Source organism: Solenopsis invicta, chromosome 2 (assembly GCF_016802725.1).
Source record: "Solenopsis invicta isolate M01_SB chromosome 2, UNIL_Sinv_3.0, whole genome shotgun sequence".
NCBI classification, from domain to species: domain Eukaryota; kingdom Metazoa; phylum Arthropoda; class Insecta; order Hymenoptera; family Formicidae; genus Solenopsis; species Solenopsis invicta.
The window spans coordinates 4,534,433-5,607,123 of NC_052665.1; the positions used below are offsets into that span (position 1 = coordinate 4,534,433).

The 1,072,691-nt window shown below is 38.4% G+C and overlaps 102 protein-coding genes, 9 long non-coding RNA genes and 2 pseudogenes across 217 annotated transcripts; 62 read left to right on the forward strand and 51 right to left on the reverse strand.

Annotated features, from left to right (window-relative positions):
- Window positions 1–14,478: 14,478 nt before the first annotated feature.
- Window positions 14,479–20,652, reverse strand: LOC105199010 (N-acetylglucosamine-6-sulfatase). Of its 5 annotated transcripts, none has more exons than XM_026133039.2 (10): window positions 20,289–20,652; window positions 18,134–18,346; window positions 17,650–17,709; window positions 17,373–17,576; window positions 16,993–17,154; window positions 16,236–16,406; window positions 15,764–15,965; window positions 15,059–15,357; window positions 14,865–14,981; window positions 14,479–14,795 (listed from the first exon to the last, which is right to left on the reverse strand). In XM_026133039.2, the coding sequence occupies exons 2-10, from the start codon at window positions 18,242–18,244 to the stop codon at window positions 14,556–14,558; spliced, it is 1,566 nt and encodes a 521-aa protein (XP_025988824.1). In that variant the 5' UTR covers window positions 18,245–18,346; window positions 20,289–20,652; the 3' UTR covers window positions 14,479–14,555. The 5 variants fall into 5 exon arrangements, with proteins under 5 accessions (XP_025988824.1, XP_011164203.1, XP_011164202.1 ...); XM_011165901.3 differs by having other exon boundaries at window positions 20,449–20,616; XM_011165900.3 differs by having other exon boundaries at window positions 20,445–20,616.
- Window positions 20,653–21,162: 510 nt separating this feature from the next.
- LOC105199011 (zinc finger RNA-binding protein) lies at window positions 21,163–30,502 on the forward strand. 4 transcript variants are annotated; one of them, XM_011165903.3, is made up of 11 exons: window positions 21,163–21,324; window positions 21,681–21,844; window positions 23,354–23,695; window positions 24,095–24,661; window positions 24,753–25,466; window positions 25,575–25,863; window positions 25,942–26,129; window positions 27,163–27,311; window positions 28,629–28,724; window positions 28,818–28,938; window positions 29,227–30,502. In XM_011165903.3, the coding sequence occupies exons 1-11, from the start codon at window positions 21,275–21,277 to the stop codon at window positions 29,508–29,510; spliced, it is 2,964 nt and encodes a 987-aa protein (XP_011164205.1). In that variant the 5' UTR covers window positions 21,163–21,274; the 3' UTR covers window positions 29,511–30,502. The 4 variants fall into 4 exon arrangements, with proteins under 4 accessions (XP_011164205.1, XP_025988823.1, XP_011164206.1 ...); XM_026133038.2 differs by having other exon boundaries at window positions 24,131–24,661; XM_011165904.3 differs by having other exon boundaries at window positions 24,161–24,661.
- Window positions 30,503–30,658: 156 nt separating this feature from the next.
- On the forward strand, window positions 30,659–33,463 carry LOC120356901. The gene is made up of 3 exons (XM_039445768.1): window positions 30,659–31,223; window positions 32,888–33,092; window positions 33,358–33,463. Exons 1-3 carry the CDS (start codon window positions 31,172–31,174, stop codon window positions 33,461–33,463), a joined length of 363 nt encoding a protein of 120 aa, XP_039301702.1. The 5' UTR covers window positions 30,659–31,171.
- Window positions 32,945–37,541, forward strand: LOC105199012 (polyubiquitin-A). Its single transcript, XM_039446378.1, has 2 exons — window positions 32,945–33,092; window positions 34,855–37,541. The coding sequence occupies exon 2, from the start codon at window positions 34,861–34,863 to the stop codon at window positions 37,375–37,377; it is 2,517 nt and encodes an 838-aa protein (XP_039302312.1). The 5' UTR covers window positions 32,945–33,092; window positions 34,855–34,860; the 3' UTR covers window positions 37,378–37,541.
- A 3,001-nt stretch (window positions 37,542–40,542) lies between these two features.
- On the forward strand, window positions 40,543–90,979 carry LOC105199133 (fibrillin-2). Of its 3 annotated transcripts, XM_039446374.1 has the most exons (23): window positions 40,543–40,855; window positions 41,279–41,508; window positions 57,570–57,752; window positions 61,889–62,222; window positions 63,724–63,875; window positions 64,088–64,219; window positions 65,246–65,368; window positions 65,611–65,868; window positions 66,250–66,513; window positions 66,921–70,661; window positions 71,605–71,718; window positions 71,804–71,917; window positions 72,602–72,707; window positions 72,801–72,984; window positions 73,433–73,619; window positions 75,035–75,149; window positions 76,224–76,360; window positions 77,374–77,513; window positions 78,382–78,484; window positions 78,671–78,696; window positions 83,402–83,476; window positions 83,565–83,745; window positions 90,478–90,979. In XM_039446374.1, the coding sequence occupies exons 2-23, from the start codon at window positions 41,463–41,465 to the stop codon at window positions 90,657–90,659; spliced, it is 6,897 nt and encodes a 2,298-aa protein (XP_039302308.1). In that variant the 5' UTR covers window positions 40,543–40,855; window positions 41,279–41,462; the 3' UTR covers window positions 90,660–90,979. The 3 variants fall into 3 exon arrangements, with proteins under 3 accessions (XP_039302308.1, XP_039302309.1, XP_039302310.1); XM_039446375.1 differs by having other exon boundaries at window positions 40,543–41,508; XM_039446376.1 differs by lacking the exon at window positions 71,605–71,718.
- Window positions 90,980–95,107: 4,128 nt separating this feature from the next.
- On the reverse strand, window positions 95,108–122,628 carry LOC105199013. Of its 3 annotated transcripts, XR_003268513.2 has the most exons (13): window positions 122,363–122,624; window positions 115,126–115,225; window positions 114,233–114,432; window positions 111,659–112,862; window positions 110,815–111,074; window positions 110,133–110,399; window positions 109,629–109,805; window positions 104,447–104,572; window positions 101,865–102,092; window positions 101,104–101,355; window positions 97,596–97,726; window positions 95,679–95,953; window positions 95,108–95,590 (listed from the first exon to the last, which is right to left on the reverse strand). XR_003268513.2 is itself a non-coding variant. In XM_011165907.3 (12 exons), exons 1-12 carry the CDS (start codon window positions 122,439–122,441, stop codon window positions 95,843–95,845), a joined length of 3,135 nt encoding a protein of 1,044 aa, XP_011164209.2. In that variant the 5' UTR covers window positions 122,442–122,624; the 3' UTR covers window positions 95,108–95,842. The 3 variants fall into 3 exon arrangements, 2 of the variants coding, with proteins under 2 accessions (XP_011164209.2, XP_025988809.2); XM_011165907.3 differs by having other exon boundaries at window positions 95,108–95,953; XM_026133024.2 differs by lacking the exon at window positions 97,596–97,726 and having other exon boundaries at window positions 95,108–95,953; window positions 122,363–122,628.
- A 3,340-nt stretch (window positions 122,629–125,968) lies between these two features.
- On the forward strand, window positions 125,969–131,046 carry LOC105199016 (transmembrane protein 53). The gene is made up of 5 exons (XM_011165909.3): window positions 125,969–126,648; window positions 127,146–127,353; window positions 128,114–128,266; window positions 128,475–128,597; window positions 128,852–131,046. The coding sequence occupies exons 1-5, from the start codon at window positions 126,044–126,046 to the stop codon at window positions 129,128–129,130; spliced, it is 1,368 nt and encodes a 455-aa protein (XP_011164211.2). The 5' UTR covers window positions 125,969–126,043; the 3' UTR covers window positions 129,131–131,046.
- A 334-nt stretch (window positions 131,047–131,380) lies between these two features.
- Window positions 131,381–135,365, forward strand: LOC105199015. The gene has a single exon (XM_039457981.1). It carries the CDS (start codon window positions 134,080–134,082, stop codon window positions 135,076–135,078), a length of 999 nt encoding a protein of 332 aa, XP_039313915.1. The 5' UTR covers window positions 131,381–134,079; the 3' UTR covers window positions 135,079–135,365.
- A 190-nt stretch (window positions 135,366–135,555) lies between these two features.
- Window positions 135,556–138,629, reverse strand: LOC105199017 (sodium-dependent phosphate transport protein 1, chloroplastic). The gene is made up of 8 exons (XM_011165910.3): window positions 137,988–138,629; window positions 137,742–137,901; window positions 137,552–137,664; window positions 137,330–137,461; window positions 136,747–136,954; window positions 136,530–136,674; window positions 136,321–136,435; window positions 135,556–136,237 (listed from the first exon to the last, which is right to left on the reverse strand). Exons 1-8 carry the CDS (start codon window positions 138,177–138,179, stop codon window positions 136,082–136,084), a joined length of 1,221 nt encoding a protein of 406 aa, XP_011164212.1. The 5' UTR covers window positions 138,180–138,629; the 3' UTR covers window positions 135,556–136,081.
- A 110-nt stretch (window positions 138,630–138,739) lies between these two features.
- Window positions 138,740–139,282, forward strand: LOC113003485. The gene is made up of 3 exons (XR_003268514.2): window positions 138,740–138,868; window positions 138,945–139,023; window positions 139,124–139,282. It is a non-coding gene; the product is annotated as an uncharacterized LOC113003485 (long non-coding RNA).
- A 1,523-nt stretch (window positions 139,283–140,805) lies between these two features.
- LOC105199018 (flexible cuticle protein 12) lies at window positions 140,806–142,559 on the reverse strand. Its single transcript, XM_011165912.3, has 2 exons — window positions 142,438–142,559; window positions 140,806–141,710 (listed from the first exon to the last, which is right to left on the reverse strand). The coding sequence occupies exons 1-2, from the start codon at window positions 142,444–142,446 to the stop codon at window positions 141,396–141,398; spliced, it is 324 nt and encodes a 107-aa protein (XP_011164214.2). The 5' UTR covers window positions 142,447–142,559; the 3' UTR covers window positions 140,806–141,395.
- Window positions 142,560–144,420: 1,861 nt separating this feature from the next.
- Window positions 144,421–145,781, reverse strand: LOC105199019 (flexible cuticle protein 12). The gene is made up of 2 exons (XM_011165913.3): window positions 145,654–145,781; window positions 144,421–144,917 (listed from the first exon to the last, which is right to left on the reverse strand). The coding sequence occupies exons 1-2, from the start codon at window positions 145,660–145,662 to the stop codon at window positions 144,603–144,605; spliced, it is 324 nt and encodes a 107-aa protein (XP_011164215.1). The 5' UTR covers window positions 145,663–145,781; the 3' UTR covers window positions 144,421–144,602.
- Window positions 145,782–161,053: 15,272 nt separating this feature from the next.
- Window positions 161,054–164,356, forward strand: LOC105199134 (endocuticle structural glycoprotein SgAbd-5). The gene is made up of 3 exons (XM_011166091.3): window positions 161,054–161,198; window positions 162,655–162,902; window positions 163,528–164,356. The coding sequence occupies exons 1-3, from the start codon at window positions 161,190–161,192 to the stop codon at window positions 163,583–163,585; spliced, it is 315 nt and encodes a 104-aa protein (XP_011164393.2). The 5' UTR covers window positions 161,054–161,189; the 3' UTR covers window positions 163,586–164,356.
- Window positions 164,357–165,021: 665 nt separating this feature from the next.
- Window positions 165,022–172,234, reverse strand: LOC105199020 (anillin). Of its 4 annotated transcripts, XM_011165915.3 has the most exons (19): window positions 172,137–172,234; window positions 171,411–171,583; window positions 170,843–170,969; window positions 170,508–170,717; window positions 169,875–170,056; window positions 169,613–169,792; window positions 168,848–169,409; window positions 168,475–168,767; window positions 168,262–168,349; window positions 167,960–168,189; window positions 167,752–167,877; window positions 167,394–167,666; window positions 167,098–167,329; window positions 166,803–166,967; window positions 166,499–166,722; window positions 166,234–166,395; window positions 165,934–166,156; window positions 165,700–165,844; window positions 165,023–165,611 (listed from the first exon to the last, which is right to left on the reverse strand). In XM_011165915.3, the coding sequence occupies exons 2-19, from the start codon at window positions 171,438–171,440 to the stop codon at window positions 165,494–165,496; spliced, it is 3,570 nt and encodes a 1,189-aa protein (XP_011164217.2). In that variant the 5' UTR covers window positions 171,441–171,583; window positions 172,137–172,234; the 3' UTR covers window positions 165,023–165,493. The 4 variants fall into 4 exon arrangements, with proteins under 4 accessions (XP_025988888.2, XP_011164217.2, XP_011164216.2 ...); XM_026133103.2 differs by lacking the exon at window positions 172,137–172,234 and having other exon boundaries at window positions 165,022–165,611; window positions 170,508–170,714; window positions 171,411–171,737; XM_011165914.3 differs by lacking the exon at window positions 172,137–172,234 and having other exon boundaries at window positions 171,411–171,735.
- Window positions 172,235–173,727: 1,493 nt separating this feature from the next.
- On the forward strand, window positions 173,728–177,401 carry LOC105199021 (annotated as a pseudogene).
- Window positions 177,402–177,991: 590 nt separating this feature from the next.
- On the reverse strand, window positions 177,992–180,136 carry LOC105199022 (serine/threonine-protein phosphatase 2A regulatory subunit B'' subunit gamma). Of its 2 annotated transcripts, none has more exons than XM_011165921.3 (6): window positions 179,931–180,136; window positions 179,691–179,818; window positions 178,894–179,606; window positions 178,600–178,813; window positions 178,396–178,523; window positions 177,992–178,322 (listed from the first exon to the last, which is right to left on the reverse strand). In XM_011165921.3, exons 1-6 carry the CDS (start codon window positions 179,974–179,976, stop codon window positions 178,211–178,213), a joined length of 1,341 nt encoding a protein of 446 aa, XP_011164223.1. In that variant the 5' UTR covers window positions 179,977–180,136; the 3' UTR covers window positions 177,992–178,210. The 2 variants fall into 2 exon arrangements, with proteins under 2 accessions (XP_011164223.1, XP_025988892.1); XM_026133107.2 differs by having other exon boundaries at window positions 179,691–179,813; window positions 179,931–180,072.
- Window positions 180,137–180,588: 452 nt separating this feature from the next.
- LOC105199023 (ER degradation-enhancing alpha-mannosidase-like protein 2) lies at window positions 180,589–182,967 on the forward strand. Its single transcript, XM_011165922.3, has one exon. It carries the CDS (start codon window positions 180,642–180,644, stop codon window positions 182,745–182,747), a length of 2,106 nt encoding a protein of 701 aa, XP_011164224.2. The 5' UTR covers window positions 180,589–180,641; the 3' UTR covers window positions 182,748–182,967.
- A 597-nt stretch (window positions 182,968–183,564) lies between these two features.
- On the forward strand, window positions 183,565–188,245 carry LOC105199024 (CXXC-type zinc finger protein 1). Its single transcript, XM_011165923.3, has 6 exons — window positions 183,565–183,800; window positions 184,008–184,129; window positions 184,215–184,305; window positions 184,385–184,605; window positions 184,694–185,270; window positions 185,783–188,245. Exons 1-6 carry the CDS (start codon window positions 183,771–183,773, stop codon window positions 186,284–186,286), a joined length of 1,545 nt encoding a protein of 514 aa, XP_011164225.1. The 5' UTR covers window positions 183,565–183,770; the 3' UTR covers window positions 186,287–188,245.
- Window positions 187,727–216,589, reverse strand: LOC105199027 (probable serine/threonine-protein kinase DDB_G0282963). 6 transcript variants are annotated; one of them, XM_011165926.3, is made up of 10 exons: window positions 210,116–210,492; window positions 208,812–209,443; window positions 199,285–199,398; window positions 198,833–199,195; window positions 198,403–198,684; window positions 196,573–196,957; window positions 195,978–196,430; window positions 195,529–195,901; window positions 193,719–195,436; window positions 187,727–193,450 (listed from the first exon to the last, which is right to left on the reverse strand). In XM_011165926.3, the coding sequence occupies exons 2-10, from the start codon at window positions 209,244–209,246 to the stop codon at window positions 193,383–193,385; spliced, it is 4,191 nt and encodes a 1,396-aa protein (XP_011164228.2). In that variant the 5' UTR covers window positions 209,247–209,443; window positions 210,116–210,492; the 3' UTR covers window positions 187,727–193,382. The 6 variants fall into 6 exon arrangements, with proteins under 6 accessions (XP_011164228.2, XP_025988891.2, XP_039302025.1 ...); XM_026133106.2 differs by lacking the exons at window positions 208,812–209,443; window positions 210,116–210,492 and adding an exon at window positions 215,708–216,589; XM_039446091.1 differs by having other exon boundaries at window positions 198,403–198,681; window positions 208,812–210,492.
- On the forward strand, window positions 211,928–215,038 carry LOC105199026 (CDP-diacylglycerol--inositol 3-phosphatidyltransferase). The gene is made up of 4 exons (XM_011165925.3): window positions 211,928–212,234; window positions 212,717–213,005; window positions 213,769–213,932; window positions 214,004–215,038. Exons 1-4 carry the CDS (start codon window positions 212,189–212,191, stop codon window positions 214,156–214,158), a joined length of 654 nt encoding a protein of 217 aa, XP_011164227.1. The 5' UTR covers window positions 211,928–212,188; the 3' UTR covers window positions 214,159–215,038.
- LOC105199025 (leucine-rich repeat-containing protein 47) lies at window positions 215,034–219,343 on the reverse strand. The gene is made up of 4 exons (XM_011165924.3): window positions 218,628–219,343; window positions 218,036–218,503; window positions 217,106–217,433; window positions 215,034–217,000 (listed from the first exon to the last, which is right to left on the reverse strand). Exons 1-4 carry the CDS (start codon window positions 219,214–219,216, stop codon window positions 216,796–216,798), a joined length of 1,590 nt encoding a protein of 529 aa, XP_011164226.2. The 5' UTR covers window positions 219,217–219,343; the 3' UTR covers window positions 215,034–216,795.
- Window positions 219,344–225,748: 6,405 nt separating this feature from the next.
- Window positions 225,749–228,990, forward strand: LOC105199030 (zinc metalloproteinase nas-4). Its single transcript, XM_011165932.3, has 4 exons — window positions 225,749–226,515; window positions 227,402–227,707; window positions 228,186–228,322; window positions 228,531–228,990. Exons 1-4 carry the CDS (start codon window positions 226,149–226,151, stop codon window positions 228,675–228,677), a joined length of 957 nt encoding a protein of 318 aa, XP_011164234.2. The 5' UTR covers window positions 225,749–226,148; the 3' UTR covers window positions 228,678–228,990.
- A 1,324-nt stretch (window positions 228,991–230,314) lies between these two features.
- Window positions 230,315–231,963, forward strand: LOC105199135 (zinc metalloproteinase nas-14). The gene is made up of 4 exons (XM_026133109.2): window positions 230,315–230,693; window positions 230,977–231,279; window positions 231,383–231,519; window positions 231,736–231,963. The coding sequence occupies exons 1-4, from the start codon at window positions 230,408–230,410 to the stop codon at window positions 231,820–231,822; spliced, it is 813 nt and encodes a 270-aa protein (XP_025988894.1). The 5' UTR covers window positions 230,315–230,407; the 3' UTR covers window positions 231,823–231,963.
- Window positions 231,964–232,796: 833 nt separating this feature from the next.
- On the forward strand, window positions 232,797–235,354 carry LOC105199136 (zinc metalloproteinase nas-7). The gene is made up of 4 exons (XM_026133110.2): window positions 232,797–233,372; window positions 233,973–234,278; window positions 234,697–234,830; window positions 235,025–235,354. The coding sequence occupies exons 1-4, from the start codon at window positions 233,078–233,080 to the stop codon at window positions 235,112–235,114; spliced, it is 825 nt and encodes a 274-aa protein (XP_025988895.2). The 5' UTR covers window positions 232,797–233,077; the 3' UTR covers window positions 235,115–235,354.
- An 853-nt stretch (window positions 235,355–236,207) lies between these two features.
- On the reverse strand, window positions 236,208–253,832 carry LOC105199137 (glucose dehydrogenase [FAD, quinone]). Its single transcript, XM_011166097.3, has 9 exons — window positions 253,644–253,832; window positions 247,190–247,359; window positions 243,084–243,327; window positions 242,592–242,850; window positions 242,188–242,448; window positions 241,108–241,338; window positions 237,857–238,184; window positions 237,116–237,384; window positions 236,208–237,043 (listed from the first exon to the last, which is right to left on the reverse strand). The coding sequence occupies exons 2-9, from the start codon at window positions 247,357–247,359 to the stop codon at window positions 237,000–237,002; spliced, it is 1,806 nt and encodes a 601-aa protein (XP_011164399.1). The 5' UTR covers window positions 253,644–253,832; the 3' UTR covers window positions 236,208–236,999.
- Window positions 253,833–255,247: 1,415 nt separating this feature from the next.
- Window positions 255,248–258,243, reverse strand: LOC120360071. The gene is made up of 8 exons (XM_039459718.1): window positions 257,996–258,243; window positions 257,750–257,913; window positions 257,421–257,537; window positions 257,279–257,334; window positions 257,030–257,138; window positions 256,530–256,923; window positions 255,702–255,913; window positions 255,248–255,600 (listed from the first exon to the last, which is right to left on the reverse strand). Exons 1-8 carry the CDS (start codon window positions 258,147–258,149, stop codon window positions 255,436–255,438), a joined length of 1,371 nt encoding a protein of 456 aa, XP_039315652.1. The 5' UTR covers window positions 258,150–258,243; the 3' UTR covers window positions 255,248–255,435.
- A 652-nt stretch (window positions 258,244–258,895) lies between these two features.
- On the forward strand, window positions 258,896–262,579 carry LOC120360072. The gene is made up of 4 exons (XR_005576724.1): window positions 258,896–260,049; window positions 261,231–261,584; window positions 261,755–262,354; window positions 262,441–262,579. It is a non-coding gene; the product is annotated as an uncharacterized LOC120360072 (long non-coding RNA).
- On the reverse strand, window positions 260,055–268,385 carry LOC105199031 (endoglucanase E-4). 2 transcript variants are annotated; one of them, XM_011165933.3, is made up of 7 exons: window positions 268,073–268,385; window positions 267,113–267,338; window positions 263,923–264,157; window positions 263,133–263,411; window positions 262,413–262,753; window positions 261,777–262,026; window positions 260,055–261,493 (listed from the first exon to the last, which is right to left on the reverse strand). In XM_011165933.3, exons 2-7 carry the CDS (start codon window positions 267,143–267,145, stop codon window positions 261,189–261,191), a joined length of 1,443 nt encoding a protein of 480 aa, XP_011164235.1. In that variant the 5' UTR covers window positions 267,146–267,338; window positions 268,073–268,385; the 3' UTR covers window positions 260,055–261,188. The 2 variants fall into 2 exon arrangements, with proteins under 2 accessions (XP_011164235.1, XP_039315653.1); XM_039459719.1 differs by having other exon boundaries at window positions 267,113–267,341.
- Window positions 268,386–271,341: 2,956 nt separating this feature from the next.
- Window positions 271,342–316,702, reverse strand: LOC105199032 (alpha-tocopherol transfer protein-like). Of its 2 annotated transcripts, none has more exons than XM_011165934.3 (6): window positions 279,901–280,320; window positions 275,776–275,914; window positions 274,607–274,766; window positions 274,383–274,488; window positions 273,488–273,851; window positions 271,342–273,196 (listed from the first exon to the last, which is right to left on the reverse strand). In XM_011165934.3, exons 2-6 carry the CDS (start codon window positions 275,912–275,914, stop codon window positions 273,045–273,047), a joined length of 921 nt encoding a protein of 306 aa, XP_011164236.1. In that variant the 5' UTR covers window positions 279,901–280,320; the 3' UTR covers window positions 271,342–273,044. The 2 variants fall into 2 exon arrangements, with proteins under 2 accessions (XP_011164236.1, XP_025988816.1); XM_026133031.2 differs by lacking the exon at window positions 279,901–280,320 and adding an exon at window positions 316,569–316,702 and having other exon boundaries at window positions 273,045–273,196.
- On the reverse strand, window positions 282,705–288,303 carry LOC105199033. Its single transcript, XM_039446288.1, has 6 exons — window positions 285,680–288,303; window positions 285,160–285,313; window positions 284,826–285,011; window positions 284,185–284,459; window positions 283,655–283,951; window positions 282,705–283,131 (listed from the first exon to the last, which is right to left on the reverse strand). Exons 1-6 carry the CDS (start codon window positions 286,091–286,093, stop codon window positions 283,063–283,065), a joined length of 1,395 nt encoding a protein of 464 aa, XP_039302222.1. The 5' UTR covers window positions 286,094–288,303; the 3' UTR covers window positions 282,705–283,062.
- Window positions 289,178–299,566, forward strand: LOC105199036 (odorant receptor coreceptor). Its single transcript, XM_011165941.3, has 9 exons — window positions 289,178–289,379; window positions 289,858–289,998; window positions 290,466–290,849; window positions 291,185–291,439; window positions 291,726–291,979; window positions 294,775–294,874; window positions 295,045–295,149; window positions 295,347–295,502; window positions 295,658–299,566. Exons 2-9 carry the CDS (start codon window positions 289,858–289,860, stop codon window positions 295,706–295,708), a joined length of 1,446 nt encoding a protein of 481 aa, XP_011164243.1. The 5' UTR covers window positions 289,178–289,379; the 3' UTR covers window positions 295,709–299,566.
- Window positions 304,541–310,677, forward strand: LOC105199035 (ras-like protein family member 10B). Of its 2 annotated transcripts, XM_026133033.2 has the most exons (5): window positions 304,541–304,837; window positions 306,462–306,622; window positions 307,261–307,497; window positions 308,355–308,558; window positions 309,113–310,677. In XM_026133033.2, exons 1-5 carry the CDS (start codon window positions 304,771–304,773, stop codon window positions 309,236–309,238), a joined length of 795 nt encoding a protein of 264 aa, XP_025988818.1. In that variant the 5' UTR covers window positions 304,541–304,770; the 3' UTR covers window positions 309,239–310,677. The 2 variants fall into 2 exon arrangements, with proteins under 2 accessions (XP_025988818.1, XP_011164242.1); XM_011165940.3 differs by lacking the exon at window positions 304,541–304,837 and having other exon boundaries at window positions 304,909–306,622.
- On the forward strand, window positions 310,875–315,290 carry LOC105199139 (probable citrate synthase 2, mitochondrial). Its single transcript, XM_039445769.1, has 8 exons — window positions 310,875–310,899; window positions 312,085–312,362; window positions 312,832–313,170; window positions 313,578–313,777; window positions 314,049–314,181; window positions 314,338–314,532; window positions 314,606–314,707; window positions 314,997–315,290. The coding sequence occupies exons 1-8, from the start codon at window positions 310,875–310,877 to the stop codon at window positions 315,192–315,194; spliced, it is 1,470 nt and encodes a 489-aa protein (XP_039301703.1). The 3' UTR covers window positions 315,195–315,290.
- A 47-nt stretch (window positions 316,703–316,749) lies between the features above and the next one.
- LOC105199034 (RING finger and transmembrane domain-containing protein 2) lies at window positions 316,750–321,776 on the forward strand. Of its 4 annotated transcripts, none has more exons than XM_011165937.3 (5): window positions 316,750–316,965; window positions 319,644–319,893; window positions 319,970–320,683; window positions 320,777–320,992; window positions 321,078–321,776. In XM_011165937.3, the coding sequence occupies exons 2-5, from the start codon at window positions 319,651–319,653 to the stop codon at window positions 321,309–321,311; spliced, it is 1,407 nt and encodes a 468-aa protein (XP_011164239.2). In that variant the 5' UTR covers window positions 316,750–316,965; window positions 319,644–319,650; the 3' UTR covers window positions 321,312–321,776. The 4 variants fall into 4 exon arrangements, with proteins under 4 accessions (XP_011164239.2, XP_011164240.2, XP_011164241.2 ...); XM_011165938.3 differs by lacking the exon at window positions 316,750–316,965 and adding an exon at window positions 317,150–317,312 and having other exon boundaries at window positions 321,078–321,398; XM_011165939.3 differs by lacking the exon at window positions 316,750–316,965 and adding an exon at window positions 318,613–319,401 and having other exon boundaries at window positions 321,078–321,398.
- Window positions 321,777–322,157: 381 nt separating this feature from the next.
- On the reverse strand, window positions 322,158–325,941 carry LOC105199140. 3 transcript variants are annotated; one of them, XM_011166100.3, is made up of 8 exons: window positions 325,668–325,941; window positions 324,580–325,586; window positions 324,092–324,498; window positions 323,679–323,857; window positions 323,443–323,605; window positions 323,145–323,333; window positions 323,019–323,073; window positions 322,158–322,950 (listed from the first exon to the last, which is right to left on the reverse strand). In XM_011166100.3, the coding sequence occupies exons 2-8, from the start codon at window positions 325,373–325,375 to the stop codon at window positions 322,871–322,873; spliced, it is 1,869 nt and encodes a 622-aa protein (XP_011164402.3). In that variant the 5' UTR covers window positions 325,376–325,586; window positions 325,668–325,941; the 3' UTR covers window positions 322,158–322,870. The 3 variants fall into 3 exon arrangements, with proteins under 3 accessions (XP_011164402.3, XP_039302220.1, XP_039302221.1); XM_039446286.1 differs by having other exon boundaries at window positions 324,092–325,586; XM_039446287.1 differs by having other exon boundaries at window positions 322,158–322,921; window positions 324,092–325,586; window positions 325,668–325,939.
- A 719-nt stretch (window positions 325,942–326,660) lies between these two features.
- Window positions 326,661–331,769, reverse strand: LOC105199038 (mediator of RNA polymerase II transcription subunit 25). 2 transcript variants are annotated; one of them, XM_011165945.3, is made up of 15 exons: window positions 331,601–331,769; window positions 330,794–330,919; window positions 330,593–330,638; window positions 330,375–330,499; window positions 330,030–330,249; window positions 329,346–329,949; window positions 328,973–329,262; window positions 328,560–328,738; window positions 328,327–328,489; window positions 328,029–328,217; window positions 327,769–327,957; window positions 327,489–327,674; window positions 327,352–327,411; window positions 327,155–327,277; window positions 326,661–327,027 (listed from the first exon to the last, which is right to left on the reverse strand). In XM_011165945.3, the coding sequence occupies exons 2-15, from the start codon at window positions 330,913–330,915 to the stop codon at window positions 326,878–326,880; spliced, it is 2,646 nt and encodes an 881-aa protein (XP_011164247.1). In that variant the 5' UTR covers window positions 330,916–330,919; window positions 331,601–331,769; the 3' UTR covers window positions 326,661–326,877. The 2 variants fall into 2 exon arrangements, with proteins under 2 accessions (XP_011164247.1, XP_011164246.1); XM_011165944.3 differs by having other exon boundaries at window positions 328,973–329,265; window positions 331,601–331,766.
- A 418-nt stretch (window positions 331,770–332,187) lies between these two features.
- LOC105195510 (caltractin) lies at window positions 332,188–334,368 on the forward strand. 2 transcript variants are annotated; one of them, XM_026133037.2, is made up of 3 exons: window positions 332,188–332,260; window positions 332,607–332,738; window positions 333,572–334,368. In XM_026133037.2, the coding sequence occupies exons 2-3, from the start codon at window positions 332,736–332,738 to the stop codon at window positions 334,070–334,072; spliced, it is 504 nt and encodes a 167-aa protein (XP_025988822.1). In that variant the 5' UTR covers window positions 332,188–332,260; window positions 332,607–332,735; the 3' UTR covers window positions 334,073–334,368. The 2 variants fall into 2 exon arrangements, with proteins under 2 accessions (XP_025988822.1, XP_025988821.1); XM_026133036.2 differs by having other exon boundaries at window positions 332,248–332,473.
- Window positions 334,369–334,553: 185 nt separating this feature from the next.
- On the reverse strand, window positions 334,554–337,722 carry LOC105199141 (exosome complex component RRP43). 2 transcript variants are annotated; one of them, XM_039446289.1, is made up of 7 exons: window positions 337,589–337,722; window positions 335,880–335,916; window positions 335,672–335,809; window positions 335,230–335,524; window positions 335,021–335,141; window positions 334,844–334,950; window positions 334,554–334,726 (listed from the first exon to the last, which is right to left on the reverse strand). In XM_039446289.1, the coding sequence occupies exons 1-7, from the start codon at window positions 337,615–337,617 to the stop codon at window positions 334,590–334,592; spliced, it is 864 nt and encodes a 287-aa protein (XP_039302223.1). In that variant the 5' UTR covers window positions 337,618–337,722; the 3' UTR covers window positions 334,554–334,589. The 2 variants fall into 2 exon arrangements, with proteins under 2 accessions (XP_039302223.1, XP_025988819.1); XM_026133034.2 differs by lacking the exon at window positions 337,589–337,722 and adding an exon at window positions 336,130–336,420.
- LOC105199039 (serine/threonine-protein kinase PAK 1) lies at window positions 336,433–338,322 on the forward strand. The gene has a single exon (XM_011165946.3). The coding sequence runs from the start codon at window positions 336,659–336,661 to the stop codon at window positions 338,222–338,224; it is 1,566 nt and encodes a 521-aa protein (XP_011164248.2). The 5' UTR covers window positions 336,433–336,658; the 3' UTR covers window positions 338,225–338,322.
- A 1,893-nt stretch (window positions 338,323–340,215) lies between these two features.
- LOC105199040 (dihydrolipoyllysine-residue acetyltransferase component of pyruvate dehydrogenase complex) lies at window positions 340,216–344,109 on the reverse strand. Its single transcript, XM_011165947.3, has 11 exons — window positions 343,935–344,109; window positions 343,324–343,505; window positions 343,076–343,251; window positions 342,767–342,941; window positions 342,521–342,687; window positions 342,267–342,418; window positions 342,029–342,168; window positions 341,780–341,956; window positions 341,519–341,703; window positions 341,338–341,438; window positions 340,216–341,251 (listed from the first exon to the last, which is right to left on the reverse strand). Exons 1-11 carry the CDS (start codon window positions 344,059–344,061, stop codon window positions 341,076–341,078), a joined length of 1,758 nt encoding a protein of 585 aa, XP_011164249.2. The 5' UTR covers window positions 344,062–344,109; the 3' UTR covers window positions 340,216–341,075.
- A 1,560-nt stretch (window positions 344,110–345,669) lies between these two features.
- LOC105199142 lies at window positions 345,670–514,208 on the reverse strand. 20 transcript variants are annotated; one of them, XR_005574203.1, is made up of 31 exons: window positions 491,721–492,785; window positions 442,320–442,505; window positions 409,782–409,830; window positions 406,489–406,750; window positions 403,264–403,474; window positions 400,566–401,659; window positions 399,571–399,787; window positions 399,201–399,452; window positions 398,347–398,710; window positions 397,385–397,679; window positions 391,126–395,829; window positions 369,768–370,047; window positions 367,108–367,265; window positions 363,987–364,135; window positions 357,278–357,478; window positions 356,250–356,342; window positions 355,638–355,880; window positions 354,268–354,348; window positions 353,681–353,830; window positions 353,155–353,175; window positions 352,742–353,009; window positions 351,936–352,319; window positions 351,626–351,787; window positions 351,357–351,547; window positions 350,998–351,228; window positions 350,261–350,761; window positions 349,891–350,073; window positions 349,573–349,675; window positions 349,354–349,488; window positions 348,850–348,924; window positions 345,670–348,533 (listed from the first exon to the last, which is right to left on the reverse strand). XR_005574203.1 is itself a non-coding variant. In XM_039446226.1 (31 exons), exons 4-31 carry the CDS (start codon window positions 409,794–409,796, stop codon window positions 348,421–348,423), a joined length of 11,061 nt encoding a protein of 3,686 aa, XP_039302160.1. In that variant the 5' UTR covers window positions 409,797–409,830; window positions 442,320–442,505; window positions 512,357–512,404; window positions 512,950–514,208; the 3' UTR covers window positions 345,670–348,420. The 20 variants fall into 20 exon arrangements, 19 of the variants coding, with proteins under 19 accessions (XP_039302160.1, XP_039302163.1, XP_039302151.1 ...); XM_039446226.1 differs by lacking the exons at window positions 348,850–348,924; window positions 491,721–492,785 and adding exons at window positions 512,357–512,404; window positions 512,950–514,208; XM_039446229.1 differs by lacking the exons at window positions 348,850–348,924; window positions 491,721–492,785 and adding exons at window positions 487,350–487,570; window positions 489,112–489,393.
- On the reverse strand, window positions 464,436–468,022 carry LOC105199041 (juvenile hormone acid O-methyltransferase). Of its 2 annotated transcripts, none has more exons than XM_026133132.2 (6): window positions 467,391–468,022; window positions 465,926–466,109; window positions 465,678–465,849; window positions 465,009–465,141; window positions 464,789–464,930; window positions 464,436–464,619 (listed from the first exon to the last, which is right to left on the reverse strand). In XM_026133132.2, the coding sequence occupies exons 2-6, from the start codon at window positions 466,107–466,109 to the stop codon at window positions 464,438–464,440; spliced, it is 813 nt and encodes a 270-aa protein (XP_025988917.1). In that variant the 5' UTR covers window positions 467,391–468,022; the 3' UTR covers window positions 464,436–464,437. The 2 variants fall into 2 exon arrangements, with proteins under 2 accessions (XP_025988917.1, XP_011164250.1); XM_011165948.3 differs by having other exon boundaries at window positions 465,926–466,187; window positions 467,391–468,021.
- Window positions 514,209–515,290: 1,082 nt separating the features above from the next.
- Window positions 515,291–518,592, forward strand: LOC105199042 (nischarin). Its single transcript, XM_011165949.3, has 3 exons — window positions 515,291–515,712; window positions 515,960–516,272; window positions 516,354–518,592. The coding sequence occupies exons 1-3, from the start codon at window positions 515,585–515,587 to the stop codon at window positions 517,317–517,319; spliced, it is 1,407 nt and encodes a 468-aa protein (XP_011164251.2). The 5' UTR covers window positions 515,291–515,584; the 3' UTR covers window positions 517,320–518,592.
- LOC105199144 (alpha-crystallin A chain) lies at window positions 518,293–540,914 on the reverse strand. 3 transcript variants are annotated; one of them, XM_026133127.2, is made up of 4 exons: window positions 540,530–540,913; window positions 529,281–529,397; window positions 527,912–528,101; window positions 518,712–519,201 (listed from the first exon to the last, which is right to left on the reverse strand). In XM_026133127.2, the coding sequence occupies exons 1-4, from the start codon at window positions 540,715–540,717 to the stop codon at window positions 519,007–519,009; spliced, it is 690 nt and encodes a 229-aa protein (XP_025988912.1). In that variant the 5' UTR covers window positions 540,718–540,913; the 3' UTR covers window positions 518,712–519,006. The 3 variants fall into 3 exon arrangements, with proteins under 3 accessions (XP_025988913.1, XP_025988912.1, XP_025988914.1); XM_026133129.2 differs by lacking the exon at window positions 540,530–540,913 and adding an exon at window positions 535,018–535,177; XM_026133128.2 differs by lacking the exon at window positions 529,281–529,397 and having other exon boundaries at window positions 518,293–519,201; window positions 540,530–540,914.
- Window positions 540,915–542,605: 1,691 nt separating this feature from the next.
- LOC113003496 lies at window positions 542,606–549,371 on the reverse strand. Of its 2 annotated transcripts, XR_003268518.2 has the most exons (4): window positions 549,152–549,371; window positions 547,054–547,184; window positions 544,267–544,426; window positions 542,607–544,170 (listed from the first exon to the last, which is right to left on the reverse strand). It is a non-coding gene; the product is annotated as an uncharacterized LOC113003496 (long non-coding RNA). The 2 variants fall into 2 exon arrangements; XR_005574169.1 differs by having other exon boundaries at window positions 542,606–544,426.
- Window positions 546,095–548,836, forward strand: LOC105199043 (thyroid transcription factor 1-associated protein 26 homolog). 2 transcript variants are annotated; one of them, XM_026133130.2, is made up of 4 exons: window positions 546,095–546,246; window positions 547,714–547,950; window positions 548,028–548,151; window positions 548,237–548,836. In XM_026133130.2, exons 2-4 carry the CDS (start codon window positions 547,821–547,823, stop codon window positions 548,487–548,489), a joined length of 507 nt encoding a protein of 168 aa, XP_025988915.2. In that variant the 5' UTR covers window positions 546,095–546,246; window positions 547,714–547,820; the 3' UTR covers window positions 548,490–548,836. The 2 variants fall into 2 exon arrangements, with proteins under 2 accessions (XP_025988915.2, XP_011164253.2); XM_011165951.3 differs by having other exon boundaries at window positions 546,112–546,246; window positions 548,240–548,834.
- A 115-nt stretch (window positions 549,372–549,486) lies between the features above and the next one.
- LOC105199044 (AP-2 complex subunit alpha) lies at window positions 549,487–556,565 on the forward strand. Of its 4 annotated transcripts, none has more exons than XM_011165952.3 (14): window positions 549,487–549,635; window positions 550,483–550,571; window positions 551,338–551,549; window positions 551,626–551,819; window positions 551,898–552,129; window positions 552,209–552,317; window positions 552,407–553,050; window positions 553,118–553,249; window positions 553,316–553,513; window positions 553,578–553,912; window positions 553,983–554,251; window positions 554,337–554,481; window positions 554,558–554,765; window positions 554,853–556,565. In XM_011165952.3, the coding sequence occupies exons 2-14, from the start codon at window positions 550,508–550,510 to the stop codon at window positions 554,928–554,930; spliced, it is 2,820 nt and encodes a 939-aa protein (XP_011164254.1). In that variant the 5' UTR covers window positions 549,487–549,635; window positions 550,483–550,507; the 3' UTR covers window positions 554,931–556,565. The 4 variants fall into 4 exon arrangements, with proteins under 4 accessions (XP_011164254.1, XP_025988910.1, XP_039301989.1 ...); XM_026133125.2 differs by having other exon boundaries at window positions 549,492–549,546; window positions 554,853–554,930; XM_039446055.1 differs by lacking the exon at window positions 549,487–549,635 and adding an exon at window positions 549,683–549,805 and having other exon boundaries at window positions 554,853–554,930.
- Window positions 556,566–558,791: 2,226 nt separating this feature from the next.
- Window positions 558,792–573,337, reverse strand: LOC105199048 (tumor necrosis factor receptor superfamily member 3). The gene is made up of 2 exons (XM_011165960.3): window positions 572,647–573,337; window positions 558,792–563,818 (listed from the first exon to the last, which is right to left on the reverse strand). Exons 1-2 carry the CDS (start codon window positions 572,728–572,730, stop codon window positions 563,318–563,320), a joined length of 585 nt encoding a protein of 194 aa, XP_011164262.2. The 5' UTR covers window positions 572,731–573,337; the 3' UTR covers window positions 558,792–563,317.
- A 1,896-nt stretch (window positions 573,338–575,233) lies between these two features.
- Window positions 575,234–578,788, forward strand: LOC105199145 (annotated as a pseudogene).
- Window positions 578,767–582,726, forward strand: LOC105199047. 2 transcript variants are annotated; one of them, XR_005574168.1, is made up of 5 exons: window positions 578,767–579,856; window positions 580,634–581,080; window positions 581,193–581,459; window positions 581,546–581,724; window positions 582,565–582,726. It is a non-coding gene; the product is annotated as an uncharacterized LOC105199047 (long non-coding RNA). The 2 variants fall into 2 exon arrangements; XR_005574167.1 differs by having other exon boundaries at window positions 578,769–579,856; window positions 582,181–582,726.
- An 867-nt stretch (window positions 582,727–583,593) lies between these two features.
- LOC105199046 lies at window positions 583,594–586,565 on the forward strand. Its single transcript, XM_011165957.3, has 4 exons — window positions 583,594–584,401; window positions 585,358–585,804; window positions 585,912–586,178; window positions 586,266–586,565. The coding sequence occupies exons 1-4, from the start codon at window positions 583,926–583,928 to the stop codon at window positions 586,426–586,428; spliced, it is 1,353 nt and encodes a 450-aa protein (XP_011164259.2). The 5' UTR covers window positions 583,594–583,925; the 3' UTR covers window positions 586,429–586,565.
- Window positions 586,566–587,097: 532 nt separating this feature from the next.
- On the forward strand, window positions 587,098–591,907 carry LOC105199045 (protein ABHD18). Of its 3 annotated transcripts, XM_011165955.3 has the most exons (9): window positions 587,121–587,435; window positions 587,839–587,923; window positions 588,006–588,188; window positions 588,311–588,423; window positions 588,528–588,666; window positions 588,746–588,949; window positions 589,048–589,336; window positions 590,551–590,836; window positions 590,939–591,079. In XM_011165955.3, exons 1-9 carry the CDS (start codon window positions 587,344–587,346, stop codon window positions 590,997–590,999), a joined length of 1,452 nt encoding a protein of 483 aa, XP_011164257.1. In that variant the 5' UTR covers window positions 587,121–587,343; the 3' UTR covers window positions 591,000–591,079. The 3 variants fall into 3 exon arrangements, with proteins under 3 accessions (XP_011164258.1, XP_011164256.1, XP_011164257.1); XM_011165956.3 differs by lacking the exon at window positions 587,839–587,923 and having other exon boundaries at window positions 587,098–587,435; window positions 590,593–590,836; XM_011165954.3 differs by lacking the exon at window positions 587,839–587,923 and having other exon boundaries at window positions 587,105–587,435; window positions 590,939–591,907.
- Window positions 591,908–594,640: 2,733 nt separating this feature from the next.
- LOC105199049 (la-related protein 1B) lies at window positions 594,641–615,666 on the forward strand. The gene is made up of 17 exons (XM_039446054.1): window positions 594,641–595,679; window positions 604,918–604,991; window positions 605,572–605,625; window positions 606,049–606,217; window positions 606,385–606,486; window positions 606,602–606,774; window positions 606,974–607,089; window positions 607,169–607,370; window positions 607,698–608,240; window positions 608,324–608,481; window positions 609,218–609,428; window positions 609,507–609,677; window positions 610,046–610,296; window positions 610,914–611,065; window positions 611,268–611,522; window positions 611,833–611,966; window positions 612,074–615,666. Exons 1-17 carry the CDS (start codon window positions 594,641–594,643, stop codon window positions 612,461–612,463), a joined length of 4,194 nt encoding a protein of 1,397 aa, XP_039301988.1. The 3' UTR covers window positions 612,464–615,666.
- A 3,334-nt stretch (window positions 615,667–619,000) lies between these two features.
- Window positions 619,001–621,655, forward strand: LOC105199050 (cell cycle checkpoint protein RAD17). Its single transcript, XM_011165962.3, has 9 exons — window positions 619,001–619,150; window positions 619,351–619,741; window positions 620,061–620,217; window positions 620,308–620,430; window positions 620,564–620,742; window positions 620,803–620,892; window positions 620,971–621,152; window positions 621,229–621,347; window positions 621,440–621,655. Exons 1-9 carry the CDS (start codon window positions 619,136–619,138, stop codon window positions 621,558–621,560), a joined length of 1,377 nt encoding a protein of 458 aa, XP_011164264.2. The 5' UTR covers window positions 619,001–619,135; the 3' UTR covers window positions 621,561–621,655.
- A 387-nt stretch (window positions 621,656–622,042) lies between these two features.
- LOC105199051 (ribosomal RNA processing protein 1 homolog) lies at window positions 622,043–626,612 on the forward strand. Its single transcript, XM_011165964.3, has 7 exons — window positions 622,043–622,493; window positions 623,299–623,522; window positions 623,770–623,940; window positions 624,038–624,220; window positions 624,500–624,777; window positions 624,848–625,667; window positions 625,750–626,612. The coding sequence occupies exons 1-7, from the start codon at window positions 622,244–622,246 to the stop codon at window positions 625,972–625,974; spliced, it is 2,151 nt and encodes a 716-aa protein (XP_011164266.1). The 5' UTR covers window positions 622,043–622,243; the 3' UTR covers window positions 625,975–626,612.
- A 1,717-nt stretch (window positions 626,613–628,329) lies between these two features.
- Window positions 628,330–630,755, reverse strand: LOC105199052 (lysocardiolipin acyltransferase 1). 4 transcript variants are annotated; one of them, XM_011165966.3, is made up of 5 exons: window positions 630,562–630,755; window positions 630,144–630,332; window positions 629,534–629,741; window positions 628,858–629,427; window positions 628,330–628,786 (listed from the first exon to the last, which is right to left on the reverse strand). In XM_011165966.3, the coding sequence occupies exons 1-5, from the start codon at window positions 630,565–630,567 to the stop codon at window positions 628,725–628,727; spliced, it is 1,035 nt and encodes a 344-aa protein (XP_011164268.2). In that variant the 5' UTR covers window positions 630,568–630,755; the 3' UTR covers window positions 628,330–628,724. The 4 variants fall into 4 exon arrangements, with proteins under 4 accessions (XP_011164268.2, XP_039313772.1, XP_011164267.2 ...); XM_039457838.1 differs by having other exon boundaries at window positions 628,330–628,804; XM_011165965.3 differs by having other exon boundaries at window positions 630,576–630,751.
- A 492-nt stretch (window positions 630,756–631,247) lies between these two features.
- Window positions 631,248–634,637, reverse strand: LOC105199053 (regulator of microtubule dynamics protein 1). Its single transcript, XM_011165969.3, has 6 exons — window positions 634,034–634,637; window positions 633,692–633,910; window positions 632,907–633,077; window positions 632,415–632,629; window positions 632,097–632,335; window positions 631,248–631,935 (listed from the first exon to the last, which is right to left on the reverse strand). Exons 2-6 carry the CDS (start codon window positions 633,880–633,882, stop codon window positions 631,675–631,677), a joined length of 1,077 nt encoding a protein of 358 aa, XP_011164271.1. The 5' UTR covers window positions 633,883–633,910; window positions 634,034–634,637; the 3' UTR covers window positions 631,248–631,674.
- Window positions 634,638–635,430: 793 nt separating this feature from the next.
- LOC105199054 (charged multivesicular body protein 2a) lies at window positions 635,431–637,551 on the reverse strand. 2 transcript variants are annotated; one of them, XM_011165970.3, is made up of 6 exons: window positions 637,307–637,551; window positions 636,921–637,183; window positions 636,640–636,811; window positions 636,386–636,561; window positions 636,164–636,298; window positions 635,431–636,002 (listed from the first exon to the last, which is right to left on the reverse strand). In XM_011165970.3, the coding sequence occupies exons 3-6, from the start codon at window positions 636,805–636,807 to the stop codon at window positions 635,795–635,797; spliced, it is 687 nt and encodes a 228-aa protein (XP_011164272.1). In that variant the 5' UTR covers window positions 636,808–636,811; window positions 636,921–637,183; window positions 637,307–637,551; the 3' UTR covers window positions 635,431–635,794. The 2 variants fall into 2 exon arrangements, with proteins under 2 accessions (XP_011164272.1, XP_039313782.1); XM_039457848.1 differs by having other exon boundaries at window positions 636,921–637,539.
- A 283-nt stretch (window positions 637,552–637,834) lies between these two features.
- Window positions 637,835–641,017, reverse strand: LOC105199055 (tubulin-specific chaperone C). Its single transcript, XM_011165973.3, has 3 exons — window positions 640,760–641,017; window positions 640,104–640,345; window positions 637,835–639,515 (listed from the first exon to the last, which is right to left on the reverse strand). The coding sequence occupies exon 3, from the start codon at window positions 639,340–639,342 to the stop codon at window positions 638,314–638,316; it is 1,029 nt and encodes a 342-aa protein (XP_011164275.1). The 5' UTR covers window positions 639,343–639,515; window positions 640,104–640,345; window positions 640,760–641,017; the 3' UTR covers window positions 637,835–638,313.
- Window positions 641,018–643,325: 2,308 nt separating this feature from the next.
- LOC105199056 (maltase A2) lies at window positions 643,326–652,193 on the forward strand. 2 transcript variants are annotated; one of them, XM_011165974.3, is made up of 8 exons: window positions 643,326–643,561; window positions 645,476–645,579; window positions 645,933–646,140; window positions 646,772–646,908; window positions 648,425–648,618; window positions 648,847–649,837; window positions 650,405–650,673; window positions 650,945–652,193. In XM_011165974.3, the coding sequence occupies exons 2-8, from the start codon at window positions 645,478–645,480 to the stop codon at window positions 651,168–651,170; spliced, it is 2,127 nt and encodes a 708-aa protein (XP_011164276.1). In that variant the 5' UTR covers window positions 643,326–643,561; window positions 645,476–645,477; the 3' UTR covers window positions 651,171–652,193. The 2 variants fall into 2 exon arrangements, with proteins under 2 accessions (XP_011164276.1, XP_011164277.1); XM_011165975.3 differs by having other exon boundaries at window positions 648,437–648,618.
- A 1,591-nt stretch (window positions 652,194–653,784) lies between these two features.
- LOC105199146 (probable multidrug resistance-associated protein lethal(2)03659) lies at window positions 653,785–663,185 on the reverse strand. Of its 4 annotated transcripts, none has more exons than XM_026133112.2 (15): window positions 662,998–663,185; window positions 661,663–661,860; window positions 661,004–661,504; window positions 660,450–660,589; window positions 660,036–660,284; window positions 659,687–659,942; window positions 659,211–659,385; window positions 658,943–659,099; window positions 658,522–658,724; window positions 657,566–658,209; window positions 656,696–657,372; window positions 656,261–656,475; window positions 654,929–656,007; window positions 654,625–654,732; window positions 653,785–654,470 (listed from the first exon to the last, which is right to left on the reverse strand). In XM_026133112.2, exons 4-15 carry the CDS (start codon window positions 660,524–660,526, stop codon window positions 654,429–654,431), a joined length of 3,882 nt encoding a protein of 1,293 aa, XP_025988897.1. In that variant the 5' UTR covers window positions 660,527–660,589; window positions 661,004–661,504; window positions 661,663–661,860; window positions 662,998–663,185; the 3' UTR covers window positions 653,785–654,428. The 4 variants fall into 4 exon arrangements, with proteins under 4 accessions (XP_025988897.1, XP_011164408.2, XP_025988898.1 ...); XM_011166106.3 differs by having other exon boundaries at window positions 661,004–661,088; window positions 661,663–661,876; XM_026133113.2 differs by having other exon boundaries at window positions 661,004–661,099; window positions 661,663–661,876.
- A 723-nt stretch (window positions 663,186–663,908) lies between these two features.
- On the forward strand, window positions 663,909–667,287 carry LOC105199147 (odorant receptor 22c). Its single transcript, XM_039446334.1, has 7 exons — window positions 663,909–663,954; window positions 664,020–664,467; window positions 664,961–665,246; window positions 665,424–665,523; window positions 665,814–665,924; window positions 666,177–666,332; window positions 666,417–667,287. The coding sequence occupies exons 1-7, from the start codon at window positions 663,949–663,951 to the stop codon at window positions 666,465–666,467; spliced, it is 1,158 nt and encodes a 385-aa protein (XP_039302268.1). The 5' UTR covers window positions 663,909–663,948; the 3' UTR covers window positions 666,468–667,287.
- A 729-nt stretch (window positions 667,288–668,016) lies between these two features.
- LOC105199059 (probable multidrug resistance-associated protein lethal(2)03659) lies at window positions 668,017–690,107 on the reverse strand. 2 transcript variants are annotated; one of them, XM_011165979.3, is made up of 14 exons: window positions 689,658–690,107; window positions 674,828–674,872; window positions 674,321–674,460; window positions 673,938–674,189; window positions 673,295–673,547; window positions 672,767–672,941; window positions 672,500–672,656; window positions 672,050–672,252; window positions 671,345–671,988; window positions 670,469–671,154; window positions 670,058–670,272; window positions 668,725–669,803; window positions 668,443–668,550; window positions 668,017–668,253 (listed from the first exon to the last, which is right to left on the reverse strand). In XM_011165979.3, the coding sequence occupies exons 3-14, from the start codon at window positions 674,395–674,397 to the stop codon at window positions 668,233–668,235; spliced, it is 3,870 nt and encodes a 1,289-aa protein (XP_011164281.1). In that variant the 5' UTR covers window positions 674,398–674,460; window positions 674,828–674,872; window positions 689,658–690,107; the 3' UTR covers window positions 668,017–668,232. The 2 variants fall into 2 exon arrangements, with proteins under 2 accessions (XP_011164281.1, XP_025988901.1); XM_026133116.2 differs by lacking the exon at window positions 689,658–690,107 and adding an exon at window positions 683,405–684,801 and having other exon boundaries at window positions 668,233–668,253.
- LOC120357031 (odorant receptor 4-like) lies at window positions 675,366–679,163 on the forward strand. Its single transcript, XM_039446336.1, has 6 exons — window positions 675,366–676,596; window positions 677,431–677,713; window positions 677,893–677,992; window positions 678,288–678,398; window positions 678,586–678,741; window positions 678,820–679,163. Exons 1-6 carry the CDS (start codon window positions 676,092–676,094, stop codon window positions 678,868–678,870), a joined length of 1,206 nt encoding a protein of 401 aa, XP_039302270.1. The 5' UTR covers window positions 675,366–676,091; the 3' UTR covers window positions 678,871–679,163.
- Window positions 679,987–688,121, forward strand: LOC105199148. Its single transcript, XM_039445772.1, has 14 exons — window positions 679,987–680,069; window positions 680,398–680,848; window positions 681,048–681,363; window positions 681,622–681,721; window positions 682,179–682,289; window positions 682,438–682,593; window positions 682,720–682,766; window positions 684,061–684,079; window positions 684,796–685,240; window positions 685,633–685,921; window positions 686,271–686,370; window positions 686,511–686,621; window positions 686,872–687,027; window positions 687,356–688,121. Exons 1-14 carry the CDS (start codon window positions 680,064–680,066, stop codon window positions 687,404–687,406), a joined length of 2,358 nt encoding a protein of 785 aa, XP_039301706.1. The 5' UTR covers window positions 679,987–680,063; the 3' UTR covers window positions 687,407–688,121.
- A 285-nt stretch (window positions 690,108–690,392) lies between the features above and the next one.
- Window positions 690,393–726,342, reverse strand: LOC105199061 (protein expanded). 2 transcript variants are annotated; one of them, XM_011165982.3, is made up of 13 exons: window positions 725,657–726,342; window positions 713,399–713,447; window positions 703,551–703,706; window positions 703,327–703,426; window positions 699,196–699,275; window positions 698,382–698,461; window positions 697,097–697,337; window positions 696,492–696,767; window positions 696,086–696,251; window positions 695,447–695,755; window positions 694,771–695,037; window positions 692,756–694,515; window positions 690,393–692,627 (listed from the first exon to the last, which is right to left on the reverse strand). In XM_011165982.3, the coding sequence occupies exons 3-13, from the start codon at window positions 703,662–703,664 to the stop codon at window positions 692,127–692,129; spliced, it is 3,894 nt and encodes a 1,297-aa protein (XP_011164284.1). In that variant the 5' UTR covers window positions 703,665–703,706; window positions 713,399–713,447; window positions 725,657–726,342; the 3' UTR covers window positions 690,393–692,126. The 2 variants fall into 2 exon arrangements, with proteins under 2 accessions (XP_011164284.1, XP_011164283.1); XM_011165981.3 differs by having other exon boundaries at window positions 694,759–695,037; window positions 725,657–726,341.
- LOC120357034 lies at window positions 695,640–695,945 on the forward strand. The gene is made up of 2 exons (XR_005574221.1): window positions 695,640–695,768; window positions 695,831–695,945. It is a non-coding gene; the product is annotated as an uncharacterized LOC120357034 (long non-coding RNA).
- LOC120357032 lies at window positions 696,065–697,177 on the forward strand. Its single transcript, XR_005574219.1, has 3 exons — window positions 696,065–696,204; window positions 696,421–696,635; window positions 697,058–697,177. It is a non-coding gene; the product is annotated as an uncharacterized LOC120357032 (long non-coding RNA).
- On the forward strand, window positions 697,174–700,108 carry LOC120357033. The gene is made up of 2 exons (XR_005574220.1): window positions 697,174–697,309; window positions 698,590–700,108. It is a non-coding gene; the product is annotated as an uncharacterized LOC120357033 (long non-coding RNA).
- Window positions 703,702–709,597, forward strand: LOC105199060 (putative sodium-dependent multivitamin transporter). Of its 2 annotated transcripts, XM_011165980.3 has the most exons (10): window positions 703,702–704,567; window positions 704,779–704,824; window positions 705,008–705,134; window positions 705,335–705,556; window positions 705,889–706,229; window positions 706,729–706,848; window positions 707,247–707,561; window positions 708,330–708,447; window positions 708,710–708,981; window positions 709,173–709,597. In XM_011165980.3, exons 3-10 carry the CDS (start codon window positions 705,024–705,026, stop codon window positions 709,411–709,413), a joined length of 1,740 nt encoding a protein of 579 aa, XP_011164282.1. In that variant the 5' UTR covers window positions 703,702–704,567; window positions 704,779–704,824; window positions 705,008–705,023; the 3' UTR covers window positions 709,414–709,597. The 2 variants fall into 2 exon arrangements, with proteins under 2 accessions (XP_011164282.1, XP_039302269.1); XM_039446335.1 differs by having other exon boundaries at window positions 703,702–704,824.
- Window positions 726,343–727,890: 1,548 nt separating the features above from the next.
- LOC105199062 (ubiquitin carboxyl-terminal hydrolase 46) lies at window positions 727,891–730,913 on the forward strand. Its single transcript, XM_011165983.3, has 8 exons — window positions 727,891–728,353; window positions 728,866–728,946; window positions 729,025–729,241; window positions 729,316–729,396; window positions 729,468–729,763; window positions 729,859–729,996; window positions 730,108–730,251; window positions 730,348–730,913. The coding sequence occupies exons 1-8, from the start codon at window positions 728,351–728,353 to the stop codon at window positions 730,453–730,455; spliced, it is 1,068 nt and encodes a 355-aa protein (XP_011164285.1). The 5' UTR covers window positions 727,891–728,350; the 3' UTR covers window positions 730,456–730,913.
- A 282-nt stretch (window positions 730,914–731,195) lies between these two features.
- LOC105199063 (60S ribosomal protein L21) lies at window positions 731,196–732,463 on the reverse strand. 3 transcript variants are annotated; one of them, XM_011165984.3, is made up of 2 exons: window positions 732,310–732,463; window positions 731,196–731,722 (listed from the first exon to the last, which is right to left on the reverse strand). In XM_011165984.3, exon 2 carries the CDS (start codon window positions 731,703–731,705, stop codon window positions 731,226–731,228), a length of 480 nt encoding a protein of 159 aa, XP_011164286.1. In that variant the 5' UTR covers window positions 731,706–731,722; window positions 732,310–732,463; the 3' UTR covers window positions 731,196–731,225. The 3 variants fall into 3 exon arrangements, with proteins under 3 accessions (XP_011164286.1, XP_025988909.1, XP_011164288.1); XM_026133124.2 differs by having other exon boundaries at window positions 732,321–732,426; XM_011165986.3 differs by having other exon boundaries at window positions 732,242–732,354.
- Window positions 732,464–732,773: 310 nt separating this feature from the next.
- Window positions 732,774–734,459, forward strand: LOC105199064. Its single transcript, XM_011165987.3, has 2 exons — window positions 732,774–733,538; window positions 733,710–734,459. Exons 1-2 carry the CDS (start codon window positions 733,038–733,040, stop codon window positions 734,355–734,357), a joined length of 1,149 nt encoding a protein of 382 aa, XP_011164289.1. The 5' UTR covers window positions 732,774–733,037; the 3' UTR covers window positions 734,358–734,459.
- A 420-nt stretch (window positions 734,460–734,879) lies between these two features.
- LOC105199149 (sterol regulatory element-binding protein 2) lies at window positions 734,880–740,545 on the reverse strand. 3 transcript variants are annotated; one of them, XM_026133068.2, is made up of 8 exons: window positions 740,329–740,545; window positions 739,341–739,892; window positions 738,922–739,153; window positions 738,462–738,850; window positions 737,451–738,383; window positions 737,004–737,308; window positions 736,276–736,437; window positions 734,880–736,121 (listed from the first exon to the last, which is right to left on the reverse strand). In XM_026133068.2, exons 1-8 carry the CDS (start codon window positions 740,426–740,428, stop codon window positions 735,768–735,770), a joined length of 3,027 nt encoding a protein of 1,008 aa, XP_025988853.2. In that variant the 5' UTR covers window positions 740,429–740,545; the 3' UTR covers window positions 734,880–735,767. The 3 variants fall into 3 exon arrangements, with proteins under 3 accessions (XP_025988853.2, XP_025988854.2, XP_039314920.1); XM_026133069.2 differs by having other exon boundaries at window positions 736,282–736,437; window positions 740,329–740,544; XM_039458986.1 differs by lacking the exon at window positions 740,329–740,545 and adding an exon at window positions 739,990–740,259.
- Window positions 740,546–740,765: 220 nt separating this feature from the next.
- On the forward strand, window positions 740,766–745,101 carry LOC105199150 (lymphoid-specific helicase). The gene is made up of 7 exons (XM_026133071.2): window positions 740,766–741,049; window positions 741,997–742,373; window positions 742,453–743,054; window positions 743,275–743,903; window positions 743,981–744,375; window positions 744,464–744,713; window positions 744,805–745,101. Exons 1-7 carry the CDS (start codon window positions 740,962–740,964, stop codon window positions 744,882–744,884), a joined length of 2,421 nt encoding a protein of 806 aa, XP_025988856.2. The 5' UTR covers window positions 740,766–740,961; the 3' UTR covers window positions 744,885–745,101.
- Window positions 745,102–745,144: 43 nt separating this feature from the next.
- LOC105199066 (uncharacterized protein KIAA1841 homolog) lies at window positions 745,145–748,953 on the reverse strand. The gene is made up of 9 exons (XM_011165989.3): window positions 748,648–748,953; window positions 747,607–748,366; window positions 747,127–747,507; window positions 746,732–746,998; window positions 746,364–746,658; window positions 746,014–746,242; window positions 745,667–745,928; window positions 745,411–745,592; window positions 745,145–745,330 (listed from the first exon to the last, which is right to left on the reverse strand). The coding sequence occupies exons 1-9, from the start codon at window positions 748,724–748,726 to the stop codon at window positions 745,221–745,223; spliced, it is 2,565 nt and encodes an 854-aa protein (XP_011164291.2). The 5' UTR covers window positions 748,727–748,953; the 3' UTR covers window positions 745,145–745,220.
- An 82-nt stretch (window positions 748,954–749,035) lies between these two features.
- On the forward strand, window positions 749,036–750,942 carry LOC105199065 (deoxyhypusine hydroxylase). Its single transcript, XM_011165988.3, has 4 exons — window positions 749,036–749,188; window positions 749,407–749,732; window positions 749,823–750,143; window positions 750,319–750,942. Exons 2-4 carry the CDS (start codon window positions 749,453–749,455, stop codon window positions 750,630–750,632), a joined length of 915 nt encoding a protein of 304 aa, XP_011164290.2. The 5' UTR covers window positions 749,036–749,188; window positions 749,407–749,452; the 3' UTR covers window positions 750,633–750,942.
- A 1,434-nt stretch (window positions 750,943–752,376) lies between these two features.
- Window positions 752,377–781,796, forward strand: LOC105199069. Of its 3 annotated transcripts, XM_039458963.1 has the most exons (28): window positions 752,377–752,469; window positions 754,833–755,206; window positions 755,842–756,129; window positions 756,407–758,179; window positions 764,983–765,147; window positions 765,740–765,925; window positions 766,019–766,195; window positions 766,278–766,443; window positions 767,303–767,414; window positions 767,512–767,638; window positions 768,765–768,816; window positions 768,907–769,076; window positions 769,241–769,428; window positions 769,532–769,676; window positions 769,953–770,119; window positions 770,198–770,345; window positions 770,689–770,906; window positions 775,601–775,719; window positions 776,434–776,696; window positions 776,803–776,940; window positions 777,721–778,167; window positions 778,308–778,520; window positions 778,594–778,695; window positions 778,790–778,956; window positions 779,052–779,247; window positions 779,322–779,470; window positions 779,564–779,722; window positions 780,329–781,796. In XM_039458963.1, the coding sequence occupies exons 2-28, from the start codon at window positions 754,949–754,951 to the stop codon at window positions 780,447–780,449; spliced, it is 6,414 nt and encodes a 2,137-aa protein (XP_039314897.1). In that variant the 5' UTR covers window positions 752,377–752,469; window positions 754,833–754,948; the 3' UTR covers window positions 780,450–781,796. The 3 variants fall into 3 exon arrangements, with proteins under 3 accessions (XP_039314897.1, XP_011164293.1, XP_039314912.1); XM_011165991.3 differs by lacking the exon at window positions 776,803–776,940 and having other exon boundaries at window positions 780,329–780,466; XM_039458978.1 differs by lacking the exon at window positions 764,983–765,147 and having other exon boundaries at window positions 780,329–780,466.
- Window positions 755,704–756,500, reverse strand: LOC120359822. The gene is made up of 2 exons (XR_005576613.1): window positions 756,363–756,500; window positions 755,704–756,202 (listed from the first exon to the last, which is right to left on the reverse strand). It is a non-coding gene; the product is annotated as an uncharacterized LOC120359822 (long non-coding RNA).
- Window positions 758,336–764,000, reverse strand: LOC105199068 (carbohydrate sulfotransferase 11). 2 transcript variants are annotated; one of them, XM_011165990.3, is made up of 5 exons: window positions 760,687–763,996; window positions 760,460–760,608; window positions 760,018–760,349; window positions 759,648–759,847; window positions 758,336–759,504 (listed from the first exon to the last, which is right to left on the reverse strand). In XM_011165990.3, the coding sequence occupies exons 1-5, from the start codon at window positions 760,834–760,836 to the stop codon at window positions 759,274–759,276; spliced, it is 1,062 nt and encodes a 353-aa protein (XP_011164292.1). In that variant the 5' UTR covers window positions 760,837–763,996; the 3' UTR covers window positions 758,336–759,273. The 2 variants fall into 2 exon arrangements, with proteins under 2 accessions (XP_011164292.1, XP_039314954.1); XM_039459020.1 differs by having other exon boundaries at window positions 760,460–764,000.
- Window positions 781,384–789,662, forward strand: LOC105199151. The gene is made up of 21 exons (XM_039445777.1): window positions 781,384–781,387; window positions 782,102–782,389; window positions 782,467–782,616; window positions 782,689–782,945; window positions 783,739–783,915; window positions 783,990–784,090; window positions 784,159–784,298; window positions 784,394–784,542; window positions 784,909–785,036; window positions 785,149–785,272; window positions 785,536–785,679; window positions 786,272–786,454; window positions 786,525–786,658; window positions 786,776–786,924; window positions 787,011–787,174; window positions 787,253–787,399; window positions 787,797–787,927; window positions 788,013–788,133; window positions 788,234–788,614; window positions 788,738–788,837; window positions 789,015–789,662. Exons 1-19 carry the CDS (start codon window positions 781,384–781,386, stop codon window positions 788,459–788,461), a joined length of 2,919 nt encoding a protein of 972 aa, XP_039301711.1. The 3' UTR covers window positions 788,462–788,614; window positions 788,738–788,837; window positions 789,015–789,662.
- A 7,103-nt stretch (window positions 789,663–796,765) lies between these two features.
- LOC105199072 (protein inscuteable homolog) lies at window positions 796,766–802,846 on the forward strand. Its single transcript, XM_011165998.3, has 5 exons — window positions 796,766–797,200; window positions 797,733–798,065; window positions 800,572–800,994; window positions 801,230–801,437; window positions 801,513–802,846. Exons 1-5 carry the CDS (start codon window positions 796,905–796,907, stop codon window positions 802,497–802,499), a joined length of 2,247 nt encoding a protein of 748 aa, XP_011164300.1. The 5' UTR covers window positions 796,766–796,904; the 3' UTR covers window positions 802,500–802,846.
- LOC105199071 (MIT domain-containing protein 1) lies at window positions 802,369–806,144 on the reverse strand. 3 transcript variants are annotated; one of them, XM_039459059.1, is made up of 6 exons: window positions 805,814–806,144; window positions 803,983–804,168; window positions 803,605–803,843; window positions 803,126–803,322; window positions 802,854–803,044; window positions 802,369–802,506 (listed from the first exon to the last, which is right to left on the reverse strand). In XM_039459059.1, exons 2-5 carry the CDS (start codon window positions 804,113–804,115, stop codon window positions 802,882–802,884), a joined length of 732 nt encoding a protein of 243 aa, XP_039314993.1. In that variant the 5' UTR covers window positions 804,116–804,168; window positions 805,814–806,144; the 3' UTR covers window positions 802,369–802,506; window positions 802,854–802,881. The 3 variants fall into 3 exon arrangements, with proteins under 3 accessions (XP_039314993.1, XP_011164299.1, XP_039314997.1); XM_011165997.3 differs by lacking the exon at window positions 802,369–802,506 and having other exon boundaries at window positions 802,600–803,044; window positions 805,814–806,143; XM_039459063.1 differs by lacking the exons at window positions 802,369–802,506; window positions 805,814–806,144 and adding an exon at window positions 804,295–805,434 and having other exon boundaries at window positions 802,600–803,044.
- LOC105199070 (STAGA complex 65 subunit gamma) lies at window positions 805,581–807,913 on the forward strand. Of its 4 annotated transcripts, none has more exons than XM_011165994.3 (8): window positions 805,581–805,849; window positions 806,297–806,482; window positions 806,563–806,626; window positions 806,708–806,814; window positions 806,900–807,113; window positions 807,193–807,365; window positions 807,449–807,613; window positions 807,682–807,913. In XM_011165994.3, exons 2-8 carry the CDS (start codon window positions 806,304–806,306, stop codon window positions 807,713–807,715), a joined length of 936 nt encoding a protein of 311 aa, XP_011164296.1. In that variant the 5' UTR covers window positions 805,581–805,849; window positions 806,297–806,303; the 3' UTR covers window positions 807,716–807,913. The 4 variants fall into 4 exon arrangements, with proteins under 4 accessions (XP_011164296.1, XP_011164295.1, XP_011164297.1 ...); XM_011165993.3 differs by having other exon boundaries at window positions 805,583–805,849; window positions 806,897–807,113; XM_011165995.3 differs by having other exon boundaries at window positions 805,583–805,849; window positions 806,897–807,113; window positions 807,193–807,329.
- A 253-nt stretch (window positions 807,914–808,166) lies between these two features.
- On the forward strand, window positions 808,167–811,982 carry LOC105199073 (ADP-ribosylation factor GTPase-activating protein 2). 2 transcript variants are annotated; one of them, XM_011165999.3, is made up of 8 exons: window positions 808,167–808,504; window positions 809,263–809,454; window positions 809,556–809,687; window positions 809,773–809,805; window positions 810,440–810,736; window positions 810,804–811,075; window positions 811,169–811,508; window positions 811,628–811,982. In XM_011165999.3, the coding sequence occupies exons 1-8, from the start codon at window positions 808,430–808,432 to the stop codon at window positions 811,883–811,885; spliced, it is 1,599 nt and encodes a 532-aa protein (XP_011164301.1). In that variant the 5' UTR covers window positions 808,167–808,429; the 3' UTR covers window positions 811,886–811,982. The 2 variants fall into 2 exon arrangements, with proteins under 2 accessions (XP_011164301.1, XP_011164302.1); XM_011166000.3 differs by lacking the exon at window positions 809,773–809,805.
- A 128-nt stretch (window positions 811,983–812,110) lies between these two features.
- Window positions 812,111–814,188, reverse strand: LOC105199074 (probable protein phosphatase 2C T23F11.1). Of its 2 annotated transcripts, XM_011166003.3 has the most exons (5): window positions 813,939–814,188; window positions 813,580–813,792; window positions 813,151–813,356; window positions 812,863–813,088; window positions 812,111–812,664 (listed from the first exon to the last, which is right to left on the reverse strand). In XM_011166003.3, the coding sequence occupies exons 2-5, from the start codon at window positions 813,764–813,766 to the stop codon at window positions 812,318–812,320; spliced, it is 966 nt and encodes a 321-aa protein (XP_011164305.1). In that variant the 5' UTR covers window positions 813,767–813,792; window positions 813,939–814,188; the 3' UTR covers window positions 812,111–812,317. The 2 variants fall into 2 exon arrangements, with proteins under 2 accessions (XP_011164305.1, XP_011164304.1); XM_011166002.3 differs by having other exon boundaries at window positions 813,580–814,188.
- Window positions 814,189–814,556: 368 nt separating this feature from the next.
- LOC105199076 (succinate dehydrogenase assembly factor 4, mitochondrial) lies at window positions 814,557–817,334 on the forward strand. The gene is made up of 5 exons (XM_011166005.3): window positions 814,557–814,948; window positions 815,348–815,500; window positions 815,589–815,687; window positions 815,786–815,976; window positions 816,660–817,334. The coding sequence occupies exons 2-4, from the start codon at window positions 815,437–815,439 to the stop codon at window positions 815,953–815,955; spliced, it is 333 nt and encodes a 110-aa protein (XP_011164307.1). The 5' UTR covers window positions 814,557–814,948; window positions 815,348–815,436; the 3' UTR covers window positions 815,956–815,976; window positions 816,660–817,334.
- A 421-nt stretch (window positions 817,335–817,755) lies between these two features.
- On the reverse strand, window positions 817,756–830,630 carry LOC105199080 (protein polybromo-1). Its single transcript, XM_011166010.3, has 26 exons — window positions 830,374–830,630; window positions 830,002–830,247; window positions 829,617–829,745; window positions 829,361–829,540; window positions 828,851–829,295; window positions 828,657–828,769; window positions 828,474–828,572; window positions 828,206–828,268; window positions 827,955–828,107; window positions 827,717–827,884; window positions 827,482–827,645; window positions 827,103–827,397; window positions 825,486–825,691; window positions 825,052–825,391; window positions 824,358–824,942; window positions 824,110–824,267; window positions 822,379–822,551; window positions 822,114–822,286; window positions 821,905–821,976; window positions 820,898–821,080; window positions 820,497–820,619; window positions 819,620–819,860; window positions 819,384–819,534; window positions 819,250–819,299; window positions 819,061–819,178; window positions 817,756–818,982 (listed from the first exon to the last, which is right to left on the reverse strand). The coding sequence occupies exons 1-26, from the start codon at window positions 830,476–830,478 to the stop codon at window positions 818,766–818,768; spliced, it is 4,950 nt and encodes a 1,649-aa protein (XP_011164312.1). The 5' UTR covers window positions 830,479–830,630; the 3' UTR covers window positions 817,756–818,765.
- Window positions 830,631–831,014: 384 nt separating this feature from the next.
- On the forward strand, window positions 831,015–836,006 carry LOC105199078 (ATP-dependent Clp protease ATP-binding subunit clpX-like, mitochondrial). 2 transcript variants are annotated; one of them, XM_011166008.3, is made up of 4 exons: window positions 831,015–831,576; window positions 832,711–832,920; window positions 833,719–834,678; window positions 834,775–836,006. In XM_011166008.3, the coding sequence occupies exons 2-4, from the start codon at window positions 832,813–832,815 to the stop codon at window positions 834,979–834,981; spliced, it is 1,275 nt and encodes a 424-aa protein (XP_011164310.1). In that variant the 5' UTR covers window positions 831,015–831,576; window positions 832,711–832,812; the 3' UTR covers window positions 834,982–836,006. The 2 variants fall into 2 exon arrangements, with proteins under 2 accessions (XP_011164310.1, XP_011164311.1); XM_011166009.3 differs by lacking the exon at window positions 831,015–831,576 and adding an exon at window positions 831,732–832,108.
- On the reverse strand, window positions 835,646–841,706 carry LOC105199077 (huntingtin-interacting protein 1). Its single transcript, XM_011166006.3, has 18 exons — window positions 841,264–841,706; window positions 840,877–841,096; window positions 840,598–840,661; window positions 840,123–840,480; window positions 839,990–840,051; window positions 839,600–839,874; window positions 839,327–839,523; window positions 839,061–839,199; window positions 838,900–838,987; window positions 838,707–838,795; window positions 838,423–838,626; window positions 838,160–838,340; window positions 837,800–838,087; window positions 837,389–837,630; window positions 837,152–837,304; window positions 836,985–837,085; window positions 836,676–836,905; window positions 835,646–836,594 (listed from the first exon to the last, which is right to left on the reverse strand). Exons 2-18 carry the CDS (start codon window positions 840,916–840,918, stop codon window positions 836,431–836,433), a joined length of 2,877 nt encoding a protein of 958 aa, XP_011164308.1. The 5' UTR covers window positions 840,919–841,096; window positions 841,264–841,706; the 3' UTR covers window positions 835,646–836,430.
- Window positions 841,707–842,455: 749 nt separating this feature from the next.
- On the reverse strand, window positions 842,456–849,792 carry LOC105199081 (phosphoglucomutase-2). 10 transcript variants are annotated; one of them, XR_005576615.1, is made up of 12 exons: window positions 847,315–847,564; window positions 846,713–846,933; window positions 846,344–846,600; window positions 845,775–846,237; window positions 845,512–845,699; window positions 845,262–845,439; window positions 844,955–845,178; window positions 844,760–844,865; window positions 844,127–844,305; window positions 843,762–844,033; window positions 843,277–843,500; window positions 842,456–843,109 (listed from the first exon to the last, which is right to left on the reverse strand). XR_005576615.1 is itself a non-coding variant. In XM_011166019.3 (10 exons), the coding sequence occupies exons 2-10, from the start codon at window positions 846,785–846,787 to the stop codon at window positions 843,007–843,009; spliced, it is 1,818 nt and encodes a 605-aa protein (XP_011164321.1). In that variant the 5' UTR covers window positions 846,788–846,933; window positions 847,315–847,550; the 3' UTR covers window positions 842,456–843,006. The 10 variants fall into 10 exon arrangements, 3 of the variants coding, with proteins under 3 accessions (XP_011164321.1, XP_011164322.1, XP_011164323.1); XR_850910.3 differs by lacking the exon at window positions 844,127–844,305 and having other exon boundaries at window positions 843,762–843,795; XR_005576614.1 differs by having other exon boundaries at window positions 843,762–844,305.
- LOC105199083 (ATP-dependent Clp protease ATP-binding subunit clpX-like, mitochondrial) lies at window positions 849,680–853,691 on the forward strand. 2 transcript variants are annotated; one of them, XM_011166023.3, is made up of 6 exons: window positions 849,680–849,839; window positions 849,949–850,155; window positions 850,303–850,451; window positions 850,567–850,759; window positions 850,976–851,880; window positions 851,975–853,691. In XM_011166023.3, the coding sequence occupies exons 1-6, from the start codon at window positions 849,770–849,772 to the stop codon at window positions 852,227–852,229; spliced, it is 1,779 nt and encodes a 592-aa protein (XP_011164325.1). In that variant the 5' UTR covers window positions 849,680–849,769; the 3' UTR covers window positions 852,230–853,691. The 2 variants fall into 2 exon arrangements, with proteins under 2 accessions (XP_011164325.1, XP_011164327.1); XM_011166025.3 differs by having other exon boundaries at window positions 850,567–850,747.
- Window positions 853,685–856,002, reverse strand: LOC105199082 (solute carrier family 25 member 46). Its single transcript, XM_011166022.3, has 5 exons — window positions 855,546–856,002; window positions 855,137–855,419; window positions 855,001–855,057; window positions 854,654–854,930; window positions 853,685–854,581 (listed from the first exon to the last, which is right to left on the reverse strand). Exons 1-5 carry the CDS (start codon window positions 855,706–855,708, stop codon window positions 854,171–854,173), a joined length of 1,191 nt encoding a protein of 396 aa, XP_011164324.1. The 5' UTR covers window positions 855,709–856,002; the 3' UTR covers window positions 853,685–854,170.
- A 383-nt stretch (window positions 856,003–856,385) lies between these two features.
- Window positions 856,386–874,375, forward strand: LOC120359843. Its single transcript, XR_005576637.1, has 3 exons — window positions 856,386–857,379; window positions 857,473–857,523; window positions 874,260–874,375. It is a non-coding gene; the product is annotated as an uncharacterized LOC120359843 (long non-coding RNA).
- LOC105199087 (carboxypeptidase D) lies at window positions 858,916–869,550 on the reverse strand. The gene is made up of 15 exons (XM_011166030.3): window positions 868,898–869,550; window positions 868,590–868,834; window positions 867,711–867,866; window positions 866,833–867,008; window positions 866,590–866,737; window positions 866,390–866,484; window positions 863,953–864,452; window positions 862,796–863,269; window positions 862,420–862,697; window positions 862,008–862,182; window positions 861,558–861,937; window positions 861,334–861,475; window positions 859,756–861,238; window positions 859,490–859,675; window positions 858,916–859,390 (listed from the first exon to the last, which is right to left on the reverse strand). Exons 1-15 carry the CDS (start codon window positions 869,357–869,359, stop codon window positions 859,260–859,262), a joined length of 5,031 nt encoding a protein of 1,676 aa, XP_011164332.2. The 5' UTR covers window positions 869,360–869,550; the 3' UTR covers window positions 858,916–859,259.
- On the forward strand, window positions 869,585–871,318 carry LOC105199086 (nuclear speckle splicing regulatory protein 1). Its single transcript, XM_011166029.3, has 2 exons — window positions 869,585–869,891; window positions 869,975–871,318. The coding sequence occupies exons 1-2, from the start codon at window positions 869,878–869,880 to the stop codon at window positions 871,122–871,124; spliced, it is 1,164 nt and encodes a 387-aa protein (XP_011164331.1). The 5' UTR covers window positions 869,585–869,877; the 3' UTR covers window positions 871,125–871,318.
- Window positions 871,298–874,634, reverse strand: LOC105199085 (serine/threonine-protein phosphatase PGAM5, mitochondrial). Of its 3 annotated transcripts, XM_011166027.3 has the most exons (6): window positions 874,276–874,634; window positions 873,179–873,357; window positions 872,204–872,418; window positions 871,944–872,095; window positions 871,708–871,862; window positions 871,298–871,597 (listed from the first exon to the last, which is right to left on the reverse strand). In XM_011166027.3, the coding sequence occupies exons 1-5, from the start codon at window positions 874,446–874,448 to the stop codon at window positions 871,712–871,714; spliced, it is 870 nt and encodes a 289-aa protein (XP_011164329.1). In that variant the 5' UTR covers window positions 874,449–874,634; the 3' UTR covers window positions 871,298–871,597; window positions 871,708–871,711. The 3 variants fall into 3 exon arrangements, with proteins under 3 accessions (XP_011164329.1, XP_025988877.1, XP_025988876.1); XM_026133092.2 differs by having other exon boundaries at window positions 871,309–871,862; window positions 871,944–872,074; XM_026133091.2 differs by having other exon boundaries at window positions 871,309–871,862.
- Window positions 874,635–874,663: 29 nt separating this feature from the next.
- On the forward strand, window positions 874,664–878,136 carry LOC105199084 (protein SHQ1 homolog). 2 transcript variants are annotated; one of them, XM_011166026.3, is made up of 9 exons: window positions 874,664–875,110; window positions 875,171–875,361; window positions 875,431–875,600; window positions 875,746–876,150; window positions 876,236–876,359; window positions 876,440–876,603; window positions 876,860–877,014; window positions 877,093–877,137; window positions 877,627–878,136. In XM_011166026.3, exons 1-9 carry the CDS (start codon window positions 874,968–874,970, stop codon window positions 877,742–877,744), a joined length of 1,515 nt encoding a protein of 504 aa, XP_011164328.1. In that variant the 5' UTR covers window positions 874,664–874,967; the 3' UTR covers window positions 877,745–878,136. The 2 variants fall into 2 exon arrangements, with proteins under 2 accessions (XP_011164328.1, XP_025988872.1); XM_026133087.2 differs by lacking the exon at window positions 877,093–877,137.
- A 261-nt stretch (window positions 878,137–878,397) lies between these two features.
- Window positions 878,398–881,676, reverse strand: LOC105199088. Its single transcript, XM_011166031.3, has 7 exons — window positions 881,365–881,676; window positions 880,969–881,250; window positions 880,377–880,488; window positions 879,675–880,281; window positions 879,361–879,560; window positions 878,813–879,028; window positions 878,398–878,669 (listed from the first exon to the last, which is right to left on the reverse strand). The coding sequence occupies exons 1-7, from the start codon at window positions 881,634–881,636 to the stop codon at window positions 878,415–878,417; spliced, it is 1,944 nt and encodes a 647-aa protein (XP_011164333.1). The 5' UTR covers window positions 881,637–881,676; the 3' UTR covers window positions 878,398–878,414.
- A 1,467-nt stretch (window positions 881,677–883,143) lies between these two features.
- Window positions 883,144–894,243, forward strand: LOC105199152 (sushi, von Willebrand factor type A, EGF and pentraxin domain-containing protein 1). The gene is made up of 33 exons (XM_011166113.3): window positions 883,144–883,460; window positions 883,633–883,920; window positions 884,069–884,324; window positions 884,471–884,671; window positions 884,839–885,003; window positions 885,170–885,352; window positions 885,429–885,644; window positions 885,716–885,916; window positions 886,023–886,271; window positions 886,396–886,644; window positions 886,723–886,932; window positions 887,026–887,120; window positions 887,191–887,521; window positions 887,585–887,797; window positions 887,883–888,044; window positions 888,113–888,406; window positions 888,595–888,737; window positions 888,824–888,923; window positions 888,988–889,204; window positions 889,265–889,422; window positions 889,545–889,633; window positions 889,703–889,812; window positions 889,927–890,099; window positions 890,182–890,396; window positions 890,498–890,705; window positions 890,824–890,997; window positions 891,117–891,208; window positions 891,296–891,432; window positions 891,572–892,466; window positions 892,863–893,034; window positions 893,113–893,301; window positions 893,393–893,602; window positions 893,746–894,243. The coding sequence occupies exons 1-32, from the start codon at window positions 883,173–883,175 to the stop codon at window positions 893,569–893,571; spliced, it is 6,852 nt and encodes a 2,283-aa protein (XP_011164415.2). The 5' UTR covers window positions 883,144–883,172; the 3' UTR covers window positions 893,572–893,602; window positions 893,746–894,243.
- On the reverse strand, window positions 893,621–896,381 carry LOC105199090 (mesencephalic astrocyte-derived neurotrophic factor homolog). The gene is made up of 5 exons (XM_011166032.3): window positions 896,107–896,381; window positions 895,373–895,478; window positions 895,164–895,288; window positions 894,922–895,063; window positions 893,621–894,841 (listed from the first exon to the last, which is right to left on the reverse strand). The coding sequence occupies exons 2-5, from the start codon at window positions 895,455–895,457 to the stop codon at window positions 894,663–894,665; spliced, it is 531 nt and encodes a 176-aa protein (XP_011164334.1). The 5' UTR covers window positions 895,458–895,478; window positions 896,107–896,381; the 3' UTR covers window positions 893,621–894,662.
- A 59-nt stretch (window positions 896,382–896,440) lies between these two features.
- LOC105199092 (lethal(2)neighbour of Tid protein) lies at window positions 896,441–898,519 on the forward strand. Of its 2 annotated transcripts, none has more exons than XM_011166039.3 (2): window positions 896,441–896,834; window positions 896,920–898,519. In XM_011166039.3, the coding sequence occupies exon 2, from the start codon at window positions 896,943–896,945 to the stop codon at window positions 898,251–898,253; it is 1,311 nt and encodes a 436-aa protein (XP_011164341.1). In that variant the 5' UTR covers window positions 896,441–896,834; window positions 896,920–896,942; the 3' UTR covers window positions 898,254–898,519. The 2 variants fall into 2 exon arrangements, with proteins under 2 accessions (XP_011164341.1, XP_011164339.1); XM_011166037.3 differs by having other exon boundaries at window positions 896,449–896,834; window positions 896,938–898,519.
- Window positions 898,520–899,046: 527 nt separating this feature from the next.
- LOC105199091 (very-long-chain 3-oxoacyl-CoA reductase) lies at window positions 899,047–908,041 on the forward strand. Of its 4 annotated transcripts, XM_026133089.2 has the most exons (5): window positions 899,047–900,347; window positions 900,563–900,704; window positions 904,767–905,142; window positions 905,345–905,688; window positions 907,343–907,744. In XM_026133089.2, the coding sequence occupies exons 3-5, from the start codon at window positions 904,768–904,770 to the stop codon at window positions 907,605–907,607; spliced, it is 984 nt and encodes a 327-aa protein (XP_025988874.1). In that variant the 5' UTR covers window positions 899,047–900,347; window positions 900,563–900,704; window position 904,767; the 3' UTR covers window positions 907,608–907,744. The 4 variants fall into 4 exon arrangements, with proteins under 4 accessions (XP_025988874.1, XP_011164336.1, XP_011164335.1 ...); XM_011166034.3 differs by lacking the exon at window positions 899,047–900,347 and having other exon boundaries at window positions 900,438–900,704; XM_011166033.3 differs by lacking the exons at window positions 899,047–900,347; window positions 900,563–900,704 and adding an exon at window positions 900,739–900,812 and having other exon boundaries at window positions 907,343–908,041.
- Window positions 908,042–909,758: 1,717 nt separating this feature from the next.
- Window positions 909,759–945,227, forward strand: LOC105199095 (elongation factor-like GTPase 1). The gene is made up of 5 exons (XM_011166042.3): window positions 909,759–912,631; window positions 912,862–912,984; window positions 913,225–913,373; window positions 944,401–944,588; window positions 944,862–945,227. The coding sequence occupies exons 1-5, from the start codon at window positions 910,110–910,112 to the stop codon at window positions 945,048–945,050; spliced, it is 3,171 nt and encodes a 1,056-aa protein (XP_011164344.1). The 5' UTR covers window positions 909,759–910,109; the 3' UTR covers window positions 945,051–945,227.
- LOC105199094 (mucin-5AC) lies at window positions 913,587–932,793 on the reverse strand. Its single transcript, XM_011166041.3, is given in 7 exon segments — window positions 913,587–914,373; window positions 914,477–914,599; window positions 914,820–914,970; window positions 916,039–916,293; window positions 925,953–926,239; window positions 926,242–926,724; window positions 931,536–932,793. Coding segments are annotated over 6 exon segments (1,263 nt in total). The 5' UTR covers window positions 926,606–926,724; window positions 931,536–932,793; the 3' UTR covers window positions 913,587–914,290.
- Window positions 935,509–943,199, reverse strand: LOC105199093 (protein giant-lens). The gene is made up of 4 exons (XM_011166040.3): window positions 941,871–943,199; window positions 937,612–937,832; window positions 937,189–937,360; window positions 935,509–936,947 (listed from the first exon to the last, which is right to left on the reverse strand). Exons 1-4 carry the CDS (start codon window positions 942,129–942,131, stop codon window positions 936,702–936,704), a joined length of 900 nt encoding a protein of 299 aa, XP_011164342.1. The 5' UTR covers window positions 942,132–943,199; the 3' UTR covers window positions 935,509–936,701.
- A 386-nt stretch (window positions 945,228–945,613) lies between the features above and the next one.
- Window positions 945,614–947,377, reverse strand: LOC105199096 (serum response factor-binding protein 1). The gene is made up of 2 exons (XM_011166043.3): window positions 947,139–947,377; window positions 945,614–947,033 (listed from the first exon to the last, which is right to left on the reverse strand). The coding sequence occupies exons 1-2, from the start codon at window positions 947,163–947,165 to the stop codon at window positions 945,861–945,863; spliced, it is 1,200 nt and encodes a 399-aa protein (XP_011164345.1). The 5' UTR covers window positions 947,166–947,377; the 3' UTR covers window positions 945,614–945,860.
- Window positions 947,354–1,018,293, forward strand: LOC105199098 (A disintegrin and metalloproteinase with thrombospondin motifs 18). The gene is given in 19 exon segments (XM_011166045.3): window positions 947,354–948,161; window positions 948,408–948,457; window positions 995,685–995,785; window positions 1,002,828–1,002,888; window positions 1,004,575–1,004,786; window positions 1,004,938–1,005,027; window positions 1,007,966–1,008,094; window positions 1,008,097–1,008,175; window positions 1,008,316–1,008,445; window positions 1,008,591–1,008,720; window positions 1,009,240–1,009,382; window positions 1,011,869–1,011,924; window positions 1,014,139–1,014,265; window positions 1,014,423–1,014,587; window positions 1,014,745–1,014,871; window positions 1,015,114–1,015,218; window positions 1,015,553–1,015,704; window positions 1,016,191–1,016,609; window positions 1,017,595–1,018,293. Coding segments are annotated over 17 exon segments (2,325 nt in total). The 5' UTR covers window positions 947,354–948,161; window positions 948,408–948,457; window positions 995,685–995,722; the 3' UTR covers window positions 1,017,732–1,018,293.
- Window positions 1,018,294–1,019,486: 1,193 nt separating this feature from the next.
- LOC105199102 (venom metalloproteinase 3) lies at window positions 1,019,487–1,024,906 on the forward strand. Its single transcript, XM_011166059.3, has 15 exons — window positions 1,019,487–1,019,733; window positions 1,019,844–1,019,904; window positions 1,020,155–1,020,393; window positions 1,020,755–1,020,844; window positions 1,020,961–1,021,150; window positions 1,021,258–1,021,354; window positions 1,021,647–1,021,776; window positions 1,021,978–1,022,126; window positions 1,022,226–1,022,278; window positions 1,022,400–1,022,526; window positions 1,022,801–1,022,947; window positions 1,023,042–1,023,171; window positions 1,023,281–1,023,388; window positions 1,023,572–1,023,909; window positions 1,024,148–1,024,906. The coding sequence occupies exons 1-14, from the start codon at window positions 1,019,674–1,019,676 to the stop codon at window positions 1,023,884–1,023,886; spliced, it is 1,896 nt and encodes a 631-aa protein (XP_011164361.1). The 5' UTR covers window positions 1,019,487–1,019,673; the 3' UTR covers window positions 1,023,887–1,023,909; window positions 1,024,148–1,024,906.
- Window positions 1,023,800–1,026,433, reverse strand: LOC105199099 (homologous-pairing protein 2 homolog). 2 transcript variants are annotated; one of them, XM_011166055.3, is made up of 4 exons: window positions 1,026,160–1,026,272; window positions 1,025,703–1,025,872; window positions 1,025,154–1,025,633; window positions 1,023,800–1,023,923 (listed from the first exon to the last, which is right to left on the reverse strand). In XM_011166055.3, the coding sequence occupies exons 2-3, from the start codon at window positions 1,025,853–1,025,855 to the stop codon at window positions 1,025,184–1,025,186; spliced, it is 603 nt and encodes a 200-aa protein (XP_011164357.1). In that variant the 5' UTR covers window positions 1,025,856–1,025,872; window positions 1,026,160–1,026,272; the 3' UTR covers window positions 1,023,800–1,023,923; window positions 1,025,154–1,025,183. The 2 variants fall into 2 exon arrangements, with proteins under 2 accessions (XP_011164357.1, XP_011164356.1); XM_011166054.3 differs by lacking the exons at window positions 1,023,800–1,023,923; window positions 1,026,160–1,026,272 and adding an exon at window positions 1,026,281–1,026,433 and having other exon boundaries at window positions 1,024,091–1,025,633.
- Window positions 1,026,434–1,027,049: 616 nt separating this feature from the next.
- LOC105199103 (NADH dehydrogenase [ubiquinone] 1 alpha subcomplex subunit 9, mitochondrial) lies at window positions 1,027,050–1,029,127 on the forward strand. Its single transcript, XM_011166060.3, has 7 exons — window positions 1,027,050–1,027,153; window positions 1,027,338–1,027,546; window positions 1,027,684–1,027,977; window positions 1,028,060–1,028,226; window positions 1,028,306–1,028,437; window positions 1,028,512–1,028,701; window positions 1,028,820–1,029,127. Exons 1-7 carry the CDS (start codon window positions 1,027,114–1,027,116, stop codon window positions 1,029,000–1,029,002), a joined length of 1,215 nt encoding a protein of 404 aa, XP_011164362.1. The 5' UTR covers window positions 1,027,050–1,027,113; the 3' UTR covers window positions 1,029,003–1,029,127.
- Window positions 1,029,128–1,033,335: 4,208 nt separating this feature from the next.
- On the reverse strand, window positions 1,033,336–1,038,604 carry LOC105199104 (chondroadherin). Its single transcript, XM_011166062.3, is given in 4 exon segments — window positions 1,033,336–1,035,050; window positions 1,035,052–1,035,267; window positions 1,036,691–1,036,807; window positions 1,037,666–1,038,604. Coding segments are annotated over 4 exon segments (1,212 nt in total). The 5' UTR covers window positions 1,037,684–1,038,604; the 3' UTR covers window positions 1,033,336–1,034,189.
- A 2,064-nt stretch (window positions 1,038,605–1,040,668) lies between these two features.
- Window positions 1,040,669–1,052,529, reverse strand: LOC105199105 (longitudinals lacking protein, isoforms H/M/V). Of its 2 annotated transcripts, XM_026133111.2 has the most exons (3): window positions 1,051,530–1,052,529; window positions 1,047,061–1,048,109; window positions 1,040,669–1,045,723 (listed from the first exon to the last, which is right to left on the reverse strand). In XM_026133111.2, exons 2-3 carry the CDS (start codon window positions 1,048,082–1,048,084, stop codon window positions 1,045,071–1,045,073), a joined length of 1,677 nt encoding a protein of 558 aa, XP_025988896.1. In that variant the 5' UTR covers window positions 1,048,085–1,048,109; window positions 1,051,530–1,052,529; the 3' UTR covers window positions 1,040,669–1,045,070. The 2 variants fall into 2 exon arrangements, with proteins under 2 accessions (XP_025988896.1, XP_011164365.1); XM_011166063.3 differs by lacking the exon at window positions 1,051,530–1,052,529 and having other exon boundaries at window positions 1,047,061–1,050,207.
- Between the last annotated feature and the right edge of the window lie 20,162 nt (window positions 1,052,530–1,072,691).

Genomic DNA, 1,072,691 nt, shown 5'->3' on the forward strand with positions numbered 1-1,072,691 from the left:
GCGAATGTCGAATAATGTCGTGCGGCCGTCTTAAAAAAGACGTCTTGAAATTTTTATTTAACACATTTTCATCGCCATTTCGACATTAACGTCACTAAGTGGTCCCGCTCTCTAAATTTGATTCAATGAAATTTTTGTAGTACTAGGTTTAATCGAGATCATCAGTGAGTTTCAGTGATTCTGATTTGGAGAAGACATGACGGATATGAAATAAGCGGTCGTACGAACCGCGACACTTCGCCGACACGAGAGGGATGCCATATTCGCGATTAAAAACAAGAAGGGGTGCGGCGTCCAGCTGAGGCGAAATCTACCCCGGCGCGTTCTAATCCGTCTAAACTCGACGCAGGATTCGATAATGCGGCACGACGCGTGAAATCCCGAAGGATTTTGCCGGCAACGGATGGATCGGATCCAGATCGCGGGACGCGCTGAAAGGAGGCTCTTCACTCCGGCCAGGAAAGGATCGGCTCACTTTCTCCGAGTCCGCGACTTCAAACCCCTGGCAAACGCGTTGCGAGATGGCATTAACGAGATCGAGAGCGGTATCATTTCCACAAGATCTATTAATTGTCCTAGGGTTTCGCTGGAAGAATTATTCGCAGAAATAACTTCTAAGAGCTGGTTTTATAACCTCTTATTAACTTAATTGACCAGTTAGGTGTTAACTATGATTAGTTACTTCAATTCTATTTAATAATAAGTGCGATTGGTCAATTCCAATTAACCGGTTAAATTAATTGAAGGTTATGAAACTAGACTTGATTTTTCATTATCTGGTTAAACTTAACTTGATGTTTTATCCAATGACATTCCTCATCTATGACACATCATGGATGAACATCAAAGTTAATCTGCATTAGTAAAAATGAATAACCATAAAGGAAACAAACGGATCGACATTGTTGCTGATCTGACATTTCTGTCGCTCTATTTTTCTTTATCTCCGGTTTTCTTCGGGCTCATGGAAAAGGCGAAAGCGATCCCTTAGTCACACAGGTCTTTTGAATTATTTAGATTAAACCACGATACGCTAATCTAAATGCAAACATCGAGATAGCGTTTTCAGTGTCAAGCCTTGTTCCCTCAGGTGGAACCGGAAACAGGATTCTTTTCACTTCGAATCAGCGAGACATCAAAGTCTGAACCTTATCACAGAAACGGAAAATTGTAATCTAACACAGAAAAGAGATTTATCTGATCACCTATCAAATCAGTGTTCCTAAACACTTGAGAGAGGCTGCGTTTTATGAGGCCGTTCGTAGTTAAGTGAGAAATGATCTTCTCAATTGTGGTTGTCGTGAGGATTCTACAAAGCACGTTTTACGTTTTCAGAATAGTTGCTTTAACAAAAACAAGTAATATCTCTTATTCCCTCGCAAGCCGCAAGATGCTTCATGCAAGGACATTCAAGGAGATCGAGGATCGCTACGACTTTCCTGCGCTATCAAGAACAAATCCTACTTTGTTAGAATCTAAATGAAAAACTTATCTGGGAAGAGGAACATCGTTCGCTCTTGAAGATTCCGCGAATTCGAAACAGTTTTCCTTTCTATCAATTATGGGGCTTGAGCTACTTACGGATCTCCGCCCAGTTTCTCAGTATTACTCCTGTCATAGTGTTTCGCTTCACCCCCCCCCCTCCCCTTTCCTCCCGTCGCCGCCTTCCTCTCATAAAATCGGAGAGAAACGGCTTTGCTTCCGGCGAGACGGTCCTTCCGGAGCGTTTCGCACTCGGATGTATATACGAGTAACGTCGACCGATTATCCGTGTCCCTCGACAAGGATACTCCTCCCCGCGTCGCCCGCTTCCCACCCTCCTCTCTCTCACAGGGAGATTGAGAGAGATGCATCCTCGTGTCCTCCGTCCGTCCGTCTTCGCCTTCCCCTCCAAGGACGTCTTCGGAGTCTTCCCCCTCCGTGCAGCGCGCACGGGGGTCGGGAGAGGATTCGTTTAGCGGGTAAGCCGTACGTTTCGCCCGGGTGAGATGGGAAAGTAGAGGGGACTCACTCCGCGAAGTGTCGGCGACAAGAGGGATGATGGTTACCGGTCTGGCTGTGGGGGCCACACCCACCATCTCCGGAGACGGCCAATCGCATCCGCGACGACGCCGGGGGCTGCCGGCTATCCCGGAAGTTGTCACTGTGTGTCAGGCACGGCTTTCGCCAGCCGTCGCGAAGATATGAATCGAAAATTTAAGGTTTTAAAACGCGTCCGCGTATATATACGCGCTGTGCACACGTAGGTATATGCACCCCTCCGCGATGCGCCTCGCGCCACCCTTCCTCTGCACCTTCGCCCTCGACGCCCCGAAGCGGCCGCCTCTCGATTTTATTACGCCGTCGCTGCGAGAATCCGCCGATATTTTCAGGCGAAAAGCAGCTTGTCCTCCCAGTCGTGCCGACCATTTTAACGTGTTTTACATAATTAACAATCGTAAAACCTATTTTATCTATAATTCGCGCCAGATTTTAGGATAGAAATTCCGTTTATAATTTCACGTACTTTGACGTATGTATATTAATTTAATTATATTGGAGTGATATATAAATAAAGATAATTATCGCTAAAGATAATTACTGAATCACTCCTTCTGATAAACCAGTATTACCCGCGGTATCTAATTATTTTATACATATATTGCAAGTGGAGAATAATAATGGGAAATATGGTATACAGCAGATTAAAAAATGTTTTATCTGCATTTTGTGTTTTTTAAAATGTAAAAATTTTGTTTTATTAAGTAAAGCAAAACTTAATTATAAGTTGCATGTGTGTGTGTGTGTGTGTGTGTGTGTGTGTGTGTGTGTGTGTGTGTGTGTGTGTGTGTGTGTGTGTGTGTGTGTGTGTGTGTGTGTGTGTGTGTGAGTGAATTCTGATCACTCAAATGCATTTACACGGTACATAAAATTACTGATAGAATTCTGTTTTGAACTCTGACGCAAATTATGAATTGTTTAAAATGTGCTTTGCAAAACTGTCAACTTTCATCTTTGCGATGCAACACCAAAGAAATTATTGTTATTATTATTTTATATATCGCATAAAAAGTAAATCGCGCGCGAAGAGAATTCAATACTCGTGAGGATTGAGAACTGTTGAGAATTTCAATATTTAAAAGCGACACATTTTTACATCGTAACAGGATGTTTTCAGGATATTTTCTCGAAACCCACCTTGAATCGGAGAAAACTCTGAAATATAAATACGCTCCGCCCTTAATCTGGTTTCTTTCAGATTGACTTTGAACGAACTTGCGCTTCTTATTATCGACAAAAACCGCGAGTTCTTGTTTTTCTCATTTTATTTTGCGCAGAAATTCGCAGATGCTCATATTGTCCCTCGCTCCGTGAAACTCGCTGAAACCGTGTCGCGGTAAAGTGAAGCGGTAAAACGTTAAAGAACAATCCGAGAGTTAGTCAAACAGTCCTGTTTAAACAGTTTAAGAATATTTCAAAATGTCGAGTCAAACGCGCAAGGGAGAGACAGAAGGAGAAGCGTAGGTAGAAACGGAAATTATACGAAGCTCCCAGTGCCTGCCGCATCCGCATCACATCCGGTGTGTATACACATACGATACGGTATGCGCGGTATTATCCAGACCACTATTAATCGATTATCCGACGCGAGAGAGCTGATTCCTATTTGATACTCCAACAAGGATTCCCGTTTATTATTCCCGCCGACAAAGCACAAGAACGTACACGCTCTCTCCAGCGGTTCATTAATCAAAAGCACCGATCCCCAAAATGGCTTCCTGCCTAGTAACGCCCTCAAAATCTCTCTCTCTCTGTCTTTCTCTTTCTCTTTCTCCCATCCGCTTCGGCTCTCTCTCTTTGTTCCTCCCGCGTGCTGTCACTCGCTGCAAATATACACACATATGTTATCCGGCGTCGTTCCGCGCCGTCGGCCACGGTTTCTTTGATTTTCGCGATTACACTCTGATCTCTGGCAGGTGCGCGTCCGCGTAAGCGTGAGCGCCTAACACGCGCGCTTCTCACCCGCGCCCCGTGTTTTTTCGCCGTTTGATCTCTCCCGCGCTCTCCTCGCAATTCACCGCCCCTCGCCGAAGGCTGCCATTTAATTAGGACGATTAACTTAATGCGCGCGTCGCGTCGCGTCGGGAGGAAAAGGAGCCCCCGACGATCTCGTCGCCCGTCGGCGAGATTCATCGAGCGCGAAGCGATGTTCCATTTTATTTTTGGCGCGGCGCGAGGACCTTCGACAAGGGGAAAAGGCAACCCAAAGATTTGTAGAACGTCCTTTTTTTTTCTTCTCTTGAGCTTCTCTCTCTCTCTCTCTCTCTCTCTCTCTCTTCACACCGGTATTCGCGCGATAATTGAGGGTTTAACGATGGTGGATGAAGGTTGATCTCGCTGGATGATCTCGTAACGTCGTCGCCCGATGCGGAGCGTCGCTTCCGCCGACGTCGAGAACGACGTTGGAAAGAGACAGACAGAGAGAGAGAGAGAGAGAGAGAAAAGCGACGCGCCCGCGACGTGATAATTGCACTGTCAGCGACAGCGTTCCGACCGCGGAACGATATGCATAATATAGCGCGCGGCGCGGAACGCTTCTCGCCAGATTACCATCTGCGCTCGCAGGCTCATCGCCACGCCGCCGGCGCCCGGATCGATGCGCCGGAGATCGGCGCGATAATCAAATCACGGCGCACCGTACGTCAAATCCATATCTGAGACTTATGAACGGGAGAAGTCGAAGAGATAAACGAACGAGGTATAAGAAAGTTGATACCTAATACCTCGGAAAAAATCGGTCGGAGTTTATCGCGTGAAAATAAACGGTCTCGGGACGAAAGTAGGATAGTTACGTATTCCCTCGATTTCTCCCTTTAACCGCGATTCTACGCAAAAAGAAGTAACTTGGAAATATCAGCTAGATGTCAGTGGCTAGCTCGAATTGTTCTGTCATTGCCAAATAGATTCAAGACCGCGAATTTTGTACGACAAATTTAATATATAAGATAGGCCAAGTCGGTCATAGCATAATCTTCGTGCTAAAACAATATTTCATACGTTGCTAATTATTTCGAACTGTGCGCCGAAATTCGTTACTTTCGGTTTCAAGCATACAGCTCTTGAAAACAAAACATAATTAAATTGATAATCAATTTAATAATACTGATGCTAACTTGCATCTCTAATATCCCCCTATCCCGACGAAATTCTGTCATTTTTTTCTCACGTGAAATGCTGCAATCGTTGCCGACAACGGTAAGAGTCGATAGAAAATGTTATCAACGCGATGTGATCATATCCACGCGCGCACGGATGCGGCCTCAATCCCGAACTAATTTCCGCGCAAGCTCGTCCCACGGGAAAGACCAACTGAAAGTTTCAGGTGAATCAGCTCCGGCTAAAGCCGACGACGTAAAGGACAGTGCCGGATGCGCGAAATGAAATTTAAGCGTAGCTCCCGGACATCATTAAGCAAAGCTCCGGTCCGCGGCGGCCGGGAGACGACTCTCTCCTCTCTTCGCTTCGCGCGCCGCAGGACTCCCGAGGGCTGGAAGTTATACGCGGGGATACGATAGTGCTCTCGATAGATACTCGCGTCACTAGAGCACCATTAACTCTAGATTACAGCGCTGCGGTATTTACACAGGCCAGAGGCGTAACGTAATACGCGACGAGCCCCGTCTTACCACCATTCCCCGCACCACCCTTTGACCCCTCTCGGTCTCTTTCTCTCTTCCTCTCGGTGCTTCGAAAGAGAAAGAGAGAAAGAGAGAAAGAGAGAGAGAGAATCCTGGGTTTTCTCCCGGGCCATTCCCCGTCGCAACGCCTGTGCCCCGCGACGCCCGTGTGTCCCTATTTGCCCACTTCCCCCCATTCCCCTACGAAATGTATCACTTCGCTTCATTTAATATCGTGGGACGTCGACCGTGCCGGCGCCATTGTTCCGCGTTAACAGTGGATCACGGCTAAAATAATACCTGCTAATGGCTCCCGGTTTTAAGCTGACAAACAGCAGCACGAGTGTAATAATATAATGCGAGCGCCGCGCCGGTCGTGGAGCGACGACGGTGGGTTATACGTCGTCCGTGTCCGCATGATGTGTGCGCGCGCGTATGTGAGGGTGCACTGCGCATGTGAATACCGTGTGTGTTGAACTATCGATATAACGAGCAAATCTTTGACGGGATTCGGGAATTGTATCTTATCCATCGCACGATACTTTCGTCGTCGTCGAACGGAATTAAACGGCTATTCCTCGCGCTGGCTGACCGTGGCTACAGTTCATACCCACGCATACATACACATACAAAGTCGCGATTGTGTCGGGTCAGCACGTACGGACCACTTCCTTTTCAATTAACGAGTTCTCCGTCGAAACGCACCTTTTTTTGCGCTCCGGTTGCGTAGAGCTCGCGGTTCCCTCTCTTTTTCGGAGGGATTTTTTTCACCCGCCGTATTATCAGCCGCGAAACTCAGCCTTTCGGGAAATCGCGGCGGCGGCAACGGCGGCGGCGGCGGTTGCGACGGGCGGGCACAATCTTCAAAGTGCGCCCGCGATTTTATTATTCCCTATTCTCACCGTATTATACCCGCGCTGTATAATTTTCGCGGGAGCGAAAAAAAAGACCGAAAACGTACGCCGCGGCCTTCGCTCGCTACCGTGCAACCCGCGGTAGCAGTAATTTGTAGTTTTTATGAGAAATTCTATATTTGCCCGAGCTGTTCATTAACCCGCTCGCGTTAACCGAGCTGCGACACGGTAATAAGGGTCGCGCCGGGCAAAAGGGGTACGGGGCGGTGCAGCGAGAGGCGAGCGCAGTTATGAGTTAGTGGGGGAGGAAGAGAAGCGTGCGGAAAACGAGCGTGAGAGAAACGGACGGAAGGGTGAAGGAGAAGAGAAGATGGCGAGATGAAGGAGGGAGGAGGAGGGGGGTGTGAGCTTTCTACTCTTAATTAATTATTTCCGCGACAAACGCCGGCCGGCGGTGGAAAAAAGAGAGAACGCGGGAGAGGAGGACGCGTATCGAGGAGCGCAGGTATTTTCCCTGGCATTGACATTATCACGCGTGTTCCGCCCTCGCGAGACGCGCGTCACGGATAACTAATTTCTGATTGAAGTGACATACGTGCACGTGAAAAAAAAGGAAAAAAAAAGAGAAAGAACGCGACACTTTGCCGGACTTTAAAGGACACCGGCGTTCGCCGGGAAAAGGTGTTCTTCGCGAGCGAGCGAGCAGCATTACGCGTATTACCTTCGCGTGATTTTCTTTGAAAAAGCACTTTCCGCAAACAAAGTGGCACTTTTCGTGCCGAATGGGCGCCACGGAAGTAGCAGCTGCGAGCTACCAGAGGCGAAAAGAGAGGGCTTCTACGCGCGATGGAAACCAAGTAGGAACGTACGATTACAGTATATAAGATATATGTTGGGTTCTTTTATTTACAAATCTCTTGACCACTTCCGAGTAGATTTTTTCCTTGGATCTTAACATCTCGCCTCTCCAATAATTTTTCAACGTTCCACTTTAAACACCTTCGCGATCGATCTTTGATGTAGAACCAACAGATATTAAAAAGCACTGTTAGCCGTTTATCCAAATAAAATTTTCTAGATAATAATCTATATAAAGAAATAATTTTGTCTTATCTTTATCTACGTCATTATAATATAAATTAACTTCATTTTTATCTTAGATAAAAGAAGTATCATCTAGACGAGACCATCATGTATATTCTTACTTTTTATCTAGATAAATAAAAATTAAATCATCTTTTTTTTATCCAAGAAATATTTACATTTAATTAATTTTATCTTTAGCTAGATAATTTTTAACTATCTAAGTGCAACACTGTTAAAAATTAATTATACATACACACACACAATATTATATTTTGAATTACCTATATTTTAGCGAAACTATAAAATATAAATATTATTAATTGCAAGTATATGTTTGAAGCTGTAAATATTGAAATTAATATAAATAACTAAATATATTATAAAATTACTATAAATAGGTGTATTATTATTACAGCAATTACAGGAGAAGATTACGTTTTTCCCTATCTGTTATCGTTGAAGCTTATTTCGTGAAATGCAGCCGATTACACCCTCCAGCCATATTACAGGGACCCGATATTTTTCTTCCGGGCGAATTTATATGCTCGGGAAAGCGCTAGCGCCCGTCGTGCAGTAGCAGCATCCGCGGGCTTAAGTACTTGACGAGAGATCTTCGAACACCTAGCTATTTATGCCGGCTTCTCGCCGCTTCTGTGCACGCGAGTCGCGCTCGTTTCTCGAATTACAAAACTCGGCTTGCCGTACCCCACCGTGCCTAAAACAATATTGGCGAGGACCGGCCGTAGGGGGGTTTCATTCCCCGGGGTTGGGCACATTAGATATTTATTTAAGGCCGCCCGACACGGCCGCTCTCCGCTACTCGTTCGTCGTACTTGGTACTCGACGACGAGTACGCGCGCCTGTGTGCGTGGCTACGCGCGTATACGCGTGTGCGTGCGCGCGTCATTGACATAGGTGTACCGCGAAGTCTTTGGCACTAAGTACCCCAAACTCGAAATGTTGACCCGGTTAATAGCTCCGTGTTTGATTAGACTACTGTAGTTCGTATAAGCCGGCACCGGTAATGCGAGTTTCATCGTCGGGCGGTCGGAGCGGGCGCGAGCAGTCGGACGAGCTGCGTTCCTCGGCGCATTTATGCAGAAATGGATCGGTAATTAAGAGACGCGCCCTGACGGCCCCGCGCTCTCCGATATCGTGTGCGCGGAAAATTGGGTAAGGCTATAATTAGCCGATGGCGACACATTCAAATCGATGATGCGTAGATGATGCGTCGTTCAACGCGTCGCGCACGAATAAGCAAGTCATAGAGTGAATCCCATCGGCTCCCTTGAATTTCAGCACGTGCCTTTGAAAGAAGCGATTCACAAGTTTTTCAATTAGGAAAGGAATAATATAAATCCGCAAAGGTAAAAATAGAAAACAGATTATTAGAAATAAAACGTAATTATAATTAAAACAATACACACAAAAAATTGAATTCTTAATTCACGTTTATTTTTATTCTTGAATGCTATTTGTTTTCATTTAAGTATGAAATGCTTTCTTCAATTACAACTGTTCACTTGCATCAATAATAAATATATCTGTGCAAAGTATATTTTATTCTTAAGATCGTATTCTTGTTTCTAATATCATATTTTTCTCACGATAAATTCAATCACATTACTTGAAAGCTATTTATTCTTGAATTAAAAATTACATATTTTGAAAGCTCGAGACTTATACTTGAAACTCATTTGTTTCGTGTTCACGGGCAACAGAGTGCATGACAACCAGTGGATCTCAGTATCAAGCAAGATGATTCACCCTCTGTTTGAAAATAAGTTTGGTTATTACTAGTAAAAATAATGCAGTTGGCAGAATTAAAAATTATTGGCGTTGCGTTTCGTTTCTTCCACCGATAAAACCAGTAGACAATCTCGAATAGTCCGAAACGTTATAAAGATTTTCAAGTTTATAATTGCGGACATTTCAACGTTACCGCAACATTGCAGAAATCTTTTGTAACTTTCATGCAATATAATAGTGTTTCAATGCAAGATTTATGCAATGTATCTTTAAACAGTTAATGCTTTCCCACTCGGGTCGTTGACCGCACAAGGTCCCGTAAGCCACGTGCGCGCCGTCTGGGCCGGAGAGTGGGGAGGCGGAGAGTGGGGAGGCAGAGAGTGGGGAGGCGGCCCAGATGACGCGCACGTGGCTTACGGGACCGTGTGCGGTCAACGACCCGAGTGGAGCTTTAACAAAGACGGCATGCACGCGCACCTTGCATGCAAGTCTCTCACTGCGCGAGACTACTACCCCAACGACTTTTAGGGAAATCCTCTCGTATCACACCGCGCTACAAGTTCTCGTATCTCATTTACAGGATTAAGTAATTAAAAAATTAAAAATTAAATAAAAAAATAAAATAAAATAATGAAAAATGAAAGGAGAAGAAAGAAAGATCTGCCGTGACGGATCTGCCGCAGCGGATCTGCTACCCATAAACAACATGAGTGAAATGTGCAATAAATCCGTCGCAGCAGATCTGTTCGCATTGGAGAAAAAGTAATCCCAATATAAGCATATTTAATGTTAAACGAGCGCAATTCTATTCTTTAAATAAAGTAAAATTTGTTTTCAATTAAAAACATCTTTTCGCTTTATTTTAAGAATAATGTATTTTTAATTGAAGATTATTTATTCTTGGCTCTATTCTAAACATAAAATATTCTTAGATTAAAGCATTTACGCATTTCTTTAAGAATTCATTTTTTTGTGTGTAAAAATAATATATAATTATAAATAGAGTGAAGTATTGTATTTGACTCAGGAATCAAACACAAGACTTCATCCTTGATACTATTTATTTATGTGTAATTATATATTATGTGTAGCGTAAAGATGGATTTATTTTTATTGTATACATTATATATTTTTTAAAAATTACTATTATCCATTTTCTACATTTTCCGTTTTTAGTTAACTTTATATTATTATTGTAAATAAAAAATTTCAGAAAGGCTGTCTTTGAAAATTCTTGCTTATCGCTGGCTGTTTAAATAGCCAGCTCCAATTTTGCTTTTCTACCAATTATGATTTATGGTCGTGGATCTTGTTACGCGCGTATAACGTCGTGAGATCCGTCAGAAAAGAAGCGCTTCTACTCCGTTATTTTCCAATTCACTAATTTACAGTAAATTCGCATTTTCCGCGTTGCCGATCTCGAAGTGGAAGTGAGTAGGGGGAAGAAGGCGCGAGTCGGCCAAAGGAAAATCAGAAGATACGCTTCGCTTCGCGCCGGGTTACACCGAAAGAGGGAACAGCTAATTATCGAATAACAAGGGATACCGTTTGAAGACAGATCACCGGCAAGTTGGAGATTGTAAATTGCTTAGTTTTTAATGCGCCCGACAAACGCCTTGATTTTGGATCTTAAAAGAATGAGATTGGGATATTTTACAGCTGTTGTCATCGCGATAACGACGTAGTTCACCAAATCGTTTTAACATTGCATAATATTAATTACATTATATGATATTATTACGTAATAATCAACACTTATTATAAGTAAATGTATTTTAATATCATTTCCTATATTTAAATAAATATTAACAATATAAAATCATTTCTAAATAAAATATTTCTTTAAATCAAAGAAATGATACTAAAATAAATGTATTTACTTAATAATAAAAAATGTTTTTCTCAATGCAAATTGATTTTTGGTGATCAAATATAGAAGTAGTTGATTAATAATAGCAGAAAGATTGCAGTTGAAAAATATAGCGAAACGCTATTTTTTTTAATTAAAGCGTAAGTATATCTTTATACAGTAAACTAATATGCGGTATGTATTTAATATATGTAAATCTTTTTTTCAGAAGACCCATCATCCGGCAATCTTTTCAAGACAGATCGATCCCTTTTGTAATTCTCCCTGTAATATAAGTGCAACTTGGCATAAGTGTCTGTTGGAACCCCCCGGTTAGAGGGTGAAGGAAGGGAGGGGGACGAAAGTAAAGCCTGGATCTACGGCTAGAAAGGCAACGAAAGCCATTGATCCTAGCCAACAAGGAGGCGATCGTTCGCTCGAACGATCAATAAACACAGAATAAAAGGGCTCGTCCGCAAGCCGACTCTTACACGTTTCAGCAGCGATGTAACGAAGATCACTAAACACGCCCAATCGAGCGATCGATCGAGGATCGAATGATCCGCCAAAATCCTCGGACAATAGTATCGTTTCTCTCGTGTTGTGTCTCCCCCCCTCGGTCGGGAAAATACAGCTAAGTTACACGTGGATCGCAAACTGCATCGAATTGAACTGCTATGTAGTATCAATGAAATATCGATTCGCAGAAATCCGGGAAGGAATTGAAAAGACAGTTATTGTAAACTCGAAAAAAAGATTCGTTCTTCCTCTCAGGGTCTGTTTTTCGAACGATTAACATGTATAACTTTAAGAGACACGAACGACGTTCCCCCGAATAGATGCGATGGAAAAAAAAAGACACATCGCGAAAATACAAACTACAGATTTTTGCAAATCAGGATTTCGCAATCGCGCGTGTTCCCGTTTTCCAAATCCCCTCCGACCGTATTTATCTATTCGATTTCAGTTTCACAAAACGGTTTCGGTTTCACAACGGATTCCTCTCGCGATTCATTTTTGTTCATTTTCCGCAGGCGAATCCGCAAAATGGAAAATCTTGCGGAATAAGTCCCGGTATCCCTTTCGGGCTTTGTCGCTGAGAAACGCCCCGTAACTTCGCTAACGAATAATCTCAAAGACGATCTTCGCGCACGCGGCCGATAGATTCGTCGTAATGCCATCTGTGCAAACGATTAAACGGGCCCACGGGCCCGTGGCCGGCTACCACTGTAGTCTACAAACATTTTGACGTTCATTCACGTTACGTGAAAGAGCGTCTCTCACGCTCCTTGACACCGAAAGGGGCGAATCCAGGCCGACGCTTTGTGTCCTAGCACTCACCAGCCTCGTAGCACTTTGAAGAATATTCGTGCATGCGCCGGCATCCTATGCCAACCATTCCTCGGTCGCATGTGCATTGAGAGATACACAGTTCTACTTTTTTGTATACTCATCTACGTACAAGAAATAATGTATAATAAATATATGAGAAAAGTTAATTACAGTGAGGGAAAAATTACTAAATTTTAATAAATATTTATTCAAATAGTATTAATAAAATATTTACTAAATGTAAATATATATTTATTCACTACAAAAACCACTAAATTAATTTAAGTATCGTTCTTTTGTAGAGTAAACATTTATATACCGTAAGTAAATATTTCATTAGTAATATTCGAATAAATATTTGTTAAAATTTAGGTTTTCTTTTAGAATATATATATATATATATATATATATATATATATATATATATATATATATAATTTAGGGTTGCTCTATAAATTTCAAAATTACGTCTACATCGATTATTACTGTTTTCATCATATTTACACGAATCTTTATCATAGACAATGCAAGCAATGTAAAATATTGTAAATTGGATAGCTCAATGTAAAAAAAGTAATTAAGTTATAAAATTGTTAATATATCTGACTTTAGTATTGATAAAATAAAAATACATATTACAAATAAAACAAATAGAATACAATTTTCACTATTTGTGATGAAATCTGAGTTCTATTACCCATTGATTATTATTTATATAGATGACACGCGAAACATAGTTTACACAGTTTACATTGTGTACACGTAATGGAGATTATTTATATTTTACACGTAAACGCTCAAACCTGATATAATTTATAGTATGTATAACAAAAAACGAAATAACAAAAAAAAAACTGACGCGCACGTTTATATTTTACATTTAACATTCTGATTCTATACATGTTCTATACAGTTTCAATTATTCACCTGTTTTATTACAAATCACGTACATCCCCATATTATTTCTCTACGTTCACCTGCGCTGCGCGTGAATCAAAATGGCTTATATCGCTTACACGTGAAATAATAGCGCGAGCAAGCTAAAGTATATCGAGTAGCGTGGATCGTTGTTTCGCGCGCATCGCTGCAAATCCTCTGGAGGAACCAGAAACGTTTTAGCAATATAAATATGTACACGTCCGATATAGCCTCGCGTTCTGTCTTCGACGCTCGGCTTTTTTCCACCACCATCACCTTCTCCACCTTCTCCTCCCCTTTTCCTCCTCCGCGAATATCGCCATTGCTATTCAGATATTCGAGACTCTCTCCGCGGGGCTTTAATAAAAATATTTGCTTAGAAAACAGTTTCGTCGCGGGGGGTGCCGTCCCTCCCTCCCGAACGCAAGGCGAGTTATTCTTATATCCAGATTCGCGGCGTATTCTCCGGCGGCGATTTCCATAAATGCAATAATTCGAAATAAGACAACTTTCGGCGCTCTTACTTCCGATATAAAGAACGAACGATGTATATAGAGTGATTCTTAATTATATGTCAATACCTCAAGGGGTGAATTTAGAGTAAAAAACAAGCTTAAAAATTTGTGCAAACTATTTAAGACACATTTTCCGAGTTATAATCAATTAAATATTCATACATATAATATTATATATATATATATATATATATATATATATATATATATATAAAATTATACATATGTACACATATATTATTCTATTTTGAATAATATATATTTTAAAATATTTATATTTATGTATCTTTATTTTTTCCAAGATAATTAAATAAGAGGTTAGAAAAGAGTTGAAATTCAAAAAATTCAAAATATCTCGGAGTTATTTTCTATAAAAGATAAGATAAGGAATTAATTTTGCACTCTCTTCAAATTGAAGTAAGTTGTAAAATTAAAAATTTTAAAACCTAACTTCTTGACATAAAAAAAATGCAATGTATCAATGATAAAACAATTTAATTGAAACATGAAACTAAATGTACATAAAATATACATAAAAATGTATTAAAGCGTTATTCTTTTCAATAAGATACATAGTTTAATTCAAAATACTTTATTATACTTGAGACATGTACGACAATACGTATAAGAAATAATTAAGGGTGGGAAATAATAAATATTTACTATTCTCGGATCCATTGACCAATCCTGGTGGAAAGACGCATTGCTCATCCCGACACACTACCATTCTTTTGAGACGTTTCCTGAATTTATGCCGCAATCCTTTCTTCATAGTATACCCAATATTTTTCATTTGATACTTGTCGATATTCATATCGTAAGCTTCAATGAATTGCTAAGAAACATAATAAAAATCCGTAGTGCGCAAAAACCGTTTATAAATATTTAAAAGCACAGGTGCTACCTGATCGTCCTCGAAGATGCAAAATATGTTGTTAAAGTTCGGTGAGACTCGGCGAATGCAACTGAACGTGTTGTTCGCAGCGTCCTGACACTTGCACGCCATTTCTTTCGCGCACAACTGAAAAGGCATGCCAATGTGATTAACGTAGCAATTCAAAAGGAACAAGTTTTAAAGTGTCGCTATTTAAAACTTACCGTGACATTCCAATCGTTGTCGCTTGGACAACCGGACGACGGCCGCTTGTGTGACCTCTCTCCTCTGTACTCTATCAGAACAGTGCGATCTTGAGATAAATTACGATTTGTATTGAATAATGCCGTGCCGTCCGAGGTATATTTCACGCCGGCTATGCTCAAAAGCGTGGCAAAGATGTCTACGCTACTGACTGGCGCGGAAATCGTAGACGACTCAATTCCCGGACCGGATATCAATAATGGGACTCGTATATCTGTTTCATAAGGTTGACGCTTATCCATTGGCATGCTGAACTGTCCTATCGAAATAATTTACAAATATGTAATATGTAACGCTATTTATAATACCATTTATATAATTTTCAATACTATGTATTAGTACAAAATAAGAGTGTAATAAAGAAAAATATATATTGCATATTAAATCCTCAAAATTGACGATGAAAATTAAAAATGGCACTACTGAAAACACAATAAAAGTAAAAGCATCTTGTTATATAAACGATCGTTACGATGAAATGAACGGTTTATTTATCAAAATTCCTTAGCACTGTATTATTTTAATTTTCTAAAGAATTTTTCAATATCCGAGCGATTATAAAAATCAAAGTTCTTGGCAAATGCAACGATTTTCTTGCGCTTCCACGTTTGTGCTCCTGACGTTTAACGTTTTAATAATAGCAGGTGTGCCGTTAGATCACCTACCAATGTGATATCCATTATCGGAGGTGTAAATAAAGTAAGTGTCTTTCAAGAGATTCCGTTTCTCCAGTAAATCATGTACGTTCTTAACAAGTTCGTCTACCGCTAATAAAGCTTCCCATCTCCTTCTATATATTTCGTCTAATTTTGGTAATATATCATCTGGCAAAGGGGTTGGGCCTTTCCTAACTAGCCAATGTTTGTCCTATTTTTCATGAATAAAACCCACTTAAGAAGTTTTCAGAGCAGAATTGTATTTATAATTTCATGTGCCGCATATTTTGTGTCTTTTAGTATATACTTTATATATGTGTATGTTCTGATTCTTCAATTGTTTTCGCAATAACACGGCAGGCAAGATCATAAGTAGAATTCCGTCTTGACGCAACTTATATAAACTGCATGCTTAAAATAATCTTTGGGGATTCGGATATTATTTCGAGAAAAATTCAGTATTATTATAACTGGACGAAACCTGATGTATTGGCACATTAAAATTTGGCGTTCTCTTTGCTTTCGTGCCGTTGTATTTGCCGTCGTGTCTATCGGCGGGTGTAAATGGCGCGTGAGGGGCTGGAGGTGCCAGAACCAGGAGGAATGGTTGGTCACCGGAGTGTCCTTCGATAAAATCTACAGCCAAATTATTCTGGAATACACATGACATTTTCTTCTATTAATTCAGACACTTGAGATGACTTTACCCCAGCAAGAAAATAAAATTCATTTGTAATAATTTTTAACTGTTCGAAAATACATGCTATTTGTTATTTGTTATTTCTTAGAAAATATTGAGTAAATCTATATACATGATAATTACAAATACTAATAAATTATAGTATCAATATAATATCAATCAATAAACAATACGTAATATTAATAATGTTTACTTTAGAAAACATCAGGTGATTATTTATGCAACAAAATTAAGTGACTATTTCCGAGTTAACGAGCAAATCCTACATATCGTGACGACCTTAAATGATGACAGTAAAAAACGAAAGAATTTTAAACTCTCGAGCATGATAAAGAGCAAAAATGCTGTTTAATTCAGGTGTAATTTTTCTTTAATAGAAAAATAGTCTCGTTGAAATGAGCAATAGTCTATTATAATCAAAGAGATGAAAAAAATCGGTGCAAATGCAATTTTATTCGTTACACCTGAATTTGGATTTTCTTTCGAAGATATTTGCTCTCAGTTGCACGTCGAGCATTTCTGCATACTGCATACTCACGATCACATCGGTAAGATAATCGCTCGAACTGTTACCGTACTTTCTCTCGGTACCGTTTATAGACAACGAATAATCATAATACTTGGAGTTTCCTATAAGACCAGCCCACCAATCCCATCCCACTGGTACGTGAGCCGCACCGCCGACCTTCTCGTTTCCATACTATATTACATATGCATTTATTTTATTCGTTTTTATCGTCACAACTATGGAAAAGGTAAATTTCAAAATGCAAAATCTTTTACTTCAAACATTAGACTCATCAAATGTAGAAATAAATAACAAAAATTCTTTTACAAAATCATTTTTGCTTGGGATCGTAAGAAGAGAGAGTATAGAAATAAATTGTTTCTATCGAATTATCAAAGTCCCGGGTCTACCTGATTTAGATATTTCCCCGCGTAAAACGTCTTGTATCCGGCCAATCGCAAAAGGGTGGCGAACGTTGACGGTTCCCGTGATTGTTGCCATTCAACGCTACTACAACCACCAGAGATAGAATTGTTCACTGTTAGATGATTATGTTGATACCGTCCGGTGAGAATGGACGCTCGATTAGGACAACAAATCGGAGAGGCTACAAACTGAACGGCAACCGATCCTTTGAGCGTCGCATCAAAGAAATGACGAGATAATTTCCACATTTATGAGACTTACGCAATTTGTAAACGTGACACCCTGACGTCCTATGAGATTCAAAGTATTTGTCATTGGCGTCTAAAATTATAAATTAAATCAAAATGTAGGCACGTATAAATATTGACTTTCTTTTTTTAATTAAAATAATTATCTTCAATAAATTTATCAATATATTATCATTTGGAATGAGATTTCATTACATCATTTTTAAGAGGATATTCTCGCTTTTTTAGACTTCAAAAAATTGATTATTATTTTTTTGATATTTTTAATAATTCAAATCTTGAAAAAGAAAGAGATGATGGGGAGAGAAAGAGAGAAAGGATCAGATTAAAAGAGACTTGCAATGTTTTTATTAATATAAACTATTTGCAAAATTTTTAATTTGCTTTTAAAATAATATTTTTAATATTATTACTTTAAAAACAAAATATGATATAAAGATGGTCCTAAAAGCGAGAATACTCTCTTAATCAGTTTGAAACAGAATTAAAGACATTACCATGCCATCTAGAACGGAGTCTTGATCATCAGTAATGATTAGCACGATATTTCTAGATGCAACTGACAGTGATAAACAGATTAGCAATAAGAAGAGGGATGTTAAATGCATCTTGACTGGTGTCTTGATCTCCCGTTCCAACGGAAAACAGCAAGTAAAAAAATGGTTAATTAATTCCTCGGAATTAGTTGCGTCTAATTAGCGTTTTGCCATCTGCGAAAAGCATACACGGAAATAAATTCTCATTAGTCTCGCGCACTGTTGTACACTGATGAACACAACGTACGAGATCGAAGCTATGTGATTACTGAAGCTTCAGTCCATTTGATGTTACATGTGCTTTGAGAAAGCATTTTTTGATTGGTTAATTTATACATTTTTTTGTTCTGATTGGTCAATCCAAATGCTTCGAAGCATCTGTAGCGTCAAGTGGACTGCGGAGGCTACGATTACAACTTTATCTCAAACGCATCATCTAATGTTTCACGAGTAGAGATCAGAGTTGTGCCGTACATTTCAAAATTACGTCTCCCTGGTTTATTTACGTATTGTTTATGACGTTTATGTAATATTTACATAAATCTTTTTTATGTAAACAACATTGGTGAAAATTTTTTTTCAAAATTTTTCATATAATTTTTCAGAATTTTCAATTTTGTGTTTAATTTTATAATTTTCTCAGATTTTTTATAGAAAATAAAACACTTTTCAAAAATACTCAGAAAGTCTACATCTTTTCTCAGAATTTTTCAATGTCAATTAAGAAACATTAAAAAATTTTTAAGACTTTTTTGTTTATTTCATTTTTAATGAAATGCTATAAAATCTACAAAAAAGTTCAAGTACTATTTTTTTTAGAAATTATGGGATGAGAAATCTCGAAATATTTCTGATTTCACGTGTATAAAAAATTCTAAGAGAAGATATATTATAGACATTCTGAGTATTTCTGAAAAAATGTTTCAATGTTTATTTGTATAAAAATTGTAAAAAAATTGTCACCAGGGAATATAATATAAATGATTAAAAACTGGATATAATACAATACGAAAAAATTTGAATTATAAGCAAGGTTTGGCGTTTACACATAAAATATAAATAATCTACATTGCGCGTATAAAATGTGTTTATGTAAATAGTATTCTATGGATTATAGAACATTCATATTTCAAAAATAGTGAAAATTATATTCCATTTTTTAATGTGTATTTTTATTTTACAAGTACTAAAGTTAAATATATTAACAATATTAAAACTTAATTATTTTTTCCCAGAATTAGTAAAAATCACGTTTTAAACATAATTTTAAAATATATTAATTATGTATTTAAAATATATTTGAAACATGATTTTATCAACTCTGCTTTTTTTGTTTTGTGCTGTCCAATTTATAATCATTTACATTGCCAGTATTGTTGACATGAAGAAGAGATTCGTGTAAATATAACATAAACAATATGTGAAAATAATCTATATAAGTAATTTTGAAATGTACGGCACAACACTTTTTATTGTTAATATATCTGATTTTAGTATTTTGATAAAATAAAAAGTATATAAACATATATAAAGAATAAAATACAATTTTCATCGTTTTTAATGAAATTTGAATATTCTAAGATCCATTGATTATATTGTTTATATAATGAACATATAAAATACAGTTTACATAGCATTAGATATCAGGGTTGAGCAGTTAAAAATTAAATAATAAAGTTAACATTTTGAACTTAACTTTTAGTTAATTTTATTTTTAACTTCAGCAAGTTATTTTTGGAAATTTTGATTTATCAATTTTCCTAAGTTAAAAATTTATCTTCTTTGTAAAACACAAAACAATTACAAAAGAAAAAATATATTCCCACATATTAAAAAAAAATATTTCTTTGTTATTTCATGCAAACTTAACTTATAAAATATTAAATTTATTTGATGATCCATATTATTATTGTTTTGAGTAACCTAACTTAAAAAATTATAAATTTCTAATTTAATGCAATTAATGCTTTCTATAATTAATTTTTAACATAACTTATTCAATCTTAACGTAACTTTTAACTAGTTAGTTTTTGTTCATATAACTTTTAATGTAAATAAATTTTTTAAGCCATTGTAATTCTTCAATTTAATTTAATTAAAAAATATATTAACTTACCTAACCCTGCGCGCAATAGGTTATTTATATAATTGTTCTAGTAAACGCCCAATTATGGTAAAAACGCGACAATGATGCATCCCGAAGGAGTACTGGCGGACACCGGCAGGTAGCGTCAGATTCCGGACATTAGCGGAGGTCGCCGATGACAGAGACCTACAGAGGGCGTCGGGGGAGTAAAATCGGAGCCTCCTCGGCGCTCGGCGCTCGCTTTTACGCCTTCGGGCACCGGGCACGCAACGCAACTCGCACAGCTACGGCGAATAAACGAGCGTGGCCGTATCGTGCATACGACACGCACGCCGACGCACGCGGAGCACGAACGCACGCACGTTTCTCCCACCGGGCCGAGCTCGAGCAGAGAATCCTGCCTCGCGCGCACGCCGCGTACGTATGCTCAATGCGCCGCGTCGCGCGGCGTCGAAACGCGCGACCAACCGCAAAATTATTCACGGAGCAAGCCTCCTTCGCACTATCCACGCTCCACTACCCCCGAGGTTCCGGAGAGTAGCCGAGAGACAACGCAGTAAGTTTTATAGGAAGGATCAACTGAAAGAAGTCGCCGCATATCCCGGCCCGGTATCTCCTTGCGCGTGCGGGCACCTCGTGTTCTCGTTCTCTCTTTCTCTCTCTCTCTCTCTCTCTTTCTATCGCACACTCTCTTCCGTTCATCCATCTCTCACGAGACATCGCTCGCCGCCGCCCGACTGCATGGCGACGACGGCAGGTAGCGCGCGACATCAGGTGTAGAACGCGCGAGCGCGTCGTATATTCTAGCATATTCGCGCGGAAGTGCGGCTCGTGCCTCGTGTCGCGCGTCGCCGGCTCTCACGGAAGTCGGCCGCAAGGGCGCGCCACTCGCCGAACCCCTGGTCGACCAATCGCTTCGCGTCCCAGCGCCGCCGCCATTCTATCGAGTACGCTCGTGGCACGCCCTACAACTTCCTCCATTGTCCTTCTTTCCGAGAGTCTCTACGCGAGGAAGGATGGCTCAAAACAACTATTTCGGCTTTACCCACGGCGGGACGCAATATGGGTACGAAATCGCTTGAATTATCATTATCATTAAGTAGTTAGCGTTAAGCCGATCGAGGATTCGTGGCCGCGAGCGCGCGCTTCAGCGGTTAGACTGATAAGAACCGGTCGCGATCACGGCACGCCGCCTGCGAGGCCCAGCCGGCTCGGCGGCCATTACTCTCGTCGCGAGCGAGAGTGATTTAATAGCGTCTTTCGTCAAGCGTCTCCCTCCATCGAGAGCGCCCGATGCATTTTCCGTCCGGGACGGCGGCCGTCGCCGTTCGCGTCACCGTTCCGCGTTGCGACTCCTCGGCGCGGACGACCCGGCCACATGTCCGCTGTGACCATTTTATCTAACATTGCTTCAACGAATAGGGCGACCAGCGCCGCCGCGTACCAAACCGGCCAGGCAGGATACGCTGTGACTCCAGCGGCGACCGCTGCCACGTACACCCAGCGACCTGCGGCCGCCGCCGCCACCGGCTACGAGACCTACCAGGCAGCCGCCGCCGCAGCCGCGACCGGGACGACTTATGCAGGTGAGTTCTGCGCGAGAATCCCGCACGCGAGGCTCTCGCGTTCGGCGATCGATCGATTTTTCGCCGAGGGATTTGATGAATTAAGAAGTATATATACGTGTATATATCGATCGTGGGGATGCACTTTGCGTGATGAACGGGTTTTTCGTCGAGCGTGAACTTTCTTTTTTCAAGGAGCTAAATGGGCATCTATTAATAATATTCTAGGGAGCAGAAATGCCGATCGGTTTAGGTGCAGTAGGTGGAGGTGCACCTGCTCCGAGTTTTTTTCCTTCTAAAAATTTCCATGTGCTTCTTCCGCCGATTGGCTGAACGGCTGATTGGCTACTTACGAAGAGCAAGAAGCTTTCGTTGCATGTGTAATCAATAATCCTTTTTCGCTTGAATTTAACCGTTTTTTAGATTGTAATGGATACATTTTATATGGGAGCAACTTAAGGTGAGAAAGCACTATTGATGTATGTGCACTAGTTCATTAATTGTCCCTTTTAGAGTGTAGTTGATGAGTGTAGAAACAGCCAATTAGGTAACTCCCTAGGTCAATGGCAGCATCTGATTGGCCGAGGTTGTTGTAATTTCTACATCTGAGGGACTGATAACTGACAGCATTAGGCCCTATACACAATAGAAAAATATTAGATGTGAGGAATAAGTATTAAAATTTTAGATTCAGTTTTCTCAATGAATACTACAGATAAATAATAAGTTGGTTTGTATTTTGTGTAAGAAATGATCAAACTTTAAGTAATCATCATATTGTGGAGAATATTACATTATGGAGAAGAGATCCTTGTAAATCGAAACAAACACAGAAAAATATTATGATCTTTGTGACTTAATAAAATCATGGCAAAGTTAAGAACATTTGAATATCAAGTACGAGAGATCAGAGCAGTGTGTGGTTTTGAATATTGACAGTGGTGTTTGATTTGAACAGAGGAATCAATTGATCATGATGCGCTATTGAGCGTCCATATTGTTTTAATTGATTTATTAAAATAAATAATCCCATTCATGGTATAATTTTTAAACTTTTAATTTTAACTACACACACATAGCTATCATACTCATCCTTGTATACCATCCTTGGACAGAGGACATCAAACAAACGAGCTGATCTTTTAAAATTATACACTTGTACAACACATTTATGTCTTATGTTTTATTCATATACATTGCACGTTAATATTCATTAAGAAAACTGATTCTAAAATTTTAATTCCTATTCCCAATATCTAATATTCCTGTATTATGCGCAAAGTCTTAATGTGCAAAAATAATTTTATCTACTATACAAATTAAACAGAGTATGTACTTTTGGAAAAAATTGAAAAAAAAACTCAAATTTTCAGGGAATTTAGTTTTTATCTTTAAAAATCATGGAATTTTATGAGATTTTATTGGTACTCGGGATAATTTTTAGAATTTTACTTTTAAATTAAAATTTTTTTTACAAAATTATTTATTATTTTGATCAGTTTATATTTTTATATTTCTATATTTCTGCAGCTGCTAATCCCGGTACAGTAGCTCAGACTTACGATTACGGGTACGGACGAGCTGCACCAGCAGCTACGTACGACGCAACTAAAACATATTACCAGCAACCAGCAGCTGCTGCAGCAACTTACACCACTACTGAAACACATTACCAAGCGGCGAAGCCTGCTTATAGTACGACCAGTGCCTATACTGGCACTGCTAGACAAGCCACTACCACTGGACAAGCTAAGACCTATCAAGCGTCTAGCACGGCTTATCAGCAATCAAATCCTACGCAAAGCGCTACTTATTCATCAGGGTACACTGCACCAGCTACGCCCGCCGCTACTCCGTCAACCGCGACAAATAGTAAGTGTATTGATCTTTTTCTTATACATGTATTTTTAAATATTTTCGGTCCTATTTCGACCACTAACTGTGACGTAGAAACTAATAACATGAAATTGATCCTCTCACGATACGTAATGAGCAAAAAAACAAAAATTTGCAAAACTCTGCTAGCATTCTCGATCGCAATAACGAGTTCGAGGATTTAGCAGAAGTCAGAAGAAAATTTTCTTTACCTGCTCCCAAGTATGGAGCAAACTTTCGAGTACATCAGTTTCCCGTCGATTTCGTCGTGGAGTCTTCGTAGCTCGTCTTTCGAATGCATCTTGAAATGAGTAATAGTAAAAGTTTTGTGCCACGCGAAAATACGAATGATTTGGATCCCTCCAAAGTTTGAGGTTTCAATTTCATTTCCCTTAGAAACGGCGAGTACAACGTATTCCGGCTACGACGCAGCGCTATATAGCGCTGCGACTATGTTTGTAGCCCAACAGCAAAATGCAAACAGCAATTCCACTAACCAGAAGACTGGAGGTTGGCAGGGCTACGGACGGAAAGGATTCGGAGCTGGCGGCGGAGGGATGAAGGCAATGCGGCCCAAGCAGCCTCCTAAACCTCAGCAACTACACTATTGCGATGTTTGTAAGATCAGCTGCGCCGGACCACAGACCTATCGTGAGCATCTGGAGGGTCAGAAACACAAGAAGAAGGAGGCTTCCCTGAAGGTACCGCAACAGCCTCCGGCGCGTGGAGCAGGCAACAGTCTTCGCTGTGAACTTTGCGACGTAACTTGTACTGGAAACGATGCCTATGCCGCTCACATTAGAGGTGCTAAGCATCAAAAAGTAGTCAAGTTACACACTAAGCTTGGAAAACCTATACCAAGCGCGGATCCCACTGTTCTGAATCCGAAACCTGCGGCTGCTGCAAAAGCTGCAGCTACCAAGAAACCGGTGACAGCAACGCCTAAAATCAATTTTGTCGCCTGTAAGTAAATTCCTTCATTTTTATGAAGGCATTTTATGAATATGACTTGCAAAGCTATATGCACTCAATTGCATTTGTACAAATGTTTTAGCTGGAAACTTGGGTACCGTGAATCAAAATCAAACCGCGGAAGTTAAGCAGGAAGAACCAGCTGCCGAAGAAGCTGTGGAAGAGGCTGCGGTCGATGAGAAGGATATTCAGCCAGTTGGTCAAGAATATATCGAAGAAAATAAATCCGAGGATGGAAAGATCATAAGTTTCAATTGTAAACTGTGCGAGTGTCGGTTCAACGATCCCAATGCCAAAGACATGCATATGAAGGGTCGTCGTCACAGATTTGCCTATAAGAAGAAGGTCAATCCAGATTTGGTCGTTGACATGAAACCAAGCCTTAAGCAGCGCAAGATGCTGGAAGAGAAACTACGTAGACAACAAATGCGCGATGAATATATACGTCGCAGGGAGGAAATTAATCAATTGGGACCTATAGGACCGATGATGGACGAGGAGATAATGTATTGGGAAGAACGACGCCGCTACGAGGAGGAATGTGAATATTATGAATGGTATCGACGTTACGGACGTGGGCCAGGCGCCCCACCGATGCCACGTCCGTTCCAAGGTCCACCGCCCATGATGATGTTCCCAGGTCCCCAAAGACGACCAGATTCGTCAGATGACAAACATGTACTGGCACACCATACAACTATTTATCCTAAAGAACAAGAACTATTGGCAGTTCAGAAAATAGTTTCTCACACTGAGAAAGCATTGAAATTTGTATCGGATGCTTTAGCTGAAGCTGGTGAGTACTTTGAAATATTTTTCTTTTACAAACTTTAATTTTATGGATTATATATGAACTTCGACTTTATGAAATAGTATACGGATGCATATTAATTATTATTTGCAGGTAAAAAAAATGCTCCTGCTAATGCCAATGCTACTTCAGCAACGGCACCAGCTGGTATCCCGCAGGCGAACGCCGACGCAATTAAAAAAGATGAAGCTGACAAGAAGAAGGCAATCACACCACAGAAGGAAGACGGAAGTGATGGGAATCTATTTTCGTTTCAGAAGGAAAAAGAAGATTCTAGAATTCTTCGTGGCGTTATGCGTGTTGGAAACTTGGCCAAAGGGCTGTTGCTATCTGGAGATAATCACGTTTGTCTTGTTGTTTTGTGCGCAGAAAAACCTACCAGGTATTTCAAATAATTTTCTCTTGTGACAATAATCCCACATATTACAATCAAAACTTACAAGACTATTCATTTTTATAGGACGTTGCTCAATAAAGTTGCGGAGATTTTGCCCGGTGAATTAAAGAATGTAGCTCCTGAAGAAACATACAATGTAGGAAAACATCCGGAATCCGCAGCTTTGACAGTCTCAGGGGGTACGGTCACTGTCAGCGTGACGCTCACCAGTCCCCTGATGCGTGAAACACCCAAGTCAACAGCTGCAGCAGGTGATTTTACTGTTTCGTATTTTTACGGTGGCCAAGAAAAGGATAACTACGAAGGCGGGGTTTTTACGGAATTATGCACCTCTTTTTATTTTCATGCCGTTTTCTTAATCTACTCTGCGATTTGTACATTTAGTTTGTTCTTTTCATGGCCCGGAAGATTTTCTGTAAGTTTTTTTAAGCACCAGGACGATGCGGGGCAGCCAAGGACGATTCGACGGTTGCCAGTGTACATACGCTCTAACATAAAGTTAATTTCTTTTTCGATATAGCTGCGTGTCTCAGTGTGTCCACGACAGAGTCCTCTTTGTAGAATTCAATATTTCAATTATAAGAGTATATCGCAAAATGATACTCGAACAATATTGAGATAAATTTCACAGAAAAGAGCGTAAATTTAATACGGATTAGACACCCGTCTCCATTGTCGCGTGTTATTTAATTTACAGTAGCAATTTGTATATTTTTTCGTGAATGATTATTCGAGCTAGTCTTTATCGACGAACGATACTAACGAGAGATTTCATTGAACGTGGACACGCTTGCGATAGGAGGAAACAACGCTGAGGCAATCTTAAAACTATGGACTTTTTGATCATGCATAAAAAAAGAACAGAAAATCCCTCTGACTGTTATCGAATGGTGTACGCGCATTCTGCGATGTGCATTACATACCTCTGAACCTTAACCGACCGTTCTATTGGCATCGGTGCTACCTACCTTTTAAGCGGATAGAGGTGACACTACCGATGCTGATAGGAATCGTCGGACGTTCTTGAGCGGCAAGAGATACCGATCCGAGAAAGAACGTTTTAACGGGGGTGAATTCGGTGCATTGCAAACGTACTACATTCGATCAGGCTTATATTTCTTTTTTCACGTTGGCATTATATATCACGGTATGGCCCACAATTTAAAGGTGCTTAAGTTGAGAAACAAATATTAATAGAGAGAGGGAATACCTAAAATGTCTGGGCATGATCAAACACTCTAAGTGTTGTCTAAGCGTGTTGTGCTTTCTTTGTTGGAATCTCAGATAATGCTGGACAGCAGCAGCAGGAAGCTGCTCAACTGCAAACAGCGCCCGCGGCCCCCACCGTGACGAAACCAGACCCACCAGACGTCCTTCCCAAGGCTAAGTGTTTGGAGGCTTTAGCTGCACTCAGGCATGCCAAGTGGTTTCAGGTTTGAATCCATCAACTCTCACAGTTCAAGAACTCAAATTGTTTCGATGCCACGTTCTTGTTTGGCGCTATGTAACGAAGCATTTTCTTTTATTTTCTCCTGACAATACGCGAGACGCGTGCAACTTGTCCTTTCTCTCTCTCTCTTAAATCAATCTCAGTCAAAAACAAACATCAAAAAAGAAAGAAAGAAAAAGAGAAAAAGCAGTCTTAGAAACTTCCAGCCTTGTGACGGTTTTATTTTTTATCATTAACCGATCCGTCATTAATACGATTCTCTGTCTGAATTGCTTATTTGATCACGTTCGATGTTCGTCGGTTCCACATATCCGCTGAATTTTTGAACACACACCAGTCGGCCTTGCCCACTGTATTCTCCTCGGAGTTTTAGATTTTACGTTTACGTTTCGGACTACGTTTAATTACTATGATTTGGAATGGTCCGAAATATAGTTTCGAAATAATGGAAACAGTGGCATCGTCCGTACGTGGGAAAGTTAAAAATCGCACATCGAACATGCGATCAGATATATTATCAGGCAAGAAATCTCGCAAGTAAGCAACATGTAAATGTGTATCTCGACAGTACAAAGGCTGCTAGATGCATTTACATCTGCTTTGCTTTTAATCTTCAAATATCCAGAATAATAGGAACTTGTTCTGCAAGACGTTGCAATTCGAGTGTAATTGATTTGTATTATTAGAATGAATGTAATTTTCTTTATTTTCTTTACTAACGCAGAGACTGCTCGATTGCTTTACGATATCAAACATAATTCATTATTCTGGATCGTCCTTAATGCGTTGTAGCCTAGGCTGCGTCTGTTCTAGGTCTGTCTTAACTTGAAAGCAAAAATCGATCTAGTCTCAGTACAGCTTTTGTGAGATTATGTATTTCGTTCCATTTTTGTAACAATTTTTATGTGCGTTAATTGCACAGCTTTGGAGATTAAAGAGACAGACAAGCACAAACACACAGTAGCGTCATAAGTGTACCGGGTGTTTTTGTAGATTAGAGTCGAGTTTTAGAATTGCTCTGATATGTGCACAGTTTCCTTGAGATATATGAGCTCTGGCTTTTTTTTTAATTATTGCGATAGGTACTAACGTCTCCTAGGAAAAAATGATCGATAAACACCCGGTAATATTGATATGGGCTAATACTATTAGGGGCATTAGGCACGAGGCTGGGAGGATAGCTAAAGCCCACACAAAGCAATCGAAGGATAGTTTAGGCCGTCTTATCTTCAAAAATGCCAATGCATCTATTGCGTATATTAAATCGTAGTTTTTTAAAAATATTAATCCTGTTCAACAGGCTAGAGCTACGTCACTGCAGAGCTGCGTTATGGTTATCCGTATAATGCGTGACTTGTGCAATCGTGTGCCAACATGGGGTCCATTAAATGCTTGGGTTAGTATAATTGAGTTAAATAATTTTAACATTAATTAGCCGTATGTTCTCACATTTCTTGATTCGTGATTCGCTTTTTTTTGATGTACACAGGCATTGGAACTATTGACTGAGAAAGTTATTAGCACTGCAGGAGGTCCTCTTAGTCCCGGTGAAGCCTTGAGGAGACTTTTGGAATGCGTAGCTGGAGGAATATTACTACCGGGTAGTCCAGGTGATTTTCCAAGAATAGAATTCATAATGAAAATCTATTTTGTTGTACCATGTTTTGATATTTTAACTAATTTTCTACTTTCAAATGATGAAAAAGATGACGAGACTGAGTGTATTGCGGAAGTGTTTTTTAATCTCGAGTTCAAGTATTTTGTTCTCTTGTATTATAATCACATTTTGTGATACGCACGGATGATATGGCTATCTGATCCAAATTGTAATCGTGCTATTGACCGAAAGATAACAGTGTAAGAATCAATGTTAATTCATAAATATCTCTTTTGTTTAGGATTATCCGATCCATGCGAGAAAGAGGCAGTTGATGCTATAGGAAACATGACATCTCAACAAAGAGAAGATATTACCGCGTCCGCGCAGCACGCGCTACGATTAGTGGCGTTCCGCCAGATTCACAAGGTCCTAGGTATGGAGCAATTGCCGCCGCCAAAATTCAAGGGACGTTTCGCCCGAAAGCGAAGACGTGACAACAGCAACGGAGAGGGCACGGATAGCGAGGCTTCGAAGAAGGATAAAAAAGCGGAGGAGATCAAAATGGAAACAGATTCGAAGTAGAATATATACCACACACGAAAGATTCGTACTAATGACACGAATTATCTATTAACTTATCTAGCATAAGGAAGCAGTTTTTTTCCCCGCTGTGTCAGTTGCTTGTTTAGGAGAGACAGATTTTCGGATAAGGACAATTCGAGAATAGGCTGCTTGTCAATGATTTTTAGAATAACATAATATCGTCATGATCTTAGAAACAATAAAATTGAGAAGAGGTGCGTTTGTCGAGTTACAATAGCGGGCATTCTTTGTCCCTACGTCACTATTGTGGATTGTTTACTTCGTGGCAATGATGACCGTTTTTTTTTCTTAACGTATGATGTATCTCATCATGTAATAAGCGTGTCACAAAACGAAGATAGCGTTATATTTAGGTAAAACTTAGGTTGAGACTTGACTAATTTTCTCAAACAAATGTGATCCAATTAGTTTCTGATGTTAGATTTGTAACGACAAAACGCTTGAATCTGGATTACCACCCAGATTTTAATCTCGATTATGGCGATTACGAGCAGGAAGAATCTAAACGAACGTGTAGTAGAATACGACGACGAACATTTATAAGTTTGAAGTAAGGGTAGGCAATAGATTGTATTGAGATTTTGTGTGTATGTTGTGTGTGTAGACGTACGTGTAGAAAAATAACTATATCCTTTTTCTCTTTCACTTCTGCACAAAGTGACAACCATTTATGATGTATGCTATTGTCACGTACGTGACTCACGCAAGAAAATGGCGACAAGGTATTTATAACTCGACGATTTGGACGCTTGATTACCCGGCGGAGCAAGTGCACGTGTTAATGGTTCTTTTTTTTAACACAACACTAAATCAGTTTTATTTGCAGAAAATCTTGAGTGAACCAGTCTTGTTGAAACTTCAACTTTTCAACTTTCATTGTCTCCCAATTTAAATGCATTTCTCTGACTTGTGTAGAATTTTCAGTTCTATATTTTTGAATGATCATTGAATAAAACATGTGTACGACATAACTGTGAGTTTGATTATATTTCTAACCGAAACAGTTAACTGCCAGTTTCCTTGGTATTTGTTCCCTTTCCTGTCCAATGTTTTATTTCTGAAAAACTCAACAAATTTCAAACTAACACAACTATCTTCAAACTAAGTTTAAAGATAGTTTAAAAATAAAGATGCGATAACAGGAACATGCGGTTTATTAATTATTGTTTTCGGAAGCACGTTTAACACCAACAGATACCCTAGGGCATTTGTGTCCTGCACATTTCTTTGAAATATCTTGTCGACTATAATTAATTTTTTTTAATCAACATACAAATATTTATTAGAAATTGATTAGAAAAGTATATGTAACTTAATATAAATTTTATAAATTAAATTATAAAAGTGATAAAAAACTAACGATAAACACAAATGGCAGTATCCAGAAATGGAAAAAAAGGGTCTAAGAATACATTATATCTTGCACTGACGTACGTCAGTTTTATTACACTTTCGTGTCAAATCTTTTTTATATTTACAAGAGAAAAATTGTTTAACAACATATGATTTTTGCTTTTAAAACAAAGAAATAGTTTTCCGAAAGTAATGCATACAATAGATTAACGCATTATCTACCTTATTTCTGTGCGCGAGTACCTATATTGCATCAGTTTGCAAGTCATTGAAACTGCGACGTTGCTATGACTCGACTGTTTCTGCGAATTCAATTATGCGATATGTTTTTGCGACCTCGTAAGTAACACGCGTCCGATTTATAAAATAAAAGCCTAAAATACTCTCTCTTCAATAGAAAACCCAAGTAACAAGCTGACGTTATTTGCCCTCATTTTGACGTCAAAGTGACGTCTTCAAAAGGCTACGTTCCAAAATTCATTGCCAGTACTGAAAACTATAGTATACATAACGTGAACTGTAGATTTTTAATACTGGCAGTATCAGAACGTAGCCAAAATGACGTCCGTATGACGGTAAATAACGTCATCCGTTTGTTAGTTGGCAGTGAGCACACAGTATTTATTTATTTATTTATTTATTATTGTCAAAGGAATAATTTATCGTGCTTAATTGTAAAAAATAACTTAGTTTATATCAGGGTTGTGCCGTAAATTTCAAGATTAATTCTACATGGATTATTTATGTGTTACTTATACTGTGTTTGCACGAATCTTTATGTGGACAACGTAAGCAATGTAAATTATAAAATAATATAATACAGAAAAAAGTATTAAAGTTACGAAATGTTAATACATTTCGCTTCAGTATTATTACAATACAAATAAATTAAAAATAAAATACAATAAAATTTTCATAATTTTTGATTAAATTTCTGAATCTTCTATTGATTATTGCTTATATAGATGATATATACAATGTATAGTATATATACAATGTATAGACATAATATAGATTATTTATATTTTACGCGTAAACGGCCAACCTTGATTTATATTATATTTGGAAAATTACATCATCTTGCGTTATTAACGTCTTATTTACGGCATTTGACGCATTATTCAAGGAAGGGGAATCGATAGGGATGAAATGTGAGTTTCTGCGTACAATATCAAGAAATATTAAATAAGAAAAAGAATTAAAATTTTAGAATTAATTTCTTCAATAAATATTGAACGTAACGCATCTTAGGTATTAATAAAATATGTTATACGAAACACAACATTATTTATCTGTAGTATAGGAAACTAATTCTAAAATTTCAATTCCTGTTTATGATATCTAATATTCTTTCATTGTGTGTAGGGTCTAGGACTCGTTCGCGAAAGCTAAGAAGGAAATTTATAACGGTTTCGGTCTCTGATAAATGGGGACAGATGTACACGTATATAGGGTGTCCCAAAATAATCGCTTTGTTTTCTTTGTGAATTGACTTCGAAAATTGATTAGAATAAAAACGTGAACTGTAAACAACTACCAATTAGAACTCGATTTTTTAAAAATCATCACAAATGTATCATTTTCAACAGCTCGTAAACATGTGTTATTGATCTCTTGAAATTTTTTCCTACAAATTCAATATTCCTTCCTTCAAGACAATTTGCTTGTATTTTTCGTCATGTACCTTAGACGCAAGTTTTTTTTCGAATCTTTAAAACAACAAATTGATCTTCAAATCTTCAAACATTCTTAAATTTTCGGTGAAATTTATGTACTAATAATTGAATATGACTTATTAATAATTGAACTATTATCTCTGACGTACAATAGTGCAATTGCGATCTATCCTCGAATCGTATATCCATTCCAATTGATAAAAAAAATATATTTGATATGAGATAATTATTTCTTTGCGACACTCTGTATAAATACGCTACAAAACATGCGATGTAGAACGTTCTGGAGAGTTCTTTGTTTCGTCGAATTTACGTCACGCTATACAGCAGGCGAGCCAATCGGCGACGTCGTTGACGTGTCTTGGCCAATCAACGAGCATGCGCAACCCCTTCCACATGCGACTGGTATAAAAGCAGCTTCGATGGGAGCTCCGCTCAATACAGCTCAATACATCGAGAGTAAAGTTAGTGGTATCACGAGTATTCTCAGCGAATCGTCTTACGTGAACTACAGACAGCTATCGAACAAAAGGTACGTACATTTATATTTATCGATATAGATTCTTGGTTCTCGTTGAATCCTTGTTTTTGACCGATCTACTTATCTATTTGCGGAGCATAGGTATAATGATAATAAATAATAAATAATAATAATCGTGGAATTTGATACGCTACGTTTAATAAAAGATGTTTGCGTCATGAATTCGCGTGAGTCATTATCAGGCATGTGTCATGTATATAAGCTCATCGATCGTCGTTTCAAGTCTGTTGCATGATGCATCATGGTCTGTTGCTAGGCGGAATAAGATCGCGAAATTGCATCGATTGTTTTGGATTTCGTATTGGATTGATCCATTAAATATCTCGTCATCTAATCTAAATGGTCAGTTCGTCTTTTATTAACGCGAAAAGCATGTAGAAAAGTTAGGGAAAAACCGGATCAGTCCAATTTATTTTAATAAGAATGGCGTATTTTCTCCGACCATGACATGGCGGCTACGAACCACAAACGTTAAGCAACATGGCGGCCATTGATTTCACTGCGTCATGTAAGCAGCATTATTGAACTGCTAATTTTCTTCGTTTTCTAATTATAAATATGAGTTTTTATATGGTATCTTATTCATAAAGGTAACGATTTATCTTCTTTTAAACCTGTTTCAATACTTTAACTTATTAACCGTGTCCTCATTTCGTAAATAATTGAAATTAAAGTAATTTAAAAATTACAAAGAACTAATAAAAGGTTTGTTTGGTCATAGTTGAATACTGATATTTTTTGTGTAATCTTTACACATATTTTCAAGTTTGTCAAACTGCGCATAAAAAAAAAATTCCAGTCTTGAAATGTAGCTGTAAATTGAACAAGAGATATTAAATTGATAATTTAATTTAATTGATAATTAAATCATAATGCTAGCAAGCATCAAGGCTAAGGTGTTATTTTGTTGCAACAAAACTTCTTTATTCTTATAATTTTTATTACAAATTGAAATATTTTTCAGAAATACTTATCTCTTTGAATTTTTCATACATGTAAATTCTTAAATAATCTGAGATTTCTCATCTTATAATTTCTAAAAAATACTTTTAACTTTTTTAGATTTTATAACATTTCATCAGAAATTATAGAACAAAAATCTTTAAAATCTTAGGATTTCATAAATAACATTTATGAAAAATTCTAAAAAAAATGTAAATTTTCTGAGTATTTCTAAAGTGTTCCAATTTGTATAAAACATCTGAGAAAGTTATAAAATAATATAGAAATTCTGGAAAACTCTGAAAAATTATATTAAAAATTATAAGAAAAATTCTGAGAAGATATTTCACTAAGATAGTAAACAGTCTGTTTGTGTTGCATCAGTCAGTCTTGAAACGATGATTTTTTTCATATTTGTGTTCTACATTTCAAAATAAACAATATTACTAAGTTTACTAAAAGGTCAGGAAAAAAAGGTGAAACACTTGGTTTGTTGTTCTATCATAATAAATTGGTAGGTTAGACAACCATGCAAATGTACATATTTGCTCTAATCATTAATTTTTCATATAATATGAAATTTTTCTGTTAATGGGCAATTTTCTTCATTTAATGCCTATAAAGCATGATTTTTTTTATATGATTTCTTACCTGTAAAGATAAACACAGTTTACCTTCTTTTAGATCTGTCTGAACCTATGCTTCAACTCTGTGTCATCATTTTCTAAATAAAACCGAATTGATTTACTGATATATTTTTTTATATGATATTAAAAGACAATTTTGTATAATGTAAAACTTTGTATTACAGAGCACCATGCAGATTTTTGTAAAGACGTTGACCGGAAAGACCATAACCCTCGAGGTCGAGGCTTCCGACACTATTGAGAACGTAAAGGCAAAGATTCAGGACAAGGAAGGCATCCCACCTGACCAGCAACGTTTGATCTTCGCTGGAAAGCAGCTTGAAGACGGACGCACCTTGTCTGACTACAATATCCAGAAGGAATCAACCCTTCACTTGGTTCTCAGATTGCGCGGCGGAATGCAGATCTTCGTTAAAACCTTGACGGGAAAGACAATTACTTTGGAGGTAGAAGCTTCGGACACGATCGAGAACGTCAAAGCGAAAATTCAGGACAAAGAAGGCATCCCTCCGGATCAACAAAGATTGATCTTTGCTGGAAAGCAACTTGAAGACGGCCGTACTCTCTCAGATTATAATATTCAGAAGGAATCGACCTTGCACTTGGTTCTCCGTTTGCGAGGTGGTATGCAGATTTTTGTCAAAACTTTGACGGGAAAGACCATCACATTGGAAGTTGAGGCGTCAGACACGATCGAGAATGTCAAAGCCAAAATTCAGGATAAGGAAGGAATCCCTCCAGATCAGCAGAGGTTGATCTTCGCCGGAAAACAGCTCGAAGATGGCCGAACTCTATCTGATTACAACATTCAGAAAGAATCAACATTGCATTTGGTTCTCCGTTTACGTGGTGGTATGCAGATTTTCGTCAAAACTTTGACAGGAAAGACGATCACATTGGAAGTTGAGGCGTCAGACACGATCGAGAATGTCAAAGCCAAAATTCAGGACAAGGAAGGAATTCCTCCAGATCAGCAGAGATTGATCTTTGCTGGAAAACAACTCGAAGACGGTCGTACACTGTCTGATTATAACATTCAAAAAGAATCTACATTGCATTTGGTTTTGAGACTTCGCGGTGGTATGCAGATTTTCGTCAAAACTCTCACTGGCAAAACTATCACATTGGAAGTCGAGGCTTCAGACACAATCGAGAACGTGAAGGCGAAAATTCAAGACAAAGAGGGTATTCCTCCCGATCAGCAGAGATTGATCTTTGCCGGAAAACAACTTGAAGATGGTCGCACATTATCTGATTATAACATTCAGAAAGAATCCACATTGCATTTGGTTTTGAGACTTCGCGGTGGTATGCAAATTTTCGTCAAAACTTTAACAGGAAAGACCATCACATTGGAGGTCGAGGCTTCAGACACAATCGAGAACGTGAAGGCGAAAATTCAAGACAAAGAAGGTATTCCTCCCGATCAACAGAGATTGATCTTTGCCGGAAAACAACTTGAAGATGGTCGCACATTATCTGATTATAACATTCAGAAAGAATCCACATTGCATTTGGTTTTGAGACTTCGCGGTGGTATGCAGATTTTCGTCAAAACTCTCACTGGCAAAACTATCACATTGGAGGTCGAGGCTTCAGACACAATCGAGAACGTGAAGGCGAAAATTCAAGACAAAGAGGGTATTCCTCCCGATCAGCAGAGATTGATCTTTGCCGGAAAACAACTCGAAGACGGACGCACATTGTCTGATTACAATATTCAGAAGGAATCTACGTTACATTTAGTTTTGAGACTTCGCGGTGGTATGCAGATTTTCGTCAAAACTTTAACAGGAAAGACCATCACATTGGAGGTCGAGGCTTCAGACACAATCGAGAACGTGAAGGCGAAAATTCAAGACAAAGAAGGTATTCCTCCCGATCAACAGAGATTGATCTTTGCCGGAAAACAGCTCGAAGACGGACGCACATTGTCTGATTACAATATTCAAAAAGAATCCACATTGCATTTGGTTTTGAGACTTCGCGGTGGTATGCAGATTTTTGTCAAAACACTTACTGGTAAAACGATCACTCTGGAAGTCGAAGCATCAGACACGATCGAGAATGTTAAAGCTAAAATTCAGGACAAAGAAGGAATCCCTCCGGATCAGCAGAGGTTGATCTTTGCTGGAAAGCAACTTGAAGACGGCCGTACTCTCTCAGATTATAATATTCAGAAGGAATCGACCTTGCACTTGGTTCTCCGTTTGCGAGGTGGTATGCAGATTTTTGTCAAAACTTTGACGGGAAAGACCATCACATTGGAAGTTGAGGCGTCAGACACGATCGAGAATGTCAAAGCCAAAATTCAGGACAAGGAAGGAATTCCTCCAGATCAACAGAGATTGATCTTTGCTGGAAAACAACTCGAAGACGGTCGCACACTGTCTGATTATAACATTCAAAAGGAATCCACTCTGCATTTGGTTTTGAGGCTTCGTGGCGGTATGCAGATATTTGTCAAGACTCTCACTGGGAAAACTATCACACTGGAGGTCGAGGCTTCGGACACGATCGAGAATGTAAAAGCAAAAATTCAAGACAAAGAGGGCATTCCTCCCGATCAACAAAGACTGATTTTCGCTGGCAAGCAACTCGAGGACGGACGAACTTTGTCCGACTACAATATCCAGAAAGAATCTACACTTCACCTTGTACTTCGACTTAGAGGCGGAAATGTCTAAATTCCAAACCTTTTGTGATCACATCGCGTTGTATATTAAACTGTTTAATTTTATTGTAATTCTATTATGTGAGTTTTTAATTTTATTAACTTACACATTTGAGAATACAGAAAAATTTTGCGTAAAATATTTTGACGAATAAAAAAAATTGATTTTGCATATTATACTTGTGTCCCATGTTTCTTGCAACCATTATCATAGAACTTCCTCAAATAAAAAGATAAACTGATATTACAACTTTGATCTCCTTGAGTAAGAATGTAATTAGCTCTTATTAAACAAGTGTTTCAATAATTTCAATCTAAAATTTTTTTAATCTATTAATATTTGTAATGTGTGTTTTTAGTAGTGAGTTTTTCTATGTATAAACTGCATGTTTTTTAGTATTTTCAACGAAAGATCATATATTGTAAATGAATAAGTAAAAAAAAAAAAAAAGATTGAAAGATAACTAATTACATTCTTCTATCGCTAGCTGCTCAGTGAATAGTATTATATAGGATGTCTCATAATTATTTATACAACATTTGTGAGTAGATAGAGCGAACTAAATAGAAAAATCTTGTATTATTTTGCGATTTTTGCAATAATTAAGAGAGAAAATTTGTACAATACTATATATAGAACCAGAGAAGCCTGAGAACGTAATACGTGAAAAACAAAAAAAAATTATGTAGAAAATTTCGATCTTGAAATTTACAACACAACCTTTCTCCTGGTCATAACATGGAAGAGAATCACAAAATTGTGGCCATTATGGGTTTGATAGATATTAGCTATATAGTTTAATATTCACATTTTATGGACATTTTAGAGGCGGTCTATAATTCACAAAGTACAGAGTACTAAATTGCAGCTGTAATTACTCTTTCCTCTTTGATAGAGTACTAGACATACTCATTAGCTAGTTCATCTAAAATCTAACGTAAGATAATTTTAAATTGAATGTAAGATCAAACTGCATGAATACCACCCGAAGGATACATTATCCGCTAATGACAAACTTGTAGAGTGGAAACTTTTTCTTATTATTAACTGATGGCGCCACGAGTCCTTTTGCTGGTTGCTATCTTTTTTTAAAAATTAAAAAAATAATTTTTTGAAAAATATAGAATATAATCTTTTTAAATTTATTTGTGCCTGAAATTTTAAAACTGAGAGAAAAAGCGTTATTAACAAAAAGCGTTAATAACATTATAGAAAAGATTTATTATTCTTTTTAAATCTATTTTTTATAAAATGTATTGTAAAAATCAGATTGCAATATAATACAAATTTTTATTGCATTTATTTGAATTTTATTTTATAAATTTAAAAAATATAATTTTTTAATAGAATATATTGTTTGATGATTTTTTTTTTAGATAAAACTCGTTTAATAATTTTATGATATAAAAACAGATTCCAGAAGAAATTTAATTTTTATAAATATTCATAGTAAAAGAATTTTTATTCGTAAAAAATAGTTTTTGTTACACATAATAGTTCAATAATATTGTAATATAAATTATTAATTGTTAAAAAGAATTTTATTAATTTATCAATTTTTTATATTTTTATACATCGGTTTATGTTCTCTTATTGTTTATAAATTTATTGTTTATAAATACAATTTTAATTATGATAAAGAAATAATTTATCTTTACACACATAGACAGACGATAATTTCTTACATAAAACCATTCAGTAGTATCATAACAAAATCTTCATAGAAAAAACCAATTTAATTTTTATATACATATTTTTTCTTTATAATAAAAGATATTTTTTATAGATAAAAAGGCGACGATTTTAATTGCATAAAAATCACTCAATAATATCGTGACACAAAAAGCCGTTCCAATAGGAAATGAGAATAAATACTGCATTCGAAAGATCTGAAAGTCCATTGTTATCGCTATCGGATCTCATCTTATTTCCGCGGACGAAATAAAAGCGGTCGTCGAGTAATTGTTAGTGGTACCGTTGTTACACGTGCCACAATTATTTGCTGCGCGAGCGTTCGGGTGCAATGGGTAGTGAATTAAAATTTTCGCGCGTCAGCGAGACGCGAAAGTATTTTTTTTCATCGCGGAATTCAATAACCACCTACGGCGAAAACCATGTAATATTACCGATAACATTTTTTTTATCACTCCCAATCCTATTCAGTATTTCTTTTGAAAAAATTGTTATAACAACGATAACTATATCTTTCGCAAAAAATCATGCATTGGCAAACACAATTAAAAGATTAAAAAGTTATTTTTATATACCCATTTTGCACTATTAATTGTTATTAACTGTTATTGTTCAAATTATTTATGTACAATCATTGCTATATAAAAGAATGAGTGCAAAGTAATTTCTATTGTAATAGTGTAAAATAATTTAGATCAATGATTCCCGAAAAGTGAGTTGCGAGCCAATTTTTCGATTGTAACATTTTTTTTTTTTTTAGCTACGATAAAAACCGAAATCAAATTTTGGAACAAATTCCTAAACAATAATTTTTAAATTCTTTATACAGGAAAATAATTTGCTTTGACGCGACGTCAAAAATATTATCAATAAAAATAGAAAATAAGCGCATTATCCAAAGCTTCATGCTTTGAGAAATAGCTTTGTAAGATTCAACGGAAAATGAAAAAATAAGAGGATTAAAGTGATATACATAAATGATCAATTTATTTTCTCTCTCCTGTTTTTTTTTTTGTTTTGTAATAAAGTTAGAAGTTGCGGATGTTGGTTATTTAGAAAAATAGGTCGTTCCACACAAGTTTGGGAAATCCTGATTTAGACTATGACGCAAAATATAATACGTTAAAAATACTTTTAGATAACATAATAATTTTTAGAATAAGCTTTATTCCGAAAATAATAGGACCGTTAATGTTTTTCGAAAGTGTATCTTTTCTAAAAAGTAGGAATTTCGCCTAATTTCCTCTCCACGTTGGGCGACTCCATTTCAATTTTCCGGATTTACGAAGCTCCGAGGACGACGCTCTTTATGGAACATTACACTCCCCTATTTCCTCTCCTAATAAAACGTCAACGAATTCAGCCCTGACAGTCGTTCTACCGATGATTTTATTTTCGCTTTGACGATCATCTTGCTTTCGGGTGAATACACGCGACACACACCGATGAGTGTCCGTTTCACGCGAGAGCGTGTGCACGCGCGCGTGTATTTATGTGTACGGCTAATGATGGAAGAAAACGTTAGCCACAGGGAGGCGGGCGAGCCGCAACTCCGTGTACCATAGCCAGTATGCCTTGTACCTTAGGTAGGGCTGAGAGAACTCGAAGAGAGAAACCGCGGACTCTTGCGTTCAGTCTAACTCGGTCCTCGAACTGGTCCCGTGTGCGTGGCGTGTGGCGTGACCGGCGTGGCGCGGCGTCAGTCACAGCATCCTCCTCGTGGTTCTCTCTAACGCGTTGCCGCTTCCCTCGACGACGCGAGACAAGCTTCCCCCCGTCGCCGTTGGGCACAACAGTGGTACGAGATTGCATTCCGTGTCATTTTGTAAAAACGGCAGACAGATTGTCGAGCTCCAGTCTATCGTATCTCCCTTTGTCCATTTGCAATTTCTTGTCACGTGTTAAAGTATCTTTGTAGGAGAACGCAGACGTTCGTAAAAGAATTTACATACTTAATATAATTTTTGAAAATTTACATATAAATTGAAATTTTATACGTTAAATTTCTATCATTTCCTGTTTATTTCGAAGAATAGACTTTGGAGATACGCGTTAGCGGACATTCAACTCTGCTTCACCGTTACGATGCTATAAAAAGAAACATCCAAATTTATATCGTCAAAATGACGGCGGAGAAAAATCTGCGTACCACGCTTTATCGTTATCCAAACTTACTTTGGCTTACCGCTACATTATCTAATGGCTCGTACAAAATCAATAGGGAGACAAGGCAAATAGTAGTCTAAAAGAACAGGAAAAGGACTGAAGAAGGAATCCGGCCTCTTTTCCCTTCCTGGCGCCAACTTCGAGCTGATAAAGTATGAAACGGCGGGAAGGTTGATGGATCGTTGATACGAGATTGAAGCGAGCTGGTGTTGCGCGAGACAACAGATCCATCAGCGAAGATGAGCGGCTTGGCGGTTTGTTTGATACTCCTCTCGACGGTGCCGGGTAAGTTGCGAGATAGGTCAGAAATGCCTATTAACTGGAGATGGGAAAACCCTTAATACCCTGAGTTCCAATCGTGCGCGGTGCTCGTAGCATCGTGAAGGTTATTGCATGTCCGTAATATCCTGAGGAAGCGCGGCCGAGTCTAAAGGTTGTCGAGTAAACCTAGCGTCAATTACAACGCGTGTAATCGTACGAAGAAAAGTCAATGTTGAATTTTATGTCCGATAAAGATCGATTTCCTATTTTCGCTTCACATGCCCGAAGAAAGAAGACACGTGTACGCCGCCCGCGCGCGTTCGAAAGAGAAAATAAATCTTTTCGTCCAACAATGTCGAAGAAGTGGTGCGTTCTATGCTTTTAAGTGTATTAACAATAATGAAAAGCAACGTTTTTCTCGATGAACATTAATGGAAACTCAGGATATTGGAGATGACTTTATTTTCGGGCTCGCATAAAACTCAATTTTTGCGGCTGCTGCTCGTCGTTATTTGACTGTTATCAATTAACCGAAACGATAAAGCGGAGAAGCCAATTTCCGATTAAGCGCCACCAGTAGAACTATCAAAATAAATACTTGTACAAACAAATGTACAAGTACATGTATAAGCGGGCGTTTGATGTAGAACGATTTTGTCGACAGCCGGGAATGGAAGAAATTTAAAAGGGGAACAAATATCTATTTAGATAACTCTCGAATCCGCGATTAAAAAAGTAGCGAATTTGATAGACGGAATAAAATAACATTCGTACCTTTAGCACACCATTCCTCTCTCCCGCTCTCTTGGCTGCTCCGCTTGAAAACATTCGCGAAAATTATATATAAATTAAAAAATGCATGTACAAAGTGAGTTGGGCTTTGTCCGCAAATATATATAAAAGTTCCATATTGAAACCTTTTACCGGCGAAGGACCTGTGCAGAAATTAAACTCCAGAAATAGAAAAAAAAAAAAAAACGTTCCATGAATCGTTAAATGCGCTTCTGCGTCGTGTTCAACTCGCGTTCATAAATTTGCTCTCTCTGTTCTTTTTCTTGCCGCATATTGTCTGACTGTACAATATACAGCGTCGGCCTTACCACCGCCGCCACCGCCGCCGATTCACGTATGCGAAGCAAACGAATATAAACCACACGAGCCCGCGACGACGTCCTACAACGTCGGCCCTCGTCCATTAATTCCTCGGTCAGTTCGACGTCCGTTACAATAAAAGTATCGATATTTTTTCCTTAGTTTCATCATCTTCAATATTTTTCCAATGAGCTCGTTGAATTAGAATTTGTGCGGTCCAAGGCTGCGTTCGCGGAGCGTGCTGTCGCGCTATTGAACCATTTTATTCTTATTTTACGTTTAATGACCGATAAAGATAGAATGAGACGGAATATCGCTACCCTAACAGCACAAGATAACGTATGAATATTCTAGAATATTTTAAATATTATATGAACATTCGTACAATATCGTGATATCGTGCGTATATGTGTAAAATATCACAATATTCGTTCGATATCATTTGCTGTTAGGGTGCGATAGCGTGCTCTTCGAACGCAGCTTAAAAAGTCGACGCGAAAGTTTAAAATACAAAATTGTGTCATCTCGCGCACGATCGACGTTTCATTAGAACTGAGAAACGCCACGTAGCTGCAAAGTAGTTGCCATTGGGAGTCGATTCCGAAACTGATCGAGGAGTTTTTGTCACCGTATTATTGTTGAGCGTCGAGAGGAGAAAGCGCAGCGCCGCGCGCCGGACGATGCAGCAGCGGACCGGCTCTTTGAGTATGACGGCGTTTTTGCGATCATCGTCTCCGTGACGCAGCTGCAGGCCAGAAGTCGCGAGGTCCACGGAGGACATAATCCGATTTCTTTCTGACGCGGAGATATCGCCGTCGAGACGTCGTCGCTCGGACCCTTCCTCGTGTCGCGTCGCGTCGCGCTCTCGCGTCTCTCGTGCGCTTTCTTTTGTGTTTTCTCGCCGTTCTGGTGGTTCGAGACCCACCGTCTAAATATAGAGGCGTCGCAAGGGTCTCTCGCTGACGGGTCAGAAGTAACTTGTCGCTATTAGCGGACGAGGGTCGGGAGCGGACGCGCGAGAGAGTCGTGGAGGAGAGATCGCGGGAGAACGTAGAAACTTAACTTCTGAAACGCGAACCTCGGCACACCCCAGCTTGGATGGAAGACTCGGAGGATTTATTAAATTTTCCCGCTTTTCCGAGCGCGCGCACACGTATACACACACACACACACACACACACATACACGCACACAGAGTCGAATTAGATCCGTTATTTCGGAGGGCTATCGACGTAGGTCGCGAACTCTCGGGAAAGATAAAAGAACGCGAGCGGACCTTTAATTCCATCGTCATTTCGTCGAAGCGAGAACAATTGGTACCTCGGCGCTCGCAGTCGAAGAGAAAATTAGCTTTTAATTCGTCAAAGAACCCGCGGTTATTGCCGCGCGATACGCTATATACTATCGCTTTTCCGCGTTCTTCGTCATTACGGCACTGCCAATTATTCCGCCATTCCTCCGTCAATTACGACGCAACCCCTCCGTTTCCGAGCTTGGAGACCGGCACGTTACTTTTCCGCGCGAGTCTTTTCATCATTCTTTCATTAATTCGAAAACGCTAGCGCGGAGACTCTAATTGGGGTAAAAAAGGAAGAAAAGAAAAAAAAGAGAAAGAAAGTGCGTTCGTACGCTATAGATTCTCGTCGACCGTGCCGATCGGCGTTTTCCCGCACAGCCATCCCGCATCGCGTCCGTCGTCGTTTCGCACCGGAACCACCATCGGCATTTCTGTCGTTTCGACTGGGTTCGCTTTCTCACGGTACATTGGTTCCTACCACGGACCGGCTGCTTCGGGCGGACTCCATTCCCCAAATTCCGCTTCGCTGTTCCCTACTGTCATAGCAGTTTCTCTCCCGCCCGACATCGACCCGCGAGCGGCGGGCTTGCAAGCTCCAACTACCCGTTCGCCATCCTCACGTCAAAAGACTCATGTGCTTTTCCACCACCGTTCTCTTTAAGCGCCTCTTCACTCGCTTTATCGGCCCGAGAGGTACAGAGAGGCGGCGGAAGATCCTCCCGCGACACGCGACGAAAGAAATATAAGAGCGTCGAGTTTGTCGGATGTTCGCGAAACGAGCAACAACGGAGGTGCCATTTGAAAATTCAACGCTTTCTGCAACAGTTTCATTTTTGTAAGTGTCCCTTTTAGTAATCTTTTCTATAAAAAAAAAAAAAACGCAATAAAACTTTAAGATAAAAACGATGCTTTTCCCGTAATATATTAAACCCTCGGAGAGTAAACTTGGCTCGAGAGATACAGTTATATGATTTTATAAAATTACGAAAACAAGTTGAAAATTGTCCGACACGAATTTTAGTATTACTAAATTTAATTGTACTCGTTAAATTGTTAAAAAGACAAAATTATTTTTTGTTATACATTGAGAGAAAAAAAATATCTTAAAAAAATTTTATTTGATACAAAAAAAAATTATTTACTCGGTGAGTCCTAATAATAACTTATTTACTTATATAATTAAGTTAAAAATTTTTCAATTGAAATGTTCATATAAATAAATGAAGAAATAATTTTTAATTAATTTGAAAAACATTTATTCCTACATTACCTTTATATTCAAGATAATCAGATTTTTTAAATCTACATAAACAGTTTAATTAAGTTTGATAATATTAGCTTACTTGTATTTCGTATATTTCAATTTTATTTAAATATAAAAAAACTGTAAAAATATAAAATTATATATTTAAAGTAATATCTAATTAATTAAAAGTAAATATTTTTACTTAAAAAAAAATAAGCAAATATTTGCATCAAAAAATGGTTTTAAGAACACGTATTTTTTCGTATTTAAAAAATGTTTTCTGTCAGTGTATTAACCAAATGTGCAATTGGCATTCTTTCACTCAATATTTGGTAACTATTACTAAACTTTTTTCTCAATATGATCTAAAAATAAAGCTTAAATTTGTCGGACAGTGTAATTATCGTCAAAGTATTCCGCAGAAGCGCAGGAACGAACGTATCAATAATTTAAGATTCAATCGATTCCTAATATAGCCCGACGATTGCAGGGAAATCGGCAACGAGGTATCTACTTCGCGACGACTTTTCCCCCCGTTCCTCTCATCCGTTCCTTATCGACACGGTGGAAGTTGGCGTGATTACCAATGCTTATTTTCGATCGCGATCGCCTCGGCAGCGCGCGGCGTCGGTCGGCGTCGTCGCCCGTTAACCTGTTATTTTTCGTCAGAATCGGGTTACGAGTCACTGGAACACGCACACAATTCGGAATGGTTGTGGCGCGATCGAATGGAAATAAAAGGTGCGCTCCGACAGCCACGGAAGGGGTTGCGGGGCGGCGCGGGACGAGCAATTTGCGCATACCCGGATACCCGCAAATTGATCCAGCCAGGATTTTTATTCGAATTTTCCCCCGGATTCTGGTTCATTTTTGCGCACGATTCCGCGCCCATTACGTATGCTAATGAGTTTTGTAACTCGGGCGTGCACGCGCGCGCCCGCACTGTTTGCTCTAGCGAGAACGTACGGGCGATAAATCACGCTGGAACTGGCGGGTAATTGCACGCGTGTCCGCGGTACGTCGGTAAGTATCCCTCTCGAAATTCGATCTCCCGTTTTGTCTACGATTAGACCCGGCCGCCTCGCGGCGACGCGAAACGGTGAGCGATCACCGGCACGGTGCAACTGCATAAATTCTTGAGGAGGCCTCGTGCCATTTACATGCGGCAAAAAGAGTCGTATCTATCTACGTATAGTTAGAAATAAATATTAGATTTCTAACAATTTTTTTTAAATCTTTTATTAATCTCTTGTGTTCTCGCGGTAGATACGTGTGTATCTGTCCTAGAGGTTCGTAACTTTGTCCAGGAATAACGTATTGAGATGATACACGTCGCATTTTAATGTCAAATTTTTGACTTTATGAGAAAAAATGTTCCATCCTCTTGAAAACTCATCTTCATTTCTGTGGAAATTGTAAAAAACCGTGAAAAAGCAAAGATGAAAAATGTGGAGCATGCGCCGAAAATTAATGGAGAAATTCTTTCCCCTTGTACTAAATAAGTTTCTTTTATTCTAATTATGGTGAAATGTTTCGTGAGGTTTTTTTTAATCTGTATACAACATGAAAAAGAGATAATTTTAAAAAATTGTCCCTAAATATACGCAGACTCATATAAAAAAGTAAAATTAACAAAGATTGAACAGGCTTTTAGAAATTTATTATAATATTAAAATTATATATTATTTAATGTAATATTAAAACTATCAAAGTGAACAATAATAATTTAAACTTATAAAATTAAAATACGACATTAAAATTATAAAATTTAAAATTAGCAGATTCAATAGCGAATATCAAACAGATGTAAAAATAATTATCTTTTTTAGATTCGATATCTCCTTTAACGATATGCATAAAATTATTAATTTTAAATAACATATGATTCTTTTTTAATTCGAAATGACAAATCCTTTATGTTGGACTTTTATTTTATATATTTTAATATTATATCTATTTTTTATTTTTGATATGAAAAATTACTTGACAGGGACTGTAACCCTTACTTTATCAAAGAATTATTATTACTAAAATATTTTTATGTATTTTAAACAAATCGGGTAAATTTTATCTTTTTAATTGCTTTTAATTGATAAAATAACAGTCCTTGAATTAAGAAGATGGTAAGAGGTAGAAAAATTTTGATAACCATTTACATTATTTATTTAAACTCATTAAAACTAAAGGTTGTATAATTCTTCTCTTTCCAAACATTTTGAACAAGATAACAGTGGCACGCTAATAACTCTCGCTATCTTGACGCAGGGCGCCCAACTGCAAGCGATTTCGTTTCGTTTAAATTCTTGCTTGTACTTGCTAATTAAATCTACATTTCTGATCGGTGCGCAATTTTATGACTTTGCAATTGAACGTTTGTTCAATGCGGTAATGCATATATATGTGCAAGTACATACGCGAGTACGGCGAGATGCATTTCCATATGCATGCACCAACAACCCGGATGGATGCGTGCACTTTCGGTATTCCGACGTACACGCGTATTTCATTTTCACCGAAGCCCTTTTACATTGTTGCCCGAACACAAATACCGAACACGAAAATGCTTTAGGCCACACTATTGTTCGCAAGAGAGAGAGAGAGTCACCAATTTATATCAGAAATTCGAACCTACCCTCCGTGCGCCGCCAGTGGATGATAATAGCCTGAACGCCTTACGTTATTTATGGCTGTAACGGTGGCACACATGAAACGGTATTAATTAATTTCCGTGCCGACGCGACATTTGCTAAATTTATCGCATATAGTAAAATTCGGGTTTCATCTTTGTGTGTGTGCGCGTGCGCGCGCGCGCGCGTGTATGTGTGTGTGTGCGCGAGCACGCGCGCGTAGTTCCATATTTCGCAGGAAAGTTGTGCGATTTTCTGAGGATTCGCGCTTGTGATCCGTCGCGCGCAATAAAACGTTTTTAACAATACCGAGAGAGTATTTATTGCCGTCAACAATAGTTTGTTGTTCGATAAAGTTTTATGCGAATACGCGCATCCAGTGGCGATTTTATCCCAACAGTAATATTTCATTTGTTATTTATTTTTCGACATTTTCCATATTTACGTGAAATGCAATTCAATAATTAAATCATGGAAATGCGTTTTAATCTTCTCCCTCCCTTTCTCTCTCCTGAATTCTGAAGTCTCTTCATAAATTTAATATATATATAAAAGGCGTTGTTATTGTCATAAATGTGAAAAAAAAGGGATAATATTGTTGTAAATAACATCGATGACATTGATTACACTTCGCAGTCCGCGTGCATTTGTATAGCGTGTCGAAAATTGAAATTAGCCGTGGAGTTAAATCAATTCAAAGTCACAATCGCGCATGGATTTTTTTTAAATCGCCGACGATTCCGGGCGATTTTAATATTAATCACAACTCCGATTCAGATTCGATCCGTCTTTCGCGTCGCGGACTTGAGTAACGATTATTTTCATTTGCCGTCTCTCATTGTGGTGTTCCGCGAACACCGAGCGTAATGAGAGCCTTCCTCTTGCTGTAACCGACTTCGTCTCGCGCGTTTCACCAGAGCCCTAACTAAGAAGTGACTTAGTTTCTGATAGACAATTTATCAGGTGCGCAGATGTGAAATAAAATAGCGAATCTCTTTGAATATATGATAAAAATCTCAAACTAATATTAAGCGAAATCAGAAAACTCTTGAGTCTTTAAAATTTTGAAGATATATCACTGAAAAAATTGTATTCTTAATTTAAAAATGTATCGGACATACATGTACAGTCCCTGCAAAGTAAACAAAATATGGAGAAATTTGTTTAATATTAATACTTCAAATAAACTATATGCATATAAAAATTGTATGAACAACATTATACTTTTATTTAATAGCGTATTTTTATAGTTTATTTATTCTGCTTGTTAGTAAAAATTAAATTATTTTTTACAACATTAAGAAAAAACTCAATTTTTTGTGCTTTAAGTATTCCAAATGAATTATATAAAACTTTATAATGATTATCTGTTTAGTTATTTGGTAAACAAATAAATAAATAAATTTTACTTATATTACAGAATTGATTTCTGCATTACGACGAAACGTTATGTAAATCGTCTTGAATATTTTAAGTATCTAAATAAAAAAAATCAGATTTGTTCATTATTTTATTATTAATTAAAAAATCATTAGAGCTATCTACTTATTGAAATAATTTTTTATCCCGATAGAATTTGTATTTTTCTCATAATTTTCTTAATGTTTTGAGATATGCTCTATACATCTTTACGAATTTCCCTCTTTATAGCTCTCTATCCCAAACCTTAATCATCGTAATATATAAATAACGGAGGAGACGATAATAAAAAAAATGGCTGAAACATGTTCATCATGTATATTTGAAAATCAGCATTTATAATCTTTATTAATTAATTTTTAATCTTTACAATAATCCACATAAAAAACAGTGTCCCAATAATATTTTAAAATTACATTCTTTCATATTTGTGGAAAATCAGTTCTAGAGCAAATTCTATTTTAAACAAATCTCATCTTATATCTTTATCAAAATTAAGAATATCTGCTAGTACGTCTCAGAAAAGAATTCCCTCTAAAGTTAAGAAAATCCTCTTTGCGCTCACTTTATTTTCTTAGAAGAGGTTACTATAAAAATAAGACAGAAATTCACAAATTGAGGATGCAATTTTGTCGATGTATCTCTCCTTTTCTAAACACTCATCGTTTCAACGATGCAGGCACAAATAACAATTTTATTTTCAAGCATCTTGAACGTTTTAGATATGCGCAAACGCTCTTGGAAAGAAAGATTTTCCAAGCACTTGAAACTCTGTCAAGAATGTTGAAACTTCCGTTTTCCGATAATATTTGGAGCAATTCGAATCTTTATGTCGATGAAATTGTTTGAAAACTTTCAGGACAAGGATTCGAACGGCAACATATCGCTAAGCGCGCATCTCCACGATCGTCCGTAATCACTGCGTGGCGATGGATTTGCTTCTCTTATCCCTCGATCCCGGATGATCCCGGGGAATGTTGTTTATCGCTTTTCGCGGCGGCGGATAATTTCAGAAGCAATCGCGGTCTTCGCGCAGCGGCGCGTGTCGGAAGACGCTTATTATAATGCACCGTGATGTGCATAAGATATAAATCGATCGAAAGGCCGATCGAGGTGTCCAGATTGCAGGATCGCCGTGAACGATCTGTCGGACGTGTTTTAAACGCGTTCTCGCACGAAAACATGACGCGCCGCGCCGCGCCGAACGAGGCGTGCGAGACGTCGCTCCTGCGGTCGCTAATACCCGTTATAATAAGCGGCGAACGGTGAACGCGGCACGCGAATCCGATACGCGAGTATCAGTCCCCTAGCTACGTGCCGATCGTCGTACCGTGAGACGAACGGGGCGTGGGTCGGCGAGCAACCTTCTGCGGCTTCGATAAGTAATTCGATAGAACTGTGTCAGTGCCCGTCTCGCAGCGGGGAAAACTTCGTGCCGCCTTAAAAGCAGTTTCTGGCGCGGAAGAGTAGACGTCGTCGTCGTTTCAGGAAAAAGTCTCCTCTTCGTATGATATACGCGGAACTGTATCGTTCTCTCCACCCCCCTCGAGCGAGATCCATCTCGCGGCTGACGGGCGTCGCGAAGATCGGACGTACTGATGGGAACTTTTCCGTACGCCGGAGAAAAATTACACAATTTTCTTTTCCCTTCTTTTTTCTACTTCGAAAGTAAAATCGAAATCTGAATTTTAGCATGCCGAGGAAATTACTAATAGAAGGTATTTGTATTGGTAACAGAGCTGTATAACGAAGTTGGCGATGCGTTTATCGCGACATCGATTGCGCGAGCTCACTTTCAATGCAATCTATAATTCGCATCTGTGAATTATTATTATTATAGGAGAAAGAGATAATGCACACATTTTCATTTTATTGAATGACTTTGTTAATATTTTTTATTCAAACTGAACAATTGTATTCATCAAAGTGTTATTGAACAGATCAACATTCAAGTGAAACATTTATTACTTTGAATGTGATTTATAAAAATATGATACACTGCATAATCTGTGGAAGAAGATGGTGGAAAAGTGACGGTAATATGGCTAATTCAAATAATACATTTTAAAAATTGATATAGTTAAAAAAAAACACACGGTATTTTGAAGAATTTTTCTAATTTAGAATTATCTTGCGTTCAAAAACATTAAAGATATCATTTTATCCTTGTTTAATATTAAACTACAAGGATAAAATAATATGTCCAATGTTTTCAAACACAGCTCTCTAGAGTGGCACTCGATTTATCGAAGAACCATTTCAATATAAAAATTTCTCTTAAACAGCCGTATAACAAAATTTCAACAAAAGTAATTGTTCAATTTTGCATTACTCGAAATGGCTTCGAAATATGTCTACAGCCTATTAAAAAGTTAAATAACAAAAAACATTCGAATGTACATACATTTATTTGTAATAATAATACGCTCAAGTTTAAAAACAACGAGAATGTGCGATTAAGTGCTCAAATGTACCTTGAAAAAGTTTTGAAGCGCTCGAAAGTAAAAATACCATATTATAATTGTCAGCTATTATGTATTAGCATATTAACACCACTATAAAACGTCGGGCTATTAAACAAATAATTCCATAAACAATTGTTAGAATTCGTCACCTAATAACGGAGATAAATAGCCGTGACGTCCACAGTAGCCAATAAATCCCATTTTCCATTATTAATTAATTTGTCAAATTAATTAATCTTAATCTTTTAGTAGTTGATTTATTTGAATATTAATTGTTGCGCTGAAGAGGACTTTGTGAAGTTGAAACGCTTATTGTTTGGATTTCTGAATATCAATACTATTCAAATTATCACCCACGTTGCTCGTTATTATGGCTTTATTTTTGTATTTTCATTTTTATTATTTATATATAAACTAATCATTATTTTCGTTTTAATTAATTTTTCAACGAGATTCTTACAATTCTACGAATCGTGCGATATTGAGAAATGTTCGAAAATCGTAGAATATTATAGGCAATAAGATACGACGACATATGAAATTATGAATGGAATTCTCTGTTCTCCTGAAATCCGATGTGAATAATAGATCGTCTAAAGTAGGCTTCGGGTTTCTTCGCAAAGTTACTTTCGAAAGTAACGTCGCGTTAAATATGTGAATAAAGAAAAGAAGATGCGAAACTATTTATCGCGGTGTAGCGGACGGACGTTTCTTTATATAGGACCATCTCCTGCATAATTGCCGAAGTTTAAGAGATATTGAAGAGAGAAGAAGCGCTATAGAAAATCCATGGCATTAAAGGTGTGAAACTTAGGCTCGCAGCTATCCCGGCGTGTATATAAGCGCGACAAGTTGGGCGGGGACGGGAGCCGGGAGCGGAAGCAGACTCGCTCGCCGGCGACGACGGAGCTCCTCTCCTCTCGACGCGAACGTCATTACTTATTCTCGCGTAGCGCGGAACCTGGTGACGACAGATTTATCGGGTGAAAAATTCACGGGGAAAGGAGCGTGCGACGGCGTCGCGCGCTGTCTTCGGTTTCGGGCTGCCAAATGGGAAAACGTTGTTCCTGTTGCGGCGAGATTGCCCGACCGAGGACGTCAGTCCAGTCCAAGAGGCGCGAGAAAGTGCGCGCCGCAAATAAATCGACGTGACCGATATCTCCCTTCGTCGTCGGAAGCCCATCTCCCTTGAACGGGAGGGGGAAAGGGAGGAAGAGGAGGAAAAAAAAGGATCGCTGTTTACGGAAGCCGCATATAATTTAGAGACGGGAGAGATTCCTTTTTCTCCTTTTTTTCTTTTATTTATTTTTTTCTTTCTCCTTACTTTCGCGATATCTCTCGCGAACGACCGTGGAGGAGGGTCGCTGCGAAACAGACGGGGTCGATTTTTATGCGAGCGGGCTACTAAAATTAATTACTTCGCTTCTGTATGCCGCATCGTGCTTCTAAGCGGTACGGACCATGTTAATAAATACGTGGTAAATGCATTTTTGTTTTTATTTATCAAAGCAAGTGCTTCGATAAATATCAAAGATACGAGAGTACGTGCGCGCTCCCATTTGACGCTCGAGTACTTGTTTTCCAAGGGCAATTTTTACACGAAATATCGCAAAAAGATATAAACGGAACAAATTAATTATAATTGTATACACTCTCTCAGAAAGAATTTTTATTAACAAGACTAAAAATATTCTTGACGTACTTAATCTTGTTGCAACCTTATGCGGCATAAAAATAAAGCAGCATTAAAATGAAATCGATAATTTCTACACTGAAAAACATTTTAATTTGACTAAATTATTCAACTTGATTAAATTTATTTAATTCGAGCATTTATGTACTTAAATTAAATTTCTTTTATTCGAGAATTTATATACCTAATTGAAATACATAAATACTTGGATTGTAGAAATTTAATCAAGTTAAAAAATTTAGTCAGGTTAATTTTCTTTTTAATTAATTTTTTTCTCAGTGTATTCTCATCCGTCGAATCAAATAAGATTATTTTATTGCCTCGAGACAGGAGTACATTTCAACTTGTACACTGAGAAAAAAAGTTGTTAATTTGACTAAATTTTTTAACTTGATTAAATTTCTTCGGTTCAAGTATTTATTATACTTAACTCAAAAGCATAAAATATTGAACTTTAATTTTATAATCAATGCATTTTTTCGCGAGCAGTTCAGCAGCCTCTGTCTACGCGTAAAGCGAGTCATTATAGATTTGTGGAATGAGATATTTTCATGAAAACTTTCTTGAAAATCTTCGTGATATTTTATAGGAAAAAAATTTCTTCAGATTAATATGTTATTAAATTGAGAATATTATAAGAGTGCCACAAAATTCTATTGTTTAATCTAAATTTGTCTGAAAAAATTAATGAGATAGTAAAATCATTTTATTCTAGATTTAAGAATTTTTCTATTTAAGAATATAAAATATTCTTCTTGTAACAATTATAATTGTCCCTGTATAAATCTTATTTAACGACACGATAGCATCGCATTCAGAAATCTTTCCTGTGGGCGCAGATATGGTCGTCCAATCGTCGATATCTATTCCTAGCAGCGATAGCACGTACGAGAAAATTTCAGAAGCAACAAGGCAAACGCTTTGCGTTAAAAGGACAAAATCGCTGATGCGAGTTGTAGCATTTTTCACTTTTTACATTCAGAGACTTCCGTCCCTTCTTCCGGCGGACGTTTGTATCACTAACCGAATATCCGAATATGAAGTACCCAGGGAGCGGATTTGATATAGAATTTTTCCAGGGTACGCCGGGTGGCGTCAATTCTTTATTTAGGCGTATCCGGCGCGTTTCTATGCCGGAACGTCTCGATGGGCTTTCTTTTCTTCCCGACATCCGCAAGCAAGCGATTGTGTTCGGGGAGCATGACGAGCCGGACACACCGGGATGGGCTGGATCGCCCCACGTGGTGGTAGGACGTCGTTAAGGAGGTAGACACGTCGAATCTGCGATTTCGATCGCGACGTGGACACATCGTTACATACTTAATGGACGCGCGTGACTAACCGTCCGTCCTTTACCTCGCGCACAGCGCGCTGTCAAAGTCGTTGACACCGGAGGAGACCGAGATCATTGATCGCGCGTCGCGTCGCGTCGTTTGCACATACGCGTACCGAGAGCTACTCGAAGGAAGCCGCTCCAAGCTGAAGGATGTTTTGGTAGGAAGGATCAATACTTGGCAGACCAACGGGTATAGACGCGAATGAAAAAGGAAAGGAAGGAGAAAAGAAGAACGGGAAAAATGTACGGGATAAGCGAAGGGGAGAATCGAAAGGTAAATTGCGATACATAGCACGTGACCGTTCGAACCCGTGTTACGACTAACGATACGTCCGTGCCGAACGGGGCGCGTTAATTTGGGCACGAATAGGAACAATGAATCATTTTGCCACAACGGCTCTTATATCACGTTCGCTCGCGCTACTTTTATTCCTTCGGCCGTCCCGTCGTGTGTGCGTCAAAAAACGTACGTTCGAGAGATTATCAAGCGTGAAACCCCCATTGATCTTTGACCCGGTTCAAGGACTCGACGCACTCGCGCTGATCTAGCGCGCCGTCGGCTTTGTAGCCTTTGATTTACCGATCTATGCAAATCAGTGAGTAATCCAATAATCTCCCAGAATGACTAGAATTATTCGTCCGTTCCCATACGCGCGGCAGCGAGACTGACTCACAATTGTCGGCCAGCAATTACATGAATTGGGGCCCGCGAGTTACTTTAATTAAGCGTTTAATTTCTTCGTTTAATCCCGCGGAAAACCGCGTCACGTTTCGTAACCCTTGCAAAAGTCGGCGTTTCGACAGTGCAGCATCTCGCGCGCGATTTAGCGCGTTCGGGGGGGAAAAAGAGCGGCGTTAATGAGGAGGTGGGGCGGAGAATATTGCGCGCTGAATACTTCAACGTACCTCGGAAACGGAGAATTTGCGCTCTTTATTTAACGAAGTGTCCGATTTACTACAGTAGCATCTAAGCTTCTCGAGAAGAGATGAAAACGAACAATTTGGCTCAATTGATTTAAATTTAAAGCTCGAATTCGAGATTCAGGTCATCCGATTAAGAATTTGCTCGCCGTCGACGCGTTATCAAAAGCGGCCGCATCTTGCGGAAGCGAAATTAATAAGGGGACTTAAATATATATACGAGAGAAAATTAGAATTTTGACGCGCAGTACGTTGGCAGTATGTTTACGACAATTTACGATACACTTTGCAGTAGCGGGAGAGAAAAAGAGAGAAAGAGAGAGGGAGAGAGAGAGAGAGAGAGAGAGAGAGAGAGGGAGGGAGAAAGACAGGTAAACCGCAAGTTAACCCAGGTTTTACTACTGACCGTTTTACCACTGGTCGGTGGATTGTATAAAAGGATCGACAAACTGAAGATTCTAAGAGACATTTGAAAGAGATAGAGAAGAAAAGACTTAGTCTCTCGTGAAAATTAATTTTTTTTTTAACGAGCATTTTTAATTTTTATCAGAAAAATCTTGCCGAGAACAAACGTGAGAGATACTGATCCGCGATGAAACGGGATTCTTTTGCCATCCGTTTACACATCTGCAAAAAAATGGAACGTAAAACTCTTTGTGCGATCACCGTGAGATTTCTTCGTAAAATGTTTCCGTAATTAAAAACGCGAAAATTGGTAGCTTTTACGAGGAACGAGTCGAAATGGAATTCGTCGCAGGCATCAAGGTAATGGACTCGAGGCGGCATTCTCGCTCTCGCGTGTGCTTTCGCGATGACTCGAGCGCGATCCGCGAGACACTAGGACGATTTATTTTACACCGCAGCCACGTTCGTCTTCCGTTGACGGGCCATCGTGTCGCCGTGCGTCCGATTGTCCTACGGTAAAATTTTTGCGGCGGAAAGCGCATCGTGCACGCACACACACACACACACACACACACACACATACACACCGCTGGACGTCACGACGCGATCGTATATTATATCGCCGTGGAATTATTCAATTTTAATCCCGCGTCGCGCACTGCGCTCGCGCGACCGCGAGATCCCTCTCATTGTGCTTGACACACGTCTTTTCCTCCTACCCGCCGGCTGGACTTACCAAAGTATGTGCATTGTCAGGACGTACGGTACCTTATTGTGCGGTACGATCGTGCGATACCGATGGAATGCACGTGCACGCGAAAGAATAAATGGAAAATTTTTATTTTGCAATCGCAGATCGCGATATACAATATTTGACGTGTATACTCCTCTGCAGAGGAAAAAATAGTAATAATGAATACACCGGATGTTTCCCGTAACTCGGTCATTTAGTGCTCATTTTTTTTTAATGAAATGGTATATTTTTATTAATGTAGTAATATAGTTTATATAAAAAAAAAAAAACAGATTTAATCGTACAAAATGTAGATGATCTTAAATATAAAAAAATTACATTATATGTAATGTTCCTATTTAATTGTTACATTTTTTTAAAGGAACTACATACTATTTTAATGAAAACATGCTCCCATTTAAAAAAATGTTGATCTCATAAACAACTCATCAACATCTCATAAAATCTCGTAAAATAATAAACCTGAAAAAAGATGTCTGCCTTTTATAATAAAATATGATATTCTTTCGTATCATTGTAAACAACATATTCTAATTGATCGAGGTATAGGAAACACTCTGTATAAAAGCTTATATCCGTACATGTAATTATATGCAAATATATGCGTACGTATTTATCTGCTACATATTCAATGTGCGATAAACATAAAATTTGACATGCGTTTGATCCGATTAAATATTGTCTATTGAACTTTCGGAAACGCGGCGGGTTTAATGGCACGCCAAATTTCCGTCCAAGTGCCAATTCGGCGTGCCATCGCGGCTTATACACGTTTATAGCTTATGCATTTGCGATACGGTCGTAAAGCCTGTATTTTCCTGCGCTTTCAGGGATCCTAGGCGATTGTCCTGTGGTGCGGCCGCCACAGTGGGGAACCGTGAGGGAGAGAGTTCTTCAGGACGGTGCTCTGCAGATTGTCTACTCGTGCGAGCCCGGCCGTAAACTTAAGGGTCACAAGATAGCGACTTGCACCACCGACGGTTGGGATCATCCCGTCCCGAAATGCGTCCCACGTAAGATATCGCTTCTATTTTATAAATTGCGTCTCGTCGCGGGATTGTTGTCCGAGAAGGTGCGAACAGTCCCTCGTCAGTATTAATCGGGCGCGCATCGCAGAATTTACGTCAATCTCTAGTCTTAAAAAAAATAAAAAAAAATACATGCTACATTTAAAAGCAGTGCTAAATAAAAAGTTAACTGTTAAAAAATTTATCCGAAATAAATCTAATTAGCAAGTATTTTTCAGACAAATTTAAATCTTAAAAAACAACACTTTTGAAAGTACTAGTTTAAATTAATAGAATTTTTTTATTTTTTTACTTATTTTTCTGATTTGTGACTTACTATATATACTTCACTTATTTTTTAATTAAATATTTAAATTGTACAAAACAGACATAAAATCATTTAATCAAGTCACAAGATTATTGCATACATTATTTACTATAAATACATAAGAGAGAAATATTAATCATATTCTATTAGTGCTATGACAAAAAATCAAAATCTATATAATGTATTTAAATATTATCAAACATACTTTTGATGGGTAAAATATTTTATTGACATTATAGATAATATTTAAAATTAAAGATTGCAAATTATCACAGAATTTACGGTACATCAATCTCCATGATCGCATTTTATGTGTCGCCGTTGCTTTGACTCAATTGACGTTCATCCGTTCGCGGAACGTAGTGTTTATCGTCTTCTTCAGCGGCGACTAATCGTCGCCTCGACGATTAATTCATTCGTTGACCCGAATATTTGTACGTCCGCGTCGATAATTGTGATATTATTAGCAAATGGGTATTATTGAGGAATTGTATTTTATTTCAAATAATTTTGCAGGTTTCCATTTATATTGTTTAGAACAGTTAATCGTTTATGCTGATGCGAATGACTTAATTAACGCCATTCACCGATCGCGCGTCTATTCTGGACACGTTCCCGTCAAGGAAATTGTTTTGAATTATTCTCAAATTGGAATCCGAGTTGGATTAACGATTTGCGCGTATCACGTATTGCACGATGGTGTCCCCCCGTTATGTCCATAGCTATGCGGCATTATACTAATTTGATCGACGTAAGTCAATTATCCACATGAAAGGGAGCTTAACTCCTCGTGCCTGGCTTGGCTGAAGGCTCGACGCGCGCGTGTTCAATAGACTGACGGACAAATCCGTTTACTGCGAGACATCGCGCTGTCGAAATAAAGGGACCCACGTTGCGTCAAACTCGCTCTTAATACCGTAATACGTGAATCGCGGTTTTGCTTACTCAATCGGCCGCCGTGCTCACGCGATCGACAGGCGGATATTGCTTGATATGACGAGATTAAACTCGCTTCTTTTCATTGCTTTCGTTTCGTCTGCAACATACGATTCAGAGATAAATTCGATCTTAAAGTACCTACTACTGAAAAGCATTATTTGTGTTTTTCTTTTGATACAGTTTGACATATATAATTATTCAGAAGAGAAAATACAAAAAACGTCACACACGACGAAGTAAAAGCTATTTGTGTCGACCATATTCTGCCGCGTTCCCCGATAGGATAATACTTATTAATTTTCGTTAATTCGTAATGCCATTATTGTGCGATATCTGCTTATCGTAGGTAATATCTAAGCTATACAATTATATTTTAAGTCGCAGTTTTATAAAAGAGACGGGCGCGAAGGGAGAGGCGAAGAGATGTGTCGAAAAGAGTCCCGAAAGTTTCGAAGAACAATTTACCCAAGACGCCCATTCCTATGATTTGTGGAAACACGACTTTACCGTGGGATTCAATTTTCACCGATGCTCAAGTTATCGGCATATCTTAAACCGGGGAGGTTGGCATCGCTCCCGAGACTGTGAATATATAGGGTGTCTTCGCGCACCCTCACGGAATCGGCGGAGAACTTTTTTAATTAAAAAAAAAGGGGGAAGAGAGAAACGGAGAGAGAGGGACGAAGGCGGCGCGCGGGCCGGATTATTTATTTCAGCTTGTAACTATTCCACCGCGCCGTATTACTCGTATATTATCTGATAATTGATTTTATCTCCTTTCACATATATTTACGCGTATCATCTCTCTGTCGTTAAACCGCGCGACGAGAGATATCGGTGCGCGATATCAAAACTAATATTTAACGAACGCTTATAAATCACGTTACTTATAAATCGCGCTTTGCCGATCGCGAGCGTTTGTCCGGCCGCATCCCCCGCACGGATGCCCGCCACCCACCCCCTCGACGCCGCGCCGCACGTTGATCGGGATCAGAAACGGTCGGGACGGAATTCCCGGACGGGGAAAATTCGCGGAGTGGCGTTTCGGTGCTTCAGGAACGCGCACCTCGTTCCATCGGCGCGCGCTATCGGCGGCACGAGATTCGCCGACACGGCATAGCTCGCATTCGCTTCGACGGAGATAAGCCGCCAAGTCGTACAACCCGCCCCGTACGTTGCGGGCATATGTACACAGCCCCACCACCTGCTCGTACCTCCGGGAGCGAAGCTTTGGTCGGGATACGCCGAGCGGCGTGCTTGACGAGAGGAGCTTGCGCCGGCTCGCGCTTATTTAATTATTAGGCGCGCGTATGCCTGTAAATTACTCGGAAGTATTATTAAACGCCAAGATTTTTGTCCCGAGCAAAAAATCGACTTCTTATTTTCTGTGCTATTTGCGTATCGATTTAATTTTCCACTTATTTGGCGTACACGCGGTAAACGGCTAAAGCTGGGATATCTAAAAATTTAGCTAGATGCAGATTTTTAAATTCTTTGTGTCGGACCACACAAGAAATATTAAAATATTAGCAAAAAAATGTTAATTGTGACTTCTCCTAGATATTTATTAGTTGTAAAAAAAATTTGATAACAAAATACACATTTCTATAAAAAATATTTCATAAATAAAGATTTATTTCAGTGAAACAAATGTATATTCTACAAACAAATTTTTTTCTCAGTGCATCAAAATAATTTATGTAGAACATTCAAATATAATGAGCGCGACCGCAAAAACTTTTGATATTTTAGTAACCAATTTGATTGCCCTACAAAATTATTTTCAGATCTGTGTCTAATTAAATTTGCAGATATTTTAGCAAATCCCTTCCTTTCGTGTTGTCTGAAAAAGACGGTCTCCTAAACTATTGCTGAGATAAATATCACTACATGGCCGCAGTAGTCGAATTGAATGACCGTCACGGAATGAGGGAGTTTCAGGTTCGACTCTTGACTGGGGTAATATTTTTCACGGGTTTTTAAGGTGCTTGTATATATAGCAACGTTATTTTGACGGTCACAATTAATTTGAGACGTTATTTAGCTTCAATTTACCAGCGCGTTTTAAATTTGGCAACCAGATATGAGGCACGCAGTTTATAGTACTGAAAAATAAAAGTTATTATGGAGAGATATTATCATTTGCACCGCCTCAAAAAATAGCACATTTCTTTTATTTCTTTACTCGTGTTACTCGAAAAAATACAGCGCAACGCGACCGAGAAAGAACGAGACGATGAAATTACATAACTAAAAGATCGGACGAAGAATGTCATTAAAAGTTCTAATACACGAATAAGTTGAAAATCATTATTACGAATGTGTTTTCTCGTCTCTGGGTTAAACGAAAGTGTAAATTTTTACGGAAACTAATTTGGTGGCGGATTTACGCGAGCGCGTGTATTTTATGTGTTACTTAGGCGATACGGGAGGGACACATGTGAAAAATTCATTATTTGATGGCAATCTCGTACGTATGCGATAAAAAGTAGTACAAGATGTATCTGTCCCCGTGTTGGACCATCGTATATATTCAATGAGATTAATCCTCTGTGATGTAGCGCTAACGCCGGAATACCTCTAGAAACATTTTTGCACAGTAAAACGAATATTCTATTTAAAGTCCATTCGACGGTTGTGTATGAGTGACGAGAATTTAATTAAAATTCCTTTAATTATAATTGCAAAATGAATATTTTATTTGTGCTAGTACAGTAAACGTATAACGGGCGCTAATGATTTCGCGCTGATGAACGCGAATATTTACGTTTATTATTCATTAACAATTTGTGGAAATTACATTATTCTATTCCTATCTCGCGAAATAGGAGAGATTTTAGCTAGAATCTCGTTACATTCCGCGTCCAATGTTTAGATAATACATTACGACGTTTTCGTAACGACCTCTATCTTGGCGATCAACCAATCGCCCCGGACAACAAGTTACAAATCGCAAAGGATCGTCTTAAGGCGCTAGAGAGGATAGACGATTTAAAGAAGCGCAGAAAAACGAAAGAGGGTAAGAAGAGAAAAAAGAAAAGGAAGAGGCCAGCGCAAGCGAAATCCTCCTCGAGACTACCTACGGCAACAAGATTAAATGAAACCGTGGTGTCCCAACTGGATGTCAGCTGCTTCGCGAAGAAGAGTCTCGGAAAGGGACTCATCAAGGCCCCTTCGATCGAGCATGCTCGTCCCGCCAAATACGCCAGGTTTGTAGCAGCACTAAGCTGAAAAAAACTCCAAAATAATTTTCTTCAGCTGGATTCACAGAAAAGATAACAGAAAATACCAACTTTTCTCAATTATATATAAGTCTATTAATTTAGATATAATTTATATATTTATATAAATTATATTTTTGTTTTAGAAATTTTATTATGTATATTTATTTTTATATAAATAATATAAGTATATAGAACGTGTACTAAATTATTTTGAACAAATAATTAGTGCAATGATATAAGAATGTAATACAGGGTGTAATACAAGGTGTCCGCTCAAAATTAGTAAATGAAAATTCCAGGATTTTCCGAGAATTTTTATCAAAATTCCAAGTAAGATTAGAGAATTTTTGAATGCAGCTTTAAAATAAATTTATTTTATTCCACGCGCACTTTTTTACATTATAAATATGTAATCACAAAAAAGACACTTGAGATTTAATTATTAAATTAGAGAAAGTATTGAGGGGAAATAATAACAACTAATGCTATACAATAATCTGTCTGCGATATGTATGGTATATGGATCTAGCTATCAGAAGTACAGAATTCGAAAAATATACTACGCTAATTTGGCAATATTATATTAATTGAATAATATGTATTGAAGAATGAAGGAATTGATATTGAGTAATTAATTATACAAGTCTTTGGTAATAAAATAAAACTTAACAGTATATAAAACTTTTTCGCAAAAATTTAAACATTGAGATATAAAATTTATAAACTACAAAAAATATTTATCACAAAACTCTTTCAAGAAAAAATAGTTTAAAAATGATAAACATAACGTATTTAAAATTGTAATAACAAAAGTAATTTATGTATTCGAAGAAAAGTTAAATAATATTTATATATAATTTATATATAATTTCAGTAAGCTAGATTTAAAAAATATAAGAAATTATTTTGTCAGAAAGATATGAAATTTAAATTTAGAAGTAAAAATTCAAAAAATTCCAGAACTAATGATCAAATTTCCAAGAAAATCCAGAGGGCACAATCTGAAATCCATAACATTCCAGGATTTTCCAGGTTTTTCCAGGTAGTGGACAATGTAACAATTTAAAAAATACAGCAACTAAATTGATATTGATTTTTTGTTGCCTTTTCCGCAAGCTTTAACAAAATTGTTTTTCTACCATTCCAAAATCCACTTTTTTCGAATGTTTTCGACTGTTTTAATTCTTCGCAAACCAAACTCGCAAATAAGTGAGGCTTGAATATCTCGTCCTTAATTCCATTTTATCGGCTCTCCAATACGAATCAAAGAATTTTTATTACTTGGAAGAAATTTATGGCAATCTCAAAAATTCTCTAAATGTAGTTTTACCGATTATAATCGCGTACCGTTTCGAATGCATGAAGAATTATGTGAGAGGTTATTACAATGCATTATACCAAGTGCAACTCGATGTAGAATTACAAAGCAATATATACATGTACATACATCTAATTCTAGAATAATAGGATGTGTATTGTTCTATAGGAGGAGAAACGTACTGCCGCCGTACAATCGATACATCGTTGCAGTTTACGAATGCGCGGATAGTTACGTTTTCGTGGACTCAACGACGGACAGGCTTTTTTGCAGCAACGGCACTTGGCTCGGACGTCGTCCGAAATGCGTGCGGGACAATCGTAAGCACGAATAAAAGTATCGGTTTCACTCACAACAGTGCAATAACAAATATATAAAATGTAGCGAGCAATTTTGTGTCTGCGTATACGTCAATTATTTTTCAATCCAATATATAAGAATCTGTTTGCACGCGTGTGGATGTGTGTGTGTGTGTGTGTGTGTACGTGCGTATGATTTGTATGAAATGTGAAAAATGTGTTTGCTGTTCCAGAACTGCCGAGGGATAAGGTGAAACGTTGCGATCAGGGAGCAAGCGAATGCGAGCACGTGTGCGAGGATACGCCAAGCGGCATAAAGTGCTCCTGCTTCGACGGCTTTCGAGCTAAAGGACCGTCCTGTATCGGTAATCCATATGCCCACAGCCATACACAAATTCACCGCTGCATGCTCCACATTTTTATATCTTTTGAAGCGAAGTCAGACTCGCATCTCTCTTCCCCTCTCCTCCTATTTTTCTCTCTCTTTCTCTCTTACTCGACATACGATATTTCCGTCGACATTCTCCGCGAAATTCGCGTACCGTCTTTGTATTGACTACCTGCTCGATATCGATTCGTTGTACTCGCTGTTTTCGACATTTTCCTTCAACGTGCCAGTTTTTCATCCATCGCGCTTTACATTCGTAAAATTCATAGCATCCACAAGAACACACGCGGATAATGCACGTCGCGTCGCGAGAAGTTCGCGAGGTGAAAATAATTTTTGACCGGGGGATATAAGCATATATGCGAATGAATTTTTTATCGCTCTCGAAAACATATGCACAAACCATGTTTCACCGTCTTAAATAACGTGATTATCGGTTTTGGGGCATCAAATTATTTAAAAATCAGACTGTTCGTATTGTCGCGCGACATCGGCGCGACATCGAGTTTGAAATCTGTTATCGACATATCTCCGCGTTTACCGGTTTTCTATTCTCGATCCTCCACCCTGTAATACGCAGTGTGTTTGCAGATCGTATCGCGATGATTGCCCGATCAGCGTGTAACGTAGCCCCGGTACAACACGCGATATCCCAGCATGTCGATAATACGCGATTGTTGCTGTTGGATCTCTCGCACTGCGATAAACTACCAAATACCGACGTAGTGTGGTTACAGATAAGCACTCTAAAGAGAAATATTCACCTTCCTTCGGCAGAACACAAATTAATTATGCAATTTTAGTCGTGCAGCTCTGTTGTTTTAAACGACGCTAAAAATTTCATCAGTCTCCGCTTCTCCACCCAAAAAAAAAGAAAGAAATAAAAGTTACAAGACTGTTTGACAATTTAATTACGATGTTCGGTAGTACGTCATGTATATAAAATTGCGAAGTGCTTAAAATTTGATTATCGAATTCCCTTTTCTCTCTGATATTCTCTCAGACGTCGACGAGTGTGCGGAAGGCATTGCAAAATGCACCGATATTTGCCGCAACGAGCCCGGCTCGTACTCCTGCGAGTGTCATCGTGGTTTTCAGCTGGGAACCGACGGCCGCTCTTGCCAAGGTTAGTCATATAGGAAGAAAGACATCATTGACTAAATATTTACTAACTCGTCGGTCTCCCTTTGTGTCGGTACGCACAGTGTTTTTCCACTTACAGCTTACGCGTCTGTGTGACTTGAAATCTATCGTAACTTTAGAAGGCATAATCTATTTTATTTGTCTTTGATTTAATTTGTTTGATTTGATAAATGAATCTGTCGAGAGAAAACTCTCTGTACGGTACGCATTGTACTTGTTACTCAGATGTCAACGAATGCCTCTCGAACAACGGGCATGGACCCTGCCAAGGCACTTGTCGCAATCTCGAAGGTAGCTACGAGTGCAATTGTGCGGATATCCCTGGGTACAAATTAGCTGGCGACAATCATACTTGCGAGGACATCGACGAGTGCGCGCTAAATAACGCCAACTGTTCTCACCTGTGCTTAAATACGCCCGGGAGCGTCTTCTGTCTCTGCCCGGACGGTTTTTATCTGACGAACGATTGGAAGACTTGTCAGGGTAAATGCATATCTCATGTCCGCTTTCGATCGATCGTCCCGACTTCTATTTTTAATCTGGTCAATTATTAAATTTCATTACCCTGTCACGAGATTATTTCGTAAATTATTAAACTGTTTGTCTAAAGATTTAACCTGTATTGCTGCATTAGCTTTCTTATAATTGAACTGGTAATGTCCTTTTCACAATTTAAATTGTTCGATTTTATTTGCGTATTTAGAATCTCTCGTATCTAGAACCCCCTGTTATATTTCATTAAAATTTTATTTAAATTGCAAAGACGAGCATTACGGGAAATCTGATTTACCTTTTTCTTTCTGCAAAAGAAAATATAAAGTTTCAGGAAACAAATGTAAGAGCTCAGTTACCTCTTTCCTTCAGATGTTAATGAATGCGAGACGACACCAAAGATATGCGCGGAAAATACCGTGTGCGAGAACACAGTGGGATCATACAAGTGCATAAGCAGGATACATCCGCAAGTGGTAACAAAGATTCTTCGAGAGGAGGACTACGACGATGAAAATGAAGACGGGGATGACGAGGACAACGACGATGATGACTACGGAGAAGAAATTACCGAGGTTCCGCAGAGAACAAAGTGCGAGAGCGGCTTCAAGAAGAACGAAAATTTGGAGTGTATTGGTAAATACTCGTCAAGATATTTTTAAATTTGCTACCAATAATAATTATAATATGATAATGTTCCAATAATAACCAATTTAAATTCGATAATTAAATAACATATATGTTTTCAAGCAAGAATACTGAGATCGCTGTATTCTCGGTTAAAAATATAAATGTTAAGATAATTTCCTGCTTTATGATTTTCTTACTTTTTTAATATTTTTTTAAGTTTTATCTGCAAAAAGAAAAATAAAATATTTAAACGAGACTCAGCTGGTATTAATCGAGAAAGAGGACTCCATCATTAATATCAGAAAGTAAGATCGCGAAGTTTCATTCTCGACTTGAGATCGCTTCACTGATATATATATATATATATATATATATATATATATTTTTTTTTTTTCCTTTCTTTTTTTCCCCAGATATAAACGAGTGCGTCGAGAGTGAATCGCATGACTGCCAGCACGAATGCGTGAACGAGCCGGGCGGTTATCGTTGCGCCTGTCGACCTGGTTACGAGCTCGAGGAGGACGGTGCGACGTGCAAGGACGTGAACGAATGCAACGCGTCATCCCGCCCGTGTTCGCACATCTGCCGCAACATCGTCGGCGCGTACGAGTGCGAGTGTCCTTCGGGATTCACATTGATGGAAGACAACGCGACCTGCGTCGAGAAGCTCAAAAACTGCGCCAGCCTGACGAAATCCTGTTCTCATGCCTGCGAGGATACCGCGGACGGGCCACGATGCGTCTGCCCGACCGGATACGAATTGTTGGACGACCGTACGACTTGTACGGACGTCGACGAGTGCGCACGTGAGGCTCCGTGTTCGCACTCGTGTATCAATTTGGACGGCGGTTTTGTCTGCACGTGTCCGGAAGGTCTGGAGATCTTCGAGCACGCGAGTAAATTTAACTGCACCGATGTAGACGAGTGCGGCAGGGACGATCATGGCTGCCAGCACCGATGCGCAAATCTGCACGGCGGATACGAATGCGCCTGTCACCCAGGATTCGCCCTGGACATCGACGGCAAGTCCTGCGTCGATGTGGACGAATGTACGGAAAATCGACACGATTGCTCGCACGCGTGCAAAAATTATCCCGGAGGATACGGATGCATCTGCCCGGATGGATACCGACTCCAGCAGGACGCGCACACGTGCGTTGACGTAGACGAGTGCACGGAAGGTACGCACGGATGCTCACACGAGTGCGACAACGAGGAAGGCGCTTATAGATGCGGGTGTCCTGAGAACATGTCCTTGGACGATACCGGTAGAAACTGCGTTCTCTCTGACGTATGCAAAATCGCGAATTGTAGTCACGTCTGTGAGAAGATTCGGGACACCTATAGGTGCGTCTGCCGAGAAGGATATATCTTGCAAAAAGACGGGAGAACCTGCCTGGATATGGACGAGTGTCTCGAGGATGAGCACGATTGTTCGCACGAATGCGTCAATACCCTCGGAAGTTACAGATGCGCTTGTCCGCGGGGCATGAGACTTCTCGAAGACGGTCTCACGTGCGAAAATCCGATATGCCCCGAAGGACTTCGACAGGACGAGCACGGTCAGTGCCGAGACATCGATGAGTGTCTCGAAGATGAGCACGAATGCTCGCATTTATGCCACAATGTGTACGCGTCTTACCGTTGCTCTTGTCCGGCGGGATTGAAACTTGAAGAGGATAATCGTACGTGCGTAGTCATTCCAGACGAATGTGCAAAGTCCCAAGAAAATAATAACTGCACTTGTTCCGCGGGATATATTTATTCACAAGAAGAGCGTAATTGCGAGGACATTGACGAGTGCCAGGACGAAGGGAAAAACAATTGTAGTCACGACTGTGTTAACACTGACGGCTCTTACTACTGCCAGTGTCCGTTCGGTTGGCAACTGCGAGAGGACTCCAGGACCTGTCAAGAGCTACCGGATGATCCTTGCGCCAAGAATCACGATTGTTCACACATGTGCGAACAGAATGATGGCCGCGTTCGTTGCGGTTGTCCGGAAGGATACGATTTACAAGACGACGGAAAAACTTGCCAGGATGTGGATGAATGCTCTAAAGGCTCTCATGAGTGCAGTCACGTCTGCGTAAACGTCGAAGGAGCTTACCATTGCCAGTGTCCTTCGGGATATCAATTGAATGACGATCGCAAGACCTGTCAGGATATCGACGAGTGTTCGTCTGAGAAGACTAATTGTTCTCACGGGTGTCTTAACACAAATGGTACTTTTAACTGTACCTGTCCCGAGGGATACGAGCTGCAGGATGACGAGAAGACCTGCGAGGATGTAGACGAGTGCGCTTTGAATAATTCTTGCTCACACAGTTGCGTGAATTATAATGGCACTTACGAGTGCTCGTGTCCCGCGGGATATCAAATCGGCGAGGATAGTAAAACTTGCGAAGACATTAACGAGTGTATCCAGAACAACGGAGGGTGTTCGCATCTTTGCGCGAATACGGAAGGTGGTATCGAATGCGCGTGTCCAGAAAACTACGAACTGAAGGACGACGACAAGACGTGCGTAGAGATAAACGCGTGTTCTATCGATAATGGAGGATGCTCACATTTCTGTCATCAAGAAGACAGTCGAGTATCCTGCTCCTGTCCGCACGGAATGGTCCTGTCCGAGGACGAAACGGTGTGCACATACGAGAACGATTGTCTACAGGACAATGGCGGTTGTTCCCATTTGTGTTACCACGAAGACGGGAACGTAACCTGCGCTTGTCCACCAAGTATGATCTTGGCAGAGGATCAGAAGCTTTGCGTACAAGAAGACGGATGTGCGATAGAGAACGGAGGTTGTTCGCATTTTTGTCACGATCTTGATGGTAACGTGACGTGTTCGTGTCCCGTGGAAATGTTCTTGTCACAGGATGACGACACTCTTTGCGTTCATGAGAACAAGTGTCTTGTTCGCAACGGCGAATGCTCGCATACCTGCGTCTTTGTAAATAATTCAGTTATCTGCCAGTGTCCCGATGGTTATCGTCTGTCGTCACAAGACAACGCTACCTGCGTAGATATTGACGAATGTTTAGAACTGCGAGACAATTGCACCCACCAGTGCCTGAACACTCCCGGTGGCTTCAACTGTAATTGCAACGTCGGCTTCTCACAAAATCCTCAAGATTCAACCCTATGCGACGACATTGATGAATGCGAAATCGATAACGCTGGATGCTCACACACGTGTGTGAACCTGGTGGGCACCTTCAGATGTCAATGTCCAACGGGATTCGTCCTAGAACGGAACAACAGAACCTGCGTCTTAGCGAATGGTTGCAAGATCGACAACGGGAACTGTTCCCATCAGTGTCATCAAGTGAATAGTGATGGAATTCCGGGCACTCGTTGCTCTTGCCCATTTGGTTTCCGCCTGAAACGCGATCTTAGGACCTGCGAGGATATCAACGAGTGCGAAGAGTTCGAGAACGACGTGGACTCCGGCTGTTCTCATACCTGCGTGAACACTGAGGGCGGTTATCACTGCGAATGCCCGACCGGCTACATTCTGATGCCGGACAATCGAAAGAATTGCGTGGATGTGGACGAGTGCCTGACCAGCAACCACAATTGCTCTCACGACTGCGTGAACCTATTGGGCGACTACGTGTGCACCTGCTACGAAGGACATTACCTGCACCTCGACAACTCTACCTGCTTGGATATCAACGAATGTCTCGAGCGGAACGGCGAGTGCTCGCATAATTGCACTAACACCGTCGGTGGACACTTTTGCTCCTGCCCGACGGGCTACGAACTATCGCAGGACAAGAAGACTTGCACTGATATCGACGAGTGCGCGAATGATAACGGAGGCTGCAGCCACGAATGTGTCAACACCGTGGGAGCCTTCCGCTGCGAGTGTCCACCGAATCACGAATCATGGAATGGGTCTTGTCGACCATCCGATCCTTGCCAAGACCACAATGGCGGTTGCGAGCAAATCTGCAATACGGTGAACGGTACCGCAGAATGTTCGTGCGAGAAAGGCTTTCAGAAGGACGAGATCGATGGTTTCAGATGTCGCGATATTGACGAGTGCGAAGAACAGCACGGCTGCGATCACATTTGTGTCAACAGTCCCGGTTCGTATGAGTGCAGATGTAAGGAGGGATTTCGAATGGAGAATTCTACTTGCGTAGGTAAGTGGCCGTAACTGCTAGTAAATTTTTAATGCGGAATACATTTATCCTAACTTTCACATATTTTCGGCATCCTTAAATGCAAAGGTTGTTTATTCATGGATTATCTTTGACGACGTTAAAATGTTAAAAAAAATTCTGAAAAATTTATTTAAGACTTCTAATTATTTTAGTTTATCTTATAGTTTTTTTTTTGCCAGGATAAATATTTTATATTAACATACATGCGTATAAATATGTGTAAGAAACAAGGATTTAGCGAAAAAATATTTACTTGTTGGAAAGCTTCTAAGGACGGTTGCAACTTTGCTTCTTCACCGCTTGAAGGGTAACTTAAATTTCATGTTGCTCTTCCTCGCTTATATCTCCGTCATCTTCAAGCTTTTTTTACAGATGAGATCACGAGACCACTCGCATCGCTAAAAGGATCTTTTAGAGATGCAAAAGGTTTGAAGTAATGACATGTATAATACGAGAATAAATCGTGTGTGTCCTTTAAAGATTGATCGTCGTTACTATACAAATACTAAACCACGTACAAATAAATCTCTATCTCACTCGTTGATGAGATACATTTTCTTGTAAAAAGAAAATTACTCACGAAGAGAGTTTCGCATAAAGCAGTAATAAATGCAATAAAGGAAAGGAAACCATCACGATCCAGTTTTACAATTCGCTTTTTATAAATCGCTGTTTCAATTTATTTTATTATTATGACTAATTTTCTGAAGATGGTATCGTCACCTCTGCAAAAGCCGAGGGATAACGTTCCTGGTTACACAGTTTCGCCCTCTTCTCCCTCTCCCTTGTACTTGTGTTCCAGTTTCGAAGCTTGCTACAAAGTTAGACTCGCTTAGCTCGAGAGGAAGTTTCTCGCGGAGCGACCGTGTGTTTGAGCGTATGCGTTTTTTTCTTTTTGATTTTTTTTTTTTTTTTTTTTTAGACGTCGACGAATGCGCAGTCGGTATTTGCAAGGGCAACAAATGCACCAACGTACCGGGCAGCTATCGGTGCGAATGTGAGGCGGGATATCGATTCCACGGTGATATCTGTGTAGGTTCGTGTACTAAGCGGAAACCGTGTACTCTCGAGAAAAAACGATGTCGCTTAATCGTAACTGAACTGAGTTTGCTTTTGCCTAGACGTCGACGAATGCGCGGAAGAGGCGCCCTGCAACGAGAGATGCGTCAATACACCCGGCTCGTACTACTGCACGTGTCCCCCCGGATTTCGGTTGCAGGGACAGGAATGCGTAGGCAAGTTGAGTCACGCGATTGCGCGCCCTGCGCACAACAGAGAAATATATTAGAAATAGGAATTGAAATTTTAAAATCAGTTTTCTCAATAAACACTGTAAATAAACAATAAGTTATGCTGTATCTTGTACAACACATTTGTCTTACATCATATTCGTATTGTGCGTTATGTTTAATATTCATTAGAAAAACTGATTCTAAAATTGTAAATCCTATTTCTAATATTTAATATTCCTCTGTTGTGCACAGGGCACAAAGTGTAACAGTGTTGTATGATATACATTTTATATGTATATTACCGTTTTATTTATAGTATACATATAAAAATCAAATGAAATTAAAGCTGTGGGTTTTCATATACTTTCATCAGACGAGCTTATCACGATCCTGCATCAATAATTTCAAGCACTGAAAAAAATTGTTATTGGAGAAATATATTTTAGTGATTTCTCATATTTAAATAAATGTAAATATAAAATAAAATAGACATAAACGTAAAATATATAAATAAATAAATATAAAAATATCAGCCAGTATTAATTTTTTATAAACGATACGAGACATTTCTTTAAAAATCAAGGAAATAATATTAAAATAGAGATTTTTTTTTTAATGCTTCATCGTACATATACATTTTGCGTATACCGTTATAATATTAATTTTGAAAATGTAATCTACGATCAGATATCGATGAATGCGAATGGCGACGCGGCAGATGCGATCAGGAGTGCGTCAATACCGTAGGATCGTTCGTTTGCGCCTGTCGCCCTGGATACACGTTAATTTCGAGGTAAGATCTAAGCGTTATACGCGGCGGTAGAGTAGAAACAGGGAAGGGGGATCGCATAATTCCCGCTCTTTATGCATGGGACTGCATAAGCAGGAGTCAATGTCAAGACGTGAACGAGTGTCTAAACCGGAACGGCGGCTGCACCGGCGAGTGCATCAACACCGCGGGAAGTTACTATTGCGCCTGCAGCGAGGGCTCGGTGTTGGCGCCCGACCAGAGAACTTGCGTCTCGCCGACGTCGGGATGTCGTGCCATGGAGCCACCTTTACATGGAGAGGTATGAACCGTCGCGCGTCGGGCGAATATCGCAAGCCATATTAAATGGATCGAGGCGGGTCGATATAGTACTACCAAAAATGTGTTCTAAAACATTCTTCTAAAGAGATGATACATCGCGCACCACCGACGTTTCAAGCGTACCTAGTCCACTTTGCATTTTACATGTCGTGTTGAAACGTTCAGAAAAATTCTGCAAAATCCAGAGCCGCACAAAACGGGAAGAATTTAGAGATGTTCAGAACAACGGAAATTAAAATGGCAAATTAACTCAAAGTTACGGGGTTTTTAAAATGAGCTCAAGATGGGGCAAAAAGGACGGGCGGGCTGGCTGGAAATTAAAATGATGTTTATAAAACATCATTTTTAGTGGTGTATTATAAATACGTAAGCTTTGCTCTCCCGACTATGTTGACTCATTCCACGTTTTCGCGGGTTTAATTGAGCAGATTAGATGTCCGGGTCACCCTTCCGGCGCATCCGTCTACCCGCAGGGCGCCAAGTGTCATGTCCGATGTCGCAGAGGTTTCCGGCTGGAAGGAGCGCACACGAGACACTGCGTCAGCGACGGCCATTGGAACGGGGAAGGGCCTATCTGCTTGCGCGAAGTCGCGACAGACCCCCTTTACAATCCAGGTATAACTCGGTTTCACAGCGGTTCCTACCATCAAGTACCCGGCTATACCGAGAAAAACGCTGCAGGGCGTCCCGTCCTTCGCTTCCGTAACTTCGCCGAGGAATTAATCAAGATGTTTATCCGATAAAATTTTTAACGAGCTGACTGACTGTTGCAGTCGGGCGTCGTTTCGGTACGAACTGCTGTACTTTGTCGTTTCGTAATTATTTTTTAATTTTTTTTCCCCTCACGTCGTTATTTCCGAAAGTAAAATATGTTCTCGCTTTACCGTGTTTTTTGAGGCGCATTCGCGGCGTTTTTTTTTTTCGTAGGGGTCCTTTTGCGTGGCTCTTTTTTCGAAGGACGCTTAAGCTACGCCGCCGCCGCGTAGCTCGTCCAACTCTCATTGAATTTTCCTTCAATTTTCGAGACATTATTCTTTCCAGTGTACATGAACGGTGTACACGTTCGGTAGTGGCGCGCGCGATCGAACGTAAAAATATCGCTCCCGCGGACCGAGCAAATAACTTAACGACGAAAATTCTCGGACGCGCTAAATTAGTCATGCCGCTCGGAGCAGCTTTTAATAATACAAAGTTCCCGTGCGGAGGCTGCCTGCTAACGAGATCATACGTTAACGCCGCCCCTTAACGAGCTTACTCGGACCGGCGGGTTTTTACGTTCCTGCTCTACTCCTCGTCCCGTTCGTTTTACCCGCTTTTGCCGGCTTTTTCATTCCCGCGCGCATTTTCGCGGTTCTTTCCTCCGTGGCGCTAATTGTTTCGTTAAATGGAAAGGAGATTTTGATTCCGTGCCCGCATCCTCGTGCCGTTTCGGTTTTTGCTAGTTTACAGCTGCAGCTGCTATCGTTCTTGGGAATCCACTCTCTCGCGGCGTTCCAGGTATATTCAAATCGGTTTCCCATTTCGAAAGCGCCGCTTTTCGGAGCGACGCTGCGGGGCGGCGCGCTTTAAGTAGCTTCTATCTCGCGTCGAACGATATTACGCGCGTTTATGATTGCTTCATAAATAAGCGGCGGCCTCGCGTTCTATAGATGAGGGATGTATCAAGAAAATCCGAGAATCTTCGCGTTCAATTTAATGATAGATTAAATAAATTACCGATACGTCGATATTTCTTTAGTAAAAAGAGGATCGATCTATCATTGAAACTAATGTTTTTCGGGACGCTCTCTCTGTACACACATAACAGCATAGCTGTTGTTATTACATCCCGTGTGTAAAAGCGATGGGGGCGTGATAAAGCTTTCACGCGCGACGATGATACTTTCCGGAGTGAAATAACGTTTCTTGAACCCTGCCTGCCAACCGATGATACGGGAATTGCTCGCCATCGGAGTTTCTTATCGCGTTACGGTATGGGAAATTGGGCGATCAGTATCGCGAGAGTTTAACTATCGACTTTATCGCCGTAGACACGCCGCGACCGTTTGTGAGCTGCCCCCAGGACATGGACGTCGAACTACCGGCTAGGCAAAACACGATACGCGTAACTTTCCCGCAACCGAAGTCCAACATGGATTGGTGGAGGTAAGAAGCGTATAACGGGACAAAGGTCCACAAATTCGAGGTTACCAGAACCAATCCGATTCGCGGTTATGCCATCGAATGTGCGCGAAATCTCATACGTATAAATTTACCCCGCTCGAATATTGTTGCTCATCGTTTCGAAACTTACACTGAAAGAAAAAAATCGTTACAATTATCGTAATTTAACTTGATTATCGCGATTCGAAGTCGGTGCCAACTGTATATTTGTATAGTTGTTTTAATCTTGCAAATTATAGCTATTAGTTATTATTACTTCGTAAATAGTAAGCCAATGTCAAAAGAATAGTTATATTTACCATAATTGTGATTGCTATATGAAAACTTTTATCATCCATATTTTGATATTTTACTATGTTACTAATGAAAATTATTATAATATATAGTAAAATTTTTTCGCAGTTAATAAAACTAAACACAAGGTTATTATTATTAATATTGCAGCAGTATACCGAGGAAAAAATTACAAAATTGTGATAAATATTTATTCCAATAATACTAATAAAATATTTACTAAATGTAAATACATATTTATTTAGTACAAGAATCATCGATTTAATTTAAATATAATTTTTTCTTGTTATGCACCGTAAGTATTTTATTAGTACTATCTGAATAAATATTTATTAAAATTTAAGACATTTTTTCTGTCAGTGTAATAACCATAGAAACGATCCCCTTAATCATAGTTGTTTCACTGTGCAGTTATAATCACAAATACGAAAATACATTTTTCTTTCAATGTATCGAAAAGACACGAATTATCTCTTCAAATTCGAAATAGAAAACCGATGTCTGGCATTTTCCAATTGTGTCGCACGATATATTGATTTGGATTGAACTCGAACATTCTGAGAAGAGCTTTGAAGATAGAATACAATATATTCCAGATAGAATACAATAGAATCAAGAACATCCGAGGTTGCTGCCCATCCTATGAATGTAAACAAAATAATTTACAGTTACTTAAATATCATCGAGCGACACGATCGCGCGTCCGTCGCATCGCCGAGCCTTTGTTTCCTTCTTTTTGTCCTTTCCTTTTACGTTTTTCAGATACGTACACGCCTCACCGCCGTGGGCAAAGCAATTGCAAGCGGATCTGCCGGCGGGCACGACGGTCGTTACCTTCACGGCGTGGTCGCCGGTCTCTAATTACACCAGCACCTGTAGGATCGTGATAAGAGTTCGCGGTAAGTCCAGCGGTATAAGAGAAATCAGGAATAAAAAGAATCCGCTTGTGAAAAGGGGAAAAAGGGATCTCCCCTGCGAGCTCCTTTTTCTTTCGCTAAGTATCATCACGGGGTTGATAAGAACCGGCCATTATGAACGATACTATAAACGGCATAAATAAACGTATGAGCGTGGCAAATAGTAACAAACTGTATTATCCGCATCGAAGTTAATAACAAAAGAGCATACTAATGAACCGAACGCTAATGAAATCTGAAATCCCCGTCGGGATTGTGAGAAAATTCTATAAAGAGAGATATAACGAGATAAGATTTATCCTCGAGACATTTTAACGCGAGGAATGACACCTGTCTCCTTTTTAATTCCCAACCGCGCTCCCTTCCGAGAGTTAAATTGAGTATGAGAATAAAAGATGACTAGAGCGGAATCTCTAATTTCGTAGATTATCAATCTACGATCAATATTCCACGAAGTTTCCCATCGATATCCTCCCCCTTTTTCTCCTCCTTTCATTTTCGATTCGTCTACCCTTCGCCGTGCAAACTTTTCGCGCAGAGGACAATCGATCGGGACAGGGAATCGGCCCGGCCGGCACTCGAATCGGCCCGTTACGCGGGTAAACTTTAGTTTCCGCGGCAAAGTGCACTCCGTCCCGTCCCGCTTAATTACTCATTCGGAAAGTTCGTGAAACTCGCTTTAAGCAAGTTCCCTCCGCAACGCAGCGGCTGGAAGAAGGAGTGCCGGCGCATCGTCGTGGTCGATACGCGATTACGCAGAATGAGATCAGACGAGCTCGCGAGGGGACCGCGTCGGTGCTCGCTCCTTCCCGTAAATCTCGTCAGCTCCGAAAAAAAGCCACCTCGTCTACGCCAATTCACGCGTCAGTCTATTACATATCCGCCTTATCCCGATTAGGTTCTGCTCCGCATCCCTGCGCGAGACTGTGCGCGAAACGGTGAGATTCTTCGGGAGAAATCCGACAATCGAGATGCGCTACTTTGGATGTTTTCAGATGCCGAAAACCCCAAGGTCACGATGTGTCCCGTGTCCTTCGAGATCAGGCTGAGCCCGGGAGAACGAAATCGCTTGATATTCTGGCAGGAACCGACCTTCACCGACAACGTCGGCGTGGAGCACGTTTACAAAACGAGGGTATGTGCTCGGCGAGAGATGGTCTAGCTATCCCATTTGTTCGCATTTATTCTGTCGGATACAGCGTTACAATCTTCCGTTTATATCTGCAGAATCTCCTGAATTTTCCGTAATTTTGCAAATTCGAGTCCTTTGGTATCGAGCGGTCGAGGGAGAGAGAGACTGCCCACTTCCCACTCTCCCGCTGCTGTCGCATTTCTGAAGTTAATTAACTCCCCTTTTGCCGTTGACAATCGGGCATATTAATCGAGCGAGGATATCGTTCATTAATTATCCGTTCGTGTTTCGAGAAAATGAGACCCGGGCGAAGAAATTGCTGCAATGCGGCGGGAGGATGGTATCTACGATTTTCTCTCGCGAGAGAGCGGGGACCCGGGTAGGAAAAACCAGCTGGATGATTAATCATTGTCGGTCGACGCCTCCGTTCTGTTTTTATTGTATATCCTTCTGGCGTCTCGCCGTGGAAAGCGTACGTGTACTTTATTAACGTAATAACAGAGATTACCCTGTCCGCGCGATAACCGGCGCGCGGATAATTGGTGGCTTGCGCCCTCGATAGTGCGGCTTATAAATGGCCTTGGACATTATGCAACCTGACGGTTAATCTGATTAGGCAAATTGAAACGAGAATCGTGTGGCTGCGCGCTGATCTCTTTAATCTGGTCATTTGGACGTGGATGAAAAGAGAAAAGGAAAAAGGGGGATCAATCGTGTCGCAATTGTATCCAATTTCGGACGAGTGCTAAGCGCTCGTATACGGACAAGATTGGACGCGACCACACGTTTCTCGCACACGACGCGAATATTTTCCTCGGAGGAAATTTCCATGCAATCGTGCGAAAAGTTAATTATCGTATATCTCGCGCAGGGACCTGGACACGTGATGTATCCCGGCGTTCACAATGTGCGCTACGTCGCCTCGGATGCAGCCGGAAATCGAGCCGAATGCCATTTCTCGATACACGTGAGAGGTAAATTTATACCATTGTGTGCCCCGCGGGGCACTGACAAGGGCTTCGCGGCGAGGAGACGCGACACGACGCGAATTCCCTTCAACGTGGAATATTGTCAAGTCGCATTTTTCACTCGCGTAAATATATAATGTAATTATCGACGGGAAGCACAATTCATTCAACGTTTGTCTCATGTACTTGCAGAATCTGCGGACGTTCGCGACTCGGAGGTGAGTAAGCGCATAAATTATCTTCATTTTACAAACACTTCATACGTCGTCAGTCATTTCAGGATGATCAGTTTTCTTTTATCCAAGTCACCCGATCTATTCTTTTTCTATTGAGCTAAGATAAACGTCCCAGTGACAGAACGTCTGCCTACACCGGATCCTTACACGGAAACTAATTATTATTAATCTTAAATGTGATTTTTCATACCATATCCGATAAACTTTTACGAAAAGTTTAATTTTAAAATCGAAGAAGTTTTACAACTCACCGGACCGATGCGCAGCAGCGGAGTTGTAACACAGCTGCACTAATCTGTAAAGGGCACATCAATCCAAATTATAACATCGTGTAAAATAATTTTTTTTTTATTCACATTAACTTAAAAAAAGTCGTAACTTTTTAAAGATAAATTATTGAAAACAATTATAATGTGGATTATCAAATAGATTTAATATTTTATTTCTATGAAATTAAATCTATGAAATAACAAAAAAATATTTTTTATAGAAATGGTGGACTATGCAAACGACTCTAATTTACCGAAAATAAAATATAATTTAATGAGAATGAAATGGATCGCGCGCGTTTGTTCGTCGCTATTCCATCCACCAGAGAAGATTGGGAAACGCGGCGATTCTTACGTGAACAACAGATTTATTACGGCGGAATCGCTAGCCATCGGATGGAATCGCGATGATTTTTGCCGAGCTACTCTCTAAATTTTTTGGAGTGGAATTTCACCTAAAAGAGTGAAATTCCACTCTAAAAGTGTGAAAATCCTGCCACTCTTTATCAAGACTGGCAGGATTTTCACACTTTTAGAATGGGATTCCACTCCAAAGATTTTAGAGTACGAATAATTAACAATGTATAAATAATCACTCACCCATGGGGTTGTTCCGCCGTTGCCCGATGCTCGTCCCGAGCCTCCGCCTCCTCTCAGATCCCCTGCATAACAAAACACTCGCGAACTATCAATTTGATCGCGTGCTAATTACTAAAACAACGCGCAACACTTTGTTAATGACGTTGCTCCCGGCGCACGGCGATGCGACATCATCAAATAGCGAAAGAGATCCACGACCGAAGTAGCTGCGCGCACACGGCAAACCGTTCGGCATCGACGATAGCACGCGATACATTGGCCGGACGAAGGTCGCGATGATTCGCGCGGGGTGAATTCATCTTGTTGATTTTCACGCCGTCCCGCAAGAACAACAACACGCGCGTCTCAGAGCGATCTCGCGGTCTCGTCCGAATGTGTATTTCACTGGAGATTACTCACGAAAATTCGGACGTAAAAAGTACGTGCAAAAAGTACTCCGTTCGCCATATTGATGACGTCGTACGAACGAGTACGCGTATGTACGGCACGAAGCTCGCTGCGAGAGAAGCTCGTCGGCGCTACGTTCACGCTTTATGACGAGGAGAAACGGACGAGAAACGTTTGTTGTGGCGCGTACGTGACGGTCACCACCACTCGCGTTCGTCGCTCGGCGTTCGTCGCTCGACGCACGGCGCGGTGGCGAAAAGTCAACACACAGGTCTCGGGACGATCGTCACCGTACACACCACTCGTTTTATTCACATCACTTCACTCGAATTCGGTACGTACCGAGATACACGCGGTGAGATCGGAGTTCGCCGAAATGCGTTGTTACCACGCCATCAGTCCCGCCGTCTATTTTGTTCTACTGGCTCATCGTCTGTCACTCGTCGGCAGCCGACATACGCATATCGTGGTGGCTCCTCGTCGCACGATTATCACACGTGTGTGGGAATCGAGCTTCCTGCGGATCTACCGCGATGAAATGCGACACGAGATCGATCCGCGATCCACCGCACATCCACCCGCCGCCGCCGGCGATGCTTCACTCTAGCGCCGCGCCGCGCCACGGTCTAGTAGCGAAGCATCGCGGGTGGCGGGCGAACGCGTGCGGTCGATCGCGGATCGATTTCGTGTTTCGATTCTTCGTAGGTAAATCCGTAGGAAGATCGATTCTCGACTCCGATTAGTGCAACGAAGAGCCGTCGTGATACGCGTGGACGATGGACGATGGGCCAGTAGCGGGAGTAGCCGACGGGACAGCAGTCGATGAACTGGCGCACGGCGAGGTAGCAACGTCGAGTGTGTTTCACAACTACAATTCGCGAATGTAGAATGAGAGACGCGAGTAGAGGTGACCGTCGTGCTCGCACCGCAACGAACGTTTTCCGCCCGTTTCCCCTCTTGTCATAAAGCGTGAACGTAGCGACGACGAGCCTCTCTCGCCGCGAGCTTCGTGCCGTACGTACGCGTACCCGTTTGCATGACGTCATCAATATGGCGAGCGGAATTGTCTTTGCACGTACATACGTATGTACGTCCGAATTTTCGTGAGTAATCTGCAGTGAAATAAACGATTCGGACGAGACCGCGAGATCGCTCCGAGACGCGCGTGTTGTTGTTCTTGCGGGACGGCGTGAAAGTCAACAAGGTAAATTCATCCCGTGCGAATCACCGCAACCTTTGTCCGGCCAATGTATCGCGTGATATCATCGATGCCGAACAGTTCGCCGTGTGCTCGCAGCTACTTCGGTCGTGTGTCTCTTTTGTTACCCGATGATGTCGCACCGTTATCAACAAAGAGTCGCGCGTTGTTTTAGTAACTAGCATGCGATTGTAACTGATATCGTTCGCGAGTGTTTTGTTGTACCATCGCACGGGATCTGAGAGGAGGCGGAGGCTCGGGACGAGCATCCGGCAACGGCGGAACAACCCTGTGGGTAAGATTATTTGTACATTGTTAATTATTGGTAGCTCGGCAAAAATTATCGCGATTCCATCCGATGGATGGCTAGCGATTCCGCCGTAATAAATCTCCGGTCTGTGTTTTCCAATCTTCTCTAGTGGATGGAATAGCGACGAACAAGCGCGCGCGGTCCATTATCGGTTTTATTTTCATTAAATTATGTTTCATTTTCGGTAAATTAGAGTCGTTTGCATAGTCCACTTTAGACGAACTCTAAAAGTGGAGTTTTGCATCAGAGTTTCAGAAGCTTGAACAAAGTCTTGTTTGTAATTTCACGCGTAAGAAATATTTCGAAAATTAAAAAATACATGCGTGTACATAAAATATATATTAAAATATATTAGCACAGCCATTGTTTTTAGCAAAACGGCTGCCACAACAAATTCTAAATAGATAAAAAGAATAGCAAATAATTTCCTGTATAAGTCGCATTTGATTGTGCTAAAATGATTGTGCTAACTTAATAAATGTAGATATTTCAAATAATCAGAGTTGAGTTTTGGGATTGAGATAGTTTTAACTAGTTAAAAAATTAAAAATTATGTAAAGTTAAAAAGTTATTTATTTTTATCTTCAATTATTTTAATTATTGTTACATATTCAGTTATTTTTAAAACATCATAAACTTTAATTTATTAACTTTTTTCTTAAAGTAAAAAATTATCTGTGCAAAAAAAGAAAACAGTTAAAAGAAAAAATAAATTTCTATAAAAAATATTTTTTTGTTATTTTATAGATTTAATTTAGAAATAAAATATTAAATTTATTTGACAATCTACATTATAATTGTTTTGAATAATTTATCTTTAAAAAGTTACGACTTTTTTAAGTTAATGTAAATAAAAAAAAATTATTTTAGACGATGTTATAATTTGGATTTATATGCACTTTACAGATTAATTTAGCTGTATTACAACTCCGTTGCTGCGCATCGGTCCGGTGAGTTATAAAATTTCTTTGATTTTAGAATAATGCATTCGTAAAAGTTTATTTGATATGTATATGCATAAACTGATCATTTAAAAATATCAAATCATTGAATTAGGTGCTCGTTTTGTTTGATCGAAGTGTTCGATTTTAAAGATGACTTTTCTCTCGTCAGTCAACCGCGCGACTGATGTTCAAATTCGAATATTTGCTAAACGGAACGAGCACGTAATTCGCCGACTTGATATCTTTAAATGATATTAAAAAAGAAATTTTTTAGTACCAAATTTGCTCGACCATCTAATTATTTAAAATGACTTCTCCTGTGAACCAACTGCGCGACCGACTTCTAACTTCTGTAATAAATATTTTCGATTTATTTTCATGATTTTTTGAAGTACCTAATTAACACTTAATTGTACTTCATTTGTTTATTCGTTTATATGATAATTATTTATTTTTTTGTTGGGGCGGGAGCTAGCTTAATGTTAAGCCAGCTCTACCTAATTTTGTTTTAATTTTCTACCAAATGTTCCGAGCACCTAATTTCGGACTTTAGCACCAAATTAACATCTAATTAGCACTTTGTTTTAAAATATTTTAAAATTAATTTTGCGCTGATGATGAAACTAGCTTAATAGGGTTAAAATTTTGGTTAAAAATTTATTCAACAGTTTTAGCTCTCCATTGTTACATATTCTATACTGGGACATTTACCTTACATAAATTTATACGCGAAACGCGCATCTCATTGCGTGGATTTTCGTAAACGGTTCCATGATGGCTTCTCAATCTGACAAAAATATCGCGGTACTAGTATCCTTTGTAGCCATTTAAGGCGAAGCGGTTCCGCCACGCGCGAGAGAGTCTCGTAGAAAGGAGCCTTTTCCTTTCTGCGGAGGATATAGCCATAAGATTAAAGCGCGAGAGAGAAATTCATGCGGGAAAGTAGGGAGTTTCACGGTGCACTTATCTCCTCGTTTAGCCGAGATTCTACAGAAGAAGGATGCTGATGTGCCCCGGCAGACCACCGCAGCCCGTGCCGAGCACCTCGTACGAAGTGAGTAGACAAGAATACTCGCGATTATACGCGCGTGGTCGACGTGATCTTCCCTCCCTAGGAAGTATCCTAAACTCAATTCTTACAGTGGCAAATACCGAGCGGTTGTTACTTAAGATACACCAGAATCTTCTCGGGGGCTTATCAGCGACATCCGGAACATCGACAGAACGGTTACCAGGACACTGAAGTACCTTATCGCGAACTTCCGCCTACTCGGCAGACTACTAGCCTCCCGGACCTCGCCAGAACGTACAATACCGACAATTGTAAGTGTCTGCACGTACCACGACCCAGACAATACGTATTTCATCCGGGCGAATTCAGTTATTAATGCAATGAAATATACATCAACTTCTTGGAGTCTTAAATAATTTGAATTTAAATTCCAAAATGATACCTTGAAATCTAATTGAATCGATCGATAATTCTCATCTCACGATGTAATTCCGTTTATAACTTAAGCGCAAGGAATAAGCGAATGTACGTCAAAATGTATGACATACAAATCATAAATGTAATTTCAGCTCTTGTATGAAATCTGATATGAATTATAGATCGTCGAAAGGCTCTGTAATAATAGACAAGAAAGGGAGAGAAATTTTAGTTTAAATGCTACATCGTTTGTTTGCTACAACAATATAGCTCACAGAATAAAATATTTCAATTGGAATATTTTGAGCCATTAAAGCTTTTTTTAAATATTTTTAAATTAAACTTTGATCTGCTAAACAATTTGGTTTACTTATTGTAAAGGAAAAGTATCATAAAAGTATCATCAGCTCTTCATTCATTGTGTTCTCATCAGAATTCTCTTTTCTCCGCGAGCAATTAAAAAAAATTACAATTTCCAAATTATCGTTGTTGCAGCAACTGAGCGATGTATAAAAATAACGAGTGATAGATTTGAAATAAACATGATTATTCACATGTGCAAAACAACATGTGAGACAGTACGTAATAAACAACAACATACGGTGGTCAAAACTGAACGTAAACCTAAACCGCAACGCGCACCGCAATCGATAATTCGGCTAACGATCAGAATGGAACCGATCCGAATGGAGCGGAGAAAAAGGAAGTCAAGAGAGAGAGAGAGAGGGAGAGAGAAAGAGAGAGAGAGGAAGAAAAGAGGAAAAAAAGAAGAAGGAAGTGAAGCGAGACCGGAGGTATCGACTATCGACGATAGTGCTCCATTATGGAAGACACCGCTGACGGCGGCCAGCGTCTCGAAGGCGGCATCGACCGGTCGGGAATTCGCAGCCTCGCGACCGGCGTTTTAAAGTGAAACGTGCGAGGGACGACGTGGATGATTTGCAATTACAACCGTGGGAGACAAGCTGTTCGGCGATGTTCGACGTGCTGGCGCCGGGGAAGCTCGTCTTAACCTTGCGATCGACACCGCCCTTCGTGGCCGAGAGCGCCTTCGCTTTAACCCTGACGATCTTGTTAGCGGCGCCGCTGATCGTGCGCGTTTACCTCCTCCTCGTACGTGCCCTCGATAAATTGTCCCGACTCTCTCCCCTTCGGCGGGAGAGTCAGGCGTGAAAACGTTACGCGAGTACCCTCTTATCGGGGATTTGCGCGTGGTGGTTTGAAACAGCGACGAACGGTGCAACATTTTCATTCGTCCTCTATCTCTCTGTTTTTTTTTTTATTTTTTTTTTTTTATTTGCCCGGCGCGCGTTTCCTTCGATAAACAAGAGCCAAGGGACGATTTGGCGTTCCCGGCTTTTATTCATATGACGTAGCGGCGCTCGCCGTCGACGCACTATCTCGAAAACCGCGCGTTCGGGAACGTTTTAAAATCGCGGGTGTGCATCGATAACGCTTCCGCGGTGCTCGAGCGGAAGCACCGCGCTGGACTGTAAATTTTCCAATTTCTTTCGGCGTAACCGTGATATAACATTCGCGTTTATAACACAATGGCAGCGCACGCATACAGGCACACGCGCGCACACACATACACACACCTATAGACAGCGCGATACCGCAATACCGAATCCATTGAAAACGATAATGTACAGCCGCGCGTACCATATTATAAAGTCAAAGAATCGAAGGGAGAAAATTTTTCCTTGCCTGTCCACCCTTCTTTTCCCTCTCTCCGCTCTGCAGAGACGTCCATAATTGCGAGAAAGATTCGAAACGAGATTAAAGTAGTTTGTCGAAAAATTTTCTCGGTCTCTTTAAAGCGGGAGATCTTAAAGTCGCGTATAAACGCGGACTGCCAGAAGGCAGGCGCAATCTCTTGCGTTGCACTTTTCCGGGATGATCGAATTGAATATTACGTTACGTGTAGGACAAGCCGCTGAGAGCCCTCACGAAGACAGCTTCCTCGCGCCATTGTCGTCGATCGTTATTGATACATTATCCGGCTCGGGTTGAAGTGGCCGATTCCACGTCGAGCTCCAGTCTGCATTCGGAGTCCGCTGGCAGAATCAGCTCCACGTCGTTGTTTGCGCGAGGCGACGACGGCGGTAAAGTCACGAAAAACTCGTCGAGTCGACGCGGGATTCGGCGGGAAGCCGACGGGAAAGTCGGAGACCGCGAGTCGAGGATACGGAAATGTCCGCCGATACTGGATCCCCCGTTCCAACGCGTGGATTCACGCGGTCCGATGATCGACATATCGAGTCTCGATTACAAAGCCTATCGTCACAGGCTGATCGAGGCGACCCTGAGACGGCAGTACGACGATCTCCAGCCGCCGGGCGACGTCGTCCTGAATTCGCTGCATCTGAACTCGGCCGACTCCGTGATCGGCGTGCGACTGAACGATCGCTACAAGCACAGTCTTTTCGACTTTGTCGAGGAGTACTACGACGTTGCCGGGACGCGTGATCGAAAGAACGTTGAGCGTCCTCGTCCGCTGGACCATTTCTTGTCGAGAGGCGCGAGGAGACCGCGGACCAGCGAGAAGGAAACGGAAACGACGCCCGACAATGGCGTCGATTGCGAGAATAACGGAAATCATCTTTCAGAAAATTACGTCGACGGTAATCCTTCGAAATGGCCCGACGACATGGACGACAATGGGAATCCGTGCGTTCAAGTGCCCCTGGACGACGGCGTTTCCGCGCCGTCGCGCGATCGAAATCCAAAATCGAGAGTGCCAGTTTTGAGAAGGTCTACGGCGCGATCTTGTAGACGTGAGACCGATGAAACGATCTCCGAACACGACGCGGGGGATAACTGTCCGCGATCCGCTGACTCTACCGTAAGGATGGAACCTACGCGGACGAAAAACGATCGGCCGGGAATGCGGGAAGCGATCAGAATGGAATCGTCGAGACCGGGGACGGGCGAATCGAGGAAAAAATTGGAAGATCACCCACCCACCGTGCCTCCATTGTTGAGCAAACGCCGTGCGGAGAGGCAGGCGGGCGGGAGGTCGAATTTCGCCTTGAGCTCCGGCGAGATTGCCGGCATCCGCAGCGATTCTCGTTACAAGCGCCAGGACGACCAACTGTCGTGCCGTTCGCGCGAGTCATCGATCAGTCCTAGAAGCCGCGCGTGCTCGCGTCCCCCTTGGATGTCGGGAAACGGTGGTGTCTCCTTCAACAGGAAATACGGTGGAAATATTGCAGAGATTTCCAGCGGGAGGGTCTCGAGACCGTTGACGGCGCGCGGGACGAGTGGCCCGCCTTGGCAGAAATTGGCACTTTCGTCCCGGGGACGAAACTCGAAGGAATCCTCGACGAGCCGTAATCCGGCGCCGTTTGCCGGACGCAGAGCGGCGAGTTTCGTTGCGTCGCGAGAAAAGGAACTTACCGAGGCGACGACGATCGAACGACGGCAACGCGAAGAGAGTCTCGCGACGCAGCGGCGGCGGTGGAGAGAAAAGTCAAAGGAGGTCGAGGGTGCGAGGATGGAAGATGAAGAGAGACGAGCATCGAAGACAAAGACTGCCGCCGATTCATCTTCCGGGGAGAAAATGTCCGCGAGTGGAACGAAGCTAGTCGTCGTTCCGACGTCGTCCGACAATGTCGGTCTGTCGTTTTTGTCGTCTCCAGCACGGACGTCGCTTCGTCCGACGAGGAAGCGATCGCTTCGGGCCGCCTCCTTCTCCGTTGACGACGCACCTGTACCTGCGGGCGAGACTCGGGCAACAAAAGAGGCGGAATTAATAACGACCCGATCCGAGAGGGACGGTACGAGGGGGAGCCCGGTGGCCGGGGATAATACGTCGAGACCCGACTCCGCCGGCGTCGTCGAGTCGACGTCCGCGCGAGATCGACGGGAGAATTTCCCGTCGGCGAAATTAAATCGCGGTGGAAGGCGACGGTTAAGAAGCGCGGAGAATCCCTCGAAAGGCGTCGCGTCGCTAAACCCGCAGATTGAATTATCCGCCGAAGTGTTAAACCCGGCCGACGACGATACCGATAAATCCGCGATCCCCGACGGCGAGAGACTCGCGGAGCTTACGTCCCGGATCGATCGCGGTCCACGGTGGCAGAATGCGAATACGGGGGTGGCTGCTGTCGAGAGCGACGAGCGGATTCGACTTCGGGCGGGGAGCGACGTGAAATCTAACAGCGCCAACGACGACGCTCGATCAACAGTGCCGAAAATTATACGGAATCTGCGAGAGAGAACCGGCAGCGCGAACAATCTCCGCAAGAGCCGCGAATTCATCGCCGCCGCCGCCGTCGCCGCGACTACGCATCCGGCGCGGCGGGATGCAAATTCCGAGACGAAAAGCGGATTAAACGGCGCGAAATTGAATACTGGATCAAACGGCGCGGTCGACGAAATGAGATACGATGAATCTCCGGCCGCGAAAGCGTCGTCTCTCGACGACGATGCCGAGGGATTGCAACTTCCGCGACACGATTCGAAGATAGGACTCGCGATGAATTCCGCTCTGAGGAGATACGTCGAGATGCTGAAGCGGGGTCTGCGGGAACACGGCGACCAAGACGGCGTCGCCCTGGCGTCTCTGAGCCTCTCCGACGCCGTGGCCATCCTGTCGGAGCAGAGGACACCGCTGACACCCGAGGAGATTCAGGAGCTGCAGGCCGTGCTAGACAGAATCGAAAGAAATCCCGAGCTTTTGTGCAAACTGTCACGCCCCAGTATGGAAAACGTTGCGTGAAAATACATATCCCGTCAATACCACCGTTAATATTTACATTGTATTTTAATGTAATTAGTCTTTGTTGCAAAACGATTCGCAGGTACGGTTCGTTGCACGCTAAGCCAGGCGTAACGAACTTTCGAATGTAAACTCGTTTAAATCGAAACGGTGGGAGTTAAAACAAAACGCGAGCGTGAAATAATTGGCAAACAGATAAAATCGCGATCGATGTTTATATTTCTCCCGGCGTTATTATCACCAAATTGCATGTGTGCCGTAATAACAAACGTTAAATACGATTGGAAATAACATAGATTTGATTTCGCCCGCGCGATAAAAATTTCCGCTTAAAATTGAAAACGGACAAATAATAATTAACATATTCGCGAGCATATTCGTTGAATTCTTTCGATTTATAATTCCGCGATGATCGGCAATTGCAACATTTTCTCACTTTTTTTTTCTGCCCCGTTTAAAAAGAAATACACAGTGTAATAACACATTGTTACTTCACGCGTATAAATTACATTACGCCAACTGCAGCACTAATAAATATACATTCGGTGGTCATTCACTGGTGCAACTTACAACAAGGGCTAACATCTGCATCGTAACAATGGACCGACGACTAAGTGCTGTTGGCACACCACGAAGTAGTTAATGAACAGCTCGAACAGTTGTTGCTCCTCTCTCTCTCTCTCTCTCTCTCTCTCTCTCTCTGTCTCACACATACACATATACACAGTTTCCTTGGTGTTGCCAGCGTGATTTACATACGCCATGGTTTGCGGCACAATCTCTTAGACGTGTTAGCACCACCGCTCGTTAATAAGATATAAAGAGAAAAAGGGAGCGGCGACAATGCGCGGGCAGAAAATGGTTTTCAGGATAGACGACAACCACTTACCGAAGACGAAACCGGATTATCTTCGGCTTTTATACGTCTTCTGTCGCGCTGCAATAATAGCAATGCCAACAACAACGTTAATACGATCGGAAAACTAAAGTAGATCACGTCGCGTTTACGGAGGTCCAATTTTAAATCTGTTTATCGAATCTCTATTTTAAAGAGGATCGCGCGGTGCAGCTCAGAGCTCTCTACATATGTTTTATTCGTAGAATCTGATATTGGAAGCCACCGTTACATCGTTGTCAAAAGCGTCGAAGTAACGCGGAACATCGACGTAATATACTTTAATCCCCTTCCGTACCCTTTGATGCAGGCTTTCAGTGTACCTAATCAATCTTGGTAATCTGACGTAGATTGACTTCATATGATTAACGACAGTATACATCCCCTCCGGTACTTGCAAAGTTTTTGTCTGCCACTTTTACTCCTCCCTCTCCCTTCCCCGTTCTCCCGCACGCTTTTTCGCAACGACTCCGACGGCAGCAGCATCTGCATTCCGGCAGCTTGGCTTGCGACTATCTTGAAACCCATTTACTTAAAAGCCAACGTCAGTTAAGGCGATTCGGTAGCTGATTACAGCGGTAATCGAAGCTTTTGGTGCGTCTCGAAAACTCACGTCGCACGATTACGATGATCCTTAAAGGATCTCCATTGCGTGAAAATCCTTCTGGTTGCAAGCTAGCGGACGGAAGCGTCCAAGTCACACATAGCTCTGTTCAAATTTAAATTAGAAACCCCGAACGGTGAATTTACTTAGCGACTTTTACCCCGAAAGAAGAAACTTCAAAGTGTAAGTTTGATCTCGTACTTCTGTCGTGCATTGAAACAATATTTTTTATCAAACAATATTTTTGCTTTGTATATTGAAACAGTATTTAAGAAATATTGAAAAATGTTGATCGTAAAGATGAAAAAGCTCCAAAGTGTGATGATATTTCTGGCTAGAGAGATATTAGTTATCTCGCGTATTATCTCCGCGATATTCGATAATAGGGGAATGTGTGTTCCTAGATCGACACCCGGGCCGACAACAATACCACCCCCTCCGGCAGACGCGGGAGCAGCAGCTGCGGCAACGGCAATATCGGCAACGCGCCACGAGGACCGATCACGTAGTCTCACTGCCGACTCATTACGGCGCGGGCCGCGTCGAGACTAGAATATTGCCGTCGCGGCATGAATGTTGCACGTAAGGGCCCGTGAACGACGTGTAATAGGGCGAGCGTAAGTTAACTCCGCCACCCCCGAGTCCCCGAGGAAAGGCTGTCGCGTAAATCGACACCTGTGAGCACCTGCGCGTACCCGCAACTGTGAAGATCGATCGCCGTAATTAACTCCGGAAAGCGTGGCTTATAAAACGAAAATAGCGTAATACGCTGCCCCATACACAACTCTCTAATTCGTGTATCGGTATTTTTGTTTTGTAAGCGGTCGCATATGTAATTTTTTTTTTTTCGGAGTGATATGCATTTTCCAATATTTTTCTTGCAAATTTTTTCCCATGGTTTTTTTAAGGATGTATCGGACACTCGGTCCTTTCAAAATAAATCAAATTTGAAAATGTGTTTAATATTAACACTTCAAATAAACTACGTATGAAAGTTGTGTGAATAAGATTACATTTTTATTTAACAACATAGTTTTATAGTTTCGTTACTCTATTTGTTACTAAAAATTACTTTTTACAACGTTAAAAAAAATCTCTTGTTTTTTTGTGTACTTTCAGTATTCAAGTATGATTTGTACAAAGTTTTATTGCGATTGTTATTTTGTAAATAAATAAATTTTATTTATTTTACAGAATTGATCTCTGCATTGCAATGAAACTTTCATAAATCATTTTGAATATTTTAAGTACTAAAAATTTAAAAATTCAAAATTTTTTTGTTATTTCTTATATCATTATTTTATTAATTATATTTCCATTAGGGCACATTTTTATTGAAATAATTTTGAATAATTTATTTTTTTTTTAATTAATTTTTTTAATATTTTAAGAAATATCCTATGCATCCTTAAACAGAAGATATACGAGTCTATTAAAAAATAGTGTGATCAACATACGTTTGTCACGTTTCCGAAATTTCTCGAAACCCTCGAAGAGCCAGCAGCATCTCGACCGGTGACGTCGGTCGCAGCAGTAGATTACTTCCGCGTAGCCAAGTAGATCAGCAATAAAATAAGTCTGCCATCCTCAATAATGCCATTTAAGAGTAAATAGATATAAAACGAGAGAGAATCTCCGCGCGAATCGACGTGGCGCGCACGCGATCGTTTCGATGGGCGACGTCAGTGAAATTGCAAGATGCATTTATTACCGCGACAATGCGCTCGTGCCGCCACGCCGATTCGCGCGGATCATCTGGCGATTTTTTTTTTTGTAATATACATACGTACATGTGTATGTATACACGTATATTTAATACATAAATTTTATACAGCTATATTAATATGTCGTACGACGATGACAATCGTTCGTTATCGTAACAATGATATGCGAGTGACGGTAGAGGAATATTAATAAATATTAAACGCGCGAAATATATCTATCTGTCTTTACGCTACCGCAGACATGGGGTTGGATCGCACTGGATCGGGGATAATTCGAACCGAAGAGAATACGATAGAGAGTTATATAAAATTTTTCAAGTTTTATACGTGATTATTCAAAGTTTCAAGCTTTACATGTTACTCTACGCACACACGAAGAAACGGGATTATGTACATCGAATTTCGAAATCGCCCGTGAAATTCGAATACGCGGAGAAATCAAGATCTAAGAGGAAAAACGCAGAGAATTATCCTGTACGAACGCTACGTTTTCTTCTGTTAAATGCGACGCGATCTTGCTGTTCGGTGCGGCGCAAAGTTACTCTCGTACGTGCGATCTGAGCTCATTTTACGGTAGTCCGCTTCTACCTCGTCCCCTTTTACGTTCTACTGCAGCATACGATATTTCGCTGTTTAGCGGAACGCAAAACCGCATCAGCGCTACGATTATTAAACCGCGCCGGTCGCTACCAGCTCACATAACGAGCACTATTAATCGATCAATGACGCACACGCGGACGATTGTTGGTTTCGCGCGGTTGGGACGCGTATTAATGAGAACGTGCACAAACAAAGCATGTTTTCCGTGTCCCCTGTGTCGGTTACTAGAGTAAATAGTAACCGATAATCATTTACGGCGAAAGAGGGACGACGGCCCTCGTAATTGGAGCGCTTTAAGAAGGCGGGATTCCTGTTGCTTGCAAATACGCGTTTCGCTTGTGATAGAACGTCGTAATTAGACGGCAGTTAATTATTCGTCGCGCCAACTCTGTAAACAGACCTCCTCGCAATTCGTACTTCGGGGGATTACTTTTCATTTCCTGTACCTCGAGAATTTGTTATTCATCATTTAATATAAAGCCGAGTTGAAAAGAAGAGAAAGAGAGAGAAAGGGGAGGACGATGATGTTTCTTAATCGTCAGTAATTTCTGCGGGACATTCAATGAATTCGTGAGCGCTCTGGTAACAGTATAGTTAAAACGTTTCAACAAGTGTACGATCACTAATCGTACCTTAAGAAAGTTATTGTCAATTAAAAGTTGTAGCTAATTTCGTTCAGCCAACAAAACGCGTCGCGAAACGATAATAAACAATAAATAATAATAATGCTAATAATAATTTATTCTATAGTCAATATTGTATGAAATTTAAATAATGTCACAATGTTTTTTTATGTATTTAATTTAAAAATTGTTTTTGCATTTAATCTAAACAAAAAGTAAGCATTTTGTTATATTGCATAAATCGTTAAAAAATTGTCTAATTACGATCCAGCACGAACAGTTGCATTTATCTCTCTCTCTCTCTCTCTCTCTCTCTCTCTCTCTCTCTCTTTCTTTATCTATTTATCTTTCTCTTTATCAATACGACCGCTAAATATTAGAAGAACCGGAAAGTAGTAGTTGGTTTACGGATAAAGTATGTAGTTTTGTTAATAATTTATTATTTATTTTATAATAATAATTGCTATCATTTCCTGTAAAAGAGAGTCGACTAGTTATTTATTAATATTTCGATTTCTCTCTCGAAAGAGCTAATCGACTGTGATTCGAAAAATGTTAAGTGATTGAAACTTACTTTTACGAAGCTTTTTCCTCAGATAAAAATGATAATTCGATGGAGCGAATACGGTGTTTCGCTACGAGCGATCAAGCATGTTACAGAATCAAAAAGTCGGCTTAATAAAATGAATAATAAATTGTTGTGAAATAAATAATAAATGATATTACAAAACTGCGTGCATACTGTCTGCATTATAAAACGATATTAGTTTGCGATCTCCCTAATACCAATTCCAAACTGCGAAGCAGCAGGTATTCAACGGCATCACAGATTCCGCGTCAGTTCGCTCGAAATATCGGCGCCCGCGTGTGATTTTGATGACGACGCGACGCACGTTGCTCCTCCATTATGCGGCCTTGTCAGTAGAATGCACACACTCGGCGGGAATCTTGTTGCGGGCAAGAAATCGGGCGCGCCTCGCGCGCGAGGCAGCCGCGCGTTAATTACCACGGAATAGATGCGCGAGGAACGCTATGTCACACTGAATGTTCATCGAGTGAGCTCGCACGACGAAGTAATCGGCGCCCATTAATTTTAGTTCAACGTACAGCTGAAGTCGATAAAGCGAATTTTGTCCCGCGTAATACGCTTATTAACGCATTATGTGGCTGGTAGACACCGTCTGCTCGCGATTGCAATAAAAATTGCATCGACACGGTGGTGAACAGCGGGAGAAGGCAGAAACGCGCGCCGCACAGTGGTGCCATACATGCGAATCGTGGAAAAAATTACATAAGTTGCCAATTGTGCAACGTTTGTCCATAATTTCTTTTCAATGTATATATAATAATTCAAAAATTGAAGATTTACATATATAAAATGAATTTTAAAAAAGTATCGAATCGGAATTATAAAAAAATATCTCGAAAACGCGATATTTGAGAAAAAAACGTTTCATATAAATCGTATAGTCTGGAAGGGGACAAATAATGATAAAATTAATTTTTGCAAAAATCAATTTTTTAAAGTTTCTTTAACCAACCCAGTTATCGCGTTTCTACGTTATGCATCTGTCTTGTAATCGTAATCATATCAAATCGCAGTTGATCGAACATAATGCGTACTGGTGTTATCTTTAAATTCAAATCGAATTCCGATTGTAGGAAAAATGTACATAAATTTTCAGCTTTATACAAAGACAAAAATTTTCAATTCCACAGCGTTTTTACGCGCATAAAGTATGTGCTTTAAAAATAAAATAAGTGTAGTTAATATAAATAAGTACAGTTTTATAAAATTGTTATTTTATGAAACTGTATATAGTTTATTTTGTTACACTCCAATTCCCACATTTTTGATGATAAACTCTTTGAAAAGTTGTGAGAATAGATGATATCTGACATTTTCAATAATATTCAACATTCTATAATAAATATATATTTTTATTAAAACATACAGGAATTATAAATTACACTAAATAATAAGCATTTAAATTCCTTTTTGAATTTTTATATATGTATACATGTATAAAATCCTTTCTTTCATGAATTCTTTTATATACTTTTATGTATTTTTTAAATCTGGATTGTAAATCTGGATTTTTTTTCCACTTTGGTCCCACTGTGCGCCGCTACGCCAGCAGTTGTCGAGCAAAATCAAGAAGAGACTCAGTTTCGCGCGAATCACGGGGCAATTTTACATAGAAAGCGATATGTGCGAATTTTGTACAAGCCATATCGGAGGCTGCCGCATTTCTACCCGAACGAAATCCCACTTTCCCCCGTCTGCGTAAGACAATATAATCTTTCGTTGTAAGAATACAATGGAATGCTTCGTACAACGCTATACGAACTATCGTTATTCTATCAAAAGTGTAATAGCCGACGGGAGTTTTGATCTAGCGGCTAATCATTACGTTACTTCCATGCCTGTCCTAAAACTTCATTACGTCCGCGTGTCACGAGTGCACGCGAGAAGGAAGAAAGATCGGAGAAAGAGGTTCGAACACCGGTGTACGTGCGAAAGGGTATCCGTTCTTTTCTTTCTCTTTCTCACTTTTCCCGCGTGTAACCTGCCGGACAAAACGGAATCCATTACGTCCGGGGCCTAGGTAAGGAACGTCTGTGCCCGATTCTCCGTAGCATTTCCATTTATATTACCTTATCGTTATTCTTCCGCGCTGCTTCTTCCCTCCTCTCTCCCATTCGTTTTTTCTCTCTCTCTCTCTTTCTCTCTCTCGCTTCCTTTCTCTCGCTCTCGCGTCCTTGATCCTTCCCCGTCGCACCTCTCTCTCTCTCTCTCTCTCTCTCTCTTCATCGGCCGTTTATTCCTGACGAAGGACCACGGCGAAGACGCACTTGCTCGACCAACCGGCCTCGTCGCTCGCCTCGTACTCGATCCTGTGACCGCCGATGTCGAAGCGACGACCCGGGCTCTGCGACAAGGTAAGACGGGAAAATATCGTCGCCGACGACAAATCGCGGTGGCGCGCTGCGATAAGAGATGACGGGGTGAGGAGGAAGGGTGGAAGGGAGGGAGATTCTGCCGTGCGAAATTCGCCGCCGACTTCCGGAAAGCTCAAGTGAAAATCATCCTTCCGAGGGGCGAGCTTGCGCGAGAGATTTTTGGCACGAAGCGAACGTGGGAATCTCACTTCCTGGCGAATTTATTTCCAAAATCTCTTTCTCTCTTTCAACGGGAAATTACGCTTAACTAATTTTACGCTCGCGGCTTTCGTTATCCGGAATCGGGCTTTCGCTCGTCCGTATCACGACGCGCCAAAAATTTGCATTATTCATCAAAAGCGTGCCGTACTGGGACGAATGACTGGAGCTTTCCAGCTACGTACAATTCGGATAATAATTGATGCGCGTCGACAAACAAGTTAATTAAAGCCACGATACGGTACACATGCATTCCGACACGATATCGCGCGTTAATTTCGAATCAGCGTTAATTAATCAGCCATTTCGGCGTGCCGCGATTATCGCGAAGGAAATTGTTACGGCCGTAGATGCAACGCGACGCGACGCACGTTCTCACGTTACTAGAAAAGCATCCAGCGCGCGATCATTTGTCGAGAACTTAATTTATATAACGCGCCCGTATCACATCTCTCTCTCTCTCTCTCTCTCTCTCTTTGCCTGGGCTGTGAATTTTCGCTCGTTTGTAAAATGGCAATCTCGATATGTTACGCCGGATAATATCACATAATGGGCATTTTCACGCTCGCGAAATATTAACGAAAATCACGCGTCCCGCCCAATCTGCGCGATTATTAAGCCCGCCTGATACGTATCGCTGGTATGAGTATCGAATGCCACATGTACATGATACACGTCAGCTTTTTATGATGCATAAACATCGATTATCGAGATATCAACCAATTTTTGTTCGCAATGCCATGACGTCGAATATCCGAGATGAAAATCAAACACATCTGATAACGTTGATATTATTGGATAATTATATAGACATCAGTTTATAGAACATGCACACCGGAATGTCAATTATAATTATTCATGCGTAATCATGATACCGTTGGAATTCAGCCTCGCCCGAAAATAAATTCGGAAACGTGGTTCACGTTTTCGCGAGCCGCATTGACGATGTTTTGGCTGCGCGATACTAATTAACAGTTGGCGAACTTTTTAAAAACTGGCGGGTTTTTTGACCTAGTCTTTCTTCCTCGAATCAATGATAAAAAAATTTAATTATAATTACGCGAATTTTAGTTTTGAAGCCAGCTGCAGAGAACAAAATAACGAATAATTTGGTTCATGCAGTGCAAAACGGACCGTGTTAGTTTTAGGTGAATAACTTTTGAACGAGTAAGTGAATCCAAACGAACTTTCATATTAACGTTTATTAGACTCTTGTTAGTTTTATGTAAAAAATTTAATTTAATTCATCATGTTATGTCTTATTCATCAAATTTGCAAATGATCGCTGCAAACGCAAATTCTACTCAAGAATCAAGAGCAAAGGAAAAATGGAGGAAAATTTAATAGCTACTTTTGAAATACTACTGAAATGTGACGCATGCGTCCTTAATCCGACAGATGTTCAGCCCTTACCTCATTATTGCTGATCCGCGTCACTTTCACGTTGTCCGTGAAGGTTGGCTCCGTCCACGTGATAGCCGTTCCGTTCCTCCCGACGACTTCGATGTCCCTCGGACAGTTTTTAACTTTCGGCGCTTCGCCGCCTAAGAAGTTTCGGGATTAGCGAATTGAAGTAACGGCGCGGCTGATCCGCTCGCTTTCTCGCTTGTCGCGCCGCGTCGAGGAAATTGCGGGCCCTGAGAAAACTTCCCTTCGGCCCTCGACGACGAATCGAAATCGACAATGTCAGAAAGTTCGATTTCCGCATCGTCGTCGAATGATGAATCGGCGACTTGGCGCGCTCGCGGCAAAGTGGAAAGAAGTCCGAAGGGGTGGAGGGGGTTGAGCGAGGTTCATTTATCGCTCGTCGCACGTAACGTGACGTTAGAGTCATAAAACGAGGGGATGGGACGAGCTTAATTCAAGTTTTCCTGCCGCCGCCGCGCGTGTCCTCCTCCCGTAAATATATTTTTCATCCGGACCAGAGAGGGAACAAATGGACGCGAGGGTCGGGGGAGGAGAAGGAGGAGAAGGGGGGGCGGCAGGCGAATTATGCTTCCGTAAGAGAAAGGGAGTATAATTTGATATTTTCTCTTTTGCGTCGTGCGCTGGGAAAGCTTATTCACGCGCCAAGTCCTCCGCTCGTTACGTCCTCCGCGAGAAAGAAATATCACGAATTGTGTGTGCGCGCGCGGACTCCCGTCCGCGGAATCAGGCCAACGTCTCCCCGAGAAAACTCGTTGGCTCGAGTGTCAGTGATGGAGCTCCGGAGTTTGCATTAAATTAGTTAAGTTTTGTCAAGTTACTTTTAGGCACACCAATGAGAGCGTGGCGCTCTTACAAAGATTTGCGAAGCGCCGAATGCAACCTCCCGCGAATGAATACAGTCTCGGTTAAACGAAACGCGCAGCTTCCGCACCGAACGCGCACACGAAATTCTGCGCCGCGGTTTTAACCCTTTCCAGGGGTTTTTTTTGTGAATTTTTATTAAAAATGATAATTTTAGTTAATAAATAACAAGTACGCATTAAAAGTTTATTTTTGTGTGATAAACCTGAAAACAATTACTCACACAGAGTCCTCTACGTTACACTTTTTACATTCAAATTTAGATCTTTTGTTCGCAATTTTTTTTGCTCCTGTAGTACAAACAATACATGTTTTTGTCCCTCTGGATGATTTTTATCTTTTTCAATATAAGAAAGAAAATGTTTAACTGTCAGACGTAGCACGGAAAGAATAATTTTGCTGAAATACAATATCTCTGGAAATAATTATGTTGATTGTATTTTAAAAAATTGCATCGGATGTTTAACTTGGTTGCTGGAACATCAAAACTGTTTGCAGCAACATTAGCATGCTTGGGTGTCTTACATAATTATATTCCCAGTTCAACGTAAAATTGTTTTTCGATCTGTAGCTGGATAAATTTTTAGATTCTGCACTGAGAGAAAAAATTCCTAAAGTTTAATAAAAAATATTTATTCAAATAGTATTAATAAAATAAATATGTTCACTTATAATACTTGATAAAAATATTTACTTAATTGTGGTACATAAATATTTATGTTATAAGAAAAAATAGTACTTAAATTGATGTTTATTAAATGTACATATATTTAGTAAATATTTCATTAGTACGTTTGAATAAATATTTATTAAGATTTAATAATTTTTCCTTCAATGTGCAACAAAATTGTTCTTTCCGTGTAAAGGATTAGATCATTGAGGATTAGATCTACCAATTACAAATTTACGCTTTAAATGTTTTCCAATAATATTTTTAATTAATCAAAATTTGAAATCAGAAAACGGTGGATTTCCAAGAGATGGGCATTGGAAACGAAAAACTTTTTTCAATTCCATCGAATGACTATATAAACGAATGTGCGACCCTTAAAAGTTAAGAATTGCAAGTATGATGGAAATAGGTGACATGCATCAAAATGTAGAACCTAAAATCTTGATTAAAATGGTACTTTTCATATAAAAATATTAATCCGGATATTTGAATAGAATTACTATATATAATTCGCCGGTCCTGAACCGGTTAAATCATCCGAGGGGACTCTCTCGAAGAGAGATAAAATAACGAGAGGATCCCGGATTGTTTCCACCACACACACACACACGCACACACACATACTTTTACCACCGGATTTATATTCTCGAAATTCTAAGGATATTCCGAACGTGCGTCATATGAAAGCTGCATTTTGCGCGGCGGGTTTTAGCGCCGCGATACCCGAAATCGAATTGGAATAGCATCGCGACGGGACGAGGGAAGACAGGCAGGCAAAGTCTTTTTTTTTTACGATACGGTAATAATTCACCAGCTCCTGGTACGGGAAAAGTAAGTTTACTCGGAATCATATAAGGATTTAACTCGCGGTGCGCAACGAGCTGCCGCGCGCGTATTTCGCTCACGTCCTGGCGAGAGATGCGTCGGAGAAGGGTAGATAGGTCGCTCGGTGCAACACGGTCGACAACGCGGGAGGGGGGAATGTAATATTCTTAAGACGCATCTAAAGGATCTCCGACGCTCCGACGTTAACGGGCGAGACGGGCGGAGAGAACTTTTGATACGACGTTCGTTTATGAGGCGACGTTAACAATTTGCCAACTCGCGTGTTACTTGCTACCCTTTTCCGCGCTTGTTTCGCCGCGTTTGTTTACAACGATGGTGCGAGCGCCCCTCTCGTCGTCGTCCTCTTCGCGCGCGCGGAATCCCGCGAATTATCGTCGCGCGCCGAGAATATTTCCATCTCGAGCTGTTAATCATTGAGAAGCTGCACAAGTTTCACGACGGCTAAATGATGTACGGCGCCCCATTCTACGCTGCCGTAGTTTATTTAACATGTGTTCCTCCGATGGAATTAGTCCGACCTATACCCGTTACCTCCCATCTCCATCCGTTATTAATCAAGATTCGCCGGGGTTCAAGAGACGTTTATCCACTATCGTCTTCCAAAGTGCAATCTCTATAATCCGGATTAATTAATGCGGCGAGGTATCGCGGATTACCCGCGGAGTAACTGACCTTAAATGAACGATCACGTTTTCACGAGGAGAGCGAGTGTTTGGTGTATGATTTAAACCGAACTTTTAAACGGCGGGGAATCGACGGTGAAGCAAGAATTTTTGCAGCCGGTTTTCTCGCAAAAGAAAAAAAAAATCGAAAACTATTAGCGAACGTACGTTTGAAAAAAAAATCACAAAATTCATCGTACTCTGCCTCTCTCTCGTTCGAGAGAGAAAGAAAGAGAGAGAGAGAGAGAGAGAGCCGATGCGATAATTAACTTCGAAAAGGTATACACATCGTCGGAATAGGCGGGTATATAGTTGCAATTGGGCAATTACAAATTAATAATTGGTGTTTCTGTAGAGAGGACCGTGATTATCATCGAGCGCTCGAACGAGAATCATCGTTAGCGGGGCTTATAGGCGTAATACGTCGTTAACACGCACTCAAATTAATTACCTTTGACGATAATGCGTAATACACAGCTGGCCTGCTTCTTCGATACCGGGTGTCGCGTGAAAAATGTGACCTCGTGCACGCCGGGCACCAGATTCGCCTCGAGCCGCGTGCCCCAGGACGGCTTCGATCGCACGTATCGGAACCAATCGAGATCCGTCGCCGGTTGATCGAAGGTCACGAACGCCTCGTCCCTGCCCGGCGGCAATTCGGCCACTACGTCCTTCGGACACTCCAATCGGGGCTTGCTATATCCTGTCGCGAGAAAAAGAACATGCGATATTCTCCTGCCCTGATATATAATATATATGTATATATGTCGCACCAATTTTTCAGGCGACACGACGAGAACGCAAAAACTGTTTCGCTTTTTTTTCTTTTATTAATAAAACACACGACACATCTTTCGAAATTGAGTAATATAATTAAAACAATATTTGTTAAGTCGTCTAGTTGAACATTTTAAAGTTCCGACTGTCTTGCTTCGAGGAAAAATGGAGTTCCTCGCAATTTGAAAAACAACTTCAAAGCTGCTTTAGAGAAACTTGAAAAGTTTAATGAAACTTAAATATTTATAAAAGACTCGTCGCCTCATTGGAAATTTAATGTTAAAGTATCTTGGATCCAGATATCCAGATATCCAGATATGTTAAGTGAAATCGAGAGACGGAGAGAAAGAAATTAACGAAAACCGTTACCCCTGCAAATCGTGAAATACGGTTTTTTTTTATTTTTTTTTTAAATAGAAACTTCTATGTACTCACTGACGCATTTTCCGTGCTGCGGTCCGTCCCAGGTGCCGTCGGATCGACAGGTCATCTCGTACTCACCGTGAAGCTGATACCCACGGGGACACTTCAGAAAGCACCTCGTGCCGGGCCGATTGGGCACTTTTCGCCTGTCGCGCCACAACTTGGACGTGGCTGATCGGGAGCATATTAAATAGCCGCGATCGACCGGGTTTAACGGCAGGCACGCGATAGTATTTATGTCTAGAACAGACGAGGTGCACTTTTAAACTGCGTCGAGTTATATACGAGTAGTACGCTGAGAGAAATATTAACCAAACGTTTAGTTAAATACACGGAAAAAACAATTTTCTACTGCGACGTCTAAAAATTTAGCTACAGACGCAGATCAGAAAATAATTTTATATTGGGCCCTCAAAATAATTATGCAGAACGCTCAAGCACACGATAATGGTGCTGCTAAAAGTTTTGACATTCTAGCAACGAAATTAAACATCCGATATAATTTTTTTGAAACGGTTCAACATAATTACTTTCAGATCTGTATTTCAGCAAAATTGTTCTTTCCGTGTAGTGATCAAACGAATGTTGTAATTACTGGTAATAATTTGGTTACCTTTAACGAAACACTTGATTATAAGTTGTACGAAAACAATTGTTTGATTAAGACTACAGATTGTTTGTCCAAAACAACTACATATTTAGTAATTATAACTTTGGTCTATCTCATTAAATATTTCTCTCGGTACACTCGGAAAGAACAATTTTGCTGAAATACAGATCTGAAAATAATTATGTTGAATGTTGTTTGAAAAATATACAGGATGTTTGAGAACTTGAGAACGTCGAAACTGCTTGCAACAATATTATCGTGCTCGGACGTCCCACATAATTATTTTGATGGCCCAATATAAAACTATTTTTAGATGCTGTAGTAAAATTGTTCTTTCCGTGTACGCAATTAAGTTATTTTTGCTCCTACTTAATATGCCATTAATTTAACTATAATAATGGCGCTAAACAATTCGAAGAGTGTTAAGCTCGATTCCAATTTATTTTATTATTTACTAGGTGTCTACGTTCAATGGAACGCTGCTTACTCGGAAACTAAGCAATTCAATCACAGAAGTGTGTTGATTAGACGAAGTTTCTCTTTTAGTTACGTGCTTCGTACTAAAATAATAAATTTCGACGCCCATGCAAGTTAAAGATAACAAAATGTTATTCAGGGAATTAATTTCAGTTTTTTATATTTAACAGGATGAATAAGATCACTGTCCCGATTAAAAATCTAGGTATCGTGACGCGAAGGCTTTAATTATTTACGAGGAACCATCAATTCAGGAAAGAGACCAATGTCTGAAATTACTTTTTGAATTATAATTTAACGAATCCTTTTCGCTTACTTTAAGTTTTGATGAAGCTTTGAGAAACTTTTATCAAATCGATGATCCATACAGATATTATTTCAACTGATTACTTCAACTAAGTGTATTAAATTTCGATCGAGTTATTTATCGAATTTGCATTGATTTCTGATGCAATTTACAATTAATTTCCCATGTAACTCGATACGCAAACACTTCCTTTACCTTTAACGCAACATTATTACTTTAACCTTTGCAACCGTACGTGGGAATAAATGAACGATTTATGTTCATTTCCACCAATGCAGATTAACTTTCATTTAGATTTAACTAACTTATCTTTTTCTAATTCTAAGAGTACACGAATACTCGAACTGGAAAAATTTAATTGAGTTGAAAAATTTAGTTAAGTTAACAACCTTTTCCTCTCGGTAGGTATTTGCCTTTATTTTTCTTTTTAAATAAATAAAGAGAGAGAGCCATATTTAAGTCTCTGCTGAAAGGCAAAATAACGTTGATGCAATCGAGCCTAAGTGCACCTGCCTTGAACTAACAGCGGTGCGGCAACGCGAGCTCGGTATTCACGTACGGCTCATAAAGCTCGCGGGCTCCGAGCGTAATCTGTGTACGCGCGCTCAAAGCGGAACCCCCGGCACATCGGCGCGGTATTATGTCAACCACGTCAGCCGCGCGACGCTTCCGTGTATCAAATACGATATGTATGTACATAAGACAGGAATTACAGATGCCAATGGCGACGAGGGGTATAGGACCTATCGCGCGGCTGACGCGCGTTTCTGCTGGAAGTCGCTCCTGCGTGACGGTTTTGCATAATGCTACTACCTCCTGCGACTAACACGGGTGCCGGTTGTACGCGTTCCCCGTTAACGCGCGGCTTCGAATTTTACCAAGTTACGAGTAATTGGAAACGTTAAGAAGTTTGCGACAAAGGCGCGCGCGCGGACGGCGCGGCGTGTTGAGCGGAAACTTGTTTTTTTTTTCTGCCGGAGGTAGTTACGTTAAAATCGTTCGACGAAGGGAAGAAGCGGAAACGAGCGCCGGCGCATCGTGCACATCGCGTTCACTTATCGCATTCATCCGTCGCGCTCTCACTCATCGCTCGTTCGATCATCGTGCTCGGCGCGACAGCGGGGGTTGCGAGGGTGGCGGCACGTCTCGCGCGCGCGAAATGAACGAGGCGCGGAAAGTGATTTGTCAAGCAGCACGTACCTACGCAGGATTTCCCGTCGGATGACAAGGCCTTCTCGTCCCCGTCGCAGGCGCAGAAGAAGCTCCCGTCGGTGTTCTCGCACACTTCGCTGCACCCGCCATTATCAACCGCGCACTCGTTGATATCTAAACACAGAGGTCCAAATTATACGTCTCTTGTCTTCTCTGCAGTTCATTTCACGCCCCTAGGAGTACTAAAGGGTCGTTGGAAAATGAATATTTCACAAAGGCATAGGGAGACTAATAATTAACGAGATATCTTTTATGCATTTTTATTTTATTTTTTATAAACATTTTATATGATCATATATTCAGGATTGAGTGAGTTAATATTTTCTGAAAACTAAAATCAAGTTAATGGTTTATCAAATTAATTTAATTACGTTAAAAGTTACGCGAAATAAAAAATAACTCTGTTAAAAATTGCATCAAATTGACTTAAATTAAAAGTTAATTTTAAAAAAACTTTATTTATGTTAAATTAGAATGTCATAATTTTTTACAGTTGGATTACTTTAAACAACGAAATAATTACAATATTGATTATTAGATATAAAAATATTTTAATTAAGTTTATATGAAATAACGAAGAAATATTGTTTTTGTGTGGAAATGTACTTTCTTCTTTTACAATTTCTTTCCTTTACTCAAGTAAATTTTTAACTTATGAAAAAGTTAATAAGTTAAAGTTTATGCGTTTTAAAAATAATTAGCTCAAGTTAAAAATAAACGTACTTGATATTAACAAAGTTAAAAGTTATTAACCGTATTATTTAATTTTTAACTTTTTAATTAGTTATTACTCAACCTTGATTATATTAATTATATTTTAATGATGTATATAGGGAAAAATTGTCGGGACTTTTTAAGATATAAAAAAATGAAGCATTTATGAAATGTTTCAAATAACAAACAATTTACGGTTTTTGTAAAATATGCGTACAATGCATTCTTGCTTTTTTTATAAAATTTAAACATCACTGATTTTTTTTTAGAATAAAACCATATTTTTCTATATAATTGGATTTCCTTAATCATATTAAGATATTAAGATTGCGTATGAAGATGTTAGGATAATCATAAACAGATAGATATATAATCTAAAGTTTATAAAATATTGTTTCTTCCACGTCACTCGGAATATCACTGCAGAGTGAACACGAGGAAGAAGATTGAGAAGAGAAGCGTGACTTCTCCCGACGACGTGTTGTGATTGTTGTATGGACGGCTGTGAGGAGAGATTGACAGTTGTTTCTCTCTACATACAACCCGTATCAATAAAGCTAACGTTAAAAAGTTCATCTGTATTGAGGATGAGAGGTTTTATTTACCCGAGTTTGGGAGTGAATTAAGTTCGCACCGAATGTAATAACATTTTGTATTTTATTTCAACATTAAATGTAACGTATCTTTTTTTATGAAATATTTATTTTTTGTTAAGTGATTTAATTGAATATTTTTTATATATATAAAATGACGGTATGAATTGATTGATGTAAAAAAACATTTTAAAAAAGAGCTTTGCACCTACTGATTGCAAATTGCAAGCGTTAAAAAAGTGTGATTATAGTCTTCTTTCCGTCATTTTAATCATTTCCGTGCATGGCATTAAAATTACGGTATTTCATATAATCGCATTAAAATAAGATTATCCAAAAAAAAAAGAAAATGAAAAATGAACGAAAAATTTCGTATCAATCGTATTAATACTAGATTATACCCTCGAGCTATACACTACATACATTATATCCCTCGTTATCTCTCGCGTTTATTTCTCATTTCAAAAGTCATTCACACCACATGTCTGCAATGCACACATCCTGCAATTGATTAGCAGGCTATAAATGATCTCGTAGACGCGAGTTATCTTTAATCTAAGATTGGCACGGCGGTATAGTCGCGCCTGCGGGCGAACGCGTCACGACTGTCAAACGATCTCTCCCTCAGCCGGCCGGCGGCGATCGTTCGCCACGTCGCGTTGCGTCTCGTCGCGTCGCGTCGCATCGGAACGAACGTTAATAATACAAGGCCTCTTTCATTCGCGACGTAATGACTCCTTCACCGGCGATCCCGGCGGATTCTTTGGTCCCCGATCTGTCTTTCAATCGTCGGCGAGATTACGTTAAATTGACCGAAGTGGCCGAGTCGCTATTGCCCGGAGCACTCTCTCAATGATAGCCGAGAGCACTCGACTTTCGCTGGGCTGGGCTTTCACGGCTTATAAATCTGCGCGGCGGCGCATACAGGGTGTCTCTCGTAATCCCCGACTAATTTCAGCAACATCGAGGTCAGCCCGCCTTTCCGTTTATGATCAATTAAAGTCGAGATCGAGACTTTTAAATGAACGGCTCGCGACAAGAAAAAAGAAAAAAAATAAAACTAATCGTATTCGTTGCTAAATGAAGTTTTTGCGTCATCGTTTATCCAGCGTACCGTGACCAATTTTTACCCTCGCTCCCTCTGCTTTAATCCCATGTTTTGCGTCGCGGGTCTCTCTCTCTCTCTCTCTCTCTCTCTCTCTCTCTCTCTCTCTTTCTCTCTCTCCAGCGATAAATCTTCCAGCACGTATATTCCGTATGAAAACGCAAGAACGTGAAACGCGGTTCATTTATTTATTCGAGAAGTGTCGCTGCCTGCCGCAAGAACCTCTCGCCGAACGATGCGGTGCGAGAGGATCAGCCGCGCGCGCCGAGGACGGAACGCTGAGCAAGAATTTCTTTCGTCGGCGCGCTCCAGTTTCCCCAGAAATCCACCCTTGAGTTCTTTCAACCGACACCCCCGTCGTTCTTTTCAAGTCGCGCGCACGCCGGAGATTGTAAGATTATCGCGATAGTCCATTTTTCCGTCGTGCCCGCGCCCGCGCCCGCGCCGGCGCTTCGGTACAAAAACGGGACGCGTCTTTCGCCTTTGCGGGAGCGAAATTAGAATTCCGCCTTGATGCTGGCTAGAGGGGGAGGATTTCTCATAAACGTGACATTTCGCGCGGGATCGGCGTGTGTATTTACGGTTTCTTTTATCTTCCTCGTGGGAGAAGCGCGCTACGCGGTCTTCCGGTCTTAAAAGGAGGGAAGACCTCCCGCTTAATACCCTCGCCGATCGTTAGGACGACGAGACCCTCCTTACATACGATTAAGGGTCCGCGAATGTGCGTCGTGGATTCTCGTAGCCGCGCTCTCGCACATTTTCGCCTCGGGGGTGGACTCGTAATGTCAATCATTTATAAAATGCCGTTCACGTAAAACCTCGCGCTCCCTCCCCCGAGGCTATTTAACGACCGAGGTTGCCCTCGTGGAAGAAGAAGGCGGAAATGGATTGAATTTCCGTGGAATAAGATTCGCAAACCGCGAACGCCTGTTACGTTGTATCAAACGAGCTGTAATGCTCCTCTCGGTATTCACCACCGCATCAATTGTAATTGAAGGATTTACGCCCCGCGAAATTGGATTGCCAGATACGGGCGTCGTTGGTCGGCGTGTCTCTCTGTGTGTCGCGTGAGCCGTATCGGAAAATGGTGACTGTGGTGGAGTTGTGTCTCTCTCTCAAACGATTGTCGCGCGCTTCGTGAGACGAGGAAAATACTTTCGGACGACCTCCCCTGTAAGAGGTCTCGATGCAGATCTCGCTACATCTCCTCTCGTTTATAGACGTCAACCAATTCAAATATCAGCCAATTCGAACGTCTGCTACGAGAGTGTCTGTGATTATAAGTTTCGCATACGTACGTACAAGGGCTTTTGCGCTATCGCGACGAATGCGACGCGTATGTGTGAGTATAAGGGACCCACGGAAGCGTATTTCGTATAAAATGCCGATAAAAGCGCCGCGTTTTTCCGATCGCGCTTGTGCGCGTCGGCAAAACGGATTGCAGCAGGGACTGCATTTTGCGCGAGCCGCTCCGAGATATTCGAAGGTATTGGGGGAGAAACCCGCGGGACTCCTAAGAAGGTTACTCTCCCGAGGAATGCACGATTGGCGGAAAAGAAAAGGCTCTCCCTCTTTCTCTCTCTCTCTCTCTCTCTCTCTCTCTCTCTCTATCCGAAAGCAACCGATGGCGATATAGGTATCGTCCTTGCGGTGCCGTGGGGTTACGATTCGACGGTACTTCGTTCGCCGTCTCGCGAAAAAAGGAGAAAGAAAGAGAGAGAGAGCCAACTCGGATTTCCTCCAGGAAATACTCAAGCTGCCGTGCGCTTTTGTCGAAAGGATCGTACGGGAGAATTGTCCGAGATGTTTGCGATCGAGAGAACTTAATCGGCGCGTTTTGCTCTCCGCGAAACGAAATACTGCGGCCACGATAAAAAATATTACGGGGAATCGTGTCAATCTCCGAACGAGCGAACGAGCTCGAGAAAGATTCGCAGTTTTACGAGTGAAAAATGAGAGGAAAGAAGGATCCCATACAGCACAGCGTTGAAAAAGCATCGCAAACTATTGCTGCAATGTTGCTGCAACGTATATAATATTTTGTACTAACGTTACTGCAACGTTGCCGAAACATTGTAGCAATGTTTTGCAATGCTCTTGCTATTCCGTGCTGTACGGGATATGCAAAGGAGACACACGACGAAAGAATTAAAGAGATACGCAATTATTTAAAATTATTTTTGCGGAGGTGGCGCGCGTGGGGTGCTCACGCTTACGGAATAACGGCATTTCTGACAAAGTTTTCGCGTACACGTCGCGGAAGATCACATCTCCATTCCTAACGGTAACACGATGCTCCTGACTTATTAACGAGAACTTATTAGCTTAACTCCCGACTTAAGCAGCCGTCCTTACACGCGCAAATTTGCAAAGTGGATTCATCCGCGCGCTATAATTCGTGCCCGTAGCTGCATCGTCTAACAATAAACTCAGGGACGCAGTCGGAGACGTCGCGATGCGAGTCACGTTGAAATTTGCGTCGAAATCTCGTTTCGACGCTTCCACGTGGTGTTTTGACAAAAGACGAGCTCAGCCGCGAAATTATCGACAATTGATTGTCGCTATTAATCGCTTAAAAAAAAAAATTAATAATAAGAGTTATCTTTCCACACTCCCTCCCCTGACTATCGAACGCAATTCATTCGCGTTAGAACGGCAATTAATCTGGCGCGTGAATTAACCCGCCGCGCCGGCAAGATAAACGTCCGCCTCTATTCTTGAGGACGAAAATCGAAAATTTTCCATTATCCAGACTCACCGATGCACCCGTGAGGGGTCTGCTCGTAGCCCGGCAGGCAAGTGATGGACAGGCTGTCCAGGACCGGCTGATCCTTCAGCTCCATAGGTGCCGCGCATCGATAGGAGCCCGGGGTGTTAATGCATCCGTAGCTACACAGCTCCGTCTGAAGATCCGGCACCGAGCATTCGTCCACGTCTACGGGAAATGATCGCCATTTGTCAAACGTCTCCGATGCGTCGTCGTCTCCGCGCTGCGAAAGTGTCGAGCGCCGAGCGAGTTTCGCGCGTAAAATCCGCGACTAAGTGCGTTTTCAGAGATTCGTCGTGAAAAGAAATTGCGTCATGGGTCCCGTCCATAAAACGTCGCGTCACGGCGAGCGCGTCTCTCGCGGGGGTTTACGACGGTCTCGGGAGTTAATGTCCCGAAAAATTGAAGATGATTGAGAAAATGAAAGAAAGAGATGCAAAATCAAATTGCGTACACGCGAGCGATCCTTCGATCGATCGGATCGATCGTCGGTACCTTGGCACGTCTTCCAGTCGTCCTCGAGCATGAAGCCGTCGGGGCACAGGCAGAACACCCGGCCCATCGTGGACAGACACGTGTGGGAACACCCGGCGTTGTTGACGCTGCACGGACCCGTGTGCCGGTTGCGCTCGCACGTGTGATTGTCGGCGGCGAGCGACGCGTCTCGCAAGCCCTCGCACGAGCACTCGTATCCTCCCACGAAATTTCGACAGGTGTCCTGGCAGGGGCCGTGGCCGTTGTTCAGCAAACACTCGTTGATGTCTACACAACAGGAAACGTCGTCCGTTTAATCCGTCGCCGCTTAAACCACACAAATTGCTCCAAGACGCAACGAGACATAATTAATTAACTTAGTGAGATACTTTAATGATGTTTAAACAAGGCAATTACTTTAGGATCGCTTTAATTGCGACAAATAAGTGGCGTTTGCACGGAGAAAATAAATCGATAAGATAAAGATTCCAATTTAAAGCCAAACTCTGTGAGCAAAAATATGTAAGGTATAAAAATATATGTGTGTGTGCGTGCGTGTGTCTGAAGTCACATCGTTATTACGGATTGAGACGAAAGGCGATCTTTGACGCCAAGTTCGCATAGATAAAATTTGCGCGTATAAAAATCCACGAAAAATACGCGGCGTTGACGATAATTACGCGCATGGCGCGGTCGTGCTCACCGACGCATTTGTGGCCGTCCAATCTAAATCCCTCGTAGCAGGAGCAGACGGGACGCCCGTTAATTTCGTTGCAAACGTGCTCGCAGAACGCCTCGGCGCACACCCCGTCCTCCTCCGGGTTTTGCTTGATCTCACACTTCGGCACCTGTCCGACCCATTGACGATTCCTGCAGACTAATCGGCTCGCGGAGGATACCATATGGAAGCCCAGCACACACTCGTAATCGGCTTCCAAATACTCGTGGCCCGGGGTCGAGGACCTTCGCAATTTTGTCGCGTGAAAACGCGGCGAGGTTATTTTTACGATAAAATTCTATTTGCTCAGGAGGGGAGAACCCGCATTAGCGCTAAATGGGAATCGTGATATATATTTTGATTTTTATTTGAAAGAGAACGCCGTCGTTCGCGTTCTGCCGTCGCTTCCAGACTCAAAATGAATTTACCTACGTCCATAAATCCCTCTCCCTTTCTCTCTCTCTCTCTCTCTCTCTCTCGTTGATTATCAATATTAGATATCTATTAATCAGATAAGATGTAAATCTACTTTGGTTGATTAACATTTTAATCAAGCAGGAAACGACTTGAGAGAATAATTTCGAACAAGTTCATTATTATGACATTTCCACTACTATTATTATATCTATTTTCGATCTACAAAGATTTTAATCGAAGAAAGGTTGATTTGAAACGACGTTTGGGGAATCCAATTAAGATTAACGACGATGGTCTCTCCGGGGAACACTTGGTGCGTGGCTTATGTCATATAGCGTTCGCGTAAATCGTTGACACCGGGATTAATACCGAGCATTGAATTATGGATGATAGAAGGTAGGAGAGCACTTACTTTACATATTTGATCAGCGCATGGCGAGACAGAGGCGCCGGCAGGAACGTCCCATTTATGCAAGACAAGTCCCCCTTCGTGCCGCTGTCGTCCGTTCCCGTCACGCCTGCAGTGACTTCCGCGCTCCCATCGCCGGTCTCCTCGACGCTCTCCTCGGAATTAATTATCGGCTTCCTCGGCGGATGTGGGCCGGAAGCGCGACGGATCGGCAGCTCGTCGTAGCGTGGCAACGAGAACGGCTTCAACCGCGACGTCATGTATGCGTTGTAGTCCTTCATAGTCCTTTCTAGTACCTCGTTCTCCAGATCCAGAATCGGTAGGTCCTCCTCGGTCCTCGAGTAGCCGAGCATTCTCGCGACGTCGTAATGCGAGCCCCTGAAATCGATTTTGCCCTCCTTTGAAGGAGAGTCGGTCGGCTCTACGCCTTTCTCGTCGCGGTTGACCTCGCGTCCCGGCTCCTCCGCATTCCGTTCGCTCGATTTCCTCGGAGAGGTATCGAAGATACCTTCATCCAGAATCGAAGGGTCCTTGAAAGCGGACTTGGAGATCTCCATCTCGAGTTGCTTCGAGAATTCCCTCTCCACGGTGTCGGTCGCGTAAACGCCGATGCGCCGTGGCGTCGTTCTCGTCAGTCTTCTCGTCGTTCCGGACGATGGATGACGTTGAAGGAGATTCGACAACGACGATGACGACATCGTTGTCGTCGTCGTCGTCGTCGTCGTGTCGACAGCCTCCGTCAACGAGGCGCGATCAGGAGTCGCAAAGTACGACGAGCTTTCGATCGTTGGCTCGGACGTATTGCTCCCAGCAAGATCAAGTTTTTCATCGGGGATACGTCCGCCATCGTGCATCTTCCTCTTGCGCTTCGACGATCGTCGCGCGACGTCCTGCCGCCTCTCGTTCCACCGAGTAGGGTCCCTGCCGCTTCCTCTACTTCGCTCATTCCTGTCTTTCTTTTTCCGTCTTCGTCGTTCCGCGCGGGACTTTCGCGCCTCCCGACTCTTTGGCCGCGACCTCGAGAAAGGGTCGTTCCTCCTCCTCGACGATCGATCCCGCTTGCCCGTTATCTCATTCTCGCGACTGTCCTCGGTGATCCCGTGCACGCGATCCTTGACATCGGGACCTCCCGACCCCTCCTTGGCCCTGCGACGCTTTTTGCGCGTCCGACTGCCGAAGTTGCCCTCTTGTTGCTTGCTCAAAGTAGCTGTCGAAGAGCAAATAGCAAAGACGGATCTTCTTCAAAAAATGCGTCGAGAGAACCACGAGACACGTACGCGATAATCGGCGAAATTTGCTATTCGAGTTTGACACGAAGATTATGTGTTTACGTCGAAATAAAAAAAAGTTTTTCGGAATAACGTAGTTCACTTAGAAACGAATTTAGATCAAAGTTACTGAATGCGTACCAGTTCCTACTCAATATTTTATATTTTTATTTTATAAGCAACATTTAGTAACAAAAATAAAAAGTAAATAAAAAAAAAGTAATATAGACAGAAATTTAACAAGTTTTATTTTGTGCGTGCTATCAGCAATTTTGAAAATCAGGCACATTTAATGTCAATTTTTCAACTTATACAGCTGATAAAAACGTAATTATGCAATTTTATCTTGAGTCGTTATATTTTTATAAAAGGAGGCTTGTTGTAGAATATTTTACATTCATTGTATATACATGTTCACAATTATTATAAAAATTAAATTGATATTTTTATAAACTCTATCAAACTTTATTTTCTAATTTGTACCATCGCAAATTTGAATAATTTAATCAAATGATACTAGTAAGATTGATATGATAAAATTAGTAATTGCTATGAATAAGAATGTGTCAATTACAAAATTAAATTCTAATTTTATTTCGATGTTCTTACCTTTTCGTTATTTTTTGGTTATTGAATATTTGATCGCATTTTTAATAAATTACTTTCTAATTCGTATCGTCACAAATTTTACTGTTTTAATAAAATAATACTAATGTAGAATTGATATATGATAAAATTAACATAGTAAAATCGGTAACTGCTATGAATAAGGATGTGTCAGTTACAAAAATTCGAGTCAATTTTATTTCGGTATTCTTATCTTCTCGTTATTTTTTAGTTATAAGAATATTTGACCGCTTTTTCGATAAATCATTAATAGATATTATAAGTTAATGATTTTTTAATATCTTTAATTACTTTAATTAATAAATTCGATGGTTTCGAAAACAGTACGATTTAAAAGATCACATAAGTACGCATTTGGCAACTAGTTTTCTAAATTACACCTTTCGCAGTTTATAACAAATAAAGAAAAGTTTATGACAAATTAATTCGTTACTACTGGAAAGTTTAACAAGTTTAACAGTAATAGATGACTGAAACATCGAGCTGGAATAGCGAACTGGGATTTGTATCCAAAACAGCAGCGAATGCGAAATACAATAAAAAACAAATAGCTCGAGTGGTACGCATTTGGCAACTCTCCTCTGGAACATCCTCCTCGCTCCGCGAGCGAGCGTTTTCGTGGACCGATTTACCACGAAATATACGATTCCCGTTAACATTAGGGAAAGACGATTTTACTCACTGACATTTACGTCTCGCCGAGGCGGAATTTTCGCACCATTTTCTGACAAAAGGAGGTGTTTGTCCCCGCGTTCATCGCCGCGGGCCTCCGCTTTCGCTTCCGCTTCCGTCTCCACTGGCTCCTTGATAACACCCCGCGACGAGAGCGTCCTTCTGTTTTCCTCCTCGAGAGCCTCCATTCCCTCAAAAGATGCGTCTCGGCTGGCAGATAACAACAGCTCTAACCATTTTTGCTCTCGCAAAAAACAAGGGATCTAAGAGACGCTGCTCGGTCTACTAAATAAATTATCGAGAGAACAAAGGAGGGACCGTGTCGCGCAATTTCAGCGTTTCCAGACCTTAAAAGACCACTTAAATTTTGTTAGAATTTGTTCTAAGAGAAGGTATCCTTGCATTTATGTAGATTTGCACGGTTTGCTTGCTTAAAAGATAAAAGATGATAAGATGTATATGTAACAGGAACGCGCAGACTGAACGTAAATTAAAAAGCATATATAACTGAAGCACAGTTGGAACGAACGATACCATTAGCGATCGAATCTCCCTCTCATCCTTTAACATTACATAATTAATTGCCGAGCAGCGGGTGGTGTTTCGAAACGGCACTTCTTTGACGCTGTACCGTTTTGATTATAAACCTTTGTGATTCCGAGCTATATATAATTACAGCGTAACTATTAAAGATTTCCCTGTGATATTCGATCGGATACGTAGATATATACTACAAAGCATAGGTCGTGAATGGAGTGGGCCGCTCGTGGATCCTCGATCGTCTCGTTTCTCGCGCACCCCGCGTCGGGTTACGCCCGGAAGAAAAGTCAGGGGCTAGAGAAAGCGTAGGTTTTACAGCTCCGATGGGGGATCGTCGATATATATTTCGCGGCGATACTTCACCTGTACTGCCGGCGGGCTCCCAGGGTGTGCGACTCGAAACGATCCGATCCCATCCTGTCCCTGGACGAAGCCGGGCGTGCCCCGGCATTTTGGCAGAGCCCTGTAAGCATGAGCTCGATCTTAAGAGCGCGGCTCGATTGGCCATGGCAGAGGAAAGTAAGGGAGCAAAGCAAAAGGAGATGGGGAGGGCGAGACGTAGGGAAGGATCGGGGTGAAGGGCCGCGTCCCTCTCGCGACTGCATCTCCGCGGGCGATGCAGCCAGCGAGGCGAAAATGCGGAAGTTCTATTGTGAAGTTTGTCGGAGCCTCGCGCGCCTCGCACACTTGCGCCAGTCGAGTATACGGAGTAACGGCGGCAGCGGCGGCGGCGAAACTTCGACTGTTACCGCAATGAAACTACGCCACGCGGAACCCCGGAAGTCATCGGTTCTCCCCCGCTTTCCCTCCTCTCGCCCCCGTCATTTCGCTCCGTCGAGCGAACCGCCCGCCCGTCGATATGGAAATTCTTTAATGCGCGAAGATGGCGATAAAATCGAGTTGATGGGAACGAAGGAAGGAGGAAGCGGAAGAGGAAGGACGGGCGAGAGATCGTCTTTAAAGGGCGAACGAGAAATATCTTAATTTCACGGGGAATGTTCTTTAGACGCCTGCAAGACGTCTTTCAAATTTTTCTGACGTTCGTGAGAGCGCGGCGCGATACGGCCCGGCGGTGCCGCCTGAATGCAAAGGATCTTTTGCAAATCTCCTTCGGGAGGTAGCTCACGTCGGAAAGTAATTTTAAGTGATAACATTTCGCCTATTCATTTTTAGGAACGTGAATTTTTCTCTCAATGAACTCGCGATTTTTCCGCTCGCGGGGCCGTAATGTGGACTTGAGCGCGCTAACGAAGGGACGCCTACGAGGGGATGCCCCGGCAAAGTTTCACGGTAGATTATACTCGAAACTTTTACGAGGCACTCGATTCGCGAAGAGGCGGGCATCGGCCGCATTTTCTCTCGCCGTTGTCGAAGAAAGCTCGTCGAGAGAAGCGTCCTCGAGTCTAATCTAGGCGATATCAAGTGGCAATTGGTATAATCCAGCGATAATCGACTTTCTCCGTTGTTACTGAATGCTGTATCTGAAATCGTTAACGAATGCCCGACCAAGAGGGTACCTCGCTCTTAAGGAGAAATTATTCAGAGAGATTTCGATCGAGTACTTTGAATTTATATTTAATTATAATATATTAAATTTATATGTTATAGAACGGGAACAAAATTTCTTGACAAACTAAAATATTTAGTCCAATACGTTCAATTAATTATTTAGGTTAACTACTTTCAACAATTATTTAGTTTTATATCACAAAAAAGGTATAGTTTGCAATTAATATTTATATCATTTTTAAATCAAGAATTAACTAAAGCAATTCACTATTTAGTTGAATGTGTCGAACTAAATTCTTTGGTTTTTCAACAAACTTTTTTCTAAGCTAATATATTATATATTTTATATATTACATTTAAATATTTTATATATAAATATATATATATATATATAAAAGTGAATATGAATATACATCGGATTAAGTTTGTGTGCGTGTGTAGGTGATTTAGATTTACATTGTAATTAATAGATGATAGATATAATATAATTAGACGTATAATAATATAATGTATTAAATTAAAATTATAATATTACTTAACATATTTCTGATTTAAATATCTCTCGTATTGCAATCGATACATTTAAAATTATAACTTAAAACTTTAAAATTATAACTTAAAATTTAAAATTTTATCTTAAAACCTTATATGGATCATCAATCATTTAAATCTACGAGATATCCAGGACAATGTGATAAATTCAGTGGAATCGTAATAAATTTACGCACTCCCCGATATTCGCAATCGGGAGAGTGCTTTATTCATAAACGCCGATTATTTTTCGGCGCGTTATTCGGAAAAATATGAAAGAACGAAGTACGAACACGTACAAATGCAGGCGATAAAGGCGGAATGAAGAGAACTGTTCCAGAACTCGAGAGAAACAATTAAAGCGAGCAGCAACTAAGCTTCGCCTTAGGCAACGGAGCAGTAATTCGTTCGTTTCTCGTTCGTAATAAGCGACCGATCAGAGTGATTTCGTCGCGAAAGTTTAATTAAATTCAATCAGTGGTAAACGACATTCGATATATTTCACCGAAGGTATCCCGCGCGCCGTGTTCTGATTTTTTTCATCATTTCGACCGACCGGCGCGGCGGCGGTGGCGCGAGTACGTAAAGAACCGTAAAGCTAGCAATTTACGCTCACAATTTACACGTGTTTACGCTATTTACATCATTGACTGCGGTAACGCGCGTTTCCGGGTTTAAATGGCGAGCGTCGCCTAAAATCAGCAATCCAGGCGGCGCTTGAATGTTTCACGTTTATTTTCGCATTGCCTCGACAAGAATAACATAATGTATGACACATTATGCCGGTACGCGGGCATGAATAAATGAGTACATTTCGGTGAACGGGGAGCGCACCGTTACACGCGCACCGGCAATTTTTCATTTGCACACACACACACACACACACATACACGGGGGACTACGGTCGTTTCCCAGGGTGACATTCCGTGTCTGTAATATTCACGGGTCATCACCTTTAAAGTTACATTCGAGTTTTCGAGAGCCAACTCCGGCCCGGCAAGGCCGAAGACGGTTGTACATGTATGTACGACTGTAGGAACTAGACGCGATCCGACTACTCGACTCGGAAAAAGATTGCCACTCGAAAGCCGTCGCGTCGGCGGGCAGAGGAATCTGAATTTCGGATGTACGACGATCAATTTTTGAAGCGAACGCGGAGCCGGAATAATTTCGAATCGTGCGACGCGTATAATCGCGGCGCGCTTTGAATAACTCGTCTCGGTGTAACGCGAGACCTTGGGAAAAAGCCCGCCTGCAACCCCGGAATTTCCCGGCGACACCTGGCAAACCGCTTATCATTCACCTGCGATAAGCTCGACATCATGAGGGAATTTCTCCATCAAGCTCGTATCGCACTGATGCGCGCGGAGCGTGGCCTCGTCGTTGATCCCTTGTCAATTTTCGCTCACGACACACGACGCTGGGGACGACGAGATTACCTCCGGTAATGTTGCATCGCCAATCGAACGAAATGAATTTCCGGTGCACCGGAGCTCGGCCAATAGGGCCTCTCTCTCCCTCCTCTCCCTCTCCCCCCCCCCCACCTCCCTCTCTCTCCTTCTCTCTATCTCATCCGCTTTACCTATATATCGTAAAAGGATAAATAATCTCCTCTCTGAAGAATATTCTACGGACGATCGATGAAAAACGGTGCGGCGCGCTTCCTAATAATTATTCCACATTATGCACTAAGCTCGCCCCTTCGGCGGAATAATTCATTGAGCGTTTGAACGGCCGCGGAGACGAGTATGAGAAAAACCGATTACGGGGGAGATTATATTGCGTCACAATTCCGAACTATAGCTCTCGCACGAGAGTTGTTAATAAGAATGAATGCGCGAATGATTGTGCGAAAAAATTGTATTTTTGAAATAAGACAGTCATCTTGTGCACTTCGTGCAAGCCGTCTTCAACACATACATATATATTCTTAGAGGACGAGAATATATTTTTTTTTCTTTTTTAGAATGTATATCCTTGGACGGAATATATTCCTTCTTACGAACCGCTGGACAATGACGTTCTCTCCGGGCTGAGCGAAAAGTATTTCAAGTATAAAATATAAAATATTGGCAATCTTTAGTATTTGAATTATAAAATACAAAATACAACTTACATTTTATATTTTAAATCGAAATCGCCAGTATTTTAGATTTTGTACTTGAAGTACTTTGTACATTTTGTAATTTAAATGCTAAGCTTCCTAACATTTTGTATTTTGTATTTGAAATACCTTTTGCTCATCCCTGCTTTCAATGTTTTATTTGATGTTTGCAATAATTATATCGTTATAAACTAGCATAGTTAGTAGAGCAATCTTTAATGACCAAAGCTTCACACGTCGTGATATTTAAATAATGGATGAGACAGCAACAAAAAGTGACATAAGCATGTTCAACATACATGAGAGATTTTAGAGATTAGTATTTATAATTTTAAATTTATTAATCTAGTCTTGTTATGGACAAACGTAGATATTAATTGTTAAATATCTACGACCATTTCCACGTAATCACGCAAGTACACATGTACTTCTGCATCTAACTTATTTCCTTTACTGTTTATATATTCTGTAGTAATATGCTAATCTAAATGTTTTCATAATTTTGTTATCGCAATTTTTCTTTCAATGGCACATTTATTTTAAAATCATGACTATTTGAACTATTTAAATAGCTTGACTCTCATCGATCTCGACTTCAACTAAAAATCAAGCGCAATATGTAATTAAATGCGCTTTATATGTAATTGTACGAGGCGTAATTAAAGTAGATATTGTAAGAAATTTGAACGTCCACTGAAGAAGGTTTGATCTCAGAAACGAACACTATATAACTTGTATTTGTATCACGAATTTTAATATCAAATGTAAAACATTGTATTTGAAAGAAAAATTGCTTCATAAATTACTTGATAGCATAAAAAGCCAGCTAAGCTCTTCGTCCATTAACTTATTCTTTTCATTTTCATAAATTTATTTTTATGTTAAACTTTCACGATATTGACGGCGGAAAAACATTGCGTGTTCCAATAAGATTTACAGTATTTCAAAGTTTCATTTCCCTTCATATTTGTGCGAAAAATTAATCCTAGTGTAAAGCCTGTAATCTCACCTAACTTATGTATCTTTATAAGAATTAAAAATATCCGCCACTAATCCATCCTTTGGAAGAATTCTCTCTGAAGTTAAGAAAGTTCTTTTGATATCTATTTTAGAAGAGACTACTATAAAAATTAGAGAAAAATTTTAAAATCGAGAATGCAACTTTTTCGATGTGCGTTCTCTGTTTCTTCATACTTACGCGATTATTATGATTTATTAAAAAATAAAACGCCACATACATGCACATACATACACATACACTTTCGAACGACATGAAGTACGCTAAATATGTTTCAGACGAGCTGTAAATATTTAGAACTTTCGGAAATGCGTTTGGAAGTTTTATGCTACGTCCCGGCGATATTTATGAACAATATTACTCCATTTAAGCCGTAAGCACTAAAATGCGCATTAAAATGAGCAAAAAGTGCAGTGGAAACAGTATGCATGCGTTTCATCCCCCGTAAATCTTGCGCCATTTTGTTAATCCTGTTCTGCGCGGAGAATATGCAACGACGTAATTACGTGCGAATGTACCAACCGCGCGAACAACCGCATAAATCGTAAACGAGTTAAGTGGTGAAGTTAGATTGCCCAGCGCTCATTGTTTTTTCATTGTTTAAGTGGATCACATCCATAGAGAGACAGAGGAAGATGAAGAGAGAGAGAGAGAGAGAGAGAGACTCCACTTAATGTTAATTCGTAAATCCGCTAATACGTGTCCAGCGGCAAAACTAATTACATCACTCTATAGAAAGACGCTGAGACGGGAGAGAGAGAGAGAGAGAGAGAGAGAAGGGAAGCTGGCATTTCATTGTGATTGCACGGTCCACAATGCATCGTGAAAATTAACAGAGCTAGCGCGCGCTTCAAGTCGCTCGCGTTCGCTCGCGGAAAACGGGAAAGTCAAGGGTTTGGAACGGAGCTTCTCCCCGCGTCTCGCTGCGACGGCGACGAGGAAATTTCTCCGGGAGATGTAGCTGGCTATTTTTCACTTTTAAGATATGAGCCATCGGACGGGGAAGGTGCGGCATGAGGGGCATATTCTTGACGCTTTAAGGAATGAAAGTACGAAAGGATTTAATGCGAGATAGCCGCTCTCTATTACGCCGTTCTTCTCCATTTCCCCGTTACGTCGCGAGCGGCCGCAGGAGACGCCGCCGCGCCGTATGGAGAGGCGTATTCAGCGAGCTTTAAGGAATGAAAGTACAAGAGGAGATTTAATGTGAGATAGCCGCTCTATTACGTCGTTCTTCTCCATCCCGTCGCGCCGAGGAAGGCATCTCTGCGGAAGAAGAGATCCCGGGAGTCTCTTGCTTCACGCCAAAATAATTCGTCCTTCTTAGAATGTACGATTTATCACCGACTCGTATCACTATCCCGCCACGGCGCGACGGTGTTCGATCAGCAGAACCTAATTGGATGATAATTCTCGCGTGTTTTTCTGGACGAAGAGGACAAAATGTACAAGCGGCGAGGTAAGGCAATTAGAGGGCGGAATCACGACTAATTTTGGGGAAAAGTTCGTAAAGCGCGGTTTTAAAAATCATGAGACAAAAATTTGCATATTATTACGGTCTCTTAAGCTTTCTTTATTCATAGCCAGCCCCATCCCATCTTAAAATACGAGGCAAACGTCTCGCCTCAGTTTTTAAGCTTTATCTCGGACGCGCGCGCGAACGTGAACGTTTTTCTTCTCTTTCTATTCCCTATTCTTTTCAGGCGCGCCATATAAATTAAAACGCAGACACGGACTGACGTGCTCAAGATTGAATCATCTTGCGTGCTTCGAAGATTGATCACTGAATTGGTTACCATTCGTAAAGAAACTAGACAACGCAGTCGATCATTGTTTCATTAATTCTATATTATAGATGTATACATCTATGAGCGATCTTTGAAAGAAACTGTCCAATAACGCAATTGATGTGTTGTATAATATAAAACTGTAATTATATACTAATGCATAATTTGTTTTTAATTAACGTAATTTATATTAATTTAAGTAATTTATATGATAACAATTTGGCCAATTATTGAAAGGAACTGAATTAATAATTTAATTCAGACCATTATTGTATAACTAAAAGTATTTATTATTGCAAGTTATTTGTATACATATACGTGTATAATTGAAGCTATTCAATTTCGTAACTATTTATCACGCGCACTTTATTTAACAAATCAATAACGATATAAAATTTCAAACAAATGTTAATAAATATTAAATATTCATGACTATTATACATGCATTATATAAATGCGTTATTTTATACAATTTATATTAAATTATACGTGAAATTGGTTAAAATTCTGAAGTCCCGTCTACGGAAAATAATAAATGACATTCCAATGTTCAGGAAATATTTTTCAACAACACAAATCTCGAGATATCTTTTCATTGGTTCAGAATAATTAAAAAAAAAAAAGAAAGAAAAATAAGAGAATTACACTTACCGAGCGGCAAAGCAATCGCCACGAGAAACAAGACGGCACAGGCGAGCCTCGCGTGGCTCGCACGTTTCTCGATACACATAACGTAACGTCGTTCACACCGGCATCCGAATACTCGTACCGCGTCGCGCGGCCGCTCGCGTGGCTCTGAGTGTGCTCCTCGTTAGATTTCGAGTTTCGAAACGCGCTTCCTCCTTTCCTCCCTCCCGCTTACATATTTTCTCTCTCCCTCTCTCTCTTTCTCTCTCTCGCTCACTTCAATTTGATCCCGCGCGTTACCGGTCTCGCGCGCAGCCCCCGAATGCTGCGAGCGGTCCAGCGAGGCGCCTGCTCGATGGCAACCCGTTCTACAACCTCGCTCGACGTCCGCGGTTGGCGCCACTCGCTTGAGATCAGAAGCGGAGAGCAGCTTGGCCGCGATTTGAGGCTAATCAACAATGTGCTCCGCGCTTCCTGTTTCGGGCTTTTTGCCTATTGCTTTTTGCCTCTTTGCGCGCCGTCTTATCGAAATTGGCGGGATATAGAGGTAACGAACTCGGAAAGGGACAAGAAATTTGTGACGAGAAACACGATTGTTGATAAAATAGATCTTCTGCGCGAAGATGAAAAAGGGTAATGGACGAAAAGCAAAAAAACAGGAAACAAGGAGCACATTGTAGATTGGGTTGCGACTTTACTTTGAAGCGCATTTGTGTGTCTCTGAAATGTGGACATTGAATTACGTAGCCAATGTCTTATGAATCCCGCAGATATGTCCGCGATTTTACGGTTCTCTTCCGTGCTTCGGCCGGGAGCGAGGTGAGTTAGAGAGACAAAGACGGACACTCGATCCGTTAGACGTCTTTGTCGTCTTTATCTATCTAACCCATCGCACTCCTGGATTACCTATGGAAATTATCTACGAGATTTATAGATATTGCCTACGTAGTTCAATGTCCATATTTCATGGACACAGAAACGCTCCAAAATAAAGTCACAGCTATATCGCGGCGGGTAGAGGATCGAAAGAGGTCGGTTCTTATCATGAGAACGCTATTTTACCTTCGTTTTGATCGCTCCATCGAGAAGGAAAATTCCGGTCCATTCAAATTATTCGAAGAGGCTTAAATCAATTAAGAAGGCAATCGATTTAGTGAAGAACCAATTAATCTGGCAACCGTTGCCAAGGGCGTATAGCAAATTACAAGCGCAACTCGATTCTTGAAGTATAAAATATAAAATATCTTGGAAATCCATCTTTCCAGTTCATTATATATAATTTCATCTGTTTCTTCTTGCGTCAAGGTTTTTCAATTTATGTGTCGTGGCACACTAGTGTGCTGCAATGAGACTCCAAGTGTGCCTTATAAATTTTAGAAAAGATAAAAAGAAGCAAAAAAAATTTTGAAATAAATGGAGAAACGAGATAGACACGAAACAAAAACTACTTTTTAAATTGTAGAAAATTACTTATATTCTGTCTACTCTTATTTTAATCAAAACATAATGTCGTTATTGCTATAAAAATACTTAAAAAAATGATAAGATAAAGATTGAAACTTGTTCGCGATCGTGTTGAGATTTGCCGCGAACTGACATGAGAGGCAGGGTTCGCTCAGAGATAGGACGTGACGGGATTTTATGAAAAATGTGGCAGACAAAGTACGATGGCACGGAGCGATAGAGTGAGAGTGTAAGGAAGATCGAACGAGCGATCAGCTGTTTGGTGAGTCAACAAATGTCGGAAGTGAGGATTTAATATAATAATAATAGTATACATTTATTATTTACGGTTACAATGTATAGATAAATATTTTGACGATTTCAATTAACGACTTTCTCCAATACAGATTCCAAAAGAAATACAAATATTTGTGTAGACTTGACGGGATTTTTGTTTTAAACATGTATCGATCTCTCGTGATGAAACGTATAATTCGTGCCGTTTCGAACATTCTCGCAGACTTCAGAATATGAGAAATGTGAAACGCATTTAATTAACAGCGATTCACACATTTAATAAGATAGATTAATAGAATATTTGCATGTTTAATCATTTGAATTTAAAACATGTTTATATTTTATTATCGCGCCGGCACGATTCGAATAATTCTTACTAATTTTCATTTAATGAGTTAACACGTTAAAGACTTGGTTTAATATAAAATTTAAGAGACGATATTTGAATAATAATCGTATCACTCCTGAACAAAAATCTGACTTTTCATTTCTAAATGTATTATCTGAACGTATCTGATAAAAAACTTATATTGAGTGCATCGATGTTATTGTGTCAAGTTATCAGTATCAATTATTGATTAGCTATTAGTCAGGTCGGATGTTATTTTATGAGTTTATTCTTAAAAAGCTGTTGAAAGATAAATCCATAATCGCGATTTCCGCTTTCATAAATATAAAATCACAGTAGAGTGGACACATAAAAGAACTTTCAGTTAAAAAAAGGTTTTTTTTATAGATGACGCGGCCACAGAGCATACGTAACTATTAAATGTAACGGTAAAAACTAAAACCTTTGTGAACAACCTCATACAAAAATTTTTTAGAAAAATACAAAAATGTCTCAGAAAAATTTTAACTAAAAAAATGAAATATTTTTCAGAAAGGTTTCAAAATATATATGTTTCAGAGCTACATTTGAGATAGTAAAATGCCCGCAAATCTTGCAACCTTGCAAAAATATTGCTGAAGAAATCTGAAATTTTTTTGAAATATTGTTAATTGTAATTCTCTGAATATAAATTTTAACATGATTTCTGAAGTATTTTAAACTTAAAATACCTGAATAAAAATTATATATAAAATGCAATTAGTGTCTTTATTCAACGGTCGATGAAATAGAAAATAACAAAGCAAATTTTTTGCTCAGGTATGTTAACATATTTTAAAAAGCTCAATTTAAAAATTTACTTTATGTGATAGATCTCAGAAACATTTCTATTGCAACATTTCCCAAGACATTTTGTAGAATCCTTTCAGACATGTCGCTTTCAAATGAAATGTGAAAGATTGAAACTTTTCTCGCGTTTGTCGCATTTGTCGTCGATCGCCTTTGATTCGCTGAATGTGAGTCGATGACGAAAATTTCTATCAGTGAGAAATGGACAGGGAGAGGGATTGTTGGCAGATATAAGGCGAGCACGGGTGTAGAGGCAAGATAGTCTCGGGCAGAAAACGTGCAAGACGTGAGTCCAAAACGCTAGTAAAATAATGTGTGAATATACTTGACGAAAGTAAAAGCATAAATTTATCATATTACGCGTAATTACAATTTACATTGTCGATATTATAAGTGCCAGTGTATAAATACTTGTGTTAATAAATAAACTAAAACGAAGCAAAATCACAGTGTGATATTAATTTGTCACGCTGACCAAACACTAAAAACAGTGAAACAATTTCTTTTAAAGGAATTAAAATTCTGTTATTTTATTTGAGAAAATACGTATTTTACGTGTTCTTATATATTTTTTTAACTTTATATACATGCTCTCTGAATATAATAGAAAATTGTGTGTGTGAGAAAGAGAGAGAGAGAGGCAGATAAACAAACAAACAAATAGTGTGCCTCGATAAAATTGGCTCGTTAATTATTTAATGTGCCTTGAATTAAAAAAGGTTGAATTTTTTACGTTATTTCTTCGTACGATTCTTTCACGTTGTTTACGGTAGTTTTCCGAATATAGAATGCGTTATTTTCATCTCTCGAGACTAATGTGTTGGACAAGTAGGAACCGATTTTTCCTCGGGAATCCAGAGTGTGGTGGTAGCCCGGCGCTTTCGCACTTGTGCATGTGCATACGCGCGACTGAAGTCCACATGCGCCGTTATCATCGACCTAGCTCCTACAACCCTCTCGGATATCGATCCTATAGCGCGTTCGCGCGTTTCGAACGACGCAAGCTCGAGTTTAAGCCGAGTACAAGTCACCCTCCCGGCGAAGCTAGTTCATGCCCGGCGCACTGTCTCACCCCCGACCGCGTCCTCTCCCTCTGTCCTTTCTCTTCCTCTCGCCCTCACTCCGTCCCTCCTTTCCCCCTTCGTCCTCGTGAGCAGGAGGCACGGCAATCGGACAAGATGAGCGACCAGGAGGATCTGGATTATTACATCATGTACCCGTCGTTCCCGCCGTCCCCGAAGGATCCGACGTTGGCCGCGACAGGGCAGGATCAGCGGGAGGAGTTTGTGTTCGTGTATGAGGAGGACAAGCGGCCGGTCGTGATCCTGCTGGGATGGGCCGGCTGTCAAGACCGATACCTGGCCAAATACAGCTCGATCTACGAGGAGAAGAGGTATTTCCTCGATCGCTGATCTCGCGTGAAACTTGGTGCCGTCTACGATTGAATACTCGTTTAATTCCCGGCGGCGCGGAGGTCGGAAATCCTTGTGTTGGAAGTACCGTGCTTCTCCGAGTATACTCGCGTGCGCACCGGGTGCGTTACTTCATAAATGGCGTATAATCCGTGAGAACGATTTTGCGGAAGTAGATAATGACGTCGCGACTCGTAGCATTACGAATCCCATTTTAGACGATCTGTACCACCCGATAGAACTCTCGAGACAGAGGATTCTATTTTTAATTCTACGTGTTGTGTAAATTTAAAGTAAGATTGAAAGTGCACAGCATAGTGTCCTACATCTGCGAATGTATAGACAACGCCTGTCAAAGACTCGCGACAATTAAATTTGATCGTGAACGACGATTGAAGTTGTCCAATGCCGCGCTCGAAACGCAATAGACCCCCCGATGCGATAATTAATCCACTCGCGTTGCGTTCTCCTCCCGCAGTTGCATTACGCTACGTTACACGGCGCCGGTGGAGTGCCTGTTCTGGCGCCGGAACAAGATGCCTCACATAGGCAAGCGGCTGCTGAAGGTGATCACGGACAAGCGGCTGGACGAGCACCCGATATTCTTCCACGTCTTCAGCAACGGCGGCGCGTTGCTCTATCAGGGCGTCAGCCTCGCGATGCAGAAAGCTAATATACCGTTGAAGGTAAAACGTTAATAAACTGTATAATAATCTTGAGTCGAATTAAAATTTAGAATAGAATTCCATTAAAAAAAAAAATTTTTTTAATAATTAGAATACAGATATTTATTTAAAATTACACTGTATTTTAGAATTACAAATTTGATATTCTTTATTTCTGGAATCGAAAAAGATAAAGATACGAATTATAGACAAGGTAGTTACCAGTTAAAAAGTTAATAACTTTTAACCTAACTTGGTTATTTTAAATCATTCAATTTTTAATTATAATTAGTTATTTTTTTAAAACACAAAAACTCAATTTTTTCTCAAGTTAAAAATTTATTTATGTAAAAGGAAAAATTAAAAAAAGAATAAACAATAATTTTTTTTGTTATTTCATATAAACTTAATTTACAAGTAAAATATTAAAAATTTATGTGGTGATTCATATAATTGTTTCGAATAATTTGACTTTAAAAAACTATGAATTTCTAATTTAATATGAATGCTTTTCAAAATTAACTTTTAATTTAACTTGAGTTGACTTAATCTCAACATAACTTTTAATTGAGCTAGTTTTTTATTTACGTAGTTTTTAACGTAGCTAAATTAATTTTATAAGTTGTTAACTTTAACTTAGTTTGATTATAAAATATATATTAATTTACTATCGTAATTATAGAGGATTTAAAGTGGAGAATGTACAGATTGCACTCTGCAAAATTTTAGTTGCACATTTTTTTTATTTGCTGACATATGACGTTTCTGATTGAAATCACAGATCAAAGGAGTGATATTTGATAGTGCTCCCGGTGAAAGGAGATTAACGAGCCTTTTCAAAGCGATCAGCGCGATTATCGGCGGTCATCCCCTCACGAACCTGCCGATGTCGTTTGTCATGACGTTCTTCCTCTCCATATTCTGGTTCTTCGAGGTAAATGAACAGCGTGATCGGCACTCTGATTCTCATTAACTCACGAACATTAGCGAGCATGAAACGATCGTAATCTCCATTAATTTCCGAAATTCTCGATCTCATCGCAGCATATGTCAGGGCGGCGAACCATATCATGTCCATAGATCGGATCATTTCAGAGCTGTACCGACGCTGTACAGTTTATATGTCGATTTATGATCGTCAGGTAATTGGGCAGGCTTTCAGCAGAGCGCCCATTCCAACGACTCCAATCGCCCTCACCGAGGAAGCCTGTTCCTGGCCTCAGCTGTTCCTGTACTCTAACAGCGACACTCTAATCCCGGCGTCCGTGAGTTTCTATTCATTTTTTCCGTTAATTCCGCAGTAACGAGCTGCTCTCTCTCTCTCTCTCTCTTGAGAGACTCGTGAAACATAAATTTCTTGATTGAAAAGAAAAAAAGAGACACACACGCATATAGAAAAAGGTTCACTTAGAAAAAGATCAAGCGCGTATGATTATTAGTTACAACATATCCTAGATCCAATGAAAAGACTTGGTTTGTTACGAGGGAGATTCACGTGTCTCTCTGTCTCTCTCGTCAGGACATCGAAAAGTTCGCCAGCCGGCGAGCCGAGCGGGGTGTGCGGGTGCAGTTGGTCCTGTTCACCAATTCGCCGCACGTCAAGCACTACGCGACCTACCGCGACGTCTACGTGAACACCGTGTGCAGCTTCATTCACGAATGCCTGATCTCGCCGAGCCCGTCGAAGGGCCTGATGTCGTCCCTGGATCCCGACGACGATCACGTCTCCCAGATGTTCGACACGCCACCGGGTCTTACCAAGCGCGTCGTGCTGCCTCACGAAGCCAACAAGAACTAGATTACCCGGAAGACACACTAATAGGGTAGAATAGTCGCTCGCGCTAGAGGATCGCGCGTGGCCTCGGGAGGGCAGACGTAAAGGGAGAGAGGATCGATCATCAATTATTGTGTCTACATTTTGTAGACTGAATAAAAAAAAGTCTACGAGAAAAAGAGTGAATTTGAAGGAAACGCAGCATAAAGTTCGTTTTGCGCAATTACAATCTCCGTAATTGGAAATCGGTCTTCAAATTCTTTTCCTCCTCTCATATTTCTTTGTACTTCCGCCTATTCATCGCAATTCCAAGACGGAAGCAATCGCACAATTCGATCAATTTCTTTATTAGAGTTCAAGCGAGCGAGGAGGAATGCCTGCACGACGATAAAACCGAAAAAGAATTCGAAAATGTTGACAATTCCCAATTTCGAGATGAAAATTTCACAGAATGAATTTCTCTTCGCGATTCTTTCAATTCACTCGTTTCACGTCAAGAGGCGATGTCCAAGATGCTGGAAACGGTGCTACCTACGATTCGTTAATACGTGTGCAAAGCTGTTTTATATGAAGTTGACCATTTTCGTGTGAGAGTTATCTAAATAAAAATGTAAATTTTCTTACAAGCAGAGTGAGAGTGTGGACACACGGTGGCGAAAGAGCTTCCAAATTAAATGTCTTTCAACGATGTACTTGTATGATTATTCGTATATGCTTAAACGTACGAAAATTTGTATAATATCAAAATTTACTCTCAATTTTATTTCGAACATTTTCCCTTTTTTTAAAAATTGATATATTATAACTCGAATGTCAGCCAGCAAATGTGGATGAATTGAAATGGATATGAACAAATTCATTTCGACATTTTCGACTTTGCGCTTCAGATTTTTTGAATACATTTGAATACAAATATAATAAAAGAACAATAAGAATATGAATGCATCCGAATTCAAAATATGATGAATAGCTCATTTCGTATTTCAATTCGTTATAATGAGACACGAATCCATCCGTATTCAAAATGGTGAATAACGCGTTTCACATTTTAATCCTCTTGTGTCCATTTAAAACTAAAAATATTCCGGGACTCTAAAGCGCGAATAAATTAAAATAAATTACAAATTTTCAATTCATTTGAATTTGTAACCTTCATTCGTACCTGAAAAGACTCGCTGTATTGTTATTACGTCCGATGTTGATTCTCAACGGATCAGAAACGGGATTCCTGGACGAGTTATGTGCACTGTTTGCGGCATCGTGAGCCTTATCGAAATGTTCTAATCTTTGCCAGAACGGCGAAGGACAACCACGGATAGTAGCACATCCTCTCTCTCACCTGTGCCTCGGTCCTTTACGTTATCTCAGCTTGATTCTTCCTTTGTTGACTCTTTCGTTACATCTTCCACCACCGCGTGTCCGTGTGGCCGCAGTTTTAGAAAGCTCGCAAGCTCGTAGACGCGAATGCATCCCTCGTACATCAAGCTGCGAATGAAGCTTGTGTCGGTTCTATGAGTTCTCCTTCGACGCGGCGCGGCGTCGGGGAGACTGTGAGAGATTTTTATAGGACAAGGTAGATGCGTTTGATAGAAAATCGTAATGTAATATCGCGCAATGTGTTTACCGCTTTTACGCTCGCCCTCTTTTTCCTACGCGGCGGAATGAAGAAACTGCACAAAGGAATCAAGCTGGACTTGATTTAGCTTACGCAACTCACGATCCGATAAAGCATGGCATTCGATATCGATTCGAAAAAGAAAACGCCGGTTTCTTCTTGTGTCTCGAATTATATCAATGATAATCTTTCGAGAACGCTCGGCGCACGAGCGTATAGCTCTGTATCGTTAACATCTCTTTACATATATATATATTAAAAAATAATATAAATATATTTTGATCTGTCGATTAGTTATACGAATAAAGACTGATAAATAAAGCTATACAAAGATTTCTTTTTATCATATATGTAATACTCCAGTATTGCATATATGCTTTTTAAAACTAGAAAAAACAGGCGCGCGTCACGCGCGCCGAATGAACGTATATACGAATTAGCTTTATGGTATTTCAGTGTTTTTCTTTTATTAAATCGAATATCGATTCTAATATTTTTTATAGTCAAACATCAAGTTTGAAAGTAATTGTCAATGCACAACGCATAATCCATTCATCTTCATCCAAACATTGCTTGGCTTTTAATTTGCTAAAAATATACACACACGCAAATAGAAATAGTATAATATATATATTTTTTTTTACCTGTCTATAAAAAGCAGACCATATTTCGGAAAATATATAATTTGAGAAAGAAAATTCAACAAGCCCACACCGATTTTTCCGAGGATCATCCGGAATCGTTCCGTATTCTCATTATGTGCTATTCTCCTTCGCCGCGACGAATCTAAGCACCGTTCGTGTCAAGACACAAAATTGCGAGAAGTATAATAGAATAAATGCCTTGTCCGTTTTTGTGGAAAACGCAGAACGGGAAAAACAGGAGGAAGCATTGCCAGAACCCGTGGTCAAACCGAAAGACAAATTAGCCGCTCTCTCCAAAACGAAGTAGGCGAAAGAGATACGTATACGTTTAAGCATGTGCGTGATTACATCTGACATGAATTGATTTTCAGTCTCACTAAAAAATCGCGCGATCAAAGGAGGCTCAAAATAACGGTTTCTAGTGATCATCTGTTCAAGGACAAGGATGGAAATAGGAGATACGCGGAAGAATATACATGCATGGACGCTAATGCGAAGTAAAATTTTTACCTTCTTGTACCTTCGTAAACGATACAACGCACGTGTTGGTTTACATATATATCCAAAATTTTTTAAATCTATACAGAACACGTTTTACCAAGGTCGACGGCGAGAAACTGCCAGAATTTTCGCGGGATTTGAAAGCGCACGGCGATCAAAGAAGCAATCGTAAATTGAACGGCAATTGGAAGTCACAAGTTGAAGCTTCGAATAAAGATGAAACGAAATCCTGTACCCTGGGAACTAGAGTAAAGCGCGATATTGTACGTTTCTCTGTTACTTAAAAGTTCATTCGATTGAATCGAGATCCGAAATATATGACCGATACCTCGTAGCCAAAAAATATGATTTGCAATCTCAAAATATCAGACCCATACAGCACCGAAAGATTGCGGAAACATTGCATAAACCTTACAGCGAAACGTTGTAATATTGCATGAAAATGTTTCTGCAATGTGTTATTGCAAGCTTATGGCAACGTTGAAATATTTGCTCCTAGAAATATTACAACGTAAGATTACAGTAATGTTAGGGAGCAATATAAAACAATAATATTAATGTTATTAATATATGGGCTTTGTATTGAGATATACACATGAGAACACAAATATCTTTTTACACAAAGTTAACGCGTGTTTTTATGTATATCCTGAGATTTTTATAATATTTCTACAACATTACTGGAATATTTCAATGAATCATTGATACTGTATGTTTCTGAAACGTCTCTGCAATATTATATTATATTATTGCAACTTGCACGTTACTAAAAGCTTCAGTGCTATATGGGGAGTGACATTTGAAACTGACACAGTGACATCTAATAGACCAAAATAGATGTCAGCTGTTAACGTCACTTCGCTACTTGTAATTGCTATAAATGATTCTTTTCTGATTTATTTTGAGTGTGCTACTTACAAAATAGCTAATGCTGATTAAATAACAATATTTTCCAAGACAGATAGCGGAAAACATAACGAAACAGGGGAAAAAATTGAATGTAAATCCCGTAAAACGAATTCCAGCAACGAGCAATTTCGTCTATGAATTCAATCCGTTCGTTAATGCTAATGAACAATCACGTCAGTTAACATCGCAAACTCATTTGTGGCGTACGAATAATTCTGTGCAAACATTACCTCATTCTAAAACAAGTATGGAATTGATTAGAATCTATTTACGTCTATAAGTCTATTTACATTATATTAATTATTCCTCTCAAGTTTTCAGATTGTATTCTAGCGAAACAAATTCTTCACAAATTTAAGAAATGCTACAAAAATCTACAAAAAGTACTAAGTTTCAAACACTTTTATTAATTTTAGTAATTACATACTTCTAAGAAAAAAAAAATATTTTTACAAAAAAACTTATAATTTCTACTAATTTCTATTGCTAGTACAACTTTGTACTTGATCATAGAAATTTTTTTTCGTCAAAATAAGCTACTTAGAAATGTGTAGTTTATTGTAGTTTGATATAATATAACCAAGAATTTCATAGAAATTACAGATACGACGTATTACAAAAATACAAAAATTTAGAAAAAAATGTTTCAATTCAATAATGTTTCATGTAGATTTTTGTAGCATTTCTTAAATTTGTATAAAATTTTACAGGTTTTTTCCGCACGTTTAAGACCTGCATAATTGACAGAAATACAAGCGAAAACATTTTAACATTAATAACCAATAAAAAAGTATCTGTTTCAAAATCTCCTGTATTTTTCGTTCGTGCTAACATTCATTAATTATACATAGATACTACGTCACTTGCCAAATCTGCAGACTTTGTGAAACAGAAGACGTCCGCAGTCTTGCCGGAATTGAACTCGCGTGTTGATTTTGCGACAGTTGATCCAGATCCAGCGAATTCTTTTCCAACGAAAAATACTTGTCTACCGATACTTGGCAAAGAGGATCCGACGAGGACGCTGAACGAACAAATTGACAAAGAGTGTAAATTTATATGTCTTTACCGCGTAACTCTGTTATTTAAAAAACTTCAAAAATCTTTTTTTGAAATTTTTATTTATCATATTGAATTATAAGTTCGAAAATCGCATTTCAATCGTTTATGCTTCAGACGAGGGAAGCGATATAGATCGCGAGGTGCAGAGGGTCAAGTCTGCATGGCAAGCGTTACGAGGGGAAAAAGATTGGACGAAAGGTAAAGATCGCATCGACAATGCCCGAACGAAAAAATTGTACGAGATGTTAGAGAAGATGATGTACGAGATAGACAGAGTTCAGAAGAATTATATGAATTCCAAAGCGAATCATTACTTGCACAGAAGCGCGACTAATGTCCTGAGAAACAGCAGCAAGCCGACTTTACAAGAGAAAGCAGAAATTGTGAGAAGCGTCATCTTTCCCGACAGAAAGGCAAAAGCCAAGTCGGCCCCCCGTCTGAAAAACGTCGACAGCGAAGTAACTGGTAAAGATGCGGCGTGGATACGATTTGAAGCTGCGGAAAATATTCTGACGGACAAACGACCGCATAAGAATTTTCTCTCGTCGAAAAAGCGATCTGTACACACTGAAGCGCACCAACGCGATTTCGCCAATGATATTGGATCGGTCTACGCAACTGCGTCGAATATCAATGAAAAAAGGCCAGATACAGCTGTTACAGATATAATGAAGCCAAAATTTACAGACACTAGCAACAAGACAAAGGCGAGGATCAAATCTTCCATTGAGGAATATCTGCAACGTTACTGCGGTAATATTCACGAGTCACGTAACAGTATTCGGGAAAAAGAGGAAAAATATCCGTCAAGTCGCTTCCAAGATGTAAAAGCATCGGCAAGCGATATCGCGGATATCTTGGCGAGTCACAGTATCGAGCCGCATGTTTTGTACGAAAATTTCGGAAAGCACAGCGACGGCTACGATTCGGAAGATTACGATCAAGATCGTTCTTGCTCAAATATCGCGAATACTACTGTTACGCAAGTCATATCTGTTGATACTATTCGAGCAAACAAGATATATGATAATACGACTTTCGAGAATACGGCATTATGTAACGATGCACGACCGACGGAAGTGATTGATACGAGATCTTTTGATAATCTGAAACAGTCAAGCGTGACAAATTGCCAAGATAACACTTTTATTAAAATGGGATTGAACAAAAATTCGTTATCGAGAGACATGCTGTCGCAAATAATGCAGTCAGAATACTTGAGAAAAGACTTATCTTTATAATCCGTTGTGTAATATCCGCTGTAAGGCAGAAATATCATTAATATACTTTTTTATTAATATACTTTTTTATTCTTAATATACTTTTTTATTCTTAATATACTTTTTTATTCTTAAATAATTCTAAATCATATTATAATTATTTTGAAAGTCTTTCATGTTTTCTGATTCTTATAACACATAGGCGAATACATTGACAAGAGTTGGTAATAGCAACCAAATGTTGAGTTAAATAATGCCAATTAAATATTTAATTAATGTAACAAAAAACAAGTTTACTTTTCTGAATATTTAGCAAGTATTGTCAAATTTAATAATATTTACAAAATATTTAGAAAAGTAAAATTATTTTTGGTTATATTAATCAAATATTTAATTGGCATTATTTAACTCAACATGTAGTTGCTATTACCAAATTCTTTTCAGTGTAGATGGTCTCTCCCTCCTGTATGCTAAAACGCTTTAAAAAATATATAAATGTGAAAGTTAAAATTTCTTTTATGTACAGTCTTATGTTTTATAGAATATACATTTATGTCGTATAACCGTATGTAACCAAAATTTTTAAATTTTTATTCAAACATATCACAAATGTTTTTTCGCTAATTTGTGAGTGATACGATATATGTGTATATATATAAATTAAGGTGTACAATGAGTCTCATAAATACATGCCCTGCATTTATTCGATTGACTTTTTAAACCAGTTCTACTTCTGTCCATCAAATTATGGCACTATCTGTCAAAATCACACTTTGCTCTTCGTTGAAAAAGATAATAAAAGTTTATTTTAGATATAAATAAAGCATTATGATATGTCTTCGACTGGCCGATACGCGATGACCAAATGCACCAACATTCTTGTAAACAGTTAGAGCTACCTCATTCAGAAGATTGTTTAGAGTGATCTCAAAGTAAATGGACATCTTTGCATTATTTTCAACAAACACTTGACCATTTCTTTCTTCTCAACGACAAATAATCGCTGGATGAGAGATGGAGCATATCACAACACTGGAAGCGCCGAACTGTGGCTTTGGTATATTATAGCCCCGGTGAAATTAATCGCTGCCGCCAAAACGAAAACCGGCATCCACCAACCGTGCGAGGCAGTCACTAATTCGGCTGTTAATGGTCCACAGAGAATTCCAGGTACTGTTGCCTGAAAATCAAGACGTAACGACATAGATTACGAATTTCGCAGCGATCTGTTCGATATTTATTTCAACAGAAAAAAATACATACAATTGTATTCGAAACTGCAAATGTAATTCCTGCATGATTCGGAGCTATATCCGCGTGATTACTTAGATGTCCAGCGGAGTTGCATGCACAGAGGCCCATGGATATTGAGACAAAGCTGTAAGGTAATAATTTGTATATATATATATATATATATATCTAAAAAAATCCAACAATATAAAACGCAGGAGCGATATCGAAATTATACATACATGACTGCAGCAAGCAGATTATCTACAGCACAGAAAGCTAACAGAAAAGCACCTGGTCCAATTAGGCCTATATTTGTCATCAATCTTCTAACAGAGAGAACAGACCATCTTTTTTGTATCAAAGTGTCAGCACTGTGACCAGCGACTATGAAAGAAAAGATCTTTTTTAAAAACAAATATATTTAAGAAACATAAAATGTATAATTTATATACCTACCAATACCAATGAGAGAATTAACGATATAAGGGAGAGCTGTCAAACTAATGCTCTCCTTGTTCGCAGACAAGTTTCTTGCCAAATAAGTTGGCAGCCACTGCATTATTATGTAATTGCTCCAGTTCATTGCAAAGTGCGCTATGTACAAAGCCCACAGGGGCCAGTGAGCAATGAATTCGGTCCAACGCAAGCTTCTATTCTGAGCAACCTATCAATTATATTTTTTATAAAATTAGTAAAAAAGTATCCATTTAATAAATGTGTGAATTATTCGATTCAGATTTGAATCTCTGGTTCAAATTTATTCGAGCTATCTAAAAATTTTGAATCTAAGAGTTCCAAATATGAATCACATGTTAAATTGACAATCTTAAAAAAATCATATTTAAAGCGATTTTATGTCATAATTAATCAATATTGATTTTTTTATATAAAAATCTTTTGTTGCCTATATATTAAAATTCAACGTAACAATAATTATGTTAATTAAAAGTAACGTTTCAACAAATCGATTCGGCGTTAAAACCCTTCATTCGCACATTTCCAACAATTAAAATAAATTAAGTGTCAGAGAAAAGTTTACTTTAGGAACAAATAATGGTATCTCGTCTTGGGAGTTGGTTTCCTGATACAGCATCAGCCACAGTAGAGTCCATATGATACCTACTGTCCCAAACAAGTAAAATCCAGTTTGCCATGCCAAATGTGGGCATATCTAACGAAATCAGAGACATATAGTACATAAAATGTGATTTTTCCTTACAATTTAATATACATTGAGATTTTTAAGTACAATAAGACTTACAACAGACGCGACCACTTGGCCAACTGAACCAGCAGCCACTAGGTAACCAAAAGCTCGTGATCTTTCTTCCACAGGAACATTATGTGCGAATAAATGAAATATTACTGGTAGGCCTACAAACAATTAATTCATTAACTCAAGGTGCAATGTCACGCTGGCTCTGACTGTTCCATTTCCTCTTTGTCCTCACCTAATCCTTCTCCGAGTCCTAGAACCACTCTGCAGACTATAAGCAGTGGTACCGACTGCGCTAGCAAAGGCGTGATGACTGTGCTAATAGACCACAGCAAAACCGCTAGCATGAGCACCGTTTTACAGCCAAAACGACTCGCCGTACTCGCGCCGATGATCTTGAAAGAAAAAAATAAAACACATTATATATACATGCTACATTTCCATCAGCAGTGACGCGCAGAGTTACGGAATTATTGTCTACCTGACTAGTGAAATATCCGAAAGCAAAGGCGGACAGTATCCATCCCTGCCAGTACAGGTTCCATTTGAACTCGTCGGTCATCGGCACGATGGCGATAGGCATGATGACCCGGTCCGCGGCGTTAATGAAATTCGCGGCCGAGCAGAGGGCCACGATGCGCGAAGTACGCGGCAGCATCCTGAACTTCGCCATTGTCGATCTCTGGACTGCGGCGAGCCGAGCGACGGTTTAGCGTTCGCTAACAACGGTCATCGCGTCGCTCTAGGGTTCCTGGCGCGTTGTTTCTGGTTAGCTGCGCCTCCACGCTCGCTCGCGGACGTCCAGATGTTCGCGTCTTGCTGCACGACGAGAAAGCGGAGAAAGAGAGAGAGGAAGAGAAGGCCGACGAGCGCGGTGAAACGTGTCGTTGTTCGCGAAGTATGGGGATCCCTAACCTCCGTACTGTCATGGAACGAACGTTTTATGACGACGCGCCGCTCGTGCGCAGCGACGGAACGTCCGGGATCATGGGGAACGCATTCGCGCGCCCGTCTCGCACCGATAAACGAATCGCGCCAGTGTTAGAAATCGCAATTAAACGTCATTACTTGCGACGAGGCCGACGAGGCATACGGGCTGACGAGCACATCGCGGAACACACGGTTTTGACGTGTCAACACACGCGCTCGTGGCTGATTCTGACCGTAATTGAAGACCCACGGTGACCCACAGATGGCACTCGACGGCCTCTAATCTGCTTCTGATCCACGGCTGACGTGGGTTGGCGTTACCTCTTGCCGCCCCGTGATCCCCTAATATCGAGAATTCGCACACCTGAATTTAAATACTTGAATTCGCAGCTTACTTCAGCCCAATCTTTTCGCCTCTTGGTAATCTGTCTGGTAAGAACCTTTTTTTTTTTGTAAATGTTTATGTTCGATTTTCTGAATTTAAAATAAGATAATGTATAATTGTCAGATGGTGGAAAGAAAGAGAGGAAAGATGAGAAGCCCGAGAAATAATAAAACACTTGATTCTCAGACAGCACGTATTATATGTAAGGAATCTTAATTGAAAGATAATCGATTTTTTGTAACCTATATCGTTTTTCCAACCTGTCAAGAATGAAATACAGATTCTGTGTCTATTTATTACAGACGCATTCTTCAAAAGAAATGATTGATCGTCGAGTGTGATTATATTAATTCAATCGCCAAAGTACTTTCAATGATAGCAATTGAAGATAGGAAACGATAATTGCGGAGGATAAGTCAAGTGCATTAAACTGCTGGGATAAATCGAATTAACGACTTAAAAGTGGTAAGTTCTAAAAGTTGAATAATAACGGTGTATTTAGCACCAATCATTTAAAAATTTGTATATAAAAATACAAACGTTAATAATAATGATATAGTTAAAAAGTTAAAAGTTAAATAATAAAGTTAAAAAGTTATTAACTTTTAATTTGTATTAGTTAAATTTTTAATGGTTTAATTTTTAACTTTAACTTATTGTTATTTTTGAAATACACAAACATTAATTTATTAATTTTTTCTAAATTAAAAATGTATCTATATGAAAGAAGAAATATTCTCACATAAAAACAATATTTATAAACAACTCTTTTCGATAGCAAATATATTATTATTAGCTTAATCTGTTTTTTATCAGTGTATATCTTGCTTAATTCTTTAGCAAAAAATTGCATTCTTAATGTAAAAATTATACGTAGATTAAAGAATTCCATTGCGGTACATTCCAGCACGGTGTTTCCAAAGATAGCGATGAATGTTGATGCTGTGCAGTAATCCTTTAATTATTCAGAGATAGATTTAGCAAGACTAACTCAGGGCAGACACAAACTTTTGCATAACGCGTAACGTATAATGCAGAAGAGAAGCAAATCAATCAATCAGAGTCCTTTATTTCCCTCAGGATAGAAAGAACAGATTGATTGATTATCTTCTTTCACATTATGTAGAACTCTGTGCCAGAAGCCTTACTCTTTTATATATATAAATATATACACACACATTGAAAAAAATTTCATGTTCAATTAAAGGGAATAGACAAAATAATATGACATACACCTAGAAAATATACTACTTTTATTAATAAGAAACTATTTATCTTTAATACACATGTTATCTTTGTTGGAATAAGGTCATGCAATGCTTAACTAGTCACTAATGGAATGTTACACTTTTCTTTTCGCAGAACATCTTTTGATTATATGTATAAGAAATATTAGAGGAAGAAATTCGTTCATTATATACTATTTTGCTAAAATTGCACTCTGTTTATTAAAATTTCTACATTTCTTCCAGTCAACATAACTATCTGGCTTAAATATTATCGAGTCGTTGTGAATAGTTTTGGAAAGCATTGTGAAAAATGGATTTTCTCCTTCAATATTTCTTAAAGGGTATTCTACTAGAAGAATGGTAACATTGCGCACTGGTAAGCATTGCATAGTCTTATTCCAAACAAGGATAAAATTTGTATTAAAGACAAATAATGATCAAGCTCTTATTAATAAAATAAGTAATGCGTTTTCCAAGTGTTCACATTATTTTGTCTACCTCCCTGTATATTTATTTTAACATTATTTTCTTAATTTAAAGCAAGTAGAAAATAATTTATTTTTCAAACTTAAAGGAAATATTATTTTAAATCAAGGAAATGTTAAACTAAATATATTTACTTGAACATAAAAATTTTTTTTCAGTGTATATATATATATATGTGTATGTGTGTATGTATGCGCAAAGGCTTTTGAGAAAAAGGAAAAGGAAAGAAATCAAATGCAAAGGGTGCAAAAGAATTTCTTGAGCCGAAATTGTTAGGTAAAGAAATTTAATATTTACACGTGTCTTTAATAAAATTTGTATTAACTGAGATCGACAGAATGTGTTGCTGCGATGGAATCGGTGTTGCTAGAATTTAATTTTCCAAACGCGTAGCTGCACAGTCCAAATAAAGCCGATTAAACCTACAGTTTGTTAAACAAGAGCATGATTGGATTAATTTATAAAAAAATTTATTTAAACAAATTTTCCTTAAAAAAATAGTCATCCTCAAGTAGAATGTATATATGTGTTTGAAAACTTTTTAAATAAATTTTTTTTATAAATTAACTCGATCACGTTTTTACTTAACAAATTATATATTGTGAAGCGCTATTTGTGGATTTCATATTTATCAACAAAATATTATTAAAGATCGGCTAGAATTTCGACAATTAGCTTATAATACAATATTAATTTTACAATTTATAGCATTGTAAATAAGCATGCTTATCCACGAAGCATCTGTACAATAATAATAATCAATTTAATGCTGAATTATAAGCTGATTATGCAGGTAAAAATGTATTATCAGAGCTGGCCATTTTTCGTATCTAGCACCTCGTCGAGGTGGTTAATGAACTTAGACAGTTGGCAGATGCGCTCCCTCGGGACGGAAGCCGTTCTCGTCGGCAACGTAGTTGACGGTATACTTGACGTTGGTCTCCGGGTCGACGTAGGTGAAGCTACCGCGCACTTCGAGGCTCTGGTTCTCTTGGCCGGGGTTCACCACCTTGGCGGATTCCTGATGGGACTGGCCATCGGAGAGCTCGTAGCCGAACTGGTATCCATCGAGACCGATGTTGTCCGACGGTGTCTCCTTCACCACGACCGTCTGGCTATAATCGTAAGGAGGTGCCGCGAGGGCGACGGCCACGAGGGCGCAGAGAGCGATGATCTGCAAAAAGGGAAAGTCAATTGATCGATTAGTAACGATTAGTCAGTTTGTTGCGCAGTTTTCGCTATTCACGACACTTGATGAACGCGACCGAAATTATTGTTAAGATTCCATACAGCAACCCGACGTTATTTGACTTTTTAACATCAAAAGACACTTTTGTCGTCAAGGACGTTATCTTGATTACAAATAACGTTTGCTACTTGAGATATTGCAAGTGGCAATTACAGATATGTGACTCGGGGTTTTTTGACGCCGAATTGAATCGAATTTTTATCTCTTTGTACAAATTTGAAGCGAATCATATCATCAAAATTTTACACGAATCGAATCGTTGAAACATAATTTTTAATCAACAGAAAAATTATTCATGATTCAATATTAATATATAAAATAATAACAGATTTCTATATTGTAAAGAATAATATTGATTATATTGTATAAAATTGTATTAAATATGATTGGCAACAAAAATAGATTAGTACTTGATATTTTTAGGTCAGTGTTATATAATCTCTCCTGATTCGATTCGATTCGATTCGTGTTTGAATAATTCGCACATCTGTAGTGACATTAACAAATGTCCAGATTTCGATGTTGCAACTCACGATAACGATCTTTGAATTAATCCGCGATTAATTTTGCGCGCTCGTGCTCACAAGAAATAAGAGAATTGATTCGTTGTAAATTATAATTCCAATTCCGACGGAGTCTCGAATATACCCACTGTTTTCATGTTGAAGATGAAGGCGCGTACAGCTACACTCGTTCAAGGAAGAAGACTGATGTGAAGTCTAGTCGGAATCCGACGCGAATTTATAGTGTTCCTCCTACTGCCAAAATTTGACTGGGTCTATATTAATTCACCTCTCACCTTTCTTGCCCGTATTGCTAGTTAAGACATATGCCACGTATCGTTGTCTAGATTTTGACCTTCGTAAGAATTTTTCGTGACGATCACGCGATCATCCGAAATAATTTCATAATTTAAATTCCACTTAAATAAAAAATAATTGCATTCTTCTTCTCTCGTTTTTTACGACATTGTAATAACAGACAGATTTCGCAATTCTTAACACACTTTTTTATTCTGATGAAATAACTTTCATTATCGATAATACATACAATTATTAATTATTAAAATTTTGAATGTGGACAAATCTAACTAATAAGTCCATTTTAGAAAAATGTTTTAGAAAACATTCTCATTTGAAACTTGTGTAAATTTACATAAAATATTTAAAATACATAATATAATATTTTAAAAAAAGTATATATATATATATTTTTTTTTTGCAACTTAATATTACTTTATATTAATAATTGTTTAAATATAAATTTATTTAAATAAATTTATATAATAAATTATAATTGCATTTATGTAGTTTATATATAATAATATATGTACAGTTATGTATTTAGTAATGTTTTATTATATATACATATATATATATATATATATATATATATATATATATATATATATATAACATTTATGTAAAATAGTAGCATAACTATTATGTCAGAATTATTTGCTAAGTTTGATAAAAAATCCTCTTGCATTTTAAGTAAGAGGGAATTCCATTTTTCTGCAAGAATTTATTTAAGGAATTTCCAATCATTAATTATTGATGTAACCTTTGTCGAGACAATTTTGCCATCTTCACTTGCATAAATTATAGATCCTGGTGTGTGAAACAGCGGCTAAAGTTCTAATTAAAGAGACGGCACCCGGGGCACGTTGGGTCCCCGTGGCGAGATTTCCAGCCGCCCTCAAGGAACACTACTCGTCAGAGCCTTGAAAATAATAGTAACGTAAAAATAACATATAACCTTCGATACGATCAAGGGAAACTAGTTGCTTAATTTATTCGGATTCTTTCGTTGTACCTTTTGTTGCGAAACGTATCATCGTTAATGTGACAACACACGATGGGTTTTCAATGTTCCTTATTTTTTAACAATCTAATTGATTTATTGATGGTTTATTAAAGAGTGCTTTTTAAAAATATATTGGAAAAATTAAACTTGTTACGTGCTCTCACGGAAAATTATTGAAAATTACAGTATTTCTTTTAAAAAATATAATAAAAAAAATTTTTTAATATTAGTGGAAGTGAAAGAAATAGAATAACAAGATGTCTATTTTTATGCTTATTGACAAATTATAAAACAAGTTTGTCAGAGCAACTAAAAAAAATTATTATAAATCTTTGACAAAGTATTGTTCCATTTTACGTATTGTTCCATTTAAGTATTGTTCCATTTGTTTTTGAACGTATTTTCTAACGAGATATAATTGAAAGCAAAGCAAAAAAAAAATAATTAAAATACATTGCGTATTTCAAGCATATTTAAATTATTTTATTACCAGAATTTACTACTTTACGTAGCGCATTGTTTATTGCACTTATACTATATTATATATCGTGAACCAATTGACAAAATCTGAGCATTACAACATGTCTTTGCTGCTCCGTTTAAAAAATAAAGATTATTTATATAATACGTTAAGCGTATTACAGTAACTTTATTAAATGTCGATCATTCATGTGAATTGCGTTTTTTGAGATCCAAGGATTTCTTATAATCCTCAAAATTCTTTCAACATCTCATCTTATCCTAAGGCTGCTACTTATCGATCAATAAAATTTACAGGAGTAATGTGTCAAAGGGAGAAATTATGGAATAATTTATACACAGGAAGAAGTAAAGATCAAATAAAGATTGATTTATTTATAACTAGATTTGTCATGTGAGTGTCATGTATGATTGCTACAATTGAGAGATCGAAATGATTGAGCTTCTCCGAGCGTAACCTAAGCGCGAGACCAAACGGAAAATGCGAGAACACAGAGATATGATGTTTTCAGGTAGGACTCTCGTCAGGATTTAGACAGCCGGCAGATGCGCTCCCTCGGGATGGAATCCGTTCTCGTCGGCAACGTAGTTGACGGTGTACCTGACCAACGTCTCCGGGTCGACGTAGCTGAAGCTACCACGAACGACGAGAGCCTCGTTCTCGTGGCCGGCGTTCACCAGCTGAGCTGACTCCTGATGGGACTGGCCATCGGAGAGCTCGTAGCCGAACTGGTATCCATCGAGACCGATGTTGTCCAGCGGCGTCTCCTTCACGACCACGGTCTGTCTGTAGTCCTGCGGGGGTGCTGCAAAGACGACGGCGATGACGGCGGCGAAAGCAATGATCTGTGTGCAAAGTAACGAAATGATTTGAGGAACGGTTCATAATTATTTGTGATAAAAAAGAAATGTTTCTCTTGATATTTTACATTTTCGTGATAATATGTTTTGTATTCGTCTTTAGTCCGATTGTAAAGTCATAATAGGTTTCTTCTCTTTCGCGTAGAAATAGCATAAAAATAGTAAAATTTTAATATTATTCACTATACGTGAATTAATAAGATGGATACACTGAAAAAAAGTGATTAACTTGATTAAATTTTCCAACTCGACTAAATTGTTTTAGTTCAAGTATTTATGTGTTTGACTTAAATGCATAAATATTTGAACCGGAGAAGTTCAACCAAGTTGAAAAATTTAGACAAGTTAACAACCGTTTTCTCTCAATATACAAGACAAGTCACATTTCCCTCGCACGAGACCTAGATAATTTCCATGACGCTAACTGTATCATTCTAAATTCAAAACATTTTAGGCGTTTCCTTGAGGTAAACGATAGCCCTAATTGGTAGTTCTAATTGGTCTTAACAATGCGCCGTGTGATAACGCGACGGCGGTAATATTCCGCTTCGTAATCCTTGAGATCCCGAGAAAGAGCGAAAGTCACCACACCGCGAGATTCACCGAGAAATTATTTAAAAAAAAAAAAAAAAAAAAATTGCCGAGAGTTCGATCGCGCGGACACTTTTTTTTGTTTCTGTCAGAGGATGTCGTTACTGATTCTTTTGGAGAAACCACGCACCAGTTTCATGGCTGCAGGCAGGTTCTTCTTATTTCGCAGAATAAGAGGTGACGATCCAAGCTCTTGAGATGGCTCACTAAACTGATTCGCTTTACGGCGCCGATCGGCGATTATATATAGCCAGAATTGTGCGATGTGAATTACCTTCGCCCTACCATCGTTCACGGCGTTGCCAAAATTTTCATGTCCATGTGTCGAAATCCTGAAATGACCGGCCGACCGGGGGCCGGATGATGGCACAACAACCTGTGTTGCGCGCGGCCGAGAATGTCAGGCTGGAATGCGAGGGACGAACAGCGGGGCGGTTTCACCTGAACAGGTCGCGACAGATCGTAACTCTAATTTCGCCGCTCGACAATCTGGCGATACCCATCGCGACAAAATGATTTACGTTCCGCGTGAGGAAAGCGCCGCGAGATATTTAATTGTCAATTTTCTGCGGAATTTATCGTTTCTCGATACAGGCGACGCTGTTTAGCTCGTAATAAACGCGCTTACGAGACTCTTCGACGCTTGTCGAAACACGGCTTGTACCGAATGGACCAAGGTGCTGTCGCAATTCCAGCGCGTTAATAGTCACCGGATTAATCTGGGAGCAATTTCAAATGCACTTTGAGAGATAAGCTCCGCTAAAGGTTACGCGTAAATCCCTTTCCTCGTTAAATCTTAATCCATTGGGCTTCCATTATGTTTCTATACATTACGTAACACGCACATATTCATCTTACTAGGTATTAACACGCACGTGTGCATGCAGCTCTAATGTATTTGGTCAAACTAACTAAATTTTCTGCGGATCGCAGTGGATAATCCATCATGCATGACTCCTGTTGCGTCACGTTACGATTCATCGAAATCGGCTGACAGCGAAACATTTCATTTAGCGTTAATAAAATTAAGAGAAGATTACAGACGAACGGACTCGTGAGTTATTATTAGGTGGAATATTTTCTGAGTTGATAGATTGACGTTGCATCCTCCGATCCAGCAGAAACGAAAATAAACGCGTTCAGTATTTCAAATTTTATTACTGCTTCACGAAAAGATTTCTTTTAATAATAATTGAATAGGAAATATAATTTTTTTTATAAACAATACAAATACACGCGCGTAAATGTATTGTAGAATTTATTTTAATTGCTTTAAGAAAACGTGATCACACATTAGCAGCTCGTAAAATATTTACAAATACGCCTAAATATTACGCAATCCAATTAAAATAGCCCAATAATCCAGACGTGTCTCGACGTCCAAAAAATTTAAATGGGAAACAATTAATCTTTTTTTTTTTGTTTTCTGATTCAAGAAAACGGGTTTCTGCTGTAAAATGTAATCCCGGAACTAGCGAAGAGCGAGCGTCGTTTTCCAAGGAAGAGTCACGGTCTATTCTAAAAATGATTCTTTCCAGTCATCAGCGTCTCGAAATCCCAAAGAATTGCCGTCTGCATGGCAAACGTAAGTACAATTTATTACAGTAAGAAAAAGATAATTTGATCGTATTTCATGATTTTTAGTAGCAGAATTCTCTGGTTATTAATTCCTTGCTATATCTGAAATATCCTTTGGAATCGCAGTTGATATTCAAATGGCAATCAAACTGAAACGCCGTAATTATGTGATAGTCAGGATTTCTCCTGGTAAAAATTAAAAAAGAAATCCGAACGTCTACGGGTATTTATTTTTAGTCGATGGCACACGAACAGTTTCATTATTATCTGACACGAATTATATCATCGATGTAATGAAGGAGGATGATGCGCGCCGGCCGAGATTTGAAAAGAAAGTGTACTGTTACGTAAGCGAATGGCTTATGCTAATGATCGAGAAACGCAGAGAAACAGAGAAAGAAAGAGAGAGAGAGAGAGAGAGAGAAAGAGGGGAGAACACGTTATGGAGAGTAAGTAAGAATCTTCTTCGTGGGAGGATAGAAGTCAACGCCGCCACGCGCCTTTGATCATCTTCACAAGAACCTTCGATCTTCTCTATGAGAATCTTCGCTCTTCCACGTAATCCTCGCGACAAAGTAATCCACGGTGTTCGTTATTTCATTAAACAGCGGTGCTTGTCACGACAGGAAGAATTATATACACTTATTTTATGTATTGTTGAAAATCAAGTGTCTATTATCGTTGTTGCTGAACCTGTTGTTGCTGTTGTTGAACCTCTCTTCACTTTCTCTCTCCCTGCGCGACGCAACGCATCGTTTTTTTTTTTATCTTTGTAACTAACTTGTCTAAACATTGGACAATTATGCGCGCGCGTGCGTGTCATTACATATTATATAATATGACATTATATTGCCATTGCGCGCGCGGAGATCCTATCGTACTTTCTAACGCATCTACGATCGTTATATCATGTAAGCGCGGCCTCTCATATATGTAATCGGAGGCTGCACGTGGCTACCTTACATTGAGGTACACCCCGCCTCATATAATTGCATACGCTCGCAACTAATAATACACACCGCAAGCGCCGTGGGCTAGGTTGTCGATTAATACCCGGGAGTCGTAATCGTCAAATTAGCCAGTCGGCACGTTGGTCGCATCATTAATGAAGGGTAACGTTAATGCTGCTTCGCCCTTTCCGTCCCTTCCGTTTCTCACTAATTTTCGCACAAATTACCTCCTCAAGTTTAGAGATAAAGAGTTTAGTTTTCAATGAAAAACAGGTTTAAACGATCGAATCGATCCATCTACGCTATTAATGAAACAATAATAGAGAATTCAATTTAAGAGCTGTTTAAAATCGAAAGTAACGGTAGTCACAAGTCGAGAGAATTAGAAATTGTATATAAAATCACACGAGAAACGATTATTTCAACACTAATAAGATCTAACTACGACAATTTTTCACTTTCTCAATTTTACGGACAATTTTGCTGAAATACAAATCTGAAAAAATAATTATGTTGAACCATTTTAAAAATTATATCAGAAGTTCAATTTCGTTGCTAGAATATCAAAACTGTTTACAGCGATATCATCATGCTTGGGCGTTCTATGTAATTATTTTTATGGTCCAATTGAGAGTATTTAAAAATTTGTATCTAGCTAATTTTTTAGATGCTGCAGCAAAATTGTCTTTTCCGTGTGTGCGGCATAATACAAACACGTTTAAAAAGAATTAAAAACACAGATGTGCGTCGAAATATAAAAGGGTGCATAGAGTTAACTTTATAATTTTATTCTGAAATAGATGAGTAATTACAAAGGATAATTCTAACGACACGTTTAGCGATATTAAATAGAAAAAAATTTTAATACCTTTGATGTGTAAATTAATAAATTCTTTTTTATTAAATTAAATAACGTAGGACGTAACGCGGCGCCGAGATTAAAGCGGCGAAATTCGCGAAAGGTCGTTAGGCTGGAGAGGATTGAGGCTTCTGGGACAATATATATATATATATAGATAACTGGTCGAGTTAGTGCATCGGCCCGTGGTGGCGACGCGACGGCGGCGGGCCATGTCAGATCGTGACTTTTCCTTTCTGCGGCGGGAGCGTCTTCTTAAGGCGCGATATTATTGTATAATCGATTGTGCGCGCGAGGATGTTACAAACGGCGCAGCTGGATGCAAAAGGAGACGCGCGCGCGATCATTCCGGATAAACAGATGCGCGCGGGTCGTCCGTCATACGCGTCGACGTTACGCAAAGATCCTTAGCGCTGCGTGGTACGAAGACCTCGGGGTTGACACCTGATCCCTGTCATTCTGTTGCCAACAACCTGCCGGCAATTTCGCTGATGACGGTTTCGGCAGGACACGTTCTCACGGAACATCGAAAAACGCTTTCGTGACTGCAGAATTTAAAAAGTCACGATACAAAACGGAGAAACAGAAATGAAAACGAGACTGAGACGTCTCAAATGTCAAAATGCGTTCTTTCTTCTTCTTTTTCTTTAAAAAGCCAGACTGTGCCGTAAATTCAAGATTACGTGTACATGGATCGCACTGTTAAAAATATCATGAAATTCAATGTATTTTTAAGTTATACACTGAATTTAACGTACCTTAAATATTTTTAATTTGCCCGCTTGAAATTTGCCTCCGTTACGTTACATTAAATTCTGCTACCGATTTTTAACAGTGTGGACAGTACAAGCAATGTAAATTGTTATAAATCGGATAATACATTCCAAAAAAGTAATCAAGTTGTAAAATCGTTAATATACCTGACTTTAGTATTGGTAAAATAAAAATGTATAATATTAAGAATATAAAATATATAATTTGTAATATCTTTGATGATATCTGAATCTTCAGCGATCCATAAATTATTGTCAAGACACGTACAACACAGTTTACATTGCATAATGCAAATTATTTATATTTTACACACCCACAACTCTGGGAAGAACTGCAGGCTAAACGGAGGAATGTATAAGACATTCTCTCCTTTTTACGTGTTCGGAAAATTTATCTACTTCAAAATCGCGTCGCAATTTTAATACGGATTTCCCGGGGTAGCCGTCCCGGGTCCGCTGGGAGAAAGACAAAGGCGGAGGACGGCGACGGAGCCGCTTTTCAACGAGGAACTCGCACACGGGTCGGGAATTTCGCAAGAATCCTGCTGGACCGCGCGCGCGAGGTCGTCGTCGTTGCCGGTTAAAGGCGCACCTTGCGTAACACCACCGCCGCGAGCACGACGGCACGGATCCTAAATGCCACCACACTCTGTCGGCGGACGGACGGGTCTGTAGGTCTGTACACCGGCTGCGGCGCATGCATTAGACGACGAGGTGAAGTCGCATGGCACGGCGTACTTCTGATCTATCGCGTTCTACCTCGCTGAAGAGGAGAAGGAGGGATCTACTGATCTACAGCCGGCCTAGCCAGCTGTTGAATTTACGACGAGATGGTAAAACGAAAAGCTATAACGAAGCGCGAACCACCATCCTTAATTGGTATTATTCTTTACGATTTCTTCGAACGATCACTCGAAACGTCACGTAATTAGTAGGATGCGTAATGCTACCAGTTATCATGCTGGTTACGCATCCTAATTACGACGTGATGCTCCGAGCACCGGTGATCGTTTCAGAAACGCAGAGCGCAGCTTCGTCGATTAAAAAATTCCTTCATCCATCGCGCTCGGAAATTTATCTCGGAAAGCTATCTCAACCGGAGAAGAAGTCGATTTCAAGTTCGTCACGTGAATCGGGAAATCAAGATTCGGAATAGTCTGCATTTGTTAATTAATTAACGTCTCCGATCTGGCGTCCGCATCGCGACGACCGCGACCGCGTCACCACACTCGTCTGACCAGTTCTATCGGGAACTACTGAGCGAAGCTCGCAGTAATTCATGTATCCTTCGTGTATCCTGCGCGCGATCCTCCGACCGTGCAATCGATTGATTTACCTACCTCGTGATAAATAAGCCGCCGCATCGCCGAGGGCATCGCGAACCCACTGGCTCGGTATCACCCGCGTGCATTTGCCGCGCGATACGATTATTCATCGACGGTATCCACGGTATTTCACACGCGGGGTTCTCCTCGCGTCCCGAATGATGCAGCCAGATAAGATAATTACACCAGCAGGATGTGACCTCTATCTCTCTGTCTCTTTCTCTCTCTCTCTCTTGCTGGAGGTCCGTCGAGGGTGTTTAAAGGTGGCGATGAATGAGTAGCCTGGCATCGCGAAAGGTGAATCCCTCGATGAAAGAACGTCTCGCTTTAAATTATATCGCTACGAAACGGATACACTGTCGTATGTGCACACATGTTTTCGCTGGAGATTCTAGCTGTCACAATCGCGCTGCACTTGTATAACGAATCTTACAAAAGAATCGTTGCGAGATATGTATATTTTTACGATTTACATATATGCATCGAGAAATTCAATACAGTCCACTTTGAACGGTCTGTAAGTTGTGTAACGGAGTTTAGAGATGAAATCCTACACGTAGCAGAAAATATTTTGTATTTATGTTAAAACCAGTTCTTAAAAATTTTGTGTTAAACTTTTAACATATCCGAGTGTTAATTTAGCATAACGTGATTATGTTACATGAATATTTTATATTAAATTGACACTTGACATTTTTCAGTGTAAAGTGACAATTTATGAGCGAATAAACAAATAATAAAAGTAATGTATAGTTTTCACATGTAATAAAGTCCGAAAGATAAATTGATAAAGTATACTAGTCAACATATTACAAATGTTAATTTTATTGAAGAAATAAGTTTCCATATTTTATTTTCAAACTGTGTCGAAGTGTTACATTTTTTGTGTTAATTTTTTACATAAGATTTGTTACTTTCTGCCACATTCATCTCGTGCTAAATTTACATAAAAATTTGAATGGACCATTTGAGACATGCAACGTGTTAAATTTAACACAAATTTTTCCATTGTGTATTTTTTAGTATTTTTTAAGTGTGTTGTATCATACGAATAACAACTTTTGAAAGGAATTGGAAATACGCATATACATATCGAGAGGAAAAAAATAATACGTTACATATGAAGTGATGAACACAATTTTATTCTGACACGAGCTACTTATAGATCATGAGATTAACGAGACGTTGATGCACGAGAGAATAAAGTGACGTAAACAACGAAATCACAAGAGAAGATAATAATTGAATCGCGAGATAATTGCGCTCGCACGTAAGGCGATCCGGAAAACTCACGCTGCGCCACTTATCGCGAAGATTTACATGCCGAATGAAGCAAACAACGGCTTATCTTCGAGAGAAGATCGATGCTGGAACGTGATCAAAAGTACAGATTTCCTTCCCTTCTACTTCGCGTTTGAAATCAACGTAAATCCATCCACGTAATCGGCGGAAGGAAAAAAAAATGCGGATTCGCGACCCTCAGCTCTCTCGGATGCGCGAATTTATTTCCGTTAACAGCGGAAACGAACTATTAAGGTCAAGGATAAACCAAAATTACGAGGAACACTTTCTCGTCCCTGATTAACCGTGACTTATTAAATTCGTCGACGTTTTCGCCTGTGAAGCCATTCCAAGCCGGTTTGGTCAGAATGTACGAAAATTCATATATATTCCGTACAGGATCTGCAGACTCCCGATTGAAATTCATGTGTGGAAAAACTGTAAAATTAAAAAATATATAAAAATTAAATAAATATCATATCATCTCAAAACATTATCAAAAATATAAAAATTTCATTGAATATTCTAGTGTTACGTGCGAGTATCTGTGTAAATTTTGAACACAATTCATTTCATTGGTTTAAACGTTATTCAACTTTTTGTTTACTTTTATGTAAAATCGCGTGTTGCAATAATTATTTGCAAATTTGATGGGAAAGTAGCATTACCAATCAAATCAAAATGCTTGCATATATTAATAAAACTCTGATAAATGTGAAAAAATTCATTTAGAACCGTTTACTCTGAACTTTAAAAGTTATTTATTTAAAGCTGAGGCAAAATATAGTAATTTTCGCTGCAAAAATCATTATAAATCAAATTTTTCATTGTTTTCCTCTTTGCAATTAGTTTCAGGACGAAAATTCGCGTATTCGCGACCAAAATTTTTTGTTGTTGATTAAGAAAAGAAAAAAAGAATAAACCTAAAGAAGCCTTCAGTTTGTAAACTTTGATAAGTTTTAGCTCGTACAGCTGAAACATCCTTAAAACTGACGGTCGACATTTTCGCCAGTACTTATTGCTCGCAGTTTTTATTTTCGCGGTAACGCGTGGAGGAGAGACGACACGGCCAATAATTCACGCGTGATAGATCGATAGAATGCACGTACGTCGCTGCACGTGCAGAAGGTCGCGAGAAGCAGCGCTCGGCGAGAAGAGACGTCGGAAAATTATCAATTACTGCCTCCTCAATTTCTTGGAAGCGGCGGCGCTGTGCAGGCAGCTCGCATTCATTATTGCCGATAATCTGCCGGGACCCCCGTGATCTTTTCCTCAAAGAGACTGGCGGAGCGAATGAACCATCGCGCTCACGTGAAAATGCACCATGACACAAAGAGACGCGGATTTATCACATTGAGGCCAGCGCGATATGTATGATGTCACGCGTAATCTTCTTCGTTGATTTCGTACTGACGGAGGAGGATGCTCGCCTCTGCAGACACTTCGAGAGACATCCGCGACAATGCAATCGCGCCCCTCGGAAACGGGCAATCCCGTTCGACATTTGAGACTACGGGACGATATCGACCGGATAGAGCACGCGAGAGCACCTCTCGCAGTTTCTCACGTGGGTCGCAGATCGCGACGGCCGACCTTTGCAACCGATTGCGCGATCGAGAAGAGGAACGAGTGTCTCTGTCGCTCCTACAAAATTCGACGAAGAGCGAAATACCTTTACATTCAGTGTTGGTAAAAATTATATTTTTTCAAATAACAAAATACTGTATCTTTTTGTAAAACAATGATAAAGAGACACGATAAACACACGTTTTAAATGTGCAATTTAATGTAATTTGAATATATTACATCACACATTTATACATCACACATTTTATTTATCATATACTTTCTAATTTGATCCGAGTTAAACTTCATTTAACGAAAGAATATTTGAAACATTTAAAAGAAATATATTTAAGTTATAAGTAAGATAAATTTTATGAATTATAATTAGAATTAGTGTGTTTACGAAAATTGAATAGACTTTAAAACCGTAATCGCAGATTCGTTAGAATAATAAAAACGATAGAATAATAATACGAGTGATATCGTCGCGAGTGCGTAAGAAAAGATCACGTCGCGGCGTCGCATCTGCCGCGAGCATATTGCCAGCGTGCGATGCACGAGCGAGGCGAGTACGAAGCGGCGGGTTAAGAAGAGAAGGAGAGAAAGAGCTGGTCAACTCGTTGACATTTACTCGCTTTCGCGAGTCTTCTTTTTTTTTCTTGTCTCATCGCGAAACGCGGCTCGGCGCGAACGGACGCGCCGGACTGTGCATGTAGGTACTTGCCGCAACGTCCTTGGGAGTCGGGTGCATCATCGCAAGCTCACATCTCTCTTGTTCTTTCTCTCTTTCCCTCTTGGAATTGACCCGCTAAATCCTCCTGAATCCCTAGAACTTTGTTTGCAACGCATCTAAGATGCACGCAAATGGTACGTCGCCGATCCTTCGAGGAGTCATTATTAAATGTACACCAGCAGCGTTAAAAGTGGCTGGAAAAGAGAGAGAGAGAGAGAGAGAGAGAGAAAGGATGTCAATGGTTCATTAAAGGTAAACGGTTTCGCAGCTTCACGAATTTTATTGGAACGCTCCGAGCGATGGGCGTACAACCAGTGATCAGGCGGGAATCTCTCATTTGCGTTTCTGAAAATCGAGGCTGATGAGTTGTCCAGCGCCAAAATTCATTTCGTTAATCTCTACCGTTGCTTTATGAAAGATATATAATTTTTTTTTAATGGTAGAAATGTACAATAAGAAAAAGTTGTTAATTTGACTAAATTTTTCAACTTGATTAAATTTCTTCAGTTTAAGTATTTATGTATTTAAGTTAAATATATAAATGCTTAAACGGAAGAAATTTAATCACTCAAAAAAAAATGGTCTTGCATGTGCAGTCACAATTTTTTGGCTGAAAAAAAATTAACTAAGGTAGATAAATGCATTTAAGAAATAACCATTGTGATTGGTGTTTAACCAATTTAAATAATAGAGACAGAATTTATATCTGGTTTGTGAAATTTAGAAATGAAATTTTTCTGTAGCGTCTATTCATGTTAAACTCAATTATACTTGTTATAATTGGCAATGAGATTAAAATTTTTTTAAAAAATTGCTAAAAATGTTGCTACTGCAAATTCTATATATGACAAATAATATTTTAACAGATACAAATAAATGCAATAAATTTTTATTGTGACATCTAGAAATTTACCTACGTTAGTAAAACATTTTTTTGAATGGTCAAGTTGAAAAATTTGATCAAATTTTTTCTCAATGTATCACTTAAAAAAATATATAATTCTTTTGGAAATATAACATATAACAAGCTTTAATTATCAAAATTTTATAACCTTAAATGTAAAAGTTGATAGATAAAAACTGTTATGCATTCACAACTGCTAAGCAGTTACAAGGATTTTTGAGAAATCCTGTATAAGAACGTAAGGGGGAGGGGGGGACTGCAGGCATGCGTTTTCCTCGCCCTGACCGAAGAGCCTGCGCATCCATTGCATAATTTTGACGTTAATGCAATATTATAGGCATTTCGACAGATAGATTTGTCTAGAATTTAACATCGCGCGTCCTTACTTGGAATTTAAGGTTGTAACCCCGCACGTGATGCCTGGCTAAGGCAGAAAAGGTCTTCCATTCGCAATATATACTATTTGCGCGCCGCGCCCCCTCGTAAATCATTCATTACCGACCCCCCGCGGAGGAGGGTGAAATTCGTTCTCTATGGAAATCGTGACGTCTTCAAGTTGACATTTCAATATATATTGCTTGTACCTATTTCATTACGTTACGCGCTGTCTCATGACACATTATTATAAAGTTAACGAGACTTCGTTGTAACTTAATCGTTTGCGAACGCCGACGCGACGACGCGAAGTTCGCTTTTTGCTAGACACTGATTTATTCATCTTCGCTAGTGCGAATTCTATCTATGGCATACTTAGACACGATGCAAAACATTGTATCCGATTTGTATTCGACTTTCCCTCTAGACTTTTTAATTAAAAAATCATTTTTTAATGTGTTTTTCGGTTACTCGAACATCTGAAGATTAAAGTCTGCGCGTTGCTTGATTAATCATGAGCGTCTCATGACGACACTAATGAAGCAAAACCTTGACAGATGATTAATTAAATAGCGAAGTTTTCTAATAGATGTAACAGTTTTGTGGTGACGCAAGAAATCAAATAAGACTCCTTACTAAAGCAAAATAAAATGACTTGCGCTTACGCATGCAATTAGACAATCCGCGCACTTTAAAGATGTTGCTCATCGCATAGGCAATATCGATTACGATTGTAAGTTCGCTCGTTTCTATGAGAGTCATCTCTGGATGTGTACGAGCGTGTGTGTACATGCGCGAATATTTACTTGATGCATAGTGATGTACAGAGAAATCGTGGTTTTCAAAGAGCTTCGCGAAAGTTGTGCCGAAAATTGAAAGTGCCTGCCTGAAGGAGAATTAACCCTACGTAATCCAACGTTTTCTTTTTGCTATTTATTTCCTAGTCCGCAGTACATTCTCCCAACACTCCAGAATACGATTTCGTAATTATTTGTCACGAGATATTTTTCACTTTTTTTTTCGTAGAGGAAGGAATGCGGTCGTGGAATATTCGGGGTGATGGAATATCATCTCGTATAATTCGAGTTACATTCTAAGAGCAACCGTTAAAATTACTTCATTACAGTCTACGTAGATATTATAGGATGTTCACTGGTCATTAGTGTTCGCTGTATTTTTATAGAAGCTGAATATCAATTTTGCAGGTGGCAGAAATTTTTACAGGTGTACACCTTACGTAATTTTGAGAAGTTACACATTAATTTTTAACTTTAATTTAACTGAAGTGCCTTGAATATGAATTTCCAATAATATTATTGAATTTATTGCGTGTCGTAATGTGTGAATGAATCCGACAAATAAAGTCATGTTATATATGGGCTGTAATTGTGGAATATGGTTGTCTGCCATGTGCATCTCTCTTGCGACATTACAATCTTATCTTGTAGACGTCGTATAACGTTTATTAGAAGCAAAGAAATTACTTTGAAAAGTTTTAAGTGTCATTTAAAACACGTTTTAAACCAAAACATTGTTTAAAAGAAAATTTTTTTAATGACATATTTTATGAAACGTTCGTTACATCTTGTTTTGTCGCACTTTTTATGTATAATCTACGAAAGATCATTAATTTATGTTTTTTTTTTTATAAATAAAAATGCCATTCATGAGTTGTTAGTATTCCACGATCCTCCTATTATTTCACAAACGCATCCTTTTTTCCCTTTTCAATAAATCAATTGTAAATTACGTTCGTTCTACATGCTCGATGAACTTCTACCTATAAAATGATTGGTAGAACTTGATGGCTAATAAACTGGCGTTACTTAGAATTGTGTCGCGTTAATTTTTACTGAGTTATTGTAAAAAAACGAAATGATGTTCCACAAGCCTCTCTTTTCCTTGACGTGTCCGAATTCGAGGCAGAATAATTAAAAACTGAAAATTCGCCTGAGTCTTCAAATTGGAGCCCAGTTGAAGGGTAACAATACAATAACATTACAAAGTAATATGATGCCCGAAGAATTTCTTCTAAATTAATAATCACGAATTTCTCGTCATGATTGTCGTATGTAAATGGGTCGCGGAATTCAGCACAAACAAAGAGAGAGAGAGAGAGGGAGAGAAAGAATCTTCGTGATCTTTGCATAATCGATGTATAATCATCGCAGTCTGCGTTTACGGTCGCGAATCGTGACGAGCACTGACTTTCTCACGTACAAAAAGCGTAAAAACGAAAAGATGGGAGTCGTTTCGACATTAGAACGTCCTCTGTACGGCACAGACAGTTTTTGCATCGGAGCGACAGGTAAAATCACGTTATGTCGAAGCAACATTGTCCGTCTAAAGAAAAGGACTCAGGCGAGCGTGATGCATTCGATTGTTACGATATCGTCGTTATCTTCCAGAGATTCTCCCGCTGCAACGAGAAGCTGCATCAACGCTATCGAGAATTTAACTCACAATAACGTCGAAATGACGTAAAAGTGAATTGTAATTGATGAACAAATTTTTAATTTAATTTTAATAATTAATATAAATAATACACCTACATATAAGACCGTGAAACGTATTACATATTTAAATAAAGAAATAATTTTATATATTTTAATAATCATTTTGACGTCATGATGACATTCTGTTCTGCTTGGATATTTGTAGCAATGTAAATTTAAAAATAAGCCGAAGATTTTTCTGGTATCAAAGTCGACAATGTTAATTAATATCCAAAAATCCGGGGATGTCCAAGGATTAGGCGTATTCGTATAAAGAAACAGATGTCTCGCCCGAAAGAGAAAGAGTAGATGAAACGAGGGAGGGGGGAGGGGAGAGCTATGAGAGAGGGGGGGAGAGGAGCGAAAAAGAAAAAAAACATTATCAACGCGAGAGGAGGCGCCGCGGGGCCGGAGGCGTGTTCCTCAAGCGCTTCTCAAGCCGTCGCATCTTCTGAAATGGCAAGGTCACCGGTAGTTACGTCACCAACTTTCCTCCGGCGCGCGTACAACTTCGAGAAAACCAAATGTCACAATGACCAAGGACGTTTTGGTCGCGCGTAATGTAACGTCGCCTACGGCCAATACGCGCGATGAAACCGCCGCATCGCGTCGCAGCGCAGGAATCCGCGAGCCATCCGGAGAGTTTTTGGCTTTCACATTTTCGGGTCGAGATCGGGCGAAGAGGACGCGCTCCAGGTGCACGAAGCATCCCGTGCACGGTGCGTCCTGTGCACGACCATGGCCTTGTTCGAGTCGTATGCAAAGAAAAAAAAAAAAAAATGACTGAGGACTGAACAATTCCATGGTCCAGGACAAAAAGATGCTGAAGTCCGCATACTGAGAGGAAAAATTACTAAATTCTAATAAATATTCATTTAATATAAGAACCATTAATTTAATTCAACTATCTTTTTTCTTATATTCATCAAATGTTTAGGTAACGAAGTAAATATTTCATTGTAACTATTTAAACAAATATTTATTCAAATTTAGGAATTTTTTTCTCTCGGTGCAAGATTACTAAATTAGATTGAGATTAAGAATTAAAAATGACTATTAAATTTATATAAAATGTACATTCTCTCGCGTTGCACGTTCGCCGTCGCGTGGACAACGAAAGCAAATATTTATGTAACAAAGTAAATATTTCATTGCAACTATTCAAACAAACATTTATTCAAATTTAGGAATTTTTTCTCTCGGTGCAAGATTACCAAATTAGATTGAGATTAAGAGAGAACCTGTCACGACAATTAAAAATGACTATTAAATTTATATAAAACGTACATTCTCTCGCGTTGCACCTTCGCGGACGCGTGGGCAACGAAAGCTGGTTTACATCTGAAGTCAATGATAGATTTCAGACAGGGAGAGAACGGTGGAGGCGCGGTTAATTCATAAAATCAGCCTGAGCTTGTGGCACTGGCGCGAGACGGATGAAGATCATACGCGGCGAGCGAAGCCGTCGCATTGTAATATGAGAAACGGGAACAATCGCCTTTGTGCAGCCGAGTCGCCCTTGACAATGATTCGCGCGGATTCCTACGCGCGGAAAATGTTTCGAGGCGTCATTTCGCGATGCACCTGAATGAACAGCGGTACGTGCATAAATGCACACAAATAGGTACGCGAGCGCGTGTTCCCGGTCTTTCTCGGAATGAGAGGGACGCGTTGCGCAACGTGTACCAGCACGATATCGAAGGCATCTTCGTGTGGCGCGGCAGCGTATCGATGCCGTCTAATTCGACGTATAATTGTACACGGAGTTGTTGTAAATACGCGTAAGTACATGCACATATTAACAGCATGCACGTCGTAAACGCAAAACGCACAAGCGTCGCGTGATAACGTTGTTGCATTGGTAAATATCATTAATGCCGCGTAAGAACAAGGCAGATGAGGAGCGTCGTTAGGTTTCCGTCACGCCTTCATCGTCCTCGGTATAAGCACACTTATAGTAAATGGCATTTTTATTTGCGCGTGGAAAATTAATGGCTTATATAATAAGCTCATCATTTTAAATCGCGTTTGTTTGACTGATATTTATATCTTTACGATCGGCACGCTGGCTTATACCCGTATGTATCGGGATTCTCGGTATCGTAACGATTACGATTACGCGCGGACAATATTAACTGCGAGGCAGCTGCCGTTATTCCGTCGTTCGTTAGTGTCAACCGCACGTAAATTACAGCTGATTGCCGCCAATTATAATCAAATTTGCATTTCTGTGTTTACGCTTCGAAGCTCGATTAACATGAGACGCGATGGAGCGACGTGATGCAGTGAATTTGCAAAAAAGGCAGAAGCTGCTGTAAGCTATCCTAGTTTTTCACTCCAAATCTTGTAACTAAATACAATGAATTAACATCGACATATATATAATTCAAAGGAGAAATAATTATATTTTAAACTCCAAGATTCCCTTTTTTCGAAAACATGAAATTGTTTCCAATTTTAGTGCATTTTTACAGCAAGATCTGCGAAACAAAGTGATTCATGCAGCAAATGCAGCACAAATCACAATCAGCAAGACAGTCTGCAAACAGAGTCGCAGCGTCTAACAGCGTCTAACGGCGACTTGCATCGCGGATGCATCCCGCCGCGGGAGAAACTCATCCGCGAATCCGTCGGGGGCTGTTGCTGGCGCTACACCATGCAAGTGGGGGGATGTGCAATACGCGGCACCGCGATTTTCCGCCTATATAAAGGCAGATGCAACGAGAGATCCCCTGGTATCTACGTATCGGTCGTCGTTTAAGGACGAAGGGCCGTTTTCGGGATCGTTCGCAGATCGTTCGACCACGAGAGAGATCATCCTGGCGCGATGAAGACGGTGGGTGGCGGTCTCGCGAGGAACGTTTGGCAACCTGCATATTCGAAAAATTCTGATACTTTGTGTACAAATAGAGGAGTTTTTCCGAAACACAAAAATATCTTTTATTTGTGCCCGTTTTAGGGGGTGAAACACCTTTTTGAAAAAAACCGAATTTTTTCTAAACGGTGTTTCATCCCCTAAAACTGAAAACGGGCACGAACAAAAGATATTTTTGTGTTACGGAAAAATTTCTCTATTTGTGCACAAAGATTCAGAATTTTTTAAATATGCGGGTTGCCAAACGTTCCTTTGTCACAAGAGATACAGTCGAAATTTGATCGGCGCGACGTGATCGCTCTTCTTTGGATCTTTCGGGTAGGGTCGGGAAGGGTCGGGCAGAAGAAATCGAGGAATCCCGTAAGGGTTTCACCACCGATTTTCTTCGGGCCCGGTTCTCCTTCGAAACGGACGCATCAACCACCCAATTTTTGCGCAACAGTGAAAGTGAAGAGGATTTGTGACATTTGTGCGCGCGTGGGATTACGCACACTCGACGTTCGCGGCGTGATAGACACAGCGGGAGAGAATGTCTGCAGGATATATCGATTTCGATGATCAATTTGGAGTACATTCCTGTCTCTCTTGTCTCTTTTTGATTTCAGAGGCAAAATCGAACAGAGCGACCTTCCGATATTCGAAATGAAATATTAATTAAACAAACCTCGAATCGAGATCTTGCAAATGCGGGTCAAGTATTTTTAAGTGATTCGTAGGATTCGTGTTTACTTATTGCGTTCAGTTCGCGAGAAACTTTCATTTTATGATCTTATGTAATTCGAAAAAATTTCAGATGATTCGATAATTCCATTAACAGGCGATCATCTCTATGATCAAAATTATTGAGATTAGGATCTTCGATACTTCATGTAGATCCGAAGAAAGCAATCCGTTGTTCCGTTCGGGATATACCTCGGATTAATTTCGCAATACAATAATATAATACTCGCTGTCCAAAGGTCAGGTTCTGAGAAACAACCGAATTTTCGACACAGCTATCCAGGTAGCAAGTCGATATTAGTGGTCAGGCTTTGCTTCCTGGTTACCGCGCAGGTCGATTTTTGCAGTAACCCATCAACAACACATTCGGAGAAAAAGAAATCTTACGTTAAATAAATTTAAATGTTAAGCCATTTAACGAAATAAAGTAGGACTTTTTATTTCCGGCATTTCTGACATAACAAAAGATAATATGATACTTCAAAGTGTTATTCAGTAGCCTCCGGCTGTTGGTAGTTTTCACTAACATCATTAAGAGTTCCATTTTCATTCAAAGCTGTAAGATGCTCATACTACCTTATTTCGTAAATGATTTTATTAAAAAGTATATTTGATTAGTTTGATAGAACGCGACGGAGAAAGCTCGTTCTTACCTCTGGTCTCTTAGCAAAATAATTTTTTTGTCTTCGTCACGCAGGTGTTCGTTATTCTGGCGCTCATAGCTGGCGTTTTCGCGGCGCCGCAAGGCAATCCAAACGATATCACGATCGTGAAGCAGGAGGAGTCGAACAACATAGGGGTAGGTGGGTACCATTTCAGTTATGAGCAGAGTGACGGCCAGAAGAGAGAAGAGACGATGGAGCTGAAGAACGAGGGCTCCGAGAACGAAGCTATCAGCGTCGTCGGTAGCTTCAGTTACGTCTCGCCGGACGGACACACGTATAGGTGAGATCACTTTAGAAACCTGCAATTATCAATAAAATTCTATCATTAGAATATAAATTCTCTGTATTTTTATGCGCGCGTATTTTATATACATGTGTATTCTCTTAAAACTGAAGATTCTCTGAAGTTTCAAAGAAATTGTTCTTTAGATGAACATAAAACATTTACTTATTGTTAGCTCAATCTAGAATCCAGAAAAATTTAATTTAATCATTAAAAACTTGAGCAATCTATAATTCACGTAAAATTTATATCTTAAAATTCTATATTTCTAGATAACTTTTTAGAATTTTTTATGTTTATATATTTTGTGATATGTATAATATTATATATATATATATTTTTTTTTTAATTTATCTTAGATGATCCATCATGTGATAGAATTCAATTTATAATTTTATGTAACGTGCAATACAAAGCCATTTAAAAAATGAAAATATATATTCATACATTGCTTAAAATCACATCATTCTGTGAGACAAATAATGAATCATCTAATAATGATTTTTTTTTAAATCGCCAAAATAATCACAAATTCTAAAAATTTTGCGTCTACTGAATGTTCGCATTGTTCGGGAACGTCTAGTTTATTGAAACTAATTTTCGAATATCTTTGTAATTGCAGGGTCGATTACACCGCGGACGAGAACGGATTCCATCCGACTATCAATCTCGTCGCTTAGTAAGCGGGCTCAAGGACTCAAGTTCACATCATCTCTTAAGTCATCGATGTATACGCTCGTGTAATTACACACAAATTAGGATACTTTTAATTGTACGACACTGCGAGGCACGCGATTCACCGATGCGAACGGCTGGCCTGAGGTCGAGAACGATCGTTCCGTGCGATCGTTCCTCTCTGGCCGATTCGTTTTCGCGAGTTTTGCAATATTGATCACGGTATCTTGCAAAGAGAGAACACCGTGAGATCAGCGCGCATTCCTCAAAATCGCGATTACGATCGCGTAATTGAACTGAATTTGCTAATACGCTTCGCAACTTTGCTCTAAAACCAAGATATAGTCTTCGTACAGAGCAACGCGTCTGCGAATAGGCTATGTAAAACAAGTAGATATATATAAAATATAAAATTATTAATAAAATTATAAAAATCGTTCAATACTATTTTTTCTCTTCGATGCATTCGCGTAAACATCGCGTTAAACGAGCCACGCATTCGCATCTCCCGCAAGTGAAACGCGTGCTTACTCGCAACTGGAAATATGTATTATTCAGTTTCTCGAAACTGCCACTTTGAACAAACACTTTGAACGAGAGACGTCCTCCCAACTGTCTTCCCAGCAAGGCGACGATGCAGCACTCATTGAGGCACCGCGATATTTGTGTTTCTTATCGGCGCAACTCCCTTTCTTCTTTTTTTTACACACTTATCTATATCTATCTATCTATAACAGAAGACAATTCGTGCAAATAAACTTGTATACATACTGAAATCTCCCTATGATTGTTTACCATGTGTGGTGCTTTCTGTATCAATAAAGTCCACTTTGAACGATCTACAATTCGCGTTTCAACATAGAAATTTACATTTATACATTTCTTATATCTTAATTTTTAATTGTAATTTATATTGTACACAAAATTTTATGAATAGAATAATAATAGTAATCTTCTCACGCAAATTATAGACCATATAAAGTGGACGTAATATTGAATATGTTTGTCAAACCTGTTTTATCAGAATCATATGAATAGATATTACAAAATATTTTTATAAACTATACACTTACTCTAATGTAACGATTTATAATCCATGTTGAAATTCGGAGTAGATCTCTCTTTATAATTTTATGTATCATATATGTTTATATATACGTATATTTTATACAAAAAATATTTAAAAAATCAGACCATATATATTAAGACACACACTAAAAATATGCGGAATATCTTGATTAATAATTTTATATTACGATATGAAATCAATCAAAATTTTATCTGGAAATCTACCACGAACTATAGATCATTTACAGATTTTGGGATGAGGGCAAGAATCGTTTTTCTTTTTACGATACAAAAGATATAATTCATTATAAAAACGTGAAATATCAATTAATACATCAATTTTAATGCAATAGTAGTTTTGAATCAGAGTGTATATATTTAATTATTATTGTTAATAATATTATTGCTAATATTAATGTATAAACTCGTAATTTTACATATATAAATATCTCTTAAATAATATTAGTACATACATTAGTAAATACTAATTTCCTACGATTAGCCTATATACAAATTTCTTGTGATAGGAATCATACGTATGCACGAATACGCGATGTATCGTTCATCGGAATATATAAGATTAAATATATACGATTTAAATCATTAAATCATATATTTAATCTTATATATTCCGATGAGCGATGCATCACGTATTATGCATACGCATGATTCTTCCACAAATGATTTAAAAAGCTTTACCACAATAAAACAAAGAAAAATCTAATTTGCTTTACCACAATATATGTTACTTATATGGAGACTTAATTATAATACGTATGACTCCTATCACAAATCAACATGAACGTAAATAAATACGTTTCTTGTAAAACCGATTTATACTTATTTTAAGTCTTGTAAACTAAATTTCTATTTGGTCCCCATGCTCTGATTAGGTTTAAAGTTTTATTTAATTTCGCCATCCATTGTAATCCTTCTTCTTTCGTGTCAGCTAATAAAAAGTATCTGTGAACACAGAATTTAAAAAAATTGTATTCTAATACATTTTCCAAATACATTAATAATAATAGAACCGGAAAGCAAAGATACGTACTCAATTATAGTTTTAGTTCCATTTGTCTTCATAATCAGATTATTAGTGTCACCAGGTTGTGCAGGTCTCGATACTTCGAGTAAAAATGTGAACGGACGAGCATATTTTTCTCGATTTACAAATTGTACATACTTTGTAATTACACCTGTAGTTGTGATATCACAGAAATCAATAATAATCGTGTAAAAGTAATATATAGAAATTACAATAACAAAAAATGAAAAGTAAAGTTACCTTCCAAGTCAATCTGTCCTATTGGATCTCTCTTGTGTTCGTCTTCAGGGTGTACCCAATAGTAGAGTTTCGCATCTTTAAGCCAACACCATGTTCGACGCCAAGCACCCAAGTTCGTAATATCCTCAAAGATCGTCAAAAATCCGCGATGTTCCACTGATACTGAAAGTTTACGCAATATACGCATTCGCAGATGTCCTTCCAGAGGAGAATGTGACGACATCTAAACAAAAAATGCACATTATGTATGAGGAAAATATACACATGTTAGCATTTTAAGAATCTCAGTCATACACGTACCCCGCATAGTAGAGTAAATTGGTCGCGATTTATGTCATTTAGAGTAATAGTCGTAGTCCCAGATAATTCGAAAGCAGGTGACCTGATTGCGTTTGGACCTGCTGGACTCTGTATATTCGGCATTACAAACTGATTTTTTTTCTTTGGTGTCTTATTGACCGCCTGCAAATGGACTCAACATTAAATCTGACCCGCTATTACGTATTTATAGTGTATCTTACTTTAGATTTTAAAAAAGTAAGAAGGATCCTGCTTCTAAACTTACTTTTGCATTATAATTGATATGATATTTCTTTTCATGTGGCAAATACTTTGGCTGGGTTTGTAAGGTGTATACTTCGACTTGAAGTTTGAAATCGCTGTGCAAATCTTCAAGCTTCAGCATCGAAGTGAAGCAAATGCAGGCATCGCCTGGTTCGGCGGTCGCCGCTTGAGTAGCGACTACCTCTCCTAGGTAATATATAAGGCATGTGCAATGAAGATACGTATCTGTAACAATTTGTAAAATTATTTTAAATTTCGTGTTTTGCATGAAAAAGTAACGTAAAACTTCACTACATTATACTCACTCATGCCCATGTTTCGGAAATATTCCTGTCTGAGCGGTAATGTAATAGCCGAAATAGTCAACGAACCACTTCCTTGCACTTCGGCTGAGCCTGCCTTGGCAGGTCTCAGAGTACCTTCTCTTTTTAATCTTTGCACTTCATTGAGTGCAGCTTTGCGTTTATGCGCTAAATAGAAAAAGAAATATTTTCTATAACAGTTTCTATAACTAGTACAATATTTTACGTATTAACATTGATATTAAATTTTATTAATATCAAAATTATGCACAAAGCTTATATAAAAATAAAAATTTACTAGCAATGAGTAGAGCCCATTCCCCTCCGACGTGCTCACTGCTGCCGTTAAATTCCACCGTGGAGTGGCATAAATTTAAAGCCTTGCTGGCTTCCTCTATCTTTTTTTGTTGCGTTGATACTTCATCTAACAACTTCTTCACTTTGAGCTCAACTAATACGGTTTCGTTCTCATGTTTTTCTGCAGACGCTGAACTCGATTCGTGTCTCGTCGCTGAATTAAGCTTAGCCAACTGAAATTATAATAGTGTTATAGTTTTTCTTTTCCACATCAATTAAAGACATTGAACACCTTACTTGAGATTGTTGTCGTCTATACGCACTAACAGTGCGTACCAATGGTGTACGTTTGCTACCATCCTCTAGTTTATCTGAATCTTTTAAAGGCGAACGATATTTATTGTATGCAATCGACTGTTCGCCACCTCTATTTACTTTAGGTGGTGTTGGACCTTCTTCTCTTACATCATTATCTAATTCTTCATCGAGACATTCATCTAAATATTGATCCATTTCATCGAGTACTGAAATGTCTGTTGTTGTGCTGTCTGGATCCGGTTCTATACATCTCTGTAATTGTAACAAAGAAGCATAAAATATATCAAATGTATATTTAATAATCTGCAATAACTCAATTGACATTAATTCTATATACCTTTTTATTAAACATAGAACGCTCGTCGAGTTCATGTAAGATACTACGTCCAAAACTCGTACGCCCGACAGTTGAATTTTGTTCACTTTCACTTTCAGTTTCAGTTTCCTGATCAGTTTCATCATGCTGCAAAAAATTAAAGAATTGCATAAATTATTTCTTTACATATATGTGTGTGTGTATACATTTAGATTTTAAATTATTTTACTCGAACATAATAATCCGCTTCAGAGGCTGTCTCGGTTTCAGTATTCTCGTCGAGAGTAGCTGTTACAGGTTCACTACTATCAACAGTGAATTCTGTATCACTTTCGCTTTCAGTAACGTCAATATCAGACAGATTTGGATAAAGGGATCCTTGTTTCGGAGGACATACGCGGATACGTTTGATGTCAGATGTTGTATTGAAATGTTGAACTTTGGGTGGACTTCCGATACCTACAAAAAGATAAAAAATCATTAAATATTATAATAGAAGAAGCATAAAAGAAAAATGCTTTTTTTACATACCTTGTCTTTTCACAGAAGATTTACTGTGATATGATATGATTTCTGGATGTGGTAGTGGCGGTGGCGGCGGAGGCAGGGCAATATGATCCTACAATAAATAAAATATATAAATTTATTATATTACGCCAGGAACATTTATTACCATACCATATCTATAAGGAAAAGAAAAAAAAATCGCGCGACTCTCCTATATGTGAAGTAACTTAATCTTACAGGAGCAGGAGTTGGTTTCACTGGGCAAACAGGCGAATTCTTTGGCGAGGATGGTTTACCACCCCCTTCGCTGCTTTCGCTCGTTCGAACGCAAGATCTAGCGGCAGTACGAGCAATTTCCTTATTAGAATTAAACCGTGAGCGTAACATGTTCAATTCGCGCTGTCTCTCGGCGTGAGTAACTTGTAAAATGTGACTCTCCATTTCCTCTACTTTATTTTTATTGCCTTGCTCGAACAACGCACGTTGTTCATGAACTGTTCTGCTCGGAACGTCGTTTCTTGGAGATGACTCTAAAGGATGTAATATTATATTATATTTTATTGGATATTTCAATTGTATAAATATATTTAGAGTTAAAAGTTATATGCACCCGCATTAGATCCTAGTTGCTTGTCCTTTTCTTGTAATTTTTTAGGCGGTATCGACATTGTAAGTGGCGCTTTCGGGATTAACGCTTCTCCTTTATTTCGTTCGAAAAACGCCATTCTTTCGGCGAGAGACATTTGTGCTGGATCCTTCGCCTTTGTCTCCGTGTTTTTAGCTTCAAACATCGAAGCTTTACTTAATACGGAACCTGATGGTTGGACCAAAGTCTTTGGTGAGCCGTTAAACAGAGTTCTCGACGGTAATCGAGAACTGCTAGTAGTATTCGCGCTTTTAACATTTTCAGGAGTATTTGAAATTTTACTGTCGTTGCTTTTAGAGGAGTTAGGCGGACTTGCAATCACACCAGCATCACTTTCCATTTTCTTTCTTATCGGTGAAGCATCAGATTTAACAGGCGTAATTCCTTTCTTTTCCGCTTGCTGAGCAGTAGTGCTCGTAAACTTGTTAGGTGATAAACGTGTAACGGCGTTTGATTCCTGGGAACAATGCTTATAGTCATACACGAGACGAGAATTGCTTTTTGTACGACTAAAGCCTTGAGCCTCCTGTAAATATTTTTAGCTATCCAAATATAATCGTTCAATCTCTACTTTTTTTGTTCCAGTGACATAAAAGTGGGAGAGCAGGAGAACAAAAATATAACAGTATAAAGAAAATCTAATATACTTTTTATATGAAATGCAATATGAAAAATTTTACGAAGCTCTAGTCTTTCATATTTTAAAGATAAAATTAAAATATATCTTACCAAATTCTCCAATACGGTTTTATCCCATTTTAATTGTTTAACTGGACTTGAATCTTTGCTCTTCCTTCCATTATTGGCAGTTCCTTTGCCACTTGTACTCGGTTGTGATTCTAATCCACTTTTAACTTGTTCGTTAAATTTTGCCTGAATCTTTTCTGCTTTGCTACCTCCTGGCTTGGTCTATAAAATAGTAGTGTGTCATAATCGAATATGCAGATAATTTATTATTTTATTAAAACAAAAATTAAATATTTCAAAATACTTTAGAAGTAGTTAATGTCGGATGAGATAAATCATCCTCCCAATTATTGATTGTAGAAGCCAAAGCTGCTAATCTATCCAGTCTAGCGCCTCTTCTGACTGGTTTGTGTTCCACATTTTCTTCAGCGGTAAATTTCTCCTCTGTCCTGTGTATAGGTGAACTTAACCCAAGATTGCTATCATCTGTAGAAGAAATGACATATTAATTATTTCTGTTGTATATAAATATAAAATTCATTAAAGAATATTTTTTATTTTATATAAATTTAAACAAATTTTAAAAAAATTTCAATATATTTAAATTTGGAAAAAATTTGACTACAATAACAGAATTCTTTTACAAATTATGTAATGCAATTATTTAAGAAAAATTGTAAATATAAAATGAAAAAGTATAAGCATGTTATACATGCTGCATGTGTTAAGAATAAACACATTCATGTGTCAGTATTAGAAACAAGTTTTGAGGGAGTTTGTATGGATATGCCTTGTGTAAATCGTGTGGGAGTAACTTAATGGGGATTCAGAAATGATATCTAGAGAACTTAGTCTATTCATTCAAGAGAGACAGGACATTTCAATGTTTAACATAATATTCAATACATCTACTTCATTTTTTAAATATACTACTTACCAGAATACAATTTTCCAAGTCTATGCAACTTGGATCGAGCATTATACGTTTCAAATTGACCATTCTCCTTATTGTCTTGTGCATTCTCAGACATTGTATTCTTAGATAATGGAGATTTGCGAGGAGATTTGGTAGGGAGTGCACTAACTGCAGTCACTTTGATTGGTGATTTGGTTGGACTTTCATTTGCTGTTGCAGCAGCTGCTGCTGCTAATGAATAAAATATATTTCTTTTAAATCCTAAATTTTACCTTGTAATTTATTTTAAATACATTTTTAACTATCATTGAGATTTTATAAAAGAGTTTATAAAATAAACTTGTTGGAAAGATTACCTGTGGCCTGTTCTATCAAAGCATTTGTATTTTTTAAAGGACTTCGTCTTGTGTTAATGTTGTGTCCTGCATTGGACAACTGCTCATCCAATTTCTCCCTCCTTGCTTTGGCACGCTCCAACATACGCTGTTTAACAAAACCAATGTACTTTAGAGTGTAATACCACACACATAGTAATTTATATATATATATATATATATATATATATATATATCACACATAGTAATTTATATATATAACATAAAACTGTTTGCCATTTGACATTATTATAATATTCAATTCCGTCATAACGACGTTGTGCAAATATTAAAATGTTAAAAATCTAACAATAACAATTTAACAAAAGATTCGGTAATCTTACATCTCCAGATTAACATAACAAAAAAACATTTATCAGGAAAAAATAATGAGGAAATATAGAAGATTTAAATCATCGGCGTAAGCACAAACGTGTGTGTGTGTGTGTGTGTGTGAATACGATTCGTGAATTATAACTGCGTCACGATTCCAGCATGTACGCCGCAGAGCGTTCGTGGGAGGCAAAAGCAAAAAAACTTGGAATCTTACCTGGATGAAGGGCTCCATTGTTCCTGGCATGTTTGACGAACGGCTGTAACGTCTCCTTCAGAGGATCTTCCGAGGATTCTCTCACGAAATTGTCACCGCTGACCTGTACCAAAAAGATACGACCCTTGGGAAAGACACCGAACGAATGTACGGAACGATCACTCTGAAAAGCTCTGGAACACAACGGGAGTATCCTTATTTCTGACCGTTGAATTTAAACACGGGCGCCATACTGGCAGGGAGTGGGGAGGAAATGGGAAGGACGCACGGGTGGGGCAAAGGGAAGAGGAAACGTGCGGTTGTAGTGTGAGTGAGGGTGGCAAGGGGGGAATGACAGTTCACCGTCGATTCTCCCACCTCCCCGCGATCTATCGCGGCTGATATCACGCAAACGCGTAAATGCGCGTCGAAAAATGCGCGCCAAACTCCGGCCTTTCACTTCACGAGACCACACGAGACGTGAACATGCCCGCCTGTGGTTGCCTTTTTTTCCCCTTCCCTCTCACTTCCTGTGTCTTTTGAGACAATTTGCTAGGTCGATACACGCGCTTGTTTACACTTCTTGTAGCTGCGCTTTCGAACAAAGCGAGAAAGTACACGAGAGAATAACTTCACGGAGAGAGAAAAAGAAAGAGGGAGAATGGGAAACGTGTGGAGAGATATGAAAAATGAAATTGGATGTGATATCGCGAGGCGTTCTTCGAAGTCGGGTTAGTGATGACAAACCTTGTACGTTGTTCCGTGCGAGGCGGGATCAAATTACAAATGTCGAGCTCCGTGCCGTACACCACCGAGAATGATGCGAGAGATGCGAAAGACGCGAGATTACGCAGTGACGTAGCTACGAACTTTTCCTTGCTCGTTAAATATAAAATATTTAAAATTCATCTATTTTTTTTTATTTTCATTTTTCTATAAAAAGGAGACTTTACAAAAATCTGTACGTTTTAGCTTCCGTAACTGTCGAATTCTAGCATCTTTGTGTAGATTTTTGTAGCTTTTCTTAAATTTGTATAGAATTTTGTAGAATTTTTTTTAGTAGCGAAGGAAAGGAGCAAATTTAAAGATGTTGATTTTTTATATATCTGTTAAAATAATAAGTCATATTTCATGCCTTGAATTTTCTTCGGCAATTAAAATAGACAAAAAGGGAAACATATATGCTCTGCGAATTTTTAGAGATTAAAACTCCAAACTTTTTTGCAGAAAAAGAAAAATTAATTTCCTTTATTCTCCAACTCTTTTAAACTTGGGCCCTCCAAGAAACTTCAATTATATTTAATAGTACGTTCCTGACGTGTCTGTGTGATCCCGTTTGACCCCACGATTTGAAATCGCAGCGCGTGATTGGTCCATGGAATAACTTTTGTACATACAGTATAAATTACGAAAATTCAAATTTGATCTTATATATAATAAATTATTGTAAAGCGAAAGCATGTATTATATCAAATTAGGAATAAATTAAAAACATGTTATACAATTGCTAAATCAGTTTAAGTATTTATAATATATGTATATAGCAGTTTTTCTTAAATTTAGATGTTTCGTCGCAACAATCAATTTGCGGGACGTTCCTAATTATTGGCAAATTACAATTTTATGTGTACCACATCGTCTAGCACGCAATAATAGTATTACATAAAATTCTTCTCCCTGCGTAAAGTACGTACATATAAAAAATTGCATCAGTTGTCAATAAAAAAATTCTCTATAATCACACATACATCTTTACAAAGTAGCTATGTTATTATATTATTTCAAATATATACATTTTTATTTTATATTTAACATAATGAGTAATTATTATGTGTAACTAATTGATAAGTAAGTTTTAATTGTACTTTCTCGTATGTTGTTTCTTTTTAAGAAAATAATTTATATCATTGCGTTTGTATGTTATATAGTTTGTAATTATAGTACATAAGTTCTATAATGCAAAAACTGAAACCAAAATTTGTAGAAACAATTTATATACTTATATTTATCATTCTGTTAAATTATAATAATACTCATACCATATGTATAATGTAAAAAAATAATTAAATTTAAAAAATTAAGAAATAAAAAAAATATAAGTTAAGAACAATCAGCAGTATTACCAAAAGCCATTCAAGTCTTGTTGTTGGTCACACTGTTAATTCCGATTAAAATTAATCGAAGTTGGTCGACGTGGCGACGTGGCGGACGTGGCGGACGTGGCGGACGTGGCGGACGTGGCCCACACAGTGTATTAAAAAAATCAGATCCATGTGTTTTATTAATTGATATATATTTTTAGATTTTTGTATTATGGGATATCAAAAGTAATCTTTTAGAAGCAATAGCTTAGAATATTGGGGAGCAAAGGGCTAGTGAGCGTCTCAGAGGTTGTGCATCTTGCCGAGAGATGCATAACATAAAAACTCTGAAAGGCACGTGTGGCATGCACGACGCATTAAGCACTTTCCTAGCAAGTCCTACTTCTACCTCCTCGTGGTGCTCCCTGGGTAACGCAAACAGAAGAGGGCAAAGGGCGAGTTGCCAGCGCCCTAAAACTGGCACTCCTCGGCTAAGGTATGGAAACCCCTACAGAAGAGTCCCCGATCCTCCAAGTTGGGGGTTATGCGAGATGCTGACAACTTCTCCATGTAAAAAGATTACCATTACGAATACTCAACAAAGGAATGCCGGTTTGATACTACGGAGACGACTTGGACAACGAAAGATAAGTGTCGACTTACGTTTGGGAGTATAGAGAAAGATTTGAGGACAATGAGGGTTCGATTTATTTCTTAAATTTATTACAATTTTATCCATTTATCATAACTAATGTTTAAAAAAAAGACTCAATTTTTGCAAAATGATAGCTATCAGTCACTGATTGAGTGAGATATCAATCTCGACGTTTTATCTGAACTGCCTTGTAGCCCCCTATTAACTTAATTTAGATCTAACAAATATGTACAATTATTAACTATTTCTTAATGAATGGAAACCGTTTACTATGTTTAGTTCTATTGTAACTAATGGCCAGAGAGGTGAAGTAATTGGCACATATAAGTATACATCATAGACCCCCTGGTTTAGTCATGATGTATATTTGTATGTGAAGGATAACGGGAATCAATCAAAGATGGTGAAAGATCAGCATAGTAAACCAGCTTTCCTCAGTCTTTTTACTGACTATTTATATTGGCAGTGTTAGGTTTTTAGATGTTAGCTGGTTAGTGGATTGTCTCCCATGGAGCCACCAATCCACGAATAAAGCTTAATTAATTTTGAGATCAGTTTGTGGTTGCTGATTCCAATTGGCTTTATAGATAAATGGAGATGAATGGAGATGATGGATGGATATGTTTAGCCAATCCCTAAATAGGAATTTAGCTAATTGTTAGTTCTTAATTCGAAACGGTATATACAACACGGGATTAATTTCACAGTCAGTGTTTCTTAAGGAACTAAGGGAGCTTTATTAATGGCCAGATGGACAAGAGCTGCATTTTGGGAATATACATCGAAGTGCTTCAAAGAATCCCTGCCAAAGACCCCTCGACGTACTCTCGGTGTGTATCTCCAAACGCAGCAACGGCACACAAGGCGACCCAGATGAAAACGTCTTCCTCACCAGTATCGGCTATCCGGACCCCCAACCACAGTATATTACTATACTGTGATCCTACAGGGATCCGAAAGCCTAGTGCGTGATTTCGGCTTATATATGAACAACACAGAACACAAGTGCTTGCGAGAAATGAAGAGCACTAGTATCATCAATTTTATTTCTCCAAAATCAATAAAGTTAAATTTAATTATAAAATTAAAATGCAGATTATTAAATTTTTCACAAAAATATTACAATTTTAATGTAATATAATTTCTTTTAACTTAAATAAAGCTCTAAATTTTAAATAATCATTAAGGTAATAACCATCTCTTGGCCGATAACCGAACTAAAAGTGCGCGACACGTGCTGTGTGCATGTACGAACCTATCGTTTGTTTTCTGTTCCTGAACTCTTTGACTTAGCGTACACTTAAAATGAAATAGATATATGTTTGAAAGTTAGCGAAAGTAAGAAAGAACGTTCCAGTGCAGTCTAGTGTAGAAATGGAAAACAAGCCTCTAATCTCCGCTCGCAGTCTGTCCCAAGCGTTGACGACGCGTGTCCCAAGTGAGACACAAATTAAAAACAAAAAAATCTGTTCCGAGCATATATTTGAAATTCTTATAAAAAAGACATAATGCCAACATCAGAGTGCAAACGATATCAGATTTGAGAACGAACAACCAAACCATTTCAACGTATCATTTGTTGTACACCTGTTCAGTGGTGAAATCTGTTATTTGGCTTATAAAAGTGTTAAAAAAGGGGAAACAAAATAATGCGATTTTGTTGTTTGTATAAAAGAAAAAGCACAGAGGATAATAAAATTATTTTACATAAGTAAGTTTACTGATAAAAATTGTATGTATTGACAGTATTTTTGCCTCACTGATAGATGCTGGGAAGATTCATAATTGTTGCTCAGTTTTAAGTCAAAGTATTACTTTGTATTCACATAATTCTCTGTTATTAGAGGATCCAATGATGACAGTGAATAAATTCTCAATGGAGAAAGATAGTTAAATACTACTAATTCATCTGTAATATATGTTAAATGTATGTTACTGTTTGTGTGCTAATTCTGCAACGTTGATTTGCATCATGATGCTTACTAAATATGTCCAAGCTCTATCTAATAATTCTTACTTTGATGCTGGCTTTGGTCGATTTGGCATTGGAGCCGGAACTTCTCTGTTGAGGAATGGCATTCAGATTGGAATTGTATTATTCAGGTACAATGCTAAACCTTACACCTGTTTTGTACAATAAGCTTTTCCTGGTGATAATTTTTCTCAGAATATTTTATGTAATTTGTTGAGAATTTTTCAGATTTTTTGTATAACTTTATAACTTAAAAATTTTTTTATATAAATTAAAACACTTTATATTCCAAAAATTCTTTTCTCATAATTTTTCATATATGTTAATTATGAAATATCTTAAGATTTCTAAGATTTTTTGTTATATAATTTATGATGAAATGTTATAAAATCTAAAAAAGTTAAAAGTATTTTCTAAAAATTATGGGAAATCTCAGAATATTTCACGTGTATGAAAAATTGTAAGAAAAGATGTATTTTTAAAAAATGTTTCAATTTGTATACAAATTACGATAAAAATTTTTATCAGAGTCACTCGTTTATTTATAATTTAACATTTTTTTTTTATTTCTTTATTAGGTGACATTGTATGATCACTTTGGAGGTGCCAGGATAATGGTTATCAGTAACTGCTGCAATGGATCACATATAAGACCGCGCGAAAAACGCAGCATTTCTCTGTGGAGACCAGTTTTGAGCAGAGGAAGACCGATCACATAAAAACCATATGACAAACGAATAAATTACTCATCAATCATTGTGACTTTGCCTTCAGTTAAAGCAGCATATGATAGTCTCAACAGAGTAACGTTCAGCGGTTTATTAAACTGTCTGGATGGCGTTGCGTTTATAGAAGCCAGAATATTATTTATGACAACCAATTATTTGGACAGATTAGATCCCGCGCTTGTTAGACCGGGTAGAGTTGATGTCAAAGAATACATTGGTACGTATGGAAAAATGAGAAACTGGAAATGTTATCGAAGAAAATAAATAATTCAAATAATAAATATAATAAATATTTCAATTCTCTCAGGATGGTGCAGTGCGAGTCAGGTCGAGCACATGTTTCTAAGATTTTACAAGGAACTGGACAATGATCCTGGTGTGGTTGCAGCAGAATTCGCGAAAAGCGTTATATCTTTTAAGAAAAATGTCAGCCCGGCACAGATTCAGGGATACTTTATGTTTCATAAAAATAATCCGGACATGATAATAAATAACGTTGAACAAATCTGGGAATTCACATGATAAGAAGTGAAACTGTAGTTGCAATTCAAAATAAAACCACATGTGATCAATGCAGTCGACTAGTGTCTCTTTCATGTATGAAAAGCTACATTAAATATTTTATTTATAAAATATTTTATGTATAAAAAAATTTATTAAATATTTTAAATCTTATTTTTATTATTATATAAAAAAAAAGTAAAAAAAATATAGTTTACTTTCGCATTTTTTGAAGGGCATACAATTTGCGTCATAATTATCACTTGCTGAAATAAATTTTCTTAAAAATTTTAGATAGCTCTAAAGACGAAAAAAACAGTACAAGAAGGAAAGATTTTTAAATATGAAAAATATATAATTATGATGCAATATTTAGCATAACACTTTATATTTTACAAGAAAAAAAATATATATTTAGGTGATATGTTTGAGTAACACATTTAAAAGATATAATTTATTTCACGACATATTACATAAAATATTTTATGTATAAAAAAATTCATTATATATTTTAAATCTTTTTATTATTATATGTATATATAAAAAAAGTAAAAAAATATAGTTTACTTTCGTATTTTTCGAATGGCATACAATTTGCATCATTATTATATATTATCACTTGCTGAAATAATGGTACTTATGATAGTGAAATTAATTGAGACATATTGTAAGAAATATAAGTATATAGAATATATTAATTCTAAAGTTATACATATGCGATGGTGATTGCCAATTCTGGCACTAATAAATTTATAAAAATTCTATTACTATAAAAGGCATCACAACGTCAATAATATTAAACACATTAAGTGTTAAACGTTCAGTCGTACACTATCTGTCCCGATGGGACGTTTATCTCGTATTCTGGGATGGGAAGTGCTTCGTCATACATGGGATGATTCATCGCCGGTATCAGCCGCCATGGCTTCGCGATTTTCGTACGCCCAAAAGCCATGGAATTCAATCAGTATACTGACCATCGTGTCGCCTTGCCCGCTTTTAAAATCAGAATGTTTCAGTTCATATAGCACATCTTTATATCTTCATAATTATGTTAAAGAGATCTTACCAAGACAATAAATCCTGCAGCGTAATTTTACACGGATCTGCTGGCTTCACCATATCAAATATTTCATCTTTAACATCCTCAAAATTAACAGGTTCCTGACCATGCATCGTCATCTGTTCTTGTATGGCCTACAAAGTAATATTTCTTGATTTAGAAGCTGTTAAAAAATTTACAGAGAAAATAAGAGGGATATACGGTACATACCCTGAAGAAATAATTGAGACAAAAAGAGTCTAAATAACCGCGATTGTTAATATCAATAATTCTAAATAGGTAATGAAGACTTTGAGGTTCATGTCGATTCTCTAATGCCAAAACGAAATCTAAATATGTCTTATAGTCGATTTCGCCCTCATAGGTTAAGCATTCTTGAAATACTCTTTCGAGAAAGACATTGGTTAAAGTACCAGTGCCATATCTATTAACAAAAAACAATTGTCTTTAATATTTTGCACATTAATATAATATTATACATGATAAAGTTTTGCGATTTATTACCCAGCGAGTTCCTCTTTGTTCAACATTCCATTATGATCCTTATCGAGATTAAGGTACATGCCATATACTTTGAGAGCAGACGGTGCAGAAAACCAATTGGCCTCCTGCAAATCTTTGGGTAAATCCTCGTCTCGCAATTCGAGAAGATCATCCAGAAAACTACACGCTAAAATATCCTGAATGCGAACTCTGCCGGTTCGAAGCGGGTCTAAGAAGAACAAGAATTTCCTGACAGCTGTGCACACGTAAAATGAATGGAAGGACTTTTCCAGGCCCTCGAGTTGAGGCAGCGTCGGTATCAGTTCTAAGATGTAATTCTCTAAATCTGACTCTCTGAGGTAACCCTGTCCAGTGATGTCATACAAAGAAAGTCCAATTCTCGTTTGATGCAACCAAACTTTTCGCATGACATAATTAAACAATGCCATAATGCTAATTCTGCCATGTGGATCTCCTTGCTGCAGTTTGGCAAAAACAACAGCAGTAAAGTACGGACTACATTTTGTCCCTGCCAACTTGCCCACTTTCTTAAAGTCCTCATAATTGATCAACTGCTCGTCTCCCGACAGAGGCGGACTGTGATGTTTGTCCAACAAAACCCACAATGCCTTGAGCTCGTTGTTATCGAGCAATTGTCGAGAGCGTCTTTGCAGGAATAAGGCACGTGTTTCCTCGCGTAATTTCTGTGGTAGAATCTCGTCTTCCTTCGGCAACTGAAACACAGTATTATGATATATAACAGAAAACATTTCAATAGATCATTGAGGTTCAAATGCACAAGACATGAATAGTCATACTTTGAAATAAAATTTTGGTATGACTTTGTAAGTGGAATCCTCCTTAGCCTTTGCACCCTTCCACTGCTGATACATCTTCTGAAAGTATTCATCTTCCTTTTTCTCAACCTCTTCTGGAATGTTCTTCGCTGCAACAGCATGTTCTGCAACAGCATGTTTAGTGAGGCAAACAAGCGTGAAATAGTGTTTGTATTTTTTATTCAGTATATAACCGTATTTTTGAAAGAAAAATATACATACATTTTTTTACTCGAACGTAGTTCTGCAGTAGTGATTCTAACTCCATGTTTTCGTAAACATCTACAGTGTATACCCAAACTTCCTGATCCCAAGTACTCACACGTTTTTCTTTATAAAGAATGCTTCCAAGCCATAGAATTATTTCACACACCTTTACATCAGGACTGTCTCTTTTCTATTCTCGTATTATATCATTTTTACTGTCTTTGCAACAAACTAACATACTGTCATTAATGTTTCAGTAGGTCGTTTTGGTTATGTCGCGTCGGGATCAGCCGGAGGCTCCGACTCGGTCTCGAGTGTCGCGCACAGTGGCCGACAGTTCGTTCTGCTTTCGCGCGTCCTGCAATCGAATTACGGGATTACGGGATAGGAAAATCCAATTTGCATGACCCGCGATCTCGCACGCGCGCGCGCGCGTGTCCACTATTCCGCGGGACGAGCGGACGAGACGAACGGACAAGGTGCTCGCGGCGCGGCGGCTGACGTATAGGTTAGGGTGACGTCGCGCGGAACAACGCAATGTTTACGGCAAGCGGCGGCGGGATTGTTTTGACTACGTGGCGAGCGCGGGGCGCTCGAGCTTCATCTCGGAGAGTCAGTCGCAACACCGCGTAACGTCGAGGGAGAGGTGACGATGCACAGTGATGACGGATAAACGGCCACGGAGTCGGTGACGGTCAAGCGAGAGTGAGAGAGTGAGAGCGAGAGATGATCCTCTTCAGAGCGAGCTCGCTCTTCGGCTTCCTAATCTTGGTCAGCGGATTCCGGGAGTACGGGAGGCCAGAGCTGATCGATCTGCGGGAGGAGGTACGGTCCATGTTCGATTACGCCTACTCCGGCTACCTGATGCACGCCTATCCGTACGACGAGCTGCGTTCCCTGAGCTGCGACGGCTTTGACACCTGGGGCAGCTTCTCCCTGACCCTGATTGACGCCCTGGACACGCTCGCGGTCATGGGCAACTTCTCAGAGTTCCGGCGCGTCGCCGAGCTGATCAGCATGCGGGTGAACTTCGAAGCCAACATCAACGTGTCGGTGTTTGAGACGAACATACGGGTGGTCGGTGGGCTGTTGAGCGCCCACCTGTTGTCGCGCAAAGCCGGCGTTAAACTCGAGCCCGGCTGGCCATGCAACGGCCCGTTACTGCGCCTTGCCGAGGACATGGCCAAGAGGCTGATCGCCGCGTTCGATACGCCCACGGGGATGCCGTATGGCACAGTCAATCTCAAGTACGGCGTGCCGGAAGGTGAAACCAGCATCACGTGCACCGCTGGCATTGGCACCTTCCTGTTGGAATTCGGCACCCTCTCCAGGCTGACCGGTGATCCACTGTACGAGGAAGTGGCTATGAACGCCATAAAAGCGCTGCACTACTACAAATCCAACATCGGCCTAGTTGGCAATCATATAGATGTCCTAACTGGCCATTGGACCGCTCAGGATTCTGGTATTGGCGCCGGAGTGGATTCCTACTTCGAGTACCTGGCGAAGGGTACGCTGTTGTTTCAGGATCCCCTGCTGGCCTCGATATTCCAAGAGCATAGGCGGGCTATAGAGAAGTACATTCGTCGAGAGGATTGGCATCTGTGGGTCTCCATGACCAAGGGTCAAGTGACTCTGCCAGTCTTTCAGTCCCTAGACGCGTACTGGCCTGGCGTGTTGAGCCTCTTTGGCGAGATCGGGGATGCGATGAAGTCCTTGCACAATTACCATCGCGTATGGAAGCAGTTTGGATTCACCCCGGAATTCTATAATATACCGCAGGCCGAGGCGGGGACCAACAGGGAGGGCTATCCACTGAGGCCCGAGCTCATAGAGTCTGTCATGTATCTTTACAGGGCGACCAGGGATCCGTATCTGATCCAGGTAGGAGTAGACATTCTGAGGAGCCTGCAGCACAGCGCGAAGACTACATGCGGCTACGCGACCATCAATGACGTCCGGGACCATCGCAAGGCGGACCGAATGGAATCCTTCTTCCTCGCGGAGACCACTAAGTACCTGTACCTTCTCTTCGACATTGACAACTTTATTCACAACACTGGCTCCGAGGGTGAGATAATCAACACTCAGTGGGGTCAGTGCGTGGTGGACGCCGGTGGATATATCTTCAACACCGAGGCCCATCCGATCGATCCCGGCGCTCTTTATTGTTGCCATCCGGCGCAGGAAATCTTTCCGGACAAGAGGCCGATCCTGAAGAGATTCCTCCCGACGCAGGACCCATTGATGGATGACACGTCGACGAACGAGCCTCACCACGAGAAAGATACCGCTAACAAGAATTCAGATATGCTGCCAATCACGATAGTGAAGCTGTCCGAGATCAGGCACTCTGCGAGCGAAAAGAAGGATGCTTTCAATGAGAGTGCCTCTTCGTCGACGAACAGTTCGTCGATGAGTCCGCCGACGGATTCCGTCGAGCATGAGGAAAACGCGAAGGTCGAGGAAGCGGAGAAGTCGAATAGAAGCGCGAGCTCGAGCGTTCGTTTGCCGACGACGCAGGTGCTCGCGCCCTCGTCGACGATCTATAAGGCCGACGATAGCGACGGTCCCGATGGTTTCGAGTCTCCGATACTGTCGAACGAACAATACTCCACCAACGCCAGGCTCAGAGCGACGGAGGCCGGCGCGCAACGAAATGCTACTCCGAGTCCCGCCAAGGCGAGATTCGAGCCGCAGATAATGCTGGAGAACATCAGACGCGGCAATCTCTATCCGACCAACGTCACAGCGAGACAGAACTATCAGATCCTATCCTGTCAAGCTCAACCATTCCTACAACGAATGTCGATCATAGGAGAATTTTTCTAAGACTAACGCGCCAGGAAGGACGCTCCGAGGAATCTAATTTCTGGAAATCTGTTACGGAGACTCTCAAAGTATTTTTGATTCGCGCTGTGTCTTTGTTACAAGAATGGAATTCTACGCGGACCTCTGTGTCTCGCGTACGTTGTACTTTAGGATATATTCCTGTGATATATATAATAATTGTTGTTGTATAGTTTCTAATAAATATAAGATATTGCAAGTACGTGACAATCACTTTTAACACTGGTAATTTTATTTTTTTTTATTTTAAGTACTAATTTTAAAAAATAATAACATTTTTGTTTTAAGATACTTTAACAGGGTTGAGTAGTAGTAATTTATAAAATTTAAACAGTAAAGTTAAAAAGTTAACTTTTAATTTAGTTAATTTGAAATGATTTAATTTTTAACTTTAACTAGTTAATTTTTGAAACATGTAAACTTTATTAACTTTTTTCCTAAGTTAAAAATTTATGTAAAAGAAAAAATTTATAAAGAAATACATTCCCACATAAAAAACAACATTTTTTTGTTATTACTTCATATCTTAATTAACTAATAAAATAAAAAATTTGATGTTCTATATTGTTTTGAATAATCTAAAAACTTGTAAACTATTAAAACATACCATCTCTTTTATATTACTTTATATATATTTTATAGTGCAAATTCTACATAACTTGAGCAATAAATTTTATCAATATTTAAATTTTATTATAAGCAATTTATTTTCATTTTTTATGGAAATAATCTTTAAATTTCGTAGTTATGAAATAAAAATAATTAATATTAAATCCCTTAAAGGATTAAAAATCTACATTACCAATCGAGCCGTATTATTACCGATAGTGCCAATCAACATGGCGACGAGGTTAATCGCCTGTTTTTCAATACGATCATGAAAAGACTTGAGATAATTTGTTATACGCAATTATGAGCGAAACGCATGTAAATAGTGTAATGCAAATATTGTAAAATCGATAGAAGCATTAACTTTTCTCGCGTTACTCCGTATTCACCTCAATCATGGCTGATAAAAGGCAGCACAGTTTGTCGGTGAGAATTTAAAAAGTTGTATATGTGGCTATATGTTAAACAAAATATAATTTTTGCCAGTTTTGTGAACTTAAGCATTGCCATATAGACAAATTACAATAATTTCATTAATTTTATGTAAATCTTTCACGGATTATAACAACTGAGATATCGTCTAACCTCTTTATTGTAAAAAATACTTTGCCTGATCTTAACATATATTTACAGAAAGAAGAAATAGCAAAGCAGTTTATGCTGCCGGAGAGAAAGAGCAAGATTGCAACGTTATTGAAACAAGACGGTCAAGCCTATTGCATCTGTAGAAGCTCCGACAGTTCTCGTTTTATGATGTGAGTAAACTTACTAAGATATCAATAATTGCTTGTCTAAACTTTGCCTCTTTGCGACAAGATTAAGCACTCTTGTATTTTTCAGAGGATGCGATGCGTGCGAGGAGTGGTACCATGGTGATTGCATAAACATAACGGAAAAGGATGCAAAGCATATAAAACAATTCTTTTGTGTTGTGAGTGAGGTTTTTGAACAATTTTTTCTATCACAGTAATAATGAAAGGTAACTCAATGTGATTATTTATTGTATGCAGCGCTGTAGAGAGGAAGATCCGACATTGGTAACGCGATACAAGCCACGTAAGTCTGACCAAGATGACAGAAAGCATAGGAAGTATAAGGAGAAGGAGAAAGGACATCGATATGAATATGACGCACCATGGGGCCCTAGCGTGGAAAAGAAATCGTCCAAGCGTTGTGGAGAGTGTACGGGATGCCTACGTACAGAAAATTGTGGAAAGTGCGACGCTTGCAGGTAACATGTGAAGAAATGATCAACAAAATCATCCATTTGTACAAAGTCTTGCTTATAGCAATAATTAACTTGTATTTTGTATGTGCAGGCATTTGAAAAAATTTGGACCTTCAGTACGACTGAAGCTCAGATGTATCCAACGAACCTGTCGTATACTAGGTGATCCATTGAAACCTTCCAAAAATCTCAATAAGGGAACGAAATTGACCAAGAGGCGGAAGAGGGATTCCAGTAACGAGAGGAACGAGTACCTGGAGCTACCACGCCATTGCTATGGACCGTTCTGCGCGAAGCAGTCGCGACCTGGTAGCAAGTACTGCTCCGATGAGTGCGGTTTGAATCTGGCGGCGAGAAGAATCTTTCAGGTGCTCCCACAGCGGATACAAGAATGGGGGTTGACCCCATGTATTGCGGAGCAGAATAATAGATGCGCCCTGGAAACTGTGAGAAAGCAACAGAGCGATGTCCATAGGATACTGCAGGAACTGGAGAAGAGACATGTCGAGTTGGATCGTATTGTTGAACGCGCGAAGCATGCGTCCATCGATCCGCAAGCCGAGGTGGACGACAACGATGACACAGAGAGCAGCATGTATTGCATCACATGCGGCCATGAAATTCACTCGAGAACCGCTGTTAAACATATGGAAAAATGTTTCAATAAGGTACAATAAGCAAAATGTTTTATTTAAAATTATATATATTGGCATTATCAATCTTTATGATTCGAATTTGAAATTAAAAAAATTCTAATTTCTAAGATGTTTGAATAAGAATCACATAACAATTTTATAAAATCGTATTTAAAATGACTTTATATTACATATAATTAATGTTATTTTTCTTACATAGAAATCTTTTTATTATTTATATTAAAATTCTATTCAACAATAATTGTTGTTAATTAAAAATTATGTTTCAACAATTTGATTCGAGTAAAATTTTATCGATATGAATTTGAACAAAGAAATAAAATTTAATTCAATTTGGCGTTAAAAAAGCCTTTCAGATTTACCAATTTTTAATATGAAAATAGTTATGTAAACTTAAAATATTGCGTGTATATGTGCATTTTATTATTTCTTCCGGTCTCATTAAGTTAATAAGTCGATTTATTCTATAGAACGAATTTTTCTTTGATATGAAAATTTATACTTATTCAACATATGTTTTACAGTACGAATCGCAAGCGTCCTTTGGGTCGATCTTCAAGACGCGCATTGAGGGCCAGGTAATGTTCTGCGACTTCTACAATCCAGGGAACAGAACTTACTGCAAGAGGCTGCGCGTTCTATGTCCTGAACACTGTAAGGATCCAAAGATCGGTGACACCGAGGTGTGCGGTTGCCCATTAGTCACGAACGTGTTCGACGTCACGGGCGAATTTTGTCGCGCGCCTAAGAAGAGCTGCGTAAAGCACTACATGTGGGAAAAGCTGCGGCGAGCGGAGATTGATATGGAGAGAGTGAGGCAGTGGCTGAAAATCGACGAGCTCGTGGAGCAGGAGAGGCAGATCCGGTCAAACATGGCGACACGTGCCGGCGCATTGGCTCTAATGTTGCATTCCACTTATAATCATGAGCTAATGGAACAGATGACGCAGAATAGAGAACAACAACAAGCGATGGAGGAGGAGATGCAGAGGAGATATAATATGCAAAAGGAACAATGTATGGAATAGTGATCTCTATTTTGTCATACTTGACAAATACTATGACTACTAGATCTGTAATTTTCAGCTGCACTTTCCTATCATTTTTTATCTAAAGATGAATACATTTACGATTAAAGGATGAAAAGCGCAGCTGGAAAAACAGACTCAAAAATACTTTTTAAATATTGCTCGTTTTTTAAACTGATTACGTACGTACGTAGCACGGTCAATAGTTTTCCTAACAATTGTCAATGTAATCAATCGCGGACTTGGGACAGAAAGCTACTGAAAGTTAATACAACGGTTGTAAACGTGTACTGTAATGTAATGTGCGTATATATGTATATTATATTATGTACCTGTTAGTAGTAAGATTTTAAAATAATTTCGCATGGTAAATGGTACTTTTAAAGCTCTGCCATTTTTTAAAATAAATCTACATGAAATATAAATGCCGTTTGCTGGTGTCTTTGAAAAAAAAAAGAATATGTGAAAAGGAATATCTGTTAACGTAATCCATTTGATTGTACTCGTATACTTACATTTAACCGCGAATGTGTCACGTTCTTGTGATTAGCCTAAAACGAAGAGTCTCTCCAAAAAAGTGGTGCAACAGATGGAGAAGAGCAGGTATTTCTTTTCGGCAATATCGTTATTATTTACATTATGGTATATCGAGATGCAGACGTCAGGATTTTCACACACTCCGACAATTAATCGTTTCAACAAAAACCATTTATTCACAGGTCGTAGCCTCTGCGGATGCAAAATAACACGCCAAACTAGCGATCTATCGCTTAGCTTCGGAAAATAATCGCGCGAAGCGCATAGAATGGACATATTTTCATATATATCCTCTCAGGAGAACCGCCTGTTTCGAATCGCCTCCCCTTAAACGCGCTAATGACCGCGAAATCGCCTGCCGAAAATTTCTTTGTCGTTGCCGCGATTGCCGCGGAATTATTATTATCGGTTATACTCATTTCGAAAGTTTATGTAAAATATCAAAGAGACAATAAGTATCGTTCTCTGTTTATGAAGCCTGAGATTGTACTCATCTCAGGATACGCTTTAATAACTAACATCACTCATATATCTATATATAACAAACAATAATATAAACTTATATTAATTTGCGATGCAACAATTAGGAACAAATGTGTCAATGCGATGGCAGTACCGAAGCTAATGCGCCCGGATGTCCGTACAAATTATGTGATTATCCGACACGGACTGTCGAAAATTAACAGCGTCTAATCCAATATAATCTTAAACTAATTATTTTGTGATGAAGATTGCGAGAGCAATCGCTACGGAAAAAATAAGATAGGCCACGATGGATCGATCGTCGAGTTTACATCAAAGAAAATTCGAAAAGTTTGCGTGTGTACCGGAAACAAATTACGCGAAATTAAACGGACGTTTGCGACTCGCTTTAAGGGACTGGGTTGAAAACAGGCGACCATATCCCGACATATATATATATATTTTATATATACGTGCGCCGATCTCTCACATTGTATGTGCATGCGCTTCAAAAAGGAGAAAGGACGAAGAGAAATAGAGAACGACTCATTCTTTTTTCTTTTATCACAGTATTGCACGCAAAGCTTGTACGAAATCGCAAGTAAGACAGCATAAAGGCCAAATGGCGGACACTACACGCTTTCCTCTCTCTGAATACACATCCAGGGAGGGTCGGAATTCTCTCTCTCTCTCGCAGAAGTAGCGAACGTTTATTCGCTCCTTCGTTCTCCCTCTTCCCCTCTCACTCTCTCTCTCTCTCTCACTGCCACTCTCATTCATACATACTTCAGCATATTCTTTCATATTCCATGGCAACGATTCCGAACGACCCTTCGCATCCGTGGTCCATGATAGCTTCGACGTTACATCCGACAAGTTAGTAACAAAATAATAAGCCACACGTATTGCCGTGTGTGTGAATACATCACCTGAGAATAAATCGTGATATATCTCTTCGTTTTCTTCGTAACGACCCCTCTGGATTTTTTTTCTGCCGCACCCTGTCTCTCGGTATTTTTTTCACTTTCTCTCGACGTTACAATTTTCCCTCTCGTACGGTGGTACTTTAATAATCTGTCGTCGTTCAACGGAAAAATATAGCGCGCAGGCGATATTACGCTGTCTTGTTTGGGTCGACGCGGGTCGGACGACTTCGACGTCTTAATATTAACATCCTAATGGAACGTTAATCTTCTTACAGAAAGAAGCCTCGGAAGAAAGTCGCCTTTCTCCGGATATCTCTGCAATAACGCTCGACGGAGAGTCGTACTCCTGGGTGATCTGTCAAGACAGATTTATACACGGAATCTCTGAGAACTCTCGGTTCCGGGAAAAAGAAGTTGCGAAATCATCATCGTAGCGTCAGAATTAAGCAGACGAAGACGGGATTTTCTTCTCTCTTCGTGTAGCTTCAGCTCTGAGAAGAGAAGAGGAAAGTCCAGCACCGCTTCTGTTTTCCGGAGAAGGCGACGAACGTTGGCTTTTGATCTGCCACCCCGGGACGAAGAAGCTCCGGCAATGCGATACAACCCAACAATCAGATATCACCGTACACCTCACGCTCGCGAAAGGGGGAACTTTGGCAACAAACACACGCTCACATTGTTAAGGTTTTTTTTTTTACAGCTGGACAGCACAGCCTTTCACGCACACGCAAGATTAGCTCGCAGTTCGATACACGCAGCCTCTCACGCTCACACTCACTCGTTCTCTCATTTATTATCTCACTAATAATAGCGGCATTAATTGTAATCTTAATTGAATAATTCTGCCGTAGCGTTGGTAATAATCATACAGTGTTATATCATACAGCGTCGTATGTACAATACGAGAGGAGAATCGTTTCATCGAGTAACAAATTGTATAGCGGCGCGGGACTAGCGTCGAGGTCGTCGCTATTCGATTTTTTTTTTCTCTCTCTCTCGAGACCGTCGGGAAGGTACTTTTGCTCCTCGTTCTGCGTTCTCCGTTCCGGTGAAGCAGCCAGCTGCGCGTAACTATCTCCCGAGGTAGTCGCGACAATCCGACTGCCGGGTGCAGCGAACATCGGAAGATCCGGATGGATCTCGCATTTTCGTCTTGCACGCGCGCACGCGAGCGAGCGAGCGATTAACGACAGCTGATACCAACAAAAGGGGAAGCATCTGGAAAGATTAAAGGGACACTGTGCGGATTCGAGTGAGACACTTCCGACGGCGTTTTCAGAGCAGGAAACACGCGTTAAAACAGTTTCCTCTGTAATGAATGCAGCTCGACATATGAAAGAAAATAAACATATATTTATTTTTTCTCATAAACGCTTATAAACGAAAACAGTAAGGGGGGTAGGCAGGGAACCAAGGGGAGCGTACAGGTGTTTGTGTGTAACTTAGCATTTCTTTCCCTTTTTTTTATATTTTCTTTTTTCTCTTTGTTACGTGTTCGCTCGTCCTTCTCTTTCTTTCCTCCCTCGTCGTCGTCTCATTGTTTCTCTCTCGAGTTGCGTCTACTCGTCGTTAACCGCCTGATCCTGATCGCGCGATGCAGAGATCGAAGAGACAAAAGTCGGTCCCGGCCGGTCTGGCAACGAATGTCCGCGCTTTCCCACGTGTACGTGTGTTCGTGTCCATCGAATAAAGAAAAAAAAAAAGAAATGTTAAGTAATTATTATGTATATTCTACATGTGTGTGTGACACGGGGAGGGATTGGCGTAGCCGCCGCCCCACACTCGCTATGTACACTGTTTAAATGGTCCTATCTTCTTTCTTTCCTCGCTTAGTCCTCCACAAGTACATTTGCACTAGTCTTCGCGAACTCTTATCACTTAGCCATTTGAACCGGTCAACATGGCACAGGCTGAGACTGCATTCAGTTGCATTTAAGGCGAGTGGAGCACCTGACTCTGTTTCTTTTCTTTTTTTTTACGTTTTTGAATTGTAGTTTTTCTTCGCGTGTGTGGAGTCAAAGTAGCTCGGAAAAAGAGGCTACCGTCCGCGTGAGAGGCAACGCGAGCTGTGCTTAGGCGATTCAGTCAAAGTAATAGTCGGTGTATCGCGAGATCGTTCGCGAGCGTGCAGCGTGTCGAGAGAGGTGCGCGCACGTGTGTGTGTACACATAAGTGTGTAAAATAAAAAAAAAAGAGGGATAAAATAAATAAAATAAATCGTGCAGTCCAGCACATTCTCCATTGGAGCAATTCCACTTGGAGAAGAAAAGAATCTGGGAGAAGCACAAGGGGAGATTAAAAGAAAGTTTCGACTTTCGGTCGAAGGAGCGTCGAAAGGCGGTTCCCGCGATTACACGTTTGGAATGTAACTCGTCGACATTGGCAACTGAATGTAAAAATGTGATTGGAAAAAAAAAGGAGAAGAAAATAGCTAAAGGCGTGGACGTCAGCGTAAAAACGTCAAAAGCGGGTCTCTTCTGCGAAGTTGTTAAAAAAGGAGAGGAGGGGGAGAGTCACTTTTGAGATACACTTCGTCAGGTTCGTGACAAATATTTTAGCTGCGGCTATACGGGTTGTTCCTCTTTTTTCCGAGTTACTCTCCGATATGCGCGATAAACGCTTGCGTCGTACAATTAAATATCTCGAATTTTCTCGCTTATCTCGAAAGCTGTACTTCCAGCTGGAACTATCTTCCTATATACTGGACAAAAATGAAAATTATCAACGGAGCACGGCTATCTTTTTTTTCGTTTTTACACAATTTTGATATTTTCGCAAAGAAAGAACGATATATAACAAACTTTTTTTTACCAATCCTAATTCATTAATCATAATTAACTCGCGTTATAATACTACATACAGTACACACTCTCTCTTTCATGTTTCCATATGAAACTTATCTATATGATAATTTTTTTTTTTTGTTTTATCATTACCTATGAAGGCGATAAGTTTCTATGATTCGCGCACCCCATTCATTCTGTTCTCCATGTAGATGTATGAGACTGCTGTACGAAGATTTTACTCTCATGAATAGAATGACATGTTCCGCAATGCGAGAACAACGGTAAGAATTGAATCATTATGAATATTAGAATGTGCTTTCGTGCCCCGACAGGCAATAAGAAACGGCATCGCGAAACAATTTGAAAAATGTAACTTTAAGTAAAAATAAGCTTTAAAAAACGCAAAAGGATTAATACCTAATCCATTTAGTTTTATATCTAGAGCATAATGCCGCGGATTTACAGTGTTACCCTGAGGTTACAGAATTCATAGACTTATATTTAAAAACCGTACAATTACAGTAGTTAAAGCAGCAGTAGTTACATGCGTTATTTATTTCTCTTAGGCTCAGTTTTTTTTCTTTTTAGGCATTTACAGGCATACGAATTTATAAGATACGGCTTATTTATCTTTTCTTTTTACCTCCAGTTAATTTAAAAGACCCACCCGTATATATACTTTTGTATATACATACACTATATTACACAGCACGTATGCTTTCACCTACCTTATCGAAATTGGTAATGCGTTTACGTTTTATAATTACGCCTGTAAATCAATGCCTCGAAAAAGGAAGGAAAATGTAAGAGAGTCCCCGCGCGCGTTTCGGAAATCAACGGACTGTCATTCGTTGGTAAGATACATTCGACGAAACGAAAGCTTTAGGAACTGGGAACATACCTCGCGTGTAGAGCTCTGTGAAAGTTGAGTTACATTTAATGAGCAAACGATATTACATTAATACGATGCACACGGATTATCTTCGTGTATTCCCGGGGCAACGCCTCCTCCCCCCCTCCCCCTCCCCAATGCAATCGAACAGCAATCTCACTCTCCAATCACCCGACACAGGCTACACGAATTACGGACACATACACACGCACTCATACCGTTGTATTTTTACTGATCACAAGCATCTTCTTATAATTATCATTATGAATAATTATCAGTTACTTTTATTAAATAAGCAAGTCTGTGTAAAAATTTAATGTTTCCCGACACACTCGGCATTCTATCTTCACAGACATTTGACCAGACTTTGAGCTTACTTTGACATTTTTCGAAACTCAGTTAGTGACCTTTTTTTCTATTATTTTAAGCTATCGAATGCTCCACGACTGGAAGAAATAGCCACTCTGAGTTCTAAGTCAACCACACTATCTCAATATATTACACAACCGCGCATTTACATCTCTCTGATTTACAGTCCGCACATTTTAATTTGCATTAATCGACTAAAGTACAATATATCTGTATATATCTTGATCTTCGTCATATTTAAACTCACCGATCATAACCCGCTGATTCATAAATCTTCCGATGTCGATTTAATATCGTCCCAGTTCATGAGTTCGAAACTACTTACAGATGTTTCTACAATATACTTCTCATAGATTTCTCGATTCGATGTGATTAGAGTTGCAGGCTTCTTCAACATTTTCCCATTGACTCGCCTAAAGATTGGCAACTCCAAAGGTACCAGGAAATACCACTGTTGATGCACGAAGTTCTTTCATCCAGACTTGCTTCATAGTAGACCTGGCTATTACAAATCTTTTTGTAGCGTATTCTTTTTATCATTTTTTAAAGTTGTACACCCATTATAAATCAAGACAATCTTCAAAAATTTATAGACATCTGACGTATGTACACGCGTGACTCGTACGCTGCAAGTTCCTTTTATTCAAAGAAACAGAATACATCTCTTTCTTTCTCTTTTTTAAGAGATATTTTCTGTTCAAACATTCCTAATTGTCAATACTGAAGTTCTGCAACACTGTCACCATCGTTGGAAATTTACGCAAGTACAATGTACATTGCTGGAATATACACTTTATCCTTTTTCTCCGATTCTTCGGTTTTGTTAACTGATTATATGTACATTGCTATTATTATCTCTTGAGGCACACTTTGCACCACTCGACTCCACCAATCACGCATTGACTCAGCGTTTGACTCGAACAAGTAAGACAAGTGATCCTCTTTGAACGAACTTCACGTCTCGAGAGAAGCAACGATGCACGCAACACGTACAAGTACTTGGTCTCGCGTATCATTGCTGATCCGAGACTCATCGAACTAACTATTTGCAATGGAAGTGATTTACCAGTACAAAAGTTACTGTCATTGCCTATTTCGTTCGGCACGTCAAAAACTTTCTCACTTCACTGACCGCTATAGAACTGTATGCGACCGGTTGTCACTGGCATTTCTCTCATGACAGCATCCCATGCTATTGACAAAAGAAACAAGAGCAGAATAAGTACAAAGAAGAAATATATAAATCTAGAATAGAAAAAAGAGAGAAAGAGAGAGATCTAACTTTGTGAATGTTAAATAAAAAAAAATAGTACTTTTTTTACTACAGTAATTTTTACAAGAATAAAAACATTAAATTATCTATCTTCTTTCACGTTTTTCCATATAAAAAAATTGCAACGTTAAGGCGTCATCTAGATTATGTTTCTTTGAAGATAATAAGAAAACATTAAGGTTCTTACCCAAGCCAACAAACGACACAATCTTATCGTGGTTATACGTCTGCACATTCAGCTCTTCCTCGGGCGCTACGTAGAGCATAGAGAAATCTTCCTTAGGTGGGTGAAATTTCTCTACGATTCCAGGCGGCGGCGGAGGCGGTGGTGGCAGATACGTGGGTGGCGCGAGATACGTGGGTGGCGCGAATCTGGCAGCGGGATAGTTCATGTATGGTAAGGGTTGCACCATGACTGGATGTACAGGCGTCACGGGATGAGCGTTTGGCTGTGGTATGTGGTAATTTGACGAGAATTTATCGAACCTCACAGGTTTCTCAGTGAACAATGGCAGATTTCTCTCGAAACTGCTGGGCGGTGGTTTATTAACGAGTGGTGGTACAGCCGGTGGAAAAGCGGGGTTTGCCACGATCGTCGGAGTCTCTTCGTTGCCATTATCCTCCGATAGCAACAGCTGCTCGTTTATTTCGAAGCCGAACGTGAGCTCGATCGGTAGATTGTTGTTCTTCGCGATGTCCGAGGAGGTCTCGTCCAGTAAGATTACCGCCGGTCTAGGAGCCGAACTCTTTGTCTCCGCGGACGGTTTCTGCGACTGGTCTTTATCGGGCTGCGCATTCTGTGACTTTGCTTTCCTATTTTCAGCATCGTCGCGCTGTTGATTATCTTGTTTCGAGTTTTGCGGCTGACAGACCCCCACTTTCACCGCATCGTGTTTCATTGCTGTGTTCTGATACTCCTTCACGACCCTCGCTGTTCTCGAATCGCTGCTGAGCGTCTTGTTACTCCCAGATTCGGGCTCGACGCTCTGCAAATCTTGTATAAGTTTCGCAGTTTTTAACTTTTGCGTGTCCGTGCTGTCGTGCGACGCAATCGTTGGATTAGTTCTACTTTCGGACTGCGAAGTCTCGGCATTATGCGACTTTTTCACCATTTCCTCGTGGTAAGACGTTACAGGCTTTTTAACGTGTTGTTCTTCGTGTGATCCCTGAGTTTGTACATTTTGATTACTGTGTACGTAACTCCTACGAGTGCGAGGAACTCGTGGAAACGTAACAGAATCTTTATTGTTGATGATGCAGTTAGGATTATCGGTATCGACTGGATTATAATTCATCGTTGTACTATTATTATTGTATCTTGGCGTTACGACATTCGTCGCGGTAGTCTCGTTTGAATTCGAACTGTAATTACTAGAAGACCCATGTTTTTGTTCTTTCTGTTCCGTCGTTTGCGTTAGGCTTTCGTGCATCTTCTCGATATCTTGCACATATTTAAACACTTGAATGTTCTTATTGATGGCCTCTTCCTGAGCTTCAGCTTTCTTTCTATCCGACGAATTTTTCATTTTCAGAGTCGGCGAAAGTGGCTTCTCGAAAGCCAGAGTCAAACTCGCTGCTGCATTGTTCGATGGAGTCTGTTGCTGTCTCGCTTTCCTCTCCGGATGTTGTAACTCGTCTAAACTCGGATAATAATCTTGAGGCACTTTATCCGGTTCCGAAAGAGTCTTAGGCGGAACACTGGGCCATGACGACGTATTCAACATGGCGGACATGGTCAGATTATGCGTCATGTTAATAGTAGCCATGCGCGCTATATCCGCGTAACTCGCTTGTGGAGTGCCACCCGACGATGTCGCGACTTTGGACAAATTGTGTTTCGAGGTATTCGACGTAACTGGCAACGAATGAACTGAATCCAAATCGCTACTATCTGCAGATTTGTCGCTGCAAGGAATTACAAATATATTTGAGCATTAAAATTTTCGAATTAAAAGTCAAATTATTTGTCACATATATGCAATTATTCATTTAATTACCTCGGAGGCATACTGCTAGCCGATTTTCTTCGGAGTTCGGGAGAAAGAGGTGTCCTGTAATCGTTAGCAAATCCTCTGGAATTCTGGAGATACGATCCCGATGTCGTCAGGTTTTGCGCCCTACCGCCGCTGGAGCTTCTTCTCTGCTTCTTACTCTTTTTCTTCTTAGTAACTACCAGAAACTCCGTCTCATGTTCCGGCTCTGGATTAATTTTTTTGTTGGAATTACGACGACTCATGTAATCTTCTCCCGTGTCGTTGCAATATATCGATTGACCTTCCTCTGTTCCCCAAGATCGTCTGTCGCCTCGACTATCAACTGTCGCATCTCCGATACTTCTTTGCTTTGGACGTCGCAATGCTATATTTACGCCTAATATGAACAGTATTATTAAAAAAAAGAAACATATAAATAAATTTAAAAGTTTAAAATATGTCTATAATCATACCGTGTTGACTGGACACGCTGCTGGCACCACTGGAACTGACGCTCTTCTCCGTCGTAAGATCCTCTAATTTCGTCTTCGAGATCTCTTCCAAGGAATTAGACTTCTTTAACTTGGAGGGCAACTGTTCTCTCTTCGTATCCTTCTCTCTGGTTCTCGGTTTTGTACCAGTACTAGTTTTTACTCTAACGGGATTACCGGTCTTTCCCTTTTTGCTCTTGGATTCTTTATTTTCAATGAAGTTAATTAGACTGTCGATATCCTCGTTACGATGGCCCTCAACATTTTCGGCGTTGTAAACCTTGACATTGTGTTCCTGAGTGTGTTTTCTTCTGGGCTTCTTCCGTTCACCGTTATAAGTCTGTACAGCGTTTCCGTTTTCATCCAACGACTTTTTCTCTCCTGAGACGGATGGATCCTTCATCGTGATGTGCTGCGTTGTATACCTGGGACCTTCTACGTACAAGTGACATATATTTCACTTTGTAATAACTATTAATTTTAAGACTTGAATATACATTCTAATATCTTTAATAAATTTTTTAAGAGATTAAATTTCAAGCATTGTATTATATATGTATTAAAGTGTTATTCTTACCCATTGTTATATTCTGCGTTTGCCAAGATGTCGGCATCATAACGCTGGGTATACCAGGTACAATTTTGCTCTGGCCCGCGCTAGAACCATTTGAAGCCCCACTGCATTTTACGTTGTTGTGCGGTTGAAACAATGCCCCCGTTACATCCGTACCATTAACAGACATTTTTGATTTCTCTTGTTTGTGATCGCGTATGGGAAATTCTATACTGGTATCCACAGGTGTTTGGGTTATATCGAAAGTTGCCCGTGTAATATATTGAATCGGTTTGCGCGGCTCAATAATTTTCAATTCGGTCCCTTCGTCATTTTCAGTGTCTAATGAGCGAGGCCTCTGAATCCCACTCGCCGTAGACCCTACATTTCTTTCACTGATCGCCCCTACCTGCAGTACATAAAAAAACAATATCCTTAAATGTCATTTGCCCTCCATTAAAATATTTTGTAATTTAAAAATAGAAAATAATCTTTCATTAAAATGCAGTATTGAAAAACATTTTAAGAAGTTTGCACCATGTGTGTGTGTGTGTGTGTGTGTGTGTGTGTGTGTGTGCGCGCGCGCGCGCGCGCATTAGTCAAATGTATATGTGTGTAGTATGAAAAGAATTTTCTCTTAAAATTAACTCAAAGATGATAATAATTGTACAACAATTATTATCATCTTTACAATTTTTATCGGCACTTTAAATTATTTTAAAACATTTTCTCTTATTCATCAATCTTACAATACCGTACATGTGCATCATGTGTCATTTTCATGCCATTTAAAATCTTCTAAATCCCGAAAGAGCTTTTTTATTCAAGAGAAAAAGAGATTTCCTCTAAAAAAAAAAGGTTACAAAGAAGTATCTATCAGTATAGAGATATGAAATGTTAATCGGACAGTGAATAAACAAACAAAAATGACTAACGAATGACCTATGTGTAACTTTTAAAATATTTTTTCACAAGCAAATATTTATTCCTCGATATACTTTTATTTATTAAAAATTTCTATGTACAAATATAAAAAATAAAAAGTAACAAAAAATTTTATCAAAAAAATACGTAAATTTTGTAAAACGCAATAAAATTTTCTATTTTAAAAATTTGACTTTATAACACTTTGCAATCGGTAATACTTGGTAATTTTTATCGCATAATCTGTAAGATATGGTTTAGATTCGAAAAATAATTATATAATCAATATTTATATAATACCAAGATTATACTATAAGATGTAATAAGATTTATAATAAAATGTATGTTAACAAAAAGTCTCTCGTGTATCAATTAATTTGAAAAGATAATAAAAACATTCTTCGTGTATCAATTAGCCTTGAAAAAACCACTAAGAGTCTTTGCTATAAAAATTCCTAATAGGCTATTTGGCGTTAAATATATATATATATGCACATACGTATTGGATCGGAATAAAAGTTCGTAATGTTTTTTTAAGTAAACTTCAAAAATGTTTAGATATTTATACATAGATTTATATATTAATGTACACAGAGATATGTGGAGTATCTCTGCGATGCTCTGTATGGATTATTTTCAATTAGTTATGATTTCGTCATCATCGATTTTTATTCCCACCCAATATATGTAATGTATACATTTATACAGATGTGTACGGATGACGTGTGTAAAAGCGACGTGTGTAAAAGCGATTGGCATGTAGCCGGCAGGTTCCGGGTTCAATCTCGACCCTCATCCCATATATGACTCATTCTTATTACAAGGGATTGATTGGGGAAAATATGATAACAAATAATAACAAATATAAGAATCATTGCGCTTCTAAAAGACTAAAGATTGAAGAGAAGTATCAATTAACACAAATGATACCTCAACGTCGCCCAGGTCGATAACCATGTAATCCGATTTATATTCCGGAGGTGGATTATCTGACTCCAGCATCTCATTTGTTCCGTATTTTCCTTTGTTGACCCGTTTCTCTCGTGTTTCGGGCTCAGCCTCGACGGAACTATTAGCGTCTTTTTTCAGTTCTTTCTTGTCTTTCTCCTTTTCGTCCTTCTTTATATTGGTATATGACGATGGTTTGTCTAAGGACTTGGATTTTTCCTTATTAGTCCAGTCATAAGCCGATCTTTCCTCGCAGAAACTCTTCTTTACAAAAAGATAAGAAATTTCATATATTTTGCTTATGTTTAAATTTTCATTATTACAATATCACGATCATAAAATATACACATCTTTCAAATACATTCTATATAAATGTATTACCTACACTAACAAAACAAAGGTTCATATTTACCTTCTTATCGAATATTAGATCTAAATTAGCCAAAGAAGCAAGATTATGCGATGCATTTACATTCGATGGTAACGAGCCACCTTCCCTCTGTCTAGCGGAGACACTAGGTCCTGTATACTTTTTGTTCTTTCTCCTACTGCTTCCGTAAGTATGACAAGAGCTAGATGTCAGATAAGCAAAACTACTGTCGAATTCCGAGGCTAAAGGCTGGGCTAAATTTTGCAACGATCCGCCATGTGTCAAACGTTCGGATACAGATTCTCGTTTATGTCTTCTGCGATTTGAGCCCGGAAGACAGCGTGAATTAGATATCACTCTACGGCCTTCTTCAGTCTCATCCGCTTCTGCCTCTTGCAAAAGTTCCTACAAAGCACACGTCATTCTATATATTCTTACTCTTAACGTATCAACAATTTTTACATTCAACGCATAATTTCGAAACCTGTACGTACTTTAAAAAGACTGGATTTTCCTTCCCGATCTTTCGGACGCTTGTATGTTATAGCTTCATCCAGCAGGGCGCGTAACTCATTATCATTTAACATAGACAGGGTTGCTGGTTCTTCCTAAAAATGAAAACAACTGAAAAAATTACGCCATTTATACAAGGCGAGTTGCAAAGACTGCACTATGCTGATTAGATTTTTGATACAATTTCCCTTACTTATCGCAACCGAAATATACTCTAGATAAATATTGTTCAAGTAAATACTAATCTAAGATTCTTTTTTATTTAAGTAACAACCATTTAGTCTCTAGAATCTTAATCTTAATAGCAAATATATTGTGAAGGTGTACATTGTGGCATTATTACCACATTGTTAAAACAGTTTTGCGATAAGAATTGGTTTGCATGTACATGAATAGAAACAGATGTATAAATGAATAAAGAAAGATGTATGTATTGGTAGATTCTTAGAGAGTAAATTTAAGGTTTCTTTTATTGGATCTGTACAAAGCCTACAGCAATCACATTGTGAAGTATTATATATATATGTGTGTGTATGTATATGTATATATATATATACACATATATACATAGCCTTTAGGCGCCATTTCCAAAACGTTGGGCAAACATTCAATCTAAAGAAATTCGGCTGACTTTAGTTCTTAACAAAGTCTTTTCTCTTTCTCTCTCTCTCTCTCTCTTCATCAATATGCCGACATAACCAATGAGCTTGCTCACGAATGCAAGCAGACGAAAGCAGATTTCGCATGGAACAGGCGGAGTGCTATCAATAACAAAATATATCGAGATACGCGTTTATCGTCGGTTCAACCAAAAAATCCAGATTTTCTCCAGCGTGGTGGTATCGGGTCGCACAGGAGAAGCGCACACACTCTCGGAATCACGTCCGTTCGCGCACGAAGAAATTTGATAGTGTCCGAAAAAGAGAGACGGATAAAGTGCGGACAGGTCGAAAAGGCGAGAGAGCGAGGGCAAAATACATACACATACACACGCGGGGGAGGGTGGGGAGAGACGAAGGCAGGCGAGGGGAACATCTCAGGATACTACGTTGGTTCGGCGAACTCGCGAACGTTCAGTGACATGACGAGAATCGTTACGGAGTCCCAATTTCTTACACGGAGTGTTGCGAGCGCGAAGAAAGAGAGAGAGAGAGAGAGAGAGAGAGAGAGAGAGAGACGAAGACGGAGAACGATCGAGTAATGATTTACATAGCGAATCGGCGATCGCCGTCGAGGGGGATGATGCGGAAACCGCGGAGTCCGATCCGTGGGCCATTCGTGTGATCGATAGCGCTCCAGCGATTAGCTAATTAAGACGTGAACTCCGAGAGATAGAGAGAGATAGATAGAGATAGAGAGAGAGCAATAGCGAGGCGACTTACGATGAAAGATGGTGGAGAAAGAAATCTGCTGGGCAATGCCGGCACGGAATTTGTATTTTTAGAGGACACACGGGTGACCGGGTTCGTTCGCACACGCTCGTTTCGAGATCGCACTTTCGCGATTCGATCGCAACTTCGCGGTCGCACTGCCGCCGCCGCCGCCGCTTTTCAACACGCGAACGGACGAACGTCGCGCATCCCAGGGCCCCGGTGGACGGTACTCCGAGGGGCTACGTGCACGGACGACGTCGTCGCCTTCGCGAACAGTCGGGAGATGCAACAACGTTGTTGTCGTCGTCGTCGTTGCTGTCCTCGTCGGCGGTCCGATACGGAGAGTCCCGGTTTTTGAAAACTACTGCGACGAGCGGGCGCGGCGCGCTCTTCCCAGCATGGCCGCCGCCATTACACTGAGAGCACGGCCAGCCCAGGGGCGTAAGAAGATCGGGGGGCGCCACGCGGCCACCCCGAAATAGCTCTCGTTCTGCTGCTTTTTGCTCTCTCTCTCTCTCTCTCTCTCTCTCTCTCTCTCTCTCTCCTCTCCCAGCGCATTTCCGTCGATAATTCGCGAATGAGAACGGAGCGGAAACAACGGGAGGGGGAGGGGGGGAAAAGAAATAAACGTGAATTCTTTATATCCCAAAGATCTTTGAAGAATCGGCGCGACGAGAAACTCGCGTTTGAACGCGGAGAAAACACGTCTCACGCCGCTGTCGTCGCACGGGCCTTACACGTAAGAATCGTTTTCATGCGTTCGCGACGGCGAAATCTGATTTGTCACGGCACACGCTCTTGCTCGTGACGACGATCACGCGTGCGTACTTTCGGGTAGTTTCCTCGTGCGTGTATTGTGTTGTACGTGCGTGTCGCACTCGCGGCGGCGCGACGATTATCCGGGATTGAGAATCGGACGGCACTCGGCCGCCCTAAATATACGCGGGGCGCGCGCGGGTATCCTCTCGCTCTCGAGTGCCTGCCTTTGTCGAACTCTAGCGACGACGACGCCGAGATCGCGAGGCTCACTCAAAAAAAATGGTCTTGCAAGTACAGCCACAAACAATAACTCGAGTAGATAAATGATAAGCAAATATTGCGATATTGCATACGTTTAGTACTAAACCGTTTAGTACTAAACGTTTAGTACTAAACAGTCTAAATAACAAGACGCTATTTAAGTACATCTGCACTTTTTTGAAATTTAGAGAAAATTTTTCTGCGGCGAGAATTTTTCTATTCGTGTTAAGGCCAAATCGCACTTGCCATAAAATTTGCCTGTATAATTGACAATGAGACCTAAAATTGTTTTGAAAAGTATTACTAAAATGTTGCTGCTACAAATTCCATATGTGACGAACAATATTTTAGCAGATACGAAAACATGGCGATCAATTTTTGTTGAGACACCTAGAGAAATCCTTCTACATCAGCAAAACAGTTTTTTGAGTGCCGAAGTTACCGGAACATTCGTCCCTTTCCTCCTGCGATTCTTACATTACGATCGTAACGCGAATCTACGAGATGGCCCACGTGTACAGGAGACGGCGAGGCGCGACAAACATCCATCGTCAATGTCAGAAATGTGCAAGGACGCTCCGGCGTACGAACGCGTGGTGAACGCGTGTCGTCGTCGGTGCGCGTAGAACTTTATGCGAAAAAATAATAGCGCGACTCGCGCTTGGTGCGGCGTGTAGCCTTCGCGACCGTTCCGCAGTTTATCGCCGATGAATCACGGATTATATCTTTGCCAATGCCGTAGACCAATGCTATCCAAAATAATGAAAAGTCGACTTTCTGCCGCGTCATTCCTTGCAGTATAATGTAATCTCACTCCACTGCGCTCATGTTTCTTTCTCCCCCCCCCTTTTTTTTAATAGATCTCTATTATTCGCGCAGATAAATCGTGCCATTGTCGTATCTTTTCTTCTGAAGTATCCAAGTGCTCGATTTTTTTAATATTTTTAAGAGTGGAGTATCTCATGGAGGCATGAACATGTGACGGGTCAAAAAGAAACTCAATTTTGCGAATTTTTTTTTTATGGGAAAATGGAAAGAAATATCACTGTTAAAAATTGACAGCAGAATTAAATGTAATGGAAGCAAATTCCAAGCAGGTACATAAAAAAAAAACATTTAATATAAATTTAATGTTGCCAAAAGTGCACTACTTTTCATGCATATGCTTTTCAGATTAAATTTAATGTGTAACTTAAAAATACATTGAATGTGATGACATTTTTAACAGTGTAGAGAAGTCGTGCTTTTTTCACTTAAATATCATGTTTTACTTCGACAGGTAAATTTTATTATAATAAATAAAAAGTAAGATTGCTATTCTAAAAACGGTGTTTCTGCAGTGACTAATGCTGCACCCAGAAAGTAAAATGGCACAAGCTTTATAGAGTCAAAATGTAGATTTAGTGCTAGTTGCTTTTCGAAATGTTGTATTTGAATAAAAATGGGCAACAAAATCAATATAACAATTTTTCACTTATAAGTTTTGCTCGTCTTTTACTGCTACAAAGAAATTAAACGTTTTATTATCGTAGAGAGTTCAACCTCAGACACGTAGATTTTAATGCCTAGAAAAAGTGTGTAAAATTGCAAATCTTTGCAACGGAGTAAACACGACTCTCTATCCTTTTCCATAAGAAACTCGCAAGGCGAGATCCTTGTTTTCACTAGGTATGTATGTATGTACATGCTCTCTTTAATCGCTCAGAGATCGAGAATTGAAATCGACAGAAACTTTGCAAATTTGAAATTGTTTTCTTCGATGTAGATAAAAAAAAAAAAAAAAAATTATGTGCAAAGAAAAAATGTATTTCATTGAAAATAATCTTGTCAATTTGAAAACAATATTAACAAAACAAATACGTCATACTTTTATTTTAATAAAGTCCATTTATTTCATTAATTATATAATGGAATTAACAAGATTATTTTCAATTCTTGTCAAGGTCAAATACTATTATAATACATCTTTTTCTATACGTGTCTACACCAAACATCACGGTATATAAAAGAATGAAATTCAATAGTTGAATTCATATCTTTAATAACATTGATGATTTAGAGATTGAATTGAGTTAGTTTAATAATTATTATTGTTACGGATTTTATCTGTGATATAATTTTAATTAAAGGAATAGCAATAAAAATTGAAATTAATATAGATATTGCTCAAATTAATTCTATTAAATGTCCACGTAAAAGATAATTACTTTATAATTAATTATTAAATTTTAGTAATAAAAATGAAAATAATTATAACAAAATTATAAAAGAAAATAATTATATCATAGATGAAAGAGTTTAAATTTGCAATGGAATTAATAAAGTATTAACTTTTGTAATAAAAGAATATCTTTATAAAAGGATGTTAAATTCATTAACTTGTCATATTAAAAATTAAACAGCAGGAATTTCATTACATTTACGGTTAAAAAATCGATAATAATTTTGTCCTTCTATTGATGACCAAATTATTACCCCCTCCCCCTTTTGACGATACAAAGCTCGTTCGTTCTTTCTTTCTTTTTTTCAATAATCCGTGGAAATCAAAGAGGAAAACTTCGTTCGACTCGTGCAAGTTACGGCATCGCAACGCCGATCTTGGGGGACGTCGCTGCGCGATCGGTCCGGTGGGTCGCACCGTATACGGAGTTCCAGTTTTAATCGCCACGTCCCGAGAGCGTGTGCGCTCGCTCCGCCGATATTGGGCCGTGACGCTCTTTTTTTTTTCTTCTCCTTTTTTCGCGAGTTGACGTTCGTCAATCGCGCGCGCCTTCTCGACAAGGCGTATTGCAACTAAGGAAACGCTCAAAAGTCGTATCGCAAATCGGTATGGCGACTCGACCGTCCGTCGAAACGAATCGCGCTTACCTTCCACGACGAGATAATGGTAATTGGTTTACGAGCGCCGCGCGATAACGCCCACTTATTGGACGATAATAATAAGCATTGTGTATACGGGAGCATTTACATGAAGCTAGTTAAGAAGGCGGGTCGCCTAATGGATCTCTCAATCAGAGCCACGAGCGGACAAACCTGATTAAAAAAAAAAGAAAGAAAGAAAAAAAGGGGGGAGAGAAAAAACGTACATCGAGCTGTTTGGAATTTTATTCACGATCAAGCGAGAGTCGGAAAAGGACGGAAGGTCAAACACACGCGGAAATGGGTTCGCGAATAATCGCCGATCGATTGAAGCGATCAATCGATCAATTAGCTTCGTTAAAGCGCTGTCCGTTTTGATTCGGACTCGAGGAGATCCTCTATCGGAAAGTCGAGAAGTCGAGGTTGTAAAGATTACGCGATTACGTAACTTCATACTGAAGGATGAGACATTGAACTTGATTTATTCGATCGAGCGACTTGGGCCCTTATCTACCTCGATAAAGCGATGAGCGAAAAAAGGAGCAGAGGACAATGAAGGAGAAAAATGAGGAGCGGAGAGCAGTAGAAATACAGTGCACACAACGCGACTATAATTAACGAATCAAGGAGACGAGTAATCTTGTGCACATGTATGATGGGAGGAGGGGGGCATGACAAAGCTTCTTTCCAACAGTGTTATTAGTCATAAATAAAATGTAAAGAGCAAACGCTTAACGGCAATAAATATTTATACCTAATATGCAAATTACGCATATCGACGCGCAATTTGCTGGATGGATTCGTATATTAATTTCCTTGGTTTTCCCGCGTCTCTCTCTCTCTCTCTCTCGATGTAATTCTGCCCGAATCCACTGCGCTCGCGGCCACTCTATCGATCTCGCGTAAATTCGGCTCACAATAGTCCCCCGATTCCCCACATCTTTATTACGCAATACTCATAAATTCGAGAATCGAAGCAGCGTTAATGGTTATCGTCTCTCTCTCTCCATCTCTTTCTTGCGCTCGCGATCGAGTTGCTTAATTGTCTGAAAGAAATCGCGCGAGCTAATCGCACGCCGAAAAGGGGTATTGAGAACGTAGCATTCGCGCGACCACGTCCTCGCTCTATCGAGGGCCGGCACGGCCATTTCAGGCGCGTGCGATCGAACGTGTCCTCAAATCGTGACGAAGATCCACGCGTGTCATGTGAGATTCTCTATTAAAAAAAAAAGAAAAAAAAGAAAAGAAAACCCCCTAACTTTTTGGATCTCGAAACCGACAAAGAGCGCACAAGTTTTTCATTACGCTAAAACAAGGGGAGATAAATATAGCACGCATATAAAAATCCTTGCGTGCTATTTTAAAATAAATTTGTTCCTTGATCGCGCGTGTAACAATAGCGTTGCTCCCTAAATTTCGTAGAATGAAACGTCACTGCGAAAGAATGAGAATCGAGCTTGTGCAATGTCAGAGTGATTTGCCATTCTACATTGAGAAAAGAAAAAGTTGTCAACTTGATAAAATTTTTCAGTTCAATTAAATTTTTTCAGTTTAAGTGTTTACATATTTGGTTTAAATACATAAAATATTTAAAGTTCAATTTAAACATTTACATATATTTAACTTACAATTAAACACATAAATTGTACTTAAACTGAAGAAATTTAACTGCTTCTTTTTCTCACTGTACACTGTTAAATTTAAAAAAAAATTTAATTTTTCAAGTTAAATATAACAGTTAAAAATTACATTTTGTTATTTTTAACTTCCACATGTGTTAAAACTTAATATTTTAATACAAAACAGATAGTTAAAAGAACAATCTTATCTAATCAATCCATTTATGCGGTTGAATTGCTCAGTTTCCAAGTGAGTAGATTCCATGATTCATAGTAACGTATGCACCTGATAAATTTAATATTTCTTGTTAAATTGTTTAATTTCATTGGTTTTTTCAATGTTAAATTAATTACATATCGAGTAGGAGCAATAACAATTTATAGAATTGATTAAAAATAACTAAAATTGAATAAAATTCGACACTATGAATTTAACAGTTATTAAACTCAAAATTCAGTTCTACTGAACTGAATAAGATTTCCACAGGATTCTTATTCAGTTCTATAACAATGAATTTCAACTATTAAATTTCCGTGGTCTAATCGGGAAAGACCAAGCAAATTTTTAATTTTGAATTATTCTGCCTCAAATTCAGACACGTACAAAAAGGCAGGAATGATAAAAATCTATCATGATTGTTGAATCATATCATGAATGATAAAAAAAACCATGATTGTTTCTTTATTTGATGCTTTTAATGCCTTAAACATATAATATACAATATTGTGTGTCTAAAAACATGATTTTTACTAATGCTGAAAAAAAGTAAAGAACATTTCGGGTCAAATAATTGTGAAATCGTATTTTGAAATGTTGGAGAGGAGTACCACAGAATTTTTTTAGATCTTTTAGAACCTAAAAATTCTTTCAAAAGCACTATCAAGCACCAGTGACCTAGTTGGATAAGGAAAGCAGCGAAAAAAACATTTGACTAGGGAGGTTTAACAAAGTGACAACTCACTTGAACATCCAGCTTTATTTTCACTCGTCAGAGTGACGTACATTTCATTCTACGCGATTTAGAGAGAGTAGCTCTTCCCAATATTCTATTCTGGTGAAAGAATGAAAAAGAAGCGCTAGAAGAAGCCAATCCAATTTATTAAATAGACATAAATAATTGTCAACATCATCGACGACACGACAGGAAATCGATCACTTTCAGAGAGAAGATCGTAATTCAGCGTTATCGTCGAAACTCAAAACCTAACGAATCAATCAAACGTCTGACTGATTTAATCAGAGCTCGCATATAGATCGCAATTCAATTGTTTCATATTTAAAAGTGAGAAAAGCGGAGAAAAAATTGGAGTGATCGAGTGTCAATTGATCCATTGTCTTTTCGTGACTCGAATGTTATTCGTAGACAACGAAAATATTGTCTGCTATGTATGTACCGTACACGTTTTAAACGGTCAAATTTTTGTATAAATTTAATACAAGATATGTTAGAAAGTAACACAAATATTATAATGAAAAAAATACAAAAAAATGTAACACTTCAATACAATTTATAAATTAATTATAGAAACGTATCTTTAATAAAATTAACATTTAGATTGTATTTACACGTACATTTTATTTATTTTAGAATTCACGTTTCTCGAAACTGCATTATTATTTTTTCATTTATCCATATAAATTGTGTCATTTTAACATTAAGAAATGTTGAATATTAATTTATCACAAAATATTCAAATAAATATATGTTATAATATATATGTAAAATTAAATTCCTGCATACAACGAAAAATATTAGATATTAGGAATAGAAATTGGAGTTAATTTCTTTAATAAACATCATAGATAAATAATAAATTATATTGTGTTGTGTATTTCGTAAACTAATATACATTGTGCGTTATATTCAATATTCATTGAAAGAATTGATTCTAAAATTATAATTCTTATTCTTAATATCTACACAGAAAAAATTAGAATCAAATCAACTTATTGTTTCATATATATAAGCAAGAAAATAAAAATACTTTTTAAAAGAGTTTGATAATCTTAAACAGACATAGAACGGTATTCATAATAAATTCTTACATTTAAGATCGTCTTAAAGACCATCTAAAATGTCATCAACTAATCATAGACCTGTGTTAGCATCTTAAAGCATTACTTAGGACGGTCTTGAATTAAGAATCGACTACGAATACCGGCCAATAATTATATGATGAAACAAAATTTGTTCATGTTAGCAAATTGTGTCTGTTTAAGATTATAAATTCTTTCAAGAAGATTTTATATTGTTGCTTACATATAAAATAATGAAATGTTGATTTGATTTGAGTCGACTATTTTTTTCTATGTAATATTTCTCCATTATGCGTAGAGTCATACTCGACTATGTTACAAGTTCAACACAAAAACTGGAACTAACAAAGAAGCAGTTTTAACATAAGTACAAAGTGTTTTCTACAGTATTACGAAATTCAGAGAGTAACTTTCAGATGAAGAAAGAGTGAAGGAGTCTCGAACCTTTGATACCACAATTTTAAAGATCAGCCTGCGTCGATCAGAGCTTTACGTCGAGTACAAAGTACTCGCGAGCACCCTTGTGAAAAGCGAGGAAATGAGGGAAAGATTTTCCTCGAAAGACGTTTCTTCGACAGTGGTCGTCGGCTGATGCTCACCTGTTTGCTATCGGCGCCGCTGTTCGGCGGCGAGCCTTGGCTGATCGAGTCGGCGGCGCCAGCGGCAAGGTTAGCAGCCGGGGCGATCTCGATGTTCGAACTTTGCTCCGCGACGATGGCGATGGCGACGGCGGCAGCGGCGGCGGCGGCGGCGGCGGGGTCGTCGTCGTCGTCGTCGTTGTTGTTATCGTTATTGTCGTTGCCGTTACCGGTCGTCGATGCGGCATTGACGTTCTCTACATCGATAACGACATCGGCGGCGGCGGCGGCAGCAGCGGCGGCGGCAGCGGCAGCCGCGGCGACAGCGACGGCGGCGTCGGCGGCGGCGACACGATCGCTCTCGGCGATTTTGTCAGGAGCTACCGGTTCCTGACGATGTTCCGGCCCTGGGGCCATCTTGATCGAGATTGACAGCGCGGTGTCCGCCGTGCTCATGGCTCCCTCGTCATCTCTCCCCTTCTTCTCTCTTATCCTTCAAGGGCCGCCACCGTGCCTCGAAAGGGCCGTCGTGTTTGCGTATCCGTCAACAAGGATCCGTGCCGCATTGAAGACGAGCGCGACGAGACGTCGAGATCGAATCGTTGAGCCTCCCGAGTTGTTTCGATCGAGGCCCACCTCCTCTTCGTACCTCCCTGGAGATAGGATCGCGGTTTAGAAGAGGACTGGTTAATCTAGAGCCGCCAATTTAGGATTTTCAGTTAACGTGGAGAAGAGCCTAGAGGTGCTCGAGCTAGACAGAGACGAGGAAAGTCGTCTTGGGAGAGGGGACACGCGCACGGATCTATCGATGTAACGCGGTGCGAAGTGTCCTCGAGATTTCTCGCACTCAATTTTCGCGCACGACGAGAAAGATGGCCCCGCGATGGGTTCCTCGCGACGATTGATCCCAACGAGGAGATCAGAAGAGTCGCTGCTCGCCTCCCATCCACAGGAGGAAGACCGAACGACGACGACGACGACAACGACGACGACGATGACACTCCGCGCGGCCACGTCGGCCCTAAGGGCTCGACGTCGCGGGTTTCGACACACCTCGCGCGAGTTTTGAGGTTAAGCCTCGGCGGATCGGTTACACGGGGCTGTCAAATGGCATGGCGACACAGCTGTCCGTCGCGATGTCATCGATCGAGCGAGCGAGCGACGTTCGGAGCTTTCCTTTTACCTCCGACGTCGAACGGAGACGATGCACGCGGGGAAAGAGGATTCTCGCACACCACACTCGTCAACAGATCAGCGTACCTTCGCGAGCACGGGATACGATCGGGAAACGGAGCGTCTCCGAATTCCCGAGAGAGACAACTTACGTAAACGCGAGACACTGCTCTGGCGGTCACATGTCAAATTTGAACGATCGTCGCGTCGCCAACGGGTGGATTCGACCGCGTGCCGCCTCTTCCTCTTCCTCTTTTTCTTCTTGGTCTAGCGACGTTGTCCGTCGACAATCCAGCTTCTCAAAAGTATGGATTTCCCGAGATCGACCGGGGCCCATCCGGTGTCGCTGCCGCGCTTGTTTCTTCTCGAAAGTAGAAAGCAACACGGCTGGACAGTGCCATTTCTAAGTACGACGACGACGGCGACGACGACGACGACGGCGACGACGACGACGACGGCGACGACGACGACGACGACGGCGACGACGACGACGGTGACGACGCGTCGTCGCAGCGAGGACACGGATGCCCGCCGAAGAGACCTCTCGCGCGGCGGCGACGATAGTCGCGGATAGGCGCGGCGACAACGACGGCGACGGTGACGGCGTCGTCGTCGAGAAACGGCGGCGGCGCGCGACCCGAATTACTACCGTCCAAATTCGGCGTTACGACGCGGCGATGTTGATAATCGCCGCCGCGGCGAGCACTCATCGATTCAAAATGGCCGCCGCCGCTGCTGCTGCGCAGAGGCAACGCGTATGCACGACGACGACGCACGCATGCACGCTGATGCCGTTTGTCTGTTCGCCGTCGTACGGCGTAGCCCGTCGTACGTACGTACGCACGTACGCGCGGTACGGCTCGAGATAGAGTCCATCCGCGAGAAGATGCGGACAAAAAACGCTACGCAGCCCGCGCGCGCGCGCCTGTCTGCTTGCCTGCCTGCCTGCGACGCTCCCTCTTCTTCACAGCCACATATACGCGCGCGCACACACACACTCATAGACGCGCACACATACACTCATAGACGCGCACACACCTCGCGTGGTGCGAGGCTAAACGATGAGCGAATTCGTCATCGCCGCCCGGCGCCACGGATCCGTGAGCGCAACGCGACGCGACGGACGGCCTCCTCACGATGCCGTCGGCATGGTAGATGCCGTTCGCCTCTCGAAGGTGCGTGGTGCGAGGATCGAGAGAGTAACGGGAGACAGATCGATGAGAGAGATCGAGAGAGCGAGTTAACGAGTCACGGACAGAGTCAATTCCATGCGGAGCGACGTGCGCTCCGGGTTATCGATCGCGCGACATTGCCTTTTCCTAAAGGGGCGGTCGGCTGGGGCTTCGCGATACGATATCGGAGAATCGCGCGCGAGATCGCACCAGCTCGACGACAACGGCGGCGGCGACGACGACGACGACGACGACAATGTTCCGTCGACGAGATTCGCTCAGGTCACCCGCAAAATCCCCTGCTGTAGCTGAAACGCGGTTTCGCGGGGTAATCGCGCGCGGAGAGACGATGTCCGAGGATGAGGACAGGTCCACCTCCGAGGGAGCTGTACACACGGAGGCACCCTCCACCGGCCGACGCCGTCCGCACGCGCGCGAACGATTATCACCCGAGGGGCGGACCGCTGTTTTACAACGGACTTTACACTTTCCCGTCGCGACACTACGAGAAACGGAATTCCCCTCGCTTTTGCGCAGAGGAACGGCGGCGGACCAGCCGCTTCGGCCTCCGAAAATGTCGTCTGGCGTGCAGCCGCGCGTCTGCCCACCGGAGTGCCCGGTGTCGCAGGGTTGGGCCACGCACAAATGCGGATGAAAGTGCGCGTGGCGCAAACGGGACTAGCTACGATCCTGAATTTTTTGAGCCCGAGCGGTGCACGCGTCACCGCAGGTCGATATATCTCGAAGTCGAGCGCGAGATACCACCGCTCGATGCCGACAGTGCCGACTTCGTTCTGCTTCGTCCTCATTGCCTGACCAGCTGCATCCGGAGGGACACTCGTGACACAGAGACAAAGAGGGAGGGAAGAAGAGAGAGAAAATCTCGCGCGCGTGCATTCTCGTTGTCCCGAGTGAAGTTGTCCGCGGCAATCCGCGTCGAGTCGCATCGAGATAATCCTTGACACGGCCCGCGCCGGCAGATTCAGATAAGCCATTATCTTCAGAGATAGATATTCCCGTGGGAGGCGCGAATCCACGCCGGAGTACGCCGAAATGACGGAGTCGGAGAATATCTTTTTATTCGTGCCGAATATCATCGGTAAATATCGGTATATATCTAATCTCGAGTCATTTTCATTCGCGGGACGGTAGCCGCGAATGCAGGTGATCTCGGGTGCGTCGCACTGAACCATTACCTTGAATATAGTACGCAGTATGAGTCGGCATATATCGATGCCCGCCGAGATTCGATGGCACGACACGCGGGTGGCGGTTTAGGGAAATCGGATTTTTCCGCGAGTCATTTCGTAATTCGAAGCAATTTCAAGCCGATGAAACACGACCGTATGAATCATACGGCGCTTTTAAGGTTGCCTTTATTGATTGAGTCAGCGCGCTATTGTTTTATGTAACGTTTGTATCGGTCAGCCAATAATGAACTCTCTCCTTTGAAGAGTTTCTATTTTCAGAAACACAAATTTCAAACTATTTTCCAATTACACAAAGACATAACACTCATTTAAATCATCTTTATGCACCAAGCGTGAGAAAAGTAGAAAGTACAATTGTACATTCCAACAGGTTTCGGCAGGGTGATTCTGGCACTGATCTCCTTCTACTTCATGTCCACCAACTATGTCATTGCGTCTTGGTGTTACGTGGTCAGTTCGCTGCTGGACGCAATAGACGGCCATGCGGCCAGGTATTACAATCAGAGCACCAAATTCGGTGCGATACTGGATCAATTGACAGACAGAATTGGCACCATGTGCCTTATGGTCACATTGTGCCTGTTCTATCCAACTTACACCTTCTGGTTTCAAGTGAGCATGGCTATCGACATAGCCTGCCACTGGATATACTTGCACACGTAAGAAACAATTTATACAATACGTACTATTATACATACTATAGATTGCACTGCGTAAGAATTATCAGGTTGGGCAATTTTCCCTCAAATTTGAGTTTCATTATCACAGAGGATTTTTTGGGAAGGTAAAAGGTTTAGCGGAATTTTTAGCAGAGAAAAATATATATTTCTATATCCATCTATAGTAAATATAAAGATACACAGCTATAGTATTTTTAGCCTCCCTAAAGTCCTTGTGATAATAAAAGCCTTTAACAGAACGGTTGACTTACAATTTTAGGACAATGTTTCATGCTTTAAACTTTCGTCTTTAATAATGCACAATGACTGTCTTTTAAGTCACACTTTTCAGTTTAAGAGACACAAGAAAGTTACTATACAGTTACTGGGAAAAAAAAGTTGTTAAATTAACTAAATTTTCAACTGGATTAAATTTTTTCAGTTCACGTATCTATGTATTTAATTCAAGTACATAAAATATTTGAACTTTAATTTAAGTATTTATATTATATATTTAACTTAAACACTTGAATTGAAGAAATTCAATTAAGTTGAAAATTTTAATCAAGTTAATAACTTTTTTTTCTCAGTGTAAAAATAAAGATTTATGAAATGTTACCTTAAGATTACAATTCATCCATTTTGCTGAAGGCAGAACTAAACTCAAAAACCTCCCAACTCTTGCAACTCTGAATACAAATAATGCAATATATTGAAAAAATATAAGAATAAAATAATTGTTTGGTTTGTCGAAATGCAACAGAACTCTATTGCAAGGAAAGACCAGTCACAAGTTTATTGATATGTCTGAGAATCCGATCATGAGATTGTACTACACAAACCGCATGGTACTATTCTTCATGTGCGCTGGTAATGAAGCGTTCTACGCCGGTCTGTACCTGTTGCACTTTACCGAAGGACCAATTTGTAAGTTGCAACTTACACGTTTCTAATTCATGTGAAATATGTAAAGGTACATAATAATGTTTGTATTGCAGTTGCCGGTGTAGGTCTGTACAGACTGATCGTGTACCTGAGCGCTCCGATAGCGCTTGTTAAAACCGCCATTTCCGTGTTACACGGATACGTAGCGTCTATCAATCTCAGCATCATCGACGTGAAAGAACGTCAGGAGCGGCTTAAAGTGAATTAAATGTCGATTTCTCTGTCAACACGTTGTTTCCTAGTCAAATTGAATGTGATGTACAAATCTTCCTACTCTGTAAACTGGCACACGCATGTTTACATAATTCCATATATATTTTTAAGGAGCTGAAAGAATGTGTTTAAAGATGCGTGGTCAAAAGATGTCTCTCTATTTTACTTCTGTCCATCTCCACCAAAGCAGATTAACTTTCCTCTTCATTTAACTTACTCTTAATTTTTTTCTGTAATTCTTGGAACAAAAAAAGATGAAGAGTAAGTTAAACTGGGATCAAAGTTAATACACATTGGCCAAAATGGACGGTATAGGTCTATTTTGTAACTTTTAACGACGGCATGTTATTGTTACACAGATGTAACATATAATAAAAGAACCAAGAGTTATGGAATAGGCCTATAAATCGACATTAGATGCGTAGGAAATACTGTTCTTTGAAGATAGCCCAAAGCTAAATGGCCAAATCCTTTCCTCATATTTTAGAACATATGTGAAATTCCATGTCTTTGTGAAAAAGGAAAGGAACTCATTTTTTAAATACTATCAATAGCGATCAGAATATCTTGTTGTCAATGTAGCATTACATTTCATAGAGATATAGGATGTCGTTTTATAGCATTTATTACACCAGAACAGTAATTTATTTTCAGACTCTATTTCTTTATACGTATATGTATTAATTTATATGTCCTATTTTCAGGACCTTCGATATGTAGAAATAACTGCAGACGTATCAATAATCTCTATACTTTTTTTTACATTTTTCCAGTAGACATGTAGAGGATCTAACATATTCTTCGTGTAGCCAATGCACGCAGTAAGAATAATTTTAATGTATCACAATGTGTTGAATAAAAAACATAATTTCAGCATCTCTTTGCTTTATTACACTAGTGTAATTGCACTAAATTCTTTCAATGTTTAATATTACATATATGTATAAGAATTGGTAGCAACTCCATCAACATTATGTATCAATTTGCAACATATGGCAAATATAAATAAAAAAATACTATGTGCAGTGCAGCATCTTTACAAATATAAATTTTGTAACATATAAATCAAAAGAAAATATATCAACAATATGTCAATAATATATATTTTTTCCATCCAATGTAAAGGAAAGAATAAGAAAATGTGTAAAACGGACACGTCGCAAAAATTAACCAAAATATTTCGTATTGTCACGCCCGTTCCACGCACGAGAATGAGCGAGAGAGAGAGAGAGAGAGAGAGAGAGAGAGAGAGGGGGGGGGGGGAAAGAGAGATGAGCCCGACGACGGTAATGTGTACGACTTATACCGTAATTGAGGTATGACTGCATGTAAAAAACGGACGTAAAAACAACGTATCAATTATAAAGCGTGACGAGTGGTTTCGCACACGCGCGACCGGGCGCGCGGACACGTTGACGTCGACGCGGGCGCGCGACATGACGAGGACCGTTGGCCAGAATCGGAGGACTCTCAACTGCGGACCGTGCGCACGACGACACGGTGCACGGGACCCTCCGGCTCGAGGAGGAACAAAACGTACTAACCTCAAACAAAGTCTGGCTCCCCCGACGTGACCAGTCATAATTTCGGCGCCATATTATCACTTCAAACACTCGCGCATATTGGGGAAAGTTCGTGAACTTGGTCGGCGGAACCTTCTTCTTTTATCCGTTTGGAACACTGTGGACGAGCGAGAACCGCGGCGCACGGTCCGCGGGGACGCGGTGAAGAGTGTCGGTCAACGAACGTCGAGTGTTTCGTACGCGATCGTGGCACGCGTAGACGGAGTACAATATTTATAAAAACAGATGAGGATTCAGCACCGGCACTCGGTCGAGGCGGCGCGATTCGGCTGCGAGACGACAGCGCCACCGTCAGCAACACAATCGCCACTGCTGCCGCCACCGCTGCCGCGCGCTGGCCGACACGTCCCTTGGCGACATTCGAATCTGCGGATAACCGTCGCATCTGGCCGCATCCTGTCAACGAACATCTCTAATCGGCACGATAAAGCGAGCCGAATGGCGCGAGGGGCGCGACTCGCATCCGCGATTACCTCATCGCGACGAATGCACTCGAAAAATAACTCTATTCTCGATAACTCTTATGTCGAGTTTTCGAGTAAAACGATAAAAAAACGAGAAACTTCTCGCAAATCTTCACATTTTCCTTCTTTTTCTTTCCTTATTGTAAAAAAAAAGAAAATTAAATTTTTAAGCGGATGAGTTGGACAGAACTTGAATCAAATGCATCAGATTACGCTTTGAGAATTGTAGATTGCAAATTGGAGAGTAGAGTTCAATATAATAAAATAAAAGGGATTAACATTATTTGACACGTAGAACTACAAATTCTCCAATTCGCAATCTTTAATAGCCTAGTTTACACCGGTCGTTTGATACGCGTGTATCAAATACTATATTCATAATAAATTAACTTAGATTCGATGGTGTAAACGATAACGTGTTAGTCTGATACGATACGTATCAACCAGACGTATCAAATCAAAATGTTACGCATCTTCAACACGCATGTAACGTTGTAAATATTTTAGTACTAAAATGCTCGGTGTAAACGAGGATAATCTCCAATGCATAGTGTGACACGAGCTTCACTTTCGACAGTATTCTTTCTATTCTCGCGATATAACGACAAGTTGCTCGCTAAGAGACAAATCTGCTCTGGAAGGATATACCAATTTTAGGTTTCCTTGGGTGTCGACTATTTTGACTTGTTGAACTGTCAAACTATTGCATTTGTTGTCCGTATCCTTCGATTCCGCGGAATCTGCGAGACCCGAGACTATCAATTCTTTCAAGAATTGGTCCAACACATTCCTAAAAATAAAAAGAGTACGAGATGTTATTACAGAATTGATCTTCTCTTACGATTAAAAAAGATTGAGATATAAACAATTTTAGACTCGCAAATTAAAATCTCACCTGCAGATTGTAAATGATAAAGAACTCGTTACCTCCACAAGCATCGCTTTAGTAAGCACCGACATTTTCGTTAGATCACTATTCGTGATGGGTGGAAACGAAATAACTTGTTGCAATTGATTCAACAGGCATGGAAACAAAGGTTTGCCTTCCAGCATATATAAATATTTGTGTATTCCAGAATATACGTTTCGTTTCTTTTCTTTACGTAGATTGTCAGCTTCTAATTGCAACTTCATGAACAGATCCGCACCAGTGTACGTCTTGTTGTGCATCAAGGGTTGTATTTCTAACTCCGTGGGTGGCATTGCTGTATATGTGAGATCCCCTACAAGCAATAAAATACACAACTCAGTAAAATTTCAATACAAAAATAATATTTTTATCAAACAGCACCTAAATACTCAATAATATTCTACTATAATATTGTACAACATTCTTCTAGACCAGGGATCTTCAAAGTACAGGACACAAAATTGTTAGCTATGATAGAAATCAAAATCGATTTCAAAATAAATTTCTAAATAATTATTAAATTTTTACATGAAAATAATTGGCTTTAATGCAACATTAAAAATATCAACAAAAATAGAAAAAAAAAACGCATTCTTTGAACCTTTTTGCCTCACATTTTAAGAGATTTATAAAACTATATTCAATAAAAAAATTAAAAAGCAAGATCAAAGTGATATAAATAAATAATCAATTTCCTATACTCTTTCCTACCACTTTTTATTCTTAAAGCTAGACATGTTACAAATGTTGTTTTTAAAAAGTGGAACATTACCCATACAAGTTTGGGAGGTACTCTACTCTAGATGTAAGTTAATGTAAAATTAAACTTAGTATAACCTTCAGACAATATTGCATAATATTTCAATAATGTTGTGCAATAATATTGAATATTTAAGGAACATTTTAGACATTTACCAGGTGCAATGAGTTTCAAATCATGAGTTGCTATTGTAGCCGCATTTCTTTTCTCACATATCCCTTCGTGCAATCTTGTCTGCAGCTGGATGAACTTTTTAAAACTCTCCTCTGTGAAATTTAGGTTTTTCACGATGCATGCGGCTATGTAAGGCCTAATGCTCTTTACGTTGTCCGTAACTTTTATCATCAGAATGTCATCTACTGCCTTCAAGACTCTTAATTTATGTACCAAACTGTCCACTGAACTTTCGCTCTCAGAAATCTTCTGTCCCTTCCTTCCTTTCTTTGATATAGTAGCCTCTGTGGAAGACAATTCGCTTCTTGGGCAGTGTGACTTCACATAGTCAAGTATTTGCTTTGTGGAACATTGGTTAATCAATTTCATTAGTCTCTTATCTGACAGTTTATTCCCTTTCAGATGCACCTCCTTCAGTTTACTACAATCTGCTAATTCATTTGGTACAACTGTGTGTCATACAATACAATTATATATTACTTATCTCTGGATGTTTAACAATACTTAAGAACATTCAAGGAAGACAATTCAACAAAAAAACATACAAATGGTACAAAAACAAAGTTGCATTACCAGAAATCAAGTTATCTGCCATATTTAAGACCTTCAATCCTTGCAACCGGTTTATAGTAATTGGAATTTCCGTTATCTGATTTCCGTTGACGTGGATTTCGGATAGATGCAAGAGTTCTGTGTAACAAACATCGGGAAAGGCTACGAGCTGATTGCTCGACAGGTCTAGGATACTCAATTTCACACACGAGCTCAGCGACGGTACGTCCTGCAGCAAATTCGAGGAGAGATTTATCGTGCTCAGCTGAGGATGGTTGCTGAGTTCCTGTGGAAGAGACGTCAACTTGTTCCTCGAGCAATCAAGAACCTTCAGCTTGGCCAGCTTGGCGATCGCGCACGGTAACGTGGCGATCTCGTTCGAGTGCAGCACCAGAGTCGCGAGATTCGTCAGTTTTTCGATCTCGTCTGGTACTTCCTGAAGACACGTGTGCGTTATGCTGAGATAATTCAAGCTATGGAGGTTAAACAGGTTCTTGTCGATGCCGGACGTCTTTATCAGTTTGGATACCGACGCGCCAGACAGCACCAATTCGTGCCTGTTTTTGTCGGCCGCTTGTTTAACGATGTCCCACGAGTCCTCCAGAGCCATTGCATCGGTCACCGTAGTCCCCTTGTTCGAAATTTTATTCACCTTCGTGCAACGTAAACAGTGGTAAACAGTGCGTATCAATCACGTATCAACGGGTAGGTTTATAGGTTATGTTTGGGAGTGGATCAGGCTCGATCGATTAATCGAACCTCGTTCAAGCTCGAAACTCGATTGTCCTTTGAAAAATCTGATAAGTTTTTTTTTAAATTTACGGATTCGATCAAAATCCGATTAACGTAAAATTGGCAATTGTATAGTGATACCAGAGAGAAACCTGAGAGTGGCCATCCCAGCTTTTTTCATGGGACCGTCATAATAAAATAAATTCATAAAATAATGAGCATATTTTTGCTTACTGACAATGAGAGTAACGCGCATACGTAAATATTTCTTTATAATATTAATATGCTTACTCTAGCAAATACGAGATGATCGTATATTGTATTATGTGCGTATTATTTGTTACTCGATAATTTTGCGGAAAATGTGTAACCGCGAAATTAGAGCGAGATGTGTAGCGTTGCCGCGCTGACGCGGACGCGGCGTCAGCCTTATCGCGTGAAGTTAACCGCGCTGAGACGAAGCCGCTTCTCGTCATCACAAGCTGTATTCACGTTTCATTTGCAGAACGCTGCGGACGCAGGCCGGAATGAAGGTGTCAACGCGGCTCGTTTAACAGGTGAGCGAAATCTCGCATTAATAGTTGTTGCCAAGTTATTCATCGCGTAACGTAGATTCGATACTCGTACGCGTTGCGCGGCCGCAGCGTGAACGCGGCGTCGAGCTTGAAGCGTGTAAAGTTGGCCGCGCGCGAAAACGAAGCCGGCTCGCCATCTTGACGCGCATTTATGTCTGTTTACAGAACACGGAGGACGCGATGCAGATTGAAGCGGGAGCGAGTGGCGTCGCAGCTTTTTCAATAGGTAAGCAAAACCAATATTGCGCAACAGATTGATGGGGAACATCGATCGATTAATTTATTACGCAATTTTGGTGCGTGAAACATTGGTCGTGCGGGAGGGGAAGCACTCTCGTCATCTTAATTCCATTTTTGTTTTGTTTACAGAATGTGGCGGATCGACCAGATTGGCTCCGGAACAAGTGGCATCCACGACGCGAACGCGAAACAGATCGGCTCCAAAATGATGGCGTCACGACCCATTTAACTGGTAAATTAACACACACATTACATTTATTATTATAATATCTAACCTATTATAATATGTAACAGTCGCGTAATAGATTCAGCATTTGTACGCTGATAATTCGTTCGAATGCGTATTTCGCAATACTCGTTCGAGAGAAAATCAAAATATAGCGTCGTCGTGCATCGCGACGCTCGTGGCGTGTTGATAACGCGAGAGATGAAGTCACTTTGCCATTGTAATTACATTTATTTGTTAATTTACAGAATACGGTGCACGCTTACAATATGTGGAATGGAATGGGTCTGAAATGAGCGGCAAATAATTTCCTAGGTGAATTTACAAACGTTTTCAAGTTTTTCCAAACTGTGTGCATAAGTTTGCTTTAAGACGTAGCTGTTAAATAAAAATGTAATACCGCAAAATTAAATTTCTCGTCAATTTAATAATTTTGATACACTTCGCAATCTTCTTTGTAGATTTTTCGTAGTAAATGTAAAAAATATTGAGTATCACTAACTTTAATGTACGAATGAAATTCAATGATGAAATAATTATTTTTTTAAATATTAATTATTTTTAGCACTGCTATAATTTTTTTATATTTGTATGTTACAGATTAACATCTGAGAGGAGGAGAAGGCCTGGGAGAGGCATCAGGCCTCAGCGGAGCAACCTTGGGGTAATTATATAACTTCTTATTTATATAAAATTATAAGTCTTTTATTTAATTTTATATTAACAAATTTAAAAAAAAACTTAAAAAAAGAAATTTTTTATAAAACTTTATACACAAAGAGAGAATAGTTATGAAAAGTTATGTTTAAATTGATGAAGAAATTGTTTCTTAGCTTGGGTTTTTTTAAGGTTAAGCAAAAACATCTTTGACGAAAATAAAATTTGATTCCAAGAAATGACGTTAATAATCTTTTTTGAAATAAAGGATTTATTTGTTCAAATTATATAATTAATTTAAAAATAATTCTTTACTTCAAAGAATATACTAAAATATGTAAGAAATAATTTAATTATTTTAGTTTATAGAAATATATTTCTTTCACTTAAAAAAAATATTTGCCTTGCATAATTAAATTATTCCTTTAATTTTAATAAAAGAAAAGGCAAACAATTTCTTTAAATCGAAGAAACTTTTCTTTGATTGAGCAAATCTTTTTAATTCAAACAAATTTATTTTGTTTTAAAGAAACTTTTCTCTGGGTGCAAATTAAACTTTTTAAAAGTATTTTTTGTATATGATTGTATTCTTAAATATCTAATTTTTTTATGTTTGTATGTTACAGTATCATCGCAGCTTCGTGGCTGAGTAACTCCGCTCGTTGCGCATCGGGTCGGTGAGTTAGAATCAATTTTCTTTTCAATACTTGTTTCAAGTGTCCTAATGTAGAATCAAAAAAAGAGACACTAAAAAAAGTGTTTGGTAATAGCTGCAAAATGTTGGATAAAATAAATTTAAACAAAATTATATATTTGGTTAATATAATCAAAAATAATTTTAATTTTTTAAATATTTTGTAAATATTATAAAATTTAATAATACTTGCTAAATATTTAAAAAAGTAAAATTATTTTTGGTCATATTAATCAAATGTTTAATTGACATTATGACACTCAACATTTGATAGCTATTATTAAACTCTTTTCTTCAGTGAACAATTTTTCGAAAGGGAAATCAAATACCTAATCGCGCGCGATCGGTTTAAATGTACCGTGTAAAGCATCATCGCGCGATCGTAATCATATTTTCGCGAGTGAGTGAGTGAGTGCAATAAATCCTGATGATTTCAGAAGAAGAGACTTGGGAGGCAACCTCGGTAAGTAATATTTGCAACATGTACAAGGTGTATAACATATTTAGACTAATCAATGCATATTTTAATTGTGTGTTACAGATATTTCTTGAGATTAAAAATCGACAAAAGGAAGCCAACATGCATCATAATGGTGGCAATAAAAAGAATTATTACTCCCCTAAAATGATTTTAGCAAAGTCCAGGTTTTTATGATAATCGAAGGCTCATCAGATTTTAATTAACAGATCTTCTGAACACTAAACTAATTGCATAAAAAGTAGCAGTTAAATTGTAAAAATATTTTTTATATTAATTAGTACACCAAAATGCTACAATTATTCGTGATGTGCAAGTTTTTATTTATTTATTTTATTTTATTTTTTATTTATTTAATGATATACTTAATATAATTTCTTGAGAATGAATGAATATTGTCAAAACGTTTCATAAAGAATTTTCTATTTAATTTTCAAATAAATTGTTATTATGTGTTTTATCTAATTTTTATGCTCATTATTGATCTCATTTTCTTATATTGAGTTTTTTTTTTGTAAAGTTGTTCACATATGACTTGAAGTCTTATCTTTCTCGCATTTTTCTAAACGCGGTGTAAATGCAAACCCAGGAAGTACTGACCTGTATCTAAATGACGAACGGGATAAATTTATGTTTTCTGCGAAAAATTATCATGCCGGTCGCGTAATAGAAAGGAAAATCCGAGTTCTAACGTTTAGCTCTAGCACGTCGTTTAAATTCATTTCAAACTAGTTTTCGATAACGCAAAGTAGAATTTTCGTAACCCGCGCATGGTCATTGCTTTTAGCCTCCTGTTATCTGTACGCTAGTTAAATACAGCGATACTCGCAGGTCGTAATTATTCACTGTCACTTGTAATCACTGGAATAATTATAAATAGCGGTATTTTGTTTGCTATATTTGGTTCAAACGTAAAAACCCAGATGTATTGCCGTCTTGTCGCGATACCTCGTCGCGAATACTCTGTCCACTGTGATTTTGTTGTTATAAACAAGCATTCTTAGAGTCGAATCCTTAGGATCTAATTTTATTCGTTTAATTCTCTAAAAAGCTCACGGATTCCAGTTGGAAAAATTTATAAAAATTTTAATCAGAAGTAAAATGTTTTATAAACGCTCAAAGAATTTTAAAAAACCGTCGAGAATAAATGGCATCCATTCGAAATTTGGATTAGAAAGAATAATTCCAAATAATAATAATCCAAATAATTGTGACTTATAAATATTATCAATATTAAATTAAAGTAGATAACAAGAAGTTAAAAGCAGCGTAAAGTGCACCTTTCGAAAATTCAACTTCGCGTTATCTAAACTAGTTTCTTTTTTCAATTTTTTCTGATTTTTACTTTAAGCAAAGTGACTGAAATACTTTTGAGTGTCTCCGTTTCACAAATAACATTTTATATACGCTTAAAGAACATAAATACTCGAAGCGTTTTGTTCGAGTTCCCTTTTTTAAACTCAACAATTCAGTAAAGAAGGCTCCGGTAGAGAATCAATCAAAGGAAGTACAATGTGAACCGCCGCGTCAAAGGATAAAAGTAACTATAATCATGGATGGAAAGTCGAGACTTCAAATATATAGGAAGAGAGATCGGACCGCAAGGATGTGATGATGAGCTGATGGGCGAAGCACAACAACAGATGGGCGAAGCCCATCAGCTCATCTTCGCATCCTCGATGTCCGGTCTCACTTCCTACATGTATCGGAAGTCTCAACTTTCCATCCATGATGATAGGTAGTTCTTTTCACTTTTTGATGTTATACTTTGACAATTGCTGTGACTTTTAACTTAATTATTGAAAAGAGATTTTATTGAAAGGGAAGAAAATTATTGAAGAAAAAAATTTACTGAGAAGACTGAAGATTATAGAAGAGAGAATTTTATTGAGAAGAAAGAAGATTACTGAAAAGAAATTTTCTTACTCTTGTTTTGTTTGGTTCTGAAAGGGCCACAAACTGAGAGTTGAAACGTTCGTAATTTTTGTTGTTAACGTTTGTTAATATTACGCACTGTTAACCGCGGCGGTTCACATTAGCAATTACACTTTCTCTGATTCTTTTCTTAAATTAAATGAATGCTTTAAGTGAAGCAATTTGACGTACTATGACTGGAAGTATAATATCGAAACGAGCGACAAGAGTGTTGACCTTGACTATTTGCCTGTCATACGTCGAGGTCCTACGATGACAAATGTTTCGTGACAAGATTTGCATGTGAATGATTCGTGTCGGGATATTAATCCCTCCGTTCTATGTGCTAATAACGCCGTTCTCCGATTACGTAAACGTACTTGACGCATCAAGTGGCAACGACCATCTGGACGGGTTCCGCGCTTCCTCACTTCCGCAGGAAATAGCTCGCTCTTCTTAAACCTTTATTTCCTAGCATACGTAAATAAAACACGGATAAAAACGTCGCATAATCCTCCTCAATCAAGAAATTCATCTTTTGAAGTTTTTTCGACCTACCTTTCAAAATCTTTATATTTATCTCAAATCAGAACAGCCGAAAAATGTTTTGCGTACAATTTTCTTAGTTATACTCAAGTCGATTCCAAACCTTTAAACCCTTTTAAATTGATTACTAATTAAGTATTTTGAAATTGAGATAATTATACAATAGTTCTTATAGTTATAGCGAGAGACTTCGAGTGTGATTCTCTATCTCGAATTCTGAATTCGAATATGGACGGTATCGGTAACAACATCAATTCACGTATGTCATCGAAATTGCGAAAGAGATATTAAGAAATTCGGCCTCCTCCGAATAATCGTGCCCTTGTCAAAAGAATTAATGACCACGTTTATGCAATCCGATTTACGCCGAAGTTTATAACATCGGTATTAGTAACTATTGACGTTAAATGCCGTATAAATGCTATTTTACGAGTATTTTACGAAAATTACTACGTCGATGGAATGACTTTGTCATAAAGTAGCGTTTATACAGCGGTATTTAACGTCAATTCCTAGTAAAAATTTTTTGTATATAATTGTGTATAAAATTTGTTTTTATATGGACATGTATGGTGATCATTTCTGATTTCTTATTATGTTATATAACCGTATGAATATGTGTGATCATATTTACTCTGTTATTGTAGTAGTAAGAAACACACGAATTTTTATGTATAAACATAAATTCTGTACATCTGATACAAAGTACCATATTATATACAATGAGAGAAAAAGTTTTGCAATTTTAATACTTATTCGAATAGTAGTACTGAAATATTTACTTACAGTAATAAATATTTACGTTTTTAGAAAAAATTATACATATTATAAATATTATAAATTAGTGATTCTCGTACTAAATAAGTATAATTTACATTTAGAACTATTCGATTTAAAAATTAGTATTTTTTTCTCAATGCATAATTACGTTATTGTGTATACCATGTCTGTGTATTATAATTATATAATTGTATAATTATATAAATAGTATAAAGTAATCAGATGTAATAGAATACGCTTATATAGACACAAATTTCATAATATGATGATGCATAATGTTCAATAATCATATATCATTATACATGCCAATTTTTACGCGGGTAATTTATTAATACCCACGTTATAACTTTGACATAAATCGAATCATGTAAACGTAGTCAATGATTCACGAGCGTCCTCGAGGTTTAGGCGTCGCGCCTTTGCGAGGTATTAGAGAGATACCAGGCGCAAATCTGGGCTCGCCATCACCCAAAGTCCACGGTTATCAACGGATGGCCCCGATCACTTCCGGAGCCGCTTCCTACGACGGGCACATCCGCGCAGGGTGGGGTACAGATTCTTTTTCGATGTGGAGTATAAAAACGGGAACGACCCAAGCGGCTACGTATCATTGCATTCGCGTTCGTTGTCGCGAAATCGTGGAAGTATTTAGAAATACCTAGACTGGTACCTCTCGCCGCGGTTTAACTGAACGTCGATCATGTTGTGTCGACGACTAGTCACCCTCGCGTGGACGCTCCTCGCTTTGATAACGCTGACGTCGGCGTGGCCGGCCTTTCGTAAACGAGATCGAGACGCTCGTCGCTTTGACAACTTCGAGGAAAGCTTTGATGTACTGTCCGCTTACCTAAACAACTTCAGAAGGTCGTTCTATGGTTTCCCGAGCAACGAGACCGGAAAAAAGGTGGCAGAGTGGCGCAAAAGTATGGACGTGAATCCGGAGGAGCTTGGCGAGTACATGGAAGGAGATATCCTGTTTCCACCAATCACCAGAAGAAACGGTCTCAGAAAAATTTACGCCCAGTGGCCCAACGGCGTCGTTCCCTTCATCATTAGCCCTTATTTCAGTGAGTAACTGTCGAAAATCATACGCAATAGTTGTGTCTTTTGTTTCTTTTCTTTTTTAAAGTAAAAAGACGCTTTTACAACATATACATATATTTATATACCATATCAAATAACAATTAAAAAATGCTGTAAGCTCAGCAAACAAAAATGAATTGAAATGGGTAGAAATGAATTCATTTCGACATTTTCGAATTTGTGCTTTAAATTTTTTGAATTCAAAAATAATATAATATAATATGGATATGAATTCATCCGAAATGAAGAATAGTACATTTCGTATTTTAATTCGTTTGAATCCAAAAATAATATATGAATTCATCCGAATTCAAAATGATGAATGGCGCATTTCGTATTTCAACTTATTTGAGTCCATTTGAGTCCAAAGATACTCCGGAACTCTAAAACGCAAACTTGAATAAATTAAAATGAATTGCAATTTTCAATCCATTTGAATTTACTTTCGTTTGCTAGGAGAATAAAAAAATCACAGTTGTTGATGTTTGAGATCTTTTGGATTTAATTTTGTATTTACTTCTTTTATCATATCAAAGTAATAACACATTTATTATTACTGACATTTATTACTAAGCATTCGTTATACTTGAAAAATAAATTTCTAATAAAAAAATGTTTTGTTAATCTAACTTTGCGCACCTTTAATCGTGCTAACCCTCATGATACTGCGTTTTTTTTAATTTTGAAAATCTTAATTAACTTAAATTTATTATTATTATTAAGTTACTTCTTTTGACAATTCAAAAGTGTTAAACAGATTTGGATTATTTAAATATTTCTCAGCAAATACGAGCAGTAGTTGAAAGCTCTTTCGTCTTTAATCCTAAAATCTCTATATTTTTACTATACATTCTTCCATGAAACTCGCAGACGCGCAGCAGCGGCAACTTATATACGACGCAATGGAACACTTTCACAAGTTCACGTGCATCAGATTTAAGCAGTACACAGGTGAGGAAAGCGATTTCATCAGAATCACGTCCAGTAACACGGGATGTTGGAGCGCCGTGGGTAGGATCGGCGGACCGCAGGACATAAACCTTCAGGTGCCCGGTTGCATGGTGAAAATAGGAACGGTGATACATGAATTCATGCATACCCTCGGCTTCTTACACGAGCAAAGCAGATGGGATCGAGACGAATTTGTAGACATTCTGTGGGATAATATCGTGAGAGGTGTGTACTTGCGTCCCACTCACGAGCAGCATAAAGCCGACTGAAGGAAAATATAATCCCAAGATCTAATGTCCATTTGACACACTTTCTCTCCTGTTGCTCTGGATTTTTATCTTAACTGCTTCCATTTTTTAAAGCCGATAATCTGGAAGCTCAATTATTAAAAATTTAATCAAAGGCTATCTTGTTATTTAATATTATTCAATATTAACTGATTTAACAATTTTAAATATTTAAATAATATAGGATTTTATTTACCTATTCATTTTTCTCCTTATATGATTTTCAAGAGAATCTCCAGACATTTTTTATCGCTTGCAGCTTCAATATTAATGTCTTAAAATTGCAAGCGATGCCTTCAATATTACATAAATACGATTCGCTGTACCGTAAAATTTCACAGTCATTGACGCAATAATCGGTTTATCTCTTCTGCATTTATACAATTTTATTTTTAACATGTGCATTATGCATATAGGTCGGGAACATAATTTTAATAAATCTACCAAAGAGATCACCACCACCTTCGGCGTTGGTTACGATTACGGCAGCGTGATGCACTACTCGTCAACGGCGTTCTCCATAAACAATCAATCGAAAACCATCGTGCCCAAAGTAAGCAATTCTTAAGAATCATGTTACAATAATTAATTATATAACTTAATCATTATTAAATGATAATCAGTATTAAAGCTTACGTATATGAGCTATCGAATTCGCCAGGTTAATGAAAAAAGAAAATACATACTTTGCGAGTTTGCAAATCGCGAGACTTACGTATCGGATCGTATTTTATATTATATATGTTTGTTTGTATCCGCAGAAAAAACTGAACAGCAGCATTTTCGATCTTATTAGCGGAATCTTCCAGGATAACAACGAAGTAAAGCTCGGTCAACGAGAAGGATTGAGCAAGAAAGACATTTTGAAAATCAGGAGGATGTACAAATGCGGCAATTTCACGGAATAGTCGATTACGTCGATGATCAGTATTAATGAATGAACACTGGCAACTCAATATGTGTTATCGCATGTGTTAACGCAAAAGAAGTAAAAAAAATTCTTGATTGGATTTAATTAATAAGAATCTTCATGTAATAAAAAAGAAAAGAGCATCTAGTCTATTGTGCAAACGATTGTGTCTCGAAAAAATGATATGTGAATAGCGAGTATGAACAGTATTATACGTTAACATAATTATTAATTATTATCATATATTCTGTTACATTATAAATATATCTCTATGTATAAAGTTATATATTATAACAAATGTGTGTGCATTACCTATACGTCTTTTTTATTTAACTTTTTATCTTTTATTCTTTTTCGTTATCTTCTTCGTCGGTCATTATTAAATATTGATTAAGTACCAAAATTTGTAAATAAAAGTAAATGAAACGTGTGTTGGAAATTTTTGATCGTTGAAGAGAATATTTTATAAGTCCCATTGACATTGTCAGACAAATGAGATACTTCGTGTTAAAATATGTATTATTTTTTAATACATTATCCCAATAATTCAAGAGATTAGACACGCGTATTTTACATATGTACATACATTACATATATTTCTTGTAACACGATTTTTTGTTAGATTTGTTTTAGAAGTATACAGAAGAAATACAGAAAGAAAGATAGCAATCGGATAATACTTATTTAAAAACTAGGTGCATTTAAGTAGGTGCAGTATCTCTTTTTTGTTATTTTTTCTTCTATTTTTGTTATAAAAATATATTTTCCAAATATCATAAAGCAACATATAAATACATAATTTATTGAATAACGAATAATTTTTAAAAATGTTTATTCAAAAGTTCTTCTTTTAAATCATTTTTACACGTTAACAAAAAATTTTAAATAAAAAAGTACAATCTGCTGAATTATTATTTTAAAAATAAAATTGATAAACGAGTGATAATTTTGGAAATATTGCAACGAAAAAATATCAATGACATGTGTAATTTAATGTGCACTCCAGATAACATAAACAAAATAAAATGTAAATTTATCTTTTGCACCTGTTTAAACTTTTTAAATTCTTTAAGATGTTTTAAATTGTGTAAGAAACAAAAATTGTTCAAATTATTTTACATTTATTTTATCTGAATTTTGCAGCATCTATAGCATATCTTATCGTTTTTTTGACCTACTTCAAACTATTTTTATAGTTTTTATTTTCTATTCAAAGTTGCATTTCATAATAAAACAGTTAACAATTAGTTTGATAAAAGTGTAATTCTGCAAATTAACGAGAAAATTAAACACTATTTTGAGAATTGTATATCAGATAACAAAATATGCATAAAGGTCATGAACTTGTACTATTATAATTGCTTTCATTTTTTTCTTGTAAAAAATTATACACGATTATTATTTAAAATTCCAAATATGTATAGAAATTAAAAATGTATAAAACATTTAAACCAAGTCTTATCAACACCTGTTACAGGTATATAAAAAGATTATGTATTAAACATAATCGTTATCAAGTTTGTGTTACTTGATGACATCTTTGATATAAAATCCATAATCTTTATTGGCCCCAACTGAAAGTATAGTAGGTGGGGTCAGAAACTTTTTGAGATAAAGTATACATATAAAAAGAGAAACGATCCGAAAGACTTTATAGTATTTGCTTTTGTCGTCACAGGACAGAGCAGTTAAATCAGTAACTTGCTGTTATTTGATTTAACGTTGATCATGTTGTGTCGACTATTAGCGTGCACGCTTCTCTTTTTTATAACATTTGCGTCGGCGGGGCCAGTCCCTGACATTGCCTTACAATTGGCCCTAACGATTCCAGACAGCGAGTCGGGAGCCAATGTAGCGCAATGGACCGAAGAAATGAACGTGAACCCCGAGGAATTGGGCAACTACTTGGAAGGTGACATCATGGTCACAGAAAGCACCACAAGAAACGGTGCGAAAGATCCAAAACTCCGTTGGCCTAATGGCATTATTCCTTACGAAATCAAGGGTAGCTTCAGTAAGTATCTTCGTGAATCTATTTCTGTACTGCACGTTCATCAAAATTAATTCTGCAATGCGTTTTGTTTACAAAAAAAAAACAAAAAAATATCTACCTATTAATACATCTAAATTTAGTGTCTACATTTTGTTGGAATCGGCTAGTTCTTGCATAAATCATCTGCATTTTACGTATAAAGATATAAAAAACATTAATTATTCACCTAAGCATCAAATAAATGATATTTTTATTCAAAATTCTTTTATTTTTATTAACTCTGTTTATAAATTTTGTATTGTAGATAGCGCACAATTGAACCTTATACATGAAGCGATGAAAGATTACCAGAAGTATACATGCATTCGGCTTAAACCAAGAACGAACGAGAATGATTATGTCGTCATCACTAGCGATAATACTGGATGTCATAGCTATATTGGCAGGATTGGTGGTAGACAAGTACTGAACTTACAGATTCCTGGTTGTGTAACAAAGAAGGGCACCGCAATACATGAGATCATGCACGCTACTGGCTTTTGGCACGAGCACACCAGACCTGATCGTGATTCTTACGTGACTATCAACACAAAAAATATTATACCAAGTACGCTCTGCAAAATAGTCTTGACGATGGAGGCTGTAATAATTAACTGAGATTAATCTGCGGATGTATATTATAAACAGTTATCTTTATTTTGTATATTTAGAAACCTTGGGAAATTTCGTCAAGCTTTCCCCTGATATCGTCGAGGATTACGGCATCCCTTATGATTACGGCAGCGTATTGCACTATTCAGCATACGCGTTTGCTATAGATGGAAACGTAAAAACTATCGTGCCAAAAGTAAGTGATCATTATTTTCATAAATAAATTAAATTCTTTAAGTTAAGTCTATCGAAAAATATACTATTAGATTAATTACTGAACAGACGTAGATTTGAGATACCCATTACTATCAAGTTATACGTGCCTGCGGGATACATATTTTTGAATTTTTTATATGTGTGTATGCCTATCAAGACAATCTTTGTAGTAACATTATGATCTTATTGTTTCCAGAATTCGCAGGCAGTAATCGGTCAGAGAGAGGGTTTCAGCAAGTCGGACTATCAAAAGATCAACAAAATGTACAAGTGTAAAGTGTAAAGTGTAAAATATTACATATTCAGCATTTATGTCAGAGATCAGTACTGACGAATGGATGTAACTTCGATAATATTTTTGTGTATTAGGAAGAAATTCTAAATTAGCAACATTTAATAAAAATCTATGTATTGTGAAGAAAAAGAGAAGTACTTATACGTACAAAATATATCTTTATTCAAACCTGATCTAAGCATGGCGAATAATATAATGCAGTATCGTAATTTACACCATCCATAGGTACATATCTTTTGTGAAGAGCATAACAATATAACAAAATACATTAAATTAATAAACAATTTGTGAAAAAATTCTATGGATATCTATTGCGTTTCAAAAATGCTATTACTATTTTGTATTCTGACAGTATATGATTTTATTTAATCTATACAACTTTAATTAGACTATATATAACAGTCTAATTAAAGTTGTATGGATCGAATAAAATCATATATGGCAGATAATATTGCTTGTTTAATATAGAGATAAAAAGATAAAAGGATTATTCATATCTTTTCAAATCTTTTCCTTCTAAATTTTATGTTTAGTAAGGATATAATTAGGCGTATTATATGATAATATGCAATTTTCTTGAGTATTGGAAAATTGGAGACATTTTTGCAAGTTTTTGTTTTTTATGTAATAAAGTACGCGTAATGTTTATGTTACTGTAAATTAAGCTTACTGTATTATTTTTAATAAAAGTAAGCTATTATAAAAAATTTTATATATTGGGCATTTGACAAAAACGATAAGCAATATGCAGAAGTGATAAAAAAATTGTTCGGACTATTCATATCTTTTCAGATTTCTATGTATTCATGTTTATACGTTTCTATTAATCCTTGATATTTTAATCCTTGAGCTTTTATCTACTTTTATCTATTTCCTACAAATTTTTTGTTTAATAAGGATATAATGAGGCCTATTATATGATAATATGTAATTTTCTTAAATATTGAAAAATTAGAGACATTTTTGCAAGTTCCTGTTTATTATGTAATGAAGTACGCGTAATGTTAGTGTAAATTAAGTTTCCTGCACTAGTTTTAACAAAATAATGTAAGCTATTACAAAAAATTTTGTATACAGAGCACTTGACAAGCGATAAGCGATATGCGGAAGTGAGACGCAAAAATTGTTGCAATTTTACATATAAAGAGGAGAACGAGTGGCTGCATTATTTCATTCGTTTTCGTCGTTTTGTCAAGTTCGTAAGTAAATCGATCACTTGCTGCAATTTGATACAATATCGATTATGTTGCGACGACAGTTAGTCATTTTTGTATTGATGATTTTTGTTCCGACAATATTTGCGTCGACGATCTTTCACACAAGAGATCTTAAGGAATCACACATGATGATTCCAGACAAGGAAACAGGCGTCAGAGTAGCGCAGTGGACCAAGGAAATGAATGTAAATCCTGAGGAATTGGGCAGTTATTATCAGGGTGATATCATACTCACACACAACACTCAAAGAAGCGGAGTGACTGATAAGGAGCTCTTTTGGCCTAATGGCGAGGTACCCTACGTAATCGAGGGGGATTTTAGTGAGTATTTTTGAAAATAAAAGTTTAATTATGCTATTGTTTGTTCTTTGAATTCAATTACATTTTGTAATATATTTACTAATTATATTATATTTACAGGAAGAAAAAAAACAAATATATATATATATATATATATATATATATATATATATATATATATATAATTTTTCTAATACATACATATACGAGTATATGTATGTACTAATAAAAATAATTGAGTATATACATCTAGATATATATCTGGTTACATATTAGAATGCGTTCTTTTAAAGAATTCAAGCATAAATTATAGAATATTTACAAGCTTGTACAAAAAGTTAAAATAATACAAATACAAATATAAAAGAATAATGCACTTGTTATTATTATTCATAGTTTGTTTAATAGTTAAAATATAAACTAAAATTCTGAAAAACTAAATGCTTAAGTATTTGTCTGATTGTGAGTGTCTAAACCTCAATAGCATAGACTTCTAAAAAATATTTATAGAATATCCGTACAATCTGTGGATATCATGTTATCTAGAATAAAAGATGAAGAACTTTTTCATTCAAAATTAATTTATTTACATCATTTTTGTTTATAAATTTTTTGTTGCAGATAAAGCTCAACGGGATCTTATATTAAAAACTATATGTCAATATCATGAGTACACATGCATTCGGTTTGTACCGAAAACTGAAGAAACTACTAATTATATCGCCATTACTAGCAATAATACTGGATGTCACAGCAATGTTGGCATGAAAGGTGGTAGGCAAATAGTAAATTTACAGATTCCTGGTTGTGTAACAAAGATAGGCACCGTGGAGCATGAGTTCATGCATTGCCTTGGATGTTGGCATGAGCACACTAGATGGGACCGAGATAATTATGTGACTATTAATACAACAAATATTGAACAAAGTATGTATTTGCAATCAACTCAAACTACAAAGAAATTAAAATAAAGATTAATTTTTTTTAATTAAATATTTAATTCAAACATTTCTTTAATGTTATTGTAATGCTTCGTAAAGTAATTTATTGATCATAATAATAGACATTTTTTTCTGATTTATATTTATCTTTATATTTCCTGTCATACTTATCTTTACATGTTTCTGTCGTTTGTACATCATTCCATGAAAATTTCTAGTAATTTTCTTTTATTTGCAGTATGAGAATTATTAATATTTTAACAGTAAACAAACAAATTTTTTTTATAAAAATAACACTTTATTGACAGTGAACTCTTTAAAAATTGAAATTATTCTGCTCTTACTTGAGCTTACTGGAGCTGCATTATGAACTTTTATTTTTATTATATACATTATGTATTCAGAGCACATGGGAAATTTCGTTAAAGATAACCCGAACTCGAACAGTTACTATGGTACCAAATACAATTATAACAGCATAATGCACTATTCAAGAACAGCTTTCACTAAAAACGGAGAAGATACTATTATTCCGAATGTAAGTGATTATTTTTGTAAACGTTTTTTAAGACTTTTGTTTTTAGTTGTATTATTGGATTAATTCTAGACAAAAATAGAATATATCTTTTCGCTAATTTGATATAAAAAGAGTACGTATTAGAGTATGTAAAAAAAGTACGTTATATGTAATTTTTGTAGTGGCACCAGAATTTTAATGCTGAAATGTTTTAGAATACAAAAGCGGAAATCGGTCAGAGAGAGGGATTTAGCGAACCAGACCTTCAACTGATCAACACGATGTATTGCAAAAAAAGTTGTTAAATAATTGATATTTAAATTAGTATGTTTTTTATTGATGCTTTGTTTCATCTAAATATCGTATATCTTTTAATTCAGAATTTCCTAAAATACTAAAATATTGCAATTCTGTAATTCTTTATACTAATAAATAAATATAATTTGAACGAGTTATGTCTCTCAATCAATAAGAGATTTTCATTTATTAGTATAAAGAATTACAAAAGTGCAATATTTTTGTATTTTAGAAAATTTTTATTTAAAAGGTATATGATATTTAGACAAAACAAAGCAATAAAAGGCAAACTGTTTTAAATAATTGATATTTACAAAGCCAATTATGCAATTAATATTATTATGTGTTAATAAGCATTATTATATCTTACACAATAATAAACATGTATTTTTTTTTCTCAAAATTATAAATTATAATATATATCTCAGTGCAACATATTTTGTTAGTTTGTTTCAAGTTATCTTTTTCTACTTTCTTTCTTGACGATTTTATATTTATTTAACAATACAGTTTCAAAAATAAAAATAAAATTGCATACTAAGAATTTTCAATGGATGTACAATGGAATCTTAATTTGACAAGATTTCTCAAAAGTTATTTGGAACACTTCACAATAAATTTTTTGTTTGTACATTCTCTTACAAGTAATTTTTCTAAACATGTAGCAATGCATAACAACAAAATTTTTTACTTTATTTATTTTCAATGTGAATAGAAAAGACAAATTTAAAAATGTTTGAAAACAAGCAAAATTCAATATTACATGAGATTCCTTATAAAACAATATTAATATAAGATAATAATATTATATTATAGGATTTTTCTTTATAAAGTTTTTGGAGTAATACACAGACATTAAAAATTGATTCGTAATCTCATCTAATTTTTCGCGAGAATTTACATATTCATATTACGTAATTTTTTTACAAAAACGTATTGTTTATCTCTGATTTTTATTTACTTTAAATAAAGGTTTTGTTTGATAAATGTATAATTTCCTTTGTTTTATAACAATGCAATTTTGTTAAGTTGTTGTAAAATACAGCACAAGGAATACGAGTACTGGTAATATTTTTGTTACAATTTAAAAAAAGTTAAAGACTCTCGCGAAAATATTCTTTATTTGTACATCATTTCGAGCGATTTGTAGAATACACACTGCGGCAGTATACTATTTACAGTATAACGAAGTTTCTTACTCTATTTATTTTGGTGGAAATGAAAGATCGCAATCGAACGATTTGATCATTAATTTGGAAGATACAATCTCCGGAAAATTACCATGAGATAAACTTAAACATATGATATACATCAAACGCGTGTAAAATAAAATTATAAATGTAAATAAGAAAAAGTGTGTAACATAATTTTTCAGTGACATTATAAATCTTGTTAATAACTTTTTAAATATTGAATTAGACAAATTATGTAACTTATCGAAACAAATACACGTTTTTAGGTAATAATATACATTCCAAATAATATTTCTTAAATAAACTAATTAATTAACAATTAAAATTGTACAAAATTGTTAGGAAAGTATAAACCTGTGTCACGTAAAATTTATAATTCTTATTTTATCTCATTTAGAATTTCTCATCTACGGTGGGAGATTCGAAGCAACACAACATTCCACTAGTGTTATGTACGCATGTGTGTGCGCGCGCGAGCGTATGTATTTCACTTAATTTTTACATTATTTATATTCAAATAATACTTTAAAGTATATGTCTAATAATTTTATGTAGCTTTTTAATTTCTTACATAAATACTCTACGTACGTTCAAACTCCCTCACGGTTCTTTTTATCAGTTACTTAACTGAAACACAAGTGTCCTCAGCGAAATGGTAATAGGACAGTGCAAACGAGTCGTTTAATTAAATAATTTTGTGTCAACCGATCCAGGTCTTCTTGATAAAGTCTGCCGCTCTTTCACCTGTAACATATACATGTACAGATATATACAGAGATATAAGGAGAACGGAAAGATATAAAAGGGTTTACATACCAATCATGATGGCCGGCGCGTTCGTGTTGCCAGACGTCACTTTCGGCATGATGCTCGTGTCGGCCACTCTCACACCTCGCACTCCTCTAACTCGCAGCTGATTGTCAACCACGGCCATTGGATCATCTGGCGGTCCCATTTTGCAGGATCCCGCCTGATGATTCTCGGGCGCGGTGTCATGACGAATTGCACACTCCCAGTAAGCGTCGCAGCCGAACTTGAGATGCTCGCAATTCTTCACGGGAGTTCGGTCCAGCTCGAAACCGTATCTAAAAAAAAAAAAAATCCGTGAAATACCCGATACGTGAGATCAAATTAAGATTTTTTTTTAATTCGTCTATGATAAAAGTAAAATAAGAAATATTTTAGAAAAAAGTGTTTTCGAAAAACAAGAATTAAAATATGGCATTTGTTCGAGTAAAACTCATTTTAGATAATCCCTAATTTGCGTCAGAATTTAATATATAATTCTTTTTATAATTTTATTTTATCATATAATATTAACAATATTTAAAGAATCAAAATGCACGGTGCAATATCAAGATGCAATTATATATAAAAATATATAATAAAATCTAATGCATGTAATACATCCAAAATGGGTTTAAGTAAAAAAAATGGAAATAAACCAAAAAGAGAAAATATTTACTATCTAAAATTCTTATTTTTTAAATATTATAATAATGCAACATCTGTATTTTACTTTCATCCAGGAAACTGCTGAGAATTGAAAATTAGTACTTTTTGAGCGCCTGGGTCTCCGATAATCGGATGCTGAACTTAACGGCTTCTACGAGAGCAGCCACGTCGTCGGGATGAGTCAAGTATTTGGGGTAGATCAGTGGCTTCGAGACAGGATCGTTGTTTCGTAAGCGTAGGTAACCACGACTTTTCGGGTGCAGAATAGTCGGGATAATGTAGATGCTGCGGTTCGCACCCTTCTTCTCCCCCACCATGCCGGTCTCCGCGCAATCAGCCAGGTAACCGCCAAAGATTAGCTGCACGTCAGGATGATCGTCCCTCGGATCCGCGAATTTAGTGTTTATCATTGCCGTCACCTCGGATATTCCTAAATTAATACAATATTATGCATACTCTGTTCCTTTTCGTTTTAAAAAAATTTAATAACGTTATTAATTTATTTTATATATAATTATAAATAATTTCATATACATGTGTGGGTGTATGTAACGATTATAATGTAATCGTTAAAGATCCCCACATTGTTAAAAAAATATTTTTGTAGCTGAACTTTCAATTTATAATAGCCTATTATATTATTAAGCGCTGCAATATTTCAATTAATATACAAATGTTATTAAAAATTAATATAATATTAAAATAATATTCCAAGAATACTTTTTAATATTTTGGATATTATTTCAATATTATAGAAATATTTTAATAGTATTTTTAATATTATTTTAATATTATAGAAATATTGTATTAAAGTTAAGTTACATTTCCGTTTTATATTATTTCAATATCCGTACAATATTATAAAAATATTCTACGAATATTATTTTGGTTTAAAAATTAATGCAAAATTATTATTTTGTTTTGCATAAAATATTTTTAAACTTTACAATTATTACATTTAAAAGTTATAATATTCCAAATAATTTAAAATATTGAAGTAAATAATATTATTTACTTCTCATACAATATTTGTATAATGTTTTAGAAGTCTTATTTAATATCAAATAATATTGTAACGCTAATGTGCTAATCAATTTGTTGCATTCTTTTAGGAATTTGTAAATTAAAAATAATCCTTTAATATTCTCGTGCAACTTTCAATGTCAGTATATCACTGATTAATAAATGAAAAATTTATTTATTGATCTGATCCGCAATTTAAACAACTTTGGCAATTTAATCAAGCAAAGTTTGAAGCATTAAATGTTTTGAATCGACCAAAACGAACGTTTTTGCAACACATCCCTCTTGAAAAAAAGTTGATAAACTTGTTTCAATAAACTGATTACTAATCAGTAACTGATGATATTTTATCACTTAACTGACGAAATATAATCAGTTACTGATTAGTAATCAGTTTATTGAAAGAAGTTTATCAATTTTTTTTTAAGGGTCAATTCATCCCGGATTGCATCCGTTACCTTTATGTAATTTAATCGAACTCCATCTCATCATAACCGATCCGATTTCAAGAAAAGCGATTCTGCGAGCTGCATTTTAGCGAGAGAATTGTGCCTCATTATAACGTCTCGCCGTGCCCGCGGCGGCAGTGGCGTTTCGTGCGAGGAGACGAGAGACGCGATTCTCAGAGACGCGAAGGAGTTCGGGCCCCTTGAGGTGAGGCTCGTTAAAAACCAGCACAGCTCCGGGCTACCGATCGTGCTGGATACCTTAAAAAGCGCTCTTGATTATGATCGAGTTAGATCTTGCGAAAGGGATACGTTACCCGTGCAACACACGGGGATCTATGCATCTACATAAATTCCCGAGCAATTTACCCAAGCGAAAATTCCCGACGCGTAGCTATGCGCTCATTTTCATTTTCAACGCTTTGCCTATCCTCCTGCCTTCGATTGAGAATCGAAAGGCACGCGAACGGAGTGTGAAATTGATGCCGCGGCGCCCTGCCTGAATTGTCTGTAATAGAGCGCGTCAATTAGAGACGATCGTGCAAAAGACGAAATACGTGACGACCCCATCCCCCAAACGAACTTTCTCGCGTGCACCTTCTTTCGCTCTTCCTTTTATCGAACAATAAACGCGAATGCTCACTCGTACCTCATTCCAATCACTACTTACTAACACGCGATGTAATTTAGTCTATAATGCAATAGGAATGCAAGCGTAATTTGAGAGGTAAATGACGATCATTCATCGCGAATGAGAAGGCTGATATTAATTTACGAGAAGATTAATGTAAATATTATACTGCCCCGACTAATCTTAATTAATCTTGAGCATCAACCTCGGTATTCTCCTAAGTTATCGCGCTTAAATTAATAATGCTGCAATAAAAGAAAAATTATTGGCTGCCGACACGTGTAAAAGTTACATCAGATAATTACTTCCCAGGTCGTTAAGTTACAAGTTCTTAACGTTACTCTCGCGCATCTCTATAACGTATTTCTTTTACCATTGTGTTTCTCAGTCTCGCTGTTAAGCTTTCTTCATCGGATCGTAGAACAACGCTTGGGAAATAATATTCGAGCGTAACGTCGATAATGTATAGAGTGTGTGTGTATGTGAACGAGGATCGTCAGATAATTCGCATTGACAAATCGCGAAAGGAGAAGAGTCACGAGTATCGGGCAGCTTGGCGCGGCGAGGCGAGGCGAGACGAGGCGACGACCGGCTTCAAGTCAGTTCGCGATTCGGATGACGGTAAATAGATCTGTCGGCCGGGATAAGTCACGTAATCGCGGGTCGACAGTACCCACGAACGTGACCATTGTGCAATAATACACTTTCACTGCTCGTGGCACGAAGCCCGTGAATTAACGCTCGGAGATGCAACATCCTTCGACATGATAAACAGGAAGGAGAAAAGCGGGCCGCTGTACTTTAACACGACCGCGTTGCCCCGATCAATGAAATTGTAATCCTGGCGGGAGCCCCGATCTCGAGTCTCGGGGTCTAATGTAGCAACGAGACGCAACGGTGGTTTGTACTTGCCGACTAAAAACGCCGGTAAGATCGAAGCTAACGATCTTTCCGATTTTATGTTTTCTCCAAGATCCAAGCTAAGCTACTACTTTATCTTGAAAATATTGTAAACAAATCGAATCAATCGAGATTTAATAAAATGTAAAACTAAACCGCAGCGATTGGTTTAATGAAAAGAAAGTAAAGTTAATTGAAGGTAAGGTATCCGTTATGTCTTGCTTGATGTTTTATATTATACATTCAGTATATTTTATTACTTTGTTTCAATTTTATTCATGCCAGTTAATCTCTTAATAATGTTTTAAGCAGCTTTCAAATTCTGAATTTTTATTTTTAACAGTCTGCCTCACCTGTGCCGGACATCAGGCCGTCCCTGAAGAGCAAGTACTCCATGGCGGTCGCCCAATTGAGAGGAGTGGTATCGGTATCGTTGATGGTGAAGGTCATCGCGTAGGCGACGTGATTGTGAAGATTCTTGCCGACACCTGGGAGATCGCGAACGACCGGCACACCCACAGCATTGAGCTCCTCGCGAGGTCCTATGCCGCTGTTTAGGAGGATTTGCGGCGAGTTAACGGCACCTAAACACACAACGATCTTCTTATCTTGTAGAGAATTGTACGTATAATAATAATTACCACTAATTATAGTTAATTGTGTAGGTTTTTTGGTGATAAAAATCATAGAAAGATAATGTAAATACATTCACTTAATTAAACATTTAGAAAATCAATTTTAAAGATAAAAAATTATTTATGATCTATTATAAAATTTTATTTAATTTTGTCGTTATTAAATTGACATTGCAATATTACTATTCAATTTAAATCTTGTTTCAAGGCCAAAAAATTGATCGGCGCTCAATTTGAACTTGAAAACAAGTAAAAATTATATATTAAAAATTTATATAAAATTACACAAGAGATATCAGCACTAAGATCTAGCTAAAAGCTTTAGTTAAGGCTTTTTAATTAGATGTTATTTGATTTTATTATCTATTGTAAAGTTTATAAAGATAAAGGATTTATCTTCTATCGCTTCGACGTTATTGCAAAGTCTAATACCTCCAAGGACTCCCGCGGTATTGTTTGACAGAAATCGATTACTATTCCTCCTGGGACTTTGTGGAAGGATAAGTAATTAAGACTGACTGTATATGTGTGTGTGTGTGTGTGTGTGTGTGTGTGTGTGTGTGTACGCGCAGAGCGTGTGATGTTACTAAGATTTCTATATATACGACACCCTCGACATGAATAGGAATGTAGTTGCTTCTCTTCAGCTTTCCTCCGCGTCGGAGATAAGACAGAGCTCGACGTACTCGAGAAGGGAGTGGTCCATAGAGATTCGTTAGAGTCTCTAGCGCCGGTTTAAATTACACACGAACGCCATCCGAGGAAGCGTTCGTTGTCTCGATTAATCAGTGGAATTACCTCCGCTCACGACCACCTCCTTCGCCACCGACACGTGTTTCGTCATTCCGTCGTGGACGAACTCGACCCCGACCGCTCGGTTATTCTCGTCAAAGAGGATCTTTGTCGCTGTCGAGTTCAGCATTATGTGAAGATTCGGGCGATTCCGGGAGGGACGCAGGAAGGCGCGCGCCGTGGACAGTCGCGAGCCATTTCTGGACGTGGTCTGCGCTATGGCGAACCCGGTGTGGGTCCGTCCGTTCAGATCAACCGTGTCGTAGCCTGATACAGATAGAAGTAGTTGGGAAAAAGTGAAACGAAAGTAATCCAGCCGCCTTGGTTCACCTTTTCATTTATTCCGATAAATTTAGGCGGATAAAGGTAAAGGTTGCCTGATGGCTCGGACCTCACGGTCATATACATACCCAGTTCCCGTCCGGCATCCAGAAGGGCAAAGCTCAACGGCGGGTGATAAGGAAACTGCATGACCGTGAGTGGCCCGCCGACTCCGTGATAACCGTAATCCATGCTGTTCACTTGCTGATTATCCTCGCTCCGTATAAAATATGGAAGAACGTCGCGATAGGACCATCCGACGTTGCCGAGCTTGGCCCAATCGTCGTAATCCTTCCGCGAGCCTCTCATATACGTCATCCCGTTCATGACGCTCGTACCTCCGAGGACCTACGAGGATTTACGTTTTACGTTATCTATGGCTTCGCAGACAAAAACAAATTTTAAATATTTCAAAATTTGAACTAGTAGATTTATATTTTAAAGTTTACTAGATTGTAGAAAATTATTACTAATTTTGTGTAGTTCTTATAATTATATAAATTTTTTTTCAATAAAACGTTAAGGCAGCTTTGAACTAGTTTCTCCCTTTTTCTCTTTCTTTCTCGTTTCATTGTACATACTTTTCCTCTAGGCCAGTAACATTTTCTGTGTTCCTTGTTCAAGCAAGCTTCGTCCTCGCTCTCGGTGGTGTACTGCCAGTCGATCTCGCTGCCGATGAAATTGAAGAAGAACGAGGGTATCTGGGTGCCCGTTGGCTCGTCCAATCCAGCTTCCAACAGCAATACGGAAAATCTCGGCTCCTCCGATAATCTGGCCGCGACAGTCGCACCACCGCTACCGCCTCCGATCACTACGAAGTCGTACCTGAGGAAGGTGAAGAGAGATAAAACGTCACCGCGCGTTGGGATCAAATTCTTAAGGTTAAATCCACGTACATTTTAAAAATAGAAATGTCATAGACTTCGTAAAGTTTTCTATCTGGCAAATATTATCTCGTACTTGTTCTTACTCGACTTTTACGTTTAGTCATTGCATTGGATCATTAACTCTATGAACGAACGAAGCGCAACAAAGCTGGAAAATGCTTAGCAAAGTTGTTCTTAAGCAGAATTTTGCAGTCTCTTTCCTTAATTTGGAAAATGACGTTTTGAAAGCAAGAATGTCGCGTTGGTCTTTAGAAGATTGCTCGGTTCCGACAATTTATGATGTACGCTCGTTTGCGAAAGATAACGTTAATTAACGGAGTGGTGTTATTAAGCGATCCTCTTACCTTTTGCAAATTAGAAACCGGGTTAGAGGGACAAACGGCGAAGAGAAATTGCTACAGGCAGAAATGTGAAAAGCTCTCGCGCTGTTAAACTGAATTATTTGCTCTCTCGTGATAAGGCCCCGTCTGCCTTTAATTGTGCAATTAAATCGATGACTCTATCAGTGCATAATTAATAATTTTAATAAGCCGCTCTGAGCTGCTTTAATTAATCTATTAAATTCGACTCTTAATTTGCCTAGCGAGTTAATGATTATTACATCATCGGCGTTGGCAAATTCGATCGATTTTGCGCCCCACCATCGGGCCTCCGCAGTGAGGACCCGGTGCACCCTTTCCCTTCTAGGCCTCTACGCCTCTCCGCCGGCATCGCCGGGCGAAAGGCGGGTTTCTCAGGAGGTTGCTCGGGACGATCGTAAGTGTCCGTGGTATATGCTCTCAACTGAATGCCACGGCGTGCCCGTATCCGTATATACGCTACACGCTACGGGGGACAATGACATACTTTTACACGCGCGACTCGATAGAACGGCATGCACGTGATTCTATAGGGTTTAGCGGTCCCCGACGCAATCTGCCCTTTTCCTCGGCACTCTGAGTATTCTTCGGACAATTCCTAATCAATTTCTCTTGGAAAGTGTCGAGGGGCACATGCTTTTTAAATTGTAAATATTGAAAGGTAAAAGTCTTAGGGTCAACCTACAATAGGCGTAGTGAGTCTTAAGCCGTAAGAAATTGATCAATCACAGTCGACTGCGAGAAGAATACTCGACTATGATTAATCAATTTCTTACGGCTTAAAGCTTACTACAGCTATTCTAGATTGACACTTAAAAATTGATATATTGAGTCAGAGTGGCGATTAGTAGAAAGTTTCGAAGTATTAAAACCGACGCTATTTAATCGTTGTGAATGAATATAATTTACATTATTCGAAACGGAGAGACGCTAAGCTGTTACGTCTTAATTTTATTAATGCCTTATTAAATATGCGGAAATTATCATGAGATGTCACTGAGAAAGAGGTGCTTAAAAATTTATTTATGGGATAAAAATTTATTTCACTGAAATAAATAAAGATTTATTATTTCACAAATCAATTTTTAATTTCGCGTTTCACTTATGAGACAAACCTCTATTTAAACACGGCGAAATGAAATTTTATTCTTAATAAATAAACCAATTAGTAAAAGAAAAGTGACACGTATTTCACAGAAATATTTCGTTATCAAAATCAATATTTTTATAATCAATAAATATTTTATTATAATATAACGTTCAACATGTTTAATATCAATTTGTTTTAAATATCACTGCGCTGTTACTACTTCATCAAAATCTAACGTTTGAAAATGAGAAAAAAGTCGAAATATCTATTAACAAGCAAATGTTACTTGCGACGTTCTCTTTGATATTTATTGGTTGTAAAAAGTTTTAATTGTGATGACGAAATATACACTTGTGTGAAATGTCGTATTTTTCTTATTAATTGATTTATCTCTTAGGAATAAAATTTGATTTCGTCGTATTTAAATAGAGGTTTATCTCACAATTAGTGGAACGCATTTATATACCATTAATAAATTTTTAAGTACTTTTTATCTCAGTGCAATAAAGGTCTGCGAGAATGCATAGAGTTAAACAATATAGTTTCTCATGCAAAACTGGAATATGCCAAGTGACTCAAGTTTGTCTAATTGCCGACGGCGTGTATGCATATAAAGACAGGTCGTGATACGTATAAACGCTATTTAACTTGTTTTCATCTTCGCTAAACAGTCGTACGACACGTAATAATAATAAATATCATGGCACGCTCCATTTTTTTCCATTTTTTTCTTTTTTTTTAACGGTTGTGGTATCGCAAATCACTTTGCGTCCTTCGCGAGTGATAGGGCGAAGCGACAAAACATCATTCAACATTTTTTTCTTTAAACTTGTAACACTTGAATATAAATCTCTCTATTAGATTCTATAAAAAAAACATTCTGAAGACTCTAACACAGAGAGAAGACCGTAGAACGTATTTGAGGATTGGACTGAATTTAAATAAATTTTAAAAAGTACACTTAAAATTAAATAAATTAAAATAAATTTTTTATATTGCTAATTTCTGTGCACTCTCTTCGCACACTCTACCTGTTCTCTAAATATCGTTGGTTTTCACTTTTTGGACTATATTAGTGCCTGTATATATATATTTTTTTTTTGTTTAGTATCTGTATATTAATTGTAGAAAAGGACTTTTAAATCTGTAATTTAAAACAAATTTTGTCTCGCCTGTTTTTACACAGTTTTACTTCAAAAGCTTTTACATTAGTTTTCACGGTAGTCCGGTAGTTTTCTTGGTAGCTTCTTCCCCTGAAGCAGGAGCTCTCTGCTCCTTTCGCGCGTCGGTGCGTGCAGCGCAAGTGCGCGTCGATGAGGCGACCAGATGTGACGCAACGGAAGAGATGCATCGGAACAATGGCCCGCGGTATTACGTACGCGCGTATGTACAACAACGATCTCGCGGATAGAGGCGTGCGTGGATGCTCGTGTCTTTTCCGAGAAAAGAAAGAGAGAAATGGAGAGGAGTGCGTCGGCAATAAAAACAGTGTTCTCCTGCGGCATTACGTGATTAAAACGTGAGTGTGCCCGCGACATAATCGTAACGCCCCCCTCCCCCTCTGTATTTAAGATTCGTCGCAGCGGAACGCTTCCCGCGGATGTGCGATGCTCTCTTCTGCCTCGCGGAAGAAATCTCTCCCGTCGATAAGTGCTCGAGAAATCCCACACGGGAGGAGAGAAAGAAATAAGTGCAACGGCATGTTATTACATTCAGTGCGCGCACAATGCGGCGCAGCCCGGTAAGCGACGGGAAGATAAAGGAAACCCGGGACGGGAGAGAGAGAGAGAGAGATAGAGATGAGAGATGAGAGACTCGCCCTCGCGCGTTCGTAATCTCCCGACCCTCGGTCGTACGATCGAACGATACGAAAAACAAGGAAACCGCTTGTTTGCGAGTTTCCTAAGCTCGCAAATGTTCCCGTTATCCGCGGTGATCACTGATAACCGTGATAACCGGGCAAATTGACAATCCAACGGAACACCCGCTGAGTCACGAGATTTTTTTCTTACGAATGTTTTCAACATGAATTCTCGAGAGATGTACCGTTCCTAGTTTCTTCCTCTTCTTTTTCTTTTTTTTATTTTATTTTCCGTCCTCGCCGTCGTTTCACGTCGTTAGCGCGCGCGCATTGATTGTCGCGCGAATGATCGATGTGCAACGTACATAGGCGCGATAACGATGCCCGGCGAGTTGATTGCCGCTGTCGCGCAATCGTCGAAAGAAATCGCGTTAAAGGCGGGGTTGCGATCGAGGATTCTCCTTTCCGCTCTTCACCCATGACCCATATATTCGAATTTAATCGATTACTTCGCGCAGAGCGCGGAGGAAAATTCGCGTATGAAATTTACCTCGTATTGACACTGCTCGGTGGCGCGGGTCGGTTACACGGGTCCTCGAGGTCGCACTGGCTACGCAGGAAGACTTCGAGCAGCCCCATGAAGAGCATGAAGGACGAGCCGCCGCATGTCGAGGCCAGTGTGGGTCCTGCGGACGTGGTCAATGGACAGTTGCAACTCATCTGGAATAGAAACGCCGTTGTTTCATCACGTATAATGACACGGCACAAATCGACAAAGTGCGGCTTCGCAACGTTGCGAGAGGGCCTCTGCACCTTAAGACAGCGAGTTACTTTAGACGGATCCAATTGAAAACCGAGCTCGCGCTCTCGTATAAAACGTTCTTTTATATACGATAGTAAATAACTGTCGACGGGGAAAGGACTTTATCAAATCGTCGCGCGCGTTAATTCCAAGGAGAACGTACTTTAGTTTGAGAACGTTTCCAGCAGCTGCATAGCTAACTGCAATAACTAACCGCAGAGATGCAGGATGATTTAATTTACGCGTTACACCGTGATTATGTAAACTATATGCGATAATCGTACATCCTCTTCATGCCTCAAAGATAACGGTAATTGTCTTCAATTTTTTTATTGCGACACGATTACGCAGATTAAAATAATTGTTTCTTAACGACAATCTTACAGGAAAAAAATTAGTTGCAGCAGCAAGAATTTGTGTTAGTTAAATTTCAGTTGAATACAGCTAAAATTCTAATAACTGCAATTATACTGAGAAAAAGAGACTTAAAAACTTATTTGTGGGATATAAACTTTACTGCTTTCGGTGAAATAAATCTTTATTTAATTACAGCAAAAAATAAAATTTTATTCATAGCAAATAAAGCAATTAATAAGAAAAATGAGACATGTTTCACAAAAATGTATATTTCGTCATTACTGTCAAATTTTTAATATCCCATAAATATCGAAGAAAACATCACAAGTAAATTTACTTGCTAACATTTTGATTTTTTGTCAGTGTACAGTCAAAGAGATATTAAAAAATTTATTTGTAAAATATAAATTTATTTTGTTGAAATAAATCTTTATTTAAATATGGCAAACATTTATATTATTTTACAATTAAATTTTTAAATCACTTTCTAATTGTACACTGAGAAAAAATTGAAATGTTAGCCAATTAAACCAAATAATAATTGAGACATATTTCACATGACAAAGTGTATATTTTTATACTATCAAATTTTTAATAACTAATAAATAGAAAACATGAGGTCTTGCGCACAACAGAGGAATATTAGATATCAGAAATAGAAATTAAAATTTTAGAATCAATTTTCTCAATAAATATTAAGTAGTATTCTCAATAAATGTAATGTTCATTAAGAAAACTGATTATAAAATTTTAATTCCCATTCCTAATATCAAATATTTTTCTATTGTGCGCCGGGTTTGACATTTGTTTAATAATATTTTTATTTCTTTTTTCAGTGTAATCTTCTTTATCTGCATACAACAATTTTAACATTCTCTTTCGTTACCAGCTTCAATGACTTTAAATGCTCGATTGAAAGGCGAAGCGTGTGATCCAGGAAAGTAATATTTTCATTCAGCAAAGGAGCCGAAGCATCCAAACAATATTCCTTAACCGGTCATGCACCGATGCAACAGCTCTGTTGAGAGCGCGTTTATCTTCGATCCGATGCATCGCCGGCGGACCATGAAGCGTGCTCCGCTCCGCGGAGAACAAAAGTCCGAAGAACGAGAGTGAGAGTGCGCATACCGTCGTCATCGCCGTCGTAACGAACGTGTAACAACCCCGTAATAGAGTGTGTCCAGCCGTAAATTCATTCACGGCTCTCTCGGCGATCGGCGCGATTGAGAGCGAACGCGCGGGCTGCGCGACGCACGTGCTTTCTACGATGCAACGGCTGCGCCTCTCGGTGCAACGAGGAATGCACTCGCATATGCTTGTATGCACGCGCGCTTGCACGTGTGTGTGTGTAGCGGTGAAACTTTTTTTTTACACCGCGTGTTTCCTCTTCCGACATTTCTCACAGTCGGATACATAATCGCGCGAGGCGTAACGCGCCGAATATCTACCGTGAGTCCCCGCGAGTGAAGCGTGACGATTGTTACACGTACGCGGTGCAATTTTCGCGCGACTTCTCAAATTTTCGACGATAACGGATAAAAGACCGCGGTATATGCCGCGCGTTTTCTCTCCGTTGTAAAAGGGAAAGGTCCGGATGCCAAGGTCGATACTGCAAACGGCTGAGTTTATTTTGCTTATTACATCTCAAAGATTATATATACCTTCCGTTTCCTATCAGAGATCCAGAGAGTTTCCAAAAATTTCCAAATCGATATTCGCTAAGGCGCAAAATAAAATTAAAATTTGTTAACTCAATGGATTCTTACATACCTAGAGAAATGTGATATTTAAAATTGATGAAATCGTTGGTACCTTTTTTAAATTAAAGTAAAAATACCTTTGAGAAAAAGAAAAATTTATTTGATTTCAAGAAACAATATTAGCTCTTCTTAGAGTAAATAAATTATTTGTTCAATTTAAACAAATTTTTTAATTCTAATGAAAGGAACAACCAAAAAATTTCTTCGAATCAAAGAAACTTTTCTTCAACCGTATAGCAATGCGCAAATTTTTTTGATTCAAAAAGATATTTTTTTAACGTGGAGAAACTTTTCTCTGGGTGCATCTCAATTGTTACGTGTCGAAAATCAGTTATCTACGAACCTTTGACGAGAGATAGATCCTTAATGAGGCGCGATCTTTATCGACAAAACTAGACCCGGCGGTTGTATCGCACGGATGTACATGACACAACACGGTAAGGAGGTAAGGAAACAGAAGGAGAAGCTGTAAAATAGCATGACTTTCGTAATCGACGGCGAGACAGTGCGCGGTTCTCGGTCAGTGAACGTAACGGTGTTGAGACTTTGCGAAGGAACGTGTACGCGCTCGAGGGACGTATTCGCTGCGGGCGAATTCGGGCTCCTGCGATTACGTGCTAAAGCATCCATAATGTACCTACCGTGCTAGCTAAATGTAACGAGCAGAGCTTGACGATCTAGGCGGGAAATGAGGGAAGCTCGCCCTATTTGAATAATTCCAGCAAGGATAATAGTATGATAATATAATAATAATCGCCCGGTGAAAACCGGATACTGGAAATGTCGGAAACGTTGGTGATTTGTGCAAATCGTATAACAATTAATAATATAATATGTATTTCTGAACTTTTACTTGTAAAATGATAATTCGAAGGAAACGCGATATAACGCTTTAAAATATTTTAAATTTCAACAGAACGTTAATGTGATAAAAAAATAAGATATGTCGGCTGTAGCGATACATTTTTCCTCGGCTATATTTACGCGACTTTCAAAACGGAACAGTTGATATAACCTGTTTAAATATTATTAGACTCTCATTATTTATTTTACACACACATTCGCGACGTTAATACGCTTCCTGATTAATCAGCGCGCCGTCAAAGTCCGCTGGATATATCTTTTGCTCGAAATGGAAAATTTTGCGACGAAGAAGACAATTTTCAATCGCTTAGACTAATGGAGGTATCATTTTGCGCAACTTTTCGTCATCATCGTGCGTGAGCGCGCACGTGCGTGCGTACGAGGCATCAACGGACCCAGAAATTGCTTATTCGTATAATCCTAGCAATTCCCGAACAACGTGCCTCGCTTCCCATTTTACGCAAATTATCGCAATACTTAAGTATATACGATAACGAAACGAGTTCTTCTCTCTTTTTAGACATTTCCCATCGCGCTGATGATATCTGCAGGGTGAAATTAAGCTCCGAATTATTTCTCTCGAGTCTCATCTTCAAGGCTTTTAAAAACTCTTATCCGTGAAATAGAGAGAAACGACAAAACTGTCGTGCATTCACAGAAAGAACAATTTTGCTAAAGTATTTACATATTTAGCTGGATACGGATCTAAAAATATATTTAATGGATCATCAAAATAGTTATGACGGATGTTCAAGGATGATGAGCAAGGCTGCGAAGCATTTCGACATTCTATCAATTTTTCAGTTTGAGAGTCCTACATAATTAATTTAATGTAACATCCAACAAAATTATTTTCTACTCTCTATTCAGCTAAATTTTTAAATACTTTAGCGAAACCATTCTTTATAATATTATATTTATTCCCCATAAACACATAATATTGTTTAATATTAATATTAATATTTCTGAAATATTAATAATTATCTGTCCACTCCTGATAATATTATATAAACATTATTTATTTTAATATTTTAAATTAAAAGAGAACATTATAACGCTTTCTCTTTTAAATGTAATAATTATAAAGTTTATAAATATTTTATGCACATTAACTTACATTAATTTTTGAACAAAAATAATATTTGTAGAACATTTTTATAATATTCCACGGATATTAAAGTACCTAACATATCATGGATATTATGTAAAGACGAACATGTAGCATTAACATAATATTTTCATGATATTAAAAAATATTGAATAACATTTTTGGAATTTCAGTAATAATATTATTTCAATTTTTAATAATATTTGTACATATAATTTTCTAGAAATGTGTGCTTATAGGATTATTTATGTACACGGCTCGATTCCTCGCAACCGGGTGAGATCACCCTGATATCTCGCGTGAACGTTAACTGACGTTTTGCATCTTTCTAATTGTTATTCGTGTATTGTTATCCGACGTGTGTTACACGCAACGTACGATCAATCACGTAACGGTTTACCGTTTGACCGCTGCAATGATTGTTCGCACGCACGGAGTATCGCGGCTCCCAGAGAGGGTGTTAATTGGAATTTATGTAACTTAAAAAATGCGCTTAACGTCGGCGCTAACAACGCAATCGCCGCAAAGTATCCTTTCCCCGCAAATCACTACGTCGCTTCTCGATTCTCGAGCGTGAAAATGTAGACATTACACGCCGCGTTACATATCGCCCGACGTGATTTTCCATGTCAATTTCATCTATCTGTGCCATGCTCGCTATATCATTCCATCTATCTAGTTCCGACGGATGTCTTCGACGTGATTACGGCGCGATTTGATTACGGCGTTACGAAACGCGTCGTGCGTAAGACGATCTCAACATCCGACTCTTTCGACTTAGCTTAATTTTTATGTAATTATACGTTCGACAATGACGAATCTCACTTTGCGAAAATCATTATGATTAGGAATTATTAATTATTCACTTTTACGTGCCGCCGCACATCTGCCTAATTGCTTTTTAATGAACGCAACCGTGCACGGTTGCCAGGTATTTAAGGCGCGTATTGAACAATTACGCCTCGCGCTCTTTATAATTTTCATGAACTCCAGGCCTCTTACGATTTCATTAGATAAATTACCACTTCTGCGACAGGCCATTATCAGCTTTTTTTATATTTTTTTCATAATTATATGCAATCTTGAGAAAACAAGATATGATTATGTTAATTTTGAAATGGAGAAGAGTAATCGCGTTACGTTTCTTATAGCTCTCACGTAATTTAATCGATTTGATCTTTAAACGAGCTGATATGCCTCTCAAGGACTCGCGAGCGGATAGCATGTCCTGTCGACAGTCATGGGAGACGGATAACGCATAATCGAGAAGAGGACACCGTACGTTGACGTTAGCGGCGTTTCAAGGGAAAGGTAGATCGGCCTGACGCTTAATGCCAAGGTACACGATTATACTCATGGCGAATTAATCCTACATCTCTTCCCGCGCGTTTATTCAATAGGTAATTAATTATATTATACAGAGACACATACACACAATTTTTAGTGGCGGAAACGCGCATGCGGAGCGTGTAATGCACGTCAGAGACAAGAAGACACGGCTCAGTTATGCCTTTCACTAATTTTCCCGTCGGCAGATGTAAATGTACGAGCACGTATTTTTGCAATTTTTACGTATGACGTTTCTTTCTCCCGTTAATAGATGTTTATTCATTAATCCGCTAACCGACATTTTCATATTTCTCGCGCGTGTATCGCGCGGAAATAATTATACGGTCGATAGAATATTTAATGAATGTTCCCTAGGAAAATTCATTTTAATGTCCACAATTTATTTTATGTGACTTATATTTTTCTCTATCTAAGAACATTAATCAAAATTAATTGAGAAGTTAATTAAACTGAAATAAATTAATAAATCTAAAAAAACTAATTAGTTTAAAACTAGTTATAACTACATCTAGTTATCGTCTTTTTCTCTCTTTCTCTCTCTTTCAATAATATTAAAAAATAAATAAATAAATCATTAATCTTCATTAACAATAATTTATGCTAATGGATTCATTAACCGTCTCGGTTTCAGTGTCACGAATGAAGAGCCGCAGAGATCAAGTATCCCGTACGAGAGAATCTCGACTCGCCGAAACACCGGTCTCAAGGTCTGGCAGTTCTTACCAATTTAACCGGAGTAAAGGGGAAGAGGCAAAGAACTCACCTTTCAAGGATGGTCACTCCCCCGTATCCTTCGAAAGATAATTGCTCGACTGGGACAGTCCGCAGCGCACAGCGCGGAAAAGACGCACGAGAGTGTAGCGTAGCTCGCGGTACCGCGATCAACGGCCGACTAGACCGGTACCATTCCCCATCGCCGTGGTAATATTCGACAACTTCCACCACTTTCCTACCTTCTCTCTTCTGCTTCGCAGAGGCAGGAGCAGTTTCGGGAATTACGTGATGTGACTTAGTTCGCATCACAGGGAAATTTCCCGGTGGAGAGACCGGTAGGTCTCGCTAATTGAAATGTAGCGGACTCTTCTGAAAATCTCGTAACGACGAGGAAATTTTCTGTGGCGCATTGTATATCATTATCAAAAATTGCTGACCGTCGTTCATTGCGATTAAATCACGTTTTAAAGATATTTAGTTAATATGGCATAATATATTAATTATCTCCAAATTGAATAATTTTAATATTACTCTAACAGCATGTGATATTAAACGAATGTGCGATATTGTACGATATCTAGAATATTCTAGAATATTCATACGATATCTTGTGCTGGTAGGAGCACAGTTATCGCAGAGTAAATCAAATTGAATGTATTTAATTTAATTATATTTAATTTAATTATCAACATGCACATTGCTTAAACGAAATTTCCAGCTGAAATTTTTCCGTAGGAAAACCGAGAGAAAGACACGAAGCTAAATACAATACATACGGATTAATTCCCTCGATATAATCTGAACACAAGGAGAAACGATACTCGTGAGGGATAAATTCATTTCCCGCGAACGCGCACATACACAGGCTGACACCATTCTTGAAAGTGCGCGAAATGCTGCAATTTCTCGCTGCCATTGTATATTTGCTTACTCTACCCCCCGGGCTAATAATCGCGGAAGCATTTATACGAACGAACGATTTCGTTTCTAAAATCACGCTAAGGAAAGGAAAAGGAAAGGCGACGACAGGGAGGTAATAAAAAGCGCTCATAAATTTTGCACTCGATCAGAACGGTACCGTTTCCCATCACGATCCCGTCATTTCGATGTCGCTGATGTTGCCATAGCTCTCGTGACTGGAATATTATATCCGTCGTACGCCACTCGATCGTTGCTTCTCATATTATTGTTACGAGTGTAATAAGGCGGTGTCTCGTAGAGAAAGAGAACATTACTAGACGTTCACTCAGTTGCCAAGTATAATAATTCGCCGAAAGGAAACGTATCACGCTGAAAACCGAAATTCGGAACCGGTCTCACGAGTCATTCAGAACGAAACAAAAATACCAAGACGTCCGTCGTTTGGCTACTCGAGTGTACCTGATGTATGTCCTCCCACGTTCAACGCAACGTTTATAATTCGAGCTCCGAAGATGAGCCTTCGTATTTGCCAACGTGGTAAACGGATATCGTGTCATACGGGTAATTTGCAAGACCGTGGAGTTTCTGAGTGCTGTAATCACTTTGCCCCGTTGAAGCAGGTGGACTGAATGTCGTAAGATTTTTATTGCGTACGTATCGCATTTCAGAAACTCGGCTCCTCTCCTCGTCCGTAATTTGGCTTCTCGCGGACGTTCCTTCATCGGCCGACGAATCATTTCTATCTACAAACACTAATAACGAGCTGTACCGAGACTAGACATTATAGAATCGTATGTAAGTAATTTCAAAGATTTTATTTTTAATTGTGTTAAATCTGTCTACGTAACGATGCTTTGAAATTTTTTTTTGTATACAATATTAAATTATTCTCATTTTCATTTTTTTTCTTACGGTTGTCGTTACTTTGTTTTAGAATTGTGCGATTTAAACGTGGCATTATCAGAATCATTCTTATACAAATCATCTGTTGCGACGTTTGATTTGGACTCTCGTTCGTGGCTTGATTGCGGCTCGTTCCGTTCCGAATAGTCAAGAATCATATACCACGGTCTCCATTCGTCCTCCTGTACGGTTCGAACGTAATGGGATAAACACAATTACCGTACCAATTCTATTCGTACTGAAAGTACGACGTTTGGAAGGTAATCATTTGAAGCATACTCACGTCGTAATAATTATCCAATTTTTTGTCGCCTGTACTCGGCGAAATTGTAATTGCCTTTTCCGTTGCCTGGAAATTCGCGTGATCGTTGGGCGAGTCATCGGAATGATTCGTCTTGATGTTTTCCATCTCGACAATCTTAGAATCATTTGTATAATTAGCAGTCTTGTCGTCTGCAATTGTAGGAGTATTATCCGTTTTCAATTCTTCGATATCTAAAACAGCGTCAAAGTACTTCTTCAAAGGATTAGAAAAGATATATGAATATATAAATATAAAATATATATTTAAGTAAATTCGAATTGAAGAGATTCGAATGATTATACGGAATATAAAATAGCTACGACTTTTCAATAATTAATAGATGCCATTTTAAATCTTTTCTGGAATTCTCAAGCTAATAGGGAATTGTGTCCTTCAATTGATTTTTTAAAAATTCTACTTTCGCACTTTATTAATTACCTAGGTTTTGAGTAAACAACTTTTAAATCAGTAAGTGGATTTAAGTCAACTTTTGCATGAATATTTATTAGAGTTTTATGTAAAAATTTTGACTTGATTTGTAACGCTACTAACGCTACTTCCGCATTGAACTTGCAAATAAAACGCAATTTTATTAAGAACTAGGAGCCAATAAAAAATTTAATAACTTATAAAACAGTAAGAGAAATATGTTTATAAATTTAACACAAGTACTCAGACGCGTAATAGTAGAACAGTCTGTGAAATTTTAAAATTTCTGGTAATACTTTGAGACGGTGATACATCCTTAAGTTCATGCGACGTGTTCGTTGATCAGAGTATCTTTGAAATTCCTGCTCATGCAAATACCTGCAGATGTTATTTCTGGCAGAGGTAATAAAGTGTCCCCGTTAAAAAGGTCAGTAAAGAATGCGCCGGTGAAGAATGGTAGAAATTGTTTTCTCGCATCTTCGACGAGGATCACTGGCTCGTACGGCGGCAATAAAATCTTGTACGGTTCTTGTGGCGCGTGGTATATCCATCCATCTTTGTCCTTCATTTCTAACGTACGATACGGATCGTTCTTTATCCAGATCGGGTAACCTTGCTCAAAGAAGTTAATGTCCTCCAGCATTATGGGAGGGGGCAATGCGTCGTCGGTCGTTATGTAGATCTTTCTTGGCATTTCTGATCTCTCTGTGTCATGCGACGTAGTTGGCTCGGTTTTTCCGTCGATGGGCAAAGTTGCCGGAGAAGTCGAGCTCTTAGAATGAATCAAAGAATTGATGTAGAAAAATGATATATGATATAAAAATAAAACGAATTTTGACATTTAATTAGTTTATTCTTAAATTATTATCTATTAATACCTGGAAAATTTTGCCTTCATTGGTCGTTGATGGTTCCAAAGGTTCTATTAAATTTGATTTTGTCGTTCCAATTTGCTGATTAGTCGGTGAAACTTCTAGCCTGTGCTTTCTACGTAAAGAAACATATAACAGCCTCACAACAGATGCAAAGTAACTTTTTAAATCAGTCATCTTTCGAACAATGTTTAAAATGATTAACTTTAAAATATTTTATTATTTATTAGCATTAAAAGAAAGGCCTCAACTTACGTGGTAGTCGTGTGACGTGTACTTTGTCTTCGCGTTGAAGTCACCGGCAAAGGCGGCTGAAATCACAAACGAGTCTCTTTCAATTTCAGAACTTGAATTTTCTTGCTATCTTTAACTCCCTTCACATGAGAAAATTCTCCACCTTCTTCCCCATGATTGGATAATTTGTCTGCGTGTTCGTTCTTCTTTCCACCTCCTGACGAGTCGACTCCCTTTCGGGTTGCACCAAGGTTCTTCTGGCCGGGGATAACTCGACGACCTACATTTGTTTCCGTCAGAGTCATCTTAGTCTATTTTTAGTGAGCTCTCGCGGGTTTCGACGGAAAAAGGGGAATAAGGGGAAAATAAGTTAATTTGATCATATAATGTTCTTTGCAAGCTCTTTTTTGCGCGTCAATCCGCGCTGTAAAATCAGCAGCTCAATAAATCTTGCGCGTCTTCCAGGGATACTTTAGGTTAAGAACAGAATACCTCATCATTCGTGCTGCGTCCAGCAGACGCTGAGACTGAAGATGCGCGACACGATCGCTCGATGGTGCAATTAAAACCCTTACACGAATCCAAAATCCGCACCACGCATTTCTGCCCTGGTGGACAGATCCAGCCGTAGCAATATTTGCTGATTAGCTCTTCTTCTACAAATAAAGAAATTATATCGAGTCACTGTACCCTCGCAAATACGTAAGCGTAATTTTATCATTTTATTCACTAACGGACCGATGGTGAGCATACAATCAGGCTGGTGTGTACACCATGGATCGAGACAATTGTCTTTTGGTCTTCGTAAAAAACACTCGTATTCCGAGGTGCAGTTCAGACTTTTGCATTCGTCGAACGAGGTCTGCACGTCTGTAAACAATGTTTTTTTCATTGCTTGAAAATTTAGCAATCTTGTAACATGTATAAACTTTATAAACCATATACTTTAAAACACGTATTTATTTATTTAAAATTATTACTAATTATTAATATTAATATTTAAATAATATGAATGTTTAATATTAATTAATTAATAATTAATTATTAATATTTAAAATATATTTCGCAATGTACATATATTTAACTTTTCAATACCCACATGCAAGTTTCCAAGTTGGACGAGCGAACGGTATTGACCCCAAAAATTTTTCTATTTAATAATACGTTTATAATGTTAAAAATTATATTAAAATATAGCAAGTAAACATATCAATACGTATGACACAACATCATTCACTTTATTTATATTGGTAGAGTCTTTAAAACTGTAATTATAAAATCGTGCGCGAAACAATTATTATAATTCTTGTACTATTTACGAGTTGTTGCTTGGATATCAAAGAAAAATGATTTGAAGCTAAATAATTTTAAATTTAATAATTATTTAATATAATTAAATCTCGTCAAAAAAGCCAATGAGAGTCAGCGCGGGTATAAGTGCGCAAATATTTATTTCTTTTCAACAAACAATATCAACGTGTTACTTTCATATCAAATTACAATAAATTATTACAATAAATTGTTATACCTGCGCTGACTCCCATTGGCCTTTTTGACGAGATTTAATTATTTGAAATTTCGAGAGTCCTTCATTAACTCCAATTATTTAATAATTTTTTATTATTATTATTAAATAGTTTCAAACGTGTGTGAAAAATTTTTGAGAAAATACGTGAAGATTTAATTAATTATTTTAATTTTGTTTGATGTGACCTTCTGCACTTAGACAACTCCTGATGAGTTTGCAGGGTGGATTATTGCAATATGTTTCCCGTAAGATGCAACGTTTTTCCGACGAACATTGGAAGCCGGCGCAGGAAGCTGGGCCTTCGTGATACTCCTTCTCCAATACGCAGCGCGCCAATTGTTGCTTGCACTCTAAGAAGATTTTAAAAATCAATATATTATCTGACTTTCCAAAAAATATAAATATAATAAGCCCGTTAATATGTATCAATTACTCCCATCCCAATTACATCCTTGAACTTTAATGATACATATGTGTCCCGTGTTGCAACGAACGGTGTCGCATGTTGGAGGTCCCTTTAATGATTCTAAAAATAAGTAAATTTGCATCAAATTTGCATAAATAGAATAAAGCTTAAAATAATGTAATTAGTTTAAGTAGTTTCAATTTAATTTAACATAAAATAATTTCAATTAATTAAATGTAAAAAAAGATACCGTAAAATACAAATCGCAAGATATTGTAGTGTTAAATAGAAAAAATGTATCTGAAAGGATTTATAGACACGTTTTCCTTGAACTTTACCTTTTCTCGACCTAGAGCAATACAACATGCCGGGACAAGGTGGATCCTTGCACCAAAATCGCCGTTTTACGCATCGACTGCCGTTCTCGCAACGTAAATTAGCGCATCCTCTCGAATAATCATTTCCCGATTCTTCTGACGCAATTATAGTGATTTTTTTTTGGGGGGGGGGAGAAATATCAAAGTGTGTGAAATTTCACGCAATTTAAGATTTAAACTTACCACTCGCGAAAAGCGTTTCGGCAAGCAGGAAGAAAAAAAGCCACGTTAAATTACAGATAAAAATGTATTCGCGTCGCATGGCGACAGCACCGATAGCACTCGCTTATATCAATTGCACGGTGCACCTGTGCCGATACAGCTATAGACGTAATAGACGTGTAATATAAGCGCGATTGTAACGAGAGAGCCTCTGCGTGGAAAAGCGTATTGTCAATACAGCAGTTGTCGCTAACGTTACGCCTCGTTGAACGCTATTGCCACGCTATGCTCATCAAAGGAGAGACGTCACTTAAAACACGTACGTTCTTAATAAGTTTTGCTTTATTTTCGCATATGTATTTTCTTTTTTTTTTTTTTAAACTCGGACATTCACAGAGCGCAAATTCTTGGAGCGTTGTCTCGCGTTTCTCCTGCGAATTTATATCGATATTTTCACTTCGTGAAACTCTTGCCTCTTTGATGACGCATGCATCATTAATACATCATTAATACGATCTATTAAAGAGACAAGATACCTATGCACAGCCTGGTCGTATAACAAAACACACCATGCTTTGTCTTAAGTCAGTCCATGCGGAAACAAGGTTTCGCATAATTATCACACTTAATATCGGAGAAATAATAACGAATTAATCGTTCAGTCATTTAAATATTTCTAGCGAATATAAGAACAGAGATAAGAATAATAGCAACGGTATCTTATCAATGATAAATTGTTAAGAATTCTAGAAAGAACATTATGCTTAAATATTTATCAGAAAGAGAAATATCATGTATTGTTCGTTATGCACATTGTCACTTTTTCTAAAAGCTGTTTCGCCGCTTGTTTTTGTTTATGTTCGAGCGATCGATATTGTACAACTTGTATGTAACTCAGTGCGCGCACGTACCTAGGTCTACGATCGATGACCATCTAGGCACTTTTTATTTCATTCTTACGGAAAGTGACACGATGTTTTGACAATTCTGTCTAACGCATTGAAATTGTTGTAATCTTTCCGACGGACTGCGAATTAATTAAGCTCTATTATTTAAAACAAAACGCCGTTTTGCTTACATGCGAACGCTGTCTTGACGTTGGCATGATATCGTTAAATTTCTTCGACATAATCTTCTATGTAAGTTAGTTTAAAAAAATTGCATTATCTTGGTTTATGCACTCAAGAAATTATATCACCCTTGGTTTTATCGCAGCGTTGTGGCATATCAATAAAATATGTATATATAAACAAAATTTATATATATAATATATATAACTGGATTTCTAACATAATATATAAAATTAATATTATAAGTCTTGTAAAATTGCATTAAAATGCAATTTTTATATTAAAAAGAATATTTTATATTAAAAAATTCTTTTGTATTCCGCAAAGAATCAGCGTGAGCCTCGTTTTTACGTAAAAATTCGTCTATACGTGCCAGTCAAAACTGTTACTAGTTTTCTGGCAATTTTCTAACTGCGCTCTTCAATTGCAGTTGCAGCAGTCCGGCGAGCGCGCTGGTGAAACCAGCGTTGTAGTCCAGCGTTACTTCCGTGTAAGCGTACTCCTCGCGACAATCTTTAAACAAATCTACTTCATCCGGGCCGGAGACTAAAGCACCGTAGAGGATCTGCGGATTCGGCGCGTTTTTGCTGAATTCCTGCCACCCGCATGACGCTGGTCTATCGGGGCAGGAGGACGCTGCATGGTGCGGCTGTTTCGGTGAATTTTTGTCGTACCCGACCACGTAATTCCTTCCTGAAAAAGTACGCACAAATTCACATGAATTCACAAACAAAAATGGAAAAGGAAGAAAAAATAAACGTCTATTCAGAATTCGTGAAAAACGGTAAAAATTTGTTATTATTATAACGGTTTATTGATTAACTCATTAACTGCCATTATTTTTATATTTCATTTGTATTTATTAATATAAAACTATTTAACAATTAAGCCATAATGATTAATAATAAATTAATAATATAAAAAATAAAATTAAAAATTTTTATACTTTATTAGATATTTTTAACTTGGGTCCTACCTGCTCCGCCCAGCATGTAGTCGATTTGTTCCTTGGCGAATTGGCGGTACTCCTGCGAGTCGCCGATCTCCGGGGTGTCCGCCGCTACCAGGCAGATGAAAGCAACATTAGCAGCGTGAGAAAGAGTACCGAATTTATCAATGAACAGAAGACCCTTCGGTGTGCGTTTCTGCTGCCGCACCGAGAAGTCGCAGAACGCGCGGGTGGCATTCTGATACTCGGACTGTCCCGTCAGTTCGGCCAGCAGCACCTGCGATAAGCAAAAAGAAATGTTTCCAAGCCAATTCCAGCTGAAGATACCAGAAGAAACAAAGGACGCATTTAGCAGAACAGGTCGCTTAGTAGCAATTGAACGAAATGATTGGCTATTACTTTTAAGATCAATAAATCAACGTCGAAATTCAATAGAAAATCTAATAATATTGCCTAACTGTTGAGTCTGCTAAATGCGGCTAATGACATAACACGCTGCTTAGCGAGTTATTTACAACTTTCCTCGCGGTCGAGAAACTCCGTTATTCAGTTCAACGCCGAATTCGTCGAAGAATAGTGACAACTTTTCCACACGGACAAATTACGTTAGTAAGATTAATATGCTATTACAGATTTAAAAAGTGTAAGTATAGGAAGTTTTACCTGGATACCGGCGACTTTCTTGTTATAGAAGAACGCGTTCGGTCGTTCCTTGAGGTGAAAGTGCTGATAATGATGTACCGCGTCGTCAAAGTACCTCGTATCATCGGTTGCCTTGAAGAGCCATATCGCGGCCCATGCCAGCTCGTCGCCGTAATCCGTGCTCTCGTAATATCGCTCAGCGCCGCGTATCGCCTCGTGATAAAGGCCGCGATAAACATCAGCGAATTTATACAGGCCCTTCGCGTGTTCGAGACATTTGGCACTGTACTCGGGATCGACGATGCTGAAGACGATGCTCGAGGCCGCGAGAGCGGCGGCCGTTTCACCGGCGAGATCAGAACCTGCGATCGATTGATAACAAATAGAATACACTACACGGATACACAATAATGAGGAATTAAATATAATAAAATGAAAAAATGAAGAATGAAGAAATGAAGAAACAAAGAATAAAAAAAAAGAAATAAAGAATAAAAAAATAAAGAAATAAAAAATGAAGAATAAAGAATGAAGAAATAAAGAATGAAAAAAACCAAATGAGTCAAGCATAAAAAAAAATGGAACCAATATTTTACTCATAAATAAAGGTTCCATTTCCTTATTGGTTATTTTCATATTGGTGTGTCATCTACATTAGTATTAAGCTCATTTACAATATATTTCTTTTCTATTAATCTTTTACTAACTAAACGTTTAGAATGAGAGGTATAATGATATTACCAGGATGCTCTGCATCAATTTTGTAGGTAGGCCTGGTGGTGTTCAGCTCCTCGGGTCTTCCCCAAAACATATGATCGATGGGAAAATCTCCCACTTGTCCGTACAACACGTTCTCGCTTACGTGACACTTGATAAAGTAATCGGTAGACCATTTAATAGCTCTACGAATTTCGTCCAGCTGACCGGCGGCGTCATAAGCCTCTGGCCAATTGACCGTTCCCCAGGCTAAAAGTGTCGTTGTGAAAGCCATCGTGAAGCCGAACTTGACAAAATCACCCGCTGGAAGAATGTAAGCGATTAATTGTGCACAATAAATTATACTTTCTTTCCATTGGCAGAAATTTAAATACTTAAAAATAATATTTATAGAATTTTAGATTTTAATTAACTATTCATAATAATTTTAATATAATTATTTTTATATTATATTATTATCAGTAACTTTTCTTATTGTTTCTCTTTTCAATTTTTTCTCTCTTTCTCTATCAGACTAGTCTTTTTCCTTTATATTTCATTGGTTTTAAAATAAATTTTTCTTCTTTCTAAAAATATTTCTACATGTACTATACAAATTTTTTAATTATAATTTTATTGATATTAATTTTTACATATACGATTTCCCAGAAAACACTAATTAAATTGATATCTTTAATAACAATAATTTGCATTAAATTAAATTTATAATAAATAGTAATAAATTAATAATCTTGACATAATGCTTTTTGGATCACATTGATGTAAAATTATTGAATTAAATGGAGTGTTCTAAAATGTAACGCTAATTTATTACCATCGTAGTATCCTCCGATTAGATCCTCGCCATTCGAGCCGCGATCATACAACGCAGAATCGCCTCGCCATGAAATTCTGTTGTTCTTCGGTAGCTTACCAGAACGCTGCGCTTCGTAAAACAATAACGAGAGCTCCAAGGCTCGGGCGTAATCGCTCCCGTTCTCGGTTGCCTTCGCGTTTTCCGTAGGGACGTTTATCTCCCACGTCGACGTAATCAATATTGCCGGCAGAATCTGTCGATAAATCGTTAACATTAACAAACGTTTATTGTCATTGTTGTATCTCCAAACGTTTACGGAGAACGCGCGTAATGATCTTCAGTACACGTGCACCGGGCGAACGAGCGCAATGTAGGACAACGTTGTGTAGAGTCTTAAATTTTGCATATAGACTACAGCCTCATAACATAATCTGCGTGTACGATAATTTACGCAATTAGGATTTACATTCCGGAGGAAAAGTAACATCGGTTTTGCGCTTTATCGGGAATCGAGGAAGGTGAACAGAATTTGAAACCATCTTCAATGCTACAACCTGCATTTCCAATTCCAATTGACAGTCAACAGTAAATTTTTATTTCGAGCAATTTTGAATTGCTCAACGCAATTAAAACTAAAAATATTTAATAATAATAGTTCAGAATGACAACGTAATTGAAAATTAAGGAGTACTGATACTTTCATTACTACTTGTTTTCTCTCAAATTCGAGAGATTCCATTCTGAGACAACAGTCATTTTAAAGTAACAATAATTACAATAAGCACTTAGAAAACTGTAAAGTGTAATTAAAATCCAGACATGGTCAACTCTGAAATTGAACCAGAAAAGTAATATCACAATTTCAATTTGCTAATCAATTTAATAATATTGAGAATATTAAATGCTCTCAACAAACATTTAAAATTCTATAACATCTTTCTGAAAAACTTGAAAAGAATTTGTTGCAAAAATATTACCTCAGCCAGGATACAATATCCATTATTTTCATTTAATATTTAAGATTTAATATTTTTTGCAAACAATTTTTTACAGTTTTTTTTAGAAAGGGAGAAATCTTATAGATGCTCTTAATAACGTCAATATTATTGAATCAATTAGTAATTTAATATTGTGATATTAATATCACAATATTAAATTGCTAAAAGTATATTAAGTTATCTAGAAAATCATTATATAAGCATTAGTAAGGTTCGCTTATGACCGTTAAGAGTAAAAATAAAATGATCGAATAAAATAACAAAGTAGACATAAATATAAGAATTAGAGAAGTAATGATATGTGTAAACACAATTATCTTCTTCCCTCATTCACAAGTTGACAAATAAGAAAGATTTATTTTCACAGAAAAAAAAGAGAGAAGAGATATACTTTGCAAAATGGAATATCTCGTATGCATATATATTACAGTTATGTATCGTTTGTTAAAAAATCACGACGGCACAAAACAATACGTGTACACCTTTGTTCTTCGCTTATGATATACCGATAATGCGACATCACACGAATCGCTGCGATAAATCCGCAGGGCACGTACGTGCTACGTGACGAACTTAAACGCGTTTCATTTGCAAGCTCTTCGTTCATTTACAAGCCTTCATTAGGAATTAAATTCTCGCATTCTCGTGCAGCTGTGTCTACCGTGATTAAAGCAGAATGCATTTCGTTTGAGAAATAAAAACGATCTCTGTGTTGGCCGCGATAATCTAACTCAGGATTCTACAAAGAAAAAAAGTCTTTGATGATTTGTGATTATAATTACATAGTAAAGTAATTATTAGATTAGCCGTTTTATTTTTGTAGTTATCATTGAAACATTAATAATATATATTTATAGTTCTACCAAAAAGAATTTTTTTAGTAAATTATAATAATTTCAAATATTAATATAATCAAATATAATGATATAAATCGGAAAAATAAAATAAACATTTTTATATAGTGGTTACAATCATAATTATATTAAATATAACAATTTTTAAACATTTGCTTATTATATATGTAATAACAATTAATAACTATTAATTTATATGATTAAAACAAGTATATAGTTGGCACCAAAAATAATTATATAATATATAATTAAATTACGGTAATTACTACTGTATTTTTATTGTTCAATACATGTTTATATAAATAATTTATTTTATATAATTTTATATAATTTTATATAATTTAGTTTTTTATTTTGGAAACATCTTAAAGTGTAGAAATAATTCTACTTTCATCATCGAAGTAATTAACCTTTATTTCTTCTGAAAGGTTTTGAAATGGCGTCGTGATTAATTGATCTACTGATGTGCGTGCAAACGTTATAAGTATATTTCCATGACGAGCATCAGGAAATAGCTAATTCGAAAAATGTAAAGGCCTGTATGTTTGAGAAGGAAGAAGCGTGTTTAATCCCGCTTCCTCGTCGCCGAAGTGTTCTCCAGGATTCCGAGAAATTCTCGGTTCGTCGGCCGTGTAATTCCTGTATGACAAACGCCAATAGCTTCGGCAAATAACGGCCTTATTGCAAACTCATGAATTCCTATTCGCGTGAGAACTTGTCTTGCGGAATATTTTTGAAACATAGTACGTTCGAAGCGACCGACAACGCGTCGATCTTGCCAAATTCATAACGAATTATAATATTAAAAGTTTGGACAAAGGTAATGATAAAGCATTCAAAATGCTCATATGTGACAAAAATCACATATGAGGGAAAATAAAAAGATTTTTTAATGTAAAATTTCGATGAGAAGACCTGATTGAAGACTATTCAAAAACTATTAAAATGTAACGATAAATAGAAATTAGGAGATGTTTTGCTACGATTTTTATTCGTAAAGGAATGAAAGATATTAAAAAGACCGCTGATGACAACGACTCAATTGAAGATAGAATCGAATAGAATTGTTGATACGTAAAAGAGATTCCAATAAAATTTCCGCTTTATTAAAGCAGACAGAAATGGTAATCAATTAACGGTGATAATTAATAAAAATTAAAATGAGTCAAAAACTGTTAATCACTTGCAATTGTGTACCTTAAATTTCTATAATTCAGTGGGATTTATTATTATTCGTTTCGTCGCGAATTTTCGCGGCATTTCGTCGTGCGCGGGTGTGGTGACGCGACATAATATGCAGGTATGCAACAGGTAATCGCGAGTGACCATCAGGAACCACCGGCCGGGAAAACTCACCGTGACGCACGTGACGAAGAGGTCGAGCTTCATTCTGCCTTCGCGATGCTGTCGTCCCGGAAGCGCGAACGCGACGCGACGAGGCGCGCGCCGGTCACGTCGATTCTGAAACCTTGTGCGTGTCCGTTACACCGCGATGATGTCGATGACGCGAATCGGCATAGCACACCTTGCCACTCGAAAACGTCACGAAGCGTCGAGTTTCGTCCGTACTTCTCCAAAGCTCCTGCTGAAAGCAGATTTTGATATAAATTTGAAAATAGATATAAAATTTTCGCCACAAAATAGAATTCGCGATTCACAGAGTCGAAAAGGAATTAATGTGAAAAAATATGATAAATGCAATTTTGTAAAGTACACTACGATGTGTTAATCACTTAAATGTTTTGAAATCTTATTCATGGATGGACGTGAAATCTTTTCTATTTGTATTTGATGATTAAATAATAATAAATCGTATCAATAAATAAAATATTAATTGAACAAATAAAATATTTTTTTTTGCAAAAAATGCAGAAGTGATGTACTTATGTAAGGAAATAATCTTCAAAATCAACTGAATATAGCAAATGTAAATCGCAGTTAGAGACTGGTACCGGCGCACTAAAGAAAAAATTACTAAATTTTAATAAACATTTATTTGAATTAGACTAATGAAAGATTCACTAAATGTAAATATATACTTCAGTCAGTCCAGAATCACAAATCAAATTTAAGTATTATTTTTTTTTTATAGAGTAAATACGTATTTATGTACTGTAAATAAATATTTCATTAGTACAATTCGAATAAACATTTATTAAAACTAAGGAAATTTTTTTCTCTCAGGGTATAATTCGATAGCGCCCTTTACAAATAAATGCGCATTGATATTCGCAAAGATTAGATCGAGAAACTTGCCAATTGTAAAATACACGTTATGCAAAGTGCGCCCAAAATAACGATAAAACTCGAACTCACCGCAGTCGATCCGGTTCCAGTCGGTGCCGATCGCTGCTGGCTTAAATGTCGCCGACTGCCGGCATCGCGATCTCGAGGAAGACTCGCGGAAGATCGTGAGTGGACGGCGATCGCGGGCCGTTCCTCGCGTTACTCGTTGAGAGGCCAAAGATTGCCTCTTCTACCATCGGTATTTGTATACCCAGCACTGACAGAATGTGCACAGGTTGCGTGCACGGTCTTCTCTCGTTCTACCTTCACTTCGATCGCTCGCACTTGGTCTGGCTATCACTCTCCCACTCTCCTCCACTCTGTCCACCACGCCGATCTCCTTCTGCCGATTGTATTTAAATGCAGATCACGCCGCTATCTCGACGAATCGAGTGAGAGGTTCGCTCGAAGCGATTCGTGAGAAACGCCCAATCTTTTCGACATTTGATTTGATGCAGAAGAGTAATGTCGGAGTTGAAAAAAGATTAGCTTCAATTTCGATTTACATTTAATTTACATTTAATTACTTATTTTTTTTTTAGGCTTGGTCGTGTATCATTAACTTTTTGAACACCGCAGTATGTTTTTAATTTTATCGATTCATTTTATTTTATCGAGGCAAATCTCAATTTTGACATGGTTTAAAGTCAGTAACAATTATTGATTTAACCTGTACGCGGAATGTCGGTGACTTATATTGTATATCTGTATATATACATGTTCATTATTGATATTCAAGTGTATCGATCCAGCTGCCAAGCAAGCGAAGACATACATTGAAGAAATTATTTTGCACAAACGTAATCGTTACGACACACTGATAATCTTCACAAGCGTAAATACGTCACTTACGTTAAATATAAGATTACTTTGCAATTGAGATCGGTATTAAATGCACTTTAACCGATATTATCGAGCTCGAGAGCTGCATAAGTTATTAGGCGCGCGTAGAATCATTTATGTCGAAACGCGAAGATGGAAAATCCAGATGCCAACTAACACGATCAATGGCTTTTCTCATTAATAATGCAGCAGCATTTAAATACTTCAGCAAAATTGAAGGGTAATTTTCAAACAGCTTTAAACGTGTTAATTTCATAACTAGAAATCCACCGTTAATACATATATGAATACATTACGTTTTATTGGCATTATGGGTATTATAAGCGAGAACATTCCTCTGCCGCGTATAATTAAAATGTTAAACAAATTTGAAGAAAGTTATAATCTTGTCTAAAGAGTTTTCAAGAAAGGACTGACCTTGTAGTATTAAAATTAAGTCGCATAAATCTAAAATGTTGTAAAAATTCTTCATTACAACTCGTTTTCTTTATTTCCGAGAATATTATTTGAAATTTCAAATTCATGTAATATGGAAGGAGAAAGCGAAGAAATAGCTCACATAGCGTATGTGAATTTCCGAGAAATAATTAAAAAATCGCATTAATTAGGAAGAGGGAAAATGCATAATACATACGAACGGTCAAACGTGAAGTCTCTGTAATTTGGTGAGTTTTATCCCGGAAAGTAGTAATCTTCTCGATAGACACTGTTGGAAGCTCTTTTCAACCGTACATACCGCATATACAATGTATTAGCAAAAGAAATCAAAGTATTATTCCATATATAGGACTCGACTGAAGAAATTGAAGTACTTCTTACATTTTTGAAACATTTCTAAAGTAAAATATAAAAAAGAATTTTATTTGAACAATTTTACAAATAGAAAAAAATAATAAATAAAAGACATCTTGTTATATTTTACAGAGCATATTTTTAGAGTATTTAATAAATTTATTGTTGCTTTACAGTGCTTCCTAATATTTTTACGTTTACGATTATTAATATCTTCATCAACTATAATGTTGTAACTCCGTCGATTCATCTAGTTTCTTTTAATTGTTTTTTCTTTTCTACGAAATTGATCAATTTCATTTATTAACTTGACAACTTTGTAATCGTATTAATCAATTATCAAACAAAAAAACAACGTGATAAAACATACTTTAATAAATTATTTTTTTGCCGAATCAATTGTCACAGTCAAGAAATCAGACGTGTCAATTAGATGATTATTATACACGCATTATATTAATTGTTCTCTTTGACATAAGCTAGATTGTTGATAAGCTGGATTTGTTTAATCAAATTGATTTGATCGAATAACTTACTAACCGACTGATTGATGAGCTGCGTGACTGACTGACTGACTTAGCCTGCTCAATGACAATCGCAAGTGACTAAAAGAATGAAGAAGTGAGAATGTGTCTGCACGGGAAGAGAGGCCTACTCGTCTCGCATATATGATGGCATGATGAATATTGTAGCACCATCACCATCGTTGTCGCTGTCGTCGATATATGTGCTCCCAGAAAATTTTTTTTGATAGACTATTATCGTCAAAGAAAAACGTACAGAAAGAGAGGCAGCAGAATAGTAAATGATCTTAATGAAGACACCTGAATAATTGATGTACTGTGACAACGGTTATTCTTGTATGTACATACACGTATTATAATAGAGATTATGAAGCAAAAAAGAAATGTTTTTTCATGCAAGAAGACAAGCAAAAAAATTGAAAATAAGTTAATTTGATAAATTCTTTTTTAATCTACTAATTTTAATCTATGAAACAATTGTGTTTGAAGTGATTTCAATTGTGTTTGGTGATTTCGCGGAAACAAACGTAATTTTACAATGCTCACATATATTGACAAGATATATCGATCTTATTAGGCATCGACCTCAATTTAATATAGAAAAAAAGAAAACAAACCTTTCTTTTTCGTAGAAACTTAATAATTATTGTAAGAACAATTTTAAGTCTAAAGATATTGTTTAGACGTTTTAATGTTATTCTGTCTTTGACTTTCGAATCACTGAAATCCGGCACCTGGCATTGATTAACTCAGGAAACCGAGTGAACGTAAATGGAAACTCGGGTAATTTCAGCGCAACGGTTCAACCGCTGCATACAGCTTTCACTGGGTACGACATTCTTATCGAATCTTTCGTTTTCGTTCTACTTCGCAACGAATTAATGGCCGGCGATCGGTGATGCAACTGGCAAAGTTAAAGGACACGGTTTTTTTCTTTTGTCTAAGAACGGAACTCACGTTTTATACTGTAAGATCTTCGAAATTTGATATTACAAAACGCTTTTCGCAACGTGCAACCTCTCGCCAGATTGTTGTAACACGTAATCGCGCACAAATTATATTTCTCGTGCGTACTCTAAGCTGTGATGAAAACATCGTGTTCTATGAGTCACTTGTATGGTATGCAAAGAACCCGACTGATTTTAATATGGATTAAGGAAAGTTTATTTTTTAGGGTTTACTTATAAATTACACACATTTACACGCAAGCGTAATATTTGAGTTACAATTACATATTTCATTCTGAAAAAAATTTTATTTATTTTCTCGATTTCTCCAAATAGGATATTAATAAAAAATGTTTCAAGAATTAAAAAACAATCACATAAATGATAGGTGCACCATCAATGTGCGCCACACTTTTTCACGTTTGCCCAGCACAAACAGCAACTCAAACCAAAAATAAAGAGGAATATATATTACCCGATTTATTTCGTATTACTACATTTATTCGCTATAAAACTGAGCATCGCTCGATTCCCGAACATTAATGCATATTTTAATAATGACGTGATTATGTTAGTGACGGTAATAATATATATAAAAGTGCGGTATACTCGGACATGCTATTTGACTATATAAACATCGTATCACAATTTATATATTAAGAAATTTCTTTATAAAATATCAATAAAATTCCTAGACTTCCCAGACAGCATCGCATGTCTAAACGACGTATTTAAGATATCTTTTAAATGTCTTTTAGACATGCGTGTTGTCTGAGTAGTTATATTCAAGAAAATAGAATTCAATTTTTTTTTATATTTTGCCATTAATATATGTATAATATAATTACAAAATATTTTAATAAGATAGACGTACATAGAAAAATTGGATTTTAAAATTGGATCATAATTAATTAGACGTCATTTCAAAGAATATAAGAAAATTCTAGCTCATTTTTCAATAGATAATAGAGATATTTTTGTTTATCTTTCAAAAATCTAGCTCATTTTTTAATAGCTTATAGAGATATATTTGTTCATCTTTTCTTTGTTTCATCGATTTTTTCTTTGGACAATGTACCGTTTAGAATCTAAACATACATTGTCCAAAGAAAAAATCGATGAAACAAAGAAAAGATGAACAAATATATCTAGCTCATTTTTTAATAGCTTATAGAGATATATTTGTTCATCTTTTCTTTGTTTCATCGATTTTTTTTTTGGACAATGTACCGTTTAAATTCTAAACGGTACATTGTCCAAAGAAAAAATCGATGAAACAAAGAAAAGACGAACAAATATATCTCTATAAGCTATTAAAAAATGAGCTAGATTTTTAAAAGATAAACAAAAATATCTCTATTATCTATTGAAAAATGAGCTAGAATTTTCTTATATTCTTTGAAATGACGTCTAATTAATTATGATCAATTACGTTGCGCTTCAAATTATAAAAATAAATAAACTATTGCGTTAACAAAATGGTAAAAAATAAGAAATATTTTATGCTAAGTCATCTCTGTTATTTTCCTGGTGAAAAAAAATTTTTCAATGAGACTGCCCAATGAGCAGACAATTGCTTAAACGTCCTTTTAACACAATTTTATCAAAAAACATAAAAAAACTTTTAAAAAATATCTGCTGATTGGGTGAATTATGCTTTATAACATAGTTATTGTATGATGCATAGGTATTATGCTTTATGTTCTTCGAAGAGTTCTGGTCGCGCATATCTTGAAGATATTCGCTCCGTACAGTTTGCAATACAGTCGCAATCGCTCAAAAAGAAAATGCCTTAGTTTTTACTATGGACGGAGTTTATGATCGATCGGACGATGTGGTGAACTACTGTCGTTGGCGACGATTACGTCAAAATGTTTCCGGGACGCAACAGACGACTTAATCGATTGTCAGCTGCCGGAAGGATCCATCGAGACCGAACAGGTCGTCCTGCGTCTTTGGTTTACCTGGTCGTAAAGCCTCGTTAGTCTTCACAGCTTCCTGCTCCGCGAACCACGGCCCGTATTCTTCCATTTTCTTGAGCCATTGTTCTAAAAGGCAAAGGAGAAAAAACGATACTGGTTAGAGAAATCGTCTTAATGCTGAAAATTTTTGTATATGCATCCCGATTTCTTCTACAATTAAATTATTATTATGTCTGATTGCTGAACGTCTTTTGCATACCTAATGAAGAATACTCAATGTCTTTTTTAGTAATTGTTTTTGAGGAAAAATTGCAAACTATATTTAAAAGGGATATTCAAAAACTTGCGCTTAAAAAGAAAAACTTTTTGGGACGTACTCTGTAACTACAAATTGATAAAAACAGTGAAGTTACGTGCCGTGTATTTTCTGAATGGGTCCAGCGTCGCCGCCATATTCGGTCGGCAATATCTCTTGGGGTACGTAATCATAGAGCGTCTTAATGTCGCTGTGCATGAAGATGCGATTGCGTATCTTCTCCTTCAGGAACGGCTTGACGAAATTGAGAATCGTGTCGACGAGCGGACTAATGTTAATCACGTGCACTTCCTTCAGCTTCACCGGATACGCTTCTATCGCGCAGACCAGAAACTTCTTCATTAAGGACGGCGTAAACTTGGCGAAATGCGTGGGCGTCGCGACGGAAGCGTCCAAAATGTAAACATCGCCGGCCACGCCGTGTTCCTCCTCTTTTAGACGAATGTCGCCGACCATGAACACTATCTTTAATGATGATAATGCCTTGTTAATTTTACGTACGCTGATGATTTTTAAAATTTACACAATCGAAATCCATATAGTAATCCAAACGATGTAAAGTCTAAAATCGAGTTACAAGATATTTAAAAAAAAATTCACTTTTAGATCGAAATGAGTCTCGAAGCCATCTTGTAATTTTAGAATTCACACAAGACGTTTAAAACAATGTTAACGCGCTTCTTCTTTTATCTTTAGCATTTATTAGACGTGAAACGATAGAAATTTATTTATAAATATTACAAATATATATAAAAAAAGAAAAGACGACATGATGAATATTATATTTACCAGAATAAAGACAAAACCAAAAACGTAAATCCATTCAAATAAAACGAATCGAGATACTTCTTTCAAGAATATTAGGTACAAGTGTGCTGTAAGAGAGGCTGACATTTTATTTTCAGACACACAGCAAAATTTTATCGAATTCTATTGAATTTAGAGAGAATGCGCGTTTCTGAACAATTTTTGCCAGTGACCAAAATAAACTTATACCTTTAGAGTTTCCGGTATATTGGGTGTTGGCACGTCCTTATCGATTCCTCGCATGACAATCACTCGACATCCTTTCTTCGTCAAGCCTGGCAAAGGAGGTGTCTGTCTGCAGAAAGGAGACGAACAGAGTCGTTAACGTTTGCCCAATCCGTTCACACAAATTACTTGCGGTGTCTCTTTCCGAGCAATCACACTGAAACCTTAAATTATCGCCATGTCCTTACATGTTCTTCGATATTTCTTGCAGCACCGGCCTCGTGATGTCGCGATCGGAAAAAAATTCGGGTACTACCGCGCGCATTGTGAAATACATATCCAACTTCCGTTTGCATTTTTCCAAGGAGAACTTGCACCCGCGTAGAAACGTCATTATTCTTTGATCGTCTGCGGAAGAAAATAAGATTGTGTCATAAGTTTGAAATTCATATAGATGAAAGTGTCAAACATAAATATCATACGGCTTATATTTATTGAATTTTACTGCTAAATAATAATTTTTACAGTTTCTGGCTTATGCGAACTGCGCGTCGCATTTTTATCGAACTTGAGAAACAATTATTGCATGATGTCGGAATAAGTAATATTATTAAATTGATGAGCAATTTAATAGTTTCTCGATGCTTGGGAACATCTATAAAAGAGTCACGCCTTCTTGAAAGACTGTAATCTAAAGTAGGCTTTAAATAAGCTTTTTCTTGATTCTTGAAGAAACTGGCTAAAAAACTTAAAGATTATACTATGTTGAAATGCATATCTCTACAAGCAATAAATCAAGAAAAAATTATTTAAATTTAGCCTACTTTAGAGCATTTTTACAGTCAGAAAAAATATAATAAATTGTAATAAATATTTGAATACTTGAGAAATGAAGTATTTACTTATAATACATAAATATTTACTCAATAAAGAAATGATAGTTAAATTTAATTAGTAGTTCTTGTACTAAATAAATATGTATAAACATTAATTAAATGTTTATACATATTTATGTATGAACATAAATATGTATTAATATATTAAATTAACATAAATATTATTAACATAAGTATTAACATAAATATCTATTAACACATTAAATTAAATACATTTAATAAAGTTTCACTGCAAGTATTCAAATACTTATTAAAATTCAATAACTTTTTCTCTCAGTGTATAATTTGTATCGAAAATTAGGAGGAATTTTATTCAGATAGAATTTAATTCTAAAAAATATTTGAAAGCAAGAATTTTAGAGAAATGCATTAATATAAGATACATTATTAAGATTAAAATGTCTGGCCGGTAAAATTGTAAATAAAATTCTATTCTAAAATTTTTATGCAAATCATTTTTTCGCAATTATATAATTTTATGCGTCATCTGACGAGTATTCGATAAAAATTGTCGAACGTACCATCAAACTTCGGTAAATGCGGTTGCTTAGAGAGCCATTCCTTGATAATTTCGAGATCCTTTTCCCGGGTCGCTGGATTCTCATTTAACTCCTGATGTATCTGCTTGGACATTTCTTCCGAAGGCTGTATTAGCAGCATCTGTAAACATGAAGATTGCAATAAGGAATATCGTGCTATGCATAAACTAGCAAACTCAAGTATTCTGTAATCGAGAATTCTTAGAATAAAAGTTCATCGTAAGTAAGGTGAGTGCAACCCATATGGCCTACTTATTGTTTCTAAGTAGTTATAAAACAAATTGAACAAATAACGCTAGTACAGACGCTAGTGCGTCGTACAGACTAGCAACATGACTTGTTTTCAACAATTGACTGCTCGGATTCTGTATTCTGTTGTTAATAATGAAGTCAAAGGTAAAATTTTCTTGATTTTGTTTCTCATAATCTAATATTTCGTAGAAATTACTGTTTTCTCTAACTATGAAGTGATGGTTATTAATCTCCGCAATTCATATTATTGTAGCTCTATATTTATATTTTACAACGCTGTGTTTAATTTATATTTTTGTCATAGTATAATGTTTATAGCCAAAGAAAAAAAACTGTTTATAAGATAGAACCAATATGGCCTAGATCAATAATGAATTGATTGCACACACATTGATTATAATGTTTTTATTACTTTAGATCATAAATTATTTTACCAACTACTAAACTCCGATTCATAGTCATGATGTTAAAGAGAAAAAAGTTAAGATAAATTAATTATTTACTTAATAGATTCTTGATAAATATGGTTCTTCTTTGTATTATTCTGTATATGTTAATATATCGTTAAAAATATCAATATGTTAATAAACTTATAAACTTGTAAATGTAACACTAGGTCACTTTATTATCTATTTTTCTAATACTTTTTGTAAAAAAGAAGGAATATTATAATTAGGCCATATTTTGAGTAACAAATGTATCCAATACGACGTAAATGACACTTTTCCCAAAAATCTTTACTACATCCACGTAAATATTTGAAACTGTCTTATATTTTAAATTAAAGTTTAGAAATGTTTCCTACTTTGAATCTGACCATCAGTATTTAATTTTGGACTCAGCAAAAAATAAAAAGAATCACAAAACGTAGGTCGTATGGGATATAATTACCTATCTTATATTTATATCTATATATAAAATATATCTATTATGTGTATGTATATGTATATATACTTTTTTCAAGATTAGAAAGCGTAAAATTAAATTACTTGCAAAATAAATCGTCCCCGATTGTGCATAATATCTATATGACTTGTTTTCGGTTGCACGTGTTGCGCGTAACGTGCACTACAGGGATTGCACAACCGGTTAAGATACCCATCGTTCTTATGTCAGGAATTAATGCTGACCAAAGCGGCTTGCTCAACACGAACTTTCTCTAACTCGTCGCGGCTTCATACAGTGAAGCCGAGAGTATGTTTCTTAATCTTTACCTCTCCTTGTTTCGGGAACGGCAGTATTGTTTCGAAATTCATTTTTTATGACCTATTTAGCCGCCGTTAATTGTGAAAAAGTTTGCACAGTCTACATTCCTGTGATTTATATAGATGACCATAGAATAAGTACGCAGAGCACGAGAATAAAATTGTCGTAAAAAAAGAGAGAGAGAAAAAGAACTCGAAGTCGGAAAAACGACAAAGTGAAAGAGTAAAAAATTTTGCAATCATCAATAACTGCTTCCTATCGTAATCTTTTTTTATTAGAATAGTTGTGGCGTAAGTGCTCTTGCCGATTGCTATTGCGATTACCTTCTCGTAAAGCGCGGGAAAATTGGCGAGCGTAAAGGTCCGCGTGCAGACTCGAAAGAGTGACAGGGGCAAGGTTTATAATATCTCTTCAGCACCATCAAAGAATTTGAATACGAAAATTTATTTTATAATGCCAAATTAGTAGAAATCTGAAGAAATCAAATGAGAAAAAGAAGCTTGACTAGATATTAAATTTTAAAAACTCTAATTAGCATTATTAAGCGCTACATCCTGTTACATCTCATATTCCACTCAAATCTAGTCAGGGCAAAAATTAGAAATTGCTGTCCTTGATAAAACTTGAAATTGGCCAACAAGTAGGTGGTAGGTAAGCAGAGATGGAAGTATCGTTGAAATTGGGCAATGTAAAATTAATAATGAATATGTAAATTTATTTTTATTAAAAACAAATAATAAATTTTTTATTATTTATTATTTATAAAATTTATTTTATAATAAAAAACTAATTACTCGTAAAATATTTAAATTTATGAAATTATAAAAAAAAATATTTAAATTAGATCTTATAATATTTCTTTTAATTAACAATTCAAATTTAATAAGTTTAAATTGCATTCTTATGTTATAAGAAAGAAAGTGATGGCATAGATACTTGTTGGCATCAAAATTATTAAATTATTTAATTTAATGTCATTATATTACTTTCATTTGAGAAATGCGTTTTAAGACCGACAAACGAGTAGCGCAAAGTTTGGACAAATTATTAATGTATATAAATTTATTAGTAAATTATCATAAAAACACTAAAAAATTTGCTCATTTCTTGATTTGAATGTGTGATATACTTTGCAGTCACATGATTATGTTGATTAAATTATATTTAAGGAAAGACGTGAATAAATTTATACATTTGAGCCTGTTCCGATAATACATTCTTTCCTTGCTGAGAAAAAAACGTTAAATTGATATTGGCATCTCTCGAAGTCTTCTTGAAAGTCTCGAAACTTATTGCGGCTTTTTTTGCGACGCTGATTGGTTCTCTCGTCGCGCTAATTTTGTGAACGGTTGTCATTACGGAGCAAATAATACTTCATATATAAAACATTATTATTGTAATTTATTTTTCCTTTTCTTCTTCGCGTGTCATACGCTCGTCAGCGTGCAGACAATCTTTTCTGCATACATTCAAAGATATAAGTGACCTAGAGTTTTTAACGCCGGCTTATTAGAAGAGGTTTTTCTAGACAGAGTTACTCTCGGTAATTTGCCTTTGCCTCTTGAAAGGCAGCAATCGCTTTCTAAATCAATTAAAAACCGATTTATATTTATTTCCATCAATGTAAAGTAATTTTGATCTCGGGGTGGTTCAATTTACTCTTTATTTTTTTCTAGTTGTAAAAATTAGAAAAAGATAAAAGCAAGTTAAATCGAAATCAAAGTTAATCTACATTGGTGAAAATACTCGTAGCTCCTTACGCCACATCGCCACAACATTTATCTTTAAGAACTAAAAATAATAAGCTAAATAGCGCGTCTGTGATGTCTAACAAAAATTTAATTTTCTCGACTTTAGCAACATTCAACTTCTTAACCGGTCATAACCGGTTATTTGACAGATTTATGGTGTAAAATAAATTTATGTGTAGGCGAGAAAAAGAAAGATATCAGAGCAAGTTGTGAAAAACGGCTGAAGAAAAGAGATTGAACTGATACATTGCAAATATGATTTTGCGTTAAACTTGAAACGCGCGATTCCTTTTTTTTTTATTATATTCAACAATTTTAATTCGGTCTGGTAGAAAACATTTTGTATTTATGTTAAAACTAATTTTAAAATTATTGCGCTGATTTTTCCAAGTGTTAATTTAACACAATGTAATTATGTTGTTTAAAAATTTCGAGTTTAAATTGATATTTAACATTTGTTAGCGTTAAAGTGACACAATGTATGAGCGAATAAACAAATAACATAAAAATGTAGCTTTAAAACATAAAGTTTAAGATAAATGAATAAAATGTAAATGCCAACGTGTTATAAATATTTATTTTACCGGAGAAATATGTTTCCACGTTTCGTTTCCAAGCTTCGCCGAAGTGCCACATTAATTGTGTTAATTTAACACAAGTTGAATATGTTACTACAACATATTCATCTTGTTCCAACATATTCATCTTGTGTTAAATTAACATAAAAATGTGAGTGGTTTGTTTGACGATATATGTTAAATTTAACAGAAATTTTCCAACTGTGTGTTACGTGTAAAGTGCAATGATCTCGATCCGATTGGGGTCATATATCAATCTAAATCGAGAAGAAATGGTATTTCATATATGATATAAGATCATATATGAAAATCGAACTTACCTTGACCGTTGTTCAACGCAATTCGTAGACACAGGCGAACACTCAACGTGCAAACGATCGCGACGACGATGACTTTCGGATTGTTGCGGAAAGAGAAATGAGCGGAGTGGCGAACTCCGAGAGACGGCAAACGGAGTGGGAATGATTACCTCGTGCGTGGACCGGTTCTCCTTTATACCGTAGGGATGCCCCACTCTTACTTTTCTTCCCATTATAGTGCACGAAAAGAAAATCTGATTAGCAATTTTTGGAAGAAATTTCAGATTCGCCGAACTCGCCGGTTTGTGGGAAATAACCGAATGAGATCATCCGGTTTATTTCTTGATGCAGAAGATGCACCCTGAACGATGCCGGCAGCATTGAACGAAGAAGAGTAAGCATTATTGCAGAATGTTCCGCTGACAGTAAAAATAATTGAAATTCTTAGAATAACTAAATGCAGTCGCTACCCAGCTGCTTCAAAATGTAGAAATATTTATGGCGAAATCATATTGAAATTCTAATAATTTTATGCGAAGAATTTAATGTAAAGGAATTCATTTCTTTCTGCCTTTGAAGGAGAGATTACTCCGACGGCCAACTTCTAATTCACTGTTACACAAAGCGTTCAGAGAACTATCGACACTTTTTACGCGAACAATCGCACGTTTCTAAGATGTTAATTAAACCAACACAGAAGCGACTTTTTAAATAATCGTAAATACGCAATCGTATTATTATATACTCGAGTGACGTTAAACAAAGGTATTAGCGGAATAACTTAAGTATTTTAATAATAGGCATTTTTAATAACGCTTCGGCGAAGAATTAACATGGCGAATTTACTTACGCGTCGTACGCAATAGCAATAATTTCACAATCGCTTACCGAGAAACGGCGATAGTTAACGTTATAATATAATTCCGTGATTTTAGAAACTCATGAAATTGTAGCGCTTACATAACGCGAAAATCCTCGCCCGGTGAATGCGACTGACCGCTTTGGTGCGCACATGCATTATCTTTCTTGCTCTAATAATCATCAAAATGTAAAAGTTTCATCACAGGATCGATCAAACGGTGTCTCTGCGAGACGGCGGCTTGCATATACGACAAGCTGAGGGGAAAAAAAATTATAAGTTTTTATTTATGCTTTATAAATTATGCATGCATATAAATACGGTATATATGATAATTAATTAAGTCAGTAGCAAAGCAATATTTAATATAAGTTCATCGTTCCTTTTTTGCGCGTGCAAAAAGTGCTTTACGTAATTCTAGTCTAGCTTTATGTCCCCAGATCAGTCTTTAGGATCTCAACTGTTCTGCGGCGCGAGATTGTTTATTTGACATCAGGTAAAGAAATGACTTGCAACAAATTATTGGCTACTTACATCTTTATTTCTTTTGGTTTTCCCTTCAAAACGCAATAATTCCGATATCCGTAAAATATGCGACAAACCGAAACATCTGTAAACGCGACGCGTCACGTAAAAGTGTAAAATAATTCCTGAAATTAATGGCACATTTTTCAGCTGTCGAAATCGTGATTGTTCTCAGCTATTCGTCGTCACGTAATATTTGCGAGATTAGCAAGAGTTTCTTCGGAAAACTCGGTTTAACAGTAACGATTATGATAATTATTAACGCGAACGGAATCTCTGGTCTTTGTTCTCGCGAATAATTAGCGATGCAGAGACTTGTTATTGACACTAGTCGAAGCACGGCTTTCGCACGCCGCGCCGCAGCAGGTGAAGATAACGGTGTGATAATCGTGCGCTCGATTCTTTTACCGTATTCACTTCCGAGTGCATAGAATCACACGCTGACTAACCGCGCTCGTGCCCTCGTCTTACTTTCTTTCGCGGGTACGCGCGTTGCACGCCGTTATTGCACACAGGGTAAGATTACGCGAGCGGCGGCGGCGGCGACGACCGTCATAACCGAAGGAATTCGCATGTATATAAAATTGCAGGTCGCAATCGCGTGATTTTGTAATTGCCCGGAGCGAGCGAGACGTGTTTACGCTCGCGTGGTAAATATACTTGCCTGCGCAAACGCACTAACTAGTTAATCCTGTCTTCCTTAAATCGGGAACAGAAGAAATTGCATTTCTTAAATAACATGAAATTGAGTGATACAATTTTAATCTAGAACGCGAAAAGGTTTGCGAAAAGGTATTTCTGGGAATTTTTTGCAAAAAACTGCTGCATATATTTTTTTACGCTTTTATACGTATCATTGTACAATACGTGTTTAGTAAATATCTACCAAATTTGGCTAACATTTATTGGTTTTTGCGTTACGTAAATTTAGAAGTAAACACATTTTTCAAGACGATTAATACAATTTCTCATAAACTACTGAAGTCAATTTCAACCTGTTTAGTATCCGAACGAGAATTAACGAAAACTATTAAATAAATCAAACAAAATAGCACAGTTTAAAAAAAACACTGATTTATTAACAAAATCTATTAAATTTAATGTGTATGAAGAAATAGTAAATTTATAGATATTGCATTACTTCATTTCGATAAACAGATGTACATTTCACATACGCACAAAAATTGAAGTTAATAGCTCAGGTAGTGTCTCAGAAATCGTGTCAACCAGTAAAAAGTTTCTAAACTTTCAGAAAGAGTAATAAATATTTAATTATCTAAAAATTCGTAAATGTTTACTAAATATATACAAGAATATAAAAGCGTAAAGTAATATATGCACAGCTGATTTTCTATAAAAAAAAGTTTCCAGAAATAGATGAAATTTTCACGCTCTAGATACTTTCTTAAACGTTACAATCAAGACAACTACTCACGTATCGTGTAAGTACGATTTATCCGTTTTCAAGTTTATTCACAAATTTAATTGATAATATGATGTAATCATGTAATGTTGTCACACTTTTCCCGAACGCGCGTTATTCGCCGAACATCCTCTCTCACAATGTTTTCTTTTCTTAAAGAAAATATTATCAAAATCATTATTAGCTCTCGTTTTCCCGTGTCTGTAAATTGCATAAAGATAAGACGAGTAAGCAAAAAGACGGGAAGTAGAAATAAAAAGAATGCTATAGAACATTATAAAATATTATGTCAGCATTTAAAAAGATGTCATTGCGGCCTTAGTGAGGCTCGAGGTCGTGACACCGAACGCTATAACAAGGCCACACGGTATCATTTTCAATGAAGCCGAATTTCTGGCTTATATATTTCTTTTCCAATAGTCACTTCTTCACTTTTTACAGTAATCTAAAATATATAAAAAATATAAGATACTTATTTCTACATCCAAAATCACTGCAGATCGAATTATTTAAAAAAAATTTTAACTAATTTTTATTAAAAGTCTTTACTACAAGTAATTTGTATTATTTCAATGTATTAAGTATTTAAAACTTAGGCAGGTAAAGAACTTACTAATTTAATTGATAATTTATTCATTTTATATTCATTTTTCGTTAACTAAATAATTTAACTCGTTTGCAGTTAACAAAATCTTATTACTATTATTTAGATTTACGCTTTAAATTGTCTATTATTATTTTTTATAAACTTTACAATTTAATAGTACAATCTGTATTTTACCAAGTATATAAACGAACTTAAATGCTAAGTTTATTTTGAAAATGCAAGGTAAGCGTTTCAAATTCAAACAATAATATTGAAGCAAACTTGCTCAATCATTCTAATATATCATTATTTGATCAGGTGTTCTAATTATTTATCATTAAGACACTAGTGTGATTACTTCGTGATCACTTCGTGGTCTTACCGGTTTTTCAGCGTTCTCATTTCTGATAACTCGCTTTCGCATTGACATTTCTTGAGACGAGATCTTGCCAATTGGCACATGCGGCACAATCGGAACTGCGCGCCTCTGTTGGTTCATGCATCCGGTATCATGGCAATCGTTCGTGATTATTGCTTTCTTTATTGCATTTGGAAGCTCATCAATAACTCTTGCCTCCCGAAGAATTTCATAATTCGGTCCTTGTGCGACAAATGGAATAGAGGTCTGATTTCCAACACAGATTTGCGTCACGATTAGGAGAGTATTTGTCAGGGAAACCTTGATCGATTTAAAAAATTGACATTACATACGCAAACAAGCACTTATACGTTTGCTTAATATTTTCATGTATTATTCGGTACTATTTATTACTTGTACTGTTTATTATTTATAAAAATCTCTGGTTTCAGTGGTAGTAAAAAAATCTAATAAATATAAATTAATATTTTATATTTCTCTAAATCGTTTTGCAGATATGTCAGTTTTATTACCAATAAAGTAATTAAGTTTACTTCGTGTTGAAGAAGATCGACGGCGGCAATTCCCTCACTTCTCGGCACCACAGCGATTAACATGTAACCTTTATCGTTTGAAATAGATGTCATCTCCATGATGGTGTTTCTAATTAATTTCGCACTTGGTTTATGAGCGAGCGGTGCGCGCGGTAAGAATTCATTGTTCGTTCTGTTGTTCATATGCAACAATTCGAGCAGAGAACGGAAAAGAGCCATTCTTATTTTGGAGAACATGTCGAAGATGTCCGATGCGACATCGTAATTCATCTCTTCTGAAAATAAGTTTACCTTCTTTGTTTTTTTTTTTTTTCGAAATATTCCGTGGCTTTTCATAAACTGGTCAAGGATTATTGAATATTATCTTATAAGTTGCATTCCACGTTTCAAACTTAAGATTGCCAATGAAATGATCGGAATGAATATCAAATATATTATATCTTATATTCTGTGTCTCATATACTTAGAATTTTCGTTAAAATTATTGGAATTCTTGTTTTATGCTTGAAATTTAATTCAACGTGTTTTTTGCCTTGTCTTTCTTAATTCTCAACTAATTTCATCATTTCTGAATCTTTTAATCTTCGCAGTAGAAATTTTATGTAAAATACTTTTTTTAATTATACTTGCTTGTGACGCACCTCCTATTGTAGGTTCTACCGTAATCGAAGGGAAAACAGCTCGGTCACTAAGATCAATCACTTGCAAACCGTTATTCAAATCACGTTTGCTTTTAAGTAGTTCTAATTTCGTATTGGTTTTATTGGATCCGCTGGATTCATGTTTGGGAAAGAACGGCATCGAGAAGTTGCTGCCGGAAACTTCTCCTATTCGATGGAAACGACGAAATAAGTATTAATAATTAATATTTGATGCTAATATTTGTTAAACATTCTCTCATGTATATGTCTTTATAATTTTTTCGACCCTTTAACTTTGCATAATTTAATAAATAAAATGTTTTTCTTTTCAGACCCGTTGTCATTCCTCTCTCCTGTCTCGCCCATGATAATAACTCTCCGATGTTGGAGCGAAGGACACGCTCGCAATCGCAATTTTTTTCCTTCCTTTCAGAGACCGAAGTATTGTTCATGGAAAAATTAGCGCTCCTGATGTTATCGCGACAACTCTGCAATATGAGTTTATTGCTCTCAACACAATTCGGATTTAAATTATACTATATAAATAATAAGTTGAAAAGGGATTCACATGACACGAAAAATAAAATTGCAAAAATTGAAATCTATCATGTTTTTTTGTCTAAATCAAGTGTATGAAAATTGTTCGATCACTTTTCTATGATAGATATTATGTTTGTATTGATATAGAAATTATTTTATGACGCGTCATATTAAATACATTTTCGTAAAAATGTCAATTTTTCTATAATTATATTATTAAAAAAAGTTAATTAATGAAAAAAAGTCGATCTATCAATCCATTTTTTTTCAAATTTTCTAACATAGAAACGATTAATGTGATTATGAAGGAGTACTTGAAGAAATCCTTCAATAGCGAAGTGCAGATTTTCTTTATAATCCTTCCATGAATTCTCTTCCTTTTTCTCATCCTGGCCCCTCTCATCAATCAGGAGCAAAATGACATTTCGAGGAGTAACAATAGCATTAGCGTTTTCTTTAGTAGAATCGCGAGTGTCATTCATCATTGTCAATTTTATTCCATCAATAGGTTTCATCTCGACCAGCTTCATCTCGACATTCTCGGTTGTCGATCTCCTCTCGTGTGTGTGATTTTCCGACATTTTTGCATTCTCAGCTAGCAAGATCCTGTCCACGCCCGGCACCTGCATCTTGTCCTTCGACGCAGAGACGACTCTTTGATAAGTGTCCAAGGACGGTGCGGTGTCCCACGCAGGTGGCACAAACGCTACTATATTGCAGTACGCCATAAATCATTAATCAATAATGTGTAACAACAACTTCTCCAGAAAGACTTATTTGAGAGACGCATGCATTATGAATCTGTGTGTTGGACACTCTTCGCGGAGAAAAAAAAAAGAGAGCAAAAAAATATTATAATAGCCGCGATGATCTAAAACGGCGATCCTTTAGGAACGATGCTAAAAGCCGGAAGCTAAGCTAACTTGACTCGTGATTAATTACGTCTTGCCTTTCTTTTTGTCATCAATTACAGTCATAAATGTCATAATTGATCAAACGAGGAAATGAAAGTGATGAAGAGCAATCGGTACCCGAACGATCCATCGTGAATCCGAGAGAGCACGTCATCAGCGACCACAGCACCGGAATGAAGATACCGAAACGTGTCATGATGACTTCTGCTGACGAAATCAATTTAAACGTTTGTGTTATGACGCAATTAGATTATCTTGTCTCTCGCACGTGGATGCAGTATATTAATATTACATCGCCAACTCGTAATTGACTTACAGTCGGTTTTATATAGAAATCGATGAATATATATATGTAGCAAAAGTTGGATCGTCGTTCGAACTTGGTAATTGCTACGTCCTGCCTTTTTCTCCCGAAAAACAATTAGGCTTCGCTGTCGCTAATCAATAAAATCGGTTGCCTGAATGACAGAAGAATCTCAAAGTTTAATCGCAGCTCTCTTTATTCGAATTGTTTTGCTACCCCCAGCTACGTGGTAATCGAAATATATCATAATTCATATCAATCAAATTCGTAACTTTTCACTTTTCCACGTTTTTCAATTTTAAATTAAAACATGTACTTTATTTTATTTTATTTCATTTGCCGATAAGTTGAGCCTCAGAAAATAGGTTTTGCATTTTAAATAATAAATTAAAGTATCTCCCTGGTAGAAATGTATGCAGTTTTTCTGAACTTTCATCCAGGTACTGTTTAGTATTACCGTAGTCATACTGCAGTTCATTAGTTGCAACGATACTACGTAGGAAATGGACAAGGCCTTCACAGAATTTTATTCAGTGGCTGAAGTAGTTTTCTAAAAATATAGTGGACACCTGTTCAGTTATTTTCTATTAATAGACAGACTTTCAAGCTCACTAATCACTTATTAATCGATTGATATTAGTCCATTTGTCCCGTTTTTATCCAATAAATTCAAATTTAGATTTTGCAGATGTAATTTTAATAATCTATGTTAATTATACCATATAAACTCTTCTCTAAATATAATTCGTATTGTGCAAGTTATCAGTGTCGTAATTCACTAAAATGCGTAAAACTTTTAACATCAATAGATACGCTTTCAGGTTTGCTTATAAATTGAATAATCTATTTGTTATTCTGTTTTTATTTGGTAAATGGCATCAGATTTTGCGCATGAGACCTTTTGAGCACATTAACTAGCAGATAAAGCGTTACATCTTAATTTTACTTCTCAGTTACTGTAATAAAGTAACACGACGTCCAGTGCTAAAAAAAAATGTAGAAAATTTCTACCAAGGCTCGTATGACTGCCATTAAGTCAAAAGCTGCCTCGGCAACAAGAGCTGACCTAATTTTGACTTAATTTCCGAGGGGGCCTGCGCGTACATATCATTAACTATCCGCACCGAACACCGTACCAAAGTAAGGACTAAATAATGAAGGATTCTTTACTATGTGCGATCCATGCCTGTAAGTTACGACACGACCCCCGTCTTAAGTCGATATGTGACATATTTAACCGTTGAGACTTACATAGGTCACTCCGAATGGTGAGACTACGCTCTCTTGATCCGATTTATACTATTTGTTTTACGTCATTCGTTTCGTATGCACACGTACTTTGCGTACAAATCATTTATTTTCATCGACCAACCCTGTCCTCTACGTATGTGATGATGGTACGCCACAAATTGCAGCTCATTCGCAAGAATTTGCTTATATTATTCTGTGTATGAAAAAAAGAGCAAAGAAATTTTATATTTTTTAAGAACAAAATTTGTGATGAGTTTACTTTTGGAATTTGTTTGTTCATATGCATTAATTATCTGGAACTTAATTTTGATTCGATAGATTTTGAATGGAGTTAATTCTTTCCCAATTTTCCATCGGGAACGAATTAACTCTATACAAAATCTATCAAATCAAAATTAAATTTCAGATAATTAATGCATACACAGTAAGAAGTAAAATGTTAATTTAACACTTTTGTATGTCCCAGAAAAGCCACTCTAAATTTTAAGTTAAAATAACTCAAAAGTTAAGTTAAAATTATTCTTATTTTAACTTAATAACTTAAAATAAGAGTTATTTTAGCTTAAAATTTAGAGTGGACTTTCTGCAACATTTTATTTTTTACTGTGTATTAACAAAAAAATTCCAAAAATAAACTTATCACAAATTTCGTGCTCAAAAAATATAAAATTTGTACGTAAAGTATATCTAACAATTTATTGGCAAAAATATTTAGAAAAAATGTAAATATTGCATCTGCGGTAAAACAGCCAGGCCGATAATTCGTAGAACTTAAGGCGGAAGCTAAACTTTATTTAAATATTAATGCAATCGTGGCATGGCGGCACAAAAGACATTATTTTCCTACATATCGTTATTAGCACTGGCAGAAGAATGAGGATCGCGATTAGCAAAATGTTCTAAAAATTATTATCCAGAAAAAGTTGACGCCGCGCTCCGATACAGCGATCCTAACGGAAGCTTCGTTTCACCAGTTGCTAACCCCTGCTCTAGGCATCTTTGGACTTTAGACTGTTTTCTTCGTTGCAACTTTCTTTACGTTGAAAACTGCACGGAGCACGGCGGCGGCGTGCTGAATTATTAAGAGGATTATAGACCCCCGTGCAACTCGGGGACGGTGTAAGAAGCGATATGGCGTCGGAGGAACGTCGCGCAGCGTGGACGAAGCGGTCTGCGCCTGGTTACCGGGCCCCGATTGGTCCACGTTTGGTACCTACCCCGCTGGAAGGGGTTTTCCATCGGCGGGGTGGTGGTGGCGGTCAGGTCATAACCGGGGGTTGAAACAAGAAGGCAGGAGCAGAGGGTACTTGGGCCTCGGCCGGAGAGACCGTTCACGACGTGTCACAAAACGAGCCACAAAACGACGACTGATGGCAGGCCGGCTAGTTAGTTTGCTCTTCTTCGTTCTTCTGATATACCTGGCACGATTGCTGCAACGTAATCGCGAGGCGCTAAAAGCCGCGTCGTAAATTCACAGTGCGGAGCCAACGCGAGTTCTTCGCCCTCTTCGTCTCTTCGTGATCTTGGACACTCGAAGCAACCAAGGTAGGACTTCGCCCTTATTCAAAAACAGGTGCTTGCAGACCGAACGAAACGGAAATGCGAAAGATCAAAGAATATTTGAAAGATGTCTGAAGTAACAAAACGCTTAAATCTTGGGTCGTCCGAAAAGTTGAAAATAAATCTAGGAAATTCCCGAAAACAGAGACTCTTCACCGAGTTCTTTAAACGTTTGCATCTTTAACGATTTGTGATTTATATTTTTCGCGATTTACATTGCGTAGAACGCATGATTGACATCATGTTTTACACAAAAGAAAAGTTGTGCGTTTCTGGAAGTTTCGTTTACGCAACTTCGTGCATACTTAATGGCCTAGCGATAGATGCAGGTCGTGTACTGTGCGCGAAACATAACCGCGAGTTATAAAGCTGCTGACGAATTTTAACGACAGCCCCGTGCCACAAAGCGTTCAATATAGTTTTACGGTAAAACGAATGCTCAGCTCGTGCCGTTTGCCCGCAGATGTCGATGATGAAGATGAAGCAACAGGGCCTTGTGGCCGATCTCATGCCCAACATAAGGGTCATGAAGATGTTCGGGCATTTCGTATTCAACTATTACGACGACAATTCGTCCAAGTACTTGCATAAGGTGTTCTGCTGCGTAAGTAATCATGAGTTTCAATATAATGCACGGAAAGAACGCTTTTGCTGACGTAAAAATTTAACTAGACGCAAATTTGAAAATAATTTTGTTCAATCATCAAAATAATTATGTACGACGCTCAACAATGATGACAAAAATGTTACAAGAAGTTTTGAAATTTTAGCAACCAGTACGAGCGTCCCGCATAATTATTTTGATAGTTGAAAATTATTTTGAGATCTGTACCAAGCTAAACTTTTAAATGCTTTTGAACAAATCGCACCGACAATAATAGAATTCCGTCTAATCGAGGCCGAAGTTATCGACATTCTTTAGCCTATAATTTTGATAATAATGTTTGATAATAATGACAAGATAGCCTACAATTTCAACAATCTATCATTCATTTATGTCCAAGTGTCTTTGAATGAGAATGGCACATCCGGTAATCCTCCGAGTCATACGCAAAAAGCTATATTTTCTAGATAAACTTGTTTATGCTGCTGCTGCAATTCGGCCTGTGCGCGGTGAATCTGATCATCGAGAGCGCCGACGTCGACGATCTCACGGCGAACACGATCACCCTTCTCTTCTTCACGCACAGCATCGTCAAGGTCGTCTACTTCGCCATCAGGAGCAAATACTTTTACAGAACGTGGGCGATATGGAACAATCCAAATTCCCATCCGCTCTTCGCCGAGAGCAATGCGAGATACCACGCGATCGCCCTGAAAAAGATGAGGCTGCTGCTCTTCTTGGTCGGCGGCACCACCGTGCTCGCCGCGTTAGCTTGGACCACTCTCACTTTCTTCGAACATCCGGTCAGAAAAATTGTGGATCCAATCACGAACGAGACGGAAGTTATTCAGGTAATTTATTCGAACGTGTAAAATAGAAAACATACTTTGTCCAGCAAAAAATTTATGAAAATTATTAAAAATGAGAAGAAATGCTTTACGACAAAATTACTTTAAACGTCGCTTTCTTTCTAAAATTAAAATAATTTAATTATAGTTTAAATTACAATATATAATTATAAGGCAAGTTACGTGTAACTCAAATTTCTTCATATATATTTCTCTTTCTTCCAATTTGCTTTTTTATCTATACAGTACATTTCAATTATTGTATTGTACATTTACGCATTTGAGTGCCACTTTATTCTATGTATATGAGAAATTTTTTTCTTTTCTTCACGATTTAGTTACCGCAACTGTTGGTCCGATCGTTCTATCCATTCGACGCCAGCAAAGGAGTGACGCACGTTTTGGTACTCATATACCAATTCTACTGGGTGCTCTTCATGCTTATCAACGCCAATTCGTTGGATGTCCTCTTCTGCTCGTGGTTGCTGTTTGCCTGCGAACAACTGCAGCACCTGAAACAGATCATGAAGCCTCTCATGGAGCTCAGCGCGACTTTAGACACGGTGGTTCCAAACAGCAGTGAACTCTTCAAGGTCTGTCGAAATTTTTTTACCCTCATATAAATTTTAATCCAAGTGCAATCTACACATTTCCGTGTTTCTTTATGTCTAAAACATTTCGAGATTTAAGCCAAGTTCAATCGATGCAAAAAAGAAAATCCTTATTTTACTTTACATTGTCAGAATGTCAGCATAGAGAAGAAACCTTTGTCATTTGGAGTATTCACCAGGGAAAAGCTAATTGGCAAAAATAATTCCTATTCACATGGTTTCTCTCAGACTTTATACGTCTACGAGATTTTCTTTGCGATTTTTGTAGGCTGGTAGCGCGGATCATCTTCGTGAATCGGAGAACAATCAGCCGCCACCGCCGCCACCTCAAAACGACAACATGCTGGATCTCGATCTTCGTAACATATACAGCAATCGGCAGGACTTCACGGCAACCTTCCGGCCGACCGCCGGCATGACTTTCAACGGTGGCGTAGGACCGAACGGATTGACCAAGAAGCAAGAGATGCTCGTAAGAAGCGCCATCAAGTACTGGGTGGAGAGACACAAGCACATTGTCAGGTGAGTCGATTTCGTTAGATTGCCGCACGAGATTCGCGCAAGTTTCCGACGACTTTTTTTTATCGCAATGCTCCAATCCTGATTAGCTTCCTCATTTCTTCTCCTAAAAGAGAGGTCGCAAAGTAAGAAAGCGTCAAGACCGCGAGATAAAAGATTCAGTATCGAATGCCGTGATGAGAGATGCAAAAAACCTCGTCCCGTCTCATCGTGCCCTACTTACCCACTGAAGACGTATAGTTAATTCATGCAGCTCCTACACCACGAGCGAACGACGGATCATTTCTTTGAAAGTCATCTGCATCTTGTGTGAACTAGTGACCCAGAATAATCCCACATGACACACCGTAAGCGTGTAAAGTATTTAGTATATAGTCGGCATTATATTGACCCCATGGAGAGACGCGCTAACTACTCTCTCAATTATTAAGGAGCGTGCATGACAAAGTTGCGGCCAAACATCGTGCGCTCGTGAATATTTTAGCATACGCGTAAACACATATGTCATAAATAACATTCCTTCGTAGCGTACACTTGATAATTAATTATTTCATTAGTTTTATTTCTAATTAATACCTGAAAAACACAACTTTATATTAACATAAATCTGCAAATGGTATCACGGAAATAAAAGTTTTTTTAATAATAATAATAATAATAACAATAATAATAAATTAGCTACAAACATAGGCATGAACAAAATACATATGGTATACATTAGAAGAATAGAAAATTAATTGAAGACAAAACGCAAGATTACGGCTTAAATGATTGTTTGACTCCTAGTAACAAGTTAATGCCCCGAGTAACAAGTTAAATATATCGTAAATCAATAGAATAAATTAATATAAATAATTAAAAGAAACATGATACAAATGTGCACAAATTTGTTATTTGACATAAATAGATTAAATGATGTAGTTTGATTCTTAATTTAAATAAATTCAGCATCCCAATCAGTAGATAATGTTTTTTAAATATCTATTTTGCATTATAACGTGTTTTTTAAATATTTAAAAAACATTGCCTGCTGATGCAGATAATGAATAAAACAATTTAGTAAAAAATACAACAATAAAAAAATTACAGAAATCACTAATAAAAAGCCAATCATAAATAAAATAATGAATATATTTATAAAACAACTTTATTTATATGATAATAGCAAACGTATGACTCGGTTAGGCTTTGGCAAAATAATTGAGTCCGCGTTCGACATTCAACGCGTTCGAACTAATTATTGGAAGGAACACAAGGGCTGCAGAAGTTTGAAATCGAGTAAAGCAATCTTCCCATCTTTTTAATTAATGAGAAGTCGATGTTATCTCACTTCAACGCCTATCGTCTTTCGAAGATAAATAGAACAGTTCTATTTCCATCACTTATCTACAGTTCGACTAACTAACAGAATTCTACTTGAAAAAAGAAAAAACCCGTGTCTCTTTTGAAAATCGTGATGCGCATCGTACTTCGAGTATGCGGAAAACGATCGTCAGCGGTGGCGACGAGATCGATTGTTCCTCGAGAAAAGAAAAATTCTTATTTCTTTTTTTTTTCGCGAGAACGGTGCGAACGGATACCGTGTTCCTGTAGGTTCGCGGGGGTGCCGAAGCCACTCGTCGACTGGCACGGGATGCGCGTGTTCCCACGGTGGTGAAGTATTTATTCTAAGAAAGCGCGATATTGACCGCAACGGGGGTCGTGTGTTGTACGGACTGCGCGATTCATGGGGGGACGGACGGTGGTGTTCGCCGCGACGGTTCACGTGCACGTAACTGCGCACACGTGGTTCACCTGCCAACGCGCCCGTGATGACAGATTTTCGTTAACACGGGTCGCGCACCCCCGTGTTAGACGCACGCTTATCGGACAGAGCTTATCGTTCGCGCGCACATGGCGACCAATTTGATCAGTGGGGAGACTCCGTTGCTGTTCTGTTCCCTGCGTTCCTTTAGCGCACAATTTTTTTTTTTTTCTTTATGTTAGGAATTGAAATATATAATGTTCATCAGCACAGTTTCGATACTATATACATATATTGATCTCACGCTATATATTTTTACCCGGACATAAGCTTTCTTCTGAAACTGTATTTTAGTTTCAAATCTTTTTATTAATTCTTGATGATCCCAGCAGCGGTTTAAGAGTTGCTCGCGAATTGAAAATCATTACGATAGTTATTACTGCTCAAACAGTAGAGACTCGTATTATCACGTGATATTGGATGTGAAAGATATTGACCGCAGCGGAGGTCATGTCCTACGAATAAGTGGTCTAAGGGGATGAAGCGTTTCCACACGTAGCGGACTATATATCCGCGCCATTCCATCCAGAGTTACGCAAAAATTTCAGAAATTACACGGTCTCGCTTCGAAATTAACGTTTTACACATTTTAACTTTTCGCGATAGTGAGGAGCGTGCGACGCTATACAGGCTATCCGCTTTCGTCTTCTTCAAGGCGTTTCGACGTATCGACCATTCTTACTGGGAACAGTGTTAACTCGACGAACGGTCGACGAAATAGGATATACGTGGTGATATCGCGGAAGCGAATATTCGTCCTACGTTGTTCAACTACTAAGTTCTAATCACTTATAGTTTAGTATGAAAATCAAGGGTGGCGTGCCTATGGACGAAAGGACGGGTATTATCGAATATATCTTTCATGAGCTCGCTCGTCAATGGGGCGTTATTAACGTGCGGCATATAAGTCACCCGTAGACAGGTCCGGGTAGCCCCTTCGACGATCGGCGGCATTGGTAATTAATAACAATCTACGTTCTGTTGTTCCACGTAGATTGGTCACCGCGGTCGGCGACGCGTACGGTTTCGCGCTTCTACTCCACATGTTGACGACGACCATCACTCTGACGCTGCTCGCCTACCAAGCGACGAAGGTGAGTGCGTTGCTGAATGGTCAGGTTCCTTTTTCAAGGTCCCAAGCAAATGACTTATCGATCGTATAAATTAGTAAAGCAAGTAAGGCGAAGTCGATGGGTTAATGTGGACTAGAATATATCAAAAATTAACTATCCATACTAATATGTACGAGTTTTAAATGCTACAGGTGAACGGTATAAACGTGTATGCAGCCTCGACGATCGGTTACGTGCTCTACACGTTCGGCCAAGTCTTTCTGTTCTGCATATTTGGAAATCGTCTGATTGAAGAGGTGCGTAAGTGTGTGCTCAAGTTCGCAAGGAACTGAATCCTCCAGCGTCACTGATACTGAATTTGAAGCTTTCGCTTGAAATTCAAATAAAAAATGAAACAAAGTTGAACTAATAAGAATTTAAAGCAAAACTGTAACTTTTTAATAAAATTTTGCGCAATTATTATTGTAATAAGAGAGTTCCATCCTCTTTTTAGAGCACCTCGGTGATGGAGGCGGCTTATTCTTGCCACTGGTACGATGGATCGGAGGAAGCTAAAACGTTCGTGCAGATTGTGTGTCAGCAGTGTCAGAAAGCTATGTCAATATCGGGAGCGAAATTCTTCACGGTGTCCTTAGATCTCTTCGCTTCGGTAAGACTGAATTTATCTCGACCTACTCCTAAGTTTCAATTTAACTTCGTATTCAATGATTACATCACAAAACTAAAAGAAATATCATTCAATCGATTTCGTTTGTTAATCTTGTTGGAATTAGGTAACTAACGATTTTCCCAAAATTTCCGTAGGTACTGGGAGCCGTGGTGACTTACTTCATGGTGTTGGTGCAACTGAAATGAATGTTCAGCTTCGTGCGTTCCAGATACGAATGCAGTCTATCGCGTTGCACACAGCTGTGCAAGATTATATTTTTTAACGTATTTACAAACGGGGACCAAATGGAGCATTCGTGTCGTGAAGATTCTCGCAGGGAGAATCCGTCTTTGCGGACGCATAGCAAAATATTGGGGGGGCTGAGAAATGGAAAATCAGAACCTGGTGGAAATGTCGTGCGTTTTTTATTTTGTTTTTTTTTTTTTAGCAATTTTATCACATCGGTCTAGTATAATCGAGAAGGGAAACTAATACTTAGGATGCGAATCAAGATGTGACGCTTTCCATGTAGTTACTGCGCAAAATCCAAATCTGAATTTACTGAAGAAGAATAGGACAAATGGACTATTCGACTTACTAAGCCTAAAAATAGCCTGTCTATTAACTATTCTAGACAATATTCTAGACAATAATTGAGCAGGCGTCTATTTTTATCAGGGAAACTGGTATCCGTCCCTCTATCGTGTCGAGAAGACGATACAACCGTAATCAAAGGTTCAACGTGACTCCCCAAGGATTAAAAGCACGAAACAACGGTAGTCAATGCCGGCGACCAATTGTGATGCAATCGACAGGTACAAAACTATAACGGGCGAAAACGTCTGATCTCGTAAACGATTCCGAATGAACTTATGCCACGCGGCGAAAATAGGCGCGATAGGCAATTTACTCGTTTCGTGCATCTCGCCTGTAACGCGAAAATGATCACAGCGCTCCTAGCAATTAACAGTTCACTCCATTGAAGTGACATTTAATCAAGAGGCGCGGTCGCGTCTCGGCACTCTCGGCGCCAGGTCAACGCGTCAGCGAGAGACCGCGTCTCTCTCGCGGGTCAACGACTTCCAAGCACACGAGATTATCAGATCTCAATAACGGCTGAATCGATCAAGTTCTGAGTAGTCTCAAACGATAGCTTGGATAAAATTGCATAATAAAAGTGTTCTTATTTTCTTCTCTCCGTGCCCTACGAGCGGAGATATCGCGACGCAGAGTGCAAGTCTCGGAAATTTTATGTAACGCACTTTACATGGAATTATCAATCGATGCTCAAATCACTTCGGTTGATCGAGTGAAATAGCCCACTCATTACATAAGAGTGGACCGAATAACTACAAAAGAGTGAAAACTCAGTCTTAAAGCGGTGACTTTGTCCCTCACTCTGGTTTGGAGTGAAATTTTTACCGACAAAAGTTTAGAATGCCGGTATCTTCGTCCCTCTCTATCTTGTCATGGAAACGATACGATCATAATCAAAGGTTCAATGTGACTTCTCCAAGAATTCACAGCACGGAGGAACGGTAGTCGTGCCGGCGGCCGATGATGCAATCGACAGGCACGAAAATATAATGGACGTAAACGTCCAATCTCGTAGACGATTCCGAATGAACTTATATCACGCGGCTAAAAATAGCCGCGATAGGCAATTTACATTTAAGAGTGGACGAAAGAACTCCAAAAGAGTAAAAATTCATTCTTAAAGCGGTGACTTCGTCCCTCTCACTCTTCTTGCTCGAAGTGAAATTTTTCCTGGCTAAAAGTGCACTTTAGCCACTGAGCTCTATCAAGTTCTCGTTCATTTCCTACGCAGTTACAACTAATAAATACTGTTATTGTTACAATAATACATATTACAGTACAACTACAATAATATTAGACAGTAACTAGATGGAAAACTGCGTACATTTCTACCAGGGAAGCAACATATCAGGATGAAATTTGAGCGATAAAAATGATAGAAATTATTTTTACTTCAGAGATATCAATAAGCGATAAGGATAAATATAATCCTTTCTTTTTTTTATTATTATTATTTCGGATTAACGAGCGGTGAGAGAAACGAGCACTTTCCTACGTTAAAATGTAAATTTTAGTACGTAGCTCTCTGTATAATTTTTCTCTCCACATTTTTATTGTGCATATAGTGACAGCAAGGGATAATGGCAATGTAAGCACTCGTCGCGATTAATTTTTGTGCACGTTAATTGTAAGTCGTAACGCTTAACGGGGAAGATATACGCTAATGTCGTTCGAGGTAATGTCATACTACGGCGGCTTGTATCAATTGTTGTATCGATCGATAATGAAACGTACATTAACGAACAGAGAATTGTGGGAGAACTCATAACATTTTCTGGGAAGTTACATTGAAAAAAAGAAAACGATTGGTAATAATAAAGTCTAGATGATAGTTATTAAGCTTGGCGAAATAATTTCAATTAAATGTTCAGTTAATACAACGAAATATTTAGTAATATTTAGTGACCGTTTGTTAATCGTTTAGTAACCTATTGATTACTATTATTGTTTGTTTATTATTAATATAAGTACTAGGTATTACTAAATATCAGTTACATTAATCGAACATTTAATTGAAATTATTTCATCACAGCTTACTTATTATTACCAAAAATTTTTTTCAGCGTGTACGTATTTTTGTATGTCAGATATGTCGCTTTATTACAATGATTACGATAATCTTATTTAGAGTTGGTTGGCAATTATTCGCTATTATTATGCTTTCGAGCAGCTTGTATTTTAAAAGCTACATGTAGAACGGAGGGATTAAATAGGCGCGTGTACATTGACGAAGCGTCCGAATAACGTGTAAATATAAGATATTAATTGTATAAGAGGTGATTACAATTTTTAGTGGAACACTAACGCTGAATCGTAACGTTGAATTATAATAGTAGCTTTGTCGTTGTATGCAACAAGCAACAGTTTACGGCGTTACCACAAATGCACGCTAATTTTTTGATTAATTACGTTTCTTACGTTCTATTAAGAATTAGATTGTTCAAAGATTCTCCCATCTAGATGCATTTTAATTTTATTTCACGGATCTTTTGCAATCTTTAATCCGATCTCTTTCTCTCTCTCTCTCTCTCTCTCTCTCTCTCTCTCTCTCTCTCTCTTCTGGTATTAATTAATGATAAAATTACGGTTTCATGCTTTTCAGCGTAGAAAATGCGTTTTGACACATAATACAATTTATTAATCTCCCTTTATTATCACTTAACCCTAGTAGGGATAAACAGCTTTGCTATTTATCTATCGGATAATTAATAGCTGCCCGATAGCCTAATAGCTCTTTGCTATATTTATCTATCAGAGAATTAAAATTCGTTACTCGACGATTAGCAGATAAATCAGATTGTGAAAAATTTTGTCGCCACGTTGGAAAGTGTTAGCGCCTTGCTTCTCGATGAGAAAAATAGCGACGCATTTGACATGGTACGTCAATTACTGTATGGTACAATATTATCGAACGGTACTGGGATCTAATAAATATAGAGAGTAAGATATATGTATATACATATACATATATATATTTTCATTATACGTAACCACGTGAGCGTGGACGGATGTGTACCTAATGTACCTCGTTTTTTATATTTCGTAACATCTCTCGGTGTCTTTAGTAAGATAATATTTTGTCACCTAAAAGGTCCAAGAAGAGATTTTGCACCGTCATTTTGATCGTTATAATATAAATATATATCGCTCATCGACGCGGATATCGTTTTGTGAAATGACGCGAGATATTTTTAATTCTTTCGTCGAGAAAGCGAGAATTATTGCTTCGGAGAAGGGTGTAGACTGTTGTGAGGCGGAAATGAACGTTTATTAAACGGATACGAGAGAGTGCCTGACGATATCCAAGCTCGATCTACTTTAATATTAACGTATAATTAACGTATGTGTACATTACTATGATCAAGTATTAATCGATGAGGTCACAGTATTATCAAATAGTTTTTCTCTATATGTAAAGCTGTACTATATTTATTTAATAAAAATCTTGATATAAACGTTCATATAAATTCCAGCGTGTCAGATGAGAATCTGAATTTTCTTATTGCCTTCGACTCCGCCGAAAGTTTGAGAAACTACGGTGTTCTCGACGTAATTTCACCCAAAAAAAATCGTCTTTCACATTGAAACTATACCGCAGCACGGCGAGTGCCGTTACAAAACAGCACCGTAGAAAATGAATTATAGAAGACGCGTCGGAACGTATACATTATAGTAGCTGCTAATAAAGATTGTCTCGCCTCACGAAATTCGATAAATTAGTGCGAATTATCGCGCGAGTTTCTCCTTATTTAATTCGATTAGTTTTGGAGAACGCGTATTCTTCCGACATGTAGAAAGTAACAATTTTTGTAAAAATGCGATTTACAATCGAATTGCGCGAGTACGTGGAAAATTAGCACAAAGATATTTAAAATTGTGGAGATGAAGAAGGAGGATCATGCTAGTGTTTCATCAAGATCAAGATAATTCCAGAAATCTTGTCTTGACTCAAGACAAGAAATTAGAAATTGATTTCAAGACAAGACAAAAAATCGTTATCTTGACAAGAAATCTAGAAATTTCTTGAATTTTCATGACAATTGCTCATTTTTTAAATTAACTTAAAAAAATTTTGAATGGATTTCAACATGTCCAGCTATATTTATTATAATAATATTAGAATTATTATAATTATTATATTAATTATCATTAAATGTCACAAGAAATAATTTATATAAGGAATTTAATAATCTGAAATATTGTAGTTATATTCGGCAGTAATCTCATGATATAAAAAATGATAAATGATTTGAGAAATATTTTTAACCTTTTCTTTTTACGCGTATTTCAATTCTATAAAAACTTTTTGTGATTCTGTCAAAAATTTTGATAATATTAACATAAAATAAATAAGTATTTTTTAAATTGTAATATATAAAAAAAATCAAAAAATTTCAAAAAATTCAAGATTCTTGAATTCAAGACAGGAAATGCAATATGTCTAAAAATAATCAAGACAAGAAAACCGAAATTTCTTGTCTTAAAAATCAAGACAAGACAAGAAATGCTTTTCAAAACAAAAAAATCTTGTTTTTATGAAACACTAGATCATGCCCTGTCGCTCTCGCTCATCCGAGAAGGATCTTCAAAAGTCGTGAACAAAGAACAAACTTCCTTTTCTCATTGCACTCTTTATTATATTCTTTTTCCTTACTAATAAATATTATAAAGTATCAAGATAAATATTTCTGTCATACGAAAGAAATTGAGATGCGCGTGACTGCGCTCTTTGTTTTCCTGCATTAATAATAAAATATTGACGTAAAACGCAGATATATGTGTATATATATATATGGTGCTTCAAAATTTTACAAGCTTATAGTATTTTTTATTGAAATGGTCAAAAAATGTTTGATTAATAAACAGTGTTCCGATAATATAAAATGCCCATACGTAATTCGTTCGCAGACAAAAAATGTTTAATAATGGCACAAAATTATTTTATTATTTTAATTCCTTAAATTCAATTTTAGATAATCCATAATTCATGTCGGAATCTACAAAGTAAAAGTCCATTTAAAATGTTATATGCCACGTAACACAGAAGGCATTTAAAAAAATCAAAAAGAACACACTAAAGCGCAAGGTATAAAATTATAAATAAAATTCTACTCTGAAACATGACGCAAAATGTAAATTATTTAAAATATGAGCTTTAAATGCGTGTTCCATTTCAATACATATTTAATATTTTTATGTAAAATTTCGTATTTTTTTTTAAATTCCCAATGCATTTTGAACAACCACTTGACAAGCAATATTTATATATCAATATTTTTTCATCAATATTTATAATGTTTATGTATTAAAACTCTTTGAACAATTTATATATAATTCGCATCTCTCTCAAAATTAAAAATAAAATTATACATAATTTAATGCATGTAATATAAAAAAAAATATTTAAAGAAACAGAATATAATAATACATAAAATATATCAATTGAAATGCGTGCATAAAAGACGCAGTATGCGAATAAAATCCCTTCTTCAGATTTGAATTACAGATCAACTAAAAATAAATTTTGCGTATTATTATGATAAAATAATCTTTCGCTTGCAACACACACGTACAAAGACGGATGTGGATAATTTATATTATCAAAGCGGAAAATAATGGCCATTCAGTGGGGAAGAATAGAATAGATTTGCGGATTAAGCACATTATTCGCGACTGTTGTCTCTAATTAAGCATTTCTCATTCAACTCTAGCAAGATCCTGCACACCTATGACCCACCAGCCCTCGAAACAGCCGGTACATCCTCGACAAGACGAGCGAGCAACGTTTATTAAGAGCTCATAAAAGTAAGCATTTAACGAGCCGAGTGGGAAATTGGCGCGGCGGGTTCGCACGCAGGCGCAAATCGCGAGCATCTCCGTGCGTTTCTAGGGGTAGTTTCGATCGTCCGGGGGATGAACTATGCCGTGCTGCCGCCCGAGACGCCTCTACCTCGTGCGTTGCTCCCGTGCGATGCTGCCTGAAACGAGAACTCTCGCGCCGCCGTCGTCGTTTCGTGAGAGTGACACGCCTGCGGTGCGCGTGGTGCCGGTCCGTCGCGATTGCGTAATCGTCAATCGAGTGTCAGCCCTCGGCGACCGGGCGAGGGATCCTCGCGGTCCAAAGGGGATTCTGTGAGATTCGCGCGTCGTCGCCGTCGCCGGAGAGGATGCGCCGACCGTGGCCGAGGCGAGATCATCAGCCGCTGCAGATACCGTCGACGGCGAAATCGGACGGTTCCGAGATCGAGCCTGCGAAGCTACGTTGACGAATCTCGGTGACGATCTCGTCATCCCCGCGCTGCGAAGCCGTTCCTCCTTCGGCAAGCAATACACGTAAAGCAATATATTGGCGCATGGACCGCGCGCCCGACACCCCACGACCGCCGCCGCCGTCGCCGTCGCCGTCGCCGTCGCCGTCGCCGTCGCCGTCGCCGTCGTCCCGTTATATCGCTCGATTGTAAATATCAAAGAGATACGATAATAATACGACGACGTCCGCGACAACGGTGCTGTGCGAGAACGCATGCGTTCTTCGTGTATCCGTGTCCAGCTAATGGATCGGATCTAGACGAGCTAGGGCGTGCGCAATCGGAAGAAATTCCGAGGATCGAGGATCGAAAAGGAGGTCGATAGATCGCGATCATGCGAATCGGTTGTCAATCAACGAAGTACAATCTAGAATAATTTAACAATCAAAATCGACGCGTAGCCTCGAGGGCGGAGAGATCCGGATCACGATGCCATTGATATTATCAAAACTATTGATGTATCGCTACGTTTATCCGAATTTATGCGAATTAAAGTCGCGTTAGTGGTGGGATCGTCCCTCGCGCGAAGAGCAACGGAAATGCAACTCCGATTGCAATCCCCTACGGTATTTCAAGAACAACGTGTGTCGATCAGCAAGATCGGTCGTTCGATATCGACGCGACATCGATACACGTGTATGTACGTAAGGTACAGCGAGTTACGTAATACGCCTATCTATAAAGTAGTAGACTACAATAGACTCCCCCGAGAGGATACGAGGGAGATGAAATCGAGCCCGAGATTGCCGTTTGATTAGTGGAGCGAAGAAACACCCGATGGACAATGAATCACGGCTCTTTTATTCGTAGTCTAGTCAACGAGACTGAGCAACAGCGATTTTTAGATTGTAAAAGAATAAAGGGGAGATAATTTTAATCAAAGGGAATAATTCATTTAACGATATACCCGAAGCAGATAAAGAAAGAAAAGAGGCAAGTGAGATAACAGAGAGAGAGAGAGAGAGAGAGAGAGAGAAAGAGAAACCAAAGTACAATCACGTGAGTCGGCAATCGACAGAAATGAATTCCTCTTAATCGTTACAAGGCTCAAACAATGAAATCGTGTCGGAATTAACGAGAGCTGGCGCGGCGCAAGTTGTGAGGAACGTTTTGCGAATCACCGATAACCATAGGTACAAAAACTGCGAGCGGCTGGAGGAGGCGAAGCCTCCCGCCGCAAAAGCATTATCGTAAGTACTGCAAGTCTTAAAGACATTTTATCATCCACCTCTATTATTATTTCTATCCTGTTTTCTTTTCTTGTATTTATGATGTATGTAGCATGATTTTTACATTATTATAATTTATTATTGTATATTTTATAATTTATGTCATATTCTTAAGTTGCCCTGCATTCTCAAATTAAAGATATGTCAAACTGTATTTTACGTAATTTATTATCTCGTCTCGTTCGTTTTGTAACGTTACTTTTAATTATCAATAAATTGTGCTTCAAATTCGTTAGAAATTTAAATTAGTTACATGATACAATCTTTCAAACGTTTAACATCCACCCATCCTCGCAAACAAAAGCATCGATTACTTAATTATATACGTGTATGAACATGAGCTAAAATTAATTAAAAACTTGGCGATAAAAGCCTGCACCTACGCATAATTTAAGTCTTCATTCTATAATACCATGGTAAGATAACATAATGGCCAAACACCTTTCAAACTATAATGTGGTAATTTGTATACACTTAATCCGATTAGTACGGCAACATAATTCCCTTTTTTTTCGATCCTCTGATTTAGTAAATTAAAGAAAAATTAAGAATTAAAAAAATTCAAAAACACATACTTTTACATAATTGCATATTTAAAAAAAACTTTGACAAAAACCAATTAAAGTTTTAAATTAATAAAATCGGTGGCTCCAAAATAATTTTGGATAGTGTGATCGTATTGAGTTACAGAGATTTAAATTAAATATATTCCGCGTTCACAATAAAATCCAGTATTAATACATTGAATATATTGTATTAATACATTAAATATATTTTATTAAATATAATACATATTTTATAACAACAGAATTACGTGTTTATATAAAATTCTTCAGTTATAAATTATATAGTAACATTTATCTAATTATATAATTATGTATCCATACAATTTAAAAAATATATATTTTTTAATGCCACTTTTATGCAACCATAAAACATACATATAATATATATATATACATATATGTATATGGTCGTTGATCTCTGGTTAGAAGAGACAGTACTCCGGAGTTTCTCGTCAGTCGATCGGCGAACTTCGACCGCGAAGGTCGTCGAAACGCGGCGCTAAAGCGCGACACGATTAAATATTCGCTATTCGCCGCGAGTGCAATGCTTTGATTACAATTAAATTTGATGGATCGCACAAAGGACAATGAGTTCCCGTCAAGCTCGATTTTACAAGCGAATAAACAGCTTTTGGGTAAAGGAGATTCGCTTGTCAAATATACGTGATGTCCCGATAGGTTCACCGTACAGAAAATGCATGTGAGATATTTTTATTTTTATTCTAAAAGAAGAGCCGTTATCAAAGATCGATGTCCATTTCATTTGTAACAGTTTTATTGATTTCTCTCTTGTCTTACGTGCAAAAATATACTTTTTTCCTCGCGACTTGAGCATGTGACTGACCTTTATCGAGGCACTTTGCAGTGCAACGTCTTATTATAAGGACATTAAGTCTTCTTAATTGATTCAATTATTTAATAATGAATTGGAAATTGATTTCCGTTGTAAAGCGCATTCGCCGTGCTTTTATTTATACGGCAGCGTAGATTGATGTCATCGTGTTCGAGAGAGCAAAATAGAATCTCGTATAAGCATCTATAATTGCACGTCGATTTATTATGCGAAAGCAATATCACGAGTACGGCTTTTAACCAATTTGTATACAAATCGAATCACACGCGTTTCATCTACAGATGTTTTATCTCGAATTTCATAAATCGCAAAGTTTCTCTGTTCACTCGGCGCACGCATTTTCGCATGCGATGTGTGTTCTTTGTTAACAATTTATTTATTATTTGTTTTAAGGAAATGGCACGCGTTTAAAGTTGAAATCAAATTCCTTCGGTCACAAGTGCCGCCGCAAATGTTGTCGCCCATTCCTGCATGCGCAATCGTAAAGTGACTTTATGATTCAAAATACTCGCAAAGACAAATGAATCCGCACACGCGAATGGTACATGGTACCATTATGATTCATGGATGACTCGGCCCGCCGCTTAAAAATATTCTCTCCCCTCATGAATAATATATTTTTACGCTGAAGGACTATAGGGTAACTTGCTGCAAAGTCGGCGAAACAAATGTGAAGAACATCTTTCCCTCGAACTTCTTTACCGGAATGGGCTTTCGCATTTCGCGCGAGACGATCTTCCAACTTGACTATAACGTGTAAAGCTCCCCCTCTTCCTCTCCAAAATGGATCCACATTTGAATACCGTTAATTAATTCATTTATTCCATCGGACTCGACTATGCGGACTTGTCACATTTAAAAATTACGTTCCCATGCGGAAAGCGTGGGAGCCACGATAATTTTCTGATACTCTTTTTTTCCACGCGCGCGTATATATTAATTAGACTGGAATATTTATCAATGTTAATCGCGTTTGCCACGTGGACCAATTCTTCGCGAGAATTCTGCTCGTTTTGTTTCACATTTATAATGTATTCCGGCGGGGAGCAAGCTTCCGGATTTAACTCACACTGATGAGAGAGAGCTTGATTATAACGAGGGCTGTTTCGTGTAAAATACAGTTCTTGTGCTTTGAATAACTTTGGTTAATACGGTATTGTATATTCCCCCGGCGTTTCAACAAAATTGTTTAATTTGCAGAAACTTTAGCAACGTGTACAACGTAGCGGGAGTGTATTTCGGAGCGATATCACTCCCATTGAGATATTTCTAGGAACCGATAGTTAGTCCCGTAGTTGACGGAATAAAATCGCTCGACATGCATGAGCAACAAGTTCTCTTCGTCGTTGTGTCGCGTGTTAAATATTATTTACGTGCCGCACGATTCTCTATCGCCTCTGTCGCAGAGCTGGACCTCGATTATTTGGAGAGAAGAGGCGAAAATACAATAACTTACGAAGGCGCCGAGGAAGGCTCGAAGGAGGAAGACAGCCCCGCGGACACCCTAGATTGCGTTAAGATCATCTTCCTGGGCGCGCCCGGAGTGGGAAAAACGAGCATAATCCGAGTAAGATTTTTTAACAGATTCTCTCAATTAGATGTCACCTCATTATATACTCTCCGTGTAATTGCTCTTCGCCCTGCGAATCTCCCCACTGATCTCACCGAAATATTAAACGCGCAGCTCAAAATTCTAAAGATTCGATTACCTTAAATTAGAAGACAGTTTAATTGATCTAATTTAAGATCTGGATAAATGTATTTTCGTTCAGTCTTATTGTTCAATTTTTATTGATATGGCGAAAAACAGAGATGCGCCGATAACTTGGCAAATATTTTACATGAAAGTGCAATTACATAAGTTACTCGTACGATCGACGATGTATAATCTTTGTCAGAATCCCTGTTTCACAAAGCTGGGAAGGAAACAAATCGCGGAAACGAGTCTCGCTCGGACGCTCCGTTCATTTCCGATAATAGTTTCCGCTTATCGATGACGACGATTATCGGCTCTGTGAGGAAATTAAAAGGCGCGGCGTATATCCTAAGGAAGCTGGGTCACTTGTGACATTTCGCTTAATGGACGAAATTCAAGCTCGAATGACTCGCTTTCGCGGACAGGACTTTCGTACCGTGATTGTTTTTCTTCTTTGAAATAAATTCTTTTTTTAAATAAATTTTGGCGATTTTCGTTCACGCTCGCAGCAATTCGTGTGGAGCGAGTTCTCCGAGGAGTACAGACCGACCGAGAGGCGGGAGACGTTCTACCCGACCGTGGTGCTGGCCGATCGATTCTACGAGTTGAAGATCACCGATCTGCCAACCATCCCGTACTTCCCGGTCAGTTCACACCTGGAATGGACGGACTTCCGTTATTACGGGCTGCGGAGCGCGACAGCGTACGTGCTCGTGTTTGATCTCAGCAATCAAGACACGTTTCAGGTACGTATACGTATACGGTCGGAGATTCAATGTTAAAACGCGATAAAATTGCGAGCAGACCACTCGCGGAGACGGGCGGAACTTCAACTTTGAAAAGAACGTCAGGAGCACGGCAGCAGCCGCACACGACTCACTCCTGCTTATCTTTTTCGCAAAGTTCTTCTCGCGAGCTTTTTTCCTTTCTCGCGAAAGCCGTCACGACTTTCGACTTGAAGTCTCGCGTCAAAGTTACCGGAATAAAAGTTTGATTATCTGGATGTTTGTCTGGGTGACGAAAGGAGGGATCCCTCGAGGATACAAAACGTGACACAACAATTGTCTGACGTTAAATCGATTTTGCTAATAATAAATCGGAAGTACAAATGAAAGCCGCATGTTAATAATATTACGCGAGATAAAACGGTACGATGAAGAGAAGGATCTTTCTCTGAATCATATTCGCTTCATTTACAATATTCTAACTTCCGTGTACTAAAAATAGCGTACGCGCGAACATCCGCGACGTAAAATGAATCGGAATACTGATATGAAAATATTTATTTATTTAGAATATCGCGTGGACTGATTTTTTTTTAATTAAAAAAACCCTTTCGCGTCCAACTTTTAAAATAAGAAAAACACATTTGCTCTAATTATGTCTGGATCGTACCACGCAAATAACTTTTTACATTTTATAATATTTAGCAGAAAAATTTATTATTAACGCATAAGCGATTCTCTTTAAAGGGTCGCTTGCCATTTGACTTTAATAATTCAATGTTTATCAGAGATATGATTTTTCCGAAATCCATTTGACGTGAAAGAGTTCATGCGTCAGCTTCGCATGTTTTTCTTTCATTTCCGACCGATGTGTTCAGTACATCAGGACGTTGCGCGAGCAAATCTGCGAGGCGCGCGACATGAGAGGCGTACCGTTGCTGGTGGTCGGGAACAAGCAGGACGAACTGTCGCAGTCCGTCGCCTCCGGGACCAGGTACAGGGACATCGTGAACCTCGTCCGGAAGCACTGGAGATGCGGTTACGTCGAGTGCAGTGCCAGATTCAACTGTCGCGTGGTGCAGGTGCGCGTTATACATTATTTATATATCAATCTGCCCGGCCCGTCAATCTGCATCTCATTCCTATTAAGAACAACTTAACTCTCTTAGAATTTTAATGCGCGCGCTTCAATTACCGCTTATATTTAGTATTTAATACCAAAACTGCGATGGGTAACGCGGTCGCTGAAATTCCCGCCCGAGGGAAAAAATCGACGACAAAAAATTCGTCCAAGAGAATTTGTAATTAGAAGTAAGCTCTCGGATCTTTAAACTCTACAATAAGTGCGGTATACTAAAAAATATATATAATTGCAATTACTACAATTTAATTATAATTTATTTTCAAATTATTCTGCATGATTCCAATCTCGAGCTGTAAAAAAATTGACTATAATTTATAATGGATTATTCTCCTCACATTCGACCATGAATGATTAATTTCTCACAGTTTAAAGCTTACACCTGTGTTAAGTTCGTTGATCATTCATTATCTCTTAAAAAAACAAAAAAAAAAAAAAACACCCGAGAGATCGTCAGTTAGGGAGACTGTAACAACTGTATCTTTTGATCGACAGGTATTTCGGGAGCTGATGAAGAGCATACAGACCATAGAAGGTAGGCCGAACTCGCCGTTACCCGCGGCCGCGCAACCGATGCGATCTCATCCGCACGAGAGCAGCGAGAAGTGCATTCTTCTCTGACATTAAGACCAAACCCGCTTCCCCGTTACGAGGCAACCGATTATACAACGCGCCGTCGTATCGCGTACCGCACTCGTCCGCGCGAGCAATGAAACTGGAGCGGTGAGGACCTGCTGTAAACTCAACGAGAAGCTCACGTCGTAGCAGCCGGGGGTGCGACTCTCCTATAAGACTGCGAACGTGCGTAATCGCGCGAGTAGACGAGCGATTTCGAAATAAGCGACAATAATAATCGAGATTTACGTACGTCAACCACGGCGAATTCGCTGCGACACGCGAATTAATCCGCCGCGCCGCTCGAATCGCATACTATATATCGAAGATTTCGTAATCCAGCGAGGGGATTCGCTGAAAACTCGACGGTTCTTCTACGGAGAAAAGAATCTGTCTCCTAGCTCCCGCAGTATTCGCACACTTTTCTATTCACGCATCAATCGCATTCGCGAGTTTAACGACTCCTCTTTTACGCATAGTCGACTATGATGCCAATTGCAATACGTTACGATGATAACAATTGTCATATATATATATGTATATTTTTTTTTTTTAGACAAATTCAATTTTACGCAGTAAAATTACTTTCGATTAATCGATTTTTAATAAATTCTGATCTCCGAATGAGATCGCGTATGTAGAGATTAACACGTGTTAGAGTGCTCAGAAGAACACAACTATTAAGTAGCGTAAAAGTTAGAGAAACTACGATAACTAAAGCGAGGCAAGGTAGAGCGAAATGCAGCGCGAAACTCCTCTCAGCTCAACCCTTTCCCGCGTTCGGCCTAATTATATTCACGCTGTAGGTACCCGAGGCGAGGACGAAGCAATAGTACATATACATACACACATATATTTTACTATGCTGTTAAGAAAGTTAATCGGTTATTAATCTAACGTTAAAAAAAGCAAAAGAAAAAAAAACGGTCAATCGATCGCGAACGTTCATAATCGTTAAAGTATTATCGAAATGTTATATACACCTAGATTATACCGGCATGTATCGTGTGTTAGCGTTGTTACCGTTTGTATGTAATACTCTAAGACGGATGCCACGTGCACGCAATTTCTACCTTGGGTATCTCCCTCGAGATAAGACACACGCATCCCCGGGGACTCGGCGCGCCGCCACCAGCAATAGCGAAGAAGAGAGGCGCGCGTCACCGACGTTATTACCCATGTTACGTTTGAACGCGCATGTTAAAGAGTCATACGACATCGGTATAAGAGATACGTAAGATCGCTCAATTCCAATTTGCACAAACGCGAGTTAACCGGCACCGTTTTGTAAAGGGCGCGAGTGGACGACAGCGCGGAAACAGACCGGCAGGGTGATATGTGATTCCTTATTTTGTATGCACACATACACACACATACACATGCATACATACATACATACATACACACGCACGACGTTCACAATAAAATCCATTGAGACATTAATATATGTGGTATATCTTTTTTTCTTCTACGCGTCGCCTTATGCATGTCGAAAACCGACTCGTTTAAAAGTTGCAAAATTTTAAACCTTTACTCGATTGGATAATCGCGCGATTATTTTTCAGCAAGGATGAAAGTTATTATTATCCTAATCTTTATTGCTGTTGCATTATACGCAGATGATAAGTAGATGAATGCAACAATGTCAGCTAAGCACAAAGCAAAAGGTGAGGCACCAGCTAGTCTGCTGCTATGAGACCTACACGTAATGAAGATAACAGCAGTAACAAGATAAAAAAGTGAGAGAAAAAGAAACACAAAATGAAATACTAATCATGCAAACAGTTCTTCTCAGTGTTGGAGAAAATAACTGAAATAAAATATAACAACAGAAATATTTATTTAAAAATTTTATTTATAAAAAATAATCTTTGAAGTAAATGTTTTTGCGTAAAAAAAATATAAAAAAGCAAATAGTATCTAACGTATGTATATATATATATATATATATATATATATATATATAATTTAAAATAACATATTTTGTTTAAAAGAAACGTTTCTATTTTATACCGTTTTATAATATTTTTTTATCTTATAACACTTCTATTTACAAATACCATTTTTTTATTTTACTACATCTCTCGATATGTTATAGATAAATATTTCTTTGTCTATTTTGTGCTTTTAAAAAATAGAAAATGAACAATAAAAAATGGAAAAAAAATTTAACTATGACGCGACGTATCGAAATGAACAATAAAATAAATACCTTGTTTTTAATATTTGTATAAATGTTGAATACTATTTGCTTCTTTTATACTTATACTACACAAAATACTTATTTTAAACTTTTTATAGGTCATTAAATTAAAATAAATATTTTTGTTGAAATCATCTCAGTTTTTCCCCAGCACTGCTTCGTCTTGAATGGAAGAATTGCTTGAAGTATACAACTCAAAACAGTAAAATCGAGAGATATCTCTTCCGATTTTTCCTTCAGACTGAACGTGTCAAAATGTTTTCAAGTGATTTAACGTGAAAAAAATTCTCTGTCTAATTCAACACAAGAGATAAATTCAAGTATTACGAAAGGGCACTTATCGTCACATCATCTCGTATACTTCCGCATAGCGTATTACTTGTTAATTCAAATTCACGATTGAACAAATTATTATGAAAGATGTTACGTCCGTCAAGAGGACTCCGATGTCAAAGAGTCCGTCTGTTAGCTGCGTGGAACAGCAGAAGGAATTGCAACACACGATTTCCCGACGACGGAAAGATTGGCTTCGGAACGGGGAAACGACACGCATTGACGGTTGGAATTAATTTATCAAAGTACGCGAGATTCGCGCGAGTGACTAATTCGCAAAATTCGCGAATTCCGTCCCGTCAAAGTGGCGTCGCTTAATCTACGCGAGAGATAAGCGATCCTCCAGATAAATGCAATGAATGTGGAATCTGTCAACCTAAGGTGAGCAAGACGAGAGGGGAGCCTAGCACAAGCACGAGTCTAAAGGAAGCCCTCTGCGAGAAGATCCCCGTGCACCACGATCTCCTGAGAAACTTTCGATTTCACTTTGGTCAGAACGTCGTTAGTCAGATCACGGTCGAGAACCTGTACACGGGGATGAGCGATGTGAAAACCATCGTCAGGGAGATCTCGGAACTTGATCCTAAACACGGCGTAATAATCTCAGAATATTTAATCCTGGAATCGTTAAGATCGCCTATTGCACTAATTAAATTCGTAGCGTCGGATTCTATTCGCTTTGAGTTATTTTCAATCATTCTTATAGATCGCCATTGTTCCTACTTAATGCGTCGTTAATTTCAAAAATTTGCCACTTGCTTATTTGCTTGGGTATTTAAGAAAAAAATATGTATAAAATAGATAGGTTAACAAATTAAATTATATATTAAATTAATGACCTGTTAAAAAATCAAGGATGATATATCATCTTCCAAAAATGTGTAAAAGATGATATAATTTCATAAATTCGTCAATTTATTTTATCACACACATTTTCCTAAAGTTTTAAGTGTGTTCCATGAAAGATATTTGACAAAAATTATTAAAAATTTTAATGGTTTTTGCGACTCACATTATAAAATACTCTCCTTTGGAACTTTAACGTTAAAACAAACTCCTTCAGATCAAGTACCGTGGCCTGACTATACCGGAAGTGATCGGTCTGCTGCCTCGCGAAGGAAACTCGCCGAGCGCGGAGGCGGTGTTTTGGTTGCTCTTAACCGGTGACGTCCCGACGCAGCAGCAAACTGCTTCATTGATCGCCGACTGGACGTCACGGCGTAAAAAATGTACGGAATGGTGGTCGGGAACACGGGGTGAGACGATAGCTTCCGTTCTGCGTTCGATGCCCGAGACAATTACGCCCATGCACAGACTGTCGGTCGCGCTCACAATTTTCGACATCAGCAAGCAGGCGAAGGAGGCCAAAAAGCACGGTGCTATGCCCTACACTTACTGGGAGGTAGTTGAAGATACTCTGACTTCACAAAATTTTGCTTAATAAATAAAACCTTATAAAGAATTATTTATCCAAGTTAACATATTGTAAATAGTGATCAAAAAATGTTTCCTTATAAAATATATGATGAAATATTAAAAACGTAAAAAAACGCAATTATCTCTTTAAGAAACGAGAGTAAAATATAAAAGTATTATAATATAAATAACGAAAAATGTTGAGACACACAAAATATCAAAATCTCTAAAAGTAAATCGTGAAGCATCACTTGCTTATTATAATCATGGCTAATTAGTAGAGAAAAAAAATGATGTGATATTCTCTGTATAAAAATGCATTTCCATTGCAGAAAATTATTACCTAACATGTATTAGAGCTAACGTGTAGAACTACGTTTGTTTGGTTTTAAGTACACTTATGAAGATGGCATGGAATTTCTTGCAACTTTACCAGCGATCATCGGCCTGATTGCCAAAGGCCAAACTTTGACAAATGTGAGCGGTGACGGTGACTGGGTGCAATTTCTGTTAGATTGCTTGAGCAGCGAGAGCTTCGACGGCAGAAGATCATCGATCGCAGATTTTCTCAGACTGTACATTGCCTTAAACGCGTAAATAATCACAATTTTTCATTGTGTGCGTATGTCTGTGCGTCTTTATAATATAAAAAATTTTATTTCTGATAAAAATAAATTTTAATATTAAAAAAACAAAGCAGAACTAATCATAAAAAAGTATCAAGTTATATTTGATGAAAACGACATTATTATAATTAAAAGACGAAAACGCGTGTCGCGTAGATAGTAACGATTATAATCTGCAGCTTCTAATTTAAGAATAAAAGGAAAATACAAGAGAATTGAACGTTATCTGTCTTAACAGTGACGATGATGGCGGGGCTCCGATCGCTCATGTCACGCAAATTTTGGGTTCAACTGATCTCCATATAAATGAGATATTAGCGAGCACCGTTTTGGCGCACGTCGATGAGCCCAAAAGTGGAACGATGTTGGAAGTAAAAAAAAGACAATGGATTATAAAAAATATTATTTACATTTATATATTATTTTTTATATATTAAAAATTTATTTGCCTAAATGTATTATATATTTTATATAAATATAGTATTATATATGTTCGTGATGATATAAAATATATATAAAATATACAGTGGAAAAAGTTACAAACGAAAATCAAGGATCGACTCGGACGCACGTGGACGGAACACGCTTTGAAAGCTTGCATACTGAATTTATTGAGCAGGGACAAATTGATAGGGCACAAGGAGGCCGATTTCTGCGATCCACGATACACCGCGCTCTTGCATTACGCCAAGCAGCATTTGTCCAACAATTCGGAAATGAAGGTACATAAATAAATTCGAGGAAAAAATATTCATACTTGCGAAGGTACAAGCAGTAATACTAAAAGTTTCACAGTTCTCTCTGGACGTCACACGGATATTAAGATTGACAATGAGAAGAGCAAAAAGAAAAGACATTTATCCAGAGCAAAATGCCCTGGCTCCTGTTATTTTTCAGGTAGAATCTCGTTTTTACAGCAGAAATTAAATTTTCTTTTTAAATTCAATGTTATAATATATTTAATATATTTATAATATATTTATTTGTTATGCCATCTAAAAACTTCATCTATTATAAAATTTTATATATTTTATAAACACACATGTACACAGTATAGAGTATTTCATGATTTAAAATGTGTAGCAATTCAGAATTTCTTGGACAGAAAAGCTTAAAGATGTAAAAAGTCTGCTTTGATCGTTTTAAAGAATTAATCGATGTTTGGATTGATAATTCCTCTGCTTAGTATTATGGACTGAAAGACATGCAGTTCAATCAGATGATATTTTACATGGCGCGAGCTTTGGGAGCGATTGCCTCGATAATCTGGACAACGGTCGTGAACGCGCCTGTCGAGCATCCGATATCAAATTGCACTTACAGTTACATAGAATCGATTTATGGCGACAGTATAAAAAAACGAAAACGCACGATACGAAAGTAAGCAAAACCAAGAAAAAAGTTTGCCTCAAAGTGCCTCAAAGTTTAAGAAGAGTAGGAAAGTTTGAAATGGCGAAAATGATCAAGTTTAACTCATTAATATAAGTAGGAATAAATATAAATAATATAAAATCCTTTCGTAAGCTATTTATACAATATGTATATATAAAAATAAAAATAAAAAATTTCAAGTTACAATATATTATAAAATACTAACATATGAAACTGCGTAAGCCATTGGAGTTCAAAGGATTTTATATTCAATTTATTTCTATGTCTACGTTAATGAGTAAAAATTTACCGTTTTGGGTCCATTCCAAAACATTGTATTCTTCTTAATGTATTAATTATCAATTATTTGTTAATTTCTATTATCATACGCTTATCGTAATTTATTTTGAAAGAGAGAGAGAGAGAATTACAATTTTTTAATTTCATATCTTTATTTTATTTTAAATTTTATTTTTATTTATTAATCTTGCTCTCTTGCGAAATATTTCTTTCTGTAATATTTCTGATATATTATTTCCAGGATTGGATAATATATTTTTTTAACTAAATTAAATTAAAGTTAATGACTTATAAAATTAATTTAGTTACATTAAAAGTTACATGAACAAAAAACTAGCTCGATTAAAAATTACGTTAAAATTAAATTAATTTAAATTAAATTAAAAATTAATTTTTAAAAGCATTATTCATATTAAATTAGAAATTCTCAATTTTTTTAGTTAGATTACTCAGAAGAATTACAATATGGATCGACAAATTTTTATACATACATATACATATTTTTTTAATTAAGTCTACATAAAATTACAAAAAATGTTTTTTTTTATGTAAGAATGTTTGAAACAATTTTTTTCTTTTTTCATTAGATAAATTTTTTACCTTCAAAAAAATGAATAAATTAAAAAAGTCAATGTTTTAAAAATAATTAAAATTAAAAATTAAATTATTTAAAATTAACTAAGTTAAAAGTTATTAACTTTATTATTTAACTTTTAACCTTTTAATTAGTTATTACTCAAACCTGATTATTTCAGATTTCTATATTATTTTATTCGTCTTTTTTTTTTAGAATTTCTAAAGAACGGCACTCTGTCCTCTCTTTTTCAATGCTAGCGCGAAGCACTTTCCGAGACACGTGTCGACATCTGCACGTTTAATCTCGGTACTCGTTGACACAAAACGAACGAATACGACGGTAAAGCAGATTTCTCATTCCAGTGTCGATGCGCATAAAACATACACGGAAAAATTAGAAAAATAGTACGAACGATATGCTTCTCCCATGTTCTATGCCTTCTTCCCAGTCAAGACGATGATTTCTTTTGTGGGCACGCTCAACTATTGAAGTAACATTAAAGGAACTTACCTTGGTCAAAGGGAAGGAAAATCGCGAAACGCGCCATGGAGTGTTCGTTCAAACCCACGAACCGTTGCGTTGCGTTTTGCGATCTTATTCACGCCGAGTACGCGTGCTCGAGCGAGATCCAATCGACGTCGTCCAGATAAGCCACACGACGAGAGTGGTATGACGCGACGTGGTACACGTTCGCACATCGAAATTGTATGATGACAGACGGCTGATCACCGACAACGCGAGAACTCGCCACGAGATAGTGACGTGTGTATGTGTGTGTGTGTGTGTGTGTGTGTTCGCGATTTTCGGAACTTCACGGGATTTCACGAGCCTTCACAGTCGTAGAAAATGATAAGCATCTCTCGATGATCGTAGCGAGATCTCTCACGTGACAACGATCTCTCGCAAGGTATTTACACTCTATTGGAACGTAAAATCTCGAAAATTATTTAAAAAGGAAGGGTGCCCTCTCCCGGCACACGACCGTTTCCCATTTTCGATGTTTCTCTTTTTTTTTATTACACGCTTTTATAATTTTTTTATTTTTCTACGGGGACAAATGATGTGTTTGAGAGGCGGTTTAAAGGTCCGGTTTCAGGTGTTTCTCGCTTGAAACCGAATAATTCGGCTTGACAAGGCCGCGAAATTCGATCGACGACTTGTGGGCGTAAAGATGATGACTAAAAAGGTGTAGTTTTCGTCACTCGAAGTTGCAAAGATGTTTGAGTAGGCGCTGAAAACGGCGATCGTCTGAAGGTTAGAAAACCTGTCGTAACGGTAAATATGAGTGTACGTCATAACAGAGATAACACACGAAATGTGAATTCTAGTACAAAGTTCGCCGAGTCCGAATGAAATTAAAAATCTGCGTAATCCATTATTATTTTTACGGATTTTACAAACATGATATAAGATTGTGCTGCCGTGATTGAACAGAAAGTTCTGTTGAGATAACGGATAGGAGCAAACAATTTCTTTTAATGAGAAGAAATTTTGAAAGAAAATTTATTAAGATGTTTGACACTCGAACACGAAGACTACTTTTGTCATTTTTGGAAAATGCAGACTGAGATTGTGAAAGTTATCACCGCACGTATTTAGACTTGAGGTCATTCTATGTAACTTAAAAATAATCAATAATCTTACTATTCATGGAAAGCAGGAGGAGCCATAGGACAGACTTTATTTTATGTCAAGAGTCTATTAGAAACCATAACAGTAACTTATGTAGCTCCGAATAGACTTAGCCTTTCACATTGAACAAAGCTTCATATGTACGGTAAACCATATTTTCTTAGAGAAAAAAGTCAAACCTAAAAATTGTGTTCCTACACTTTTCCAAACCAGTTAGTTTTTTACTATGGAACCTGTGCATTACAAAATTTTCTTTAACACCAAAATGAAATATTGTGTAGTCTTTTGATAGTTTGAAATCTTTGGAACAAACTCTTGGTTCAAGTTTGAAGTAAAAAATGAATATGACCCAAACAATTTTAATGAAAAGAAATATATAAAGTCAAAATTTAAAAGAATATATGTATATAAAGCATAAAACTAGATTGTTAATGACTTTTGAGTTACCTTTGCTGAGAATATTTTCTTAATAATTGCCTTAAAATATACTCGTCACAAATTTTAGAGCAATTTATCCTCGAATTTATCATATTAGAAAAAAATAATACTCTTTTGAAAAGTACTCTATTATAAAATTGTATCGAAGAAAAGTCAAAATGGTAAGCAACTTGAATTTTTGTTTTAACTTTATATTCTTGATTGAAGTGTTTAAATTACTAATGTTCAGAATATATTTTAAATAAATTTAATGCTTATGATCAATTTGTGATGCATTTACAGATATATGAATTTATGAGGTATTTGAAATAATTCAAGGATATATTCAAATGAGAACAGCTTAAGAGGAGCTTAAGAGCCATGCTGGGTGTTATGTGCCAAATACAAAACAAATATGAAAGTAAAAAAGTAAACATTTCGACTTTGTTTTGTATTTAGCCAGCAAGGCTTTTAAGCTCCTCTTGTTCTCATTTGAATTGTTATTCTACAGGAGCCTCAAACTTTTGTATTTATTTTCTAATTTTTCAAGTATATATTTTTTGTACGTATACACAAATTTATTTTAGACGAATATGTATTCTCGTTTCAAGTACATGATAAGTGTATTTTAAGACTGTTATCAAGAAAATATTTCTTGCAAAGATAACTCAAAAGAAGATAGATAGATTAATGCGAATAAAGATTAATGCGTGCAAAGTTAGCCTTGTACTTTTCGAATTGTATATTTTTAATAATTATGCTGAATTGTGCTATGTGCCGATTTGTGCTGTAAATTACAGTTTTGTAACTTTTTTCACGTTTCAGAAAATAAAAGAAAAACAAAATTTTCGATAGCCTGACTCGTACTTTCCAAATTTTGAATTTTTTTTTTAATTGTATCAAATTTATGCCGGGACTGTCGAAAGGATTTATTTTATTGTAACTTGCGGCACAAATATAACACACAATTCAGCACAATTGTTGAAAAAATAAAATTTAAAAAGTACGCAATTAACTTTACACACGTGAAAAACTAATCGTTTTTCTTAGTACGGAAACAATATTTTTCTGTGTTCATTTTCCGTGAAGTCATAAATTTTTACTGATTACAATATGGTTACATGCAAAATTTCATATTTTGCGTATTACTTTCACGTCACGTGTCCATATGCGTGCATTACGTCAATACGACAGATTTCATAACCTTCTCAAATACGTCATTTTTAACGACTGATTAATGATTTTATCAATGCCGAGCGACTGTTTTTGCTTTTCTCCGTTATTGCGCAAAAAGATACCGGGCTAAATCAGTTTCATCGAAAACTAAGTAGTGACCTCGAACTAGATATTTCCTAAGACGTATATTCTGATAAGACAACATAACATCGCATTACGTAACATTCTATATTACTTTGTTTACTTTCATATCATTAGAAGCATCTTACGCATGCTTTACGCAATGATGTAATATAAGGGGAACTTGGGGTTAATGAACGCCGATATCCACAAATTGACAAAAATATTTGTGTATCGTAGATAAAATATGGCTGAGAATAGGTCGATAGTGGAAACGGCGAACGAGCATTGTGACTCGAGGACGCCACATATATCGTCGTCCAACGAAAACAGACAAGAATCACCAAGTAGTACCAGGTACACTCTAACGAGTATAAGTCCCGGAACGGCGTTCAACTTTGGTATCAGAACGGCAGAACATTCAAGAATGTTTGCGGGCAACATCTCCTCCACCATTCAAGGAATTCGTCCTTTCATACAACAGGCAGCGGTACGTAGCATTAGAAACCATCGCATTGTCAATGTCAGAGACGACAATTAACTAATTATTCTTATTGTCGAAACAGCCCAACATATCGTTGACGTCGCTCCTGGCCTTTAATGGACTCCGAAATCAAGTCCATCCAGTCACCTTACCAAGCGATAGCTATGTGATCAATCTAGAAGAACCTGCAACAAACAGTGCAGATTCTCACGATGAACCTTTGCGCAATCATCATCATCATCATCATCATCATCATCATCATGTAGCCTCAACAATGCCAAATAATTTATCGGATAATACGCACGAGACTGCAAACGAAGTTGTCGAAAATCACAATAATAGCGCCTCGGAAACCGGCGGCGGCAGTGTCCAGTTAGGTCCGGAGACTCGAGCGATGCTCAAGCAACTTCAACAATACGTTCCCTTTATCACCATTCTTCTTGCCAAAGGTCTTTACGATCACAGAACCGGAATACTCACGTTCGTTATACTACTCTTCACGTTCATTCACGCTAACAATGACATTAAGCGCGAGATCGCCAAACAGCACAATCGGAGTTGGCCGTTGCTCATGCTGATTCTGTGCTACATCAGTGGCTGCATCTTGTTTGTTATTTATACATTTAATCTCTATAACTTCATTCCTTATGCTGAACCACTCAATGCTGAACCACTCACAATCTGGGACTTGCTTTGCTACGTCATAGTGATGGACTTCTTCCTTAAACTCATCACTATCATGTGCAAAGTTCTCTTGACTTGTCTACCGGTACGATTCCTGGCGTTCCAGAATCGGGTAAACATTTGTCTTTTACTTCTTTAATTTGTTAAAAATAGTATGATACAGGTGACGATACAGATATAATCAGATACAAATTTGAAATTTCAGGGAAAATATTATCTTATGGTGGAAGCAATGTCACAACTCTATCGATGCGTTGCGCCCGTCCAGCCATGGTTATATTATCTGCTCGAAACGTATCAAGGTCCGGAAAAAATCGTGGGAATTTTCTTCTCGATAATGTATACAATGAGCAAGGGCAATGATTTACTATCGCGTCTCAAACTATTTCGCACTGCCGCATGGAAACTGTTTCAAAACGTGGTATGCATGATCTTCAAGACACGAATATATTTTCAAGAGTGTTATACTGTTGTATGATTATACTGTGTAATGCTTTTTTTTATAGAGTCTTGGAGTATCTCCGTCAAAAGAACAGCTAATTGCATCCGGCGGTATATGTGCCATTTGTCATGAAGAATATACCACACCAGTTAGACTTCACTGTAAGCATATTTTCTGTGAAATGTGCGTTTCGACGTGGCTCGACAGAGAACGTTCGTGTCCCTTGTGTCGCGCCTCCATCACGGACGATCCGATTTACCGGGATGGTCATACAACACATTTCATTCAATTGTATTGATTCCGTCAATTATCATCTCTTTAGAGATAATTTTTGTACAGTTTTTTATTACTAAGTAAAAATGTAAGAGGTTCTGTTAACGGTGAACGTGTTTTCCATTATTTATCGTAATCGAATAAGCCTCGAATTTTTACATCTTTTGAGTTATTTTAGATGAAACTTTAATAATATTAAAATAAAAATGTGATCTTTTTTATAGTAAATGCATTGACAAGATTAAAATATCCAGATTTAAAAAAGTTGTACATATGTGCTCAAATTAAAAAGTTGTATATACATAGATATGTAAAATGTGTTGTACATAATCGTCATAATTAGGAATTGTATAGCGTTAATTTGAAGAAATCATGACCGAGCCAAAAAAATGGACGAAAAAACTGATTCTTTCAGAAAACTAATAAAATCTACGGTTAATATAAGAAACATTTAAATAAATTATCTCAGATAAATTAAAATTTAATAACATTTGACGTTGTGTTCTTTAAATTTTCCCGAATTTTTATTATACATATACGTTACATTTTATTATTGCATATGTATATGATGTATATTATGTATATATATGTATGTATATATATACATTTTTTTAAATATATAATTATTAAAATTCAAGTATATAAAATAAAAAAATATATTTTTTAATTTTATTAATTATATATATTGAATAAAATTATTATGTATATATGATTTATGAAATAATATATATTCTATTTAGTGTAAAATTCTAAATATAAAAGTAACATCACATGTATAATTGACTTTACATCAATTTGTATACATATGTACATTAGTGACTTGTAAATTTCAGACAGAATTTTGTGTGGAATAAAATGATAACAACGATAAGGAAAGCAGTATATCAATTTCAAGTATTTTGTTGGTACAAATATGTATATGTTAATTTCATAAATGTAATTTCACTCGATCTTTTCATTTTGATTTATATATCTTACTACATAAAAATATATTTTAAAGTAAAGAGTTATCTCCAAATCATCACACAGTTAAGTTTTTTTAACGTTAAAGAGCTGCAAAACAAATTAATATGAAAAAAACTAAAATTTAATAAAAACACAAGATTAATTCCTGAAGCAAATAAAAATCACATTAATTCAAGCTATTTTATCTAGCCTGTCACTATTTCGTACGTTTTTCCGTACATATTAGTAACCACCACCATTATTTTATTTTTAACTAGCTATGTAATACATTTGCATTTACTGTTAACTTCTTCTACGTCCAAATAATATAAGTGATCACTTTTATCACTATTTGTGATAAAATATATAATTTAAGTACAATCATTAATTGACGCAAGTGCGTCATGGATTTCGCGTATCTTAAAAGCCAATGTCACACATACGTTTTAAATGACATGTGCTCGCATTTAATATGCTTAAACTAATAAAATAAAATAAAAAATTGATAAAAACTCATATAACATATACTTCGAAATTAGAACGTTAAAAAGTTAATATTGGCGATATGCAATGCAAAATTTCCTTGCAATTCCAATAAAATATGTGCCTGGTCACTAACTAGGTTACTAGTTGAGACATTCACCTTATTCCTTTTCTTACTGTTCCCACTACTGAAGTCATTTGTTCAATCTGGACAGAAATATCCATCATAAGAATTTCTAAATCATTGAAAGTTCTGTTAAATACAAGAACATATATTTAATGCTTTCTGAACTTGGATACGAACCTTTTTTATATGCCTGTGGTAAAAGAGGATACCGGAATGAGAGTCCGGGATAAACCTTTCGAAATAAGCACATAGAGTTATTTTCTGGTCTCTCCCTTTTCGTTAATTCGTATTATTATTACTTACTTGTCTTGCAGAAGCGTTTTGAGACGTTTTCTGTTGCTGTATAACCTTGCGAAGACGATCTACAAAAGCTGTTTGATCGTTTGGGATAAAGCCTAGATATGTCTTTTTATCCGTAGTATATAAAAGTATAAGTACTTTTATTTCGCAAGCTGGACTTGATGATGCAGAAGTAAAATGGACACAACCTGCCTGAAATATATCAAATTTTAAATATTATTATACACATTGTCAGCATTTGTATGAACAAGATAAAAAATCCAAGTTTAATGCACAGCACATGTATAACAAATACACTTACAAATCCAGCAGTCATCATTTTCGTTAAGGACTCCAATGCTTCACACGGTGTCGGGTGAAATACGACGGATTTAGAATTTTTCAAATAGGTACCGCCAATACTTCCTATCAACTGTTTTGGCATCAACTGCATTATCAATTTTGGCGGCCACGTATCCGCTTTCCTAAAAAGTAAACGTCATTTAAAATAAATACACAGAAAGCGTATCACATCAATAGTAAGAAATAATGATTTACAATTCTGGATCTCCATCTTTCGCATTAGCCGAGACTTGACATGGGATGTGTCTCGTTTGCTTTTGCGCATCTGTAGGATTTTTGGCTTTTTCGATCCATTCCACGATTCCTTGCCAGATATTCTGGCGTTCGCATGGCACAAGTTGTTGATTTTGCACAGTACGAGTAGATACAGTGTCCTGAAAAATTATAGTAGAATATTATTTATTTTATTAATTTTTCATAATATTTGGCTTGCAAATAATTTTCAAAGGGAGGAAGAGGTTTATAAATTATAATATTTTCGTCACATTTTAGTGTTTTATTTCATTTAACTACTCTACTGCAATGCTCCAAATCTTTATCATTTTATTTGTATAAAAATTTATACATGTAATAATCATAAAAACAGATCATAAAGCATCAATACATACTAGACCAGATAATGATAGCCAATCATTGATCATTTCCTTGGATATGAGAGGGTAGGATTTTCCATTGTCTGCTATTATAATAGTGTTGGGTTGATTTTCATTTTCTCGTTGAATAAACTTGACATTATCTTCTGTTTTAATAGTGTTGGATTGATCTTCATTTATTCCCTGAATAGACTTTCCATTGTCTGTTGTTATAATAGTGTTGGGTTGATTTTCATTTTTTCGTTGAATAGACTTGACATTATCTTCTGTTTCAATAGTGTTGGATTGATCTTCATTTATTCCCTGAATAGACTTTCCATTGTCTGTTGTTATAATAGTGTTGGGTTGATTTTCAATTTCTCCTTGAATAGACTTGACATTATCTTCTGTTTCAATAGTGTTGGATTGATCTCCATTTACTCCTTGAATAGATTTTACATTGTCTGCTGTTATAATAGTCTTGGGTTGATTTTCATTTTTTCGTCGAATAGACTTGATATTACCTTTTGTTCTGCAAATTGTAGATACGTTGCCCTTTTTCCCACATTGGAAATGCAGCCATTGCTTTTTCCAAACTGGACATCTGTTAGCTCCATGTTCCCTACATCTCACATGACTACTTTTGTTAATTGGTCGTCGAACATTCGACTTAGCTTTTAATATTTTTAGACCTTGTTGATTCTGCTGACTTTTTACTTTGCTGGTATTAGGTAATATTTGTACTAACTCTTTGTTCTTCCTTAAATTTAACTCTGAAGATGTTTCATAATTAAAGCATATCTTGGATGCTTGTGTGAAAGTCATATTGGTAGGTTGTGCTAATAACTTTTTTATTAAGAATACATCGTTTAAACCTGCAATAAGTCTGTCTCTTAAAGCTTCGTCTAGGAACTCTCCATAATTACAGTTGGATGCCATTTGCCTCAATACTTGGATATATTCGGCAACTGTTTCCATGGGTAGTTGAGACCTTCTATTAAATTTCAAACGGTCTGACAAAATTAAAGTTTCTGAATAATGCTTTTTAAGTACTTCTATCAGATCAACATATTTCTTATTTACAGGCTTTTCTGGGTAAACATTGTCCTTTAATATAACATAAGCTTCCGCGCTGATGACAGCAATCAAGGTGCTAATCTTCTCATTTTCAGCTACTTTATTAACTTCAAGAAACGCGGTAAGCCTATCGCTATAATTTTCAAAAGATTCAATTTCTGGTTGGTAGTGGGGTACTTGAGCAATATTTATAAACAGTTTTTTTGATTCTCCCGTATCCAAAGATTGATTTTTCTTGAACATTTTGCTTTACTATTTTTTTTTCAAATAACTGCTTATCTTTTAGAAATTATCTTTGGAAATTTTTCTTGACATACGAATTCTTTTCTCAATATGGCACAATATAAACCTTGTTGGTATCTATTCTTCTTCTTGATATTATTGACTTCCCCTTTTTAATTCCGCGCGGAGGTTTCGAGGAACAATATTTTTTCAACTTTCCTTGTAGCGAGTTCTTTAGTTTAAGAATATAACATACATAAGTTTAAGATAAGTTTAAAAATATAAAATCATATTCGAAATACTTATAACTTACCACAGCTTACAGCGTTTACAACATTTGCAACAGCAAATCTAAAATACTTTTTCTTAATCCTGGTTTGACATTTGGATTTCCGCTCTCGAAAATACTTTTTCAAACAAAAGACTTTCGATGACAGTGCAAAGTTGTGGTTGGTTGAGGTGGGTGGCACAACAGGGGTGCGTTCAGGATGAACATCTGGGTGCGCCCAGATGTCGTTTTATTTTTGTTGTTTACTGAATGTTAAACAAGGATAGAATGATGTCTGGGTGCACCTAGACGTTCATTCTAAACGCAGCCTTGAGTGCCATCTTTCATATTGGAGATTAGAATTCGACCAATCATAATAAAATAAATTAAAATTAAAACTATCTGATTGGTCGAATTCTAATCTTGGTAAATATCTCTACCAGCTCCGATTTTGATTAAAGTAGGCACATTCGACGCGTTTTCACATGAAACTAACAAATTTGGCAGAAAAAAGTGTCGCCCCGTGAACCAAGATATCAAGCTCCAAACTTGATGACTATTGAGATAGGGTACATACCTGTCATACCGACGAAATGTAGCGATTTGAGCATGCGCTGTGACCATATGCGCATGCTCCATGGCCACCATACACGAAAAGTGCGCAAATTTGAAACACAAATATAAAACAATATTAGTGATTTCAGTGATAAATAAATATATTTATTATATTATCGTGCGGAAAGTAAATGCTTGAAAGAAGAGGAGGCTTCGCCCTTGTAAATAAGGTGGCTCATTCCGATGGATGCGTAATAGATTAAAAGTATAATAGTGGCGGATTTTGTCACCCAATCAAGTTTTGAGATTTTTGCGTCAAAAGCTCTCAATTTTTGATCGGTGAACTCATTGGCATGGCATTATGTGAAATGAGTTATTATTCACAGTAATTTACACCATGCTCCTTAAGAGAAAGAAAATAGAAATTAGAATTTTAGAACCAATTTTCTTAACAAACATCACGTAACAAATAATAGATATGAATAAGACGTAAAACAAACTTTAATATTTTATATACTCGTATACATTTCGTGTATATATTTTAGTATATGTACAAGCATTGTCTTATATTCTTTCACAAATATATAAAATTCAAATTACTATTATGTTTTCGTATATTTCCTTTTATACATTCGTGCATATACGGGCACTTATGTAGTATTAAAATAAATTTAAATAAAAAAACGCCTATTTATAACGCTCAACTAAGGAAGTCATAACTCGACACATCTTCAAACTGCTGATTTTGTGCATTGCCAGGTGCCATTGGTCTCGTTGCTATTTGTCCTCTCGGACCTACCATTTGCTGTTGCACTCCAAACACTTGTCGAACACTATACTGAGGTTGCGGCTGTAAAAACATTAATTGTAATTTATAAATGCTGATTTTACAACATTTAAGAATAATATTAATATAATAAATAAATCTTTGTCTTTCTAAGTTTTTAAGCTTTTTTTAAGTTTTTATAGTTTCTTACCTGTTGTAATAAATGTCTGAGACCAAGGTTGTTAGTGGTGACTGGACGCATCAATCTTTGAGCTCCTGCCTGTTGATTAGCCATAGCAGCTGGATTGATGCCTCTCTGTTGTGCCTGTTGTGCCTATATGTGTAAAAATAATTATTTATACACTTCATTCTAACTAAAAATATATTTATTGATTAAGAGTCGTTTACCTCAAGTTGCTGTTTATACTGCATCTCTTGCTGTTGTGCCACTTCTAAATTTTGCTGAATCTACACAAAAATATTGCAACTGTAAGAATCTCTAAATCGCTGAAAGTTCTACACTAAATACAAAAACATATATTTACATTTACTTCCAGTTGAGACTTGTATTGCGCTTCTTGTTGTTGCGCAGCTTCTAACGTCTGTCTCAAATGCTGAATCTTTAACAAGTTTTGATGCCTGGCAATTTCTATATCATCAAACGGAGGTCGTTGCTGGCCGATCATACCTCCGGCACCAGCATTTGCTTGGGGGCCGCCAATTCCGCTATTCTGTAAATGTGTAACGTTTAGTAAACATCTTTTTTTTTTAACTATAATACACAAATTATTCTATCTTATAAAAATGTCAAGACATTTGTGTTACCTGCATATTCATTTGAGTTTGCGGGCCGCTGGTCGATGTTAAAGTTTGCGGAGGTGCGGTGGACACAACATTCTGCGTTATCTGACCGCCACCCATCGCCATAGTATTCGTTTGGGACATAAGGATGCCTCCTTGCGTACCTGTAGTAGGCATGGGTGCGGAAATCGGATTGCCCGGTCCGGGATTAGCCTTTCGAAATAAGCACATAGAATTATTTTCTGATCTCTCCCTTTTCGTTAATTCGTATTATTATTACTTACTTGTCTTGCAGAAGCGTTTTGAGACGTTTTCTGTTGCTGTATAACCTTGCGAAGACGATCTACAAAAGCTGTTTGATCGTTTGGGATAAAGCCTAGATATGTCTTTTTATCCGTAGTATATAAAAGTATAAGTACTTTTATTTCGCAAGCTGGACTTGATGATGCAGAAGTAAAATGGACACAACCTGCCTGAAATATATCAAATTTTAAATATTATTATACACATTGTCAGCATTTGTATGAACAAGATAAAAAATCCAAGTTTAATGCACAGCACATGTATAACAAATACACTTACAAATCCAGCAGTCATCATTTTCGTTAAGGACTCCAATGCTTCACACGGTGTCGGGTGAAATACGACGGATTTAGAATTTTTCAAATAGGTACCGCCAATACTTCCTATCAACTGTTTTGGCATCAACTGCATTATCAATTTTGGCGGCCACGTATCCGCTTTCCTAAATAGTAAACGTCATTTAAAATAAATACACAGAAAGCGTATCACAATAGTAAGAAATAATGATTTACAATTCTGGATCTCCATCTTTCGCATTAGCCGAAACTTGACACGGGACGTGTCTCGTTTGCTTTTGCGCATCTGTAGGATTTTTGGCTTTTTCAATCCATTCCACGATTCCTTGCCAGATATTCTGACGTTCGCGTGGTACAAGTTGTTGATTTTGCACAGTACCAGTAGGTACATTGCCCTAAAAAAGTACAATTACAAGAAACAATTTTATTATTTATTTTATTAATTTCTCATAATTCCTGTCTCGCAAATGAGAATAGCTTTCGGCTTACCAAATTGTAAAGTATAAATTATATATTTTTATCTTATTCCAGTAATTTAATTTATATCACACTCTAATACAATATTCTAAAAATCTTCATTATTTGTATATTTTGTAATATTTTGTAAATAAATGCAATAATTTGATTACTTGTGCTTGCGCAGAATGAGTAATCTGTTGTGTAATGGATGATACTGAGACCGGAGCTTGCTGTGAAGCTGTAACAGTCTGTGGTACTTGAGTAGGTACAGACTGGCTAATACAAGACGCGGTAAGTTGCGATCCTGGTTGACTGTGAGTCGGTTGAGCGGCCATTGACATGGTAGCTTGCTGAACATTTTGTTGCTGTAACTGCATCGTCAAACGTAGTTGTTGCTGTTGCTGCGTGAGTTGCTGCTGCTGCTGCTGTTGCTGATTCGCCGCCATAACATTATTGCCAGCTACTATAAACATTTATAGAATTTATATGTCAAAGTACATCGTGAGAATACCAAAGATGTAATGTGAACGTCAATGCTTTTACCATCTAATCGTTGACTAAACGCAGCTACATTGAGTCCTAGTGACGACGGTGGCTGTGTCAATTGCGCTATTAGAGCACTGCCTTGAGTATTTGCAGGCGCGGTCGCACCTGGTGCTATAAATGGTCTCATCCATCTGGGCCTCGTAGCTATGTTTACGTTCGCTGGATGATAATTTGGCGGTCCGGCTATCTGAGGATTGTAAGGCGGTCGTGCAGCATTCATCGGTGCCGCCATGGATGGCGTTACAGTTTGATGCACAGAAGGGATGTTCTGAGGGGGAGCTTGATTTCTGAAAGGAGGACCTTGCTGCTGATTTGGTGGAGCAATACTCTGCTGCACTTGATTAGTATTCGGACTGTCGTTGCTCTGTAATGGACTTAGGGGTATCTGCGCCGCGGTAGTCGCGGTATTGTGAACATTACCGCCCATCTGAGGACTGACAGGTCGCTCCTTCAAGTTATAATTTCGTAAAAGCACCAAGTGCCGCGGATCCTTGGCATAATTTTTTGTTTGAGAAGACTGTAAATCACCGCCAGCCTTCTCAAATAGCTTATACAATGCTGGAATTTTTCTTGGTGATAATATAGAGATGTTAATGTTCCTCTAAAAAGTTATACACATGTATCTTATTTACCTAGTATATTTCTTATTTACCTACAATTTATAACTTATATGTCACTTACCTCTTGATAAATGGCAGCTAATTGTTCAATGGTATGACCAGCAAACTTATAAGTCTCTTGAATCATAGTTTGATACGGAGGTGAATTACATATCAAAATACAATGTTTCTGTGAAGCTGTATTTGGCTCTCTTCTTAGTTGTAAATCTTCAAAACACTGCAATCCTGTTGCAAGACCTTCTCCTATGTTTGCAAAGGACTCTCCCTTCCCACCAACCATTCTACATGAGACATTTTTGTTGATAAAATAAATCAATCCATAGAAGATGTCCAATTTAAAAAATAGTACTATATTATTCCTGAGAAAAGATTTATTTGAGAAAATGATTATATGTTCTATACTCACTCAAGCTTTTCTAGGACCATCAGCAGTTTGTGAGGATTTGAATACGGTCCAAGAGTCTCCGTGCATGGAGAGGGTAAGCAATCGGCGGCATGATAAACAACTATTCCATATAAAGTTGTGCTATTCTGTTACACAAATTCCAAATGTGATAAAATAAAAATTGTATTTAATCTATTCCTATATAAATAATAACAAAAAAATACAACTAGATACTGTACCTCGGAGACATATTCCCTATCTTCTATGCCACCTTGACTGAAATATCTAACACAAGAAAATGTGAAAATAGATAATTTTTTAAAAATATATTTTTTTAGAATATAAAAAATTAATGAAATACAGCTAGTATTTCATTATGTTTATATAAAATTAATGTGTCTGCAAAATGTATATTAAATGTTATTTCCGATAAAACTTACTCCAGTGTAGGAATAACGTAATTTGTTTTAAGATCATTAAGATATGCTCCATTAACAGCTGTTCCTTCAATGACAAATATAACATCAGCTTGTATCCCATGCTCAGTTGGTCCTGTCACCATTGTTCTAAAACATAAGAGCTTGTATATTATTTAATCTTTACTAATATATACCTAGTAGCAATCTACTGCAAGATTGCCATAAATCTTAATCTTAATAGATTCTGTCAGCAGGACGTTATGATCTGTCCTCATTCTACTGAAGTCTTTCAATAGATTCTGCCAAGCAGATTCTAGCAAGAAACTTGCACGTATCTGCTGTAAGAATTTCAGTATTGTTTATAGACTGCAGTTACAGAAAGAATCTGTTTCAAGGTAGCTTGATTTCTACAGAAAGTATCTGCAAACAGTTCATTTGCATATACAGTGCATGAATTTTACAGCAGACTACTAACAGACTGCTAGAAGGGTTATATTAATAATAATCTTTTTCTAATTCAATTTTGCTGCAATTAATTAGCAGATTCTGCTCTGTAGAAAATGCTACCTGCTGAGTACATATATATATATAATTTTTTCAGACTTTTTACTTAGTTCTAGCAAAAGTAAAATTTAAAAGACTTAATTTCGCAATTTGACTTCACAAAATTATAGAATTATATTTTGGTAATAAAAACACAACAGATAAAATTAATATGACATATTGTAATCTGTTTTTGAAGCTAACCTAGATACGCTTCCGCACTCAAAAAAACCTAAAAATTACGTTATTCGAAAGAAACAAATTTGTCTCTTTTTACAAACTTACATTCAGTTAAAATTTACAAGTCCAAGCAAAGATACGCTTGCCTGCCAGCGTGCTTATAAAGATATCAATCCATAAGAACAAGTTTTGTCTTCGCCTTTCTACAGAAAGTACCGTACTCTTTCTTTGTGCTGCTTTGTGCTTACAACCAATGGCCGCTCCCGCTCTCAGGTTCCTCTCTGCTTCAGCGCTCCATGTAAATGCTCCGTTAGATATTTGACAAGTTCTACCTGAAAAATACCGATTTTCAAGCTACTCCTTGATGATAATGAAAATATTAATACATTTTAAATAAAACTCGAATAATATTTAAATTAAAATCGAGTATGTAAGTTTATACGAAATATATCGGAGTAACAATAAAATATTGTATTATGAAGCTAATTTTTCAATTTTAACTCTTACGATTGCGTATGTATATACATCAAAGTATTTACTTAACAATATAGGGTGATTATTAATGAATGTCCCCACTTTTTACCATAGGAGCACGCATTTGTAATTTCTAATATGATATGTTGGAAATACGTATCCGTCGGTAAATTATGCTCCTATGGTAAAAAGTGGGGACATTCATTAATAATCACCCTGTATATAATTGCTTTTTTACCAGTACATTACAAGATAAGAGCTAATCTAACCTGACCTGACAACCACAGTTGGGTACGTTCAGACAATAATAGTGTGGTTATACTTTGTATATGTTCTGTGGTTATAGTTATTGAACGTAATTGTATACTGTTGTAAATGTGTTCAAATGTTTAACATGACAATTGACAGTTATTGACAGTTTGACACTTTATTTTATCCTACCGAATATGCTTAGTCTCGTGCCTTAAGCTGCTTTCCGTATTGTTCTGTGTTTATACGCAATCGGTGAATATTATTGAATGGCTTTTTTCGTTGTTTGTATGAATCGGCGCTGTCGGTTTGAAAACACAATAATATCCAAACGTCACATATTGATCAAACGAAGTCCTAATGACTAATCGTACGATAATGTTTACAGGTAGTGTGCCCGGTGAAAATAAGTCAGAAAATAACTCACTGCGACATTATCTAGAAAGAGTTCGAAGTGCTTGATCTGTGGACAGAAAATAACTTTCTAAAATTGTTGTAATCGAGAATTCACAACTCAATGGTAATTAGTTCTTTTTAAAATTGCTTTTTATTTTGATATTTTTGAGCACTACAATTTAAGTTATATACGTGTATGTATATGGCAGTGTTGGGCAAAATTTTATTAATTATTAATAAATTATAATTGAACATTTAATTTTTTATCATAATAAACGATTACAAGTTTTCAATGGCCTTGAAATAAATCTTAGGTATATATTAAATTTTTAATTAATATAATTGATTAAAATAAATTATAAGTGCATTTAATTCAATAAATTTGAAAAATTAATCGTTAATTATTAATTGTTTTAGTCACTAATTTATAGCATTGATTGATAGTTGAATAATATTGCTTAATATAATTTATCTCCTAACTGATAGTGACTGATAAATGCAGTTCAATAAACTGATGATATTTCAGCTTATTGAAACACTTTATCAGTTCTTTTTTTAAGGGATTGTGAATCCCTTAAATTGAATTATCATTAGTTACTGATATAATAATCAGTTTGTTGAAATAGTTTTTTTTTTTCAAGAGATAGTTTATAGAAATTATAGAAGTAATTTTTGAAATGATTATAGAAATTAATGGATTTCTTTCAATAATCAATAAAATTGTGGTTATAATACTTATTCCTTAATTTTTAATCAACTGCTGTAATTAAGCAAAAATTTAATTTATTAAACAAAATTGTTAAACAATTTCATTAATTGATCATTAATCAAAATTATATTTTAAATTTTTAGTCCATTATTTCACTTAACAAGTAAATTAATCAATACTGGTATGCATATGCATATTTGTTTATTTTGAGAAACTAACCTTAACAATTTTATTTTTTATTTCCACAGGCATCCACATCTAAGAGACAAAGTGCACACAAGAAGAATACAATAAAAGTTGATTTAACCGAGGGACAGAAGGCTGACATAAAAGAAGCATTTGATCTGTTTGATCCAGATGGTACTGGAAAAATTGCTACCAAGGACCTTAAAGTTGCTTTTAGAGCCATGGGGTTTGAACCAACTCAGAAAGAAATACAGGCACTCCTAGCAGATGTTGCACCAGAATGTCCTAACCAGTTATCTTACGAAGAATTCATGAAAGTAATGTTAATCAAAATGTCGGAGGAAGAAGGTCAAAATGAAATATTAAGGGCATTCCGTCTTTTTGACGATGATAAAACAGGGAAAATATCCTTTGAAAATTTGAAAAGGGTTGCTATTGAATTGGAAGAGAACTTGACCGACGAGGAACTATTAGATATGATCAACCAGGTGGATGAAGATGGCGATGGACAAATATCACTAGAAGAATTTGTGAAACTTTTTAAGAGTATGTCATGTCCTTAGTTTGTAATTGAGTTCATATATATTAAGCTAAAATCACATATCTATATCAAATTAATGTGGAGTCATAAAAACATTTTTAAATCAACTTTTAAAGTTACTAACTAATAATGTTTATATTGTATTTATATATTCTAAATGTGTATACGTTTTTGTATATTCTAAAGACTGATATTCTGATACGATTATCTTTTGGTACATTTGTCAAAGATATTTTTTGTAAACACATGAATATAGATGTTTAATCTGTCATGAGTGTGTAAAAATAAATAAAATTTTATGTTTATTGCTTAAAAAAACATTTAATCTTTTTTGATTCTATATTTTGTATTTCCTAGACCTTTATTTTCCCGTTTCTTTTTCTATGTAAATCATGGACAATTCAATTTCAAAATGCAACTGAAAAAAATGTAAATATATGACAGCTATTGATCTTATTATATATCCCATTTCTATATTTAATGTTTTTAAGAAAAGTATAATAAATAATGCAAAATATTTTATTTCTTGAAAAAGATATTCAAGTATTTGTTTCCATTCCATCATTTACATTCATTGTCGAAATAGCAGCGTTTATCACCGATCTGACCGCCTTTGCTCTCGCTTTTGCCAATTCCAGTCCTTTGGAAAGTAAATTTTGAGAGATTGGAATTCCACCTATATTTAATTTATGGTGAATTATTAAACGTGACATAACTTGTAAACAATTAAATTGTGCAAAATCTCTTAAAGTATGTAATATTTACAATATTATGGTACATATAAAATACGCACCGGGTTTATGTATATAGCAAATTTCTTCTTCATCATCAAATACGATAGAAAATTTTCCCGATGACAAATCCTCCTCGTCATCCGTAGGATCGGCTACTAACAATTGTCTGCAAACGTAAAGTGTTCAGTTAAGAAAATCAATTACATATGAAACCAATACAATAGATCAAAACTGACTTTTCAAATATTGCAAACGACGTTGAAACTGGCAACGTTCTCACAGTGAACGTCTTTTTGTTTTTCGGATTTACAACAATCACTGCTGTTTCTTTGTTGTAATTTACCTCAGGTAGGACCACTGCAAGATAAATTCTTTCTTGAAATATAGAGAGAAGGAATTGAACGCAGACAGTATTGCAGGCATTTTCAAAAAGCATGTGACTTACACGTTTTGAGAGCCGCAAACATCGCTCCAGTGCAAGCGTCTATAACCGAGCCATTGTAATTTAGGCACAGGATATCACAGTACAAGACCCATACTAATTTATTTCTACAGATGCAAAGATCTTTCAAGTCGAGTGCTACTGAATTACTCAGAATGATATCTATCAATTTAGAGAGCACCTGCGCCTGTTCGCTTGGTGGACCTGGACGGAACTTTGAGGAACACAGAGGAGACAATTCCACATTTGGTACTATGTAGCCATGATCTGGAGTATCCGCTTTCGGTGTCGCTAATTCCTAAAACAATTTTAATTAAAATAAATAGATAAGTCATTATAAAATATTACCTAAATTATTAAAACAATATCAAACTCATAATGTACATGCATGAAAATATATAAAAATGAATTTAAATGTACATAGAACATTATAAATCATCCTTACAGCTTTAATACCGCAAACTGCAGTTGTGTCACCCAATTTGAATATTGCTGAACTGTCTGCCTGAACGATCGACGAAACATTTATGCTTATTGGCCGAAAGGACAAGAATTTTCTGCCATCCATCCGAACGTTTTGCTCCTACAAATGTAAGATTCTTTGTGGAAAACTTTACATGTATTTTTTCGTTCAGTACATACAAGATACTTACAAGATGATCTTGCAAATATTTCACAGGATGAATCGTTCTGCAAATATATTAAAGTAAAAAAATAAATAAATTGCTCGAAATAAAATAGATGTTATCTAATTGTTATACATGACTACTGTTTACTGGAAAATTTACTGGGTAGATATTTTTTGGATAAATAAGACTTGTTATTTTTTATCTATTTTTAAAGAAAAGGGAATCTTTAATTTATCACACACTCTGTAATTTATTTGAAAAATGAGATACATACTTGTATTGTAAATCCATTTGTGTTAAAGTTTTCAGTTTTTGATTGTACAGAATTCTTGCTGACAATTGCGGGCCACGTGCTGAGTTTTAATTAAAAAAAAAAAAGAGACGCGGTTATAAAATGTGAAAAACGGGATAAATACTCGCACACGATGCGTTGCTCAACGTTAAGAAAATAAGAAAACACGCTACACGTTCGAAATTATTTATTTCTTCTGGCCCTCGAGAAACACATGTGCGATCGTCGCGTTGCCAGCACTGGCGCCAGTGGCGCCGTCCTGATCCATTCGCCGGCGCGTAATCGGGCGTGTGCGGGCTGCGGGCGTGTGCGTGTGAGTCTCGATGATTATGACGGCTGGTGGTGGAAGAGATCGAAGAGATTTGCATTACGTTTGGCATGAGTATCAGAAGTATTTAAAACCGCAAGTTTGCCAATTTTCTTCTCCCTTTCTCTGTCTTCTTTCTTCACTTGAGAATAACCGCGCGAGAGAGCGAGGATAAGGGAGAGGAGCGCGAGGTTGCGCGCGAGGATGAGCCTCAGTCTCACGAAATTGTTCTCGAAGAAGAGGAGCGGTCACCCGGTCGACAACACCGTGGCCGCGGAGATCGGTTTGCCTACCAACGTCTCACACAAATTCCACGTGAGCAAAAATGCGGAGACCGGGCAGCTTGAGGGTCTGCCGGACCCGTGGATACGTCTGCTCAACACCCAGATCACCAAATCGGAGCAGGACGAGCATCCCGATGCCGCGTTGCAGGCCATCAAGTTCTATAATTATTCGATCAAGCGCAGACCGCAGGACCAGGAGGTCTTCAAGCCGCTCGTCACGCAGGACCTGATCGAGGAGGAGTCGCAGGAGATCGACAACATCCTGACGAAGAAGTATCGCTCGGACGGCTCTGACAATGATCGCTTGACCTCCGAGGGCTCGACGGACGAACAGACGTTGCCTGAGCTGCCGCCGAAAGTGAACAAGCCGCCGAAACCGCCAAAACCACCGAAACCACCAAAGCCGACGCCTCGCAAGTGCAATGACAGAGTAGAGAAGACCCTCACCGAGATCCTGGAGGATCTGAATACCTTTGACATCAGCGACGGTGAGAACGAACTGCCACGGGAGGAGGAGGAGAATGTTTCGCCGAGCAGAATAGAGGAGAGTCCCATCCTGCGAAGAAAGACCGAGTGTACAGATGTAAAACTCAGTGATGAACAGGTGTATGAGGAACTCCGGGCTATCTGCCAACGTGGGGATCCCAACTTGCGCTTCGAGAAAACTAAAGAGGTAGGCGCTGGTGCCTCTGGGACTGTGTTCATAGCTACCGACCTTCAGCATGGTCAAAAGGTAGCCATAAAGGACATAGATTTGTCAAAGCAGCCAAAGAAAGAGTTGATATTAACCGAGATTAAGATCCTCAAGGAGTTTCAACATCCAAATCTGGTCAATTTCCTCGATGCTTACCTGGTGAACGAGCACCTCTGGGTAGTCATGGAGTTACTGGAGGGTGGACCGCTCACGGATGTAGTCACCGAGACTGTGATGAAGGAGGCTCAAATCGCAGCAGTCTGCAGAGAGGTCATCAAGGCGATAAGCTTCCTGCACACCAGGGGCATCATTCACAGAGACATTAAGTCGGACAATGTGCTGTTGGGCATGAATGGTGCGGTGAAGGTTACAGATTTTGGTTTTTGCGCGAATATCGATGGTGATGAGAAACGACAGACTATGGTCGGCACTCCATATTGGATGGCGCCGGAGGTGGTGACGAGGAAGCAATATGGCAAGAAAGTGGATATCTGGTCGCTAGGTATAATGGCTATAGAAATGATAGAGGGAGAACCACCTTACATGAAGGAGACCCCACTGAGAGCGTTATACTTGATCGCTGCCATCGGTAGACCCTCCATTCCAAGATGGGATAGCCTTAGTCCGACGTTCCAAAATTTTCTGGAGAGATGTCTCGCTGTGGAAGTCGATGAGAGAGCAACCGCCGACGAGTTGCTCTCTCATCCGTTCCTACAAAACTGTGCAGAATTATCTACACTCACGCCACTGATCCGTGTAGCACAGAAAATTCTCCAAAAAGCGTTTCGTTAATTATTATCGTTAAAGAATTTCATACTGTAACATTCACAATATACCGTTTCACGATACTTCATTGCTTGTATATATTGAATTAAAGAACGAAAAGAAAATACTTTGTAAGCTTCAAAAGAATTTCATAGTTACTGCATTCGGTTTCAATCTTAAACCTATTTGATCGTCCTTCATTTTTATTCCACTGTATGTTGGTATAATAAGTATGAAAGTACTTGTAGTTATTTTAAGATTATTTTATTCATCATTGTGTAAAAAAGAACTTAAGTTATTTTTTATATACTACTTGATTATATCATGATTATTATTATTATTGCAAGATGGTATCGTGAAAAGTCATTTTTAAAAATATTTAGGCAATTTTGTCGACTTCTGAAATAACCTATCTACTTTGTTATGTGTGCAATATGTTTATGGCGAATTAGAGTTTTACTCAGGTAAGTTTTACTCAGGTATTACCGCTCAATGATACTATATTAATGTGCATTTTTGTGCATTAATGTGCATTTTAATCAAGTTCAGTATTTGTCAGGCTAACAAATATTTTAATAACTATATATAATTGCATGCATAGAATCCACTTTTATATGCTTTTTCAGAAGACGAGTGAAAGACATGTACTATTTTGAAATATTGTTTGATATGTTTATAAAAAGATTATGATACAGAATGAATATTTTTCTTAAAAACTGTACTTAGATTACTGTACAGAAACATCAAGATATAAGCAGGACGATAGAATCAATTATATAATCTTTGATAACAATCAAAGCTTTACTAAATTTGAAGCTTTCGACACACTTTGCAAGAAAAATAAAATAGATAAAACTAGAGCATACATTTGATGATATAAATTACAAAATAAATAAATTATTTGACTATATAAATTGTTTGAATTTATAACTTATACAGTTTTTTAATTTTTTATAACTTTTAACTTATAAATTCAAATAATTATTATTAGTCATATATTTTATTGTATGTTATCTAAAAAAATTTATATTTTGATCATGAAATTGATTGACACTGTTTGCTATGATAAGGCAAAGTGTTAAACACTAACCGTTACGAATTATGTAATAGCAACCACCGTACAATGCATTTTACACATCGTACACATACAGTTTTATAAGATTTTTATTCCTACTTTTATATACATAAATTTTAAAATACATCTTTTTGAAAACTTTTGTATTTTCTAAAAGCGCAATATTGCTCAAACAAATATAATATTCATATAGCAATATTTTCAAAATAACCAATATATGTATATAAAATGATATTCAGTAGTGTTTATAATACAATGTATAAGTGTGTAATACGATTGGATTACTGTGACGAGTGAATATTTAAATATTTAAGATTATTTGAGCATTAATATCAAGTATATATAAAATCACGACTGTGATAAACAAAAGTTAAGTTATACTAATACTTCTATAGAGTATAATTTTGTTTTACCATATATATTATACTATAATAAATTATGTACTGAAAATATCAAATTGTGACAATAGTTCAAAGTATATAATTATTATATGTTATAATATATAAGCAGGGCAAGTGTTCTCTTTAAATCATATAATATACTAATGTCCTGATAAGCAAATATATAAACAGTATTGTAATCGTTTACACGATTTGGAAAAAAGAATACATTATTATATGCATATCTATTAATTTTGATAAGATATATTTAGAGTTTTCGAAAAGATTAAAATTAGAAAATACGAGAGATGTATATATATATCGTACAATATTCTAATATTTGTGCCTTATTAAATAAATGCATATGATTTTAATTAATATTATTAAGCGATAAAAATGTATTATGAAGTGACTGCAATGAAAATCAAATATTTATACAACATGTCATTTTATGCTTTTTAAAAAGGTATTATGCTGTAATGTGACTTTAAGAATTGAGTATATTATTTTTATGCATATTGAATAAAGGAGAAAAAAATGGACACTTATACATAAGACACGTATTTTAGATAATAAATATTTTATTGAGAAGATAAATTCTTCCATTTATCTAAATTATTTATTTTACATATATTTCCAATTAATAATTTAATCGGACGTTAACTATACGCTTTATTCCATGAATTTTTAAATAGCCGAATGCAAATTTATATCCAAGTATTTATAGTAATATGATACAATAGAGACATTTATATAAACTTTGACTCGGAAGATGTATGTACATCACAAGGTTTCCATGTGCCATATTACAATAGCCAACAATTTGCAGATATTTACAAAAATAGACTTACATAAATATCAACATTTTAATTATTTACAAAATTATAAATACAAAATAATGAACATCTTTATTTTCTGCCCTTCAATCTTTTTGTGATATTAATCCCTAATTTACTCAATTAAAATTAAAAATAATTTAAAAATTATACCGATATATAAAAAAATCACAATTTAGCACTGCACTTAATGTCATTAGTAATAAATTCATGAATGTGAGAGTATGTCCATATTGGTTGTAAATATTATTTTGGCAGTATAAATATATAAATTATTTCCTTTAGTCAAAGTTTTTGATAATAACGTTATTTACAAAACGTTTTCATATATAAATCGTGCTTCCTATATTTGATTATACATATATGGCACGAAAAATTTGTATCAACATTAATCAGTTCTTGTATTTATTTCAAAAACAGCCAATAGTTATGTACATTATACAATTATATTGATTAACATTGAGCTTTTCCTCATTTCTACTTTATAGGATACAGTAACATAGTTACAAAACAATAATATTTAATTTCTCTTGATGCAAGAAAATGAGCTGTTTTTGTAATAAACACAAGATAATTAGTTTGTTAGATTAATATGCATCACGTTTGTACCTCAGTGCCTGCATTCTGCCAGCTGCAAGAAAAGCTGGATCTTCCAGCATTGCTTTTAAAATAGCCAAAAAATTAGCCGCTTGATCTTCATCGATCGCTCGTCTATCGTATGACAGCCTCACTGTCATTTTCGTTATCTTCATTAACGATAAGTCTATAAGGCACATTATAAAAGTATTATTAGTTACAGAATTAGAAAAATCGAATATTATCTACAAAATGTGCCTCGCAAAAAATTACCCAGCTCTTCCCGTCCCGAACCTACAGCGAGAATAGCGGTTTGCGGAGGATTTATAATGGCGGAAAACTCCTTGATGCCAAACATTCCCAAATTCGAAATTCTGCATAGTAAAATTGAATATGTAATTTATGCATACTTACATATATGCGTACTTTCCGTTTATTATCGGTTAAGACTTACGTAAACGTTCCTCCTTGAAACTCGTGTGGTTTTAGTTGTCCCTTTTTCGCTTTTTCGGCTAATTCTCGAATATTTTTCGAAATATCTGTTAAGCTTTTAGTGGCAGTGTCGAATACTATTGGAGTAATCAGACCTGTTTTCGTCGCGACTGCTACGGACACATCCACTTTTGGCACTCGAACAACCTATTGATTGTTAATATTATAATTGAGAATCGTGTATCCTAATATAATTATTCACGATAAAACTAATCGTACTAACTTGTCCATTTTGGTATAATGTATTTATATCGGGACACTCGACAAGCGCATGAGCGACAGCCTTGGTAACGAAGTCGTTAATTGACACACTTATATCCTCTGTCTTTAGTTTTCCACGGAGCTCGATTAACTTGTCGATATTTACATCCATAACTGCGTAAGAATGCGGTACAGTACTCTGGAAAAAAAGTTTTGATTAAATTAAATAATAAATAAATTTTATTAAATCTCTCATTAAAATATGTCGTACTTTTGACTCTCCAAGCCGTTTGGCGATAACGGCACGAATGTTGGATATTTCGATATCTTCGTATGCAGATGGTTGACCAACCGGGATAGGCGTCTCCTCTAGACTGGAAGGACGTGCCTTAACAGCTTCTGGAGCCGGTGCTGTGTAAAAAAATGGCCGGAAAATAAAAATGTTAAATATTACACTCCAGGCTATTTCAGGAGAGACAATATAATAATTCCAATATGTTGTTACTTACCGGCTTTAGGCGTAACTTTGTTAATATTATGTGCTTGAATATATGTCAAAACATCGCTCTTCAATAAACGGTTTGTACGTCCAGTGCCTTTGACTGAGCTAGAGTTCAGGCCATACTCTTCCAGCAATCTCTTGACTGCCAAACCATATACTCTATATGGAAGATAAATTCATTATTTTATTGTTATATTAAACTTAAAAATGGTGAATAAAATTAATTTAATTATATAAATTATTAAAAAAGTTAGTGCATACTGTCCACTTGATGGTTTGGTAGCAGTTTGTGTAGTCAGTTTATCAGGACTTGGTGCAGATGTTGTTGCTTTAGTTGACGTAGGGACAACAGCCTGTTTCCAATCCATTCCTTTCTCGACCATAACAGCTATCAATTGACCTACTTCCACCTGAGATCCTTCTGGAATCTAACAATAAACGGTTAATCAGTTAAAAAAAAAACAGTAATTTTAATACAAAATTTTGTGCTAATAATTAAATACGTACAAGAATTTTCGCGAGTATGCCCTCTTCCTCCAATTCGAACGACATCACAGCTTTGTCTGTCTGTATTTCTGCCAAGGCGTCACCCGGTTGTATTTCATCACCCTCCTTCTTCAACCATTTTACAATTGTACCTGTTGTCATGGTTGGCGACAGGGCAGGCATGGCAATATTTTGTCTGAAAATTACAGATAAATTATTCAGAAACAGTTTCCAAAAAATTCATAAATTTTCAAGTATGTAAATGTATAAACATTATTTCAGCATTACTTTAAGAATAAATTATAATCTATATTTATTAAAGAATCATACTGGCCAGGAGGTGGTTCTGCTTTTGTAACAGGTGGACTTGGTTCAGCAGAGGATGGTGTTGTTGAAGAAGCCTGTGCAGATCCAGCTGGCATTTCTACAGTTTGCCAGTCTTCATCAGCTTCGACAGTAAGAGCTATCAGAGTTCCCACTTTAATATCTTTCGTTCCTTCAGGTATCTAATCAACATATCTCTCATAATTCGGACGCAATACATAGAATTGATCTGTCGCTATTATTTGACTACTTACCATTATCTTTGCCATTATGCCTTCATCATCAAACTCCATTGTGACCACAGCTTTGTCGGTCTGAATATCCGCAATAGCGTCGCCAGGATTAATCTTATCACCCTCCTTTTTGAACCACTTCACTATGGTGCCGCTTTCCATGGTAGGCGATAAGGATGGCATTAATAACTCCTTTCCCATCACTAAAAAAAAAACAATTTCTTCATCATCTTTGCTTTGTAAATTGAAATTTGCATAAACTTGTAAATTTACAATAAATTTAGAGAATGCAACCAATTGTAAAATATTTCAATATTTCAATAAAAACAATAAAATCGCTGAAAAAAGGAACGAATTAAAAGAAATCATAAAAGTATCATATGAAAATCAAGCAATTTGATTGCATAATCAAAATGACGCTGAGTTTTGTTTATCAAATGCAGCGAAAGGCTCAATTTACGTTCAAGGACTGTTATGAGCGTTCATTTCTGACACCTTTATTTAACGTTTGCATCGTAAATGTGGTAACTTGATCTTTCGCAGACAACTCTATCGAATTTGGTTCTACAGAGTTAACCTCCAAATTGACGGACGTCGTCGGAAAAGTCGGAATTTTTGAATAAATGCCATACCGTCGAGGATATCGCTGGTGTGAAAGCATAATCGTTGATATTTCAAAGGCACGGTAATGCGAGGTGCGACACGATTAGCGTACTTCAGTGACAGCAGCACGAATTTGGATCTTATCAAGTGCGCCATTTTTTACATCAGGCGATGGAGTGTCACGCACGTTCCGCCTGATGCGAGCGAATTGGATCGAGAATTGCAACCTCAAAACGACTGACCTTTTTCATATTACATTTATCAGCGTCAATTAACCAGTAGGGCTGGGTATACTTAAAATACTTGTATTTAAAATATTTATATTTTAAATACAATTTGTATTTTGTATTTCAACGGAGTACATGGAAGTATTTTGTAATTAATTTGTAATTCAAATACTAAGAGATTAACATTTTGTATCTTATATTTCAAATACTTTAATGTTAATTTATCCAGCCCTGATTAATTCCAAAACTAATACTAACTATACAGTCTTCACCGCGATTTCTGTAAGTTTATTCATAATTTTGCAGAGGAAATTAATTAATTTATTTCTAGCAGATTCTTAAATTTCACCTTGACGCAATTAAAATTATAGAGATAACTTGTTAAAAATTTGCAATAAAAATTTCAAGCAATAAGAGAAAGAAGGTAAAATAATAAAAAAAACTATCTTTAATATTTATTTAAGTTAATTTGATACTTGTTAAATTGAGCTCTTTTTGTTAAATTTTGTTTTTTAAATTTGATGTTTAACATTCGAATTACAAGGGGAATGAAAGAATCGCCACTTTTGCGCATCATAAGATTTTTATTTCATCGTTATAACAATACCAGTTTTTCTTTCCCGTAATTTGCAATGTTTCGCCTATTATTAATATTTTGCGACATCCCGCGTAATATCGACTCATAAACTTACGAGAATTAAACGAGAATGAACACCGGTGCGGAGGGGAAACGGCATTTGAAATTGGCGGCAATCGTCACGTACCGCGACTGTCGATAGCTATCGATGTTCCCGCTTGCGATTCTCGAACCTTTGGTAGTCGATGGCGGACTTTTGCAGGGTACGTTTCGTTTGCAAAAGGTGGCCAGGAGCAGCCAGGATCCCATTCTGTTTTACGACTACGCGTACTATTTTGTTTTTAACGATAGTTGTCGATTGCGTCGCTGTTTCTCGTATAAAATATCTGCGCGACGACACCGATAATTATCATTAAAAACAAAATGTGTGTATAACAGAGGTCCAGCGCTGGTTTCTCCAATCTCTCCGACCAGCCGCGTCGCTATGCCGTGCACCACGATTATGTACAGAAAATAACGTCGTGAGTATATATAATATATCATGATCATGAATACTATACAGTGACGTGTGCGTGTAAATACGCGTGTGTCGATCGCGTAGATTATACTGTTATTAAAACTTTGCTAAGAGCGCGGATATGATCATAATGTATAGTCATGTATGTATTTGTGTATGTGTACGTGTGTGTGTAAATCAAGTTGAAAGACGAATAGAAAGGAGCCGCTTACGAATCGTCCCTCCGATATAGAGTGGAAACTTGCGGATTGGAAACTTGCGGATGCGATGAGTCTATAATTTTGATGGTATTATTAATCTTTTCATTGGCTGTTAATTAATTAGATTCTGTCGATCTTACATGATTCTATCTAGGACCAGTAGCTTTTTTATATATATTTAAATTTTATTTTTTGGATTTGATATTTAACATTCGGATATTACAAGGAGGAAAGAATCACCGCTTTTGCTCATCGTAAGATTTTTATTTCATCGTTATAACAATAACAGTTTTTCTTTCCCTCAATTCGCATAGTGTTTCGCCTATTATTAATATTCCGCGACATTCCGCGTAATGTCGGCTCGTAAACTTACGAGAATTAAACGAGAATTAACGCCGGTGCGGGAGAGGCGAGGGGGGAGGGGGACCGGCATTGGAGATCGGTGGCAATCGTCGCGTGTATCGCGACTATCGATAGCTATCGATAGTTATCGATGCGTGCGCCTGCGATTCTCGAACCTCATTGGTCGATGGCGGACTTTTGCAGGATACGTCGCGTTTGCAAAAGCTGGTCAGGACTCCTATTCTGTTTTACGACTACACGCATTTTGTTCTAAACGGTAATTGTCGATATCGTTGCGCAGCTTTTTCTCATATAAAATATCTGCACAACGACACTAACAATCATCGTTAACAACAAAATACGTGTATAATAGGGGTTCGGCGGTGTTTCTTCGATCTCTCCGACCGGCCGCGCCGTTACGCCGTGCACGATTATGTATGCACAGGAAATAACGTCGTGAGCATGATATATAATATATCCTGGTCGTGAGTACGTACTATACAGTGACGCGTGCGTGTGTATACGCGTGTGTCGCGCGCGTAGATTATAACGTTATAAAAACTTATCGCTAAAAGCGCGGGTATCCGTACGTGTAGTCGTATATGCATTTGTGTGTATGTGTAGGTGCGTGTGCGTGTGTCAAATTGGAGGATGCACAGACAGGAGCCGTTTACGAATCGTCCCTCCGGCGTAGGGTGGAATCTAGCGGATGCGGTGAGTGTGTAATTTCGATATTATTAATCTTTTCTTGACTGTTAATTGGATTCTGCCGATCTAACGTGATTCTTTCTAGTAGCTTTTGTATATATATTACATATATTACATATATTTTATATATCTGTATATACAGATATCCCTCTAATGAAGGGATGTCCAAAGACTTTGATGGTAAATTGAACAGTGCTTGTATTTTGTATAAATGAAACGTTATGTAAAATATTTTATTAAATTATTGAAAACGGCTAGAGATCTCTGTTTAGGAAATGACAAAACAAAATTCTTTTTAAAGATTATAATTCTTATATATTTGATATAATATTAATATGTAGCTTAAACACAGATTAACTTCACAAGTAAATAAAAAGTAATACTATTTTTGTCTTAAAAATAGAACTCTTAATATAATATTTGGTATTATGAAATTAATTCAATTTGATTAATCCCTGGTAATACATTTAACGTGGTTAATCACTGGTTAACGAGTGCAGCTTTGTTATAATCTATTAGTTTATTGTTAGTCAACCAAGTCGTAAGTAGAGGGATGCCTGTACATATGAATCACATAACTTTTCAGTATATATATGGTATATGTAATATTATGTAACATACAATATACATAATATGATATTTAATATAATAATATTACATGTCATAATATATTACATTATCATACAATAATGTATCATGTATTATATGATAATAATTACAATATTATGTATAACAATAAAAATGTTCAAATAATATATATACATATATTTAAAACTGCGTCCAAAATCACACTTCGGCGCTGGAGGGTGGGGAGGATACAGTGATAAATTGATAATATTAAATAACGAAATATATAAAATACCTCGACATTAAGTTCGACTTGAAATATATCGGTGAAATCCAGTCGAATTAGATTTAATACAAGACATTTATCGCGCATACGATTGTGGTTCTCGCGATCCCTGCAATAATAAATGCTCCAGCGTATCCTGCATCGATTGACACGGCGATTCTCTTAATTGACGATCATACAATCGTACGTAATAGGAATTTGGCACTCTTCCCTTATGACTGTGTGACAGCTGCTCTAAAACATTAAAATGCCATACTACAATGGCCCGTGAAAAATCGTGTATATAACGCTAATAGCAACGGGCGCTTCAGAAGCGTATGTATCGTGCGTTCCTTACAATCTAATTTACACGATGAATCATCGTGATCGCTTTTGTCGCCAAGTTCGAATAAAATCTCGGAGGCTCGATATTTTAGCAAGAATTTTTTCTTTAATAACTGTAACGACTATTCCTTCCGATCTCGACGCGTTGCACGCTTGACCGAATGTGTTTGTTCGTCCTCGCTAAAATAAAGAGCGTCATTAAATCTAATGGTACTACCTCGCTCGCAGACTTCAGCGAGGGTACGCAAGTTTCCCGTCGCTCTCGCCAATATCGTCGACATATAAAAGTTCGTGAAAATGATTGTACGTAAAATGGGAGAGGACATAATCGTATCCAAACCAGATTCTCAGTCGGATGAGTTTTACAGTCTCTTGTGCTTACAAATACATGGTTCAATATACGATTTGAAAACTTTCGAAAAAGAACTTTCGATTTGCAAAGAGACGCGGTAAAAGGTTTATCCAAAGCCGGAATATATCTCCCGGAAGCGCGTTAGATTCGTTCGCGCGGATAAGGTCGCGGATTGGCGCCCGCCGAATTTTCAACGCTTGTGTAACGCTGACGACGCCAGGGTCGGTAAAAAATGACAGTAAGTCGCGACGTGTTGCTCGATTTAATGCCTAATTGAAAAAGACGATGAGCTCGGCCTAATGACACATTGACGATTCTTTCTATCGCGCAGTGATGCCGCCTGCGCTTTCTTCGTACGTTTTGTTCTTCATATTGGCAGTAGTTTTGTGTCGTATTTGTGTTCCTGGAACGACGCTTAGGTATAGAAGTTCTCTCTTTGCTGATAAAGTGGTAAAGAAGCCACGGGCGAGAGGTCCTCATCGTCTAAGCTCGACTCAGCTTTTAAAGGAAGCGTTGCGAGGGCTTTTACTGTTGGAGAAAAAAATAAAGCAATCGTAAATTATAAATTAATATTATAAATATTAACATTACAAATCAATACGTTTATTGAAACTAAAGTTTTGCTATCTTTAATTTTTGAAGAATTCAACTATCCTTTTCATATATTTTATATATTTTCTCATCATTTATCTCGACTATTTCGTGTGAATTACTATCATTTGCAAATAATTATTTTAATAAACGTATATCAGTAGAGGTAATATTGCGATTGTATCTGCTTAGCTTGGTTGAGGGAGAAAAAAAAATCGAAAGATAGGACGAAAAAAAGATTAAAAAAACAAACCTGAAAATGATAATGTGACGTGCGTGTCCTATAGGCAGGGATGAAGTAAGCATGTTGATCAATGTGCCTGGTTACCTACACACAAGCACAAAACAATCCAAACAACAATCCAAACTCCCTAAGACGAAATTATATTCGCTATCTATCGAACGAAAGCCGTTAATAAAATTGTAAAAGTAGCACAACATAACTCAGGTAAATAAATGCGTGTTTTTTGTGAAAGATTATGTGAACGTAAATGCACAATGTAAAGTATATCGCTCAAACAATCAAATGAAAACATCGCGAAACTCTTTTGTAAGCAATAAAACAAAAATAATTGTAAAATAGTTGTACCAGCGTAATAAAAAAACGTAAAAACTGCATCGACCATTGATCGAGCGTGGTACGAACAATATGTTTCTCGGCTTTCTGAAAGCTGTACGAGCTAAACATGCTGCCATAGCTGTACGTATAAACAATTGCGATCATGCAGAAATCATATTTGAAATTATCGACACGTACCCGCTACCATTTTACTTTTTTCCATCACTTGCTTCGCCAATATTTGATTAAGCTGAAGAATATGCTCTCTTTGCCGCTTTTCTTCCACTACCTTGCGTTTCAAGGTGTCCGATTTTTCTACGTTAGAATCATCGTCTGAAACCACATGCATATTTATAGAAATCTTTTTATAATCATTATCGTTTCGTATGTTAAGTAATTGGGAAAAATATTGCGTACCACCTCCTTCCGGTGCGGTCACGGTTGTTTCCGACAGCATTTTCCTAATTGCTTCCGCCTTCTTTAAGCGTTGCTCCTGTTCTTCCGCCGTTAGTTCCGGCGTCTGAAAAATTAATTATATATATATATATATATATATATATATGTATGTAACATAATAATATTAATAACATACATAATATACAATCTAATTTAATAAGTGGAAGAGAAATTATATAAATAATAGAATTAAATATACTAAAATAATTTTTTATTACATTAAAAGCAGAATGCGATTAAACTTTTATGAAATGTAAAGAAATCAACGATTATAAGTACCTGTTCAGGAATATATCGTTCAGGAATGACAATTTTATTAGGCGTGCCTAACAGTTGATCTATAGTGCTCTCGTTGTACTTCAACTCCTTGTGACTCAATGTCGATCGCACCACGTCAGGGGCGTTTATCCTGGGTCTGAGCGCTCTTTCCATATCCAGATCGTCCCTGGCTCTCCCCATACCCTGGAAATTTTCAAAGACTTCCGTAACGTATGAGTGCAAGATCAAGGTTTTCGAAAAAAAAATTGCCGCGACGGGCAACAGCACAGCACGGCGAAAGCGAGTGACAGGACGTAGATAGAGTGAAACAGGTAGACGAAGACAGGGAAATGAGAGAAGAGAACAGAAATTGAATGAAACAAAAAAATACCATCTTCGAGAAAGTATCCTCTAGATCGAGCACCGGTTTGCTACTAGACACGGTGTAGTGCCGCCTTTTCTCGCGAGGGATTTGTCTTCGTCTCGGTCCCTCTACCCTCTTCTCCGTCATCTCTTTGATAATCTGTTTGGCAGCCTCGCTCTTGAACACCGGCGACAATTGCGGCGACTCGGACTGATTCGCGTTCGCCGTTGTCGCGGCGACCGGTCTCTCATGAATACCAACGTTAGTCGGCGATGTTAATTCGGGGCTCATGGCGCCCGCGAGCGTGCCGATTTTCTCGTATTGTCTGTACGGTCCGAGCGAGTAGTTGTGATAGTGAGACTGCGCGGCGACCACCGCCGCTTGCGACGGATAATTCTGGCTCTGGCACGGGCTGTACGACGAGGCGGTGGAGTAGTTGGGCGAGCTCATCGGCACGTAAGAGCTGGACGTAGGACTATCCGTGTACGGCGACAGAGTGCTATCGGAGCTGCCATCGTGACTTTCGAACTGCGATGGGAGCGTCAAAAAAAAATTGTAAAATGCCGGGATTGAACGGGATTAACAAAAACGGTCGGGCGGGACGAGCGGCGGGATGCTCGAGGTAGAATAAAACCCATAATATTCGCAAAAAAATTATATATATATATATATATATATATATCAACAAACGTGGGGAAGTGAAATTTTGTTATACGTGATGACCTGTAACTGCATCAGGCAACGAAAGTTATTATGGGACTTACCCTGATCTTGTGTCGACGCGCCATCATGCTCTTCAGAGCGTGCATGCTGTCGCTTCGCGGTGGAGGTATCACGGGTCCGTAATTTACCCCGGAGTTCTGCTTTTGCCCGCCGAAACCACGTGGTAGAGACATGCTTCGCTGGAACTGAACGTCGTCCAGCTCGGACAGCTGACCCGTGCTCTGTGCGTGAACAATCGGTGATTCCTCCACCACCCTACCAAGCTGAGCTTTCTACATGTTAAAAAAAAAATCTGCATTAGTAACAAATCGTTAAAGAAATTGATGACAAAATTTTTCCGATCTATTTTTAATTATATTCAACTATTTGAAAGAGAATCGCGCGTAAGCGAGGATCTTACTTCGAATTTTTGGGAGCCTCCGAAATCGTCGTCGCACAGTCTCTTCGCGCCGCCTGGCGCTTGGAGGCCGTTCGTCAGGGGAATCCCGATATTGCCGGTTCTGTCGCCGCGGTCCCTTTGCCGCCTCTCCGATTCGCGTTTCACTATGCGCACCGTCTTAATCTCTTGCTTCTCGCGATTATGCATTAATCCTGTGAAGACGCGAAGAGAATGAAATTTCCGACCGTGTGTCAGGCTTTAATGTTTCCGCAGCGAAGCGGACGACTTACCGGCGAATTTGTTGTCCTCGTTTTGTCTATAATTATCGTTCAACAACAATGCCTCCTCGCTCAACGGGGGCGGCGGCGGTGGCGGGATATATTCCGGAGCGGGATTTGGCGTGCCATTTAACACGGTTCCGTTATGCTTGCTCGTGTCGGCGACGTATTCGCCTTGCGTTGAAAGTACAAATCAATATTTGAATATCAGAATTATCTTATTACGCTAATTGCTATTCATTTATATTTATTGCGTATTGAGAATATCCGTTAATATCGAAATGATAGACTGAATCTTCGTATAATTCAACAAGAATATTACCTGTTACTCTCGAATCCGTATTAACATACAAAGGCGCCACTTGAATCGCGCTACCCTTGCCCTGCATTTGATCCTTTAATAATTGTTGCTTTAATTGGTGTTGTTGAATTTGCTCGCGCAGCTGCGGCGAGAGCGCCGATATGTGATTTTGTGAGGGTTGTACGAAGGATTGCTGATTATGTGGGCGATTCAAGGGGGATAAGTCCTTGTACGTGGGAGAGCCGTATCGCTGATGAGAACTATCGTTTTGCTTGTTCGGAGGCGAGATAGACAGAGACGGACTCGACGGGGAATCCAAACCATGGTCCAGAGTTATTCCGGAATCTAAGTCGGTCTCCAGCCAGGAATTTTGCGTTCGTTTCTTCGAATGATGCACCTGAGGAGCTAAGAGGAAAATTGCATCTTTTAAACACATTATTCTCTTTCTCATGAAAAAACATGCATAGATATAAACTACGTTTTATATTTTATCTATGTAAATAATAATCTGTAGATCATAGAAGTTCAGAAACAGTGAATATTATATTCTTCTTTTTTAACTTTTAATATTATATATTTTTATTTTATCAATATTCAATTTACAATTTGAATTGCTTGTATTGGTTTACACAAAAAATGTAAAAATAATCCATACAGATGTAATCTTAAAATGTACGGCGCACAACCTTAAAATTTTAATTAATAACGGCAGTGTGCAATATCGAATTTTGTCTTCGAACAAGTTTATAGATCTCGAGTCACCATTGTGGCCCTTTAGAGCTTTGAAATTGCCATTGATTTTCGACACCTTACACCGTTAGACTCACCGTGCGGTGGCTGCGGGCGAATTTGCTGCACCAAACTGTGAGATTTCTCCGTCAGTTGGCGAACTTGAATGCTCAGTTCCTTCCTCTGTCTCTGCAGATCGCCGACGAGTTGTTGCACTCGTCGTAATTCCGCTTCCAGCGGTGCGGTCGTGCTCGAGGTATCTCGCGCGACGTTACCGGCGTATCTTCTGGATGCTTGCACCTTTTGCCTCAGCACCACCAAATCTTGTTCCAACCGCGCATTCTCGGCGACCGTTTCCTCAAGTTTCTGAAAGCATGCGAGAGAGTCGCGGACTATCAGGGTGGGAACGCGTGACTCTGAACAGTAGTCGACCGTCGCACGACGAAAATGGCTAAACTAAACGGCGAACGACGGAACTGAATGTTATAATGTTGTGAATAATGCAATTTACCTGGAAGAATACCGGTTTTACCTGGAAACAGTGAATCGAGACTTTAATTGCGATACGTAATGCGACCCACTCTCGTCATTTAAATTCTCTCGTGCTACTATCTCCTCGCGAATCAGGTTCCAAAGGATAATGAGTAATAAAAAAAGAGGCAAACTTAATAAAAGCGCGCTAAACTGATGAAGCAGACCTTTAATCAAATATTCATTGATAAACGAGTAACTCCAAATCATCAAAAAATTTCCTATTAGCAGACACATTGGTAACAATGAAGCGCGCGGCGCTTGCATATTCAGTAAGTTTCGCAACGATAAAAAAGCATACGAAGAATGACGAGCAGTAATTATTCGCATTTTGCAATCCGGATTGACGCGCAATTTACGTGTTTTTCCGCCAATCAGTTCGCGCATCGTTTTTAATAATGGATTCGCGGCGCCCGGTGGGAGTCGATGATCGGGACGCGGAAGGGAAGCGGAAACGCGTGTGATGGTGGAACTGTGTCACGGATGCAATTTTCAAAATTATCTACCTTCGAGTTATGAGCGAGCAGTATCCTCACTCGACTCAGCTCGCGCTCCAACAGGAGTTGTTGCTTCCGATATCGCTCCGCTTCGGCCAAATTGCTTCTGCTACCTTGCAGTTTGTGTCGCAGCCCGCCCAAAGCCTTCTCGAGTATTTCCTGCGAGCATTAAGTCGACCAGGCGTGTAATGCGATACAGTAGAAAATTTCTATATCTCGAGATTAAGGACAACTGCTTGTCATCTCGCAGGTTATTGTCGTAACGTCGTCTCAGTTCGAAGCAAACATAACCGACAACACCGGCTTTCCTCTAAGCTGCGATAATCGATATCATCTCGAGATGTCTTCGCGTGGATCCGATTACGATCGGAGCTCTTCAAATTTACAATCAAGCTCGATAGAGCTGTTCTTCAAAAATACTATACAGAATGCATTTCTTCTAGAAGAGACTCGGACAATTTTCGTACGTTCGTTAATTTGACGAAAGGTCGTTCGTTGTGTTTCAATTTTTTTCCCTTCTTTTAACTACACTCGGAATTTTTCGAGCAGTTTAATTTCATCTCATCCCGAGTGACTGTTATTATGCTAATACCAACCTTGTCCTGCTGGAGACTATGCAGCGTGCCGGATTCCTCCTGGAGAAGCCGATCGAGTTTGTAGAGCTGCTGCACTTTGGCCTGTGACATAGAAAGGATATCGAGTGAACTACGAAGCCTTCAAGTTTCGCTGTTCAAAGGACAAGCTAGCGTTTCAACTGGAGCAGATCTCGGGAAAAGGGAGATCCGCCATCGTTAATTCTAGAACGTTCCAGAATCTCTGTTTTCTTGGCGCCGGTTTCTACTCCTCTCCGTAAATGAGATTCTTTCGCGAGAAACGTGTGAAAAGTATTCTCCACGTTAATCGAAGAGGCTATAGCTGCTTGTTTCGGCAACATTATATTCGATAATATCGGTTATTATTTCGGCAAAATTATATTACAAGATTATAATAATAATAATATAATAATCGTATTTCGTATTAACAAGCGTATTATAATAATCTTTAGTGACGTACAATTATAATAATTTATTGCAGTAGCTATTATATTTTCCTACGCAATTAGCAATTATTTAAACCTCTTTGAAATCAACGAGATTAATTGGTCAAATTAAATATTACCGAGTGTTAAAAGAAAAGAATATTTTTTTTTAATTGGCCTTCTCATTCACCTTCTTGTTTTTGTCGCATAGAAACGAGAGTGCAATTCGCGAAAGTAGATTAATTTTATCGACTCTAACGAAATACGCTTCTCAATTGCGCGCAATTATCGAAAATTCTCGAGGACTCGGACAGATAATAAGAAGGAAACGAGACGTAAGATACTAAGTGGACACTGCCCGTAGAGACTTGACTCGTCTAGAAAGTATATCCTTCGGTAAAGTAAGCTCTTTGCAGAATTTACGAGAGGTCGTAAGTGTCGTCTGAGTTCGGACTCTTCTGTGGTTGCGCCTGCCGAGGGGTAATTCTTAATTTTTGCACGTACTCTTTTTCCGATCGGCCTTTTTACAACCTGTCTATCGCGGATGTCGTTCAGTATTATAGCACGCGAGAGATCAGGAATTGCTTTCGTTGGTCAAGAAGACTTCCATGTTCGATGCGCATCACGCTTTCTTAGCACGGAGTATTATATCGTGGAAAGAATGTAATAATAGGAAATGTAGGAGACACTGAAATGGGAACGAATAAAACGTACCTCGCGACACGATATCTAACGAGATTGAGAAAGCGAGAAATACCTTTTTATTAACAATCGAGTCATCCCGTTTACAAAATAACGCACTTTTAATTAACGCAATTTTTTGCGAGACGACGTTTCTAACGCTGCAAAAGTAAGAATTACTTAAAGAGTCCTAATCGAGTCGTTGTTTACATGCGCATAAATTAAATCCGCCAGACTCCTTCGTGACACGGCAATTAAATGAATCACCTGTAATTGTCCGTGATCGGGACTCAGCCTGTCCCAATCCCTGCGCTCCTCGGCCAACAGTCGCTGCTCCTGCACCCTTTGGTTAAATTCCAGACGGTCGCGATGATCCCTCGCGTTCTCGTGCATCAGGTCGTGGCGAGAACCGGAGACACTGCTGGTCCCGTTGGCAGTGTTACGATTGTACAGAGAACCCAGCTTCACCATATTGTCCACGAGGTTCACGAGAGGCTTGCTCTTCTCGTACTTGTTCGGGAAAAATCAAACGTGATTAAACCCAGTGCATTACACGAATTAGTATTGGCGTTTACGAAAGCAGGTATTGATTAAATCAATATTTTAACTCTACGTTGTCGAACATTGCCGAGAATCAAAGAATTAAATTTAGAAAAAATCCAACCGTGGCAGTCTTAGCCACCTCTTCTTTTTAAATCTGAGAAAATTATAATCTCAATATAATTTTTTTATTTTCGCATTAATCTTTCTTGAATTTTCAAAGAATTAAACTGTCAGCCTTTCTCCAAACTGCTGATTACCGAACCCATTTCGTTTCGCGTGAGTAATTCGAGGCAGATCCCCGTGAGATACGCGTTTCATGCGAAAAACATGTCTCACCTGCTTCTCGAGATCCATCAGGTGCCTCTTGAGTTCGTCAAGTTTTTGAAGATTTTCTAGCCGTCTCGGCGTGTCGAGATCCGCCAGTCTAGCCTGCGGGTGCAAACAAAATACACGAGACGTTTATTCGTGCTGTATCGGAAGTGGTCGCTTTAATCTGCGCGTGCCGAAACAAGCAACGCATTCGCGTTTACGCGACACGTATAAGCGACACACGTTGATCCGTGACATACAGCGCAAGCCGGACAATAATGCAACGAACACATATTTGCGTAGAAAGGCGACCCTAAGTTCGACTTGACTTTCTCCTCGAATCTCGCGAACGTCGCGAGATCGCAGGTGTACATTCATCCGCGTCCTACATTTGGCACCGGACACAATCGTCTGATAATGCTTTTCAAGAGATCATGATTCTTTCTTTCTTTCTTTTTTTTTCAAGATGAATCTTTTTGAATTTCTCAAATCGGCGCTAAACGTAGGACGCGAGAGAACCAATGTGTCGCGCTTGCCTAGCATTCAACTACGCTTTGCGTCCCGTGAAGTCCGTAAAGCGCAATTGAATTCGTTCAATCTGTTATTTGCGCGCGAGCGTTACGTCACGTCGTCGTCGATGAAAGAAAGAAACGACGTCGATCGCTCATACTGCATCATCGTCACGTGCAATTCACAATCTACGTGCATCTACAACAACATCGATCTACTCTAACACATTCTGAAAGATCTCGTCAAACTGCACGGTCGTCTGTCAGTGCGAATTATCTCTCTCCTTCTCTCTTCCTCTCTTTCTCTCTAACATTAAAGCGATCGTTAAAAGCGGCGGCGCCCCTCGTGCTCGAGGAACGTGTACACGGCGTGTCCCCGCGCCGTCCTGCCTAGACGGGTTTCCGGTTTGCGGCCCTATAACGGGCCCACGACCGCCACACCGTCACCGTCATCGTCCGTGGATCATCTAATTACTGTGAAAATTTTGTGAGATCGCGTGCAAAGCTAGCTCTTTCTTCTCTCTCTCTCTCTCTCTTTCTTCGGACCTGCGCCTCGATCTCCATGTGGCACGTCTCCATCGCCTTGAGGACCGTCGCGTTCTGCCTTCGCAGCTGGATCAACAGCAGCACCAGTTCCTCGTGGGTCCTGCCGAGGAGCTCGCCGGCGGAGACGCGCACCAGCCCGGATGCGCCAGCCTGCGTCACCAGCCTGCCTCCGGCATCCGCTCTCAGGGAGCCGACGTTACTCTGTCGAGGCATGCAATCGTCCGTTAGCCACACACGCAAACAAACGCAAGGGTAATCGAGCTGTGACACACGGAATAGTTACGTGTTACGGGGCCGCGGGGATTGCTCCAGGGGAACGCGTGAGATTTCGCCCGACGGAGAAACGAGAGGACGAGGCTATTATTAATTTTTTTTTATTGGAGAAAGCTATATAAAAGCGCCGGATTAATCTCGCAATTATACGCGGAACGCATCGGGCACACGATGAATTTGATTGGCATGGGAGAGGAGAAAACATTATCATCGACAGCGCGAGTTAAATTACCATCAACCATTTCGCAGCTGCGCCAACATCGCAGCGGCAAAATATTATAGCCATTGTCCTGAATTATCGAGTCAGTGAGATCTTTCAGAATATGCAATATGAAACCTTTGTTTTACTATTGGTGTACTTTTTTTTTCTCTTAGATTGATTTTCCTTGCCTGTCCATGTGTTATAGAACACGCAAGTCGTAATCAAAAGTCGCTCATTTGTCACTCGATGACGTCGCACCGGTGAAAATTTTTCTCAATTTTTATACGAATTGAAACACTTTTCAGAAATACTTGAAAATTTTCAGAAAGTCTACGTCTTCTCTTAAAAACTTTCATACACGTAAATGCTGAAATATTCTAAGATTTTTTATCCTATAAAAAATACTTCTTTTTTTTAGATTTTATTATACAATATTTCATCAGAAATTGTAGAACAAAAAAATTTTAGGATATTTCGTAATTACGTATATGAAAAAAATCTGAGAAAGTTATAAAATTATACAGAAATTGTGAAGAATTGTGAAAAAAATGTTCACCAGAGTAATGACGTCATAAGAGTAACGGTAGACTTAGAGATGACAAATAGTCATTATGTTCTTACGAACTTTACGTTCTATCAGGGTAACAATGAATTAGCGCGACAACGTAATAAAATGTAATATAACGTATATGCAAATGCAGATACGCAACCATTTAGTTTCGCGGGTCATAGCTGATAGAAACTAGCCAGAAACACGGATTCCACGCGAATGCGGGAATTAGAGAATGCGGCGAGCCGCATTGGCCCGAATTAGGCTGGTCGTTTAGCCGTATCGAAATTTCAGCCGGCGGTTTTACATTAGCTGTGCCCGCGAGATTGCGCACAAACTTTTTAACTGCTGGAATTTCTCGACGAGAGCGTATAGAACGGAGCGGGATTACCGCTTAGACCCCGATCTCCCCGTCTGCCATTTTGCATTCGTCGCCGTCGTGTTCCAAAACCGCTACGTTTTAGTGGCTTTTACGGTTGGATTTGCGGTAAGCTTGAGAGGCGAAGCGAGAGAGGCGGACACGCCCGATCTCGTGTAATACGACGGAAGGTAGCGCAATGTAAAGTGGAACGCGGTGCAAACAATTGCTGAAATAACAACAGTTATCGAGCAGTAATTTGTTTAATATTTGCGCTGCACGAGGCATTGGTAAATAAATAATAATAAGTGACAATGCTATCAATTTACGAGTAACTGCGCTGCTCGTTCAGCTGAGTATTTGTCCCACATTCGCGTCAAACAACGTTCGTGCATCGATATTACTTCATCGGTGAAATGGGAATCCAGGATTTATTTCGCATCAAATTTCCCTTTGGCTCTTAAATATTTCGTGTCGCTCGGTACGAAAGAAGCGTAGGAAGAATCCGCGCGAAACGATATTATTCAAAACGATATTATTCGCTCACTCTTTTATATCTCGCGATTTTTAGAACTAATTAATTCGGGAGGCTACGTTCGGGTCTCGTGAACGACCGTACTTCTCGTGCACTTGTCTCGTGCTGGGCCATCGCAAGAATTTCTAAAGGTCGTGGAAAAGCGCGAGGAGGGCGCGCCATAGTTTTCTATTACTTTCCAATTTTCTAATACGAGAGGCTCGCTCTTCGCCCGGAGACGAGTGCCGCCGCCGCAGAGGCGGTGCGGCGTACAAATTCTCATAGACATATCGACACGGACGAGCGCAAACAGATACAGGTCACGCCGAGGTTCGATGCACGTAGCGTTGAGGCGGAGAGGATTCCGCGTCCGGCAAACGGCGGCGGCGGCGGCGCACGAATGAAATTCGAGGCAATCACCATTGGATCGTTGGTCTTGCTCGTGCAAACGAAAATACGCCTTCCTTATTTTAACAGACAGGTCCCGAAAGGTACGCTCCTCGAAGGTACGCTCCTCGCATCCCGCCGGAGCGGAATCCTCCGTGCGTCCATTTCCGCGCAATTTGTATTCGCGGGGTATACCGAAGCGAGATCGGGGGCATTCCCTCGCGAGGAATGGTCGCACGGCGAATCCTGGAATTGTTCGCCACGCCAAGTTGTGGCGTACGTCAACGCGCGTATACGAATAAGCATCGCGTATGAGGCACGATGAGGCGCGCGTCGCGTCGCGTCGCGAAAAGGAAAGGCAGACACGCTTATACGCTTGCTCATCGCATCGCCAAGGACAATTCCTCGCTGCCGCCGGAGAGTAATTTTTGTCATTGAGAGAGGCCCGGAGGGCTTTCAATTTTGTTCTACCGCGTTCTATCGCGACTCGGTACGGCGGTGGTCGATTTTCCTCCGCGTTATCAGAAGTATGTACGCGTGTTTACGGGTGATGAAAGGTATTTCTTCATTCAATAACGTCGACGTGAAAGCATCCACCATCTTTCACTTCCTCCTCGAAAGCGCGTACGAGCAAACAAAGCGTTACGCGTACGTCCTCAAGTTTAACGGAGAGATATCCGTGTCCCCGCGTTAATCCACTAAACGTGTCCTCGAAAGGTTGAACCTCCGGATGCTCTACTCTCTCCATCCCTCCTAATTTCAAATGTTTAAACGAATGCAGCTTCGGAGGAGCAGAGCCGCTCGCTCGGAATCCAGAGATAGAAAGCTGAGGCGTCTCGAGTCTCCTCCACTTAACGTTACCTGTCTGAGGTAGCTGCCGCCGCGTATGTTTCTCTCTCTCTCTTTCTCTCTTTCTTTCTCTCGCGGGTCAGTCGAGCGGGCGAGCGGGATGCGTTTCAGCTGACAGAAAAATGAAGAGATTTCCAGCGGGAAAAACTCGCGAGTCTCGCGTCAGGGCGACGAAGGGACGCGATATGGCGCACGCCGAGCGACGCTTCGGCGCGGCGGGCGGACTGGCGGCGTCATGCCCGGTCGGATCGGCTAGCTTGTTCGCCGACCGACCGACCGGCCGGCTGCATAGTGTGCATCCGCCGCCTTGTGCCTGGTTCGCCCGGTGCCCGGCGTTTTGTACCTTTTGCCCCCGAAGGGCCCCGGCGGTCGTCCCTCGACCACACGCGGGTATGCTCGCCGACAAAAGTTCGGAGCCGCTGTGCTTCGTCTTCCTCTCGCTTCTGTCTCGACCCGCCAACGACTCCTTCTATATCGGGCATTAAAACGATGACGCGGATCATACCGAACGAGACGATCGTCCACGCGCGATAAAAGACGACGGGTCTCGCGTCTCCACGTTTTGCGGGGACATCATTCCGCGGTTGACGACTGTTCTCCAGAGGTGTCGGCTTACACGGGAAGATGATTCGATCGCGCGGTTTAACGTTATCGCGGTGATTCGATCGGCGAAGGGGAAGACGCGATGTGACGTCTTTCGCGACTTCGTGTTTTCGTAATACGATCGCCGGAGCACAGCGGTCGACTCGGCGAGTTAAAACTCGAGACGAGAATGATTATCGTTACAATCTGACAACGAGCTGCCGTTAAAAGTGAAGGAATTGGATACTCTCTTGCAAAGAGAGAGATGAGAATTGAAGAATGAGAATTTGAAACGGCCTTTATCTCGCTCACAGCCTCCGCGAGAGAGCTACGCCCACATTTCTAGGCGGTGCCATCGCGCATTTACGGACGACGGCGGCCGCGGCGGTTTCTCACAAATTCTGCATTGCCGTAATAACATATTATGTCAGAGCTATTCGTCGTACGATCCGCCGTAAGGAGCACGACGAATTTCTGTGAAAGGATGAATGCCGTCATGCGCAGGCGGCGGGATCCATTGTGCACGAAGCTTAAGACCCGTCTGCAGTTCCTTGGCACGGTGCCCTTGCTGACCGGTGCTGACCGTATGCAGGATCGACCCTGGACCCCATGTTTCTCGGTTCTCTTTTTCTCCGCCGTCTCCGTCGCTCTTTTCGCCTCTCCTTTCTCTCCCTCTTTCCCTCCGCTTCCACTCTCCTCTTCCCTTTCTCCCGTTCTCCTCTAGCCCTCTCGCCGCCCTTCACCAGACCTCCATTGTATGTAATGGCGCCAGGACGACGACACTCGGGTCGTTACTTTCTTGCCTCCCCGTGTACCGCGCGCTCGCGATAAGCTCGCGTTAAGAAAACGATGTGCCCCCCCCTCTCCACCGTCCGAATTCGCGAGACGAAAAATCCGTCGCGGCTCCCAGTTGAGGCCGCTCGCAGTGATCCGCTGTTGCGAGAGAGGCAGCGAAATCGCGCCGCCGAAGAATGCCGTCTAGCAGGATTGTTTGTAGCGCAAACTTGTAAACTCCACCAGCCGCGCTTAGAATTTTACGACGCCACGCTTACGCGCTGTACCGAGGGGAGGGACTTGAGGAATCGAGAGCACAATCGTACGGCTCCATTAGATTCTTCCGCTGTTTCACCGCGAGCCTAAACGATAAAGTTCTTCGCTGGAAATTTTGCTCGGTCCTCGCAGCGGAATACGTGTGGCTTTTATCCATTCATTTTTTTTTTATCGTAGAATCGTGATCTACTGCACTGAGAGAAAAAAAATGTAATTACCATAATTTGGTGCAATTACCATAATTTAACTACAATTCGTAGTCACTTTCGGTGCCAATTACATATTTACAGTTTCAACCATGCAAATTTCAGCTGTTAATTTATTATTCGCTTATCATAGCGAGCGAATGTTTCAAAAATAGTTGATAACATAAAAACAATTGATAACATTTTACTTTTACCATCCACATCTCTTAATATTTTACTAGATTAATATTTGACATTATCGTAATTCAAGATTTTTTCACAGTTGATAAAACTACACAGAAAGAACAATTTTACTGTAGTATGTACAAATTTAGTTAGATACAAATCAGAAAATAATTTTATATTGAACTATCAAAATTATTACGTGAAACGTTCAAGCATGATGATAATTACTGCAAAAAGTTTTGACATTCTAACAATTAGCGTAAACGTCCGACATAAATTTTTTAATATAGTTCAGTGCAATTATTTTCTAAATCTAATTCAGCAAAATTGTTCTTTCCGCGTAAAAAACACAAAGTTATTACTGCTAATGTTACAGCAGTAATAACTAACAAAAAAAAGAAACAAAAAGACATAGAGCTCGTAATCATAATTATTTTACCATGCAATTACAGTCACAAATACCAAACACTTTTCTCTCAGTGTGCGTGTGATGACAAAACGGCAATGACGACTCGCTTCATTTTCGCGATAAAAATCAATATGATTTCGTCCATAAATTATGAGAAATTCACCGGCGATCGGAGCTTCATCACAATTGTTTTTTACTTTGAAAAGTCGAAAGTGTCGATGAAAATGGTTCGTTTTATTGCGTGCGATTTGTCGCAGCGCAAACGTTATCAAACCCGTTAACATCGTGATGCGAACCGCGTATGTGCGAATGTGCGAAGGTGCTAGTCTCTCTCTTTCTCTTTCTCACTCTGGGCAACATTTTAATTAATTGAGCTAATGGAATTTACATGCTGCGATGATGATATGCAGGCTATGCCGCGTCAATAAAACGGACAGTGTGTGTGTGTGTGTACGTGTTTGCAAGACAAAGAGACAGTTATAGATAAAAGCAGCAAAACGATAGAACGATAGAACGATAGAGCGTCGATCGTGCAACATCCGCGTGAGAACTTCGCCACTTCGTTTCTGGTAATCCGATCCCGAACGCGCGACAATTTGATCCGCCGTATTGTAAATCGAGGATTTTTCAAAGGCACGCCCTTTTTATACACGGACAATAAACTCGCGTCGCGTAAACACGCTACCGTGCAACGCGTAACACGCAATTTCCCTTTTTTTTTACGAGTCGGAAGATTAAGCGAAAGAGTAAGCCGTACGCTCGTAAATAAAACCACAGGCAATTTGCGAGAATGTTGGATTTTACCGCGGAACCGAACCGAACCGAATCGAACCGAATCGCCGGACGTCGGACGTTGAACGTCAGGCGATCGGCGAGGAGGAACTTCACCGTGCGATTGCGATACAGGTGACACTTTTACGAAGCGCGCTCGTTTGCAAATCGTCCCCTCTCTCCTCTCTCCCCGGCCATAAATTTCCCGTTTGCGGTGACCGACCACCGCGACGACGGCGTGGTTAATTCACGCGCGCGACCGTTGCACGATCGATCGCCGCGAATGGACGCGCGAATTTCCTCTCTCCATTTATCATGCTCTGCCATGCCAATCGGGATCGACGGGGCGCTCTTTCGCGCCGTGACGTTAAGGCGACTCTCGCGTTTGCTCACCCTTTTATACAGAAGCTCGCTGCAATCGGCGGCGCGTGGTCGTTGCTGCTGTTGCTGCTGCTGCTGGCCTTGTCTCTGACCCGCTGTCATCGTGCCCCCGCCGCGGTCGACCTCCCTGCCGTTGATCGGGCTCATCATTTTTCTCTCACCTGCGAGCAGAAAGAAAGACAAGTTACGCGGGAGAAAGCCGCTTTAGGAGGAAGTCGCGAGCATTTCTGAGAGCGTGTCGTAACGAGCGAAAGGATATACGAGGCCGGAAGCTATCGGAATCGAACTGATATTCTCGAAGATTTTTTCTTTGCTCCCATCCCACCCCTCCCCTCTTCCGCTTTGCTTAGACCGGGACAGCGAAAAAAAAAAGAATTGTAATGACGAGCGAGTAGATTGACTTTCTCCTTAATCACGCGAATGGCAGTCGTTTGTATTTGCGCCTCACAGCGCCGGAAACTACTTCCTCTCGTTATGATATTACATCCGTTGTACGGAGTGTCGCGGGCATTATCGTTTTTCAGCCATTTCGGATCCATTCCGCTGCAGACTTTCTCTCCGAAGAACTTTTTCTTACCGGGAAATTTAATGAGATAAGTTAATGATTTTTTGATATCACCGTTCGGCGATTAAATTCTACATTAATTTTTTTGCTCGTTCATAAATTCAGCTTCGTTCGCTTCTTTTTTTTTTTCTTTTGTAATATCTTCGAAAGATGTATCGGAACCGAGACATTAGCATATTTATTCAAGCTCCACTATCTGTGGCTGGACTGAACGATAATGGATCTGGGACGTCCTGTATAGGATATTCAAATGCCTACAGAAATGTTCTGCAGCTGCGACCGTTAGACGCGTCGTAAAATGGAGAAGCACGGACTTCCGTCTAACGCAGAAAATTGCGCAGCTATTGTACCTATACAGATACAATCGGACTGCGTAGAAAATTCTTGGTGGACCGTGGTATTTAGATTGCGCTGTTTCCTCCATTCTTTTTGAAGACGATATTTGCGAGGAGATATCCGCGTTCGTGCCTTCAATAAAACTGCAACGTTCTTTCAATTTTCTCAGAATCACAATCGCTCAAATTCGATTCTCCAAACATATCGCGATCGAGGAAAAGAAAGGGAATTGGCCTGAAGTCGCGCCGATAATTTAAACCCTCAAAATGTTCGTTCCCTGTAAGCGCTACAAAATTATGTAATATTAAATAATATTCCCAAAATATTATTTAACATTAATAAAAAGTGTCTACTGCTGATATTATATGAATATTATGAGAAATAAGTAATATTGTTTACCTCAATATTTTCAATTATCGGGAATATTATAATAATAATTATAAAGTTCATGAATATTTTATGCACAACTCACGTTAATTTTTGAAGAAAAATAATATTTATAATAGAACATTTTCATGATATTCCATGAATATTGAAATAATAATATACCATGAATATTATATAAGGCGTACATATAACTTTAATACAATATTCCTGTAACTTTAAAAAATATAATATTCTCGGAATATTATTTTAATATTATTTTAATGTTTGATAATATTCGTATAATTTTTTAGGAATATTGCAGCGCTTATATGGTCGTTTTCTTTTAATTGTCAATTTCTAAAAAAAGTCATTTTCAAACATTCAAATTCAATTTAGCTAAAAGGATAAATAAAAAAAAATAATTACCAGCAATTATAAATAAATCAGCAATAAAGTGCTCATTTAAATTTTGATGACGCTGATTCAAATAACTAGGAAAAAAAAACCGGTTTTTTTTTTCATTTTCTGTAAAATCTGGATTTAAAAACATGATACCTCTTCGAAATTAGCAATTCAATTTAAAAGGAACAAAAACGGATGCCGGACGATGTGCTTTCCATTAAAAGCCGCACCGTGCAACGTTCACGTACGCGCGATGATGTTACGCAACCTCAATCCTCGTGTGTACCTCGTGGCTGAATTATCCGAGGCCTGATATCGATCATGCGTACCCGTGCGTATAGTCAGACGGTGCGTACGCGGGATGTGCGCGGGTGAGATTTCCATTATTCCGCGTTGTGCATTAGACGGGCTGCACACAAACCTTACCGGGACACCGCCGCGCCACGGATAATTAACCCCGGGCGCCCGCGCTGAAATTCTCGACCTGAATTTATGTGCTTTTCAGACGGTTCGGCAATCTCGCGATTCAGAGCAGACGTTAAATCGCCGCTTAATCTCGCGGGTATTAATCGCTCATCCGCCAAGCGGGGCTCTGTTCATCACTCGTAACTTCGCACGGGCCAAATGTTCCAGACGAGCCAGGTTGGGGGGCCAGCTTTGAATATTAGAGGCGGCAGAGATTCGCCGCGTGGCGATACGTTATGAATATACAATGCGATGTGAATGCATTATGTTGTCTAATGATGAAGTAAATGCAAATCATTTTTATATCTTGTTATATTTCAAGCGCTCGTTTGGCGTCGCATAGAAATATTATTTTTTTCGAACAGCTGCGCGGAAAGACTTTTACAACGATCGTAAGGTTTCCTCCGTAGCGCGCGGCAAATTTGCACATCAGAAGCATCAAGATAATTATATGCATAGTTTGAATAGAAATTTGTCGCGAGAATACTTTGAAAAAAAAAATCTGATTAATTGGCGCGCTTAGCCAACAATTAATTTCGCATAGCGCAATGTGTACGTTGAAGGATTATTTTATGAACAAAGTGGACGGTGTATGCCTTTGGCATTGTCTTTGTCAGCGTTGTTATTAATTAGCGTTTGTATCCTCGTGCCGCTTTGTACGGGAAGGAGGAAAGTCGATACAGTGGCTCTAACTCGCTCAGAGACGTTATTACGACAATCCGGTCGACAATACGTCGTAATTCTTTTTCCCCAATCGCCAAAACTTGCAGTCGCGATTCTCGTATTACGACCAACAATATATTAATTGCGCCTTAACCAACTTCGAGTTCGAGGCAAAAGTTCAAGTTCTTTCATAAAGCCGGATTCTTCGGAGTAGCTGTCGACGATTAATCGCCCGGTCGGCACGGGTCGGCGGGCGGCTCATCGAAAAGTTCTAGTTCGCAGACCGTGGAGAGTATCGGGCGGGTCGATAAATTGTAAGCACAAAGGAAAACTTACTTGGACTGTGCACGCGTATCTCGCTATCGCTGGGACTGGAGACGCGATGGTCATTCAGCGAGGCGACCCGCAGGTGTCCGATTGGGCTGATCAATCGCTGAGTGGAATGACCGCCCGGCGACGCTAACCTCAGGTCCCTCATATCGTTACCGCTAACCCTGAAATTTGACGAGCAGGTCAGTGGACCGATTCGTAGAAGGCCACGCTTGAAATGACGCCGTAAAATGACCTAATGCGGAAAGAACCTATGAGAAAAAGAAAGTTAAGTCGCTTCGAGGAGGAAATATGATTCTCTGGGACAGTGGTTCCCAAAAATTATCTCTTTGACCAGGGATTCCCAAAGAAGCACGGGTCGTGAAACATTTTTCGATGATGGCAGGAATTAAAGTAAAAAGTTCTGAAATAAACTGCAGTTATCAAATACTTTTTGTGCTTGAAAATAATTCGGATCGATGTTCAATGTTAAAGTTGTCATTCACAGAGATAAAAATGTAAAATACAGAAATGTAAAATTATATTCTATAAAAAAAAAGTAAAAAGTACGAAGAGAGCAAAGTGGTATAAATAAATATTCAAAATATATAAATAAATATTAAATTTATTCCTCTCTTCCTGCTTTTTCATATATTCTAAAACTAGATAAATCGCGAATGCGTTTGCTATTTAAAAAAAAAATGGTTGCGATCCACGTATGTTTGGAAAACTTTCGTTTCAATCCATAACGCTGCACAGCAAAAACATACATTTTCTCGAATTATAATTTATTAATTAAAATAAAATAATTGCTTGAAACAATAATTTTTTTTTTATCAAGATATTTCATTGAAACAAAAAAATATTGTTACAGATAATTGTTTCTTTAAATTAATAAATTATAATTCGAGAAAATATATTCACTTGAGACAAGAAATTCGTTTTTGCCATTGTATAAGTTTGTGCAGGTATCAAATAGAGACGACAGGCAATTATCAAATCGACGTTTCTCATTTCACATCGTGATACGCGCGTTATCTTCTCACGCACAATTTATAGTGAGAGGAGCCTTCTCGATTAATCATGGGAAAATCGATGTCCGAGACAAATAAACGCGGCTACGCGATACAGCAGAAATTAGATTCGCCGTGAAGGTAAACCGCGACGCGAATATATACGAGAAAATTGCATTACCAAGGTGACGCGGTTTAGTTCACGCCCGGTAATAAATAGAGCTCGGTGAGCTTGAGAGTGGCTCTCACGTCGATTATGTCATCGCGACGCCCTTCGGTCTAATTAGTGACGTCTGTCTAGCTAGCCTCTTCACGTGATGAAAATTTAACGACGAAATTATATCGCGCGCTCTTAAAATCGGTAAAAAAAAAAGTTTTACGTTTCTTCTAAAAAAAAAAACAAAAAAGATTTTCGCAGCTGAATGAAAGGAATGAAAAAAATCTTTTGACAAGTCTTGAAAGCGCGTAATTACGTAATTTCGTTATGCGAGGAGGCAAGTTAATTACTGTAATTGCGTCACCACGCAATCCTCGCGTTACGAGTTGTCAAGAACACGCAGGAAATTTGATCGGTTGTACATTTCGCGTCAAACTAACAATGCGTTGTTGTTTGCGCAAGCAAACGGCAAGTAATTAAACAGCGTACTTAAATGTACGAACCTAATGCGCGCGCGCAAGGAGTTACGTACATAAACCAGTTATTTACGGACTAAATCGGGTGATCGAGCTAATCGCGCTGTATTTGGATGGAAATGCGCGCTGCTGCCTTTTATGGCGATTAACTTATGCTTCTCCCCCCCCCTCCCTGCTTCGACGTATCAGTCGAACGGTTTTGACACGGTTTGCCATAAAAAAAAAAACTCGAATCTTTGGGCTGTGTCTTTAAGGCGATGCTGGGAGTCGTCACAAGAGTTACACTTCGTATTGGTTTCACAGAAATGTCATTCCTTTTACAGCATTAAAATACACATGCCAATGGCGTATGATCCATTCCTTGCCAAAACAGAAAGAACTTTTAAATCTATAGATTTTTTTATTGACTTTTACTTTAATATGGCGACCAAAACCATCAATTCAGACGCGTTTACTTCGTGGAAACGTTTTGCAGATTATTTGTGCGAAATAAAGGCACAGTCAGGTGTAGAATAAATGAATAGTGTTGTATCGTTAGAATTAAATTGGGAAACCTAATTTAAGAAAATATAATGTTTGATAAATTGCGTATTATATGTGTACGTGAGATGTCGATGCAATAGTATGTAGAGGTCTGTTGATGTTTCGTAAATTGTACGCAAATCGTACTTATGTAACCAGAGTTCATCAGTAAAACTAACGACTTTAGCATCGCCTTAACGCGCTTTAATTGTGCGCTCTGATACTCGTCTCGAGTTGAATGGGCGAGATCTTTCCAGACGCGAACTGCACGCTGCACAAGGGCGCACAGACATTTGGCTGCTCGCGGCGTTTCTACTAGTCACCACCTCAAAGTAACTAAACAGTTACCGAGAGCAGCTCACGAACCGGAATTAGATGGCAGGGTTGCGGTTGCGCGAGTGCGCGTTCGCTAATAAGTTTCCCTATTACGGGGCGCGATAGGGGTGCAACGGCGGTTTAATTACAGTGCGCCGAAACTTCGTTATACAAATACCTGGGACGGCTTTGCCGTCTACTTACATGCCAGGGCACTTGCCGATGTCGCCGTTGCTGGCGGCTCTCAGCAGCTGGGCGGTGGGCTCGCTCTCCAGCTGCCTCATAGGCTGATGCTGCGGGGTCGAGTGGTGGAGCGGAAGCGACGGTTGCTGCCGGTGACTGCCGCCGCCGGTACTGTTTCTCGGTAGCGGAAGAGTAGACACCGCCGTCGGCGCTTGAGTCAGCGTTCTCTGAGGCAGATGCGACGTGCTGACGGCCCTGGGTGGAAGCGGGTCTCTGCCTATCACCGAGCCCGAGCCGGACGCTGCGAGAAAAAAGTACATGCACGCTCGTGAAAATTGTAGAGTATGATTGCGTATATATATATTGTATATATGTGTTTTGAAGCAACCTTCTCATTATTAGTACGCGAGTTGGCAAGATTTCATACGAGACATATACGCTAATTGAGCCCCTTGCGTGTACACGGTGAAATCTCACGAGCATCCTCGGATAGCGAGGCATCGGTACGGGGCCTCTCCTCAGGAAACGTCTGTCTCGTTTGAATGAGAAAGATGGGAGAAATATGTGAGAAACTAGTATGGATATTGGATTGAGTAATACTCTATCGTGTGGATCGCCTCGCTCCCGGCGAACGACGACCACTCAGCCGTTACCAGTCACAGATGAAAAATGTACGGAGTAACGTGTACGATTTCTTAAGATTTTACAATCGATTGTATTGTACGAACGCGAATCGCATTGAATGGGATTTACGCCGTGTGTAATTAGTATTGGACCGAGTATCGGATTGCCACGTTTCAGTAAGCGTAATTTTGTACCGTAGTAGGAAATTATAATACGTGTAGAAAATATAAGTAGTTTAGATTACATGTAGAATAACGAGCATTGCAACATTTTGTTAGAGAAGTGGAACGTAATGGGCACGATAATACTATTAAATATAATAAATATTTGATGTTTATCGTTAAATGTAATAAATTATTAAATAACGTTCGTAATAACAGGTGCATTAATAAAAATATTCGTCCGCGTATACGAAAGTGTACACGTTAAATGATTCTAGGGTTAAAGGCGAGACCCGCCTATTTTCTTTAAAGCCTGTAAAATTACATATATTTCCTCGCTTCGGAGCGAAGAAAATCCGCGCGAAAGTAACAAGCGAAATATACCGCGAAGAGCAAGAGAGATCCTGGCGTAGGCCCGAACTTCGACAATCGAATCTCACGCTGAGCGGTTCCTCGCTATGCCGGATGCGTGCAGTGAACATGGGAATGATATGGGTTGGAATTGGCAGTCGCAGAACGGAAGCGCGTGACGAGGGGCGGGCGGTAGATTTGAGAACGGACTGACGAGACGGACGACGGGAGAGGAAAGGGCAATTTAGATCGGGCGCAATTAAGTCAACCTCCGGAACCAGGCCAGTGCACGCTCGGTTACGTAAGACCTCGGATTGCGCTAGGAGACCGCTGTCCGCGTCAAGCGCAATCGCGCGCGTCGCGTGTTTCCTATTTTTTTGCATCTCCCGCGCTCTCGTAACTCGACCGAGCAAACGAGTCGGTGCGAACAGGTTTTCCGCGACGGGAAAGAGGAGGAAGAGGAGGAGCAGGAGGCGGAGAGGGAGCCGGTCGTCCGTCGTCGCCCCATGGGAAAATCGGTAGTCGATTTCCCGGAATCCGATCGATGCGGAATGCGTCGGGAATCCATTGGCGAATCATCGCGGATTCTGTTGGAGAGACCGACCGAGGCTATTGAAGGGACAATGGACGCGCGCGCGAGGGGAGCACAAATCGCGCGAATCCGCACCGGCCGCGCTCCCTACACACGCGTATACGTTTGGCATCTGCCCCGACGTTCGAATCGGCGGAATATCTGTCGCGCGGCGATCGTTCACGCTTTAAGCCCGGCGTTCACGCTCAGACTGACGCGGGGAATGCAAACGACCCGGCGCGATGCCATATGGGCGCAGCAGGAAACTCCTCTTGCACTTTGCGCATAATAGCGCGGTATTCAATCTGCGAAGCGTACGAACCGATAGCGCGCGCGAGGCTCTCCCGCATATGCGATAAAGACATCGCGCGCGATTTGAAATTCCGTTCTCCAGTCACGATCCGGCCATATTTGCAGATTGATGTAACCGAGGTTCCTCCGTTTGTCGGAGCGACTCTCGTAAACTCGCTCGCGGGAATGCGAGATTACAATATCGCGTCCTTAAGCACCTGCGCGTTGCATATAAGAAGAGCCTCTGCCCAGCCTAGCTTTTCGTCGAAACTACAAACGGCCTCCTTTTATTTATGCTCTCTACGTCATAAATGAATGTTACAACGCAGCGAGACGCTTATGAAGTCGGTTCCGTCTTTACCTGTGGAGTGTCCGCGCGCGCGGACTACGCAATTGAGAAATTCATGAGCAATAAAGCTAAAATGAGGGTCTTATTATGCATAGAGTATCGCGAGATGTGGCAACTTCACCGGCGGGAATAACTTTGCGCCGAGAGTGATAAAAGATTTTAGAAGACTCCGCTTCATTCGCGCGTATACGAATATATAGATGGGATAATCGGGGGGAAAACGAACGAAAAACGGCGCGTAACTTTGGAAACTATACCGCGGCGAAGGACCGTTTCGTTACAATTTCTGTTGTGCTGTACAAAGATCGCGAGTTTATTTTTCCGTTCCCAGTTTATCTCATTGCAATTCAATTCTGTTGCATTTTGCTCTGGATCAACAAACGTTTCCCCTCGCATTTTCCGCCCGCGAAAATTGCACGGCTGAATATACGTTAGATCGATTTTTTTTTTTCGTCATACGCGAGTTGACGCAAACATTACTCAAAGGGTTGTATTTCTAAAGCGATGTCCACGCGTACCGTGCAACATTTTTCACCTTTATAGGCCGCGCGGAGATCGGGAAGTTGCCGCGCGGGATTGTTGTAGCGGAAAAAAGCGCGAACGTGCGAACTACGTGCGCGATTACATCGACCGAGCGTGGACAATCGGCGGTGTGACTGCGTACTTGGCGGAATGCGTGACGACGCATCCGGGATGCTGGCGATTTGCGCGGATTCATCGTTATGCGGCGAAGCCGGGATGACGGACGGACGTTCGTATATCGATGGCCAGCCGCCGCGAAGCGCCCGCGTGTGTCGCCCGGATTGAATTAAATCGAGATCGACTTCCTATAAGCGAGATTGCGTTTCCTTTGCGCAATCGTAATCGCATTTTCCGTTTCTTGGCCTTCGCGAGCGGAATGCGGCGCGGATAGATGGATAGATAGCCGGCATTGTCAGCGATTCGAACGATCAGTCCCACACCGTGTGTCAAAGGACGCGTCGCGTCGCGTCGCGGTAAATTTATTTCGTTTCAACCAATAAATTCTCGCCGCGAGATGGAGGAGATCGTAAATAAATCGGCGAGTTTGCGGTTGAAAATTATGGCGATATCCACTACGAATACTTCATATCTCCTCCTCTGCGGGAACATTTTATATGTACAAAAGATATACTATATCCTATGTATACGTCCAAGACCTCTTAAATCTCGATTTATTATCGATCAAATTGTTTATTTATACGCGGGAAGTAAACACAAAAATAATTTACGTCTGCTGAGAACTCACAATTCAAAATATTACTTTAATATACATAGCTATTTAAAGCCAGTTACACTTTCTCTAATTAATGTTACTATTTTAGGCAAAATTCTGCTTGGAAAGGTATCTTGTTCGAGCAAAGTGGAGAAAAACAGCACGCGTTTTTAATTCTGTCTCGATGGTTTTAATTCTATTCGTAAGCTCGAAAAACGTATGAAAGTGTTTTACATTTAGATAGCGACGCCGGGAAAGCGTCGTTTTAGCTTGTTTCTTACATTCAACAACAGTCGTTCATCTCCGCTTTTATCCTATAATATAATTGCCATGCATTGATCCAATGATACGCATTCAGGCTGAATTGTATCGCCGTTCTCAATGCAGTGCAAGTTACGATAGTCATCCGGAATATTCCATGCACACAGGACGTCGAAAATACGCAGATAATCGTGAAAATGAGAGAAATAATTTAATAGATTGTCGAACGATCGATTGTACTGCATTAATATTTCACCTCTCTCTCTCTCTCTCTCTCTCTCTCTCTCTCTCTCTCGCGTGATTAAATGCACGGGGCATAGAATCGGCGTATGTAATAATTGAAACGTATGTGTCCGTCGACCCGTTGCGAAAGTCGCCCTGGAAACGTTAGACCATGTAACAGATCGAGGGGGCCGCGTTACCTAATTTCGTTGTTTTAGTGCCGGACCTCGTTTCGCGACGTTACAAAATCTGCAACGCGAGAAATTCGCGCGAGTTTCGCGTCGGCCCAATTAAACGTGGAATTCGTAACACGGAGAGGAGGGGGAGGACAGCGCGCGCGCGTCGCGTCGCGAAGCGCGTGGATTACAAAACGAAGAAATAAATCATCCAGAAAAATAACAGTTGAAAAAAAAAAAAATTCAAACGCCGATTTGATCTCCCGTATATCTGCACGTGCGCGCGTAAATATAGGTGTGCCAGTTGGCACCGCGCGCGCATAAAAGATCAAGGTGCGCAAACGAGAGCCGTTATCCGCGCGCATACGGGGTGTCCGCGAATTTCCAGGCGTTTCGAATTTACGACGGTTGTAACGAATTTCACGTCTTGTTATGGGAAACGCTGTTTCCGTAATGTGACCGTACTGCGGGAATCGTATGTACGAGGCGATCTCGCGAACCGTTTCGAATTGGGGGAAGGTTTGAAATTGCGCTTTCACGGTAGAAAGGGGAAAGAGGGTCGTCTGCGGAATCTCCGGTTGCGCAGAATGTACGGGGATTAAAGCGGGGGTTGTTCACCTCGAATACCCTAAAAGGCGCCGAGGGGATCGAGGGGATGGGAAAGCTTTCTATGGGGATTTAATGGCTGGCGTCGCGACGCCGGAAGAGGCGTAGGAGGGTTGGCGAAACGACGATGAGCGTCGGCTCCGGAAGGGCGCGGATATCGTTTTCCCGGATCAGAATTCGACATTTGGAATTTCAATGCTCGGGGGTTTATGGGGAAAGGGTGGTCCGCGAAAACGGTTAATAAAATTCGTAAAAAAACTTGCACGAAGTTGTGGCGGCGGAGAAGAGCACAGTCGGAGATAGACCATGATCCAACTCAACTAATTTTTACAGAATACTTCAAGACCCTCTTTCTAAACGCCATATTTGTAACTTTCGACGTTAAACATCTCGATCGTGACGTAATACGTGGAAAGAACAATTTTGCTGAAATAGAGATTTGAAAATATTTGTTGAATCATTAAGATAATTATATGGGATGCTTAAGCTGGTTGCTTAATGTCGAAGAATGTCAAAGCTCTTTGCAGCCACATTATCCTGCTTGAGCTTCCTACATAATAATTTTGATGGACCAACATAGTTATTTTCTGATCAATATCTAGCTACATTTTTGGATACTGCAGCATAAAATATTTTCTTCGCGTAGATCTAACAACATTTGATTTATTCGTTTCGATCGTTGAATAAGAGATTCTCTAACGCGAAAATAATTTTGCTGAAATAATCTGAAAATAATTATGTCAAACCATTAAAAAATTTATATTGGACATTAATTATTTTGATAGCTTACTATTAAATTCATTTCTGATTTGCATCAACTAAATTTTTAGGTACTACAATAAAATTGTTCTTTCTGCATATATTCGTTCGATATCATGTGCTATAAGGTCTCGAACTGAATTTCTCTCTACGATAATTCTTCCTACGATAATCAGTGTGAAACAACATCCTTTATCGAAACCGACGCAAGTGCGCACGTCTTTTTTTCGTCACGCATCACGTTGAACTGACTATGGACAAGGGAAAACGGACGTGCGTGCGTGAACCGAGAAGGACGATCAGGGTAAGCAAACAGAAATAGATCGTGGCACTTCGAACACGACGGCAGCGGTGGCGGCGGCGGCGACGCGACGGCGGGAACGTACTCCCACGGTCATTTGTATCGTCCTCGACCTGTTGCTGTTACAGTCGGACAAGGGTGTTGATTTTCCTTTTTCCCGGTCGGACCGCCTCCACCGCCGCCGCGTTCCGTTTTCCCGCCATTATTACGGGGCGGGATGGAAAAAGGAAGACGAAGAAAACGCGCGCCGGCGGTGGTGGCTCGCGCGTCTGGACGTAATAAATATTTTACACCCCCGCGGCATTCCTCGAGCGCTTGTTTTCTCGCGGTGCTTTACCGTATCCTCGTACCGTGAGATAAAGTAGGATCACGCCGCCGTACGTCTCGCTTAGCCGTACATCGCCGTAAAACAGTAACGACTAATCCCAAGACGAATAGGACCGGTGAGGCCCGCCAGTGAGATAATTCACGCGAAGGCCTCGCGGCATCACCTTTCTTTATTTATCTAAAGCCCCGATTTTGTTCCAGAAATTTCGAACGAACGAAGGTGGCAAGGGAGAAAATAAAACTATACTAGAGAGAGAACATTAAATAACTGACAATCGCATCATTTTCTATTAACCTGGTCGTCATATTTATTCATTGCGTCAAGGTTTGTTTTTCGTTTCAAACTTGCAAAATGTCTCTCGACGAAACTGCCTCTAGAAACTGGAATAGAGCCATCGTTTTATGAATTGAACGTAAAGAAGAAGCCTCTATATAGTTCTTAAAAAAAAAAAAATTATTCTAATTTGTCTCTAACATGCTTTCTAACGACTTTATAACGATCATCACTTGATCACGAAACTTGGTTACAAATTATAATATTACATTATTCATTATTACACGGAAAGACTAGTTTTACTGAAGCATCTGAAAATTTAGCTGGATACAGGTCTGAAAATAATTTTGCTAGATCGAAATAATTATTGTTGGATCCTCAAATTAATTGCTAGAATGTCAAAACTTTTTGCATCGTAATTATTTTGATGGCCCACTAAAATTATTTTCAGCTCTCTATCCAGCTAAATATTTAGATACTTTAGCAAAATCGTTCTTTCCGGCTTCCCCTAATAGGAAGCGAGGAACTTCTATCCTCTAATATGATTCACGTTTATGTACGTTCTCATATTTAATAATGTGAGAAAAAAGTACGCGTGTACAGCCGCGCGAATAAGCTCAGTCTCGTCGATGATGAAAGCATACGTTGTTTCTTGTATGGAAAAGCAATTTGGTAAAACGACTAATCGCATTGCTGGTCGGCGAAACTACTGCAAACTTCGGTCTGCCGCAGTGTATTTCCCGTGCGGATTAATCTCCCGCGTTTGAACCTCCCTTCCTCTCTCTCTCTCTCTCTTTCTCTCGCTGCCTCCGTCTTTCCGAGATCGCGCAATGGTGTGCCGCAATCTTACCACTATGATTATGGTAGCAAGTAGCCACTATGGCACCGACACTCGTGTCGACTCGACGCTCCAAGTAACGGGATCTGTAGTGATCAAGTGGGTCAGACGACTCGGTATCGTCGTTTTGTCTCATCGACTATGTACTTCAAGGTCCGGTTTTACCTTCCAATCACGACGTTCGAGACGACATCGTGATCTCTAAGCGTGAACCGTGTGTACGCGAGCTAACTAGGAATCCGCGTTTATTAGCAGTACGAGCGGGGATTCTTCATGTACGTCGCTGGAAACGGTAATGATATGAGGAGATTTAACGGTGGATAGCGTGAACGTACTGAATGGTTATGTTGAACACGTTGAACCAGCGACTAAGTCGTAATACCGGCGATATCGCTTGAATAAATAAGATGATCGCAGCGAAAGTTTAATATATCGGATAGATTATTAAACGTCGACTCTTCATTAAAAGCGTCGAGGATTATCGACAACATTGGGATTTAAACGATATATCAAAAATTAATAAACGTTTCGATGAGAAGCTAATTTGCTAACATCGCCACTCATTCGTCGGTCGTCTCTCAGCCGTGCGGAGATCGTCGACTGCGGATCGACACGCGAATAGAAATCAGAACCGCGCGCGCGCGCGGAATTGTATTATAAGAAAAATATTCGCGACTCGACTCAAGGAAGTTGCGGGGAGACTCGTCGAGCGGGAGTTGCGTTTCCCGAGCGTCTAATGACACTTCTTGCCGTTACATCGTAAACTCAAAGGCGCAAAAATGTCGCGCGAGCAGCGGCGCGACGCGTCCTCGAGGTAAGATCGTCCTCAACGTTTTACGAACGGTCGTAAAAGGGTCGTTGAGAGCGTTAGCCGACTGACGACCGGAAGAAGTAAGGTAACGCGCGTGTCGCCGTGTCATGGCTGCTGGCGATCGATGAAGTTCAGTGTTGGTCGGCACGCGGACGGCCGCGTTTCGACGTGAGACGGACGGGGACGAGGAGTTGCCGGATTAAACATCGGCCGCTCGACGATAGTTGAGGCGGAAGGAATAATAGTCAGTCTAGCGCAAGAAACGGAATAAACGGTGCGTTTCGCCCCGCTAATTGTACAGGAGAAGTCGATCGCTCCCATTTTATCCGGGACACGAAGATGTTTTTTCCCACGCGAGACAGGGTTAAGCGTCCAAGCGGAAATGTAATTTTAGTGTAGGCGAATACGAACGCATAGGCGTCGATCATCCGTTAGCGATCCAGTTACGTTAGGCGCTCGTAGAAAAAGGAATTACGCCGGCGAACGTGAAATCTACGAGATCCGACCTAACAAACCGGGCTGTCCGCTTTTTCCTCGCGTTTCGACGCCGCGAAGGGAGTTTCTTATCGATACTCAATTTCCCGGTCTACTCCGACACGCGGTCATCGTGATCGATCTGATGATGGCAGGTGCGAATACGTCTTCCTGTCACCTACTTTCACGTCTATGAAATTGTGTCGCTGTTCCCTTGTTCATAAGCGCGTTCTGTCGTAAGAAAAGAAATAAAGGATCAAACGCGCGCGCGCGCGCTCGCAAGATATCGAAAATGTCAACGTAGAAACATATACATATGTGTCGCGTCGCACAGCGCGAGCAATAGAAAGTTCAGATATATTCGGGGTACTTCGGCAAGTTAATAAAAAAGAGAGAGAGAGAAAGGAAAAAAGATCCATTAATCGCACCAACACCTTACTGCTGCCGACACGCATTACGCAAGGACCGAATCCGCGACGCGAGTTCCGCGACTAGGGTAACGGTATTTTGCGCGAAGCAAAATCGTTCTGCATCGCGCGCACAGCCACGCAACGAAGCCCTGCTGCTTTAACGGTTCACGTGCCGAGGTTCAGTTCCAAGTGACGCGCCCCTGCGCGTCCCCGGCTTCCCTCCTCGTCGCAAAAAGATTCCGTCGCGTGTGTGACCACCACCTATTCATCAATGACATACCTTCCTTAGACGTTGCCAGCGGTCGTCTAGGGTAAAAACTAGAAGCGGGACGCGATAAACACCACGTCGTCGTTTCGTTGTCGTCTTGTATCGTCGACACGACGGACGACGAAATATTTGCTAAAGCTATATCGACAAAACATTTATTTCTTCGCGAAGGGAGACAGATCGACGGGTATGGGAAGGATCGCAACGTCCGAAGGGTTTTGTTACAAATAGTTCCAGGAGTCGATGGTCGAATTAATGGCGTCCGTAACAATCTGGCAGTTGTATATTTGTTTGTCAAATATAAGCGATTGGTTCAAAATGTAATTTGATAGATCTAAAACTGTTCGATTGCTGTTCCTGAGGTCGACTTGCTTTATTGAGAGGCAATGATGTAGGCTACCGAATTGGTCACGATCGACTCTCATTACCGACTGAAAATAGCCGCCGTTACTTTCGTTCTTGGATAAGAACAGTTGAGACAGAGCATATGTTTCAAATCGAGATATCAAAATTTGACTTGTGCGAGAGAGAACGATTTCTCATGAACTTAATAAATTTTATTGAATCCAAACAAATTTATTTGAAATGATCCAAACAAGTCAATGTTTGAATAAGTATGATCAATAATAGAGTTACTTTCGTCAAATAATATTTTTTTAAATTAAACAACAAAATTTTTGTTCAAACAAATAATGTTACTTATAAGCATATGTTGTTTCAATAAAGCAACTTTTAGCAATTTGCAATCAAATAAATACTAAAACTGAAGAAATCTTTTTCTCTGCGTATGAATTTATATTTTTAAAGAAAAGGATTGAGGGAAAATAAAATCCGGTTCTTTTTATCAAAGTATTTTAACAACTGATAGAAGAAAACATTATTTAGATAGAGCCGCACAATTTATGAAAGCTCTAAATTATTTAGCTGCGCAAGAAGCTAAAATATCCAGACGTGAAAAGTATCTTCTCATCAAGTATCCTCTCTGGGAGAAAAACTTTTGAATGAAAAAATACATTTTCTCAAGACCATATATCTTGATGCAAGAGCATCTGTTCTGCTTAAGTAAAAATATTTACTTCCAAGTAAATAGACATATTAGCTGAAATATATAAACTTTGTACTCTTATATTTTTTACATTTAATTTTTATTATTAAACTCAAATTGCTTTGTTAAATAAAAAAAATTTGATTACCTTGAACATAAACCTAGTCTAACAGTAAATATTTTCTAGAGCTGCAAGAAAAAAAATCACTTGACTTTGCATAAATATAATTCAATTAAGAAATTTTCGACTTGACTGCAAGTAAATAGAAAGCTATTAGGACCCGCCGAGTAAATAATTTTTTCGTTTCAAGATATTTTTCTCTCAGCGAAGAACTTTTTTTTTCTCTCAGGACAGATAGTGCGTCAAATCGAACTCTTATTTGGCCTACATCTACATGACAATTGAATCAAACTGCAATCTCACGGGCATCTAACGAGCGCGGAAGGTCATCGCGAGTTTCGGCAGCTGCGTGCGCGTACTCGTACGCGGCCACAGCGGGGATTCAATGATCGAAAGTGCCGGCGCTCAAGTAACGGTACTCGCGGCGAGAGAGGAATGCTCCCTGCATCGGGCCCGCGCCTGGAGCCGGATAAACGAGCGGAGCGTGCTGCGACCGCGAGCGGGCCTGTGGCCTTTCCGAAATGTACTCGTCGGGTCCTCTCCGCCAATCTCTCTCTTTCTCTCTCTATCTCTCTCTCCTCCCTCTCTCGTCGGCCTTTCGCTCGTACGGCCGGCTCGGCAATCGATTCACGTCCGCGAGAACGCAACAGTACCTCTGGCAATTTTCCACAGTTGCGGGGAAACTGTAACACGACGTCGTACTTCAATATTGAAAAATCGATGACGCGAGGACCTTCTTCCCGTCGATTCCCCGATCTGAATTCAAAGTTATGCCAACTACAAAAATTACGAACTTTCGGAGAGAGAAGAGACCCAATGTCCAAGTCGAACGTGCTCGACATTTCGACGTCTTCTTTGTTTCTCCGCGAGAAGAGGTCCGCGCCCGAAAGAGATAATCGCCCCGCGCATCGTTGGTCCTGGATCAATTCCGTGATTCACGCCCGCGACTCGTCGTGCGCCGCTCGTGAATTATTCTTAGAGAGTCCGATTTATAATACGGCGCCTTCAACTCCGCCGCGGATTAACGATTCTCGCCTTCCACCGCCTGCGCCGTTTGTCCGGCGTAGCGGTTTAATCGAAGTTCGCGAATTACCATCGCCGACCGCGATGAACATTTTAATACCGAACTTCGTCTGTCTTCGCGAGAAATTCGAGGAATGTCCCGCATTAACGAGACCTCGAGCGAGCTCGAGGTGAAGAGAGCTCTGGAATGGTACCCGAATGAAAAAGACCGCTGGAAATCCGCGCGAATGCGCCTTTTCCTTCTAATGACGCTTTTTCCCCGCGACAGTTTTAGACCGCGCCGCGAGCGAGTTTCGTCTCTCGCTCGCCAACTTCGGTGCCTTACGTAATAACAGTCTACCGATCTGACTGTGTAACGAGGCCGATCGATGGAAGTCGCGCATCATCAGCTTCGACTAAATTAAACGTATCGAATTAAACGTATTAGATTACCCCGGTAAGGGTATCATGATTGCGACTAATAGCGTAATTCCAATTCAATTATCCCGTTCCATATATACCTGTACGCGGTATTGGTTCGTAGAGTTTCTGCTCGCCGTCGTCGTGTCGTCGTTGAGCGGTACAGACCGCGTAGCTATTAGTTCTCCAGACTACTTTATTCTCGATACAACATTCACGACAGTGAAGGGAAGGCGACATGCATAATATATACGGCACAGATCCGCAAGGTTTCTGTCGATCGCCGCTAACACTATTATACTCGCGCGTATCGAACTTATAATTTTCACAATCGACAGAACAATCGTATAAAGTCATAAAAAAACGATGAAACCTTCGTACGATCGTTCCACTGAATCGCGAGGGGGAAAATTGTCGATTGAGATAGAGGAATAGCGGATTTATATTTTTTTATACGTACTGTACTTGCCGGACCAGCAACTGCCGCAAATCAGACCGACTTTCCCGCCCATCTTCCTCGCGATAACGAGATGCGCAGCTATCGTGAGGTCCTTGCTCCCTGCCGTGAATCTTATTAGCAGCGTGATCGACGTACTGTCACGCCACGTGTCTGTCATGGGCACAGTCGCGTCGCGAACGATTCTTGTCCGCCACGTGCGCACTACTACGTCGTGTCCCGTAATGTCGAGGGCAAATAGGCAGCCGCGATCGCGGCATCGGTGCAAGCGGCCTAAATCAACAGTTCTTTTTCCCTCGCACGGTTATCCGGGCACTCGACCAATTTGGATTGGTTTTGAAGAGCCAGGAGGCGTCTCGGTGAATACGCTCTACGTGGAAATCACTTCGCGATCTGTGTAAATTTGTCGAGGAAAATTTTAATGCGTTTCACGCGTGTGCGCAGAACTGCGCCATAAAAATCTCGACAGCTTCCGATCGACAGATTTTTCCTACATAGGTGTATCATGTTAATATTGAAAATTTCTTCAAGTAAAAAAGAAAAATTTGCTTGAATCGGAGAAATTTGTATATTTTTTTATACGATTAAAAAAGAGTTTTTCTGATTCAAAGATAATGTTCGGTTGTTCCTTTCGTTAGAATTAAAGAAATAGTTTGTTGGATATGCAACGCAAGTCTTTTTTTTAAAGTGAAACAAGTATATTTTTAAAACCAGAACAAGTGAATTTCTTATTATTTTTGTCAGTAATTTTTATAAATTAAAAAATTATTTGTTAAAATTAAACAAATAATTTATTCACTCTGAAAAATTTAATAACGTCATTTCTTGAAATCAAATAAATTTTCATTTTTCTCGAAAGTATATTCACTTCAGCTTATAAAAAAACAACCAAGTTGAAAAAACGAGATTTTATCAATTTATACATTTTAATCATTTTTTTCTGGGTGTTAAAACGTTTCCAGAAATATTCTCGAAGGTAAATGTAATTGCATCTATTAAATGTATCTACGAAAATAATGGCATAAAGCTAGATATTAGATACCATAAAAACGGAGGAAATTAGAAATTGTGATTTTATTAGAAATAGGTAGCTCTCAATCGATCGGGAAATTACTCGAATGAAGATCGCGGGGCATCGGTTATTTCGAAGGCCAATTGAGCAAGATCGGCAAGGCTTTACACTACCGTTCCGTCAGTACGGACGATAAAGTCCGCATATCGATCAATACCACCTGTCATGAGTTTATCAGTTTATTCGTTTATTGAATTAACAACAGATACCATTTCAATAGAAAAATGGAGGCACGTCGGTCTATAGCTCGGATTTTTTTTTTGGGGGTTTCTATATTCGCCGTTTCGTTTGTATGCTGTAAAATTTCAAACAGAGTCGAAATACCGATCTATTTCCACACAGGCCCAGCATTCCTGGATGGAGACAATAAAATTTATGTCGTAGTAATACATATATCGCTTTAACGTTCACTATTTTTAAATTTAAAATTCCGACGAAAGTAAATACAGATGTAGATACTACGCAGTAAATGTGTAATAGTAAATATGTTTATGTACGACTAAAAAAAAACAATAAAATCCAATTAGTACCTCGCGTTGATTTAACGCGAGAATGAATTAAAGTGTGTTTTTAAGCTCGGTCGGTTTTTGCTTCGATTTTCGTAATACTTCAGTACGCGATGTTGTTCGATTCCGAGAATCTGTCATCGCACGTGAAAATTTCATTCTCACGGCTCTAGTTTCAGGTTTCAGCAATTCAACACCGACGTGCCGTATACCTATATCTATGTCTGCGAGGCCGCTATATATTTTAAGACACAGCGGAAAACCTTCGCGTCTAAGAAATTACGCGATGCCCGCGATCCTTGTTCCACCACCGAGACGCGTAAAAATCATCTCCGGGTGCGCTTCTTACATCACGTAGCACGGTGCGCGCGGTCGTACTTAACGACCATCGCGCATCTTCGTTCGAAATGTCACGACCTCGAGTGAACTTTCAAGACGAATGTTTATTCGCGCGTATACTGCAGCTCGCGCGCGTATCACATAAATCGGCGGCGACCGTCCGTCGATTTATCCGCGAAATTTCGCGACGACCGATCCCGGGATTTCCGTTCCGATCGCGATCCAGACGCGACGATTGCCGCGAACGTCCGTTGCACGGTTTGAATTTCATCCGGTGTCAGGCGCACGTGTGTCACTCGCATCTGTCTGCCTTTCGCGAAAATTCCGAAAATGGATTGTGCAAATAGCGAGAGGAGAGACGGAGAGAGAGAAGGAAGGAATCGATGTAAAATCCGCAATCTGCCACGAGATCGTGCAACGGCCAAATAACGATCTCAATTAAGCTATCACAGTCACACGAGCGTGTACCGCACTTTATCACGAAACGCAACGTCTCTCTCTCTCTCTCTCTCCCGTTGGGATCTCCCGATCCATACACACGAGCTCGATCCCGATCCGCGCGCCGATCGATGCGGACTGGCACGCGTCCACGCCGCACGCGAGGAGTCGCGTGGAACCGCGTGGAGCGCCACCGACTGACTGACTGACTGACTCGCGACCGCTATCATCCAACCAAGCAGTCGGTTGGTCTGTCCGACCCCGTCTATGCGACTCCGTTTGATCCAAAGGACTCCGCGGCGGCGGGAACTGTTGCTCCGATACCAATCGAACGTGCCGACACACGTGGGGATGCCCTCCGATGCGAGAGCACGCGTGCTTGATACTGATATCGATACTCTCCTTGCCTTTTTTTCAACTGGTTCTGGATTTCCGTATGCGTTTAACGCGCCTATATTTTTTCTACTGGACGGATTTCAATAAACATTTGAATTTATATGCTTTTTGAGTCGCTAACTAAGAATCTAAAATCAAATTTTAAAAAATTTAAAATATTGTATTCAAAAAAATTCAAAGTCTGGTATAAACGGATCCGGAAAAAATTTTTTATACGAGGAATTACTTTCAGCACTTACATTTTTGAAAGATTTTATGGTTATCATAAATCTGAGATTGAATTTACTATTTATTTAAATTTACAGCCTTTTCTATTAATTTACGTGCAGCTCACTTAATTAAAATTGTGTTTTTTTTTTCATTTTAATTTCTTTCTAACTCAAAGCATATTGATTAAAATAAGAATAGAAAATGATAGTTTAGATCTTCAAAAGCGTAAATTGTATCATTTTTTATTTATCGGTAGCTAAATATAAAAGAAACATTAAAGAAAAAGGTGGGACGTATTATATATGTAAGGATCAAGATTCTCACATAAAATGTTGCAGATTGTACAATCTCACATTTGAAAAAAATATTTGCCTGATGCCAATTCAGACATTCTGTTGGCACTATTAAATTCGTAGTGTCAAATTATATTCAACTTTATTTCAGTTATTTTTTATCTGCTCGTAATATGCCGTTGATTTAACTAAACAAAATGGAACTGAACAATTTAACTCAAGATATATTAAACTTGGGTCAAATTTAGTTTATTATTTATTGCGTGCATATGTAAATATGGACGTTGCTTACTTTGAAACTCGAAGCGATTCAACTATAGGAATGTTTTAATTACACGAGGTTGTTCTTCAACCATTTTATACTAAAATAATAAATTTCGACGCACATGAAAGTTAAAAATAATAAAGTTTTATTTTATTGAAAGAATTGAAAATTTAACTCTTTTTTAATATTTATAAGAGAGTGATGATTGATCTTAATATCTTTGCTGTTGCTATTTTATTTTTGATATTAAGTTAAAAATCGCTGAAATCGATGAATTGACAATTGATAATTATCGACATAGCAGAAGCATTAAGTCAGCAATAGTGTTTGGAGGTGATAACTCCGGAATGGTCCTTATAATATGTCAATTATATACACTAATTTTCATTAATTCGCTGCTGTAGAAACTTTCTCTTGAATCAATAGAAACGATGTGAATACCGTAATGTAACAATATTTTCGATGAAGCACTGGAGAAATACCGATATGCAGAAGTTATTGATATCTTACTGAAGTTATGCATTCACAGTTCCGCTTCGTTAGCGAGATTTCGCTATTTTGATTTCGAGCTTCGTCAGCTCGCTGCCGGAATTAAATGTTCCCGATAACGGGTCCGGATTATCCATGGCATTATTTCGCATCTCGCAATAAACTTGGCACGCTTCGGGGCTATATAAAAATAAAATGTTTTAATCGCCGCGCCGTGCGGCATTCGTTGGAATCCGATACAATGCTGCTTCATTTCGCGAGGCTGCGCGATTAGTTAATCGAAATCGTTATTCTTTCTCTCATACTCGACGATTTTCTTCTATCACGCTATCAAATACGGAATTATCCCTCTCTCGCGCTATTTATTAACATAATTTCACTTCTTTTCGGTCTCTTTAAATTTATATTCAACTCTCACAGCGTTTAAACGCTACCTTTAAACATTTATTTTTAATTAAATCATAAGCACAATTTGTACAATTCATATTAACAAACGTTTAATAAAATGTTTTTTGATCAATTTGAAATAAAATTTTTTTTATCTAAAAAAACTTAATGGTTATATTGGACAATGTAACAAGTGTTCGTTACGAATTCGAGAATCATTCGCATCCAGTAGTTGTGCTTTCACACAGATCGATTGCCCTTTCGAAAAATAACGCTCATTTTTCGTAGCTCGGAATGTGATAAATGAGTCCTCGTGCTTGAACATGCTGTGGCTTTCGCGGATGATGAAAGTTTGATTTTTCGCCGAGGTCAGTGGCAGCCAGTCGATGAGTAGAACCGTATTACCGAAGTGCCAATCACAGGCGCACTGTGGTTGAAGTTTCGGCACTCAAATTAAAAGTAAAAACATTCTACTATTTTTAAGCACTGTTGAGCTAATCCAGTTTCAAAACAAAGAATGGAAATGAGATATATTAGAATCAAGTATTAATTAAGCGATATATTTCTCATTTTAAAGCTCGGATCGTTTAACGAGAATTCACGATTGAAACTGAGTGTGTTTCACATTATCCTCGCTCTTGTAAAATACAAAAAAAAAGAACAAATCGAATAAAACGTTTTGCTAGGTGGTTGCAGGAACAGTAACAGAAAATTGAAATATCCGTTATAATTTCAAAGATAAAAACTAATAAAGAAATGGGCATGCATGCAAATGTAAAATGTTTAAAAAAAAATCAAGTACGAGAATCGATTCTAGTTTTAAAATATTTCAAGGATTATGTTCCAGAATCTAGAAAACTAATCTTCATGTGTTTTTCTTATTATTACGATTGTATTTTTAACTTGACCAACAAATGTAAACCAACCAAGAATAAAGTATTCAAATGAAATCAATGTAGAGTTGATTTTCGACTCTTAAAATATTCAACATGATTTCGGTGCTTTAAAAAAAATAAAAATACTCGAATTTTGGTGCTTCGATGCTTACCATCGGAAATGTAAAATTCCCTAATTGCCATGTGTCAGAGTAAACGAGAATGAATTTCCGTAGCAGGAATAAAATCCAAATAGAGAAACACGATGCTCTATGTGTTATCGATGTTACAAAGTCGAATGACTCGCTCATGTTTTGCGATATACAAACGGAAAGTAAAATTGGCACTACTTTGGCATAAAAATATTTTCTGTGAAGTCTGAATATCTTTGTACAGAATATATATATATATATATAAAGAGGAATATTTCTTTTACCAAGATTATACCAATTGATTTCAATCCTGAATGAAATATATACATATACAATATATATTACCATGTGTTTGGATCAAACATTGCAACGTTCTGGCCGGCATCGGAAAATTTCAAACGAACTAAGGTTAAAAATACACGTTGCAATATCCGACTCGATGGAGTTCTCCCTCGGACTTTCGTTCGGTCGAACGAACGTCAAATGTACAAGTGTAGCAATCCATCGGGGTTGCCCCGATACGGAGTCGATATTATTCCCGTCAGGAATCAATTCTTTCGCCGCGGCTTCGAACCGAGAGCTCTTTCGCCCGGGCTCTTATTAATTCCACGAAATCTAGAACACCCATTGTGGGTCTAGCGAGACATTAATTATGGAGTATCGTGGCGTTCCTTCGAGTCCCACAAAGGGGAAACGTACCAGGAAGGAAAGACTAAAAAATTTCTCACGCGAGGCATAATCGATCGGCACAGCGGAGGGACCGAGAGCGGGAGAGAAACTCAATTCTACTCTCCCTCGTCGATATTTAACGATCCCGCGACGAGTCCAAGGTACAAGCAGGCGGGCCGTAGATATCGCTCGCGGTATTCCGTAGAATCCATCCACTTGAAGCGGCCGCGCGTCGTAAGCGCGTGTTATTGACCCCGAGACAAAGTACGGCGAACACGAGTCGTCGTCGTCGTCGTCGGCGGTGACGACGATATACTTATAGCGCGCACTTACGATATTGCGTTTAACGTGTTCTGAACGATGTCTGCGACAATGCAACAACGGACTTCCTACCCGTCGATAGTCTATACAAAGTCGTTCGCATGCCAACCAAGTTTTCCGAGCTGCAGCCTATCGCTGCCTGCCGTTCGCTATTAAAGCGCGTGACGCGCGCGAATAGCCGTGACGGCTCGAAAAGGACGTAGGGACGATCTCGAGAGTACACCAGCCGTCACTCAAGACTCCGTAAGGATAACGTTGCCTCTCCGGAGGAGGAATTAACTGACGGCGACGCTCCAAAGGAGAATTAATTATGGCGACTAATCGTTCTCGATTAATTGTCAGATACGCCAAAGGACGCGAACGAACGTTTAATCGGGACTAAATGAAATCGCGACCTCTTTACGTTTGAATTTTTATACCGGCCATGAAATAATAGACGATGCATTATAACGTCGTTATGTAAATTTTGCATGCTGTATGCTTTCCCTTTTTTTTTTGCCACGGTAGATTGTACGAATCGAAAATATTCCATACGCGAATTTATCGAGCCGTTTAGCATAGTTAATAACTGCCACATATAGTGCTATTACATTTTTTATTCGCTGAATAATATTGCACATTTAGAAAACAAATTGCGCATCGAGGAACATTTTTATAGTCAGGAAAAATGCATATCTATTCTAAAGCGACTCGATTTTATCTGTGATACTAATGCTACCTATATGTTAGAGCTGTCTTAATCATCATCAATTTGGTTCTTTCTCAATAGCGTACGAGTCATTAGAAACGAATTTAAGTTTCCAGGACAAGCTGAAAATGTGACAACTTACCTGAGAGGCACTACACTCGATTCGTTTCTTGCTTCGTTTATTTTCAGTTAGCTTTTTGTACAGTTTATGTATAACGAGCTATATACATATCTTAATTTAAAGTAATTTGATCGAATCTCTCTTAGTTGATTCAATAAACTTCTGAGATAATTAATAATGTTCTTGATGACGTACATTGTATTCCCTAAAGCTAGTTCCATTAATCTTTGACTTGATCGAGAGAGACATTTTGGAGAGAGCTACTTCGGAATTCTGTGTTGCCTCGCGCTGATGAAACATCGCGACGATACATTTTGGCAAATTGCCTAGGCAGTTGAAATTAAATGGTGTAACTGTATACCGATAGTTTTGATGATATCACCGTAAAAACATGGCTCGCAAAACAATTCACGATTGAACGTCGATTTCACGTGGATTATGAAATGAAAAAAATAACGTGCGCGTGAGAATGAAAGATTCTGTGTAAATGGTATCAGTTCGAAATCATTTCGCAAGAATAGAGTTTGAATCGATCAGAGGAGATTAAAAATTTGTTTGTTCAGTGCCCTTGAGCAGAAAACGTTACTCTTATCGCATCGATAAATGTCATTACTTACTTCGAGTCAATTAACTGGCACAACTTAATTTTAATGAAAGAATTAAATAGAGAACATAATCGTCTTGGATTACATACACCAATTTTTCGGCGGTAATGTAATAAACCTTAAGTAGTATATATATTCTTAGAGTATTATCACATACACTCATACGCACATACGCGCACACGCATACACCGTCGCAGCTTCGTGCTAACTTCCTAGCACAATAGCACTTTATTGCTATGTTTATTTTGTTGCTATTGTTATATAAATTAATCGTTCATTATTTTTCACGAAAATCCGATCTAGCCTGTATTCACCGTGACGAATAATCATGGTAAATAATGATATATCAAGCCGCGTTTTCAATCGTCTGGTAAACGCACTCACACTTACAGTCGCGCACCAGGCCGTGTTCCAAGTCGCATCGATCGTACAACTTCATCCGCGTCGCTCAAAGTTACGTCTGCATTATTCAAACCGATCCTAGGATTCAACAAACTCGTCCGGCAAAAACAATAAAAAAAAGAGAAACACGAGAGAAATGAATAAATGTGAACTGAATCACGGCCTGGTCCATAATTAACAAGGACAAAGAAGTGGCTGCATCGCTGTGCAAGCCACCGCAAGCGCAGGTACATTTGGTAGCGAAAATATCGAGTTTAATCCTAAAAAGCGAGCTTTAATTGACGTTTACTAATTAGATAGGTCACAATTATTTTTACATTTATTAAAGTTTATTCTTTATTTTTAAAAATCTAATAAACAAAAAAAGTTTTGATATGTGTATTTTTGGTGCTTAAACAATAAAAAAAAAATCTATTTTGCAAGATATTCTAAAACTATATATACCAAATATCTTTTTAATCATTGATAATGTAAAAAAAATGGCAGTTGTCTTCTTCGATCTGACGTGGCTCATTTATCGAAACATTTATGAAAATTAAGACTTTAGGACAAACGATAAATCTTTTTTCAAGTTTCACTATGGTCGCAAAGTCTATGGCGCTGAAAGAATATATCTGTGGAAGCATCCCTTACACAACAGCTTCTACTATTTAGGATTAAACATCTATCGCAATAGATTCCGTGGTCACATGAGACGAGAGTCAGCCGGTCGGTCGTGTGGCGGTAGTCTGGCGATTTGGAACACGGCCCCGCACAGTCACTGCCTGTACACCCCAGCGTTGTTGAGGAGCCACTCACCTGCAGCCCGTTTACACGGCTCCTGCCTCGGTTCCTGCTTCTTGATCGGCACGTTCGTCGACAAGACATCGCGTACATCCGCGATATCGATTGGCTTTACGATAACGTTTACTTGCTCGTTGTCGATTGTACCCATTGTCGTTGTCATCGTCATCGTCGGCGTCGGTGTTGTTGTCATTGTCACCGTCGCCGTCATCGCCGTCGCCGTCGTCGCCACCGTCGTCGTCGCGACGACAGCGAGCCGTGAATCGTGCACGTCTCCAGGATGTTCGACGACCGGCAACCCTCGCCCCGAGTCCGCCATCGAGGTGCGCTGCTGCTCCTGGAGTAAGCAGGCGCTCGACAACAAATCCCATTGGCGGAGCTTCTCTCGGTCGAGCTCGAACGACGTCGCAGACATGCGAACGTCCGAGTTCGAGCGAGCCGGGGGAAGGTTGCCGTCCTCTAAAAAATGATTCCTGTCCGAAACGGTAGGCTTGTGATAGGTCTTGTTTTGCGGATCCCATACGTAGCCTCCCGCGCCGATCACTTCCATCGACAAGGTCTCGTAGGTGACGTCGTCCTCGTCGTCATCCTCGATCGATCGTTTTCGCGTATGATCCTTGTTTGTCCTGCGCTTGACTCGCGATCGTTCACCGCACGAAGATTCCTCCGCACTGTTGTCCCTGCGCAAAGCGACGCTGTCGTTCACGTAGGTCGCTCCGCGAGTGATTCTACCGCGTGACTTCGCATCATTGGATCTTCCAGGTCTCGGTGGACTATCCAGATTATCCAAAGATCTGGCGTTTCGCAAGCTCACCCTTCTCAGACTCTCGCACCAAAGACTGTCTTGCTCCCAAGGATCCTCAGAATTGAAACTAGTCATGGCGTTATGACTATCGGACGACGGCAAGTTTTGCAACGTTGCTTCGGCCTGGCTAGTCGAAGCCGTTGAAGCCACTGTTGCCGCTGTCACTTGCGCTGCCGCTGCTCGGTTAGCTCGATTTCGCTGTTCCACTAAATTTTGCAGGCCGACGTCGTCGAGTAATCCCTCCAGAGATCTTGACCGACGATGAGACGCTTGTGTGACGTGCATCGGTTCCACGTTATCAATGTTACCTGAATTAACGGACTTGTCTCTGAGACCGTGGGGATATAAGTTTCTAGCCTCGGGTAGAGATACATCTGGCAGTGGATCAGTGGATTTCACTCGGCGCAGCGTGTCGGCCTCGTAGAAGTTTCTCTTGTCCACGAGGGCGGCCTTGTTATCGCTGAGGAGTTGACAGGTCGTCCGTCTTAATTCCGCGGCGATACGTCTGGCCTCGTCTATGTCGTCCACTTGAATCTGTCGCGGCATTTGCCGCGCAATCGGATTCACTATACGACCGATATCATTCCGCTTGTTCAAGCCGATCGCCGCATCATCCCTCTGATTGTTTAGTTGAGGCAATCGCGAGGTATGGCCAATCATCGGTTTGGTCATCTCCATGTCCACACTATTGACACTCGCCTGGAGGTCAGAATAGTAATAGGGTGCTCCAGATTGATCGCTCTGGGCGCGCTGCTCGCCAGCATTCGGTAAATATGACTGTTGTAGAGCAGAGGTAGCGATTTGCATCGGCATCGGAGCGGGATAATGACTCGAATCTTGGCTGGAGGTCGATCGATGATTCGGCAGCACATGTCGCACACACGCGTCGTGACTGGCGGATCTCGAGTGATTCGGGAACCTTTGCTCGGAATACGCGTTGACGTTCTGTAGCATGCTCGTCAGCGTGCTGCCGTGATTTACTGAGGACATAGACGCACTTATGGGGGAGTGCATCGACGATTGCGCGCTCGCGGGCCTTTGACAAGCCATGGACGTTGAAATGGACGCTGTGGCCGACGCATTCGAGTAACTGGAATCCCTGCTGTGAGAGACTGGCAGCGCGCTAATGCTCGGAGACGTGCTCTGCATCCTGTGAACACTGTCGCGTGACGGTGGTTCGCTATCGGATCGAACGGCCGGTGAACCGCGAAGCGGTAAAAAGCTCGCGACGTTCTCGTAATGCGCGTCACCAGTGAAGGACTGCGAGTGTTGATGGGTCGGCGGTAGATCCGATACTCTCATGGACGGCAAGCTGCTCGCCGAACCGGTCTTATTTTTGCCGGAATAATCGAACGGCCGATCGAGATTGCTAGACATTAATTTCATCTTTCTCGATAGATCTTGGCACGTAGTCTTCTGCAGCTTATCGACCACCAGCATGTTCTCGTTGAATCCGTAGATGCTGTTGTAGCTCAGATCCTTTGCGTAAAGATCCACGTTGAACGCATCTCTAGCTTGTAATTCCTCCAAATACTGATCAAGATCGATGCTCGCGCCGTCAAAGCGACTTCCTAGTGATTCCAATTCATCCAAACTGTCTAAAACTTCGCAAACGTCGTCGCTGACCGGTCTCCTCTTTAATTGTCTGTGCCGAGCTTCCTCCTCCGGATTTCTGAGCTCGATCGAATCGCTTCCAGACGCGCTTTCCAACGATATCCTGCTGTCTCTAAAGGTGGAGCTCATGGTAGCGTCGGAAAATCTTGACGGTGGCCTATGCGTTTCCACCTGACCCGCAGGTTTATTCCACGATTTTGGAGAGTCGCGATTCAACGCGTTATCCTTCGTCGTAGCCACCTGTGGCGAGCCTTTCTTTATCTCCAAGGATTCCTGCATGTCCAACGAGTCCAAATCGTCCAGCGGCGGTGGAGAGGTCGGTATCGGCGGCGGGGATACGAGCTCACTGTCCGATGAGTCGTGTAATTCTGCGATCACGTTACGACTAACTCCCAGATAATAAGAAGCCGGTCGGAAAGTATCAGACAGACTAAATCGCGGATGCCGTGGCGCGTCTATGGAATCTAGATCCTTGGACGACTCGTCATCGGCATCAGAACTATCGGATTTGAGTGCCGTCAAGATGTCGGGCAGATCGCTCCGCGAATGCGGCGAATTCTCACTGACATTGCTCTTTTTCATCGAGGATGCTTTATTGCCGTCTTCGTCCTCCTTCTCGGACAATTGATTCACCTCCATATATACCGGCTCTATCTTGTTATCCGACACGCAGACAAGTTCGTAGTGGGACATGTCCAGCGTGGAATAATCGCCGGAATCGTGCTTTCCGTCGTTTTCGTTCGGTGCCAAGAGAGAACGATTCATCCCGTTCTGCGCCATCTCCACGTACGAGCTTTCCTCGTGCAGATTGGCGAACAAACTCTCCATTATCTTAGGATTCGGTCTATCATCACTGTTAGGATCTAGTATGGCTTTTCTGGGAGACATGGGAAGGTAGTGATCCTCGCAATTAATGTCATCCTGTTTTAAAACAGAACTAAGAAGATCGTTATCGATGGAGAATTGGTCGCTGTGCGTCAATAAGGATTCGGTCATACTCGTTCTGGCACAATTAGGGCTCGGGATAATATTTAAATCGGTCGATGGCACGCATTCCGTTAGACTATCCTTCGAACTATTCGTTTTGTTTTGATTCAAAGATCCATCGGAATTTTGCATTTGTACAACACCCGTATACAAAGTATCTAAAGCGAAATGTTGCATAATTTCGCTATTTTCGATGAGTTTCTCCTTCTCATCGTCTCTATCACGACGGTCCAAATTATTTTCACTGTCGTATCGCAACGTTTCGTTATCATCGTAATCTCCGTGATGCTTCGATTCTTGTCGTTTCTCGCATTTTGATTGATTAGCCTGTTGTGATTTCCGCTCGAAGTCCGCCAGGAGATCTTTGACCGACTTGTTACTGTCAGTCGAAGCTTGCTTAGCATGTCCTTCTTCCACGCTCTTATGTTTCGAAGCATTCTCCGAAGCATTTGCGTCGGTCAGAGCGAAACTACGTACGACGGAGGGCGTCTTGTTTGCGCAATCGAGCTTTGAGACGTGAGCCTCGGTCGCCTGCAATGGCGATACCTTCAGTGGCTCCTGCATGGTCAACACCTCCTTGACTGGACTGGCGCCATCCATGTTCTCGAAAGACCTGATTCTGCATTGCACCAAATTCATAGTCTCGAATTTTTCACTCTCATTTTCCACTTTTGATGGCGCCGGTACTTTCTTAGGATTAATGTACTGATAAGAGAACTCCTTTATAACCTTGCTCTCGTCGATGCCGGGATCCCACTCATCGTTATCGTCCTTGGAATCCCACTGTACGTTCTTTTGAACGTGCCAGGATTCGTTGATTCGATACAAATTGTCGGATTTGTTGCCTTCGATCTTGCCCGTGCTTTGTTGTCCATCATATTTCTGTTGACCGTAAGCGGTCGACGTTTTCAGAATACCCAGCGGTTTCTTCGGGGTCTTGTGCTTGATCGCAGGGTCCTCCAAGACGGCCTCGGATTCCGATCTTCTGGATGACGACGATTGCCTATCCGCCGAGGACGATGCGTAATCGTACGCGTAATCGTTTCTCATCATCGGCGGAAAGCTGACCTCGTCATAACCCGCGTCCGGCGGTATACCACCCAGAGAGGAGAGCGTGGCCCCCGGGTTCGCTTTGCGAATGTTAAGAGTTTGCGACTGCGAGGTCTGATTAACGCTCATGCGGCCGGTTCCGGGTTTCGTGACATCCTGGACGGCCGACGTCGCCGTCGATGACCGATCGTCGCCGGCATGCCGGGGGCTCCTTCCTGCATGCGAGGGTCTGCGCGAGCGCTTCCTCCGGATATCTCCCAGCTCTGATTTGTTCGTTACAAAACACAAAGACACGAGTACGTCCGTTACTTACGAGTATGACTGTATGTGTTTCGCATATGAAAGAGAAACAGCCTCATTTATACATTCCCGTTTCTATACCCATTAGATAATTTTAAGCAAACTCGTTAAGCGCGACAGCGACATCGATGATCATTGCATTGACCAGCACAAAACATTCATTTTAATTATGTATCTTAATTATTAACAGTTAAAGTTAAACTTATATTTATATTCATATTCATATTAGTACGTTAATATTAATATTTGTATTTACACGGCAGTTACTTGAAAGGATCTTATACGTTTCGAAAGTTTACAGATCAGATTTTGAGAATCGATAAGATTTAGAGAATAAATATTAAAATATTAAGAATATAAATTTCTCGTTGCGCAATTCGTAATTGATCATAGTCGATGCAATGATCCCGACAATCGATTGACCAACTTTGCGGTCAATCGTAGATAGTGGACACGCGAGCTGGAAGGTAGCGATCGTAATTGCGTAACTACGACAAGTAGTGTTAGTGAAATTCTTTAGCATGCCATGCTGACCCATATTCTCTACGATAATCTGATTACGATCGATGTTAAGTCGCATAGGATATCGATACTCGATCACTTGGACAGGTAGGTTTTAAGATTGTTAATCGTTCCCATTCACCAGCCAGCTTAGACCCAACAGCAGCAGATAGAAGGAGCCCCACGGAGAAACGCTCGCAGATATCCAGATTTTTAATGTCCTCTTGTTTCATCGTTACTTCACATTTCGTTGAATTGATATAGTTTCGTTAATCGTTTCCTCGACGATTATGTTAGAAAAATAAAAATGAAGGAAAAGCAACTTGGATTTTGCAACGTTCGCAATTCGTGAGGAATAATTCAGGTGCCTTGCATTAATTGCATTTATTCGCATAATCGGAAAAATATTTTTTCGTTAGATTTACAGTTTTCTTTTTTTTACATATCTCTGATTGAAGTACAAACATGCTGGTAATTTTATTTACAATGAAAAGAAAAGGATGAACGTAAAATCGCTTGACATATTTCAATTATACGTAACGAGTAACATTCACAAAATACGGAATTCTCGACGTGCGTTTTTGAGAAAAAAAAAAAAAAAATGTTTTTGTTTCCACGAGCAGATATGCACATTATTGGATTCTTCACCGTGTTAGCAATTAAGTACCATCATGTTAGAATTTGGATTATTTTTAGCTTAGGTCAACTATCTACTTTCTAACTGAATACACCGCAGACAGGGCGCTGTCGAGGGACTGGTGACGATCAAAATATTCGGCATAAAAATTCATTACAATTTTCTTTTCTTTTCGAAGACACTGTAATTTGTTCGCGAGACACTCACAAGCTTTCACAACATTTCTTGTTTCGAGCAAGAGTGCACATACCCAGTACACGCCCTCCCTCCCAAAAAAGAAGTAATTGTCCGCGCGAGCTTCAATATTTCGACCGTGTCCCTCGTTACGCAGGGCGACGAAGCTACCATTTAAATAATAAGTTCAGGCGAGCTAGCCCTACCTTCGTCATCGCTGGAATAGCTGTTGTAGCGTGGCACGTTGACGGCGGTCCGACGGCCATCCGAGCTCTTGCTCCTGACATGCGAACGATGCCCGTCCTCCCGTCTCCGGGAGTGACGACCCTCCGCCACGGCGGCCTCGTGCGCTGCCAAATCCAGCAGCGCCTGTTGCTTGTAGTAACTCGAAAGATCATTCTGCGTCCTGCCCCGATTGGCTGAGCCAGACGGCTTTCGCGTCAACGGAGATTGCAGCATACGCTGCTTCCATTCTAATAGCCGCTTCATCGACTCTTCGCGCTGAAAACGCATCGTAACGCAATCCTCCCATTAGCTATCCGATCGATATCGATTTCAGAAAATAAATAAATGATAATTCTTGATAATGGGATTATGAAAAATTATTGAAAAAAAATAAATCAAAAATTTATTAATGAGTAACGTAATAGCAATGACAGCGACTGAATGAACCGTGGTGAAAGCAAAGATGCGGGAGAGCCAGGATGACGTAAGGTGTAGCTATGCAACAGATATATCGTGAATCATACTTGTCCACCGATGTTACCGACACGCTTGTCTTGTACGAGCTGATACGAGCAATGCTGATGACCTACCTGCAGCTTTCTGATTCGAAGAAATACATCGCTCTATGACTCATCCCGGCCTTTCCGGGATACAAACGGAAAGCGAATTCAGAGAAATTTGTTTAGAAATTTTTGGTAATACATTTTTACGTCGTAGAATTTTCGAAGCAACACCAATATGTACAAATAACATATTTATTTCATTCGAAAGATAAATTTGATATTTATATAACTTTTCAATTAACATATTTATTAATTCGATTTTTATAAACTAAGTTTCTTTAAAAAATAAAATAAGAGCACGCCGGTTTTCCAAAAAAATCTTTAAAAAAAAAAAACGCGCCTGTACGAAAGCGGAAAGCGGAAATTAAAGATCCTCTTACCTGCTGAATCTTGCGTTCACCATCCCGCGAATCCTGCTCGGAGGACCTCTCGGCGTAGTCGTCGTCGTCGGGATCAAGGGCGGCGGGATGCCGTGTCCTTGGCAGACGCGCCGACGCCGATCTGCAGAACTGCTGCTGCTCGCTCCATCGTCTGCCGGCACCTGCGTGACCGGCGTGACACGTCTGAGCGATGTGAGTCCCGTGGGCACCGTGACCCGCTGCTCTACCCCACCCGTCGTACTCGCCGCGCGGTAATCTACGAGGGATCGTGTTGTCCTCACCGTGTGTCAGCGTCTCGCGGCCACTCGCCTCGCAGCTTTTCTCGCGCAACGATCTTCGGAGTTTTGGATCGGCACCAATTATCCTGATAAGAAATAAACGTTCGAGCATGCGTTTCTTTTTCCAAACCCAGTTTATATTGCACCGTGTACTATACTCGTGGTCCGATAGGATGATGTATTTTAAATTTAACACAAGTACCGTGCCGATTCGTAAAATTTGTAAAAGTGTATCCTCGACACATTTAACATTCTTTTACTCTGATATTTTTCTAAACTACAGTTTTGTTATTTTAGCTTTTTGAGAAAAAAGTATTTTGTAGTGCCGATAAAGTTGAAAAAAATTCAACTGGTGTACGTTTAGTTATCTGTTTTGAATTTATATATTCAAACGCGCGCGCGTTTACATTTTTTTTAAATACGTAAAAAATAACAACGTACAAAAATACAAACGTACGTACGCGCATGCGTACTTGAAAATATGCGTACACCTTTCTTTTTAAGTATTTAACTGGAATTTTAGAGGGGTCCTCCATACGGTTTAATCATTTATTCGGACGATGTACTGTGACTCACTCGGAATGTCTCTGCGTCAGCGGCTGAGCGGGCATCGTGTGCTGCTGATGTACGTGATCCCGCTGCGAGCGTCTCAGAGCGGGGCAAGTGGAATCCGGCAATGTGGATATTCTACTTTCATCGCTATTATCGCGAATACCCGGCAGCTTCGGCTGCATCGTGACGCGCGAGAGGGACTGATTTCTCTGCTGCTGATAATGTTGGGGGGTCTGATGCAGATACACCGCGGACTGCCGCATCTGCGCCGCGTATCTAAGCACAAAGCACGCGAAATACAGAATAAATATCTGTCCTAGATATCGATTTTTATTTTCTCTTTCTCGATGTTTACGCCTGAAACGAGCTAAATAATTTATGTGCGCCCCCGTACCTTTCCTCGGAGTAGAAGTAACCGTCATTGGTCGTGTCCGACGGATTAACTATGTCTAAGCTGGATTTAGGCCTCTGCGGACGCCTTTGTTGATCCGGGAGTCTCTCGCATTGCGTGGGTTGTTGCTGAGGCTGTCGCCTTGCTGCCTCGTACTCGAGGAAGTCCGCGCTGTGCGGTCGCGGCGGCGGTTGAGCCCTAGATTGCCTCACCATTGCCACTAAAGAAGACGAACGTCCTTTTTATACTACTGCGTTTTATTCTCGGGTTGATTGGGCAACGTTATTCGACATTCTTTGTAACGTATCTTTTATGCATACAAAGCGTAAAAAGAAAATGTTGAATTTTATCATAAGAATAGGAATACGCAAAAAAAGAATTCAGATCTCTTTCATCATTGCAATTATTGTAATACCACGATCATATAAAACGGGAGAGTACCCAGAGAGTTCTGTATAAAATTATTTTTTTTTAACTTCAATAAAAGTTTCTGAAAAAATCATCTTCAATAAAAGTTTTATGACCTTGTCGAATTAATATTTGGTTGTATTAATTAAAAAAAAATACGTTTGACCTTTCGACAGACATTAGAGGAGTTTAAAATAATGATCTCGTTTTTAAAAGCAATATCACTTCGAAGTAATATCACAAGACATACTGGAAACTGCCAATGGCGATACGACAGAAGTTATCAAAGAAATTATTCCTACTTTTTCAGTGGGATTGTATTCTCTTCGTGCAACAATGCATACCACCGTCACTGTGTGGAATTTTTCAAACGTATGTTCTTGACAATCTGATAAGAAAGCCCCGCTCTCTCGCTGTGGCTCAAAAGGACATTGTTAAAAACATATTCGCGTAAAATATTTTCATTTTTATTCTCCGGAGAAGATACCGGCTGGAATGAAATGCCGGTCTTACTAATTACGAGCGCCTTTGTTGAGATCGCTTAAGAACAGAAGGTAAAGTATACAAAAGAGTTATACACAAAGACTCACTGTTCGGCGGCGTGAGGGGAGAGTGCAGTTGCTGCAGAAGCTGTTGTTGCGCGTACACGGGTATGGGAATGGGCGCCGGCGACGCGCCCTTGGTGTAGCCCACTGGTCCCGCGGGTCTCTGATAAAGTTGTGGAGTGCCATAGACCTCCTCGTAGTCGCCGTTGCCGCCCCTGCTGCTGGTCCTCGGTTTCGCGCTTCGACCGTACGTATCCGGGGTCCTCCTCTCCGTCGGTTGGGCGGTCTGACCGTAACCGTAATGCAGACCCGATCTATCGATTCGCAAACTCTGCTGCGACGGCTGATTCATCCGCGTGCCGTAGATCGTATTGCTCCTTTCGTAATCGGACATCGGACTTTTGCTCGTCACCGTCACGTCCGGCGACACCGGGCTCTTTCGGTAATCCATATCCGGCGATGGCGTCGAGTACTCGGTAGACCCATCAGTCAGTCTTCTAGGCTTCGGCGGTGCGTTCGCGTATATCGGTTGTCCGAATTTTGTCCGAGGCATAGGCTGCATCGTCTGAACGCTACCTGAGCCAGGATGCGGCAGCTGTTGGGGCTGCTGTTGCTGCTGCTGCTGCTGCTGTTGCTGCGGCGACTGCTGGATGGCCATGTGCTTGTGCGACGACTGATGGCTTAGATTCGAAAGCGCGTTCTGATGCGGCAAGTGATGATGAAGCAACGCCTGATGCTGATGCGAATGACCCGGCTGCAGTTGCTGCGACGGCAGCAAATGTCCGTATTGCTGGTGCTGCTGCGGTTGCGGCTGAGAAGTGCTGGGCTGGCCGTACTGCGACGACTGCACCCAACCGTTCATCATCGGATGACCCGAGTCGCTCGCGTGATTGTTGTTGCCGGAATTGCCGTTGCTGTTGCTACCGCTGAGGTTCGGGAAGGAGGCAGTGTTCGCGCTGTTCGGGCTGGAGTTGTTGTTGGAGGCATGGCTCGGGTCGTCGCGCGACTGAAAACCGTGGAAGCCGGAGTCGCTGTCGTCGGCGCTCTGATTCAGGATCGACGAGATCGACGAGACGCTAGGCCGAGCGCTTCGTTCGCCGTCCTGCGCTATCTCTATGACTACCGCAGCCTCGCCCGCACTGGTAAACGTAAAATTAACAAATCGTTTAATATTACTTTTAATCCGCGTTATTCGACATCTGGATCTTTCATCCGCCGCGCTTACAGAAATGCCGAGATTAATGAAAAATATCGTAATTAAACGCAACAGATCGCGAGATAAATATCGTGTCGATCCAGCTTGAAAATTAATATCAGCTTCATATGAATTATTAATAACATTGCCAGGTACATGTGACATATAAGTAAACAAAGAGGGATTAATTTTAATATACATTTTCCTTCGCGTTCTGATAATTTCTCACGTTACTAATTGCAGAGAAATTAATTTTCTCAACACTATTCCGGAGCCTAGAACACGTTACAAGTCTAACGTTTCGATCCTTTCCTTTTTCGGTCAAGCAAATAGAGTTTTAACTGCAAGATGAACAAGGACAAAGCTCGTGAGAAACAAGCGTTCGTTGTCCGCTGCTGCGTCGGCGTGTCGCTGACGACGTGCTAATGGACAACGGGGCCAGCCCGGGCTCATCCACTGACGGTGGATCTCGCGGGTCGAATAACTCTCGAGAAACTAACTAACGAGTTGGTTAGTTACACCGCGATAACGCGCGAACGACAGATGCGCTGCAACGACCGCATCGCGATACTTTCGTGTGCAAATAAACGCCGGTGGCCGTGCCGTTCCAGTTTCCTATGTGGCGCATCAAGGGGACGTTCATCGTCACCCCGTTGCAATGTCGGGCTAATTTCGGGATCTTCGCCTCGAATCTCCGGATGACGGAGCTTAATGCCGAGATGTCGCCTTAAAAGATGACATCTTTCAAAGCGACGTCGAGCGCAGTCGAGACAATGATAAGACATTTCGTTCACCGTGAAAATTACAGCGGACCTTTCATTCTCGCGATGATTTTCAGTAGAGAAAGAGAGGGACACGAAAATTTTCATAATATTCAAGAGCTTTAGAATTCATGAATTTTGAAAAATCGCTGTACGTAGAAAAGGGGGTCCGGTATGAAGAATGAGAGGCAAAATTGAGTGAAATTTTCATGCGAACAAAATACAGGTGCGCGTGATGCGTAAAACTGTACGAATGCGAAACGGAAGAAAATAATGAGAGAGAGAGGGAGAGAGAGAGAGAGAGAGAGAGAGAGAGAGAGTGCAAAACTAGAAGGATCATTTTCACAAAGAAATATGCGCCATATGAAGGAAAAATTTTAAGCGTTCGCATAAAACGTGATAAAACGCGAGAGCGATTATTATGGCAATAGGCGAAAACAAATATTTGGTTCTTTATCGATCACATCACGGCACTTCGCTCTTCATATCTTCAAGTTGCATAATAATAAGGCAAGAGCGACGAAAGATGCAGATGTTACCTCGCTTAATAAACCAATTATTAAATATCAAAAGTGCACGACTCGAGTTTACCGACCCTCGCATTAGCATTTCTTAATTAGGGTTGAATAATTAAATTTATTTAATTTCTTATGCTTAATGACAGGTCGGCAAGATCTGTCGTAAGCTGTTACTACTTGTTCTTGGTTTTCTGCACGGCATCGCGTAATTGCCGTGCGTTTTCCCGTGAGCCTTTTAAACAACTTAAAAATGCATGCGGCGCACTTACGGGCTGGGATCTTGCAAAAGCGTTGCCAGAGTCAGAGCATTCACCCACTGGTTCAAGCTCTCCCGACTGTCGGCCGCGAAGTGGTAAGTCCTCATGTTCGCGTGTTCGGCCTTGAAGGCGAACTTCTTGTTGACTTTGTCCTCGGGTTTGCAGACGGTAACTCTGTACGAAGGTAGTAATATCGAACCTAGCAGTTTCTCCTCCTCCGGGCCTGAAAATTAGTAAATTGCTATGTTGGAGTAAAAGCTACAACGACGAGGCTGGTCTTAATTCTAAAATTAGGCGACAATATCTAATTTCACGTTGTAACTCGCGAATTGCCCCTACTACCCTGTCGACGATATTTCAATCTCAATTTCTGCTTCAGTCTTAATTTTTTATCTTACAATTAGCAAACACCATTTGGCAAATGCACAATTTAGTAAAATATATCTCCATATATTTCGCGCGTAACGAATATAGAATCGCGGCTAAACGATGCCGCTTTCAGATAGTCGGTCAAACGCAAAAATATTTGTGGCATCTTGTTTTCAATCCTGACTAGTTCAAATATACCATTTGGTGATATAACTGCAATATCGTCTCTCTCTCTCTCTCTTTCCCTTTCTATCTTTAACTCGAAATTTCTCTGCAGTCTATTTCTATTGATTGATGTATGATGTGTACAACACGGACACATACTTTCATATGGTTTTAAACATTTTGCGAAAATAAATATTTGCATATTTGGTTCAGGATTGTATAGCAATATTAATCTCAAAAGACAAAATTCCACGGATTTTTATCGAACGAAATACGAGTTTTTAAATGTGTATTTGTATAGATATGTATGTATACATATATATACATACAACACACGAAATCTCGGCGAGCGAATCGGATTCTCGCATGTTGTATTTCGGACAAGCTGGAATTTCAGTCTAAATTAATTTCAAGCTGCGAGCGATCCGCTAACGATAAACACTGCAATAACGTACAAATGATAAAGAATGTAATTACGGATTGGAATCTCAATTAACTAATGCACATAAACATATTCTTCGTGTTTTAATAATTAGAAATGTAAAATTTAATTGTCTATGCATAAAGTTTATTAAGATTAAAGAAATTGAACATTTGTAAATTAAAATTTTTCACATTTAATGTTCAAATGATAATGGTTCAAATTTTTATTTTAAAAATGTTCAAATGTGACAAAATTGAAGTCTTATTTTAAAATGTATGTGCACATATTTATATACTTTCGAAAATTATATAAAATTTCTTGTTTTTTAAAAGAATTGTTTCACATAGACCAATAACTTATCTCTTGCAATCTTGAAAATAGAACGAAAATATTTTTATGAAATTCTTATGAAATTTTTCTGTATTTATTGTGCTGGCTTCAAACAACACTCCGGAATTCTTTGATCAGGACTAATAATAACATCCAAGATATAAAGCTACAAATGAGGTGAAGCGGAAAGAATGTTTCTTGACGGTATCCATGATAGTGCTCGTACAGTTATCGGAAACAAAACAAAAAAAATCAAAACGCCTCTTGCGCGCTCTCTACGAGCGTATATCGTCAAAGATCTTTCACATCGACACACCTATTAATAATACGAAAATAATAAAACGGTAAAATTAAAAAGAAAAAAACTTATATTCTGTCTTTTAATTTTATGAATTTTGTAGATATCGCCAAAATGTTTTAAATGTTTTAGAAATGTATCTCTTAAAATTTAAGAAACTCGAAAAAAATATTGTTATACTCAACAAGACGAGCACATATTTCACTCGCGCAAGGGCACTCGAATGCGCAAGACGAAATATAATAAATAAATATTCTTTACAAAAAAAACACAAGCTTTAATTGTAGAACTATATACAATTCATTCGTAGCGGAATTATTCGAAATATCGCTTGACAGCTCTGCGTCCAGAACAAAAGCCGGCCGCGCTTTTCTTATCAAATCGATCGACGTTCCTTCAGCCAGCTTCTCAAGCTTAGCCGAAGAACGGGCATAACGATATATTAAAGATTAAAGAGTTTGTAAAAGTTTTGCGAAAATCCGCATGAAAGATTAAAAATAATAATTACGTAATATTAAATTCTCTTCTTTCTTATCAAAATGCAGAAGGTCAACTGATCCGCTCCGAATATTGTAAACCCGCTTGCGGGAGCGACGCGATAGGGGAGATGAGTTTGTTGTCGAGAATTAGTTCCTTCCGCGGGTAAGGATACTCGAGGAGGCTCGGCAGGCCGCTAATTAGAGAGCGATATGCACCGAATTTAATTTAACTAAAGTTTGCCGAACCGCCGCGAACTCTCAGTGGAAACAACTTCCTTCTGGATGACGCGTAAGTGGTGGATGGCGCGCGCGAGATGTACCTTTAGCGAGACGTATCTCTTGCCGCGATACTCACGTATCGAATCAAAAGGGCCAGAGTGCAATTAGCGCCTATAGCCGAATCGGAATAGACGAGCAACGTCGTTTGAAACGACCGGAAATTGGTCATCTGTGCGATCTGGACCAGCAAGACAAAACGGGAAAAGACTTGGCGGAATGCCAGAATGTCTTCGCGAAAAACTAGCAAATGCACCAAAATAAAAGCTCGTAAATACAGCAGATACGAATCGATTCGAACGGAAACACCCTTGGAAACATCGCTCATTTATGAATTTTATGAAACGGGAACTTTATCTCCGATCTGGAAATGATTTTTTTATCGCTGGAGATAGATATTTATGTGAAAAATCTCAATTTATTTTAAAATAGAAATTCATTGTGTTATAATACAGTAGCAAAAGCTGAATTTTTGTCACTTAGATCCTATTACGAGAAACCGAATTATGAAGAAGTATGAATTTCACGCGAAATGGCCATAAGACTTGATTCGTTCGATTTGCGCATTGCGGTCAATGAGAGGGCTTATTTAAACTAATAACTAACTTTAATATAATAATTTCCATCAGATTGGTGATTAGTACGAGCTTCTGGGATAATTATTAATGATTATTTCAGTCCATAATGTCGATTGATAATTACGCGACGAATAGTCGTTACATCTGCCACGGATTTCAAATGCTAAACCGAACGCCGAACGAGCTCCGATTAATACGGCTTATTAAAAGCAGTAGCATCGCACTCGGTATAAAAATAATAAAAGAAAGAAAATTAAAATGGGTGAAAAAAGAGAGTAAAATAAAATAAAATATCGATCGTGGAACGTGCGGACTCACCCTTGTAATAAAAGAGGCAGTACTCGGAGAGGACGAACCAACGCTTCTTCCACAGCATGAGACCCTCCGAGCCCTGTTTATGCAACCATCCCTGCAGCGCGACGGGGGCGGAGAGGGGCCTTTTCGCGGCGGGCGAACGCAAACCCCCTTGCGGGCCACTCCGTCTGCGCACCCCCGACACGGAGGCCGCCACCCCCGAGCCATCGTGCTTGCTACGTACCTGAACAGGTACGGCGGCCGGCGGCGTGCTCGACTGGACAATCTGTGAAATAAAACGCGCCCTTTCTTATCACGGCACTCATTTACAAATCTTACGACCGGCGTTACATCAACGTCGCGTCGGCGGAACTTAATTTCGCTAAACTTAAAACTGTCCCATATCTTGAAGCGGAAGAAGAATAAAAATCGCTTACGCAAAGGTTAAGATTAAACGCTCGTTTTTTTCCCCTTAATTAATTTCCAAGGGCTGACTCTTGTAATACTTTCACTTTAAATGTACCTGCAGTGATGTTTAATGCACAAAATTTAAATACAAATTTAATACAAATGAAGACCCGATCGAATTAATTGCAGAATTGTGATTCCGTTCGTCATTCTAATTTGATCTTGAAAAAAAAAAAAATTACTAATCTAATTTTGACAAAAATCTCCACACGAGTAGCGTGACACGTACAAAGTGCGACCGAATAATTTTATTACTTTAAAATGTGCCAACGACGCAAGATGTGATTTTGTTTGCTATTTACAAGACAGCCACGCGCGCCATGTCGTATACGACGCTGAATGGCGTCAAACATTTTCCAAGTTTGTGAGATTTACAGGGCGATTCCGCGTAGATAAAGATAGAAAGCTGGAGGTAATAAATCTTTGGTGAAATTTGGAATCTTTCTCTCGCCACGATCGTCACGGGCGACGGCGGCGGGCGAGATCTCGACGCCTTTTATTCGGTGCCTTCCCCGAATGCGGCTGATCGAAATCCGTTTTTCCGCTTGCCGACGCGCCACGTTATCGCGCAAAATTGCCGTTGGCCGACAAAAATTTCGCCACGCCACTCGGAACGTCTATCCGATAATGAAAAGCCATGGAAACGAAAAAGGAAGAAAAGATATGCCGCCAGCGATAGCGCGATCGCCATTCGAACGTAAAATTCGTCCGATCCGTCGATTCTCCTCTTCTCTCGTGTTGGGGAAAATGCAAAAAAACAAAAAAAAAACGCGGTATATCCGTATCCGGCGAACAAAACAATCGCTAAATAACTAATTACCTATCGCTAGACGTAAGTTGGACGCGGCGGCGGAATGCATTTTCAATGACGAACACGTGTCTCCGCGAAGTTCAGTCGGATTTAATCCTCGAAATAGAACCAGGTGTATTATGCAAGCCCTTGCCGCTATCGATTTCCCTCTGCCTTCCCATCAGATTTAAAAATACATGCGCAAAAGAGCGGCAGCGGCGGTATCGGTCTCGGTACAAAAGATTGCAGAGGGCCGTAGGAACACTCGAAACTCCATTCCCGACGTGGAAATGAATAATTTACCGCTCGCTCTATCTCGCCTCGGCTCCGCTCCGCCTGGCTCACCATCCCCCACCGCCCTGGTTTTCCCGTAGAAATTTTACGAGACAGCCCCCCCTGGTCCCGTATGCGCTGCCAGCGACGAAAAATAGTTTACATATTTGCGACGCTCGCAAGTTTCGTACGTGAGATATTGCGCGCAGCGGCGAGATATTGCCGTATATCGAACGATAGGACGTTAGCATTAACATCGTTCGGGAAGTAGCGTCATAGGGAAGTAGTTTACGATACGCCGAGCGTATCGATATTCCTTTGCCTAATATTCTTCCGTCGTGCTTCTTTTCGCGCGTTAATAAAATTTATGGATGATAAATTACAAATTTTTACAAGTTTACAAGCGTCCATCGGGGGAAAAAGTGCGCCGGGGAAAATCTCGATGGCATTATTACGCGCCATTCCGTCCTATTATAAACGTTACGCCGTGATATTTTCCAGATCTCACTCGAAGAATTTCCGTCAACAAGAAACTCGTAGATACGTTCTTATCTGAGGACACGAGAGGAGTGGAAAGTGTCCTCCTCGTTCCTCCCACTCCTCCCTTACCCCCGGACGGACGTCGGTAGTTTCTGGCGCTCTCAGAAACGCCGATAACACGAGCTGTATTTTTCAGGAATACAAAGTGCCGCGGACGTCTCTTTGAGAAACTCGCGAGGTACGCGAGACACACGTGTGCGGTGCATAGAGAGTGCCCCCTAAATCTAGCGAATGCTAAGAACTATCCCGTGGAGCATTCGCTCTCCCCCGAGAGGATAATGGCGCACGGATACAAATAACACAATGCACGAGTTGTCGATGCGGGAGGAAGAGCCCTCGGAGCAGGTCTGATTGATCGATCTCTCCTCGGGAACGGGTGCGGCGATTCTTCAGCCGAAACGTTACGCGGGAGTTGCCGCGGAAGAGCATTAGCGCACGCTCGCCCATCGCGTGTCACCGTCGTCGTCCCGTTTCGTCTTCCACGTTGCACCACTTCCACGGTCGTCCGTCTCGTCCGTGAAATTTCTCCTATACGAGCGCCTTCGTCGCGCCACGAAAAAGCCGGACACGGAAGAGGAGTCGCCCGGGTAATCCGTTAAATTACAAGAGCGCTGCTCGCGCGCAGACGACGGAAGCGGGGAGCGGGCTCGCTCGCTCGCTCGCTCGACTAAAAAAGATCAAGTTCCCGGGGTTCACCGATCCCGAGGAAAACTTCGTTTCCGCGGTACGGTTGAACTCTCGCGGCAAACTTTCTCTCTCCCCCTCCCCCCTCCCCCAATTATCTCTCTCTTTCTTCATAGCGGCGTCGAATTAAATCACGACCGATTCGTATCGCTCGCCATTATCCCCCCAGACGAGGTAATCGCCGAGCGTCACACGACGCTAATTCGAACGATGCCTCTAATTGGGTGAGCGCAGCGTGGACGGCTTTACGCGCTAAACCCTGTGCCATTCTCGCTTGTACGAAGGCCCGCGGCCGGCATGCAACTCATTAAACATTGCGGTTCCGAACAGTAGATAATAATCGATCGCGGGAACGTTATTTATAGCGATCCGTGCGCCACGCCAATTCCCTACGACTAAACTGATTCTCTCGTAATTTTATCCTGTCCCCCCTCCCCCCGCCCCTTTCCGTGAAGATAAGTTCCAACCACGCGATGCACGCGTGTATCTCGAGAGAAGAAACGCAATTACAAAAATATCTACAATTTATTATTGATTAGTCGTAAATGTAAGGTGTCTTTACCTTTTTGTTGTCCATCCCGGGCGTAGAGCTGGTCACCGGCTGGTCGAGCCTGTAACAGAAGAACAAACTTTGAAACATTTGCGATAAAGAATGCAACGCAACGTTTTACCATTTATGACGTTTATAATTTAAAGTAGAAAGATATTCGACCGTTTAATGTAACATACAAATCTAAACAAGAAGGCCTTCCACGATCGTAGCTGGATCTTGGTGCTTTACATTTACTCGTGTGATTTTATATACTTTCTCAGATTCAACACAGACTGCGCGCCGTTACTTTCGATCATAACATAGTTACAATCGAATAAGAGTCAATAATATCACATTTATTAAATTTAAATTAATTTAATAATACACGATGCTACTAGCATCTAAATATTAACTCCCTTCCACCTGAAAATAAACTGTAAAGAATTTATAGTTTATAATATTTATATCACATTTTGGGATAAATCCAAGAGACAAATCTATTTTTCTAAATATTATTCGCCAAATCTGACATTTTTGAATATCTTTAATTATCGTCAGAGTTGGAAATGTTACTTTATAAAAATAACGCATTACTATTAAATACTGTCGCTTTTTTAAAACTTCACGGAAAAAACCGATTTCGCTCGAGTATCTAAAAATTTACCTGGATACAGATCTAAAAATAATTTTGTTGGGCTACCAAAGATGTAGAAGCGTAATGAGAAAAAACTTTAGACATTTCACCAACCAGTTTGAGCAGTCCAACATAATTATTTCGATGACCTAACAAAATTATTTTTGAATCCGTATCCAGCTGAATTTTTAAATACCTCAGAAAAACTGTTCTCTTCACTATTTTATCGTCATTCGTTTTCAGAGAATTTTAAAAATTAACGATTTATTAGCTTTTTTGTTACATTTTTGTAACGCTAAGGTATAATTACATTTAAAAATTACATTCTTTAATAATTAATATCGTTACACTTTGAGAAAAACGACGCTTTCGAGAATTTGCTGTTTTTCGTCTCTTGTCTTTTATTTTTTTATCCAAATTATTATTTCCCTTTTTTATTATTTACTCATTAATTTTAAATAATTTATTCATATATTCAAATATCAATAATTATTTTTTTATTTTAGCCTTAATAATAAAATTAAGAATCCCCCCTCTTTCCATTTTTGACTACCTTTAATTTCTAAATTTATAAATCTCTCAAAATTGACGTAACAGATAGCGCTTTACTTTCAAAAGCTTGTAGTCTTCTCACTGTATACTCTTTCACTACATTTTCTCTGCGACTTCCGCCACTTGAAAAATAATCGCCTCAGTGCCCGTTGAAGGATATCGAGCGATCGTCACTTTCCGCTTCCGCGAACTCGCGGACGAATCTCAACCTCGATTCTCAGACAATACGGACGACAAAGTTACGCCTCGATGTTTTTCGGTACGAGGGCATTGAAAATTTATTGGCCATGCAGACGGAAACATCGGTCGATACGCGGAGCGTTAAAAAAAAAAAAAAAAGATTCCGAAATGAAAGTTTCATTCGACGAGTTTCCGCGCCGGAGAGCCGTCATTTTACCCAACGGTGACCGCATATTGGAATAATGTAATGCTATATGTAAAACATGCATTGTTCCTTTAGAAAACCGGTGGACATTCGCGGTTACGAATCACCCCCAGTTAAATTAAACGATAAAATAATTTAAATTAATGACAAAATCGCTTCGAATGCATCGTGAAATTTGAACAATGGAACGTTTCAATAGCGTCGTTAATCCCGAGGCTTCGTGTCACTGCGTCTTCTCGTTTGCTTCATCGCGCCATCGTTCTTTTACGAGAGCATCATAATTTTCTATGTGTTCTTATTTAAAAATTAGTGCGATTGTTCGGCGTATACTGCCTCTCTCCGCTGTACTTTTCTGTGCACGAAAAGTCACGTTCTGTTGTGGCAACCGTCGCGCCGGTGCTGTTAGCAATGGCACTTGCCACTGCACAGGGAAGAAAGGGTCAACACACTATGCGGGATGCCCTTGCAGACGCAAAGGCATAACGCGCCATCGCTTTTTATTATCCGAGCTGCACGTCGGTAGATGCAACGTGGTTGCGCGACGTGACGCGTGGCCGTTCGTTCGGAAAGTCTCCTCGGTTAGCGGGAGAGATCGATTTATCGTTCCGGACGGTTTTATTCCCGAGTGCGACGAGCACGTACAGTTCTGGTCTCCGTTGTCATCGTCATCGTCGTCGTCGTGGCACGGCCACGGCCGGACGCCGCACGTGACAGAGATGCACGCGCACGCGTACGCGTACGATCACCAATACGCGCGACGGAATTTCCATTTTCATTCTCGGCGCGTGTCGTCCGATATTAAAGCCCTGAATCCTTTTATCAGTCGACTTGATTCGATTTATTCTCCCGAAATTGTGAGAACTGTTATAAATTGATGTCATCGAGTGCGCTCCCGGGTGCGACGCAAGAGTACCTCGATCGCGAGCGTCGATAATTGAACCTTTCCGTTCTGCAACTGCTATCGAGAGATATAATGAGTAAAAATATAATTTTATCCAATACCCTGCTAAACGTCGTAGTTCAATATCGAATGCGTTCGATATCGTCCTCGGAAAAAGAGCCGCGAAAAACAATTTCGCGTATAACGAGTCTTCACAGAAAGAAAAATTTTCGTTGTTATAGCTGTATATGCTGTCGTAACTATAAATTTATAAACTACAGCAAAACGATACATTCGTAAAGTGGCAAAAGATGCCTGTCTATCAGAATCATATCGTATAGTAACATAAAAATAGTTATCGGAATTATGTCAGTGTACAGGTAATACACTTGGTAGATAATTTATGTAGTTACCTAGAATTACTTTTAGCTACAGAGTATATTTTGGATACAACAAATATTTTCTGTAGCTACATTCGTGTCAGGTAGTTAAATTTCAACTAAAATCACAGACAAGATATTTAGCTGTTCATACATCATTACGATGTAATTTAGTTACTATGTGCAGTTTTTAGCTACGACAGCTACCTTTTCTTTCCATGTTCATTTTCGCGATCTTCCCGCTATTTCGGGACAACATGCGCCGCGTACTGTGGATAAATCTCAATACAATTCGAATAATCAACCGGGTTACACTCGAAATGATGATATTATAATATAAAGAAAGGAAGCAGCCAATTTACGAGCAAATTAATTGATCGTGTAAATTACGTAAGCATTAAGGATTTATTCTCCTAAAAGATATAGGTAATATTGTACAAACGTTTCGACTATACTTACAAAAAAAACCTACTCAAGTGTTACACTCCGATTTTGGTAAGCTTTAAATATGTTGTGATCTAGGTCAAAATAAGAAACACATATTTTTTTTATGTGACTGTTAAGGGGGTAAAACTCGCTCCTGAAAAAAATCAGAGTTTTTTTTTCATTTCTGAGCTAATACCGTCGAAACGGTGAAAGATATAAAAGAAGTTTCAAATTGAAGTTTTACTTAGATTTTTCAGAAATTTTTGTTTCAAAATACCTTTTCCGCTCTAAATTTCCAGAGCGCGTTTCATCCCCTCAACAGTCGTATGAGTACGTAAAAAAATGTGTCTATTATTTTGACCGAGATTGTCAGAATCGAAACGTAACGCTTGGATAGGTTTTTCTTGTAAGCACAGTCGAAACGTGTGTGTAATATTTCTTAAGAGAAAATTCTTAATGTTTACGTAATTTACACGATCAATTAATCTGTTCGTAGGTTGGCTATTTCTTTCCTTTATATTTGTCTTGCTACAAAGAAACGAGTGTTTACAGATTTATTATTCTTCGAAATGATTACTATAACGAACGTCGATTAGATATCGACTTTTTTTTTTACCGCCGAACCTGTTTTTCCCGCACCTTGATTGCGGGATTGGCCAATCCGAACGAGATCGATTCGAAAATTGTCGATTCATTTTGAGGCAAAAAGCTGAAAACGACGGCAACGTATCGGCATGCCGAGACCGCAGATTCGATTGACCGGTTTGCCATCCGTTTCCAATTCGCCACGCCGAATGCCGGTCCGCTGGTCTTGCCCGGCATTAGAGTCCAGTCGCGTTTAGACGACGATAAGATAATCGACGGTAACGGAATAGGCGTTGCGCTGCGTCGGCGACGGAATGATTAATGCCATTAACGTCGCATTCATCCGGAATAGCGAGCGGAATAGCGTCCAAATGAAATTCCAGACACTCCATTGCGTGGCGCGCGTCTTCCGATCCGCTCGCAGTCTGCGACTGTACGCGCAGATTTTAATGACTGCCCTTAATTGGCGCAAAATTGCTGCACTAATGGCTGGTTCAGAGCTAGCGAAAGAGTGAGAGAGAAAGAGAGAGGAGGAGATGCCGCGCCGTATAACTTCTGAGCTCACGACGTAATTAAAAACCAACGTACTAAACCACACTCGTGCGCCCTAATAGAGCTGTTTCCATCTCCGGAATTGCCAAACCGCTGTCTTCTTCCACAACCATACTCGAAAGTCTGCGTACTCGTAAAAGGCGGTTCTATTGACCTTTCTTTTTCTTCCCGTTGTTTTTTAGCGATCATGATAATCCTTTAAATGGCGCTATAAGACCGAAATAAAATACGAAACGAGTTCTGTACGAGGCACGTTGTAAAATCGTGATGCTCGCGTGAGTCTGGAAACTAAATCTGTTGCATCCGGAGTAAATCTCCGCGCTCTTTACGATGCTTTCAATATTATATATGAGCGTCTCCAAAAAATACAATTTATCAGAGATATCCTAAAAAATATCGCAAAACAAAAACAATTTTTATTTAAGACAAAAAAATTATTTACTCAATCGGTTGTCAAATAATAATTTATTTACTCGCGGTCAAATTAAAAATTTCCTAAATATTTATGTAAATAAAATGCAGAAATATAATTTTTAATCGAGTAATTCTTTCTTGCAGTTTAGAAAATATTTACTGTTAGAAATTGTTTTTACATTCAAGATGATTAATTTTTTTTAATCTAAGAAAACAATTTAATAACAAATTTAATAATATTATTAGCTTATTTATAAAATTATAAAATATTTTCACTTAAACTGAACAAACAAGTGCATCAAAATATGGTTAAAAAAAAATTTATTTTTTTTATTGAAAAATTTTTTCTCATAGCGTAATAATCTAATTATTAAATAAATGTAATTGTACGATCATGTAAGAGAGAAATGAAAATAATGGCGCACGTCGCAAACTCGAGACGAATCGCAAGCGTTGCTATCCCGTAGATGTCCGCGAGAAAAATCAATTCTAATTTTTAGTCGCAACAGAACGCAAAGTGACTCGTCTCGCACGACGACGAATCGCCATGGAAGCGGTCAGCGGATGACACGCGGCACCCGGCGATGCCGAATTATGGTAGACGCCCGCCACGCCGGGAAAACCGATCGTCTGGGACGCGATACAAACGACCGTCGCGTCGCGCGGAGGGTGTACTCAAAATGCATCGTCGCGCGTTTACTTTAACGTTCGCGACCGAAATTGGGTCGCCGCGATGCGGTGCGATGCGCCACGATCTAACCCTTTGATATAGCGCGGCGTATACACTCGTTTATTCGCGGTGGCGCGCGGTGAATGCGGCACACGTCCATACGCCACGCGATATCAATCGCACCGACCTTTTTCTGCTAGGAACGCTTCTTACAGTGGGGAAACGCTGGCGCCGCGATTATCACTTCGTCCATTCTGGCAGTTACCGTTTATGCCTCCGAGATGCCCCGGAAATTGCAAGTCGGTGGATATTAGAAAAATTAAAAGAAAGTTTTTCCTTTTCGATTTCGCGACTTCACCTTCTCGCAAAATTCAAAATCGGACGAAAATAAGTATAAATAGGATGGAAGAGCTCTGACGCTTTGATGAAGTTTGTGTTTCGTAATATTTGAATTTTTAACGCATTTTAACGAAAAATATGTTACCTAAAAATTTGATGACAGAAATTAAAGCGCTGCGACGCGCGAAGGAGAACAGTACGAAATGTTTTGAAAGCCACGGCTGCAAACCGGAGGCAAACATATCAAAGAATCCATGGTATGCTTGGGACAGTCCGGTGAAAAGCGGTGTAGAAAAAGCTTCCGCTATTCCTTGTACGCTTATTACAGCATTCATGTTACAGGCATATATTTACCGTAATACGACACTACCGCGCATCGCGCGTCGTAATGAAATTAGAGTAGTTGCGCTCGAATATAACGCTGAACGTGACGAGACGGGCAAAGTAAAGCAGACAATTAAAAACGCATGCGGCAGCCGCTCTCGACGGTCTGAAAATGAGAGTTTAATGCAGTCCGCCGGCTTATACACGCGCCCCAGATTAAATACAAATTCGCGGTAGCAATTACATTATTAGAATGTCGTTTGTGCGTATTAAACGTTATTCCCGGCCGCGCGCGGTCGCGTTTCCGACTTGTACTTTTAGCATCGGAAAAAAATTCACTCCTCCGCGCGATAGCCTTGCAACGTAGTAACGCTCGCGATCTCTTAAGTTCACCGTGTCACTTGACCCAGAAATTCATGTCGAAAGCATCGGAATCGATATCCTACGGAAATAGATGCGAAGAAGCGTCGCGAATAATTGGACGTCGATAAATTGCTAATGGACGAAAGAGGAAGGCGGTAATATATAAAAGCCGTCTGTATAAACGGATCCTTTTTTTCTTCCTCTCACCTTGTCGGATAGAAATCGCAGCATCCGCGAGAAGGTCAGGGTAAAATTAGCATGTGCAGGTTACGTATGAATGCAGAGACCTCGACCGTGATCATGTGGCGATCATTTGAATGAACACGAGTAAACCTACATATTTATATGTACAGATTGAAGCGAGAGATTCTATATATATGTACTTAAATATATATACATCTCTTTCGCTGATGACAAATATACAAGCGACAACGTGAATATTTGAGAAGACATGCAGCCAAATTAATTGAAGGCTTATCGCGCTGGTAGCAATCTATTTAAATTTTTCACGAACGAATGCATATGTCAAACTTGTACGTTTTATTTTTTCGCTATCGGGTCATCTTCAGAACAAATGTGGACATTTAATCGCGATCGAGCTTATCGCGGGTTGATTTGGGAAGGGAAAGAGGCGGAAGGTAGGGGCGAGAGGACAAAAAGCTCAGTGATGGAAAACCAGAGGCAGTCTTGCGGCTAGAGGGAAGGATTTGAACGGAAGGGGTAAAGGAGTGACGGCGTCTACACGTGCATGAAAAGCCTCTTCACGGGAACTCGCAAATATTTTTGCATCCTGCATGAAAGCTTCTCGCGTAAACCGACGAAGTGCTTGCTCGTCTTGTTGTGCTTCGTATTGGAAGAACGTAAGAGGATCCTTCCCGAGTATGAGCTCCATGAAAACGCGTCGCATCCCCAGCTTGCTCTCTTCCGGCATTTTACATGCCGTTCCGCGGTTTCCTTTTCTCTCTCTCTCCCTCTCTTCTCGTTTTTAATTCTCGAAAGTTGGCGAGAAGCAGCATTGCGAGCGTACCGTCGCGCGTCATCGCGAAGCACGTACAAGTGAGACAAACGTGGCGAACGACTCCTGCAGGTATATCTGTGCAGGTCCCAATACAGGCCGGGTCTAGTCGATAAAGCTGCTTCCGCTCGTCCTTTCCGCCACCTTCGTCTTTTTCTAGCGTCTTCAGTCTTTCCCGCAGTCACAGTCCATGGTTTATCGGCGACGAAGAAATTTATTGGTCGAATATACTCGCCTCCGAGCGAGTGCCGAGTGACTCGCGGGAAACAGTTGGGCTACTAGGAAATCAACCGATATGAAATTTATGAGAAAGCGAAATAAACGTGCGCCAAAGCTAATTTATAGTCATGCCGGGTTTAATGGTGTAAGACGGGATATTAGTTGGTAAATTTATGTTAACTTCCCAGCGGATGCATCCTGTTGCTTTGTCAAGCTCTTCGCTGAATATTGATTGCAGGACTAAAAGTTATCTCGCAGCTTACAGGTCGGCTAACCAGCATTACATGAGACGCTTCTTTCGGAAGTGATATACGCGGTAGGAGAAATAGTATGAATTTCAATGAGACGACAACAAGATGCGGTTATAAACTTTTCGCGAAAACTCTTTACTTTAAAACAGAGATTTTTAAAATTGCCATCGTTATTCGTTTCTGGAATAAATAGTTTATGTAATGCATAAAATGTTAATTTGAATAGTAACTAAAAAATAAAAGGATTACGCGAGTCAGCCATTGATTCACGTAATTCTTCTATTTTTAATATCGATGAGTTTCTATCTAATTGAACTTGTTTACATTTATAAAAGTCGTTTAATCAAGAATTTATTTAACGATGACACGATCAAAAAGTGCAGGATTTTTATAAATAATTAATTATGTTTAAAAGAAGACTAAATTATGCAGGATCCTCAATTTCCTAAAAAAAAAAACGGTTTTTACTAAAATATCTAAAAATTCAAGTAGATACAAATCTGAAAATAACTCGGTTGGTCTATTAAAATAATCATCTAGGACGTTCAAATTGGCAGATAGAATGTTAGAAGCTTTTTGCAACTTACGGTTTTCATTATGCTTCAGCGTCTTGCATAATTATTTTGATGGATCCGATAAAATTATTCTTAGTTAATCAGGTCTACTTAATTTTTAGATGTTTCAGCAAAACCGTCATTTCCGAGTATAGAGAGAGTCCTGACGGAATTAAGCATAGATTAAAACATATATCGTCAATATATCTGTAGAATCGGAAAATTTGAAATTTATCTATATCGACGCGAATGGTAAGCTCAGCAAGCTGTGAGTTAATTATTACAACACGCCTGCTATTCTATACGTAGCGATGAGTGTACATGGTTTAGATCGATATACATGGCGTCTTGCCGTCGTGGTGTACCATATACATCAATACGTCATTTCCTCTCGCAGCATCCCAGGAGTATAATTGAAACAGAATAGATCCCCTTTTCGAGGTAACGGGGCGAGTCGTCCCTTTCCCCGTTTCTCTTTGTCGATTTTCGCTCGAATCCTTTTCGACCCTCATCTCTGTATTCGATAAAATATGCGGCAAAGCTGTTATTTTTAATAATTTATTATCTTCGTATCGCGTACGCGCATCGCGGTTATGTGTATATCTGTTTTATGAATGGTCTACGTAATGCCTGATAAATCATAAATTGAACGTTAATTAAGGTAACGCGATCATTCAGAAATTCGTGTCAAATGCAACAATGCTATTAAAGATCGCAAATTGTCTGCATTGGGCCCTTCGTATCTGATTCCAATATAACGATATCATCGTTTCGCCATGCAACAATTGAGCGCATTTGTAATTAATTACACGTTCGAAGCCTCCAATTAATAACATTTCACAGCGTATTGCTCGATGTCATACAATCGACGCAGAATCGTAAATATTCCTATCTTTTTTTTTGTATTATCAAAATTTCATCGCAATATTCTTTTGTAATTCTTTACGCATAAATTTTCTTTTTTTTTTTTAACTCGATAGGTAGGTAGTCGAATTGTCGTTGTGCAGGAACTCGAGTACTGCAACGTGAGAATTAACAAAACGCAAAGTATTATAACAATGGACAGCACTATATTGTGCCATTAAACTATTATACCGAACACGTCAGCGATATGTGTGAATGGACCTTTATGCACTGCGCATGCCGTACGCAACGCACGTGTCGCAGTCGTGCAACCAAGTCTTTCCAGCGAGTGCAATCCCTCGCCACATGACCTAGGTGGCCGATCGATAATCATGGCGAAAAGTCCGTACGGTGAAAACAGTGGAACCCCATCGCGCGAGTAGGAAAAGGACGCTCGTTTTGAAGCGAGAATATTTACTAAGGCGCACAAAGGGACTTGTACAACAAAACAACGGAAACAGCGCGAAGAAATGAATTATGTTTGTCAAGTTGCAATTTTCATTTTGTGCAAGCAGTTGAGCTTCGCAGATGAGCTTTTTATCGCGAGTTTACCGACGCAAGGATTGTCGCGTACTTGTCATAAAACGCATCAAACAAGCGAGGATAAGGATGTGTTACATGACACTGGAAGACTGGAAAATAATATCATTCTTCTAAATAATATAAATAGTATATTCTCTGCTAATATAACTTATTATTTATTCAATAATATATATAATCGTCATTATTTTTTATAAAAATCCATCTACTTATTTATTAAATTTTTTAATTCTTTTCTCAAACAAGCTAACCGGTTTCAATTAAAAATAAAAAACATGACTAAGGCAATTTCAACATTACTTGCTTTTTTTACAAAGACATTACTTTTTTTTCCTCATAAGAAATGCAATAATTGAAAAAGATGATAGTCCGATGAGGCAAATATAGATGAGGTGGTAATTTTTTTGCTGCGTCTGTTTTGTCTATATGTACAATCGAGCATTGTCACGTTACAGAATCAAAGACAATCAGCTTCTTCAAGAAAGGAATTAAAAAAAATGAATAAATAAGTGATCGTTTGTCACATAGAAAATGATTATATTATTGAATAAATAACAAATTATATTAGCAAATTACACGTGATTTACAAATAAAAGTAACATTACTTTTCCTCGTTTCGAATTTTTTTTCTCAATTAATTTCAATAAATCCTAATTTTGGTGAGAAAGACCAGACAAAAACATGTGTACAACATGTGAAATTTAATGGAAGCATACGCGGGGCACTTGACCCATATACGCGTTTCACCGTCGCTTCTCTTATCGACAACAATCACCCCTTTATCGCGACGTAGGCTACAATGCCTCGCTTCCCACGTCGGATACCACGCTGTATTCGTCCGATACCTCTTTCGACCGTATTTTCACCGGCGCGTATGTACATTTCGCATACATTTCGCGCGACTACGAGCCAGATGAAAAAGCCCAGATGTATCGAAGCGATAGCTCGACAGCGCACGGGTTTATGCATGGTACAGATAGACGCGGCAGTGATTCCCGTGTACATCCTGCGGGTGCGTCGAGAGACAGAAAAAGAAATGTAAACTGAGAAAGCGAAAGAGAGAGAGAGAGAGAGAGAGAGAGAGAGAAGAAAAGCTTGAGCTTTTTCGGACATTCTCGCGGCTGAAGGCAAACTTATTCATATGTAGGGAAATACATCCGTTCTCGACATTGTTGACGGGATTCGAGGTTTCTATGGGTACGCGCCGCGAGAATACATTTTAAGGCGCGCTTTACGCAATCGACAAGGCATGTCGAAAAATCCCCCCAATCTTCCCGCGGGATTTGATCTTGATCGAATTCGATAAGATTGAATTTGACAAGCACGTCTCGTAGCGCTCGCGTTATTTACGTCTCATTCGCTTCGTGGCTACTTTGGAACGAATGAAAGCTGGATAGTCTGGATAAACATTACTTCGGAAATTCTTGCAATTTTTCTGCAGCATGTCATTTTTTATCGAATTTTTCGTGATAAAAGTTGAAAAAACAGGGTATGCGTAGAATTTGCGCTATTTTTACTCCATTCACATTCCTACAGATTTTGAAGCGGTTGCAGTTAAGAGAGAGAGAGAGATAGAGAGAGAGAATATATTTTTTGAAAAAAAGATACCGGCTTTTCGAAACGTTGGATGAAACAATAATGCAACCAAAATATTCAGGTGCAAAAATAGTATTTGCTTCGTCCAATCATCCGGATAGAGGAGAGAAAGGGTGATGCCTCTTTGTGGTTCATGCATAAATCAGTCGTAATGCCTTTTTCATGCGCAACTCGCACACATTTTCTTCCAGTTTCGCTAAATTCACAATTGACGTCTAGTTCGCACAATGATAACGAACGGAGCATTGAGATGATAAAATAATAACTGAAAATTGTCTAGTCACTCTAAAGAGACGGGGGACTGAAAAATTGTCCGGGAGTAAAGAGTACAGAATAAAAGACGAAGGCAGAACCTGCTCTGTCAAATCGTCTGGCGATATCGCGATTGCACTGTGGACTTCCATGCTTCCGCGTTGCGAGACCTCCTTTTTTATTTAAACTACCTCGAAACCTTTCGCGTGTAAAGTGAAGATAAGAAGAGACAGGTGGAGTGACGTCAAAGGAGCACGGCAGCAAAATACAATTCGTTTGAAGAGCACATAATTGTAACGTATAATATATACAACAATAAATCAAGAAAAAGTTTACCAAGAGAAAGATGAATATTTGACGAATCTGACGAGAAAATACGTTGCCTGATAAACTAATAAGTCTAATTGAGGGCGGTACGGAGAAAGGGTTGGATTTATCGCCCTGCGCCGTGCGCGCCCGCTAATCCGTTTCCTACGAATTATGCAACGCTAAGTTGCAGCCGGCCGAAGGGATTCCATTGTGCCGGTTTCCGCCTCCGCGAATTAATAAACGCCGAGATCTGAGGAAACGGCGGGCTCTCCGAGCCGCCGCCGCGAAAATATCGCGTTATGTCTCATTGCGTCATTAATGGAAACACGATTATACAATCATCGACCCGAGGCATTATTCTAATTGTGCTCGCTCTAATTACATTCGCTTTCAGCCGGCAATTAAAATTCTCCAATTTTACCCGGCAGGAGCGAAGGAGTTCACGAGGTACGGTTAAATGCGAGATGTAGGTACGAGATATCACGGCGAAAGTCGATAAATAGAAGAATGATCGATCGGTTTATTATTGGAAGAAGGAAGGAACGAGAAACAGGTGTTCTGAATAAGCGTTTTCCGCGTTTATAGCCGGCGTCTTGTGTACAAGTAAGTGCGCACATCACAATACGTCTTACCAGTCGAAGAAATTCCACAGGCACGCGAACATGTTGGCTGCGAGTTTCCCACATTCGAGCGACAGCCTCGCGCGCTTCTCGCACCCCTCCGTGAATTCTTCCAGGTCGTTTACGCTCGTGGATCGACGAAAATCCTTCTTTTTTCCTCTTTTCCTTTTTCTTTTACATTTTCGTACGTACGATCAAGTCTGTCGCCGATCGCGCACTCGGGTGGGCTCGCTCTGGCTCTCCTCGCCGTTTTCCGATCAGCGTCAAGCGGCGCGCGCGAGCGTTGCCCTTCTTCAGTTTCCACGAGTAGCGGAGTCGCGATGTCATGTTCGAGTTGACGATTATACCCTCGGAGTTGGCGTGGTCGTCCGCATCGATCGTCACGCACTTTCAAAATGGTACGGCTCGACGCGAATTCTCGTCACGCAGTCCGCCCCCTTTACCGGATCTCTGCTGATATCAAGATACAACGACGAATGCTAAAGCTGGAAGTGGCGGAGATCAGCGAGCGCCGCGAGCTCACTGCGCAACGTTACACGTGTCGCGCTGTGTGTTTTCGCGAGAGAGGTTCGAATTTGCCCATCACCATGAAACCCGTGGCAATTAGTCGGCTAATTCTAAAGCGGAATGGCAAATTACCTGTCGCGCGGAAATGTCGTTTTCCTCGCAGCGGGACGTGCAATCCCGTATTAAATACAAATACGGCACCGCGAGAAAATGGCGCGCGCATCCATATTCTTGCCGCAATTTCGCCTCGCGATGTTTTGCAAAAACAATCTAACGGGAGCGAACGGAAAGGCCGTCTCGTGTGAGTTGCTGCCGGGAAAAAAGCCGCCGGAAGCGGCGGAGCGTTGTTGTTAAATTTCGCCCGATGAGAAATGCATTTGCACCCTGGCACTCCGCGCAAAAGGAAACGTACGACCGACCGGAAAGTTGGGAAACGAATTAAAACCGAAGAACCGCCCCGTGATAACCACTGTCGCCGCCGGTGATAATCACTTTGGTAACTCGCGTAAAACTCGTTACCGAGTCCATCACCGTTTATCGAAGGTTGCATGCATTTGTGAAAATAAAGGTGCAGCGGCGCAGCAATAGCAGCAGCAGCAGCAGCAGCACACAGCCGCTTTCCTCGTCTCGATTGTTCGCGTCGCTCCGGAGAATTTAAATTTGTGATATGTGTCTCGCGTATACACGTGCGGTACTTAAATTTTCCTGGCGAAATGAGCGCCTCAACGTGAGAGAGAATCCTCTCTCTCTTTCTCACTCTCGGTGCGATAAATCGATCATAAACTCATTTAAACGGTCGACGACGCGATGTGCGCCAAGACTGTATTAAAAGCTGTGTGCGACGACGAGTTTTCCCGCAGCTTTACGTACGCTGCAAACGACCCGACGACGTTAATGTCCACGTTCATTAAATTTCGGTGCGACATGTAATAACAGCGGAGCGATGATGAAAAATACATCGCGCAATTGAATCGTGCCCGTTCTATCTATCGCGATTCTTTGTTCCATTTAGAAACCTGGGAAAATTAACTTCTTCGTGCAAAAACGTCTCCTCCTCCTCCACCTCTTCTCGACGCGAAACGAAATCTTCTCTTCCATACCTGTGCAAGTACAAACGTGCGAAGAGATCTATTCTTTGCACTCTACTCCGCTCTTCCTTTAAAATACGCGAATGAAATATGCACGCGCGGCACTGAAAATTACGGTAAAATTATGAAAAGGAGAGAAAAGAGAGAGAGAGAGAGAAAGCAAAATCTCTGATAGATAAAATACTATGTTCCGTGCGGTCTTTACTCGCGGTACGATACCGCCAGTAATTTGGCGACGCTTGTTACGGATAAAAAGAAGCGGAGTACTATCTTCCCGGCGCATTATCGCCTCTGCGAGCGACATAATGTATTCGGCAGCGTGTAAAGCGTGCATCGAAAACAGAGTTGCCGGAGTTGCTAGTCGAATACATGAATAATCAGGTTGCCACCACGGCGCGCAACTGCGCTCTCTCGGTAACCACGCCGGTTTTATCAAAAGGCTGTTCATCGTACGCTAGGCAAAGGGGAGCGTGTATACGTCTTAGAATTCTTTTTTTTTTCTCCCCCTTTCTCATGTAAAATATAAATTCTCCCGTCGTCCAATTACTTTCGCTCGTGGGAGCGTAACCCGGCATCGTTTGGATTGCGCTGATTTTTTAATAGCTTTTCCGTATAATCTCTTTAACCTTTCAGATAATCTTTAAAAAGGTGGTTATATATATCGCGAGCGAGCTTAATGCCAAACACCATGTTTTTCACGGAAGGTTGTTGTTGTTGTGCCGTCGAGAAGAAAATTGATACGGAAATTCATAAATGATTTCATTTAATAAACAATGTTACGCGAATAAAATCTCGATACTAAATACATCTCTCGCTCTCTTGCCGTCCTGCCTTTCTCTCGACTAAAAAAAGGAAAAACAAAGTGACGTGATACGGATAAATAGTACAACAACTACCGACCGCTCAAATGCCACGTCGATTTTAACCGTATTCTCCAACGAGCAAATCTACCATCCTGTTTTAGTGTTTCGCGTCACACGTTTCACAATCGTCGCGCCGGCGAAACCGTAAATACGCGGTTTCACTCGGACTATTTTCTTGATTAAAACATCGATCGAGACACACGGTCGGCGTCGTGACAGCGAGCCGCGAATTCGACAGCTCCGTTCCGAATTACCGAATATCGCTGATAGACGTGCAGAAATGTTCGTCGAACAAAAATCGACGAACGTCGAATCAATTTGACGCGAATACGGAAACAATGGAGCGCATTCGACGAGGTGTATTTAACGATAAAACGCGCGTTGCTCGGCCGTTATATATCGCGCGACCATTTCGCCAGCATATCTCGCGCCCCTCGATCCATCCACTCAATCGCCTTGTCGCACGAGTTAGCACGTCCCTCACAAGAGGGACACGAGGGAAAGTACCCCGATTACCATTCGTTCCCGCGTATCGCATAGCGACGAAAAGAGAGACGCTTCTCGAGAGACTTTTACATTTTTCACGGAATCCTTCCGCGTACGACCGCGTCCCGCGAATTAACGCGCCCTGAATAAGTACCGCGGATATCGTCTGAATATTGCAGACCTTCATTTCAGGGAAGGACGATTGCTCGTCAACTCCCACGAGTCCGTTCGCACCGCCCTTGGCCTTCCACACGATCAACCCGAACTACCGCGTACGTTGCCCTTCCGGGTTGAACTTTCGGGTCGGGACAAAAATCGAAGCCAGACATCTCCCCCCGCGTTATGGAAGGTTCACGTAAAGTTTCGCGTGACGGCACGGACAATTTTTTTTTTTGCACGAGCTTTTCGGGTCGCGATAAAGCGGGTAAAATTACTCTGCCGGGAAATAAAACCATACGTCGATCGAAACCATCACCGGGTTGTGTATTCGTAACGTTGCTATCGTTTTTGCATTTTTAATTTTTCAATTTTCACGAATCGTCTTCGCGAGGACGCTCCGAAAAAGAACCAATAATATACAGATCTTAGATTTTATCACCGGTAATATATACACGGAAAGAACAATTTTGTTGTAGCGGCAAAAAATTTAGCTAGATACCGATCAGAAAATAACTACGTTGGATCATGGGAGTAATTATGTACGCTCAAGCGTGAATGATATTGCTGCAAAAAATTTTGACATTTTAGCAATTAGCTTAAACGTCCAATATAGATAATTTAATAGTTCAACATAATTATTTTCAGATCCGTATTTCAACAAAATTGACCTTTTCGCGGGGATAAAAATAAATCGATAGTACATAATAAATAGAACGCTACAAAGATGTCTATTAAATGATTCGTTCGATTTGCGTTTTATTTACCTAATGTAAAAATGGCTACCTCTCAGACCTGTCGCACGGAAGAATAATTTCGCTGAAAGACAGATCTAAAAATAATTATATTGTACCATTAAAAAATTTATATTGGACGTTCAAGCTGATTGCTAGAATGTCAAAACTTTCTGCAGCAGCATCGTCATACTTGAACGTCTCACATAATTATTTTGTTAGTTCAACACAAAGTTATTATCTGATCTGTATCCAGCTGAACTTTTAGATACTACAGTAAAACTGTTCTTTCCGTGTATGAAAAAGAAATCGAGCAATCATATTTATAGAGCTTGAATCCCGTAATACCGAGATATATGTGAATATTTCATTGGTGAGGACTATAATGCCACGGATCCACGGGAACGACTTTCTCTCTCTCTCTCTCTCTCGTATATAATTCGCCGCGATGAAATTCCTTTCTGACACTCGCGATTGCGACAATCACGTTCGGAGACAGCTCGGAAGACGATTCCCCTTGGGGGTCGACCGGTGTACGATCACGTGCCACGGGTATCGCGGGGGCGACGTCCGCGCGCCGCGACCGACGCTCGCTACATCATCACCACCACCACCACCACCATCACGACTACTACCACCACTACCAACCACTTCCACGATGCCGGCGAGATGGCCGAGGACTCTCTCGCCGATGGTCTGCCCGATCGCGCGCGCGAGACAAACGGTGGCAACGGCAGCCGATCGGCCTCGCCGAGGTCACGGCAGGACGCGCCGGAAGAGGCGCGCGGCAATTACTATCATCGATTGTTATCACTGTTCCGGCATCTTCCGGAGACAACGGCGGCGTGCCCGGGGGACTCGTTCCGACGTGCGCTCGAAAGCGAGAGCTCGCGAGCAAGAGCGGCCGGGTCGTCGCCGGAGACGCGCTTCCGTGTACTTCCGGGGTACGCCGCGCGCGAAGGAGGGTTAACGTCGCGCGAGAGAGCCGTGCCGGGTTGTCCCGGCGAGAGAGGGCAAGAATTCTGGGGTTACCCGACTCGTAGCGCGGCGAGGGCCCAACTGGCATGCGCCTTTGCCACCCTTCCCTCTCGCGTCTCCCCGTACACTTCCGCCGCCGCTGCCACCACCGCCGCTCGCCGCCGCCGCCGCCGCCGCCGCCGTCGTCGTCGTCGTCGTCGTCGCCCCTCGCCGTGCTCGTCGAGCTGCTCTGCCACCCCCTTCCCACCAGTGCGTTTTCTCTTCGTCAGTACACTATTGCGGGGGAGGAGAGAGAGATACAGCGCCACGGCTTTCGCTCTCTCGGTTTTCTCTGTTCCGATCATCCCTGCCACCGCCGCCGCCGCCGCCGTCGAACGCGAGCGGCTGCGCGTGTGCATCCTCTCTCTTCCTCCTCTTACCCTTGCACCCCCGGGAATCACCCGGCGCAGCATTGTCCTTACGAGGGTTTTGCGAAGGCATCTTCCGCGATACGCGCATCTGCCCTATGATAACGAGTTATCTTGTCGTACGGAGTACCGAGAGGAGTATCGCAATGTCTTTCGGAAAATTCACTCAAAGATGCGGTGGATGTGTAGAAGGAAAAATTTTTCGTGATAAATTTTTATGTTTTCATTTTGCATGATTAAAGAGTGGATCTCGTAAGAATAAATAATTCACCTTATTTCGTGCGCAATATTTTTACGTCTCGGTCTATAATTGACAAAAAAAATCTAATCGTATTAAAAGACTTACGTACATTACACTAATTAAAAAATCAAAGACGAGAATTATAATCGTCAAGATATAATATTAAAATATTTTTTTCTGGATAGGATAATAAAGTGTAATTCAACGCGGCTAAAAAAAAAAAATTATAAAAGATAAGAAGTTATCTACGAAAGATCGTTGAACGTATCAGAAATGCAGTCAAAAATGATTGATCCTACAGCAGACGCGATGATAGACGCGAAGTTACCTGTAGAAATTGTGCAGTTACCTTCTGTGCAGAAACGGAAATTGCATTCCGCGACTCGGCCATAATTAGAAGAATTAGGATCGTTAGCTTTTCGCCAGCCATGTATCTCCGACTCGGTACCAGCGAGGCACTCACTTTGTTATCATCACGTCGTTGAGCGACGAGGCTGAGCCGCCATGAAGAAACATTAAAGGGGACCTCTCAAGGAATATCGCCCGGCCAAGTAAATCTTCTTTGGACGACGACGCGTCGCCGGAATTTTGTCCGATCGGGATACTCGCGCGATACGGGCAAAATTCCGGCCGTGAACGAACGGCGAGGCGGCGTGACCCATAAACACGCGTGTGCAAAGCGATACGCTTCACGCCGCGCGAACAAAGATCGCGCGCGAGTGCGATGTCACTCGTGTTAAGCACCGGGTGAAGAGAGTTTACCGTGTAGCCACCTGCCGAATGGTCGTTCGCCACCGATGGGCTTCTCGATAACGCGGTATTCATTCTCTTCGACTTCGGTCACGCACGGATTCATGCGAATGTGTGAGAGGAAAAAAGCGTCCGAACTTCCACATACATATAATATCAATAACAAAACGTTTCCGAAAAAATTGCAAATAAAAGTTTAAAGGTTAAAATGTATTTTTATAAAATATATTTTTCTTTGTCAGATGAAAACATCGTAGCGATGTTTTTTAAACGGAATCACAATGTGTATCTATTTTCTTTTACATATTCATAATTTGACAACTTCTTTTCATCCTGCTCATATAAAAAGTATTAAAGCGAAGTCATAAAAAAAATCAGTGCTTCCGAGTAAATCTTCCGCATTTTATTGTGACGTAAAATAAAACTCAAATAAAAAGTTCTAAGGAGGAAATACGATGCATGTAATAAATTCTTAAGCGCACGCGTTTTTTACGACATACTTTTCATCGACATTTTTTTAATGAGATTGCAATACTTTTTCACATAATTAATAATAACTCTTCGTTCAAAAATATTGATAAATAAAGATAAAAAAAATTATAAAATATTTAATATTACATTCTGATACATTTTGACACGAAATGCGAAAATATTCAACGATATTATTTTTATGCATAGCGTAATGACCTGTTGATAAAAAACACATTATTTGAAGAAAAAAAACAAATGTAATTTGCAACAAGTACTTCCGTATTTATTTTAAATGCAATGGTGCGTAACCTTTTTTTTATATCTATTAACTCATACTTCATTTTATTATGTACATAAAAACTTTAAAGCTATGTAATTTAATAATGAATATTTCACACATTTTATTTCATATATTATATCGAAATGTGTTAGAATGAAATATATTGAAATTACTGATTTCTTCATAATTTTGGTTTAACACTGTCGCGTGATTGAGGAAAAAATACTTTGTAAAATGTAAATCATCTAAAAATATATAATTTTATTAAAAAAAAATACATATATCAGTGACGTTTATATATATCTCAATCTAAAAAATATAAAATAAATGTTTTAAATGCTGTAAAAAATGTGCTGCGCGCATTATACATATTTCACCTTATAACTTTATTCTATACGTATTTTAAAAATACGCTTCATGTTTTTGTATATTTGATGGTTTTGATATTTTTATACGTGTAGATGTATGTACATATGTATTGTATATGGGCATGCGTGACGTGCCTGGTAAATAATCGAAAAGAATTTTAATGGTACCGTTTGCTCGAGTAGCGATCGATTACAAAAATATCTGGCATTAAAGATATTGCGAATTTATATTGTACCGAAGAGATGAGGCGCTTGTCAAATAATAAAACTCCGTCCTCTCTCATGCAAGTGCGTGACAGTTGAACAGATCGCGACGGACGTGTCACCCTTAAGGTCACTGGAGTGAGAACAAAGAAGCTGTTACATTTGGTCAGTTTTCAATTTCGGTGTCTCTTTTGTCTCCCAAGTGACACATTCTAGGTCCGAGACATATTGTCGCGCGTGACATAAGAAGAGAGTCTCTCCGCTATCCTTAATGGGACGAAACGCGTCTTCGTCGTCCCTCATTTTTCGCGTCCGACCGCGCATTATTTTTGCAACTAGGAAAAGTCTGATTGCAAAGGGAAATCGCGGCACGAAGAATTTTGCAGCGCAATCTCGTAATTAATTTCTGCGGGAAATTCAAGCGAATCCGGGAGGATGATAGTTTATTAGAATATCGTGAAGTATGACGTTTAATCAGATTCTCGTCGTAAGGTAGCTAATTTTAAACTGTTGAGGGAATTGAAATGTGGTGCAGTAAATCTCTGGGATAGCGGACTCCGCTGCTTACGTATAGTCAAGTGTGCGAGCGCCAGACACCATAGCGATAGCTGTACCGTAACGCAGTTATGCAATAAACAATGGAGCACGCGTTTATTATATCACACACGTGCAACACACGTGCGATACGGTCGGTTATCGTTACGCTAATGCGGAATGATGTTGCGCGGCGTTAGAGAACCGTAATTTTGCGCGTTTGCCGGCGCAACGAGTCGCATAATGTGTAAAGCGAACGGCGATTCTTCGCTGGCCGCTCCTTTGTCTTCCTCGCTCTCAGAAACAAGAGAGAGAAAGAGAGAAAGAGAGAATTCCCTTCCGTTTTTGGTGGCCGTCGCCGTTTCCGGTCGCGCGACTTTGATAACGCCGTCGTCGTTTCATACCGAAGGACGGCCCGGCCCGGCCCCGCGACCCTACGACCTCGATCGAAGGGAAATGCAAAAGTCACGTGAAAAGAAGTCGAAGGCACGTATTTCGTATCTCCGATGATGCTGCGAGATCGACGTGCCTAGAAAGGAAATTCGAGCGCGAGCTCCGAGACGCGAAAGTGTCATCTGAATTCCTTACCTGTCTGAAGCAGCTTATCGACAATATCGCCGCGTTCGCTCGCGTGCGAACGCGTCTATATAATATTAACGCGATCTTAAGGCGAACGGGAAATTTTTACAATTCGCGGCGCGAGATTAAACGTCGGTGCCCGCCGCCGTAACGGCATCGAAAATCGAAAAAGTTCGAAATCTCTCTCCGCGTCCGTCGTTTCGCTGCGCTTAAGAGTGACCTTTTATTCAGGCTCCGGTAATACCCGAGTCTTTATCGAGTGGTTTTATATTTCGTTGACCGGCCGGGTATGAGAAACGACGGCCATTCTATATAAAGCTACGGATAAACTTCGTAGGCGATGCCGCTTCTTTTATTCGTTAATAACGCGCGCGCGGCATCGTCGCGTAGGCTGCGGGCGCATTGAACCGTAAAAACCGTCGCATCGGTGAAACATCCCGCTCCCTTGCACAATTACACAATACGAAGCGCGTTTGCGTATGTACCCGTCTCTCTCTCTCTCTCTCTCTCTGTGTGTGTGTGTATGTGTGTATATATCAAACATACGCTCGCGTAACCGATCCATCTTTCATCCGCGTCACCGGCGTTATCACTGCAGCGGAGATACAGGGCAAGTTTCGCAGCAAGCTTTTCCGACGCGGAAAATACTTGATATTCACGACACGCTCCGGGTAGTTATCGCGAGACCGGAGTTCGCTACGGTAACGTCGCCCCCGAAGGGTCACTTCGTGCTAATGCGAAACGCACGGCGCTTTCCTCTCTTTCGTTACTTGACGATCCAGAGATAATTACGAGAAATGGAAGGAAATTTATTTCATTGGCATTGCCGATAACGTAAAAGTAAGTTCTTCTGCCATTTACGGCGTGGCGCGTCGAAAGACGTTCGAAAATTATAGTAAACTATTCGCGATCGAATGGGCTCGAAAATACTGACGATGAAGATCTCCTCGGCGGCCAATTGTGCGCCGATCTATTCTGGGGCCGCGAGGTATTGAGGCTTCTCTCGAAACTCTTTGAAAAGAGTCATTTCTGTAGACGAAGCAATGAGCGAATTCTTGTGAAACTTTTCTTTCGTTCCCATTAAAGTTGACCGCGATGAGCCAGTCTATTCTCGCTGCGATAATAAGTAATTTTCTCGTTAATGGCATCACATCGAGTGTCTTTCTTCATTCTCTTCGAGTTATTATTAAATCGAAGGCGCGAGGAGAAGCGAATAGACGGCGAGCCCTGGATAAAATTAATATCGCGTTAATGCGATAGTGCGTGCCAAGGCATGCGCAAAATCGTTGGCGGAAACGCGCGGCCTTCGTTACATCGTTAAAACGAGATTCTATATCGCGCTGTCCACTCGCGAGGGCGGATAGCCGCTTTGCCGCTTTCTGAGCGCGACGCTAGACTAGCTTAAGCTAACCGCACAGACGATGTATCGTGGAGACACACCGTTAGTAAGATGCATGACCGCACGCGCACGCTCTTGCAAAAGCTGGGAAACACTATGTGTGAGTGTGTGTGTGTGTATGCATATGTATAAGTCCTGGGTCCTCAGCTCGTGGCACCGGGTGTGAAATCTCCGCGCAATAGATAAATAGACAAAGGGAAGAATGGCAGATTAATATGCGAAATTATAGTACAACTTGATGGTATTAATAATTTGGATATAAAGTGACAAGGATATTAAATACTTTAATATTTGGAAAACTAAAATCCGAACGAGTAACTAAAAAATTAAAAAATAGATTTTTTTGAGAGATAACAAGATAATTCTCGTAACAAATCTTAATTATATCTCACGTGTAATAACGTGCAACATTATGATATAATACAGTAGGATAAATAATTTCAATGTAAAGTGACCAAAATATCCATATTTGAAAAGCTAAAACTCGAACAAGTAATTAATAGTAAGAGATCTTTTTTTTTTTCAAGATGCTAAGACAATTCTGAATCTAGACGAGTCATTGAAAGTAACAGAGATGTTCTTTTAAGAAGTAACAAGATAATTCTCGTAACAAACCTTAATACAGTTAGATCTGATAACGTTTCGCGTCTAATATCTGTTTGGCGCACACAAGCACACATGCGCGAGCGTGCAATCGTGTACGTGTAAATTGTACGTGCATGAATACGGATTGCAAGCGCGGCGGACAAGAGGCGCGCGTTTCCAAATGGATGTGCCGAACGGAGGGCCGTACGCATAATGCATTTGCATCTATATAACGAGATCCGTGCACGGGGGGTTGGGTTATCTCGAAGAACTTTGGCACCTGAAACACGAGACGCCGGGACGTGCTTTCCTCCGGCCCCAAATTGAGACGAACGAGAAGCAGCATGTACGCCGTGTAACACAAGGTACATTCATTCGTATCAGAGACGGGAAATCCGACTGGTATAGTGCCGCGGAGTCTTGAGAAATCTTTTGGACTTCCGGTAGCTGGGAAAGAGAGAAAAAGAGAGAGAGAGAGAGAGAGAGAAAGAGAGAGATCCTAGAATTCTCGATCTTAGTTAGGAATTCTCAAATAAGAATATCCACTTTAACCAAGTCTTAACGGATTAATGCTATCCGCTCTCTTATTTCGCGCGGAGAGTAAAGGTAGAAACTTTCCTTGTTAGCTCTCAACGACAGATACCCCCGGCCAAAAATCTTTAACATTTCTTCTACCTGCCCGGGAGGGTGAATCGGACGAAGGTAATTACTACTTAGTTACCCTTTTATCCTGGGAGTACACAAGTCCCCGTAGAAATATGCAGGAGATAATCGCTTTTAGTTGCGCAGGCAACGAGCTTAAAACAAATACGCCCCGCGCCGAAAGCGGCAAGAAAGACCGAGGACAGAGGCAGGGACGCGACGCGAGGCGACGCGTCGACACGGCATTACGTTAAGTGGATTAAAAAGTTGCGCATGGAGAATGGAATTAATTAGCACGCGATGCAACCCGATTCTATCCGGCACGTCCTCGCACGTCCTGATATAAACACAGTTAATTAACCAGCCTTCAATCTCCGTCTTTCGGGGGGAGGGGGGGGGGGACAGTAACGTCGCAACGACCGTAGCGTAATTATCCGTGGCACCGTGCGCGTTCGCGGATTAATAATCGAAAGCCGGGTTAAAGCGGTTCGGGCAACGTCTGTTCTGGTTCTTCGAGGCGATCGGGCTCCGGGATTGACTTTGACCGAGAAGTTTGCCCGTTCCGAATATCATCGTAGATATTATCCCGTGCGGAAGCGAGACGCGCGCGCGCGTATCCGAGGGATTACCCGTCATCCGTGAACGACGACCGTGTCGAGCTATAAGCGCGCGGAGAATCCCGCGCCCCTATAATCCCCCGGTCGAAAGATAAAATTTGTTTACCGGCGAGCTCTCGCCGCTCGGCTAAGCTTTTGTATGACCGACCACCACCGTCTACCGTCCCCGTAGCGTACGTGTGTCACACACGACCGGACTGGATACCATGGTCTTCTCGCTCTCTCGCTCGGAATTAATAGCCGAATGTCCGAGCACAATGAGACTTTCTCGGAGGCGCTCGGGGGAATCCCGATAACACGGGGATGCTTCATCCCGCGGAGGAAATAGCACAACCCCTCTGCGCGCGAACACACGATGTTACGGTCCGGACTTAAGTTATTTATAGACTTCGAGAGACACACGACGCGCCACGCCGGCCGTTCACCAACGTTTTCCTCTCCGTTTTCCTGGCATCTTCGACCTGTCCCGCGGAAACATTACGGTACGGCGGATTCCAGCGTGCTGCGCGCGCGCGCGCGCGCGCGCGCCTACTAGCGCAGCGGAATGCGAGCCGTTAATCCTCATCGCTGAATTTCGTTGCATGTGCAACGCCCGTTTGGAATCCATACCGCGAAGCATTAGCCATATTTTTCAATCGTTAAAGTACGTCGTAAATAAAGAAATGTAAGAGATAAATAAACGGGATAATATTACTGAAAGATAAATTGGAGGATGTACGTATATGTTCGCGCGTATTATTAGGTCATTTACGAAATAAGATAGTATGAGCGTCTCGCGACTTTCAATGAAAATGGAACTCTTAATGGTGTTAGGGAACTATTTCAGCAACAGTCTGGAATCGTGTTATCGATAACAACGGAGGCTACTGAATAACACTTCAAAGTATCATGATATTAGCTTTTGTTACACCAGAAATACCGAAAATAAAGTCCTACCTTGTTTCTTGAATTATCTAATGTTAACCCTTGGCAGAAGAGCCCGTCTTTCATTGTTTACACGGAAAAAAGTCTAGTATCAAATCAACAATTTATTGTTTCATATATAAGCAAGAATATAGAACCTTCTTGGAAAAATTTATAATCTTAAACAGATATAATTTGCTTACATGAAGAGAAAAAATTTTTTCGTGTAAGAAAATTGTGTCTGTTTAAGATTACAAATTCTTTTAAAAAGATTTTCTATTCTTGCTTATACATGAAACAATGAATTGTTGATTTAATAATAAATTTTTTCTGTGTAGACGGTTGTGTTAAAAAAATTCTAGTATACTCTTTTAATATTTAGAAATACAATTGTACAATGATCCGAAATGTTTTTATCAAGCGTTTTTGATAGTTTTAATTTCTAAATTCATTTTTATAAACCGGACAACGCAGTTGGTGCTCGACTTGGTCTTCCGTCGAAATAATACGCTGAAATTTACGTTTAAACGAATTTCATATTTGAAGAGAAATTTTTGCCAACATGGATAATTTGCAGGGACTACAGTCGCATGAGAAAATCATGAGCGTTCATAGACCGCCGTTCTCTCCCCGTCGTAAAAGCGTACTAAGAAATTTACGTTGCTCCTGCGCGGCGTCTTCGCGTCGTCCTCCGCGGAAACGTCGAAAAATTTCATGGACAAAACTTTCAGACATGTCGACACGCGACGGAAAGGTACGGAGATATTTCGCCGGACGTCGGACATTCCCATGCGAGGAACGAAATAAAGGAGGAGATGGCCCTCGGCCATCGTGTCCCGGTCCGAATGACGCATGGCATCGTTCGGGACTGGCACGAAGCGATCGGAACAGCGCCCCGGGCGAACGATGCCGCGACTGACCGATAAGATCCGATCGAATGGAAACCCTTTCGTACCAACCCTGTCCTTTCTCCCCTTCTATTACCTTTCCGTCCGCTCGGCGATTCCTCTCGCCAATTCTCCGCTCTCTCGTTCGGATGCAGTTTCCGCAGATTCTATCCGCCCTCACTCGAGCTTGCCACCCTCGTTATTAGCTGCGTCTATACAAAGCACAATGCTCGCGCGCAACTGTGCGACCTGACGCTTCGAACGGATTGAAGAATTACTGCGATCTCTGATGGATTAATCAAAGTGCTTTATCGCGCTGAAGAATTCGCGAATAAGAGTAAATCGTAGACCAGAGCGGAAGGCGCGTATCGGGAAATTATCAATTATAAATGGCGATTGGAATTATATTAATTTCACCGGCGACGTGTGATATTTATATACTCAGTACGCTATTTTCACGTCATTAGAATTTATATCCATAGATGTAGGTTACTACCTCAATTGATAGCAATCGGCAGTAAAAGTCTGCTTGAGATAAATATTTGAAATAATAAGATTTCAAAATAATAAATTGCAAACTAATTTATATTTTTAAATGCAATTTTCATTCAGATTCAATTAAAATGTCATTCTTCACTTGAAAATGTGTAACTGTATTAAGTTGCTTTTATTTGTCCATTAATTGGTTCCATTTTTTTTTATTTGATTCGTGCAGTGATTGAAATTTGCCTAGATTGAATTTTTTTATGATACAAAAATAATATGTCGGGAAGCAACAAAATGAAAATAGCATTTATATTCAAAAAGTAATTTAAATTGTTAATTTTAAGGATGTAGAGGACATTTCTCAAAACATTAAAAAAAAATTAAGAAAGAACTACGGATTGTTTTATATTGCGTTTGAAAGTAGTAAAACAAAATTTAGCGGCAATTTTCTATCTGGATAAAAAGTTCTTTTTATGAGAAGTAGACATGTGCTCTAATAAAAATATAATTAACAACAAAATCTGAATTTTTTTTTTAATTTAAATACATTAAATATTCAAGACGATTTACGTGAAGTTTTATTACGATGGAGAGATCGGTAAATTCTGTAAAATATAACAAAATATATTTATTTACAAAATAACTAAACGGATAATCACAATAAAACTTTGTATAAATAATCTTGAATACTTAATGTACCAGCGCCACGGCTCCGTATACGTATCGATTATTAAAAATAAACCGTGTCTCATTTTGTTGCTTCGTCGAAAATCGATGAAGCAACTCGCTTTTCCGAGTCGTCGACGTCCCGGTCCCCTCCGTCGCGTCTAATTTCGCGCGAGGCTCGATCTTCACGTCGAAGAAAACCGGAGAGAGCGGCAGCTTCGGCGGAGAGACACGGCGTAAATTTCCGTCCTGCAACCGACAGGCCGAGGATATTTAATCGCGGAGGTGAGAGGTGACGAAGCGCGTCCGGGACCCGTGGTAATTTCGTCGTGGGGCGTGCATTTTTCTTTCGTTGTCGTCGTCGTCGTCATCGTCCCCTCGTGCGCTAGCTGTCGTTTAACGGCGCGTGGACGACAGGTGGACGCGGTGGAACGGTACCGCAGAAAGATGGAAAGAGAGAAATGGGAACGGAAGCGAAATTTCCACGAAAGTAAGCGAAACCCGTCCAGCTCGAACATTCTCCCCCTTTCCTCTCCTATCGCGGACACGGCAGAAACGAAGGGGTCGAGGGACAAAGAAGGGAAAGGCAAGGGGCAAAGAACGAAGAATTGGTACCCGGGCGTGACGGATAACGAGGACGTTAATCACATGTTATCACTCGTTCGTGAAGGAAGACGAAAGGAGACGGCGACGCGCCGACGTCGTCGTACAGAGAAAGGAAGGGTGGGTGCACGCGTATTTGCGACACTCCTCGCATAACTTTCCACCCTTTCATCACGACACGTATTAATACATAAGATTATGTAAATTCCAAACCTATTAAAATTTCAAAATTTGAGAATATTCATGCTTTTATTCCCAAGTGAACAAACGATATGATATGTGATGCGAAAGATGTTAGAAACTTTGGTAGATTTGATTAGAATCCTAGATGCGAATCACTCGACATATGACGTGTCTTCGAAGATTATTTTTTGTAATTAAATAATTGATTACATTGTATAAATGCACATATGCAAAACAGAAAATAATTAAGAACATATCGATCGTACAGTCTCTTAAAAGTAAATAAAATTTAGAAATGTGTTAATATTAACACAAACAAGATTATAATTTTATTTAATAATATATTTTTATTTACTCTACTCGTTGTTAAAAATTATTAAATTATTTCTTACAACGTTAGGAAAAATTTCAATTTTTTGTGTTAGTACTTTGAGTATTCAAAATGATTTATACAAAATTTTCTTGTGATTGTCTAATGTTACTTTGCAAATAAATATATTTTATTTTACAAAGCTAATCTCTGCATCGCAATAAAACTTTAATATAAAAACATAAATTATTTTGAATATTTAAAGTACTTAAATAAAAAAATTCAGATTTTCTTCATTATTAATTATATTTTCATTAGAGCACGTGTCTCCTGCTTATTAAAATAACTTTTTATCCAGATAAAAAACTGCCATCAAATTTTTTCTACCACTTTCAAATGCAACGTAAAACAATCTGTAACTTTTTCATAATTCTCTTAATGTTTTGAGAAATGTCCTATACATCCTTAAGATATGGCGATCTCAAGCATCAAAGATACAGTTTCGCATCGTAAAAATATCTCAAGCAATTCTCGAGCCAATTTATGGCGTGACGGCGTCACCGAGTACAAAGCAAAGATTAAAATTCAAATAAGGAATACGGCGACCAAGAAGCTCCTATTATTATATTATACGTACAATTGAACCTCTATTATCGCGAAAGAAAGAAGAAAGAGAGCGAGCGTGAGCTTCGAAGCGTAGGATAGCGAACGCGTTCCGCTGTCGAGGACGACGGCAGGAATGAAAAAAGGAGGAAGGGACAAGGGATGAAAAGTAATGGCGCGACGAGACTCGCGGCGCCGTTATGGTGGAGACGCCAGACGGCGGATGTATTATACTTACGGCACGTACACACAACGCGAGGCTTCCGTTTCTCGCGAGATACGTACGTTTTGCGAATAGATACTGTGTGGCGCAGAAATTACGGCGAATCGACCGGCGTGGAAATTAAAGCCGGAACCACTCGCCCCGAGCGATAACAGAGAAAAAGAGAAAGAGAGAGAGAGAGAGAGAGAGAGAGAGAGAGAGACACCAAAAAGCGACCCGATTACAAAAATTAATTTCGTGCTCCTTTGTTCGCGCGGGTAGCGCAAAAATCATGGAATTCCCGGCGGAATATTGCTTGTAAGTTACGATGGAACACGGAACATTAATCATAGACCCGTTCTCTTATTTTTGCCGGACGAACGGAATCCGTACGGAGACCCGTCGGGTGAAGTCGGAACACCGCTATCGTATTAGAAACATATCAAAACGTTTTCTCGGCGGGCGGCGCGCCGCCGTGCCGCGCCGTTCATGGCAATTCATTTGTCCAGTTAGTTTGGAAACGCAAACGGTTACTCGCTGGTATCGAGTTTACGTGTAAGCGATACGTATTACGAGTCTTGGATTCGTTCGCGATGCTTCCGCAACTCTCCCGCGAACGTCATAGTCGATATCGGATATAAGAGTCACGGTGAGACCCGGTAATTAAGAAGTTAAAGGAGCTGTTCGGGTATCCCCAAACGAGTTTACGGGGGACGTCCGTTCAACAAAAATACCGGCGCGGGATGAAGCAGCGAGAACTCGGGGGCTTCTTCGTTGAAAGAGAGTAGGTGAGTTGTGCGCGAGCAAGTTCTTCGACCACCTCTTCAAACTTGCCGAGAAATCCTTCTTACTTTCATCATTAATACGAGCTGCGTCGATCTAATTTCTAGGTGGCTTATGTACACGAGAGCGAGAACCGTTATCGGAAACGCTGTTCCGCGCACCGTGCGGCTTCAACGACGCTTGCGGTATGTATTTTCAGTCATCGAAAACGTCGTTTGCGATAACGAGTCCTGCAAGCTGAAGCACTTAACGCAAACAAGAAAATTAAAAGGCCGTGAGAGAGGGAGAGAAGTGTCTCGTGTGAAATGCTCGCTACAAAATTTATTTCAGGTTTATCAAGGGAATTTGCGGTGGATAATCTGCGAAATCCGATATCATTAATCGAGAATCGATAGCACAGCGCTATCAAATGGAAGCTCAAGCACGCCAAACTCGAAAGAATAGCAAAAAAAAGATAGCGAACGCTCTTCCATCCCGGTTGATGATTTAAACGACGCTCTGCGAATGGAAAAGGGGATAAAAGAGAGCGAGCTGGGGGTTGAGAGAGAAGGGCGACGAGAACCTCTTTATTTCCTTTATCGCGGCACACGAGAGGTACATGAGAGGGTTACATTCGACAAGTTACTGTATGTACAGTGCAAGCAACTCTCGACTGATTTGTACGCATATGGCAGACTCTTCCGTAATCCCCCTTTCTCCCCGGCCCTTCCTCAACGCGCCGGGAAAAACGTGATCCGCGGGTCCGATTTTTCGTTCGCCGAGCGATGTGTATTTTTCAAAAGCCGGGCGCGTTTAAAGGACACGGGGATTGCTCACGGTGAATACAGAGATCGGAATTACGTTGCTTTTGATCACCGACGATACAGCCTCCAGATTTAGATGCGCGTCTCGCCTATATTTAAATATCTCCGATACCACTCGTCGTTTTATCTAACTGCCTTTTAAATCAATTCGTTAGACATCCAGAAGCTGACGCAGATATACGCGCCGAGAGAAAAAGTTTCTTCCGATCAAATCATTTCCTCTTTGATTTAAATAAATATTGGTTAAAACAATTTTTTTTTAAACTTGGGAAATATTTTTTTAATCAAGGAAATAATGTTCAAAAATATAATTTATTTGAAAATAAAAAATTTTTTTCGGAATAGTTACTGCCGATTTAATAAAGATCATCAATTATTGCCTTTTCTTTTTTTTAAATAGTAGGAAAACTATTTCAATATAATTATATTAGCGATTTCTTTTTAAATTATGTAAACCTTTTCCGTAAATTATCAAACGCGATACAGAGTTCTAAAAAAAATCTTTTTTTTTTTTACGGAAATGATTGATTCCTTACGTCGAAAATAACGAGGTACTCCACTGTAGATATCTATATTGAATAGACGTTCGACAATGCAAAGAGAACGAGTAATCGACAATAGGGCGAAATAATAATAGAGCGACGTGATCGAAGTCGTAATTAAAGTCTAATGCTATCAAGAACCTTCAACTTGAAATGAATTGTTGCTGAACACGCGACGTGATCGATCATCCGCGATGCATTACCGAATAAAAGGCCCCATCGTGCTATCGTAGAATCCGCAACAAGCTAAGCGGCGCGATCCGTTCGTATTTTCATGTCAGGCTGCGCATACTGCTTTGAATAGCAAGTATTTCGCGGAAGGTACGAGTCTTATTCTTATAGCTCTCTCTCTTTCTTTTTGTCGAGAGAAGTATACATACAGCCATTATACTGAAAGAGGTATGCTGTCCTTAGCATATTCCGTTTTAGCATCTAATTTTCCCCACTTTTTGCGTAGATTTTATTACAACGTGGTGGGAATCACGAGACATCCATTAGCAAAATTAATGGTTAGAAAAATAATATTGAAAACTATTTGTTAAACATATAATACGGATCGCACTGGAAAATAGAAGCATAGAGAATATTATACGTATAAAAAAAGTATACATATATTTATTTATATATAAATATTTCCTTTGATTATTTACGTATAATATTTTAATCCCTTTTTGGGACATTCGGACTCCTTTTGCAGCTTTTATGTGTAAAGTTCGTAAAAGGAATCTGAATAAACTCTGAAGAAAAGGGTAGTCTTCTCTTGCAATTTTCCAGTTCTCCATCAAAATTTGTACTAAATTTTCACGAAGAGAAATCTCGTGAAATTGAAATAAACTGTCTATTGACACTCGCAGCGAATTAGTGCCAAACTCATCAGTCCGGACTGGTCCCGAGGACGATGCAAACAGAGTGCCCGTCGTGTAGTATATACCGGGTGTGACTCACCTCGAATGTAGAGCGCAGCCGCGCTGCACCGTGATGTAACTCGACGCTGGTGGTGGCGGTGGGGGTGTGAGGTACGTCGCCGGTGGTAGTTCATGTCTGTGGGGATGGTTGTGATGATGGTTATGAGAATGGCTCAGAGAACCTCGCAGAGCCCCAGGCAGATGGCGATGTGGCGTTGACTGCTCGCTGGAAACATCAACGAGAAAAAGACGTTGGTCAAGGGAATCGATAATGGTACTCTCGCGCGGTTATTCTTTTCCCACCGGGTATGTACCGGGTACAGATGAGGTCGTACCAATGGTCGATCGTGCAGAAAAGCGTCTACAGTCGGTAATTTCCAGCACAAGATAAGAGCCGCCAAAGTGGCGTGCAGTTTCGTGCAGATATAATTAATAAAGGGTCGCATTATTCATTTATGTAAATCGTTTCAGAATTCTTTGCATAAATTAGAATAACTTTCTTTTGAAATATCAAAACGTGGTAGATAAAATTGTGACGTTTGCGATTTTCGGTGCAGAAAATATCCCATTTCGTTTAAATTTATTTATATTAAAAAACGATATGGATTACCTCATTGTGCAAAAAATAGACACAAACATTCGGTTTGTCCTCTTTTTGTAATAAATTATTTACAACAGTATGCGCGCGGGATAAAAATTCTCTTAAATCTCGCGATCCTACAAATTTCATGTAATAGTAAAACATTTAAAATCTCACTTCTTGAATTACTTAATATTTAAATAAATAATATTTACAACCACCGTTGCTCGTTATCTTTTTTGTCGGACCGCAACATTGGATTTGCTACACATGTTCTTCTAGTAATCAATTTAAAGAGTTCTAATTCTTATCCAATCGATAAAGCATTATCGGATCAAATACGTATTTTAAATCCTTTTCGCAGCACCGTTAATGTTTATTTTAGCGATAGCGTCACGGATCTTTCTGTATATTTCAATACTTATCAGTTACCGAGCAATATCAGCTAGCTGAGTTCTAAAGATAAGAAACATTTTTCGTTAGTAATGAGAGGAAAAAAATACGAATTTATAAAAAAAAGAAGTATTCGATACATGTTCTACCTTAAAAGTTACACCTAATTTAATTCTGAAAAAATACATTTTATGAAAACAATTATTTTAGACAATTATTCAAACGTTTCACAAGAACATTTTAACTTTTTTAAATATAATGCAACGAATTTTTCTATATTTTTTTAATGATATCGGTATTTTAAAAAATGAGAAATAAAATCATACATTTATTATGTTATAAATGTATGTAATAATAACGCCCTTCTTTAATAATTCCACTTACAAAAATATTAGGATAAGATTATGTAAAGTTTATGAGATCTTATATTTATTTTATATTTTATATCGGAATATATGCCAGAATAAAATGTAAAATAATTCATAAAATACTTATTTTTCAAAGGTTTTACTTTTTTCTAAAATAATAAGAAAAAATAAATTGATTAACGTGAAAAAATACAAAACTGTAATTTCACACGCGATTACACGTGTTTCGTTTATATTAATCTTTTATTTTGTATGTACAAAATATTAGATTACAATTATCATCAAATGGATATTTACGTAAAAATATATCAAAATAAAATATAAAATATTTGTTAACCTATTGATTTTTTTATAAGCTTAACTGAATATTTTTATATGAAGAATGACGACTAAGGGAATCGTATTACATAATAACAAAAAAATCGTAAAATTTGATTTAAAAAATATCGATGAGATTAACATCATGAAAAAGCGCAAACAAAAATTTGTTGTCCTTTCTAAAATTGCGACATTTATGCGACTGAGCAATCTTTTCATAAAATTCGCTTTATCAAAATTATTAAATTTTGTCTTTTAATACAGTGAAACAATTTGTTTTTTGGATCGTGAATGTAAATTAACATTCTTCATTGTATTTATGTTTCTTTTATATATTGTATTTGTTTTTTTTTTTTATGTATATTAAGTGACTATTCAATCTGAAAATGTTTTCATATATAAATAGAAAATGTATGCAAACTCTTTTTTTCAATGTAGAATTTTTGGGTTTCGATTTGTTTTCCCACCTGCCAGTAATTACATGCAGTGGGACGGTCGTTACATCCGGTTACGAAGCACCATCGCACCTGGGCCCCCTTTATTCAGAAATTCTGTGGTAGGGGTTGTATGCACAATATAGGCGAGCGTCTCTTTCCTTCGCTATTTGTTTGAGACATTTCCATATTTGTCCATACATTTTGATGTTTACGAGCGAAAACGTTAGTCTACTAATTAACGATTAGTTAATTTGCTCCTTGACTGGAAAAGGTGTAAATATCTCTTGCAAACGCATTATGCAAATGTAGTATGTAATAGAAATATTGATTATTGATCGTAGATACAAGTGGACGTAGTAAACAGTGTGGATTCTTCCACATCGCTATTTCGATCATTCGATTTGCATCATTCAATCTGAATTTTCGATAAGAACAAAAAACAAGCTGCAAAAAAGATTTTAATTTTATCAGACTGGAATAAGCGTAATTAATTATGTAACATTGCTAACAGATCAATAAAGTTTATCGTAGTAGCACCTGAAATCCCCAACGTGAAACCGAAAATGTCAAAAGGAGCGAGTGAGGTTTTCTTGACAAATGTCGGAGTTCTTATCTGCCACGACAGAAAACGGAAGGAAAGATTAGTTCTCGCTCTCTGTCGTGCCGCTATCATTTAGTCGGCCAATAAAAACGGCCATGAAAAACCTTATGTCCGGTGATGTATAATGGACGCAATGGTTTTCACGCGAAACGCTCCAACAACCTCGGTTAGAGCGTCATTCGTCTAACGGGGCGATTAAAAATTTTCTCGTAAAACCGAAAGGCGAAACTTCGCTGATGAGTTCGATGAGTTTTTAATAGACGATAATGATTCTATGAGGCGGAACTTTGATCGCATACCATCGACCAAAGTGTATGTTCTAACACGCCGGTAATGAAGCCGGGAGCATAAAGTTCTAAGAATAGCGATGCTTGGGACAAGATGAAGACTGACGTGCGTTTCGCGAAAGAGAGTAATTAAACGTCGCGTCGACGCCGTTATCATGCGTGTATCTACATGCGTGTAACAGTGAATCGCTGAGTAATTAGGTGAAACAAGAATAAACATGTATGACTAATTCAACGGTACGCGGGAGGTGTGTAACCTTCTCGTTTTAAATTGTTTGAACAACGGAATTTGATGCGATCGCAAAAATATGCTTTTTGCGTCTGCTTTAGAATTAAAACGCCATTCCCTTTTTTTCACATGCAAAAACAAGACTATTTTTACGAATTTTTTAATTAAAAACTATGCGACGGATCGATTTCAAATTGTGTACGCTTGTTCTATGCATCTTCAACAATGAGTAAAATAAAAATTATTTAAAAAATATTAATGAGTTAAAAAAATACAAAATAATGAACAAAGCACTTCTGAAAAAACGTGATAGTGTGATTCGGATAATCCGCAATAAAAAATTCAAGTTGTTAAAATTCATCATTTTATTTATCAAAGGTAAATGAGTAAAAAATGAACTTTGAATTTTACGCAAAAATTGTAAATTGACAAAATAGCGTCGGTTTAAGTTAACATTGCGTATTTTCAAAAATTGTCAAAGTTTTTTTTTAAATTCGGGTACTTTGAAGATTCATTCTTTTTAGATAGACATGTACTAAAAACAAATGCCAAAGTAGAAGTTAATCAATTTTTTAAATGCATGCAGAAAAAACAATTTTGGGAAAAACGCATTTAATGTTTCAGATGTGATTATTTTATACACAACTATTGTTTTGCACGTTGTCGAAGATACATAAAATAAACGTACAAAATTTAAATTCATCCGTCGCCACGTCGCATAGTTTTTACTTTAAAAAGTAGTCTTGTTTTCGCGTGGGAAAAGAAAGGGAAAGGCCCCTTAAGTGAATGTGCACTTTCGACGACAATTAAATTAATACATCCGCCAATTATATCGAAACTCGTAAAGTTACCCAGACATTGATATCTATTTAAATGATTTATACAAATTTATGACATACACTTGCAATTTAGATTTTTTGAAGCAATCGTGTTTAAGAACTTCAGCTAGGACTTTATTCTATAATTTATGAAACTTAAATAAAAATAAGCGGATCAATACGAGCTAGTATAAACGAAGTATCTGCGTAATGATACAGTACCACTGTGTTGTAAACAGCGGAGTATTTCAATCTTTACTCAGATCCTCTCCAATTAAAGTAAAGTACCGTTGTGTGAATGGCGGAACGTTTCAGCGTTTATTCGATTTCTCTTCAACGAAGTTGAAAAATATCGGTTTTAGCACTTTGTTTAAAAGAGGAATTAAAACAAAAGGATTAAAAGAGAACAAATGAAAAAAAAGGGACAAATTAAGAAAAAAAAATTGAAACGTTTGTAACATCTAACGACGCTGCGTCACCACACAAATATTTGATTCGTATTATCCAGCTTATCATTATTCAGATTTTCCTAAGAGCGCACCAACAAATCCTCATTTTATTTATGCATAAAATTTGCATTTCCTCCTGTTTACTATAGCTTAGACAGGCTGATATCGATAATCTTGGACCTAGTCCCGGTTGGATTCTCGGGCACACGAAATTTTCGCAAGAGATTAAGGTTGAAGCAAGAATTCGTTAAATCCGAACTGCCGGGCGAAGAACAAGAGCTTGGATCGACACGGAGGGCTTAAAAATGCAAGTCCTAAATCCGCCGCGAAATCCACCCTGTGTTCGCGTAATTCGAGAACCGTCGCGTCGTGCGAGGGTTCCTGAAAGGGTTCGGCGGACGAATGTTTAACGAGAAGTCACGGAAAAACGTGAGGAGCGTCGTCCTTGTGTATCCGCGCAATTCGCCCGATGCAGCGCGCTCGTACGATAAGTTATGCGAGCCGGGCGAAAAAAGAAGGGCAAACGAGAGCAGAGCCGCGGGTCGAGACAGGAGGGAAGATTGTGAAGTATTTCTGCGCGTATGAATGTTTCAAAGTGGCGGCAAAGACACGCTTTATTCCAGGCCGCAGAGCGTGCGTCTCGAACTTTACATTTTACGGCCGAAAAATTACGACTCACGTTCTCTGCAAATATTCCGTAAAAAAAAAAAGAGGGAATGTGTGCAGAGCGCGCGCAATGTAAGACGCAAATCAAGAGACGAGAAAAAAAGAGACAGAGAGAGACTGCGGAACGTCAAACTTTGTTTCTCTTTCTCTCTTTTTTTTTTTTACAATCGTGCAGTTATAAACGCGAGTTGATCGTGAGACGTTAAGTTCCGCGTTCAGAGGGTTGTATTCTGCGCAAATGCGTGAAGACTTTCACGTGCACGTTACGTTTAATTACATTTAACGTAATATACTGTGGTTTAATGAAACCTGAAATCAATATTTCTTGCAATATTTTTTTGCCAAATTGTTACATTGTGTGCATCTTTATAAATATATTAAACTGCAAAGGATGAATTGTGCTCTTAACGAGATTGCTCTAGAATTATATAGTTGATTGTTATTCTTTTTTTTATTAAAAATATTGACGTCAGAGAGTCGCGAGAAGGAGGATTTATTCGAGTTCGAAAATATTGCGAAAACATAAAAAAAAAACGTTAAATTGTTTACTTCCGATATTGCGGTGATCCCGTCTTTTGTAAAACCATTCGCATGATCGACACATGATCTTCTCAGAATCGATTTCTTTCACATCAGTAAAATTCTTTAAGTCGCAGCGATTCAGGAGCTCGCAAAGCTTTGGAAGATCGAAAGACGTTCGTGAATAAAAAAAATCCGACAATGATACCTGCCACGTTTCGATAACTTTGAAAATCTGCGACTTTCCAACAAAAACATTTTTTTCATTAAATTATTACTACTTCTCGATTGATTAATTGACATTTTACTAATTTTTTATTACTACTCGTATTTTTAATATGTAATATGTTAATTTTGAATAAAATAATTTCATCTAATTATTCTATATAAAACAGAACATGTTATGTGCAACATATAATATAAAAAAATATTTTATACACACACGAAATAATTAAAGTTCAAAAACTCGTATTTTTAATATGTAATATGTTAATTTTTAATAAAATAATTCTATCTCATTGTTCTATATAAAATAGAATATGTTATGTGCAACATATAATATAAAATAATATTTTATACACACACAAAATAATTAAAGTTAAGCTATGACGCGTTTAAAAGCGCAAAATACATTTTATACCACTTCGTTTTTCAGCAATTCAAATTTTGACATAGAAGAGGTTGAGAATCGCTTTTCTTAAATAAGTCTCTATCCTTTTAGATTACAGCTGCCATTGTGAAAAAAAGAAACAAGGCGTAATAAACTAAGATTTAAGATGCGTTGTCGGAGGGATTCATTCTTGGTTTTATCTCGTGATAGCAATAGCAATAATATCTTAAGAGAAACAAAGATAGACAGAAAGAGAGAGAAAAGGGAGATTCAATCTTGAGGAAATTTACTTTACTCTTTCCTCGCTATCATTGACGATAAGACCATACTCGGTTCGTATTAAGTGATCGCCAGCAAGTCGTAACCGCCATTCTAACGCACAACTTTTGCATCGAGAAATGACCATGCAACGGAAAAAACCAAGGCGAGGTAGCAAGGGAAAAGTATGATAATCGGAAGCTGACGGCGAGGTATCGACATCGATGCGGGCATTGGCTTCCACGGCAGATGCTGCCTGACTGGAAATTACCGTCCTCACGCCGGCCAGGAGGTGGCCCTAACAGGTCTCCCCGATGTTGAACGCCTTTCCAATCGAAACGATGTCATACAAATAGTTTCCCCCTTCCGATCCCCGCGCGAACGTGTTTCGCCCACAATGCCGATTACACTTACGACATTTAGATAAAGTTTATCTATCGCAGTTAACGAGCCTGCGGAGAATTAATGTGTCTTAATGGGCCGGATAAAAAAAAATTTTTTTTTTAGACAATAAACGTTTTTTAATTTTATGAATTTTCCTCTTAAATTTTATCGCTTTAATTTTAGTATATATTACATGTTGACGCGCCATACATGTGTCTAACCGTTGCGATAAATTTATATTTATCTTGTCAATATTGATAGCGTATTTGTGTAATTAGGCTGATGAAGACTGAGTTAAATCGAAACGTTCCCAATTTAAACATCGTTGATTAAAATATATGCGACATCCTTAAAAAGCTCATCTATGACCTTTTCTTATAATTATTTTACAAAGGAAAATAAGGATGTATAAAAAATCTACCTGCGGGTCCAATATCTGTTAAGGTACGACGAAATGCAATTTGGAGTAAGTTTAAGAGAGAGTGCATTGTGGGGGGTAAACGACGATTTTTAGAGACGAGTATCGAGGGATGCAATTCGTTGCAGCATCACGAGTCATTTCGCTCGCATGCAGCGAGCATCATGTGCTCGCTGTTAGGTTAGAAACCCCGCTTCGAAAACGTAGCATTCCAACTTTAGACAGGGAGACATTCTATACTTGACCTTAATGGCGCCGCTCCAATGCGCCGTCCTCGCAACGGTGGTCTCGAATAGACCCTACGCGTTTCTCCTCTCTCTCTCTCTGTCTCCCGTGTATTTTTAATTGAGTTCCCCCAGTGCGTTTTCATTTTCGGATAACTCGAATCTTACGGACGTAAGTCGTGAAAGCGGTCTCTATAGATAATTAAATCGCAACCGAAAGTTAATCTACGCGCGTCCTTCTGTTTTCCTTTCATTCATGTTAATACAGATTAGCCGTGGCCGTATCGACGTGCCGCAATCTCGATACCCACGTTCACTATTAACGTCCGACACTCTAATCGGGATAGCCCGTACACCGTGGGTGGTGGAACTCGCGCTATTGTCGCGGAAGAATGGCCCGCCAGGTTCACGCGCGCGTCTTCGGGTGTTCCACGTCGCGAATACAGTTCGAAATGAGAAATTCTTTCCGCAGGACGCATCACGCCCGCGTCACGGAAACGCATCAGAGCGAACTTTTCACGCGGCGCCGCCGTGCGCGCGAGCGTGCGTTAAATATGCAGCGCGTAAACCGATTATCGCTGCAGCGAATAATCTTGCGCGCGGAATTGTTTCCGACGCAATAATCGCCCCATGCAAACGAGTTCGTCCGACGTCGTTTACATTTCACAGGCATACTCGATGGCGAACCGAAGCCGCCGATGAAATTAAGTTTTATTTAATTCAGCGGAACGGGATTGATTGGTTGCGCCGCATCATTTTTTCACTCCGGGAAACAAAGCGCGGAGCACCTGCCTCGATATATTCGCGTTACAAAGCCGGCTAATCGGATAAAAATAATTTACACGGATAAGCGGCGTTCTAACGTTGAGAGTCATCGCTTTGGTTTTTTTCTTAATGCCGAAATTGAAATCGCGTAATAATGAAAATCCCGATATTACGAGGAGTTACCCTCTGTCGCACCGGTTTATCCAACGTGAAAATTAAAATTGCGCAGTAATTCAAATTCCAATGTTAAAAACGATTGCCTGCCGTGATTTCTTTTTTCTTTTTTTTTTTTTTCAACGCGGCTCACTCACGTAACTTCGTTTTTCGATCGATAAAACATGCCGTTTACTCCAAACTGTTTAATCCCCTCGTACACTAAAAGGTTTCCCCCCCGCGGTGGTCGCGGTCGCCGCAGCGAATCCGTACGAGTACGAAATGCCGAGCGAAATACCTGGATACGTTGTTGCTCTTGAAGCTGACCATTACTTCGCTCGCCAGCGTCGGCTATCACGGTGGTCGCTGGAGCACGCTAGAAGTTAGACCGCATTACACTTGGCTGCTCTCGCATGCACGCACACACACACACACACACACACACATACGTGCACACACGCACGCACACACCACACTTACACACATGCACGCGATTCTACCGGAAGGCGTCGGCGCAGGAAAAGAAGGAACGACGCTCGCGGCCACGTGTACGGAACGCTCGCAAGAAGCAACACGCATCCTTCCAGCGCCGCGTTTCCGGGCGAACTGATGAGCAGCCACGCTCCGCAGCCGCTCTGCCCCCACTTCCCGTCGCGCCTCGACCCTTTCCCGTCGTCCCGTCTTTCATCCGCCGCCGACAAGCGACGACGACGTCGCGTCGTCGCGCGTCGTGTCCCTAGCTCTTACGGGCGCGTGTAACCCTCGCTGGGCTATACCTGTTCCAGGTGCCATCTTACAAGATTTGAAATAATAAATATACGTTACGTAAGCCCCAATGCGTGAACGAGATAAACTATATCGAGATAAACTAGACAATTATTCGTTGAAATTAGTACACTGACAAGAGAGAAAAAATAGTGGTGGCAACTATAGCTTCGTTCACAGAATTATAATATATAGTTAAGTAAACTACATTATAGTTATCGCAACTAAATTAATGGTTGCTAAGAGAACTAATAAAAAATAATTATAATATTACTATATTATATAATTATTATATTTAATATGCTATATTATATAGAGAAATAAATCCTAAAAAAATAAATTTTTGAAATTGCGTCGAGTAAGTAGCGCTTTTATCGAAGTCCTGTCGTTATTGACAGGTAAATTATCTCTTCCCTTTTCTCGGAACATAGTAATTAAATTCGATATCAATTTAATTACCGTAATATTGAACCATTTAAAATTTATATGGTCGAAATCTGAGAGATCGGTACACCGAGAAAAAAAAAGTTATTAACTAAACTAAATTTTTCAAAATAGTAGAGAGAGATATTTTCACCGTTGCTGTATCAATACAAATTGAACAAGAATGCCTTCTACGGTCGCAGCTAGGTCTTCGTGCTTGTATTGTTTGTGTGATTTTATATACTTTCGTCAAGTTCAATGAACTGCGCGCCGAATTAATTTTCAGTCATAACACAATTCTAAATTGAACAAGATTAAGTAATATCACGTATTATTAAATATTAACCCCTTTCCCCCTTGAAACAGCTGTAAAGAAATTATTGCGAAAAATATCACGTCAGCCAGGGTCAATTCATTAAGTTGAAATTTAGTAAAAAAAATTTAACAACTTTTTTCCCCAGCGTAAAAATTAGTGTATGCATTAAAAATTCGCCTGACCGATGAAATTTTAATTCGTACACTAATTTCTACGCTGAGGGAAAAAAATTGTTAAATTTTTAACGACTAACGAGTAAATCTTTTAGAGCGTCATACGTTACCGTTTACAGTTTTCTCTCGTGAAACTTTTGTACACCTTTTTTTTTTAATTTTCAGAAAAGATAGCATCTTATTAAAATTATTGCACAGGTAAAGAAGGAAATTGTAAAATCCGCCCCTGTCGCTGGTAAACGCATTCTTCCGCTGTCTCACACAAACGCGTTGCTTCGCCGTCTCCTGCAGGCGTATCTTTGTCCCGTCTCTCTCAAACGTCCTTTTACCGTTTCTTGCCAGTAGCGGATTTATATGTTCCGACACCCTTATGTAAAGTATACATGCATTCAAATTATAATCGGGATTTCTCTCGTTCCCATTCCTTTTAATGCTGAAATAATTAATCCATAAGTACTCTTTCCGGATCTCTCTCTCTCCCTCTCTCTCTTTTTATCTCATATCCTTTTTCAAATTTTAATTAAGAAGATGTTCTTTCCTGCTCCCTGTAACGCGGACGATTCTGGGATCTAGATGTAACGAATTTAAACCTAAATACATCACTGTCTCCGGCAGAAACGTCTCGCCGCCATCAGCCATAAGTGCAACCTTTCGTCGTCTCAGAAACTCACCGTGTCGTTGCGTCTCGCAAGTGTGTGCATCATTCATTCCGCCGTCTCTCAAAAGCACAGTGTTTAGGGAGTCTCGTAAACGTATCGTTCCGCTAGCCTGCGGGTTACCGTCCTTTCTTTCATTGTCCCTCCCCACAATCCGTCTCCGATGACAACCGGCGCAGCTCGCACGGAAACGCTCGGAGCTGCATTACGTTTTCTTTTTATCCGCGTGTACGTACACAGAGCTAGTACATTTACGTGATTAATCTTACCCGATTAAAACCACAAAAGGGAACTTAACCTTTTAATCGTCGTAGGTGAGACGATAAGCTGCGATACAGTGTCGCTTCGACTTCGAATTCCTATTTTAAAGCAATCGTTTGAATTATCCCGAGCTAAATAATCATTAGCGACAATTGCAACCTTCATTTTAATTATTACGATGTATTTGCTTTTAAAATTATTCGAGCCATCAATCTCGAAGAAATAAAGAGTGCATGGAATCCCAGAATAAAACGCTTGCAGATACTGCGTTAGAGAACGCGAAACAATCTCGTCATTCGCATCGGGCAGGTATAAGAAGCAAATTGCAGAGGGCGCGAGATTAAGAGAGACGTCCGAAATATTGCGCGCGGAGCTACGGGGTATCCAGGGAAGAAACTTCATTTCGCGGTATTTCCGGGTTTACGCTGGGGAAGGGCACGGCGGAACGAGAGTAACAAGATTCTAGGGTTGCGGAAAACGGCGCGTGGCGCGACGTTATTTCATATGGATTTTGACGTAAACGTTCGTTACACTTAAGCACACCGCGCTGCTCCGCTTGCCGCGTGCAATTCCTGGTGCATGCAATTCCTCCGGAATCCCCCGGATTGAACTTTCCCGTCACGTCCCGTGCCTTTTAGTTTCAAGTCCCTCGTGTCTTCCCGAGCTTCTCGGTTTCCTCGAAGAAGACAACTGCCGGCTGAAACTATTAACCGTCGGAGTGTCCCCGAAAATTCTTCGGTCACGGCGAACGCGAAATGTCCCACGGCGAAATAACACGTCTGGGACGTACAGCGCGCGCCGCGCAATCCACAGAGAATTCGTCATGACTTAACGCGCGATCCGTATCTCGTCAAAGAGAAATCTCGGCGAGCGACGCAAGACAGGCAAAAATAATTCAACCGACTCATTAATGTCCCAGCGGGCACCCCTTTAAGCTATATATAATCTTCCTTCATCTGGAATTAATTCCGCCGCCGCGTTCTCCCGTTCAATTCAAAGACCGCGCGAGACCGAATATTATCTGATAAAATATTTCTTCGTATCCGGTTTACAACTAATAATGTATTAAAATTAATTAATCAACGTCACGAATTGTTATTTTTCAGACGGTAAGTGAATGGCAAAAATTCGAAAGGCATTTCGTGAAGAAAGAGAGACACAGAAACGGCGCACTTGTCAGAAGAAAAATTCAACGGAACAGGTAACTCGTAGGCAGGTAGACAGTTTTCTTTCTCTATTGTCATCGAGAAGGTCGACGAGAGGGGCGACGTGTTTACATTGAACGAGCATTTTGTAGGAGCGGTGAATAAAGTGTCTCGTTTGCTTATTGTTAAATATCGTCGAACACGAAATACACGAATGTTAAATGGTCCTTATCGTTTTCATCTCATTGCGCAGCTTTCGATTTTGTTACATTCGAGATGGCGTCGGCTATCATCTATCTGTCATTAATCCGGCTTTTGTTCCCGCATCACGGGACAAACGCCATCCAGGTCATCAATTGCGAACTCCGACGTCCGCTCGCTCACCGAAATGAAATTACGAACGTTCCCTGCTCGACATGCCGCAAGTTGCTCGGAAATGGCAATCTACGTGAATTAGTCCCACAAAAGGCCAGGTCTTAACTCAAGAAATTAACGTAATAAAAAAAATGTTCAAATTCACCCTCTAGTACGATCGAATGTACTTTTCTTTTAATATAGAAATGTTTATCGTCCCAGTACCTTAATGCGTTTCGAATAGTCGTTTAAATCAATCGACGAAATCTGTTATTTTTCATTAAAACGATTAAATGACAAGTGGAAAAGTAAGTTACGAAATGTAATAGAAAAAGCTACTGTGTCTTTTCCTCTTTTGCATTTATAATATTTATATTTTTCGCGCGTATTTCTTACACATAAAAAAATTTAATATCAAATCGACAATCTTTGTTTCATATATAAGCAAGAATATAAAATCTTCTTGAAAGAATTTGTAATCTTTAACAGACATAATTTGCTTACATCAAGAAAATTTTTCTCTTCATGTAAGCGAATCGTGTCTGTTTAAGATTATAAATTTTTTGAAGAAGATTTATATTCTTGCTTATATATAAAATAACGATTGTTGATTTGATATTATTATTTTTTTTCTGTGTAAGAAATTGGAGAAAATGCAAGGAGATGCGTTATTTCTTTCTCGTATTGCACCGTCATGCCTCGTTAAACGTTGGCCAGTTTTATTGCCGCGAATAGTCGGGAGAGTGATCGGTAGCCCGACATTCGAATAACTTCTTGAGGAAATATTGAAACTCGATGTCTCGGGAGGAGAGCGGGAGAGCAGGCTATTCGCGTGGCGCGCGCGCGCGCGTGTGTGTGTGTGTGCGAGAGGTTTGCTCAGAATTTCAATGAGCACCGTTGGAGATCAACGAGAAGAAACTTCTGGACCATGTGACGACGCGGCAGCCGCGCTGTGAGAATGGTCAGAAGGGCGCACCAACTACCGGGAACACTCGAGGTATGCGAGGCGCAACAAACTTCCGGCGTGTTTCGCTCTCTAGCAGGATCGTTGCCTCGAAAATCCTCCAATTTCGAGGGATGCACGAGTTTTGATTCGGAAAGCGAAATCGAATCTTCAAGTGGATCCGTGCTTCTTTCGCCGCTTCCAAAGGTGACCGCGATATAAAATTTCACTTTGCCGAGTTACCGTCGACGGGAGAAGTTTTAAGAGACATTAGCCCCCGAGGCGCTTCTTATCAAAGTCCGAGGAACAAAGCGGGGACAAGTCCTCGAAAGAGGTTTCCACCCCGGGGAAGGGGGAGAAGGATCTGGATTCATTAAACGTCCGGCGGAGGAAACGTCTAGCGAGCGACTTTAGTATCTTGTAATATAATAAGACGGCCATTGTTTTGTTAATTATTTCCCCGGGTGGTTCAGAAGCCTCTCTATTTCGATGCAAAGCAACGATGCGGCGCGGCGCCGCGGTCTTACCTCATCCGTTAGTCAGATAGCAAGTGAAACTACAAGAGAATATCAAAGTTCACTCATACGTGCGCGCTGCAATGCGCGTGCAACTTTCGAGCGCGCTCGCAAAATTCGCGTAGGAGTGAATTCGCGCGGGTGCGCGCGATAAATGATATATTGAATAATTGCGATGGAATAACTGTCGAACGATATGGCGTCGTTGGTTTTCCGGGTCACGGCGGCAAAGTCGCCCGCATTGTGCGGACTAGGTACGTCAATCTCCCGGGAAATGAGATTCAGCTTCGCGGTATCATTAAATCGACGACGTTCCGCGGGGCGGCTTCCAAGGGGCTCGAGACACAAAGGTGATGTCATCGAGTTTACGAAGCGGTTAACGAGATTTCCCGAAAACAAACACTCGCACGCGGCGCTCGCCACGGCGAGAGAGTACAATGAGCAAATTTAGCGTTGCCGGTCGAATTAACGTCGCCACGATGGCACGCCGTCACGGTGTCCACGATAAATGTCGCGAATGCGACAAAGTTCTAATCGCCCCCCGACAATAAAAGTCAACTTCGAGCCAGGCGCCCCATTCAAGCGACTTCGCGGCATTATTGTGAATTTCAAGCGGTAAGTATTCGCTTCGTTACGGTTTTCAACCGGAGTTCGCTTGATGGCCATCAGTTAAGCTGATGTTTAATAAACGTTTCTACGGCGCGATTGTACACGCTACCTGTGCATTGTTTAATGGTATAGCATTGCGGTCATAAATTTTCATGGCGCAGTTAAAAAGGTCAAAGGTTACTTTTTTTGCTAACAATAAGTACAACTGTGGCGAATGCTACAGTGCTTTTCTCTCCGTCCACTTTTATTTCGTCACACGGGTTAGCTGTATAATCCTGACGTATATTTTACAAAGAAAATTTGGAATGTTGCGCGCATTGTGTGCGCTTCCAACGTGGAACGGAGGCTGCTGCAATAGCGGCTGAGAAAAAATAATTTGTGACATTCGTTGAAATTTACGAATAGTGCAATATGGAATTGAAGTCTCCCGTGCGGATCCGTAAATATTTGTTGTATTGTTTTATCTGTTATTAAGCGAGACTCTCTGTTAATTAAACGACAAACTTTCGGACGACACGGAAAGGAGGAACGGTTCGAGAAGAGGACAGAAAACTTTTAGATGCAGAAATGTGAAATCGTGGAAGATAAACTGAAAAAGAAAACCCGAACGGAGCACGCTGATAAAAGAAGAGTCTTACAAAGTTCTCTCTCATCCACCTTGTTGGCCTAACAACATTGTAATACTCGTTCTTATCTCGCCGACGTGGGAGAGGAAAGATCCTCCTCCTCCTCCTCCTCGTTTTCTTCAGCTTAGCACACCGAATTCTGCCCGGATTACTTTGGGTACGTGAGAACGGGCGCACGAGCGTGCAACTCGCTCAAATCTCAGTACTTTATTACTGAACGCTTACTTCATTTCTAAATACAGTTTAAACGTTGTTTGATTCGTTAAACGTTAAATTGTACGGTCTCTCGTTTTGCCCAAGTAAACAAGTCTCTCTACGAGGAAGCGTGTCAGAGTTCTCCCGCGTTTTCCTCCGTTTACAAATTCTCTGATCCTACATCTCGCACACCCTTTATGGGCTCGATTTAAAATATATCTCTATTTGATATTTTTATACGTATTTATGTATCAACGTACAAAGATCAAATACGAGTATAAACCCGATAAACTGCGAATTACAGACATATCGTCTCAAAGAAGAAAGCTTCAAACAAACTAAAAGCAAAGACCCTAAGTTTCCCCCGTACTTTCACGCTGTATCCGAATCCCTTCGCAAAGTTCTTCTTTTGAATTATTTTTTTTTTTTTTTATTTCAATTTCCCGAGTCGGTCCGATACCGGTATTTATTTGCGGAAATTCGGGAAGCTTACCAAGCGCGACGAAGCGCAGGATGAAGGGCAAACGAGATTCACAATTTCCCTCCGAATTCCGGGAGGGGAAGAAAAGAAGGAGGGCGGTTAGAAGCGCCGGAAGGCCGGATCGTCGCGTCCTGGGAGTCTCCCGCGATGCAGGCACACAGAAGAACCGCACGGAAAAGTTCTCCCGGTCGGAGAGAACTACTTCGTTCTCAGAATTTCTCCGAACGCGCGAGGTCGGCGAACGTAACTTTTCCCTACGTGCGCGCGTATCGCGAACGGCTCGCGAAAAAAGGAAGGATTTATTCCCGCGATCTGACGGCGGAATCGCTCGCGCGGGGGTCGCACGAGGATGCGGAAGGAACGGATCTCGAGATATTGTTCATCAATAATTTATGGCGCCGTTGTAGCCGAAGTAGCGATCTGTGCACAAACCGAAATACGCGACGCGAACGCGGAAATAGAAAAATATTTCATCCGGCGGAATAAATAAAGGGAATCGCAACAGTGAATGAGCAATGAATTCTGGGAAAAATACATGTTTCGAACGTTTTTGTGCGTCGCGACGGCCTAATGTCAACTCTCGATGCGGTGGTCAGGGATATTTTATTGCAATCATCTTGATTCATATTTAGGAGGAATTCATGTTCTAAATTTAGGACGTGGTAATACAAATACGATCTCCTTTCGATCGGCTATCTGCACGAAGAGAATTTTCCCAATTTCCAAAATTCACCCTCAAATTATGGTAATCGTGAAACACTATGGACTTCTAAGAATTTTATTGTAATTTTACTAAAAATTCAATATAATTTAATCAAACTATTTTATAATATAAATTTGCTGTATAACAAAGTTTATTCAATTTTATTAAAAATATAATAAAATTCTTCGAAGTTTGTCACGGTGTTGTCTCATAACTAGCGTGTGATTCCGAGGATGGATTCTAGAAAGAGGAAACTCTGTCTGCATATAACATTCCAGTTTTGTTATCCGCGAATCCACGCATTACGTTACTTGTACAAGTGACGCAGGTGGGAACGTAATAAATGTGCATAGCGTCTCGCATCGGGAGATGTCCATCACCGGCGGGCGCTGCGCTGTCGCAAATTCGCGGTCTGCATTCATGGACGTATCCGGCTGGCCGAGCTTCAGTTTTTGATTTTTTTTTTATTTTTTGAAGCGATTACCGATCGATCCGCGAATATATACCTACGATTTCTGTGGCGGCCTGCAGTCGAACGTCGATACAGGCAAGCTGCATGTCAAGCACGGACAAGACACGCATCCAGCCAGTCAGGATCGGAAACCGTGAACAAATCGCATTGGAACATAACGCGAGAAAAATATCGTGGCGCAATTTTTCCCGAAACCCAGGCACTTCGACGTACATTTTCTCGTTCGATTTCCAGGAGAAGGTGCACTTGAAAGTGACTAAAATATCTATTACCTTCTTATTTATATGTAAAAAAATGTACGTAGATTGCTTCTTACACATTTGGAAATATAAAATATTTGAATATGTCTAAATATCTAAAAAAAAAGAAGCTGAGTTCAAAAAAACTGAGTTCTCCGGTGGTTTGACTAGAATGATTAATAATTGAAGATGAATAATAATTTAATTTAAATTTTGATTTGATTTATCACCTTGTAGCTCTCACCTTTGTAGTTATCACCTTTATACTCTTTATTTGAAAGTTGATTAGTTAAACAAAAAGAACGTTACAAAAAAAAACTTTTTTCAAGCAACAATTGAGATTCAGAGAAAACCTGTTTAAAAAAGTATCGATTAAAAAATAACCAATTATATAAAAATAAAAAAAAAGATAAATCAAATGTATTGACCCAATCTCATTGACCCAATGAGAAAAAAACAAAGATAATTTTATTTTGTGATTTCGCAACAGTACCCTTTTCCTTACGCTTCCTAAAAGCTTGGTAAAATCCGAAAGCGAGCGAGTTATCACAACGTAACTCGCGTGGGCAGCCGAGGTGAACGTTTGCACACGGGATATGCGATAGGCGCGGATCCGGGGCGACAGTTTTCGAGTACATCACCCGGTACGTTACGCGACTAATGCCGTGATAAAGGGGTGTCCGAGTGATGAAGAGAAAAGTAGAATGGAACGGAGACACGGCAGACAGCGCAAGAGGAGGCTATGGCAAAGAGTGAAGAGTAGAAAATCCGCTTTTGCTACACGAGCACGTAACGTTTCGAGAATAATTATATTTATATGGAACAATTATGAGGTGGAACACATACGGCCGGTGACGTCCGGGTTGAGAACTTTTGAAGACGCAAGATCGAGATTTATGATAATTTCATGGCCCCAGAGCGTCGTACTTATTAATATTGCAGATGACGTGATGCGCTTACACAAATAATCCCACATTCTAATTGGAGCGCTAATAATCTAAACACGGGGGAGATATCTCTCTCTCTCTCTCCGCCTCTCCGTCCGTTGCTAGACTGAAGGAAGCTAAGGGATCAAATTAATTCCCTCAACGTTACGGTAGCATTCAAGATTCATAATAGTACTTATAATGCTCGTGGATAACGATTATCTCTGCGCGTAGCGTGTACAGCGGCGCGTTTCAATTTATATTCATGCTTAATGTTCGGGACGTCATAAAAAAATGTAGGAGACGCAATGAAAGGGTCGTCGAAAAACTGACACCGAGTAGCGGGCATAACTCGTGAATCGGCCCTTCTTAATCCGCGCGACCTCGCAGCTCGTCGCCAACTTTTACGACGCTTTTAACGGCCCGCCAGCTTGCGAGCGTTTTATCGTAAGACAAGAAAAAGCTTCGATGCAAATGACAGACGTTAAGTGAGGAAACTGTTTTCCTCTATCAATTAATGCCGTTGAATTTTTTTTATCCCATTATCGAACGACATAAAAAATGCGTCATAAAGGAGTCGCCCGGGGAGAAATTGAATTGTGAACTGGACGGCCGACAATAAAATAGATATGTACTTAACTGACATCTGTAAGATACTCAGAATTTAAGTGAAAGTGTTGATATACGAAAAGGAAACATCAAAATACCAATAGAGTCTTCCACTAACAGTGAGAGTACTAGCCGGAACAAGGGATCTCGAGTTCAAATCCACCAAAGCCCCAATTTTTCCATCGTATACCGGATTCCTACCAGCTTTCCTAATAGCAGTATCTTACAGAAAATCTACATCAGCAGCCAATGAATATGAAGCAGTAATGAGAGTATCTTACAGATTTTCAGACAATATCTTACAGTAATTTCTTGACATAAATGTTTACGTTACCTCTATCCAGTTAGCATCTCCACCATAGAAAATGTACACAAGATATTTATCAAAATTAAGTGCTAATTAGATGCTAATTTGGTGTTCTATTTCTGATTTTAATGCTCAAACAGTTTAGCAGTTTACGTTCATACATTCATGTGGATCTTGTATTATTAAGTTTGTTTAATACAAATTTGTATTTGATATACTGCGGCTTTCCAGCACTATGAAGTGGCCTTTTCGACAATCGTATCAGGCGATATGCTTACAACATAGCCATTCCATAGTGCTGGAACAAGGGATCTGAGGAAATAATTAAGAAGAACCAAAGAGCATTGAACAAAGCAATGTGGGATTTGAATTAGAAAAGAGTGAAAATGGGAACAGCAGGAGAAAAAAATCATATGTAGTCTGATAGAAAGAAACTCGCGAAAGATGGACAAATGGTAATCTACAACACTTCCGTTCGATATTGCACATTTATTTTATGTTACCTTTGTACGATTCTTAGAAAAAGGCATATTCAAAAATTGTTGATATGCGAGCGGAAAACATGAGGGAAACAATGGAGTCGTGATCTAGTAGGAAGAAAACTAGTTGGAACGAGGGATCCCGAGTTCAAAGCTAGCCAGCTCTTTTATTTTTCAGTTGCCTACTGATTTTTCCATTGCGACATTAAAGAGATTCTTACACAATGGAGCCCTTTATCCAGATAAGAATCCATGGCTCTTTACTTTTGCCTCCCGACGAATATGAAGCAGTAACGAGAGTGTCTACAGATTTCCAGAGAATATCTCACACATCTGTCACTCTCCAGCGTGTTATTTTTGAACGTGTAGCGAAAGCAACGAGACCACGTCTCGACGAAACTTAGCGTTGTAAACTCGTACCTAAGCGCACGACTATTGTGGCAAGAAGTTTCACGTCGATTCGGTGAAACTGTCTGCGAAAGACAATTTGTATCTGCCTGGGCGTCCGTGCGACACAAAAATATTTCAAACTGCCTACTTCAAATTTTCTCTTTCCTCCGGAAAGAGAAGTACGTACTTTTTCATTTAATTTTTTCTTTTTTTAGAAAATGTGGCGCTCGATTTTAAACATGTATTTTTAACACTATTTTAAATAATTCTTCGTGAAATTTGCTTTCTTATATGAAGACATTGTTCATAAACTTCGTTTATTTTAAACATCTTTAAACAGTTTTCTCCTCTAAGTCTACTCTTCAGAGCCATTTATCTTGTTGATATTTGAACAGTTTATCATGTTCAAATCTTTTACTCCAAACACGAGATACACGTAACAGTATGATTATTAAGAGACGCCACCCTGTCATAAAACGAACGCCGTAAAACGAAGACATCACGTGTCTTCGGGTGCATCAACATCTTCTCCGTATACCGTGCACTTAGACTGCAAAATAGTACATCGCGAACTACTCAACTTTCGCGAGATTATTTTCAGGATGTAAAATGCGCGTTTTCTATCTCCCTATCAGTAACACACGCGTTACATCGCATACGATACGCGAATGCGTATGCGAATTGCACAGCTGCGTTCGGACATGACGACTATACCGGAGGGAGGAAGTCTCGCGGGCGTGTGTACAGAGCAGATCGCATCATATTCCATTCGCGCTCACGCTCGTGGAGATCCTAGAGAGAGCTATTGACTGCTATTGACCGCATCTCAGACAGGGGGTAGATTTCTTTCCTCGTCTTCGTCCCGCGTAGGAAGGATTCGCTTCTCACGGTCGGCGTATAATTCGATATCGCGATCAAGAGATCAGCACAGATTTCTCGCATTTTCGGCGGGCGTCTTCGGTTCGCTGACATGGAAATCGAAGCTTCCACTCGCGCGCGTCGAGCATATAGGAATTCTACATGTACACGAATAAATGCATTGTAATCCAAAACGCACCTCCATCCGTCGTGATCTTGTCACCGTGCACGCGCGCGCGCGCGCGTTTTGCCATTCACGAGTCGCATCATTTCCCGAGAAGAAACGAAACCTCGACAATACCTACCTCATGAAGAAAAACTGCGCCAATTATAATTACCTCCGAACTCAAATTCCCGAGAGATCTCAACGCAAAAGTAGGTCTCCCAATGATTTATTAAGGATACCTTGTATGTGTGAAGCTGGCATATCATTTTGTGGAAACTCACTAAACATTGACAGTTCTGGGTTTATTTTCAATAGTTCTACAGTTCTTGATAGATAAAACAAATAGTTTTGGCTTTTAATACCTCAGCTCGCTACAACGTGAAGCTTCAAAGACAAGTCTATGACGGTTTATCTAAAGAATTTATTAAAATAAGTGCATCACAGTAATTCTTAATCGTATTTCGATATCAATTCTTTCTTATTGCCAAAGTAATCAATTCGATTACACCGAATTGCAGAAACGTCCTTTATCCCAAAAAGGACTTGCACTTTTCTTGTATTTCTTACACGGAAAGAACAATTTTGTTGGAATACAAATCCGAAAATAATTTATGTTAAACCACTAAAAATATTCATGTTGGACGTTTGGTTGGTTATTAAGAATGTCAATTTTTTGTAGCAGTATCATCAATATCATCATGTTTGAATGTCTTACATAATTATTTTGATAGTTCAATATAAAATTATTTTCTTATCTGTATCTAGTTAAATTTTTAGATATTACAATAAAATTGTTCTTTCCGTGTACAATTACCATAAGTTGTTTATAGCGTCACGCACAGATTGCGATAATAAATTCTTAAATTTAATGAAACAAACGTCAAGAGATTTAAAGGGCAAATATCTTTTTCCAAAATTTGATAATTTTTCCAAGTAAAAAATATTTTATTACCTCCACAAATTTTATAATATACTACAAATGTATTGTATTATAATATAACATGTAACTTAATATAACACAATATAGTATTATATTAATATAATATGGTATGAAATAAGTACATTATATATTACTTAGTTTTTTGTGCATAAACTATAAAATAATAATGTAAATCTATTGTTTCTGCTTTATTATGTTGTTCATTACCATGATTAACTTTGTTATGATATTCACGTACAAAGTCATCCATGAATTCTTTCTTTTCAATAGGTGGCATCGCATCCAAAAAGGTAAACATAGCAAATATAGAAGCTGTAAAAATAGTTAATGTAAATATATCTATGTTAACGTTAATAATCAATGTAAAATATAAAATATTGTAAAGTTATAAATAAAATAAAATAAGATGGAAAACTTATGCAAAATATAATAATGTCACACCTGAAATTTAAACTTTATGTATCAGGTAAACATAACTTACATAAAAATGCGTTTGTATTTATGTTGGAAAAATCTTGCGCCTGAATTTCACAATGTTTAATATTAAACCCGATACTTTCAAGTAAGACTGTAAGTTCTTCACAGGGTCTGGCTGAATCGGAAAATGGAAATCCAAATTTCCTCTATAAATGTAAGAGCAATAATTAACATTTTTATCTAAAAAGATGGCGCGAAAAGACACAATATTAAATAATATTGACTTGCAGGTAAGGTGCAAAACGAATATCCTGCGTCATTTTCTTAATGACGTCTATCGTAGCATGAGATACTCCAAAAAATACAAGGATAGTTCCACCAGGTTGAAGCATGCAATACATATTTTGAAATATTCTCCTATTGTATAAAGAAGAAAAGTATTATTAATTTATGCATTTATTATTTTCGCGAGCAATAAGAAAATTAAAATACAAATTATTGTGGCAATCGCTTCGCCACATACCCAACTGACAAAAGCAAAAATTAACGAGCACAGAAAGAAAACAAAAAGATGTATTTAGAGTCAAGCATTTTAGATAAACATATACGTTTCATAGCAGAATTATATATACAGATAATAATAATATTAACTATGCCTACTTAAGTTTCTATTTACTGTATATATAATTCTACTATGAAACGTATATGTTTATCTAAAATGCTCAACTCTAAATACATCTTTTTGTTTTCTTCCTGTGCTCGTTAATTTTTGTTTTTGTCAGTTAGGTACGTGGCGAAGCAATTGCCACATTATAATAAAATATTTTATACTAGTTGGCATTAATAAAATATCAACTAGTATAACATAATATGATTATTACATTTGAATTGTATTCAATAAAATTGTAATTTTAAAACAATTTAATTTACGCTTGTTTAAGAACTTTTTTCACCTAGCGTCATTGCACCAGTGCAAGGTGTGAAATGAAAAGATGTGATCAAACTTAGAAAGATATTTTTCAGGTAAACTTTCAATTTCAATATCCAATATTTCGAATTCGAGACGTTCGTTATCACCGTATGTTTTTTGCGCATATTTAACCATGGCCGTAGAAATATCTGTACCTGCGTAAATTATAAGATCATTAAATTAAAAAATAATTTACATCTTGTGACATTCGATAAAATTATTACTTCTTACCAATTATTACAGCTTTTGGATCAAGACTTGGTAAAAGAATACTTGTTGTTATGTCTCCAGGGCCGCAACCAACATCCATACATTTTCCACATATATTTTTTAGCTCTTCACCAAACAAGTTTATTATATTTCGTACATTGTCTTTTTGCACTTCGTTAAGAGAAGTGTGCTTTGCTGGATTCATCTTTGACAATGCCGTTAATATATTATGTTTTATTATTATGTATAAAACTATTCAAACGTTGAAATAATTATTTTACCTCTATAATTTGGGATAAAATAAATAATAATATTTAATAAGAATGGTGACATTAGTAAATTATGTTTAACTGATTATGTTTGATGAAGAAAAAAAAACGTTTCAGATACCTGTAACTCTTATAATTAATTTCTCTATAAATGCCAATTAGTTCACAAACTCAATATGCAAAAACTGAACGTATTGTTTAATGTACCCTAGTGCGTTTAATTGATTTGTTGTGAGTTTTTACGCGCTTGGTGTCAGACTGTAATTTATTGTAGAACCGATTCATAATGTCCAGCAAACTTAGCTATATAAGCAATTAAATTAGAGTAACTTCGTAAAAGAATAAACGCAAAACGTTTGTTAGATAAACCAGTACTATTGACTTGGATTACTCGCGCCCAACTGACAATGAGATTAATTTCTGCTAATCATCGAACATTTACATCATTAGTACAACTTTTACAGAACAAAGTTACATTTGCGTATAATGCAATTGATTAATCGATGAATTAAAGAACTTATCACATTTACACATATGTTTACGCACTTGTTTCCACGTCTTTTACACTCTATATTTCTTTACAAAAAACTAACTAACATAAACATTGTTTTCAATGCCAACATATTTGAAACTACACAATCTAAGAAAAAATAATCATCTATTTTGAAAAAAGGCTTGTATAATGCATGTTGCACAATGTAACAGTTTTTCTGCAACAGCCGAATATGTATCTACTGATATTTCATTTTTTTTCTCATTTATTTGTCAATAGTGCAAAATTTCAGTTCCATAGAAAAAATCATGATGCATGTATATATTACTGTGCATAATTATTGTACAATTTACTATTTATGTAATATTGCTTTATATCAGAGATTTTTTCCAAAAAGAAGTTTTATAGTGTAGAGGAGAGTTGCTGAATGCGTACCGGTCGCCTGAATAGTATCTCGTTACTATTTTAGTTTTTTTACTTGATATTTAATGACAAAGCAACATTTAATGACAAAAATATAAAATAAACGAGAATCGAACAGTATTGTGCGGCTAGAGTACGTTATAGGGAAAGGCCTGAGTCTGATCCTCGGCTGGCGTACGGCTAGTGCACGAGTCGAGCCTAAGCTCGAGGACGCCTGGATAGCGAGAACCGAGGAGTCGAAAGGAGATTTGAAAGGAAGGAGTCTGTTTGAATCACAAAATATAAATATTTGATTACTTACAATTGCTCCGATTTCTTCTTGGTTATAGCTCTTGATGCAGGTTTGCGGCGTCGATTATAGTAATATTGTGATATTCGTATGTATATTGCTAATGGCGATGTTTGATGCTTCGATGCTTCGTCGTATGTTGACAGTATTGCTTCTCAATATACTCTCCGCCGGTTGGGTGTCGAGCGAGTGTTTTTATATCCAGCGACTGCGCGAAATCGCGGCTTGGCGTAATTACTATTATCACAAAGTAAGCATTTTTGCAATACTTTGAATAGTTACTTTTACAACGCCAGAAAGGAACCTAATCTCTGATAACGCATATTTTACAAGTGTTCCACTTATCGCTTTCTTTCTTTTCGTATCTATCAGCGCAAAGTTTTGTAGTTTAAAATTTTTTAATTTTAATAAAACTTTCTTATTTCTGTTTCCTCTTTAATCTTTGAGGTTAAATGTTATATATTCCATTGAAACTTTTCTAAATTAAATATTACATCCACTTAGGTTAGAACAGAAAGGAATTTCAATGGAAACACACAGTTGCTATCTCTTGAATTTCATTTAGAAAGGAATTAAAGATACTACCACTTGGATTTTATTAAAAAAATAAACACTGTCACCTGCACTTTATTTGTTAAAAGTAATACAGCAGTTATTTCAAAGAGCAATATATTCTTTTTATAATTAGCACAATTTAAAGATTTCATACTTTTTTTTGAAAAAATACATTTAGGTTAGATTAAATTTAGAATATATATTTTTAAGTAACTCGTTAAATACACTTGAGTTAGAATAGGAAGATTTTCAATGAGAATACAGAGACAGAACTACTTAGGTTTTGTATAGGAATTAAAGAGTACCGCATGGGTAAGAACAGAAAATTTTTTCAATGATGATACAAAGATAGTACCACTTGGTTTTTGTAAAAAAAAAAATAAATAAACATTTAAGAGATACATCCACTTGGCGCCTTTTTTACCTTTTTTTTAAACCTTGTTTTATTACGCGATTCTTAAATGTATTTAAGATCAAAAACTGTACTTTTCTTTGACCATTGCATTGAACATGTATATGTACACATTAATCCTTATATCAATATTACGAAAAAAATGATTCCAAGTTGTGATTTCGCGAAGGCATTCTTTTATTGACGTTTGACAAGCAATTCAAGAAAAAAGAACCAGGTGACATGGAATTAGTGCTTGGCGACAATCGTGGCAATCAGATTGTTCTGTCTTATAGAACGTGGAGAGAGTAAAATATAAATAATAATATTGAAAATAGACAAAATATAATTTTCGTGGTATCAAATTATATTCAAACGTGTCTAAATTGAATTTTACCATTCTGTGGTCTCATCTGTCAGCGCTTGCAAGATTTGCGTTTTTGAATACGTGAATGATCTCATCACAAAATATGTAATTTCCTTATTTGATTGTCGATACGGGAATTACAAAATAAAAAGAACTTTAAAAACGTTACCGCATTAGTCGCTCAGTGAACAACTCACGAAAATACGAGGAGAAAAATGGCAAACTATTACGTTCCGATACAGACCGAAGCATGCGAGAAATCGTAAGTATCTATACATTTTTTTAAATACTTTTTTCATATTTTTGTTTCTACAGATTGTTCTTTTTTCATATTTTTGTTTCTATCAGATTGTTCTGCCTCATAGAACATAGAGATTATTGGTTGAGAAACGCATGGACATCGAGGGACTTATACAGTCAAAAAAGCTGCATCATCGATTTATGAACTGATTGTGGAACTCGTTAAACTGCGCGAAGAAAATATTGTAAAATTAACATCACACAATGCTTATATTTACATGAAGCCGACAATGTATTATTTATATTTGCACTTAAATATTGCGCCGAGCACGTATATTTCACACTATATCAGAATAATGTTACTAAAAAATATAAACATTTTGTAACTCTTTTACATCAGAATTATAATCCGCCTAGCTATACTACTCTTCTTAAATAATAAAACTCTGCGTAAATAATAAAACATACAAAGTCTGAGTAATTTTCAACAAGTTTAGTAATTGCTCTTATCATTTTTATCTTATAGCTTATTTTTGAGGACATAATTATCTTTTGTTATTTTATCGTTAGCAAATTTTTTCATATTATTTGGTTATAAAATAAAACCATAAATTTCTAGATCATAGTTTATCTAACTGACTTGAAAAATGACGGTAGCATTAAACGAACAATATTGTGGCATGTAGGCATGCAATTCGGTCGTGACATTTTCCATCTCTCTAGTGTGATACATTATATCAGTGAGAGGACACTCAAGAAACTTGCATTATCGATCAAGTATTTCATGGATGATTTAAAAGTCAGATACATTTTGCGCAATATATTTTCATTCATGTGAAGTTTTGTGCTTAGCCTGTTTTACTTTGATTAAATTATACAACACAAGGAAAAATTGCCGAATACGTATCCGTTCTTAATATTTCTTTTTGTTTTTTTTTTTATTTGACAAGTCGTCAAGTTATGTGGAGAAAAGAAATTATTTCTTAATTAACGCTAATTTATTTGATACGCAAATAAACATCGAAAATTATAACTTAATATTTCACCCATTATAATCGCATAGTTTATATTTAATTTTTCAACAATAAGAAATTAATTTATAATAATCTATTTATTAATTTAATATAATTATGGGTCTTTTAATCATTAATATTTACTTTTAACTATTTTCAATAATTTATCTCGAAAAAGAGGATCAAAATAATAAATAACAATGAAAAGATAAGGACATTAAAATATGGTAAATTAACTTGAATTAATTTTTGCAATTGAAAAATTGTTTGCAATTATCAGTTTTAGATTAATATCATTCATTGTTATAAAATTTGTGATAGTAAAACTTAAGGAAACTTGACAAAGAATATAAAAATATTATTTTAATTTTTATGATAATTGCAAATGTGTATGTACAATAAATGTAAAATATTCTACAACAAACCTTTTTTATGAAAATATAAATCTTTAATATAAAATTGCATTATTGCATTATTATCAGTTACGTAAAGTGATCCACAATTAACATCAATTATACCTGATTTTTTTAAGTGTTAGCAACGTATTCTGAATTTTTATCTATGTTATAGCCTAGCAATAACACGATGCATGATAATCGGAATTAGATTACCATGACCCAGAAAGATAAATCATTGTAAAGCATTTTCGTAATACCCGAAAATCCGAGAACCTAACGAACGAACCATTGCGCCTAAACGTATTGCGAAACCGTTAACTTCGCGGAAGTGCCAATTACGTCAAACAGCACGTCAATTACGCTTCGCGCAATCACTATACATATAAAAACCGTCGCTTGACACTGAAGTCGCGGAGAGCACATCGAGAAGCAATACTATCAACATACAACAAAGCATCGAAGCATTGAACATCGCCTTTAACAATACACATACGAATACCGCAATACTACTATACTCGTCGCCGCAAGCCTACATCAAGAGCTATAACTAAGAAGAAATCGAAGCAATTGTAAGCAACCAAATATATATGTTTTGTGATTCAATCAGAATCCGTCTTCTCGAGTCTCCTCTCGGATCTTCGGTCCTCGCTATTTAGGCGTCCTCAAGCTTACTCAACTCGTGCACTAGCTGTACGCCAGTCGAGCATCACGCCTTTCCCTATAACGTACGCTAGCCGCACAATACTATTCAATTCTTGTTTATTCTTTTATATTTTTGTCATTAAATGTTGCTTATATCAAGTAAAAATGTAAAATACTAACGAGATACTATTTGGGCGTCCGGTACGCATTCAATAACTCTCCTCTACAGTATAAAAGCTTTTTTTGGAAAAAAATCTCTGATATAAAGCAATATTATATAAATAGCAAATTGTTCAATAATTATGCACAGTAATATATGCATGCATCATGATTTTTTTCTACGGAACTTGAATTTTGCACTATTGACATATAAATGAGAGAGAAATAAAATAAATATCAGTAGATACATATTCGGCTGTTGCAGAAAAACTGTTACATTGTGCAACATGAATTATACAAATCTTTTTTTCAGAACAGATAATAATTATTTCTTCTTAAATGACGTAAATGTTCGATGATTAGCACAAATTAATTAATCTCTCAGTTGGGCGCGAACAGTCCAAGTGGATAGTACTAATTTATCTATTAACAAAAGTCTCGTATTCTACGACGACAGGTGAAAAAGGTTCTTAAACAAGCGTAAATTAAATTGTTTTAGAATTAAAATTTTATTAAATACAATTAAAATATAATAATCATATTACGTATAAATATTTTATACTAATTGATATTTTATTAATATCAACTAGTATATAATATTTTATTATAATGTAACGATTGCTTCACTACGTATCCAACTGACAAAAGCGAAAATTAACGAGTACGTGGAAAAAAAGAGAGAGATGTATTTAGAGTTGAGCATTTTATTATAGATAAACGTATACGTTACACAGCAGAATTATATATACAGTAAATAGAAACTTAAGATTATAATATTATTTGTGTCTTAAGTTTCTATTTACTGTTTATATAATTCTGCTATGTAAACTGCCTAACGTATACGTTTATTTAAAATGCTCGACTCTAAATACGTCTCTTTGTTTTTTCCTGTGATTGTTAATTTTCGCTTTTGTCAGTTGGGTATGTGGCGAAGCAATCGCCATATAATAATTTGTATTTTAATTTCCTTATTGCTGAAAATAATAAATGCATAAATTAATAATACTTTTCTTCTTTATACAATAAAATAATATTTAAAAATATATATCGCATGCTTCAACCTGGTGGAACTATTCTTGTATTTTTTGAAGCCCCTCATGCTACGTTAGACGTCATTAAGAAAATGACGCAGGACATTCGTTTTGCACCTTACCTTCAAGTCAATATTATTTAATATTGTGTCTTTTCGCGCCATCTTTTTAGATAAAAATGTTAATTATTGCTCTTACATTTATAGAGGAAATTTAGATTTCCATTTTCCGATTCAGCCAGACTCTGTGAAGAGTTTACAGTCTTACTTGAAAGTATCGGGTTTAATATTAAACATTGTGAAATTCAGGCGCAAGATTTTTCCAACATAAATACAAACGCATTTTTATGTAAGTTATGTTTGCCGGATCCACAAAATTTAAATTAATTATAAGAATTACAGATACCCGAAACATATTTTTTTTCAAAACGTTTTTTCTTTCTTCATCAACCATAATCAGTTAAACATTCCTCGCCGCCATCTCGGACGCACGAGACTTTAACAAGGTACGGTTGCACGCAAAGCAAACACATAAACGGACCGAGGTCGAAACATTGTAAGGCATTTACGTATCGTTACGAACATCCATTTTCTTCACTCCGCGAAACGTCAGGCGAGGCAACTTGGGAGGACGAAGAAAACAAAGTTTACGGACAGCTGTAACAACCGAAGAGATTTTGCTCGTTTCGACTCAAGGACGCGGCTAAGGGATCCTTTAGACGTAGCCTGCTACGACTTGCAGATTTCTTGGCGGCGTTCCACAGCCGTATATTAGCATGGGATTAGACGGGACGATTAGTGCGCTCGGCGTTTCGGCAGTTTCGACCCTCGACTCCGTGCCGTGCTATTTCCCGATCGGCAGTGATTAGACGGCGCTGTTTCCTCGAGCTTCGAGTATGCGTGACGGCTCCCGAACCCCTCATCCGTAATCCAAAATCGTGGATCACGTTATCGCGTAATAACATGGCTGAGTTCCTACCGCGAATCATGCAAATACGTAGATTCAAAGTCGCGCATAAAATCGCAGCTTAAAAATTCATATAAAGTGGACCGATAAAGTAGACCGCAGGATCATTTATCTGTTATTTATTCGACATTAAGAATGTTTTGACTATACAATACGAGTTAAAGGTTGTCGAAATTTAAAAACTGAAGGCTTCTCTGGGTTTATTTCTTTTTCCTAATCAACAACAAAAAATTTGATTTTTATTAAGCAAAAATTACTAAATTTTGATGCAGTTTTAAATAAATAACTTTAAAACAAGAAAGTGGATCTAAATGAATTTTTGCACAAATATTTATTAATATATACAAAAATTTTGATTTAATTGACAATGATACTTTCCCATCAAATTGGCAAATAAATACTGCAAAACACGATTTTATGTAAAGATTAAAGAGTAAACAAAAAATAACTTAAACCAATAAAATAAATGAATTGTGCTCAAACTTTACACAGATACTCAAACGTAATACTAGAATACTCTATCAAATTCTTATATTTTTCGTAATGTTTTAGCAATATGATCCGTAAGTACATCCTAGATCTCTCCCAAGTTTTCAATTATCTGAATCGGAAGTAAACAACAGCGGCATCGATATCTCTGAACGTCACGAGTAGCTCGGGGAGTCGATCATGAAACTTTTTCCCTAGGGCGGAAACGTGAAAAGTGAAAATCTTTACCATTGAAGTTAATGGAGAAATTTTTCATTTTTCACGTTTCCGCCTTAGGAAAAAAGTTCCATGATCGACCCCCTGAAGTGAAAAAACTAAAGCGCGACGGCGAGGCTTGCGCCTCATCTGCAGCATCCTGCGTCGCGTCGCACCGCGCCGCGGTTGCAGAGTAGTATAATCTTCGCGACGTGGCAGACGAAGCGATTAAAGTTTCGAGTGGCATTCATAAATGACGTCTCGGGACGCTCCGAAACTCTCGCGGAATCCCACCAGGAGATCCGCGCCGCGTCTTCCGCCCGGAAGAACCGCGAGTTCCGCGCGAGTCGGCATGCGACGCACGATTGTTTCGACTTCGCCGCAACATTGCCGAACTTTAGTCACGCTGCCTGTGCGACGGGATTGGCAGCGCTGTGATATAGGCCCGCGTGCCGGGCATTCCACGTGTTGACGTGTCTTCCGTATTATTACGAGAACCGATCGTTCGTGCGATACACACAATCACCGAAGCAAATTCGCGAAAAGCTCTGTGAACAATGAATTTAACACAGCGCGAGAAAATTTGTTATGGAATGCAACAGAAATAAATGTAAGCAAATTTTTGAAGAATGTATACAGAACATTTCTCATGTATACAACATTTAAGAAAATTATGACAAAAATCACAGATTGCTTTCTATTGCATTTGAAAGTAGTAGAAAAAATTTGATTTTCGGCGATTTTCTATCTGGTTAAAAAGTTATTTCTATGAGAAGTAGACATGTGCTCTAATAAAAATATAATTAATAATGAAATAAGAAATAATAGACTAAGAAGAAAATTTTGAATTTTTTTATTCAAGCACTTTAAACATTCAAGATGATTTATGTAAAGTTTCATTCTCTGCGATGTAGAGATCAGTTCTGTAAAATAAAATGTATTTATTTATAAATTAATTAAACGGACACAACTACAATGAAACTTTATCTATAAATCATCTTGAATACTTAAAGTACTTACAGAAAAAATTTTAAATTTTTTCTAATGTTCTAAAAAAATAATTTAATTTTTAATAACAAGTAGAGCAAATAAAGATATGTTATTAAATAAAAATATAATCTTAAATTTATTTGATATAAATTGTCTAACATATAAATTTAAGATTTAAGTTATCTCAAAATTTACTTGATTAAGTAGTTTTGAGATTTCTCGTACATTTCGTCAAAGATTTCCAAAAATTTTTTGAAAATAATCGAATAAGCAATTTGACTAATCGTACGTTTGTCGTTATATCGGAATATATCGTATCTTCAAGCAACGTGAAAAGTTAATAGAAATGTCTACAGAAAAGATGAACGTGCATCTTTGAAAGTAGATGTATGAGCATATACATATACATATATAGCAAAACTTTTTTTAAACGAGTACGTTTGCGAGGAAAAGACTCGTAAAAACAAGAATCGATTTTCGATTCTTATACAAATTGAATGCGCAAAGAAACAGGGGAGGAGAACGTTTACCGTACTTTCCGCCGGCAGGTGGAACTCCGCACCATTTGATATCGACTTGTTTGCGGCGAACGTCCTGCAATTGCAAAACTTTACAATCGCGTAATGTGCAATTCACGAGTTGCAAGTCAATTGACGAATTCCCACCTCGAGACGGCCCGGAGCGATTGACCAAATTTAATCAGCAACCTGAAGAGGGAGAGAACGGACGCCGAGATCGCCGGAAATGAATAAATATCCGGCCGGAGGCACTTATGCCTCCTACGGTCTGTCTCGACGTTTTCCATCTTTTCCGTTTATTCCATCTGATAGGATAGGTATAAGCACCGTGCGTATTGATGTGCAACGCAACGGAAAATTACGTGTCGTATCTGGGATCGGTTATTATTTTGGAGCACGTTCTTTATGCCGCGATCGGTTTATTCGCGAGCAAGAATTTTCTGCTAAGACAATTCCCAGGTATAGCGTATCTTTTCACATTCAAATAACGATATTACAAATTCCTCGCAGCTGCACAACACCGTAACTGGATAACTGTACTATTTCTTTTTTATTTTTAGTTTTATTTCGAAAATTGTCTTTCTCTTTATTTTTAGAGCGCCAACATTTTAATCGTTATTCCAAACTGAATATAAAATTCAAAGGGGCAAAGAGTTTATTTGAGATTAAAATATATTGTATGTTAATAATATTAATACATTAAAAATATTAATATATTTAATATGCATAATTTATAGTATATATTATATATAATAATAGTAAATATTAAAATAATAATATATAAATAATATGTAAAAGCGCAAGCGTTATCTTATTACTGCCAGTTCTTCACGCACGAACCAGAATATTAATATTCGAAGATAAACAAATCAAGGGTAAACAAATCGAGGATAAACAAAGTAATGCGTGTAGTACATTTTACGATGAAGATAAAGATTATCACGTCTGAATTGTGTTCGCGTGCCATAGATATATTTTACGATCGCAATAACGCCTTACGAAGTCTCACTTTCTTAGGCGCGAAATTGCGCGTCGATTTCGCTTAATGAGCGAGAATGGCAAAGCGTTTTACGTGCTCGGTGTTCGCGTAGTCGCGAGAGAAAGAGAGAAAGAGAGAGAGAGAGAAAGAGAGAAATGCGCGAATACATCGCGCGAGAGACCGCTTACGCAACGCAGGGAGCGTGGGGAAAACCGGAAGTGTTCGGTCAAGGTAAGACGTTGCCTCCATCCAGCGCGAATGCACATTTATAACGGCCTACAATTTTCCGCAATCGCCGCGGTGCCTTCTTCGGGGCGGAAACTAAGAGAGCGCGCTTAAAAGTAAAAGTAAAATCGGTCACTGAACGGCACAATTTGAAAGAACAACGTATTTACATCAACTTCGTGTAAAAAAAAAAAACGGTGATATTTCATATCTTCAAACGAGGTACACGCTGCTCAAATGTGTTCGCGCACAAATTGGAAATCAGATATCAACGGAATCAAAAGTTTTGAAAATTTTATTATTTTCAGCGCAATATATATTTCGTATAACGTTGCAGTCAAGAAATATACGCAGCGAAGAGTGGGCCGCGTACAATTTTGCATGGACACTTGAAATTTTCATTTTTCATCGGGTCACTGATGACATCACCATTCTATTATAAACTCCAATGCGCGCGATGAGACGTCTCAATTCCTCCTCCCTCGAGAGTCGAATAGATTCTTCTTAATTTTCTTGGCGGTCAATTTATGATCATCGATGAATATTTTCGTAGTGAGCGATATTCAGAAAGAGAGAAAGAGAGAGAGAGAGAGGGAGAGAGATTGGCCGATCCTCTAAACTCCTTTTCAGCGGTTCATGTAAATACGGGTCACTCTCCCTGATAACCTTCGGGTTCTTCGGAGTATGATAACACGATCCTTCGTCTTCTTTTTCTTCCTCCTAGGCCGATTCACTAAGATGTATATGGTCCGTCTAGGCTCCGGCATAGCCACTGCATTATCCGGGCACCAGCAAGACAAGATCAATCCGCATATGAACAGGATGGAAATTAAAACGTTCAGATGCATGTTACCACCGGTTATTGTTTCCAGGCGAGGTGATTTCGAGCGATTGCCACGGTATGCGTCATTCCGGTCTTTTTGTAACTTCGCGCTTCATAATAAAAAAAAAAGGGTACGATGATGCAATATCGCGGATTATGGGCGTCGTAAAAAAATTATAGACCGCGCGAATGCTTCCGCGATAACGCGTGACCGAATAATGTCACTGTTTGCTGCGCCTAAAATTGCGTAAAAATCTTTCAAGGCTACAGTTATCGATATCGTGTTGAGCAATTGCGTTCTTCGAGTGCTATTTACGCTCTGAGAACGTGATTCCACGTCCGTCAATTTCATGGAAATAAATTAAAATTCATAAGCTGTAATTCACTGATTAAAATTGATTATAATTGTCAATCTTATATGGAAATGACGGCGAAACAATGTGCACTGGTACACGGAGAAAAAGATTTCATTGGAATTAATATTCCTATGTATTTCATTGAAAGTTGTTTCATTGAAACAACATATGCTTATATAAAACATTAATTGTTTGAATAAAAATGTTGTTTCAATCAAACATCTATTGGTTCGTTTGGACCATTCCAAACAAATTTGTTTAGATAAAATAAAATTTATTAAGTCAAGAGAAATCATTTTCTCTATATACATTGCAAATGTGCAAAAAAAAGAGACAGATGAGAAAATCTCGCCCGAGGCGCTTGACCTCGATTAACGTGATCGTAACTTCACGTAAATGAAGAGATATCCCAAGCTCGTGTCTATGCTGATCAACCGTACGTATCATTCCTTGATTAACTCATTATTGAGAGGAAATTGAGAAAAGAAAGCTGACCGTTAGTTTCCTCAGTATTACAGTTGAAAGAAATAATTCAGCACGTCGTTAATAATTAATTCTTATGAAAATGATTATGGCGGAAATATCTATCGGGTAATACGTGTAAAATTACAAGTCATTTCCACGATCTTTCACTTGAGCGAGCACAAGAAAATTATCGATTAAGAAATATCTAAACGGTCAAGTTTTTCGTCTTCCGGTTCGCGCGAATTCGAGCGATCGATTCTTCGTGGCGCGCGTAGTTATCACGACTCGTAATGAAAATTAATCGCATTTCAGCGATTAATTATCATCACCTGGTCCATGTAGCGGGGGCGTGCGTAATTCACCGACGACATACACCGCGGCAGTTAATAACGACGCCAGCGGCAAACGCAGCCGGTTTCATTAATCCCCGCGCCGTTACGCTCGGCCGCGTCCGTCGTTGTTTGGCCGCGCGTAGTAGTTTGGAACGATCATTACGAGTGATAAAGTTACCCCGGGGTGAGACAACGGGGAGTGTACGTAGGGTATCGGCTGGAACGGAAGTCCTTTTACCGAAGGTGTAATCAGTTGAACGGGAACGCGGACACATTTTCAACATTTTGTCACGGAGCGAAGCGCTTGTCGTCCGATAACTTCCGCGTGACCTTTAAATTTACATCGTAAGCTTGAATCTTTGTAGAAGTGTGTCTTGACGTCGACGATGGTGAAGACCGGCTCTCTCTCTCTCTCTCTCTCTCTCTCTCTCTCTCTCTCTCTCTCTCGCTGCTTGACAGCGGCTTTGAATTGCATCATTTTCGCGGCGGGAAAGCAAGGTTCTGTAGTCGATAATTTGTAACTGACAATGAGTATTAGTCTTACAGCGAAAGAGTGTCAGTTTCATTAGTTTTGAACTCAGAGAACAGTTATGTTTGATAAAATTGATGAAATCTGGCTTTCTTTAACTTGTTTCTTTAAGCTGAAGTGAAAATACCTTTGAGAGAAATAAACATTTATTTGCTTTCAAGAAATGACATTATTAAATTTTGCAAAGTAAATAAATTATTTGTTTAATTTAAACAATTAATTTTTTTATTCAAAGAAAGTATTGACGAAAGTATAAGAAATAATTTAGTTATTCTGGTTTTAAAAACATATTTCTTTTATTTAAAAAGAAATTCGCATTGCACAACAAAACTGTTTGATTCTAATAAAGGAAACAATGTCAAAAAATGTCTTCAAATCAAAGAAGCTTTTCTTTAATCGCATAACAATGCACACACATTTCTTTGATTCAAACAATTTTTTTTTTATTAAATTAAATTAAATAAAAATATTGGCTCCAACAAATAAATCAAAATATTAAATTGTCAAATATTTTTTAACTCGAAGTAACTTTTCTGAGTGTGCAATTTGTTGCTAAAATACATTAATATTTGGCATCCATAAGTGTATATTTTGCGAGTAATTAGTTATCATTATCAATTTCATTTGGAGATTTAGATGGGCAGTAAATATTCCGAGAAAAATTGACACTGGTCTATTGAGATAACATTGGGCATGAGGAATTTGCTATATCGAAACGGAAGATACGAAAGATCTGCTCTGGAGAGACTGAGAAACGAGATCCCATCGAGTTTCTCTACCTTGAGAGACTTCAAGGAGATCAGCCTGGTCTTTCAACAGCAATAACGGTCAACCCGATCATCCCTCGCTCTCAGGGAAATCCGGGAAATCGTACGGTCCGATCTCACGAATTCGAGACGAGAAAAAGATTCTAAAGCGTCAGAAAACGAACGCTCGTCTGTCATGTCCGACATTCCAGTTCTAATTTTATTGACACCCACGCCGCACCTTTTAAGTCGCACGACGCAAGCGATAAGGATGACTTATCGATTTTTATTTCTTTACATCGTCGATCCGTATCTTGCGAAAACGCCTCGCGGAAATCGCGACGCGAGTCATATATGCGACCAACATAAACGTAAAATGGATGCGGGACTTGGTCCTAAAACGAATGATGGTCCTAAAAGTATTCCGCAAACGGCTCGTAAACGCGAATAAAATGGCGAGCGAGTGGCAAAGAGATTCAACAAGAAGGGAACGCATCCCGGCAACGGTTTTCATCATTCTCGACAGCGGTTTTCTTCACGATGGATATTCTTAGTGGTTTTCTACAACGGTTTTCCTCGCGCTGCCTCGTGAATCTCGATGCATCTCTATTTATCTCGCCATTAAACGCCGCCTTTTCGAGATCGAGCTGATAGAGACATCGTGACGCGCTCTTGCGTATCTTGCACACTTTTACGATCGAAAATAAAACGGGAACGTATTTTTAGGAGATCGCAACAAGATTATTATCTTAATATTCTCATGCTTTGTTAATTCTATTAGAACCATTCCAAGAAACACATTGAGCGTTGCTCAGTACCAACATAGACGAGGATGTAAATTAAACGCCATAGAGGAAGATGGAAAGCCCGCTGCGTGTACCCGGTGGAATAATTTCATTTACGTATTTATCCACTGCGAGAATGTATCGGCTAGATATATATACGCGATATGGCCCTGTATAAATGTCCATTTTATAATTTAACCGGGCTTGCCTGTACCGCCAAAGGTAACTAATCGTTTCACGCCAAATATTATCGCAATTACATTATTTCAATAGTTAGATATAAATAGAACTAGAATGAAATCCAGCCGGTCAGCGCGATTTTTCTCGCTGTCGTATTAAATATGTCCGACTTCTTTTCTCGCCTAGAAATATACATATATATAATTTTAAATTCAACAAGCTTTCCAACATTACAATAGCCAAGCATTATCTATAGACTGGCTATATGTAGGTCAGCGAAGACGGATATATTTCAGGAAGAATATTATTTCTCTAGCGTATCGCATAACACAAAGCTCGGATGCATAAAGCGATAACGGCGCTTTAAACGCGATCGTGAGGAACGGGGCGAAACCGTTAAATCCAAACTGCCGTCTGTAATCTTGCAAAAAGCCGCACGACACTGTCTCGGTGAGAAATTTCAATGATACAAGTAAACCGTCACGGCACGGAATTACGTCGTTATACGCGGCTGCCGAGAAGGTAAATCGCTATTGATTATCCACCTTAAAATCATCAAATGAGAATTGATTATCTCCCGAGATTATCTCTCTAATCGCGTTGAAGAAACTCCCGTTTTGTAAAATTGCGACAAACGCGCGCTTCGTGGCATTTGTTACGTACGGTCCCCGCAAAGTAATTGAAATTTAAAAATGTGTTTAATGTTAATACTTCAAATAAAATGTAATATATATATATGAAAGAGTTGTGTAAATAAAATATTTTTATTTAATAATATATATTTATAGTTTATTTACTCTATTTGTTCTTAAAAATTAAATAATTTTTTACATTTAAGAAAAATCTCAATTTTTTTTGTATGAGTACTTTAAGTATTCAAGATGATTTACACAAAGTTTTATTTTGATTGTCTGTTTAGTTATTTCGTAAATAAATTTTATAAATCATCTTGAATATTTAAAATACTTCAATAGAAAAATTCAAATTATTTTCATTATTCCAGTATTAATTATATATTTTCATTGGAGTACATATCTATTTCTTATTAAAATAATTTTTTATCCAGATAAAAAAAATCGCCGCCAAATTTTTTCTATTATTTTTAAATGCAATATAAAACAATTTCTAATTTTTTCATAAATTTCTTCATGTTTTGAGACATGTCCTAGACATTTTTAATTGCCCTTTGGGAGTAAAGTCGCGTTAGGAATTTGCGGATGCGCGACTGACAAAAGGAAAGAGTCGCAAAGTAACCGTAATTGAATTTCAACGTTTTTTGCATCGCGTGATCGGGGAAAATCACAAGGAAAATTGCGGGAAACGGATTGCGAATTGTCGCGTATGTGTAGGTAAGAGCTCTCTCTCTCTCTCTCTCTCTCTCTCTCTCTCTCCGTCTCTCGAAATGCTCGAGAACCGCGATTAAATTAGGCACGCACGACGAAGACGCACTATAGGATCGTATAGATGCACACACAGGAATTCTCGCGGTGCGGCAAGTCCTCGATATCGTTCTGATCGAGAGCGTACAATCGACTACAATAATTCCCTAATGCCCGATAGCATGAAGAGGATTAACGGCACAATGCGATTCTCATCGCGTAAAACGTTATTGCATTATGCATTATATACCGCATACGCGTAACTTATACTTTTCCTCATTTATTTTTACTTTAAGTATGAATTAATGTCCTTCTATTACAGTCGAGCTTGAAATTTAACAATAATTTAGAAATTTATTATCGGAATAATATTAATACTTATATTTTTTTTTAAATCATCTTCTTAAATCATTTTCTTGATTTAAATAAATATTAGTATGTGCATAATAATTTATTTTTTAACTTAGAAAATATTTTTTTAATCAAGGAAATGATGTTAAAAATAAATATATTTATATAAAAATAAAATTTTTTTCAATAAACTATAAACATGAGGTTATTATGACTAACATTATTGCAATAATGCCCGATGATTGTAAAAATAGAGCGCCTCTAACCATAATTATTCCATTATACAATTATAGTCACAAATATCATTGCTATTCTTTCATTTACTTTATACATAAATTCTTACATTTGTAATATATGTATTAAGAACTATACAAGATGGTAAAGGAACGAATGAGAGCACAAAAGTGCACTGAACGTAATTATCAGATTCTGAAAAATGTAGGGTGAACAGGAGAAAAGATATTGACCCACCACCACTCGTGCAAAGATCTACGATACGAAGGAGTCACGCGAGCCACGCGCATTTTAAGGAAGTTCGGGGATTAAGGACAATTTACGACACGTCGGCGGAGCGGGAAGGAGGGAAACTCCGGCAGCATTACCGGTGCTCGCAGAAATCGCGACCACTGTTATTTTAATAAATCACGATGCCGGGCGTATTCGCTCCGCCCGCTTTCATAACTCACACGCGCCGGTGTGGTTTACATTTACCGGCTGATTGTTCGTTTTTCCGCTGAAAATTACTGAAAATTGTGACTAATTGTTACTGCGCTCTACGATGGAAATAAATAGATTCTCTCTAAACACTCGGTTGAAAGTTATCACCAACCGTATAAGCTGCGACCGTGTACACGGTGTGTCTCAAAGCCATCGATTGTACCTTCAGGAATAGTGAGAGAAAAAAATGATTGTAATTATCATAATTTAACTATAATTCATAATCATTGTCGCTGCCAACGGTATATTTATGGTTTTATTATGTAAATCATAGCTTTTAGTTATTAATATGTAAATAGTGATCGAATGTTAAAAAAATAGCTATATTTACTATTATATTAATTATGATAACATTTATTACATAAAAATGTTTATTTTACTTTTACCATACACATATTGATATTTTGTTATATTAATATTTGAAGAAATTATCAATTTATTAAAATTTGTTCATAAACTCGGGAAATATTTTTTTAATCAAAAAAGTGATGTTAAAAATAAGTATTTTATTTGGAAATAAAAAATTTTTTTCAATGTAAAACTATAAACATAAGGTTATTATTGCTAATATTATTAGCAATAATAACTATGCAAATAGAGCTCCTAATTATCTATAATTATTTTATGCGGTTACAGTCACAAATATCAAACACTTCTCTCAGTGAAAAGATACCACACAAAATCAAAAAAAAGTCTTTCCAAAAATTTTTCCGATAAAACATCAACGCGGAGATCTTTATGAAAAATCAAGATGGCAAATTGATTTTTAATAGTACAAATTCAAAAAAATTTTCAAAAGAAATTTATCCCGTGGTTAAAATTTTAACTGTTGAAATATTTATCTAGCAATTATCGAAAGATATTTTTCACAATTACGTAATAAGAGAAATTGTGTAATGGGAAAGATAGGTTTGCCCTACTTAGATTCGAACTGTGCCGAAGTACTTCATCATTGCGTTAGCATTTTAGATAATAAGCACGAGAAGGTCGACGGTGTTTGGCCGCGTTATTTTCGCGACGATTATGCTTCAAAGTAACTACATTTCCGTGTCGGGAAAGTTTTTATATTAAATACTATTTGAGGAAGAAGAGAATGGGAAACATCAAAATTGGCCAAGTTCTTTCTGAAGCTGCGCAGAAAAAAGAATTTCGCAGCGCCGAAGTTTTTCGCTTTGCAAGACGGGTCGACGAGGCGGAACGGGCAACGGTGGTGATCGCATTTTGTCGAGGCATCCTCCCAGAAAGAAGAGGAAACTTGTTTAAATCGCGCCACGCGAGATTAGACCACAAAGCGACCCGTTTCTTCTGTCGGTTCTCGCGACGAGAAGAGAGAATCGGGATAATCGAGAGCCGCGGCAATTTCCGCTTCCACTTAAACTTATTCGAAACAACGCCGGCCGGTCCACCGCGCGAATCGATTAAACTCTCGGAAAATTTCCCGTAATGAACGGCATAACGGCGCGCTTGTACGCGCACAAAGCCAAAAAAAAAAGAGACGCTCGAGCGAGTTACAAGAAAGCTGCCGCCGCGAGACGAGAGACGGAAAATAGGGCTAATGATTCGCGACGCACGAAATTCGCGACGGAAAGAAGGAAGGAAAAAAAAAACGTCCCGCGCTTTGACTCGCGAACCCGCGACAACGAAAAGAAAATCCGAGTGCAAGGTTGCTCCAGTTTTTGCGATTTACTCAGCTCCCAGGCAAACTCGACGACCCTGATCTCCCTTTCACGACGGAAATACATTGGACATTCATCTCACGACCCTCCCGCTTTCCCCTTTTTTTTTAACTGTATTTCTTCCCTTCTTGTTAAATTTGCTAATCTAGCCGACTTTTTTTTTAATACTTCAAGGATGAATTTTCATATCTGAAATTGTCGTAATCACATCCGCAGGCAATCAATCTGCCAATACTTCCAATACATTGATTCGTATTAATTCTCCATTCAGCTAACGGATATTCCACGTAACTCATGAATGTAACGATCGTACTTCTTTTTTTTTTAATTGAATGAGAAAAAGAAGGATGAGAATCGTTTAAGGTAAACTGATAAGTTTAAGCCGTTTCTTCATTAACTCTAATTCGTCTGAAACTTCTTAATTCTCATTGCGATCCAAGTTTTTAAGTAATTATTCCATCCGTCGCTGGAATCTAAAGTTGCTCACTTTTTCAGATTAGAGGAGGAGTTTTCTGATCGAGCGAAAAGTGGGACGCTCGGTAAGGCGAGTCGGAGAGATTGCGAAAGCATCTGGAACCGTCAGCTACAAATTTCGGACAAATGGCCATCTTACGTACGGACGAAAATCCGCCTGCGGATTACGCCACGCCGCGCCGCGCACCGGTCAAAATAAATTTTCACGCGCACGCGTTTTCGTTCTCGCTCTCTCGACGAGTACATCTGTACGAAACGATTTCGCGTGGACTCAGCTGAAAACGCGCGATACGTTACTACGCCGTTGTTGTCCGAACAAACGGCTGCTCGTTTATACCGATTTCAATCCCCGTCGTGCTATCAATCGTGCGATAAAATCGAGGCCAAAGCTAATTGAACGGCACACGATGAAAATTCGACGGTCAAGTTTCGGAACTGTATACCGAAATCGACGGAGATCCCTCTTGGCTAGTTTAAATATTTAGCGTAGCCCTGGTTCAACAGTATTCGAATTTTGCCGATTGCGTAAACGCTCGCACCTCCCGTAATTTAATTAAAGCGATACGGCACACGTATTCGCGTGCAATCGATACGAAACAATCGTAGGAGATACTCTCTCGTAAAAGCAGCGTACAGCAGCTCGCAACATGACGTAATGTATGATTCATTCGTTTGAGTGATATATCCGCGAGCGCAATTAAATCTTACAGCGAATCATAAACATGCCGCAATCTACACGCTAATTGGCGGTGTTATATCGATCAGACAGCAGATAGTCGGTTGGAATTAAATCAAGATTTAGGACAATGAGTTAAGGATGTATCGGACATACACTGAGAGAAAGAGTTACTAAATTATAATAAATATTTGTTTCAATAGTCGTAATGAAATATTTATTTACGATACATAAATATTTACTGAATAAAAAAATAATAATTTAAATTAAATTTTAGTGGTTTTTGCACTAAATAACTATTTATTTACATTGTTAGTAAATATTTTATTGCAACTTTCAAATAAATATTTATTAAAATTTAGTAATTTTTTCTCTCGGTGTACAACCCCTGTAAATAAAATTGGAAAACGTGTTTAATGCTAACACTTTAAATAAACTATATACATGTATGAAAGTTGTGTGACCAAAATTATATTTTTATTTAATAATATATTTTTATTCGTTCTTAAAAATTAAGTAACTTTATATTTAAAAAATCTCAATTTTTTTGTGTGAGTACTTTAAGTATTCAATATGATTTTGATACAAAGTTTTATTGTGATTGTTTATTTATTTCGTAAATAAATAAATAAATTTAGTTTGTAAATTATCTGAAATATGTGAAGTATTTCAATAGAAAAATTCAGATTTTTTTTCATTATTTCTTATTTCATTATTATTAATAATAATTTTATTAGACACATGTCAAATTTTTATTGAAATATCTTTTTATCCAGAGAGAAATTTTTTCTGCTTAATTTTTTCATAATTTTCATAATATTTTGAGAAATGTCTTGTACATCCTTAAGTCACGAGACAAAAGTTTTATAAATAAATCACTGAAAAACTTTTTATGTATCACATTAATAAAATTATTTATATACATTTACAATAAGTGTAAAAACTATTCGTATAGTAGATATTTTTTAAAACCTTATCGTTACAATGTAAACATTAATTAGCAATTTAATAATAACAAAACATGATAGATTGTACATACATATAAATATACGGATTTGTTATTTGTAAATTAATCAAGGCTCACGTTCTAAAAATAAGATTTTAAAAAATTTCTCTGCATTATTTTTTGCACTCACTCTAATATCTAACAAGCTACTGTTACACAAGAACCTAAAGAGTATCGCATGTAGCTAATCATCCGCCACTTCGAAATTAGTTTACTGGCTCTTAGTTTACTAGCAGGCCAACCACCGGAGGTTCATCTTGGAAATGCTCGGCCAGTATTGGCACGGCAAACCCCATCGATATTCCGACAATTCCTCACCTCGATTTGGTATCCAGCGTACAAAGTAAGAGCGGATCGATCGGCACGATCGATGTCCCTGCGCGATGCAAACTGAAGGAATTTGCTGCGATCGATCGACCGCTCGTGGTAGACACCCGCGGTGAACGCACGCGAGACACGCGTGCACGTCATACACTATTCTGCTGTTCACTTTCACCCCTCGACACGACTACGCGGCACGTACGCACAGCTCTCGCAGCCTGCGGGAAATAACGCCGTTCGTTAGCGGGACGCGACGTACCTATACGTACGGGGAGAGTTAAAAAAAAAAGAGGAAAGAGGAAGTGACTAACGAACATATAACGAGAAATTGCAAATAAAAGAGTGCGCCGTTAGGTGCCATTAAAACAGAATATTTGTACGATAGCGTGCGAAACGTCGTTCTAATTAAAATAAATAAATTGCGAAAGTCAAACAGGGCGAGCGGCCCGGCTGCTGCGCGTTTCAAGCGATTCGTAAAACAAACGTGCTCGCGCGAGGACGAGCGGGGCCGGATTGTTATTTCAAGAGTTGCCAATAATTCACCGGAGATATCATATAATTATTACAGAAATTACAACTGGCAATTCTATCTCGCGAACGGTTTTACGCGACGGATAATGATTGAATGTTTAACGCCGGTCATAATTGAGAGAAACGGTCACATGAAATTAAAACTGATAGAGCTCGTCAGTATTTAGCTCCTCGATACGGAATCTTTCGTCGAAACGTATCGGGCGACTTTTTCGTACTCGATATGGACTGAATATTTCACGTATTACGTAAGTTCGATATAGTTCGAGAGCGCGGAACACCCCGCCGTTTGCGCACTACGACGCTTATTAACGATTATCAGTAGCTCCGTAAATTTGAAGCTTTCGCAGTTGAAGTTGAAATTACTTTGATCTTCGGTAGCGAGCTAGTTGCACAACGAATCGGGGTTCTTACGGACGTGAAGTGCGATAATTTCGCTCGAAATGCATTATTTGCGCCGCGCGCAGAACGGGCTAATAACGATAAGAGAGAGAGAGAGAGAGAGAGAGAGACGCGGAGATTACGTCACATTGCCACGTGTGGATAATAGACCCCGCACGAATAAGAGACGGAGAACTCGAACAAAGCTCTCTTTCGCCGGCTAAATATTCCTTTCGAAGAGAGCTCCATTTCCATTCCTCCGTCGCCCGCTCACAAGCTTCGAACTCGAGTTCGCGAGGACACTTCCCGGTAAAATAAATCTTATTTCTCTGAATTGTCGAAAACTTTTGTCTCGTACAACAAACGTGGCGCGAGCGACGTTAGATCGGTTTTACGAACGATTTTTCGTGAAATGTCAGATTGAATGTAATAAGTGGTAAGTCGGCGAATAATTAAAGAGGAGAGAATTAGTTTTGAAATAAAATAAATCGCGCTGGAATCCTCGAAATGATAAAATAATTAAACGCTAATGAAATGATACAATAAATTAATTACAACCCTTTTGTCTATATCTAATGTATAATTGATTTCTGCGCAGCGGAGTTGCTCTTAAAGCTTAACGCTCCAGTACCGAAGTGGCATCGCGTTAAACGCACAATTTTTACAATGCAACACTGAATAAAAAATCGTTTTATCCTTTTAAATTGTTATTCAACGTAAAAGAAATTAGCATAGGTGAAAAGAATTGCGCGCGCGACAGTTCTAGATCATCCTGGTATATTTTATGCATGAGCCGCAGCTCCACTTTCAGACCGTAAAGCGTCACTTCGATACTTGGACAGCTTACCCGCGAGAAGTCGCGAGAAACCGGCACAGAAGAGAGGTGGAGGGCGGGGAAAAAGCGTTTCGCCCCGAGCCAAAGCTGGAGGGAAGCGCGGAGGGATTACGGAATAAAAGAGAGCGGGTTATAGCGCGAAAGCTGCGAGTCGGTCACACGCGACAAGGGAGGACGAGTAGGACGACAGCCGTTCGCGGACGTCCGTATCGCGCGAGAGTTCCTGCGGAACTGACGGCACTTCCGTACGACGTAGAGTAAAAATCACGAGACTTCCACCCCTCTCGCCACCCCCTCATCCCCTCCGTTTCCAGCCGCCGGGTCACGTGATCTTTCACCTCCCGCCGTCGCCGAGGATGCACTCTCTCGCCCTTCGCCGGCAGCGACAGCGCGCGCGCTCGTCCACCAACCCCCAGAGGTCCATGACGCCCCTTTCGTGCTCGCTCCGAAAACGCTCGCAAAATTCACGTCCGTGACATTTCGCGATCCGACATTCCGTTCATGTTACTCCTGCGATTGGTTTCGGCAAAACGATGGCCGAGGCAAGATTGCACCTCAAACCGATAGCGCGTGGGCGTTTCCGATTCTGTTAAAATCCAGAATTGCATGGGAAGCAGAAGTAGACGATAGCGTAATTGTTTAAATGGAAGGATGCTACGGAATGGGAGCCGTAAAGCACAAAAGAAAAGAGATTTGATATAATCCTAATCTTAATCGCGTATATCTTTTGTTTTTATCAAATAGAGATGATATCGCTGATATCATATAGCAATGGTTCGTATAACAATGATGCCGTTATTAATGATATCGTACACTGAGAGAAAATTGTTTTTAATGAAAGAAATACGTTTTCTTAAAATCGAAATAAAATATATTTTGATACAAGCATTTGTTTGTTCAATTTAAATAAAAATATTTACTTTTAAGTAAAAAGACATATTATTTTAATTATATCATTTTTTTACATTTAAGTAATAATTTTACAAATATGCTAATAATATTATTAAACTTAATTAAATTGCTTTTTTTTAGTTAAAAAAATCCGATTGTCTTCAATATAACTAAAAGCGAAAGAAGAAAAATACTTGATTAAAAATTATTTCTTTATTTATTGATCTAAATATTTCAATTAAGAAATTTTTAACTTGACTGCAAACAAATAAACCATTAGGGTTCACCGAGTAAATAATTTTTTTTTGTTTTAATATTTTTTTTCTCAGTGTAACAAATTCGAGATTCTAAATTGTAAGTAGATCTTGGCTGAAGTACAAACATGATTCACATCTTGCACTAAATTATAAATTTAACTTTGAGATAAATAATATAATTCTAATGTTGTTCTTTCTATATTATTTTTCTTTGTTCATATAAAATAAAGATGATACTGTTCGTATAAAGAAATGTGAGATAGTTCATACGACAGAAAAATAATACAAAAAATTCAAGGTTTTTAATATATGCATAGATCTTGAAGAATGGATATGAACACGGTACCAGTGACTCACGTAGCGCCAGGAAGTGGACCCAGCAGCACTTTGCGACTGCAATTATCCCCGAGGAATTTTAAGACGACGGTTCCTACGACAATGACTTATACACGTCCCGCTTATCACGCCTATCCCCGCTCCGCCTTGGGAGGCGTGCATTAAAAATACCCGCTTTTTCGCGCAAACGAGATTACGTCGTGCATTTCGGGCGGCAGATGAGAGCGGGACATCCCGAAACACCATTAAACATAAGAACGACCCGTAAATCATCCCGTTTATTATACGGGAAGCGGCTGTTTACCGAATAAACGCAGACGGCCCGGATAAATAACGCGGTGCGATGAATTTCCCTCAGTTTCGCGTATCCGCGATAATTACGTCGCACGTGCTCTCGAGGCGCGCTCTCGACGTGCGAGAGACCTTATGTTTCAAATTTCGCTCGTTTACCGCTGAAGCACCACGTGACTCTTCAGCGAACGTTAAATCCCATTTTGAAGACTTTTATTTCGAATAATTCTAATGTTTTAATTCGCTCGACGAATAACATCATACAAAACAATAAATTTCTTCGCTTCAAGTATTTATGTATTTAAGTTAAATATACATGTAGTTAAGTTAAATATGCACACAAAAAAATTAATTCTTAATTCACGTGTATTTTTATTCCTGAATGCTATTTGTTTTTCATTTAAGTGTGAAATGCTCTCTTCAATTACAACTGTTCACTTGAATCAATAATAAATATATCTGTGCAAAGTATATTTTATTCCTAAGCTCGTATTCTTGTTTCCAATATCATATTGTTCTTCGCAATATTTAAACTGAAGTTCAAGCATTTTATGTATTTAAGTCATAAGCATAAGTACTTGAACTGAAAAAATTTAATACTTCAAAAAATTCAATACCTACTTTCAATAAATACATGAGCTGAAAAAATTTAATCGAGTTGAAAAACTTCGTCAAACAACTTTCAACAACTTTTCCTTTTCTTAACGTACTTTTTGCCGACTGGATCAAAAATGCCGAAAAGATTTGACTTCCGCAATATCAATAAACTCTTTCGCGGAATTTCATAAAAATCAAGTTTCCAAGCAATTCGGAAGCCCTTCAGGAGTTTGTCGTTCGGGGTCTCACCTGCCACTTCCGGGAGTCCTCACGACGTCGTAGCGAACGCTAGGCTTTCTGCGACGGTTCCTCGGGCTTCTCAGCACCTCCCCGTCGTTCCTGAACGATTCCTGAACGATATCGCGCAAATAGGTATGAGTCTTTAGCGGTTGATACGCCTCGGTGGTCGCGCAGACGCCGATGCAGCCGCAGCACTTGGACATCGCGCTCTCGGCTCTTTTCACGCGCGACGATCAAATCCGTCACCGTCGCCGCCACCACCACCATCACCACCCACAACGTACGTTTCCTTTTCTCTGTGCTCGCCGGTTTTCTACATCTTCTACATCAGCTACACCACCGCAATTCCCGCTTTACTTTCCGGCGGACTACTCCGGTATCGACATCGTCCGCACGTCGTATCGCTTCCAAGAGAAAAAACACGAGGCGCAACTTCTGCGCGGCTCTTTGGCGAGAGAGCACGTCCGCCGATATAGAAGGTCCGAATGAAATACATTCGAGCGGGTTTAGAACGGGCATACGCCGATCCCGCGCGGCCGGCGCGGGCTCAAGATATATGTATAGGAAACCTACGAATCGGAAAAGCCCCGTGATCTATCGCGCGCGTGCTCTTTACGTGAACGAACTCCCGATAGCTGAGGCACGGTGAAGTCACGAAACACTCGGCGCGCACCCGTATATACGCCGCCGCCCGTGAGGAAGCCACTTGAGATGAAAAGTTGGAATGATTTTTGGGCGAGCCTCCCCCCTCCTCCTCCTTTTTCTCGCCGTTCGCGCGTCGAGAACATTTTATTTAAAGCGGATATGAAAGAGCGAATTCAATTTTGAACACTCGTTGATATAGAAGGGGTGAAGAAATACGGCTCTCTCGCGTTGCCACGAATAAGTGTAAACGGAGATTATTTTCTCGCGTGCACTCCACGACGCTGCGTCGAATTCAATCATAAAAAAAAAATCTTTAAGAGCCGCGCCGCAACGGATCGACAGCGACAAAGCAACGTGACGTTGGATCGGAGAAATAAATGGACACACATAAAAAAATTTAGTATCAATCAATTCATTATTTCATATATATAAGCGAGAATATAAAATCTTGGAAGAATTTATAATCTTAAACAGACATAATTTGCTTACATGAAGAACATTTTTCTCTTCACGTAAGCAAATTATGTCTGTTTAAGATTATAAATTCTTCCAAGATTCTCGCTTATATGAAACAATGAATTGTTGATTTGATATTAATTCTTTTTCTGTGCAGGTTTCAAAGTCAGGCAGTATTTTGGAATCACGATGTGGGCAGGCCCGATTTTGCATACCACGAGTCCTTGATCCGAGAAGCGCGAGAGACAAAATCGAGAGAGCGCGAAAGGACCGACAGGAATGCGCGCCGCGCCGCGACGTGCGCCGCACGCGCGTACGAAACAATGCCGAAATTGAACCGGTTGCGTATCCTATCCGTTCATCGGAATTGCGGCCACGTACGCCGGGAATGTCTTTTCAGTTACAAACGCCGTAATTTTATCGATCCCACCCCGCGCCGCGCTTCTTAATAATTGTTCGGCAATTCTTAATATTCATCAGTTCGCCCCGGGAATGACGATTCACCGACCGCTACGTGACGATGTTCGATCGCGCGTGTTCTGCTCGCAACGAGGTCCTCCGAGTTCGTACTGAGAATGACAATGTCTTCCACGGTAGTTAAAATTCATCTGATCCTACGAAAGCGCCAAGAGCAAGAGCTCGCATGAGTTTCAAAAAATAGCTTTTATTTAAAAAAAAAAGTTATTAACGTCTGTTAAGATTCCGTCATATTATCTTAGAAATAATTACTATTCATCCCAATTATCGATTTTTACGTAAAAAATTTATTAACTAGAAATAAAGAAGAAAATAATTTTTTAAAATTAAAATAAAAAAGAAAATAACAATTTTTTTTACAATCGGTTAAAAAATTTTATTTTTATTTTTTTATTATAACGTTTTTGCGGGTATGTAACTGTATAATTATTGTTAGTAATTTTTGTAGCGATATTGTAGTTTCAATGATTTTCTATTAGTCAAAGTTTTGGCAACTTTCAGCTCGGTCTGAACGCACCTCGCACGTCATACATCGAACGCACATTGAAAATTCGCGAGTTCCCGCGCGATGGACGCTTGGCACGATACTGAGAGATGTTCTCGTCGAAGGGCGGATATGCGAAGAAGAAATAGAAGAAGAGTCAAAGAGTGGAGAGGAGCGCGTGTCCTCTGTGTGTGCGTCAGCCGTGCGTGACGCATAGCGATTTAAATAAGCATACAATATTTTCTTAACGAGCAACGATGTATCCTCGCATATATTTAATGTAAACGTGCACGGAAACTGTCAATTTTTTGCAAAATAATTGGATAATATTATATATTTCTTATTAAGAGATTAAGATATTAATTGATAATGGAGTTAATTTCTCGTGACGTTAAATCCGACTTATTAGTCATAGAATATGACTAGTTTGCGCTTCTCAGAACGCGTCGAGTATACGCGGAAATGGCCTGACAATCCACCGAATGTTACGCCAATGTGTCGACTGTACGATTGCATCGTATAAGAACATTCATCAGCATACACCGCGAGAACGCGTTTGCTCGACACACGCGTCGCTGTAGTCTGCAAACCAGGCGGATCAACAACCGGACATGGCTCCGGACTGCAGCTTCTTTTGCGTTTCGTCTGCCCCTCGTCGAGATACACGCGGAAGATTTAACGCACTCCTCCGGAATCTGCGCACTCGTTTGTGCGAGAAAACAGACCGGGGAGATAAAAATAATATTTTTTCGTGAAGATCAGGCAGGATTCACTAAGGATGTACAAGACATTTCTCAAAACGTTAAAAGAATTGTGAAAAAATAATAGATTGTTTTACATTGCATTTGAAAGTAGTAGAAAAAATTTGACGGTGAATTTTTATTCGAAAAAAAAATTACTTCAATATATAGAATGCGCTCTAATAAAAATATAATTAATAATGAAATAATGAAAAAAAATTTGAATCTTTTAACGTAAGTACATTAAATATTATTTAAGATAATTTGAGTAAAGTTTTATTGCGATACGGAAATTAGTTTTGTAATATAAATAAAATTTATTTACAAAATAACTAAACAAAAAATCACAATAAAAAGCTTTACGTAAATCTTGAATATTTATAAAAAAAACTGAGATTTTTCTTAAAAAATAAATTAATTTTTAATATCACATAGAGTAAATAAACTATAAAAAATGTTATTAAATAAAAATGTAATCTTATTCACACGGCTTTTATATGTATCTTTGATAGTGTCAATATTAAACATATTTCCAAATTTCATTTACTTTGCAGGAACCGTATGTCCCATACATCCTTGAAATTTAATATATAATTAACAAGAAAATTATCTAGAAACAATTAATCATAAATCGGAACTAGAATTCAAGCGGACAGGGCAAAAATGTTGTTATTAATGACGGCGAGTTTTTCTTGTGGAAGACACCGGATAAGCTCGCGAGGCTCTAGACGAAAAATGGTAATGGCCGTTAATGCGTTGCGAACGAGGGAGCTAAATTGCGGGAAAGACCGGGTGTGTGAAGTTGGCACCCCTATGGTACACAATCATAGTTCCGTTCAGAGTTCTGGATTATTTACAACAAAAGGAAGAGTTCTTGATAGTTTTTACAAATAGTTCTGCTATTATAACAAAAAAAAATGAATTTTGAAAAATGGGGGTGCTAACTTCACACCCAAAAGTAGCACCGCATAGTTCTGAATAATTAATTTGATGCTTTTTAAGGAGTACTAGAGTTCTCCGTATAAAAAAAACTTTTTTGATTAAAAGAAAAAAAAAGAAAAAAAATTAAAAAATGCATATCAAGTCCGAATAGTTCTGAATAGCGCATACGATTCCTTTCGATGAGTTCTAGAGTTCTCCATAGATTTTAGAAACAGATCTGCTCAAAAAAGTAAAAAAAATCGCAATTGAATTCTCGAAAGTGGTATGAAAAAAATGAAAGAAACTTCAAAAGTATCAGTTTTACATAATTTTCTCATTAAGATTTTTGATAGAACTCCGCGACGCCTATTCAGAACTCTCAACAGAACTCCCAGAACGCTTAAAAAATTTTTTTACGATGTCGACCTTGTATTTTTAAAGTTCGGAAAAATTTTTTAAGAGTTCTGGTAGTTCTGTTGAGAGTTCTGGGTAGTCCTCGATGAGTTCTATTAAAAATCTTAATGACAAAAATCTGTAGGATTGAAAACGAAAATGTTACGGACGATCGCAGGTGTGTCGATTTTATATTTTTCGAGTGTGAAAAATTTTTTAAGAGTTCTGATAGTTCTGTTTAGAGTTCCGGGTAGTTCCCGATGAGTTCTATCAAAAATCCTAATGACAAAAATCTGTAGGATTGAAAACAAAAATGTTATGGACGATTACAGGTGACGACTTCATACTTTTCGAGTGCGAAATTTTTTTTAAGAGTTCTGGTAGTTCTGTTCGCAGTTCTGGGTAGTTCCTGATGTGTTCTATCAAAAATCCTAATGACAAAAATCTGCAGGATTGAAAACGAAAATGTTACGGACGATCGCAGGTGTGTCGACTTTATATTTTTCGAGTGCAAAAAATTTTTTAAGAGTTCTGAGAATTCTATTGAACGTTTTGGATAGCCACTGCAGAGTTCTATCAAAGTCATTAAGATTTTTAATAGAACTCATCGAGGACTACCCAGAACTCTCAACAGAACTACCAGAACTCTTAAAAAATTTTTCCGAACTTTAAAAATACAAGGTCGACATCGTAAAAAAATTTTTTAAGCGTTCTGGGAGTTCTGTTGAGAGTTCTGAATAGGCGTCGCGGAGTTCTATCAAAAATCTTAATGAGAAAATTATGTAAAACTGATACTTTTGAAGTTTCTTTCATTTTTTTCATACCACTTTCGAGAATTCAATTGCGATTTTTTTTCCTTTTTTGAGCAGATCTGTTTCTAAAATCTATGGAGAACTCTAGAACTCATCGAAAGGAATCGTATGCGCTATTCAGAACTATTCGGACTTGATATGCATTTTTTAATTTTTTTTCTTTTTTTTTCTTTTAATCAAAAAAGTTTTTTTTATACGGAGAACTCTAGTACTCCTTAAAAAGCATCAAATTAATTATTCAGAACTATGCGGTGCTACTTTTGGGTGTGAAGTTAGCACCCCCATTTTTCAAAATTCATTTTTTTTTGTTATAATAGCAGAACTATTTGTAAAAACTATCAAGAACTCTTCCTTTTGTTGTAAATAATCCAGAACTCTGAACGGAACTATGATTGTGTACCATAGGGGTGCCAACTTCACACACCCGGAAAGACCAGTGGTTCGAGATCGACGTCGCGTTGAGCGAGCTTGCAGCCCGAAAATGAGACACGTGCGCGCCACGAGGGCGACGATCTTACGCCTCGCAAATCCGGATCTCATTTTCAACCGCCACTCTCCACCGCAAAAAAAAAGAAACTTCACTAATCTATTTGCGCGCCGGGACGCTGAAATAATGAAGCGCGCGTGAACGTCCGCGTGCATGATCAGCGCAAAGCCCGATGACGACGCTCGGTATTTTAATAGATCCCTGCGCTTCGGTTATACATCGTGACGCTGAATCGATTGAGTCACGACGGAGAATTAAATTTCATGATTCGCCACAATTACCTCGAGCGTGATGGATCACGGTAGCAGGTAGGGTATAATAGTACATACGTATACTGGCAGCGATATAAAGTGCGCCTGAAAATCGCGGAAATACGAAGGACGACGAGAGCGAGATGCGAGATACGAGTTTATTTCCCTAACGTGCACATCTCGCTCTTTCCACGTCTCTCCCAGACATGCATTTTCCGTCAGTTTTGACGTAAGACGTGAAAATATCCCCCTGCAATCTTCAATTCTACATTCGTATTAGATTACTATATTTAAATTGAATGTCATACACGTATGTTTAAGGTAAACTTCCTTCGACGTAATTCTTCGTTCGATAGTTTATCCTCATAATTAAAATAAAGAGAGAAAAAATATATATACACTCTCTAGCGCAATTTAAATTTTCTGAAAAATTTAAAAAAAAATGCATATTACTTGAGTCGAGTTAGATTACATAATTTTGTGATATCATTATTTTTTAAAGGAGAGTTAAGACAAGATATTACTACTTGGACTTTGGTACACTAATTTTTTCATCTTTTTTGATAAAGTAATTTTGTATTGTTATATTTATTGTAGTCCCTCAACATTTTCATGTTAGATCGATTCTGATTAATCTTCAGGCTATTAAAGTATTATCACACGTTGGCGTTTTTTTTTTTGCATCTCGGGATGTGAAAAAAAGCATAAAAAAAAATAAGAGCGATATTGCTTTCCGTCCATGCAATCCTTCTATCAAATAAACTTCATCTAACCGCTGCATAGGCGCATAATCCATTTACTTCAAGAAAAGCGGAACTCTCTTCCGCTCGAGACGGCAAATTTATTAGAGACAAAGAGATCTCAAAAGAGACGGTCCGCATAGAAGATAAGTCACCCGCTACGAGCGCTCGGCATGTCGCGCATCCCGAATTCTCTTTCCGCTTAAATGCCCTTCTTAAACTCCCGGTCGATCTGTACTTACTTTTTTTCGTCTCGTACGCGCCATTTAACCGTGTTCGGTAAAACCAAAGGTCGATCGAATTCCACGACCGTTCGCTCTATCTGGCGCATACAATACAGCCACACATGTTTTTGAATTTCCGCTGAAAAGTTTGCGAGTGAAAGAGAAAGAGAGAGATTCTTGACGCAAGGATGTATTATTCAATGTAAATGAGATCCGTAATGAAGCAACTTGTAACGATCAAATTAAAATTGATTAAAAACCGTTTCTACCTTTTACATCGTGATGTAAAGTATATATTACACGCCTGTTGTTTTCATTACACATTATATGCAGAATGAGTTAACGTAATTGACCCGTAACTTTAAAATATATGTTGCACGGGAGAATAAATTATTGTACAGAAAAAAAATTGTTATGCGAAAGGTACGCAAATGAAAATATTTTTTTTAAATATGTATTATTTTAATAATTTTTCAAAATACTCGTGCGACTTTATCTCATATTTTATTTTACATTATTAAATATCGTCGTATTATCTGTTATATCATATTGCATAGTAAGACGCAAAATGAGAAAAAGGAGATAATGTTATCGAGCGAATGGCCAATGTCCGATCTAAAAATATTGACGACGGACAGCTTAGAAATATAAAATGAATCTATCGAGGCAAAGACGGAAGGCAATATTCATGCACGGTATCTAGTGGTCGCGAGGCAGAAGCCAACGCTCTCATAATTCAGTACACTGTGCAATATCGAGGAACTATACGGAGGCTGGCTGCGACGCAGAGGCATACTTTCGTATTTCACGTAAAACAGGTGGATATTGCCATCGATACATCACCCATGCCATTCACGTGGCATTCCCCGCCACAGTTTAACCGGGAGTATGACCGCAAAATCGACTGATTTGTTTAGTGTCGTCTGTCGCGGCACATGGGCTAACGACATATGAATTTTTCAGAATTAAACGCGTAAAAATATCGAAATTTATTTTTTAACGGATATTTCATCCTCCTAACGGACGTAAGAGAACGTAAAAAAATGTCTCTCACCGAAATCGAAGGGAAATATTTGCTTTAACCTATCAGTGACTTTATCGAATTTCAAAAGACTGGATTACATTTGACCAGAGTTGAGTAACTAGTTAACTAGTTAAAAAATTAAAAAGTTGGCTTTTAACTTAACTTAGTTCATTTTAAATAATTTAATTTGTAACTTTAACTAATTATTTTTAAAACACATAAATTCTAATTTATTAACTTTTTTTTTCACAAATTACAAATTCATCTATGTAAAAAAAAACTTATAAAAGAAAAAATACACTCTTTTATAAAAAACAATATTTCTTTGTTATTTTATGTAAGCTTAATTTACAAATAAAAAATATTAAATTTGTTTGATAATCCATATTATAATTGCAATCTAACTTAAATTTACGAATTTTTCTGATTTAATATGAATAATACTTTTCAAAATTGATTTTTAATTTAAGTTGATTCACTCTTAACGTAAATTTTAACTAGTTGGTTTTTTGTTCATGTAACTTTTAACATAACAAAATTAATTTTATAAACCATTAACTTTAACTCAATTTAGTTAAAAAATTATATCAACTTACTCAACCCTGCATTTTACATTTTACGTACAACATTCAACATTGAAGAAAAATACAAATCGATATGTGTATGTGTTCTATTCTTAGAACCGCAGCGCGATTTCTTAGATCCCAATCCGAGTTATCGTAGTTAACTTTTCGCTGGGTGATTGCGCGATCTCAGCACTCTTCGAAGAGTCGAATTGTGGCTAGGACAATTCCGTCCGGAGAAAAACGCCACGAAAACTGTAAGGACGAGGATCGAAAGATCGTATTGTGCCGGTAACCACGAGGAAAGGTAATACTTTGCTTTTCCGTTCGTCGCAACGTAATCGCAGCGGTTTTTCACATTATTCCGCAGATCCCCAGACTTATCGGGCTGTATAGAAAATAAATATAGCGAGCAAAAGATAAAAAAAAACCACTCTTTTGTGCTACGTCCAGTTTTCTTACTTGAAATATCAATGTTCTTGCGGGAGAGACGTTATACAAAAATCTGTTAAGCATTTATAACTTCCGCGGCGGGAAACCTCTTTTTATCTCTCCATTGTAATTTGCGCGCCTCGATAAACGCCTTTATTCATTAATCGCCACGTTCACGACGGAAAAAGAATTAATTAATATGAGTAACCGGAGGTCTAGCTTTAACTTACAGAGAACTTATTCTTTTCGCGAAAGATCAACTTGGAAAAATATTAAAGAGAAAGATATTCGCCCATTGTGCTGTTTATATTCTATTTTTAGGATATCGAAGCTGTGGAGCTTAGGAGAATACTCCAATTTCACTTCTTTGATACGTCGTATTTTGCCCTAAAATTTTCCAACGGAAGTAATATTTTCTTTAATTTGGGTTTAGAAAATATTGAAAATACATCCGGTGGATCTTAGCTAGTGAGATAAAACCGACGAATGTTCCGTAGAGACGCACAGCGACGGAGTTAAAGGTAACCAAAGGTTTCAGTGGTAGCTCACGGAATCCCGATCACATCGAGCAGATCCAAGATTACAGTCCTTACCTATACTCCTTCCTACAACCTTGCGCGAATTGCCGCGCAAGAAGTTGAAGTCCAGGATCGATACTCCGAAGCGCACTTCGAATTTGGAAGCGAAGAGGGAATGAGGGCTCCATCGAAACTTTAATCGATCACGGTCGGGCATGCCAGAGAGTGGGAAAAGGAGCAAAAAGCGCAGACCGAGAGTTCGAGGAGAAGAAGAGAGAGAGAGAGAGAGGGGGGAGGGAGAAAAGCGAAGTCAAAGAAGGCGAGAGAACGTGCGGATTCGCCGTGGCGCCATCGAGCACTCTTACCACGATACTTTCGCCGAGCTCGTGCGGGCCTGCTGCAATCGAGTGCACTCGAGAAAGTAGCCACGTGGTGCCGTATCGCGCCGATACGAGAGGATTTCTGGCAAAAACGATGCCCGGTGCAACGGATGGAGCGCGATCGTTATGGCAGAGTATATTTCGCGAGCTGAAGAAAAGAAAATATAGACGATCACGGCTCGTTATACTTTGCTATCTTGAGTACGACCGTTGCGAAGTTGCGTCAATTAAATCGGTAACACGGAAAGAACGGCTTCGCTCAAGTGTCTAAAAATTTAGCTACTCCGTCAAAAATGTCACGAAATTTTCTGTATTTTTAAGCTAAGCATTAAATTCGAAGTAGCTCACATTAAACTTAACTTAAAATCTATAATTGAAAAGTATATATACAAAATTTAATGCGTTTTAAATGTTCCTTTAAAATGTACCTGCTTGAAATTTGCTTCCGTTACTTTACGTTAACTTTGGCTGCGTATTTTTAACAGTGCAGATTTGAAACTAATTATTTTTAGCCTGTCAAACGATAATTCCAAATTCCAGGACACAAATTGATTGCTAAAATATCAAAAGCTTCGTTCATCATGCTTGAGCGTGACATCATTATTTTGATAGTTCGACAAATTTAATTTTCAAATTTGTATCTAACTAAATTCTTAATACGAGTAGATATAATTCAGCGAAACCATTTTTTATACGTGCAGAAAAGAACAATTTTGCTGAAAATAATTGTTGAACATTTAAAAAATTGCATCGGATGTTTAACTCGGCTGTTAAAATGTCTCAACTGTTTGCAGCATCATTATCATGCGTCCTACAAAATTATTTTGATGCCCCAACAAAATTATTTTCCGATCTGTATATCCAGCTAAATTTTCAGATGCTGCAGTAAAATTATTATTTTCCGTGTGCATACATTGCAGAGGACATTGAGACGAACGATGAAATGAAATAAGAACATTGCACGATGGTAACAAAAAATGTTTGTTTGAATAACACGTTTGTTTGTTGCCACAGTTTAATTAAATTAATTATGAGGTTTTATAAGCTGTAAATTATCTTTGTGCTCGGCAAAAATTTGCGAGTCGAATGGAAATGGAGCAGAAATACAGGGGGCATGATTAAAAAGGGAAATAGGTGCTTTTCCACATGCGGGCATGCTATTTTAGGAAGAAACATCGTCATGATGAATTATCGCGGTACTCGCGGCGAACAAGAGACGCAGAGTCACGGAAAACTCTGGCTTTTGGGAGAAAACACGCGCGCGATGCGTCCCTCGACGTTTCCTGTCTCGATGCGACCTCATCTCACGACGTTATGGCGTTTCCTTTGTGTGCATCAACGCGTAAGTGCATGTAAAGAGAACGAGGAAAAGAGAGAGAGAAAGAGAGAGAGAGAGAGACAGATGGAGAGAAGGAGAGAATGCCGGTTTGAGAGGATACAGAAGAGCGTATGGAGGAAACGGGGTAAACGGGGACGCGGTGGTAAAGGAGAGAAGGAATGCGGCGCGGTCACAACATCAAAGTGAAACGAGATGGTGAGTCGTCTGGCTGCAGCCGAGCGCACGCGCGCGCGCGCGCGGGCGCATGCTGAATGTATGTACGGAGGCTGGCTGACGAGAACAGCGCGCGGCTTATGGTCCATGGTTACTGCCCGAGTGCACGAGCACGAACGAAAGGATCTTGCCTAATGTTCCGGAGTTCGTCGCTATGTTAACGGGCTCCTTACCGACACCGACGAACGTTTGCGCTACGTGAGAGGGGCGCGGATGCACTGAATGGGTTTCCCCGTTTGCGACCTTTCTTTTTTTTTTCTTTTTCTTCTTTTTTTTAAACACTGCTATTCACGCGAACGATCACTTGGTTATTATTGTCCTCCTTCTCTCCCTCGGGTATTATTTGACCTGCGAGACGTGCTTCCATAGCTTTACGGCTTCTTTTTCGCTGAAAGGTGTACGAAAAGAGTTTTCGAAGCTTCGAAGGAGCTACCATTCTCAGGTTGTCGTACTAGCGTCAGATTTGTCGACTGAGCTTCGTGCCGCGTGATTTACAGACGATAAACGCTCCATTTCGTAGTTTCACGGACTAGACGGACGCCTAACGATTTTCCATTCGGTTTTCCACGCCGTGTCGCGTCACGAGAGGCAAAGAGCAAACAGGAAGACGGTGACTCGACGAACGAAAAGACATAGAACACTTTGGTCGTGCGTAATACGAGTTATCCGTCTTAATTCAGCTCTTCCGTTTTCAATACGAGAACGATACGACCGCGATTCGTCTCAAGTTAGCACGTCGACATTCGCGACTGAAAGCTGGCTTTGTGACACTCCGCCGCTTATCCTGCACACATCGATAAGAATATACGCGATATGGAGGACCGGATGGCGGCGTAGCAACAGCTTGCCGTTTTAAATTCGCGTCGAAAATATGCGGCGGACTGCACATTACGATTCGCACGAGTTTCACGTGTTGCAAAGTGCTTTCTGATTTTCTCGCCGACAAAATTAAATCACCGTTTCGCGGCGTTTCGTTCAATTCGAATTAAGCGGGCGCGATCTCTCATCTCCGTTGCTGTTTGTACATAAATATCACTATTATTTGATAATTGCGTTCACTCGTCTCATATCGCGATGAATATTTGGGTCATTTGCTTAATTCTAATTTCTAATACGAGCTCGAACGGGACAAGGAATATTTCCCGTCGATTTTGGGCGCTCTGGGGTGTAAATTACATTCTACTCGACCATCGCCGCGTTCGGCGCGCGTAATTGCGTTATTTTCTGCAAAGCGCAACTGCACTTTGCTTAATCAAATTCCGCGCCGAGAAAATCGGCGAACTACGAAATGATCCACGTGATGTAGTGCTCTCCGTCGAATTGTCGGACGAGAGGAGAAAAGCCACGCGACACGCAGGAAAATAATTCCAGTTAATCAATCGGCATTTAAGAAGGTTTTGGCTATACAATACGAGTTAAAAGTAATATATATAAGAAATTAAAAACTGAATGCTTCTCTAAGCTTATTCTCTTTTTTTTTCTTAATCAACTACAAAAAATTCTGGTCGCAAATGCCCGAATTTTGGTATGAAACTTGTTGCAAGAAAAAAAACGATAAAACATGGTTTATTATTTTTGTAGCAAAAATTTTGTTTGCTCTCAATTCTTAAATAAAATCGCATTTGCAGTACTTTTACTTTCAAATTTGATGAGAAAGTAGCATTACCAATTGAATCAAAATTTGTACATGTACTGATAAAACTAATAAATGATTGTGCAAAAATTTATTTACATCCATTTACTCGTTTAAAAGTTGTTTATTTAAAACTGCAGCAAAATTATATTTTGCAGTAAGTGGATGAATTTTTGCACAAATATTTATCAGAATTTTATTAGTATATGTAAAAATGTTGATTTAATATACAATGCTACTTCCCCAACTTCAAATTTGCAAATAAGTACTGCAAAACGTGATTTTACATAAGAATCAAGAGTAAACAAAAAAAATTAAATAACTTTTAAATTTTACACAGATACTTAAACGCAATACTAGAATATTCTATAAAAATTTTATATTTTTAGTAATGTTTTGAGACATGACTCATACGCCCTTTTAAGTTGGATTGAGAGACGATTAATGAACTGTCTGTCAATGCGGGAATCAGCTCGTAAGATCAACGAATTTCGTTCAAAAAGAAGCCGAGTTGTTTCGCAAGACGAATCGGATTGATTAAAAAAAAAAAAAAAAGAAAGAGAGAGGACGAAAATATCGGAGATCTAATCGGAAGAAAGGTGCTTCTTTGCTTCCCGACACGGGAGACGAGAAACAACGCAACATTCCAAGCAGAAAGAGCGGACACTCACCTCCGCTGCGATCTCGGGTATTGCTTCGACGAACGGTCTCACGGCATCCAGCATCCTCCGTTCTCTCATTCGCCGGACTATCCTCTCCGTCCTCGTCCCTCTCGCCTTCTCTCCCTCCCTCCCTCCCTCCCTACCGTTCCAAGTACGTAATTGGAAACGGCGAGCTGCGAGAAAGACGACGGTACTAAGTTTAAAGCCACAGAAGGGCACTGTTCTGGCGGGCATGTGAATACGCGGCTACTTTAGCTAACAATTCTCGCAAATTATATACGAATGTTCAAATATACGGGCATGAGAGAAAAAGACAATCGCGAAATAGAGTTCAGAAATTGAGGAAATTACGTAACGCCGAGGAAAAAATTTCACGTTTACGAAATAATGGAGATTTTTTTATCGCGCCGTGTAACGCAAGACGGGATTACACAGCAAGATGTTGAAAATCAACAAGCTCTCTAGCGGAATAAAATACACATTTTTGATTATAACACTTTCGCACGCCTACAAACTTTCCAATTTTACCCAAATACACGTTTACTTTCAGAACAATTTGGATAACAGTGGCGATAGAAATTTTAAATATAAATAAAATCTGAAACCCACTTTACACGATCTATAATTTGCGACAGAATTCAAGATAGAATTCTACTATTTTTTAAGAGAAATTTTTTCTAATGCATCAGCATGTTTATTTTTGTTAGTGACAGATTTCACTGCATATAGACAAGGATATTTATGTTCACTTAATAAACAAGTAATTTGCTCCTGCGACCAAAGACATTTTCACGTAACTGCTCAGATACGACAGCAGTTAAGTTGCAGTTATCATTTACAATTTGTCGGTATTTATGCACTGTGCACAATCAGTGCATCATGTATCTTCACATATTTTTTTGTATAAAATTAAAGATGAAATGGTTATCTTAAATTCTGTCGTAAATTACACTAAGAGAAAAAATATCTTAACAGCAACAAAATGATTTACTCCAATAGCTTATTTATTTACAGTCGAATTAAAAATTTCTTAATTGAAATATTTGCGTAAATAAAATAAAGAAATAATTCTTATTCAAGTAACTTTTCTTGCAACTCTAGAAAATGTTTAGACTATTGTTTTTTAGACTATTTTTATATTCAAATTAATCATATTTTTCAATCTAAGAAAACAATTTAATTAAATTTAATAATTTTTAATATTATTAGTTTATTCGTAAAATCATAAAATGTTTTTACTTAAACCGAACAAACGAATGCTTGCGTCAAAATACATGGTTTAAGAAAAAAATATATTTTTTTCATTCAAAAAAAATTTGTCTTTCGTATAGAAAGTGTCAGAAGGTTCGTACGAAAAAAATTGTGAGAAAAAAAATACGGCGATTTGCGCGTTGGAAATCAGCGAATTAATTAAAAAGAAAACTCTTGGAGATTCTGTGTATTGTTTTCAACGTATCGTTGTTTTGTTCGGCGATGCCTCAGCCACGCACATTACGCAAGCATACTCGAAAATTTGTTCGAGCTCCACGGCGCATTCCAGCGATTTCGATCGGTCGATGACTAAGGACATCACATTTACATGAATCCTCCTCCTTCTCCCCCAATCCCTTCTTAGAGGAGCGCCACGGAAGACGATCTCTTCTTCTTGTTCGGTCGGTACGTGACAGGAATGCGGGAATACGCCCACTTAACCGAAATATCTACCTGCCCGACTCCGCTTCTCCGGGAGTGACTTATGAGTCACGATCCCGCATCATCGCGCGCGCTTCTCTCTCTTTTACTTTTTATGCATCCCGACACCTCGCGCTTACGCGTCGCGATCACGCGCATCCTCGTGAAGCCCAGCGTGGAAACCGCGCCGCCGCGCCGCGTCGCGGTCGTCCCTTCCCGTTTCTTTCGCGCGGCGCGAGCACGCGAGAGAGTTACAACCCATAAATAAACACGTACCTTCGCGTTATCAGATGTAATGTAAACCGCGGCGCGTCGAAAAAAAGAGGAAAAAAGTGAAATTATACTACCGCTATCTTCTTAGAATCTCGAATGCAGCATTACTTATAATAAACCATTCCGAATTTAGTCGACAACCTTGCAAATTGTTCATTGATTAAACTTAGAAACAATTTGCCGGGTTGTCAACTAAATTCGGAATTATTTATTATTTCTCAGATTCGTTCGGCGCAACAATGGAAAGCGGAGAGAAATATTCGGGGCAGTGTCTCTCAGCGAGCGCTCGGTATGTGTCTATCTCGAAAGGATTGATCGGGATTTGCGATTGCGAAACTCACCGTCCTCGATCCGAGAAGCGCGACGGAGGAGGGTTCCCCGCAGCAACGTCGTTAGCCGTCAGCCCAACCGATCGCGATAAGCCGCGATCCACGACTATCCACTCACTGCACTTAATTTACGCACACCCGGCGCGCCTTCGCGATCCTTTTTCGGCGAGCACACTGAACTACGATATCTTTCCCAAACGCCTACCGAACGCGCCCGAAGTCACTAAATCCGCTTACTAGGGCGCACCGATTCTCCCACCGAGGTTTCTCTCGTCGCGGGATCGAAGGGATCTCGCCGATCGACGGCGACGAGCACTTTTCACGACGACGCGTCCGGGAAAACGACGCTCGCGTCGCTTCATATTCCGAGAATCGTTCCCGCCGATCGTGAATCGGCCGGACGTCGAGCGATCGGTGTAACGGCGCGCGCACAACGCGGCGCGGCGCGGCGCGGCGCGGCGCGGCGCGAGCGACGCGTGAGGCGAAGGAAAGGAAACTCTCACCGATCGCACCTGGCGGCGCGAGCTCGCTTTTCCTCCGACGCAGACACGCGCGCGCGCGCGCGTTTCCGCCGCGTTTTCCGCCGCAATCGCGCGACACACGGAGATCACCTGAACGCGTGCGCGCGCGCGCGCCCCGCGAGAGCACACGTACCACCGCGTAAGAACGAAACCGACACGACACTGGATGAGAACGGGCAACAGGTTCGTCGGCTTGCCCGCGAGGAACGCGAGGCGCAGGTAACGCGGGGAGGGGAAGGGGCAGAGAGGAAGAGCGGGGAAGGGCCAGCCAGGCGAGCCAGGTAAGCCGCCATTGCTCCTGACGCAGCATCCAGCCTGGCAGTGGCGTAATTAACGGGGCCCATGAGGGCCCATTAGGTTTCTTCTCGCGAACAACGGAGTCTCTAATGACCGTCTTTTTTACACGGGCGATATTTTAACAGCCGCGCTTCACGTGATTGTGTGGAAAAACAGTGTCTCCGCGAAATTGATAATTATGCAAGTTTTTCTCGGATTGTATGAACTATTTAGGGTTCTCTCTTTGTCACGATGTGTCGTAATTTGCACGGAAGAATTTTCGAACTAAACAATTCCTGTCCTATCACTGATTTCGATAATTCACAGACAAAAAATTGCTAGACCTTCAGAAACAAATTTTTCAAGTCAGAAAAAAATTATTTAATTCCTTGTTTAATTTTACTCGATTTAAATCCCATGACAATTGGACACGAGAAGAAAAATTGAATGAAAGGATAAAAAAATCGTCTTTACGTCCGTAACATAAGAATTAAAAACAAAAAGAGGAATAATTTCCTGAAGATTTCTTCGGCGAGATCGTGAAAGATTGACTTGAAATTTCCCCAGGAGTTTTCATCTCCGTATACCTACTTTTCGCAAGTTGCGTTAGTTAGACTCTGCCCGCACCGAATCCGCGCGTCGGCGTGATCAATCGCATTGTTTGACGTAGCGCACCTCTGATAGGAAGTGCCGGTTACGTCACTGCGGCAACAGGTTGTTGCCAATGGGAGCTGCCATGAATGAGCGAGCGAGCGAGCGAGCGAGCGAGCGAGCTCGTTTCGTGTGGCAGCGCGACCTGCCCCTGACATTAGGCAAAACCGAATACGATCTTTCTGAACGCGGCCCCGTAATCCGTCGTTGTTCGACAAATACGCGAAATCGCGTTCGTTCTCCTCATTTCTCTCCTCTCTCCGTATCTCTCACTCTCTTTCCCTCTCGGTGGGTGGCTTATCGACGACGATGGAACGCCATGCTGATGAATTCTCAACGACCCACGATCGCAGAAGGCTCGCGTATTCGGAAGAGCCGAGTCATTATCAAAACCAACGATTCAAGGATGTCGCGTCAAAAGATTCTTCCCGGAGAGAAACTCTCGCAGTTTTTTAACGAAGAAAGAAGACTAAAAACATTATTTGATCTGAGAGAGACCGTGAAATTACACACACAAAAAAAATATCTTTCTAGTGTTAAGAGAGAAAAGTCATTGTTCAATGCAGTTTTCTATTTTTGTTTTTTTAATAATGATTACCTTTAGAAAAAATGTTTTCCTGATTATAGTTTTAGCAAATACACTCGTCTCATTTACTTGAAACGGATAATATTTACTTAAAATAAACGTCTGTATATATACAGAAAAATATACACTTGAATTAAGTAAAACTAAGAAAAAAGATGTGTTTAATTTTTAAGTATAAAAGTTTTATTTCGATTTTCGTTTTTTAAATATTTGAAAATAGCTTTAGTATTAAATAATGTTTAATAAAAACATTTTAATATCTTAAAATTAAACACTTCTCTTTTCATTGCATTATTTATTTCGAATATTTCATAAATTCAAGTGTCCACAAGTTTATCAAAAGTAGTTCGTCATAAACATCAAATTCATTCAAAATATATTCTGCATCCTAGTAATTTAATATTTCAATTAAGAATATTAAGTTTAGACAAAAATTCTATTTGCTATTTTAAACTTTCCTTCGATACAACTTTATAAAATTCCAACATATTCTTTTTTTTAATATATAATAAGTTGATACAATTTTTTATAAAATTTATCATAAATATATTTTAACAACAATTATCAAGATATTCTTTGTTAAAGGTAATCGTTATTTAATAGAAGGAAAAAGTAAATTGAGTAATCACTGGATAAGAGAATTAATATTTTTCTACAATGTAGAAATTGCATTGTTTAAATCATTAAAAAAGTGTAGTAACGTATCTGTAATACATCTCGTTGCCTCGGAATCTCATTTCTTTCCATTGTCCAAGTGAAAGCGTTTATTTCCGAAAATTTCTCTTAAAGGTGAGAATATTCATTACTACCGTTCTCCTCTCGGCGCCTCACAGGAATTCGTAAATGCGTTTTTCACGCGAGCGAGAAAAATGGATTAGCCAGCCGGTGAAGATAAGAACGAAGGAGCAGGTAGAGCGTGTCGATGGAACGCGAGGCACATACAAGAGCCAGCTGATAGCGTATACGCAATTGCCATCCATCGCGCGCCGAAACCGTGACGGAGAATTGAGAAATGCGAGGAGCGCGCGAGCCGACGAGCGCTCGCTCCAGCTCGCTCGCTCCTGTCGCGCGCAACAACGGAATGAAGCGAGAAAAAAATACGAGGCGGCGCGGCGTCGTGTCCTCGCGCCTCGTTTCTTCGACGAGCGTAACGAAGCTCATTGCTCGGAAGAGAACGATTTGCGGTATCGGCCGGCATTCCGCTCGAAAGCGACAGCGTTACTTAAGCCGATCGTCACGCTTATTTGAAGATAATAACGTTTACATTGCGCGGAGTATTTCTCGCGAAAAGTGGTTTACCGATCCTTCCTCGAGTCTTTGTTTTTCTCTTTTTTATTTTAGGAGACAATTTATCGATTGAAATGAAGATTGTACGAATTATTCGGTGGAACTCCGAAATTTCGATGCTCGACGGGCGCGCGAAGTCCGAGTTCCGTCCAATACATTGTTGAAATTCGTGAGATTTCACGGGCGGGCGAGCCCGAGAGGTGCAACGTCTCAACACGCCGAGTACCATACGCACACAATTGTTTTCACGCGAGTCGTTTAATCTACGCGAAATCTCTGCTTTGTCGTCGTCGGAGAAACAGTAAATCCCGAACTATCCGAAAGATGTGTGCACGCGCTCGCCGCGGCGTGAAAAGTTATTGCGAGGAGGAAACACACGCAAGTGTTTTATCGTTTTTAAAATATATATTTGAAAATGCAAAAGTCAATTTTTTTTAAGAGATATTTCACACCTTGGTGTGCTTAAAAGCATTTGTAAAAAAATATATATGTCTCTTTTAAGCTGTACTACCATACTTATAGCCAGAGCTCATCAAAATCTGAGAATACTCGTGTATTTTTTTTTTTTTGTTATTGACGATAAAAACGCAGCCATTTCTATGAGACATATATTCAATTTTGTGAATTAAATTCACAGAAATTTATTCAAGCCTGAGAGAGCGGCCACGACTTTAGTTCGGTGCGCCTCTACACATAAAATGTGAACGTCGAACTACGTAGCCAATGTCTAAGAATTCTGTAGGTAACGTCCACGAATTTGTGGTTGTCTTCCACAATGAGTTATGCAAAGGCAAATCAGTTTGTTAAACATTTTTGTCATCTACATTGAAAAAAAAGTGTTTGGTATTTGACTATAACTGTATAATAAAAAAATATGTTTGGGAGCTCCATTTTTGTAATTATTATTGCTAATAATGTTAATAATAATAATAATTTTGTATTTATAGTTCTATTAACTATGAAAAAGTTTTACTGTAAATTATATTTTCAAATGTAGTAAAATGTCAAGATGGGAAAGTAAAATTAAAATTTTATATAGTAAATGCAATCGCAATTATAGTGAATATAAACTATTTTTTAAATATTTGTTTGCTATTTACGTAGTAATAATATTTGATTATAATTTGACTATAATTGCGTAATAAAAAAATATTGCTCCGTTTTTGTAATTATTATTGCTATAATAATAATAACTTTAATAATTATTATTATTATATTTATAGTTCTATTAACTATGAAAAAAGTTTACTCTAAATTATATTTTCAAATGTAGTAAAATATCAAGACGCTAAAATAAAATTAACATTTTTATACAGTAAATGCAATTGCAATTATACTAAATATAACTATTTTTTAAATATTTGTTTGCTATTTACGTAGTAATAATAAGTAACATATATAATTTGTATGATTAAAACAATTAAATATCGTTGGCACCGAAAATAAATTACAGTCAAATTATTGCAAGTATATTTCACTCACTGCACTCCTGAACTGCCTCTGGGAATTTTTTATCTATGGGATTTATAGATGTTGGCTACACGTTTGATGTCTACATTTAATAAACATAGAAGTGCTTTAAAATAAAGTCACAGCTAAATCACGATTGTGACATCCTTCTGTACGTACTTGAGATAAAAATGGCTTTCAAACTCACCGACACTGATGCGCAACAGCGGAGTAGAAACTGCATTAGCTTATTAAACTGTAACAAACAAAAATGTACAAGTCAAAACAGTGCCCAAAGCAATCAACATTTCAAGAGATAATTATTACGCACATTCAATTTTTCATTCACCTGCGGAAATATTTTATAAAACACATAAAATAAATTTGTACTTATATTAGAAATCTTTTTTTAGATATAAATGCACGTAAATTTAATAAATATATAAAATCCTAATTTTCTTTCCTAAATAATATAAGAAATTACAAGCTCCAAAATTGTCACATGCAAATACGGAATGCGTAACGCAATCGTTTCGTAGATGAATGATTCCTGGTACAAATTTCCACTGAAAAACGATAGAAAACAATTCACATTTGTGAATTCACGAGCCAAAGTCCATATTCAAAACGAGATGATTTTTTTCTATCGGATTCTAGTTTTTTGCCAGAGATTATTAAGGGTATGTCCCGAATTTGCACATCGAACGCATAGAGCGTTATGTGTCCTTGTGTAACGATCGACGAACAACAAGGATAAATCATGCTCTGTGCGCAATAAGCAATCAATAAAAAATTAATTACCCATGGTTGTTCCGCCGGCGCCTGATGCCCCCCGGGCCTCCTCCTCCTCTCGCCATTGTTGTGACGTTGTGTCCTTTCCACTTGCACAAGATTCATCGCACACTGCTTGCACACTGATGATTAGAACACTGCCGGATCGCGTGATACTTCGTACATACTACAACACACCCGAAGACGACGTGAGGGGCGTGCGATTTCGCGAAACTACGATTCGTCCGACATCGCTTCCTCACTCACACACGCGAATTGAGCAGTACACTCGCGAGAACATGTCGACGATAATTACCCGGCACTCCGATAGTGCGTAGATAAGCCACTTCTTTAAATTGGTACCCGTCAGCAGAATTAATGAAACGGGGACGATACGATCGTCACATCAAATTGTACCTCCGACCTTCCACTTGATAACAAAGGCACGTATCACGCACGAGCGTGAGTGAAACACAAAACGCGCAGCGAGAGTTTAACGCTTGTCGCGAGTCGCGAGTCGCACTGATGTTACACGAAGGAACGTCTCACGAACGAAATACCACGTCGTAACGTGTGCATCAAAACAGCTCGCTCCGCTCGTCACTTTTCGACTCCGTATCTACGCACAATTCACTTGAAACACGAGAAAAATACGGAGCACCGACCGGCGGCGAATAAAAGATGGCGACAACTGGCAACGAAAAGCAGAAACGGTCCGGAACGGTCGAGTGACGTCACGAGAAAAAGGAATGGACGGCGTATGACGTCACGAGAAATAGTCCGAGACTTCGGAGAAAACAGCCAGAGCCGGTTGATCGAATGCACGGCGTTGGAGCAACGAACAGAGACGAACTGACTCTCTCCCGTTCAAGAAACTTCGAAGAATCATCCAGCACGAGTTAAGCGATGTCCGTCTACGACGATCGGTCAGCGTTTCACGTCACAATGCCGCGGGAACGAGTACGCGGGCGAGCATGACGACCGGACTCGACGAACGCACGATGCCGGATTTCGCGAACGAGTACGATCGCAAGCATTCCATAAACGACACTCGCGTATCGAGACGATCACGTACTAACGCACGCGGTACTCTCGACGGCGTATTTACGCGTAATTTCAACTCGGAAAGCGCGAGAAGCACGGGACGTTCGACCGCGTTGACCGCACGAGAGCAAGTATGGCGCAGTAGCTGGAGCCGACGCGGCGACGGTTCGGCGCCGGCGCCCGAGCGGCGGCGGACGTAGCCGAGCGGCTCGGCCGTAGCCGTTGCTCCCGGCTCCGTCGCACTTGTAGCAGTGTATCCCATGCGTTTCAGCTGATACTCTCCACGTGCAGTCCACGTTCTTCTCGTCGAGTGCCCCGCTTGCGTCGCATCGCTGCTTGTATATGCCTGCCGAGTAATTATCGATGATTAATAAAATTCTATCACGCACAAGGATCACATTTCGAGAAAAATAAGTTAATTAGAAATCGGAATTTAGAGTTTATCATAAGAATCGGTATCTACGGTATGAACGTTAACGTTATTCGCAGAATCTTTCGTAAGAGTAATATATTTCGATGTTATCGAAATATATTAGGTCTTTGCTTTTTCTCCCCGTGTACTCTTTCTGAAATTCTATATTTCTAATACGTATAAATTTATGTTCTTGTAACTTTATTATATGTTTTCTGGATTGGTAGTAATTAATTAAATAGATAAAAGTTAAATAATAAAGTTAAAAATTCAATAACTTTTAACTTAATTTAGTTACTTTTAAATGATTTTAAAATTTTAACTTTAATTTAATTATTTTTGCAACATATAAACTTTAATTTATTACCTAACCTTTTTTCTAAGCAAAAAATTTATCTATGTAAAAGAAAAAATACCTTTTTGTATTTAAAAAAAATATATTTTTTTATTATTCGTGTAAACTTAACTTATAAATAAATTAAATTATTAAAAACTATTACAAATGAATTAAATAATATTAAATTTGTTTGACGATCCATATTATAATCGCTTTGAGTCATTTAACTTTAAAAACTCGCAACAGTTTAATTTAATATAAATAATGCTTTTCAAAATTAGCTATTAATTAACTTGATTTAATTTTAATACAACTTTGAACTATTTAATCACCTAACAGAGGTTCAAAATATAATATGTCCAATAAAATCACTTTCGAATAAATATAAACAATACATAAATAAACTAAACGTAATTTTAAAATGCAGGGCACAACTTTAACGAGAGGCATTCGACACCGTCGGATGTTATCGAAAGAAAAAAAAAGATTTTCCTCTGTTAGATCGGCCGAACATCCACGAATGTCGCGCCCGGTTGTGCGTCGTCTCGCCGTGAGATGGGAGGAGCGTACGCAAGCTGCTGTTTTTTTTCTTCCGCGACAGCTGTCAAAGATGCTGCGTACTCGTGTCGAGCGGCCTCGTCTCCCGTTACGAGGCAACGTCGTTCGTCGCGAATCGTCTGTGATAAGCGCGGAGGCGTGTGTACGTGCATAATCGCGATGCCTCGCGTACCGCGCTAACCCGCGACGATACGGCGACAGCTGCCGATTACGCGAGAGGATAACCTCTCGGTCGCCGTCTTTGTCCGCGAAGCTCGAGCAGGGACCTTTGCCAGATACAGGCGGAATCATCGCGGAACCGTCACGGCCTGATCATGGCGTGCCTGCTGTTAAATCAGGAGAACGTTCATCTGAAAATACCCTCGGTCGACACGGTGGACGGGGTCACGTATTACTGCATAGAGGTTGCAATCGCGTCTATCAAATGGACCGTCAAGCACAGGTAACATTGGCACTCGTTTTTACTCTCCTCGCGAACGACAAATTCGTTTCGTTGTTATTATTATTTAGCTCGAAACTTAACTCTATGTATGTGTGTAAGAACTTCAGATTATATCTTACATATCTTTATAAGAAGTATAACGTTAGTTAATTCAATTAAAGAGAAGCGCAAAATTTATAGTGTGCAATAAAAATATGTGCAAAAAGGGGGAAAAGAAAAATCTGTAACGTCTCTTTGTGTCTAAAAGGTACAGTACGTTTGCAGCACTGCACGAGAACTTTGTCTCCAAGTATTGCGTCGAGAAGGACATTTTACCACCAAAAAAGCTCATAGGCAACAAGTGCGAGGTTTTCGTGGAGAAGCGTAGACAGAGTCTCGAGATATATCTCAACGCTGTTTATAATTACCTGAAGAAAGCGATGCCTAGAGAACTAGCCCTATTCCTGGATCTACACGAGTACGACATATATTTTCTGGTGCAAAGCATGGCGTTGGAATTTTTTGTAACAGGCGACACTCTGCTACAGTCTTCGACGAGTCACAAGTTCAATCCTATACAGGTATTTAAAACCAGCTCGGTTTCGATAAAGATTTGTGATACAATGATGCCAATCTTTTACTATCTACCTTTTTATTTTCAGCTGTACGCAATCAGTGAAAGATTAAAGCAACCGTGCCCATTGTTAGAAGTTGTGGATAAAGAATACGACTTCAGCCACGTTTTGGATTTTAATTCTCGTTTAACCAGCCTCACGATCGAAGGAAGTTCGGAGCCTTACAAAACCAGCAACATCTATCCGTCCTCTCTGTCTATCGATTTATCCACCTTCAAAAATGTGCGGGACCTAACGATCGATCGTTACCCAGTCGACAAGATTTACAACATGGGAAATCTTCGGGATACCGTGACCACGCTGACAGTTACCAACACCAAGCTCAGGAATATCGTTGAACTGGCCATGTGCGAGGAGGTTCACAAGAATATCGAGAACGCTAATGACTCTCACGTATGGATGAAAGTGACGCACTTGAACCTCAGTGACAATCGCATAGAAGTTATAGACGAGGCGATTAAACTGTTGCCGCACATAGAATGCTTGACGCTGAACAACAATCACTTGTCCGAGATCTCCAACGCGACGCTGTTGCCGAGATTGTCTCAATTATACCTAGCATCAAACAATTTTACCAGTTTGCCGGACGATCTCCATACGAGACTCGGATACATCGTTTACATCGACTTGTCGCAAAACAAACTCACGTCGCTCACCAGCTTCTCGAAACTGTATTCGTTGGAAGGCTTAGATGTGAGTTGTAATCGTATCGAGAAAATTGAGGAGGTGAAACACATCGGTCACCTGCCCTGCCTAGAAAACCTGAGACTAACGGGCAATCCGGTATCGACGATAGTCGACTATAGAGTAAAGGTACTGGAGCCGTTTGGTAAGAGAGCTGCCGACATATGCTTGGACAACGAAAAACCAAATCAAAAGGAACTCGATACCGTATCGGTTCATCAAGCTTTGCGCATCGCGAGAGAAGGTAAATCACCATCGTTCACTGCGTCTGACGCGCCGCTGTTTTCCGCCGAGGTTCCAAGTATATAAAAATTTTAATCGTGGTTCTCTTCCTCTTATCGCGACGACCGTGTTACATAAGGAATGTAGATACAAAAATGTTTTATACGGTATGTAGATTTTATCATTACGAGACTGATCCCTTCCTCTTAGTAAAACAATGTTTTTGGTCTCGATTTATTGTACATTTGCTAGTTTTATTCCTACAATTTAAGTGGATAATATGTAAGAATGTTTTTTATTTCTACCATGATTCTTCAAAGAACATACCAAAAGTTTTATAAAGTCTTCGTGTCAATCTCAAGTATAAATCTGAGATAAAAAATCGCTTTTAAAAATGCAACAAACACTTGCTTTTAAAAGCAAGTAAAACTACACGTAATCCATGATAAAATTACGTAAATATGTCATCTAATTAAATGAAATTTGTAAAATTTCCACTATTTTATACATATCATGTGCATAGATTTTTATCAATAGTCTAACAATGAATTAACCCGCGCATCCATTGTATTTTATATATATAATTACCGTTATCACTGATTGATATTACGATCTTGCCGATTATTTGTTAGAGTTAGTGCAAATAAATCGCAAGTTACATTTATTCTGTGAGATAATGTTTAAATCTTTTCAATTAAAAAAACACATGTATAACAATTTTATAATAATTTAACATGAAAGATTCATCTATGTATAAAAAAATATTTTGTTAATAAAGACAAAAGTCTGTGATAATATATGTATCTCGTTATCAATGTCATATTGAAAAATTTATATTATATGTATCTCTCAAACCACTTTAAATTTAACTTCGAGCAGAATATTACTTACCTATTTATTGGAAAGGGGGGCATAATTATTCTTACATATTATTTTTTTATCATCAGGAACATATAAATCCGTACACTGTTATATTTATGTCATAGATTTTTATTTAAATTTGTGTTCGCATTACCTTTAAATGTTACGTTTTGTCGTATGTTTTGTGTATGTGTATGTATTTTGTGTTGTGTATTTGTCGAGTGTATATTGCGCATATTTCAGAAATATTAAAATATTCATAAATAATATCAATATAATGATCATATATTCTAAGCATTGTGTTATAGTCTTTTAACGTACACCTAAACTAACACGTACATAAATTAACCGTTACAAACGGTCATTTTCCCATTGATTTATGAGCTTCAATTCGTTGATACGCAAGTGCACAAGTAAGCAATACAGCTCACAGCTTCTCAAAAAAAGTCTAACTAAAATACATTGTTTCAAAAGGTAATGCACATTTCTGAAAAAAAAATTATGCTAGTTCTACAAGGGAATCGGAAATATATTGTATATCAAAGGAATAAAGCTGCTTCGTACGAAAAAGGAAAAAAAAAAAATATTTTATCAAACATTTTAGCTGACTTTTTTCACATTTGCAACACTTTGAAATTGCTCTACGTTTGATTTATCCTTTATGTAATGAAAGTCGCGACATGCACCAGACACTTGGCGCGGTCGCTTTTTTTTCTGCTATTCAATTAAAATTGGTCAAACTTTTTCGCGTGAATAATCAATTTCTTTAAGTTACTATAATAGGTAGTAGTAAAAGAAGGATATAAGGACTTACGAAGAGAAGGTCGAATCTGGATAAGTCGGATGGTAGTGGGAACGGGAGGAATTCGAGGCAGAAAATTAGAAATCGACTTTCCGCAATTCGTCACTGAGTTTACTGGTGTGCGATCGGGATTAACTTCTCGCCCGAGCCAATCGCCGGTAAGGGCGCCTCCACGGTAAGGACACCGTCCTTACTCAGGGACGACTTGATGCTCTCAGGATTGGTTCCCTTCGGCAACAGGAATTCCCGGTTGTATTCCCTGTACACTGATTTGCTTTCCGTCTTCTCCTCGTGTTTGGCGTGGACCTGGACAAACGAAAATTGCATTGCGTTAAACGCTGAGAGATGACAGTCACACGATAACTTAAACTTTACAATTATCGCTGTTCACATTAATTCAATTTATTAACAATTAAATGTAAGTGAATTGCATGCGATCGCAAGGCGTTATGTAATAATTTTATATAAGGCGAGTTTTCCATTTCATTAATTAATCGATTGCATTATACATGCAAATGCTTTTACAGAGCAAAGTTACATTTGATGCATAATACGATTAGTCAATCGATCGATCATTGAAAAACTCGCCTATAATTACATCATTCGATCATATAATCAATCAGAATAACTACAAATTAGATTACATAAACTGAGTTTAACCATTTTTATCCTTTACTTTATATATGTAATAATTGTGAAATATCTATGCGAACAGAGGAAGAAAAAGAATATTTTTAACAGAAGTTAATTCCAGACGATTGCAAGCAACCCTTTTAATGCGGCAGCTTCTGCCACCTTGAAACTAAAATATATTGTGGCCGGTAGCCAAATTATTCCATAGTACGGTAAGTTTATTATTAGCATCAATTATTATTGATGTTAATAGGCATTAACATTTTGCCTGCAATTTGTTCACAGAATGTATGCGTCATGCGTGCTCGCTGACGTGAATTTACAAGCTCTCGTTAATATTCGCCTCGCGCGCGCCTCTAAAAGTACATACACACATCGCGATTGATTTTTGTCATTACGAATGCATCGGAGTAACGATCCCCCGATGTTGCTTCTTCTTCCTCTTCGGTCACACGTCATACGTTTTTCTGCTGACGTTATCGAGGCTCTGAATCGCAGGAATGGCAAGAATTATCGCTACATCGCGTACGAATTTCACGAGTGACAACTACAAGGACAGATACGCTCGATGAGTGTCCTTCGTGACTCTCTAACGAGCAATTTCCCTGAGCGATCTGGAAATAGGGCAACGAGAGTACCCTGTAATAGTGACCGTATTACTCATGCGTTCGACCCATGAGTCACGCCGCGCCCGCTACGTTCGACCATGCGTAGGTTTCGTCTCCTTAGTAGACGCGTAAGTTAGTACACTGTGTCAGACATCGATCTCGTTTTTCCACCCGCGACTAAAGCGTACGCACTGGCTCGCAGATGTACCCGAGATATCGTTTTTACATGAAATAAGAGACAAAAACCTGTATTTCGTAAAAACGATTTTTCCAAATTTTTACAAATTCCTAAAATGCTTCTATCGTTATTATTTTTCAGTCGTCTGACACGAATCTACAAAAATACTGCGAAATTATAAATTGCATAATTATAAATTTTAATTAATTTTAAAAATTGATAATAAAATATTAATACAAAAGTAAATGTATACACTGAGAAAAAAATTGTCAATTTGAATTTTTTAACTCAATTAAATTTCTTTAGTTCAAATATTTTATATAAGTCAAATATATAAATACTTGAACTGAAGAAACTTAATCAAGTTAATGACTTTTTTTCTCAGCGTAGAGATATAATGGAATTTATAGTAATGTAGTTTCATTTTGCAAAAAGGATATTTCTCTTTCGAGAAAAAAAAAATTAATAAGTTTTCACTCAAAAAATTCACAATAAAATATTAATTATAAATAAAAAATAGATACAATAAAATTTGTATTAATACACTGAGAAAAAAAATTGATTGAAAAACTAAAATATTTAGTTCAATATGCACCGACTAAATATTGAGTTGATTTAATTAATTCTTAGATAAAAAATTGGAATGATTAATATAAACGAACTACATCTTTTTTCGTGCAACTAAATAATTGTTAAATCAACCCAATGTTTAGTTGTGCTAAATATTTTAGTTTTTCAAGCAATTTTTTTTCTCAGTGTAGGGTCTCATTTTGTAAAATGATGTATTTCCCTTCAAAGAGAAAAAAAACTGTAGTACAAGTAGTACTGTACAAATAGTACAAATAACTATATGGTCACGGAAACTCATTAAACGGAAAATGAGACCGGGCTCTCGCCGTGAAAGAACCGTCGTTCTACACAATGAAAGTGGGTTACGAGAGCCACGACACAATCTTGTAAGACGCCTGCGTCTTACGTTGAGCCGTGGAAGTCGTAAAAGGGGTCGAAACGCAGCGGGAACGGGGAAGATGGCGGAGCGTGTACCGCCATCGCTTCTCCACCTTCTACGTCGACGCGAATCGATATTTTCAAAGCTTATCCTTGCGAGTCATCCTTCCTCGACCCTGTCTCTCCCGCGAGCTATCGTCCTTCTTATTCCGCAAATTCTTGCAAGGAAAATAAATAATACGAAAAACGCTTCATATCCCAGTTCTTCGCGATATCCATCTTGAGCTTCGCTGTTCTTCGCGACTAGAGATTCTATCGAGCGCTCCTCCTCCGTTGACTCAGCGATCGATGAGAATTTACATTTTATCACGAAACGGAATCGCCGCTCCGTATGTGTGCGCGGATATTTCTTTGTACGGCCCGCGTCTCGAATTCTTCAAATGCAACTCGCTCGTGTGAGTTGCACTGCGCTCATTATCGTTCTTTTTTTTTCTTTTTTTTTCGTCGCGAAGCAGTTCACCTAGATTCCAGCGGCGAAAAAAAGCGCCCGAATGAAATATGCATGAGGTACAGGTCGGCTTATTTATCAGGCTCCGGCGCGTATCGCGCTCGTTACGCGCCTTTGTCCTTTCAGAGCATTATCTTTTTATCGCCGTCTCAGACGCGGTTCGCATTAGAATATCTTCATAGCACTTTGACGGATTTAAGATTAAATTTCTGATTAAAACTGAGTTTATATGCGTGGATCGTGAAAGATGCTCCGATAGCGCGCTGTCGCTGCTCGAAGACGTGCGAGGACTGCGCGATTCGCGGATAGCGCCGCCATTGAGTTTCGTGTAAACGGGTGTTATTACGGAGTTGTTACATCATGTTAATGGCGAGTTCGATCAGCGACGTATTTAGAAATCGCGGAGCTTGTATGACAGCGCGAAGCGAGAGCGATTCGCCTTGAAGAGAAGCGGTGGCGAGTAGGTATGTGTTGACTCACGTGATCAAACAAGAGTAGCACTGCTTTTGTGACGTGTACCTAGCGAAGTATCCTAAACTCGACGTGCTTTATTTATAACACTTAAAAAAAAATCTCCTTGATCTTTAATAATATTCCAAGAAAAAGCAAAGTTCAATCAGTTAATTAATTTTTAAAAAATACCAGTTTACCTAGGAAAATCTCCCTAATTTTTAATGCCGAGTATTTTTAATATTAAATATTCCAAAAATGCTCAATTAAATTGATTAAAATTTGTTAAAATCGTAGTTTAGCTCCTTAACTTAGGTACTTCAAGAAGGAGCTTAATTAACTAAATCTTTGTTAATTTTGAGAGAGAGAGAGAGAGAGAGAGAGAGAGATGCTTCAGAAAATCTCCCTAATTTAATTAAGTATCTCCAAAGAGGGCTTACATAATTGACTAAACTAAATGCCTGTTAAAGCTGTATTTTCGATGCCTTAGAAAATCTCACTAACATCAAGCTTAATCTCAAGTTTGATTAAATTAAATTAATTAAATATCAAAACGATGCCTGTCTCAATTTTTTAAAAATGTATCCTGTACCAAGAAAAATATTTGAAACAGTCAAACATCCCGAGTATGAATCAACAATTTCGCCGATTCCTACTATCAAATCGCAACGTTTGACTTGCCGCGGGCCGTGATCTTCGCCCTTCATCTCTAATCGCGATGATATCTCTTGAAGCGTGTCTTCGACGGCTTTGTCGCACGCGAGAAAAATGCAGGTGCAGGATACACGGGCGCGCCCGTTAGTGCATGCGACAAACAACATCAAAGGTAGAGTACGCGAAGCGATAGGCGAGGCTGACACCGTGCTAATTGCATTACGTAAAAGCCGTTAATGAGTTGGACACTCGTTCGTTTCGGTTCGCTTCTCGAACATCCTCCACCGCGTTCGCGTCGACAGCGACGAGAGAAGGTGAAGAAGAAGAAGAAGAAGATCGACTGAGAACCTTGCCGAGCGGGTCTACCTGTCATCGTGCGCGACACAATGCCAACGAACGAAATGAGCCTTAACCTTGCGCGGTGCTGAAAAATTCGGCTGACACTCGACGCGAAATCTGCCTCTGCATCCAACGCGCATCTCTTTCCTCTCCTGCTCTCTGTTTACAGTCGTAAGACTCGTAGCGGATTCGTATTTGATTTCAAGGCGCGCGTGTCGCCTTGCATAATTCGCAGGTATGAATTCCTTGGCACCGCCTCGTGGTCGGTCGGCATAATAAACGGATGTAAAAGTATCCGAGATAACGAAGGCGGCTGATGTAATTAGCTTCGCTGACCTTTCCTACCTTCTTGCAAAATTTACTCTACAGCTAATGAAAGGAAAAGTAGTGGCTCGATCAATTCTCGTTGCTTAATAATTCTCACCGTTAATTCTCTTTTCTTAAGTTCGCACAACAAATTATTTCCGCGATCTGAACACTCGAAACACTTTTCTCAATGATTTGCCGCTGAAGAGAAAGAGAGAAAGAGAGAGAGCAAATTTCTTTTAATCACTCGGCTGCCTCACGAATATCTTCGATAAATAAAAATATCTAGTACCTAGATTTTTGGTTCCAACGAGCAGGTCGCGAAATGGAGTCTCACGTGACGGCGGTTATTCGTTAAGGCAATTATCTTGTTGCTACGTTCTTCGGGTTTATCGATCGTGTCGACTGTAAAAGAGCAAAAGCACCACGAGGGGAAAAGCGTGCGCGGGTAACCCTAGACCCCGGCGAAATCGAGAGAGAAAAAGTAAGAGCGCGAAGGAGAAAATGAAACGGAAAGACGAAAAGGAAAGAGACGCCGAGAACGAACTGCGGTAACCCAACTCCTCGCAGGATCTAAGTTTTCACGGCGGATATCGTCTTACGAGAAACGAGAATTACGCAACCCTACCAACTGTAACCAACTAGTCATTGGAGCGTCCGATTTGCCAAACTTCAGCACCCCCGATCTGCTCGACTAGCTCGGCAACGAGATCTGGGTTACGGCTAGGTACGCGCGATGGGACTCATTTCAAGTATATTATAGAATGTTTCAGAAACTTTAACGCTTAAATTTTTCGTATTAAGATTATACAGGTTGTACCAGAAGTAGATCAATCACAGTAATATTCTATTAATATTTTTTTTTTGTTTTATTGCACGGGGGTTTCAAATATGCGCAAAAACAATCTTTGCGTGGAAAAAAATTTGTGTCAAATCAACAATTCATTGTTTCACATATTAGCAAGAATAAAATCTTCTTGGATGAATTTATAATCTTAAACGAATATAATTTGTTTGCATGAAGAAGCAAAATTTAATTTTTTTCTGTTTAAGATTTCTTGACGTGATACTATTTTTTATCTACGCAGTCTTTCTTTCGTTAATTTAAGTACAATTATATCTAAAAGAAAAAAATTAATAAAACGTATTACGATTGACTTCTGGTACACTGTATTGTCATATTTGCATATTTGTAAATAATCTTATAGTACATTTTTATAATTACGTTTTTCGCTTGCAAAGGAGGTTTGCACTGAAATATACGATATCGATAGTTATCTGTGATAGCTGCTCTTCGAAATTCGGTGCCGCGATTGTCGAAAATAACGTAAGCCGCTGGCAGCTCTGACTCACAAACTAAATATAACCGTGAATTTTCATGTTCCTACTTCTACTTCTGCTTTTGCGCGAATGAAAACAGACCCCGAAGTCTTTCGAAAGTTGATTAAAGCGCCCATATATTATCAACTCGGGACATTTAATAAGACGCTCCTCCACGATGAAGACAAAAGATCATATTTCCGATACGTACGAAGCCTATCAATTACGCGATATACAGAGTACCTATTACAACTAACATGAGGCTTCGATAAACTTGGTATCTGTCCCTAATGAGATATAATCATCCAACATATGGATTTAATTAATCATCATTTCTCGTATTTTTTCAATCGTCAACATTAAATAGGCATCTGACTTTTCTTACAATGTACATCCTTCAATTAAATCTCTGTCGAAATGTCCAGCATGAATCTGCATACCACGTGTTGCGATAGGCACGAGAAAGGAGACGAGGATACACGCTTTCTCGCTGCTTCTGCGATGACGTCAGCCGGTTGTAAATTCATCTACTCTACTCCCGTACACAGTAGTCCGGCCCGGCCTATTCGTCCTTCGGAGCACGTCCTTGGTCGAGCCCTTTAAGGTCCGCTCGCGCTGCGTGACCGACCTGAATTCGCCAGACCCTGACCACGTTGTGCGACAGGCGGAGTTTCGAATTCTCCGTCGTCGCCGTCAGATCCCCGCCCGGCGAATCCGTTTATGGGACGACCGCGACCGCTCCCATTGCCCTCGGAATTATATCAGAGAGAAGGACCGCCGTATCACGAGAATAAATGATCAATGTTTTTCTGACTGGAATCGGATTACTCGAAGAAAGAGAGAGAGATTGAACGAACGAACGAACGAAAGAAAAATTGGGTTGGCCCGAACTTACGGAGAATAAAACAGATGCCGAGGTGGATAAAGAATTTATTCGAGCGTTGATATGTCGACGACCTCGTTCGAGAAAGATAAGAAGACGAATGCGAATAGGGACGGACGAATCGAAAACGAGAACGCATCGCTTCGAATTGAAAAGGGGGGTGTAACAGACAATCCACGGGAGACAGATTGTTTTGACAGCCGCGAAGCACTTCCACCGAGCTACTACTACGAACTACTTGAAACCAATGCTAAGAAAAACAATGGGAAAGCCATCTCTTTAAAGAGAAATCGACCCTCCAGTCTAAACAAACTCTAATTGAAGCAGAAGCGCAACAGATTTTCGGAGCGTCCAGCTTTAGAATCAATGATTTTTAAGAGGTCGTGAAGTAAAAAAAAAAAAAAATAAAATAAAATGAAAGCAGTACGCTCGATCAGCGATTTATCAAGCAAATCGTCAGAATAATGCCGTGTCTTGTTTCTCGCCGAGTCTTGTATCATTACGATCGTTCTTCCATCGCGAAGAATGAGAGTGCAATGACCTCCCTCATCATCCGATCTCCGCGCATAACGGTAGAGAAACTTTTGCGATACCCGTGCCCACGAGAAAGATGGGGGAGTACTCGATTTCCGCTCTATTACCTCTCTCTTATCGAAATCAATAGCTAATACCACGCTTATATCGCGATTAGTTTCGTATTGCAACAAGAAAAGACGGATATCGAGCATCTTCAATTTTCTAAGCCCTTGTGTCGTGGGAACGCAAGCGATCGATCGCTTGGCGCGTGCACAAACATTATTTTTTTACATTAAATTTACTAAATTTAACGTTTGCATAAAATTACGTTGCCTGTCGTGTCGCTTCTGCCGAAACGTATTAACACGACGCGTCTCTTGTGTAATTCATAAGCGTAATCGCGCCGCCATCCCGCATCTCGCGTTCGGCTTGTTTGTTCACAATGGCCGAACATTAATCCGGTCCGCCGGTATGACGACTGGCGTGAATTTATTTTCGGCGACGGTTATTTCCGTCCAGGTCTCGCGGCGCAAGAACGTTAGAGAAGGATCTCGAAGAGACGCGCGTAGAAATTCCCCCCGAGGAATTCTCGCTCCGATATTTCATTTCCTGCCGTTAAAATTTTAAGTCTTCGTCACGGCGACGCGAGAGAGAAAGAGAGAGAGAGAGAGAGAGAGAGAGAGAGACGCAAAAATTCGTCGAATTTGTATCAATTGACACGACTGCATTCGAGTGGAACGAGAGTCGCACGTTGCGCGAAAGCGAGAGTCAATTGCGTCGAAACCGCGAAACGAAATGAGACGTTGCTTCGAATTATACTCGGCGAGGCTGCCTTTCCAGCGAGAAATGACGTAACGCAATCAATTACAACACTCGACAATGTTCACAGTTCATAAAGATCCGCAAATAGCAACAAGTATTCCGCATGTTCCGTCATTCCATCCCGCCATGCAAATTGAGGCCAAGAATATATTTTAAATGCAAATCTTTTGAAAGATCTTTACACCGTATGACTAAATTTACATTTATTTATTTAACAATCGACTCGAAGAGCAATAACTTACGATTCTTTAGGTTTTTTCTATTTAGCATGAGAAAATAAAATATAGGAAATGACGGTACTCGGCGTCACTTATTACTTGACGAGCATGTTGACTATAGATTATGAACGAGAGGCGTAAATGAATAGTCTATTAAAAAAAAACTGTTGTTCTGCGCAATTTGCGAGTAATTAACTTCGCTTTATGACAGAGCACGTTGCGCGTGACGGACAACTTTGTGTCCCGCCAATTGCGCAAAAAACTTGAGCCAGATTTGCACCTTGCCAAGTTGTGCAAGAGACCGTCCCGGCGAATATCGCGCGCGCGTGATGAGTCAACCGTGTAATAATTTCGCGTTGCCAGATGAACCGGGAGAAATCGCGCGGCAGTAAATTGAACGATTCAGGCTCTGAGTAACGACTATTATCCGAATAAATCAATTTACTACTAAAGATAGATTCCGACTTATTAAATATTAAGGATAATATAAATAGAATTGAATATTCAAATTATTTTCAACACTAAAATCTTTTCTACAACGTTCATCATATGTTCGACAAAAAAAAAACGATTGAATCGTTATACAGCTTCACGGTCGTACTCTTGAACTTCAACCGCGATGATTTCACTCACCAATAGCTTGTTGTCCACGGTCTTGACGACGATTTCCTCGGGTGTGTATTGCGAAACGTCGAAGCGCAGCTTCAGCATCTTGTTGTCACCCTCGTCCTGGATGAGGGGACTGTTGAGGCCGTCCAGCCAGGCATGATCGTGCTGAGGGCTCAGAGAACTGCTGTTCTGAGTGGACTGTTGCGTGGTGGTACTGCAATTTGAAACAAAAGTCTCGATTATCGCCGACGGTCGTTGCTCGTACGTAAAGTCTAAATGAGATGTCGGGAACATTGATGCAGTAATGAGCGACGCCGGGCGTCCGTTAACGTAAAACCTGTTGACTATTCTACAGCTGGTGAACAATGTGAAACCTTACTTACGATGTCGATGGGCGAAGAAATCAAATAAATACACGCAGAGACTGACATTAATATAAAATATGTTAATATTAGTTAGCGCTAAAAAGGTCAGCGTATTTCACGTAACCATTTTCGTTACTCGTACACGCAGAAATAGATAAAGTGAAATGATTATAATAAGAAAATCGAGCTACTTATTTGAAACGTTAATTGGCAATTAACGCGCTTTGCCTTTTCTAGCGTTAACTAACTGGTGTTACTATAACTCTTACACGCAGCACTATGATCTACTACAGCAGAACCGTGAAGAACACAAGATATATGTGTGAATAGTGTCAAGAAGGGTAAAATGATATCATCGTCTCGAATGTGGGGTCACAAAACGTGCAGACATTTGTTCGTTCGTTGCTCTGGTGCGATTGCAATTATATTAACCCTTCGTAGAAAAAAAAACGCTATTAATTTTTAAGATTTAAATCTTTATCCTCCAATACATTTACATACGTTAACATTTTGATGTAACGCGACAAATATAAATTTGATAAAATCAAATGATTCATTAACATTGGAAAAAAAAAAAAAAAAACTGATTAATTAGCAATAATTAAATCCTCGATTTTGAAATTTTCAAAGATCAATAACAATTTGCTTTCTTCTTACCTAACCAGATCCGAATTACTCGATTATATCTTGGCGCTCTAAATCGTTAACTCCCACCTTATTCTTCAAATTCATCCTACAAAGGGTTAAAGATGCAAACTCGAGAAATAAACGACACAGTGCGGGATAAATAAAACTCTGGCTGAAAAGTAACGTAAGGTGCGATCTAATTTAACTACTACTATATTAAAACGAAGCATCGATCTACTTTGTCCTCCGGCAGGCTTTACAAATTTAATCGGGGATGCGCGCCTTCGTGACGCTCAACATCCTTCCGATCCCATAGACTGATCGTCCCCTACATCGATCGACTCGTTTTCTCGTGTGCTTTTCTGTGAGCTTGCTCTTTTTTTTCTACGATAGAGCATCACCTTTTGAAGCTGTCGAACGCGGACCGCTTCGACGGTGCTGCAGGGTCGACCTTGTCCCAACCTTCGCTCTTCGAGGTCGTCGACGTGTGGTGCTCACTGGTGCTCGTGTGGTGCCGACTTCATAGTTAGTCACGTGCCAATGCAGAGAGCCATTCAGAGTTGGCGAGACGGTAGTCGAGCGCAGGAAGAGGGATTGTTGTTATTATTATATCGATTAACTCTGACGGTTATACGGAGTCATCCGAATTTAACTTTAATCCGCGGTTACGTGATCTTTCGCTCTCGTGTGTTTCTTGGCGGTACAGTTCGATTAATCTTCGCCCCGCGATTCCAGACTGGGTTTCACCAGCGATTAGCAGTTTTATTCGTCGGATGGTTGTTAGAACTTAGATCCTTTACAAAGCTTCTGCTTTTCACTAATGATAAATAATTCTTGTTTGCTATTTATATCTTCATCAGCCAGCACCAGTCCTTTCCGACGAACAAATAGTCGAATCTATTTGAGAAACTAACTTTGGTCATGTAAATTCATGACTGTCTACTTTTATTGTTTTAACAACGACTGTTTAACTGTTCGGAGTTTGTTCGCCGTTGATGAAAACCATTCTCGTTAAAATTATACCAATGTATATCTCGAATTTTCTTGATCTCTAATTTCTGACAAAGAAACGCCACTTGAAATTATATATAAAAATCATTAACGGATTATATTGATAAATTAAGAATGTTTTCGATAAGAGCGATAAACTTATTTGCACCAAGAAACAACGAGCGAGCGACGTTCCAAGCAAAATTGAATTGAAATTATGTACTTTGCTCTGCTATTACTTTTATCATATTTTTATCTTCTTGCAATAAATTTCATTTCAATTGGTTCAAAAATGCTGACGTGATTCCTTAAAATTTTCAAGTTGAACTGCGAAAAAAATAATTTTAAAAGTTTTATTATTTTTTTTAATCACATTTTCATATATTCTTAAGACCTCGTATACCGTAAATTAGAAAAATGAATCATAGAAATTAGCATTAAAACGTGTTACGGAATAGAAAACATATCGCGTCTATGTACCAGAAACAACGCAACCAATATCTATCGCAAATCTAAAATATTCACGAATGCTGGAAAATCGCTTCGAAAGAAGGATAAAAAGCAGTAAGACAATCGACACACGTCAAACACGCAGCAAATTAATAATGCTATATAAATGCTATATACAAATTATTCGTACAACTTAAGAAATTAATAAGCGCACTCGGCAAATGCATAATGTATAAATCTTATCCGTTCTAGACTTACGTAAAAAAATAAAATGAAAAAAATAAAAAAGAAATGAATATTCTGTTTACGATGAAACGAAAATTTCCCGAACGGGCACCTGCGTTTATCCGGATGATCCTTCTCGACGCGAGAACGCAACATTATTAATTACCGCCGATAATCGGCGTTAAACTTATTAAGCCTTCCTCGAGAGAACACCGATCGATCGTGAGCGTGCTTAAGAACGGGATTATTTGTAGCGTCGCGCGAAATAACATCGAACTAAATATCACGATACCGGAAGCGTCTTGCCTTGTCTTCGGAAAGGTCGTCGACCTACTACCACGGAGGAGACTATAAATAGTATGCAATTACGTCGTCGCAGCCGTACTTGCAACGAGGGTGATCGTGATTTCTCAAGTCACGTTTGCTCGTGTTACCTTAGCTCCTATCTCGTAAAATTAACTTTGACTTAACCGCGAAACAATTCTATTGCGCCGCTGTTTTCCAGCCTCATTTATCGTTCCTCGAAATTGACACAAGTTTCGAGGTAAATCTTGGTAAGTTAGGAGAAAAGCCGTAGCTAACAGTAACATTCTCTCTAAATAGCAGCTATGAATTATTCCTTCGTGATCGTAACTCTTCGTATAAACGTGAAGAGATGATTTATCGTGATACACAGATGCAATGACAACGCTTTTACAAAATTTTCATGAAAGCCACGAAAAATGTCTCAGTTATTATTACGCATTTCCTTTTAGGTTTTTCTGACGGAATATTTTGCCCTTCTAGGAGCAAAAATCATATATTTTAAAGAAATGCATGAATATCTTCGACAGAAATTAGTGTTCAAGAGAAATAAGATCGTGCACGACATTCATAAAGTTTCATGATGGTCGAATAAATTCTATGTCAGAGTAAAACGATTCTAAGAACGAAACGTCACTATATCCCGTCACGCGACATACCGTGTTTGGTAATAATAACGATTATTTTCCGCGCTTTATTTCCTTCGTGCGTATAGGTATCGAAGAAAAAGATTAATAAATCTCTTCGATAAATTGGCTGCCACGCTACTTTTCGACAAATCTATTATCGAGAATGCATATGCACACACGCATGTGTGATTTATACTTTTTACAGAAATCCGAGTTATATATTATCATTAAATTCTGATCGAATCTAGACTCGTAACATTTAAATATCACAAAACGTTCCGTCAACGGGAAGCGCGAAAGGGTTCGAGTAAAGTCGCAGGAAAGTTGCGTGGGAAAGAATAAGAGAGAAATGCGGTAGAGAACAATTATGCCAGACAAGAGAAAGGTCGGATCTCGTCTCATGAAGTCGAGGGAGGTCAACCGTAGCGCGCAAGCTCTTACAAAACCCGGTTCGTCGGAGTGAAAAGGCCAAACGAGTCGCGGATCACGAAATAGTAAATTTTAACTTCAATCCATCACATTGTTTTGCACGCCTTCGTGCCGTAACAACCGGTTTTTTTATCACTCATTTAATCAATTGGATGTAACAAAATTAATTTAAGAAATAATAAAAAATGCATTACAATGATTACATTTTATTTTTATAGTGAGAGAATATTTTAAAACAAAACAAAAAAAAATTATTTTCTCGGCGGCGAGTTCTAATAGCTTGTTTACTCGCAGTCAAGTTAAACATTTCTTAATCGAAATATTTATGTAAATAAAATAAAAAAATAATTTTTAATCAAGTATTTTTTCCTTACAATTCTAGAAAATGTTATATCATTTTTTCATTCAAAATAATCGGATTTTTTAATTTAAGAAAACAATTTAATAATATTATTAGTTTATTTGCAAAATTTAAACGTAAAAATATAATACAAAATTATATAGATATTTAAGATAATATTCGTATATTTTTACTCAAAAGTAAATATTTTAATTTTTTTTTCATAAAAAAATGTTTTTCTCTTAGTGTATATGTAATAAGTAGGAAGAAAAACGTTTTATTAAAAAGTTACAATAAAGGATGTTAAACACGAAGCATAGTAGCTCATTGTTGACTGTAAAGAGTAAGTCAGCGGTATTTATCTTATCTGTTTATTCTACCTACTTACTACTTGAAATCGCAGAAAATGATTGGTATAACTTGTATCAGTTTCTAAGTCTCGTATCAGCACAGCACAATTTTAAATAAAAATATCAGCTCGAGTTTTCCATTGCAGAAATTATAAAGCCATATCCGTGTATTCTTCGCTCTCATTTCTAACGAGACAGAACGTAACAGAAATGTAAATATTATTACAAAAATTTTAAATAAAGAAATATTTTAATATTGATTCAATTATAAAAATAAAATACGAGAATATATGTAACTTTGACAAATGTCTCTATAAAATTAAATGTAATTTGTAATAATAGAGTTATGACTGTAGCAATTATTATTATTATTATTTGTTATATCTCGATTTGTTCGACGAACATGACAAAGAATTCATTATCCGCATCGTAAATCATATCTAGCTAACTAACTCTATCGAATAAGATAATCAGCACTGCGAGCGCGTTTTGGCGGAATCATATTTAGCTATTACACGATGCCAATGGTCGACCGGGAGTCAATGAATCGCTTAACTCTCACAGGCAGTCATCGCCGGCACATTGTGTAACAGAAAGACCATGGTTGTACTACGAGACAAAAGAGCGTGTGTGTGGGAAAGTGTGCGAGTGAGCGGAAAGTGAATCTCCCTTTGGCACGCATGCATCGCGTTGCACGAGCCTTCGATCGCGATGCCTGCCGACAGTACGTCAGTTTATCCGCGAAAGTTCAAGCATGAAGTTTAGCATAGTTCACCAAAGTCAATTAGCAAGTTATTGCCCTGCCTATATAAGAGGTAATTTCCTGTTGCTGCTCGCATCTTGACGCGCTGTTTGAAGGTCCGCCCCCATCTATCCGGAAGCATCAGAAAGCTACTTGCTGCGCAATATCAAATCTATGAAACTTTTATCTCGCGTATCTTCGTTTCGAGCAAAAAGGTAAAGAAGCATAATGTTGGGAATGGCACAATTATCGATTTCCTGTCGCGAAACGTATCACAAGTTACCTAATATAAAATAAGAAATTTATATCTGTACACGTCAAAAGATATTTACTTTTTTTAAAATAATTCGATAAATTTACTAGCATTGAACAATTCGAAAACTAGTCTGTTCTAGCATTTCCTGTTATTTAAGGATCAAACGTATGATCCCTGCAAAGTAAATAAAATTTTGAAATGTGTTAACGTTTAAAATAAGCTATAAACATATGAAAGTTGTATGAATAAGATATTTTTATTTAATAACATGTTTTAATTTACTCGATTTGTTATTAAAAATTAAAATTTTTTACAAACTTAAGAAAAATCTCAATTTTTTGTGTAAGTACTTTAAGTACTCAAGATGATTTATACAAAGTTTCATTGTGATTGTCTCTTCAGTTATTTCGTAAATAAATAAATTTTGTTTATTTTACAGAATTGATCTCTGCGCCACAATGAAACTTTATACATAAATTATCTTAAATAATATTTAATGTACTTACATTAAAAAATTCGATTTTTTTTCATTACTTCATTATTAATTATATTTTTATAGACCACATGTTTACCTCTTATTGAAATAACTTTTTAACCAATTAGGAAATCACCGTCAAAATTTTTCTACTATTTTCAAACGCAATACAAAAAAATCGGTAACTTTTTTGCATAATCTTAATGTTTTGAGAGACGTCCTATACATCCTTAATAACAAAACTCATCGATGCGGAATTATTAAATCTCGTCACGTTTCTAAACAGTGTTCCGAAACATACGAATTATTAGTGAAGTCGAATTCAAGTAGTGGCGAGGAATAAAAAGAATCCGAACAGGTGCACGAAAAGTCGATAACATCTTTATATATCGCTGTCTGTATATATTGCTGTCTATCCATTAGACAGGCCGCAGTCAATACATTAATAACACGTCCGCGTCGAAGATGCTGCAGCACTCCGCGTTATGCGCGCTCGTCTATTTGCGGTAACCGTCCCTGAACATAAGAATTACGTCAGGAACACGTGATTATCGGACCTGGTAATGGACCATATTCACCTCCCACGAGTGATCCATCGATCGTCACCGAGCACCTGCTTAGCGCGGCGCGTATTTATAGATCGCGTCAGGCAGGATCCTCGTGTCAATGATGACACGCGTGTCTCTCGAAAGAGTCTAATTATGATTTATAAGATATGTATTACAAAAAAAAAACATTGAAGAGAATCGGAAAGAAAGATTATCACAATTAAACCGACGAATTGCGATATATTTAAAAAAATATACTTCTAATCGAGAAAATATAAAAATAATCGTACAAAAATAAAATCGATCGAATCAATTGAATGATAAAATATTTCGAACTCGATTCGCCAAGTGATGAAGCCTGCCGAAACGGATCTCGATGACAATCGCGCAGAGCAACATACCGAAGCTTGATGACCGTCTTATGCGCGGGGGGATAGAGATCCTCGTTCGGGATCATCGCGGTGATCCTTGCCGGGGTGGGCAGGCGGACAGAGCTGCTCTTGCACAACCGAGCCGGCCGGACTCGCTTTAAAGCGCGGACTGCGCGACCGATGCCGCGGCTGCCTCGGCGATGTCGTAAAAATTACTGCGTAAAATCGCTCGTCTAGGATCCCTGCAAGCTCCTCACCTTTCCTGCGCCGCGATTTAGTGCTCGGTTCCAGTGGGGGCACGATTCGCGATCGTGCAACGCGATACAATGTCAAGATCGCGTTGACGTAACATCGTGATGCACCGTAAAAAGATGCATCTATATATTGAGTACTCTCGAGTGTGTAAAAAAAAAAGAAAACAATGTTAATTCACTTCGGCACACGCGCGCGATGCGGCGATTGCATCATGTGTGTATACATCGCGTCCGCTACGAGGATAACGTAATTTCAACGCAAACGCAATTTTTAACCAGTGTTTATTTAGGAAACGAGTATACGGACTCGAGAGTACGTTGACTGACTTTATTTTAAGCGGACAGAATCCCGGAATTTAACGCGCATTGTTCATTCTTTTTTCACGCTTTCCCATCGCGCTTCTTCGAATGAGTTGTTTTGAATGGCGACAATGCTGCATTCAGAAGATGTGTGCGGAGGTGTGCGTGTACCGTCAAAAATGCGGTGAACGCGTTCGTTGTGCGTATAACGAGACGCATGCGACGTAATTGCGTAATAGACATCGCTTGTAATTTCGCGTGCGACACGTATGCATGCAGTTGCGTTTCCCACATTTAAAAAGTTCCGGGTTTAACGAATGCCCCTGTCGCGTGACGAAACAATCAGCATTCGCCGCGTAAAACTCGAGTGTCTGATAACAATAGGCCTGTTTCCTTCTTTTTAGCCGTTTAACTTTTGCACACAGTTCAAAACCTCACTCTTTTTCTCTTCAATGAAAAGAGAAAGAGGAACGATGAACTGTGCAAGAAGTCGAGCTAAAAGGAACACGTCTATTTAAAGCTGTAAGGGGATGCTAAAGTCATCCTTTTTTACCGACCAAACGTTAATTTTCGGGCACGCCGTTCTTCTAATTGCATTTACAGATTTAAAAATCCTTTTCCACAATTAAAATATATACAATAATGTATAACGGACGCTATATAAGGATAAGAAAAACAAAAAAAAATTGAAAATAATTTTCCAATTTTTTTCGTTTTCATTATCCTTATATAGCGTCCGTTATACATTAATGTCTATACTTTAATTGTGGAAAAGGATTTTTAAATCTGTAAATACAATTAGAAGAACGGCGTGCCCGAAAATTAACGTTTGGTCGGTAAAAAAGGATGACTTTAGTATCACCTTAGAGATTTCATATTTTAAACGTTTGTCCATTTTCATCGATATAACTTTAATTCATCACTTTAACTTAATTTTTATCCTTTTCTGGTTCTATGAATTGATAAATTGAGCCGAGATCAAAGTTAATTTACGTTTGGTGAAAAGGGATACAAATATTTAACATTTAAATGCCGTTTAAAATTAAAATATTTTTAAGTATTTTATACAAAAACAGAAATAAAATATTTTAATAGTATCTTAAAATTGAGTTTTTTTTTAGCGTAGGGAATCTCGTTGGACTACCGATCGGCGAAGAATGAACATAACATAATGTAAAATGTCGTACACGACCGTGTACGACAAACATTGAGAATCATTAGTGTCGAAAAGGTCGGCGATTAGAATACGTGCACGCTCGAAGGCAAAGATAGGCTAGAGTAGATTCGAGCAACTTGTTCTTTTTTTAACTTGTAATGTTATCTCATAATTCTTTAGATATTTATTTCGCTAAAAGTGTCAGCTGCCCTTTGATACACGAAGAATCGCTGTTTTCTTGACGCCAAACCGTTATGTAAGTTCAAACTGACTGCATTCGAGCAGCTTAATCTCTTGTTGCTTTTTCCTAGTATAAACCGTTATGTATTTCACTAATTATTTTATAAAATAATTATCTTATATTATCTTGCCCTCATTAAATTTTTTCCTGCCATTATTCCTGTAATCATATAAAAATTTTGTAATGTGGTTTTGACTAATTCGATCCGGGTAACAATGTAATATTTGCCAGAAGGAACGATGCGCGAATGAGATAAACTAGTAAAAATAGTATTTTGCGAAGTATAGTTAATGGTATTGTTTAGCTTAGTTAAACACATTGTCAGGCGCCTTCGCGATAATTAAGGAACTACATACATTCTGAATTTTCGAAAAATCGTATGTTATTTTTTATATTGAAAATAATTGTTTATAATTTTAAGAATATGGGACACAAAAAATTAATGCAAAAGCTATAAAAATAACGAAATTAGCAATGAGCAATAATGTGAGCGTGTGTACGTTCGAAAAATCATCAATTTCGTTGTTTTTCATCAATATCGACTTGAACAGTTTTTAATATTTTTCCATGAAAATTTGAGTAGTTATTCGTAATAAAATTCTCTATCGACAGACGGTCGTTTTTTTTAATTTTTTAATTAAAAAAGCTTCTATACACAATTAAATTTCAAAATGTTTATTAAAAATCGACTTTTTCTCATAATTGCATAAATTTTGTATTTTTCCAAAATATGAAAATATTGTTCCACTGTCCGTTGTCACATAATCGTTTTATGAGCACACATTGTAATTTTACATATGCGATGACCTCACAGGTCCGGAATTATGCCGAGCGTGAAGAAAAAAATTTTTTTAATGGATGCTGGAACGGCGCCAGAGAAACGCGTTTAAATAATTTGGACTATAAAAATAATCCAAACAATATTTTATTATTCCTTTACATCAAACGTGATCTTTCTCTCAAATTAATTAAAACTTATTTCATTTCCATGGAAAAAAAAAAACCGACAATAATCTTTCGACGTCGCGAGTAGCGCGTAGCCTCTTCCTAAGCGATTTCGACGACCAAGTTACACGTAGCCGTGGCTAACGAGGGTATGCAAATTTCCGACGCACGCACTCGCCGGAGATCATCCGTTTCGCTCCGCGCGTTCGAGCCGCCAAAGGGGGCTCTCTTGGTCCGCGCGAGTGTAGTGACGGAATCTCTATAAATAGAAATGCGCGAAACGGCCGTGTATCGATGCAAAAATGCAGAGCCAATATGCGAATCGTCTCGGTGACCGATTCGCGTTCTCCACGCGAGTATTGCCTACCGTTTATGCGTTGACGGCGCTGACGACGGCGTTTCATAACATGGCGTAACTACACGTTTTCACGACAGCTCGTTCGTGTCCTACGGATTTTCTGCACGGTGACGTTTAAACGTCTTTGAAATTATTAGTATGAGAAGTGGAAACGCTTCGAGTTTCGGCAGGGCAGCGACGACGTAAATTTAATCAGGCAAATGGACGATTCCACGTCTCTTGACACGATTGAGCTACAAATGACGTCATCTGCTTTTCTACGCCGCGCTGTTTACCCTTTCGTCAAAACTTTGCTCGTCTTCTCTCGTGTGCGGCCGAAGATATTTTTATTACAGTTTTACAAGCTCGAAAAAACCCTGAGCTTCTAAAAATTTTTCAAATTTAACGGAAAAATTCACCTACAACCGAAAAAATTCGCAGAAAAATTGAAAACTTCGGTTTTCGCTTCTCGAGCCTTTGAAACAGTAATCTTTATATATTTAACGTTATATAACAGCGCTCCTTGGAAATCACGATCATGAATCATCGTCTCAAGATGTTGAAATGCACTTGTGCACGATAACGCGCACGATCGATCGGTAGATTGGCAATCGCTTAATCGCTCGAATCGCGAAACTCGCGTAGCACAAAAATACAACAGCTGTCGGTCGATCTTTATCGCGGGAAAAGAAAACACATTTCTTTCATTCCAGACGTACTTATCGCAAATCGCGATACGCGGATCTTCGGCGACTACCAATAATCGTTGGATCGCAGTAATTTCAATGCCGGATGCGCCGTGCCAAACGCAACAGAATTCCTCTCGGTAAGAAATAAAGCGGATGTAAGACCTGCCGCATACTGATGCGATCGAGCGAAAACAAGAGAAAAATAATCGACGTGAGGATACGAAGGTCGCTCGCGCAACTTCTCCCTAATAATCACCTCTCGCGCGGAGTACCGCGACAGATCAAATATCAGACAAATTAGATTCGCTCGCACGTTTCGAGGTAGCGAAGGATCGATACCGTCAATGTCAACAGCGCCAGTATTGACCGCGACTTGCACTCAAAAAAATGTTTTGCACGTTTTGCCGATGTAGGTAGGTAGATTTCCAGGTGTCATAAAACTTTATTGCTATTTTTTTGTATTTGCTAAAATATTGTTTGTCACGTATAAAATTTCCCTATAAACGCGTAATATTTAATATTAAGTAAGTAATATTCTAGGTAATATTGTATCAAATAAAATATTAAATAATATTTCTGAAATATTAATGTAAATGCTTTTTTTTATTAAAGTAAAATAAAGTTTATGCAAAAAATAAAATATATAAAATGTCGTGCAACATAAAAAAATAGATTTTAAACATGTCATTTGTTATTAATAATCTTATTATATATTTCAAGAAATATTTTCCTTCAAATCTTAAAACTGTATAAATATTTTTACGACATTCCACGAATAATAAAGTAACGCACTAAGAATATTATGTAAAGTGGACATATAATTCCATGATATTAAAAAATATTAATTAATATTCTCGAAATATCGTAATATTATTCTAATCTGTAATAATTTATCATATTCTAAGAATATTATGCGTTTATAGAGTTGCAGCAGCCACATTTGCAATCTTTCTAGAAAATTTGGGTCTTATTGCCAATTATAGTCAAATTTTATAACAAGTATGATTGGCAACACGAGTAGGCGCCATAAAAAAAAATGTTCTTTCTGAATAGTTCTTTTATAAACAAGTTTCAGATATAAATTCCGTCTCTGTTCTTTCATAAACATTTCAGATATAAATTCCGTCTCTATTACCGAGATCAAACGTATGCGATATCATAATATTTACTAATTGCATTTATCTACTCTAATTAATTTTTTGCAGCCAACAAATTGTGGCTGTATTTGCAAGACCATTTTTTCGAGCACGCGCTAATTTTGATCTATCTTCTCTCTCTCTTTCTCTTTGTGCCGATATACGTAATTCCGTTTACATTCAATTTTCCCGGAAAACGATTTCGAGATGCGATGTATACAATACGTTGGCTCGTAAACATAAGTCACCGGTCACCGACGCGAGCCAAACGCTATCGAACATTAACATCCGCGATCGAAGAAGCTTCCGAAAATCAATGCGAAACACATAATAAATTTGTTGCGTATGTAGAGAGACGCGCGAAAGGGAGAATGTAACCGGCGCGGCGCGTCTGCCGAAAGGTTAGGAATCTCTCTCTCTCTCTCTCTCTCTCTCTCTCTCTCTCTCTCTCTCTCTCTCTCTCTTTCTCGTCAGGAGAACGTACCTGGTGGTGCTCTTGAAGAAGTTGTTGCTCTCGCGGTTCATCAGCTCGCTGCGGAACCGCGACATCTCGTCCTCCATCTTCCTCATCTCGGCGTCGAAGCGCTCGCGTATGTTGGAAAACTCGGTGTCGATCACGCTGAAGTCACCGAGTTTGATGGGAATGTTGCGCTTGATACCACTGTCGGCCATGTTCTCCGCCTGCAGACTGCACTCTCTCGTGTCTCTTGTCACTGCGTATTATCACTCGACTCGAGGACTCGCGCGTCTCTCCGTCCGAACTACGAACGACCCTCTCGCTCGCGAGAATACAGAGGAAACCGGTACGTCACACACACGTGTCGCACACTCTCGCTCCTGTCTAAGGAATGAGCGCCGCTCGCCGGCGACCCCTTATAAATACCCGGCGACGCCGGCGAGAACGTTCGTGGTGTTCGGCCGCGCTCGGCCGCGCTCGGCCGCGCTCGACCGCCCGCCTCGTGACCGCGCACGCGGTCGCTCGCGACGGACGCGGCGCGGACGCGGGCGGATCGCTCGTGAGATTTGACACGCACGATGACGGGATCCTAAACTTAATTAGATATTAATCGCCGAACGCGGGAACGTTGTTAGCGAAAAGTTGACGGACGCGAAACGGGAAAGCGTACGTCGTCGTCTCTGCCGCCCACATCCTGCGCTGCGCGGGGACGAAACAGCGCTTTCATCGCTTACGAACGCCGTTGCTCTTCACGAAAATATAATTATAAATTTGGTTTCCCAAGATAGAAGATTGCGCTATATTTTTTGATTGTTTAAAATAACTTTGAAATATTATATAGTTGACGTATTCGATTCCAGCGTGCGAAAATGAATTCACATGAATTGAAAATTGCAATTCATTTTAATGCATTAATTCACTTTAATGTTCACGCGTTTGCGCTTAGTCATGCAAGAAGCATGAATAAAAAGCATATACGGAATACTCAAATTGAAATGCGAAATACTACGCTATTCATCGTTTTGAATTCGGATGGATTCATGTCCCCATTATTTTTCAAATGGATTCGAAGAATCGAAAGCGCGAATTCAAAAATGTCGAAATAAATTCATTTCTATCAATTTCAATTCGTTCGCTGGGAGACATGAGTTTACGTGCATTAAAAATGTATTAATGACAGTCACTGACTTTTTTTTCAAAAGAAAAGAAAAATATAGAAAGACGCTAAATTTTTATACCACGTACTTGGATAAATTATTATAAAACGGTTGACGGTTTTGAGGGAATTGACTCCCTTCCTGTCGAGGAAATCCTCATTGAGGTGAACACGTGTTAGCTTCCTACGTTGCGACCGAACTTATTTTCACATTAAAACAAATAATACGTCACGGGGCCTCGCTCTTAGAATTTGTTCACATATAAAAGATCGCGCGTGGGCGAGGCGCGGAGCTTTCGAGAACAGGCACAAAACGAATAATCATCGTTTGCCCGCGCAACAGAGCATGACTAATATACCCGCGCAATCATTTCCTTATAAACGACCCCCGCGAAAGAACAATCTCGTAAATTCCACGCGCGCCTTCCGATAGAATTATCGTATTTAATTTTGACCGACACGGGATGGAGATAAAATGATCGCAGCTACATGCAAAAATAATATTTTCACATCGTATAATAGTAGTTTCTACACGGAGAAAACGATTTTTTTTAAACTTGATCAATTTTATTGTATCCAAACAAATTTGTTATTTGGAATGGTCCAAACAAACCAATGTTTGAATCAATAAGTATGATTATTTAAATTTGAAACAATAAGTATATATCTTCGTGTTAAATAAATCATTTGTTTGAAACGAAAGATATATTCTCAACATATTTTGCCATTTTTTAAAAATTAATTATTTGTTTCATTGTTCGTGTACTTATTGTAATCAAACAATATATTATTAGGTTGAAAGATATTACTTTAAATAATAGAGTTATTTTTGTCTAATTATTATTTGACAAAAATAACTCTATTATTTAAAGTAATATCTTTCAACCTAATAATATATTGTCTGATTACAATAAGTACACAAACAATGAAACAAATAATTTAAATAGAGATTTTTTTTAACAAAATAACAAAATTTGTATTCAAACAAATAATGTTTTGTATAAGCATATGTTATTTCAATGAAACAAATTTCAGTCAATTAAATAGGAACACTGAATCTAAAGTAACCTTTTTCTCCGTGTAGAATTGTTCGACAAAGCTTTGAATATAAATTTATGTTTGACACGTTTTTCGTTACTTGAAAAAATTCCGTTTTTGAACTTGGTCGTAGACCAGAACGAACAATCGTGTTAGAAAATGTAACCGGAAAATAATAGGGTTCGAGATGACGTAAGACGCTCTTAACGAGTTGCAACGGCGGATGATATAATTTTTTATGGTGCTGATCGTTTAATTAGACCAAATTAAAAGGTCTCTTCGAAGTCAATAACTCATCGACAAGGCATCGTTTAACGTGGTGATCCATCCGTGAAGGATGGTTATTGATGTGAACTTTAATTGACAGAAGTTAAAACTTTCTCTGCAAGTAAAAAAAATGCTCCGAAACTACTATAAGTGATACAAAAATTTATACAAAGAACTTCGTATGTTTCAACTTGGTTCACTACCAGTGATACAGTCCCTCTATACGTTTCAACTTTGATTTTTATCTACGAATTGATCCAAATCAAAAGAGGAATATTTTTTGTTAAATTTAATTATTCGAACTCTTCTTTCTGAAAAATAAAAATTTATAAATAAAAATGAGTATATGGTTTCTATACGTCCTAAACTGTTTTACTTGACAGCAATACTATTTTAAAATTATCTAGATAAAACGATATATATATTTTACCTAGATAAATTTAAAGTTAAATAATCTTTATCTTAAATACATTTACAATTTATCTTATTTTTAGGTAATTGAGTTATCTAAGCGCATTGATGATTGCACGATGATTGCGAATTAATAAAATTCGCGTGATCAGTGGATTTCTAACTTTATCAAAAGATTGAAAACGCATTCTGTCCATATTGCATTCGTCGAAAATTGGCAATCGCTTCGAGACGCGTCATCGTGCTGAGAATGTTTTAAAAGACCATGTGCGAGTCCTCACAAGAAAATTCTTTTACGGTATTGAAACCGAGTCGCGGTGAGTGAGTGACGCCGACGCTATTTCGGCGCCTCGCGTCGTCACGAGCCGCGTCTGAATGGAACGGCACGTCACTATACGCCCCCGTATTATTTCTCATACACAACACATTCGACATATACAGTCTTGCCGTTCTTCGCTCACGTCACGAGAATACGCTCACGTGAATTAGAGCACCGTCGAAAAGTCTCGAACTAATTAGCTGAATCAGAGAAAGGATCGCGGCTGCACAGATATATTTTAAAAAAGTGAGCTTGAGACAAAATATTGAGTAAATAATATATAAATATAAAGTAAATAACAGAGAATGAGAAATCGAGCCCGAACTGGCACAGTTCTCACTCACTGACGTAAACATGTTTTGTTCATTTAACGATAAATATCCGAGTAAATACGCTTGCGCTTCGATCGAATTTAATAAGTTCATTATTTGCCTCGTAATCAGCGACAATTCTCACTACTGTTTTCAACAATTAAAGCTGTATATAAAAATGAAAAGAAATTTAATTAAGGACTTTCAGTCTTCAATATGTTATCAGTAGTTCGTATATACAATTGTTGACTGTTCTAAATACCTTATTCATCTCCTGCGTTTAAGTATGTGCCAAGAAGACTACATTGCACAATGACATGTTACAAAGTGTACATGTGATCCTTTCCGAAAAAATCCAGTGTATGATGAAATTTTTTGATTAAATTTCTTCATCTGCTTGACACAAATTCGAAGCAACATTGCTAAAACAACATTGAGAGAAAAATATTTTAAACAAAGAAAAATACATTTTCTTCAAATCATACGTATTGATGCAAGAATCTGTTTGTTCTATTCAAGTAAAAATATTTTACTTTTAAATAAATAGACACATTATTTTAAATATATAATTTTTACATTTTTTACATTTAAATAATGATTTCACAAATAGGCTAATAATATTATTAAACTTGATTGTTTTCTGATATTAAAAAATCCGCTCATCTGGAATATAAAAATAATCTGACAGTAAATATTTTCTAGAATTGCAAAAAAAATTACTCGTTTAAATTAAAAGTGATTTCTTCCTTTTATTTACATAGATATTTCAATTGAAGAAATTTTCAACTTGACTGCAAGTAAATAAGCTATTAGGACCAATCGAGTAAATATTTTTTGTTTTGTTTTAAATAAGATATTTTTTCTCTGAGTGTATAAACACATTTCTCTCGAGAAGATAAACTTTCGCCATGAGCTCATACAAGAGATCTTAATAAGAGTCCGAGGATCCGGCAATAAAGGTGGAGTAAAGGACACTGATCACGACTAACAAGATCGTCAAGGTTGGCTGCTAATGTGTGTCAATGTCATCGGTCGAGACGAGATTCTTTACGGGGCGACGGACTTCCTCTCTCGTTTCTGAAACGTCGACGAGATCAGGCAGCCGCCACCAACGACGTGGGGGAACCTGACTGGTATGACGTCACCTTTATAGGGGGTTTCGCCGATCGATAAAAGGCGTCACAGCGGTTCCTAATATGGATCGAAGATAAGGTTGCCGTGTGTAATAACGCTTCACCATCGATTCTTTCCATAATTGCGCAAGATGCAAAGGAACGCGACGCCTTTAAAATATTTGGCAATTTATGGTGTTTTTAGAACGTTGTTTTAAGCCATTGAATTTTGATTCGATTTCTTCATTTTAATAAACAAACCATTTCCTCCCTGGCACTCTGCAGGTTCGCGAACCCACGCAGTGAGTGTCTCTTAAGTGCCAAACCGGTTAGCGGTCGAGGTATCCGCAGGTTTATATTTTATACGCATAGCTCGATCTTAGATATCGTCTATCGTAATTTATAGGAAATTCGACTAGATTTATAATTCATGTGCTAAAGTTCATAACTCTTATCTTCCAATTGTAAGTCATTAACGTGTACCCGGACTCCAGCACTGATCCCTTGCATAAAATAAAGAGTTGTATTGACAAGCTGATTCGCAAGTCGTTCCGTAGATTCCATTCGTGTAATTAAAATTTTAAAAGATGTGATAAGATCCAATCTTAATTTACAGAACAAAGTTTCCCAATATCTTGGTTAATATTAGATAAAATATTATATATGTAATTCTTAATAATCAGCACTATCACAATCTAAGAAACATATTTCGATTCACGTTTCCCCCTTGAGAAGCGAAAATATCGGATGACCGATCCACTCGTCGATCGCATCCTCGACATTGAATCGCGAAGGGGTGACAATTGACGGTCAAAGGAATCGAACGGTCAGCGAATGCCTTCGAACGAATGTTGGCTTCGGATTCTATGCCCGTCTCGGATTTTGTCGGCTAATAATAGCTTCGGTAGCGCATACCGAAGAGCTACTATCTTTTCGGCGACGTCAGTTTACTTGTTTTCCTCGTCTACGTACCGGGCTATGAATAATTGTTCAATCTCTCGCGGTTCGGCGAACGAAGAAATGACGCGGATAAATCGCTAGCGATTTGTTAAGACAACGAAACGCAGGGAATCTATTGAAATAAGATCGTGATGTGTGACAGTTCGACAAAGGGTCAACGAACGATCGTGGTACACACCAAAAAATATCAATTTTATTACTAAGAAAAGCGTTTACTCAATTTACTTTATTTCTTCTCGTAAGTAACGGCGATCTTTAACGAAGAATATTTTCTTGATAATTGTCTAATTCATTATATACTGAAAATAAGAATTTATACTCTCGAAAAATATTATAAAATTGTATCAAAGAAACGTCAAAATAAGCAAATCGAATTTTCGTTTTAATTTAATAATTCTGATTAAAGTAATATATTTTGAATTTGATGCTTGTGATGAACTTATGATAAATTTATGGAATACATAAGAACTTACGAAATATTTGAAATAAGCAATATTTGCTTAATTCAAATATATATTTTTTCTGTGTGGATACACAAATTTGTTTTAAATAAATATTACTTCAATGATAAATGTACTTTTAAGATTATTGTTAAGAAAATATTCTTTGCAAAGATAACTATTATTTAAACAAAGAAAATAAAAAATTGAGTAATCGCTTTTCTCAATTCTTTTTTTTCAAAGATCTTACAATTATTAAAATCTTGCTATAATCGATTTGTCGGTTTTCTCTCAATTTTAATTGGAAATATTTATTAGAATGTCAGGCCAGGTCAATCTCAATATGATACGAGTTTCATTCATTTTTTTTTTTATGCAAGCCATTGCATTTGCGAGTGTCATCGCAGAAAATTGTTTAAGATGACGCTAATGAGATGGATTGTTGGATGAACGCGTATAGCGATCACATCGCAGCTCCGAGCTTCCGATCTAATGCCAATCGATCATTGAGTCTATAAATTAATTATAGCTGCTTACCCAATGTCACCGCCGTGAATAAACTCATACGTAACGCGATGACAGGTGATCGCAAATAAAGAATTGTATAAGTTATCCTAGCTCGTATAAGCGATCTTCACAAATTCCCACGAAGTCGCTGTCATTCATTTCTGCAACATGTAATTTAACGTTTCTTCTTACGCAACATCTGATGGGAATTGAAATGTACATTAATAAATGGAAAATATCTTGGACAAAAATGGCGTGCAATTTTTTCCAATATACACGCATGTAGAATACACCTATTACGTTAACACAAAAAAAATTCGTTTCACTTCAACACCCAAGCTTATAATTTTGCACAATGATTTTCAGAATCTTGAAATCATTGTGCACATTTTCAAGCTTCAACATTAAAGTAAAACAAATTGTTTTGTAAGATGTCTTTTTGAGGTTAACTTCTGGACAAAAAAAAAACATCTTAATAAATTTTCGACTTTTTGACCAAAAAGATAACTTAAACAGGTAATATCCTTTCGACATCTCTTCGCCTTGTCAAAATGATAAGAGATCTTTTAATGATCTATTATAGTGATTTCGGCTGTTAGATAAAAAAAAACTCGACGTTTCATATTCTTTTCATTCTTTGTCTTAAATATTACAACTTTTACCATGCATCTCGCTTGCTTTTTATTTTAGTTGCGACACTTGCCGTGAGCGGCGCTAGCGTACAGCAAATTTTTCAATTGACTCCATGCGATGCGTGCGACTGCGTGCGACACGTGTCTACGCGTGCTACATCAACCATGAGGAACAACGCGAGAAATGTCAAAGATAAAGGTCGGACGGATAAGGGCGATAACGAGGATAAACCACGGGAGAAGAAGTTTGATAAAAAGAAATACAGATTACAGAAATACAGCAACAAGTATAAAGGTATGTATATGTTGTGTGTTCAACGAATAGAATAGGTTAAGTTTACAAATGATTCAACTCTCGTTACTCTACATTAGTAAATCAATGGGAGGAGAGGAGGAAGAAGGCTGTGTTACGCGAATTTTATAAAGACCTTACGAAGGAACAACAGAATTCATTGGGAACGTCGTTAAACACGTCCGAAAATGCGGATGAGGCGAGGTATGTAGAACGCATAGATATGGAATTGTTTCAGAATCTGACTGCAAGTCTAATAATCGATTGAATATACGTTTGTGTATGTAAGCAGCAAGTTGAACAAGAAGGGCTACGCCTTTTTCAAGGCTAAGCGAGAGTATAAGCGGAAACATGAGGAGAAGATGAAAAGGAAAGAGGAAGCCATTCGCAAAAAGGCGGAACGAGAAGAGGCCTTGAAGAAATACAAAGAGAAGAAAATGCGCAATTTCAAGTTGTTGTCGAAGAAGACGAAGAAAGGACAGCCTGTCATGAAAGGCAGAATTGAATTGTTGCTAGAAAAGATACAGCGTAGCACGACGTAATCAGTGATTGCTGCTTCATCTCTGGTTAGACTGATTTAATTATCTCACATTATAGCTTAATGGAGCATTTGGAGGAGCAGTGGAATGTTTTCGCTTCTGTACATGATGTATATTGTACATTACATGGCGCCATGTGTACATAAATGTTTTAATAATAGCACATTTTACTTTATTGAATTTTTGCCACACGAGATTGTCTTCAAATTTGTTACATTATATATTTCATGTAATTGTATCATTTGAAGTGACAATTGCATGTATAATCGTTCATTAAATTGTAATAAAATGAAGTAATTATATAAATAAATTATAGAAAAATAGAGAAAATATATAAAGTAAATGAAATTTATACAAAAAAAAATTTAATTCATTTAGCCTCAGTATTATTATAATTTTACAAAGTAAATTGACCAATCGCACTTGTTAAGTAGAATTGATAAAAAATAACGGTTGATATTTAACCGATCGGTCAGGTTAGGTTAGGTTGTGAAACCAGCCCTTATGCTCATTTCCATCAATGTAAATTAACTTTGATTTCGGTTTAACTTTCTCTTTAGGTTTTTCCAATTCTTAAAACTAAAGAAAGAATAAATTCAACTGAGACGAAAGTCAATCTGCGTTGATGGAAATAGGCATTAGAGAGTTTCGTTCTTCGCACTTACCACGAGCCCTTGCGAGCCCTTCGTTCGCGATAGCGACGTAGCTAACGATAAGAAAAGACTTTGTTATTTTTCCAAAGTAAATCAATCTCTAACGAGGCGACAACCTTTCGCGTTGAATCGCGACGCGGACGAGCGGCGAAGAAGAGTCATGGGCTGCCGGCGGCGGGCAGCGGTGGCGGTGTGCCCTGCTGTGCCCCGCGTGCCCTTTCGCGGCGATCAATCGCGGCGCGGCGCGAGCGACGTTCGAAATACGAAATTCCACGCGCCAGCGTGAATCGCGCGTGCGCGCTGGCATTTCGACGGGCGGCCGTCGCTGCGGCTCGTCGGGGATGGTCGGGGACGGCACAGGCCACAGTCGATGACGGTTGCAAATGGCGGCAGCCACGAAGTCTCTGGTACGGGCTCGCGACTAGTTCCACGCCTACCGTGCGCCCCGCGAGCGAGGCGAGCCGTACGCGAACGTGCAGTCCCAGCGCCCAGATCGGTACGTACGTGTAGCCCACCCGAGGAGCGAGCCACCCGGCGAATCGCGCCCGATCGCGCCGTCCGTCCGTCCGGCGTCGGCGGTCCGGTCCGCGCGGACTCGCGGCGCCCTTGGAATCCCGGCGGACGACCCTCCGCGGCCGCGCGCGGCACGAGAGACAGCTCTCGAAGGTACGACCGAGCGTGCACCGACCGTCTCTCCTTTCTCCGAGAACCCGTACCTCGCTGCCGTTCCTCGATCGATACTTTCACGCGATCGTCGGCCTCCCCGTCCGTCGGCCGGATCCGTTCCTCCCCCCCGTCGTCTATCCCGACGACGGTCGCGCGTACGTGTCCCCTCTCCCCCACCCCTCGCCTTTGCGGTGGCCAGCCGGGACGGACGACGGGGTCTTGTCATCGGGTGCGCGCCGCTGTCAAAATCGCGTCCGTTGGAATTCGGTGAACGGGACCGCGTTCGTTGTCGCTGTCGCTGTCGCTACCACCACCGGCTCGAATCGTTCGGACGAGCTAATCGCGAAGCGGTTGAACTTTATACTCTGGGGCCTCCGCTCGGCGCCACGTACGACACGTTTTCCCCGATAGCGCGTCCGGAGAGAGAGAAGAAGAAGAAGTAGTAGAAGGAGAGAATTAGTTTTGCAATTGTAAAAGGACGGCACGCGCGCGGGGTGACGACAGGAGCGACCGCAGTCGTCGTGCGTCCCCGCCGTTGCGTCACGTCGTTTTTAGTGAGCGAAACAAATACCAATTACAGTACATCTGCGTCGGAGCGCGATCTCTCTAAGCGTCTCAGATTGGAGGGGAATGAACGTCCGAGTGTCCTCACGAGTATCTCTGTCTTTCGTTCACAGGTAGTCTTGAGCGAGACGAGGCAAGATGCCGGCCGTCAGAGGAGATGGTATGCGTGGATTGGCGGTATTTATATCGGACATCAGGAATTGTGAGTAACGTCGTGGCCGGCATTTCTACAATTTTTCTTCAGTAACACCAAATTCCATTGCTTTCATTGCCATATTCATTGAATTATATAATGCGATTCCTGCCTCTGCGAGTCGCTCCGCAAGCTGTTCTTCCTGCGAATGCGCTGCTCCTGTATTTTAGTGTTATTTAACGACATTTCATTCATTGAACGATAATGTGCCATTGAAACTGAAACGGTTGTGCGATGTGTTTGACACTGGGAGGAGCAGGAGAAAGGGGGCGGTGTTCTGATACAGGCCTATCTTCTTGATATAGCTCTCAATATCAATTTGCGGTACATTAGCATCATTTGCTAAAAATTTATTAAAAACAGACACAGGTCCACTTAAGCTATATATAGAGATCACAATTATATAGTTTAACACATGTACATATATATATATATATATATATATATATAATTTATTTATATCATTGCATCTCTCAGAAAGGGATTGCCTTTGATAAGTCAATTGGCAATTACTGTTATTTTCCATATCAAATATTTTTGCTGACATGTTATTTCTGATTGATATTTACAATAAAAATTAATCATGGTATTTATAGCGAAAATATAAATTAATATACTACAACCATGAAATTTATATTATTTTAATAGAGATTTTTTTTTTACAGAACAATCAAATCATTTTTATTAATGATTATAGTTTTATAATTGTTCTATAAGGAGTACACATTCTAACATGTTTTTTTTGCTTTTTAAAATGTTATATCAATTTTACCAGGCAAAAGTAAGGAGGCAGAAATTAAGAGAATTAACAAGGAACTGGCAAACATACGCAGCAAATTTAAAGGAGACAAAACACTTGATGGATATCAGAAAAAGAAATATGTTTGCAAGCTGCTGTTCATTTTCCTTCTTGGCCATGATATCGACTTTGGACATATGGAAGCTGTTAATTTACTTTCATCAAACAAGTATTCGGAGAAACAAATTGTAAGTACAATCATTCAAATCATCAATATATGCATGATAATGTAGCAAATAATAATGCTATTTTATGCAATTTTAGGGATATCTTTTCATATCGGTCCTAGTGAACACTAATAGCGATCTGATCAAGCTAATCATACAAAGTATAAAAAATGATCTCGCCTCGCGCAATCCGATTCATGTTAATTTGGCGCTACAATGCATCGCCAATATCGGCAGCAAGGAGATGGCAGAAGCCTTCGGCAATGAAATTCCAAAATTACTCGTCTCAGGGTACCGTATTTGCTGCTATGTATAGCCACTTCGACGGTTTGTATTATATTTTGTCCTGAAATAATACTTGTTCTATAGAGATACTATGGACGTTGTGAAACAAAGTGCCGCGTTGTGTCTGCTACGACTGTTACGGACGGCTCCCGACGTTGTACCCGGCGGTGAATGGACGTCGCGTATAGTTCATTTATTGAACGATCAACATCTGGGCGTCGTAACAGCCGCGGCGTCACTCATAGACGCTCTTGTAAAAAGAAATCCCGACGAATACAAGGGCTGCGTTAGTCTTGCAGTTTCGAGATTAAGTAGGGTATGTTATTGAAGTATAAACAATTAATTATGTGATAACAGTAAGAGAATGTTATCTGATATTTTTTCCGCGATTGTAGATTGTTACATCGAGTTATACAGATCTGCAAGATTATACGTATTACTTTGTACCAGCCCCGTGGTTATCTGTCAAGTTGCTACGTCTGCTACAGAACTATACACCGCCAGGTACTTAATTCATATGTGGAGTTGTGCATACAATATGTCAAGAATTTATTTGCAATTTATATTATATATATGTATACATTTTTCTGCAGCCGAAGATCCAGGTGTGAGAGGCAGATTAAACGAGTGTCTAGAAACAATATTAAACAAAGCTCAAGAGCCACCAAAGTCGAAGAAGGTCCAGCATTCAAACGCGAAGAATGCTGTACTCTTTGAAGCCATTAGTTTAATTATTCACAACGACAGCGAACCTAATCTTCTTGTACGGGCGTGCAACCAGCTCGGTCAGTTTTTATCGAACCGCGAGACCAATTTGCGATACCTGGCACTCGAATCTATGTGTCATCTGGCTACTTCAGAATTCTCGCACGAAGCTGTAAAGAAACACCAAGAAGTAGTTATATTATCGATGAAGATGGAGAAGGACGTTTCTGTGAGACAGCAAGCGGTAGATCTGTTATACGCTATGTGTGATAAAAGTAATGCTGAAGAGATTGTCCAAGAAATGCTAAATTATTTGGAAACAGCTGATTACTCGATTAGAGAAGAAATGGTTCTTAAAGTAGCGATTTTAGCAGAAAAGTACGCGACTGATTACACTTGGTATGTCGATGTTATCCTAAACTTGATCAGGATAGCGGGCGATTACGTCTCCGAGGAAGTTTGGTATCGAGTTATTCAAATTGTTATTAATCGAGATGATGTTCAGGGTTATGCTGCAAAAACCGTCTTCGAGGTAAATAAAATATAATTAGTTTGCTAAAATTGTTTAACGTTCTACATATATACGTTATACTTTGCAGGCACTGCAAGCACCCGCTTGCCACGAAAACATGGTTAAAGTCGGTGGTTACATACTTGGGGAGTTCGGTAATCTCATAGCTGGTGATCAACGGTCTTCTCCAGCTGTTCAGTTTCAATTGCTACATTCCAAAGTAAGTAATTTTTTACTTGCAAAAAGTGTGTTTTTGAACATATGTATATAAATTCATATTTTGCAGTATCATTTATGCTCTCCTATGACTCGAGCATTGCTGCTTTCGACGTACATAAAGTTTGTCAATCTCTTCCCTGAAATACGAAGCCAGATACAAGATGTTTTCAGGCAGCATAGTAATCTACGTAGCGCGGACGCTGAGCTGCAACAAAGAGCATCGGAATATTTACAATTGAGCATTATTGCCTCAACTGATGTCTTGGTATGTTTTATGTAATTGAAAAGTATTAGGCTCAATGGCATCAATGGCATATCTGTTTTTGTAGGCGACCGTATTGGAAGAAATGCCGGCGTTCCCCGAAAGGGAATCCTCTATTCTTGCAGTTTTGAAGAAGAAGAAACCGGGTCGAGTACCGGAAAATGAAATCAGAGAGAGCAAAAGCCCGGCGCCAAACGCTAATCATCACGCTGAACCTCCTGCTACTGCTGTCACCGTGGCAGTTAACAATTCCTCTGCTGATCTGTTAGGATTGTCCACGCCGCCTTCGTCTCAACCGTCTAGTAATACTGGCGTGTTGCTCGATGTTTTGGGAGATATTTATAACATGCCAAATAAACTTGGTGCTACCAACGGCACCCAAAATACATACAACCCTAAAAAGTAAGACATCTTTTATTAGAGATTTTTTTTTATATAATTAAAATATTTATATTTGGACTGTATTTTTTAGGTTTGTCTGTAAGAATAACGGCGTTTTGTTTGAGAATGACTTGATACAGATCGGTGTAAAGTCGGAATTTAGACAAAATCTTGGACGCGTAGGTCTTTTTTATGGTAATAAGACACAATACGCATTGCACAGTTTTCAACCGCAACTATCTTGGTCGGACGAGAATCAAGCAAAATTAGCCGTACAAGTAAAACCTGTTGATCCTATATTGGAAGCTGGCGCTCAAATTCAGCAAATGATCAATGCAGAATGTATTGACGACTATAACGGTATGTTACTTTGACATTTCTACAAATTTTTAATAATTGATATCTTTCATTACTCACGTTATACACGTCTGGTATTTATTTACAGATTCGCCGAGCATGATTATCTCCTTCATTTACAATAATGTGCCACAGAAAATCACGATGAAGTTACCATTAACGATTAACAAGTTCTTCGAACCGACAGAGATGAATGGAGAATCTTTCTTTGCAAGATGGAAAAATCTCGGCGGGTATGTTACATAAGAGCAATACACTCACAACAAAGAAAGATTGATTCGATCAGTTTATCATTTAATTTATTTTCAGTACGAATCAACAACGCTCGCAGAAGATTTTCAAAGCGGTGCAACCGATGGATCTGACACAAGTACGCACGAAATTACAAGGATTTGGGATGCAACTGCTTGACGGAATCGATCCGAATCCGGATAACTTTGTCTGTGCCGGTATCGTTCATATGAGAGCGCAGCAAGTGGGTTGCCTGTTGCGTCTTGAACCTAACAAACAAGCCCAGGTAAATTCTTCAAGCTCTTGAAGGATTTAATGCCATAATAAGTGTGTGATTTGTGTTTTTATTTAACTGAACATTTCTTGTTTACAGATGTTCCGTTTAACAGTACGTTCGAGTAAAGAATCGATGTCGGTAGAGATCTGTGACCTGCTGGTGGACCAATTTTAAACGGCCTAGCAGGCGTAAATATTATCAAGAAATTAGCAACATTACGTCGTGAGAGGACATATCATTATCGAACGATGATGTCATCTCGCGTCGTTCAAAAAGATACTGATGGTTATTTGTTAAGAAATATTTGCGTTGTACCCAAGCTTACACTCATAACGCTCTTATATAAAATCTATATCTTCGTGTAGGTAGAAAGTTTCGTGTCACTGTATATCATTTCATTCAAGAGGCGTAGAGTTTGAATCAGGACTATCGAAATCAGGTACAGAAAGAACGCGAGGAATGTGTATATGAACTGGCTATGATAGACAGTATTATCTCATAATTGAGGATACTAAGGTGTGGATCTGTTTTGAATGCGTCTATATCTTTACAATCTACATTACAATCTACAATTTAAGCGTATGAAGCGAAAATGTGAAATGGAGAAAAGGAATGAAGAGCTAGAGATTTTAGCTGCGGATATGTACGTATTGTAGAAACACTCGAGCCGCATCATAGAAACAAAGTAAATAAGATTTTTTTTTTACTGAGTTTTATAATACAAGTTTTCCTCCGTATCGTTACACAATTTATATAGTTGTTAAACATCAATTGATCACAGATGTGGAACATCTCTCTTTGCACATTATTTTATTTAACCTCGTTTTGTACCTACGCGTCGCAAGTTTTGTTCATATTCATGAATTGCTTGCATAGATATTTTGCCATGAGATTGCCGCGTGAACGAGAGTAGATTTGGGCACAATGACAGTAGTTGTATAATATGAGCTGTTCATCTATAGATATATCCTTATATTTAACGGAGCTGCGAATTAATTATTGTGTATAATTAATAGTTTATATTTAATTGTCTCTGTCCTGATTTTGATTTTGAAAAATGTCCTAGATTTTCTGTATCATTAATATTGACGTATAAATCCATGGCTGGTTATTTCTACGTTTGCAAAATGATATGGGAAGTATTATCGTATTAGTACATCATTAATTGAAATTTAAATGTTTGCAGGTTAACTATTTGTAACTAGAAATACGTTTTATTATCTTCAGAGTCTTGCGTATATTTCGGTAAGATGTATATTTCGGTAGAATGTACAACTCTGTACAGATAATATTTACTAATTGAAGTTTTGCGGAATATGTTTTATAATAACAGCAGGAAGAGCAGCTCTAAATATCGCTTTATAACAATCGGTGTACATATTATCGGTAACCGATTTTATAAAGCTTTACATACAATTGTACATATGAAATTGATCACAAATGGCTATAAATATTTTCAGGATCGATTGCGCTATTCATAGCCATACAAGCTCAAATTTGTTTCTTCAATTATGCTTTATTTCAGGGAAGTAAGATGTATATTTTTCATATTCATATAGTGTAAATCCATGTCTAATGTTCCCCTTGTATTCCTTTTCCCTTAGATTATAGTATATTAGCTGTATTTTAATTATAGTAGATGCAGGTCGAGAGAACACGGCGCTATCAGTTTTTTACGACTTGATTTATTGCATAATGAGATTTTATTATTATTACCTGTCCCCTTTTTCTAATGTTATTTTACAATAGGATATTTTATTGTTAGACATATGATTACAATTGTTAAATCATAAGCAATGTGAAACGAAACATGAGCGTTTTATATTTTCACTCCTCTCGTTCTCATATAATAATTAATGTTTCAGAGACTATGTTATAACAGAGAATAATCTTTTTTCTCATCTACATACATAAATTACTATAAAATTTAATTGACAATTTAATAGACGTATAATCCTAGTTAAAAATAGAAAAAGAGAACGTAACAATTTGCCGAGTTATACTATTATATTTAATATAAGTTTAATAAATGTAAAATTTATATAACTTATTTTCTATATGCATAGATGACATTTTAAATCGCAATCTTTATTTAATTCGACAAATGAGATACAAATTAAAAAATTTCAATATTTTGATTTAAAAATTCAAAGTAAAATTACAATAAAAAAGTATAAATGTCCATTTTTTCACATAACCGTCGTAAACATTGAGATATTTGTCCGTCAGTGTTTCACAAGTTTAAACATTCCTTCATAGTAGTTTCTTGTCCAGGGTCATGAAATACTGCAGAACTGTGATCTTCAATGTTTTTCTATCCTCAAATCTTTTTCTAATAAGAAATTGTTAATGGATCGAAGATAGAAATTTGATGGGATTAAATCAAAATTATGTGATGGTACAGAATTTTTACTTCCGCATATATTTTGAAATGTAATTTGAAATGAAAAAAAATGTAATATATATATATATATTATTTTGTTTCTAATATATATATATATATATATATATATATATATATATATAATACACTTTAAATATCTATGTTTGCATAAATTTCTCTCTTCAAACTATATTAAGAATGTTTTGTAATTTTTATAATTTCGTACGTAACATAATTGTCTTTTATTAATGAATCTTATGATATAAGTTTTTATGAGCTTTGCTCTTCCGAATTTTATGCGTTAGAAAAAGTGAGAAAACTGATTAACGTGAACCCTCGACCAACTATTGACCACCAGTCATGGATTCTGCGAGAAAATTTGATAACGTTACGTTTTAAAAAAAAGACAGTCAACGAGATTTATAACAATATTTCCCTCATGCGTATACAGTTATCATACAGTCCATTTATTATATAGAGATGAGAATCGTGTTGCGCTTAGATTTAAAGGCCCGTGCACGATCTAACGATTTACGTCGCAAAAGACTATTGCACGAATTTAATTTCGAATTATACGTAAAACTAAATACATTATTAAAATATCACGCGAAATTTATCTAGATCGATGGATCGTGCACGGGCCGTTTCACATTCAAATGAAAGTTGCGTTAATATATATGTATAATATACATACCTTTATATTATAAATACATGAATTATATATATGAATATATATATATATATATTCATGTACATACATCAAGAGAAATGTGTGGCGACACACGGTTGTTAGATTATCACGCGGCGATGCTCCGATCAGCTATGACGATCGGAAGCCGTCGGTGTCGATGCGATTCAATATTTGACTACGACACGTGCCGAATATTCGAATAATTCGAATATCTCGAATGTCTATCCGCGTGATTCGTTATTACCGTTATAAAATTCGTCGGTATGCCGAATACTCAGAAAGCCGCGCGAAGCAATATGATACAAAAGACCTCATGTGATTCATCGCATCTCGCGTTTAGTGCCTATCGCCTCCTAATTTAGGATTATCTAAATTATTCGCGAACATCGAGATATTCTAATATTCGGACATTCAAATGTGTAGTCTTAAAAAATACTCGTTTGTTCGCGAGAGAGTTAAAAAAAAAAGAAAAAAAAAGAAAGAGTGTCTGACCGTTGCGCGGGAGTATGACCCTTTCGCGCTGTCGTTCTGTGTCGTTGTCTCCTTTTCATTGCGGTCTAATCGTGTACAGATTTAATGTAGAAATTTAATAGATTTACCGCGAGAGCAACTGCCGAAACGGTTGATGAGCGGGAAAAAAAGAAAAACGCAAGCGCAGGGAGCGAATCGCTATTTTCGATCTCGCTCGCGCTCATGGGCGAGTATATTGTATGATAATATCATAGTAGATTGCGATTTTGGCCCCGTTACAATTAACGATGCTCATCGTATTTATTTCCTCCGTGTAGCATATGCATGGGTGTTGTCCCGCGTGGTTTTTGACCGTCTCGACTTCGAGGTCAAATTAAAGTTAACGAACGTACATTGGTCTTGATCTCCAGCTGCGATTAGTTGTTATGTTACTCTTCTCCTGACGCGTGGCGAGTCTTTCGTAGGAGAGTATTTCGTTCTAGTTTTGCACGTGGCACATCGTTCGAATACACGTATTTTATTTTTTTTCCACATATTGCGAACTCTCCATTCAATTTATTGTCCGTCGAATTCCGAGCTTCGGGGAGATTCACGGGAATTCGAGAAACCGTAGTTTCTACATTCAATCTTTACGCGAGAACAACTCTTTACGTCCCCTAGCGTGCGTTTGTTTTCGTCCTTTCTTTCTCTTCCGAATACCGCTCTAGCCGATTCCTATGCAGAATAAATCGTGCAAGCGTTCTTTCCTGGATCACCGATTTATTTTGTATCGTTTAGCTTTATATGTACATGTACGTTTATAAGACATTATTGATTTATATCATAAAATAATATATATATACATAAATATTATCTCTCATACAAAAAATATGCCTACTCTGCCCGACTCTTGATTCTCTCTCTTTCTCTCTCTGTTGTTCCGACACAGTTTAAGTTCAATCACACTTGTGCCGTATTTCTATTTAACCGTCGAAATTCTTGCAAGATGTGCAAGAACATTGATTCATTGTAATCTTTATAATTAGACTACGGATTTCTGTGCAAATACGTATTTTCTTAAAAGACAGGAAAATGTTGGCAGGCCAAAACCTGTTTCATCGAAAAAATTCTGAACGTTCTAAAAATCAGGGACCGAACTGCAATTGGAATTAATTATAAAAGCATAAATACTCGTATGGGAGCCATCTGACAATGCGTTTTCATGTACTGAGAGCGTGATTTTAGACAATTACGTCTAGGGTACAAAAATTTATTATACGATAAAGTATAACGAAATAGTACGATAAACGGAAGTAAACGACAATATTTACGTAGCGTTTAGCTAAGATATATTTACAACGTATTCTTAAAAATACATTTTACAGTACTAAAATAAATTAATGATACCATTTAATACATTTAATATATTTGTGTAGCGATAAAGTTCGTCACTGGCCGGCCTGTCCGTCCACAAATATTCCAGCGTTTAATTAATTACGTCTCCGTTTGGCAATGAGATTTGCTGATACCTATATGAGACATTGAACATGTCGCAGCTCGAGAGATACGTTGACGCGTTAAATCATATTTGACATGAAATTTTATCAATAATGGACACCATCGGTATCAATGTAATATTAGTATACTTTGCAGTCTTATCTAATATTCACGAGAACTCTACACGTGATAATGAAAATTTATCGGTTTTCTAAGTCTGTGAAAAAATTGTGACTTATCCTATTTACAATTAGCCTCTATTCTTTTCGGAATAGTAATTCGATGTGCAGCAATTCTCAGCACGTTAATCGCTCTCGGAGTCTTTTTTTTTTTTATTCTGTAGCGCGTCATGTACCGTCTGCGATCCAATCTTGACTTCACGTACTATCTCGCAAGATTAGGCCTTGAACTTTCTTTTCTTTTTTTGGGAACAAAAATAATTAGGGTTAAATCTGGGCGAGTAAGAAGTGTGCGGGACCACCGGCATGTCGTTGACTGCCAAAAACTGTTGTGTCATCAGATGTGATACGAGGATGAACTGGGGATGAACTTGACAATGACGCAACGCAATACTTAAATTGTTAATGAAAATCGTCTGCCAAAGTGCCATATAATATTTCAATGAAGTTATAAATGTTACGAATGATTATAATCAACGTTCGTATAATTTTTCTAACGTCATCATTTATCTTGTGTGTGGACGATGTTTGTGACGCGCTATAGAAAAAAGGTTTCAAGAGAGCATTTGAAGTATGACTGAGGTCGCTGTATCAAGTGACAAGGGAATATTAAAGAAGAAGAAAAAGGCCAATTGTGTGTGTGAAAATAGGATAAATGTAAAATTCTTTTTAGACTTGAACCGAGAAATTATTTTGGATACCTCCATATGCATAAAGTAAGTCCAAGTAAAGGCTTGACTCTCGCGGTGCGATGTTGTTTGTATGTCGTCAGAGATGAGAAATGACACAATTATTTGCTACATACAGCTTTGTCTCTTAGTTTTTTTTCTCTTAAAAATATAATAATTTCGTAATCATGAAACCTTTGTAAAACATCTGTCACGTAAAAGTGTAAAATAATTCTTGAAATAAAAAGATACATTTCTCAGCTATCAAAAATTTATCACGATGATTTTGCGTAGCAAATAATTTATTGCTTATCATTTTCGCCTCTTACGTCATACCGCGAGAGAACCGAGCCGTAAGATCATTATTAAACATGAATATCGCAAAGAGGACGGAAAGTAAACGACGTACATGGTTCCAGAGATGTTTGTCAAAAAATATTAAAAAATATCTCATACATATGCATGAGCGTAGCCACAATTTTAATAGGGGTGGGGAAAAAGAGTAGGAACAAAATTTCAGCTTTTTTTCAACACCTCTGCTAGTTCCAATTTTTTAAACTTTTTTTTTTTAATTTTTTATCTTTCCTAGAGAATAAAGTATAAACCACTCATTAGCCAATGATTATTTAATTTTTCTCTCTCTTTCTCTCTCTCTCTCTCTCTCTCGCCAAAATTATTTTTATAATTTAATTTTCTTTCTGTCCCCTTTGTACACCCATGTATATATGTAAGGAATGTTTATGTTCACGTTTAATTAATTTTTAATTTAAAGTACGCTGCTACATGAATTATTAGGATTCAGACAAATAGGCGAGAGTTTGTCAGTCGCCTGTTTGTCTGAGTTGCCTTATGGAGACCAGTATAGCATGTGACCTTGTATAATGGCTAAAACGTAGAAGATATAAAAAAATAGGTGAGACAGAGATCTACGAATCAGCATAAATTTTTGATAAATGTCGTGTGTCCAGCGCGTCCTTGCAAGAAAAGAAAAAAATTTTCTGTCACAATAATTTAATAATGTCGAGATATTGGCAACATGATATTATTTACTAAAGCCAATCGAAGAAACACATATCGGGAAAACTTTCACCTCGAATACGTTGAATTTAGCATGAACTCATTTATTGATATCGATCGGTTCTTTTTTTTGCTGACTGAACTCTTTAATCTTGAAACTAGTCCGTTTGTCAAAAAAAAAGAAAAAAAAAGGGAACTTAAGAAAGTAATCCCGATCCATCTTCGATTGCCGAAACTAGAATACACATGCATTTCTCTAGTTACAAGCTTCATATCCATCTTATGATAAATATACAAAGTGATTTTTTGTATAGTAATAAAATCCTCTTCAGGGACGAATTTTTAAAAGTTGAAAAATAATAATAAAATATTATTCTATTTTATTATTATTTTAACCAAATTAAATTATGTTTTACTTTCAAATTAAATCTACAGTTAAACGAGAAAAGTTTAAGAAGAATTAGAAATACTATGGCGAATAATGTACATTTTTCTGTTATGAGCAGTACATTAGAATTTAAAAGAGAAACTAAATGCACGCGTTCGTGTCAGTGCTTGAAGAGGATAATCAAAATACGCTTAGAAATGTACACTGTATAAGCCGGTGTACAGTCGCAGAGATCTAGATCCGTAAACGGAATAATGTACAAATAATGCTGAAAGTTTTAAACACAGTCGTATTGCGCAATGCAGGCGTTTCCATTGTTATACTTTACGGCGCCCGACGATATTTATATCTTTCAATCGTTCGCATGTGCAATCCAAAAAGCGCATCAATTAAATATGGATCAGAAGGTTGAATTCGTAATCGCGAAGGCCAGAAATATTTTCGAGACGAAATAACGTTTAAAGATCACGTCGACTTGACATCCGCCAATATTGATCACGCTGATCTCGAGTGAAATTGAAAGGGCATGCCGATTTCACATAGATTCGAGCGTACATTGATTCGTTGTAAGTGCAACTCTCTTGTCATCAGTCGTGACGATAATCTGTATAAATCTAGATGCAATAATCATATATTGGAAAGCACAAAAATAAATCGCGGGAAATTTCTCGTAGAACGATGTCCCACGATATGGCGATTACGATGTAAGAGCTTGGACGTAATCTACAGCATCTACAGCGAATCTACAGACAACGGCTACAATGATATATCCACTTGTAATACGACTTGCAATACAGACCTAAATATTAAAAATGTAACAGTCTATTCGTATTCAGGAGAGGGATTTATTTATATGCTAATATACTTAGCGGGGTCAGGGAGTATTTTCCATCTCCTTACTGCGTCGCCCGATGTAGCAACCGACGGCGAACAATCGAAATTCTAGCGGACAAATAAATGAATATTCATTTCATGAATATTTCCCATTTTTGAACTCGTACCAAAGTCCGTACGCTACTCCAGAACAAATTAATTCTCTTAAGCGCTAATTGACTAGCATTGAAGGATCGATCAATATCGAACATACATTAGTCTTCTAATCCTATTACGGGCCTGTGAAATTTTCTTTTTTACCTCTACGCGATCCATTTATTTCTCAGATGAGTTATCCAGTCGTGATCCAGTTTCGAGAATTCTGCAACAATCGTGAAAGCTTTATACCTTCCTTTTCGTTATCCGACAGGCAAGAATGTGTCATCAGAGCGTGTTTCTTCGTTATTATTCAGGATTATTGTTCGGACGATGGTTGGAGCCTCTGCAAATCGTCCGATTCGACTAACCCAGGATCCGTCTTGTCCCTCAGGATGGCCTCCACATCCTTTTCGAGTACCTGGTCCCTGTCGTACAGTTGGAAACGGTAGGCCGGCTCGTTCACCAGCACGCTCTCCTCAGCGGTGCTCTGCGCGTCCTCCGGCGCGAGGAAGAACTTGGCGCGACCCTCGCATTTACGCCGATAGTCCGGATTGTCCGGCGCGGGCCGATGGCACGAGTCGCAGACGGTGTCGGAGTACGAGGTGCACGGATGGGCCTCATACAAACCCGGACCGCATCTGGCGCAGTTCCAGCAGGGCTGCGTGCTGTGATGCGGGCTGTACTTGCCGGCGGGGCAACGTTGGCATACGGTGTTGCGGCCGCGAGTGCAACGGACAATCATGCCGTAGCCTGGACCGCATCTGCTGCAGTGCGAGCCGTCCCGGTGGTGTCTGATGTGAGGCCTGCTCTCGGCCGCCTGGAAACGCAGAGAACGGCAGATGGTTAGTGCCTCTAGAGAGGAGGAATCCGGCGTGAGAGAGTGGCCACGCGAGTGACTCTACGTCTCGCGATCTTCGGGATCTCCGAAATGATTTAAAAATTGATTGCATTGTCGCTTGGAAACGACCAGCTGACATCGAGTGACATTTCTGAACTTTTATGTCAGGGTTGGGTGAATCAATATTTTTTTTTTTTTAACTTGAGTTAACGTTAATTATAAAATTTATTTAGTTAAATTATTTTAAAATTATGCAGATTATTCTAAATAACAAAACAATATGAATTGTCAAATAAATTTAATATTTTATTTGTAAATTAAATTTATAAAATAACAAAAAAATGTTTTTTTTTAGAAATGCATTTCTTTTGTCTTACTATTTTTTTCTTTCGCAGATAAACTTAGAAAAAAAGTTAATAAATTGAAGTTTACGTGTTTTAAAAACAACTGATGAATAATATAAGGCCGAGAACGAGCTATTCTTTGATTTTTCGAATTTATTTTAATCTTAACAACCAAGATATAGTTGGCGGCCTATATACCGCTAACTGTATCTGGGTTGTTAAGATTAAAATAAATTGTAATTCGAAAAAACCAAAGAATAGCTCGTTCTCGGCCTTATATTATTCACTGTTTATTGATACGAGCGTAAAAAGATTGATATTAAAAATAACTACTTGAAGAATTAAAAATTAACCAATTTAAAATTAAATGTAGCAAGATAAAAATTATTAACTTCTTCGCTTAATTGTTTAAACTTTTACAACTTTTTAACAAACTGCTACCCAACTCTATTAAAAGTTAAGTATGAATGTTGGGTTCCTTCCAGCGATGTAAAGCTGTTTCTAAAGACAATCCCTGTCCCGCGAATAAATCGTACTAGGGTAGCGAATGATCATTGCTGCACTGGACACAATTTTTCTACTTTTAATATATATATTTTTCTACTTTTAATATATATGAATTGATAAAATGCAAGTTTAACCGTCCAACAACAGGTGCACCATAGAAGGCGGCCACCTGACTTCGAGGGAACACCTTGCGCCTTTCTTCCGCCTACTTCGGGCAGATCGAGAGACGCGATATATGAGCCTCCGTACTCTCTCACGCATAAAATGCTGCTTTTAATACGTTAGGATATCCGCTGTACACTCACTTTCGCCGACTAATTTTCTCGAAATAAATGAGATCCGATCGATCGCCCCAATCCGAAAGCTCTCTTTATTTCAAACTTTCCAAATGTCCAGTAATATTATTACAATATATCTTAATTAAGATGTATTATTCAAATATATCTCATTTATTCCTAACTGTTTCTTTCCGTATAATGCAACAAAGTTTGTCTCATCTCACAATCAGACAAAGGTTCACACATAAATTTAAATCTCATATAGAGTCGACGAACTTTCAATGGCTTCATGTTATTTCTTTTTTTTTCAAAGAATAAAATTTCGATCGTAGTTGAATTTTGAACATTATTTGTCTCACATGGAAGATTTTTGTTCGCAGTATTTTTCGGGACGTTATCGTTTGAAACGACCACAGAAGCGCAGGTAAAAACAAGTAAAGAAAGAATGAGAGGCGATCCCATTTTACAGCAGCTGTTGGCAGCTGCTCCGTGCGGCACGCGCCGACGGTCACCACGCATCACGCGAATCGTTAGCACCGGGCCTTAATTTGAAACCCTTCACCTTACCTCTGTGCACACACCGCTGTCGCTTGTTCGATAGCATTATACGTCGTCGGCTCGCCATCGAGCCTCTCGCGACACGAATTGTTGAGAAAATAACACTCGTCTTTTCTAAAAACAATTTTGTATTATCAATCCCGCACTATAAATACGTAATAATATCTTCAATTTGTGAGAAGAACTACTGTAAGAAGTCTGAGATTTCTTTGGCCTGTAAGAATGCTCTTTTTATAAAATTATACTTTCTTTTATTACGAAACGGTAAATTCATAAAATAAATTGCTATAAGCATATATGGATACAGTGAAAAACTAACTTTTAATATTATTCTAAATACGTTGTATATGTATATGTTTTAGTTCCAACTTACATCAGTTTGTGTTAAAAAAAAAGAAAAAAAAATTTATATACAAAGAATATTCGTTTCGCGTGGTTGATAAAACAAAATTGTTCTTAGGAGAAACAGACATTATTTTCTGAGTATTTCACAATAGGATGTTCATCATTTTATCTCAGATGCAGCATGAGTCACCGTCACATGAAAGGATGCTGTCAATTTACTAAGTTAGTAAAGGATTACGATTCCTCGAAGTGAATTTATTACCTCATCGAGCTATTAGTTAATTCGCTCACAATGATAAATCGTCGAGTATGAAATAAATCTTCCCGATAAATTGATTTTCGGAAAGAGGAGAATATAAGCGAAAGCAAATATAGATAAGATTTCGCTTCTCTAGTTAATTTCAAAGCTTGGAATTTTAATGGAAAATCGTATTGGCGGTGCCGAAGTGAGTTAAGAAACCGGAGCACTACGGTTAGGGTTTAATTTCAGCGAAGAGCGAAAATACTTCGGGAACAGCAACAAGCAAGAAACATCGATCTTCGGGGGTTTCTCCGAAGAATCGCTCGAAGTAAGAGTGGAACGTTGCATTCTTCAATGAAAATATATACCCTTGAGGGCTTCGCAACAGTCGAGAAGACACGGCGGTTTTGCCCGGGCAAGATTTATCGATCGGAAAAAAGCTCGTTTGTAGGAACCGCAGAGTGTTCTTGTAGCTCAGAGACGAGCCCTCGTCGCTCGGAGCACCGACGCAAAACGATACAAGAGCACTGGCCAGGAGAGAAAGAGAAGGATTCGCGCGCCGCGTTGGGAGCACCCTTTGGCAATTTCCGATATTTCTTTTCGCCGACTCTCTCTCTCTCTCTCTCTCTCTCTCTCTCTCTCTCTCTCTTGCCAACCGTAGGCACGTTGCAAACTGATTATACGAGTACGCAGTGGAAACACGGGCCTCACGAGCCCGACAACCCACGGCGTGGCACGATAAACGTCGATGCTAGACACCGCGGGAAGAGAGGCGCGTCGAAGAGTATCATCGGTGTTCACCTGCAACGCGAAGATATTTTTTTTCTCTCTTTTTTTTTGCGATACAACTTTTAGAGATATATCGACTCGACCACTGACAAAAGCCGGGCGGGGTCTGCTAACGATCCGTAACAACGATGACGGAAGTAACGTTGCGTTCATAGTGCAACGAGTATGAATAGAAACTTCCGGTATGACGAACCGAACGGAAGCGGTAATTGCCGGTCCCTTTTGTGTCCCACTTCTGCTTCTTTTTTTCTCTCCTCTTTTCCTAGTCGACACGTCGATACCGATAAATTTCAAACGGATAGACTGCGCGACGGATGCATGTACGCGACGTAAAACTTTGATGACGCCCCCATTCGTTCGGCCAGTTTCACTAAAAGCTGCTTTTTGCGACTTCAGACGCTTTTGCGAAATAAATAATTGCGTTTCCTAGTGAATGTGGCAGGCCAACTAGAAGTAATTGAAGAATCGCGTCGTCAGTATTTATAGATAAGCTTTGAAAATGCTTTCCTTGATCAAATTTATTCACCTCGTAATCGATAATAATTATTTATTATGCCGTTACGTCATTATTAATTATCTTCGCGACCACAAAGATAATTAATGATGACAAAAGAAGAAAAGAAATGCACGCGCGCACGAGCACCTTGCAGAAAGGGCGGCTGAAAAGACTCGTGCATGTGAGTAGGGTGGCGTCGGGCGAATTCTTCTTGTCCGATTCACCTGAAGGAACGTGGCCCACTTCCATTTGTCACCGGAAGAGGTGGATACCTTGCGCACGGGAGAAAAAAAAATTGCAGTAATTTTGAAGCCAAATGGAGACACGTTCCAAACGTTATTACAGGATGAGACGTTTCGTGCTCGTCGCCGATGCACGTTCTCCACCACGGATTGAATCTCTCCGATTTCTCCGCCTAGCTGCCAATACGGATCGTAAGATATTCATTAAATCCGCGCTGTAATAATATTTCTTGCATTTATATTAGAAGATATTAATTAGTTCAACGGAACGGAATATCAAATATTTTTAAATGCAATACAATTAATACAGAGAACATGCGTCCCCATGTTAATTATATTGTGAGGTACTTGGGCCGAATAAGGCTCAGCATTAAATAAACTTTATTTCGGAATTTCTCACTTAAAAACGTGCTTTACGCTTAGACGCTTACGCTTTATATGCTTCAAAAATGTCGTGGAAAGTAGATAAAGAGGGGCTGGTGGAATTGCAACCGGTAGCAGCACGTCTGTTTAGTGTTGAAAAAAAAAAATTGTGAAGAGAGGATGTATAAGTCGTTTTTATAAAAATTTGCTGTAAAATGTATTAAATACCTTACTTTATAGTTTATTTATCGTATTATAATATTATTCTGCTTCTTAACTATAGAAAGTAACAAATATACATTTCGATTTTTTGGAATAAATATATCTTTCTTAGAAACAATGTACTGATTAAAAAAAGACCCATTTATACATTGTTATTTGTTTGTGAAGCTTGCAAGAAGTTAATTGCACCCAAATAACTTCCTCCCAAAAAGTAATTTCCAAAATTAATCAACGATCAAATTAATTGTGCAATTTAACAACAGGGTAAACCCCAAGACACTTTATTTCTGCGATTAATAAAAATTTCTTTTAAAACTTTAGAAGATAATAATGTCTAGTTCCCTTATTATTTTCAATTTATTATTTTCGAAAGCATTTTACAAATTCGAAAATATTTCACAAATATTCCATGTGGAAGAAATATTTTATTTTTGTGAGTGATCGAAATAAAGATTTTATTCTCGCTTGATTTGTTTTCAATATATCCATAAATAGAATTTTTTTAAAATACAAGTGAAGTGACCTTATTCAGCTCCGGTATCTTACGTACAAATATTCGACATTCTTCTCTGTACGGCCACCGAAAGACTCACTGGGGTATAATATTCCAGAGTATATAATATTCCAGATTCAAGGGTATAATATTTCAGATTCTATTATATTTATAGTCTTTTCGGTATACACTCTTACGTTATTTCCGCTTTCGAAGCGAACCGCAAAGTTCCGATACATTTGGAGAAGAGCATCGCCGAAATTGCAACAGGCAGTAAAACCTGCGGAGTCACGGCAGACTGGGTACCCCCTTTCCTCTCATCGTACGAGCGTGTGTTCCCCTCTCATACACGTGTGCGTGTGACTTCCGAGCACACCAGCCGGTTCTACTTCCCGGAGGAAGACACTGGGTTACCCCGAGGGTGAACCCACAGTCGCAGCTGCTTCGAGAACCGCGATAATTATCTTCGGTCCCTACGCACCCTATTGTTCCGTGAACACTCCGCCCTCCGCATATTCCATAAATCGGAGGAGGGCACGCACCTGGACGGAAGGTGGGGGAGGAGATGAAAGCGTGTTCTTGTAACTGTTTTGACGTCGCGAATAAGTTGCGTTAGACATTGTCAGCGACGTGGCCTGCATTCCAGACAAAAGCGCATTTGACCGTTGTCGAAACGCGAAAAATTCAAGCGCCACCAAAAATAGAAAGAGCGTAAAAAGATCAACTGGAATGTGCCCACTGCACTGAAAGACACGAAAAGAATTTAACAATTTCGTTAAAATGCATACACGAAAATAATTATGTTGGATCATCAAAATAATTACGTTGCACTGAAAGAAGGATTTGGTAACTATTATCAAATGTGAATTTTCACTCAGGTGCTAATTCAAGTACAGTCCAGTTCTTGTTGTTACAATTTTGATAGTTTAAAATAACATTTAATAAGCTTTTTCTTACATCAAAATAACGTTTGTTCAATTATTCTGTTACTTTGCAACCTATAAAATAGAAAAAATCCAAAACAATTTTTTCAAGTGTAAATAAGTTCTAAATTATGCAAGTGAATTTTTATCTAGACTAGTATCAGTGCCAGAAAAATACAGGTGCAATGCACTGATTAATAGAAAAATCGCAGCTGACCAATTTAGCGCAATGTTCATCATCAAGCGTTTTCCCTAAACAATTTTTATTATCAATACCTTTTGCGATGCAAAGTGGCGTGCGTGTCGCGTAATCGAACGCTAATGAGAAGGTACAAATTATCGAAGGAAAAGTCGGTGGCGCGAGAAAACGAGGGAAAAACGGGCGGTAATTAAGTTAGCGCGATTGCGCCGTCCAACCATCGCCGGTTACGCTTGTTAGAAATTTCGTTCGCCGGCGGACGATGAGATTCTTGCGTTTATTCAGAGATATCGCGAGGGTGTCGCGACAATTGCATCGTTAAAGAAACCGTGTTCTTCGAGCTCTCTTACGATGCTAATGAGACCCCTTTGGAGAGTCCATTGGTCACACGCACAGGACACCTTACAGCCGGCTCTACGTGTCTATGGAGTCTCGAGGCGTCGTTCTCCAAACAAATCCTTCCACGTCGATAGCTCACAATGATACAACGAAGCTACGTGAAACTTGAACGGATTCACGTCCCATCTTCGCGATGCCGTGGCAACAATTGGACATTCGTGTCCCTCTCCCTTTCCTCTGGCTTCCCTTTGCATCTCATCTCGTAACTCGAGACCTGTGCGCCAACTTATTCTCTTCTGTATTTTTCTCCGAAGTTACGTGGGTGCGTTACGAAGTACCGTTTCGCAAATAATTTTCTTCTGTCATCACCTGTCACGCAGTACTGATACCATATATTTACCAATATGCGCGAATCGCGCGAGATAAACGCATACGGCGTCGTTACGTTAGCGCAGAGAGTAATAACACCTTTTCCTCGCATCTCTCTGCGACAATATAGCTTTGTACGCAACTCTCTCTTTTTCCTTCTCTCTCTCTCTCTCTCTATTCTGTCTCTTTTTCTCTCTGCCTGAAGCATATTGTTATGAATGTTCCTCGTGCCTACGCGGAGGCGTAAGAACGCGAAGGAATCAGGGAACCGGGGAGAGCATCGTGAAAATTGCGCCCCGAGCGGAACCGCCGTCGCCGCCGCCGCCGCCGCGGTCTCCGGGTTCCCATGCCATGCTAATGAGCCTCATAAAGCACGGTGTACTCCAGTGAACCGAATAACCCGCCGACGCACGTGTACGTGCGTAACGTACAAGTGCAACGGTATGCGTGCTGCTCGAGCCTTCACACGTGCAACAATCGCGGATAATACACTTGCGCTCGACTTTGTGCACACTCTGCCATCATGGACGCAAACACCTTGCGATTTAGTGTGTACAAAAATATACACGTTAAGTACTCCAAAAAATTTTAAGGGGTCATTTTTTATACTAATTCAAGATGGGAACTTCATGTAACTTCATGAAACTGCTCGGTTTCAAAAATACCGGGTGTTAAAATTGAAGGAAATATTTTTTTCTTTTACAAAAATTTCGAAAACCACTCGATTATTTTGAATGAAACTTTGGGTATGTTTGAAGAACATGAAAGAGACAAAAAAAAATAAAATTTTTCCTTCAATCTGGACGGCTTGTACAATTTTCGTCTTAAACTAGTGTAAAGAATCATCCCTTAAAATTTTCCCGAATATTTAACGATCACTCTGTACAATGACATATGTAGTTATGCAAATCAGACATATGTAGTTATGAAAATTTAACGACAATTTTGACCGTTTTTCTCCAATGGCAGATCCAATGTTTGCATCATATTTCTCGAATTAGCCAACCTTCTGTCTCGCTTTTTCTCTTTCAATGACATATTTTCGAATTCAGAGAAAAGAAATTGTATAATATTATATTATATTATATTATAAATAATATTATATAATTATGGTATTTTATATTAATATTATTCTAAAATTACGATTAATTATAATTACATTAGCATTGCAAGAACATCTACTATAACATAAATGATTCTTTTTGTTCAACTAAAACTCGAGCTAACCAATAACAGAACATTTCTACCAAAGAAAGAGATAAATTTTAACTTTTACAAAATATTTAATTCTCTGGAATATCTTAATTAAAACTCCGTTTTTTTAAAAATGAAATAATAAAAAGAAAACACATTTTGATTTGTGCGAATTCTGGTTCTCACGCGAATCATACCTTGTTCACAGATAAAATCGCCGTAATGTCCGAGCAATTTTGACATTTCCGGTTCAACCCTGGGGCGCAAGAAAAGCTCTCTCATTTTTCTTTACCACCCCTCATCCTCCTAGCCATTGTTACAAAATCGCGATCCACGGATGTGAGAACTGATTTTATCCGGCGCGACGGTGATATTTTAGCCAGGCGAGCCGCATAGTAATAATTATCGTGAAACCTATCGAAATTCTGTTCTTTCGCACGACAATTGCTATCTCGGCCGTTCTTCCTCGTATCCAGCCGATAATTAGTCCGCCTTGATTAACAGGGCTCTCGTAACACTTGAAATTACCTCCAAGATCATGTAACGCAAGGGAGTGAAAGAAAGTCGCAGAAAATATCAAAGTAAAAATAAAAGAGAAGTAATCCAGCAATCATTTTCTTTTCAACGATGATGGTTTTCATTCATTTTCGACTTTGTTATTAAAAAATATCATTAATTCTCCAATTAAATTTTTTTTCGCGTAATTTGTCTCGCCCTATTAAGAAACAAAAGCATATGGAACGCATGCAATTCTTAAATATCTCTTAAATAAACAACGATAGTTTTATGGTCATTTACTGTTACATTCAGGTAAGTCTAATTAGTGTCTCTTTGTTGGGCTTAATAAAGAAAATTCTTCAAATCCTTATCAAGTGTCAATTTACGAAAAAAAAATGCAAACGTACCTTGATAAATACAGCCAGTGTATACACGATAACGATTGCCATCATCACGCATCGATTGCGAATTAGCTTTCTGCGACTATCCATTGCCTTTTGAGTTCTATATTTTTCGTGCTTCGATCTTGCCACTTCAGTCAGAATCACTTCCGTTTTTCTTTTTTTTCGAGAATTACGTTATATTCATAACTTCTGCATCGGGATATTCAAACGAGGACAATCCCGCGCTCTGATTTCGATTTGGAGAGCGGAAAGTGGAATAATTTGTAACGTTTAAATTAACAAACGTGGAGGTAGAATCGATTTTACACTCAAAGTCCGGGATAAAATATTTTCGATCTCGCGATCGAGAGATAAAACTCGTTCAGCTGACCGTCGCAATGTTACCTCGATGGAGGTTCAACGTGAATTGAAAGGAGTGCATCGGTGCAGCTGTTACTGTTGAACACGCGCCCGGTCACGTGGCCCTTCGTGTCCCTCTCCGCCTTTAGGACGCTCCCGATCAAGCCACATGAACATTCGAATTTTCGTAGAAAAACCATTACGTGTGATTACGTGGACAGACTACTGGATGCACAATTGCTCTGAGACACTAAGACTCTGTTACATTTTACGTGAATTTTTTTATAAAACATTATACAAACTAAATCAAAAAGAACATGCAGACTTTGCTCGTAACTGCGATCGAATTTTGTGACCAAAATTTTAATGCATTCTGTTTAACGGACAATAATTTCATTAAATATCTTATGAAAAGAATTTATACAATATATTTTATACATACATATGTATTTATTTGCAAAAAATGTAGTAAGCTAGTTACAAGAAAAAATCAAATTAACTTTCAAATTTATAAAAAATTGCATGATCATTAATTTAATATTTTTGCATATAAGAAAATAAGTCCAGAGAAATTACTTTGTAATTTTCTAAACAAAATTGCTCATTCATAATTATACAAAGTTCAATATTGATAACACTATCTAATTAAAAGTTTGAATTTAGTAGTCAAAACAAGTAGCAAAAGTTGTACCGAAAGTTGTATATAATTTTTAGAATCATCATTTTTCTCTGTTGTAATTATTTTGGTGTGTAAAAACAGCTGAACATCTCGTGATATGTCGTTACCACTATTGCGCATTAAAATAAAAAGTTTCTAAAACAGGAAGCCGATCATGAAGAGCGGAAACGTGAAAAGTGAAAATTTTTACCATTGAAGTTAATGGAGGAATTTTTCATTTTTCTCGTTTCCAGCCTAGGGAAAAAGTTTCACGATCGACCCCCGGATGTGTATTCCTTCATAAATGATATTCAACGGATATGACGCGTGATTGGTGTGAATCGAGAAAATTTGATTCACGAATAACAAATGATTATAAATGTATTGAATACGTTAAAAAATAACTTTTTGATTGGCAAATTTATATGCAGTTGTCTAAGTAAAAACGTCGATAATTCTTGGGATTGTACGAGTATAAACAAAATTTTACTATATATGGTTTCTAATCTTCGTGTTACGATGTTCGATAATAATATTTCCCTTAATGCGAAAAGTATCGAAAAATAATGTGTTTTCTCTTTCTTAGAATTTCTATTCGAAGCACACTTCTTTCGTAACAAATATGATCGAGAAATAGAGTAATGTCTAATTTAGAACTTGATTCTACGTTCTGTTGAACGAGCGTTATACATAAATAACAGCTCTCCTACACCCCATCGCGTTACATGGGTTCCATTATATCCTATTGTATCAACTACCTATTATATCGAGCTATTTTCTCGTTGGGCGATAACACCAACAAGTACCGACGTGAAAGATTAGAGGGATGCGTCAAAATGCGTTACTTAATTTTCCGAGAATACCTTCGTGATATAGTACTTCAATTCGTGAATTTCGGAACATTCTGCATATAATGTGAAATTTCAATAGAACTACTATTTTAACATTGCAATCATATTTGCACACCACCAATTTTTATCACACAAATTTCGAAATGTAATTCAATAAATATGATAGAAAAAAAGATAGAAAAAACCCAGCAAAATTTAAAATATTTGTAGATTTTTGTTTTGAAAGTCAATTAAAATTAACATGCGATATTGCAATAGAATTATTACAATCGCTTCCTATCACATCAATGCAGTTTTTAATGCTATTACAGTGTTATTATTACATAATACTAATTAACATAGTTATCATTTCGAATAACCCTGGTAGAAATTTTATTCCTTTTTTTAGCAATTACTGAGTAGACTACTACTACTACTCCGGATTCATATGTCATAATTAGAAATGATCAGACGGGGTGACAACTAGGGGCAAGAATAGGGTAACATAATACCAATAAAAAATAAAGTGCTAAACAAATAAAGTTAATAAATGTTCGATTATCATTGAAGGTACTTATCCATGGCTTAAGTATGATACGAAGGAAACATTAATTGCGAGTACAAAAATAAGGAGATCGATGTGGACACTAAGATTTCGTCCGGACAGGAAAACAATTTTAGAGGACTAATCCTCCTGTCCATATCCGTAGAGAAAAGTTGTGTCCACCTGTTGGTCGCACTCAAAGATTTGAATCAAGCTGGTATGGCAGCTACAATATATCAACTTGATTCAACCCTTAGGTGCAAGCCAATTTGCTTTCATCGGAGTGACTTGATCCTCAAGAATTCGGCTAACGATGAAGATATGGAAGCTTTTTGTCATACATGGAGAGATATAGGACATCTTTTTGGCATGAAAGACCAGTAAGTGTATCTTTGATAACCGTTTCGTACAAGCTATTTTGTAATACATAAAATAACATTAATATAATCGGATTTACATCAGGAAGACTGCGGAATTTCCTAATTTTGTGATATCATAAGAAATTATGATAGTTTTATAAGAAGTGAAATCGCGAGTTATCAACTATTGGTGACTAATAAAAATAATTACAACTCATTTAATAAAATTAAAAAAACGTAAGAAATCGTTTCTATGACGTCCAGAAATAGATAAGACAAGATTCTAAACGTGATCCATTACAACTTTTGATTAGACCTCTGACCTATTGTCCCCCTTCATCCCCGGCCAAGCCCTTATCCTGTGACTTGCCACATATACATACACGCCATACAAATATATTCACTAATACATAATGATTTAGAATCCGTCTTACTAGTAACGCGATTAGAACCTTTCAGGAGAAGGTATAATAGGGTGCCCCCCCTCCCTTCCAACGTGATCCGCGCTACGCTTATACAGTCCACAAATTTTAAATAGTAATATTTCGGTAAAATAATACCGTGTTGTACGGGTTGATAATTTATCGAAGGTCCCGTACACAATTGTTTCGAAATTTTTAGTCACGCTGGCCTCGTATTTTTCCCGATTCGCTACGCAGTGAATAGTTATCTGAAAATACGTTGAGAGTCTAACTAAAAGTCGTTGTAACTATAAGAGTGCAATTACCGAAACTTTCTGCAATAAATTTGGTGACCTATGTGTTTTTGTGAATAAAAACTTTGCCTGGTGATTTCAATACCTCAGCCTATTCAAAATTCATCCTCACAGAGAATCTTGCAAGAATCTGAGTTTCCACAATAAAATTTGGCGCCGACGAGCAATAATTCCTTAAAAAGAAGTAAAAAAAAGTGGAAGAGAAAAATGATCGATTGATAGAACAGACACAAATAGAAATGATGAATGATGACAAATCGGATTGTGTAAAACATAATAATACCTACAATAATATGAAAGAAGTCAGATCAAATCCAAATGATCAAAACGACAATAACATAGAAAAATATACAAACGACAAAATTGAAAACAAATATTATGAGTTTCTAGCTGAAGCATGTTATAAGCATGCAAAGCCTATAATCGATCAAAATCCTATGAAACCAAAAAGTTTTGACAATTGGACGATAAAAGAACAATTGGAGCATTTGTTCGATAATATAAAAATATATTTTCCGGGTGTACCAGACTCCTTATTATTTTTCATACCGGCCACCATCCATTGGGGAGATTGCGGTCGAAATTCGTTGGACAAGCCACTCTGGTTGGACATGGAAAAGTTCTAGAGAGGCCAAAAGTTCGCACGAGATCACGTTTCTTCATTGAATTTCGCTAATATAATATCGCTTTTTGCGATATTTACTTTCGTGGATGGGCTAAAACCGCTGATCCTCAACGGACAGTTTCATACACCGTATTTAGCATTCAAGACGTAATATTTCGGCAAAATCACTTGTCACTTCGTATTGATAGACAATAATATTCGCGCAGCTCTAGCATTTATATAAATTAAGAGAAATTAATCTTATCAAGATAAAGTGCAAAAGATTTTTGTATATCTATATATTTCACACGTTATTTTTGATAACACTATCATTTTGCAATTTCGGGGATTTGTAAAGTGTAATAATAGTTGACTGACTCTCTCTCTCTCTCTCTCTCTTTCAAATTCAATTGCTACATCCAATATTCCCTTCCTGATATAAATTAAACTGATAAATTTATTAATGAATTTCTGGTTATCATTGAAGTTGTCAATTACTTGTCTACGGCTCGTCGTGTAAACAATTGGATGATAGAAGATCCGTGGACTTTGGGCACGAAAGCGTACAAAGATATACAAACTGTGCGTAGAATGCACCGTGCGATACGAAAGAAACTCTGCGAATACGACAATGAAGAGATCGATGCGGCCAGTAAAATTGAGAAACCATGGTGTCCGGACAGAGAAACAATTTTAGACGATTTTTCTTCCTGCCCATATCCGATCATAGAGAAAGGATGTGTTCATCTGTTGCTAGCACAAAGGGTTGAATCAAGCCGATATGGCAGCAACACAATTCGCATTCGTCGAAATGGCTTTACTGTACCCTCGAGAATTCGGTATTCATGCTAGTGATGAAGACATGGAAGCTTTCTGCCACACGTGGAGAGGTATAGGATATCTTCTTGGTATAGAAGATCAGTAAGTACTGATGTATATAAATTCATTTGCATCATTTATTAAATCTGTGACATTAATAAGACTGTTTGCCGTAGTGATCAATAATGATGATTTTATATTCTTTTCTTTTTTCTTCAATTTTAAAACGTTTTCTTTTAATAAATTTTCGAGATATTCATAATAATACATCAAAATAAATGTTCCAGATACAATTTCTGCCGCGGCAGTTTGGAGGAAATTAAACAAAGATCGCACGACTTTGTCGAAGTTTGGGTGAAACATTACTTTCGGCAAGTAACGCCCGAATGGGAGCACATATTGAGATGCGCTGTAGAAGGCATAAAGTATTACGACAGTAATTTTACATTCAAAATGTTATTACTGTTTATCACTGATTTATTGAACATTGATATGCCACGTTTGCGAAGTACAATCACTTATTTTGAATGGTTTAATCTTATGCTTCAACGGTGAGTAATCAAAAGCAAAAAAAAAAAAATATATATTTTTGATATCTGTCAGAAGTCGATAATTACATTGATAAAACAAAATGTACAGTCTGCACAATTTCTCATTAATAATCGAAGGCCAAGTATTTCATTCAAAATTACTTTTAATCAGTTAGTAAATAAATCAAAGAATTTTTATTATTTCAAGGATTTTATGTAGATTTTTAATATTATATTTAGAATTGAAAACAAAATTTTCTTATTACAATAGATTGAAATATTTTAAAAGTTATGCAAAAAGCCAGCGCCACGCATTATATCAAATTTAATTTCTAGTACATAAAAAAATTAGAATGTAATAAAAAAAATTTGGTCCAAGTATTTTTATTGCTACTCTTATTTCAGTTTATATCCATAATAATAATATTTGTAATAAATTCTTTTTATATTTTTAATTTCGTATTTCGCTATGCCATGAAGTGGGGATTTATACGGCAAATGATAAATAAAATATTTTATAAGACACTCGCTAAAGCAAACAATTATGGGTCTGAAAAACATCAAAAACTTAAGCAAATTTCTCAACAAGTTTTAGATAAGAGCCGATAGACTTTGTATACACAAAATTTCTTCATGTAAAAAAATTATATCTGCTTAATGCTATGTAACCTTATTTTATTATTTAATATTAACGCTGTGGGTTTGCATAGATCCATGTGGGCAAGGCATGATGGACAAATCACGTAAAATTGGTTCGACATGTAAAACTAAAAAATCAATGGATATAAAAAAATAAAAAAAAATAAAATATAATAAAAATAATGAAATGAGAGAAAGAGAGAGCAAAACAGAAAAAAGGACGTTCATATAGAATCATTGCTTGTTTTCTAAAAGTTGCAATAATAAATTATCAAATACGGAATATTAAATATACTTATTATCTTCAATATTTAATCTAAATAATAATGCATGAAAAAGTAAATATATAACACTATCAAAATCTATATAGAATTTATGATCAATTTATTAGTAATAACAGAAAGTGTGTATAATTTTTCGACCGATTCAATCAATTCGAATCTTAAATTAATCGTTATCGTAAAAGATTAGAGTTCTATAAATGCAAAATTAACCGTGATAAATTTATATTCACAAATGCACAATCAACCTTTTCAAAGTGTTATCTCGTACGTTATATTATCAGCATGTTTCCAAAATAAGAGATAGCATTATACGAATATATTTGCATACATATTGTTGCAACAAACATGTACAGAAGCTTCTCCTGTATAGTTCTCTCCTGTATACTTCTCTCTATGTGACACAAAATCACGTAAAAATGACGGGCATCAATGATACACTTGAAAAAAATGCCGAGAATCGCGAGTGCCTTTTGAACAGCACAACGGAAGTGCGAGCGAGTGAAAATTTAGATAAATATGAATACGTAAAATTATTACGAGATACATTTGACCGGAACTTATTTCCGAACGAATTTGATGAGTGGACTGTGAGCCAGAGATATGACTGGATAAATGAGAACCTCTCCAAATTTTATCCAAACGTGCCAGAGTCCTTATTAAAATTCATTCCGGCTTTCTTTCGTGATGGGGATTGCGGTCGATCGTCAGTGGAGAAACCCGATTGGTTGGATATGGATAAGTTCCAAAGAGGACAAAAATTCATACAGGACTATTTCGTCGGAATTACCATGACTATAGTGTTGGCGCTCCTACCTGCATATACTTTCGAAACTAATATGAATCCAATTCTCTTGAGTAATCGCACTCATACGCCGTATTTAGCATTTAAAAGGTATCTTTTTATATCACTTTAATATCATTGTCTCTCGTTAAACAGATAAGTGTTCAAAAATGTAATGAATAACTGCAAAATTATACAATTATCTTGTATGTACATGTATAAAATGTCAATACGAACATAAAACGATCAAAGAAATCGAATTACATATCGGAAATCGTATATTTTAAATAAAGTCACGAGTCTTAGACTTTAAAAAAAAAACGTTTATAATAATTCTCATTATTGTATATATTATCAATTTAATATCAACTAATTTACTGTCAGTTATATTTCTTCTATAATTTCTTTCTGTCAAAGTATCAAAAATAATAAAAAAATTGTATTTTGACAAATAACTCATGTATTTTCAATATCTTTTATTTTATAAACTATTGCATACTTCGAATATGTTATTACATAATATATTAAATATAAGAAAGGGAGTAACGCGTTAAGTTTTACTGTTACCTGTTTATGATAACGATATGATAATGACGCTGCAATTTTTGGTAACAGTAAACATAAGGCTACGGCTAGAAAATTTCATTTTAAACATTCATATTTAACAAGTTTTTCAGTGAATAATGCGTAACGAATTACTTGTCAAAAGTGACTATTCCAACTATGATGTTACTATTATAAAAAATTAACATCATTACCAAATCGTCATTAAAAATAAATGAATAAATAACTCGATGACTCGTAACGCATTATTTCCCACCTCTTAAATAATTAAATCTCATTAAACATATAAATTACTATAGAATTTAATTCACATTAATTTTGAAGATACTTATCGACTATGTGCCGGATGATGAATTGGTTTACCGAAGAACCATGGACCAAAGGAACGCCTGCCTTCAAAGACATGCAAGTTGTACGTAAAATGCACGTAATGATGAGAGCCAAACTATCTCGGTTTGATAATCACGAAATCGACGACGCGTGCAAATTCGCAAATCCATGGTGCCCGGATCGTGAATTGCTCCTGAAAGATTTCGCCGAAGCGTGTCCATTTCAGAAGATTGGGCAACGTCCTCACAAGTCATTCATCAATTTGCCGTTCAAGCGGAAATATATAAACAGCGCTGACATGGCAATGATTCAGTGCTGCTTCGTAGGCTTTATTTTACTCTATCCGCAAGACTTTGGAGTGCACGATACGACTGACGAGGATTTCGAGGGTTTTTGTCATGTTTGGAGGTGTATCGGATATTACCTCGGAATGGAAGATGAGTACGTATTACGTTGAAACACCGTCCTTTTGGACAATTTCTTTTACGATGTAAAATAAAGCCGACGTATTCAGGAAATGTCACTAATTAAGCCCCATTACGCCACTTGACAGGTATAACTTCTGCCGTGGCAGCTTGAAGGAAATAAAACAACGCTCGAGAGATTTCTTTCAATATTGGATGATCCCTAATTTGAAGGAAGTGACACCCGAATGGGAACACATGACGAGATGCGTCGTCGAACCGTTCAACTATTTTCCCTGCATGTATATGACTTATAAGGCCGCGATATTGCTTATTACAGATTCATTTCATATAAACATGCCGCGTTTACATGAATCTCTTAACTACTTAGACTGGATCACTTATAAGATATGGAAGTAAGTTTTTATCACATTACGACTCAAGCTGGTCAGCATGAAAACGTAAAGTTAAATTAGGAAATAATGTAACTCTATCGTTTCAGATTTGTATTGCGTTATGCTTTGAAGTTATCGATCATAAGATCATCTTTTAATAAAGTGTTACTAAGTACACTGAAGTATATGGTGAATTGTAGTCCAGAAAAAGAAGCGAAACTTCACATGCGATCTATGAAAGAAACGCAGGATTTTTCTATCACATTTCTTTCACAACAGTAAAATGGTAAGATTTCTCTTTAGTTTTTACCACATTCTATGTATCGATCGTATTGAAAACGTCATGAAACTTGTAGAACAAATAGTCAAGAAACAAATATTGCACGGAGAATAATAATTTTGCTATGGTAGCAAAATTATTTTTGCTATTGCATGATTTAGTGACAACAACAAAATTTAGTTACACAACTAATTTTATAAATTATCCGTTAGTAGAGCAGAAGCTGTTTTGTTGTTACCAAATTAAAAAAAATTTGCTAAGTATATTTGATATAAATCTAAAATTTTTAGCACTTTTGTTGTAAGATCAAACATACTACTGCTCTTCCTCTGCTCTTTGAAAATTCAATTTGGTTTTATAGCAGAATATTTTTACAAGTTTAGCAAATTTATATGTAGTGAATATCAATTATTCTTAATTAATCTCTTTGCTATGTAATTAATAACTAATATTTTGTTGCAGGATAAAATCAGCTAGCAATTTATTTGGCGTGTACTATTTGTTACTACGGGCAGAATCATTAATCTCTATCATTTTTATCACATTTTATCAGGAAAAAAGATTAGATTAGAAAATAATTCGAATTAACTGTAGTAATAGAGAGCCACTACCTGAAACATAAACAAAAAAATTTTCCTAACTTAAATGAGGTCTGACTCAATTAATCTAGAGTCAATATTTAAAATTGAAAATTGACAAAGCTTTTCAAAGATTATTTTAAATATTTTAGTCTTATTTTAATCTTTAAAAGAGATTGTTTTGTCAATTTTCAATTTTAAACATTGATTCTAGGTGAGTCAACTCACAACTTTATATAAATTCGAAAATTTTATTTTTATTTTTCAGATGGCTCTTTATCATTTCTATAGAAAGAACATAATCCTACAATTCTTACATCTACAATCCTTAATTTAATGCCATGTACATTATCCACTGTACATTATCCACTAGACAATAAAAAATACCACTATAATTTCGAAAAAAACAATAATAAATATTTTCACAAAAGTTGCATCCTATTTATTTCATTTGGTCGTCAAACATCATTCACACCGCGCTTATGGCCTGATCGCCTATTTGCTCTTCGATTAATCTCTCTGTAAAATCTATACGCGTACATGGCAACGGAGAGATGTGAACATCAGTGATTCCCGCGTTTTGGAAGAGTTGACCACGTTTTTTCACAATCGCAAAACATTTAGAGTGCGCGCAGGAGAACAAAGGAGAAAATGACACATAAATGTGGAACGATTTCTCGTGTAAAATGCTTGAAAATACTGGATTTCGTACGACAACGGCGACAAGATTTACTATTCGGACGTAACTTTACCAACAAAAAAGTTCTTCTAGCGAATAGAGAATCGCGCTGCGCATTCCGTGTACAAATTTAGGATACGTATAAGTATTGTAAATATTTAACAATATTTGATTAGTTAATGGACAGTCAAGAAAATTGTAAAAAGGTAGAAAATAATAAAATATAAAAATAAAGAAATAGAGATAAAGATAGAGAAAAATATATTTATATAGAATTATTGGTTCTCTGAAAAACGTAATAATAAATTATTAAAAACGCAATATCAAACATGCTTGTTTACGCTCTTTAATATCTAATTCACTTGAATAAAGGCCATACTACATAACATAGAGAATCACGAAGATCACAAATGCAGTGACAATAACAAGTTAAAAGCATCGTTGATATACTATTAATGCTTTTGTTTAGCTGTTTCATACGTTTGCAATCTGTGATCCGCGTCTTGTATAAAAAAATGACTTTAATAACGCATGAATAAGTGATTATATAATGCTATTCAAATCACTACATAGTAGTAGCGCAATAGTTATATAATACAATGCGTGATTGATTTATAAAGATATAAATGCGCAGTTTTTCGAATGATGCAAATAGTTCGTAAATTTTAAGTTCGAATTTTAAATAATTCTCACGAAAAATTAAAACTCCATGCTTTTAGAGGTGACTGTGATAAATTCATAAACATGCAGTGAACGATAAAAGAAATTCAGAGAGTCATCGAATGTTATTTTTAAAAGGAACAACTAAAGAAGAATTAAATCAGTTTGTGGTACGGTGACACGTAATACTCAAAGTTGCATAGACAGTTCTTCTATCTTGCAACAGTCGCGCGTAACAGCTCTTCTGTAAAGTCACTTCTCATTAAGTGACGTGAAATTACTTTGTAAAGATGGCAAACATGAATAATACGCTTAAAAAGGACGCCGAGAATCACGAATGCCTTTTGAATAGTACAACAGAAGTGCGAGCAAGTGAAAATTCAGATGAATATGAATATGTGAAACTATTGCGGAATACATTCGACCGGAATTTATTTCCAAACGAATTCGATGAGTGGACAGTGAGCCAAAGATATGGATGGATAAATAAGAATCTCTCCAAATTTTATCCAAACGTGCCAGAATCTTTATTAGAATTCATTCCGGCTTTCTTTCGTGATGGGGATTGCGGTCGATCACCAGTGGAGAAACCCGACTGGTTGGACATGGAGAAGTATCGAAGAGGGCAAAAATTCGTGCAGGATTACTTAATTGGAATTTTCATGACCATAGCGTTCTTGCTTTTACCTGCTTTTACCTTCGAAACTAATCTAAATCCAATTATCCTAGGTGACCGCGCACATACGCCATATTTAGGATTCAAAAGGTATATTACTTCAATATCACTGTTTCTTGAGAGACAATAACTGTCCAATAAAATTTCATGAGTAGTTGCAATAATTGAAATTACAAAATTAACTGCAAAACTATATAACGATACAATTGTTTTATTATTGTTGTTGCCTACTAAATTTATTAATACACAGAAAAAAAATTAGTATCAAATTAACAATTCATTGTTTTATGTATAAGCAAGAATATAAATCTTTTTGGAAGAATTTATAACCTTAAACAGACATAATTTGCTTACGTGAAAAAAAAAATTTTCTTTATGTAAACAAATTACATCTGTTTAAGATTAAAAAGTCTACCAAGATAACTTATATTCTTTCTTATATGTGAAACAATGAGTTGTTATTTTAATACTAATATTATTCTATGTAGACTTTCTTGTTATTGAAATATTTTAGTGTTACTTTTATTTTTTTCGCCAGCGAATAAGTTAAATGAGAATGAATTTGTGATACAAAAGCGTCAATCAATATCAGAAATATTGTAATAAAAAATATACATACGCACACAGGTTATTTATACAAATCTTTTTCAGTAGGCAATACAAAAGTGCAAATTATTAAATTGGCCGTCATCGATCTTCCTTATTCTTAATTGTATTATAAATTAGATAACAGAATACAAAAGAAAATAATTAAGTCTTAAGCTTGTTAACATATCTGATTTATCCAATATTGATAAAATAAAAATATATAATATCAAGTATTAAAAAAAAAAACGGAATATAATTTTCATTTTTTTTTTTAAATAAAATCTGAATCTTCTATGATTCATAGATTATTGTTTAGATGACAATTAAGTAAAACGTAGTTTCCATTGTAATATGAATTATTTACATTTTACGGGGAAAATACCCAACAATGATCATTACGCACACACACATGAATTAATGTACAAAAAAATTATTTAATTTCCATTCATTTTTCAAAGATATTTGTCGACTATACATCGAATGATGAATTGGTTCAATGGAGAACCTTGGATCAGAGGAACGGCTGCTTTCAAGGATATGCAATTTACACGTAAAATGCATGTAATAACAAGAGACAAGCTATCTCGGTTTGACAATCATGAAATCGACGACGCGTGCAAATTTGAGAATCCATGGTGCCCGGATCGCAAATTGCTCCTAAAAGATTTCGCCGAAGCGTGTCCATTCGAGAAGATCGGGCAACGTCCCCATAAGTCATTCATCAATTTGCCGTTCAAGCGGAAATATATAAACAACGCTGACATGGCAATGATTCAGTGCAGCTTCATAAGCTTCATTTTGCTCTATCCGCAAGAATTTGGAGTGCACGGTGCAACCGATGAGGATCTCGAGGCTTTCTGTCATATCTGGAGGTGTTACGGATATTTCCTCGGAATGGAAGATGAGTACGTATTGCGTTGAAACAATTGTGGACAATTTCTTGTAAAGTAAAGCGTGTGTATCGCCGACGCATTCAGGAAATGTCACTAATTGACCCTTATTATGCCAACAGATACAACTTCTGCCGTGGTAGCCTCGAGGAAATAAAACAACGCTCGAGAGATTTCTTTCAATATTGGGTAATCCCCAATTTCAAAGAAGTGACACCCGAATGGGAACACATGACGAGATGTGCCATCGAACCGTTTAATTATTTCTCCTTCATGTATATTTCTTATAAGGCCGCGATATTGCTTATTACAGATTCATTTCATATAAACATGCCGCGTTTACACGCGTCGCTTAACTATTCAGACTGGATATCTTACAAGATAATGAAGTAAGTTGTTATTGTGTTACGACGCAAGTTGTTCAACATAAAAATTAACATACAATTAGAAAATAATGTAACCATATGTCATTTCAGATTTGTGTTGCGTTACGCTTTGAAATTATCGATCATAAGATCATTTTTTAATAACGTACTACTGAATGTACTGAATCAGAGCATGAATTGTAGCCCTGAAAAAGAAGCGGAATTTCATAAGCAATCTAAGAAGCAAGTGCAAGATTTTTCTGTCAGAATTTAACAGTAAAATATTAAAATATTTCTTTAAACTCTAAGCGCTTTCTATAAACCGTTCATATAAAGAACATAATGAAACTTATACATGGATGGAATGTTAAAAAATAAATATAAAAAAATAAAATATTCTTGAAATTTGTATGAGTGCTATAGTAAAATTTATTCAAACGTGTGTGCAAGTATTAAAAGATTGTTCATATAATACTTTACATATCGAGTTCTACTCAATTATGGCAAACTGTAATCGAATGTGTTAATCTATATCGATTTGTGTCTTTTAAAAAGAAAGCAGTCTCAATCTAACCTCAAAATTAACTTGATAATACGTACTAATTTGTTATGAGCAATATCATTAATCTCTCGTCATTTATCGTGTGGCAAGAAAGATTAGATTGGAGAATTACAAGACTTGGTTAGAAATTTATCACCGTAAGCGATTCTATCAGTCGAGTTGATTGCAGACCAAGTTAATCGGAGGCTCGGTCGAAGTGACGTTCTTCGGGAAGTGAAACAAATTCATACTTACGCGCGAAGATACGTCGTGGGGCGGTATTTGATCGTGCGAGCGTCATTCGCACCGCGCTTATCGTCCGATCGTCCATTCGCTCTTCGATTGGTCTGAATTAGTCTCCCCGCGCGTAAAATCTACATTAGCATACATATGGCCGGCAACAACAAGATGTGCGCACGTCAATGATCCTTGCATCGTGGAAGGGTGGATCGTCTTTGTGCTTTGTCGCAACCGCGAGACGGCGTGAGACGTTCGAGCACCGGTGAACGGGTGATAAGAATGACACGTAAACGCGGGACCGGTCGATGCCTTATGTAAGATGCGCTGAAATCCTGATACTCGCTCAACGACGACGACGACGACGACGACGACGACGCTATCGTAGGGTCGACAATCCGTCTCATCGCGATGCCGCCGAGCCGTTTAGACGCGGTCTACCGGAGTGTCCTGCTCACAAAATTTTTCACGAAGGGCTGGGGCAATCCGCAAAATCTGAGAAGGTGAGTGGCTAACCTGACCTAACCTAAGCGGCTAACGTCACTTGTTGAATACTTCATGTCTTAGATCGATCGCGGGTAAATTTCAATCGTTATTTTTATATAGATGACCATCTGAACTATATGCACTCTTTAAACAATAGTAGATGTAGATAAACGGAGTGTGACGTAACTGATTTATTGATGTTTTGCTCTGAAAGATAATTGATCATCTTGGACAAATGTAATTTCAATAGCCACAGATGTTAATTGTTTATTTTGTAAAAAATTATATTTCGCAATAGTATTCTCTATCAATCCTGCATAGCATATTTTTGCTTGTAGTATTTTATTATTTAAATAATATCTCTAAATATCAAAATCCAAGCACATGCATCATCTAAGTGTCTCCATAATTTTGTTTCAGAATTTTTGAATTCAGGAAAATTATTGCAAACCGGGAAGCGTGCTACAATATGATACCATTTGACTACCCGATAGAGATAACAAAAGTATTTTGTATTTTTTTTTTTTTATAACACAGGTTCCACTGTTGTAAAGAAATAATGATAATATATGCATGTTTTTTTGTAGGACGAAGTTTGGTCAGACTGCCATATAATCGAAGGCAATTTTGAATCACCTTTTGAGAAGCATCTTCCAGGAATAATACCAGATAAGGCCAAGACAGCTTACTTTCAGATAATTTTGCCATCTAAGTGGAGCTCTCATAAAATAAAACCAATCTGTTTGCACCTTGCAGGAACAGGCGATCATGTATGTAGCCTCTGTTGCTTTTATCTTTTCCTTATTTTGGTCCATTGATTGTGTCGAAGTATACACTTCTATGTGATATACACCTCTTTTCTTTACTAAGATATATTTTACTTATTAACTAGTTTTTTTGGCGACGTAGAAATCTTATCGCTAAGCCGCTACTCAAAGAATCGGGGATAGCATCGATACTACTAGAAAATCCATTCTATGGACTGAGAAAGCCGGATGATCAAAAGTAAGAACTCTTAATTGAAAGGTTTGTAGGGTACGAAATTACGTAACGACTTTGCAGATTTCTTTTTCTCTATTATTGCATTTTTTCTCTCATTGCGTTCTTAGACGTTCCAGTCTACACAATGTATGTGACATTTTTATCATGGGAGGCTGCCTGATAATGGAATCAATTGTTTTGTTAAATTGGTGCGAACAGCATGGATTTAGTCCGTTAGCTCTCACTGGATTGTCGATGGGCGGACACGTCGGTTTTTATTTGGTTTTATAAAGTAAAGTTAAGCCTGTTGTATTATATGCATCTGAATATTTTGTTTACTTTTCAGATGGCATCCTTAGCAGCTACCAACTGGCCAAAGCCAATTTCATTAATACCTTGTCTATCATGGTCAACTGCTTCGCCTGTATTTACAGAAGGAGTAATGAGCGCATCGATAAATTGGGCACTTTTGGAAACACAATATTTTTCGGACAAAGTATATCAAAATGATCTCGCAAAGATGGTGAAAATTGTCGATCACGATGCGAGTGTATGGATCTTTTACATAATTTTTTATTAATAATTCTGTTAACATAATTACTGTTAATTATTTTCTCAAACTTTTATTTTTATCAAATATGCTTTTAGGATGCCTTTTTAGCTGGTCAACATTTTGCCAAGCATTATCCTGCGAGCCTGAAAAGGGTAGATAAATTGAGAAAAGAGTCTAAGGAAAGCAACGAAGACAATAATAATATTACGGGTGATGCAATTAGTACAAATTCGATTAATAATCATAATAACGTTTCTACCAAATCTAAGAGTGACAGCAGTAAATTGCAATATCAGATTGCAGAAGAGAAGGCAGCAGCCAAAATATTTCCTTTAAATTTAATTTCCAGCAGATTTAAATCAAAGGATTCTAATGCTCTCAAAGGTACTTGTTGGTTTCATGTAATTAACTTGCATATCTCTGTAAATTCAATTATTTAACCCTCCATTGCTCTTGTTCGACAAACAAACATTAGTGCTCTCGTATGAGCGCCGCGCCTATATGTGTGTCGCTGTATTAGTGCAGCGTTATCACATAGTTTTTTTCTGTATAATCTATACCCATTTGGAGACAATTTGTATAAACAGTACACACACACACACACACCCTATATATATATATATATATATATATATATATATATATATATATATATACCCTAGTAGGAATTTACTGTAAGACTGCTGCAAATTTTGCAGCGGTTGACATTATGATCTATTTCCTCATTCTGCTCAAGTCTTTCGAAAGATTCTGTAAGGCATATTCTTGTAAAAGAAATTTGCATATATCTGTTGCAAGAATTGCAGCATTCTGTTTATAGACTCCAATTAGAGGAAGAATCTGCTTCAATTAAATTCGATTTTCTTCAGCAGGTATCTGCAAACAGAATTCATTTGTATGTCATTGCACAAATTTTTCTGTCAGCAGGAACATATTGAAAATAATTCTTTGCACATCTAACTCAATTTTGCTGCACTTAACTGCACGCAGGTTCTGCCAGATTCTACTCTGCAGAAATTGTTATTAGGATATACTTAGAGAATCAAATTAATATCTAACTTTACTTATCTTTGTACCAACAGTCTTGTAAAAGCAGAAGATATCGACCGATTCATTAATCTAGCTTTCACAGTAAATAAGGTTTGGCAATAGCGAGAGTTCTGTCGACTATTACTCGTACGTATTTACTCTTGTCATAAGCGCGGCGCTCAGACGTATCACACATTAACACCTTCAAAGCATTTAATAAAAATTTTACGAAACAAAATTGAGAAAACAATCATACAAATATAATCTAGAAGGCTGTAACTAAAAGGTCAAAAAGTTTTATAGTCAAATTTTATGCCACGTTTATGCAATTAAAAAAATTGTATGCGACCTAAGCGTCTCATACGAGAGCAATGGAGGGTTAAAAAAATTTGTTTTTGTTTGTAAAAAAAATACAAAATGTCAAATATATAATTCTTAATTCTTATTTTTTGTGATAAAATTAAAAAAATTTGAATGTTTATTCAGATACGTTTGTTATTTGTTAGCCTTGCGTTTGATCCTAAGCGTATGTAAGCATGATTTTATACAATTGTTGTTTTCCATAACAGGAGTTTGTCTATTACCAGTGCCGAAGCATCCACTGTTTTCAGACAACAAATGGCGCGAGCACGAGGCGTTGCAATTTATGCGCGGCATAATGGACGAGTGCACACACTTGAAGAATTTCGAGACGCCTGTTGATACTGAATTAATTATTGCTGTTTGCGCTAAGGATGACGCTTACGTACCGCGAGATCATTGCATGAGTCTGGAAACGATATGGCCAGGGGCTGAAATTCGTTACATCGATGCTGGACACGTCAGTGCGTACCTTCTTCATCAAAAAGTCTTCAGGTATTGCAAAATTATTTAATTAATTATTTACTGTAATTTTCTGTACCGTTGTTTCTTTCTATATTTAACAGAAAATTTTCACCAGGGCATATTCTATTTCAGGTCTACAATAGCGGAATGTATCCAACGGTCTTTAAAAAAGTATCCTGTAGAAGTCAGTTGATGAGAGTTCGTAAATTTTACTACAACTGATTGTATATTTACTTCGGAACTGCATTAAATTGGATTTGATTGACCAACGAATTACTTTCGAGTTTATGATCGACATTTTTCTACGCTTAGGACTCATGAATTAGTACGCATGAATGATCTATTTTTAAATCATGTAACTGTCTGTTACAAAAGAGTACAATTGTTCCAGTCAATTCAATCGAGTATATAACAATCGATGTTATTAATACATAGAATGAGCTAGAATTTGTCAACAAATGTTCCTACAATAATGAAACGATAATACATGTGACATAATATAGATACAAAAGTTTTAACACGCTTGTACACGTGTGTACAGAGTATTCCATTTTAATTTAAAAACTTAAATAAACTCTTAAATTAAAACAAGAAGAGGAAAAATGGGTAACAATTTTTTGATTTTAAGGAAAATATTAAATTATTTTTTAATTTTATCTGGGGGTTGATACGTTTTCAGTTATCTAAAATCAGTTACGTAAATTTTCGTAATACAATTCTGTACATAGAAATATAAAACTAGTGTCACAAAAATAAATTTCTCCCAAGATATTTATACTTTACATTTTAATGTGTATCAGAATAAATATTTTGTAAATTAATTTTTAATGATGCCTTTATATCAATAAAAATTAATTTATGGATTTAAAAAATGTGATTTCAAGAAAAGTGACTTATACATTTCTCTTAAGAGATGTACCAGACGAGATCAAACTAAAATCATTTTATAATAACTCAAAATCAAATAGCTTTCGTCCATTCAAATTCAAATTGGATACTCTGCATATAAATATGTAAATATATATACACAAATTTATGAGATTTATACACATTTTCAATGAACTACATCTTTGTTGCAATAAATCACTGATACTCAAATAATTCTATATATTGTATAGTTAATAAGTGTTAATCAAAAGATACGTGATATTCGATATATTTTGTATGTTATGTAATATACTGTATATGCAGTAATAAATTACATTTATATGTATAGCAATGTTATTAAGATGTACGGACTAATATCAGAGTGAAAATAAATGTGTTTGTTTTGAAATTTCTAGATAATTACTGTAGAAATGTGACATCAGAAGTGAGTAAATACATAAAGACAATTCTTCGAAATACATTGAAATAAAATATTTTTTTGGCGAAAATAAAACATTTGCAATCAATAGAATAGATTTATAAAATATACTTTAAATTCTCCTTGTGTTCTAGTAATCAATGAATAATACAGATATGGAATAATTAAATTTGGAAATAAATTGAGCATAATAATAATAAAAAAAACAATTATATCAAATTAAAATTAATATAAATTTCTATTTCGAAATGAAAAAAAGAAAAGTTTTCTGCACATTTTACAAATGTGTTTCATTAAATGCAAATATTGCCTATCGACACAATATTTTTATCTTAATGGATTTTGTAAGATTATCTTATTATATAATCTCCAAGGTTGAATAAGTTAACATACTTCTTTTAGCTAAATTAAGTTACAGTTAATGGTTTATAAAAATTAATTTAATTTACGTTAAAAGTTACACAAACAAAAAACTAACTAATTAAAAGTTTAATCGCGTTAAGATTAAATAAAGGTAAATTCAAAATTAATTTTTAAAAAGTATTATTCTCATTAAATTAAAAATTTGTAAGTTTTCAAAGTTTTATTACTCAAAACAATATAATTACTGAAAACAATTTGGATCTTCAAACCAATTTAATACTTTACTTAATTTAAATTTATCTAAAATAAAAAATTTTCTTTTTATATAGAAATATAATTTTAAATTTCTTTTACATAAATTTTTAACTTGTGTGAAAAAATGTTAATGAAGTTCATGTATTTAAAAAACAACTAATTAAAGTTAAAAATTAAATTATTTAAATTCAGGTAAAAGTTATTAACCTAACCTTATTGTTGAACTTTAAACTTTTCAACTAGTTAATTACTCTGAGCCGTGATGATTTCTCGCTTTTGACGTCATCAATCTAAGTATCAGAGATAGATATTTAGACTTACTTAAAAAATTTAACGATATTACAGTTATCGTTACAGATAGAAAGGAACGATCGTCACAAAAAAAAATAGTAATAACAGTAATGCAATAAACATATGACGCAATACAGGTAACGCGTTACACACCAATCCTACTGAATATCCGTGATGAGAGGGTCCATTCGAAGGGTATTTTAAAAATCCCCCTTCCATCGGAAGACTCGCTTCTGCGTTGTAACCAGTTGTAACAGATCGTACTTGCAGGATGTCCGGATGTTCTCTTGTCCAACGCGAGGTTGTCGAAACGGAGTGAACGTAGCAGCAAATCAATTTCCAGTTAATCGGAAAAACCGGGGCCTCGATTGGCCGCTTTTCCGCACGTTCGAATTCGAAAGCGCGCAACCGAACACGAACGTGGCCGGGCGCGGAAGTGCGCGCGCGCAAGTCGTAGTGTGGCGTGCCGAGCGTAACCGGAAGCCGGTCTGCCTGTGCTCTCGTGCTCAGAGGCCTCGCCAGCGTTGGGCCACATGTGTCTCGCGTACGTCGTTTTCCCGTGGAGAGAGAGCTACGCCGAAAATGCGCCGCGTTTACGTAATCCGCGGTAACGCGATGCCACGCCGGTACTGGTAAGCGCGCGCGCGAGTACGGTGCGGGAAGAAGAGTTTCGGCGTGCGTGTCGAGTGAAGTAGCGAGTAAACTCGCGGGCGCAGCGAGTATAAAGTCCTCTCCCTCGCCGAATAGAACGTGAGGAAACCGCGGCGGACAACGAGGAATCGACAATCGACGACTCGCGAGTGCTCGCCGCCTGCCTGCTCGCTGCCGAGTGCTCGCGTATGGTTCGGGGTTGCGCACCGACGACTGTCCGCGGTGCCGTTCAGGCTGCTTCGAGCGCAAGGGGTGTACGATAGCGCGTGCACGCGCGCGCGCCGGTGGACCCGAACCGCTCGGTATCTCCGAAAGCGCCGAGTCAGCGCGACCAGGAGAGCGTGTGCGAGTCCACGCGCGCGTATTACCGGCTGCACGATCGCCGCGCGATCGAACGACATCGGTGTCGCGCGCCGCGTGCACGTTTCGGCGTGCGTAGCCGATACATCTGCTTTGTTCCGTACCGCGGCCGACCGCGTGGCGTGCGTGCGCGTCTCGCGAGAGCTTTCCGTCTGCGACGTGTGCCGGCTTGCGAGAACAGCTCCCCCTCTTCCGCCTCGTGCTTTGTCACGCTCCCTTCGTCGAGGAGGGTAGTCGCGTGCGAAAGACGGAACGAGTTTCCCCCGCTTAGGATGAGGATCGGACATACAAAGTGCGGAGACGCGCGCTAGGTTATAGTTCGCCCCGAACCGCGAGAGAGAGGGAGAGAGAGAGAGAGAGAGAGAAAAAAAAGAGTGAGTGAGAAAGAAATCGTCATTATCATCATCGTCGGCGGCCGTGATCGTCGGGAGTCGTTCCCCCTCCCCTACACTCCCTTCGCCGCGAGTCGTCGTCGTCGTTCGAGAGCTTCCGCGTGAGCGGCGTCGCCGACGGCAGCGACGACGGTGGATTCGTGGACCGCACCACGACCTCGTGCCACGGTTCGCGAACCTCGTGTTTTTGTCCTCTGTGACGGCGTGCGCCGCAAGATGGCGGCCAAGCTAGCTAACCAAGGTGGCGCTTGCGGCGGTGAGCGGCAGGAGGCGGGGCCCTGCCAGTCCTACGCCAGTGTACTGAATCCGAAAGGTGCTTCGCAAAGTCGCGCGAGCTCGTTCAAGAGCAACAATAAGGAGAATATAGACGATCAAGTGACAGGGTCGCATCAGCAGCAACAGCATCAACAACAACCACAGCAGCAGCACCACCATCATCACCAACAACAACAGCAGCAGCAGCAGCAGCAGCATCAAACGACGAGTGCAAAGGAGAGAATAGTGAAGGGAGGTAAGTCCTACCAGAGGGTCACCCGCTGTCCTCAGACTGTCTCGGAAAAGCGCGATCGCCACGATAGCCCGTCGTTGTCGTCGAACATGCCAGTCGTCCTCGTCCACGCGGCATCGACGTCGACGGCGGCGCCTGGTCTGTCGTCACGCGAGGACGACCCCAGCCAGCTCGATTCCGCGCGGCTAAATAACATTGGCGGCGACGGCGAATTTCAAACGGTCGCCAATAAGGGTGCCCGGCGCAAGGAGAAATTGCGCGAGCAGCATCGCGAGAATCATCGGGAGCGTCACCGGCTGCGCGACAACAACAGTCGCCAACATCAGCCGCCGCCGCCACCACGTGGTGCCAATGGCGTCGGGGGCGGCAGCGCCGGTAGACGCGGCAGCGACGACAAGTTGCACAGAGAGCGCGTCGACCGCAATGGCGTCCCCGACCACGGCTCGAAAGAGGCTCATCATCACAAGGATGAACAGAGCGTCGAGTCGGAGGCGCAGTCGGCGCCTTTGCTACCGCCGCCGCCAGTCAAGTACGTCGAGGCGCCCTTACCCGCGGTGAATCCCTGGACGAGAAACAGAGTGTCGGTGCCACAGCCCGCGAAGACCCTGCCCTTGCAGCCACTGCAGCCACAGCCACCCAATGTCCTCACAGTATCCGACAAACAGAGTGACAGGGAAAGGAGAGTGCTGCAGCCGCAACAGCAGCAGCAGCAGCAGCCACAGCAGCAGCCGCAACAGAGTGTAATTGGTAAGTTGGTCAATTTTTGAAATTTTTGATAGATACTTTTGTGTGTGTAGTAGTGTGTAATTTGTTTTTAATTACGTTTACAAATTTATCCAGCTAAACTTCAATTGATTTTTTAAAAATTATATCTGCTACGTTACATATATGTAATAATATTTATCTGTCTTATTAAATGAAATTAGTATGTCAATCTTTTATTTATATAATTATATTCATTTGATTACACATCAATTGTGACAATTAATTTTATCTTATTGTTAATTTTACAAGAAAATTTATTTTTGTTAGAGCGAAGACATGTAAATACAAAGGGAATTCTGTAAATCCATCCAAACAAGAATTTTCTCCAAAAGAAACTTCTCCTTTATGAAGAGAATCTTCGAAGGTATTAAACTGTTAGGCGACACCTAATTTTACGCGACACCTGTCGCATGGACGAACGCTCGTTAGGGTATTTTGCATCGTTAGAAATGCATTACGTGCTGACCTCGGCAGTTTTCGGCATGGGACAAACTGCGCCGTCGATAAATAAAGCTTCACGAACTTTACACGCGGCCTTGCGCTTAGCCCAGATTGCAAAATAGCTTTATCGCCTTTCTTCGAGTCTTTCGATACAGCCATTACCGCGCGTGTGGAGGCACGATAGCGATTATGTAATTATTAACTCGCATATTTGTGTGCGATCTCGTTTCATTAACGCGTTCGTCACCTTGTGCTTTCGCAGTCCTGTCAAAACAAAATACACCAAGAAAAATTTGTTTAAATGAAAAAATTACATTTTCTTTTAAACTATATATTTTGCTGCTAGTTCTGTTTGCTTGTCTTGTTTAAATAAAAATATTTTAAGTAAATAGACATGCCTCAAGTATTACAATTTTGTGCTTTTATATTTTTATTTTTCACAATTTTTAATTAAATTGTTTTCTTATGCTGCGTTTCGACACGTTACATATACTAGTTTTCTAGTATTGACAGTGAATTTCGGAACGCAGCTTTAGATTAAAAAATCTGATTATCTTAAATATAAAAATAGTCTAGCAGTAAATATTTTCTAGAACTGCAAGGAAAAACTACTTGATTAAAATTTCATTTTATTTACATAAATATTTCAATTAAGAAATTTTTAACTTGGCTGCAAGTAAATAAGCTATTATTTATTTATTAAGTAAATAATTTTTTTGTTAAGTAAAATTTTTTTTATTTTAATTAAATTTTTTTATTTTGTACTTTGTTACTTCTTTAAGTTTTTGTGATTAAATTTTATATTCCAAATATACTACTTGGATTGGAATAAAAAAGTTTTTAAATGGGAATACAAAGATACATACTACTTGTTTATTTTTCTAAAGTATTTTAAAATTTATTTTTTTATTTTTTATTTTATTTTTTTAAAGTAGTTGTACTAAAAAAAATTTAATTTCTTAAGTACAGACACAATTTTTTAGCTGCAAGAAATTAACTAAGGTAGATTAATGATTAGCAAATATTGTAATATCGTATACGTTCGGTACTTAACGAATCTTAATAACAAAGACAGAATTTATATCTGAACTGTTTGTGAAATTTTAAAAAAATTTTTTCTATGGCGTCTATTCATTTAAGTCAATCATACGTATAGAATTTGGTTGTATAATTAGCAATGAGATCAAACTTTTCTAGAAAAAGTGCTAAAATGTTGCTGCTAATAATTCTATATATGACAAACAATATTTTAACAGATACAAAAAATAGCCATAAATTTTTGTTGTAACTCCTAGGAATCTATTTACATCAACAAATCATTTTCTTTTGAATGTGTACAACTTTCTAACTGGCGCAATTTAAAGATTTTATATATTTCGTTTTATTTCATTAACACGCTTGCCAATTTACGCTTAAACAGTTCTGCTGAAATTCGAGAGATCGTATCGAAATATCCGATTTCACGGAATATTATCTATAAATAGATTGTATTATGCATTACATCATAGATTGACTTTTTTCTTCTCTCTCTAAATTCTTTTTGAATAAAAAATCTCTTAAGACGCCATTCTTCCTCTGACATTTTACCTTTCGCCAGCAAGTATCTTGATAATTAATCTTTAAAGATCATTATAATACGAATTCCATTACTTTTAATAAGGTAGGCAATGTTACCTGTTCGTTATTCGTCGGATTAATTCATCGGAATTAATTAACTTTCTAATTGTTTAAAAATAAGACATTTTTAACGCGTCGATGTTAAAGTTAACTTTGCATTGCTTTGCATTGCTGGTTAAGGACAGTAGTTGCTACGTTTTTAAAACACTTTGGAATACTTGTAAGCACATTGCAAGAACACGGAATATTCCGTTTCTGCGACAAACCGGGAGGTCCGTTTTGGATAAGATATATATATTACGAAACGAGAGCATGAAAATAGAAACGCGCGAGCGTGCGAGCGTTGAAAAATCGTGAAAAGAGACGGTAGTCTGTAAGCAAGAATCGATCGAGGAAAGAATTAACGTAAAAAAATTTGCGATCTCGCCGGCGTTTCCGTGTATTATCGAATATCTTTTTATCGATTCGGCTATCTCGGTTCCCAGGAAGAAAAAAAATCTACATATTACGGGCGAGTGGCACGTACGCGCGTTTCGTGAATCTAGTCGCGGAAGAACTTCTACCGCACTTAATGTTAATGTAATCGGAGAATTTCTTTCTGACATAACGCACACGAATCTCGATCGTTGCCGTAATCTACATCATTTAATAATTTTACGAAACGTAGAAACCCAGATGTAGAAGAAACCTGAGGGCGACTATCAGGTTAAGAGAAATCTCCAAGTGGCGGTATACGCTACTACCTCAAGTGTTCGATAATCGTGATAATGAAAAAAGTGGCAAGCTCCGAGCGCCAAATCGACAACGTTATCTTCGCACTGCCAACACGTCTCTCGGCGATACATACGTGGCATCGAGATGTCCATGTGGCGTGAGAGGACCGACGGCAGCTCATTTGCATATCGAAAGATTCAATCGACTTGTCGTCGACAATATTTCAAAACGAATAGGTCTTTTATGGAGATCTGCCTGAAAAAAATGCTGTAACGTGAATCAAAACGTAGTTTTCGATTAGATTGATTTAAATTGAATTACAAGCCATTAATATATGTAGTTGATTCAACTAAATTTTATTCATCTAACTATATTTGTTATTATCTTTTAATCTTTTTGTTTCAATAATACTGCCATTGAATTAACAAGTAATTAAGATATTTCTAATTAAACTGATGCTAATATTACTATTTTTTGTACATTTCCCACAGAATAACTTTGTTAACCCTTTGTTACATGAATTTTCTTATGGAACATATTTTACAGAGTTTTAGCATATGTTTTTTGAGGTTGTTAATTACAAATCTAAAATGTAAATTAATTCAACTATGTCTTGATTTGTTTTAGTTGCCATTTTAAATCTTCCATTCAAAATTTGCCAAATATGAGTACAGATTTGATATCAACAATCTCCAAAACTTTAATACAGAAATTTTGAAGCTGTTTAGTTATTATTATTTTTATCCGAGCGTGAATTTTTTATGAAAAAAGTGATAATTTTAACTGATCTTTTGCTTCTTACAATTAATGCTAAAATAATTTATTACATATTTTTGTCGTCATTCATACACTCAAGTCTTAGAAACATAACTAGATCAAATACATAAAAACTGCAGCGAGAAAAGTGTCCTTTGCAAAGGACATTATGCAACAAAGAGTTAAAAAAGATACATTTGTTTAATATCTTCATTTTTACAGAAAAGATTTAACGAGAAAAAATATGTTTCTGCAAAAAAATATTTAAGAATGTTTTTTTGTACAAAGGATTTACACACTTGGAAAAATTTTGTTGTAACAAGTAATTTGGTTAAAATATACCCAGCAAATCTATTTAGTTAATATCATTTTATTTACAATGGATACATGTATTTCGCAAAAAGACTACATTTTTTATTACATGAAACAAAATATTGGTTGCTGTTAAAAAAAATGCTTCACGATAAATAGCTTTTTGTAATGCAGAATTTTTTTTACGACGTTTAATTCAAAGTGCTTTTCTTCACGAAACAAGAGAGCTATATCTTCGTTTATTTCATATTTCTCTTTTTCTTTTATAGACTTTCGCAAGAGTCCGCGGTAATTTGAACGTCTCGTGAAGGCATCTCGTTTCAGCGAGGCCACACTCTCGGCATCGCTACTGAAAATATAATACCGTGACATTTTCGATTCGACACGCACTTCCACGGCACGTGGCGTGAGACACGCTCGAATCTTCGCGGGATCTGCAATTGATCCACTTTGTTCAGATCAAACGGGACGAGAGCGCGTGAGAGTTGCCGCGAGGGCAACGACATTGACACTCGTTTTGCGCCGTTGGTAGGCGTCGCGAGCTGCGTCTGCAGGATGCAATTACGAGATCGTCCATATATGATGCGTCTCTTACCTAATAGTCCACGTGTTCGAACGTTCACTTCTGGCTGAGCGACCGAATCTGCGTTACATTTCTAGAAACTTTCGATCATAACGATCAAATATCTTATTTTCTCGGTATGCGTGGGGGTGGGGAGAAGAGAGAGAGAGGAAGGTACGCTGTATAAGTAATTTCTGCTAACGATACGCTCGATCGAGTTCCGCGAAAAATAAGACGAATGATCTGCAATCAAAGAAAAATTTTTGAATTAACAGACCTGTTCTTTTTACCTGAACTTCTTGTACTCCTTTTTTCTCTTTTTCTCTTTAACCGGAAAAGATAAGGAAGAAAGATAAAAGACGTGTTTAAATAAAAGAACAGGCGGATATTGAGAGAAAAAAATTTTTAATGAAAAAAATATATTTTTTTTAAACCATATATTTTGATGCAAACATTTGTTTGTTCTGTTCAGGTAAAGATATTTACTTTTAAATAAATTGACACATTACCTTAGATATATAATTTTCTATTTATATATTTTTTAAATGGCGATCAGTTCTGTAAAATAAATAAAATTTATTTATTTATTCATGTATAAAATGTCTAAATAGACAATCATAAAATTTGTATAAATCATCTTGAAGTACTTAAAGTACTTACACAAATAATTGAAATTTTTCTTAGTGTTGAAAAAAATTATTTAATTTTTAATAACATAGAATAAATGAACTACAAAAATATTAAATAAAAATACAATCTTATTCGCACAACTCTTATATATATATTGGAAGTGTTGATTATTAAACACATTTCCAAATTTTATTTACTTTTCAGGGACTGTACGTCCGATACATTTTTACATTGTCTTATGAGATACATACAATCGAATATTCTGTACATAATTTTAAATCAAATTATGGTTTGTACAATACAATTTTTTCTCATCCATAATTGTATTCATAATTTGATATATAATATTATAAATATCATTCTGTCTTGAAGTTATAGATCATGTATAAAGTCGGCTTTATCCTTGAATCCTTATTATCGATCCTACAGCCAGCGGGTTCGCGATTTCCGAATCATCTCGTGTAAATCTAACGTGTAAACTGCAACGTTAATGAAAAGAAGGATTCAGCGTTCGAACGCGTTCAGCCTTCGCGCACCGAGAACGTTGGGCCTTGGTCTTGTCGCAATGTGGATCGATCCACATTAAAATATATGTCGCTGAAAGTGAGAGTCGCGCGAACGGAAACCTGTTTCGGAATGGCACTGCTCCGCGCGCGCGATACGAGTTAGACCAGCGAATATCTTTCGACGTCGCGCGCACGAGGCGTTTCGAGTTGCTAGAGAACAGTGCCTCCCAATTTAACTTGGCCGTCGAGGCCTCCGCTGGTCCGTCAATAGAAATTCCACGGATCGTAAATATCTTCATCTATAGCTAAAAAAAAAAAAGAAAAATAGATCTGTGATAGGATGGCAAGAAGGAAATAAAACGAGATTATTTTCTCTCGGCTCTCTGTAGTCAACACATTTTTTTTTTTTTTTTTTTTTGCATGTACTCGGGAAAGAACAGAAATTTGCTCCTCCGTACGGTCGACGCTGAAAGCGTCAGTCGTCGGAATATTCGCGTTCCCAGCCAACTCTCGCGAGCGGTCGGCTCTGCCTCGCCGTCGTCGTCGCGATTCACTTCTTGAGGCCAGCCGTCCCCTCAGTGACTCGCTGACGTTCGAATCGCAACTTCGGCGTCGATTACGATACTACGTTGCGCCCAGTCGCGCAATTTTATCGATTGCAAGATACGCGTTATAACGAGTTCAGACCCGGACCTGCGAAGCGTCGCGTGTCCCGTACTCGACTACCAGGGATGAGGAAATCTGATAATTAAGCGCGTTTCTCTCATTTAATTATTTATTGAGAAAACGCGAGATTCGCCCGAAAGGACATCGGGTGCTGACGTCCACTTGGAATATCTGATGGTACATCGAAATGAGTGGAGTTCTTGTTCGCGCGATATCTTGCTGATGCAATTAAAATTGCAATTTAATTAGATCGCAACTTGGACGCGACAGCCGAGCGGAACCAAGACCGAGACGTCGCGTACACGCGACGCGATGAAGATAGACGAAAGTGAAAACGGTGTTCCTAAAAGTGAGTCGACATCGTCCTCGCTATCTTCCTCATATGCACATTACAGTTTATGATGCAAGCGTAACAGCGATGCTACCAAAAATTTTTTATATATTTTTTTATCTCCAGGAATGTGGACCATGATTTCTCCGTCTTGTAAATAATTATAATTTTATCAAAGGAAAAACCAACTTTTTTAAATCATGAAATTCAGAAAGAGTTTATTTGAAAAAGCGATGAAAATGTTGTCCTATCATATGAAGCGAAAAACGATGATCGAATATATCGACATTTTGAATGATGCAAGGTTGGGGAAGTTAATATATTATATATATTTTTTTTTTTTTACTAAATTAGGTTTTCAAGTTAATGACTTATAAACTTAATTAGTTACATTAAAGGTTACGTGAAAAAAAATTAATTTAATTAAAAGTTACGTTAGGATCAAAGTAACTTAAATTAAAAATTAATTTTGAAATTATGCATATTGAATTAGAAATTCGTATTTTTTGAAAATTAGATTACTCGAAATAATTATAACATGGATCATCCAATTTAATATTGTATTTGTAAATTAATGAGATAACAAAGAAATATTGTTTTTTTTTTATGTGGGAATGTATTTGTTTTTTCGTCATTTTTTTTTATGTACATAGATAAATTTTTATCTTGGGGAAAAAAGTTAATAAATTAAAGTTTATTTGTTTCAAAAATAACTAGTTAAAATTAAAAATTAAAATTAAGTTAAAAGTTATTAACTTTTTAATTAGGTATTACCCAACTTTGAAATAATGAGACAAAAGACAGATAGTTTTGCCTTATTTCACAATCCGTTCTTTCGATTGAACGACAATCTATACAGTTACATTCACACAGCGAAATAAACAAACTCTGTTCTTCCTTCGGCCTATTTTTTTTAAATATTTTTGCACTTTGTTTCGTATAAGCTTGTTGTACATTCTTATTGCTCGTAAACCACTCAATGTAATAGTCTGTCACGACTGTTGTCAACTTGTTTATCTACGACTCGACGAAATCGTAAAAAATTTTGCATTTGTATTTTACGAGTGTATTCTACTTTTTATCGCTGCACAAGAATTTTAAATACAAAACAACGTGTATTGTTTTACAACTTCCGGGGCATTTGGTAACACCGAGGTAACATTCGGATCACTCTGAGTCGCGATAGGATTACACGGAGTTATTACATCTCGTGACACATTATCGCATCCTGGTCTCTAACGTCAGAAACGTAATTTCGAACGGAGCCATTATTGTAATCGATCGTGAATCACGCAGTCACGCAATCAAGCCTATGATATACGGAGATTGTTTATAAACGTTTATGACTTTGTTTAGCTTTACGCATCAAATTTTTTTTTTTTTAATACTGTTATTAAAGACTTTTTGGATGTAATAAAATAAAAAAGCATTAAAAAAAGACCTTATTAAAAAAATCGCAAAACAGCGACGTCATTTCCGAAGTTTGTCATTGAATATAATTAATTAGGAAGCTCTTAAATGGTTTGTTCCGTCGGAAAAAGGTTTCATCTTACGCTCGTCCTATTGGGAGAGAATGCTTGAATCGCATTTGTGAGTCGTTGTTTATTATTTTGAACGCCCACGTCGTCGTACGGGGCAATTTGCCATAATTATCCGACTTTGGCGTTGCTTGGCACGGATACAAGATTAAGTGTAAATATTAAACGTAAAAATAACAACTGCAAGTAAAAATTCAACGTAAATTAATTACGAGAGCAAAAATAGAATCGATAATTCGAGTGAAGATTGCAGGAGCTGTGGACACCTATGTTTAGATCTTTGGACCTTTGTACACATAACTCGCTTTAACTCTTCTAAGCATGACGCGCAAAGCTGACAAAGAGAATTTAAAGTTATGTCAACGCTACATAATTATATAATAGAATGTATAAATGTAATAAAAAGTTCAAAAAAAATTCTTTTCCATATTATTTTTTGACAAACACAATAATCATGTGAATAAGGCAGAAAATATAAAAAAGTTAACAAGAGAAAAAGAAAAAAACTAATTATAATTTTTGACGGTTACTGTTTGAATATGCTAAACACGTTGTGTAACATTAACATATAAGCTGTCTTTGTTATTCCCGGTAATACATTTTACGATATTACAACTGCCTTGACTTCTTAATTCCAATTTAATTTAGGCTCTAATTTACCGTTCTGATTACCAGTGCCATATGGTTCTCGAGACGTGTCCCCTAATTAATATGTATTAGCAATCGTAAGAGCTACAAGACATTTTGTCAAGAAAGACGAAATAATTAATGCGTTTAATAAACAATGAGCTAATGTGAATAAAGAAGAATTCTCTTTTGTATCAAAATTTTTTGTTCGGCATCTCGCATTTTACTCCGGCACCCACCTCCGACCTAACGTCGGATGTTTCAGATAAAAATATATTCGTGAAACACGCGTGTGTGTCGGTAAAGATAATCGAGGTCACACGGTTTGGAACACAGATTACGAAGAAGCCGATAAAGATATATTAATTATTTGGAGCAGCTTTCGAAAAAAGAAAAAAAAAATGTTTGACACGCTACCCTGAATTATCAAATTGTAATATTCATATCTGTAGAAACGTATTAATTTTTTGTAACTTCTATTTTTATTACATTGACATAAACACGCTTTTTTTGTTTGCAGAAAATGGCGTCGAGAGTGGTGCCCAGCCTACAATAGTCAGAGCCCCCAGAGATAGGAGGAAAATCAATCAAAACGTATGTAATTTGTTTTTGTTTTTATCTTCTCTTTTATTCATTTAGTGCGCAAGTACGCTACGTAAAGATAAGCGATTTTATAGCATGCACGATTATACCGTAAAAGAGATAAGTTTTTATTTCTACAATACTTGAACAGATAGATGAAGAGGTAGAGAGAGATTATGATTTATAATATATGATGAATAATTAAAGATAAACATTGTTTTTGAAAAAATGCATTAGAATGATAAAACTAGATATATCGATAGTTTAATAGATGTCATAAAGAATTGAATCTTTATTTTTAAAATAAAAAGATTTTAATGAAATATTGATGATAAAGTATACCATATATATTTTTATTTAACAAAATACACGTGGCATTTTAATTATAAGAATAAATTGCGAAAAAAAAACAAATGTTAATGATTACAAAATATTTGATAGTTTTTATTTTTCAAGTTATAATAAACAAAAAGATAAAAATGCTTAAGAGACTTATTTTTTTTTTTAATACTTGCTACAAACTTTTTAAAACATTTTCTTTACATACATATATATTCTTACAAACATATATATTTTATATATTGCAATATAGGCAAGCGATTTTACGAACATTGGAGACTGGCCTACTTTAGGAACGCAAACAGAGGTAGGTATCATTATTAAATTTTTGTTAAATTACTACCTTTAGTAACGTACGATTAAGTTACTATCCGTCTGATCAAGTCCGATTTTAATTCATATGCGTTTGAGAAGTTGTTATGTTAGTAATGATTATTGGAACGATACTTTTGTGTGTAAGTTTTTGACTTAAATAATATTTCTAATGATATTAATGCGTAGCTTTGCAAAATCTAGAGCTTGCAAATGATTTCTTTGTACATCTGCGAGTGTAGAAATTTTGCTAGAGAAATATCGAATATTTACTTCTCAGATAAAAGAGTTCTATTAGTCTGAGCTTTCAATATTTTGTACATGTACACTTCTCCAGCTATCTTATGCTTCAGATTCTCTTTTTTATGTTTCTTTTTATTTTTTAGTGTTTATGTAAATATTTTGTCTTTTAATATAGAAAAAAACAAATGTATCTCCTCCAAAACAAAATGGTGTGCTCAATGGTGAACCAAGTACTTCTAAGGCGTGCAACATCACTGAAAGCAAAGGCAAAGAGAATAAAGAGCAAGTCAACTATCAAGATGATAGTGATGAACACATGGATAACAGTGAAAAGAAAAAGAAAGGTGAGAAGTCGGTCTGTGTGCACTTGGAATTAATTAAGATAACTGCACGTAGATAATGATAAACATCTTGTAATAACTTCGTTTGCAAATGAATTGCTTCCGTTTGAAATGTAAATGAGAAATATTACTTTCAATTTTTATTCCAACTCTGATTATTGTTTGTACAGCGAATAAACAAAAATGGGTTCCCCTTGAGATTGACTTGGCACAGAACCGTGGGACCATGCGATCGCCGAGATTTCAAAATCACAGGGAAAGAAATGGTGAAGGTAATATTATTTGTATGTATAATAATAAATGTGTTTACGTGTTGAAATTGCAATGTATGCGCATATCGCGATAACAGAAACAAACGCATGTTAATTACGATATCATGATAAATAGCGAATGATGGTGAGCACTGGCGTGAAAGGGATTACGATAGATCGACGGGACACAATTCGCGAGGACGCGGCGGAAGAAATTACAGAGGTAGAGGACGGGGCGGACGCGGCCGTGGTGGCTTTAGGCATCGATACGATCATGAATACACAAATTATACGACGAACTGTGTACAGGTAATTTCCTATTGATACAAACGCAACTTAAATTATTATTACGATACCCCTGATAATGATGTTACCAAGTGGGAATCTTTCTGATCATACTGATGGATAAAAAACGATAGTAGAACTGAATATCTTTTGGATTTATACATTTGTACCTTCTGCTTCTTTGTAACAGACATAATGATGTAATGTTTTCTTTTTTTTGCAGACCCCTGAACATACGGATTCTGCATATGTGATTACACCTTATATGGGAACATACTATTTTAATAATACAACTTACTTAGATACTACCACATTAAAAGAGTATATACGAAAACAAATGTAAGTTTAATCTTTATATTTTTTATAACGATATAATTTATGTATACAACATAATTAGGATATCTTACTCTTTTTACAGAGAGTATTACTTTTCTGAAGAAAATCTTGTGAAAGACTTCTTCCTACGTCGTAAAATGAATGCTCAAGGATTTTTGCCTCTTACTTTGATTGCATCTTTTCAACGTGTACAAAATTTAACGATGGATCTAGATTTAGTGATAGAAGCCGTTTTAGAATCTGATAGACTGGAACTGGCAGAATCAGAAGATGGATATAAACAGGTATTATAAACATTTTATATTAATAAAATAACGTTGTTTGATCAAAATTGATTATACAATTGATTATATAATTGTATAGCACATTTTTTAAAAATATTTAGCATGTTATCTACATGTTAGATACAAAATTTGTGCTACAGCAAATAGAAGAGGATTCGCTGACACCATTAGAGCTTGTTTCAAGTTCAATGAATGGGGTTTGATAGTAGACCTCTTTACATATACCTATAAATTATTTAAATTTTATATGTATATTTTCTTTACACACACATACTATGACAATAAATTTTCCTAATTAAACTAATAATATAAATTTTTATTTTTCAGATTAGGACAAATTTCGAGCCGTTAAAATGGCCTATCTCGGACATAGCCAGTAATATTGCCTTTCCAAATCTTATGCAACGGCAGTCTGTCCCACCTCAAAACGAAGTAATTCCTACCTCTGAAACTACATTTTGTCCCATCGCAAAGCCTTTACCGACAATGCCTGCTCCCCCAGTTCCTCGTGTGTTTGAATCTTACCATTCCATTTCGACAGTAAGAAGACATAGTGAATCAGAGATAAATTCTACGACAAACGAGATTCTAAATCCCGATGTGCCAGAGTTTGTGCCGACAACGGAAAGGACTAATGGATTTACCACTACAAATAAGAACAGTCAAACGAAGAACAAATTTCACTTTGAAAAGATAAAGGAAACATTGGCGATTGCAGAAAAGTATCTTCTTTCTCCTGATAATAGTCCTCCTATGGAGATAAAAGAAGACAATAAATTGCCTGCCACAACAGATGTTATTACTTCAGACAGTTTATCGGAACGAATGAATGGAGAATCGGATTCATTGAGCGATAATGCTTGGAAAGAGGTAGGTAATCGTCCTTTCTTCTCCGTATCAAGCTACAGAAATTTGTAAATACTGTGGAACTAATGAAAATGAATTATTTATAGGTGAGAAGAAGAGTCAAACAACCACACAAAGACAGATCGGAGGATAAAGAGAAATCTGAAATTGTTAGAAATGCAGTACGAGAAGAACTGGATTTTCAATTTGACGAGGAATTCGATTCGCCACCTCCAACTGGCCGACATAATGCCTTTTCGGAATGGTCTGTTAATCTTGAAATTAGTGTTGCTAATATTAAGATGTTATAATCCAAGTTGTATGCTTTAATTATTAGATTTTCATAAAAAGAATTTTTGCTCATTGTAATAAACTTACAATTTGTAATTTGTAATTTCTACAATTTAAAAGTTTATAAAAACATAATTCTTACATTTGAATACAAACAATTTTAGTAAGACTGGGAATTGTAATAACAATTGATAATGAATACGGTCTTACATTTGAATTGCGTTTTTTATCACAATATATTTAAAAAAGGATGATTACTTAAACGAAAAGTTAATTTTATCTTTCAACTTGTAGATTTTTATTATGATTCTAATATTTAATTTTGATAGATGTTAATCTCTAAAGGACTGGAAATCGGCTAACGGTTATTGACGATTTAAATGAATTTTGTCGCTTATTTTATATTCATGTACACTAATACATATTATAACAAAGTAAATAGCTGTAACTTTTTTTTTAACTTTACCTTCTAAATTTCAGTATATTTTTATAATTTTTTTTTTTAAATATATAAAATTTTTTACTGCAAATGCTGTTAAATGGTTCTAAAAATACATAGTAATATAAGAAATCAGATATATCTGAAATTGTTTCGAAATGGTGTTATCTTTTTCAATGCAATGATATAATCAATAAAATTTTAAAATTCTAAAAATTGACCAAAAATTTACAGGAGGTTTTCAGAAGGTCAATTACATATATCATTACAGGTCCGAAGATGAAGACGATAATGAACTATCTGATAGAGATATTAATAAAATATTAATATTTACACAAACTTGTCCCACATCAACTAGAATCCCGAAACACGAAGGCTATGATCGAACAGGAGATTGGATTACAAGAACAAAAATGACTCAAGATTTAGTGCAGCTCATCAACGACGGATTATATTATTACGAAGAAGAATTACGACGAAAAGTAAAATTATAATCTTATTCTCCTAAATTCTAAAAACAAATAAATTTAGAGTATTAATATGTTAATATTAAAATATAGCATGGCTCTTCTTCATCTATTGGGAGCTACAAAACGATTAATATGATTAGTCAAGAAGATTTCGAAAAGATGGCACCAAAAGCTCCAAGGAAAGCGAATCCAGAAGTTCCGCCGCCACCTCCTTCCGCCATAGAAGATTTAGAAATTCCACAATCGTCTTCATCATCACAGGTATTTTATACTTTGCGAAATTAAAAAAAAAATCATTTTTAGAAAAATATTAAGTCGACGTACACATGCTTCATTCTTACATACTAACATAGGTCTTCTAGAGTAACACTTCCTTATTTCTCGGAAACTAAACACTGCATTTTATTAATACTTATAAAAATATGATTTGCTTAGATAATTAAAGAAGTAAAAGCTTACAATAGCTTTTTTTTTATATATATAAAATCTGCTACAAACGAATTTTTTAAAAAAAGAATTATAATTTGTATGATTTTCTTAAAAAAAAAAACCTGATTAATCCAAAATTCCAAAAACAAATTGGTGTGTCGGCGATTTTCCTCTACATATATTATGTATTTATTTAACAGTTTCCAAGCACGAGTCCAGAGAAAAAGGATCACAGATCAGAAAAGAATCGTTGGAGTGATAAACTATATCCAAGAGAAGGGCGAAGAAATACTGCTCCTCGTTTCTTTGCTGTTGTGAAAGATAAACCATCTGTAGATCCGAGAACGCCGCGAAAAAGAAAGACTCGTCACAGCAATAATCCTCCAGTGGAACATCATATTGGCTGGATTATGGACGTTCGAGAGCATCATCCCCGAACATATTCCACGGGGTATGTAATATTAGTTCACTAGTAATTTGCAACTCAAACAAAAAAGATATATATTTTTTTAAATTACAACAAATACGAAATGATTAAGACTCCTGTGAATAACAATTGAAACGAAAAACGAGCTTAAGAACCATACTGGATGTGCGCCAAAATAAAAGCAAACGTTTCGACTTTTAATAAATAGTTTTCATCAGTACAGATCTTAGAATCGAACACGACTCTTAAGCTTGTTTTCTTTTTATTTTAAATTTATATATTTTTTTATTTTCTTTAAATAAAGAAAAATTTTACTTAGCGTGTAGAAAATGCTATAAAGTGTAAAGATTACGAGGGAAAATAGAATTGTTAGCACTTCTACAATTTGCCAACATGTGGTATTGTAATTTCATAATTATATTTTTTTTATTATTTTTTATAAAATTTGTTAAATATTGCTAATTTCTAGTTTTGTATAAATGAAAAGTACAACATGATGAATCACCTATTTATATGTCTTCTTTTCCCGACTGAAGAGAACCATGTAGAATGATTTTAATCTGAATGATACTTAACGGAAAAATAAAAATTGAATCACTTTGCATATACACTCAAGTTTGTTTTTTATTTTACTATTTCAGAAGTAGTACAGGCACAAGTCCTAATGAAGGTTACCTTGCTAGCAGTTACGGAAGCATTCCCAGTGTTTGTGAACATCCGAGTCACGCTTTATTGAAGGCTAATGGATTTACTCAACAAGCATATCACAAATATCATTCTCGCTGTTTGAAAGGTATCAATAACATAGCAATATCAATTCTAATAAATCTCTTAAATTATCAATTTGAACAATTACAAGATGATGAATTTTTCTTGTCTTCTTTTCCCGACTGAGAAAAATGTGCGGAAATACTTTTATCTGACTAGGATTTAAACAAATTTTATGATTATGTTAAATTAAGATTTGTGCTTATATATTGTATTTGTCTTTTTAGAACGTTCACGATTAGGTATCGGACAATCGCAAGAGATGAATACTCTTTTCCGTTTCTGGTCGTTTTTCTTGCGAGAAAACTTTAATCGTACTATGTACGAAGAATTCAGGACTGTAGCTAAAGAGGATGCTTGCGCTGGATACCGATATGGACTAGAGTGCCTTTTCAGATTTTATAGTTACGGTTTGGAAAAGAAGTTTAGACATTTGCTATACACAGATTTTGAAGCAGAAACGATACAAGATTACGAAAGTGGTAAATTTAATTTTATTATATATATATATATATATATATATATATATATATATATATTTAAAACACGAAGTAGACAAGTTGGCACAGAATAGGTTGTTTAGCTATGTTATTATTGATAGTTAAACGGTTAATTTGTGCAAAAGTAAATCAAGTGTTTTACTAAGTATTATTCCAAAAGGATATTCTTATCCTAAGACTGGATTTTGATTGGTAATAGCACAACAAACAAAAAATAAGACACATACTTTTCATTAATGTAAATTGTTGCAGTCATATTAATATTAATGAATTAAATTGTTTGATTTAATAGGACAGCTGTATGGATTGGAAAAATTCTGGGCATTTTTGAAATATTATAAGAATTCTAATCAACTTCATGTAGATTCTAAATTGCAAGAATACCTATCAAAATTTAAGAGCATTGAAGACTTCAGAGTAGTAGAAGTAAGTAATATTGCAAACGGATTCATATTTATCACTCTGGTCACAATTTATTATTTTTTAGTAGAATTTATAATTTATTTCTACATAATTCTATTATTTTTTTACAGTCTGAAATAAAAGCGATGCTCCAAACTGGAAGAATACGTAATAGAACTGTTTCTGAAAGCGCTAGAGAAGATTCACAGACTAGCGAAGATGATAATACACTGCCAAACGCGCAAGAGTCGCATTTATCACAGTTTCGAAGTAGAGCCAGTTCTTTCGGCTCTAAACTGTATCATTTGCGACGTCGGAATGACTCCACGTCGTCTAGCAGCCAGCGAGATCTCAACAAGCAACAGTCTCGAAATAGGCAGAATTGTATTTTCTTCCCAAAATCTTCTGACACGAGCAAATCGCAAGTCACTGCCAGAGAACGAACTCAAGCCAACTTCAAGTCTGAAGCAAGCAAATCCGTCACGATTAAGGCAGAAGGCTCGTCTGCCTCCCAAAAATGAAATCGCGCGGCAATACGAGGAACGCGGATTTCGAATAATTCTGTAAAAGTGGATGAAACTGTCGAATCGCCTTAAATATGAAATGGCGATAGTATTTTCGATAGTATATATTATTGAGAAACAAAGCGTCATAATCGGGAAACGAAGAATGGAACGTACATCTTGTCCTATTTATGTGATTTTGAAGATTGTTGCTATATGAAAAAGGTAAATTGTTAATAGACTTAGAGTCGTGATTTAGTGCTTAAGAATGTATTGATCGATATTTAAACCCCTCGACGCGAAGGATATTTTCACTGGCTTCCCATATAACAATGCTTAATTTCGTACGATAAAGCTGAAGGCAGAAGCATGAGAACGCGTGTATATACATGATGAAACAGTCTAATGATGTGAATATTCTAGTTCGTTCAATCACGCTTTTATTTCATATATCTTGCAGTGACGAGCAGGCGAGCAGTATCGTACTGTTCGGAGATGTGACTGTAAGATACTGTTTGCTCAAGCGAATGTTTGATGTACAAAAAGATAAAATATCTTTATCCAAAAGACAGTATAAAAATTATAAATATGTATGTAATAGATAAGCGCCTAAATATTATACATTTGACTACTTTATTATGTAAATTCAGAGACTAATCATATAATTCATAAATATTTAGTTGTGTAGATATATATATATATATATCTGTGTAACGGCCATTGGATTTGTGCCGTCTTTACTAATTATTAAAATTATATAAATTCTAATCTTTCTGCAAATATTTTTTTATTAGAAAAGGTGCTCTTTTTGTTTTTCTTTTTTTTAACAGATATGTTTTATAAGAAACACACTTGTTCTTTATATCATTGAAATATACTAATGACGTTTACTTATTCTCAAAATAATAGCAATTAATGTTACATCCTGAACTTCTATTTTAGTTCTCAATATAATTGCGTGGCGGACTTCCATGTAATAATATAATATCTTTATATTAACTTCCCCATATTTATTTTTGCTAAAAAAATATGTAGGTTACAAAAATATCCGCGTGAATATTAATAGCTTGTATTTTAAAAAATCAACGTTGTTGCATTAGTTAAGTTTTTTAGACTCTTCAATTCATTCTTTGGAATCAAGTTTTTTTTAGATATCACTTTATGATTTCTTATATTACCTCTATGAATATACTATTTGCATTAATCGATTTTGCATATACATATGTTTATACATACGCTGTCTATGCAATAATTACATATATAAATATGATGAAATGAAAGCGTTACGAAGATTGATTTATATCGTATTTATTTCGCATCATAAGACGGATGATGAGAACTCGTAGAGTAACTTGTAAATAAAGAATCGATCGAACGCACTGTGGCCGTTTTTAGCAATCAAACGAATTTATAAATTGTCGATGGTTGTTTTTTATTCCTTAAGCAAGTCGATCACTCTAGGCTATTTGTAAAATGTATATTCGAGGGATGATGAGATATGCTTTCGTACAGGAAACTGCTTACGTTTGTATCTTATAAATGTCGTCCTGAGCATACTAGTCACATATCGAACCGACGTATTATTATCACTCATGATTTATACAAAAGAAAAAATCAAGATGATACAGTTATCAGTTTTATAATAAGCAATAACGCTTGAGCGAAAGCGAACGATCGTAGCGTTGATTAGGAAGAAAACTAAAAAGAAAAAGAAACAACGCCTTTGAACGCAAGAACGGTTATAATTTTTGCAAATAGCTTTATTTCGTTGACCGATATATTACATGAAAGTGTACATTTTAAGTAATTTGGCTAATGTTACACACGGCGACACTTACGATCGCGATATTTTATTCGGTTGAACGCAGAATGCAGATGTCTTTCAAAACGTTTAAGTTACACAATATCGACATTAGCATTTTCAAGATTGAAGAGAAAACGGGGAATATATTTTATGTAACGTCAATTGAAACATTGACAAATTAGTAAATCACAAGATTGTGTGCATTCAATACGGATGATGAACTCTCGCTACAATCTTTTGGATTTTTTCCCATCTTTGTCTTCCCATTGTTACTCCAATGAAATCTTCTTTCGCTATTAAAGACAGGATATAATCCAAAAATTAAAATTTACGGAGATGGATTCGGACTTCGTATTGTCATCGATTGAGATTGCAATTAGCATACCAATACATTTTATGGACGACATTTACATGTTGATAGTTGCAAAAATTAAACGCTACAATATCACTTGTTAATTATTTTTTATTTGATAATATAAATAATTACAAGAGAATTGGAATTAAACGGCAGAGAATAAAGTGCGTCTCGTTCTTAAGAGAGTAACGTTTACTCTCAACAAAAAAAAAAGAAGAAAGGAACACATTGCTTCCGCACAGTTATAGTGAAAGTTGACGATGATAAACGAGGCGACAATCGGAAGTCTCTGCGTTTGTTCGACGTTTCATCTTTGGTAAGGGTAAGGGGAGCATCGCTTTTATAAATAAAAATCGATTACAAGCATAATCAACAGTTGGATTTCTTCTCGTTCTCATTGATCTCTTTCGTATGTATAACAAAACTCACGTTAATATGTTTCAAGTTATCACGAAGAATTGAAAATATAAAATAGTGACGTGAAGACGATAGGGAACGAAACGCGTTTCTCCGAGTGAGAAAGGAAAAGAAAATGTATGATCGTCGAACAGACGAGAGGCAATTGTTAGCACAAATAATTTCCTATCAATTTATCAGTCGCGATATAGTGATAGATATATACAGAGTGCCAGGCGAGAGAAAATAATAAGAGTAATCAGAACTACATGCTCATTGATTATTGTAAATACTTTCATAGTTCGATTTTTAGCGATTTAGATGTATCTGTAGATTTTTAAGCCAGTGACTATAGTGTTAAGCTATAAGCCTTTATATAACGTATGAGATAAGATCTTAGTTCGATAAGTTTATGAGCTAGATGTACGATCGGCTTAAATGTTATTACAGGCTTGTTTCTCGTGGCGTGTTCTGGCAATCGTTAAATACGGGAGGAGAATATGGAATTGTTTTCCGAGGTAAAAACGCTGATATGAAAAAAATGAGATCCTGATAATGTATTCAGCGCCGATTTTTCTCACTGTAATGCACCGTTTCATATCTAATGCATGTTGTGCTATCATGCAATGTTGTTTCCCCCCTCCCCCCCTTTGCAGATGAGAGACAGAATGTAACATAATGTACATAGTTTTTATCCAAAGTTAATGAGACACGCCACGAGATCGACCCCGAAATGTAAAAAAGATATATATACATGTATACATATGTGTAATATATGTATATAATTTAAATAGGATACGTTCACATATATATACATATACACACACACACACACACACACACACACACATATATATATATATATATATATTACACATATGTATATATATTATATACATACATATAATATATATATATATATATATAAAATGTATGTATGTATATGTATGTATGTGTGTGTGTATATATATATATATATATATATATATATATATATGTATGTATGTATGTGTATATATATATATATATATATATATATGTATGTATGTATGTATATATATATATATATATATATATATATAAAATATAAATTCTTACATTGTTACTTATATACTGCTAATAAATCTTAATTTTAAGGCTTATATGCTAAAATGCGGGCGGGGTTTATTTGGTTTTTTGCTGATTTTAACTCTAAGAAAATGTATAAAAAAATATTTCATATAAAGATTATACACTATATTAGATCGCAAGAAATGATTATGTTTATGTATCGATATATGCGAGATGTGATGCGTTTTTAGGAGGGACCGTATTATTTTTGAATCATCGATTCGCCGAGCTTTTCTATCTAGCCGTTTCAAAAGGTCTTTAACTTGGATTTACATCTGTCACTTTAATTCTGTATGTTGTTTTTCTCTTTTTCTTCTTCGCATTATTACATCTTTCAATAATTTGACTAAACTCTCCTCGTTTTGCCCAACGAGATGATCATTAAGATCCTTTCTCAGATACATAGCATACAGATAGAATTTATAGTATTACCATTTTGTAATAGTGCCATTTTTATATACTTTGATACGTAGGAAAGGGCGTAGTTTTTGCTATTTTTTAATTAATAACACGTTGACGAAAAAGAAAAGCAAATTAGAGCGCCAAAGAGAAAGAGGAAAAATTTGTTAGTGAGATCCCTCCTTAAACGAACACAGGAATGTATGACTTTTACTTGAGAGGCGCGCATCCTCAGCGGTGAAGAGAGATGAGCACAAAATTCATTATACAGATGAATCCGCGCGTTTTTTGCCCTCGGACATCAGTCGTCAATCGCGATCCGATCTCAAGAGATAACGTTACTTATGTTACACAATATGTTAGCCACGAATACATCATTAGTAATCGTACATTATTTGTCATTGTTTATCTCGCTGTCCATTTCGTACCCGTTTTACGATTTACGGGCACTGCGAAATTAGGTCGTACCGTTCGCCTAACTTCATTAACTCTTTCATATCTCACATATGCAGTCATCGAGTCTCCGCAATTATTGTCGAATCGTGAGATCGCGTTGCGTTTGTGCGAAATTATTCTATATAAAAAAAAAGTCTAGTCGCTTTAACCGATCGCTGGCGGAGCCCCCCGGTATCTCTATCGTTGAAATTTGAAACGAAACGATCGAATTTCTCGATGACCGTGCCGCTTATCGGTCTAAGATCTCGTCCGGCCACGTCCGGAGCCTGGCTTCGCAGAATATACCATACGGATGGTGATGTCTCACGATATAGATACCGGGCAGAGAATACCGGCTCGGAAAGAGCGAAATTTTCTTCTGGGCCGCATTTCCGTTCGCGTACAATAGTGCCTTCGAGAAGAACTTGAACTTCCGGATTACTGTTATAAAAAGTTGCATTACTCATGCATTTCCAGACGATGCACAATAAAAGAAACGAAAGAAAGAAAAGCATGAAACTGATAGCGCCGCGAATTTAAAAGTAGGATACGTTTAGAGTTTAGAGGATCGCTTAGGGAGAAACTCTCGTAGAGCAAGCCGGTCGGTCTTCGGGATTGCTAAGCGGGACTGACGATAATGGATAAATTACCAAGTCCAAGCCTTTCGTTGAAGATATAATGCCACATATTTTTTCAAACTCCGAAACACGGAGCCGCCTGGATCAGCAGAAGTAGCTTCGGGGAAGAGATCCTCGAGGCGAGGACGGGAGACACACCAGTCCATGTGGCTTCGCAGATCCATATTGAGCGCATCGCGCACGTCGACTGTAAATAAATTAAAAAAAAATAAATAAAAGGGATGCATATACTTATATATAGATATACACGTACGCTTATACACACAAATTGCAAACGAACGCCGGCTTAGGGACTCGGAAGAGAGTGATTATAATTCATAATATCGGTATGCGAGGGCCTCGAGAGAGGCCATGAGATGAGTGTGATAATGTATGTACTGTATGACGCGTGTAGGATGGCTTTTGCGAATGCGGGCGCGTAGTTGTAACGTTTGTGAATACATAAAATAAAACGACCAAAAAAACCGATCTTCGGAGTTCTTCGTATCGTACATTCTTCCTCCATCATATGGATCCTGGGGAGCACAATTATGATGATTATTTGCAAAAAAACTGAATTTTAAACACTTGTCTCCTCGGGAACACTTAAATTGCAATATATCCAGTTTTGTATCATCAACACGTTTATATTGCTTTGTATACTGTTTTTTTATCCTGTTTATCCACGAGAAGCAAGTTTATTTCATTTTAAATATGTTGTGTTCTGAAAAAAGTTTATTTCACATTTAATTTATAACGGCAGTTGTTATTTACTATTATCGATAATAATAAAATGTTATTGCTGTAATATTCTTGAACGCATTTTTATATACATGAGAAACTACGTTTAAAATGTGTTTTCTTGAGTTCAGAAAAACTATATAAGAAAGATACAAGTTTTTGTCATGATTGCATCATGTTGCCATTTGAAATAGCCAGCAACCAATGTTTTTAAAAATATTTTTTAATATTAAAGACATTTTCAAAAACGTTAAAAATAATGAGTTTATAGTTTAAAGGATAATTTTTAACATTTGGATAACATTTCAACATTTGAAAAAAATGTATTCTTTAATATCGAGTAAATGTTTTAAAAATATTTTAAAAACATTTATTTCATATTAATAAGATGCTTTTTTAAGAAACTTTAAATTAACTAAAATAATATTTGAAATTGTAAGAATACAATTAAATTAGTATTTTTAATAAATATAAAAATTTTTCTGCAAAGAAGAGATATGTGTGCAAAGACCTTAATCTTGCAAAGACCTTAATCTATAAGAAAAAAATGAGTTAAAAACTGAAACGAAAAAATTGTTTAAAAGACTAAAGATTAACAGAAAAATCAAAAGATTTAATTTATAGCGCTTCTGGTTTATGTTTGCGTATTATAAAAAGCAAAAATGTAGGCCAAAGTACTATTCTTGTATTTCGCTGTATCTACAGGGATAAACTTTCAAACTTTTAGAGAGGATGAGAGATGAGAGGATGAGAGATGAAACGAACGCAAGGCGGTATTTTGAGCTTAGAATATAAAAACCTCGATTATAATATAAATAATTTATTTAAAAAACATGCTTAAATCAAAAGTAAGTATCAAAAATATCATAGTATCAAAAATATTTTGATATTACAACAATTAAATGAAATTTGAATAATCTTGTCTTATCCTAACCTAAGTGCTTTGTTTTGTTTTACTTACATTTTTTACGTTGAGTTTAAAACACGTACAAAAGCATTTTCTTCTTAATCTTAAATAACTTCTTTTTTGTGAATTTGTTTTCCGTAGAGAAGCAACGCTTGGTGTGTTCCATCATTCGACAGCGAGCCTGTAAACAAACCCCCAGTGAAGCGTACTTCTACAGTGGAATTGGATAGTACTCTGTCCGACAGGTCGTTTAGACAAAATAATTTCAAAAGGAGGAAACATGAGACAAGCTTGTCAAAGCTACTTCAGGCCTGCGAGCCCCAGAAGCCCTCTGAATTGGGGATCAGCAGACAGAAACAGAATGAGATCTCCAACTGGCTTCAAGGCAGGGCGATGAAGAAACAATCCATGTTGATCCTCTCTGGTCCTTCGGGCTGTGGTAAAACTGCAGCCATAAAATTGCTCGCCAAGGAAAACGGTTTTGATGTCATAGAGTGGATCACACCAATGGATCCAGCTGAAGATGAAAATAGTAACAGTCCTCATTTCACAAACTTGAGCTCATAATATGTAGTCATCATAGTTTAATCCTTAATTCTCTGTCTGCAATCCGAATCTTTTTTTGGCACAAGCAAAATTTTATTTAAAATTTCACAATTTTTATTAAATAAAGGTTTTAACATTTGAATTGAAAAAACTGTTTCATAATATAATAGCGATGAAAAATGATCCTGAATTTTTCCAGATTTTTAAAAGTCTAGAGCAGTAAAAAAGTTTGGATCAGACAGAAAAAACTCAGGTTGCAGGCGAAGGAAATAAAAATATAACTACAAATGTTAACTTTATTTTAGAACGTGTCATACGACAAGGAGATAGGTTTGAGGATCATCTGATACGCGCGACGCGCTATCGCACAGTACTGGGCAACTGTCACAAGCAATTGCTTCTTGTGAAGGATCTCCCGAATGTCTATCAGGAGAATTGCAAGAGTTTCTACGAACTCGTGGAGTGAGTACAGTTTTGTCCCTTTGTAACAAACTGTTTAAGCCCTGTTTAAACTATTGCGATATATCTTTCTTTACAAATATCTTTCTCTAGAAAATATTTCCAATTAGGAAGAGAACCTGTGATATTTGTTTGCACAGAGACCAACAATTCAAGACTGATGCAGACTTTATTTCCACCTGACATAATAAAGAAGTTTGGCATTGATCACATCAAGTGAGTTGATTGTAATTCTGAAAAAAATTAATGTCTATTTTCAACAATATAGATTAATTTTAATCTTGGATTAATTTATTTTTCTTTACCTTTGTTAAATTTTACATTAATCAATAATTTATTTTATATACAGTGTAAACGCAGCTACTTTGCCCGCGATGAAGAACGTATTGAATCGAGTGTCTAGTACATTGAATTCCATCGCTGGTAACATGCTTCATGTCTCTTCGGGACACATCAACGAGATACTATCAAATAGCATCGGCGATTTGCGCAGCGCCGTTCTAAATCTAATTTTCATTTCTCTCAAAGGTATACACACTGATAATTGAACCAATAAGCATAAGTCTGCATCGTTTCTATTATTATTAGTGCCCGAGCGACACGCGAAGAATGAGTGTGGGATAAGGGAGGAGACTTTGGGTCTACTACATGGTGTCGGAAGAGTCACGTTTCCAAAAAGTATAATTTAAATGTTACTTCCAGATTTGTCGCATTTCCTCGTGATTTATCATATCTAATTTTAATATTTAATTTCAGAGGAATCAAATGGCAAGTTCGTACACGATCCCGAGGAAATAGCGGCATTCTTCCAATCGCAGTCAGTAGTGTTCGTCCGATTCCTCCAGGAGAATTATTTGAATACCATAGGAACTATAGAGGACATAGATATAGCGTCTGATATATTGAGCCTATCTGATGTTCTGAATTCTGAATGGCGCGTAAGTTTTATTAAAACGTCACTTTTGTCATAAAATGATTATTACTATCATTATATTTTTACAAATATTATGGCAGGATCAAAATTTGAGTAAAGTTGCATTATCGTACTGTATCCATGGCCTGATGCTGGCGAACAAAAAGCCTGTAGCTGGCTGGAATCCGGTGAGAAAACCGCGGGACGATTATGGTAAAATGTAAACATCGTGATATTTATTATTAAAAAATTATTTTTATTGTAATTAATTATAGTTAAGTATATTTTATATTTTGACGCATATATTTGCAGACGAAGATGCTTGGTAACGGCAGAAATGCACTGTTATGAAAATTTAATTAAGAAATCCACTTCAAAGGAGACAGAAGAGATGTTGGATGACAATGAAGAAACAATTATTGAAGACGACTAGGTGTTGAGCTATATACGAGATACTCCTTTCGCGATTCTTCCTCCATTTTATATGTCTATTTAAATTATGCTAGAAAATAAAAGTAATTAAAAGCACTTTGCCTGTTACTATTAATTTTAATTATAATTATTTTAATTGTTATTCTTTCTGTCTTGTCTTTTTGGCCTTTTGGATTTCTGGCTTCTTTGTACTACAGTACCACGTTTTTACGCGGCTATTGTCAGGGACCTTGGCCAGGAACAGAAATTCCAAGCCGCATGTTTTTCAAAGATACGAATTGAAAATTCGTATATGTGGGCATTCCCAGCAATTCCCAGGCAGCCCGCAATGCGAAATTGTGGAATTTAAAATGCGAAAAGTGTGACATAGTGCAGTAATAAAAAACGGAGGTGTAGCTGAATACTTTTCTCCTTTTTTCTCCACCGTCGATTCGAACACCTGTTCCATTTCAAGTGCAGAAAGTCCACTAGAGGGAAATTGCGTATGGTCGCTAGGTTATGTCCGAGGTCCGAGCTATTTCCGTTTTACTTGACTAGTCGCACGTGCATCGTGCGCACACAATATTTCATTTTCTCATAAAAAAAAAGAGTACTCTCGGTACCACTGCGTTATTAGAAAATGTAAATGTCTATATTGAATTAATTTAATCATTGTTTAATTGATTAAAACAATTTGTATAAAGAATGAAAGTCACAAAGCCCACACGTGGACGAGGCGATATCGCCAGTGCATCGCCGCGAAAGAACGAAACGAAAACATCCAAGATTAAATCCAAGAAAGTCACAGAGACTAAAGACAAAAGTAAGAAAGCTTTAGTCATTGCTCAAGAAATCAAAATCGCCCGATTGCTGGCTAACAACGACAAGAAGGTTCGTGATCAGGTACTGAAAAGACTTAATAAATGGCTAACGGTGCGATCGCAGAGTTCGTTTGGTAAGTATTTGTAATGCATGTGGAACACTTAATTAATCCTGGTAACATATTTTCTCAGAATTTTTCTGTATAATCTTAACTCTTTAGAAATTTTTATATGAATTGGAACACTTTTCATAAACAATGAGGAGAGTTTGCATTTTTTTTTCATCTATGAATTCTAAAATATAGATCTTAAGATTTCTCCTTCTATAATTTTTAATTGTATAAAAATTCTGACAAAAATTTTCACCAAGAAACTTTACAGTACAATATAAAAAAACAGCTCTTTATTATTACAAGCATGGATACTCTTGTGCCTAACCACTTTTTTTACATAAAGTGATTCAAAAAATTTTTATAAATTTATAAACATACTTTCAAGTTTCTAGAACAAATGCTTGTATTTTATTTAGACTGTAATATAATTTATTTTTTAACTTTTTTCTTAAGATAAAAAATTTATATAAAATAAAGAATTATAAAAGAAAATATATATTTCTATATAAAAACCAATATTTCTTTTTTATCTCAATAAACTTAATTTATGAATAAAATATTAAATTTATTTGAAAATCCATATTATAATTGTTTTAATTTAACTTAAATTAATTTAATTTTAATGTAATTTTTACCTAATTAGATTTTGTTCATGAAACTAAATTAATTTTATAAAATAAACTATTAACTTTTTTTTAATTTAGAAAATTCCATGCATTGCATATGAAATACTTGATTGTACTGTAAGGATTATCGCAAATGCTTTTGTGAACATAAACACCTTGTATCTTGGATCCTGATGTACAATACTCTATATTCCTTACAGTTTTTACAAAAACGGATTTTATGAGCCTGTGGAAAGGCCTCTTTTATTGCATGTGGATGTCAGACAAGATGCTGACCCAGGAAGAACTGGCGGAGTCACTCAGCAAACTTGTGCACTGTTTGAAATCAAAAGACACTATTGTACTTTACACTAGCTGCGCTTTGCAGACACTCGCTACTGAATGGTTTGGCATAGATCAATACAGACTGGACAAATTCTCCATGGTACTTTATTTGAAATATGTTTCATGAAACATATATACAAAAAAAATATCTGAATATTTGAATGTGATATGGGAGTTGATTGTGTATCATGTAACTAGAGTGAAAATTACAAAAATGAGCAAATTCACTAGGTGTTGATCAATGAAATTATAAATACTTTAGTAAATTTGTTCACCTTTGTCATTTTCACTCTAGTTACATGATACACAATCGACCCCATGATCTGATTGCTTCTGTTCACTTGCAGTTAGTCAGAAGAATTCTTCGTCAAACGTTTGTTATTTGTAAAAACCAATCATGGAATATGGAATGGGTGACAGATATATCACAGATATTTACACAACTCTTTTTACATGTAAAAACTGCTCAAGGATTTAATCTGCATGTGACGGAGATATATATGGAGGAGCTTGCCAAGGTATTTGTATGAAATAATAGAACTTTAAATGATTTTGTCTCATTTTTAATGCAATAATTTAATTTAATAAAGAATTGTCTTTTATATTATCACACAGATTAGTAATGGAAATGTACCGGAGAATGTGGTCCACGAATTTATTAAACCGTTCGCCGTGTATTTAATAACCACAGATGACGAACGACAGATGAAACATATCATGCGGCACATTTTTAGACATCTGATATTCCAATCTGATATCGGTATGGACTACACAGAGAAATTCAAAGCTTGGAGAACCGTAAGTATATATGTAAAATTTACAAAACTGTACTCTAGAAAATGTGATATAATATACCGCATTCTTACTTCAAAGATAACAATTTCAAAAATTTAGTTTCTGGGAAAGGAGGAAAAATAAATAGTCGATGTTATTTGATTGGTCAATAATTTTCTGTCAATTTGAAAAAATAAGTTTTCCTTATTTCTGGGGAACTGAATTTTTTTTAGTTCCCATTTGAAATAAAAATATGATGTATCAATGCATTTATTAATTTATAATTGTATTTATTTTAAATAGGCTGGTTTTCCATGTGCGTATATAGATGATATGCAAAAGGAAGAGATATCCGATACGGAAGAAAATTCCGACAATGAAGATAAACAGTTATCTGAAACTGAGACTCAAAATGAAATCACAAATGAGAAGCCTTTAGATCCAAGGGCGGGTAGAGTGGATGTTGAACTACCGCAAATACCCTTTAACGCCGCAAAGATCGCCGAGTTGCTTTCAACTTATAAATTTCATCCCTCGTCAACGGCGAAATCTCGTAGACAGCTCGTGAGACTTATTCATGAGTATGTATTTTATTAAACTACCCATTCACAGCTTGATTTGTTATACTTCTAAATAATGATATATTTTCAGGTTTACGGAATTGTCGCAGGGAAGGATGCCGCTTGGAGTAAAAAGAGTTAGAAAATCAACTTCTCAGAAAAAATACATGGATTCGAGAAAGGCCGCGGTGCGTCTCGTTCAGTTTGAGAAAGAATTGCTCTCCGATAAACCGAATAAAAAGCGAAAGAGAGAAAGAAATGACAGTGCAGATCGAGTTTCTACCAATAATTCAAAAAATGAAAATTCTTCAGATTTAGAATTTGATACATATATAGGTGCCGATTCGAAAAGCAAGCTAACTGCTGCAACAAATAAGGCGAATAAAAAGCGAAAAATAGAAAAAAATGATACAGCAATTTGTGATCAAGTTTCTGTTAACAATTCGAAGTATGGATCTGCTGGTTTGAAAAGCAAACTAACAAATGCAACAGAAACCGCAAAAGCTAATTTGCGAAATGTAGATGTAAATACAGTGTCGCTTAATAAGAAACGGAAAAGAAGTGATTCCATGTGTAATATACCTAGCACTAAATCTGAAACTATTAAGACCAAGAAAAAGCTACAATTAGAAACTTCTAAAAAAAATAAAGCTACAAAAATTAAATTAAATAAAAAAAGTAAAAAATCTATAGCAGACAAAAATGTAGAACATAAAACAAAAAAAGCGATAATTTGTAAGGATCAAATATGTAATAATACAGATCAATGTACTTCTACCTCGCCAATTTCTAGTAAAAAAGTTTCATTAAAAGAAATTAAAGTTTCATTAAAAGAAATTAACAACAAATCTGTAGCTAAGAAAGCAATAACGAAAACCAAAATTACGCGCCAAAAGAAGCCACTGAAAAATGTAAATATTAATTGAATATTACATTGTTCTATAATAATATATTATAAATTTATATGTATAATCATTTGTTGCCTTGTTGCAGGAACTATGCAAGAAAAAGAAACAAACTAATTTAAGTAATTCTCCGATGGAAAAGAAAAAAGTAATATTCGGACTTTCTCGAAATACAGCGCAACATACATCTGAATACATCAAACAAGTCCGCAGAAGTCCAGGCATTCCGTTTGATGCAAATAAAAAGCCGTTGGCCAGCGTATTGAAAATGAATCCTATACCAAGTCCACTTAATCCATTTTACAAAAACTAATGCATAAAATGTGATTTAAATTAAACTTTCTTATGAAATTGCTTGATAAGAAAACGAAGCATTTTCAAATAATAAATGTTGGCTGTAAAAAAACGCTCTTTAGAATTGTACACGTTAATTGGATTTTATTACCAGTGCTTCTTCTGACAAATATAGTACTTGTCTTCTATCGAAGGTCAGCACGACTAATGTCTAGTTAAAATTCTTATCGATTTAAGTGTTTTGTAAAAAACTCCTGCTATTGAAGATATACATATGATTGTGTAATAACTAAAATAAATAAGCTCGCAGTTTATCTCTATACATTTATTTTAAATTCATACTGCTGAGTTGAATGGCACAAACGATAGCATAAATATGTACTTTCTAAATACGATTGTTATGCAATAGAAACAAAAGTTTTGTTGCACCATTAGTGAATATTCATTTATTTTCAGTTTAAAACATTCTATTTGTGTTTTGTTATTGCATAACAATCATAGAACAAGATGCACAGATTTATACTGCCCAAATACATGTACAACTTAATACACCACATGTAACATTACAGTGGTTTTAAACATCATACACGCAGTATATATTGTTACATAAAATACTCCGTGTATTATGTTGTTAATAATACACGTAACAACTTTAGATATTACACGCATTTCATATTATTACACGACAATCTAATTAACATTTGCACAGAAAAATTTTAATACACATTTTAATAATAATAATCCGCTTAATTTGCCAATCTATAAGACACATAGAGTTAAAATAGATTATTACAATCAATTTATGATTCTAATTATACTTTTCGTTAGAGTTATATAAAAGACAAATGATTAATTTTTTATTAATATCGAATACATGAGATCCAGGTACATTACAATTGTTATATACATATAAAGAAAGTATTTTAATGTGTTTTACTATACGTACACACATCGTATACTGATCTTCTACAGCTATACTTACTGGATAAACCAACTCTCGTAAAACTATTTTGACTGTTTTATATATATATATATATATATCTCTTTGGCACGTGAATTCACTTTTAGTTATGCTCGATCGTTTGCATAATTAATCTACACTTTATCGAGAATATTAGGAAAAATAAAGATTTTCTAACATATTATCAGTTACGAATTATGCAAATTACATGCGATAAAAATATTTCATCAAACACATTGCATCATAAATTATATTACATAACGTGAGGTATTCCTCAATGATTCGACTTTTGATGAAATAGTTTCTAATTTTAAAAGAAATGCTGAAATTAATATATGCGGATTTTCATACTCATTTAAAAATCATGTTAATTCAGGTCATCGAATTCATTATAAATTCGTTAGTTACATTAAAAAATAAATAAATAATATGATGTAAAAGACATCGAAATATAAAAAATTATATATTGAATATTATAAAGATATCTTACTAATATCTTAATATTTGCGTCCTTTCGAACAGAATAATTTCTTAACATTTTATTCTATTCTTAAAAGTAACGAAGACATTTTAGATAAAGAGACATTTTATAGGTAAATGGACCATCTTGTGTGTACATTTGTATGTGTGCCTTAACATTCAATTCAACTTGTATCAACTTTTATTAGAAATTTATTGCAGTAAAAATTAGTATTTTGTTCAAAATGTTATTTTGTCAGTAACTCTGAAAAATTTATATAATATACAACTTACAAATATATAGACATTTATTTGGAAAAATATTCCTGTTAAAAATGCATTTTTACTTTAATATTAACACAAAGCACCAATGTTTGTATATGTTTGTATGCTTGTGTGATTAGAAATGCGATCTTTACGTCTTAAAAAAAAAGTGTCATAAATACATGATTATATTACAGTAATTAAAATATAATTCTTGATAGTGATTCAATTTGATTCTGCAAATTAAAACCAATAATACAGAAATATCACTTGCAAATATTTTTCAATTTAGCGAGACAGTAGGATTTCTGTTATCAAATAACTATATGCTCCTATCTTTTATAAACTATCTGTTTTTAAAACGTTGCTACATTGAAACATAAATTAAGGATTATAATGGCGCAATTATATTGCAGCTAGTAATGGACTAGATATATCAAATCACATTACATGACTATCGAATCGTCGATTTTCGACTATTATTTAAAGGATTAATAGATTTCTAAAAGTAAAAATTTTGAATATTTTAAAAATCTCGATAATAAAAATCTGGAAAGTCTTGTTTTTTTGTGTATTTTTAAAGAAAAATATTTCAAATCATAAACTTTTTTATAAATTTACAAATGTTTTTACAAATAATTTTAATTATTTATAAAGAAAAATATTTCAGACATCCAAAGGACTTTAAGATTTTTTAAGATTTTTCCGAATTTCTTCGATTTCAAATAGCATGTAATTGAAAAATATAGAAACAATTTAGATCTCTTTACATAATCAAACAGTTTGAACTTTCAAAAGAGGAATATCCATCACTAGGTACGTTTACATTAAATTGCAATATTGCACAAGATTCTTGAGATTACATCGTTTTACGATCTTATATATTATCAATATCAATATTATCACAGAGACAAAGAGCTACGCGATTCCCTAGTGACGTTCAAAACAAAAAAATATATTCTCAATTAACTATTATACATTTATAGCTTAAGAGAAATAGTTTTTCCAGCGCCAATACCATTCGATCTCGATCTCACTGAAGCATGAATTGAAAAGCGACAGTGCGATAAAGAACAACACGTTAATCAGAGTCCACAGTTGGAAGGACGGAGAAACGATGAGTAGAAGAGTAGAAGTACCATTATTCCTTAAAAATAAAATTGATCTTCCGTCATTGATTTTCGTCATTGTAAATAAGCAAGGAAGATTTTTAACTACCTGTTAATATGCTCCAGAACGCGAAAGCGGCTCGCAACGGCAACGTTTTCGCCATCGGCCAGATCTGAGTGGGAAATGCCTTCTGCTCGTAAAATCCTCGCAATATCGCCTCTTTGTCGAACCACCTGTCCTCCAGCCACCTCCTCAAGGACGAATTGTCGTGCGCCGGTATATCCGCGGACGATATCCGTCTTATGTGGAAGTGCACCTCCCTCGGAAACTTACCCCTGATCAGATCAACCTCGGACTGCGGTATGTAATCCGGATACGCTATCGTCATATCATACACGGCATCGAGGAAATTTCCGCGCTGGAGATGCTGTACCAGGTAAGCGAAACCGGTCGTTTTCGGGTGAAGGGTGTAGCTGTAGCGCGGCAAATTATTCTGCAAGGCGTACTTATCAGACTTCTCCCTGCTGCTCTCCGTCAGATCGGTGCCTTCGGGGAATATCAGCAATTGCGTGCGGCTATTTAACGCAATCAGGTAATCGAGCGTACGCGACAATCTGCCCCGATCCTCTTCCCAGCGTCGCGTTATATAAAGGAAACCATTTACTTGCATTATCCATCCTGTTATAGACACGCACGTGTTACAAACATGTGAGCAGGGAGAGCGCATACATGTGCACCCTCGTAAATAACTTCAATATTTCATACATGGAGTTTAAAACATTACCTGGGCCAGGAATGTGCCGTATAGGATCCTTTAAAATAAATTTCAACTTATGACTCCCAACGTTGGGCAAGCACGCTTGATACATCGCCGCCCATAGGAAGTTCCAATCCACCCTCGTTCTGTGATTCATCACGAGCACGGCTGATTCGTGAGGAGATATATGATCGCCAGAAACATAAATCTTTACACCGAACATCCTCAACAGAGCCTGAAACATTTGCAAGCCTAAATTAAAATGGAAGATAACACAACATTGAAAACAGGAGCGATTATAACTAATCATAATTGGAATCTATTAGTTTTGAAATATAATAATGAAACAAAACAAAAATAAATTTTTAGAAAATATCTTTCCATAAAAGATTTTAAGCATCAGGGATGTTTAAAATAAAATAAAAAAATCATTATCTATGTTTACGTATTAAAAATAGAATTAAAAGATAGAAATAATAATGTAAAGTGTTATAATAGATATTTAATGATATTATTCTTTAGATAAATAAGAAGTAGATTTTCATGAATTTTGAAGTTATTCAGTGTATTTTGATCTAAATCTCAATTAAATCATGAACGCACAATCTGCACAATTATTAAGATTTGCGATACTTACGGCAGGATAAAGTTCCCAGTATGAGAATAGAAGGTCTCCACATTTTCGAAATTTCGGTGGACTGAGGAGTACCAGTGGAAAGAGCGGGCAGGCGATAATTAAAAAGCCTGCTAGTATACTACCATACCACAGAGCACAGTACAATATACCACGTAAAAATCCGCGCATTACAATCTGGGAGTGGATATCCTGAAAATAATGTAAAATGCACCGGCATGAGAACAAAAATATTAGTATATCGTATGTATCGCGATTTAAATTACGATTTACGTCTGTACTCGATGTTCTTCCCAGGACAATTGTTAATAATGATATTACTCGCGAAAATTCATATGCGAAAACAACATTTCGTAGTCGACGTGCATGTAAAAAGATGTAATTTTACATTTCTCATGTTAAAAAAATAGAAATTATATACTTTCATATTTGTACCGTGCAATTGAAGCACCTTTCACGGACATTGGATCTTGACTGTTTCCTTATGAAATACTGTGTCTTCACTGGCTTCCTCTTGTTAGAGGGGTTTCTCACCACTACCCCTTTCACCCTCGCTCTCTATCCAACCTCTTCCACCGAGCTGTAGGAAGCTGTGTTGGACCATTATTGATCTGTTGAGCATAGGGCTGTACAATCTCAATGAAGAGATTGGAGATTTCTGTAACTGATAATTAACTTACACATCTTATACGATTAATATTTTTTAATCTTCTTTTGTCTTATTTTCCTTTTAATATCTAGTTTCAATATATCAATTTTTCATATTGTTAAAAATTTATTGCAAAAAAATGTTTATAAAAAATATAGAAAATATAATCTTTTTTTACATGTGTTATCCTAAGTCTATGGTGTTAGCTGTTTCACTATATATATGCTGCAAAATAAATTTAGAATTATATATAGGGGAGGGAAAGAAAGAAAGAGAGAGAGAGAGAGAGAGAGAGAGAGAGAGAGAGAGAGAGAGAGAAGGAGGGGGAGGGAAGAAAACATAGAAAAGATAAAGAGGAGAGCTTTCCACGAGCTAGAGAAGGGAGAGAAATAAGGAAAGAAAGAGAGAAAGAAAGATCGTTAATGAAAATTTTAATCATGAAATAATTACACTCAATAGTATTTATCATTGTTGTGTCATTTATTAAGAAACAGACAATAGAAAGATAAAACCAACATAATAAATTTATAGGTCTATATAACGAGAATAAGATAAACCATGGTAGGCCCAATATTTATACAATAAAATGACGATTCTAAAATGTATTTCATCACAAATTACTTCCTAAAACATCCCAAGTTGCTTTGTATCCATTTATCTCCAAAGATGAATGAGTAGCAATTACTTTATACATTTTTTTAAAAATTCATCCATGGTTGTTATATGTACCTTCCTCCCTATAATTAGAATTACTTATATGTTTTTCTTTTCCCACCCACGTTTAACTACAAGTTTTTTTTATGTTCGTCGCGCACGACTAACGTATTTGTGATATACATGGAATGGATACATTTTCAGATCTATAAAAACTTAACATTTCCATTATTAGTATCCCGAGTACTTGGCGAGAAGTTGACGCGCCTCGTTCTGTATCCTCTCCTCGTTTTCGTTCGTAACTGATAGGTCACAAAGTTTTTCTAGCCACTGACAGGCTAGTTCATAGTTGCCCAGTGCTATGTAACATTTGCTTAGGAACAGCCTATTCTCCAGATTTACTTTGACCGCGAAATCTTCCGCTTTCCGGAAGCTATCGATCGCATCTTCGTACGAGGCACTTGGCGGCTCCGAAAATAACGTAGCAGCAATCTGCACAAGAAAAAAAAGATCAAATAGTACTGTGTACTCTATCTCATTTTGCACATTTTCTTCGAGCTACGAACTTTTCGGCCAATTAAAGAGTTGCAAATTGTACGAAACTGAGACGCGCCAGTGTCTTAAGAGCTACTAAACCACAATAGAATATATACCTTTCTTTCTATCCAACCTAGGTTAGCCACCTCGTATCTGAATCTGCCGAGTAGGTGATGCAGGTCAGCATCATTCGGACGTATCTCCAAGGCTTTCAACACGTGCTCCTTAAAGCGGTAACCGTTTTGTATTTTCTCCGCTATTGGCAAAAAATCACCATTTACGCCTACAAGTATAGCGCACCATTTGTGTAGATCTGCATTTGGTGTAGCGAGAAGCTTTTCGCAGGCATCAATTCCTGAAATAATGATTTGTTACAGTTAAACATTCTATTAAATGCGCGATATACAAAGTTACACATAATTTCAATTATATACCTGCACAAATAACAGCTTTTCTTACATTTGCATCAGTGGTGCAATTCGAATATTTGTAACAACTTCTGGCATATCTCCATACTACGTCTACATTATCTGGATAGGTGTCTACAAGACCTCGTAGTTGAAGATTATCAGCCTCTTCGTGCCCACCCTGTTGGTGATGTGCATCAAGAACGGAAAAGTCTAATCCAGTGCAGGTGGCTTCAGTTGTCCTGCATCACTAAGCGTATAATCTTTCCCGTTTAAGTTTTGAGTTGTAATTCCGAATAAAAACGAAGCGAAATTAAAACAAGCTTCAGCGTGCAAATATAATTCTTGTGAAAAAGAGCCTACAACTTAAACTTGTGTATGTGTGTGCAAATGAAAAAAAATCTTTAATTTAAAATACACAATTTAATGTGTAATAATGTTGCTCGCAACGTTAATTCAAATTTACAGTACAGACATCCGCGATACGCGTGAACGGAGATATATAGATATTAAACTGACCTGTTCTCAATATCACTTATACCATTTTCGCTGTCTGAACAGTCGAAAAATTCATCATCGCCCGCCGTTGAAAAGTCCACATCAGTATCATTATCCGTCGTAGCGTACGTATTATCGTTATCGCGTTTAGAATTAAGCTTCTTCTTCTTTCTCAGTTGATTCTGTTGTACTCTAAAAATAATAGATTAGATACCATCAAGCTAAATTAGACAAAAGGTGCTCCTAGAAAATATTTGTCCAAACTTTGTTGGAATACTCTAGCAATCATCAGATGAGAAAGAAAAGATAAAAATACAAATGTGTCCTCTCCAAGCTACTAAAATTAAATAGTACGCAATATATAATTAGTAATGATTAACAGAATAAATCGCAATTTGGCCAAATGCCTTAGAACAGGGTTGGGCGTTTATCCATAAGATATAAATAATCTATATTACGCGTGTACAATGTAATCTATATGTGCCATCTAGATAAACAATATAATCTGTTTATCATAAATACTTCAGATTTCATCAAAAATAATGAAAATTATATATTCCATCTTTTATCTTTAATATTATATATTTTTATCAATACAGCCAGATATATTGACAATCTTATAAACTTTTCTGTATTATGTTACTCAATTTATAGCAATTTACATTGCTTGTATTGTCTACACAAAAAAAAATTGTGTAAATAAATCCATGTAAACGTTATCTTGAAAATTACAACAAAAACATTGCTTTAAGAGCATCCGTTCACGTGACAATGTACCAATGAGAGAACCAGAGTTTCGCTGTTACCTCAGTCTTTCCATTTCCGATTGCAACTCGGTGAGGCGACGATCCACTTCGTCCAGATGAGCTTTCTTCATGGTGTGCTGCTGCTTCTCCAAGACCTTTTGATAAATAAAGATACTCGCCGCGCTTATGAAGCCGATAGTCGCCCCAATAGCGGCGGCGATCAAGTTGGTCTGCAGCTGGCCGGAGGACATCTTATCCAAAAAGTTCCCACTGAACAGCCTAGAAAAACGGACGGAGATGTTAAAGGTTGGACGTTTCGTCAACAAATGTTAGGACGTCGAAGAGAGGAGGAAGGAAAAAAAAAAAAAGAGTACACGCCAATACCGTGATGTATGTACGTACCGTTTGCCAAAACATGAATGACGTTTTACCGTACGTCACGATCCTCCGCTCGGGTACTGTGTATCATGACCCCGATTGTATTTTATCGCGCGACGGGTCCCTCGGGGTCTCGCTCGTGGTCTCTCGGCCCGTGTTACTCCTCCTGTCGGGTGAGACCGTCTGTCACCTCTGTCATCCGATGCCCGGCAAGGTCGTTTAACCAGTCCACTAGTCCACGAATGCCGAGGGAGTTATCTCGACGCCACGTGCTATTTTTCCTCGCGGCATGCGGCGTAGGCGTGGTGATGGGCACGCATACGTACGCACGCACGTCCGAAGGGTGATCGTGACGAGCCGTTCATAAGCGCGATACAACTTGTTACATCATTATCTCTCTTTTTTTTTACACGGCCCTCCTCGCCCCTCGTCGCCAAGGTTCTCAATTAGATCTTCGGTCACCTCGGCTGTTGCCCGTCGCTCTTTCGTCTCCTGGCATATCTTTCCTCCCCACGTGTGTCGGACGGATCGCAACCAATCTTGACCGATCTCTCCGATCGAAGAAATGTAATTTAATGAATTTAACTGAATTGAATGCGCAAGGACTGACGAGAAAACGTCGTCGACCGGCGCGAATGTCCGTGCCGCCGATGTCGAGAATTGCTGCAAGTCATCGCTACCGAATGTGGACCACGTCGATAAGTTACCGCTACGATAGTTGACCTCGTAATCGGCGCATATACCTTCCGCTCGTTGTGACAGAGCGATTGGAGTGTGCACGAACATTTGGAAATTTATTTAATTGAACGATGTTTAAAAACATGAAATTTTCAGGATAATTACGACAGCATTGATGGTTTCTGATTAACGGAACATACGCACCGATTCATGCGCATCTTATTGATGGCAAAGAATCAAATGGCTATTTTAAGTACTCATTAAAATTGCAGTATTATATTTAGAACCAGGATTGGATAGTAACTAGTTAAAAAGTTAAATAATAGAGTTATTAACTTTTAGCTTGGTTAATTTTTAACTTTAATTAGTGATTTTTTAAACACAAACTTTAGCTTACCAAAACTAAATATGTAGCTTGTTTCCCTAATTAAAACCATGTATACAAAAAATTGGAAAAAAAACGTTCCTAAATAAAAAAAACATTTCCTTGTTATTTTATATAAAACTTACAAATAAAATTTTAAATTTATGATTTATATTGTGATTGTTTTATTTAGAATAATTTAATTTTTTAAATTACATTTTAATTTAATATAAATATATTTAAAGCATTTCAAAATCATTTTTTAATTAAAAATTAATTTTATAAAACTTAAAAATTTATTTTGCGATTTCTATCAAGGTCTGAAATAAGATTGTTTATAAAATAATTTTAACTGTGGTAAAAATTAAAAGAAATCAAGTATTAATCACATAACGCAAAGGGAATATTTCCCTCGTCATATATTTTTATTATAAGTATAGCATCTTTTTTGTATATATCTATATTACGAACTTAGGCATTTACTGGCATTTACATAAAATGTTCTGTATATAGAAGAAGTTATAAAATTCAACGTGCATAGAAAATATGAAGATCGATCGCTCAAGAAAATTGTATGCGGACAAAATTCGTTTTGAATTCATTTACATTAAGTATACAAGCGTTTGAGGCAGGAACGCGAACCCCTTCGAAACTTGTTCTTTTATCGCTACAAAGCCAATTCTTTTTACATTTTTTATACATTATCTAATTAATAATTAATATTTTTAATCAAATAAATATATTTATTCACGTCGCAGATTTTCAAGTCTGGCCTGTAAATCCGCGTCAGCATCTCCAAGATTGCCCCCATCCTCGTTACCTCCCGCTGCAGCGGCAACTGGTTGTTTAGAGCCAGCTACGCTTAGCGATCCGGACGCCTGCGGCAGTCCAGAAAGTTGATCCGTCAGCTGCAGACCCAGCTCGTCCAACACTTGTGCAACTACAGCATCACTAGAAATAAAATTTCAATGTGTATACACATACACAAAAGATAGATATTTTATACATTAATTTTACCTATGTGTGTTGATTCAATGAATCTTCGTTTCATTGAAGATCCACAAATTTACATGACAATTTACATATAGAATTTATGTATATGCATAAAATACCTTTCTTCTTCATCTCCCTCATCTTCCATTGCATCATCTATTGCATCGTTCATGATTTCCTCCTTCATATCCATTATCTCTGACTGCTTTTCAAACTCTTGCAATATTTTCTGTATTTGTGGTAGGTTTAATTGTCTAAAAAAAAAAACAAGCAATGGAGATAAATATTTTAGCCAAAAGAATGAATGCAATTATTGATATGGTAAATTGTATTGCATTTACTTGTTCATATTTTGCATTGCTTTCGTCACTCCTTTCATAGCCTGTGCCATTGTGTTTTGGGAACGCAGGGTCTGTATTTTTAATGACACTGCTTGAATGTTTGCTTTCATCAACATGAACTTCTTTACATAACGCCTTGTCCTAACCAGATCTTTGGCCATAATTTTCACAGCGTCCTATCATCAATTTGAATAAAAAATTATAAAGTAACATTAAATAAGTATGCAATATCGAACAAAAGTGTTTTAGATTACCATTTGTCCTTCTTTCGCGAGTTTCTTTATATCAGCTATGATTTTCTTCTCCTGCTGCTCCATCCTCATTTTTTCCCTGTCCAAATCTCGCATTGCTTTGTTCAGTGCTCTTTGATTCTTTCTGAGCATTTCCTCAGGGGTGATACGTTTACCAAAGAGCCACTCCATGGTGCTGGAAAGCCACAGTATATTAAATACAAATTTGTACGTATTAAACAAACTTGATAATACAAGATCAACGTGAATATATAAACGCAAAATATTTATATCCAGAAACATACCTTATGTTAAATTCGCAATTGACACTCGCAGTTAAGAAACGTTTCGCTGTGCAGATTAATAGCACTACGCTATTTCTATAATATTGATCTAATCAATCGATCTAATCGATCGTGTAATCTGGTCCGTGTGGATGCTTTCAAAACTTTGGAGAATCCAACACCAGACCATACGCACTCTGTGAACTTCAGGCCAAAAACTGAAAATGTTCGAAAGAGATTACGTTCTCTACGTTGAATTATCCACCGGGTACGTTCCGCAGTCCCTTTAAAGGTTAAAAAAAAAACAGAACGTTATTTGGGATCGATATCTAGTATTTATCGCCTGTTATTCAGGCGATGACGCATAAATAAACACGAGAGCCGAGCCGTGGAATCTGCGATTTTACCAGATATTCCATTAATGCGTATCTCGTTCCGGCTGCCAAGGAATTTTCGTGTATCCCAGGCGGCACCGAAAATGACATCACGAACACTCTTTTGACAGCTCCCGCACGACAGCCAATAATCATGAGCCAAGAGGTAACTGGAAGTAACTGGATTGGCGTTGCTCGAGGTTATCTTCTCACGGTGCAACGGCGAGCGATGAACAGCGCGCCATATTGCGTATGACGACGTCGATATCCGCGAGATTCAACATCGTGACGAACGCAGTTTAAATACTCAAATATTAAAAAAAATTGTATGATTAGAAATTTTATGGAAATGTAATAATTATAAATGACGTTGATTAAATGTAATCTAATTATATCTATGGAACAATGCTATTAGAAAGATTAAGTGAATACATATGTAGGTAACACGAATATTTTTAATATATTTATCTGCAAACATTCGAATTAAATAAACAATGCAAATATCAAATTGAATGTATACACAAAATTATATTTTTGTAGTATTTGAAATATTCTATTGTGTTCAACAAATAAAAGAGGGATAGTTCAATTTTAATAAATTTCTCAAACACAATGTTCATAATAATTTGTACATATTTATATGTATACAGAGAGAGGGGTTGTCCCATTTTAAAAAGCAAACCTAGATAACTTTGAAGAATTGTATGAAAGGATTTTCATTTTCTCGCAAATACAACCATGATTTTTTTTTTACACTTCCCTCTAATCTTTTTTTCCAAAGTTATTCGGGTGTGACTTGTAAAATAGGGCACCCGGAATATTGCACAAACAGTAAATTTATTAGATATCGTATATAAAACTTGCGTATATAATTTGCATCTTGTGAAAAAGCACGGTATATATATGTAGATGATTTATCTACGTAAATAAACCGACATTCGGAAGAAAAAAGAATTAGGTTTTCTATAAAAACATTTTTTTTACTACATTTGTTAAATTTTAATTGCTCTCTTCCTCTTTATTTTACAAGTATTCGTTTTTCAATCCCACGTTTTTACTCGTAGCTCCGGTTCGAGTATCGACCAGTTCGGCGAATGTTTTTCACTAGATAGCCAATTGAAGTCGTCGATGCAGTTCCAATTGTTAATCTTTGGATCGAGGCCGGCTAGATTAAAATGACTCGTCTGATCTTCGTAAGACCAGTTGTAAGGTGCTACACGTATCTTCGTACAATCTTCTATGATCGCCCTACTTGTGACGTGTAAATAAATAGTACAATCCGTCGACGAGTGTAATCGTAGCTGTTGGCATGCGAAGGCGAATACACAGTCACTGCAGTCGTGCACGAAAACGGAGGACGTCACCGGTCCGACTAATATAGTGCAATGTTTCAGATTCACCATATGCAGGGTGCTCGGTGTACCATATATCCGTACGGTACAGCGAACCAAATCAGAAAGTAGAATGTCATTCTTATTTACATTCTCGGCGTCCAGCACCATTCGCTCGTTCACTTTGCCTAGCAGCATGCAGGCGCTGTCTCCGTATTTGTTCGACAATTTGTTGTTTTGCTTGGTCGTGCCGTTCACGATGCTCTCAGATATCTTAAGATCCTTTAAGCCATCCGTGATGTCGTGCCCCTTGTCGGAGGGCTTCTTCACAATTCTACGATTTTTAAAACCGAACTTTTTCTTAGGCAGGAGCTTCATCTCCAACTCAGAAGCTTGGTTCTCCAACGACTGCAGGTTCTCTTGGGCGCGTCTTATATCGTAAACCTTTAAAAACATTTTAGATTGCGATAAATAGTTCTTAAGCAGCTGGATCTCCTTGTTGGCTTTGTCAAAGATTCCTGGCAACGCCGAGGAGGGAGTACTGGGCGCGTCGTCCAGCATATCCTTGATTTTCTTGCAAGAGGAGTAAAACGTGTCTTTGAAGTAACCGCTCTGCTCGGATTCCACGGCGAGCGACTGCCGTTCCTCCCGCCGCCTCTCGATGACATTTTTCCGCTCCCGATCCCTTTTCGTAATACGATCTGGTAAACTTTCCTCTATAAACTCCGTGGGATCCATTTCGGTATGTACAAATGCTATGTCTTAGTGTTGTTTGCGCTGTTTTGGGTGTCAAAATCCTTGAAACTCCTCGAAACGTTTGTTGGCTTGCCTTCGTTCATAAAGTTCTCAGGTTTTGGTTTATAAGATAGTTTGAAAAGACTTTGTTGCTCTGACGAATGCGGCGGAAGATGCTGCAACAATTTAATTACAAATAAAGAAAGGTTTATACGAAAGCCAGTTCTTCATTATAAATCTAGATTCCTTAAATTAAAATACACAATATTAGTGAAATGCTCTGAAAAATTATTTTTATAATATGTATTTATTAAATATCGTCGATTGGTTTACTTTATTAAAAAAATAAATAATTAGAAAATTGGCTCTTGTTGAAGTGCTCATTCTTCTTCACCCTTCAATGATTCTCTTGCCAATTTTTTCCTGCATACTAAGGCTACCTTCCAAGAAGTTTTGTCTAGACTATCTCTTGTATCTCATGATCTCTCTTATGTGAACAGGGAGTTGCAAGATACAAAATGCAGACCTTCTGATCAAGCTTCTAGTTCAATTTGCTTGTGAACTTACATCCATTGTATAAAAGCAATAAAAAGGAATGTTTTTGTACTAATGTAAATCAACTTTAAACTATTTAACTTACTTTCTGCCTTTTCGTATTTCTAATTAAAAAAAATATTAGGAAAGCAAGTTAGACTAAGATTAAAGTTCATCTACACGTGTGCAAACAGGCTTCGGTGGTTTGGCAATTACATAATCATGATTACCTTTACAAGGTCCGAATGGTTGGCTGTAGCAATGCAGAACAGACCGTATCCTATACCACCGCCGAGAGCCACCGATGCCACAAACTTCAGGAACGCCATGAAGATTTAATGCTCATTGCGCTCCACTGTCCAGGTCTTGTAATCGAACGTCCTTATATGATCGTTACCTGACAACTCTTCCCCAATAATGTAGTAGCCCTCCAATATAGACGGGAAGCGTTGATGCACGTAATACCTAAAATCTAATGCACGTAGAATGAAGAAAAATTGATGTGCTAGTTTGATCCAACTGATCTAGGTGACTCAATGAGAAAGTCAATTGACCTTTGCGGCTATTTGCGCTTTTTTTTAACTGCGCGAGTGTAAATTGACGCAAAAAAGTCTCAGCAATCTATCATATTTGTATGCCAAAGACCGAATAGGAAATAATCGAGATCCTTTTTTCTTTCAGCTGTTCCCCCTCGGCCGTTCCTCGTTCCTCCATTCGCGCGATCTTTGCTCCGTTTTATCTCGAGTGTGGCAGGCGTCATGCAACGCGCGATCGAGCGCAAACCCTGAACGGGTTAAAATTGTTTGCGGATACGGGACGAGAGCAAGAATCGCAACTCGAGGCGGAGCAGAGTCCGGGCGGAACGAGGCTAAAGCACCCAATTTACCTTGTGAGGTGTTCAGGCAACGCCAAAATCCGTACGTTCCGAGTAACAATACGCCCTCGATTATGAGGATAGCCTTGGCACTGGTCTTGATCCTACGCGCGAGGCCCAACTTTGGCTGTTTCGTGATCATGCTAAGGTGAAACGAGGAGGATTTCCTAAAATGGAAATCATCAATACTACGAGATACGGAACTCGTAGCGAAACGTCGCGCAACACCGCCGATCAAACGCGGCGTGAAGGGAAAGGGGCACAAAGAGGGCGCTTCTCTCGGAGAATAAACCGGTGAGAGGGCTCCCGAGAGTGGACGTTGGTGGACGTGCCCATTTGAGTGAATTTTGCTTGCAGATAAATATCGAACAGAGGAATCAATGGAATCATGTAATCCAAAATTATTTTTTTTGTTTGATTTTTAAAAACGTGCAAATTATCGTAATTGAGAATGATTCGGCCTTGGGGGTCAAGAGATAATTGAAAAGTATCAACTTTATCGACCGATATATCGATGATATAAATTCCTTAATTATCGACACAAATATCCGAATGAGTTTTTTTAACGCAATATTTTGTGAATTTTTAACTTATTATTACACATATGTGTTTCATAAGACTCCATAATATTTGCGACGCAATAATATTATTATAAATAAATTATATTTTTTATTCTACAATATATCATTCGAAGAAGTATATTAAACTCGGATGATAACAATAAAAAAGTTTTATTAAAAATCGAATATTATCGAGTTTTAAATATCGGAAAATATATGGATTTTTAATTGATTAATTAAAAAGTAGTAATTTGCCGATGTAGTATGAATTTTAGGATAAAGAAAAAAAAAGATAGGCGTTTCCTCGTACGATAAGCCCTGTTCGGTTCAACGTGTCGCCTTCTTCTCGGACGAGAGAGAAGGACAGACAACGCTCCAACACACATTACTTTGCTTTGACAAATACTCTCTCGCCCATCGCGAAGGATCAGCCGAAGCTTCCTCTCCTGAAGTTCGTGATGACGACGAAGGATAATAGCCAAAGTTAAGCTACGGCACTTTCTGCCACGGGTCCAGGGACTTTCCTCAGAGCGATAAGAGTCATTGGAGAGACTCAGATAGTGGCTCCGCGGTGTTTCCCGAGGGAACTATCCTGAACGTTGTTACAACCAAACGACGTGTTATATATACGAAAATGTGGTTCGAGAAGCACTCACGAGAAACATTGAAAAATAGAGAAAAATGTATATTCTATCCATTAAAAATACTTATGATACTGAATATTACTTTTAGAGCGTCTTACTCTATATTCTAACGATTTTTTTAAATATAATAACATATATTATAAAAAATTACTTAAAAATAATAATAATCATAAATTTTTATCTGACTAATTTCGACAACATATTAAAGCAATAAAATACGAAAAAAAATATTTTCTATAAAATTTGGTTTTGTTATCACTTTGCTTTAGAAATACAGAATAATAATTATAATAAGTGAGTGACATTAAATATTCATTATGACTTTTGTGTTCAACCTGAACGTATATTATTTAAAAATTAATAAAAATATGTGTTTAATAATATTTATATATATTTAATGTAAATGCTTACTTTTATTACACATTTTAATGCATCTCATTATTTTAAATGAGGTGTGTAATAAAATATATAATATATTTCCAATGACACCTTGTACTTTTTTTCAATAATTTTAATTGAAGACTGAAGCTTCTTTTTTTAAAATTGAATCTTGCAAAAGAAACCGGAAAAAGGGCGATTCGGCGTACAAAGCGGGAGAAGATTTCACACGATTTTTCGCCTTTGATATCGTATTTCAATATGGCAGCTGCCAGAAAACAGGAATATTCAATAGAATCGTTGCGGTTCCTTTTATCGACGCTGTAGATTCGTTTAAAGAAACCGGCTCCGTGTCGAGTCAGCTGTACGAAAAATCAATACTCCGGCTAGATCAATAGCGACAAGTGGTTATCTATTGCAGCGAGTTGTCAATTTGTAAATCGAGAGATTCAAAGCGGTCGCTTCGTGCAGATGTACTACGGTTGACTCCGCGATCATAATCATTTGTCAAATTTGTTGTCTCCTATGAAAATTGACACTAATTAAAACTTAATTAATTAGTTTTTTATTATTTTGATATTATTTTATTATTTTAACATGTTCTTTATTTCATACAAGAGTGCAAGAACGTCTCGGGTTCGTCGGGATACTGCGAATGGTGCGTGTGCCGACCGTTGTCGGTCGCGTAGAACTTGTTCTACGAATTCGTTACAAAACACCCTCGCGACACCGATGCCGTCGCGACGGCGTGCGTCGGACGCCGCGACGTGCCGGGTGCGCATGACGCGTCAGAGCGCAGAATCCGCTCCCGGAGGTCGTGGACGTCGGCTGCTGGACGGACGGTGGTCGGTCGGGGGACACGAAACGATATCGCATCGCTAAATATAATACGAAGGCACGCGGTTCTACTAACCGTCTGCCACGGCACGCGAGGCGGCAGGCGGCATGACGGCGACGGCGACGACGGCTGCGGTGGTAGTCACCGCTTGAGACCAACGACGATCGTACCGTTGATTTTTCGTCGCCCTCGTCGATGGTAATCACGAAAGTGTCACAGTGCCGTGTATCTCGCGTCTTTAAGGGCTGACCGTGGAAAACGGCGCGGCGTGGCGAACTTTTCTCAGGCAGGTGCGTCCGCGAGCGAGGAATCTCGAGTTTGCCAAGGGGTTTGCGATATTTTTGAGCTTCCTCACCGGAACTCGATCGATCCTCGTCGTCGCCAAAAGCAGCAGGTGAGAATCTTTTAAAATTGTAGCATTTACGCGTATACGCGTATGGAAGTGCGAAAAAAATAGTATGTAAATAAAAAACAAAGAAGATAACATTATGAGACCCTAAACAAATGTCAGGATTGAATAGCAACTAATTAAAAAGTCAAAAGTTAAGTAATAAAGTTAAAAAGTTAATAACGTTTAACTTAACTTTGTTAATTTTAAGTAAATTAATTTTTGACTTTAAAAAACTTTTTTTCCAAGTTAAATATTTACTTATACATAAAAAAAAATTTTTTATAAATCTTTCCATATAAAAGAACAGCATTTCTTTGTCATTTTCACGTAAGCTGACTTTACGAATAAAATATTAAATTTGTTTGATGATCTACATTGGAATTATTTAAAATATAATTTAATTTTTAGAAAAGACATTCAAATTTAATACAAAGAATATTCAAAATTAGTTTTTAATTTTATTTTTAAGTTAATTTAACTTTAACGCAACTTTTTAACTAAATTTAAGTTTTTGTTACTAAATATAAAAATGAATAAAATGTATATCGATACTTTAGACATTTAATAAAGTCTTTGGAGATTAAGCTATATTAAATGAATCAATTTAAGTCTAAATTATATTTTTTAACTTTTACTATTTAAAATATTAGCTCGTAGAATTTATAGAGTTTTACACACTATTACGTGTCACTAAATTTTATTTTTAGACACCAAGAGGTTGTATTCCCTTTATTTATTTAAACACTTCACTTTCACTTCAAGTTTCTCTCTTGCGCGTTATATTACAAGTTTTGTTTTATTGATATTACTAACGCGATTACACTATCTCTGCGCAGTCCTCAGAACACAAAAAAAGATCATTCGAGATCTTGAGAAGTCTTAAAAATGTCCATTGATCCGTTTGTAATTGCGACGTATTCCAAGCCAAGGCAATGTAAATTTTACGATTATTCGCCGTTGACTCAAGTTTGCTCGTGTTGTGTCTCGGTTTTCAATGCCAACCTCACGGTTGCAAATATATGTGCCGCTTATTATCGTTTCGTTGAATACGAAGCTAATTCGTAGTAGACGAGACTTTAAATGGTTAGTTATTAGTATATCCTGAGGTGCGTTTGTAATATTTATAAAAGTAGATTTGTAATAATTATTAAAAGATTGCATGGAAAATATTAAAATGATCAAAATTTAGTGAATAATTAAAAATTATTATTCACAATAATTACTGATGCAGAGCAATTAAAATGGTTAACTAAAAACCGTTTTGTTATTTTTGCACGAAGCAAAGAAAAAAAGTTAAAAAATAGTTAGAAAAAGAATTAAAATTAAAAAAAGAAGTGAACGTAATTTTAAAAGAACTTTTAGCTTGAAATTGTTAATATTATAATCTCATGGTGCAATAATAGCCGATTATTGATCGGCGAATACCGCAAGTATTGTGTCCGGAGGATAATAACATCCTACGTGAGAACGCAACAGAAACGCAATAATGAACGCAGTAATCGACTACGTCGATTTACACCACCCACTCATTCTTCCTATATTCTCTTTCTATACATCAATGCACGTGCGCACCCATCCGGACGATATTTTAAATGGAAATCAACCTTTTCAAGTCAATTTAAAAAAACGAACACAAATACTGTTCCTTTTCTTTACAAGACTTGACGTGCAAATTAGAAAAGGAAATTTTTATTTATTATTTTTCTATAAAATCATAATTTAAATTTTATTTGAGACAACATTTAACTTGGAATATATCAATTTTATGTTTAAATTAAAATACAGAAGTATTGTTTTATGCTCAACATTTTATTCAGTTTGGAGTGTCCATGACATAACATTCGCAGATGCTCTTTAAAAACAATTATATAAAAAAGTATGTATATGGATAATAAAATGTTTATGTATATGTGACAGAGATGAGTATCCAGAAGCCTGAAGATCTTTTGTCGGTTGTTATATCAAATGAACTTCCACCGTCTTCAAATTCCCGACAGCTATTTATAAGTCAAGATCAACAGGTGCGTACTTTATTGCCACACAATTTTTATGTATTTGTTAGAAACTGCAGCTTCATTATTTATTACAGGCTTCTTTGACAAATAAAAGAAATTTTGAAATAAATTTTGTTCTCAAGGAAAGTTGAATTAATCCAGCGTTCAATTTGATAACTGCAACTGAATTCTGGTTCGCGTAACAATTCGAAAGCTATAACGATAGACATATACGTGATATATATATATTTAAAGATACAATAATGCAGTACTATATTCTATAATTATATCGAAGAGAAACAAATGGCACTTTCCTGTTCTACGAGATTCGTTCTTAGAATTTTGTCTCATATATAAGTATGCATTTAATCTTTCAATAGGATGAAGAAGCGTCCGATTGTCCCCTATTAACACCAAGTCCACCACCTACCCAAACAGACGAGACTCTGCAATCGACGCCGATATTTAATGCTCTGGAAGGAGCTCCATTAGAGATGATACCCACGCCAACGCTTGAGAATATTAATACGGAAGATGGGCTCAACTTCATGAACATAGTGAATAGTTCAAGTAAACCTTTACACGACGGTACGTATTTTCCATATATTCTTATGTACAACAATGCAGCACGCGGTTAAGCATACATTACCTTCGGTGTACATGTGCCTTCAATAATATTATTATGTGATGAGCGGTTGAAAGAAAAACAGGATGGGAGAGAATACACAAATTATTGACTACGCACTATTCGGACGAAGCTTCCTTTTCGTTAAATATTAAATGTTCGCTACGTGGCGGCAACACATTTCTCGAACCAAAGAGCTTACGTAATCGCTGTTGTACATTACGTCGACGCTCGTTTGTTAAAGCGCTTTTGATAGGATCCAGTTTCAATTTAAGTGACGTTCAATTCAGGCATTCCTGCACGCGAACTAGATTTTAATTTTTCTATCTATTGTTTATCATTAAAAATCAAAAGGATGACGATTACATTATTTGCAGAAAAATATTTTTAATGTTTTTTATTTTAGGAATTGCTTGTTGAAAATATTAAAAGTACAGGGGATGAATTGACACTGGACAATTTAATTATATAATTAGGTTGAATCTTATTTTTAATTATTTTTTGGCAATATAACAAATAATTTTGCTTAGAACATTTTAATGGCGATTCTGCATGAATAATTAATTTTGTGTGTCGTAAAACAAAATATTTCAGAACCGAGTTCACGCGATCCCATGGTGGAGTCCACTAGCAGCGGTAGCAGCAGCGATTCGAATGAACCAGTTTGTGCACAATTGTTGACGCAATTAAATACTGCCTATCAACATCTCGCACCAGATGCTCAAGCTTTAGTAAGTACACTGAACTTTATATTATCCTAAATTATTCAGACTATGTATAAAATTGACATGAGAACAATTTAATAGTAGATTGATTCAAATATTGTTCAAGAAATCGAAAATCAAAGTATTAAAAAAATCTCAAGAGTTTTCTCTTAAAAATACTTTTGAAAGCAATTGAAATTTTGAAAAGTAAAACTTGTTTCTCTGTGCATAAAACGTGAAATAAAAACATAACAAAAATTTTAATATGACCTTTTTTAAGAATCTTTTATAGTTTTGGAAAGGATTTAAAATTATCGTCAAGTATTCCAAGTGGTTCAGGCTTGCGCCCTTCATTACTTATATGTTATACTTGTATATGTGCCTATTATGCTTAACGTATGTTTATCATTATAAGACTCACAAATTTCTTCTCCGCTACTTGCAGAAGCGAAGAAAATCTATGCTGTTTCATACATTATTACATATGTTTACATTTGCCTGGCACGGATGAAGGATACCTTATCAAATGTATCATGCGTGCACGAAAGATGCCGCCTTGTGATTCACGTAATCGCGAATTGTATTCACATTCGCAGTCTATATCTTTTTATGTTGAGCTGAGTCGTTACTTCGATTTGCTCATCGATTTGTCATCTCAACTGCTTTTATGCATAGAAACCCAGTGCAGATAAGATACGACTAGGGTGACCATATGAAGTTACAATAAATATTTAGAGAGAACCGTACACAATTGAAGCATTAACTTTTATTCTTTGTTTCTTTCAATAGAATTAGATAAAAAATATGTAATGTATATGTTTAGCCTAAAGCTATTTATTTAGTCCCTTAATTAAAATTTAAATATAAAATATTTAAGATATACATTTTTTGTTTTCAATTTTTACCTAAATTTTCAATAAATTTAATTGATATGTATAAATAAATATAAGCATCAGTACGTATTTAATTTTAACTGGGTAATTATGCGCACAATGAGATATAAAATTAAGTTTTTAAACTAAAAAGGTTAATATTCCTTTCTGCATACATTTAATCTAAAGCTATTTTATTTATTTTCTTAATCGAAATTCAAATACAAAGAATTTAAGTTGTGAATCTTTTATTTTTAAATTTTCATTAAATTTAATTATATACTTTCTGTACATCTTATTAATTTCTTAATCGCGGATTTCGAATATAAAATGTTAGGCTGAATCTAAAGAAACCAGCGAGAACATCCGAGGACTCCTTGTGAAAGAGGACCTGTCCTCGAGAACTGGGATCGCCTGGTTCCCGGATTTGGTCACCCTAGGATTGACGAAATTGAGGTTTAAAAAAGTATATAGGTAGGTATTGTATGCTTCGTGAGCGTACCTCTCGATTTACATTTACCCCTGTTACCTTCGCTGTCGCATATTGGAATTGAATGCGAGAGACACGCGATAGAGTGTCAATCTCAAATCTTCAGTGCTCTCATGTTGACTAATTCATCGCTTGCCGCTTTCTAACAATCATCATACGTATTTATGCCGTAACTGTTTAGTTTTACAACCAGGACAACGGTGGCAAGCCACCGCTCGTTGGGATTCAACTGGTGGTGCCAAAACCGCCCAAAGATTATCGCTTCATGAAGTGGAACTGGCCGTTGATACGGAAGACATGCTACTGGTCACTGATGTCGATCTTGACCGGGTGCGCCGCACTCGTTATCGGCATTATCGCTACAATGCCTACGAAGTACGTGTACACATGCACACATTATGCATGTTTACCTACATGAATAATTTTGATTTTAATTTTTGTTCCTTCTAAAAAAAAAAATTAATATTTTATTTAATTCTCTCTAAGTCTATAATATATTTTACGCATATAATTTACGCAAAAGTTATGAATACAGTTTTAATAAATAGGTGATTTTTGAGATCAATTATATGTGTAATTCCACATGAATTATTTGCACGTTAGATGCGATCCGCCGGTGGAATGGTGGCAAGGCAGCACTTTCTACGAGATATTCCCGGCGTCCTTTCAGGACTCGACGAAGGGCGCGGATGGGATCGGCGATCTGCGTGGGATAATCATGCGGCTGGACTACTTGAAGAACCTCGGAGTACGGGCCGTCCGACTGAACTCGATATTCCCGGCGCCGCATTATCCGGAATATTACTCGAACATCAGCAACATGACAGGAGTGAACAAAGAGTTGGGCACGCTCGAGGACTTCTCCGGTCTCGTGCGCGCGATCCACGAGCGTAACATGAGCATAGTCCTCGACTTGCCTCTGTACCCGTTCGTGAAGAGTTCGAGCGGCGAGGCGCCGAGGGTGAACGTGACTGAACGTGCTCTTCGAGAGAGACGAGATTTCGCGGATAACATAGTAATTGGCGACGCACGTCTGCCGTCTACGCCGTCCGCGTCGGTCGAAGTTATCCGCGACGTCCTGTCGTCGCCGCTGCACAACGTGAAGAGACACGTGCTTCCCACGGTTCGTCAACAGGAGCACCCGGTTAGCGAGGCCGTCAGGGTTTGGCAGCAGCGAGGGGTGGACGGCTTCTATCTGAAGGGCCTGGAGCATTACGTCGACGAGAACACGTTCGCGAACGATCTCCGATACTGGAGATCTCTTCTACGCCCGGGCAATATCTTCATCTGTCACGTGAGTGCCCTGGACGCCGCTACCTCCGTCGTCGCAAGGAACTCCATCCTGTCCAGGATAGATCTGATCGACGTGACTCTTCGTCTGGTGAACGGCACGAGGAACATCAAGGCACAGATCGAGAGCATTACGAAGGGCGTGCTTTTTGAGAAACCCGGGTACCCGTGGATCCACTGGTCCGTAGGTAGTGTAGACACCAGCAGAGTGGCCTCCACTATTGCCGTCAGAAACGCCAGCATGGCGGCTTCTCTTCTCGCCATGATGCTACCCGGGACACCGAGTATCTTCTATGGAGATGAGGTACGAATTTTTATGTTACAAACACAGCGCCTGAAGAACGCATTATCGTGACTCGTATGTTGAAGAAAATATGCAAATATTGTACCTTGTTTATGCATTTCAAACAAACGTTTCTTATTCATCGCAATACAATGTATAATTAAGGTGATGCTAAAGTCGTCCTTTTTTACCGACCGGACGTTAATTTTTGGGCAAGCCGTTTTTCTAATTGCATTTACAGATTTAAAAATCCTATTCCACAATTAAAGTATAGACAGTAATGTATAACGGACGCTATATAAAGATATGAAAACAAAAAAATTGGAAAATTATTTTCAATTTTTTTTGTTTTCCTTTTGGTTTCCTATACATTACTGTCTATACTTTAATTGTGGAAAAGGATTTTTAAATCTGTAAATGCAATTAGAAGAACGGCTTGCCCGAAAATTAACGTTCGGTCGGTAAAAAAGGACGACTTTAGCATCCCCTTAAGTAGCAATTTGACATTTTAGTAAATGTCTGTCTTTTCGAGATGAATAAAAAAGATTTAATGCGAGTTATTTGTTAATTGGATTTTCATTCGCTCAGATAGGCATTGAAGATTGTGAGTGCTGGGATCACAAGGATTTGGCACACGTCCACAATTTAGTTCCTATGTATTGGGAGAAGGAAGACGGCTCCGGTAGCAGTTTCTCGCCCTCGGGAGTTACCGCTTGGCTACCGGAAGCTGGAAAACCTATGGAAACCAGTTTGAAAAGCACCATTACAAAAATGGCAAAGCTAAGGATGGAAGCGACGCCGGTTTACATAAAAGCGGTGTTGAGAGAGAGCCAAATTACCGCGAACTGTGATGTTAGGTAATACTCCTTTAATTTGCACAAATTTTCTCAACAGTGATTTATTTCATCCTCTTAAAAATTCGACAAATACATTTTATTTCTTTATTTTGCTTGAGATAAAATGTAATATGTTTTTGTCTTGTTATAAATTAAACAAAAATTGCATTTTGAATGTGAAACTATCATTACCGTCTTGTTACATCATATTGGTGTACAAAAATGTTATACATGTAATAGTTTGATTTAATATTTAATGAGATTTAACAAGGTTTAATATTATTCTGTTTAGATACGTGGAAGATGAAATGATCGTGATTGAGCGGTGGTACCCACGAAGAAATTCCTATGTGTATGTGGCTAATTTTGGCAACAAGACACGCGTAAAAGATTTGTCGTTTCTTTATTACGGCGGTCACGTTGTTGTTGGGCCAAGATACAGAATGAACAAAAACGTGTACTTCAAAGAACTTATCGTACCTCCCGGAGAAGCGTTTGTTATAAAATTGGATAAGTGAGAGCAATAGGCTCGCTATCGGTCAGATTTTTATTTTGACTTTTATTATATAAAACAATTGCCAGTGTCATTTAAACACCATTAAAAAATATGAGAGTACAACGAAAAAAAAAAAAATTTTATAAAATTTTATTTTACGAAATTTCAGGGATGAAATAATTCTTGGATTATACAAATCAGCGATAAGAGATTTTTCGTAAATAATACTTTAGGAATAAAAATAAATAAGGTAATTTTATTTTATTGTTTTTATTATTTTTTAATTGAGAGAAAGAGAAAGCGAAAGAAAAAGAGATAAAAGAAGTAATATCGGAAATTAAGGAATAAAAAAATGGTATCCAATAAATTTTTTGCTATGATTAATACAAATAAGATATTTTACAATATAATAAATGTGATTAGTATTTTTATTGCAAAAGATTGAATCTTTACAACGAATTTTAATGCATATCGGTCAGATTATATCAATAAAACTGTTAATTATGTTTGGATTGAAATTTTATAACACGCACATATTTATTCTGATTTTAAAAACACTGCAAAGGCAAAAGATTTTTATTTTTATGTTCTTAAGTTCTTTTGATAATAAAATCAAAATCCATCATATATCATAATGCATTGTTGTAACAAAATTTATCATAATTATTATAAGACGATCAGAATATAGTGGTAAAATTTCTTCGTAATATATAAATGCGTTAACTCAAAAATATTTTTTACGACATAACAATTAAAATAATCATTTTGGCTACTTTTACAGTGTTGTTTAATTTGTTTATTGTTGATACCGAATCGTATATTAAATTATAAAATTATATACGAATTTTGGGATAATTATATATATAAGGGATATAAAAATCTATTGTATGTATTATTGACTGTGTGAATGCAAAGAATTTATGTTAATGAAAACGTCTTTACGTATTTACACAGACAAATAAAAAGTTCTGAATGTATTGCTAAAAACATCTTTATTGTATAATAAACTTTTTATATAATAAATATAATAAGAAATATCAAATTATTAAGACAATAATATTTATTTGCTTAATTAATTGAAAATGTTACTATAACTATGTTATTATATTTTACAACATTATATTTAGATTATATTTAGACATCTAGCAGCGCCAAGATTTTGTAGTTAAAAAATTTTTTATTTAAATTTTGTATAGAAATTAAAGAGAGTACTACATGGGTTAGAATAGGAAAATTTTTCCATGAGGATACAGATAGTACTTAGGTTTTGTAGAAAAAAATAAAAATTTAAGGGATATACACATACGCTTGGTGCCTTTTTATAACTCTTTTTTGAAAAGGTAATTTTGTGCTGATTATTGTATGTACCTTACATTCTAAGCATTATATTTTTTTCATTAAAAACTATTTAAAAACATTCAACTTTGATCCAAATGATGGAATGGAATCGCAGTTATTGTTAAAGTTTAGTAAAGATAACTATTGAAAATTAAGATTCTGGTATATTGAACTAATGTCGAATAAAAAATAGCAATTTGCTTATATAGAAGACAATAATTATAGATTATGAAAACAAATGTAAGCAGCATTAATAGCTTTTAAATCAATAATTTATTAATAATCGTCAATTAAAGAAATCAATTTTAAATTAATTAAAGAATGAGACATTGCTATTTATGAATTTATGTAAATTGGCAATGTAGCCATTTGAAAATGGCTGTATTGCGTCTTCAATCATCACCATCTAATAATCATGCTTGGCATGTCAAAAATTTCTGCTTCATTACCATTCCATGGACTGGTCCTGTTGCGTCACACGGTGACGCAATTTTGTAAAATTTTTTACGGGTTTATGATAATGACTGATGACACTCAATTTGACGACATTGTGTGAATTTCGCGATTGAGAAATGATTAAATGTTTTTTTATAGTAACATATTATTACAATTATAGTAACATAATTTTTAATGTAAATTAAATAAGATAGAATTAAATATTCAAAAAAATTTTAAATTAACAGAATGCAAGTGTCTTTCTTTTCTTTATTATTTTATTTTTTATCCTTTTATATCCAACGTTTTATGTCTATCCGCCTATTACATAATTTTTAATGAAAAAGAAGTAAGAAAATGTTTTATTAAATATATTTTTATTTCTATATCAAAATTTCAAAATACTACACTTAATCCAAAATTTATATCATTCTTTTGTATATATTCGCGCTCCAATTTTTTTTAAACTTGGTTTTTTTAAGTTAGAATAAAAATAGCTTTGCTAAAAATAAAAATTTATTTTGTTTTAGAAATAACATTATTAACCTTTTTAAAAGTAAATAAATTATTCGTCCAAATTATTTAATTTAAACAAATAATTATTTAATTCAAAAAAAGTATTGACAGAAATATAAGAAATAATTTAGTTGTACTGGTTTTAAAAATATATTTCCGTCATTAAAAAAAAATTTTTATTGCACATCATTTCTTTAATTTTAATAAAAGAAACAAAAAATTTCTTTAAGTCAAAGAAATTTTCTTTAATCGTATAGCAATGCACAAATTTTTTTGAATAAAACAAATATTTTTTGACTCAAAGAAACCTTTCTCTGGGTGTATAAAAAGTAACTTTTGAAATGTCGATTATTTTGAGCACAGTTTTAATTTTTGAATTTTTTGTTTGTGTTACAGTATCATTGTAGCTTCGTGACTGAATAACTTTGCTCGTCGCGCATTGGGTTGGTAAGTCATAAATAAATTTTCTCATTAAGTATATTTGAATACTTTTCAAATGTCCTGCACAGGACAAAAAAAAAATCATCGAAAGAAAGAGTTTGATAATAGCTACCAAATGTTGGGTAAAATAAATTTAAATAATTATATATTTGATTTTAATATAATAAAAACTAATTTTACTTTTCAAAATTTTTGTAAACATTATTAAATTGGATAATACTTGCAAAATGTTTAGAAAAGCAAAATTATTTTTGGTAATATTAATCAATATACTTAAGTGGCATTATTTCATTCAACATTTGGTAACTTTTACAAATTCTTTTCTTCAGTTGACCCAAACAATTTTTCAAAGAGAAAACCGTGTATCCAATCGCGCGCGATTGGTTCCCGGGAGTGCCGTGTAAAAGTTACACTAAAAATAAAGTTGTTTTGTTAATGCAAAGTGTATATTTATACTGAGATTAATAAACTCATCGTTGTTTAGGATTGTTTAGATCATTTTTTCGAGACATAATGGAAATTGGAAATTTCAATATATTCATATTGAAAATTATAATAATGTGGACGGCGATTTCTCCTTATTATAGAAATTCTGTAAAAAATCAAAATAACTTGATAGCAACAAAATTTATAAGAATAATGTAATTTACAATATTTTTCTAAGTAATTACCACTTTAAAATAAAATATTTAATTGTAAATATTTTATTATTTTGAACTAATTGTTAAATTTTATTTACTACTTACTTTCGTAGCTATATCAATAAGATTCTCGGCCATCGCAGTACCAGTCTGCAGTACCATATTATAGAAATATTCTTTTTGTTGTAAAAGGATATATGGATGGCCAAATTCCTAAAATCAACAATTATTATGTACATACATATGTAGTATGTGTATATATTTTTTGTAAATTGTTTTTATAATGATTACAAGAAACTTCCAACATCATTTACTTCTTTAAGTAAAAATAGACAAGAAGTACCAAAAACTGAATTGTAATATTAAAAAATATACCATTCTTTTTAATTATTTAGCTATTTGTATTTACCACAAGTTGTCCAGCGTCCATCACAAATATTCTATCGCTGTCCATAATAGTGTTCAATCTGTGAGCTATGGTGAACACAGTACAGTTTATAAATTTCGTCCTAACTGTTTTTTGTATAAGGGAGTCCGTGTAAGGATCGATGTTGGCAGTTGCTTCGTCCAGTACCATGATCCGATTGTTCTTGATAATAGCTCGCGCAAGGCACAACAGTTGTTTCTGACCAACGCTAAAGTTCGATCCCTCATCGGACACCTTCGTGTTCAGTCCGGCGGCCATCTCGGAGATCGTCTCCTTTAACTCGACATCCTGAAGCGCCTGCCATAGCACAGTGTCGGAATACTGATCGAAGGGATCGAGATTACGTCGCAGACTGCCATTGAACAGGAACGGCTCCTGAGGAATAATACTGATCTTCGAGCGGAAGTCGTGCAGAGCGATCGCATCAGTGGATACGCCGTCTATAAAGATCTTGCCCTCGACGCAGGCCAGACGAAAGAGAGCGTTTATCAGAGACGACTTTCCCGCGCCGGTTCTGCCGACGATACCGATCTTTTCTTCTGGCAAAACGATGAAGCTGACGTTCTTGAGGATGTAGGCTCCTCGACGATTGTACTTTAAGCTTACGTTCTTGAATTCTACTAGACCTTTCGTCGGCCAATCGTCCGGCGGTTTGGTCTCCGACTTGCTGTCGATCATCGGCTCCTCCTCTAAATGACTGTACTCAAGTATTCTCTCTACAGAGGTCAACTGACTCTCCAGTTCGGCCGTTTGTCTGATTCCGTACTGCAGCATGATCGTCAACGACATGACCTGCGTGATTATCAGACCAATGTTGCCAACGACAGCCAGATTACTGAAGACTGTGAAAATTATGATTATTATCCCGACATAAAGTTGACAGATCATATCAATGTAGAAGCCGAAGGCTCGAGAAGTAGACAGGAAGAGGAAACAGGCAGACGTATGGACATCTTGATGATTATACAGCTCCGCTGTTAATATCTCTTCAGCGTTGAAAGCTCTAATTGTCGCGAGTCCTTGCAGAGACGCTCCGAGATGATCGAAGATCGGCGAACGTGCTGAATAAATTGTTCTTTGTTATCGCATTGTTTACTTTAATTTCCATTTTTGAAAGCAAAATCTAATTTGAAGAAAGCTACTTTAAAAATATTTATTTAGGAAGAATGAAAATGGATCACGGTGATCTTTTCTTTCCTAATAAATATCCTTAATAAATAATATTTCTTGAATACGTAATAAATAAATATCTGAAATAGAAAATAGTCTATGATATATCTTAGTTAAAAATATCGTCTTTCGTAGATTACTTACTTGTCCCTTCGAGGCGCTTGATGCTGCGAGCCGTAGAGATATATATCTTGCGGAAATAGGTACAAATGCAAGCGCAGAACACCGTAGGTATCGCCAGCCATGGAGTAATCGCCACGACCATAATTGATATTGTGATCGAATTAAATATGGTTACTATGACATCAAATACGCATATCGACAGCATTATGTCGATAATATTGATATCTCTGGCAAACCTAATTAAAATCAGAGACATTTTTCTTTTTTAGATTAAGTTTGAGTTGCAGTTAATTAAAAAATTAAAATAAAGTGCGATAAAAAAAAAGCCTTATAATGATCAAAGATAATTAAGTGAAACCAAATATAAGAAATTAATGATAAAAGCTACAAAATCCTTGCATTGATGAAACATTTTAATAATCATGTTTAACTGTTGTCGCATCCTTTCGCATTTACCTGTTTAATATACGACCAGCTGGATTAGTACTGTAGAAGTACATGGTTGCGCGCAGTATGCTGCGAAACATAGCGGAGTGAAGATTTACTGAGGACCACATGCACACCGTGTAATACACGACTGATTGCAATTGCCAGAGCAGTATGAGAGCCACTATCATAGCAGTATATATGTAAATCATGGAATCACGGGACAATGGACCTTCCCACTGAAAAACTTGGGTAGAGTTGTTCGTATCGTGCCACGAACTCGATTCGACGTTGACCCAGAACGCTATAAAATAATCGCTTCCGCTGGATACTAATTGGAGCACTAAGAAGATCAACATCATCAGTGCGATCATAGCAGGCTTCTTACTCGCTTTAAAGTAAGCGAGGAGCATTCCGCCAGATATACGACCCTTTGCCATAGCTTCCTTTAATTCAACCGGCGAGTTGTCATTGTCATCTCTCGTCTCAGCTTTCATCGAAATTTGACGCTGAATATCGATCTGTCTACTCTCAGCCTCTTTGCTTTTCGCATCTGTTGCCTTCACCAGCTTCATAAAATCATGGCCCAACGCTTGCAATTCGTCGAAGGTACCCTTCTGTTCAATATTACCGTTGTTCATTACAATAATTTGATCAGCGAGCTGAAGATACTGCAGTTGATGCGTCACCAGAATCCTCGTTTTTCCCTAATCGGCGAGATTATTGAATGAAATAATTATAATTCAAAATCAAGAAGCTACCCGTATCATCTTACATTTTAAGTATTTTCAAATATTACATTTACAGTGCTTTATGTATGAAATATGGACAATTTGTAAACTTTTTATTAAAATTCCATGTTTAAAATATAAGGATTATGTGGCATCTTGGATCTCTTACTTTTAGGTAGCCGCAGATGCATTGGTCCACTAGACGTTTGCTGACGTGCGAGTCCACGGCAGATAGAGGATCGTCCAGCAAGTAAATATCAGCATCTTTGTAAATCGCTCGAGCCAGATTGATCCTGGCACGCTGACCCCCACTCAGATTCATTCCCCTCTCGCCCACGATAGTGCGATCGCCATGGGGAAACGAGACTATGTCCGATTCCATCTGGCAGACTCTGATCACTTCGTCGTAACGCGACTTGTCCATCGGCTGTCCGAACAGAACGTTCTGCTTCACGGAAGAAGCGAAGATCCATGGCTGCTGGCTGACGTAACTTATTCTGCCGCGGCTATCGATGCTCCCACTCGTCAATGGTAATTCCTGGAGTATCGCTTGCAAGAAGCTGCTCTTACCCGAACCCACCTGTCCGACAATGGCTACGAAGCTTCCAGGTGGCACGGTCAAGTTTATTTTACGCAACGTGTCGTCTTTACCGTCACCGTGCCATTTGGCATTTACATTGGTCATACGAAGTGCGAATGCATCAGGAACTGTCTGGGAACATGGACTCTGTTTCGTTTTAATAATTTCATCGTGCAACATGAATCTTCGCAACCGGCGGATACAAACTAATGCCTGTAACACTTGATTGACACCTATAAACAAATTTATAAGATATCACCTTTTTGTCAAGTCCTATTTTTATTGGGAGCGTATCTCAATGTTATCTCTTCAATAAGTATTAAATTTCATGAATTTTTTGTATTATCGTTAAAACATTGTTAAAACTGAAAGACACAAGGCAAATGATTTAATTATACTGCGTTGTATGACTTCATCGTTTTATCTTTATCTTCTTTTAACTTTTAATATACTTAATGGTAAATCTATAAATCTACGAACTAAGGATTACTTCTCAGTGAATTATTTATAACGTAAATAAGTGTCAAGTCTTGAAATAGTCTTACCTGACGAAAACCTATGAGCTGTCGTGAACCGTAAAACATTGTAATACGCTGTTACCAAATACACTTTTTCGGCATTGATATAATTTCCAAATAGGACATATGTTACTATTGTGGCGAAGAGACTAAGTCGTGGTATGTAGTTTTTGAGAGTCAAAGTTAATTCTTTCAGAATAAAACATTTCTTTGTCATATTCATCTCACGCCTAGAAATAACGAATTTCAGTCACAATTTGTTAAAACGCCTAGAAGTTTCAATTGAATAGAAAGAATTGGTGTTAACTCAATAAAAGTAAGAATACAAAAGGAATTCATTAATTAAACATAAAGAAAAACAATGCACAAATATATTAATGAAGTGATATAAATGAAGAAAAAATTGTAGTTTAAGGAAATTAGTCAAAAACTTTTCAAGCTCACTTACTTCCTCGCCTTTTCTACGAGAGCATAAAAAGGAATCTCCCAAACATACATTTTAATTACTTGTAATCCAGTGATTACTTGATTCATCAGCCTAAGTCTAGCATCTGTTTTCTGTGCTAACTTCAGCATTAAAGGTACGATTATCTTCGCCAAGCAGCCTGAAATATACACGTCATTTCGATAGATTAAAACGTGTAATGGAATATCATTACAAAGCTTTGGCTCAATTTTATATTAGCAGTAATCTTGTTATATTAACAGAAATGTACCTTGAAAAGGCATTATTAGTAAAAATATGGATATTCCTATCAGAGCTGCCCATCCAATCTCGGAAAATGTAATATACGTGATCCATATGATTTGAAGAGGAGCGATCCAAATGTAATGTAAATGTAATAAGCACTCTTCAAACTTGGCAATATCACTGCTCAGAAAATTTACCATCTGAAAGCGGGGTATAAATTCTAATACAAACTTTTCTTTCACTAAGCAATCATTGATGTGTTACTTTAAACAATTTTTATAATTTTATGAATAATTTATTAGCTTCTCATAATAATTATTTAACTTTACCAGTACATAGTATTGCTTCCAAAATTATTTTGAAATAACAATTATCTTTATCTCTATATTCCTGTTCTTAACTCACTTCTGTATTTTTTTGTCCTGTCTCTCTTTTACTTTACATTTGCTATATGATTAAACATTATATCTTGAAAAAATGCATTATTTGTATCTAGCTCACCTGACCAACAGATGTTTCATTGTCCAATACAGAATTGGATAGCTTCAATATTTTTTGGTAAATCAGTGCGGTGGAAGCTATCTTCATTTTTAATCCTAAGTGAAAGGAGCAATATACGGTATAATGTGAAATAAAAGTTTCTGCAAATGACAACAGAATTAAACCGGCGGCGCTATAATACACCTCGTCATGCCATTCCTTTATGTCGCTCGCAAAATATCGCAACAAGGTAGCAAGTAATAACGGTTTATACAGCCTGTAACATAATTAAATACATTATTAAAAGCGACGTCAAAATTATTGTTTTATATCAATATACAATTTGTTTATTGTTAGTTGATTAAGATACCTAGGAAATAATTCCATAACTGCTTGTGCAACTCCAATTAGTAGAAGGGGTTTTGCAAAAATCCGCAACAGCACCCTGAATAACTGCGGCTTGCCATTTTTCTTTCTAGCGCACGATTCTACTTCTCTTTCCCATTCTTTGCTTACAGTTTCGCCTAAGTTGCTGGTTCTATCTTGCGTTAGTGTAGCGTAAATATCGGTCTCCTCTAAATCCTTTTTGTAGCCAGTTCGAAAAATTTTTCGAGTCCACCTGTGTATATTAATTGTTAAATTCCTCAAATCCACATACAGTTTATCATTTAATTTATTTAATCAAATTGTTGTATATTCTTAATCTTACACATACACACATGTTTACATACATTTCCATTTATTTAAAAAACCAGCATTACAAGACATTGCTTGTGATACTTACCAAAAGGTGATAAGCGAAATTACATTCGCATTTTGCCGTGGATTTTTTGGATATTTTTTCTGATCGTTGTTTATCATGGTGGCACAATAAAATTTTATTTATTTGCGAATACATTTAATTTTAAATACTTCTTGAGCAACCTAGATTTTTTGTTAATTATAAAGAATGATAAAATATAAAAAATTTTTATTTATTTTTGATGTATAGGATATGTACACTAAAAGATTATACATTAAATACTTTAAGTGCAATATTTGACAAATTGACATGATAATAAGTTCAAACAAGATTACTGTTATCTCAAATATCTTATTTTCAACTGATATCTTAATAATTAATTCTTAAAAAAGTTTTATTAAAATTATCTAAACTGAAAAATATATAAAGGAAGAATCGATTTAAAATTTATCAAACAAAAAATTGTTTGATTAAAGATAATTAAATTTTTAAACATTATATTAATAAACATAAAATTTAAATTACTGCAAAAAAAGATTGTTAATTACTCAAAAAGATTTTGAGTAATTTATAAAACAAAATTGTATTTTACTCACCGACAAATCGACTAAGAACGATCTTAAAGTTTTCATTGAGCAACTGGAAACAGCATGGCTGAATCTGAAAAGTGTCTCGAAGACACTTTATCATACCTGTGTGTTATGTCATGTTTCCATATTTTTATAGTAATTAAAGTTGAGCAGTGTACACAACGCAATCAAATTTCCAAGGAAAAGGAATTACTTAAAAGTTACACAACCAACTATCTAAGAAACTACCGAGCAACGGATACACTGTAACGTCTTTCTTGTGAAATTGCTGTATTAGTATGTACTTAATATGAGACCCTACTGTGTCTGCTGAGTCTCGTTAACAGCCTGATACATAATCAGTTGTAAATTTGCTGATAGCACATTTTTATCACTTTTTGAAGGCCACATGCATTAATATATGTATAATTTAGTCCTCTTAAAACGTTAGCACCTTAAAACTTGATGTTTTTATTTTAGCAACTCATTCATTTACATAATATACTTCTTTCTATCGTTACTTAATTACTAAAAGAATATTCATCATTAACAATTACACAAAAAAATGTAAAATAAAAATTAATATATTTAACGCAAATGTTCACTATATAAGCAACAATATGAAACCTTTTTTAACAAATTTAATTATTTTAAATTTTAGCAGTGTATTTTTGTTTTAAACTTACATTTTTAAATTCCACAAGATCTAATTCGTCGGCTAATCGTTTGGCGGCTTGGTCTTCAGCAGCTTCAGCTTGCTGTCGATCATCGGCTCCTGCTCTAAACGACTGTACTCAAGTAGTCTTTCTATAAAGGTCAACTGTCTCTCCAACTCAGTCATTTGTCTGATTCCCCACTGCGGCATATTCGTCAATGGCGTCATGCTGTAGAATCACAAGACTAGAATGTCAACAACGACAATCAGATTGCGGAACCACGATTTGAAAAACATATTAAAATGCTGTTACTAAATATCTTGCAACATTGAAGTAATTTTAAAATAGGACGTCCGCTAATATCGCGAAGAAGAGATATTAGATTTATTAGATTTAGATATTAATATAAATTGCGATATGAAGTAGTAAAGAGTAAAAATTAATTATTTCAACATATAATATTTCTTTGTTACGCTCACATCTTTTTTAGATATTTTTTGTATCGTTGCTTATCATTGTAGCATATGAAACTTATCATTTTTAATATATTCCATTTAAAATATAGCATAGATCATTTATATTTTTTAAGTGTACGTAAAATAATAAGATGTAATAAATTCTTTTTTATGAAGAGTATAGAAGATTTTATAAAAGGACAATCAACCTTGGTCCTCACAGATTTTATTGAACTTTGTGTACATGATGTAGTATACCCTCCCCACTAATTCGTAGAAATAAAAATCATACCAATGCGCAACTGTTTGCGAGATATCATTGTTTGAAGTTGCCCGTGTGCGTATCGCATTGAGTCATATATCGCGTTCATATTATAAGTCTGGAATGAGCTAATCGTTGTAGCCGAGTGAGGTATTCGATTAAAATGCTGACGTGCGGGCGTCCCTGCTATTTTTTATAATACTTTTTTGGAAATACGTAATCAATTAATTATTAGTAAACGTATTAAGTCAAACAATATATTTTTATATAATTGTTTAATTATTATAATAGAAAATTTTAAACAATATCTCATAAATTGTTGAACATTGGCACGATTTCTATTACTGTGAATTAATAAAAAAAAATTACACTATGACATGTTTAAAATTTGGCAAAATCTAGGAAGGCCTAATTGATTGTTCCCTTGTTAAATCAAATGTATTTCAATTGCAATTTTCGACAAATATATCTATTAAAAAAGATTACTTTCACAAATATCTAATTTTATTATTTTTTACATTATATATCTCGAAATATACAAAATTCTTCTAGATTATATTAATAAAAATATTATTTAGAAATCACTATCCAACTGACTTTACAAGACTTTGAATAATTTTAAAGAGAAATATTGCGTATTGTACTCACCACAACTCGAAGCATCTGGAAACAACACGGTCGAGTGCAACAATACTTTATCGTGCCTACGACATACTTCCTTACACATTCTTATCGTAAGCGAAGTTAAACGACATGCACAATGTAATCAGACTTTCAAGAAAAAAAAGAAAATATTTAAAATATATAATTATCTCATCAAGCAGCAATAGCGCCTTTTACGAGTGATTGCTATACTGTATGTACTTGGCGAGAGACACTTTGTGTCTACTGAATCTCGTTATCTTGATGTTTATATAGTTATAAATTGAATATACAGTATAAACTTTTTTCAGCTTATGTATATACGTTCACACAAATTTACCACACTTATTTCATTCAGCACTAGCTGGTACACTTTGGAAAATAAATACCGTAATTAGATTATTCGCGTAATTTTTAATACGAATGAGAATTATACGATACGCGAACGAGAGCATTATCTTTTCTTCACTTTTCTTATATATCAGAAAGTAACATCTGGCGAATAGCTGCCGTGAAAGGGAACGATATTGCGCATGTCGAAATAGTCAAAGAACTACCACCGTAGCATGGGAAATAAGAGAACGTTCCGAGGAGGGCTATAATTACGGCGTGTCTGCGATATTTTTGGTCGAAATTATTATACGATTCCGCTTTCGATGTCTTGCATGCGAGAAGATAACGAAAAAAAAATATTCGCGACTGGCTTATTAATCTTGCAAGAAAATTGATATTACTTATTCATTTCGCACGACGAGCGTTCTTGTGCATTTCCAAAAAAAAAGTGAGGGACTGGCTTATTAATCTTGCAAGAAAATTGGTGTTGGACATTCATTTTGCATGATCACATTTCGTAGCGCTACCCAGCCCTAGACCGAAAAAGTTTACTTCGAAGCTGGCACGATACATTTATTGTCAGTCTGCTGTACGCCTTCGACTCGTGTCGAAGTCCAAAAAATCATGCAGGTATGAGAGCAAATCCCGCTATTGCGTCTGAAAGAGAGGAATTCTTGAACGATTTCATTTTTCAGTCGGCGGATCTCACTCACGCGTCAAATATAGTGGTTTGGAACAAATGGTTCCTGACTTTTCTGGGCTTATGGCCGGAAAGGGTGAATCAGCTTGTATTCATATTCTTTACCACGTACATGGTAATTTATTGCACCATGGGAATGAACCATCTGATCAGGCATTCCGACCAACCAGAACTCGTCATAGCAAATTTCACGGATAACGTTTTTCTTACTATGACACTGGGAAAGATGCTCATATGCAGACGGAGCAGCAGAATAATGGCCACGTTTCTGAAAAGCATCGAGCCCGATTTCACGACGAGGATGTACGATAACATTCAGGAAAAACAGGCATATCTACAGTACAACAAGCTCGCTCTGATATTCGTGAGGCTTTCGATGCCCATGTTGGCATTCACGTCTACGTTGTATTACTTAAGGCTATTTTACGAAAAATGGAGCATAAGTAAGTACAACTATTCATTTTCACGTGTAAGACATAGCTATTTCATGATGTATTTAGCTATTTCATGACTTAACAATCGTTGGATATTTATAACGATATGAAATCATTATTTGCTCTTTTAAAGCGAAATGTGCCGGATAGAACTGTGCTCTAATTAAATATTTTTATACACTGACATTTAACAGGAATAAAAATTTGATTTTTATTTCTTAAGCAAAAATATTTAATGAAATAATTAAATGCACACTGTCATTTTTTTTAATAAAGCAGTGTATTGCGATGCTACAACTTTCGTTTTAAATACGTAAATGTTTTAACTTCATTTATACGCTATACGTTAATAGACAATAAAAATATATAAAAAATAGTGTAGAATTACATATTGGTCTTATTCGGAGTTCAATGAAATCGATGACTACGTTCCAATTAGACTACAGTTGGATAAATATAATAGGAGTGATAGAAAATTAAATATAACCTGATGTACATGTAGTGATATCCGGTAATTTTTCGTATGAAACATTACCATATCCGGTTCATCCCTTCTTTGAGATCAAGGACACGGCTACGTACGTATGCGTTTGCATCTACCTGGCGATAATGTTACCGATAATATTATGCGGTTACGGTGGACTGGATGCTTTCGTGCTTAGCATGGCTCTTCACATTTGCGGTCAGTTTGCCGCTTTATCGTACAAAATTAACAATTTGCTTAAAGATCATAAGAACTACCATCGCCATATCACTAACATCGTATTAAGGCATCGCCATCTAATAAAGTAAAATTCCTATTTTATTTATTGTATTTAGATATGTAAATTTGTAATTACTTTTATATTAAATTTACGTTTAAATTCAACATGTTGCTCCTTATAGATTATGACAAGCTAATTAGGATTTACCTTAATGTCAGGAATAATGCAACCACATGTTCTAACCGTGCACCGCGATTACAGATTAGCAGAGATCTTAGAGAACAGTTTCAACATGATATGCCTGCAGCAAACTCTGGGCACTTTAGTCTTGCTCTGTTTAACTATGTTCCATATGCTTGCGGTGAGTTTCATTTGAGGATTAGAAGATTACTAGCTTCATTATGTGAAGGAAATATTGAAACTAAATAAAACGCCATCATTTTCGTAGAATCTTATAATTGGTAGAAAACTGACTAGTAACATCACATTTCTAAGAAATGTAAAATTTGTTCTTCTTTTAAGTTTGTTCGTCAAAATATCAATCGTTCGAATTTAGAAATTGAATATTTTATTTAGCAATACACGCACAATTTTTTTGTAAATTAATTAATGTTTATATACTAGTTAATGATCGTTTAAATTATATTTTAGACTTCGGCATATGGCGATAATGCTAACGTTGTAGCTTTTACATTATATGCAGTCTGCGTAAGTAGTACAATTCTCGCTTATTGCTACACGGGCGAGTGCCTCTTTACTGAGGTAATTATAAACAATAGAAAATTTTATCTTAATATTGAGATATGCAATTTCATTATTTATGGTATCTAAATCAAAATGTCGGATAAACATTCAATGTAAAATTTGTTTATGTCTTGTTGTCTGCAAATCTTTTTTTTTCTCTCGTTTTAATATCATTTTAAAATTATTTACACAATTATATATTTATTTAAAAAAATGTGTGCGTCAGTAAGACAAATGTAATCTAATATTGGCATTAATTAATCTATTCAGAGTGCCGGATTGAGCGATGCGTTTTATAATACCGACTGGTACAATAATTCGCCATCATCTACAAAGTTAGTCGGCATTTGTATGATTCGATCTGACAGACCATTAATATTGACTGCCGGAAAATTCTGCATATTATCATTGAACACATTCACGAGTGTGAGTCAATAAATTATGTGTACATTGTTTATGTTTTATTGTTTTGCTTGTGCATACGCTTCTTAGAGCGTATTTTGTTTTCAGATTGTGAAAACATCGATGGCGTATCTGTCTGTGTTACGCAATTTTATGTAAAAGAATTTTAGCTTGAAATATTTCGTCATAACTTATTTGTGAAAGCATGTATAGATGATCAGATTTAATTATAATTTATAACAGGAATTATTGCCTCAAATGTTTTTCTAAATGAGCATTGATACGATTTAATAGATCTAATAATTTTTAAGGAATCTTGATGAGTAAGAAAGATAATGGTTTTTTTTCTTCTTTGCACATGTTTATGAAATATTTAAAAAGCATGAAAATCAGAATAAATTTAACAAAATATGTTGAGATTAATAATAATCAGATATTCTCTTTCTTTGATACACGTATTCCTTTTGTGAACAACTTTTGTAATATACCAGATAATAATGACAAATTATACTGAATACAGTCTGTAATCTGAAATTTGTTTTATACACTTCTTAAAGTTGAGGACACTTGTAACTCCCAAGTATTTCGTAGAAATTGATTTGCATGCTACACCAAGTTTTTCATGGTTTAGAACGTGGCTTGCGACTGTCAAATGAAAATAATTACGAGTAACTACTTTTCGACGAAGGTCTTACGGTAGTTTTCGTTTATATAGAGAGATGTAAGATAATAGATGTACAATGAGGATGGTAGCAACATATTTGATTCAAATTACAATTGTGCTATTAAATAATTGATATAACTTAGATCCATAACATCGATCGATTATAGTTATATCGCCGATAATTCCATTGACACTACCAGTTCTGAATAAATATCATAAGTAACTGTAATTCTATTCGACCAATTTAAAATGAAAGTAAGATATATATGCATTATAATTTATAATATATTCCAATTTTGGAATTTGTTCGAAAAATGATTATTACGATTATTTTAATTTTACATGATAACTTTTGCTATTAATTAATCTAGAATAATAATTCCCAGAAACAAAAATTTTGGAATCCAAAATCACAAATTTGAATTTATTTTACACAACTTTGTATTGCTTTAATTCTATTCGATATTGTTCCCATTAAATCTAACATATTTTTATGGATATATTTCACATAATTAAACTTTTACTTTTATAATAATTAAAAACTGTAACTGTGGTAAAAAAAAATTAAAATGTAGAAACTGAGAATAAATAGATGTAAACGATTCAATCTCAGACGGTCAATAATTCTAATTATTGGTTAAAGGATATTTTATTTTCTTTCTCTCCCTCTCTCTCTCTTTATATATATATATATATATATATATATATATATATATATATATATAATCCGATATTTCTTTTCTGTTAATACATAAAAATAATTGCTGAATACTGAGAATATAGTTTTCTTGAAGAAACTACATAAAATTTTTTTATGTAAGCCATTTACGTTTATTTAAAGTTACATAACTTTATTTCAATATGTATACATTTTAAACATAAAGATAATTTCAAGAGTATATTTTTTTATGTAATAAAAAATAAACAAGAAAAATTTAAAAATAAATGAAACAGATAATTTTATTGTATTATTTGACTAATTAGGAGTTACGGAAAAAAGAAAAGAAGAATGGTGTTCAAAAAAACAATAGCGACCACCATGACATCTCGCAGAATTGCAAATGATTAATATCGTTATATGCTTACGTTTTACAAAAGATTACAATTTTACATGAAATATAAGATCAACAGAAAATTATTTTGTTAATGCCAAATGTATATTTCTACTAACAGTTTATATAATAAACTTATCATTAAATGTAATTGTCTGGAACATTTTTTGGCACGTAGTCATATTGAAAATTGTTATCTGGATGGCGATTAATCCTTTTTGTAAAAACTCTGTAAAACAAATTATAATAATTTTGTTAAATAACAAACTTTATAAAAACTTATAATTTGAAAGTTTTATTAAGCTTTCCTTTGATAATTATTTATCATTCAAAGAGTAAAATTACATATCTAATTACAGATACTCTATTATTTCATAATATATGATCCTATGAGCATTAAATTTTATTTAGTACTTACTTTCGTGGCTACATCATGAAGATTCTCGGCCATCGCAGTACCAGTCTGCTGTACCATATTATAGAAATGTCCTTTCCGTTGTAAAAGAAGATATGGATGATCAAATTCCTAAAATCACCATTTATCGTATATATGTACGATGTGTGTATTTTATAAAATATTTTTATAGTTAAAACTCTTCCAGCGTTATCTTCAAGAAAAAATAGGCAAAAACAAAACTAAATTGTAATGCCATTCTGTTTTTCTTTTTTTTTTTTTAATTATTTAGCTGTTTGCACTTACAACGAGGTGTCCAGCATCCATCACGAATATTCTATCGCTGTCCATAATAGTGTTCAATCTGTGAGCTATAGTGAACACAGTACAGTTTATAAATTTCGTCCTAACTGTTTTTTGTATAAGGGAGTCCGTGTAAGGATCGATGTTGGCAGTTGCTTCGTCCAGTACCATGATCCGATTGTTCTTGATAATAGCTCGCGCAAGGCACAACAGTTGTTTCTGACCAACGCTAAAGTTCGATCCCTCATCGGACACCTTCGTGTTCAGTCCGGCGGCCATCTCGGAGATCGTCTCCTTTAACTCGACATCCTGAAGCGCCTGCCATAGCACAGTGTCGGAATACTGATCGAAGGGATCGAGATTACGTCGCAGACTGCCAGTGAACAAGAACGGCTCCTGAGGAATAATACTGATCTTCGAGCGAAAGTCGCGCAGAGCGATCGCACCGGTGGATACGCCGTCTATAAGGATCTCACCCTCAACGCAAGCCAGGCGAAAGAGAGCGTTGATCAAAGACGACTTTCCCGCGCCGGTTCTGCCGACGATACCGATCTTTTCTTCTGGCAAAACGGTGAAGCTGACGTTCTTGAGGATGTAGGCTCCTCGACGATTGTACTTTAAGCTTACGTTTTTAAATTCTACTAGACCTTTCGTCGGCCAATCGTCCGGCGGTTTGGTCTCCGGCTTGCTGTCGATCATCGGCTCCTCCTCCAAACAGCTGTACTCTTGTATCCTCTCTATAGAGGTTAATTGGCTCTCAAGCTCAGCCGTTTGTCTGATTCCCCACTGCAGCATGTTCGTCAACGCCATGATTTGCGTGATCACCAATCCAATGTTACCAACGACAGCCAGATCATCGAGGAGCGTGAAAGCTATGATTATCGTCCCGATGTAAAGCTGGCAAACAATATCGATGTAAAAGCCGAAGGCTCGAGAAGTAGACAAGAAGAGAAAGCAGGCGGACGAATGGACATCTTGATGACTGCACAGATCTGCCATTAATATATCCTCGGCATTGAAAGCCCTAATTGTCGTCAGACCTTGCAGAGACGCTCCAAGAAGGTCGAAGATCGGCGAACGTGCTGAGCAAATTCAATTATTTTTTGTTAATGCATTATTTATTTCTAAATTGCCTAATTTAGAAATAAAATCAAATTTACAGAAAGCAAGATGTAAAAAAATTTACGTAGAAATAAACGTAAAAATAATATAGTTTGATATCTTTTTCAGTAAATATCTATAATTTGTTTTGTACTTAAATGAATTTGAGGATGAATATTAAAGATGAAAAATAATCTGTCTCAGTTATAAATATCGTCTTTCGTAGATTACTTACTTGTCCCTTCGAGGCGCTTGATGCTGCGAGCGGTAGAGATGTATATCACGCGGAAATAGGTGAAAATGCAAGCGCAAAGCACAGTGGGTACTGCTAGCCATGGAGTAACCGCTATGGTCATAATTGCTACCGTCAACGAGATGAGTCCGATTACAATAATGTCGAATACACACATCGACAACATTAAGTCGACAATATTGATATCTCTTGCAAATCTGATGATTAAGATAAGATTATTTTTAAATAAATTATACAGTTTACTACAAACTACTAAAAACTTTTCATTTACAATGAAAAGAGCGTAAAAAACTAATCAAAAACTTAAAATCAAATAGCAGAATTTAATGAGAAAAATTGCAAATTCCTTGCATCACAAATGATCTCATATTCAGCTAAATCTTGTGCATTTACCTGTTTAATATACGACCAGCTGGATTAGTACTGTAGAAGTACATGGTTGCGCGCAGTATGCTGCGAAACATAGCGGAATGGAGATTCACTGAGGACCACATGCACACCGTGAAGTACACGATCGTTTGGGATTGAAACAACAGTATGATGGCCAATATCGTAGCACTGTAAATATAGATCATGGAATCGCGGGATAGTGGACCTTCCCACTGAAAGACTTGGGTGGAGTTGCCCATATCGTGCCACGAACTCGTTTCGACGTTTACCCAAAATGCGACAAAGTAATCGCTACCACCGGATATCGCCTGGGTAGCTATGAAGATCAACATCATCAGTGCGATCAAGACAGGTTTCTTACTCGCCTTAAAGTAAGCAACGATCAGCCCGAGAGATATGCGACCCTTCGCCATTATTTCCTGCATATCAGCGAGCGACATGTCCTCGTCACTTTTCATCCCAATTGACTCAGCCCTCATCGAAATTTTACGCTGAATGATAGACTGTCTGCTCTCAGCCTCTTTGCTTTCCGCGTCTATCGCCTTCACCAACTTCATAAAATCGTGGCCCAACGCTTGCAGTTGATCGAATGTACCCTTTTGCTCCATAGTACCGTTGTTCATCACAATAATCTGGTCGGCGAGCTGAAGATACTGCAGTTGATGCGTCACCAGAATCCTCGTTTTTCCCTGATCGGCAATATTATTGAATGAAATAATTATAATTCGAAATCAAGAAGCTACCCGTATCATCTTACATTTTAAGTATTTTCAAATATTACATTTACATTTGATGTACGAAATATGGACAATTTGTAAACTTTTTACTGAAATTGCATGTTCAAAATATAAGGATTATGTGGCATCTTGGATCTCTTACTTTTAGATAGCCGCAGATGCATTGGTCCACTAGACGTTTGCTGACGTGCGAGTCCACGGCAGATAGGGGATCGTCCAGCAAGTAAATATCAGCATCTTTGTAGATTGCTCGAGCCAGATTGATCCTGGCACGTTGACCTCCGCTCAGATTCATTCCCCTCTCGCCCACGATAGTGCGGTCGCCATGGGGAAACGAATCTATGTCCGATTCCATCTGGCAGACTCTGATCACTTCGTCGTAACGCGACTTGTCCATCGGCTGTCCGAACAGAACGTTCTGCTTCACGGAAGAAGCGAAGATCCATGGCTGCTGGCTGACGTAATTTATTCTGCCACGGCTCTCGATGCTTCCACTCGTCAATGGTAATTCCTGGAGTATCGCTTGCAAGAGGCTGCTCTTGCTCGAACCCACCTGACCGACAATGGCGACGAAGCTTCCAGGTGGCACGGTCAAGCTTATGTTACGCAACGTGTCGTCCTTACCGTCACCGTGCCATTTGGCACTTACATTAGTTATACGAAGTGCAAATGCATCAGGAACTGTCTGGGAACATGGACTCTGTTTCGTTTTAATAATCTCATCGTGCAACATGAATTTTCGCAATCGACGAATAGAAACCAATCCTTGCACCAGTTGATGGAGGCCTACGAATAAAATTTATGAAATATATTTTTCCATGCCAATTTTTTTAAATTTTAATCTTACCGAACGTAAATCCAAAAATCATCGAGTTACGTAAAACGTTATAATACGCTGTTATTAAGTACACTTTTTCGGCATTGATATAATTTCCGAATAGGACGTATGCCAATATCGCGACGAAGATACTAAGTCTCGGTATATAGCAGTCGAAAGTAAGAGCTAATTGCTTCAAAATGGAATATTTCTTCATTACCTTCATCTCACGCCTGGAAATAATTGAATTTTAATAACCATTTTTTTTTTAGCAGAATGCCTAGACTTTGGCAAATCTAATTTAGAAGAGAAACAATGATGTAAAGAAATTTTTTGATTTACTGAAAGTTTCTAATTTCTTCAAATTCTTTAATTTAGGAGAGAGACAATGTGCAAATATTAATTATAGTAGCTTATGAAATAATGTGAAAGAGAAAATAGCAGGTTTAGTTCAAACAAAATTAAACTGGACGGACTTACTTCCTGGCCATTTCCACGAGACTGTAAAAAGGAATCTCCCAAACATACATTTTAATTACTTGCAATCCTGTGATTACTTGATTCATCAGTCTGAGTCTATCGTCTGTTTTTTGTGCTAATTTAAGTGTTAAAGGTGCGGTTATCTTCGCCAACAATGCTGAAATAGTAATTTCGATGTAACGACATCTCTTCAAATATGAAATGTTACTACAAAGACATCAATTGCATGATTTTTATAATTATTTATTAACAGAAATGCAACAATACCTTGAACAGGAACAAATAGCAAAAATACCGATATTCCTATCAGCGCTGCCCATCCAATTTCGTAAAATGTAACGTACGTTATCCATATGATTTGAAGTGGAGCGATCCAAATGTAGTGAAGATCTACTAAGGAGGCTTCCAACCTGGTTATATCACTACTCAGAAAATTTACCATCTGAAAGTGCGTAAAGTATAAACTTGAACACAAATTGGTGCTTTTATTAAACACTCTTTATTTGTATTTTCTTTTTTATTAAATAACTGTTATGTGACTTTAGATATAATTCGTTACCTTCATATAATAATCATCTAAACTTAGTAGTACACGGTATAAATGTTATTAGTACATAGTATCGCTTCCAAAAATTATTTTGGTACAATATCTTTCTACATTCCTAAATATTCCTATTCTTCACCCATTCCTGTATTCTTTGCCTTGTGATGCTTCCTCTACTCCACTTCATTTGCCACGTAATCAAACATGCATACCCTGAAGAAGTAAATACTTGGCTATTGTATCTGGCTCACCTGTCCAGCAGACGTCTCACTGTCCAGTACAGAGTTGGAGAGCTTCAATATTTTTTTGTAAATCAGTGCAGTGCAAGCGATCTTAATTTTCAATCCTAAGTGAAATGAGCAATGTACGCAATAGTGTGTTATAAAAGCGTCCATGATAGTCAGCAGAATTATACCGCCAGCGCTGTAGTACACCTCATCGCTCCATTTTTTGTCGCCCGCGAAATAACGCAATAAAGTAGCAAGTAGTAATGGCTGATACATTCTGTAATATAATTAAACATTACTGAAAGCAACGTAAAAATTTCCTCATGGAAGTGTTAATAATTAATTTGAAACTGATTAGTTTCTCTTAAATTTACGTTAAATTGTTTAAAAAATTTAAATTTATTTTTACTCATAATTAATTATATTAATTTTTAAAATATAGAAAAAATTTTATTTTTTATTTATTTCAGTGTAACACTATTCTAATTAGCAGACAATGTCTTTTAAATGTTTTTATATATTTATTCTTCATTATAATAACATTTTCTAAATATTTAAAAACATTTTACAAAAACATTTTCTGCCGATTGAAATGTTGAATTCAAAGCTTGACTTTGAATAATTTGTATTAATATACAATTAGTTTATCATTATTTGCTTAAGATACCTAGAAAATAGTTCCATAACTGCTTCGGCAACTCCAATTAGTAGAAGCGGTTTTGCAAAAATGCGTAACAGCACCCTGAGTAACTGCGGTTTGCTGCCATTTTTCTTCATATCGCACGATTCTACTTCTCTTTCCCATTCTTTGCTTATAATTTCGCCTAACTCGCTGGTTCTGTCTTGCGTTAGCGTAGCGTAAAGATCGGTCTCCTCCAAATCTTTTTTGTAGCCAATCCGAAAAAGTTTTTGAGTCCACCTGTATATATTAATTGTTAGATTCTTCAAATCTACAGAACGACGATATATATATATATATATATATATATATATATATATACATTATTTTTTGTCTAAATAACATTACAAAATATTATTTGTAACACTTACCAAAAGGTGAGAAGAGAAATTACGTTCGCATTTTGCCGAGGATTTTTCGGATATTTTTTTTGACCGCTGCTTATCATTGTGACGTATGGAACTTTTCTTCATTTTCAAATATATTTCATTTAAAATACAACACGGGCTACCTATATTTTTTGTTAAACATTAGAATAGACAACAAAATATAATTTTTATGAAAAATATAAAAAATGCTAGATTAAATGCATCTTAATTGAAATTTTTTGACAAATTAATATAAAGATTTTTGATGTAAAAATGCTTATCGCAAATGTACAATTTTTAACATTATGTGTCTCTTAATCATAAAGTCTCTTGATTAAAATTTTATTAAAATTTTAAAAATATAATTTAATTAGTTATTGTGTTAAAATAAAATTTAATGGACAAAAAATTTAATTAAAATTAAATTTACGAAGTACATGACATTTTTATTTAAATTATTATCAAATTTAATAGTTTAAAAAATTTTAAATAATTGCGTATTCCACTCACCAAATTGCCTGTGTTAAGGACCATTTCGAAGTTCTTATCGACCATCTGGAAACAACACGGTTGAGTCTGTCAATGACACTTTATCATACCTGTGCACCGTATCATATTTCCTTACACATTCTTATCGTGAGTGAAATTAAACAGTACACACAGTGCAATCAAATCTCCGAGAAAGAAGAAGAAATTTAAAAGATATAATTAATGATCTCATCAAGCAAGGGATACGACGTCATATTCGCGAGATTGCTATACTGCTATCTACTTGGCGCAAGTCGCTACTGTGTCTAATGAGACTCGTTATCCCGATGCTTAGACGGTTGTAAATTTGCTGATAGCACATACTTATTTTTGTCACTGTTTTTAAGCACATGTTTACATTTTTATTTACACTTTTTAATTTATTCGCTTATTTGTTTATGCATCTCGCATCATCTTCTGCTATTATTCATCAGGAACATTTATTATGAATAATTAATAATTTACACAATCTTTACGTATATTTGTTATTTATTCAATATATAAATAAGTATATATATTACCAAGTAAAATATAATTTGAAATAAATTTTCAGCTCACACACACACACACACACACACACACACATACACGAATTTTCCAATTATTCCATTCAGTATTATCTAGTACACTTTGTGCAACAAACACCGTATTTTCTCTCCAAGCATTTAGATACAGCACAATTCTCGGAATACGAATGAGAACTATACGAGCAAGCAAACGAGAACGATACTTGCTACATCTTTTTCTTTTATGCCCAGAAAGTAACATCTGGCGAATAGCAGCGGTGAAAGGGAACGATATATATTATTATACATGTCGCGAAACGGGCAAACGACTACCGTAACATGGGAAATAAGAGAACGTTCCGAGGAGAGCTATAATTATGGCGTTATCGGCGATATTTTTGGCGAAATTCTTATACGATTCCGCTTTCGGTGCCGCACACAAGGAGGCAGAGGAAAAAATATATACCCGACTGGCTTATTAATCTTGCAAAACAATTGATGTTATTTATTCATTTTGCATGACCGCCACCGACATTCTTATATGCATTTTCGAAAAATGCTCGGCTGCCTCATCAATCTTGCAAGTAAATTGATGCTACCCATTCATTTGGCACGATCGCATTTCTCTGCATTTCCCAGCCCACAACTGGAAAAGTTTACTTCGAACCTGGAACGATACATTTATTGTCAGTCTGCTGTACACCTTCGACTCGCATCGAAGTTCAGGAAGTCATGCAGGTATGAGAGCAACGATAGTGTCGAATTCGCGAACGATGATATCTGTTTTCGTTTTTCAGTCGGCGGACCTCGCCCGAGCATCGAATATAGTAATTTGGAACAAATGGTTCCTGACTTGTCTGGGCTTATGGCCGGAAAGGGTGAATCAGCCTGTGTTCATACTCTTCTCCATATACATGGTAATTTATTGCACCATGGGAATGAACCATCTGATCAGGAACTTCGACCGTCCGGAGCTCGTCGCGGCAAATTTCACGGATAACGTTTTGCTTACGATGATACTGGGGAAGATGATCATATGCAGACGGAGCAGCAAAATAATGGCCACGTTTCTGAAAAGCATCGAGGCTGATTTCACGACGGCGATGTATGACAACGTCCGTGAAAAAATGGCGTACCTGTATTATAACAATATCGCGCTGATATTCATAAGGATTTCGATGTTCATGACGGGAATTTCGGGTGGGTCGTATTTCTTCAGGAAATTTATCGAAAATTGGAACGAATGTAAGTACAGTCATGCATATTTACGCGTAAGATTCATAGCTATATTTCATGATAATGGTTTAAGAAGCATTATCTATCGTTCATTATCTATGATATGGTGAAATCGTTATTTGCTCTTTCAAAGCGAAAAATGTACCGGATAGATGCACTATCTGCTTCAACTTAATATTTTTAGGTACCGAAATAAAATCTTAATTTTGAGATTATATCTAAAATTCGCGATGCTAATTTATTTATAAATTATTTAAATTATTATATTAATTTTATTTCTTTAGCAAAAATATTTAGTGAAATGATTGGGTAGCATAGCGCTACCCAATCATTTCACTAAATATTTTTGCTAAAGAAATAAAATTAATATAATAATTTAAATAATTTATAAATAAATTAGCATCGCGAATTTTAGATATAATCTCAAAATTAAGATTTTATTTCGGTACCTAAATTAAATGACAACATTTAATTTAAAACCATGTATTCTCTTAAAAGAAAAATTGATGTAGTGTTTTAATAAACTGATTATTACATCAGTAACTGTTGAAACATCATCAGTTACTGATATAACAATAAGTTTATTGAAACACTTATCAGTCTTTTTTTTCAAAGATTATGATATTACAACTTTTGTTTAAAATATTAGAAATATTTTGATTTCATTTATACGCTATACGTTACAAGCCAACACAAATATATAAAAGAAAAAGATAGAGTTACATGCATTGGTTCTTTTTGGGATCAGTCTAATGCGATTGATGACTATGTTCCAAGTAGACTACAGTTGGATAAATGTAATAAGAGCAACGGAAAATTAAATGTAACCTGATGTACATATAGTGATATCTGGTAATTTTTCGTATGAATTACCATATCCGGTTCATCCCTTCTTTGAGATCAAAGACATGACTACGTACGTATGGGTCTGCCTCTACCTGTTCATAATGGTATTTATGATATTTTGCGGTTACGGTGGACCGGATTCTTTCGTGCTCAGCATGGTTTTTCATGTTTGCGGCCAATTTGCCGCTTTATCATGCAAAATCGACAATTTGCTAAGAGATCATGAGAATTACCATCGTCATATCAGTAGCATCGTATCAAGACATCAAGATCTGATAAGGTAAAATTCTCATTTAATTTATCGTTATCCATATACGCATAGACACGTAACTTTCTAATTACTTTAAATGCGTTTGTATTGCATGTTACTCATTATAGATTATCACAAACTATTTAGAAATTACCTTAACGATCAGAAACAATGTGATCATATGTTTTAATTATGCACCGCGATTACAGATTAGCAGAAATTTTAGAGAACAATTTTAACATGATATGCCTACAGCAAACTCTGGGCACTGTATTCTTGCTCTGTTTAACACTGTATCATATGATTGCGGTGAGTTTTATAATTTGAAGATTGGAAAATTATATTCGTTTCACTTACAATCTGTATATGTAAAGAAAATAGTGAAACTAAATAAAATCATCGTTGTTGTATTTTTTAATTAGAGAGAAGCAAACACGTAGGATCACACTTTTGAGAAATTTAAAACTTTTTTTTTTTCAAATTTGTTATCGTTTATCAAATTTCAAACTTTGATATTTTAGCAGTATACATGTACATTTTTTTTTTCATTAGTTATTTAATATCTGTAAATATTCCACTAATGAGGGATGAAATTATATTTCAGAAATCGGATTTTGGCGAAAATACTAGTGTTGTACTTTTCGCGATGTATACAAGCTGCGTAATTAGTACAATTCTCGTCTATTGCTATGCAGGCGAATGCCTCATTACTGAGGTAATTATAAAAGATGAAATATTTCATCTTGGCATTTAAGATATGTAATTAATTTATGATATCTATCTTATATAAGTATAATTATACACTTGTTTAAAAAAAGCTTAAATGTATTAAACACGAGTTATGGGTCTTCACGTAAATAAGACAATTGTAATACAATATTAACGTCACTTACTCTTTTTAGAGCGCCAAATTACGCGAGACATTTTATAATACTAATTGGTACAATAATTCACCGTCGCAAACAAAGTTAATCGGCCTTTGTATGGTACGATCGGAGAAACCATTGATATTGACTGCCGGAAAATTCCTTGTATTATCACTAAACACATTCACGGGTGTAAGTCAACAAATTATATGTATATATTGTACATTTTTTTATTTTATTAGTTTCTTAAAGCACATATTTTGTTTTCAGATTGTAAAAACATCAATGGCGTACCTGTCCATGTTACGCAATTTTTTGTAAAAAAATTTTGTTTTGAAGTATTTTGCTAAAATTTATCTACGGAATTGTGTACATAAATATTAGACATTTATAATTTATAATAATTAAAATAAAATTAGTAGTATAATACTTATTATAATTTACAATCTTACCAATGTCAGATGTACATGTATGTTTCTATGATAATATGTATAACGAACGAATATATTATTCGTAAAATGCCATAATGAATTAATTTATATTGTATTATACAAAGTTATATAATGTTTATTATTTTGCGATGATAATAATACTTGCAATTTGGGAGATTTTAAGAGATCTATCAAGTATAAAAGAATTTTTGTTAGATAAGTTATTAACGTTGTGTTTATTAATGTGTAACCAATTAATGTTTATTTCAAAATGCACATGGATATGATTAATAGATCTCGTTAATTAACGAGATCTATTAATCATATCCATGTGCGTGATATTAAATAAGTTTTTTTTTGCTTTCTTGCACATACAATCTACGAAAGATTTCAGAAGAATGATGAGAACTGTCTAAGAAAACATTATAAAATTATACCGAATAATAGTTTTCTCTTGTTTAAATACGTACTCCTTTTGCAATATATTGCTAAGACACCAGATGATAATGCTAAATTTTTCTCAATAAAATTGTAGATTGTATTCTAAAATTTTTTTTCTTCTTAGAATTGAGGAGATTTGGAACTCACAATTTTTTCATAGAAACTGATTTGCTACGCCGTTAGCATTAGAATGTCGATAAAATATTAAAGATATAATCTAAAATGCACAGATTCTTTTCACTACGATAGAAAAATTATTGTATTACCGAGGCTGCGATCAGAATTACACTGTACGATATTTGTGCCTTGGAAATTCGTGGACCTGGATTTTTTGCATACACAGTCCAGAACAAATTGACAGCAATTTGCATCTTTTATCGTACAAATCTGCGCCGATGTTGAAGAACCAATCATAGAGGATATAGTTCAATTTTACTTTGCACTAAAAGCACAGGTGGCTGCAGTAACACGTTTATGTGCAATTTAGCTATTTAATTTTGGACGCAGCTATTACGTACCTATAATCGTCTATTCCCAGATTCTATAGACAACTCACGAGAACAGAGATTACTTGGGCCCTTGCATTCGCATATTCGGTGCAGTTTCATGCGAGCTCCCGAGGAAAGAACAATATAAAGCGCGATGGAGGTGAGATGCAGATTCTCATTAACGTTACGTTATATACATAAAAAATCACAAAATACTATTTAAATCTCGTAGAGTGAGACGTCGCTCTGAAAGAATAAAAACTGAGCCTGTGCAATTATTCGAGTAACTTGTCACTTAATTGTATTAAATCAAATATCACTTCTATAGGAGTCGCATTCAGTCTTATATCAGTGAATTTTGTAATGATAAATTACTCGAATAATTGCACAAGCTCAATTTTACTCTACGAGATTTGGAGAGTGGCATGATATTAAATAACCTTACTTGATGATTGCTTATAGAAATTGTTTTTTTATGGTTATCTCAGAATCAAAAAGAATTGGATCGTGCGGCCGAGGTGTTGTCTTGGAACAACCGGCTAATGTCGTTGCTGGGTGTTTGGCCTTCTCATCCTAACGACCTTATCTTCTCGATTAATTTCAGCTACTTCGGTTTTCTCATGATTCTAGAGTATTTGGATCTCTTTCTTTACATCGACGATCTCGAACAAGTGGTCATGAATTTGACAGAGAACATGGCGTTCTCGCAGATATTTGTGCGAATCTTTATAATGCGGTTGTACAACGATCAAATTGGTGAGATCTTAACGGAGGTCGAGAAGGACTTTGACAAAACGAATTACAAAACCGCCGAGGAGATAAAGTCGTTCATCACCTACAACGCTAGGTCGAAGATGTTCATGAAGCTGCTGATGGTGTTTGTCGCGCTAACTGCTTCGTCGTATTATTTAACTCCGATTATTATTATCCTCGGAAGTGGTGAGTTACTCTTTTACATAACTTGCTCCCAGCATATAAGAGTTTTGCGTGAAATATGTGAAACATTTGAAGCCACGTATCAATGTTATAATATACATAAGTTGTCCAACATTTTTATTACTTGATTTCACAAACTGTTTTTTTTTCTTTTTTTTTAATACTAACGTTAATGTCATATTATAGTTGAATATTTTCTCAGGTTCACTACCCAAAATAGTGATCAGCGAAAACGTAACTCAAATAATTTATCTGTTGCCTTATCGCTTTTACACGTTCTACGCGGTCGAGAACATGCGTACGTACGTGATTACGTACGCCTTGGAAATGCCATTCGTCTTCGTCAGTGGTGTTGGACAAGCCGCCTCTGACTGCGTTATGGTCACTCTTGTCTTTCACATTTGCGGTCAGATGTCGGTTCTCGCTTTGCGCATTAACAGCGTAGACGCTGACAATGAGCTTTACGACTGCAGGCGCGAGGTGCGACATGTGGTGCTCATGCACATACGATTGTTGCGGTGAGCTCGTGCACACGCATTTGGCGGTTAGCAGTGAAGAACTGTTTGTATTTGTTAAAAGTATCCCTTTTACTTTCGTATTAGAATTAAAACCAAAAGTCTTCAAGTTCTTTTTCACCTTTGTTGAATGAATCCTTCACTTTCCATCTCTTCACTCACAACTGTTTGCTCTTTGACAATTGAAATTTAGAGTAAACGCCTGTCATTAGCAGCTTCCACTTAAATAATTCGCATTTGATATGATTTAAACTTTTTCAGAATGGGAAAGAGAGTAGAACAAATATTCAGTACAACGTTGTTGGTTCATCTTATAGGAGCCACTTCTCTCCTATGCGTCCTCGGCTATCAAATTTTAACGGTGAGTCAATATTGTAACAATAATTATATGAAGATAACATTTAAAATGTATTTACTTATTTAAAAAAAGGCTTAAATATGCAATTTTAATTTTGATGACAGATTCCTTGATTATTTAGTAATCATTTTGTTCATAAGATTCCTAGTTCTTCAGCCATTTTAAATTATAATATAAAAGAATTGTATAAATGTCGATTAAAGTTTATATAGTTTTATTAATGTAAACTGAGATCTACTTTGATCTCAGTTTAATTTACTCTTCATCTTTTTTAAATTCTTAAAGCTAAAAAAAATATAACGAGTATAAGTTAAATAGAAATTAACATAACTGTTAATTTCTATTTAACTTATACTCTTTACCTTTTTATCTAACTATTCTTCATTTGTGGAAATGGATATATAAGCGTTTCCATTACTTTATGATTTGATTATTTTAATTTTCAATTTTGTGTGCGCAGAATTTCGCTAAAGGTGAGAAAGGAGTACTCGTGACATTTTTGATATTTCAATTCTTAGTTCTGCTTATACTTTACGTTCTCTGCACTGTCGGTGAAAGCCTTCTGACAGAGGTAACGTTTGAAAAAGGGTAAAAAATTTAAAAAAAAAATATAGCTTCATTTACAATTTGTCTGTGTATATAATCAAATTTTGTGCTGGTATACCTACGCACTCTGCAACCATTTCTCTCCATAGTGCGTGCAAATATCTGTTTTGCAGAGTACCAAAGTGTGTGAAGCGTTTTACGATTGCCATTGGTACAGTATGTCGAAGAATAATGCGCAAATGATAATACTATGCATGGCAAGATCGCAAAAGCCGCTCTGCCTGACGGCCGGCAAATTTACCACCATTTGCCTCAGCACTTTAACTGACGTAAGCTAATGTTTTACGCGCGCATTTGCGAAATTTTTTAAGTACAAAGTGCTTTGCCTCTATCTGAAATATCGTCGGTATAATTGGAATGCGAAAGCATGGTTCAGTGACAAATTGTTTTAACAGGTTTTGAAGACATCCATGGGATATTTATCGGTATTACGCTCTTTTTTGTAACGTTTATTGCAGAGCAATAATTTTCAGAGACGCATGCAAGGATAATTTATAAATTGATCATGCTCAAGTAGAAATAAATGTGGGTACAATTTATAATAAAGAGCGGGAGGAGCATTGTTATTATTCGAAAATTATAAATTGAAAACTATGAATCTTTATATAATATGTTATGTAAAAGACATAATTATTTTAAAACAATTTCACAAACATAAAAATTAATTTTGTATTCAAAACCGCTTGCGTGTCGTACACGAAAAAAGAATTGCATATAGTTTGCACAATTAATATATTGCCCAATTAATATGCTTCATTAGATTTGCATTCAACTTTCAAAGAGGTTGTGCACGATTTAATATTAATCTTATATAATCCCAATTTATTTTTGACATATCTTTGCTATTATTATTACTATTACTATGTATCTCAGCTAAACGCGTCCAAAGGTTATCGCCTCGGTGATTTTAAATCAATAAACTAGATTAACCAATCGATCAACCGTCATCAAGTGAAAAATAAACAAAAAATCGATAATTTGTTTACGTGAAACTCGATAAACGGTCATGGAAAAATTGTGACAAAAATTTTACTTCGTTCACCGCAATGTGAATATTTCGCTGCGCCGTGCGGCTCTTACCTTTAGATAGCTGCGGATGCACTTGTCGGCGAGATGTCTACTGACGCGCGAGTTCACGGCGGAGAGGGGCAGATAAATATCGGTATCTCGTTGATCGCTCGCGCCAGGTTGATTCTGGCACGCTGGCCATCGCTCAAATCCCCATCTCGTCCACGGTCGCAATGAAGAAACGAATCTATGTCCGATTTTATCTGGCGGACTCTGATCACTTCGTCGTGACGCGACCCGTTCATCGCTTGTTCCGCTTCACGGAAGATACACAAAACGTCGTCCATGGCTGTCGTAATTAATTCTACCGCAAATTCTAACACAACTTCAATATATCCAGTCATCAAGGTTGGCTTCGCAACAGACTACTCTTATCCGAACTCATTTGATGACCACGAAGCTTCCGGAAGAAGAACTACTAGTAGTATACTCACGTGCTGAAGAGGTATCTTGCAAGCATCGGTGACTAGTATAACAAATTTGACAATACTTTTACAACCGTATTTATATACCTGAGCCTATTAATTTTTTTAATTGACTCAGGTATATTTACAACAAATAAATTTTAGTCTGTCGTATTTATATGTGATATAAAAAAATATATGTACACGTTGTAATTCGATACAGCGCGCCTGTTTTTGTAAATCTTTTAATTTCTTATTTTTTAGAGAAAGACTCCATGGCCACGTACGTTCCTTTGGCAGGTAGGTTTTACCACGTAGCATTGCGCTTATAGTGCTGTATATGGTTGCTGCTCCGTCGCAGATCAGTTTGGTACGACAGATACATTTAATTAGGCGCAGCACGCAAACTCGATTATATCACTAAGTATTTATAGGGACATTAAGAAGTTTAATGACTCTCTCCGCATCGTATTTAATGCAACGGCCGTAATTTTTCTACGCTGTACCAAATATAAAGAAATCGAAGAAGTGCGCAGACATGAAGAAGAACCCAAGGAGCTGCTCTTCACGTGAGACGGTAAGATAATTAGTGCGCCGGGAGAAATAGTCGCGAGTAACAACTTAATAGCAGATCTATTAAGCTGTTATGTTACATATCAAGTGTATAGAATCCGAAATAGCGAAATTACGAGATAAACGCTAGACAAACACGAGTCTAATCCAGATGATACGAGCGCCGCCTTGCATGTCTGATTCGCAACGAAACGAATCACAAGACATTGCGGACAATCGGTTGATGAAAAATTACAACTCGATTTGCTATGAAAGTAAGAAGTTAATGCTCTGTCGCGAGGGATACCCGTAATATTTTGCCAGAGAGAAGACGGCTTCTCTAATACGTTTTGTATAACGATTGTAACCGATTGTATATCGTAATTTATTTAATTGTCTTGTAACTAATATCGTATCATCTTCAACGACTTCCGTTCAAAATTGCAGAACAAAGGCGACCACATTGAAGATTTGTTTGTTCATTTAGAACGGATCTTTTCCATCGGAGGGATATGGCCGTCCAAGCGGACGTACGTCCGCTTTGCGATTTACATATCACATTATGCTCTTTATCTCGTCATGGCGTGGATTAATCTTTACGACGTTTTCGGTAATTTGGAGCTGATGGTGATGAATATCGTGGAAACGGTGGCTTACTCCATAACGTTCCCCCTAATGTGTCTGATAAGATGCAGCAATTTGTTGAAGCTCGTAATTAACGTAATAAGGAAGGACATGGTGCGGAAATTTGAGAATTCCGAGGAAGAAAGGATTTACTACAATTACAATTATATATCCAAGGTATTTACATACGGCTCGGTCGTCGGCATGTTCATCACAGTCGTGTCGTTGTACTTTAGACCGCTTGTGTATCTCTTGACAACTAATCAAGGTATGCAAAAAAATTTATTAAACTCTTTTTTATAACTGTTATAAGTGTATTATTATAAATTGTCGTGTGTTGCATCTATAAGGCTCGGTTTTTCATTATCTGATAAACTGATGATTAAATTTTACCTAATGTTTTACCTAATGGGCTTCATCCATGCCATAGGTGAAGCTCATTGGCTAGTTAACACTTCAAGTTAAGTTTAACAAGATAATGAAAAACTGGGCCTAAGAGATATTCCAATCACTTCACTTACTTTAATTGCAATTTGCTCAAAATTACACAAGATTGCTTTGTATTTTTCCAACTTTACTTTTGTTGCCAATATATTTTGTTCGAAATAAAATTTCTTCTTTGTTACTAATTGTTTCTTCGTTCTCTCATTTTTCTTCCAGCGTTACGCCATAACGATACGGAGCCGCTTGTATTACCCTACAGAGTCCATCCGTTTCTCGATACCAGCAATACCCATGCATACATATTGATGTATCTGTATTTATTTCCGCTGATTTACATCTCTGTTTGTCACATGGCAGCGATTTGCCTGATGGTCATCTTGGTATTTCACATTTGTGGCGAACTGTCTATCTTGTCGTATCGTATCAAACACGTGGGTGAATATTCGGAGGACTTGATAGTGGGTAGAATTGGAAGCTTCGTTCGAATGCATCTCAAGATAATATGGTAAGAATATATTGCAATCGTATGCAGTGCAAGAACGCAGGTATCTCTCCTTAATTTACTTCTCTCCTCTTTCGGTGCAATATTGCACAGAAAAGAAATTAATATTAAATCAACAAGTCATTGTTTCATGTATAAGCAAGAATATAAAATCTTCTTGAAAGAATTTACTCTCTTAAAAAAACACAATTTATTTACATGAAGAAAATTTTTCTCTTTATGTAGGCAAATTATGTCTGTTTAAGTTATAAATTCTTCCAAGACGATTTTATATTCTTACTTATGTATGAAACAATGAATTGTTGATTTAATACTAAATTTTTTTTGGTGTGTTGGAACATAATGGCTAAAGGCTGATGAAATCCATAGACAACACTTTCCATTTGATTCTTTTGGATGAACTCCTCGGCAACAGTATTGTACTGGCTATCTCGTTGTACTACATCATAATGGTATGTCACGCTATTAGAGATCGTATTTAAAATTAAAATCAATTTCAAATTGTTCAGGTAACGTCATCAAAATTATTCTTATAGTAATAATTTTATAGAATAATTATTATTATTCTTACAAGGCATTTTATATTTTCTAGAACTTGGACGTGACAAATATGGCGACCTGCTTCACTTTTACTTTTTTCGCCATTATCGCGCTTGTCATGCTCTTCGGATATTGTTTGATGGGTGATCAATTAACTCAACAGGTACGTAAAAAAGGAACGATGATGTCAGACTCTCATCAGCAAACAATGTTTTTTAAATGTTTTTTAAATATTTATTCTTCATTATAACATTTTTTAAATATTTAAAAAATATTTAAAAGATATTATTTCTTGATAGGGACAGAGAAAGAAACCTATTTTTTACGTTCACCTTTGACATCATTACAAATAACAAAAACTCTTATCGCAATTTTTATATGGAATATTTACTATTCGATCGTTTTGTATTTAGTGTGTAAACGTGCAAGATGCATACTACGAATGCAACTGGTACGAAATGCCGCCCGTTTGCAAGAAGTGTCTGCTAATATGTATGATTCGGAGTCAAGTTATGCTTTACTTAACTGCCGGACGATTTTATATATTTTCCTTTACCAGTTTTACGGACGTGAGTATGTCGAAATAATACTTTTATGTTATTTAAGAATAATAAAAAAAAATTTATAATCGATATCTCATATCAATATCAAATCGATTTAAATTTGAGATCGTTGGTAATTACAATCGAAGAGCTTACATTCAAATTTTAATTCAGTTTTAATTCGTACTTCAAGGAAATAAAGGTTACAGATTTCTCTATCGTGCTGCAACATACGATTTCTACTTTTAAAATAATTTGAAAATAATCTCTTTGATTAATCTTTTCCAGAAATTTTTAATCAGTAATTTCTTAAATTAAAACACTATATAATGTTATATAAAATATATTGATGCAGATTATCAGAACTTCCTTGGCATACTTGTCGATGCTGCGTACTCTCATATGAAGAATTATGGAAAAATTTATATATGGATCACAACACTAGATACACGAATCTGTGTACTACATATGGAAAAATACACTTAGAATGTGCGCCTGCAATTGCAACGATCATCGATCATTGATCATCGATTATTGATCATCGATTATTGATAATCGATTATTGATCATCGATTATTGATAATCGATTATCCTTTTAAAATCCTCTAAAAATAGAAAACAAAATGAAATAAGACTCGTGTATCAGATAAATTTTTCGTAAAAATGCTTGAGAAGGCATATGAAAATTAGTGTGCATTTTTACGACCAGAGTTACATTGCACAATTTCTGAAAATTCATAAAACTTTATTATAGCACGCGTTCTTAGAACCAATTGTATTTGTAATTATATAGATCTACATCGATGTAGACAGTGAAAGATAACGCAATCGATATTTAGTTTGGATTAAAGCACAGGTGGCTCGAGTAACACACTTATATGCAATTCGTACGTTAATTTTTTTGCGCAATTGCCTAGCCTATTCCCAGATTCTATAGACAGATCTAAGCATTAAAACAGAGATTACATGCGCCCTCGCGCTCATAATTTCGTGTAGTTTTATGCGAGCTTTCGGGGGAGGAACAACGTACATTTAACGCGATGTACAAGCGAGTTGTAGATTCTCATGTTATGCAATACGTCATGAAGAATTACAAGATATACGTATCATTTTACAATTGATTACAGAAAGTTTTATATTTATTTTTAAGCTTGTGTGACTAAGGTGTTGTCAAACGACTAATTCGATCAAACGCTTTCATCTTCTCAATTAATTTTGGTTTACTTCTGGATCTCTTTCGTTGATGATGTTGAACACGTGATCATAACTTTGACAGAGGAACAGCATTCTCTGTGCGAGTATATTGCTTTTACATAACGGTCTCTCTCAAATTGATGAGATCATAGAACGGCGAGTTTGTTAGGGCGAATCATAAGGCCGGCGAAGAAACGAAAGCATTTTATAACGCTGACAATAAGTCAAAGATCTTCACGAAACTAATGACGACCACTGACAACTCCGATTACGATTATCCTCGGAAATGGTGAGTCATGTTCACGCTTTTATATAACTTAATACCGGCATATGTAGAAAAATTACGTAAATTTACATAAAGAAATCAAGTATTATCAATGCAGATAAACCGCACAAAGGAGAAGAACACTCTTCTTTATAAGTAACAATTTGATCTTCACGTTTTTCAATTTATAAAATTCCTCGACGTTGAAACAAAAACAAATAAATTAATTTAATCTTGTAACTATTTTTTTATTCACACACGTTAATATCACAGTTGAACAGTTTTCTCAGAGCTATCGAAAATAATAATCAGAAACGTGACTCAAGCGATTGATATTTCTTTATCACTTTCATCTAGATTACATCGAAGAATTTTACATTATGTTGCAACCATGCGCACGATTACGTCCGACTTGCGAATGCTATTCGTCTTAGTCAGTGGTTTCGGACAAAGAACCGCTGATTGTATCACGATCTTTCATATTTGCAGCCAGATGTCGGTTCCCGCTCCACACATTAATAATACATAGACATCGAACTTTGTAATTGCAAGTGTGAAATGCGACACGTGATACGCGTGCACGTACGTTCACCGTGATGATAAGCTCTCGCGTATGCACGCGAGAATAATTATTATTAAGAATTGTTCTATTGTTGAAAGTTTCCTTTTTGTTACATGCGTATGTGTCAATTAGAAGTAAAAATCTTTAAATCTTTTCCAATTTTGCTAAAAAAATTCTTTGTTTAATAAATCCTTTATTTCGTCAGCTCTCGAAGTTTATCTTATCTTGAAAATAAGAATGATAATATCTTAATTGCATGGGAAATTAATACTAAAAAACTCTAGATTTTTACTTTTAATAGATTAGGAGATATTTAATAAGAAGCGTGTTTAAGATATGTGATAAAATTATTTAAATGATATAAATTTTTTCAGGAAGAAGAAGACATTTAGTGGAACATGTTTTGCTCATCTTTAAAGAGCTTCCGTCGTGTCTATCTTTGATTAAATTTTAATAGTAAGTAAATATCGTAGACAATAATCACACGCACACATTTGCGTATTTGAAAAGTGTGTTGAATGCGCGATTTTTATTTAAGCAATACATTCCTTAATTAAAAATTTTTTTTTGTTCAACTTTTCATTCATTTTTTAATATTATTTCATGTAATACAGTGCGTCATAAGTGTGGACTTACCAAGCATATGAAATTCGTTAGCATCCAGCATTTCAAACGTTCTGAATTTCTCGAAGTAGTACCGTTTCAAAAATACGTGTAGCAAACGAATGGAATTCTAATCAAACTGCACTCGGGAATAAAATACCGTTACTTAGCGGCGTGGTAAGTTTTCTCGAAGGGAAAAGGCAGTCGACTGTCCCACGTTCCACGATAAATCGTAATTAAAGCCTCGTGAAGGTTGCGCGTACTACAGTTTAGAAACGTTTCAGTAACGTCTGGGCGAATAGCGTCTGGACATGTGATCACCACATTGCGTCACAAAGACAATCGTTTCATTGGTCATTCTCTTCGGCGATCTCTCATTTCTTCAGCAGCATTTCAATTGAAACGTGATTATAAGTTATTCCGAGAAAGTTTGATAAGATATTTTTTCGGATTACGAAAGTGATGTATAAAACTGTTTATTCAAAAAGGATAAAAAAGATGCTGGGTGTTATTTAAAAACATATTGTATTAATGTACATTTTTTTTAAAGTAAGATAAAAAATATTTTCAAATAAAAGATATTAAAGAAAATTAAAAAAATGTTAGAATAAAATTTCAAAATAGTAAAGAAAATTGAAATTGAAAAAATATTTTGCACCCAATCTTACAAAAAATTGTGCCAACTGACAATGAGAATAAAAAAATTATGCGCAAAAATTTTTCTCTCGCATATTTCAATATCCAACAAAGTAAAAAATCCAATAAGTATAAAATACAACAATTCAATTTACGCTTTATTTATATTTCCACAAAAATTGTCTTTTATTACAAAAGACATTCATTTATTTATAACTGAGATGGCGCGTGGGATACATACACACGAGATTTTCGTCTACATATAAAATCACGCAGTATTATGTTACGCAATATTATGTACAAATGCGAAATTTGTAAAATAATATTAATCTAATGACAATTAATGTAAGCTATTTTTACGACTAAATTGTTGTTCTTTTATTATAACAATTTTATTAAATCGTTGCTTTCTCTTTATTTATGATTATAGGGATATCGATCTTTTACAAGATCGAAGATAAAATTAATTTTTACGTTAAATTTATAATATTGCAATTAATGTGAGAAACGAACGAGTTCATTATTTCGAGATACTTTCGAGGTATGTCGAAATACTTTAAAGATAGATTTAAATTGTATAAACATTTAAAGTGTTTAGAAAAAAGCAAAACGTTAAAACGTTAAAATATGTTATATGTATCTTGCGCATTGCACTTAAGAACATTACATATAAATTTAACAATCAGTTTCTCCATTGCGTCAGTAAATTTGGGTGATAGCTTTATAATATTGAACTACGTCAATTACAAAAGTAGAAAAAGAATTAGCTATGCTAACAGCACTGTACGTGCATTAATTAGATGCTCTGATAATAACGGTGTGCTTTGGAATAAGCACTGGTTAAAATATTATTGAAGAATAGAGACGGAAAATTGCTCGGTAATAAATATTACTCCTGAAAATTATAGAATAGTTACTATCCTTCTAATTACAATAATCACATAAATGTTTTCATCCGAAATATATATGTATATTCTGTGATTATATTAAGGAAGTCATTTCTCTTTTTTTACGATATAAGATAAACTAGAGTAGGGTAAACTATATCATTATTGGCCACCTATGCAATATTCACTTTCATCATAGGATTCTCCATAAGTATCGTATCAAAAACAATATACATAATTGTACTCTAATGTTATTATAATTTAATTCTTATATATTCAAAATAAATAGAGAATTATCGCTTGAGTAGCTCTGTAAGTTGAATGGAACGTCAGTGATTAAAATAATTAAAATTATCTCTCAGCACGTATTAATTGCTGGTAATCTCGAGATGTACTATTTAAATTTTCTATAACATCAAACGTATCGTAATTAAACGATATTAACGCCTGAAAATATAAATTCCTAAATTGCTTCTAATAATGCAAGCAGCATACATACATAAATAAAATTATCTAATTCTCTGCAGATTATCACATTATGATTACCATGTATGCAATGGCCAATAACTCTATGATTTATCCTAACAACGAGCGGGACTAGCGCCGCCTTTATCGGGGCTTATGAATGGAATTTTCGTCGCAACATAATAATTGAGCAAGAGACAATAACGCTTTAGTGTCTAATATCAAAGTTCAAGTATCAATCTAATAATAAACAAACAATCATCTAGTTGGAGCTTCTATATATTTGTGTGATAAAAGAAGAGAAAGAAGAAAGAGCGAACAAACAAGATGGCACCCTGAATCAAAGAAGCACGGTTTGCGGGAACAATATCTAATTTGTCGTACAGTTCCTTACTACGTCGTACAAATTAAATCGACGTAACGCGCGCGATAGATGATTATGGGATTATGGAATGTACTTTCATCCTGAGCTATAAAAGTCTATGAATGAGAAGAGAGTATCTACACACAAGCGTTAGGAGTGAGATGACCTTGTATAGTCCTTTTTATTAATAGTCGAGACTCCCGCGGAGGAGGCGTTGACTTTGTAGGCATTGCTCTTCGTCTCGGAGGGATGCTTGTGAGTGCTCGTCGAAGATTTCCTAAGCGGTTTCTGAATTTGTGTCGTCGACAGTCCGCTCACCGGATACTTGTTCCTGCTGGACGTCGCGCCGTTGCTGTTCCGCGTACCGCTCTTCGTGGACGCAGTGGACGTTATCTCGCTGGGATGCTTCGGCAGAACAAAGGCCTTCGTCTGCTTCAACAGGTATTGATCGTTGCATAACGCGGAAATTAATGGTAAATCCAAATTCCGACTTTTCTCGCGAAGCGTTCGGATGTCCAACATATCATCGCCTTTTCCTTCGTTATTCTCTTCTATACCATTGCTGAGTTTTCTTAGTTTGTTCGTTGTCGCGGTGCTCGAGGAAGTTGCCGCTGAAGAAGACGATGGCAACGGTTGATTTTTTTCAAGATTCTAGAACAAATAGCATGCGTTAATATTACACATAAATTAAAATAATCCGTAATCTCCTCTTTCCAATTTTAATGAACCTTACGTATAATATATATCACATAAAAGGTTTGGCTTTTTTTTTATATTACCTGTATTTCGTAGGGCGGTGGTGGTGGCGGTGGCGGTAATCTGCGATGCTTGGACTGCGGTAGAGATTGTATCTTGCTTGTGAACAAGGTATCCAAGCACTTGAGAATGTTCTCGTCGCTCCTTGCCCGCGAGAATGCGTCCAATGTGTGAGGGTGAGTTGGCACAGGTGGCTCCCTTCTAAGACTCTGGCTGCCCGTTGAGGAACAAGTTGCACCGCTGTACAGCGAGCTAGTGCTGGCAGCGTAGTGACTGTTCAGATTGCTTTGAAGATAGTTTCCACCAGAACTGCCGGTATCACTGGAGCTTAGATTTTGGTTGGATGCGTATTTGGATTGCGAGGAAAAAGAGGAACCAGGAAGGTAAGGTGTGCTACGATACATCACCGAAGACTTGTTGAAGGATGGATACGGCGGCGGCGGATAAGCCGCCATCGCCGCCAAAAGGGAGCCTTGCTTGGCGTCGATGTACTCTTGCTTCGACACCGCAGGATCCTTGAGCGGAAACATAACATAATCGACGTCGGAACAAAGCTGTTGTTCGTACTGTTCTATTTGCGATCGAGAAACTTGACTCGTATAGACAGTCGCCAGACTTGACGCTGGTTGTTGCGTTGATGGCGGTGGCGGCGGCGGTGGCGGTTGCCGCGGATGTATTATCGGCGGTGGTGGTAGAGGAGGCGGTGGCGGTGGTGTTGTCAAATAGGGTAGAAGTACCGGACCGCCTCGGGAAGCGTGCACGTCCAGGTAATTGTTTGGGCCTACGACAAGAGCGGCGACCGGGGCATGCACGGGGGTAGGTTTCATTTTATCGCCTGGGTAAGTGGGCGGTTGGATTCTAGGCGGAGGTTTTGGTGCAATATTTCCAGCAATATCGTTACTGGTTTTTGTAACTCTGGAAACAGTGCCGATCGCTGATATATCAGGATAAGGAGGCGGGGGTGGTGGCGGTTCTCGCGGCGTTATTGCATCGTTTCGCGGTGGGGTGGGTGGTGGTATTTGAATCCTTTCTCGCGACGACGTGTAAGGAGGCGGTGGTGGCGGTGGATCGGTTCGTCTGGGCGGCAACGGGACGAAGTCACTGTAGGTCGTGTTGTACGGTGGTGGCGGAGGTGGTTGACGTTCCCGAGACAATTCTGGTATGCTAGATCTCTTCGAGACGTTAATCGTTGCGTAGTCGACGTTTTCTATCGGATACGGTGGTGGCGGTAATTGTCGATCACTGTCCGTTCTAGGTGGAGGCGGAGGGGGTGGTGGCATCGTCACGTAATCACAATCCGAGTCCATCGAATTGCTGATTGTCTTGCGCGGGGGATACCTGCCGACTATCAGGTCCGACAACTCGTCAGCCGACAACCGTGGCCTCGCGCTAGACGGATCGCTGCCGTCGCCTCGGAAGCTGCTTACGCTGAGTATACTATTGCTACGCGAGCGAGAATCCTCGAGCTGTCGATTCAGGGAGACAACGTCATCGTCGTTTTTACAAAGACTATATATCGGCTCCTGATCTTCTACTCCAACGTCCTCCGTATAAACGTCACTACTTTCGGATCTTAACCCACTGTGAATGGTGTAGAAACCGGACGTGATAGACGCTTCATCGGTGGTGGACTGAACGGAGCTCAAGGCGCAAACGTCGCTCGCCGCCGAGGACTCGTTGGTATCGCCCGTAGGAGAATACATATCGTCGCCGATCCTCTCATCTTGGATCTCACTGCTTCTCAGAGTGTACACGCCGCTAGTCTCGCTTGCAATGTCAGTACCTGAAAATCATTTAAAGATTTACGATTACACTACGTGACCACGCTTAATTCAAAAAAGTGAATAAAAAATAGTAGGATACCGGCATTTGTATTCTGTGCACGTACCATTACAATAGTAATGGTAATCGAGGGGATTTAGCAGAATACAGAGGGATAATTCGGTAATTTTCAAAAGATTTTATGGTACCTAGAACCTTGTCGAAGCCATTTTCTAAACCGAAGCTAATTTTTCTTTTCGCTCACCTGTGTATTTACCTGTCTTCTTACACCTGTCATAAATAGCACCCGGAAAGCTAGCTGTCTCCGTGGAGATCGCCGAATTTTGCGCCGTATGCGAGTAGCCTAGCTCCAAGCTGGAGGTCGCCGAGGTGCGGCGCATTCGCGACGGTCCGCCCGTGGATGTATTGACGACTACCACTGTGCTGCAACTGCTGCTGCACTGCGAGCCTTCAGCAGCGGTCGCAGCACTTGACGCGAGGCGCAACACCACCGACGTAGAAGTGGCGTCGGAGCTGTCGATTTCTGAAAATTGTTCCATTATTGTATTACTTTGTAGATCAGTAAAATCTTACTGATTTGCAGTGACATATTACTTATAACTGTGATTATTTATTTTTTTAGTGATTCCGATTAAAAAGAGTGTACTCTTACTGACCGAAATCAGCGTGTTATCACCGAATAATGTAGTTAATGTAGTTATAAGTATAGCACTGAAATCAGATTGTTCCCTGTTTTTCGGTGAGTAACGCACTAATTTTGAGATTAGACTACATTTTATCGCGATAGCGAGGAAGCGGTCAAGTCGATATAACATAATGGCATGTCACAGGTTTCTTCCATTTAAAGGAGGAAGATTACAATAAGGGGATGAGAAACTTTCGACTTGACTCGATATTAATAAAGCAAAGTTTCTATTATTGAGTAAGCTTACCATCAATAATAGAAACGGAAGAAGGTGACATAGAGTGATTGTCTGTATCCCCATTCGTGCCATTTAAAACCCTACTCTGGCCGTCCGAATAAGGTACCGTCTCGGTAAGACGTGGCAAACACTCGGTCGAAGCTGGTGCGGTATCAGGCTCATCTTCGCTATGCACCCGATCGCTGACAATACCCGACGTTGTGTTCGAGGATGTACTCGAGATGACGGAAATTCGTTGATCACCGCGCGCACCGCGCGCCGTTAAACTCAACTTACATCGTGTAGGGTACATGTAACAATCCCTCAAGACTTTCCGTTCTACAAACCGCATGTAATCTATTTTATTATTATAGTTCATCACATTTTCGAAGATTTATTTAATTTTTTTCACAGCGGTTTTAAGAAGGAATTGGGAAAAAGAATAAGAATGAAGATTAACAGAGGACAGAGAGAAGATACACATGTCATGAGTCATGACATGGCGGAGGAAAAGCAAGAGATGAAGTTGGAAAACAAAGAATAGGAAAGGAATATCATATAATACTTTAATAGTCTAAGAATTAATAAAGAACATAAAATTGAGCGATTAATTATTTAATCGTTCAAAACTGATAATCAATAGTGAATAAAAATACAAGGCAGGTTCACCTTCTTCTTCTCGTTTCATAGCTTCATTTACTCTAGGCGCTATAGCCATAGAGAACTGGTGGGTGTCGCGGCAAAGTCCCAAGAGGAGTTTGCTCTTGTCATCGCATCCGCTATAAAGGGTGAGTTTTTCCGGCTGAATAACCGCTCGGATTTCGAACTTTTTGCGCTGTTCAAAAAAATAGAAACAATTTTTTATTAATTTGTAATTATGCTTAAATAGTTTTCGATGAAGTATTTTGTTAATTTATACTATCAGACGCAAATAGTGGTGCAATCAATTTATCTTAATCAATTTATCTTAACGTGTATGAGAAAAGAATTTATATAATTTTTAGTATCTATGAAGTCGTGATTCAACAGCGAATGAAGGAAAGCTTCAACGATGATGATATCTCTTAACGCTTACATCGAAAGAGAGCTTGCCGATATTGTTCCAAGCGAAAACGCGGGGTGTCTCCTCCTCGGCGTAGATTCGCACTCCGCGAGCGCAAATTGCCAGGAGTATGCGCCCCGGCCCCGCCTCGTTCTTACTCCGGCGCAACCGGTACAGGTGAGCGTTGAGCGGCGCCTCCAACAGCACCGCCTCCCGGATATATTGCAGCTCTGCCTCCTCTCTGGAAAGCCCACTGTACTCTCTGTGCTGGGTTGCAAGCACGGCGAGCACGTTCGACTCGAGGCACATCTGAGAGCATTCGAGAAACACATTTAACCGTTTAAAGGACCATAATCGTAGTCCGAGGTGCAATCGTGCAAGAAGCACGTTCAACACATAGCTGCGTTTAAAGAGAAGTGCAATCGTATGTTGCGAATGTATTGCAGATGTGTCTATATGTCAAGAACGTGGTCATCAAGCATATATTTTTTTTATTACTTTACACATATAAAAGTATATTATCTACATATACATATTAATGTCAAAAAATAAATGTTCAAGATATCTCGTGTATAGGTAATTCAATCTTTGTATTTAAGAAAATTAAAAATCTCGAGAACTGGAAATCTCTAGCTTACATGGGGAGGAAGGTAATCCGTGGATTTGCAATAGCCGACAGATCCTGCATGCGGTCTGTGACGTTCTTCGGAATAATCGCCAAGGTCGGCTTGAAGGGCAAGCCCAGCGAGCACCAACAGCGGTGTGACGATAGAAGGTTCGTGAAGGGGATGGTGAGGATGGAGGCTCTCCACCCCGCCGCCATGCCTGACGACATTGTCACGCAGTTGCAGGTAATAATGGTGCCGTGACGTCTCATCGCTGAAACAACAACGCGATCATTCAAATATTTAGATGTATACAATTAATAACTAAAATATATATTTTAAGAAATCTTTTTTTTTTAAACGCACATTAAATAACGCATGTAAAAGTTTCTAAATTTGTAAGACACAAGTTTATGCAGAGAAGATTAAGAAAGTGAGAAAATCTTTAAGAAAACACTTTTAAAAATTAACTATTCAAAAACAGAGAGATAGGAAATTACTTGCTACCAAAATTGCTTGATTACGGCGTATAAATTTCTAATTGACATTATATAAGTGATGTAGAGCTTCTCCAACTGAACGAGACGCGGTCCGAATGAACTGAATGGGTTCTTAACTGAAATCAGAAGCATTGGCGAGAGAGAAGCCCGCGCGCCGCGCGCGCGGCCGGGCCTCGTAGCATCAGAAAAATTAAACCTTCGGGGCAAACGTGCGGTGAATCGTCAAATTCAATGTAAATCACAGGGTTTCGTGTGTCGAAATAAAAAGAACCACTGCGAATCGGTATAATTACCGAGGTGCTCCGGAGGATGCCTTCGTTTTAGGCGCACCGTCTATCTATCATGTGCTCCATATAATTACTTTATAATTACAAGAATAGGTAGCACTATACTCAGCTACCGGAGGAGAATCCGGATTTCGTTCCGCGAATAAAATCTTTTTCGTACGATAGTCCCCCGTAATTTTGCGTCTCGCTTTTTCCGCGTCCGCGTCCCCCGTCTTTTTCCCGGAGCGTCTCACCTCATCTTTCCATAGCGGGGCCTTTTAATCGCACGACACCGGCGGCGTCTTTTAAACACCGGAAACCAAAAAGGAACAAACAGTCGAACGCATTTTACATTTTGCAATGTCGGCAATTCGAATGGATGGCATATTCATTACGATTAATTCCGCGATCGAATTGGAGGATCGAAACGTTCCTCCTCGTTTCCTCTTCGAATGTGTCTGCGCCAACTGGTTTATATTATTATATTTTAATAATCTATAAAGGAATAAGTAGCTTGTTTCGAACAAAAAATTATTTTATTACGTGTATTACCTTAAGAGTAATGGCGTATCGACGTAGAAACGAACTCGAAAATATAGGACAAATATAGGACTCCCACTGCTATCCAAACCCTGGAAATAATATATGTTGTTAAGCAATGTCAGCTGTAAAAATTGTATACTATTTTATTTAACGATTATCAATTCGATCAACGATTAAAATTACACACTACTCTAATAATGATTATTACACGTTACAGATATCATGATTGCGGCTGCCCAAAAAGTGTTTGATCACGCAATATTTTTCCATTACGGAAATACTCGATAGAGATTCTGGTTCCTGAAGAAATTTGTGAATTGTCTAAACAACTCGAGGACGCAAACATTGTATCACTTACATCATCTAAGATATTATTAAGATGACCGTGAAGAGGAAGAGTTCTTAACGAACACTATAAAAGAATGAGTCCGCAGTTTCGCTCGGTTCGTTCATTGGTTGAAGAGAACTTGAGTTGGAAACTAGTTTCCGTGCGGTTCAGGTAGAAGGTAGAAGTAAATGAGGAATATAATTTTTGTATCACAAATAAATATCTACACGCGTAATGTAACTTATCGTTTCCTATAAAATAGACGATGGAATTTGTGTGAATTTGTTAATTGCAATCTCTTTTTATGTCGATTAACGACAGATAATCAGGTTCGCTACAAAATTATTGTTCAAATTAATTTTCTAACTAATGGAATTTCTAATATGATGTATTTTTCTCTTTTTGCTTCTACTCTTTTCGCTTATTCCTCCTTCATTTTTCCTCTGTTTCTAATTATGGTAAAACTGCGAGCAATAAATAAGTAGCTATACTTACATGTGTATGAGAGTTTCGCCAATTCTTTGGGGCGTATTTACTCAGCTTATTCTCAGGATCTACAAATAAGTACTCGCCGTCTGAAACGATAAAAATAATGTTTGTTTCAGCGCAAGAGCATTAAATCCCGCTTTAAAAATATTTCTAAATCCGAGATTGAATTTAAATCGACAGTAATTATGAATGAATTTATAATTTTAGGTGCTGACGTATCGCGCGTTGAATTTCGCGGAATAATTGAGCTTTCGTGCAACACGTATATACGCCTCTATAGTTTTCTTTGGTATGTTGTGTCCACGGAACTCGAAGATTCATTTCCTTCGCACGTTCTTTGGCACGATTGACAACGCGAGATGCCGATACTCCATAAACGAGTGAAACAATGAAAGAGGCCTGGCAAGAAGACGTTAGTGAATGAGAGGGCCTCAAACCTGTCCAGCCTACATGGTGCCAGACGCTCGAGCTCTTATGGCACGATAACGTGACATGTTTTTCACGCTGGAACCCGATTTGAAACCTCGAATGCTGATCGTGGAACCGTAACCAGAGTTCGGGCCCTCAAGGCGCAATCTGTGCAATCTACAATTCCCAATGCGACCGTCGTGCTGGCGAACTTGTTGAAGTCGCTGTTACATGCAAATGTAAAACACCGTTTTTCATGATCGAACAATAGTGCTCATGAATGTGGCATAGATTTGTCTTCGACAGTATATACCATCGGCATCCGAAATTGGTAACAAAAACTCTAACCAATGTTTCTTTTCTTCTCTCGTTCAACTTTCCATGTATTATTTGCTCTTAAGAACAAGGATTGTTATAAAATTCGTAATTGAGGTTTCGAATGCATTCTAAATTGTAATTAATATAAATTTAAATAACACGTAGAATGTTCATCCGCTGTTCATAAAAATTAACATTTCTTTAATTTTTTATATATAACTCCCTCTCCCCCCCCCCTCCTTTTCGCTCTCTTTCTCTCTTTATAATATATCAAATTACACGTAGAATTTTATCCCGTATTCTGTTGCAAATTATAGGTCGTCTAAAATGGACTTAAGCCGCTCCGGTATTCCTCTTTCGATACGCTCACTCTTTCCGTGGGGAAGAGAGCACCTGTGTTACCCGAGGTATAACCCGGCCATTACTGGGGAATGTTGCCCGAAGGCTAACCCTGGCCCTCGCGTAATAATCCATCGGGACTATAGGGCCCGTCGTATTCCTCTGGAGATATTCTTCGCAGTCACGGAGGGAACACAATCTCCTTCTTTCTTCATCTCGCTTGTATCCGATCGAGTCCTAGATTCAAGTTTTATTTCAGACTATCAAGTTTTGTTTCAGACTTTTGTCTATCCGGAGTCTATCTTAAGACAGATTCACGTTTGCTTCGCAAAGATAGAGACGTTTCGATTCTTTTTCATACAGAACCGTATATATTTCTTTTCATAAATCAATACCTTTCTCATTATTCTATAAATTAGTTCAATTTTTTTGTTGTTTATGGTATACTAAAAATCAATTGGTACAGAAAACTGTACATTCAATCGTTTCTGTTTTGATATAAAGCCTTCAAGATGTTGTTTGCCATACATAATTCTTGGCGCGAGATACGATCGTGCGTTTGTTTCTCAATAACTGCACGTCGCACTTTGTAGAGAGCATCGGAAAAGTCGGAAAGGAGCGTCTCCTGTGTCGCAACAAGAAAAGTTCAACGAGCCTTCCAACGAGACTTCTCTCATGAGCCCATCTGTTTCTTAGAAAGAAACAATACTTGTCCTTTTTTTTCCTCTCTTTCCACGTAAGTGTGGTGCAGCAATGCGCTATAATCATAATTACACTCGTAATCATCCTTGATTGCCTTGATCACCCAACAGTGAAAGAGGGGGAGCTCTAAGCTGCTCTTTTCTACCTTCGCACTCTCGTTAGCTTTCATGGTTTTGGTCTCCGTTCAAACACGTATTGCTGAACGTACAAAATCTATCAAAGATTAAAAGATTTCTTGCAAGGAATCTCGCAAACTTGTTCAGCCTGGTCTCAAATTTATACCCAAGATCTTTCCTTTTCATTACATAGAAATTTTGATAAATGAGAACTAGATAAGACGGAAGGAAAGAAGAAGAAAAATCGGAAAGACTCAACTGTTCAATTAAAAAAGCGTAATAAAGAGAAAGAGATACTAAGATTTTTTGAATCGGAGTCAGAGAATTTATCCTGGCTCTTAAACAACGTAATTGCAACTAAGACTGGTCAACTTCGATGGAGCGGGATAGAAAAAAGCACTGTGGAAAGAATAAAAAAAAAAAAAAAAAAACAAGAAAGAATAAGAGGAAAGCAGGTTTCTTCTCTGACGAAATCAAAGGGTTTCGCTGATGTTCGGCGTAGAAGGTGTTGCTCGCGGTGGCGCGGTTCGTCGGAGTAGGATGTGACATACGGTGTGGGGCGCGAGAAGGATACAAGAGGAGAAAGAGAGAGAGAGAGAGAAGAGACGTTGAGGCCGTTGAGGCCCTGTTGTGACGCGCAGCTTTAACCTCGCCGCGATATATATCCCTTGAACCTGCGCTGGAGCGTATTTTCTGCCGTCTCCCCTCCGCCAGGCTAGAACGGACCGACCCTTTCCGCCCCTCCTCCACCAACGTCGTGTGCCAACGATCCCTGTCCTCGGCGTCCTCCTTCCACATTCCTGTACGGCGGAGCCGTACGCTGCACCGGAGATGCTCGACTGGGAGATGGAATACGAGAGGCCTTATACAAATCATCGGGCTACCGTCTTACCCGGGGCCCCGTTCTCCCTTTTTTTCTGCTTCCCCTTTCCGCCCGGTTTTTTTTCTCTTTCCACTCTATCTGGTCGCTTCCTTTCTTTGGCGCTCGTCATTCTCTCCTCCGTCTTACGGCAACCCATTATCTCTCTCATTTATCGCATACCTCTCTCTATCTGTAGTATTTATCTATCTCTATTTCTTTTGTATATACACGTACTCGTTCCCCTTCTCAATTATTTGCACACTCTAATCTCTCATTCAACTGAAATTCATTGCGCATTGATGTCCAGACAGAAAATCTAATGTTTCCTCATTTTTCTTGTTATTTTTTCTTATTATTATTATTGTTATTATTAAATACTCGTGATATTAAGTTTGATCATCAAATTACGAAGAAAACGTGAATGCGCGAAAAAGAAGTCAAGAAGAAGTAAGATGAGAAGAAATATAGAAATCGCAGAACGGAAGAAACTAGAAGCAGAGAAACTTGAGCAAAAACCTAGAGACTGAAGCTCATTAAAAGATATGGGAAGCAAAAGTTGGGTCCTCGGTTTAGATCGCAAGACCCACCGCAAATCGTACAGGCCATAACGCGCATGCAGGGAGTGTGAGCTGCCTTTCTTCTTATACTTGTTTTTCAGGTGCATTTTTTCTTGTCATGCTATGGCTCGCGCGTCTCAAGACCTGCCAACTCAACCGAGTCCGATGATGGTGCCCCGCTGGAATGTAGAAGGGATGGGTGAGGTGGGATCTCGTAGGGCTCTTTGAGGACCCGGGAAGGCTTTATCCCATGGTGGGGGCCACCAGTCGGACCGGCTTGTCACGATTGGTGAGGGTAGCGATGAACGTGAGCCGTATGGTATGCAGAAAAACCCGACGATTAGTCAAGAGGCCTGGACATCTCGCTAGTTTAATGTTTTCGCGATTTCCCTATTTGCGTCACTTTCTTCCGTCACAGAAAATAAATCCGTAACGTAACGTAAGCATTGTTTACTTCTACGAACAGCCATTTGCAATGGAGCGCGCCATTGAAATTAAATTCTTTACTTTTGATTTCGTACTTTAAATTATGAAGCGTTATAATACAATCGAGAAGGGAAGTCAATTGACTTAATGAATTTATTTGATAAAATCATGAAATCACATCAGTTGTATTATCTATTTTTGGTATAAATGAATTGTTATCAAAAAGGTCAAATTCTTTTTAGATAAAATTAAATGATTGTTCTTACAAAAATCAATTTTTCTACTAATTTTATATATTAAGTAACAAGATTTATTCATGAACATATAAATTTTAGGATTTTGTTCTCCAAACAAAATTAACAATTACTTTTTTTCTATAATAACGAAAGTACAAAAATTTACAACTCACCGGACAATATTGCTAAACCGAAAAGTTCGCAATCTCGCATGCCCTCTTGGCTGAGCTGTGCGCATGTCTGCGTATAAACCTCCTTCACTCTTGACTTGGCCTGAAATAATAAAAAGGGCAAATTAACATTAGAATTTTTAGAAATAATTTCTGTATCTTTCTCAGTTAATTGTTTTGAGCGATACTGTTCGCGAGAGATTGTGCGTAATTGATATTTATCTCACCTCGACAATGAAATTGATGGGATCACCGGAAAGGGCGTGAACGGCGAGATAGCGGCTGGCGGACACCAGGGGTTGACGGCAAGACCGCACAGCCGTGACACCGCTACCACGCATGCTGCATGCTTCATTTCGTCGCCGCTACGTCCAGCGTCCTTACTGTCAACAATCAATCGTAGTGGCACTTGAAAAATTTGCATTAATCTATCCTTAATGAAAGAATTCAAAAATAAAAATGTGATCACAACGTCTTTCATACTCCTACGAGCTTACAATTTTCATATAAATTTTTTTTGAAAAATATTTAAAAATGTAAAAAATGTACAGATATCAAGCCTATGTTTTATTAAAAAATTTTAATAAAAATAAAATTAAAGAAGACAAGAATGGATTCGCCCTTAAAACATAACACTAATGTACTAATGTACTAATTATTGTCAAAACAATCATATTGTGTTTTTTAGATAAATATTATAATATTAAAATAAAAATATATTTTTTGTTTAAATTTAAGATCGTCAAATTTTTTTTAAGCAGATTAAATTATATATAAGCAAAATTATTAAGCAAGAATATATGTAATTCCTCGCTTACATTTGAAACACATAAATGATTGTTAAATAGAAAGTTTCAATTTAATATTGTTTTTCTGTATACGAGAAATATAACTTTGCCGCAGCCATCTACCGGCGGTCGCGCGTACTACGCGTGGGCGATTTTACGTTACGTCGCAGCGACGACGTCTGAAAGAAGTGCTATATTTTGTGCGACTTTGAGACCAAAATAGCACTGTTACGATGTGTGCTAACTATAATTATTAATTGAAGCTATTGAAGACGATTGATCTTATGTAAGCCTCCCCTCTCTCGATATGTCTCTCTCAATACAGTTTCATATTAAAATACCCTGAATATTCCCGAACGGAGAGTACGCGGCTCTCTCTCACAGCAGCTTGAACCTTTCCATTGCAGAAGCCACATGAGAAAATCATATCCGCTTACTCTTCGTTCGAGAACATTTGTATATGAGCACTGCTTCTTCAAAAATATCTGGCCATTTTACACTTCTATAATGCATAACAAATATCTATCATTATCTAAATATTTCATTGTCAAGAAATAAATTGTAGAAATTTGGATAAGTAATTTTAGAAATAATATGTACATTTAAGTGTTGTACGTTTAATTAGACAAAGAAAATAATCGTAAAATGATTGTGTGTTCTTTGATAGTGAGGTTCACGTGAGATTAGATCACGTCAGAGATTATAAACGGCAGGTACGTGTAATAAACGACAAGTATATGTATTATACGTTGATAAGCAATACGTGCAATTCGAGACGGTATTTGTTCTCTGAAAAATGGAGTAAAGTGCGAAACTATTTCAAGAATAAGTTAAATTAAATTGCGGACAAAACAGGACCATACGCTACGAACGATTTATTTCAAATTATTGGATAGATTTGTGATAAACACCATGGCTACATTAACTGCAGCGGATTATGCAGTGATTGGTGTAGTAATGCTGATCAGTTCCGGCATCGGTGTATATTATTGGCTCGTCGGTGGCCGACAGAAGTCGACTGAGGTAATCAAATCATGTATTCTTTTTATGTTGCACACAATATTTTCATATATTTTGTATCGTACACGATACTGCGCTAATTTATCGATTAATTTATTATCATTGATTTATTATTATTTATTTACTACTTAATACTTTTTTAATAAAACTAGACAATTGTCAAAATAAAATAGACGAAATAGTTTTTCTCTGTGTTTCTGTAGGAATACTTCATAGCGAACAAGTCGATGCGAATGATACCAGTAGCGATAGGTTTGATGGTTTCATATTTATCAGCAGTCAGTCTACTCGGAGTGAGTTCCGAAAATTACGTGTACGGCACACAGTACGCAGTGATCAACATCTCTTATGGACTCGCCACGCCGTTTGCAGCCTATTTTTATCTACCGGTATTTTTTAAGCTGGGCACTATGAGCACTTTCGAGGTAAAAAGCCTTCACTATTATGCAAAATTCAAGATTTACTTTATATAAAATGTTTAATGTTTTCAATTATTATTTATTTAATAAAAAGCAGCCAAGAATTTCAATTTCAATCTTAAATTATGTGAATAAATGCTTCAGATATAAGTTAAAACATATATTTTTGTTAACAAAATATGAATTATTAAAATTAAGAAAATAGGAAATATTTATATTTTTTTAAACATAACTATTACATAAATATATTTAACAATTTTGAAAATGAGATAGCGTTAAATATAGCAAAAATTCAGTTGATCGGGATTGATTTAACACAACTGTATGAACCGTTGCAGTATCTGCAGAAGCGTTTCGGCACGACTACCCGATTAATAGCCAGTTTTGCCTTTTTGCTCCAATTGCTTCTGTACAGCGGCGTGGTGTTGTATGCACCTGCGTTGGCCTTAGAAGCTACCACGGGTATTTCGACGACCGCAAGCGTGATTGGTTTAGGACTCATCTGCACCTTCTACTCGACGATCGGTGGTATCAAGGCGGTACTTATCACCGACGTTTTCCAGAGTCTATTAATGCTGGCTGCCGTTATCACAATCATCGCCACCGCGGCTGTTGACACTGGTAGTCTAGACCGAATTTGGCAAATCGCCGAAGAGGGATCCCGGGTGGAATTCGATAAGTAATTGTCTGAATGGTACAAAAAAATCTTTGTGCTTCTTCCTAAACCGCCTACATTTGTATTTCCATATCAATTTTCGTTATTGCATACACCCATCTCTATGAGAACATGTATCATACACTTAATTATATAATTATATAATTAATTAATTAAATACATAATTTTATTTGAGATTTTTCAATTTCTTAACTTTACTTGTTTCTTTTTCCTGTCACTAATGTGCATGATTATTTTTCTATATAAGGAATTAGAAATTATCGCGTCAACAATTACAGAATAGCTTTTATTGTTATTTAGAAATATGGTAGAAGAGTAATTACGGTAATACAGAATAAGTGTTTTGTAGTCTCGGGATTTTCTAATTGGCTTAAAGATCGGAAAGACTTCCGACGGATAATCGAAAGTAACATATTGATTGATCAAGTGAGACAAATAAAATAAAGTTGTCAACGAGCACAGGAAGCACTTATTTATTTTAACTTTTTACGTATGCCCGCAGCATCTCTCCGGATCCAACTGTACGACATACTTGGTGGAGTTTGACACTTGGTGGTTTCTTTACTTACCTTTCCTTGTACAGCGTTAATCAAGTTCAGGTTCAAAGAATGCTGACTGTCAGGTAAAGCGAGATTGACATAATTTCCAATCAAACGCGAATTAATCGAGTCCAAAAATAATAGCTGCACAATCAAATTCTTCAAAAGCATCCTTCTTTCTAAATTCTGATATTTTTATAATTTTGAAAGCACATCAGCACATTTATATCCGACACTTAAATATATGTCTTGTTTCATATTTTGTGGGCAATGTATCTTTAGAGAATTGTTTATTACTGGAATTTGAGCCTAAATAACTATGACTCTGATATTATTTTTCTTGTAACTTGACGCGCTGTGACATATTTTGTTAGTAACAAACCTAATAAAACTCCAGTGCACGAGAAAGAAAAAAATGTCCAAACTGTCAAATTTTCCGTGGCATCAGAAGCGCATCTTTACGCTATTTTGATTTTATTAGCAATCTAGCAGCCGCTCAGGGCTCGTTGTGGTGGAGCTGGCCGATGGCATCGATCATGTCGCTTACTCTGTGCTTCTCTGGACTAGCGATGTATGCGAAATATCGTGGCTGTGATCCACTCAAAGAAGGCAGAATCAGTTCAAATGATCAACTGATGCCGTTGTACGTGATGGACATGCTGTCGGATTATCCAGGTGTGCCTGGGCTTTTCATAGCCGGAATTTTCAGTGCCGGACTTAGCACCATCTCGGCCACGGTTAATTCCCTCTCCGCTGTTATTCTTGAAGATTATATCAAGCCTCTCTGGCATGTAAGGTAAGAGTCGAGAAAAAATTGTGTAACGTATAGCAGAGCTCCGGAAAAGAATCTACTTTCAAGGCAACTTAAATACTTCAAGTCGCGGATATTATATATTTGAAATCTATTAAAACATTAAAACAATCATATGCAGAAAATTAAAAAATGTCTCACAGCGTAATACAATATATTCGTTACACAACATTCCCACAAGAATTTAATTAATGTTTTATATATCGTAAAAGTTACGGACATTATCCGCTATATTTTGTGATTCATCTTTTTATTTTCTTCAATCTGATATTTAGCAAGTTTCTTGAATGCATTTCTCTCTTTCCCTCTTTCATTTCCTTTTTTTTCCATTTCTTTTTTCCTTTTTCCTCTCCTCTTTCTTACTTTTTCTCTCTCATCTAAGAATTGTCAAAAATAAGATTTTTAATATTTTACACTGATAAAAAGATACCTTGATTCAAATAAATGTGTTATTAGTTCACTATTCAAATTACTTATTTACACTCACAAGTAAATATAACTCGTTTGATATAAAATAGCCATCTGAATAGTATTACTAACATATTTATTAGAATCAAATAATTTTTTTTCTCTTACTCTCTAAATTTTTTGGAGTGGAATTTCATCTAAAAGAGTGGAATTCCACTCTAAAAGTGTGAAAATCCTGCCAGTCTTGATAAAGAGTGGCAGGATTTTCACACTTTTAGAGTGGGATTCCACTCCAAAGATTTTAGAGAGTAGTGTAAAGCAAAACATGAACAATATTAATTACAGAAACAAGGAATTATCTGCTACGGCGTCAATAATCATTAGCAAAATTTTGGCTCTTGTAGTTGGACTATCTTGTGTAGCAGTCGCTTTTCTGGCACAATATTTGGGCGGATTGTTGCAGGTATACAAATTGACTTTCAATATTGAATCACGTATAATAAAATAAAAACTTGTCAAGCAAGAAGTGTAATGTAATCATAGAAGCTAATCATGGACAAATTTAAATTTCATTTAAATTGAAAACCGGTTCCACCTTAAAGAATTTGTCGTTTGCTCCGGTTAGTTAGATTTATCCTCCGCGCAGGAGAATAAATATTCTTTTCCGAAATTAAATACCTTAATCGTAGAGAATCTCTTTTTCAATAACATTTATTTTTCTGCAGGCGGCTCTGACGATCTTTGGCGTCGTAGGCGGACCTATGTTGGGTTTATACACGCTCGGCATGTTTCTCCCATCGTGCAACCAAAGGGGCGCGATCACGGGCTTCATTCTTAGCCTCATGTTTTCTTTGTGGATAGGATTCGGACAGCCGAAACCACCGATTCCGCGGCTAAATGTCTCAACAGATGGTTGTAGCCTCAACGATACTATTATGGATCGCCAGAGCGCAGAAGGGAAGTCGTTAATTTACACAAATTTACACTACCAAGCCAAGTAAGTAAAATTTAAGTAAATATGATTTTTTTTATATAATTCAAACTTTTTTAATCCTAAGGTCGGTTGGAAAATTAAGCAATAATAATGTGTTTAAAAAAATGATATATTATACTTAAAATTCTTTTTTTATTTTACGTTCTGATGTTATAATTTAATCATTGCAATAACTGAGTGTCTGTCGTTTGCAGAATGGAGGAAGATAAGTCCTATTTCTATCTTTATCGCATATCGTACATGTGGTACTGTCCACTAGGTTTTCTCATAGCGCTGATCGCAGGATGTGTCGTCAGCTGGATCACAGGTTGGATTTTTAAGGAAGAGCAGATCGAAATAGACTCTGCTTTGCTGAGTCCAATCGTAGCGAAACGAATAGAAAAAAGACGAGAAGCGGATAAGCATCACAATACGATAACATTCAATAAAAGTTGAGGAGTTACTAGCTAGTTTTTATAAAATAAGAAAAAAAAAGAAATTTAAATACTGCGTTACTGTTTATAAAAGCGTATTGAGTATATCACACAAGCAAAATAATTTCAGGGAAAATATTTACGTGCTGATGTGTAAATATATAAAATTAATATGCGCAATAAAAATATATTTGTATACTCTGCAACATGTATTTACAAATCTTTAACTCTCTTTTCGTAAAGTTTAGACTGTAAAGACTGTAGTAGTATCAAAATGGTATGGCAACAGTGAATTCCTGTCCAAAAAATTTAAGCATGTAAATTATTTAATTTAATTTTCGTGTAGTAATTAAATTAAATTTAAAAAATGTTTTATATTATTTTTTGCATATTTTTATCATTTCTAAAACTTTCTCTTGGCCAAATCAGTTTCGTCGTATCCCGTATAATACGTATACATTATATTAAATATAGAAAAAATTGTTTGTTAAAAATAAAAAAGGTGACATTTTAAATCAGAGAATATTTGCGCAATAATTACACGTAGAATAATTACGTATTGCGCCAATGTTTTCCCCGTATAATCGAGATGAAATATTTTTATCGAGAGCAGAGGTTGGGCCGTTTCACACCGCGTGAAAACGCCAACTGGGAGTCTCGCGACGTATAGACATAAACACTACGGACTACAAACTGCGCGCTGTACACTTTACCGAAACGTTCGCAAATCACGATGGAATGCCGCCAGACTGGTGTATACGCGCGCGCGCCATACGGTGACACACAGAGCAAACGCAAGCAATGACCTGCGTCATGCAGTTCTTACGTAAGGAAATAACACCAAAATAACGTATCCACCGAAATATTTCAGAAATCTATGTCAGGCAGGAGAGAAGAATTGTAAAAATCTCTTTTTGTAGATAGCGTGCCGTAAGTGTTTTTACTGATAAACGTACCACGCGGGCTGACATTTTCTACAATAACTGAGGAATTTTCTCTGGAATTTTTCACCGAATACCGTTTGTGACAGATTCCAAAGAGAATCATTTTTCAGCCTCCTTTTAGCATTTTCCCTTTTTTTTTCCTTCACCGGGACTCATAGATCGTCCCCGCAATATAATGCCGTCGTGGCGGTGTGAATTGAAAACACGTTTCTTACAATGAAAGAAGAAAGCTCCGGACGAACAACGGGAATGGGAAAATAAAGATGTCGTTCAAGCTGTGGGCGCGAAATGGCTACCGGTTTTGTGCGTTTCTTGCAGGAATGCATTGCTCATTTTTACTTCTCGATTTAAATTTAAAATCGAGCCGCTGCATAGTCATGTTTGTCAATTTGAAAACTAACGTTACGCAAGTAAGTTTCAAAACGATTGTCAGCACATTTCGTCGTATCTTCTATGTTGAGATGAATTAAGACAAATTAAAAAATAGAGCTCGTAATGTGCAAATGCAATTAAAAACTAACAATACGATCCAACAAACTAATGAGCCACTTTTCAGATGAAAAGAATTTATTGAATATTGTTTTATCACTAACTAATCAAATAATCATTAATAATTACATTAACGTTTCGGATTTTACCGGTCTTTCTTCACTATAAAGAATATTCTATTAAATGTAACAACTCAAGCAGCGTGAAATATTGTAGCAATATTGCAAAGTCTCTATTTGTTGATATTTATCAATTTTATAATTGTCTTTGTATAGTGTATAATTGGACTTGTATTTTCAAGATAAAAATTCAGTTTGTTAATGACCTTACTTTAAAATAAGTTGCAATGATAAAATTAAATTTTTTTTCGACCTAAAAAGTTATTGGATCGTATTATTAGTCTTTGATTGAATTAAAATAATTCTTGGATTATCCAAAAAAAGAACTAATAATAATTTTAATACTAAAATTTTATTATTCTTTTTAAATTAAATTTTACGTATAATAAATATAACATTCAGCGGAGTTATGATTTTTTATTTAAGGAAAAGAACAACGTACGGATCTACAAGATTTCGATTAAAGGAATGTCCACAAATCAAATCTAAGTCAAATAATAGAGCTTATCGAGAAATTTTTTCTATATTTAGCCTCAAAAAATGTTATCGTCAAAATTTACAGTTATTTAAAGATACCAAACTTGAATCTAAGGCTTCGGTATTTTATCTGAATTAAATCTGATTTGTTCGTAGATTACTTGGCAGAGGTCTGTCTCTGGATAATCCAATATCAAAACTATTTAGCTAGGAAAAGTAACGTAAATCAAGAGCATCAAGAGCTTATTCCAACCGGCCTCTTGTGCTAGTTCGTCCTTTGGAACGATGTGATAGAAAAATATCGATGTTTTAAAGCTTATGGAAAATTAAAAAATTAAGTATCTCGAAAACAATGTATTTTGCCAGAGAAAACAATGCTAATTTTTGGGTAGAATGGTAGACAGCAAGTCAGGCCAAAAAAATAAATTCTTAACATGTACAATTCTTATCATTCGTAGAAATCGTAGAAAATATCGTAAATATCGTGACATGCATGTCTAAGAACTGATATTATCCGAAGAAACTATGTAATAAATAATTATCTAATAGACATTGCTTGTTCATTAAATGTCTGTTCGCATTATCTGGTGGAATAACACCGAAATTATCTTTTAAATATGCATATATGTTTGAACTATCTACAGGGTGTAACTAAAATAATAAATATTATTTTTTTCATTTTTCCCTATTAATAAACATTTTGAGTTGTATCTCAGTGAGTTTGCGGACATACAAGCTTTTTTCATATTTTGAAGTTTGTTACCTTATTTTAGTTACACCCTATATATGGAGAGCTATTTATTTTATATACATAGCTTGTGACATCGCGACGTTGTGATGTATGCGGACGTGACTCTTCTAATGCTTCTTGTCTCGGTAATTAAATAGAATTACCGAGTTGCGATGTTACAGCAGCTTGCATTCTCATTATAACGTTCTTCGTATAAAACAAATCTTTACCCAGATTTTTTCGAGTCAAAAAATATTTGTTTGAATTAAAGGAATTTGTGCACTGTTATACGGTTTAAAGAAAAGTTTCTTTGATTTGAAGAAATTTCTTGGTTGTTCCTTCTATTAGAATTAAAGAAATAGTTTAGTTGTGCAACGCAAACATTTTTTTTTTTTTATAAAAAAATATAATTTTTAAAAGCAGAACAACTCAATTATTTCTTTCATTTCTGTCAGCGCTTTCTTTGAATTAAATAATTATTTGTTTAAATTAAGCAAATAATTTATTTATTTTCAAAAAGGCTAATAACGTTATTGCTTCAAATAAAAAAAAATTTTTATTTTTACTCCAACTTAAAGAATTGAATTAAAGAAACAATTTTATCAATTTAATCAATTTAAACCATTTAAATCATTTTATCAATTTAAACAAATTTAAATCATTTTATTAATTTAAACAATTTTTTTTTTATGTAGTTGAAGTAATTCGTCGTTGATACGAGAATCGGTGATTTATTTAATCTGTTTATTCTAACTTGTCATTTGAAATCATTGCGAATGATTGATACTATTTATATCAGTATATCGAAAAGTTTCGGTACACGGTGCAATTTCTCATACCAATATTTCGCTACGAGTATTTTCGAACGAAGAGTACATAACTCTCTCTCTCTCTCTCTCTCTCTCTCTCTCTCTCTCTGAGAGCATTTCAATTGCCAGTAACTACAGGTAAAAATCATGTTGGCGTATATCCTTCGTTCGTATTGTAAATATAATAAAGTTTGTTTAGAAAGAAAATCTCATCAAAGACTTTGAAGAAGGTAAGATCTCATCGCACTTGTATGGCATCGACACTGCTAACACTATCGGGCCGTTAAGTTATACAATGACCGAGTGATAGTATATTTCGACAGCAATAAATTCAAGAAATACTTTTTTAATAATAAAATTTTAATGCAGAAAAAACAATTTTAGTATACAAAGAAATATTATTAATAAAAAGAAAAAAAGAAAAAGAAAAACGACTCACCTAGATTCCTTCGTCTCTGAATCCTCCGCCTGTGATTTCACAAATCCACCTGCAACATATATAACGAAAATTAGCCGTCTCGAATGTAATAATGCTTTAATGGCAAATAGCAAATTTTAATTTTCCTAATTGCTTCCAGGAGAGAGAGGGGGCGACGGAAGAAAGAGGAATGTAACCGCAGAGCAACCGGCCGCGCTCTCTTGAGAAGAACGCGCGGGATAGCTCAGGCAATACGATCGTCTTACTCGACTCGTCATTGTTTTATTCCTACGTTTATATTGGCTCCTTCGCACAGATTGATTCAAGCCTTGAGAAGAGGGCAGACCGTGCGTTACGGATTAAGCGCATAGTCATCGCGCGCGGTCGAGACGAAATCGAAAGAGCGGATCCGTATGGGACGCGTAGCTCGGGAGCTCGGCAGCTTGTCATTATATTCACATTATAATCTCATCAGGATATTCCTCTGCTTAGTCGGACAGCTACGAAAATACGAATCCGTGTACCTGCGCCCTGCCCTGCCCCGCTCTCTGCCCTATCCTCCCGCGTGAAAAGATTCAATGGCATTAAAGAATTTCTGCAGATCAATAATCGAATTGTACTTTTTGTCATTCATAAATATCATGTTTCTTAACTAACTCATATACAAATTTTCTGTATTGTACTTTTTCATTCAACTTTAATTACGTTAATATCGTAACGCAATGCAATTTTAATGAGTTACTTATTAATAAAAATCTATTTATGCTTTAATTAAAATTTTAGATTGTGTAACATTGAAAAAAAGAATTTGATAATTGTAATAATAAAACTTTGGTGAAATAATTTTAGTTAAATAATTAATTAATGTAATCAAATATTTAGCAGCACTTAGTAATATTACATTATGTTATTCAATCTCAGCTGTACTAATTAATTACCAAATGGTTACTAAATTTTTGGTTGTATTAATTAAATGTTTAATTTAAAAATTTCTCTAAAGCTTAGTAATTATTATATCATTCACCCTTTGTTTCATTGTGGAACAAAAAAAATATTCTTTCTGTTCTCTCTCTCTCTCTCTTTCTTTGTTATGATAAATTCATAATAATTGTAATTATTTCTCTTTTCCAGTAACTTGAATTACATTCTTTAAATAAAATACTAAATTTTTTAATTTGTATTTTAACAATTGCTGATAGAATTGGAGATGCCACAAGGTAATTGGGAGTTATTATAAGTTGTACTTAATATTTTCGCCTTATCATTTCGCGTAACTCCACTTTCCCGTTCTTTAATAACATTTGTATAATCATTAACGGATCACCCTACATTAGACGGAGCCATGGAGAATCGCGATCAAAACGCTTCTCTATTTTATCCATTTTCCTTGTCATTGCTTATGCGCCGGTGAAAGCCATCGTCGATAACCCACTCCGATGGCAGCAGCAACAGTTGCAGCTAGCGGCAGCCAACTTCGCGAAAGGAGGAATCCCAATTACGCCCGAGCATGCACTTCTGTTATGTACAGTACTCTGCGAGATACTTGCAAAATAACGCGCATGCTGGTTTACTTTGTCGGAAGCACGCGATCGCGATACAGGAGGAAAGGGTAGGGATGGAAACGGCGATGGATCGCAAGACACGTCGGATCGCGAACACGTGACAATCGAAATACACGTGACAAACTTTTGAAATTTCCAATTGCTTCGAATGTTGTAAGAAGTCGAGAGATTTCTTGTGGTTTCTCAAAGTATCTTAAATATTTAAAAAAAATATGTGTTTGTTTCTTTTATAGCATTTTGCATTATTATTTCAATTTTTATTAGATATAAATGGATATACGTAGATAACAATTTTAAATAAATTGAAAAAAATTTTTAAGACTTTCAAACGAACCTTCTAAGAAATATTTCTGAATACGCTTAAAAATTTGTAATATTTACAAAATCTTTTCTAGACAAGGCAAGTAGATGTTCGAGATCAAGATTTTCAAGCATTCAAAGCTTTCGAGGTTTTTCAAAGTCCTGATATATAAAAATATTCATAGAGTAATCCGGATTGAATTATGTGAAATTTTCGAAAGGAAGATTCGAATTGCCATCATTGAATGAAGGACATGAAGAAAAAGTTGGAGAACATGAACGAAAAGAGGCGGAGAGAAGGAGGAAGAGTGAGAGGAAAGGAAAAAAGGGAGGAGTAGGAGTGAGAAAGAGGGGATATATGTAAAAGAAGTCGCGGAATGAATAGAACGAAAGAAAAGTAGCTAAAGGAGAGGAAGAAGAGGATAGACACAGATAACTCTTCGCACAGCTGTTTCCAGTTTCGCCTTTCTCCTTCTTCCTCTCGAATCTTCGTTTCTCCTGCATTTTTCTTTTTCCTTTTCGCCCTCTTTCTTCCACTCTGACTTCCATCTTCCTCAACTACTCATTCTCTTTTTTTTTTATCTCTCACTTCCTCTCTCTCTCTCTTTCTCTTTCCCCTCTCCCTATCCTTCCCCTTTTCCGTCTCTCTTTCTCCGTCTCCTCCTTCTCTTTTATCTTTCTCCTTCATCCTTCTCTCTTCTCTGCTATTCACGTCTCATTTTATCTCTCGCTTCCTCCTTCTGTACGGCCAATTCTTCGTATTATACCAGGTTGTGGCGTGGAATGCGGGCGTCCTTCGTCCGCTTCAAGCCAACGTCCAACCGATGAGCCCCGCTAGCATTATCCTTCGTCGATCCTTCGCACGCGCTCCTTAGGGCTCGGTAAAATTAACCGGGAATACTCGCTTGAAAGAAATACCCGTTGAGAGAAATATCTCGCACTCTCCTCTCTTCGTTTTGCTTTAGTGAAACTTGCCGATGCTCTTAACGCACTCTCTCTCTCTCTCTCTCCCTCTCTCTCTCTCTCTCTTTCTTTTTCTCTTTCTTTCTCTCTCTCTTTCTTGGATACATTGTTGAGGAAATTATCACGAATTGTCGAGTATAACATTAAGAATATCTGGTTCAAAAATGAAAGTATAAATATCTTTTTGTTTGTCAATATTTCGATCAGTTTCTACTTTATTGAGCAAAATCGTATATTAGAAGAGATCATGTTTTCTAATTTTTCAGAATTTAAGTCTGAATTTATTGAATATTGTTGTCCCTCGTTTATTAACTGCATTTGCATTTGCAATTAATAAGCAGTAACATTTTTTAAATTATCTATTGTTAATGTATTTTTTAATAGCTCCAAAGATTGAAGATTTCTAATAGATTTTTATTATCGCTGTAAACAATTATTATAATAGCAGATTCATAATTTCTCACTTAACATCAAGACCTAACGAAGGTCATTGATCGTGAGGGTCAAGGTCATTAAGATTGTTGTCGAATTCAAGGTCATCAAAAAAATTTTTTTCAATGTTTTAATATATTTTAATGTTTTAATATGTTTTTGCCTCACATTTTGTCTGGCATATTCCAGTCTTTAATCAAGAAATTCTTTGATGTGACTTGTAAAACCAATTTTCGGCTTTAATTAACAAAAATTCAGACGTATGTTTCCAGCAACGAGTTTATTTTAATCTTTATCTATTAGTAAACACTTTTCCATTCCTAAATCTTAAGTATCGAAATTATGCGGGCTGGAATATTCACTTTTCTTATCACGATTTTTTTGTTTACACAATGAATTGCGTCGAATGAGTCCACGTATTGCGTGGACAGCATTTTCTGTTCTTACTGACCGCGAACGCACCTCTCAAGGTCCCACCTGTCCTAACTTTTTGAATCTTTTCACTGCGCGAAACATGAATTTCGGATTATACATATCTAACTTTATATTTTGAACCTATCAAAAATATCACGAGCACTCTTTTCCATTTTAATTAATTATGATTACAGTAATACGGTTTTCATGAACATACCATTCCATTGTAACTACAACATGCAATCAAATGCTGCTCTATTATATTGTCAAGGTTGGCTAACAATGCCAAGTTAGTATTTATCTTAACAACTACATGTGACTTAGAAATTGACTTGTGGCAAAATTATGTAATTAAGAAATTATTTAAATATCGCTGTTCTACCGCAACATCGAGATACCTTTAATATAAAAAAAAATTTGAAGATAATTTGCGAATTTAATTTTTAAATTGTTTATCTTCAATGAAAATGGTAAGAAATAATAAGTAATTACTATCACTTTACTTGGTATTAATGTTTACTGATATATTTCATCATTTTTTAAAGATTCGTATAAAATATCAAAATATTTTAAAATTACGATATTTAAAGACAATTTGATATCGCATTAGAACAGATTATCATTCAAATCCGCATTGCCGATTCTCGAATAGACAACCGGTAACTATACGATACATTATCTCACAGTTAGTGGCGGATGACACAATAGAGTGCATTGACACTGCATTCGCGTTATTCCGATAGCGTCCCACCTCATGCTTAGCACAGATACACGTGCTCGCTTGGATGCGCATAGAGAGCCCGCGAAGGTAGTGGTACTTTCACCAGGTAGCCGGATTCCACGATGCACGCGGATAGCCAAGAGCAGCCCACTTTTGAGCCCGCTGCATACCACTTGAGCGCATACTGCACGCTATGGCCATATCAGAATTAAAATGTTAACTGTAATACGCGTACAGAGCACGTAGGTGTACTAGACGCGGTTATATGTTTTTATTTAAAATTGCGAAGAAATTTTTTTATTTAACTTTATTGTTTGCATAAAATTTCAAGTGAACACGCTTCTTTAATGTACGCACTCTCACTTTAACATGTCATGATAAACAACCGTTGAAACATATATTATTGATAATTAGTAAAGTAATTTAGACAACGTATGTCAAGCTCAAAATCACTTGAAACCGAGCATATTTACATTTCGGATATACATTTACTTGCGTTGCAAAAATGACATCAGTATAATTTGCGAGCGTTTACAATTTTACATCGCATGATTTACAATTTTCTGACTAAAATGTATTATTATTCTTACTGCCAATTTATTATTTAATAATACGTCTGAGACAACGTGTAACATCGCCGGAAAGAATTTATCGATGTTAACCATGCCTTGACCTATTTAGTCCTATTTAGGTCAAAGTCAAGAGCCTTTTGTGAAGAAGTTTTTCTGTCGCAACGAACTGATACGATTATTTCACGTTCGACACCTTTTCTTTGTCCACAGAGAGAAAAAAGTGTAGACTTCCTAATGATAACAGAGATCCCAGTTAAATACAGCCAAATCCATTATACATAATAAAATAAAATAAATGTTAAGTAAATTAAATTATGGAAATTCATTACTAAAGTAAATTATTCCACTTCCAGCAAATTGCTAGGAAAAAAATTACATTTCGCAGTTGAAGAAACTGCCATTGCTTGCAATCGCGGAGCAAGAATTAATTCTCTTTATGCGAAATAGTTTGCAAATTCGGCAAAATCATTGTCAGTAAATAAAATTAGTATTCTTAACAAGTCTTTTTGTTGTCCATATAATAACTGACGAAACTCACAGTGCCAGCACGAAATGTGCCATGCCAGCGAATTTTTTAATGTCTCAAAATGTTAAAGAATTTTTGACCAGTACAATTTTTTAAAATGTTAGTGAAGAAGGATATTGCAATTTTTTTTCTTGATTAGATATACGCAGCTATAAATTTTGTAAGAAATATCTGTTAATTACTTCTGCTGCAATAATGAATAATTATCATAGATAACGTAATGAATAATATGATAATGTAATGCACAGTACTGAATTGGTAATTAGACACATAATTTTAAACAACGTAAAAAAAAATTGTCGAGTTTTTGTTATGTGACGACATTGCGTATTTTTGTTAAGCAAATGTTTGAATTTTAATATTACATATCATTTAAAACTTAATAAAATTGAAATTCCATCAATAATTTTTGTGAAAAATTCAGATTGATATTGTCTATTTATTTCTGTAATTATGTACGTGAAAGTATATCATAAGTTTACTTCATCATCTTTTAAACACAAGATGTAACTATACATAAACATCACATATCTCTTGATTTAATTAGTCATTATAAAATGGTAATCGAGCAAGTTTCTACTGAGAAAATGTACAAAAAATTCCAGATTCACGTAATAATTCAATTAAAGCTGAAAAAAATTTACTCTAATGTGTAGAGATAAAAATGTTTGAAATACTAGACATCTTTTGATAAATAAAATTTCACGTCTCTCATATATTAACATATTTAGCAGCATTATTCCGGTTAAATCGCAGACAGACATAACGTATTCGTGCTTTCGTGGGAACAAATATTTTCATTGCAGTGCACACGCAGTCTGCATGCCACGTCGGTTTTGCAAAGCGAAAAAATCTCGGGTATTATTTGCCGGGTCATAACGGCCTCCAGCTCAGCCTCGAAAGATATTTTGCACCGGTTATTTGCACAGAGCAAACACACACGGGGCTGCATGTGCCGGGCCTAAGATGTGCGAGAGACGCACACAAAAGCGAGATCTGAGCCGACGCACAACATAAGGGTTAATAACTTATAATATCGGCAGAGCGTTAGGTCACGTAGCCCAAAACATTCCGTCGGAGCCACAATGCAAGGCCGAGGGCTCTTTTCTCTTCCTCACCATGTCGTACCGGAAACTGCTGGTCGACAAAGTCGGATACGCTGCCCCGCGCTATTTCTGCGGAATTTAACTCCTTCGATGCCGCGCCCGTGTACACGGGCGTGCCAAATCTTTCGTTTCCTTTTCATAATTGTTTCTATTTTATCGTTTTCATGTCATAGTGTTCGTATTGTTATACAAGAAATAAATTTATTCTTTTACAAAAGAATAAAGAAATGTAGTTTGCAATGATAGTAATATCTATTTGATTAACAAATAAATTTCGATGTCGATTAAAATTCTTTATAACATTTAACTGTACAATTATGATTGAATAATTATATAACTAAAAAAATTTTCTGTTCTGTGAAAAATATTTTATCCCTTTACTTTATACTATATATACAGACTATAATTTTATTTGCGCCTAGAGATTTTTTTATACGTCGATTAAAAATCGATATTTTTATATCAAATGTGTCGAGTATTTATTTTCCTAAAAAATTTTATCGTCGAGAAAGAAACTCATTTTTCCCAGGTGTTTTCCTAGAAAAGAACTCGACATTGAAAACCAAATTTTTTTTGCAACTATTGTTTTCTACTTCTTTTCGTGTAAACATCTTTTAAAAAGTCTATTCAAAATTATCTGTACAGGATTAATACAGTAATATCTCCGACAAACTTATTTTATAGATTTTGTACTTATTTATAGATATTTTATAAACTTATTTTATAAATATTTAAAATTTTTCATTATAGAAACATTCCTGCTTTAGAAAAATATAATTTTGAATTATATTGTTTTTTCTTTTCAACAATAGCTACAAAATGTAATATTTCTTCAAATATAAAATATATATTTATGTTAATAAATGAGAAACAAAATATAAAACATTTGTCTGTATTTTTTTCTTTGGCATAAATCTTCATAAAATGAATTATTTTAAATAATAGAGCATTAAATATTAATAAATTAATATCGTAAATTTAACAAGTTACTACGTATAAAAGAAGAAAGATTAGTTGCTTTGTATTACAAAAAATTGTTTACTCTACTTAAAGAAACAAGAAATTCTCAATATCTTCAAAAAATTTAAGTTTCTCTTAAAATAAATAAAGATTCTTTCTGGGGAAAAAAATTTTTCCTTTCCATTCTTTTTTTTCCGCTCTTTCTCGAGTCATTTCCCAGATTTCTTCCAACACTAGTGTCGAATGAACACTAGAGTCTGAAGAGATAAATCTTCAATTAAAAAATTTATATTCGGTCTCTCATTGAAATAATATTTTTCACAATACCATGTGCAATTTCTCGTCAATAATAGCTTCTAAGATATTTAATTGGAATGAACACATTGATTATTAGAATACATTTAAATATCCAAGAGATAATTTTACTATAAAAAGAATCGCATAAAATCTATTACGGGCCTTACACGATCAACAATACTGATCAATAATACTGAATCGGTAATACTGACAGCGTCAATATTTTTACAAGCTAAGATTATTTCTGTAATTATATTATTCATGATTGTAAAATTATATTGATGAAAATACTGACGCATTCTCTTCACACACTCAGTATTACTATCAATATCCCCACCACACAGCGATAACAAAAACTCTGGATCACCGTCAATATTCTACATCAATCCATCAACATTAACCACATACGTTCAATAATACTGTCAGTATTTATTAGTACCGACAGTATTATTGACTCCATGCAGTTTACGTTATAAATTTTCAGTACGGACAAAGTATATAGGAACCTCTAGCAGAACCATATCATAGAGAATGCATGAGAAAAGATAAGTGAAAGAAGCCTCAAAGAAGAATAAGTTCTGTAATCGTCGGTTTCTCTACATGTGGTGAGGAGGGAAGAATCCGAACGATGACTGGCGACACTACAACGGCTCTACCGTTTCTCGGATATTAATATTCAACGCGATATAATGCGATAGATAGCGTCAACAACTGTAAAAACCGTTCCGCGCCTACAATCAGGTATTTCTGTACCGCTGCGGTCGTGCCTGCGCGCGATTCCATGCACTTTCATAGCGCAGTAGCGTAGGAAACAATGATGCGCGATGTATACAATATTTAACGACGAAAGAAGATAATTCTGTCTTATATAAATTATTTCATCTTAACTTGTTGAAAATCCTGTCCTGGTGAAAATTTTTCTTCAGATTTTTTTAGACGAATTGAAACACTTTTCACAGAAATACTGAGAAAATGTACGTCTTTTCTTTTTTAATTTTTCATAGAAATTTTATAAAGTTATACACAGAAAAATTTCTAAATTTTAATTTCTAAATTTTAAATTTACACAAAAATAAAAAAAAAATACATAAAAACATTTTGAGAAAATTTTATAAACTCGATCAAAATTTTACTCAGAATTTTTATATTAATTAGAACACTTTTCACAGATATACTAATAAAATCTACATTTTTTAAAAATTCTTTTAATACATGTAAATTTTGAAATATTTTAAAATTTGTATAAAAAATATTGTTTTTTTAATTATACATAGAAAAATTCTGAGAAAATTTTATAAACCTTATAAATCTTTCTCAGAATCTTTATATAAATTTTCCAAACATTTGTATAATTTTCAAACTTTACAGAAAATTTCTCAGATTTTTTATACAAACCTTAGAATATTTCAAAATTCACCTGAAAAATTTCAGGACATAGACTCTCTTATTATTAGTGTTTGAAAGTTGTTCCAATTCTCATATAAAAAAAAATTGTAAGAAAATTTTTCACCAGGGTATCTCCATTGTATTCAACGGTACGAGGAAATATATGGAGTAATCCAGTTAGAGAGGAACCGAGTTGAGTCACGTGTGATATATCCTGTCGCCGATATTCCTACACGCTACACCGTGATCTTCGTAGACCTCAACTCGACGACGACGCAGTTGAGCGAATGTGCGAATACCGCGGGCGGCTAGTAGTAAACCGCACAAATCTCGCGAGCGGGCGCATGCGCATCCACCGTGGAATGCACGCTCTTGCGTACCTTTACCTTCCTCCCTCCCCAACCTCGCCCTCGCCAACCCTCTTGCATCTTCTCGCGGCTGGCCCTTCTACTCGCTCTCCCACCCTCCCGCACCTCTCCCTCCCTCGCTCCTGCACCTCGCGGAGCCATTGCAATCTCTTCTTTGTTGCTTTGCCACGCCGCTGCACCGTTTCGGTACGTTGCCTTGTACATACGCGTCACACTACGCGGCTCATTTCATTCGGCGATGTGATGTCATACACCACGTCGAATACGCGTATGTATGTGCGAACAGGAGCGCGCGCGCGCGCACAAGCGCATGCTGCGTGTGCATATAATATCCATGCACGTGCATATTTGTAAAAAAAAAATTTGGGAAGCACGTATAATTCATATTTTTATAAAAATGCGTATCACATCGCGTGCGATTTTCGATTCGCGATTCAAGTAAGCGCTTTCCCCCCAATTAGTTCAATTTTTTTCTGTCTTTGTTTTATTAAATTTAAAATTCTTATTAAAATCATTTTTTTTACAATTGAGAGAAATCCACTATAGTTTTAAAAGCTCAAAAAGAAACTGAAGCTTTTCAATGTTTTCACGAAATTTCTTAGTTTCTTTCTTAAAGGAAACTAAATTTATTAAAAAGATTCATCTACAAGTTAAATTTTCCAATAACTTTTTGGAATAATTCAACTCAGAAGATCCGCGAAAATTTTGGAAAAAAAAAAACGGTTTTCTTTCAAATTTTTCAAACTATAAAATCTACAATTTAGAAATTTTTAAAATTATATATGATGATTATAAGATATTAAAGATTTTTCTAAACTGTACAAAAATAACTTGTTAAATAAGGATTTTTGTACGTAATTCGAAGAATTTTGTTTGGTAATATCTGTAAGTTGATGAACTTGACCCATTGAGAAGTCGAAAATGAGTTACCAAGTATTTTTAATACAAAAATACTTCAAAGAAACTAATATATGATAATTTACTAAATGTTAATATGATAAGCTCATTCAAAATTCGTATTAAAAAAAAATATATATATATATTTTTTTTAAGAGGATAAGCAGAAGTTCCACGACCTCTCTCTTTCCCTCCTTTTCCCCTTCTTTTCTTCTTCTCCACGTTTTTCCCCTTCTCTCTCTTTTTCTCTTAAGTGACCTCTATATAAATATATATATATATATATACACACACATATATATCAGGTTTGTATAAATCATTATACTTTTTTAACTAAATTAAATTAAAGTTATTAGCTTATAAAATTAATGTAGTTACTTTAAAAGTTACATATACAAAAACTAATTAAATAAAACTTACGTTAAAATTCAAATAAATTAAATTAAAAGTTAATTTTGAAAAGCATTATTCATATTAAATTTGAAATTTGTAAGTTTTAAAATTAAATTATTCAAAACAATTATAGTATAGATCACCAAACAAATTTAACATTTTATTTGTAAATTAAGTTTATATAAAATAATTAAAAAATGTTACTTTTTTGCAAGAAATGTATTTTTTTAATAATTTTTTTTCTTTTACGCTGGTAATTTTTTAACTTAAGAAGAAATTAAATAAAGTTTATGTATTTAAAAAAATATCTGCTTATGTTAAAAATTAACTAAGTTAATTAATTAAAATTTATTAAGTTAAATTTTCCGAAGTAAAATTTAAAACTCGAAGTGATACAAATTGCATTTCCATGGTATGTACACAAGATATATGTATACAATCCAAGGTCTCATTCATTCTCACACTCATATTAAATACCGAAGACGATGTGCTAGATCGACGACCCCTAGTGAAAATTTTTCTTAGAATATTTTATATAATTTTTCAGAATTTCTGTATAATTTTATCTATTTTTTCAGATTTTTTGTACGAATTGGAATATTTTTCAAAAATATTCGGAAAGTCTGTGTCTTTTTACAGAATTTTTCATTTATATTAATTATAAAATAACTTAAGATTTTTAAGATTTTTTGTTCTATCATTTCTGATGAAATGTTATAAAATCTAAGAAAGTTAAAAATATTTTTTTAGAAATTATGGGAAATCTCAAAATATTTTAAAATTCACATACATGAAAAATTCTAATAGAGGATATAAACATTCTAAAGTACGTTCCAAAATTCTCCCCCTCGGTTAGAATAACTTTGAGTGACCAATCAGGAGGAAGAAGTTTCAAGATTTAAAAATCTTCATCCTGATTGGTCACTCAAAGTTACTCTACCCGATGAATAGAATTTTGGAACGCACCCCAGTATGTTTTCGAATATTTATAAAAAATCCAATTTATATAAAAATCATAAGAAAAATTTGCACCAGAAACAACTTCCATTTTCATCATACGGTCGATCCAATCCTCCATACCGTTGTCCTCGGCGCGATTTACAAATTCCTCGATTCAATTAGCGGCGAGAGTGATCGTTCGATCAGCAAAACGCGAGAAAATGCGGCGTGCCGCGCGCGAATCCGCATTCGTTCGTCAACAGCCGAGCATGAGGCGAGTGGCAGGCGAATTAGCGAGGGACGTTATACCGCGGCGATTACACGAATCGAAGGAGCCACGGCGCGGTGCAGCGCGGCGGTGCAGCGCGACGCGGCATGCCGCGGCACGCCGTTCACTCGATGGAAAGCGGGGAACGCGCGCGCACAGGGATCGCTCGCTTTACCTTTTCTTTCGCGGTGTCTCAGCAATGGTCTTCACGGTCGACGATTTATCTTGGCGCGAAGGGCATCTCGGGGCGGCGTGCGTAATCCGGTTAATCCAACGTGACACAGGAGGGACGTGCGCGGGTTAGCCGCGCAACAGGTGGTCGTCGAAGGTAAACACTCGCGGATCGGGATGCATTCGTGTATACATATATATAATACGGATGTTACATATACGCACAGCACACAGGCCACAAACCGTCGCACCGCGAGTCGTCCGCCTCGCGAGAAGTGAACCGAACCACTCCGCCGTCCGCTCCCACTCGCGCTCGCGCTCGCGCTCGCGCGCGCGTTTCACAACGCGCGGCTCCACAACGCGCTTCTCGCGGGAAGCCACCGGCGCGGCGGGGACACACACGCGCGGACTCGCGGAGCAGGAAACGCGCCCGCGCCGCGCTGGCGGCGAACGCGGATTCCTTCTGCGCGGGACAGTTCTCTCTCCGCGTGCGGCGCGAAGTCACGCGCGAACGGTATATTACGAACTTGTTGCGAGAGAAGTACGTCTCGAGTCGCGCGGTGAGAGTCGCAGCCAACTTCAGGGAACGTTGGGACGATGCACCACGGTGGAGCGCGCGAACGACGGACGTGCGCGCAATCACGACATTTTACACCGGCAGCCGGCGAGTGACTGACTTGATTGGCGGCACGCACCGGCCCGCGCTCGCGCGCTCCACGCTCCACCATCGGCTCCGGCTTCAAACTCCTCTCCGGCACACACCGGCACTCGGGCAGCTCGGGCGGCTTCAGGATAATCACCCCAGTACCGGAATACGCGCGGCATGATTCTGCGGAGAATCTACTCGTCGAAATTATCCTCATTTCAAGGACCATTCGATCGATTGAATGCAATGTTAATTATCGATCGAGAAAGGAATTAGCTTTTATTAAAAAGCAGGTTCTTTTGTGCGACTTGATGACGCAACAGAAAAGCAGATCATTTTTCTTCGAAAAAATTAGTCGAAAATTCAATGGAATGAAATAGAATGTAATAATATGAGGCTTTGTTTCTGAGAAAAATTACTTTCTCAAAGATTAATCTTCATTTCAGAAAGATTAACCAATGTGTCTTTATACTTTTCTAAATTTATAGATTACCTTCAACGTTACGAAAGCCTTCAATGTGACTGGAAAATAATCGATCTTTAAATAAAGCCAGGGACGGCACTAAATTATTCGGACCCCTATACAATATATAAATCACAGTCCTCTATACAGGGTTGGGTAGTAACTAGTTGAAAAGATGAAAGTTAAAAAGTTAATAATATTTAACTTAACTTAGTTAATTGTAAATAAATTTTCAATTTAATTTTTAATTTTAACTAATTGTTTTTGAAACATAAATTTTAATTTACTAATTTTTTTTAGTAATTTTTTTTTCTAAGTTAAAAATTTACGTAAAATAAAAAACTTGCAACAGAAAAAATACATTTTGACAAAAAACAATCTCTTTGTTATTTTATACAAACTTAATTTACAAATATATAATAATAATTTATTGATTTAAGCTATTAGCTTAATTTAATTTAAAAAATTTATTTATTTATCCACACGTGTATATATATACAAATGTACGATACATGTCATTTTACATTAAATTCAAAATTAAAAATGAGAAAATTTGCACCAATGTTCTTTTTTTATCATTTTAAAGCTTCAAAAGTCTACTTTGAAATATTTTTCTAAATCACAGAAAATTAAAATATACGTGCATATCAAACGTTTGTTAAATGCAATGTGTAGCCTGCAATATTCTTCTATTTCATATATCGGATGTCATACGCAAGATAAATCCAACGTAAAAACCAGTATGCAGACGTCGCTAGCCGCACATGCGCACTAGCAACCAATAAGAGCGTTAAACGAATCTTAAACAAGATTCACACAGCGTCGACATTCGATGGTGATTAATGTCCAATAGAAAGATACAAAGACAAAAGTATTGCTTATTCTAATATATCGCTTTAGCCCACACATCCCGATAGCCCGCATCGTCGTCTGATCGACATCGATCCGATTGATATTTCTCGACTTGGAAAAGTTATCAACGTCAGTTGATTGGTTACGCGATACGCATTACGCGGAAAATATCAGTCCATGTAATCGCACCTTAATATCAAACGCAATGTGAATCCTGCATAACAGGGGGAGATTCCGCCCCTTCCTCCTCGCTCCGCGGATGCTCGCACCGAATGCTCTGATATGATATAGAGATCGTAGGTTTTGATTGCTTGCGGAAAGCTCGCAACGGCGCGACGGAGTCGGGTCTGTCGGGTTCGTTCCAGCTAATTCGTCACGAGCCTCGAGAACGCGCGCACGTCGGCGATCCTTGCCGCGGTCAACCCGTACACCTTTCCCGTCTACCTGTCCGCCCTACGCGTTACGATCGGCTCGGCACGTCGAGAACGCGACGCCGCGGCGCGAGTCTTCTCACGCGCGACACGTGGAACACGGGCGCCAGGAAGCGGCGCCGTTGTTGCAGTGCGACGACGGTTCCATCGCCCTCCTACCCCACTTTCCCCTCCCTCATCGTCGACGGTGATGCTCTAGCCGACAGATCCCGGTCAACGTCCGTCGTAGTACGATGGAGTTTACGCCGTTGCTAAAGTCCGCGCTAAGTGCTTGCCAGTGTCACGCTCGCATCACCGTGTCATAAAATGGTAAGACTTCCCCTTTTCTCCTTCCCTTGAATAAGAACGATCCTCGCCGGGAGGACAAAGATTATGAAAGAATGAAATTCAATCTTGCACCGTGACACTCGATCCCGCATCTTACGCGTTGCTTCCGTGCTTCTCTTTCGCACGAGACGAGACATCGCGACTCCAGAATTATGAAAATATACGTATTATTCCACGTGGTACACGTATGTAAATATGAATTAGAGATACAGCAAGAGATCAGTCCGTCAAATAAAATGTTTCACAAGGATTTGATAATTTTGATTTCTTAACTGTTATATTATCGCGACTGAAATAATATGCGATTGTGTCTATAAATATTATGATTTTATGCTGTTATTAATTTTTACGTGTGCTCTTCTTGCTTATTTCTTGTGTAAAATAAATTATTTCGTCTTATGTTTATTTACACACGTTGGATATTATGTAACAATATAACAGATAAGTGTCAAACAGTAAGTAGCATAACGGTTACAAGTCATTTATGATTTCAGGGTACAACCATATCGCAATTGGAAAAAGATATTGGCTCCGATCAGTTTCCACCTAATGAACACTATTTCGGTTTAGTCAACGTAAGTGCAATATTGCATCAAGTGAAATTGACATAGCTTAAACTTTTCACTCTAAGAATGAAAATGTTGTTCTTGCAGTTTGGTAATACCTGTTATAGTAACTCAGTATTGCAAGCTTTATACTTTTGTCGACCGTTCAGAGAAAAGGTCTTGGAATACAAAGCCAGGAACAAGCGAACTAAAGAGACCTTACTAACATGCCTGGCAGATCTATTTTACAGTATTGCAACTCAAAAGAAAAAAGTAGGCTCCATAGCGCCAAAGAAGTTTATCGCCAGACTGAGGAAAGAGAAAGGTCAGTGTTCTGAAGGATGCAGATTCATATTTTGTAATGCATTGTTGTAACTTTAATATCTTCTCTTTCTTCAGAGGAATTTGATAATTACATGCAACAAGATGCGCACGAGTTTTTGAACTTCCTTATAAATCACATAAATGAAATTATTCTGGGTGAGTATTTGTTTGTCGCTCTCGAATGGCGCTCGTAGCATCGTATTTACTATCGTGATTTTACACATCAGCGGAGAGAACACAGAGCAAGCCGACTGGAGGGAAGTGTGGGGCAGGAGATGCTGCAGGTTCGCCACCGGAGCCCACATGGGTTCACGAAATATTCCAGGGGATACTGACGTCGGAAACACGCTGCCTTAACTGTGAGACTGTTTCTAGCAAAGACGAGGACTTCTTCGATCTGCAAGTTGACGTAGATCAGAATACTTCGATCACACACTGCCTCAGATGCTTCTCCAACACAGAGACCCTCTGTAGTGACAACAAATTCAAATGTGATCACTGCAGTAGTTATCAGGAAGCTCAGGTATTAATGACGTAGCCTGTTTGATTTACCGTTTATCTTTTGACTAAATCGTCGACTAAAGATATTAATAATACATGATGTGTTTTGAATTACAGAAACGAATGAGAGTAAAGAAACTACCTATGATACTAGCGTTGCATCTAAAAAGATTTAAATACGTCGAACAGTATAATCGCCACATAAAAGTGTCTCACAGAGTAGTTTTTCCATTGGAGCTCAGACTTTTCAATACTGTTAGTATTCGTAAATTCTACTTATGAACACAAAATCTTTTCAGATATACATTTTTTTTGCTTATAATTATTTTAAAGTTTAAAGTTAATGTATAATTATTTTGATTGCAGAGTGATGATGCTGTAAATCCAGATCGCTTATACGATCTGGTGGCAGTTGTGATACATTGTGGAAGTGGGCCTAACCGAGGGCATTACATTTCTATAGTTAAAAGTCATGGATTCTGGTTGCTCTTTGACGATGATATGGTCGATGTTAGTGTTTCCATTTCAATGCCTGTAGAACATAAACATTTACATAAAACTATATCGTAAATAATATTAATAACTATTTTTAATCTCTATTTCTAGAAAATTGATGCATCAACTATAGAAGATTTTTATGGACTCACGTCGGATATTCAGAAGAGCTCTGAAACTGGTTATATCCTGTTCTACCAATCGCGAGATTGTAGTTAAAGTTTAATATGAATAGCAATTGAAGTTAAGCACTCCTATACGCTAATTTCGTATTTTAACAAGAAGCGCGCGGTGCATGTGAATTTTTGAATGTTCTAATGGTTTGTCAGTTTATTTATGAGAATGATAAATGATGTTTTTGTTTCGGCTTATAGAATGACTAGAAAGAGAAAGCGGAATGTAGTTCTATAATTTAATTCCAAATTTTATATAGAATTTTTGGTTTGTATATATAAATCAGCAAGTTGTTCGGGGAAAAATTGAAAGCAGTTTATATTATATGTGATGCTTTATATTTATTTATGTTCAAAAGCTAGTCTGCCTTTTGAAGAGAATGAATAATTTACGTTATTGCAGTAACTTAACGTGTCCATTGATATAAAGAGAAACGTTGGAAGCACTATCAGATTCTATACAAATGTAAAGATATGACTGAGAATAAAAATATTGTTATGAGACTGTGCACTTTATTTAATCATCATATTGAGCAAATAATATATTTGTAACATGAAACTAAAATCAACTGATTTCTTTAAACAAAGCAATTTCATTTTTAATAGTGTTTTTAGAAAAATATCAATTGTTCCATTCTAATCAGGTTTATTTATTTTCCATATCTCAAGACTTCACAGAGAGAAAAACTGTGACAGAAATTCAACCCTGAGGTGTGGAAAAAAGGCAAGCCTAGTTACTCTGACTCTCTACCAATGATAGCAGTATCAAGAATAATAACACTAATCTATTTTGAAAATTTTAGTTTATTATATATTTTAAGCAATAAATTCATATGGGACAGGCGCGAGCAAGATAGGCGCCTCTCGTCCAGACACAATGTGAGCTTTGGAAGGTTCAGCGGGCTGTCTCTTCAGCTGAACGCGAACGTTCGTCTCCTTGGCCTCCTTCCTGAGTCTCTCGTTCTCCTTGACGCGCTTGAGGAAGTCGTCTCTGCACTTGGAGTGGCTCACGTGCTCGATGCGTATGTTGATCCTCTTAGCGATGATGCGTCCGCGAACCCTCTTGTTCACGATCACTCCTAGGGCGTGCGCCGTCACATTGAACACACGGCCGGTCTTGCCGTGGTAGACTTTGTACGGCATGCCCTTTTGCACGGCACCGTTTCCCTTGATGTCAACGATATCGCCGACCTTGTACGTCTTCATGTACGTGGACAGCGGGATGGTTCCACGTTTTCTAAATTTGCGGGAAAAGAGGTCCCGCGTACCTCGCCTGTAGCCTTTCGAGTTTGTCATTTTGGCGATGTGTTAATCTGTAATCAGAAAAGAAAGATGGTATATAATCGCCAAAGCAAAATTGCATAAAAGGTTTGAAAAGTTTTCTCCTAAAAAGAAAACTCTTATTAGTGAAATTTACTTCGAGTACAAATAAATATTTTTTTTTTAGATTATTATTGTAAATTAAAGCAACAGAACGACACTCTTTCTCGACCCAACAAACGTTTCTAAGATTCAATGTGACGTTTAAGGAACCCGCTGGAATTCCGTAGGAACATAACCTCAATATCTCCGTAATTTTTCGCAACCATCCAATGGCAAATAATAATTATATTTCACGTCTTATGTGGTAATTTATACTACGGAAAATGTGATTTGTCAACATAAAACATTGTTGTTACAAGAATTTCTGCGTGCAACGTGTTACAAGCGAAATGCACGTGGCTCGCTGGAGCGAAGTCAATCGAGCGAAATCCAATATTTTGCATTCTCTAAAGCGAGCCGGAAGCGGCCGTGTAACAACAAATGTAAGTTAATACTTATTTTCGACGTACACAAAGGATGGATACTTCAATTTAAGCTAGATTCAAAGAAATAATCTCCAAATGTTAACAAAACGTACACAGAACTCACGTTCACCTCGATGCCACGGAAAAAGAGGCGGTCTAGAGCACTAGAGAGGCGATACGTTCCGACTTCCGAGTGCTTCCGAGTCGATATTTCAGAACGCGCATGACGTCATAGTAATCGGATTCAACCTATCGCCGTCAATGCTTATCGTGATCGTTATCACACGTGATCATTTGAATTTTTCTCCTCTTCTTCGCATAATTGAATTATAATTATATAGAATTGGGTAGTAACCCCAGTTAAAAAGTTAAAAGTTAAATAGCAAAATAAAAAAATTAATAACTTTTAATTTACTTAATTTTTAATGATTTAAATTTTAACTTTAAATATTTTTGAGAAACATAAAATTTATGCAAAGGAGCACGTTTTTCGCGTCATTCCGGGAAGGTTGGTAATATGCGCGTAAATGGGCAATCTTTGGGATGGGGGATGTTGCCGCCTGTGAACAGTGTGGACAGAAAAATCGACATTTCCGTAAGGTGCGCATGTGCACTTTTGTCATGAAACTCTGAACGTCAAGTGTTCAGTGACGCCTGTGAAACTGTGTGAAACAACTGACTTCGCTAAAACCTCTGGCCAGGGTCTAATCACAGCAGTACTCTAATTATTAGCACTTAGACCAATATTGGCCCAGTATATCCAGTATATTCAAGGCCCAGAATAATAATAAGAAGAAGGCGCCTGTAAAAATTGTACTTTTTAGCTGAAGCAGCTGAAGGGATGTCCAATATCCAAGGAGATGGATGTCATTGGGTACCATTGGGTACTATTAAACAAGAAGAAGAAGATGAAAAGATAAAGATCGAAGAAATGGAAGAATTGATGCAGCGCACGTCGCCAGAGCTTGCGGAAGTGGCCAACAGTGCACGCGTCGATACTTTGCCAAAAATCTCACGCAACAAATATGACGCGGCATACTCGGCGTTTACTGAATATAAAAAGCAGCACAAAACGCCGGCGACAACGCAGAATGTGTTGTGCGCATATTTTAAAGAGTTGAGTAATACACATGCTTCTAGCACACTTTGGAACCGCTACTCCATGCTGAAAGCTGAGATCAAAGCGAAGGAGAACATCAGCATTGAGAGTTACACGGATTTGATTGCATTTATCCGAAATCAAGCTGTGAACTATACGCCGAAGCAATCAGAAATATTGACAAAGGATGACGTGCGCAAATTTTTGGAGATCGCCCCAGATAGGGAATTCCTTGCAGCAAAGGTTAATAAAGTAATTCACACGTACACATATACACAGCCACATACGCGCTTGTACACAAAACGCACGCGCGCACACGCACGCGTGCTTACATGTTAAAATCGTCACAAGCACATTTTTATATGTACAAATATTAGAAAAACGCAATTTCACTTATAATAATTTTTGACGCAGGTTATTTTAATAATGGGACTCATGGGAGCATGCAGATGCCAGGAATTGAAAGACATGAAGATAACGAACATCGAAGATAGGGATTCGCTTCTCGTCGTGAACATCCCAGATACTAAGACGCGCAATCCTCGCAAATTCGTCATTGTTGCTGGACCTATTCTAGACATTGTCAAAAAATATAGAAACATGCGCCCGCCATATATTCCTGATCCATCATTTTTTGTACAGTATAGAAACGGAAAATGTACGTCTCAAGTAATGGGAAAACATTCGCTTGCTGCAATACCTTACAAAATTGCAACTTTTCTGAAATTGCCCGAACCCAAAAATTATACGGGACATTGCTTTCGGCGTACTGCAACAACAATTTTTTTCAATGAAGGAGGAGACTTTGTTTGCCTCAAAGAACTGGGGGGTTGGAAATCCGATGCAGTAACTCGAAGATATATCAAACAATCAATCAAGCAGGAAACTAAAATATGTAATGTACTCACAGAAGCAATTAATATTAACGAAAACAATGCAACTCCCACTTCTCGACATACAACGACAACCACTGTTAAAGATATCAGTGCAAGTACTAATAGCAACAATATTATAATCAGCAATTGCATAGTCCATATCCACAATTATGGAAAAGGAGTTTAAAAGTTATTAAGTGTATAACAATATTTAAATATTCTACAATGTGAAATTGTAAACCATTAAATAAAAACTTTTACATGTTACAATAAAAGATATTTAAATACATTGCTATATTTCTTTATTACTTTATAAACTTAATTTATAAATAAAATATTAAATTTGTTTGATTCAATATTATAATTGTTTTGAATAATTTAACTTCAGAAATCTATAAATTTCTAATTCAATATATATAACGCTTTTCAAAATTAACTTTTCATTTAAGTTAACTAACTAGTTAATTTTTTCATGTAATTTTAGTTTTGTTCATGTTACTTTTAAATAATTAAATTAACTTTATTTGTCATTAATTTTAATTTGGTTTAGTTGAAAAAAGAGTATTAACTTATCTAACCCTGCACAATATGAATTATAAAAATAAAAATTATCTGATATTTGCAAAAAAATTTAATATATACATTAATAAATACATACAAATTTCCGATGAAAACATTAGAAATAGCAAATAATTTTTGAATTTTCCTCTATGTGAAGTTTGAGTTTTAGATGAAAAAGTACTAATTATTACCCTGAAATTCTTATAACATCACTATATTCATGAAGTCCATTAATTTCTATATTTCTATATGTCATTTATTACTATAAAAATATATATAAATTATACTTATTTATATAAAGTAAATGTCTATAGCAATATATATAGATAATTAAATTAGTCTGTAAATATAGTCAACGTCTTACCACGAATGCTATGCTGCTAACTCTAGTTTATAAACAAGATACTCTCCTGCATAAAATTAATATTAAAAAAAAAGAAAAAGAAAACAATCTCGTAATAATACGAGAAAATAATTACAAAATAAAAGTACACAATATATAAGATATAATATATATGTTTTGTCTTCTGTAAGTTAAATGCCCTATATACAATGAGTACAATTGTCGGATTTAGATGCAACTTTTAATCTAATTGTGTCGATTATTCCTTTCGTTTCCATAATCCCTTCCTTGCTATTCTTGTCGAACCGCTAGAAGCAAATAACTAAAGTAACACTCTGTCTCAGGAACAATACTACAAATATATGATGGGAAAGAAAAAATTTAATTAACAGAAGTCAGGTTTAGCGGAAAATATGATCCCAATGTACAGTCGGGCTAAAAGTTGCGTCTAAATCCGACTTTTATGTGAATTCGTGTAACTTTAAGTATGTATAGTTGAATCCTTTGAGTACTATTGACACATGTATAAACTCAGAGAAAAAAGTTTATCGTATAGCCTCTGTTGATACATATATGCACTGAAAGAAAAACTATTTTTGTTCCAGTCATACAGAGTGTTTCTTCGTTGTTACGTACGAAAGGATTAATGACATCTTATATACAATAGATGTAAAAATATGTCAAATCATCGCGTTAATTAACAGTGATTGCGGAACCTAGTTGCCGCATCAGTTTGTAGCATTCCTGAAGACGTTTCCTATCCCCTATTCTTTCGAGCGTTTTGGCAGCCTCCGCGAGCATGCCGGCGCGTTCACCTGGCGAGGCTAACAACAACGTTGGTAGATGTCTGCACGCCAGACATAATGCGACCGCGTGTTCTCTCTCGCTGTTGTTCTGCTCCTGTGATCGATCCTTTCCGCATATGATCGAAGAGCGCGAATTTCTGTGATGCAGACTTCGATCCAGTAAAATCTGAGTCTTCACCGGCGTTGCCCCGGCCATAATGCGCGCCGTAGCTTCGTATAGGAACACTCGCGCCAATACAGACTGAAAAAAAGTAAATAACAATGTTCAAGGTGCCTCAAATAAGTTATATTACAAAATATAGTTCTACAGCAGTTATACAGAAAAATTTTATTTTATCATGTTAGAGTTCGAGTTTTATTGAAACGATGCAGTAAAACAGAAATCATAGACTTACGCTTACCGGGATGTGCTGACACAACTGTCTCAAGCACGCCAAATCACGTTGGAACCCAGCAAGGGATGCGCTCACGATCGATCTTTCTGGTTCCGCGTCCATCTCTTGCCAAAGAATCGTGCGTAATTCGAGAAGCCAGTCGCAAACCAATAATTGGGTAAGCTGAAAGATAAACGAGATGAATTTAGTAGAAGGTAAAGAACATTTGCGCAAACACACAAATCACACAAAATAGATATAAAAATTATTACACATATGCATAAAAATTATTACACATATATATAAATGGTGCTGCGACCTGCCACAGGAGTTGCACTGCAGGAGTATTGCATAGTTATATTTCATGCAATGCAACAACAATGCACACTTGTAACAGATAAACGGTAGCACGGTTTATGCTCGAAAAAAGTTACCCTCCGCACATATACGTAAACGAAATGTAACTATTCTAAGCACACAACGTTCAATCAATGACAGAATTTGAAATTTGTGTCATCGCCTTTGCAAAGATATACATCGATATACTAAATTATTATTATATATTGTTTCATCAAGTAATGTAAATGAATAATGAATTTCCACATAAACGATTCACTATTTACTTGATTCTGTCAAGTTCCGTCGTTGCATTTAACGTTTCTTCAACTCAACGTAGACCACATATCACATTTGAAGAAACTACATTGGTAACATAATTATTAAAATTAAAATTTATTCTGTTAACTTACCAAAATTTGTTGCGACGATTTCTCTTTGCAATGGTAGTAAACCATGGACTGTTCAAGCAGCAGTCCCGCCTGATCGATAAAACGCATGGAAACTATCTTTGTAGGATGTTTTGCCACTTGTAGAACATTGAGCACGGCGTGGGGTAACGGGCTGCTGCTACTGTTGTTGCTAATTTGGAAGTTTCTCTCGTACGGAAATTTACTCTCCACAATGCTCCATGCCTTCGAATCCTCTTCCCCCAATCTCCAACTCGCGGCAGCGCAAATTACCGCGCCCCACCATAATCCAATCTCATCTTCGCATGCTACAAAAAGAGAAAAACAAATAAAATGCACTCGAAAACATAATTAAGTGCACAATTATGATAATATATAACAATAACATAATTTTAAAAAATACATTCGTGCGAGCTGTCTTTTTTGCAATTTCAAATAATCTTTTCGTACTTGCTGCGTTGATTTTGTCAGCACATGGGAAACAGGTTTCCACTTCTGCGGAGGCCATGATTATCCGTCCCAATTCGAGTACGGATGATGCATGACATTCTCCGATGGTGCCGGTTAATAAACGCAAACACTGCTCGATCAGATGATCCCTGTAAGCACGAGCCGCGTATGACAACGGATCTGCCCGGCTGCTCTGCGACGTGAATTCGCTGTCGGATTGCTTCTTGTACTGCCACTTCTGCGACGCCAAGAATCTCGCGCCCTCGTCGGTCATGATCCACTTTAATTTCGGGGGTACGGCACAGGAGGACAACAAGACGCGCGCCTTGCCTAGATAATATTTGTGTATGTACGGGAAGAAGGATTGTTTCAGGCAGAGAGCGACGTTCACATAGATCTCCGCCAGAAGTGGCTTCGGCACACTCTCGCCGGCAGCCTCCGCGTAATTGACAGCGCAAAGGGCGAGATACAGGATCGAGTCCTTCGTTCCCTCGGACATACGGAGGCAGAGCATGTGCTGATAAACGATAGCGATCTCCACAGCGCACGTCTCCGCCTGCTGCCGTTCCGATTTCTCCGACAGCCACTTGCTGATCTGCATGACCCATCTGCCCAGCCATAACTTGTGAAGAGTCTGCCGTACTATTTGCCATGTGGTAGCGAGAAATGTCTCCGTGCGTGATAACGGGAAAGACCGGCCGAAGTATTGCAGGCACTGGTGTAAGTCTCGATACGCCTGATTGCACTCGTGCTTGGATATATTGAATTCGGCCTGTCGTATCCAGCGACGTACTTCGAGAAAAGCCTTGCTGTCGGTAGGCAAAACTGGGTCGCCATATAGTAATAGTTTACAGAGACCGACCGCCAAGAGTATCAGATTGGTAAACCAGAGAATGACGTTGCTCCATAGTTGCTTGTCCGATTCTAGCTGATCTGTAATCAAAAAAAGGAAATATTAGCAATAGAAAACTTATCAAAATCGCGCATGGGAAATAATCCACTGTCCGTTACCTTGATAATTAAGTATCGTACGTCCGTCTAGTTTCGTATTCACGTAATCGTAATTGAATCTTCCGATGTTGTTCACGAGGATACCAAGAGGATTGAATGCTAAAAACAATAGCATGAATCCGCACAACGTCAGCCGAGTATGATCTCTCATGCCTCCGTTGGACGAAGTGGACATGGGGTGCAGACTGTGCATCACATCTGAGTCGTCCTTAACCGACGACGGAGATGGTGGTGACAACGGCGCAGGTCCGGGCGACAAAGATGGTTCACTCGAATCGGAACGCGGAGGCGTCAGCTCTCCGATAAACGTATCGCGAACATTTTGCCGTTGCGCTATTTTCAGTGCCAAATTCTCAGCCTTCAATTTCGCATTAGAGTTCTGCAAATACCTGTGTTGCGCAAAGTAATTAGAAACTGTCCATTTTATCAATCAAATTAAACTCTTTCAAATCATGCTTACTTGATGTAGTCGATTGTTTTTCGTAAAATTGCCGACTTGTTCAACTTGGCATCAATCCCGACTATAATGTTCTTCAGTTCAATTATCTTATCGTTGATTGACGTTCTGTAACGACGCTCGATAGCGTTGTGAGCACTGCGTTTCACCTCCCTCACTCTCGGTACACCCACGTGCGTGGTAGTGTTTAGACGATTAATTTGCACCTTGTCAGTGTCCAGCACCACAGGAATCCCTTAAATCAAACACAATAAAATATTAACGCATGCTGTAAAGTAGTAATTACATTCTCATTATGCATATAACGCAATTATTCATATTCATGTAAATATCATAATATACCTGTTGAATAACTTATTCTTCATTACTTTTATATATATATATAATATATATATATATATATATATATATATATGACTTACCAGTGGTCAATACTGTCCCACTCGTGGTATTCACGAGAGTGTGTATCTGATGTGGGACAGGAGTCGTTGTGATGGTCTGTCCACCCTTTGAATACACAAGAGACTCTGACTTGATCAATTTGGCTGGTAGAAGCAGTTGCCGCTGTTGAGTGACCGGCGCCAGAGTTACGACGTTCGGCGACTGCACGTTGAAATTCACATTCTGCGGTATCGCGTACTGCGAACTGAACACCGTAGGCTTCGCCGAAGCGATTATTCTCTGCGGTCTGTTGTTTTGTTGTTGTTGCACCGATGTGATGTCCTGCTGCACATAGACAGGCTGACTGGCATCCGTTGTCGTTTGCTGCGTCACCATAACATTTGCATTGTTCGGTGGTTCGAGGATCGTCTGATTCTTGAAGTCCTTGAAATCCTTAAACTCATCATTATTGAGATTCAAGAAGTCAAACGTGTCTCCATCCACCGGCATTGGTTCGTCCAGCTCAGAGAGCAAAGCCTCATCACTGAAGAGCTCATTCTTCAGCAATTCACTCTCGCAATTCGTAAGAAGATCTGCAAGTTAACAATCGCTATAATTTATCAATAATATAACATTTGACACTAACATTTACATAATATAAAAGTAAATAATATAAACATCAATTCTCACCTTTAAAATCTTTTTAACTACTTTTGTATAATTATAAAAAAATCGTATAAATTGGAAATTTTAAATAAATAATTTTATATTAATAAAGTGACATTATTTAGAATAATGGGAAATCATTGTTAATCAATGTTCACATCGCGCGATTTTCACGTTGCTCCTATGCACTGACGATAAGTAAATAGATAAAAGACTTCTGTTAATAAATGGAGCAAGGTAATACCTGGCGATAAAACGTCACGTTATCTTCTCGAAATACGCGCGAATATCACATTCGAGGGTGAGAGAGAGGGAAAGGAGGACACGACGTGTCGGAAAAAAAAGACGGAGCGCAAGACCTACCGTCGATGCCAGTGACTTCATTTAAATTGAAGCTGTCATTCGATTGAAAACTGGAAAAGTCATTTTCCTGGGTCGGCACCCAGCCGCCCGGATCTGCCATCGCCGTCACCGGCCACGAGTGTCCAGGGTAAACTTGCGAGCCGTCAAAAATCGCGGAGCGGTCGAACGATACGTCAAAACGCAGTAGCCGGAAAATTACAAACAATCGTACGACCCTCGCGCGACCAATCCGGGCCGTCGTCGGCGATCAGACGATATTACGTCATTTCAGTTTACGCGTTCCCAAACCCAACGAGTTGGGACCGTCCGCTCATGCGCAGATCCCGGGAGGAAGCAACGAGCGCCGGAAGCGCGCAGCGCAGTAAAATCCCCCAAGTTGATTTTTGCTCCGAGCGGTTTCCTAACCTGTTTATCCCCCCCCCACTTCTTCCAGATTCTTCTATATGTTCCCCTATGCAATTTGGCGGCAATTCACTTTAGTCTTTGTCCCGGTTAAGATGGTTTGTAACATCGATTCCGTTGCTTGAAAAGGAAGTATATTTTCGTTAATCCCGAAACGCGTCTGAAGATTTTGTTCGAGACATTCGCCTTGTGATCCCGTTTAAAGATCTCGCACTGCAATTGACTGCAACAATGGAACAAGCTACTCCTAAAGCCATACATTGTTACGACTCGAATACGATTTATCCAGAAAACAATAATTGTTCATCTTTCCTCGCAGGTAAAATTATCGTCATTTTCATCGGTTAAAAAAAAAAAGACAGAAAAAGAACTAACGTGTTCACACTGTATTCGCACATACTTTTATAAGTACGAATCCCAAATTCTAGTGCTGGTCTTCACCGGTTCCGACTTAAATTAACGGTTATGACCTTTACAAAACCAGGCTTATCATGTATTGACATTAGGTGTTTGTAAATATTGTATATATTTAAGTATGGCATGTTGAAGCCTCTAATTTCAAGCCTTTTCTCAACGAGAATTTAATTAAGTAATTAGTTAATTAATTTTATTATGAACAAATTAAATTAAAATTATAATAAATTATTTTCAACATTTGAAAAAATAGAAAAAGGTCTAACATGTTTACATCAAATTTGCATATTTGCGTATTTTTACTTTTATGTTCAAATCCTAGTTAATTTTCTCAGCAAGGATGTAATTATTTAATTTATTTAATTGTGAATTAATTTAAATATAATTTTTATATAAATGTTTAATTAATGTAATAATGTAAACTTTTATAATAGTTTAGATTAATAATCCTTTAAAAAAAACATGTAAAATTTACACACATATTTATTGAAATTTAAATAGATTTTGAGTTTATTCAAACTTCAGAAATATTGCCTTATATGTGGTTTCTTGCTTTTATATATATATATATATATATATTGTAGAAATGTGCATTAATAGAATGTTTTTAATGTAATTTATTTTTAAAAAGTAAAAACAAAGCTATATAACATGTGTAAAGTGCATAGTGTTTAGCATATTATAAAACCTGAATGTACATATAAATGAATTTAGCAAAAAAAGACCTCCGACTTTAAAAGTGTTTACTTTACTACTACTAAAGTGTAGACTTTAAAAATAATAATTTAATTGTAGGCTTTTTCTTTTTTTTTATACTTTAGTAATTCTAAAAAAAATTTTTTTTTTTTGTAGATGATACATTGATTGCGCCCAGTGATGTTAAGTTCAAAGACTCTCCATTATATGAAAAAAAAATTTCAAAAAAACGAAATGTTAATCTTGAGGCTAAGCTAGAGAAACAGCTTGAGGAAGCGGAATATATCAAAGAGGCTAACAACCGAAGATACAAGCAACTAATGCACTTAGTAAATATGAGCAAGTTTTATTCATCCTATCTACTAAAAAAAATTGAAGATGACAAAAATAAGAAAAACAAGACTACTTCAAAAAGAAAGTCCAAGAAAGCCATTGGTCATCCTTTGGTTAACAATGAAAATATACCACCAAGTAAAAGGCTGAAGGGAGTTAACAAAGAAAATTATAGCATACAAAAACATACATCTACAGAGGTGAGTAGTGCAAGACTTGAACTTTTCAATAATATGAATTGTACAAAGATAATTAAAAGCTGATGAAAATTTTTTACAGATAAAGAAACAAGCACAGATTACAGAAAAGAAGATTCTGAACGAGGATGAGATCGAGGTGGAATTATCTGCAGATTCAGATACTGAAGTGGATTTGAAAGTAATTGCCGAAACCAATACTGACTTTATTAAACCAAAATACTTTTGCGGTGAGCTGTACAATTATCAAAAAATAGGCTTAGAATGGTTGAAACGGCTTTACGACAACGCACTGAACGGAATATTGGCGGACGAAATGGGACTTGGGAAAACGGTACAAGTGATATCCTTGATATGTCATCTTATAGAGAAGAAACAACCAGGACCTTATTTAATAATCGCACCTCTTTCCACTTTACCAAATTGGATCGCAGAATTTGAAAGATTTGCTCCCGCCATACCAATCGTTTTTTTCTATGGTTCGAAGGAAGAAAGAGAACAAAATCTATACAAAAAAATTAAACAAAAGTACCATGTTGCAAATGAATACTGGACACAGCCTGTTGTACTCACTACATATGAAGTACCACTAAATGAAGCTAATTTTCTTCGTACTCAACACTGGAGATACATCGTAGTAGATGAAGGACAAAGAATTAAAAATTATAATTGTCAATTAATCAAGTATGTAACCTTAAAAATCAGTTACATTAAAAACAAATCAACAAATTTTAAGAATTATTTTTAGAACTGATTACAAGTTCAGTAAATCAATAAATATTTCAATAATATATATTTGGTAGACATAAAAAAAAAATGTTTAATCTTGAAAATAGTTTCATCAAATTGAACTTCTGTATTACTTTGCTTTTAAAATTAAGATTGTTGTATATTTATTTTTTAGAGTATTGAAAAATCTACGATCTGTGAACAGGCTAATATTAACTGGAACTCCACTTCAGAATGATCTAACTGAATTATGGTCTCTTTTGAATTTCTTAAATCCAGAAATCTTTGACAATTTGGATACATTTGAATCATGGTTCGATGTTAATGAACTTCAGCATCAGGATGGCACTGAAAAAGTTTTGAAACAGGAAGAAGAGAAACAGGTGTTATTGTCGTTACGCGAGATTTTAAAACCATTTATGTTAAGACGGTTGAAAATTGACGTTTGTAAAGAGATACCGCCTAAGAAAGAATTAATTGTCTATGCGCCGCTCACGGAATTGCAACATGATTTGTATCAGGCAGTACTAAACTATGACATAGAAATGCTATGCAAAATCGAGAAAGAAGAAGAGATACTAGATGTAGATGGTGTAAGACCGAAAAGACAGTGTGTTTTGAGACAGTATCAAAAGAAGTACGGAGAGAACAAAGCATCGAATGCTTCATTACAAGAGATCGAAAATAATAATGATTGGAAACTGACTGCATCCAAGGCGAGCGAAATAATGAAATGGAAACAATATGCTGACATTACAGACCGTAATAGAGATTTCTTTATTGAAGTTAAGACTCAAAATAGATGTAAGTGCATTAACGCATTTTCATACACATAATTTTATACTTCATGTTATATGTTATTTCGTTATTTTTATTTTTAGTTATGCTGTATAAAAGAATCGTCAATCATCCGCATTTGGTTCATTGTCCATTGGATGACGTTGGTTTACCGAAAGTTGATGATGATTTGATCAAATCCTCTGGCAAGCTTTTAGTATTGGACGCTATGCTGGCGAAACTTAAAGTGCAGGGTCACAAAGTTTTATTATTTTCGACTATGACTATGATTTTAGACTTGATTGAGGATTATCTCACGTTACGAGATTACAATTATGTGAGATTAGACGGTAGTACTGCAATTGAAACGAGAAAAAAAAATATTAATAAATTTAATAATGATCCGGATACATTTTTATTCCTCATATCGACAAGGTCCGGTGGGGTTGGATTAAACTTAATGAGTGCCGATACTGTTATCATATACGACAGTGATTGGGTGAGTTAATATCAGTATTATTTTTCACACTTCCACACATGCTAATATTCGTATTTTTTTATTCACATTTGCTTCTTAACGCTTACAGAATCCACAAGCGGACATACAAGCTATGGCTCGATGTCATAGAATAGGCCAAACAAAACCCGTAGTCGTCTACAGATTATGTACTAGAGGAACAATTGATGAAGCGATTATTAAGCGAGCCGAGGGCAAACGTATTTTGGAAAAAATGGTTATCTCCAAAGAATTGAAAAATCTTACTAGAGAAACTTTGTCCGAGTTGAAAAAGCTGATGGAAAGTAAAGAGTACAAAGTTGTTAGATCTGAAAAGGAAGGTAAGTTTTTGCCGTTGCATATTATCCAAGATGTGAATGGAATTGCAAATTATCTAAAGAATTGTTGAAAATAAAATAATTTTTCTTATAGTTTTTACAGAGATGGAGCTAAATAAATTGTTAGACAGAAGTGATATGATAATTAATAATAATGACAATTTACAAGGATAAATAAAGACTACCATAAATATAAATCATGCATGTACGACATTGTCTCAAAAGTACAAAATCGTCAGACAAGAAAATGATTATATTACTTATAAATATGAAATGGCTTCTAATATATGTTAGTAACGATTATAATATGAACAATAATTAATATAAAAATCAGTTTGTTATTTGACTTTTCAAAAAATACATGAAATAAAAATAAAAATCACTTATCTTATTATTTAATTGTTAATTGATGTGTAAATTATGGCAGTATACTCTTTCTTCCTTAATATAAAATTACAACAAAATTTATTTAACACTTTAGACGAATCTTCAACTATGTTTACATACAGCTCAAGATTTATTTGATTTGATACGAGTCTTTCCTACCAGAGGATTCTTGTATTTGTAAGACTGGGTTAACCGTTCGCGAAACTCGGCTTCTAATTTCATATATGTTCCACCTGTTTCAATTTCAACATGTTATTTACACAATAAATATTTATGTATTTATTTTGAATGTGTAATATAATAAGAAACATACCAACAGGTTGTTTAGTTTTAGAGACGTGTTGTTTGTTATTAAATTTCGATAGCAAGTTTTCCGTGACTGTTCTCTTTGTCAGAAGAGCTATCATTTGCGCCGCGGCTCGTTCCTCAAAATCTCTCTGATTATCTTGATTGTGTCTTACATTCAAGTTTCCGCTCCAACATCTACCGTTGCTCCTAGATAATAAAATCAAGTATAAACATTTTGTGTTACAAAGTATGCTTCCTATTTCATCGACACGATTTATTACTTGTGATTATTCTGATGTTTTGCTTTAGCTGTTGATTTCAAAGCGCATAAGGTATTGGATTCTTCACTGTAGTAAGATTCGTCGTCCTCGCTGTCATCGTACACGGTCCCACCATCGTCTTCGTCGTCCTCGTCCGTAATCGAGGAAGTGGGAGATGAAACATCGGTGGTTACGGAAATTCGCCGATAAAGTTTCTGCAAAGACTTTTGCGAATCTTGCGCTTGGAGCAATCGACGAAGTCCCGAACCTCCCCAAATCTTTCCTATTTTTGTAATAATTTCTTCTACGCTATAGAATTTCATTTTTTTATATATATACAAAAAGTGAAGTGTTAAATAGACATTTACCGAGCAGACCAAGTTTTGGTCTCTGTGGCACGAGTTCTATGCCATTCCACCACATTGTATCCTTGCACACTAATTTGCCAGGACGAAGAGACGGGTCGCGTGTTACTAGCCGTGTGATTTTTTCAGGGAAAAAAAGCTGGGGTGCTTCCAAAGTTATCACTTCTCTGTGCGCTGTCAGGATATTTAACGTACTTGATTCTTTCTCGCCTTTTATATCTGGTATGTGCTCCTGAAGAAAAATTATAAATTTTTATAAACGATATTTTTACATATTGTATATTATATTTATTCATATTTATAAGAATAAATTCTACTTTACAGTACAAAAGATACATAAAGCTAATACTAACTTTGTATCTGCATCCACTTTGATTGGGTAAAGCTTCAAATCTATAAGCAGATTGACTACAACACGGGTATCTTCCCAATGGGAAAGGCACAGGCCTTTGTTGCTCGTTTACGAAGAATTGTGCAGGCTCTGGATGGTAACAACACCAACCAAGCTGATGTATCGGGAAGTACACATTGCAGTATTGACAGAACAAGAAATGGCAGTCTCCCCACAATCTCCAATACACTTTGCGCCAAGAACGCAACTCCGATCGCAAGGCAACGATGTAATCGTTCAACGTCCATGTCAAATCTCTACAAAATTCAGACATCTTTCAGGTGTAATATTTATGTTATGAAAACGCACGTGCGTTGTGCATGCGCGTACCTGACATGCTTGCTGTGAATAGCTCCCTTGTTATCAATTTTCATTGCACTTGGAATGCAAGGCACAAAATCGGAAATCGATTGTATAACATTCTTGCCACACTTTCCACATCTAAACATCATAGCCAATGAGCTATAGTGTCCTTTTTTGTTATCTGGAGTAGCCTCTACTAGAGACATGATTAACTTACAGAACAAACGACTCTGAATTTTATCTTTCTTGTCTTTTAGCATTTCGACATCTTCGTTAGTAAATAAATCAGCCAATCTATCGATAATCGTAAATGTTAATAAAATGGAAAAGAAACGACTTTAATCATTTGTTAATACTACGTGATATCACGGTATATCATATGCAAAATATATTCATAATTATGACAACAATAAAACGCATGCCTTGTGAGAAGATTATCATCTAGACATGTCAAGATTGTTGACGTCTTTAAGATATCTGCCATATTGTCGTGACAATATTGAAGGCAATTTTCCAAGAGTGGTTCCATTTGTAGAAAGCAGGCGGATACCATGATCGGAATGACGTTATTCGCCTCTAAAACCGGCCACTCTGACTTCTTTATGATATCCTTCTTCACCCATCTCATCAGCCAGTCGAAAATAACCACGTCGCAGTGTACCGATATGTCTATCTCGTCGAGCTTCTGTCCCGCTGTAACGTCAGCAAAATAACACATTTTCTGTATGAGAAGCTTCTGCGGACACCGAAAGTTCTTTTTGATATTCTTATCTTCGTCGCATACATGGATTTCCACTTCGCTCCTATGACAATAAATATGAAGAAATAATTGTGAATCATTAAAGAAATTTTTATAAATTCTTTTAGTATTCTGTAAGAAATTGCAGTTGAAAGATACTTACTCCGACGATTTCTTGCTCGCCTTGCTCTTTTCCTTGTCTCTCTCCTTATGGGTCGAGGTCTTACTTTCAATTATGTTATTCAAAGAGGAACTCTTTTTAACATCCGTAACTGCAGCAGACTTTTTAATAACGGGCTGTGATAGAGCAGACTTTGGGAGCATGTACGGCAAAACGGAGTCCAGTAATCCTTCGTGCAAAATATCTCTCAAATTCTCCTTCATGACTTTCGCTAAACCACTTTCACTCTCTTCTAAACGTTCCTTAGTCTGCAATGCTTTTTCCTTTTCATTCTGGACTTGACTATCGGGTAACTGATTCGTTTCTTTAACGCCATCTCCTGTCTCTGAACATTTAAAAGAATTCTCTACGCCAATAGATTCCTTCGACGAGCCATTCTTATTGCTCGTGTCAGAGATACTATTACAGGATATCGCGGAAGACTGCGAGCTTATCGCACTCTTCGACGTAGACGCACTCGCTTCCTTATTATTTATCGTCTGCATCAATAACGCCTTTATGGGATTATCGTTCTTGTTTCGCCGTTCTTGAGTGTTAGAGCTGCAATCATTGTCCTCGCGTGTTTCTAGGTCTAAATTGATCTTCGCTAACTCGTGCCAGTCGATTTCGCTGTTGGCGCTCAGTATCGTGGCCAGACCCTCGCAGCTGTCGTTGACTTGATACGCAGTTCTCATAAATTCGAAAAACGCCCCGATCGTTAACTTGGAGTGATTGTCTTCCTGGAGGCTTCGCAATCTCTCGGCTAAATTCAAAGTACCCATTATTACTACCGTCCGCCAATTCGGAGGTCGATGATTGTGACGCAACTCTAGACCCATTCTAGTGCAGTTATTGCTCCGCTTATTGCCGAGCCCTTCTATTCGGTACGCAGTTAATAACGTGGCTCAAAAACTTAGCGGCAAAAAACTGTGCTAACGGCATTAGACGTTACACGGTGAAATCATCAAAACACTTCAAAATAAAAGTGCAACATCCAGTATCTAATTTTGGTGCGATCTAGCATACCAGTAGGTTTACATATACCTTCGTTGCTCGCCGAAGCACATGCTCTTAATATCGTGCTTGCGTTTAAAGCAAAATTGTTTATTTTTTCGGACTCCATGTCTTCAGGAGATGCAATTCAATTTTCTTGTGGAGGTTACTCGCGCACCAGCAGCACTACGAAATTTTACGTCAGTTCACCATACTTCAACATGGAATTACAGCGTAAAGTTTACGAAGGTTATCACGAGAATTTTAATACAGAAGAGTGTTGTATGGATATTTATGGAATATCGTGCGCTCAGTGTCAGGAATCGTCAGGAATGCCCAATGCCTTCGCTCTTCGCACTCTCCGATCAGCTGATCGCGCTCCAAAACGCATGAGAAAAGTAGCTGTCAACCAAATCAACGTGAAGTACATCTATCCTTTCTATATGCTGTGGTTTTGGCTTCGCACATATGGTTTGTTAACCTAAAAAATTACCGCCTTAAGTTGAGATGAATGCGACGATTAATTATAATATTTTAGTAATCCATCTAATTAAAACTGATAAATATACAACTGAACGTTTCAGTTGAATTGGTAAGAATCTAACTATATAATTTGTAGTAAATCTTTTAATTATGTACAATAATTTTATTTAATTTTTTTTGCATTGCACATTTAAATTTAAAAATTTTATTTTTATAATTTTTAATTGTGTACTAAGTTCTTTATTTTTTGTTGTATAATTATATAATTGAAATTTCAAATTTTACTTAATAATTATAGATTTATAATATCATTATGTATTGTTACAGGTTTCCTAGATATTAAAATTTTTTAAATTAACATTATTACCTAAAAATGGTTCAAGCGAGCGAAAGTGATATCTTGGCTATAGGCGGAGTTCTGAATGATTCCGCCAGACCTCTGAAAGAAAGATTTCGCGCTCTGTTCACTTTGAAGAACATTGGTGGTGCAACGGCGATAGATCAGATCCATGCGTGCTTCAAGGATCCATCGGCACTGTTGAAACACGAACTTGCATACTGTCTGGGTCAGATGCGAGATCCTGCTGCCATTAGTATCTTAACAAGTGTCCTGGAGGATTTGTCACAGGAGCCGATGGTACGTCATGAGGCTGGTATGTGTTTGGCATATACAATTATCATTCATTCTTTAGTAATCTGTTGAAAAAAAAAACGAAAAGAATAAAGGATTTACTTTTTATCAGGAGAAGCATTAGGTGCTATCGGTGATACAAGTGTGATTCCGTTGTTAGAAAAGTATTGCAAAGATCCTGTACCTGAAGTAGCTGAGACGTGTGAGTTGGCCCTAAACAGATTGAGATGGTTAAATTCTAACGATAATGATAAGGACTTGCAAAGTAATCCCTACTCGACCATTGATCCCGCGCCACCAGCAAAGATAACAGATGTGAGTGTTCTAAAGGATATTTTACTGGATGAGAGCAAATCGCTGTTCGACAGATATAGAGCGATGTTCTCACTAAGAAACTTGGGCACCACAGAGAGCATTCTTGCCCTTGCGGAAGGTAATTACATTAATTTAGGGTGCAATCAACTTGACTCTACAAATGCTTTGGAGTATTTGATTGACCAAAGAATTTTACTAATTGACCAATCGAATAGTTCAAAGTATTTATAGCATCAACTTGAGCTTGATCTAAAAATGCTAATATCTAACATTAACCGTTCTTTTATGCAAAGGTTTGAAGACTGGCAGCGCCCTGTTCAAGCACGAGGTAGCGTTTGTGCTGGGACAACTTCAAAACGAGGCGTCCGTGCCGGGGTTACAAGCATCGCTGGAGGACACGGAAGAGAACGAGATGGTCAGGCACGAGTGTGCGGAAGCCTTGGGTTCCATCGCCACTCCCGAGTGCTACGAGATATTGAACAGATACCTCAACGATAGTAAAAGAGTCGTCCACGAGAGCTGCGTCATCGCTTTGGACATGTGCGACTATGAGAACAGTGCAGAATTTCAATACGCAGATACGCTGACCAAACTTCCTGCTGCATGAAGATATTTGGTTTTCCGAAATGTTTTATTTATATTGTATATTGTATAATATAATTTTTTTCCATCCTGAATGAAAAAAGAGAAATGTAAATTATTCCTTTTAGTCAAGTCAAAAATTTTTATTCCCATGTTTTAACATAAAGAGAGATAAAGAATTGTTACATTCCTTATATCTTGAATATATTTTTCTGACCTGCAAATTTCTGATATTCTATTTTCTTTTTGCTATTTTTTTATACTCTGAGAATCCTGTGAAATTAATGATTGATCTGTACTTAATTGTAATTGAATTCAATAATTAAGAACTCTAATAATGTAATGTGATTAAGAGAGAACTCCCGGTCACTAGGACGTTTACCTTATGCATTTTGTCGTAACGTAAGACTTTTCTTTCCAAGAAAACGGTAAAATCGGCAGATTAAATCGCGGCATTATATGCGGGTGCACCGCTAATAGCAAATGAGCTCGATAAGACTCGCGATACGAATGTCGGGCATTACAAGGCGAAATCGATCAACGGAGTCGCGCTCCGTTTCTGCATTCGTCGCTCAAGTTTCGTTTATTCGAAATCTCCCTCTTTAATCGCGCTCGGAAGCAGGGAATTCCCCGTGATGGAATTTCGAAATTGTCCGTGTTCGGTTTCATGAATATCGCGTGCCGCCCCGCGCATTCATTGGCATACATTTGTTAGCTTCTATCACTGCGAGCACACGACGTACGATCCCTCATACTTTCCGCGCATATGCAGTCTGCAGAGCCGAGATAAATCTTTTTTTTTTCCCATTAATTGCTCCTTACAACAGATACGCCGGGCTAACATTTGGATCGATGGGGAGAGAATTATCGGGAGGAAGGACATTTCTGATTCTGTAGACAAAGAAACTTGACTTGGACTGAATAATGAATTGATTAATCACAGTCGATAAAGCGAGACTGACACGTTGTAAATATTGGACAAACGGATATAGCTCGTTAAGCTTTGGCAACTAAACGCGTGCAGGATATACGTTTGTTTACAAACGAAGAGATCTGCGACCTTGAGAAAAATTTTTCTCAGCATTTTTATACGGATTGGAAAATAAAAGCCTTTTCAGAAATAAAAAAAAACTGAGAAAGTCTATATCTTTTCTCAAATATTCTAAAATTTCTCATCCCATAATTTTTTTAAAAACACTTTTTCAGATTTTATAAAATTTCACCAGAAATTACAAAATAAGAAATCTTAAAAATCTTAGGATATTCTAAAATTCATATGTATGAAGCATTTTATAAAAGATGTAATCTTTCTCAACATTTCTATAAGGTATTTCATTTCGTATAAGAAATCTGAGTTTTCAAAAATTTTTGAAAAATTCTGAAAAATTATATGAAAAATCTTGAGAACACTTTTCCCCAACGATTATCTTTAAATGCAATTTCCAAAGTAACGTCGAAAATATCGCAATTCGCGCCTACGTCCGTTTTCCATTCATCAGCACACCGTTCGAACATTTACCCCGCGCAGTGCGGAGTGGAGAAGACAATATTCGTTAGAGCGTACAAAAAAAAAATCCTTCATGACTCACCCCTATCTTTTCGCGCGGATATTTTGATGATGATTTATTTCTCCCGGTATCTCTGTCTGTCAGGATACTCGCAACGCGTTACGATTGCGCTCGTTGTAAAGTATAAGACGATTCTCGCCAAAGTGGGGGGACGAACGGGGGTGGTCGATATTAACTGCGAAGCAGTTCCTTCCCCGGTGGAGAACGCGCGGTGGCGATAGTCACATGCTGGCCGCGGTCGGGTGTTGTGCTCTCGCCGTTGTACCCGCGCGTTCCACCGCCGCTTCGCATCAAGTAAGCTCTATCGCCAATTAATTGTAATAACTCGCCAGAGTGTTTCACTCATGATAAGTATCGCAATTAGATTTACAAAAATTTACAACCGTTCTGCTACACTATTTTATCAGTAGGATTTTTTTTTAACGCTATTCTTCCTCATTACTATTGCACCATCCAAGTTGCAACACACGAATTTTTTATCGAGATGCATTCCGCACTCTTGCAATTTTTCACAAAGCTTCAGAGATACGAATGCAATAATTTCCCCAAAAAGCTACATTTTCGCGGTTTTAATGCTTCCGATTGAGAGATGTCGATCAAGTGTCTTAAAAATTTCAATGAATTCCGAAAATGTGTTTAATATTTCGAAAGTTTTTAAAAAATAAAACAATTTTTATATTTAAAAAAAATACATCCTTCTTATAATCCACAAGTTATATAAATTCATTTTCATCTAATCTGTTAATTTCTTTCCTCTCTTTTTCTTATTACATTAAATTATCAAATATTTAAAAAAATATTCAATTTAAAGTATTTATGTCAATAATTCTTAAAATATATTCTTTTCTCGCATTAATAACATTTTTTTTGTACATTATTTCTCGTAAAGAAATAAAAAAAAATTAATTTCTGCAAGATCGATAATAAATCTTGGATATTAGAAATTGTCTCCGAAAAATCCCTGAACTTTCTATATTCTTTAATCGTAATTTTATAATTAAAATAATTAGAAACAGATGTTAAAACAGAAACGGTAACCAATTACAGAGCTGATCTTCAATGATAAAGCTTAAGATTCAAAGATTTCATAACTTCGCAGGAGATTAAGTTATCTGCTTGTAGATTCTCTTCAATTGAATAAAGAAAGCATATTAGTCTTGTAATTAATATCAAGCACGATTTATGGTTCGTTTCCTTCGATTGCCCGCTAATAAAACTTTTTATAAAAGCACGAGTACTTTAATTATTATGATGCATGTCCCAGGGAAATCTAAGGGGTACGCATGTTTTTTCCCTGTATTATGCAATCGCCTTTCGTGTGTGCTACTTTTTTACACCGGGTTCATATCGTGAGAGATTTAATGATAAACTTGGCGACTTCCCCTCTCGCGAGGCTTTTACCGCTTCTCTTAAAAATACCGGTCTGGCCGCGTGATGTCGACGCAATATTTCAACGTTAATGTTGTTTAAACACCACCATCACACTCGGCGATCGGAGACGACAAGGATCAAGCGGGGGAGGAATGTATGTCACACGTAAGATGTAAAGCGGAACCCACAGCTTTACAAAATATTGCTGCAATATTTCAGCAACGTTGCAGCAATGGTAGAAATGCCCGTTTCAGAAATTTTGATACGTAACGTTGTAGAAATGTTAACACAACATTACGTATGTCGCTGCAACGTTGCTGAAACGTTGCAGCAATATTTTGCAACGTCGTGCCGCATGGGAAAACGCGACACGCGACCAGATATGTTTTGACCGCGGTTTTACTGATTTATGAGAAAATCGCTTTCGTGAAATATATATGCACTTCGTCTCTCGGAAGTGATACCGCTCGTCCGCATGTATACGAGACAAGCTCGCGTTGCCTCCTTGACAGCGACAGCTGTCTTTGCGACGTCAATCGCGCATCGTGCACCCCGGAAGCAAAATGAACGTCAATCATTCACCGTCGATTCTTGAAGAAGTCGTACGGGCGACGTGGGGAAAACTGCCGGGCGATTTGACCGACGTTTAGAAGGTCCCGGGGCTCTCCCATTCGCGTAATATCGAATACAATATTAAAGCGAGGCGCAATTAGATGCGAGTTGCATGTTACGGCTTCTCTCGCTCTCACAATCCAATATACTTGCGAGCGCGACGGAGGACGAGCCTAGCTTTTAATACGTTGAATTCAATTTGCCTCGGCCGAATACTAGATTTTACATTTCTCGTGATTTCACGTTTCGCGTTCACGAAGCGCCGGCGATCGGGATTCCGCGACCGGGACTGCACATCGGCTGTAATTTTTAAGCCATGGAAACCTCGGCATTACGTGTCGATCGTTAAATTGGCATACGCTTATGTCAGCAGATCCGGTCTTTACAATTCCAGTTTAGTTAGTTAACTTTGTAATAAGGATCGATCTACTAGCTTCTCCTTGTATCATATTACTATGTTATCATCGTCGTTGCCAATCATTATTGCGCCGCCATCAACCCCCGACCATTTTAATACTATATAAGAAGAGCTTCCTGTCGCGGACGTTTCTTTTTTCGCGACACGTGAATTTGCGTAGGATAAAATATGCGAATATTAAATTTTTAAAGTTCAAAGGTAAACATGGAAGGGTTACATTCAATTTCGTGCGATTTCATGCAATATTTTACTTCAGCGTAGCGACCGCGCGCGTGTATGGCCCTGGGACCATCGATGAGCGGTGAGGAGCCGGATTCGCGGGGGATCATGACGGACAATCGGTGGTTCCCGAGGGACGAGACGTAGGAGGATATGTCCGGCTGCTTGTCGTCATCCATGACAGGCTCGACAGACGCGGGGCCGCTGCAGCCCCAGGAAGACCCGGCGCCGCTTCCCGTCGCTCGACCGCCGTCGAGCTACGATCGCAGGCCGATATCCCTGTCGGAGGACAACGGCTCGTCCACACGGCGGGGCGGTGGTGGTCGTCATCGGCACCAGCCGCGACGTAGGATGACGTCCGCCCCGCCGTCCGGACAAGCGATACAGCTGACACCCCTCTGGGAGCACGTGGTACGCTGCAAGTCCGGAATAAGAGCTCTGCACCGTGTACTTCTACGCTGAGAAAAAAAAAATTGTTAACTTGACTCAATTTTTCAATTCGATTACATTTTTTCCAGTCCAACCATTTATGTATTTGACTTAAGGTATACTTGATAAAATACTTGCACTTCAGTTTGAGACATATACATTACATATGCATTCAATTTAAATACGTAAGTGTTTGAACTTCAAAAAAATTCAAACGAGTTGAGAAATCTAGTCGAGTTGACAACTTTTTTTTTCTCAGTGTACAATATTTATCCTTTTAATTGAACGTATCGGATTAGATATTTTAGTTTATCAATAAATTTTTTCTCAGTAAAATTTGAGTTTAAAGAAAAGATTCGACTCTGTACGATAAGAACTCTTATAAGTATAAATTAAAGGTAACTAATCGATATCGATTACATCGCAAGTACAATATATGAAGCATTACTTCTTATGAGTGTTATTTGAATTAAAAAAAATTTTAAAAGAGAAACTTGATTATTTGACTCAAAATTTTAAGTATACATTAAAGCTTGTGTGATTCCATCCCTATTTTTCTTTGACTAATTTTCCTTTTAAATGCAAATAACTTTAACAAGCTGATGGTCTTCGGCCAGGTGCGTACGCGTAGGTTCCCGTCCGAGGTCGACACGCAGGCTACCTTCGTCGAGATCTCCGAGAGACTTCGGGACCCGGAATGGGAAGTGCGCCAACACGCCCTGCGGGTGCTGATGGACGTACTGCCGACGCTGAATTTCGATGTCGTTGACAAGGTCATGCAACCGGTGGTGCCGGAGCTGATCAATAATTTGGGACATCCAGCGCCGGCGGTTCGTAAGGGCGCCCTGGATACGCTGCGGGTCTACTTGGTTCACAGCCCCAACAGGGAGAACATGGTCAAAAACGTAAACGTCCGCAACATATTTTTCTTCGAATTTCATTCGACCTCTCTCTCAAATGTTTATCATCTTGCTTGATCTAGAAATTTCATTTCTTCGCGAGAAATTGACGAGAAATTTGCCAAGATATTTTTTTTTATAGTACAACGATTCTTGTACATAAATAACTTTTCAGTGCGATATTTTTAAATTAAAATATATGCGAGTTTCTAAAACTTTCATGAACGTTTAATACTTACGAAGACAATGATACGTTATCAAGAAACGCTTTCGTTTATTCCAGATCCTTCACGACGGCTTGAATCGCCCGGACGCTCACAATCAATTCCAGACAAATGTGACGACGGGCGTGATTCTGAGCGCACCTCTGCTGCTCTTTCCGTCCACCAATAGTCCTCCCCCGACGACGCAGATCATCAAGGACGCCACGATCGCCTTTGCCTCGCGATTGGTTCAAGTGCCACATCAAGAGGCCGTTTTAAAGTCCCTCATGAAGATCCGCGACGTAGTCGGCGAGGAAGAATTCGAGAGCTACCTGGCGGACTACGACGACAAGTTGAAGAAGAACATCGATGTCCTCTCCAAAATCTATAACATCAAGCCGAGCAAGAAGAAGCAAGAGAAGAATCACACGCAGGATATCATAAAAGCCGACCCGAAGGAGCGCACCTTCGACAAGTCCTGGGACAGTGACAGCGACACTTCCGGCATAGCCGAGGAGGAGGACGAGATGCCGAACGCCGGAGGAGGCGCGATACCGGCGAGGGTCCTTCTGGAGACCGAGATCAAGTTCAACGAGGAGACGGCCATCACGATGACGATCCTGGAGGAAAAGGACGACGACGACAGCGAAGACAACGGAAGACGGAAAAACAAGACCGGGAACGATGACGTAGTTGATGATCTATCGTCCGCGGACAGACGCAAGACACCCAGACGCGTTCATTTCGGTGGCGAGATTGTGAAGCTGAGGACACCGGACAGCGACGAGACGGAGTCGGGCGAGATAACACCCAAAACGAGAATCCCGCTTCCGGTGTCGCCAGCCACCAAGATGCCGGAAACGAGGAGACGACCGTCGTCGCAACCCAGCAGTCCTCACGCGGAGAAGCGAGGATCGAAGAGAGCTTCCAGGTCGGCGTCCAGCAGTCCCAGGAGAGAGTACACGCACAACGCGCAGCTGAGCCCGAAGAAGAGCATCCTAACGAGAACGAGTGCCCCTCTCATCCTCATCAACTCGGCGACGGAAGAAACGAAGAACGCGAAGAAAGTTAAAAAGAGCGGCGAGGCAATTTCAGAAATCCAAGTTTCTCGCGTAACCAACAGTTCGCAAGAAGTTAAAGAGACATCGAAGAAGGAAGAAGTGTTAGTTCAAGCCGCTCCGCCGTTAGCTAGCAGTGAAGACAGACTGGAAAACAGTCAGGACGAGAACGACGCGTCTAAGTCAGCTCAGGTTGCAACCACCGAAGCTTCGAAGAACACGCTTTCGAAGGAAGAGCAAGCGATGATCTTGGAGAGAGACGATCACGCAAACGCGAATGAGTCCAACGGAAGCAACGTTTCTGAAGGCAATATCTCTTCGAGGCAAGAGAGGAATTATACAGCGACCAAGTTATCGAGTCCAGAACGGAAGAAGATATCCCAAGAGAATAAGGACGAGGGGGAACCGTCAACGAACATCTTCTCTTACAATTCCAACAGTTTCCCGTTCGGGTCGCCAATTAACGACCAGTGCAATACGCGAACAGATAGTATGATCGACTTCTTCGACGACGACGACGACGACGATAACGACGAACGGGACGTGCGTACCTTTGGCATGATTACGGACAATCATGCGGTGAAATACGGCGACGGCAAGGACTTTGCTAGGAACAGCGACGGCGAGGGGCGAAAAGAGTGGCGCAGTCAGCACGACAAAAAAGAGGGGAACACATCGGAGGGGAACGAGAGTGTCACTTGTAGCAGCAGCGAGGGCGAGGGTAAACCGCAGGAACCCAGCTGGGAGGAATTGGGGTTGGTTGGCCAGGAGGTGTTGGACGACCTGCACAACAAGGTGAGAAGTCGGATATTTTCGAGCACTGAGAATACATCAAGTATTTCATACGTGTACACAAATCTATTATATACAACATCTTATCATTAACTTTCTTACGAAAAACTTGGTGTAAATGCATTCGCGCGTGCGATCCTCGAAAAACTTGTAATTATAAACGGTAAACTATATATATTTTTTGTTATTTCTCTAAAATTTTCCACAAATAATACGTATCACATTAAATTATAGGCTGATTAAAAATGATAACGTTATGTTAATATCGGATTTATAAATGTAGAGTGATTCGGTAAAGAGATTAATCGGTCCCATTCATTCAACTGAATCTATGTACGAAAGAAGAACAGTTTTGCTGAAGTAATTAAAATTTACACATTTGAAAATAATTTTGTTGGACTCCATCAAAGTAATTATGTAGGGCGAGCAAGCATGACCCCTTGAGCAAGGCTGCGAATAGTTTTGAATTGATTTCAGCAACCAATTTGAATGTAACTATATACAATTATCTTGATGGTCCAATAAAATTATTTTCAGATCTGTATCTAGCCAAATTGTTAGATACTACGGCAAAACTACTCTTTCCGTGTAGACTTCGATATATCATAGTTGGAAAAAATCGTGACATCATTCTTTGTAGAAATTCATTTAGACGTGACTCCGTGGAAATTCGCGTGAGATCCAATCGGCACCATTTCTGCCGCGTGTCAGCAGGGTAATGCCCCGCTTCGGGTTGTCGCGATTCCCGACGATTAACGCGTCCACTCGAGGACCCTTGACTTTAGGACAAACCGTCCGGTCCGATACATTAGGTATAGTGAGAAGTAGGTCGATCGATTTTCGTCGCCGACAAAAGTTCGTCGCGTGACGTAACGTGATTTAAGCTCCATCAATTATCAGGATTACGTGTGTGCGCGTGTACAGGCTTCGGGTATCCTTCTCTTTTCCTTTTTTTTTAAATATCTCACAAACGAGATGCCTATTCTCTGCGCTTTTGACAGTTTACAGCAACGCTCGAGAGATACGATAATTGTATTAATTTAAAGATAGTCCGATAGATTGGCAATGCAAAGCTCGTTACGCTCAATCAGTTTTAATTAGTCGACAGACGTAGCGTATTCGTAGTAAACATCGGGCGAGTAATCGAATAGCTCAAAGTCCAGCCTTAGCTTTTCGTACAGCCTTCGCACCATCGCTCTGTTCAACTGGCTGAAGTATACCTTGGAAGCATTAACGTAACCATTGCTATGCCTCCATCTGGGCTTGATCCTGTCCTGCAGTCCTAACTTATTGATTGCATACACCTGATCTCGCCAAAGCGATTCCACCTGAAATCAATTTTGCGTTCCAAGAACTCTAAAACAATCGCATTGTGATACTTCAACACAAATCTAACATTTGCGAAAGGTATTTAACGCGAAACATAAGGCATTCAGCGACAATCAGCGGTTTCGAATTTAGTTTTCGGTACCTTCGCGATAATGTCGTACTTGACGAGGCACGGCGTGCAGAAGAGGTAATATGGCATCCAGTGATCATCGCCGTAACTGCCTAGGTCAGTCTCGATCAAGTAATCGACGAACTCTCGGAAGGTCGGTTCCACTCCGGCTGGCGGTGGTACACCCTCGCGTCGGATCACCTGATCCGCCCGTGGCCCCGTGAAATTTTCCTCTGAAAGTTCATCGAATCCATCGCCGTTCTTTCTTCTTATCTCATAAAATTGAACCGTATTCAAAATTTAAAATGCAATCTCGAATGTAAAAGCTATTCTCGCTATAACGCAGTTGTCGCAGAACGGAAAAGGGACTCTTAGCTCCCTTCCTCTCCTTCTCGCGACTTACTGCGGTATCTCCGTACGATCTTGGAACCGTATTTGCGATAGAAGTGAAGCGTCCCGTGTTCCCGTCCGGCGACGGAGTTCTCCAGTTTGTCGCGATAGGCGCTCAGCAGCCTCTCGAACGGATGTCGCACGACCAGCAGCCTTCTGCTCGCGTTTAGAACGCGATCGGCCTCGGGATATTCGAGTTCCGGTATCGCGCGCCTGGCGATGGTCGACAGCTGCTCTCTGCCGCTGTTCAGCGTCTCCTCGGGCACGTTCATTAGCAGGCAGAGATTGTAGAGCCAGGTCGTGGTGCCGGCCTTGTACACCGGACAGTACGATACGTTGTGTACTCTGCGCAGGAATTAAATTGTCATCTCGTGGATACCTTGACTCTTTGTTGTTAACGGTCTGAGAATTTTTTTTCCGCCCTTTTATTTTCTTTCTTTTTCCTTTTTACAAACCTGTCCATGTAGAAGACGGTGTACTGCGGCGCGGGCGGATGCTTGAACGGCGAGTCGTCGGCGAGTTTTCGATAAAATCCCAAATTATACTTCTTGCACACCCTTTCAACGTTTAACGATCGCCGTGTGTTGTCCGCTTCCGCCTCGATCTGCGATAAACGATCCAAAATTGTACTCGATCTTCCGGAGATTTGAAATCTCTCGGCGGGCAACCGCGCGTGACTCACCATCAGCCTTCTCAAGTCATCGTCCGTGGGAAGAGGTCTGCTCTCGTCGCCGATAACGGCGAGGGACAGCTTCAGGGTCAAGGAGACGACTCCGAGGCACACGATGATTTGAAGTATCCGGAAGAGCGCGCGTTTCCGCTGCCGCGACATGATCTGATCCGGCACGCGACGAGACGCGGTCCTCGCGAATGTATCGGCGTGTCCTCCGCCTGCGACTTGTCAATTTTCTAAAACACGCGGGACGAACATTCTCTCCGCCTTCTGCCAAGGCAACGACTGACCGGTTTCGTGCGCCGTTTGCCGACAGTGATGGATCTAAAGCACTGCCAGCCCCAAGCGATCCGTTTGTTACCGAACGATTGTAACGAAATTTTGTCGTAAGTGTGCCATCGCGATTCTTGTGACTGGGACGACTCTGTCGGCCCACATTGAATCTATTGCTTCGCACAACGGGCTGTATCGTTTTATTTTTTTCAAATATCTCGTAATATTTAACATTTACTGTAGAAAGTCAAAAGCGTGTGAAAATTATACATATAAGCGTTTTAATCACAATTCCATAAAACTTTTAATATTATTTTAATCAATTTTAATAAGAAATAGAAAGAATGGGTAAATCGGTCTTGCTGATGAGTCCACTCCTGAAGCTCGAGTGGGGAACGTCACGGCCGAAGGAATCCCAGGTTTGCTCTAGCATACTAATTCCGTTAGCTCAGCTGTTCAAACGAAACACCGCGCCGGCAGAGGACCTCAGGCCACATACAAATGACAAATATAATTGGAATCCGCGATTCCGTTAATAATCGATCAGCGATAAAACGTATCGTTGCGAAAAATATGATCCCAAAGAGGTGATCAATATAGATCAGTTATAACATGAGACCGATGCTGTTAAATCTAAAATTCTCATACAGGCCCCGTGGTTGAGATTAGATTGGAATTTGATTGATCGAAGCAGAGTTCACTAAACTTCAGAGATTGATCTACTTTCCTATGATCGATTAAATTCCAATCTCAATCTTTAGTCCGATTAAAGGCTCGAGATTAAGGAAACATTATACTCGCGGTATTCTAATGTATGTACGATTAAAGCGACGGTCACCACGGTCGTAGGTGCGCGTTATGTTCATTCAATGAGTAGCTTCAAGGTCGCTGCACTAGACCTTTTTATGAATGCACGTGCGACCTGGTCGACGGGCGTCTGCGAGAGGCCAGTGAAAATAAATACCGATGCCACACGATCGATTTCCGCGGAACGTCGTTCGCCACAATCCCGGGAAAAGGAAATACATATATACGTATGTACGCGCCCGTACACAATCTATTCCGGCTTCGACTTTTCGCAACATTGTATTACACTGCATAATTGATCCGCGATGTCACCTGCGGGTTCTATTTCACCTGGGCTGGCAACTTGAAAGTTCCACGTATAGTCGATTGTCGAGAAAAATTTAATAAAATTGCTTGAAATCGTTTTTCTTACATTAACATCTTTCTTCCGTCTTCCTTTAAAAATGAAGTTTGGGATTGAACTATTATCGAAACAAAGTTTTTCTAAACGAAAATACAGATGTCCGCGGTCGTTGCTCTCCTCAATCAAACCGCGAGAAGACGATGATCTCGAAGTGACGCCGTAATACTCGCAGTTTGTTCGTTGAAGAAAAAAAAGTTGTTAACTTGACTAAATTTTTCAACTCGATTGAATTTCTTCAATTCAAACGTTTATGTATTTAAGTTAAATATATAAATTCTTAAACTGAAATTCAAATGTTTCATGTATTTAGGTCAAACACATAAATACTTGAACTGAAAAAAATTTAATTGAACTGAAACATTTAGTCAACTTAACAATTTTGTTCTCAGTGCTGAAGCAAGTTGTTTGTTCGCGTTCGTTCGCGCTCGTCCGCCTCCGACTCCAGTGACTAACGCTTACGGGAGACGCGAAAATTCTTTCGAGAACGTGGCTTCTCTCCTCCGATTGATTCCTAAAGAAAATACGCAATAAATAAACGTCGCTCCTGTTCCTTTTCTTTTTTTCTTTTACGCGCGTAAAATACAGTCGAGTTTGTGTGAGCAAACGTACTCCTCCTGTGCCATATACCATGCCGCGCGATACGACTCGTCAAGCCGGCTGATATCTCGGCGCCCGTATGAATATTCCGCGAGTGAAAAACGACGGGAGATCTACTTCGCGGATCGTTATGCTGCGGACGCATAAGAGAGCGCATAAGAGAGGGGAAACGCGCGCGGTAAGCCGCAAGAAAATAATTAGGCACGTGTTGCGTGCCGCGTCGTCCAGGTCCAGGAAGGCGTCATTCCCGTGTATATGCAAATCGATGGCAATTCTACCCGTCGCGTTGCACCGTAAGAGTGCAATTTTCGAACTGTTCTCTGATTCATCGTGGCGCAACTATGCAGATATATCCGTAGATACGCCTCTCTCTCTCTTCGCTTTAGACTCGTCGCGTTCTGTCCGTCTCGCGGCCAGAACGCTCGGACTAGAAAAACGCGTCTTCGCGAAGGCACGAGAAGAAGCGAGAGCGTTAAAAAATCCAGGAGGTAATCGCACACGCCGACCGTGAGAAGTGCACAATATGTAAAAAATAAAAAAAAAATTAACCCGAGGCTCGCGTATCGATTCCGCGGTTATAGAGCCCGATAGAAGTCGCACGGCGAGAATGCGGATGCATTGCGTTCAAGTTCCGCTGCGACGATCAATAATGTTGACTTGTGAATTTTGAGCGACACTACCCGCTCGTTTCTAATCGAGAATCTTCCGCGGGAAGGAGTTTCTTTTTATTCCGATTTGATCTCGTTGAGACGAGGTGAAAGAAAATTGCGGATTTAAGTGAAATGTGAGAGACGAGAGATGACCCCACGTATGCGATTAAAGTGACGCTTTAGCGATTAGGTACTTAAGTATTTGACCAGTTAATCTCCCGAGAACAGCCGGATAAATGCGGCTTATTCTTATCACGTGTAATTGTTGGGAGATTTGCATGTGCACGCGAGACGATCGCACAGATAGAAGAATAAAGCAATCGATGAGATCGATCTCCCTCGCGATAAAGTAAACTTTTGTTTTTTAGACGTTTCGATGTGCAAGCTGCCGGTCTCGAGATTCTTATATTTCCATAATATTTAAGCAACGCATAAAACGCCAATAAAAATTTAAGTATGTTCGTGAATTGCCCTCTAAATTGGGGTACACAGAAAAAATTAATATCAAATCAACAATTCATTGTTTTATATGTATAATTAAAAATGTCGAATCTTGAAAGAATTTATAATCTTAAACGGATATAATTTGTTTAGATGAAAAAACAAAATTTCTTCGTGTTATCAAATTATTTTCGTTTAAGATTATAAATTTCAAGCAAATTTGATATTTTTGATTATAGGGTCGTTGCACCAGTCGCTGAACAGTCGCCAATAAATGACTGTTTAGAAAAACTATTAAAATAATAAATTGCAAAATTAATTGATATTGTTGAAAACCAATTTTGATGGAGCTTTTATTAAAACGTAATTTTTTATTTAAAAATGTAATTGTATTAAGTTATTTTATGTTTGTTCATTAACTGGTCTAATTTCTTATTTGTTCATTGACTGGTGACCCATATGAAATAATGAATTATTAATTTAATATTAATTCTTTTTCTGCGCATTATTTACTGAAAGACAGTGAAAAAAATCTGATTTCAATGACGTACTTACAAAACTATATCAATCAGGGATATAAACACTATCTTTTAGTGCACTGAAAAAAAAATTTCTAAATTTTAATAAACATTTATTCAAATAGTACTAATAAAACATTTCTTCTATAAGAAAAAATAATACTTGATTTAAACTAGTGGTTTTGTACTAAATAAATATATTTTACATTTAGTAAATATCTCATTAGTACAATTCGAATAAATATTTATTGCAACTTGATAATTTTTTCCTCACTGCGACAATACTCTGTTGCCAATCAGTGAATCACTGACATCATTGAAAAGTAGTAAATAATAGTCACTGATGATCACAGTTACAAGTGTGGCACTGCAAATCAGTAAGATTTCACTGATTCAGGTTTAGAGAGTACATCACAAAAAATTTTTTCAGCTCATATAAACTAAAATAACATGACATAATCTTTTTCTTCGCAATCAAACACTTGAGACAAAATCACAAAATGTGATGATTGATGAAATACCGCGAGGGAAGGATGATTTGACAGTCACTGTGCATGCATACGACAGCGTCGCGCAGAAATCTCAATCATTCTTGACATGTTGGTCATCTTTCCAGGACGACTGGCGAGCGCGTGTCAGAGGCCTGGAGAGAGTCGCGTCGGCTCTGCGGACGTCCTCGGCGCTGATCGCGATAGAGTCGCGATTAGGATCGCTCTTGCATGCGGTGCTCGGCGGCGAAAGGAGCTGCCGGGTGGCCGCCGCCGGCCTAGCGGTGGCGAAGGTGAGGCTCGTAACTCCTCGCACCTCAAGATCGCCCTTTAAATGCACCCCCAGATCTCGCCAGATTCATCGCCGGGCGTCGGCGGATAACGCCTTGTTATTACGTAACACATCCCCCGCGATAAAAACGGGACGGTATCTTTCTTTTGTCGGGTCTTAAACTTCGGCATCTCCTAGTACGATCTCGAACGTCTGAAAAATTTCTTTCCGAGCGCGAAACTTGAAATTTCGGAAGCTTCGACAATTTCTCTCTGGAATCTTGAAATCGTTGCTCGTTAAAATTAGCTAAAAACGCTATAGCAGCTATCTGCGAACTCGCTACGTCGATATCCGCATTCTCGACCCTATAGAAACGTTTAAACTAGAGTTACAAGTTGCAAAGTGCGAGCAGCAAGGACACCTATGACACGTATATCCCACCGAGAGTTGCGTAAGAGATAGTTTTAGCGTAACGGAGAAAGAACAATATTGTAACTTTTTTTAATATCAAAGGTATCGTGACGCAATGTATCGTGTAGCGCTTACGTTGTTCAACTTTCCTAGAGCCACGTGCTCTTATAAACACAGTGTTTTTAGAAATTTATATTTCCAAGGTGGTAGTTGCCGGTGTCTCGGACAACGCGCTGAAGAAGAAGTTGCCGCAGTTGGCCTGGGGTCTATCTAGACAGGGTGGTTCATCCGCGGCGCAGCTCGCGCGAGTCGCGATGCTACGACTCAAGCCTAGTCTGCTCTTGGAACAATTCCTGCAGCCTCACTGTCTGAGCGCCAGAAACGCCAAGGTAATGTAAATAATTTCATCTCGTCACGAAATCGAATTCTAAAATTACTCTACGAATCGAACGGGCAGTTAAACTCACTTTTTTTTCACGCAGACGAGAGAGAACTCGTTGCAACTGCTGATCTACTCGCTGGTGACGTTCCCGAGCACCGAGTTCAAGCTGGAGACGATCGCCAGCCGAGTGGCGACGACGGTCGCGGATCGACGACGCCGAGTACGTCAGGCCGCGCTCGACACCCTGGCTGTTTTGGGGCAGATCTACGATCCCGAGGTAAAACTATCTCACTTCTCACTTTCGAACGTTAGCCTCTCGGGGCTGTTTGAGAACGGAATAACGTTTGGACGATTCGTAGGAGGTTCTCGAGGCGGGAAGGCGAGCGGCCGACGGAAGCCCCGACAGCGAGGCGATAGTGGCCGCCATCAGAGCACGGCTGGCGAGAAAGTCCCTACCCATGGTGTCGGCCGATGGTCTCGTGGTGTACGGCTTGCAAGTTTCACCGACTGCACAGATCACCACTGGTAATAACAATCGGGATAATAAGCGAGCGCAGCGTATAACGCACCCGCGCAGATCAAATCTCACGACAAAATTATAAATCTTATCGTCGATGGTACTTTGTTGCACGAGAGTCCGTTCTTACGACAGACTTCGCTCATTAATGGAATTTACCATTTTTTTTTTTTTTTTAATGCGAAAAAGATCCTCTGATTACAAGATATTGTATGACGTAACAATTACTTTGGACTTTAAGTAAGTCAATATTTTAAGTTAATTCTATTTGCATAGCTGTGTAGAGCAAATTACGCAGCACTTGGATTTTTAATAGACATTTGAAAGTAACTACGGTATCGCGTGACATTTTCGTGTAAAACGCAAAGTTTCATATCACGCGATTATCTACATATGTATCATAAAGCCTATTTTGGTTAATTACACATATGTTACCCTGCCTTCTCCCCCTTTTTCTGTCTTTCTCTTAAAATAAAATATTTATTTCGTTTCACATTACAGCACAAAAAGAACAATTTTGCTAAAATGCGATCAAAATAAGATGAAAATAATTATATTGAATCATTTAAAAAATTGTTTAGGATATTTAACTTGATTGCTGAAATACCAAAACAGTTTGCAGCAACATTATCATGTTTGAGCGTCCTACATAATTGCTTCGACGGCCTAACATAAAATTAAAATTTGTGCGATCTGTATCTAGCTAAATTTTTAGATGCTGCAATAAAATTGTTCTTTCCATGAACGCAAAACGTGTAGGTAGAAATTTTTGTTAAATTTAAATTGAGAATCCTTAATTATATTATATATATATATATATATCCATTTAAAACTTCGATTTTTACGAGACAATTAAATTTCTCGTAGGCCCCGACGTTGACTGGATCGTGGCGGGAAGCGGTTCAGTCTCGCCTGGCACCGGTCGCAGCAGAGGCCAGATTATCGCCACGTCCAGATCGGCGCAGGGAAGATCGTCCAGGTAACATCTCGGAGAATTACACGCGACTGTTTGAGAAAAACTGTTTGCTCGCGGCAGCTTTTCCTAAAATTCTCTGAAATGTCTCGTCTCATTTTAGAAACAACGTTTTAAATAACCACGAGAACATGTGGATAGAGAGACCCAATCTTGTCGCGATGGGTGTCGGGCTGCCATCCAAGACTGAGCATTCGATGGCCTGGCAGATACTGCAATCGCGGATCAACGTAAGTTAAATCGCGGAATCTTCCATTTCATTTTCTCGCTTTTCATATGAACGTGTAACGAATACATATTTAAAAAAGATCGATCCGTTATAATAACACAGAGAAAAATAATTAATTCTAGCAATGAATAATTTCCTAATTGTTTAATGGAATTTTTATACCGCGGCGATTTTACTGTTTTTACTGCATTTTTGTAAAGAACGTCTAAATTGAGCGTGTTACTAATGATTCTTGGAAGCATTAGTAGAAGTTTTAATATAAGAAGTATAATAACATAAAAAAAATAATCAATTCTAGCAATTAATAATTTCCTAATTGTACAATGGAATTTTTATATCGTGGCGATTTTACTATTTTTATCGCATTTCACGTTTCGTAAAGAAAAATTCCGTCTAAATTGGGCGTATTATTAATGATTCTTGGAAGCATTAGTAAAAGTACTTTAATGAGTAAGAAGTATTGATTTCTCATTAAATAAGGCTGCTATTTTTTCCAATGTCATTGTTATTATTTATCGAGATATCGGCTTTGCAATGCAAATGCCGAAATATTAAATACGCAACGAAGTAGGGAGTAGCGACAGAATAATACATCTTTTCGCTCGGGCTTCATTTTGCATATCGCCGCGAACGTTCGTATTTCTCAAGTGTGAATTATGAGTAAGGGACTTTAAACACGGAAGGCACTAACACACTCTGCGTGATTCAATAACATCATATTTTCGCAATTTGCATTCGCGTCTTGGTTAATATCGTCAACGAATATTTAAGAACGTTGAGTTTTATAAGGTCACACCGGTACAACCACGAAAGAGAAATGTTGCTGAGGACATTTAAAATTTAATATTTTATACGACGTGTCAACGACACGCGGAGTTCGTTTGTTTTGCTTAATCAAAAACTCGATGGCGTGTCTCGGCACAAAAACATAAAATATTCTCCGGACAATAGGTTATTTCTAATTTCTCATTTTTTTTTTAATTTTTTACATACGAATCTCGATATAAAATTTCGTAGCGATTATGTCGGGCTTAGAGGCCACGTGTTTGTCAGAGACACCGCAGGTTAGAGTATCGCGCGATTTATGCAGGCTCAATGTCGTATTTAAGCATCCTTTTCTGTTACAGAACAACCATGAGCGCGAGATAAAGGGACCGAATGGGCGAAACGTAAATACGGGTAAAGCAATTCCCCTCCGAATTCTATGTTTAATCGACGAATTGGATTGGACCGACGAATCTGATTAAAAGAATAATTTGAATTTTTCAGGAGTGTCTTCAAATGCCAATTTGAGGCTCGAGGAGCAACTGCAATCGTTTTACACGCCGAATCAATACGATTTCGTCAGGACGGATGCCAAGAGTCGCAGAGAGATTTCTGATAATTACGAGCAAAAAGCGCGAAATCGCAGAGACGTTAATGAAGCTGCTAAAGAAAAGGCAAGACTCTCATACCGATACGAAAAATAAAATTTACTCTCAATTGTTCAATTTACGCCAAAATGAGGCCTCAAAATCTTATTATAATTAATATTGTTACAAGTATCTAACATAAACATTTATTAAATGCGGAATGAAGGAACGTGTGAAATGTATGTCCGCAGGAAAGCACCGTTCTCAGAGGAGAATCCAAGATCCCGGTGTTATCAACGCGCGAGCGTCCCAAAATAACATCGCAAAATCGTGACAAGTCCCTCAACTTGGAACATGTCAATTCCAATTCGAGAAAGCAAACGACAGATGCGCTAGACAGCAATAGAAATCGGATAAATTCGCGACAGGAGGATGTCAGGTGAATACCTTTGATACCTTTGCAACGCGGGAGGAATTAATTTAGAATTAAATTAATACCTAATTCATTGAATTAATGTTGCGTTAATTGCGTGTGCATACAGGTCATACGCGGCTATACACCAACGGCGAAAACGTTTTCAACAAGAGGAGAGTCAGACTTTGAATCAGACATTCGATTCGCATTCTAACGGTTACCAATCAGCCTCTTACGCGAAAGCTTTGGGAGCAACGAGTAGAGAATACGGCGTAAGTTAAACATTCTAAATTACTCTCTCGTTCTCGATAGAAGAAAGATTCCGTTATAATTTCAATAAAAATTTTAAAAGGTAATAATTCCTTTTTTTTTCCTCCTCCACGTATCACGAGTTCTCTTCAAGATTAAATTAACTCGATTTAAATATCGGACGCGATATTAAAATTGCAATATTAAAATTATTCAACCTAAATATTGAGTATGATAGACGATCCTGCATAGATAAAAAAAAAATAAAAGTTGCAATAATTGTGTTTACGGCTGTGCAGGGTACTGCGGGGAACAGAGAGGCAATCTTCTCGGACGACAATTCGCACGGTTACGGCAGATTCGTGGATACCGATAAATTTGCGGACGAGAACGAAAGCTCGAGTTGCGTAGGGGGACGTCAACGTTCGTTGCCCAGAAACATGCAGCAACAGACGCTCGTCGAGACGTAAGTCGTCGGAAGCAAAATATCCTCTCTCTGGTCGGGAAAATGTCCATTCGTATCACTTGTCTTTGCTCTTTACAGGTACAACTCGGTCCTCGAGCGGCAGAGGAAGCTCACGGACAGAAATGCGTATCGGCCGTTACAAACCGCCCCGAGTCGCGTGTATCACGACTCTCAGAATCTAGATCCGCAGGTTTCTGCGGATAACGACAGAAACGCGATGTACCGAGTAAGTAAATCGTCTTATCGCTCCATTTTTTTTTTATTTAACCTTACGCTGAGGTGAGCCAAGGGAATTTTTAGGCTTAAATTCCTAGAATTCTTGATTTGGAACTCTGTTTCGAATTCAACGCTCCAGGATCCGAGTACACAGTGAAGAATAAAGTTCACTCTAAATTTCAAGTTAAAATAACTCAAAAGTTAAGTTAAAGTAGCTCTTATTTCAAGTTATTTTAATTTTAACTTTTGAGTTATTTTAACTTGAAATTTAGAGTGGACTTTCTGGGACATGCAAAAATGTTAAAATTACATTTTATCTTTGACTGTGTACTGATTTGTATAAATTGTCGCAGCCCAAGGATCGTAGGGCGAAGGAGGCGACGGCGCAGCAGAGAACCGAGATGGATCTGATCTCGTCGGATCCGCAGCGGAATGGGCATCCCTTTTCGGAAAGCTTCGCCAATCCTCATCGCAGGAGGCTGCGATCGTTGTCCCCGTCGCAGCTCCACCGATCGCGGCAGTCCGTCAAACTGGCTTCCAATAGATTTCACGCTGCGTCGATGTATGACATGTGAGTTCAGAGTAGACCTTTCGAAATATAAAATCGCGTCGCAGGCACGCGATCGCAGGTTGCGACCAAATCTTTCTTTACTTTGTATTATTATTATTTTTTTTTTCTTAAACGCTCCAGCAATCCCAGACGGGATCGATTTGGTCTTAAAATAACTTGCGAGCGAGATGCCGGCGTATCGATCACGCGAAATATAATAATATGCGTAAGTGTCTGCACAGAAAAAAAATTAATATTAAATCAACAATTCATTGTTTCATATATAATTAAGAATATAAATCTTCTTGGAAGAATTTATAATCTTAAACAGACATAATTTGCTTGTATAAAAAAAATTTTTTTCTTCATGTAAACAAATTATGTCTGTTTAAGATTATAAATCCTTCCAAGAAGATTTCATATTCTTGCTTATATATGAAACAATGAATTTTGTTAATTTGATACTAATTTTTTTCTGTGTGCGAGACGTCAACGACGACGTCTTGGATTTTAAATTCCAAATAAACAGACAGGTTTCTAAAACGGCACCTGCAAACGATTCCACGCGGTCAAATGAACGAAATCACCAGGGACTGTCGCCCTTAAAGATAACCGCGTGTACGCCCGAGATGATAGTTTAATTTAAAGCCGTAATAGCGATCGTAATGGCAAGGTGCGCGACCTCATATTTCGCTTAATCTCAATCTCCCCACGTGACACACATTTTTCTTAACACACTTAACTCGTTACAGCGAGATCCAAATTGCCGATAAAGCGGAGGGTTTTAGGTCGGCCTGAAAATCACGCCTCGCATGCCGGGGCGATTTTTACAACCGATATAAGCCCCGCGATCGGCTCTAAATTTGTATAAGTGTGCGACTTTTTTCCCGTTTCATTCCCACCCTCATCAAGATGGCGAGACATGCGGCTTAACATTTAACGCGTGCTTTAAAAAAGTTAAGGCTCTCAAAGCATGCCACTTGTGTATCGCAAGCGGACTAATTCTGACCGCTCGAATTAGCCGGTCGATAAAATTAAAAAGAGAGAAAGAAAGAGAGAGAGAGAGAGAGAGAAATTGAGGAGGCAAAGAAAAGCGCCGCGTGCCGCACGATAGAAAAATGCCTCGATCTTCTATGCAGAAATCATATACAACTCAAAATCCCCGCTGCGCTCGGGAGTGCAACGGGCATTAACGACGCGGGTGCTGTGTGCATGGCGTGTTACATGCGGGACTATTGTAGATTGTGTCGAAACCTTGCTGCACTATCGTCCATTCCTCCTCGTTGAATATTTTACGCTTAGGCCGGCACGCAGCTGATTACTATTCAATATCGCCTCTATCCCGGGGTATCCGTTATAACGACGAACATCGAAGAAGGCGATACGATGCGTAATTCGCAAAACAAATTCGATTTTTCCAATGTCGAATTTTCATTTGCAAATAAAAGAAAAAAATGAAGAGGTTACGAAAAAATTTCTCTCGGAGAGAAAAGAGCCTCTGATTCACCGCGTCCATTTCTTCGAAATGCCGCATCGATTTTTCGCAAGAGGAATCGCATGACTAAACGATGAGACAATCGGGAATTTCGCCTTGGCACATGCCGGCATTGCCGGCAATTAGAATCAATTTTCACCGGAAAATTAATTATGAATGAGTAACAGCCTCGTCCTTCTCATATCAATAAGATAACACTTAAAATAATTGTAGCAATTAAAATTTAAAGCAATACTGCACTGAGAGAAAAAAATTTGCTAAAAATTTAAATAAATACTTGTTTGAATAGCTGCAATAAAATATTTACAAAATGTTTATTTAGTACAAGAACCACTAGCATTTCTTCTATCAATGATTTTACATATTTATGTACAGTAAGTAAATGTTTCATTACAACTATTCAAACAAATACTTATTAAAAGTTAGTAATTATTTCTCTCGGCGTGTGTAATCATCTTGGGGCTACAAAGAACTCGAGGTAGACTCGAAGACCTGTGGAGGAAAGCGACAAATGCGGTTGGCATCTGCTTCAACCTCCTTTAACCGCGTTTTACCCGGATCGCATGACTCGGTCTCGCAACCCTTCTTTCGTGACCACGCGAGGGGAGGAAGGGTGAGTTACGGTCAGTCTGGTTTACAGCCTCGAAAGGGTGGTATCCTTGGGGTGGGGTCTCTTCGTAGAAACGTGACGACGGAAAGGGTCCTCGATAGACCAGAGGATTCGACAATTACACTTTATCCATCCAAACCGAATATATAATTTTACCACTGCGAATTTATGTATCTCAAATTCCTTGCTCATTATTCATTCGTATATCTTTAATTCCCCCCGTTCTCTGTTCCACTTGTTTTATTTTTTTTTTCTTCTGAAAAAGATCGGAGTCTCGAACCTTTCGTTCGCGTCCTCCGCCCTCTTCTCCTCGGTTAAAAAGAAGCAGGTCTATACGGAGGTCGGAGGGGGCGAACGGACACGGGGCGGGGACGACGTGGGGGTGGCGGTGGCAGCGGTCAGCGTCGGGACGCTCGCCGTCCCTACTACGTGCCACAGTCGTGCGTACGTCGTCGATTGTTACGAGCGTATGTCCCTCGCAATTAAGTACGGGCCTCCTTGCCTTCGAACGTGATCCTCGTTCATCCGCGCTAATCACGCTCCTCGCGATTCGCGCTGCGAAAGTAGAAACGTGACGACGCACGGAGAGACGAGCCGATCGTGCGTTCGACCTTGCACGCGAGTGTCATCGACCTCCGGCATTTAAATCGAATGACAGCGAGAGTGCGCCGAGCGCGTTCGCGGACGGGGACACGTGGATTTCGCGCAGCTGCTCGCGTTACGCGAGTCTCGCCCTTGAAAAGTCGCCACCTGCGGATGGCATAGCGCGATGAGCAACGCGAATCTCGATCGAATCGTCGCTAGTTCGACGCGCCGCACGCGACAGTCGTAGGATAGTTGCGGATTCGACCGATTCGCGGGAATGTGTGGCGACCTAACGCGCCTCTCGGCCCCGCGGCGGCGTGTCGTGGGAATTTGCGCGCGAGAGTCATAACGAATAAAGACAAAGAGGAATTGAATAAAATACAGAAGAGGGAAGAGCGTCGGGGACACACACCCTCGGGAATGGGCGGCGCGAGTGAAAACGGATGGATTCGTAGGCAGGACGGGCGCGGAATGTACGCCGTGAGTTTTCTGGACACCTGATCGATAGCTAATCGGCAGCCCGATCTCTCTTCTCTCTCCCGTTTCTGCGCGCGTTTCGCGATTCGGACCGTATACCGACGCATCGATTTCGCACGAGACGTCGCGCGACGCACAGGATTCGACGATTCGGCGGCGGTGTGGCAGAGCGTTCGAATGCCGATGCTTGAAATTGTCATTAGTATCGATTGATTCCACGATGCTCGCGCACTTATATCTCTCTTTGCGGCTTTAACGCTTGCGAAAGGTCGAGAGCCGGCAACATTTAACCTTTCCTACCCGCATCATCTTGCCGCGCTGTACAAACACCGACTATCTCCTCGTCTGGATATCGCAAAACGTTAAAAAATTAAAACGAAGGCGGAAAAAAGTTTCGAGATTAGGAAATCAACTTCAAAATGCCGATAGGTGCAGTCACATTTGGTGGAGAGGCCAATCCCCGACGACCAAACTTTCGATGACAAAAGAGTGTTTTTTTTTTCTTTTTTAATATAAGAAAGTGTGATAGGACAGCAACAAGTCGCTCGAACCATGGCGTCGCGCTCGTCAAGCCCGAGGGTCAGTCTGTCGGGTGAGACGGAGCGCGTTTCGCGGCCGCGACCGAGAACTTTGGTGCGGGGCGACGCGGGATGATCTTCGAGTTGTGCGCGTGGCCGATCGAGATGAGGGAGGAGAACGGTGCGGTCGTCGGCGAGGCACGAGCGACGGCGAGCAGGTCCGCCGAGCACAAGATCGCGAACGCCGTCCTGTTTTGCTGCCCGTGCGTCTTCCGATGCAGGAAGTCGGTCGGCGTCGGCCGCAACAGCGACGGCGGCGACTACGGGGACGATCACGCGTCCGTCTCGACCATCATCACCACGGCGACGACGCCGGTCATCGCCTTGAGGCTGAACCGAAACAGCGACACGGTGTACGTTGCCCGTCGCGAATCGAATTCGCGGCGAGGATGGTGCGGAATGATGTAGCGCGCGCGATTCATAATAGATGTATAATAGATTGATTAATATTGAAAACCGCGAAAGCCGATGGAGGTAATGCACTCCATTCTTCATGAGAGGAAAATAGATATCGATCGAAGTGAAGGAATACGACGCGGCGCGACTTGCGGCAAATATAAAACAACACGCTTGATATTTAAAATTATCCGCGTCTATTACGAAAAAGGATGACGCCCTTATTCGGAGATGAGCTCGTCAGGGCTTGAGCTCGAGTAGGAGAAAAAGAAAACAATTGGCCGGCTAAGTTCAAAGGCGTTGGACGTCTTAATTTAATACGCTCGATTGTAGAAAGTACACGTTGGTCAGCTTTACGCGACGTTACCGCTGTTTTATTTATCGCGCGCCTGATTTGCGATTCCGAAATACCGACGCGGAAATACTCAAGCTTATAAACATATTGACGTACACAACTAGAGCTCGCGTGAAAATACAGTTTTGCGCGCTCAACCCCCGCCGTTACTGAAACATTAATGCGTCGTGTGTGCAGCGTTACTTCCGCAGCTGATTTCTATTTTTGCGTCTCTTGCAGTGATAAGGCGACGACGATGAACGAGGAGGAGTACAACGCGCGGAACAGGCGTCACTTCTCGCCCGAGGCGAAGGGCTACCACGTCAAGGGCTCGAACAGGGAGGAGTCGCGGTACCAAGGTACGCAGGGCAGTCGTCCTTCTCAACAACGTTCACCACGAAACCACCTCGAGGCGCTCCGATTTTTTCAATTCAATATTCTTTCGATGTTTAATCGAGCTACGTCACCCGTATTCCCATTGGATTAAAGATTCAAAGCGTTATTATCGAAAGACGCCGCTCTTCGGGGACGGTTTTGATTAATAAATAGACCGGACGTCAGTCGGAACGTCGCCTCGTGCCCCGAGGGAACTCGCGATCCCACAGCGGCGAAGATGCCGTGCGATAAATTAAATGCAACGTAGACTCTTTCGATCCGAAGCGCGCGGCTGGGAACACGGCGAAATGGAACGAGAGGTTCTTCACCTCGTCGTTGTGCATGCATATAGAGTTTTAGGTCTAGCTGACGCGCCGACCGTGGTAATCAATATTCCGCTGGTCAAGTCTAAGGTACGATCGAAACGCGTCGCGCTGCAGCGGAAAGTCAGATCGATAAGACCCGGCCCATCTCTTCCAAATTGCCGAGTATTTAAATTACCGTCCCCACCCCGACGCCCGCGACTCGTAGAAGAACGCGGAGACTCGCAGAATGAACTTTGAATATTTTCGTATGCCAGGAATAATAATTTCTTATAAACGCCCGCGCCCAGGCAAAAGTCGAACGGTCACGTTTGACGTCGTTCGACGAGCACGTGCCACTTTTATAATGGCCCTGAATCGTTCCGAATCCCCCAGAGTTTCTGCGCTCCTTCTCAATCAGCGCGCGCGAACGTCCGAAGAGCGCGAGCAGCACCTCGTCGGACGTTTCCAGGAACGATCGACCGGTGCATCGAGGGGAAAGTCAGGACGCGACGCTGCGAGATTACAATGGCAATGACAACAGCGGATCGTCGACCCCGCGGAGCCGGGACGTCGGTGATCCGGCGTTCGACGTTATCACGCAACAGACGGCGACGAATCGCCAGGGCGCCACTCGCGACGATGTCGACTCCTTTTTCGTAAGAAATCATCGTTCTAGTCTGTTTTTTTTTTTTCTCTGTCTCTGACAGTGCATCGTACTGCTGATAAATCCAGCTTGCAAACCGCACATTTTTGCATATACAGGGTGGCTCACCACCGACGAAGAATATTTCGGTAATAGACTTTTTCGCATGTTTGGAGTTGTTACTTCCCCAGCGGGGAAAATTTTACCGAAGTCTGTCACTTGACGCATCATTTTGTTTTCCAACATTAAATAATATGGTAATTAAAACGTTAGATTAGAGATGAAGTAGAAGTCTCCTTGAAATTGGCTGAAAAGTTATTTAGCTACCTCTAAGAAAAAAAAACAGTTGTTAACTCTCAACTGAAACTCTCAACTTGGTTAATTTCTGCAATTCAAGTATTTATGTATTTAAGTTAAATATATAAATGCTTAAATTAAAGTTCAAGCATTTTATGCGCACTAAAAAAAGAATTTAGTAATCAAACCTAGATGATAGTTTAAGCCTTGGTGAAATGGTAGTTTAATTCTAATAAATATTCAATTAATGTAACATCAATATAACAAATATTTAATAACCGTTTAATAAACAACTGATTACTATTAATATAATTTTTAAATATTATTAAATATTGGATTGTATCAAACATTTAAATGAAATTATTTCACCAAAGCTAGATTATTGTTAAACTCTTTTTTTCAGTGAATTTACTTTAAATGCGTAAATACTTGAACTGAAAAAATTTAATCAAGTTAGAAATTTTAGTCGGGATAACAATTTCTTTTTCTCAGTTTGTTTAACAGACATTTTAAAAATTCTGCGCTCCTATTTCTTTTTTGTATAAATTAGTTATACAACAATACACAACTTTATATCCGAAGAAAAATGCCGTTGAATGTGTTTAACACGAGATTTCATTGAACCAAGCAATTCAGTGCGATCTTACGTATATTCTTTTAATCGGATATTTCTTTCCTTAAATGTGACTTGGGATAATTTGACATGTGTACAAACGAATAACTTTCCCGGTTAATTTCAGACGCCGCTGGACCCCAGCAAAGTGGAATACCCGATCGAGACGGCAAACGCACCGACCGTGGACGAGGCGTCGAAGGAATGGAGCAGCGAGGATGACATGAAACTGACGAGCCGAATCGGATCGATTTCAAGGCACTCGAATCACGATGAGCTAATTGCCGTGGATGAAAATTGCAACAGGAGCACGGAGAGCAGCTCCGGCGTCCCGGAGCAGCCGGAGAACGACAGGACGAGCGCGCGTAGGAGGTCCATTGTGCCCGCGTTGCCGATCGAGCGGATTCCACCGTACGAAGACGCGAAGGTATTCAAGGAATCGCTGCAATCGAAGGCCGCGATGAGCCCCAAGAGTTCGGAATCGCTGTACCTGTCGCCTAATCACAGTGCTCACCACTCGCCAATTCCAAACTCGCCGTCCAATCGGAATTCTCGCTGCGGCTCGCGCAATTTGGTCAGTAGATAAATCATAGAAAGATATACGAGTAATTGCCTTTCCCTCCCTTGTACGCCACTGATATAATTGCAATTTTTCCTAATATTAAATTTGCCCGACGACGTCTTCCACCTAACGTTCAATCTTTCGGCCGCTAGACCGAGGATCCCAGAGATTTCAGCGAAGAGAGACTAAGCGCTTCTACAGTACCTGACGAGGATGCTTCCATTCGAGCGTTGGACACCGTTGGTCACCCACCCATAGACATCAGCATGACCAGTGATTCACCGGCGATTATCATCGCGTCGAGGCCCCATTCTCACGAAAGCGTCGAGCACGTCGAAAATGCTAATAAGATTAACGTTCAGGAGGTAAGAGATGCTTATACGATCAGGTTGCTTGTTGAAGAGATCATTCTGACTGATTGTACGATGATGATTCTAGTCCACGGAAGAAGAATCCAGCGTGAATGATACTTTGGAGGATAGACAAAGTAAAGACAGCGCGAGCGACACGAATATGGAACCAGGAATATTGAAGATCGAGGTACGATTCATATGGCAAGAAGAGAATTCCTTATTGAACGTAATTTATTTTTTTTTTCTTTTAATGGACAAATAACGCTTCTGCTATTTCGCAGTCCGAACCTGTGAAAGATGTTGAACGCAGAAGAATGCCCTCGAAAGTACCGGTGCGCGGTGCCAGCAGGTGTCGAATGCTGTCTAGCAAAAGAACCGCGGAGAAGCCCTCGGAAAAGGCCAAGCGGATGGTACAGCAATGCTTCACGCAGCTTGAGAACAAAGACTGGTGCGCGTGGACTTTGTGAAAACTTACGTCTTCTATACCGTCGCAATCGCGTGACGAATAAATTATCGCCGTCTATTCTAAATCTCGTGTTTCAGGGAAGTAACGATAAAGGGTCTGAAAACCCTGTCTCAAATCTCGAAGCAGCATCCGGAGGGCTTGGACATGTGCGCGACCGGAACGTTGGGAAGGCTCCTCGGGCGACACATAAAGAACCTTCGTTCGCAAGTGGCACGGGCCGCGTGTCTCGCCGCCGGCGATGTCTTCGGCTCTCAGATCCGTGGTATCGATCAGGTATGGCGTTTCGCATGAAAGGCCGTCGGGATTCAAGCGTTTCTACATTTCAACGTCTCACTCTCCTCTTCTAGGATCTGGACGACATAGCTGGGCCTTTGCTTCACAGAACGGCCGATACGAATCGATTTCTTCGAGCGGACAGCAACGCAGCCCTGGATCAGATGATGCAATATCTTCCACCTCACAAAACCATCGCTATCATCGTCCTGCGGGGAGCGAGGTAAGTCTGCGGTCTCTCTTCGTGCTCCGATTGGAGAAACGTTCCTACGCGCGGCAAAACTGATCTCTCAATTGCGATTTCGCATTTGTCTAGTCATCAAAACTCTATCGTTCGCGCGGCGACCGCACGACTGTTGTCGGACATCACCGATCGCATCGGGCCTGATCATATTATGATCTTACCGCGCGACGTAAGGGACAAGATGCTAAACGCGGGCGCAAAGTTGTTAATGGACGGAAATCTGGACGCGAGGTAAGTTGCCCCCTTGTAATATGTATTATCACCGAGGTTGGATAAGTTAATAGATTTTTTTAACTAAATTAAGTTAAAGTTAATGGTTTGTAAAATTAATTTAGTTACCTTAAAAGTTATATGAACAAACAATTAACTAGTTAAAAGTTACATGAAGAGTAAATTAGCTCGAGCTAAATTAGAAATTAATATTGTAAAACATTATTCATATTAAATTACAAATCTTAATTTTTTTAAATTAAATTACTTAAAACAATTATAATACGGATCAACAAGCTTAATATTTTATTCATAAATTAAGTTTGTATAATATAAACAAAGAAATCTTATTTTCTATATGGGAATGTATTTTCCTCTTACAATTTTTTTTTCTTATGCATAAGATAAATTTTTAACTTGGGAAAAAAGTTAATGAATTAAAGTTAATGTGTTTCAAAAATAACGAGTTAAAAATTAAATCATTAAAAATTAACCAAGTTAGCAATTATTAACTTTTAACTTTATTAATTAACTTTTAACTCTTTAACTTGTTACTACCCAGCCCTCACGTTCATAAAATCAATAAACGTTACAATCACGATCGTAATGCCGAGCTTGAATTTCCAGGAATCATGCGAAAAGAATGTTTCGACGGCTGACCCGCTGCGACGGCTTTAGAAAAGCGCTGACGGACGCGGTGCCCGAAACAACGTTAAGACACATCGACAAAACGTTGAAGACCCTCTAGTCGATCGCCCTGTCGATTAAATCTGCGTAATGTAATTCTAGGCGTTGTCTCTCACCGCTACTTGAACTATCCCAAAAGACTGTTTATCATGCAGGACATTTTTACGATCCGTTAGAAGCCAATTTACGGCATAGTCATGAATTTTCTACAACGTATACGCCGGGAAAGATATCAGAAAGACAAGTAGTCATATAAATAGCTTCTCTGTCCCCCCGCACTGTACATTTTCCTCCTCAAAATTTAAATGGAGCGAGAGACGCGAGATCTCGGTGATCGAGAATCAAAAGAGCCGAGGAGCCGCGTCCTCCGTCGTCGTCGTTGTCGTAGCGACTTCGATCTTGTTTCTCATCGACGGATTTATCTGCGCGCGACGCAGTTTTTGATACTTGTAACTTTAATACATATACACTGAGAAAAAAAATTGGTTGAAAAACTAAAATATTTAGTCCGATACGCACGACTAAATATTGAGTTGATTTAATTAATTCTTAGTTAAAAAATTGGAATGATTAATATAAATAAACGACATCTTTTTTCGTGCAACTAAATAATTGTTGAATCAACCCAATTTTTAGTTGTGCGTATCGGACTAAATATTTTAGTTTTTTAACCAATTTTTTTCTCAGTGTACGCATGTATGATAACTTTTTTATACGATTGTATAAAGAATGCGCTTCGGCGTAAGTGCATTTGGAGAACTGTAGTGCCTTCACGTCGGTGATCGTAAATTACGCAATCGCAATCGTAGCTCAATTACATTGTAGTGTTCGTGAAGTGAATCGTCGACGTGACGTAAATTGCCACGTATCTCGGAAAGAGTGAGGAACGTCTTGTCTCGCTGCTCTGTCTTCACCAACTCTACATTAACGAGTTGCACGAAGAGAAAAATATATACGGAGATTTCCTCGAGGAAAGGAGTTCATTGCTCACGGCAATGAGTCTGTTTCGAAATCGCTAATGCTTTCGTCAGTCGAAAGTTTAGATTCGGTTAGTTCCATATATTTTTTTTTTCACTGTTGCAAATTCGATTGTTACTCTCTAATATATTTTGGATTCTCGGAAATGTGAGAGAAAAATATCGGAGAGCGTCTATAAATTTTATACAACGCGAATATCGGATGCTGAAACTTTAGAATTTGTTTACGAGAGAAATTATGTAGGAAGAGATCGTCCGATGATTCGATTCTGATTTCTAAACCGTCCTTTAGGATCGTATGTCAGAGATTAACTCATATTTATATAAACAATAATTTATATGCATATATATATCGTTATAAAAAGATAACTGCTTATTATTGAAGGCACATACACATACTATTGATAAATAAAATTACTATTGTTATACCACACTGGTCTTTTTACTCGCAAAATGAAATTTCGATATCCATAATATCGCGATTCGGAAAGTATATTTTGCTCTTTTTTTTTTTTAAAGCATCAATAAACAATTGAAAATAAAATTGCGACTAACGTCTCCGTTATTATTAAAATATCCGAAGGGTTATTTTATTGAAACCTCTTCATCGCTTAAATAAAACTTAGCAGAACAATTTATCTTTAATATTACACATCTTTATTGTATCAAAATGGAAGATTCTTCGGATCAGGACGAGTCAACTGAACAGATCACAATAGTTATAAAGTCCATTGAGAATATTGTGAGTTTTCTCTATGCACGATTCAACGCTACGTTACAGTTTACTCGAGAAAATTCGTTTTTACGGGACAGACGGTGAAGGAAGAAACTGGCGTATCGTTCGTCGTGATGCATGACGACGTAGTGCTCGGAGAAAGCGCTCCTGTCATTATCGATCCGGGTATCAAGGAACCACCGCGAATTTACGACGTCAATTTCGCGGTCGAATTTTCATTTGTACCTAACGACCTTAATAGCATGGATCCAATCGTATCAACGCCAATTTTAAGTAAGGAACTTGAATGAATAATTCGTAATTTTATCGGTAAAAATAGTAACTATCCCGACTGCAATAAATCGTAATGCTCGTTGTTCCATCAGTAAAAGTAACGTGCGACGTCGAGGATCAACGTTTGGGCGATTCCGCTAGATCAGCCGCGGATTCGAAGAAGAAAGCAACAGTCGCCCCACAGCAGACTCCGTCGAGCGTGCTTGGTTTTTGCACTCTCGATTTAATGCCGATATTGCTGGGTAACGATTTATCACGTCGAAATGGTGAAAGAGCGATACGTGCTGCATTTAAAATAATTCTTACACGGCCTTGACCGCTAGGTGAAAAATCACTCGCCGAGAGATTGATAGTGCAAACGCCACATCTCTCGTTTGACGGCAGCGCGGTCTCGTGGCAAAATCTACCCTTGTTAAACGCGACAGTAATATACGACGGCGGGGAGATATTTCCTTCGCGAGCGGAAATTAATTTCCTGAGTGTTACGGTGGGAAGCATCTACAATCCGCCGGTCTCTTTCACCGATGACGCAGATTACAAAGCGGGCACGATAATATACGTTGACGACGAAGTATGTATCATACGTCAAATAGTTGCAATCATCTAGCCAGAGACGATAGAAATGTCGATTATAATTTTTCCATCGATTTATTTCACACTGAGAAAAAAATTTTATTCCGATACGTGCAACTAAATATTGAGTTAATTAATTCTTGGTTGACAAATTTGAATGAATGATTGAATGAACTATATCTTTTTGTGCAACTAAATAATTGTTGAATCATTGTTGAACCTAATGCTTAGTTGATCGTATCGGACTAAATATTTTTCGTTTTTTCTATTTTAAATATTTTAGCTTTTTAACCAATTTTTTTGTTCTCATTGTATATAAAAAATGATTTTTCCCTTCTTCTTTTCTTGCCTTTCATCAATAAATAAAATCGAAGAGAAACTCGTAATATTTTGATGACGCACTGTTCCCTTGCATTTCTTTTTGCAACATACAAAACATTACGAGGAAGAATAGAGAAAAGAATAGTTTCATAAAAATAATAGCTAGAGGCGGAGCAGTAATAAAACGTGAACGGAACAGATAAAAGAGTCTAAAGATAACACGCGCAAACATCAGTTCTGAGAATGCAATCAAAAGCAAATATTAGTAATCTGACTACATATTCACATAAACAGGCCGATTCAAATGTATGATAGTCATTCAGATTCACTGAAATGTCGTGCGTTCTAGATTCTCCGTTTTAATTCGATAAAATGATAGCACCGATGCAAAATAAAATCGCGTGCAATCGTGTTCACGATATTGCTGAAAAAAAAAAAAAAAAGAATTCTTACTCTTTGTCACCTTTAAGATTCCAGAAAACGTAATATTCGAGGACGGTAAATGGACAAAGTACCGCGACTTGGAGAAAACCAAACGATGGCGAAGCTTATCGAAATTACAAAGTCGCGCCAGATTGTCAAAGTGGAAACTCAGCCACGATTATGCAGGCATAAAAAATACTCTCGACGCGAAACTCGATTTGCAGGTGAGTTCAAAACGGGCGCGGCATTTCGTAATTCAATCCAACGAATTAATAGATGAAGAATAAATGCGTTACAGAAAAAAGTGTGTCAGGACGAGCCTAGGATTGAATGGAACTTCATGGATCGCAGTATGTTACGCAATCTGGGAAGCGAAGCGATGAAGAATCATATTATCAAGTACGATTCATAAATTTCATCAGATAAATATTGAAGAATCCGTGTTAAATACCAAATTATGTTTAAAGGTATAAATACTGGCCGTTTCAATTTTTGGTCACCGAAAAGAGCGCGGAAAAAGGCAGCGTTAGTCAACGGCAAGCAGAATCAATTAAATCTCAACTTTATCAATCTTACGTCGATTTATCGGAGCTTATTTTCCCGGGAAGTAAGCGCAAACGAATTTTAATACACGATAAATAACTGAATTATTATTGGAACTTAGGACTATCTGCCGCTTCTCTAATTAAATCTTTTTTGTAGTAAAAAGTACTTGCGTGGTTGCGCAATTGTATCCGCATGATACGTCGAACATAGTCGAGAAGACTGGCTTGGAAAGGGATGTTTTCTACATAGAGCCTTGGAACAGAGATTTAAAGGAACGAGAATCGAAAAAGGTTGACACGATACATGTATATACAATTACGGTTATTAAACAAATGCAAAATTTTTAAAAATTTTGTGTGTGTAAAATTAAAAAAAGAATTAATATCAATTTTTAAGTAGGTAAGTGAGGAGGCCACTCTACTCCAAACAAAAAAATGCAGAGCTAGAAACTTTGTTCTGAAAAAAGTACTGTCTACAAGAGAAAGTCTTAAGTTTATTTTTTAAATATTCCTTTATCTCCTAAGGATTTAATTAATATAAATTGAAAAATAACATTCTAATAAAAAATATAACAATAATAATATTTCTTTGGGGTGTTGTCAGTATCTCATCTACCTATTTAAAAATTAATTAAAAACATTTCTTTAAAATGCTTCAAACAATCGATTCAGACGAACGATGAAATAACGCGGAGTACCCCGTTAATTACGAAGTCTGGCGAGCCCGTGTTTATCGTGATCGAGGTCGAACTTGCTCGTCCACTTGTTCCTTGCAGGCTCAAAGATGACCTTTCAGATATGTAAGTTCGTAAGCATTATAATAAAAAAAATATTATGATTTTAAAATTATAATCACTTAATCAGCTGTTAAAAAAGTTACTAAAATTTCCTATATGATTAATCTCTCTATAGAATCGAGGAGATGATGAAACCGAAGGAAACCAAGTCGCGTTACATTTATTCCGGTGACGTAGCGGAGCAACAATACGCAACTTGCATTCGGAAAATAGTAGAGATTATTACGGAGAGCTACAGGGTATCAAATCCTTCCGCGAGCCTACGTGAAATATATTTTAATATCATAAACTGAGACAACATTAGAGACACGTTTTTACACGTTAGGATTTTCGTGACGAGAAAAAGCGAGAAAAATTATCCGCTTCGAAAGAATGGGAAGACAATTCTGAAAAGAAGAGTAAAAAATACTGCTTCGCTCCCGAAGAGGTGAGCTTCCAACCGCGAGACAAGAAGTATTGTCGCGTTGTATGTTTAACGAGCTTTTGTCACGGTAATTTTCAGGATGAGCTAACTTGCTTCACGCAATATTTGTACAAAACTGGCATGTACTTGAACATACGCAGCACTTTGAAAATGAAAGTAATCACGTTGTTGGATCAAAAAATCAAGACAAACATGAACACCGTACACTCTATCGACAGCCAGGTCTTGAAAAATATATGCTGACAGAAAAAGATTCCTAAATTTTAATAAATATTTATTCGAGTAGCACTAATAAAATGTTTACTTACATAAATATTTACTCTGTAAGAAAAAAATGATGCTTGAATTAATAGTTCTTGTATTACACATAAAAAAAAATTAATATTAAATCAACAATCTTTGTTTCATACATAAGCAAAAATATAAATCGTCTTCAAAATATTTATAATCTCAAACAGACACAATTTACTTACATGAAGAGAAAAATTTATATGATGTAAGCAAATTATGTCTGTTTAAGATTATAAATTCTTCCAAGAAAATTTTATATTCTTGCTTATATGTTGATTTAATACTACACTTTTTTTGTATAAATAAACATATATTTACATTTGGTAAATATTTCATTAGTACTATTCGAATAAATGTTTACTACACAAATAAATGTTTATTTAGTAATTTTTTCCTCGGTGTATTTATTACTTAAAAATTATCATATACAAAATTTACTTTCAAATATATAGATTCACGTTCTAGAAATCTGTTTAAACTCAATTTATAATAAAAATTTTGGCAAGTTACGATTTATGTGCAGAATTTTATAGCGTCCGTGTACACATACCTCGTCGAACAAATGCACATAGCCATCAACAAGATTGTCGAAAGCCGCCTTGCGGGCGATTTGCCGAGGAGTGTAATACCCCAAAAATTATACTTCTATGCCGAAGAAGCTTACGAATTGGGTCACGTGGATGATGCAAGGCGGCATCATAAAGCTGTACATATAACTCGTTCTTCTATCTTAAGAAAATGCCATACTGAATTCATCATTATAATATTTCTCGCAGGCAATTGCGGTAAATAAAAGTGACGCCAAAGCGTGGACCAAGTACGCGATCTTCCTCCTGAAAATCGGCGACGCGGAGCGTGCAAAAGAGTGTGGCCGTGAAGCGGTAATCTCGGACAGGCGAGATAAACTCGCGTACGTAAAAATACGCAACATTTTCCTAGTTGGGCTCTCGGAAAGAAAGACGTATAAATTCTCAAATAATCTTTTATATATATATATATATATATATATATATATATATATTCATAGTTTGCTGACGTACGGATTGATCCTAGCCGAAGATCGTAGCTATCAAGAAGCGGAAGTCTTTCTAAGAGCCGTCACCGAATTCTATCCGCGATTCGTCGAAGGATGGGTTATCCTACATCTGTTTTACACTCGTACGAATTACGATCCAGGTATTACAGAGATTCAAAATCAAATCTATGCATCAGAAAAGATTAGAATGGATGAAAAATTGTTTTTTTTTTTTTTTGTTTTATAGGGATAGATCTTGCTTTAAGACTGGCGGAAAAATGCATGAAGGACGACGATAGAGAGACGGAGATCTCGAGTGAAGATCCTCTCGCTTGGACAATGATTCACTGTCCGCGGGATAATGTGTTTATGATAACGGCCACGCTCCTAATGAAGCTGCATTTTTGCGACGTAATATGTCTGCACTTAAAATACATCTTACATAAGTACGCACAAACTATGCTGTTGTTACGAGTCGCTTTTGTATAGTTTGCTGACTTAGCATTGACGGAAGAAATGTCTCGCGCGGGAAGATCTACCCACGTTCTGTATTACCTGGCTGTGCGATGCTACTTATTGCAGCAATACGAAGAGGCTTTGTCGCATTTAAAAGAAGCCAAAATTATTTATGGACTGGTTTGTTCGATATTTTTATTTTATTCACAAAAATAAATCAATTAATTACCTAGCTAAAGAATAAATATGTAGATAATTTTAAACAAATACTCTAAAAAAAACTTTACTAAATTTTAATAAATAAATATTTGTATATTTGCAAGAAAATATTTAATTGCGGTACTTAAATATTTACTTAATAAAAAAACTGATAGTTAAATTTAATTAGTTGTCCTCTTACCAAATAAATATGCATTTACATTTAGTAAATATTTTCTTGCAAATATACAAACAGATATTTATTAAAATTTACTAACTTTTTGTTTTCAGTGTAGGTTAATTAACTGATTTAATTGTCATATCGTGTAAAATTAATATTCGCTTGAATCATATATTTAAGTTTCGAATATTCCTTCAGGATTACTCGATAAGCAGTTTAATGGGGCACTGTCTTTTTCAAGAGGGTAAATTCGCGGAGGCCATTCATTGCTACGAGTTCGCCGATGCGACGTTCAACAGACCGGACGATTTGCATCTCGTGCACACGAGGTAATATCAATTGTCTCAATATTACGTAAAGACGATTGAGAAGAAAAGCGGAGTCGAGTTATTCATAACATCATTACGATGCCAGAATGGGAATGTATTATGAAAACGTCGGTGACTACGAGCGCGGGTTAAAGATTTTCCTCAGCGCATGCAGAACCTCGCCAACGGCGGAAACGTGGCTTGGGGCGGGAATCGCTTTTTATGAGGTAAATTAAGTTAAAAAAGAAAAATTTCTTAACGAAAATTTCTTTGCAAAAATTATTCTCTCACACGCAAAAAATTCTTTCTACGCAAAAATTGCTTCAGCTGCGACGATTCACGGAAGCCGAGGCGGCTCTGACGGAAGCGAATCAGCTGGACAATCGTAACGAAACCGTCTGGAAATACCTGTGCCTGTTAAACATGTCTCTACAGCGTCACGACGAGTTCGCTCAGTGTTACGGACAGATCGCTCAGGTGAAAAACTGTAAAAAGAAGGGCGATAGCTCAGCGTTCTTTGCGACGCGTCACCTTTATGTCTTTACAGGACAATGAGGCTTTCTCTCTGGAGAAACGGTCCCTCAAACCGCGAGATGGAAAACCGGGATCGGTCATGCTCTAGATGCTGGCAAACGCCGTAGCATATAAACTTCGCCTCTTTAGCACGAAGATTTAGTCAGTCGTTCCACAATCGCGATGAGATTGACGGTGAGTCAGGCTGCGGTTTACGCGGCATATTTATAGATCTATGCTATCTAGCAAACTGGACTTTGTTGCGCAATATATGTTACGCGACGGAAAAACGCTTGCTCAAATAATATTTTCTTGCAGTGCTCGCTTGTTGTGCTTTGTCTGCTTGGAGTAACGATGTTCGCGATGATTAGCTGCGATGAGTCAAGCAGCTCAATGCGTCACTCGAGTTTGGAAAAAGGTAATACTGCGATATCGTTAATAATTGTTGTTAACGAACGCGGAAGTACTAAAATTTATAATCTGCTATTACGCGCTGAAGCGCGATAATGTGATTCATAATTACGGAAAAAAAATGCAAGATAATAAGATTGTGGTATTCGTTAACGCGATCGATAAGATTGGCACTTGTTTGCAGATGATGTTCCACGGGTTAAAATAAAGGTGTTTCGTGGGCCCACGCAGGAAACGGACGGCGAGTCTTTTGCTACTTGGGGATATTGGATTCAACAGCCCAGCAGATAATATCGATGCGGCCATTTTATCTTTCTCGTTACTCGCTCTCTATCGCACAACGATAATTATAAGATAATTGCTTCTTTTTCTTCTTGTATATTATAATGTACATTGAAAGATTAAAATCTCAAGGCGTTTAATTGTTTTCGTATTAAAATAAAAGACTTTCGTCCATTAACTGATCACAGCGCAGAATAAGTAACATACATGTATATGATTAATATTTTCCTCAAATTGGACAGTTTTCTTGTCAAGTTAAGGATATTGATGGGAAACATATTAGAATGTACAAAGATTCACAATTTCACAATATTAAGATATCATGTCATTTATATATTGTTGAGGCATGTACATCATAGATATAATGCCAATTCTCAAGCATGAATACATTTTATTTTTTGTATAACGGATTATTGGGATTTAATTGATTGCCATGATTGTCAAGATCAGGTTTGGTACCGGTTCCTCCATATTTAGCATCGCGACCGGGTCCGGTTTTAGTGTGGTTTGGGTTGCACTGGTTTGCACGATTGTCTTGCTGCTGCTTATCCATCTAGAATTTAAACACAATTTTAATAATAATATAAAATGCATAGATCCGATGTGCGCGATTCTCAAATTTATCTTGAATTCGATTAAAGAATATTAAAGGAAGGATAAAAAAAAGGGACTAACATAAAATATTGTAAATAATAAAGACACAAAGACAACTCATAAATTTCTTAATATCCTTAAAGAGAATACTACTCGTGGAAGCCTCAGAAGCATAATATAAATTATAAATTGATTAAAATATAAAATTTACAATAAATTGATCAATATGTTCCACATCGTTTTGTTTTAAACAGAACCGAAGAAATGTGACGTGTAACTATAATCGCGTTATCCTTTGTATAGAGATTTTTTTAATTGGACACTACACACGTTACAATAGATAACTAAGTTATATGCAAGTTAAATATTTTTGATATAAAAATAGTGACCAAAGTCAATTTTCTCCTTTTAAAATTAAATTATTGGATACACAACACACAGGTATTACATGTATACACAAAAACCCGGATCAATCAGGCGAACACAATAGATTTTTAAACTCAATTTCATTTTAGTCTTCATAATTTCGAATCAGACGGATACTTTCTTTTATTTTTTGTTACACTATGCTTTTTTAGATTTCCATACTTAAATTAAATTCAAATAATTTTATTCCTTAATATAACATTGTTGATCCAATCTCGAGAATAAAGAATATTTTATACGGATCATCGATTTTAATTTCAAGACATACGAATCTAATCCAAAATAATGTTTCGAGTATCAATGCATGGACTATTACAGCAGCCACGCTCCTTTTTATTCGCAAATTAAATAATGAACGCACAATAAATAATAAACAATTTTAAAAAAATAAATTTTCAATAAACTATTATTTTACACACGGAATTTTATATAAATGCTTCTGCTGCTATCCTTTAATTTCAACTGGGTTTAATCACAAACTCATTACTTTTTTAAGAACGTCTTATGTACGTATTACGGGAAAACTCAATTAATAAATTGAAATTAATAAGATGAACAACTTACTTCGCCAGATAGCTAACTAAATGTTAACTGTATATTTGCTCGATGCACAAGATCTTCAGTAAAATGTAACTGATGGCCAAAGGCGGAGATACTTAATTGCAGCTTAACAGTTGCGACGCTTTGAACGGTTTGAAGCAGAGCTCGTATTGATCGCAACATTTATACCCTCTCCAACAACGTGCAGGGAAGCCCAGAAAGAAGTAGTAGTTGATAAAAGAAAGGGGATTTCTCGGAATTCTCGGGTAGATTCCATTTTCAAATTAAACGCAGAGCTAGCTCTGTTCTCGAACGAAGCAAGGGAATGAGTTGGCTACCCTGCATTGTCAAGCCGTGGTTACGGCGCATGGCAGTACATCTAAAGTCCGTTACTCATGTAAGTTTCTTCATGTAATATTTCATTCTTACAATGTAACAGATTTTTAATTTTTTATACTTTTATCTGGCATATGATATAGAGAGCTATTCCAATTTCTGGAGAAATTTAGTATCGATTAATCTACCGGAATATTGGACAAACTCGTTACGCGACGTCTCTAGAGCTTTAAGCCTGTCGGTCATGCGCCGATTCGATAATGCGAGGTAGCCAATCCTTTCACTTGCTTCGCGTGAAGAGCAACATTACCACTTGTTTGAAAGCAGTACTTGGGGAACTCATTTCTTTTATCGATTAGAATTGGCTCTACGGGCTTTCCCTACTTCATCAATCAGCATAATCAGATAATGTCAATATCACGATTAAGATAAAGCTTTAAGAACCATCCGTGAGTAATATTGCAAAAAAATAAAATAAATTATGATAAAATTTATATTTCTTTAATTTCATTTAAAATATTATCTACTTTCAAGATTGTTAAAAATAAGTTTGTCTCGTAATTTATAAAAAAAAATTTGAAACAATATAAGTTATAAAAAAAGTTTTACTCGCAAATTTTCAATATATCTGTACTTTGGCGCTAAAAGTCAAAAATTGCCAAATTCGAGTTATATAAGTACATTAATGAATTATATATTATATAGTTATATTAGTAAAAATTAAGTTAAAGGTGTATGCAATAATTTTCATAGATTTTAACAAGTTTAAAAATACATTTTGAATGTAAACGGAGAATAGTTGTTTATCACTTTGCTGTTTTATCAAAATTTAGGTAATAAAAAGAGAGAGATGTAATTTCAAATTTAGTTAAAAACTTATAGAATTTATAGAAGGACATTGACCCTTTTTACAATAATATTGGCTCTCATTTAGAGTTCATTAATGTATATAATTCGAATTTGGTAATTTTGGACATTGGCCCTTTTACCACCAAGGTACCAATATCAATTTTAGTAACTAACGAAGAAGTAAATTAAATTAAAATTAAATACAAAAATTCTAGGTATTCACTTACAATCACTCGAACTTCCAGTTATGTAACAAGTTTCTCAAAGCTGTCATGTTGCTGTCGTTCTCTCTGAAAATATTTAATATTAATTAACAAGAGATATTTAATAGATAATTTTTTTCCAGTTAATCGGTAATCTGTCTGTGATAATACTTACCTCTTTTGGTGAGTTACCACACGCTCTTTTTCCTCATGTGACCTGAATTATGCATCCTGCACAGTCACCCTATATTATTTAAATCCCTTGTGCTAATAATCTAAATTAAATTATTGGTCACGTCCTAATTAAAACAAATTAACCTTCACCCATACCGACAAGAACATAAAATAAATATGTGAGCACGTGTCGCGCGTAGCCGCAAGCGTGTCGTGCGCAAAACAGACGCGTGTAAAAAGGGTTGCATCCTCATAGGTGCTCGTAATTTCTTAACATAAAATACTTTCACACATTACATTGCATTTTAATAATTTATAATTTCACTCTTTCGTAAATAAAAAAAGCATGAATATCAAAATTTTTCTTAAATTTTTTGTCCTAATAAATATGATAATTATTATTGCCTTTTTATAACTTTTCACCTGAACAATCTGTCTATAACGAGCGAACTTATCGTGATGCCATAAAAACGTATTTAACAGTCACAGATTTTTTCAAACAATCATATTATAATTGTTCATTTCGCTTTCAGTAAAAACGCCTTCGCAAATTACCAATCATGAAATAATTTTCACGTGAAGAAGCGATTTTTTGGGAACAGAGGAATGCCCTTTGCGTGAAATAAAATCCGAATCGTTGCTATATACAACAAGAATGACCGTTTCTTTAGAGATTAATCATCGGTCATTCATCGGCGTACCCTAAATTCAAAGTGTCATCGAGTTCCGAATGTACGCAGATGTGCAGGTTTACACGGACGAGCTCAAACGCACGCGCTCGTAAGTAACGGTTTGTACACATCTGTCCCCCATCGTGGCCGGTACGTATGTACAACAACAGGGGTCGTAAGGACCCCTTCGCGCAGTTGGGCTCATCGTCGTGTACATACGCACGTATAGGTACGCATCGACATTGAAGAGGAGCAGCGCATCTCGCTGGAAAGCTGCGCGTTATCTCCTGATAAAAACGACAAGATTGCCATTACCGACAAGATTGCTATTGCCGCGATGCAAGGAAATGCATCGTTATGCCATTACTACGACCATTAGTGGCTCCGATGCTCGCTACTTATCGATAGCCCCGATCTCCGTCAATTAGCAGCGGGAACGCGAGATGAATGAGGCATTTTTCCCTCGACATTTTCCACGACGGATCGTTCACCGCTGCTGCGCACGCTGATTCACGATTTACGTGGAAATACTCGTTCGATCGATTTTTCTCTCTCGTCGAGCTGCGGAACGTTAGAAGGTGGCTCAAAACTCAATAAACTACATTGTTAAAAATGTCATGAAATTTAATGTATTTTTAAATTACACATTAAACATTAAATTTAATATATCAATAAGTAAAATCTTGCGCATGAAAATAGTACTCTTTTAGTGTACTTTTGACAGCATTAAATTTACATTAAAGGTACATTAAATGTTTTTTAATCTACCTCCTTGAAATTTGCTTCCGTTACATTTCATTAAATTCTGCTGCTGATTTTTTATTTTTATTTCTTTTCATGCGCAAGATTTTCACTTATTGATACATTAAATTTAATGTACATTAAATTTAACGTGTAACTTAAAAACACATTAATTTTCATGACAATTTTTAACAGTGTACCCCTCACATCTCTCGTGTGAATAATTATTGCGTTGCTTTTTTATAGCTTTTTATTTGGCCAATTTATCTATGACGAGCAAAACTTATCGAACTGACTTTGAGATTTTGGAGGTCCGTTCGAAATATTTCTTTTAACAATAAAAATTTCTTTCGCGACGGCATCTCCTTTCCGGGACGTCTCGGATTTCAACGTTAATGTCAGTTTACGATCAGTTTATCAGACCTGTCACCGTCCTCGCGACTCTCGTGCGCGTGAATCGATTAAATTTTCTTTAAATTCACGTCCTTTAAATTCGGCCACGCAACGCGCGGTACACGTGTGAGTGACTCAGTCGGCACTCTCACGCACACGCACGACCGCGTCACCGTAGGCATTTTACACGCAGATGTGCCGAACGGGCGCGTGCCTCCGCGCTGCATCGCCTCGGTGAATGGTGTCACGGTTGTGTTTCGGGGGGCAGACCCCCGTTCTCGGTCTCTCGAGGGGATCGATCGATATAGTCGTGCGTACACCTGGCCCTTAAAGCACCACTGGCGTGTGATTTCGTAGGCATCTTCCAGCTCCGAGCGAGCCTGGAAGACGAGCCGAACTCCTCGAGACCTCGTCCCACGTTCACTACGCCAATGAACTACTAGTCTCGCCGAGGAGACGGACTTATCGCCTTCCGAAAGTACAAGGGAAGCGTCTTCCTGGCCTCCTACTGCGCGCAGACTTGCCCGATTGTCAAAGGCTATTGTTGTTCCTTATTTGCGGATGTCAATCGATAATAATGGAAAAGTGACGCACGATGGTCGCTCGCACGACATGAATTCTAAATGAGGCTCGTCGTCTTCGGAGCTACCTCACATTCATTGTATAGTTTTCTTTTGAATCGCTTGGAAATTTCGAGCCATGCACCTAGATTCTTCTCACATCCATTAAATGCCTTAAAACTCTGTTCGTAAAATAAAGCGGGGAGATGATGCTCTCAGAATTTTATTTTATAGCAACACCTATCTCTTAATTCCAGTGTATTTGATGAAATTAAAACATACTTGAAATATTCCTGTACTGAGAAAAAAAGATTATTAACTTGACCAATTTTTTTTTTTAATTCAAATATTTATGTATTTGATTTAAATACATAAAATACTTGAACTTCAGTTTAAGCATTTAAACATTTAATTTAAATACACAAATATATGTTTAAACTGAAAAAATTTAGCCAAGCTCAATTTTTTTCCTTGTCTCTCTTAAGCCGATTTTTTATTTTTATTTTTTTACAAGACAAGTTGATCCCAACATTCTCAACCGTTATTACAATATTTAGCCGAGCTTTTTATACGCGTTTAACGTCGTGTTTAATACAAATCGAGCTGCAGTTATCGCGTCAAAAAAGTAAAAACAATCTCGTTATCTTTTTTACCACTTGTCTTCGTCGCGAATAGCAGCGATAAGAGAACCGCGAAGACGCACGCGGATCTATGTACCATTCACGCGGATCTATCAGCTTTGCATACCAGAACCCGGATCACCTTGTGTCTATCGGAGCTCAATTAAAGGCCTTCCGGCGCGCGCCGTCGCGCCGTCCCGTCAAAGAGAACGCGCGCCTCGTTACGGTTTGACGGTTACGCACGGACACGCGCTTCTCTCCACGTGTGCGTGCGAGGGGGAGAGAGGGGAAGGCATGCACGGGGAGACGGGTGCCCCGGTGCAAGCTGCCCCCATGGAAAGGGGGACGAAGGCAGAAAGGGAAACGAGGGGTCCGCTCGCGCGTTTTCACACGACTTGGCTTACGCGGCTTTTGGGGCGGCAAGAGGGAGGGACTGAGGGACGCGAAGAGATCGAGTCGCGCGCGAACGACGAGGAAGTCGGAAGTCGGACCCTGAGTCAGTCGATTGTGGGGCATTAGCGCGCTTAGTCTCGATCATCGCGTATCGTACCGGCGTGCCCGTACACACGCGCGCGTGCACGCGGGGGATATAATTTATTATATATCGCGAGAGGCGCGAGGGAGAGCCGATCGCGATCCGCGGATCCGCGAGAGATCGCGATAATTTGGGACGCGGATCCGCAGTGATCGAGATCGAAAGGTTCTTGTTTCATCGATTGAGGAATTAAACTCCGAGTGAAGGTATCCTATGAATGCTACGAGAATATTTTATACGAATATTATTAAAAATTGAAATAATATTTTGAGAATATTACTCAATATTTTTTATATTATTTTAACATTGAGAAAATATTGTTTGAATGTTATATGTATGTTTTAATATAATGTTCGTATGTTATTTCAATATCCCTAGAATATTATAAAAATGTTTTACGAACATTATTACGATAAAAAATTAATGTGACTTATTATGCATGAAATATTCATAAATTCTATAATTATTACATTTAAAAGAGTTATACAATTTCCGATAATTTAGAATATTAAAATAAGTTATATTATTTACTTCTCATATAACATTCGTATAATATTATCAAGAGTGAACGCATAATCATTTGTTATTAATATTAAATAATATTTTAGGAATATTATGTAATATTAAATAATATTGTAGCGCCTATAGGATATCTCGTTCAGTGGAACGTGTCGAATAAAGAGTGAGTTGTGATAAGTTTGCCCAACGGAATCTCCGCGCGAGGTACGCGATCATCACGTTGGATGTCATCGGGCTCTACATATCAAAGAAGAAGAGCATACGTGTCGCGTGCGGGACTCACCATTAAGCAGCAGCCTGTGGGGGTTGCGTTGGACACCATACGGTCTCGTTCTCCAAGCAGCCACGCGACCACCAACCGTGGGAGGGTCGTTGCGCTCCGCTGAATCGTGAAAGCACCCCGTTGGAGTAAAACACAGTGCACTCCGGGAGCATCCTGGGCCACCTCGAGGTCCCGCGAACGTTTATCGAGCCCCCTCGTCCACGGCATGCTCCTGTAAATAACAAGAGAGCGAATAACTGAAGAGGTGCAAATAAAAGTTTCGCAGTAGGTTTTTACTTCAGCCTCTCTTCGCGTCTGCTGGCGAATGTTTTACAAACTTTGTTGAATGAAAACAGTGAAAAAAAAAACATGAGTGCGTTCAAGAGGTATCAGAGCAAGGTGTTTTGGGGTCAAATGGCCTCACACGACCTGCAGGACGATCGTTTTGCTGAAAGAAACGATCTTACGCGTTACTCTTTTAACGAACGCGTCCGTGAAAAGGAGGAGGAGGAGAAAGAAGAAAAAGAAGAAGAAAATTCGACCAAGTCGGAAAACGACACCGATGCGAATATTACCGCAATACGCGTGTGTAAGAGCGAGGAGAATATAAAACAAAACGTGTCTCGGATTTCGTTGATATGCGACGAAAGTTTAACATGTCACGGGTACGTAAAATCGCGATCAATTCGCCACCAAACGCGATTGTCAATGTCAAATAATATGAATTTCAGTACTTCTTTATCTTGTTAAAAAAAAAAAATACTTGTAAATTATTTTTATGTATCTTCAATATTAGTTTCGAATATTAAAAGTAAATAATTCAAGATAGAGTCATTCTTCAATTTCTAATAAAAAGTAATTACACATTAGGAAAAAAATGTAGTACCTTCAGCAAAAGCTATTTAGTTGAGGCATTTTTTTAACAGCAGCCAAATATTTCATCTCGTGTAACAAAAAATTGCTTCTGCGAAATAAATAAATCGTACAAAAGAATATTTATTTACACTAATAAAATAATTATGTTCGGTACATTTTAATTATTCATTTGTAATACAACACAAATTTTCCCAGTGTAAAAAGAAACATTACAACATTTTTTCCTAGTGTAAAAAAAAATTCAAAGTGTATTAAATCGATATTGTGTTCATTAATATTGATAATATTTGAATATTATCCAAATGATATTTGAATATCCAGAATGACAGTGGAGAAGACGGATAAAGGGGAAGAGAAGCGCGAGATAAGAAACAGATCTTACAGCCCCTTGAGTCAAGATTTCAAGAGCCAGGACTCTGGATTCTCCGATTCCGAGAGATCGGACTGTTCGGAGGCTTACGAAAATGCGACTCCGAGACGGAAATTGAGGAGGAAACGAGTGAGACGTAGGATTCAGCCGGCTTCCCCGTGGCTGGATCCCGAGGAAGGATCTCCCCCGATACCGACGCATACGTCCACGCCCAAGGATTCCAGAATACTCGCGAGAAACCGTTTCGAAAAGAACTCCGCGAGAAGTCTGTCGCGGGTACAGAGGTGAGCAAATTATCCTACTTAGTTTTAAAAAAAAAGCTAAGACTTATTGAACCTATTGAAAGAAAGAACGGCTGATGTAAACGCTCAAAAAAATGTTTTGCTGATATAGGCACAATACAAATTTATCGCTACACTAAGAAAAAAATTTGTTAAAAAAACTAAGATGTTTAGTTCGATACGTTCAACTAGATAATGAGTTGGTTTAGTTAATTCTTCATTAAAAAATGTTAATAATTAACATGAATGAGCTGAAATACTTTTTGTGCAATTAAATAATTATTGAATCAACTCAATGTTTAGTTGAACACATTAGACTAAATATCTTATTGTTAGTTCTTCAAATTTGTTCGCAGTGTATTTTTTGGTATCTGTTAAAATATTGCTTGTTACGTATAGAATTGAACAAAACATTTTAGCAATATCTTTTAAAAAATTTAGGTCTCGATCATTGCCAATTATAATCAAACTTTATAACAAATTTGCGCAATCAAAAAATTGTGATTGTACTTGCAAGACTTTATTTTTTGAGTGAGTAGCAACAGGTGTGTCACGTTTTGCTCCATTTCAAGCATCGTTTAGCACGTCGCTGACTCAGAAAATATGATTGATCGGGTCTGACTCAACGCATGTCGATAGTTCCTCGAAAAGAGGAATGCACTATCGATAACGATATTAATAACTTTTAACTTGTGAAATTGCATCGCAACCGAGGGCCGGGATGAATGCCCGGGCAATCGTCGCGATAAGATTGAAGAAATGAGCCAATCGGTAGGAATGCGACACGTAAGGCAATTTCGTCGCTTGTACGCCGTACTCAATTCCTTTCGAACAATAAACAGAATAAACGTGCGTAGAAGCCGCGTGGATCGTATCGCACGGCTTTAATATTGTGTCGTAAGCAGTGACGCATGCCCGAGAATCAGGATCCTTTCCTCGCGCGGGTGTCATAATACACGAGAGAGAGAGAAAGATGCGCCGGCCTCGAATGGATGATTATCAGTCCTCGGCCTGTGAAGGTGCCTTATGGGCTTATCGCCGAGTCATTGTATGCGTATCACGCCCTCGTGTGCAGTTAACCGACTTATTACGGCGCACGTAACGAGGATAGGATATTTTCGAGACCTCGTACAACGACTTCAAAGGGATTAACGATTCGAAACGGTTAATAAATAAAATACTCGTGCGATTACGCATGTTCCCCGAACACGGACAGAGCGGTCATTAGATTGCGCATTATTGTCCGCTGATTAAAGACCATCGACGATCGTAATACGTAGACACAGAAAAATTTAAATTTCTATTGCTAAGAAAAGCGTTTACTCAATTTACTTTTTTTACTTCTCGTAAGTAACGATTGTCTTTAACAAAGAATATTTTTTTAATAATTTTAGAAAAATTCATTATCATTATATATTGAAAAAAAAATTTATACTCTTTCGAAGAACATGTAATAAATTTAAAATAATAAAAAATAAAAACGGATCTAATCTGCATAATTTGAAAAAAATAAAATAAAATAAAATAAAATCAAAAGATCAAATTAAATTATATTGCATGAAACTAAATTTGTCGACTGTCTCCGTAAAAATTTACTCATTGGTACATTAGATATTAGAGCGCTAATTAGAAAATAATTTCCCGCAATATTTATTTTAATACTATTGATTAAAATAAAGGAGAACATTGAATTAAAAGAAAAAAATAAACTCAAATGACACCTAAAGAACATATAGCTATTTATAACTTTGTGCACCATAATAAAATCTTATCGTCTGAAGCGCGTCTCTATCTCTAGTATTCCACTGGGTGTCAAATTCGTCATGAGGCCGAAATATCAATTATCGGATTTCCTTATACGGCCGTGCTTTTCTGTTCGTCACCGTGTACATTCGTGCCGTACGTGAGTCAATGCGACGTGCGGCACGACGAGAATACGTAAATGAATGAGCCGCGAGACTGGGCCCTCCGGCGGCCGGCGAGGTTTGAGTCAACCGCGCGGGGCCGTGCTTTTGGTGCGCGACAGCGAATCTACGAGGAATTCAGCTCCAGCGTGCACCGGCGGCGCGCAGGTGGACGCATTACAATACAACGCGCCAAGGAGCACGAGATTAGTCATCGCGTGCGCGGGGAAAAGAAGTGTGTTCTCCGCTGCGATTCGATTAGTCAGCTATTACGTTCTATTCCACTAATCGCTCCTGGCGTTTCCGTCCGCCGGAAAAAAAGGCGGTCGGCGACGATTCCGAGTACGCCGCATCGCGATGCGTCTCGCAGTAATAGGATGACAATAATCGTGTCGAGGTCTGCGTCGATTCACTATGGCTCGTTTAAGGTATAGCGTACAATTTAAGGGTGACGGAAAGCCGCTCGAATAAAGTTAAATTTCAAAGATACAAAGAACTTGATCTAATGAAATATCTGGAAAAATAAAACGTTTATTTTGATCGGCACTCGAGTGATAATTAAAAATAATTTTCTTTGAAACTTACCAAAACATGTTCTCCTCCAGGGCTGACGAGAAGCGGGACGACGCATCGAAAGTACCCTCCTCCGTTTCGTTGGCAGAAGAGAGCCTGTGCGATTTTCTGTACGCGTCCGAGCCGCCGGAAGACAGCGTTCAGCCGTCAATAACGAAATCGCGGACTTCCACAGACAGCGCGGACGCGATCGCCGCCGGCAGGGACGTGTTGAACTCCAGAAATTATCGTCAATCGTCGTCCATGAGGGCATGGCTGACCGATCTCGCTACGGTGACTGAGAACGAGTGCGGCAGCACGCTTCAGAGCAAGAATCTGCCGCGCGGAGCCCGAGCGATGTCCGGCGAGGTTCATGCGCGGGATCTGAAGAAGTTGTCTTCCGCAGCCACCGCGGCCGCGAGCAAACTTCTAGTCAGCGCGGAACACTTCGAGCAACATTATCAGAGCATCGTGGAGTAAGCCTATTTTTCTTAATCTTCCAAATAACTTCCTTAATCGAAGTGCGTGGATATCTTTGTTATTCCGAACACGTTGCGTTCGATCAGAATTAAATAATCTTTAATTATGTATGAAATCCACGGTTAACTGTAAGATAAAAAAATTACAAGTGAAATCACTGATACTATTTAAAAGTGTACTTTAAATGATTATAAAATAAATTTAATAATAACATTGATCGTCGTTACGCAGGAAAATAACTCGGCTGGAAGGCGGCAGATTCGAAATGGAGCTCCTTCGCAATATAGAGGAGGCCGCATTCTCGATTCTCTCTCAATTGGGTGCGCCTCCTCCTCGCAGGATACAGCAAGGTAGTCTGAGGAGCATCCTCGCGCAGTTGCAAAATATGAAGATGTACGTCGATAGCACGGTCGACACGCGCTTAGACTTTTACATCGAGGTTGGTCATATTATCTTCGTGGCTTATACTCATCGAAAGTAGTCGTAAATTAATGATACAAAAATCTCTCTTCAGAAAATAGTCCGAAGCCTCGAGGAAGCTCCACGGGAGGACAGTAGCGTGGCTAGAGGCGCTCTGGCAGCTCTGACGGCTCTAGGATTGTCGGATCCTCGCGCTGGAAGCAGTATAGCTCGATGCTCCGGCGTAAAGGCCCTCTTAACGTGCCTCGTCACTACCGGTCAAATGCCAGACGATCTCGTCGTGATCTCGTTACGTGCTCTGGCCAGCACGTGTAGTTCCGCGACAGCGATCGAATACTTTGCTCGAGAAGGTGGTCCCGAAATCCTGACGGATCTTCTAGGCGCGGAATCCTCTTCCGAGAAGGAGAAGACTGAAGCCACCGCCTTGGTGGTGCAAATCACAGCGCCGTGGACCAATGCACGGGGTCTGCCGTATCTCGAACCCTTTGCGGATTCACTAATTCCAGCATTAAATCAGGTACTTGAGAACACCAACTGCGCACAGACCCTGCTGTTGGCCGCCGCGGCGCTGAATCAGCTGTCCAAGTCGACGATATGTGCCACGATTATACTGGAGGAGGATAGCGTGAAAAAGCTCTTGAGAAGCGTGAAGAAATCCCACGGTGGTAATGTGTGGCTGATGGAGCAGGTCGCCGCGTTGATCGGTGAACTAGCGCGGATTCCCGAGGGCCGATCGCATCTGGCGAAGGCGCGAGCTTCAGTGGCGTTAGTCTCTTTTCTTCGAATGAGGCCACCGGGTCTGGAGGATGCGTATCAACGACTGGAGATCACCGCGTCAGCCGCGTTGACCCGACTTTGCGTGGAGCCGGAGATCGCGAGACAAGTGGTCGCTGTCGGCGGAGGGGATTGTCTGCCGGGACCATGCAGAATAAACGAGGTTCAAATAGATCAGAAGAAGGATGAGGAGGCGCAAGCAGAAGTGGGTTTGTTCAGATACACCAGATCGTTGAGACGAGCCTGCAAGAAGGCTGCGAAGCAAATCGGGATCGCGAAGGCCAAGGATCACAGCCCACTGGACTGAGGGAATTCTGGAAAGGGAAAAATTTGTTGTGATAAATCATACAATGCTTAACGAGTGAAAGATGATTATGTATAGAGTAAGAAAAGATGTAAACAAAGAGAACATGTAAATACATTTTATAATCGCGAACTATAATACAGTAGTTTATTACATTATAAAAGAGAGTAATGCAGGGAAAACAAATATTTTTGTTAAATATGTACAGATTTATATGTAACTTGACGTACCCGTATCGCAATGATACGGCTGCATACTGTAAAAATGTGAATGTTTTATTGTGTCACATGTGCTAAAAAAATGTGCCATATAGTACACATTTTTATTATTAAAAAATATATAAAAATCCATATTAACCATTATCTTATTATTAATTGAATATGTCCTAATGCGCTTCGCCCTTAAGTTGATTCTTATGAAAAATGTCTACGGTAGTCTCCAGGCACGGTCTTAACTCCAAATCGCACGAGCCAAGAACGAACTTGCCCTCCGGCGCTTTGAAATAGTCCAATCCACGCCCGATCTTTATTATCCATCCGTTGCTCAATCTGAAACGTGAAAAAAAGAATAATTGATAATAAAAAAAAACGGAGGACAAATTTTCGCCAAACAATCGTCATCAGCCTTACTTGATTTGCCTGTCATGCAATGTCTCGGAAAAAGAAAAGTCGAAGGAAACTTGGTGAGCCGCCAAACTTTCTTTTAGTTCAGCCAATCTCCCGATTTGCTGAGACTCATCCGGATCATAAGTCGTCAGCAGGGATATTTTTGACAGTGCGGAGCACTTCTGAACCGCCAACTCGCACAATCTGACCAGGTTTTGGCACTGCGCAGAGAAACACACAGAAATTAGAACAATATTTCAATATTTAATTTCCATGCTATGCAAACAATGCAGCGTACACTGAAAAAAAATTTATTTGAATACTTGCAATAAAATATTTATTTACAGTACATATTTATCAATAAAAAAAATTATAGTTAATTACATTAATGATTCTTGTCAAATCTCTAAACAAATCTTTATTTACAAGAAAATATATTCATTGCACGTATTCAAACAAATATTTCTTGAAATTTAGTAATTTTTTTCTCTCGGTGTATATACCTGATGAAAGACTCGTATGTACGGATCTTCGATCTCGATGTGCGTCACGGTGCCATCCAAGAATCTGCCGAAGACACTCGCGTAGCCGTGCCCCATCGATCCACTCTCGATTCTGGTCAACTCCCTGTACGTGCCGGCCGACTTCCTCGTGCTGATCAGCGTCTTCACCTTCTCGGCCCTCGTGAGGTACTCCTTCACCTTCTCCTTCAGGTACTCTACCTTGCGGGCTTCCTTCGTCTCTGCATCGTTTTATTATTCGAGTCTTGAACTTCTTGACAAAGGTGATAACGTGCTTTATGCATGTTTTCTCTCTCTCGACAAACGGAGCTAGAGTAAACGAACGGACACGACGCGGTGTCATATCCGCGGCGTACATACCTTTCATCGCGTCGAGGAGGATCTGGACGCCCTCCTGGTACAGCACCAACGCCATCGTGTACTGCTCCTTCTTGTCCATCTCCACCGCTCGCGTCAAGACCGAAGCCGCCGCTTGTTCCATAGTGCCCCCCATGATGGCTTCGCGGCGCGCGGCGACCGGCGACCTGCAACGCTGAATCGCGCGCTCTGAAAGAGGCACGCGTCGTACAATCAGTCGCGCGACCGTATCTGTATCGATGGACGAAGGTCTTTGTTTCTCTAATCTGATAGTTTTATCTGAGCGCACGTGATAGCTCGGCTAATCGTACCCACCGCGCAATGCCGCGAAGATGCCGGGGGGGGATCTCACTAGTCGAAGTGGCGGAGTAATTAGAACGCGCGAAACGCGTTTCGTTGTGCAGTTTGCGAGACTCGCGTTCAAATTTCAAATATCGATTATCGAAAAGTCGCCCGATGGTCGATCAATTGGCGATTCGACTCGATTGTCGACGGTCCGTTCTTTCTAGCTACAAAAGAAGAGATAAACTGTGCAAGAAATTCCGTTGAAAAGAACAGACCACCGACTCGAAGTCGGGTCGAGTCAACAAAATTGAATTATTAAATATGCTGTAAAAATGTAATTTTGATTATGAATGAAGTCCTTACGATTTTGCGTGTGCACGTTTATATGATTATAATTACCGATTTTAATATTAATAAAGTAAAAACGGAATTTGCCTCTACTTCTGATGAAATTTAAATCTTCGACCATAGATTATTGTTTATGCAAATGAAATATGACGAATAAAATATGACTGGCTTCTCTTTGGCGCTCACAGTACAACACTTGTAAACACAATTTGTTCTTATTTAATATTCGATAAATATTAAGGTTAAAATGTATCGTAAGCGCCATGTGTTGGACACACAACCATGGTTTATACTGTACATGAATAATGTAGATTATTTATATTTTATTACACGTGTAAACGTCCGCAATCATTATTCAAAGTTCTTTAACTTAAAATGGAACGCAATGCCCGATCGGAACGCTTGAAATTTAACCAAACTAAGGGTACGTTCGTGGAGCTCACTGTCAATGCTGTAAACGCAAACGCTATTGATACTGTTCGCGTAGCCAATAGCGCGATAGCGATAGCAAGCTTCATGAACACCCATTAGCGTTTCTTAACCTCTTTATTTTCTGAGAGGGAAAGATAAAAATAATAATGGAGCGAAGAAATTTAATTTTAACCGGAATAGCGTTAATAGTGAGGGAGTTAAATTCTTCATCATCTGAAAGTGATGATGAAGCCTATACACCAATAATTAAACGTAGAAAGGTGTCTAGGATTCAAAATTACGTAGGAAATATTTAAAAAATAAATAAATAAAAAATATTTTTTTTTTTTTTCACAAAAATATTCAAAATTTCTTCCTTGCTGTAGCAATCTGTAAGTCACGGTCACAAACGTTCACGTGCGTTCACGAAGCTCGCAAACGCCGCAAACGCTAACGCTACCGCTACCTCGGAAGGAATAGCGTTTGCAGCGCGAAGTTATGACGTCACGCACTACCATTAGTGACGTCATGACAGCGTTGATAGTAGCTGCGCGAACAGATTGTAGCGCTGAATAGCGCTAGTAGCGTCTCCCCGAACGCACTCTAACAACTAACTCGCCGTGTTTCGCTGCGACACAGGATATTCTTCGACGCGAATTTGATCAATGTGGTGACGCGTCCGTCGTAACGACCTTAACCTTATCGCGACAGGCTGGCGCGTGGTGGAACATGCTCGGCAGCGAGACGTGAGGCTATATCGCACGCTGCTCATCGCGCGAGAGAATTATACCTGGCTACAAGGCTCGTCGTCAGGAACGTTCGCCAGGTGAGACGAGCGCTCGGTTCTTCGAAAGATTCCACAGCACTGGCATACGCTACTTTCGAGATGAAGGATAATCTGAGTACGTCACACCGGTGTGACGACACGTGATCGCGTCATTACCAATAGGCGGGAATTTTTAAAGTCTTCCTTCTATTCACACTATGCTGAAAATCGATCCGGGATCTAGGACAGAAAGAAAATTGACCAATTGTATTTGAATAATTCGGCCAACTGATTGTGATGCGATTGGTCAACTCCTTTTTTGTTCTATATTTTGGGTCGATTTTTTTTAGTATGATGGACACAAGTGCATTAATGAACGGTATTTGTTTCGATGTCCCCACCTCACCTCCAATTTTGATGAAAAGTATTAATATATTCATATGTCTATAGTATTAACTATTAAATGAGTAATGTTCCCTAAGTTTTTCCCCTTCCCTTTTTTTTAAGGTTCACAATGAAGTCCAACAAAAACATAAATAATGGTGGATTGTGGGGAGAATTGCCAGCACGAGAGACGCTCAAGCAGGAGGTGATAACGCCGGACCTCATAGAAAACGTTTGGCGACAGGTCATAGATGATTCAAACAGCACTGACTGCGACTACCGGATTGATCGACAACCTGAATACTTGCAGTGAGTATAACGATGATCTGCAGAAATGATGAGTTTAGCTTTATAACTATTAAACACTGTTAATGCTGTTTCCATTACAGATTACCAACAGGAAATTTACATGTTCTGAACACTATAAATCTTCATCAACAATTGCGTACAATGGTAGAAGACTCAAATTTCTCAATACAAAATTATTTTAATATACCGTTAATAAAACTGTGTACATTAATTTTTTTTTTATAGGACGAAGGAACTGTGCTTGAGAATATGACCGTCATAGAGTCGCAGGATTCAAAAGATACACCAAGTTCTAGAAGTTTATTTCACTTTCTACCTTATCAATCAAATAGGTATTTTCTGGATCATTAGCTCAAATTATTGTTGCATAATAACGCTACCATCGCATTAATCATTGTAATCGCATTGTTTCAGAAGCACATTTAAAGATGGTTCTACCATACATCACTTGACGCCACAAACCGCGCAGAATTTATTGAGGCACGCAGTGACGACTTTATTAGCACACATAGGATTCGAAAATTCGTCGGATGTAGCTATAGAGACGCTCACCGATGTCGCGGATCACTTTCTCAGGCGGATGTCTCTTCTGTTGAAAGTAGCGACTGAACAGAAAGATCATGGATTTCCTGTAAGACGAAAAATAGCCGCGCGATTACTCGTACAACATATGCATAGTTGTCTACATGTCAAACTTCTGTATTTATCAGGACGCTATGGAGAGAGTATTAGTGGAGACAGGCGTGGGAGGAGTGTCGGCGTTGCACGACTACTATCAGGAGTACGTCTTGAAGTTCGAAGAGAATACGAGGAAGAAGGTCGAGGAAACGATGGAGAAACAACAGAGGCAACTTGAACTTAATGATTGTAGTACTAACAATAAGTATTGGACCGCATTGAGCTGCCGATTTTCTCGAGTAACATAACGCTGCGTTATGTGAAAGCGATATCCTTCGGCTTTTTCAGGATGGTCCTGGACGAGGCGGCTAACAAGCTGCAGTTTGAAGAGCTGGACGAGTTTGGCAATGTGTACCGGGAAGTACCTACGTTGCAGCTGCTCGATCCCGAAATGGGATTTCCACCCAGCCTGGATGCTGGCTTTCAAATGCTCTATAGTCTCGAACAGGACGAGTAGGCTTTCTCTCGCGCGCGTACGCACGTCCGGTCGCGGATCAGAGTGATAATCTTGCTGCTTCCAGATTGAATAGCATGGGAGAAGAGGAGGAAGCGTGAACGTTAGCGATTCCTCGAGCGCGGAACTGCGATCGGATGTACCTGTGGATAGGAAAAGATGACGCATCCCGAAAACGAGATTACAGCACAATTAAGTTTGAAAACAAAATCAAGAATATGATTTCTATTCTCCTAAATCTTGATCTTTGTATAAGGATTGGACGTTCATACGTAAAATATAAATCTATACAATATAAATTGTGTGAAGTGTGTTTCACTTGTTTTACTTATTTATGTAAACAATTTATGGATTATCGAAGATTCAGATTTCATAATAATTTACATTATTTACTTGAAAAGATTTTGTCTGAATACAATTTGATACAACTCAAATAATCTGTGTATACGTAGTTTTGAAATTTACAAACTACCTTTACACGTTTATCAGCAGACGAAAACCCGAAATCAATAAGGTAGGTGCCTGAAATACGGCGATAAATTGATAAAGTGGAATTCGCGGTGATCGGCGCGCGACGCCACGGCTACGGAACACTCGCGTCCTCGCGGTTCACAGAAAGGCCTGGTTTGCGTCTCCGTTATCCGCGATATATAGTGCACTTCCTTCGTACGCTTCTCGTATGCGCTCGTTACGTTTTCCCGCTCCCGAATGCATCGTCATTGAGTAAGCCCCCAGGTGCCCGGAGCGTGTAACGTACCAGCTTTCGCCACGCGTCCCAGAATTACGTCGTGACGCACGCTGACGACACGTCAAAAATGGCAGATTCTGCGCCCAGCAAGGCCGATATCGAGGAGATTTTCAAGAGGCTGCGGGCTATTCCGACGAACAAGGTTTGTTGCCGTGTATGAACATCGTGATCTCGAACTCGGCGGCGAACATCGGAACGGCCGATGTCTGTCCGGACGACGGGATCGTAAGCATTGTGGTGTCGAGCTGTCAGCCTGCAGCTTCCATTCATTCCAGTTTATTATGTGCCACAACTTTAAGGATTTTAATTTCTAATTTACGATTTTTAATGCTTTCTAATATTCTCGAAGAACTCATTTTCTCGGTTACCTTAATAAATGAAGTCTGACGGAAACCTTTCTAATTTTTTATTTACTTATTTCATCATTAATTACAATAAAAATGTGTTTTTTTTTTTACTCTTTCTTTATATCTTCCAACACAGTGAAAGTTAGCAGGCAAGAAAAGAGACTCATATCTGGATACTTAAATGGATTTCGCATATAATGACCTGTTTTTATCTTGTCTAGTAATTACAGATTTCTCTTTGTGAAAAAGACCATCAATCAATACTTTTTTTTTTCAATGATTATACACCACGCTAATGCATGTTATTTTAACAAAGTACCATAATAAGCGAATATTCTTAAACTTGAATTTCTCTTCTCACTTAGAGAACATATTTTGATTCAACATAATTTGTCAATTGTCTAATTCAGAGGATAGTTTCCTTATTATTTCTACCCTTATAATTTATTTATAATTTCCTTATTTCTACCCTTTATTACATTGCACTTTTCATATGCAACATTGCGTCACAAGACATTATATACATTTGCATTCTCCTCTCTTTCTCTTACAGTCATGTTTCGATTGCAATGCAAAGAATCCTGCATGGGCCAGTGTAACGTACGGTGTCTTCTTGTGCATCGACTGCTCAGCAGTGCATCGCAGTCTGGGGGTGCATCTAACCTTTGTCAGATCCACCCAACTTGACACAAACTGGACATGGCTGCAGTTGAGAAATATGCAGCTGGGTGGTAATGCCAATGCTGTTAGTTTCAATGACTTGTAACTATTAATGATTCCAATCTTGCTAAAAAAATGATCAATTATCAAATTAGTATAGATTTACATATCATAATTGTTCCTCAGAGAAAATTCTTCACACAACACAATTGCACCATGACCGATGCCCAGCAGAAGTATAACTCGCGTGCGGCTATGCTATACAGGGAAAAGCTGGGTCAGGCATCTGCGCAAGCGATGCGTCGTTATGGCACAAAGGTATCCATTGTAAAATTATCAAATAGATAGTCGAGATATTGGGAAAGCGTCATTAGATCCGTCCTAACTTCTATAATAATTATAGGTTTCCCTTTCTACGTCAAAAAATAAAACAATGGTGAGCTGACTAAATATTTCGAGAAATCAATTCCTTCTTTTTTTTTCTTTTTTGTCATAATTCCACTAACATCCGCTTGTGACAACTTGTCAAAGCTTTTCACTCCTTGTAAATTTACATGTGTCATTATCATACAATCGATATTGACGCACGATTCTTATCCATATGTGATAACACAATTGTTCAAATACATGTGCTTGATTGTTTATAAAAGTTGTTTATAACAGACTCGCCATCAAGACCTTGTCTGACGTGCATATCCATTTTTAAGATATGTGTTTTAATAAGATGTATTTCAATACATGCGTTAATATGCATTTGTTCTTTTGGTTGCATTTAATAATCTGTACAAGATGTTCGTAAAATAATCTGGACAAACTTTACCAGTACACTATTAATTATTTTAAAAAAGTAGTATAAAAAAATGTACGCTCGCAAAAATGCATTTGTTGTTCAAGTTACCAATGTTAAGAGTTTCAAATTAATGAAAAGATTTCATCACATAAATCAGTAAATGTTACATAAGCAAAAGAGTTAAATAATCAATAAACATGTTATGCAAGTACGCGCTAACGAAAGTAAGGTTTGTCCAACCGTTTCAAGAATATTCGAATTTAAATCGTTCTTCTTGCAGCTGCATTTAGAGGAAGATATTGTATCAGAAGAAACAAACGAACCAGATTTCTTCAAGCAGCACGAGAATTTAGATTCTCTTCAGAATGAAAATGAAATGATAATTCCGACAGAAGAAAAGGCATTCCTCACAGCTAGTACAGTGCCAAGCAATAACAGTACAGAGAAAAATGCACCGGAAGTTGCTCCTAATTCCGTGGGACCTTCCATAAAACTTATTGATTCTACCTCAAATAATCAACCCGAGAGAAAACCTACCATAGGCTGCCGAACAGCTCAATCCAAACGTCCTGGTGGGGTAAGTTCGTGATGAAAGACATAATGACTACGTAATTATATTGTAATTATCATTTCTTAAATTACAGCTAGGGAAAAAAACTGGCAGCTTGGGTGCTCAAAGAGTGAAAACCAATTTTGATGAACTGGAGAAAAGCGTTGCAGAGGCGCATAAGCTAGCACAAGAAAAGAATAAAGAAGTTACGAAGGAAGAGCAAGAAGAGCTCAACGCCCGTCTAGCCCAGCGGTATGAACAAAATTTGAGCCAGCAGGCTAAGAAAATGGAAGAAAGAGCAAAGTATATGGATCCATTAAAAGCCACACAGGCGGAGCGTCTTGGAATGGGATTCAATACACGAAGGTACTAAGATACGCACTCTCTCGTTTTTACATTTTGCAACATTCGTGTTTGATAAGTTTATTTATAAGTTATCCTCTTTTTTCCCCTTCTTAGCGGCGCAACTCATTCTGCACTCGGCGACATGAAAACAATAACACAAGAGTCTAAGGTCATAGCATCAACGGAAGTGCTCTCGGCAGAGACGGACACTTTCTTTAGCTTAGATGAATTTTATTCGGTTTACGCCAACAGCAAACCGTCCTCGCGCAGCGAGGAGATTGTGGTCGTGGCAGAACCGGAACCACCTAAACGATTAGCTCCTGCTCGAATCGCAATCACCAAGAGCGACATAAAAACTTCGTCTACCATCGAAGGGGAAGCTCAAAAAAAGTTTGGTAGCGCCAAGGCTATCAGTTCAGATCAGTACTTTCAAGACAGTACTTCCGATAATGCGGTGAGCACAAATTACAAGCGTAACTTTCCTGAAAAGAAAGTTTCGAATTAAGATTACATTTTATTGGCATTTGTAGAGAGCATTTCTCTCATAATTATTCTTCGACATGTGCTTTACAGTGGGAACGTAAAAATAATTTACGCCGTTTCGAGGGGTCATCCAGCATCTCGTCGGCCGATTATTTTGGTACCGAAAACTCGTTGCCAACCTCGCCCACATCCTCGTTATCTATGCGTCTGACTGCAGGAAGAGCTGGCGTTGTGGATCTGGATGATGTCCGAGAAAGCGTGCGTCAAGGTGTGAATAAGGTTGCCGGCAGGCTCAGTTCACTCGCGAACGCCGCGGTTTCTTCTATACAGGATCGTTATGGACTCTAAATGAATTCTATCGCATTTTACGAGAACTGTTAACAATATTTATCCGGACCCGGGCTTGTCCATTGTTCAGAGTTGTAAATAAAAGCTTCTAATTGAGCTTCCGCGTAACTCATTCTTCGAATATATTACGCACGAATATATATATCTATATAGTATATGCATATGTATATATATTCGTACTTTTTATGAACCGGTGAATAAGTGCAATGTAAAAGTTACGCAGAGTCGAGAGTGAAAATATAAATACAATGTATTTTATAAATATGTCTGTTTCATCTCTTTATAACAGAGCCAATGTATTGCGTAATATGTTGCACAACAAATATCACTATATCAAAAGTCACGCATCGATACGAAGACAAAAGTAAAATATTCATAATAATTTAGGTTAAACATGATAAAATATCGCTAATAGCCTAGAACAGTTATCGATTATAAATCGATATCGTCCGTGATCGACGGTGGTTTTTGGCAACGCGAAACTAAGTACGAACACGGTTTGCCGTGGAGAAAACACACAAGTACCACCGTCATGTTGTCGCAGCCGGTGCCCATAAGAGCATCTGGTGCCAGGCAACAGTTCAAGAGTTCCTCGCAGATCTCCTCGGGATGTATCGTGACGTTCGCCGACTCAACGCCGGCGTCCCTCGTATGCGCAAGACGCGTTCTCACAAATTGAACTACCTCCTCGCTGGTCATCACGTCCCAGATGCCGTCGCATGCCAAAATAACGAATTCCCAGTTTTCATCAATGGTAAATTGTTGTACCTCGGGAAATGCTATGGATTTAAAAATGTTTTAATGCGACAAACAGTTCAATCAAAAGCCACCTGTCTCATACAATTCTTTCAGTCGGTTCTTTTCAATTGCGCTTCTTATACAGTTTATCTTTCCTCTTCTACTGATGAGAGAAGAAAAGGAAGAAAGATGAACTGTTCAAGAAGTTCAACTACAAAGAGCAAGTAGTTCATAGTTACCAGTTACAATCTGCTCTTGTGGCGATTTATGATCGTTCCGTTTGAATATGAAATCCCCGAGGGCACGGGACAGCGCGAGATTGCCGTTCACTCTCTTGTATTCGACGAAACCGCCCGCCGCTTCGATACGTCGGCGCTCCTCCTTCAACGTGGGCTTGTGGTCCCGACTCAAGGGCATCGTCCTGCCGCTGATACAAGCCACCGCTCTGCTGTCACCCGCGTTAGCCTACAAAGCTTTTCTGCTGGTCAGGGTATGGCGAAGCGCATCGGCGGCGCATAATTACTTACGCTGTACAAAATATTATCCTTGATAATGAGCGCGATGACGGTCGTTCCGGCGTGCTCGTCCCTGAGAGCAACGTTATTCTGCATCGCTCTATCCAATTCTAGGAAGCCCTGCTGTATGCCCCCTACGATATCGCCCGCTTTATATTCGCTCCTCTTGGTTATATACTCATGAAGATGTTTCCCGGCGTGTTGTGCCATGGCTGCACCTATGTAATATGTTAGTACTTCATCGATATGTGCAGTTTAACAGTTTACTTATGTTTATTCGTCTAAAATTGTTTGCAGCAATGTTGCTTAACTTCAAACTCGATTTAATTCTTAGAGAATTTTATTCTTAGAGAAGGATTGAAAGTAAGTTAAACTTAGTTTAAAATTAAATTACATTGGTGCAAACAAGTCTGATAAGTCTATTCTGTGGCCGGTGTTTACCTCCATGTCCATCGTAGACGGCAAAGAACGCGGTACCCGGATCGCTGGGTAAGGAGAGTATGTGCACGTGTGAATCTTCCATTTTAATGCGCCATCCTTGCATGCAGGAGCTGCCCACTCGGTAGTTGCTGTCCCGACAACAGGCCGACTTTTTCTTCGTTATCGGTTCGCTGAGCGTTTGCCCCATTTTTCCCTTTCAAATCGATATCAGGCCTGTTCGCGAATAACGCGCAATTTAATGCAATTTATTGACATTACGACGATTAATGTCAGTGTGCCAGAATTAAACGAGTTCAGGCGTGGTACACTTGTAAATCATCAATTTCGCAGAATTTACAAAATTTCGCAAAACTCGTCACCTCACAAACAAATGTCGTCGTAGGAGCGCGAATTTAAACGCGCGTCACTCCGCTCCGGTTTCATAACAGTTTCTCGAATAGCAACGCGTCGAGACGCGCGTAATGTGTGGCCAATTTGTGGTCAGCTCCGTCCCGTATTGCTCACCACTTTCCATGAGAAACAATGCGTGCAACGTCAAAACTCTAGACAGATATCGACCGAGCCGAGAGATAAACAGCTGATTTAGGTTGATGACGTCACGATGCTATTTGCTTCTCGGACCAGTCGTGACGTCGCAACGTCAAATGCAGGGGGTCGATTGTGTATCATGTAACTAGATTGAAAGTGACAAAAGTAAACAAATTTACTAAAGTATTTATAATTTTATTGGTCAATACCTAGTGAATTTGCTCACTTTTGCAATTTTCACTCTAGTTACATGATACACACCGTTTGTTTTCTGTTCCTGAACTCTCTAAATAAGTGTACACTTAAAATGAAATAAATAGATGTTTCAAAGTTAGCGAAAGCAAGAAGGAACGTTCCAGTGCAGTCTAGTGCAGGAACAGAAAACAAGCCTATAATCGACCCCCAGATGTATTTTTACGACTTTTGGAACGCAGCGTTAGCATGGGGCGCATGGGGTAACTTTTTACAGTGTGTTTTGGAACGCGTGTTTTGTAAACGGTGATCACGCGTTTTCACGTGCTTGAGAGAATTGAGAGAGGAAAGATGAAAAGTTATGAATGGAAGAGTGGAACCCATGGAACATTTCTAATATAATATAACTTCTTTTAATTAATTTAAGTAATCGCCAAGTATAAGGTGATAACCATCTAGTGGCCAATAACCGAATTACAATGTGCGACACGTGCAAGAAACGTGCCCTAGAAGCTTTCTCTCTTCCTCTTTGACATAGCGAATTTATACATAGATCAGAATATAAAATATCAAAAGACTACGAATTATTTCGACGAAAAGGGATGGAGCTGAATTCCGCGGAAATAGGAATGATCTCGTCGTGAAAGAGGTTAGTGTATTTCGCAAATCCATTCGTTCTTGACGAATTTTTTAACATCGAGATTATCTAGGTTAAGATAGATTTTCTGAAAAATATTCCAATTCTTATCAAAATTATGAAAAAAATTTTTACCAGAGGTGATTTATCAAAGTTTACACTTAATAATAAATAGAAAATTTAATGTGTATGTAATATTATTTGTTATCAGAATTATTTATAGAATTTACTTATTCTAAGAAACCAAATTTAAATAAATCATTTTTGTAGACAATAAAGCCCTCACATTTGACATATTTACATCAATTCTTCTTACATGATAGATAGTTTAAATTATTCTTAATAAATTTATTTTAAAAATTCAACTTTTATAAGAGTAAGACGTAACAAATTTTTTGTACAAATTCAAAGGAGCAGTGAGATTGAGAAGAAAACAGACATTTATCAACTGGATTTGATCTCATTTTCAAAAAAAGTGTAGAAATCAATTTGAAAGAGGAATGGCAGGAATAAATTGCACATCAGTTTCAAGGAGCTCGCATCAATTATTACTACGCTTGAAAGGTATGAGTTTCCAGAGATGAACAAGCATTGGTGATTCTATATGAAATATCGGAATTCATGTTAATATTTTCATGTCTTTTTTTGTAAGGATTTGCGTGTCCGTTTTCATCTAAAAGCACGGACGAGATCAGCGAGAGTCCGAGATTACGTGAATTCAGGAAAAAATTGCGTGAACGCGCTCCCATAGGTACATTATCACACTCAATAGCCTATAGAAACTTTTCCTGAATTCCTACACACAAAGATTTGAAAGACTAAAGAAATCTCAAACTTTGAATGTGACAGAGAAATTAGACGAGTTGGAGGAGGGCAAGCATCCTTATCAAGAGAAAGAACCCTTGAAACCATTTCCAAACAATACGAATCCAGAAACAGGAGAAGTTGGAGGTCCCCGAGGACCAGAGCCGACTCGTTACGGCGACTGGGAGAGAAAAGGCCGCGTGACGGATTTCTGAATCATCCCTCTTTTGGGAATAGTGATTATTTGTTAATTACAATTTACAATTAGAAACTATACAAAAAAGTTAAAGAATTAAAATGCCTTGTGACACGATGTTAAATTAATATATCTATAATCCAAATATAGATTCTATATTATAAAAACGATCAGATTTCATCTACAATTTCAATAAAATTAATAGATTTGACAAGTCAATTTGTTATGTACATAAAATGTAAGTTCAAAAAAACAATAGTTGAATTAATCATGATAAAAATTTTAATTTTGAACACGTAACATTTAATTTAGATTTTCAAAAGTTAAAGTAAATGTAAAATAAAATTGTGCTTGCCATTTAGAAAATTTTTTAATAGCTGCTTGTGTGAGAACATTCAACGCGATTAGCCACATTAGTGATAGTGTTTTATTAACAAAATTCACTTATTGTGGCATTCATGGCAATGTTTTTCTATGTTTGTGGTTAGCAACGTGTAGTTCCTCGCAAAATATTCACACGATGATTCGCGTAAATTATTTTCTAACAAATAATCTACAAATGAGAAATAGGCGATTTGTCACAAGTATGTGTCAAGATCAACATAAAAATATTTTAAATTCGCAAGTTTGAAATAAATTTTTACGAACATAATCGTTACTTTCATTTTTGTTTATATAATTTTCGTCTCGTTGAACAAAAATTAAATCATAAAATATGTTTAGGCACTCTTTTCCTAAAAACGAAGACTTTAAACGAGCCTTTGAAGCATGGCCAAGAGTCGGCGCGAATGAAGCAGTTCCACGAAAAACTTAAATTGCAGCCGATACCAAGTATGTAATAGAGATTAATAGAAATGAATAGATCAAGGATAAGAGATATTTTTATATGATATACATATGCTTCCGCAAGGAACTATCTACACTCAGAGCTTTAAAAAAAATTTTCGTACTGATTAATTTCGTCCTTGATTGATACGTAGAGATAGGACCGCGGGAACGGTTTGTGGATTTAGTATTAGTGGAAACTGACCCAAAAACTGGAGAATTGATAACAAATAGTGAGGATCCAACTAAATGGGGAGACTGGCAGCACGGTGGCAGAGTCAGTGATTTTTAAAACAGAGACGACGTATTTCTTCTTTTATAGTTTTTATAGATATAATGTATTTAAAGAACTGAAAAAAATCTTTACTCTTCGACTTGCTATGATCAATTTTTGCCTTTGTAAAACGTAAATCGGATTAAATTTTTTCGGTCAGTGCTAAATGAAATAATGTAAATCTAGATTGTTTTTGGGCGTAAACAATATAAAAACCGGTAGATGTAGATAAAGGAAAGTTTTTGTATTATAGAACGAAAATTGTATATCAGTGAGGTAATAAATTACATTGTACAAAAGTGATTCTTTTTGCTGGACTATGATATCCAAGTATATAATATATATAGATAAGAGTTTTCAGAAGTTACTACAAATTTATTAGTAACGACATTCCATGTTTGGTACTATTAACTTCACATGACTTTCTCTCATTGTCAGAAAGTCTGGCACTATGGCAACCTACACAAAAAGCTTATGTCATAATGTACAGATTATCAGTACATCACATATACAAAAATATGCAACACTTTGTCAAATACTGAATATTAGGATAAACATTTTATCAAAGCGATCAAATTTTTCATCACTGAGAAGAAAATAAATATAGAACTAAATCACTAACACACAAATGTCAAACTGTACTGCGTAAAGGATCGAATGTATAGCTCCATTAACAAATAAGTCCAAATCGATCCACATTTGTTGATAAAACTTCCTACGTTGGTAGCAGCAAAAATTTATTTAGTCAAGATGTATAATAAATTTTTATAACTAAATACTAAGTCATTCACGTACAAAAAGGGACGTAATTAATTCTACAAATATATCGTATCAAGAAACATGTACACGACACACTGTAGTAAAAATTTCATTTTGTATTTGTATGCCAGCACGTACGTTTTCAAAATTCCTCCGATCATATCGAAAATTCTTAAAAAATAATGTACTACGAGGTTACAATGTTGCATATGAGACGCAGGATTCCATCCTTTCTTCCTCTTTCGTTTTAGCTATTGGTCAATAGCGAATAGATCATTTGATTTAATCTCACTATGTCTCCTCAACATCTGAGAATATGAAAGCGGCACCGATAAGAGAACGCGACAGAGTTGCGTTATCAGTACACTGCTTCACAAGTTTGTTTCTATATACACATACACAGCTTCCCATTATTACGTGAGTTTCTAATGCAGGAAGAGTTTCAGCTTTCGTATTCCTTAATACAAGAATATGTGTCACTTGCACTATACAGAACGTACAAAATTTTGTTTGAAAAGTGAAAATGAAAATCAGGCGTATTTACACAATGATGATTTCCTATATAGTACGATCTTTTTTTTTATGTACACACATCGTATAGTCCTAAGTAACATATGGTCGAAAGTGCTTAAAACAGAATTTATTTAATTCAAATAAAAAGCGTAAATATTATAATCACAAAAAACAAAATCTCTTGCCAATCACGTTAAAAATGTTCCATTTAATATGTTTGAATGATTTAAATAAATTCCAAACATAGTTAATTTACCTAGAGATACTTCGAGATTTATCACCAAACGTACATATCGTATATAATTAAATAAAGAAAAATTAAGTATTAAGAGAACGAAAGAGAGTACTATATATAAATATCGTTCACATGATCGTCAGTCTTTCATCTAGCGTCAACGGGTCTGTGTAGTGTAGGTTACGTCACACGTCCAAAAATTATAATCTTAACAGTTTATAAACTATAAAGTTTTATTGATGGCTAACACATCCCGCATCATCATGTTTCTGAGTGTCCACAAGGCGTTTACCACATTCCCGTGGTTCCCAACGCCGTTACCCAGCCACTCAGCGGGTAGCTTTGTCACATCGGGGATTTGGGTATTATCCGGATTGGCGTTCATTTGTTTATCCCAATTTGATATGTAGCGATTCTCTACATTCAGACCCTCAATGTACCTGCGAGCAAAAAAGCGATACGTTTTTAGCGCCATGTCAAAAGACAGTCTTCCAAAACATTTGGTGCTTAAAGTATACCTCAAATAGGCATCCGAATGCAAAACGCGACTTGGCCTCGGTGGTACTGCAACAAACATCGGCTCCGGCTGTTTAGCGGCGGGTAAACTGCTCGTCTGAGTTGCGGCCGCTGAAGTTTCTAAGTAAAATGTGTATTCCCTTATTCGTTTCGCGTTTAGGTAAAAAAATTTTGTAATAATATATAATTACCTGTTTCCATTGGCGGCAATACCGTGGGTCCTTTCGAGGGCATGTAATTCCTGAGGAAACACGCAACGAATATTTATAAAATCGCACCGCTATACAACATGTTGTACAAAAAACAAAGAGGCTAAAGTTTTTACCTGCTTCTTTCGGAAGGAGGTATTATGCGTCCGTGCGATTTGAGAATGTGCACCTCCTTAACATGTCTCGCGAGTCTCTGCACGCTCGGGAATGGTGGGACAGATTTCTTCGTTCGGCCGCAACCACGCCACTGGCACTGATACTCCACATCTATATAACGTTGATAGAACATCAATGCAATTTAGTTTTTTGCATCGTTCAACATCGACTGCCGTACGGCTGCGACTATACTTACCACTAGGAGCGTTCACGAAGGACGATTGTACGTGACCATTCTGTTCCGCGATGCAGTGATCGATGCAATCGGTCATGTCTTCGAATTGCCAGTCACAATTGTCCCAGCAGCACTCGTACACGACGTCCTGCGTAGAGTTCGTGCCTACTGTAGTTGTGCCCTTCAACTGGCCACCGTCCTCGTTCATCTTGATCGCCCGTTCTTCCCAAGCCTGCTTCTCCCCCGCCGGCAATTTCCTCCACTAGAACGAAAGTAGATTTTACGTTTTACGTGATCAATTCCGTTGCGTTATTCGTAATCCGTTGACAAACAGTTGGCAAAACCATTTTGTCAATTTAAAAGTGGTTCAACAAACTGCATTTCAATGGCTACTCTCTTCTCCACGAGAGAGATTGAACAATACAGATAACATTTATACATCGAATGACAGTAACATATAAATCAATGCGCAGACGATATCAATTACAATGAGATGTGTATGCAGAATTTAAATATGCAGAAATATAAGCTTGTACTACTCTTATAAAAGAATGTAGAAGAATGTATTGTTATTCTGGACACAAGACATCTATATTTATAGAAATAGAAAGTAGCCATCACAACTTGTAATTTATTTGGATAAAGGACTAAGTATGCTGAATAATGTTTTAGCGATGTGTATGCAAAGTGATATCTTTTTACATATGATCGATCATGATTGTAATTCTCTTTTTGCTTTATCGAATAAATGTCAGATGATTATATAGTTCAACAAATTTGATGCTTGACCGAAAACATTTTGTGATGTATGAGAAAGTTTATTCCGCATACATTCTCCTTCATCGAAATTCCATTCATTAATAAACTAAAAAATCAACAGTGAAAAAGAAATAAATACCTCGTTGCCAACAATTCTGCTAATCTCTCCGAAGGACGATTCAGGATTGTTTTGTGTAATCTGCGTTCGCATTTTACTCGAATACAAAATATAGCCCGTAACTAATTTCTTACCCGCCGTTTTCTAAACAGAAGAGAAAACACAAATTATAATGCCACCGGGTTCATGTGAACGAGCATATTGCCATTTTAACATCTCAATAGAGATAACATCAAATTGTCGATCTATTGTTAAGACATGTGATGTCTTCAAACGGTGCAGAGAACGAAAAGAGGTATGTATGCTGGCATATTTCTCTAAATAAAAAGAAAGTGAAATAAACAAAAATATGACGTGTGATAATAGTTTGTAAGAATGAAAAGAAAAAAAATAAAAAATAAAGTGGTCACGGTAAAGCCTACCTTCTTAGTCGACACAGGTGTCTGAGTATTGGAGAGCACCGGTTGAGCTTCCGTAGATCCAACGGATGGTGGACCACCAGCATCCATGCTGTCTTCCCCAACTCCTACTCCCACTCCCACTCCTAATCCTACCCCCATGCTTAGTACATCTGGTTCCAGCTTCGGTAACAATGGTGACGCTTCCTACACCATTTATGCTTATGTTACCTTTCGTTATCCCTTACTACCCAATCGCGCGAAATAAATTTTTCGCGACTTTTTCCAGTAGTAAAAGTTGGTACATAATAAAAGGAACGTCACCCCTTCTTTGGGTTCGTTCAGAGAAAGCTAATCGCGTTGATGATTACCCAATTTACATTGTATTCCGTATACTTAATCTCTCTCTCGAATGTAATGTAACTGATGTAGTATCCTTTTTCCTTTTGACATCACATACGTATACTGATATACATACATGTAACGTACAACATAGTTGTAACATGTTTAATAATTAATTGAAATTTTTTGCATAAACAGATTAGTCGATATGGATACTCCAAAGCGAATTCTTCATTCTTACATTAGTTGGATTAGAATGACATGGAAGCAAGATCTTTCGGTGGTTGTGCTTTGCGTTCGTATAACATACTAGCGATAAACCCAACAGGTGCTCTGATTTAAAATTGTTGGATGAAACTGCTCTCGAGACACAAATACTAACACATAGTTACATAATCAAAACAAAAGAAAGAATGAATATGCCGGCATAGATCGAAAACATGCGTGTAAATGCATTCTGTTGATATAACAAAAATACTCTTATCACACGCAAATAATTCATGCCAATTAAATCGAAGGAAGAGGCGTGTTTCGCCTTTTGTTTTTTTTCTTTTTTTTTACAAAATTGAATATATTAGCGATTTAGACTTTTGCTATATCAGCTTGCGTGTGATCTCTTGAAGGAACGTGCGATTGCGTATTGTACGTTACTAAAGAGAGATATGTAAGATTTCGTGATTAGTAATTACCATTTCAAATTGAGCCGAGCTGGGCGTGACGGACTTGACTTGACTTTGCGTCTGAGCCACGTCGCTCGAAACCTACAACACACACGACATGCAAAGCAATAATTTCAGTTAGTTGCATGGAATTAACTATAAGAAACATATCCTATTGTTTCGCTGAATAGAAATATGCATTTAATTAGTTGGTTAATGTATTTAATTCTCGTACATACTTTAGCGGGATTAATAGGCCTTCGGAAGAAGTAGATTTCGTCTTCGGTCACCGCCGACGTGTGATTGTATTTCTTTAAACCATCCTGGCTAAGCTTTTTCATTAAACTTTTACTTTCGTCGTAAAGCGATTCGCAAATGTATACATCGTCTTCCGGTATCTCTGTTGGTCTACCTGTATAATTCATCCGAACAACGTTAATTTATTTCATTTTTTTCAATCTTATTCATTTAAATTCATTAAGTAATGGAACAATGAACACTCACTACATATGTACTCCCCGTAATCAAGGACGGCACACTTTCCAACAATAGCTACAATGGGATGAGTACCATCTACAGTAGATAAAAACAATTCTTGCTTATAAAATAATTTCGTAGGCGTATGTGGCACTTCTGTGGGCATCAATAACCATGGGCCTTTGAAATAACACTTTCCGCTAAAAACATATGGTACGTTACACATAGTATAAATATTCCAGTAATATGTAAAACAAATATTTTATTTATACATTTATTACTTATTAAACAAATTAAAAATAATGTAAAGATTGAAAAGAAACAAAAATGTATGTTGTAATAGTTGAATATCTATATATTATAAATTATATATTATGTCAATAAATTATGGTACTAACTTCGACTTGATTGCGATCTTTTTCAGCCGTATATATTATTTGTTTAAAATATTTATTTAAAATCAATTAAATAAATCATAACAACATAACAATACAAAACAATACGTCACGAAGATTAACAATACAACGCGATAACATGTGTGTCAATAAAATACAATAATAAAACAGAATCAAAGAATAAAATGTCAGAATGATGTAACACTGATGATTCTTGATTAATTGATCTAATGAATCTGTATTAAATGATCTAAAGTCTTTTTAATTAACCGTTGTCGTGCGTTGTAAGTCCGAGGTCAATTATATACAAGCTTTCATAAGACAATAAGACACAAAAATTCTGATAATAAAAAAAGTTTAACTAAGAAATATTAAAAATACTAGAAATTGCGAGAGGAACGATAATTAGATAAACTAATTGCAACGTTGATTCTGATCTCCGAAATAAATTAAAAAAAAAAAAAAAATTAATTTAATCTTCTAACCGTGTTTAGGTTTTTGCCGACTAAGCATTTTTAAGAAATTCTTGTGATATTAGAGTATTGTTACATTCTTGCATATTGTAATAATTACTCTATTCACTAAAATGTACCAAAATAATGTAGATATTTAAAAAAATCGCAAAGGTTGAACCTCTTGTTAAGGCTCCTGAGTACTCGCCGCGGCCATATTGCAGTCGTGACGTCAGAAGCGAGAAATTGCGTGAAATGACACGTAATTTTGTCCGACATGCCATTTCTAAATAATGCCAATTTGGATAAAACAGACTAATCAGATGGCTTTAAAACATTTCTAAATATCGGTCACGACTATCCTTTTTTCGCCTAGCAGTCAGTAAATAGTCGTAAAAAGCACGTAAAGTGACGTCTATTCAGACAGGAAAACACGGATAGCTATTAAAAGGAGTGAAAAATGTACTTTTATGTATAAAATTCAAAAAAACTTTACTCGCGGTCCATTTTTACGTATTTGGTAAATACGAGACAAGTCATGTTTTTACAATGAAACACATAATAACAAAATGACATGCACGATAACATTTCATCGTCAATCTGTCACGTTTCACGTGTATTAGTTCTAATTTTGTCCGCGACGAAATGTCGCTACCGTCAACGCGGAGTTCTCGGCTGAGGAGTCAGGAGCCTTAATAATGCTCTTATACTAAGAATTTTTAAAAAGCATTTGCACTTGAGAAAATCAGTCAAATAGAAAGTAATACCATAATGTATTGCACATCATAGGATATTTGTAATATTCAATTTAAAACATTCATATATTGTTTCTTGATCTTAACATTATTTTTAAATTTATTTTATTATTACAATAACGAGTCGCATTAAGTTACTCTAAATATGCTACTTACTCTTTGGTTGACCATGTAGCATCGACTTGCGCTATTTGTTGCCTACCCCCGTCTGTCGCTACATAAACGAAATCTCCAGTTTTTACAGATCCCGCGCATGTACTGTACTGCTCGTAATATGTGTTCTCAGTATCTTCCGGATTATACAGTATTACATTCTGCAAAATAAAATACAGCATAATTAAGATAATTAAAGAGAGGAAGACCTGAAATTTCAAGCAAATGAAGAAAATAATTCAATTACTAACAGGTCTTTCCTTTTCCATCAACTTTTCTCCCTCCTCCAACTCGGCGATCTCTTCTTTATGCTTCTCCAATCGTTCTTTATATACCGATATTACTCGTTTCGGTTCTAATGGTTTATCTCTGGGAACTAATGTCAAATGATCGGGATCGAAATTCCAGACTTTAATCTTTTTGAATGCTCGGGCTTTTGTGGAATAGCGCGATTCACATACAAAGACATCCTTTTCTTGGAAACCTTCAGGCTGCATTCGAAAATAATCTTTTACACTTAGAACGCAACATCTGCCGGCTACTTTCGCTAATGGTACTGCCACGTGAGCATCGCTTTTAAATAATTCTTTATCCAGGAATTTCCGCGACGCAACGTGATACGTTTCGCTGGGTCTATAAAATAAATTCCCATACAACATTTGCTGACCATCCGCATTGGTCCAAAGCCTTTCTATGAGAACTACGCTGTACTCCATGCCTCTTTCAGTAGGCTCAATGTATGTAAAATCACCGGCTCTATATACTTCTTGGTTGAAACTCATAGAACCTCCATTGTCAGTATTATTCGCATCTGTATTTGTATTTGTTTCAGAGTCCTGAAAGTAGAGAGCAATAGTAAACATTTTAAATAAATTATACACATTAATAGAAAAGCTGTCAAACTTGAAAACACAGTGCATTTCAAAACAAAAGAATTTAATTTACCTTTGTCTCATTTCCATCACAACTCTCCTCTTCATTAGGTAAATTCAATTCTTGTTGCTGTTTTATTCTTTTAAGTTCTGCCACCTGAGCAGACAGATCAAGAAGCGTGTAATTTAATGCGGGTGAATGTAACAGGTCTCCCCCACGAGTCACATCATCGCGGGTACGTAGAAAAAATGCCTGGAGTTCCACGCTATCCTCGAACGGTTGCGAGTCCGTGCGCGACAACCTCCGTGCTCTCTCCAAACATGTGAAAACATCTTCTTGAAATCGATCTAACCTTTTGTAGACTCCTCGATCCAATCTCCTCTTAATTAAATCTAACGACAGCCCGCGTATTCTGTTTTTTAACATAAAAATACTCGTCTTATGCATATTCATTTCTAAACCTGAATAAAAAAAAAAATTTGAAAATATTCAAAGCACATTCGTACTTTTTGCCATCAACAATATCATGCTCTGGCAATTCTGCCATGGAATCCGAGTAACATCTTCCCTCCTCATCCTGATGATTGTAAAGCGCAGTGAATATTGTTGCCAGAATCTCTTGAACAGCAGCTGACACATCAGGTACACTCTCCTCATCCTCGCTTAGTTGCAATTTACTTTGTAGAACTAATCTCTGAAGTATCAAGGCGTCCTGAAATGTTGGTTATAACATTGTCACTGTGATATCCATACTCGCAACCACTCTTTGACAAAAGGCTTCATATAGCAAAAAGACATTTGAAAAAATATAGAGATAGAATTATATTTGTTTGTTTACTTCTGCCTCGTTCTTTTTGTATCTCTTTATGTGCTTCTCCAACGACTTGTCTCTTAATATACGTATGAAACACGGCCGTACTTTCAACGGGTTTTGCGTCGTGTTACTGTCTAACGCATTCTGTTGACCTTGTGCGAACATCCTCGGATGTTCCGCGCGCACGCGATAAAAAATCACTATGAAAAATTCGGAAGCACGTCGTGCAAAAGGCTTGGAAGGTCGCGATAAAAATGCGCTAATCTCTAATAAAGGTTAATATATAAGAACATCGTGAGTACGATCGATAAAATTATACGGATAATTGTTTAAATTTATACGGTATCGTGTGCCACGCGTTTCACGAGGGTATGCTAAGCATCGTTCGAAAAAAATAGCTTTGCACGGCGGGATGAAATAAGAGACGGCGAAGGAAGCCTCACGTAACCTCCAAAACTCGGACCATAAACAGATTGGGCTTTCCATCTTTTGCCGCGAAATTTCAATTTCAGTCTTTATCCACGAGAATTTCTTCTCGATTTGAGATCCGTGTTTCATATTAGAATTTTAGTTTAAAATTTATCAAATTTCCGAAAATTGACTTTTAAAACAATTTTCTCTAAATTAATTTAATTAATTTCCATATCTCAAGACTAAACTTGTACTGAACTTTATCTTTTTTTTCTTTTTCTTTTTAATGTGTAATAAAAAAAAAAGATAATGGAAGTTCAATCATAGGATACGGAAAAAAAACAAACCTATAATTTCCTATAATGTCCAAGAGAAATTGTAAAATTCTAAGAAAAAATGTAATATATTATGAGATAAATTGAGAAATAGTTTTCTTATAAATTAAATAATGCAAAGATATTTCGGACTCAACATGCTATTTCATAATTTTCAATATTTAGAAAATATTCAACTCAAAAATTATAACTTTAATTAGAATTGTATGGTGTTAAGGAATTGGGCAATGTTCTTGTGTTCATTAAAGATGGATAATAGGATCTTATTTTAAAGTATGATTCAATGTAATATTATTTAAAATATCTTTCAGCATAAAAATTCTGTAAAAGAAATTAGATCTTGCAACTGAAGATCAATGCAAACACTAAGTAATTACACATTACCAACCTTTGACCAACTGCAATTCTAAGTTACTTAGTTTTGCACAATCTTTAAGTATACTTATTAATTATTAATAATGTTAATAAATCTCGATACATGTGCAGATTCTTTAGTAAATGAGATAACAAGTATATACTTTTGATATAACGCTTATGAAATTAAGAATCTTTGCTATACAAACCTTGTATATTTGCGAGTCTGGCTCGTTATACTTGCAAGCGTTGTCAAACATTAATATAAAATCGGACACCAACTCATCCAAATTATCATATCCATTATTCTTTAAAGTGGAAGCTATCTTCTCCATGTGTATAGGCTGTTTTATTACCTCGTAATAATCTGGATATTCATTTTTATTTGGTAATTTCATGAAAATTAGAGATAACTGCCTCCCTTTTGCATCATGGTAGTCTTTTATAGTATCGTACAGAGTACGTAATTTTTGCAGATGAAGTGGTACTATCTTTTTCGGTCTCCTGAACATAGATGGGAGAAAAACAGAAGTAAAAAGAGGCTAAAATGAAAAAGCATTATTGCTCTTTTTATAAACTACAACATACCCGACGTTTCTGGTTGGAGTTGATGCAGAGGATTTGGACCTAGGAGTATCCGGCAACGGTCCCAATTCCTTGATCTTATCCATCAAAACTTTCTCCAATGTATTAGCATCCTCATATATCAATGAACCTTCCTCGTTATATTGGCGACAATTATTAAACATCAACTAAAAGATGAGGAATTTTGTTAGTGGAATATCTATCGCGAGCCATCTTAATCAATCAAAATGATAAGTACCTTAAAATCCTGTATTAATTCGTTTTCGTTTTGATATTTTTCTACTTTAATATTGGCTTCGATCGCTAGCATGTCTATAGGTTCTGCTATCACTTGATAGTAATCTGGATATAACTTTTTGGAAGGTTTCTCCATAAACATTAACATAGGCTGCCGACCGTCCTCACACTACAATGTAATACGACATGCTATACGATGACTGATTATATCAAATGTAATGCATTTTGGAATTACTTACAACGTATTCTATAACACACTTGACTAACGTATACAATCTCTTCTTCAGTGGTATATTGTCTTTGTATTTCCCTCGTGTCAATAAATTCGAAGCGCGTTTAATCAATTTAGGTTGCTGCGAACTGTTCTCAGATTCGCTATCTGAATCAGAGTCCTACAGAGATATCAAATATATGATACATTACATTTTTTTTCTTAAAATTCTGTACGTTATAAAATTTTATATAAAGTTTAATTTACATAATATATTACCTGATCAAACTCTAAGAGTTCTTGTACTTTCTCTTGCATTATTTTTTGCAATTTAACAGCACACTGTAATAAAACGGAAAATGCACATAACTGCAATTACTATCAATATAAGAATATTCTTAAATATCATTGATCTTATATTCTTTGAAATTTGACAAAGAATTGAGGCCATTTGTATATATCATATATTTTTTATACTAATATTTTTTAAAATTAAACATAATGGCAATTAATGTAAAGTAAAAAAATGTATTAACAAGCTTATTACCTTATATAGTCGAGAAGTATGCATGTTATATTTCTTAGCGTTTTCAAACATGATATTCATATCTCCAGCTACTTCACTAACAGTACCATATTCGCCTTTCTGAAAATTGTGATTTAAAATGAATATGGCATTGATCTTTAACATAATATTTTAATATAAACAAATTATCATTATAATACATACCTTTATCTTTGTACGTATTTGTAATAAAGATATAGGATTCTTAATCATCTTATAGTAATCAGGATATAATCTTTTTGATGGAAGCTTCCAAAAATATTCGCTCATTCTTACGCCTACAAAACACAATCCTTAGTTACAAAATAGTTTGTAATATGATGCAGGTTTGTAATATCATAATACAATGTAAATTGTACCTTGATTATTAGGAGCTGTCCGAATGGTTTGAAATAACTGCCATTGTGGATTATCAACTTCTTCAGTTTCAGCGGGTTCATCTTCCTCGTCATCGCTCTCATCATCTTCGTCAACTAATGATGCAGTTTGTGCTATAAGCGACTGTGCCATGGTACGACTGCCTCTTTTGCTTCTCGTCGACGGTGCGGTCGTGGCGATCTTAAGAGCGTTGCTACCAAACCCGCCGTCTTGTCGTCTCGCGGCTGCAGTAATTATCTTTTTCAAAAGTTTGGCATCTTTATAAATTTGCGACCCAGGCTCGTTAAATTGGCAGGCGTTACGACACATGAGCATTAGATCTTTTTCCATATCGCCGAGAGAGCTGTATGCACCTTCTTGAATCTTCCTCGCGATAGTCTTCAAATCGATCGGGGTTTCGATGACATCGTAATACTCGGGATAAAGCTACGACGTAAATGAGATACTTTAAGTAAGTCGATTTAGGAGCACTCTAAAGACAAACTACAAACCTTTTTAGAAGGTTTGAGTTGAAACATAATATGGAGAGGTCTGTTATTGTCAGTGGGATCAGTCGCTGTCATAACTGCTGCAAATAAATCTTCAAATAACTGCATAGTTTCCTCGTCGAGATTCGTTGAGCTTTCGGAAGTATCTTCCGCATCGTCTTGTCGCGTCGTCACTTTACGCGCCTGAACATGCATTAATGTGTTAATAATCTCACCAAGTTGTAATAACCAAAAACTTGATTAAATTGTCAAAAATTACCAATCTGCCAACTTTTAGAATGAGTTTTCCCTTAGGTTCTGGCTCTTCATATTCTTCCATGATACGATTTTTAGTATTTACACACAATTCCCATAGTTCAGTTGCATCTTTATACTCAGGGGAGGTACGCTACAAAAATTTATATGTGTAACTAAAGGATCTTTTGCTAGGAAAGTACATGGCTGTGTTCAGTAAAAAAAGTAGCTTCTCAACTGTTGTAAAAATTCTATAATATAAATACTTTTTGTTCTGTATTTCTATCAGATGTATAAACCATTTTAAAGAATCTTACATAGTTGTAAAACTACTTCTGTTGAAAACAGTCAATCTATATACATTTTTCTGTTTGAACATTGATACGATCGAGTAAAACAGGGGTTCTTACCATGTAAAAAGCTTTGGCGTTGTTCACCATAAGCTGAATATCAGCAGCAAGATCATCCATGTCACGATACTCGTCAGTTTTTAACTTTTGCTGCACTTTTAATAGATCTATGGGATTAGAGACAACTTCATAGTACCCTGGCTCCTGTCTGCGCTTCGGCACACGTATAAATGCGTCGCACAGCAAGGACCCATCTTCCTTCTTCTGATTGCGAAGTATATCATACAGCTGTTGGCACAGGTCACTCTGTACAAGATGAGAGGCTATTAGCATGAGTTGAAGGTATACAGCATATACTCAATTTATGTACAAATATGAGATGATGGCACAAAAACGTTAGGAAGGAACGTTCGCACACAAATATTCACTCACAGGATCCAGTTTTTTTCTCCTCTTGGTCGGCTCGGGCGGGACGTCGTCGCCGTCGTCCTCGGTGCCGCGGCTCGCCACCGACGACGTTCTACGCCGCTTGTTCATCCTGGCGTATCTTAAAAAGTCACAAGAAGAGGATATAAGTTGGACGAGTGATCCACCAGCGGTTCAGTGTCTACAACAGAGCACCGCTACATCGTCCAGTGAACGCCGCCGCGGTCGCGGTCGCGAGACCCGTCGCGGTTATCGGCGGTAGAGCACAAAATTTGTAAACAAATGTACGTGCGCATACATACGTTCCGATAAGTGTGCGCGTGTATGTACATAAAAAAGGGTTCTTGAACTAAACGCGGGTGCCTTATTCGTCGGAATCGTTGCGCCACTGGTATCCGAGGCACACGTCGGGTGCGGGCTGGTCGCGACTACGTGTGCGGTGGGCCAGGATCCCGAGGACGAGGTTGCGGGACTCGCCTCACACACGCGCTAGCTCTCCCACGTCTCGACTCGTGCGTTACTTTCAGCTAGTTTGTTAACTCGCGAATGAATTCCTCGAGGAGCGAGGATACGTCACGTATACACGGGGGGAGGGGGGAAAGAGGAAGGGAGGAGAGAGGGAGAGAGATAGAGAGCGATTCGAGAGAGACATACACACCCGGATTGGCAGCTAAAAAAAATCACGCCGCCATGATAAGTCGTCACTGCGCTTCAAAACGTGGCCGACGTGCACGGCACGGTCACCAGCAGTCACTAGTGGCGGCTTCAAACGCGCCACGAGAAACGCGTTTTCCGCCGCCGCTCCGTCGACATCGATTATCAACCGCGCTGCGACCCACTGCGACCGCGATCTCTCTTCGCCTGCAAACGGGAGGCGTTCGCGCGTCTTTCTCTCTCTCTCTCTCTCTCTCTCTCTCTCTTTCTCTCTTCGTTCCCCCCTAGACCGGCCCGGCGGCACCGTCCGCGGGCATCGAGGGCATTCCAACCGAAATTTACCGCCATATCCGGCAAGCGCGCGCGAATCTGCGACTCATCCCACCGTAAACAAATGAAGGCGACACGCACACCAATAGAAAAACCGCGCACGTGTGCGCTTTTCAGAGTAGTCGCATGTCGTCTTCATTTGTTTTACGAATAAACCGGGGCCTGCCTTTGTTTTTTTTCCACATAAAGTTTCGAAAACGCTGAGCGCTGAGATGATGGCTCGAGGTATCTACCGTTTCTATTTTCTCTGTCTGTCTGTCTCTCTCTCTCTCGCTCATTCCGTCACTTGTTCTCTCTCTCGCTCTCTATCGTGTTCTCGTTCTCTCATTCTCTCTCTCTCTCTCTCGCTCGCTCTCGCTCGCTCTCTCTGCCGCTCTTTCAGGCTCTCACCTGTCCTCGCGACCTTACGGGAGAAGTTTCATTAATACGGGAGACATGTGTATGCGCGAAATTCCTTTGAGAGAGCGCAAAACACGTACCGCGCTCTCCATGAGCGTTCCAGGATGACACGTCTCGGCTGACGCCACGCTGCGAGCAGCCGTCGATTCCGCTGATCATGCAATGTGAAGAATTCCACCGATCGCTCGGTACGCGGACCGCGGGAGTTCCATGTCCGCTCGACGACCAGACGCTGTCTTTTGCAACATATAATTAATAATTGCAATCGCCATCACGAAGCATTTTATATCAGCTAGCTAAATTTTCATGATTTTCAAGTGGAATCTGAAGGGGGAGAGTTAAACGTTCTCGACCGTCGGTATATATATTTACCTACTGCCGATATAAGTTTACTATCAGTCGTTGCTTTGATTTGATTCAGATCTAAAGTTTTACCCGCAAAATACAAATAATCTATAACTTTATACTTGTATATGTTACAAGAAATTTTAGTAATTGAGAATTATACATACTGGCAGAACAGTATGCATAATTCTCAATTTGTTCAAAATGATTATTAAAAAAAAATCAAATGTGAATTACTAACTACGTATAAAATATTCATAAATTTTATAATTATTACATTTAAAAATTATAATATTCTCGATAATTAAAATATTTAAGTAAATAATATTATTTACTTTTCATGTAATATTCATTTAATATTAAATAATATTTCAGGATTATTATTTAGTATTAAATAATATTATAGCGCTTATAGGAATTGACCAGAAATAACCAATCAACATTAACCAATTGATCGGGGTTGGTAAAAATATGGCGGTTGTCCCCAAATTTCCCCTGTTCGAGAAATTTCAAACGCGATTTCTAAAATCACGTGTTTGTCAATCAATCAATGGTTAACGATTGATCTACTTCTTGAGTGTTTTGACGAACGATCTGTGTTTTCTCTTGATACAGGTAAAAGAAGGCTGTCTTTGAGAGAACACATATCTATATATTTGGTCCATTTCTTAATAAGGAAAAATAAAACAAACGGAAAGTAATTTAAGAAAGGGAAAAATGTCGGGAAGTTCGGGAATCGAGAGCATGAAGCCAATTTTGAAGGCGGTACGTATGTCAGAAAGAAATAAAGGATACCACGGGAAGTCTCTTCCATTTCCGAAGGAGGTAATTTGTTTTAATTCTGCTTATTTTTAATTTATTATTAGTATTAGTAGATTAATATTAGTAATCTCTTTAATCCTTAAACTATTGTCAGAGCGATATAGTGATCCCTCAAACGTTTTTCTGTGATGTATGTTTTACAATTTACATACACATCTATATATAAAACCTACAGTATAAACGTTTCCGAAAGATCTAATTTAGAGAGGTTCGTGACATGATACTCTTGATAGTTTATCATTACCTTCCAAGAGGTAGTAATCAAATAAAATCAGATGTTTTTGTTTAAGGGAATTTCAACCCTGATCTTTGACACAGAGAGCAGATTCACAACTCTCTCACAATCACTATAGTTTATTAATAGCAGTAATAATGGAAATAAGACTATAGCAATCTCCAGACATCATTTAGATCTGAAGAGTTCTCCCTCTTTTTCGTTAAACTTAATTCAAGCTTTCATAGAAATCTTTAAACACAGCCTTTTCTTTTTAGTTTGACCCTATGTTTTTGTGTAGCCCTAGCCTCTCAGACCTAGTTCAATTCTTGTCCCTTAGATCTGGTATAGCCAAAGATCCCCAAGTTTCAATGCAGCTTTGGAAAAAATACATGTAGGGTAATGGTTGAGATCGAATCTGGGATCTGTTGAGTCGTTTTCATACAGAACCATGTTCTACCACTTGATTTATATATTTTATATTATAAACAGACTTTTTTCGACTAAGATCATATACCTATTGAATATTATGTATCTGCTTTAGCTTCAGGACAAGAAAAAATAATGCAATGATATAATATTTTCAGATATATAAATATCTAGACAAATGCGTTGTAGGTCAGCTGCACGCGAAAAGAGTGCTGAGCGTTGCCGTTTACAACCACTACAAGCGAATTTACAACAATCAGCCAGTCGCAAAATCGCTGGAACAAACTAACTTAGTCAATACTCAAGAGATAAATCATCTCTTCACTGACAGAGATCTTAAATCATCGTCAAGCAATGGAAATTTGGTTCCAAAGAATGACAAGAAGCATCAGTTGGCTAAAAGCAACATAATGATGATCGGCCCTACAGGCTCTGGCAAAACGTTGCTTATAGAAACGATAGCAGAATTCTTGAACGTTCCATTTGTCATCTGTGATTGTAGCGCTCTCACGCAATCCGGCTATTATGGCGACGACCCAGAGAATATCATAAAAAACCTCCTTCAGAAAGCTGATGGTGTAGTGGAGCAAGCTGAGAAGGGCATCGTCTTCTTAGACGAAGTCGACAAGATAAAGACGATGATCAATAAAGGTCGTGATGTGGCCGGGGAAGGCGTACAGCAAGAATTGTTGAAGATGCTGGAGGGAACGATTATATATGTGAAAAACAATCGACTTCAAGATAAAAATGAAATACCTGTAGATACCACAAATATTCTTTTTGTTGCGTCGGGTGCTTATAGTGATTTAGACAAGTTGATAGCGCGACGGGAATTGAAAAAATATCCCGACGAGACCTCCACAACTAAAAGCCTGGACAAGGAAACTGCGACTTTGGCTGACGATATTGCCAATATATCACTCTCTGAGAGAGACGCATTGATACAACAAGTGGAAACTAAAGACCTTATCAAATTTGGTATGATACCTGAATTTATTGGCAGATTTCCTGTGCTCGTACCTTTCCATACCCTCAACGAAGACGTACTAGCAAGAATTCTCATCGAACCAAAAAATGCTATCATTCCTCAGTATCAGATGTTGTTCTCCAAGGACAAGGTATGATTTAATAATTATCTTAATAAAAAAACTTAATAAATCTGTTATTTTAAATCACAGTAGTTGACAATAGCAAATTTTATTGGTTTTACGCAGGTAAAATTAACATTTGACAAAAATGCATTGACTGCAATTGCCTCTTTAGCATTAGAAAAAGGAACGGGAGCGCGAGGTTTGCGAACGATAATTGAATCGTTGCTTTTGGAACCTATGTTCGAAATACCAGGAAGTGATATAGTATCCGTTCACATCACAGAACAGTGTGTGAGAGGCGTTGAAAAGCCTCTCTACTGCTATATGTAAAACTAAACAATAGCAATGATAGTATTCAGTAGGCATAGCATGTTCTTTATTGATGAATAAAGAAAAAGCAACACTTTGATATAACTGCTTCTAATCGGTGGATAATTTTTAGAAAATTATTAAATCGGATCATTCGCGTAAATTGCTGAAATTGAATTATTTTATATAAAGGATATAAAGGATATTTTTTTTACTTAGAATTGTTTTTGTATAAAGAAAAGAAAATATAAGAATACATGGTTTTCAAACTGTCCTTTAGATTTGGTATTCAGAATATTTTTCGAATTATATTTTTTTTAATAAATTTATTAATTTTAGATATTATGCATAATATTGGACTTTGCTGCATTGTTAATTATACACATTTAATACATCAAAGGAAGGAATAGATATGTAAATACATATCTCTTTTTTATATATACTTTTTTGTTCCCAGAAAATATTTCCAAAGCTTTTATAACATTTATATTTGCAATTTAAAAGCAATATAGGCATGTATATCAATCTATACAATATGTTATGTAGATTAGTATTCATGTCTATATTGCTCTTAATTTAATTATCATTTAATAATTTATGATTTCATCATTACAAATAAAAAAAAAAAAACTGTTAATGTAGTCGCATGTATATTACGCGAAAATTAGCAATACAGATTATTTTCTTTCGATAATTTATTGAGAAAAATGTGTTTATAAAATAATAACTTTGGTAAGACCATTAGAGGAATTTTATGTTAAGTTTTTCTTTTTCTTGTTAATTTTCCTTATTATCGAACTGATTGTCAGGAAATGTAATGGAAAAACTTTTAGTCTTAGTTATTACGTAAGAAACAAATAATCTATTCGAAAATAAAAATATCTCACACATGTATCTAACGTTAGTAAACTTTGTATTTCTAGTTTCAGGTATTGATCACTTAACATACAATCCTCCTTATGTATTTATATATGTATATATATTTGTTTAGGAAAAAACACAGCTCTTATAAAATTACTCAAAATGTAATAGAAACTCGTGTTAGACATTTTGAATTTCATTGCTCATTAAATTTATCGTAAAATGTACTTTATCTTATAAATACTCGTTTAATAGAAAATAAAAAAAAAAACGATTTTGGAAGTAGATTAAAAAACGACAAAACCTAAATCATTCCATAAGATTCATTAAACATAATCGAGTATTATTTAATAAAGCACATTTAATAGATTTCTATGATACGACGGGAAAATATTGTTGATCTTCGAGACATGCATAATACATAAATGCTGTATACAATAAATGAATAACAAGTTTCGTTTCTAAGAACGAAAAATCAATTTCTATGATGGTTAGTTAAATCGAGACTGGTCGATACTAATTTACATAATTACTATGATCTTTTTTTTATCTACATACAATTTTTGTGTCTGTTGAATATCCTTAATCTAAGCTCAAATCCAGCTCAGCTTACGCCTCGTTCTCACCATCAAGTTGATAATGATAACGTCGAAGAGCGGCTAGACGTAATCTTTCGGTTTCTAGAGCCTGTTCCAGTTCTAGGATTCGCACTTGAGCTTCCATTTCGAGCCTTTTAGCTTGATGTAAACTCAGATTCGACATATCTAGATCTTCTGTAAAATTCGGATACAAAAATATTAAGCACCAAAGCACGGTGCCGTACAATAATTTAATATGCTTTCAAATAAAATTACCGTTTTCCTCAACAAGATGATTGCAACTCTTAGCAGTTGCGACAACATTCGCTGTAGCTTGAGTCACTTCTCTCGAAGCTTTAGAGAGTTCAGTCAAATTATTACTGTTTCTATCAGCCTTAACTCTGCTAGCAACTACCAATTGCGCCGTAGATGCCGCAATTCCTTGCGAAGCAACAACCAATTGTTCGAATTTGCCATTGCCTAGCACAACTTTATCCGCTGCTTCTCTGTAACGATACATGCATACATATATAAATATGTTTAGGAAAACTATTAGACAATTATACCTTAATACTTTGCACTTACAACAAAAAGTTTGCGCCCATAGCAATCGCTTTTGCTGCCGAGATAAGACCCTCGGACCATTGATGGTTACGTTTATAAAACTCGGTGGCAGAAACGGTTCCCTGAAAATATTGTTATCAATTGTAATTTTTTTATATTAATCATTTACTATCTAATGCATCAAGTACCTTTCCCTGTTCCACAATTTCTTTCTGCAATAATCGAGACTTCTGCACTAATTTTCTTATACATTTCATCAGATCCGTACAAGAATCTAAGATTTGTTCATTCACTTTTAGTTTCACACCCGAGTCCGCCGCGCGAGATTTATCCAGCATATCCTAATTAAAAGTAAATAAAAAAAGGATCGTTAGCGACTCATCTTCCGGTTTTTCCATCTTCTAAGTATTCTTATCAGTAAGCACCTGTATTTTTGCAACCGTTTCTTCTATAGCTTTATCCATACTGTGCAACTCGCTTTCTACTAAAGTCCCGATAATTTCCACATTGTTCTGAGTAGTCGATAATGTACTTATGAGAGACGAAATCTTTTGTAACTGACTTTTGACATTTGCAATTTGCGCATTGGTCATTGAGGACTTCTCTTTGATATAACTCAACATAATTAAACCTTGCGAACCTAATTGTTTGCATTCATCAGCAAATCCTACAAGTGTACGACGAGTTATGAAAAGCGTTAAATTGTTATATCCCAGAATATTTTGCAATTCATTTTAGACTGTCGCAAAATAGTATTAATTTTTGTCAAGAATTTCCACATTCTCAAAATATCTTATCCTCGCAAATAAAACATCATGTAGTTATAAAAGACTTACTATCGGCTATACCAATATCCGTCGATGTATTCGAAGTGGCTTTTGCACATATCAGATAGAGAGCCAGAAAGTATGCACTGTGTATAGCAGTACGAATTAGCACTTTTCCCTTCGTTGTATCGAGCATATAATTGTTGTAAGATTCTTCCAAATCGTTAAATGACTTTTCTGTCGGCACCAGTAAACTTGCGAGATAATCGGGCATACAAGTTAACGCCGATATGGCCGGACTATCGATCGTATGCATCGCATGATGCAAAATAGATTCAGCTTCCGATATAGCGTTCACTGAAACAAATAATCTTTATAATTCCGTATGATCTAATTTGAGTAAAAATATTTAATTACATTGTTACTCACATAACAAATCAAACAAAGCCGTGTTAGCGTCAGTTTTCACCTGATTATGGGATCGTTCGGCATCGGTTTCCAAATTTACTATTCGTAAATCCAGCTCCTCCTTTTGTACCAGTAAATCATGGAGATCTCCTTCCAAAGCCGTTTTCTCGGATGTAATAAAATCTATTTTTGCTATCAACGCCTAGAGTGTAACAATTTTTTTTGTCAGTGTGTGAATAGAATAATTTGGGGAAATAAAGAATTGACTAAAAATCTTAATTTACCAAATTTTCAGTCTGGACAGCGTCGAGTTTCTTTCTCACATCTTCCAAATCCTCGCGCGCTTGCGCTACTCTCTGTGCTTCTTGTTCCGTTGACGCTTGTCCTTGAAGCAACTCTTGTAATCGCTCCTCCGCCTTTATCGTCCGACGTTCAGATTGTTCCCGTAGTATCTTTATTCCTCCCAGTTCTTTGTCTAATTCAGCTTTCTTTCGTGCATAATAATAACGTGAATAAAATGATAGACGTGATAGATAATTTCTTTATCGCTGATATCTCAAATACGTACCTTTCTGATTAAACTGATATGCTCTTCTCTCAGTTTCGAATAAACATCCTTGAGTTTTTTAAATTTTTCCTCCAAGACTTCATTTTTTCCTTGAAAAATTTAACAAGAGCAAAATCGTCATTAATAATTTAAAAGCACATATTTTTTAATAGTGTAATTATATAATCAAAAAGTAAATTAAAATTTTACGAACCTTCAATTTCTTTAACTTTCACTAACATAGTTGCATTATCCTTTATTAACTTTTGACAAGTTTGTTTTTCCGTTACGATTTCGTTACTCTAAAATATTTGCATAACATAAGTAATTCATGAAACAGAATTGAGTTGTTAAAATTACATGATAAATACTTACTTTAGTAGAAAGAGTCGATTCCAACTCTAGAACGCGATTTCTAAAATCTGCAACAATTTGTTGATGATCCATTAATAAATGATTTACTTCTTGCCTTTGACGAACATTTTCTTGATATAAATGATCAATAAGGCTGTCTCTGAAAGAGTATGTATTTATTTAAAAAAAAAGGAAACAGATACACGAAAATTGTTATCTTGTCAATTTTTCAATTAAGAAAATGAAACGAAATAAAAGATAACAGAGAACAAGAAAAAATCTTATACCTTTCCGCAAGAGCATCAGGTGATATTGAGCCGTTTCGCGTATTCACAGAATCCAACTGATCTCCCGTTAATGATCCCGTATCAGATGTATCAATAAGGTTTTCTATGGCAGTCTCAATAGATTCTTCGGGCGGAAGTACCACTATCGGCGTGACGTACGTTCTCAATTCGGCTTGTATTAAAAAGTTAGGTGGTTTCTAAAATACATACAAGAAATATAGCATGTATACACCATTCATATACTATTTTGTATACTAGAATTAAAAATTTTACCTCAGGTAACGACGGAATTGCTATTAAATGTTTAAAATACTGCATATGTTTAATAGTATTGTAAAAACTCTTCAGCTCGTGGAATTGTTTCGAAAATCTGTCACGGTGTCCAGTTAACGTGTCCGCCGGGAGCGCACCGTGAAGTTTAAACAAGATTTTCACGCAGCAATCGTACAGCTGCGAAGCGTCCTGGATACATGGAATCAAAGGTGCGAGTCGGCATTGACCGCACGGTGTCATCGAATTGGATCGGGATAAATCCAGAGAACCAAAAACTACAAATGTACAAAGAATGAATACAATGCTCTATAATATAGAATATTTATATTTCAAACAAGAAATAATGTGCAAAATAATTCCAAGACTTTTTAAATATTTTTTTTAATATACCTGCATGCTGTAAGTTCAAGATATCGTCCATGTAATCAAACATTTCAACAGACATCTGGAAGCTAAAAAAAAATAATACATAATATAAATATGACATAGTGCTTAATAAAGTTATATAAAAGATATAACTCACTATATATTAATATCATTTTCTCCAATTGCTTCGAGCTCCTCTGGTGTTACTTGCAAATTTCCCGGTAAACGCGGATTTCGTTTGTGATAATCTAATTTAGTTACTAGCAGTCTTGTGTACAGCTGTATAAGACGACCGTAACCCTCTCTGAGATGTTGCCAGAGTTTCCCAATATCCTCCAATTTGCCGCGATACCGTTGGGAATCAACGATGACCCGGGAATGTCCCTCACGCAACACTTTATGCAGAACATGACAGAATTTCCATGCAACAATTTGATTCTCCTGCAACGGCTGTCTCAGCATATACGTCCAGAAGATGCTGCCACTCTTCTCTCTATATGTACCAATGATGGCACCTATTTGCTTATAAGGAACTTTTCTCTCTTTTTCTTATTTGTATATCATTGAGATACAATTTAAAATAATTATTATAGATAAATATTTTTATCATATTCCAAATTAAAAAAGGATACTTCTGACATGTTTTTCCTTAACCGGCGTTTCCGTCGCGTTTACAGCTTTCCCAATGCTAATACTCTATAAACAATAAACAATCGTATGTTTACATGAAAAATCAGGACAAATAAATAATTTAAATATCGCTGCATCGAGTATCTAAAACAACATCAACATTTTCTTGTTAATTTTTTTTTTTAAAGGGATACTCGGTGTCGTCTACATAGTTCCCAACTCACTCAGGATATGAGATAATTGTAATATTCCAACGTATACAGCGCGATCTCTTGACTCACCAGTTGATGAAGCTGTTTATCAGTCAGCGGTATTGTGGTCATGATGATAGCATAATAAATTCACCAAGGCGAGAAAGAAAGGGGCACGAAGGCGCGCGAAACGATACGCAAATATCGGCAAATCGAATATCGTTACGTCAATTCACAGGTCGGCACGTGTCATTTCCGGACGGACCGTAGACCACGACTTTCGCACAGCTGCGTTGTATTATCTGCAAAGCTGCAAGTTTGAAGATCGTTATACTGTCAATTATCACATTTAGGAGAGAGCGGCACCGCTCTCTCGCATCGCAGGGGAAACGGAGCAGCGCACGCGGGGGCAGCTGTTCGGACAGCGGGGAGACCCCCCTCCCGAGTTGCTTGACCTCAGCGGGGTGCGGCGCGTACCTGAAGCCTCCGAGATACAGGCGTGGACCTCGCGCTCGAGTCTGTCGCTCTCTGCTCGCGATCCCCTCGCCGGGACAGCGAGGACATGTTCGCGCGATGACACACGTCCGGCCGCTGTGTCCTCTCACGAGCGTGACAGCGGCGAGCGCGTCATTCCGCCTGCGACTCCGATCTACCCGTGGGTGTCGATGCCACCGTCATACGAAACGGAACTGCAGGAACGGAGTTTGCTCCACTGCTCTTCCCTCCGAATCTAACGGGTCCAAATTTATTTTTTTTCTTTTCCTCTTTTCGTGCTTTCCACCCGCACCAGCGACGGTCGGGCGCCGGAGGGATGACAGACGTTCACAATGAGAGAATTGTGATAACAAATAAACCGCACGGACACGCAACACACCGGAAAGCTCTTCACGGCTTACATAGAACGCCGTGCGAACGGCAAATGCCACAATGCTGCCATCGTACGGCAACTGAGATAAATTTTTAGATCGAAGAATCCTTCTTACCGATGCGTTTCACATATTATTTAAATTTTAAATAAATAAAATAGTATGTAGTTTGTTTATGCAAATTTGTTTCGCAAACGAAAAAAATGTAAAAGTAGAGAAATATTAAAAATAATATATATATTATTAATAAATAATTTATAATAGGATCAGATTAAGGCTCGTGTGTAATTAAATTTCACAAAAAAGTCAAAATAACCGAGCAATAAAAGATGACATATTGTATCTTAAATGATAGGGAGGATGTATATTAAAATATTTTTATTTATATTTATATTTTGTTCAATCATTCGACGTTGACGATTTTTTTAATTAACATAGGGAATCAAATCGTTTTGACTTGCTTCGCGCCTTACAATTAGTTCAGCGATACACGATGTCAGACCAACATATTCTCGCTTCTAAACGAACATGAAAAAAATGAAGAAATAAAGCTCCAGCTCTTAATAGCGATATAATTGATCATTGTCAACGTAATGAGTTAAAATTGTATTACTCTATTAATTTAGACACGATTGAGAAAGGCTAAGTACAACCGAAACGTTTTGTTTGATAATGTAAGACTTCGTCTTTGTAAACAATATTTTAATATACATGTCATCTTTTATTGTTCGGTTATTTTGATCTTTTTGTGAAATTTAATTTACAATAAGATGTCAATTATTTTCAAATTTCACACAACACAATTGTACAATTAGTGTTTTATATTTACTGTTGATAAATGTTTTCAACTGCATTAATATTAGGTCGTTAATTTTAATAATCTTCGGTAAATGAATTTTTTCATTGTTAGACAATTTTAATTAGTATAAATTTATCGCTCATATTACATTGTTTAAATTTTTTTAAACCGCAGAAATATAGAACGTTATGTAAGTGCGTTTCTTACATTCTGCCTCGCAAACAATTATCTTTATTAATTAAAAAAACAGGAAAAGTCTAGTCTAAGTCTCCCTCAATTTTAACAACAAAACAAATATTAACATATAAAAGTACACAGCCATTTTCCATTGTATGTAGGCTTACAATAAAAACATTATTTTATAATATAATAAAATTAATTGCATCGTAAATGTATTATAAACTTAGTAAAATTGGAATAAATATACATAGTGCTCGCCGATAAATTTAGGAATTGGACAATTTACTGCAAATTATTCGTAAAAGTAAAATATATAATGCAAATATTCAAATGAGTAAATCTTTAGTACGCACATAATAGTACAATTATCATAATTTATTCCTCGCGGGCAATAAGTCCATTCACTTCCGGTTGAAGGAATTCTGCTACAATAGCAGATACCATTTCGCTGAGAGTGCTTTTTAATTTGCTTAAGTCTCTAAAATCAAAATGTTATGGAATTACGATTAAATTTATATATGAATAATTTTAAAAATAGGCTCTAGAATAATTTAGAATATATAACGTTAAAATATAATAGTGTATTAAAATTAAAGAAAGCAAAAATGAGAATATTTTTGCAAGTAAAATTTACAAAGAACTTACTCTCCGGGCGATCCACACAATTCATTGTAGTACTTTATTTTGGGTTCCGTGCCACTGGTTCTTAAAGTAGTGACTAGCCCATTCTTGAAAGTGAAGGTGATCATTTGGCTAGATTTTGATACAGGTAGAACTGCTTTATTATCAGGTTTTGTATTGTCATATCCAGTTGTTAAGTCTCGAATGCCACTTATTATATATTTCCCGTTCAGAATTCCGCTTGGGTACTGTCATTAAACAAATTACATCTTCGTGTAAAGACAGGGAAGAAGAGACAAAGAAAATAGAAAGAATTAAAATTTTATATTGGAATAAATTTTACAAGCATGTTAAAAAGCATTCTTATTTTTATATTCATTAAAATTAATATTACTTTATCTGAAATTATAAGGAAATGCAAATAAATCTGTTTTTGAAGCAATCAATGTCAACATACTAATTAATATAGTATAAGCAACAGAATTTTTATCGTACCACAATATACTTACGCCATGCTTATATCTGCTTCTTCCTCAAGAAATCCTGTGAGATGATATAACGATAATACTACTGGAATAAATAAAACAGCAAGAAGCACGGAAGGCAGCAGCGTCAATGATATAACTACCACATTTACATACTTGCTGCACAGACTATCTTTTGTCATCTTAAGAAGCATTAGCAGAAGACAAAGAGAGAAGAAAGAAGGAAACGTAATTAAACAAAATCTTTTAGAAATTATTTTCCTCGATTGTTAGAATGCATCAAACGTATTAATGCACTAAAACACAAATTCGTTAAGTAAGAAAACAAACTGCGCACGAAATGCCAAACAGAAAAGTATTCTTTGATAAGAGTAACTTTCAATACACACCACTTTACGTTTACATGGTTATTATTATTTTATCACAAGAATTGCGATAAAGCGCCATTGTCGACACAACTGTCACCTAGGATGACACATGCAGAAATACATTGGCGCATCAGTTTTATTACACTTTCGAAGTAGTAGGCCAGTTTATGCTACCTCATGCATCACATATATTTGTCGACCTTGTGAGCATTAGACACAAATTAGAATACATTAGTCGTTTATAAAGCGATGTTCGCTGTTGTACTTGCGATAGCATACTAGCTTTATATAAACTGCCATATCTCTACATCAGATACATTTTTATATTACTTGGAAGATAACAGTTTTTGCTTTTCAGAATCGCGATTAATCATACTGGTCAAATAAGTTTTTATAGACGTCTCAATAGCGCCTTTACGTAATTGCATACTATGTAATACTTATTGGTTCGACTTATTAACCTTTTTTAAGTACGATGTGACGTTTGTTGTTATATAAATAATATAGATCAGGTGAAAATGCAAATGATGTAAATAGCAATTTAAACAATCAGCACAAATTGCAGCATGCAAGCTGTTCTTTTAAGTTTTATTTAAATAGAATAAAAAAAGAAAATCCTTAGAATATATAATAAAAATTAAAAATAGTACTTACTGTATCTGATTTGCCCGAATAATTCCTTAGTCGTTCAAATATCGCCTTAATGATATCCGGTTCATGACATATCCAATAGGAATTATCACTGATATGGTGGCCGTATCTATATATCGTAAAATACATCGAATTTATTAATGTTGCATTAAAATTTATTTCAGATAATGTACTTCAAGTGAGCGTGACGTAACGTACTCTTCATATATTTCTTTCAATTTATCAGATAAAGTTAATCCTATCGTCTCGAGATAAGCTGCTAATTCAGCTACGCGTACGGCAGCGCTGATACCATCCTTGTCTAGAACTTTAGAGCCGCACATAAAACCTATAGCCTCTTCATATGCAAACAGAACTTCCTTATTGTCTTTCATTAAGTCTATAGCTTTGTTACCCATCCATTTAAAACCTGTTAAAGTTTCCTACCAAAAAATATTTTCATTTAGAACTTACTTTATCTTATTCTTGTTGCATAAATAAACATACAAATATTAAGCATACAAACCTCGAAATTAAAACCTTCTTTCTTACCCATTGAAGCTAAGATTTTGCTAGAAACAGTGGACGCTAGCATATATGTCTCACTCATATCGACATCAGGGTGTAACACTTGATAAATATGAGTCATCCACCAACCCAGTAACGCGCCTAGTTCATTTCCAGAGAAGACATGCCATTCCCCGCTATAAATATCACGTGTACTTTCAATGTTCTTCCATTACAGTTCAATTTAAATTTATTACGAGTTCGCAAACCTCTCTTTCTTCGTTGCGCACGCAAGTCTATCAGCGTCAGGATCGTTGGCGAGTATTATAGACGAGTCGCTTCTATTTGCTAACTTTATGCTAAGATCTAGAGCGCTTTTTCCTTCCTCTGGATTTGGAAATTTCACTGTAGAAAATTCTGGATCTGGTAGTTTTTGTTCTTCCACTGCTATGAATGGCTGAAACAAAGACAGAGCAAGTAAGTATCTGCCTTTCAAAAATTATGTTTTACAATCAGTATGTGAAGATACTACCTTAAAGTTTGCTGCCTCAAACGCGGCAATCATATACTCATATCCAACACCATGCATGGCAGTGTATGTAAATTTTAATGTGGTATTTTTATTCACTTCAGGATATAGAACATTATCCTTCAAATCTTGATAATAATGCTGCATAATATCATCTCTTGGATCTTTATAATAGGAACTTTCGTAAATTTGGCTTCCATTCCATGAAGATTCGAGTGGTTCAAGATTATCAAGAATGTAGCTTTGTATCTTCTTATCATGTGGTGGTATGATTTGTGCACCATTCTCCCAGTAAACCTTGTATCCATTGTCATCTTTGGGATTGTGGGAAGCAGTCACCATGATCCCAGCAGCGCACTTATATCTCAAGATAGTGTAAGGTATAAACGGCGTGGGGCAGATTTTGGAAAATAAATAAACTTTAATACCATTGGTTATGAAGATTGCAGCAGTTAATTCTGCAAACCTGAAAAATTAGATGCTCAGTATTACAGGTTGGATTACCTCATAAGTTAGAGTACATCATAAATAGCTTACTATTATTTTTACTATTTTACCATTAGATACAACACCTTTTACTATTGTAACGACCGTCATATCCTATTACGACGCCTTTCTGGGCAACATCAAATATAGTATCCATCAAATATTTCGTTAATCCTTGACCAGTTTGCACAATGACTAAGTCATTCATTTGACTGTAACCTGGTCCCATACGACCTCTGAGACCTGCAGTACCAAATTCGAGTCTCTTAAGAAATAATTTTGATAAAACCTTTATCTGTCCCTTGTCCAAGTACTCCAATATTTCATCTTCTGCTTTCGGATCCTACAATAGAATAAAAATTTATAATAAAAATAAACTTGAATGCATCTATTGTAACATAATTTGTTTTAGAAATAAGATAAATTCACTATATCTATTAGCAAAAATACTATACCTTATTCCACTGCAGCCATTCTGTGATTTTACTATCCAAATTACCGTCACCAGTGTTTACAGAATGGAGAGCCATGGTACCAGCTGTGTTTCTAAGCAAGTAAATTAGATTCTTTTGAATGAGTCCAGTCAATGCGTTTATCAACGCAACTTCCTCCGGATAAGCAGAAATGCCTTAACTACTCCTATATTCGCAGCGAGGTCCACTTTCTCCTAAATTTTCTGTAATGCATACGTAACATGGCTCGAGATTAGAGTGGTTGTGAAATCGTCGATAACTGTTCATTCAGATAAGGCGTGAAAGCACGATCGACATACAAACGATAACAGTAACGTAAAATTACTCCTCATCTGATCCGCGTATCGATCCGGAAGTGATAAGCGGCGACAAAGAAACGTGTATCGAACGCCGTGTGTTCTCACGCGAATCGCGGTCTAGGTTACACGATAGAGTTAGAGGTTACGCGAGCGCGTCGCGGCGCAATACCACGTTATTTTCACGGCGCATATTTATCATCGAACACGCGGATTTATCTCACGTTATCGCGACTGATCGCGAGACGAGATGCTCGGAACGTCGCGCGGATGTCAGTTTGAATTTACCTCCAATCTCGGGGACGACTACGTCAAATAATCAAAGGTCTCCACCGCCGTATAGACACCGGGGGGAATATACGTCCATCGATAAGTGCAGATACCACAGCAATGATGTATTCGATGGACGCGCGCGGTTTTATCGCGCACCATATATATATATTTGCACAAATGGTGACAGAGGAGCCTTGAATCTTTTATTTTTTTTTTGTCGCACCATTTCGCACGACGACCACGTGCAGTGGAGCGTAAATGTTTCTCTGCTAATTTCACGCGCATTATCATACTCTGCCGCTGCGCCTCGATTCGCATATCAACCGAGATCGATTGGTCGCGATATATGCAATCTGGTTTTTTTTTTATTTTTTTATAGTCGATATCAATTCACGGGCATGGATAAAGACGATATAAGCGCTCGCGCGAATGATGCGTAGTTAGGCGAGCAATAAAAACGTTTGCAGTTTCTTTGATTATATGTACAGAATAAAATGACAAATTGCACGTTCGGCAAACATGCGTCGCGCCTTCTGTTTGAAGTTAGTCACAAATTGACTGACGGTCGAAATTGCTTTTTTTCACAGATTTGTTTTATTTTTTTAAATCTTATATATTTTCATCTTTCTTAATTCCTTTTCTTTTTTCAATATTTAACTATATTTGCACTCATTTCATTTAAAACTGTAAAATATAAATCGGTGCGCAAGTAAAGCAGTTTTTTGAAATTAAAGGACGCAAATCAATGATATATAATCGGAACACACGATATTTATAAAAGATTTATAATAATAATTTAAATATTTTATAAATATTTACAAAAACATTTCATAAATACTTTTTTATGATCTTAGATTGAACAGATTATAAAAATTAATCATAAATACCACATAAAAATAATTATAAAATTTGTATAAAATATTATTATAAATATCAATTTTTTTACTTACTAGAAATGTAATATAAAATATGTAGTCTATATTTTAATAATATTTTGAGTAAAAAAGCTGTTTCGGAGCGTTCGATTGACCAATCGAAATGAAGATTTTTATGAATTAACCAATCAAAGAATGCTTTGCAGCAAGTGAATTGTAATAAAGCTATTGAAATCTGTTAGCCCTGAATAAATTATAGTGGCCGAGTTTTGTAATTCATCGATTGATCAATCTCGCCTCATCTTTCTGGGTTTAGAGACAACTGAAAGCGTTATCGACTGTCAATACAAATGCTCGGCGTGCTCTAAATAATTTATACCTACATTCGTACGTTTACGATGCGGGCGACTCGCGATTTGTTTATCGTACAAAGATTTACGTCATGAATAAACATATTTATTTATAACGCAATAATATATATCATTTGCATCACAACATGACATACTGCATTTTCCTGTTATCACTCCGCGTTGATAACATAATTTCACAAACTCAAAAAATCAAAAACATTAATTGTTTCCCATCTTATAATTTACTTTCTTTTCCTCCAACATAAAACAACAGGCCTTTTTTTAAATTCGGTGTCATATGTCACCATATCGAAGTGATCGTGACCGGGCACTTTTTGGAAAAGAAATCTCGCATCATTTCGTACACGAATGACATGCGATGGTGGTAGTTCCCTGTTCGTGACCGAGTGCGCGCACGCACACGTTACCACACGTAGCGAAGGTCTAGGGCACGCGCGTGTCCGCGAAAAAGCGAGTTTCGCTTGACCGCGCCAGAGGGCGCGGGAATCGACGAGGAAATTCGCGCACCCACGGTATGTTTTCCCCGAGGTGTTTGGAGGTGCTGTGCCGCGTTACGCGTCCGCGGCATTGACGTCCATCGACGTCGCGTTTTCTTATCAGCCCCTCTGTCGTCGAGTCGGGTAAGAGTGCGATCCGCGATCTATCGCGTTGACGGATCACGCGGAGAAAAGATTCGTGTGTCTGCAAGTCGTCCGTTCCGTTCGTCTTCTTTCGGTCTCTTCCCCCCTTTTCCCTCCCGCGGCGCCGATATATCTCTGTTTTTCCCCCGTGTTATCGTCCTTGCGCGTGTCGCGCGATGCCAACGTCGCGCGACGATGTCACGGATTTCGGCTGTCACGTAGGTCACCCCCGCCCGGGAGTCTTTCGTGAGTTTTCCGCTGACCCGGAGAGTCGCAGCGAGTCTCTCGAGAAAGACGGAGCACGGTTTCAATGAGAGGCACCGTGGGTTCTTTGCGCTCTCTCTGCTCTCGTAATTTTTTAATGCGCAAATTAATCAACGCGGCTGTTTGCTCATCTGACACGATGTATTTCGCAAGCACGAGCGCAGCCATTCGTCGACAGCCGTACTCGTTTCGAACGTGCAGTGACGATTGCGACAATATGGTCATAAGCAGAATACCTCTCTGATTTTAGATCCGAGCACGCGGAACACGCCGTAATAGATAGTCCAGGTCCCCCATCATCCCCGCGACTTTCGGTCCCCACCGAGATCCACTGCCGACCATGAGCCGCGTGCGTTGCTGCCTGATCAGTGCGGGTCGTCTAGCCTCCTCCAACCATGTCACTAGCCATGGTGAGTAAACCTTGTTTATCTTGAACAAAAAAACAGGTAAAATTGTTAAGCATGACGGCAGCGTGAGAGATAGCAGGAGATCTAATTAGAGACATTTGCGATTGCACAGTACACAAAATCGTCAGAGTCGTCGTGGCTAGCAGAGCCCTGACGATCAGTGGCAGCTTGGGCAAAGCCCCGACGGAACCCACGCCACCCTCCAAAGACACCGTCTCAAGCGGGTCCTCGAACAATGGCGGCACTGGTGGCGGGAAGAAGAACACACTCACCTGTCCCAAATGCGGAGATCCCTGCACGCACGTCGAGACGTTTGTCTGTAAGCAGAATGTTGTTGAGTAGGAGTTTGAGGATAAAGTTGTAATGCACTTTTGTTGCTGAAGTCATTGCAAATTCTTGTATATTTATGTTAAGATCTAATGTCTACTTTTATTAATGCAGCATCTATTATTTTTAAAAATAACAGCCTCCACGAGATTCGTTAAGTGTGAGAAGTGCCATCATTTCTTTGTGGTGCTATCAGAAATTGACTCAAAGAGGAGTTTAAAGGAGGCGCTCAGGCCAGAAGAGGGTAAGCAAGGATTCTACAGGAAACCACCTCCACCTCCGAAGAAGGTAATTAGCTTTAATTCTGCTTAATTTATAGATTATTAGAGATTATTTTTCAAGTAAAATTAAATTGTTTCAAATATGTTTTATCTTCAGAAAAAAAATGATGCAATATTTTCAGATATTTGAGTATCTAAACAGACACGTTGTGGGCCAAGAATATGCGAAGAAAGTGCTGAGTGTTGCCGTTTACAACCACTACAAGCGGATTTACAACAATTTGCCAGTTCAAAATTCACAGGCGCAAACTAATGTTAATCCGGTCAGCACACAAGAGACAAATCATCCATTCACACACAGAGGTCCTAAGCCACGTAAATAGCAATGCCCCAGTGTTATAAATTGTTAAGAAATAAAATGTGCAGTCTGTATATTAAAATTGTAGCATAAAACTAGTTCAATTAATAATCTTTTACAACAGCGATTGAAGCAGATTGCGCAATCTAAAGTAGCAATATTTCCAAATTTGTTCCCTCATAAAAAATGTAATATTTCATGCGATTATCGTAAAATGTCTTTTTTTGCTGCAGATTTACTGCATATATCAGGAATCGGAAATCCGTTTCCAGGAGTTGGGTTCCAGCATACAGTCAGTCCGGGAAGCGAGCAAAAGACGAGCAGTCAATCGGCTCCTGGATCAGCTATATTGGACAGCAAGCAGCATCAACTGAAGTTAGAAAAAAGCAACATACTGTTGCTCGGTCCTACTGGCTCTGGCAAAACGTTACTCGCGCAAACGATAGCGCAATGCCTGGACGTTCCATTCGCCATCTGTGATTGTACCACTCTCACGCAAGCTGGCTACGTTGGCGAGGACATAGAGAGTGTCATAGCTAAACTTCTTCAAGACGCTAATTATGTAGTGGATCGTGCTCAGATGGGCATCGTCTTCTTAGACGAAGTCGACAAGATAGGTGCTATTCCGGGTATTCATCAGTTGCGTGATGTGGGTGGAGAAGGTGTGCAGCAGGGAATGCTGAAGATGTTGGAGGGAACAATTGTAAATGTACCAGAGAGAAATAGTTCAAGAAAGTTGCGCGGGGAAATGTTGCAAGTGGATACAACGAATATTCTTTTCGTTGCGTCGGGTGCTTACAGCGGTTTAGATAGGTTGATAGCGCGACGCAAATCGGAAAAATATCTCGGATTTGGCGCGACGCCCGCGGCCGAGAGTCCGGGTAGGAGGGCGGCGACTTTGGCCGACATCGCCAATATGTCACCTTCCACCGAGAGGGACAATAAGGAGAAGGACATGCTGTTGCAACAGGTGGAAGCTAGAGATCTCATCGACTTCGGCATGATACCTGAATTTGTTGGCAGATTCCCCGTACTCGTGCCTTTCCACACCCTTGACAGAGACATGCTAGCGAGAATTCTTACTGAACCAAAAAATGCCATCGTTCCTCAGTATCAGATGTTATTCTCAATGGACAAGGTACATCTTCATATTATCATTTTCATAATAAAATGTCAAGACAAATTTGTTGTTTTAATAGCAAATTATAATAAATTGTATTGGATTTACATAGGTGGAGCTGACATTTGATGTACATGCATTGAATGCAATTGCCTCTTTAGCAATGGAAAGAAAAACGGGAGCACGAGGTTTGCGAGCGATAATGGAATCGCTGCTTTTGGAACCTATGTTTGAAGTACCAGGGAGCGACATAGTGTCCGTTCACATTACAGAACAGTGTGTGAAAGGCGCTGAAAAGCCACAATACGTAAAACGAGATGATAGCAATGACGATGATATTCAACAGGCGCAGCATGTACATAATTAACAAATAATTAAAGAATGCGACACTTTGGTATAACTGTTTCTTTATGATTAGATGGACAATTTTTTTAGAAAATTAAATTAGAACATTCGCGTAAATCGCTATTTTAATTATTTTATAAAGAATATAATATATAATTCTCGTATATATTATTTCGTATAAAAAGCAAATAATATGAAAACAACGCATACACATATAATATATTTTCAAACTGTCCTGTATATTTAGTATTAAAATATTTCTCAAATTATTTTTTGCTACAGTAAATTTCTATCCATTTTGGATATTGTATACATTATATGATATATTTGTTTTAATATATTAAAAGGAGGAATATTAATGCCAGTACATCTTTTAAAGATGACTATTTGATTTTATAATAAGAAAATTATTTGATTTCATAATAAAATTAATATTGCAAATTTATAAGGCAATGTTTTACATTTGCCTACTTGGAATATGCATTATAAATGCCTTTTCTAAGAGAAAGTGTCGCATGAACATAACATAAAAACAGACTAATGAGAATATACAGATCTAATTCTTACTTGACAATGGAAAAATGTAAATAAATTTTGTATCGTTTAATTCATTCGTATTGCAGGAAAAGTCAAAAAAATCGTAGCACATAATAGCATTCCACATCCAATCAAGTTGTGTGCATCCTGCATGCATTTATTGATGGTTAACATCGAAAGTAAAACGACGTACTATGCATTCGTATCTAATAACAGAATATCGTAAAGAAATTTAAAATATATTATATATATGCACATTCAATCATATCAACGTCATCCAATTTGGCAGCTTGAATGTTACATTTGTTGGAACAAACTTCAATTATGATGTAAATTGATAAAGCAGACTGGCTTAAGATACGGAAACCAAAAATTTTAATCAATACGAAATTGTAAAAAGCCATATAATAAAGAAAATTTTAATGTAACCACTCATACAATCAATTTTCATACATTGTCATGCCAGGATTGTTTGTAAAGAGATTACTATTGTTACGCGTTGTTTAAGAAAAATTAAGAAAAACAACATTCTTGTAGCAGTTTTAATAGATATTTCCCGAGAAGGGGAGAATGCCACAAGAAAGGACGAAGATAGCGAACAATATAAAAAGATTATTTTTATGTCGAAATACATTAGATAGAAGGCTTATATGTAATATATTGTACATAATATAGTAGTTAGTGAAAAGGAAAGTGTGTCTGATGTGTGAATTATACAATTATCAATCTGATTATAGAGTATATACATCCTCGCTATTTATCGCGCTAATTTACGTACTAATTAAAACTAAAACAAAAGAAGAAAGAAAAAAACCAGGCTGTGCAAAATATAACACGGAGTGAAGTACATTTGCATAGAATTTTTCCCTAATTCTTTCACGATGATCTGATGTCCTATATAGAGTAATTATGTATTTGTAATAAATCTATAATATGCAACTGTAGTATATACTTTGATTTATTTACCTCGTAAAGAATCTGTAATATATATCGATACATTAATATAATAAATCACATTACAATTACATTTCATCAGGGGTAGAAAGTACACTGAAAATGATTGCGTCATACAAGAATGAGCATCTACAAATATTGTCCACAAATTTCATACTTAATGTACTAATATGTACTTAATGTACTAAAATATTTTTACGTAGAACTCTATTTCCTTCCCTATTTTAATTCATATTAATTGTAAAACCCAATATATAGAAAATTTGCGTGATCACAATCGCGCAGAAAAATGTTATCAATTGAAAAACATGAAGGCTCTTCGTCTCTAATTTGCGATTTTTCATTAAAATTATCAAAGAGTATGCTTGGAAACTTTCGTCGTTACAAATTCGATCCTCTTATACAATTATCAACAAGAACTAGTAATAAATAATTCCGTATATATTACATTCTTTTGTTACCTTTATCCTCTTTATATTTCATCATAATACGAAGGCTTTGGCGGCTTTACCGGTTTAGGTTTCGGCATCAGCATCGTGCCAAGTTCTGTCAGGACCCATTTTGTCGCGCGCAGTACCATGAAATGTACCGCAAATTGTAAAACGAGAGCACCAAATCCTTTGTACAAACCGAGCGGGCCCTCGGTTGAAATTATCGTGCGGTAACAATCGGCCGCGCTGCTGTAGCCAGTCAATAACGGCGTGACACTTCTTCCGGTGTCCAAGTTATCGATGATAGTGCGCGTTCCCTGAAGATGCAAACGATGAATAACTGTTTCGAGGGGATAAAACACGATATCGGCCGCACACATAGAAACGAGGATAGAGTGCGTCTCTATATCCTGCACGACGCTCTCGGATAGAAAGTCCTTACTGTACGCGCCCTAAAACAGTATGACGTTATCTATATAAAGACATCTATGAACATTCTGAAGTACTTAAAATCAGATACACACCCTTGCTTCCTGCGAATGTTTATATCTAATGTGCATAATCCGACTAGTAACCCCTTTCACAATGAGAGTGAAAAGATATTTCGATACCCCGTACACTATAGTGGGTGGTACAAGGGCATAGATTGGAATGAGTCTACCCTTATTACATATGTCGAGCAGGCGGATTGCGCCGTCTCGAAAAACGTCCAAAATTCCTGGACATTCGGAAGCAATCTCGGACTGAACGGTTTCCACGAGCGACGCGGAGTAGAAAGGAGTCACTATACCTATGGCGATACTACAAATTCAAACATTAAAATAACTTTAAGTTTATTTGTGTGTGTGTTTACTGACAAATTTATAATTACCATTTGAGAAGGATGTGTTGACCAAATGCTTTCATGGAGCTGTTGTAAGTGATCTTTCTAAAAGCATGTGTCTAGTTACGAAGAAGATAGTTTTGCAATTTATAAAACATGAAGCATTTTGTTATGATCACATTACTTTTGCCATGGCGTGATTTTTGAAAGCAGATCTTCAACGGCCAATGTCATTCCTCTGACAAGTAGGACTGAGCCGATGCCCTTCCACAAGGTGTTTATACCCTGAGTCTGGTGTAGACGTATGATTACAGGTACCAGAGTTATGGGCATCAGGTGATACTTGCTTGCGCTCGGATTGACTTGGCATTGTCTTCGTAATACTACGAAGGGGTGAATTAGCAAGTTTCCTGTGATCAAACTCGCTAATCCGCAGCCTAGACCGACATATTTGCTCACGGCGATGTCTGGAGAAAGATGGACAGGCAAATTCATCAAATGTATAAGTTATAGTTTAAGAATAGCAATGAACAACTTGGTCAGTCACGTATAAACTTCTATTACCCAACGAATAAAAAAAGAACGTGACTCACCATCGTCGACGACCGGTGGATTATCCTCTGCCAAGGGATGAATAACAGGTATGTCCAGAGGACGGATAACCTCTCGACCGTAGTATCTCTGTGATGTCCCCGCCTCCCACGATCTGGCGGGTCGACCCCTGTACACATCCCCGTAGCCCTCTAATCCCGCCATTCTTCTTATACGAAATAAGTCGACGACTAGCTCGTTTCGTTGGACATTTGCCCGAATTAGCGTAACTCAATTCACGCTCACTCACGCTAATGAGTTTGACGGTCGGCATTCGACATTTTCGGTAGCGGCCATCACGATTTCGCTGGATCAGCTGATCTGTTGATCTCGGAGCAGCACTTGTGCCGTATTCAAACGAAAGCTGTGGCGCAATGGTCAAACGTGATTATCGCGACGAAACACGAGTATTATTCGGTAGCCACACTGGCACATCACGATTCGTCCTGGTTCACAATTTTCACGAATGTCCGATACTTCACTTTCGACTCTACGGCAGTCTCGATCCTCCCCTCGTTTCAATCCCAATACAGAGAATATATTATACGTAAATCACGCGAAACATCTACTACGTGACGAAGGACCAACGCCTCGGAACTCGTACGGAACGACGAAGATGCGAGTTCGTACTGTTCGCAGTTCTCACAAACATCCGACACTCCACGGCACTCTCGAAACACTTACTCGCGTCAAAAGCTCGTACGAGACGACGAGGATGCGAGTTGAAATGCGCCGCAACGCGCTACGACCTTACGCCGTTCTACCTATCCGACTGATTGACCGCCGACGGCGCCGACCGGCCATTATCGCTTGAGCCACGTGACTCCCACCACGCTGCGTAGTGGTGGGAGTCACGTGACTGCTACGTAGTCATGTCGCTGCGCAGCCTGCGCAGTATCATTCGGACGGTAACGGTCGGTCGATGAGACAGGACGACGCAAGGTCGCAGCGTATCGCGGCGCATTTCAACTCGCATTCTCGTCGTCCCGTATGAGTTTTTGACGCGAGCAAGTGTGTCGTGGAGACTGTGGAGAGTGCCGTGGAGTGTCGGATGTTCGTGAGAACTGCGAACAGTGCGAACAGTGCGAACTCGCATCTTCGTCGTTCCGTACGAGTTCCGAAGCGTTGATTCTTCGTCACATAATAGATGTCTCGCGTAATTTATGTATAATATATTCTCTCTACTGGGATTGAAACGAGAGAAAGATCGCAATATTAAATTAAGGTTTTATTGATAACGAATTTGAGAGTCTGGATTGACGCCGAGAGCGCGGAGTAATACGTGAGTCGAATCACATGCTTTATATGTAACGGAGTACGCGGATCGTGTCGAATAAAGTATTGAAAGGGACAATAACGGTTGTTTAATTGCTGGTGCTGTATCATATCGTTGCAAGTGATCTCAAATATATTTCTGGACGATTTGCTAAATTCGATCGGTTGTTGACTCGACTCGCGTTGTACCCGCGTACGGCGTCGGTGTGAAGTTGCCGATGTTCAAATGTCTCGGCATTTCAGCGAAGGAACGCCATAAGGCATCGGTCATTTCGTTTCGGCGGTATTTAATCGCGAGTGTCGTATTATAACAATGAGCTCGATCGCGTTTTCGCGAGTGTTGCCTTGCGAGCGTGCGACGAGGGGATGTGAAACGACGACGAAGCCTCCGTTAGAGCTTCTTCGGAGCATTGGTGAGTTCAAGTGTGAGTGGACTCGAAACGACGACGGCCCGCGTTTTCGTGAATACACAGTGTTACGTCGATGGAATTGACAATCCAAACAGTCTGGGGAAGAAAGGCTTAGAGGGAAGGCATCGGGCACCGGTGGAGCAACTTTGCGGTAAGTTTTAGAAAATAAATTATAAAGTTGTTTAAAATAATATATTGATTCATTCGAGCACTGTTTTAATCGACTTTTATATTTATGTTATAGAATCAACGGAGCTACGTGGCAGATATAACTCCGCTGTTGCGCATCGAGTCTGTGAGTAATGAATTTATTTTTTATTAAAATAATGTATATATGCTGAAAAAATAATTTTAATGAAATAGTGCGAATGTTGCTTGATAATAAGTTAATTATTGGTTAAGCTAATCAGAGTTGGGTCGAAATCATTTATAAATCAATCGTCTATATGAGATAAAAAATGGAGAAAATAGATAAATTAAGAATGTATAATTAATTTTAGCTATTAAAGGTTGAAACTAATCGCGTGTTTTGTTACTTTAAAATTAAAAAATGGAGCATTATCAAAAAAAGCTGAAACTCTTGGTAACTGGAACACAGCATTATATTTTCATGTCTTCTTGACTATAGTACGGACGAAATTTATGATTCGTTGTATGTACATGGAATTACAATTTACATAACTTTGTATGATAAAAGAGAACACAAGATCATTTCACTGCGCATTTTACACAATTGCAAAAATTTCTCAAAGGAACTATTTAACTATATTAAAAATTATGGCGTGCATTATCATAGGAATATAACTAACTCTTATCAATTATGAATTCATAGTCAGGCCTGTACATAATTGATTTACATGTACACTACATAAAAGTTAATATTCCAAATGATGAGTACTTTTCTTGTATTAAATTTTGATGTAAAATTTTCTGATATATTTACATACCCACATAAAAATTTCTATGTACCTCTATTGGTGTATGTGGGTTAACCAAACAATTTGTTTAAAAATCTTGTGGAAGTCTAAGACTTGATCCTTTACAGTTTCAACTTATTGCTCTAATTTTCTTAATCTTGTAAGTACCAAAAGACTGCTAGTTGTAAATACCAAACATTATTTCTTAGTACATTGGAATGACTAATAAAAGGAAGCATCTTTGCACAAATTAAGGATTAGCTCTAAATTATATTTGTTTGCTTATCTGGTCTACTGTAAATGTGATAATATAATGATGAATTCTAAGTAGGTTAGAAAAGTTATGCTTGTTTTTTACATTACTTCAGATAAGTAAAAATGAAAAAACACTTTTCTCTTTCTTAGATTTCAGCATTGACATAATTAAATTAAAGTTGTTGTGCGGTTTAAAACATAAATAAGAAAAATTTATCATATACAAATAAATCCTAGCAATATTAAAGTAAAAACAGGTTGTTGAATGTTTTACATATTGTTTTAACATTCATGTTTGGTTTTAATGTAATGATTACGTATAATTTTCTTAATATGATACATACATACATACCTACATACATATATATATATATATATATATATATATATATATATATATATATGATAATCTCGTGAATATAGTGATATTTTTTCTTCTATCTCTACTTTTATGAAAGTTAACAATTCTAAAAGTTTCTCTTTGTTTTTCTTATGTATTGTTTAAAACCCTCATATAATTTTCTAACGTTTACATATTTATATAAAATTTCTTACATAATGTTCTACAACTGCTCCTTCAACTTTAACACGATACATTTACAAAAATGATTAGAAAATATCATTAGAATATAACGAGATCTCTTCTAAAAAAAATGCAGCAAAAATATAAGTACATGTTCCAAACTTGGACCCTAATTCTCACTTTTGTAAATTTCAGTACTTTAAAATTGCTTCTATCTCTCAAATATTGCTCCTCTCTCGCCGGAGAGTTGCTTAAATTATACAAAATCCACTAAATTTACAGCGTGCATTTTGCAGTCGTATATCGGCTTTGTATATCATACAAAAACATTCACTATCACGTCTGCCTCGGTATTGTATCCATCCATTCCGGTTCGGGTCGAATAAATTCCAAGTCGCTGCCGTCTTCGGAACTATTGTCGTCATCGAAATATGGCCTGGTAACTTCGTTGTCGTTTGACGGATATCCTAGATCACAACAAGCAGAAATCAGGATATGCATAACGAGATTTAGGAGATTATTTTTATGATTTCTCAACTGAATGTTAAATTCTTTTGATATATTACCGTCTTGATACAATTGCGGTCTTCGAAATATCTCAATTTCCTTCTCATCGTCGTCGAATAAGCTACTGCCGTCTTTCAGCAAACTGAACGCGTATCCCTTTCTGTTTTGCTCCGAATACTCTTCCGAAGATCGACACTTTGCGTAAATACACATGCAGCACAACACGCTGACGAAACATACTATACCTACAATCGAATTATAAATTTTCGTATTATAAATTTTTATTATTTTCAACTTTATTATAGATATTTCGCGACTGACTTACCAGTTATCATAATAAATACTAGTCTAGGCATTCCCATGACACTGTCGTCGCGGACGAGCTTGAACATCAATCTTAAAGATCTCTTTGCTTCAAACGAGAGCGTGGAGATGAGTTTGGTTTCCGCATGATATCCGGACACCCTGGCCGTTATATTGTGATTCCCGGGCGATAATAAGACCGAGTAGAAACCCGACCTACCATTTTTAATCGAATGTGGTGATCTATCGTAAGATAAAACAACGTCCTCAATCGGTTCGTCCTCCTCGTTGGTGATATATCCTCTCACGCCTTTCTTCATCTCCTCTATACAGGCTAATAGGCTAGCTTTGTTCTCCTGCCACACGACGATTGAATTATCGGTGGTGCAGCAAGTGACATACACGTCCATCATCAAGGTGCTCGTGTTGAAGTAGGCGTAATCTATCAAGGAATGACCTCTTTTTCCACCAATTCCCATCGCCGCGTGTATCACACTATTGTCGCCGATGTTAGAACTCCGTTCACATGTCGTACTCGGGGACAGCACGTCCGCCCTCGCGTCGGCGTACACCGACGCCAAGTGTCGCAGTACATCTTCATCGTCGCTTTCGTACTTCCGATCATGTATCTTACCATAATCGCGACCGAACGGGATTTCGATATGTCGCGAGCCGCTGTTGAGATTCACGGCTAGCACAGCGTTCATATTTTTAAGCCAGGTCGCGATCGTGGCCGCTTCCCCATGCAGCTTCTCGTGAATCGGAAATTGCAAGCCTTCTAGCTGCGGCGAGCAAATGGTGAGATTCTCGTTGGGATCGTACGAGAATTCCGGGGCCACGTATATGGAGAAATCATCTACGTAACTCGCGATTATAGCGTCTTGTTTATAATTATCCAAGAGGTACGAGGCGAAATGCAAGAGTACTTCGGCGGTCACTGGTTCCGACCGTAAGATGCCGGCCGAGAAAACGATGGCGGGTCGCCCCGTCTGTTTTAGGTTGTTATTAGAGCTAATCTTTAAACACATTATTTCACTACCCTCCGCGGTTTTTCCGATGGTATGAAGAGTCGTCTGCTGCGGATATTTCGCGTTCAGGTCGATCAAAGCGCGGTTGAAGCGTAGCTTCTTGGATGATTTCTCGCGTTGATCGTCGAGCGTCGTGTTCTTCTGTAACATCTTGACATCAATGTTCGTTATGCCTTGTCGTTGCACAGGAACTTTCAACACCTGCGTGACGTATCCCTCGCAGGAAATCGTTAACGTGTATTTGCCGGGTGCCAATATCATTTTGAAGTAAGCCATGTTGGGTGACACGCCGTAGCTTCTTCCTCCGATCTTGACGGTGGCTTGTCGAAGCGGAGCGCCTTGTTGATCCGTTATCGTCGCGCGGATCCCGCTCGCGAGACTCACCACAAGTTCCATAAGCGGTTGAAGATTCTCGCGCCAAATGATGGGAATAGAGTCGGCGGGTGGGTACTTGCAACACGACAGACTTATGCTCATCTGTACAGACAAATAAAAATAATATTTAGAACATATAATACAATGAGTAAAAAAAAAAAATATTTAAACGTGTGAAGAAAAGAAATTATGCCTACTACTGGCGTGCCGTAAATGTGCTGTATGAAATTCGTCAAACGTTGAGTATTATTGTTCGACTGACTGCATATCTCGTTGTGTCTCGAATACTCGTAAGCGTCAGCGAGCGTTTTAAATGTGTTCAGATCGTCATTTGAATAACTGAAAGATAAAAATTGATAAGAAACACCATAACTAAATTTCTTCGCGAATTACGTTTCTAAATTATTACACATTACGCTACCTGATGTGTGAAGCACCACCGCCCAATATCACAATGGCATCGTAATTTTCAGTCTGTAACAATTTCTTAAACGCATCCGCAACTCTGTCTATTTGTTGAGATGTATCAGTGTTGTCTGACAACAGCTTCTCTCCTACTTCATCCTTGACTACGGGATTGCAATCCTCACTCTCTTTTATGTTATCAAATCCTGGATCGACGCCAGGAATAAAGTGCAGCATAACATTATCCAGTAGTCTCTGGATAGGCGGGTCACCAATTTGATTTCCCTTAAGGATATGCATCGCTAAACGTAGTAGAATTTCCCTACCCGCCGGCTGGGAAGCAAACAGTCCTCCCACAAATCCAATGCGAAATTTATTTTCATCGGGTGATCCCATCTGGAAGAAAGCGCAATTTTAAATTAAACCTAGAAACATGCAATGGGCATGTATTGTCGTTCAAACTCACATTATGAGTGATTTTCAATGAATGAAAGGCCATACTGATCAACGAATCACCGGCTATGAATTCTGCGGTGTCAGGTTGATGAGTTTCCAACTGACTGAGTCTAGCGCTCAAGTCAGGATGTTTTAAATAACCATTCTGTAAATTTACTCTTAGTCCAAAATCATATGCGGATGACCTATGTAAATATTTATATAAGTAATTAATTCTCTTAGTGTATTTACATTCCAGGAAACTTATATTAAATGATAAGATATAACTACTTGAATAAACATGCAGTGTCGTGTTCTTCCATTAAAATCGCCTCGAATTATCTTCGTGAGAAAGAATCGAGCAAGAAACATATTTCGAAAAATGTAGCATCTCGCGGTTAGATCGTAGAATACATTTTGAATTTGTAATTAAACAATCATACCAATGCAGAGGATCGTCACGCATTAACGTAAAGTCCAGAATTACTTCTCCATCCCCGGCATTTTCGGCAACGTACGATGGTACGACGACTTTCTGCGTGAGTGTTTCATATCCCACCGCGCTGACAGTTACGTTATATCGTCCTGGTACCAGTAATCGCCAATAATCGCCCCTCTCGGCAGAATAAATATCGTGCTTTATGCCCTCAACCGAGATCTTCGCATGGGGTATAGGAGTGCCGATGGACGAAGTGATCATGCCATGTATACCTTTTCGAGACTGTGGAAAAAATATGTGAACAGGATTATCGCGTTAAAATTGGTCGCTAGGCTCGCGAGTATTTCTTCGACTATTCGTTCCCACAAACGAGTCTGTACCATTTCGATAAAACGCAGAAGGGGTTCCCTGTTTTCCAACCAATAATTCGGCAAGTCGGTGGCGTTCGGATACTTCGTACATCCGATTTCCAAGGTGATCTCGAAGTCGTTGCTGTGCAGGTAATTATAATCCTGCATACCGCCAGGCACGGAGTACCAGGCGGCGCCGTTCGTTATACCTTCCGGGAAACTTTCCTCAAGGACCGTCTTTGAACCGTGACCGTTAAATATCGGCGGACACGGCTGACCGAGGTGCATGTGAGGATGAGCGTTGGAGTATGTCAACGCCAGCATCCGGAAGACGTCGTTGTCAGGGCTTGGATTCGCGACGTTAGTCGCCAGGTTCTCTGGTCCATCGTCATAAGGATAATTCGCGACTAACGCACCTCCGTGAAGATTAGCGGAGAGTACAAACGGGATTCTCGCTATCCAATTCATCACCGCCTTGGTCTCGGGTTCCTGATGTCGATTTAACTGAAATATGTAATTGAGTGAGCGCGATCTGTTTTTACTGCGCATCGTTTAACGGATCGTTAAACGCAGGAAGTTAAATTGTATTACACATTGGGTAATTTAAAGTCATAAACGAGCTATTTTTTGGTTTTGCGAATTACAATTTATTTTATTCTTACAGTCAAGACAAAATTTGCAGAACGTTCTTGACGTACTTGTCCTTTCTCAGCCGCATTAATTTACCTTTCTTTTAAGGCAATTTTACTTGTCATACTTTTTACAAATATCAATTTCTACATGAGCGCACATTATCTATGTTGATTTCTGTTCATAATAATACGCCTACATAGACAGGCTCATGTGGAAATTAATATTTGTAAAAAGTATGACAAGTAAGTTAATTTAAAAGAAATGTAAATTAATGCGGCTGAAGAGGAACAAGTACGTCCGAAACGTTCTGCAAATTTTGTCTTGACCGTAAGAATAAATTGTAATTCGCAAAACCAAAAAATAGCTCGTTTACGGCTTTAAATTACTCATTGTTTTATTAATACGAGCGTGAAAGGATTGATGCATTATACATGTTGCTCTTTCCTCTCTAAAGTACCATTCCAAATGAATATATTGAAATAACGAGATTAAAAATACATCGCTGAATATATACGTGCGATGTAAATGTGAGAAAATATATCAGGAAAACGTACATCGTTGACTTCATAATGATCAGGAAAGTTTCTGTTGAGGTCTACACCCTTTGCATTTGCTCTGCCTTTTACCCCATAGACGTCGCCTTCCTTGGAGATCTCATACCCGTCAGGGTTCATGCTTGGCATCACGTGAAGCCTGACGGTCTCCACTATCCTCGTAACTCTCTCGTCGGTGCCGTAGTTCTCGCACAGATATCTCACTAATAACAACAGCATTTCCCTGCCGACTACTTCGTTTCCATGCATATTCCCAACGTACTTCATCTCCGGTTTGTCGGGACTGTGAACGCCAGGATTCTTCGTGATCTCGATAACGTACAGTTCACGGCCCTGCACGGAAGACCCTATGCTGTAGAGTCTCGTGATATTGGGATAACTCGTGCTCAGCTCCTTCAGATCTCTCTCCATCGAAACGTAGTTGTGATGCTTGAACTCCACGGTGTGGTAAAAACCGTACTCGTTGACTGGTTTTACCACCTCGAGCACTGTATCTTCTCCTGTATCGAACGAATACACAATCATGATTGTCGTCAAAATCACACGCAAGGTTTCCAGAGAAACAATCATCGTTCGTGGACGTTGAAATGCGTCGACATATAATTGCAACAGATCTAAGTTCACAATTAAATAAAGCAAAACGAGAGATGGAGATGTTACAAAACACAAGGTACAGAGAAAACGAAAAGGATGAGACAACATAATCAGACGTGTATAAAAATAACATATGACATTGAAGAGGAAAAGGATAATTATTGAGTAAGTTACTCATTGTTCAAGACGAAAACAAGGTTTTTATTTCTAGTTTTGAACAATACATGCTTGTAAGGAAAATATTAGAACATACATTGTTATACAGATTACGATATATTCGGCACTGGCGTGCCCTCACATAAAGATCTACATTTATTAGTATAGTTCCCGATACAATAGAATGAGAGTATTGGCAGTACTATGTATCTCACATGGTACATGTAAAACACAGTACATCCATTTCATTTTGCCCCTCGTTTTGCATACTTGTAGTTGCTTTGTACTAAATAAAATTTGACAAAATCGTTTTGTATTGTCACGCATATTGGTTTTACTCTCAAACATCATTTATAGAATTCCAGCCAAATCTTTTCAGCAGTCTTGTCGAAAATAAAAAGCCAAATATAATTAAATATCATCAAAATAAATAATTGAAATATTATATAGATTAAAAGTTTTGTTCACATTTGTACACATATTGATACATTGATAATACCAATATTATTTTGCAATTTATCAAATATTAACAATGAAAAACAATTGTCTATTGATAATTGTGTCCAACGCTTTACATATTTTCTATTAAAAAAAAATATATTGTTCATGATTTTTGTGCTCATGAGTATGTACGTATAAAGAAAATATAAGTTATGAAATATAACAGTGTATATCTGTGTAAAAAATTTCAGTCTGATTCAAAATATAAGTAGTCTATAATGTTAGATAGCCATTATTTATAAAGATATGTTTGATCGGTTAATTTGTTCCTCGTTCGCGTTGATATTCTATACTATGTTCCAATTTGCAGACAGGGCACAGCCCTATTTGTTTTTGTTAGAATTTATATAATTGCACACTGTCCATAAACGCGATCAACGTCTCTTTCTTTTATTAATTTATAATATGTCATAAAAAAATAAGTAAAAATAAAATAATATCAAAATTAAAAGCAAGTACAAATAATGAGAATAAATATACATATAAATTTATAAATTGAAATATAAATGCCTTATGTAAATGCAAACTGGAATATACTTAAAATATTTAATCGCGTAACTCTATAACAAAAATATATATTTAAAATATATTAAAAAATATATATTTAAAATCCTTATTCCTTTTCTTTGCAGTTCGTCATTTCTCCATACCTTGTGCATATATGTACGTATAATGTCTTTATGTTTGATTCCTTTCTTAAAGTGAATTAAATAATAAAGAATGCCATGTCGAAATATGTCAGGAAACAAATAAGAGATTCTGCAGTCACAAATTATTAAAGATGCGTATCCGAATTTCGCAACATTAATGCTCTAAAACAAAACAAAAAAATTTACAAAAATAAAAGTAACAGAAAACTTCTGATAATTAGAAAAAAAACGTAATATTTTTCGATAAAATAATTGAAAAATAAAATTATTTACTAATATAATAAGAACTGTAATAGTAATACAAACACAAAATATATAAGTTAAAACGAATGAATGATGTAAGTTAGTAACAGTTTATAATATTTTAGGCAAAAAGATAGAGCTTAGATAAACAATATAGATATGACAATAGTACTGTTAGACAATTTAAATGTTTGAAAATTAGTAGTCCTGATAGTAATTGTCTATTATCAGCTTGTAGAATGCAGGAAATCTGTTAAAAAGTGCTGTTTGTGAATAGTTTATATCATTTTTACCTTGTTCTTCAAATTCTTTGTTGCTTAATGTAAAGTTAAGTTGGGTCGGTGCACCTTCTAATACAGTTACACTTATTGGATCGCTGGGTTCGTATCTGGATAGAAAACAGAATGTAAATAGAAACCAGTATACTAAAAATTTTGTCAGCCTAGTATAACATATTGTATATTAATGTTTAAAAATTATAACGTTTACGTACCCCCACGCGATGGCATAAACCGAATAGGTTCCTGGAAGCAGTAAGCGCCAATACTCGCCATTGGCCGTAGTTGTTACATTATGATTTATTCCTTCCACAACAACATTTGCTTTTTCGATCGGTTTACCATCTTTATCGCGTACAAAACCTACAATAATCAAAAAGCGAATATACCATAAAACCTTTTTCAAAAATTAATTTAATAACAATTAACAAAAACGACAATACATATATAAACGTTACCTTTTATTCCAATATGCGCTTGTTCCAAATATTTAATCAGAGATTCTTTATTTAGTAACCATTGATCTGGTATCATTGAACCAGGTGGATATTTACAGCAACTCAGCTCGAACGTTATATCAAATGCATTGGAGCGGGCATAATTGTAGTCCTGCATTCCACCAATTACTTCATACCTATTAACAAATTTAAAAACTTTCATGACACAGTGTCATCCTAATCGTAATTCAATCAATTAATATTGCAAGAATAAATCAGAATTCGAATATTTAATCACAACAATCGTTTCATGCTCGTGTTATAAATCGCCGAATAATTATCAGTCATGAACGAGCAAAACGGTTGTTATTTGAATGATTTATTAAAATTTAACAAAATTGCGGATACGGTACGTTTCGGTCTCACTTGACCTTCTTCAGCCGTACATTAAGATTAATTTATCTTAATTATGAACGTGAGAATTCGCACGGTTTAAAACGCATGTCAGAAATTATACATAATGTCACCTGTTATGTCATTATGTATAAGAGTGTACATAATTGATTCTTCATTGTCCCGCGAGAATAGTCTAAGTCCCTGCATGATTGATTGTCAATGAATGATTAGTCCATGTGAATTCTTTATTATGCGACATCTCGGGATGTCGTGTTTAAATAGATTACAATGGATGAGTACTGTGTTCGTTTATGTCTGTTTTGTGTGATGTTGTCTACACAACTGAATGTAACGAACTGATCGAATATTTAAGTTTTCCTGCAAATAATAAATTAATAGTTTTGTAAAGATTACTTTAGGAATTGGTCTTTACTTGATGGATATTTGCAACCAATCAGCTTAAATGTTACTCTAAAAACTATATGTTCATTCTTCATTCTTACCAATATGCTCCATTTGTAACGCCTTGTGGGAATATCTCTGGTGGACAAGCGTCACCTCTGCGCATTTGTGGATGATTGTCCGCGTAAACATGGGCGAGATATTTGAATAAGTCGTCATCCGGACTTTTACTCTCTATGCAGCATGTTTTTGGGATACTGAAAAAACACATCTCAGATAATAAAATAGAATTTCTAATAACATAAGCTGGAACAATTTAATAATATATAACTAATAGAGGTGTGCGACTACCCGAAATTACGGATACCCGAGCTTCGGGTCGGGACCCGAAATCGAGTCGGGTCCTGACCGACCCGATCCTGGGGACCCAACATTGAGACAAAAAAATTCCGAGTACTCGAATTTTGAGTCGAGTGCTCGAATCAAGCAGCGGTCAGAAATCTAGATACTTTATACACTGATGTGAGAAAAAAATTATTAAATTTTAATAATTGTTTGTTTGAATATTGCTGCAATAAAATTTTTCCCGAACGTAAATGTAAATATATTTATTTAGTACAAGGAGAGATCACTAATTTAATTATCATTTTTTATTGAGTAAATACTTATGTGCTATAAGTAAATATTTTATTGGCAATATTCAAATTTAGTAATTCAATATAAACGTAAGGCATTTCGCTTAGTAATTTTTTTCTCACATCAGTGTATAAAGTATTCAGATCTCTGACCCGAGTACCCTTTAGATTTGAGTACTCAAAATTTACAAAATTTCGGGATTTTGTCTCGATTTCGGGTACCCGAACTTCACGAACTTTCTGGTTCTGACCCAATACCAACAAAAATTCTGACCCAAACCTGAACCTCAGGTACCCGCACACTCCTGACTAATAATATACAGCCATCATAATGACAATTTATACCCAGAATCATATGGATAGCTGGCAACTACAGCACCACCGTGAAGATTGCCAGAGAGCACAAAGGGCTCATTGGCGATCCAAGTCATCATGGCCACTGTTTCTTTCTGCCGACCATTCAGAATGGAAATGCCCTTCCTGAGTTGGCTGAGTCTTCTGTCAAACTGATCAGGGAAGTCCCGATTCAAGTCGACATGATTGGCATTTTCTCTGCCTGAGAAATCATCCTTGGAGTCGCACTTACCCTCCTGAAACACAAGAGGTTTCAAATTATCCCATGATCTCGATGGAATCGGCGACGAGAGACTTACCACTGAATTTTCAAAACCGTCCGGATTCATGGAAGGCATCAGATAGATGTCCGTTTCGTTCACCAGCCGGGTGATGCGATCGTCTTTGCCATAACGATCGAGAAGATATTGACCGAGAATGATGAGCAATTGCCTGCCCACGGACTCGTCGCCGTGCATGTTGGCAACGAGCTTGACCATGGGCTCACCGAGTTTGCGGTGCCCGACGTTCTCCGAGATCTCGAGGACTAGCAGGTCCCGACCCTCCACCGACTTCCCGATGGAGATGACTCGCGCCAGGTGCGGATACCGTTGCTCCAGCGAGTTGAACAGTCGTCGCAAGTCCTCATAATTCGTGTAAGACGTGGTGACATAGTCACCGTCCCGCGGCTGCTCGGCGACGTTCAGCGCGTAGCCGTTCACCAGGGCGCCAATTGCGGCGCAGGCGAGCGCGAGGATGATACCGCGACGTGCGCCGTCCATTTGCCTGGTCGTTTTATCTCGCGTGCGATCTCGGACGTATTCTCGCTGCCACCTCGTACACCTCCTGACTATACTACCTCGGGGAAGACTGTCAAAGGCTCATATCACGGACTGTCCCCTTAGTTTTCCACATATATACACAGTGCTGACGTCCGCACGTCGAATGAGTGGGCGACGTGTCGTGGTAGGAGGGAGGGGCGGGGGGAGGGAAACGGCGTCACCTTTCGCGAACGAGCGTCCTCGTTGGCTCGTTGAAGTTGAAGTTGTTGGTCGTTGGTTCATGCGCGATAGCCACAGCGATTGATAGCGATAAACGCGGCGATATATCGCGGATACCGTGGATGTAGCGGAACGTTATCTCGTTCTCGGCTCATCTATGCTAAATTAAAAATATTAATCTTCATTATGAATTCGCGGTGCTCGTGTTTGTGTAACGTGACTCACGCCGACCGACAGATTAGGTTAGAAGATTAGGTTAGGAAGGAATCTTGCTGCGACTCTAAGGACGGTGATCAGCGATGGCTAATAAACAGTGAGTAATGAAATCGCGTCTTTCGCGATATCGCACGGAGCTTTGTCAACTACTTGCTGACTGATGTTCTTTCGATGTTGAAGGTTCGGTCTGATCTTGCCGAAGAAGAAGCAACAGCTGCAGCAGCAGCAGAGCACGGCGCCGAAGCTCAGCAATGTTTTCGGGGACGACAATGCGTCCGACGACGACGACGGTACCGACTGGGTCAGGAAAGCTCTCAAGGCAGAGGGCGAGAAGAACAGGATGAAGAAGCAGACGAAGCTCGATATACAGAAGGCTCTGAACGAGGATCCGACGATCTACCAGTATGATGAGGTGTACGACGATCTGGAGCGCGGCAAAGGCCAGGACGGCGCGAGCAAGCAAGAGAAGAAGTCCAAGTATATACAGAAGCTCCTGAATACAGCCGGCCGAAGAAAAAGGGAGCAGGAGCATAGGATAGAGAGAATGGTGCAGAAGGAACGCGAAGCCGAGGGCGAAATGTACGCGGACAAGGAGAGTTTTGTCACCTCGGCGTACAGAGCGAAGCTGGAGGAATTTAAGAAGATGGAGGAGGAGGAGGCTAAAATGGATAGATTGGAATCTATCGGCGACGTGACGAAGCAACAAGACATGTCAGGATTTTATCGTCATTTGTATGAACAGACCGTCGACTTTAAAGATGGAACTAATAAAGATGATAGCAAGGCAAAAAAAGAGAGTACCGAGCAGAAAGAAAGGAGAACTTCCACAAGCAGCGCAAATGGAGAGAATGAAACGGTGAATAAGAAAGTGAGTGAAACAGAGGAAAAACAAAGAGCGACCACAAAGCCTAAGAAGTCGAGGCAGTACAGGCAGAGAGCCATAGAAACGTACGAATCTGATTCTGAAACGGAGACGAGTAAAGAAGAAATGAAGAAAGATCAAATCGTTGTTTCGCCAATAGACAAGGAGGCCGATGAAGCTGAGATACAAGAACCAGAGGAAAAGAAACGAAAAATAGATAAAAACAACGTGAACACAATCGAAAATATTGTAGATAACAAGGAAAAAAATACAATTGTAAAAGACGCTGAGATCTCTCAGGATAACATTACTCCAGACAGTGAAACAGTTGAAGAGACTAAGGAGAAGCCTGTTGAAAAGAAAGACAGGTCTTCCATTTGGGAAAAGAGAACAGTAGGTCCAGTGTTTGAAGCAGCGTTACAAAGGTATTATGCAAGGAAAGCAAAGAAACTGATTGCTGCAAATTAGATGTAATTAATTTATGATTATATTAATTTTTTATACAACTCGTCAATATTTGTACTTTTTGTTCCACTTTTATATCGATTAATATCGACTTTATTCCCATGACAAAATTGTACAAAAAAAATGATATAATCTCAAACTGTAAAAATGTGTATAATGAGAATTAAAGAGAAAACTTATTTTATGATGTTAGAAAAGATGCAGATATATTTATAAAAATGCACATACATACGACCCAAATGCTCAAACAATGAGTCTTATGATTTAAGTACAGCTGAGTTAAAAGAAGAAAATATATACAATGAGATGCACAAGATAATACTTTCTTAAACATTGTTTTTTTTTCTTTGTGCATATCCATTTCTCTTTACATACTTATTATTTAAAAATATTCTTAATGGTTCAGTTCTCTTCGGTATATCTCTGTACAATTGCACGCAATTCCATCCAATTTAAAAGCTATGTTGAAAAACAATCTATCACAAAAAAAAAAAAAATGATATGAAATGGACTTGTACAGCTTATGGAAGTTTCGACATACATTTGATATGATATTTATATGTATATTGTATCACATAAGACACACTTTTTTAGCTAGAAGTTACATTCTGTGGTAACATGTGCCCTGTATCTCCTAGACAATAGAGAGTAACTCTACCACTCGGAAGGATAGAGAGCCAAGTGATGCTTCCATGTTTCAAGCATATCCGTAGCCATGCTTCCGGTGGAAACTGTAACGCCCTTAACAAAAAAAAATCGAAAAGTATATAGCACAATATATAGAAGGAATATTATTAATGAATGTAAAAGAGAAAATCTTACCGACAAACAAAATATCTGATAACGTTTGCGTGGCACACAAGCACGGTGTAAGAATCGAATTCTTGACTAGGCTCCGCACGATGAAAATATTTTCTAAACGCCGCCTCTATTCTGGGCCCATCTTGGAAAAACTGTAATGAGGTATATAAAGACTGGAATATAAGTAAATTGAATTATGCATTGTAAGAATTCTAATCTTAAAAATCTTTTCGATATATATTCAATAACACAAACAGAACGATCAATTATGTTCTGCTTACGTATCTCTCGGACTTCCAGTGACCGATAGGCGGCTCCGGAGGTATAGGCGCACCTTCAACTAACAAACCATCATCCTCAACTGGCACATTTATAAGACTCTTTTCTATAATTTGGGAGGTTTCCAGGGCGCGTGTCATTGTAGATTTTACTATCAGTGAATAAGGCAATTTTAATTCCGCTAATCTCTTTCCCGTCGCTTCAGCCTGTTTCCTGCCTTTATGGTAACAAAGCAGACATAGTTTTTTAAGTGACATATATGATAAGTAACACGACAATGTTTAATGAAATAAGCACGAAATTAGGGAAACGTGAAGAAACATAAATAAAAATAAAAAGCCCAGTTGCACACAATAATTTGCGTCATAAGTCGCAACCCCTTTTAGAGAAATAACAGCAAGCACTGAAAGAATATTGGTTTACACTTTCAGAGATATTAGTTTTAGGGCGTAACTTGGTTAATTATCGATATATGCGATGATGGAACAAAGCATGCTGTATCACGAAGTATTACATACTCGTACTTGTCGCAAGATAATTTATTAGCCATCTTACAGTGCGACATCATGGAAGATGTAAGTAGATAGAAAGCGTATTATCCTAGTAGCAACATCTAGGGAATGCTATAGTAGAAGAATTCGTACTACATTCTCTTCAGAAATTGTGTGGTTTTGCCGGTTATGATGACAAATTATTGTGAACCTCCAGGAGCTTTAACCTGAGACCTATATGCAAATACAAAACTCCATCAGTACGAAATAAATGCGATTCATTTACAAACAAGCAACTAAACAGCTAACAACTAAAAAAAAATTGAGAAAGGAAAGCACGTCGCGTGCTCCTGCGAATTATGCAAAGAGGAAGATTTCAGGATACATATAGATGGAAAGATAAAAGAAATCACAGCATGAAAACAATTGGAACAATCGTGTGCTACTTCAACGATGGGCGTACAGAAAACTCGCCAAGCATCATACCTAGTTCGGTCAACACTCTCTCAGCATCAGTCTTTCCATTCGTGTGATACTGTCCGTGGCGAATCATGAGTATGTGTCGTACAGCTTTTGCTTTCTTCGCCTCGAACTTTTCATTGTACTTGTTCTCGTCATTCTCAGTGTTTATCTTCATCGGCTTCACCAAGCTCTTTGGATCTCGTCTGCAAACGCAAATATCGCAACGTAAATATTTTCTCTTTTCTTTTTTACCAATACTATCAAATAGTAGTGAGTAAAATTAATCAATTTGTCGATTAATAATTACAACCACTAAACATTCAATTCTTGATTATTAGTGATCAAAATTTTTTTAGTTACTTTAAAATAAATCTTGGATATTAATTAAATTGTTAATAAATAAAATAAATCGATTAAAATAAAATGTTGCATTGGGATTAATTTGATCGATTGATTGAAAATAAAATTACTGTTAAATAGTTAAAAAATTTATCGTTCGCTTTAATGATTTATAGCTGAGTTATAGCTGAATATTAATATAATATTAATATTAATTAATATAATATTAATATTAATTAATATAATTTATTGATTAATATTAAATTGAATATCTTTTCGATGTGACAAACACATTCTTTTAAGTTTATAATTGTTCGTAAAAATTGTAAGTATAACTTTTGGTGAAAAATTAATGATTTGTTTTTTTAAATTAACAATATTAAATTTACTTCAATAACTATAAAATTAAATCAATTGTAATTGTGCTTAACATGAATTTTTAATCGATTATGTTAGTTAAGCAAGGGCTTCATTGATTAATTATATAAAATCGTTTGACAATGAATTTCATTAAGTATTTGATTACATTAATCATGATTAAATATATTTTAAGTTATTCGATCGATTATTAAAATAAATAAATTTAAAGAACAGTTATCCGAAATAAAGTATGCGTAAAATATTTTTTAAAGTTTCGAAAAAAAAAATGCAAGATATCTCAAGGCATAAAATCATTTTGTTTATGCGGAAATTCTGCCGGTTGAGTTTACTTTTCATTTTAAAAAGATTCTCGTGCGAGTTAAAAGAAAATAAACGAATTCGACAGGGAGAAGATGAGTCACCTATCCCAGTTGTGGTCCCACTTCACCGAAGGCTCGTAATTCGTCGTCCACGAGTTGTGGACGCGCAACGGCTTCGTGTCACTGTGTCCTTGCGCGCTGTAGTAATACAGTATCGCTCCGCTCACCGCACCGAGTCCAAGGGCCCACTTGTGCAAATGCGAAACAGCTGGCATTTTTCACGTGCGCACAATATCCAGGGACGATTAGATGAATCGACGAGAAGAGAGACGAGAACCAACGAGAACTGACGAGAACGTTTCTCTCGCCGGAACGGCAACCTAACCTAACCTAACCTAACACCGCGACCAGTTCGTCATTTCCGGGCACTGCGGGACGCGGCGCCTTGGATCCGTCGTCGCTTCCTGTTGCTTCGCGTTTGTTCGCGTTCGATCTGTCGAGTCGGTCGCGTCGCGCGCGCTCATCAGTGTTGTTTTTTTGATCTCGCATTACCACGCGTATGTACGCGGTAAGATCGAAATCGGAGCAAATCGAATTGTGCATCGTGCCAATTGCCATGCGAGTGTCACGTGTTGAACGAAGTTGATTCTTCGATTTAAAGCGCCTCGCTCTTCCTTTTCTACAGTCGCCACTTGTCTGGCGGCTATATTTATTCTCCGTTGCGTTGTGCAAGACAAGTGTCCAAATATAAGCGATTTCGCAACACGCTCCGGGAAAACGCGGCTTCGGGAGAGATGCTGACACCACGCTTCGAGATCACACAGACCGACGAGGACGTGACGATAATCGTTCACGCTCCGTATGCGAATATAAAGGACGCGGAGGCTTGCGTCGACGGGACGGACTTCCTCTTCACCGCCACCCCGTATTTTCTCAGGTGAGTTTTTGCGAGTATTGCTGTCGAACGGTTCCTTGACGAATGGCTCGAATTTTTCAGACTGCAGCTGCCGGGCAAGGTCGAGGAAAATGACACGTCCTTCGGTTCTTACGATTGCGAAAAAGGTGATTTTACCTTGCGTTTCTCCAAGGTAAACAAAGGGGAGCACTTTGATAACTTGGAGATGATAACAACCCTTTTGGCACCGCCAAAAAAGAAAAGCACCGTTATTCCTAACATCGAAGTGATTGGTAAGATATGAAGATATAATTTGAAATGTATATTGTACCATTATTAGCACAATGTTTTTCCAATCTTAGGTAATCCGTCAGTGGCTTCAGTAGACATAAGCGAAGGTAATGCAGTAGCTGATTCTGGAAATAATTGGTTTTTACCTCAGGATAATTTTGCTGGAAACTCGACGCTTCTCGTAAACTTCCCAAAATATGGCTTTGCCAATAAGATATCAGGAGCTTTAACTGCATTCGAGGTATGTTTTTGTAATCTATTCCTTATGACATTAAGCTTTACTATAAATACATATGAAATTTTTTATACTTTGTTTTAATACTCTAAATAAAAAATTAATTAAAAATTATATTAATAATATATACTTTGTTATTGTTTATATTTAGGCAGCATGGATCAAGGAGATCATAGATCTTCCCACTCCTGATACAACCCTCGAGACAGAAAGAAAAAGTTTGAGGGAACAGCGTGAATTAAGTGATTTTTCAGAGGAACATTATATGGCAGATCTCATGCAGTCAGACTGCATCGAGCCATGCATAACGTATACACCTGAATGGGATACACTGAAAAAAGATCAAATCGCATTCAATGACAGCGAGGTTGATTTGTTAAAGGAACTTCCAAACAAAGAATATCTACTAGACGCTGAAGATGTACAAAAATTATCTTTAAATCTTGTCGACATATTATATGCCAGCTGTTACAATCATCGTACAACGTTAGGAGATAATACTTCGGAGAGTGGCTGGACCATTAATAAATTAAGTTCTACATTATGTTGGTTCCAAGTATGTTTATTAATTAGCGAAGCGCTTTTTACCAAAAGAGAGAGAAAATGCAAATGAATTAATTTCCATATTCAAATATTTTCAGAATTTTACCTCTCTTGATGAAGTTATAACAGCATGTTTTCGAAGATCACTTTGTTATCCACTTTATAGAAACTGGGAACTTTCTCTTAAAGTATTTGAAGACGTTAAACAAGTTTTGTCATTAGGTCAGTATAAATTAAGGCATTAAAATGATTATTTACAATTATTTATAATCTTATACTACTTTAAACATTTTCATGCTTAGGAAGGATATACATCGTTAAACGCTTTTGTGAAATACATAATCTTTTCAACACTTCATATGAACCAAGATATATACTAAACCAATTATACATAAAGGATTTTTTAATTTGGTTGCAAAGGATACCTGAATCCTTGATAGAATCGCTTCTTTCTGCGTTAAGTAACGTAAGTACCCTAAAAAAATTCTTTAAACATTTATATTACCCTTTCTCACTTATCTAAATTTTTGAAATATAGGCTTCTGAAATAAATTATCCTCTCCCTTTTATTTACAATTTTTAATTTTTCAAATTAATTTCTCATAGAAGAATATACATGAGACAAGAGTCGGAATCAAATTTGAGATTAACTGATTACATGTTAAGAACTTTTACATGGCCACATATTATTTGCTTATCCAAATTTTTATTATTTTATACAGATTAATCCAAACAAACCAAGTATGGGACTAGATTTAGTAGAACTGGAAACGGCAGCTTATTCTGTTCAAGAGGAGGATTTTGTTATAGAAAATACTATTCACAAAATGACCGACGATATTGAGATGATGTCTCTGAATGGTGCCAAAGAGGAAAAGTGAGTAGAAAATACAGCTTTGTTACTTTCTTTTGTAATAGTAATATTCTACATATTCTGTATAATTTTGTTTTGAAGGCCAAAGAATGTATACCATGTTAACCAAAAATTTTTTAAGTATTTGTAAGTACTTCCATTTATCTAGCTTGATTGTTAACAGTCGCCGTTTAACACATCTTTTTTTAATGGGCATTTGTATCATTCATTATTTCTATGTATTTTAACCTACCCAGTATTTTAATGTAACATTATAATGCCTAACTTTTTTTTATTATATTATTGTACATAAAATAACTATCTTACATAATTACTGTTTGGATTTTCTGAAACAAATTTTCATAATATCAAAGTCTGACCATTTAAACTTGCAATACATTTGTTATTTGAATAAAAATTCATGAAAATAATTGTATTGATAATAATTGGCCAAAAATTTTTAGATCCAAATAGTATTTGTATCTGAATATCCAATTTTTTCTCAGATATCCGGATAATAAGACTCCTGGGAATGATAATTTTAATAACCAAATAATATGCATGATTGAAATATCTTATAATACTGATTACCAACACAAATCCTACTTTTTTAAATCAATGTGTACAAAAATGCAGATTGTCAAGCAGTTCAAGTTCAGACAGCAGTGATTCGGAAACTGATAGCAGCAGTAGTAGCAGCAGCAGTAGCAGCAGCAGTCTAGATTCCGATGATTTAGATAACGAGCCCAAATGAATGGGAAAATTGATGGCCCTGATGAATAATCATTCACTTGTTACATGACGAAGTAATTTAACGGATCGACTTTTAAACATCGACTTCTCCATACAACATATAATTTTCTAACTGTTTACCAATAACGCATAGTGATATACCATTGTTTTTGGTACATCTACACACATATTCATTATTTTATGTATTTTATATTTATGCGAATATTTCGCAGTACTTAAGTATAAGAGAATTATAATAATGTTTAAAAATAATCTTCCAATATACTGTGTTGACGAAATTGCGCTAATAAATATATATACATATATGTTTGAAAACTGGAAACTTTGATATAAACTGTGATAATAGGAACATGAAATCAATATATTCTCATTAATAAAATATTTTTTACGAAACTTTGAAATTTATTCAGTCTATGATTAATCCAAGATAATAGCGATTCTATAAATGTTTTAATTTGAGTTAAATAATCTCAGTCAGTCAAATCTATATCAAAATCCGATAATGAAAATTTATCATTTCACTTCCGAACATTCATCGAACAATTGACGAAAACTCTCTTAGTTGGACAGACATTTTTGGATTCTGATGAGGTATTTGATTAGAGAATTATAAGAACAGAAAAGATCATTGCATTCTTAATAATAATAATAATATGTCATTAAAAAGATGTTTATTTGATTAATTTATAGTCGATCCAAGATAAAAGTTTATTATAATGTTCGATTAATTTGATTCGCTCCTCTTCACTATCGATCTGATCATTTGGCATAGAAGATTCCATGTTTTTATCAATGATATTCTGTGGGTCAATGAAACTCTTGACATTCGAATTTTCCGAAACATTCACAGGTGGGTGGTTTTCTTCCGGCGAGAGACACATCGCGTGATCGCTGCCGTTAGTACGATGATCCCCTTTACAACTAGTCTAAAAATTAAATTTATTTTATTTTTAAGTGTAAAATTGGTATGGTATTAATAAAACAATTTACTCGAATGACAATTATTACTAATAGCAGACCAAAATTTATAAATTTGTGAAACTAATGCGCATTGTGTGTTAGAGATTACCGTGGAGTTATTGTAAGTGTTACTAGACGTTTGATTTCTGTCAGTAATATCGCTATCTTCGTAGCTCTTCCAATAGTCTGCTACTTCACCGTACAATCCTGGGCTTTCATCTTTACCGAATATATACTTTTGATTAGCATTCTCATCATCCGCTTCCTCCGTTTCCGCGGTTCTCCAATCATATTCCTCGGAGTTTGATACGAGAGAATTGACGGCCTTAAAATTTACGAGACATTTTATTATCAACTATCGAGAACTTGATAATAATATAAAGAACTAAATATTAAATTATTAATATAATTAATATACAATTATTAACACAAAAAATAATAAATTCCAAGAATTTAATAAAGTAAAAACATTAAGAGTCCGTTGTTCTATTTCAAATGATTTTAAATTTAGGAGTTTAATGTTTCTATGTTAATAAATTCTTATTGACTATACGATAGAAAAATAGGTATCCAAAATAAAATTGGGATCTCGAAAAACTAATTAAGACATAACAGAGGGTTAAATTAATGGAAACGCGACAGATGTCGATTAAATACCGTCTGCGAATTCGTCGGTGACGCGACGTCGACTCCAGAGTCGAAATGCCCGTGAAAGTCGGGATCACCGATCTTCAGAATCAAATGCGTGTATTTCTTCATCTCCGTATCATTTTTATGTACGTGCGGCGCATACATAATTATGCGTAAAATCGCGTCCTGCTTGAAACGCTCAATGTTCTCCGGTGTCGTGCTTCCATCTACGATATAACGATTCGTTAGAATAATTAACTCGATTATCGCTTGAACGACTGAATCGTTCTTATCAGAAGAAACTCGAGACTTCTTTTCCGAAAATTCGACATTTTCATTACCTCGAGTTTTGTCCGTGATATTTAACGTCGTCGTCTCTTCATCCACGGATGTTGAATCGCTCTCGGTTACACTAGCCGCCGGATCATCCAGCAATAAAGTACGATCCGTCGTGTCCTCGTAATTCGTGGAGGTGACAGAATTGTCGGTCACCGGTGAATGAGATCTCGCCTGCTCCAAAGGAAGCACGCGTAATTCCGGTTTGAAGGTCGCGGCGATTCCATCGTTCTTCGAGTTGATCTGGTCCTCTTGGTCCCACTTGATCCTCTTGGTACCTTCCGCATCCGGACGATCCTCTTCGAATCGAGACTCGGTCGCGTCGTTATCGTATTGATAAGTCGTAGACTCCGTTGACGGTTCCGTCGAGAGATTCGAAAGACTGGTATCGCTCGTGATTTGCTCGAGGGGGATGGGGGATGCGGTGCTCGCCTCGCGCTCATCATCCGATTCGTCGTAGTGTAGAGTGGCGTTCTCCGGACTCTCCGTGATCCAGATCGTTTCGGGCTTATCGTTAGTCTCGGTCTCCCGTTGCGTCGGACTCGCTTCTTCCTCGTTGGTAGTATTCGTCGAGTTTACGAAGTGGTCCTCGTGACCTCGATAAACGGCCGGCTAAAATTATTCCGAAGCGATAATGGTCGTAATGTTGTTTTGACAACAGTGGCATGGGTGAGAGATAAGCGTTATATCTAAAGAAATGCGCTCACGTTACATCCGCCGCACGGGTCCTCCATGTACGTGGACAGTATAGCCGCTTTTACGTAAGGAAAAAACAAGATACTCCACGGCACTATCACATGGTACGCCAACTTCCCGCATCTAAAATCATGTCGGTTGATTCTTGACATTGGTCGAGACCGTTATTAAGTAATCGACTCATGGGGACTCATCTGATATTTCCACTTATCTCTAAAGTATCTATTGAGGACCGTCCTGTTATTTAGAGCAATCTAATTTTTAAACATTACGGTTCTAATTCGTAACGTAACGAGATTAAACATAAAAGGCTCTGAAGAAATAAATCAATATTATGAATAAATGCCGTAAGAGCCAATACAAGATGCTCGTGTAAGAATTAATTTAATTTAATTGACAATTATTAAATAATAACTAGATTAACTTTTAAGCTATTAACTTTGAATTGAATTTAGTCGAAGGAGGACACGACGATTGACTTACCCAGCCCTGCTCTGTTATTGAATTATTTGCAAATTTTCTTTCTAAATTTCCGCAATTATTGTTCCAGCAAATATAATGACACTAGAATGAATAATCCGGATCGCTCGCTCTTTCTCTCACCGATCGATGATGACCACTTGGTCCCTCGACGCACGGAACTTCCGCCACACACGAGACTGCGAATCGTCCCGCAGGAAGGTGATCTCCGTTTCGTTGACCCTGAGAAAGTCATCGTCCACAAAGTTGTCCATTTCGTGCTTCGCTCCGATCTCCCGCCACGCCTCGATCTCGAGATCGTCCTCGCTGCTCTCGTTCTCCGTCGAATCGGAGGACGGGCTTATCACGAAGAAGCGTATGTCCGGGAAACCGGACTTCCGTAAACGCGAGCTCAGCATCTCCAGCCTGTGCGACGATGGCGTTGCGAATGAAACGGGAAGAGAAATAAAAAAATAAAGAACGTAGAAGGATAAGGGGCGTGGGTCCTCGATGATGCGTCGATGATGGGTCGCGACTTACATGACCGCCTGGCGGAAGCTGTACTGCCACGCCGGGTCCAGGAAGGCCAGCACGCTCACATGGCCAAGGTGCTCCTTCCACGCGTTCACGAAGCGACACTGCTCGTAGTAGTCAACAACCCGTTCCTCCCGACGCTCCCTCGGCGGTCGAGTACGAGGAGAGTACGACGATCGGAGTACGCGCGAGAGTCGGGAGGACCGACAGCTCGCCTCCGACGCGAGACCCGCGAGGATGAGCACGGCCACCGGGAACGCGACCTTCGCGATTAACATGACACACCGCAATGATGATGACTTCGACTTCACTCCATCGTCCGGCTCCCCGAGACCCCGCGAAGTGACGCGCTGCAGGTCCGGGCTTCAGCCGGATCGCCACGGGACCAAAAGTGATTCATCCGTACGCGATGAAGGAGGAATACTTGAAATACTTTCGTATCGCGGGTCCCAGCGGGGGCGATAGTAAACGAGATGATACGACGTGTGTTACGTCTCAACGGGAAGACGCGCGGAGATTACGTGCGTTTGCATATGCAACGCGCACGTACGCGCACGTGTATATGCGCGTCGTGCGTGTATACATCGGCGCGCGCGAAGAGGAGCCGCCGAGAGATTGACCCGGAATTGACCCGGAATCGCGTCGACGCGATACGCATACGGGTCACGCGGAAACTACGGTGTTTTTCTGCCGCCGCCGCCGCCGCGTGCCGTCAAACATCCCTTCCACGCTCGCCGAGGCGAACGGAACGCGAGAACTTTTACACGTACATTTCTTTTTTTTTTTAAAAAAAAAGAAGAAAAATTAAACGAACTTGCGTTTTTTCTTTTTCTTTGTAATCCAAGAAACGGGTAATTAGGAATCAGCGCGATGCGTAACTAAATTAATTGATTTAACTTACAATAATCTTTAATTAACATCTTGAGAGCTACACGATCATTTCGCACATACAGACGCTTAACTTTAAATTACCATCTTCATTGACAGAGGTAACGTTGCAATTGGCGATTTATAACAACAGAAGATGAAATAATACCTATAATCGATCACCTCCGTTCAAAGGCGAAGCTGTTTCACGTTCGTGTCTCGAGCAGTTCCACAGCCGGAGCAGAGAAAAATTTAATAGGAGACGTTTCAGCTGTTGATTATTATTATTGTCAAATAAATATCGGCACGTGTCGCCCGTAGGATGACGAGAACTCCGCGAGAACGCGGAGCGATCGACGCGGTCGTCTGACGGTCAGCGCGAATTAACGTTAATAGGAATTGACGTCTGGATCTATTCGCGGCCTGGCGGCGAATACAATCGGATCGTGTCCGCGTGGACCACTCACAGACAGCGCGCGCGCGAACTCCGGCGAGAAGGAACAGAGGTCCCCTTGTCTTCGCGTTATGCTTTATGCTCTTTTACAGTTCCGCCGCTCGCCAGTGACACATCCTCGTCTACATCGCTCGCGAGGGCAATTCGCGCTCGTGTCTTCGCGATCTTCGACTTTAGTACCTAAACTGGTGGTACCTCGTGACGCGAGCCCCTCCGGTTTTCTTTCGCGCGACTGCGACGATGAACGCGAGAGCGACGACGTCCGATCTTCGAAGCGATAGAGTATCGCGTTAGAAGCGCGTGCGAGCCTTATCTGCCTCTTCCTCGCTTCGCTCAGCTGCAGAACGGGGAGAAGATGCGTTTCCTCGTCGCGGTCCACTCGCCTCTAAATTGCGATCCGTAAATAGACCGCAACAATAAAGCGAAAGTTCTAACGCTCGTCTCCAAATGTGAGATATCGTTGAACACTATCGGTGTTTCGTAAAGCGTAGCAATGGGATTCTCAAGGGTTCTGCCGCTGATAATCGGAGCGCTTTCTCTATTTTCGAATATCGCCGAGCGCGTCGACGACGTCGACGATGGCTCGAGCGGCGACCTGGAGATCGGTACTAACGACAGCGATGTCACGACCTTCCTGAACTTTAGCCAAAAGACGAACGGGGATCGGCGTTACTGGTACGAGAACGTGGACGACGCCGACAGGATGCCGAAGAGTAAGGGAGACATCCAGTCCCGCCTTTTGAAGATGAACATAGACCAATTGCGAAATAAGACCGATCAGGTAAACAAAGATCGGGCGAGTCTAACGTAACTTTCCTCTTTTTTGTCCCTAATGAGAGAAGGCTCAAGAAAAATAGAATACGAGTCAGAGATAGGAGGCTCTAGAGCCTCTAGACTCATCTGATCGCGGATCTTTCGATTTTAATCCGAACGAACTGACGATTCTATACCAGGTGGAACTGGTGTTCCTGGTGGACGCGTCCGGCTCGGTCGGCGCGGACAACTTCCGCAGCGAGCTGAGTTTCGTGACGAAGCTCCTGTCGGACTTTACGGTGGACACGATGGCCGCGCGGATCGCCCTGATCACCTTCGGCGGTCGGGGCAACGTGTACCGCAACGTCGATCAGATCTCCAGGCACGGGCCCAACGATCACAAGTGTTACTTGTTGAACAAACAGTTCCGCAATATCACCTACAGCGGCGGGGGGACTTACACGCGCGGCGCGCTTCTCGAGGCGTTAGTAAGTAATTCCTCTCATCTATGTCGCGTTCGACGCCAATAATGAGGTAACGACTCGTCGTCATTTCTATCAAGGTCACAGTAATAAAAGGAACTAGATCAAAGTTTGAATAAATCACGCGTAACCGATCGTTTCCGCTGTTTGCAAGGCGATCCTAGAGAAGAGTCGCGAAGCGGCGAGCAAGGTGGTGTTTCTGATAACCGACGGCTTCAGCAACGGCGGTGACCCACGCCCCGCGGCCCACCTGCTAAAGAACACGGGCGCGATCGTGTTCGCGTTCGGCATACGCACGGGAAACGTGGAGGAGCTGCACGACATCGCCAGCCCTCCCTGGTACGCGCACAGCTACTTCCTCGACAGCTTCGCGGAGTTCGAGGCTTTGGCGCGACGTGCCCTGCATCGCGGTGCGCTTTCTCCCGTTAAAAACTACGTTGAATCTAAGTTTCATAAGTATTGCCAAGCGCATAGAGTCAAAATTGAAATGAGAAGAATCGCAAAGCGAAGAGATTTATTTATTTTTTTCGAGTGACGAATCAGATGCCTTTCGCAGACTTGAGGACTGGTCAGTACGTGGCCGTGACCCGGCCGAACGATTGCAACAGCCTCTGCTCGGACAGCGAACTTGCCGCTTCGGCGAACCGAACTTGCTGCGACGAACTAGCGACCTGCACCTGCGGCACTGCGACTGGCCACTACGCCTGCATCTGTCCGTCCGGTTATTTCGGTTCCGGTCTCAGAGGCTTTTGCCAACGTAGGTCGAGACGAGCAAACGCGTTTTAATTTGTCGTTGATACGCTCGTATAACGATTCATGAATGTTGTATCTTTGATTTTTTTCTAGAGATATATTTGCAATTCAAATAACATGGGTAGTTTTTTTTTTATATTCTGGAATTCTCTCTTTGTACGCCCGCGACAGCTTGTCCGAACGGAACCTATGCTTCGGGGAACACCTCCGGGGATTCCACCGCCGCATGCGTAGCCTGTCCAGACGCTAATCATGTCACCGTCAAAGTTCCCTCGACCTCGGTGGCCGATTGCATATGCGCCTTTGGATTCACCACGGACGGTTACAAATGCGAGGGTAATTTATTGCACATACGTTCACAATAAACCCAGAATCGCTATGTGATAAATTTAATTGAGAGGACTCTGATAATCGCATCAATACTCCTCGCGCAATCATTAGTGCGATTACAAATTATTCGCAGACTTATATTCGCGAGATAGGATGGATATATACTTTTCAGCTATAACGTGCCCGAAACTGAGAATCCCCGAAAACGGGTACCTGGTGAAGGCGAGCGCCTGCAGCAACGTGGTGCACGCGGCGTGCGGCGTAAGATGCAGGATCGGTTTCCACCTCACGGGAGACAGCATTCGGCTTTGCGGCAAGGACGGTGCTTGGTCCGGCAACGAGCCGCAGTGCTTGCGTAAGTAAAGAATTCGACGTACGGCGAGGGTGAAATTATTAAATTACATTTTCAATATTATATACGCGTCTGGCAGTGAAGACGTGTCCGGCTTTACGCGCGCCCGCGCACGGTCGCGTGAAATGCGAGCACGACGAGGACTATCAGCACCAGTTCGAGGAGAACTCCACCGTGTATCCGATCGACACCCGCTGCCAGTTCCGGTGCGACGTCGGCTATCAGCTTCGCGGCAGCAAAGTGCGCAATTGCCTACCATTGTCCCGTTGGGACGGCCTGAAAGTCACGTGTAAAGGTAAAAGAATGGGGTGGTATTATCACTAGGAACCTGCATCGGAAGATTAACAGAGACGTGTTATGTGTTAGCTGTGAAGTGCGAACCTCTGCCACAAATCGCGAACGGCGATATCATCCCGGAGATTTGCACCGGCCCGGCGAAGGTGCCTTTCGCCACCAACTGCACGTTCACATGCAACGAAGGTTTTGTCCTAGAAGGACCCACTGATAAATCGTGCACTGGACGTACGGGGATTTGGTCGCAGCGTCACAGCATCAATCAATGCGTGGGTTAATATCGAGGTCAAGCTATTTTGCACGAGAAATATGAGTTTGTAGATTTAAATCTCCAACGAATTAGGTTCAAATTTGATTTAATTAATTTTGAACTTAACAGACAAGACCCCACCTTCCATGGAGTGTCCGGCCGAGATCGTGGAGGAGACTACGAAGGGACAGAACTATGCATATGTGAATTGGACGGTACCCGAGGTGACCGACAACGCGGACGCATCGCCTAGCCTGTGGACGAAACCGTACGTTGTCTTGCCCTGGAAGGCGAAGATCGGCACGCGTGTTATCGTGTACGTGGCGCGGGACGCGAGCGGCAACAAATCCAGATGTAAATTCAAAGTTAAAGTCCTCGGTAAGCCACCTACTCGACATTTAAAAAACGTTTAAAAGACTCATATAAAAAATAAATAAATTGCTTATAAGATTATGGCAAGAAAAATGAGTGTGTTCAAATGAGTCTCTTGGAATGTTTGCAGACAGAGAACCACCAACGATCGAGAACTGCGTCGATCCGCCAACGTTCTATAGCGATTTCGAAAACGGTCTCGCAAATGTAACGTGGGACGAACCAGTCTTCTATGACAATTCGAGAATTTCCGTGCGCGTAAATCAGAGCCATCAACCTGGCAAGAATCTCTTTCCAATTGGCCTGACGAAGGTCTTCTACCACGCGGCCGACAAGTATGGAAATCAGGCAATTTGCGTGTTGAACATTACCGTAGAAGGTAAGGCATATTTTTTCGTTGATGACTCGTGTAGCAAATGTACGGTAATAGCAATACTGCATTGTGCGATCTTTCCAGATGCGTGTAAGAATCTGAAAGCACCCATGAATGGTCAACTAAACTGTTCTTTGTCAGACGATCAGGAAACGCGATGCGTTGTAACTTGCAAGGACGGTTACGACTTTGCGATCGAGCCAGCGAACTTCGATATCGTTAACGACGAGCTGCTATTGAAATGTAACTCGAGCAATCACACGTGGGAAAGTAATCATCTGCCAGAATGTTCAGGTATATTTATATTGAATTTATCAAAGATCATCAATCGTTCAGAATTTTAAATTGATTATATTTTACGAAATTATGATTTCTTCTATTGACTAGAAACTCAAACATCGAAGGCAATATCTCAGGAAGGGAACGTGATATTGGAAAGCAACGAAAGTGCGATATGCGACAATCAAACTGCTCTTCGTCAAGTGAGCGCTTAGATTTATTATAAATAATGATATATAGAGGATAATTTTTATATAATATTGTTTCTTTCAGTTGAGCGAGCACGTTGCTAATGACTTGAAATGGAAATTACTGGAAATATGCGACAATGACATCGAATGTAATCTAATCACCTCCGATCCTAAATGTGAAGATGATGAGCTTTCATCGTCGAAGAATTTCCTGGAAGAGGATAACTTGATAAGAAGACGAAGGTTCGAACTCGGGTACAAGCAAGTTCAGTCCACCGTTATCTTCAAAAATACCGAAACGATAATGCTTGAAAGATTGAAACGTACAGTTAGCTCGAGCCCCGATCGAAATAAAAATAACGCTAGGTCTAAACGGAAAAGAGATAGGATAGAGATCAAGTTCAAGTTCATAGGTAAGGGCTGATTGTTGGACTTCCATTCGCGAATTAGATATTACAAGCAAAAAATCTCTGCAGGTAAGATTATTGAAGAAAACTTCGAGAATCCCAAGCGGGGAGTGCAGAAGCTCAGAGAGAAGATTGGCGCAATGGCGCAGGTCGGAAAACTGGACTTGCTTGATAACAGAACCAACCAAGAGATCGCGAGGCTCGCTCTGAATCTGCATCTCGTGTTCAAGGAACCGGAGGATCTTTGCGATCCCGGAAGTGTGCTGAAGAGACACGGTTGCGGTGAGTACAAAAACTCGATTGCATAAGAATCCGCCATTGCATACACGTTTTACAAATACTTCCTAATCTCAATAATTTTTTTCAGTTAAATGTCTCGCGGGCACTTTTTACAATTCGTCCACCAGGGCCTGCCAGCCCTGTCCGTTCGGCCAGTACCAAAACGCGACCGCTTCGTTGGCGTGTGTGCCTTGTCCGAAATACACCTCCACGAAGAGGATGCACACGAAATCCTTGAAAAATTGCATTCGTAAGATTCTCAAGCCAGAAATGATTCAAACTCAACGTGGTAACACATTCCTCTTTCTTTCCTTGCAGCCGTCTGCCAACCAGGATATTATTTTCGGCGCAAACGCTACCACGAGTCGCGTCTGGGTACGGAACCTTGTTTCCCATGTGACATCGGCTTCTATCAATCGGACTATGGACAGAATGAATGCCTGCCGTGTTCGTCGAACACGACGACGGAAAAACGCGGCTCCACCCACGTCGATGACTGCTTACCGATCCGCGACGAGGAAATAGATTGTCGGATGGATCCATGCTTAAACGGCGGTCAGTGTCTACGAGACGAAAGCGGCTTCGTTTGCGAGTGTCGCGAATATTTTGTAGGTAGGTTGCGCGGTTACTTAATCGCAATCGTCAGATGACAGCATTATTTCTTCTTATTTTTTAACTTCTAAATTTTATTAATCTCAATAAATTAATTAAATTATGAAATTTTATCAATAATTTATTTTTAATCTCTTTTATTATGCCAACTTAAAATTAATGTTTCCGCTGCACTATGTTTCTTTCAGGATCGAAATGCGAAGAGTTCAAGGATCCGTGCGACTCTTCGCCGTGCTTGAACGAGGGAGTGTGCGAGACGCGACGGTATATCGATAACTTCGTGACGTACGAGTGCAAGTGCAAGAGCAGTTATTGGGGTGTTAATTGCCAAGTAAGAACGCATCTCGCAAATTAGACGCTCGCAATGAAACAAAAAAGCAAAGTTGGATTGAGAAAATAGTAAATAAATTTTCGCAGGTCTACGTGGATGAGTGCTACGTCAATCCTTGCCAGAACGGTGGAAGATGCGTGAGCACCGAGAACGATTTCTCCTGCGAGTGTCAGGACGGATTTGAAGGTATTGTCTCTCACTGATAATAACTTTCGCAACGAGTTCTTCCTACCTATTACGTGTCGTTTAGGTCAATTCTGCGAGATTCCGATCGACTACTGCGAGGAGCTTAAGCCCTGCGAGGAGGGATCCGCGTGCCGTACCGTGAACGGTACCTGGCAATGTCTCTGCAAACCCGGTTTCCTGGGCCGACACTGCAATCTGTTACCCTGCGACTGGCTACCGTGCCACGCGAACGCGATCTGCGTCAACGTCGAGGAGGAGGACGCGACGCGGATGAGTTACAGGTGAGTAGTCCGTCTAATTGTACATCACGAAATCCGAAGCTTAACGTACGATTGGTTCAGGTGCGAATGCCCCGACGGATACACGGGGGAGGACTGCGCGACCAAGATTGATCGCTGCAAGAGCTCGCCCTGTCTGAACAACGGACGCTGCGTCAGTCGCGTGCACGATCACCTCTGCGAATGCCCGGTTCCCTTCACAGGACGCGACTGTGAAACCGGCAAGTCTAAACTTCAATATTCTTTAGAATATTTTAAATATTTTTTAAGTTTTTTTTTAAGCCTCTTTAGATAATAACTTAGGTAAGAAAACATCTATTAAAGACGGTTCTGACGATCGCAGAATTGTCGTCCGACTACGTGATGCACTTCACTAAATCCGGCACGACGGATTACGTGGCCGCCAAGGGACCCGCGAGGGATCTCCTCCAGGTAAGAGTCAAGGGAAAATCAGGGGAATCATAATGAAGGGACGTATTTGATCGAATTCACCGATTGCAGCTGTCCGTCTGCCTGTGGTTGCAATCGATGGACACCTTCAATTACGGTACGGTATTCTCGTACGCGACGACGTTTCACGACAACGCCTTTACGTTGACGGATTACAACGGGTAATTACTCAGCGTGTATCTCGGTGAAGATTTTGCCGGCAATTCCATACGAAAACGGAATGCCGGCACGCGTTTGATCGCGAGTGAACTCCCCCGGGTCAAATGTCGTTGCAGATTGGTCTTGTACGTTAACGGAGAGAAGATCGTCACCGACGTTAAGGTCAACGACGGTAACTGGCACTTCCTGTGCGTCACTTGGGCCAGCGAGCGCGGCACCTGGCGCGTGTTCGTCGACGGAATCCTCAAAGACAGCGGCGTCGGTCTGGCCCAGAGAACCGTCGTGCGAGGTAATTACGAGCGTAATCGTCAAAAATGATTTCCTTACACTTAAAACAAATCACCTAAAATCCCGGACATCGTCCCGTCCAGCCAACGGATCCTTCGTCATTGGGCAGGAGCAGGATCGCCTGGGCGGTGGCTTCTCCGAATCGGAGGCGTTCCTGGGGAGACTCGGCTTGCTGGACATGTGGGACGTCGTTCTGAACGAGAGCGACGTTACGAAACTGTGGAACAGCTGCGACAAGTATCACGGCAACCTCGTGGCCTGGGCGCAGCTGCAGCAGTACGTCCACGGCGACGTCGTGGTAATTATATCTTGCATTGATTAATTAATCAAGTTACAAAGCGCTCCGTTCTTCGAAAAGAACGGCGATGAACCATAAGCGATGATGTCTCGTGTCTTTAGATCTTAGCCAGCCCATTTTGTCACGGCTGCCCTTTGCCCGTGGTGCCTTCCAAAGGTAACATTAAAGTGAGCGAGGATCTCTCCGAGGTAACGTACTACTGCGACAACGGTTACATAATTCGATTTGGTGGTGAAGAACACCGGTCCCTCAAAAGGAAGTGTCTTAAGTACGGTCAGTGGGAGGGACACGATACGCCGAGCTGCACAAGTAAGTTCCGGTTCTCCTGCGATCAATGTTACAGCGCGAAGAAGAACTTGAATCAATTAATTAATATCTAGATGCGTTTTGATCGCGAGACCAATGATTTCGGTTTTTATGTTCGAAGAAATAAAATGCGGTTTCCCGGGACACATTCCCCGCGGACGTATTCACGGGGAATCGTATTATTTTGAGGACGAGATACACTATTCCTGCGACGAGGGCTACGAGCTCCACGGAAACCCTCATCGCATCTGCAATTCCGACGGCAATTGGCTCGGATTGGCTCCGATCTGCATAGGTAACAAGCTGTATCGAGATTAAAATAGCGTCGCCGTCAAGCGTGAGAATAGAAATGCGGCTAATATGCGAATCATAGGGTTCAATGACTTTAACGACCAAATTTGCGTCTTTCGATAGGGATCACGTGCAAGAATCTGCTCGCCCCGGAAAACGGAGATATAGAATATATACTAGAGGAGAACGAGAGAGACGACGTCACGATATTGCAGGTACACATCCTTGTCCTTAATTAAAAGGATACGTCGCGGCATATAAACGTCCTACAGTCTCGAAGAGAACGTTTAATTATTTTCCAGGCTGGTCAGCAGCTGGAGTTCAAGTGCAATCCCGGATATCGTTTAACAGGTGAAAGGTACTTGACCTGTCTGGAGATTGGCGTGTGGGATCACAAGATGCCGTCTTGCATTCCCTACGGATGTCCTCCGCCAAGACAGTGAGTCTTTTAAAAGTACTTGACTCGCGAAAAATACCTTATTAAGTACATAAAACTAAAATTCGAATTTGGAATTAAAAATACTAAATTTCATTTAACGACCATGTGAAAATCAAGTTCTAATTTGCGTCGAATGTAGAATCGAGCACGGCTATATCGTCTATTCGAGTTCCGGCATGTCCGACCGAACAACTTCCGTTCGCGATTCTGATGGAAGCACGATCGACGACTCCTCCGAGAGAACGTATCGCTTCGACGATATCGTCGGATTCATCTGTCATCGCGGCTACAAATTTCGCGGGAATCACAATCTGCTGACGGAATTCAAGCTGCAGTGTTCCGCGAACGGCACCTGGATGGGCTTCGTCCCCGACTGCGTCCTGCGCACGTGTTCCTGGCCGGACCGCGTGGCAGACGCGAGACTCTTCCTTAGGAAACAAGATGACGGCATGGTCGAAATTCCGGAAGCAGACGCAACCTTAGGGTCCAATCGAGGAAGAACAAGAAGGAACAAGGAGAGCGATGAGATCTCCCCGGAAACGTTTGTTTCCGGCACAGAAATCATCGTCGTCTGCGACCCGGAATACGAACTAGTCGGGGACCGCGTTAGAACGTGCACCGAGGAAGAGAGATGGTCCTCGACCATCGCCTCTTGTAAGCCGCGTAATTGTTCCGTCGAGAATCATCCAGTTTTTAAATTTTTCAAAAGAACGCAAAACGAAACCATCTTGAGGAATACAGATGTGCTTGAATCAGATGAGAAATTGTATGGCATCGAAAACGTTACGCGTGCATACAAAGACTTGGAGATCTTCGTCGAGGGAAACAGTTACGGGCGACGAATAATCTTAACGTGTCGAAATGGCGCGTGGATGAACAAGTTGATCGCCAACGAGACGGTCTCAAATATAACATGGACGTGCAACAAGATGGCAAAATGGGAAGTGTCGAATTCGTCGCTGAAAGAGCCTATGCTCGAACGGCTGCTGAACGATTCGACAGATATCTGCGATAGAACGTGTGTACTTCCACAAGTAAGTTTTCTGAATACGTCAACGATATTTAAATATCACTGAAAGAAAAAATATCTTACAACAAAAAAATTTTACTTGACACAAAAAGTTATTTACTCACAATCAGTGACATAAATCAATCGATGATTCATATCTCGCTGGATGTGTTTATCTTTTCTATCGTTTGTCATTTCTTTTGCTTTTTCGTAATATTCTACATCATTCTCAATTTGCACAGTAGTAAGCTGTGATTACTCCTGATGTTTGCGGGTTCTCACGTCTATGATCTGTGTTACATGTTATTGTTGGACTAGTAATAATATAAACTATGATGTTTGACCGCGGATATTTTGCCATGGAAATTTTCTTTACGCAATTTTTTAAAATTTTGCTTGCTAGAATTTTAATTAATTTCAGGTACCAGAGTACGGGTACATTGATCACGGCAACAATACTGACGACGTTAACGATCGCAGGGCGATCGACAGTGTCATCGTGTACAAATGTCGTCACGGATACGTTCTCGAAGGTGACGAACGATCTGTTTGTTTGTCGGATGCCAAGTGGTCCGCTTTGCCTTCCTGCAAACGTACGTCTCTTCTACTACTTGCTTACGGAAATTATTAGATATTTAAAATTAAATGTTGAACGAAATTGATTTTTTCAGCTGTGGTGTGCGGAAAACCGCCGGTTCTCGCTAATGCGATACTCAAAAGTGATGCTGGCGGAACGCAAAATTACACCTTTGGTAATATGATCTCTTATCAATGCGTTCCGGGCTACCGCGTATTCGGGCAGGCGAATCTAAGATGCTTAGGAAGCGGAAAGTGGTCCAGATTAAATGGCAGATGTTCGAGTGCGTATACGTTAAAGATAATTTGCAAATTAATTGATTTTATTATTACGCGACATGAAACCTGTTTAAATTGCATCGCAATCGCTTGCAGAAATATCGTGCGGTAAACCACAGATCAAGAACGGAATCGCGCTCTATGGCCATTCGTACTTGTTTCAAGATCAATTGACATACGTGTGTCCTGACGGTAAGAAGCGAGGAATGATTACGTGTCGAGCTGACGGGACGTGGAGCGATTTGCCGAGATGTGATAGAAGCGGGAATATGTAATTCAGGATTTAGCACAACGCTTCGTGAAGAGGTAAAATGACATTTCTACTTTTGTAACAACACACACTGCTTTATTTCTTTCTGACCTTTTGTATCAAGACTCACGAATGTAATATAAAAAACGTAATTACGCAGTCTTACCACGAAATAAATAATTCAGTTTGGAATTTTCAGAATAGTACACTCGGATATGCGACAATACCTTATCTACGATGATTTATGCGTGATTTATCGCGAACTTTAATTTTAGGATATTGTACTTCGAGTACTTTTATAATTTCTTTTTTTCTCTGTTTCTTTTTACTGGAAAAATTGGTGTATATCGATATAAATAATTCTTATCTCAAAAATTGGCATTGTTAAGCCCGCATGTTCAAGTACTTCAAGTAAGACAGTTCATTGATACTGACCGTGAGAGATACTCCGTAAGTTTAATTGTACATTTTGTTTTGTGCATAACGGATAATGTAAAAGAAATCAAACTTCATAATAGCATACAACGGTGTTGTGGATAAAGTACCTCTTACACATATCGCTCGACACCGTACAATGCTTTTTGGTACGAAGTATCGTTCAGACATACCGCACAAACGTATTTGCGTATTACTACACTACCTGAGGAAGAGCAATGAAGACAAATACCGTGTGAAAATAAAATTTCTCGCATATAAATGCTGTATATATTAATTTACACCTAATGTTGCCATCAAAAATGGAGCACCTTCGATAAAATAGATTCATTATTAGCATGGCTATCTCAGGGGAAAAAAATCAAATTACTCTAATGTACACATTCATCGGAATTATTGAGATATAAAAACGTTACATAACAAAATTTTTTTTGCTCATTATCGTTTGTCACATGCTAATCTTCTCTTTAATCTCTACTCCATTCAATAAAAACTAAAAACTAAGTTCAAAAGACTGTCATTTAAGATCAACTTTCTTTTAGAACGAAGCTATACGCAAATCGTACATAGACACGGATAAATACATATCCTAAATGCTGTAAACAATTCCTCTGTAAATTGAAGAAACAGAAATTTTAGCCATCCTAAACGTAATTGCTTGTCTAAATTGAAGACAATCCTTCAGAGCTCTGTCTTCGAGCTGCTGCTAAAATACTTGGGTTTGAGCTCCTCGATCCGTTTGATAAAGTCCGACTTCTCTATGCATCCTTCACACGTCTCTTCCCAATCATTCAAGATTTTCTTTAAGTCACGCACCTTCAGCTTCTTCAGATTCACGGTATTGAGATCGATTTGTTTCTCTGAAACAGAAATAATAACATCAAAATAGTTAACTATGCATCTGCAACAAAAATGAGAACGCGCAAACGTTATATCGTACCGAATCTCAAATCGCATATTTGAGCATCTCGCTTCTTTAATTTCTCGCATATTTTGTCTGCTGGCATAGACCACGACAGTGGTTTACTGAGCTCCCCTAAGATACCAGTAGCAGATTCTTCTAACCCTCCTAAATAATAGCACTGAAAGCACATATACAATAGTTATTATTTACTTGTCACAATTATTTTGACCAGGGAGGGAAAAAATTTGTATATATTTTACACACAAATTTATACTTACAAATCTATTTTCTTTTGATTTAGTGCCCTTACAGAATTCTCGAAACTTTGCTTCAATTTTCTTGGTGTCACTTTTAATGTCTGGTGTTAATGTTTGACTAAATTTGTCCACAACAGCGACGCATACTGTAAAATTAAGGACCTCCATGAAAGCTGTATGCAAACTTAAATATAAAGACAAAGAAAAGATGAAGTCAAAGAGGTTCTCACCTTCGCAGTCACCTTCTTTCAACGCCGTAACAGCGCACACGATTCCAAGGAATATGGAAAGTACTAGCGACATCGAGGTATTCATTTTTCTGTTTTATTGTGTTTTCTGTTAACAACATTAAATCCTTAAAATGAGTTACAATAAATATTTATACAAATTACTGGTTATTACACAATTATCTAAATCAAAGAGTTTTTCTCCAATTGTATTTAATACAAAGTATTAAATATATTTCTTTCGCAAAAGGAAATAAAAAAAAAGAGTCAAGAAGACTAATTCCTCGCGATGTTATAAATTTACTTAATGCCCGTTTCTTCCAAGCAGATCAATTTCAATTTAACCTACATTTTATCCCTTTCTTGTTCTTAGAAATAGAAAAAGATAGAAAGTAAGTTAATCCGAGATTAAATTTAATTAACTACATTGGTACAAGTAAACACATAAAGGCAACTTGAAGTAATCGAAGTTTGATCGAAGTCACTCTACGCAACGAAATCCCTCTCTCCGATGCGTCCTCGGAATGAAGACGCTCCGGGAAACGGAAGTTCTCCAAAGTTACATCAACTTTGCGAAACTTACGTGCGCGGCTGTGCGTATAGCAATCGCCGACGAGGGCGACGAAGGAAATCGCAAGATCGCGCGGTAGAAAAAAAAAGAACGCGAGGTGTCGAATGTTGACACACAATGGACTTAGGTTATTCCGCGCGAGCGGGCCGAGTCGCGTGCCACGTACCGTTGCGATCGGCTTGAAAATCGGCGTATCCCTGATGCGAGGCCTCTGTCGTTCGGCGGATGGGCAACGCGCGGTCACTTTAATTCATCCACACGCCCGTATCACCCTGAACAAAATGCCCTGTGACACGTCCACCGCTGTTCACCACCGCGCTTCTCGCGACTGTTCGCGACACGTTGGATTCTGTCAAAAACCCGGAATCCCAGCTGGCGCACGCCGATTGGTCGTGACGTCATCGCGGGCCGCGCGCGCCACGCGACCGAGTCGGATTGACCGACCGCGCTCTCGCGAACCGAAGAGAGAGGGAGAGAGAAAGGTCCGTGCACCGCGTCCGTACCTTCCGCACTCGGAATGAAACGGCCGTATGACCGGACCGGCTGAAAGCAGAGGACAAACGGTACGGAAGGTTCAGCTACGTGGGACGAACCACGTAAGGAAACCGTCGCGGAGCAGTGGCTCTGAGTGGCTCTGTTTACCTTACGATCGCCATGTCCGTTACTCCACCAAAGTTCCGTAGATATACGTATCGAGGAAAACGCAGATTTGTCACTCGGAACGTAGGAAACGAAAGGGAAGTACCTTTTCCACGGCTTCCATGGGTGACCTATGACGTAAAGTGACGGGTTATCGTCTCTCCGACAAGCTGGTTATTCGTCGTCACGCTAATGAACCGATCGTAAGTCCGGGCTAACCTCTTTCGGGACGTCCACGGAGAAGCGACCGATCAGGTAATATTTGTTGTTAAAGACTTTGCTCGTGTACACGAGTCTGTGTTTATGTGCGTAATTGAAAGGAAAAAAAAGGAAAGGACAGACGGTCCGTGTGTTGCAGGCGGGATGGCGCCACGCAGGGAAGCGAGACCTAACCTCAATGCCGGCAGATCCTCGAGGAGGAGCAACAAGAGCTGGCTGGATAATTATTTGGAATGGCGGCAGCTCGTCGCCTTCCTCACAGATCCAAAGAAACTGTCATTGACAGCGAAACTGTTTATCGTCCTGGAGATCGTTCTGAACGTGGTGGTCATTCAGACTGTGCCGTACACCGAGATCGATTGGAGGGCCTACATGCAGGAAGTCGAGGGATTCCTGAACGGCACGACGGACTACTCGAAGCTGCGGGGTGACACTGGGCCGCTGGTTTACCCCGCTGGTTTTGTCTACATCTTCTCCGGCCTCTACTACGTAACTTCACGTGGCGCCAATGTGAAGATAGCGCAGTACTTGTTCGCGGCGCTCTACGTGATCATGCTGACGCTGGTCTTCCGAATTTACGCGCGGACCAAGAAGGTGCCGCCCTATGTCCTTATCCTGATGTGCTGCACCTCCTACAGAATACACTCGATATTCGTTTTGAGACTCTTCAACGATCCAGTGGCGATGATACTGTTGTACGCGTCCATCAATGCGTTCCTAGACAATCGCTGGTACCTGGGTAGCGCGTTGTACAGCCTCGCCGTGTCCGTCAAGATGAACATCTTGCTGTTTGCCCCGGCGCTTCTTGTCGCTTACCTTTGCACGCTAGGAACACTCAAAACGTTGATACACTTGTGTGTCTGCTCGTTAATACAGCTGATTCTCGGTCTTCCGTTCTTGCTGGAGAATCCAATCGCTTACGTGAAGGGCGCTTTCAACCTGGGCAGAGTCTTCGAGTTCAGGTGGACCGTAAACTGGAGGTTTTTACCTGAAGAGGTATTCGTTCACCCCTACCTGCACATTTCCCTGTTATTGCTGCATGTGCTGACGCTGCTGTACTGCGCGCCCGTTTGGATCACCTACATGAAGTCGTACACGAAATTAAAGCACGTGGGGAAGGAACTGAAGCCTCAGCTGCGTAAGAAAGAGAAAGTGGACATGTCTACCGTAAGTCAGTTGTTCGTTTATCCTCTTTTTGTCGCGAATTTCATCGGCATTGTGTTTAGCAGATCGTTGCACTATCAATTCTACATATGGTACTATCATACGTTACCGTACATTGTGTGGTGCACTGACTACAAGACTATCCTTAGACTGACTATCTTAGGTGTGATAGAATTGTGCTGGAACACGTATCCGAGCACGGTGTTCAGTAGCGCGGCGTTGCATCTATGCCACATAATTTTGTTATATGGCATTCTTAAAAATAGACCGAATAGCGCGAAGGAGAAATGAGGAGTGCGCACATGTACGACGCATTTCTATCCCAATTGTATATTCCTACATAATCTATTAAATACATAGAGCAATGTATCTTTCCATCGATGTTACTTAACGTCTTACCGTCTCAATACGTATGAGGTACGTATATGTATTTATTTATTCGCGGTTTTATTATTTACATTTAGGATTGTTCAAGGCTATATCTGCAAACAAACGAATACGTATGTATATGTAAAATATGCGTTTTATATAAGAGCGGAATAAACTGTAGCGTGTTACATTATGTTTTCAAACATATTCCCGGTGTCACGAATGTTCTCCACATTCCACTTCACAGAAACGTTAGAAACTTGCAAGCGAAACGAAAAGATTTGGTTCTTTTCCGGCTGAATTTTTTCTTTCGTTTCTTTCCAATATAAAAAGAAAAAAAGTGGAAGTATAAATTGTAAAAAGTCTGTCAAAAGAAACGGATATTACTGTTAGAAACAAGTTGGTTTCTTCTTGCATGATTATTTTGCTATTGCATATAGAATTGTTATTTGTAAGTAATATTAGATCTTGACGTTATAAGTTATTATCATATTTTATCTTAATCAGTAGAACTATTGAAAATGTATTTGCCATTATAATTTGTAATTGTAATGATATGCACATTTTTATTACAGTTTTAATATGATTAAGATAAATATAAAAAAAAAAACTTTTGACTAAGGTCTGACTTTACTTGTAAATATACATGTATATAGTAATGGAAAAATTTATGATATATAGGAAGCTAAAAAACGAAAATAATTACGCGATTACGATAGTACCATTCCTAATCCTATCTTTACACATTCTGAATCTGAATCAGTGAAATCTTACTGATTTGGAGTGTTGTTTACAACTATGAGTATCCGTAACTATTTACTGTCTTTCAATGATTCCGCTTAGGAGGGAGATACTCTGAACTGGAATCAGTGTACTATTATTGAAAAACACTGAACTCAGACTATTCATTGTCATTTAGTGAATGAATACACTAATTCCAATTTAGAGAGTACACGCAACTTAGTCGCCAATGTTGAAACTTTATGCGTAGCTTTGAGATTGTTGCAATAGAAAGTTTTTTTATTTAATATTATACACGACACACAGACATTCTGACATTCGCGCGGGCGTTCATCAGAAATAACATTAAATCAGGAAAATTTTATACCCTACATCTAAATCAGGAAAATTTTATTGATTTGCAGTGCCATACTTATAACTATGATCATCAGTGATTGTTCATTTTCAGCAATTCTGTTTAAGAGGAAGATACTCTCACCGATCGGAATAAGTGAATTATCACTGAAAAACACTGCTTATATCTGATCGGTAACAGTTAAGAATATAACACTGAAATTAGACTATTCACCGTCATTCGATGAATAATGTACTGATTCCGATTGAGAGAGTAACGTCACAAAAAGCTGAAGTGTAATTGTCCAAAGGCTTCTATGAAATTCAAGGCAGATATATTATTAATACTTATGAAATGGCAAGTTTTGATGCATTGTTTCGTTAGAAACGGATAGAACATCGCTTTCCCCAGGATGTACATAAAACATCATTCTCATTCCATGCAGGGAAAACGCGGAAGTGATTTGTTAGCCAAGTAGTACGCTCAGCGCGCGTTTTTCACGAACGCGAGCATTATCTGCGTTTATAACAACAGGAGTGCATCGCACAGTCGATATCGCACGAACGATTGAAGAAATCGTGCAGGGTTTACAAAAGGAGGCCGCGAGCTGTGCTGGGCGAAGTGTGTCAAAGAGAGAATCGTCTTCTCTCATCGGCGGCGTCGGCGTGATGATCCCCACCGCCGTTTTTGCGTTCAAACGATGAGCCTTCGGCTCCACCACGTGGATGATGAGGGTACCGCTATCTTCCTCTCCGCCGGGCGGACCGTCCAGTCAAGCCAGAAATACTGCCTCCTTTAGCCCTGACATTGCGCGCGCGTGTGAGCGAGCGAGCGAGCGAGCGAGCGAGCGAGCGAGCGTCGCTGATATCCATCTAATTCCCGAAGCAAAGTATCGATCGCGAACGCTTTCGCAACGCAGTGGAACGCCGGCAGTCATCAAGGCAAGTAACCCTGAAGCGGGTCGAGTTTTATCCTTCTGAAAACCAATCTGAAGGTTGGCGTTTTATTTATTTTTATTTTTACGCCAACTGGTCGGACTACTATCGAGTTGCATTTTGCCACCCAGTCGGACTCCGACCTTGCCTTTTGAGAATTGACTTTGAGATATGTGTGTATATATATATAAGTAATACGCGATTATCGTTATCGATAGCAGTCACGCCACGTTCACGTTAGTTGACGTTGAGCTCCGAGAGACGGAAATACAACCCCGGCGTAAAGGACGGACTTGACTATTCATCGTCGGATGATCGGGAGATCCGGAAGAAGAGTCGATTGCCACTAAAGGTCGAGTTCAGGTGAGAAAGTGAGAAAGTGTCGTGGCACAATCCCCTCGTGCATTCAAGTATGAAACGCGGCGGAGAAAGCCGTATCGCGATAAAATTACTGCTGCAGTTTACGGTCAGGTGAATCTGCCTGTTCAATTAATGTGCTGGTTCTTTAATATTGCATTGCGCATGAGAATAGTCTTTTAAGGTGAACTAAATTAGGAACAACAGTGAGACAATTTCAATTCATACGAGGAAAGAACGGTTTTGTGTTAAAGTGTCTGAAAATTTAGCTGAACGCAGATCTGAAAGTAATTTTGTTACATCATTAAAATAATTGTGAATGACGTTAATTACTAAACACAATTTTCTAGTTTATCAACTAAGCTCTACTTATAACATCAAAATAATTATGCAGAACGTTTAAGTTGATAATTAAAATGTCAAAGTATTTTTTTGCTGCTTTGCTGCTTGAGTGTCCACGGAGGCATTCGTGTGACGCTTTCGAACGCAGCGTAAAAAAGATTTAGTATGTACGAAGAAGTATGTGAGACAAGGTAAAGAAACAAAATAAAAATTTAAAAGAATAAGCAGAAACGCTGAACAAATGCTTGTAAAAGAAACGATTGATCTTGTGATTAATGTATCTTTTTCATAAATACGCGGAAAGAACAATTTTACTGTAGTATTTAAAAGTTAGATTCTTTAGCTAGATATAAATCAGAAAATAATTTTACGTTGGATTATCAAAATAATTATGTAACGTTCGAACACGATGACACTGTTACAAATGATTTTGATATTCTAGCAATCAGTTTAAATATCTAATATCAATTTTTTAATGGTTCAACACAATTATTTTTAGATTTGTATTTCGGTAAAATTGTTCTTTCCGTATAGGAGTCGCAGAATATTAATTGCATAAACGAGTTTGTCTATCTCCTGTATTACACAATTGTTTTATTAATTTAACAAAATTGTTTTTGGATCCGCATTTTTTTCGTGTAACGCAGTACGGTACCTTTTCGATGCGCAGGCTATGTTAAAACGCACTAAAACTTACATATTTTTTTGCTGATAATTTTTCGCATGTGCGTGTAAATTTATTTGAATGTTTCGCATCCTAATTTATTTATTCTCAATGTTATGAATTATTAATACTGCTGAGGAAGGCTGAATAAGTTGATACGTTTAGATTATTTGTAGATCAAACGGAAATAATTAAAAACGTCTTTTTGTTCATTATCAATCTTTCGCTCTTTGCATTGCTAACAAGATACAAGCGATTGACTTATTAATTTTGAGCGTGCGAATCGTAAAATTTTTTTGCAAAACACATTGTGTTTACGTAATATAATAATTATTGCTGTGCCGCAATAAGAAAATTTCAATGAGACTTTGTCTCTAACGCTTTGATTTTTTATCATAGCAATTGACGAAATAGGGATTTGATAATGTAATGAATGAATAATTTATGTTTTATGTTAATCGTTGTATTGTGTGATAACGGAGCCGTGCAATACTGTATTTTTGCTTATCACTCGTTGTCAGTATTTCGATGTGGCACCTGCGTCAACGTATCACAGGTACGTGACAAACGTAGTTAAAAAAAAAAAGTGAAAATAAATGATTTGCATGTTTATTTTGTACGTGTTAAATCAGAAAGATCTCTTCTGAAGAAGCATGTGTTAAAAAACCAAGAATTAAAAGAATAAACAGAAACGCTAAATATTTGTTCTGAATACTTATACAAGAAAAATGATTCACTATATGACTAATCTCTATTTTTCCATAAATAAAAGCACGAAATATAAGCGAGTTTATCTATTTCTTGACAAAGAAATATATTTTGAACAATTACTTACAGAAAAATCAGTATGCGTTTTATGTATTTTTCCATAAATATCATATTAATTATATAAGTGAGTTTTTTATTGCATGACAGGAAACGTGTTGTATAAGATCATGAAAACGGAAAAAATCATAGAATAATATGTTTCAGACCGTTTTGAGATAATGTGTTGTAAAAATTCTAAGAAAACTTGAAGATTAAGGAGACGCGATTGAAAAATTAAAATGCTTCAATTTTCCGTTTAAAAATTAGATAAAATGTTAACGAGAAACATTAAAATGACGAAAGATGATATTTTATGATAGACGCCTTGAACGACTGATACATTAAGTTACGTTAGTTTTAAAAATGTTTAATTCATAATATTCATAAAAATTACAATAAAAGGCACCGAAGTGTAGTACTCTCAAAATTGTCAAGTAATCAACTATCAATAGTTTAATAAGAGTAACCGCGATTGCTGATGCGTAAAAAATAACAATTTTATAATAACTGCTTCCCAGCTGGGCAATCCATCGGTTAAGACCAACGAACAATTTTCATGGAAAGATTAATTTTCACTTAAATTTCACGAATTCAACTTGTAACGATCAAATTTCCACGCAATGACTTGTCAGGTCAAAAAACCGAACTCTACTAAATACGCAGACACAATTCAGCTTACGTCCAACAGTAAACAACAATTATAAATGACAAGTTGTTTACTGTTGAGCACAAGTCGAATTGTGTCTGCGTGCTCAGTCCACAGTTCGATCTTTCGACCTGACAGGTCATTGCGTGGAAGTTTAATCGTTACAAGTTGAATAATTCATATAATTCAAGCGGAATGAATGTGATTGGTTTTTATCAATTTGCGAGCTCCTCTGGTGAATAATTTTACGGTAGACGAGCGGTGGACAAAATTTTTAACAAAAAACTTTTAATAAAAGGCTAAAAAGTCAACGTTAATGTTCTATTGGAATTTTAACTATGGCCGCCTCAAGGATATTCTACGTCTATATTCATACTACACACTCGTATTTGAGAGTATGAACATAAACGTGGAATATCCTTATTGAGGCGGCCAAAGTTAAAATCCCAATACAGTGACCGGAAATTAAATTTCCCATGAATTGTTCGTGGGTCCTAATCGGTGGATTGCTCAATCGGGGAGCATCTCGCAAAAACAAACTTATGTAACTGCGCTCAAGAGAGAAGGAATTGTAGCTGAAGATGACTCGAAGCTGAGTCGAAACGTCCGTTTTTAAATTAATAAAATTGTTATTTTTTACGCACTAACAACTGCGATTACTTTTATTAGCGCATTGATAGTTGATTAATTCCTAAAAATGTTATGAATAATTAATTGAGCAAAACTTTTTGGCGTGTCGTTGCAAAAATTCGTAAATTTTTTCGTAAACAAGTAAAAAGCTGATCAATCATTCATATGCTTATGAATTAAAGATGACTTTTGATGAAACTAAAGAAATGTAACGGAAAATTTGTAAACATTGTCGAACAAATAATTAAAAAAAAAAAAAGTATCACCAAGGTATTGATGGAAAACTAAGCTGTCACGATTCCAGGCGCAGGCATTGAAATACACGATGATTTCTGGTAAGCATTGAAATGCCTGAATGAAACATTCGCCGGTTTGTTATGATTGCACAGTCACGTTCAGCAGTTTTAACGGCAAAATTAAAAATACGCACGTACAAAGGCTAATTATCAACAACAATTCATCAATTTAGTTAATTGCGCAGTTAAAATTAAAGTGATCTTGTAGAATTTAAATAGATGCTAACATTTTCCAACAATTTTTTCAACAATGTTATATAAATCACTTCATGTTGAGATTTATATCGACTATAAGATGTAACTAGGTGAATGTTATTTTTATGTTATACAATCATCAGTTTTTTTTCTAAGGTGTAACAAGGTAATAAAAAAATACGACTGACCATATTGTCTATAGTATGATACGAGATCAACTCATTACCGATTTAAAAATTAAACCAACGATGACTGGCAAACCTGTTGATATCGTGAAACAATCATTAAAAGACGTATCCAAATTTTCCATTCAAACTTATGTCCAAATTTGGCTTGTTGATTGAAGGTAATTTATATAACGTTTATGTTTTTTTTTAACCTTGAGAAACAGGTTGTCAGTCATTTGGTTGTTCCGCTGCGTTTCAATTGAGAGAATCCGAAAGTCGAACAGATCGATATCGTAACTCGTTCAACTTGTTAAATTTTAGAATGGCGTTAAGCTGGCTGGAGATAATATTTCTGATAATACTAGCGTTCGTCACCTTAAGAGCTCTCGTGAAAACTGGGATTCTATTGTGGAAAAAATTGATAGCTCCGAAACTTGGATTTTCAATCGATTTGCGAACGCAGGGGAAATGGGCTGTAGTGACCGGTGCAACGGATGGCCTCGGAAAGGCATTCGCCAAGGCGCTTGCCGAGCGGGGCATGGACATTGTCTTGGTCTCACGTTCTTTATCCAAGCTGAAGGATGTGGCTGCCGAGATCGAGCGGAAATATAACGTAGAAACTCGCGTCATTGAAGCGGATTTAACCGAAGGTCAGGTTGTCTATTCCGAAATTGGCAAAGCGACACAAGACTTGGAGGTATAATATAATTCATTGTATATCTCGAACAAATTGGAATATTTCTTGCAGAGAAATCTAGACAAAGAGGAAGTCACTCTTTAGGAGAAATGCAAAAAAAAACAATCATTTTTTTCTCTTGAAAATTCCTCTTAAAAGATACTTCCTTCTAGTGATGAGGAGAAAAAGAACGGAAAAATAAACAGGAGATACTTTCCAATAGGTCGGTGTCCTTGTCAATAATGCCGGCGCGAGTTACGACCATCCGGAAATGTTCACGCAAGTGTCGGAGGAGATGATCGCCAGAATACTACAACTTAACGTGGCCGGAGTGACGGGGGTCGCGAGAGCGGTGCTACCTGGCATGATGGAACGAGGGAAAGGGGTAGTTATCAACGTGAGTTCAACGGCCGCGGCTATTCCGAGCCCATACCTGTCAGTTTATGCCGCTAGTAAAGCGTATATCGACAAGCTCAGCGCCGACCTGGCTACGGAAGCTGCGCCAAGGGGCGTTACCGTTCAATGCGTCCTACCCGGCCCGGTCGCCACGAAGATGTCCAGGATCAGGTAAAAATCTATTGTACATACATAACAAACTCGTAGTTGCAAATGCAAAAAGCTATGAAATATAATTTTTGTATTCTATATATTATTTTTTTAACAATCACACATAAATACACACATGCATAAACATGTCAATTATACTACTAAGAAAAGCGATTACACAATTAATTTTTTTTATTAATAAACAATGGTTATCTTTAACAAAAAATATTTTCTCGATAATTGTCTTAAAATATACATGCATTGAAAAAAAGCTCATTATCATATACTCAAAAAAGAATTTATTAACTTTCTCAATATTTATTAATATTCTTAAAAAGAATATTATAAAATTGAAGAAAAGTCGAGATAATAAATAGAATGTTTTTAATTTGATAATCTTAATTGAAGTATTTATCATTATATATACTTCAGAATATATTTTGAATCAATTTGTTTACGACAAACTCGTGATTTGCGAAAATATACAAGTTTATGAATATTTGAAATAAAGAATAATTTCCAGTTTAATCTTTCGAATCCCATCTCGGAAACAAATCGATGGTACCGTGCGAGAAACATAAGTTTTAATTATAATTATTTTACGCTCTTGTATTATATATAACTTTACTATCGTGACTCACTATGTTTTTAATATTGCCAATGAACAAAACGTTGTATAAAGTTTTTATGGAGAATATTTACATCCCTGACCGCAAGACGAATATCTTTGTCATCCATGATTTCACAACTGCATGGACAATCGCAATATCTCCGTTAAAAAAATGTCTGCATGCGTTTCAAGCTGACTTTTTGTAGTTTCGATTGTAATTTTTTTGTATTTTAATTGCGCTAACTTTTTCATGAATTTCTAATCATATTGTAAACTATTACATGTTGAAAAGGGGCCAATGAGTTCGAAACGTACATGTCGGAATGAATAACTTTTAATTATATATCTTTATATTGATCATCTACATATTGTCGCTCTTTTTTACCTATTTATTAATTTAACATTGCGGATGCGCATATAGAGCTTGTATTGTATTTTATTAAATAATAATTACTTAATTCAAGTAATTTACAATACATATTTTTTGGATACATAGAAGTTTATATTAAATAAATATTACTTGTTTCAAGTAAATGATGAATACATTTTAAGATTATTATCAAGGAAATTTTCCTTCTCTCTAAATCTGTGAATCCGTGAAATCTTATTCTGATTTGCAGTGCTCATTTGTGGCTATGATCATTAGTAACGATTCACTGTTTTTCAGTGATTCCGATTAAAAAGAAAATATTCTTATTGACCAGAATCAGTATATTGTATCATTGAAAAACAGTGCACATATCACTGCTTGATATACATATAAGTATAGCACTGAAATCAGATGATTCACTGTCTTTTAGTGAATAATACATTTATTTCGATTTAAAGAGTTAGAAAGATAATCGTTATTTTAAAAGGAAAACTAAAATTGAGCAATCGACTTTTCTTAGCACGAAAATAATAATGAATTATTACATAAGTTTGTTTGGCAGATTTTTTTTTAATAAAACGTAAAAATACGAATAAACTTAGGTAACAACCCAATGTTTTTCTGCGTGCTTTTGAATTTGGAATTTATCCCTGAACGTTGACATGCTTTACATATATTTTTCTCTTTTTTTCTAGGAAAGCAACGTGGATGGCGCCTACCCCGGAAAAGTTCGTCCAGTCGTCGCTGAAAACAATCGGCATCGAAATGCGCACAACCGGATATATACCGCATTCCGTGATCATTGGCGTCATGAACGCGCTGCGCTACATTTCGGAAACAGGTGCGATGTGGCTAGTAACGAAGACGATGCTCAACTTAAGGGGACGAGCCCTCCGTAAGAAGACAAAAACCTCAGTGGACATGTGGGACTCTTCGCAAGGGGACACCGTCTCTAGTTGATTTATGCGTTTTTGTAACGTCGTTTGCGCAGTGTCATTATTCGCCAAGTTACTCTTTCTTATTGCTTTGCATTAGATTTTTTTATCGACATTTCTTCACATCCAAACTGTCTATTTCTCAAAGATGTTTTCTCAAAGATGATTGATGTCGTAGTTTTTGTTTCTTATTATTCACGCAATAAATTCATAATATTTTACAATGAAAGAAAAGAAGGTAAAAAATAAGGATCCATTGAAATAGTCTTCACTTACTGTTGAAATACAATAACGCCAATTTATTCTCGTCAAGTTGTTGCAAATCGGTTATAAATAGAATATTCATTTTTTATGTAAGACTAATGATAATGTGTCACTGTAATCTTTGAGACAACATATATTTTGTATATTGTACCTGCATATCTGCAGTGTTTGCGATAATAAAATAATTATAAACGATACGTTTTTAATTAATATGATGTGCGCCGTGAAACTTCATACGATGGAGTGCAGATATTTTTCTTTTGATTGCATTAGAATATTGAAACTTTGTAGAGATGTGGAAAAACAAGATTACATCGCAGTAATGATTATATATAATCGACATTTTTTCAATTAATTTATGCCGTGGAACTTTACGCGACTCAAATACAAAGCTTCTCTTTTAGTCGCTGGAAACATCGAAACCTTGTAGAGGTATAAAAAAACAAAGTTGTAAATCTTTCAATATTGTTACGACAGGAATCGTCGGATCGTTTGCTAAACGGCTCACAAATCTCTGTTAAATTTTATGATTTGTAATTTATCTATTATTATATAATCATATATAATAATAGATAAATCGATGACCTCGGGCAAGAAAGAAAAGCAGTCGAGTATTTGAAAGCATATCTACTTTCTTATCTCAGGAGACTCCCGGTTCTGATAGTAGATAAAACGAATCATCGACTTTGAACTTGACATTTGGATTTGGGGTTCATTTGAAATTTTCCCTCGCGGTCGTCACGTGACCATCCGTGCGTAACAGTAATAATGGCGCATCCGGTTTTGTCGGGCTCATTCTTTTCGCCGTGCTTTTTGCATCCCGTTCGTCCTGTTCTCCTTTTTCCTTCTCGCCCGAATGCGAAACTTACGTTTCGATTCTAAGCTACAAGCGTACAGAAACTTACGTAAGTAAAAATGATGTATTTGAGACTCATCGCGAAAATTAGACCGCTCGAAAAGCGCGCGATCTATTTTTATGTATAATTTATCTCGAGTAACAATATTTTGCTTTTACAGAGCATCTCTCTAGAGCGATCTTGATTAAGTTGCGATTAATCAACGATTAGATCAATCGGTTGCAAGACTTCTAATCTCACAATTAAACAAAATGAATATTTATTTTAATCATCAACGAGATGCAGAGACGTTAATTTAATTCGATGCATTAATTTCTAATAAGTTATTTAACTTGTTAAGCTAATTATCGATTAGAACCAATTTGCTTAATCATCTTTGACCTTGTTCAAGGAAAAAAAAATTCTTTTCGAATGATTAATCCACTCTTTCTCTCTTTATCTGTCTACCTATTTCTCCCTCTGTCTCTTCATCTCGCATGCGCTTATCGAATCGCGCATCTATAGGCCTGTACTTGACTGAACTGGCTGCACCAGTTTAGAGTTTATCTTGCTTCTTCCAACGAAAAGGGAAAGAGACAAACTGTGAACCAGTGTAGCCAGTTCAGCTGAAAAGAACAGTCGTCTCACGCGCCGAAGCGGCCGAAGCAATATGGCCGTCCACACTGGCAGTCGCACGTTTCACGATTGAGCACTCGTGGATCTACACGATACGAGCGAAGGGCAAGTGTTGATCGAGGGCTCAGGGTTGAATTCAACCGTGTTGCAGGCGGATACCTGGTGGAAAGTCATTCTCGCGAGCGCAAGCGAGATAAGACGAAAGCGGCGCGCGCCAAGTCCACGTTTCGGCGCGCCTAACCTCTTCAAGTGGGCGGCAAGTGTCAATCCCGCTGGTGGTTCACCGCTTCGCGACGGTCGAGCGCCACATCGACGAGCAGGAGGAGAAGAGAGATCCGATTCCCCGGGTGCCCGTGTCTCCGCGTTCACCTGTGCCCGCGTGTGTGCGCGTGTCTCGTTCCGCCTTCGCCGATAACCGATGTCCGCTGGCATGTTTCGCACGACGACAGCGAGGCCGTTCAACCTGCGTTACATCCTCGCGCTCAACGAACCTTACGCGCTTCGTTGGAGAGAGAATAAACTGAAATAGTGTTTACCGCGGCTGGACACGTGCGCGCGAACGCGATCGGTCCGACTAGCTTAAGCTTTTTGTTTTATATTAAATCTAGTGTAGCTTAATAAGCCAAATATTGTCTGTATATATTGTACGCGCTGTCGCGTCACTCTCGTTTACACTATTACTTCGGTCGCCGATGCCGTAGAGCGTACGACACGTAGGTGCACATATATGTATATTTGTATATATTACGCTTTGCATTCTTTATCATCCGTTGTCCTATCTACGAGTAACGATGCGTTTGATCAGCGTGGAGAGGCTTAGCGAGATACAAAATGACGCTACGCGTATCAGGAACATCTGCGTCCTGGCCCACGTGGATCACGGGAAGACCACCCTGGCGGATTCCCTCGTCGCCAGCAATGGCATTATATCCAACAAGCTGGCTGGCAAGCTTAGATACCTGGACAGCAGGCCGGACGAGCAGATACGCGGGATCACGATGAAGTCCAGTTCCATAACGTTGCACCATGTATACAACGAGACGGACTATGTGGTAAACTTGATCGATTCGCCAGGCCATGTGGACTTCTCCTCCGAAGTTTCCACAGCAGTCAGACTCTCGGATGGAGCTGTCATTCTAGTCGACGTGGTGGAAGGCGTGTGTCCCCAGACACGTAGCGCCCTGTCTATAGCCTACGTCGAGGGCTTGAAACCTATTTTAGTACTTAATAAAGTCGACCGACTGATCACGGAGATGAAACTGACGCCGTTGGACGCTTACGTATGCTTGACTCAGGTCCTGGAGCAGGTGAACGCCATCATGGGGGAGTTATTCGCGAGCGATGTGATGGAGCGCGAGGAACGCGAGGAGACGGTCGCATCTACGTGGGACAAGGTGAACGAGAGGGATCTGGCCGATTGGCAGTCCGTATTAGAAGAAATAGACGATTCGAATTTATACTTTTCCCCGGAACAAGGAAACGTTCTTTTCACTAGTGCAATTGATGGCTGGGGATTTGGTATCAAGGAATTTGCCAAGATCTATTCGAATAAATTGGGATTCAGCGAGAAGGTTCTGCGTAAAACGTTGTGGGGAGACTTTTACATAAATAATAAAACAAAGAGGATTATGAAGGGTGCTCAGGAGAAGGCTAAGAAGCCACTTTTCGTACAATTGATTCTGGACAACATCTGGGTATTATACGAAACTATAGTGATACGAAAAGACAAAGATAAATTGCCGAATATAGCTGAGAAATTAAATATTAAATTGACAAAACGCGACTTGAGGCACACGGATCCGAAGGCACAGTTACAAGCCGTTTGCTCGCAGTGGCTTCCCCTGGCGCAAAATTGTCTCAATATAGTATGCGAGAAGGTTCCTGCGCCGCAAAATTTAACCGGCGAAAAAATCGAGAGACTGATAAGTGGGAACAATGATTTTTCTGCTTTACCCCTTGAAACGCAGTGGTTGAAAGAAGCGTTTTTATCGTGCGATTCATCGTTGGAAGCGCCGATCATCGTATTCGTGTCGAAGATGTTTCCAGTGGAGAAGGACATGCTGCCGGAGAACAGACCGAAGGCTCTAACACCGGAAGAATTGGCACACAAAAGAGAAATCGTTCGACAGAAGTTTGCGGAGCGATTGGAGCAAGCAGCTACTACTGAGAATCACGAGAAAGATACGCGCGAAACGACAATGTGCAATAACGTCCAAAACGCAAAACATGAGGATATCATCGAGGATAATTCGAACGGCGCATTAGTAGCTTTCGCGAGAATATATTCAGGAACTATAAAGATTGGAGACGAGGTATTTGTTTTAGGTCCGAAGCACAATCCCACCGTCGCCCTGGAACACGAGAGAGCGGGAGAACGGGTGGATCCGTCTCTCGTGCTTAAAGATTTGAAGCCTGGCAGACACATCACGAGGGTGATAATAAATAAATTGTATATTCTCATGGGAAGAGAGCTCGAAGCCGTGAGTCATGTGCCGGCGGGTAACGTTTTCGGAATTGGCGACCTGGAGGAGCACGTTTTGAAGACCGCGACTCTGTCGACGACAATCGCCTGCCCCTCGTTCACGGAGTTAACTTCCCTCGCTGTTCCTATATTAAGGGTAGCTCTAGAGCCAAAACATCCCAACGACTTACAGAAGCTTATCAACGGTTTGAAACTGTTGAATCAGGCAGATGTCTGCGCTATCGTTCACATACAGGAGACCGGTGAGATCGTCCTGAGCACCGCTGGTGAGGTTCACCTCGAGAGATGCCTGGAGGATCTTAAGCTGAGATACGCCAAAATCGATATTAACGTTTCCGATCCAATCGTGCCGTTCCGCGAGACTATAGTGCCACCTCCGAAACTCGACATGGTGAACGAGGCAATCGAGAAGAAGGCGACGGAAGTCAATCTCGAAGTCTGGACGTCGAATCGACAGTGTCGTTTTGAGATAGACGCGAAGCCTCTTCCGGAAAACGTAACAAAATTGTTGGAGAAAAATGCAAATCTGATAAAGTTTTTGGATAGTTGCTGCGACAAGTATACAGAGGAGAATGGGGAACACGAGGATATTTCTGACGAGAACCAACTCAACGAGAGGTCCATGTCTGATAAAAAGCAGAAGGAAGCGAAGGTATTCAAAAATGAATTGGGAGCGGCTTTCCTCGAAGCGGGCTGGAAGGATAATGTATTGGATAAAATATGGTCGTTTGGTCCACGAAAATGCGGGCCCAATATTCTGCTGAATGAGACTGACTACAGGCAAAAGAAGTTTTGGGAACAGCAAAGCACGAATGTTGATTCCCGAGCAGCGTAAGTATCAAAAAGATTATTGACGCAAAAACCTTTTATTGTACATATCCTGTTTGAGAAATAGACGAGCATTTAAAATATGACAAACATAAATTAATATAAACTTACCGCAGTGATAAATGTTGTGATATATAATGCAAAAAATAAATATGAACGAGATGTAGATTTTGACTGCCTTCTTTAAACTTATTCCAAACGATAATAATGTAAATGTTATATAATTTTTTCAGGTATGATAACAGTATAGTCAACGGATTTCAACTTGCTACTCTGGCTGGACCCTTATGCGAGGAGCCCATGATGGGTGTCTGCTTCGTGTTGAAGAAGTGGGAAATTTTTGAGACTCCACAAAGGTAAATTTATATTACATAAAAGTAAATGTCTTGAATTCTACGGCCAAGAAATACATTTATAGCAAAATAGATACATGCATTGCAACTGTTTTCTTTGTGGAAAGAAAATATATAAGATTGACTTTTATATTGAGCGGAATAAAGCAAGGGGATCGTATTTGGCCGTGTTATTTAAGAATTTGATAGATGCTAAATATGCGCATAAAAAATGTATGGTATACGATGTACGAAAAATTGCAGCGATTCTGGTGGCCAGAGCCATGGACATTTGGGCGGTCAATTAATGTCGGCGTGTAAAGAGGCTTGTCGACGGATCTTCAGCTTACGACACCCCCGACTGATGACGGCGATGTACAGCTGTAGCGTTTTAGTCAACTCTGACGTCCTCGGTGAGTAATTATGCATAATGTCACTGATTATTCGCTTTCACATATTCCTATAATCTGATATACCGTTATCTGGTACACGTACATCTTTGAGTTTTTCTCGTCAGGTCACGTAGTCGCAAATGCGTAATTTAAGGTATCGTCATGTCTCTTGTCTTTTAATCGCGTTAATATTGTGAGTTGACAGTAAATTGAATAAGTGAATAAGCTATGGAATATAGTAGCTGACGATTTTACTTAATATCTTACTTAGGTAATGAGAGAAAAGACTGTAGATTTTAAGATCTTGCCTGTCGAAAATTCAGGTACCACATATATTCCTATTTTTTTTTCTTTTTTCAAGATCACACGCGATCGGACAGCTCTTTACATTTGAGTAGACGGCAAAGCCGTTCCTTTTCCTTATCGTAATTCGTGTATATCGAATTGTATATCGTGTGTAATTAATCGACGGCTCAAATTACAAATAACATAGAAATCATGAATAATAAATAATATGCTTAAAACGAGTAATTAAGTAGAAATAAGAATACAAGTCACATAGGCGATTTCGTCCTATTGTGTCTATCAACCCTCGTGCGGACACGCTGCTATGTTTGCAAAGTTTTTAAAAAAGTTTCCCTTTCTCGATTTTGCTTTTTCTAGTCACAATAACCGTACGATAAAGTGAAAATGATTCGTTAAACGAGAAATTACACAAGATGAAATAAATAATAATTAATATTAATTTACTCTACACCACGGTGCGTCCGTTCGAGGGTTAAGGAAGCGTGAGAATAATAAAAGGGAAATGGTAGGAGAATGAAGAGAGTTCGAGCATGGGATTCGAATGGCTGGGAGAATTATAAATATAATAGCATTATAAATTAACGCGTAAATTTGTCGATGGCAGATACGAGGTGGGACCTCGCGTCGCAAAACTATTCCCAAAAAGACGGCGTCGCCATCAGCTGTCGCACCTTGTCCCAAGGGAAACGTGGTTTCTCCTCGTCCTCTGCGTACGCTGTTTAAACACATCGAACGTAGTCAGTCGCAAAATTCGTATCTGAGAAATCCGAGATAAGTAAACAAAAAAAAAAAACGATATTAAGCTTTAGAATGCATACCTGAAACACTGCGCGAATATCGTAGCGGTCGTCCCCTTCTGTTTCCCTGAACGCACATCATTCCGTACACCCGAATACCCGGGACGCTGGCGTAAGTTGGTTGATCGTGGCTCATAGGCCCCTCTGCGAAAAGAAAATACAAGTCGTGATGGTTGGCTAAAATTCGGTACTTTTGTCAAGACAGTTCGAGAGCTCCGTCTCAATCGCGTCATCGAAGCAACGTTTAAGAATTCAGGAGCCTCCCCCTGAGCCGCTTGAAGGGTAGCTGTGCATTTTACGTAGCTATCCATCTTTGATTTTCGATACGAAATCAACTAGGAAGCTTTCGGAGTCTTTCGCTCACCGAGTATGTTTGTGTCGGGACATCGGCATATCACGAGATAGTGAGACTTTCCCGTACGCACGTTCTGCAGCGCCAACAGGGACCAGTCCCGCGACGCTCTGCACTCTCTCATTTCGGCGACCGGCTCGCACGTTTTCACCAAGGTCAAGGCCTGAAACGAGCGTCGTATATACATACCATATATATATTTTTTTTTTCTATAAGTTTTCTTTCCTTCCGGTTAGATAAACCGCACGTTACGTAATCCCGTTAGCACGAATACACGTGTCACGTTGGAGCGGAGCTATTTTAACAGTTTAAGATGAAGCATTATCATGTCATTTGAGTGGGATGCGATTAGCGTGTCCGAGCAATCATTGATTACATTGATTATCTCCTCCGAGTATATCATGCGGTTCGAAAACCTCTGTTTACTGCAGAGCCGTTGCGCGGTACGCTACGTTTTACGGTACGTTATAATAATAAAGCCGCAGGAATATAACGATCGAGACTGAAATTACGTGAAAGCGGTCTAGGAGCAGCGCGCGCGCGGAAGTACGGGACGATCGTGACGAATATTTAGGCTCGGCCCTAAAATTCTTTTCGAGCAGCGATTCGTCGGTGTGCAAGTCACGGTTAATACACCAAACGAAAGTGAACGAGTTTTTCTCACGGCAGGAAACTCGCGTTAAGAGCGCCTGGGAGAGCTTCTCCGAGAGAGCCAGCCAGCCAGCCGGCCGGTAGGACGCGGCTGGTCGGTCATGCCGCCGCGCCGCGGGAATGGCGCCATGCCTCGGCTGTACCGTTTCCGTAATAGCTTCGACGCTTGAAACGCTAAAATAAAACACGACGCGCTATGGAGGAACGGCAAGCTTTAGTTTTGCGCTCCCGAACGGAAGCGCTCGAGATCCTCTCGATCGTACACACGTTTCGTTTTTATCCCGTGATTCGCGGGCGCGTAAACGAGTAAACGCCGTTCCCACGATGATTTCTTCTCTTCCTTCTTGCGCGCGGTAGAAGAAGAGCCGCTAAAAATATCTCGCGATCGTGCCTTTGTTGGATTGTCTCGCGGCGAACGATGTCCTCGATTCTTCTCGGTAATGAGAGAATCGGACAAAGGATATGACGCGTTTGTTGCAGAAATGGACTTTTTTTGGGGGGGGGATGACGAAACTGTGACGACGCCGCGACGGGGCTCCCTCGATCGCGCTTTTAGAGAAGAGGGAGCCTCGACACTGACCTTGGTTCGCTGATCGGTCACCAGCTCGGTCGTGTGCAGGTCGTCGCTGTCCAAGGATGCGCTGCAGGGGTCCCGGTACCTTCCGGGACAGGCGCAGAGCGGTTGCGTAAAGTTGAGCCGGACGTAGACGGCGTTGCACACCTGCTGGACGGCGCACTCCGGCAGCAAGTAGATATGCTGATTGTGCGGGTAGTAGTGATACTTGGTCGGTTTGGCGAGCGCCGCGCTCGCCCCCTCCGGCAGTCGTACCCCCGTCTGTTGAGGCAAAATCGCTGATAAGGCGACTCCTCGCACTTTGGCAATAATACGCGTGTAATGATAGGCCGCGCGCGATTTTACGAGGAATGGGCGTGACGCGAGCCGAGCAACGACCTTCCGGGTATCGATAGTAGCAGTAATCCCGCGTAGATCCGATTTCGAGTGGAGCTCTGTGATTAGGGGCGAGTCTCTTCCTAGAAAGTAACATATCGCGCTCTTTCGTCGATTGACATAGCTGTGTAATCCACGCGTTTGCTCAACTTGCTCCAATCACGCGGAGGAAATACCATAAACACGGTCTCTGGGAGATGTTTTCTAGGAAACGAGAGACGTTCTCTCTGGGTAATAAGAGCGATCTCTATATACGGAGAACTCGATCTGATTATGAAAAATGGTCGGTTTCTCTCATTTCGATGGCGGCGCGGCGCGGCGTGCAGATCTGATAGGCTGATCGCAAATGAGCATAGTGGAGCTAGTCGTTAACTGCAGCGAGATAATGACTCCTACGCGTTAGCGCGTGGTAACTCTAATGAGTCGATACAATGTTTCTGTGCCACGAGACGATTGTGCGACTTTTCACTTGTGCGAATTTGCACTTTCCCTTTATCATCCCGCTGGCGTTTAATTAAGCGTATGCAAATTGAGAAAGAGTTGATCGCGACTTCTCTCCTCGAATATCGATCCGCTCTCGTTAAACTAAGCCGTTGCGTCGGATTAGAGTCGCCGCGCGCGCGAGAAAAAGCGCGCTCTCGCTCGAAAAAGCGGCATCGATCGCTCGTTACGTCACGGATATTCTTCGCCTGTCAATAATCGCTCCAAGTGGAAGATGCGAACCGTCTCAAAAAGTGACAAGTCTCGGCCTCGTGGGACGGGTCTTTGGTATTTATCTCGGGTGAGAGAAGTTACACGGTGCCAATCGCGTGATGGAAATTGTTAGAAAGGAGGCGAACTACGGAGAGGAATAAGGCATGCAAAAAAATGCGGAATGTTCACGGAGAGTTGGGAGAGGAGACGAAAGAAAGGCCACAGCAGCGCCAGGCGAGGTACGCCGCGGTATCGATAGAGTACAAGATGGTCCGTGCGGATATCCATCGCCGGCCAACTTCCTGGAACGTGAGACTATGCAACCGTCGACGATAGCCCTCTTTGCCTTCGCCTTCGCCTTCGCCTTCGCCTTCGCCTTCGCCTTCCCCTTCGCCTGCGCCTGGTCCCGCTCTTCTTTACGACGTATCCGTTTATCTCGTTTACGTCGCTATCATCTCGCCCGATCCCTACTCTCAAAAAGTCTCTCTCCCTCTCTCGAATAAGTAATTGCTCGGAGTTTACGTAGGTTTCACCGTTCAGTCCCTTCGGGGACTCGCGAGAGATCAAATATTAGCACGCTTTCCGAAAAGGATCGAGGTAGACCGGAGATAGCCCTCTGTTACTCGACGGCGGTTATAAATAAATCTTTCTCGCGCGCGCAACTCCCTCCCCGCACATTTTGGCGAAATAAGAAGACACCGACCGCTAATCGGCGCGGTTTTTAGCGAAGTCAACGGTGTCCTTACGAGAAAAGGGTTCGGGATACTTCTCGGTCTCGGGAATCGACCGCATCCTGCGGTGAGGCGTTCGGTCGAGCATGAATGAAGGGAAAAACCGCGACGGCGCGGCCGTTCGCGGAAGAACGTCGACAGGAGACGAGAATTCCACAGCTTTCCGTGGAGAAGCGTGTCCGAAATGCTCTCTCTTCCCCCTTTGTACCCGAGTTCCTCATGATGTGGATGATAGCGTCGCTCACGGTGCCACAGTCACGGGTGAACGCGCTAATTGTGGATCGTCGAGGGACCCCGCGAACTTCGCTCTCTCTTTTTTTTTTTTCCTATCCTCTCTCGTTTCCAAGCGAGGTCCGCTGTCCGCGCCGTGCGATACAAACCGGCGATACCGCGCGTCGACCATAATCGGCGGTGATCCGCGTCACCCGCTCGATTCTGCCGCGCCGCACAGCCCGGGTCGACCCCGGAGGAGAAAGAGAGAGAGAGAGAGAGAGGCGTAAAACCGCCCGACTTCGAAAATAATGTCATCGCGTGCTGCGTAATCCACCGCGTGGCTCGGGCCTACAAAACGCTCGTTTATAAAGCGGTCGTTGACCGAAACGCGATCGCGTTCCTTCGAGTTCCTCCTTGCCTTCGAGTCACTTTGCCGGATTTATTTTGCGCGATTCTTCTTTCGGACGTTACGATTCTCTGCTTTTTTTTCCCTTTCTCTCTCTCTCTCTCTCTCTGTTATCTTTCCGCTCCTTCTGCGTTCCACGTCCGCATACCTAAGTATTTACTCTGTAGAAAAGTCCGTCCGTTTGTCGCTCGTAAGTATAGCGGTTCAGAGAAGCGGCGCGGCGAGATGAAGAAGAGATAGGTCTGAATAATAAAGTCAGGTAAACTAAGAGCATTCCAAGTGCGAGACGGATGATCGCCTGGAGGCCCAGTGATTAAAGTCGCGAGTATGATTCGATAAAAAGATCAAACTCCTTTTTGAATAATTTACTGATAACTGACTGGTTAATACGTTCGAGGCACGAGTGCCAATAAATTAAAGCGAAAGAGCCGACTATAAATAATACAAAAACGACGGGCATTTAATCAACCGAGCTCTCGCGGTGAAGAAAAAGAAAGCGTAATCGAATCGTTAAGATGATATACCGATGAGAATATACTACGCCTGTTTTTTCCACTGTCTCTTTTACATTTTACTCGTTCGACGTTCGCTTCTTCGTCGCGTCGCGAGGAAAATTCGTGAGAAGTTTCTTCTCTCTTTCTCTCGTAAGCTTCTTAGGCGTCGAGATTAGAGCGGAACCGCTAATTAATTCACCGTTTTTTCTTCTTTTTTTTTATTATTCTGCCTGTATGCAGGCGCGTGAAGAAGACTCGGCTCGAATTTTATTACGATATATTGTGGACAAATGCAACGCAAAGTGGCACAACACAGAGTGAATCGATTAAAGAGAGGGAATAGGCCGCGGTAAATTGTCCGTGGCGATACCGGCCCATCGCCCGCTATTCTCTTTTCCCCCTTGTGTTTCCTTTCCTACCTCCCCTACGTCTACGTCTTTTCGTTTATTTTCCTTTGCATTTTCTTTTCGTCTCGGCATCGTCACGTTCCACTACCGATATTAGCACCGGCTGATCCGTTTGCGTCACGACCGTGAACGCTCGCCCTCCTTTCGCCGTTTGCAGATTCGTCGAGCTAATGTATCGGCGTACCTGTGCAACGCGCATCGGCAGTCCTCGGCCACGAATTTTTAAGCGAGAGATGATTGATTAAATGGATCGATTAGCGTGAGAAACGGCTGTCACGGCTGGCACGTCGAATCGCGCGAGGAATGCAGCCTCGTGATTTTTAGGATCTATCGGACATACAATCCCTGCAAAGTAAATCAAATTTCCAAGTGTGTTTAACATTGACACTTCAAATAAACTATATACATACGAATGTTGCGCGAATGTGATTACATTTTTATATTTTATTTACTCTTCTTTTATAGTTTATTAGAAATTTAATTATTTTTTACTACGTTAAGAATAATCTTAATTTTTTTTGTGTAAGTGCTTGAAAATAATTTATTCGATGATTTGTACAAAGTTTCATTGTGATTGTCTAGTTATTTTGTAATTAAATAAATGAATAAGTGAATTTTGTTTATTTTACAAAACTGATCTCTGCATCGCAATGTAACTTATACAAATCGTCTTGAATTTAAGTGCTTAAATAAAAAAATTTAGATTTTTATTATCTCTTATTTCATTATTAATTATATTTTTATTAGAGCATATACATGCTTACTTCTTATTGAAATCATTTTTTACTCAGATAGAAAATCGCCGCCAAATTCTTTTCTACTACTTTCCAATGCAGCATGAAACAATTTAATCTATAATATTTTTTTTTCGCAATTTTCTTAACGTTTTGAGAAATGTTCTACACGACCTTAAAGTTCTCTTCAAAGAAAACTAAATTACTATGCAAATTAATATCAAAATGATTTATTGATATAAAACGTAAACAAGCTGCATATATATATCTTATATGCCAAACTGAGGATAAAAACGCTGAACGATCTCCGGAGGGTAATGCAAGGCCTCACATCATTGGCGCTTGGCGCCATGCGAATGAAAAAGATATCTCTTTTCGAGATTGCCGCAGGTATCGTAAAATCTAGAGGAAACCCGTCGTAAATCGCGCGGCGCGCGCGCGCGCGCGCGCGCGCGTGTGTGTGTGTGTAACGCAACGATCGCAACGTAATTGCGGTGTATCGCACGTCCGTTTAAGAATTAGACGGTCATTATCCGATGGGTAATTTCTGCGGTTGTATCCTCGGATATCACGGCGCACGTCGTCGTGACGAACCGTCGCGGATGTCGCGTTTCCGAGATCCTTTACAATACAATTATTAACCTTCGGGGAAAAGAACCCAACGGTCCGTTTACCGTTGCGCTCTTTTCACGGCTGTTTTTGTTAGATCAACAACGGCTGTGTGTAGAAATGCCATCGAGTATCCAGGCGCTATTATTAGTTGCGCACGAAACGACGGTGGCTATCGTTATCCCGACGCATCGTCGCACGAAGGCTATACGCTATCGATGGGAGGAGAATCCTCTGTATTTGATGAAAGAAAAAAGAAAAAGAAAAAAAAATGGCAACACGCGAATTTTTCGAGTGAGAACGCGATGCCCTCCTCGCCATCGTTGTCGTCGTCGTCATCGTCGTCGTCGTCGTTTACTCGCCTCAATTACGGCGCGCTGCACTTTCTATAGCGTGCGATCCCGAGAGATACGGAATTACTTAATCTCACACACGGTGAAACGCGTGAAAGCAATAAATATTGAATACCGAAACCGCGATGTTACGTGTCGGCTGACTCGACTAACGCGAGAAAGAGCGGATCAATCGGTTCCATCATCGAGCGATTTGTTCCTAACGGCCGAACGCGGCACACGCGCGACGCGCTTCCGATGCAGATGCAGATGCAGATGCAGATGCAGATGATCCTCGCGCTTCGGACGGGTCAGAGAGTCACGTTCCGAATCTTCGATGGAATTTCGTTACGGTAAACGCGAGGACCGTTTCCCCGTTATGCCGTTTGCGATCTTTCTTTCGATTTAATAATTTCATAATTTCGTTGTACCGCCTTCGGGAAACTGGGAACTGTGCTGGGGCGACGCTCCGTTACGCGTAACTCGGAAGCGCGCGCTGGCAGTAGCGAGGGGCAAAATTCCTATTCGGGACCGTTAGCGAGCTTCTCTATTTCTATCCTGCTCGCTAACGCGCGGCACGGGCCGCCGGCTGAAAGAGGCCAATCGTAAACGTCAGGATATATCGCCACAATGTTGAGATGCCGGCCGGCCGATCCGATCCTATCCGAGACGCAGCATCCCAAATACTCGCGGGACGGAAATTACGATGCCTATCTCGATGGCGAGCGAACGAGCGAGCGAGCGAGCGCGCGGCTAGAGAATCCGCGATCCGCCAGGTAATAGGTTTCTGCCATATAAGAAGCGGGATTATTCCAATCTCTTAATACGTTCGGCGGCCTACTTTGATTCGCGGTCTAATTGCGATTTGCATCGTTTGAAAAAGTACGCCTTCCTAAAAGCGTGCCGCGGAAAGTTCCACGATAACGACGTTGCGGCGCGGCGGCGGCGTGCCCACTTTATTTTGCAACATAGTTTCATTACCTATACAGGATGTCGGCATTTTATACCGCTAACGCCGAGGGTGGGGGTAATATCAACCAGGTGTCTGCCCTCGATAAACGTTTTCGATTATAAAGGCAAGACACTCGCGCGCTCACGTTATTCCGGCGATTCGGTTATTGTTCGCCGCTGAAGAAAGTACGATAATAAACGATCGCGCGGGCGCGCGGTAATAAATCAAACGGCGAGGGATTATATAACATTCGGAAACAGAGCACGGCCGATTGCGGCACACGCGGTAAAATCAGAAATTTGTGCCAATATTGAAATTTCAGCTCGACGACTACGCGATCGTTACCCTTTGGACCCATCCGTGACCGATGCACACGTGTGCACTGTAATAATCGTGTCTGACCGAGCGTGCTTCCTTCCCCTTACAGGGGACACGTTTACATTTAACACTCGGAAGAGGCACTGAATCCCCCACCGAGCAAAGAGACGTGTGCCGTTGCGCGACTCTTGACTCGACTCTCCTCTCCTCTCCTCTTTCCTCCTCTCTTTTCCCAACGTATACGAAGAAAAATGGTCTGTCTTACTTCACTTTTCCCGCCCTAGTGACGAGGGATATCCGAGGCGGGATTTCCCATACGCTAGATTCAGGGCAAAATCGGTATGCCGAGGCGCACGTTCGCTCGCTCGCACACGCGAACGGTTCCCAGCGATTTTCATTCGATATCAGGGATATGAATGGTGCGACTCGTATCACCTCCGCAACCCGCAATTACGCGCCGAGTCCCTCTTTCACATGCACACATTGTATGTTCATTTGCTGTACCAGTTTGCCACGCGGCTTCGCCCTGGAGCGTTGCGCTATACCATGTTACCAATTAAGGATGTACCGGACATACAGTTCTTGCAGAGTAAAATTTCGTTTAACATTAACAACTCAAATCAATTTTGTACGTATGAAAGTGTGAATAAGATTATATTTTGACACGGAAAAAAATTTGGTATCGAATCAACAGTTCATTGTTTCACATATAAGCAAGAATGTGAAATCTTCTTGGAAGAATTTGTAATCTTAAACAGACATAATTCGCTTGCGTGAAGAGAAAAAGTTTCTTCACAGCAAATTATGTCCGTTTATGATTATAAATTCTTTCAAGATTTTTATATTCTTGCTTATATATGAAACAATAAGTTCTCGATTTGATACTAAATTTTTCCCGTATATTTGATAAAATATTTTGATGTTCCTTTACTCTATTTGTTATTAAAAATTAATTTTCGTTTTCAATATTTAAAAAAAATCTCAATTTTTTATGCAGGTATTTAAAGTATTGAAAATGATTTATACAAAGTTTTACCAATTGTGTCCACTTCTTATTGAAATAATTTTTTAACCGCGTAGAAAATCGCCACCAAATTTCTTCTACTATAACTTTCAAATGCAATGTAAAGCAATCTGTAATTTTTTCATAATTTTCTAATGTTTCGAGAAATGTCTCGTACATCCTCAAGTCTCGTCCGTCGAAGAAGGTTCCCGGACCGGCCGACGCCGGTGATTAACTTTAATCGCGGCCTATAGGAACGGCGATTCTCCGTTCGTCTTTTCAGATCATAGCGCTGGCCACGATGCAGGTAGAGGAAGTGAATTCAATTAATCACGGATAATTAAGCCGCGGTTAATTGAATTTTCTTCCTGTCTCTATTATATCACACTCGCCGGCGAGTCTTACCATCTGACGGAGAATTAATTAAATCGCACTTGATTAAATTTACTCCTAATTAGACGCATATCTTATTCTTATTTAGAGAAAGAGAGAGAGAGAGAGAGGGGGGGTTCCTTTCGTCTTCCTCTTCCTTTCCCTATTAGTTTGCACCCAATTTAGCGAGAGCGACTCTCGCGGTCGAAAATGGAATATGTTTTGACGCAACCGATGTAACCGTTGGACGCGACACCATTCGCATGCGGCGGCGCATTTATTATTCGCATCGAGATGGCGATTCTTAATGCGACGTAATGAGCTTTCTTTCGGCGTAATCTCGGCGCGACCGTATGCTCTAGCCTACGGCTGCAACGCACCGCGGCCCCCGGCCCCCGGGCGCCGTGGCGCGGCGCATGCAGGACAGATAACTCCATCATGCGAGATATTACATACTCAATTTACGCATTGCCGTCGTTAGCGTTCGTGCGGTTATTACGGATACGTTGGAATACTTAATTATTATTAATGACTCCGCGCACCCCGTTACCTCGTGCGCGCGCGAGCGCGCGGCGCATTTACCGTATTCCGTTGAACGAAATCGTTCGTTTGTAATCAAGACGCGTTACGTTCGCTTATTTGATCGTAAATGACTCAACGGTTTCGTATACCATCGATATGCGCCGCCGTTACTTCGGCGAGGAGGCTAGAGGAGGAGAAAGAGAGTGAGAGAGAGAGGGGTGGGAGGGGGGCAGGAAGATGTATGCAGGAAGATCTTGAAGACATGTAAATTAGAGACGAGACTGCTAGAGGTCTGAGTGCGGAGAAGGAAAACACGGGGAAGAAAAGAAATGATTTCTCCCCCTAGTCATGAAAGATTTGCCTAAGGTGTGACCCAATTGCCTGATTCATCTCGCTTTATCGCGAACGAAGCGACCAGCGCGCGGCACATACACACACACACACACATACACTCGATTAACTTGGATAATTACGATGCGTCCCGTAACGACGTCCAGTCCGTATCCGAATGCCGATTACTTTCTCGTTTTTGCCATTTTGCACGCGCGTATCCGTCCACACATTCTCCTCCTCCTCCTCCGTCGTCGTCGTTGTCGTCTACGCGGCCGGGCACATTAGATACGTATTTTCTAGGTACGCGGAGGTACGTTACGGTGCACACGCTACTTTCTCGGTCGACCTATATGGGATTTTTTTCCCAAACCCCATACGATCCTCCATGTCGGCTGTATAACTCGGATCTGGGTTCCTTTCTATCGCGCATCATCGGGTACACGCTTTTCCGTGCTCGCTTATAAAAGTAGGGAGGGGGGAGGGGAGGATTGGCATGCCGCGGTAGAGTTTTGGGATTTTTCCATCACAAAAAAAGGAGGGGAAGGGAGGGATTTCTGTCGGCACTCGAGGAATTTTATAACACACACACAACTCGTGCGATAAGAGCGTGAACGTTATGAAGTAATAAATTTCTCCTGGAGCTCCTCCTCTCTTTCGTATTTCCTTTTCGATCCACTTGGAATAATTTGTAGGATCTAGGGTACCGATACTTTATGAGAACTCGCGCGGAATTTTTCCTACTGCAGATTTATATTATTCCGATGAGCCTGCGGAGTTTAATCTCTCTCTCGCATCGCGTAAATTAAAGAGGGAACTTTAATTACGGAATTATCCGAGTTACGCCGGGCATAAAACGTAATGAAACGTATTACAACTTATCCACGTTCCGCGAAACGGCGCGAGACGTTGAATGAACGAAGCAACGAACGAGAATATTTTTCTTTCGGGAGGGGGGGGGAGAATTCCTTCTCGCTCATCTTCCGGACGATTTCAGATTTTCTATAATTCAGCGAAATTCAGCGGATGACACGCTGCCTCAATCTTTACGTTAAAGCATGTAGGATGTCGACGTTTTCGATAATCATTCCGCGTTTGCGGCCTGTATGACTGTACTTTGCGGAATTCGCGCCAGCGCGGCGGTGGTGGTCGCGCGTCGCGCATCTCGGCGCGACCGGCTTAACGTATAAGCCAATTAGGACTCGATATTCTGTTCAGCTCGCGACCATTCATCATGCAGAGCGATTACAAGCCGGGAATCTGTGCCGTGAGTATAGTTAAGACTGGCGGCAGTTGAGGCAAAATAAACGGAACAATGCGAGAAACACGACTGGCATAGAGACGGTGCAGTCAACCGGTCGCTCGCTCGCTCGCTCGTTCGCTCGGTCGGTCGGTCGGTCGGTCGATCGGTTAGAATTAATGCGCTTACCTCGCTGGTGGTGGTGTAATTTGTTGTCAGTTTGATTTGCGGTCTAATCTTGCCGGGCGATTCCCGCGTCTCCTTGGCCGTCAAAGGCGCGGTGGTCGTGACATCGGCGACCGCGGCGGTTGCCGAGGCCGCTGATTTTCTCGACGACAGCACCGTGGCCGCGGTATGTTGAGTGGGCGAGATTATCCTCGGCGACGTCTCGGTGATGTAGGTGGGACTCGAGCCCTGCGGATCACGGGAGGTCGGGATGCTCGTCGTGGGGGACGACGCCGACGACGCGACGCCATCGTCGTCGTCGTCGTCGCCTTTGCTGTCGCCTTCGCCGTCGCCTTCGCCGCCGTCGCGATCGTCGTCGACGAGGACGTCGACAGCTTCAGCGTCGTCGTGCCACCGGACGTGGCGGCGGCCGTCTTCGGCGCCGTTGCCGTCGTCGTCGCCGTCGCGATCGACGAATGTAACGTGGCGGACGCGATTGGCCTGGACGCCGCCGCCGACGCAGTCGTCGCGGTGATCACCGAAGCGTTCTTGCCTCCTCCGCTCGCGATCGTCGTGGTCTTCTTGATCTTGGCCGTGTCGCCCTTCGACGACGCCGGTACGGCCGACGCTGTCATCAGCAGCAACGCCAGGCAAACGCAACACTGGATAGCCCGCATCCTTGCTATCGATATTATGGAAAGTAGCCGCTTCCGCTATCGTATTTTTGCTCGCGAGGTGCCTTCCTCTCTTATCGTGCTCGAGCGACGCTTTCCTTGGACCGGTTCGCTTAGGAAATCTGTGGGAATAAAAATGCGTGTTACGTTAGGAACTGTAGCGTTGAATAATTGTATTTTTCTCTCCCCCCCTGTCCCGTTAAGGCTGTTCTAGACAATCTGCAATTTACGTCAGAGTTTTCAGAATAGAATTCCTATCGTGATTACATGTATGCAGAATGCTTGCGCATGTATGCACGCGTGCATCCTTCCAGATATTTTTTACATCATGCGGCACATAATATAAAATTAGCAGCGGAAGTCTAGCTCGAGTTCTGACGTGAATTACAGACTGTCTTAAAGCAGGCTCAAACGGAAGATATTTTTTTCGAAGAGAAGTAGCTCGACGCGCGGCGTCTTCACTTTTGCGCTTACTTTCTTTGCATCGGAGTCTTCTTTCCATCTTTCCTTTTTTTCTCTCTCTCTCTCTCTCTCTCCTTTTCCCGTTTTCCCTCGAAAAATCGTCGCTTTCGCTTTTCCGCGTCGATGAGGGAAAGGATTGTAGATCGCGTATCTCTGCGGTTTTGCCGAGAGATTACACGATCGCGTATTATGGGATATAATGTAGAACGTTAACGCATTTTCCAGAGTACGTTGTCCGAATGTGCGCCTCGGAACGACCTTAACAGGATATAGGTAGGAGCTCTCGCTCTCGCAACGGTAATTAGATTTTTCTGAGCGCGGTTGAAGTTCACGATGAACTCGAGTACTACACACGCCACTTGGTCGCGTACGCGAGACGAAGCTCCGTATAATTCAGCCTCCCTTTTATCATATTACAATCTTTGCTCTCCCTATATAATTTTCCCTCTGTCTATCCGCGCTTTATATCTTTATATTCGTATTACACTACTAAATGAAATACAATCTTTTTTTTTCTCTCTCTCTCTCTCTCTTTCTCTCGAGCACGATAATGTGCAGGTAATAGCACGGGGAAATATAATTTCTCGTTCGTCCGAGAGAAAAAGAAACGTCTACCGTGCGAAATTATGCAAATATGGAGAACGACCGAGAGGTAATTGCTACGTGTCAAGTTCGACTCGGCGAGTGAAAGAGAGAGAGAGAGAGAGAGAAGGACGGCATGAAAATTCTCTCGTCGCGACCAGAATGCCGCAATCTAACCGCTGCTGTTGCGTTACGATGGATTGGCGAAATCGCTTAGAGTTTCCGTTGTGAAATGTATGTCCGAGATGTTTTCCAATTATAGCGTCCTTCCTCGTTCACCTGTGCCCCTTTCGAGAACGCGCGGAGAGCCCGCGAGGTCGCTCTTCGCGTTCTCGTAAAAATTTCTCGGTTTTTTCTCTTCTTTTTTTTTTACTTTAACCGGACGACCTTTCGCCGTAACTGACTCGTACGTAATCTCTCGATCTTTTCTCCGCGGTCAAGCAGGCCGACCGCGTTTTTCCCGTCCGAAACGACGTTTACACGTCGACAGATAGGAGAGTCAGGTGGGGCGAGGAGAGATGGATAGTTGGGAGAGGCGCGGGTTTATTTGTTCGTCTTCCTGGATGTCCGTGCATCGGTCCATGGCGAGCTGACCGCTTATCTGCCTGCCTACCTACGTATTTTCCTTTCACGTGCTCGATCTTGTCCGCGCGTCGGTGCTTGTGCCGCAACAGTTATCGCACGTATGCCATACGACACTGGTGAAATTGGGTCATTCGGTACAAACCGACCATACGAGCCGTTATCTCGTTGCATTTGCAAGGCCGTATCAACTGCGCCCGCCCGCGCGCGCGCGCGCTCGCTCGCTCGCTCGCTCGCGAGTAAGCGAACGAGCGGGTGCGCGAGCGGACACCGCGCGCTTCAGGCATCAGATGTTAGACATTACGCTTCATTAGAATATGTATCTCACGTTGCTGAATATGTACCTGCGACGGATGCGCGCGACTCGGTATAACGGAAGCGAGAATGTGACACGGACTCTACGAATAGAAAGAGTGTGTTCCTATCGTTTCGAGCGGACGGACGCGCGCGCGCGCACGCGCGAGATATCGCGATAAAGGACGCTGATTAAATCGCGACGGCTTTCGAAACTGTAATGTGTCGATTACCGCAAAATCTCTCACGAGCGCTAGCTCCTCCGCGAACGTAACTCTCGAGAGTACACCCGAGAGTTTTGTGCGTTCTATTCGCTGGAAGGAGGTCCGATTGTTTGCCAGTGGATGAAATTTACGCACAATGGCAAGCTGTCCGCTATTCGGGAATATTTTTCGTATTACTCCGCGATTCCTGCCACATTCCGCTCCTCCTTCGTCACGGTAAACCGCACAATGTAGCGGGCGGAGAATGAGTTTCCACGCTTAAACCGCAAACAAAGTTTTTATTTAACATTCGCGACATCGGCCACTTATGCGAACAATATAACAATTAAATTATTTTCTTAATGAGGGAGGCGGAGAAGAAAAAAAAAAAAGACCTATAAAGTTATAGTGGCGAACGGTAAATGCAGTTACATAGAGAACGAGTAAACAAAAGACGATAAAACGGTTGTACACGTGCTCGTGCAAGTGTTACAATGATATGAATCGCGATTTAAAACGAAAACGGTAAGTTATATGCGTTATGGAGATGAAATTATACAATTATTATATCTCTTTCTCTCCGTCTCGAGCGCATTTCTCTCCCGTCTCATTAGCAATTCGTACACGGGGAATAGTTACACAGGCGAGCGGTGAATAATTTCACCATTAATGAGTAGCTCGCGAGAGCAACGTGCATTAATTTGCTTGCGCAAATAAAACGAACGAGTCACGGATCGACACGTATGTATTTGTTTCGGCAATTTGTCGGACTAACGAGACCGAAAGGAAAGCGCGTGGCGGCGGTGGTCGGCTGTGTGTAGACAAAAGCGCGTGCAATTAGCAATGGATATAAGCACCGAGACGGAGAGAAAGATAGCACCGCGAACGGGGATCTCGTAAAATCGTTCGCGTTTCACGTCTCTCGCGTTCGCGCGACACATAAAGGATCTCGCGCGATACAAAGGCGCAAAGGCGCGCGCGAGCGAGCGAGAGACAAAGACGCGACGCGGCCAGACGACTCGCGTCAACGCTGACGACGTAACCGCCTAACGGGTCTTTTTGTTAAATTGGCCTAACGCGTTGCGTAGCCCTTTTCCTCATTGTAATCTCCTCGCGGTTAGCGTCGCGTCATTCGCCACAGCCGAGTCCGAGCCGATTCGCGCGAGCGCGCGCCCGTGGAAGCTGACGGATGCACGTACGTGCAACATCAAAGAACACGCGCGTCATCGTTCCGCGCTGCACCTTTAAAGTAACATGTGTAAATCGCGTACGCGTACGCGAGCTGTTGACTGACTTATTTTGAGGAAGCGCGGGGCAACTGTCGAAGGGATGAGCCGCGAGTAACGCGAGGCAGATTTTCTTTTCCCGGGTGCAGGAAAATCGGCTGGTTCCACGAACGATCCACTAGAGATACACCGATAATAATATATCATCGTCGCGTTTCCTTCTTCCCTTCGCTCTTCTGAGAAGCTTTCTCGCTCGCGACGAGAAAGAGGCTGAGAAGAAGGCGTATGTAAAAAGGAAGGAAGGCGCGACGATTATCTGGAATGAGACACTCGATAATAATGAATATACACCCACCGGGGCTCGATTCGCATCGGTAGCGCGCCCGGTAGTTGGACACGTAGATTGTAACGGAAATACGAGAAGCAAAGTCGGCGGTCGCGATCGGAATGTTGTTCCCTCGGTATCTATCTGCTTCGCGGCGTAATCATCGATGTCGAACGAACATTGTACGCAAAAACGCATAAAAAAAAAGAAAGGAAAGAATAAGGAGGAACGCGCAATCTGCGATGCACAGTTTTTTTTTCCCAATCAAGTTAATTCGTACATCTGACGAAGTTGCGAATTTGTAGACACGAAATGCCATTTATATATAAAAATAGAAATCGCAATTGTAGCCGTCATTCCGTGACCGCCAGGCAAGATAAAAAAAAAAAAAGATTGCGATCGGTCCATTGTCAACAATTATGGCAAACCCGTACTCGTTTCACAGTTCCGTTATCTGCAGTATGATAGTAGTCACGAATAATAGCTACTAGATAACAAAGTGCACCGAGAGAAAAAAAATTACTCAATTTTAATAAATGCATGTTTGTATAATTGTAATAAAAAATATTTATTAAATATAAATAAATAAATTTATTTAGTACAAAAACCACTAGTTTAACTGTCGTGTTTTTTATCGAGTAAATATTCATGTAGCGTGAGTAAATCTTTCATTGCAATTATTCAAACAAATATTTATTAACATTTAGTAATTTTTTCTCTCAGGGTGCGTTGATCATCTCTCATAATTATTTTGATGATCCAATAAAATTACATTTAGATCTGTATCCAGCTAAATTTTGAGATATTTTAGCAGAACTGTCTCTTTTTTCGTGAATCTATTGTTAACAATTTGATTGTAGTATCTAGAAATTTAAAAGTTAGATCGGAAAATAATTTTATGTCAACTATCAAAATAATACCGCTGCGTAAAATTTCGACGTTCTGGCAACCAGTTTAAACGTCCCATATAAATTTTTTAATTAATTTCTTCAACATAATTATTTTCAAATCTGTATTTCAGCAAAATTGTTCCTTCCGACTAAGTAAGCCAACCGTTTCTATTCATATTTCTTTAATTTAGTCAGCGCAAACTAGCGAAAGATGATAGAAAATCATTAAATCTGCAGATGACCGTACACACTACCTCGTACGTAATAAATAAAAAGATGACAGCTGAATGAGACTCGATGTTCTCACGATATACACCGCTATCCCGTATCCTTATTAATATGTAAAGGAAAAACATGAAGAGTTCATACCTCGTGCGGCGCGTATAGGTAGATTGACCCTCGACCTAGACTTTCGTCCTCGCTCCACCTTGAACGCGACCTCGACCTCGACCGCGATCCTTGATAGGAAAGAAGGAAGGCGTACTTGTCGCGGTCCCTGCACGCCTGCACTGAGATAGAGAGAGAGAGAGAGAGAGTGAGAAAGAGAAGTCAGCTCTAATCCAATCGTTCCGCGACCTCGCCCTCGTCGTCGTGGTCCCTGATCCGCTTCCGTCGGCCTTTCCTCCGAAAAAGAAAGAAGAGAGTTCCTCTGCGACTCGCACGCTACCGACCGATTACACGAGGGAGGAGGAAGGACTGCCGTGTTCGACAGTCGACGAAGGCGGCTGATGACGATTCGACAGGCGCTACCACGATCACGCGACTCGAACTGCTGGCAGCCAGGATCGCGACGACAAAATTCCGTCTTGCACGTCTCTACCCTCTTCCGCGTTCCGCAGCTCTTCCGAGGCCGTGAACCGTACCGCTCGCGCGAGTCGTTGCCGCGCTATTGCTGCCGCTATCGCTGGTGGGTAGTGTTGTTGCTGCTCGATGACCGGTGTGTGTGGTATGGATGGAAGGTAACCCGCGATGAGATTGTTTCGGGGTTTGCGCCCGACTGCGGCCTCGCGTAGGACGCTACGTGCCTATGAGTCCCCGCTAGTCCCACTTACCAACCAACCAGAAACTGCTCGGGTATACTCGGAATCCTAAGCTGCATCTCCGCCAATCCACCTTCCACTCTCCTTCCCTCCGTCTCTCCTCATCGTCGTCGTCGTCGTCCTCGTGCCCGCCGCCGCGCCGCCCGCCACCACCGCCGCCGCCGCCGCACGAGTTCCTCGGTTCCGCCGCGCTCCTCTTCGTCCGCGCGGCCGGGATTTACTTGTGCTTTTCGTCTTTCGGCCCCGCCGGAAAGCAGCCGATGAAAGACGCGGGCAAGTTTTGCGGGCTGAAACCGGTCGTTTCTGGACCGCCAAGTACCTCTTAATCAACCGTCACGACGGTTTTGCCGACTATTAATTGATATTAGTGACAAGTTACAAGGAGAGAACTCCTCCTCTTTCTTTTTTTTTTCTTTCTTTTGTGTAATTGGAAATCACGAGAGAGAGATACTTACTGCTCTTTGAAGTAGCCATTGGCTGTCCGCCGCTTTGATCTTGGGAATATTATCCCGGGACCTAATAGACCTCGACTCAACTCCCACGTATCTTCACCTTTCGAATAGAGAGAAATTTCCGCGCGCGCTGCCTCAAAGCTATAAACTTTCTGCTCATCTTCCGCTCATCTTCCACGTAGGACTTACAGTCTGATAAATTGATTTATATATATTTGTTGATGAAAACTAACAATTACGTGCGCCGGTAATGGAACGGGAGAAAATGACAGATAGACAAAGATTTATCTTCCTCTCTTCTTTCGATTCGATAAAATCATATCCAAGAGAGCTCGGAAAAACGCAGAAGCAAGTGTTACAGCGGATCTAATTTAATTGACTTAATTATCAGGTAAACATAAATCGCGAATTATTTTAGAAAGTTCAAACGTGCCCGAGACGCGAGCAATCTGTCGACACGTCGAGCTGTGTTTTCATCCTTGTAAATCCAACACACCGATAATTATTTTTGCGAATCGCGCGAGAGAGAGAGCATACCTCACTGTTATTACTTCGTAGTCGTCGTCGTCGTCGTCGCCGTCGACGACGACGATGGGCTCTCGCTTTATCGCGATTTTTTCATCGTGGACACGATGTCGAGTAACACGTCGGGGGTACATACAGCGCGGCCTTTCTCCAAAGATCGAACGCGTATTCTTCTCCGGCCGCGCGCGATTCATCTCGGTGAAAGTCGGTGCGGCTATCTGTTAGGCATAAGATTTGACGTCGACGCTAATCATTGTCTGCGGTGCGCAACAACCGCTCGGCCATAGTTCGCGTGTTTTTCTTCGCCACGGAGGCAGAAGCGAGGAGAACGTCTCGGCGGAGATTCAGCGCCGATATCGGCGGCCCCCATCGCCCGCGAACGCAGGCCTCCACAGCTGGCCATTAGGAATCGGAAAAACTGACCCGCTCTTTTATACCCGCGCGTGGCTTTTTGCGCTCGAAATGAGGCGAGTGCGGTTCGCGCCTTCGGAAAGAGAGGAACAAATAACGCGTAGTAAAAAGAACTCGGAGAAGTGTGTCGGAAAACGATGCACGGCGCTCCGCGCGCGACGTAGAATCGCGCGCCGGTTTCTTCCCCGGGCATGGCCCGGGGATGCGCATAGAGAGATTCGTGACTGACGAAGGAAAATATCCCGACGCGCGTCCATGTGGCGAGAGTGCGCTTATGAAAACACGCGATGCCCGAATAAATTTTCACCGGCGAAAAAAGCCTTTTCATATTCATAAGAGAATTCGCTTTCTAAGCTTTCCATGCGTTAGCCGTCCAACTTTTACAACGATTATTGGTGCATAAAAAATTATTGGGGAATCAAAAATAATGGGATAATTCGTGGGGATTTGTTTCAAATGGAAATATGATTAATCGTCTTCGGCGAAAACGCTCTGCTGAAAAATCAAAGTTTCCTTACATTGGCGTACGTTATAGGATTAAAGTTATAATTACATCTTATAATTAAAGTCTCGATCTCGTTTCCATTTTAATTACTCGTTAAATTAATACTTATTCATTTCAATCAATTTTAATTCGTTCGCAATGCTACGTATCGCGAGTAATCGCGCAATTAATTAATATTGACTTGTTCGTTTGTGTTTTTTTTTTTTTTTTTATCTGCAATATCTACCTTTCTGATCACGCAACATTATTATTGCATATTTGAACGAGCAGCCTCTTGAAAGAGAGAGAGAGACACACAAGGTTCTTCTAGGGAAAGGTCGCAACTTGATCGCGGGTTAATTAGTTGCGATTTTTTGACCGGCCGCGGCCGTTCAAACGCACCTTCGGCGCGATTGCGCGCCGCGCGAGAGAATTCTCTATTCGGAACTCGAGCCAAGACTGCGCGGCGCGGCGGTAACGGTGCCGTGCAGATGGTAACGTGCGCAACAGCGGAGCATCCGCGAGTCGCGGGTGATGGACCGTGACGTTCTCACAGATAACTCAACGGCTTCCGACGTCCACTCGCGCTCTGTCAGTGCCGAGTTATCCGGGGAATAACTCGGCGGGAGAACCGCGGTCCCCTTTGCGGCACCCTCGCGCGAAGGGAGGCAGTGGGGGAGCATCCGATTTTCGATTTAATATCCGATGTAAAATATCAGAAAATTACTTTTTCCGAAGAGGGAAAGGACGGGGAGCGTAGGTACCGATATTGAGAGCCGGTAACGCGTGCATCTGTAACGAAGACGTTGCGAATTTCTTCTCGAGAAAAATTCCTTAGTCCGCTCTCGGAGCAATGTTCATCTTCGATGAGAAAGATGATTAGAGTGACATTTAAGAGATGCCGGTGTGTTTGGTTTTTATTTGTGACGTGTATATTGCGGCAAAAGAATTTTTTTATTTCAAGAGATTTAAACAACGTTGTTGTATCGTTTTTTTGTATTTCACATAGAAAGATGAGCAATGATCAAGTTGGTTAAAATAGTAAATTAGCAAAAAAAAAGTTTTATTGTTAAAATTAAATAATCATGTTAGTGTTTTTTTTTTTAAGTCGAACCATCAACAAGTATATTTTGCTAAAATCGACACTTGGTATATCATTGATTGATCAACATTCTTGATGTATTGTTGACATTGCAATGATATCTTCTTTATCGACCTGCGATAGATCAGCAGCTTGCTTTGCGCATTCTTATCCTTGATTCTTACCCGCATCCTCGACGATCTCGAAGATCGACAAATCACAGAAATGTATAATAATTTTCTTAATTGATTTCGAATCGATAACCAAATCTCTCCATTAACGAAATTATTTTTCTCAAAGAAGAAACTGAAGAAAAGGACAAAAAGTGTTGCTTCCACATAGACACGCATATATTTATATATACTTTTTATTAAGTTAAAGTAAAAGTAACAAATAACATCGAGAGAGTCTTCCAAATCGTCTTGCGATGCTACCATATACAATATACTCCCCGAATGAAACACTTTCGGAAGACCAGAGACGAATATATATATGTACAGGTTTTAAAACGACTGCGACGCTAGCTGCAACGTCCGCAATACTCTACGAAGCGGCATAAAAAATCGGTAGCGCTATAAAAAAAAAAGAAAAGACTCGTCGAGGGGCGCGATAACTGATGACGCCCGTGTTACATTGCGGGAATACGATGCGATCGTTTCGAAATGTACTGTACAAAGCTTAGGCGGGCGCGATATTCTTCTTATAACTCTATATATCTTCTGTACATAACTTTTTACACTTAGCATTCGCCAACGCCGCTGGGGATTGTACATGGCACGGCATCACATGGCTGGTACAGCCGACCGATCGACACGTATGTTAATTTCCCGTTGTCCGCGATTCCTACGTGACGCTTCCTGTCTACGGAGTGGATCAAGAGCGTCGAGTACCACACTTCGTTCGAGACGAGAGAGAGAGAGAGAGAGAGAGAGAGAGAGAGAGAGAGAGAGAGAGGAAAAGAAGAGGAGGAAAAATTTAAAAGGATTAGTCGGAAGAGCGTACGGATGAGCTCTCCTCGAGAGGTCATCCGAATGCGCTCGTCGCCACGACCGGTTACGATTGAAAGCCGCCTCTGCGATTTTACAACACCGTTTCGACAATCGGCGAGTACCAAATGGCCAATTGTTGCGCGCTTGAAATAATGGACGAGAGAGGCCCGCCGTGGTTCGGAACCAACCGTCTTTCTCTCTCTCTCTCTTTTTTGTTTACGGGGTCGTATGGTAAAGATATACTCTCTAAATCGGAGTCAGTATATTATTATAATTTGATTTCAATGTTATACTTGTAATTGCATCAATCAGATATACGCACTGTCTTTCGGTAATAATAACGATTGCGATCGGCAAGAGTATCCCTCTCTTAAGCGAGATTGCTGAAAGACAGTGAATAATCGCTGACGATCGCAGTTATAAGTGTGGCACTGCAAATCAATAAGGTTTCACTGATTCAGACTTTAAGAGTGTGAGTAAGTCCGTTGAATGACGGGTCCGTCTCGGTGTCGCGGCGGATTTGCTTGCGTTTGGCAGACATCCATGCGATTTCTCAGATGCCGTAGGTCATTTTGTCGTAGCCGTGATACGGCACGCAGTAGCCGCTGTACGTCTTGATCTCCAGGACGCCGGCGTAGGATCGCGCCGGCGAGGAACCGGGATCCGTGTGCCGTCGTGGGCATCGGTGCCCGCGGGGGCACTGGCAGAGTGGCGAGGCGTTCACCTCCTCGAGCTGCGAGTTGCGTCTCTTGCGCACGGTGAACAGGCGGCAGGGCTCCTTGTGCTGGCATCGTATTTTCTGCAAAGCGATAAAATCTTATACAAAACCTATTTGTGAAAGGGAGAAAGCCCAAAGTCACGACGAAATGTAGGGATACCGAGTGATAGGTCGATGGATAGTCACTGATTATCAGTAGCATAGTTGGGACTGATGATCAGAATCAGTGATCATCCATTGATTCAGATTTTTTAGAGAGAAGCTCTTAAAAAATTGCGTTTCGAGATGAATGCTCTTCCTTATTTCCGACGCGTCGACTTACGCTTTGCGGAGAACAGGCGAATGCGTAGACAAAGCCTTGATTTCCGTCCGGCGATCTGTGTGGTTGCCTACGTACTAGGTATGGCACGCTATTTGGTCGACATCGACAGTAGACTCGTTGCACCGTCGCGTTCAACGGGCCACCTCCGGGTGCTAGGGTCCACGTAACGTCCCTGTGATAAAAAGTCAGGATAGTTCAATATACGCGAACATGCAATTTTGATCGATTACTCGGATTCAACATTTTTTGAATTTGTGCATTGCGTCATTACGCTCGCGCGCGCGCGCGCGCGCTTTTAAAAAGAAACATTCGACAGGGGATCGTAGAAAATGTTCATGGGACGGTAAAGTGGAGGAAGCTAAAGCTCCAAGAAGGCATTGTGGAATCGTCAAATCCGAGAATGCGTGTCGTGATCTAACTAACTTGAAGTAATGACAGATGGGAAGTCGTTTCACGGGCTCGCAGAGCTTGTAGCGGCGCGTTTTATCGACGATCGTGTGTCCGTCGTCCCCGTGAAGACTGCTGGGGCAGGCACGGCCGTTCGGGCAACGACATTGTCTCTCGACCCACGGTGCACCATATAAATCCACCTTGCTACATACCTCGCTCCGGTCCGCGCACTCCGGTAACTCCTTCTCGCTGTTCTGCGCAAACAAGCACCCGCGTCATTAATAAAGCGATTGACGCTCGTTCGCCTTTCGCAGAAATTCAATTGTCTCCCCCGGCCGATCCGGAATGACGATTTTATCACTTTGTTTATTTCGCGACACGAGCGCAAAATTATACACTCAAAGTGTGTCAAATTGTATCGGTTGAATCGAGCAGCTGACCGATATCGGGAAATCTCTATACGTTATTAATAAACGTCTGGACATAAAACGCGCGCGCGCGTTCGTCTCTGCCCCGTGGGCCCGGCCGGTACGGTAACGGAATTATTAGTAGGACGATTATGATCGCGGCGATTGTACCGTTGCGTAATAATAAACGTCTGAACGTGCCGTGTCGCGCTATGGGACCACGGTGCTTAATGAAATAAACGGGACGATTGCGCACAAGACTCGTAACTGAAGTATATCCGCTCTTTCTGCCGACGATACAAAGTCTGCTATAACTGGACTATTTAGATGTTGCCAGTCCATTCATTGAGGCAATCGCGTACGTCCTGTCCGGCCTATCGTCATCGACGAGACGCCAACTACCGTAAGGCGAATCTCGAAATATCTCTCCTCTCTCTCTCTCTCTCTCTCTCTCTCTCGTTAGATATTTTGCTTACTTTGCATCTTAAATCCTATTTTCGATTCTTTATAACAGTTTGCGTAACCGCGGAAGCTTCAACACCCACGGAACCTTCGCTCGGCGCTAATTTTAATACCAAATTTCGTCATTCACCGAATTAAAAATTATCTACTTTCGAATCTCTCCAATCCTTCCTTCGTAAATACGTTACGGATTTACGGACAAAAAGAACGGAATAAAGAAGAAGGAAAAAAAAAAGAGAAGAAGAGAAGAAACGCTCTTCGAACGATCACGCGCGCGCGGTTTCTGTTAACGCGCGATACGCGTTTATCGAGGTGCACTTCGATAGTGCGTGAGTCGAAGTAGTTGAAGCTACGTGGCCATTCAGCGAAGAAACGTTCGAGGAAATGGTCTTCCGCCGTTTTACCGCCGACTGTGAGCATTCGACTTTTTGCTATGACCATCCGTTCATCTCGTTTGTCTTTTTGTCCCTCCCCCAGCTGTAGTTTCTACTATTACTACTACTACTACTATTACTATTATTATTATTATTATACCGCTTACTACGATCATTCGTCACGGCACAATGGACCGAACGAATAGCTTTTTATAGGGAAAATCCTCCTTCATCTCGTTCCTTTCGACATCTGTTCGCATATATTTACGTGCCTAAAAATTTTGCTCGCAGCTTCCAAATTATTTTCCGTTCGATAACGCGTAGCAACGAATTGTAGAAATCATTTAAAAATTTATAGAACATTTTGTTTATTTATAACAATTTTATAAGAGGCAATATTTTTTGTAAGATCTCGATCTTCTGCATACACATGAAGTGTTTTTCATCGAGTTATTGCTACGTAAATAAATTTACGGGTTAATGTAATTCGTCGAGTTTCCGAAATAATCTATGCGGCCATACGCGCAGACGGAATATATAAATAATGTATAATTAGTGGGGATTGAAATCCCCCTGAGGATGTTTTTAAGCCGGTGCTCTGATCCATCTCACGGCATTATATTCCGATTTCAATCGCTTCCGATTGTTAATCGTGTTTGTCCGCATTATCCTTCCCGCGCGGCCTTCCCTACGCATCTCTTTATCCCACTTCCGTCGGCTCTGTGTACGAGCGAAAGAAAAGGCGAAGCGGAACGAAAGGCGAAGGAAGTTTTTGAAGCTGATATAGCGACAGCGAGCAGCGGGATTCACGCACATACACGCGCACGTACACGGAGAACGGCGGTAAACTAAAATGGGATAATAGAAGGACCGGAAGGGCGCCGTAAACCATCCGGAAGTTCTCACGCGTCTCTCGCTTCTCGCACGGCCGCAATGAAAATGACACCTGGCACTCGGGATGGACATACTACACGAAGGCAAAGGAGGAGAAGCAGGAGGAGAAGAAGGAGGAGGAGGAGGAGGAGAAGGAGCCGCTAGGCATCGGCGACGACGACGACGACGACGACGAGAGGAGAAGGGCCGCGCGAGACGAGGAACGAGATGCGGAACAAAAAGAGAGAGAGAGAGAGAGAGAGAAAAGAAGAAAAGAGAGGCAAGACGCACGACGACGCAGGGAATCTGGTCGGATGGATGGATGGATGGCGTTAGTAAAAAGAAAGATCGCTCGCTCATCGTTCCATATAGCCGTACCGGATGTCTCTAAGCCTGGAAATCTCACCGTGCGATCAAAAGCGTAATGGCACTGGGTGCTCCGTATAATCGCCAGGATAATTAATCGCCCCACTCGATGCGTATCTACTAATTGTCCAAAGAGACGATACGCTTAAATTATGAATGAAGCGATCTACCCGGAAAGAGGATTACCCTCCTCGACCAAATTATTCGTTTATAGCTCGTAACGTGGAATCAATAAATCCCTCCTCCCCCCCCTGCTTTAAAAATGATTTCAAATAATAGAAATATTGAATGAGAAGGAATAGGTCATTCTTGGGATATTCCTTTCAAAAAAAATCCTATTTTCCAAGTAGCATTTTTCGACCATACCGGATATCCTCTTCAATTGTATTTTTCTGCTCTTTTCTATATTTAGAAAAACGGCACAGGTAGGTGCGTAGGCATACGATTGTTAAAGATCACTATTGACAAAAAGACAGAGAAAGAAAGAAAGAGAGAAAGAAAGAAGGAAGGGGAGAAAGAAAAAGAGCGCGAGAAAATACGCAGAATAAGAAAGGAAGATTTGTTTTTTTTTTTGTTTTTTTTCCAAGAGCAGAGCGGACTCTTCTCTACTTGGCGCGATTTCGTGGGGCCGCGTGATTCTCGTCCGATATGCAAGGGAGCAGTTTTCTCTCCTCAACGACATCGTCGTCATCTCCCCACCGTGTCGTTCCTGCGCACGTACTCTCGGCCCACGTGCGTACGTACGTATCTACGATACGTCGTACTTGGATGTCGCGCCTGTCCGCACGTGTATACCTACGCACCGCGTACCCCATAGGGGACACGTATGCACGCACGCACGCACGAACAGACGCACAGACGCGACGCACACGCGCCTATACCGTCGACACGTAGGTGTTTACAGCAACGACAGCAGCAACAGGTTCGAGCATCGAGTGGGCGCCGCTCTTTGCTAACGGCTACGTTTCCCTCTCCTTCTACTTCCTGCGCCTGTAAGCGGACGATTTAGCTTCAAATCCTCGGAATGCTACCCGAGAGTATATACGAACTTGCATATATATATATATTGTCGGAGAGACGTGTATCGACATCGAGACTCGATGGCGCACGGTCCAAGTGTTTTCTGAAAATCGAGAGAGGGAGAGAGAGAGAGAGAGATGTGGCACCTATTGAGAAAAATCCACGTTAAAAATATAATAATCGGCTGTCGAGGATCGTGAAAGATCCGGCGACGAATTGGCCGCGCGAGATTCCGTCCCACCATTCATATTCTCGGCGATTCAATTGCGTGCGGCTCGACCGACTCGCCGGGATTAGGTCGCTAAACGTTTAACCGCTTTCTGGAGCAATTTAAGCGCTAATTCGTTCGTGGAAACTTAATGGAGTGAGTAACGTAATATTAACAGAGGAAAATTTGACAGGCGAGTGACTCGAAGAGACGCTCGTACGTAACATCAGCTTCACGCGCTACGCTTCGACTCGATTTTAAACGTTATCTTCTACCGAGAGGATAGAAAAATTTAAGGGATGCGATATCAAAAGCTGCTTCGGTTCGTGTCACTTATGTAAACTCGAGTATCGCCTTTCGTTTTGCTAAATATACTTAAACGTGCGACTTACATGCGTATCGGTCAGCTAGTCGTTCAACATATTTGTATCAGAGGCTACGTAACAGTTACATAATAATATATATATATAATGAATTAGGAAAAGCAGGAAATTATATATATAGTTGTAATATACGTAGGATACATAATATTAAGGATTGAGAACGGCAAGAAACGGAAGTTGGCGTGGAGGAGTGGCTTACCCCGACTTGGTATAGCACCCTGGGCTCCTCGTGGTTCAGCCTGTGCTTCCGGTTACGATTAATCAGATCGATCTCGACCGTCGTGTCGTCGAATTCCTGCAGCTCGGCGTGGTACTTGCTCTCGTCGATGAACAAATACTCCTTCAGGTACTCGTCGTGCTCGACTCTCAACGGTAAATCGAAGACTTCGCATTTGCTTCGGCGGACCCCGATGATCGCCAGGAGGATATAGAGCAGGTGCCGTATCGTTTTACCGGTCATCGTGTCGCGGCCAAGTTCTTCCCGATAAAGAATTCCGATCGAGAGAATCGGCGATCGCCTGTTTGCGCGTGTTTCTCTCTCTCTCTTTCTCTTTTTCTTTCTCTTTCTCTCCGGAGGGAACGTTTGCTGCGTTAGGTGTTTTACTCCACGGTAGGGGGGGATACGATAAAAAGAATGGAAGGGGGAGGGGGGTTTCGATACGTTCACCTTCTTATTTGCGCGACAAGGCGTTCAGAAACGAGCGGGAGGAGGAATACTCAGGGAATACTCATAGCAGAGATACAACACGGATCGAGAAAACTCCAAGTCGAAGCTCGTCGCCGGTCGTCCGCCACTGCTACTTGAAGTCCATCTTCGTGAATTTCACAAACGCGAGTCTTTTCATTGATCGATCATCGGGGCGAAAGCGGAAAAGGGTTTTTCCCTATTTCGAGGATCTCGATTCGGACGCTCGTCCCGGAGGCTCTCGACCTCTTTCTCTCTCTCCGAATTCGCGGATTCTGCGGGGCGAGCTGCTGCGAAATCCCGCAACGATTTAAATCGTTCCTCGTACGAAGAAGCCTCGTGCAGATCTTACGATCTTTCTTTCCTCAGCTGCGAAAGCAGGAACGTCACGTGTCTCTGTTTACCGCGGTCCCGATCTTCTTTTATCTCCCTCTTCTTCTTGCACTTTGCGACTTCAGAGACGCGAAAGAGCGGTTCCCCGATCCTGATCGACCGATCTTGGAGGTAAGGAGGAGCGAGGGGGGCGGAGGGAAGCCTCCGGGGTTCGATAGAGCGTATCGCACTCGCGCACTCTCACCGAGTTGTGCGACCGATCGTCCCTCGAAATCTCTATCTATCTGTTCGTTCGTTCTATCGATCGATCCGTGCGGTACTCCTTTTTTGCAGTTCCTGGCAAGAGAGATAGCTCCTCCTCTCGAAAAACGGTGCGCGATCGCCAAAACTCGAGAAGAAACAGAACGTCCCGACGGAGATCGGCCTATGCGAAGGTATGCCGTCCGCTCGACTGGACTCTTAAAAGCCAGAAGTAAAGCATGAATGGATGCCCCCACTCCTTTTCCTTCGCCCTTCCCGTCCCTCCCTGCCCCGCTGTCCCCCTGGCATCGCCCCCCCTCCTCTTTTCTCTTCTCATTCTTGACTGCTCCTGTCCCTCCTCCCCTCCCCCTCCCTTCCTCCTCCTACCTCTGTCCCTTGCTCTTACGTCATCCCCACTACTACTCTCTATCCGGGGCCCCTCTCTCTCTATCTCTCCTCACCGAACGTTTTCATCGTCGCCGTTTTTTCTCGAGACTCGTCGCCGTTTGCCGTTTGTCCTTGTATCGCATCCTCTCTTCCACGGGCGCTCCGCGTACGAAGCGCGCGTTGCTGCTCTCCGCTCTCCCCGGGAGCGCATTAACGAGTGTTTTACTCTTTCTCCGGAGGTCGGCCCGTTTGCTTTCGCGCGCGCGCACGCTCTGTTTTGCCATTATCCACTATGTTTTCTGCACATTCTGTACTCCACGATCCTTTTCTCTCTTCCCTCGCTTTTACCAGGGAGCCACTTTTTCGCCAGCGATTTCCCTTCCCCCTGCGTCGTCTCTTCCGATCGTACCTGAATGCGTTCGCCTCATTTCTCGCGCAATTCCGAATCTCGTTTGACATCTCGTACGTCTTTCCTTTTTTCTTCATCCTCTTCTTTTCTCTTCTTTTTCTTTCTCCTCTAGATATTTCTCTTTACTTTTGTCTTTAATTAGGACATTTCTGTTACTTTTCTTATTTTTCATCCAAGGTAGCTGTTTGTTCTCGAAATTTATTCTTGTGGGTATTTCATAAAAATCCCGTACCTGTACTTTTTGATACGATACGTTTTTTATTATTTAGAACAATGCCTAAGACACGCGAGTTGCCTCGAAAATTAATCACTTAAGAAAAGCTTAAATTATCGCATCCAAATATTTGTAAGCGTCTTTCTATTATTTTGAGTTGGAACCAAAGTTTGTACAAATATCTAAACATTTGTCTTTGAATTTCATTTATAAGAAAAAAACGCTAAAAACTTTTGTTTCAACCCAACGTATATTTTTTAAGACGGAACGAAACGAAAACACCTTTGTAAAGTGTTGTCGCGCGTGGAGTAAGCTTTCAACTCGGAAATGTTTATTATTATTAGGAATGCAAGGGTACCGTAAGAGGAATGCCGCGAAGAAATGCTAGAGCGGTGCAGTCGCCGCGATACTTCAGTTCGCGCTGAGACATCAACAATTGATGACGATTGTTTTTGTTGCAGGGAGATTGTACGCTGTGTTCGGCAAAAGACAAGGCCGCATCGTATCTACAGAAAGTGCTCACGGCTTCGGTGGACAATTCAGAGTATTGGCCACCCTACCGGTTCTAGAGAGCTTCCATCTCGCAAGAGAATTGCGAACGCAAACGTCCGGATTGGCTAATCTACAACTAGTTTTTAGTCATTGGGAGGTAAGCGCGTTTTCTTGCGAATTAGAGTGTTCGTAAACTTTAATACAAACTTTAATTTTCTGAGAAATTACAATACAATATTAATTAAAATTTCTAACCGACATATAATTATTTTATCATTAGTAATTATTGAAATGTTTAAAGCAATACGATTGTATTTTTTAATTTGCAATATCTAGAAGTTTCGAAAAAGATCTTTTTTGTAATTTACATTAATATTTTAATTTTGCTCAAATCTTTCTTTAAATTACTCAAACTATTTCTGTGTTACAGGCAATCAAACAGGATCCTTACTGGGTGCCATCTACAGAGGAGGAATACCTCCATTTCGGTGAAAAGGCGGACAGCGATAATCGAGCTAAGTGCTACATGGACGCGGTTCGTCGAAGAAAAGGCCTTCCTGTGGACTCCCAATTAGTTACTCATGCTGAAAAACAACGTACTTTGTCGAAAAATAAGTGATGCGAAAATTCTCCTTATTGCGAATCCTTCATCCTTCAAAAAGCCACGTTTACTCCAAGTTTCATCCTTATTGTAGAAATTCAATAATGGTACGTCCTTTAAATCTATGAAATTGTAATTAATGCGAGTGTATAAACAAAAACATTGGTTCCTTTTTCTACATAATAAGTTATAAAAGAAATATCGATCAGTCAATAAAATATTAATTGACTGATCGATATTTAATCTTAATTATAATTAAGATTGAATATTAATCTTAATTATAATTAAGATTAAATATTAAAACGTCTGAAAGACTAATGCCGATTTCCACCAATGTAGATTAACTTTGATCTCAGTTTAACTTGCTCTTTATCTTTTCCTAATTCTTAGAACTAAAGAAAGATAAAGAGCAAGTTGAACTAAAATTAAAGTTAATCCGCGTTGATGGAAATAGGCATAAATGTTTTCTTTACTCGATTATGTTAAATACATTTTTTTTATTTGACCAAACATTTTTAAATATATTATTTCATAATAATATATATTTATGATATACATTTGGCATAGAGAAGACCAAAATGTTTACGTGCGAAAAAAAACGTTTAAATGCATTTTATTGAACAGAATTACATAAATCATTTAGAAAAGAAGACATAACATATTACGTTGGAATATTATTTACATTAAAAATAAATGTATATTACACTTGAAGATAAATGTACATATGTAAACATTTTTGTTAAGACAATGTATCATAAGTTGACAAATGCATTTTACAAAAAGTCCTTGATTAATTTGTAAGCTCTTTGTTATAGTAAACGACTACGCTTAATCATCCGTAAATACAATCTTCTTGCCTTGAAATCCTTGGCTCATGATATCCTGCTGCTTTTTCTTAGCTAGCCAAGAAGGATGTAAACTAGTATTCTCATCTTTTTTATCAACAGTCACATTCTCACTTGCGTTACTTTTATTTGCCCTTTTATTAATCTTGTTGGATGTCATTTTCTTGGATTTCATAGAGAAAGATGGTTTACCCTGATATTTTTCATTGAAGCTCGTATCAGTTTTGCAATTTGCACTTGGTTTTTTATTTCGATCATTCAAATGGAAAGCTTTAGCTCGCGTATTATGTCTGTGAGATCTTGTATACGATGTCGAGGCGCTGTTTCCTTCGTAAGATTGATCATTCCCCGTAATGAAGAAATCGTCAACTATTTTTGCCTGTTCAGTCTCTGTACCTGTCGAATTTTGATTTTCAACAGGCTGTGCATCTTGATTAGATTTTTCCTCTTCCAGTAACTCGGCGAATCTCTTCACTGTGGCCTCTTTTGTAACACCAGATGGTTTAATTACACTTGATTGCTTATCTGTAATCTCCGACGTAGTATCTTTCTCCTGTTTTATTAATTTTTGTTTTTCTAAGGATGTACAATCTTCGTCCAATGTTTTTTTACGCTTGCGTGAGCTACTCTTTGCTTCAGATAATTCATTATCACAAGCTTCCTCATCTTTAGAGTTATGGGATTGTTCTCTGTCTTCATCAGAGTCAAGCTTTCGTTTCCTCGAACTTTTATTTTTAAAATTATCCTCTTTAGATTTTCTAGTTTTTGTGGTATCCTTGTTTTTTGTAGTCTTTTTCTTCTTTTTGTCTGCGAAATGCTTCTTACAATCTGGGAATCTCTCCTTAAACTGCGTTAGTCTTCTCCTCAGAATTTGATAATGAGCGATCCTCGCGATAACGCGCACGCTACTACTCAACGACTGATCTTGTAATATTTTTATCAGATCTCTCTCATCTAAGATACCAAATTTCGAAATTTCGTCGTCTTTAATCCTCTTCAGTGCATAAACTTCTTCGATCAGCTTGTCAGCTTTTCTTCTACACTTCTCCCGTTGAGTCTCATTTCCATGTCTATCCCGCAAGAGTTTAGCTTCCTTAATGAGTTTATTCACGATACAAACACGCGCCTGACGAACTGCGTGTCGCAAAAGGATGAACTGCAAGTATAAGATTTGGTGAGATAAAAATATGGTTTTTTTTTTAGAAGAAATATATGTAAACGGAAAACGTGGCACACATGCTCATTCAAACATATACCTCACCTCATTATTCATTTCAGTTATATCCATTTTAAATGAAGAAATATCTTTTCGCAGTAAATTACTTGACAAGCGTATGAACAGGTGAATAAATAAATTCTTTTTCTTTCTTTCTTTTTACAGCTACCAGACGCTTTGACAATTTCGTTCTAGAAACTGTAAACAAATCTAAAAGGATGGAGAACGTAGTTTGCTGTTAGCAAGAGAATTCATCACCATTATTTTGTCCAATCAAAGTTCTTCTGAAGTAGAAGCGCTCAAACACAAGATGTCGCTTTAATCGCGCCACTCTAGGGATCTTCGAATGAGGAACTGGACAACGCCGTGCAAGATGCGGATTGGCTGCCGCCATTAAGCCTAGTATATCGACATTGTTGGAAATCGATGGCTGGCGCCACCTCGTGGCCATTCGGCAATGATTGTTGAGTTGCCGTCACTGCTGTCGCCGCCATGTTGATTTTCGCCGACGCCACTAGCCGCTACTGTTTGGGTGTTTGCTTCTTGTGTTTCGAGATCGAATTGTGCGTGTATGCAACAGTAAGGATGCCGAATATAACGTGGTGTGACAGTGAACAACCATCCCGATATACGAAAGTGACAATATATACAGAAATGATCGTGCTCGTTTGTATGGTGCGGCCTCATGACCTTGTGATGGCTTGTCGTGTCGCTTCTTGTTTTCGCGCGCTCGTATTCGCGGTCACTTCGCCGAATGTTTCGTGCCGGGCGTCTGTATCGAGCTTTCCGCGTCTTTCAAACGCAAATTGTGCACAGATAGAAATAACCGCGTTTGTTATACAACTCTGCTTTCTCCACACAACGCAGTACCCCTTGTTGCGTTGCGACAAGTTACATTCTCGCGCGCGTTTCGCGTTTTACCCGTGTCCGTTGGTGATGTTTTGTTCGCGCAATACGGAGTATCGAATAATTGAGTGTCGGTCGGTCGTAATTAATGTGTGGTTCGGGGGGAGCAGCAGACAAAATATCAGCAGATTTTCGAGAAGACAGCATCCGTGGTGTAACTCTGTAAGTGTATTATATTATTATTTCGAATGATGTATATATCTGTTGTATTTTTACATTTGTATTTTCGCGAGTTTGAGTGTAAAAGTAAAAATAAATTTTCATTCTTAAGTTTGATGAAATTTATAAAATGTAATATGTAGTATTTATGTGTAAAAATCATTATGATGAGATTACGATTAGGTAGAATTAGAATGTGATTATGATATAAAATATTCTCATGAGTGATTATATTTATTATATTTTCAGAATTTGGAAAGGAAATGCAGTAGCAGCAGGAGCAACAATAACGACAACTGGTGAGTGAAATAATTTGACAATTTGTTTACGTATAATTAACTGATTGATTAAAATAGAAAATATTTGTTTTTGTTATACAACTTAATCAATGTCTATGGATCCTGTAAAATGTAAATAATCTGCATTACATGTATACTATAACATAAACTATGTAAACTATGTTTTATGTCTTGTCATTTATGTAAACAATAATCAATGGGTCATAGAAGATTCAGATTTTATCAGAATTAATGTATATAAAAATTGTATTCCATTTTTTACTTTTAATATTATAATTATATTATTTTATTAGTACTGATGCCACAATTGTATAACTTAAATTATTTGTTCTATATTAAATTATCTAATTTATAACAATTTATATCGCTTGTATTGTCTACATGAAAAAAGATTCGTTTTAACATAAAATAACATGTATATAATTTATATAGACATAATCATGAAATTTACACAATCTGGTCTACTCTTCTTGGTCGTGGCACGGAAGAGAACCACAAGATCTTGAACATTACCTACAGGTTTCATAGACATTGGCCATGTAGTTCCATATCCACATTTTATGGACATAGAAGCGCTAAGTAGCTAAAGTGCGACGGTGGACGCTCTTAGGTCTCTCTGTCTTATTTTCTTAACATAAACATTATTAAATAAAATTAAAAATCTACAGTAAAAATTATGGTATATTCTTTAGAGACCTTTTACATCACTTATGTTAAAGATAAAGAAAAAGAATATCGATGATAGAAACAATTTCAGTTGATAATAAAATTATACATTTTTATTTAATATATAAATATTTAGGCATAAAAATAGATAAAAACTGTGAAAAAGATAAAGTAAAACTATCTTATTTAACATAATGAATTGAAATTCAGCTAAGTCTGCGCTTGTATGTGTATATTATGTGTATATTACGTTATCAACTGTTGGTGATATCAAAATTCTGCAATTATTCTATATAGGGATAAGTCGCGTACTATGTCAATAATTTAACATATTTATATGTTTATTAGTTATTTGTCATTTGATATTTATTTTTTTAAGAATTTCATATATTTTATATCTTACGTGTATTTTTAATAAATAAAAGATTTATATATGTTGTAAGCAAATACACTAAATTATTAAAAATTCTAAGATACATAATTCAGAGAATTTCAAGTTTGAAAATTTTGACAAAAAATCTGAATTTGTATAAAAATCGTTAAACGCATCATAAAAGTATAATAATCGAGAACACTATTTAGAATTTCAAGAACTTTCTCTTCGGAATTTGTCAAAATGCGAAAATTAAGAAATTTGCAAATCGAGGAAGCACCAAGATATTACAGTTGATAATATAAATAACTGTGCACAATGATTCAGGAAGAGAATAACTTTGTAAAGAATAAGTTTCTGTTCATTCAAAAAATTTTCAAGACGTCTTTCAGAACATCTTTCGCTGAAGTTTTAAAGACATTTTAAGAAAGATATATCTTTTTACACGCATATTGTCTGGGTTGCTTCGTGCGCGCGTCCCAAGTAACATTTCGTCGACGACGCTCGCACAGTCGACAGTGCGCGAGCAGTCACGGTCCCCGTTATGCATTGTGAAAGGTAGAGGCTGCAGGCTTTATTAGCAACGCACTGCCCAACCGGATGATTACACAACAATTACTAATCCGCCTATATATAAAATTGTTAACACGCGATGTTTGACGCAGCTGTATTCCGCATAATACAATACGGGAAAAAAAATTCATGAGAACTTTCTAAGGTCGCGAACCTTGATTTTGAAAATGAGAAATTTGCTGTTTTTGCTTAAAGAAAAGTTAAGGAAAAAATCACCAGCATTTCTGCAGACAATATATAGCGCGGGCACGTAAAAGCGACACGGTGAAATCTCTTTACGAAATTCCTAGCTCGGTCGATCGATCTTGCGAGAACGCGTTAGAAATTTGATTACGAGACGTTCTGTGGCGGCCGGGACGCTGTAAAAATATCTTCCGGGTTTTGTTACCGAAATTCACCGACGATCGAGGCGAAGCGAAACGTTGGAAGGTAGCATGAAGTTTCATCGCGAATGACAAAGGAGTTTTTATATTCGGTATCACAATTGTGACAAAGGAACGTTATTAAAGAGAGGACTCTCTTCAAACAGATTTGAAAATTATGAAGAAAAGTATCATTTTTCACGATTTAAGATAAATGTTACAGTATCGGACATTCAGTATTATATCCGGACACTTGTACGCAAATTTCTGTTTTATGTTGGACTTTTTTTATTGCGTTTAACATCCTGCGTCGCTCTTGAGCTTATTATTTCCTATTTTTAATTTATTTATACGAGTCTTAACTTTTGTTTATATTGTACAAAAATTTTTATTATCATTACTAATTTATTATTATTAAATGCTTTCTTTTGTTATACTATTAAAGTATAATTATCATCTTTAAATTTCAATTTAAAATTACAATTTACCTTTGATATGCTGATGCGTTTCTTTTTAGATTAATAACGTTTCGAATAAGTGTTAAGATATAAGTGCATGTCCCTGAATGAACTTTGCTTTATCTCTTTATCGAGAAAAAACGTTTAGTAACAAACATGTTCCTTTATCGAGAGAAAGGAAAGGATTTTAATCGTGAATGCATTTTAAATCATTTAAATCGCTTTAACAAACCGTTATATAGGAGCGTTGCACGATAAAAGCATAATTGTCTTGCTCTCGCGATTTTTTACTCAATATCGCAAAAATATCTCCTCTGCACGTCGCAGTCGAAGTCGAAGTCGCGAACGAACGCGAGGAGCGATGGGGATGCAAAGCGAGACGGTAACGAGATCCGAGTCCGGACCGGAGTTACGTAAATCGCGGCGGAAAGAAGACGAAGAAGAAGCCCGAGGATTTCTTTTTACCTCGTATCCGACATCGCGAACCGCGCCGTACTTTCACTTTCGTAATTAACGTGGACGGCTCCGCGCAGCGCGGCGACGAACGGTTCGTACGCGCTCCTAGGTCGGGCTATCCTCCGTCACGGAGGTAGCTGGAAAAAAAGCAAAAAAAAAAGGGGAGGAAACTCGAAGAGACGACGGCGGTCGTCGGATCTTGGCCGGATCCGCCGGCCGTTTCCATCAATGTCGCGATAATCGCGGCTGCGAAGCCGGTTCGTCGTCCGAGCGTGTTATACCGTGTTACGTTTCGAGCGCGCGCAACTCCTGTAACGGCGGCCCCTGGGCTCACCTGGGCACCCCCTCCCCCGCTCTCGCCCGGCTTGGATAACATATAATAACGGCTATGATACAAGACGGTGCATAGTCGATTTCACTTTCGGCCGAGACTTGCGCCGAGCAGCAGCCACCATCTCCTCTCTTCTCGCCTTCTCTCCCCTTCATTCTCCGGCGCTTTGTCTCTCTCTCTCTCTCTCTTCCTCCCCTCTCTTTCTCTCTCTTTGTTTTCATTACGAGTTTGCCTTGTCCTCGGACTCTGTCAAAACTTAACTTAAGATTTTATCAGCGTCGTAGATAAGAATTCATCGCGCGCTGCGATGATTCCATCAAGAAGGAGAAGAATGGGGGGAGAATCATAGAATTTTAATCGCATTGCCACGCAAATTTACGTGACGCTCGAAGAATCTTCTTTGTCTTCGTCCCGCTTAAGAAAAGAAACGATTGCGAAATGTATTCGGTGTCTCGAGGAAGAGAGAGATACATTTGATTCGAATAAGCGTACACATATGAATGCCTTAAAGTTTGCACAAATTTACATGCGTATATGTGTCATGACTGTTTATTCGACAACTTGCTTTTCAATGCAGCTAGACGTGATATTTCTTAATTTGGCGTATCAATAAGTTTGCTCGCGTTGCCTAAAGTCCCCCAAAATTTTTGCGCTTGAAACGAGATAAATGTACTGATAGAAAAATATCTTAAAACAAAACAAAAGAAATTAATTACTCGGTGAGTCTTAATAGCTTATTTTTTCATAGGCAAGTAAAAATTTCTCACAATCAGATTTGAACACGGTTTTTGTTATTGTTATTAATTTTATGTTTAGAGAAGTATAACGCAGTTCCGGAATCGCAAATTAACACATTATCCTATCTGAGCACTGTAAAAGTCTTGATTTAATACAAGCATTTCGAACAGGCCGATCCGGTTTCGCAACGCGAACGATAGAACTTTTTCCGATGATATGTGAGGTGTTTCGTAACGAGTCGCCGCCCAACTTGTATCTCAAAAAGAGTATTTTGAAAATACATATCGTAAAAAGTCATTTAGTTTAATTTATTTCTTTGTTTTCCTAGATGCCACTTATCATATGAACTTTTTAACTTTGTACCGTGTATTTTACTAATTTTGTATCTTTATAATTATGATATTCCGAATAAAATTCGCGTTTATACGAAATTTCTTATCTTGGGTATGTTATATATTTTTAGACGCCTATAAACAAATTAACGTTTAGTATGAAGTAATAACTCTTATGAAAAAGTATTACTGTCGAAAAAATTACACATGAAAAATTACACACAGAATCTGCTATTTTCTGTGATTTCCTTACATACGATTACTGCCGTATTATTGTCTATCTAAAGAAATTACAGAAAATAGCAGATTCTGTGTGTAATTTTTTGTGTGTAATTTTTTCGTCAGTAATACTTTTTCATAAAAAAAACAGTTTAATATATATAATATACAAAATATAATGAATAGATTCTAAAAGTTTGAGGAATACTTCTTTTCAGAAAATTTTTTTTTCCACCAATATGATTGCATCGAGCGGCGAAAACGCGCGCGCGGAACAATTCGAGCATGGCGTTCTCGAATTATAACGTGTGCATACACGTACGGCATATATGCACGTACGCATACACGCGAGATATATAGGTTCACGAAGTTAAAGCAGAAATTAGGAGCGAACCGTGTCCCCTTTCTCTTGCCAAGCCAAGCGTGATATAAAATACTTTCGCTCTCGCGCGCGAGACGGGACAGGAGCGGAGAGCCGAGAGTGCTCGAGAGGGGCCATACGACGGAAAGAGAGAGAGAGAGTGAGAAAAAGAGGGAAAGGGAGGGTTGGAGGGAGGGTGGGAGAGAAGGACAAAGAGGCATGGAGAACTGTGCCTCTCGCGAGAACGGAAAACCGGAAAACGATCGCAGGCCAAAGGCCCACGCTACGCCGCCGGTTAGGTTTCCCTACCACTCCTTCGCGTCTTTTTTTTCTCCCTCTATCTTTTATCTTTTATCCGTCTCTTTTCTCCGTCTCGACACCACCCCCGCCATTGTGCGCGGCCCGCGGCGGCTCTGTATCCGTGGTGGAGCTGTATCATGCGTCGTTGTATTCAGGTGCCGACCTCCCCTTCCCCCCCCGTTCCTCCGTCGTGCGTTTAAAATCCGCGTTCGAGATTCTAAAACCACGACGGCTTCGCGGCGGTGCCGGTCACGCGAACTGTAAACACGCTTCCGGCTGAGAAGCCTGCAATTCTGCGCGATCCCGCAATACGTTTCCTCTCGCGTGTTATTTATTCGCGCACCCGCGATAGCGCCGGTCATTCGGATTTATCATGCGGGCACGGACGTGTCCCGGATAGCACAGCGTATCCCACAAACATCCGAACGCGCATATGCTCGGTCTCCAGCAGAGAGCCTACTACAAATAGGAGTAAATTCATTTTTATCGACTGCACTGCGCGTCGGAAAATCGTAAGAATTGAGAATTAAAATGCTGGAATCAATTTCCTCTATAAATGTTATAAATAAATAATAAATTATGTTGTGTCTCGTACGACACATTTATGTCTTGCATCTCATTCGTATCCATTGTGCGTTACGTTTAATATTCATGGAGAAAACCGAATCTAAAACTTTCATTTCTATTCCTGATGTCTAACATTTTTCTATTGTACGCAGGCCCTAATTAATGCCAAGCAACCGATTATTTCTATGTCACTTTAATTTGAATTGTTCTGTCACGATCACTAAAAAAAAAAACAAAAAAAAATCTTGCTGGTGTAGATAGTTTTCTAGGTGTCAACAAATAAATTATCGCTGTTTTTTGTATCTGCTAAAACATGATTTGTCACATATAGAATTTAAGCAGCAATATAGCATTTAGCAAGTCTTCTAGAAAATTTACATTATACAGTCTCATTATACAGTCAAATTTTGTAACAAGTATGGTTAACAACATGAACTGGCGCCACGGAATTTTTTTTTTTTTAAATTTTACCTACAGTTCAGAAGTAAATTCTGTCTTTATTTAGATTGGTTAAATGCCAAATGGATACGATATCACATTAATTGCCTATTATTTGTCTACTTTAATTAATTTTTTTCCAACCAAAAGTTTGTGCATAGAAATAACAGTTGTGCTGAAGCATCTAAAAATTTAGCTGGATGCAGATCTGAAAATAATTTTGTTGGACCATCAAAATAATTGTTCAAGGATGTTCAAGCATGATGAGCAATATTACAAAAAGTTTTGACATTCCACCAAGACCGGTTTGAGTGACCCAACATAATTATTTTGATGGTCCAACAAAATTCTTTTCAGATCTTCATCCGCAGCTGAGTTTTTAGATACTTTAGTGAGAGAAATCGTCCTTTTCATATGCAAGATCATTTTTTTGAAGGGACGCTATCCCTTTCAGCGTGAACGTTGGCGCGAAAGGCTCGATCGTTCCCCAAGCAAAATTGACAACTAGAGCGCAAGCACTTTCGTAAGTTAACACAGCTGTCGCGCTTTCCCAATAAAGCTCGCCGGTCCCGGAGCAGCGGCGGGTGGAGGCTGTTCGCATTTCTACGACACGGAATCGCATTCGAAAGGAAATCTCTCAATTCGAGGTTATTAGCCATTTACTTGTTACGCAACGCCGCGAGCGGCCATCCAACCGTGGATGCAATTCGTGGATAAGCGGCTCGCTCCGTGGAAAGCCGCCGATAATTAAAGTTTCCGCGATGCTGATTCAACAACGCTCGCGGCTCGTCCGAGTCGGTTACGCGATTCCTCCCCCACCCCCTCCCCCCTTCCTCCCGCCCGATTTTAACTTAGCGGTTTATAATCCCAACACCTTGAAGCGAGAGCGGTAACCGTGTTACTCGACGGCTCGAAAGTAAAAGGACGAATGTCCTATATCCGCGCCGCTGAGCGTTTCCTCTCTTCCGTCGCGCCGCCGAGCCGCTGCGCCGACTCGGTACAAGTGACATTGATTGTTTCAAGGTGTACGGTTTAAGGGGCTTGATCTAATGTGCCTTTTAACGAGACGGATGTTTATGTCGATGGCTGGCGTTTCTCTCTCCTTTTCTCGTTTTGCCTCGTATTATCCTCACAATTGTAAACGCAGATCTGAAATGCTAAAAATATATATGTACGGATAACTCTGAAGTCGCGTTTTGCTTCGAGAATGAGCAACTGTAATTGTAATTTGCATTAAATTACAGAATAAAATTCTACTTATAGTTCTATATATATGTGCAGTGTAGCTTATATAAATGACAACACACAAAGAAAAAATGAATTCTGAATTCACGTATATTTTTATTCTTGAATGCTATTTGCTTTTATTTAAGTATGAAATGCTCTCTTCAATTACAACTGTTCACTTGGATCAATGATAAATAGATCTGTGCGAAGTATATTTTATTCTTAAGATCGTATTCTTGTTTCTAATATCACATTGTTCCCACGACAAGCTCAATTACATTATTGGCGTGAGCTATAAGCTATTTATTCTTGGATTAAGAATTACATATTTAAAATTTGAAAGTGCGCACGGCTTATACTTGAAGCTTACTTGTTTCTCGTTCACGGGTAACAACGTGCATGACGAGGCGGCGGATCCCAGTATCAAGTAAGATGATTTATCCTTTGTTCGAAAATAAATATGGTTATTACAAGTAAAAATAATGCAGTTGGCAAAAGTGAAAATTACTGGTGTTGCGTTTCATTTTTTCTATCAGTAAAATCAGTAGACAATCTCAAATAGTCCGAAACATTATAAAGATTTTCAGGTTCAAAATTACGGTTATGATTCTAACTTTTACTTTTTATAACAAATGTTATACTAATAATTAATATTATTAAAATATGAATTTTTTTTATTTTAAACTTTTTTTTCTTTTTCTTGTTTTAAAAATTTTTTTATAACCTTTTTTTATACAAATAAATTTTTAACTATGGCAAAAAGTTAACAAATTAAAGTTCATGTGTTTCAAAAATAACTAGTTAAAGTTAAAAATCAAATGATTTAAAATTAACTAAGTTAAGATAAAAGTTATTAACTTTATTATTTAACTTTTAATTTTTTAATTACTCAACCATGTAAATAAATTACAAGAGTTTGTAACGTGGTGCGATGCAAAACCTCTCTAAAAGTCGTTGATTAAGAGACGCGGTAGTGCGAGAAAAACTTTGTTTACCCAAGGCGCACGTGCACGCTGGTTAAAGCTCCCCCCCCCTTCCCCACTCGGGTCGTTGACCGCACACGTGCGCGCCTGTCTGACGAGCCGTGTGCGGTCAACGACCTGAGTGGAGGGGCTTTAATTGGCGTGCACGCGCGCCTTGGGTATACAAAATCTCTCGCGCAGCGACTTTTAGGGAGATCTTGCATTGCACCGTGTTACAAATTTTTGTAACTCATTTGCAGGGTTGGGTAACTAAAAAATTAAATTGTGCAATCCTAATATAAGCATATTTAAATGTTAAACGGGCGCAATTTTATTCTTTAAATAAGTAAAATTTGTTTTTAATTAAAAATATCTTTTTGCTTTGTTTAAAGAATATTTATTTTTAATTGAAGATTATTTATTCTTGACGTTATTTTAAAGATAAAATATTCTTAGATCAAAGCATTTATGCATTTCTTTAAGAATTCATTTTTTTGTGTGAATGTATATTTTCTAGACGCATTTGTATTCTGATTCTTCAAGTGTCTTTCGCATTTCCGCACGTAAAATTAGAAATAAAACTTGTTTTCTGCGAATTTTTCAATCAAACATTTCCTGTTTTGTGCTATCAGCTATCGCATTTGTAATCTAAAATCTGATTTGACACAGACACCTTCGCGCCACGTGTGTTATTGTTAAACCGGTGTAAACAACCTCTTACATAAACAAAGCGTTGGCGGAACAGGTGACTCTCCCGACTTTATGAAGTGCAGCGCGCAGTAACGTAGCATTCCATTGTTCGTCCCGCCGCTGTTAGAATCGAGATTCGGTATCTCGAGAAGCGACTTTTTGAAAAATCAATCCGACAGGTTTCGAGCCCCGCAAGGCAATGCCCGGCAAACGCTACCTGAGTAATGTCCCTAACTGTTATTTTATCGGTAGATCTATCCTTTTCAGCTGAAATTCTCGTTCACAGTTCAGCCCATCACCTTTTCTCTTCAACGGGGAGAAGAAAAGGAGGAAATACGTTTCGTGCAAGAGGCTCAGCCGAAAAGAACAGAGGCTTCTTATATAATTTTCGGTGACACAGCGATAAAGTAATATAGAGAGACATGGCTGATGTTTTTGAACGCAAACAAAGAATAGTATCAAATCAACAATCATATTCTTTTGTGTGGGTAAGAGTATAAAATCTTTTTGATTTTGACAATCTTAAATAAACAGAACTTGCTTACATGAAAAAAATAAAATTCTTTAAAAAATAATTTTCTCATGTAAGCAAGTTACGTTTGTTTAACGAGTCGAATCTCAACTGACTTTGAACAATTGCCACGTCCAAACTATTGTTTTAAGTAAAAAAAAATTACTGAATATTTTTCAAATAATGTAAAATGTGAATCGATGTATGGCGACAGAAATTCAATATTAAAATAATAACGTAGAAAAAATTTAGCCGAAACTTTCATTGGAGCACAGACCTCCAGTGATTAAGGATTAAGATTGTGAAATTCTTTCAAAAGGATTTTACATTCTTGCTTATATATGAAAATGTGATTATTAATTTGATAATAATTTTTTTTTTCTGTGTAATTTTAAAGAGGAAAGGTCAGAGCCTCTTCGCGTCGGGCTTGAAATTCATTAAGTATGAGTCATACCTCAAAACATTACCAAAAATAAATAAAAAAATTTAATAAAATATTTTAATGTTACGTTTAAGTATTTGTGTAAAATTTGAGTACAATTTACTTGTTGGTTCAAAAGTTATTTAATTTTTTGTTTACTCTTGATTCTTGTGTAAAATCGCATTTCGCAGTACTTATTTACAAATTTAATGGGAAAGTAGTATTACCAATTAAAAAAAAATTTAGATATACTAATAAAACTGTAATGAATATTTTTACAAAAGTTCATGTAGATCCACTTACTCGTTTGAAAGTTATTTATTTAAAACTGCAAAAAAATATAATTTTTGCTGCAAAGCCATCATAAATCGAATTCTTCTTTGCAGCTAGTTTCAGGGCCAAAATTCGGACAGTTGCGAAGAAATTTGTCGTTGATTTGTCGTTGATCAAAAGAAAAAAAAAGAAAAGAATAAATTTAGAGTAGCTTTCAATTTTTAAATTTCAATAACTTTCAACTGGTATTGTATAGCCAAGGCATCCTTAAGTCAGTCTTCCGTCTACTTTCATCGCTCCCGAAACACAGCGAGTACAACGATCGCGGTCCGCGCGCTCGAGAGGTCTGCGCCGAGGAGGCAGGACGGTCGCGCGCGCGCTACGGTCGGGGTCCCTACCGTCGGTCGTGTGGGGCCCCGACTTCTTCCCCACTTGTCGCGCGTCGGCTCTCGCCACCCGCCGCCGTCGTTGTGTGTCGCAGTTACACCGAGTCCGTTCGCGCACTCGCATTAAATTCCGAATCCCGGCGCCGGCGCGCGTGCCTAAACACCACCCGTTCGGCGGTCCCCTCCCCCCTGGTTCGCACCCCGCGACCCCTCACGCGCGTGCCTCCTTCGCCGCGAGGGATCCTCGGTTCACCACCATCATCGTCATCGTCGTCGTCATCGTCACGCGAGGGTGTACCGTTCGTCGTTTTTCTTCGACGAGAGAGCCAGTCCGTCGGCGGGGTGTCGTCGGGTGAGGAGGATATGCCCATCGTCATCCCTGGCGCGCCGTTCGAGTCGTCCGCGTGATTCGCGCGCGTACGCGTGTGCAACCCCTCGAGATACGTAATATATACATATGTGCACGAATATATTACGGACCTAGGGATTGCGGAAATCGGCGCGAGAGTTACGGTGAGTTTTTTTTTTTTTTTTTATAGAGTATCGATCGACGCTTGAACACGATCGTGTTCACGCTCGTCTCCGCTCAGTTTGCGTTTTCCGAATCGCCTGCCGAGTCGAAAGTGCGTTGTTCCGTCAAAAATTCACCCAGGATCTTAAAAATTTGACGGATAGTTAGAGCTCCGAGGAGGAGAGGACGAGAGAGAGAGAGAGAGAGAGAGAGAGAGAGAGAGAGAGAGAGAGAGAGAGAGAGAGACGGGAAGGCGCGGGAGTTATCGTAACCACGAGGAGACAGCCTCGCGCGCGAGGACGCACTTCCGCGTCCCACGTAACGAGATCGATCGATTTATCGATCGATCGATCGATCGATCGATTGATCGATTGATCGATATCGAGGCACGGAGAAAGTTCGCGCGCAGCACGTACATTACACACATGTACATACACGTACATTACACACATGTACATACATACGTACATACATACGTTGTGCGCGTCGCGCGTCGCCGAAATTCGAGAGTCGCGCGTATTTCGACCGAGAACGAGAGGCGAGGCGAGAGTGAAGTATGTGCCTTGCGTGTGTCAACGGGTAATTCACGTGCGTGGAGAAAAGCAAATGTGTTCTACATTTCCGCAACGATATAACGGACGACGATAGACGACGCGAAGTCTACTCGAAGTCGAACGAGGTGAGGTTAAAGGGCTCGCCTTGCTCCCTCTCTCTTTCGTCGAGGTTAACGTTGCAAAGTTCGTCTCGACGATTCCGAAGGTGCGCGGAGTTTCGCGGAAAAAGTGACGTGTAGAGATGAAAATGACTAAAAAAAAAGAAGTCGGAAAAATTTCAGCAAAAAATCTCAGTAAAGAAAGTTTTTTTTACTCTAACCTTGAAAAGTTTTTTACTCGGATATGTATAATATTTATCGACATTTAACGACACGTATTGTTTTAAAAGTTTTTCTATTTATCCAAAAGACTTCTGTATAAAGATAAGTGTGAACAATCAAAATATAATCCAATGATTAAATGACGATATTTAAATCGTTGTTGCAGGAAGCAGAAAATGAATTTAAAGCTCACGTAATTCGAACAAACACATGGCTCTTGTGTTTACTTAATCACATAAACATTAAATAGTATCGAAATAACATGTCGAACGTATACTACAAAAAAAATTACTGTTAACTTGACAAAAATTTTCAACTTGATTCAATTTCTTCAGTTCAATTATTTATATATTTTTAAGTTAAATGCATGAATGCTTGAGCTAGAGTTCAAGTATTTAACTTAAAAAATACATAAATAGTTGAACCGAAGAAACTTAATCAAGATTGAAAGATTTATAGAGAATTCGGTTGGACTAGTGCGCACTGGTGCATATTAAAGCCTCTGTACACTAATCTAATCATTTAAAAATAAAATATAAATATCTTAAATATTAAAATATATATTTTACCAAATGGCGTAATAAAATATCGATTGATGATTTCACAATTTAATCTGATTATACATTTATATTAAATAAATATTCTTCGTCGATTAGTGTACGGCGGTTTTAATATGCACCAGTGCGCACTAGTGCGTCCAACCGAATTTGCTTTCAGTCAAGTTTTTCTCTCAGTGCACGAATGTTAACCAGTCGGCGAAACCGAGAGTGAGTGGTAGGTCAAATCGTCGCGGTCGCGCGCGCGATTCAAAGGTCGAACCTTCCGAACCGCGATTTGACGCGATCACGCGCGAGAGGACGCGTGTTCGTGGACGCAAACGGGGGGCACGAAGAAGCGCACGCCAAACTCTCCCCCGCGCCCTGGCTTTTCGTCGTAAATGGCGCGCGACTCTTTATTTCTGGTCGCGCCGCGACCGACCGACCGACCGCTGCGTCGTCGTCGCGGTTTTGCGTAACCGGGAGGACGAGTTTTTTCAAATTGCCGTTCCTCTTTGTTCCCCCTTTCCTTTTTTCCTCTCTCTCTTTCTCACCTCGTTTAATCGAGTTCCGTGCGCATCTCTCCATCTTCCCAGGCCTCCCGTCCGACCGGTGGCCGGACACGGATAAAAAGGTCCAACTTTCCTTCGATTCCCTGCATTCTAACATCGGGGTGTCTCCGGCCAACAATAAACACCCGTGTGATTCCTGGCATTCCTTCAATTCTTGCCTCGCAGCTCTCTGCTCCTCACAGCCTCCTCCGTCCGTCTCGTCGTCACAGAAAGGGAGCTAGTCCCGAACAGATTTGTGCCGACCTAAAGCCAGTCCTATACCTCGATCTTTCATCTTTCGGTGTTTCTCCCCCTCACGGGAAGGGGACGAAGGGTTGAATCCCACGACGCTCGACGTTTGTGACGTTCCTCGGGATTTTTCCGACGATAACGAAGTTCGTGACGCACGAGGAAAAATCGTTTCTCTCTCTCTCTCTCTCTCTTTCTCCTCTCCGCCACCCTTCCTCTCTCCTAATCTACCTGTGTGTTGATGTGCAGTGATCATATGGGAATTGATGCGTACGGAATTACGCGGAAGCGAGAAAACGGCTGCCGAGAATCGCGCGCGGGGTGAGGAGGCACGTGACGCCACCGTCGTCAAATCCTCAGCTTCCCCCGGTCCCTCGTCGTCGCGCGGGACCGATCGGCTCACGTAGCAGTGCAATTTGCAACCAGCGACCATCACCCTCGCCCCCTCGTCCGTTCGTCATGCTGAGGATCTCGCCGGCCGCAGCGATGGAAACATGAGGGCCGTGACAGATCGCGCATCCGATCGACGTAGCTCCACTCCTACCGACCATAAATGACGTAAGTGTACCCTTCATTTCGCCACGCGAGAGTCGCGCATTCGGCACGTTCGTCGCGTCTCGTCGCGTCGCCCATAAACACGTGGGTCCGAATTCGCGGCACGATCGCGGGAACCGCCTATTTCCAAATCGTGCCCGCATCAAATCGTTATTTCGCAAAAAGAAAAACAAAAGAACTCGAGAAGGCTGCGTCGTGGCGAGTTAGCTCTTGCGATTTTTTGCTCTTCGAAATGCGTTCGAGGATGATTTCGAAACGGGCTCTCTTCGTTTCTGACCTTTTTAATTGGAGTAAAATGCAAAACGGAGCGGCTTTTTTGTCGCGTCAATTATTCGCGCTGCTTTTTTTTTTTACGAATCGTAAAAAGAAACTGGTGGTGTCGAGACTGATATTATGTTTAACTGCAACCGCGATGTTATTCGATGTGTAAAAAAAAAAAAGGTGGATTGGACTGTAATAAGATCTGGGAGACTTCGGCAAAAGAACTTTTACTATCTTGGGACTTTAATTAGCGGGTTTTTGCACTTTTTGCAATGATTTATTTCACTGTCAGTTGCTAATCTGGCTCAATGACGAAGCTAATGTTGCAATCACCACGCGCCTAGATTTTATTTATATAGCAAAGGTCACTTTTTTTTTAAGATCGAGGTTTAAACATTTGGGTCTTGGGTCTGCTGCATGCAATTTTCACTTTTAATACCCGAATAAGCCGAGAGCATTATAGCCCGTAGTGGATACTCCGTCTATCTAGCACACCGTTTACGTAATATCGCGTCCGAATAAACGCCTAATTGAAAGTCACGTGAAATTATACGAGCCTAAAGGAGTTAATAGATAGCATTCCCGGCGACACGTTGCGAAACCGACGCCGATGAAGAATGCAGCGGGGAATGTCATTTATCGCCTCCGCTTTTACTCAGTCCTGCGTTAAATTTAATAGACGCGCGCGCACGCGACTTTATTATTTATCTTCAGTAATGTCATTCCCAATGTATAGAGTCGCACGTCGGCTATCCTTTATCAGCACTCTTGTGCAAATCAAACAAATCATTTGTGAGATCAAATTGAATTGAATCTCTTTGATTCGAGTACGCTGAAAGTTTTTGTTGTGCTTAAATAAATATTTTAACATTTACTTGATTTAAAAGAATATTTCCCAAGCTTAGAAATATTTTATACTAGCTAATATTCATTTAAATTTAGGAAATGTTATATATTTACTTGAACACAAAAAACTTTTTTTTAATGTACGAATTGAATTCGAATCAAGTTTTCCCAAATCGACAGTATTTTCAATGCAGAACCTTTTTAATAGACGAGAATATTAATTGCAAGAATTAAAAAGAAATAATTACTAAAAAATAATGCGCTGAATAGAAATTTATAACAAATACTAAACAATAAGTATTGCGTATCATACACCCTGATAAACGAAAATTGAATACATATCGTAACTTAAAATGTTACTGTTAAAGTGATACTTTAGGACACTTTATTTAAAAAATATAATATAATAATTTTGTTTTAATTTACGAACCTATACAGACCTATAAAATATTGAAGCAAATTTAGGAAGACGATTGTCATATAGTCAAAAAATTTTGAATAGTTTGTAATGTTTAAAATAGTAGAAAGTTTTTGGAAATTGACAAATGGTCGGGTACAAGAATTAATACGCGCGAGAAAATAAATATAAAAATCAAAATAGATTAATTCAAAATCGAACCATTGATGATTCGAAATTCTCCAATTATTCGATTTCGAATCTTTTATATTTAAAAACGAATTGAATTGAATCCATTATAATTCGACTCTATTCGTTAGTTGAGAGATCCGATCGATCGACCGATTTTCGCGTCGCTGAGGTATCGGAAAACATCGCGTACCTGTACGTGCCGCGCGCGCAGCACGTGGCACGTTGTTTGCCAAACAATCGTGCGCCTCGATTCGCGAACGATTCGAAAAGGAGAGCACCCAACTCGTTCCTGTTCGAGAGAGAAGGGAGACTCTGGTCGTGCTCGCATAGCGTCGAAAGCGAGATCTAATCACTCTCGTTTCTCCTCAACAGATACGGTATCCCGCGGCCGCGAAGCGACGCGTCCTCCCGCGATTCGCGCTATTGATTTCTTTTTCCAAGAGGAAGTGGAATCTCCATTGTCGTCCTCGCGTTCGTCGTCTCGACGAACGAATGCATTTTCGCTACGCGGGCGCGCGTGATTAATTTTGCGTTTACGCCAACGCCAAAGGATCTAATCGCTCTGATTAATTTACGGAAGGTGCGCATTCGTTTAACTATTTTCACGAGCATTGCCAAGCTACAGTTACATCGGCAACGATCGAGCCACGCAAGAGAGCGGATACAAAAAGAGAAATGCGGAGCGCGTAAAAGCAGGGCGGAATAAAACTTTCGTTTTCAATATTTGCGATCGTATGCACGAACCGAAACCAACGAGAGAATCGTACGCGTTGTATAACGTAAACGGGCGCTTATATGGCTCGTACTATCGCTCCACCGTTAACCCGAGAATTGCTAATCGCTCCAATTAAGCATCGATCGATACCTCCAATGTGGAGGAATTCGATCTCGTTTGGAAAAGAAAAGGTAAGAATTGCCGGCAGTCCCAGGACTTAAACGTAGCCGCGGAGAAAATGCGGAAAACTACAATCCCAGTGACAGAGAAATGTTGAAGTTTTTGTCCATATCGATTATACTTTTCAAATAGTTACACACTGATTTTTCGTCGTCTCGTTTTATTTATAGTCACTCGACAGTTAAACGTTGCCAAGGTTTGCCTTACAGGTTTCATGTTGCAGTCGATCAATCCATTAAGGTCTCAAAAGTCGGCACGATCAATAGTACAAAGACATTTTTTGTTATTAGATATCTATTCAGGGTGTTTATTATCGAGAAAAATCAGGAAAACCTGGAATTTTCAGGGAATTAATTTTTCATCATTGAAAATCGTGGATTTTTATGTGATTCTGATAGTCGAAGAAATTTTTGGAAAACTTTACTTTTAAATTTAAATTTTACTTTTCTTTTCTGACATTTTTTAAATAATTTTTTTAAATATAAAATTAATTAGCAATAAACATGGCATGCGCATCCACGTTACATTTTTTTGTGAGTTTTTATTAAAAAATTAGTGATAGTAGAAGACACTGTTCTAAATCAATGTTGTCGTATTTAATTATCTTTCAAATGTTATATATTTACTTAAACATAAAAAACTTCTTTTCAGTGTACGGATCGAATTTGAATTAAATTTTTCCAGATCGACAGTATTTTTAGTGCAGATTCTTTTTAATAGACGAGAATATTAATTGCAAGAATTTAAAAAAAATAATATGCTGAATAAAAATTTATAACAAATACTAGGCAATAAGTATGTGTATCACACTGATATTAAGATCTTTAATAATATTTTAAATGTACACTAATATAATAATTTCTTCTATATTTTTTTATCAATATAAATCTAAATTATATCATTAAAAATTTTTTATAAATATCTTCTATTCATCCATTATCTATAGAACTTTATTTATATCATCAATTTTATTTTTATTATAAAGATTTTAAGTTAATTTAAATACGTTAAACTTTAAATCTTGAAAGTTTAACGTATTTATATTTTCAATATTTATATAAATCTTATAGATTAATATAATTAATTTTATAACTATAAATTTGTAATTTAATATTTTTATTAAACTATAATATAATACTTTTTATCTTTTATTAAAGATCAATTTTATTTCTTAAATAAATTTACAACTTATTACTTTAATCAGACATTACATTTTTAATTTTATGAATAAATAACTTTACTCATCTAATCACAAAGATATCGAAATCTTATATTTTATTCTTGCTATTCGAGCAGGAATAATCGGCACATCCATAAAAAAGAATAATTATTTGATTAGAACTCGGATTTTGCTATTTTCTAATGAATAATAATCAAATTTATAACTTCCTAATTACAACACATGTCTTTATTATAATTATTTTTTGTAGTTATGCCTTTTATAAATGGCGGATTTGCCAATTTTTAGTCCCCCTAATATTAGGATTTCCTGATATATTCTTTCCCCGTATAAATAATATAAGATTTTGATTTTTATCTCCTTCTCTAAACCTATTAATTTTAAGAAGATTTAGTAATAGAGACGTTGAAACTGGATGAACACTCTACTCCCCCCCCCCTTCACTAGCTTCAAATAAAAGAGCATTTATTGATTTATCTATTTTTTTCTCTTTGTATCGCTGGTATGTCATTAATTTTAGGGGCTATTAATTTCATCTCTACAATTATTAATATACATCATAAAAACTTAATATAGATAAAATGAAATTTGAATACACACACATATCGTAACATAAAATGTTACTGTCAAAGTGATACTTTAGTACACCTTATTTGAAAAATATAATAATCTCTTTGTTTTTAATAAATCTATCTATTGTGAACAGATCGCTGAAAATCTCTATTTTCACTTTTGAATAAAACGGGAAAAAATCTCAGAAAATTCCCAGGAAATTCTTGTACCAAAATTTAATAAACACTATATTATCACTAAATCGTGTTCAATAAACAGATCCAGGATTGAACGTTATATACGAGAATCATGTATGAAAATCGTTGAAATCACGGGCTCTCCTTTCAACAATAAAAACGAAAGGCAACGTAAAACTCTGCACTCTAATTAATACGCGCAGTTTCGCGCGCATATTCTAAAATCCGTTTCCTGCATATTCTCACAGTTTCATTATGTATAAAGCATAGTCAGTCAAAGCAGAATGAAGAGAAGAAAAAAAAAAGAGATCGCGCGTTGCTACTTGTAAGTTCGATTCGATTTACTCGTGGCAATTCGCCATAACCATATGCGAGTTAACTCACTTTTGCATAACACCGTGTAATTATGGACTGATATATGCGACGCTGTGTGTACAGCGGCCGAGGTTGCTTTCTGTTTCTTTGCTCTAACGGCTGATTTAATTTACCGCCGCTTTCACGTGTGGGCAAAGCTGTTACTAATTGCGCGGAAATATTCGACGCGCCGCGAGTTTCCTTCCGCTTTTGGCGCGCCGTTTCCTCGATCGCGTCCCGCGCGCCCGCGGCCCGTGCATTTAACAGACGGGGTTCCTGAAATCAGAGTTTTGATACAGCAAGCCGTTTCGCGTTTCAGAACCTCGTGCCGTTCCTTCGTCGGGAGGGAGGGAGGGAGTGGGCACTTTCACGCCGGGGAGAAAAGCAACCGTTTCGATAAGTATTCGCGCGGTGAATAGTTCACGTACGAAGTAGGACGCCGCGCCGTGGAGTGTTGCATCGGTCTCCATTAACTCGTCGTAGCACGAGTTTTATATCACGCGGTGCGTCCGTCTTGCCGATGTAAATCGTTAATCTTACTCCCCGTCGCTGTCACGCAAATTCATTCAATCCTAAAAAGAAAAAAAAATGCCGAGACACTTATCCTACATAAACGCGTAATTATTGTGTGGGGCTTGTTTGTTCTGTAACGACGCTCGGCTAAATGTGGAGTGAGAGATAAAAAAGCCCTCTCTCTATTTATCAAAAGTAATCGTCCTAACGGCGAGAGGGTTAACGGTTAATGATTCTCCCCGAGACGCGACCGTGTCGAATTGCGAAACGTTCCCGCGGGAATTTTAAATCCGTTTCGCAATTCCCGGTTACCGTCTATCACCCGAGAGACGTCTCCCGAGACACCGTGTGTCGAATGATGGAAAAACCGCGCAGGCGATCCCGCTAATGATATGATAATAAGGATACACATGATGTATGAACGTTACGTCCGGGTTGGCAGTTTACTCGGCACTCGAGACCGCCAGTAATTCCCCTATATAGCGAGCCCGTCGAGCACGTAAAGGACATCCCCCGACAACCATTGTTGGGTAACGAGTCCAGGCTCGGGAAAAGGTTACGTTCGTGCCGTCTCGATTTTTGCGATTCCGTTCGAGGCAGTAATCCAGCTTCTTTTCGCGTCTTCTCTCGCTGTATCACAGTAACGTGCAAAGTGTTCCATGTGTGTAACACGTATTGCGGCTCTTCTTTTCTGACGCTCCGAACAGGACTATACTGTTGTAGCTGAACGGACAATGGACGATTTTTCGTTTTACGTTTGAAGAAAAATACGTTTTTTTTTTTTTTTTATTATTAAATACAGTCGCGCTCTATTTTTCCTCTTTAGTTATCTAATGAAATAAAATTCATTCAATGTCTAATTAAATCGGGTAAATGTAAGCAACGGACTTTGATGAGAAGTGTTTACCGCTCGAAGGAATCTACTGTACGAGGACGGGATTTGAAACGCGTTGGCTGCGCACAAGTCGCGCGCTTGCTTCCGAGTGGCACTCATTATTAATCCTATTGTATTAATTACTATTAGATGCGCCGAGCGTGAATTAAGTATCGCCTCGAATCCGTGATGACAGTCATTGTAAACAAATTAAATTGTAAATCGCAATCACAGATATTCTAATAGAATGCGTGAAACCTTGAAGGCGCCAATTATCATGTAATACCGCGATACAAGCGATATTGGTATTACGAGGACTGCATTTATGATGCAAAAGGCTATGTGCGTCCCGTTTGATATATCGCAAATTGAAATCGCCGTTTTAACTGCCACGATTGCCTCACTGTTCCCCATTACGCAATCCTGCTCCGTCGCGCCCGCATCTTCGAAGAGGGTTGAAACATCGTGGAGTTTGCTATCTTGCAAGCACCTTTATTGCTTTTTCCGTGTTATAATAATAACCGTGTTAAATATTTCCATGTGTGAAATTCGTGTGAAAATCTATCAACGTGAATTCCTAGAAGACAAAACTTGTTTTTTTTTAGCTTGCACCTTTTATCTTATACTCCTATCTCACGTTATGAGATGTCTCTCAAATAATATATTATTCCGGCATCGAGTATGCTTGAAAAGGAAAAACAGCGAGAAATATTGCTTTGATCTATCAGAAATGCACGATGAGAACGTAGGAATATAGCGAATAGTGTGTTTAATAATTATAAATGAAGATTCGCCGTGACCCACTTGGGTTTGATCAAAGATCAGTCCGCATCGACGTCGTTGTCGTTCGACATTATTTTTCAAAACTTTCGTGCGAGAATCATGCAAGATTCAGAGAGCCGACGACAGACCCTGGTTACATGCACCAGTCATCGTGTAACGAAGCGTTGCAGGCAGGTTGGAAACGCCGTCACCGGCGCACAGTAAATTACGGCTCGCAGTCTATTAACACGGCCAGCTGGATCAGCTGTGCGCATCCGCTCCGATCGAGTGTACAGCGCTTGACGATTGCAAAAGTGAATCGGCGATTTCTTGAACGTCGAAAGTCCTTTCTCGCGAGACCGTGAGTCGCCGGGACTCGACGTCGAATCGACTCTCGCCGCGCTTGTAAGGTTGTATAGGACATTTCTCGAAACACTCAGGAAATTATGAAAAAATTGCAGATTGTTTTATATCGCATTTGAAAATAGTAGAAAAAAATTATTTGGCAGCGATTTTCTATTTGGATAAAAAGTTATTTCAATGAGAAGTAGATATGTGCTCCTGTGAAGGTATAATTGATAACGGAATAATGAAAGAAAATCTGAATTTTTTAATTTAAGTTAAGTAAAATATTCAAGATTTATGCAGAGTTTCATTGCGATGCATAGATCAGTGAAATAAAATTTACTTATTTACGAATAAAACAGACAATCACAATGAAACTTGGTATAAATTATCTTGAATACTTAAAGTACTTACACAAAAAAATTGAGATTTTTTCCAACGTTGTAAAACGTTAATAATTAAATTTTTAATAAATAGAGTAAACTATAAAAATATGTTGTTACATAAAACTGTATCATAGTTACACTCTCTAAATCTGAATCAGTGGGTAATCACTGATTCAGATTACCAGTGGCATACTGATGATCAGAAGTATCAACTGATGATCAGTGATTATCCACTGATTCAGATTTAGAGAGCAACTTTCATGCGTATATAGAAGCGTTTATTTGAAGTGTTAATACTAAACACATCTTCAAATTTTATTTACTTTGCTATGTGTCGGATACATCCTTAATCGACGCCGTTCCGCGGTAGAGAGAACATCATCGTGGCGGCGCGATGTTCCCACGGGCATTGACCCGTATACACACAAATCCATTGTGTCACGAGTTAAAGACGATCAAAGTCGGTTAATCGACTCGCACACACGCGCACGCCCGCGTCAAGCTTGACGAACAAGGAGAATCGGAAAGGCGAAATCGCGACGTGTCCATCTCTCGAGACATTTACGCGAATTATAAACTTTCATCGCTCAATTAAGAGATATATATGTATCCGTATGTGTACGCGGTAACTTGGCAGGTACTTTTTACTCTTTTCTTTTCATTTTTCCTGCAACCGTGTAATAATACGGTTGCGAAATCATAATGACTCCCTCTTACGGTCATCAATTTTAACTAGACTCTTCTCACTTTACCACCGTGTTTTGCACGTGTTTGCTGGAATATCTAATGAAGTTGTGCCATAAAATCGAGAATGAAGATGTGGGATGATTTCGCGAAAGAGCGAAGAGCGTCTATAAGTGGCCTCTCGACCTATCATCGTTGTATTTTTCTCAATACAAAGAGAGAAAGAAGGGAAGACGAGCGGGGTCGCTCGTGTTACAACGTGGTACCACCGCGCGATGCGATTAGTTGGAGAAATATCGCAAAGCGTCGGGTTTACGAGCGGCCACGCCGGTGTATGTATATCCCGTCGAGAAAAGATGGAAAGAAAAAAAAAAAAGAATTTACTTTCAATCGGCGCGCCGGCCGCCGTCGTAGCATTGAGACACGGAGCGCTCACGTGGAACACCACGTGAAAACGTAGGTGGCGGGAATAACGGTCGCCTTCTATAAAGAGCAGCCGGGCTCACCTGCAATTAGGGATTTATGATCGCGGGTGGCTGACATTAAAAGGGGGAGATCCCTCCGTGCCGTGGGGATGAGCGATCCGCGACTTCTCGACGGTGCGATACTTTTGCGGCGGGCGGCCTCGGCGGGGCGCGCGCGAGCGTGTTTCTCTCTCTCCTTACGCAACGGGCCGCCCGATCCGAAGATGTTTATTCGCGATACGAATCTTTTCGCTTTGTGCAGCGCAACACACAGCGAATCTCGCGTAGTACGTGCCGTCGTATAATAAGCTGCACAACCGCGTGTGCATTTTTACGCGACGTCCGTCCGGTGGAATACAGATTTTTTTTTTCTTCTTTTTGGAGTTATCAGTAACCACGCACGTTGACAAACGTCGTCCGCGTGCTCTCTCAGGATTCAGTACGCCTGTTTATTTTGCGAAATATCCATCACTATTCCTGACAGTCTCATTCTTGTTAGTCAGCTGCAATCGCTATTTATTAATCTTCTTGCGACTGCCTTTTATACGCAGCCGCCTTTATATTTCCTTTCTCGGCACAGATTCATTACTCTACCCACATGCGCCGGGTATAACGAGAAAAAGATTTAACTTGAATTTTTTTTCTTCCTTTTCTTCTATACTGGCTATTAATGTTTAATAAAAACATTAATAGCGAGCATTAACAACGCACATTGAAAAAAAAATTTCATGTTCAAGTAAATGTTATTTATTTTAATATCGTTTGCTTCATTAAACAAAATTATTTCCCGAGTTAAAAAATAAATTATTTTACATTAGCTAATATTTATTTAATTCGAGGAAGTAACGTTGAAATAAATATATTTTCTTGACATAAAAACTTTTTCTCAGTGTGCACGAGAAAAATATTTGGTGTGCCTGATGTGTGCAACTAAATATTGAGCTAGTTTAATTAAGTCTTGGTTAAAAAGTGTGAATGAATTATACCTTTTCCGTGCAAATAACCGCGGCGTTGAATCAAGCCAATATTTAGTCGATCGTATCGGATTAAATATTTTAGTTGTCTGAACAAATTTTTTTCTCAGCACACATGTAGGCGATCTATGCGCAGAATTAACATTCGCACGAGAGAACGAACGACAGTGTTATATTGGACGGAACAATTATCAGCCCGCGTATAATCCCGCCTGCGGTATTCGCGGGTCAAGGATGATAATGATGATGAGGACGACAGGCATCGGCCGCGCGGCGACACATCGTCGAGGACGAGGACGACGACGACTTGTGCGTCGCTCTCCGCGTCTCTCGGTGTAGTATCGTAGCGGCGATACGGTGAAAGCTGATATTTTGTAACACGCTCCTGCTATTCCGTTCCATTCCGTTCCATTCCATTCCATTCCGTGGTATTGCCCGCTGCAGCCGTTCGTTCCCCGGCCTGACTCCGGCTCTCTCGGTCGTTATATACATACGGCTCGAGTCGTCTCTCGTAATCGAATGCGAGAACCCAGCGGACTGCGGCACAATGGTAGGCGCACCCAGAACACATTTTTTTTTCCCTCCCCGTCCACCACCGAGATTCTCGCTTCGTAAGCGACGCAACGCGAGATAGTTTGCCCGTCCGTGCGAGATGGCAAATCGCCGGGCAAGGCGATAAGTCGACAATCAAGTCGACAATCACACGCGACGACGATGACAGCGTTAAAGAAGCGAGTCGGAACGCGAAGAGAGGGCGAGACAGATATTCCCATAGAGCAAAGTGCGAGACGAGATTACGGTTTAAACGCGTAATTTTGCATATTTTTTTGCTGCGTTCGCTATAATTTACTACGTTTCTTTTTTTTCTATCGCTCGTTGTTTACGCAGTAGTAGACGTAACGGTTTGAAGCGGTTTCTATCCGTCTGATTATGAGTCGGCGAACACGTTGCGTGACTCAAATATTAATTCCGGCAGCCGCTTGATCAACTGTAATTCTTCTTAGATACTCGGTGTCGGAAAAATGCGCGGGACCTTGACACGCGCCTACCAGACACACCGCGAATCTCTATGGCGGAACATGTCTTGACCGACAAGTGTGCAGATTATATACTAATAGAGGTCCAAAGTACACGAGTATCGATCCTTATCGAAAATACGATTGAATGAATAATTAATCAAGTTTTTACCTACGCGCGCGCTTTACAGAATCCCGCGAGTCTTTCAACAAAGCGAGCTATCTTATCTATCTATAAATTAAAGAGACATGTAAGAGAATCGTAAACGTCGCGGATGTTACATTTTTTTTTCAAAGCTAATCGCTAATCCTCGCTCAAAGCGGAATATTAACGTATTAATTTAAACCTACGATTAAGATAATCAGAAATCTTGAAATATGCGGAATCAGTCTCGAACGTATCACCGTGTAACGTAACGGTAAATTGTCTGTTATTAAGAGATCTCGCGATAATGTCTCTTTTCAATAAGGAATTTTCATTATTATTCTTGATTGTCTATACCGTCGCTATCGCATTGTAGAAATTGTGTAACTAGCAGAATTTTTAGTGAACAGAGTGCTTGTGTAACATTAAATAACAATGTTACATAAATTTATTCTGTTTCTTGTATCGACGAAAAGATACCGAGTCGATTCGGTTGCTGCACAACTTGCACAAACGTTGATCGCACTGTTTTTGAATATGATTGGTAATACGATCAAAGTCGAGCTCCAAATTTCAAAATGATTGCTCCATCTGTAAACAATTAGTTGTCTGGATTTGATTTAGGAGAGGACAGCTTATCCATTAGATTGAAAGAAACGAGATTTTTTTCTGATGTATATATGAGATTCATCTATATATCTTTCGTACGACAACAATTCTTATTTCTTTCATTCCTGAAGTAATATTACATTTTTCTCAGCTGTCGAAAACATATCGGTAACATTTACAGCTGAGAAATGTACCGTTATTTTATTCATTCGTTTACACTTGTACGTAATATATCAGACAGATATCTTGATTTGCCGCATATTTTACGGAGATTTCAGGATTACGAAACTACTATATTTTTAAGCTGTTCATAGCAATCAATTTGCTATTTCTCTGACGTCATGCAAACAATATAGCGCTACGAGAGAGCCCCGAACCATATTTAGATAGTATATAATAATACAATCCCTTTTTCTCTTAGAAATGATAAATTTTAATTGCCGCAATCGAGAATCATTACAGAGTTTCCTAGCTCTGTTCTATATTCTCTGAATATTTTAGCATGCAAATATTATGTTTATCGATCAGAAATGGATCAAGAATCACGACCTATTAGAGCGGGGGTGTTAATTTGTTGTTTTAGTATCGAGGCGCGAATTATAATTTGCACGTGACAAGCGATTGATTCATTGCGCCTCGGTGTGTATAGTAATGTGTCCTCGATCGCGAGGAATTGCCATTATCTTATACAGCGAAGGGAAACAATCGCGCCTCTCGCGATTTTCTGCATTTCAGGTATGTGGTCTTATTAACGTTAATGGAGTTCAAGTAGATCTCAGATATCACGAGTATCCGTCCATGTTCAACCAAGCGCGAAGACCTATGGGGGGTCGCGTTTTTGCACGAATAATTTTGTTCCACGTACTATGCTATATTTACGACTGAAACTTTAACGTTATTATGCTATCGTAAGGCCGTAGAAAAAAAATTCATACGTTAAATATAACAGAGTATGATACGATTAAAAAGCTCAAATTGAAATAACAGTAAAGAGGAATAAATTCGGCTTTATATTGGCTGTACAAACGTTTTCCTCGCATAAAATCTAAATTCAAGATTAAAATAAGATCTTCAAGAGGTTCGATTTATATTCCGCGGCACCGTTATTCACTCTTATACACATTCTATATTCGTCTCGATTGGAATTGCTCGGTAAGAGCTCATTGAAAGATTTATTAAAGGAGATTGCGAGGCCCCGAGTTGTGTGTGCGTGTGTGGCAACCAAAATTAGCAGATCGTAATTTTCATTTTTCTCCGTAATGGAGCCATCAGTCTGACACATCATTCACATATCGCGTGGTTAATGATCTTCATTTCCAAGAATGCGTGTGCTATTTATTTATATATATATACACATCGCACGACTTGCGCGCGTTACAACTTTGACCTGGATTTAAAGCGAGGATTTAAAATGCGCGAGTCAAGGAAAAACGGACACGTAGCGGCGGACATTCTTGCTGCGATTATTATTTTTACGTACGGGGCTTGTCTGTCATTACTACTAATAGCCCCGCCGTTATAGCGTCAGTTACACTTAGAGGTAGCACTTGCAATTGGAACTTTAATGATCGTACAGCTGTTCCGCACAGAGCGGTAGTTCGCGAGTCACGTATCTAAAAATTATTACACCTGTTCCTTACATCATACACGCTGAGAGAAAAATTTTTTAATGAAAAAAAGTACGTGTTCTTAAAACTAATTTTAAGTAAATAGACGTATTATCTTAAGTATATAATTTTTACATTTTAATAATGATTTTACAAATAAGATAACAATATTATTAAATTTAATAAAATTGTTTTTTAGATTAAAAAATCTGAATGTGAATATTATTTAACAGTAAATATTTTCTAGAACTGCAAGAAAAAATTACTTGATTGAAAATTATTATATTTTATTTACATTTAATTAAGAAATTTTTAATTTGATTGCAGATAAATAAGCCATTAGAACCCACCGAGTAAATAATTTTTTTGTTTTAAGATATTTCTTCTCTCAGTGTGCACACACGATTCTTAATTCCACTGTATACACAGAAAAAAAATCAGTATCAAATCAACAATTCATTGTTTCATATATAAGCAAGAATATAAAATCTTCTCGTAAGAATCTATAATCTTAAATAGACATAATTTGCTTACATGAAGAGGAAAATTTTCCTAGGCAGGTAAATTATGTCTGTTTAAGATTATAAATTCTTCCAGGAAGATTTATATTCTTGTTTATGTATGAAACAATAAATTCTTGATTTGATACTAATTTTTTATACTGAAACGAAGAGATAAATAATATCGTGAAAAAAAGCTAAACGACATAAAAATTGACGATCTCATCTCGGAAAAGATATTGCGACGAATAACATTTCAGAAATCCGAAATAAACGGCACGAAAGAATATAATTTTTTTTCTTCTTCGTAAGGAGTTTGTCTAAAAAATAGCCCTGGGCCAATGACCTCGAGCTCTTAAATCGCGGAAATGCGTCACGTGAACGGCGGAGATTTATTCTCGCGTCGCCGGCCCGACGAATTTTTCGTGCGTGTCGCGCGTCGACTTACATACCAAGCGCGGCTTTTGTGAGGGGCTCCGAAAAAAAGATATCCATCTTAGATCGTCGACACAATTCGGGGAACACAATTCGGGGACGACGAGCCACGAATTCTTCATTCCCATGCATCACACGTCACGCGCGTGATTCGTGAGCGTGTACGAGGTGAAATATGTACTGCGTATAATTGGAGTAAGTGAAAAAGAGCCGCCACAAACGCGCGTCACGGCGTTGCCTGCCGAAATATTAATGTGCTCGTTAATTCAAGTACTTCTGGTTTCTTCATCCTCCAAAAGGATGTAGACCCTGTTTTACATTGACATTTACCTTGATTTCGCGATGATTCGGAAGTCTCCTACTCTTGAATTAATCTACGTTCTTTCCCCCACCTGTCCAGTGTCTCGATGTTGAAATCCGTACGAAATATGCGTGCGCAGATACACTGGTACACGCAGATTCGTTTCATCACGCCCGCCGCGCCGGGCTGAGTTCTAACTCGGTTCGCGAGCCGTCGTCGCGGATACCCGGTTTACGGTGTTTGAATACAGGTCAAGGTTGGGAACCGTTGCACCGATTAAAAAAAAAATGACACTCTGCCGTTAGGTGCGAACTGCGCGGACATAACAGTCGTCATAATTAATTCTACGTGCAGGAAATTGGCGAAAAACACGGTACAGGGTGCTGCGCGGTGACAGAATCGCTGGCGCGCGAACCTCTCTTTTTCCTTTTACATTCACCTCGCGTCGATCGCGTTGGATTCGGCGATTCGCCGAATTACAAGTTTGAGGAAATTAAAATTTATTTATGCAAATGTGAATCCCCGCTCGGATTTATACGCGTGTGTGGGAAAGCATGAAAATTGAAACGCGAATGTGAACGTGCGCGCGCGCGCGCGTGCGCGTGTGTGTGTGTGTGTGTGTGTGTGTGTCAAGTCGAATATTCGGCTGTTTTCTTCCGCCCGTTCGCACACGCGATTACACTTACGCGTTTTTGCGAACGCGTGTGCGGTTTTATATTTATATAAAAAGGTGATGCAATTAACCTGTTCATAGTTGTAGTTTACGTAAGAACTTAAACGGTGACATTTAATTTTCGTCTATGCCCCGTGGCGAACGTATAAACGGCGCCGATAACTTTTTTTTTGTATAATTTGAAACGTTTCCTCTTTTATTTTGCGAGAATGTGAAATTATCGTTCCGCGATGTGAGGCTTTCGAATTTTTATTTTCTTGAACGTGAGTTGAGTTTACCGAGCCCGACTCTTGCACCAAATAAGTTTTTAAAGATGTTATGGGTCACATCTCGAAACATTACCAAAAATACAAAATTTTCATAGAATAGTTTAGTTGGACGTTTTTAATATCTGTGTAAAAGTTGAGCGCAATTCACTTATTCGTTTAAAAGTTATTTTTCGTTTACTTTTGATTCTTATGTAAAATCGCATTTTGCAAATTTGATGAGGAAGTGTCATTACCAATTTAATTAAAATTTTTACGTATACTAATAAAGCTAATAAATATTTGTGCACAAATTCTTTAGATCTACTTATTCGTTTAATAGTTATTTATTTAAAACTGCAACAAAGTACAGTAATTTTTGCTGCCAAAATTATTATAAATCAAATTTTTCATTGCTTTCTTCTTTGCAACTGGCTTCGAGGCCAAAATTCGAGCATTCGCAACCAAAATTTTTTGTTGTTGATTGGAAGAAAACAGAATAAGTTTAGGGAAACTATTGTGTAGCCAGGGGGGCATTCCTAAAAATCGAAACGAGAAAAATCAATTCCTTTGTCTTCCTTTTCAATGCAATGCGGCGTGGCCGTTAGCTAATTTTTATACGTATTGCGTTTTCCTCGTGTTCGAGTGTTGAAAGAATCGACTCGCTATTGACAATCGCAACGAGAAACACCGGTGTGTCACCGGTAATGCTCAATGTCGTCACTGTCGCACGGTCTGAAAGCGACATTTCATTACACGCTAGCTACATATCGAGTGTTTCGCACTACCATCCTAATTGTAATCTGCTGACTGAAGAGATTAAACGGCCGCGGCGTTACCGTCAATAGCCTCCGTTTCATCATCGCACCGTGTGTATTACGTTGATTAACAGGCATCCGGAATTGTGCAAAGGAATGACGCGACTTCGAAATTTAATTTCTTCCTACAGCGGCTGAAGGACAGTTCTAAGACGCCGCTTATTCGGGTTCTTCGTTACGACGTAATCTATTTAAAAAAAAAAAGATGATCCATTTTCAGAACATCGAATGTCGAAACTGTCCTCGTTCCGTATGCGAATAATCCATTTGAGATACGAGATATTAGGTCGGTAATTAGGTAATTTCGAAAGTCGGCTCGATAGAACTCGGAAAATGTAGGATTTCCGAAGCAAGATGCGGGTATTATTAGCCGTAGAGATGTAGACAGTCGAGAATGCGTACGCTCGGGTGAGAGAGAACGTACAACGCTTCGTACATCGTCGACTCGCCGCGTTTGGAAAAGGCGGTGCACATTCAGCCGGTATGAAAAGAACGAGACTTACGGCGGCGCGTGAGGCCACGCCGCACGTCGCTTTCCGACTCGAGTCACGGTCGAAGTGAAATTGGTGTTGGAAACGGCGGCGTTGCGAAATATGCATACGTACTTAACTCACCTACTTAAAGGATCGGTCTAGTTCGATACGGGTCAAGGTTGTCGCATCGCGACGACGACGACGGCGCGGTGGACCCGCCGCAACGACGCGAAATTGGTCTAATTGATTGCGACGATACGACGGTGGATGTGGGGCGCGACGCCGAGGTCGATTGCCGTTGAAACGTTCGCGAGTTTGACCACTCCCGCGTGGCCGGCGAATGGAGATAATATAAAATGGATCGACATGATTGTTCGTGAAATTTTTGTGACGCAATCGACAGAGACCCCTTCGTTTACCTCGCGATTACCCGGTCTACGCTAAACGGATGTCGAAACGTGCGTACGAAACAATTTTACTGCAGTGTCTAAAAATTCTACTGAGTCAGAAAATTATTTTATAAATATGAGTCTACAGCGGTTCGTAAATACAGTGGAGTCTCCTACACTGAAAAAAAGTCTGATTTTTTATCAAATGTTTAGTGAAGTAGTATCAATTAAATATTTTGTCAATATAATAACCAAAAAGAATTTTATTTTTCTAAATATTTAGTATTATCAAATCCGATATAAGTTACTAAATATTCAGAAAAGTAAAATTATTTTTTGTTACATTGACCAAATATTTAATTGATACTATTTAATTGATACTGTATATTTGGTAGTTATAACCAGTCTTTTTTTCAGTGTGTACCCGAAATAATAGGGAGACAAAATTGTTCGGATAAGGGATTTTTTGGGTAATAGAACAAACACATTTTTACATTAAATTTTATTTATTCAAACAGAAATTTAAATTTTTAACAAAAGGACTTCATATATTTAAAAGAAAAACTTAAATTTTATGCGTAAAGAAAATAAAATTAATTTCACAATATGTTGTAACATTCGAATAGTAGAACGTTTGGATATTAAAGTATTCGGATAATGAAACTTTGGATATGGGAGGCTTTACTGTAATAATTTTTAAAATCTCCGGCTTGTGCGAACTGCAGGCCGCATTTTCGTCAGACTTATATGTCTGTTTGACATTTTTTTAATCGGTCCGAATTTCAAACTTATCGTTGAATAATTTTATGTTAAGTCATCAAAATAATTATGTAGAACGCCCAAGTATGATAAGACTGCTGCAATCAGTCTTGGCATTCCAGCAACCAAGTTAAACAATACAATTTTTTAAGTGGTTCAAAATAATTATTTTCAAGTCTACACAGAAAAAAATTTAGTATCAAATCAAGAATTCATTGTGTCGTATATAAGCAAGAATATAAAATCTTGGAAGAATTTATAATCTTAAGCACACATAATTTGCTTACACGGAGAAAATTTTTCTCTTTGTGTAAGCAAATTATGTCTGTTTAAGATTATAAATTTTTCCAAGAAGATTTTATATTCTTGCTTACATATGAAACAATGGATTGTTGATTTAATATTGATTTTTTTTCTGTGTATATTTCAGCAAAATTGTTCTTTCCGCGTAGTCTCGTGTTGGCAAGATTTCAAGATAGCTTGCGATTTTAACGTTCGACATTAGCATAGCTTTAAAATACTTTTTTTCATTTTTTTCACAAGCTTCGTGCACCTTGTCTCACATTAAATTATTCAGCAGGATCGTCTTTAGAAAATTTCTCATTTCTGCAGCTCGCGTTCCCAAAATCGGAAAGTTGTCGTCAACGTGACGAACGCCGCCAGCGGCGAAGAGCATCGATCTCACGCGTTCGCTTATTTTTCCAAAGGGGATCATAGTGCACATTCTCTTGCGACACATCCACGCTTATTGTGACTATAAGCGCTATTCAAAGTGCAACGCGCGATAGAATCGTACGCGAACGGCGTAACAGTCTATAATCAATTCCGCGTGTAAGCGCATGTGAACTAATTTCTACCACATATATCTGTCCTCATTGTCGAGGTCTTTAACGTTGCACAAACGACGATTGCACCGCATCACGGGCTGAAAACTCTGTTCCCGAGAGTGTCCTTGCGTAGATAGGTCCCGCATGAGTGACTTCTGCATGAGTTGCGTACCTTGCATAACGGCGAGGCGCGATTACGGGCGTGCAGCGCCGCTTCTAGCTTGTCTTACGCCTCCCTCCTTCCCCTCTCGTAGAGGTGACGACTCCCCGTTGACATCCTTTACGCAATTGAAAATTTCTCTGAAGCCACCCGATTGCTGAAAGGTTACTTACCTCTTGCACAAAGTAATTACGCTCGTTCGTTACACGCGCCGCGCAGACAGCCGCCGGCGTTATTGGCCGTCCGTGAGGCGATTAGGCGCGTTTACCTTAACGCGCCGACAGTAACATTCGCGGAAACTAATCGCACGGGGTTGCCGAGATAATTATCGCGACGAGCCGTGCCGGGAGATGCGCTATATCGCGGATATACCGTAAATTAACTTACGGTACATCTCGTTATCTTTCGCCACGTCGCGTCGCGCGTTCGCGTCGCGTTATACGTTAAACGCGACTCGACGCGAGCGCGGGCTATTACGGGCGCGAGGAAGAAAAAAATGGAACGATCTCCGCAGCCGCAGGTAACCAGGTGGAAAAGGCAAACGGAAAGCACGGAATATTCCGCGGGCCGTGGAAGAATGCGTCGAGACGACGATATTATGCGTGTTAATGGACTCCGGCAGACTCGCGATGCGAAATAAAAAAAATAAATAAAAAAACTCGACGATTATTTCGTGTTTGGTAGTCAGCGGAAGAAAAAAAAGGGAAGATAAATATTTATTGCTCCGCGATTACGAAAATCAATCTCGACGCGTTTCTCTGGGATCCTCGATTATTAACGGCGCGTGTTTTCGGCGAGCCCGTGATTAATTAAGATTAATGTGAAATGAAAGACGCGCAAGATAATTAGTCGAGCGCAGGATGGGTGAGACGAGTTTTTTCTCACGCTCCTTTTCTTTTCTCGTCCCGATAATTAAATTCTAAAACACGTTTAGCGCGAGGATATGAGGCAAGAACGCCGCGAGAAGTCTAATTAGAATATTATTGATTGGTTCTTAGAACGCCGGGGAAACTGTCGCGTCGATCGGCGACTTACGTCCCATTGTGCGGTTAAAAGCCATCAGCTCGGGGAGAGAAAAGAGAAACAAATCGGTTTATTGTGCTCCGAGAGCGAGCGCAAACGGGTAGAACCAGTTCACGTGGGCGAAAAAAAGAAAAATACACTTTTCACAAATACTATATCATTCCTCGGCGTCCATCGTCATCCATCTCTCGGAAATTATTGCCATGCGCAGTGGGTGGATGTTTCGGATCACGTGTTTCGCAAAATATAAAACCATAAGAGCACGTATATATAAGTAATAAGCCTGACGGTTCGTGATAGTGTCTTCATGTCTGTCAATCCAACTCGGATAGCAGTGTCTCTCCTGCATTGAGCACCGTCAGTTATGTGAGTCAATTTATACGTCTCATCGTACTCATTGCACGCTGATTACTCTACATGTGTACATATACATTGGCGATTCATTATCGTACGTCATTGGCCGAGCTTATTAAATTTCAATCTCGTTACTCAACTGTTCCTCGTCACGACTGCGCGTATAATAATATTCGTTTAACATCAATCAGTACATTTTAAAAGCATTAATTCATCATCTGCATAATACCTGTGCGTACACCGTATATTGCAATATGATAGTTTCTAATTCTCGTTTCTTACTCTTGCGACTTCAGAGGAATAAAGTTTTTTTTTTTTTTTTATTCGCGCATTTCTAAAGTTTAAGTAAGAGCTCTTCTTTCCATTGTGTGATAATTAAAAAATCGTTTCTCTCTCCGCTTGTGTAATAGGGTCTGGGTATATATTCCGTATCTCGATATTTAAAAATCTTGGTCAGCTCTCTCGTCTAATCTCGAAGGAACATACGTTTCGGGGCTTGTCGATAAATTGTTACGCGACAAACAGATGTAAAAAAAAAAAAATTATGATTTACATACACCTTCTCTCCCAGCCGCCCATCGCCGAACGATCCGAGATTCGATATTCGTTCAAGGCAAACCTGGCCATTTTTTCGAGTCGCGGTAAATTAAGGAAAAAGGAACAGAAGTACCAAATGAGCGGAACGTTTTGAAAGTGTCACTTGCGTCAGTATTATTACCGTGATCGTCAACTAAAATGAATTGTTCACGAGCGGCGCGCTGCAATTAGTTTTTGCCGCGAGTGAAGTAACGATCGGGGCGAAAAGACGCAATGGAAAAAAAAAAAAACGCAATTGCATCGTTCATTCTAAAGTAACGCGACTAACGGATGAGTAAAAAGAGTTCGATTCAAAGTCAGAAGTTAGCGAGTAAGGCGCTCGCGAAACGGAGATCTTTATCTCCCGCTAAATTCGGCCTTGCGTGATGACGTACGTTGCGCAAACGGTTTAATTGTATACGATTTCGATATGGCAATTTTAACTTGATGTTTAGATATCGCGCACAAAATGATAATTTGCAGTCGATCGAATTAATTCAGCGTATTATCGGGGACGCGAATCGCGATAAGCGATCGACACAACAGAACGAATATTTTGAAACGCGCTTGGGATACTCGTGCAACGTATACTGTACACAATTGCTAAATGTCATAAATGCACGGTATTTCTTATATAAACGCGCAGTCATTTATTTCATTAAAGAGAAAGCTTTGTCGGCCCACGAAATACACATTGACTTGTACGACTTACATAACGATAAATCGCACGATGCGAGCGATATATCGTTTGATTTACCATTCTCTCTCTCTCTCTCTCTTTTTCTGTCATTTTTTCTAAAATTCTCGTGTGATTTTTACTACCATGAAATTCTACGACAGGGAGAGAATTTTTATGCTCTCGCCCCTCCGAGAGTGTAAAAATAAGTTATAGCTGTGCTATGAAACGCAGAATAAATGCTGCAGTCCCGATGCTAAATCAGAGCGAAATATCTTGCGGATGTCACTTTTCCCGCAAAGCGCGGATAACCGGTCCGTCGAATTTCGAATCGCGCGTCGATAAAAAATCGAGAAGGAAGCAAAACGATAATCAATGTGTTTTTCGCCTCGGTTCTCAGACAATTTGGTGCCCAGCCAGACTGTGCGCGGCTCATCCCTTCGCCCCCCCCTCTCTTTTTTTCCTTAATTGATGTCAACCTGAAATAATGTTTGTCTCTCATTGACTAACTAATAAAGGATACGGGGATAATTTTGTTGCCGTACGATGCATAATGCAGAGAGAAGAGGACTAGGTAAAAGCTGCGGGCGAATACATTGGCGCTGTTTTCTTTTTATTTCTTATGTCTTTTAAGATCTCAGTCAACGCGTCTCGCTTTTTTGCGCGTATCTTCTTCGTATTTCGTGGAATCGGGCTCATCCGATCGGTCGTACCGTCGGCATGGCGTCAACCAGCAGTCGAACCGGCAAAATCGGTGTTTAGTCACCGTATTTTCATTATACGCCTTTCTTTTTTCCCACCACCTAGAGGAACATCGTCGTATATACGGTGCAAACCGGTTTTCACGGGATTAGCAAATTTCGGTGGCATCAGCCACGACATTCATTGACTCGCAAATTGTTCAATGGAACTCGAGTTATCATAACGAATTATTTTGCCGGGTGGACGGCAACTCGGGCCCGCTGTTTTTCTCGAAATAATGTATTGTAAAAATATATGGGGCAGTGCTGCTCAATTCCAATGTCCAGGATTTTATATTTTTCTTCGTAAACGCCGTTGAAGAAGATTATTAAAAAGGAGCTAAAATTTCTCTTAACTACAAAAATGTTGACATTAGGAAATATTTCATGAAAAGTTCATTATTTTGAGACTCTGAAAAATTGAAAAACATCCAAGTTTTCGAAATGTCGCAGAAAAGCGTCAAAAGTTAATTAGAGAGAATCTTAAAAGTATCACGATGGCGTAGATTTTTTTTCACGGGTATAATTTACATATTTACATACGATACCGATGACTATTTATAGGGAACAAAGTATAAATAGTTGACAAGTGAAATTTATTTCCCATGGACAAAAATTTATCCAAGGCTTTATTAGTCTTCATCAGTTCAAATGGGTAAGTCGCGAAAATACTGTCTTAATTAAGACAATTATCTAAAACAAAACATACGATACACAGTAAAAAAAATAAAATATTCCAGAAAATTCACTTTAAATTTTAAGTTAAAATAACTCTAAAGTTAAGTTAAAATAACTCTTATTTTAAGTTATTTTAACTTAAAATTTAGAGTGGACTTTCTGGGACATGCAAAAATGTTAAAATTACATTTTATTTTTTACTGTGTAGTTATACAGAGAAATGTCATTTCCTGTGGCACTGCTACGGGTAAAGATGCCACTATGGATTTGGCAAACCACAGTTTGTGACTCCACTGCTTCCCGTTTTTGGTGACTGATGACGGCTAGAATTTTCTTATATTTGATATGAAGATGACTTCAAAGCCAGTCGAAACATTTGTTCATTTGTAATTTAAAGATGAATAAGTAATTTGTATAATATTAATACGATTGCGCACTTTTATCCGCGCTGAGACTCTCATTAGCCTAATTTCCAATTACTGTAAATTGTTTTAAATTTTCGAGAGTCCTGAACTAATTTTAATCGTTATTTATAGGAAATTGAATAATTAGAATGTTGCGCACGCGAATAACGAGAGCCGGAGTGGTTAGAACGAGAATCCAAATTTTTAGAAAATCACGTTCTCGATATATCGAGCGTCCAGCTTTTCAAAAATCACGAGTCATATACCGGTTTTACGGCGATACTTGAAGACTGGGACCACCCGTAAAAGATCGTGGCGTATAAAAAAACAAAATACGCGACACGCACGACTTCCGATTTTAGACAAGGCATCGTTAATCTGCAGCCCGTTCGCTGTTTCTTGAACGAAACGAAATAATCGGAATTATCCTTTTAGCGCGTTAACGTTCACCTGTTTCATGACTCGGAAACTATTATATCCGTTCATGTAACGTCATTATTCTAAAAATTAGCTCTTTTACAATGATTCAAGTTTAACTCTACTGGCGTGATAAAACGGCCAGCCGCTGCGTCGCTACAGCGCTACTGCGCTCATTAAAATCCCCGCCGCTTCGGTGACTCGTACGGAGTCTCGCTAGTTTCCAAAGCGCTGGGGATTTGAATGCGCGCGGCGGAAGTGTTCCTGGAGAGTAGATAGCGTGTAAAGTGAAAGATACAGTGGAAAGCAGAGATTTTTTTTGTATAAAAAATCAATAAGAGGTTTTATTAATGTTTTATTTTAAACACTGTTGACGTAAATATATTTAATAAGCTTAAATCGCTTTGAACTATATTCAGTTTCGTTCGAAGCTCATCAATTTAAACAGAAGATTTAATTTTGCGCTCTTGGGAGATATTTATAAACTTAGAAAGCGACAAATGCAAAGTAATGGGTTAGATGAGTATTCGAGCCTCAACTTTCTTCGATGTACTCTTGCTATTGATACGTGTCATCTATATGCATGTAAGCGCGACATACATATAATTACAGATAGCGATATAAGTTTCTTATCTCGAAGCAAGCATTTAGTTTGCAATAAAAAAAGTTTGTAGCATCCGTATGTTCCGGTAACTGTTCGATGATGATGATAATAATAATAATAATAATAATAATAATGATTATGACGTGTTTATGCAGAAGAATGTGAGTGCGCGACGCGCATCCGACATGCGAGAGAAAACTGCAAGGTGACTAAAAATCAAGAAGTCAAAGACTCCTCTCCGGAGGTGAAAGGGAACTCTGCCGGAAGTGCACTCGTGCGTACTCGAATGAGTTAGTCCTCGCTTGAAACGCATTTCCCATATGCTCAAGGGAGGTCGGTAGGACCTCGCTTTTCTCTCTCTCTCTCTCTCTCTCTCTCTCTCTTTCTCGAGGGAACGGCGGGTACTCGAGATTCTCATAAGACCGATTTCCGGGCTCCTTGAGCCGCGACTGACCGTCGTCGGCTAGGCCGGACCTGAAAAATGCACCAAGGCGGAGTGGTTCCCATATCGGCGACGCCGCCGCCGAGCTGCGGAATGCGTGCAATGAAACGCGGAGAGGGGTGATTTCAGTCTGCGAGCGTGTCCCTGAGACGCCGCGGGCACCTCGTCCGCTAACACAGTCCGTGCTTCACGTTGAAAGAATGAGAATTTTAATAATTATCTGCTTGTTCTTACACGAGCGAGAAAAATGTTTTTCCCCATACTTTTTTAACGCAATTTACGCACGGAATGTGCGTCGTTTCACTGTCATTCGTTTACGGGAAAGCGAGTAATTTATCATCTTGGATTCATTCGGCTCAATGTAACATGAAAAAAAAAAAATAAAAATAACTTAAATGAACGTTTATCCGATGGGTTCATCGTCTCGACAAACGGCAATCCGAAGGGAATCGTCAAAAGAAGAGAGTTCATTAAAGAACTATAAGAAGACAGGCCGTATAGAGCAAACCACAGAGAATTCAATTTGTTTCTGTCGAGTTTCACGGTTACGGACGCGCGCAGCCACGGACCGCAACATACGTATGTACGTACATACGTATGTACATTTGTGCGATAGCGTACGATCTTGTCACGATACGCGCCTCGTTTAAGCGTTTGCCTTTTTTTTTACGTCGGTAAACCGGAAGCGGACGGTAATAATTCAGCTCGGGGAAATGTATGCGTAGTTAAACGCCAAATAGCAGGCTTCATGCGTAAGGACCTGTCACGATTTTACATACGTTCCTACGTGTGATACGTGTGCGTCATGCGTTTTCGGAATCGGACTCGCGAGATGGATGTTTAAACAGAAGTCTTTCAAGCGAGAACAGAATTTATGATTTATGAGCTTCAGTTTTCGAAGTTTGTCATGTCCAATTGCAAGTGAAGAATTTCAGTGCGTTAATTAATTTATATATTTTATTAGGACAAAAGCTCGAAGCGTTTCTTAAGTGAAATTCGAAAAGACAAATATTTAAATACGTATACATTATAGATTTATTTAGCCATACATGTGCCGCTACAAACTTCCAATCTAATAGGTTATATACAAAAAAAATTAACTAAAAATCAAGTATTAAATCATTATTCCATGTAGCAAGAATATAAAATCTTCTTGGGAAGAATTTCTAATCTAAAATTACAGACAATTTGCTTACGTGAAAAAACAAAATTTCTTCAAAAGAAGATTTTATTGAAACAACGAATTGCTGATTTGTTATTGATTTTTTTTCTGTTTATAGCAACGAAAAAAATATACTTCCTGTTGTTGTATATTATTTTCCTAGAGTTTTCTGAAGCTTATAAAATCTTTTCTATTACTTTCTACATCACGGAGACGGCTGTCTAAGTTTTGATTCGTCACGACTGCTCGTCGCGTCGCGTCGGTTGTCTAAGGCAACGTGACAGCCGCGTGTCATACAGGCAGTTACGTTTTCCTGTTTGACAAACATGCCCACAAAGAAATTATATTTCTTTGTGTCGATAAACCGGAAACGGCGAGGCTAGACGGACGGGTACGTATAAATTAATGTTCGCGGCGAGACGCGCGACGAGAATCGCGGTACCTCGCGGCTGCGAGCGTCCTCGAGAGCGGCTATGTATTCCAAATGCCGCTTATGGCACTGTCCTCTCGTTTAGACCATAAGAGAAAGTCCGCTGAACATGCGTTAATGCCACGAGTGAACCATATTGCGCGATACGTGCACCACAGTCGCTTGCAAGATACAACGTTGCGCGTTAAATATTTAATTCTCAAAAAATAATTGAAAAAAATATATATATATATAAATTAATAGATATATATTATTTATCTACAGTGGAGCCTTCTATATCCGAAATAATAGACAAAATTGTTCGAATAAAGGAATTTTTGAATAATAGAACAAACACATTTTTATATTAAATTTTATTTATTCAAACAGAAACTTAAGTCTTTAACAAAAAGGATTTCATATATTCAAAAAAATTAAATTCTTTATGTAAAAAAAAATAATTAATTTCACAATATGTTATAACGTTCGAATAGTAAAACGTTCAGATATTAAGTATTCGGGTAATGGAACTTTGGATATGAGAAGCTCTACTGTATATTATATATCTGTTATATATTTATACAATATTCTCTTGTCGCATATTATCTTGGACGTTAAAACATATAATAATCATTTTTTTAATATTTTTTTCTTTTATTTTATACATCGAAGGAAAATAAAATATAATGATTTACGACGTTGATGAATTGTGTGTATTTAAGCATCTTCGTCATTGATACCTGAAACTGAAAGAAAGAGCCAATATTGAATTCCATTGAGTAATCATCTAGTTCAATACTTATATTCGGTAGTTTTTATCGACCGCAAACAGGGCAGCCTCTGTTTCGTGGAAATTCAACAGCTTGCCCAATAGCGCCTCATTCCGTTCTCGATATCGTCGATTAAACTTCGGCCACTAATGTACTTTTCTGTAAAGTCGTTCCTCGAGCCGCGTAAATGCGAGTCGTTTTAAATACGCTACGAAAGTAGAATTAATCGTTTGGACATAAAAAAAAAGAAATATATAGTAGCCTTGAAATACATGTGTCTCACTCGTTGGATTCTTATTCGTGGCTCGTCCGTCGTGCGACCGCGTATTAAATACCTCACTTTAATTCCGACGTGACATTGGCGTGATCTCGAAATATCTTCCTGCTTTGTATAATACAATTCTACCTCGCTTCTTCACTTCTCTCTCTCTCTCTCTCTCTCTCTATCTTTTCCTCATCAATGCATCGTACGTGCACACAGCCCGTGTGCATGCTCGATCGTACGTCGTTGCTACTTTCCTGACATGAACAGATTCAGCAGAATTTGGTAGCGCGAAAAGAAAGTAAAGGGAGAAAATCCGTTTGATCCGAATACGTAGTATTCTCACGACGAAAAGGAAAAGTAATGTATTTGGTAATGCATCGGGGAGATCTCTGAGAATTCGCGATTGCAACCAAATCGAGAGAGAGAGAGAGAGAGAGAGAGAGAGAGATTTCGCGGCGATCACATCGAAATATTGCAGCACATTAATAAGATGGATGGATGATCATCCATCTCCATTTTCTGTAGCTATTACCTACACTGTAAAATACTTTCCTACTTACCTAAAATACTTTCTGCGAAGTTTCATCGTTGGAAAATTCGTGTCAAGAGTTTCGGCGTTACAGGGAACTGAAGGATTTTTCGCGATCTCAGTCGGAGAAACTTTAACAGCGAAACCTTGTCTTTTACTTAATTTCAAGTGGACTCAACTTGAAAAAGAATCTCAATTCGAGGCTCCAGTTGTCAAGATTCAATGTTGAAAAATAACAAGCTGCGAGAAAGTTTAACAAGCTGAAGCGGATACCAGCTTGTAATCGAGAAGGCAATAGATGAATTATGTACCGGTATAATTTTACGATGTCTTTACCAAGTATCGGTGGAATCTACATCTTGGAAAACATCCGGCAACTTGCCGAGATTTAGTTCACGAGAATTCGTGAGCCTCGTAAAAACCTACGATTGCGTGTGGAACGGATTTATCTCTCGAATGAAACGTGTTTCCTAATATCAAGATCACGTCGCTATATACAAGCGTTCGAATTACACATTTTTTTTTCCTTTTTTTAATAATCTACATTTCGCAATGGAATTTTTGCACAGCTGAAATTTCAGCGTGACGAGGTACTAAGTAGAAGCAGCGGGTCCCCGGTAGTCGTGCAATTTCTCACGTTACTCGATCTGTCTCGACCGGTATTTTTGCATTCCGGAAGTAGGTAGTTTTCATTACTTCCTGCTGCCTATAAGCGTATGATGGACCGAAGGAAAGTCATTGAACGCCGGATAGGTGCTACCGCCGATTAGCTCGCTATTCATTGTATCCATCCGCTTTGCGAATGCGAAATATGGACGCACGCACGTTCGCACGTCGTAATAAAATTAGCGATTCTCCCTCCGTGAATCATAAAGAGCCTTCGACAAAGTAAATATCATAAATTTCCGCCAAGCCGCATCGTTCGAAATATATCGAATCAATTTTAATGCGGATAGTAAAATTAAGAACCGTTTGGCACCGGCATCCATAAAACGAACAACTTCCAAGAAACTTAAATTTGATATATTACCTCTGTCGCGAATCTCGCCGACACACAAAAAAATTACATATTATTAAAAGCGACCGAGCTGTTATGATAATGTTAGAGACCATTGGACTAACGTCCATTGGACTAACGTCGTCGCGGGAAAGAAAAATCCACTTGAATGAAAATTTCGTGGCGAGGTTACATTTCTAAAAATAGTTTATACTTAAAATTCTCAAGTCTTTCAACATTTTGCATTATGCATTCGTTACGCGCGAGTCGATCCTTTCTCTCGTATTTGGTCTACTTCCTACGCATCCGATAATTCAGCGTACAATCTTCGAGAGGCAATCACAGTTTCGAGTCTCGATGCGATATGCCGGTAATTCGCAATCCACCTGTTGCAATCCGCAACTATTGATCTACTTAAACACGAGAGCCGATTGCGCACACACTGTACATTGCAACGTACGAGTTATACGTTATTCGGATGTTGCGTTATAGGCGGCCGTGCATGATAAACATTGCACATAGCAGGTGAATAGATAAAAATTTGATACGGCTATCTCGGTGACCGCCGATCTCGCAGCCACTTTCCATCGCTTCCTACCTGCTCGATCCCGTAATTCTCGAGCTGATCCGAGAAGAAAGTAAACGAGCGTGGTGCACTCGGCGATGTATAAAATCGACTCGACTCTAATTTTCCCCTCGTGGATGGAATCGTGTCGATCGCCTCCTCTCGACGAGGAAGGCGAGGAATTGCTTTTCGCAATCGAGATGCCTCCCTCTCGCGCGTCTCTTTCTTTCTCCCTTCTCGATCGTGTGTAATACGATGAAACTAGTTGCCCTTTTACCTGGCTTCGTGTCTTCAGCTTTCAGCTTACGAGCGTAAAACGTTGGCATTTATAACCGGCAATTATACGGGCCCTGTTAATTAACGTCACGTAAAGAAAGAGAATCGGCACATTCGTTTTGCTCACCCACGAAACGCTGGACAGTAAAGCGAATTAGACGTATATACTGCGGACCTATGACCTGAAATTCCTCTCCTCGAGGTCGGACGAAAGTGATAACTCCCTTTGTCCATGTAAACTGGATTTTTATAACATTTTTATAGGATAATTTGATATTCGTTATTTTCTCGTGGCATATCTTTATGATTGCGCCATAGTTGGCTCTGATCTCATTTTTTACGCAAAATTTAACTTCATTAAATCAAGCAACTAATGAGGTAAATTAGACGCCGCGCGCAGAGCTCAATTTACTCGCGTTAATTGATTCTCTATCTGTGTATAATTTGGGGCAATTTTATATTTATCATTCTCTCGCACAAGTTGCTGGATCGCGGGACTTCTTCGTGAAAAATATCCTTTAGCACGACCAAATCAAGTAGCAGTAAGATAAATGAAATGTCACACTGATAATGCAAGCCATCGCCCAAACTCGTTTCCGCAAGGTCGAGTAAAAAAAAAACGATATATTATTCACGCGATTTTTAATTTTATAATTTGGCATGAGCCTCACATCTCAGATAGTTAGTCATTCTTTTCTTACAGCTATTGTGTGTTGTTAGCATCCCTTTTTTTTTTTAAGTTAAATGTGTTAGTATGCTTTGTAACTTTGTGCAAATTGCTAAATTTGACTCGAAAAAAACCAAACAACGGTAAACCTAATTAGATGTCATACTGAGAACGCGAACAATGGCCTAAATTCATATTCTATTGTTCGACTGGCACCTAGGTGAAAGCATTTCTTTTCTACGAACTAATTATATCCTGGATGTTTAGATGTTTGCGAAAATAACATTATAAAGATCATAATACGCGCAAGAGCTTTCGATTCTCTTCGTAGTGATTCATGAATTCTGAATGTTCTTCACGTTAATAGATCTTCATTCGCTATCAGCTATTGACATTTAATGTACAATAATAATTGTAATGATTTTTTAATTCAAATTGACGTAATTTAATTTCACAACTTAAAGCTTTCGCTGTGTATATATGAATGATTTATAAAATCCCACAAAATGTGATTAAAATTGATAAGTATGACAGGTTTGAAAATAATGAATAAATTTTGCTCGGTAGCAAAATTAAAAATTGAAAATTATGCGCATCACTATAGAGCCGATGTAATGTTACGAAGGTATATTTAACGGAGAACGAAAAATAAATAGAATGCCAATATCCTCCTTTAGAAATTCCCGCAAAATGATCGCTGTTAAAGATAACAATGCGGAGGTGCGCAAACGGTATACCCAAGTACGATGTAATCCCGTAATTACTTAATGACTGCATGAATAATTTTCGATCAGAGACGATCAGAATTCATAAACGAAGCGGCACAATGGATTCCCTCTCTAAACGTATAGTTGTGTGAATCTCGTTCCTCGTATTTCTCGTGGTTATGACCTATGAAACTGTCGTTATTGTTGCACGAAGGTCGAATATATTATTCGGTTGAAGATCATTATTTCTTGTTAAAACAACGAGACACGTGTTTTCTTTCTCCTTTACTGCCGTATGAGAAATTCCGTTGCTTTCGTTACTCCGGAGATTTCTCCGTCCGAGCTATTCTCTTCGATTCGCGATTCTTCCGTAATATTATAAAATTTAATCTCGGCAAAGATATGAATCGTAGAAAGTAAGTTTTTTCAAGAGAAAAAAAGGAGCTGTGTGGCAAGCGTTCACTGTGTTAAATATTTTTCTTTCATACATCTCGCTATTTAGAATATGATCAGAGAAATTAATAATTTATACAAATTATTTAAATGTAAAAAGAAATTATGTTATGAATAAATACGGAGATTTCTTCAAGTGTTTTATTTTCAACTACTCTTGAAGATTTCTATTGAAAAAAATCTTTTTGACACGTTCAGTATTATTTTCTATATTAAATACTTTTTTCATTCAAACAAATTGCGATATTTGTAATAGATAATACGTTTCAATATTTAAATACATTTCGATTCTTATTTCACTTGTACTGAATTCAAATTAATTATATGAATTTATTAAATACTTTTAATATTAATAATTAATCTGTCATATCAATCTCATACAAGCTGTATTCAAATATCAAAAGACACATTTTATGAAACTTGAGATTAATTTACATAAGTAGCGTATATTATTATCTGTTTAGTACCTTTAATTTATTTTTAATGATTTTGATTTCTCCAAATATTAAATTTTATATTCCGATTACATTACATGCTAGTCATAATGATATTAACAATCCAAGATTATTCCTATAAATATTCACTAAAATTGATTAAAATTAGCAGTTAAGTTGATTTAACTTCATCTAAATTTTTTTAGCTATACATCCAAAAAAGATAACTGTCTGAATTTTAAAACCGACTACTGTGAACATGAGCAAAGTGAATTTATATCGCGCTATTTTGCATTTCGAGTTTTAATAATAAAATTTTCATTTTAGACATTGCAATAATTTTGAATCTTGTCGCGTTAAGAATCTTTTTCAAAACTTTACCGCTCTCTTGGGGAAAAAAATTCTCAATCTATGTTCGGAAACCACGTCTCTTTTTTACTGAGAGATATATCAACCAAACATTCAGTTAAATGGCGATCAAGTGACTTTTGTAGTTACTGCTACCAAAAATTTAGTTGTAACATTTAACGAACCATTTGGTCGTAGTTAAAAACAATTGTTTAATCAAAACTACACATTTAATAATTATAATTATCAAATTTATTTCATCACCATTTGTCTAAACGTTCGGTCTATTTCACAAAATATTTCTCAGTATTCCGTCTCTCTCCGTGATTAAGGATCGACGAAAACGCCTATCTCGCAGATATATCCTGTGTTTCGCGTATATCTGAAGCTTCTGACACGCGAGTCTATTCGGCGCTAATTCGATGCAACGAAATGAAACTTTCCTTCCGGGATCGCCCCCGTCGTACTCGCGCGCTCTCGTTTCTCCACGCGGTGCACGGCAGTTCTCAGTTTCATGCATGCGTGAACTCATCGCGACGGTTAGTTTCGATTCTTCATTTTCACGTTTCGCCCCGCCGAGGGTGTGGCAAAAGAAAAATTATATAATTTCCAGGATTTCTTCACCGCACCGGCCGAGGTTTCCTCCGTTCGCTTGTAAAAAATTAGACGCGACCTCACGCTCCTTTTCTTCCTTGCGAATCGGAGGGGTGAGGGCGGGGGGGGAATGACGTCGAGATATGAATTTTATTTCGTTAATCTCGGTAAATAGGCAGGCATCGTCCCAATTAATTTTTCAAGGCTCGGAAGAAAAAGAATGTATGTAAATAAATAAGTATGTAAATAAATAAATGTCAAGAGCGGCGACGGAGTTTCAAGTGTACGACGCGACTTCTTCGCCGCGCTCGTCATGTTACATCGAGCGCGCTAATTACCCTCATTTCGTTTTCATTAACGAGACAACGATATTTTCTGTTTCAGCGATGTGACGCAACCAGTCGGGAATATTTTTATGCAAAATGACTCGCGCCCTTGTCCTTCTCTGCATGGCCATCATTCTACCTCTCGTACGATGCCACAAGGTAAGATCGCAGTCGGGTATCGTCAAGACGTCCAAGGACACGCTGTTATCCCCGTGCAATTACCTCTTTAAGACAAAGAGTGCTCGCGGGCGCGCGCGCGAAAGGATAATTCTGTTGAATTATAAAAGCGAACGGCCGCAGAATGCGACGACGACTCTAATTCGCGTTAATCACGTCGCTGCGAGGTAAATTCACGGTACGCGAGCAGCGTCTCTTTTGATTTACACGCGTGTCTCTATCTACTCGAGTACCCTTCCCTTTTCTTTTTTTCCGTTTGTCACATTAATTTTGCAGAATATAATTTTAACGCGCGCTCGTGTGCGTACGTTGCACGCGCGAGCGCGTCTCGTTTTCAAGGAGTTTCTCGCGACTGCGCTCTTTTAGTTCGCTCGGACTTTAACGCTGTGGCGCTTGAATATTATTTAGCGCGATTACGGCACGGGAGGAAATTAATTGGCCCGAGGCTCGGTAATGTGGGAGAGAAGGAATTAACGACGCCTCGTAATTTTAATCGTTACTCGCGGTTAATGCTGGGTGCGCCGACAATTTACGAGGGAATTATTCCGACGATCATCGATTATCGTGCAGTGATTTGCGCGGGGCTTGCAAACGACACGGTATCTCTTGCCATAATGCCTTCTCCTGTCAGCTTCCTTCTATGGTCATTACGTGTAACAAATGTTATAAATCGTGTATTTATCGGGCTTGTACTTCACGCTACTTTCGTTAGTAATCAAGAGTCGATGTAAAGAAATATAAATATACGAAGGCATTCCTAAATTTGAACACTGCAACGCAGGTGTTTCCATACTCAAGTTTTTCAATACATTTGTCTCGTTACACTAAAAGAAAAAAAAAAATGACGTTGACACGTAGATTTCCAAGTATCACAACAAAAATTTATCGCTATTTTTTTGCGTTTCTTAAAATATTGTTACATTTAGAATTCATAGCAACAACATTTAACAATACTTTCTATAAACTTGGGTCTTATTGTATACAAGTATTCAGTCAAATTTTGTACCAAGCATGATTGGCCTTAATATAGACGCCACAGAAAAATTTCTTTTCTTTCCAAATTTCACAAACGATTCAGATATAAATTGCATCTGTTATTTAGATATTGATTAAAATATCAAACATACACAATATTTGCTGATCATTTATCTACCTTAATTAATTTTTTGCAGTCAAAAAATTGCGACTGTATCTGCAGGATCTTTTTTTTTATGTATTAAATGCTACTCGCCGAATTCTCGAGATTGACAGGATACTATAGTGCGCGAGACGAAAAGAAACTTGTTAAATGGAGATTAATGACACCGACAATTGTTAAGCGTCAATAGTAACTACCTCATAATTAAGAAAGCACGTGAAAAAAGAAAGAAAGGATTACGATTAATGGCACGTTACGACTCAGCGACGCGTCGGTTGAGCGCGTCATCTTGTCGTAGATAATCATCACGAGCGTGGTCAATGGCCGGCTCTCCTCTAACTTACGTAAGAACCTCGCGTACGAAATTGCGATAAAATCATCGAACCATTCGACGTTGTTTAGCCACCTTACCTTGCTTTCGATTTTTTTTTTTTCGAGAAATGTAAAATAATCACGCAATTCTTATTGCCAAGTCCGACGCGACGTATATGATAAAATGATTGGCAATCAGAGTGAGAAAGCGGTAATCGAGATAAAAGATGTTCCGTTAAGACAATGACGATACAAAAGTTGCCAATTTTCAGTCGTTAATTTTAAATTTGATCCTATAGATTGTAATATATTATTATACAAGTTCTATTTGTACATACGAGGAACAGATTTCATAAAGCGTTTTGTCCAAAATTTTATTTTTTGAGTTAGACTTTTTTTTAATAAAGATAAAACTGTAGGAAATTGACTTTTGACATCGCATTATTTTTTTAAACATTTTACGTTTTACTGATTAGATTATTATTTTCTGTAAAGCGCGTGGTTTTCTTGTGGTTTCCTTTCTCGTTTTCTGAAAATTGTAAATTTTATACAAAACACGTTTTGAAAGTCTACATTTCATGTAAATAAATAAATATATATATATATATATATATATACAATATATAGAGAAAGTTTATGAGAAAATTTATAACTCGGACATTCGCATTTCACGTGCAATCAAGATTGATTAAAAGGCTATTCATGAACAATAATTACAGTAATATCTTCATCTGAATGTCTGTTGCTATCTTGTATTTTTTTCATACAGATCAGAATATCATCTATCGGAATATAGTACATATAATACATAATATGCATTTCTTGATTTAATTTTTCTCTACACACATACACACACACATGCACACATCTGTATCGACGCGGCATCAATATAAAATGCAACCAAACATCAAAATAAAATCGGAAGCAATGTATGTAATAAATAAATAAAACAATATAGCTCGTAGAAATTTTAAAATATATACCGCGGTAAACGCATAAAACATACATAAGCAATAATCTATAAGTCACGAATGATAGTAAAAAATATCTAAAGGTTATCGACGTTTAAATCACAGGTGCGCCTCGTGATTAAACGTCCACGTGCACGAGCGCGTGTCTCGACCGGCAAAGCGCGAAAAATTACGATGGAACGCGAATGTCGATAATAGACACGTTAAACATTGTATTTGAATAAAGAGGCTTCTCTCTCTCGATGGATCGTTGAATCATTCGCGGATAAACATTGCGGACCGGTCAGTCGACGGCTCGCAGGCTTACGTAAATCTCCGGTCGTTAGGAAACGATACAAATAATTACTTTCAGATGAGAAACGCGCTCCGGCGATTTCCGGTAGTCGTTCCACATGATTTACATGATTTTGCGATGTACTTGTTGCACTGAGCAGAGAAAGAGAGAGAGAGAGAGAGACTGAAAGCGAAAACCGGAATGCTCCTAAGCCAAGAGAGTAATCTACTTTTCACGGGAGGAAAAAAAAGAAAGACGGCGTTTCTATCGATCAGCGGTTATGCTCGCAGCCGCGTGAAATACATTACGATTAAAACTTGTGTCACGCTTGACGGGTATTACAAAATTCATTGTCGGGTCTGAAACCGTCCTGAGAAATCGTCTCGATTATTCGTCATTCAACCTGACTCGTAGAATCGCTCGTGCACATGTGACTCGAGACAGATTTAAGGACGTATCGGACATCCGGTGCCTACAAAGTAAATAAAATTTGGAAACATATTTAATAATAACAATTCAAATAAACTATATACATATCAAAGTTGTATGAATAAGATTATATGTTTATTTAATAACATATTTTTATAGTTTACTGTATTTGTTATTAACAATAAAATTATTTTTTTACATTAAGAAAAATCACAATTTTTTGGTATTTTACAAGTGCTTTAAATATTCAAGACGATTCATACAACGTTTTTGTGTATGAATTGTAATTGTCTAGGTAATCCATGATTGTCTAGCTAATTTTTACAAATAAATGAATAAATAAATTTTGTTTATTTTAAAAAACTGATCTCTGTGCATCATAATAAAACTTTACATAAATAATCTTAAAATTCAAATAATTTTTTCATTTTCTTATTTCATTGTTTCATTATTAATTATATTTTTATTACGGCACTTGTCTAGCTACTTTCAAATGCAATATAAAATAATCTATAATTTTTTTTCATAATTTTCTTATGGTTTTGAGAAATGTCAAATACATCCTTAAAACAATTCTTACATTAAATGAAGAGTATCGAAGAAACTAGGGTTACTATAGGTGTTCAAATTAATTCGGTACTTTTTTTATAAAGTACAAAATTTATAAGCAGTCAAAAGAAAGTAAAAAATGTTTTAAAAGTTTTAATTATCAAAATAATCACCATTATTGTCTATAACTTTGCTCCATCTTTCAGGCAGCTCACGAATGCCATCGTCAAAAAAACTTAATGGTTTACAGTCGATAAAATCTTTAATGCTTTCTTGAATATCTTCCACTGTGTTAAAATAATACGAATCACCCATGCGATACTGAAGTGCCTGGAACATGTGGTAATCCGATGGAACTAGATCTGGTGAATGAGGCACACGAGGTAGAATTTCCCAGCCCAAATTGCAGATGACATCTTTCATTGCCTTCGCAGCATGTGGCAAAACGTTGTCATATTGCAAGATGACTTGCCTAGTTTCTTGGTCATCGCACGGTCTCTTCTCTTCCAATGCCTTCTCCAAATGGATAAGTTGCCGTTGGTAACGTTCTGCAGTGGCTGCTTGATTAGGATCCAGTAACTCGTAGTACACTACTCCTTTGGTATCCCACCAGATACATAATAAAACTTTCTTGACACGAATGGAATTCGACGTCGATTGTTCGTCGAGGTCCGCCCACAATTTTTTATGTTTAGGATTGTTATATAATATCCATTTTTCATCACCCGTGACGATTTCATCCAAAAAATCACTCTTTTTAAACCGGGTCAGCAAGGACATGGCTGTGTCAAACCTTCTTTCTTTGATCTCCGGGCTGAGGTTCTGTGGAATCCATCTGCCCTCCTTTTGAATCATTCCCAGCTGCTGTAAGCGCATGTGCATGCATTGATAGGTTACTCCAAATTGCATTGAGAGCTCCTGTTTGGTTTGAGAGGCGTTTTCATTCAATAACTGCCTGAGTTCCTCGTCTTCGAACTTCTTAGTTTTGCTTCCTCGATCCAAAAGACTAAAATCTCCAGCTCGAAACCTCTGATACCAGGTACTACACATTTTATAGCTCACAGCGTTCTCACCTAGAGCGGAACAAATCATTTCCGTCGCTCTGTTAACATTTTTTTTTAACTGAAACGCGAAGAGAATGCAATGCCTCAAATGCTGCTTCTCGGGTGTCGTCATGTTTACTAGATGTTTTGGCACGTTTATATTTTGATCACCTATCATTTAAAGGTTAGGTACCGTGAGCTTCGCCGCGTGCGATCATAGATGGAGAGACAAATCTCTCCGCGGAATTTTTATACGCATGCGCGAACTGCTACGTCATCGTCGTCATCGACCACGTGACCATCTTCAACATAGGGCGCGTTCCACTTGACGCTTTGCAAATTAATTCATTCTTATTGTTTATTGAATATTAAACAAGGACGAATAATGTTCGCGGACGTTGAGTGGAACTCTGAATACTCGTATGCGCAGGTGCAATGCTAGACGCTTTTTGGAATCTGTGTACTTACATATATTTTTTAAATAACAATTTATACAAAAACCCAAATTAACGAGCAAGCGGATAGGTGTCAACTTAATAAATTAACTTTGATTTCGCACAAGTATCTACTAGATAACTGTTCCGACTCTACGGAATTCTCCTCAGCACAAATATATTTTTAAATAAATTAAAAGAAAGCGTCACACAATTTTTGTAGTTTAATTTATACGTAACGTTGCTGCAATCCGTTATCCTCATGCACCTTGACGCAAGATATCGTATGAATATTCTAGATATCGTACGAACATTCGCACAATATCGTGATATCGAACGTATATTTGTAAAATAATACAATATTCGTTCGATATCTTGTGCTGTTAAGGAGAGTTTGTGAAATCAAGTGAGTTAATATATCTAATATGTATGTTACACACGGTATATTAAAAAAAAAAATGAAAGAGAACGTCGAGTGTTTCGCGAAATCACGTTTAAACGGAAATTTCGGGCATTCGGGCAGGCTGATATCTTGTCGACGCTTTGTTAGGAGCGAAACGTTCGCTCGTGGCGCAAATCGATTAGACTCTCGATCGGAGGCTCGGCAATAATGAGCGAAAGTGATCGACCTTAGAACTCCCAGGGGCTTCGATCGATTTCCAGCTGCAGCTTGCTCGATTCCTGTGACACGGCGCGCGAGCAAACGCCGCTGTGAAATGGTATGGAGGCAGACCTTGAAACGCGATTGGAAAACAGAATACGCGTGCATACCCGTTAATTACGGGCCACCGCTGTAAAACCGGACGGTCTACGATTCTGAGAACACTTGAAAAATCGCTGTCCTGACCTGTGCGAGCCTGTGCCAACTATTCACAGCGAGTGTCAAGACGGGGGAAAAAAAAACGTTGAATAAAATTTGCATACTGATGCACGAGCTATAAATAATGTAATTTATTTAACTAGACAATTGTTAATTTTGAATACGTATAGAACAATCGTTGCGCATTTTGATTTATAATGCCGGATGAATTTTGTTTTATTTTATTTGTATATATAATATGAGCAATGATGGTATTCCCTTTCTATTTAATAAAAGCCTCTTGCAATCATTGTAATTGCTGGATACGTTGTTATTTAATCGCTCTTACTGCCTGCATTGTGAAACGCAAAATTTCAGTCGTGGATTAATCTACAAATTCCGAGCCGTGATAGTTCTACCGTTCGTGATGTAACTTTTTACAACACGAAACGTGATGTCTTTTTGCCGACGGCGTTACCATTCCCGATTACGGTATCCATTTTGCTTCACTATTCCCACGATATTGGTACGACGCGGACAATACACTGTCCGAGAGATCGTTTCGGTCGGTGGAAACAATGGATAAAAAAAAAAAAAAGAATAAAATAAACGAAACTGTGAAGTCACGGAACTGTCGAGACGCGCGAGCGCAAAAAAAAACGTACGAGAGAGATGTAATAACCAATAGTAACGGAATTGCGAATACCGGAAGCTAGAGTTACTTGCACAAAGGATATATCTCGCATAAATTCTTTCTCTACCGCGTTCATTTCTCTGCGCGAATAATTAGCGAGTATTTTCGCGCGCAGGAAACGTCAGACAAATTAGCAGGGGTTCCTTTCGATCTATCACTTCGATCGATTCGCTTTTGCGCCATTGTGTTACACGTCGTTTCGCATTTAGGAAACTAATCGTACGTAATAAGCGTCGTGATCGATTCGGCGGCGTATCCCATCGCGGATTATTTATTCGCGAGTCGATCGATAAAGCGCGCCGAGATTACGACGGTCGCGATCTCGATTACGTAAGAATATTGCGACACCCTCGCGCTCACCTAAACCCATTTGTGTTTCAGATCCACGAGCACATGACAAGGGAAGAGATGCTATCGGTGTTCTACACGGGACACGAGTCCGGTAATAACTGCAAAAGAAGTAACTTACGCGTTATCCTTTCGGTTTTTCTTTCTTTTTTTTTCTTTTTTTCCAACACCCCATCGGCATGGTATTGAAAAATCCATCGGGCCATCAACTAACGTGATTCAAACGCAGAAATGCATTTTACAAGCGCGTTGAGGATAATCAGATGCATGTTTTAATTTATCGTTCCTACGAGGCGTTTCATAATTAATGGAAATCGAATGCATTGCATTCGATTGCGTTTGTTCCACGGGAGACTTGGAGTTTTGTTTTTCCGTAAGTGGAAATATCAAGGAAAATCGGAGTTTTATTCACGCGGAATGATGTCAATAGAGAGCCAGACACAGGATACTCGAGCGTACAGTAATATATTCATGCAATGAACTATATATACCTACATATACCTAAGTGTAAGTGCGTCGGTTTGCGATTTAGACCATCTACAGTATAAACAGAAAATGAGTTGCTATAATGTAAAAGAATCCGGACGTAATTCGTCTGCTATCTATAGTATGATTGCAACAATACAGTCTAGTGAAACATCAAGATGTTAAGTTGTCACGCAAGTTGTCCGTAAAATAAAAAATTCCACAGCGTTAACTCATTTTTCGTTTACACCCTGAGAGAAAAAATTGTAGTGGTGGCAACTATAAACGGACAGCCATACAAATTTTGTTAATAGAATTATAATATATAGTTAAGTGAACTATATTATAGTTATTGCAACTAAATTAATCGTTAAGAGAACTAATAAAAAAATAGTTATAGTACGCTAAATAATACAGTCATTACAACTATTTTATATTAGTTATTTTCTTAATCATTAACTTTGTTGCGATAACTATAATATAGTTCACTTAACTATATATTATAATTGTATTAACAAAATTTGTATGATTGTTGCAACTTAGTTATAGTTGCAACTTATAGTTGCAACTACTACAAATTTTTCTCTCGATGTACTGAAGATGGGTCTGTCGCGGATCAAAACTTTATACGTATTTTATACTTATGCGTAATTCATTACAAGAATATCTGGCTCTTTATTGGTATCATTCTCCGCATGATTAAGATTTAATTCATTGTAGCCTAATTGCGGACAATTTTATAATTTTAATTCAGAATTTTATATTCCTCGGAATATACTAAATCTATTGACTAATTCTGTCGAGATAAAATCCATGCCGGGTTTTATGACGAATACATTCTATCCAAAACCTTATCCACGTGGAACTGGAATCTTCCTCGAATTCGCATACGCATTCCTGGTAAACAGAAAAATCAAAAATCAAAAGTGCAAATATTTTTCTTGCTCGACAACGGGCCGTTAAACTCCAGTTCTCCGACATGAATCATACTCGATAAATATTCATCTCGATTCCATCACTCGAGAGTCACCGCTCTGTCGGTCTTAGAAAGGGTCTCTGTCGTCGGGCTTCGGTATTAAATGACCGTGATTTTTTCAGTGACAGCCACGCTCAGCATGAGGTATCGTTTGATAGGAGCCATTAATTCTAAAATGCTAATTGCAAACGCGTAGCAGGGCGTTACGTAAAATGTATCTTTCGAGAAATATTATTAGCGATTAAATCAAACGGGAATGCCTTTTTTTTTTTTTAAACACATCTCGCGGAGGAAAGATCTCGCTGATCCTAAAGCGCATTTTGCACCTTGAAACCGTAGTGCCGCCGTACGAAGTCGTGCCTGTGTTGCACACGGTGCATAAGAGGAGCGTGGACGCGAAGCCACAGATTCACCTGAAGGCCTTCGGCAAAGATATCAGGCTTTCGTTGAAGCCCACGGAAGGACTGCTGTCGGCCAACAGCCTGCCGATGTGGACTGTCACCAGGAACGCGTCGCAACCGGACGGCCTTCGTTACGAGAGGGTGAAGGATGTAAGTGATCTTCCTTCGGCATATTTAATCACCGAGATTTTTTTACAATTTCTCCGAAATTCTCGGATCCTCCTCGTCTCTCTCGATATTTTATCGTTTATATGTTTGTTTAACCAGCGTCTCTAACGATCCGTGTTTCTAATTGTTCTAGGTCAACGTGGATATCGGTGACATCTATCAAGACGCGAAGAACATGGCTTCCATTCTGCTACACCGAGACACGAATGGGAAAGTGCGCGTTGTAAGCGGCCATTCTTTCTTAATGCTCCTTTCGTCACCACCCTATTATTGCGGGTCGTCTTTCGTCAACCGACGCGACTCGCTTAGGACCTGTGTTATAATTATAGCAATATCGCAATTCGCCGTACCGCACGGCGTAACATTTTTACGACGATCAACGTAAGGCGTAACTACTGACAACAATCGTCAGTGCAATCGTATGGGCGATAGAAATTAGCGAGAGATTCGTTGGACGCGCGATCGACTCTTACCACGCTTCGGATTACAATCTGCGTCTTACGAAAGTGTAGAGTGCGTCTCGTTTATATTTCTGAATTTCTTCCTAAAAATGCTCATATCGCTCATAAGATTAATTTATGATCAAGCGGAAATGAAAACGGTGGTCGCGTACACCCGATGAGCACCAATGAAAATTTATTATAGGTAATTAAAATGTTGAAGCAAGTGACTGGCTTGCCGTTTCGTGGAATATGGCGTTGTCTCACCGTGAGTTATGACATGTATATTTTATGGACACCTATACCGAGTATTTCGTTAGCCTCGCGTAACAGTCGTAAACTGTTCTTAGCAGATGAGCGAGGCCTAGCCGCATATTTAGTTAACAGTCGCATCGCTTGCTTAAATTCGAGATGAAAATCTTCCGTGGACTAACGTTGGCAAGTCCATTTTGTTTCGAGCAATTGAGGAAGAGAACAGAGGTTCTCTTTTTAAGCGAAATAAGCGCGACAGTATTGTCCTCCACTTGGATTTGAAAGGACCGTAATGAAATCTTAATTTTCAGTTTCTCTCACAATGTCTGTTAGATAATTGAATGGAGTGGCGTGCCGTCGTTAACAGCCGCGGCATTAAAGTTACCTAAATACCGGCGATATCGCGGTTTTGACATTTCGATCTTACTCTCGCAACCCGACGTCCTCCTCACCTTGGTCGCGACGAAGTCTCGCGTGAAGGGTATTGTGTCCACGAGGTAGAAGCCAATAAACTTCTTCGCGTCGGTCCTTTCGCCGCGGCCTGCAATTTCGAGAGAGAGAGAGAGAGGACGTTGTATTCCTAATAATTTCGCGTTCAAACAAGCGTGACTCGGTTTTCTCTTACAAAGCTCTTAATTGAGCCTCTAGAAAGGAAACGGCTACACAAGATATTTTGCATTTATCACATGTATCATTTTTAATCCACGAAATCTTCGGGGGATTTACTCGACACCGGATATCGCAATTATTCGCGAGGGGTCAACTTACAAAACTCCTCGATCACAAACTTGGAAAGTTTGAGGAGAACCTTTAAATCACGAGAAGACTATACTCGATCGAAAGCAGATCTTCGTACTGATTAATTTTCTAGATGAATTTACATTTACAATTTAATTTTGATGCTTACAATTTTCTGAGAATTGTATGACGCGAATTCTCTCTCTCTTTCGTACATTTAAAAACAAAGTGGATACACTAATTGACTGTCCCTTCACCGCTCAATTGAATTAATTCTAATTGCCGTTGCTCTCGGGACGTTTTTGCACCGCGACAGAAGTGAATTTCGCACACAATCGCGTTACATGTGCGTCGAACACGTCCGCGTGCTTTACCCGAAAGGTCGGGACGATCTAAATTGCGCTATTACGCGCGAGATCATTACTCGCGATGCAAATGCGAGTAATATAACTTGCGCGCGGGCGAGAGCACGGATGTATTACAATCACGCGTTATGTCTTGCGGGAGAGTCGTGAAAGTTAATTGTCCGCCGGTAAACGAAAAAAAAAGAACCTCTCGTTCACCGAGGGGATCCGCGACGGAGTTAATCTCTCGGCGATTCGCGCGTGGGAGTTCCCAATGAAATTTTAATGAAGGCAAAAACATAATATCGTCCAAGCGCCGGGCACGTATACATAATACCATCTACGTTACATAACGCGCCGTAAAAGTGTTGTGTTCTAAGTGACCCCGCACTGTCCTGACCTTTCGCTTTCACTCCCCCACCTTCGGAGATCCGAGTCCTGACCAGTGCACCACTCGAGCCGACCGCAGATCGAGCGGCGCGATCGCGTCCGGATTGGGAATACCGAGAGTAATTCGACTCGCTGCAAAACACGCTCGGTCTTGCCCGGCTCCGATGGAAACGCTCGATTTAACATGCCCCTCAACTAACGCGCCGTGATTCATACACCGCGATATTTATACGTGCAATATTCAAATCTTACACAATTTGGAAAGAGAAAGAGAGAGAGAGAGAAAGAGAGAGTCGCGAGCGGACACAAGTCGTCTGATAATTATAGGTATCGGGCTGAATTTATGCACGCCGCCCTGGAAATGTTTCAGCGATCAAACTTACGACTAGTTCGCTTTGAATCGTTTTAAGGTTTCTGGTGATTATGGAGATTATTAATGTTAATCTGTCAGTTTTCAAGTTTATTCGTTGTACCATGCTCAAGTCATATTTTTTCTTGATTTATTATTGTCTTCACTTATGCAAAGTTTATGCATAGGGAAAAACATATGTTTATCTGTTAAAAGCATCGCAGCTGCTCGGAAAGAGAGACTGTTATCAGTTACATTTACAGTCAGTTAATTACGAGGAAGTTTATGCTGCAATACGCGACTACTTGAATGCAGTTCACGCAATCTAGTCGTGAATCATTTCTTAAGGACGACCTTTTGGCATATTTTTTCTTTAAGAAAAGAAGAAAAGAAGGAAGAATATTAAGAATGAAGTTTCGCCATCTGCTTTCTTAAACGAACAATAGTCACAAGAGAAAAGTAATAAATTGGAGATATAATGACACACATAAATTAGGTTTTCTTTAATTCGCAAAAAAATGTTGTAATCCGAAGTCGGATGTTTCCAGTTGATTCTACATTACATAACGGCGTTCGTGCGGTGCTCATTTAATGGGCTAATTAAGTACCTGTTTAATTATTCTATAAAAGTATACATCTTTTTCTCAGGATGGGACCATCGGTTCAGAATTAATTATCCGGCCACTGCCAGAACGGGTTCTAGAAGAAGTAGTGAGCAAAACGCCAGCCCTTCACGAGCCCGAATTACTGCCCAACGTAACTAGTAGCGAGGACTTGGAACGTACAAGGAACGTACAAGTCATCACATTGTTTTCAAAAAAGTGGATCGACCCGTCGGCGATGAGTATAGCGACTTTTGTGAGTGCCATATGGGTCAGAACTCTCGCTTCGACTGCGTTCGAAACGGTTGTTTAAAGATCTAGTTATGTAAAAAAAAGAAGGAAGAAAAAGAAAAGGGAAATCGTGAGACCGCAAGTGTAAGTTATGAATATTTTCAGCGCTCATGGAACCCGACCACTTAGCCAAGAGATATAGGATTAAGCGTTCGATCAATAGCAGATCGAGACGCGAGGCACCGTACGTCATCTACCCGGAAATCCTTTGTATTGTGGATTACGATGGGTACAGGTGAGAGTCGGCTGATGCCACTATATTGGAGAAGTGTGCGAGTGACTGTTATTTTTCTCTCGCGCGCGAACATTCCGCGAACATCTGCATTGACATTTATAATCTCTCTTGGCGCGCTTAAACGGACACGATCTTCTCGTTTCAGATTGCACGGCGGCGATAACGTACAGATAAAGAGGTACTTCGTGTCCTTTTGGAACGGAGTTGATCTGAGGTACAAATTACTGAAGGGTCCAAAAATACGTATCAGTATAGCGGGGATAATTATCTCACGGGTAAGAAAAAAAAACTGACAGCAAAATTAATTCTAGTTATTTCTAGTTGATTACAATCTGCGAAATCAATCAGATATTTTATCGAAATATGTAAATAATAAAAACTTAGGGAAACGCTCGTATTGTGATTAAACACAAAGTATAATAATAATCGGTTAGATTAACGAGCTAAATTAAACAATTTAATTCAAGATTTAATTTACAATAAACATATGAAACAAATTATGTAGGAACGTTTCGGCTCTACTTAGCCTTCATCAGCCTATTAAATTCAATTATAATACAATTAGAAGTTTGTTTTTACAAAAGAATTTTTCCATCTGTTTTAAATATAACAAATTTTCCCTAAACTATCTTAAAAATGTCGCGTGTGTCGCATACCGCGAAACATGTAAATCCCATTGAGCAGTTTCCACGATTGTTGAGCAAAAAAAGAAGCGATCGTCGGAAATCGAAACTGCAACCGAGTTGAAAGCTGCAGTCGACGCTTATGAACAAACAAAATTGTATTATTGTCAGGGGCGAGACGCGACGCCGTACTTAGAAAGGAATCGCGTGGGAAGAGACGCAATCGACTCGGCAGCCGCTTTGACTGACATGGGCAAATATCTTTTCCGGGAGAGGAGACTTCCTGTATACGACATCGCCGTCGCCGTTACAAAGTAAGAGTGCCCGATCCGTAAAGCGGCCTACGTGCAGTGCTGTAACTTGACGGCGAGTCACGAAAGTGCCCGCAGAAACGATAAGCTCTCCGATATAATCCATACGTCTCTTTTTACTTGTCAATCCAACGAGTACTCATTAACGCTTTACGTGACGTAAACGAGAGAAGCGCTACGCATTGTGAACGAGCGTTGAATTCCTTACAAGTATTCAGTAATTAATTTCAGTATTCCTCCGTTTCTCTTTTTGCGTTACGACCGATAATATTTATTATAATTCATTCGTCTTATTCTCTCTGATGATTTCATACTCTCGATTTTTATTCCGCAAAACAGGTATGATATGTGCCGTCGTAGGAAAGGCGGCCGCTGCACTAAGGGAACTGCCGGTATGGTTTATTATATAGTGATCACGCTTTATTCTTTATTTATTTATTTATTTATTTTTTCGTAATTTATGTAATGGTATTTTTGCTAGCTTGTACATAGTTGACGGTACACACACGTAATAATGGTATGTAGTCTAACAGGTATAGTAGGGCGTTGTTAGTGGATGTCTTGAGAGATTACTGAGGGAAGATATTCTTCTGTCGAGAAATTTGAGACGAAGCATGTGTCAATCAGGCGGGCAACATCGCGATCTAATTAATGCAAGAAGCCCGTCGCCCGCTGATACAAAAAAAAAAAATTTTGGACAGAAATATCTTCCTTGCGTGACACTCCGTGTAATCCAACCAGTGAAATTAGGGACTTGTAATCGGTGTTTGCGAGACAGTGCACTTGTAATTCACCAGAGCTTTTTACGCACACACGCTCGAGCAAGGAGGAGCGAATGAGGAGTGGGTATGGTACCACTAATCTTAATTTAATTAATAACGTTTAATTAATAATTCGCGATCGCGGAATAGTCTCGAATGCCGTAAAACGGACGAACATCGTGCGCCAATTACGTCACGCACGGAAACGCGTAGGCTCGTAGATGCGTAAAAATCGAAACGTACCGTTGAATATACAAAATATCGCGCATCGCCGGACAGACCAGTTTTTTATTTGCATCGGACAATCGTAAAAATCAACGTGAGCTTCCTTTAGCTCCTTAAAAATACGCCTATACAGCGATTCGCTGAATTATTCGTACGCTTAAGTTACATAATAGATGCGCAGATTGAGCTGGCTTTAATGTAAATCTTTTTTTTCTCTCTCTTTCGATGAATTCGCACTTTTTTCTTTATTTTATGTATTTTGCAATACTCCAGGCAGAATTTCTACACAATCAGGTGTAGAAATATGGAAGCTTAGGCCATCCGAAAAAGTCAAAAATTATCTTATTAAATTTCATTCTTTTTTTAAACACATTTTTTTTCTTCAAATGATATAATTTATCGCGCACATCGGTAATACTTCAGCCCCTTTACATTTTTGCGTCGTTATCTGTGGGATGAGATTTCGTCTGAAATAAATCGTGAATCAACCCGGATTAATAAAACGAACGAGACAACAATACATACACGTTGAGTCCTCCTCCTCTTTATGCAGATTTGCAAATTTGCAGCTATCAATAGTTGCAGACGAATAATTTTGCGAATTGCTCTCTCGATCGCGGAAGAGTACGTATTAGCGTGAAATCTCATACGATAAATCGAGCCCACGAGACGCCTGTCGCGCTTAATGCCAACTCGCAAAATTGATTAATCGATCCCGATGCGATTTCACGCTTGATAGGCGGACATTTATTCACGCACCAGACGCGTATAGGGCGTTTCTCTTGTTTTGCTTTAATTTATTTATTAATTTTTTGTTTTTATTTAATACATTACAAGCTACACACGCGCGCTTCCGCAACACGTGTTTTGCATCTTTCCGAGACTGTCTACGGAAAGAAGCGCGTTTCTTCTTCTTCATTTTTTTTTAATTTTTTTGTGCGCGCGGAGAATTTCTGGGACAGGGATTGAAATCGACACAATATTGGCCCCGCTGTGCGAAAATCGTTTTTGCGTGTCCAGATTGTCCGAAATACCGGTATCTGGTCATGCCAAAATTGTGCCGGTTACACAAAATGGTTTCTTCATGCGACGTTCGCTTCGCGGGTGTTTGCTTTCGACCACACGCAAAAAAAAAGGCATTACTGATTATCGCAAGGACATCACGGTACGGTTTCTCTCAAAAACGGCAGGGTAGTGTGATACACTTTTTATACAGTTTATACGGGGCCACAGTTTCTCGAGAGGATGATTATCATTTATATGTTCCAACCCGCGAGAGATTCAACGAACCACGACACGGATCGAATCTCGTTCGAGGGCGATTCCACGCTATTCTTACATTTTATTTATTTTTTATCCTTATCTTTCGTGCAATATCGCAAAAAGGATTAATACGAGCGGTGTTTCATCGTCTGAATATTGGTCTGTCCCGTGACCAGGTCAGAAATGTCACCGAGTGTGAAATTTTACATGATAAAGAGTATTTTTGTTATTGCATTGCAGATTAGATATGTGCAGGAGGCAATACGCGAATGATGTGTGCAATAGAGGAACCGCAGGTACGTTTTTTTTTTTCGAACCAAGAAGATGAAAACTATTGTTTCTTTTTAGCTTTCTGAACTTTAGGTCTTGCACTTAAGTTTACGCACTGCCTTACAAAGTTTCAACCTTCCAGATTTCGATTCGTTCAGCGCGAGAATTAAAGCTACGCGAGAATTAAAGTTAGATAAATTAATTGAAGGAAATCTGGTAATTTTTTTTCCGAGAGAGAAAGAGAGAGAGTGAGAGAGAGAGAGAGATCAGAGAATAGAAACGTTCAGAGTTCCATTTACTGTTTTCAATTTTTCGAGACACTTGAAAGACAATCGTAGAAGTTGCCCAAGTCGCGCGCTCCCCGTTACATACTCTACTTGTGTGTCAGCTGAATATTATTACTTCACTTCTAATGCCTCATGCTCTTCTTACGTACAATAATGATTTTCCGCGTCACAAGCGCATTATACAGATTGCAATTCAGCAGAATGCGTTAAACAATTGCCTCTTTCGAACTCTGCTGTTCCCTCGCACAGTTGCTTAAATCTATTCTATATGTGTTTTTATCTACCTGTCGCATATACGCTAGGAGGTCATACAGTGGCGGATCGAGACGATTTTTTGACGATTTATAAATTAATCGGCGCACCGCGATTCGAAGGTCCACGCAATGGTACCGCTGACAAAAAACGTATGCGAAATGTAATGAATCGTAATGGCAATTCCGTTGTAATCCGCCACTGTATCTACAAGACTATTACCGCATTACTTATTTCCGCATTTTATGTACATACTATTGTTTCATGGTCTTTTATACACCGAGCGTCTCGCGTCTTTCGAGTGATAGCAAGCATCTCGCTCCCGTGAGCGAGAGAAAATACGGAAGAAAGCAATCGCTCAAAATTCAGTTTCTCCTCTCGTCTTTTATTCTCTTTTGTTTTTTTTTTTCCTTTTTACATCGCCTGCGCTCTTTGTTCTGTATCTCTCTCCTGAATAATAATTCATGACTCTTGTATATCTTTGGCTGCATTACACTGTTACGGATCGTTGGTCTTTGGTAAGTCTCTGAAAATCACGGCAACGCTAAAGAAAGAGATGTGCCTACTTTCCATAATCGATCGATATTGAATCGGGGAAACGAAGGAAGGGGGAGGCGACGAGAACGTCCCGATCCGTTGATCGGCCGATTCGCCACACAGGCATCTCGAACGTAAAACCACGCAGTATCTTCGGCTAACTCTCCCGTTAACTATTGGGCGACGAATTAACGAATGCATGCCGCATATATAATCGACAATGACTCGTTTTTTAACATTTTACCCGCAAGCGAATTAATAATATTAATCTTCGTAACTCGTGCAAGCTCGTGATAACGTCTATGGTGTATTAACAATTAACGCGTGTTTCTTCACCGTAAACGCAAACGTTCCGTACGAATTGAGCAGAATTAATTTTCTTTTCAACTAAATTGAGTCAGTTAATATCTTACGAAATTAATTTGTACAAGCAAAACACTAATTTGGTTAAAAATTCCGTTAAGATTGAATCAAGTTAGATTAAATATTAATTTTGAAAATTATCATTTATATTAAATTAGAAAGTCATAAATTTTTAAATTGTATTTATAAATAAAATTTATGAAATAACAAAAAAATGTTGTTTTTTAATATGGGAATGCATTCTTTCTTTTATAATTTTTTTTTTTACACAGATTAATTTTTACAATTTGTTAAGTTAAACTTTTGAAATTTACGTATCTTAAAATAGCTAGTTGAAAATCAATTTTAATTGAGTTAATTTTTAACTTCAAGCTATTTTTAAAACATACACTTTAACTTAACAAGTTATGAAAATTAATTTGTGTGAAAAAAATTATACAAGAAAGAACACTTTCCCACATAAAAAATAATCGTTTTTAATTTTATATTTTATTTACAAATAAAATACAACAACTTTATTATTAAAATTTTAACTTTTTGCTACTCAACACTATGGTTGAGTAAACCGAGAGCTCGGTGGTTCTGCAATATTCCAAAAAGGTCGAGAGTCAAAAAAAAAGTTAAATATATTGTTAACGAGCGTTTACGGCGCAGACACAAATCTGTCGCTAATTTAACGAGACAGCTTGCGTTAATACCGAATACGATTTTGGTAGTACCTGAAGTAGCGCTACTTTTCGATTGCACGTAGCCAGGGGTTGACGCAAACGCGAGACATGCTAAAGAGTCTCCTCTGCACAGGATTCGCGTACGTCGGCGGGGCGTGCGTCGTGAATAAGCGCCTCGAGAAGGTGAATTCAGTCGCCATCATCGAAGATACCGGTGGATTCAGCGGTATCATCGTCGCTGCGCACGAGGTCGGCCACCTGTAAGCATCCATAAATCACCATTTTGCATTAAAAAAAAAAAAAAAAAAACCTTCCGTTTCTCCTGTCGCTTTTACCTACCGTTACACGCGCCTTTTTTCGCCTGAAAGAAAATGACTCATACCGCTAAAAATAAAATGTGTTTTACGCGAATTGCAGACTGGGTGCCGTTCACGACGGCTCACCTCCGCCCAGCTACCTCGGTGGACCAGGCGCCGAAAAATGTCGCTGGGAAGACGGATACATCATGAGCGATCTTAGGCATACGGAGAAGGGCTTCAAATGGTCCCACTGCAGTGTGTCTTCCTTCCATCATTTCCTAAAGTAGGTAACTCCGTGTAAACGCGAACTTTTCTATAAGCGATATATAAATATAATTTGATGTTTAAATAATCAGTTTCTCAAGATAAAATCTCGTGTTCTCAAGCTAAAAGCAACTGATAACAGGATGCCACTAAATCAACACTTTTTTTTATTTCAGTGGTGATACAGCGACCTGCTTGTACAATGCGCCTCACGAAGATGAGGCGCTGCCCAGAGTGCTTCCGGGAAAACTCTTGTCCTTAGATGCGCAATGTCGAAAAGATCGTGGAACAAGCGCTTGTTTCGTACGTATCATAGTCTTTGTAGAACGAAAACAAATTGCTTTGATAAGTACAGTTTCTGAGGTAATCCTGTAGGCTTTGATTTAATGAGTAGAACTTTACATGGAACATTAAACAGCGATAAATTGGATCTAACAATAAGATTATCCTCGTGCGAAAATGTTACATTTATTTTCACACATTTGCATCTATTTATTTTATTGATCTATTCGTATACTTTTAACTATTTGCATTTTGTATTTTAGAAAGACGATCGAGTTTGCGCTCAATTGTTCTGTTTCGACGCTGGATCCGGATACTGCGTCGCGTATCGCCCAGCAGCGGAAGGTTCGCCATGCGGGGATGGTCAGGTAAAACTTGAGAAAGAAAACGCGCTTTGTAATAACGACGTTATTACAAGACGTTATTACGTCTTATTTGTAAAAAGAAATATCTTCCTTGGCACATGACATTCCCGGTTATTTCTACATAATGCAGCTTGTTTACGGAGTAGCTTCCGCACGTGTCCGTCGCAAATGTAACACACAATTACGTTAAAAGTGAGCTCATAAATCTTGGCGGTGCCGAAAACGTACGCGCTGTTGATATCATATAATTTTACATAGCACTGCCGAGATAATATTCGGCATATATCTTCTCGAGATGTCTTTGCACAGTTGTTTAATCGTTGACGTTGATTTCCAGTATTGCCTGAACGGGAAGTGCGTAGCGGAGCACGAGAACATAATACCGGATTATACGCAGAACATTCCGACGTATGTGCGCCGGGACAGCATATTCAATTCCGCATTACACACCCGGCCGATATTCGCTCATTACAACAACACAGACTACAGGTAATGATCCGTGGGCTCGAGCGAGGATTCCTATTGTAACGCACGCAATAGAAATCGCACACGAAGCTAGATTTTATTAATCTCTGAATACCACGTATATGTTCGAACGATCAAGTTTTCTCGCGTTTTCATCGATTAACTTTCCTTACGTATACTAAAAGAAACATGAAACTTCTATATAGCAATTTAAAGATAAAAATTTAATGTTTTTGAATTTTATGAATATACTGTAAAATTAAAAAAAAATTTTGTCGTTGAAACTCGGAAGTTGCATTAGCAACATTGAACGTTATCGACAAGCGTATTTCTAGGTGACTCATTTGTGCATATCATAGTTTTTATTTAAAACAGCGCAAATCTATAGCTTTAAAGACTAATCGAGTAGTTTCAGTTCGCCAATACTGACGTCTCCATTAGCAGAATACAGTTCGCAGATACGCGAATGCCGCACAATATGTAATACCATGATAATAATATGCCACACAGGTATCCATGGAAAGCAACACAGAGCATGCCATTATCGAGCGTAACACCGACAACGACGACGACTACGACGACGATAAGAACGTCGACTTATCCTTACAAACACGTCACAAATCCGTTTGCGACCACAGTGTCAAAATACACACGGACATTTATCAATAACTTGTACACCGATCGATACAAGACTAAATACAATAATAATGATAGCAATAACGATAGTGATAACGACACTGGTGGCGGCGTGAGCACCACCACTAGGAAAAACTTCAATTTCTTCAACTCGTATTACACCGTCAGTACCACTCCGAAGGTCACTTACGGTTCGAAAGTTAGTCCGTTCAAGTATAAGAACACGGTCAGCGTGATGTCGCTTTCCACGACGACCAAAGGATATCAGAACGGCCTTCGAAATGACGGCCGCGGTAAGAGAATCCTCAACTAGATCCTGTACCGTCGCTGTACTTCTTCTTTTTCTTCTCTCTGTCCTCTTCCTCGACTCCGACGGGGCGAGTCTTTAATTTTGCATGATCGTCTCTTGCCGTTAACGTATAATGGATTTTTTCTTTCTGTGTCTCTTATTTCTGTCCACTACCTTTTCGACAGTGAACTCTTCAAGAGACATTGGTTCCGACATTGGTTTCTATCGTTCTCGTTTGTTCTCTGATAATATTTGCCGATACTTGGAGGCTCATCATTCTGTATAATACATATGTATAATATTTCTACCTCTGTTTTTTTTCTAATGTCACTAATGGAATATAAAAAAAAAATGTAAACTTTCCGTCTCATATCGTTCTCATACATCGATAAAGGTCCTGTAATACCTATTGTCGTTAATCCTTTTTCGTTAATCCTTGATTCCAAATTTCATTGAAATTTAATATTGTAATATATCGATCAAATTAACTCGAAATTTTAACAGCCAGTTCATCTTTCTTGTATATATTTTGTATATCTTTTTGTAAATATCTTTCTCTTCTATCGTATCAATCATAGAATTTATCCTTTTAGATAAAATGCAAATGAAGATCCTAACATTGATTCGATAGAAGAGAAACGTCTGTATTCCTCTCGTTGTTTCTTCGACAAAGATGCATAGAAGCATCGTAAACGTGGAGAGACAGCCCGCCGCTCTTTACATCTCTCTTCAAACAAATTCACTAGTAGGACAGTGAAACATGAATACATGTATAATACTTTTACGTATGTAATATCTGTGGACGTAAAAAAAAACGATGAGATGTGTATTGTGGCTTCCACCGATGGGATTACTAATAATTTCTACGTTGTCGCACACTCAATTCTGTTACAGGCTGAAACGTATTTCCATACATTACTCTAATCGAATGCTACGTATGTATCCAATTGAAATTGCGTCTTGTACACCAATTCGTCGTATGCTTCCAGGAACAGAGGCCGGTGAATGCACGGACGTGGGGTCAGATTGCGCGGAGCTGATTGACAGGCTGAGAACATGGCTGTGCCATCTACAATCTGTGAAGAGTCGCTGCTGCGCGTCCCTGAAGACGATCTGTGCTGACTAAATAATGACATTAAGGACCAAAAAAAAAAATAAGAAAGGAAAAGAAAACTCGATTCGATAGTTTGCTCGAAGGCGTCGCGCTTAGACGCTCGCCCCGGATGAAGATTTTGTCAGGCGCCCTGTCGCTTCTCGCCGCATCGTAACGCAGCATCCAGAAAAGCGCCGCATCGGACGAAACGGGAGGAGCTCGGGAAAGATCTTTCGTTCGTTTCGTCACTTCTTCCTCTCTCTTTCCCTTTTCCGCAGGTAGACGAGAAATCAAGTCCTCATGCGGTCACGACGATTAAATATAGCTGCATCTCTCGCATACCTACAGACGTAATTCTTGCAGTATGGTATTAAGGTACCGAGCGATGTAGTGAATCTTTAAAATAGAGCGGACTGTCAATCAGTATGATAGAGATTTCGGCCGCGTTCATATTTATTCGATAAGGAGCGATCTCGCGAAAGACTCGTTACACAGGCACAGGTGCGTCGTGCGTATACTTCTCACGCGCGGATAAAGCCATTCGGAATTTACAGAAATTGTATAGCGCAAGACAATAAATAAAGGGTTAATTAAATCATGTTTCGTCATTCTCCTACCCGCATGTATATAATTTATATAATTAGAAAAATTACATAATAAATTATATAATTATATAAATTGCGTAATCATCTAGAGAGATATAAAATATAAAAGCCTGGAACATTTCAAAAAAAGAAACTCGTATATACGTCTTTTATGCTAGTCTAGTTTAAAAGAAAAAAAGATAAATTAGAACGAAAATATAAATCATAAAAATGGTATTATAGATCTTTGAAGAACCTCAATGGAGAAATCCATCGCCATTAACATCTGCACTATAAGGTAGTTGCAGATGATCGTTGACTGATTAACGTAACAAGAGCAAATGCCGCTGCGTCTCGTGATATAACGTGATATAACGTGTCCCGTCATGTCTTTTAATATTTTTTATTCGGTGTTTGTCAACTGTCGCATGTTCAATCGACGCGGATTCAATCGACGCGGATCTGTAATTAAAAGAAATACGAGAATGTCCCACAGTCGTATATCGCGGTTCGCGTGATAAACGATTTATTTGGCAACAAGCAGACACAAAAATATATCGCTCGAACGTCAGCGAGCGAAAGAATTCGGGAAGACGTCCTTCGGAAAAAAAAATAATTATTTATGTACGAATTTGCGTCTCGAACAAGCACACACATCAATCAGTTGTAGATTAACGCAATTGGATATCAAATTAATGTACATCTTTTCTTTTTCCGAGAAAATTATAGCATATTGATTATCAATAACTTTTTACAGATAAAATAGTTTATTATGAATGTTTATTTCTAATGTTCTATGATTGTTCTGTCTAAAAACGCCTTAAATGTTTCTGTTTATTAATCCGACTTTTTTTGTTATTTTATCCTTTTTACTTTTTATTATCCTTAAGAATAATAAAAGCTAAAAAAGAATTTTTGCGTAATTTTTACCAAAGTAAAATAGTTCACGATATATTTTTATTATAGAATAAGAGCAATTTAAGCGATCAAAAATATCATAAACGGTTCCGCAACTTGATCTTTGAGAAGATGTTTGATACACTTCAAGTCTTTACGCATGTCGTCTGTCACACATAAGAATTATGAATTTGTATAATTCTTTCTTCATTACTGTTCTCGCGCCCAAATCATAAGTTATATGTACAAGTGTTCATATAATCGCGCGCACAGATCAAACAACGGCTAAGTAATTTATAGGGGCACGAAATGGTCCTTTCTCGTATTCAGCCTACGGGCTCTCTTACCGAAAGATCAGGGTATTCGCGAACATCGATACGCGCAAGAGAGATTGCAGTTTGTTAATTAATTTGATGCCGAACGATTCATCTGGTTTCGGTAAAATTACAAAAAAAAAACGAAAAATTAGGAGACCGCCTCTCGCTGGATAGAAAATGTTTCGAGCGATATTTCTGCTGTGCCTGGCTGGGATACCATTTTCACAATGCAAGCAGGTAACACTCGGAACATAAGAATAAAATTTAATTAAGTTCTTATTTTTGTCCGCATAAAAGTAAAAAGTATAAAATCAAAATATTAGAAGTCAGAGGACGTATTTTTTCAGCTTCACGAGTACATGACGCCGGACGAAGTGATGTCAGTTTTCCACAAACCGCATCACCTTGGTGAGTGTGAATTTAGAACTTCTTTTAGAAGTCTATTTTTTAATTTAATCGTAGAAAAATATCTTTACTTTTTTAATACTTTTCCAAAAGATATTTTTGCCGTATTTTATAAATTATACTTTTCTTAGATATAATTCAATAATCATTAATAATTTTATAATGTAATTACGATTATAATATATTACGGAATGGTCTCTCTCATTTGCATTATATAGTATTTTTTATAATCTTAAATTATATTAACTTTTAGTACCTGAGTACGATGTGGTGCCAGTAATGCATCGCGTGGCGAAGAGTGATATCGTCAAGAGGGATATCACCGATGTCAAAGAAAACACGAAAGAACTGAAGATGAAAGTCTTCAACGAAGATGTCAGATTGTACTTGACTCCCACGGAAGGTATCCTCGCCAATAAGGATACTCCTGTGTGGTCCGCCACAGCCGATTCGAAAGAACCCGAAGGATTGCGATATAAGGAAGTGCCTGAGGTACGTTTGATTCTAGCAGAAACCAAACGCATGAGATGCAAACCTCACGTGTGGCGTCTCTGAAATTTTATATCTTTATAATGTACAAATAAAAAATATATACGTGAGATATGTAGGCCTGCTAAAAATTTTTCTCAAAATTTTTGAACGAATTTGAATACTTTTAGAAATACCAAGAAAGTGTTTATATTTTCTTAGAATTTTTCGTGCATGTGAATTCTAAAATAAGATATAAAAAAAAGTTCTGAAGAATTCTAAACTATTTCTGAAAAGTGTTACAATTCGTATAAAAATTCTGAAAAAAATTTTCACTAGGGGATACATGAAGAGTTGTGAGTGATTAATTAATTATTTGTCGCAGGCTATGAAATATGTGGGGGTCTCGTTTCAAGATGTAAAAAGTACAAGCTCGGTTTTACTAAGTCCTACTGCTGACGGTCATGTACATCTGGTAAGGAGCCCAATTGTATATCCATTGTACAGAGTTGTTATTATAAATCAAATACTTTTTTCTTTTTTTATATGCACATAAATGTGAATCGACGACGTTTCGTTTTGTTTTCACAGGACGGGGTGATTAATAAAACATTAGCCATCAAATCTCTGCCGCAACGACTCTTGAAGAACGTTCTTTACGGAGGGCTCAATCTCTACGAACCGCATCATACGAACAACGTAACTGATGACGAAGACTTTGCCTATACGCATCATCACGTAGTGTACAGGGTGCCTTCGTCAGAGCAGTACGCAGATTTCAGTAAGTTACTTGAGTACTTACGTGAGAACGTCACGTACATATTCCTGAATTCGAATTTCCGTTCAAGCACTTTTGTCTTGTTAAAACTAATGTTAATGTTTCTTCAGACATTACAAATCCCCCGGAGAGCGAGAATGAGAAAGGCAATGCTCCGGACATCATTTATCCAGAAATCATAGTAGTGGCCGACTACAGCATTTATAAGTAAAATGATTATACATAAGTTATATAAATTATAAACAATCATAATTTTTATGTAAAGAACATATATTATTTTTTCATAATATATTAACTCTTTTTAATTAATTTAAAATATGTCTAGCTTCACTTTATGATTGCATTTTAAATCCGACAATCATAACGCACACAATTTACAGAACTGAAAAATACATTTAATAATTGACATAAAAATATTATTAATTGCCAAAAGATCCGTTTTGATCGAGAAATATACCACTCCTTATTTTTGTATTAACTTTTTTTTGTTTATTTGCAGATTAGTTGGCGGAAATCTCGAACAGGTCATAAAATATATCATCGCATTTTGGAATGGAGTCGATTTGAGATATCGTTTGCTAACCACGCCCAAAATTCGATTTAACATTGCAGGAATAATCGTAGCCACGGTAAGTTTTTAATATACTTAATATACTTCACAAATTTCATCAAATATAATTTACTATTATTTAGCAGCATATAAAACTTTTCTAGTTGTTTTGTATCAAAAGCTAAAACTAGATGACAAATTAAGTTAAATATTAATATATATGTTTAATATGTATCGTTGAAGTTATTTTTATAATGTAACGTTTTCCGTTGTGTTTCAGGACAAGGATGCGATTCCGTACTTGGAAAACAGTCGTTTTGAAGTTTCATCTGTAGATGCGGATCTTGCTCTACGCGGCATGGCCGATTATTTCTATCGTGAGCACAGATTCCCAACGGAGTTTTATGACATGGCAATCGCTATGACAAGGTAAATACTCGATAGTTTTCGTACGTTTCTGCATTTTTAATTTCTCAAGCCACTTAAGAATGTAGACGATGAGAAAAAAATGATACCATATAATTTCAGTTTGGATATGTGCAATATGATGACCGATGACTTCTGCGACACGTCAACTTTGGGTGAGTCTGCTGATACATCATATACGTCAAACACGGCACTTTTTGCGGGTGTCATTACTATAATTACGATCTTCAGCGGAAGCAAAAATATGAAATAAATATGGTAAATTTACGACCGTAGGATATGCGTACGTAGCCGGTGCATGCGACAGAAATGATACGAAGCATTCATCCGAGGCTGTAGGAATCGTCGAAGACAACGGTGGTTTTTCCGGTATTATCCCTACGGCCCACGAAATCGGTCATCTGTAAGTCTATATAATTTGCATAATCTGCTTTTTTATTAACGTAAAAGAAAGTTCCTTAAAAAAATTGCATTCACAAGTTTCAGTCAGAAGAGAAATTTAATCGCATCAAAATCGAATTTAATATCTTCTATATGAGACATATGCGAAAAAGAATCGCTTCTATGTCGTTAGAAATAATTACAAACACATGCGTGTAAAGAAGAAAAAGATATCACAGTAGCATATGCTCAATTATAAAAATATTTGATAATAAAGGAACATTTTCGCATTTCAGGATAGGAGCACGTCACGATGGCAATCCAAGGGGCGCCGGAGATTGTCCGCCTCATGAAGGCTTTATTATGACCAGTGGTTTGATGCTGCACGAGAATGGATTCGAATGGTCCACATGCAGCATAAATGCATTCTATCATTTTATCAAGTATGTATGACCGGCACGTATATTTTATCTTTATTTTTTTTTTCCCTTTTTTTTTTTAAATAAATAAATGGTATTAATTAAAAAATTATTTCAGCCAAGACAGAGCGAAATGCCTCTACAATGAGCCCAAAACGAGTGGTGTACCGGTGACGCGTATTTTACCCGGAACTTTGTTATCCTTGGACGATCAATGTATGCAGGTCTTTGGAACGGCGGCGTGTAACGTAAGTTGAAAAGTTATATCGTATAATTGCCATATTTTTTCGTATATAAAATTAATTTTATATTTTGAGAAAATTTTAAGAAAATGTACTATATATTTTTTCTTTACAGAAAGACGCTACGGTCTGCACGCGTTTAGAGTGTGAATATCCTGGAATTGAGGGCTACTGCAGAGCGTCCGCACCAGCGGCAGAAGGTTCTCCTTGCGGGGACGGTTTGGTAAATTCTTTTATTTTATATTTTAAAAATCGAATTCTTTGAGAAATATCTATTATCGTTAATACTATAAACATGAGACTGTAAGAAATCGTTTTTTTTTTAAATATGATTATACAAATTATTATTAAATAATTTAATACATATTAATGATATATAATATCTATTATCTAATATTTTTTTTAGATCTGTCTTAATGGCAAATGCGTGCTAGAAGGAATAATAAAGGACAAAGAGAAGAAGAAATTATTAGAGAAATTCCTACCGAAATTCAATCTTCAAAAGATCGAAAAACATCCATGGTTCAATTTTTTTAAAAACATAGCGAATAAAATAAAAGACAAAGTAAAGGACATAGCGGAGGGCGTACTGGACAAGACCAAAGACGTAAAGGACACACTTAAAGACACACTGAAGAAGACCAAAGATGTAAAGAACAAGTTGAAAGGCACACTGAAGGATACACTGAAGGGCACACTGATGGGCACACTTCTCTCGTGAAGATAAATATCAATGCTGTTGAAGTAAAATCAATTTGCTGAAATTAGAAAATGCGAATACCGCTTGAGATTTATTTAAATTACGTTTCTAAAAGAAACGCTCAGTCTTCTTTTATTATTGCACATATGCTTATAATTGCATTTATATCATTCAATTTTTTGTATGTACACGCAACTTTCTGGTACAAGGGAAAAAATATCATGATAAATCATTACTCTTTTTAATAAGATGAAAATAAATATTTCAATCTATGTATTACAGGACACATACATATTGATACATCTATCGCCGCACTCTACACTCTACATCGTTGTTGCTGCTTTAATGGGATACATAAGAACAAAACAATGAGATACACTTTGTACATTATTAGGATATATAATTTTATATTCTTTTAAGAATATATTATATCCTTAATGAAATTTTTCTATCCTTTGTACAGTAGTTTATGTATGTAAATACAGAGGAAGTCACGTATGCACACATAATTCGCAATAATATCAGCATATTGCAAATTTCACATACATTCCAAAAAACAATCATATTCTCTCTTAGTCGCAGACAGGATAAACAAAAATTTCACTTTGTGATACCTCAACATTTAATCATACTTTCTACATTGGCTGTGTATGATTACATGAAGATGCAAAATAGATCTTATAGTGTGACTGACGTAGTCGCGAATTTATATAATAAACACAACAAAACTGAGATTCAAAAAGCTATGGATCAATTGGTGACAAATGGGAAGCTATTTGAAAAAGTTTTCAGTTGCAAATTAAATTTCCATGGATTTAACTTCCCAAAATTAAAAATTGCCAATACTTTGACATTTTTCTGAAACTTAAAATGTGTATTTTCATATAATTTTTTATATCAATCGTATTGTAATGCTTTACATTACGTTAGAGACATCTACGATTAGAGATAATATGATAATTTGAAATGTTTCATATAATGCAAAAGAAAAACTGTAAAAAAATATATAAACTCAAAATAAACGTCTATCTGCTATAATTAAAATTTTTTAATAATAATCGGCATGTGCTACTTATCAATTTAAAGCAATTCTATTTAATTCAGCACACATTTTAATGCAATTATTGCAGCAATGAGATCTAAATAGTTTCTTATGCATATATAAATGAACATTTATTAGACAAGTTAATATAAAAATATTTCACTTTGTTCATTAAATATAAATATGACTTTACATGTAGGAAATTAAAACAAAAAATAAATACAAGAATGATACAATAATTCCCACCTCGAGAATTAAGAACTCCATCATGGATTATTATACAGTCGTCGAATCTATGCCCACTTCCTCGTACAATTCTTCTTTGCTACCAGGATAATTTTCCAAAATGCAGTCTATTATCTCAACACATATCTTCTTCCTTTTTAAATATTCGCGTGAGTATTCATCCAAACTCTCTTGAGCCTTTCGTTTAGACTCTTGCAAATTTTCATTACCACTTGATTCCATCAGCTCATCCAATTTATGTGTCAACTCTTTTACACTTTTCTGTAGAACAATTTTTTCTTTCTGTGCGTCTTCGAGTGTCAAACTTGACTTCAAAGAGGCCAGAAGTGCATCCTGTTCTTTCGTTTCTTTCATGACTTCCTGATATTTACTCTCAAGTTCATTGGCATGATTCTGTAGTTCCTTGTCAATCCGCATTAGCTCATCAGTGTCCTCCTTGAAATCTTGCATTATGCAATATACCTTCTGTTTTCCATAAACCTGCCAAGATAAGAATAGCATTTATTTTAAATATTTTATTTTTTATACAACCTATAAGCATGGCATTACTTTTTCAAACAGTTTTCCATCATTCACCAATTGATCCATAGCCTTTTGAACTGCGGTTTTATTGTGTTCATTATGTAAATTCGTGACTACGTCAGTCACACTGTATGGTCTATTTTGCAGCTTCATATAATCAAATACAGCCTTCACAGCCATTGTGTCTCTTTAACTAACTATAACATAAAAATTGATATACTGTACACATTATTAACAAATAAAATTGATATATTAGATACATTAATAATAAATATTTGAGATGTCGCGAAAGGAGTAGTATTTTAGAAATATTTACTATAAATGGAAATTACAAAGAGTAATTCAATATGTACATTTAAATTGTATATAGAATCATAAGTAACCGAGAAGCGATACACATATACGTAAAGAACATCTAATAACAAAGAGAAATTATTACTGTAATTGCATTCATTTGTTTATTACTTTCTCCCTGTTCTCTTACCCCTATCTTGAATTTCCGATTTTATATGATTAAGATGTTTGCAAACAATGTGATACGACGTCAGAAGCCGCTTGATATTTACCGGCAGAATACTCGAAAAATACATAGTTCCTCTACTTACTCATAAAATATCAACGTTGGTCTAATATCGCGCGCGAGTCGCTTTGGACGCTTTGTCCAAATTACCAAATATAAAACGCGTTCAGGAGAAAGATAATCACAAATACGCATCCTTCGATAACCTCGAAAACTTCCGAAATGATTGGAATATATCTGGTGACGCACAAAATCCAAATTCAAATTTCGCGCCTTTCAACTAAATAATTCAGTGATAAATATTAAAAACCATTTTGCGATGAATTTCGGGACGCGGCAATTTCTTCTCTTCCACAGACCTCTGTCGGATATTTTTGGAAATACATTTGTCTGCCTGTCCTTTATTACCTCTGTCGCGAAATTTGAATCTGACAGATCAGGTTTTTTTCCTGATATACATTCTTTTTTCCTGATAACTGATGAATTCTTATTATTAAGATAATGTGATTTAACAAGACGCAATGTAAATTATAATGACTGAAAGCAGATTCAAAAATAAATATAATCAATATCACTGTTGCTCAATTAATACAATTAATTGTTACAATTAACATTACAATTAATATAAATTAATACAAAATAAGAAATTAATATAAAATATTTATTATATGTCCGTTTTACGAAAATATTAGAACAATTGCGAACGTGATTTTGGAATGATATTAGATGAATTTAAAAAACTAGCAGAAATTTTTATAGCACATAATTTTTCTAGTTTAACAGATATAAATCATTTAATTCTTTTCATACAAGCAACAATAAAACAAAATCTTTAAAAATATCTGTTATCTTTAAAGTGACAGCATTAGTTGATCGCATCAACGAATTCCGCTCAGTCCATATGGATGGCCGAGAAAGATGGCCGCCTTGATTCCGAGGTATACTCTACAAGCAGCAAGTAAGATTGTCATGTTACTTACGCCTTCTAATATGCGGCACTTTTGTTCGAAACCGAGTTACACGAACGCTCAAATAATAGACTAAAATCGTCCATAAATTCTTTCACTTGCGCGCCGCGTGTCAGATATCGTTTTGCAATTACATAACCAATAGTTTACACTTGTGTTTTGTGTGTATTTCAGGAAAGCAGACAACATGCATCGCGGCGGTCGCGGTGCAGGCGAATCATTACTCGTCGGAGCCGCGAATCATCAAGAATCCAACTACCGCTTCTTTAAAGAAGGGCACAGGTGGCCGTAGCTCCTTCAATGGGATAGTATGCACGCTGTTCGGCTCAACTGGATTCGTTGGGCGCTATTTGTGCAATCGCCTTGGCAAGATTGGTACTCAGGTACATACAATGCGTTGAAATGAAGAAGGCTGGAGATATCAGCTTGTGTAATAGCAGCAATTTTTACAACAATATATTGATATGATCGAGATACAATATAAATAGCTTTTTAATTGATTAATACGCTTTGTTTGCAGTTGGTGCTGCCATACAGAGGTGACATGTATAACTGCTTGCCTCTGAAGCTCTGCGGAGACCTGGGGCAAGTCCTGTTTCATCCGTTTCATCTACGCGACGACGAATCAATAAGAAAATGTATCAAGTACTCCAATGTCGTTATCAATCTAATTGGTCGAGATTGGGAAACTAGAAACTTCACTTTTCATGAGGTGAATGTTGAGGGAGCCAGGAGAATTGCCAGACTATGCAAAGAAGCCAATATCGAACACTTTATTCATGTGTCTGCCTTAAATGTGGGTGATGAATTGGAGGTAAATTGAACTACGTTTGTATTTCATATTAAATTATAACGCATTTACGATTATTTTGCATTAATAATAATCCTGTATTTAGTCACATATATTGAAGGACGGTTCTCAGTACCTTCGTACAAAATGGGAAGGCGAATGTGCAGTGCGAGAAGAATTTCCTGAGGCTACAATAATTCGGCCCTCAGATATATGGGGTCAAGAGGACCGATTTTTACGTTTGTACTGTGGCATAATGAGACATCATTTTAGGTAATTTTGCATGGAACTAAATTTTCTAGCATATTAGACATTCTTTACAAAATTTCTAATAACACAACACTTTTCATAGAACTGTACCAATGTGGGAAAAAGGTGAAAAAACAGAAAAGCAGCCAGTGGCTGTATACGACGTCGCCAAAGGTATTACAGCTATTGCAAAAGATCCTAAACACACGGCTGGCAAAACTTACCAGTTTGTCGGGTATGGATTGTTACATTTGATTGTATCATCCCGATCATTTTTGTAAAATGTTAATGAATATTTTATTTACGCAGGCCGAATCGTTATAAACTATCTGAATTAATAGACTGGTTTCATCGGATACGGATACGCGATCCAGTCGAAGACGGTTACAGGAGATTTGATTTGAAATACGCTCCGCTTTTTAAACTTAAAGTTTCTTTGAACGAATTAATAAGTACTGCACATCCATTAGGATACTTGAGCTGGGAACATTTAGAAAGGGTATATTTTAATTATATTAGGAAAGAACACATGCAAATTAAAAATAGATTAGATTTAAAAATAGATTTAGGTAGTAAATTAAATAATATTATTAAATATAATATTTTGTGATTTACAGGAAACGATATCTGATAAAATATCAAATGAATTGCCAACTCTAGAAGATCTTGGCATCGATTTAACGACAATGGAATCAAGAATGCACTGGGAACTGAAACCGTGGCGTAAAGATCATCAATATATGGAGAGTGTTGGCGAATACGATCCTGTTCCGAATCCACCAATCGTTGCAATGCATTAAATACTTTCTAACAATGCGTTAGATTAATATATAGAATGTAATATGTACTCTGTTAAAGTGATACTTGCTGTAAAGAGTATGTTGTTAATTAAATATCGCGGTCTTAAGAAGATCTTAAAAAAATATCTATATATTACAGAATAAATTAATACCAGACTTCGGAAAAAAAAGAGAGAGATTATGTTGCCCGACTGTTGGCACACCTGGCGAAGGAAACGTCGCGCGCGCTTCATACGCCTGCCTGACCGCCATATTGGCTTCGTCTCGTTCAAACGGCAACGGTCGGTCGGTCGAGACTGCGCGAAGTCGCATCGCAACTCGCATTTTCGACGTTTTATACGAGACGTTTTTGATGCGAAAGCGACTGTCGGTAGTGCTACCTCTAAGTAAAGTGCCGCGTATTTGTGCTAAGTGTGAATCAAGACGAATCGTCGTGAGGAGGATCTTGGATCTCGAGCGTTCTAGAGCTGCGGTCGAGACAGAGCTGAACGGAGCGACCAGCGGCGGACAGTGAGTCAATTTGTACTTGTATCTACTATTTATTCGTTTCTACAATTTGATATTCGTGACTTGTCCCCATTGCGTACGCGTAAATCATCATTGGTACAATGCTACGAGACGAATTAATCGATCACGCGAAAACGGTTAGAACGGGAACGATTTGAAGTTGACTTCAAATCGCGTACGCGCGTTCGACGCTTCCTTCGCCAGGTGTGCCAACAATCGGGCGACGTTCTTTCCGAAGCTACGTGAATATTGGCATCGTAGTGTATATTAACGTTATAGAGATGGCGTTATCAGTTAAATCGTAGGCCACTCTCCAGCCTTTTCCTTTTTCTTTCTTTCGATTTTCTCGTAAAATCTATCCTATCCAAGTATTTTTTTTTTGGATACGTGTTTTTATTTTACGAAAGAGGATTTTGTGATCTGTGTCAAATCAATACAAAAATTAATTTATTGTGTAAAGCATCGGTATTTAGGATTCTTTTAATATTTAATATACATGTATATTAAATTATTTAAAAATTTCACGAATTTTAGATGAATAATACGAATAATTGATTTACCGAATCTTCTACAAATCACATTCATATAACCAAAAACTATACTAATACATAATAGTAAAATCGAATTAAAAAAAAAGTTTGTTTTACAAGAATGGAATCTTCTTGATATTAGAAAATTGTATAACATTTGTAGAAATCACATGAGACTACACATTAATGTTTTATTCCATTTATTATATGACGGGACATTCTAACTACAATGAAAGATTACAGTTTTCAATAATCGTGTCTATTAAACGCTATTTCAAACATTGGTAAAAAATATAAGCTAGGTTGGTCCTCGGTTATTATGCTGACCGAAGGCCAAGCAAATCTTCCATTACGAACGGCAGCGGAATACGCTTTATATAGTGCTTTTTTTTGCTTTTTTTAATTTTAAGCATAATGTAGCATTACCTCGTAATTCTGATTTATTTCGTATATAGCCATTGGACGCCAATGTACTTTTATCTATGAAGCAGTATTTTTTTTTTTTTTTCACGAACTCGATTATGCGAAGAACAAAATGTTCTGTGATATATATCGTTTAAAATTCCCTACTTGATACTTTCTTCGTTTCTTCGTATTCTCAACGATATCAAGTAAATACAAAACGTTGGCACAATAAACATTTTTATACAAAGTAGTATACTGCGTATACGACCGTTCACAGTATCAAATGTAACTCGGAAGCATTTCGTATATCGTGACTATTAAGGGAGTCAATGCCTCGTCTAATTAATGATGCATCAGATGTCGGCGTCGATGAAAGCAAATTTTCGCATGCGGTTTCTAATGTATAAGACAATAAGCAATTTACTAAGTTAACGCTGACAAGATCAACAGCGCAACGATGTTGCAGAATTTAAGAGTATTCCACATTAATAGAAATCCTCGTTTTATCGACATTACGCTCGACTTTTTATGCACGCTCACAGGCGTACAAAAAAAAAGATTTATATTGATGGTAATTAATTATTCTTCTAAAGTGTTGAGCATGTGATACAGTGTTATCCACTTTCATCCCGTTGCACTTATAAAAGATACACGGATTAAAAGGTCTTGACGTAAGTAGGTTTCAGACTAGTATCGGACAATCTAAAATTTAAAAACTGAATCTTTCAGTAAACTATTTTTTTTTCTCTTTTTTAATTCAAACTTTAACATTATATTGCATATTTCTTCACTTTACAAATAAATTTTATTTCAAAGTTATTTTAGAAGAAACTAATATTTGATTTTCGGATTAAAAGTAAAAATCAGATTTCTACAACGAATCCCCCCTCCCCTCTCTCTCTCTTTCTTTTCGTCTGTCTCTTTTAAACCGTGTAATTTCGTGCAGGAGAAACTGTTACATTTTAATCTCTTTCCGATATAATCTTGCGCGTCAACGCAATTAAGCGTGTGTACTTAACCACTAGATACTTTCATCTCGTTTCCGATTTATTTAAATGATCCCTCAGTTTATACTAATAGGATCGTAAAGCGGGTGTGAACGTACAGGCGCATAGCTCGGATTCCTGGACCCGGAAGTAAGATTTGTAGTGGACCTATTTAGAGATAAGACTCTCCAAAATTATATATATTATTAATTATTTATATATCTAGCTTTTTAATATTATATTATGTCAAGATATGTTATAATGCGAAATTTTGTTAGTAACTAATATTTAAATTACAACGTGTATGTATACGTGTATATGCGATATAAAAAAAAAATCTAGTCGGAGGCTCTTCACTTAGCTTGGATAAAATTTCATTATACTTTTGCTTTTCCTATTTCAATGTCTTTAAAAAAAAAAAGAAACGTATCCTATGCACGTCCACGCAAAATTCGCAGCCTCAAGTAAGTGCGACAGTGCTGGTCCAGTATGCCGGCCAGTTAAAGCTCGTATAACGTTCTATCTCTCCTGACGCTATTCCGGATCGTGTATTCGCGGAATTCGCTGTCTCAGTCATTAAAACCAAAAAAAACGTGAAAATTGTATAAGCTCGCGTTATTGTTACACGTTTCAGAGTTTTAATTTAAAAAAAGAAACAAGCATTTGCCGCTGTAAAATGAGTCTAATGCACAGAATAAGATATAAAGCGTAAAGTTCGCGTTCAAGTTAAATTATCGCATTCACCAAATCATAGGCAACAGTATATAAATGACAGTATAAAATTCTCTTTTATATAACATGATAAATAATGTAATGGCAACATGATTGTAAGATGTGCGAATTTAGATTTTTAGATGTCGAATCGAATCGAATTGTTGACACGTAATTTTTACATAATTAACACAATTGTTATTAATTATTTTTATTAAATATTAATATGACATTTAATATTTTTATTAAACAATACATTTAATTTTTTTATTAAATATTAATATGACAATTAATATTTTTATTAAACAATACAATTATTTTTTTATTAAATATTAATATGACAATTAATATTTTTATTAAACAATACAATTATTTTTTTATTAAATATTAATATGACAATTAATATTTTTATTAAACAATACATTTAATTTTTTTATTAAATATTAATATGACAATATTTTTATTAAACAATACATTTAATTTTTTTATTAAATATTAATATGACAATTAATATTTTTATTAAACAATACATTTAATTTTTTTATTAAATATTAATATGACAAAATATTAATGGACAACGACAACAGATTTCTTTATATTGCAACTGAAAAAAATAATATTGACTGTATGATATAAAATCATTTTACACATGTGATTCTGTAAGATTGTCAATATGTAATATATGACTTGATTATTACTTGAATTACTTTCTCAGATTTGAAACTTTCAAATGGTTTGGATTCGAATCGTGTAGAGATTCAAATTCGAATCAAATCAAAATCTTACTTGATTCAATTCGATGCGATTCGACAATGATTCGCACATCTCTATATCATAATAATTATCGTAACCTTTTCGGATACGATATAATAGAAATATACGCTCTTTAAATATTCGCGTTTCTACCAAGATCAATGAACAAAGAAATAGTTTCGACTCTAGATAAACGATCTTCTCGATATGTGTGATCACTCGTTTGTTCACTTTCATACGTGCGAGAGGATATGTATCCATTTGGCAGTGTAATGACTATAGCTTTTTTCCCGCTGATTTACTGCCGTGACAGTGGCTTTTCGCGCAAATAAAACTCTCGTTACGTTGCATACGAACGTACGTACAACTCGATCCGATATTATCGAGACTAATAATGCGGATAAATGTTACGGGGACACCAGGAGCTCCTTTATTGCTATCTTTTTTTCAATTTTTGTATACTCTGTATTCCCGTATCCCTTCAATGCTGATATTCTTCTCAGTTAACGACGGGAAATATCACATCGTACAACAATCTATAAAAAGCTCTCACTTAATCCTGTCTGGATGAGTTTTTACCACGATGGAATATTGATTTCACTTGGTAAAACTGAATTAAACGCAGCAGCTGATAAATTTGGCTTCTACATTCTCGAGACTAGTTCGCAGTGAAATACATGACGATTAATTTGGACAAATAGAAGAACAGAATTTCTCTCGAAGTTTAAAAGTATCTTCTAACAAGCAAAAAAAAAGAATAAGAGAAAGGAAAACTTTTTACGATTGGATTATACGATCAACAATGTTAGAAATTAAAATTGGATTTCTATTCAATTTGCTACAAATTGCTGACGGGACAAATTTACATTAAATTTGGTACCGCGAATCGAAATTTTATCTGCTAATAATAACAACAACTTCGTAGACCTAGTTGAAGTTTGCAACTTGTCGATTATTTCGAATCGCGGGACTACCCTTCTTTTTCTAATGTGAATTCCTCTTACATCATCAAGTCATAGAAGATCGATGCGATACTCTACAGTGATGATACTATACAGTATACCTAATGTAATTGGTACGAGACGTCTTCTCGCTTCGTCAACTTTACCGGACTGCGAGAACCTTGCTGCACGAGGAAGACGGCGAAGATGGAAGACCTCTCGGCACCACACAAGCCGTACAGTAAGCGCGCAAATATATCAATCGTTCTCTCATCGCCTCGAGCGCATCTATGTAGGATTCAAGCGCGGTAAACGGAACGTCGAGGAGTCGGCGGAAGCGCTGGAAGCTCACGCTCATCGGAAGAAGTTTGTCGAGAATAGGAAGACGATCAGCAGCAGCGCCGAGAAACGGGACACGCCGACGACGCCCGAGCCCAGATTGTCCTGGATCACGTTGTCGTGGCATCGCGCGACCAGATCGAAGTCGACGACGTTCATAGGCTTGCCGTTGTACTCGAACGGCGAGATGCAATAGTTACGGCGCTGAAACTCGACGCTGTTGCCGCGGGCGAAGTCGCTCTCGAGGACGTTGTGCGCCTGGCAGTCGCAAGGGAAGTGATTATCGATCGCGCTGATCGTGTCCACCTCGAGGACGACGTCCCTGGCGTGGCGCGGCGCCTCCAGCACGTGATTACCGTGGAAACGCAGGATCTCGATGTAATTTTCGTGGCGCAGGTGTAGACGCTCGATCAGGTCGATCTTGTTGTTGAGCACGTTGAGACGACCGACGTGCGCGAGGCCGGCGAACGCGTTTCTCTGCACCACGCCGAGATCGCTCTCCTGAATGTAGATCGAGTGCACGTGCGACAGGCCGCGGAAGGTGTAGGCCTGCAGCCCGGACAGGTCCATGTAGCTGAGCTTGAGCAGACCGACGTACTGGAGGCCGTCGAAGGCCTCCTGCTCGATCGTACGGATGCCGGACGGGAAGATGAGATTGTTAACATTGGTGAGGCCGGCGAACGCGTGGCTGTGGATCGTCAGTAACGGATTGTTGCTCAGCAAGATCACGTTCACGTTCGACGTGCCGGCGAACGAGTAGCCCTCGACGTAGCGGATCTTGTTGTTGGCCAGCAGCAGCACCGAGACGTTCTGTAGCGCGGCGAACGAGAACTTCTCGATGCACGGCAGTGGCGTGTGCTGGATCGACAGCTCGCGCCGACAGCTCGCGCAGCCGGTTCAGGCCGCGAAACGCGAACGGCCGTATGGAGGAAATGTTATTGCCGTCCAGGGTGAGCTTACGTAGAACCCGGAGACCGGCGAACGCGTCACCCTTTATCACCGGGAAGTTGTTCTTCGTCAGAGACAGCTCCTCCACGGACTCCGGCAGCAGCTGCGCCGGGATGTCCTCGAGACCACCTGTATTGCAGAGTACCTGCAAACGGAAGCCACCAAGTTTATTTCGGGAGGGCGTAAACATATTGCAGATATCTTATAACGATGGAAATCGTTTTAACACGTAACTCAATGAGTTCGTAGGATGACATATACACGGCGCCACTATTTGACAAATCCATATGATTTTTAGGAAGTACAAATCTTGAAACGATACGTGTTAAAATTTCATGACAATCTGACGTTTTAGTTCACAACTTTCGGTGGTTTTAGTGACACTACTTTTGTAATTTTCCAAACAATGGAAAAAATCTGAATTTCGTGTGTTGATAAAGCATTGCTTTTTAATGGGAAAAAAATACTGTTCAAGCAAACCAATGGCTTGACAAGTGAACGGTATTTTTTTCCATTAAAAGGGAATGCTTTATCAACACGTAAAATTCACATTTTTCCATTGTTTTAAAAATTACAAAAGTGCGTTACTAAAACCACTGTAAGTTGTGAACTAAACGTCAGATTGTCATGAAATTTTGACACGTATCGTTTGAAGGTTTGTACTTCCTAAAAATCATGTGAATTTGTCAATAGTGGCGCCATGTATATGTTATCCTACGAACTGTTACGTATTATCTATCGTAACACTTGTAATAAAAAAGAATTGATCAATAATATTTAAAAGTCCTATCGTAGAGACTTGATTTCCAGGGATTTAAAGACATCTCGCGATTTCTTTTCGAGAACTTCCCACGAGAATATATGTTGCCGCTTAAATTTTCTTTTCGCTCCTCCCCTTTTCAGTTTTTAAATGATTTATGAGAAAATGATGAGAAAAAAAGGACTGTATTTATTTTAGCTTTTCAATTTCCCATATGCTAATTTTCTAGACATGAAATCCCAGTGGGATCTAAAGGGGTTAGGACCTAACCAGATAAATTTGCATAGGTGCATAAGCACGTGCATAAGGAAATTAATTGATCCATTAGCACATGCATAAGGAAATGAATCAATCAATTTCCTTAAGTACATGGCTTATGCAGCTATGCAAGTCTGGATAATGCATTATCATTTATTTTCATTTCTTATTTATATATTGATATAGCATCTTTAAATCTATAATTTTAACTTAATTATGCTTAATTTATGCTTTAATTTGAGATCCTTTCAAAGTCTCCGACTCATCCGGTTTATCAGCTACGAATTTTTAAAGATGGTTAAAAATGTTTTTTTGGAGATTTCAACCTCAATTATCTCGAAAATCTGATGATGTAACATTTTCACTTACGGATTCGAATTTAACGTATCAAAAAACTGCGGAAAATCACTCGTCTTTTTCAAACGGTAAAAATTGTGCAGGCCTGTGCTACAATTTGTCTACTATTTGCATATTTATTGAAGTGTACGAATCAATCTGCTGGAAATAATAAAAGGATTAAAAACGTATGTTACAAAAATTGGTTTCCTACCTGTTTTGGAGATAAACATATGCATTCCGATGGACAGTCCCGGCTTCTCGTCGTAGTAATCTCCAAGTTGGAGGTATAATTCACTGCTGCTATGCATAGCAGATAGTAAATGCAGATCTGGGAAGTATCAAAATACGCGCAGTTATAAACAAAGTACACGAAGAAGTTTCTTTGTACATTGATTCGTGCACCGATCGCAGCGTATGTTATGTTAACTTTAAATCGGATGAGTTCACATCTCACCGGAAATATTATGTTAACTTTAAATCGGATAAGTTCACATCTCACCGGAAATATAACAACTCTGAGAGTCCAATTGAAGAAATTAAAGAAACACATGAAATAAAAATAATATAAATGAACGAATAATTTTACTAACGGAGGAAAAAAGAAAGAGAGGAAGAAATGAAAAAGAAAAAGTGAGAAAGCAAGAAAAAATCTATTTATTACATATTTTTTTAATCGAACCACATTTGGAGAATTATGCAGCATAATCGTCGAGTAAAAAACCCAAATGATATATTTTTTACAGTTAATTTAATCAATGATGCATGACACGTTGATTATTAGGTTGGTGTGCATTTGTCAAATATGCAATGGAAACTGGAGCAAAACTGGAGTAAAATTGTCACGACGAATGCCTCGTACGTTATTCCGATACCCGGTTTTTATTTTTTTTTAATATTTTTATTCAAAGCGATTAAATTTTGCAATCTTCTTTTTCGGCTTGCCGTACTCGATCCAATACAAATCCCAAATGGAAATATAGAACGACCTTCGCACCAACCTAACATTCATCTATTCGATCATAGCAAGTTCGATCGTAGTCGATATTCGGCAAGTGCCGATCGAGGGAGGCGTAGTGCCGCGGACGGCGCGGCGTGAACGCATGCAAACGCACGAGATGCGTATGCACCCGCCGCTGCCGCCGCCGCCGCCGCCGCCGCCGCCACCACCGCATGCCCGGCTGCGTACCTGCGCCCTGCGATACATCAATCCCGGGATTTTTACGGCGCATGCCTCGGCATATCCGGGGTGAGAACGTCACGCGAGGCGATGTAGGCGAGATGCGTGTGTATGTGTACAACAGATATATATATAAATATATCTAGGGTTGAAACGGGGCCATCGTCGACGGAGAGTGTCGCACGACGCGTAGCACGACGCACCAGCTGCCCCGCCGAGGGGCTTTTTTTCTCCTTCACCCCGGGACGGCCACGCGCGAAAGCACACACGCACCCCCTCGCGCACGAACACTTGCACGCACCCACGCACGCACGCGTGCGTATCTGCCCGCGCGCGAATCCGCGTTCGACTCGCGCTCTCTTCTTTCTTCCTTCCGCGGGAACGTTTTCCGTCGCGGCCGTTCAACCACGCCGGACCACGACAACGACGAGGACGTAGACGTAGGTGATGTAGCGAAAGACGACGACGTGGACGACGTGAACGACGACGACGACGACGACGACGACGACGACGACGACGACGACGACGACGAGCGGGCGGAACGAGATTTCAGCATCCGTACGCGCGGCCGCATTCGCCGGCTGGGCTCGGGGCTTTATTTCTCCTCGGCCACCCTCTCGGCAACCCGGTACCCTCTCACTTTACCACCCCTGCCGCCACCGCCGCCGCCGCCACCACCGTTGCCACCACCGTCCGAAGACTCGAGCGCACTGCGCAAGCCCATAATTATCTTCCCCGCGCGCGTATCGTGGAATGAGGCTTATTAGCGGGACCAGTAACTGTGTTTCTCTCTGTCTGTCCTCTTCCCTCCTCGTCCTCCCTGTTTTTTCCCTCTCTTTCTCCGTTGCGTTGCGTACCCCTTTTCCCTCCATTCCCTCCATCCCTACCGAGAAGCCGAAAACTATGCCGTGGACTCCACATGCGAGTCATTTCGTCATTTAGGGTTTTGTCGACGTGCACCTGATGCATTCGGAAGATTCGATTAAGGCTCGCTCTCCCTTCCTCCACTTTCCGATTTATTTCCCTCCCTCTTCCGCTGTCGCGATATTATTTGTGCCTTATTTATTCGTCGACTTAATTCTAAATCAATCAACTTATTATTATTCAGTTATTTTATTTTCCTCGTTATATTTGGATCAATAATTTAATAACAACGAAATGACTTCCATTATTTAAATGAAAATTCTATTTTCATTCACCTCTCTTATCGCGTGGTTTTAAAAATAATGACGTAAAAAATATATGAGCATTTGCAAAATGTATATGCTCGCCCAGCAAATATAAAATCACTCCTTCGTTATTATTAAATATATTCAATACACGTAATATTTTCAAATGTCATATAAATCAGTGTGAACAAGTTTTCATCATGATTTGGAAATAATGTTTCTAAAACATTTCAACAATGTTTTGAAAAAGAGCGCGCATCAAATAATCTTACTAAAATGTTTATAACGTGTCAATGTTACATATTACATTTAACTCCTCGCAGTCACACGGGATCGATTTGATCTCCAAAAAGTTTGAGGCAGTCTCTATATCTTTAGGTTTAATTTTTTTTCTTTTTTTAATTAAAAGAAATAAAAAATTAAAGTTTTATTGTTATTTTTTTTTAGTAAAACATTTTTCAGAAGTGTTTATTTTCGTAATCTTTTTTAATGTGTTACAATTGAATTCTTTGTAAAGCCACTATATACAATTGAAATCTTGGTAAAGTCACTCATAACATTTATACTAACTTAATAATTGAAAGAGATATTTAAAAATATTTTTAATCATCTACAGTTGTAAAAATTACTAGTTTTCTTTACAATATGTGATTAATATCCATATGTGTGCGACGTATTTTTACATAAATTTAAATATATATATGGGACGTTTCGTGTCAAACGAGCCACCTCTTTTTCTAAAAATTAACGCAACGGAAATAACTGTTTGAGGTCTCAAAATATTTGTATACTTATGTAGATTCGAATAGAACGTAGCGATTTGTAAAATTTAATACGGCGACTAAAATATGACGCCTGAAATCCAAAAAAGTCACGAATAATCTTTCAATATTCTCGATTAAAATGCGAAAACTTGACAAATCAGCTCGAAAATGATTACTATAAGGTTCTCGAGGTTATTGATTACGAATCTGGGTAGCGATCATGTAACTTTTTCCTTAGGGCGGAAAGGTGAAAAGTGAAAAATTTCTCCATTAACTTCAATGGCGAAAGATTTCACTTTTCATCTTTCTGCCTTAGGGAAAAAGAGTTAGTTACATGATCGGAACCCTAGAGACAAAATTCGAAATGGTGGATTTAAAATGGCCGGATTTGGAATTAGTTCATAAAACGTGAGTATTATAATTGTTGTTTATTGTTGTGTATTATCGAGTCAAAAACGGCAGCAAAGTATCGCATTACTTACAATTTTGTTCCTTTAATGACAAGGAAAGCATGTCCACTTTGGATTTTTATTACTCACGGAGCTTCAGAATATTTCGAGTTTTTATGTTATATTTCTCTTTGCTGTGCCGTTGAACCAATGGTCATTGTAGAATATTAGACTCCACAATACACAACAATAAACAACATGTATGTATGAAGAGATGTGACCAAGGATTAATTAAAAAATACACACGAGATGAACATTATCTCTAAATATTACTTTAACGTTTAAAGTGACGTCACGGATAAATGAGCATCGTTAAACCATTCGGCCATTTTTCTCTAGTTCCGCTTCCTTAATCGTCAACCAAGCTAGGGAAAATTTCGCGTGATAAAGATCCTAGAAAAACATAGAAAAGTGATCGTATTGACTATAGGACATCGAAATGTCTCGATCTCTTGTCATTGCGCGCGCACACACGTGTAAGCATACACACGCACACGTGAGTACGCGGGCACGAAACGATCGGTATTGCGAGGATACGCTACGGATCACTGAACTCGACATACCACGCATGTATCCCTCTAATCAAAGTAAACTTAATTAACGGGATTGATTATATAAGCGACAACGGTGTGTAAGATTATATGCTTTATTTTATAACAAACGCTCACAATTATTGATAACATACATTTCGTGGGAGCAAGTGTGTAAATATATAATATATATAATATATATAATATATATATTATAATATATGCACAAATCAATGTATATACTTGTATTTATTTAGATATATATATATGTATTACGCGCATTACATATATACGTGGGCGCGCATCGTGCGTGTGCGTGTAAGTCAACGTAGTAAAAAAAAAAAATCAGTCTTACAATCAGTCTTACATCGCTAATTGTTAAAGTGGCGTCGTCCACTCGTGACTATTTACAATTATGCCGGATGAAACGGAGGAAGGATCAAAATACGTCACACGGTAAAATAATTCCGCGTACTACCGCACTGTTTCACGCAACGTGTGGGTGAGATGGTTCGAGGACAACAAACAGTACAAAATCAACTCTAAATAGTTAACGCGCCGCGCTCACATCGTAAAGATTAATCAACGAATGAAGGCACGTACTAGAAAACCTCACAATGCATATACCATGTAATGAACGATGCGCGTCGGTGCTTCGAAATGCGCTTCGCAGACACACGTGAATTAAAATAGATATATTGCAGACTATATAAAATGTGCTCTCGCATCAACGCCGCATGATATATACTCTGATATACTCTAAACCAATTTGATTTTTATAAAAAAAAACAACGTACGTCGTACGTACGAATCAATACGTGAATATTTTCTTAATTACATATATATATTTTTTTTTCCCTTGTCTGCAAGATCCAATTTGATCTACGAACGAATAGATATTTCGGAAGAGTGTGTAATAAAAAGACAGATGAATAGTTTGTTCGAAGTCGCCAAATTCGTCAAAATCATCGTGTTGATAGGATTTTGACGAATGTCTTATTATGGTTCATGATACTCGATTAAAGTAGAATTTATCAAAGGCTAACAATAATAACATATCTTACAACTATTTGTACGATTTTACTTACAGTACAATCTGTAATCGGTATAAAAAAAATAATAATACGTATTAGATAACAGTGACTATAAAATAATATATTCGTTCTTAAATGAAGCATTTATTAGCGAGCTTCAAGTTGCCTTACGTAATACATTAACGGTAATTTAATGTCGGAGATCTTTAACATTATTGGATTTACATTTTATTAAAGATGTATTTGATCACATCGTAACAGGTACTTATTGGGCTTTATTTTATACCGCGTTTTGTAAATATCTTCTCTATATAAAAATTCTATTGCGATAAATATGGAATGACATACAATAATATATTGCGGAGGTAGAAATGTTCGAAGTAGCTTTGGTCTGCGTTTAGAGAGGCAAAGTATCGATGAAAAATTACGTCGATCCCTGCAGTTTCGTTCTTTCACGCGCGTTTCGAGTGGAAATGTATATTCCGCAACGCGTTTTTAATTGAACGTAATCTGTTTTACTGTATATATTTTCATAAATATATGTGTCTCGAGATAAAAACCAATGAAATCGTAAAATTTTTAATTTATTATTTCAATATATGGAACTACGTTAATATGTACAAATATCAAAAGGTTTAATCTTGTAACAAATTTGGATATTTATATTTTCCATCTCTCGAGGAGCGTTATTCGAAAGTAAACATTAATTTTTAGGCACTTTTCAATATTATCCGTAACGCAGATATAAATGCATAACATTTTAATATTAGTTATATTTTATATTTATATTTAAAAAAAAGAAGAAATAAAATAAAACATATGATTAAAATTATATCAATTAATAAAGTATTTATTTTGATTAATGAAATTAAAAAAAATTGATTTTCGGTATTTATATCTGTCTCTTTGCTTAATTGTGAATCGAAACTTCCTCGATACTTTGCCACGACAGGTTTGAGTATTTCAATAATCAATGATATGTGTGTATATGTGTTGTCTATGTGGTTGTGTGTATGCGTGTGTGTATACATTCACATTTCAAATCTGTATTTAATCAGTCTTACATTAATGAACACGTTTATACGAGGTAATTCGTTATTATCATGACTATTGATATGTTTGAGCAATATTGCAATCGTATCCCGGAATCATGGTCAGTAACGATCAAATACAACGAAGAAGTACTTACACAATTGCTAACAAATTAACAGTAGCATTTAAATAATCAATACAAAATAGTACGGAGTTCGCGAATGATAAGTTGGCAAGTAATAAACCATCAAAATTTATCGTTCCGAAAATACTTCCACGCTTGCAATTATTGCTGGTACCTTGTAGTAACATACTACCGAATATATCTCTCCATTATTGCATTAACTTTAACCGCGTTTACGTTAACACGATAGTGAGGAGACGAAAGAACATGGCGTCACTCGGGACTCCGTTCGTGAACCTCATACTATTTCGTTGTCAATTTGTTAAAGCTCTAATGCTATTACGGTAGACAAGGATGCCGCACAAAGGAATATGTCGCGAGACAAAAAAAGTTATTCTCAAATATTGCGCGATATGTAATACCAATTACAGATGTGTCTATCTTATCTAATAATTTTAGAAATACTCTTGAACGGAGTATCAGGATATTTATTTTCTATTTTACATTTTTTTCCCCTCTTTACAAGTATCCTTTTTTTTTATTTGTTTAAACTTTTACATAACGCCGTTGTTATACGCATTGAATAAAGTCTAAATTAATCTTTGGCTGGCGACACGTTCTTTTGTGCAAGTCATTGCTTTGTTGAACCTTATTCGCGTTAAATTTTAAAGAAATTTAAGGCCGCTATATTTTATTAGTCTACCGCTAGACTACGCGCGAGCAGCGAATCACGAACAACGAATCAAAAAAATTTGCAATAATTAACAGCTTTAATTTTGTAAATTTCTTTCTTTTTATGCGCATTATGGTCATATTCGTAAAACAAATTTTTCGTGCGGGAATAAATACGCTTAAGTTCTGTATCAAGATGCATGACGGAACAGCTAGGATGAAACATTTTGGTAAAAATGTCATCTTAGCTATCTGCCAGCAGATTCGATTCGAGAACGTCGCGATAGATTGGCGCATCAATTACGTCTGCGTTAATTTCGCGTTCTGCCAATATAATTTGACCCGCCGATATAATTTGACGGCGGATTGCCAACAAAAACTGAGCAGAATTTATTATTTCGTAAAACTCATAGAAATGGAATATATCGTTTCTGGTCACAGAATGATAGATTTCCCGGTTTACTGCTCAGTTTCTGCGGTTTTAATCCGCCATCATATTCATGTTCTGCGTATATTCTGTTAACATATTTCGTTACATTCTGCCCAGAGCCGGGACTAGACGTTTCGGCGCAAAAGAAGAAAAATAGACCCCTTAGTAACAGAAATTTATATTTCTTTTACAACACGTAATAAGAAATGTAATATTAATTAATAGTATTTAATACATTAATATTAATTTAATAAGACCACATATAATCACGTGTATGTTACAAACATACAGGTCACGTGTATATGTATAATTACAAAACAAAACGTAGTTACTAAAATCAGAGTATTTTACATTTACATAGACAACATTGATTCTTAAGAATTTACAGGAAATGTATTTTTTTTTTTTATTTAAAATAATACTTTTCGTGCTCTGATTGCAATTGGTCAATTATTTTATTAAAATTTAAATTCTCATATATTTTATTTTCAATTGAAAGAATTTGCGTAATTTTTCTAAATTTATTAATAATCTTAGATTATTTCTTATCAACTTCAATTTACTAAAAACTTTTTCTCCACAAAACCACTATTACCGGAATAGTTAGAAACATTTCGTATGCTTCCTTTAAGTTCGAACGCGATTCAGTTAAAGAGTAATCATGAATTAATTTGAAAAAGTCTAAAATAGAAGCTGACTTTTTATATTAGGAAGTATCAAGGCTGCATGCTGCTTGAAACTCAGCATTTCAGAAGAAGTTTCAATTGCATGTAGATCATTTACATACTTTAAATTTATATTGCAATTTTTGCGCCCCTTAAATTTTTTTTTACATGCAAATGCCTCATTCATTGCACCCTAGTTCCGGCTCTGGTTCTGCCGATCGAATTTACGGCAGTTACTCTGTTTTCGATTACATCAGATATGAAAATACACATTCGATAAAGAAATATGAGAAATATGCGGGAAGAAAACTCTTCCGCGGCTACACACGACGGATAGAGCAATAAGATGGAGTAACAAGGAGGTTCAACGTCAAAATAAATCTTATCTATCGTAATAAATCCCGTAATTTGCTCGAGAAATAGAAAAAATCGTGAAAGACAAGAGGTATAGAGTACCTAAAGTGACACAATTTCAATTTTGAACGAGTTGAACGCAAGTTGAACTTTACTCGTATCTTATTACTCCGATCATTAGGCCACAAGAGTTAGCTGTAATCCTTGCTATCCAGCTCCGTTTCCTGCAGCTCGTCTTTAATCACGGTGGCCGACGTGGCGGTCGGCGACACTATCACCGGAACGTCGGACTTGCGACTCACCGATAGATCCTCCACCTGATCAGCCAGGTCCTGCTGCTGCTGCTGCTGTTGCTGCCTCTGCTTAGCGCAGCGTATCACAGGACTCGAGCTGCAACGGGCCATCGAGTCCGATATTACGTCACGGTCCTGCGACGTGTCCTTCACCCCCCTCGCGTAAGCGGCCTCGAAGGCCGCGTTACTCGTACCGGCCAGACTCTCGAGGCTGACGTTAGCGCTGCCGCCACCCTCGTTCTCGATCTCGGGATTAGTGCCGCCGCTGTTGCCGTCGTAAAGAGCGCCGTTCACGTTGGCGCCGATGCCGAACGGGAAGCAGGCCCCGCTTCCTCCGTTGCTGCTCGTCGACCGCTTGAACGGCCGCGACGTCGGGATCCCGAGCTTCTTCACCTTGTCGTAAAGCGTACGCGACGGCACGCCAAATTTTCGCGCCGCTGCGACGGCGCTCATTCCACCCCTCACTGCCTCGATCGCCCCGGTGATGTCGTCGCGGGTGTACTGCTTGTAGCGTTTCCACTCGGGCTTCGGCTGGACGCAGTCCGCGGCAGCTGTATAATTGATCAAAATTATTAATGTTGTCGTTAGAGATAACATTTGGAAATATTATATATCGAGGCATATAGAAATAAAATGTACGTGTTAACGTATCGTTGCGTCCTCCATACTTCGCTTTTCTCACGACACTTCCGTACTCTAATTACACTTGCGCGAAATAAAGGAAACTTTGTTTGCATATAAATGAAAGAAGTTTGTCAAATTGTCGAAAACTATCGGATTAACTGCACAATGACCTGTCGTCAACGATCGTTAAGATTCAGTTAGATCCGGATACCGATTTTCTTTCGCGGTTGATTGATTCGAAGATCGACATTGTCAAATGGAATGCGAAGGCGGAGCGGCACAACAATATTATAAACGTTAATTTTATTATAAAAATATGCTTTCGCAAGTTGTTTTTGAACTTGTCAAAATGGTACATTTGTTGTGTTAATTTTATAAAATAACTTAATATATTTATTTTATGAAATTAACGCTAAACAAAATTTGAGTGGACCGTTTAGATTAGAGCATGCAATATATGTTAAATTTAACACGAATTTTCCAACTTTGCACAAAAGATATGAATATATAAAAATAGATCGAGGTGATATAAGTTCGTTGTCGTCCTGAGTCGCGATCATTCTCCGCTGCGGCTAATTTTACAGCAAAAGCGTGCACTGAGAGAACGGTAAAATAATTAAGAGTGCCATTTTCATAATGTTAATAATAACATATAGTGCGCTGCATGTCTCGCAAATAAAAAATTATTAACATTACTTCCTTCATATTAATAACAATTATAACGAACTATATTCAAATGTGCATCGAGAAAGAAAATATTTGTGACTACATACAACTAACTATTAAAACAAGGGAGTTACATGATAGCTAAAATTAATGTTATCGTAAATATTTTTTTTACATTTATCGAGGCATGCAAAATTGTATCTTAATAGTTTTCTTTTTAACGCATTGTATGTTATTATTGGTCACGTTACTGCAGCAATGAAAAGTAGAATTAAGTAAAATTCCTAATCGTAATTACTTGAATATTCAATTATTGCCACAAATGCCAAATACTTTTCTTTCAGTGTACATTAAAATAATATTACAATGTTATTAATTTAAAGGAAATAACTTTTCGTTTTCGTATTTATTTATTAAACTGTAACTCTTCGTTTACCTTGGGGACTCACTTCCGCGTCTTTATCGCAATCGCCCGTTTGTAAGTTTTGTTCTCTTAACGTGACCAAAATATTTCTTATTTGTAGATAATTACTTCGCAGATTATCATATACAGCGTAGAAATTATCAGGCACTCCAAACTTTGAGGTGTTAGGACTACCTGAATTTCGAACAGTATCTCCGCCGTACGATTGCGGCGACGTCTGTCTGTCGTCCTCGTCCATGTAGGAGACGTCGGCGTGGGCGCTTTCGCCGTGGGCCAGATCGTTGTTGCGGCGGTTCTCGGTGTCGTTCGTGGATCCGTTGCTGCTCGCGTTGCGGTAGTGCACCGGCTCGTGGCTGTCCGGTTGCAGCAGCGACATAGGCTGCGAGCTGTCGACATGGGACTGACCGAGTACCGTGCGCAGTATCGGCGTGTCGGTGTTCATCAGCAGAGGCGACGGTGGTAACAGCTTCCGGCGCTTGAACGGCGAGGTCTCGATACCGTTGTCGTAGGATCCGCCACCGCCGCTGCTGCCGCTGCCTCCGCCGCTACCAACGAGAGCAGAGGAAGACATCGACGTCGGAAGCTGATGGCCCGCGCCAGCGTGCAACAGAGGCCACGTGATTGGTAATGAGTTAGTCAACGGGTGACTGCGATCGAGCGAGACTCCTCCGGATTTGCCATAAAGGGAGGAGTAATCACAGGTGGAGTGTGGCGGTGACATGTGACTGGCGCCGCCACCACCGGTGCTAGTGCTGATAGCCGGTGGCGGCGACATCGACGTGTCTATCGCATCCTCGCGGCGAAGGTCGCGCGCCGTAGTACGGTTGCTGTGTTCCTCCACCAGACCCTTCACCTTCAGCACTTGCGCGACCTTGAGCAGACCGGGTAGTTGGTCCTGCGCCACGTTCACCTCACCGCGATACATGTACTCCAGTATCGCCTTGATCTCGGAATACTTGACATCCTTCAGGACGATTATCGGATACTGGTTCGGCACGTCGTGAAATAGAGTTTGGAAGTACGTTGAGCATGCGGCTAGCACGATCTTATGGCACTGAACCGTCCGACCGCAGTCGACGGCGAGGGTGACGTCGGTGAAGGACTCGTTGTGAAGCAGCTCGTCGAAAACGTTGAGCAGGTTCGAGCGATGATTGTTCCATCGGAGGCAGTACTGTTGAGAGGTAGACATGGTGTCCATGGGATGCGTGAGACCTGCGTGAGACCTGTGGCAAACACACTCTCGTTCAAAGACGCGTACACGACTGCAATTCGACTGATTTGGCCAAGCAAAGAAATAGGAAATGCGGTTGCCCCTCCCTTCCCCTTCCCTCCCTTCCCTCCCTTCCTCGCCCTAACGCTAGATTACTAGACCTATTGATAACGCATATTTGAAAATAAAATGAGACAATAATTATATCAGAACTTATCTAAGCTGTAGAAACTAGACAATTTCATAATGGATCTTTTTCCAAACATGTTACCTGGCATGCATTATTTGTACATGCGATATGATGGCCCTTTCTCTCTCGCAACATGTTGAATAAACAAAAATCTCATCCTATCTGTGTGGAATTACCGATAAAATCAGGTAAAAGTAATTGAAATAATCTCGGCTTGACCTTCGACTTTCAATCTTGTGCAAACAGATATATGGTAATGTTGAAAATTTAAGAAATTGTATAGACGATTTTCACGAAAAAAAAAAAAACGAGTTCGTGTTTATCGAGAAATTTACGGCACGATCATATAACTTTATTATCTCAGTTATTAATAAATCTGCAAAACAAAGCGGATCTTTTTGATATCTAAATTTCAATATCTAAATTTAATAATATCTAAATTTCTGATATCTAAATTTAAACATTCTATGAAATAATTATATGTTGTTACATAATGCTTATTATCTAGAGATTCATGCGATATCTGTATTGGATGGTCCCTTTACAAAGACCTCTCTTTTACATCGAAATAAAGACGGATGTGCATTTCAAAATACGACAAACGCGTTTCGAATAACTTATTTCATATACAAATAACAATTTAGATGCCTGAAATAAAAATGCTCGCGTTTCTTTCCGCATACTTCGTTAATTTACTTTGACCAACAATCCCAGATAGCACAGGACGTTCTATGCACATTGGTAAACATTCTATGAACATCCGCGTATATCTATAAAATATTCATAAACGTCCATAGAATGTTCCGTGCTATCTGGGATTTGTACGGTCAGTCCCAAGTTTTCAATACGACTGTTTTCGAAAGCAAAGATTATACGTATCTAAGGTCCGAATGCGATTACAGAAAGAAAATAAGACGAATATGGCACACCTACAAAATACGAACTAGAAAATGACCACGATGATAAAAACGCGATAAGATTGTCTGTGCGAGACGCAAACTATTTACACACCAAGAGCACCGATGAAGCATTCTATTATATATATAAGTTTTTTTTCCCAACCACATTTTACATGTCAAACAAAAACAAAGTGCTTGTCTGCAATAATAATAAAAGTCTTTTGCAAACGCTTTACAATCGTATTACCGAAATAGCTATTAACATAATACAATAATAATATTATAATGTTAATGCGAATTGCATCAAAATATCATTACACCGAGATCTCGTCGTAAAAGCCAGATAAAATTGCATTACGCCGATGAAATTATAATGCGATCTACAAATGCATCCCTCAATAATTGCGCGCGACTCTCGTCGATTCCTGCCAAGTTTAATTATTATTTTTGTACACGGTTTAAATGTACACGATCGTCGATTGAGAACGGTAACGTACGGTCGAGACACTCTCAGGATTACTTCAGAAGATTCGTGTGCGTGAGAGGAAGGAAAAATATTTCTTCAATTTTTACGACCATAAAATGAAGGCAAAGTCAGCGTGAAAACGGTGAAAGAAAAAGTTTAGTAGGCAAACTTACCTGACCATTGCTTTTTACCTATAAGTGCCTTTTCACACGTTAAGAACCGTACTACGAAGATGCGAATGAGTAACTGATTCTGCTAGTCTGTTTAGAAATGATATTTCAATCCTGCGTTCATATCGATCTCGATTAGAGAATGTTTGTAAATACTTTCGTAACGTTCTGCAAATGCCGCAGAAACATCGAGAATCGGGAATCTTTAAAATTACACGATTTTCTCTATTTTAAACGATAACGACAGACTTTGTACAAATGACGAATAAGTAGCGTTTTCCAAAGGTCTTATCGAGCACAACTTATTTCGTTCGCAAGGATTTATACACTGAGAAAAAAAAGTTATTTAACTTGACTAAATTTTTCAGCTCGATTGAATTTCTTCAATTCAAACATTTACATATTTAATTAATCAAATACGTAAATATATATATATTTAAATTGAAGTTTCTTTATATATTTATAAATAGTTAAACTGAGAAAAATTTAATCGAGTTGCAAAATTGAGTGAAGTTTTTTTTTATATATTTAAGTCAAATACGTAAATAGTTGAACTGAAAAAATTTTAATCGAGTTGAAAAATTTAGTCAAATTAATAACTTCTCTTTCTCACAAGTACAAACTCCTCTTCGTTCTTTTTATTGACTTAATTTTTGCACTATCTCTAGTTAAACTTGCATAATTTATTTCTGACACTTTAATGTACATACATAAAATTCATAAACAATCTTGTCTATCTCTGTCGTGCGTCATTTTACGCACATATTTCACAGATTAGTAAAGAATATTTATTTATCTGTTTTATTTTCCTTCTTGGAATTGGATATTTATTAGATTTATCTATCGTGGGTCCGCCACCCTTTTCCGCCTCTATTTTTCCCCCATTTTCCGTGAAATGATCGAGATAATGAGAGAAAATGAAACGATCGATGTTCCGTGGTTATAGGGTGAGATCGCGTCGCGAGGGGAAGTCAGTTGATATTTGCATTTCTCTTGGATGAGTAGGGTGAGTCCGCGCGCTCTCACCGACTTGGCGTTGGGTCGGCTCAATCGGGTCGACCCAGTAGAAATTAGGAGCAAGCACGATAAGAAGAGAGATAAGGGCTCCGTAAACTGTAGAAAATGCTGCATACGTGGAAGCGCATGATATAATGCCTAACGATCCATCTTGACGTTTTAATATGGTCGACCTACAAATTGTTTTCGACCAAGTTGCTCGCCAAAAGATGAAAACGTAACTCGCGAAAAAAGCTGACGAGGAAAAGAGGGATGTAAGAAAAATATCGGCGATGGCAAATTACTTGGGAAAACGAAAGCCGAAACCCACCCATGTAACGTTAGAATAACTTCTCCAAGTGAAAAAAAAAATATTTTCATGAATACCAATATAGATAAGTGCAAGCGAAGAGATGTTAGAGTTTCAAAAGGTTGAGAATGAGTTTTATTAACTCTTAAATGGTACAGGATCGATAAAATAAAAGTTGTCGATTAGCCGAGTATTTTTTCTTGAAAAGTTTCAGGAATTTCATGTAACTTTCCTTTAATAAGGTCGCAGAAGAAGAAAAGTTTGTTTAAATGCCCTCGGTGCCCTTTGCATTACGGCGAGCGAAAAGTCTGCCGATGCGGATTAGTTTCGTCTTCTCGCGCGGGGCGCGGCGGCGTCGGGTCGTCGGAAGCGCGAGAGGAGGAAAAAGTGCGTTGAACTTACTTGATGACTTTGCTCGTCTCGCGGACGGCGAAACACGAGGCGGGATCTAATAAAAGCGAGCGCAGCGAGCGTTTGGAGAGTGGATTGCAGGCTGGAGAGACCGATGTTGCTCCTCTCCTATGTCGCGCGACTCTCTGGACGATTTCCCGCGGATATAGGGCACGGATGGACGATCAAGAAACGGCAGGCCACTTGACGCTTGTTATCGACATGTCCCATACGATCTCTTTTTTTCCCCGCCCGCTTCTTCCTCCCTCTTCTTCGACTCGTCTAGCGGGTACGACGACGACGACTTGCGTGCACTTGGAGGAGCGCGCGCGCTTTCCTCCTCCCCGCTAACCGCTCTCTCCCTCTCTCCCTCTCTCTTTTTCCCTCGCGTATAACTTACCTATATGTCGTATGTAACGCGTACACGCCTCACGCGGAGGACATGCCGCACGCGGAGAAGACGAGTGAAAGAGGAAAGAAAACACACGACGTATACACAGCCGGGCACGCACTCCTCATTTCACGCACACCCACCACCCATCCCACCCTACGTTGTCGCGATCGCGGTTGCACCTACGCGCGGTGGAGGACCATGCGCGCCCGCACGCAAGAAAGTCGCACGTTCTCCACAACACACGGGATTGTGGCCCGTCCGCGCGCGCCGGGAAAGAAAACCTTTCGTCCTGCCCGCTCGACGACCACTGACGCTTGCACCATGCCGTACAACGTAGCCTAGCACGTCACGCAGCGACGATCATAGGGGTGGTGAAGCGATGTCCGTGAGCTTCTTTCTTCATGTGAGAGAGCCAATGGCGTAGAGCTTCCCTAAGGCCACAGCCATAAGTCCCCGCCCCAACAGAGACAGCTCTCACCATAATTCCCGCAAGAGTGATCAATTAATGCAATTCGAATCCCCTGTATTAAGAAGGACCGCCCACGTCGGAAGCGTGTGACGAAAATGTCAGCAGCGGGTGCCGTCAAGTTGAAAACTTTCGCGCAAACGAGCAAATTATGGAAAAATATTCAATCCGATATTTTAGTCTTTTTCTAATCGCGCTGACACGACTCCGCCGGACTCTTTGGAGGTTCAATGGTCAGAAAACGTCCACATAGGCAGAAAAAATTCGAGAGGAAATTTGGTCACGCTTTTCAAACAGCTTCAAATCTGGAAGAGGAAAAAAAAATTACAGGCAACGTGTACACACAAGAGGGAGAGGGATTCTACACCATGATATTTTCACATACGAACGATGAAGGGAGGGAAGAGGGATGGTTGCACCGATGTTATATTTAGCAAACCGCTGCTCGTGCATTAGGCATATTCGTGCACGGGGAGAAGGATTTTGCTGAAATGTCTAACAATTTTACTAAAGATCTCTGAAAATAATTTCATTAGATTTAGCATTGTAATAATTATAACGGACGTTCAAGTATGACGTGCAATGGTGCAAAAAGTTTTCACACTCTGGCAATCGGCTTGAACACTTCAAATAATTATTTTGGTCTGATTTTCAGATCTGTGTATTTAACTGAAGTTTTAAATATCTTAGCGAAATCATTTGTCCGATGTTTATAAGTATTTCAGAATGTTAATTAACAATAATCCTTTAAGCGTATAACGCTTGATATTAAATATTCTCCCTCCCTTTCTCTCTCTCTCTCTCTCTCTCTCTCTTTCTCTCTCTAGTTATAATAATATAATATAATATTAAATAATATTTTTGAGATATTAATATAAGTGTGTTTTTTTTTATTAAATAAAATTAAGTTTATGCAAAAAAAAAAAATAAAATTTAAACGTGCCATTTATCATTAATAACTTTATAATATATTTGAAAGAAATGTTTATTCTTTCAGATCTCAAAACTGCAACAAATGTTTTTTATAATATTCCACGGATATTATTAAAAAAATATTAAATAATATTGATAGTAGTATTACTTTAATTTTTAACAATATTCGTATAATATTGTATTATAGGAATTAATCATATTTTGTGGGGCGCCGACTATTTAATTAATACAATTAACATTCAATTTTTTAAATAGTTTAATACATATACTAAAGTAAGCGTGGGAAAAATAATATATCGATAATATTTCCAATATACTTTTTTATAATTGATTTTGATCTGATTTTCAATCAGCCTCAAACTACACTCTCGCTGAAAGAAATAGCAATTTTACATGTACATGCGTCGTCTGTATAATTTTTTGCTTATCACGATATATTTAAACAATGTGCTATTTCGCGTAAATAGATCGGAACGATTGCAATCCAATCACTTGCGTGAATAATAGATGTTGGTGTGACCAAATTAACGGTGAAATAGAATCGTTTCCAATAATGTTATTTATAATCGTGTCGCATAGTTACAAACTGATAAAACTATGTAAACGAGCAAAGCATTAACATCTGTGTTGTAATTAAGTATTTACAAAATCTGACTTCCGACGCGATGTTGTGAGTAATCGTGCGTGCAGCCAGAGGAAAATATGTAAAACTTACGCCATTGTGCCATATGCGTATGTGATAGTGAGGCATTTCGGCGCATCGTCGCACGCGTGTATACGCGTGTACACACGCACTTATTCTCCTATGCTCGCACTATCAGCCAATCACGCGGCTGCTACGCCAATATCCTGCGGGATGTACCACACGCGCGTACGCGCACACACTGGCAGATTACGAGTGTGCGTGCGTATTTACACACGGTACGGTGCTTGGAAACTATTGGCCTACACACCCACATCGACTTCCTCAACGGAGGGTTACGGTGTCCCACAACAACACACGCATATGCGTGCGTGCGTGCATGGCGCGCGCGCGAGTTTCGAACGCATGGCCCAAGTAGCAAGGGGGAGATCACGGTAGACGAACGTACGGAAAAAAAAAACCCGGGGGAAATGTTTCTAACTATGTGTACGTTCACGAAAATTGCGACCAAGCTCCACGACGAACCCGTCGTTCGCTATCACGTGCGTGCCGGGCGGCGGACGCATATGCGTGCGGGAGTGTTACGCGTGTGTAATTTCGGCGCGCTCAGCCCTCAGCAGCATGAGGGATACGCAGCCGACCCTACCACACACGTACACACTTGGGGTGTGTGTGCGAGGGCCTACAGCCCAGCTAGAATTGGGTTGCTATGCGGGGGTTGATGGCACGACGACGCTCCCATTCGAGAATCGTGAGAAAATCGCAAAGTTCCGAGAAAAAGGGAGCGAATAACGCGGAAATTGAAAAAGGCACCGAGCCGAGCCGGGCGGCCGGCTCGTAATTAACGAATCGCCGATCCGTCGAACCCGGAGTATTGAGAATGAATGAAACCAGCGTAGTCATTTTATTAAGATGCGTTAAATTAAACAGAAGAATAGAGGAAACATTGTTGAAAAAAACTGCTGCGACGTTTTATCGGATTTTTTCTCTTTACAAATTTAAATAATGAGTACATAAACATTAATTGTTATATGACAATGTGACGAGGTCGAATTTATTTTAATAAGCATTAATTTTATAAATTGTTTTATTATTATATCTGAATATCTGTGTAAAATTTGACACAATTCTTTTGGTTTCAACGTTATTAGTTTTTTGTTTGCTCTTTAATCTTGTTAAAATCGCGTTTTGCAATATTTATTTTCAAACTTGATAAAGAAATAGCATTAGGAATTATATCAAAATTTTCATACATACACTAATTTAACCAATAAATATTCGTGCATTAGTTCATTTGAATCTGCGCGCACGTTTAAGAATTATTTACCTGAAACTACAACGAAATAACATTTACTCTGCATAAATCAAATAATAAGCCAAATTATTTGTTTCGTTCTTTCAGCTAGTTCTAATATTGTGCAGCCAAAACATCCTTAAATGAATATCACAGGATGAAAGAGACAAATTACAAGTTCAAATCCGATATCAGCGAATTTTGGAATGGAACGAGGAAAAATAGCTTAGCGTTTTCAATAAATAAAAGTCGTCGAACTTTCCGAATGCATCCCCTTCGCCACCTGCGATCCCCTGCTTTTACATGAATTTTTGAATGAGACTCGATTGCTCGCGTTGTCAATTTAATATAACATTTTCTGATTGATCATTTCAATGGAAAAGCTGTAAAGCACCGGACGTCAATGGGCAAACGGACACTCGAATTCTATTTGTTCGTGCAGCCTCTTTCTCGAAAATGGCCGAAAATAAATGCGCTATCATTCGTTCTTATCTCGTGCGCGCGTTTGAGAAGAGAAGAAAAAGGCACGATAAAGCGGACGCGGTCGAAGAAAAATCATTCTATGGCCGAGAACGAGCGCGCACATGTGTATGCGTGTATGTGCGTGAGTGCGGCGCAGTGATGCAGCGGGCGTGCGTTTTTCTCAAACGATGACGACACTAACGATGACGATTTTGTAGAGGGGAAGACGAAGAAAACGAGAAAGAGAGAGAGAGAGTGAGACAGAGGAAGGGCGGAGGTGGCCGGGAAAGTGGAGGGACGGTGAAAGAGAGAGGAGGAATGCGACGATGGTAAGGTGAATCTTTGTCCTGTTGCGCCATCGAGAAATTCTATTTTATACTCCGGGGGTAGCGCAGGCAGATGCATGCGCAGAGCTATGACAACAACCGGTGCATAAGCGGATCGGTCTGAGCCGTCGTCCGATGAGGACAGGTATATGAAATCGATGTATCACGTGTTCTATCCAAATGGAATCCACGTTATCAATCGCGGAGATAATTCACTCAATAACGAGAATCCACTGTAGTAATCTACTGGACATTTTGTAATCGAGTTCCCACGTAAATTTTTCACAGATAAAATTTACGTTAATTTTGTATGTATTTCATCTTTTATCCCGGCTGATATTAAATATTTTTGAAACATTTTGCACTGTTAAAACACATTACAGTTTTTTAAAACATGCAACAAAATACTTTGAAGCCCTTTTGAGATCTCATCCTCAAAGTACCCTTTTGTAAAAAAAAAAAAAAACAGGGTCGAAAACTCTTAAAATGATAGTACTTCTAACTTGTTTCATATGATTTATAATTTACGAAAAATGCGGCTCATTCAAATCCATCAGCGAGCACAAGTACTATTACAACATTGATTGCATAACATGAAAATTTAATGTGAATTTACTCATGTGAATTTTATATAGATTGTATGGAATGAAAATTGATGTAAATTTATTCACGTGAATTCTCTGTCCCGATAAAAAAATTTGTCATATACATATAATTATATAAAAATGGTTATTAATAATTATACAAAATTACATATTAAATATGTCCACGTAAATCATTATACCTATTATTGAAAAAATTCACGCTGTTCTCCAAGTCACCTATACTTATAATGTCTTAATATCGTTTAATTTTTGCATTCACTCCGCAAGCAGTCACCCAAGCCATAATCGGATCTAATATTGCTTAACGTCTACGATTATAAAAGCGATTATCCATTCAATTTGTCGTCGGCCATATAATATATAATTACATAATAGATAATACATAAATATATAATTTTACGTAATTAAGTCATATTATTACAAATAATATTTTTTATGGGATGTTGCTATCTCCTATTTTTATCTCTCTTAAATTTTATTAAGAATTCCACTTGGATTGTATAGGAGGAAAATCGATATAAATTTACTCACGTATTTTCCACATTGCTATCACCGTTAAATTTTATCAGTAATTCTACGATGAATTGGTAGTTTTATACATACATATATATATATATATATATTGTTAATCGATATAAATTTTCCTCAAAATTTTTACGTGAATTTTATATGAACCACTTCCAGCTGTACTTATTTATTGAAGAGAAAATATTAACTTGACTGAAATTTTCGACTTGATTAAATTTCTTTATTTCACATATTTATGTGTTTAAGTTAAATACGTAGATATGTTTAAATTAAATACATAAATATTTAAATTGGAGTTCGAGTATTTTATGTGTTTGAGTTAAATACATAAATTTGAGGAAAATTTATATCGATTTAGAAATTTACGTCCCGTTCATGTTGATATCATACCGATAAATTTCTGCCCACGTAGACACATGTGAGACACGTGAATGCAACATAAAATCCATGTACAATACAATATCTATTCTCATCCGGCATAGGGTAGATCTTTCGTACTTTGTACTCGTGACACATCGCACGATTGCGATATGATATTTATATAGTCGCGCCGTAGACGATTTTGACTTCGAATCGATTTTCCGCTATGTCATCATAGAAAATCGATTTGAAATACAAGTATGATGAGAACTTGATGTTTGATTCACGACCGAGCCTTCCGCCAAAACTCGCATTGCGCGTATCCACGCTCTCTTGATTTTTAATATGAACATTGAAATTCGATGATTAGTTTAAAAAATCTGTCATTTGATCAATCTTTCGAGGTGTAATTTGTTAAAAGTATTTACATTCTAGTAGCATATTATTGATATTGCAAATTATTGATGTCTGAATATTTGCGTGAAGAAATACTATTGCAAATTATTTGTATACCTGTCATCGTAAAAATAATTTGCTTACCTGAGTTTATCTTTGACGCATTTATATCGCATCTGTTTTATGTTAAAAAAATCGTAAAATGTGAATCTAAACGAGTGACACGCTTAGAATGGTGTTTTTTTTTCTGGCAAACAAAGCGAAAATTCCAACAGCTAGATAAAAGAAATAATTCACCTTTAAAAAAACCTTGCTGTCTTCTATTTATTTGACTTTTTTCTCTCCTTGCGGTACGTCTCAATATGTAAAAGCTAACAATTAGTGAATGATATTTTACCTGAGGATGGTGAGAAAAGATTTTAAGTGAACTGATACCTCGAAGCAGGACATAAGAAGATAAGAAGACAAGGAAAAACGTCATGCATCGAAGACGTCTCACGTGCGAGACGTGTTGCGATAAAGATACGCGGCGCCAATTGTTAGTTGTCATAGCTGAATCCGACTGATACCACAGTATCTGTGATTACGCATATCTTGCTACGCATAGACTCGCATAGGCCTGTATACGATTATCGTTTCCTTGATGCAACTGTGCACACAAACGTCGATACGAAACACTAGATTACAAATAATAGATCACATGAAATGATAGATTACACTTCGTGAACTCTCCCACTAGAAAAAACCTTAACTCTGGAAGGTTTTCGCGTCTCTTATCGCGAGCTGATAATCTAAATGTGTATTTCAACTTTTCGGGAATCTAAGTATCCTAGGCAATGTTCCAATGTTTACTGTCACCACTGGAGATCTATGATACACGTATAAATTTTCAGTATTGGCAGCGAATATTGGAAACACGGCCCAGAAAATCGGCGAAGAAATATGTTTCAAATAGTTACACTTGTTATTCTCTCTCTTACACAATTTTTTTATAGCGCTTTTTGTATAACATTGCACATAAAAAAATTAGTATTAAATTAACGATTCATTGTTTCATATATAAGCAAGAATATAAAATCTTCTTGGAAAAATTAAAAATCTTAAACAGACACGATTCGCTTACATGAAGAGAAAAATTTTCTTGATGTAAGCAAATTATGTCTGTTTAAGATTATAAACTTTTCCAAGAAGATTTTATATTCTTGCTTACGTACGAAACAATGAATTGTTGATTTGACACTAATTTTTTTCTGTGTGAGATTTACAGAAAATCAATTATTACTTCCCGTGAAATTCGCGATCCGATTCTTGTGAGAGAAGAATCATTAGTAACTTTTGTTCTCTCGATTATTCCGCAATGTAAAGCAGGGATAAAGAATTATTGATCATGCGCTAGATATATCTCCGTAAGAGGCAGATACGATTAAAATTTAATTGGAACTCTTAACTATTAAAACATTTCAATTAAATCTTATTATCATAAAAGTAAAAATACATTTGATATAATAATTTTGTGTCTAAAGGGTACATCACTAGATCGTTTACCTCCTAAATGTATAGATTTGTTTTTCTATTTGGTACATTAACGTCATTTCCCAAAGTTCAGATACGTTGGCGTTTTTTTTTTTTACGACCGCAGGTTGCAACGGTCCTCGAGCACCGCGACTCCGACTCTCGAGATCGAATTTTTGATCGACACAAAAGTCGGCAGCTACGATAAAAGTGGAAAGGGGACGAGAAATTTTTTTCTCCTTGAGCATCCTGAAAGAGGAGATTCCCCCTTCGTTACGGCGTTACGCCGACGAGCGAGAAAGGACGAGGTGGAAACCCGTATAAAGGAAAACAGGTTCCTCATAAGCCCCGAAGCTGCTTGCTATCGTACAGTTGGCTTTTCGGGGTCCTCTCCCACTCTTTTATTTTTTTTTCCTTCTCTTATCTTTCTCTTTTTCGTGAAGGCGTATGCGTGCGATGTTCCCCGCTCTTCCGCGCGTTTAATGTCCATCACGTGCGCGCATGTGTGCGGACGCGTGCATACACGAGCGTAACTTTGATCGCCGTACGATCGGATGCGTTAATAACGCCGATGCTGAGAATATCTCGCGGTATGTACACGCGAGATCGTTAATTTACCAATCGCTCCTGTACTCGTCGCGACTCAGATCAGCCAGATCATCGATAAACGTTTGGAAACACGACAGAAGCGTGAAAAAATATTTCTGATAAAAAGAAAACATTTCTCTAATATTACAAAAATCAATTTTGCAAAAAATTGTTATAAACAAATTATTTTATTACATAAATGGGGAACGTTTTAAGAAAGAGCTATATGTATTTCTTTAATAATTTTTAGTAGACTCGACTGACGACGTAATTAGTTTCCCTCCGCAGACAATTTTGAATAATTATTTTTTGGTTAACCTTCCTAGAATATATTGTTTATTTTTGTTGCACACGCGGAGGACGATTTTAGAAAAAAGTTACATACATATCGCTTTAGTAATTCTTTTCCTATCGAATGGATCGGCGCAATCAATTGTTGCAACGAAAAGTTTGCTCCGGTTCTATTTTGAAATGTAATTTTTTAGCTAATCCGGTGTAAAGAGAGTCCGGGCCTTAATGGGTCAAGAGAACGAGCCGCGTTGCGGGGTCACTCGGCCGAAGCGATGGTGCGCCCACCGTGCGCCGTTAATGCGCTCGACGGTACCTTCAATATTCACGGACGTATAACAACGCGGCCTCGCCCTTTGCCAGCCGCCACGATGCAAGGTCATTCACCCCGCAGAACCCGATCGATGATCGGCGCTACCTGCTGACGCATTGTCGCCAGCACAACAGAAGGACTATCCTCCGTCTGGTGATGTAGGCATCCCCCGGCAAACACCATGCATCCCTGCCTGTACGGGTCAAGTGCAATTATTCCGTGAAAGAGAATTAGGCCTCCTCCTTTCTTCCCTCCTTTCTTTCTCTCTGCCGGTCTGCATATACACGCCCGGATCCGTCCTACCTTTCGACGCCTATACAATACTGACCATAACTATTGACCGTAATACCCTATTTACCGCGAGCTCGCGGCTGTAACAGGTGTTATGTAGGTCTCGTTCGACGTGTTGCGCGAAATGCAGAACGGAGCGGGAGCGCGCTTCCGGATGAAATGTGGGTCATGCGAGAACGGCAGTTTAAAGCGATCTCGAGGAAAAACTCACCACCGACTTTCGATTAGTTAACAGATCTGGAGCAAATCTATAATATTAACATTTTTTCTCAAATTTCTATTCCACTTATTTGAAAAAAAAAAAAAAAGATCGTCGCTATAAAAAGGAAGGGGGTAACGCTTTAATTTTCGGCATGAGATCATTCTTGCATAGATTTTATTTTCCATTAGGGAGATTGCACGTTGAAATTACTTCATTTTACCACTGGCTTTATTTTCATAAAATTTTAGCCAAAAGACGCGAGCACCTGAAACAGATAGAGAAACATTGAAAAATCTCTACATTCACCAGTGTGTAATTTTTACGTAAATACGCCCTTCCTGGCGCAGAATAGTGAAAGACCGGAGTCAAAAAAAATGCCGTGGTAACAGCTTAGTAAAATCCACGCTCAGCTCGCCGACTTCCGCCGATCATCATCCGGTCACGAAAAACATTGGGTGGTATCCTGCCATTAAGCCGCTGAATTTCTAAATAACCGCATCTCTGTCATACAAACATTCTGACGGTTACGAAGACGAGCGACGAATCACAAGCAGCTCTCTTACAAAATTGCATGCGTGCATTCGAGCCCTCGCTGCACATTTGGGAAAACCCAATATCGTGCTACTGCAACAAGTAGCTAGATTATATATCGCTTTGATAAATCGTGCGCTTTGATAAACGCGCGAGAACGAGCGACGTGCATGAGCGAGAATAATTACAATAATTATTATTATTATTATCGCGCCTCATTAGATGATATATTGCAGTTGCACAACGTCAGCGTACATTCTAATCTATGTATGTTGTGGATTTCATATCTTACTGTATCATCACGAATTATCGTAGCGATAATCGAGCTACTTGCAGTACGTTTTTCCAATGTACGCGAGGGATCAAACGCACGCCTGCAATTTTGTAAAAAAAAAAGCTCTTGTAATAATATAATATGATAATAATTATTATTATTATATTGTTATTATATAATATTTATAAGTTAATATGTCACATTAAAAACTGTAAATGTGACAGGGTACGTTTAGAAATGGATTTAGAAGTGAAGTGCTCTTCGGGGATGTCTTAGGGAAAATCTACCAGCGAGACAAAGTGTAGGGTAAAAAAGCATTCACCGTTTGCCGGACCCTGATATTCTCAAGCTGCCGGCAGATCCCCTAGATGCCACTTATAATTTGGATTAGATGAAACAGCAGGTACGAGCAGCTGTATCAAGCATGTGCGCTTCAACGAACGAAAAATAACACTTTTCACAAATGTCCGTCAAATTTTTACGTAATTTTTATTAGAAGGGAGATGAGAAAGAGGCGTGAAGACATTCTTCAAATTTGAAGAATGTCTTCACATCTTTCAGGAATTAATCGTCTATCGTAGTCTGCTTACGAATTCTATGAATAACAAAAGACACAATTTATATTGTGATAATGAAATATCGACATTGTATTGCGATAACAAAGTATCAATAACATTGTAATATTGAAACTTGGCAGTAGTATTATTATTCGTCAAACGTAGTTAATTGTTTAAATCACGATATTTTAATCGGAACTGTCGGGCGGACACATTTAGCACAATTACAAATTTACATGATTGTGAGTTAACGACGTATAAAAAAGGATCATAATACAAAAACGATCGATCAATGTTATATTCTTCCTCAATCTTATCTTTTCTATGAGTTACGTATCAAAGGCGCCAATGTCAAGTTCAAGTTCCGAATGAGTTTCTGAATGAGCGAACCAGATTTGGGAAATAACATAAATGGCTGAAAAGTATATACTCATATCATCGAAATACTATTATCCCAGACCTCGATATCCAGATAGTAATTGTCGACGTAAGTGTTTGTTGCACCGTCGTTGCACCCAGGGTGTTCGTGATCATATCGTAATACGTTGGAATTAGAAACGCAGCAACCGACAATGAGCCCGCCATTTGTTGACAATTGCCCGGCACATGATGCGATAGCCGATGCTTCAATATGTGATAAGTGCAGTCAACGTCGAAATTTGTGCTTGTCCCGTTATATTGCCATAATAATGTATAGAATTACACAGTGCCGCAATAGCCGATAACGCGAGGCAAACTTTGATACTGCTATCTCGCTGTTAAACTACTGACAGTACATTATGTTGCCCGCGTGTTGCTTCAATGTCGGTATATCCGGCAAGTTGTCAGCGTCATCGATTTGCGCGAGTTTGCTTAGACACGCTTTGTTATCTAGTCGCTTGCATTATTAATCAACGCGCTCGGCGTCGCCGAGCGGCGCTGCGCGGAAACGCGCGGCGTGTCGCGTCGGGACCAACCACTAACCTTCGGACCCTTCTCTCGTGGCGCATAATTTTAGGCCCCGGCGCGCTCTCCTCCTCTCCTTCTTTCTTTCTACACTTTTTTTTAAATATATATTTTCTTCTCTCTCGTTATGTGACTTTGAAAATCGGTGAAGCGCCGCGGCGCGCGCTCGCGGCAACGCGGCTTGGCGCAGCGCGGCGAGGAGAGGCCTGGCGCAGCGCGGCGCGGCGCGGCGCGGCGCGGACGGAGTCGCAATAAAAAATAAGCGACGTGTACCCCACATATAGGGCGTGGGTTTATCTGCATTAGGCGAGTGTTAGTGGGTCGGCAACCCATCGCAAACCGGTCCTGGAGAATGTTAGCCCGCGGCGGCGATGTTGCCACGTTTATATGCGTGATTTCCCAAAACTGCATCTACGCAGCGGTTCGCTGGTTCGCTACGCAGGCAGCGCACGCGTGTATGCGCGCACTCACACGCGCGCACGCACGTGCGTGCCCCCATGTGATTTTCCCCGACCTTCGGGGCAATGCTCCTTCGCCCTCTTCTTCGTCTTCTTCCTTTTGGTCGACGGCGCGTTTCGGAGATCGGAGGCACCGAAAAAATTCTCCTACGATTCTCAAACGCGAGACTTTTACTCTTGCGACCGCTTATATAATATCCGTTTCGAATTTAGTAAATTAACTTACGGGATGCAATATGCCGCGGGTGACTCCTCGGATAATTACATCTCAACGGAAAACAAAAGCTGCGCGCATTATCGAAATAGAGACGTGAAAAATGTAAAATCAAATGCCTTTTCGAGGAAATGGAGAAGGAGGGAAGATACGTGGTACCTCGTTTATGCGGAGAGCGTATATTTAAGCATTTATGCAAGCACGAGAATACGGATATCTGACAGTATATCTTGCATTCTCAACCGGCATTGTCATACACATATCTACAGTAACGCTTGGCAACCGTATCTTCAGCCTTTGAACTGACCTTATACCAATAGAGAAGAGGAATGTCATTATCAGGAACAGCAAGCGTAGCGAATCAAGATAAACTTTGTTTACACCTTTTCTCGTATCATTGTAAATTCTAGTTTTCCATGTTAGGACCTTCTACGGTCAATAATACTCCGATCGATAAAATTGAATAAAAAAAAAAGCTAAGGCAGTATACGTCAATATTTTTACAAGATTTTTTTTATTCGCTTAAGTTTCTTCTTGCAAATCTCTGATACACTGAAAAAAAAGTCTAGTTGTAACTACCAAATGTATAGTGAAATAATATTAATTAAATATTTTGTCAATATAACCAAAAATAATTTTATGTTTCTGAATATTTAATGAGTATTATCAAATCTGGTGTAAGTTACTAAATATTTAGAAAAGTAAAATTATTTTTGGTTACATTAATCAAATATTTAATTAATATAAATCACTATATATTTATACTTATACTATATATAAAAAACTTTTATACTTATATATTTCACTATACATTTGGTAGTTATTACCAATTTTTTTTTTTTCAGTATAAGATAGCCACCGTATCATATTTAAGGGTGAACGAGAAAATATAAATCTAATTAAAATCTAAACATACAAAATGATTTAGGATGCATCCCGTTATTCACTCGGAGTACTGAAAACCTATAGTAAATGTAGCGTGCACTATAGATTTTTGGTACTCGCAGTGAATTTTGAAACCCAGTCAAGTATAAGTACAAATTACTACGTTATCGTTTTGTAATCAGTACTACGCTACGTGATATACATGCATGTATTAAAATTATTTATGTACATATATAGTTCATAAAGTTTAAATAAACAATTATTCAAACTTTTATAAATTTTAATATTTAGTTTCTCACAACTGTCTTTTTCATTTTGTAATGTAATTTGACATTTATTTCTCTTTACTTCAAAAGTATAGCTTCGAAAGCTTATAAAATATTTCTCTTTACTTTAGAAGAAAAAAATTAAATCGAATATCTCGCACTGATAAAAGTGTGTATGGAATCTCCCTACAGTGGCAGCGGGTCTTTACAAGTCAATTTCACTAACAGAGCATAAATGTTTCAACGTTGAAGAATTTATACATGGCACTTCAGTCAGCCTTGCATGTTGTGCGTTCAGCTAGATTTATATTTTCTCGTTTTCACATTTAAATTAATCTTTATTTGATGCGGTAAGCTCTCTCCCATGTTAGAGATTTGCAAAAATAACACCTCAGTCGGAATTCAAATCTGAATCCCCTTGCGGATTTTCCACATTCCATTGCGAATACCTCTCGATTCGGCTACAAAACACGTGAAGCAATATTCCCGATAGATATTCTATGTTATACGAATATTGCATAATAATGTGGCATCACAAGTTGAATTTTGCAACAATTTTACTAAAATAACACGTCATAAATTTTGACCGAAATAAAATAAAATTTTTAAATAACATTTGTTAAAAATATTAGATAAATCTAAGTTTAAATATTTGTGTAAATATTTTGCAATTATTTCAAAAATCGTTTGATTCTTAATTCAAAATGTTACATGCTAAATATGCAATATTTCTACATTATAATTTAGGAATAATTAAGCATTTTTATAAATATGCATATCTATTAATTATATTTCAATATATTTTATACATAATACAGCTAAAATTTTTTTTTTTCAATTAATAAACAATTTCTTTCTACATTTAATTTTTCAAATATACAAAGTGAAATAAGTCAACATAGTTTGCTGAAATATTGTACTATTTCGAAATTATATACGCAAACAGTTCTCAATATTTTACAACAAGTCAATACTTTTACGTCTACTTTTGTAAATATACCTACATAATTGCAAACTACAATTTTTAAGCAAGATTTTGTCATTTAATTTAATAAATGTTGTCTTATCGGGAATGTATTCCGACTTCGGTTGAGGACCGTTTCAAGAGTGGCATGTATGCGACGCGCAATTCATGTGTGTGCGATCTAAATTTGTACCGAATGTCAACAATTTCAATAATTTCAATTTCAACAATTCGTGTAAACAAACATGTCCAGCGCGACAAGTTTGACTTCACGATGAAGCAGTATCACTGTTTTCCCAGGGTGGAACACCGCGTTTCAGCCGCGCCGTGCATTCCGCGTCAGGAATGCATTATCGCGCGACGTTACGCATGGAAATTCGGAGCGTGTCCGACAGTTTGATCGTACGTGCTCACCGTGTATAAAATATTAAGTACAAGCGGCGGTTGCAATGATTACGCAATATCCAAGTAGCCGAAAGTAAGATATGTCCGGAACTTTTAAAGATAATTTTTTTAAATCGTACGCTCGAATACAGGAGAAAATATTTATACAAGTGCCGCCCCTATCTTTAAATTAGCTATATGCCTCTTTCAAAATGGCTCTTCCTGTTTACGAGTGCATGTCAGTCTCCGATTCGAACTCGAAAAGATTACGAAAAAAATTGAGTATTTTATCAAATAATAAATAGAGGAGAAGAAAGAAGAAAAATTGGTTGCGCCGAATTGGTCGAAGAATCTCTTTGCGCCTATCTCGATGTAAATAATACGATCCACACGACACACTTTATCCGAGGGATGTCCATGTGACGTCCCTCGGATGAAAAAATGTCACATATGCTGTGTGGAAAGACACCGTCGTTCCTCGCAATTTAAAATTGCAATTGTAATATAGCCATACAGCACACTAATATTGTATCAACATCTCAACAATATTTAATCGCAAGATCGCGAATATTGCAGCAACATTGTAAAATATTGATACAATATTAATGAGACATTGCAGCAATGTCTAATGTAGAAAAATTAACATAGATTTAATATTGAAAAAATATTCACACTTCAACATTCAACGCCGTAACGTTCAATGTTTCTACAATATCTCTGCAATATTGCATTGCAATTTGCAATATTGCAACATTGCAACATTGCAACATTGCTACAATGTTACTGCAATGTTCTGTGCTGTATGAGATACATATTATATATGTGCAATAGAATCGAGAGAAAAGAAGTTATATTGCAGTTATATTGCACGAAGTGTCGTGCATCGCCGCAAGAAAAGAAAGAGAGAGAGAAAGAGGCGGAGAGAAAAAACCGTTCGAGGGCGATTGCTCATACGTAACACGGATGTTTCGGAAGCTGCTTGTTGCACCGGGATGCAGATTCGCGGAGGGAACGTCCCGGTCACGTGTACGATTTCAGCGCGCGCAACACGCGACCTTGTAACACTTCCGCGCGGTGGAGGAATCTAGCTGAAAGAAAAGAAAAAGAGAGAGGCGGAAGAACCTCCAAAGGGGAAGAAGAGCGCGCGAGAAGAACGGCCTCTCGCAATCGGGGAGAAACTGGTTTCTATTTGCAGGCTTCCGCCGTCGGTCGGTCCGCCCGACCATCCCCGTGTCGATGCACTTTGGCGTTCAACGACTTTTTCAGGCGAGCGAGTCGGAGCACTCGGAGCAACGGACTCCATATGATGAGAAAGAGCGAGAAAGCGAGAGAAAGAGAGAGAAAGAGAGAGAGAGAGAAAATGAGGTCCGCTGCCTAAAAGGCACCACAGCAAATTTCTGACTATGTTACTTCGCTGGCTTCCCTTTCCACTAATTACAGATAAGCAAAGTTAATACGACCGATTAATTGCGACATCCGGTGCTGAATCCGCTTACCAAACTAAATGTGTGACGCCCGATATTCACTCGACTTTTGCGACAGGAAAATTATTATAGGATTTTTATTAAGTAGTCGGGAGCAGAAATTTGTTTTACGAGGAAAGAACGATTTTATATATACGTATACATTAAATAAACATTTTTATATATACATACATTAAATATATATATATATATATATATATATATATATATATATATATATATATACATTAAAATGTATATTAAGTAAAAAATATACGCATTGAAAAATCAATTAATCCACAGAAAGATTATATTTACAGACTCTTGCAAAATTTAGAAAAGTAAGAAACATTTATATTTACAAATTTAGTTTTGAGATCTGAAAATAGTTTTCTGTCAGACCATCGCAGTAAAACGCTCAAAGTGATTGCTAGAATGTCAAAACTTTTTGGAACATTGCTCGTTCATGTCTGAACGTTTTTCATAATTATTTCGGTGGCAAGTAAAATTATTTTTAAATCTCTATCTAGCTTGATTTTTACATACTTGAGCAAAAACCGTTCTCTGCGCATGACGTTGGGGTCTTGCTCCACTTACGATCTATTTAATAGTTTACATGCGCAATTACTAATAAATCTTTCTTTTTCATTTGTACACTTTTCAAATAAATCTCAAACCATTATAAATCTGTCAGAAAAGGACATAAAACAGTGCGAACAAAGAATTTATATGTATGCGTGTTCGCATAGAGTCAAATGGCAAATAAAATCGTGAGTGAAAAATCGATTTCATTGCGAAGAGGACACGAATATTATAAAATTAATATTAGTGCTAAATATCTGTAAAACTCGACTGGATAAATGCCATTGAAAGGACAATATGTAAAGACAGCGAGGAATTCGAGGCGATTTGGGAAAGAATAGAGGGAGATGTGGGGAAGCGGGGTACTGTCCCAATAGAGGTCGACATCCGCAGTAGAGGCAAAGGCAGAAAATCGATGATCGCCGATCGGATCGAAAGAAGCAGCGGCTGTAACAGGTGCCGCGCTGCTAGATAGCGTAAGAAACGCAAGGCGGTCATTGACGGTTCCAAGGGCACGCCACTTAAAAAAAAAACCCTTCTACCGCATCCAGGAACGCGGAGTATAAAAAGAGGGCCCACGGGAAAATGGAGGACGCGAGAGAGTAAGAGAGAGATAGGGAAAAATGGGAAAAAGAGAGGGAGGATGACCTTGATGGATAGGGTTGTCCAATGAGGATCCTGAAAGAGAACGAGGCGCGTAGATGCGTGAATTGTTTTCGTGTAAGTCACTTTCCCCGCCATGCATGTGAACGGGGCTGAGTGTGTGTGCTGGTTATATAGGGTGTCCGACAATCCGCGTTTTTGTCTCACAAAATCAGCCATGGCTAAAAGAGAGAAGCGGGATTAAAGCGAAACCGATGTTTTTCACGCTCGGTTTCCACGTCTATTCTCGCGGAATGTTTATTAATAACTTTTGTCTCAAGTACAACCACTGCGTCTCTTGGAGAAAGCGATTTTTGAAAACAGCAACCCTTTCTTGCTAATAATAACTCCTCGATCCTGACGGGAAGTCTAAAAGAAGAAAGGGCATTGGAAAGTAATTCTTTGGCTAAATTCTTCTAAAGAAATTTTGCTGCTTTGAAAGCATTATACTTTAGCATTAATCAAAGTAACACGTGTTGGCTTAAAAAAAATGTTTCCTAAAACATGGTTATAAAAAACATGCTTAGAAACATGTATTAACCAACACGTGCTACCTGAATAATAGACTTCACGTATAGAATATTTCATGTAAGCAAATCCGGAGTCTCGAGATTTCAAAATAGTGTCGCTCGTATATATGTGCTTGACTGTTTTCACAATCTCGTTGCAAATGTTATATTGCACAAACGTCTTCGTTTACGTTTTTTCATACCGTTATAATGAATTACTATTATAACTTTTTGCTTCTAATCGATATCATTTAACGCATTGCTAGTGCAAAAAGCAGTACGACTTCCGGAACCATCACTGTCAGTCTTTACACTTGAGATTTTAATAAAATCTTTAACTTTCTCCGTTTCTTTCTCCATCATTTTAACAATAAGTTTGTACGTTTTATATACGCCCCGCGTATATAGTCCCGCATTTCTTCGTAGATTTACTTAACATCCAATGACAATGGAAATGAAACATCCTCCCAGTCGACACGATTTGTGCTGCTATATAATTTGGAAATAATATTTTATATAACAAATATTTCGTGATATTTATATCATAATTATTAATTTGTGTCTATTGCAAATCTAATATAAATGCGCTTACTTATTATTTACGTAACAAAAATGTGCTGCTTTAATATACAGAATTTAAACACTGCAACTATACACAGACGTTAACAAAAAAAATAGTTGTATAAATATATAAGTACATCTTTGTTACTTAAAAAAAAAGAGAAAAATTGTAATACAACTACGACATAGCTGCAACTTTCGCGTTATACAAAATGTGATACTGAAACTTGTGATTGTTATACATATAGAAAACGCATAACTGTGTCGAGTGGGCTGTAGCTCCAAACCGAAGCCAGGTTTAAAGTTTCCACGCTACCTTAGGCCTAGATCGAATCGAGGTACCGCGTCCCTCGAAGGGACTTCATCCGCGTGCAGCATGCATGCTCCCTTCGTACAGTTGGGTCATGGGCGTATCCTCGATTTTTTTCGGAAATTTTAACCAAGTTTTTATCAATTCTATTAACATATAAACAGAAATTGTTTGCATAAATGAATCGCTTTTTACGATATTTTAGAACTTTGAATATTTTCTCGTTCCTTCTTGATTTAATCAAATGAGAAAAATATTAAATTTTGTAAATTATAACTTATAATTTGTCCTGATTTTTTAATGAAATTAGAGACAAATGCAGTTATTAAAAATGAAATGTGTACATATTTAATATTTCTATTTTATTATTACATCCAAAATATGATTATTTTCATAGCAAAAGGAATTTAAAAAAAGATATTCAGAAAAGAACATATTACATAGAAAGGCTTGCTGTATAAAACATTGCCAAATATGCGATAAAATTAAATGTGCTAGAAAGTGCTAGAAAGGCAAGTAAAATCATTTAATAAAATTTACAAAATTAACAAAATTATGCAACAATTTTTCCAGAATAATTTGACACATGTTTAAAAATAAAATTGTATTTTATAATCAAAAATTAAGAAAACGAATAAACAATGTCGGAAGGGAAGGAATTTGTATCTCTCTTTACTGAATACGCTCATGGCGCATTAATAGTGCACAGGACGCGCTTGTTGCAACCGGCAATTTAATTTCTGATGCATAAAGAAACGCGCCTCTATTGATCGCAATTGATTTCAATTAACGTAATTAATTTCGCGATTTAACTGCCTCGATCATTCACAAAGAACGAAGAAGTTTCGCGACAAGGCGATCTTCATGAACTTGAATAATGCGTCCGATGACATCAATTTCTTCGTAATTGCATGGCACAATATATCAGCCGAGCTATTAAATATCGTGAAGTTCACATTCGCTGGAGGCATTTCAGAAAGGGACAAACGGACAGTTGTTGTCCAAATACCCTAATATTATTTTATTTACGCTGAATAAATACGTAACAAAAAACAATACATTCTTTCCAAAGAATTTTGGAAAAATTCCATGGACTTAAAGAATCGTATCGCGAGCAAACATAATGGGGAGCCAAAACGGAACGAGATAACGATTACGCAGGTTTATTTTAATGACTAAATATTCTCGCATCCAGATAAATGTCTTATACAATAATACCTTTTCTGTATATATATATATATATACAAAAGGTATCATCGTATAAGACATTTACAGATATGTATATACAGATACATTTATATTTTTATTTTTTATTTATTTTTGTTCCTACATAAACTAAGTTTGGAAAATATGTAGTTCTTTTTTAAATGTCCTTCACTTTTCCCGGGATTTGAGAAATCACAGTTTGTGCTTTGTTTCAATGTGACAATGCGATTTCTACGGTAGTTTTTTTATCTTCTTTAGAATAGTTACCTGATTTCGCAAATTTAGGATGCTTCTCCAAAGGAAAGGGATAAAAAAAGGGATAAAAAAAATGCTGTCCGTTAAAACTAGAGAGTCGTAAAATTATTTTAGAAAATATTTCGGCACTAACAATACGTAATATTCGCAACAATAGAAAAAAAGTAGCGTATGGACACGCTCATTATTTGCATTGTTGCGATCGAGGGTCAAATGCATTTGTCATTTGCAAACGATTTCAAAGAGTTACGCACAAGGACACCGAACGGGTAAATATGTGAAAGTATTCATTCCTTTTCTTCTGTCAAGTATAAAAAGAGTGTGCCTAAATAAAAATTGCAAAAGGGTTGATAAGACATAAATAACGGAAAACGAGAGAAATCGTTCGTCAGATCGACTCGGCAAATATCCGAAGTACTGTAAAAGATTCTTTATTTTAAATCATTAAAAAGAAGTAAAGAATTATAGGACAGAAAATATACGATAGATTTCTTTTTTTTACGTTCAAACGAATATATTTTTAATTATTCATTGTTGGTTTGTACGAACTCTATATTATCAGTATAT

Bases quoted from the DNA above. Each gene is read 5' to 3' on its own strand.
- LOC105199036 (XM_011165941.3), top strand. From the start codon at position 289,858: ATGTCGATGATGAAGATGAAGCAACAGGGCCTTGTGGCCGATCTCATG. The intron at 290,850-291,184 runs GTAATTTATTCG...TTCACGATTTAG, and splicing joins ACGAGACGGAAGTTATTCAG to TTACCGCAACTGTTGGTCCG. The intron at 295,503-295,657 runs GTAAGACTGAAT...AAATTTCCGTAG, and splicing joins CCTTAGATCTCTTCGCTTCG to GTACTGGGAGCCGTGGTGAC.
- LOC105199095 (XM_011166042.3), top strand. From the start codon at position 910,110: ATGCGTTTGATCAGCGTGGAGAGGCTTAGCGAGATACAAAATGACGCT. The intron at 912,985-913,224 runs GTAAATTTATAT...GAAAAATTGCAG, and splicing joins ATTTTTGAGACTCCACAAAG to CGATTCTGGTGGCCAGAGCC. The intron at 944,589-944,861 runs GTAAGCGCGTTT...TCTGTGTTACAG, and splicing joins TAGTTTTTAGTCATTGGGAG to GCAATCAAACAGGATCCTTA.
- LOC105199072 (XM_011165998.3), top strand. From the start codon at position 796,905: ATGAGTGCGTTCAAGAGGTATCAGAGCAAGGTGTTTTGGGGTCAAATG. The intron at 797,201-797,732 runs GTACGTAAAATC...TTGAATATCCAG, and splicing joins GAAAGTTTAACATGTCACGG to AATGACAGTGGAGAAGACGG. The intron at 800,995-801,229 runs GTAAGCCTATTT...GTCGTTACGCAG, and splicing joins CATTATCAGAGCATCGTGGA to GAAAATAACTCGGCTGGAAG.
- LOC105199146 (XM_026133112.2), bottom strand. From the start codon at position 660,526: ATGATAAACAACGATCAGAAAAAATATCCAAAAAATCCACGGCAAAAT. The intron at 659,943-660,035 runs GTATCTTAATCA...ATTATGTTACAG, and splicing joins GTTATGGAATTATTTCCTAG to GCTGTATAAACCGTTATTAC. The intron at 656,008-656,260 runs GTAAGTAATCTA...CAATTTATTCAG, and splicing joins CAAGCGCCTCGAAGGGACAA to CACGTTCGCCGATCTTCGAT.
- LOC105199137 (XM_011166097.3), bottom strand. From the start codon at position 247,359: ATGAGTTGCAACTGTCCATTGACCACGTCCGCAGGACCCACACTGGCC. The intron at 243,328-247,189 runs GTAAATTTCATA...CACCTTCCTCAG, and splicing joins CCGAGCAGTGTCAATACGAG to GTACGACTTCGTAGTGATCG. The intron at 237,385-237,856 runs GTACTAATTTTC...TTTTTTTTTTAG, and splicing joins GAGACCCAGGCGCTCAAAAA to ATACGGTTTCGAGCTGGACC.
- LOC105199087 (XM_011166030.3), bottom strand. From the start codon at position 869,359: ATGGACGGCGCACGTCGCGGTATCATCCTCGCGCTCGCCTGCGCCGCA. The intron at 868,835-868,897 runs GTAAGTCTCTCG...CTTGTGTTTCAG, and splicing joins ACGGTTTTGAAAATTCAGTG to GAGGGTAAGTGCGACTCCAA. The intron at 866,485-866,589 runs GTACGTAAACGT...TTTTCTATCCAG, and splicing joins GTTTATGCCATCGCGTGGGG to ATACGAACCCAGCGATCCAA.
- LOC105199099 (XM_011166055.3), bottom strand. From the start codon at position 1,025,855: ATGGCTGTGAAGGCTGTATTTGATTATATGAAGCTGCAAAATAGACCA. The intron at 1,025,634-1,025,702 runs GTAATGCCATGC...TTATCTTGGCAG, and splicing joins ATGGAAAACTGTTTGAAAAA to GTTTATGGAAAACAGAAGGT.
- LOC120360071 (XM_039459718.1), bottom strand. From the start codon at position 258,149: ATGAAAAAAACATTGTTTACAGACGTGCAGACCTCGTTCGACGAATGC. The intron at 257,538-257,749 runs GTATTCTGTTCT...AAACAAATGTAG, and splicing joins GACGCAGCACGAATGATGAG to GTCGTCGAGTTATCCCCGGC. The intron at 256,924-257,029 runs GTATTAATAGAT...ATTCATTCTAAG, and splicing joins ATGAAGGCAAAATTTTCCAG to AGCTCGACTTCTCCGGCAAC.
- LOC105199133 (XM_039446375.1), top strand. From the start codon at position 41,463: ATGAGCGGCTTGGCGGTTTGTTTGATACTCCTCTCGACGGTGCCGG. The intron at 57,753-61,888 runs GTAAGATATCGC...TCCAATGTTTAG, and splicing joins CGTCCCGAAATGCGTCCCAC to ATAATACATTACGACGTTTT. The intron at 83,746-90,477 runs GTAAGTGTCTGC...GTGTGTTCCTAG, and splicing joins AACGTACAATACCGACAATT to ATCGACACCCGGGCCGACAA.
- LOC105199026 (XM_011165925.3), top strand. From the start codon at position 212,189: ATGACGGAGTCGGAGAATATCTTTTTATTCGTGCCGAATATCATCG. The intron at 213,006-213,768 runs GTAAGAAACAAT...GAAATGCAACAG, and splicing joins CACTGGATATACTTGCACAC to AACTCTATTGCAAGGAAAGA. The intron at 213,933-214,003 runs GTAAGTTGCAAC...TTTGTATTGCAG, and splicing joins CTTTACCGAAGGACCAATTT to TTGCCGGTGTAGGTCTGTAC.
- LOC105199151 (XM_039445777.1), top strand. The intron at 784,091-784,158 runs GTACGATTCATA...TTATGTTTAAAG, and splicing joins ATGAAGAATCATATTATCAA to GTATAAATACTGGCCGTTTC. The intron at 787,400-787,796 runs GTTTGTTCGATA...ATATTCCTTCAG, and splicing joins CCAAAATTATTTATGGACTG to GATTACTCGATAAGCAGTTT.
- LOC105199027 (XM_011165926.3), bottom strand. From the start codon at position 209,246: ATGAGCACGGCGGACACCGCGCTGTCAATCTCGATCAAGATGGCCCCA. The intron at 199,399-208,811 runs GTGAGCATCAGC...TTTCATTTTTAG, and splicing joins GCGGCGCCGATAGCAAACAG to GAAGAACCAGCAACCCTGTC. The intron at 195,437-195,528 runs GTAATTAAATGA...AATTCCTTGCAG, and splicing joins GCTAGCAGTATGCCTCCGAG to CGACAAATCTGCAGATAGTA.
- LOC105199025 (XM_011165924.3), bottom strand. From the start codon at position 219,216: ATGGCTCTGGAGGACTCGTGGGACATCGTTAAACAAGCGGCCGACAAA. The intron at 217,434-218,035 runs GTAAATGTCTAA...TATTGCTTGTAG, and splicing joins TTTGAAACTCATTGCACCTG to GGGATCTCACATATACAGCA. The intron at 217,001-217,105 runs GTGAGATTTTAA...TTTTATTTTTAG, and splicing joins TTATCATTTACAATCTGCAG to GAATGTGTTGGACCAATTCT.
- LOC120356901 (XM_039445768.1), top strand. From the start codon at position 31,172: ATGACTCGACTGTTTCTGCGAATTCAATTATGCGATATGTTTTTGCGA. The intron at 31,224-32,887 runs GTAAGTAACACG...CACGCTATACAG, and splicing joins CGATATGTTTTTGCGACCTC to CAGGCGAGCCAATCGGCGAC. The intron at 33,093-33,357 runs GTACGTACATTT...GTCTGTTGCTAG, and splicing joins AGACAGCTATCGAACAAAAG to GCGGAATAAGATCGCGAAAT.
- LOC105199055 (XM_011165973.3), bottom strand. From the start codon at position 639,342: ATGGATCCCACGGAGTTTATAGAGGAAAGTTTACCAGATCGTATTACG.
- LOC105199030 (XM_011165932.3), top strand. From the start codon at position 226,149: ATGTTGTGTCGACGACTAGTCACCCTCGCGTGGACGCTCCTCGCTTTG. The intron at 226,516-227,401 runs GTGAGTAACTGT...TGAAACTCGCAG, and splicing joins CATCATTAGCCCTTATTTCA to ACGCGCAGCAGCGGCAACTT. The intron at 227,708-228,185 runs GTGTGTACTTGC...TTATGCATATAG, and splicing joins GTGGGATAATATCGTGAGAG to GTCGGGAACATAATTTTAAT.
- LOC105199050 (XM_011165962.3), top strand. The intron at 619,742-620,060 runs GTAACAGTCCTC...ACTTTATTTTAG, and splicing joins TCCAGCTGAAGATGAAAATA to AACGTGTCATACGACAAGGA. The intron at 620,893-620,970 runs GTATAATTTAAA...ATTTAATTTCAG, and splicing joins AAGAGTCACGTTTCCAAAAA to AGGAATCAAATGGCAAGTTC.
- LOC105199136 (XM_026133110.2), top strand. From the start codon at position 233,078: ATGTTGCGACGACAGTTAGTCATTTTTGTATTGATGATTTTTGTTCCG. The intron at 233,373-233,972 runs GTGAGTATTTTT...TTTTTGTTGCAG, and splicing joins CGTAATCGAGGGGGATTTTA to ATAAAGCTCAACGGGATCTT. The intron at 234,279-234,696 runs GTATGTATTTGC...TTATGTATTCAG, and splicing joins TACAACAAATATTGAACAAA to AGCACATGGGAAATTTCGTT.
- LOC105199149 (XM_026133068.2), bottom strand. From the start codon at position 740,428: ATGGCAGATCCGGGCGGCTGGGTGCCGACCCAGGAAAATGACTTTTCC. The intron at 737,309-737,450 runs GTACGAAAAGAT...CTCTTTTTGTAG, and splicing joins TGACAAAATCAACGCAGCAA to CATGCGAAGATGAGATTGGA. The intron at 736,122-736,275 runs GTAAGTCTATGA...ACTTTTTTTCAG, and splicing joins GTCAGCACATCCCGGTAAGC to TCTGTATTGGCGCGAGTGTT.
- LOC105199042 (XM_011165949.3), top strand. From the start codon at position 515,585: ATGGCGTGCCTGCTGTTAAATCAGGAGAACGTTCATCTGAAAATACCC. The intron at 515,713-515,959 runs GTAACATTGGCA...TGTGTCTAAAAG, and splicing joins AAATGGACCGTCAAGCACAG to GTACAGTACGTTTGCAGCAC. The intron at 516,273-516,353 runs GTATTTAAAACC...TTTTATTTTCAG, and splicing joins ACAAGTTCAATCCTATACAG to CTGTACGCAATCAGTGAAAG.
- LOC105199011 (XM_011165903.3), top strand. From the start codon at position 21,275: ATGGCTCAAAACAACTATTTCGGCTTTACCCACGGCGGGACGCAATAT. The intron at 27,312-28,628 runs GTTTGAATCCAT...CCTGTTCAACAG, and splicing joins GGCATGCCAAGTGGTTTCAG to GCTAGAGCTACGTCACTGCA. The intron at 28,725-28,817 runs GTTAGTATAATT...TGATGTACACAG, and splicing joins GGGGTCCATTAAATGCTTGG to GCATTGGAACTATTGACTGA.
- LOC105199020 (XM_011165915.3), bottom strand. From the start codon at position 171,440: ATGCCAGGAACAATGGAGCCCTTCATCCAG. The intron at 167,878-167,959 runs GTAAAATAATTT...AATTTTTTGCAG, and splicing joins AAGCGGATTATTATGTTCGA to CATGATGAAACTGATCAGGA. The intron at 167,667-167,751 runs GTATATAGAATT...TTACAATTACAG, and splicing joins GTTCTATGTTTAATAAAAAG to AGATGTATAGAACCGGATCC.
- LOC105199144 (XM_026133127.2), bottom strand. From the start codon at position 540,717: ATGGCCGACAGTGGTATCAAGCGCAACATTCCCATCAAACTCGGTGAC. The intron at 529,398-540,529 runs GTACGTTCTCCT...CTAACTATGAAG, and splicing joins TTCTTCAAGAGCACCACCAG to TCGGCACCACACGAGCACCA. The intron at 519,202-527,911 runs GTGAGTGAAATC...TCGTTTGTCCAG, and splicing joins CCGTGGACAACAAGCTATTG to GTCCACGCCAAACACGAGGA.
- LOC105199139 (XM_039445769.1), top strand. From the start codon at position 310,875: ATGTCAGCTAAGCACAAAGCAAAAG. The intron at 310,900-312,084 runs GTGAGGCACCAG...GTGGCGTCGCTT, and splicing joins AGCTAAGCACAAAGCAAAAG to AATCTACGCGAGAGATAAGC. The intron at 314,533-314,605 runs GTACATAAATAA...AAAGTTTCACAG, and splicing joins CCAACAATTCGGAAATGAAG to TTCTCTCTGGACGTCACACG.
- LOC105199105 (XM_026133111.2), bottom strand. From the start codon at position 1,048,084: ATGGACACCATGTCTACCTCTCAACAGTACTGCCTCCGATGGAACAAT. The intron at 1,045,724-1,047,060 runs GTAGTCCTAACA...TCAATTATACAG, and splicing joins AGATACTGTTCGAAATTCAG to CTGCCGCGGACTGCGTCCAG.
- LOC105199048 (XM_011165960.3), bottom strand. From the start codon at position 572,730: ATGGATAGTCGCAGAAAGCTAATTCGCAATCGATGCGTGATGATGGCA. The intron at 563,819-572,646 runs GTACGTTTGCAT...CTGCGTTTCCAG, and splicing joins CACTGGCTGTATTTATCAAG to GCGGCCGAGAGCAGGCCTCA.
- LOC105199040 (XM_011165947.3), bottom strand. From the start codon at position 344,061: ATGGCGCACTTGATAAGATCCAAATTCGTGCTGCTGTCACTGAAGTAC. The intron at 342,942-343,075 runs GTATGATTCTTT...TGTAATTTTCAG, and splicing joins GCAGAACCACCTCCTGGCCA to ACAAAATATTGCCATGCCTG. The intron at 341,252-341,337 runs GTAATTTTTTGC...TGTGCCTTATAG, and splicing joins TTCGGGACGGGAAGAGCTGG to ACTTATCGTTAATGAAGATA.
- LOC105199023 (XM_011165922.3), top strand. From the start codon at position 180,642: ATGATCCTCTTCAGAGCGAGCTCGCTCTTCGGCTTCCTAATCTTGGTC.
- LOC105199135 (XM_026133109.2), top strand. From the start codon at position 230,408: ATGTTGTGTCGACTATTAGCGTGCACGCTTCTCTTTTTTATAACATTT. The intron at 231,280-231,382 runs GTACGCTCTGCA...TTGTATATTTAG, and splicing joins CACAAAAAATATTATACCAA to AAACCTTGGGAAATTTCGTC. The intron at 231,520-231,735 runs GTAAGTGATCAT...TATTGTTTCCAG, and splicing joins TAAAAACTATCGTGCCAAAA to AATTCGCAGGCAGTAATCGG.
- LOC105199060 (XM_039446335.1), top strand. From the start codon at position 705,024: ATGGCTACATTAACTGCAGCGGATTATGCAGTGATTGGTGTAGTAATG. The intron at 705,135-705,334 runs GTAATCAAATCA...GTGTTTCTGTAG, and splicing joins GCCGACAGAAGTCGACTGAG to GAATACTTCATAGCGAACAA. The intron at 706,230-706,728 runs GTAATTGTCTGA...GTATGCCCGCAG, and splicing joins TCCCGGGTGGAATTCGATAA to CATCTCTCCGGATCCAACTG.
- LOC105199148 (XM_039445772.1), top strand. The intron at 680,849-681,047 runs GTGAGTTACTCT...ATATTTTCTCAG, and splicing joins TATTATTATCCTCGGAAGTG to GTTCACTACCCAAAATAGTG. The intron at 681,364-681,621 runs GTGAGCTCGTGC...AAACTTTTTCAG, and splicing joins ATGCACATACGATTGTTGCG to AATGGGAAAGAGAGTAGAAC.
- LOC105199091 (XM_011166033.3), top strand. From the start codon at position 900,754: ATGAAACGCGGCGGAGAAAGCCGTATCGCGATAAAATTACTGCTGCAG. The intron at 900,813-904,766 runs GTGAATCTGCCT...GTTAAATTTTAG, and splicing joins CTGCTGCAGTTTACGGTCAG to AATGGCGTTAAGCTGGCTGG. The intron at 905,143-905,344 runs GTATAATATAAT...ACTTTCCAATAG, and splicing joins AAGCGACACAAGACTTGGAG to GTCGGTGTCCTTGTCAATAA.
- LOC105199052 (XM_011165966.3), bottom strand. The intron at 629,428-629,533 runs GTAATGTTTTAA...TGTCTATAACAG, and splicing joins ACGGCACATTCCTGGCCCAG to GATGGATAATGCAAGTAAAT. The intron at 628,787-628,857 runs GTAGTTAAAAAT...TTTATTTTTAAG, and splicing joins GTTCTGGAGCATATTAACAG to GAATAATGGTACTTCTACTC.
- LOC105199049 (XM_039446054.1), top strand. From the start codon at position 594,641: ATGGCGGCCAAGCTAGCTAACCAAGGTGGCGCTTGCGGCGGTGAGCGG. The intron at 609,678-610,045 runs GTATTTTATACT...TTTATTTAACAG, and splicing joins AATCGTCTTCATCATCACAG to TTTCCAAGCACGAGTCCAGA. The intron at 611,967-612,073 runs GTAAGTAATATT...ATTTTTTTACAG, and splicing joins AAGACTTCAGAGTAGTAGAA to TCTGAAATAAAAGCGATGCT.
- LOC105199081 (XM_011166019.3), bottom strand. From the start codon at position 846,787: ATGGCTCTCCATTCTGTAAACACTGGTGACGGTAATTTGGATAGTAAA. The intron at 845,179-845,261 runs GTTTGTATGCTT...ATTTTTTGGTAG, and splicing joins AAGAAGGTTTTAATTTCGAG to GAAACTTTAACAGGTTTTAA. The intron at 843,501-844,759 runs GTAAGTACTATT...GTTTAATGACAG, and splicing joins ATTCGGGCAAATCAGATACA to TACCCAAGCGGAATTCTGAA.
- LOC105199033 (XM_039446288.1), bottom strand. From the start codon at position 286,093: ATGGCGTACTGCAATATAGTAGCGTTTGTGCCACCTGCGTGGGACACC. The intron at 285,314-285,679 runs GTACTCCTTCAT...CTCATATTGCAG, and splicing joins CTATTGAAGGATTTCTTCAA to AGTTGTCGCGATAACATCAG. The intron at 284,460-284,825 runs GTGCGTCACAAG...ACTTATTTTCAG, and splicing joins GGTAGAACCTACAATAGGAG to AAGAGATGAATTACGATGTC.
- LOC105199083 (XM_011166023.3), top strand. From the start codon at position 849,770: ATGAGCCGCGTGCGTTGCTGCCTGATCAGTGCGGGTCGTCTAGCCTCC. The intron at 850,452-850,566 runs GTAATTAGCTTT...CAATATTTTCAG, and splicing joins CACCTCCACCTCCGAAGAAG to ATATTTGAGTATCTAAACAG. The intron at 850,760-850,975 runs GTAAATAGCAAT...TTTTTGCTGCAG, and splicing joins ACACAGAGGTCCTAAGCCAC to ATTTACTGCATATATCAGGA.
- LOC105199063 (XM_011165984.3), bottom strand. From the start codon at position 731,705: ATGACAAACTCGAAAGGCTACAGGCGAGGTACGCGGGACCTCTTTTCC.
- LOC105199038 (XM_011165944.3), bottom strand. From the start codon at position 330,915: ATGGTGACAGGACCAACTGAGCATGGGATACAAGCTGATGTTATATTT. The intron at 329,266-329,345 runs GTAAAAGCATTG...AAATGTTTATAG, and splicing joins GTTTAGTCAACGATTAGATG to TAGCTGGCAATAATGTTATG. The intron at 327,675-327,768 runs GTAACACAAATG...ACACATTTACAG, and splicing joins AAACTCAAATGAATATGCAG to AATAGCGGAATTGGCGGCCC.
- LOC105199096 (XM_011166043.3), bottom strand. From the start codon at position 947,165: ATGGATATAACTGAAATGAATAATGAG. The intron at 947,034-947,138 runs GTGAGGTATATG...TTATACTTGCAG, and splicing joins TAACTGAAATGAATAATGAG to TTCATCCTTTTGCGACACGC.
- LOC105199070 (XM_011165993.3), top strand. From the start codon at position 806,304: ATGAAGTCCAACAAAAACATAAATAATGGTGGATTGTGGGGAGAATTG. The intron at 806,815-806,896 runs GTATTTTCTGGA...GCATTGTTTCAG, and splicing joins CTACCTTATCAATCAAATAG to AAGCACATTTAAAGATGGTT. The intron at 807,366-807,448 runs GTATTGGACCGC...CGGCTTTTTCAG, and splicing joins GATTGTAGTACTAACAATAA to GATGGTCCTGGACGAGGCGG.
- LOC105199103 (XM_011166060.3), top strand. From the start codon at position 1,027,114: ATGGCCGCCTTGATTCCGAGGTATACTCTACAAGCAGCAA. The intron at 1,027,547-1,027,683 runs GTACATACAATG...CTTTGTTTGCAG, and splicing joins TTGGCAAGATTGGTACTCAG to TTGGTGCTGCCATACAGAGG. The intron at 1,028,227-1,028,305 runs GTAATTTTGCAT...CACTTTTCATAG, and splicing joins ATAATGAGACATCATTTTAG to AACTGTACCAATGTGGGAAA.
- LOC105199093 (XM_011166040.3), bottom strand. From the start codon at position 942,131: ATGACCGGTAAAACGATACGGCACCTGCTCTATATCCTCCTGGCGATC. The intron at 937,833-941,870 runs GTAAGCCACTCC...TTGTTTGCGCAG, and splicing joins GGGTGCTATACCAAGTCGGG to AACAGCGAGAAGGAGTTACC. The intron at 936,948-937,188 runs GTAAGTCGACGC...ATCGCTTTGCAG, and splicing joins TCGCCTGTTCTCCGCAAAGC to AAAATACGATGCCAGCACAA.
- LOC105199147 (XM_039446334.1), top strand. The intron at 665,247-665,423 runs GTAAAATTCCTA...CCGCGATTACAG, and splicing joins AGGCATCGCCATCTAATAAA to ATTAGCAGAGATCTTAGAGA. The intron at 665,925-666,176 runs GTAATTATAAAC...TAATCTATTCAG, and splicing joins GCGAGTGCCTCTTTACTGAG to AGTGCCGGATTGAGCGATGC.
- LOC105199065 (XM_011165988.3), top strand. From the start codon at position 749,453: ATGGTTCAAGCGAGCGAAAGTGATATCTTGGCTATAGGCGGAGTTCTG. The intron at 749,733-749,822 runs GTATGTGTTTGG...ACTTTTTATCAG, and splicing joins GATGGTACGTCATGAGGCTG to GAGAAGCATTAGGTGCTATC. The intron at 750,144-750,318 runs GTAATTACATTA...TTTTATGCAAAG, and splicing joins CATTCTTGCCCTTGCGGAAG to GTTTGAAGACTGGCAGCGCC.
- LOC105199140 (XM_039446286.1), bottom strand. From the start codon at position 325,375: ATGTTCAAGAAAAATCAATCTTTGGATACGGGAGAATCAAAAAAACTG. The intron at 323,858-324,091 runs GTATGTATTGAT...ATAATTTTTCAG, and splicing joins GGCTATCATTATCTGGTCTA to GACACTGTATCTACTCGTAC. The intron at 323,074-323,144 runs GTAAGTAATAAT...TTATTTCGAAAG, and splicing joins AAAACGCTTCTGCAAGACAA to GTTTATCCCGGACTCTCATT.
- LOC105199056 (XM_011165974.3), top strand. From the start codon at position 645,478: ATGAGTATCCAGAAGCCTGAAGATCTTTTGTCGGTTGTTATATCAAAT. The intron at 645,580-645,932 runs GTGCGTACTTTA...ATCTTTCAATAG, and splicing joins TTATAAGTCAAGATCAACAG to GATGAAGAAGCGTCCGATTG. The intron at 649,838-650,404 runs GTACGAATTTTT...TCATTCGCTCAG, and splicing joins GTATCTTCTATGGAGATGAG to ATAGGCATTGAAGATTGTGA.
- LOC105199090 (XM_011166032.3), bottom strand. From the start codon at position 895,457: ATGAATACCTCGATGTCGCTAGTACTTTCCATATTCCTTGGAATCGTG. The intron at 895,289-895,372 runs GTGAGAACCTCT...TTAATTTTACAG, and splicing joins GAAAGAAGGTGACTGCGAAG to TATGCGTCGCTGTTGTGGAC. The intron at 895,064-895,163 runs GTAAGTATAAAT...ATGTGCTTTCAG, and splicing joins AATCAAAAGAAAATAGATTT to TGCTATTATTTAGGAGGGTT.
- LOC105199013 (XM_011165907.3), bottom strand. From the start codon at position 122,441: ATGTGTATCGAGAAACGTGCGAGCCACGCGAGGCTCGCCTGTGCCGTC. The intron at 115,226-122,362 runs GTAAGTGTAATT...TCATGCTTACAG, and splicing joins GGCGATTGCTTTGCCGCTCG to GGCTCTGCCAAAATGCCGGG. The intron at 111,075-111,658 runs GTAAGTGCTCTC...AAAATTGCGAAG, and splicing joins GCGCTGATCAAATATGTAAA to GTCCTCGACCCCGGGCCACG.
- LOC105199082 (XM_011166022.3), bottom strand. From the start codon at position 855,708: ATGGCGGGATTAGAGGGCTACGGGGATGTGTACAGGGGTCGACCCGCC. The intron at 854,931-855,000 runs GTAATTATAAAT...TTGAATTTGTAG, and splicing joins CAACACATCCTTCTCAAATG to TATCGCCATAGGTATAGTGA. The intron at 854,582-854,653 runs GTGTGTATCTGA...ATACTGTTTTAG, and splicing joins AACATTCGCAGGAAGCAAGG to GGCGCGTACAGTAAGGACTT.
- LOC105199062 (XM_011165983.3), top strand. The intron at 729,242-729,315 runs GTCAGTGTTCTG...CTCTTTCTTCAG, and splicing joins CAGACTGAGGAAAGAGAAAG to AGGAATTTGATAATTACATG. The intron at 729,397-729,467 runs GTGAGTATTTGT...TTTACACATCAG, and splicing joins CATAAATGAAATTATTCTGG to CGGAGAGAACACAGAGCAAG.
- LOC105199074 (XM_011166003.3), bottom strand. From the start codon at position 813,766: ATGGGGCAAACGCTCAGCGAACCGATAACGAAGAAAAAGTCGGCCTGT. The intron at 813,089-813,150 runs GTAAGTAATTAT...AAAGCTTTGTAG, and splicing joins AGGATAATATTTTGTACAGC to GCTAACGCGGGTGACAGCAG. The intron at 812,665-812,862 runs GTAACTATGAAC...TTAAATCCATAG, and splicing joins ACAAGAGCAGATTGTAACTG to CATTTCCCGAGGTACAACAA.
- LOC105199051 (XM_011165964.3), top strand. From the start codon at position 622,244: ATGAAAGTCACAAAGCCCACACGTGGACGAGGCGATATCGCCAGTGCA. The intron at 624,221-624,499 runs GTAAGTATATAT...TATTTTAAATAG, and splicing joins AATTCAAAGCTTGGAGAACC to GCTGGTTTTCCATGTGCGTA. The intron at 625,668-625,749 runs GTAAATATTAAT...GCCTTGTTGCAG, and splicing joins AAAAGAAGCCACTGAAAAAT to GAACTATGCAAGAAAAAGAA.
- LOC105199010 (XM_026133039.2), bottom strand. From the start codon at position 18,244: ATGCATTTAACATCCCTCTTCTTATTGCTAATCTGTTTATCACTGTCA. The intron at 17,577-17,649 runs GTAAGTCTCATA...GTTGCCGTTCAG, and splicing joins GTGTCACGTTTACAAATTGC to TTTGTAGCCTCTCCGATTTG. The intron at 14,982-15,058 runs GTAAGTTTTAAA...ATGCCTTTTCAG, and splicing joins ACAACGATTGGAATGTCACG to TTGTGCGCGAAAGAAATGGC.
- LOC105199064 (XM_011165987.3), top strand. From the start codon at position 733,038: ATGTCCAATATCCAAGGAGATGGATGTCATTGGGTACCATTGGGTACT. The intron at 733,539-733,709 runs GTTAATAAAGTA...TTTTTGACGCAG, and splicing joins GGGAATTCCTTGCAGCAAAG to GTTATTTTAATAATGGGACT.
- LOC105199054 (XM_011165970.3), bottom strand. From the start codon at position 636,807: ATGGAGTGGCTCTTTGGTAAACGTATCACCCCTGAGGAAATGCTCAGA. The intron at 636,562-636,639 runs GTAATCTAAAAC...AATTGATGATAG, and splicing joins TCGCGAAAGAAGGACAAATG to GACGCTGTGAAAATTATGGC. The intron at 636,299-636,385 runs GTAAATGCAATA...TTTTTTTTTTAG, and splicing joins GCAATGCAAAATATGAACAA to ACAATTAAACCTACCACAAA.
- LOC105199043 (XM_026133130.2), top strand. From the start codon at position 547,821: ATGAGGAACAACGCGAGAAATGTCAAAGATAAAGGTCGGACGGATAAG. The intron at 547,951-548,027 runs GTATGTATATGT...ACTCTACATTAG, and splicing joins ATACAGCAACAAGTATAAAG to TAAATCAATGGGAGGAGAGG. The intron at 548,152-548,236 runs GTATGTAGAACG...TGTGTATGTAAG, and splicing joins GAAAATGCGGATGAGGCGAG to CAGCAAGTTGAACAAGAAGG.
- LOC105199017 (XM_011165910.3), bottom strand. From the start codon at position 138,179: ATGGCGAAGTTCAGGATGCTGCCGCGTACTTCGCGCATCGTGGCCCTC. The intron at 136,955-137,329 runs GTAAACTTTTCT...TATAATTGATAG, and splicing joins TACCATTATTTGTTCCTAAA to GTTGCTCAGAATAGAAGCTT. The intron at 136,675-136,746 runs GTAGGTATATAA...TTTCTTTCATAG, and splicing joins TAATTCTCTCATTGGTATTG to TCGCTGGTCACAGTGCTGAC.
- LOC105199031 (XM_011165933.3), bottom strand. From the start codon at position 267,145: ATGAAGCTCGACCTCTTCGTCACGTGCGTCACG. The intron at 263,412-263,922 runs GTAATAAATTAG...ACATTCTTCCAG, and splicing joins AATCGGAGGATACTACGATG to CGGGTGATTTTGTCAAGTTC. The intron at 262,027-262,412 runs GTAAAACTTCCT...TGCTTATCGCAG, and splicing joins AGAAAGTCGCCGGTATCCAG to GTGCTGCTGGCCGAACTGAC.
- LOC105199073 (XM_011165999.3), top strand. From the start codon at position 808,430: ATGGCAGATTCTGCGCCCAGCAAGGCCGATATCGAGGAGATTTTCAAG. The intron at 809,455-809,555 runs GTTAGTTTCAAT...ATTGTTCCTCAG, and splicing joins TGGGTGGTAATGCCAATGCT to AGAAAATTCTTCACACAACA. The intron at 809,806-810,439 runs GTGAGCTGACTA...TTCTTCTTGCAG, and splicing joins CGTCAAAAAATAAAACAATG to CTGCATTTAGAGGAAGATAT.
- LOC105199035 (XM_011165940.3), top strand. From the start codon at position 306,374: ATGCATGAGCAACAAGTTCTCTTCGTCGTTGTGTCGCGTGTTAAATAT. The intron at 307,498-308,354 runs GTACGTATACGT...CGATGTGTTCAG, and splicing joins GCAATCAAGACACGTTTCAG to TACATCAGGACGTTGCGCGA. The intron at 308,559-309,112 runs GTGCGCGTTATA...TTTGATCGACAG, and splicing joins TCAACTGTCGCGTGGTGCAG to GTATTTCGGGAGCTGATGAA.
- LOC105199059 (XM_011165979.3), bottom strand. From the start codon at position 674,397: ATGATAAGCAGCGGTCAAAAAAAATATCCGAAAAATCCTCGGCAAAAT. The intron at 668,551-668,724 runs GTAAGTGCAAAC...TGGTGATTTTAG, and splicing joins TGGATGCTGGACACCTCGTT to GAATTTGATCATCCATATCT. The intron at 668,254-668,442 runs GTAAGTACTAAA...TTTGTTTTACAG, and splicing joins TTCATGATGTAGCCACGAAA to AGTTTTTACAAAAAGGATTA.
- LOC105199015 (XM_039457981.1), top strand. From the start codon at position 134,080: ATGTTAGAGAAGATGATGTACGAGATAGACAGAGTTCAGAAGAATTAT.
- LOC105199141 (XM_039446289.1), bottom strand. From the start codon at position 337,617: ATGACTACCCAGAGGTGCTCGTTCACCAG. The intron at 335,917-337,588 runs GTAAGCATCGAG...ATATATTTGCAG, and splicing joins CAGAGGTGCTCGTTCACCAG to AACGATTCATCCTGTGAAAT. The intron at 334,951-335,020 runs GTCAGTTTTGAT...TTACGTTTGCAG, and splicing joins TCGTTTGCAATATTTGAAAA to ACAATTGTTAGTAGCCGATC.
- LOC105199152 (XM_011166113.3), top strand. From the start codon at position 883,173: ATGGGATTCTCAAGGGTTCTGCCGCTGATAATCGGAGCGCTTTCTCTA. The intron at 886,645-886,722 runs GTAAGGCATATT...CGATCTTTCCAG, and splicing joins GTTGAACATTACCGTAGAAG to ATGCGTGTAAGAATCTGAAA. The intron at 888,738-888,823 runs GTAAGAACGCAT...AAATTTTCGCAG, and splicing joins ATTGGGGTGTTAATTGCCAA to GTCTACGTGGATGAGTGCTA.
- LOC105199016 (XM_011165909.3), top strand. From the start codon at position 126,044: ATGCGTTATTTTCATCTCTCGAGACTAATGTGTTGGACAAGTAGGAAC. The intron at 127,354-128,113 runs GTAAAACGTTAA...TTGAAATCACAG, and splicing joins AAGCTAATATACCGTTGAAG to ATCAAAGGAGTGATATTTGA. The intron at 128,267-128,474 runs GTAAATGAACAG...TATGATCGTCAG, and splicing joins CCATATTCTGGTTCTTCGAG to GTAATTGGGCAGGCTTTCAG.
- LOC105199034 (XM_011165937.3), top strand. From the start codon at position 319,651: ATGGCTGAGAATAGGTCGATAGTGGAAACGGCGAACGAGCATTGTGAC. The intron at 320,684-320,776 runs GTAAACATTTGT...TTGAAATTTCAG, and splicing joins TCCTGGCGTTCCAGAATCGG to GGAAAATATTATCTTATGGT. The intron at 320,993-321,077 runs GTATGCATGATC...TTTTTTTTATAG, and splicing joins GGAAACTGTTTCAAAACGTG to AGTCTTGGAGTATCTCCGTC.
- LOC105199088 (XM_011166031.3), bottom strand. From the start codon at position 881,636: ATGTTAATCGCGAAGGTCGCGTTCCCGGTGGCCGTGCTCATCCTCGCG. The intron at 880,489-880,968 runs GTGAGAGAAAGA...ACATGATTTTAG, and splicing joins CAAGTGGTCATCATCGATCG to ATGCGGGAAGTTGGCGTACC. The intron at 878,670-878,812 runs GTAATCTCTAAC...TTTAATTTTTAG, and splicing joins ACACTTACAATAACTCCACG to ACTAGTTGTAAAGGGGATCA.
- LOC105199046 (XM_011165957.3), top strand. From the start codon at position 583,926: ATGGCAAACATGAATAATACGCTTAAAAAGGACGCCGAGAATCACGAA. The intron at 585,805-585,911 runs GTACGTATTGCG...TTATGCCAACAG, and splicing joins TTCCTCGGAATGGAAGATGA to ATACAACTTCTGCCGTGGTA. The intron at 586,179-586,265 runs GTAAGTTGTTAT...ATGTCATTTCAG, and splicing joins ATATCTTACAAGATAATGAA to ATTTGTGTTGCGTTACGCTT.
- LOC105199022 (XM_011165921.3), bottom strand. From the start codon at position 179,976: ATGGAGTTAGAATCACTACTGCAGAACTACGTTCGAGTAAAAAAAT. The intron at 179,607-179,690 runs GTATGACTATTC...ACTGTGTTTCAG, and splicing joins TACCAAAATTTTATTTCAAA to TTGCCGAAGGAAGACGAGAT. The intron at 178,814-178,893 runs GTAATAAATCGC...TTTTGTTAATAG, and splicing joins AACAAAGAGGAACTCGCTGG to ATATGGCACTGGTACTTTAA.
- LOC105199039 (XM_011165946.3), top strand. From the start codon at position 336,659: ATGAGCCTCAGTCTCACGAAATTGTTCTCGAAGAAGAGGAGCGGTCAC.
- LOC105199084 (XM_011166026.3), top strand. From the start codon at position 874,968: ATGCTGACACCACGCTTCGAGATCACACAGACCGACGAGGACGTGACG. The intron at 875,601-875,745 runs GTATGTTTTTGT...GTTTATATTTAG, and splicing joins GAGCTTTAACTGCATTCGAG to GCAGCATGGATCAAGGAGAT. The intron at 876,360-876,439 runs GTCAGTATAAAT...TTTCATGCTTAG, and splicing joins TAAACAAGTTTTGTCATTAG to GAAGGATATACATCGTTAAA.
- LOC105199053 (XM_011165969.3), bottom strand. From the start codon at position 633,882: ATGTCCTCCGGCCAGCTGCAGACCAACTTGATCGCCGCCGCTATTGGG. The intron at 633,078-633,691 runs GTAACAGCGAAA...TATTATTTTTAG, and splicing joins TCGGAAATGGAAAGACTGAG to AGTACAACAGAATCAACTGA. The intron at 632,336-632,414 runs GTATATAATTGA...TCATTATTTCAG, and splicing joins AAAAGCTGTTATTTGTGCAG to GAATTGATGCCTGCGAAAAG.
- LOC105199142 (XM_039446212.1), bottom strand. From the start codon at position 491,914: ATGTCCAAGTGCTGCGGCTGCATCGGCGTCTGCGCGACCACCGAGGCG. The intron at 399,788-400,565 runs GTGAGTCTTTGT...CGTCTTCTTTAG, and splicing joins TCCCCTCACGCCGCCGAACA to TGGCAATGGTGAGGCAATCT. The intron at 349,676-349,890 runs GTACTTATAATC...TTAATTTTTCAG, and splicing joins AACGATATATTCCTGAACAG to ACGCCGGAACTAACGGCGGA.
- LOC105199078 (XM_011166008.3), top strand. From the start codon at position 832,813: ATGTCGGGAAGTTCGGGAATCGAGAGCATGAAGCCAATTTTGAAGGCG. The intron at 832,921-833,718 runs GTAATTTGTTTT...TAATATTTTCAG, and splicing joins CTCTTCCATTTCCGAAGGAG to ATATATAAATATCTAGACAA. The intron at 834,679-834,774 runs GTATGATTTAAT...GGTTTTACGCAG, and splicing joins TGTTGTTCTCCAAGGACAAG to GTAAAATTAACATTTGACAA.
- LOC105199077 (XM_011166006.3), bottom strand. From the start codon at position 840,918: ATGACCACAATACCGCTGACTGATAAACAGCTTCATCAACTG. The intron at 839,524-839,599 runs GTAAAATTTTTA...TATGTATTTTAG, and splicing joins CAATTCCGTCGTTACCTGAG to AAACCACCTAACTTTTTAAT. The intron at 837,631-837,799 runs GTAAGTCTTTTA...GTACACTTGTAG, and splicing joins GGATATTGGTATAGCCGATA to GATTTGCTGATGAATGCAAA.
- LOC105199045 (XM_011165954.3), top strand. From the start codon at position 587,241: ATGCCTTATGTAAGATGCGCTGAAATCCTGATACTCGCTCAACGACGA. The intron at 588,189-588,310 runs GTATGTAGCCTC...CTTATTAACTAG, and splicing joins TTGCAGGAACAGGCGATCAT to TTTTTTTGGCGACGTAGAAA. The intron at 590,837-590,938 runs GTATTGCAAAAT...ATTCTATTTCAG, and splicing joins CTTCATCAAAAAGTCTTCAG to GTCTACAATAGCGGAATGTA.
- LOC105199102 (XM_011166059.3), top strand. From the start codon at position 1,019,674: ATGTTTCGAGCGATATTTCTGCTGTGCCTGGCTGGGATACCATTTTCA. The intron at 1,019,734-1,019,843 runs GTAACACTCGGA...GTATTTTTTCAG, and splicing joins CATTTTCACAATGCAAGCAG to CTTCACGAGTACATGACGCC. The intron at 1,022,279-1,022,399 runs GTGAGTCTGCTG...TTACGACCGTAG, and splicing joins CTGCGACACGTCAACTTTGG to GATATGCGTACGTAGCCGGT.
- LOC105199041 (XM_026133132.2), bottom strand. From the start codon at position 466,109: ATGAATCCAGCAAAGCACACTTCTCTTAACGAAGTGCAAAAAGACAAT. The intron at 465,142-465,677 runs GTGAAAAAAGTT...TTTATACAATAG, and splicing joins CACTGGTGCAATGACGCTAG to GAGAATATTTCAAAATATGT. The intron at 464,620-464,788 runs GTAAGTTATGTT...CTATTTTTACAG, and splicing joins AAATACAAACGCATTTTTAT to CTTCTATATTTGCTATGTTT.
- LOC105199068 (XM_039459020.1), bottom strand. From the start codon at position 760,836: ATGTCGCGGCAGCGGAAACGCGCGCTCTTCCGGATACTTCAAATCATC. The intron at 760,350-760,459 runs GTTTGTAAAAAG...ATTCCTGCGCAG, and splicing joins ACCGTCTTCTACATGGACAG to AGTACACAACGTATCGTACT. The intron at 759,505-759,647 runs GTACCGAAAACT...AATTGATTTCAG, and splicing joins AGTACGACATTATCGCGAAG to GTGGAATCGCTTTGGCGAGA.
- LOC105199092 (XM_011166039.3), top strand. From the start codon at position 896,943: ATGGCGCCACGCAGGGAAGCGAGACCTAACCTCAATGCCGGCAGATCC.
- LOC105199061 (XM_011165981.3), bottom strand. From the start codon at position 703,664: ATGCGTGGTAGCGGTGTCACGGCTGTGCGGTCTTGCCGTCAACCCCTG. The intron at 696,768-697,096 runs GTAAGCTAGAGA...GAATGCTCTCAG, and splicing joins CGGATTACCTTCCTCCCCAT to ATGTGCCTCGAGTCGAACGT. The intron at 692,628-692,755 runs GTAATATAAAAA...TATTTGTTCTAG, and splicing joins CACCGCCCTACGAAATACAG to AATCTTGAAAAAAATCAACC.
- LOC105199071 (XM_039459059.1), bottom strand. From the start codon at position 804,115: ATGGGGGGCACTATGGAACAAGCGGCGGCTTCGGTCTTGACGCGAGCG. The intron at 803,844-803,982 runs GTATGTACGCCG...AAAACGATGCAG, and splicing joins CCTCCTCGACGCGATGAAAG to AGACGAAGGAAGCCCGCAAG. The intron at 803,045-803,125 runs GTAAGGCTGATG...TTCACGTTTCAG, and splicing joins TTGCATGACAGGCAAATCAA to ATTGAGCAACGGATGGATAA.
- LOC105199044 (XM_011165952.3), top strand. From the start codon at position 550,508: ATGCCGGCCGTCAGAGGAGATGGTATGCGTGGATTGGCGGTATTTATA. The intron at 551,820-551,897 runs GTACCGTATTTG...CTTGTTCTATAG, and splicing joins CCAAAATTACTCGTCTCAGG to AGATACTATGGACGTTGTGA. The intron at 552,130-552,208 runs GTATGTTATTGA...CCGCGATTGTAG, and splicing joins CAGTTTCGAGATTAAGTAGG to ATTGTTACATCGAGTTATAC.
- LOC105199069 (XM_039458963.1), top strand. From the start codon at position 754,949: ATGTCCGGCTGCTTGTCGTCATCCATGACAGGCTCGACAGACGCGGGG. The intron at 770,120-770,197 runs GTAAGTCGTCGG...TGCTCTTTACAG, and splicing joins CAACAGACGCTCGTCGAGAC to GTACAACTCGGTCCTCGAGC. The intron at 775,720-776,433 runs GTACGCAGGGCA...CGAATCCCCCAG, and splicing joins GGAGGAGTCGCGGTACCAAG to AGTTTCTGCGCTCCTTCTCA.
- LOC105199066 (XM_011165989.3), bottom strand. From the start codon at position 748,726: ATGGAGTCCGAAAAAATAAACAATTTTGCTTTAAACGCAAGCACGATA. The intron at 745,593-745,666 runs GTAATAAATCGT...TTTATTATCTAG, and splicing joins AAACATCAGAATAATCACAA to GAGCAACGGTAGATGTTGGA. The intron at 745,331-745,410 runs GTATGTTTCTTA...AAATTGAAACAG, and splicing joins TAAAACTAAACAACCTGTTG to GTGGAACATATATGAAATTA.
- LOC105199150 (XM_026133071.2), top strand. From the start codon at position 740,962: ATGGAACAAGCTACTCCTAAAGCCATACATTGTTACGACTCGAATACG. The intron at 744,376-744,463 runs GTGAGTTAATAT...TAACGCTTACAG, and splicing joins TCATATACGACAGTGATTGG to AATCCACAAGCGGACATACA. The intron at 744,714-744,804 runs GTAAGTTTTTGC...TTTTTCTTATAG, and splicing joins TGTTAGATCTGAAAAGGAAG to TTTTTACAGAGATGGAGCTA.
- LOC105199076 (XM_011166005.3), top strand. From the start codon at position 815,437: ATGGCAGGAATAAATTGCACATCAGTTTCAAGGAGCTCGCATCAATTA. The intron at 815,501-815,588 runs GTATGAGTTTCC...TTTTTTTGTAAG, and splicing joins ATTATTACTACGCTTGAAAG to GATTTGCGTGTCCGTTTTCA. The intron at 815,688-815,785 runs GTACATTATCAC...TGAATGTGACAG, and splicing joins GCGTGAACGCGCTCCCATAG to AGAAATTAGACGAGTTGGAG.
- LOC105199085 (XM_011166027.3), bottom strand. From the start codon at position 874,448: ATGCCAGCTGTTTCGCATTTGCACAAGTGGGCCCTTGGACTCGGTGCG. The intron at 873,358-874,275 runs GTGACTCATCTT...TTGCGTTTGCAG, and splicing joins TGGGACCACAACTGGGATAG to ACGAGATCCAAAGAGCTTGG. The intron at 872,096-872,203 runs GTAAGCAGAACA...CTTATATTCCAG, and splicing joins ACTGGAAGTCCGAGAGATAC to TCTTTATATACCTCATTACA.
- LOC105199032 (XM_011165934.3), bottom strand. From the start codon at position 275,914: ATGCTGCTAATACAGCCTTCGGAAGAAATGTCCAAGCAGATACATCAG. The intron at 274,489-274,606 runs GTAAGGACATGG...TCCTTTCTGCAG, and splicing joins CAAGAAATATCGAAGAACAT to ACAGACACCTCCTTTGCCAG. The intron at 273,852-274,382 runs GTATAAGTTTAT...TCATCATTAAAG, and splicing joins ATATACCGGAAACTCTAAAG to ATAGTGTTCATGGTCGGCGA.
- LOC105199134 (XM_011166091.3), top strand. The intron at 162,903-163,527 runs GTGAGATCACTT...TTGTAATTGCAG, and splicing joins CCGGACGGACACACGTATAG to GGTCGATTACACCGCGGACG.
- LOC105199024 (XM_011165923.3), top strand. From the start codon at position 183,771: ATGGCTGATAAAAGGCAGCACAGTTTGTCG. The intron at 184,306-184,384 runs GTGAGTGAGGTT...TATTGTATGCAG, and splicing joins TAAAACAATTCTTTTGTGTT to CGCTGTAGAGAGGAAGATCC. The intron at 185,271-185,782 runs GTACAATAAGCA...TATGTTTTACAG, and splicing joins TGGAAAAATGTTTCAATAAG to TACGAATCGCAAGCGTCCTT.
- LOC105199080 (XM_011166010.3), bottom strand. From the start codon at position 830,478: ATGAACAAGCGGCGTAGAACGTCGTCGGTGGCGAGCCGCGGCACCGAG. The intron at 829,296-829,360 runs GTTTGTAGTTTG...TTTACGTCGTAG, and splicing joins AACTCAAACCTTCTAAAAAG to CTTTATCCCGAGTATTACGA. The intron at 825,692-827,102 runs GTTTGTATAGCA...CCAACATTTCAG, and splicing joins CAGACTCGCAAATATACAAG to GACGCCTTGATACTTCAGAG.
- LOC120357031 (XM_039446336.1), top strand. From the start codon at position 676,092: ATGAGAGCAACGATAGTGTCGAATTCGCGAACGATGATATCTGTTTTC. The intron at 676,597-677,430 runs GTAAGTACAGTC...ATGTACATATAG, and splicing joins TATCGAAAATTGGAACGAAT to TGATATCTGGTAATTTTTCG. The intron at 678,742-678,819 runs GTAAGTCAACAA...TTTTGTTTTCAG, and splicing joins CACTAAACACATTCACGGGT to ATTGTAAAAACATCAATGGC.
- LOC105199012 (XM_039446378.1), top strand. From the start codon at position 34,861: ATGCAGATTTTTGTAAAGACGTTGACCGGAAAGACCATAACCCTCGAG.